Source organism: Colius striatus, chromosome 1 (genome assembly GCF_028858725.1).
Source record: "Colius striatus isolate bColStr4 chromosome 1, bColStr4.1.hap1, whole genome shotgun sequence".
Lineage (NCBI taxonomy): Eukaryota > Metazoa > Chordata > Aves > Coliiformes > Coliidae > Colius > Colius striatus.
In genome coordinates, this window is record NC_084759.1 from 23,719,133 (window position 1) to 24,852,986 (window position 1,133,854).

The 1,133,854-nt window shown below is 37.8% G+C and overlaps 6 protein-coding genes across 24 annotated transcripts; 2 read left to right on the forward strand and 4 right to left on the reverse strand.

The window, feature by feature from the left end:
- The first annotated feature begins 78,488 nt into the window (after nt 1–78,488).
- On the forward strand, nt 78,489–578,286 carry NBEA (neurobeachin). Of its 15 annotated transcripts, none has more exons than XM_061993741.1 (60): nt 78,489–79,155; nt 169,833–170,064; nt 177,587–177,687; nt 177,944–178,039; nt 182,630–182,751; nt 190,901–191,027; nt 198,106–198,225; nt 204,176–204,322; nt 211,077–211,274; nt 211,758–211,891; nt 225,352–225,460; nt 227,686–227,838; nt 228,574–228,742; nt 236,407–236,486; nt 237,262–237,324; nt 237,429–237,526; nt 239,411–239,503; nt 242,631–242,739; nt 244,704–244,785; nt 245,006–245,129; nt 245,420–245,612; nt 245,907–246,926; nt 252,135–252,352; nt 253,515–253,668; nt 260,400–260,423; nt 262,798–262,978; nt 264,249–264,379; nt 265,638–265,745; nt 267,310–267,478; nt 268,832–268,927; nt 281,645–282,083; nt 293,951–294,105; nt 298,108–298,234; nt 301,521–301,648; nt 321,615–321,676; nt 333,368–333,432; nt 346,457–346,565; nt 350,142–350,308; nt 388,181–388,305; nt 408,145–408,288; nt 411,384–411,422; nt 423,153–423,289; nt 473,334–473,451; nt 474,304–474,406; nt 481,194–481,309; nt 490,676–490,788; nt 501,137–501,277; nt 508,131–508,250; nt 518,849–519,001; nt 531,345–531,512; nt 550,610–550,672; nt 551,007–551,096; nt 552,567–552,759; nt 555,872–555,943; nt 557,912–558,067; nt 558,980–559,150; nt 569,949–570,050; nt 573,385–573,581; nt 574,307–574,458; nt 576,496–578,286. In XM_061993741.1, exons 1-60 carry the CDS (start codon nt 78,868–78,870, stop codon nt 576,584–576,586), a joined length of 8,955 nt encoding a protein of 2,984 aa, XP_061849725.1. In that variant the 5' UTR covers nt 78,489–78,867; the 3' UTR covers nt 576,587–578,286. The 15 variants fall into 15 exon arrangements, 14 of the variants coding, with proteins under 14 accessions (XP_061849725.1, XP_061849735.1, XP_061849745.1 ...); XM_061993751.1 differs by having other exon boundaries at nt 552,582–552,759; XM_061993761.1 differs by having other exon boundaries at nt 293,951–294,087.
- MAB21L1 (mab-21 like 1) lies at nt 426,000–427,221 on the reverse strand. The gene has a single exon (XM_010197983.2). It carries the CDS (start codon nt 427,077–427,079, stop codon nt 426,000–426,002), a length of 1,080 nt encoding a protein of 359 aa, XP_010196285.1. The 5' UTR covers nt 427,080–427,221.
- Nucleotides 578,287–640,319: 62,033 nt separating the features above from the next.
- On the reverse strand, nt 640,320–893,997 carry DCLK1 (doublecortin like kinase 1). 2 transcript variants are annotated; one of them, XM_062020438.1, is made up of 18 exons: nt 893,945–893,997; nt 890,508–890,896; nt 879,952–880,298; nt 758,741–758,840; nt 718,641–718,757; nt 704,264–704,358; nt 686,924–687,008; nt 685,455–685,563; nt 679,923–679,980; nt 679,082–679,201; nt 671,777–671,923; nt 665,638–665,771; nt 664,873–664,950; nt 664,132–664,228; nt 662,224–662,304; nt 655,032–655,145; nt 649,233–649,306; nt 640,320–640,445 (listed from the first exon to the last, which is right to left on the reverse strand). In XM_062020438.1, exons 2-18 carry the CDS (start codon nt 890,881–890,883, stop codon nt 640,388–640,390), a joined length of 2,190 nt encoding a protein of 729 aa, XP_061876422.1. In that variant the 5' UTR covers nt 890,884–890,896; nt 893,945–893,997; the 3' UTR covers nt 640,320–640,387. The 2 variants fall into 2 exon arrangements, with proteins under 2 accessions (XP_061876422.1, XP_061876423.1); XM_062020439.1 differs by lacking the exons at nt 640,320–640,445; nt 649,233–649,306; nt 655,032–655,145; ... (7 more) ...; nt 685,455–685,563; nt 686,924–687,008 and adding an exon at nt 698,181–698,412.
- A 39,921-nt stretch (nt 893,998–933,918) lies between these two features.
- On the reverse strand, nt 933,919–960,029 carry CCDC169 (coiled-coil domain containing 169). Its single transcript, XM_061993928.1, is given in 11 exon segments — nt 933,919–934,021; nt 937,304–937,380; nt 938,949–938,972; nt 938,974–939,003; nt 939,190–939,235; nt 939,237–939,283; nt 951,363–951,403; nt 951,497–951,607; nt 952,038–952,120; nt 959,545–959,746; nt 959,855–960,029. Coding segments are annotated over 11 exon segments (939 nt in total).
- A 180-nt stretch (nt 960,030–960,209) lies between these two features.
- SPART (spartin) lies at nt 960,210–980,858 on the reverse strand. 4 transcript variants are annotated; one of them, XM_062020442.1, is made up of 10 exons: nt 980,670–980,858; nt 974,653–975,482; nt 973,349–973,546; nt 972,306–972,416; nt 970,480–970,609; nt 969,138–969,332; nt 968,058–968,216; nt 967,891–967,981; nt 966,811–966,903; nt 964,063–964,124 (listed from the first exon to the last, which is right to left on the reverse strand). In XM_062020442.1, the coding sequence occupies exons 2-9, from the start codon at nt 975,478–975,480 to the stop codon at nt 966,855–966,857; spliced, it is 1,761 nt and encodes a 586-aa protein (XP_061876426.1). In that variant the 5' UTR covers nt 975,481–975,482; nt 980,670–980,858; the 3' UTR covers nt 964,063–964,124; nt 966,811–966,854. The 4 variants fall into 4 exon arrangements, with proteins under 4 accessions (XP_061876427.1, XP_061876424.1, XP_061876425.1 ...); XM_062020443.1 differs by lacking the exons at nt 964,063–964,124; nt 966,811–966,903 and adding an exon at nt 960,210–960,260; XM_062020440.1 differs by lacking the exon at nt 966,811–966,903 and having other exon boundaries at nt 962,510–964,124.
- Nucleotides 980,859–1,022,978: 42,120 nt separating this feature from the next.
- Nucleotides 1,022,979–1,028,933, forward strand: CCNA1 (cyclin A1). Its single transcript, XM_062020445.1, has 8 exons — nt 1,022,979–1,023,104; nt 1,024,289–1,024,532; nt 1,024,755–1,024,876; nt 1,025,580–1,025,803; nt 1,026,291–1,026,495; nt 1,027,404–1,027,517; nt 1,028,174–1,028,307; nt 1,028,882–1,028,933. The coding sequence occupies exons 1-8, from the start codon at nt 1,022,979–1,022,981 to the stop codon at nt 1,028,931–1,028,933; spliced, it is 1,221 nt and encodes a 406-aa protein (XP_061876429.1).
- Nucleotides 1,028,934–1,133,854: the final 104,921 nt, after the last annotated feature.

Below are 1,133,854 nucleotides of genomic sequence, written 5' to 3' on the forward strand. Positions count from 1 at the left end.
CTTTCACTGTCCTGACACATTCTCCATCTCTGTTACAAATGCCAGTAAGATGAATTCTGTGTTCGCACAGAGCACTGCAATATGAGGACAAGAGAGAATGAGTGGTGAGACATCTGTAGTCATGATATGTTCTTACTTCCCAAAGCCCAATCTAGCCAAGCTCACTCCTCATATCCACCATATTAGCTTGTGAACTTTGAACAGGACTCCAAAACCTACTTATCAGACTGACTTCATTTCATTTCAGACTCTCTCAAAGGCTCAGTGAAACATTGATGTACACTTTTTAAAATAAAGGAACTTAAAAAGGTCAATATGCAAAAATATTGTGCCATATCAGTCATACCTATGTGGACTTCTCAACTATTCTACAGTATCTGAAATGTCCTGAGACATGTACATTCAGTTATGACTGCTCACTGTATGCCCAGGTTAGTCGTCCGAGACAGTTACTCTTCAATACAAGTAGAGGCAAATAGGGACCTCCAAGAGGCCAGTCGTTCTATCTGCTTTAGACACTTATTAAAGAGAAAATGAGCCTCTCTCAGTGGCTGCTTATCTTAGGACAAATGAATCCCACCTCAAATCTTAAGTTAGTCCCCTTCATGTTTGAGTTAAAACCTTCTTCATGAGTAATGCCACAGAAATAATAACCTGGGTCACTCGAGGGTGTGACTTGAACAATGCATCTTATACTACAAGTTCTAGACAGATTCTGCTCTTACATGCACTGGTCCAAATAGAAATATAAGCAGAGAGAGCAGAATAAGTCTCCAAAAATGTTTATGTTCCTGATTAATGCAACCAGCACAGTGTAATACAGACAGTTAATTGCAGAACATTCCAGCTGTTTCATGGCTTCTTACCAAATGGGAATGAAGTTAAACAGTTTGCAATAGTTTACTAAATAATAAAATTGTTTTAAAAAGCCCTTTGGGTACTGAAAACAAATTGTTTTCTTTCTTTAATGTGTGGAGGGTATGAGCATTATGGTAACCACCTCACTGAGCTCATCAGGGGAAAAGTCAGACCCAGGTTGTGCTCTCAGTCAGAGAAGGCACTTTCCATCTCATGACAACCACAGATCAGGCAAAGCTTGTTTGAGACGGTGCTGGTATCTCCAACTTACTTCTTTTTGAGCTTTAAAACTCATCCATTTTGCTATAATCAATTAGTTCCATTTCATTCACTGTAGTATAAGCATGGAGAAATTATTAACAGAACTGTGTAGTTAAGATCAGGCAGGTTTTGAGTAAATTGTAAGGTGTTTGTCACAGTGGGATTATATCTTTATAAATGGCTTATGTTCCTAAAGCAGATAAGATATAAGTACACTTTTGAAATTAAAACCAATGCAACTATCTAAAACCTACTCCAAAAAAAAGATACTGCTGGTTTGAACCAAAGTATCAAGAATCAGCTCTAGAACTTTTGCATTGGACTAAGAACGATGCCACATGAAGGTCTGCGCAAAGTTATTTTTAAAAGTTCAGAAACTAATAGGCAGATTTTAGAAAGTTCAGTTATACATAGACTAGAAAGGAAGGTCAATAGATTTTGATCTTGTCCATGCCTTTTGGCCATATTTTCCCTCATTGTAAGAAAAGTCACGTAATATTTCCTGAAACCTTTTTATCAGGGCATGATCTAAAGCTTAATAAATTAATTTGAGAAACTCATACTTATTTCAGTTAACTGGAGTAAATCTTCACCTGGCTTTTTCTGAGGCAACCTTCCCCAAGTCTCACTTTCAAAGATGCCGTCTTCCTGACCTGAGGTTCTAAAAGAAATCAACATATTCAGAATTTCTCCAAGCACTGATCAATTTGCTTTCAGAAAGAAGCCTACTTTTCTTTTCTAGTTTTTCTTCCCTGGTAAGTAATTCAGACATATGAAGATTCAGTTCAGTTCTTTCTGGGATTTGAAATACGTACAGACGAATGCAAAGGGTATTGTTACAGCAGTGTAACAAGTAACCTCTCATCGGCTGAGCTGTGGTGACTGTCCATGGACATAAACCTAGACAATTACAATAGTGAAGTTAAACATTTTACCTTAAACTTCTCTGAGAGTATGTAAGATGATTGCCCTGCATCTCAAGACTTGACACATAAGGTGCTGGAGATTTGTTAGCTTCAGTTCAGATGCATACATCCACTTATCCTCCTGAATACATTGAGTATGTGACCACAGCTGGAAATCTGGGACAAACAGTTTCACTGCCATGTCTTTTATTTCTTCGGTTCATTAGTCTGTATAAAACTACCAGGCAATACTAATTAGACCACTAAAAAAAAAAGAAACAGAAAGAGTAAGGAAAGATTAGGAGGGTGCACTGCATCTTGTAACATCGTGATCAGTTAAGTGTGAAATTACTGCTTATCACTACTATACATTTTCTATTACCCTATGGACATTTTCAAACTCAGTATGTTGCTTGTGGAAAAATAAACTTTTTAAAGCTGCAGGTTAATGTCAAGGTTAAGCAAATGTGAATGTATGTATTTCAAAGCAAAGCCAAACAAACCAGAAGATTTTAGTTCTATTTTTTGTGGCTTTGGAAAAAGAATTTAAATTCAAGTTAATTATTTTCTCAAGATGAACTTTTGAATAAACAGAAATTTGCATGAAGAAATCCAGGCATTCTACACTCTGCTTTACATGTGTGTATTAAGAAGCTCTAAGAAGAGTGTCTTATCATCCCTGACAAACAATTCCCCCTGCATCATATGCAGCTTGGCCACATTCCAAATCCTGCCCCAGAGAATGTATTTTTCTGGTGGATATAAAAGGATTATATTTCTCCTTTAAGGGATACATTCTGCACATGATTAATTACCACACGGATGTGATATTGATCCACTCAGAAAACTGAATTTTAGTGTCATGATTTGACATGGAGCCGTAGCTGATAATACAGAAGGGACTGTAAGAAGTTGCTCAAAACTCTCCCCAGCTCTGAGCCAGACCCACTTCTGGGGCTGAGCTAATTAGATATCTCCATGATCACTTTTTAAGAAGAAGCCAGAAAAGGAGGCCTGTTCCTGTTCTTTCTTGCTGTCTTTAATTCCATCTTTTCTGGCTGATGATGGTGCAAGGAGTTGGAAGAGAGAGAAAAGCAACCATGTAGACCCCAAGGTCAGTGAGGGAAGAGAGGAGGAGGTGTGCTGGAGCAGATATTCCCCTGCAGAGAGGACTGGTGAAGCTGAGATTTGTTTGCGTTTCATTAAAGACCCCATGCTAGGGGCAGTGACTATGACCAGAAGAGGCCGTCTCCTGTGGGAAGGACCCTGTATTTGCAGGAGCCATAGGAAGCTGGGATGAAGTCACACCAGAGAAGTTTGCTAAGGACTGTGTCCCATGGAAGGGATCCTGCATTGAAGCAGGTGAAGAGTGCAAAGAGTTGTCCTCACCTGAGAAGAGAGAAGAGGCAGAGCCCATCTATAAGAGATTGATCACATCCCCCATTCCTTACCCTCCCAAGCCATTGAGTGGGAAGGAAGTAGAGATATTGGGAGCATTGAGCTGGGCCTAGAAAGAAAGGAGGGACAAGGGGGAAGATCTTAAAGTTCTGGTTGTATTTTTCTCATCATCCTGCTCTCTTTTTGCTTTTTGTTCTGTTCTGTTTCTAGTAGGTACTTGAATAAACTTTCCTACTTTCCTCTCTAAGTCAAGAAGTGGAATCTGTTTTGCCCGGAACTGTAATTGGCAGTGAGCTCTCCCTGCCCTTGTCTCAATCTGCAACATCCTTGGTTATGTTTTTCCTCGCATTCTGCTGAGGCCTCCATCATCCTAAAAAGGGTGGGGATAGATGTGGGGCATCGAGCAAGAGACTGTCATGGTGCTTCATTGCTGGCTCGGTTAAACCATGACTTTTATAAACAAGATCACAAACAAGATCATTTTGTTGATTCACAAAAATTCTAGTAATTCACTAAAATAGAGTTGTTCATGTGTTTATTGCAATAACATCAATCATGCTAAAACTGTGGTATTTGATAACAACAGAGGTCATCTACATACACAAAAATTGTTAACTCTTGTACTGCACAACTGAGTCGGTATTTTAGTACTGCCAAATGTCTCACAAACAACAAGCAAACTCATATTTTGTAGGGAACATCTTAAAGGGTTAAATTTCAAAACCACATAACTATTCACTTTTTAAAGAGGACACTCCTCTTAAATAGTAGATATTGTAATAGATCATTTAGTTTATATATGGGTACTCTTAATTTTTGAAATATTTTTACAGTTACACAAGATATAAGAACTATAAAGATGTTATGATGTTTTGTTATAGAAATTAGAGCATGAAAAATAAAATATAAAACAATATCTCAAAGTTTTCCCATAAAATACATTCAAATTACCTCAAACAACAATAAATCTAATACACTATGTATCAGGGCTTAGATGTTGTTATAGAAGTTAGCAGTATATAGGCGAGAGGAAAGACATGCAGTAATAGTACATCTAACATTAATATTGATTCAAGAATGGCATATTCTAGTCTATTGCTTGCCTTCATTTTTTATCTGATCTAACTCCTACTGAAGTTGAGAAAAGATTTCCAATTACTTCAGTGAAAGTTGAATCAGTAACTTTCACTTAGTAGACGTGCAAAGATATGCAAACTAAAACAGTTACTGGCATAAACCAAATCAAAGCTTAACACAGCTCTCTGCAAAATAGCCATGATATGGTGATTCTCATATGTATACTCTTTAGTTACATCTTCTTACAGTGCAGCATTCGGTATGATGTAAACTAATCACCATTGTACCACAAAAGCATCAACTTTAATTAACATGGTCACATAAACTTGGAATCCATTGATCATGTGACACTGAATCATCACTTATGTAGGCTATACCATAATTAAATCACATTGAGGTTTAATCTACACATATATAACAGTGTTTCAGTGATGTCTTTTCACAGGGAAATGTATCACTTCTTGTAACCGAGCTGAGCAATAGCATACAGGTCAAGCAGCATTGGACACTTTTGGGACAGGAGTTCCTAAGGTGAAGATCTAGTAACCTGGACAGAGATGAGAGCTCTTGTCAGTAAGCTCTGCCTGGACAAAAAGGCTTTCCCCAAAACTTTAAAAGCTGATTTACTTTTCTTAAAAGGTATTGTGAGATGTAAGACGCCCAAACATACATCGGAGGCAGTAAGCTTCTAACCAAATACCAGAGTTTGGTATTTTTAGTCAGGATTTAAAAGCTTGGTCTCCTAAGTCCCCTCACTGCCTCAGCAGGGTGGCACAGACGGGAAACAGGAATCACTGCTCTTGTCTGATATAGCTTATGGGTATGAATAGGGCTATAGGGTTTTATCTTGTTGTTTGCTGATCAGATTTTGTTTTTTTCTGCAATCAGGATTGAATGCAGACTATGTGAGCTTCAGTCACAGACATGACACACTGAGGGCGGAAGGATGTTCCAAAGGCTGATGTGCTCTTTAAATGCAAATTTTAAATGAGAAAGAATATTTTTCTGAGAAAGGTAAATGATGAGAGATAGTTTACTTTGTGCAATGTAAAGGGTATGTGATCACACAATCACTGTTAAAAGTGACCCCATTTTTATTTCTTTTGACATTTGTGCATGTTCAGTCAATTGAAAAGACAGACAGAGCACTGCGAGCCAGTGTCTAGTGCCAGTTACACAGCTACGGATCCACCGAAGTCTTGCCAACATGTACAAAGAGCTTAGGATTTTGAATGAGATCGTGTGGGTTTATTTACTTTAGCCTTTGCAGGCCAGCAGAGCAATGGCTTTGGATCAACAACTGGAAAAAAGAATTTAGCCACTAGCATCTCTACAGGAAATCACCATCCTCTTGTAATGCTGTCAAATAAAGAAAAGTAAAAGATGTAGGTACAAATCTTAGAGCATAGTTAATGAGTCTCTTATTGAGCAGTTTTCTCAATAAGCATTTACCATGAAACATTAAAAAAACCCTATAACAAATTTATAAGACAATGGGGAAAATAGCATTGATAAATGTCTTCAAATCATTAGTATAGGTCTTCTGTTATATACTAACAAGATGTGTGATTTTTTTAAAAATGATACATTTTTTGGATTCTACAATAGCTTCTGAGGTGAACTATATTATGCAGTTTTTACAAGTAATTTATCTTGTGGACTTACACTATCTGTCTTTCTATAGTGGAGTGCGTGTTATTGTTCTTATATCATTTACAGTATTTAAGTGTTCTAGGAAATAATATATAAAACAGTGTATAGGGGAAAAAAAGTTCAAAATGGCTTCAGGAACATTTCTGATGCAAATTTCTTCTGTATTATTTCATGCATGCAGTCATTGTGCTTCCATTTTCTGCATAAGTGCCCAATTACTGTATGGTTACAACTAAATAAATCTAAAAACTTACAAATATCAGAGCACTAACTGTATGAATTTTAGCTTTCAGAAATACTGAGGATGTCTTATTTATCACTTTGAATATAATGCCAGTTTCACATCTAGTTTAAAAAATGGATCAACTTGTGTGAGCTTAGGGTTACTTCAGAGTTTTAATGATGTAGCTGCAGAAAGTGAAAAAGAAAAAGTGAATTCATAGAAAATTCTAGACAAAATCTCCAGAAAAATACTTTCTACTCTGCCCAAATCTCAGAAACCGGCCAGACTTACTTTTAAAATTTTCAAAGATAAAGCAAAGAATCTAAATGTGACAATAATTGGTCTTAGATCGAAAACGTGAAACAGAAACTTGCACTAGTAAAAAACTGGATAAAATTGCTTTGAGTATACAGCTTGAAAACTTAAACATAGTGGATAAACCCATTTTGAGTTTTGAATTTCATTATATACAGTACTTATAAATTACCAGTTTCTTACTTAGGCTAACTCCTACTACAAGGGCTGGAAATGTTTTTCCTCTCTAACCTCCTCCCTGATATCCTTTTCTTTTAAAAAGCTCTAGGAAAATATCAGGATAATGTAAATGGAACTTAGTGTTATTTATGATGTCTCCAAAATTAAAATTCAATGAAAATTATTTGGAGTCAGATCCTTCAGTAGTACCAAGACTATGTGGTGAAAACCTAGTCCAAACAGCCCAATACCTCCCAGAGCCAATCTAGGCTGTATCTGTTCTAGTAAATAAGATGCATTCCCTGAATTTGACATCAAGTAATGTGATGTAAACTGTAAAAGCAAGAGAATATTTTTCGATCCCGTTTTGAGAGATGTTGATGAATGGAAATACATTAGGTTGACTCATGGTTTTCCATTCTTGATATAGCTGTTCAGATAGCATGTATCATAGAATCACAGTATGATTTAATCATAGAATTGTAGAATAATATTATCATAGAATAATTTTGTTTAGAAGGGATCTTAGTGATCATCTGGTTCCAATCCCCCTGCCATGGGCTGTCACCTTCCACTAGACCAGTTTACTCAAAGCCCCATCCAATCTGGCCTTGAAGACTTTCAGGGATGCAGGATCCTCAGTTCTTCTGGGCAACCTATTCCAGTGCCTCACCACTCTCACAGCAAAGAATTTCTTCCTAATATCTAATCTAAATCTACGTTCTTTCAGACTGAAATAATGATTATTTCTCCTATCACTACACTCCCTGATAAAAGGTCCATGCCTATCTTTCCTGTAAGCCCCCTTTCTATAAAGTCCTCTGGAGTCTTCTCTTCTCCAGGCTGAACAACCTCAACTGTCTCAGATTGTCCTCATAGGGAAGGTGCTCCAGCCCTCTGATTGTAATCATGGCCCTCCTCTAGATCCACTGAAGCACATCCACATTTACCGTAAATTGTAGGCCCCAGAGCTGAACACAGTATTGCAGGTAGAGTCTCAACAAAGCAGAGTAGAGAGGAAGAATCACCTCTCTTAGCCTGCTGGCTACATTTATTTTCATGCAGCCCAGGATAAGGCTGGCTTTCTGGACTGTGAGTGCATATTGCTACATCATTTTTAGTTTTTCATTGACCAAGACTCTCAAGTCCTTCTTGGCAGGTTTACCCTCAATCTATTCATCTTATACAGAATTGCACTATGGTTGGGATTGTCTCAACCCATGTGCAGGACTTGGACTTGTTGAACTTCATGATATTCACATGATATTCACACCTCTCAGGCCCTCTGGATGGCAGGGAAAGACTTTTGAGAAGGTCTTTCTGGATGGCATCTCTTCCCTTTAGAGTATCAGCCACACCAGTCAGCTTGGAGTCATCTGGAAACTTTCTCTGGGTGCACTCAAACTCACCCATGTCTCCAATAAAGATGTTAAATAATATTAGTCCCTGTACAGATCCCTAAGGGATAACATTTCTCACTGGTATATCTTCAAATTTTAGAATCCTTTCTGAGTAGTGAGTATAAGAACTGCAAATGGAATGAAAAATACTAAATGTAACAAACCAACACAGCAGGATCAATATGTTTTGGGTTTTGTTTTCTTTTTCTTAGTATTTTCCTAATAACTTTCTATCTGGTTTTGAACACTGCTAAACACTGAGCCAGCATTTTCAGACAGCTGGTCTAGATATCAACACCTGAGATCTTAGTTTAAGAATATCACCTTTTGCTTTTTTTTATTGCTTTTTTTTTCCTCGTTTCATTACACTATAATTCACTATCTTTAGCCTTTTCTGAAACTTTTGTCAATCATTTCTCCTCTTGATTTCTCCTCTCTTTAAAACTTGGTAATATCAACCAACTGTAACCTCACTATTTGCTCTTGTTTTTAAGTCATCTATGGATATACTGAACAGTACCAGCAGGAACTTCCATTTTCAGTGGGAGGTGGTAGCTCAGGACCACTCTGTACTATGAAAACTAACCATTTATTACTCCTCTGATTTTCTGTACTTAACCATGTTAGAATATTCCCCCTAATTCATGTGACTTGTTTCTGTAACAGTGACTGACAAAGGAAATCCATATAGTCTGTGATCCTTTTTATTAAGGATCTCTCTTTTGGATGTCATCTTATTTCTGGCTTAAATACTTTCTTTGTCTTTCTAATGTCTCTTCATAAGTAGTATGCATTTCCTTTGAATGTCCTAATTGTTGTTTAACTATTTAATAGATTTTAAATGTCACATAAAAGCATTTTACCCTGTGATTCTCCCCTGTATCTTCTTTTTAACAAGAAACACCATTTTGTCAAGCTTATGATGCCTTCTTTTTGACATTAAATAGTATGGTAGCAGATTGGGTCACAGGATACTTGCTATGACAACAAATATGCTGGAGCTAAGCACTTCATTAAAAACTTTTGAGTAAAAAATTTTGGATGCTACTCAGGAGCATGGGAAGGATGAGGAGGATGGGAAGAAGAGATGAAGAAAGAGAGGAAAGAAGAATATATCTATCCTGGAAATTCGTCTTTTCCACAATTCCTAAAGAATCTAGAAGCTTCCTCACTTCTCTAGTGTTTATCCTGAAAGTCTCAGCATGGAATCACTCCCTTTCTCTTGCTTCCTTCTTAATATTTTGAGGGCTATTATCCTGGAGTTGAGTTGCTCAACTAAAGAAAACGTGGAAAAAACTCTGTGCCACTCTGAAGGACCCAACTCTGGACCCCACAACCTGCCCAGGGGATTTTCTCAGTAGAGGTTTCTGTAATGTGACAGTAGAAAACCAGAAAGTACAGCCTTAGACCATGAAAGTTTGATGACACCGAATAATCCCTGGGGAACAGCAATTTTCTCAGTCCTTTAGGTAAGACTGTGCCAAGTGTGCAGAGGGACTTTTCTGTGATACATGAAGAGAGTCAAATGTGCTACTGAGACAGATGGCTTCTGCAAAGTGAGTCTCCCCAAAGTGTGTACTATTACAAGGTGAAATAAACCCAGAGTCCTCTAATGTAAGTGAAAAACTGAAGGTTGAGTGCTGCATGGTAAACACCAGTAAAATACGGTGTTTTCAAACAGCAGGTCTGGGTGGAATTTTAACTACAAATATTTTTGCAGTTCTGAAGGAGAAACACTTTCCAATTTAGCAAAGGATCTGAATGAAGGGAACAACTGTGGCAAAACAGAGTGTGAACATACTAGATTCTGCCAAAAACGAAATCCTTGAGGGGAAAGGAGGATGAAGGTGAACTCTCAGAGTTCTATTGGATTAGTTCCAGTGTAGTACTGCATATTGAAATGAACAGCAGCGAGGCTTGAAACAATTTCTGGTAAGGAATCTGGATTTCTTTTCTCAGTCCCACAGTGCTACAGATTATATATGGGTTTTACATCATATTCATTAGCTTCACTTCTCTAACTAACCATTTGGGTCCCACAATAATTGCAAACTTTCACTTAACTCTCTTTGAACGGTTGTGTAAAAACTCATTATTATATTCACTTTATAGAGCCTGGAACCCTCAACAAGTAAACAAGAGTAAGAACTTCATCAATTTATGGCATTACAACAGTTGACTCAAAAGAATATGTCAACAAATGGAAATGAAAGAGAGAAGCAGAGGCTGTGGAGAAGGTTAGGAGAAATGTTGCTCCTCTATCTGACAGCTTTTAGAGGGTGGTAGAGCTGATGATAGACTGAGAAACCCACCCCTTCTTTGGAATTGTCATTATTTTCTCATCCCTGTGATGATAAGTACCTGCAAACCACTGCAAAACAGAATTAGCCTCAGTGTAAGATAGAACTAGAAATCCAATTCAGCTTTTAAATCAATGAAGAAACCTTGCCAGATATCTTTAGCTCCAAACTTGATTTCTTTGTCAGGAGGAAAATCCAAGTCCAATGAACTGTGTGAGGAAAATAAAAAATAGTGCTGATCCATGTGAGAGAGCTATTTCCTTTAATAAAACACATTTTAAATTTGTATCTGTTCACAGGAATATAAAATACCAGTTGGTAAAAAAATAATTATAATGAGAGACACGCTAATTGAATAGCTATATTAAGAAACTAAAACCATGAATCTACCTAATGCATTTCCATTCATCAGCTGCTCAATTTCCTCTGTCTCTCAAAACAGGATATGAAAATATTCTCTTGCTATTATAGCTTACATAACATGTTGGAATATTTAGAAAATATCTTTTATCTGACATCACAGCTTCTTTATCAAATGAGATCTCTTTTTATCATTAGAAAAACCTCAAAAACATAAACTAAGACTGAAGAGACTCTATCTATTAAAGAGCTACCACAAAGGTTAAAGAAGCTTTGTAAGACATGAATAAAAGCCTTTAAAACAGGCTCCTTAGCTATAGCTACGTTACTATTTTACAATCAAGTATGCCTATGGCTCATAGGCATAGGATATTGCCTATCCTTCAATCAAGGAGCCTATGGTTCTACCCTTGGCACTGCCACCTAACAAATTACCTCATTATCCCCCTCCCGAGTAAAGGAAAATTTAAATGACAGCTCAACATCTTATTGAAAGCTTAAAAAACCTAAAGCACAGTCCAGAACAGAATATCACATAGTTCTTCTTTGGGACTGAGAGCTGTGAGTTTAATCTACAGTTAATATAAGAACTTGTAATCCACCTAGAAAAGTATGGATTATGAGGGTCAGTGCAGTTAAACTGTTCTAAGGCAGTGTGTGCTAATCTATAAGGAGATATGCTAAGGAAAAGTGTTGGGAATGTGATACTTCTGCTCCTTTATGACTAGTAATACAATGTTTCTCCTTTATCAATGTTTTTTTTCCTTATAGAATCTTGTAATATTTCTTTTTACAAACAAATGCAAAGGATGTTTCTTGTAGAGCAGTTAATTATACTTGGACAAATATTTAGCTGTACTATGGAAAGCAGCTTAGCAAGTTATTTGAGATCTCAAAACTAGGACAGTTTCCATGCAGAACTTCTTTATTTCATCCTACAGAACTGTTAGTGTTTCAGGAAAGGGAGCTGTCTCCTGATACCTCTGACAGGGGATAAACATTTTCCTGCACACAGCAGGAAAAATAGTAAATTGATCAGGTAGGAAAAAAAATATGCTAACACGGGTATATGCCCATGATTTGTGTAAGTGCATTGCTGAGTCAGTTGGAGAATAACATTGCAATTACAGAACAAGTGAGACTAAAAACCCTGGTTGCTGCCATGTAAGTTTCCATCCAAACTGCCTAAGTTCAGTCATTAACAACTTTCAGGAGCTATCATCTACCAGATTTTACAGGTAGCTTTACTGTTCCACAGTAATTTGGGTTTTTAAAGTTTAAAGCTAAATAATCCAATTATTTTTGAAAACTGGAAAAGCAGAGGAATACCATCCCCATGGCAAATAATGATAACCATTCCTAATTTAGTTAAGAGCTCTAATGTCAACACTGTTACCCAACCATGAATGACATACCACGTTTGCATCTGGAAAAACACAACTCCCTTTCTTGTAGAGCAGGGAAGAGTCAAAATGTACTAGGCCAATGCTGCACATTTCATGCACCTTTACCAAAGGTGCCCAGAGCTCCCATCTGCCCTCTGTAATGAAAAAGAAGCTTGAACTATTTACCAAATCAACAAATGTTTTTTAATTCTTAGGAACTTCCAATTTGCCTTTTTTTTTTGCTGTGAGGAGGGAGTTGAAGTTCATGTTTAAGTCCCCAGTAAGTCCAGCTGACTGATAACAGGAGCTTTGTGAGACATCTTCGCCAACTTATTCTCCCCAACCTTGAAGATCTTGGAGTTGTTTTACCAGAAACTCTTGCCCCACCAGAGCTACATCACATTGCAGCTCTTTGCCTGGCCATGAGTCCCATACATTGAGAACCCAGCCCATGGGCTGACCCAATCCTGGCCTCTCCTTGGTCCATCATTCCCAGAGAAGTGCTCGATGCTGTGGGCTGGGACTGTTCTTGGCTGCCCCCAGCTGCCCTGCTCCCTGGCTGGGGACAGTGAGATGGTCTGGCTGGTGACACTCTGCCCTGTCTGCCTTGCAGAAAGTCTTGGCTCGCAGCTTCCCCTTCCCTTACAAAGCATCCCATCCTCCCTGCCTTCTGATAAACATTTTTTTATTTTATTTTACAGATTAAATATGTGTGAGTGAAAGCATTTTGAATAGAAACAAAAAGAGTGATAGCTCTACTTTAGCTGCCATTTTCCACCCCACTTGTGTTGGGCTGGATGCAGTCTTGACAGTCAAGTAGTCACAGATTAGTATCATTAAAAATGAGCAACTTACTGGGGCTACAGTTATGAACCTGCATTCTCTCCGCTACAGGAACTGGTGCCTTGACTTTGGAGGGAGCATATAAAGCTTCATAAACAATAAATCTTTGCAAATATACCCCAGAATGTACTTTTTTTGTCTATGTAATCGTTTCCTACTTTTATAGCCATCTATGGCATCAGTAATATCCAGCAATTGGACAGTATTCTAGTCTTATTTTTTTTTCTCTGAAGAATGTAAACTTTTTAACAAACCCAATCCAACCATGATTTCTGTTTTACTATGATTCCATTATCCCTATCATATTTCTATCTCATCTTTACAATATTTCAAAATCTTCTTTTTCCTTCTTTTTTTTTTTTTTTTTTTTTTTTTAACTAGCATGTTCACAGTGGTATAAAGATGATGAATCTTGACCTTGCAGAGGTATGGTCTAAGAATCCCTGGTAGTGATGTTAAGTCATAAGGTTTTTAAAACTTGCAAATCCATTTTTTAAAGAAATCCAAAAAGATGTGAGTTACTCAATGTATTATTTTGAAAGCTGATGTAAGGTTATAGATTATTCTAATTTGGGGTTTTTTTCCATTATATACTCGCAAGCACATCCATTCAACAAGTGTTGTTTTGTCTTTGAACATTTACTGAAATGAAAGAAAAAGAAAAAAAGTAACGTGAATTTAAAAATTAAAAAATATATGTGTTCATATGATGTGCATAATAAAACCATAATCTAAACTAATATTCAGACAATAACCAGGCACCGTTGGAGAGTTTCTGCAGATTCTAACACTACTTGTCTCTCAGACCTGAAGGATCGAAGTAGAAGCTTGGTATGTTTTGGAGGATGAGCACCAACTAGTTCATTTGAGATCCACTACAAAATTCTCCATATACTCCTAAAGTGAATCTCCTTTAGGGTATTTAATACATCTATAACAATTAAGGACTACTTCTTTGATGATGTCATCATTCTGCGATATAAAAATGGTATTCCCAAATGCACGGCTAGAGACTCAGAAATGTTCTATTTCCTGTACTCTGCTAGTGCCCCGTATTGATTTACTTATTTTAAATCAGAATAAATGAAAATCTTATAAATTAAATATCTTATAAATTGGAAGAAGTGATTAAATTACCTCATAGAGCCTCCTCCTTAAAAGAGTTTAGTTCTGTGGTTGCACTGCCAGAGACTGTATATGTTGGATTCCTTTTGTTAACTTACTTCAACACTGCCCACCCCCAACATTCTGCACCAAAAAAACCCTTCTGTGTTCAGTGAATCAACCATGTTTATAAATTATGCAGAAAATGTAGGCTTCTGGTTAAGCTGTTGGAATGACATCTCCAAACTATCACAAAATATATATGTGAGTATATACTTCATAGAAAATCCATACTGTATTTTGCATAGACATAGTTAACATCTGTTAGCACTAAGAAAGAGAGTTCACGACAGGACTTCAGTCAGGTACCTACACTTAGGTGACCCAAATCTGAGAGAGAGATTCTTGTTCAGAGAAAAGCTGTAATGGGCATAAATGCAAATTCGTGAGAAGTATTAGTGAAGTCAATAGTTTTTAAGAACATAATTAAAATCAAGCCTGTATGTGTTTTGTTTAATGGAGGTGAAATTCTCAAATTAAATATGCCTAAATGAGTAAATGGATAGGAGATTTTCCCTCTCTAAACCTCCGTTTCTCATGTAGAAAGAAAAGCTATCTTACTTTTGAATTCTTTCATTCAGTTTGTGACATCCACAGGGAACGTAGTGTCTCTAGAAGTGGAATTGAAGAGGGTCACTGCTGCCTGTGCCTCTGTATTTCTTTGTACTTTTTTTTTTACAGTCATGACTCCTGAACTTATCTAAACACTCTGGAATACAGGCTTTCATTTAAAAAATGGAAATCTTCCGTGCTTCACAGACATGGAGCAAAGTTTGAGTACATGTTCGAATTTATCTTGACAGTTTAGCAATAGGGCCACAAAAAAAGAAGAAGGAATTAAAATCTCTAAAACATCATTACTTTTAAATTAATCTGATGATAATTGAAGCTTCATTTACAGGTATTGAAATGTTGAAATAGACAATTCTGATCTCAGTAGTGGAATGGGACAAAATGTTCACTGGAATCAAACACTGCAAAAATTGCCATGTTAGCAAATGCACACTTTAATTGCACAAGCTCATCTACAGATGATTCTGCCCAGACTTTGTCTGGAAATATGCTTTGGCCCCAGTAGTTGAGATAATTGTCAAAAGAGTATCTAATGAATAAAAAGGACCTTGAGCACAGGGAAGGTTCTGACATTCCAAATGAGCACGAATGGTGGTCTCAAACTGGAAACAAACCTTTTCAAATATTCCTAGATCTAGACAGTCAACTGAAACAAGTCAGACATTGCAGGTACAGGATACTAATTTTTCTTTTCCTCTTATTTTTCTTTCTCATGTTATGAAGAAGCCTGTTCCCAAAGAATATAGATGTTTGGGATTTGCTTATGTCTATTTCCCTATTTTATGAGGAACCTAATGAACAGAATTACACAAAGCCTGGACACACTTTTGATTATGACTATTTGTTGTACAGAAAAGTCCCTGAAGACTCTTTCTCATGTACTGAAGGTTTGTCTAGGTCCTCATTTCTTCCAGATCCATTTGTCCATTGATAATTGCTTGTATTCTGTATAAACATGTGGTCTCTAAGACAGTTTCAAGTATTAAATAAACTATGTCTCAGCAGGTTAGCTACTTATAACTGAAGCTACTTGAAAACAATAGCAGTAGGAGAGCAATGTGAGATTATCATACACATTTGAGAATAGAATAAGAAGTCAAGGAAAATGAAATTCTCTCAGAGAAATAAATACTAGAAGAGTCCAATTATAGAACAAGCACATCTTATGTTCTGTTTCTTCCTCTAAACAAGAATAACAATGCTGCAGAAACAGGATTTTTTTATTTAAAAAACAAGTACTTTTCAATTATACCAAATTGAGGCTTGAGCAAGACAAGGGTGTCTTTTCCTCTTAATGCACATACTTCAGATTAGTACTAGTGAAGGTGAAAAAAAAGATCTTACCAAATACATGAAAAAGGAATATATCCTAACACCCATAACATGATAGATTTAACGAAAGCCATTCATTTGGCCAACTAGTAAGAAAGAAGCAGAATAATTCCTGATATTTTATTTGCTTAGCTCATGTCTAGCTAGTGATTCAAAATATGAGTCACTACCATCCTGGCAGCCAATCCATAGACCAAGTCAGGCCAAAGATTAAGAAAGAAAAGATGGCAAGCTGAAATGCTCTCCAGACATGCTAACTTCTCTCCACACAAATATCAAGGGAAATTCAGCAACTTGATCAAAGTAGTTAATGAAGTCTTAAAATAGAGTTAGGTAAGATGTAGCCAAGCAAAAAAAACCCCAAAATCCAATAGTGACAATACATTACTTATAGGACTCAACTGTATTGCATCTAGCACTTAATTTAGTTATTATCTATCAATAATAATATAGATAGGAATATCTGTATGATAGGAATACTCCAAAGGTTCTTTCTTTTAGGGGTCTTTCTGTACTTTTTATAGAAATGGTCAATTTTTTTATATGACCTTATGTCAGTCCTTTCTATGCTTGAAGCACAGTGATTCAATTTCTTTTAAAAATAGTTTGTCCTTTATCTGACTAGTAGTGGGCAAATATAAACTTTTTATTTTGCCAATTCTAATTGCATATTCATAGAATCATAGAATGGTAGGGGTTGGAAGGGATCACTAAAGATCATCTAGTCCAATCCCTCTGCAGAAGCAGATCCACCTAGATCAGGTCACACAGGAACATGTTAAGGCAGGTTTCAAAAGGAAACTCCACATCTTCCCTGGGCAGCCTGTGCCAGGGCTCCCTCACCCTCATGGCAAAATTAGTTTAAGTAGAACATCTTGTGTTTCAGTTTTTTTCCATTACCCCTAGTCTTATCACTGGACACTACAGAAAAAAAGCTATGCCCCAACTTCCTCGCATTCACCATTTAGATATTTGTAAATATTCATGAGATCCCCGCACAATCTCCTCTTCTCCAGGCTAAACAGTCCCAGTTCTCTCAGCCTTTCTTCATAAAGAAGATGCTCCAGTCCCCTGATCATCTTGATGGCCCTGCACTGGACTCTATAGGTTCCCTGTCGCTGTTGAGCTGGGGAGCCATAATTACAAACAGGACTCCAGATGAGATCTCACCAAGGTGGAGTAGAGGAGGAGAAGAATCTCCCTCAACCTGTTGGCCACACTCTTGATGCATCCCAGAATGCCATTGGCCTTCTTGGCCATGAGGGCACATTGCTGGCTCATGTTTAGTTTTCTGTCACCCAGGACTCCCAGATCTCTCTCCGCAGAGCTGCTCTCCAGAAGGTCAACCCCAGCCTGTACTGGTGCATGGGGTGGTTTCTCCTGAGGTGCAGGACTCTGCACTTGTCCTTGTAGTTGATATAATAATTTGTTATTCTGTCATTTAAAACCATATTTCTTCCTCTTGAATACTGGGAGCACTCTTAATTTGCAAAACATACTTGAGCTCATACATATGCTTTTGATAGGAGTACTCACCAAGACATTCCATCATCCTGATGGAAAGAAAACTGGAACAATGTTTTAAAAGAATTGCTTTTTCTCATGCAAAATAATCCAAGTCTAAACATAAGCATCAGTGAGGCAGAGAAAGCTGGATAATCAAAAGTTCTTTGACTTAAAATAATTACATTTCTTTCAAGTACAATACTTGGAAAAATAATTGTCAGTAATGCAAGCAGATACTGAGGCAAGAGGCATAAAAGTAGCTGCCTCTATCTACCCCAGCATTTCACAGAATCATAGAATCACACAGAGGCAATGTTACCCAACACTGAGAGTTCTGCAGGTTATTTCTGTTGGGAGGAGGAATGGGTGGATCTGGGTACCTTTGATGCTGTTGTGTTTATTTACAAATAGTGGAGACTAAGTCCTTTTTCTCTCAAAGCAGCAGGAAAGAAAAATCCAAAGGCAGTTTCCTTTCTTGCAGTTCCAACTCCCTTCTCAGCTCACCATTATTTAATAAATAGTTTCCTTTCATAGTAGAAAATTGAGAAAAGGTAAGTGTACTTCTCTGTCTGTATCTTGACCTCCTCGTTGTTTATTTTTGGTGAACTGTGGTACTTTTAGTAATTGTCTTCAATTTGTCACATCTATCTTCCTTCACCTCCTTTGTCATTATCTTACACTTGGGAAGATCCTGTAAACACAAGACCTAAGTTAGCAATAATATACTCACATTATTACAAACGGGAAATGATTTCTCAAAAAATTAGGGAAGGTAATTAAACATCCAAAGTTTGCTGGTAGCTAAATCACACCATTTCTATTGATGTCTGTTTCCTTGGGATCCATCTCAAAGAAGAAAATTGTTGGTCAGGACAACCTCAATAACAGACAACAATCACGTTCACCTAATTTCAGTGAATAGCACAATTGTACTACTGGTTTATTTTTTATTTGGGGCCCCTTTTCATGCTGAACAACATAGCTTCCTCTATGACAGTCAATATAAATAAGTGATACTGAATGTTAGAACTCTGAGAACATCACTCCACTCCTGAAGATCTGTCTGCCTGGCCTCAGGGCCAACTTAGATCATTGTGTATTGTCTAGTCTTGAAGAAAGGTGCTGGTGAAAGCTCTGCTCAAATGTCTCAGAGGAAACTTCTCCTAAACAGGTTTGCTAAGATGCCTCAGCGAGGAATCCATCTTCTTTCCCAGATCTGATTTTAATCTGAGGCTTGCACTCTGAGATGCTGCCAGAGCCATACTGCAGTGTTGTTATGGCCATATCTGCACTTTGCTACATACCTGCTGAACAAGATCTATACCTTGACCCATAGGCTGACCTCCAGACTTGACCCTAGAGCTGCCTCATGACAGGAACTTGCTTGGCATTGACTGGACAGTTGACTGAATTACTTACCACCACAATCCTCCTCCATTCAGTTGCAGGAATGCCCTGCTGCCCTGCTGTCCCTGAGGATGCTTCTCCATTCCTGGCCCCCAAGGAGCAGCTAGCCCACACTGAAGGCTCAGTAAAAGGCAAAAAAAACCATTGCCAAGGGAAATAAGCAGCTTAAAAACACCTGCACTGTTCAGGAAAGCACAGGTTGAAACAAGAGCCAGAACAAATATGGCAAAGTCTGGTAAGCAAAAAACCAGACAGGACTGTCTGTCCTGAAAATTATGGGTACTACAGTCTTTATTTTCAAGTGTGCCCAAAGATGCTACATACATTCCTCCCAACTAAGCCAAAAGACACTGTGCAAATTTTGCTAATTATGAAGCACATAATCAAGTGATGTATCAGGATTGATAGCAAAATGCCAAAAAAAAGAAAGTAAATATGATCTATGTTGCATCTCCTCCAAATGGATGGCATATTCATTTTTAATGCCATTTTAGTTTAAGATGCTTGGCTTAGTTCATTTAACAAGCCACAGATCTTAATGAAAAAAATATTCAACTGTCACCAATAAGAAGGATAATAATTAAAATTATTTCAACTGCATTATCATTAAAGGCCCCAGGTTAAATGAATTCACATCAGCTTCTAACGCAGTTACACACATCATAAATCCTCTGTTATCAACCAAAAACCATTTAAAAAATTAACTATGCCTTGTTCCAATAATGTTTCGTGAAAGCTTCAGGTTATGGGAAATACATTCTCAACCACCTTACTTTTTCATTGTGTTCATAGAGTAGAATCTATTCTTTTTGATCAAAGAGTGGTTTATAAACAGAAGTGCATAACAGAAGGAAAAATCCTGCAAGCACTCGGTAAATCCTTACTTAGCCTGTAAACTAGATGTATGTTGTATTCTATACCTTCTAAGTAAAATGTAGATCCATTTTTAGTATGTGATATCTTACTCTGCAAATAATTTAGATGAAATCACTTAAGAATACTCACACAGGAAAACGACACTCTTTGTGAATAAGTAACAGAGAATCTGATCACCATTGCATAAAAAAGGAATGATTTATGTTAATACACATTGTTAGCTTTCAGGAAGACTTTCAAGACAAAAAGAAAGATAAGGATGATAAAAAACCAGGACATACTAATTTGCTGATGAGCTGAAGTTTAAAGTTAGCTATATAGATCAAGATCAGTATATAATTTGGGCAAACTGAATGGCCACGAAGATTAAAGAGAAACCAATGAATAGTAGGTTAATAGTACAAGGTGCAGTGCTGTGTAGAGAGACAGCTCTGAGGATTTATTTGTAAACTGGGAGTGTATACTCGGAAATTGCAGATGAATTTCAGGGAAGAGTATGACACACAGGAAATATGATCACCAACATGATGAGACTGTGAAAAATGCAACTTTAAATCTAGAATGTATCCCTTCCAACAGAGAGAGAGAGAGAGAAAAGCATTAATAGTATAGTCCTCTGGAGATCCCATCAGGTAGATGATACACTTCAAGATATCTGTTTTCATGGAGATGAATTTAGATAAGCTAAACTCAGGGAAGATTAACCAGACTATTCTAGAGTATGGGAAACACAGAAGCATGGTTTGCTTATACAAGCAAGAAGAAAGCAGGGAGGGGGAGTAATTTTTTCTATAAATATTTTAATCAGGGAAAGAACAAGAGAGATACAGATCTTTTCATACTAAAGAGCTGCTTTGGTATAGGTATGAGTGGTCCATGATTACATTTTCTACAGATTAATTTATTTCCAAATAGCAAGCTGAAGTACTGAACAGGTTGTTTGGAGGCTTGAGAGAGAACATCTTCACCTTTTTTCAACCTCTCAGTTCCAGAAAAATCTTAATTGATGCATAACAGGAGATGGACTACTGAAGCTGATGACTCAGGAGCTGCTTTCCAATCTTGTGGTATCCAGAGTGGCCTGGAGGAGGTAATGAAGATTAACAAAAAACCTGAGGTGTTCTAGGAAGAGGTTGCTGGACACTAGGCTTAGTTCTCCTAATTTGTCTTGTATACCATATTGTTCTGAAATACTGGAGCCTTTACTGTTAATGGAATTATTTATTTGCACAGACAAGATATTTCCACTCAAAAAGAAAAGAAAGAGTAGGAGGAGAGCTGTTGTAACATTGTAAAATACTATTACTGGACATTTGTTGTAATGTCACCCTGTCATAGAGCCACGTCTGACCTGAATCATCTTCTGTCTTTATGATTTAAAATGAATACAGAATGGATTAGGGCAAAAAGGCAAAAGTGTTGTCCAAAGAAGTGAATGCTCTCAAATTCAAAGTGTTTGTCAAATTGGTGGAGCTTACTGAAAACAAGACTTTTTTTTCCCCAATAGCAGATATCAGTTGTGTTCAGCCTCCATCTTATAACACATAATTGCGATGTGTATTCAGTTCCTTACTAAACTTTCAGTTCCTTCTTGGTCCACTGAAACTCAGGATGGTTCTCACCACTGTGGGTAGTAAATATTTCTGTATATGCGTCTCTTTCAGGCATCTTCTCTGCTGGATTGCCAGTACCAGAGATTGAACCGAGCTTCTTCAATGTCTGATGTGACATTTTATTTGCACTAATGCCTCTCTGCACAGCATTTACATTTACAACTCTGGAAACTCAGTGCTGTTAGAAAGCTGGAGCTGAAGCAGTGCTTGTGAAGAAGTAAGTGACCAGGTCCTCTGGCGGCTTCAGTTATGGATTTTCTGAGGATGGCTGTTTAAAGGGAGTTGCTTCCTATCCAGATCCTCTTCAATGAGTAAGAGAATTGTTCTGGAAAATTGATAGATATTCAGTGCTTCTCTCTGCATCCTACATTGATAAAGTTCTGTTCACCATTACACTCCGAGCTTCTGGTCTAAGCTCACTTGATATCCAGTAACCATGTCACGTATCTCAAGCAACATGCCAAAGATTCTCCATACATTCCTCTGAGCTACAGATATCTTGCACATGACTACAACATTTCACACATAATAAAAGGCCAGCAACTACAATTTTTTGTTTCTATTGAGTTTGGGACAGGTATGTTCCCAACATGGATAATGAACCATACTGTAGTGTTTCATGAGGAAGTGCTTTCCAATCCCGTATCTGTGCTACCTTCTGTGGGACAGTTCCCAAAGGACATGCCAGTAAGGAAGGCCGAGCCTGATCTTCCTTTCAGGATCATATAGTACCTTCTGGCCTTACCGGATGTCTTCACACTGTGTGTTACAAGGGGAGTCTTTGCAAGTACCAGATATCCTGCATGACCTCAGTACATTTGGTAAGGCCACTCCAGACCCCAGGCTACACCCTAGTTTGAATTTAGTTTATATGTCTTCCTCTGTAAGGGAATTATCTCCCACTGTGCCTCAGCATCCACACCAACTCTGTTCTGCAGAACACTGCCACAAACTATGGCTCACAAGTTTAGGAGACAGTAGTAGAAACAGCAAATCTGCTACAACATCACAGTGCCAGTACATCACACTATACTCAGATAAGACCTTGTTGTTCTTCAGAAATTGAATAATCAAAAGCACATGACTTACCCTGGCTTTGATGATGCATTTTGTGATGGTCCCAAACACATTGGGAAGGCTCAGCATGAGCCCCTTTCCCTGATGACTCTCTGTCAAGCGCCTTTTACAGATGCTGAAAAGCACCAGTGAAGCCTACATTAGCCTGAAGATGGTACCATGTGCTGCTGTGCTCTAGACTCTGCTTTTCGCCAATTCCTGGGACTAGTTTCCTCTAAAGTAAAACCTTGGCATAGGTCTGGTGACTGGTGACTAACAAAAAACAGCAATGACAAAAATACACCAGATTTGTCTGTCATCATTCTGAGTACCTCTTCAAAACCCTCTCTCTTGTGCAACTCCAAAAATCTCCACACATCTGTAGTTCTATCATTACCATGCTCCAGGTTGTGCAACACATCAGTTTCATGATATAAATCAGCTATGTATGGCAGCCTGAAATGCAGCCTGCAAATTATTACAGACACTTAATATTAAAAAAATTAACTCCCTCTAAATTATTCTGATGTATGATGTGACATATGTCCACAGAGCATGACAGGAGGACCAAGAAGGCCAAACTTTTGCAGGACAGAAGCTGTCAGGGTCACGTAGAGGGTACTATTGTCGTATTGTCCTATGACAATACAGCCACTCTACACCAATTGCTAAATATTTTACCCTGGAACACTTTCAGTTATGTAGTCTTAGCCCGTGTTCCCATTTACACACTATCATAGCCGTTAATACCTGCACCAGCCAGTCTGTGACAAATTTCTTCCAGAGGCCTCTTCTATCCTTACAAATTCTTCTCTCCAGACTTCAATGGAACTTCCCCTACATATTTCTCTATGACCCATCATTTTTCTGTTTCCATAAGAATACTGCTACAGTCTGACTAAACCACGGTAAATTTCTCAGCCCTGACTTATCCATCAAACCTTTGTTATTTTAAAATATATTCATTTGTGCTTCCTTGGTCTGCCATCAGAACCCAATGCAAAGTAACACAGGCAGCTTCTCCTTACACCTGTATATCCCAAGGCTTACCATTCTAGTCATTTTCCAACCATTGCCACTCCTTCCTGTCTTCTTCTGTCAAGTGACCAGGTCCCAGTGCCATACGCTATGTTTTCACTCTATTTCCATCCCAATGTAAGGCTTGGGAATGCTCTCCTTTCTGTGAAAAGCTACAAGCCTGCCTTACCCTGTGTAACTGGCTGCTTTTTCCAAAGATATGGTAACCAGAGCATGGCCTGCCTAATCCTGAATGCCATTGTATCAAGAGAACCAACATATTTTAACTGTGAAAACTGATGGGTTTTTTCCTGCTTGTTGAAAATAAACTCTAAGGTTGAAGATAAACAGTCCAATGAGAAGGACAAACCTGAAAAAAAAGCACACATCTAAGAGAACTATGACATTTGGAAGCATAAATGAATGTACAAAGCATGTATGTGTGAAGAGTAACTGCCTTCTGGAAACAATATGCCTGAAGAAAAAACCCTCCCTGTAATATATAAGGAGAGGGTTACATTTCTATTGAGAATATTGTACGTTACTTAAAATCAATGGCTCTAAAACATTTTTTTCCCAGATCTGTTTTTCACTTCAGCCAGTTTCACTTAGGTCAAGTGCTGTCATGAAGCACTGACATTTCGAATATCTTCATTTACTAGAGTCACCAGGAATCTCTTAGTGCCCCTTCAGACTAAATATACAGATTAAACACCAGCTTGCAGCAGGTCATTTAAAGACAAACAAGGAACAGGAACACACTATTCTCAGAGTTTCTCCTAGTGTCCCAGTGCTGGTGTAATGCCTCAGAGGTTCACAGAGGATGTACGATTTGGATTGTGGCAAGGGCACAGGAGCCGTGGAGACCCTACTCCAAGTGATACTCAACCACTCTTCTGCAACTACCTGCCAGCTTTGCATCCCACCAGGGTGAGGTTTAGCATCATGCCCTGGATGAACACCATTTTGCTGCCTGCTGTTGGTCTTTGCTGGTTTAGTAATAGGTCTCTGTCAAATAGCAAATAGTTAACTATGTGCCTGTGGTGAGAGAGGGCATTCACATATATGCCTGTAGTTTGAGTAACTCCCTTGGTGTACACTTAGTTTAAAAGCCTGGAGGTCTTCCTCTTCCTTCCCCTCCTCCTTACTGATAGTAATGCTTTCCACACTCAAGAGTAGGCTAAACATTGCCATGGGCCATTTAGCAGATTTGCTGCTGAAGCCCTTCTGTAAAACCATTTAAGTGTGACAGGACTGCCTACCCCAGACACTAGTGGCCTCAGTGTCTCACATTTAAAGGAATTCTCCTTTGAGGGTCAGAAAGATCTGGGCATAGACTCAAAAACATTTTTCATGGAAAATTAAGAAAAACTAAACTCAAGGTCCAATTTTCATTTTTTTTTTTCCCTTTCAATTATACACATAAATCTGTGGAAACAGAAAATCTCTAAAGAATATTTGCATTTAAAAAATTATTCCAGTATTCCATGTCTGTAGTATTTCCCAGTGTTGTATTAATGTACAAATACATTGAATACCTTTCTTAAAACCATTACATTTCAGATAACTGTAAACAGACCCCATTGTGAATTACAACTAGGCCCATGGATTTTCTTGCTCTTTTTCCTTCAAAAACTTCTGTATATTATTTTTTCCTTCCTTTTCATTGTTGTTGGTCTAGTATGCTTTGGAGAGGCTTAGATAAACCTATTTATTTTAGTTTATTTCCCTGGATAAAGGGGTTAAACCAATTGTCTAAGGGATCCCATTTGACTAGCACCAGACATTATTCTAGATGTCTATAATTTAGGATTTTATGAAGTGATTGAGGAGCATAATGAGTATTCCTGCAGCAGTAAGGTGAAGTAGCTTTATATCTGAAAGTTACGACAAGCTTCAAGATGCAGAGAGGCATCATTCTCTCTTTTGATATACCATTTGCTGTTTTCACTTGATGATCTAAATTTAATATGAAAAATCTGTAACTCTTGAAAAAGAAAAACAGCCAAAGGGAAATAGTGTCTTTCAATACACAGCAGACAGAGTTGCTAAAGGTACAGCAGCACACTTTAACAAATAAAAGGTCATATGAGTTAATTAGTCTTTTTTCCTCTTCCATTTAATAAGAAACAAAGTTACCATGGAGACTGACTGAATAATGCATTCTATTTTGGTACAAAAATACCTTTTAGAAAGAATATATTTAGTGAGGAATTTTCAAGGCAGTGAGTGCTCCAAAAAAAAAAAGCCCAAACATCTGAAACCTTTACTTATTCTTCTTCTCTTCATTTGTGTGAGCATTAGTGGTTCTGTCTTTCTTGTCTCGTGGTCATCTGGGAAGATTTCTGTGTTCTCTTAATAGAATAAATATGTGTAAAGATCAATTTTGGCAAGGTAGCAGCTCTACCTATCATGAGATTCTGACTCAGCAGGACAACTTGTCTGCATATCTGATATTCCTGGTACCCCTGAACTCTTTGAATCTCCACTCAGCTGCCTTCTAAAGTCATAAATTGAATAAATTTATGGACCATAAATTACTTGTATCTAAATTGGTTTGAGTCTTGTATTAAAGAACCTAATCTGACACTAAGGCCTTCACGGGACAGAAGAAGACTCCTTTTGGAGCCCTCCATATTTCATTCTTGTTAGGGTGTTGAAACAAAACTGGGATAAAAGATTTGAAAAGGAGAAAACCTCCTGGTTTTTGTCTTAATTAAGAAGGCCTGACAGGTTTTCTACAAAGACAATATATTAATCTTAGAATCATAGAATCATAGAATTGTTTTGACTGGAAAAGACCTTTAAGATCATCGAGTCCAGCCTTTGTCCCAGCCCTATCAACCACTAGACCATTTTCCTAAGTGCAACATTCACCTGTCTCTTAAACACCTCTAAGTATGGTGACTCCATCACCTCCCTGGGCAGCCCATTCCAATGCCTGACAACCCTTTCAGGAAAGAAATTCCTCCTCCAGTCTGAGCCTCCCTGGCTCAACTTGAAGCCATTTTCCCTTGTTCTATTTCTTGTTACTAGGGAGTACAGATCAACCCCCACTTTGCTACAACTTCCTTTCAGGTAGTTGTAGAGAGTGATAAGGTCTCCCCTGAGACTTCTTTTCTCGAAGCTAAATAGCCCCAGACCCCTCAGTCATTCCTCACAAATGTGCTCCAAATCCTTTACTAGCTTGGTAGTCTGCCTCTGTATCCTCTCCAGCACCTCGGTGTCCTTCTAGTGGAGAAGGGCCCAAAACTGGACACAGTATTCGAGGTGTGGCCTCACCAAAACTGAGTACAGGGGAATGATCACCTCCCTTCTGCTGCTGACATCATTGTTCTTGATACAGGCCAGGATACCATTGACCTTCTTGGTCACCTGGGCACAAGGCTGGCTTGTGTTCAGCTGCTGTCAAACAACACTGCCAGGTACCTCTCTGCCTGGTAGCTTTCCAGCCACTCCTCCCCAGGCCTGTATTGCTGCTGGGGGTGGTTGTGGCCTAAGTGCAGGACCCAGCACTTGACCTTGTTGAAACTCATGGCATTGGCCTTGGCCTGGCAATCCAGCCTATCGAGATCTCTCTGTAAAGCTTCCCTACCCTCAAGCAGATCACTACTTCCACACAACTTGGTGTCATCTGCAAATTTACTGAGTACACTCTATCCTCTCATCCAGATCATGAATAAAGATGTTAAACAGGAGTGGCCCCAGTACTGACCCTGGGGAACACCACTTGTGTTCAGCCACCAGCTGGATTTAACTCCATTGACAATGACTCTTTGGACTTAAGCATCTAACCAGTTTTTTTACCCGAGAAAGTGTATGCCAATCCAAGCCAACAACAGTGAATTTATCTAAGAGAACACTGTGAAGAAGAGTCAAATGCCTTACTAAAGTCAAGGTAGACAACATTCACAGCCTTTCCTTCATCCATCATCCTTTCACAGGAGATGAGGTTTGTTAAACAGGACCTGCCCTTCATAAACCCATGCTAAATGGCCTGATCACCTGAGTGTCCTGCATGTGCTGCATAATAACTTAGAATGATATTCTCCATCAGCTTCCTGGGAACTGAAGTCAAACTGACAGACCTGTAATTTCCCAGATCCTTTCCAACCCTTCTTATATATGGGTATAATATTGGCTGACTTCCAGTCAGATGGGATCTCCTGAGTCAGACAGGATCTTGATAGATGGTGTGAAGTATGTTCTCGGGCACCATTCCCCTCTTCTCCAGAGCATGATTCAAAAGGGTTGCTGACTCTGTGTTCATCAATACAGACACATACAAGTTTCCACAAGTCGAAGTGATTTCCGTTATCATTTAAAATTGTTTTAATTTTTATGAAAATGAATTCATCTCATGGACTATTTTTAAACTAATATATAATATCTAAGACTTTTATTTTTAATATTCTAGCTTTATATTTCTCTGTAATATTTCATTCAGGTTATTGGATGATATGTTTTGTACCTGAAGGTGAAATCCCAAAACATTTTCTGATTTGTAATTAAGTTTCCCTTGAAAACAGATTCTTTGTATGAGCTTTCATATGAATACAACACAAATTTGCTTCTCCAGTCACATAAAAGTTAATGAAAATAGATAATAATAAAGAATTAAACTATATTTGCAAGTGCTTGAAATGTTACTGACTATTTCTCTCATTATTCACTCTTTTAGAATACTACTGTTTAGTGAAAATGGATTAATCTTACTCAAAATTGAGCCTATAAATTAATTATTAAATGCATACAGTAAGAACATTTTGAAGGAGAGTAATTATCTGTTCACTAAATTCAACACATAATGAAATGAAAATTGGTTAAGTATCCTAATAGGTGAAAAACACTCCATAATGCTAATGGTATTTTTTCTGGTTTTGTAATTTTTTTTTCAATACCTCCTTTCCCTTGCATCTAAAACAATTGAAAGAAATAACTGCATATACTTCAACTTAAATATTTATTGTAAATTTCATACCACTCTCAGCATTTCAATACACATCTAAGACATTGGCTGCAAAAGGGTTATTTTGAAATGTCTCACAAAGAGTCCTTATCTAGCAGACAAGAAGGCAAAAACATCTGGATGAGCCTCATTATGGTCTCCAAGCAGGTGGTAACTGTGTGGAACCAAGCATAATCTATCATAGGAAAGGCTTACTTGGGGCACTTGGTAGAAGTGAGCCCATTTAGAGAGGAAGTAATTTTTCTCAAATTTATTCCCTTAAGGACAAAAGGAAATATCAAATATTTAATGACTGTGCAGGAAAAATAAAATTGCCAACTTTAACTCAATTTCCAGAACTGATTGATGCTTTATTATTTCTGCGGCTACACAGATGACTAAGAACTTGATACATGCCCATTGTTTCTTATAGACATACAGAACAGCAAGAAAAATATTGGAAATATCACTGTCTGATAGATTTAGTGATTGACCAAAAGAATATTACAATGTATTTCTCTAGCACACAAAGCAAAAAGACACTTTCAATACCACACACTGGGGTTATCATTAATAGCAGTAAGGTGAAATTCAAAGAATGTGTTCATAACATACACTTTTAAAAAAAATATATACTTTTCATTTTTTTTTCAGAGTGAAGTTGTAGCATAAGGCTGCTCTTACTGTTTTGTTGATTTGTGTTTGATGTCTATAGAAACTGGATGTAAACTTATTTTGCAGTAAAGTAGTAAATTACTAACGTACAAGATCTTAAACCAGTTTAAAATACAAATGTATAACACAACTTAAAATTAGGAACCAAAAGCATAAAAAAGAGTAAAATTAGATACCCATACAAGAGATGGCTAGCAGTGTAACTAAAGCATAAAATCACATTTCCTTTCCACCAATCGTGTTCTACCAAGAATATAGGAGAGAACCTCTTGAGTAGAAGCCATATTATCTAATTTAAGAAGTCTGAAAGTGAGATGTCAAACTTGTCCTGATCCCTGTAGGATACTTTAAGATCAGGAGAGGAAAATGAGCAACATCAAATAAGGAATAACGGGCTTTTTCTTGTACTCTGATCAAAGGACAACGTAATTTCTTTTTCTCCACTGATAAATAAAAGAGCCTAAATTGACCAGATTTTTTAATTTTTAGGTCCTCAAGCTAAGGATGATTCATCCCTCTTGTTTCTTGTGAAAACACACTTTCTTTTGAAAGTATTTTCCAATTTAATTACAAGAAGTTCTATGAAGGAGGAAGAGTGGCATTTGTTTCATTAATACCTGGAAGAGACTTCTATATCCCATAGTGTTTGCATATTGAATTATAGTCAATGTTCTGGGAATGGTTCCTCTATGTTATTTATGTTGCTTACCCTGAACAGAGCTTTTCATTAGTATATTGGTGATTGTGCACTGGATGCAATGTGTAGATACAATTTCTTTCCTGTAGAAATACAGATAATTTAGTTATATGCTTATAGCCAGAAACTCTATGGGAAACTGCAGCAAGACTGTGGATTTGTGCAAAAAGCATCACTCAAATACTTGCATTCATTTTATATGTGCCTTGGTATCAACTAACAACAGAAGCGGCACTGTTGAACAGTTGTACAAGGTAATTCTTATATGAAGTTCAAAGATGTTTCACTGCACTTTGCAATCAGATCCATATCTATGAGAACTATTTCCAAGAAATATTGTTTCCACTGATATAAAATAATTGCATCAGATCTGCTGCATGTTCTTTATGAAAATGTTGACATCATCATCAGACAATTGGACTTTAATTTTCATATAAGCAAAGTCCTTAGGTTCTATGATGAAGCTGAACCTGCTTTTGTCAGGATTCACTTTTCACAAATCATTTTACAATGCCACTTTGAAAATCTTTGGCTGAATCACTTAGTGCTGATTCTTTTGTCAGAGAAATAGGTGTTCCTTAACTACATTAGTGCAAGCCATCCTGTGAGAATGTCTTCAATGACTTCATTTTTCTCTTTGTTTTTTAATCCCAAAAGAACTGGCAGACATATGGCTCTCTGAGGTACCCAGTAATTGCACACCACAGATATTTTTAATTTTGCTTCTATGAACACATTTGTTTTGCTCTAATCTCTGTCTTCTTTTACAGTGTCACTGGAACCCCTCCTATTAAGATTTGCTGAAGAAAGAAGATAATGGTTGGACCTCCCATGCCTGCACTACTGATCCTCCTACATGTAATATTTTTCTTTTCTTCTTCACAGTAAACAACTTCATTACTCTGTGGATGAAGCAGGGATGTGCCAAGACATGCAGCTCAAACTGTTAATTTTTAATGATGTGATTCTTCAAGTGGGAACAGCAGCCTGAGAACACAGGATTTGGTTTTTTTCAATATTTTAATATAGATTTTATAATTTTTAGTAATTTAAGGAATACAACTGTGTCTGTGTCCATCATATTAGTGTAATGGAAAATATGAAGTAAGAAAGGTATTTTCTTCATCAGCATTTGATGAACAATCTCAGCAAGTCTGTCATGGGTAGCAATGTGCTTTGTTCAGGCAAAGTTGGAATTAGCTGAGATTCTTTGATAAAGCAACAATAATTCATAGGTGGGCATGTATCTATGCATCTGAGATGCATACTTACAGGAATGACACTTTATGATATTTTAAGGATTTTGTATAACAGGTGGGGAAGAATACCTTATTCCAATGGTTTGTCCCTTACATTCAAACTGTAGTTTATAGACAGAAGTGAATAAAAGCAACAACTTCAAAATAACAAAAGAGATGTGGTTTTGACAGAAATAAAAATTCTAAAGAAACATGAACTCACAGAGCTGATGCAGTTCAAAAATCTTTGCCATTTTTATATTAGGACCGGATTTTGTCACAGCACTTAAATTCTCTGAAGGTCTGACTAGATTATTCCACTGTATTGCTGGAGGAGACATGGGTGGGAATTTTGCCACAGCAACAGTCACATCGTACTTCTTTCATACTGTCTCCAAAACCCAGGATCAAGTTTCCAAACTGCTCTTTTAAATAGCTTAAATTCAGTTCAAGTTCAGACTCCCTTCAAATTCCACCTGTCCTTGTGGCTTGGCATGAGACACTGTTCCTAGGAAAGGACCTAGCATCCCTTTGAGAAAGGACCCAAATAATTTGTTCCACCAGACACCCTCATTGCAAGATTTCTTCCAAGAACGCCATATATATAACCTCCTACTACTAGTATCATTAAATTACCACTAATAACTACACTATAGCCTATAGTATGATTAATAACTGCTTAATTAATATGAATTAATTTGGGCTTGAGGCTGAGCTGTGACAGTGAATACATAGTCATTCTTTCTTGTAAAATATCAGTGACGTTTTTCCAGTCTTCATAGCCACATGTGCAGAACAGAACCCCAGACCAGTGAAAAATGGAACATGCATTTAACTAAAATCATTAACAACTTCATCACTGAGCCTTTTAGAGATTAATTTACAGTATTCCTTTTCACTTGTGTGTCATTCTGCTTAGTCTAGAACATAATCACTTACTCTTTTCTGTGTCCTAATTTCTAATTTGAATTGTTTTTTAATTTTATTTCAAGTTGATTCTGTTTTACAACAAATTTTTCAGCACTGATTGAATCAATTGTAGACTTTAAAAGCTGGTTTTTATAAAGTGTGTCCTCACTGGAAGGAGGACTTCATAAAAACAAAAAAAATGCCCATAGGATAAAGTGTTTCAAAAATTGACTAGGAAATGGAAAAAATGGGTCAGAAGTGAACCACTATATCCTAAGTGGAAACAAATAATTACCTCTTTGACGGTACAAAGCAAAAAAAGAGTGAATTCCACAATTCCTACCTGAACTCAAGACTGAGAAATAGGACATTTTTTCAGATTGAATTACAGCCCTTTTAGGTTTTGAACTTTTAGTCAAACTCACTTTACTCTCTAAGTACCAATGGAGAGATTCAAACATATGTCACTTCCTCATGAAAGGAAAAGGCACCATTAGAAATTTGGCAAATACAGCATGTTTCATTTAGTGTTCAAATGACAGCATAAAATGTCAATACAGCATGTTGAAGCAAAGATATAAAATACTCAGCAGCTTTATACATTTAGAAAAAAAAATAAATGAAATATTGGCAGCCTGAGAAGGAAACCCATTGAACAGGAAGAGAAGAAGCTGCAGTGCCCTTTAAAATGTCTCTTGCTCTGGAGCTCTAAGGGAGGAGGATCCACACTGTAGTTAAGATGCAATCATATTATAAAACTTATATATGATGTTTATTTGCTTATGCTCCTTATGTTCTGCCAAAAAAAATGTTTGAAATCTCATTAGTATAAGTCAGTTTAGTGTAAGGATCTTACCTGCCAATATTTCTTGACAACTGTTTTCTATGAGTAAACCACAGAAATTTGAGAGTTGTTGAAGAAATTTCTCAGAGAAAGATAATTCAACAAAATCGAAGGTTCTCCAATTAACAATTGGCAACTCCAGATAGTAGTACACAGTTTGGTAGTTATAGATGTATGTAAATGATTTTGGCTTGACTTTGACAAAGACAAATGTTAAGTGTTTCCTCTTTTTTGTTTAATTGCCACTTCCATACACTTTTGTTTGATGAAAAAAAATTCATTTTTTAAAGTGTCTGTATATTGTATTTGGCAATCTGTTTGTGTCTATGCATCAGTGTCAGATTAAGCCACTGTGGTCTTGAATAGGGACCTTATTTTCAGTCCGTGGGAATTTCTCAGGCCTAACAGCAATTGTTCACAGTACAAGCATCAGGGCCCCAACACCAAGAAAACCCAGGGACAAGGTGCATCCTAACACAGTAAATCCATTTATTAAACACTATTGTTTGCAGTCTTCAGAAGAAATTTCCAGAAATCTGCTGTCACTAATTCTGTAATGATGCAAATTGTTTCTTCTGAGGATAAAAACACAGGCTTATATGGTCTTTTTTTCTTTAGCACATTCCCTTTTTGCTAAAGGATGTGTTTGGAACACTTCTTCCATAGCTGTCAGTATTAAGTGTTTAAAACTTTGGCTCTATATTTGCACAGTATGCAGAGAATGTCTACTACATTGTAACTCAAGCTTTCTATATTATCTCTGAAAGCAATCACATGCAGTTCCAGTTCTTTTACAGTAAGCTCAAAATTGCTGTTTTCATGTGCCAAACATGGCAGTTGGCAGTTCATATCTGAGCACTTGCAATTATATGGTCTTGGACATTGGGCTGCGCCCAGTGTGTAGAGGCAGGAGAGGGCACAACCTTCTGGAAACATAAGTACAGTAACTGCACAACATTCCCCAGCCTGCTACCTATCTCCAACTGCATGCCCTGCCTCGCAAACACTTAATGTAGTGCAATATGCAGAATGTTGCCAGTGAGGTGGGCATGGTAAGAGACCAGTCTTACTCTATGCACACTATGGCAATTCAGATACAACAAGAAAAAAACGGGTATCCTGCAGAGATACAATTCTACTTCCTCAGTGCATACCTACATTTGTTCAAATCGGTGGGTTTTTTTCTGTTTGCAAGTTTTATGTAGCTATGAAGCCACAGATACTTGAAGTGATAGTAGAGAACCCAAACCTGTATGCTACTACAAAGTTTTATCTTTATCTTATATCTTTTCTTATATCTTTATATTCTTATTGATTTACATCCTTACATCAGAAAACTATTACATAGTTGACCTATGGACTGGTATGCTGGGAGTAGCTTGACAGAGTTGTATTGCTACATCAGGCAGAGAAATTCATGTTTGAACATAGCTCGGGAAAAGTTTTCTGTACAGTAAATGGAAGATTACTGTACAAGAGAGACAAACATAACTCCGAATGGTTAGGCTAAAAGCGATCAGAGTAATCCTTATATCTTTTCCTTTAAAAAAGCAACATAATTTACATTATTCTCTTGTCTATTGAAAGGAAGTAACTAGGTCGTTGAATCATATTTAACTAGATGTTGACAATCACCAGTAGTTTGTACAGCTATCAAGAATGGGACTGTGATTCCCAGACCAGACAGAACATTGGTACTAGTGTTTCTAGTACAGTTCTTACCTTATCTTATTACAATGTTCTGATAATGGATTTTCTGTGTTACTGAGTGGAACTTAACAAATTGATGTAAAGCCCAAAAACTGTTCGCTGTGTGGAGTTCAGGCCAGACTGTATTTAAAATTCATGAACCATGCCCTTGTGGCCTTGTGCCCTTGTTACCAAGAAGGCAAATGGCATTCTGGGATGCATCAAGAAGAGTGTGGCCAGTAGGTCAAGGGAGTTTCTGCTCCCTCTCTACTCTGCCCTGATGAGGCCTCATCTGGAGTCTTGTGTCCTGTTTTGGCTTCCCAGCTCAAGAGCGACAGAGAACTTCTGGAGAGAGTCCAGCACAGGGCCACCAAGATGACTGGGGGACTGGAACATCTTCCTTATGGAAGCCATGCTCCTTAAGGCTGCAGGAGCTGGGGCTGTTTAGTCTGGAGATAAGGATACTGTGGGGGGACCTCAGTAATATTTACAAATATCTAAATGGTAGGTGTCAAGAGGTTGGGGCATCCCTTTTTTTTGTTGTATCTAGTAACAGGACAAGGGGTAAGGGAGTGAAACTGGAACACAAAAAGTACCATTTAAACATTAGAAGAAACTATTTTACTATGAAGGTGATGGAACATTGGCACAGGCTGCCCGAGAAGGTTGTGGAGTCTCCTTCCTTGGAGGTCTTCAAGACCCACCTGGAAGTGTTCCTATGTGACCTGATCTAGATAAATCTGCTTGAGCAGGGGGGTTTAGATGATCTCTAAAGATCTCTTCCAACCCCTACAATTCTATGGTTCTATGATCTGCTTAGTCCCAAAGTTTCCCAAAGAAAATACCTCAGATAATGTGGAACATACTTTCCACAACATTTAAGACCACATAGTAGAGAGATGCTCTTTTCTCGGCAAGGGAAAAAGGGATGAAAGACACAGATATTTGTTATGAAAAGATTGGTTGTAATAAATAATCAAATAAAGTAGAGAAACAAGGAAAATCAAGAAGTCATTTGCTTTATTTTGGAGAAGGAGTAATTTTGCTCTCTTTGTGGGTGGACACGGTTTTTACATGCTAATGATAATGTATAGTTAGAAAAGAATACCTAGAGAATCCTGGGGTAGAAAACTGTCTGGATGTCCAGGCCCAGAGAGTGGTGATGAATTAATCCAGTTGGCTGCCAGTCACCAGTAGTGTTCCCCAGGGCTCAGTGTTTTGGCCTATTCTGTTTAATATCTTTATCCATGATCTGGATGAGAGGATCAAGTACACCCTCAGTCAGATTGTAGATGATATCAAGTTGATATCAAGTGCGTAGACCTGCTTCAGGGGAGGAAGGCTTTTTAGAGGGACTTGGACAGGCTGGAGCAATGGGAAAAGGCCAATTGTGTGAGGTTCAACAAGGACAAGTGCCGGATTCTGCACTTAGGCCACAACGACCCCATGTAACTCTGCAGACTCAGGGTAGAGTGGCTGTAAAGCTACTTGGAGGAAAAAGACCTGGAGGTCTTAATTGACTGCCGGCTGAATATGAGCCAGCAGTGTGCTCCAGTGGCCAAGAAGGCCAACGACATCTGGCTTGTATCAGAAATAGTGTGACCAGCAGGACCAGGGAAGCGATTGTCCCCTTTTACTCAGCACTGGTGAGGTTGCACCTTGGATACCGTGTTCAGTTTTGGGCCTCTCACTACAAGAGGGATATTGAGGTGCAGAGGCATTTCCAGAGATGGGTAACAAAGCTGATGAAGGGTCTGGAGCACAAGTTTTACGAAGAGCAGCTGAGGAAGCTGGAGTTTTTTAATCTGGAGAGAGGAAACTGAGGGGAGACGTGATCACTCTCTATAACTATTTGAAAAGAGGTTACATGAGGTAGGGGGTCACTTCTCTCCAGCAATGAATGATAGGACAAGCAAATATGGCCTCAAGTTTCACCACAGGAGGTTTAGATTGGAGATTAGAACTTTTTTGCTAGGAAGCTGGCCAGGGAAATGCTAGTTTCCTAATTCCTGGAGCTATTTGAAAGATGTGTAGATGAGGTGCTCGGGGACGTGGTTTAGTGGTGGGCTTGGCAGTGTGAGGTTAGTGGTTGGACTTCATAATCTTAAAGGTCTTTTCAAACTGAAATGATTATATGATTCTAAAAGATCTGTGAAGCCTGTCATTACTGATTATCTTCTCAAAAAAAGCAGGCAGCTATTGTATTCAGAAGCAAGCAATGAACTTTAAGTTTCCTATATTTTCTATTTTTATGCATGGAGGAAATAGAGAAGTAGTAAAATGCAGCTATGAGCTTTAACTAGAAACGGTGAGTGGTAAAAGAGTCTCTTCATTCTGTACCTATGTAAAACTTGTAAAAACAGTTTTACTGCCTGTCTTGGTGAATTTTTCTTCACAAAATTTTACCAACTGATCAGTACTCATTTTCAAGCTAAAGTGCTTGTTAAAATTCAAATGAATGGATACAACTTATTCAGCTACTAAAGCTGAACTAAAGAAATAACTCCGCTTCTTTCTTCTGCCAACTTCATTATTAAATTTAAGTAGTTATGTTTATTTGGTGACTTGATAATTTGATGCCTTTGATTTATTGATTCAATTTCCATTATTACTTTGATTAAATCCTTGTATTACTCTGTTGTTAATTAATCTCAGACAGTAATAGTAGCTTTAATCGGTGATGTGTACGTTTAATTCTAGGTGGGTTTATCCACTTAATAAAATTCATTAAAATAATCTGTTTTGATATATTCTTTTTGCCTGCAACATGAGCTAATTCCTATAAAACAAAGACATTCAAATGAAGTATTTGAAAACCATTTGGTTTTCTGTCTGAATTCATACCTTTGTCTCTTACAGTTGATATCACATGCATATTGTTTCACATCTCAGAGACCCTATTGAAACAGAAAAGAAGGCCACAGGACTATCAATTAGATCAAAGAAGGGAAATAAATACTCTTAAAGAAAGAAAATATACCATAGAATCATAGAATTGTTTGGTTGGAAAAGACCTTTCAAATCATCGGGTCCAACTGCTAATCTGGTGTTGCCAAGCCAAGCCCACTAGCGCAGATTACTCATTTAGACTGTGCCATTAGTGAAGGCAGGTTTATTTTACAACAGCTAGTGTTGAAGATAGCTTAAAGGCATTAGCAAGAAAGGAATATTAGATCTAACTTAGATTCTAATGCAGTCCCATGTTTCTATTGTGCTGAAAACAGTATTTTACCCGATACACTTACATAGGGAAGAATACAGTAACGATACAGCTATTTCTGGAAAATCAACGATATTCTACAAGTTAGAATAAGACATTTAAAAAGATATAAGTTATCAGTTTGACAAATAATATTTACTTACAAATACAGTTTGGTCTTACAAAATTATGAATTTATAACTACTAACATGCTGCAGCTGATGTTATTTACAGTCAGTCTTTCTTAGGTCCCAGAAAGTCTCTACATGTTTCAAAAGAAAATTTTTTAATACTCCTTATATAGACCAGGTTTCCAGTTGACTGACAGATGTAACTACATATAGAACAGTCACTAATTCTCACTCTACCAGTCCAAAGAGCTCTCAATGCCAAGAAAATTATTGACATTAGCAGCTCTCATTTCTGTTTGTAAAACAATTCAGAGCTGCAGACAGCAATGACTGGAGGAACAAGTTTTATATATTTGTGGTACATGCAAATATGTGTATACAGTGACATTGGTGAAACTCTTTTTCATGGGAGGATGTGCAATCCACAGTCATTGCCATGTAAAAAAAAACCTTTCATGTTTCTTATTTCCACTTCATCTCTAGATGTTTTGAAGCTTATTCACCAACATATAGCTCTTCATCAACCGCAGTACTAAAGGTGGCAAAGAGGATCCAATGTGATACTTCTACTTCAATTCCATTTTTGTAGTGGGGCTTTTGGGCAACCGACAGTGCAGTTAATGTTATATAAGAGGAAGAGAGTATTTTTTTGTAGTAATCCATTCTGATTAATATACTTATGAAAGGAATACAGAATGTTGATGAACTGAATTCAGGTAAGTCTAAATGAATACCCTAACCTAATGAGATTACAATTCCAGACATAAATGCTTATTGGGAAAAAGAAGAATTCTTACCACAAATATTCATGTTACTTTTTAAGCTATATGTCAGAAATATTTCTATAACTTATAATTTTGGGTCATGTTGAAATAGACTGCTAAAGTTTCATTCAGATCTGTTTTCAAAATTGTAAGATCTTTGCTCCTCCTCACCAGGCACAAAATAGGGAGCAATTTTAATATCACACAAAGCTTTAAAAATTCATGTAAAGAATTAAAATTCTTTTCATTCACAAATCAAAAATGCTGGGTGCATGTTTAGGTGCATTTTCCCCCATATTGCTGCTACTTTGAGAAGTGGAATTTTTATGCAGTCCTTACTGTGATTGCATAGGCTCCCCATCAGGACTAGAAAGGGATAAAAGGGCCACCCACTGAGAAGAGGCACCACATCTGTGAAGCCTAGTTAGTTTAAGGAGCAATTATAGCAGCTGACTGGAAAGAAGAAAAAAAAATCAGAAACTGCCTCCTACCATGGGAACAGTGGCACCTTGCTCTCCCTTTCTGGAAAAAGGTGGGAATTGGGAGCCTTGTCTGCCTTGTGAGAGGCATTACTCAAACGTATTGATTTGGAAAATGCTTAAAATGGACTCCCCTGAGTGAGAAGACACATAAGGTTGCTTTGCCAAACCTTCACCACATTATGCATAACAGGCTTTTAATATCTGGAGACTTCAGAATATTATCTGTGATATTATCTTTTTCAAATATTAAGTACTTCTTTTGGACAAACAAATTATTACTTGTATTAATAGCTCTCATTATTACCTTATATGCAAAAAGGACCATCAATCTGATTACTGAACAATCCACACTGATGAAGTCAAAGTGAAACCCCAAATCCACACTTTGTGTGTTTTTCTTGCAATAAAACACTTTAAATCTTTACAATCTCTTCTGCTTTACTTGAGATAGTATTTTTAAAATATGAATGATGAAAAAAACAACGACCAGCATTTTAGATCATGATAAATGTTTTGTACCTACCTCTGTTAGAATGTTTGTCTACCCATTGAACGATTCAACTCTAAGTTCTCACAATATACAAATAACTTCATGTAGGGTGAATATCCATACCAGCATTGAGTTCTTTCCAAGCACTTGAATGCATTAGACTGTACATAAAACCTAAAATAGACTTCTGTGTATGGTTTCTTCAATAGGTTACTCTAAGACCTTGGTTGTATATAAAGAAAGAAAAAATCTCTTCAAGATACTCCTTATTGCTCCTCAGACAAATGCTAAGAAATTTTAATCTCAGGGTATCAAGCTAGCCCTTAGGAGATGATGATTCATAGCCAATCAAAAATATTTAATTAACAGATGCTGTTCAGTACTTTAGAGGACTGACGTACTCAGGAGATATGCACTATCTCCAGTTTTATTTTCACATTAGACATTTCTTAAAGGAAGAAAAGTTTCTCCACTAAAGCATTCTTAAAAATGGAAGTAATCTATAGGCATGCTATTTAAGTCTTCCACTGTCTTCTCATTCATTACTAAGAACTCTCTGGATCTGTAACCATGATTTAAAAGTACCTACTTGCTGATGGAATGTAGACAAATATCTATCATCCTCAAGCACTAAAAATATCTAAATAAATAACGGTATCCATCACCTGTAATTTATAGTGTTTCAGTTTTCAAAAATCTGCGCAGATACCAGTCCATTGTAATATGAAATCATTTGCTATGTACTGCTGCTTTATTAGATCCTAATCCTCATTCTTGCTCAGTCGGTAGAAAACATATTGCAAAAATATCACTTTTTCCAAACAGCATAGAATGCTTGTTTTCTGTATTGGCACTTTTTTTTTAATAGTAGTCAAATAAAAAGACTGTTCAGTGTCTTGAATCATGGAATTGTGTAATTGTTTTAGTTGGAAAAGACCTTTGAGATCATCAAGTCCAACCACTAACCTCACATTGCCAAGTCTATCACTAAACTAAACCACATCCCTCAGCACTTCATCTACATGTCTTTTAAATATCTCTGAGGATGCTGACTCCACTACCTCCCTGGGCAGCCAGTTGCAAGGCTTGATAACACTTTCAGTGAAGAAATTTTTCCTAATATCCAAACTAAACCTCACCTGGTGAAATCTGGGGCTGTTACCTCTTGTCCTGTCACTTGTAACTTGGGAAAAGAGACCAGTACTGACCTTGCTACAAATGGCCTTTCAAGTAGCTGTGGAGAGGGATCATATCTCTGCTCAGACTCCTCCAGTCTAAACAACTCCAGTTTCCTCAGATGCTCCTCGTAAAACTTCTGCTCCAGACCCTTCACGTCAAGAGATTGTCCATCTCTTGACGTGCTTCAGCACCTCAGAGTCTTTTTTCGTAGTAAGTGATCCAAACTTGAAAACAGTATTTAAGGTGAGGCCTCACCAGTGCCAAGTACAAGGGGACAATCTGTCCAGATCCTTCTGTAGAACCTTCCTGCCCTGAAGCACATCAACACTCCTGCTCAACCTGGTGTCATCTGCAAACTTACTGAGAGTGTTCTCAATACCCTCATCCAGATCACTAATATGGATATTAAACAGAACTGTCCCCAATACTGATCCCTGGGAAACATCACTTGAGACCAGCTGCTGTCTTGGGTTTGGGTGGTGGGTTTTTTTTGCTGGAGGTGAGAGGCTGAAGTGGTAGCCTCTGTGAGAAGGTTCTAGAAGCTTCCCCAGCTCTAAATCAGACCCACCTCTGGCCATGGCTGAGCCAACCAGGCACCTCCGCAATAGCATATTTAAGAAAAGGAAACCTGTAGTTGAAAGAGGAAATGGTATAGGAGAGAAACAACCATGCAACACCAAGATCAGTGAGGAAGGAGGCAAGGAGGTGTGTTGAAGCAGAGACCCTCCTGCAGCCTATGGTGAGACAGCAGGCTGCAACCTATAGAAGCCCCCACGCTGGAGCAGGTGGCTGCACCCAAAGGCAGCCATGACTCTGTGGGAAAGCTACGCTGAAGCAGTCAGTTTATGAAGGACTGCAGCCCTTAGAAGGGAGTCACGCTGGAGCAGTGATTGAGGAGCTGCAGCACGTGTGAAGGACTCATGTTGGAAAGGTTCATGAAGGACTGTCTCCTGTGGAAGGGACCCCACGCTGGAGCAGAGGAAGAGTGAGGTGAGCCCTCCTCCTGATAAGGAAGGAGAGGCAGAGACAATGGGTGATGAACTGACCACAACATCACTCACTGCCCCCTTGCACTACTCAGGGGCAAAACTGAGTCCAGGAAGAAAGGAGAAGTCAGGAGAAAGTATAATTTCTCATTATCCTACTGTGATTTTTCCTTGGTAAAAAAATTGATGGCTTTTCCCCGTAAGTTGAGTTTCTTTTGCTCATGATCATAAAGGATGAGTGAACTGTCTTTGTCATTGTCTCAGCTCACAAGCTTTCTGTCATTTTTATCCCACTCCATCCCACAATGGTAGAGGAGTGAGCAAGCAGCCCCATGGTTCTTTGTCAACAGCTAGGCCTAAACCATGACAGCTCCCGAATGGATTTAACTCCACTCAGCACCACTCTTTGGGCTCAGCCATCCAGATAGTTTTTATCCAGCAAAAAGTAAACATATCCAAGCCATGAGCAGTCAGTTCATCTAGGAGAATGCTGTGGGAAATGGTGTCAAAGGTCATCTTGTGACAACTTCATCACTTCCTACCTGAAAAAGCAATATTGGACAATAATCTGAGGGCCATAGCAGAGCAGGAAGTCTTCTCTTCACATCTTTCAACCTGGCCCTCAGAGAGGTAGCAGACTTTTCTTAGAAGTGGGTCTGGTCTGCATATTGGCCCTTCTGTTTCCTTCAGAAGAGAATCTGCTATGACAATGACCTGGGTCTTCTTTTCTTCATGTCAGTTTTGACACAGGGCATAGGGTGTCTTGATCTCCATGACACTTCCAAGCTAGATGAACCACCATCCTTCTTATTGTTCAGTTCAAGTTCCAGTTCTGAACTCTCCAGCTCAAGAGGGACAGAGAACTTCTGGAGAGAGTCCAGCACAGGACCATCAAGATGATCAGGGGACTGGAACATCTTTCATACAAAGAAAGGCTGTGGGAACTGGGGCTGTTTAGTCTAGAAAAGAGGAGACTGAGGGGGGATCTCATTAATATTTACAAATATCTAAATGGTGGATGTCAGGAGGTTGGGGCATCCCTTTTTTCCATGGTATCTAGCCACAGGACAAGGGGTAATGGGAAGAAGCTGGAACACAAAAAGTTCCACTTAAACATAAGAAAAAAACTATTTCACTGTGAGGGTGATGGAGCCCTGGCACAGGCTGCCCAGGGAGGGTGTGGAGTCTCCTTCCTTGGAGGTCTTCAAGACCCTCCTGGACATGTTCCTGTGCGACCTGATCTAGGTGGACCTGCTTGAGCAAGGGGATTGGACTAGATGATCTCTAAAGGTCCCTTCCAACCCCTACCATTCTATGATTCTATGACTTGCAGAGCCTCATACCTATTGTGCACCTATGAAGGTGGGGTAATCATATAGGAGAAGTGTCCTCTGTGCCAGGCAGGAACTTGTTGCCATTGCTTTGCAGACCTTAAATCATTGTGTTCAACCAGCAGAGATAGGATAGGGAGTCCTACATATCATGCATCCTGTCTGTCTCAGAGAAGGTAGGGTGAAGATTTCCTCCAAAATTTTCCCACTCTCCAAATAAAATGAATACCTAACTCCATAAATGACTTCTGGTATGTTTCTGCTTCTTAGAAGGATCTCATTCCACTTTTCTTGAGCTGAACTTGTTTACATTCAATTGTCATCACTCATGTTCTGATATTTAGGCAAAAAAATAAAACCTTCACTTTTGCATTAATATTTTTTTAATTCCAAAGAAGAGAAAAACATGAAATAATAAAAATATTTTTTAAATTATACTATATATTCTTTTCTGTAACATGCTGCAGCACTTTGACCAAATGACAGATTACTCTCTTACTATTAAATGATATAAATCCTATCTAACGAGGCTATATTCTTGTGAAATCTTTATCCACTGAAAAAAATCACAGAGATTACTTTGAGTATTCCACCTTTAAAATTTATATACTGGTAAGAGGTTTGTCTAATGACTTGTATTCTCTGGTCAACCTAGAAACTTTTTATTTCCGTATGAAGAGAAACCTCTCATTATGTTGCACCATGCTCTTGAATGTTCCTAATCTAATTTCTCTAGTCCATCAGGAAGGACGCAAACGCTTCACATCTGTAGATCTTCCTTGACTGGGGGTCAAAACTGTTCTGCAAATAGTGTTAAACAGATTATTCTTTCCTAACTTGGCCAACTAAACTAATCACCTTGGCTCCCTCTGTCTTACTGGAAAGAGGTAGACACCTCTGCTATGTAACTCCTACCTGTGTTTGACATTTTTCTTAGGATAGACACAACTGTCCTCTTACACCTCTTTCCAATAAATGTATGAGGTCTACTTTATTATCTTCAAGGAGGAACTTAACTTTCAGAATGCAAAATTCAGTGAAATGAATGTCCATATTTTTGTGTTTATTCTGTTACCTGCTCTGTAAGAATCATATTATTCTCTCCCTTATGGTACAGAAAGGAGAAGGTGAATCCAGTAGTACCTTGCACTGCTTTTCTAATTACTTTCCAATTCAGCCTTGTCCTACACTTTCTAAGTTGTGATGCAACAATCTTCTGATTGGAATTCACAGAAGTGACGTATAAAGTGAGATTGCTTGCTTGCTTACTTCTCTAAATTCACCAGATCCAACATCTGACCTGAAGGATTTAAAGGAATTTGCTAAATTCTCAGACTGGCTTCTGCTGGGTACTAGTCTGACAGCATGGTATAACTTAGGCGTACATTGTGTAGTTGGGGCATACAAACCATGTAATGATCATTGTGTATTCTGCAGAGCTCTCAAATCTGATGTTCAGTGGATCTAACTGCTACGATGCTGCCGTATCCATCTACTCTTCAGCCTAATGAGTTTAGATTCTCCTTCAGTGGAGTTTCCCTCCTTCAGGTGACTTCCTTCCATGGCTTAAGACACATCTTGTCAAAGGATGTGAGCATTTCATAATTTTAAATCCTTTACATTAATGATCACACAACCTTTTGTTTTCACTTGATGCTTGAGAGTACTCTTAGCCTTTTGCTGTATATATACTGATTTGGAGATTCAAAACAAAGTAAAGGACAAAATATAGGCATTTAGCTACTGCAGTCTTACAACTAAAACTGTATTCACACACAAAAAAGAAAAATGGAGTACATCTTACTTTGTCAAAATGGTCCACCCTAGGAGTATAATATTTTGCTATACTACTGAAATATTAATGTACAAAATTTTAGACAGAAAAGTCCACGAGTATAAACAGCAGACTGTGCTGCATATATAATCAAAAACACTGCATTTATTAGAAAAAAAACAAAACAAAACAACCAAGCCACCCCTGCAGTAATCAAATTATTTTATATGAAATGTTACTGTTCAGAATAATAAGATAGCAAATAAGCACACAGGGCAAAAGCCATTCAGTTTCATTAACTGAATTGAACTCCTCCACAGATAATTACTTTCCCTTAAGTCTCACATTCACTGAAAACCTGCTGCATTAAAAAGTATAGTTAACTTTTTTTTTTCTGTATTTACACAAAGTTTATCATGGCAATACAGTCTGTTATTCTTTACATGGTCACGTAGCAAAATATGAAACAGCTTAAAAAAATGATTCCAAGCTTTCCTTATATGGCACATCATTGGCAAAGGTTTCTCACGGATATCACAAAAATGTAATTATAATGTCATGGGGTTTTATCATTCAGATACAGTCAGTATTAGTCTATTTGACTCTACTGCATGGGATTTTGAGTTTAGACAAAGCATGAAAGCAAAGCATTGTTTGACAATGGCTTTTGCTGCCTCAGATATCCTCATCAGTCATATGCTAGTGTGTCTGTATCATCTACCCTGATCCTCTGTTTCATCATGAATAAAAAAGTATTTTCAAACCGACTAGCCTTTGATAGAGTGTCAGCGTTAAGAATTTATAGGACTTCCAAATAGCAAGTTTCTACATCTTCCTTACAAATATATTAGTAACCATGCACACACAAACGACAGAATGGTAGGGGTTGGAAGGGACCTGAATATGCCACACAATCATTGTAAGCAGCCATAGAAAAAAGTAAATTAGAAGCATATCCAAGGGAGTAAAGAATAATACAATATTGTTTCTAATTCTGGGATTTTCCTGTACTGTGCACAATATGGACACCAGAGTCCTAAAGTAAGGACCATCAAATGGTCTGTGACATTATAGCTATGAGCCTGTTACAATAGCAGGACATATTAGTGAAAATCCACAGTATAAAGAAATTGTTGTGCTCTGTTTGCTACAAACACAAAGGCAAAATTGATGAAAATGGAGCTACATTTGTGGTAAGCTATATTCAATCTATAAGACCTTTCATCTGTGGGAAAAGAGGACATTACTCTTAAAACCCCAAAGGCAAAATTACCCTTGTGCCCTTGTTTCACGTGTAGAAATCTTTCTTTATCAAAATTAAGTACTATAATGCTGTAAAGCATAAAATGTTCATATTCACATCATTCTACCAGAGGAAATAAAGTAAAATTTTTACTCTTAAGAAAGTGAAGCTTTCACAAAGTCTTAGATTAAATTGACATATAAAAGTCCAGAAGGAGAATCTGTTTCTTGCAAGCCCCTAACTTGCCTTTCAAATGAAAGAGAAAACTCTTCGTAATTCACTTAATGTCACATTTCATTTGAGAATTTTTAACTAGATTAAAACAATTTAAACCTGATACCATACATTATATCTATGATATCTTAAAATACCTTGGACCAAAAATTTTGTGATAGTTTAAAGAGAGGCTACTTCTGTTCCATTTGCTGAGGCTACCAGTAGAAGCTTTGCTTTTCAGATCATTTTAATATATCTTATTTAAGATTTGAGATGGAAATATAATAAAAGACACCTCCAAATTATGTGATATACTTAAGTAATCAACTGCAGACAAATGAAGTAGGAATTCATGGTCTCAGTTTTCTCAGAAGCTGAATAGTTGCTAATTACAGTAGACAGTATTCTATCCCATTTTAAATACCTTATAATACTCTATCTTTGTTACTAAGAAACCATTAACACATTGTAGGGAACATGAAATGCCAAAGTAATGCATAATTTTGTTATTTAGCCTTCCCTTTTAAGGGAAAATCCTTTGCATATTCACATAGTTAATGCATTGGCAGTCCAAATTTAAACAAGTATATTTGTTAGTATGTCTCAGGACCTAGAACAAGCTTTTTAGGCATAAAGGATATCTCTAGCACTTCTGTGAAACTAAAAGGGTTGTCATTTGCTATCCACAGATATAGTTTATGTGATAGTACGACATTTGCTGGAAAGCAATTAAAATACACATAACATCTTAGGTTTGGGAATTTTGTTGCAAGTAGGAAATATCAATAATTCATGTGTTAAATTAAGTAGAAATTTGCTGTGGCCACAAACTCACAATACAGTGGTCTGGCAGTAAGAATAAGAAGTTCTTGCTACCTACTTTAGTCATGGTTCTTGGTTTTAAAAATAGGTTGAGTAATCGTAACCCCATATTACTTTACTGATACAGTTGCCACAATGAGAAAGAGCAGCATGCTCCTGCATGGGGATGGAAACAAATAGTTAGGCATGCAGGATCCCAAAAATTTGTTAATCCAGGAGTGCTGCATAACTCTTTAAACTGAGAAACTGAGATTCTACTGAATTCAGAACAGGCTTCAGACCACTCTGTCATTACTAAACATAAGGTGCCATTTCTGTGCTTTCATAAATAAATGGAAATAAATCCTGTAATATCAGAGATATAATTTTCGAATTATGATTTACAATTAAGATTAGTAAATAGTGTCAGAAAGCCCTACCAATACCATTTAACAAAGAATATCCAAATAAGGAAGAACACATTTGACAAAGCTGTGGAATGAGGATTATATAGTGGAAAAATGCAGCTCAAAAGAAAGATTCACAGTGGAAAAGGAACTCAGAATAATATCTTAACATCACTCATCAATGTAAATGCAAGAACCTGCTTTAGCAGGGGGGTTGGACTAGATGATCTTTAAACCCCTACGATTCTGTGATTCTGTGATTATTTAAGAAGAGTTGAGAGATGATCTTCTTCCTCATTATATAACATTACTGGACTAGAATACTATATGTAGTTCTTGCATTTACATCCCTAAAAGCTGTAGGAAAACTACAGTAGGAAAAATAAATACAACTCAAAAGAGCTAGGAAAATACCTTTTAGCTGTAGACTGAAGGTTTTCAGCTTATCAAAAGGAAGTGTAGATGATATGTCTACATGTAAACTGATCTTCTGAGAGATAAAATATTAAATATGTAAGGATTCTGTTTAGATAAAGTCTGAAATAACCAGTTCGATAACTTGCCAAGACACTTCAGCTTGTAATAATATTACCCCTTACAAACAGTTTCAGCCTTACCCAAAAAATTTTCTTTGTATCAAAAATAAATGTAGTTCCACAAATGTAAGAAACAGAAATCTAGGTTTATTGGATTTTGAAACTGGATACACTTGCTCTTTCACTTCTCTAAATAAAAAAGGAAAAAAAAAAATGAATGTATTTGGAGATGAGGGAGCATCAAACGCTGAATCACAGAATCATAGAATGGTTTGGATTGGAAGGACCTGAAAGACCATCTAATTCCAACCCACTTGCATGGGCAGAGACACCTTCCACTAGACCAGGTTGCTCAAAGCCCCACCCAGGCTGGCCTTGAATACTTCCAGGGATGGGGCACTCACAGCCTCTCTGGACAATCTGATCCAGTGTCTCACCACCCTCGCAGTGAGTAACTTCCTCACATTTAATCTCAATCTCTCCTTTTTCAGATTGAAGCCATCACCCCTTTTCCTGTCACTGCACGCCTTTGTCAAAAGTCCCTCTCCAGCTTTCTTGTAGGCCCCACGCAGATACTCAGAGGTCTAGTAAAAGGTGCCCCAGAGCCTTCTCTTCTCCAGGCTGAACAGTCCCAACTCTCTCAGCTTGTCTTCATAGGAGAGGTGCTCCAGATTTCTTATCATCTTTGTGGCCCTACTCTGGACTTGATCCAACACGTTCACGTCCCTCTGTACAACACTTATAACTTCATGAAAAAATAATATGGAAAAAAATGTTTAATTTTCCATAATGAATGATCATATAAAAGTCTATTTCATTCCTTAGAATACCATCTCTAACTATATGAGCAACTATCTAAATTGTCACCAAAAAAAAGGCAACAGGGAAAAGTTTTCCAGTACTTCATTAATCAAAGCCTCTAGAAATTCTCATTGATTTTATCATGTATCACCAATATGTTAGAAAAAACATATAATATTAATTATATTGTAATTATTAGTATTATTATAATTACTAAAAATAAGGCATCCTTCTGAATCTAAAAAAGAAGACATCTAAGAGCTGCTTTTTCACAGGCAAGGGCTGTTTTTTTTCAGATTTGCTGACATGAGTAGTGTTGAAGATTCACTTGGGTAAATAACAGCAATATGTGTACAAACATGCAGTGTTCAGTTTCTCAGTGTTGTCCATTTGAAGCTGAATTAAGAATGAGATTTTTCTGTTTATTCATTATTTACTTCTGTTTGTTTAGATAAAATAAACTTAGGAATATAGGTGCAATAGTACAGAACAGTACCATCATGTTATTTATCTTGCACTTTCTTTACAAAAATTACTCAAAGCAACATGTCATATTTATGACATTGAGGAGAAAGGGTCAGTATAATAAACCTGCAACACATAGCACACTGGCAAGAGACTGATTGTTTTTTTCCTGGCACAACTCACACAATCTGGATAATGGCCACCATATTGACTTTCCAAGTGTAGGCCATGAGAGGACAGGATGCTAATCTTATCGTGTTTGTACAGTGAGTCATCTTCCACATAATAGAGGCAGAGAAGCAGGAATGTCTTTGTAGTAAGTCATTCTACAGCAGACATTAACAGAATCTGTGGGGTGAAATATGAAAGGCAGCATAGGGAAGAAGGAAAACTAGAAAATGTGAGTAAAAAGGGAGGATATGTAGAATTGCTGAACTTTGCAGTTCCATCTCTGGTCTTCCTCAAGAATGAAGATTATTAACTCCCTCCTCTCACAGACACAGCAAGTGGTAAGAAAGGAGATTTAAGGTCACCAAATATCACATTCTGGAAAAATAAATGCTACTATCACCTTCACACTTTCAACTCTTTGAGGACAGGAGGAGGAATGTAGAAAGATAAGCCTGGATCATGCAGGAGAATAATTGGGGAAGGAAGCATGAGGGAAACGGTTAATTGCAGTAGACAGTGATATGGGACAGAATAACAGTGACTCGTTTATGGAAGGTGCACCTGGCAGGCTTGAGCAATAATAGAATGGCAAGAACTGCAAAAGGACATCTGCAGCTGCTGCAGGGTGTTGACATGAATGTATGTGAGTATAGGATACCGGGTAGTGTATTTGTTTTTAAGAGCTGGGTTGCCTATATGATATGAGTGCAAGGCAGAGCCTTGGTATTAGAGTCAGTAATGTTCTCTCTCTTTCTCTATCATTGCTCTTCTTCTCTGTGGCACTTCCCCATAGCTGCTGACTGTAAAACTGGTGAAAGACAAGGCAGCAACAACATGACTGGATGAAAGAGGATGCTAAAGGAAAGGAAGAACTATTGAGTAATGTCAGCAGCCCTGATGAATGTCCAGCATTCTGGTGGGGTTGCTAGAGACGTGAAATGCGTGTGATTCTGCAGATCAGAAAATAAATCTCAGCCCAGAAAATGCTCTTGACTGTTGCAGCCTTTCTCCTTTTACCTAGACAGCTTTCAAGATTAGCTGCTGATGCAAGAAATGGCTATGGGTTCAACAAAAGGAGCTATATGTCATCAGGAGTAGCAGCTCAAATGAAACACATAGCTTCAGTTCTGAATGCAGTAGCAAAGAGCTGGTGTGATGAACACTTTGAGCTTCTAAATAGGAAAGGATAAGAAAAGACTGCAAGGGAAAAAGACTTTTCATTGGAGATTTTGGACAGAAAAGCAGGCTTGCAATTGATAATGCCGAAAGTGAACTTTGCATGAACTTTAAAGCACATACCCATTTCTTGCTTAGAAGGCACTTGGGAGACATGGGAAAACCATGAACTGATGAGGGAACATTGCATTACTAAAAGGGCCAAGTTAATGACAGTGAATGGGAGTGGTGCTGATACATTATCTACTGACATGATAGCCACAGAAAAAAGATCTTTGACGGGAGTAGCACAGTGCTGTGGAGAACCACTTTAAATAGCAGGAGTGGTTTGGAGGCATCTGCATAACTGCATGCTGTAATCAGAAGGAGGAGCTGGGAGAATATTTCAGACATACAGAGAGATATGCAAAGCAGCACTTGTCAGCAAAATGAATTGATGAAACAGTGTTCAGGTCTCTAGAAACTGTTAGGCAACAGCAGAGGAGACTGAGGAAGAACAGAGAAATACACTGAAATTATATGAGCAGAAAAACTAGAGTAGGAAGTAACATTGTGATCAGCAGGAAAGCTATTGAGCAGAATGCAACAGGAAGAAAATAAAAGGTCAGATCTCAAAAATAAAAGGAATAAAATTATCAATGAGAAATGGAGTATATTTTCATATAAAATGTTACACAAACCTAGCTGAGTGTGTTTATCTGAATGCACATGAATTTTAAGGAATAGGAATTGGATGATGATTTGTATTTTGTAGAGTATCTGCTACTTGGACACCCTCATCTTGACTGAGGCTTTTGAAGATTACTATATTATACATTCTATATTATATTAATATTACATGATGGTAATTTTAATCTTTCTATACAGCTAGCATGGAAATAATATAGCTTTTGGTGTATTCTTTGCATTTGTGCACGTAAGATAACTTCAGACACACATACTTCATTTGGAGCTAAAAAATAGATCTAGGATGCTTTGGGCACCCTGCCACCAGGGCTAAATGAAAGCCAGAGTAAGTCTACTGATAGACATATTTCTGGCTGTTGCAACAGAGGCACAAAAGTCCTTTGCCTCCCTTAGAGTCATGACACAAATCTGACAGAATCAGCTGAATATTGGGCCTTTCATGGCCAGTATACTAGAACCACTTTTTTTCCTGAATATCTCTTGAAAACCAAAGAGGTCATGCAGGACCTCCTTGGTCCAGGAAGTATCTAGAATTAAAGTAGACTTTCTTTGCTGAAAGTTTGGAATAAAATTGTTCTGCCTCAGTCTTTAACTCCTGGTTTCTGTTTGCACAAAACCAAACAGAATCAAGCTTTATAATTTCTGACCACAATATTAGTGCTAAACAAAGAATTATTAACAAAAAGATTATTCATGAAAAGAAATAAAAGGAATAACTTTTATATGCAGAGGAAAAAAAAAGAAATTAACCAGAGCAAAATAGTCTAATTAATAAATGAAGAGGAAGAAAATTAGTGATGATAATTGCTGAGGTGCTGACTACTGAGTTTTTAATGAGGGAAAAATGGTGGGAAGTAAGTATAATTAGGAAGTAATGAAGCTTCTCTAAATACAGCTGTTTATAAAATAGAGGTAAGAACAGGCTGGAATGTATAATGGCTATATTCACCGGCATACAGCTTTGTACGGAAAATATTGACTGAAGCCAGATTTTCTTCTGCTTAGACTGCTGTGACTACATATTCAAAGAATACAAAAGTTACCTAATGATTTATAGGTAAGCAATATACAGAATTTAATCAAAAATATTAAAAAATTAATTGTCTAACTATTTTATTAACATTGTAAAGAAATGAGAGCTCACCACGGATATGGTTCTGGAGTTAAAAACAAATAAAAGGGATTTTTCTGGTAACTAACATTTGTTACATCAGCACTCGTCTTCTAAAAGAGTACATGGTTAGTTACTTAAACTTTGGAAACAATGGCTGTTGCATATTTGAAATTGTTCTGTCATTTCAGTTAATTTCTTAGTGGACTGTAGTTAACTTTCTGATATCGTTTACATAGACTACATAGTCTACATAGACTCATTTATTATGTCCACTGACATTCCTATCAGGTAGGACAACACTGAAATGGGTAGAGAAAAAGTTTACCTTAAAGGGTGATCCCCCAAGTTATTATCAGGGGCATCTAGGAGGTAAATGTAAATAAACTCTTAATGTTTCCTGAAATTCCAGGACCCTGATGATTGAAAGCTAGCAGGGAATTATAGACCTGTTAATCTAACCTCAGTTTCTGGAAAAATTATGAAGACCATACTATGTGCTATGGAAAGACATTTAAAGAACAATGTAACCATCAGGTATAGTAAACATAGGCTTACAAAGGGGAAGTCCTGTTTAACTAATTGATGTCCTTTTGTGAAAAGGCCACCTGCCTAATGAATTAAGGAAATGTGATGGATGTAGTTTTTCTGGGCTTCAGGAAAGCTTTTGATTCTGTCCCTCACAGCATCCTTATGGACAGATTGTTCAACTGATAAGAACGGGTTCATGAAGTGCTGAGTAAAGAACTAACTGAAGGGCCAGGCTCAAAGGGTTGGAGTGGACAGGGCTTCATCTGGCTTGCAGTCAGTCACCATCTGTGTTCCTCGGGGCTCAATTCTAGGGCCAGGTCTGTTAAATCATTTAACCAATGATGTGGATACAGGAGTTGAAATTTGCAATGATGCTAATCTGAGAGGTGCTGTTGGTTCTCTTAAGGGACAAGAGGTCTTGCAGAGAGATCGAGATAGATTGGAGCATTGGGTAATGATCAATGGGACAAAATTTAACAAGTCAAAATGCTGGATTCTGTGCCTATGAGTGAGTAATGCCAAATATAAATTGGGAGAGGAAAGGATCTGGGGGTGCTGGTCAGCATCAAACTTGGTATCAATTAGCAGTATGTCCTGGCAGCCAGGAAGGCAAACTGCATCCTGGGGGCATCAAACACAGCATAACTAGATGGGCAAAAGGGATGATTATCCCATGGTATTCAACGTTGGTGAGGCTTTGGTATCATATGGAGTTACAGACATCACAATTTAAGAAGGTTGTGAAGGTCCTTGAACACATCCAGAGGAAGGCAATACAGCTGGAAGGCATGTCTTGTGAGGAGCAGCTAAGGACTCTGGGCTTGTATAGTTTGAAGAAAAGGAGACTGAGAGGTGACCTCATTGCTTTCTACAGCTTCCTAAGGAGGAAAATTGGAGAGGAAGGTCTGATCTCTTCTCTGGCAGACTGTGACAGGACATGTGGGAATGGTTCAAAGCTGAATGGTAGGTCTCTTCCAACTGATTCTATTCTATTCTATTCTATTCTATTCTATTCTATTCTATTCTATTCTATTCTATTCTATTCTATTCTATTCTATTCTAGCTCTGTCTCTATTCTACTATTCAGACTGTTTTAGACTTCAGTTTCTGAGACCATAGGTGAATCCTCACAATACAAATTTCCCAGGCTATTGTTACATATAATGCAAGAGATTGTAAGAGAATGAGTGATATAAACAAAAATAATCCCATACATAGTAACCTGCAAGAACCAAATTAAGGCAAGGATATTTCATTCAGTACTCTAAAATTTCATACACAGAATAAACAATCATATAAATGAATGGTGATACTAAGATGAATAGAGTGTCTAGGAATTTAAGGTAACACTGTACAAATTTCAAATTACTTATTTATATTGGCTCAGTAGTCAGTAATCAAGTCAATTAGCAGTTTTATATTCAAGAAAATCTAAAGGAAGTCGGCAAAGAAGAAAAAAAAATCTCCTTTGTACCATTTTAGCTACAAAAAAGTTAGATCTACATGTACAAAAAAAATAGATCTGCATCTAAAAAAAAAAAATAGCGTGGTTTCACTGTTAAAGAGGTGTTTTACATTTTAAAAGGTGTTTTATACTTCAAATTCAGCACAAATAGTTCCAAGTTTCATTTTACATTCCTGAGTCTCAAGAGTCAGATTCAGTTTTGATGTCACACAAAGTCCAATATGCTTAAGTTGTCCATCTATGTTCAGGACTATGCGGCTATAAAGGATACTAGAATTTTGTCTTGTGAACAAAAAACATTTATTCTAGGAAGTAAGATTTGCACAGTGCCTATTATGATAGTATGTATCTGTGCTTGGTTTCTGGCAACATTTAAAACACAGATACATTTAGTCTGCACTGCACCAAATCAATATAATGCTGAATTTATCCAATTCAATATCAAAGAAATACAAAATGAAGCAACAATGCTATTAGTCCCTCTTTCATAATTCATTGACTCTAATAAATTACATTTAACATATTTTATATCAATTATGGAATAACAGTGATACTATTAGGGGATGGTGAGCGAGCAGCTGTGTGGTGTTCAGTTGCTGGCTACAGTTAAACCACAATGGTCCTTTTTAGCATCCAACATGGGGTTCAAACCCATCACCCTGAGCTTAAGAATCTCATAGTCTCCATCTCTTATTCCATACTACTAACATCATGATCAGGTCTCTCGCTGTCCCATACATTCTCACTACCCAACACCACCCTTCCCATCCTTTGATATAATACACAGACATCATTCCCTTATTCTGTGGAAAACTCCTGTGAATGTCTGTAAAATGTCCATAAATGTCCATAACTGTCCATAAAATGTCCGTTGAGTTCATTTAGTCCATGACTTTAGGTTCCATCTGTTGTGGTCATTCAGTATAGAAGACATGGGGTGTCAAAAGGTTACTGGGCAGCAAAGCCAGCTCAGGTCAAGTTACTGCTGTGCTTGCCCTGCTTCTTGTAAGGCTTGTCCTCTATTGGTTCAGGGGTTTCCTAACACAGTAATTCCTATAACATGGGTTACAAGAATTAAGGTATTTCCATTGCATTCTCCATCTCTGGTCTCTTTAGACCAGTCCATAGGATTTGACATTGCAATGAAGTCCTCTTGCCCCTGCTTCAGCTTGGACTTATCCACAGGTTGTAGTCCCTTAGGGATGTACTTGCTCCAAGTGGAGCCTTATCTATGAGCCACAGTCTTTCCAGGGGTATAGCAGCTTCAGTATACACATCCACAGCCACAGTCACTTTGAGGTGCACCTGCTCCAGAGTGCCTTTATCCATGGGCTACAATGCCCTCAGAGATATACTTGCCCCCATGTGGCCACAGCTACAGTCCCTTCTCAAGTAAACCTGCTCCAACATGGCCTTATGAACATCCATAGGTGCTTTGAGGTGTATCTTTTCCAGTTTGGACCTTTGGGTCACAATCCCTTTGGAAGTGTAGCTGCTGAGGCACAAACTAGATGATCTCTAAATGTCCCTTCCAACCCCTGCCATTCTATGATTCTGATTCTATGAACCATGGCTACAGACACTTTGAGATGTAGCTGCTCTGGCTTATTCACAGTCACAGATGCTTCAGGCTGTCCTTCTCCTGTGTCAGCTCATCCACAGGTAACAATGGAGAGCATCTCCATTGGACAGCCTCTCACAACTACAAAAGGACTATCATGGTTTAACCCCAGATGGCAAGTAAGCCACACACAGCTGCAGACTCACTTCACCTGATGGGATAGGGGAGAGAATCAGAAGGGTAGAACTGAGAAAACCCGTGGGCTGAGATAAAAACAGTTTAATAGGTAAAACAAAAGCCACATATGCAAGCAAAGCACAGTAAGGAATTTGCCCCCACTCACCACAGGCAGGCAGGTGTTCAGCCGTCCCCAGGACCGTAGGGCTCCCTCATGCTCAATGGTTGCTGGGGAAGGCAAATGCCATCACTGTAAACATCCCACCTCCCTTCTTCTTCTCCCAGTTTTATCTGCTGAGTATGACACCATGAGGTATTGGGTGTCCATTGAGTCAGTTGGGGTCAGCTGTCCCAGCTGTGTCCCCTCCCAGATTCTTGTGTCTTCCCAGAGCCTCCTCGCTGGTGGGGTAGGGTGAGAGGTACAAAAGGTCTTGATGCTGTGCAAGCACTGCTCAGTGATAACAGAAGCAGGTCTGTATTATCAATACTGTTTCCAGTACAAATTCCAAGCCTAGCCCCTTATTAGCTACTATGGGTAAAATTAACTCCATCATAGCCAAAACCATCACAGGGGAAAAAAGATCCCATGTATTATGTTTATGCCAATAAAGTATACGGTAAGGCAATGACAGAAGATTAATTTTCTAATTGATTTTCAGTTTTAGCATTCTGCTGCCACTGAAACCAGTTCTTCTTGATTATCAGGAACAAGTAAGCAAAGACTATCCCTAACCTATCTGTCATTCAAGGCACCTACATCCTCTTTGGCAGTAGTATAGTGCAAATAAAGAGTGGGCAAGGTTAAATCCTGATGCTTTATAATTCCCAAATGACACTAAATTAACTCTTTAGCTGTTACAAGAAACATACGTGTATCAAACAGGTGGAAATTCATAGGCTTGGCAAGGCAAATAAGAATGACTGCAGACAACTAACTATCACAGAAAACCATGGACTCAAGAAGTAGCTCTTAAACCTGTGTTACTGGTGCTATGAGGCAAGAGCTGCAATTATTCTACTCCTCACATCACTCTGTAGCTGAACTTCTGGTGTGCATTTTCTTCCCAGGACTCTTTGCTCTCTCTCTTCTTGCAACAGTCATCAGTGTTCAACTTTTAGTTCCTGAGGGTGATCAGTTGTTCATAAGGAAAAGCATAATCTCCCTCCAAAGCATCCTATCTGATTCACTCAATTTCTTCTTAAAATAAATAACAGACTAGCTGAGATCAGTCAGTGAAGAGAACATACAGTCATGGGTGAATAGATACTTGATACAAAGTAGGTATTCCCTCAGTTCCCTATATTAACTGCAAAACCCCCAAAATTTATGTACTGTAAGTATTTTTGGCATTGAATGGAAGGAAGAAAGAAATTTGCATTTGCCTATCTCTTACTTCTAGGACTGTCTGATTATCTAAGATTTTGATTTCACTATGCTCTGGAAGGCCATAAGACTAAGAAACCTTAACTCAGCATTAGTAATGATTCTTGACACTGAATATAGGCTTCACATTAAAAAACAGGATGAGCTTTCTCTTCACTTAGCACTGCCATGACATCATCTAGAATAATTCTTTCTGATCTTCACACTACAGAGATTTTAATAAAATTGCAAGACTTTGAAAGTGAAAAACAAATTGTTAAGAAGATGGTATGACAGCATTTTGTTGAAATGTGTTTTTTTAGCAAGCAGTGAAGAAGTGGAAGCATAACAGCATTCAGAAAATACAGAAAAGTGTAAATACAGGGAATAGCTGAAGTTTTTCGAAAATATTCTGACTTGGTGAAACAGGAACGGTGTAGAAAAAGAACATAACTGAACAGTTCTAATGAATAGTTCATTAAAAAGGGTGATGCAGAATTCATTGTGAATAATTCCAAAGGGTACTAGGAATTATGTGATTGAATAGTTTCATGTTATTTGGCCACCTGACTACTACAAGCTGTTGAACATGTGCAGCCATTGAGAGGTCAGAATGCCCTGCCTCTCTAAAATCCAGATTATTTGCTTATAATCTGGTCTACCCAAACTAACTATAGATGCCGAAGTCAGAGCTAGTAACCACAGACGTTGTCCATAGCTAGTGGACAGAAATATGCATCAGCAGTGAGCAGAAAAACTCGTGCTGAGGCATCTAAGGATTGTTGAAAACATCATTAATGATCTGGATGACAAAGCAGAGTGTATCCTCAGCAAGACTGCACACAACACCAGCCTAGGAGGAGCGGCTGGTACAGTAGAGGGTTATGCTGATATCCAGAGAGACTCGCTGGAGAAATGGGCTGACAGAAACCTCATCATATTAAATGAAAAGCTCAAAGTCCTGTACTTGAGAAGGAAAAAACTCAAGCGCCAGTACATACCAGGGGCATCTGACTGGAAAGCAGCTTTACAGAAAAGGACCTGGGAGTTCCTGGTGGACCCCAAGCTGGACAAGGGCCAGCAATGTGTCCTTGCTAGCAGGTTGAAGGAGGTGATCTTTTCCCTTTAATTGGTAGTGGTGAGGCCACATAGGGAGTGCTGTGTCTAGTTTTGGGCTCCCCAATACAAGAGAGATATGGACACATTGGAGAAGTCTGGAAAAGTGATACAAAGATGACTTAGGTATTGAAGAGACTAACATAAGAGGAAAGGTTGAAAGAGCTGAGGCTGTTCATCCTGGAGAATATGAGGTTTATGGGAGATCTCATTAAAGTAAACAAGTGCTTGGAAGGTCCAGAGGCAATATACAAAATCTGAAGCATAGGGGTTTCCTCTGAACATGAGAAAACACTTTTTCACTGTGAGACTGAGCACTGGCACAGGTTGCCCAAAGAGGTTGTAGAGTCTCCCTCCTTGGAAGTATTCAAAAGCCAGCTGGACAGGATCCTGGACAATCAGCTCGAGGTGGGCCTGCTTGAGCATGGGGGCTGGGCCAGATTATTTCCAAAGGTCCTTTCCAAACTCAGCTATTCTGTGATTCTGTGAAGGAAGATAACATAATCTGCCCTTAGCAAAAGCTTGCTCTCTCACTTGACTATGAACAGAAAAGATGGTGAATAGCCAGGTCTCAAAGGTTTGGCTTCTAGACATATCAAGTTAGATTATATGACTTTGATGATTTTTACTCATAGTTACCTAAATACAGATTTAATTGCTAAACTAAGCTGCTTTTGGATATATGGGCATTGGCAAGACCTTTTGATGATTTCTTCATGTTTTTTTTAAAATTAATTTTCATCAGTTCAGCAAACTGTGAACAAGGTCTGAACTAGAATGTGAAGATTATTAAACTTCCTATTCCATAAACAGCTGTTCTAATATCTTATCTGATCTGAGTTTATTTTTTTCTCTTATGGAAATAAATTCACCGGGGAAGAAAAACAAAACCACACAGTGTCAGAACAGCAACTACATCATAATTGTTGTCAACAAAAACTACTAGATAATTGTAACAAAAACTTTCAAAATGTTTGACCTTTGCCTTATTCTTAGTAAATGTTATTCCTGCAGCTAGTTTAGTTTGTAAGCGGAAATTTTGCAAACTGCCTCAAAGTAGCTTAAAAATAGTCAAACAAAAGCACACAGAAGTTAGTCAACATGGAGTGTAATTTTCTACTGGATTCTCTTCTTGAGGTATGAATATAACAAAGTATTTATTGGAAACCACTTACTAAACTGACATTACTTAAAGCTTTGTAAATATCAGACTGAGACAAAATTACTGTACATGTAAGTCTTCTGAATTTTTAAAGTGCTTCCTCATTTTGTTCATGCAAATAGGATCAGATAGTGTAAAGAATCATAATTCCGCAGCTGAAAGTTACTATTCCCATTCATCACCCTCCTCAGTTGAATTACAGTCACTGTCATTGAGACAAAGAATCATTCAGGCTTAAAGTGGCCATGGGAAGTCTCAAGTCCAACCTTCTGCTCAAAGCGAAATCAACACTGAATTCAGAGCAAGTTGCTCAAGGATTTACCCATAGCAAGTCCATGCTGACTGTTCTGAATTACCTCATTTTTTTTTGTCCATGCACCCAGAACTGGCTTTCAAGAAGACTCACTTATCAATTTTCTCAGGGAACAGCCTGAAGTTCTCTCTATTGTGCTTCTTGATACTTTTGAGGACAGGACTATTCCATTTCTCCAGTCATCAGGAACCTCCCTGTCCCAATCCCTAAGATGATTCAGAAATGATAAAACTACCGCACTTTGCATCCTCGGAGGTATCCTGTTTTGTCCTGTGGACTTTGATGGGTTCTCAGGAGAACCTTAGCTCTGTTATTTCCTCTCCTCCTTAAACCCTGACCCTAGGCACAAAGGCAAAACACCAGACTAAGACACCAGTAATTAAAGTTTCCCAATACTGGAAATTGAAGTCAGGCAAGTTCAATTTCAACTTCAATATGAGTGATATATTCATACATTGTCAAAATAATACATCTAATTACGTAGTAAAGGTGAGCTTCTTAATTAATTTTTTGTCTTAGAAATGAGGGCTGTGAGTGATGTAATCTTATTCAGGCATCTCAAGCTGAACTGTACAAAAGTGTAGTCATGATAGTTTAAATCATCACATCACAGGGGCACAAAAGCAAAAGAAAGAGAAAGGAAGGTGCAGCTGAGGGTGCAAAGAAATGCCAGGAACACCCACTATCTGACTTAGAATAAGCTGTCACAGAATGATCTACTCAGCTGCCTTGTCCATTTTCACAACTCATGGAGCAGACACTCTAAGCTATAGCCAACATGTAGTTTTCTGGGTGTTCTTGTTGACTACAGAAGCAACATGGGGTGACTGCCTTTGAGACAAACTGTCATTTGATGAACGTTGATTTCAACAGTTTCAGCTTAACAAGAGTCAAAACTGACCCACAAACACGTCTTAGTGTAATTCAGTGGACAGTATGGAGGGAAAGGCATGCAGTGAAGCTAGGAGTTCCTTTAGCCAACACTAACAGTCAAGTAAATGCTTGTGAGACTGCAACTCTGAGTAAGATTTAGATAACTAAAGTAAGGCTAGACAGATTCCATCTCTTAAGCATACACAGGGTAACACTAGAAGTTGGTATGTGTGAAATATTTGAAGCTCTGTTTTAAAAAACAGACACACCATCAATGTTTTCTCTTATTTCTTTGCATGTCATCTGTAGATAATAAAATTGTGAGAGGCTTATTAGTTAATGATATTTTTAAATATAGACTCAGGAAGTTCGAACCAAAGACATGAGCATTTCCAAGTACGTACCAAATACATAGTTATGGGCTAATACTTGAGGATTTGTATCTTTTGGGTGTGAATCTTGGCTTTTTATCATTTTTCTGCTTTCACTTTCAGGGAAATTGATCATTACTTTCAGCAAATTTTGTACTAAAACTAATCTTCAGAGGTTTCATTTGGAGGAAATTAATATTTGTTCTTGGTGGAAGAAATAACAAGCAGCATTTAAAAAAGTCTGTATTTGTAAATAAACATTTTGAGTATGTTGAGATTTCTGTATAAACAATTCCAAGCTTATTGTCCAAGTCTAACCTAACGGTTTTGTCTCCAAAACATTTTGACCCTGATAGACATGCTGAAGCATCTTAATAATTCAATAAATAAATGCATTTATTACTTATTTGGTGTAGAGCCAGATGAAAAGAAAGTATAGTGTCACCCACGGATTTTCCACTTTGTTAAAATTTAACATGATAGTATTGACATTGAAAAGGAAGCAACATATATTGTGAAGTGAAAAGCTGAAAAGGGGATGTTTTACTGCAATTGTTGCTGATGGAATTTTCTTCCTGTTGTTTTCAGTGATCTGGCCAGAGAATTTCCACTGAAGTGTCACTCAGAGAAATGTCAATGACTTTTCAGTCCCATTTTTTTTACGTCAGTGTGCTACCTAAATTCCAGACACTGTTTTGGAATATATTTATGCCCATGAATTAAATAAGCAGGTGATCAATGTTTAGTGTTTACACTCTTGACACCTCAAGATTCTTTAATGCCTAATTACATCTGTATTATCAGATTACTGTAGAAGAACTCTTGGACCAGCTTCTTATCCACAGAAATACATGTTATGACATTGACTTCAGTGGTGTTCCACTGGAATACAGACTTACATGAATTAATAATCTAACTCTTAATGGAAGAGAGGTTTAAGTTGGGGGAGGGAAAAGAGTATAGGGATGCCCTTTTGATATTTTTAGCAGACTTTATTTGCTTTCTAAAGATGGATTACAGAAGAAGAAAACATGCCATGTTTTGTATTACCCTAACACCTGTGTTAGCCTCTTACATTGAGTTACGATATCATGGTTCGCAATAAGCAAGAATATTTAGGTGACAAGTTGCACAGCACCCCCACTCAGTTTCCATTAGGATGAGGCTTTACATATGCTTTTATAGGACAGTTGCCAACATGAAATCTAAACATAAAGACTCATCTATTTTAACTCTCCTCCATACATTCGATTTTTATGTCAGAAAACAACAGTGAAGATACAGTAGAAATTCTGAGTCACATAGAGAAGTCTTTCCCCCTTCTGTTTTCTTCTGGATTCATTAAGGATGGTATTCTCAGATCAGGCTTCAGAAATAAGATGAGAAATCCTGTTTTTACTAAGAATTACCTGTCTCATTGTACCAGTGTATTTTTTTTTTTTACAATTTGACTAAAAATGCATGTTTTAAAACTAATATTAGTTATTCAGTAGTACTAAGAACTGTAGTATGAATCAGGGTCCTATTGTATGTTTTAGTCCAATAAGGAAAAACCAAGTTCTCCTTAAATATGGTCAAAGAATGAAAACTGTAATCAGACATTATGAAAACTGAAAACAAGAGAAAACAAAAGGTGAATTTAGCAATAACAGTAGCAGTGATAGTAAAATATTATGTAGCCACATGCACAATTTCAGTAAAGAATACAAAATCTCTTTGTTGCAATGTATGTAAAAGCCACATACTGGCACTTATTTGTACAAAGTACATTAACATTTGCATTCTGTGATAAATAAAATTCGCCGGAATAAATATGTACAAGCAAAACAGAAGCTGAAAATAAATACACTATTTTTTACTCCATGAAGAATTTTCAGCACTTTGATAGCATTGAAAATTTCTACACATGCTGGTAGAAATATTTGCATTTAAGGGATTTAAATGTTTTTCTTTAAATTCATTCCTCAATTGTGTTGTGACTAGACAAGTAAATTGCCTAAAGCACTGTCATGAATGAGAGTGACTTAAACATAGGCAATACTTGAAAATTCATCGTTAAATTTATTTCTGATAGCTATGTAGAGAATAAAATCTAAATTAGATATATGTAGGAATGCTTGAAAAGGCAAGTAACTGCTCACTTTGCAGTACCTAGTTCTGTGGGATGTAACCTGTACAAGATTTTACTCTCTTGCATTCCTGTATCCCAGGTCTGAGAAATGTAATTCCTTTCTAATAAACTAATAAGAGGTATGGTGACTTTCCCATTTTACTCAGTAATAAAGACATCTCATCATCAGGACTTGAGAAGCTTAGCTACAATAATATGAATAAGGTCCTTTCTTTTTGAACACAGCAGAAATTTGGTGAGTTGCAGGCAGTGTCTCATTTGTGGAGACAAGCAGTCTACTGTAGCACTGACAGAAAGAGTTATCTATAAAATTGTATGTATCTAAGTAAAGTATTACACAATAGCACAATGTGGTATCAAACTACATATTAAACACAATATTGCAGTTACAAATTTCAAATAGTTTTGGAAAAGATTGCAGTAGAGGTTATGTGAGTTCCACCCATATATATATTGTCACCCATTCTAAGATATCTGTCATCATTAAAATGTACATTTACCATTTGAAATCCACTCAGGGTCTTTGAAAGTACCTGCTATTCTGAAAGTGTCAAAAACATTCTTGGTGAAAATGTGGTTGTGGGTATAATCCAGACCTCTTCAGGAAGAAAGAAGTTGGTATAAACATATTAAGGGTGCAAAGCTGTGCTTTGGGTTGAGAAGGAAGTTCAGGAAAAGAAACTGATGAAGGGATATATTGAGGGCAAACCAGCTGTAATGGAGAAGCTAAGCTGAGTGCTGTCATGGAAATCTGTCTAGGAGACAGTATGAACCCACGAATTACTTTACTCTCCAGTAACTAAGTCATGAGGTAAGCAATCTTCAAGGAAAAGTGATAAGCAAAACAGGTACTAGGGCTCTTCTAAGCCAGGAATTCAGCATGTAGCAAATAGAAAACAAATAGAAACTTCAGTCCTTAAGCAATCTTGACAAATAGACCTTGACCGTCTATTGAATGAAAGGCAGTGCTCTGCCTCTTAGTATCCACATCTTTGGCTGTATTGTTTTTACACTAGTGTATAGATGGGAGAGATGGAGAACAGAGAATCAGTCTAAAGCACTAAAAGAGAACACAAAAAATCCTGGTTTCATGGTGTAAAATCACATGTTGAAAATTATTTTTGAAGAATGATTCTATAAAAAGATGTTTGGATTATTTGACAGCAGCTGGGACTTTTGAACTTGTCAAGGTCCTGCACCATGGAACTGACAAATACTTTCAACTATGATGACATTTTCTTACAGAATATGTGTTACTTGTACTCTATACAAGATACTATATATCCAGTGCACTTGTTTTACATACTGTTCCATAAAATGACCCAGGGACTATTTTCTGGGTCTGAGGTCAATGTTTCAACTTCAGTTGCTGCACATCTAAGACTCATTGAAATTTTGAGATCTATATAACAGACAAGTTAACATCATCTAAACATATGAATTACTACAGTCTATGAGGCTGTAGACTGAAGACTGTGCCCATCACTAACAGGTAAGACTGACTTCATTTTACATCAGAGGCCAAAGAGGATACAGTGGAAACTGTATGCAGACAGTTATTCTGGTACCTCTCAGTTTTTTCTTAATAATCTACTTAACAGTATCTATAAATCTCTTAATCTGAGTGGTTTTGAATGCTTGGTTCCCAGTTGCAAGGAAACTGCCCCATCTACCATGCTAGAATGATAAGATAGTGAGATGAAGTTTATTCCTTCTGCCAGACTTTTATGTAGAAAGAAGTGCAAAAATGATGGGAAGGCAAAAAACAAGAGCTTGCCTTTGCAGTTCAAAGAGAACAAAGCTCCCAAGGAAGGTAGAGATCTAGATCTGCTGAAGAGAACTTTATGGTGAACAGAGATGCTTACTGTGCAGCCTTGATTTAAGTTCCTCCTCAAACACACTTAGTCACCATTTCATATTGATCATCTCCAGCTGACATAGAATATGAGAACACTTGTCACCCCTGGAGGCAACTAGATACATGGTCTTAAAAAATCTCCAAAACAGAGGAAGAGAAGTACCTCAGATCTTCTCTGTTAGGCCATTTCTTTTCTCTATAGAGAGATAGAGCCCAAGGATAATCGAAACCATACTGCTGTAATCACTAACCTTAATAGCAGGCAGAGAACAACACAAAATTCTATCAGTGGTCAGTTAAACCATTTCTGTGAATACACAGGGTAAAAAGAAGACTAGATAAAGGTACCACACTGTACTTGTGCTGAGAATGGACATAGATGCTAAAACAAAACTACATTCTGGGAGGTGTCTGGTCTGTGAGCAGAAGGCAGAGCAAACAGAAAGTAAATGTAAAATGTTTATCATAGTGTCTTGTATCACCAGCAAGCCTAGACAGGATTTTATCAGTTTTGCTAAAGGAACCTTTAGTTTATAACATAATGACTCTATTTTTGCTTCCAAATGAAAGAATGAATAGTGCATAGACTCAATAGTGCAAAGTATTCACAAACTGAACTGTATTTGAAAAGAAAGCCTTCTCAGGTTGAGCTTGCTAAAATTTGAGGCTAAGAACAACTCCAAACGAGCCTACTCAGAGTATATGCAAGCACAACATCTCTAAGAAGTAGTGAACAGAGACTAAATTAAGGCATCTTATCGATAAATAATGACAACATTTTGAGGAAAAAAATGAGGCGTTATATAAGATTTCTTACACGTAATTTTGCTTACCACTGCAAAAAAAAGAAAAAAAAAAAAGACAGCCCAGTTTTGGCGATAATGGCTCTCATAGATGTTGTTAAGTGCATAGAAAGCTTAAAAAAAGAAATAAAAGTGGAAATATGGTACTATAGTAATATCTGTTGGGCTTTTCTGTTAAACAGTGGCTTAAAACTCCATGAAAGGAGAAACTATTTATGTAATCTTTATCCATATTCAACACTGAAGTTAAAAGCTGAAGTAAAGACTGTCTTGTTTCCCTTACATGTACATCAAACTCAAATATCTTGCAAGCTATCTATAAAGAAATTAAAAATAGCATAGATGTGTCTACCTGAAGCTGTAAACTGCAAGTAATTGAATTATGCGGAGATTAATAAAAACACAATAGCTACCCAAGAAAATGAGTCAAAGCTGTGAAGCTTGATAAACTTTTTTTTTAGAAAACATGCAAATCTTTGTGATTCAATGTGTAAAATGACAAATATAACACTGCCAACGTTCAAATCTTGCAATTTAGTTTTACTTGCCAAGTCTGTATAACCTGTAGGGAAAATAGCCAGATGCTATCTCTGGTGGTTTTATGTGGCCAGGTTTTGGTAGCAGGGGGCTACAGGGGTGGCTTGTTTAAACAAAGAGTTGCACGAAGCTTCCCCTGTAGCTGACAGGGCCATTGCCAGTTGGCTCTAAGATGGACTTACCACTGACCAAGGCCAAGCCAATTAGCAATGGAGGTAACGCCTCTGTGATTAATGTACTTGAGAAGGGGAAGAAGTTGCTGCACAGTTGCTAAACTGCAGCAGCAGCAGCAGTAGATAGGAGTGAGAATGCGGTATCTTCACAGATGCCAAGGTCAGTGGAGAAGGATGGGGAGGAGGTGTCCAGGCACAGGACAAAAGATTCCCCTGTGAATTGTGGTGAAGACCATGGTGAGGCAGGTTGTTCCCCCCGCAGACCATGGAGGTTACAGGGGTGCAGAGATCCACCCAAAGCTTGTGGAGGATCCCATGTCGGAGTGGGCAGATGCCCAAGGGAGGCTGTGACTCCATGGGAAATCCACATTGAAGCAAGTTCTTGGCAGGACCTGGGAATCTGTGGAGAGAGGAGTCAGATCAGGTTCACTGTCAACACTTGTGACCTTGTGGGGGATCCACACTGGAGCAGTCGGTACTTGAAGGACTGGTCTCCCCATGGATGACCTACGTTGGGGCAGGGTGTGAAGAGCAGCCCCCATGGGAAGGAGCCATGCTGGAGAAGTTCATTGGGGACTATCTCCCGTGGGAGATAGTAGCAGGGTAACTGTTCCCACTGTAGCAGTAGGAAGTGTAAGGAGGCCTCTCCCTGAGAGGAAGCAGCTGCAAAGTCCATTCTGTGATGAACTAACGGTAACACCCATTCTGCATCCCCCTGCACCACTTATGTGGGAGGGAGAGTCCTGGGAGAGAGAAATGACAATCTCATAATGCAGGAGGGCCAAAGTTGGTTTTTCCTCCACAATTATAACTGCTCTCTTGTGCTTACAAACCATGACAGAGTAATTGCTTTATCATCCCACCAATTTTCAAATAATACATTAAAATATCTTGACCTTTATATGACAAATTTTGGGAGGTATGGTTTTCCTGAGGACGTTCCCTAGTTCTTATGGGATCTTGGTAAAATATGTTGTTCATAGATTTCACATACAATAAAACTTGAACATTTATAAAAAGAATGCTTAAAAATGTACATTTTTATCAATAAAGTATATCTTATTGTGAAAGTGAAGACAAATTTGTCATACAAATAGCTTCAGTGAAGCTCAGTCTACTTTACCAATTCTAAATGTTCTCTTTATTGCAGTCTTAGGAAGGCTGACTAAAGACTGAAGAGTACCAATCAAACCCTTCATCTGGGGATGTATCTGCTGAAGAAGTTTTCAAAGCTGCTTCTTCTAATGCACCTGTTTTATGGACAAATGTAAAACTCCCAGAACTTGTGGGTTTATTTCCCTTCACCTGTATGTAGGAGGAAGTTACAAAAAACCTACTTAGCATTCACAGAGTGAATGTATCATGGACAGCAGCCAAAAAACAATATTAGAAGTTGCCTGCCAGGCAGGGAATCTAGTGTGTGGGGGAGAGAAACATGATTGTGTTGAGCTTCTTATTTAACCAACTCCTAGGGAGTGCCACTGACCAGGAATGACACAAATGGTATAAAAGCAGGAACTCTGCAGTCACTGAAGCAGTTCACACCAGAAAGAAAAACAAAGTAAATGACAGTCTCTGAGAGTGCACTGGACTGCAAAAGTCAGCACAAGGATGACTTTGGCATACCACAACACATGCACCTCAGCAGCAGCCAGATTGGCTGCTCCCAGCACAAAAGTCTTGAGCAAGATGAAGCTCCTGAAAGAAGATTTAACCATCCAGGTCTCAGGAAGAAAAGAGTGCCTGCTATTCCTCTCCAAGACTCAGCTGGACCACTCTGGGACCACTCTGTCCAAGGTCACCAAAATAAGGGGGACAATCCTCAGCTGTCCTGTCCCTAGGCTGGTGCTGAGCCTGAGGAGCCCAAGCTCCAGGAGGAAGGATGCTTTCAGGGCCCTTGCACTGATATGTTTAATGTTTTTGATAAAGAACAGAATGACAGAATGGAGTGCACTCTGTTTTGTGAATGATACCACTGAGAGGAAGAGTTGATAAGGTAAAGAGGTGGGATGCCATTTAGAGGGTCCTCAAAAGGGACAGAAATCTGCCAGGGAGCAGCAGAGGCTGGCTGCCCCGCAAAGGAAAATAAACTGGCAAAAAGATAGGCAGCAGCAGACCTCACTAATAAGGATCCAGAACATGAAGTCATTAAATCCAGGTCAGGATCAGGTCTGCATAGGATGCACAGGTCAAGCTCCAATCCAGTGACCCTCTCAAAAGTCTGCAGGGATAAGGCAGGTTCAATGACACGTTAGGTAGCTTCAAAGCCAAACCAGAGTCTGAGCCAGGGTCAGGATCAAGAACATACAAGATCAGGCACAGATGTAGAAGCTACACTACTGCACAGGCAGAGGTCAGCAGTACAGCCTCAGCTTAAAAGCAGCTCCCAAGAGAATGGAGAGCCATGCCCTCACTTCTATTTTACTTCACAACATCTCTTTCCAGTGAAGGAGATGACCTTGGACTGAGCAAGCTACACCCCTTAACTCAGACAACTAAATTACTTGAAGACAGGAATGCACTCAGGAACCTGACAGCATCTTATGAAATTCAGCAAAGGCAATCCAAAATCCTACATCTGGGATAGCATATTGTAATGGCACAGACTGACTATCTAGAAAGGAGATCTGTGGAAAAGGACTGAAGGTTACCTAAAAGACAAGAAGATAAGCATAAATAAGCAGTGCACTTCTGCAGAAATACAAACTTAAACACAATTTGGGTTGCATTAGGAAGAATATAGCCAGTGGGTTAGTGCTCATTGTCCTCTAGCTGGCACTTGTGACATTTTATTTGGAGAACTGTGTCATGTTTGAGGTGCTCTGGTATAAGAAAGACATTGACAAACTGGCAGAGTACATTCGGCAGAGGCCATCAAGATGGTTAGAGAATGAGAGTGGATGACATACAAGGAGAGGCTAAGAGCACTAGGCTTGTTCATTTTGAATAAAAGAAGGCTAGGTGACAGCTAACTGCTATCTTCAACCACACAGTCAGTGAAAATGGAGTAGAAGGTGCCAGACTTCTTGGATATGCCCACTGAAAATATGAGAGGCAAAGAACAAAAGCTGTAGGAGGGCAAATTCCTGATAATTTCAAGGGGAAAAAAAGTCACCATGAGTATGTCCAAATAATGGAAGAAGATTTCCAAAGAGGTTGTTAAATCTTCAACTGTGGAGACAGTAAAAACTTGTCTGGATAAGGTTCTCCAACAGTGTTGGATCTGATCTGAAACCTGACCTTGCTTTATGCCTCAAGGTGTTGAAGCTTCAGGTGCTAGTGAAGGGAGAATTAGACCAGGTCACCATGCCAGCCTAAATTAATCTGTTTCATGCACCTCATTGTCAGATCAGGTTTTAAGAATGTCTTTAGAACATATTTTGTAAGCAGGACTTGGAAACATGGTCTGTATGTAACTTTTATGATAAGTACTTATGTATACTGTTCATTATAAAGAAAAATAGATGTCACTATGGAATAGTGGCACATGGAAAACGGAGCAATGTGTGCTGCATGGGTGACCAACGTTTGATACTATATAATAATGTCATTAATGATCTGGATGATGGAATAGAGTGTGTGCTTATTAAATCTGCAAACAACACTAGGCTGGAAGCAACTGTGTGTACATTACAGGACAAGATTAGAATTCAAAACAATCCTGACAAAGTGTAGAAATGGTCTAAGAAAAACAGGATGTTACTGAACAGACACAAGTGTGAGGCATTACTTTTAGAAGGCATACTAAATTGCACAAATACAGGACGTAGCTCATTCAGTTTGTTTGTACTTCACCAGAACAGGAACCAGGGGCAACAGAGGATCACAAGCTGAATAAGAGTCAACAATGTCATGTTGCAGCAAGAAAAGCAAACAATACTGGCATTTTTTCTTTAAAAGGTGTAGCCTCCAAGACATGTAAAATAATCTTTCCACTCTATGCAGTAATGTAAAGCCTCAATCATAGTAGTCAGTCCAGTTTTAAGCACTACTTAAGGAAAGATGTAGAAGAACTAACTAAAGAACATGACCCTAAACATTACCCCTATTGCAATTCTGATGACAAGGTAATTTTTATTTCCTTGGGGTAACAGCAAACACACAGAAATATGTCCTTTTCCATGCTCTGTGCCATACCTCTTCTTTTATACTCATAGATCAAAATGAGAAGCCAGTATCAGTAAAGTATCGAGAAAGCTAATCCTAAAGCAAGGAAAAATAAATAACACTTGGAACTTGAGGGAGAAGTGTATCACAGTTTTTTCTTTTCCAGATGATAGCTTTTTTTTTCACAGTGATGTCAGAAAACAAAAGAACTGTCTTGAATAACACATTTTTTTCATTTTACTGCAAGCAAATAAACAACTAAATAAAACTGTTTGAATAAATTCTGCACTTTCAGCCATGAAACTTACCTGAAGTCAGATATTTACTAGGCCTTTGTTGTTTTGTTTTGGTTTTTTTTTTAAACCCTCTATTTCTAATGTTTCAGATACAATAGCTAAATATTTAATTTAGGGAGATAACCTAGCCTCATAGAATCATAGAAAAACCTGCATTGGAAGGGAACTCCGAAGACCATTTGTCCAGTCTTTCATGGGAAAGAGAGCCTAGATGAGATTACCTACAGAGATTACCACTCTGCCCAATTGCATCTTGAAAATCTCCAGTTATGGGGACTCTAGGATATCCTTCAGGAGGTTGTTCAAATGAATCAATGATTGTAAAAAAATTCTTTCTTATGCCAACTCACAGTGTAACTTGTACCCACTGCCCTTTGTCTTCTCCACATAGCTCCTTGTGAAGAGAGAGCCTCTATGCTCTTTGTAGCTGCCCTTTAAGTATTGGAATACTGTGATGAGGTTTTCCCTGAGTCTTCTCTTTTCCAAGAAGAAAAAGTCTTTCAGTCTTTCCTTGTAGGGCTGGTTTTCCAGACCTTTAATCATCTCTGGGGCCCTCCTTTGGCCCCTCCTCAGTCTGTCCATACATTTCTTGAATTGTGGGGACCACAACCAGATACAGTACTCATGGTGCAACCTGACAATGCTGAGTAGAGTAGGAAAAGAAGTGCTGAGTTGAGTGGGAAAAAGTGTCAAATAATACTCATAGTTACTGTAGGTTCCTCCTGATAATTTCAATGATATTTCAATTAACTGTTGAGTGTTCCCTGATAACAAAATTAAGCCATCAAACGCATATGCTTTGTTGACATAAACCAGGCTATCAATATAAAAACTTCCATTAATCTCTATTCCTTGGTGTATTATAAACCTTAAGATCTTAAATTTATAATTTAACAGTATCTGTTTGAGAAAATGCTTCTAATCCTTGTGATCTTTTTTGTCTGATAGTGTTGGGTCATACTGCGATACATAGACAGTGTGACCAGCATCCTTTCTGTCTAAGCATTTATTTGATTCCAAGTAGCTGAAGTATAAACATGCAGAAGCGTATGAAACAAATGTCATTTACCAATGAATTGGTCTTTTTCTTCAGCAAATAGACATCAATAATAGCAATGGTTAGTTTGTTGTATTATTGCAGGGAATGTTTCCACCAAAAGATAGTTGCATCATAAGCTATCGTCTAGAAACACATTAAAACAAAAATGTCAGAAGTAAGAGTCAAGAATTTAGCTCACATGTATGGAACTTAAAACAATGATTGCTTGTTGTATTGCTTTTAAGACACCTGAATAAATTTTGTAAGAGCTGGTGAGGCCACACCTTGAATATTGTGTTCAGTTTTGGTTCTCTCACTATAAGAAAGACACTGAGGTGCTAGAGTATGTCCAGTGAAGCTGGTGAAGGGTCTAGAGCACAAGTGTTATGAGGAGTGGCTGAAGGAACTGGGAGTGTTTAGTCTGGAGAAGGGGAGGCTGAGAGAGACCCGATCACTCTCTACAACTACCTTAAAGGCAGCTGTAGTGAGGTGGGTGTTGGTGTCTTCTCCCAAGTAACAGGACAAGAGAAAATGCTGAGGTTTAAATTGGGTACTACAAAAAAATTCTTCCACTAAGGCCTTAGAACAGGCTGCCCAGGGAAGTAGTTGAGCTACCTTTAAAAGACATATAGATGTGACATATTGACATGGTTTAGTGGTGGACAGGGTAAGTTAACAGTTGAACTTGATGATCTTAAAGGTATTTTCCAACCTATACAATGACATTTTTTCATTATTCTGCATGTTTTTAACCCTAATTAGTATTCGGTATTTATAAGAACAAAATATTTTTTTTTGCAAAAAAACAGCATATGGAAATCTAGTTGTAAAAAGCATCTTAGACTAACAATAGCAGTATGGTCCGATTGCTTTGTGAATGGGCCATACTGTAATGAACATCAGTTCATTAAAGTTACTTGGGAGTTTGGCACACTGTATGCAAACTGAGTGCTTAACAAAGAATAGAGAATATAAGGTGAAAAGAAATTAACATTTTTTTCTTAAGATCCTTACTGTTGTCTAGAAAATGTGTCTTTATGTGTCCTCATGTTACCAAAGTTCCATAGCCTGAAGATTATGGAGATATCAATAACAATGAAACGAAAAATCAGTTATGGAGAGAACCAATAAAGAGGTCAATACTAATAATTGACCTTCATAAAAATTGACCTAATAATAACTTCAATGTTAAAAATTACTGTACTCATTTCAGAACTGAAAAGGCTCTCGTGGTTAATTTTGTAAAAAAAATAGAGAAGATGAGACTAAAAATCTGAATTGATTAAGCAGCTCAAACTAAAAAAAACCAGGATTTTTGAATCAGTCACAAAACAGACCCTTCCAAGAACATAAAAGCTATACATTACTGTAAGAAATCATGCTGTATGTTTTCTGTAAAATCATGAATCCTGCTATTTACATCTAGGCATCTTTTACTGTGATTATATGATACTGACAGCAAGTAAGGAAAAATAAAAAGACAAATTGAACACATATTTCCATTTAAAGGCAAGAGTTATATTTTAAATGGGTCCGGCTTCTATTTAACTGCTTCTCAGATCATTATCTCTTTTTACTCTAACAGCTTACATTTAATGAGTTCTTCTCACTAGACTTTACAATCATGAGAACAAATATAGTGTCTATTTTATTTTTACTTCTCAGTGTAAAAATTAGGGAAAAAATAATGTAGATACTAACTATATCTTTTTTTAAATTACAAATGAATTATTTGGATAATGTATCACAATAAAAATCAAAATAATGACGTCATACTGATTTTGCCTGCTTAGCTGTGATTGAAGTGTTTGTAAACTCTCATAGAAGGTCTGTTACAGTGTTTCTGAAACTGCACAGGGTGTAACAAAAGTTGCCTCTGGAAAGATACAAGGTGGGTTTTTCATGTTTTTTCCCTTTCAAGACAAACCAAATGGAATTAGAGAAAAAGCAGGTAGAAAACATTTACAGTTAGAATAGCAACACAATTCTAACTTCAGACTTAACTTCTGCATTAATGCACCCTGTCGTGTGGAAGTTTAAAAACAGCAAATGGAACTATTTGGTGCAATACATATGCACAGCAGGAAAAGTTCAGATGCTGTGGTAACGTTTCAGTTTGTATTTCCTAGCTTTTTACTTTAAACTTTAAATCCTGATTTTCAAGACAAAGGATCTAACAGCACTTCCTGACACTGGCACAGGAACAAATCCCATTATCCTTACTCACGAGAATAGTCTAATTAAACACAACAGGAGACCTCATATGGACATGGTAAAGCAACCAGTATTTTGATGCCACTGTGGCAGATAAATGAAAATTCTCTAAATTTTTCAAACATGGTTCAGTCCTGATCTTCATAATTTCACTATTAAAAAAATATTTTTGCTAAGATTTAGTGTAAATATACGCCTGTACAAAGCAGTCCCTGTTCACATAAATGGTTCCATTACTTGTAGCCAAGAGTCTGTCTTCTAAAACACGATTTTTCAAGCCTTCTCAGTTCAATGACTACATAATCTGTTTACACAAATAAATAAAGTAGTATTGCTACAATTTATTTTACAACTGAAACAAAAATTGAGCTAAAACTTTAAACAACTATTTGTTAGTTTTATTTTCTCATCTGTTTGTTTGTTGCAAATATAGGAACATTGATATGTGTCTTTTGCTTTGTTTCTTGCATGTTCTGTAGCATTTTTCTATTTTCAGTCTGATGAGGTGTTAAAATGGAAGCAAATGAACACCAGAGCTGCAATTACTATAGGGCTGAGATTAGTGTTACAAATTTGTTTTTCTTTCAGAATGCCAGTGCTACAATAATGTTCACAAGCGTTGATGAATGGCTCACCTCAATGAAAGCCTGCTTATCAAAGCCAAACACCGTTGATTAGAGAAGACAGCTACTTCTTAACAGTGTTCTAGCTTATAAAAACACAGAGAACATGATTTTGTAAAAAATTATTTGTAAACCCAAATATGAGTCCTATTAAACACAATGTTGGGAATTCACCTTCTCTTAACAAGACTTTTTATCTATGTGACTTCAGCAGAGGAAATGACAGTCAGACAGTTCAAGTCCTAAACTGGAAATTATATAATAAAGGACTCCACAATACAATTTCTAAACAAACTCATGATTGCAACTTTATCAGAAATTCAATGAAGAGGAATAGTTGGAACAGCTGTAGCCATGAATTACCCCAGCATTTGGGTACATGTGTAAATCATGGAGTCTTCATAGTAGTATGAAGTATAGAAGGGATAATAAAATATATCAAACCATATTTTCTTATCCCACTTTCCTAAAAAAAAAAAAAGCCATTTATGTGGTTGTGCTGTTGGTCCATCTGTTCCATCACAAAGATGAAAACAAGTCAATGAATAATTTCAAGAAAATTTAACCACGGATCTCAAGGCTAAAAACTTCTTTTTTGATTTTTAAAAGTTGGCAAGTGGATAGAGATCCAAATTAATATACCTACCCATAGAAAAGCAATTATAACTTAGTTCCCTACACATTTAACAGGCAGTAGCGATATAATGAATCAGAAGAAAACTACAGAACACATCAGCCAACATGAAGCTTCTTGCCAGACACAGGGTTTGTAGCAACACGCTTCACCATATAGATGTGGATATTGCAATAATAAAGAAGAGAACTGTTGGATATTAGCACCTATGAGTGTTATGTTTTGTAGAGACTGTCATAGAGCTCTAGGCTTAGGTTTCAGCTTTGCATAAAAAGCTCATGTGTTCTTGAATTTTCAAAAAAATTCAGATGTATAATGAAATAACTTACTTTGACACAAACTTGAGGACCTTCCGACTCTAAGAGGTTACCTGGTTGACAGATAGGAACATGAAGAACATGAAACATCCCTTTCTCAAATCAAAATGAGCAGTTTTGTGTAGCTTGAGTTGAACATTTGCATCAATTGGTTGGCGTGTAGACCAGAACAGTAATTTAACATTCCTACATTATAAAAGTTTGACCTGCTGGATTGGCTTTTTTTGTTTGATTGTTTTTACAGGAGATGAGGCAAAGTAAAACAAGTAGTGAAATCTTTCACTGACATTTACAAGTTAAGCATTTTTATCTAGGTTTTTCTGGAGAATCGTTTTAAAATCTTCCTGAAAAGTACTTATTTCAGCCAAGGATAGAAACAGCAAGTGCAATTTGAAACACACTATTCCATCAGCTCATCATCATCCACTAGCTAGAAGTTATTGCATCCGGAATTCGGTCCGTGACATACAAGAGGTTCTGATCTACTACAGTCAAAGGTTTGTCTGATTACTGCAGTGGAACACCCGTCTTTGGGGCTTTAAACTAAGATGGGTTAGCTCTGTAGTAAAGCAGTTAAGAGGAGATGGTGGGAATGCAGCTTTTGGCTCTTCTATAAGTATACAAAATCAAAGTATATTCAAAGTTGCTCATAGATGGTGGCAAACTTTAAATGAACTTCTTTCCATGAAAACACTGTTCTTTCTTATCTCCATTCTTATAACCCATCTTTTTGGTTTTCTCCCCATCTTTTGCAGCTTTCTGAAATAATATTGGTTCTGTGATTCCCAGCTAACTACCGTTTTAGTCACATCTATGCATCTGGGCTATGCATTCTGTCAAGCACCGATGGACTTTGCAAACAAGTACATGTAACATACTGTATTTACATGTTTGTAGAGTAAATGCATCTCCTAGTACAGAGATGAGATCCTGTTTTCTTCTCTTGGTAGAGCTGAGGGCAGCTGCTGTAATCCTGGAGGATGCAGTGACCAAGTCTTGCTGATTCATCATGTTTATGCGATTTAGTATCTAAGGCTGGATATAAGGTGGACTGGTAATCCAGCCAAGTTCTCAGATTTGGGGTTACAGAAGAGACACAATTAATGGCATTCTGATACCAATGGACAAGATTTGTTGTAAAATGGAACTTGCAATGATAGTCACTACAAAAGCAAGACAGAACACGTCTTTGAACAGGAATGGATTATTTCCAGTATATATACAGCAATTACATACAACTTTATTCAAGTGACTACTTGAATAATTTCATCCTACTCAAAACACTGGGGGTACTTCTGTTTCTCTGCTGTAATACTGGTGAGGCTTGACAAAATGTCCATTGCCATGAGGCATCACTGAAACTAAGAGGCTTGGTAATACTACTGTCAAGTAGATATCTCCATATATAACATCACCACCAGAAACTAGGAGTGCAAGTATTAAAAAGAGCTCTGTAACAATACTGCTCTCCTTGAATGAGCTCTCAGGCTGCCAGACCCCAGGGTTTCCCCTGTGCCTCCCCACGCCCAATGGAGCAGAGCTCAGCAGCCCTTGCAAAAAGCCCTGACAACCTCACTCCAACCAGATCAGTTGTTAAGACAGAAGTTCCTAACAAAAAATGGTCCCTAGGCAGACACTTTTCCTCACACCACAGCATGGGACCAGTGTGAGGAAAGTATGGCAGAGATCACCGAGACTCGAAAGCGTGGGAGCTGGCCGAGGGCTTTGACCAGGAGGCCGGGGACAGCCCTGTGCCCCTCACCAGCAGGGTCCTGGGGGGATGAGGAGCGGATCCCTCCCCGCAACGGAAGCCTGCGGCTGGCAACGGGGCGGCGGTGTGCGCCATCCCGCAGCCCCGCGGGCGGCCCGAGCGGCGGCGCGCCCCGCCCGCAGGGGGCGCCCCGGGCCGGAGGGGCGAAGCCGGGCCCTCCGCCGCGGGCGGTCCCGAGTGGTCGTGGGCAGGCACCACCCCGTCCCTTCGGGGGGCGTTGCGTACCGGGCCCGAGGCGAGGGGCGTCGGCTCCTGGAACCTCGGCAGGAGGTGGCGGCTCCGCGCCTGAGCGCGGCCCCCGACGCCGTCGCGGTGGCAGCGCGGCCCCCGTGCACCTGCTCACCTGTCTCCCGGTCGGCGGTGGGGGGGGGCTCGGCCCGGCCACTCCCCCCGACGGGCTCGGCGCAGGCGCCCTAGCGGCTACCGCAGGCAGGGGGCGGCAACATGGCGGCGTGAGCGGCGGCGGCTTCGGCTCCACAACAACAGCGGCAGCGGCGATCGCTCGCCCCGCCGTCAGCGCCGCGCGCTGCTCGCCTCCGCTGCGCCACGCTGCGCTCGGCGGCGCCTGCTTCTCCGGCCCCGCGACGGGGAGGCGGCCCCGGCTGAGCAGCCTTCGGCTAACGGGGCATCGGCGCCCATAATAATCCCTCATTATAGCGGAGCAGGGGAGCGGCTCCTGGGACGGTGCCTGCGCCTCGGGCCGGCTCCTTGCGGCCCCGCCGGGTGCGACTGCGGTGGATGCGCGGCTCGGCTCGGCCGGGCGGGGAGGAGGCGGCAGGTGCCGGTAACGGCGGGGGGTAAATGGCGAGCGAGAAGCCGGTGTCGGGGCCGGACCCGCAGCCCGCGGGACTCATCTCCGTCGGGGCTGGCGGCGGAGGCGGAGGCGGTGGCAGCGGTGGCAGCGGCAGCAGCGTCGCGGTGATGGGCGAGCTGAGGGCGTCGGGCTCCGGGTCCGTGGTGCTCCCCGCGGGGATGATTAACCCGTCGGTGCCGATCCGCAATATCCGGATGAAATTCGCCGTCCTCATCGGACTCATCCAGGTCGGGGAGGTCAGCAACCGGGACATCGTGGAGACGGTGCTGAACCTGGTAAGCGGCCGGGCACCCCGCCCCGGTGACGCCCCGGCGGGCAGAGGGCCTTTGGGCACCGGCCCGCGCAGCCCACCTCCTCCCGGCGCTGCTCCCTGTGCCCCCCCCGCCCCTCTGCAACCCCAAAGGGACCTTCATTTTCCCAGCCCCTGTGTCCCTCCTACATGCACGGCCCTTCTCCGACCATCTTTCCTTCCCAAACTCCTCTTGTTCCCCCTCTCCTCGTTAATACCGCGACCCGCTCCTCGTGCGTGTGACAGAAGCCCCCTCAGCGCTACCTAAACTCTACACAGGACCCTACCTAGTACAGACAGGCCACTCTTCCCTTTCCCAGTGCCTCCCCCCGACTGCCTCCTGCAGAAGTGGAATGTGTGCAATTCACAATGTAAAAAAATAAGGAGATTAAGTAATTCTCGATTTTGGGTTCTGAACGCTGCCCTACCTGGTGGCTTCCTTGTTGGAAGAAGAGTGGTGTGAATGTAGTATCTGGTTTTAATTGATAAGCATTAAAAAAAAAGCAGCCTGAGCTGGTATCTTTTCTTAGTGTCTGAAACATGTGAAGGTTTTAACCCTGTTAGCTCACTGTTAGTTGAGTATTTTAGGTAGATCAAGGGGGAGCAGGAAGATTTTTGCAAAAATTTAATATGCTTTAATATCTGTAAATAAAGAGTTAGTTGTATTGCAGCATTGTCTTGTGTTGCTCATGTCTTAATAATCTGCCATGCTTTCCGAAACACAGTCTTGTCTGCAAAGTAAGTGCTGTTGCTAATTTTGATAATGATTTGATTGTTGTAGACTGGTAAATAGCTTGAAAGAAGGAGAAGATGCTAAAATGTAGCTCCTTAGTCATCTGCTCACTTCATGGAGTGAAAGAGTTACTGCAGGACTGTATGACTTAATGTTTTTGCGCTACCTACACCAAAGCCTGAGGAACCTACAGAAGCCAAACGAGTGGATCTAAAAATGAATCACTTTCAATTATGTGCAATTTGGTGCTGCTCCTGAATGCAAGATTTGCTGCAGCAAGGCTTTTGAAGCAGTTCAGTCAATGAAATATCCTCAATTTTTGCATATAAAATAGGATAGAAAAATGACTGCTCAAAACTGAATGGCAATTAATTGAAACTGCCTTTGTTTCAAATGAGTTTAATGCTTCTAACCTCCACTCATTTTATTCGAAGTCATAAAGAGTATATTTTGTTTCAAACACTTTGAAGGGATGAATTCTTCTGTTTGACAGTTATTTGCATTTGACCTAGCACAGACTGAATGAAAATGCAGCATGCAGGGAAATACATGGTTTGGTCAGACCATTTTAATATTTATAGCTTATCTGAACACACAGGGTTTAAGCCCTAATAATTTTGTGAATACATCAAAACAATAATCTGATATATTTCTCCTCTTCTCTCTGCAAGCTATTTGATACTTAACTGAAACGTGATTTGTAAATATTTTTTTTTTTTTTTTTGTACAAGTGTGGTACAAGTAATCAGAACTTTATTGGATTATTACCCATTCCTTTAAAAGTAGTGCCCAAAAGAAGGGAATGACATGTAGTTATTTTATTAACTGACTTTATACAGAACATGACAGACACAAACACGTTTAATCCTTTTCTGATTTTCTTCTTTCATTCTTCTTACTGATATTTAAGCTTATTTTAATTCTGGCTGTTCATGCATCAGCAATTGGACTAACATTGTCTCATCTCTGAAGGGGGAGAGATTAGAATGTGTTTTGGTATTTATGTGGAAGACATACAGTGCTGGCATATGAGTTTTAGCTACAAATCAGTTCCTATTGCTGAAAACTATACTTATATTTAGAAATAAACGTGAGAGTGTTTAACACTGCTCTCAGCATTAGAAGACGTATATGAATGTGAAACTGCTTGGGAGTCTGCTGCAGTAGCGATGCATTCTGGATCAGTCATTACTTAACAGATGGACTCTAATATACAATAGTCAGTATTCCCACAGCAGAGAGAGGTTAAATTGTGTCTGCTTATCTTCTCAGGGCAGCAAATGTCTCAAACTTATGCTTGTATATTTGAAAATTTACTTGCATGTGAAACAAACGTAGTGAATATGGCAGATGCAAAATAAAGCTGATGGCATATTCCTAAACTATGAAACATTATCCAATTCTGTATTAAGGATTTTAATAGCAACTTTAAATAAAATGCAGTTTTGTATTTTAGAAATATTTAGGGAGGTGAGTGGGAGTGGAGAGAAGTTGATTTGGGTTTTTTGCCTTTTTCTTTCTTTTCCTTCAGCCTTTACCTTTACTGTTTCTGAATGACTCTTGATGCAAGTGTGACCATGAGTGGACAGTGCCTAAAGAACTGATATCAGTTTCATATGTCAGTTCATATGTTAAGTCAGAAAGAGGTATAACTTATATTGTACCATATTGGGTATCTATAAGCCATTTGGTAATAGCTTTTTAGTATTAGAATTCTGCATAGCTGAGTCTTCTTTTATTATCAGAGAGAATCAGAAGTTACTTTTTAAATTTTCTTATCTGAAATTGCTGCTGTCTTCTGTGTAAAGCTTAAATAAGTCTATTCATTCTTCCTGCATGGAAGCAGCAGCAAATGTCTGAGACAAACTTTGGTTTAGCTTACCCTTGTTGTGGAGATTATCACTCTTTTTTTCCTGTTAAATCTTTGTCTTGGGGTTTCTCACAGACAGTTTTAACCTTTAAATATTTGTTTTGGTGGCCCCGCACTGTGGTCTCTGTTACTGCATTTGGAAGTTACTTCATGTGGTACCTTCTGATGTTGATGGACAAGGTGATCTGTTGTATCTGTGAGCTGATGAAGTGCTTTTTATACAGTGCTGAAAATCTTTTTCCAAACTTAATAAGCTGTTCGATTTTCAACTTTGCCAAATTTTGTCAGTTGACTTTCAGCTCAGGCAGTATTTTGTTCTTGGCCATGCCTACGCTGTTTATAGGGTTAGTATTTTTCTCTTGATGCTTTTCTTAGTGACACTTCCCTTAAAACTTAACGTGTGTTTAAAGTTCTGTTATACTGGCAAATTTGTTTAATGGAGTATCACCTGGTAAGGTTTCTAGTAAGATTCAGCCCTTCATATGACAATGCCTGTGAACTATTAATGGTTATCCTTAAAAACAGACTGCTAGCATTAATGCTGTGAAGGTCAGAAGATGTTAAAAGTCTATTACCTGAAGACTTTTCTAGAATGATTTTATAGAATATTGTGGGTTTCTGGAAGTAGAAGGGAACTCCTCATCTTAGGTATCTCATGCATTATTCTATGTTGTTTTTTATTTTGATTTTGGTCTGTGAGTTTAATATGAATTCCCAAGTTCAGCATGCTCTCTCTGAGATGTGTTTTCACTGACCTTTGTGTACTGCAAAGCACCAAACTGGAAAAGGCTTTCCTTGCAAAAAATGTAATCCTCTAATTGCTCTTGGTAATTTCTCTTTGAGGATATTTTGACACCATTTCTGTGCTTCTGTTGATGAGGAGGCCTTTCCCCTTTGAACAGCTCTGTTAGTTTTCTTAGGGTCCTGTCAAGGATGTTGTTACTGCTATCATAGATGTAGTTATTATTCTCCAAAGTTCCTTTGCTTCTTCATACCCTTTTGTACTTATGATGTGTGTTAGACTGATGTTTGAAATGAAGTCGTGTACTGTGTGCTCCAGCAAGTACAATATTAAGGTGGAAATGGGTCAGTTTGTCCACCTGTATTATTCTACTTCATATGTATTTTCATTTCACTTATTTCCTAGTGCAAAATTTCCATGTGTCTTTAATTAGTTTTTCCACAATATTCTTGCTTTTCCTTTCATTATTTTTACTGACTTTCTTTCTTAATTCTTTGCTTTTCCCATACTTTAATGGGAAATTGGAAATTTTTCCTTCAGTGTATATTTTGAATTGTCTGTCTGGCCGGCTTTCATCAAACATGGCTATATGAACTTCATTGTTTCCTGGCTTTTAGAAACTTCTTCTCTGTTCCAATTTGAATTTCTTTTTTTTTTTTTTTTTTTTTTTTTACTTTTGTAGTGTTGATTCTATGGCAATGCAAAACAAGAAAGGTAAACATGAAACTGACTGATACTGAAAAATTGTGACTGGTGCTGACATGTGCTGCTTATTTTGAGTATACATCTTGAACAGACGATGTAGTGCAGATCTGAACGGATTTCAGTCTGATACAGGTGTACCTGACCAGAGTTCTCCTTGTGCAATCTGGAAAGCTTTTATCTATGTTTTGTCAGGCTAGAGAGTACTTATAAGAAGTAGGTCAAACACCAGGCATAGTTCGAAAAGTCTCTTGCTGTTCTTGTTGACTACAACCCACGCTTCTGCCTAGCTCTTCTCATTTTCTTGACTGTTCCATCCTACTTTAGTGTTAGTCACCCATCACAAGAGGTAAGTCATTTTTTAGTGCTCTTTAATGTTGTGTACTTGTAGGAGGGGCATTTGCAGCTTCAGAGCAAATGGATTCGATTATGTGATTCTCACCCTACAGGTTTTCCTTAGCAGTGGTCATAAGGAAAAATGTGGAGGCATATGCAAGAACGTGGGGTGTTTATTTGTTTAGTTTTTTTCTTTTTTTCTCTCCTTTGGTATTTGTTTCTTTCAAACATTGGTTGAGGGTCGTCTTACCCTAAAGATGGCTTTTGATACTTGAGTTCTTTTAATCTATTTACAGTTTTTCTTGCTGCACATCCTGTAGCACAGTTCAGCTCTTGTGTGGGGAAGAAGAATCACTTTTTTTTTTTTTTGCTGGATACTGTTGTACTCTGAGAAAGCATGCGCCTCGTGAGCTGCATCCTCCATCATCTGATTTGTGTTTTTCTTTTGGAATAAACTTTGCAAGCTTTGAGGTTCTTATTCCATTTTCTTGGTGTAAGCTTTCCCTCTTTTTAGAATAATTATCTTCTGGTAGACTATATTATTCAAAAGAGCAAATTTGTTTTGTTTTTTTGGTTGGTGGGGTTTTTTTTTGTTTGTTATTCTGTGTGTGTGTGTGAGAGAGAGAGAGAAGGGAGTTCTGTTTCAAGTAATACTTAACTGGAGGTGACAGTCTTTGTCCAAATTGCTGTCAGTACTACTAGTCCCTTTTTATCCTACCCATGTTATCCACACACTGAGCTATGTCTGGATGTAACTGTAGAAACTACCAGAGCCACGTGAAAAGAATGGTGTCCAATGCAAGAATTTCTAGTAGCTTTCCATGGGCAGCTACTTAATGACAACAGCTACAGTACTCTTTATGTAATATTTTCATTTTGATTACCAAAAATCTTTGATGGACTGGATGTTTACTTAATTTCCTTTGGTATAACTGATTGCTCTTGGCCTTTTCATTTAATATTTGACAATAGGTGTTTATGAGTAGGATTTTTTTGTAGTCCTTATATCAGTCATGAAGCACTAGTGATGTCTCAGCAGGTTGCTTGGAATCTGTTATAGTTCTGGTAATGATAAATTGAAACATTTCTATAGGCAATAACTTTTTAGAATGTGTCATGGTGAGTGTATCACTGAGTTTTCCTTACTACTTAACTCTGTACAGCTATTTTCTTCTTAGCTTTACATCTTACTTGTCTTTTACAGGATTCAGTTCATGGATTATAAGGGAGGTGAATACCTTGAGGCTCTTTTATTATTTTTGTCACACTGAAGTAGTAAAGTTCTGAGACTGGTATTAATAAAACGCTTTGCCCTTTCCTCTTACTCCCACCTGAGACCCTACCTATGTGTTTTATCCCTTTGCATCAAACAAAAGGTTAGCACCTTTCTCTTTCAAGATGCTATTTTTACAAAATTGTGACCCGATTCCCCATTTCAACCATGTGCTTTACCAGACTAAGTGTTTAGCTGTGTGCTCAGTTTTACACTAATCTTTCTTTCGCCTCTGTATTTTCCTTCACTGTTCCACCTCCCCTCATCACTTGGCTTTCAAGTGAATACCAAGAGGGGTAGAAGTCAAAGGGCATGGTCCATTACGTTCATAAGGGTGATGCCTAGGAGGCTGTAGTGCAGTTTTTTCTTACATCGTAATGCTTTTCAGTATCTCCACTCATACTTTTCAAATATATGAATCACTGTCTATATTACATACTTTAAAAAAAGACCCAACACCAAACCGCAACACCCAAAAGCTGCATAATTGTTTCTGAATTCCTATTGAAATGTTTGTTTCCCTCTCAAGCCATATTGAATTTAGTCAAAGTGGAATAAAATCTGTGATTGGGCGAGTACCAAAACTCAGACTTTTGTATGCTGATAAATACTGTGCACAGTATTAACATAGCTATGTTGACTTGATAAGCTATCCAAGCTGTTTTAAGTAAATCTCTTAATCTTACCTGTTCGTTACTTGGTCCTACACTTTTTTGGTTTTCTTATTATAGCCTATCTTGGTAAAATGGCCATTTCAAATCAACTTGTGTTGCTCTTCTATTACTACGGCATTTTGTAGTACTTTACAAAAAGTATCATTTTAGCTACCCTATTAGTTGATGTCTTGTATGTGCCTGGTGGCCAAAGGGTCAGTATAGCAGACTGCGTTTATGTTGAGTTCCATATATTTTATGATGGAACTTGATCCTTCATTACCATTCATATATTTTTAAATACTCCATTTTTAATTCTTGCATGGATAGAACCCTTAAGCTTTCCTTAAGCCTGGGTCAAATTTAGAACTTGCTTTTATAATCAGAGGCAACAGATCTTTTGAAACATCAGTTTTGATCTACCTCCTACTTCTGTCTTGCAAAGGTTTGGCTTGAATGTACAGTGAATGATACAGTATTCATTATATGATATTCAGCTTAAATGTAATGCCCTTTTTAAAAACAAAAGAAGTTCGTTGTTCATGGAGTCACATATTGTTCTCTTAATGGTAGAAATACTTGTTTCCAAAATAAGTTTATGATGGACTTCAACTATTTCAACTACAGTTTTGTAACTTCCAGTTTAGGAAGTTTATTAATAATGTTCCTCTTTAAGTGAAACATTATTTGTTATTTCCAATAGAGAAATGCTTCACCTGATCAGCCTACTGAATCTGCTAAAATTTGCATTCTGGTAATTTTTGTGGTTTAGAGTTGATTCTACTTTTGAAATAGATGGAAAATAATAATTTTCAGTAAATAGAAAAGTCTAACAGTGATTTATACCAGTGATATTGATTCATTTATTTTAATTCAACCCTATAATGTGACTACCCTGCTTTAATTTAAAATTGGGTTGCATCAGTGAAATAGTTCCAACATAACAATTAATTGAAATCTTGTGTAAATGTGGATACTGCTTATACTATTAAACACCTTACAAATGCTTGACTTCTATAATTGGAAGATGATTTTTTTTTTTTCACTGCCCTTTTGTTTACAGCTGAAAGCTTTTCTTAACTATAAGAAAGGTATAAGGTTTTGCAATTAGCAAAATGAGACATGGCAAGATATTCACTTACAAATGAAATTGTTATTCATATCATGCTTTTTGGTACCCAATAGGTTTTTTTTCGTAGTGGGAATGTAGTAGGAGAAGAATGGAACTGATTCTCTGAGTAGAGCCTTCTAAACTAACTCTGTACCAGCAACATGGCATTGTAATCAGTTTTATGTTATCTCATTTATTCTTTGCCTTTTAGGTCTTCATATTTGTTGAAAAATACTCAGTTACATAAAATTTTCTAACTTTTATTGACTTTTTTTATTGTGTGCTTTAAAAGCCATAGGAAAAGGTTTTTTCCTTTTGTTTTGTAAATAGAAAATGTTTTCAATATTTATAAACACAAACATGAATTTGGAAACAATGTGTCCTTTCATTCACAAAGGAGCCTGTCCAAACATAGTGAGGGAAAAAAAGGACTCCTTCCTGCTACAGAGTTATAGAAAAGAGTAAGATATGCTTTCATTAAACATAGAATAGTAATCATGAAGTACACCTTCCAGCTAGTACTGAACTGACTGAAGCCAAACCCTGTCTTGGATTGCTCATGCCTGACTGATTAGAGTTTGCTCATAATATGTAGCACACTGCATTAAAAAAAAATAAATCTTGATTTAATTGTGAGCTAAAAATTTTCCTGTGTCACTTTTACTGTTAAGAACCTTCAAAAAAAAAAGACTACTTTGAAGTGAGGGAAGCATTCTTGCTTAAACTTGAGTTTATGTTTTATAGCTATCAGAATGGGTAAACTATATACTCTTTATCATAGAATCGTAATGATTGGAAAAGGCTTTTAAGATCATGGAGTCCAACCACTAACCTCATCCTACCTGGCCATTCACTAAACTAAACCATATCTCTCAGCACCTCATCTATGTGTCTTTTGAGTATCTCCAGGGATGGTGACTCCACCATCTTTCTGTCAGCCCGTTCCAATGCTTAATAACCCTCTCGGTAAAAAAAGTTATTCCTAATATCCAATCTAAACCTCACCTGGTGCAACTCTTGTCCTTTCATTCATTACTAGACGGATTGATCCCTAGTATATTCAAAGAGAATGTGTGCATCAGAATGGAGCTACAGAGTTTTGTCAGCTGTAGTTGTGTAGCAACTCCATAATGTGAGCAAATGTGAACTACTGTATCTGATGACATTATACAGGGAGAATGAGCTTCCCAGTGGGCTGGAGAATGGACTTAGGGATTCAGCTACTTTGCAGAAGGGCATTAGCTGCAGCTGTTTAATCACAGCTATTGTCTGAAATGAGAAAAAAACAATTTGATAGGAAGAAAACGGCTTCATCTGTCTTTAAATTTTAATTTTTATCTTAACAAAACTTATCAGGGGTCATCTGAAAGCTGCATTGTAGCTATGTTAATTTATGGAAAGAGTAAAGAGGTGAAGAACCTTACTAAGAGGTGTGTTACACTTTCATGGGTGGTGAATTTTGATGTGTTCTTTTAAGATGAAAGCTCCAACAAAAGCCATGACTGTAAACTCAGTGTTTACACGTCCAATAGAATTGTTTGCCTCAACGTTCTTGCTCCATGAGCAAGAAGTTTGCTGACATAAAGTTGTCAAAAATTAATGTCAACACTCCTTCCTTTCCTTCTGTTACTCTAGTCAAATACATTATCTGTTTTGGTAAATGGCAAGGTGTGTGGTAATTGAGTAATGTCTGTGACTTATGGCTTCTTGGCTGTTGATGCTGAGTAGCTGAAACTTAAGGACATATTTGTATACAACTACATTTGACTGAATAAGATCAAGAGATGGGAGCTACTTCATTCTTTTTCCATAAAGAGATTTGTGGAGCCCTTGCCCCATGTTATTGTCTCTGTGGCTCCAAAAATGTCCCCTGCATCTTCTGTGTCTTCAGCTATGGCATGTATAGCTCCAAAACACCTGTATAAGTTTTCTGGTTTTTGTTTGTTTTGTTATATGCAGCTTTTATGTGATTTGAAAGACTTTTTCATCCACTCTGTTCTTCACAGAAATGTTGTAGTCTTCATTGCATCTTTTGATATCTTGCAGGACATTAGGTGAATGCAGAAATGGACTTACAGGAAGAGACTGTTAGAAGTGCATGTACTATCCAAGGCTGAAGTGAACTGAGTCCACCTGAAAAGAAATTTCAACATACTGTCCTTAACTCATACGCAGAACGCTTTTTTTTTCCTTTTATCAAAATAATGTTGGTGCTCACACCTCTCCATTCTTCTTTTTGCCACAAACATTACAATATCCTTCTGAAAACTCGTGATCAGAATACTTTCATAAACTGGCAGAATCACAGAAACTTCAAAGACACGTGGAACAGTTGAGGATGGAAGGGAAATCTAGAGGTCTCTAGTCAAAAATCCATGCTCAAAGCAGAATCAACTAGACTAAGTTGCTCAGGGCCTTGTTTGGCTGGGTTTTGGTTATTTTTGAGGATGGAGAGTCCTGTTGTTGTTTTATTTTTTTATTAGAAAAAAAAAACCCTGGAACATAAAAAGTTTCATTTAAACATAAGGAAAAAGTGTTTTATTGTGAGAGTGAGGGAGCCCTGGCACAGGCTGCCCAGGGAGAGTGTAGAGTCTCCTTCTCTGAAAGTTTTCAGACGCCACCTTGACACATTTCTGTTTGACCTGATCTAGATGGTCCTGTTTTAGCAGGAGGATTGGACTAGATGATTGCTAAAGGTCCCTTCCAACCCCTACCATTCTGATTCTGTGGTGTCAAGTTTTTAGTTAGGTGTAGGTGAAGTTTCCTATGCCTGTTGCTGCTTGTGCTGTCACTGAGTGCTACTGACAAGAGTCTAACTCCCTTCTCTCAAGTCCCTGCCCACCCTACCCGCCCCCCCCCCCCCCAATACACAAACACATTTATAAGATTGCTTTAAACCTTTTGTTAAGGCTAAGCAATCCCAGCCCTCTTCAGCCTTTCTTTGAATGTCAGATGTTCTAATCCCTTAATAATTTACACATTTAGATCTTTATTTTCCTTGTGCTCTCTTTCCAAAAAGTGGGAAGTTGAGTCTGGGAAGCTTTTTAATTATAGCAACCCTTTCCTCATCTCACAGTATGAGCTGCAGTATCTACCACAAATAATCCAGTCAATATTGCTATGCCTATCCCAGCAAAAGACAATTTGCACCACATGCAGCCAAGAAAGAAAACACAGACCTCTGGGAGCTATGGCATTGAGTGTTTGCTTTTCATCTGTTATGCTTGCTTGTTAATAGATAGGCTTAGATGAAACACACAAATCCAAGTGTCTGTCAGTTCTGCAAATTACAGTGTAGGTAAGCTTTATTTCCTGGATTTCAGAAATAAAAAAAATGTAGCTATATTTAATATTCTTCTGAAAATGAAGCTAATATTAAGGGCTTAATTTTGAGTTAATGAAACTTTGTGACTCTTAACGTATACCAGAAAGACTACTTTCTTCAACAAGTTAGCATGAATTGAAATTAAACCAAGAGCTATTAGCCTAGTATTTCAAGTTATAGATGCTCGATAACAGAAAGAAAAAAAATACACTAATACGTGGCATAGCGACAAAGTGAATAAAGCCAATATTGACAGTTCTGCATTGAGTTTGTTGAAAAGAATGGATTCATGATTTATATATATAAAATCTAATATTTATAGATCAAATGTTTGGTAGCACTGTGTATATAACTGTATGTAACTTAGAAATGTTGATATATTAAGGATGATTGTGTAACAATTTTTATAGTTCGTGTTTCATGCAAAGAAAATAATTCATTTAAGGTAATTTGTACAATAATAAACACATTGTGACTGGAACAATTTGTAGGCTTAGTCACTGAGAGGGAGTCAGTCTTTGACACTTGATACAGTACAGCTTTTGACATTTTGAAGGTAGTGCTCAATGAATAGTTGCTGCTGTCTGTAAAACAGACTGTTCTTTAATGAAGAAGTTGGTAGTTACAGGTATTTCCTAAAACACTGAAGCAGGTTGTTCCCACTTCAACGGTCATGATGAGTTCTCTTATTACTAGTATAAACAATTTTTTACTATAATTAGTTTTCCTTTATTATGAAAAGATTACATGATGATTTTTTTTCCTAATATATTGTAATCAGTTTTCAAGAATGAGTTTGGATCGGCTTCCTTTGTTGCATGTCCCAATTCAGTTAAAAAAATAGTTTTCAAGTCTGTAATCCTTTTTCTCACTTGGAGGTGTAGTTTACTAACCAAGCTTTCACTTTTTCAGAAACCAAGCAACTCAAACTAATGCAAGTGCATCTAAAACACATATTAATAGCCTTTTGTGTAACTGTTAAGGGACAGTGGAAAGGAAAGATGGGAAAGGGGGAAGGAGAAGTTTCATTTGAATGAGACTGAGCTGATACTTTTAAGAACAGACTCAACTGGAGAAGTATCAGTTATGACAGTCTAAAAAGTATTAGCACAAAAGAAATTAATTGTTTAGCTATTAAGGAATTATAAAGTAAGCTCTATATTTAAAAGAACTCTAAACAGTACAAGCAGAAATCCCGAATTTCTTAAATACCTGCCTGGACATGTTCCTATGTGACCTGCTCTAGGTGATCCTGCTTCTGCAGGGGGATTGGACCAGATGATCTCTAAAGGGTCCCTTCCAACCCCTACCATTCTATGATTCTATGAATACAGCAAGTTATCTTCTCTGTGATGCAGTATCTGCCAGGATTAACACAGAGACCTTGATTATACGGTGTTTTACTAGTTTTTGAGGTATCTGTGGGAATTACCATCATTTGGTAGTATCAGAATCTAAGCCCACATGTAGGCTTCAAAATGCTTCAGATGTTCAGTTTTTCAAGTAAGACATTCTTCTCTTAAAATGAAACTTAAAGGGGTTAGGATGTTTCAGAGTATAAATAGAAAGTACTTTTTTTTTTTTTTTAAATAGTCCAGATTTAAGCTCTTGGATTGTTTGCCATAGCTTTGGTTTTTGGTTCTGGCCTGTCCTCTGAAGTCAGAATGACTGTAAATACTGATAATTGAGCTTTTCTCCTGCACTAGTTACAGCATAATTATCTTTTCAGCTATTAGTCAGTTGAACTGTGTTTTAACCAAAACTTACTTTACCCTGAAAAGAGAGCAGCACAGATAACATATTTTCTTCTGACTAAGGTCAGTCTTAAAAGTATCTGATACAATCCAAATGTGCAGAAAAAGCTGTAAGAAGTTTGAAGTGTTGAAACAATCTAAATCCTTCTGGAGGTCAGAGGAATCTTAGGAGCACCTTGTTTAAATTATTATTTTGATATTCCTCGCTCATGTGGTCCTTATGGAGTTACAGTGGATTTTAGGGTTTCCTCAGTACAGATGCTGGTAAAGCAACCTAAATTAAACTAATGCCAGCCTGTTTTCTGAACTGTGTCTACGGACATGTTATGTCAGCGCTGTGTTTCCACCAGCCCCTTATAGGTGCATAGGTATGGTATTTTTGAGAATGAGGGTTGGTTTGGGGTTTTTTGCTTAAGCAGTACATCTGGTTATGTATGTTTTTGTTGCGTTAGTTTTTGAAAAATGTTGAGTTTAAAAATTTCCATCTGGATGTACTTTGTAGAGCTGTTGAGGAGACCACATACTTCATAGTACAATCAGGATGTGGCACAAGCTGCAACACACAGGGCAACCAACATGAATTTTGATTTGGAATTCTTTTAAGCAATCCTGAAGATTTCATGGGAGATAGGAAAGTTTGTGGTCTAAAAATAAATCCCGAGTCAGGAAAAACTCCTTGGCATTTCTATTTATTCAGAAAATTGAAATCCAACTAAATAGTCTGTTCTTAGTGTAGCCAAATGAGATCTTTAAAACACTATAATGAAAGACTACTGAGGCATTATTAAAAATTAATACAGCCAAGTGATTTATTGAGAAAAGTAGCATTTAGCAGTAATTGTTAATACATTTTGGTACTGCTATAGGGTGAGTAGCTTCCAGCTTCTTAATCTGTGCTAAGTTTCCCTAGCAATATTTTAAATTAGTTTTTCATCATTTTTTACTTCTCATATATTTGGAAGTTAAGAGTAACCATTCTAGGTCATTAGGTTTGTGCTGTGACTGAAAATAAATAATTGCTCAAACTCTGTTATTGTTATAAGCATCAAAATAATCTGTAGAGGAAAAAAAAAACCTTCAAGTAATCAGACTGATCCTTGGGGAGTAAAATGACATAGAAGAAACTGTATTATGGTTCCTTGTGGGGAACCATTATCCCATGTCTGGGATAATGCTTGGATTTTGAAGGTGTTGGATTTGGGGAGTTTTGAGTGATATAGTCTTGGTCTGAGAAAGTATATTGGGTTTGCATGGCAAGTGGTGGGGATGCTACAGGGGTGCTGCCTTCTGGGAGAAGCTGCTGGAAGCATCCCCTGTGTCTTATGGAGCCAATGCCAGACAGTTCCAGGATAGACTTTCTCCTGGCCAAGGCTGAACCTCAGTGACTATGGTAACACCTTTAGGATAACATATTTAAGGGGAAGAGAACCTGCTGCAGAACTGTAGTGGAAGAGAGAACTGAGACTTTATGAGAGAAACAGCTCTGTAGCCACCAGAGTCAATGAAGAAGGAGGGGAGGAGGTGCTCCAGGCCCAGAGTAGAGGTTCCCCTGCAGGCTGTGGTGCAGTCCATGGTGAGACCCTGCCCCTGCAGCTATGGAGGCTACAGCGCAGCAGAGATCCATCTGCAGCTCGCAGATAACCTCACAGTGGAGCACAAAGGAGGCTGTGACCCCATGGAAAGCTCTTACTGAGGCAGGATTCTGGAAGGACCAGTAACCCTGTGGAAAGTGCATACAGCAACCAGTTTGCTGTCAGGACCTGTGACGCCATGAGGGACCCACACTGGAGCAGTCTGTTCCTGAAAAAACTGCAACCCATGGAAGGGACCTATTCTGGAGCAGTTTGTGAAGAACTGTAGCCTGTGTGAAGGACCTATGTTGGAGAAGTTCATGAAGACACCCCATGCTGGAGCATGGGCAGAATATGAGGAGAGAGGAATGGTAAACATGTGTGATCTGACTGCAACCCCCATTCCCCATGGCCTGCTCCCTTGAAGGGAGCAGGTAGAGAATTCACGGGTGAAGTTGAGCCTTGTGAAGAAAGGAGGAAGTTGTTTTAGGGTTTGATTTTATTTTTTTCATTAACCTATTCTGATATGATTGGTAATAAATTAATTTCACTGAGTTGAGTCTGTTTTGCTAATGACAGTAATTGCTGAGGGATCTCCTTGTCCTTGCCTCGACCCACAAGCTTTTCATTGTATTTTTCTTCTCCTGTCCGGCTGAGGAGGGAGAGTGTTAGAGCAGCTTTGGTCAGCAGCCGGCATCCATCCAGGATCAACCCAGTACTGAGAGATAGGTTTTATTTAAGTGTTGGAAATATTTTGAAATACAGTTAAGGAGGTCCAGAAAACCTGTGGGTTAAATATTTTCATTTATAGTTGTAAACGGAATTACAGTTTTATGTAAAGATTGATTGATGTACACTATTACTTATTTTTCTGTATTTCAAAAAAAAGTTATTTTACAGCTTTTGAAATCTGTGGACTTTCCTTGTGAAGATGACATTTGCAGTGGTGAGGTATAATTAAAAAATTGTGATTGATACTTTCTGAGTGAGGAGCAAGGCTTAACTTATGCATACTGGCTGTCTTATATGCATTGCCATTTCTGATATACCAGTACATTCTGACTAGTAAACTGGCAGTGGTGCACAGCTCTTCAGCAGCTCCATTGCCACCTCAGGAAAGACTCGTTGACAGAAAGGAATTGGCTGTTCTCTCATGCAATACAGATTGCTGATGTCTGCCTTCATACATGTGAAGCTATTTAGAGACTTCTTGGAGGACAGTGTGATGATAAACAACTTATATTAAACTTTTTGTGTCACCAATCCCACATACCACTTTCAGAGGAATGTGGATGAATATGCTTATATTTCATGCTCTATAGCTTTTACTTACACACCCGAGAATTATTTCCTGCTGACTAGCATCCCTTGTGTGACACATCCACTGGAACTGTGTGCCCAGCTTTCACGCAGAAGGCTGAGAGCTTGGATCTTGTAGGATTTGTATCTCGTAGCTACATTATGCTTTTTAAGCCCCTGGCTAAACAGAAAGGACTGTGCCTATTCTTCTTGTGGACAGTGCATAGTGGTTGAGATGTTTCACCTTGGCTTGGAATATTATAATTAAGTGTGCATTACAAAGGAAATTAAAAGTTTTCCTTTTCAATAGCAGCAGACAGCTACTGCTATTTAAGACTCTTGTATAGGAGAAAATTGTAATTTATTTGTTATAGTGATTGAATGGAGAGTTAAAATTTAAATCTAACAAACAAATGAACAGGAACTTCGTAAGTTTATATTAGTTCTGTAGATGTTCAAAACATGCCCAACTGGTTTATAGTTAAACATCATACTGCCATGGCATAGTTACTGTGAGATTTCTTTTTTTGTTTTCTTAACTGGAAGACTGAAAGGATTTTTGTTTTGGTAGAAGGATGGACCAGGGCCATGTTTGAAATCCATCCTTCCTTTTCATTGCTATCATATAGTATTTTCTGTTTTCATTGAGTGCCAGAGACTGGTATGTGTGTGTGTTCTACCTAGAAACATTAGATTGTCTTTATCTGGTTTTGATAGTTATACCATGGATGTTTAAATAACATTTTATTTTTCTTTGTGTAGATGAGGTTAACATTGTTTCATTTTTAAGTTGCAGAACTATTCCTTCTTTCTTGCACAGGGACAGTTAAGACTTTCACAGATGTCTGGCACATTTAATTGCAAACTACCATTGAACTACACACATTGTTTGGTTGGATCATCTTTTCTTGATTAAAAATTCAAGAAAATGGAATGCCTAGTGAGCATCAGTAAATTATAAATATAAGCATTTGGAAGCACTTCTGCAGGATGAAAAAATGTTAATGTCAATGTTGTTATCCAGTTTTAAATCACAGCATTCTGAAGCCTTAAAGAGGAATTATGAAGGTTAGTTAGAACCAGAAAAAAGAGAGCCTTGGATCAGTTACAGAATGTTAAGTCATGACTCACAAAACAATTTAGAATGGAAGACCTCTTATTAGCAATAGTCAAAACTGAGAAAGGATGTATTCAAATGTAGGCTTTGGGGGAGGGCTTGATGGAACATGTGCAGATGTAAAAATCTGTTACCTTCCAAATGCTGTGCTTCTTTGTTTTTGTTTACATAAATAAAAAGATTCAATTTTACTTTCAAAAATTTTAAAGGTTGCTTGTTTAAAAAACATATCTTTATTGGACCTGTACAGTCCTCTTGTCCTCAACAAAGAATGGCCTCATGGCTCTTCTTGGTCATTCTCGTTGGAGATACATTATTGACAGAAGAAAAAAATTTGCTCCTTTGAGATAAAGGTGCTTACAGAGCTGTTTACAATAAAAAAAGTAATTTAAAAAGCTACATGTCTGCTCTAAGTAAGAAGATAAAAATGGGACATACTATTTAGTGAGGCACTATTAATTGTTTTAGACGTTTCTTGTCCAGTGGTTTAATTCTCTTCAATTGGTTGGACTTTACAGTCTTCAAGATGGAAACTTGAATCAATATAATTAAAGATTCTCTTTTTTAATACTTTGCCATCTTCATTATTTAAATAAGATTGCATTTTTCAAGTCTCCCTTTGATCTGCAATAGTAAAGTTCATTGCAATCCTTGTAATAAGTGATGTCAAACAGTGGATTATCGCTTTAGTTTCAGAGTAAGTAAAAATTGAGTTGTCATGGAGAGCAAGCATTGGATATACCTTTCAGTGACTGCATTTGTGGAGTACTGGGTAGATACTGTTTGTAAAGGAAACAGAAACCTTATGCAAGGTTTCAGTTTGTTTATTGGTTTTGTTATGTTTTTTTTTTCTCTTTTGTTGGCCCATTTGAGTAGATTTACGTATGTTCTTCCTTCAGGTTCCATAGCTTCACTGTTAGAGCTTATCTGTAGCTAAAATTATTGTAGTTTTTCCAAAACTCTTATTTTGAACCATTCTTCAAAGTGAGCATCATTATTTATTGAATGAAAGCAGAGCTACCCCAGTCTCTCACACTGAGTAAACAGATTACATCTTCCTGTACTTAAGTTTTCATTAGCATTAAAGCTATCTATGTCTTTTCTTACAGGATTTGGGGATAATGGGTTGGTTGGTTTATTTGGGTTTTTCATGGATTTCAAATTCCTTAAAAGAAAAACATACTTTTCAAGTTATGTTCACAGTATTTGAAATGTGAAGTATTTCTTCTAGGTGGAGCATTTTAGCAAAACACTTTCCATAAAATGCTTGATATACCTACATTAACTTTGCTAGTAAACTACTCTTCATACATAATAATAAAAATAATTTCAGAATTTTGGAGTGACTTAATTAGTTTTGGGGATTTTTTTTTTTTTTTTTTAAGAAATTTTTTAAAATGCATATGCTTATGGAAGAAATAATGTCAAGCTGAAAAAAACCCCAAACACGTAATGAAACAATCTTACTTGTCTGGAAGTTGTCATTCTTTTTTAAACTTCTTAGATTATAAATACTTTAAAGTAACTTTATTTGAACTAAAAATTAAAGCTTGGTTATTTGCACAGTGGGATCCTAAGGGGATATTAGTAAGTCTTAGCTCTGTGTATGATTTGTAGAATTTTCCTTTACAGATTGATTTATGATAGATAGAGCTATGAAGGGCTAGAATTAGATTGCTAATATAATTTTCACTTGTGAGAGAACGATAAATTTTAGGCAGCTTCAATAAAAGTAAAAAGTTAATTTACTTGTGTCCTGTCATCATGGACTGTGTTTCTGCCTTTCTTAATAGATTTTTGGTTTTTTTTAATGACTTCTGATCATGAAAAATACACCACATTGGATGCCTGTATACAGTTAAAGGAAAACCCAGGGGTTTTAAAAGTGTGAGAAACTATACAAAGAGATTCTAATTAAAAAAGTCTTTATGGTCATGAAGTTCAAGTGCTATAATATGTTCTTGTTAAAGGGATGTTTTCAATCAAAATTTTTAACTGTATGAAAATAGCATCTGATATAACAAGGGGAAAAAGTTTTACTTGCAGATTTATACGAATCAAGTAAATATGCCTCTTATTGCAGCAACATAGATACAGTGTTCTTATTTTTAAGGGAAAAATAAATTTGTTTTTGTTGCCTTTGCTATATTTAATAATTTTTCCTTCTCTGTTCTTCTTTACAATATCTGATACTGTTAGAAAGGCCATCATCTTCTGTTAAGTAATTGGTAGAGGAAATAACTATGTGTTGGAGATAGTCCAAGCACCACATTTTGAATGTTACTTCAGTTCTTTATCAGTTAAGTTATATTGAGGAGGGCAGATTTAGGAACCCAAGTAACTTTGAAAATTCGAATTTATACAGTTCAGAAAAATCTCTTCCAGATTGCTTGGTTGTCAGTGTTAAAGATATCCTTTAAAACCTTTCACGTATTTCCTTAGACAAAGAACTAGGACTGATGAGTAAGTTTTTATACTGTTAACACATATCTTTCACACTCATGTTAACAACTGAATTTTAGATTAATTTTAAATATTCAAGTCCAGCACTTAGAACTTGTGGAACTCTTTATCAACAAGTTAAAATATCTAAGTACTGAAAGTGAGCTATGAAAATTCCTCCTTTAACTTAACTAAATGGTTTATGGGAAGGAAAAGATGGAAGGGAAAAAAACTTTTGACATTCAGTAATTTCTCAATGTAAAGGTTTATTACGCCGTAATCCAAAATTACTTGGTATATGCCTCTTTTCTGGGTGAGTCAGACATTCTTGCTATGAGAATATCTGCCTATATTATAGCAAAGTTGGATTAAAAATGTGATTTACTTAAATTAAAAATACTGTTTTGATATGATATTCTTGGTATATTTTGTCTCCTGGATTTACTGTTGCCAATGGAAGCCCATGAGATTTCTGCTTAGGTCATAGAATCATAGAATACCAGCTTGGAAGGCCATTCAAGGATCATCTGGTCTAACCTTTTTTTGGCAAAAGCACAGTCTAGACAAGATGGCCCAACACCTTGACCTGCTGAATCTTTAAAGTATCCAATGTTGGGGAATCCACCACTTCTCTGTGGAGATTATGCCAATGACTGATTGTTCTTACTGTTAAAAACTTTCATCTTGCCTCCAATTGAAATGTCCTCAGTAATAACTAGTACCCATGACCTCTCACCTTTTGCATGTGACTCCTTGTAAAAAGAGACTCTCTATCTTCTTTGTAGCCACCTCTTAGATACTAGAACATGGTGATAAGGTCTCCTTTCATCTGCCTTTTCTCCAGGCTGAACAAACCCAGTTCTCTCAGTCTGTCATCATATGACAGGCTTCCTAGTCCTTTGATCATCTTTGGGGCTCTTCCCTGGACCTTCTGCAGCCTATCCACAACTTTTCTGCGTTACAGGGACAAAATCTGAACACTGTATTCCAGGTATGTCCTGGCAAGTGCTGAGTAGAGTGGGATAATGACTTTATCGCTGCAGGTGATGCCCTTGCTGCAACGCAGTGTCCTCTTGGCTTTCTTTGCCACAGCAGCACGCTGATTTGTGTGTCCTTGATTGGTGAAAGCAGAAAAGAAGTGCTGCCTTGTCTTTACTGTGATAAAAACTGTTATTTGAATATCTTATTTATTTTAATATTAACTGTATAGCATGGCAGTCACTCCTGAGTGGCTGTGAGGTTCTTATGTCAGAGCTTTTTCAGCTTGACAGTTGAAATACAATAATTTCTATTGTCATGCATATTGAAATGGAGTGTACATAATGCTGTCCTTAGAAGAGAGAATTTTTGACATGACAGACTCCTAACAGAGTAGGGGTAGCCATTTAGAAGCTCGAACATTTGGATCAGGTTTTGATGAAAAAAGATCTACTGACAGATAAATGTAACTGAGTGATGCCATTACAAGTTTAAATTATACTATCACTATGAAAGATACACTCTAGAACTTCAGTCTCCTCTAGCGAGATCAAGAAATCCTCTCCCTCTCTCCCAGTGACTCTCTCATATGCATCTGAAGAAAAGTTAATGGTCAGACTTCATTATAGTCTGAACGGGAAATTCTAGAACAGACATCTATTAAGTCAGTCTTGCATCTCCTTCAGGTCTCATGAGAGTTAAGTATATATCAATATGAAGTTTCTGAAACCTCAGCTGCAACTGATGCAGTGGGAACATGCTGCTGTGCACACACTTTGTATGGTTGTTGATCAGGGCGTTCATTCCTTGGGATGGATTCTTAGCTGTGAACATACTCATCTTGCCACTGATCTTAGCTTGCTATCCTGAGGTCAGCTTAGGTCAACGATCAGACTGCAGCCTGTATATGCATGTAACAGACATAATTTTTAGTCCTTCTGAGCTCAAATAAATGTCAGTCTTGCACCATGTTGAGATGATCAGGAGTACTTGATCAGAGTGCTGCCAGCACAAGTCTTAGAATCATAGAATGGTAGGGGTTGGAAGGGACCTTTAGAGATCATCCAGTCCAACCCCCCTGCAGAAGCAGGTTCACCTAGATCAGGTCGCAAAACCTCTTCTGAGGTTCCTAATTCCACAAAACAGTCACAGAATCTTAAGGGTTGGAAGAGACCTTGAAAGATCAGTGTCAGGACCAACAGACCATCTGAATTAATAAGTCTTTCCCTCCAAGTTGTTTGCCATTTATCTGATGATTTGCAAAGCTTATTCATGTCGTCAGAGCAACATGGGCCTATCAACACTATAGAAAGAGACTGCTCACCAATCTAGTATAACTTTAGTAAGGAGAAATTTCCAAGTATTTTTATTGTGTTCAGAATTATGTGCAGGTGAATGGTGACGGCACTGTGATGCTTTACTTCCATAAAAAAAGGAATCTGAGTTTGTGTCATGAAACAGGTTGATCTTTGTGAGTAGCATAGATTTATTCATTTGCCTATGAGAAGTTTCTTTTATAGAAGCTGATAGAAAGTTTCTAAGAGCTTGTAAGAAAAATGAAGACAGGCTTTTTACTGAAGCCTGTAGTGACAGGGCAAGGAGTAATGGTTTTAAACTGAAAACCAATAAATTTTTATTGGCTCTAGGGAAGAATTTTTTTATGATGAGTGTGGAGAGATGCTGGAACAAGTTGCCTGGAGGAGTTGTGGATGTCTCATCATTGGCAGAGTTCAAGGCCAGGATGGATGGAACTTTGAGCAACCTGAAAGATGTCCTTGCCCATGGCAGGAGGGTTGAACTTGATCATCTTTAACTGTTCCTTCCAACCTAAACCACCACTTCATGATTCTATGAGCACTCTTTGGCAAGTGAAAAATGGTAGTTTCACTTGTTTAGATGGCATAAATAAGAGCTTTATTCTCTCCTTCATGTCTTTATCAAGAATCTGTATCTGTGGGACCAGTTTTCCACTGCAGGCTCAAAATGGTGTTTGTGGCCAGTCCTCTCAAGGGCCTTGTTTTGTGTTCTCTGTTGTATTTCTCAGAATTCATTGGTGAATAAGATTAAAATGTAGTTCAAGAGGGAGAGAGAAGTGAGATTAAGTTCTTGTAACCCTACTTGTTACTGTGTGGAGAAGCTTAGGGGCCATTGTTGTCTCAGTCAGTTAAACCTGTTAGCTAGAATTTGTATGTCTGTTGTGCTCTTGCAAGACCTGCTCAGACAAAGGAGGAAGTGAGTATCTTTTAGCCAAATCAATATCCCTCGTGAAATGCATTTTGGATGCTAGATACCTTTCTTTCCTAAACCTCTTGAAAAACAGGTAAGGACTGCATGAATCCCACTAAGTGAACCACATTCAAGCATGAGTCTTCCTCGTGGGTGATGGTTGTCATTCACAGGCTGTGAGCTGCATTAAGGTGTGCTGTGCAGTAGCTGTCCAACATCAGCTCTTCCGTGTTCTGCTTTTTGTTCTCTCTTTCCACAGTTCTTCCATGCAGGGATAGTAAGTTGCTTAATTTTATCGGGTAGGTTGTACATCTGTGGGATCTGCACCTAACACGTAGTGGGTTGTTGGTCCATGACCTGCCCTTTGCAATCCATTTATTGTTTCACCTTTCCTGAAAAAAAAAAAAAGTCTCCATTGGAAGAACTCCTAGATTTGATGACAGATTATTGTTATGCTGTCTTTAGAAAAAGTAAGAATAAAAAGTCAGATCACTCATTCCCAATGAAGATCATGACAATTTCTCCTCAGATGAGCTCATTTTTTTATATTTTGTTCTTTGCCTGACAGGAAGAGACATTTCTCTATATCCTGGATCCAGGGAGTTTTACATTACGAAATTCATTCCCTATAAAATACTGTTTTTTTAATGAGAAGTTTTGCATCTAAGTACTGTAAGCATGCAAGCTGTGATTAAAAAAAACCTGTGAACTCTGTGTGTCCTGCAGGGATTCTGTTGTTAACCAGGGAAACCGAAGATTGATTAAATCACTCCTTTATGGGGACTGCACGGAGGAGGAGCTGACAGTTATGCTTAGAGTCTTTCTAACTGGGCATTACAGTCTTTAATCCATTGTTTAAAAGCAATACAGTTTTCAAAACATACATACTATTTGTGGTCAAAATAAGAAAAATCTAGAAATAGCATATATTTAAGGAAGTCTGATAACCTGGTGAAGGTGGTGATCTCTGCTGCACTCTGCCCTCCACCTCCCAACTTGATCCCATTATGATTTGATTTTTTTTCAGTAGAAATTTATTTTTAAGTGGATGGTGTATTTTCAGAAAGGAAAAATGTTATTTACCTTCCTCTCCCAGGGCTCCTTTGTGGTGGGTTGACCTTGGCTGGATGCCAGATGCCCACCAAGCTGATCTATCAAGTCTCCTCCTCAGCAGGATAGGAGGAAATAAGATGGAAAAGAGCTTGTCGATCAAGATAAAGACAATTTAATAAAACAAAAGCAAAGGCTACATGCCAAAGCAAAGGAAACCAAAAGATTTGTTTTCTACTTACCATCATTGGATGATGTGCAGCCACTTTATGGGAAGTTAGGGCTTCATAGGGGCTGCTCCAAAAGACAAAGAATAATAAATGCCCTCCTTCTTCCTCCTTTGTTTTGGCTTGTATTACTGAGCAGACATCATATGGTACGGAATATCATTTTGGTCAGTTTTGGTGAGCTGTTCTGGCTATGTCCTCTGCCAGAGTCTTGGCTATCACCAGCCTACTGGCCTTTGAGGGTAATGTAGGGAGAATATTGGAGACAGCCTGGGTGCTGTATGAGCACTGCTCAGCAACAGCCAAAACACAGGTCTGTTATTAGCTACAACTGCAGAGCACAGCAAGTACTATGAGGGCTCCTATGAGGAAAATTAACTCCATCTCAGCCAGGCACAAAACATTCATTTATATGTAACTTTGTGTGAATGGCTTTCTGCATTCTTCCTTACTAAGTGCTGAGTTAAACAACTGTCTAAAGTAAGATTCTATTTTGTGAGTGTGTGTGCTTTGGTATGTATTTAAACCCACTCCTTAGTGTCCGCTACAAGAAAATTAGTGGTAGGAAATCAGTGCTGCCTTTACCAAATTAAATTTGCGTCTACTCTGGGAAAATAAGTAGCATGAGTCTGTCAGTACAACTGTTAATTCCTCAACACAGTTTTTCATTGTGACTCCTTCACTGGAGAGTTAAGTTTATTATTTTAAGGCTGCAACCATCTCCTTTTACAGGAGAATTTTGATTGTTCTCATTAAAATTTGTTGGCTTAGAGCACACTCCATCAAATACCCATCTAGCCCACTACACTGTTTTGCAACAGTGAGTGAACAGGGAAGATTTTAAGAGCAGGGGAAGCATGTAATACAGATTTTTCCTAATGCTGTTGTAGCCACTAGCAAAACATGGCTCTGAGACTTCTTAGGTGCCACCTTTGTACTGAGCCCAACTTTAGTGCATTCCTTCTCCACCTCCAATTAAATTCTCTGCTGCTTTTGAACATATGTAAAATGTGTTTTAGCATATATTTCTGTGTGAAGGGATTACAAAACTAATTGTGTAGTGTATGTTTTTAAACCTACCTTCTCCTATTTTAATGTGATATGCTTTAGTTCTTATTTCAAGAGCTGATGATTTTTTACTGTACCTCCCATAACTTTCTAAATCTCTTTTATTTTTTTTTCCTCAAATGCCTTCTTCAAGATGAAGAGTTCTAATTTCTTTATTTATTGTAGGATACCACTCCATATCTAAACAGAAAAAAACCATAAATAGGCAATTGAAAAATATTTTAAAACCAGCTAGAATCATACCCTTCAGCCTTAACCACTGTTCGGATTTTTGGGGTTTCTTGTCCACGAGCTTGCTGGAACAGATTGAAGTAATAATCCCTTAGTTTTAAATCTCTTAGTTTTGAAAACATACTGCTTGGCTACTGCCACTCCCCACCCTCCCCCTCCCACTTAATTATGCGACACATGGAGCAAATCCTTATCTGCTTTGTTTACTTGCTCCTCCTTTCTTACTAGGCCTTACATTCCGCTGGTACTGGTTAGATCTTTTGTGTCATGAGTAATTGCAATAACCATATAGAGATGAGACAATTTTAGTAGAACTAAATTTTATTACCATTTTCTCTGTAGAAAGAGAATACTGAGGAAATTTTTTTAAGGCCCCTATTAAAATGTAATTGGAAGACTCACACAAGCCTGATTTGGATTAAATTGGTTACTTACAGGTAGCTGAGATTGTTGCTGCAGTGATATCCACAAAGTCTGGTAGTGATGCTACCTTGATTCTTGACTGGATTTAGCTATCTGTAAGTTGGTTGCCATGACACTGTTTATGAAGTGACATGCTGAACTTTGGTAATATATCAAACATTTTCATTTACGTGGAATTTTTTCCTGATATTTATATAGCTATCATTATTTAAAAGTAGGGTAAAACTCCTCTCTTGCCTCACCTTATGTAGGCATGAGGACCTATATAAGTATGTTTAATTAGTGCTTCTGTTTATTCTTAAAATGTTAAAATACTTTAAATATCAGTTTGTCTGTTCTTTTTTTATAGTTCTACTGTAAAGATGCCTAGATACACAGAAGCACTCGTATTTTCTGGTCTTTTTAAACAGCATTCCCCCTCTACTCTGCCTTTGTGATACCACATCTGGAATATTGTGTCCAATTTTGGGCCCCTCATTTCAAGAAGGACAAGGAGCTGCTGGAGAGAGTTCAGTACAGGGCCACAAAGATGATGGAGTGGAGCATCTCCCTTATGATGAAAGGCTGAGATTGCTGGGGCTCTTTAGCTTGGATGAGACTGAGGGGTCATCTCATTAATGTTTACAAATATGTAAAGGGTGTCAGGAGGATAGAGTCAGGCTCTTCTTAGTGCTATCCAATGATAGGACAAGAGGAAATGGGTACAAGCTGGAACAGAAGAGAAATACAAGGAAAAATTTATTCACTGTGAGAGTGATGGAGCACTGGAACAGGCTGCTCAGATGGGTTGTTGAGTCTCCTTCTCTGTGAACATTCAAAACCCACCTGGACGAGTTCCTGTGTGACCTACTGTAGGTGGTCCTGCTCTGGCAGAGTGGTTGGACTAGATGATCTCTTGAGGTCCCTTCCAACCCTTAAGATTTTGTGATTGTGTGGGATGTTTTCCATATTCCCTTGATTCCTGGCAGGAGACTTCAAAAGGAGGTTGTTTGGCTTTTAAATCTTAAGTATTACTCATAGCAGCTCTCTTAATTTTTGCAAAGTAAATTACACTGATGAAGCATACTTAAAGTTTTGTTGCATAGGTGTAACAAATGTCTGGTTCTAGTGTTTCAGTAATGAATGTAAACTAGTTATGACCATTTTTCAGAGCCTGTGCATAGATCAGATTATTGCATTACTCTTCTCTGGTTTAGTTCTCCTAATTTTGGTCACTTTTTTCAGTCATTTTAGTTTAGTTGTTTGAGATAGCCTAATGTGCTTTAATGAATTGGTGTAAAAATTCAGTGTATTATTTCACACCTTTGAGACTGATCCCGCTACTAAGCAGTGTGCTATTGATCCTGCTACTGAGCAGTGCAAGAATATGAGGCATTATGATGTATTTAGATGGCACTTACTGTGTGACAAAATGGCAAAATTCGATGGTTTTATATATTTTGTGTAGAAATTTTTGTATTCTATATAAATGGTTTCTATCTTATAGCAAAATCTAAACAAAACAAAGTAAAAATCAAAACTACAATCCTCTGAAACAGAAGGCAGAATCTCTTGTCTTGTGACTAAAATACTCTGCTGCAAGCCTGTGGAATGAGTAATTAAAGATACTGTGCAGTAACTTTTATTTTCCTGGAGTTGAATCATACACCTGTTATAAAATTGTGAGATCTGTGCAGTTGAAAGAATATTCAGCACTACATCATGTATTCTCTGACAGGCTTTTACTGAGACTCGATGACTGTGGATGTGTTAGAATAGGAGGGGAAGATAAAATACAATTGGAGAGTTGGTAGTGATTACAGTGTGTAATACGTACCAAGTTTGAGACTATCATCACAGTAGATGTATATTACAGCCATTCAAGGAAAGGAAGGGCTGCAGAAAGATTCTTACAGTGGTGGTAAAATGCCTGAATTAGACTCTTTTCTTCCAGTTGACCTTAGAAAAACTTGTTTTTTGTGTTTCTCTATTCTGAAGAGATTAGCCCTTTTTTAGGAACCAAAATAGATTTCTCAGATTTGGTAGTGCAGTGGTGCTGGTGGTTAATTTGAGATCTGTTTTTGCACAGTCAATCTCACTTCTTGTGGTACGGTTAGTGATACTGACATATTCAGATATTGAATTTTATGTTTTCTTCTTGTAATTTTACAACACTTTTAGGTTTTTTTTTTTAACCCAGACATTTCTGTTGTAGTCTTTTTTTTCTGTTGACTGTGCAGATTATTACAATGACATCTGTAAAGATCTCAGCAATTTATTATATGTGATATTTAATGTATCTTTAAGTTTCTAATGGAAAAGATATATATTATTTCAGACCACCTTTTGAAGAAAATCACAGATGAATCAAGTTCATTATTTTGTATCTTTAGGCATGGTGCATATTTTTGAATGTGGTATATGTCCTAATGCTTCTTTTGGTTACAGGACAGTTGCCTAGTTAAAATCAGTGGTTTCACTCTTGATCTATTTTCTGACCTAGCTGCAATCATTTTTGTGGTTCTAACTTTGCTTAAATACTGAAGCTTTTATTGCAAGCTTTATTATGTTTTGGCAAAGAGCAATCTTGTCTGGTTTTTTTCAGAATGTTTCAAGCCCAGAGCTACTAACAGCCTTCCTTACAGACTGAAGACTTTATCATTTGGAACTCAGTTTCATTTATGAGATTAGTGTCAGAAGTCCTAACACTTAAAAAAAAATAATTAAGTAGTAATCTGTTCTTGCATCTTTTACAAAAATGCCATTTGCTGCATGTGAATCCAAGTATTAGATTTTGAGAGTCTGAGTAATGTATTTGTACAGTAAATGTTGTCAAGGCTGTAACTTAAATAGTTTTTGTGTTCCAAAAGCCAAAAAGAAGCAACATAAGCAATGTTTTCTTATGGCAGTTTTATGGGGAAAAACCACTTTTTTTCAAAACAACAATAAAAAAGTTTAAAATCCTTGTCTCTAATTGTTTGTTCTGTGTTGAATACCCAGCCTTAGGCTTGTATTTTGTTCTCTGCTTCAGTGACGTTATAATTGAGCATGTCTAAGGAGACTGATGGAGATATTAATTAGGAGTGATTACTAAAATAAATAGTGTTGAACACTGGAGGGCAACATTACTGTTTGTTGGAACAAGTCTGTGTATAGAACCTATGCTCACACTCAGTGCTTTATGCCTGCTATCTATTTCACTTCTTGCCCCGTTTTAAGGTTCTTCTGCTATTGCCAACTGGTAATGTGGCCTATGTTTTGCTGTTTCTGCAGCGTAGTGATTTAATGGAATTGAGTACCCATTTTTAGTCAATCTTTAAAATGACAGTCCAGGAATGTCTCCTTTTAATGAACTCCATTTATCACTCCTTGGTAATCAGAAAGTTCTCTTCCATACTGTATAAGGTAGTGGTTCTTTAACATTGATTCAATGAGTATTTTCAAAATATATGCCAAAAATAATAATTTATTTATTAGGTGGCAAAGATGTATATCAAACCGAATTTGGATAGCAAATGGATTTCATTCAAACATATGAAAGAGCATTTTAACAAGTTTTTAAAATGTGATTATTATTATTTTATTAAGTTTTAAAAAGATATGCTTGATATTTTTATATTTGTCAACGTATTGATCAGGAAATTGAAAAATCAGTGACATCAGTTTTTCAAAGCATCTTAGACATACCTGCAGTATCTTCTGAAAGACTATCTTCATGACTACTAAAAATATATTTCTAAAAAAAATCTATACTTTTCTTATAACATGGGTTTTTTTGAGCATAGCTTTTATGTTCTTACTGGCAACTAGTTCAGATAAAGTATTCATCATTTCATTAAACAGGATAAGTCATTGTCTACTCTGCCTCCTTTAAAAATGTAATGCTTATCTTGTATTGTACCACTTCTGTCTCTACTTGCTTTGACTTGGGGCTTGCCTTTTAATTCCTCGCGCAAAAAATGTTTTCGCAAAGATACTGGAAAATAGAATTTACTAACTGGCATCTCTTTAAGGATAACTTTCTTCATGCGCTGCCTCAGCATGATCAAAATTTTCTTTTACAAGTAGTGAATATTTTTGTCTATTTACCTCAAGTCACATGGAGATGTGTCAGTATTTATACACAGGCTTGGTCTAAAAGAAAGTTTAGATACCCTATGTTTATTTATTTGTAGTTACTGGAATCAATAATTGAGGGCTTTGCATTCAAGTTTTGGAGTAGCATGTATGAGTTTCAGTTGTGGAATCACAGAATTGTCTTTGCAAAAGATAAATGTTGAGGTCTTCATTTCCAGGTGACTGCTGAAATGGTTATCTGACCTAAAGCTTCAGTCACTGTGGAATCCAGTTCTGAGATGGAATAATTTTCTGACATAAAGCTGTGTTGGAAGCATAAGGTTTTTGCTTGTTGGACTTTCCCCTTTGAAGGTGCCTTGGTGTATCAGTGTGGTGAGATTTACCTTGGAAAAATTTAAGGATTGTTGAAAATAATGTGCATAATTCTTCTTCTATGATAAATATGAAAAGACCCTGATGTGTCTGTTAATTCAAGAATAACATTGATATTGAAGGTTGGGGGAAAATGCATTGTGGGAATTAATGAGTGAGCATCTGATGGGTAAGAAAATGTAGCTATTTTGGTAGAAATGAGTGGAAGACGGGAAAAGGAGAGCAAAGAGAAGTAAGGTGACATTTGATTGACAGTGTAAAGAAAAGATTTGAAATGCAGAAGGTTCAAGAGGTATCATTTCATCAAAAGGAAAGATTCATATTCTTGGAAACATGGAAGATGAGTGAGAAATTATATAAACGGCAGGAACATTAAAGAATAAAAATAAGGATAATCCTGAGATTTGAGGAGTGGAAGGAGAACAGAGGACACAGATAAACAGAGAAGGAATAGTTAAACATTGTGTTTCGGTTTTGACTTAAAAAATACTATCTTTAACAGTTTGTTTGCTCTATCTGTACTTAACGTTCAATTGTAATATCCTCAGTTTGCAGTTGTAATTTTTGTGATGAGATTCTGATAAATGAGGAATCTAGGCTGAATGTTGTCAGTTGTCAAAGGTGGCTACTTGATTTTCCTTTACGTAGATCAATGAGCCATTTAAACTGGAGTCATGCTGCAAATTCTTTAATAGGAACCAAGGAAGCCTGTGGTTTTGCAACACTATTAATCTAGTCTTTATGTTTTCCTTTACTGTTTCAAACACCACAGTTCTGGAGTCTAATTTTCTTCCCAGAGAGTTGCATGGGCCACCCATTGCACCTGAGAACATTTGCCTATTTTGCTCTTCTATGCAAATATCAGACCCAGTGCCATAATATTATAAAAAGTGAAATTGACCAAAGTCAAGGGTTTAAACAAAAGTAAATGGCTTGTAAGTGAAAGCTGATATGTGTTAATCGCCTACTTGGTATTTGCATCTTGTAAAATAGCTTAAAATGTGTCCTGTGTAGTATGTTTGTAAGTGGTATAGTTGCAGGATGTTTAACGTATTGGAACTGAATACGTATTCTGCAAGATACAGATTACATTGTTATGTGTGGATCTTTGCATAATGTTATTTTCTTTTCCAAAGTTTCTTTCTTCTTCATGTAGCTCATGTGATTTTATGGTAGCTAGATTTAGTAAGGAAAAGTAAAACATGCAAGGATCCTCAGAAAGCTAGACTGATTTATCTGCTTCACTGTATCTTGTCATTTGAACGTATGGTTTTAATGTGGTTGGAAATTCTATAATTTGCCTTGATATCAACTTTCTCCGAAGATTAAACTGTTAATTATGTAAATATTGTATGTATAACTCTTATTCATTACTCATCTAACAACTTGATTTAAGGAAAAAAATATGGATATTGTATTTTATCTGATTTGTGTAGATTTAAAAAATACTGCTTATACTTTTAATGGTTATTTTATTTCTTTTCATAAGTTTTCCTGATTTAACACCTGCAAGCAATGACCTTTTTTAGCAGTTAGCTGGAGGTTACCCATGTATATCAAGCAAGACTAAACAGTTTGGAATGGTCGTTTCACAGATAAGTCACTTAATGACACAGATTTTGTTTATCTTGTGAGATCACATACCTTCAAAAACAACATAATTAAACAATGATAAATTTGTAAATGTCCCAAACTCATCTTTTGGTTTTTTAAATGTAATGTTTTCTAACAAGTAAGTCTTGCTCTCCAGGGATTTAATTCTCTAAAAGTATGTGTGTGGAAACTTCAACTGTATTTTTACTTCAAATTTTAATGTAAATGCCTGTCTTTAGTTGGAGGCATTTTAGGAAAGTATGCTCAACATAGATGCTAAAAGCATCTATGAGAACTGTGGTGCTATGTAGTTTATACAGGCTCAGTTAGTTGGCAACTAAGAAACTGAAGTTGATGGCCCATTATTTTAAAGTTTCCTTCTTGTGCATGTCTCTTGGACCACTCCAAAAAGGTTTATTGAAACTCTTATGAAAGAATACTTCTGCTCTTGACTGTAGTCTAAGACTGACTTTTGAGAAGCATGAAACTAGGTAGCTTCAGGTATTTCTGTACATTGACACTTGGATAATGAAGCTTGCAGCATTCTGAAGCTTGTTTGTGAACTGTTTTTGCTGATTGACTCAATGCACCTCCTCACACAAAGTTTAGAAGGGAGAAACACTGTTTTTTTGTTTATTCTAACTCCTTGAGGTGTGCTAAGATTGCATTACCTTCAAAGCTGGGATTGTTCTCTTTTACTATTTTTCTGATACTTTAATATAGGGTAAGAGAGATTATCTGCCACCTTCAGGGTGAATCCCTTATCTGTCTCTGCAAAGGTGGAAGCATTGCCTTAGGCTTTTCCTAAGGAGCAGTTGAGGAGGATCAAAGTCCAACCACAGTTATGATGGTGGAGCATTAAGAGCTTATAGCACTGGATCACATTGCTTTTATGTTATAGCATCACCCATCTGTCCTACAGTGTCCATCATCTTTCCGCATCTTTCTAGAACCCTGTATCATTGCAGCACATCACATGCTCACTCCCTGCTGTTGCAGCCTGGTGGGGTGCAGGGCTTTATTTACATAGCGATAACTGAAGATAAATATCCTTGTTATGATGTTATGAAGCTGAGAGTCAGACATGTCTACATAAAACTGCAGTTGAAACGGCTTGTTGAGACCTAGTTTGCCTACTTAGGCTGATATGATTTGCCTAAGGTCACTCTGGGTATTGTTGTTAAGAAGTAGATAGCATCTTATTGGACTAGTAGTGAAGAACAAGAGGAAAGATTCATGTTAGGGAAGCATACGATTTATATATCCATGAGTCTTGCAATTTTCAGTTCATGAAATTATATTAAATTCTATGTGTAAAATTATATATGGTAAACCAGCTGTGTTCAAGCACTAAATACTATGACTATCAAAAACTGCCTAAAACCAAAATGCTTTAGTATGCCCATGTCACCACATTCTGAAGCTTACTGTTCAAGAAGATTGATATTTAAAGTCCCGAGAAGTATCAGATTCTGTTTGATACCTTTTTCTTCACTTCAGTGTTAGAATATATAAAGTGATTTTTTAGATGAGAATAAAAAAAATATTGCTTCTGGCATGAGATGAACATAAAATACTTGTTCTAAAGAGGTTCAGTGGTGGCTTTTTTGAATCAGATGTTGATTAAATAAAGACTTTGAAAAGCCTTATGAACCTGATACAAACCGAACTACTGTGATACTGGGACTTGGTAGTTCTTCAATAGCAATCTAATGTTTCAGTGTTGCCTGCAGTCTACTTGATGCAGCATGATGTCACAGAATCAGATTGGAAGTACTCCAACCAGCTTCTTTAATGTCCGCCTCCACGGTAACTTGTGACAGATAGAATCGTTGCTATCCGTTGTTTCTAGTTGCTGATAAATGAGTGCAACATCTGTTACTTAATGAGTGTCTTAGGGAAAAGGGATAAAGAGGGGAATGTAAAGATTTTCTTTTTTCAGTCTTCATTGACCTGTGTATTAACCTGGTACACTTTATTTACTTTTTATCAAGAGAATATGTAGTTTCATTTGAGGAGATTCATGTCTGTTCTTGTATTGTACTAGGTAAAGTAGGGCATGCTCTACAACATGTTTCAGTATAAAAGAAATTTAATTGTTGGGAAGCAAATGTGCAAACATGGACCTGATTCCATATCTGATTCTGCAGCTGTCATCTGACTTTTGAGTGGGCTGTTTCTTATGTCATCATCCTCTCTTCATGGAGCAGTGTTTGCCACATAACATATATATGCCTTCCAGCAGTCCCTCAGCAGTGTGACAGGTGTAAGGTGTGTGCATTTTCTCCTAAGAGTGACTAGGTGAATCAGAACAGAACAACTCATTTGAACCATTACCAATAAGCAAATAAAGAAATTCCTTGACCCTGAACCTTGAGGTCTTCATTGTTCCCAAATTGGAGATTTACAATGTTATTATGATTTCATTATGATTCCATTAAAGGTGAGTATGTGTTACAGAGAACTTGGCTGTGGAATTGCGTGAATTTACTGGGATTTGTAGAACAACCATTTCTTGCTGCATGAGTCAGCAGCATGTTCAGCAGCACACGACCTTTCTTTATTCACTATTTGGCTGCTGAGCTGCTTGATCCTACTCTGCTGACCCTAGCAGGAACTGTACATGTCATGTGTCACAGTAGCTAATAAGCCCAAATCATCTGCACCTAGTGTTTCTAAGCAATTCAAGTATGAAGTAATTGAGTTATAGTATAGAATTATGAAAATGGTTCTGATGAGATCAGAGGAGGTTTACATCAGTACCTTTGATAAGCAAGTAGAAATCCCAATTCAAAATAGAACTGGAAAGCATGTGAGAGAATACTGGAAAAGTTTCAACATGTTTTAAGCATCAGTGTTTTACTCTGTGTGTGAGCAGTTGATACAATCCAAAGTATTTGGCTAGATTTCTCACCAAAGGCTCTTAAAACAATTTGAGCTTCCGTGATATAATGGGAGATTCTTACATGTGTAAAAAGTGGTTAAAATGTACAGTGAAAAGGATAAAATTAAATGCCCTGTTTTCATACTAAAGTGAGGTCACCAATGGATTCCCGTAAGGATCTGAATTGAGGCCTGTGGTCTTAATATATTCATAAGTCATTTAGAGGAGGAATGAATAATAAGGTGTCGAAGTTTGCAGACACTAGAGGGTAATTCAGGATAACTTAAAAAAAATCCAAGTGATAAAATGACAGTTAAATGTAAATAAGTATGTATATGGAGAGAGGGAATAATCACAATTTTAGGTGTAGACCTTTGTTCCTTAAGTTAATTGTTACTACTCAGAGAATGAAACCTTGTAATTGAAATAGATTAATGAAAATCTTAGCTCAATCCTCAGTCCCAGAAAGGGAAGTTTTAGGAATCATTATAAATGCAATTAAAAGGAAAAGATCAGCACATCAGATGGATACACGTCCACTGAAAAAAATGATACAGAGAGTTGAACAGATATGCTGTTGCTTCTAACTGGGAGTTGTATTATCATAGAATAGAATCATAGACTTATTTTGTCTGGAAGAGACCTTTAAGATCATCGAGTCCAGCCTTTGTCCCAATCCTGTCAACCACTAGACCATTTCCCTAAGTGCTACATCTACCTGTCTCTTAAACACCTCCAGGGATGGTAACTCCACCACCTCCCTGGGCAGCCCGTTCCAATGCCTGACAAGCCTTTCAGTAAAGAAATTCCTCCTCATATCCAGCCTGAGAATCTAACAAATGGAACATTCAAAATGAGGTAAGATGCTTTTCAACATAATAGGTACATTAGTTGTGAGACAACTTGTTGTGTGCTTTTGCAGCAGAAACTTATCACATACCAGTATGTACCCACTAGCTCAAGAATTCTGAAGAAAGTATTGGATGTAGAGGGGAAAATTAGATCAAGTGGTGTATATGATTGCCTTATCATTTTTTTTTTTCTGTGGTAGCTCTTCTTGTCTTGTTAACAAACACATATTTTTCTAGATAGACCTTTTCTTTGTCTGATATAGTACAGCAGTTCTTATAAACTTTTTCACTATAAAAACTCTTATTATTCTTGCCTCAGGCCCTAATTAAAACTCTAATTAAATTCCTCTCGTGAGGGAGAGGTGGGAGATATTACGGAAAAGTAATATTTTCAGTACCTGTCTTCCTATGGTGGTAATATTAATGTGCAGTTAACCTCTAGTCCTGCTGATGCCGGTATCTGACCTTACTTGTGATATTCCTTTTGTCATACAGCTATATGTAGATTTGAAGCGGTTCACTTTGTTTTCCTGTTAACATACTAATCCTTTTCTCCTACTGCAGCACTACACTTCCAGCATGCCTAGAGCTTCTTTATTTCCTCAACTCTATGTATAAAATGTAAGAAACTGAAGAGAAGCTGCAATGATCTACTAGAAATGCAGGTTTGGTTCCAGCTTCATTGTAGTGTAGCAGATAAGGTTTGAAGCTATACTTACTTACAGGTATATGTAATTTTGTAAATCAGCCTGTTTATAAATAGTATTCCTCCTCCTCTCTCTGAATTGTTTCAAATTAGAGCAGGATAAACAAAAGTGTTAATGAGACATTGACCTGAATGGGAACCTGAAATAGAGGAACTTAACTGTAGCTGTCCCTGAATCAAAGAACGAAATTGTTCCATGCTGTGGCTTGTTAGGTTTCCAAGGAGACAATATGTGTGATGTTAGGATTGTTTGGGCCTTGCTAAGAAACAGCTTGGCTGTTAAACATGAATAAGTCAGAGACACGCCTTGGTGTGAAGATTGGGAAGATTTTTGATGATGCTTGGTTCTGATGGCATTCATTGGTATTGAGCTGAATCCTTTAGGAATCTGTCTGCAATAAAATTAGAGAAACACCTCATTGTACTTCAAAGTAAATTGTCAGCTACAAATTAAACAGAAAAAAATAGGAGATCTTTTAAAAATCACAAAAAGAGACCATAAAACATCATTAAGTGAAATACTAAGTCTTTTATTTTGATATAATATTATGAGAAAGCAGTATGGGAATGTCAGATGTGGCGTGCTTATAGCATTTGTTTTCTAGGCACAGAAAATTATGCCCTGACATTCTTTTCTGTTATTGTTTAGCCAGATAAGGGGAAGTGATCATCTACTTAGATTAGACTTTGATATTTATCTGGATTTGAGCTATTACTGGATACTCACATATATGTTTAGTGTTACAAAGTAGTGCTAGGAGTAATACTGAATTTTTCCAGATTTCAACCATTTGGGGGTTCAACATAGACTGAAAGCCCTTCATGATCCTTTTCTCCTTCCATAGGACAAACTCCTGTGTTAATTTTGGGTCTTGTCAAAAAATGAATCCAAGAAATTTGCAAATAACCTATTGTAAAAGATTTTAAGTTTCTTGACATCAGTTTTGTAACATAAGAAAATGTGGCAGTTTTTTGTAAGTCATTTTGTATTTGTAAATTACTAATTTATACTGAAGATTTTGACTGGTTGATTGAAAAGTAACACTTTTATGCAAATGTTAAAAGTAAGCAGAGAGAACCTTCCAATGAAGAGAAACCATGTTTGTATTGGGGAATTTGATTTTGAAAGCCTATCTGTTGTGGGCTCACTCTGGTAGGCAGCTGAGCACCATGCTGCTGCTCTCTCACTCCCCTTCAGTGGGGTAGGGGAGAGAGTGGGGAGAGTAGAAGTGCAAATAAGTTGGTTGAAATAAAGACAGCTTAATAGGCAAAACAAAAGCTGTGTGCAAGTGACACAAAATAAGGAATTAACTGACTACTTCCCATCAGCAGGCAGCTGTTTACCCATTTCAAGGAAAGCAGGGATTCATAATGACTATTTATTACTTGGAAAGACAAATGCCATAACTCCAAATGTGTGTTCCACTTCCTCCTCCTTTCCGCCACAAATCCAAAATGTAGGCCCATATCAGCTACTACGAAAAAATTACAGCAGCTAAACCCAGTACGTCTGGCTTTCACAAAATGTGAATAAAAAATAATTAACTTGCAATGTAAAGATTAAAAAAAAACCTCTCCCCATCCTACCCCAGGCTTTAAACCACCCCCAAAAAATGCAACAGTTGAACACGGTGTTTAAAAAATATAAAAAACTTACAGTATTTCGTGTGTTTGTATGTCTTAACAGATTTTGCTCTGAAGCAGATCTCCTTTTGGCTTATTGTGTTTTATTCTAGAAATACATTAACAACAAAAGAGATATCTAAAGAGACTCTCCAGTCTTTATTGGGCAAGGGGCAAACAGTGACAAAGGCTAATGAAAAAGCTGGGGTACTTACAGTCTTTTTTTCCTCAGTCCTTAATGTTAACACTACTTGTTCTCTGGGTATCCAGCTCTCTCAGTGGGAAGACAGGGTACTGACAGAGCTGGCAAAAGTGCTCAGCAGCCCTGGCTAACCAGGAAAGTCCTAGTGTACTGGAGGATGGCAAATGTGACAGCATCTACAAGAAGGGTCAGAAGGAGGAGCCAGGGAACTCCAGGACCGTCAGTCTGGGCACAGTGTGGGAGAGGTTATGAAGCAGGTCATCTTGAGTGCCATCATGTGGCATATATGGGACAAACAGATGATCAAGCTCTGTCATATATGGTTTTATGAAAGGCAGGTCCTGCTTGTCTAACCTGATCTCCTTCTATGACAAGGTAACTCACTTAGAGGATGAGGGAAAGGCTATGGATGAGGTCTACCTGGACTTGAGAAAAGCCCTCGACACTATCTCCCACAGCATCCTTCTGGAGGAAATTGCTGCATGTGACTTGGATGAGCTGAGGGGAGACAGTTACCTTAAGGGAAGTTGTAGTGAGATGGGTGTTGGTCTCATTTCCAAAGTAACAAAGCAAGAGAATGAGAGGAAACATCTTCAAGTTGCACCAAGAAGGTTTAGATTAGATATTATGAAAAATGTATTTACTGAAAGATTTGTCAAGTCTTGGAACTGCTGTCCGGAGAAGGGGTTGATTCGACATCCCAGGAAGTATTTAAAAGACATGTAGATGTAACACTTCAGGATGTGGTTTAGTGGCGGACATGGTGATGTTAGGTTCATGGTTGGACTTGATCTTAAGAGTCTTTTCTAAGCTAAATGATGATTGCCCTATTTGTTTAGAGTTTACTTAAAAGCATTTTACAAGCTTACTGCTTCTTCAGATTGAAACATTTAGAATTACACTATAGAACTGAGTAAAGGACGTGCCTATTTTATCTGCACTTTTTCAACAAATGCTGAAACGTGTGTATCTTCTAAAGCCTGCATGCAAGTGTTTGCAACAGTTAATATGTGGCTTGGATGTGTCTTTGAACACATACTGTTTATGAAACCCTTTCTAGATTTCAGACATGTATCTCTCTTAAGCATTCCCGTTTTGCTAAGTATGGCAAAAGTAGTTTTCCATTCCTATGTGTGTGTTTGTACTCAACCATGTGCACTCCTGAGGTAATTGTGGCCTATGGGTGGGCAGAGCAGAGACACTACTGAGAGGCTGCAGTATATGGATAACTTGTATCAGAGCAGGGGCAATGCTGAGTTTCTATTGCATGATGATTCATTGATTGTTTGACATGTCTTTAAAATATACGATATAAGTAGTATTTTTTCTGGCTTTTTAAAGAGCTACTTGAGAGATTTGACTAATTAAAAAAAAAAAAAAAACAACCAACAACTGACATGGTTTGCATAGAGCCCATTTTAGGCAGTTTAACTCCCTCATATCTAGACAATATGTTAGTCTAAAATGAACTGGATCTGCTAAACAGACCAGAAATTTATTCTAGTTAATATTTAACTTCATTTTGATATCTTTTTGCTCTACTGAATTGTGGATGGTAGTAAATTTTTTTTATTTGCTTCTTTATCTGGTGTGACATACATTTAAAGACCATATTGGGTAAAACTGAGTTAGGACCATAATATTCTGAAATATTATCCAGTGTTGTGGTTTAACCCCAGACAGCAGCTAAGCACTATGCAGCTGCTCACTCACTCCTCTCCCTCCCAGTGGGATGGGAAGGAGAATCAAGGAAATTAAAAAAAAAAAGTCAAATTCGTAGGTTGAGGTAAGAACAGTTTAAGAAATAAAATAGAATAGTAACAACAATATAATGATAGTAATGAAAAGGAATATAACCACTAGGCCATTTCCCTAAGTGCACCATCCACCTGTCTCTTAAACACCTCCTGAGACGGTGACTCCACCACCTCCCTGGGCAGCCCATTCCAATGCCTGACAACCCTTTCCGGAAAAAAATTCCTCCTCATATCCAGCCTGAACCTCCCCTGGCGCAACTTGAGGCCATTTCCTCTTGTTCTATTGCTTGTTACTAGGGAGAGCAGACCAATCCCCACGTTGCTACAGCTTCCTTTCAGGTAGCTGTAGAGAGCAATAAGGTCTCCCTTGAGCCTCCTTTTCTCCAGGCTAAACAGCCCCAGATCCCTCAGTCATTCCTCACAGATGTGCTCCAAATCCTTTACTAGCTTGGTAGCCTGCCTCTGTATCCTCTCCAGCACCTCAGTGTCCTTCTTGTAGAGAAGGGCCCAAAACTGGACAAGATATTCAAGGGGCAGCCTCCCTGAAGCTGAGTACAGAGGAATGATCACCTCCCTTCTCCTGCTGACAAGTAGGTACAGTAGGTAAAGAGCAATTCTAATTTTCATTAGTTAAGGACAATTTCAATATCTGCAAATGTTTCTGTTTTCAATGCTAGGCAGACTCTAGAGCCCACAATGTGAAGTGCAAGAGCATCATTCATAATTGCTACAGGGATGCCTAGTGAAGGGGGCACTACCAATACAGAGAAATCAAATATATGTTAATATCTCATTTATAAAGAAGTTCTGTATCATCGCAGTCATCCCATTTTGCACTTAAGAACCACCTCCTCTATTTTTTTTCCTTAATGCCATTATTCAGATAAGTCTTTCATTCCTTTCTTTCTTCCCTTCTCTTTTGAGATCCCTACTGAAAATATGGGGAAATACACTGCTTCTTATCCAGCAATTCTGTATTTTTTGTCATTGGGATGCTCAATTACTGCTGGTTTCTAGAGAAGACTCAAAAGAGGTATCAGAGAAGTTATACTCAATTGAGCTTTTTTTTTTTTTTTCCCCAGTAGAGGCCTTTCAATTAATCTTCTGGACAAATATTCATGTCTTGTTGGACTGCAGTTTTTTGCACAAGAGCTGCATGGGTATTTACATATCTTTCATCCAGATCATGTGCTTGATCCATTATAACTGAGCATTTCAGTGCCTAGCTAGATTACCAAAGGATTTTAACATTTCTAACTTACCTACCTGAGTTGATGAGGATATGAATATGGGGCATAATTTCTTTTAATGAACACTGCTCCAGAGACACATCTAGGATCTACATATGTCATAACACAGGCAATAAACACAACAGCAGTCTGGTAAATACAACAGCTGGTTGAAAGCCTTTAACTGATAACAACTCGTGCTTCATAAACTTATCAACAGTGATAGGCTTTTGGCTGTAAGAGAGAACTTCTGTACAAATACTGAAAAGATCACACAAAATGTTTATCACCTGAATAACAAATCTCAAGTTTAGAGGATTCTGAAAGAGCATCTTTCCAGTTGTTGTTAGCAGAGAAACTCCATTTATCTGTACCAGTTCCATTTTTCCTTTTCCTGTCTAAAATAAATGAAAGTCATGTAAATTAAGCCTAAATCCTTTTAGGACATTTCTTGAATTCCAGATTCAACAAAAAAGATGTGGTAATTGCTCATCTGGTCTTTTAGTGCACCTCAAAGATTTTAGCAGAGGTAGGTGTGATATCTTTAATGGATATTGCTTTCTATACATTGATAGTGAAGCTCATCCATAGTAACTTTTCCTTTTGAAAGAAAGACAATTTAGTGGTTAGTGTGTTTAATGTGGAGGAAAGGTGAAAAAGAAACACTAAACACTAACAGTCCCAAAAAAACAGCTTTTTTTTTGTGGCAGAGCTTATGCTAAAATAGAGTACTGATTTCAAATTCTCTGCTCACACTTACAGACCAACATAAATTATTCTAAGAACCTATTAGAAGTCTTTGGTGATTATTTTTAAAGATGTTGTAGGACTTCATAGTCTCTTGAAATATGCATCTTAATTTGGGCCATTTACCTTATCAAGTTCCATGTTAGCTAAAACCTGAACATAATAATTAAAAAAAACCCGTGAAAGCTAGCATAGTCCTTTTCCTTATTAGTTTTTCTTTTTCTGCAATAAAAAAACCAATGAATGTATTTTAAAAGAGTTTAACTCTTGTAATGCTCCTCAAAGCAAGGAATTCAAGTTAGTATCTGGGAATATGAGTAGCTGTGAGACTTAATATAATGGGATATGAAATTCAGCATATATAATGCAGATCTTGGCACAATGTAATTGTCTACATTTTGTAGCAGGTGACAGAGACTTTTTCATTTGCCTAACATCCAGATGGTACAAAGAGGAAAATAGGTTAATCTCTATTTTGTATACAGAGCTGGTACATACTTATTAGCAGATTTCTTCTCTGTGGAAATTTCAGTCTAGTTACAGTAGAGCTCTGTTCCATTCCTGTTCTAGCATTTCTGCTTTTATAAAGATCTTGCATAACAACTGGATCTCAGTGATCTTGTATGTAGTTCTTGAATGCTATGATACATCTTTTCTTAATAAGATCCTTCATAAGAGACACAATTAAAATATGCTTTAAATATTGTTCATTCCCTCATGGATGTTTTGTTGAGAACTATCAAAACAAAATGTAGTCTTCTTCACTGATAACATTATTTGGAAAAATAAAGTCCTTTACTTGTGGTAGAAAGAGAAAGGGAAGTTTGAAGGTAATCATACTTGAAAGCTCTGTTCTGTGCCCTTATCTTAGATATTTATATCTCCTTTGCTCTGGTTTAATAATAGTTCTAGAATTTAGTTTGGAATTGTACATATGTGTCTATCCAAACGTTCTTTTCCACAGGCTAAATGTACTCCAGAGAAAGCAGTCCACATAAAAGATGTCTTCAGCAACTTAGAGTTATGTAGGGCAAAGTGGATACTCTTCAGTTTGTGAACCACTCTCTAGTACTGAAGAGATGTTGCCAGAAAGACCTCAAGAGCAAAAGGGGCTTATGATCAGCTTTTTCTCAGAACAATGACAGGTTATACTGTGGACATAAGTTGGAAAAGATATGGAATAATATTTTTGTGAGGCAGATGCAATTCTTCCGGAAGAGTTAAGAGTGTCTGTGTTAGTTGAAAAGAATCACAGTCCTTTTCCATAGACAGGGAAGTCAGCTTCATCAGGAGAAAAACTAAGCTAAGAAAAACGTTTATAACTTATTTTATTTCTTTTTAGGTAAGTCTTACCACAGTAATTTGATGGTGCTAAGGTCTTCATTTGTCAAATTTTTTGTATGTGTATACTCTTTTGTGCTACCTTTTTTCCTATTCTTTCCATCAACAACCTATTCAAAGATACCCTATGAAAAGGCTACAGATTCCTTCCAGATAATAGAATAGTAATTCTAAATATTTTAATTGGCTTTCAGTAAAAGGAGTCCACATTAAATTTTTCATTTAAAGAATACAGACAGCGAATATTTCTAGGTCAAACAAAGTGTGACCTACTCTAGGAGGTCCTGCTCTGGCAGAAGGGTTGGACTAGATGATCTTTCAAGGTCCCTTCCATCCTTTAAAATTCTGTGATTATAGCATTTTTACAAAAAAGGAAAATTGCATCTAATAAAAACTATTTTTTTTTGTTTAAATATTTTAAAATGTAATTTCACTCCTTAAATTACTTGTTTGTCTTGCCTTTTAGAGTATTGAGTGCAGAAATAAGAGGAGACTGATAGTGGTTTTGGAAGAAAGATGACAGTTTCTTTGGTGTACCAAGTCAGAGATGTAATGAACTTCACCATTCTCCAGTATTGCTACTGGTAACGCCTCGTTGTTGGACTTGCCTCAGAATCCATGATTGTTTACTGGGCCTAGTTTTAACAGCTTTAGCTTTTGGGGTTTTTTTTTAGTTTTCTCACAAGATATTTGGAAAAGGCCATTGAGCAGCTTTTCTTGCATCTAAAAATCAAATAGGAGCTTACAATTTGTTGGCAGAACTGAAGCTGACTGCAATCCTGGATAGAAACCACAGGGATTTCTAATGGTCCTGTTCTTTTCTTTTTTTTTTTTTTTTTTTTTTAAATGTTGACAAGCTTAGAAAATACCAACCTAGATGCTTAGTTAATTGTGTAACTTAAGAAGTCAGAGATAATTGAAATATTTAGTGGTCTGGTATGCTATGCTAAAAGTGGTAATTTCTGGAGACAGTTGTGCAGGGGGATTATACATGTCTTTGTGAGTCTGAAAAGGACTTATTCCCTAAAATTAGTTCACAATCTCATTTTAAATCAATTTATTACAGGAATAACTATATGTTTTCAGAGTATCTAAGTCATATTAATTTAATTGTGTTTAGGCAGTCAGTGTATCTTCTACTTTATGCTTTTTTCAATTGTGTTTCATAAAGGAAAGCTGAATGCTTGTTAACCAGCAAGATAATATAATATGCCTTGAAATAAAGCCTCACTGCTGAACTTGATGCTGTCTTTCTGTTGGTGAGCATCAAATCCTAGTGTTTTAGAAGTTCTTTTGTTGGTAAATAGGTATAGCTTTAGGTGCTCTGATTACAGTTCCTCAAAGTCAGCATTGCATTTAAAACAGCCTCAGAAAAAGTGTAGGAGATTAGAGACCCATTTGTTTGAGTTCCAGATTCATCCTGACATTAGAACTAGTGCATCAACTTGTTCATTTATATTCATGGATTAGAAAGGGAAATGTAGTTTAATATATTTTTTTACATTTTAGCCTGTTTCAGAAGATTAAATGAACTTTAATGATAAATAGACAAAAATTATGTATTTTCCACGTTTTTATCTTACTTTGCAGAAGAGACTTCTGTGTTGAGGGGTGGCTTAACCCTTCAGCAAGTAGATGTTGGAAGTTAACTAGGGGCTTTCATCTGTTTACTTCAATTTATATCTAAAATTATATAGTACTAAGAGTACTACTATTAGAATCATAGAATCATAGAATGGTAGGGGTTGGAAAGGTCCTTTAGAGATCATCTAGTCCAACCCTCCTGCAGACGCAGGTTCACCTAAATCAGATTACATAGGAACACGTCCAGGCAGGCCTTGAAGACCTCCAAGGAAGGAGACTCCACAACCCCTCTGGGCAGCCTGTGCCACTGCTCCGTCACTCTCAAAGAGAAATAGTTTTTTGTTATGTTTAAGTGGAACTTTTTGAGTTCCAGCTTCATCCCATTACCCCTTGTCCTGTTGCTAGCTACTATAGAAAAAAGGGATGTCCCAACCTCCTCACACCCACCATTTAGATATTTGTAAATGTTAATAAGATCTCCCCTCAGTCTCCTCTTCTCCAGACTAAACAGCCCCAGTTCCTGCAGCCTTTCCTCATGTGAAAAATGTTCCATTCCCCCGATCATCTTGGTGGCCCTTTGCTGGACTCTCTTCAGAAGTTCTCTGTCCCTCTTGAGCTGGGGAACCCAGAACTGGACAAGAGACTCCAGATGAAGCTTCACCAGGGCAGAGTAGAGGGGGAGAAGAACCTGCCTCGACCTGCTGGCCACACTCTTCTTGATGCATCCCAGGAAATTACAAAAATATATTTATTTAAAATAATTTCAAATGTAATTTTCAGTTGTGTTTTAAGCACTGTCTACTACTCAAATTAATAATAAATTCCTCAAAGATTTCAGTAATTCTAGATGTGAGGAATTTAACAGACTTAGATACATGACATTTTCTTGGTTTTGTCTTGAATGACTTACAGATATGTGACATTATCTTCTTTTGTCTTCTTGATGAAATGTAGGCCAGGCTTTCTAAAGGTAGGAATGCTTTTTCTAGTGTCTTCACAGTTTTGGTGGTTTGAGTTCCTTCTGTAGCTATTTTGATAAAGCAAAACGTTTGTTAAACACATATATGCAAGCTGCTAATTTCGAAGAGTAGAAATGAGCCTTTTGTTTCAACAAGTACTAGGAAAGAACAGAAAATTCTGTTAGCACTTACTGGTTGATTTTTGCCTGTCACTTGAGCAATTACTGTGCTGCTTTATATGCGGGGAATCTTAACTCTGCTGGAAGTCTGGATAATGATCCTTCAGGGCACAGCATCTGTGGGTCTTCTCAGAAACAGACCTGTGTTGTTGCAAGCAAGTATAAGCGGCTGCTTTGTCTGCCGTCCTCTTTCTTCAGCAAGGACAAATATGAGGTGTCTGAGGAGAGAGGAAAAAGGAGGAAGACCTAGCAAAGTACTGAGGCTCTATAGAGGGCTTGAAGGACAGAAAGTTTAATGTAATCCAACAATCTTTAGCTTTTTTAGCAGAAATAAAAGGAGAAGCAACTATATATAAAGTACAGTCATTTCAATCAAGCACAATCTGCAACTTTTGGAGGAAGAGGTAGATTGTGCTAGTCATCTTAATGCATGGCACATGAGAGGTTGCATTTTTCTAGTGTTTCTTTAAGAGAAATGATTCAATAATGAGTTTTGCTGTGGTATTTCAGAGGGTTGAGGTTTTTTTAGCTGACTTGGTAATTACTGGAAATTCACTGACTGCAGTCTTTGTCAATGAGGAGTTTGTGTTTTATGTCTTTGCACTGTCTCCTACTTACTGAAGGAAACGTGGAGAGGACCTTTTTAATGACTGCATTTAAAAGTGCTAACACTGACCATTGCCACTGGATGGGAAAAAAACCATCCATATCCTCTCCTGAAATGCATCTGTGTTGGCAAATACTGTTTGCTTAGAGAGCAAACACTGCAGTGTTTGGACCTGTAATTTCCTGAGGAGCAATATGGGCTGTACCCATCAAACTTCCCTTCCTATGATAAACACTACTGAGAGTAAGAATAAAAGCATGGCAAGTTCCATTTAGAAAAACAAAATTTCCATTCTGTATTAAAAATTGGAAATATAGTTAAAGAAGACAAAACAGTAAAATGTAATTTAAAATAATGCTTTGACTTTCAGGTTAATGATTGAATCATCGTTTCATTATTTCATCTACCAGCTGAAAACAACTATTGGTGAGGTTCCTTTGAGTTTTGATTTCTTTAGCTTGTCATGAGATGGCCTTAGCTTTCATGTTTTGTGCCAAATAAGCATCTCACTTCAGGATTCATACTGCATCTGGCTATGAAAATCTATTTTTAAATCAAATTTCATGACAAAATGAAAAAATTAAAAAAGCAGATGTAATAAACAGAACATTTCCATCCTGTCTTGCACTCTGGGATGGTATTTTTACCATCCTTTCTGTGGCTTTTCTTGAATTCACATTTTAAATGTATTATTTAATTAGCTAGAATGAGAGTTATTAGCTAAAAATGACAGTTTTCATCAAGTCACAAAATCTTCAAGCACCTGCAAAATTTTATAAACGGTCTATGATGGAATATTTATTCTAGATGCATCTTGCTAAACCTGAAAGTCATGGTATCTTCTCACATTGACCACAATAGAAATGCTGGGCAGTTGAACTTGGCAGTTCGACTACTTTTTCTATACTGTGCTGTCCCTGCTGTAGTTTCCCATTGGAGTTCAGCTATCATAGTAGATTAAAGACTACAAATGAAGTCCTAGAATTTCTTAGATTAGGTGAACGAAGAACAGCGACTATGAAATTACTAATCAGTCCAAGAAGAGAAACTGCCAAAGACCTTAAAAGAAATAAGTAGGTGTATTACTTCTGTTATGCTTCTTAAATTTGGTAAACTCTTGTATGTTGTAACAGCTGAGTTTTAATCTCTGGTTTTTGTCCTTTTTTTAAAAAAGATGAACCTAGTTTAAAGAACGGGTACAGACTTTGTTGTGTTTTTCAGGAATTTTGAACTGAAAGTAGAATTTTTTTCCAAAAGAAGATTCTTTTATTCTATTCCTATGTTGAGGTAAATAATGAAATAATGATGTCACTCTTGGAAGGCCTTATCCTACTCAGAAAAAGAAAGAAATTCAATAACTAAAACAAGAACTTGCCAAGACAGTCCCTGTATTTGTTGGGAATTAAAGTAAAACTGAGGAGAACTGATGAATGGTTAATTGTTCAAAGTCTGATCCAAAATTTTCATGACATGAAGGTACGTAGAGTCTTTATGATTTTAAGCTGTTGGAAATTTTTAGCCAACATAGTAATACAAAAAGCAGAAAAGAATTTAATGCCCAGGAAAATGTTTGAAATATCTTTGTTTTTAACTTCAAGTGAAAACTTGAATGTTTACCTTTAAATTATACATTGATATATTATTTTTTAATATAAAATTTTATTTTACTATACTGAAATATAAATCCACATATTTACTTGAAGTATATTCAGTAATACGTGGTTTTGGGACACTGGCTACCAATTTCTTAATTCAGAGTCTGTCTTCTGGAAATTGAAGATGGCAGTTCTGCTGATTTCCCTCCTTGCTTTTTTTAAAATTGAGAACTTGATAACTCATGATCACTATGCCCTAGGTGACCTCCAACCATCATGTACTTCACCAGACCTTTGTTTGCAAACAGGAGGTCCAGCAGGGTGCCCTCCCTTGTTCGCTCTCTCATCAGCTGCATGAGGAAGTTATCCTTCACATACTCCAGGAACCTCATGGACTGTCTCCTATCTGCTGTGTTGTATTCCCAGCCAACATCTGGTAGGTTGAAGACCCTCAGCCAACAAGGACCAGCACTCCTGAGAGTTTTCCCAACTGCCTAAAAAAACCTCTCATCTACCTCCTCATCTGGCTGGATGGTCTATAACAGAGACATGATATCCCCTTTGTTGTCCTTCCGAGTGATTCTTACCTGTAGACAGTCAACCCTATCCTCACCATTGTTGACCTCAAAGCACTCGAGACACTCCCTAACATGGAAGGCTACCCCTCTGCCTCTCCTATCCCGCCTGTCCCTCTGAAGAGTCTGTAGCCATCCAGTGCAACACTCCAGTTGTGTGACTCGTCTCACCATATTTCTGTAATAGCGATGATGTCACACTTCCCCTTGATACACAGGGGCTTCCAGCCCTTCCTGTTTGTTGCCCATGCTGTGTGCATTGGTGTAGATGCACTTCAGGTAGGTTACCAATCCAACTGCTTTTTGGGGGGAAGAAGCCTTAACTTCCTCATGACCATTTTCAGATTCTTCTGTGTCGTCTAGCACAATAACCATTATTTCCCTGCTACCACAAAGAACTCCAACTCCAGCCTCCACTGAGGTGGCAGACGCAAGGATGTTAGCAGTAGACAATCCCTCAGATGCTTGCATGCTGCCCCAAGGCCTACCTCCAGCAATACTGGTATTACCACTTTCCCCCTTCAAATGTAGTTTAAAGCCCTCCCAATGAGTCCCACTAACTCTTGTCCCACTTGCTTGTTTGCTCTTTGTGACAGATTTATCCTGTCCCTTTGAATTGTACCCTGTGCTCAAAAAACCCCAAAATGTTGTTGTTTGCACCAGGCTTAGAGACAGATGCTAATCTGTTTTGCCTTCCATATGGTTTCCTCATCCATGCCCGTAACCAAAGGGATAGAGGAGAACACTGCTTCTACTCTTGATCTCTTAACCAGATGCCACAATGCCCTGAAGTCTCCCTTAATGGCCTTTAGACTCCTGCTTGACATTTCATCACTACCCACCTAGAAAATCAACAATGGCTAGTAGTCGTGGGCTGTAGCAGGCCAGGGATCTCCCTCTTGACATCCTTGACCTGTGCCCCAGGGGGGCAGCAGACTTCCCTAAGAAGATGATTAGGTCTGCATATTGGCCCTTATTTTCCCTTCATGAGGGAGTCTCTTATGACTATGACCTGTCTTTTTTTCTTCTTTGAGGAAGCTGTTTTGATGTTGGGTACTGATTGCCTGAATGCTGGCAACTCTCCAGTTGGGGTGAGCCCTTGTCCTGATGACTGCTCAGTTCTGCTTGCAGGGCCGCATACGTGTTCTGTAAAGGCAGGGACACCTGGGAGGGTGGAGCAGTCACATGAGGCACTCTGCTGCACTGGGGAATGACCTGCTGCCATTGCCCTCCATCCCTTGAGTCCCTGGATTCAGCTGGGCTAAGAGAGGAGGGGGAATGCTCTGGGTTACCCCCGATTGATCTGCTGCATGGAGGGGAGGCTATGATCCCAATCATCTATTTCCCTCTCACTCTCCCTAAAACTCCTCAGCCTACTGACATCCTTGCAGAGGTGTGCCATCAAGCGGAGTATTTCCTCCACCTGGGCACACCTTGCACAACAGTGCTTCCTCCTTCCACCCTTGACAGATGGACACCTCTCACATCTCGTCACCTGGATGGCCACACACTGCCTCTGTAGTTCTGAATGAGCATGCAGAGGCCAAAGTTCTGTCTCTGAGCCAGGTCGCTACCATTGCTCTCTCCTCCAGGTGGTAGTGCTTAGGCTCGCCCTGCCTGTGCAAGCTGCCACACTGTGTTGTGTGGGGGCTGTTTAAATCCTCTACAGTTGCTGCAGCTCTGCCTCCCAGCAGGACCATCCCCTCACGAGAGCTGCTGGCTTCTGGCAGGTCTCTTCACTGCTCATCTCTCGCTGCTCCAGGAAGACCTTGATCTCTTCAGTCTACTGCTCCCATAGGATTGGATTGGTTCATTCACTTTCATATACTTATTCCCTAGTCTAGTACAAAAAGCTTGCTGTAGGAAAGAAAGCAAATGGTTTTCCTAACCCTGACAAGACGTGTTCTCTGAATGAGTTCCTGCATTGCTGCTGCAAACTCTAGTGACTGGAACAAGAATGAAAGCTTGAGAGGATAGGGAAAGTAGAGCAGCACAGTCTGTGCAGAGAAGTAGGTTGCTGCATATCATCCCAGCAATTAGCTGTGGTCTCCACTGATTAGCAATCACCTCTTAGCCTGATGTCTTTCTAGTCACAGCCAGCAGCTTCAACATCACTATTTTCTTGAAATCTGTGCCTGAAATCTCTACCAAAGTATTGTCATTCCCACCACTCTGTGCCTCTGACTGTTTCTGGAATTGAAGCAAATTCTGAAGCAGTAACTTCAGCCCTTTTGCTGCTCTGAATTCCCTTTGAGTATCAGCATCACTTACATGGTAGGAAAGAGATGCTTGCTCCAACTAACACCATGGGGATTGCAGAAGACTGAAAAAGTATGAAGCTAGCTGAAGAAGAGGAAGGCTGTCTGAGCAACAATGAAGAGAATTCCAGTCTCAGTGCTGTGCTTTGTTCTAACACCTTCTCTGTGAGTTGTGACTTTGATGCAGGAAAGGGTACTACATTAATAGCAAGAAAATGCATCTATATATCTCTGATTATGTAGTATTAAATTATTTTATACTGTTAATAGGTTTTTTCCTTCTCTGGGGACATTCAGAACCCACCTGTTCAAGTTCCTGTGTGACCTATTCTAGGTGGTCGTGGTCCTGCTCTGGCAGGGGGGTTGGACTAAATGACTTCTCAGGTCCCTTCCAGCCCTTGAGATTCTGTGGTACCTGATTTCTCCAGATTACACATGTCTTACATTGAACTAGTAGTCTGAAAGAACTGAATTCATTCAGAATAGTGGAATAGGCAGAAATTTCAAGGACAAAATGCAAGTAGTAAACAAGGATGAAATATATAGCTAAAGAGAAAAGTGCTGTCAATTCAGTTTCAATGACATATATAGGTAAAGTTTTAGCAGAGTAAACTTCTAGAAAGTGATGCATATGCAAAAAGTAGCCTAAGTACTTGGCATCTCACTTTAAAAAAAACCCCAAACTCTCACCATGCGTCTTTTAATCTTTTTCATATTTGCTTTCATGTTAGAAACCTTTCCCAGGATAAAGTTATTGTTTTCATTTACTATGACTTTCCTGAAATTAAGCTGGAGGAAAAGCTGAAGTCATCCCAGTGTAAACAATGATGTCATAATTACTCTGTTAATTTATAGAAAGGAAGGGGTGGATCAGATGACCTCAAGAGACTAAATAATAATTTTTCTTTGTGTCCTGTGTTGGGGTCTGCTAGACTTTCTAGAGGAAATCCCATGGTTAAAGTGTGATTTTTGTGAATTTTTTTCATTGTGGTAATAATTATTGTGGCTTTCATGTCTGTTTCTTATCAGAGAGAATACATGGTATGAGTTTGTGTTCCTCTGGCATAATTTGTTTTTAACACATAGAAACCTTGAAACTGAGGTAATTATTAGATGTTTTATAGGCAGATTTTTTCATAAACTGCAGCCTGAGTGAGCATCAGGACAATGCTAGACTTGTTCATCTGAAATTGATCTCCTTTGTGTGCATGCTTGCACATGCACATACAGCAAATCAGAAAAGGCTTCTGTTAAATATTTACCAGTAAAAAGCATATTAAAAAATGTGTAATAGTGCCACCTGCTGACCCCTGTCATAACATAACTAAGTTGCATGCATGGGCACTGGAGAAGGCATTGCAGAGAAAAGCAGAACCCCAGTCAGTTGTCCTAAATTGAGGGATGAACCAAGGCCGGTAAGAGAATTTAATAGACTAATGTAATGAAAAACACAGTCAAATAGAACTAGAAGTAAATGTGGATCACAAGGAGTTGCTAAGAATTTTTCTGGCAGTTTTTGCACAGTAAATTAAGGTCCGTCTGATGCTTCCCTGTTGTTGAAAAGTGTTTTTGACTTCATGCTTACAGTCGACATTAAAAGTTTTCCTATCATGTGGTGAGGCAGATTCATCTAGAAAACTCAGCCATTTGAGGATGTGAAAATCTATGGCTAGAGAAAAGTGACTGATAAGACTGTTTCATTGTCAGTGTGTTCTTGGACTGTCTTAAATTGGTCATGAGGATGTCTTTAGTAAAGACTTGATTAGAATCGCTGTGAACATTTTTGTATCATATTACCTCTGTCCTCCTTTACTTCTGATGCTGAGCAGCTTTCCATGAAGTTCAGATTGTATTATGCCTGTTCTTAGAGGAACTTCATATAAAGATTGTTCTCACTAACAGAAATATGTTTACCATTTGCCTTGAGTTGAGGAATAAGTTGGAGAGAAGAATACAAACTTTAGAGTAATTGGATGCAACATCTGGAAGACCAGTGATCCTAAGATCATCTCAGAAGATTGTTATGAAGTCCAGAAAACTAATCAAGAGACTGGGTTGGGAAGATTACTTGCAGGCATGTTGGCCTGTGTTTGGAAGGAGAGGGAATATTCAGTATAAAATGTTTGTATTGACAATGTTTTCATTTACCTGTATCAATAAAAGGTTATAGTTGCAAATAATTTCACATGATCTGAAGAGCTTTAGAGAGAAACTTATACTAGCCTGAGCTGATCTTCCTTTATATTGCACCATAGTAAAACAAAGCCACAAAAAACAGTGGAGTGCTACGCTACTCTAAATATAGTAAGCTAAGTTAACTGCCAGCCTTCTTAATTGGTAATAATTACTTCAAAAAATGCCTTGTTTAGGATACATTTACCCCAGCACATGACAAAAATTTCCACAGAATCAGTTTACATTTTCCACACAATCAATTGCAAGAAAACCAGAATCTCTCTTATAGCAGGAACTACTGCATTTGAACACTGCCTTATTTTTTTTTACTTTGGATTTGGGTCTTGTACTCAAATCCTATATGAACAAGACAAAACATGAACAAATGCAGTTTGTTTCATTGCCTCCTATCTTGAAGAACGGAAAGAATGAGGATCCAGGTATCTACAGTCTTACCTCGATCCATGGGAAGGTGACAGAGCAGCTAATCCTGCAAACTATTGCCAGACACAGGAAGGACAAGATAATCAGGAGCGGTCAACTTGGTTTCAGCAAGTCAGGCTTTACCAACCTGATAGCCTTCTGTTTGGTACATAATTTTTCATGGTCAGGAGGGTGAAACTTGTCTACTTGTACTTTTTTCTCCTAACTTGTTTGACAGTTTATGCTGACATATTTATTTCTGGTTTTCTCTTTTAAATTATTTTTCTCTTGTGCTATCATTGTTAAAATTATTTTCATTAACTTTTTGTATTTTATCTTAACCAAATTGCCAAGTCAACCATTGTAACCTCACCTCTGATGTGTTAAAGCACATTCTTCACACTTTACTGTTTAGTCCAAATGCAGTCCTGTTATCCTGTTATTACACCAATTTGCATCTGTTTAGTGATCTTGGTTCTTTGCATGTAAACTCCTTAGTTTAATCATAAATCAGACAATGATGAACCTTCTTGCTCGTCAACTGTCTGACTGGCATGCTGCCATTCATACAACTGGATACATACAACATTCATGCACTCTTCTTGTCCCCTTCTGGAGTTTGAGAGTACTATGTTATTTTCTTCCCAGTCTTGTATAATAGTGCTGATTTCTTTTCAAAGTAACCTGCTGATTTCTAGCTTCCAGAACACCTCCTAGGGCAAATTGTGATCTGTCCTTTAGCCTAAATTCTGTTTGAAGATTAAATAATAATTTTGTGTGCTCATGTAATTTAAAAAAAAAAAAAGAAAGCCACACAACAAAAACCAAACCAAAACCCCAAACAAAACATGAGCATGTTTTTGATGTTCATGGAGGTTTTGTGATAAAGCCCTTAGCTTCCTGATGAAAGCTTCTTTAATCATAGAATCATAGAAAATAATACAGAAATGTGCATATTTTTACCAGGATCCATCTGAAAGAGTAGTCTAATGGGAATTTCTGTAATATGTTGTTTATTAGTTGGGTTTGGGTTTTCTTTTTCCTTTTTGGCTTGCTTTTGACAAGAGTAAGCTCACATTCCTGTAGACAAAGATGTTCTGACCGGTGACTCCAATACATGTGTTGGGAAGCAGATTCAAAAGACTGACGCTTTTCTGTATTTTAGGGGAGTAACTGGGGGGTTTCTTTTGGTAGTGCTTTCAGTAAGGTAATAGATAATTTTTTGAATTTGTGGTTAGCTTTGGTCCATTTTCTGGCATTGCTGCTTCTCATTTTCAGTTTTGCCTTTCTCCGCAATTTTCAGACATAATTCCTTGTTGTTGCTAAGGGAATCAGGGACTGTAGCTCTTGCTGTTTTATTGTATTGCAATGAGTGTAAGTGCTTGCAAAGCAGTAGGCTTTCTAAGTTATTTACTTTTACTCTTGAGTGAATTTCTAGGTGCTATAACTTAATCTACCTGTCATGTAAAATCCATAAATTGAAACTGTAAAATTTCTGTGAATTACTTAATTTTATTACTCATTTTAAAGATATTTGTTCCTGAAACACAGCCTTATAGATTATAAATGTATTTGATCTGTAAAAGACGTGAAATACATTTAGTGTTTTGTTTCTCAAATATTTTTTAACATACGGCAATTGCTCTGTGTGGGTTCTTTTAATGTTAAGGGAGATCAGACACCTTAAGGGAATTGCATTAGAACGCTAGGGGATTTCACACTTACTTACCTTAAAGAATAGTACTAGTACAAACCTCATTGCTTCCAAACCTTTCAAATATTTATTTTTGTTTTCACTTGTTCCATTAGGCATAGCTGAATATTACTAAACTTTTACTTGCATTGCTAAAGAGAAAGGAAGATTGTGTAAAAGGAATCGGAAGAAAAAAGGGAAGGGTGGGGACTGTGCTTTGATTTTATTGTCCTTGGATTTCTTTCCTCTCTGCTATACAATTTCCAGGCCCTTGTCAATAAATCTAACCAAAGAGATTTAGGCATAAATTGCTTTGCCACTGCCTAATGTGCCAGAGTGATGAGAAGGAGGCTGCTGTAGAGCACGAAAACTAAATGGGTTAGCTACTGGTGCTTGGACTGCTCGCCACTGCCGTGCTTTGGCTGGATGATTTTACCCACTCATTTTGTTGCCTGTAGAGTTTGCTGGTGAACTACAGAACAGAAGTACAGACTTTTTTGCTGGTGAAGTACAGACTTTTCCAGTTATTCTTAATGATTTTTTTTTGTACTACAAATGAAATATAATCTCCACATTTTTTTTCAAAGCTCATTGCTTATTTGGCAAGCCAAATGTTTATCAGCTGCTTTGTAAACTTTCCAAAAGACTCAGACTGATTAATCAGTCCTGATTGGTAAAAGTTATACTCCTATTCCATGGTTTATGTGGAATAGCAATCATTTTATTGATGAAAGTCTCCTTAAAGTCCTCCTGTAAGAATATAAGTTCAAAATCTTTTCATGCACAGTACCCAGATAGATAGATAGTTTTTTTATAGAAAAAAAGGACAAAATCACAAGTACATTATAAAGAAGTTTTCTTCCTTGAGGGAGTCTTCTTCATTTTCTTAAATAATTTATTTGAATAAATACCTGATTCCTTGTTTGGAGTCATTCCTCACAATCAGAGTTGGCTAAGCAAAAACCTTTTCCAATATATGGAGACTCTCAAAAGAGAGAATATTACTTCTTTTTTTTTGCTATTGAAGTTAAATGAAATACTTACAGTATACTCCAAAATCTGTTTAATGCAAACATTTAGTACTATTGCTAATACTGATCTGCAATAATGTATTTTTCATTACAGAAGTATTTCTCTTAAAAAAACTATTAAAAAGGAAATATTTGTATGTTCAGTAATTCATGACAGTTTCTATGTAAATAGTTTTGTTACCTGTGAAAAACTGTCAAGTTTTGCATAAAAAGTTTCCTTCTTTGAGCATTGTATATGCACAGAGAAGGGAGTTAAAAGGAAGCCATCTGGGCCTGGACAAAAGGCACTATTGTCTATCTGTGGTTGCATTACAGCTAGATGCTTTAGAACAAGCACAGAGTAGTGAGACAAAGGCCTGTGGGATGCTAGAGGCTCTTTTGTTAGTGCTTAATAAGCGTAAGGTAATGGCAGCTGACAGTAGAAGCAGGTGGAAATGCTGGAAGTAATTACAAACACAGATTTGAGAACTGGCGTGGTAGTGAATAAATCGTGAACATGAATGTTATCATTTATGTGTTATGCTATGAAAAAAATAAAGTCTGTTGTGGTGAAAGTAGAGGAAAAGCTAAACCAACAAATCCTTATGCTGTTCAACTAAAATAACTTATCTAGGATATGTGTATGCAATGTTGAAATGTGCTTTGCTGTTCTATACAGAATGCATATAACTTGAATATACAGTAATTTACAAATTTCTAGAAAATATTGTAATATCAGACTGTTTTTTATCTCTTAAAACTAAAGAATGAATTGTTTAAATAAAAACAAGAAATCAGGCTCAATGGTTAAGTCACTTTGCCAACAATTTTGTCCATCAGCAGCCTAAAATGTCTTTCACTGCTCAAATATTTTTCTTTTGTGATATGTCATTTCTTTAAATAGAATGTGATGGTAACAGAAAATGCAAGTTGTAGGCAGATTATGGAATTCTCCATAATAGCATAATGAAGACAAAAAATAACCATTTATCTGAGATCTGGTCCTCTGGATATGTCTTTACAAATTCTCATAGTACTACTTCTGCCTTTCTCCTCAAAGTGTTATATAGCCTCTACTGCTGAGAAGTATTTGAAGTCAGGTGAACCAGCCTGCATAGAGGAATTGCCTCTTCTTGTTGTCCTGTTAGTCAACCACAACTTTAAGTCTATTGCTGTATGCATATTTACAGTGAGCATGAGAATGGGTTAGGGACTGTTCACATTTTAAGAAGGGTATTATATCTGCTACTATTGTAGTTTTCCGTAGAGTGGCAAAGTAAAATGCCTTAAGTGCCCTTGCATGTTGAATGTTCTGCTCTAGTGTTTTCTTTCAGAAGCGGTCTAATAAGGTGTCATGGGCAAAACAGACTTGACTTGAACTTTTACTAATTTTCTTGCCACTTAACACAAACTTTGTTCACTGATTTGGATATTGAAGAAAGCTGAATAATCAGACACTTACATAAACATCTTCTTCTACCTGCCCCAGTCTGGAGACAAGCTGAACACCTCTTCTTTCTCCAGCCTAGCCCTAGCTTCCCCTGTGTCTGGTTTGGCCCAGCTAGCAGAAAAGTACCACGACAGTCTCTTACTTGGCAGCCCCCATTCACTCCCACCCTTGTTAGGATGGCAGAGGCCCCAGCGAAATGGGAGGAAAAAGATAACCAAGGATGTTGTGGATTGAGGCCAGGGCAAGGAGGGTTCACTGCCAATTACAGTTCTGGGCAAAACAGACTCCAGTACTCGTCTTAGAGAGTAAAGTAGGAGAGTTCATTCTACTACCTACAAGAAACAGAACGGAATAAAAGCAAAAAGGGAGCAGGATGATGAGAAAATTACAACCAACACTTTAAGATCTCCCTCCCCCATCCCTCCTTTCTTCCTGGGCCCAGCTCACTGCTCCCCAGATCTCTACCTCCTCCCCCCTCAATGGCTCAGGGGGGCAGGGAATGGGGGATGTGGTCAGTCTCTCACAGATGGTCTCTGCCACTTCTCTCTTCTCAGATGAGGATAACTCCTCACATTCTTCCTCTGCTCCAGTATGGGATGCCTTCCATGGGTTACAGTCCGTAACGAACTTCTCTGATGTGGATTCGTCCCAGTAGCTATGGCTTCTGCAGGTACAGGGTCCCTCACACGGGACACAGTCCTTACTGAATATCTCTGGCATAGATTCTTCACCACAGTTGCAGTTTCTGCAGATACAGGGTACTTCCCTCAGGATATGGTGTCTTCAGGGCATAATTTTAATGAGCTCCTTTGGCAGGGGTTCTTCTCCACAGTTACAGCTTCTGTGACTATTGGGTCCCTCCCTCAGAACACAGCCTCCTCCGACCATAGTTTTAATGAAAAGAATCACTGTCCCTGGCTCGGGATGTTTAGCAAAATGAGTCTTTGCCCTGATATGGGGTCATTATCAAAATAAGTCTCCGCCGCTGACGCAGGGTCTTTGGCAAAATTCAAACAAATCTCGGCTTCACCAGTCCTCTCTGTAGGATGCAGGAGAGTCTCTGCTCCAGCACACCTCCTCCTCTGTTTCCTCACTGACTTTGGGGTCTGCATTGTTGTTTCTCTCACCCTTTCCACTCCTTGCACCACCATCAGCGGGAGAAGAAGAAGGGACAGAAGGAGGAAGAAACAGGAAGAAGCCTCCTCTTCCAGCTTCTTCTTAAAAAGTGATCATGGAGGTGTCTAATTGGCTCAGCCCCAGAAGTGGGTCTGGCTCAGAGCTGGGGAGAGTTGCAAGCAACTTACAGGAGCCATTTTTACAGCCCCTTCCCCCTTACCAGAAAAGGCTGTCATGTTAAACCATTACACCCCGCTGTCACCATACATTGTGCTGCATTCATCCCAGCTCCTCCAACACGCTGTGGGCAGCACAGTTGAGTTCATTTGCATGTTGGTTTCTGTCCAACAATTCTTGCTTCTTTGTGATCTCTTCTGGTGCCCCTTGCTCACTTGTTTTTTCCGGCAGCTCTTTGCTTAATAGATTTCCCCTGCCACACAGGTTTCCTCTGACATGCTTTTCCTCAATGGCTATCCCTTGGGGTGTCGCAGGTCTGGCGTGAGTCACCCATGGCTGCCGTCCTTCGGGACTGCACATTCCTGCTGTAGCGGGCTGTGCTTGACCCCAGGAGTGTGTTGGTCTCCCCAGCCCCTGTGGCTGCTGCTACTGGCTTACAAACACCCGAGCAGAGGATCAGTGTTCTACTCAGGGCAAGTGCTGTTTTTGAGTAACATGGGCAACTCACAGTGGACTTGGAGCTCGCTGGAAAGGGCTGTGACCAGCCCAGGACAGTTTAAAGTGACTGCCACACAAGGCCTTCCCTGGTCTCCCAATATTGAAACCATCCCAGCTGTGTGCTCTACATACAGAAACCCCCCAGACAATTATTTGGAAGCTAAGGACAAGATAAGAGGAGGAAGTGTAGGAGTAAATGGAGAAGCCTGACACCTGTGCTTGTACAAACAGTAAGTGTGAATCCATTGAAATGTCAATGTGTGATTCCAGCGACTTGCTGGGTAAACATGTTGCATTAACTTGAAGGATGTGTCAGAAGCTGGAGAATTTTGTCTCTCACCTTATGTCCAGATTTATGCTTATTTTCATTTTTCTGGGCTTTAGAAAAGCTCTGTACTTGCATCATGAGAAACTAGCTATTGTGCTAATAGTCTTCTGTTCATGAGTTCTTAGAGAGCAGCTTCCCTCCAGCATCCCCTGCATATCTCCACTTCTGTGCAAGTGCCAGTGGTGACTGCACTCCATCAATGTTCAGTTCCACCATGATTCTTCTTAACCTTTCTTAATTCTGGGAATTATTCAATTCCTAGAGGATGCTTTTGACTGAAGTAAGATACCCCTTCTCCAGCTACTGCAGTTTGTGTCATCCTTAAGGGCATAATTGTGTGAGGTCCAGTCCTCTACAACTAATAAAAGGTATGAGTAGGTGGTTAATGAGTGGGCATTTTTCACTTCAGTCAAAGTAGGAGGGGTTTTTGTTTTATTTTGAATTTTATAAGATTTTTTTTTCCCTGATATATTGTTGAATGTGATGTCTCTAAATTTCTGTTTCAAAATATGCGATTTTTTCCTACTGATTCTAGCATTACAATGGTAGTAAAATTATTTATGTTCCTACTTGTGGGAATACTTTAACAACCAAACTCTGAAAACCACACATCATTGCCAAATGTGTAAAATGTCAACAAAGCAAATGTAGCAGAAGCAATATTCATTAATACAGTAGCATGCCTGAAAGTGGCAATGCCTCTGTTTTGAGTGTGTAACAGAGGTTTATTATACTTCATTGTATTTTGTTTGTGCCTATTTTGTCTGTTAATTTTGTGACGGTTTAGGCTTCAGCCTTAAAAGCTAAGTGTGCTGATGTTCAAAAACTAAGAGCTACGAAAACTCTGCTGCGCTGTTGTTTGAATGATAAGTGTGTTAATCCAAAAATTCTTTGGAAACACTGTGCATTTTTGGATTACTAATTAGGTGTTTATTAAAATACTTAGACTGTGACATGACCAATCAACACTCTTATATTTAAATGCAAATTGTAAGGGGAAGAATCAGTCCCATTTTCTAAATAAAGTTTTCCCTAACCACTGGGGAATAGAACTGAATCTTGGAGCATATTTAATTTTTGCATATCTATGTACTTTTTAAAACAAAAAATCTGTTCAAAATTCACATCACTGTTCAAGATAACAATCCTGTTTATATGTTCCAAGCAATATCAGAGCTCTGCAGGGCAGGATACTGTATATGTTTATAGATCTTTTTCCAGTGGAAAAGCATGAACAGACTATAAAACCAAGAAGGTTGCAATTATTTTGTAACTCAGTGACAAAACTGTTGAATATACTGCATATTTTTTAACTTCTGATCACATAGTAAATTAGAGCAGTAGAGCACTTGTATCACAGAGATAACTTGGAGAATCTGTAGAGACTGTATAGGAAAATGAGATTCCTGTAAGGCAGCAACCATTTATTTAGGTCCTAAAGTTCTGTGCTAGATGGACTGAAGGGCAAGTATTGTATTTTCATTAAAAACTCTAATATTTTTTTCAGTGGCAGGTCTTGAGAATTATGGTATTTTAAAAGAGACATTGTAGACCAGATGTAAGATTTAGTCTAATGTAAATTTATTTATAAAAAGGCAACAAACCAGAATAAAATACCTGGAAAAAAGCACTACCAACCAACCTACCAAACAACAAAAAACCAGAACCCTCAATGGTCTACTGGGCTCTACTGGAGTTACCTTAAATTTTCATCATAATTTTGAAAACCTTTTTGCAATATTTTGAAAAATAGTCAAAAGCAGTACATGTATAAACATAACCATTATTCAGATAAGAGACTGGGGAATTCCCTCTGCGTAGAGAATAAAATGTAAGTTTATCTACAGGGAATAGTTCAAGGAGCATTTAGAAACCAATATGTGGGCAAAAGTGTAGATTAACATACAGTACAGTCCACATAAACCCCTGGATTTCTTACTTGTATTTCCTTCCATGTTTTTGTACATGGCTGTTAAATTAAATGTGTTGAGTAATTACAGTAAATTCAGTGATTCTTCTTCTGGTACAGCTTCATAAAATTCATTCCCAGTTCAACAAGTGCATACAAAAAAGAAAGCTATTTTAATATTCATTAAGAACATAATAGAACTTAAAGTATTAAAGTTGGTTTTATAAACAAATTTTGAATACTGTTATTTGGCTGTAGTCACAGAACAAAATGAACTTGTATAACTAATGAAAAATAGGAGGATAATATGATGAAGAAAGAACAATGAAATAGGAAGGAAGAAGATTTTAAGTAGAAGTAAAGGGAGGAAGGAGTAAATAGAGTATCCCCTTTATATCTTTGTTAAGATTATGTGGAAGAAAAATATTTGAATCATTTAAAACTTTTTCAAAATGAAATGGAATTAAGCCTTTATGTTTGCTAGGCTAAGATAAGTGAGAAGCTCTGAGTTGCAATTGTTTTTCATAAGAGCAAAACTGAAAAGTGTGATTGAGAGGATTTTTTCTTGTTTACTTTCTTGGAAGATAAGAGCTGCTTGGAAGTTTTTTGATGTACGTTTGTTTGTGTTTTATTTGCCGTTAAAGGAATTATAAAGTTCTAAAAGTAAATGGCAGGTTTCTCCTAACTCATATTTTGTTTTTCACTTTCTTCTCTCTGTTGTCTAATGTCTGTGCATAAGTTCTTTTACAATATATGCTCATTTGAGTTTTTTTGTAACTATACATATATCATACTCTTTAATGTATGATGGTATGCCTAGAGCTTTTCTCCATTTTTATTTTTCTCCCTGTGTACTAGCCTTCAAAAGTCATTTGTTTCCTGTCTATGGGAGAACATCTTGCAGTATAGGAGATGTAACTCAAATGAACTTATCAAATAGTTGAGGTGTGACTTGATTTGAAGCATGTAGAGGCTTCTTTGTGGTAAGAGTTTCTGTTATAAAAGTCTTGTTAATCTAGTGACAAGAAAGATCATAAGAACAAGTGACCAGAAGCTGCAACCAGTCTGATTGAAAATGAGGTGTTAATTTTTAGTAGAATGAAAAGCCACTGTAAGAATTTACCCATGAGTAGCCATAGAGTGTCCATGTCTTCTTACTGCACATTTTTAAATGAAGAATTTGGGTTCCTTTATATGGCCTTTAACAAATTTAGGCACAGGTAAACTCCTGTTTCTTTTGCAAGGATTTTATAATTTGCGTAGATTTGAATATGAAAGCAAAAATGCGTTCTGATGAAAAATGCTTCATTTTAAGATACTTTTGAGGGAAGAGCAAACTGCAGCTTTTCAAAGAAGTGAATTACGGTATGTAAAATTTTTTTGCCATTGCATTTTAGCAGTGGACTATCAAAGCTATTCAGTCCAGAGTAGGTATTTGGTGAAATAAGTTCATTTAATTTAACATCAGATCCTTAACCTAAAACCCCATTTGAACAGGTATTTTCGAAGTGTTACGGTGTAATCATCATGTAAGTGAAGGTATGAATATGGTTGTAATCAAGCTGATACATGGAAACAATGCTCACATTCCAGTGATTATTTTCATTATGTTTGTGTATCTGATGATACAAACTTTTGCTCACTGTCTCAGTTTTTGTTCTTAGTGTCTGTTTTGTACAGTAATAGAACTTCTATCTTATATTACCTTCAAGTAGAGATATCTATGAACCATATTGTGACATAAGGTATTTGTTTCTTGTTGTCCTCCCATCTGATACAACTATGACTAATATAGTGAGCGATTTTGTATGATAAATGCTATGGCACCCCTTCTTCTGTATGCAGGAACTAGAGGAAGCCATTTTTACAGTGGATAGCATTTTTAATCATCGGTCCTTTTAGTCAGAAACCTCTTAAGAAAAGGAGCATAAAACACATTAAAAGGTGAAACGAATATATCTTTATTTTGCATGATGAAAGACTCGAGGAATAAAAGGCATTCTTATGGGTGTTTTTGATGTGGAGGAGTATCAACTAAATTTAAGTGAAGTTTTGGCAGCAGGAAACCTTTAATACCTTTTTATTACAAACATTACATAAATAAATACATAAATATTAATACTATCTACCAGTTCTGTAAAACTAAGTGATGAGTCAGTAATTTAATTACCAAATTTATTATCAAATAAAAGAAATTCAGCATAAAGTTAGATATATGTTCTTATCTGAGTATTTTCTTGATGTGATTGACACAGCAAATAACCTTAAAACTTAAAAGAGTTTATGAACCATAACTGGACTTCTTAATTGCACAGTTTGCTAAGCTTCATCAGAATTAATTATTTTACTATAGCAGTGGTCATAGTTGAATCTCTGAATCTTGCAGTACAGGGGAAAAAGTTTCTCTTCTTACTTTCATAATATGAACCACAAAGTCAAGGCTTTTTATAAGCTTTTATGTTTTAAGGCCATCTGGCCATTAAGCACTGCACAGCCACTTGCTCACTGCCCTCACCCCATGGGATGGGAGACAGAATTGGAAAAAAAACCAGTAAAACTCATTGGGAAAAAGTTTAATGGGACAGAAAAGAAATGGAGAATAAGAACAGAATATACAACGCAAATGATACACAATACAATTGCTCACCACCTGTTGACCAATGCCTAGCCAGTCCCTGAGACACGGTGTCCCTGGCCTACTCTCCCCAGTTTATATACTGATCATGATGTTATATGGTATAGAATACCCTTTTGACTCACTTGGTTCAGATGTCTTGACTCTCTCCCCTCCCATCTTGTGCACCCTCAGCCTCTACTGTCAGGGCAGCCTGAGAAGCTCTTAATTTACTGTAAACACTACTTAGCAAGAACTAAAACGTCAGTGAGTTAAAGATATTATTCTTCTAAATCCAAAACACGGCCCCGTACAAGCTACTAGGAAGAAAATTAACTTTATTCCAGCAGAAACCAGGACATAAGCATGTTTTGTAATGGAAATTTTAGCTGTCTTTTGAATGAACAATTATGTCTTTGTTTCCATGGAGCTAGCACGAAAATAGCTCAGCAGCAGCGTGATGGTATTAAGAACATCATGTTAGTGCTACTTTGGGGAACTTTCCACTTGATCTGGTCAAGGCAATTTCAATTAAATAATTTGTGAGCTGGTCAAAAGTAAAATTTAGGAGCATATTTGTTTAGTTGAAGCTTTGTTTAGCAAATACTTCCCCTGCCCCTATTTCACTTTGTGTGTATAACTACTGCAGTGGTAACTTCACCCTCAGTGTCTCACCTGCAGAAGGTATGTGTTGACACTGGGAATGCTTGAGTTTAGGGGAGTCTATTTCTTTGTTCATTAAGAAGCATATTTGGACTCTGGAAAGTTTTTATTTCTTCTAGTTGTGGAATTGAAATGTGTGTATATGGAGGCCTTTGAGTTAATTCATTTACTTAAAGTTTGGGATGATTAAGCTATTGGGTTTTTAGCTTTCTATATATTTGTTTAAGATATCTCAAACTCTAGAATCATAGAATAATTTAGGTTAGAAAAGACCTTTAAGATCAGTGAGTCCAACCATTAACCCAGCACTGCCATGTTCACCACTAAATTATGTCCCAAAGCACCACATCTGCACATCTTGTGAATACATCCAGGGATAATGACTCAACTGCTTCCCTGGGCAACCTGTTCCAATGCTTGGTAACCCTTTCAGTGAAGAAATATTTCCTAATATCCAATCTAAACCTTCCCCCTGATACAATTTGAGGCTGTTTCCTTTTGTCCTTTCACTTGTTAATTGAGGGAAAAGACAAAGACGCATGTCAATCACCTCAGAGAGTGTCAGGTCTCCCTTCAGCCTCCTCCAGGCTAAACAAGCTGTAGTGATTTGGCCCAGTCAACAAAGCAGCACCACGACAGTCTCTTACTTGTTGTCCCCATTCACCTCCACCCTCATTAGGATGGCAGAGGCCCCAGCAAAAGAGGAAGAAAAAGATAACCAAGGATGTTGTGGATTGAGAAAAGGACAGGGAGGGCTCGCTGCCAATTACGGTTCTGAACAAAACAGACTCCAGTACTCGACTTAGAGAGGAAAGTAGGAAAGTTTATTCTACAAGAAACAGAATGGAATAAAAGCAAAAAGGGAGCAGGATGATTGAGAAAATTACAACCAGCACTTTAAGATCTCCCTCCCCCATCCCTCCTTTCTTCCCGGGCCCAGCTCACTGCTCCTGATATCTCTACCTCCTCCCACCTCAACGGCTCAGGGGGGCAGGGAATGGGGGATGTGGTCAGTCTCTCACAGATGGTCTCTGCCACCTCTCTCTTTTCAGGTGAGGATGACTCCTTGCATTCTTCCCCTAATCCAATACAGGGTCTCTCACATGGGACGCAGTCCCTAATGAATATCCCTGGCGTGGGTTCATCCCACAGTAGCAGCTTATGCAGATACAGGGTCCCTCAAATGGGACAAAGCTTCTTCTGGGCATAATTTTAATGAGCTTTTTTGACATGGGTTCTTCCCCACAGTTACAGCTTCTGTGAATATTGGGTCCCTCACGTTGGACACAGCCTCCTCTGGCCATAGTCACTGCCCCTGGCACGGGGTCTTTAATGAAGTGAGTCATTGCCCCTGACACGGGGTCTTTGGCAAAGTGTGTCACTGCCCCTGATACAGGGTCTTTAATGAATTGCAAACAAATCTCAGCTTCACCAGTCCTCTCCACAGGATGCAGGGGAGCCTCTGCTCCAGCACACCTCCTCCTCTTTTTCCTTACTGACCTGGATTCTGCATGGTTGCTCTCTCCCAACTCCTTGCACCAAGGGACAAAAGAAAGAACAGGAAGAACCCTCCTCTTCCGGACGATTCTTAAAAAGTGATCATGGAGATGTCTAATTGGCTCAGCCCCAGAAGTGGGTCTGGCTCAGAGCTGGGGAGAGTTTCAAGCAACTTTGTACAGGAGCCATCTTTATAGCCCCTTCCCCATCACCAGAAATGGCTTCATGTCAAACCATGACACAACCCCAGTTGCCTCACCCGCTCCTCATAACGCTTGTTCTCCAGACCCTTCACCATCTTCATTTCCCTTCTTGGACTTATTCCTACCACCTCAGTGTTCTTCTTGTAGTGACAGACCCAAAACTGAACACAATATTTGAGGTGGGGCATCACTGGCTCTTACAAAATGAACTCAAGTGTCTTAATACAATACGCAAGCATTGTTTTAAGTTCCATACGTATGAGCTAAATTATTGTTACTTCTGACATTTTTCATTTAATGTGTTTCTAGACGATAGCTTGTGATGGCAACTAACTTTTGGTGGAAACATTCTCTGCAATAATACAACAATCTAACCATTGCTATTATAGATGTCTATTTGCTGAAGAAAAAGACTTTATTCATTGGTAAATTATGTTTATTTTATACACTTCCACATATTTATACTTCAGCTACTTGGAACCAAATAAAGACTTAGACAGAAAGGATGCTGGTCACGCCATGCTTGGAACCAAATAAATACAGCCTCACCAGTGCTGAATAGAGGGAGACAATCATTTCTTTATTCCTGATGGCCACACTGTTTATGGTACAAGCCAGGATACCATTGGCCTTCTTAGCCACCTGGGCACACTGCTGGCTCATATTCAGGTGACTGTCAGCCAAAGCTCCCACCTTACAGCTTTCCTGTCGCTATTTCCAAAAGCATACTGGTTTCCAAAACTGATTGTAAAAACGGAAAGAAAAGAAATACTCGCCCTTTAAAATATTTATAGTTTAGTGCTTCAAATCTCCTAGTCTTTGAACTTTCAGGATGGTAGAACCTGAAACTGAAATCCTGAACCTGGCGATGATTTTAGGATAGGTTTTTAGTAGTTGCTTTTCAATGTAAAGAGATTAGTGCTGAATATATTATGTGTTTTCCACTGTAGTAGTTAGTTGAAAGGTTTGAAATGTTATCAGTTGTTTTGTCATCGTTAATGACCAGGAATGTATGTACTTCTCTCATGAGACTTCTTGTTTCCTAAGTGCTAAGTTCTTACACTTCAGTGTCTCCAGCCTCTGAAAACTGTTTTGCTGACCCTAGCCAAAGGTTGCTGTATATCTTCTCTAATTAAAAGAAAGGTCTTAACACAAGTGTTGCTCCACATTAACAGATTCTGATCTGTGTTTAAGAAAATGAGTAGTTTTTTTCACAGCAATAGGTCTTTTAAGGAATTTGAGAGTTTTTTCATCTTCTCCTTTAGACTAGTAGCCATAATGAACCAGATTAGAACATGTAATCAGATTATTAAACACAGGTTATTAAATGCAGATTATTAAAGCAGTAAAAAAAAAAAAGTCAGGAAATCTGAGAAAATAACAGATGGATCAATACAATTATTCTCAGACATCATTTATAGCTTGCAGAGTAAAAGCAATGCATATTTAATGTCAGATGTTTAATCATCTATTTCAGAGGACTTAAAATTGTTACAGAGAAGGTATCCTGACCACTGTGTAGTGACTAATCTGGCGTTCCATTGTTTCCAGTCAATCTGGTACATACAGATTTGGGATGTACCTGGGAGTTCAGCAGCTGGGGCACTTGAAATGCCTTTATCAGAGTCCTGTTTTGTAGCTGAGTACGGCAGGACTTCTGCACCCTAAATACTAGCTGAAGTACCTAGTTATCTGACCTTCATCCAGTCCATCTTTTTTCTTTGTGTTTATATTTGGTGTAACCCTTGACTTTTCTCACTACCTGACATTTTGCTCAAACCCTGCCTGTGCTCTTGCTTGGCAGTTTGAATTGTGTTAGTCTAACTAGTGTCTGTCTCTAACTATTTATTTGGACTATGTTACATTAAACTGATGTAGTTGAAGGGACTTTGTCTTTCTTTACCAAATAGTGAGAAGAGGATAGTGACATTTGTCATATATTTATCAAATATTTGCTTATAACATTAGTCATAATCCTTAAGAATCAGATGAATAAGCCTCTATGAGTCAAACAGGTTTTTTCTGCTGATTAAACATCTTGAGGAGGCTGTGAGTACATCCATAGTTATGTGTACTTTGCCTTGGTGTTATCTCCTCTACTAGTTTGCTTGAATCAAAGCAATACTGACGTCATTTTGTTGTTGCTCTTACTGATATTTTTTTGGTTCTGTGTGAATTGGTTAAAACTGGCTTTTAAATATATACCTTAAATATATACCTCCTAAACTGGGCTGGAGAGAGATAGAAATATAACGAATGGTTTGTGACTTGAGATAAGGATGGAGAGTTCACTCAGCAATTAGCATCATGGACAAAACAGACTTAACTTGAGGTTTATTCAAGGAACAATAAGAACAGGGAGATGAGAAATAAAACTGAATCTTAAAACACCTCCCTCACCCTTCCCTCTTCCAAGACTCTCCTTCCCTTCCCAGCAGTGGCGCAGGGGATAGGTGTTGCGATCAGTTCATTACAGATGGACTTTGCCTCTGCTGCTTCTCAGGGGGAGGCCTCCTCATACTTTCTACTGATACACTGTGGGGTCCGTCTCACGGGAGACAATCCCTCACAAGCTTCTCCAGCATGGGTTCTTCCCATGGGCTACAGTTCCTCACGAACTGCTCCAGCATGAGTACATCCCATGGGGGCAGCTCCTCACACCCTGCCCCATCATGGGTCATCACATTGAAAATGTGATGAATTCAGACGTCTTTTGAAGAAAAAAAAAAATTGAAAGAACTTGAAAAACATTCTTAATATCTGCAGTTAAGCTTGTTTCTACATGTTGTAAATCACTATTTATTAAAGAGCTGAGAATGTCACACAGCTTTCACTTCTTGCAGAGCAGTATAAAGAATTGACAGTATTTTCACTTTTGAACATATACTCTCAGAATTTTCTCAGCTTGGGTCTTATCTTTCACAACCAATTACAAGACTGCTGATATTTGGACAATACTTCTGTAAGGGAATCTTAATAACTTTACTTATTAGCTTAGTAGTTCTGTGGAATATTCTGTTTCCTGTAATTTGGAGCTGCTTATGTTGTTGTTACCTACTTTTATTCTTTGAAAAAAGTGGACATTACTTTTCCTTTTAGGTTTTTCCAAATTTGATAATTTGAAATTAAAACAAAACAAGAAATAATCTGTGACACTTCAGTGTCATATAGTTTGTGAATGAAACAGTAAGCATTTGGCCATGATGGTTTTTTGTTATAAAATGTGATAGATAAGGCATTTGGTAATTCATGTCTTCTGTCACATCATTCCTTGTTTTCACATATTAGAATCATAGAATCGTAGCATGGTAGGGGTTGGAAGGGACCTTTAGAGTTCATCTAGTCCAACCCTCCCGCAGAAGCAGGTCCACCTAGATCAAGTCACATAGGAACATGTCCAGGTGGGACTTGAAGACCTCCAATGAAGGAGACTCCACAACCCTTCTGGGCAGCCTGTTCCACTGCTCTGTCACCCTCACAGTGAAATAGTATTTTCTTAGGTTTAAATGGAACTTTTTGTGTTCCAGCTTCATCCCATTACCCCTTGTCCTGTTGCTAGATACAATAGAAAAAAGGAATGTCCCAACCTCCTGACACACACCCTTTAGATGTTTATAAATGTTAATAAGATCTTCCCTCAGTCTCCTCTTCTCCAGAATAAACAGCCCCAGATCCCACAGCCTTTCATCATATGAAAGATGTTCCATTCCGCTGATCATCTTAGTGACCCTACACTGGACTCTCTCCAGCTCTTCCCTGTCCCTCTTGAGCTGAGGAGCCCAGAACTGGACACAGGACTCCAGATGAAGCCTCGCCAGGGAAGACTAGAGAGGGAGAAGAACCTCCCTTGATCTGCTCCACACTCTTCTTGATGCATCCCAGGATGCCATTGGCCTTCTTGGCCATGAGGGCACATTGCTGGCTCATATTTAGCTTATTATCAATCAGGACTCCCAGGTCTCTCTCTGCAGAGCTGCTCTTCAGCAGTTCAACCCCCAGCCTGTACTGGTGCATGGGGTTGTTCGTTCCCAGATGCAGGAGTCTGCACTTGTCCTTGTTGAACCTCATGAGGTTCCTCTCTGCCCAACTCTCAAGCCGGTCGAGATCCCGCTGAATGGCAGCACAGCCTTTAGGGGAATCACCCAGTGCTCCCAGTTTGGTGTCATCAGCCAACTTGCTGAGGCTACACTCTGTCCCCTCATCCAGGTCGTTGATGAAGATGTATTATGAGTGTTAAGTCTTCAGTTTAGTGATGGTCACGTACATCTTGAAGTACTTTTTCTAAAGATGATCATATTTTCATTATTTTCATGGTATGCAACTTTTAACTTGGGAAATTTTAGGTTTTTTTTTTTTAAGAAGCGACATTATGATCTGATGCTTGTGGTCTCGTGGTTCTGGTTGCTGTTGTTGATGTAAAGGTAAATATTTCTGGGTTGCACGAGTAGCACTTAAAATATATGTGTTACAGAAATGTTTCCTAGTGGTAATTTAAGCCTGTTTAAGTGCTCAGTCTTTGAAAAGAAACAGCTCTCTTACATGTAAGTACCTTGTGTGTAAATTTTATGTGTGAGAGAGAATTTTTGTCTCCAGAAGTCAGATGATGCACTTGATGTGGAAAATCCCACTTTAAATTTTAAAAAGAAAAAAATGCATAGAGATCTATCTAGAGTAGTGCAAGATGTGTCCTCTTGAGAGGGTGAAGGTATTTGGTGAGTTTTGATGACAGAGGTACTAACATACTACTTTGCCATCAGTGACTACACTGCATGAGTCTGTGTCTTGTGAGAACTGATGCAATCATGTTCTGCAATGTCTTTCTGATGAAATTTGGCTGTCTTGTGATGTTGATAAGAGTCAATGAAGTGCAAAGATATATCATGACTACTTAGCCTTTTCCTTATGCATTAAAGTGTAAGCTTAATATAGACTGCAACCCCATGTTATTTTTCAGTCATTTTTTTTATACTAATGGTAGAATCATAGAATATGTTGAGTTGGAAGGGACCCATAAGGGATCATCTGGTCCAACTCCTTGCTTCTTGCAGGACTACCTAAAACTAAACTGTATGATTAAGACCATCATCCAGATACTCTGACAGGCTTGAAGCTGTGACCCGTTCCTTGGGGAGCCAGTTCCAGTGATTGACCACCTTCTCAGTGGAGAACCTTTTCCTAGTGTCCAGTCTGAACTTCCCCTGCTGCAGCTTCTTTCCATTTCCTCATGTCCCATCGCTGGTCACCAGAGAGGGGATCCACACCTGCTCCTCTGATGCTCCACTTGAAGAAGTAGTAGACTGTGATAAGGTCACCCCTCAGCCTTCTCTTCTCCACACTGAACAAACCAAGTGACCTCAGCTACTCTTCATAAGTCTTGCCCTCAAGACCTCTCACCCTTCTTCAGACACACTGTAATTGTTTGATGTCCTTGTATTGACACAGCCAAAACCTCACATGATATTTGAGGTGAGGCTACCAGTACAGTGTAGAATGAAATAATCACTTCCCCTGGCCAGCTGGCTATGCTGTGCTTGATGCACCTCCAGATTCAGTTGTCTCTTTTGACTGCCAAGCACACTACTGACTCATATTCAACTTACCATCAGCCCAGATGGCCAGATCTCTCTCAGGGAGGGCTGCTGTCCAGACTCCCTTCCCCTGATTCCTGTATATATCCAGGATTACCCCATTCCAGGTGGAGAATCCGGCACTTGCTGTTGTTAAATTTCACACTGTTGGTGATTGTTCAGCTGTCTAGTCTATCCAAATCTCTCTGTAAGGCCTGTCTACCCTTAGGGGAATCTATAGCTACTCCTAATTTACTATTGTCAGCAAACTTCCTAATGTACATTCAATTCCTGCATCTAGGTCATTTATAAAAACATTATAAAGAACCAGATCTAAAATTGAGCCCTGGGAAACCCTTCTGGTAATTGAAGGCTAGGCTGATGTGACCCCATTTACTATAACTCTTTGAGCCTGACCCATCAGTCAGTTGCTCACCCCTTGTATAATGGACTTGTCTGGCTGTATGCTAGACATTTAGACCAGAAGAATACTACAAAAGTTTTGCTAAAATGAAAGAACCCAAAACCCACATGTACTGACTTCCATTGGTCAACTAGATGGCCCACATGTACTGGCTTCGGTTGTTTAATGGAATGGGTGAACTTGTCATAAAAGGAGGTTTTGTTAAACAGATAGTTATGGAGAAGTTGTAGGTAATGAACTGCCATGTAATGAAGAATTAACAAATATACCAAGCATAAAATACCCCTATTGCAGCTGACGGCCTAACTTTTGAAATAGGAAATATTTTTTCAGCTAATTCAGCATTAACAGTCAATCTGCATGTATTTATGTTCCTAACTTTTATGGTTTAAGATAAAATTCAGGTGGTTGATCTGAGGAAACAGATTTTGTGTTGTTGGTTAGGTATCCTTGTTAATAGCTGTAATAATTATTAATGATTCATTTTCAAATATAAGTTATTAAAGATATATATCTATGTGCAGATGTATTGTCTCATAGAGCTGTATTAAAAAGATTGGAATCCTAAAATAATAAAACAAAAAGTGGAAAAAATTAACTTCCTTATAAAATTTTGCAAGTTAGTTCTACCAATGACCTCAAGTAAGGTTTAAATCTTATTTAGGATACCCAATTATATGTGAAACACATGTAGTTGAAAAATGTAAATATTTAGACAAAGGATTATAATGGTTTTCAAATGCCACTAAGAGTAAGCATGATAAATACATTATATTGAATAAGTTTGATGCATTTCTAAGAATCCTGTAAGTTCATTTTTAAAAATAAATTGATGTAATTTGAAAATCCGACTGGCTACCAAAGTTCAAAGTTATAGTAGTGCTTTTAACATGGTTGGAAAAGAGTTGGTGTTTTTTCCTTCTCCATGTTGTTCTGTAACTTCAATTCTGCAAAGTATTTATACGTAAATTTTTTGAAGACATAAGTTCCCAGCTATGTATTAAATTGAAATACCCCAAGAACTAATATAATAGTTATATGTTTAATTAACAGAAGCAACTGAAACTGAAATAGTTTATTTTCATGATCATAGAATGGTAGGGGTTGGAAGGGACCTTTAGAGATTATCTAGTCCAACTCCCCTGCTCAAGCATGTTCAACATAGGAACATGTCCAGGTGGGTCTTGAAGACCTCCAATGAAGGAGACTCCACAACCCCTCTGGGCAGCCTGTTCCACTGCTCCAACACCCTCACAGTGAAACTACAGGAATGATACAGGTATGATCATTCCATGTACTCAGTAAGTCAAGAGTATAATAAAATTTTCCATGTAATAAAAGCTGTGAGAAGTACTGGAAAGGGAAACACTTGAACTTTTGATCGAGATTTTACAGTCATTTTAATGGCTTATGTTCTTTCAAAGTTGTTCTCATCTGTTTACATGTGGAGTGAATTATTATTTAACTTGACATGCTGACTTCTGATTGTTATCCATTCAATTAAAAAGCAACTGAATAAATTTTCTGTTTTTCCAATTGATAATGGCTTCTGGATACCTCACTTCTAAAAGACCTTTTATGAATTACATTTACATTCAAGATTCAACTTGGGATGTCTAAAAGGAGATCTGAAAAGTCCTTTTGATAGATTCTGCTGGGCTTATGCTATTAAATAAATATTTTTAAAGAGTCAGCTGTAGCTACAGTTCCTTTTTATATTTTATTCCCCTTTCTAAATTGTGTTGAAATGGAAAAGAAAGTAACTGAATCCAACCATTTGAGGAGACCTTGTTTAGAAGTAATTTCCTTTGCTTTTATTAGTGTTCAGTTATTTTACACATCTTTTGTTTTTGAGGGAAAAGTATAAGTGCTTTTAAGGTGTTTGAAAATGAGTCAAATATCAAGTTTTACCGCTGTCTTCTAATTTGATTTATGTTTTTTTACTTTCTCATTTCAGTTAAGTGAATAGAATGGTGTGGTTTTGTCTTTTTAATAAAGAAGGTGTGTTTATTCCTTTGTATTCTACTTTCTTTTCTGAAACATGATTGAGGAATATGTTGGGCATCTCCAAACATAATCACTTTAAATGAGAACTGTGATTATTCTAGAACCAAAGTTTTTGTTAATAAGACATGACTACATAGAAAGAGGGATAATTGAAAGTGGGTTCTAATTTTATTAAAAACTTCTTTTCTTATAGCCTCCTCATCCCCCTTTTTTTTGTTGTTTGGAATCAAAAATGCTTTAATTTTTACTACGATAAGACTTCACTTCTGCTGAGTAAAGGTAAATCTTACTCAAGGATTGGGAAAAAAAATAGTCATACAACTGCTTATACTTTCACAAATGTTTTTAACCAAAAAGTGTACCATAATCCGTAAATTATGTTCTATGACATTATATTAAATTTATAGAAATATAAACAAAACATAATGTTAAAGGAATAATCCATATGTATATCGAAGAAATTATCTTTTAATCCAATGAAGAATGTATGATTTTCCTTCATTGTGTAACATCTGCTGTTGTAATTGTTGACACTTCAATTGTAGCTGTCTTGTAATTAAATTAAATGTGTTCACAATTTTACCAGTTACATGATGCCTTTAAAAGAATGCTTGGTATGGATGAAGCTGTGCAATTAGTTATGCAGGTAGTGTGTTTGAAACTGAGACCACAGGAATGTTATTTTCAAAATCTGGGTCTGAGTCTTGGAGAGACCATAAGGGTACATCCTCAAGCATTCCCTCCAAGCTTTAGCGTGCGTTAGTCAATGATGAATAAGTGTAGCATCAAAACATGGATGAAATGTCAAGATGTGATGGAGCATTTTGCTGAGATGATACGTTGCCTCTTAACTACAGTTTTGTAAGCACTTCTGTTGTGTTTTTTAAGTGAACCAAGTAAGGGATGATGTCTTGCTGAGAGTGGTACTTTTTTATTGTTGTTTGGAGGAGGAAAGAATTTAGTATTATAATTCTTTATTAATTAAATTATCATTCATTTAAAACTTTATTTCGTTATATTTTAATTCTCTATAAATATATTTTATGATGGGACTCAAATCTGAAAGACATTTGGTGCTGTTTACAGAGAAGTATGATGCTCATGTTACATACAACATTTATGTTGGGTATGGATTTACAAGAACGAGTACGTGCTGCAGTTAGCATTTTTGGAAGGTTTTCCAGAAGTCTTATTTCCTTCTTATCTCCTAAAGAGTAATAGAAAGTCTAACTTCATTTCATATCTGCTCCCCTATAGTAATTGTGCTCTCACAAATGCTCTTGTAAGTGGCCTCACAGTTATATTAGTTCGGTGAAAAAACATTTTGGTTCTTAGTAGCAATCATAAAAGCAAATTAAATATTAGGAAACATTAATAAGGAGAAGATGAGGAAAACAGAGTATTTTTATACAACTCTATACATTAATGATATGTCTGTGTTTTAAATGTTGTATGAAGTTCTGGTAATTTCTAGCCTCATAAGGGAATACTAGAACTAGCAAAACCCATGAATGATAAGAAAGGTGATTAAATATGGATTTCTGATGAGGAGTGACTTAAAGTAGGATCGTTCAACTTGGAAAAGAGATAACTGAGTAAATTTTAAGAGGAAGTGAGTAAAGGGAAGAATGTGATAGAAAATGCCTGTTCTTTCCTTTAAAAAAACAAAAAGAACTAGAGGGCTGAAATGAAATAATCCCATAGCAGACATATATCAAGATATTTCTTTTGTACAAATAATGAGGAAACTGGGGGGCTCATTACTATGGGATATTATGAATCAAAAAAAAAGAGAGTTCAGAAAGGAATCAGAGAAATTAATGGCAAGAAATCCATTAGCTTGTTGAAATAAAGGTGTTATTTCTGAATCAAGAAATTACTGTTGCAAGTAGTGGGAGCCTGTGGCCCTGTAATGGAGGAAATTTGGTATATCCTTATCCTATTCTTACACTTTTTGTAGATATTTGGCATTTTGCTGCTGGAGTAGGTTAGATAGACCTTTTTTATAGACCTTGCTTGTTTTATATTCTTCAACAGTTCGAACAGTAACATCAGCAAACACAGCAGGAGAAGTAGTGCAATATTCAGATAACCGTGTTCTAAGTACAGGGACTTGCTAATGTAATAATTTGATTTCCTTTCCTAATGGCTTTCATCTTTAGAAAGGTAGTTTACGTTTTTCCAGTGTGGAGATGGTTTGCTACACACACTGAAGTCATAATATTAAGTAACAAAAATAGGGAAATAACACACATAGAGTATTAGAATAAATCAACGTTTTCACTCTTTGCTGTAGCTGCATAATTGCACCTAACCATAATTATGTTGCCTTTTCTTCTAGATCAAAGGTGAAAAAAGGTGAAAAATGCAAGCAGCTGTACATAAATGGTGTTCCATTTCAGAAAGCTGAGCAATTAAGAAATCCAACAAAATTCTTACCAATGGTCAGAGAATTTCCCTTACATTAATTGTTTCTTATCCTTATTTATCTACCTTTCAATTTCTTCCCTCAAAATTATCTTTACTAGTTAGATTTGCATTGTTGACCTCTCTTATTTTGTCATATTTTTCTAGCCTTTGTTCTTCACTGTGTTATCTTTAGATGTAAAAGAAAGTATTTAATTGGATTAAGAACTGCATAATAAATTAAAATGGAGGAAAAAACATAATTAGAATCCACTTTCGGCTTTGTAGATCAGCTATCAATGCGGTTTCTGCGGTACATGCTTTAGCAGTTGAGGCTTTATACTTTCACAAAAAAGTCTTGAATCATTGATGACAGATAAAAGCCTATAAAAGATCAGTCATAAACCAGAACAATTATGTTTCTCTATCCTGAGATTTATTTAGAGTGTGCAAGGGGACAAATATTGGCAAATGTGTTGAAAAAAACCTTAGTCTTATAAATCCAAGTATCAACAATTTGCGTTTATAACCAAGGGGAACTTCTTTTAATAGCTTTAAATTAAAAAAAAAATAAATAGCTTGAAGACATTTTTAAAATTAGTTTCTTTTAGAGTTTTTTAAAGCAATATCCTTGTCCCTTATCAGTATCTTGCTCACTTTTGAGGACAAGAAAAATATAATGAATGTATAACTTCTCTTGATTTGCTTAAACTACAACAACAAAAAAATGCACCAAAAACAAACCCAAAAATATATAGACTGGCTTTACTTGTAAGTTTAGACAATAATGATTGTTTAACAAACTTCAGGCTACCAAAATGGAGAAGCCATGGGACTTACATGGCCATTGATACGTAATCTTGTTAATATTCTCAACTCTGACACCTTATAGTTCATGTGTATGTGTAATATGATGGCATTCTTCTACATTATATCACATACTAAACAACAGTATGGTGTTTCAGTTTATTGTATTTATGGAGAAATTGTTAATGCTTTTGGAACTAACTAGTTAGAAGTACATCAATACCTATAAATTGAAGTCCATATGACAAAAATCACTTACCAAGGGAACAAAGTAAGCTTTGAAGTAGAACCAATCTTATTTATAATTTATCTGTGCTTATTTATAAAATATAATCAGCAAACGTTTCAAGAATTTCATCCTAAATGAAGCACTTGTTCAAATTACATGAATAAGATTAACTCAATTATAGATTATATTTTATGTTATTATTTGCTGTAATCTATGTATCTTTTTAATAGAAGAAATGCTGACTGGGAATTCCCTGTTTACTGTTGGCTCTCTTTTACTTACTTACCACATGTAGAGAATTAAATGGAACTGTATCACATGTCCAGCATTTGGTTTATAATCAATAAGAGCACCATTGTACAGAAATGAGCTAGAGCTTTTCATTGTGCCTAAACACTGGGTTGTTTTTTCCTATAATAACTTCTAGGGGAATAAATACTATGTGATAAGTAGCTAATACTTTTGACATCTAATTAAAAATGGAATGTAAGTGTTAAAAATGAGTATGTTGAAATTGAATATAGAGCTTCACAAACTGGTGAAGAGCATTGCCCTTGGGAAGTTTCAAAATATTGACAGAAAAAATGTTACTAGGTATTGCAGAATTACTGATGTAAGCTAGCGGCAGGATATTGATAATTAAGGACACTTCTTTGTTCTTCCCACTAAGCTCCTGATTTTCAGCTACATGGAGAGTAGGACCACAATTGTGCACCTCTCACTTCAGTATTATTTGAGATGCTGTATTTCCAGCGTTTTGGTTCTCCTGGACTATCACTTTATCATTAATCATTAATGTGAACACGATGTTTTTGCCACCTTTATGTATCAGTTGGAAAATGGCACTGTCATAACTAAGTTTGTTGGAATTGTTCTGCTTTTAAATATTGCATAGCCATTATTTGTGTTTTCCAGGTATTTCAGACTCTTAGAGTGTTTTGTGACAAGAGGGAAAAGTTTAAGTGCAAAATAAAAACAGTTAAAGACCCAAAAGAAAATAAAAAATTAACAGAACAGTGGATATGAGCATGGGACACCTTAAAACTGAATTCTTTAATTTTAAAATAGATAGCTTAATCTCAATGAGAGGCATGTAAGTAATTCCTTTTCTTGCCAAACAGCAGTTGTATAAACACAAAGCAAGCTGGGTTAATGGCAAGCAGTATTTACCAGGTGAGTTGCATATGTTGATGTTTTATAGAAACCTGACTGTGATATGAAAGCAACTGAGGTACTAGCTACTTAGCTATTAAAGGGAGCCTACAAGAAAGATGAAGAGGGACTTTTTGCAAGGGCATGTAGTGAAAGGACAAAGGGTAGTAGCTTCAAATTGAAAGAGGAGAGATTTAGATTAGCTATTAGGAAGAAATTCTTCACTGTGAGGGTGGTGAGGCACTGGCACAGGTTGCCCAGAAAGGCTGTGGATACCCCATCCCTGGAAGCATTCAAGGCCAGGTTGGATGGGGCTTTGAGCAACCTGGTCTAGTGAAAAGTGGCACAGGTTCTCAGGAGGGTCACAGAACATTATACTGTCTCAATACCAATAGAGTGTATTGATTGGAGAGATGCTTCCTATATGGCAATCGAGTGACAAAGTTATATTGTATAAGTTTTCAGATAATGCAGAGTAGAAGGGTGAGGCCCTAGGTGGGGTGAAGAGTACCCCACCTAGTAGAAACTTGCAGAAGAGATAACAATGAGGAGGAGTACTCGAGAGCTCCTTAATAGTGAGAAAAAAGCATCTAGTGCAAGCAGAAAGCAACCACTTTGTCTCTCTGATTGATTACCTCATTGGAAAGAAAGAGACAGTAAGATCCTGCAGACTATTTGTTTTTGATTTACAGGCCAAGGGTCAACAAATGATGGCTGTTTAGCACAATATACTGGGCCAGGTAGATATTTGTCCTGATGGTATGTGACTATTTTTATGATCTTTATCCAAGACTAAAATTCCTTTAACTGTAGTTATTCCAGTCACAGAACACATCTGTGAGTTAACAAACAAACAAAAAAGATTACTTTTACAAGTACATTTGAATAACAACAAATGTCATTATTCTTGAAAATAAACCTAAGTGTTATTTATTGCAGGAGACTTCTGTTGACTGGAACGGTCTATTAGTATTTATTGGAACTACATTCTGTTCACTTCTGTACGTAAGGTTGCGGAAGCAGGAGGGTGTGCATTGTAGCATTTCACAGTTGTTTTAAAAACAGACTCTGATATCTGCACAAACACTGTGTGATACCGTTAGTTATGCAATACAAATTAGACTTTAAAACAATATGTAATTGTTGGTAGTTTGATGTTTCCTAATCTTTCAACATTTTCTGATAACTGTTAAATCTCTGCAAGGTTTGCTTTATTAAAAATAAAAATATGCTAACTACTTAAAAAAAAAATAGAAAGTATATCCTGTGACCCTGGAAAATGTTTTGGTTTTTGAGTTGCCATAAAAGAATTGGTAAAGGATGATGGTGACCTACTAGATTTGTCTGTGCGAGCTACAGTAGTTGCACTACTTGAACTTGCACTTATTAGTGGAAGTGGCTAGAAGATCATTGTTCAAAGTAGTTGAAAAGCTACATATTTTCTTTGAGTCCATTTTGTTTGTGACGGTGACTCTTATTTGCTTCAATTTCTGTTCTATAATACTGATCATGAGCTTATACTGTATTTCCATCTGTATCTTGAGCTTAAAGTGAAGTTTGTGAAAGTGAGAGAAGTGAGCCAAGAATGGCCTATGAAGTGTTCTAAGCAAAATGAATTAGGAATATCTGTTTAGTAATACCAACATCATTCCAGTAGTACTGTCACCAATACTAGTAATATCAACATCTTTATAGTCTGTAAAAATCAATTTTCTATATTAGTTTTCACAGATGTGGCAAACCTAAGCTACTTAGTGTTGCATATTTAAGTAAATGGTCACTTACTGTTCCCTTTTTTGAGGGAAAGGAAGTCCTCTTATCAGACTGATCTCTGATTAAGTCTAGATCAGAAGGAATATATAAGAGGAACTAAACAAGAAAAAATAAAATCATGCTGGTTCCAAGACTGAGAATAGTTTTTATTTTACTTTGCTGAATATAGACCTACAAGTTCTGTTTTGCAGTTTTTCAGTATTCGTGTTCAAGATCCTGAAGTAAAAGCTCATATTCTGCTTTGGCCCAGAGGCTTTGGCCCAGAGTTACCTTCTGGTGCCAGAGAAACACTAGATTGGGAGGATGACTTCTACTTTTGTGTTTTGGGCTAGAAATTTGTACATAAACTGTCTTTATCAGTCTTAGTTTCTGTCAAAAGTGACTGGATTGTACTTCTAGCTCTCCTAGGTGGGTAAAATTTGTTCTTTGTTGGGGTTTAAAACTGTCTCCTCTTTCATTCCTTTTAAGCTAGGCATTTTTCTTTAAAGGAATTACAGTCTTTTTCTAATTAGGCTTTTATGAGGGCAGGCATTTGAACTTTATCAGACTAACATGTATACCCCTAAGTCAAGCATTACAGTTAGAACAGATGGAGAACTTTGCATCAAATACCCTCCTTTTCTCCAGAATAAACAACCCCAGTTTCCTCTTTCGACTTGTTCTGCAGACCCTTCCCTAGCTTTGTTGCCTGTCTCTGGACACATTCCATCACCTTAACGTCCCCCTTGTACTGATGGGCCCAAAACTGAACACTATATTCAATGTACAGCCTCAACAGTGCTGAGTAGAGTGGGACAATCCCTCCACTGGTCCTGCTGGCAACACCACTTCTGATACAAGCGAGGATGCCATTGGCCTTTTTGGCACACTACTGTCTCATGTTCAGGCATCTGTCAATGAATATCCCCAGATCCTTTTCCACCGGACAGCTTTCCAGCCACTCTACCCAAAGCCTAGAGCATTGCATGAAGTTGTTGTGGCCCAAGTGCAAGACCTAGCACTCATCCTTGTTGAGTCTCATACAATTGGCCTCAGCCCTCAGTCTGTCCATAGTTACACATTCTAACACACGTCTGCCTGTTTTCTTTGGAAAACTACCCAAAGGTGAAAGTTCACAGCCCCTTTAAGCACTGTGTTAGAGCTGCATTGTGCCAGCTTTGCCATGTGCAACTGCAGGATGATTGTTTATGTAACAATGGTATTTTTTAAATTAAAGCATGAATAGGGCCTAGTAAACCTGTGTATAATATTTTTAAAACAAAGGAAATCTCAGTTTGACAATTGCTAGCTTTGTCTTTTCATTGTAGAAAAATCTTTCTGCTTGTGCTAGTGATTTAAAACTGTCCTCAAAGAAATTAGACAGTTCTTGTAGAAACTTTTACAGTCTCTTGCTGGTTTATGTCCCAAGGAAAGTAATGTCCCGAGGCAAGTAACAATGACAACAGGAGGACATTGACAAGTACAAAGTTAATCTTCATTGCTTATGGACCTTTTTTACTATCACAACGTATAGTATCTTCCTAGCATTTCAAATAAATTTTAATTGTTTCTCCTCATGCTTGGAAAAAGGTTCTGAAATTTGAAAAAGATTTTAAAAAAGGAGGTATTATCAACACTATTGACTTACAGAAAATGACTGCAGAATGTTGAATGAATGGTAAAATTACTTTTCCTGTATAAGAGTGGTGTAATGTGTAGGCTTGCTTGAAATGGGGAATAAACATACTTTATAGTGTATTGAGAAAATTTGAGGCTTTTGTGTTCTGAGGCAACCATTAAAGTGTGATGTTTCAGGCCATGTTTAAGATTACCTGGGCTCTTACTCTCAAGGAAAGTTTACTGTATTGGATTATGGTTTGACACTGTGTAATTCGCTGGTTTTGCCCTCAGTGCTCAGTTAACACTTTTACAAGATTCATTACTGAATTGAGCAGTGCTACTCAGTGGGTAAAACTGTATGAAGTAAATGTGAGGACGGAAGTCAAAAGTTTAAACCATGGGTGAGTTGGTCCCAGCCAGCAACTAAGCATATGCTACCTTACTTGGTCCCATACACAAAGCTCCCAGTGCAATAGGGCAGAGAATCAGGAGAGCAAAAGCAAGAAAATGCTCATGGGTCAAGATAAAAGCCAAGGCAGGGCGGGGTTAGGGATACAAGTAATGTGAAGGCAATCACCACCTCCCACAAGCAGACTGATGCCCAGACAGTCTTTGTACAACTCCTAATTTAGGAAGACTCTCCTACAGTATTCTTGCTGAAAACGATGTGGAATATCCCTTTAGTCAGTCGATTTCAGTTGTTCTGGCTTTGTCCTCTCCCAACCTATTGCTGGCCCTGAGTCTGAGGACAGGGTGAGAAACAGGCAGCCCTGGCACTGTGTAAGCACTGCTCAGTAATAGCTAAAATATTGGTATGTTATTAACACTGTTTTGTGACAGATATAAAACACAGCACCATATGGGCTGCCATGAAGAGAATTTTCTCAATCCCAGACAGAGGCAATACACAGACCTTACAGGAATACCTTTTCCCACCCAAACTGGTTGCACACTTGCAGTCACAGTTCGATGTGCAAGTGGAGACTGACAAGTGGTGATCCTTAGCTATTGATATTGGGATTGACAATGTTTAACATTTTTTTTGGTGACATGGACAGTGTGACTGAGTGCACCTGCAGCAAGTTTGCTGGACAACGAGCTCTGTAATGTGAAGAGAAGGGATGGCATCCAGACAGACCTTGACAGGATTGAGAGGTGGATCTGTGCAAACCTCATGAGATTCAACAAGACCAAGTGCAAGGCCTTACACATGGACTGGGGCAATCCCAAACATAAGTACAGGCTGGACAATAAGTAGATTGAGAATAGTATATAGGAGAATATAAGAGCCAGCAGTGTGTGCTTGCAGCCCAGAAGGCCAACTGTATCCTGGACTGCATCAAAAGCAGTGTGGCCAGCAGGTTCAGGGAGGTGATTCTGACCTTCCACTCCACTCGTGAGACCTCATCTGCAGTACTGTGTTCAGCACTGGGGCCTCCAACAGAAGAAGGACATGGACCTGTTGGAGAGAGTGCAGAGGAGGGCCATGGAGATGGTCAGAAGGCTGAAGCACCTCCTGTGAGGACAGGCTGAGGGAGCTGAAGCTGTTCAACTTGGAGAAGAGAAGGCTCCAAGACACCATATTAGTGGCCTTCTAGTACCTACAGAGGCCTGCAAGAGGAACTTTTTGCCAGGGCATGTAGTGATAGAGTAAGGGGTAATAGCTTCCAACTGAAAGAGGGGAGATTTAGATTAGGTATTAGGAAGAAATTTTTCACTGTGAGGGTGGTGAGGCACTGGCACAGGTTGCCCAAAGAGGCTGTGGATACCCCATCCCTGGAAGCGTTCAAGGCCAGGTTGGATGGGGCTTTGAGCAACCTGGTCTAGTGGAAGGTGTCCCTGCCCATTGCCAGGGGGGTGGAACTAGGTGATCTGTAAGGTCCCTTCCAACCCAAATTGTGATTCTATAAAATGATTCTTTATTTCTACATCTATGCTTCTATAGAAGAAAATACATGGTGGATCTTTCACTGAGATATTTTTAAGCTCGCATAATAACAATCTTAGGCTTAAAAGTACTAAAAGTAAATCTGAACATGTCACGTCATATTTTCTCAGTAGATATAAATGACATTTAAATTTTCTTTTCTTGGAACATTTTAAAATTGTCAATAAACTTATTAGGCAGCGTTCTTTTAGTGGCGTGCTGCTGTGTGCATAGGACAAATTATTCAGGATAAAAATGTTTAGAAGCTAAAATGAATGAAGACTCCTTTAAAAAAGGCTACAGTAATGTGGAGCTTTACATGCTGTTGTAGCGATTCACATAAAAGTCAGTCTTTTTAGTGCTTTAATTCGGTTATAAACCATACTGTGAGCACACTGGGTAAGATTAATCTGACATAACTTTAGATGTGCCTGTCTAAACTCATTGTCCTTTTATAGTCAGTGAAAAGAATTATATTCCCAGGGAAAGATTTATTTTATCCTAATGTTGCATCTAAAACTAGTGAGATGAATCACTTCCCAGAAGCTCCTTTTGCTTTCCATTGATGCTAAAGAGAAGTCTGAAAATTACCCCACTTACACATACATTTATGTCATTGGAATGTCTAAAAGACTCCATTCAACAACTAAGCATTTAAAAATATATATTTAAAAATGAACAGAGACCTATTTACCACTTATGGAAAACATCCACTTTAAGTTTTTGTTAGCTGTGGGTTTTTTCTGTAGTCATATTAACATACTTAGGTTAACAAGTGCATGTGATCAGCACACATATCGGTCACAGAAAAGTTTTATTTATTTAATTTAGCATTCTAAACACCTGTATCTAAAAAAATTTTCATGCAACTGAAGAAGACTCTCCCTAAAAACCTGGATTAATTATCTAGAAATTCAGTGGTTTAGTTAATGGCCAGAAAATAGTAAGCTGGGGTTTTTAATGCCTGCATCCACCACTGCTTTTGTAAGGCTACTGTGTTTTAATGCTTGAATTGGAACTCCCTTTTTATAAAAGAAGCAGAAGCAGCCTGATTCCACATATTTTGGACTCTGTCTGGTGATTATAAAATCAGTGTTGTTTTGTAGAAAAGATATTCAAGCTAGAACAAGAATTATGCTTGAATGTTGTGATGGCTTTTATATCAAGGGTAAAAAGTTTACAGATTTTCTCTTTAAAGCAACTAATTGATTTGAGATTTTAAGAGATTCTTTCTTCTATCCCAGACAGTTATTTCTAGCTCTTTCCCTGTGGATACTTGTACCAAATGCCAAGTCATCTGTTTTGCTATGTGTAGAAAGATAGGTAAACATCAGGGGAGGAATATAATTAATAATTTCTGAACTACTTATCTCTTATGCTTACAAGATAAGATTATTTATTATAACCCTTTAGAGTCTGTGATTCTGGATTTAAAGGTCTTTTGCAACCTAAATAATTCTGTGCTTCCTAGTTAATTATGAGAAGGAAGGAAGGAGTATTTTAGTGCAGTCTTGATTTGTTTTTAAAGAAATGCAGATAGGAATTAAAATTGAAGGAGACTAGAAATGAGTGCTTATTTGACCTCAATGAACAGCAAATTTAGAGATTTAAATGTTTGATGACTTCAGTGTATATAGCTGTAATATACTTTCTTTGCTCACAATAAATACATAACATCCTCATCTTTTAATGTAGACGGAGGAATAAAAGGATTACAATAAAGACTTAGTGTTTTTTTAGATAAGTACAATAAAATTTCACTTTATGATGAATAAATGTGAAACTGAAAAAAATATTTTTGCCTCCCTAAAATTATGTAGAGATTTAAAAAAGACAAGAAGTATTAGACAGTTATAGATAACACTTTTTTCTCCTTATATGCACTCCTGTAATTAACGTGACATTTAAAGAAAACCAAACCTCTACTGAAAGCTGTGTTCTTAACAATTAAAAGTAAGTTTAAATTCGGCAGGTTAGTAGTTCTTAAGACAGCAAAGTAAAGGAGGACTAGGAAGAAATACATGTAAAATGTTAAAAGTAAACTGAAATGTCTTCTTGCAGCACCTTGAAAATTCTTCCAAAGTATACATGTAGGAAATGGGAAAATAGACTAATCTGAGATTTTTTTTTGACATTTCATCTATTTAACATCAACAATTTTATTCTAGATGTTCAACAGCATGTATTTTGCTCCACTTTGAGAACTGGCTTGAGTAAGCTATCACATATATGTAGACAAATTCTCTGTTTTGGGGGAGTATTTCACCTCTATTCTAGCTCAAGGGTATAAAAGACCAGCCTAAGTTGTACATAGATCCATCAGTTTAGGAAGAAACACTTTTACTGCATAGCATAATAAATGGCAGAATGTTGCTGAGTAAGGGCTATAGTATTCAGAAAAATGGAGGTTTTGGGTAGCACAGCTGCTTTTGAGGATGGTGGTATAGGTTAAGATAGGTTCTTGGAGCAATTTGCAAGAAGCATCAACCTGTCGTAAACAACAGAAGACTGTGCACAGAACATGGCCTAATATACTTATAACTATCTGTTCAGTACTTCTTCAGGAGTTACTTTCGTAGGCTGTATTCATCTGACTTGGAACCATAATCTGAACGTTAGTTGGCTGCTTCATTTCTTACAGCTGTGTTGTGAAAGATGCAGGATAGTTAAAAAGTGATACATGAGCTTGACAAAGTACAAGCAATAATTTAGGATACTTACAGTGAAAGCATGGTCTTTACTGAATATTAAATGTTCATTTGAAGAGTGCAAGGTAAGACGGAGTGTTTGATGTAAGAAAAATAATTGTATTTGAGATCTATGAGTTGAAAGAGCACTGACTTCTGGGATGGTTTGCTGGCTCCTGTAAGCATTTCTATTTTCATGTTGATATTGCAGTGTAGCTGAAATTTGTCTTGCTACAGAAATCTTCCATGTTATATTAAAAATAAGTTACTTTATGTCAGTATGATTTAACCTTTTTGTGTGTGCTGTTGCATCCAGAATTGTACCCAAGTTATAAAGTTGCAAATTCATTATGGGTTTCTACACTTGCATACTGACAGTTTTGAGCGTGATGTAGTTATTTAAAGTAATACCTACAGGGACTCCAAGATCTCTTTTCTGGCTGATAATAGCACGTTTGAGAGCCATTGTCATTTTGAAACATGTGATATGACTTCACATTTGCTAATGTTGAACTCTTACATGTTATCGCCTGACCATTGGATATCAGAAAAATATTTGCATCTCTCAGTAGTTGGTCTTCTAAAGCTGCATATAAAAATTTTGGCTCTTCAACAAACTTTTTCTTTTTATTAGTATCTGCATTGTTACCAGCTCTTTCTCCACTCATAGCTTCCCTCTATTGTGAAGACTGTTTCTTACCTACTGTCATTTGCTTGGGAAATAATGTAGTGAATGTTCTACTTCTTTTCTGGCCTCATTTGTATTTTATTGTTCACATTTTAAAGCAGAGATGGTTGCTTTGTATTACTTCTTTAACACAAATTAACCATGGCCATTTATTTCTGTATGCTAATTCCATTTTATTTAGATTCTCCTTATCTTCCTTTATTTTATCGTGATATCTTAAATTTATGTTCATTTTTAAGATGGCTACTTTAAAAAAGTAAATCTCCTTCTCTGCCTTTTTAAACTTTTACTGTCACCATTATTTAGTTCATTACTTCCTTTTCTTTATTGAGGAAGTTGTTTTTAATGGTAATTATGATCATTGTTAGTGGATAACATATGTTTAAACTACAGTTAAGGGCAAATCTGGTACATTTTAGTGTTGTCTTTAGTGAAATAAGCAATCCCTTGGATGGACTATAATTTTTGCTGCTAAATGGAGAAATGAAATAATTCTTGTACCTACTGGATAGTCCATAGCCCAGAAGAAGATTCTCCATAAAGCCATTTTTTTAGCATTCAGTGTATTTTTTATGCAGATTCGATTTTTTTATATACAGATTTACTTAAATTACAAAGCAAGTGCAGTTTGAATTATTTTAGTCTGTTGTGAATTATTATAGTCCGGTTTAACAATTCTATGTTAGTTTATTAATTTCCGTCAGCAGGAATTCAACAATGAGTAGTGTTTGAGGAAGGGAGGATCAGTCTGTATTGAACTACTTCATTCAAACTTGAGATGTTACTATTTTTTGCCTTGTTTATAGGTCCATTTGTTACCAAAACCAAGTGATGGGATTCATGTCAGCTAAGTTAGGTATCCAAAAGTTGTATCTCTAAATATTGTCATAGAATTGTTAAGATTGGAATAGATCTCTGGAGGTTCTCAGATCTAACTCTCCTGCAAAAGTGGACTCAACTAGAGGCAAGTGACAAGTCTATGTCCAAATAACTTTTGAATGTATCCAATGATGGAGACTCCACAGGTACAACTTCTCATTCTATATGTCCTGCATAGAAAGAAATTAAAACAAGTAGACACTTCCTGAAGGTGCTTCATTTCTTTTTAGGATAAGCATCCAAGATAATTTAATTGAATGTCTTCTACAAATGCCTGTTTTACATCTGTGAATTTTTAACATAATCTTAGAGAGGCTCACCCAGGTGGAAAGAGATCTGAAAAAAGGACAACCCAGATTGCTGGTGAAATGTGCACCTCTTATTGCTGTTTTCAGAAACAGAAACATCACTTGAGTTGCTTGAAGAGTATGATGTTCCCTTCTGTAAAACTATTTAATTATTCTCAAGATTGACCATAAAAATACTATGCTTCTAATTTTGCCAATTTTATTGCCTGCCCTTGATACACATTATTAGTGTACCAAATATGCAAATAGATGTTTTGCAGTCATGAGTTCTAAACTAAAAGACTAACCACAATTAGGATAATAGTTTTATTTGAATATAATAAAATGTCTCAGGAGAACTAAAGAAGTACTCAGGTTATATATTCAGTATATTAGAAGCTTTTTTTTTAATTAACAATTAATTGATAGAGAAAAAGTAATTTGTAAGCGTATAAAAAATGAATTAGGGTAGAAGCCAAAGCTAGTCCTTGCTTAGTTGTAATAATACTGTCTGAAGAATGAGAAAGAAGACTTCAAATATTTGGATAGTACTTTAACCATCAAAAAAAAAGTTTGAATACTATTTCAGCTTGATAGTTGTTTGGAGTTTATTTTGAAGGCAATACCAACTGGCTTCAAATAGGCTATGAAATAGCTTTCTATTAAAAGTGACTGTTGAAATTATACACTTACAAGAGATGAAGTCTTTCAATATATTTAATTTAAAACACATTATTAAAATTGTAATTATATTATTTCCTGAAACAAATAGAAAAAGATGACTTAAAATTAGTTTAGAATTGATTTATTCCATTCTTTTGCTTTTCTGAATTAGGTAATATATTTGAAGTTATTGAAATTTAACATTGATGCTTTCAAAATTCTTCAAAGGTTACTAAAATAAAGTAGGATTCACAAGAGTCAGACTTCATTTCCTTCAGAATTGAAAGGTGTTTCTGCCCTTAAAAGGAGATTGTTTAGTTTAAACTAAATTTCATATTGAGTTCAGTAAGTTGTTTTGAGTTAATCCGTTTTACGTCATGCAAGCGACTGATTGAAATTGGTGAATTCCATTTCTAAAGATATGTTTGATCTTTACTTTGGCATTCTTTTTCCCCCTCCCTCCTAAAACGTGTCTGGTAGTTGTGCTGTTTCATTGGAGCTCAGGACGTTGGATAGTATTTTGCAGGAATAAATAGGAGTTGGGCTCTACTTTTATATACTGCTGTTAAATCACTGCTCTCCTAGTACCCTCCCTCTTTCCATCAGCAGCAGATTTCCTTGGCCACAGGATGAACTGATATGTGGGGTAATTAAGAGAGTTCTGTATGTCTGCATTGGTTCAGAGCAGATCACTCATTCTTTTTCTGAGCTTAACTGCATGACTGGTGGTACAATGGAAAGGGCAGTAAGGTCTTATAAACACATAACTAAGGGTAAATATTGGCTTATATCAGGAGAACACATAGCTATTTTCAGTTTATATTTATTTCTGAGTAGGCAAATTTCTCTTCAAAGAACTGCAGGAAAGATTCAATTGCCTTTGAACTTTTCAGTTTCTGCATCTCTCTGGGTCAGACTGCCATTTCAAATTACTTTATAGGAAGGAATATTTCAAATATCTTTTGATTTTATTTTCATGAAATATTTGTGTTCAGCTCTATGAAAAAAAAGGAAGGGTACTATTTTATTATATCAGTGTGTGTATTTTGTACAAGCTGTGTTTTACATAGCATGATTGTTAATTTCATAGAATGGTAGCTGTTGGAAGGGACCTTTAGACATCATCTAGTCCAACCCCCCTGCAGAAGCAGGTCCACCTAGATCAGGTCACACAGGAACATGTCCAGACAGGTCTTAAAGACCTCCAAGGAAGGTGACTCCATACCCTCCCTGGGCAGCCTGTGCCAGGGCTCCCTCACCTGAACAGTGTAATAGTATTTTCTTATATTTAAATGGAACTTTTTGCATTCCAGCTTCATCCCATTACCCCATGTCCTGTCACTGGATACAATAGAAAAAAAGTATATCTCAGCCTCCTAACATCCACCATTTATATACTGGTAGATATCAATTTGCTGTCTTACAAATCATAGCTGTGAATTTCTCCATCAAAATTGCCTCTATCATCATGCAAAAAATATTCATTGTTGGTCACAATGAAGATATGAAAGACACTAAACTACGTCTTTCACATTGTAATGCTGCTCTTGTTTTCTTTTGTAGCTGGTTGGTGGTGAATTTGATCTGGAGATGAACTTTATAATCCAGGATGCAGAGAGCATTACGTGCATGTCAGAGCTTTTGGAGCACTGCGATGTAACGTGCCAAGCAGAGATCTGGAGTATGTTCACAGCAATTCTACGTAAAAGTGTCCGTAATTTACAGACTAGCACGGAAGTTGGCTTAATTGAACAGGTCCTGCTGAAGATGAGTACTGTGGATGACATGATTGCAGGTACAAATTTCCAACTGATAAAATAATTATTATGTTTTTGAACTGTCAGCATTTTGTGGTTATGGAAGGGCTTGATTTTTACTTAAAGTTATATTTTAGTTACTACTGCTATTGAGACAGAAGTACTTTTTTATCAATTCCAGAAAAAAAGACAAAAATATAGTATTAGTTTTAAAAGCAAGTAGATGTATTGTTTAAAGTAACTGCCTATTAATTCATCTGAGAAGAGAATGTGACATTAGTGATAAAAAACCAATATTGATCATAAGTAAGAACACTTCATGTTGCACTTCTTATCTCTCAAGGTAAAATTTTAATTTTTAATTACATTGATAATTTTGAATTTTTTGGATGTTCCAATTGTTATTATCATCCATTTTAAAGATAACCTATGTCTGACAGCATATTAGAAATTATTCATAGCTTTGACACATGGGTTATATTAAACAATCATAAATAATGTATAGCTCTGCACCCTATAATATGTCTTTAGTTTTTATGCTCGTGGTTTTTAATGTCTTATAATTTTTAATGGCATTAAAAAATGGTGTACCTTACTTAAGCAATGAAGCTGTTGAACAGCTAAGGTTTTCAGAATACTTCTGAATGAGTTAATATGTTATTCATATTACATCCTCTCAGTTGTAGGATATAGACTATAATCCTGAATTACTTCTTTAAAGGAGCAGATTTTGTTGTCACATTTAAATATGGTAGCTGAAAGACACATAAGATTAGTGTTTACTAGTGTTAGACTCCTTATTTTTCTTGGGGAGAAACAAGGCAATTGTTTTCTTTCAACTCAGTTTGAAGGTATTTCTTAGTTTTTATACAGGTTGTGACTGATAGTAGAGTACTTATATTGTGAGGAATTTTTGAAAGATCAAAGAGGTTTGTCTACCATAATTGCAAGATTTTAGTTGATGATTTGATTACTGACACATATGTAGGCTTTGTGGAGCAGTAAACCAGCAGGGATTTCAGATCAGAAAGAAGAAGAGGATAATAGCAGTATGAAAACTGGATTATTCAGGAATATTTTTGTCCTTGACTTTCTTTCAGCATAAAGGTGTTTGTAATATTAAATATTTGAAAATGCTACATTCTGTACTTCGAAGCAAGTTGTAGCAAACACCTTCTTGATTAGAAATGTATGTGTAAATGCTAAAACCAGAAGTTTTATGCTAAATATTGTACTGTGGGATTCAGACTGAAATATAACATATTAATAGATTCACAAACCAATGCTTTTCACCAAGGATATTTTGTGTGTCAGGGCTTGTAAATATGTCAGAATAGTATAAAGGCAAAGATATTGTTTTATTCCATATTAAATCTAAGATATTTATCTGATGAAAGCAAACATCACTATTTTAAAGTTTTTCAGTGGTTTCACTGATGGGAATAATGTGCTTACATCAGTAATTATGCCAATAAAATGTATCCAATTTGAGCTCCCTGAAATAGTGCTCTGTATATGACATATTTCAGTGTAACGATGTCCTCATAAGAGACAAATTTTAAAAAATGTTTAGCTATTGTAGAAGTCATAAATCAGGAGTATAGGATCTAGCTTCCAGAAGCATTTGGTAATTGGAAAGTCATGCTGAGTTTACAACTGTTAATATAAGCCAGGGGTAGTACATTAATAAAAGAATTAATGAAGTCTCTACCCCACTTTTCTGAGAGTGGTCACATGGTTGCTTCAGAAAGAGAGCTTCCACAAAAAAAAAAAAAAAACAGAAGCATGCTCTTCGGTATGCTTGCACAGACACAGAGAGCAAATCAAAACTGGAAATTGAAATTCTGATGGCATTTTAACTCAGTAATGTGTGTCAAATTATCCGTATAGTTTTCTCTATATCATGAGCAGGGATTAACAGAATAATGCCTTGTAGGATCTTTCTCTGATAACTGAAAATATGTGAGAATGTGACTTTTCGAGAATTTTTCTCAAACATAGACATGGAAGCAACCAAGTTTGTCATTTTGCTTTTATCTCTTGATCTCTGCATGCTCCTTACCATCCTTTTATAAATGACAACAATGTTGGTAATAAACCAGAAGAAACGTATATATAGGTTCATGTAATAACTAGATCAATGATAGGTACTTGATGGTAAAATCGATGACAACTAATACAGTATCTGTGGTCCTGTAGGGGTTTTGCCTGGGCTAGATTTTGGTAGCAAGGGGCTACAGGGGTGACTTCTTTAAACAAAGAGCTTTCAGAAGCTGCCCCTGTAGCTCACTGGGCCAGTGCTAGTCAATTCTAAGGTGGGCCCACTGCTGACCAAGGCCTGGCCAATTAGTGTTTGAGGTAACACTACCAAAACCTGGCTCAGACTAAACCACTACAGTTCCCTAATCTGCTATGCAGATTTTGAGGTCATAATTGGCATCAGATTACTGTAGAACTGCTTTGCCCCTAATATTTCTGTGAGCTTTCCAAACCCAGGGAGGAAAATAAGACATTTTGTTTCAAAATTATTTTTAAATTCAGGGAAGATGTTTTGAACAAGAGGTGTGTTAGTGCTTCCTCCTACAAAGTTAGTATTCTTTCCAAAACAGTTGCTAATACTATGTCATCTCAATGTTTTGTGATTGGCTTTTATCATCTATAAAGGGCACAAGTTTTCTGGATTTTCACTTGTTTTTGGAGGGGAGTTGTTTGTTTGTTTTTAGGTCATCTCACTGGTTCCACTGTAAAAAGCTGTGATTAGACCTAGATAAGGTTTAAATAGAGAAGACAGGCGTAATTTCTGTTTTATGTTCTGACAGCACGCTTTCAGGACCAGTCTAAGTCTGAAGCCACTCTTCTCTGGTTTTATGAAAGTAAGACAACAACAAATAAAAATGTACCCAATCTTTCTCAGTGAGAAGAACTTGTCTGTCTGTTTAGATGAAGACTATGAGATTCATGAGCTTCTCAACATGTTAAATATTTCACTTCTTGAGATTTTTTAATATTCTGGGTCAAGAAAAAAAGCTTAATCACCTTGAAAGTCTCAGCTGCAATTCCAATGGGATCACTGTCAATTGTATTCCAATTTGCTTACCAGAAGTATCACCAGACAGAAATCATCTGTTATACACACTAAGATAGGATATAATCAGTCGTTTTGTCAATGGTTAAGGGGAAACAATTACTGAAATATTTGCATAGACGATTGGCACTTTTTAATCTTTTTTTTTTTTTAATAGCTGCACAAGATATTTCTTGAGGGATTCACTTTTTACAGCTGTGTTTCCAGGTGATGAGTAGTGAACTGGATCATGCGCCTTAGGAGACTCTTTGGGGTAGTGTGTCTGTAGTACCTTCAGAGAAGTCTGAATGGTGGGTGAGAAACTAGCCTGAGCTCATACAGAGTGGTTATGTCTCTCTAGAGACCCGTTTTATTTCCTGCAGTTCTGTTGTGATGCTGTAGGTAATTGTTCCACAATTACTAGAACTGAATTCTTAGGCACTGAAACAGTTCCTAGTTTTTAAACAAAAATGTTAATTTTTTACTATTCTGTCATTAATATACTATTAAGAAACAAATCTCTTTCAACTGTTTCAATAAGAAAAACTGCAAAATTATCACATTCTCTATTGTCAACCTGTATAAAGCAATTTACTTCACCAACAAAGTTAAAATTCCCAATTTCATGGCTGTCTGTTGTTAAAAGGTTAAGGAGACATGAGGATATTTTTCCTGAAGTTGCATTTCCGATTCTGTTTAATACGTCTTTCTGACGTTAATTCCATACCGTTCATTTTAATATATCTTCATTGTTGCTTGAAAGACAGGCAGGCTCTTTTACCAATGTATTTTCATATTAAATGTCTGAATTAAGCATTCCTTCAAGGTTTGTGGTTAATTTATTGTATCATCAATTCATATATAATCAAATGATCACATACAAACTGTGTGAAAGTCAGAAGGTGCCATTAACTAAAATAAAATCTGTTGCATTCAGTTAATCTTAGAAATGCATAAGAAATGAGAAATGGTGCCTATTTTCTCTTTCTGGACTTAATATATAATCTTGCTTCTTAATACATAATCTTGCTTCTGAAATGAGATCATAGCTAGCAGTTATATCCATGACATTATTTAACATTAAAATTAAGGAAATATTAAAATAATCCAATTGTAATATGTTTTGTGACCTTTGTCCATTTCTAGATGAGTACTTTGTTAGGATTTAGGTACCAGATGTGGATTGACTCTTTTTACATGAGATTTCTATCAAGTATGAATAAAGTTATATGATAGAGTACAGTTTTTTTTGAGTTTTGTTGTATTGAAGCAAGAGGCAAACCTTTAAAGGTGTTTATAGCAATATTTTTCAGTAGTATTAAGTGCTTTGGCTTTCACAGATGTTTCTTGATTTATCTTTACTTGTTACCTACTGGGCTTTAATCTTTCAGTTCTTTGTTCTACCCAGAATTTCATTGTTAGAGAGCTTACATTTATTTTTCTCCATCAATGTTTTATTCATTATTTATAAATATGTATTTCTAATGCCTGTGGGGTATCAGAAATAAGAAATTTTCCATTCCATAAGGTAGTGCAGGGCTTTAACAATGAAACAAAGCAGCATATGTTCAGTAATTTTATAAACCTGCCAATCATTTCCATGTTTCACAATGTTAATTTACACATTTTCCTCTATGTTAGAAGATTTTTTTTATGGTGTTCTGATTTTCACTAAATAACTTTGCTTCTATGCAACACTTTTTTTCCTGTGAAGGAGGCAAAAATGGAAGTAGCTTGATCTAAAAAGCAAGCTAAGACTATAAAATAATAATTGGGGAATTCTCAACCAAAGATTGCTATTCAGTTATGCTGATTTCCCTTTCTGAGTTTTATGTATGTTACTGTCCTCAATTTCTGATTATGTACAATACATGCAATCACTGCCAGCTTCACATCGCAAGCTGGACACTGTACAGTAAAGGAGGCAGATGCTTGTAGATATTAGAGGACGAGCTGAGTCATAGAATTCACCATCATAAAAGACAAGTCTTTTCAGCTTTCTTAGCTTTATTTTGCTTCCCCTTAAAAAATCCTGTTGCAATTATAATCATAGAATAGTAGGGGTTGGAAGGGACCTTTAGAGATCATCTAGTCCAACTGCCCTGCTCAAGCAGGTCCACCTAGATCAAGTCGCATAGGAATGTGTCCAGACGGGTCTTGAAGGCCTTCATAGGAGGAGACTCCACACCCTCCCTGGGCAGCCTGTGCCAGGGCTCTCTCACCCTCACAGTAAAATAGTATTTTCTTGTGTTTAAATGGAACTTTTTGTGTTCCAGCTTCTTCCCATTACCCCTTGTCCTGTCGCTGGATACAACAGAAAAAAGGGATGCCCTAACCTCCTGACATCCAAATTTTAGATATTTGTAAATATTAATGAGATGCCCCCTCAGTCTCCTCTTCTCCAGACTAAACAGCCCAGGTTCCTGCAGCCTTTCCTCATAAGGAAGATGCTCCAGTCCCCTGATCATCTTAGTGGCCCTGCGCTGGACTCTCTCCAGCACTTCCCTGTCCCTCTTGAGCTGAGGAGCCCAGAACTGGACACAGGACTGCAGATGAGGCCTCACCAGGGCAGAGTAGAGGGGGAGAAGAACCTTCCTTGACCTGCTGGCCACACTCTTCTTGATGCATCCCAGGATGCCATTGGCCTTCTTGGCCATGAGGGCACATTACTGTCTCATGATTAGTTTATTGTGAACCAGGACTCCCAGGTCTCTGCAGAGCTGCTCTTCAGCAGGTCATTCCCCAGCCTGTCCTGGTGCATGGGGTTGTTCCTCCCCAGGTGCAGGACTCTGCACTTGTCCTTGTTGAACCTCATGAGGTTCCTCTCTGCTCAACTCTCAAGCCTGTCGAGATCCCGCTGAATGGCAGCACAGCCTTCTGAGGAATCAGCCAGTCCTACCAGTTTAGTGTCATCAGGGAACTTGCTGAGGGTACACTCTGTCCCCTCATCCAGGTCACTGATGAAGATGTTGAACAAGACTGGCCTCAGAACCAATGCCTGTGGAACTCCACTGGTCACAAGCCTCCAACGTGTCACTAATTTTAAAGGGAAGATTAAATAAACTCTTCCTTTAGGAAGGGGGGAAAAAAAGTCTCTACTTGGACATCAGGAATGTATTCAGATCTTATAGAGAAAATATCTGCAACTTCCACTATTTTTCTTTTCACTTTGCTGACTTGGTTTCATTCACTGAGCAATTTACTATGTGTCATGTAAATTAAATGATAGGTCATTCTTCACACATGCCTTTTGCTTACTGAAGACCAGTGCAAGAAGTTAAATAGGTATTGATGGTTTTACTCAAAAACACCTATGTAGGTGTTTGAAATTAATGAATTGTCTTACTTAATTGTTTAATCAATTAATTAACTGTTTTAAAAGAAAATGTGAAATGTCTTTGAAAATGACAGATGCTTTTTAAGATTAGTTCTTCTCAGAACCTGTAAGAGTCATCCTTTCACTAATGTGCAAGAAGAGCATATAGTCCTGCAAATATTAATTTTTTTATTAATATCTTCTATAAGCTCTATGGGGGGAGTTTTCTGAACTGTTGAACAGATAGTTTTTATTGTCATAGCTTTTTTGTTTTTGAAACTCTGTAGTTCACTCCTTGAATTAAATTTCTTATGTCACATCTGTGAAGATAAGCAAATTGCTTTGCCTCCTGCTAGAGGAAGTTGTAATTCTTCTTAGTTTCTTTTATTCCAGAAGAAAGTGTGGAATATAAAGTTAAGATCCAGCATCCAACAAGCTAATGAATTTTTAAAATTACATTCTGGGGTTTAAAATAAATCCAAGCACTGCCAGTATTTTTGAAATCGATATTGTCTGAAAGGCTGTGAAATGCTATTACTTGAAAAGTTATGGGATTTGAGATTTTTAGTGAATGTGGTATTACATACATTCATTACCAATTTTGATCACTTTTTTTGTGATTTTTTTTGCCTTCTCACTATCACTTTTCAGGGGTTTTGTTTGTCTTTTTTATGAGTTTTTTTGTTGTTATTTTTGTTTGTTTTCCTTGGCCTTTCATTCTGGTATAAATTAGAAGCATCATCACTGTAGCAAAACTGTGGGAACCATAGAACTTCTCAGTATAATGTGCAATGCTTAAGCTAAAGAATAATGTCAAGCATCTTTTAGGTCAGAAATTATTGAAAAATACTAACTTCAGAGGAATGAAGAAACCCTAATCCTGAAAGTATGCAACAGAAAGGAGCAACAAAGAAGTTAATGATGTATGATAAATGTTGTGAAATAGGAAGAATTAAATCTTTTAATTGATACTTTATTGAAAAGTGTGACACAAAATCTAAAACTGCATAAGTACATTTATTTCTAAAATTTTGAGAATATGAAAATATTTGTAAAATATTTAAGGCAACTAATTTTTAGAATTTGTGAATACACTTGCTTTTAAAGGTATTAACTTTTTCAACTTTTTTGTCAAAACACTGAAATTCAGAGTTCAGAATAACTTTATTTTCCTTTGAAGATCTTCTAGTTGATATGTTGGGGGTTCTTGCCAGCTACAGCATCACTGTCAAAGAGTTGAAGCTTTTGTTCAGCATGCTTCGAGGCGAAAATGGAATCTGGGTAAGCTGTGATCAGATAAAGCATTAAGTATCATTCCATTAGAGCCTGAAGTTAACATAAATTGTCTCCTAGGACATATAAACTTGCCTTTTTTTTTTTTTTTTCCCATGTTGATTGAACATGTTTATGAAGTATTTTTGCTAAGTACTTTAGAGTGATTTTTCTATGTTGTTTGAAAACTGTGCAGTTTCCATTGTAGCCTAGAGAGTACAGTAATGGTTGTATTGACTTTTGTGCAATTTTCTTGTTTTCACAGCCAAGGCATGCAGTTAAACTATTATCAGTCCTTAATCAGATGCCACAGAGACATGGGCCTGATACCTTTTTCAACTTCCCAGGCTGTAGTGCTGCAGTAAGTGTTCAATCAAAACAGTAAAACTTCAGGAACAAATGAGTTGTTCCTCATTTGCGTTTCATTTTGTTACTTTCCCTTAGAAGGGAAATGAGAGGGGAAATGCATACTTGGGTAACGTAGACTTTGACTTTCATAGTAGTTGTAGTATGGAGAGGTTTGCACTTGTAAGAATGGAATGTAAATCAGCAGATTTTTGTCTAGGGAAGTTATCATAACAATGAAACTGAAAAATCAAAGAATTTTTTTAAAAAATCTTATTTTATATAATAAATGTAGTTAATATTATATAAAACATAGGCTTGGCGTTACATAAAGGAGAGGTTTCTTGTCTGAACTCTCATCAGCACCTTCCTTTCCCTTAGGCAGTGATATAAATGCATTCTTACAGAATCATAGTGGTTCGAAAAGACCTTTAAGATCATGTAGTCTAACCACTAACCTAATCCTGCCAAGCCCACCACCAAACTGTGTCTCAGCACCTCATTTATGTGGCTTTTAAATATTTCCAGTGATGGTGACTCCACCACCGCCTTGGGCAAACTGTTCCACTGTTTGCCAATTTTTTCAATGAAGAAATATTTTGCAATATCCAATCTAAACTTCCCCTGTTGCAACATGAGGCCATTTCCTCTTGTTCTGTCACTTGTTACCTGGGAGAAGACACTGACACCCTCCACACCACCCAACTCCTTTCAGATAGTTTTAGAGAGTAATCAGGTCTCCTTTCAGCCTCCAGACTAAACACCCCTAGTTCCCTCAGCCGCTTCTCTTAAGACCTGTTCTCTAGGCCCTTCACCAGCATTGTTGCCCATCTCTGGACACATTCCAACACATCAATGTCCTTCTTATAGTGAGGGGCCCAAAATTGAACACAATATTTGAGATACAGCCTCACCAGTGCATAAGCCTTCATGCCTTCTTGGCCACCTGGGCACACTGCTGACTCATGTTCAACTGGCTGTCAATCAGCACTCCCAGGTCCTTCTCCTCTGGGTAGCTTTCCAGCCACTCTGCCCCAAGCCTGTAGCATTGCATGGGGCTGTTGTGGCCCAAGTGCAGGACCCGACACTTGGCCTCAGCCCATCAATCCAGTCTGTCCAGGTCACTTTGAAAAGCCTTCCTGCCCTGAAGTAGATCAATACACCTACCCAACTTGATGTCATCTAGAAACTTAACTAAAGGTGTACTCAATCCCCTCATGCAGATCGTTGGTAAAGATTTTAAATAGAAAAGGCCAAACACTGAATCCTGAGGAACAGCACTGGTGACCTACTGCCAACTGGATTTAATTCTTCTTTTGCAGTCTTCTTTTGGCTTTATTTTTTTGAAGTAACTTACAAGAATGAAATTGTATTTCTTTCTAAACCTTCTCACATAGATATTCTCTCTTCCACTACATATACTCTCTTCTTCACTCCATATCCATATCCATATCCATAGCCATAGCCATAGCCATAGCCATAGCCATATCCATTCAGAAGAATAAATTCAAATATTACGTACAGATTTATAAATATGATTATAAAGGCAGTAAATACAAATACTTAAAAACAAGATATCCAAAGTTGAGTTATGGAACAGTATATGCTTATGATAGAATATGGAATCTTTTAAGGGGAAATAATCTTGAGATCCCCGTCTTCTCATGCCAGTGCATATAGAGTGGTAGGAGCTTCTTGAGCTGTTCTGCTTCCATTTCTTCAATAAAAAAGATAGTTTTCTTCAAGCACAAAACACCACCTCCTGTTCTTTGTGAATACAGCTGTTGGTGTGTCAGATTGCGTCAGGGAAATAAACTAGCTGAAAATCACTGTTTTTCACCTGGGTTATTTTTGGCTAAATCACTTCCTTGATCTTATTTGATATTCAACTACACAAACAGATATGTCAGCAAAATGCATAGGACGGATTGTCTAAGGAATTAATTACTGAGTTTTGAAAGAGAGAGTTTAATTTGCTACTGCTAAATTAAAACCATGGTTAACCTCTTGTAAAAGTACATGCAGCAGCAAGACAGCTGTTGCAGAATTTGAATGTCTACAATGACACATACTGCTTTGAGATTTCTAGGCTTCAGAGACAAACACTGATGAAACACCTCTCATATTTAATTTTGTGTCAGAGCCTTAAAAAAAGTTTCACAGGGGAAGGATTTCAAATATTCCTCCCTGTCCGAAGTGGTGAGTCAATTACAGACACTAAAGTTTCTTGATAGAAATGCCTATTATGCATTTCACTTTTCTTGGTTAGATTCTTGTTTTATATACCAGTTATTGTTGACTGCACACCTATAAATTGTGAAATATGAGTTTCAAATTTAAGTTTCTTGAGTAGTGCATGTTGGGACACTATGAAATTCTGGATAGGAGAACAAGTTCTGAGAACAAGGGCAGTTACTTACAAAATGACCCAAACAAAGCACGTCATCAGAAGAAAGAGACTGGATAGGATCTTCAGTTGTGACCACAGTGATGACATCAGAGAGAAACAGTATAATGTTTACTTGGCATGATAAATTTCAGATTCACCTTTGTTAGTGTTGAGTATGTGCTCCTTGTATAACCAAGATTTCAGTGATTACAGGAAAGAACCAAGAGTTTACTGAACCAGTCTCATGATCTGCTGGTGAGAGCTGCTTCACTATCCCAAAGGAAGAGCTATCAGAGTACCATGCCAGTACATCTCTGCCAGTCTGTATCAGTACCACATTAGTCAATCCATTATGAGAACACCTTGTGGTGGTGGTACTATTCCCAGGTGTTCTTAATGCATCAAGCAAGTCTTTTCCTGTTTCAAGCAGGGAAGTCTCTCTCAGGAGGCAGGAGTGATATTCCAAAGCAGTTCCTTTAAATGTTTCACACTTGAGCAGTTAGGATCAGGCTATCAGCAGAACTAGTGCTACTTCTTTCATCTAGTCAAATAATCTGAGCATGCTGCTGTATCTATTCATAAAATTAGCTGTGAATTCCCTATCATTATTAATTAGCCTTTTCTCTCTTCTTAAAAGTCTTTCAGCAATTGCCTTGCATATAAAAATAATGAAAAGTCAGTCCCACTCTACCATATTTTTACATTCTTCACTACATTGGTATAGAGTCCTAGTGTGGTTTCTGATTCTGTTGATCAGTGACTCATGTCCGTTCTCATTTTAAGCAATTAATGAGTTTGCTACAATTCTTTGTAGTCTTCGGTATGAATCAGGACAATACAAGATTTGAGCACTCCTGAAAAATTATTCCCAATCGTATATTAAAATATCACACAGAATCACAGAAGAGTTAAAAATTGGAAGGAATATCTGGAGATCATCTTGGCCTACCCCCCTATGCTGAAGCAAAGCCACCTAGAGCAGGCTGCCCAGGATGGTTTCCAGATGGCTTTTGAGTATATCCAAGGATAGAGGGTTCACAACCTTGCTGAGCAACCTGTGCCAATGCTCAGTCACTATTCCTGATAGCTTTGATAAGAACACAATACCATCAGTGAAAGGTTTAATTAACTAGTCTTTATTTTTTTTAAGTGTAGTAAGGATTTAAATAATCTTACTGAAACTGAAAAATCACAATTGAGTACACTTAGAAATAACATGCTATTGTTATTTATAAAATTATTTTCTTCTGCTTTGCATTAATATACAATTTGTTTCAGGAAGTAGTATTAAAGGTTATTACTCCTTAAATACTTTTCTGTAAAATACTCTATATTCTGTCGCATGGAAACAGTATGAATTTATTGTAATTAGTGCCTACTACAGTAATCCCTATGTATAAGATGATGAATGTTTAATGTCCTAAATTTTAAAAATTACTTTAGTTTTGTATAGTTCTCATACTGTGGGGAAAAATGTTTTATCTTTTAATGATATCATACAAAACACTTTGTGACTGACCTCTGAAGGTCATCTTGTTGGGTTTCTTCCCCAAAGAGTGCCTAACTTCAAAGTTAAATCAGGTATTCAGGGTCTTGCCCAGGAATAAAGAGTTCTCTGAAAGCTTTTAATCAGTCAACCCATAAAAATAAAATATTGAAAAAGCAAATTTCTTCCTAGGCCGTGACTTACTATCAATGTATTTAACTGAGAATGAGGGTTAAATTTTCAGTCTCTTCCCTTATTAATTGTTCATAGAAAAAGAAACTGTTAGTTCTCTTAAATCTCAAGAAACAATCTTTTTATACTGTAGTTTTAAGGTGAATGTCTATTGTACTATCTGTTGAGATTAATTTAATATTCATGTTTAAGTCTATTCATGAGATGAATAGTTACTGAAAGCGAATTTATAGCTCAATTTCTACATAAGTAATTTTTTTGGGGCCTAATATTACCTATTCCATAATTTAATGTTATGTTCTCTCTTGGAAGAACTTAAGTAGTTAAAAATTAAAGTATTTTAAAATAGATGAAAAGTGAATGCATTTATTCAAAAGCACTGTTTGAAGGTTTGGGGATTTTTTTCTTTAATATTAAAAAGTTAAAGCAGGTATACAGATCTGGAATGACACAGTTTTAGAAAGACATTACCTTTAACAATACTTCTTTAAAAAATCACTTTTTGACTTGGTGTTCCTTTTTTTTTTTCTCAATTTCAGGCAATTGCATTGCCTCCTATTGCTAAGTGGCCTTACCAAAATGGGTTTACTCTTAACACGTGGTTTCGTATGGATCCGCTAAACAATATCAATGTAGATAAGGATAAACCCTACCTCTATTGGTAAGTAATTTATAATCCTGCATTTATGGTTTCTTTTGACTTCCTAATAACATTTAATCTTCCTCATTGTTTTTTGGCTTCTGACACACTATCTTCTCCACAAATATCTGCAGATTTTAGGGGCTACTTACTGTATGCAAACTCTTACCAAGTCTTCTGTCCTTTTTGCTTTGCAATTTGTAAACCCATGGATGCAAGACACGTGCTTTGTAGATAAACCATATAATCTAGTTTGGTTTTTCCTTTAGGAATTTTTAAATATATGATTTCTTAGAGCTGCAAACTGAGAATTTAGGCATATTTTCTGTTTGATGTTTTAAGATTCTCAGCTGATGTCAGTACTATTCAGCGTACTGTTTGCACATTAGCTGTATCTTATGAATTTAAAAATGCCTCACTAATCACCTGCTCCTAAAAATGGAAGCTAAATTTCAGAATACGTTAATTGCAGGAGAGACAATTTGGGTTTACTAAGGTTTACTGTAGTGATAAAAATAGAAATAATAGTTAGCGTCCTTAATAAAGTCCCCTGATACTTGGAAAAATATAACAGTAAAAATGTTTATTCTGCTGGTCAATCATGAAAAAGAGTGTTTTCCTTCAGAAATTAATCGTATGTCTGTTCAAGTATGGTTATCTCAACTGAAAAGAATAAGGCATGAGAAAAGTAAAGACCTTTCTGTTGTGTCAGAACGTGCTGGTATTCTCTTCAACCCTCCTTCATTCTTTATGTATTTGCTATTTAGTATACTTACCTTTCTCATGTTCTTGAAGACTGTATATCAGCTGTGCAGATAGGTGAGAACTGGACATAAACAAGATCTGTCGAGTTTTATCAGCTCGGGAAAACAGGATTAGCACAAGGAGGGATGTAACCAAAAGTAATGTTTTGCACTTTGCAGTCACTCCAGGTAGTCTAAGACCAGAAGTTTTTAGTAGACAGCTGAGGAGAGGACTAGTAAATGTGGTCTCAAGAAGTCCTTGTACTATCAATACATAAAAATTTTATTGTGCTGTTACTTGATAAACAAAAAACTCCATGTTTTTTATGGAGCAAAACCCTGATAAAAAATAATTTAGGTGTATTCTGAAGAAAAAAAAAAAACATTTTCTCTAAATTGCCATCTGCTTTTCCATGTATCCATTTTCTGCTAAGTGCAATAGTTATTTCAACGTGGAGATTTTTTTCCAAGGAATTGGCTATAGCTACATTTATTAGTATGACCTGTATTCTATTTATTTTTTTCAATCTGTCAACGCCAACAACAAATGCAATTATAGGATTGAACATACCTATAGGAATTTAACAAGATCATTGGTTTCTGAGTCAGAATTTACATTTCAGAATTGCAGCTTTAGATGGTATATTTGGTTTGAGAATTTGTTACTGCCTAAGTACAGGGAAAACATACTCCAAAGCTGTACAGCCCCTGTTGTATGCTGCTTTTCCTATGGCTAGTAGTGTAGAAAGAGCTTTTAGCCTGAGTGATTAATATGATTCCTTCTGATTCCAATATAATACAGAAGCAGCAATGATATTTGGTTAGAATAACTTCAGAGGTGGGAATTTTTTAATACATTTTTCTCTTCCATGATAGAGTTCAGATATTTATTATGATGTGATTACAATTCTTGCTGCAGTCTACAGTTTTAGAGAACTTAATGATTTTTTTTTCTCATGGCAGTAATTTAAAGTCCTCTGTGTGTTAAGCTTTCGTGAGTATTTAGGAATAATTCATATTTGTCCATGTCAAAGGGAATTTACTTCTGGTTCCATTTTTAAGTATATTGAATTAGACCTTTTGTCTAGCCTGTATGCACATTGCTACCAAAAAAAAAAAAAAAAGTATAGCTTAAAATACTTGCCACATATACTCAGACATAGAATCACAGAGTCATAGAATGGTAGGGTTGGAAGGGACCTCCAGCGTTCATCTAGTCCAACCTCCCTGCAGAAGCAGGTCCATCTAGATCAGGTCACACAGGAACACGTCTAGGCGGGTCTTGAAGACCTTCACACCCTCCCTGGGCAGCCTGTGCCAGGGCTCCCTCACCTGAACAGCAAAATAGTTTTTTCTTATATTTAAATTGAACTTTTTCTGCTCCAGCTTCATCTCATTACCCTTTGTCCTATTGCTAGATACAACAGAAAAAAGGGATGGCCCAAAGACATCGGTCTTTAATAAATTTTTCTTTGATTAGAGTATTTGGGTTTTTTCACAAGTCGATGAATAAAGCCCACAAATCTGCTCACCAAAGAAAATTTTTTTTTTTCCTTCAAAGGAATTCTAGGTCTCACCTTAACATTATACTGTAAAAAATGTTTTCTTAAATGAACATAATTCTTATTAGTTAAAACTGTAACATTTCAATTTTTACTTAAAAAAGGCCCACCAACAGTATAGAATAGAGTCTATCAGAATAAGAAAACTTTTTTTTTTCTATGAGTTTATATTTCACATTGGTTGATGTCTGCTTTTCTTTGTTTTCATGTTTTCTTCTGTTTTCATAACCCATAATATAGTGAAGTAATGTCCTCTATATTTTATTTTTGCAGCTTGGATACCAGTAGAGAAAGTGTAGCCCCAAACCATACGGAGTTTCAACTCTTTTATTGTAGTGCATAAAAGAATAGGTGTTTTGCTGCATGCACAGGTTGCTCAATTAATCTTTGAGCACATCCATGCCAAAAAAAATGACTTACTATGTTACATAAACACTTGCACACACAAAGGTTTGATCATAATTCAGTGTTTCGCTTTCTTATGTTACCTCTTTTTATGGAATATATGTAAAAGAAAAGTATTTATTGAGACTGGAAAATAAAACTTCTGTGATTAACAAGCAAACGCTTCATATGAGCCACAGAAAGAAGCCAGTCTTACAGAAGCCAAATGCCAAATTTGAGTCAGTGTAAATGTAATGTGCACGTAATACACTTAAGAGAAACTGAATATGCTGACCTCAGAAGAAAATTACAAACAGTGCATATATTTGTCATTTTTATATAATGGCTTATACCAAGCCATAATTCATAATTTAAGATGGGAAAAATATTCAAATTAAATCTTCTGTCTAAACCTCTTTACACAGATACAGACTTTACCCTGTGAAAGACTGAGTCACAAATCACCACCACCAAGAGGAAGAAACCAAAGCAAAGAATTATTTCCTTTCAGTGTGTCTCTTGGTCATGTAATACGTTTTCCTGTTTAACTAGGTGAAAAATGTGTCATATAAATTATCTATTTCTTAATAGATTATTCTTAAAAGTCATATTTTAAACAATATTTATTTTAAATTATAACTTAGAGCACACATAACTTCAAAGAGCACTCTGAGACACAGCTGCTGAATGCCATGTCATCTAGATCAGGTTCCTCAGGACATTCTCCAATCAGTTTTTTTTGATACCTTCAAAGATGTAGACATCACAACCTCACCGGGAAACCTTCAGCAGTCGTTGACCACTCTTGCAATTAAAAAGTTTTTCAGTTTCAATTTGGGTCCATTGAATCTTGTCTTTTCAGTGAATCGCAGAATCACAGAATCTCAAGGGCTGAGAAGTTTCTGGCTCAGTCTTCACTCCTCATCCGTCAAGTATTTATACATGTCTTCTCCAGGCTAAACATTCCCATATCTCAGCCCCTCCTCATGTGTCATAGGCTTTAATCATTCAGTCAGTTCTTTGCTTGACTCAGTCTGGTATGTCCATATATTTATTGTACTGTTCAACCTGGAACTGGACACAGTCATCTAGTAGTCTCTGTAGTGTTGAGTACAGAGGAAGGATCACTTCCCCCAGCCTGGTGGCAATATTTTCCCAAATGCAGCCCAGAATACCATTCATGAGGGTATTCATAATCCACTTACTGTCCATGCAGATCACCAGGTCCCAAATCTGATTTCCAGACGGTCAGTACCCAGCATATACAGGTACCTGGCTAAGTTCCTCCTGAGGGGCAAGACTTTGCACTCCCCTTTGTTGAGGGAGTTCTTGTTGGCTTGTTTCTCCAGCCTGCTATGGTCCCTCTGAATGATTTACCTGGTGTATCAGCCATTCTTTCAAATTTTATATCATATATAAACTTGCTGAAGGTACACTCTGTCTCGTCCTTCAGGTTATTAATGAGGCAAGATTGGTCGCAGTATTGACTCCTTGGATACGCCAATAGTAACTGGCCTCTAACTGGACTGATACCACTGATGACAATACTTTTAGCCCAACAGTTCTGTTAGTTTTCAGACCACCTCCCAATCCACTTATGTAGCTCGTTCTTCATTAGCTTGTCATTGAGGTTATTGCAATATTGAAAAGTCTTGCTAGAAATTCAGGATAAATATCCACAGCATTCTTCCCCTTTGTCCAAGCCAGTTATTTCATCATAGAAGAATCAGTTTGACAGAGGATGATTTTCAAGTTGTAAATCCGTGCTGACTGTTCTCAGTCACCTCCTTAGGTATGATCTGGGCTTTAAGTGAGTGCAGAAAGAAATGCACAGAGGCCTTTCTGGTGAGAGAGAGCTATTACATCAACTTGACCATGATGTAAAAACTAATGCATAAAAATGGAGAAGAGAAGCAAAGAGATGCTTTCACATTTGCCAGATGTGCAGCAGAACTGCTACTGCTCTGTAATTAGCTAAATGCTAAGTGCTGCTTCAAGAACTGTAAGCCAATTTGTTGGATTTTTAAAATAATTTTAATTATCTCTCAGAGTATTGTTGGGCAGCTGCTAAGTAACAGTCTATTAATACTTGCATATTGGAACAGAATTGTGGCTTTCTTACCAATTACAAAATGAGTGTGACAATCCTGGAGGAAAATTCAAAGTCATTGACGTTTGCATGAATGATAAATAACAATAAGAAGAAAGCTTTGGTGCAGAGCAGTCAGGTTCAAATGTGTTTTTTTTCAAGGCTAGTCCGAACAAATAGAGAAGAGAGTAAAGGTGATATGATCACTTTCTGAAAAATCTTGGCAAATTACTGGAATACCAATTACAGTTAAGACTTGCTACTTCTTTTAAGAGACCATAGGGAAAAATTGTTCAGGGGATACCCTGAAGCTCTGGATGACAAATTTTATAATGAAACCTTCCAAGGGGGAAACAAAAAGAAAAAAAGAAACTAAGGATGCTCTTGACTTCTCTTTTCAGAATTATGCAAAATCTACCTCTGATTAATTGTTTAATCTGAGGTCTAGTGGATAGACAGCAAAGAAGGAGAACTCAAAGTTTTAGACACACAGTACTATGACCACTTTGTCACAATTACAGAAGGACACAGTATAATAGTGTAATCACAGTTTAATACATCATTGGAAATGTTTCCTTCAAAAATGAGATGTAGATTCTTTCTCATAAAGGCAGTGCAAATGTAGGGCTAACCTTAAATGTGTTCAATCGGGAAGTCTCCATCCTTGAAATCTTTATACTTGTTTCTGCTGATGGATGATATTGTTTCTAAGTAAGGCCTGGAATGAAATAAAATCAAACCAGATATTAAGATTAGGTGGTTTTGGTGGAGTTTTTATGTTGGTTTGTTGTGGGTTCAAGTTTCTTTTTGTTGTTGTGAGAGGTTGTTTTTATTTTTGAGGGATGTTTTCTTTCTGATTGTGTATTGGACTGCATAAAAGAATTAGAGGATGCTCTGAGGCTGGATTTTGAGAAATGCTGTTGTCCTTAAAACATCCAAGTGCCTCCAAAACCATTTAATAGAAGAATGGCTAAATCTTCTGAAAAAGATTTCTAACAGCATACTTTTACTGATGTAGGGGTTAAAAACAAACAGAACTAATCAAGGCATCTAGACATTTCAGTCCTTCTCTAGAGCTAGTAATAACAGTGATAGTGCATCTCAGTTACAAAAGCACATAATGGAATTCCAAAATTAGTAAGAAGAAAATGACCCTTTTTTTTCTTCTTTTTTTTTTTTTTTTTCCTGTCAGGAATGAATTAATATGTTTTCAGTCTCAGTGCTGTGATCACATGTTAAATTGCTTGTAAGTTAAAGAAACCGAATCACTGTACACTGTACAGAGGAATGGAAGAATGCTTACATGCAGCTGAAGTGTAATAACATCCAGTAGCTGCTTTGAGAAACTGGCTGGAATAAAACATAACTATAAGGCTTTTATGAACGATGTATAATAAAATGGTACACCAGCTGCTATGGGAGGTAGTTAAAGGCTCATAAAACCATATGGGTGTTGACAGTACTAATCTTGTTGTCGTTGTGCTTTTCATCTTTGGATGTGGCAAGTTCTGTGTGTGTAAGTAATTGGTAAGAGAATTTCTGTGTAGTATCCTAGAGACCAGTCTTAGCCTACTTTACCTTTGGCGAGAAATAAAATGTGAAGATTAACATAATCTGTATATTATAATTTTGAGTTTATCAGAGAACATATTTGAGTTCTCAGTTTCTCAACTACTGTTGCATTGGAATGCTAATTCATTTGGAAAAAAAAAAAAGTGAAATCTTGACTGAGCTTCATGTTTACAAAATCATTAATTCTACTCCAAGATGAAGAGTTCTGCTAAGAAATTATCTATTTTTTCATTATTTCATTGCTTTATTGTATTCATATGCTGAACTCCAAGAACTTACCCACGTTAGGACAATTCAGTGTTTAAAATTTCAGGAACAGTCTGATTTGACCATATTGGTGACAAAATCAGCCCAGTAACTGGCAGTGTTAGGAAAGGGAAAAAAAAAAAAAATCCAAGTACTAGGATGCATTTTACACATTTTTAATGTTTTATCAGGTAAAAACGTAAGGGTATTTACAATGATTGGGTGTTGGCACCTTAAAAAAAATATATTCAACATCTCTAATCAAATAATACCATATGTCAGAATGTAGTAAATCTGTGTATTTTTTTTCAGTATAGTTGAGAAAAGATTCTGTTACCTAAACCTAGCTTGTAGAGATGACTTAGGTTGCTGAGAAACAAATTGGACATTGTTAGATGTGCAGCTACATGGTAAAATGTTCTTTGAATGGCATAAAGCCCCAAGGAGGTAAATCAAAGTATAAAAATAGCCCACAATATGTTCGATTGTTTTTACAAAAGATATATCTTAAGGTTTTTAACCTTCATGTTATTGTACAAAATTCAGTACTGTGGTCATGCAGGTTATTTGTATATATGGGTATTGCAGGATTTATATATTGTATAATAGATGTTATATACACATTATAGATGTTACATATATGTTATATATATTGGATACGTTATATATATATTATATAGGACTAATATTACCCCATGAGGCTATTCACTGTTGCTTTTGTTGTGAGATGTAGCTGACTATGAGGTCATTGTGGAAGCAAGATGATTGAAATGATCCATCTTAAAAATAGTCTTCAAAAGACACAGGGGAATGACAGTGTTATAAATTGTCTTCACTGTTGAGGTCAGTGGTAACAGTACGTAATTTTTCTCTTCATTCTGAGATTATATCTTAGGTTTATTTAGAAAGGATTTTACAAGTTTAATAAAGAGAGTGATTTTTGTTGTGCAAGCAGAGTTGTGTGGAAGCCTGTACAAAGGGTTGTTGCAGGGAACAGTGCTTCTTACCAGTGCAGGCAGCTTGTGAGGAGAGAGAAATGTGTATGATTTTTAGAGGCAGATAGAAGGATGAAGAAACTACAGCCTAAATTTGGGAAAACAAAGCTTTTTGCAGCTAAAGGGAAAGAACATGCCTTGAAGCCAACAGAGCTACCTTGATGATCAGAGATCATGAGGCATCACATACTGCAACTCGTAAGATAACTGAAAGTAAGGACCTCTTTGAAAGGACTCATAAGGGTGGAAAAGAGTCACCTATAGATGTTATTACCCCTGTTCTGTTAAGCCTAATCAGTCTGTTTTTCACATTTAGTAGAAGTATTCTAATTAATTACAATATAAGAATCTGTCTAGAATTTGCATGTCTCTTTTAGACCCTCTTTAAAAATTTCCTCATAGGGGAACAACATCCAAGCTCTGGACACCTTAAGGTTTAGTCACACCTGTCTTGTAAGGTTTTATTTTCTTTAGAAGGTCATGGTTTATCAGCTATAGTTTTGACACTGAGAAAAGAGGAAAGTCTGATTCTGTCCTTCAGTACTTTTTCAAATTTAATTAATAGTTCCTTCTTTTCAGTTTCCGCACTAGCAAAGGTGTTGGGTATTCTGCTCATTTTGTTGGCAACTGCTTAATAGTAACATCACTGAAGTCAAAAGGCAAAGGTTTCCAGCACTGTGTGAAGTATGACTTTCAGCCACGCAAGGTAAGCAAAGTGATATTTAAAATAAAGAATAATATTGAAAATGTGACAAAGTGCTTCTGGGAAGAAGGGCTAAAGTCTCTTTAGTTCTATAGCGTTACTAACAGTGCCTATAAGTAGCTTGTCTGATGATCATGCAAAGTTACAGACCCAAATCAACTTAAGACCAGTGTAAGGATTTATACTATAACACTTCTATGAAGTCTACTTATGATTTTGTTGTTTTGTTTTTTTTTTTAATACTGCATAATTAGCTCCAGAGAGAGCATTTTGAGGATTCATAAGATGATTGCAATTTATTTTTAAAAGGTTGTCATTGTATTTTTGAACATTCTGTTCTTGGTAACTTTGGTGTCAATGCCAGGAAAAATTTTGTTGGCAATGCTAGAGTTTTACTATCCGTTGCAGGGAGATATAAAGCTCTAAACTTTCTTCTATGTCAATGGTGTTTTGGGATTTCTCATTTTTCATAGTAAATCGTGATTATTTCTCTAGATAGCATTAGTGTTTATTTCTACTGTATTCCTAGTAGTCCTAGGAAAACAAAGATTCTTCTGGTTTCAGTATTTTGGTTATTTGACTGAAGAATCGACTTTTACATACAGTGACTATTACGTATTTGTCATTGATAGCAGTCTTGTATCTGTTTTTCTGTGAAGCTCATTTCTCTTTATTTATGGCCTTAGGATTCATGTATTGAATTTCAGTGCTTGTTTTGTTTTGAGAAATCAATCTCTTTGGGAGGGAATCCCATTGATTCACTCATCAGCTTTCTGTTCTACTATTATTTTATTCATATGTATTTGTGATTCAAAATTTGATTCTGTCATATAGCTTTGTGGGTTTTTTTTAAAACATAGTAATGTCTTTTTGTAGCATATTACTCAGGGATGTATAAAACCTTATAAACACATATCTACTGAGTGTATTAAATTAATCAATTCTGGTTTGCAAATTTATTTAATTTTATAGCCAGAGAAGAGTTTAATCATAGTTCATTTTCCATTTTAAAGTAACACAGCTGATGCTGGTGGTAAACACTCAGCTCAGTGGCTTTTGGGATCTCTGTGATCATTTCTTTACTTGAAGAAGCAGTCTTTCATATTTTAGCAAGATATTCCTTTGATAATTTTTATTATGAATGACTGGCTTTTATATGATACATCTTTTCTGTTAATAACCTGTGTGTACATTTATGTGAGAAGGTACATAACACATAATGGAGAAAGAAAACCTGTCAAATGCAACTTCTCTCTTTAACAGGTCAAAATGTATCCTGTTTACCATGAAGATTGATTTTCTTCATGTTGTTTAGGTATTACATTGGTTCCACTGTGCAAGCACTGGATGTGCAGCTATATATTCAAAATTTTGTACCCATTTACAAAGCAGTTTACTGTCCAAGTTCGAACTTAAGATGTGTGATTTTTGTCATCAGATATACTATTTTCTAGCCATTTTCTTACAGGCACAGACATTTCAGCAATAGCTTTTGCTAAAACCATCATCCTCATTAAACTTCTGAGTAATGTTTTTATAATTTTGTTGTTGTTGATGAATCATGGTAAAATTATACATTCAAGCCACCTGGTCAAAAACATTATATATACAAATCAGAAAGATACTATAATCAAGTGAAGATCTTCCTACTGCTAACTGTGTCATATGATAGCATTCACAGATTAATATGTAACCTTCATTTAGAATTTAAAGACATATGAAGTGGCTACTTTGGGTTTTAATCTGTGTATTTTAACATCATAAAAGCATTTATTAAAAAAAATGGGGAAATTAAGTCATCATATCCCCAAATAAAAATGTGGTTTTAGTATCATAGACTGACCTTTCAACAGAGCTAAGCTAGCTTTGGCAGTGTTGTGTTAAATACGTCTTATACCACTTTTGGGGACTCTGAAGTGAAATTTTGTGTCTTAGTAAACCCCAATAATTTTCACTTCCTTGAATTCCAGCTTTAGCATCAATCCTTGTAAAAGTGTGAACAGGAAAGAACTGTAGTCAAGAGCAAACAACTTTTTCTGTGTGTATGTTCCTAATACTGAACACCTTTACTAATCGTACTATAGATTGAAATAAGTTCCACACTTTGGAATTATTTAGTGTACTAGACTCGTCTCTCTGATTGTACTGTCCTATAGAGTAAGAATATGACTTGCTCGGCAGTGGATGATTAAACCTGAAATATTTCTGAAGTATAAAAATTGACTGGCTATTATCTGAAGTTTCTCTGAGTACTACCTAAGAAAACTCTTGTTATAGCAAGAGAGATTTGATCTTGGTGCATTTTTGAGAAAATGATACAAGAAAGGAGTCTGTAGGATTGTATAACCGAAAAGTTCTGAAAACTGTGTCCTCAGTTACAGAATAAGAGAGAAATCGACAAAATGCCTGTACATCAGAAAAGAACATTCACATAAATGAGACATAGGTAATAGGAAATTATGAGCCATACATATATGCTTGATAATACAGATCTAAAAAAAAACCAAAAGAGAAACTGTAAAGTCTATTTTAAGTAAAGTTATTGACATAATAGAACTATCAAAAACTTTGGCCTTCAGTGAGTACTCATTTCAAATTGTACTTACAGTTACAATGGCAAAAGTCTTTCCAGTAGAGTGACGCGCTGTATTAAAGATTTAACTTAACCAGAAAAATAAGCTCATTCTATGCACTGAAAATCAGTCATAGAAATAAGTAGAAACCCATGCTATTCAGATTAAATTGTTAGACATATGGTAAGGATGGTTATGGGATCTGTGATGAACAGGGGAAGATCAGAATATAATAATATAACATAACAACATAACACAATATTATAGTAATATAATATGATATGTTATATTATAATGAACATTACTTTGTTATAAACTGGGTGGCATCTCACTGGCATGAAGGTTCAAACTTTTAAATACCAGAAGCATTTGGATTTGTTTCTTTTTAAATGTTTTAGAGCACTCAGGCATTGGCTCTTCCTTGACTTTGTCTTGAAAAATGCAGAAAATGCTTGGATATGTAGGATTTCACAGAATTACAGAATGGTAGGGGTTGGAAGGGACCTGTAGAGATCATCTACTCCTACCTCCTGCTAAAGAAGGTTCACTCTGATCAGGTTGCACAGGAACATGTCCAGGTGGGTTTGAAAACCTCCAGAGGAGACTCCACAACCCACCTGGGTAGCCTGTGCCAGAGCACCCTCACAGTAAAGAAGTTTTCCCTTGTATTTAAATGGAACTTTCTGTGTTCCAGCTTATGTCCATTATCCCTTGGCCTGCAACAGATCGCTACAGAAAAAAAGACTCACCCCATCCTCTTGACACTCAACTTCTGGGTATTTATAAGCATTGACAAGGTCCCCTTTCAGTCTCCGCTTCTCCAGGATAAATAGACCCAGGTCTCACAGCCTTTCATCATAAGAGTGGTTGTCCTTATAGTAGCTATTACTACTTTTATTTTTAAATGCTTATTTTCTATTTTTATTTTAAAAGAACTGAAAAAATAAATTCTTAAAAGAAAATAACAAGAGCAGTTTAAGAGCAGAGACATTTCATAGTGATAGAGAAATTGCTTAAATGCAAAGATACAAAAGTCTAAGAGCAAATTTACCTTTAGTCACAACAATCCAGAAAGTTTAAAAGCTCCTCACAGTTTACCTGAGCACAGATAAAGAGCAAAGTAGAGATGATTATAAGTAAAAGATGCTAAGAAAGTGAAAATTGTATCAAAATGAAGAATTCTTAGAAAAGTATAAGTTATAGCAAATGACATTTAAAATTTTAAGACAATTTTTTTTCAGTCTATAGGGGCAATTAGATCACTAAGGCTCAATAGGAGCCCTTGGAGAATATAGTATCATAACAAAAAAGCTAAATTAATTAATTGCACTGTTGTCTACTACAAGATGAGTCAATGAGTATGAGTCAGAGGAAGTGTCTCAAATTGAAATGTCAGTAGAAGAGGTATAGAAATCAGTACAAGAGATATTAATTAATTGCTGGGATATTATAGTAGGCATCCCCAAGTTCTAAAGAAATTTGAATATGAAATTCGACAGATTTTTAATTGCAGTATATAATCTGTTTTGTCAAACAAATAGGTGATGGAAAATTAAACAAATTTTAGAAACAGACTTTGCTAATAGAATTATGTATTATCCTATTCTTAGTCATCAAAATCTGGTAGAAGCTAGAATAATGAAAAAGAAGGATTAGAAAACGCAAAGATAAATATATCAGAGATAAAGCAATACAATATTGCACTGAAAGTCCTGTCCCCCACTTCTCTTAAATTATTTGAAGAGTTTTTACTATGCATATGAATAGATTTGTGAGCCAATTGGTACGTGCTATGTGGATTCCTCGAGGACTGTAGGCATTACGCTCCTCCGAAAGCCTTAAAACATTATGCTATCATGCAACAGGAAAATTTGTATTCATTAAAATACAGGGAGGGAAGGATATGAATCAAAGTGAGGAAGCAGGAATCTCAAAAGGACCCTTTTTTTCCTGTTAATAAGAATACATTATGGACTTAGTGAAGTTTGTCATCCTCTATTTAGGATCTAGCTTTGAAAACCTCTGTTACTCATTTTATCTACATTGATGCTAGTGACAAATGTGACAAAAAGAATATTTATACTTGAATACTTCTCTGGATAGAAAGAAATACAGTTTTAAATGTAAATTTAGTGAAATCAAGTGCTGGAAGCAAAAGAACATTTTTTTTTCTACTGGATTAGTTGAGTTAGGATGGACTTTATGTGTATGCATGTGTATTCAAGTAAATCGAAGCTCAGTGTTTTTTGTAGAGCTTGCCTTGTGAGTCAAAGTCATAGACATAGACAGTGCTCTGAAATAATGGCAATGCTAAAGATTCAAAAAAGTTACATAAAAGAAAGGAGTCTTGGATTGAAAGAAGCTACATGGGCATGAATGGAAGTTAACTTGGAGGTAAAAAAGAATATTTTAGAAAATAGATTATATAATTTTCCTAAAGTTTGACATGGATATCAATGCTCTCCCAAGATAGTATTGTTCATTTTAATTCCTTAGAGGCTCTGTGGAAAGTGTTTCCACAAAAGTAATATACTGTTTATTTCCAAAGGAATGAGTTACCTATTAAGCTTAAGCTATACACAGTGACAGTCTTAATGTAGGTTTCAAGGAGGGAAAAACAAAAATATATTTTGAAAGACCTGGAAACAGATGTGGAGAAACATGTGTATTCTGAAATATATAGATCAGAAATGTAACTGAGTATTGCTCAGTTTGAGGACAACTGCAACTATTATTGTCAAAATATATTTTGCTGCATTTTTAAAAATTTGTATCTCTATGCTCTGTCTGATTTTGAAATCAGCATGTGAAAACTCTTAGCTATTATTTTCTCTGGTAGGCTTATTTTCTATTATTCTGGTGGGATTATTTTCTATCAGTAGGCTCTGCATCTTCTTGCTCCAGCTCAGGAAGAGACACCAAGTGACTTATTAAAATAATATCCTGAGGAATGCAGAAGTTCTCTGCTTTGAAAAAAAGACAGTTGGATGTAAAAATCAAAAGATAATAATTGAAACAGATACTAAGGGAAGACAATTTATTTAAAATTATCCAAAATTATTTAAATATGAAATAGTGTTTTCACAACAGAGGACCTGACTTTTTCTTCAAATGAGTAACACTGGAAAGGAACATGTTTAGACAGTCTATTCTCACCCTTATTAAAGTAGAGGCACCTAGATCAGGTTGCTCTAGATGTTGTCCAGGCAGGTTTTGAAAGTCTCCAAGCAAGGGACTCCACAGCACCTCTGAACAACCTGTACTAGTGTTTGACTACTCTTACAGAATCATAGAATCATGGAATCATAGAATCATAGAATGGTAGGGGTTGGAAAGGACTTTTAGAGATCATCTGGTCCAATCCCCCTGCAGAAGCAGGTTCACCTAGACCAGGTCGCATAGGAACATGTCCGGGCAGGTCTTGAAGACCTCCAAGGAAGGAGACTCCACAACCCCTCTGGGCAGCTCTTCTTACAAGTGTTTAAATGGAGTTTTCTGTATCTTAATTTGTACTCATTGCCTTTTGTCCTGCCAGTGGAGTCCCTGGCTCCATCTTCTTTATCCCCTGCCCATCAAGTAATTACACAGGTGGTAAAGATCCCTCTGAGCCTTCTCTTCTACAGAGTAAACAGACACGTATCTCTGCCTCTCCACACATGTCACAGGCTTCAATCACTTAATCATCTTTCTGGCCCTTTCTGGACTTTCTCCCCTATGTCCATTTTCATCTGGTTTGTATATCCTGTGGAATAATAATGACACCCCTTGTAGTTAAGTGTTAGTTTATTTGCAGATCTTAAAGATTAAATTTCTGTCTCTAGTCTTAGGTGACTTTAAGGGTTTGATTTTCTTCTTGAACGTACTCACCATGGGCATAATGATTCCTGTTGAACAAATTCTTTCAAAGATCACTGTAGTTGTACTTGGAAGCATTTTACTATGATGCTTTTTCTGATGATATAATGTATTTTTAATGATGTGACAGTTGTCCAAAAATTGGTGGAATGATAAAGAGGAAGACAATCATATGAAGCAATAAGGATGACATCTTTCACTGGGCTGTAACATTTGCTCTTGTGACTTTTTTCTTTTTATTTAATAATTTCTGAAAGAGAGCTATGGTGAAAAGGCAAAGATAAATGATACGAATTTGTTAAGGTAAGTGCACAGAGCACTGGATTTCCCATCAGAACTCAGTTGTGTTTTGTGTTATGACACACAGTGTTTAAATTAAATTACACTTTCAGGAATGGAAGCATATTCAACTTTTAAATGTATATATGTATTTTTGGCTCTAATCTCATAAAGAGTTGGAGGTAGGTACATCATTATGGTTATACTGACTGGTTTTGAAGTACCACTGACTTGATTTAATTTTATGAGTTTGCAAGGATTCATTTGTTTGTATAACTTTGTTAGGCTGGTCAGTTATTTTAAATGCCATTCAATAACTTTATGTTTCATAGCACAAAAACTGCTGTAAATACTGATTTTCTATGTCTTTCCAGTGGTACATGATAAGCATTGTACACATCTATAATCGATGGAGAAACAGTGAAATACGATGTTATGTGAATGGTCAGCTGGTATCTTATGGTGACATGGCCTGGCATGTGAACACAAATGATGTAAGACTTTTTTTTTTCCCTTGCAGCTTTTCATTTTAAAGTAAATAAAAAATGAAAAAAAAAAAGTACTGTATTTGTTTTCTTCAGATCTTTGCAAATTTTACATAGTTTTTAACTTTTTCCTTTAATCTATCTTCTTTATTTATGTACTTAATAAAATGTAGTGTTATCGATTTAATATATTAATATTTTTTTAGAATATTAAGGAGCTTAAAATTTTTTTGCATGGGTATTTTAATTCAATTTTCAGGTATTTTCCTTAGATATATTGTTATATCTAATATTTTTAATATGTGATTCTCTATAGAAGACATTGGTAACGATGCATTAATACTTAGCATTTGCCATAGGAAAATGTGATAGAGTTACAGATATTACAGATTTAGCTTCAGTAAAGTCCATAGAAAAATGGATTCATTCTGTCAAATGACTATGCATACTGCCAAGGTATCTAAAAGTACTCATTTTTGCATCATATTATTTGGTGTTTTATTCAAGAGGAGGTATTTGATAATGGTTAAAAGATTTTTAGGCTTTTTGTGTTATGAAAAATTTAATTTTAAGTAGGTCTTCTAATTAGAGTAGAGCTAAGTAGCCTGAACTATGAACAGTCATATTATTATAAGCATTGTATAACTATAGTAAGATTTCATTTTCTTCGATGCAGAGTTTATTGTCTTAAACCAACGGGACAGACAACAGAGAGAAAAAAAAAGAAAAAGCTAGATGGATGAATATTTAATGGATATTGTTAGCAATACAAATTAACTGCTACAAAATTTCATTGTTGAAATAATGAGCAATTTTCTTGGGTAGTAAACTTTTACAGAGAGATGTCCTCCCTTATTACTATCCAAACCAATTAAAAGATACAGAGAGACAAACATTTGCATGGCATTAGCCAGCGCAGAGCAAAGACAGTTATCTCGCATCTAGTTGTCCCGTAGTCAGAAACCAGTCATTTTTACCTGGAGAAGATTGCATGTATACCTGTAAATACACCTGTATCTATTTAGTTGGACTGAGTTCAAATTAACACTACGTTCTTATAGGAAATGCATCCATTTTAGTATTTTTAATATTTAAATTGTTTTGATGAAATCTGTTTCAGACTTTTTTGTTGTTGTTATTTTGCTCTATTTTTGTAACTTTGTTATGGAAGGTTTGAGAGTGTACACCTAATGATGCAGAAAATAGACACTATTTCTGGCCTAAAGTTTTGGAGAGTGGAGGCAAACAATATTACTCTTTTTGCTTTGCCTTCAGCTAAAGCTATGTCAGACTTTCAGAGGTGCTTGATTTATCAGCTTACTACACTTTCGTTATTTCTTACTTATAATTCTCAGTTGTTTCTGATTGCCTGTATAGGATAATGAAGCTCTTTTATACTTGAAGAAATTAACTGTCTTTTGCTAGACTCTAGAGGCAAAGTTGGATTTGAAAGGGAGAGTTTAAATATTACATTTTAATTAAAGTAGGAAGACTCTGCTTGCCAAAGGTTCTGATCATCATTCTTTGTTTTCTTGGTAGCAATTCTACTTGCAAGAAAAGGCAAGCTTTTCAGTTTTTACCAAGCATGGTTTCTCCTTGACAATATAAACATGTTTGTGATAGATGAGAATGTGATGATTGAAAAGCCAGCTGAGGTCTCAGAAGATCTCAGCTGAGTTACCAGTTATATGGTGTGGGGATCTGTAATCCCTAATGATAAGTGGTTAGCAGGAAAAGTTGCTCCTTCTGTTCGTATTTTCTTCACAGTATTCCTTGCTACTTTCTCATGTAATAGGAGTATAATATTTTCCTAAAGTGGAACTGATCTACCGAGCTTTAAGATGTTTTAATATGTTTTTAAGTTTCTACTTTGTTGTTATTTTACTACTTCTGCTGGAGAATAGCATAAGTTATGAAAGATAATATTTATCATTAGCTCTATATTTTTTAATAACAAAAATCCATTATATCAGAAGTAGCAAACAATAAAAAGTAGGAGAAATTCAGGAAATATGTATGAATACAAATGTAATAAAAGCATAAAAAACAGGAGAGTGCATACATAGGCACCTTAGCAGTGCTATACATTAACTAGGAAGAGAAGCTCTTCTTTTAAATGTATTGGAACTTTCTTTTTTCATATGAAGGTTGAATTGTGAAAAGTATTCCCTTGAAAAGTCTTGAGCAATCATCCAGTTTAGTTATTAACTTCTACCTTCATACCCTTCCACTTGGATGTAACTTTAGTCTCCTGTAAGATGACAAGAAAATACCTTACCATAATACCTTTGGTGAAAAAGAAAAAAAAAATACTCAACTCAGGCAATCGTTTTTCTTTCTTTATGTCATATATTGTGCATAATGTGGATAATATAGATAGATTTAACACTGTAGACTGCAAAAAAAAGGGAAAACTGGGAAAGGGGCAGGAATTGCATATCTTTGACTTTCTCTTTTCAGTCTTTTCTCATATAAGAAGATTGTAAGATAATTGAGATGTAGTGTTTGAACGCCAAATATAATGGAATTAAGATTTTTCATTTGCTCATTGTGTCAAAGCTACCACTGAACAAAGTGCATTATGATTGTATTTTTAGATTAATAAAACATTAATTGGATTTACATTATTGAGTTTCAGATAGAGGGACTGAGTTTGCAGTTTTTTTAAGCATAGGTTTAGTCTCGGTAGAGACTGTGGTTTGTTTTGTTTTTTTTCCAAATTGACCTTACATTGCAATTCTGTTATATTTGTATGACTTTAAAAAAAAAAAAATCTGACATTTAACTCCTGTATCTAAACAAGAAATGAAGAATACCTCGGTCTACAATTTTTATATGTACCCTGGAAGACATAGAAGTAAAAATGGAGATGATAAGAAGGGTGAAGTTTTTAAAAGATGGAATTTTTCTGTTTGTTTTTTTTCCATTATGTTTCTTCTCATTAATCCTTATTTATACATATTCATGAAGTCAGAGAAGAAAGTCAGTGAAACACCTGAGAAACATCTGGTAGGAAATAGCCTTCTCTCACAGAAAGGTGTTGGGATCATTAGCTCATCTGAAGTGCATCTATACCAATGCATGGAGTATGAGCAGCAAACAGAGGGAGCTTGAAGCCATGATGCAACAGGAAAGCTATGACATAGGTTGATGCCATTCACAGAACTTGGCATTTCCACTGTAGGATAAAACTTTTGAAGGATTTTAATCCAGTAGCACTTGGGCTGCATTGGAAAGGTTTATAAGCATCAAGGACAAAGTTATGTCCTTAAGTAATAAGGTCCATAAGTCCCAAGAGGTTTTTTTTTCATTAAAATGAGGATTTGAATCAAGGCACTAAATGAAGCAGATGCACCAGTCACCTCATCTTGGGATCATTAATGACATTCTACCAGAGATACACAGAAAACAAAACTTGGATCAGTTGGTGTCCATCGAGTTCAAAACGGTGGAAATGTAATATAGAGACCAAATTAGTTATGAGCAGTGGGTGCTAATTTTAAACAAACAAAAAAACCAAATAAATAAATTGAGTTTATGGATTATTTGGCCTCTGGAACAGAAATTAATAAAAATTACCAGAAGATCATTAGCTATCCTGTTCAATTAAAAATAATGGAAACACCTAATCATAGAATCATAGAATGGTAGGGGTTGGAAGGGACCTCCTGAGATCATTTAGTCCAACCCCCCTGCACAAGCAGATTCACCTAGATCAGGTCACATAGGAACATGTCCAGGCAAGTCATGAAGACCTCCAAGGAAGGAGACTCTACAACCTGTTCCAGTGCATTATTATTTTCATGAAAAAAGAAGAATGTTTAGGGCAGCCTGTGCCAGGGCTCCCTCACCCTCACAGTAAAATAGTTTTGTCTTATATTTAAGTGGAACTTTTTGTGTTCCAGCTTCATCCCATTACCCCTTGTCCTGTTGCTAGATGCCATGGAAAAAAAAGGATGTCCCAACCTCCTCACACCCACCATTTAGATATTTGTAAATGTTAATAAGATCTCCTCTCAGTCTCCTCTTTTCTAGACTAAACAGCCCCAGTTGTTGAACAAGACTGGCCACAGGCCTCCAACTCGATTTTGTGCCATTGATCACCACCCTCTGGGCTCTGTCATTCAGCCAGCTCTCAGTCCACCTCACTGTCCACTCATCCAAGCCACACTATCTGAGCTTTCTGATGAGGATGTTGTGGGAGACAGTGTCAAAAGCCTTGCTGAAGTCAAGGTAGATGACATCTGCTGCTCTCCCCTCATCTAGGCAGCCGGTTATGCACTCATAGAAGGCTATCAGGTTGGTCAAACAGGATTTCCCCTTGGTGAAGCCATGTTGACTCCCACTGAGAACCATCTTTTCCTTCATATGTTTAGTGACTAAACATTCAGGATGAGTTGTTTCATCACCTTTCCAGGGATGGAGGTGAGACTGACCGGCCTGTAGTTTCCTGGGTCATCCTTCCTGCCCTTTTTGAAGAGTGGCATGACATTGGCCTTTCTCCAGTCCTCAGGCACCTCACCTGTCCTCCGTGATTGTTCAAAAATGATGGACAAAGTATGCCTTACAAAATGGATAGAAAGTTTCGTCATTAGATTTACTAGTAGTCAAAGTGGTCTCGTAGCCCATCTTTTGCTCTCTGCATGCTGGATAAGGATATTCTGAAACTTTAAGAAAAAAATGCAAGAATCATTTGATCAAAATAAGGATAAATCAGAGAGAAAATCCTTCATACCTCTTTACCTCACTTTGTTGAAAAGCTGAGTTATAAATCCTCCTAACTCTTTAGACAGAGTCCCCTTTGACTTGTTAATAGCTTATACACCTATATCAGTTGCTGTAACAGTTCACCATATTTGATTCCATTCTCTATATTGAGAAAACTTTTTCTTAGGGTAAAACTCAGCAGTTAAGTAAGAGGAAAAAGCAGACTTACTAATGCAGATTCTGCTGATTTGCTGATCCAGTGAGTCCTAATCCTTGTTTCCATTAAGTAAAGTACATGAGACTCAAGGCAGCTGAGAGAATAGCCTTGCAAAGATCCTTGTACTTTTTCTCTTCTCCTGCATCATCTTTGTTTTCTGTTTCCCAAGTTCTTTATTATAGACAGTTAAGTTCTAAACTTTGTTTCATTTGAAAGCCTTTTTTTTTTTTTTTCTTGGAAAAACTTCAGAACTTTAGAAATATCAGAAAATCAGAACTTAAAAAAATTAGAACTTAAAAAAAATGAGAATTTAACCTAATTCTTGCAAAATAAATTTAAATTGGGAGTGAAGAAGCCACAAAATCCCATTTTAAATTTGAAATAATAGGAAATGGACAAATGGAGAACTGCAGAGGGTCTTTGTGCAGAGGGATACTTGTTGCAAGAAGGAATGGAAATTACTCTTGTGACTGTGGAAGAAGACAAAAGGAGTTCAAGGTCAAACAAAATCAATACAGATTATGGTCACAGAGGAAGACTGTTCGCTGTTTGCAAAGTAGAAACTTTGTATTCTATTTTTTGTGCTAGAAATATTTAGCTCTGTTAGTACAACAATAAAAGAGGAATACATTTCAGCATGGTGTGTTCTCATGTGTTAGCAGTGGGAATTCTGATTATAATTACAAGGAACTTAAAGGCTTTCATATTTCCTAGAAGGCAATAGGGAAGATTATTTGGTACTTGAATGTACTGTTCTAATTTTCACTGTTGTATATTGAACAAATAATAAAAGCCAAATCCTAGCTGCCAGTCCTAACAACATTGTAATACTGACCTGTAAGACAATTAATACTAGGGTATTCAAAATGAAGTTGTTCATTACAGGGAAACAGGTACTGAAGAAATGAATGATTAATTTATTTTCCTTATTACAGTCTCTCTTTAATTTTTTACTTGAGTAGTTGTACCTGAATATTACTTCATTGTGTAGTTTGCATGACTAAACTTCATTAACATGGCTTCTTTCTGATACAGAGTTATGATAAATGTTTCCTTGGCTCTTCGGAGACTGCTGATGCTAATAGAGTGTTTTGTGGCCAGCTTGGAGCAGTATATGTATTCACTGAAGCACTCAACCCAGCACAGATTTTTGCAATACATCAGTTAGGACCTGGATATAAGGTAATAATGGATCTTTAAAAGCATAAAACATGAAAAATAAAATAATTAATAGATATAATTGAAATATATGTATGCATGTAAATATTCATCTTAGGGTCATGTAGAGCTATGTGATCTGTTTTCAGCAAAAAAAAGATTTCTTCAGGTATCCTAACTAACCTTAATTTCCACCAGCTTTTTGAAAGATGCAAGTTCTTTCTAGTTGAAACATGTTTATATTTGAAATCCATGGATTTTACTCTAACCTGTCTGTAGCCCATTTTGGATTTTATGTACTAAATATCAGGAGAATTTTTTTCTCTTTCATTTGTGTTTAAAACCTGAGTTAAGGCAGGTTAACATTTGCGGCATAATAAACCAATTCTGTTCAAATGCATGTTTTCAAACAGTTCAAACTTTCTGAAGTTAAGCTTTTTACTCATGCTTTGCCTCACACCTGTAGCTTCTTTCTAATTTTTTACAATGTCAATGAGATTAAATTTAATGCTTTTGGGATATTGCTCTTTAGTATATTGTGGTTTTAGGTTTAGATTGTGTTCCCAGCACAGTTAATGCCTCCTTCCTCTCCAGTTCTCTTCCTCATCTGAGAATCTGAAAGTATGTTTACTAGTATCAGTTAAAAAGAACAGGTTCCTAGAGTAGGACCCTAGAATTAACACAATTTATTTCTTTAATTTCTTCATTAAAAAAAAAAAAAATCAGAACCATATAGAACCCTTTTTTCTCACCTTCTTCCAACCCAAGATCTACCTACAGTCAAAGAAAAAAACTACATCCTGTAATTTGGAGATCTCAGGTCACTTGATTGTGACTTTCACTCATAGCTTGCCTTTTTGATGTCTTGGTTAAGTTTATTTCTGTAAATTCTTTCAGATTCTGTGTGAGTGCAAAGATCTATCAGTTCAGAACACTTCAGTGTGGTATTTTGTAGTCCAAAGGAGCCTCAATTGACAGATAGCTTGAGTTGATGTACGTTAGAAATCACATTCTTGCTGTTACCTAACTTTCTGATGCAAACTGGCATTTCAGAATCATTTCTTAAGTAGTTCATTACGTGTCCTCCTGTTCATTCTAATTGTTGGTACTGTTAGCCAACGGGGAGAATGGACTGTCCACCTTTTCCAAAAGAGCAACTGTTCTAGATGCATTGTGAACTCCACTTTTGCCAAAGCTTTTCTCCCAAAGGAGGATTATTCAAAATCCTTGAGAATTTTTGGAGAAGGTCTTCAAACAGCTGTTTTTACTTTCCTATATCCGTCTGTGGTAATTTCTTTGGCTTACAGTTCTTACTTGAGCCTACTGTATGCCAGGACTGTAATTCTTTAGGGAAAATAACTGTCCTTTATTTAATGCTCTACCTGCATTGTTCATGACAAGAAGCTATAATTTTGCCTCTCATTCATCTACCTTCACAGTCACTCATGTCAGTGGTCTACAATGAGAGACAATAAGATCTCTGGAATACAGAGAAATCTGCGTATTCTACCAACATACCAGAGTTCAGGACAATGCGTAGGCACATATCTATGAATGTATGTAGTACGTAATGTTGTAAATGGCACCAAAGCCATAAAGTTCAGGAAAAAGCAGATCTTAACCTACAAAGAAAAGTGAATCTGTTGCACCTTTTCTCACCGCTGTTCTGTGATACAGGTAGGAACAATAGATTTTAGGATTAACTAGAGAAGTCATAAAAAAGCCCTTAATTTATTTTTATAAAAAGAAAGAATATAAGCTGTCCATAATAATAACCTTATAAACATTAATATAATATAAACTTCATTTAATTGTAATGTAATATTAGTATAAATATATGTAACTTTTATAGTATTTATTGCACATTACATCCTTATTACAGAGTACTGTAACACAGAAAGAATTCATGATACTTCCATGCTGATCATGATCAACATGTCCTTCTGAATGCATTTAGTTGTAACCAGCATGCCTTATATAAAAAAATATGTATTAGGCAAATGGATAGTTTACTTTGAAGTATTAAATTTTCAGTTGTAGTCAAAGGCCTGTTTTTTTTAAAGAAAAAAAAGGTTATATTGATTGTGTGACAAACAATATTGAAAAGCTCCCACACTTATAAATTACTGCATAGAAATGATCAAAACTTTAAGAGGGGAAGAGAGTAAAATATACTGGCAGTAGAAGTAGATGATTGGCCTCTTCCCCTTTAAATGTCCTCAGATTCATCCACTATCTTGACATTTAAAATTATATTTAGTATAAACATATTAGAAATCAGTGTTTGCATTCCAAAGTTTCATCTGTAGTAAAGCATGCTCATTTTGAGTCTTGCAGTTGCTAAACAGGACTTTTACCTACTGTGCTGACACTTTCAGTTCCTAGAGGTTGCAGAATGAAAAAGGAAATGAGAGCAGCATCCTTGCTCTTACTGTGCTTTTACTGCTACCCGTCATTGTTCCCACGCAGCAATGAAAAGAGAGAAGTACATCTCAGCTGGGATCCTGAAGGACTGATAAAAACAGAATAAAGGGGCAAGGAAGGTAGTGTGAGAGGAGAAGATACATCTGATACCAGTTTTTGGTGTTGTTTATAAAGGGATGGATCAACAAAGCTCTGTCCTTACAGCCCTGTCAACTCTGTTTTACTCTTCTGAACCCTACAATATGCATTTCAAAACAAGTTTCTAGATTATTCTGTATACTGCCGCATCTGAATTTTCTCTTAATCAATACTGCAGTATCAATCATTTTGTTTGAGGCTGGAGTAAAAATGCATTCATACATACAAATACAGGCACACTCAAAAACCTCTTGAAAATTCAGGTTTGCCTAAGCCAATTGTATAGTACAAGAAAATATTCTGTGCATAATCCCTGAATCTACAGTAGCAAATGATAAATCAAAAAGTAGCACTCTTGCTGCTAAAGGAAAAGGGAGAGCTACTGGTGTTTAAGTAGTGGTCCTGATCAAGCATAGCTATTTTCACTGGAGAATATACAGTGGTGGAGTAATTCTCAGCTCTCTGTTCCCTCTCCCATTCATGTAGGAGCAACAACCATCCTTTATAGTCTGTGGATCCTGTGTATATTTTTACCATATATAGAATGTGTTAAATCTAAGACTCTTTTTTTCCTGTCTTTATGCCCTCACATAACTTGTACCAAAGCTCAAAGTTGCACTCCTTCAGTGACCAGTAACTAGCCATCTGTGATTTGAGCTTATATGCTTGTCAGCCTCTGCTATCCTCCTGTGGTTGTATTTTCTGAAGTCCTCAGTACAGTATGCATCTACTGAATTACTTTTTTTGTCCTTTAGTTCAATATTAGTAGTAAAAGAGTGTTATATATCAGAATTTGTAGCCTCTCTTTCCATTCTGTTTTAATAATCTTTTGGATAGGAGACTAGTATTTCCAATTTTTATAGAATTATAGAATCATTTTTGTTGGAAAGGCCTTTAAGGTCATGGAGTCCAACCACTAACCTCATACTGCCAATCCCATCAATAAACTAAACTATATCTGTCAGCAACTCATTTATGCATCTTTTAATATCCCCAGGATTGGTGACTCCACTGCCTCCCAGGGCAGCCTATTCCAATGTTTTAACAATCCTTTGAGTGAAGAAGTTTTTCCTTATCTTTTGTTAAGCTTGATGGCACAATATCCCTTTAATTCTTTTTTTTTTTCTCAAAAAAATGTGAGACACTACTATAGTGATTCATAATATATTTGTGCCTGACTTTCAATAGTGATCTCTGATACATTCTTGAGGCATAGTAGACACTGATAACTAGGAGTTAGCTTAAATTTGCAAAATAGCTTAAATGGCAAAATTTGTTTATAAAACTGATTTTAATTTAAGCAGTACAGAAGCTTTTGAATTTTCATGGTAGTGAAATGATACAAAATTTGAGTTGAAAACTTTCGACATATTTAAAATGGCAACCTTATGAAAAACTGCATAGAGGTAAAACATTCTAAGCTTTGGTATCTGACAAAGCATAAAGACATGAAAAATTTTCCAGTTAAGAAGTGTTTTCATGAGGTAAAACATCAAAATATAGTACATGCACAATGCAGATATCATTGGAAATTAGTGAAATCACTAAATTATTTCTGTCTCTGCAGAAAGTGCACAGAAATTTATCTGCAGAGTTAAAAATTTCTCTTGGGAGAAATACATCATCACCTTCCTCAGGACAAATTGTTAATCTGTAGCAGTAGTATCCTGATAAGTGAGATGAAGCCAGACATATCAGCAGTGAGCTATCTCTTAAGCTTTAAGCATGATGCTCATTCTTTAGTTTTTTCTACTTCAGTAAGTAGTGTTACAGAGTGAGAACACATTCTAGATGAAAATGTTTGCTGCTGAGGGCTGAATACCCACAGTGCACATATTTTGATGGTTTTACTTCAGATTGATTGTAGTCTGATCTTTTGCACTGATTGACTACCATCAGTTGGAGGACATATGAGTGTAATCCAAACAGAAGTCTCTCATTCTGAACAGCTTTGCAATATGAACAGAGAAATAAGTGGGAGTCACTGTCAGTTTTGTTGCAAAATGGACCCCTTACCCAAATACAAATCATAGAATGGTTGAGGTTGTTGGAAGATCCACTGCCTCTGCTCAAGCAGGGCCATCTAGAGCCAATTACCCAGGACCATGTCCAGATAGCTTTTGAATATCTCCTAAGATGGAGACTCTACCACCTCGGTAGGTGCCATCACAGAGAAAAAGTATTTCCTGATGTTCATAGGAAATCTTCTGTGTTTTGGTTTGTGGCCATTGATTCATATCCTGTCACTGGGCACCAGTGAGAGGTGCCTGACTGCATCTTCTTTGAACCTTCCCTTCACATATTTATAGACACTGATGAGTTTTTTTCCAAGGTCTCTTTTCTGCAGGCTGAGCAGTCTCATTCTCTTGGCCTTTCCTCAGAAGAGACATGCTCCAGTCACATCTGCGACCTGATCTAGGTGGACCTGCTTCTGCAGGGACGTTGGACTAAATGATCTCTAAATGTCCCTTCGAACCTTACCATTCTGTGAATCTATGATTTTAGTGGTCCTTCATTCAACTCATTCCAATAAGTCCATGTCTCTCTTATACTGGATACTCCAGAACTCCAAGTGTGACCTCATCAGTGCTAAGTAGAGGGGAAGGATCACCTTCTTCCACCTGCTCGCAGCACTCCTGCTAATGCAGCTAACAATAACGTTATCTTTGGCCAAATGTAGATCGAGCCACTGACTTCCCATTACTTTTACCATTCCTACTTTCATTCTCTGTTATCATACCTACATCTCATACATTTTCAGCATGGCATCACTGCCTCTCTTCTGCTTGACATCACCAAGCATGGGACAGGGCTAACTGACAGATCTGGTCCAAGGCTTCTCCAGCAGCTGCCGTCAGGTGCCCAGCCTATTCAGTTTGCATCATTCTTACAACCTAGATACAAATGACTGCTTGTCAACCCCTAGCATTCTATGATTCTATGAAAAGACCTTATATTGCCATGTGTCAGTCACTTAAGCAGATGTGCTTTCCCATCATTTCACTGTAGGAAAGAGAATTTTGTCGGGGTTTTCCAGCAGCCTTGAGAACTCTGCAAAAGCTGGATAGATTTTATGGATTTACATAACTGGTGTGAACTTGCAGTTTGTTTAGAAAGAGCAGCTGAGAGCCTATAAATTGCCTAATTATTCTAACCTAGGTAACCCAAACTCTGGTGACAATATTTTCAATAGTTTCATCATATAGGATTTCTTATTGTGTGGGAGGAGGAAGGGAAATAATTATTAGGACCAAAGAAATAAAGAGAATTGTCATGGCTATATGCAGTGAAAACAAGCAAAATGATTCATAAATAACCTCAGCAATATATGATTTTAAACTGAGTAAATATGTTGGAAATATATATATTTTACATTAAATAAATAGTGGTGATTTCTATCAAATATGCTTCATTTGTATCAGTACAACTCTGTGTGTTACTACTTGTTGTCTTGCTGTCACTGTCAAATGATTGTTACATGCTAAAGTAGTTATGTGCCAAGTAAATCTGACAACTCTTTGCAGAAAGGCAAAAATCTATCTTCTTGTACTTAATTGATTTGTCAGTGTTGCCATAAAACATAGCTATAAATCAGATTTGAATCATAGTATATTTAACAGAAATTTTCAGTCTTCCTTTCTAAAAGCTTCAGTTTGAGAATCATTACTTTGAAATATGGCATTTACAATTTTATTTGGATTTTTTTTTTTTTTAGTGTAAGTAGGTTGTTTATATGTACTCCTGACTGTTAATTGAGCATGGGCTTTAATGAAGTTTAAAAATAACTGTTCCTTTAATCAAAATCTCAAGGGATTTGGTATTCTAATTTTGAATGAGTTTATATAAACTAAAACACAAGGTATTTAATTTGCTTGTTATTTTCAAATTGTATGCTCAATTTTTACATATTTATAGCTGTTCAATGTGGTACTTTTCTTCCAGGTAGTTACTTCTGAAACTTGTTAACACTTAAGCTGAAAGAAGAGAGGAAATATAAAATACCATAAAATACCAAATGTTATATTGACATGTTGATGTAGAGAACAGTATATAAATAAAAAAGGTCTCATTATTCAGTAGCATGAAACTAACGGAAAATTACATTTTAGCAGTTTTGTATTCCCTCTCAAGTCTAATGTATATTCTGCACATTTTTTGGCAAATGCTTTGTCTAAAATATTTACTTTTTTAAACCTGTGTTTTCTTCTCTTTTAAGAGCACATTCAAATTTAAATCTGAGAGTGACATTCACCTGGCTGAGCACCATAAACAAGTGCTATATGATGGGAAACTTGCAAGTAGTATTGCTTTTACTTACAATGCGAAGGCCACTGATGCTCAGCTATGCCTTGAATCCTCACCAAAGGAAAATCCTTCCATTTTTGTGCACTCCCCACATGCTCTTATGCTTCAGGTTTGTGCTACTAAACTGATGTTCTGTGATTGTTGTTAGCTCAGTATCATTTGGATAATCAGAAGATTGATATGCTAGTGTATAAGGAGATTGTTACTTTGTATTGTTTCAGCTATTAATATAGGTTGTCACTTGAAGTGTTCTTTCTTTGCTCAGTTTCTAGAGAAAAAACGTTAGAGTTGAAAAAAATAATATATTTTTAAAATTATTTTATTTTATTTCTATTATATTTAATTGAGAAATAAATATTTCTTCATACAGTACAGCAGCTTCCCATGAAACTGGCAATTTTCTGTTTGATTTTCACCTTTAAATATAGTGCTTATAATTGAAACCTAAGTAATGAAACTAAGTCAAACCAAGCCTGATTTAGTTTGCACTTAGCTCAGTGATGATGTTTCCAAGTTACATTTGTAACTGTCCTTTAAAATGGAGATTAACTGATATTTTCTTTCTTTTTGTTTGTTTATTTTATTAATTCAGGATGTGAAAGCTATCGTAACCCACTCCATTCACAGTGCAATTCATTCCATTGGAGGGATTCAAGTTCTTTTTCCTCTTTTTGCCCAGTTAGACAATCGACAGCTACATGACAGTCAGGTGGAAACAACAGTTTGGTAAGCTTCTTTCAAGCAAGATAAAAACTAATTTAAGCTAAAAATATTTCAAATTTTATAGGGGGAATGTTTGATGTGTTTTCTTTTGTAAATGCCATGACCTACATTTTATCCTTATTTCTTTGAAAAAAAACCCACCTTTTTTTTAAGTAGTTTACTGTAGAGATGTGTAAATTTTATTTATCTGATGAGATTCCAGATGGAACCGGCAGAAAATTGATTGGATTAAGTAGTGAATTCAAATAATTTTATAGTTTTTAGGGTTAGTTTTCTGATAGTTCTCACAACTTCTACAAGAAACAAATGTGCTTTTACTCAATAGTGCATTGCTGTACCTTCTTAAAGTCTGTGTCATTTGAATTAGTATTTAATAATATTAAAAATTAATGAAAAATATCTCCCTACATAGTAATATATGGTCATAGAGCTATGAACAGTTGTTTTTCGGCCATATTACACTTAGAACAATGATTAGGGACATAGAGAAAAGTTTTAAACAGGGACACATGTAATCTAATACTGCGGATGTTAAAAAGCCTACAGAGAAATTAGGTGAATGCTTCTGTGTGTACCTTGCAAAAGACTGCTTAGGAATCTATCAGTACCTACACTGACTTGTTAACACTAGCTCAGTTCTTGTTATTTTTGCAAGGAAGGTCTCTTGCCACCTGCTTGTCAGACATGCACCTATTTTAGATATCCAAAGATATCCAAATTTAGTCAAGACAAAGTCTGGGGCTGAAACCTTTGGAAAGAACTGGTAAGATTTTTCTCTGTAGTAAGATACGTACTAAAACCTACTAAATGGTGTTAAGGGTACCATAAGCTGAGTCTTGCATTTCAATAAATTTGTAAAATTCAGAGAACATTACTTCTTTTCCTGCTTAGAATATTCTGCTGTTAATTATTCTGAATATTTCCTATTGGAGTAGATAGTTCAGCTATAAATTAGTTTACTGAAAGATAAATAATACTAACATGGCCAACAATTTTGAAAAATATAACTGAACGTGGTATGTTGGTGTAATTTCTCATGCAAGATCTTAATTTAAGAAATTAATCAATTTGAAGTTAGTCAGCTGGTTTCTCCTTTGGTAACTCAAATGTGTAGCTAAGATGGCTGCTGGTTTTTATTTTTTTCTGTAGTCTGACAAGTTAGTTTAATAATGGGAATATTTTAGTACAATGTTAGAAGTAATACCACAGTCTTAAAAATAACGAGTTCTGCTTCCAAGCAGTTTAGTGGTGCGAATTATTTCGTTCAGTGATGCAGACAGGAAAGCTGGTTGTATATTGACTCATGCGGGATATTTGCTTTTTTGTAGTCTGATTTCCAATGTGTTCTTTGCATTGAAGTATTGTGAAGTAAGTGGAATACAAAGAACAACACTTTTTTTGAAATCAGTTTGGGGAAAAAAATTCCTGTAGGTTTTCATTTACTGACATGGCAGTAGGAAAAAATGTTTTGTTGCAATTTCAAGAAGATTATGTGTTTATGTGCCCATACACATACACGTGACTAAAACATATGTTATATTCATTAATGAGCAGGGTCTATGATAAATGGTAAATCAGTAACTGGATTGTTCAAAAACAGAGGGCTGATAAAATGTAAGTCAAGATCTCAAGTGTGTGGTCTTTCTAGGGAGTGATAACGTTCGTAAAGTTCAATTTAAAATGTACTGAACGTTTCTGGAGTTACTTGAACTGAAAGTAGGCAAAAAGGTTGTTCTTGAATAAATCAATGCATTTCTTCTATAATTAGATTATATTCTAAAAAGAAACCTGTAATTCACTATGGGATATGATTGTAAAAATGCACAACACAAGACACAAAACTAAATAAAGAACATTTTCAAAATATTTTTGAGCAAATGAGTGCTTGATGAAGTGTTACTTGAATGCTTATTAACAGGGTTTTGGTGAATGTGCATTATTTTCCTTAATAGGATATAGGTATTGAGGGGAAAAAAATAATAGTTTAAGTGAACAAGGAAGTAGGCAAATGAAGAAAACAAGACTATGTTTAAGATTCATTTCTGGAGTGAAATAAAGAACAAATATACTTACGGAATCCGTCTTTCCCTTTGCTCTCTAGACTGTTCCCTCTTTATTTGTTCCATTCTGAAATGCAGTTGATAAATTGTATCTGATAATTGTTTATACCTTCCTTACCTATGAAAATGTATCTACAACAGCAACAGAGGGTTGCATCACTTCTTTCCGAAAAGTAGCTGACATTCAGCCATTAGAACTTAAGTATTTTTATAAGCAGATCGTCTCTATGACACTTAGCCAAAAAAAATTTTTATAAAGGTCCAGATTTAGCATGATGACAGTAGACTGCTATGTTTTGAAAAAGCTTACTATGGCTGTAGAATTTCTTTCTCTCTGGTGGATAATTGAGGAAACTCAGAAGGTTTCCTTTGAATAGATATGCTGGCTTTTGTCCTAATGTGTTCTTGAGAAGTAGGAGGTATAAATAGCTTGATACCCCAGTGTAAGTGTCCTTTTCTGAATCCTTCTCACCTTCTTCTCTCCTGCAAATACCAAATTCTGTAATAAATTCCAGGTTCTCAATTATTTGTTTGGTTATTTTTTTTAACATTAGAAGGGATTTGTTAACAGGACTATGAGGGAAAATCTTGCTTTTTAATTGTTTTGATCCACTTACAATTTTTATCTTTTCTAAATTAGTAGATTCATTGTAAACAAAATTTAAATTATAAAGTAGGGCAATATTAATATAGCAACATCGTGGTTTAATAGCATTATTTGTAAATGTTCTGGGTTCTTGTAATGTATATATCGTATATATAATGTATATGGGCATATCCCCATGTGCCTTATCTACATCTGTCATGAGACTAAGTATTGAAATAACCTGCAATTCTGATTTGAAGCATTGTGTAGATTCTTGTCCTCTCATACACTAAAATTAAAAGGATGGAAACTGTTCATACCCATTTTCTTAGATTAAGTGATGCACCTGCTATTCAGGAGAGTGGTCCCTCAACTTGAATACCATGACTGCTACTTATCATCTTGCTCTCCAGTACTCTGGTTAAAATAGAAAAGGTAGCACTTTAAGTTAATAAGTTGTTACGTAATAAAAAAGGGATATGGAGTACTTGTGATGGGTTGACCCTTGACTAGAAACCCACCAAAAGCCACTGTATTACTCCCATTCTCGGCTGGAAAGCGGAGAGAAAATATATTGAAAGGCTTGTGGGTTGAGATAAGGACAAGGAGAGACAAGAGACAGCAATTACTGTCACAGGCAAAACAGACTTGAATTAGGGAAAAAATAATTTAATTTATTACCAATCAAATGAGAGTAGGATAATGAGAAAATAAAACTGAATCTTAAAAACACCTTTCCATCACTCCTCTGTTCTTCCAGGGCTCAACTTCACTTTTGAATTCTCTACCCCCTTCCCCACCAGTGGCATAGGGGAGCAGAGTTAGTTAATCAGATGCAGTCAGTTAATCAGATGTTGTTTTTCCCACTCCTTCCTCTCAGAGGGAAAGTTTCATCATGCTCTTCCCCTGCTGCATTGTGGGATCCCTCCCATGAGACTCAGTCCTCCATAAATTTCTCCAATATGAGTTCTTCTCACGGGCTGCAGATTTTCATGAACTCCAGGGTGAGTCCGCCACGGGGTCGCAAGTCCTGGCAACAAACCTGCTCCAGTTTGGGCTCCTCTCTCCACAGGGTCCCACGTCCTGCCAGGAGCTTCTTCAGCATAGGCTTCCCACAGGGTCATAGCCTCCTTCAGGTTTCCACCCACTACAGCATGGGTTCCTCCCCAGGCTGCAGGTGGATCTCTGCTCCCCTATAGCTTCCATGGCTGCAGGGGCAGGGCCTCACCATGGGCTGCACCCTGGGCTGTGGGGGAACCTCTACTCCAGCATTTGCAGAGCTGTTTCTCTCACTCCTCTCTCTGGCTGCAGTTGCTGTTGCACAGAGTTGACTTTTTTTTTCCCCTCTTCTTAAATACATTACCCAGAGCACTCTACCACCATTGCTTTTTGGCTCAGCCTTGGCCAACAATTATTCTCTCTTGGATCCAGCTGGCATTGGCTCTACGAAATATTAGAAAAAGCTTCTAGCAGCTTTTCACAGAAGTCGCCCTCTAGCTCTCCTGCTACCAAAACCTTGCTACACAAATCCAAACCAGTGTATTTTTTCTGTTGTGACACTGTTGTTCTTACCTTTGATTATACTGTATGATAGGAAGGACTTGCTTTGTTCACTTGTGGTCTTTCGTGTACGATTTTGAATTCATTTGAGTCTGCTCAGCACTAACATACAGACTGATTCTGACAAGGTATTGGATGCACAGTCTTTGACTCAATTCCATCACAGAATAAATAACAAGACTCAATTCTTCCATATTGAGAAAACATTTGTAAGCTGAAGGAGCTGTAGCATTCCACTTAAATAGATTCATTTCAAGAGTTCTTACATATACTTATTATAGAAATTACTAACTAGATATGATTTACTAGATTGCATACACGATACAATAAAAATTTAAAATAATTTTACTATTTATCATAAGAAATGCAGTGCCTAGGCCCACCTTAAAAGGTGATAACTACACCCACCTAAAATGTGTAGAAAAGAAATGTAGGCATCTTTTCAGTCAGTTTAATTCCTACCATTATTTTCACTCTTTAATATAGGCAACCTGGTTACAGAGTATATTGCCTACCTATTATAAGTCAGTGAAATGGAAACATTGGTGATGGAGGCAACAATAATAACTCCTGTTCTTCATCTTTTCCTGTAAATATTTTGTGTATTTTGCTTTGATCAATTAGTGTCTTGTACTATTTTTTTTTTCAGTATTTTTTATCACAGAATCACAGAATCTCAAGGATTGGAAGGGACCTCAAAAGATCATCTAGTCCAACCCCCCTGCCAGAGCAGGACCATCTAGAGTAGGTCACACAGGATCTCGTCCAAGTGGGTTTTGAATGTCCTCAGAGAAGGAGACTCCATGACCCATCTGGGCAGCCTGTGTCAGAGCTCTGTCACTCTCACAGTGAAGAGGTTTTTCCTTATATTTCTTTGGAACCTCTTATGTTCCAGCTTGTACCCACTGCCCCTTGTCCTATCATTGTCCATCACTGAGAACAGCCTGGTTCCATCCTCCCGACACTCATACTTTATGTATTTGTAAACATTAATGAGATCACCCCTCAGTCTCCTCTCTTTTTTTTATATTCAGATGATGAATTTTTAGATTCTTCTCTATAACTGTTAGTGTTACTGTATCTACTTTTTGATAACTGAATAGTTTGGTAGGAACTAAGCAATTTTTCGATCATTTCCTACAGATAGAAAATAACAGCTTGATAGAAAATATAGTTTGGTGCCTTTGAGTTTTTTATTAGACTAATACAAAAACTATCCAATAATTCCAATTATTATTCCAATAATTCTTAATAAATTATTTTAATTGAATTTAGCTATAAGGTCATAGCAGCAAATAAGATGAATCACAGATCACAGAATCTTAAAGGTTGGAAGGGACCTCAAAAGATAATCGAGTCCAACCCCCTGCCAAGAGCAGGACCACTTAGAGTAGGTCACACAGGAATGGTAAGTAGTACCCTGCCTACCTAACTAACCTGTCCTCTCCTCATGTTTTTGAAGAATTTTCTTGTTTTCCACAGCTGTCCCAACTTGAGAGAAGGTAGGAAAGTCATTCTTTCTGAGGTCAATGCATTTACCTTTGTGCCTCTTATGAAGAGCCAAGGTCACAGTCCATCACGCAGAGTCAGGTGTTGGTAACCCTCTACTCATGCTTTTCTAAGGGAAGAAGTCTGAATATTTCATTTGAAAATTTCACATTACTAGTATAACCTAGCTGTGCTAAGAGGAAATTGGTTGTACTGGAATCTTCCTAAGCTATGACAGCAGGAATGTGACTTGCCAAATCAAGACTGCCTGGAAAATTATATGAGATTTAACAAGGCCAAGTACTGGATCCCACACTTGGGCCATAACAACCCCATGAAACGATACAGACTGGGACAGAGTGGCTATCTTACAGAAAAGAACCTGAGGTGTTGTTCAACAGCCAGCTGAACATTAGCCAACAGTGTGCCCAGGTGGCCTAGAAGGCCAATGACATCCTGGCTTGTTTCTGCAGTAGTATGGCCAGCAGGACCAGGGAAGTGATTGTCCTCTTCTATTTGGTACTGATGAGGCTGCACTTCAAATACTATGTTTGGTTTTGGGCCCCTCACTCCAAGAGGGACACTGAGGTGTTGGAGCATGTCCAGAGACAAGCAACAAAGCTGGTGAAGGGTCTGGAGAGCAAGTCTTAGGAAGAGGGGTAGTTTAGTATGGAGGAGGCTGAGGGGAGACCTTATCACTGTCTACATGTGTCTGAAAGGAGGTTGTAGTGAGATGGGGCTTGGTCACTTTTCTCAAGTAGCAAGTGATAGGACATGGTCTCAAGTTGTGTCAAGGAAGATTTAGATTAGAGATTAGGAAGAACTTTTTCACTAAGAGGATTGTTAGGCACTAGAATGGGCTGCCCAGGGAAGTGGTGGAGTCACCCTCTTTGGAGATACTGAAAAGCTGTGTAGATGAGGTGCTGAGGGACATGGTTTAGTGGTGGACTTGGCAGTGTGAGGTTAGTGGTTGGATGTGATGATCCTAAAGATCTTTTCCAACTGAAGTGATTCCATGATTCTATTACAATATTTTATATGGAAAATACAGTCACTGTATTATTTGGTAGAAGTCATTGGTAAACTCCCAAAGTGCAGTACTTCTTCATACTCCAAAAGACCCAGGAAGTTTTAAGGGAGGTTAATTTATGACTGGAGTCTGTATCTCAAAATGTTATGCCTATAAGCAGAAGTGTGTAAGGATTTGCTTCTCTAGTTCTCCTACTGGATTCCTATTCATCTGACTCATGTTTGGGGGCATGGATGAAACATATTTAGCAGCCTTCTCTTATTGATCTCGTCATATGTTATGAGAAAAAGAAATGGAAAAGGGAAGAGAAAGAACGTTTCCCCTTTCTCTCCAACACACAGAAAGAGAAAAAGTAGTTAAACTGGAAGCTAAGGAAGCATTTTAGAGAGCTGCTGTAGCTGTAGCTCATAGGAACTTTCTCTTCATCCTCACCATGTGTCCATCTCTCTTATGTTCTGCATTTATTCTGCTCCAACCTGATTAGGGCAACCCTTCTTTGGCTTTGTAGCACACAAGCTTTAGTGGCCATGACTACTCAAATATGAATGAATGAATACGAGTAATTAGAAATGTAGCAGTGGCGAGATTGATTGCATTAGAACATGCACAAGTGTTTTATTTCATGCTTTAGCATTGAATATACCTTGATTAAAATCCATCTTTGTATTCCAATCTGTATTATAAATAGGTTCTGAAATCCATGATTACCCTTTGTTCTTTGATTTTCTTCCTGAAGAAATAAAGTAAGGAAGTGGAGATCATCTCATACCTTCTATGCATCAAAATATACTGCTAATATACTGCTAGTGCTTGTCCCTGAAGATTTCTAAGCCATACTGTGAAACATTTCGTAAATATTCTAATGAAGTAACAGTTTACTTAATGAATCAGCCATTATTCATGTTCCTTCATTTTGTAAGTTGCTTCATTTTGTAAGTGAAGTCATAAAAACTCATTTCATAGGAGTAGTTAATCTAAACTATCCTGTGTTTTAGCTCCAGAAAATAGTAATAATTGTTTGCTTAGTGGGAACTACCAGTCAATTTATAAAGGAAGCTTTTCCTTGTTTGAAGATTTTCATAGCATAAGGATTTTGTAACTCTGGGATTTCCACTGTGAACGTCTTCTATGTGTAATATGAAAAGACTTTAGAAATGCCATAAATATAATTGGAGAATTAAAATTATATATTTATGTGTATAATTATTCTTAATGAAGAAAGAGGTTTCATATTTTTGAATTTTGAAGATTGTTATGTACAAACACCTTTGGTTTTGTGAGTATCTGTAGTATATTTTTTATTTAAGTAGCATTGCATTACTGTTGACTAAATATAGTTATGCTGAAACATTTTAATGTTGAAACAAAATCATGAACTATTGAAACATAATAGTTATTTATATTATATCTACATATTTAGATGAATGAAATAAGCTAGATGTTATTTCTGACTTCACAGTGCACAACTGTCTGAATTACAATGGTAGGGACTTCAGAAATATAATAAATATTTATAAACATGAAACATCCTTAAGAACACCTTCCCGTCAGATAGTGTATGCTGAGAACACCAATTCTGTGGTTTTATTTATTAGAAAAACTCAAAAACATCTTAATTCAGAGGGGAAATGTGTGTTTCAGGAGAAAAATCAGTCTATGCGGTAACAATGTAATTAATCTTCATTTTTTTATATAACAATTTTCCGGAGACTTACTGTCTCTACAAGATGTTAATTATAGGATAAGCAGTATCATAAGCATTGGAAAGTCAACATCTTCGTGTTTTGGTCTGCAACCCTTTTTTTTTTCCTAATTCCTTGCAATCGAAAACTGCTGGAAATATTTTATACTGAAATTAATTATATTTTCAGTAGAAATTGTAATTCTGTCTGATTTAGTGTTGGTTGACATACATACTTTCATTGTGTGTATCTTAGCTGCACTGCAGAGAAATTGAAATGTTCTAGGTAGGGTGTGGTATAGAGGAGATGTAGGAATGGGCTGAAGTATCCTTTATATTTGCCTTTGTGTCTAGGGGAGTTGAAAATAGGCAAGAATGGAGAGAGATTTTTTATGGCAGTGCACAGAATTTTGCAAGTTTAATGTGGGCCCTGCAGCAATCCGATGCGTTTTAGTTACTGGTAAGTTTGTTAAATTCTGTTTGAAAAATTGTTCGGCTTAGAAGACAGCCTTCTAATCAATATTTCCCCCATGTCAACAGCAACTGTCCTAAAAGCATAATTTTGGCAACCTGTTTCTGCTGATAAAAATGGTAATATTTAAAGTTTCAGGTATAATTTATTTTCAGCTGCCAAGATGTCTACATAAATTGACTGTCCTTAGAAATATGTTAAAAGTTCTGGATACAGTCCTCAAAATTAGTCAGTTCTCTAGAAGACTAGATTCTTAGAATGCAATATTGAGGGAAAAAAGACCTTTTATGTCAGTATGGATGTATAAATACATACAGTTTTTACTTGAAGTCAGTCTGAACATGTAGAGAAAGAGGAGTTTTGAAGGGGTTGGGAGAGTTTATCTGAGAGATTGAATTCTCTCTAGCATAAAGTAAATCAGACAAAGATTGTAATATGTAAAAACAGTGTTTTGTGCTACAGCTGTTTTTTAGTGAAGTTTCATTCCGTCCTTCCTCCAAAAAAAAAAAGAAGTTTCACATGAAATAAGTGTAAGAAAGATTTCTGGAAAAAAAATCAATTAAGCATATAATCTGTTTTCTGCCTGTCTCTCATCATCAAGTATTAACAGCTTCAGTAATGTATGTGAAATGTACACGAGAATTTTAAAACACTCCCATTTTGATTTTATGGCTCTTCTGTTAGTTAAAACATTACAGATACTTAATTTCCTTCCTAATGATGTGGACAAACTACTAGTTGCAATTAAGTATGGTGCTAAGCTTTATCAATACTATGATCCTATACAGTGTTCACCTCAAACTTCATTGTGCCTCTGTGTGACTTGCCAGGTGGTTCTTCTTAACTGATGGTTTTTCTGGTACTTGGAACTTTTTATGTGCTTTAAGGTGTGAAGTGTAATGACATGTTCATATGTACTATCCGGAGGTTTTAATAACCATATACTACAGTCAAATCTATTATTTCTGGTGGCAATCTTGGATAATGCAGAAGGATTAGAAGCTAGTTACTGATTGCAGACCTGAGCTGAATCTGCAGAGCTGGCTTGTGGTGTCTTTATATGCCTGGTTTGATAGATGTTAAAAGCTATTTTGGACTTAGGAAAAGGCATACCTCATTCACAAAGGCATTGACTGAATTAATACATTGTTCCCGAACTGGAAACATTGGCATCACCTTGCAGTGATAGCCAGACTAGGTCTGCAAAGCTAACGTGTGCAGGTAGGATTAATCAGTTCAACCATACTCTTCATAAAGATGGTTAATATCTAAAAAGTGCTTTGTGGGTTCTATCTGCATCTGAATTAACAAACTTTTTTTACACAGTCTTTCTTGCGTAGAATTAGCATGTATCTTTCTGTTTCTGTGGCATGATTAAATATTAACTTGCCTCTGGTTATTTATGAGTTGGCTGGTGTATTTTATGTGTTCTTAAAAAGAAGGAGAGAAAAATCTTTCTTATTAAGGTGTTTTATAACTTCCATTTGGAATCCTATCGGAATTTCTAACAATTACATAGAGACTGTATTAATATTGAGATAAGAATAACTCCAGCCCAGGAGTTTACACATGAATTCACAGAATGGACAAAGAAACTGCAATTCAAATAAAAGGGCTTATAAAAATGGAAGCAGAACCTTTTAAACTTAAGTCTGATGCCATGTTCATGGTACTCAAGAACTCAAGAACTTTTTAATCCATTTTAACTTTTTTTTTTTTCTTTTTAATATAATATTAACAGTAGTTATAATTTATGCCTAATCTTGAAAAGATATATGCTCTTTCTTAACTTTATGCATAGCAAGTTGTCCTCCTAAGTCATAAGGTTACTCATAAAGAATGATTTGTATGGATCTATATGCACCATCTATATGGAATTTTCTTTGACATATTAATTTTTTTTTTTTAAGTTTCTAAATATAAGTCTTCAACATGAGCTCTTACGGTTTGTCATGTAGTAAAAATGATAAGTATCTTATTTTAGATGACAAATACAACAGAAACTTTCAGTCAGGGTAAGAAAAAATTGATGCATATACCTTGGTTTGAAATTGATGTGACAGCTTGACAGACTGTTTTGATACAAGCTTTGGAGCACTGTAAATGGATATTATCTGTGTTCTTTTACTGCTAACATTCTGTGGAGCATTCTATATGTGATTTTAGACTGACTATTGTGATCATTCAACAATGAAGCAAGACAAGGCACTATTTCATGTTCACAGCATGTACTTTGCCTACACTGTATACTTTTTGCATGGCAGCCTTGCTCACCAAATAGAATAAATCTTATTTTCATCAGTATATTGATTATTTTTTGTTGCTGGCATCGATTAACCAATCTCAACACTTATTTCATAGCAAAACATTGTATTTGGAGAGCAAACAAACCTTTAGCTGACTAGATACTGTAAGTAAAGTTGAAATTTATATAATGCAGGTTGGGTGTTTCTTTGAATTCACTTTTTTATTACTGCAAAAGCCACAGTTTTCACTCTTGCCTGTGCCTGTTTTATTTTTAGAGAAACTGTTATACCTGTTTTATTTTTAGAAAAGGAATAATGACTGTATGTATATGCAGTACAATGCATTCATAGAATCATAGAGTCATAGAATCATAGAATGGTAGGGTTGTAAGGGACCTTTAGAGATCATCTAGTCCAACCCCTCTGCAGAAGCAGGTCCACCTAGATCAGGTTGCAGAGGGACATGTCCAGGTGGGTCTTGAAGACCTCCAAGGAAGGAGACTCCACAACCCCTCTGGGCAGCCTGTGCCATTGCTCTGTCACCCTAACAGTGAAATAGTTTTTTTCTTATATTTAAGTGGAACTTTTTTTTTAATCACCAGGAGAGAGTAGAGGGGAAGAGGAATCTCCCTTGATCTGCTGGCCACACTCTTCTTGATGCATCCCAGGATGCCGTTGGCCTTCTTGGCCATGAGGGCACATTGCTGGCTCATGGTTAGTTTATTGTCAACCAGGACTCCCAGGTCTCTCTCTGTAGAGCTGCTCTCCAGCAGGTCATTCCCCAGCCTGGTACATGAGGTTGTTCTTCCCCAGGTGTAGGACTCTGCACTTGTCCTTGTTGAACCTCATGAGGTTCCTCTCACTCTCATGTTGGTCAAGTTCCCGCTGAATGGCAGCACAGCCTTCTGGGGAATCAGCCAGTCCTCCCAGTTTGGTGTCTTCAGAGAACTTGCTGAGGGTACACTTTGTCCCTTCATCCAGTTCGCTGATGAAGATGTTGAACAAGACTGGCCCCAGAACCGATCCCTGTGGAACTCCACTGGCCACAGGCCTCCAACTCGATTCTGTGCCATTGATCACCACCCTCTGGGTTCTGTCGTTCAGCCAACTCTCGATCCACCTCACTCTCCACTCATCCAAGCTACACTGCCTGAGCTTTCTGATGAGGATGTTATGGAAGACAGTGCCAAAAGCCTTGCTGAAGTCAAGGCAGATGACATCCACAGCTCTCCCCTCATATAGTCAGCTGGTTATGCACTCATAGAAGGCTATCAGGTTTATCAGGTTGGTCAATTTCCCCTTGGTGAAGCCATGTTGACTCCCACTGAGAACCATCTTTTCCTTCATATGTTTAGTGACTAAACATTCAGGATGGGTTGTTCCATCACCTTTCCAGGGATGGCAATGAGGCTTACTGGCCTGCAGTTTCTCAGATTGTCCTTCTTGCCCTTTTTGAAGACTGGAATGACATTGTCCTTTCTCTAGTCTTCAGGCACTGTCATGTTTCCACTGTTGATTTTCATAACATAGTTTCACATAGTCTGTCCCATGAAGGTCTTTCATATCTGTTCTGTTTCTAAACGGTAACCTTTTCTTAACGCGTGTTTACTTTTCCTTGTGCTTTTTAACACCCCACTTACAGATGCTACAGGGATGGGCTATTGAGTGATTTTCTCGTGGCTTTTGGAGTCACTCTGTGCTTTTCTAACCAGATTAAAGTGATCCAGAACCTTTCTTTAGTCAAGCCTAGATACTACTCTTATATTTTGTCTGGAGAGAGTATGAAGGAAACTGTCCACCCTGCCTTGATCCACTGTGGTTTGTGGTGGGCGACATTGCCCATGCGTATGTTCAGCCAGTTTATGCCTCATTTCTGTGGTAGCAGTGGCTCTAGGGACTCAAAAGTTTGGAGCGATGATATAAGTAGTGGCTGAAAATTTTGCTGTTCAGCACAGTCAGTCTGGATCTTGAAATGGTTGACATACCTCTGCCTGCATCATTCTGTCACTGTCAGCTGGATCCCACTCATCATCTCCTGCCTCTTCCAGCTGCAAAACCTTTGACTAGAGCTGCAAGCTACATGATGGGTATTTAAAACCTGGGATAGTCATGGTCAAATCAGGAGAGCTGACAGAATACTTTTGCACTTCTGTTTCAGTATGAACTCCCACTCCTACCTTTGTAATGTGTGAATAATCATTGGAGAAATTTGTATTCTTTCAAGGAATTGTTCACTTTAAGCCTGTGTCTGTTCCCTTAATAGCTGGTGAATATTGAGAATGTAACAGATTGATTTTTCTGCATTTGTAAACTGAAAAAATGCTTGTTCTTTACATACAGTGCAACCCTTTTGGCTTTCTTGGTTGAGCTTCTTAAGAGTTCAGTAGCCATGCAAGAGCAAATGCTTGGTGGAAAAGGCTTTCTAGTCATTGGCTACCTCCTTGAGAAGGTATGTTGAGAGGTTTTTTTTATCTCTCTTCTTAGTATTCCTACTGTCATAGTGGTATTTTCAATAACTTAGCCTAAACAACTGGTGGAATAAAATGCATTTGTAATGTACTTTTGATTTGTAACACTTGTAAGTTGTCTACAGGAGCCTTTTCATCTTCCTTTATTCTCTTATATGCCAATATTCAAAGAATCAGTTTTCTGGACTTGATCCTGTTTGTCAAATTCATGTTTTTACTTTAGTTCTGTATGTGAATGACTTTAATGTATTTTCATTTGTGTTTCTTCACTCTCTGTACCTAAAGCTCTCATTTAGGAAAGTTCTCGTGTTCCTCGTTTGTACAAACATATCTTGAACATGTCATCATTTAGGTTTAAACTTCTTAGCATACACACAAAAAATAGGTTATTCCTCTGAGGCTCATTTCTGAAGTTGTTAAAATAGTTGTTCTATGTTTTGAAGAAAAGAAGGTGTAAAATAATTTAATTTCTAAAAGGAACAGTTTCAAGGGGCATTCCCTTTACTTGCTTGTTTTTAGATACAATGAGCAGGTATGACAAAACTGAGGCTCAGTTCAGATATTCATCTGCAAGTTTAGAATCAGTTTTCTAGCCCAAAGACCTCACAAAACTCTGTTACTTTGATTTATTAACCTGAAACCAAACTACTATCACCTATACCAAATAGTAATGCTCTAAAGATTGAAACTCATGGGTATGAAATTTGTGAATGTCTTTCACTATCTTCATTAACATGTGGTCAATATAATAGATATTGAGAAGAAGATATGAGCAGAATTTTATGTTGTCCGATGGTGAAATTAAATAACTATAATCTCACCTTTAAAAATATACTGAATTTTGAAGAAGGAGAAATAATTTCATAGAATCATAGAATGGTAGGGTTGGAAGGGACCTTTAGAGATCGTCTAGTCCAACCCCCCTACAGAAGCAGATCCACCTAGGCCAGGTCGTACAGGAACATATCCAGGCAGGTCTTGAAGACCTCCAAGGAAGGAGACTCCACAACCTCCCTGATCAGCTTGTTCCAGGGCTCCCTCACCCTCACAAGTTTTTTCTTAGGTTTAGGAACTTTTTGTATTCTGTCTTCATCCCATTACCCCTTGTCCTGTCACTGGATGCAATAGAAAAAAGTGATACCCCAACCTCCCGATACCCACCATTTAGATATTTGTAAATATTAATTAGATGCCTCCTCAGCCTCCTCTTCTCCAGACTAAACAGCCCTAGTTCCTGCAGCCTTTCCTCATAAGGATGATGTTCCAGTCCCCTGATCATCTTGATGGCACTGCACTGGACTCTCTGCAGAAGTTCCTTGTCCCTCTTGAGCTGGGGAGCCCAGAACTGGACTGGTCATTCAGCTCCCTACATTATTTTCAGCTTGTGAAATAGTTTCTTATAGTAGAAAGACTGTCTTCACTGAAGTATCACCTAAAAGCTGATGATTTTCTATGCTTCTGTGTTTTGTGTTTTAAACAAATGTGATTTAAATGTCGAAGAAGTAGCCTAAGGTGCAGTTTTTTCCAATGGTAGGTTTTCTAAAAATAAAAAATCTGCATATTCCCTGACTGTACTCTTAGCATTAAAAGTAATTGGAACATTTTGTAGAGAAGGTAAGAGGAAAGATTTTCAGTCTTTTTTCCTATTAGTTCCTTTTGTTAACTTAGTACATAAAGAAGTTTGTCAAAGTTTGTGTGCCATGTTACTATGTAAGAGAAGTCTCAACAGTGATTGTATACCATATGCTAAGAAACTGAGAGAAATTTGAGAAATTCCTTGAAATTTGAGAAAACCTTGAACCCAACTCCTTCAAATACCTGCTTATGTTTCAGAAATACAAGTAAATCTACCAGTAATGGTTACATACTGAGACACCCAATCAGTTCTCAAAGCACTGTGCTTTAAAACATAGAATTCTGACTGGATTATAATAAAACGAGAAGAACAACAAAAAAAACCAAAACCAACCAACCAACAAAAAAAAAAAAATTAACCTCAGTTATTGCTTAATATTATTGCAAAGTATAAGTTGCTGATAATTTTTTTCTTACTTTCCTTTTATATTCAATGACATAAAAACATATGAGGTTGCATGTATTTAGTAAAGATGAGCCTGGTGAAAATGTCACTTTGTATTTCTGCTGTAAGTATATTAAAGGAGAAGAGGTTTTTTTATCTTTGTTCTTTCTGATTATTTTTCTGCAGTCATCAAGGGTTCATATAACCAGAGCAGTTCTGGAACAATTTTTGTCATTTGCAAAGTATTTGGATGGATTGTCTCATGGAGCACCTCTGCTGAAGCAGTTATGTGATCATATCCTTTTCAATCCTGCTATCTGGATACATACCCCTGCAAAGGTAATTGTACTCAAATGATATTATGGCTCTCCTACAATGATGTGAAATACTAGTATTCTTTTAAGCCATGATACTTGGGTTTGTTTTTTTGTTTTTCTTTTAAAACATGTTAATAGTAAAGATTCTTTTAGATCATGAAATCTATACATTGCTTAACTATATTATCTGATGTCTTTTATAAGTTCCTAAAAGCAGTTGCATTCTTGCCTAAGATTCTCACTAATTCAATCAAAAAATCTTGCATTACATTGTTTTCCTAAAGTATATCTTTTTAAATGTAAGCAAAGGGTAAGGTGTCTTTTGTTACACATTCACAGAAGCTTTCATTTAAATTTAAATTATTATATTTTGGTTTAATAAACATTATAAAAAAGTTTTAATCTCTGGTAGTAAGAATTTGTTGTTTTCCTAAGTTACCACAGTTGAGGATTGTGAACCGAAGTGGAAAGCGGCGTGGTCCTGAAATCTGAAAGGATGTACTTTTAGCATAAAAAGCCAGGATAGAAAACAAACCAGTACATTTATCATTAATTAAATAATAGAATAATGGAAAATTTAGTTTGGAAGGAACCTCTGGAGATCACTCCAAGTGTCAGTCCAGTCCCTGCCCTAACTGAAATTGTAATTATTCTTTAGGATTTTATATAACACCCAGAGTAAATCCTGGAAATACCTACAAGTTCATGTTACTAGTACAGAACTTACATTTATGTGGTTAACTGTTTCATTCTTCAGGTGCAACTGTCTTTGTATACCTACTTGTCAGCTGAATTCATTGGAACTGCTACGATATACAACACTATACGCAGAGTAGGAACAGTACTGCAGCTAATGCACACACTGAAATACTACTACTGGGTGGTTAATCCTGCTGATAGCAGTGGCATTACTCCTAAAGGATTAGGTAAGTACAATACATAGAAAAGAAAATACAAGCATTTCTTGTATAGGAAGATTTATGATGTAAGTGTGTGAAAGCTTCTTGGATGTGTAGACAAGGAGGTTAGTAAATGGCAATAATCTGTACCAGCTGTCAACAGTAGAAGGGCTATGCAAGTACTTCTGATGTATCATACACCTTTGATGATAATTCATTATGTTTAGGTGTATTCCTAGGAGATTCCAGCTCTGGTCTTCACTCACGCAGCATATACTTAATGTCAACATACTTTAGGAAACATATTAAAGTCATTGATTTTTTTCTTCTGTAAAAAGAGGAACGGTAAAGGATATTTCATATGCAAGAGGAAGCTTTGTGAGGTTTGAATGACTGGTAGTGTTAACTGAACTTGAAACCAGAGTAGAAACTTCTCACCACTGAGGTCTGAAGATGTATTTCCAGTTTAATATTTTTTTTCCTCTGTCTTTATGAAACAGAGATTAATTTAACTGCTTATAGTTGTGAAGTTAATTTAGCTCAGGAACAACAAAATACAGTACATATGTTCCAAGTGTGAACTCTATTTACACCTAGATGGAGACCTGGAAAATTGCTTAACTAATTTGAGGCTGTAAGTGTGATAATATTGTCTGTTATTATTGTAATTCTTTTGGTGTTTTCCATTTTTTGGGCAGTGGATTTTTTTTTTTTTTTAATTAAATGAAAGAATTCCTGTACTTGTGTGTCATAGTACTAGCACCTAATGACACTTTGAAAATGTATTGCATGTTACAGGCTTCCCTCTGGCTAGGTTTGCTCTTTTGTGGAAATGGTGTGACATTTCTTTCTGTAGGAGGTATGGCTTGTTTTGATCTTGCCCAGACATGCCTCTCTGTAGCTAGCTGTATTTTTGGAGTATTTCTATGTATAATTCCAGTTGAATAGCTACAAAAAAATACAGAATGTATTCACTAAATAGGAACAGAAGGCATGGGGTACACAAGGACACTAAATTAGGAATGAGAAATTAATCGATTAAATTATCGTCCATAAGGCTGTTTTACTTACCTACCTTTTCATTTGTTTTTACTTGTTTTAAGGATATAGTAGATTGTCCTTTCATTTGTGTCAAATCCACATAATTTTCTGTTTTTCTCAGGAAAGCAAGCAGGTAGGTTCCTGAAAAGAAGTCAGATAATGCAAATTACTGGTTCTTGGGTGTAGCAGTATGACAACAAAAAAAATCACAATTACTGCTGGCTTCATACAATATTTGGGAAAGCATTTAATGACAGATAGATGGGAGGCCATGCACGTTTTCAAAATACATATAATTATGCACTATATGAGATTTTTCTCTTTGTTTCTTTGGTTAGACATAGATAAGCTTGACTTTATTAAAGGTTAATCTCACCTTCCTTCCGTGTTCCTTAACCTCTTCCTTCCTCCTTGTTGCTTCAACTGCAGAAAATCCCATGTAATTGATACAAGAAAGGATTTTGCAGTACTCTTTTTCTTGTCTGTAAAAATGTCTTTTATTTTGTTGAGTAGAAAAATGTTGGCTTCTCAGGAAGGGAAGATCAATGACATAGCAATAGATATGCATATCTAGCATAGCTATGGAATTTTCTCCATGTAACTTAGCACTAGGACTTTTTTTGCTTTTATTTCATAGGTAGCTACTTCTTCTGACTAGTACAGCTGTAACTAACATGGTGATTTACAAGCAAATGACTATGGAAATAGAATAAGTGATGAGATGAGCTGCTAAATTTAATTTCATATTCACTTAATTTCATATTAGTCTTTTTATCAGATTCATATTAATTACTTTTGATGGATGAAATTCCTAAAAACTTTCTTTAAACATTAGATATAGTCTTCCAATGTGATATGCAAGTCTGGGTGATTAAGGTTTATAATCTTAGAATACTAACAGTAGCTGTAGTAAACCTCTACTTTCAGCAACTCATAAGTTCACTAATTCTAATATTTTAAAAAAACTTAACTGTTCCAGGATTTTGAGTTTGTATTTTTATTAGCTTGTAGACTGCTATTACTGTCACATGTAGCTGGCAAGTTACTAATTTGTTAAAATGTGGAATAATCAGTAAAAATAAGTTGGTGAAGTAAAAAACTTACACTGAAAAATACAGTTATGTGAATGTTGTAGTTTTAAGTAGCATTTGATATTCCAAAATGAAAGAACAGGACCCTTGTCTATGAACAGTAATTTTACTCTGAGAAAGAGAAAAATGATATAATGTGAGAAAATTGCATATTATATTCTCTTACCAGAGGCAACTGAAACTGTAAGTTAATTGACATCAGGTTTCTCAGATCTGAAGACAGCTTTAATGGAAATCTTGCCAATACCTGGTTTGACTATATGTTACAGTGCCGTGAAATAATTTGCTGTCACATTAGAAAGTAAGCTTATTCATGCAGACATTTTAGTAGTTTTATGCTTTTTTTTCTTCTAGGCATGTAATTTTTTATGCAGACATAATGAAACATTTTTTAGTATTAGTAGTTTGATTTACTATTGCTTGCAGACAGATAATCTTCTTTAAGTTTTTATCGCTTTTCCCTGTCCTAACAAAGCACAAAACAGTTGAGTTTTCTGTACTGACAATTTAGTATACCTTGCATAAAGCCAAGGTGGCCCAATATTGAAGCTTCCAGTTTTACTTATGCTATTTTCTTAAAGAAAAAAAAAAAAAAAGGTTTTTCCTTGCTTCTTCTAACTATTTTGAATTACATAAAAGTTTCTATATTTATTTCAAATTTGGGTTTTTATCTTCTCTTTCATTATCACTTTTCTGTTTCAACCAGGTATTCCTTCTTGAGTTCTATATATTAAATTTGTATAGTTTTGTTTCTTTCTGAAGTATTAGAAACACTTTTTCAAAAGGTATACTTTTCAGCTTGCTTGATAAATATCCTTGGTAGATTTTACATTTACACACAGATCCACATAAGGGATACAACTTTTCTATTTAAATCATGCGTTCCATGTTTTCTTTTTGTGTTATTTTTGTGGGTTTTTTAAAATTAATTTAAATTTAAATGAAATTATTCTTACTGTAATTAGTTCATTTTGTGAACTAATTCACAAAATTAGTGAGGGAGAGGTTTGACATTTTATCTTGCTATGGCTGATGGTACATATCAGTGATAACACTCCAAGTTGCCTAAGATATCTTAACATTATGTTACTGGCCTTGTTCTTCATACATACTAGACTGATATTTAAAGAAAAGCCAATCTGTGTTTGTCTTTCAGAAGGAATAAAACATACACATTGTTAATATCAAAGCAATAGAAAAAATTAACCACTTCTTTAATCTTTGGATGTCTACTAAGTTTTGAATTGTTTAATTTCTTTGTTAACCTTTTAAAGAAAAATATTTCTCCACTTTAAAAAAACAATGTTGCTGAATTAATTTGATGTACAATTTCTGTAATGTTAATAGATAACTTAATACAGCCCACCAAGATATATAACTTGAAAAAAATAATTAGAATTACTTACCATCTGCAAGGCATTCACTGAAAATAGTGATGGACCAACAACAGTGCAGTGATGCAAAAACTTAAAATGAAGACAGTAACAGAAAAATTAAATATTCTGGGGTAAGGATACTCAGTGTTAGCAACTGTCAGAAGTATATTGTGCTAAACTGTAATTTTCAACCTTGTTTATAAAATACTTGGACATGCATTGTTTTATGAGATAAATGAGGATTTAAGTTCCAGACCTCTGAGTACTGTAGTTCATACTGGAGCTATTGGCCAAGTAGCTCTATTTGTCTGCTAGTTTTTTCTGTGTGTTACTCTGAAGACTTAGAGAGACCTTATCGCTGTCTACAGCTACCTGAAAGGATGTTGTAGCAAGGTGAGAGTTGGTCTGTTCTCCCTAGTAACAAGCAATAGAACAAGAGGAAACAGCCTCAAGTTGTGCCAGGGGAGGTTCAGGCTGGATACAAGGAGGAATTTCTTTACTGAAAGGGTTGTCAGGCATTGGAACGGGCTGCTCAGGGAGGTGGTGCAGTCACTATCCCTGGAAGTGTTTAGGAGATGGGTCGATGTTGAATTTAGGGAAATGATCTAGTGGTTGATAGGACTAGGATTAAGGCTGGACTCTCTTCTAGCTGAAACAATTCTTTGATTCTATGAACTTTATGAGCACTATCTTGTGTCCTGCCAGAAAATGCGTGGTTATTATTCACTCATATTAAGTAGAGTTTTCTGGAACATTTTTAATGTTCAGTATTTTTTAGTTTGAGCTAGAAAAGTGGGAAATATGAAAATTATTATAAGGAGAAAGCAACTATAGTTTTTCTTTTTGTGTATAGAAAAAGTAGACTTTTTTCAAGGGCTGAGTTAAAGGGAAATTTAATTCTCATTAGCTTTGCAGCTGTAAGATAAAAGGTCATTCTCTGATCCACGTAACGTAATTTTTTTATGCTTGCGTGGAGGTCAGATGTTTCTGTCTGTATCATGTTTTATTAATTTAAGGAGCAGAAAAATCATGCCTTTTACATATAAAAAAGCCAAATGGAAGCATGTTGCATTTGGTTTCTTGTAGAACTGATAACACTTTGTATTTCTGAAGATGGGATTAGAAATTATTATTTTTGTTATTCAAAGCTCCCAAACAGTTTTTTACACCTATACTGATTGTACTCTACTCTCTGAATATGTTTACTTATTCCATCTTACTTAGTTCTGGTATATGCCCCCGTAATTGCTCTGTGCTGAAATGATGTATTGAATACATTTTTAAAATTTGTTTTTGTCTGGATAAAGCCGTCTGACTCTCATTATGAGCGTACATTTAAAAAGATCTGATGCAAATCATGTGCTATCTGCAATAAATACACACATAAAGAATCTAAAAGCAGGAAATGACTTAGTGACTCATCCTGTTGTGGGATAAGAGAAACATCCTTTCTCTTTGCCACAAACTGTGACAATTGCCATTTTTTGTTAGGAATTACAATTTCCATACCAGATCTTAAAAATGCTATCTTTGTTGTTTGTATGATTTGGGTTTGGTTTTACTCTGTAGCAGTGCTGTTTATCAGTTTCTGATTGATGGTGACACTGAATTGTCTATATCCAGTGATGAGCACAAAGATTAATTGTGAAGAAAACTGATTCTCCATGTTTGAGTTAAAAAACAAGATCCATTTACCCCTCTTATCTCAGTATATGTATGTATAATATATATTTCATAATTAAGACATAAATCATACTATTGTTGGTTGATAATGCATTATTTAAAATAAATCTTCAAGTAGTAATGAAATTCTTCAACTAGTAATGAAACCAAAAAGCATAATGATTTAACAATTATAGTGGCAAATCCATTTTATGTAGCTTTACAACTCATTTTCACTAGTTCCAATCTGTAAGTTCCAGCTTACATTGCTGTTAATGCACTCCTTTCTTCTGTTCCTTGTAGCAGTTTACTGGTTACATAGCCTCCAATTTCTCCAGCCTGTTAATTTTCTCTACCCCTTCTCTTTTAATTTTTCAAACTAATAAATTCTTTTGAGTAGAGACGTTTTTCTGATTCTAATGTGGTGAAGCTTCAAGAAACAACCAAACTACAAGGGAAAAATAGTACAGGAGGGTTGAAGGAAAAAACAATGTTTTGCCTGCAAGCAACAACTTCTTTGCTATGTCTTTTGCATTTTGAAGAACCCTTTTCAAGGTTCTCACACATCTCCAGAGAAACTAATGGATATGTGAATAAGAATTATGAAGCTCAGGTATCTTTGAACAGGCTCCCAGTTACTTTCACATATCTTCTATTTAATCTCTCCTTAAAATTTCTCTTGTAGAAATACTTTGCAGAACTCCCCATTGCCTCAGTGTTCTGGTTTTTGTTTCCATAATTACAGGCTTCCATAAAAGAGAAAATTCTTCAGTTTTCAGGCCTGCTTTTCAGATAATGTCCAATATTGAATCCCAGTAAGGTGTAGGAGGGAAGAGGTTGTGTGAAAAAACAGATTTCTGTGTTGCAGTTAGAGTTGTTGAATCTGCATTTGAATGAGAAAAAAAAATAGCTCTTGGCTAGAAGCACACCATAAAAACATGGAACATTTAATGTATTTGCATCTAGCACCAAGAAATCCAACTTCTGGTTTTATAATGGAAAACAGATGTTTCATGGTACTATTAGAATATATGGATATTAAACTGTTCCTATCTCTTTAAAGCATGTACAATAGATTTTCTACAATATCCTTACTATTTTCAGTAAGAGGGAGATGTTGAGATTTATTTGCTTCTTTCTGAAAAGTACTCAGTTGTTCTCTCTCCACTCATAAACAAGGAATAAAACTTGAGAGGATTAACCTTTTTTTTATTCCTGCTAGTCAAACAAATATAACTTACCTTCAGGTTTACCCTTTTTGGCAAACTTGATTTACAGTTTGTGTCAAAACAGTCTCACGTCAAAGAGTGGAACTGAAGACTATAAAAAAAAATCATTAAAGATTTGAATTTTTTGGATTGGAAATAAGACCAAGACACAGAGTGTTATTAAGCCGTGATATGTGTTTATCAGCATAAGATGAAGTGGTTGATGAAAAAATAAATAAGGCTGCATTTGTTTCACTGTGCAAAATTTAAGATTGGCTATAACATACACTGTTTGAAAAGTGGGAACTTAGCAAAGGAATTTCCAATTCAACCTTAATTATTTATGAAAGGGGAGAATAGAAACGACAGAGCAAGTTTCAGTTGAATATAGGTGCTCAGGCTCTGATTCTCATCCAGTTTTTTAGATACGTGTTTTCCTACTCTCTCAAGCACAGTTGTTTAAAGCATTATGGATTACACTTTATCTTGTTTTGATATTTCAATGTAATATTTTCTTTAGATAATAGTTTCTCTTTGGTTAAATAGCTTTAGTTTCTGCCAGAGGTAAAGGCCACCATTAATATTTCATTAATATTTCTTCTGTTGGTTTTTATTTGAATTATATTTAACATAGCAACTTTGTTATTTCAAGTTATAGCACAGAATCATATAATCTTAGGGGTTGGAAGGGACCTCGAAAGAATATCTAGTCCAACTCCCCTGCCAGAGTAGGGAGACCATCTAGAGTAGGTCACACAGGAACTCTTGTGAGCTCGTTTATATGAGATTCATCTTTGTATTCAAACTCTTTGAGTTTACATATCCACAGTGTAGCTCATACTATGTGTTTGAACTGCTACTATTTTCAGTGGAATTCAAATCAATGTATCCAGTAAAACTAATAATTTTTATCTTGAATTGTGCAGTTGTGTAGACCTAGTTAATAAAGAGAATAGTTGCTTGTCTTGGGATTTGAAACTCCTGACTAATATGACACCTACAGAACGCAGGCGTTAATTTAGTTGTGTGAGTCTAGACCTGGTTTCTGCTTTTCATCTTTCTATGTCTGTTTTTAAAAAAATAAAACTTTATATATATGGATTTATTTTTTTCAAAGTGGAACATCACTTACATATATTGATGGTATAAAATGTGATACTGAAATTTTATAAACGGTAAAAATTTCAGATATGAACTTAAATATAATGAACAGAATACTAAATCTATTATAAGGATTGTTATTTCCTTTAAGAAGGTACAGCCATTAAAGAAGTTAGTTTATATTTAAAAGTGTTTTATTTTGCTACTTCCAGATGGTCCTCGGCCCTCACAGAAAGAAATCATATCACTAAGAGCATTTATGCTTCTGTTTTTGAAACAACTTATATTGAAGGTAAATCAATCTATTCCAAACAAGTCTGTCATATACGTGTAGGTATTTCATGGTAGTAAATATAGAATCCCTGTCAGTTATTATATAATACCTGTTTCTGGTAAGTTTTAATGTTCAGGCACATACTTCTTATCAACATAAAGGTAGTAAATGCAGACAGTATTTCTTATTAACCTCACCAAACCATGCCATATGTGTTTTATTGAGTGTACTTTCAGAAATAGTATGTGACATTACAGAATCTTTCAGGTATTTGGTCTGTTTTTTTGATGATATTGATGATTGGTTGATTGATCAAATGACAAGGGTAATGACAGTTGTTATATTAGTTATTGTTGGGGGGCGGCGGGAGTCAGGGTGTTCTACCACTGGTTGAAAAGATCTAGAACTCTTTCTCTATTGTAGCTGAATACTAGTCTTTGAGGTATAATCTGCCATTGGAGAGTAGACTGAAAACCATTTTTTTGTGGCGTGGTTTATTCTTTCTGTTTTTTCTGTCTCAGGGACTAGAGGAGTGTCAGTAATACATATCTGAGGGCCCACACTATAAGAATCCTTTCTAGCAGGAATAGAGGACTGCCTTAATACTGTTTTGAATTGTCATTGTGATAACAAAAACAATGGAGTGAAAGAGAATTTAGCCTTTTGAGATTAAATAGCAAAAAAAAAAAAAAAAAAGGATTATTTTACTTGGTCCAAGTTTTTCTTGAGCAAATCTTAAAGAATGTGTTTTCTCTGAATAATTCCTCTCTTTTGGGTTTTTTTTTCTTGTTAGGATCGAGGAGTGAAAGAAGATGAACTACAGAGCATATTAAACTACTTATTGACAATGCATGAGGTACATTCCTGTAATATTCTTTTACTTTAATCATTTGTACTAGCTCTATGGGAAGCCTGCTGTTAAGATTAGATTCTAGAATAACATTGATGCTTGTCATACAGGATGAAAATATTCATGATGTACTGCAGCTGCTAGTGGCACTAATGTCCGAACATCCAGCATCGATGATACCTGCCTTTGACCAGAGAAATGGGATACGGTAAGACAGTGAAGTGAGACAATATCTTAAAAGTAGTTCCAGTAACATCACCTTCCAGATTGCTTCTTTTACACGTGAATATCACACTTGTTTATCTTTCAAACCACAATTATATTTACCTGGGCTTTATTTTCTGTCAGAAATAGTGGTTTTGATAGCTCATAGGAATGAAATTTCCACTCAAGATGTCATTAGGATATTTGAAAGATGTACTGTTGTACTCGCTTCTCAATCTCAAATAGAATATGTGGTTAAGAAGATGCATCAAAAAGACAAGTATCTACCTCAGAATAAGTTTTAATATCCTGTCTTCAGATCTTTAACATAATTTGTAGGGAAGAAGAGGAAAACAAGAAAAATTGTACCCTAATCTCTCCAATCATGTCTTAAAAGATTAAAAAAATATCTGTGGAATACATATGTTTTTCTGTTTGACAGTAAAATTCATTACTGACAATTCCCAGAGAAGCAGTATTTGTGTTGTTTTGTTCTGCCCAATTTGGTAATGCTTTTTTTTCAGAGATTAATAATTTTTAAGTTAGTAATTTAATATTTACTATAGAATTTTATTTTGGGATGTTCTGAAAATGCTTTGGAAAATGCAAAGGTCTTGTAAAAAGGGGAACAAAACCTCAAACATCTAATACTTAATAAATTCAGGCTCCATTTTGCCAAAATACTAAGATCTTCATAAAACACTAGTACTTAAAACTGTTGGAATGACAATGCTAGTTAAAGGTAAGACTCATTTTACTCACAGCTACAACTTTGTTTTCTGCCTATAGTTGGCTATTCTATTCCTGACATCTTTCAAAGAAGGGTGAGACTAATCTAGAGGATTTAAGACATCTTTAATATAAATTCGTTGTTCCAATATTACAGTTGTCTGATAGTGCAGTCTCTGGGTATAAAAGTCTATGTTGAAAAATTGAAGAGAATGCACAGAATTGCAACATTTAAGTACTCAAAAGTCTTATGTGGAGTCAGGTGTTTGTCTGCTTAGGTTATCATGGGACAAAAGCCTCAGAGGTCATTTGATAATGGCATAAGTCTTTTAAAAAGAGGAAGATACTGTCTGCTAAAGCATTCTTTAGTGGAGAAAGACTAAAAAGAATAGCTAAAAGCTGAAGCTCAGCTATTTCAAATTAGAAACTAAAATACAAGTAAAAAAAATTGAAGAATAGTCCAGGAGAAGGGTACTGCTTTCTGTCACTTAGTGCCTTCAAATCAAGGCTGGTTTCCTTTTTGAAAGAATGTAGAATTTGTGCTTAATCCAATTGTATTGATTAGTTAAATGATAAATTAAATTAGTTAAATTGTTATATTTTTTTATCCAATATTTAAAGACAGAGTGTATTTTTTTTTCTAATTCAAGTTTTGATGCAATGAGTATGCAGCTTGAGAGGTGTACATGTTGTTTTGTGTAATAAGATTTGAGTATAAGCATTTTATGTTTAAATGCAGGTACACTATCCTTTGTAGAAAGGATAATAAGTTTTTAGAATTAAAAGATTTTCAGTAGCATCCAGATACACCAAGAAACTCTAGGATGTGACCTTATGTGCTCCAGTCTGCTTCTCTTGTCTTAAGCTACAAGTGCTTAGGCTGTCTTTTATTTGATTGTTCCATGGTAGAAGCATAAGATAAGGATGTCACTTTCTGTTATAAAACATTGAACTGAACCAAAAACCATCCTGTCTCTAAGCTAAGTAAATCATAATCAAACTCTTATCCTCTGCTCGGTGCTTTCAGTATATCCTTCCATTTTGTGCCAATTGCTATTTTTGTAGTTTAATTATTAAAAAATGTTCCTAATCAGTGAAATATAATCTATATATGTGATGTTTAGTAATAAACTGAAAATACTTTTCTTCCTCATTTTAGAGTAATATATAAGTTACTGGCTTCCAAAAGTGAGAGTATATGGGTGCAAGCTTTGAAGGTCCTTGGATATTTTCTTAAACACTTGGGTCATAAGTAAGTGTAATTTAAACATTTTTTTATAGTGGTGTATTTATATTCACAATTCTTATTGACTTTTCATCATGATTACTGTATATTCTTTGATGATCTTTAGAAATGACTTAAAATTTTTAAGTTTTCTCATTAAAAATTTTCACAGTTACCTTACACTGGTATAAAATTAATTTTCCAGTTAAATTGTTACAACTATGTCATTTGAAAAGGTACGGTGATTGAAGGCCAAATATATGATATGCTGAAATTTAAGTCCTAATTGAAAATATATTGATTGAAATTACTTTTTCTTTTCAAAAAAGTACATTTTTATAAATATATGTTGCTTGTTCAGCTAAGGATGAAAGGAAACAGATGAATGTCATCAAAATGCACTGCTGGAATTTTCAGTGTCATTGCAATGAAGATTTCCGTGCAGTATTTTTAAAAATAACCTTAAAATGATGGGGAAAATGAAATAAAAGAATATGTTATGCATGCAGCAAATTTTCAGAAAGAAAAGCAAACAGTCTAAGTATATGGTAGTAAAAATGAGGTAAAGGCATATCTCTAAGCAAGAATTATTCACATATAAAATATAATAGCAAGAAATATTCACTTTTTAAAAGAACTGATTAAATGAAATAATTGTACTTAGTCTCATCTTCCATATTTTGGTAATAAGAAAGAATTAAAAAACATTATCGGCTGTGTAGCCTGTTGCTACTCCCTTTTCCCCTTTTACATGTGATATTTAGCTTCCTGATGGGATTAACCCAAAACAGCATTCCAGTGGGAGACTATATAGTATAAAAATTAGCTCTTTGCTTCACAAGAGACTTCGTCATGTAAAACCTCCTTAGAAGGGAGAGCTAGGAGTCCAGCCAAAGTGCAGTATTGCTAGACACACTTTCCTCAGTAAGATCAATAAAGTATAACTGTATAATTAAGAGACAGTTAGCTGAGAATGTGCTCTCTAATGTAATTTTTCTTTTGGGATCCAGCAAGCCAAATAGTGTTCTGGGAATTAATAAAGCAAATTGATAGTCCACTCAAGAATCTCCAAGGGCTTTTCAAACATTACTTACTAAAATCATTCACATTGATAGGAGTTGAATTAAGTAAGATACACCAGTTGAAGGTTTGACTTGTGCAGAAGCATAGTTGTGTCTAAATAAGTACATTTATTTAAAATATTAATCACTTATCCAGTAAAGCAAGTAGCAAACTTGGTCAGTGGAAGGTTGCAGAAGAAGTGAGATTTTTTTAGAAACTGAAGTTTCATTTCCTGGTCCGTAGCATCTCCTTGTAATTATGAATCTATCAGTGTAGTTTCCGTTGTTGAGTGAAAGTAAAATCTTAGCACAAACTTAACTAAAATTTTTCATGGATAGAAGACATTGAAATCCACTTGAAAATTCTGTGTAACTTTCAAAGTTTTTAAAAAATATTTAGACCGCCAAACATTTATAAATGTTCACATTTTATGTAGATTTCAGCAAGGAAAAATACCCTTTCTACTTCCATATCTTATAGCTAGCCTTTGTGAGGTGTGCCTATTTCTGCATATACATATATGTGCATACACATGATTTTATACAATTGTTATCTACAATTACTCTAAAACTACAGGAAATTCAAAACTATTATAAAATTATAAAGCACTTACCTTTCTGTAAAACAATACAGGACCAGATATTGTGTTTTAATACACTAAAGCAGAAATGCATAAAGAGATGTTATAATGTGATTTATGAAATCTGAACCAATATAACATTAAAAACAAATGCATAGGTACAAATCCAATTACTGTTACTGTAGTTCATATATATCCATTGCAGATTTAACTGTAGAGATAATTGATTCTTAGGAGAAGTGACCAGTAATGTTGGATGAGATCCCGAATAACTTAATGATTTTTCTTTTTGATCTGTGATGATAGACTGTCTAACCTTAACAGCTGGCAAAATCCTATTCTTTCCCTTCTCTGTCATCTTGGATTCCTTTTATACCACCACTGAAATCACAGTTGGTTGTTTCCTTTTGGGTTTTTATCTGCACATCTTCCGACAAGTTTTCACTTCCATATGCTACCTCATAGCTCACAAGGTTGAATATCTGTAGTTTTTCTCATAACTAACTCATAAAATCCCTTCTGTGCACAGAAGAGTACACACTGTTATAAGTTGGTTTTGCTCACTTTTGTGGTTATTTCAAAATTAGAATAATGTATGAATTTCAGAAGTTATAGAACAAATCTGAGTGATGTAAGTCTGTTTTACCATGAGTAATCATGAAAAGGGAATTTCTTAGCTTTTGATTGCATGAAATGTTACAGAAACTTAATTTTTTATTTTATTTTTTTCTACTGCCTTTATATAGATTACTATTTTAATAATATTACAATTCATATTCTTTAGAGTAGTAGGTTAATTTAATGATGCTATTTATGAGAACTACTCTGTTTATTTATTACTTTTTATCCACTTTGAAGACACATGGGTACAATTCACTGATGTAAGATGTTTTCTTCTTGGCCTTTTGAGATTTGAGTAGTTTTTGATCCTAGTTATAAAATTCACTTCAATTATTTGGATTCAGGATTTCTTTTTCCCTTGTGCGATAATATATGCTTTAACAAGATTTAATTATTTTGGCTACATTTAAGAATTCTGTATAAAGTGGATAGCAGTTCCAATAAATCTGTGTGTGTTAATATTTATGTTGGAAAATGTGAGGTTGAATTGTCCTGGGTCCTTGAGAAAGCGATAAAAGGTATGTTCTACAGTGATCACATTTTAGCCAGCATGTGAAGATCTTGAATTCTCTCAGGCTGAGTAAGATAGAAAAGGATTCTTTTGTCTTTTTCTGCTGTGAAAGTCGTGGAGAGTGACAATGGTTTGTGATTTCTTTCATAAAAAGCCCATCTCAAATAAAACACTGCTTTCTGAGAACATGTGTGTATTACTATGATTGTATTCCTATTGGGAAAGATAGTAGTTGATGTTTATTTTATAGTATTTACAGAATAGCAAGTTTGAGAACTTTTAATACAATATTCAAAATACTTGGCTTTTGTTTTTTCCACATTTACTTAAAATGTTCAAAATATTTGTCATTTTCCTGATGTTTTTATTTTCTCTTCCAGGCGAAAGGTTGAAATCATGCATACTCACAGTCTTTTCACGCTTCTTGGAGAACGGTTGATGCTGCATACAAATACAGTGACCGTTACAACATATAACACACTTTATGAGGTACAAATTATTAAACATATAGATTGTAACTTCTGCTGTAAAAAATATTAATTATATTGTTGTGATGGAACTTTACAATATCCTAATTCTCAAGACTAGAGAAGATTTTAGATATTTCAGGAAAGGATTTATTTGTTCAGAACATATTTTGCCAAGCTTTGGATATATTTATTAACAATGTAATAATTTCTGCATTATCTCTATAAAACTTGGCACTTTTATCATTACAATGGTTGATGGAAGAGATCCTGTTTCAGATGTTTATCACTTTCCACACATACAAAAAAGTTACTGCAGACTTCCAATTGCTTTTACTCCTCCCTTGTTTTTGAAAATTTACAACTTAAGAGCTAGAGTTTTATTTTTCTTTTTTTATGCCATTTCTTTCAAGTTTAGAAAAATACTGGTTTTCTTTTTTAACTAGTAATGCTGATACGTTTCCAAAAAGATAACTGAACGTAGCCATTTATGGAACTGCTTGGGGGAAGTGAATACGACCTCGAAGCATTCCACTGTTCTACCAAGCCCTTGTAGAAACTTGAGTTTTGATGATGAGCAATCTTGTTAAAGCAAAATATTGTCAACACCATGTTGATCAAAACCTATGTCCTTGTGCCTGCAAGTGCACAGAGATCATTTCCAATCTTCAGTTATTTTTAAGTGATAACTTGGAATTGCATCTTTTCCAATATCTGAGGATCTTCTGCACTGTAAAGTTTTGGAGATGTTTTTGTTTTTTAAATCACAAATCAGTGTTACAGCAGTATACTCAAATTTAGTTCCAGAAAAAGACACAGAAGACTAAAGGAGTGCTTAGTATTTAGGGTTCAGAGTCTGAGTGATGTAGAAAACGTTCCCCTATGACTGTAAAAACCTAAACATCGTCTATTTACCATCTACTTACTCAGATGCCAAATTCTTTTTATTGCACTCAGCAGGTGTGTTTTGACCACTTGGATCTCACACTCTAGATTTCTCTGCATTCAGATTTCTAAGAGCTTCTGTGATTTGTATTCTCAGAAAATATATAACTCAGTGACAAAATTAAAGTCTTTGTGGATTCCAGCATCCAGAGACATTTATATGTGAAAAAATAACCAGAGGAGGAGAAAGAAACATTAAGAGCCATAGTACAAAAGGTTTGCCAAGGAACGAAACTATTGCACATAGTTATCATGTGCTTTCATAAAAAGCAAAGGCATGTTTGCAATCTATTTTAAATATCAACATGTAATGACATTCAAAGATAGTACATTTAAAACTGACATTAATTTGTTTACTGATTATTGATCAATGAATGAACAAAATTTCTGCTTTAAAACAAATAAGAATTACTAGTGTATGTTTCCTTGAATATACGTATGGAGAATCTTGTGTTAATATTGTTAGATTTTTAGCTTGTTCTTAAAAGTAAAGTTGCATACATAGAACCAGTGACAGGTATCTCAATGTGGAAGGTCCGAGGTGTTGACTCAATATAGAATAATTAGTTTGTCAGATACAATTCATGAAACGGGATAATGATCTGTCTTACTCATCATGTGAAGCCCCAGGATTGTTCCTATGGAATGTTGTCTGTTAGTGTTCCTCTTTCAAGGCTGGAGAAAACCAAACCTATTTTTGGTGTATGCTGCTTATGAAAGAATTTTGATGTATATGTAATTTTGTGAATTGATAACACTATAATGAATATGAATATATATCTTTAAAACATCATTATTATATATTTAGTCAGATAACCAAAGAGTTAGTTTGCCAGCCACTGTCCAACCATGAAAATCTTTATCCTTTCATAGAAGAATTGCTTATTTCTGTTCTTCAAGAATGAAAATATTTTATCTACATACCTTGTATGAAGTTACACTATGTCCATGGTAAATGTTCTTAACAAATTTTAAAATGAACACAGAAATGCTGTAGCATTTAATTAAAAATTACAAAAGGAACTTAATAATCTGTTTTAGATTTTGACAGAACAAGTATGCACGCAAGTTGTTCATAAGCCACATCCAGAGCCAGATTCTACAGTGAAAATTCAGAATCCAAGTAAGGACAATATATTATGTTTGCATGATAAATGTATTGCCTAGAGTTTGTGGGGTTTATTGAAAGAATATGGTTCAGGAAGTTAGAAGAATTCACTAGTGTATTGCAAATAAATATGGGTTTCAGTTACTACTTCTATTAGTTGCTGTGAGCAACTTGGATGAAGGGGGATGTTAAATGTTGTTAAAATGTGTTATGTAACTAATTTATTCTTTCAAAGTGATTCTTAAGGTGGTTGCAACACTGTTGAAAAACTCCACTCCAAGTGCAGAGCTAATGGAAGTTCGACGTTTGTTCTTATCTGATATGATAAAGCTCTTTAGTAATAGCCGTGAAAACAGAAGGTATGTCACTATAAATAGTATTTTTCTTGTCCTTGATTTGTGTGTTAGCAATCTGTTCTACTTCATGTAGAGTTTTGTATCGTCCATTAATTGGAATTAACAAAATAGGTTTGTGTTGGATATTTCTGTTTAGAACATACTTTAAATTTTTATTCGTCTTATACTAGTTTTAAGACTTTCCTACCATTGAACTGATATTCATATGAAATTTCCATCTCATTCTAACCATCATATTGTTAAAATATAGAAGCTTTTTTTGGATATATTTTGACCTAATTATTTCACTTTAGATGTTTACTTCAGTGTTCAGTGTGGCAGGACTGGATGTTTTCTCTGGGATACATTAACCCTAAGAACTCTGAAGAACAGAAGATCACAGAAATGGTTTACAACATTTTCCGTATTCTGTTGTATCATGCAATAAAATATGAATGGGGAGGCTGGAGAGTGTGGGTGGATACTCTTTCTATAGCTCATTCCAAGGTAAGAAATGGCTCGTGAATGGTTCTTTTTTTAATACTGGTAGCTCCCCCGAAGGGCCTAGCAGTAGTTAAGATTTGATGTAAAGTGATTCACTGCCACCTCGTGGCTGTCTACATACATGTCAATTTGCATTTCAGGCGGCATTGTCGAGGTGGCGTTTTTTGGTCATTGTTTTAGGTCCTTTGCTGGGTAACAACGGTTTCTAAGCTGTATGTAATATGTCATCAATATTCTCGTCAATTTTTGTCCAAGTCCATGTAGTCTATATTCATAATCTGTTCTTTTCTTTTTAAGGTCACATATGAAGCTCACAAGGAGTACCTAGCAAAAATGTATGAAGAGTATCAGAGGCAAGAGGAGGAAAACATTAAAAAGGGGAAGAAGGGAAATGTAAGCACTATCTCAGGTCTTTCCTCTCAGACAACAGGAGCAAAAGGTGGAATGGAAATTCGAGAGATAGAAGACCTTTCACAAAGTCAAAGTCCAGAAAGTGAAACAGATTACCCTGTCAGTACAGATACAAGGGACTTGCTCATGGCTACAAAGGTGTCAGATGACGTGCTTGGAAGTGCCGAGAGACCAGGAGGAGGAGTGCATGTGGAAGTTCATGACCTTTTGGTTGATATAAAAGCTGAAAAGGTAGAAGCTACTGAAGTAAAACTTGATGATATGGATTTATCACCAGAGACACTGGTAACTGCAGAAAATGGTGCGCTTGTAGAAGTTGAATCTCTTCTAGATAATGTATATAGTGCTGCTGTGGAGAAGCTCCAAAACAATGTTCATGGAAGTGTCGGTATTATTAAGAAGAATGAGGAAAAAGACAATGGTCCCTTAATAACTCTGGCTGATGAGAAAGATGAACCTTCCACTAACAGTACCTCATTTCTTTTTGATAAAATACCTAGTCAAGAGGAGAAACTTCTACCTGAAATTTCAAGTAATCACATTTCTATTCCAAATGTGCAAGAAACACAGATGCATCTTGGTGTAAATGATGATTTGGGATTGCTTGCACATATGACAGGTAGTGTAGATATAACATGTGCTTCAAGTATCATAGAGGACAAGGAGTTTAAGATTCACACAACTTCAGACGGAATGAGTAGCATTTCTGAGAGGGAGTTGGCTTCATCATCTAAAGCATTAGAGTATGCTGAAATGACTGCCACTACTCTTGAGACAGAGTCTTCAAGTAGCAAAACTGTACCTAATGTTGATGCGGGAAGTATAATATCAGATACAGAAAGATCTGATGATGGTAAGGAAGCAGGAAAGGAGATACGGAAGATCCAGACAACTACCACAACCCAGGTAAAAAAGTACTGAAGCTGTATATGTGTCTGATGTAATTGCTGCTTGTTACTGCTGAATAAATTAATAGTATGAGATCTAAGAGACGTTTTAAGTACATTAATTATGTGAAAGGTGTCCATCCTCCAAGCCTATTTGCTTTGAAAATGCCATGATGTGTAAAGATTGTGAAGTCTTTTATGTTTGTGTAAAAAAACATGTGTTACAATTGTGGATGCTTTAGTTTAAAAAAACCTTAGCTAAGAGAATCTCTCATCTGGTTTCCTTATTTCTTCTGGATTTTCTTGTTAGTATGTCTTAAAATTAGAAATATCTATATTTCACTATGAAATACACATTGAAGTGTATTTTTACTCTTGCTATACCTTTCTCAGTACCCTGTCTTTCTTCCTGTACAGGAATGTTGGCACAATCTCTATATTAAATCCTAACACAATAAAAGGAATAGTTTAGGGATAATAGAAGAAACTTGTGACTTAGTTTCCAGACCAGAGATGATTTATGAAGGAAGTATCTACTTTCTTCTTGCAGATACTTTCTTGTCTAGATCTGCCTCTGAAAAAATCTTAGAAAATTGTGTTTTTATGAGAATAGGAAAGTCAAGGCAGAATACTACTCTCTGAAAGAATTTTTACCTGGTATACATAGCAAAATGAAGGGTAACTTTGAACTTTTAAAGCACAGTATTAATTTCCTCCTTGGCATTGTTCAGAGACTGTAGCATGTAATCAAAGATTTATTTTAAGGATGTAATGAAAGAATTGACTACTCTCAAGATTTTACTGGCTAAATATATGTCCAGCATATACATCAGTCTTCTAGGATATTAAACACAAGCAGACTTCCTGAAACTATGTAAGAAAAACCAAACAAAAATTGTAACATTTGCTCTGCTTGGTACTGTATATCATCAGAAGAAAAAGCTTTAGATACACACTCAAGTACGCTCAAAACACATATCATCTGGTGAAAGAACACAGAAAGAACACAGTCTGTCCTCTTTGTTCTTCAAGGAGACAATACTTTCAGAAAAACTCCAGTGAATAGACATTTTAATGTATTTAAACAGCCTTCCAAAGCAGCTACTTTCCCTTTAAAAAAAAAAACCCCTCAAACAGTTACTCAGACCAATGTATTCTGTTGTAGAGAAAGAACACTCTTTTCTAAGTCTCTCTTCCATGGAAAGAACCTCTGTTTTGAAGAGAAAAGCAGATGTAACTCTTGCATTCTCTAGATAGGCATTATAAAAACAGTTTGGCGTTCTTTTGTAAGTATTTTTTTTAAGTATGAAAATCCTCATAACATCAGTGACAAACTATCAAACATTGTGCAAGTATCCTTATATGTAAAAGCATTCTATGCAGTAAAAACCAAGCCTTGAAAGCTCTCAATAAGAATATTTATTATGATCAGTTCCCAAATGCCTTCTTTTGTCTTAAAATTAAGCCTGTTAATACCGTGGAAACTGATAAATAGAATAAATGCAGGATAGCACAAAAAGAAGGAATAGCAGTTTTTTATATTGAAATGTGGTGGGCTTTTATAAAAGAGTAAAAAACAAGTAGAACGGTAGTATTCATTTGCTATGTGCACCCATAAACACAGAGAGTTTGTAAGACAAATCTTTAATGAAAAAGATTATCTGATTTTGTACTGGCTACTGTAGAAAATCTTGTCAGTGTGACTTTGGGACCTTTCTGTTCTTTAACCTCTTTTCTTGATGAACTTCACCTATAAGAGTTGAATTATAAAAATGTCCATTCCCCAAAGCTATAGTTATCTCTTACAATTAAAATTATACATAAATCTTAGTGAAATCTTAGATTATTCTAAGATAGGAGAAACATATTTTCCGAGTGTTTTACCCTTAGCTGCTCACAAAAATTCCTAATATATCATTTGGAGCTGGGAATTATCTACAAGCTGCATACTCTTCAAGAGTCTAACTCTACAAGTTATTTAACTCCCTTGATTCTCCATATATGACTTAAATTACAGTTATTTCCCACATAAATCAATGATAAACTGCAATGAATTGATTTAAGTCTGTAGCCATTAACATATCTTTCAAAAATTTTCTTAAAAACAATTATCAACTCCATAGTGACGTCAGAGTTTTAATCTCCTAATCTTTTTGGATGTTTTGAAATACCCAATGAATTTTAAGCTGTGTATAATTAAATCTTTACTGTTTAAATTAAGATAACCTTAATAAAAAATATGGAAATTTGCTTTAGATATAACATAGAATTATAGAAATATAGAATAGTACGGTTGGAAGGGACCTTTAGAGATCATCTAGTCCAACCCACCTGCAGGAGCAGGTCAACCTAGATCAGGTCACATAGGAACATGTCCAGGCGGGTCTTGAAAACCTCCAAGGAAGAAAACTCCACAACTTCCCTGGGCAACCTGTTCCAGTGTATTATTTTTTTCATTAATAAAGAAGAATGTTAATTTTAACATGTCTGTAGTGGAACCAGAGGTTGGCATTTTGATTGCAGCTGTGTGGGAACTGTCACGTTAGGTGTAATTTCTTTGAGACCACTGAAAACACTGAAAATTGCTTAAGTTTTTAAGCCACTTGTCCTGGTTTAGGCCCATCAGGGAACAAAAGACCACAAATAACCTCAAGTACCAAAGACATGATGATTGCCAAAGGGTAGGGAGAGCTTAATTGCCACTTAAGGTTCAGGACAAAACAGACCAGGCTACTCAGCTTGGGAAAGAAAACAGAAAATAATATAATGCAAATACCAACTAAAACATAACTGTAAAACCCCAAAACATAACAAACATAACACAACACAGAGTGGTACAATGACGAAGAGTCCAACCAACCCTTTAAGAACACCTTCTCCCCACCCCTTCCCTCTTCCTGGGCTCACAGTCCTGATCCCCGTGTTTTTACCTCCTCCACCCCTGAACAGCCCAGGGGGGCAGGGAGTGGGGGTTTCAAATCAGTCTATTCCTGATAGCTTCTGCCATTTGTCTCTTCTCATAGCAGGTGGGCTCTGCACCAGTCCTCCCCACAAGTCTGTGTGATACCTCACAAACACGGCAGCCCTGCATGGGCTACTCCGACACGCCTTTATCCCAAAAGCTGCAGCTCCTCTCTGCCTCTCATGTGGGTCTGCTCTGGGGCCCGCAGGCTCTCCAGCATGGACTGCACTATGGCCACCTCCTCACACAGTCTCTCACCCGTCTGTGTGCACTCAAACGGAGCTGCTGGTGACTCTCAGTCCTGCCATGGCCCTGCATGGGTTGCAGATGTATAGCCTGCATTCTCACCATGGCTTGCAGAGGGGTGTCTAGTCTGATGTTCCTCCTCTGACTGTGGGGTCTGCATGGTCACTTCCATCTTGTATCACTCTTACATCGCCTACCAGCACTTCAAATTCCTGTCCCTAAACAGTGATCTCAGACGTGCCAGATTGGCCCAGCCAGGCCAGAGATGGGTCTGAACCCAGGAGCGGTGGGAGAGTCTGAGAACATTTGACCAGGTCTTCACTGCAACCCCCTCCCCCTGTTACAAAGAAAATGCGGCTCTATGCTAAACCATGACATCACCCAAGTGTAGACAGTTGGATTTTATGGTGATTTTTGCAATGCACATCAAAGCCTGTTCTTGCAAGTATGGTATTATTGACTATATAAAAGGTCTTCTGTTATGATACAGTTATAATATCATTACTGCTACTACCTGTAGTTGTACCCAAGAGAAAACAAGTGGTATGTGAATGGAGATGCTAACCTCAGATTCTCTAAAAATAAATCTACAATCAGCTCCATACCTTAGCAGTAAGAAGCGAGCTATCTTTTGTTCAAATAGACTGAATAGAAGTAACAAATTGCGCAACAAAATAGAAATGGGGACTCCTACTTACTTCTAAGAAGAATTAATGCTTTAACCAGTAGTAGGTCAAATATTGGAGAATATAAAATTATCTCTGTCCTATGGTCCCAAATATGAAGGATTGAATATAAAATTGAAAGCCCTGTGCAAACGATTCATGCAAAAAAATCCCAAATTTTAGGTAAGATAACATAAGAGAAATGAAAAGAATACTTTAAAAAATAACTATAAGAAAAACATACTAATTAAAAGCAATAGTAACAGTTTCTATCCCAATATATCAAACTGAATGAAGGAAACATGCCCTGCTCTCTAAGTGCTGACTACAGAGAACCAAAATCAGACTAAAAGTCTAAGAAACTTTCCAGCTCAACTCTAATGCCATGTCTATTGTAACTTTGCTAGCACAATTTTTTTTTAAAATATCTTTTTGCATTTAAATGTTCAGATTTAAAACAGTATACCGAGATCAGGAAATGAATATGTTAGTAAAGCCAGTATATTTTCTATGCTTTCTATTTTTAAGCTAATATAAAGGACCTTTAAAGTAACTTCAGGATCATACTTTGTATTTCTTCCTTTCAGAAATGTATCACATTATTTTGTTGTTATGAATATTTTACTCAAATTCTGTCAAAATGTTTGTTCTTTACTACTTTTCGCTTCACAGTATTCTTTGTTATATCCTCTATATGTATCTTTTACTTTTGTCTTTAATCACCAAGTGGAGTCAGTTATGACTACGTGAGTATTGAAAGGGCGTTAAATTTACATCCACCACTTGGGAGAATCCAAAGAATATTTTGAGAATCCATAAAACTGTTAACCAATCAGCAAACTGTAACAAAATTGGCAAAATGAGATTTCGGAGACTAGACTTGATTCTCTAGTGATCCTGCTAAACAGACCAGATAAATAAATTGATTTGGGAGAATTAGGAGCTGTCTGAAAGTAGAGATTTCTTAAAGCCATCACTGTGTAGTTTGTCCATGTTTTGAGTTGGATATTCAAAGAAAATTGTGTTATGAGCACAAAACAACAGTTATTTCCTATAAACAAAGTCTTGTCACTGCTGACCCTGTGCATGCTTCATTTGTTCTCTAATACCTAAAGTGTAGAACCTGAGTATAAATTATTGATAAATAGCTGAAAAGAAGGCCAGGTGTAGCCTCTAAGTACTGATTGATTTGAATTGGAGCAGCTTCTTTCCTGTAGGATACTGCCTGCTTTGGAACTTCAATATCTCCAGTTCATTCTCAAGTCCACTTTTAACTCATCCTTTCTCAAATGGAGTCTATTCAAAAACACATTACATGAAGTTAACATGATTTTTAAACTTCTTGTTGATGCAGGCAGTACAGGGTCGATCTGTCACCCAGCAAGATCGGGACTTACGTGTTGACTTGGGATTTCGAGGAATGCCAATGACAGAAGAGCAGCGACGACAGTTTAGTCCAGGTCCACGCACAACAATGTTTCGTATTCCAGAGTTTAAATGGTCTCCCATGCACCAGCGGCTCCTGACAGACTTGCTTTTTGCACTAGAAACAGATGTACATGTCTGGAGAAGGTAGGTGTCTGTTTCTTCTTCAACCCTTGATATGAATTCCCATTAAAGGGGGAAAAAAAAAGAAAAAAGATGTTTTATATAGGGTAATAGTCTTTCTAGTTGACTTTTTTTTCTAGTTACTCTTGGTGATTTTAGTATGTTTTATGGAAGCAGTGTGATTTCCTAGGGTTTTTGTGTACTTTAACAGATACTCAGTACCTTATTATTGTCAGAGCCCATAGGTATAATAGACATTTCATCTGATTTCATCTGATTATTTCATCTGATGTCCAGAACAGAATAGTTCATTTTCAGTAAATTGTTATATCCAAGGACCATTTTATATTGCTTTTATTTTCCGATTTGGTCAGCAGTTCTGGGATAGTCACTGGGAAATAGACAATTTTGGAAATTTGTATTTTGGACAAAATATGTGGGAGAGGTTTGTACTTCGTCTTTAGGCAATGCTTGAAAATGGAAAGATCCAATTTGCATACTTCCAATTGCATCTTTCATTTTTTCTGTGTTGGCTGGCAACAATGCTGTTTGGCAAAAAGAACCTACTTACAGACTAGAGTATTCCTCAATACTTTCACACAGTGTTTTATATTTTTGAGGAATGACTGTTTCATGGGACAATTTCTCACCTACTAGGAGCTGCTAAGATTTCAACTAATCTTATTAGTGTTTGTGACTTGTAAAGCTATTGCTAATGCTAAATTTAATATTAGTTGATAAAATTAATATTGGATCAAGGTATCATCATCTTGTCAAGTTTCTCCATTGAAACTTGATCAGGTGTTATCATTAAGTGTTGTCAATTGTCTTCAAATGGCACTGATGCAGTATGATGAACTTTTAAATTCTAATTACTTTCACACTGAAGAAACAACCCCACTGCTTTTAGCAGAATTGCCTGTGAAGTTAAATGAAATACTGGTTGATGGGAATAAAAGGTTAGAAGACATTGTTCTCAACTGGGTTTCTGAAACTAATCGCAATGTAAAAATAGATAGCAAACAATTTGTTCATTAGACTAGTCCTGTTCATATTTTTTTGAGAAGTTACATGCAAAGTTTTTTAGAAAAGACTTTGCCTTTGTATCAATGAAACATTTATGGTCTGAATGCAAAGAATAAATTTTTCTAAGCTTTTATTTTAAGTCTTTGTTCTTTTCTTGCAGTCACTCTACAAAGTCTGTGATGGATTTTGTCAATAGCAATGAAAATATTATTTTTGTACACAACACAATACACCTCATTTCCCAGATGGTAGACAACATTATTATTGCTTGTGGAGGAATTTTACCATTGCTGTCAGCAGCCACATCCCCAACTGTAAGTACAATATTTCCACCTAGTGGTCATACTAGAAATGGTAGTAAGTATATAAACCACTTTTGCAGCTGACTTTTCTTCTTTAGAGGATCCTATTCTCTCGCTGCTAATACCATCAAAAATTTAAATGTATAATCAAAGCTGTTAAGCTGTGATATACAGGGTGTTTATAATATTTTGCATTTGGACTGCTAATTTTATTAGAGAAGTAGCACTAAGTAAGAGTAATATGTCATAGATATTTAAGATCTCTTTTGAAAGAGAAAACCATTAGGAAAATGGTTAAAAATCATGATTACTATAACAAAATTACATGCTTTGTGATGGCTGTCCATTGATATTCATAAATCTGTTGGCTACCATTTATCTGCATGCTAAATGATACCAGAAGTCATTCCCATGCTGTTCTATTTACTTCTTCCTTCAATTGGTTGTATTGAAATAGGCTGATATTTTTATCCACTCCAATATTCTTAATAAATTTTAAGTTATTAGATGATCACAATTCAGGGAGACAGAGTAGCCTAATAGTAGCCTAATTCTCCTGATAGAAAAGGGGAAAATATATTGTAAATATCACACTATTGTCAATAGGAATTACAGTATTTGAATGTAACACCTTGTCTGTGCATATATCTGTAACTATTTCTTCCATACTGAATGTTTTATCTTGAGCATCATGTAAGCATCTGCATACTAGTCTTTGAAATGGGAGAAAACAAGGCCCAGAAAGGACAAAGCAGCTCCTCTGAAGTTAGACATTGGAGGCTACGAGTGTGATTTGGAAGTAAAAGCTAAGTTCCTTGATCTAGCAGTTCAGCAACTCAGATTACTTTACTTTGCCTCTACTATTACATCTAGATAGCCTGAAAAAATGTATGGACTAGCAATTGGCTAAACATTAATAGGACTTTCAGCCAAGCAATTAATGCTAAAACACTGTGGTTTTAATATTTTCACTGTGTTAACTGGGAAAATATTTGCTATAAACAAGTCTCACAGGAATCACTTTAGATGACCATAGTCAAAAGAATGACATCAAGGTTGCTGAATAAAAGATTTTGCAGGTGTTTTGTTGTAAATACTGAGAAATAGGGTGTATACCAAGCCATCTTGAGATACAATCTATGCTATCAATCTTTAGAGAAAATGTTTAGTTAAACATTGATAGATGTTTTTTAAAACAAATTTTCTAGGCACCATTTGAAAATTAAAATGTTTCCTTTGCCATATTTTATATAAAAGTATAAAACAAGAACAGCATTAATTAGGCTGCAATTCCATTGAACAGTCTTTGGAGTTTTTAGCTCTTATCTTGGTTTATGTCACTGCAGATCCGTTCTGTAAAAGAATAATTTTGCAGTTCACCATTTGCCTCAATATATCCCGGATAATAAATATATGTGTATGTGTGTGTATAGATGGATAGCTTTATAAATTACACATCCATTTATTTAAATGTTATGTATTGGTACTGTCTTGCTGCAATGCATTGATACAAAGGACTGCATTTTCAGAATCATGTATTATGCATGCATTTCTCCACTCCATGAGGACTGTTTGTATTACTTAGATGCTCAATCTTGCCATCTGTTTAGGATAATAAAATAAAAATAAATTGTGAAATAAACTAATTCACTAAAAGATCAGTAGATGGCTTCAAACTGAATTAATCCTACACTGGGAAATGAAAAAAGGATTACTTTTGTCACAGATATACAGGAAGGCTGTGGAAAAGTAATTGATAAAAGCACATAGTAACTTCACCTGGAAATAACCATTACACTCTAGAGGATGATTTCATAATCTCTTCCACCTAGCAGAGAGCTTCTTCCCTTCCATTCAACTCCATTCCTGTTCTGTCATTGTCTGTCTATAAAAATTGTCTGGAAGGTGTATTTATTCATTGTGACAGATGCAAAGAGCCTAGCACATCCTACCTCCTTAGCGAAGGTGCTCTCCCTCAGTATTGTTCTGGATCCCACCTATGAAGGGACTACTTCTGAATACCCATCATGTGATGAATGAAAAGAAGTTTCATACTGATTTTTAAGTTTTTAATACTTTCACATCCTTGAGCTACTGTGGAGAAGGTGGATGAACTTCTGGTTAGGTATTAATTTCTTCACAGTCTTGAAAGGGCTTGAAAATCCAGTGCTTACAACTGCTTACAAAAGACTCGATCTCACTCTTCTTCCAAGAGATGCTGGAAGAGAGGGGAGGTCTGGTACTGAAAGATTTATATGATGTTTCCACTGCATAAAAACATTTATTGCTTCTTCTAGTGACACTTTGACAGAGTAACTCTCAAGGAAGCAAAAAGGCAATATACTTTCTCCCTCACCAATTCAAGGACTCACAGTCAGTCACCCAGGGCTCTCTGTTTAGATGGCTTTTTTGAGCATCTCTGATGATAAAGAATACATGTTCTAGCAGTCACTCTCTGTGAAAAAGTGTTTCCTGATTTTCAGATGAATCCCCTGTGTTAATTACTTTAATGAATCATAGGATTATTTAGGTTGGAAATGATCATTAAGTTCAACCATTAACTGAGCACTGTCATGTCTGCTACTAAACGATGTGTCCCTAAGCACCACATCTGCACATCTTTTAAGGTATTTAAAAGGGATAGTAACTCAACTGCTTCCCTGGACAGCCTGTTCCAATCCTTGATAACTCTTTTTGAGAAAAATTATGTAATCTAAACCTCCCCTGGTGCAACTTGAGGCCATTTCTTCTTATCCTGTTGTTTGTAAGTTGGAAGGTTTTTTTCCACCAGATAGACAGTCCCAATTTTCTGTTGCATCTCATGAATCCCTTCCAGCCTCAACCATCCTTTGATTCTGTGTAATTTTGGGATTCTGTAATTTAAACTTAACATGGTATAACTCCAGTCAAGCAGTCTTGCATTACTCTTATAAAAGCAAGGTGTTCATACTTTTCGTAAGCTGCCTTACTGCATCAGCCTAAGGGCCCAGCTGGTTTAGCATTCTGCTTCCAACAGTGACTGTTTGCAGTTTACATCAAAATACTGAAGTCTGAGCTAGCATACTGATTGCTTTAATGATATTTTGTGGTTTAGTATTTAGGATTTTAACAGCTAGAGAGAATGTCCCCACTGTCATATTTAATAATTTCTGATGACTTTATCCTTCTAGACTTTATCTAATCATTTTTGAAGCTACTTATGCTTTTAGCTTCTGTAATATCATATGGCATTTAGTCTGACAAAGTAATTGTATAACATTTGAAGTACATCTTATCTTTGTTTTTTTAAGCCTGCTTAAAGATATAAAGTCACTATGTACCTTACTGTTGTATGAAAGCAGTGGTTAATCACATCTTTATTCATCCCCATGTCATTTATGACTTTGTAGACTTGAGTCATATCTCGGGATGGGCCTGTTTGAATCCATAGAGTCTTCATGTTGTCTAGTCTGTCTGTCTTTGCAAACCTCCGATCCTCCAAATGTCTGTTCCGTGGAGCTTTTCCAGGGTGTCAAAACCCTCTCATTTTGTAGATGCTGTAGAATACATATGTTCAGTGTAACAACAAGTATGAGCTTATTTCATTTCTTTCTTTTTCTCTTTCATGAATGGTGTTGTCACTTCAGTGTTGTCACTGAAGGTCTTTTGGGCCAACATTGAAATTTTGAAGTAGTGGTTCCTACTCATTTCCTCCTAGTGTGCTGTATTTCTGACATGGGACACGTACTTACATCTGCTTCTAAAAATTAATTTACTTTTTGATCTGCAGTAGTGAAATATGAGAGCAAAACAGTATAGAACAGACAGTAAAGGTCATTCCACAGTTTTACTTTGTAGTGATAAAACTGGATGGAATTCAGGAAGATTAAATTTAGGTATCCACTTGGATGTGGACTGGATTTCCAGCCAAGGGAGATATACTCAATAGAATCAAATGATTCAGATACTTCTGATGTGAACATTTAGTCACTGATCAGCCAGATCACTGTGGGGTGAATGTTCACCTGGAGCTGAATTCAACTTCTTTTTACAAGGTAGCTTACTTGTTTTCTAATGGAGAAGATGACAGGTAAAACCACATGATTCTTTCATCAATATCACAATCCTACCTTTCCACAGTTCCTTGTCTTCATTGTGTCAGTCTGAGTTCAAGCAAAGCCTGATCCTGAGGTGCTCATTCTTATGTAGTCCTAAAATGTCTGTTACAAAACTCTCATATCAACCATCTGCTATAAAGTTAGTTATTATGTGTCACCCTGCCTCTCTTATGCTACTGTTTTTAAATAGTCCTTTCTGTTTCAAAAATCTGCTATTATGTGTCACAATGCCTCATGTTTTTTAAAGCATTTCTGTCCAGTAGAGTAGATTATGAGTATTGGATGCTTGAATTAATAAAAGATACAAAAGGAAGACAACCAAGTGATAAATGTAGCAAATATATCTTTCGGAATATTGGACGAATACAGTGTTTTTTTCTTTTCTAAAACAATCCCTGTGTCATATTCCTTCCCTTGCTGAAAAAAAAGCAATACTTTCAGTTTCTTTAAAAAGATGAGTGTTTGGGGAGTTCCTAGTTCAAAAAGCCTTCTACCTTTGGATAGTTAGGATTTGGAGTGAAATAGCAATTCTCCTGGTCTAGATGGAAGATTACTGTATGATCCCTTGGCTGTTGTAGAACAGGCAATCTTAATTATCGAATTTCCTCACTAGTGAATGCTTGTAATAGAAATCTATTTTTTTAGAAATCTGATTATATAGAAATCTGCTTTTCAACTTGCTTTTTAAAATCCAGACTAAGATGATCAGAATGCTGCTGTGAACAGAAGCCTTTAAATGTGGATAGAAAAAAAAAAGAAAAAAAAAAGTATTATCTGTGAAAACAAACCACTCACAACTCTGTCAGTCACAGAGTTACATGTTTGTAGAGAATAAAGGGGAAAGTTGACTGTAACTCACAGTAATCTATTCCCACATGTTTTAATATACCCCTTGATTTCGATTCTATACCACCTCGTTCTCAGGTCCTCTACAAGAACTTCCTTCAAATGCATGTTTTTAAAGGTTGTCAATTTTATATGTGAAACAGTCTGAAAGTGAAGCAATTATCAACAAAACAATGTAACTAATTTTGTTGGTTTATAGTATAAACAGGAGAGTGTTCCACTGTTGATTCTGATGGCTTGCTTCTTATTGAGGGTATTAGATAACTGCCAACATTATAGGGAGTTCATATAAATTCCTTTGTTAATGGCAGTTAGTTGCTAGGTAAAATACTTTATATAATAGCTAGGAATTTGAAATATATTTACTCTACTATGAGGACAGCAACTGTCACAAGGATTTGAAGACAATCAGTAAGACAAAAGAGATTTGAGAAGTTGAACTATACATGACAATTGAGAGTAAATTTCCAGACCCCTGGCAATTAGGGGTTTTGTCCACTTTTTCTACAAAGTCTATAATTTTAATTCTTGCTTGCAGCATTTAAAACAGCAACTCTCTGATTATAATCTGAGAGATGATATTATATGAATTGTGTCTCCAAAACACAATTAAACATTTAAAGGCAGCATTATTTGGTCTATGGATTAATAGCTAAGATTTTTCTTCATGTCCTGTATATAGTAGTAGCATTATGGTATCTGTGACTCGTGTGATGCCACAGGTACACTGTGATCTACAACAATTTTCAGAATCAATGGTGGCACACTGATGAAAAAACTGTTAGCTAGTAATCCAGAGATAATACCCTCAGCTTAATTCTCGAGGTGCATTCAGCTACAAAAGAAGAAGGTGCATTTAAAAATTGGTTGAACATGTTATTTTCTGTTACAAGAGGAAAGAAAAGAAAGGAAAGCAAGCAATTCGTTTCAACTGTTTTTTCTATTAGATAAGGTTATTCACTATTTAAATGATAAAAATTCTAACTCATGAAAGAACTTTATTTCTCTGTTTTAATCATAACGAGTGAAAACTTTAGGATTAGTTTCCAGCCCTTTGTGATAAAAGAGCAAGTGCTTCTACCTAAAGCTAAAACATAAAAATTTAACACACCTATTTAATTGTGAACACTGGATTTTGAAGACTAGCTCAGTCCCAATGGCTTAGTGGATCTTTTTTTTTCTTTCTTTCTTTTTTGTGGTTCAAAGTATTCAAACATTTGGTATGATATTGGTTTAAGTTGAAGAAATCACTCACAAATTTAATATATACAATGAGATATCTTCCATTGCTTCAAAAGAAGGAGCATTATGCATTAAAAGCTACTTTGTTTTTTGTGATTTACATTTGTCTTTTCAAAGCATTTTAAACAAATTTGCCTCCTTGTACAAGGATTTACTACTTTATTATATTTCAGTTGAATGGCTTGTTTTAAAACACTCATTTCTATGTAACCAGTGAAAACATTACTTTGGTTTACATTGCTTCATAAAATTGCTCTAACTACTATGTAAAAGATGCAAAAGATGTACATTGGTTTGGAAGAATCAGGGTTTACGTGAACTGCATAATAATATAAGATTTAGTTTTCCTTGTGCATAGCTATCTCTTCGAAGTCTTTTATTTCCAAATGTTCTTGCTGAGCTGAAATGTTTTGCTGTTCTAATTATGAATTAAACAAATGTGTATTTCCAAGATGCTAATTTGTTTCAATTTTACATTGTATTTTTAGTTAACTTAAATAATTTTCTTTTTCTTTTATTGTTGTGATCTGTTGTCTGTTTTGTCTGTTGCATGTCCAGGGTTCTAAGGTTAGTATTGCTGCTGTAAGTTTCATTTTTTTTGCATTTTTTAAAATACCTTCTTTTTGTTCATTTAATATTTTGGCTTTTTAAAGTAGTATTATTGTTCTTTTTATATACCATGTAGTAAGATGTGAATAGGAATGTATTGGGTGTAATGATTGACTTTTCCTGACATATTTCACTCAAGTAACTGAATATATTTCAATGTGATGCTTACTGTTAGCTACCAGACTGAATATAGGCGGGTCCACGAGTTAAAGTTATAAGTTAAGCTGTTAGTAGAAAAACTCTGAACACGTTAACTGTATGTGGAAGACTTGTTGCTACTCCTAAGGTATGCTGAGTAGTCATGGAATAGTGATCAGTTTAGTTTTTAAAGATTTTTTGTGCTACATCTGTCTAAAGTATTGTTAGTACCTGAAGGCAACTTGATCAACAACTGAGCTTGTTTTAAATGTTAATAGAATATCAATGTGCTGTCTTTAACAGCTAGAACTGATGGTAAGTTTTATTGTAAAAAACTGTCAGTCTATCTTTGTTCTTCCTTCCAACAAAATTTTGAGGAGAATTTTAAAAAAGGATTTTTATTATTTCATTTTCAACTCCGAGTTTTCAGAAATCTTGACAAAATATGCCAAAGTGTTACATAAAATGAATTTATTTCATAAAACTAAAAGAAGCAATAGATACTCTGAGAAAGTTTAAGGTTATGATTATTGCAATAAATTTGAACCTTGAGAAAAACCAACAGTAGGCAATCAATTGGCTGCTAGCAAGTCTATTGTTCTTTCAAGCATGAGTTCAAAGTTCAGGTTTCTGTAACCATCTTTGAGTTTTTCCAGCAGATCGCTATAGCTATAGATTTTTGCAAACATCTTTTCTTTGGATGAGTGCTTTCAAAAATGGTGTTCCAGTGTGCTATAAATACCAGCACCTTATTTTTTTGAAAAGTAGAAAACGGCACACACTAAGCCGGGGAGACATTTAAAGAAGATAGGATGGAAATTGTTCTTCTGAGAGTTGTCATTTTACCATTTTTCTGATATTATTGGGCAGATCAGACAGATGACAGCCCTTCTGAAATCATTCATATAACCGACATGTTACATCCTTAAGAGAAATTAAATGAAGTGGTATCTGTCATTGTGGTGACACATGCCACATTATATCCTTCATCTTTCAAAACAATTGTTTCCTTAATTGTTTGCCACAGTTTGTATATTTATAGTTGTGGATATTATAAAAAGTGACTAATGAGTGAGGATACTAACTTGGAAGTAAAAGATTTTTTTATATTTCTGTATTTCTTTTTTTTTTTGAAGAGAAAGGCCTTAACAGCTTAATATATATTTTGATTTTTTTAATATACATACTTCTAAGCATATAAATAAAAATAACAAAACCAAGAAAAGTAATACCTTTCAAAGGTATTACTCTATGTTCAGAAAAGACAAAAGCCCTGCCACCTGAAATCTTGTTGACAATAAGAATCAGCCATCTGTAAACAATTTTACAAATAGTATTTAGGCATATAAATGTATACACAGTCAAGTACTAAATCCGATTTTCATTTTTGCCTAACTCTAAAGATTAAAATGTTTAAAGAGATATTTATCTTTTTAATTAAACTTACTGTTTGCACATGACTCTGGATGTCCAAGTATCATTTTGGAGAAAAACAAGACTCCCTTTTAGATATCGGAAATATTGTAATAATTCAACATTTTCTATGTATTCTCATTAATGACAGTCCAATGCTACTTTAGGAAAGAAATGGCCATTCTCTGAGTAATGTGAGCTGTACACCATATAACTTGTCATATTTTTACTTTGCCTCCTCCCATTGATATTGTGAGAAAGTAAGTGTAATCTTCTGATCTCCAGGAGAATTGAGCTCCATCAGATTCCTATATGGTATAAGCTTTCCCAGGGACAATAAATTTGTGGAAAGAGGGCAAAATTGTTTGAATTTTCTGACTCCACTCCTCATGTTTGTTTATCTCTAGGAACTTAAAAACTATATAGACCAATTACTTTCATCTCTTACCTGTCAGTTTGATTAACCTATGTAAGAACATAAGAGTATATTACACCATTATATACTGTGTGTTGTTTTACAGTCTGGCCATATTTTGTTTTTACGTAATTACTAATAACCTTCTCATTTATATTAGACGTTTTGCAGCATGCAAATATAAAGATTTATTCTCATTCTTTATTCTGTCTTATTATGAATTTCATTCACAGCTTATATTGTTGATAATAGTAGGAAGTCTTAAAATAACTTTTCAATGTATTTATCATTAAGCATAACACTTTAGATTTGCATGTACACATGCTGTCTTTATATTTTAGTTGTGTTCAAAATGTTTAATTAAATTATCTCCTTTTAAAGACTGAACTGGAAAATATTGAAGTGACACAAGGAATGTCAGCAGAGACAGCAGTAACTTTTCTCAGCCGTCTGATGGCAATGGTTGATGTACTAGTATTTGCCAGTTCTTTAAATTTTAGTGAGATTGAAGCTGAAAAAAACATGTCTTCTGGAGGTCTAATGCGACAGTGCCTCAGGCTTGGTAAGTCATCAGACACTATATATTAAATAATTACATACATATCAATGAGCTACAGATGGATCAAATAGTGGCACGTGTAGGAAAGGAGTTGTACAGTTTATGATGTGATAAGAGTAAATTCCTGTATATTATTGATTTGATACAGTTAGAAGAATAAAGTTAAAATGACATGTCAGAAATTTTTCGTTCTTATGTATTTCAAGCTGTATATGCTTATGGGGACTAAATGGAGCTAAGTTTTTCTTAAAATTGTTTTAACCTGCATGTTGCAAGTTTCTCCCATGGATTTAGAAGACTACACTTAGTCTGTGTAAGATTAAAAGCATGGACTGCACATGTAGACTGTATAGATCTTAATATATATGTTGCAACAGTCTGGCTCCTCTCTTTGCTTTTTACCATTTATGATATACTGTCATAAATAAATAAGAAAATTTGAAAGTTAATGAATAATTCAAACTATTATATGTAGGCTATGTGACTTTATGCTTGTGAAAGTTAAATTTTGACTTGTCATCTGGCATGACACTATTTTGCTAATATTCTGTCACATATACTTTTTTAATCACTCAAACGATGAATAATTTTTGTTCTCAAATATTCCCTTGTTATTATTCAGATCACTTATTTAGTCTTTGGCAATTATACAGCTCCTGGTATAAAACTTGAGGTTTATTCTCGATCAATTTTCATCCAATTCTAAATTACTGCCTATTATTTTCTATTCTAGCTGTAAATAATACTTTCAGACTTTAATTGTGGATAACAGATCAATAATATGAGAGCTCCAGTTCAAGGACTGATAATTTTCAAATGTTAATATGGTGATATAGCAGTTATATAAAACATTTAGATGACATGAATAAGTCACCATAGTACATTCTCAGTAGTGACAGAGAGTCGAATGTGAGAACTATGTTTCACTTGATATTTCACAGAATCACAGAATGGTGGGGTTTGGAAGGGACCTCTACGGATCATCTAATCCAACTCTCCTGCTCAAACAGACCCATCTAGATTAGGTCACTCAGGAATGCATCCAGGCAGGTTTTGAAAACCTCCAGAGAAGGAGAATCCACAACCTCCCTGGGCAGCTCATTCCAGTGCTTCAACACTTACAGGAAAATAGATTTTCTTTATATTTAAGTGGAACTTTTTGTGTTCCAGCTTTTGTCCGTATCAAACTAGAGGTACAGACTGCTAATTGATGTTCTGAATATAGTGATGAGAAAATATTCTAATGGTTTTGATTTCTGTAACTTCTTTTTAGTTTGCTGTGTTGCTGTGAGAAACTGCTTAGAATGTCGTCAAAGGCAGAGAGAGAGAGTGAACAAGCCGTCATTAATCGGTAGTAAAACTCAAGACGCTCTTCAGGGTGTAACTGCATCAGCAGCAACCAAGGTAACTGTGTCTCCAGTTACCAACAGCAATGACAAGTCTATACCTCTGCTTTATAGGATGAGAATGGTAGTAACTCTCTTCACAAATATTTGGCAAAAGCTTAGAGTTTTTGCTATTAGCTGGTTTAAAGTAAAAGTATGTGAGGGGAATTTATCAAAGTAAGGAAACATTAATGTAGTATGACTGAAGCAATTTTAAACAACTTTTACAATTTTGCTTGATCTACTTCAAAGAGCAAGTCTATTTACTCACATATGTCATATATATCTGTATAGGGGTTTTTTAATGTCATGACAGTTGCATAATTTTTATTTAATTCTGCAGTTCACATCTTTGTTGGTGGAATATCTAAGTTCAAATGACTTCAACAGATCTTTGCATGCATGTTAGAAATCACTATTTTCTAACTGATTGTAGGAATTAAGCACTTAATATTCAATGGCAACTTACTTTTTCCAGTTTCATTAATTCATTGTTTATCTTATTTTTTTTCAATTTATTTACAGCTTTATGTCCTAAAACTAAAATCTCAGTGAATTTAGCTAAACCCTTGACTAAAATACAACTCTTTATATGATGTAAAGGATTCCTTTTTTTACTATTGTGTTTTCATTACTAAATTCAGGTTTTTTTCTTCTCTAAAGACTTTTCCAGATAGTATTTACCAACTCAACCCCTTTCACAATATTATTTCATTAAATCTAATGAAAACATTACATTTCTCCACGTTATCACATTCAGTTCTAAGCAAGTCAGTATTAGGAAACTTTTAGGTGTTTAGGCATCATTTGTAATACATTACTATTTTTTAAAGGAAGCACACTACTTTATGCTCTTGTAATTATTCTGTAAGTAGTTTGTAATAATTCTCAGTAAAATGAGCAAAAAATGATTTTTTAAACATTTCTGCTTATTGTTTTAAAATTTCTCACACATTCTAGAAATAATTTATAATACTATGATCTGTTTTCTGAAATAAACTTTTTTGTGCAAATTATTATCTTAAATCTGGGAAGAGACACAGGTGTTTTGAGGTACTGGGGGATGTAACAATTTATATCTAAATAGTTAATATTAAGATGATAGTTCACAATATTGCTTTCTTTCTAGAACCCTTGTCCAAGCTTTATATTGGGAATATATTGGGAGTAAAAAAGCATCTAATATGCAATATCTAAAAAGATGTCAAATTTAAGATTCTAACAGAAATGCTTTCATATTTTGGGGGGAAAAAAAACTCACAATTTTTTTTTTTTAGACTCCTCTTGAAAATGTCCCTGGAAATCTTTCTCCTATAAAAGACCCTGATAGGCTTCTTCAGGATGTCGATATTAATCGTCTAAGAGCAGTTGTTTTTCGTGATGTGGTGAGTAATATGTACTGTAATCCTTTCTTCTGCAAAATCATCACTTATATTTTGAAACAGATTTTGATTGTACCAGAATTAAAAATATCCTTTATGTTTTGCACTTTGTGTATTATCTGCAAAACATCTGCTTGTGTTTTTGTAATAGTCAGACTTGATAGCTAAATAATCACGGCCAGAATAAATCAGTTATGTTGATTAAAACTGTGTTACTAATCAGTATCAGCTATTAGTCCAACCAAGGCAGAAAGAAGAATTGCTATATCTATTAAAGAACTGCAGCAAATTGATGTCTCAAGACAATTTTTACTTCTGCTAAACATATACTATATGTAAATACATGTAAACATATTTTTTGCTTTGGCTTGCAACTGGTTTTAGCATAAAAATACACAACAGTGTGTCTGTTTATGAAAGTAGTACAATGGGAATTATTATTGTATATACACAAACAGATAAGTTGTGTTTAAAATTCTTCAACCTAAATTCAAGTGGGTTGAAGTGGGAAGTCAGAAATAGCCTTAAAAAGAAGAAAGTAGAACTTGACACACAAAAAATACTGTCAGGCTGACCTGATCATCTTAGAAGGGCAAGGCTAAATTTGGGTGTAGGTCTTCTGTTACTTACTCTTTTCTTAACTAGATGAGAAGGCAATAGAGGAAATGTTTCTGACATTTCTGTGAAAGAACCTAGTAAGAGAATTTCTAGTTATTTTAAGAATTGCAAAGATGTGCAGTGAAATTAAATAACACTCATAAAAAATGGAAAAACAAGTACTGGATGTATAATAGAAAATACATACTTGTGGAATTGAGACAAGGTGAAACCAATATGGGAGTAGAGGCTGAGTTCTTAATTCAACCATATTGTGTTTTATATCATAGTAACAATAAAAGACATTTTAGTTGAACTACAGCAACTTAACCTCAATCAGATTGGCATCTAAGCCATAGATGATTACTGCCACAGGACAACAGGCTGTGTGAGGTGGGAGGAAAAGAAGACAGCAAAGTTGCTGGGGTCCTGGCATTTGCTTAAATCAGAGTCCTGGAAAACTAGACTTAACAACTCTGTTGAAGTAAAAGTCAGAATGTACAAACTGGACTTATTACTGGAAGAAAAACAGTAGCCGTATCCCTCCTGCTTTTACATCCAGAAGCTGTTACGCCTGCGTGTGCATCCAGTGTCAGCTAGAAAGCATCAACTTTTCTGTTACCTTCTTGTGTCAAGAGCTTTCAGAATCATGTCCTTGAGGCAGCAAAGTCCTTGCTGTTGGGAAGCCTTGAAAGCACTCTCAGAGCAGAGTCAAGCCTCCCTTCTGAAAATCCCATTGACTCCACAGTCTCCGAGACTTATGTTGTTGCCAAATTACCTATAAAATTCAGTAGTTTAAACATGCCATGTGCATAATACTCTACTGAAAATCCATGTAATCTTTATGTAATCCATTTGCTTCTATGCTAACAGAGACAATGCTTCAGAAAAATATTATTTATTAAGCCTTGTGATGATCTTCTGTGAAAATGTTCAATGTTACAGACCTATTCCTTTTTCTCCAACACAGGACGACAGCAAACAGGCTCAGTTCTTAGCTTTGGCAGTAGTCTACTTCATTTCTGTTCTGATGGTCTCCAAATACCGTGATATACTAGAACCACAACGAGAAACTGCAAGATCTGGGGGCCAGGCAGGTAGAAATATCAGACAAGAAATAAATTCACCAACAAGTACAGGTACATTTGTTTTCTTCAAATATTATTTTATTCTGTTTAGAACTGTAATTATTTTACCACAAAGTATAATTATTGAGTAGCTTAAGATCCTAACTGGAAATACTTGGTACTTTCTTCCTCTATAATAATTTGATTCTTTAATGTAATTTTTTTATATTTCAGTTATTCTGTATATTTTCTTAATTTTTTCTTAATTTTAAAATAATTAAAAAAAAAACAGAGTGCCTGATTGAATTAAAGCAATAAAGTACAAGACAGCTGATAGCACAACTTCCTGAATCTATTGTTTGTTAGTAAGAACAGATATCTTTATGATATGAAATTTATAAACAGAGAATGCGGCTGTTTGCCCATGTGAACTCCTTTTGTTTGAATGAGGACGTTTTGAAAGGGTAGTTGTGGAGGACTGAGTACTTTCTTGGAGTCCTGCTGTGCTGGTGCTGCATTTAAAAGCCTATGGAAACATCATTATAAAAAGAAAACATTTATATTGCTTTCTTTGACTGAACTGCTGGCTATGTTTGTTATTATTAGTAGTAGTTTTTACTAGTATATATTCTTCAGTTTGAAGAGTGAGGGAGTCTGTTAACTTTCAGAACATGTCAGAAATTAGAGATCCAAACTTTACCCCGCTTTGTTTCAAATATTTTACACTGTCAGTTCAGTAGGTTTTTTAAGTCTGATTGGATTGATTATAACTGTACCTTCTGTGTTAAAAATTCTGAAGACAGTAACTGAATTTGTTCATGAAGCTTCTTGTCCATGATTTTCTTCTTATATTGATTTCAGATTATTGTCTTCCTTTATGCAGTTGCTAATTTTCCTTTTTCATACAATTTATATTCCAATTTGTGTCATACTTGCATTTAGTCATTATGTTCTAATTCATCATGATGTTTTAATTTACTACTTACACATAATTTTTAAAGTCTGTGTGCTTGTAGGCTTTCTGTTTTATATATACTACATGAACTTGGTTATGATAAAACACAATTTTTTGTCCCTTCCTAGTTATATGTCATGGTTTTCCACTAAGAATTTACTAGTTTCAGTGAACTATTTCATCTATGGTTGTCTTGCCTGTGTTTGTGTATATCTATCTATCTATCTATCTATCTATCTATGTCTCTTTTTCCCTCTGAATGTTGCTCCTGAAGTGCCCAAATAATAAGTATGCTTTTTCCTATCTCTTGATACAGAACTTGTTTTCTTCTTTAAGAAATGCATATCTTTGTCGATAATACCATATTTGCATGTTTCAATGAGATAGGATATCTGTCATGGATCCACAGTGGACCAGGCCACACATGAATGCTAGCTGGCTCACATTTGATTCCATGATTTTCTCCACAGTTGTGGTCATACCATCTATCCCTCACCCAAGTTTGAACCATGGATTCCTTGCCAAGTTAATTCCTGAGCAGAGCTTTACCCACTCATTTTACAAAGGTAATATTAACATCATCTCCTAACCTGTTTGGGTGTTCTTATTTAATGTAATGCAATTCAAGAACTAACTGTGATGTAATTGCCGATAAATAACTATACGCCTCAGGTTACATGGAGATCTGACCTGATGATACCTTTAAAACTTTAACTTCCTACCTACATTTCTCTAGGAAATATTTTTCCCATTTTTACTACCATTTATTAACTTTACTTATTCCGAAATATTTTTTTTTTAAATTAAAAAGCCGTCTGGAGGAGGGAACGGATATAGAAAATTATAAATGCTTTTCTTGTGGTTATTCTGCTACAATATGAGGTCCATAACAATAAAATCAGTCCTATTTTAAAAATATTCCATATGTACTACATGAAATATGTAGTACTTCTGTAGTATTCCCTTTGCCCCTATCTTTTCCTGTTCTTTTGCCTGCCTTTCTCACTTTTTTTCTTGCCTTCTTGATGGTATGTAAACTCTGATACTGTATGTATTGTGAATTACTTTATGCTTGTTAGTTACTGTGCTGTGCTTTTCTTGAAGGAAACTGCTTTTGTGACCAGAGCAACTATTATATGTTTTGGGCCTGATTTGTTGTGTTTGTTTGGTTTGTTTGTTTGTTTTAACAGATACTATATAATATAGGGAACATGTTTTTCAGATGCCAGTACTTGAAAAAGAGTTATCTGAATGTAACTTTAACCAAGTTTGCATGTACGTTTCCCCATTTGTTTGCATAAATTGTGCTGCAAATACAGAAACATAAAACAGATTAAAAAATTTCATCTGATGAAAATATTATTGATATAATTCTGAAAAATCTCAATGGGTAAAAAGCCTAGGAGATTTTAAATTGCATCCTGTTTATTAAGAACAGAAGTAGTTAACTTACTACTTTAATAATGGAACTTATTAAAGGAGGAGCATTATGGTAAAATACTCATTATATCAACTTAAACTATCTCTGTGTTTATCTGGCATTTCTTAAACTTTGGTGTGTGCATGTATGTATGTTATAAATTGTTTTAAATTCTAAACACTCATAAGCAACAGTTTGTGATTTTAGGTAATGAGACTATTCTCTGCAAAAAACCTTTGGGTCATTTCTGGTGGAGTATTATTCATTGTGACATAATTGCACTAGTATGATTTAATTGATTATTGATTAAAAAAAGAGTCATTTGCTTTTAGTTCAGAATACTATGGTACTATGTGGTACTACAGGATGAAACCTTGAAACTTCATTAAATACTGCTTTCTTACATTTTTTGGTTTGGTTTTTATTTGTTGGTGGGAAAGTGTGCATTTACAGCATGTCTCTGTATCTAGCTTAAGACATTTTATGAATAACCACATTTACTTGAAAATTTTGATTGGTTCGAGTACCTATACCAACAGTCATTTAAGATATTTCTTAATTAAATTTAATACAAGAAAAATAAATTATGCAACAAAAATGAGATTATATTGCTATTTGTACAAAGCTTGATAGTTGATATATTGAGTGGCAACAGGAGAGGAAAACCAAAAAGTTTTTCTTCTTATCCATGTATAGCACATGAATAAAATATAAGTAACAAAAGTGGAAAAGAAGGCAGCCATACAAACTCACAAAAATGTTTCAGATAAAGTATTTTTTATCTTTGATACTATTTTCCATCATACTTATTTTACCTTGAGTTCAAGTAAAATATTTATTTTGGTTTTGAATAGTTCAATAAAGATATAGTAAAAATATGACCAGGATACAAAAAAAAAAAAACCAAAGTAGTTTCGTTTAGAAACAAATTATTCAATAAAGGAAATACTGCTAGTTATTTTATTTCTTATTATTTTTATATCCTCCAAGTTTTAACTCTGAGGTCTCAGCCTCTTACACCTAACTAGTAAAATGAAAGAAAATTGCTAACACTATCACAAAAGGCTAGAAGTCAAAACCTATTTTGTCATTTCAAGAATCTTTCATTCTAGTGGCGAATTCAATTGGTTTCATTTGAGTGATCCGATATGCTTTCAGATGTTGGCAGCAACCATGTAATATTTTAATATTATTTTAAATTTTAAGGTATTTTACCACATTGTAGTGTGGCTTAATGTAGAATTTAAGTTGTTGGGGTTTTTTTAAGCAAAATCCTATTTTTATTAAAAAAATAGATAAAAATCAGTTTGTTCCGTGGAAGTAAAGTCTCTGTATTCATTCCTCATGACACTAAATGGATGTAAAGGATTCTTTCTTTGTCAATCCAATTCAATACAGCAAATTTTATCATAATTGTTAGAACTGTACAAGACTATTTTGGGACAGATCTCAATGACTTAAGGGAGAATGATTGGCTGCTCAGAAGAAATCCATTTTTAGTAGATGGAATCTTATTTTCTGACCAGGTAACTTGTCAGGAGGAAGGAATAATGGGAGTTGTATGTTCTGGTATTAAAGTAAGGTATTGATTTTGTTGCTAGTGATGGGGGATTTTGGAGGGTTTTGTGTTTGTTTGTTTTGTTTACATGGAGCTATATCTTTAGCTGATATATTTAAGCCTGAGACCCTATTTGTCTCAGGTATATAACTATATGATTAGTGTATGCCTCTTCTGAGTAATTACAACTGGTGTAAAGTGCCTTGCAGAGAAATATATTCTGCCTTTACTTAGCTGATAAAATAAGGATTTTATATTTCTTTTGCTGTTAATCAAATACGGTTCACTATATGCATGTTATTTTATGGTGCATAAAGGAGAAGGACACACCTAGGAAGGAAAAAAACCTAAACCAATGATGTCCGTGACTACCATTTAAGAATAAAAATGTTTATTTCTTTATAAAGTCCTATACTTCTGTATTTATTTTTATGCCTAAGCTCATCCATGAGATGGAGAAAAATGTATTTCTATAGGTAGATTTACTCCTTGTCATGTTTGGTACACATGCTTGGGTTCCTCCTTCTAGTTTCTGGTAACTCTGAAGGGTCTGTGGTACTTCTAAAATTGTCTGTGCTTAGTCAGACAAGGCAGAACTTGCACAATGAAGAGAAAACTCCCTCTCTCTTCAGTTGACATTGTATATAGTATTACTCGTTGTAATTTATTATCATAAAATAAGAAATAGAGGAAAATAACAGATAAGAACTACCATATTGCATCTGAAGGATGTCTCAGAAACATGGTCCTAGAAAAGTAAATGTTACCAGACTTCTTTCTTTCTGTTCAAAATGCCAAAGAATTAGAAAGAGTTAGACTTTTGGGCTGTCAGATGTTCCTGACTCTCTGCATTTGGCGAAGATTTCAAACTGGCATCTTAGAACTAAGAATTATTTAAATACAAAGCACAAAATGTCTAAATGGTCAAAAATATTGCCTGTCCTACAGACCTTTTAGTTCATCAGATTTCTTCAACTGGTTTTAATGAAGATAAGTTCTTCAACATAATTAAAATCTCAAGGTACAGTAAATATAAGAATACTATTTAAAATGTGTTTGCCAGAAGGAGAGTGGTTTTTTTACCTGACCAGTCAAAGATGATATAAACTTTAACGTTCTCACTATCTCTGTTACTGTGGGTATGACAGTATGACCAAAAGCTCTGTACTAGACTTTCAAGTTTTCTCTTGAAAACTATAGTCACGTGTGTGTTGTACTTTCTGGAAGATATTAGTAGTGAATCAATGTCTGAGCTAGTCACCCTAGTCTTCCATTATAAGAGGTGGAGAGAAGTTAGGGCACATTTAAGGTACAATTTTTCCAGCCTGCTTTAGGAGTCTACTTAAAAGAGAGATAAATTGGGCAGTAGAAATCCCTATCTTTTTCTGTTTGATATAGATATCATTGTAGACCTCTGCCTTGGTCATATGAATCCTAGACTGGGTTTAACTGAAGTCCAGACACAAAACTTACTTTATGACAAAAGCTGCCATGAAATTCTTTGATATCAGGCACTTAATCCAGTCTAATGAAATTATGTGCTTTAGTAATATCCCCTTTCCATAGACTACATAGATTCCCAGAGATCCCATAGATTATACAAGCTATAATTTGTTACAGATATGATCATAGATGCATATTCTTCTTTATGAGGACTACATGTATATGGTTTAAAAGTAGAAACTATAAATCAAACTAAACAATTGCTTAACGTCTTCAACCTAATGATTAGCAGGCATGTACCCTTTATACCTGGCGTCTAATGCATCTGAGTAATGCATATAGTTGTCCCTCCAACAGCCGCTCATTTGTTCCCTACCTATCTAACAGTGTTTAATGTGACATAGTCTGTCCCTTTCTCCATTGTACAATATTTTTGAATACTGATTTGTTTCTATGTAAAGTTGAAGGGATTTTCAGTTTTGTTCTTTTTTATTTGTAAGTATCCCAGGCTCTCTTTTTTTCCTATTGTTCTTGAGATCCTTGTAGGAGACTATTTGTTGGAGCCTAGCAAAGCGCTTTATGAAAATCTTTGGCTTTCATCTTTAGCATTATCTTCCTACAAAGATCATGTGTTATATTTAGTAGGGAAACAGTGCTAAAGCTTAATATCTACTCTTGGTGTTTGGGGATGATTTCAAGTCCTTTGAAAACCTTCCTTTCAAATTCAGAAGAGTGAAGGTAGTCCCAATAAATAAAGCTACTTCCCATGAAAATTAATCTTAACATCGGAGAATGATCACATTTTGTATGACAGTTACCAAGGCTCTTATAAGGCTTATAAGGGTTCTGACTTAATGGCACATTCTGAAAGTATATCCGAGCAGTGGATCTTGCCAATTTCCATAGCTATTTTAAGATAAAATTATTAGTCAGGACATCATTAGTGGTCTTTACTTTTGGTCAGCAAGTACTCATGACAACTGAGCATAAAACACTGACATTTCTGGAATAGTGGCAGTTGGAATAGCTTAGAAAATGTAGTTTGTTCTCACTTGATTTCTTTGGTAAGATAAGGATATTTTCCAAAAATCAGTGTGAAAATATCTCTGTTATCTGGAAAATGTGTGGAACGTGAGGCTGAAAAGCTGAGAGTAGCTCTTTCTTGTATGAGGTAAAGGATAATCAGTATGTACTTTGAGAGAATGTCGTCTTGTTAGAATAAAGCACAAGAGAAATAGAGGAACATAATATTTTCCATTGATAGCAGCTAGTCAGTCTTATCATTTAAATTCAGGACAGGTGGTCAGGATCGCTGAAGATGAGTTTTCTCAATTCTTGTTGTTATTGAAGCTATCCTTACTTACCTTGGATGTTTGTTGGACTAATATTTCTTTCAACAGCTCTTCCACATCTCCAGCAGTGGAAAAGTGTGAATAATCCTTTTTTACACTTCAACTGGCAGTCTGTTAATTGCTGAGAACACAATTAACCAAATAATGGGAAGATATTTTCACTTGAAAACTGATGTTTCCACTTAACGTTATTCAGGAGTGTATTGAAAATAAAAGCATTGCAGCAGTGCAATTTACCTTATAATATATTGTGTGAAGAAAATCGGTATGTAGCTTATCACAGAATTTTATCAGAAATGCATTGCTTTTTCAACTCCTTTGAGATTGCTATCTGTATTTTTTCCCAAAGCTCTATAAATTAACAGATTTCTTGAAGATCTGTTGCTGGACTGAAAGCTATTGATTATTTTGTTCTTGACAGAATGAACTATATTAAAATGTTGTAAAAACATCATTTTCTTTGAAAACAAGTAAAGCATCAATTTTTTTCTGATCTCAGAGGTCCACAGTATTGTGGGCATTGTACATTCCTGCACTGTTGTGTATATTCCTGATGTAGTACAGAGGTTTCCAGCCTATTTTTAAACAAAATACATTGCAAAAGGATAACAGTCTAACTGTGCAAACGGATCTAAAGGACTAATTTTCTAGTAAGATCAAAATGTCCTTTGCCATCAGAACATACTGACAAAATTTATGGTTCAATCTTCTTCAAAATCTGACTGGACATATGATTTCAAGAAACTAAGGGAAATCTTATAAGGAACATAGAATCATAGAATCTTAAAATCCAAATTCTACTGACTTTCTGTCTACTGCTCAAAATTATCGTATTGCTTTCCTGATGAAATATATGCTGTTTATTCCAGCTAGCTCTGAGAGCACATGCATTTAAAGACAATGAGATAGTAGTAAACACAATTTGATCTAATATTTATTGTCCTTTACCAATTACTTAAGTCATTAGAGGAGAGGTTTGCACATATATTTCATTAATTGATCAGTTATTATGTATGCAGGAAGCAGTTGTACTAAGGATTTTTTTTAAGTAAGATCAGTACTCCATTTCATTGTACAAATTACAGATATTTTTAAAGTTTCTTATCTTTCAAAGTGATGTTTAATATAGAACATTTTTAGTGTAAGTTTCAACATGTGTATTAAAATTACTCTGTGCTTCACTGCTAACTTTTGTCTCTGGATGCTGCAACCAAGATGATGTAATTTTTTAAAATTTCTTTTGCAAGAAATATCTAGTCACAAAAAAATTTATCTTTCTCAGCATGGGTCAGAAATACATCTATTGTCCTAGATAACTGCCAACTAATCTATTTTTTCATTATATGTTTTTGAGTTTACACAAGACAAAAATAAAATTAAAAAAAAAAATAGAAGCTACCAAACCTATGGAAATTCACCTAGAAAAAAAATACATATTATATATATTATTGTTCCTAATTTATATTTGATTTTTGTTTGAAATGTTATTAGTTGGTTTTATACTCTAAAGTTGGCATTTCTTTAATAAAACTTTTCATTTTATTAAATTTATTATCTATCAAGCAATAAGTGGAAAAGGTTTGATGAGTAAGGAAGATTTAAAATGTTGACTAAAGACATTGCCTAAAAAGGTGAAGAGTTTCGTCTGTCGTAAGTGGTTTGTTTAAAACTTTTTATTTGGTCAAAGTGGATGGAGTTGCCCTGTGTACCTGCCTAAGTCCAGAAGTGATTATGGGGAAAGAAACAAATGATAAGACCTTTGAGCAATTTCAGCAAGTAGAATCAAATTCCAGTGAGGAGAGTGTTCAGTTGTGCAAAAGGGCTGATGATGTCCTCTTCTATCACTTCCAAACCTTGATTTCCCCACCCTAAGTCTCTCTTGCTGCATTTCTCTCCCATTTCAGAGCTTCTGTTTTTCCTGGCCCAGAGCTATCTCCTTTCTCTCACAAATCAGCTCTGCTTAAAAGGAAATTTCCAACCCTGTGTCTTAAATCTTCTGTCTCAAGATCTGCACCTTTCCAATTGCCAACTGACTCCAGAGTGTTGAATATCTGACCTCCTGTAGTTACCCAGTTTTCATGTGTTCCTTCTGCTTGTAGGCATTCATGTCAGAGCCCTGGGGTATCTCCACTTTTGCCTTTTACTCTTCCCAGACAGATGCTGCTGTGGCATGCACTCTACTTCCACCTCTTCATGTGCAGGATTACCAGACTTCTATTAGACAACTGAATCCTTGCTGTTGCATTGCTATCCTTTCAGAAGTGAATGGCTGGATATATGGTCTGGCAGGAATTTCGGAAACCTGGATATATGATCTGTCTACATAACAGATGCAGGCTTAATGCAGGCTGCATTTAACAAGCATTTTCCTTGACAAAAGCCTGATGATGCAAGAGTAACAAGTAGAAACCCTCAGTCAGGCTCTTTTTCCTCACTTTTTTATCATTTAATTTAAAGGAAACGTTTTAAAAAAATTTAGTAGAATGAATAAGTTCAGCAAGATAGGTCAGTCTTACTCAGATAGCCTTGCCTCAGAAATAACAGAACCCTATGAACCCCACTAGTGGGATATGATCAAATTTGCCTATTAAAGCGTAATTATATGAAGAGTAATACTGGACAGGCTGCCAAATGAGTACATGTTAGGCCAAGACCATGATCACTGTACAGGGAACATTTACTCTGGTCTCTTTATAACTTTCACAAAGAGACAGAAATACCAAGAGAAAAGGTCCTGAGTAGACACAGAGCAGCTTGGCATCTTACTGTTTCTTTTACAATGATTCTTCTCACTGTTGCCTCAACTTCTAATGTACTTCTAATCCAGACCCTTATTACTCTTAGATTCTGTCCCCATACTTGGTTTCTCAACTCAGGTTAATTGTGAGACTGAAAGGTGGCAGCAATTCCTGTATTGACTGCCACAGGCCTTCCATTTCCAAGTGTTACTGTATTGTTCTGCAGCAGAAATTTGGCAGTGACTTGGGATAGTATGATTTTCAAGTAGATTTACAGCCATGTTGTATGCAGGTAAAAATAATAATTTTCATATTCCTTTACTTTTGAAAAATTTCAACTGATTTTTATTTAGTAGGGAGATTTAATGAAATAAAAAAGAAGAAAGACCACAGGAATATACACACATTTTTTCTTATTTTTTAAAAATGGGCAAAGATTAAAAAGCGGAATGTTTTCTGTTTTTGGTTTTTTATAATGGCAAAATTGTATATGTTTATTGCACATATGAAACGTATCGTTATTAAGTTAACAAACATGGTGGGGATATTTAGGCATATGGAAGCAGGGCAAAATCTATTTAGGTAACTCAGTAAGTTAAAACAATTACAATACACTCCATAAATCAAGAGCAAACAAGATATTTTAAGGAAGGAGCGTGACGGATGAGGTCACCAGATATACAATATGTCACTTAGTTAACTTAAGCCCATATTTTTCCCATAATGTAGTAGATGAACTCATTAGTTACAATGAAAAACAGTAAGAAGGAGGCATCTGGCTTCCAACTGCCTATTTTCGACAGGGTTAAGATTGCTAGATCTAGTAATATTTCTGCTTTGTCTACTGACATGGCCTTGTGCTGCAGAAAACTGATGAGGTTTGCTGAAAATTTACAAGCTTACTGTCACAATGTTATAACATAGGCAGATGCAATCAGTTATATTTTTGCTTCTGCTCATGTTTATCATTTTGCTAAGTTGCTTCAAATATTTAGGATTTTTACAAAAGCATTACTGTTACTGGTTTAAGATAACTTTATGAAGCATGATTCTTTATTCCTGAATTCTGAAGGCAGCAGAAGTGCTCTGAAGCAGTATAAATATACGTGGAGTAAAATTTGTGGATATGCAGTGTTGTAACTAAAATTGGTTAGATTTTTGACCCATGCTGAGAAGTTTATCATTTACTTAAAATAGCAACTATAATAATGCTGAACCAAAAAGTCTTATAATACATCTTTTCAGAATTTCACAAATACTAGTTTGCTAGTATCCTTATTTGAGAGGCAGTTATTAAACAGTTTTAGCTGTTCTGAGTTTATTTTACAAAAAGTAAATTGGACTGTTAAACCCTTATTTAGCTTTCTCGACATTTTAAAAATGAGAGTTAATGCATTAGATTTAGGTAGTGTTTAGAGATTGTTACTCAGTGACAAATCAGTCTAAGCTTACTTGACTTAGTGCAGCATATCCATATTAAGTAGTAAAAACACAGTAAAAAAAGTAAAGATACAAGTATGGTTTCTGTGGAAATCAAATACCTTTACACTTACCTTTATATGGAATAACTTCTCCTGATATGTTTTCCTAAATAAGTTTAGTTAATGTATTGTATAGTATATCATATCTAATTTCTGTATCCACAAATTTAATTTTCTTTCCATTTTTAACTTTATCTTTTGCAGTCCTCAAGGCATTTTATTCTCATTTGGGAACAAAGAATTACAAGACACTTGCAGAGTAATTAAGCACAGTCCTATTTATAGAATCTTGAAATTAGTTCTGATTTTTGAACTTGTTACTCAACTAAAAGGGTATTCCAGAACCTTAATTCCATAGTGATGGCTGTCACTTCTCAATCTAAATGTATTCCTGAGGAGCTTACACCCAGTTTTTCTCATGCCAACTCTTCCATTTAGTTTAAATAGATTTACAATAGCTGTTGTATGCCCTCCCAGAGTTAGTTTGGCCAGACTATAACAGCCAAACTCTTTTTCTGCAACAATGGATCACTGCAGATCTCTGTAGTGGCACTTCTACCTTCCTTAACTATAACAGCATACACAGTATTCCATAAGGAATCCTACCAAAGCCTTCTCTAAAGACTGTTACAGGTGCTGTTTCTTCAGAAAAATTTGGAATTTGCCTTTTCTGCAGCAGCATTGGATGTGTAACTGAATAGCTACCAGTGATTGATGTATCCAGGTCCTTCCCTTCAGCCATTTCCAGTTGATGAATTCCAATTATAACAAGAATCTCTGTGTCACTGCATGCATAGATTTTCGCTCTTGAATGTAATTTGCAGTTTTGTCATAATATCTTCTAACAATCATCCTTCTCTGCATCAATTGTAGCTTGTAACATTTTCATCATCAAATTTCACCAGAATGTTTTTACCATTTCACCTGAAATCTTTATTAAAATTTTAAACAAGATAACTCTCATGGTAGTTTTTCTCAGTCTGATGGTATTTTCTTTTGAAACTGTTTGATGAGTCTTTCTTAACCATTTTTTTCCGCACCTTCTATTAATTTCCACGTACTCTTGGCCCTCATTTTATTTGAGCAGTAAGTATTTTAAAAGCTCTTTTACCAAAGCCATTTTCTAATGTGTCACATTCCATTCCAATACTGTCCTTTACTCCAAAATAAATCCTGAATTTTTGCTTACTGTTGAAGGCTTTTGAGTTCTCCAGATCATTTTTTCTCCTTTTAAAAGAGAAACTAGGTGTGGCTTTCTCTAATTGTATATTGCTATCCCTTCTTACCTGTTAGACAAAAGCACTTGGTACAAGACCACTAATTTCATAGATTGTTTCTTTCAAAATTGGTTTGGGTCAGGTCATTTCCTTGATTTTAGTATATAAGAATCTTTCTCATGGTTTAGTTAGGGTATTTGAATTTCCACAACTGCATTTCTATTAGCATCTCTATCTTCAGTTTTCTGTTAGCATTCTTGACCTTAATGAAAACTGAGATTAGGTGTAACCCTAACTTCACCATGTAGTGGACCATCTTTTCTCAGTGTCCTCTTTACATTTACATAATAATGGAGCCGTATGCTATTTCACTTACTATACATTACAAAAGCAACAATCTGCTTGACTGGAAGTCCAGTCCTACTCTTTCCTTCAGTTGAGCAGTATTGTCTTTGTATGGATTATGTTTAGAGACAAATAAGCAGAAAATTCATTAGGATCATTCTGTGAATCAGATGTCCTTCTGTGCCAAGTATAGGTAGTGCTAAGTAGATATTGATTATTTTTTTTTTACTTCCTGACCTGGCAGATGCTAAGTGCATTTTATTCAGCTCTTAAATCCACTTTCTACTTCCTGCTTCACAAAGCAAAGCTCATATCTATTTAATGTGTTTAAGGCACTTAGGAGAAAGAGAAGGAAGTGGCTTCAGCATTTATGGCAGTTAAAAGAAAACTATAGTGAGTTAATCTGCTTTCTGTTTTTAAAAGTCTCTTCTGTTCTATCTCTGTTTGTTAATATTTGTACACATGAAGAGGTTAACAAATTAATAATCTGTATCTGCCAGATTTTTTTATGTTCATATGCATACACGCACAGTTGTGGCCATGTGGTAGAGATTTCACACCTGACTGTATTTAAAAATTAGCAATAAGTTCTGTGATTGCTATTAAAAGTTACATTTCTGAAGCACATTTTATTTGTAATAGTCAGAAGGGCAGAACTTCATCTAAGTGTGTTCTAAAATATTTTCTGTACTGACTAAACTTACTGTTATATAAAAACAATTTTAATGAAAAGTGATGGTAATTCATACAGAGGACAGCTAATTTTTATAGTCTAGACAACTGATCCAATGAAAATAAGGTAGTTTGCAAATAGATTTAAAAAATCAGTTCAAATGTAAGATTTCTTTCATTAAAAAGAGACACAAAAACAGAACCAAAACTATGAATATGGAATTTATTCACAATTCTAGCTAACTTTCCTCTAAGCATAGCAAATTATTCTTATTTAATGAAGTTGTTGTGTCTATTTCACTGAAGTAATCAATAGAGGTAACATCTTTCTCGGTTACAAGATGTTGTAGAGTCCATTTCAATCTGGAAATGTTCCAGACTCAACAGATTTCACTTACCCATCTCTTTAAAGCTGAATTTATTTCACCCTTAAGGTTTGACTGAAAGAATGACAAAATTTTGTACTTTTTGTGGGGAAGGAGGAGTTATCTGAAAGAGCAACGATAATAATTCTTTTTTTTCACTGCTGTATAAATAAATTGATATTCAGTGTAATGCTATGTGTGTAACAATGGTGTGTATACATTTTAAACAAAAGACAAAGCAAACAAAAGGTCTAGCGGTTTTGTTTTGGATGCAAGCTTAATATTTGCTGACTGGATTTTGTCATAATCTTTAAGCTTAAGTGATTGAATTTTTTCTCTTCCAGTAATCTCACAGATCATAAAGATACATAGTTGATAGGTTGTAATTTGTAATGTTTTTGCTGGCAGTATTTTGCTATTTGATTACTGTGCGAGTAGTGGGCTGTAATTTCTAAATGTCACTGAGCTTGCATAATGCAACTTTGGACTCTCTCTTCCAAGCCTTTATATATACCAAACAACTGTTGAAAACAAAATGTTTTGTACATAAAATGAGTTTTTTAAAGTTTAAACTATGAAGATCTTTGGTCTGTCTAACATATTTCTGTCTTGTAAAATCTTACAGTAGTATTTTTAGGGGAAAAAAGTAAACTAAATTATGAATATTGTTTATGATCTCTATTTCACTGCAGAGACACCAACTGTATTTCCAGAAAATATCAAAGATAAAGAAACACCAACACCAGTTGAAGATATTCAGCTGGAAAGCTCTATTCCTCATACAGATTCTGGAATTGGAGATGAACAAATGCCCAATATTTTGAATGGGACAGACTTGGAGACCAGCACAGGCCCTGATGCTATGAGCGAGCTATTGTCTACATTGTCTTCAGAAGTGAAGAAATCTCAGGAGAGCTTAACAGAAAGTCCCAGTGACATCTTGAAACCCTCATCATCGATATCCAGTATCAGCCAAAGCAAAGGCATCAATGTCAAGGAAATACTGAAAAGTCTTGTGGCAGCCCCTGTTGAAATTGCAGAATGTGGTCCGGATCCAATCCCTTACCCAGATCCTGCACTGAAGAGAGAAGCTCAGGCTATTCTTCCCATGCAGTTTCACTCATTTGACAGGTATATGGCTGGATTCATTATTTTGTATTGATGTGATTCAGAAGTTTGAAAGGTTTTTTTAACATGTTTACTCTTCTGTTGGTTTGTATTTTTGTTACCAGAACAGACTGTATAGTGTAGACAAAAGTAATTCACCTTGTTTTTCTCTGTCAGCAGTTAATAAAACTCTATGAGGTACCTGGAAAATAAGCCTGTTATAAAGAAATATTTCTGCAATAAAATCTTTTTTTCCTTTAGAACAACATTTCAGGGAGGAGGAGGGGTAATATCTGCTGATATATAACAGACTGTGCAGAAATTCAGTCAAATATTCTTTCAGAGGCTTAAATCTTAATTGAATCCATCATTGCAGTGTTTCCTGGTACTGAAACTCTTTCACCATGGCAAATTGTTTGCATGGTCATGGTGGAAAAAAGTTTCCTTTTAGATCTTTAAAAAGCAACTACACTCAAAAGTTAGAGTTTAAGAATAAACTGTTGAACATTTCCACAAGGAGTTCTTTGTTTCTTATTTTAGACTTTAGCTACCCAGCTTCTAATATGTATACCCAGTATACATATGTATGCCCAGTTCAGCTCAGTTATCCTGAACACAGAAGTTGTGGTAAGATATGCACTCAATAACATCCTCCCAGAAGAAGGATGTGGGCTTAGTCTTAACCTGTGCAAAGAGCTAACTTTTATACCTGTTGATGTGATTATATTAATTTTTTTTAAAGAAAAATCAAGATAACTCAAAGATATGGTAATGTTTCAAAACTTTAAGCAAAGTTGTGGAAATATATTAGTTCATCATGCAGATTCCAGAACTAAAATTCTGGAAGAAAGTAAAAATAAGTCTATGTTGTAATTTAAGAGATAAAATCAGAAAACCTGCACAGATGTGAGAAATGTCTTCATTAAAGTCTCAAGATAACAATCTACAATTAATGTTTTCAGCATTATGTAAACAGTAAAGTACAAGATGTGTGAGAATCTTATGCTAAAAGTTTATTATGATTTCCATAGAAAAGCTGATACTTTTTGGTTTGTACATATATGTTTATGCTGAGGCTGCTTCTCTGAAATAATTCAATAAACAATCAGATGCCATCTGTTGTAACAAAGATGATGGTATCCAAACAGAAAATGTGAAATGTGCTGCATGAATATATCCCTTTAATAATATTTTGGATCTTAAGGCCTTTTTAGAGAAAGCTCATTTAGCAACTGTTTAAATAAGAGGATATTATTTTATTTATCAATCTACAGGTTTTGATTTTGAATGATTTTAAGGTCAACTTAAAATCATCTTTTTTCCTACACAGTTAGGATTTTTTTGTTATCATCTGTGAGGAGCCATCATGTTCCAGAATGAATTACTGTGCATGAAACAGTACAGAAATTTGTGCTGCTTGTAGAATTAATAGCACCTAACTGTAACTGAAGGTTACTTTAGTTGAACCTATTAGCCAAATTCAGCTAAATACTTCCTTCAGAGGGTTATTACTGATTCACAAAATGCCACACACCTAAATTAAAATGGAGCATAACCTCTCATGAGGTTTCTTTTTTGTCATTAGAGGGAACTTAACATCAAGATGATTGAAGGGATGAGTTTTATTTGGCATTTTTAAATCACAGCTTTATAAAAAAGCCTTAAAAAACTCTTAACAGATTGCAGTAGGCTGGCCATAACCTGTATTTAGTGTGTGCACCTCCATTAGAGTCTTCTTGTAACAACATGACTACTTGTATATTTTGAAGGTCATTATTAGTAGTTGCCAATACAGACTTAGGGAATTATTTGAGAGTTGCTTCAAGTCTAGAGATTACAGATTTTGATGGACATGTAATAAGTGGTTTTAGTTTTCCCTGTCCTGTTGCTACACAGAGCAAGCACTGATTCCATGGTTTACTGTACAAACTGTGCAGCTGCTTGTAGCTTGGTAGCATATGTTGTACCATGTCAGCCTTTGGAATTGTTTACTTCTTCAGCAAAGTACGTGTTAATGATTGAAATGTAGGCAAAAGAAGACCTATTTGTACAATTTTGTTGGAATATTTTGTTATCTTCAATATATCATCCTGCTATGTGATTTTGCTGAATGAGGTGGGTTGCACTTTATAATACAACCAAAATTGGCATGTTCAGATAGGTCTCAGGGGACCTGGAAGTGCATTACTGTAAGATGACCGCTATTCAGGCAAATACTTCTCTGTGCACTTTGCTCATCTTTTTAAATTTTTTCCTTGACCACGATGGCAATCTTTGGAGGCTAAAGATGGGTGGCATTGTTACTTTTCGTTTTGAAATTACAAAGGAGGAGCAGACTGAGATCCTGACTCTGTAATTTTTCATGAGGATGTGAAACAAAGCTTAGCAGGGAAAAACCTTGGATAGTATATTGAAATACCATTGGAATGAATTAAAATATTGAGGAAACAATGTGGAATTTAGCTTATGATGTTTTATTAATATTTTTTGTTGCCTGTAGAATCTCAATTATCATTGAAAAACTGAAAAAACTACAGCATGTTTGTTTTTCCATGCTTGCTTATGTGAAGATGACCCAATTTACTGATAGAAACTAACCATTAAATAATATACACTGTGTAATTTTTAAAAGCTAAAACTGTGTCCATGGACCATATACCTACCGGACCTTCTGTTGCTGTAGCTTTTGGCACTTCACTGACCAATGTGGCTACGAGTCATATTTATTCTCTCTCGGGAGAATCTTGGGCAATGGAGTGTATTATTTTTCAGGTTTTATTTGTTTCAGTTATATAAAATATACACAGTGATTCAAAATTTATAAGCAAATTAAGGCTAGGGAAATGCATTTTTCAATTTAAACAAAAGATATTCTTAGTCCTTGTGAAGACGTACCTTTTATGTTTTGTTTTGCATTTGGATGGCTGAGTGAGAAGAGTATCTTTATTGTTTTGAAGGTATTTCTTTAACTACAATCACTATCTTACATGCAGGTAAACGCCATATAAAGCAAACTCCTGCAAATATAGTTAAAGTTAAGAAGTCTCTTTTGTGATTCCACATGAAGTATTTTGTTCTACATGTTCTTATAGTGGTTCCTTGCTAATATGTTTGTAAGAGTCGTTGTGTAATAGGCTACAGTGTATCCTTCCACAGAATTTGTGCAGTTATAAATGAAATCTAAAAGCAGAAAACGTGTCCAACATGTTTTATCACATGGGACTTGTGTGCCGTTAATGTATTCAGAGGTTCAAGTGCTATCGAATGTAAATGATGAGGTGATATTGATGAAAGGAGGGGATTGAGGTCTCGGGGGGCGCTGATGACGGATTGAACAGAAGCGGCCTTGCACCGCACGTAACTCAAGTCTGTCGTCTTCACCGCTCAAAGCTGTAATGGGAGGTGGCAGTCTGAAATGAGTTGCCACGGCAAAGAGTATTATTTTTGAAATGCTTTCACACAAATCACTAGGCCCTGCATACAACTTAGTTTCATGCTTTAATGTCATCAGGAGGCACAAATTGGTGTGTCTAATTGTTTGCCACCTGCCAGCAAAATGAGCTGCCAGCCAGCCAGACGGGTTTGATTGTCTGTCAGCTCTTCAATAGATTGAGAGTGACAACATCAAAAATTTCACTTCAAACTCTGAAGCTTTGAGCAGCTTTTCAGAGACCTCTTCCCCACAAGTGCTTCTGGACAACTGCATTTTTCAATTAGTTTTCAATATATCGCTGCCTTCTGCCTCATCTGTCTTAAGGTAGCTGTAATTACATTATGAGCTATATAAACAGATTTCAGGGACACTGGAGCCTGGATCTTCAAAGTTATGACATGTCTTTTAACGTCAGACTAAATTCCTTGAAAATGGCATCCAGGATGACATTTTAGGAAGCAAACACAAAGGGTTATTTCCCTGAGATTTGCAACTAATAGAGCATAACTCACCAATAATTTCTTTTTGCCTTATCATCTTTTGTCTGACAAAAATCAGTCCCCATTATTGATTTTTAGGGTTTGGAGATTTCTTGTTTCTGGTTTTTTGTCAATTTGCTTTTGTCCCACTAGACACAACCTAGACCATTAACATTTGCGAATTTGTTTGTGATTCTACCCTGCACTGTATTCTAAAGCTTATGTTTGTTTTACTGTACATTCTTCTAGTAGAGAATTTTTAGACAGTGGTACCATTGAAATTAAGAGTGCTCATGGTTCTGTCTCATTTATGGTTTTTTTCAAAGTGAGGTAATTTACATGTAGTTTCTGTACTTAGAATTATTTCAATAGGAAGCATGCTTGCATAAGCAGAAAATCTGGAGTTCCTGAAAATGAGAAGATGAGTTATTTTTGTGGCTATATACCTTATTCCCTTTTAATCCATTATCACTGTCTAAATTGGAATACTATGGGGTTGCATAGTTTACATGCTCAGTGTTTACAAGGATATTTTGAAATATTAGGACAGACAGACTTTTGAATTATTTCAGTATTAAGTTTTGGGGTCTTTTTGATCCTATGGAAGATTTTTGGGGCAGGTTCAAAGATACTTACATGCTAGAAAAGGTGAGCATCTAATGAAATACAGGCAGGGCCGATAAATATCCTGATAGTACAGAAAAAGAAGGTCTTCAAAAAGCATATTTAGTATGTTCTATGTATGTAGGCTCTATTTAGCATACAAAGAATATTAATATGTTTCACTGAAGTATATATTTTCCTTTTTTTTAATATATTGACTGACACAGTGGGAAAAAAACAAAAAAAGACAAGAGGTGTGAGAGAAGATGTACCAAATGTTCAAATAGGGAGGATCAATATATATCTGTTGTATTATTGTCCACTTTTGGGATATCATTGATATGCACCGGTCTACGCAATGATTAAAATAAAATAGCTAAATTAGGAGGTTGTACTCCTGTTAAGAGTCATTAGATTCTCCAAAAGGTGATTGCTGAAAAAATAGACTGATTTTCCAGAAAACAAGTTATGAATAAATATGTTTTAGTCTTCCCCCACAAGAAAAGACCAGTTTTTAAAGCTCATAATGAAAAATAATTAGAGAAAACAGAGAACCTTTCCCAAGAAAGGGACAGTTACAGGTGCTGTCTATACTGATCTCGATGGGACCTGCTTCTGCAGGGGGGTTAACAAGATGATCTCTAAAGGTCCCTTCCAACCCCTACTATTCTATGATTCTATGATTCTATAAATATTAATGAGATCCTCCCTCAGTTTTCTCTTCTCTGGACTAAACAGTCCCAGTTCCCGCAGCCTTTCCTCATAAGGAAGACAGAGTAGTCAGCCTAATAGAAGATTCTCTCAAGTAGGATTCAGAATATGGGTTTTGGGGATACTAACGATCCCTTGTTACAGACTCAAATCACAATCTGGGATGGAAATGAGAAAAAACAGCGAGTAATCATCAATAGACATGTTTCATAAAGGACTGGACGTATACATAGATATGGAGAACATTAATAACTTTCAGAAAAGAAATATTAATCTTCCTTTTAAGAGATTAAATAAATCCAACTATAAGAACAAGGTAGCATGTAATATAGCACAAAAATGGTCCCTCATTTTCTAGTGTAATTTCCTCAGAAACATGTGGCAGAACTCACCTTTTCATACAGAGTACTTCTGTGAAAAGTTTTCCTACAGTCTATACTGTTTTTTGAAGAGCATTTCTTGAAAATCCTCATGCCTTCTGCTGCTGTGGGGGAGAAAAGGAAAAGTAAGAATATTCAGCCTTAAGAGGTTTTACGTATCCCAGAAGAGTGTAAAGTTATTCTAATTTAATTGCTGCTGCTCAGATAGGCAGCACAAGACATCCAGTACTGGAGGCTTATCTCTGACTTCTTGATTGACCAGAGTGATTAGGTTGGAAAGCTTTTAAATTTTAAAATTTTAAAATTTAGAAGAGATACAGAATATGGATCACAGAGAGAGAGAGAAAATATGGTGCTGCACAACTTGTTTTGTGCGCCACCGGCATTGGATAGCTAAATTTTTAAAGGAAAGTTAATTTGACAATTTTCTTTTTAAATTTCCAGTTTCTTTTTTTGTAGTTCAACACATTGATGGTGTTATTTTCTGTGTAGTTATTTCAGGCAAATTTTTAAAACCCAGAAGAATCCTGTAGCCATTTTCTAAGGGTACTTAATGAAGCAGCAATGCACAAATGATATGCAGGCTGAACCAACAACACTTATCTTAAAAATAATATGAATTCCAGTAACTTAAATCTTAGGTTTACAGCCTGAAAAGAATACCGATAGAGTAACAGAATAATGGTTAATAGTCACAATTCTTTTTAGAATTATAAACCACCTAATAAAGAGAGAAACAAAATCAGTTGCTACAGCCAGTTACCACTAAGCTTTTACTGACTAAGTAAGTTGGGATCGTTTAGGACTATAATGACATGCTTCAGAAAAACTGAACCAATTTGGAACATTTAGGAAGTCTGATGTAGGCTGTATAAAACAGGCCTAAAATGAAATTATGGAAGTATATATAACTTTTTCTTCAAGTCTAGATTTCTGTTCCTCCATGAAAGAATTACCTGAATTCCTGACAAATACGTTTAAGGCATCTATGACATTGAATTCTTTCCTGCAGTCATGTTGTGCTCAGGTAAATAGCTGTATTTCTTTCATAAATCAAATTTATTTGGATTTGCCTGTTTTCACTGTATGTGCTGTTGGAATAATTTGATTGGTGAAAGAAGGGATTTTTTTACTTGAAAGCAGCCACCCTCTTTTGCATTTCATGTTCTGCTATTTCTCTGATTATTTTGCACATTTTTGACCATTTTATTGTTTCGTTCATATAAGTTTTCAGGCTCCTTTATCTGATGTCATTCTGTATTCAGTCACTGCATTTTGTTTTATCAGTAGGAGTGAGACATTTTGACAAGGCCACTGTATATAGCATGTTAGAAAGCTACATTTTATTTCAGTCTAGGATGATAATGTCTCACTGATTTTTTCTTAGTTTTATGGTAGAGAGGTTTTTCATGATGCTTCTTGATAGTTTGTCATTTAATAACAACTGACCTGTCTGAATGTCTTGATTCAGACCTCTAAAAATGCCAACTATATGTTGTAGGATCTGAGAAGGATTATCCTTTCCTGCTATTGGAGCTGATTTTCTGTTTTAATCTACACTCTTAAGAAAAGAGTCTTTGCCTTTACAGGAGACCAGTACATGTAGAGGATCGACTAGATAACCTTTAAAGCTCCCTTAAAACCCAAACTATTCTATGAATCTATTACATCTGAGAAGTGGAGTTGGCGTATATGGTCTTTGCTATGGAAAGTTGTTTAGCTTTGAGGATCGCTTTTTCCAGGCTCAGGATCAGAGCATCCCAGCAGGTAAGAAATCAAGAAGGGAAAGAAAGGGAACCAGGATACCCACATGTTTAAACAAGGAGCTGTTGGGCAAACTCAAGTGGAAGAAAAGAGCATATGGATCATGGAAGGATGGAATAGCCACTTGGGATGAATATATGGCTGTTGCCAAAGGATGTACGGAGGCAACTAGGAAAGCTAAAGCCTCATTGGAGTTGTACCTTGCAAGGGAGTTCAAGGACAAGAAGGGCTTCTTCAAATACATTGCAGATAAAACTGGCACTAGAGGCAATGTAGACCCACTATTGAATGAGCTGGATGCCCTGGTGACAGAGGATACAGAGCAGGCAGAGTTACTGAATGCCTTCTTTGCCTCTGTCTATACTGCGGGAGACTGTCCTCAGGAGCCCTAGATTCCAGAGGAAGTCAGGTTAAAGGAGGAGTTTTGTTTGGTTGATGAGGACTGGATTAAGGATCAGTTGGGCAGTCTGGATGTGCATAAACCCATAGGCCCTGATGGGATGCACTCGCGGGTGCTGAGGGAGCTGGTGGAAGTCATTGCTAAACCACTCTCCATCATCTTCAGTAAGTCATGGAGAACAGGAGAAATGCCTGAGGACTGGAGGAAAGCAAATGTCACTCCAGTCTTCAAAACTGGCAAGAAGAAGGAGCTGGATAACTACAGACAGGTCAGCTTCACCTCCATCATTGAAAAGGTGATGGAACAACTTATCCTGGGTGCTGTCTCCAGGCATTTAAAAGACAAGAGAGTCATTAGGAGCAGTCAACATGGCTTTACCAAAGGGAAGTCATGTTTGACCAACCTGATAGCCTTTTATGAAGATGTAACCAGGTGGATAGATGGTGGTAATGTAGTAGATGTGGTTTATCCCAATTTCAGTCAAGCATTTGACACCGTCTCCCACAGTATCCTTGCAGCAAAATTGAGAAAGTGCAGGCTGGATGATCAGGTAGTGAGGTGGATTGTGAACTGGTTGAAGGCAGAAAGTGGTGATCAATGGGGCAGGGTCTAGTTGGAGGCCTGTATCTAGTGGAGTCCCTCAGGGGTCAGTTCTGGGACTGATACTGTTCAATATATTCATTAATGAACTTGATGAGGGCACAGAGGGCACTATCAGCAAGTTTGCTGATGATACTAAACTAGGGGGAGTGGCTGACACACCAGAAGGCTGTGCTGCCATTCAACCAGACCTAGACAGGCTGGAGAGTTGGACAGGGAGAAATCTAATGAAATTCAACAAGGGCAAGTGTAGAGTGTTGCATCTGGGAAAGAATAACCCCATGTACCAGTACAGGTTGGTGAAAGAACTCTTACAGAGTACTGTAGGGAAAAGGGACCTGGGGGTCCTGGTGGACCAGCAGGATGAACATGAGCCAGCAATGTGCCCTCATGGCCAAGAAGGCCAATGGCATCCTGGGGTGTGGTGAGTAGGCTGAGAGAGGTTCTCCTCCCCCTCTACTCTGCTCTCAGGATACCACATCTGGAATATTGTGTCCAGTTCTGCGCCCCTCAGTTCAGTAAGGCAGGGAGCTACTGGAGAGAGTTCAGTGCAGGGCCACAAAGGTGATGGAGTGGAGCATCTCCCTTCTGAGGGAGCTGGGACTCTTCAGCTTGGAGAAAAGAAGATTGAGGGGTGACCTCATTAATGTTTACAAATATGTAAAGGGTGAGTGTCAGGAGGATGGAGCCAGGCTGTTCTCAGTGATGTCCAATGATAGGACAAGGGGCAGTGGGTACAAGCTGGAACACAAGAGATTCCAAAGAAATACAAGGAAGAATTTCTTCACAGTGAGGGTGAGGGAGCACTGGAACAAGTTGCTCAGATGGGTTGTGGAGTCTCCTTCTCTGGGAACATTCAAAACCCACCTAGACAAGTTCCTATGTGACCTACTCTAGGTGGTCGTGCTCTGGCAGGGGGGTTGGACTGGATGATCTTTCTAAGTCCCTTCCAACCCTTAAGATTCTGTGATTCTGTGGTCTTTTGGATACTCTGAAAGACAAACTGTGCTGTCTGAAGATAAGAAGGAAGACCTTGAATTTAGCTTCATCTTCTTTGGAAAAGTCACAGGAAAATATAAAATGTTTTTGCAGTAATTTTATCAGCAATTTATCAGATACTGATACCAGACCTTACAGGAGGGGAAAATTATTTTTCTTAAAACCCAAAACAAAACAAGTCTCACTCGCACTCTGTCTCAACGTTTACAAGCACTAGATGGATGTGTGTCTAAGGAGTCTGCCCAGCAGTCAGGCAGCTCCCATGCTTGTATCTGGATGCTAGGTCCAGGATGTGACAACATGGAGACCATGGGATGCAGATTTTCAAGTCATCCTCTCATTTCTTGTCTTCTTGATAGGTTTTGGATATGCCATTTTTTATTCCTGTTTAGCTTCCAACAGTCTCTGTGTCCTTCTCCACCTCAAGTCATCGCCATTCACTGTTTTTGTCTTCATGGTCTGGAACATGTGCTTGATGATCTGATAATCTACAGTAGTCTAAAATGCTTTTTTCTCCAGTGTCTTTCCTTCTTGTACCTCAGCATCCAGATATTCCCATTCATATCAATCTTAGCCTGTCTATTGAAGTTCTCTACAAAGATTCTGTAGGTAATGATAGTAGTTCACTTATGAAATTAATATAAATGGGAGATAATCCCACTTAACATACAAGTCGTAATTTCTTCTTGTGTTTCTATGGAACTACAGGGATTCTGCTCTTGACAATTTATTCAGTATTCATGAACAACCAGAACTCAAATATTTGATTGAAGTATTAATTGAGCTAGAGATTTCTGTGTGTGGATTGAAGCTGATTCTAGAAAATTTCATGGTGTTATGGAATAGATTAATTTAACTCGTGTAGAGCCAGCTTTATTCACATGTAGCTGCTGCTATGTAAACACTTCATATCAGCAACAATTCTAAGAGATTATAAATTACACATTAACTCAACTATTTTAGGGTCACATGTTTAATAAATAGCTATCGCATTGTGCAAACTCACCTTCTCCTAATGTAAATGGAAGGAGACAAAGTCATGAATATCCCTTTGTAATTGTACATCCTTCAGGGTAGTGCTAAAACCATTGTTCAGAATACAGAGACATCAACTGCATTCAACTCTTAACAATCTCAAAAGAGTAAGAAAAATAAATTTACTTATGGGTCATTTTCTACACCATCATCATATTAGAGGAGATGACAAAAATAACACTTGTATATAATTCTCACAGTGGCATCAGCTATAAAATTTGCATCACCAGTCTTTAAAATCCAGGGAAAGAGGATTTAAACATGTATGAACAAACTATATTACTATTAAAAATCATTCTATCCCTTTTTATCCATTATATACCATTTTATATACACAGAAGTGTAACAAAATAAATCAAAGGGACTTCCAAAGCAAAATGTGGCCTTATTACCCAAAATGGTTGTATTATTTTTACTCTTGATCACAGTGATTAATCTAAAATTTTAAAAATATATGATGATTAAAATATATTTTTCAACAGTTTACAAATATTATTTGGTTTAGGTTTGCTTTTCACTCAGATTTTCTAATGAAATAGACATTTTAGGAGCAATTGTTTATAGATAAATCAAAATATTAAATGAAAAAATTGAAATATTGTTGTCTGCACTATGACAGCTGTCCAGAGTGGAAAAAAATATTTTTTAAATGTCTCTGTAGTGTTTTCCTTCTTCTTTCCTTTTAAAACATAGAGCAAGTCTTTTAGTTTTGTGATTTGAAATAAAAGACACTGGTTCAAGATTAAGTGAAGATGTGTTTGTTTGAAAGCAGTTATCTCTATATATCTGATATTATGTCAGGCTTTTTGTATGAAAGCCTTGCTCTCTTCTTAAAAGCTTCAAACTCTCAAGACTTCTTTTTAAACCTCATTTTTGTTATCAGTGTTGTGAAAGCAAATATTTACCATGCTGTATTTTAGGTATTCAGATTACATTGTGTATCGTTGATTTAAATGAGCATGAAAAATTTTCCAGAAGTCTGAGTGCAAAATTTTTTGTTAGTCAGTTACATTTGCAAGACTAGTATGTGCATGGTACTGAAGAGTCAACTACTGTATTCAAACATTCAGGTGATTGTCCACAAAAATGTCATCTTAGATAACTTACGTAAGATCAACAAATTAACAATCATTAAGACTGCAGGCGTATAGACTGTTAGTATGCTGACATCACTTCCAACACTTTACATTTTCTTTTCAAATCTAGAAGATAGGTGATGGCAGTATTCACAACATATCAATTAAATGGTGGGATCTTTCTGTTTTGTCAGCAAAAATACGAAGACAAATCAAATGTCTCAATCACATGAAGCTGCAGATGAAGGATAGTAGTATGGTTCTAGGTCTGTTAACATAGTCTTACTGTATTTCAGGAATGTTAATAAAATTGACATTATATTATTCCTCAGCATAATACCGTCTTAAAGAACAACTCTTACTGACTCTGTTGTGCACTTTAAGCAATTTACTATTTCTTTTTTCCCACAGGAGCGTGGTTGTGCCAGTAAAGAAACCCCCTCCAGGTAGTCTGGCTGTTACCACAGTTGGAGCTGCCACAGCTGGGAGTGGACTGCCACCGGGTAGTACACCTAATATATTTGCTGCAACAGGAGCTACACCAAAAAGTATGATTAATACAACAGGTATTGTCCTTAAATATTTTCGTGCCCCTCATTTTTTGTTTGGGTTTTTTTTTTTTGTTTGTTTGTTCTGTTATTTTTGGTGGTGTTTTGTTTTTTAATCATCTTTTTTGTTATTGTTTTTGTACTTGTATAATAAAAACCTGTAAAGATTAAATCTTGGACTTTATTAGAGACAATGTTTTTTCTTGTATTTGGTTCTAATCTTTGATAGCACGCATTGCACTTGCACAGCCTTAAATAAGTGAATAAATAGTCTTAATACTTTTTCAGAAGCTTAGTTTGGAATTGAAATGAGCTAACTCCTTCAGTGCTCTGCAGTACAGGTTTTTCATATGATATATAACAGTCCCTTCTTATGCATCAAAGAAAGTAAAGACAACTACTTAATAAATATATGATATATTGTGAAGGGTAAATATTTTGGGCAATTACTATTTGTCAATGAAAATTAATGGAAAGTTTTTCACTAAGAACCTACCTAATTTAACTCTAGTCCTGTCTTATCACTATTTGTTTATTGCAGCCTATAGAAAGAGGACAGGATTTTTTTTTTTTTTACTTATTTCTAATAGTAATAATGGGATTGTCTATCATGAAGAAGCCCATGGGCCATGGACACTGTGTTTCCCATTCAGAAATGAATCCTTACAGAGAGCAATTGTTACCTAAACTCCTTTGAAATGTATGGCTTTGGTCTGTTTTCTTTCTAAACCAAGTAAAAGCACTTGAGAGAAGAGCTCTCTTCAACGATATCACAACTTCAGTCAAGGGTTAAGAAAGTGAAAAATCTCACTGGGGTTGCAGAAAATGGAGGGGGAAGCTTTTGGCATCCTTCTGCTTCATGGAATAATATGAAGTCGCACTCATTTTTTTTTTCTTTCCTTTTGCAGATTACGTTTAATACCTCGTAATAGAACTTTGATTTTTCTAAGGATAAAAAAAATCTTAAAATCTAATTATCCTGAGCAGATGGGAGGAGTGAATGCTCTGAATAATGTTATCACTTCTATGAACAGTTCCATTTGTGTAGCCACCTCTGTTAATCCTGAACGGATTTCTTTTTAGGTATCAATGTCATGCAAAAAAATTTCTACATTGGAAACCATGCTTTCCAAGTGATACTGAATAGTATAAGCTTTTTAATCTTCTCACGGGTTAAAGATTTGAACTGTTTTGACTAGAATGTAGTAGCTCTTGTTTGTAAGTAATTGCATTTAAAAATCAGTAATTTTGCTGATACAGGAGATATTGGAGATGCTATGATACATTCTCTGAGAATTTAAGGTTGTTTTGGTAGCTCTTATTTTATTTTTAATGCAATTGTTTTTATTTTCTAGTCTATGAATTAGTTTGATTAAAGGAAAAGTATTGATTCGATGGAATTTCAGCAAGTATCAGATTTAATAAGAAGTGTATCTGTACTGGACTTCTTTTGTAAAGCCTTTTATACCCAAATTCAAATGAATGAGCTTTATTGATAAATTCTCTTAAGAAATAGTTTGAAAAGTCCTTCCTCTCCAATCTTTTTAAAAGATTTTAATTTTGTATTAATATTTTACTAATACTAAACACATTAATGACACATTGACACATAAAGTACTACCACATTGAAAAAATGTAACTAGTAGATTAAAATGCTATTTTTGCGATTTTAATTAAACTATGCCTACAATACTTAACAATTATTATTTATATCAGGTTTTTTGACATATATACATGAAGTATCCAGTGGAATTATCTATGCTATTAATGATTTTAAAGTAGTGTGTAGAATTTCATTTAACAGCTTTATGATTTTTTACTATGGTAAAAAAAAAAACCAAACATAAAATTTTTTGGAAACACTAGATGTCCCCCCAAACCTTTTTACAGTTGTTTTTACAGTATGTCTAGAAATACAGTTTTGTGTTTGAAGGATATTCTCTGCTGGACTTGTGCAAAAGGTCTATTTTCAGTTATTCCTGGATTGCAATCAGTGTTTACATTCCATCTGCCATCACTGTCATAGTCAGTGTCACTGTCACAATGTAATGAGATATATGTTACTGAAGTTCTTTTAGTGCTTTGAATGTATGATTTGGGAGACAGATTTTCTTCCTTCATCTCTTTATGTTAGAAAAGGGTTTTATAGGTTTTAGGTTGGATTTCTGTAACTCATATCCTTATTCTCACTTCTATGTTAATTCAGTGGTTCTAGGTCTGTTAGACCATCTCTTCTGTGAGCCTAGATGGTTAAACAACTTAGCAACTGCATTTTTAGCCCACCTTATTGACAAAAAGGGAAGAAGCAATAAAAATATGTATTACCTATGTGTATATAAATATAAATATCTGAATAATATAAATATGTGAATGACATAAACATATAAAATAAATACATGCATATGCACACACACATACACACATATATGAAGCCTAGATCTGTTTTAAGCTAGCCTATTCCCAACTAAATTTCTGTGGTTCCTAGATTGGGAGAGAAAGTCTACTTAATATTTTTGTATTTCCTTCTCAATGTATTTTGGTATATTTGCAATTTGGTTTTAGTCCAATGTAGAATCCACAGTGTGAGCCATAATCCAGTTGCCACTCACAGTATTAAAACAGCAGACTAAATCAGTTCCTAGTCTAAATCCTGAACCTCACCAGCTATTCTAATGTGTCAGCAAGCCCAGGATATCCTGCTGCATTTTGATACTGTTTTGTATGTAAATTTTCTTACATACATCAGTCAAAATGCTAATCTTTACCTTAATTCTTTTGTCAATAAAAATTATTTAAAGGAAAATTAAAAAAAAAAAACAACCCTGCTGCTAGAGAATTTTTCACTTTTATCAGCATTTAACCTCTACTTCACTGTCAGCTGGCTGCTTAGTGAGTTAAGAACTCATAAATGCTTTGTAGAGCTTTTCTGGAAGCTATGAAATAATATATACTTGTGTAATGCAAAGGACAGTGATATATTGACTGCTAAAACTGACCAGCAATAGGGAGTTACCAGTTATCATTTTAGAAATTGGCAGAATAATGCCACTGATCTCCAAACTGGGACTCTCCACCCCTCATTGCAAACTTGGATAAATCTTGTTGCCTGTCACACTCATCTCTGGTAGTATTGCAGTTTCTCAGGCTTTGACTACAAGACCGTTCATCGCTAGCTCTCTTGCAGTGATATGTTGCACAAGGACTGTGCAGCAAAACAGGGACAGCATTTATCACAATGCTCTGGCTACTGTTCATGATCTGTCTGAGCCTTTGCTTCAGAGAGGCTGAACTCACAGTGCCATTTCAGCAAACATGATGGATTGGCATTTAGAGTCTAAGTTTAGCCTTTAGCTCTGACCCAGATCACTTAAAGTATAAATGTATGCTCTGTCTGCATCTTTCTTCTGGGCAGCTGTTCACAACCCATTGAAATGATACCCCCAGTGTCCTCCTTATTTTTAATATATTAAAAGTCTCATTGACTCAAGGAAGGAAACACAAAAACTATATTTAGGGTCTTCATACTGTTCAGATACTAGTTTCTTCCATTATTTCTCAAAGGAATATTTATTTTCTGTCTTCTCGGTAATTTTTTATTTGTATTTTATTTTCTGCCCATAGTAGCAACTGGGCAGCAAAGAAGTGTGTATATACATATTTATTTTAAAAAATATTTAAACTTCTGTTCTCCAATCAAGCTCATCTTAAATATACCTTTGTTTTAGAAAGATCTTGCTTTACAGGATGATGTAAAAATATTTTCATCTTTGGAATATAATTTGGGAATAATTAAAATGAGGTAAGGATATATTTTGCCTGATTTTCAATTTACTACTGTTACACTAGCAAAATAAGGTATTAACTTATAAGAAAATAATTTTGAAAGGTTTTAATTGTTTTACAATAGATAACATTATTTCTTTACTTAAAAGTAGATTAATAAGACAAGGACTATATTAAAAGTCTTTAAAAGTTATATTTCTTCAGATTGAATTAAAACCTGTATTTCTTGGGGGACAGGTGCAGTAGACTCAGGATCTTCTTCTTCCTCTTCGTCATCCAGCTTTGTGAATGGTGCTACCAGCAAAAATCTCCCAGCTGTCCAAACTGTGGCTCCAATGCCAGAGGATTCTGCTGAAAACATGAGGTACACCACTTCTCTCTTTCAAAGTCACTATAATTTCTCCTCCCACAATGACTTCATACATACGAATTAGAGTAAAAATAAAAAATACATTAAAATATATTTTAGCTCATTTAATATGCATTATTGGAGTTATTTGTATAATATTATATGTAGTTATTTGTATGATCACGAGACTTGGAACATCTTTCATATGAGGAAAGGCTGCAGGAACTGGGGCTGTTTAGTCTAGAAAAGAGGAGACTGAGGGGGGATCTTATTAATATTTACAAATATCTAAATTATGGGTGTCAGGAGATTGGGGCATTCCTTTTATCTGTTGTATCTAGCAACAGGACAAGGGGTAATGGGATGAAGCTGGAACACAAAAAGTTCCACTTAAACATAAGAAAAAACTATTTCACTGTGAGGGTGAGGGAGCCCTGGCACAGGCTACCCAAGGAGGGCGTGGAGTCTCCTTCCTTGGAAGTCTTCAAGACCCGCCTGGACATGTTCCTATGTGACCTAATCTAGGGGAACCTGCTTCTGCAGTGGGATTGGACTAGATGATCTCTAAAGGTCCCTTCTAACCCTACCATTCTATGATTCTATGCAGGGTGTATTTATATACTTTTTCTGTACCAAGTATATATATACTAAAATACATTTCACTGAAAAGCCTAACCTGTTTGAACTATTCTGGACACTAAAACATAGTTAAAAGTAATTTTTCAGTTGAGTGGCTTTTCACATTGCACGGTAATGACAGGAAGCACAATTTTGCAATGGAGCACTAGCAAGTAGAGAGAGACGTAACTTCTGAGCAAATGAAAGCTGTCTCCTTCCTTGGAGGTCTTCAAGACCCACCTGAATATGTTCCTATGTGACCTGATCTAGGTGAACCTGCTTCTGCAGGGGGGTTGGACTAGATGATCTCTAAAAGTCCCTTCCAACCCTACCATTCTGTGATTCTATGATTCTGTATTCAAGATGGAGAGAATTAAACCAGGCCTGTATTTATGCAGCTCACTAAATGATATACCAAATATGAGTTTGTGTTGAAAGAGATACTTACCATGGGATAACTAAGACTCCTCTTACACTGATTTTCCTATTAAATATCTCTGTGTAGAAGGTTATTATTTTCTAAAGGTATTTAGCTGTACCACAGCATACTTTGAAGACAAATTTTTGACCTTTGCAAGGTGCACATCTCTCGGGCCTAAAATACTGACACAGGGTATACTAAGGAGTTTCTAGGTGTCCCTTAGTTGGCTGACCACTTCAAGATATGCTGTTAAGAAAATGGGAGTGGAGACAGCAATCAAGCTTTTGAACAAGAGAATGTAATTCCCTAATGCAGCAGACAACAAATAAACTTAAATCAAGGGCCCAAGGTAACCTGTAGAAAATTATTGGTGTTTCAATGTTCTAACACACAGTGAAAAAAAACCCTTTTTTCATTTGTCCCATATGGAGTCTTCGGTTAGTATTGCAGGTGGAATCATAACAACGGTTGTGAACCCAGGCTGAAAGTGTGAGGGTTGTTGACTCCACTCCAAAAAAGGTGCAAATGATCAAAAAGAGAATATGTGGTGTAATTAAACCCCTTCTTTTGCTTCTTGCCCCCTTCTTGTGTTAGGACAGTGTTTCACCAAGGGTGAAATCTTTGTTGAAATTCAGATATTGGAGTATCTTAAAATTAAATTGGATCATTAATCAGTTTCAGTTATTTCAACCAATGCAATGTTCATGCTTTTCCCCAAGCATTTTGAAAGTTTCTGTACTGGAGTCACAGAAAACAAAATCAGTTAAAAAATATAGATTTCAAATTTTTGAACTCTGAAGTAATTGTCCTCTGAGTAGTAAAAGAAAATAGTGACTGAAAAAACATTTGGAGCACAACATCAGAAATATAGATAACTTAAAATCTAATCAGCCCAAGAAATGTCTTTTGGGTTTTTTTTCCTTTTTCTTCCTTGGGACCAATTCAAGCAGTAAGTACTAAGAACTGTCCACAGGATTATTTGGTCTTTTTGCTCTCAGTTTTAAAAATATTTCTTTCACTCTCATGTTGCTACTCTTCTCTTTCAATTGTTCCTATCTATTACCTTTATATATATAGAAATTATATATAAATAATAGATATCATTTATTTTCTGATGTGTGTCACCTTCAATCTGCAAAATAAGTAATCTTGACTTTGGGAGCTATTAAGAGTTTGTCTTGAATGTACAGAAATTAAGAGGAAAAAAAATTCATTCTTTAAAAAAAAATTCAAGTCCCTTAGTTTAGTCATGAAGAGTAGTCCTATTAATCTCCACAGGGAGCCTCTTAATAATTGCAGGATGCATTAGAATAGAAGTTAGAAGCAGCTGTAGAATCGGATTGATCTCTCTCCTCTGTGTGTATATGTACAGGAAAGGCAGTAGATGGGCCTCTGCTTTCCTGAAACATTATTGAAGTCTTTGTGTATGTTTTTCCTTAATTTTGCTTGTTCTCTTTGAACCTGAAAGACCAGAGCTCCAGTCAGTTTTCAACGTGGAAATGCACCAGAAATGTATATGAATGAAAAAGGATTTTTTTTTCTATTTTAATATTAGTGTCTGGCCTTTAATATGCACTTTCAGTGATAAACCTTGATCTCACATTTTCATAGAATAATATTCCTAATTGCCCAGAAATAGATCGATAATATACAAGGTCCATCAGTTATCCATTTGATAATAAAGTGTTTATTAATAGCTCATCCAAGGTTTTTAATAGCACTTCTGTACCTCTCATATTACTTTAAAAATAATGTAAATTTAAAAACTTCTGAACTTGAATTTTTTTTCAATTTTACATTTTCAGAATGAAGTGAACTCTACAGTTACGCCACTTTCTTCTACAATTCTTTGTCTAGCGTTGCAATGCCAGATGTTAATTCAAAGCTTGATCAGAAAAAAAGCATGTTATTTATGATTGCTTTGACTGAATAAAAGCTTCTCTTTTCAGGCTTTCAAATGTTTTTAAAATTATGATGTATATAAGCTGAAATAGGCAAAATAGACTTAGACTTGAATATCTGACATTCATATCGTGTTTGAAAATGAGAATAAAAATTACTGTAAATGCCAGGGAATTGTTGAGTCTGACACACTGCTGACTGATATGATATTTGCATTTACTTAAAGTCATTTAAACACTGTAAAGTGAATTATCATCATCCTTTTTTCTAAAGAAGCTTACAGCAAGTTTTAAAACCAAATATGCTTTTACATTGTTTAACTTCTATTGTTAAGTGTTCTTCCAAACTGTTTTTCCACAGTATCACTGCGAAGCTTGAAAGAGCTCTAGAAAAGGTGGCCCCTCTCCTGCGAGAAATTTTTGTTGACTTTGCCCCTTTCCTATCTCGAACACTGTTGGGCAGTCATGGACAAGAGCTGTTGATTGAAGGTACTGTTTCTGTTATTAAGTTATATTATTATAGTTATTAGTCATTTGATATGAACAATGTTCTGGTTTCAAATGACTTTATATTTTGATAAATAATCAATTGCTTATATGCTGTGATTTTACTTCTTTGCATTCAACCTCATTTAAAGAATTTAGAAGTGGTAGCTTTTGTTTCCTTTTTCTTCCTTTAAGTGAGATGCTGTGTAAATATACAACTTGTGATCTTGGAATACAAAAACCTCTCTATAATTTGCTTTTTCTTCCTCAGAATAATTATATAAGTCTTCCAGCCTGACTGAGAAACAAGTGAAAAATACAATTAAAACGCATAATCAGTTCCCTTGGAAGAAAGTAAAGGCTGTGCTCCAACAGGATCAATATGTGCATCTAGATTTGATAGGGACACTACTTATTTGGGTGGGTTAGTTGAATTCACACAGGCAAATAAAGAATCGTCCTTGGAGATTAATAGAAAGTAATGATTTTTTAAATAAAAGTATCCTTGGACACTTCCAAGGATTTTTATGGTGTTTTTTGCATTGTCTTTACTACTTCTTGGTTACATGGAAAATAATTAATCTCGCTAAGTAAGACATTAAAATATGCAGAAATTATACAGAAAGTGCAAATGCGGCAAACTTTTTCAGAAAGTAATGAATCAAGGCTAATGAAGTAAAAATAGTGTGGGGAATTTGCACAAACATGCACTGATATCACATCATATATCCAGAGGAATATATTCAGTCAAGTAAACTTCTCCCTTCCAGATTTGTTCTTAACACAAAGTATTGCTGTTCAAAATCATGTTAACAGCAGGACCATACGATCTTAAAGGACTTTTACAACCTAAATAATTCTATGATTCCGTGAAAAAGTCTCTTTAAGGCAAAGCTTGTGATATATGAAGGTCTACACAGAAAAAAATCCCACAGCTTTGTGTTCAAATTCTGAAACTCCTTATATTATATATATGTTTTATCTAAAAATTAGTGTACGGTCTTTTAATGGTCTCAGTTACTGTTACCCAAAACCTTATTCTTCTTTTATTCTTAGTGTTAGAAATATCTGCATCTTGTAACTGAAATCTTCTAAACAGCATTTTCCTTTTTTGCCTAATTATTGTTTAATAATACCAAGGAATAGTATAGTAGCTTAGTAATTTTCAGAAGCTTCAGGTGTTTATTTTATAGCTGTGAATAAATTGCACTTCTCACTTAACAGCTGAAGTTAATGGTTTGAGAGACTCCTTGAGAACGTTGATACAGCTGTAAGATATTTGATGGATTCCATTCTTAAATATTTTATTGCAGTGAAGGTGATTGCAAAATTTGTAGCAGTGTTATCCTTTTCCGCTTGACAATTGATTAACTGCACTGTAGTTTTTCTACATGTCTAATTGTCTTGGTTTCACCTAAGCTCTTTTATAGATCAAAATCATCCTTCAACAACACTATTCTGACTTTGTTTTTTGGTCAGGTTCATGGTCTGAACAAGGTTACAACTGTTCCCAGCATATGGCAAAGATTGAAAAGCTAGATGCCATAGGAACCCCATAACCATGTGGCATTATGAATTTATCTCATCACTTGTCAGAGAGAGACATGGTTTTGTTGGCTGTAGCATTCTTCTGATATCCACTTGGACTACTGTTCCAAATTTTGACTCATCTATAACACAATCATCCGATTCAATCTCAGGAATCATTGTTTATCAACCAAACATCAAGTTAAAAAATAAATACTCACATTTCCTTAATGTTATGTCTAATCTTCTCTTAATTGCTGTCCCAGTCCTGATTTCTAAGAGTTAGTCCTTTCTTCCCAAGAAATTGAAATAGCAATCTATAAGAAAAAAAAAAAAATCCAAACACTGCTTAGATTTTTACACTGCATGCCTCAGAACTTGAATTTTTGTTTTCTCCTAAAATAGCTGGGCTTTTTTTTCTTTTTAATAGAGAACTCAGCTTTTTTTATAGTCATTGTGTACTACTTCTCATCTTTTCTTTTGTCGTTGCCTACACGAGGCCCTTGATGACAACTAAAATGAATTCTTGTTCAGTTCACTTCCCTTTAAAAGATAATTATAAATTTTCTTCTAGTGTATTACCTGGACTAGATAACATTAAATCAAAGTAAATACTTTTCTAAATTTCTTGTCATTGTTTACTGAAAGGCAATGGTTGTCTTTGAAGTGCTGGAAAGGTCTGTCAATGTAATGACTCTGCAAAACAGAAGGTTTAGTAGTGTGGTTCAAGGTATGTGAGTACCTAGAATTCCTGTGCAGGTCTGATAGTTTAAACTTAATTTTTACTGGCAAGCAGTAATTGGCTTTACAGTTTTATATGAATTTGTGTAATTTGTTGCTATATGTGTAAAGGTTTTAGTTATAACGAAAAAAAAAGCAAATAAAGTTTATTAAATAAAGTCTGAAGGTCTGAAGGTGCTGTCTGTTTCTCAAATTGATCGCTAACACAATATCTGTTGCGTCCTATAAAGCATATCCTTTACTTGTGATTGTCCAAGCTTGAAACATAAAAATACCTTCCCTCTTCTAGCCGTCTTTCAAGACCTCCACATGGTATGAAGCCTTTCCCCTATCTGGTTTTGCTAAAAAAACTACTCTTGTGCATATGTGTATGTAAGAATTATTAAACATTTTCAGACTCGATAAGAATATCCATTGTTTCCTAGTTGAGGTGTTATGTACTGAAGAGAGAGCACAAAGGAAAACAGAACAGAAAAGAAATATAATTTTAATACTTCTAAAACAGGTTAATTATGCAAACTTTTCAGAATATCTGATGCTTTCAGATGGATGTTGTTAGGATGTATTTGGAAATGTGTATACAACTTTGGTATGATTTCACCTTTTTGTAACAGTTGAAATCTCTCGGTCTTTTTGTGGAAAATCTTACAGTCACACCATGCCAATCCATTTTCCTTTAGCTTGTATCATCATTCTGTTCCGTGGAAGACTAGCTGATTTATTATTTCAGGAAATTATGTTTAACATCTAAGTAGTGACTTCTTAACTCTTGAGTGGAGTTGAAATTAATTATTTACAATTATCTGGTCAGTCAAGACCAAAATCTTGGACAATTAATACTCAAAACTGATATTTTTTCACACTTTTAAAGTAAATTCCAAAATGTGAGTAGTATCTGAGGGCCTTTATCAAGCAGTAATTTGATATTGCAGAACATATTTATTGGTAAAACTCTTTGCCTATTTACATACTGAAATAACCAGTTCTTTCTTCAAAGCTGTATTCCAAATATTTCAGCTTCCCAGAATAAGTGTCCTCCCTGATAGATTAAAAGGGATACTTTGCAATCAAATGCAAATAGTTTCAAACATAGTACCAAAACTAGTGCAACACTGCTGGGATTCATCAACTCAGGTTCTTCTAATGCCTCAGAGAACACAAGCTGCAAAAGTTAAAATTGTCCAAAGAGAATCTAATGGGAAACAAACATATAACTTGTGTAGGTCACATTTTTACGCTTAGCAATGCTGATTGTGGAGTTCCAGTTAACACTTGCACAGATATGTTTTCACTAACTATAGTTTCCATATGGTCTGCAAATTCCCTCCATGTAAAGTGGATTACAACATTCTAGCTTTTAGGTGAAAATGTTATAGGCATCTGTAATCTGATCTGTATCTGAAAGAAAAGTTATGTCCTCTTTTTTTCAAGCACAGATGGGTAAAAGTATTTCCACTACAGCTATTCTTGGAGTGTCCTGAACTGTTACAATAGGTCCAAGATTGAAACATAGCCACATACAATGCTTTTTCTTCTCTTTAGTGAGATACCAAACAAATGTTACCAATGCTTTTCATTTTCCTATATCATTAACTGAGTAGAAGGTCAGCCAGGTAGCACTTCTCCCAGAGAGCTCTTACAAATTCTTTGGCCTATATTTGATCTGCTTCTGATGGAAGCACAATTCAAATCAGATGAAACAGAAACTGGTTTTGTGCTAATGGGAGCAGAATCTGTGTCTCCTCATTAACTCACCACAGGGCCCTATGAAAATATTCTGTAGAAGTGGTGATGAACTATTTTTGTATGGTATTTGACAGGAAACAATTCTTGAAACAATTGAAAAATTGCCAAAAAAATTTTGGAAACCACAGATGGAACTTGGATGCTAAATAACACTGTTTTAGAAGCTCCTAAAGTGTGGCATCACTGAGGCATCTACCAATGCTGGCTCAATTTGGTGTTTCTGATTTCCTCAAACAATACTTAGTTTTGTATTAGGAAGAACGGGGCAACTTTTTTGCAGAGATACTGTAAAAGTCTGAAAATCCCTTAGACTTTCTGGGAAAGGTACTTTTTTGTGCTTAACATGGCCTTTGGCTTTCTCTTAAAAAAGTCCTATAAGCCAATTTTTTATCCTACTTTGATATTTTTATTAGTAGTCTTGATTATGGTGCAGCATTCTTCCTGGCAAAGCTGACCTCTTGGACAGAGATATACAAAATGAGAAGCAAAGCATTTCACTGGAAAGATCTTTTGAATTATTTTGTGAAATAATTGAAAGTCAATAAAAAGCCAGATTTCAATGCAGGCATATGGTGACTCCTATCTCTAGGAACGAAGAATATAGACTGTACCTAGAGGGTAGGAGATGAGGGATGAAAACACTCAAAGAACGTAGGGATTTTTGTAATAATCAACATACTCTGGGCTCTCTTAGCTCAATTCTGAGGCAGCAAAGACTTGTCCAATACTTGGGTGCCTAGAAAGAGTAGATGAGGAGGTGATTTCAGTAAAACTACTGCCATCTGGTTCTATAGTCAGCTCTTCAAGAATGATATGCACACACTGCAGAGAGAACAAAAGAGCTGGGCACAAGAGTGATTGATGGATGGGAGATAAACTCCATAAAGTACAATGTAAGGAGCTTGATTTATTTCATATACCGAAGGAAAGAGACAAAAAGACGTTAGATACTACAGGATGTCTTAGCTTTTCATGGAATCATAGAATCATAGAATCGTAGGCGTTGGAAGGGACCTTTAGAGATCATCTAGTCCAACCCCCTGCTCAACAGGTTCACCAAGATCAAGTCACACAGGAACATGTCCAGGCAGGTCTTGAAGAACTCCAAGGAAGGAGACTCCACAACCCCTCTGGGCCAGCCTGTGCCAGGGCTCCATCACCCTCACAGTGAAGTAGTTTTTTCTTATGTTTAAGTGGAACTTTTTGTGTTCCAGCTTCATCCCATTACCCCTTGTCCTGTTGCTAGCTACTATAGAAAAAAGGGATGTCCCAACCTCCTGACACTCACCCTTTAGATATTTATAAATGTTAATAAGATCTCCCCTCAATCTCCTCAGACTAAACAGTCCCAGTTCCTGCAGCCTTTCCTCGTATGAAAGATGTTCCATTCCCCTGATCATCTTGATGGCCCTGCACTGGACTCTCTCCAGCACTTCCCTGTCCCTCTTGAGCTGAGGAGCCCAGAACCGGACACAGTACTCCAGATGAGGCCTCACCAGGGCAGAGTAGAGGGGGAGAAGAACCTCCCTTGACCTGCTGGCCACACTCTTCTTGATGCATCCCAGGATGCCATTGGTCTTCTTGGCCACGAGGGCACATTGCTGGCTCATATTTTCTACCAACAGAATGTCTAATAAGTGTAATTAACAAAAAAAAACCCTGTTACTTGTAGTCTTTATGACTATTTCAAACACTCTTTCTAAATATAGTCCTAAATCCAGCCCCTCAGTAGCAAAAATGTCATGTATGTGCTAAATGGTTGGGATCTGCTTTGTGACTTTGGAGCCTGTGATTTCCCATTTTGCCTATGCCACATCCTGCAAGGAAAGATAGCCTGCATTAACCTTAATTTGCTTTAACATTACCATCACTGCATTTGTTCATATGGTCTTAGACAGATGTACCATAGTGTCAGTTAGGCACCTGCAGGGACGTGATGGTTTAGCCCTGGCTTGGTGCCAGGTGCCCACTAAGTCATTCTGTTCACTCCTCCTCCTCTACTGGAGATGGAAGAGAGAAAATACAACAAAGGGCTCTCTCTCAACTGCTTTCTGGTTCTTTACACTGCAATATAAAATCATAGAATCTAGATTCTATGAGAGCATTAGGAACCCAACCCTGTTAGACATTGGAGAATCCTTGTTAAAAATCAAGTTGAATGCTAAAAATGTTTAACAGGGAAGTCAGACTAGTTTCATTTCAAAGAATTGAAGAATCTCAGAATCACAGAATGGTGAGGGATGGAAGGGATCTCTAGTCCAACTTGCCTGCTAAAGCAGGTTCACCTCAATCAGGTCACACAGGAACATGTCCAGGCAGGTTTTGAAAATACTCCCTGGGCAGCCTGTATACCAGTGCTCCATCACCCTCATGTTCAAGTGGAACTTCTTGTGTTTCAGCTTGTGCCCGTTACCCCTTGTCCTGTCGTTGGGCACTACAGAAAAAAGAATCCATCTTCTTGCCACCCACCCTTTTGACATTTGTAAGTGTTGATAAGGTCCTCCCTCAGTCTTCTCTTTTCCAAGCCACAGTGTGTGTCTCACTGGACATGCTCACTCTGATCAGTCAGGGTCAGAAATCTTAGAAATTGTTTGGCTTATACTGAGGCAGGAACTCTGAATTGGTTTTCAAGGCTGAGGAGTTAATATATTTCTTCTTTGCCATGCCACTTCATACTCCCTTCTTTCCATGTGCCCTAGGTGTCTCAGTGTACATTTTTCTATGTCTAGCAAGAGGTGATGCTGCAGGTTTAGCACAATGCAGCTAAAGCCAGTGAATTGCCTGACTCAATCCTCTGGAAGACAGATTTGCTTAATCCGAGGCAGTAGGATTCCTGTTTGTAAATTTCTTTTTATCTTTCACTGTAAACACTTGCAAAAAGATCCCAGTGAAATCAAACTAGTGTCTAAAAACAAACCTGTTTAGATAATGACATTGGAACAAAACCAAATTATAGATAATACTTTTCTTCAGTAAGTTTAATTCATCACTTGTATCAAATAACTTTATATTGTTATAGGCTTTGAAAGTTGATTGTCATGGTGAGGATGTTTTTGTGTATTTTCTTTTTTTGCTTTCTGAATTTCTGCAAGTAATTTGAAAAATTTAGTATTAACCATGAAGAAAACAATAGGTAATTTTAAAAATAAGGCACAAAACCCCTTGAAATCCTCCAGTGGATATCATTTAAATTGATTCTACTGATTGAAATTCTATCTACACATGTTTTAATCCCTTCATAAAGAAGAAAAAAAGTTCTTGAATTTCAAATGGCTATTTATAGGCTTATAAGAAATTTGTTGTAAGAAATCACATATGATTAACTCTTAGTCTTCGCAGTATACTCATGTTTCTGCAAACACTTGGGTACTGAAAATGTTTCTTTAAACATCAATGAGTCACATACACAAGGAGAGAATAAAGAGAACAAGTTACCCAGAAGTCTGAATAGTAGGAGCAAAGAAATGATGAAAGGTTAAATGGATGTTCAGATTTGCCTACTGATTTACATGTACTCCAGCAGAGTCAAGTTTCAAAGCTTCGTGACTTCCACATTGCTTTTCAAAATATGCTACTAGTGACAAGACAGATCCCAATACTGTCATACAGAGGAGAAACTGAAAAGCAAGTGCCACAGCAGAGGTCTCTGTTATTTATCCATAGTGAAATGCTTAAAGTGTAATGACCCTCACACCCATTGCAGAACATTTTTTTTCATAATATTCCTTCATAATGCTTTCAAAGGGGTATCATTACAAACAGCAGAAAGCACACGTTCGTTTGATTTTGAAAATTTAACTCTTGAATTACTGAAGTTCCTTTGTGCAGAAGTAGGTTCTGAAACTATGTTTAACATGGCAGGAAACATAGATCGGAGATCCAGATAGCAGCTAGGAAACAGATAGCATCTGGCACCTTTTTGAAAGTAAACCTGCCAATAATTAATTACACATACGAACCACTCTATCCTTGCCTAATGAATTGGACACTTACTGAGATGTATGAGACTATGTAACTGGGGTTAACTGCTCATGCCCCTTCCATTGCCTTTGGCTTGTGTGGTCTCAGTATAACTTAAGAGTAAAAATTGTTGTTGGCACCCAGGCTGTGTCCATGTAACAATTATCATTGTTACATCAATTAATAAAAATATCTTTACAATCCAAAATGCATGGAGTTCTTGTTAGGCAGAAACTGGGGATGGTTGTTTTGCTTTGCCAGTGGAGAAAAAAATGACTGAAAACGTTAGAATAATTGTGAAGTTTACAATCAACTACATATATTCAACAGAAGAATTTAAGAAAGTGCAGTGTTTAAAAAAAGATAAACATTTGCTCTCAGGAAAACAAAAGTTGGTTTTGCTGAAAAGAAGCTTTGAAAGTTATCCTTGAAAATACAGAATCCAAGAATTCACTGTATGTTTGAAGTTACTAAGTTACCATTGAAAGTGCTACTATAGAAGTTATATTATTCCAAACCAAACAATACCAGTTGCTGTTCTTTTAAAGCACATAAAGAAATACCCAAAATACTGGAGCCTTTAAAGAGCAAGAAAAGCAGTTGGTTTCGGTCCTCGAGTCTGACTTACCTTCAGCAGTACTGACACTTTCTCACAAGTTTCTTTTTCAAGCTGTTTCTTTTTCAACTGTATTCCAGTTGCAGGCCATAAGGCCCAGAAAGGACTAATCTTTTTGCCTTCAGATTCTAGAAGAATATCCCACAGATGGCTTTAAGTTCTTTTTTTGTCTTAACACCACCCAAGTCAGATGTCTCTCTGTCTTCCTTTTTGTTGTAACTTTCAGCTTTCATTTTCTTTTTTTCTCTTTTTTTTTAATAAGTTTGCATCCTACTACAAAAATAATAGAAAGAGATCTATTTTACATTATTTTGAGGAATATTTTTAAAGATTATTGAGAAAGTTAACACATACAGGCACTACTATAACATAGCCTGTAGGTGGACTCATCATATCAGGTATACAGCCGTGCACATGGTAACACCGGAATAAGTTGTACTATTTTTTTTTTCAGAGCAGCCACCTTTTTCACCCTTATTATTTTCTCCTCTACTGTCCAAGTCCAAAGAAAAACGAGGTGGTATGCCAAAAAAGTATTCAGTATCTACAGGATGTTCATGCTGTGACTGAAGCTCCCCACAGGCAGAGGTTCTCTGGTTCCTATTCCACTTAATTCATCATTCAGAACTCAGTGGGGGACTCTGCCTGATTTTGGACTTGAAATAGGCTGGTATTTGCCCCACCCTTGGTCCTCTAAAGACTTAAAAAGGGAATCAATCTACTTTATTATCCCAGCAATTCCAGAGAACTACCTAACTCTGATAAACTATAGGGTGCAAATAACATCTCTGTATTGGATTTGACCCTGAAAGATGTATTTCTCATGAGGCATAGTCTAATATTTCTCCATGTAGCCAGAGCTCTGTGTCCAAGTTCTTCACAAAACTAATCTCATTAGAGCTGATCACAGTTTCTCCTTCTATATTCCTTATTATTATTCCTTATATTAACTCTGTATCTACTTATCACCCAAATTGAAACCAAGTGACCAAGTTTACAAAACTTCCTTACTTGTCCTAGTTATTTGAAGGCATTTCTGCAGTTCGTCCTATTGGATATGGATGTGCTTGTTTTCTTTCCTTCAAGGCATAAACATAGAATATTCCACAAAAATTCTTGAATCGATCAGCTTGGGAAATTATGACACTTGAATCTTAAAAATGTATCTATTTGTAGAGTCCTTTGCTTTTGATAGAGAAAAAAGTTAATAACATAAACATTAATGAACCACAAATCTTGATTTATCTAGATGTTAAGAGATTCTCTGTAGACCTGGGATTAATTTTACAAGGACTAAGAAAATATATCATTGCTATATTCAGTCAAATTTTGTGTTAAAATTTACCTTCCCACAAAAAAAAATCAACCCTGCTAAATTATATTGTCTTAGGTCTCATTTTTGTCTTGGTATGTGGAATTTTATGATCCAATCTGTTTATACAAATAGTGATGTTGTCTGTGGAGATTTTTTTGTAAAGGGAAAGCCTCATGCTGAAAGAACTTGTCAGACAACAGAGATAGTTGTGATATGTCAAATTAAGATGGCAAAGTGATGTCAAAGCAGGTCTGGGGAGAGCCCATAACCATGTTACTGTCAAGTAAATAAAGAAAACTGAAACACAAGAAATATAAGTTATTTCAAGAGGTCTGTGACTGTGATATGATTCTGTGTTTTGAGAGGCACTGTTTTAGAATGATTACCGTTTGTCAGTAGCGCTTCAGGAAAGGAGCAAGTTCTGATGGCTGCCAACTAAGATCAGCAAAGTTCATAGAGATGGAAAATGGTTTTATTTTCCCTTGTCATTAGATTCTCAGAAAATAATTACCATCTAAACAAAACATTGGTTCACCAACAAGTTGCTCAACTAGATAAAAAAATTAGCTGCTGTGTGATGCTACTCAGGAGATCACGCCTAGTTAAAATAATGGTCATCTTGGCCTTAGAAGTTAAAGGTCTTAGAAGTTTAAATAGCTGCATGAGTTCTGTGAAGTTTTGTTATACTTCCTATTTGTAGCTGTAATGGTTCATTCACTGATCTCTCAGTATGGCCCCAAGGTTGCAAAGAGAAAGAATATAAGGAAGTAAGGAGGATCAGTAAAGGGTAAGTGGTTTTCCTGCTGTGCAGCTTATCCTTTTCTTGCCTTCTTCTTTTGTCATTCACTGTGCACACATTTCAGTTGTGTCATGCCATGATGATAATATTCTCCCTAACAATAGCAAAGAACATTTACATAGACCTAAAAGGTAGTAGTAGAAAGAATGAAACAATCAGCAATTCTTATGTTTAAAAAAAACCAAAAAAAACAAAAAAAGAAACAAGCACAGAAAATAGGGCATCAAATAGGAATATGTTATGGACTGAAGCTAAGAATTTGATAAATTTCAAGAAAAAAAGAAAATTGAGCAATGCCTCTTCAGGGAAAACCTAATATTCTAGAGACTTTCGTTTTGGATCTTACTTATGATCCATCTTGTGTGGGATGTCACGTTTGACAGTTGTAGAAAGAACTGGGAAAGTTTCTTGAGGTGAAGAGAAAGCATCATAGGTGTAGGAAAGGTATAAACATTTGCTTGTGGTAGTGAGAGAAATTAATGTTCTGATTTCTGTCTGTACACTTGTCCAAGTTTCAACTGGGACAGAGTAAATTTTCTTAGATGGAATAGTTTTGCTTTGGCTTTAGTATGAGAATAATGTTGATAACTTATTGATGGGTTTAGTTGTTGCTAAGTGGCATTTATATCAAGTCAAGGATTTTTTAGCTTCTCATGCCCTGCAAGCATGAAGGCTGAAGGGATACAAAAAGCTGAGAGGTAACACAGCCAGAACAGCTGACCTAAACTGTCCAAAGGAATATTTCATAACATATGAGATCATACCCAGCATATGAACTGTGGGGAATTGACCAGGATGTCACTACTCGAGGACTGACTGAGCACCAATCAGCAGGTAGTGAGCCATTGCATTATGCATTGTTTATCTCGCATTGTATTCTCTTGTTATTTTCCTTTTTGTTACTACTATTACTGCTATTGTATTTATTTATTGTTATTATTTCAATAATTAAACTGTTCTTATCTCAATCCACCATTTTTACTTGGCTTTGGTTCTCCTCCCTCCAGGGAGAAGTGAGCTAATGGTTGCATAGTGCTTAGCTGTTGGCTGGGGTTAAACCACAACAATAATTTTTTGAATATCATTCACTGTGGAGGTAATTCTTCCAAAGTGTATTTCCTGTAACACACATTTGCAAGCGGGTGAAGGACTGAGAAAAAAAGAGGAAGGAGGGATAGACATTTCTTGATTTAAATAAAAAAAAAAATTGATGGATAAATAAAACATAAAATCTCAGAAGAGGGTTTTTTTCACAGATGCATTGAGTATGTGGCAACTCCAGTTGTTTTCATTTATTAATTTTTCTATAAATTTAGTCACAAAAATAACAACTTGATCAGGAAAGGAATTGCATCCTGACAAACTATTACATGGTAGGGGAGTTGGACTAGATGATCTCTAAAGGTCCCTTCCAACCCTACCTTTCTATGATTCTGTGACAACACTAGAAAAGTCTTTTAACTTTTCACATTATAAATTATTTTTCTTCTGTTTGGTTTAGTTGTTTTTGTGGTTTTTTTACTCTATTGAGTAAAACATCCAGGGCAGCAACTCTGGCAGCAATTTAGTCAGAACTTGGAGCCACTTCACTGAGTAATATTACAAGATAAAGGGGGAAATCAGAAGATTTCAGGATCACATTTTAATTTTCACAGTGAACTGTTGGGTATCTGGAAAAAAAAAAAAAGGAATGGTTTTCATTGAGATTCTTTCTAGTTTTGTGTTTTACAGAACCTCTGTCTTAGTGCAGTTTATTTTTTAGTTCTTCCAGGCCTCCATGAAAATAAAATGTTTAAAAGTTACTCAAGTCTACCTGAAACTGAAGTAAACTTCAACAGAAAAACAATAGTTTAATTTTATAGACATTTCAAGATTCAAGTTGTTTCAATTGAACTGCATTACAGGGAACTCATTGGTTTAGTTGTTTAGACTCATTGTCTAGAAGAGGACTTTAGAAGAGAAGGAAACACATTTTGTTTCCAAATTAAATTCTGGTGTGTAATTAGTATTATATATAAAAAAAAAATCTACTACGCTTAAATTTAACAGATTTTTTTTTTATAATTAGCATTTGTTTAGTATTCTTTTATATGAAAAGAATGATTTTGTGTTTTTAAAGGTATTTTGAATTGAGCTCATGAGGCACTGATAGAAATGTTACATCTGTTTTGATATAGCAATTAGATAAGCATATTAGTTTACTACATCACAACAAATATTTGAAAAGCAAAAGACTGACTGTTGCCAAGAAAAAAATAACCATAGGTGCTAAATGAGGAACTGGATCAGTTATTAAAATCTTTGTGAGATATTAAACTGAACAGTGGAAATGGATTTTATTTTATGTATTAAGTGATCTCCAAGTCATTCGATGAATGAGAATTTGTGCTTCCTATTAACAATTCTGGAAAACTGACAAAATTTCCAAACATTGGTAGAAGGCTAGACTCTTCGGAGTAATGTGACACCAGCATCAGTTTTGTCAATGTCATTACAGCTCATGGGATCACTGTGTAAAGTCTGTAATTTTTAAAAGTAAATCATGTATACATTGTAATAAATCCTCTCTCTGTGGGTATGCTTTCAAGGGTTTTTGCCATTCTGTGATTCCATCTGGATATTTTATAGTCCTCATTTAGATTCCTTTTTAGTAACTGCAGTGGTGAAGAAGTATAGGTTTTCTTACTTCAGTAAAATAATTCAAAAACTGTTACATAACTGTCTTATTTCCAAATATTCTCCGAATATTAAGATCTGTTTTGTTTTACAAATCTGACAAAGGGATAAACCTTTTTTGTTGGCTTTGAACAAATTAAAATATATTTTTTGTGTTGATCTATCAGTGTTTATTTGAGGTGTTTATCTCAAGATATGAGTTCTGAAGATTCCAGATAATATTTTAAAGGTATTTCAATTGATAACCTGGATTATACCCTTCCCAGATTTTCGGCTAACAGATATAAAGAATATTGCATATGTTGTGCAGTGTCTTTCACCATACAAAAATCTTATAACTGTCTTGATCAACTATGAAAGCACTGAGTCAAATTCACATTCATTGTGTTTTTCTGTGTCATTCTTCTTGGTAAAGGAGACCTACCCACACAAAGAATGGTCTGAAGTACTAATACAGCCATCCTTCCTGGTCCCTAGAGTTGGTGATAATGTTGTGGTCTGCCACTCAAGACTGCAGAAGGGAGTTGTCAAATAACCATGACTGTTATTCTAGTGAGTTGTGATTTTTAGAATAGCATTTCCTTTCATCCAGTAAAAGTGGTGTAATAATTTTAGAACATGGCTGTGATTTTCATCTGCAGACTTTCTGCAATTCCTGAACATTTGCCAGTCTTTGCTGTTCATAAACTAAGATCATTAATGTAATTTAAATGTCTACAAAATACATATGTATGGTTCTAAAACTAATTCTGAGTGTAAACTTACAAAACATTGCATTCTGTTTAATACATGTCCTTTTTTTCCACCTAATAATTCTTTTGCTTTGAATAAGAACAGCTATTTCCGTTAATAATTTACATACTTAGCATCTACTTTCAAAGTTTTCACCTATCTTTATTTTACTCTCCATAATACCCTTTTCAGATCTGTAACAAACTCATCAGCATAAAAACACTGAATTGAATCTAGCTTTCTCTGAATTACAACATATGACAGGAGGGAATAATGTAGATCTCAACTATCCAAGTATCCAATTATCAAAAAATAAATCCTAAGTTTATTTCTTTGATTCTAAGATGGATTTAGCAATATATTTCAAGAAAACATGAAGATTTTGCTGGTGGAAGAAAGACATTTTGCAAGAATAACTAAATTTGATGGAAAACTCACCTTTCCAAACAAAATATCATCATCCTTTTTTCACTAGTACTGTTGCAGTCAAAACATGGTTTAGTTTCTATCACCAGCTTGAACTGTCCTTGAAACTTTGTTGTGTCATTCCTAACAAATCTTCACAGGATATAAGGGAATAGTCTATAACGAGTGATGATTACAGGTGGAAATTTCCGACTTTGTTTCTTGGCACAGAAGGCAGTATAGGTGATGGTAAGTAACTGTAGTGAACAATTTAAAGCAATACAGTTTTATTTAAAGTACATGAAAAACTATATCAGTAGGAAATACAATTAAGTGACCTTACAAAATACAACTTAAAAAGGAGTTTTTTCTGAAAGAGTTTTTGTCTAGTTTTAGGAACTTATGGTCATTCCTTAAATACATTTTATGCATTTTTATGTGCTTATGTCATAAGCATTTTTTTCTATACAAAGTTCCTGTAGTTTTGACATTGTACAAGAGTGAAAAGGCCAAGTTTCCTGTATGAACTGGATTAAATGGATTAAACTTTCTCAAGCTTTTTATTTAGCCATGCTTGAGACTTTCAGATAAGTAAAAGCTATAACTGAGTGAAAGATTTCTGCAGGCTTTAAAGTACAGTTAATTGCATCTTTTCTTCTAAGTTGGACATAAGATATAAAAACATTTAACTTTTGTTTTTGCTAATATTACAATTGATTCCAGTTCCAATCAGGGTTTATATTGAGACAAAGTAAAATCATTGAAAGAAAATGCAGGCAAACCTTGATAAAGACCAGATGAAATTGTAGTGGTATTCAGTTAGGCTAACACACACATTGTATTAATAATAATAAAAAAGAAGTTCAAAACCATGATCTTACTTCATAAGGATTTTTTTTTTAAATTGATTTTATCAGCCTACTTTATATTTCTTCAAAATAGAAATTCACACTGACTAGTGCAGCATGGCAACTTTAAGACTTTGAACCCATGACTTCATTAATGCCACAGGCATGACTAAAATAGTGTAGTTGAAATTAATCTTTTTTTAGACATTCATAAGTCATAATGAAAAGAAATAATTAGCATATCTTTGGGCCAACAGAACACTGGAAAAAGAAGTCAAGTAAACCAGAGCATTTCAAGATAATTGCCAGGCATACATCATTTATTCCAGATTAGCCAAGGTCACGCACTTGATGCTCCCAGCTTTTGCATCCATATATGTGGTCATTGTTGCCATCAAATTGCTGAATTTTGATGGCTATATTTAATAGACTCAGAATAAACCATGAAGAAAAGTACTAAGAACAGCAAGTAGTCCATTCAGTTAAAGAATGACCTTTTTAACCTTGCTGTATGCAGGAAATATCCACTTGGATTGTAGTAATTACGTTAGCTTCCTTAATGGCATTTGATACAGATGGTATAGGAAGAACTTATCTGCAGCTGAAGAATGCAGGCAACAGTTTTAGTTTGAATTGAGAATACTTTTTCTCATTGAAGTTAAGTGGTGGCAGAGAAGGGAACTGAAAATAGATCTGTGTACTCTCCTCAATCAGAGAAGCCATTATTTTTCAAAATATAATTTTTATTTCTCATTATGTTATAACTAATTAAATTTTAAACACTCTAAAAGTCTCTGTTACTATCTGCAAAACAGTAAAGAGGGAGAATCAATGCAGTTGTTAGTGCATTTGGAACTTTGAAAATTATCTTTATTCTGATTTGTGCTACAAGTTGTATTTTTTTAGGGAGATACCTCAACTTGTTCCTATCTTCTCATAAAATGGGAGCAGGGCATTGTCATCCTTTTTTTTGCTTTTGTCTGTTAGAATATATACTGTCTGCTGAGAGAAATCATGAGACTGGAACATCTTTCATATGAAGAAAGGCTGTGGGAACTGGGGCTGTTTAGTCTGGAGAAGAGGAGGCTGAGGACAGATCTTATTAACATTTATAAACATCTAAAGAGTGGGTGTCAGGAGGTTGGGACATCCCTTTTTTCTATAGTAGATAGTAACAGGAAAAGGGGTAATGAGATGAAGCTGGAACACAAAAAGTTCCACTTAAATATAAGAAAAAACTATTTCACTGTTCAGGTGAGGGAGCCCTGGCACAGGCTGCCCAGAGGGGTTGTGGAGTCTTCTTCCTTGGAGGTCTTCAAGAGCCACCTAGACATGTTCCTATGTGACCTGATCTAGGTGGACCTGCTTCTGCAGGGGGGTTGGACTAGATGATCTCTAAAGGTCCCTTCCCACCCCTACCATTCTATGATTCTATGATTTTAGTGCCTCTACCAAGCCAAAAGCAGTAAGGCAATTCACAGAACCTGGACTTTCTAGAACAGAAGATGATGGAAATTTAAAATCCAAAAGAGTATTTAAATGATATATTTTCTGGTCTATGTAGGATAAGTTAAACAGAAGAGGAATAGTGATTCTTCCCTAGCTCACTCCTACAGTGTTTGATTATGTGGGTTCTTCATAAGCCAGAGGTTGCATTCTGACCGCTTTTCTGAATAGGCAGATTAGGTCTGATCTGGTTTTAACGTTCTCTACTATTGAATCCACAACAACAGCTCTGACATTAAACTCTGTCAGATTAATTGTGTTTTTTGTAATAGGAAAGAAAAATCTTTATTTATTTCAAATCTTAACTGCTTAGGCAGGAATAAGCACAAATGGGAAGAAGCACAAGGGACATAAAAGTAGAGCCCTTGACAGCTGACAAGGAGGAAATGGAGCATACATTGGAGGGCACACACTTTATCTTAATATTTGAGTGGAAAGAGTCCCTGAAGTCAGTGTAGGAGGCTGATAAGCAAGAAACTTACGATGTGAAATGACCTTGCTATGAATGTTTCACGTTTCTCTATTCTGTTTTACTTGAAGGAAAATATTGTATGAATACATAAAGGTGAAGTATTTGTTTCTATTTTCTCCTTTCTAGCCATCAAAATGCATGGGTTTCCCCATTTTCTGTCATGGCTATTCCCATTTTTGCTTACTTAGAGTGCTGCACACTTTATTTCTGTTGTAGTCTGAGCTCTCAGCAAAGGATAGTCCTTGTATCCGTCTTTGACACCGTGAACTTCTTTATAAAGCTTTCACCTTCCTCTGTATTTCCAGAGGTGAGAACTACAGTCTTTAACATAGGTATTTGTTTATTTTTGACATGAAAACTAGTCTCTTAGAATGTCAGGTTTAGAATACAACTGGTTATGAGAGGTGTTAGTGGCAATTATCAATGGGTTGTTTTATCAGCAGGTAATTATAGAAGTGGTTACAACTAATGGGTGTACTGATGGGCTAATCAGATATTGGTTCTGTATCATGTTCTCTCTTTTTCTGAATTTCGCCAAAATCAGTTTGATTCTCCATTCTGATGCTAGAATGCTAGATCAAATCTTGCAGTCAATTAGACGTGATATACAAAAATTATCCAGTGATGTCCAGACTGAGAAAAAACAACAATTTCTGGTCAGATGACCACTTTATTCAAGGCTGTTTACTCATCAGGCTGTTAAAAAGTTAGATATTTTTATTTTTAAAATATTATTTTAAATAGAAAATTTTTCATTTAGCTAACTGTGACTATGAGAGTCCTTTTTCATTCTCTATACAGCATTTATGTTATTAAGATTAGGTCATTATTGTTATCAGGATGATAATTAAAAGTATTTATCCTAGCTTTGTGCCATTTTAGACATGTTTTTTTTGCTCAGTGCTCTAAACTTCTAATTGTCTTTAAAGAGTATATTTTACATTGATTTTTCTTTTCTATTTGAAAACCTGGTGAAGATAAAAAGAAATTACTGCTGCTATTTAAGCTTTGTTAGGTAATTTAATTGGGTTTTAATTAGTTTATTTTTCATAGCTGATTATGATACTTAGTCTGGATACATTTGTTCTTTTGTTGTAAAATTAGAAGTTAAATATATGTACAGATTTTAGAAGACTGTAGCATGGGAATGTGTTTCTACAAGTATTCTTTTGACTTGATCATGTTTTAATACACCTAGGGTTTGATTTTGAAAGATGATAAGTGAGTGTATGACAGAAACGGCTTGTTTTGTTTTGTTTTACAGAATATTAGATGTATTCATAATAAAGCAGAGAACATTCTATGATAAAATATTTTATATGTCTGTGCTACCTTCATTGGCTTAAGTGTAGAGTTCAGTCTTATGTTTGGATTTTCTTTGTCAGCTTTCAAACAGTGAAGGTAGCCTGCAGGTGATAAATATCCCATTAATCTTTGTGATCCTCTAGCACTTGAGCATGAGAGTAGCTGATCAATTACAGCAATTGTCTCCCTAAATGAGCTTTGCACATCTGTCTCTTATTTCATTAGTTAACTGTCTGCTCATATATCTGATAGAATGGAATCCTAGCGGCTTCTTACAGCTTGTTCTGTATTACTATACAATAAGGATTGGGTTGTTAGCAAAATGGGCACAAAAGAGTATTTATCCACTATCTGCAATAAATATACATGCTATTGTGTAGGAGTGCTTTTGTCTCTAATCGCTGTTTGTAGAAAACTACTTAAAGCACATCAGTTTGCTTTTCAGCTTCTTATTTAGTCCTTAGCCATAAGCTTTATATTTGTGAATTTATCATTTTTATAATACAACCAGTGTGCTTTCATGCCCTAAGCCATCATATCAATGTTTATATTATTTTAGATAACAGAAACTAACATATATAAAGTTAACAGTAGCAATATGATTTCCTCCTTGACTCTTTACAATGCATCTTTTAAATATTTAGATACTAGAGCCTTCCATCAGAAAGTCAATTTGCATTTCCAAAGCTGAAAACAAACAGTTACAATAGTGGCCATGTTATTAAGTATTGATTATTTAAGTACAAAGTAATCAGTAACAGTTACACTGCACAATTCAAGGTTTAGGAAACACAATGTATAATTTATGAGTTATAATTTTAATAAAAATAAGATTTCACGTAATGCTTCCTTTATTAATATTCAAGTTTTTTATTACAGGAAAATCAATTACCACATGAAAATGAAAATAAATTCTAAGTAGAGGTTTTACTCTCTACCTGTTAATATCTGATCAGTTTATTCTTGAGAATTTACAGGATTTAATAATCAAAGATTGTTTTCATATATCGAATTGTTTGAGATTATATTTATTTCTTTAACTGAATAATGAACTAAGCTACATGCCAAAAACACATAATTGGAAAACATTCAGTCCTGAACCTGATATAGATTATTCCAGGTGATTCTTTGATGCTTTGTGAACATTTGAGTATGTTTGAATCTGAAGTTCTGAGATCATTGCGCTTGAAACTGTTATTTCAGTGAATTTGAGTGATAAAACATATACATTAGAGATATTTTATGGAATTTATGAAACTGTGGAGCTATAATAACTAGATATCTCCAATCTTTTAGATTCACTTTTGACTATTTATTGCAGGTCTGGTTTGTATGAAGTCAAGTACTTCAGTGGTTGAACTTGTTATGCTGCTTTGCTCACAGGTAAGACATTTTCTGGATTTAATTGTATCAGTTTCTTTGCATAGTATTGGACTAATGCCAGCCTAAGAATTGTATTTTGCTGCTTGTTTTATTCTTCCATTTCAGTATAAGAATATACAAATTAATCTCTTCTGGTAGCATATAAATTGTAGGGGTTTTTTTTAATACATTCAATAGTTTTTCTGTATTCACAGGGTATACAATGTATATTTGCATTCGTTTTGTAAAAGTGAATGGATTTACATTATGCACTTTCTCTGTGTATGAACTCCCTTTCAAGACAGTTCTTACTTAGAACACATAAATGAGATAATGTTGTCATAATTTTTCATAATTATTATAATGTTGAAATCTTTGTTTGAATTAGCAGTTTTTAAAAACCTTACTTTGTGGTGTCATTATTACTTTTGATGTACATGACATAACTTATTGGATATTTTAGATAAGTGTCAATATATAAGGAGCAGAGGAGCATTGTTTAGGTAGTCCTCAAAACTTGGCAGAAGCAGAGTATTTCTATTTACAAGATGCAATGGTTAATTATTGCTTTTTCAGTATAGCAGTAATAGGTTTCTCAGAAATCTGAATCAACAATTTTGAATTGCTTTCACAAGTAAAATATTCAAACCTAAAATAATTCCTCATACCATTTGGATTGTCTATATATAAATTTTAATGTTATTTATTTTGAAAGAAGTGTTATTGGCTAATTTCATATGTATAACTCGTTACTATCAGTTTAAAGTAAAGGCATTTTAGGAACAAACATTTTAGAATTTTGCTCAATTTCTAAACTATAAGAAAAATATGATAGGATAACAGATCCAAATAACTTCACAAGTTTTTACATTTCTCTGAAGACTTATTAACAGCATTTCATTTACCAAGTTCCCCACAGATTTATAATACCAGTTAAACTCAAAACAAATTGCTATATAAAATACCCAGGTTAACTCATTGTATTATTACCAATGAAAATAACTTGTTTGTAGCTTTACTTGACCATTCACTGCTGCACATTGAGAACATGTGTACTGAAAACAAATTCATTTGTAGGAGTAACTGAAAGGCAGTTCTACTCTTGAGGAATCTGTCTGAAAATAATTAACACTTTCAACTGATTTGGGGGGAGGGGATTACAACTTACCTGCTGTTTGCCAGTCTGTAGGTTGCATTTCTTCAAGCTTGTGTCATAAGGAAATCATTAAATCTTGTTTTCCTTTTTTTTTTTTTTTCCCTTTTCCTTTTTCTGTTCTTCTCTTATCCAGAGTGGATATTGGTTAGGGAAAAGTAAAAGAAAAATACACCCCTGGCAGGAATCCTCAGCGGGGTTTGAACTTCAAACCTTCTCCAGCAGGGCACTTGAAAAATTTGTTACCTAATGGTTAAGTCCTGGGTTCCAGGAAAATTCCAAAAGATTCATTAAGGCTTTGGAGCAATATGTTCATGTCAAGCAACATTTTTTTTTTTTTTAACTTTTTATTTTAGCAGCTTTTAAAGCATTTTCATAAGGGAAGAAATAACTTACAGTCTTTTTCTTCCCTGGCCTTTGGGTTTACTGCAGTTCTCAGGAATAAAGTGAAATGTAGCATTAGGGTCTAGTGTCTTTGATGGCCTCATCATCTAATCATAGGTTTAACATTACTCATTTGCTGGCTCCAGGAATTCCTGCCATTAAGGGCCCTAGAGATGAAACTTTGCCTCAAATATTGATTGAAAGGAAGAGAGAGAAATTTAAGCTCTTTCTACAAAGCTTTTTCTTTAGTCATCGAAGTAAAGCTATGTAGCAAATGCAATTAAATCAATTTGTTATTTTTATTATATGTTATTCTTTCAAAATATTTTACTATTTTAAAAATAAGAGTAATTTTATACCTAAAATTATCTAAAGTGCCTAATCCTTTTAAAGTTTTGAATATTTATTCTTTTTCAGGAGTTTACTTGAGAGCTATTTTCCAGGTACTCAATTACTTGGGAATATTCCAGGCTTTTAGCTTTTATACCCCATCTGATACTTCAAGGTTGTTTCCTTATCTTCTAAATATGGAAGATTTTGTGTCCTGATGCCTATTTATTATTAAGTACTTCAGAAGCTTATGCTGTATCTATTGGTGATATATTTCTATGGGAATTTGTCAACAGGGGGCTGTAGTGATGTGAATTGCATTCTCCTCCCCCACTTTCTTAACTCCAGAAGTATTGCTTTTGTAAATTACATCTCCACATTATGTTTTGTTTAATCCTAAAGGTGTTCTAAACAATGAGATCTGTGATTCTGTTCATGTACAGGAAAACATAAAGATGTTTTTTTCTATTTACTTTTTTTAACTATTTGTCAAAAGAAAACATCAAGTAATTGCTAAAAAAATACTAATACATAAGATGGCTAGAAGATGAGAACGACAGATGAGCAAACATTGTAATCCAGCCTATAGCTGGCAGAATTTGGTATTGGGATCTTAGGAAATGCTGTTCACAGCAAATGAGGTTAACTCATTTCTATATAAAAACAGATAGATGGGTTTTTCTTCATGATAAATTGAGTAATATTAACTGTAGAGACTATATAAAGCACTGTAGTGTACCTAAGGCTTTTGCTCTTAACATGGATAAATCCTTTATATTCAAATGGAGTGACATTTTACAAATTACATGGGGAAATTTGAAACATGTCACTCCAAAGATAGATGATGGTATTAAAAACCTGTAGAAAGCACAATTTTGTTTGCACAGAATGGAGTACCTTTAGACATTGAAAAGGCCAGGGAAATGCAAAGTTTGTTTCCTTTTCATTTGCTGTAGCAAATTAGATGCTTTTATGCTCTTTATGTTGGAAATTCCATGTTAACGACCACAGATTAGCAACGATGTCAGATTTTTTTTTTTTCTTATCTGAGCTCCTGAGTAAAACCAACATTGCCAGCAGCTCATGTCCAAGGTATGGTCTAAATTTACATGAAATATCACATTACAAATGTCTGAAGGTACATGTCATGGATAATTCAGTTCATATGGGCAGGCTTTTAGACTCTGAGGGATATGCAATCAAGTCTTTCCCCCAAAGGAATTTGGAGTTTTCTGTGAAAAATACACTGTAAGTTTTAAAGGATCTGCTGTAGGGAAAGTGCATCATTTGTGGGTTTTTGGAAGAACTAAAAGTTCTACTCTTTATGTTTTCATAATCTCTCTCATACTAAAACTTACTTCCTTACATGCGTTTTATTTTTTCCTAGCATCACCCACTTCAGTAGATTAAAATTTAGGTTAATTTGAAGGCTTTCTTTATTTCTTATATAAACCAAAATCATACATCCAAGTACTTGAAATATATTCTGTCTAGATCATTGATAATAACCATGTAATGATTTTCACTTTTCACAAAATAGGCATTTTCATTTGGATTTAGTCTATTTTATCATAAAATGGATGAAGATATGTTGTTTGACAAGATCTGTGCCTGATTAGTTAGTCTTTGTTCCTCAGCCTAGCTGAGCATGTCACAGCTGTGTTGCTGTTGGAGCAGCAGATTTCTTCAATAAAGCATACAATTTTTTAAAAATACATTAATTTTTGCAGTGTAGTTCCTTGTTGCATCAGATTTAGGTTTCAAATACTTCTTCCTTATTCTTTCCTTTTTTTTTTTCCCCCCCCCTAGCTAAAACACCACAAGAGTTTCTAATTACTTCCAGATCTTTTGCAAATTTTTCTCTTTGGACATACAGCTTCTGCAGAAACTGAATGATGTTTTCCCAAAGGAGTTTTATCTCATGACGCTTGTATTTTTCTATATCTTATCTATTAATAGAGGAAATTATTTTTCTTAAACAGAAAATCCTGTCTTTGTATTTAAGTCATCTTACTACTTGACCCGTTTAAAAGTACAGCTATTATAATAGATAAGTGGTTACTTTAGGAAAAAAAAAAAAAACTATGTCATTTGTGATTGTAGAATGCATGTAAAATATCTGACAAATTTAATGATTTTATCATTTTCAATACGTCATTCGTTCTGTTGATTTTTCTTCCTTCCAAGTTGGAAGTTCCATCAAGACTGTAATTCAAGAGCCTTCAAAAGAAATATCAAAACTATAATGAAAATTATGTGCTTCTGAATCACTATGTTGATGTAAAGCTATCCGTTATAAATAGGATTTTATTAGATAAACTGTATGAAGAAAAGTGAGGAAAAGGATATACATAACCCGGAAATTACGTAAAACTAGCAATTAAAACCTTATAGAAGATTCTCAAATAAATGCTAACACGTAGTCCCCCTTATAATTAAGCTGTAAGTTTTTTACTTTCATGAAAAAATGTAAAACTTAAAGTGCCTTAAATAAAACAAAATATACTCAAAATATATCGACATCTTGACAATGTCAGTATGTAATTAATGGGTAAACTGACCTTCAGCAGAGCCTTTCAAATATTAGTTAACAGTGTGAGCCTCATGAGTTTTGTCTGTCCCTATTGTCTTATCTTTTAACCTGGAAACTTAGAAACTGCTTGGGCTGAATCCAGTCTGTTTCTCTTCATCACAGGCAGCAATTCAGTACATACTTAATCAAACAGATCTGTGAAGCATCTGCTCCCGTGCATCACAGTCCATAAAATACTTTCCACCACTTTGACACATGTAAAAAATAATAGTTGTATACTGCTACATGTACTATAGCAATCAAAACTATAAGATGGCAATATGGAACAGAAGGCAGGAAAGGGGAGGCAAATGACTGTATTGTCTCTTGTCCTAATTGGAAAGAAAACAGTTGAAACAATATCAAGAAATTAGTCCCACTCCAAGCAGAGGTGAGAAAATAATCAACCAACCATGCCAAAAATATCTGCCCTGCCAGTGCAAATTCAAAAGACATTCTCACTGGGGAAATCTGGTGGTAAGTTTAGCTCTGAGAATTTAGGAAGACCTATCAACCAGGCACTAGAGAGATTTCAGTTCACAGTAACACATGTAAATGTGCAGTCTGCCTCGAAGTGTGACATAGCTCTTGGGGTTCAGAAACAGACAGCTGCCTAACACAGACATCAAGCAGAAAAATAAATCCTTTTCTGGTCCCTACAGCTGGCCAGAAGAAATGCTGAAATGTGGGATTCATATAATGGAAACACAATCCATGCTTCTTAACACTAAATATACTCTATTCAAGGCTTTCTAAAAAAGTTTAAGTAGGACATCTCCAGCTCTTCTGTACAGTGCCTTAATAGCAAGCATCATCCTCACAGGTGTCTTACCAAGCTCCATCTTAAGACAGTGAGCTTTATTTCTATACCACAGTATTTTTCTAGTTTACATTTTAATTTTATGCATTATTAGAAACGTTTTGACTTTCATAATAAATTTATTTGTAATAATTTTGTATTTGTTTACACCCATTGGCAGTATTAGATTCAACTTGAATTATGCTTGTTGACCCTTATTTCCAAAGGTGTATATATGTATCCAAAGGTATTCCTATAGTTCTCATACTCCTTAATTTTTGTTTGGTAAGTGATAACTCTTTCAGACTAATTGTGAAAGTAGTGCACTCACAGAAGTGTTTGCTTTTTGTCTTATTGGCCGACTGTGGTAGGAAAGCTGTAGAGAAATTAAATAACAGCTGTTTCTCATTAATCTAAAGAACGATGAACCTGGGACTTGATCTACTTAGGAAACTAAGTCCCATATAGCTTCAGGAGTGAAATTAGGGTTGGTTGTGCAAATTCCTATGAAGGTGTAATTTTTTAATCTTCCTTTGTCCTTAACATTAAAAAATGATTTTTTTTTTTTTTTTTTTTTTACCTTTAGCCACATTTTCCCATTTATCCTCTTCGATTATCATAGAATCATAGAATGGTAGGGGTTGGAAGGGACCTTTGGAGATCATCTAGTCCAACCTCTCTGCAGAAGCAGGGTCACCTAGATCAGGTCACATAGGAACATGTCCAGGCGGGTCTTGAAGACCTCTAAGGAAGGAGCCTCCACAACCCCTCTGGGCATCCACTGTCTCTGTATATTTCTCGGTACCAATGCAACTAGGAGGAGACAATCATAGAATCATAGAATCATAGAATGGCAGGGTTGGAAGGGACCTTTAGAGATAATCTAGTCCAACCGCCCTGCAAAAAGAGGCCAGCTTAGGTCAGGTTGCATAGGAAATGCTGCATATCACATAACTGCAAAAATCTGAATTAAAATTTTGTTTAGAAGAGGAATACACATGGCAACACATGTACAAACATGCAGAAACTCATTGTTTCAGTAATCCATTTTTACAGCATATCTTGAAAACATTTGTTACAATAAAGTTCTGGATCTGCAACACTGCCTGTGTACTGCAAATTTTCTGACCCCATTGTTGTACCAGTGCAGATATTTGTAAGACTAACTCACAAATATGGCTGAAAAATTGTCAGTTGTTTGTTTCCTGGTTTAGTGGATTAAGCTGGTTGAGACTCTATTTTTAAATCTGCCAAAGCTACTCAAAGAGAAAGATTCAGGGTGTCAAATCTGGGATCAGAGAGGGGAAGAGAGTTGATGCCACTCATAGATAATTTTCATGGCCATAAACTGGGAAGTCAGATTTCTGCATGTAATGGAATCATGCTTTAGGCTGCAATTTCAGGAAAGAAAGGCAATTTGGCTATTGATGGGAGAGAAATAACTTTTAACCCCCCCAAAATTCCCACAGATTATCATATATTAGGCAAAGCACTAGAAAGGTATATAAAAATGTCAGTCATGTAGCTCCAAATTGAGGTTCTGTAACTTCACTTTTACCACAGGCTTAAATTTAGTGTCCATAAATAAAACTTTTGTGCTGAAGTGAGTACTTTCTCTAATATTGCCATCCTATTTGGACTATATAAGGATCCAGCAAGACAGAAACAACATTTCTACTCTGTCTTTATCCATTATCAAATATAGTACAGCTTAAACATGTATTTGTGTTCTGATCTTCATTTGGGGCTTCTCACAATCCAGAATATGACCTATACCAGAATAGAATGTTATACACAGTGTGATTTTAAAAACCAGAAATGGACCCCAGTACAAGCTACAAGGGAAGCAGAAAAAATTTTTCTTTACCTTTTTTTGGTCTAGAAATTAAGTGGTTTATTGAGGAGTTGTGGGGTGTGTGTGGTTGTTTCTTGGTTTGGGGTTTTTTTCTCCTCTGATGTTTCTCACTTACTTTATAGAATTCTGGATGTTTTCCAAAAGATGATCACTTTGTGTTGTCTTTTTTTTATGCTAAAGGAGCATCAGAGAATTTTCTTCATTAATTCCTTGTCCATGTGTGGAATGTCTTCCAGCCCAATCTCAGTCTTCATCTTTTAACCATCTGCTTCTGATAATCTTTCAAATGGAAGCCATCAATGTATTCTTTCCTACTTGTTGGACAATTTTACTTTATTCATTATTTTGTGAGATGTCTTTCCAGATGCCCATACACTCAGAAAACCATTTCTGTGTTTTATCTTTAGTGATAAGGGTCTCTTCAATATCTTACACCAGAGTCATCGTGGAACTTTTGGTCTTTTCTCTTGTATGTCCTTGTCAGAGTAGTTTTGTCAAAAAAATGTCAAAAAGTACATTTGTTACACATCAGTGAGATGCTGATCTTAACTACTTCTAGATTTCTGACAAAACAGAACCAGAAAACTAATTGCTTTCCCCATAGCTTTATATGGCAAAGTGTCTTCCCCTGACTTCTCTATTGTTACCTACAATTGAGAAGGTTCTTAGGTCAGAGCAAGATATCTAGAAAGTCAGCAGCAGTCAGCTGATATTTCTTAAAGGTCTGAGAAGGGGTGCAAAAGCTCGTTATTGGAGACTGTAATTATTAATAAATATACCATAGTTTTGAGGAGTTTCACCATATATCTAATGGAGACAATATGATGAGTAGTTTTCTACTCAAAAGGTCTTCTCTTTAATGACGCATTTTGGAAAATGACAAATTAGTTATCCACCTCTAAGATCAAAGATTGAGTGAATAAAAAGTGAACTGGCTTTTAGGATTAATAGCCATACATAAGCAACACGTGTTAATAATAATGTTGGTGCTTCTTAAATGAAGAACTATTTTTCCAGTCAGTCTACAAATTGTGGAGATGAATGTATCTTCTAATGCATATCTTCTGTCTGTATTAGAAGATATGGAGAATTTCTACAAGGTGATGAAGGTCACTGTTGTATCACCTAAATAAATTTGACCATTTCTCTACACCTTTTTGAATAACGTCAATGTTTTTTGCAATAGTGCCTTTTTTCTTGTCTTTTCTTCTAAGATTGCAATGAAATATTCCTCTGGGAATCTTTAACTTTGTTTCCAAGATAAATGGAGCAATTGCTACAGGTGATCACAAGGACAATGGATCTATGTGTTTCCAAGAAAGTGAAAAATTAACATATTACTTCAAGTCAAGGAAAGAGAGGAAAAATGAGGCTTTTGTCTTGTGAAAGTTAAACTTAAAAATTTCTATTACCTTTACTGCATTGTTAAAGTAATATTTACATAAATAGTGTTGTGAAAGTTTCACATTCTTTTTCTTTCTGTCATTTGGCTAGAAGCCCAATGTATTCCAATAATTGCAGACTTGCCTTGCAGAAGGATGTCAGCAGTTGTTCTGCACCTTCCTTATTGTGGGAAATAGTTGCTTTTAAAATGGATGACCTATCATCAAATCCTAAAATTGATCCCAAATTTTCTTGAAAGTGTAGACCAAAAATACAATTTATTTATCAACCATCAGCAGTTTACATGTGAGTGTGAGAGTTGTTGTGCATGAGGAATAGTTTTTTGTTTGTTTCAACTTGAACAAAGTTTAAAATGAAATCATATATCCTCATTCTTTTTTTAGTACAAAGAAGTGATAAGTGTTGTCAGTTTTGAACACTGTCTGTGTTTGTTAGTCTCTAAATGGGCCTTTATCTCCAAATCTTCTATACCCTACCTTGTTCTGAGAAGTGTACTGCTGGCAGTAATAGTCATCCCCCCTGCCCTATCAATCAGAAATCTAAAGGGAAGAAAGGCCAATACATTCTTCATACATAGAAGAAATTCTCTGGTACACAATTTTGTTTTAGTCTTCTATTAATTCAGGATGTAATTGGCATCAGCATTTTTGAGACACAGAAAAGGCTCCCAACTCTTGTTTAAAAGCTCAGAAGATTCACGATACGAACTATACCAAAACCACCTGAGATGTAGTGTGGTCATTCAAGCACTTAGCTGCTAATAACCAAATGTCTATGGTATGATTCTGCTTGCCCATAGCATAAATTTTCCAACCACTGTCACTGCATCCATTACGTCTGGTATTTATCTTTCAGGTTCTTGCATCTTGAGGATGAGAAAGATTTTCTATGGAGTCTAAGATAAACAGAATTGCTGTACATTCTTTGAGCATATAACTCCATCTTAAAGCGGCTTTTAAAGTGCATGTATTAATCTGAATGGCCATTGTAAAGGCAACTGTAATGATGGCATTTCTAAGTATTTCAGTTTACTGTTTGGATCTTTTAAAAAGAAAATTAAAAAAAAAGAAAAATGAGGTGCCTCTTCACAAGTACGATTCACCTCTCAAAATCATAAATCTCTTCTATTAAATTGTGTTTAAAACTGAGAGGAAATTTTAGTAGTAATAATTATTCCCTTGTGTAATGAGAGTTGGGAGTTTGCAGTGAAGTTTGTAATAGCAAGTCTGTAGTGAAGCAATGCATGAACCATGAATCTTTTTCTGATTTTGTATCATGATGCTTTCCACTAGTCTTTGGTATATAGTTAGGCAGGCTTCACATGTTTTTATCATGAATAATTACGTTTGATATCTTGATGATATTTACAACCTATGAAGATATAAGAAGATACTAATTTGCTTCTACATAGATACCTAATGACTGTTTATTTACGTTTACATATTTCACCTAAAATCCATTTAGCCATTTTGGATGTATCTGATACATTTGCACTGATCAAGAAGATCTGACAAAAGATTTGCAAGAATCTCTTGGTCTTTTGCAGACACAGGTAGACCTTTTGTCTCTCTTAAAAAATTAGCATGCTTTTCTTTACCTGTCCTAGGAAGTCTCTTTTTTTTTTCCTTCTCTCTTTTCAACTTCTTTTCTAAATTGTAGTCATACCCATTCTGCATCACTGACTGTAGAGTGGATGTCAGGAGGTTGGGACATCCCTTTTTTCTATTTTAGCTAACAGGACAAGGGGTAATGGGATGAAGCTGGAACACAAAAAGTTCCACTTAAACAAAAGAAAAAACTACTTCACTGTTCAGGTGAGGGAGCCCTGGCACAGGCTGCCCAGGATGGACTAGATGATCTCTAAAGGTCCCTTCCAACCCCTACTATGCTATGATTCTATGAGTCTATAGCGGCTGTGGTGCAGAAAAGCATCTCAAAAGAAAATGGAATTAATCAAGGATTTTAAAGTGTACAGTAAAAGGCTCTGGTTAAAGAAGAAGAGGAAGAAAAACTACACCTTAAATATTATCTCTAACCCAGACTATTGCTTCTTAAAATGGCACTAGGCAATTCTTAGCTTCTCAGAGTGACTTTATACTATACCAAGGTGATTTAATTACTCCCAAAATTAGATCATTAAGCTTTCGTCAGTTACTCAATTTGGAAAAGAGCAAAATCAGCAGCACTGAGGAAGGGACCGATTACAATGGCTTTGTAGCCTGCAAACTACTCCAGCTTCCATAATCTGGATTTAGCTGGGTAAATGGGTTAAGAGTGTGTCATTTTGGGCATTTAGAGGCTTGCTTCTTATAAAACCAATCATGACTACAAGATTATTGTTACTGGGGTTTTTTTTAAGATTTAGAACTTTGTCAAGTCTGTGAATTTTCATAGAATCAGTATTAGTGACTAGTTTTCACAGCTGTTCTTTGAGAACATTTCCTTATCTGTACAAACCTTTTTTTTGCCTATATCAAGAAACAAGCATTGAGAATATCTGCCTGACTTTTTAGTCCTGGAAAAAATGAAATGTAAACCAAAATATTCTGTAAATCTCCCCATTTTTGTTTAAACATGAAGTCTCAAACTAGAAAATTTCTCTCTGAACTGTGATCCAGCCAGTGTATTTTGCTTTCTTCTTACTGTATAATGAAAAGAAAATGTTAAATGAAAGTTTGAAAGAATTATCTAAAAAAAAAAAAGTAATCTTTACTTGCTAGAAAGATCTCTTGACCTTTTTTTCATTGTCAATAGTCTGTTGGTGTGATAGAGGCAATGAGTTGTATGGCAAAAAGCTATTTGTGATGCACTGAGAATTTCCTGTTTAACTTGATGGTATATGAGGTAAAAGTTGTTACCTTGTAATATCTACTAGTTGGTTTAAATCAGTTTCAAGCATTTCCCTTGGAATTAGAGACTGTATTTGTTTTCAGTTATAATGGGGAAGAAACAGAAAGTGAACTCAAGGAGGGATAAATGGTACACAGATTATTGTCTGCACTATAAGATAAAATGTACAAGGTTATTTATTTGTTTGTTTGTTTGAAAATGAGAATTAATTACAGTTTTTACGTGATCAAGTGATTCTTCTGTCAGAAAAATGGTGAAAAAAAACAGAAAAAATATTCAGACTCATTATGTAGTCATCAGGGTCAGCTTCAGAAATGTGTTTTAAAATCCTTGAGTTTTGATCATGTTATATTTTATCTTCTTAGGAATGGCAAAATTCTATTCAGAAGAATGCAGGACTTGCATTTATTGAGCTCATCAATGAAGGAAGGTAATTAATTTTAAAGCTTTTGAACAAATAGTCATTTTGCATTTATTCCATCAAATGATAATACTTCCTCACCATCTGTTCCAAAAAGACTGTGAAAAGGCCTATTTAAGAGATTTATTGCACAGATACTCTATATAGTAAATATTTCATTTGAAAATGTGTAAATTCTAAAAATTTTGTTTATTGACAGAAGGAAATAGAGCTTCTGTAAGCTGTATATAGATTTGAGTTTGTTTGAGAATTGGACCACTGTTTTCCAGAGCAGCTAAATTGTTTTACCCAGACAGTCCAGGGAGCCCAATCTGTAAACCCATCTGCTGCTCCATCTGTTTTAGGAGCACAGCATTCATTGTACAGACACACTTCTCTATACCGTAATTTCATGAGGAATTATTTTATCTGGAATTTCTAGTTCAATTTGAGTAGTATAAAACACACAGGATACTATGTTTGTGAAAGCTTCCTTGCTTTTGAAAAATGTTATGATACTTTATTATCAATCCTCAAGTAATTTTAGTATCTATCTTCTACTCTGTGCATTGTTGGTCAGTACTTCCAGCCAGCAGGCTGACCAGCAAAAGGGAATTCTTTGGCCTTCCTGGTAGTGGAATGCCAAACAGAGCCACTTGTGTAATGTGTATGACTAATGTTGGCCAGTACATTAAAACCATTTGGATCTAGATGTCTTTATATGTGCAGCTGAAAAACAAAACAAAAGAAAACAAAACAACAATATGCCTGTTGAAGACTTGTCATTTTATTTGTGATTTCTTGTCAAATTTTTTCTTTATTATAGGATATTTTTGGTCTAGCTTGTATTTCAGTGATTAAATCATGCATTCATTTAAAATGAAGTTTAGAAAATATCAGAGCACAGGAATATCAAAATATTCGTATATAGAAAACAGTAGCATGTAGCTTTTTACCTAATTTTTGGTTGGTGTAAATTCTCTTAGATGCCCTGTGCACACTGAAGTTACATCACAATATAGCATGTGGAAATATAGTCCTTTCGTTGGAAATTCTTGCTGCGAAGTGGCAATGCATGTTTACACCACAATAGGGCTCACCTGAGGGAGTCACATGCTGCACATTAGACTGTAAATATTACACAGTAATAGGCTAAATAATTATAGTAAGCTGATGTTCTTGGACAGCAATATACAATCTCATTATGATCTTTTTTTATTTTCTCAGCCAGGCTAGTGAGTTCAGATATTACTGTATGCTTGCTATTGGTAAAGTACTAATTCTCAACAAATCCTACATCTGCATGTTTTTAGCATTCAAGTTATTATCAGTGGACCCTCTACTCCTTTCTAACAATAAGTTTTCAAAACATACTATTTAAGAACTCCTACTTAAATCTAAACATAACAATGTGTAATCAAACTGACCTAATACACGTTCCTTCATATAGTTTTGTCAGAAATGTGTTTTAGAACAAGCATGTGTGCATTACTAGAATGCTCTTCTTTGCAATCAGCCCATTTGTTTTTAATTTACCCTTTTGGGTATAAAGGTAACAATCCTGTAACTGGAAATTGTTATAAATATTTATTCTGTTTAATAGCTAAACTTGTGAATGCAATTCATCAATCATAGCTAGACAATGCAATTGTGCAGTTGTCAACAATTAACGGGACATAAACAGTTGATGAATGTGAAGCTGAATTAAAGTGCTCCCTAGGATAACCTGAAATTATAAACTGGATCATTTAAAGGAATCTAACAAAGGATCTTTATAATTAAAACAAAGCAGGGTTAATGGGATGTAAAATTGCATATAATCACTGTGCAATAATGATTGAATTTTAAATTATTAAAAGCAAAATGAGACCTAAGAATATTTTGAAGGACTTTCTGAGTAAGATTTTGAGACTCCTGGGCAATTAATCGACAGTTTTGAGAAGGCTTTTTCTTTTGAGAAAGTGTTTAGATTTAAAGTAGAGGATCATAATTTTGAATATTTTCTGTTAGATATCTATCTGTTTTAATATATGGATGCTACAAGGTAGTTTTCTAAGTACCTAACTTTTGTTCCTACTTATGGTAATTTAAGTGCCTTTGTTAGAAATGTCCTGAAGTAAATATTTCTGCTTAGTTGTAGCTAAACAAAATATAACATCTATATTCCTGTCACTTTAATAAATTGAATTTTCATTTTCAATTAATTGATTTACTGTGTTTGTTTCTGGTTTTGTGTTTTAGATAACGGTTTGCTAGGCAGGTCTGAATGATCATAGAATCATAGAATGGTAGGGGCGGGAAGGGACCTTTAGAGATCATCTAGTCCAACCCCCCTGCTCAAGCAGGTTCACTTAAATCAGGTCGCATAGGAACATGTCCAGGTGGGTCTTGAAGACCTCCAAGGAAGGAGGCTCTACAACCCCTCTGGGCAGCCTGTTCCACTGCTTGTCCTGTTACTATCTACTATAGGAAAGAGGGATGTCCCAGCCCCCTGACACTCACCCTTTAGATGTTTATAAATGTTAATAAGATCTTCCCTCAGTCTCCTCTTCTCCGGACTGAACAGCCCCATTTCCCACAGCCTTTCCTCATATGAAAGATGCTCCATTCCCCTGATCATCTTGGTGGCCCTGCACTGGACTCTCTCCAGCACTTCCCTGTCCCTCTTGAGCTGAGGAGCCCAGAACTGGACACAGTACTCCAGATAAGGCCTCACCAGGGCAGAGAAGAACCTCCCTTGACCTGCTGGCCACACTCTTCATGATGCATCCCAGGATGCCATTGGCCTTCTTGGCCATGAGAGCACATTGCTGGCTCATATTTAGCTTATTATCAATCAGGACTCCTAGGTCTCTCTCTGCAGAGAATTATGCATTTGTAGAATCCAGCATACAAACACTGATACAGCTTTCTAAAAAACAGGAACTGTTGTAACATTTTTTTAGTATAGCAATAGTATATGAGTATAGATTTAAATAAATACTTTCAGGAAAAACATAGAAAAATATAATTTAAAGTGTAGAATAACACTATCTATAATATACTTGTTAAGATTTTGTCATCCCGGTTATGATCTCAAACTTCAAGCTTCTTTTTCATCAGTCTCATGCTATGAATATATGATGCTGAGGGTATCACACATGTCAAGAGCTTCACTGATAACACCTTAATTAGGATTTCAGATTTACATTAAAGTTTAAACATTAAGCAAGATTATGTGTTTTAAGAGCTGGATGCCTCTGCAATGTTGGCTGTAAAAAGACACATGAAAAGAGTTCTTTAGGAATGATGTGGAAGGGAGATTACAACCCACATGTAAGTGGGGTGGTGATGGATGAGGTCAAAAGAAAAGAGTGCAGGGTGACAAGAACAAGAGATACAATAGAAGCACCCACTCAAGTAAATGTACACAAATGCATACAGCTTGGGAAAGTAGTAGTAGATATTACTCCACATGCAAGCACTAAACTGTGACATCACTGGAAGTCATTTGATGTGGTGGGATAGCCTGCGCTTCGTGACATAAGTGTCACCATGGACTTATACAAGTGGATGACATAGGATAAACCAACTAAGAATGACACGCAGCTGGATCTGCTATTCACTAGCAAGCAAGAATTAATTTTGAATGTGATAATTAATGGCACCTTTGGCCATAGTTACCATGAAATATTGAAGCTCAAGATCCTGAGGGAAGTGATGATGGAGAGTAGAAGAGTCAAGGCTTCATGATTGTATATTTTAGCTTATTCAGGAAACTAATAGACTAATAGAAACTAATAGACTAATAGAAACTAATATAAATCTGAGGAAATATGAGACTATATTTCATCTTACATTTAAAATTGTATCTTTATTTCTGTAATTTCATCTCTGTACCTAAGTCTGCTTTCTGCCTTAAGCTATGAAAACATATACTTTTTCAAATCCACCTACTTGGACCTCCAAGCATGCTTAAAATTCATGGGAGGACTTTTTCTTTTAAAACTCATTTTATTGAGAGGTTTCACTAAGTTCCTGGAAAGAGTAGAAAAATGTTTAAATAGACTGGAGATTGTGTTTGTTTCAATTTAGATAAATTGATGATTAAATCCTGAAAGGAGGCTAATGAAGACTTACATTCTTTCCTCGTTACCTCAACTGTGATTGTTGAGTAACTGCAGCAAATTTTCTTTTGGATATTCTCTGTTGCAGTTTGGCAGTTCTGATATGTTTGGTTTGTGGTAAATGAGGTCACAGTCATTATTCACTGTCTACAATATTTAAATGTTCAGGCCCTGTGTTAAAAGGTATATCTACAGTGCCATTTGCCATATTTGATGTATGATGTGCATTTAGAGCAGGATCCGTAGATACTCCTTGAAGAACTCATTTAGTAGTTGAGTCTAAGAAGTATGGATAAAGGATACTGTCTTGAAAATTATCTTGACTACAGGAACCTTGAGGTCAGAATGGGGAGTCCAGGAATGCAAGATTCTGGGTCCTAAGACAGCATGGATATTTTGTAGCAGAGGGCTACTAAAAGAACTTGCAAAGGATTCCAGTCTGATATGCAAAATTATTCTGATTATTCTGTCTTTGATGATGTAACCAAATTATGTTGCTGTAGTCACTTTCACCAAGAGATTGGAGGAATCCTTTATCATCTGCGAGTTGCTGTATACACTCATCCCAAATGTCCACTTCTATTGGTAGAGAATTCCTGTCATAGGTACTATCAAACCAGGCACAGAATCATAGAGTCACAGAATCTTAAGGGTTGGAAGGGACCTCGAAAAATCGTCTAGTCCAACTCCCCTGCTAGAGCAGGACCACCTAGAGTAGGTCACACAGGAATGTATCCAGAGAAGGAGACTCCACAACCCATCTGGGCAGCCTGTGCCAGTGCTCTACAAATGTCTGCATTTCTGCTCCAGCTGAGGCATGAGCTTGAGCTTCCTTTTAGATACGATTTTTTATAATCTCTCATTCTTTACTACATCTGTCCTTGCCTTGCCTCCAGACTAATAGTCAATTTATGGTAGATTAAGCATACATTGTTATGGTAACCATATTGGGCTCAGTACAGATGGAGTTCTTAGATCTGTTACAAATTTTGGGGCATCCTCTCACCTTCTAGCCTTGCATGATCCAGTTATATCTCAAAGGGGAAGCTGATTCTGAGATGCCTCCTATCTTAGTTGTAACTGCTGGTCTTGGATATTTACTCGATGGCCACTATTTCAAAGAGGCAGATTCTTGTTGATTTAGAAAAGTCTAATGCAAAACAGAAAAGCTTTATGAAGAGTGAAATAGATTATTTGTAGTGAACTCGAATTTCACTGAATGTTTTATAGCTTCTATGGCATTTCTGAAACAGTAATAGCTATCCTTCATGAAGTTTATCTTGCTAATGTTCTCATGTAGTCCAGTAGCCAGTCTTTGCATGCTATAATTTCAAGCATTTCTCTGGTAAATTCTTCATCATCGCCCTTTTGCTAGAAATCAGATCTCCATGTTAGACATTATCTTCTGAAACTTATAGGAATTTACTTTCAGAGTATTTATAGCAATACTGCATCTTGTAGAACTTCAAATTAGGCCAGTTTATGACTCCTATTACACATTCTAAGTGCAATGATACGTTTCATTTCTTATGAATGCCATTAAGAGTAATAATTGTCAAAACAACTGTGTTTGGTGAAGAAGTGGCATATTTCCAGGCTGCTTCTTGGAAAAATTATACTATGGGCATCTGATGAAAGTAAGTCAGAGAAACATCTGTTTCCATGGACATGTGAGTTGGCAGAACTTCAGGAATTAGTAGAGGAAGCAAGATCTTAGCTAAATTATAACAAATGTTCATTTTGTAATCTGTTTTGAAAATTGCTTCTTGGAATGATCTGCTTTTTTAGTTTATCTCAAGTGAAAGAAAGATTGAGTAACATAAGCACGATTGTTTTATCTAGCAGCGTAACAGCTATGAACTCTTTTTCTGTCTCTGTTAGACCATTATTAGGAAGAACTGACTGCAGGACAGCAAAATCACATTAGGGAAGTTAGTGAGATATAAGTTTTCCTCCTTCCATTATGATAGATGTAAAAATAGCACCATTTATCACAACCTATCCCAATCCACATCCAAATGTATTGCAAACCTTTTGTGTTCCTTACACGTTTCCGGGACAGTTTAGGTACAGTCTTATCACTGACTTTATTTGCAAAATTCTAAAATATAGTATGAAAACTACTCACAGGCTCTGGCTATATACCTGCATGATTTCTTGGAATGTGGAACTCCACAATCCAGCCTTTTTAAATGCCAATGTCTGAAAAACATGGGCTTCTGATTTATGTCACATTTTTCACAACTTATAATCTTTTCACAACCTATAAGCACTCTGGATATCTAAAGTAACCTTGCTGAAGACAGAATTCAGGAAAGGAAGACACATGGATTTAAAACAACTTCTTACCAACTCTTAAAGAACTTCTGCAAAGAACTCACGTTTATGAATTGGCAGGTCAAGAGACATACTCACCCTTAGTCTGCTCATAAGTCTGAGATATTCTTCAATTTTTAAGTAGTGTGCCATTTACTCTTCTTCCTGCAGATACTTAAACTCTGTCATACTTGTTTTAATTCTAGTTTTTATTTCCATTTTCTGTACATTCATCCAGAATTTCACAAGAATCTATACAAGTGCACTAGGATTTTAGCTACAAATTATTTCAGGCTTTGTTTGTGGATTCCTTACTGAGTCTGTCAGTTCAGTCTAAAACCAAATCAAACCTATTTCCTAGTAAGAAATTTTTACGTTTGTGGCCATTAATAGAAATCAAGCTTGTCTTGGTAGAGAGAAACCATAAGCTACCAAATCAATATTTAATCTCTACCTCATATGGTAAGAATTGCCACTCAAGGAGGATAAGATTTTTGCTGATAATTAGTTTCTGGTTGAGATCAGCTCATCTGGAGGGGGAGACAGCTTCAGTTCTGATGGGAGTTTGAGTAGTGCACTGAAGAAGTAGTCACACAAGATAAACCCAAACATTATTCTAATATCTTTTTTCTTTTGGTAAATCAGGAATTACCATAAAACAGTATAAGTATAGCGTGTCTATGGTAACACTTTTTATACAACTCCTTAGCCCTTTGAGAGGACTACTTGTGTATAGATCAATAATGATGACCAGAAGGCCTGATTCATCGCTATCTCAACATCGATCTATCTTACCAGGTCTTTTGAGAGTGGTGATTGCTAAGGTGGGATGAGGATTTTTCAAGGGCAAGTGACAACAGTGCATGTAATTCAATCACAGGAAATTTTCAAATGATAGTGATAAGAAGATCTCACCAAAGAAGATGTTTTATTTCCCAAAGAGAAGAAAAATGGTGCTACCCTCACATTTCTGATCTTACCTCTGCTTAGCAAATATATATATATTTTGTGGTTACTTGGATTGTTCACTACAGTACAGGATGCTGGTTTCGGAAAGATGCAGGGAATAGATTTTCCTCAAAAAGGAGTGCTGTGTAAACATCTGTGAATGGGGAACATAGTTGGATATGTTACAGAAATATGAATCAGAGTATATTGGATGAGTTTTTCAAACCTGCATTAATATAAATATTACACAATGTAATATGTTTCATAAATATTTTACACATTAAAATATTTGGAGTTCACTTTATTGAGAATATGTGCTAGAGACTGTTGGTTAGATTTTTGGAAATATCTGAGTAGGTATAAGATCAATCTACGACCAAATTTTCTTGTGCAAAATAGTAGAATATAGGCCTAAGGAAAAAGAAAACACAATTCTAGAACTGCATCAGAAAAAGTATTTACATTGAAATAATGCAATGTCAATGTTGTTATGTAAATAGTGACTAGAGCTTGTCTAGAATACTTCTGTCAGTTTTAGCTGTGTACTTGCAGAAACCATAAAAACAGTGTATGAAATGAGAAAAAGCTCAAAAGGAAGTCTCTAACTGTTTTGCCATAGAAGAAAAATCAGAGAGCTGATTTACTTAGCCCAGTGAATAGAGATAGATGGAATATCAGAAGGTCAGCAGAAGGAAGAATTGTGTAAACTTAAGGGCAGCATTTGTATAAAGTGAAACAGTAAAGACTGCTGAAGAATACATCAGGACTGGAAAATAAAAGGCTTTTAACCTTCAGAGGACCTTCCAAAGCTATGCTGGAGGCAAACAACTTGATCACATTTTCATAAAGTGAAGACATTTCATGAGCTACATTTTATGAAAATGCCTTTCATAAACTAGTTTATGAAAGACTTTGAATAATGTAGCTGCATGTTACAAGGAAGGAGTGAATTTGCTGACCTAGAGGTCCATGTTCCATTCTCTTATTTGCAGTGCCTGAAGGGAGATTATTATTATGTACTGGCAGCCTTTGATACTACTGAGTGTGTAAGATTTTTCGTGGTTTGGGATCCTTCTTGAATTATTTAAATTCTTTTTTTTTTTTCTATGAGAATCCAAAAGGTAGTTGTAAGCTCCAGAAAAGTCTGAGTAAAGATTTAGATAAATTGTAACTATTCAAAGGATAATGAAGTTACCATTTACGTTTGTCAGCTGTAACCCAGATAGAACAGTGTGCAAGGCTGTGCTGTTTCTAAATGAATTTTATAGAATTATAGAATGGTAGAGGTAGAGGCTGGAAAGGACCTTTAGAGATCATCTAGTCCAAATTCCCTGCAGAAGCAGGTCCACCTAGATCAGGTCACATAGGAACATGTCCAGGTGGGTCTTGAAGACCTCCAAGGAAGGAGACTCCACAACCCCTCTGGGCAGCCTGTGCCAGGGCTCCCTCACCTGAACAGTGAAATAGTTTTTTCTTATGTTTAAATGGAACTTTTTGTGTTCCAGCTTCATCCCATTACCCTTTGTCCTGTTGCTAGATACCATAGAAAAAAGGGATGCCCCAACCTCCTGACACCTACCATTTAGATATTTGTAAATATTAGTAAGATCCCCTTTCTATCTTCTCTTTTCTAGACTAAATTTGAGATTCACAGTTAGCTGGCTGTGATTTAATTCAAATTTATCAGTAACAACTCTTTTGCCATCTTTTGTTTTGTAGAAATATAGTTGGAGAATACAAGATAACTTCCTATTAGAAGTAAAAATCAATACCAAAAATATTTTTAAGTAATATTTTTATGCGTCTTGAACAAGTACAGCAAGAAAATAAGTAAGTTCCTTTGCAAAAAACTCAGTAAGGCATTGGTCTCTGACCTTATAGTAGCTGTAGTAGCTTTCCTTTCAAAACTGACACGTTTAACAGCTTTAATGTATTATGTTTCTGGTTTCTGCCTGACGTTCTTGCACCTACAAATCAAAACATTGAGACCAAGGTTTCTTTTGGAGGCATGCAAGTTTTCTAAATGATGACCTAGATTGTAACCCTTATCTTTTTCAAAAGTCCATCTCTTTGCCATGTGATTTTAAGACTAGTGTAATTCTTAATCATTTTCTAGATGCAAAAGTATGGTTTACCTGTCTTTGAATTGCTCTCTTAGCTGCATACAAGCACTTAATGAAAGTGAAAAACAATGTGTCCCATATGAACACACAGTGACACAATGTTATTTAATGCTTATATAGTGTTGATAGACTATGGCTTCACTTTTTTCATAATCTCATAATGTGAGGTTACCATCTCATAAATATACTGACCCTGTACAATTTTTTGTCTTCTACTTGAAGAAATAGAGATCAGGGATAGAGATATGAGACTGTATGAAACAGCTGGCTAGATACAGTTGAAATAATATTTAGATATCCCATAGATAAAATGTCTGACAACAGACATGTCTGCAGTTTAAATAAAATCAAATAGCTAGGAGTGGTTTATGTTCATCATGCTTAAGGTTAGCATCTGCTAAGGTAATGTCTTTGTTCATCCTACATAGCACTTAGTTTAGCTCTTCCCTGAAACCTGTACAATTCCTGTTTCACTTTAAGATATCGTTACTATTATTTCTGTTTAGTTCAGAATGTTTGGTATAAGGGCTATCTCCTAGAATGATGTGTGTTGAGGTATGATGTAAAAACACCTGCAGAATTTTCTTAGGTAACATTGGAGAGAGTTGGTCCTGCTCTGGCAAGGGGGTGGACTAGATGATCTTTTGAGGTCCCTTCCAACCCTTAGGATTCTGTGATTCTGTGTGATTCTATGATTCAGTCTCATTGATGTGTCTTGAGTGAACTGTCCCTTGGACAATGCCTATACATTTACATGGAAGTTAGAGTGAGATTAAATATGAGCAAAGGCCAAACTAATGATTTGAGTGTTGTAGGCAGTCAAGACCCAGCGATCAAGCATGTTCCCTAATCTCCTCTTATTTGTCATCTCCTTGACTTTGGACCCTGAAGACCTGCAGCATTTCAAGGCTACCTGAAGTCTGGCTTAGTTTGACAAATGTGCTATCAAAAAACTGTAGCAACTCTGAAGTTATTCCCAAATATTCTCTAAGTCATTGGAACAGAAAGGTCCATTAGAGGTGTGTGAGGTACAGCTGGATTCACCAGCAGTTTCAGTCAGTTGACTTGAATCATCCGCTGTGTGTCTATAGAAGTTCTCTTTTTTTGTAAAGCTGATAGAGACTAGTGCCAACAGACCTTTTTTTTTTTTTTTCCTTTTTTATTTCTCTTTGCCAAGTATTGGTGGTATGGTTTGGCCCAGCTAGCACAGCAGCACCACGACAGTCTCTCGCTCAGTGTCCCCATTCACCCCCACCCTTGTTAGGACGGCGGAGGACCCAACGAAATGGGAGTAAAAAGATAAGCAAGATTGTTGTGGATTAAGACAAGGGCAGGAAGGGCTCGCTGCCACTTATGGTTCTGGGCAAAACAGACTCCAGTACTCGATTTAGAGAGGAAAGTAGGAAAGTTTATTCTACAAGAAACAGAACGGAATAAAAGCAAAAAGGGAGTAGAATGATGAGAAAATTACAACCAGCATTTTAAGATCTCCCTCCCCCATCCCTCCTTTCTTCCCGGGCCCAGCTCACTGCTCCCAGTTGCAAGCAACTTCTTACAGGAGCCATCTTTACAGCCCCTTCCCCCTTACCAGAAAAGATTATCATGTCAAACTATGACAATTGGCTAGGTATTTATTTATAACTTATGTAAATTTACATGTCAACATTTCTTACTACAGCTAAATACGACAAAGATGAAGATGGTATGTATTTGTCATTGCTCATGAACAGAGACAGCTTAGATTGATTTTTTTGAGTAGAAAACCTATGCCCAGATGTCCGAAATAATAAACCAAGTGCATCGAAACTAGTCTCAGTCTCTTCTCACCAAATTCTTTGTGGTAGGTAGTGTCTTAGCAACCTATTAAGTTTGCCTAAAGTCATTTGGAACTAGAAATCCTGCCTGGACCACGGCTGATTCAAAGATACTGAATTTGCCCAGTGCTCCATTTATTTAATATTTTTTTTAATTTAAGAAGGGATGTAGAGCTAGTAAACTAGTAAACACTTGAAATATATGTCTTCAGTTTTGAAATATTAGCTAGTTGCTTATGGATCGTTGATGTCATATCAAAAATTTCACGAAGACATGTAATGCAAAATTTGATTTGAGATGTTAAACACTCCCTTTCAGTATTTTCTCATCTTAGAGATGCTTGTTAAAGGCATGAATGTTCATTCCTAATCCATATGTAAGAGCAATTCTAAACTTACCTCTTAACAATAGAAATCTGAACTCTTAACAGAAATAAAATACTAAAGCACCTTTTCCAGCAGCATAGATTAAAAAACGTAAATATTCATTTTGAAGAGTACAATAGAGTCTACTTTTTAGTCTTTTATAGTTTGCCAAACCCTTTTTATTTCAAGGATAGCGAAGGGTTAATTATAATAAACAAACGTATTAAAAACACGAACATCCACTGTGAAAACTTGACATAAGCTTACTTGTCTGTATCTCTAAACAGAGGCCTCAACATTTATATCTTCCCATATCTCACATCCATATTAAACATTAGCTCAGGGATATTTCCTTCCTTCACAGATGGTAGAACATACCAAAGCAGGCATAGAGCTCACATCTTTCCATCTTTTAAGTGTAAGATCTAGTAATCATAGGTTTCATTTTTTTAGAATCATGACTTCCATTTGTGATGCTAGCACTAGACACCAACCTTAAGGTGGAATTTGCTAGAAATTTCACATTCTTAATGTACGAATCTCTGAAAATTGTGTTTCCCTGACGCTACAAGAAGGAAAATCCCAGATTATGTGCCAATTTGACACAAAGAGAAACAGATCATCCTGATCTTAAACAGACCTGTCAGATCTTTGCATCCTGAAAGATATTTCTCCCCTGCTGATAAGAAGAGCAAAGCAATTTTAAACAGAACAGGCAACCTTAGAGGCAGACTGTAGGGACAAGAAAGTTGCTTCTGTTTCTCCTGCCCAATAAGATACCAGCATTATTAACACTACCGTGATGTTTACACTGACATTTTATTATTCATGTGGTGATATTTGGTGGTCTTTACAGGAGTCTTAATTTAAGGTGTCTAATTGACATCCTCAGTCTCTATCCAATATTAATCTATTTTTTCCTTCTTTGTAAATAAGATTTGTCTAGATCTGAGACCATGAAAACTTGGAAACATAATGACATTTTCACTCCAGTGAAAAAACATGTATTTGCATTATTTTGCAATTTTCATAGAATTTAAAGTCTTCATTAGTCTCATTATTTTAGGACTTTAAAGTTGGAATATATCTATTTAATGACATAATGTTATGAATATGAGTTTAAGCAGCTTTTTTTAAATGATTGCATGGTACTCATTCATACTGAGATTGCTGTTAAAAACATACTTAAAATGTAACAGGATTTGTTTGTGCTTTCACAAATGCAGAAAATTTTGGATAAAATTAAATTTTTCATATCAACTAATTTGACAGTTGCATTACAGGAGTTTAATTATTTTTTTCCATTTTAAGTAAATCTGCTGAAATAGCTTATTTGAAATACAATGAATACAAAGATTTATTTTGATTTTTCTTACTTTAGATTATTATGTCATGCAATGAAAGACCATATAGTACGTGTTGCAAATGAAGCAGAATTTATTTTGAACCGACAAAGAGCTGAAGATGTCCACAAGCATGCTGAGTTTGAGGTAAGCCTGAATGTTGGTGCATTTCTGCTTCTCTGTGTTCACTCAGTTATCACCTAGACTATAACTCCATACAATAAAGATTTTTTTTTTCCAAGAAAGAAATTTACGTGGAACTGGCTTTTAGTAGCTTTGGTAAATGTCAAACACAAGGAGTGGGTTTAATTTCTCATCTCCTCAATGAAATTCATGAAAACATTTACAGCTTGAAGAAAACCCTTAATCAGAATGCCTGAACTGATATGGCAGACTTAGATTCACAAATATGTTTTGTGATTTACTGCAAATAGTAATGCAGATCACATTAGTGATTTTTTTGGGGGGGATTTTATCAGCAGTATATATGAGTTCAGTAAGAGAGAAAAGCAATTAATTCATTTAAAGCACTTTACACAAAATAAGAAACAGAAATGTTTTCTTAAACAGAATCAGTATTTTGAGTTAATCTAGTTAGAACATTTGGCATTTTGGAATATGACCTTACATATCTTTCTTACTACTTAGGAATTATGACTATGGACTGTGCTTAAAATGTCTTTTCAAGTACTGGAAGTAACAGAGCAGCTAGCTCCTATAGATCATTAATATCTATAATTCTTATTCCTAAAATGAGCCAACATTTAATGTCTTTTTTAATCAATGAGTGTTGCAGTATACATTTAAATTACAGTCTTTGAAAATTATACAACTATACAAAAAAAAGGTGTGGTTTAACAGATATTTGGTTATTTCTTCAGGATTAACTTTGTCCCTGTTCAAAAAATTTCTATGCAAAATGATGTCATATAGTTAAAATTTCATTTTTCACATGACTGTATCAAATATGGTTTTGCATCTTTATGATGTTTTATAAAACATTTCAGCATCATTGTTTTTCACTGTTTAAAACCTGTCTGTGTTTGCATACATTTGTGTATATGTAAGTACATATGCACAAGCACACATTCTATGTGTTTCAATGCTCAAGTGACCTAATGTTAGAATTAAAATAGACCAACTTAGTATTGATGATAATAAATGGCTATATCAATTTATTCATCTGTCAGAAAATGTCAACAAGCACCTAGTAGCTAGAAATAGGACCCAGTAATCTTAGTTTTGATGAGGTTTTTATCTCCTTGAAACAGCTCTCTTAAATTTGCACTTTGGTGTGCTACTTCTTGTGCTCTTTGACCTAGTTGAAAAGTGTGAGACACAGAGATATCTGTTGTCATTTTGAATACACATAACCTTTACTTCATTTTGTCAGAGCAGACAGCAGACACTTGTCATATGGGATTGCAACAACTTTATTACCAAGCATATACTGGATATTTTGGACTTAGATAAAATCACATTTACAATTAAGTGTGTGTCAGAGTGAAGTTTCATATTGCCTCAACAATAAATAACATTTGATATTTATCAGAGCATCATGCAGTAACCTAAGATGACAATAGAAGATTGAGTTATCTAGTCTTTGAAGAATACATTGAGGTATAAGATCTGTCAGAACTCTAGACAAAATGAGAATATTCAATTAACTTCTAGCTTCTGTTAGCAAATAGGATTTAGAATATTAACTAAATTCCCTGAAGGAATAGCCTTAAGTCAGTCTTATTGTCTGGTGAAGAAACCAACACATTTTTCATATATAGAAATTTTCATTATATTTGTCACATGAAAAACCTCAGCTGCACATTTTAGATGAATAAAATCTGCAAGTCATAAAAGAAAATTATGGAATGTAGCCTATGTTAAATATGAAACTCAGATGTACTTAAATAAGGTGATGGTTAAACTCTGAAAGCATGTTTTGCATATCGTCCTTAACAATGGTAGTTATATAACCAAACATTTTATTATTCATCCTACTTGAAAGTAGTAGGGATAAAGGGATTTCTGGTAGTTTTCCATTGCATAATTGTAAATCTGTCATTTTATTTTAATAAGCCATATTGGTAGACATTGTGGGGTTTAGTACATGTTAATTATTGCTCTCAGCCAGAGAAATGAGTGGCTATTTTATTTTTACCTTTTAAACTTTAATTGAATCATTATGTGTGAAAGATTTGTCCCAGGCTGCACCAAGTTACTGTGTTGCCTGCAGAGTGGGGAGGCCATGGACCAGCATCTAAATTTTATCCTGTGACTCCAATTGCAGTCAGGGCCAGGGAAATTCCTCCCAGAGTGAGTGCTTCACAGTTAACTTTCATTTTCTTAACCTTTGTAATTGTTCAGGAAGAAAAATGAAAATTTAATTTTACTGTCCAATGAGCTGGTGAAATATTAACCTCATTACTAAGGCAGATCATTGTACTAATTGGTGCTTCCCTGTACAAGAAGATAAATTGAAAAATGAATTAACCCTTTATGAATTAGTGTAATGGTTGTTCTTCTCCAGATAGATTGCCTGAAATAATGGCTGTAACACAGTGGAAAGACCACTGTTTAAAATCTTACTGAATGCTAATGTGATCTGTACTAAAAAAGGTATTGTGTAGAAATATGAGGAGTAAACTACACTTTAGTATGAGATTAACTTAATTTTAATTGCTCTTTTGAATACTGGAAAATAGGATTCTAGTCAGCATTGTGTTAGAGCATTGTTGGTTAAACGTACTGAAATGGTACACAATAACTCTGTTTGCAAAAATGTCTCTTAAAAGGTGATTTTAAAATCTGCTGCTTTGAGAATAATCTAGCCTTTGTAATTCATGCCTAGAAAATGATGCTTATAGTGGATGGATTTATTTTAATTATTGTGCCCACATTTGCTTTGTTGAGACATTTTGAACGGATCTTTACTAGGAGGAGAAACTGAATTTAAGCTTCAAAATTATTTCAGAAAAGAAATTCTAAAAAATATTGTGATTATATATAAATGATTTATCAAGACTAAAATACACTATAGAATTTTGATGGTTTTAGAAACAAATTTGCACGAAGGTCAATAGCTACAGTTTTATTTTAGAGGTAGTTATCTCCTAAAGGAAACATGATAGAAATATGAGGGCTTTTTTTTTTCAGTTTAAAAGAGGGGAAATTTTTGAAACATTAGGGTTTTTTAGAAATGGCGATGTTAGGAAAATTTTTCATGTTTTGATATGAAATAGAAAATATACTCCTTAATTTTGTATTTGAAGGAGTTTCTGTTTAACATCAGCAATAATAAAATTATCAAATGGCTTTTTAATTGCGGATTTTATTGTGACTTAAAAACCAAAACCCATGTGCAATGTTTTTTTTCCTGTATATTATGCTATGGATGTTATGCCTGTGTTATATACCTGAAAACACACAAAACTTTTACAGGACTGTTAAGGCGTATCTGCTGTTGCACATATAGCAACTGAAATGTATAGCTAAATGTTTGTAATTACAATTCTGTTGTATTAGCCCATGACATTTCAATTTTTACATGTCCTAATTTCATGGATAATATGTATTAGCAGAACAGTTTAAATGAAATGGTGGGTCCTACTCCTCTTAAGTAATTTAATGAATACTTGTCATATTTAAGGAGTTTTAGTGAACGGTTATTCTAAGGTGATTCTAAATAGTCTATCTTTTATGAAATAGCTATGCTTTCATTCCCAGTCCCAGTGTGCTCAGTACGCTGCTGACCGAAGAGAGGAGGAGAAGATGTGTGATCATCTTATCAGTGCTGCTAAGCATCGAGATCATGTTACAGCCAATCAGCTGAAACAGAAGATACTCAACATACTAACAAACAAACATGGTGCCTGGGGAGCTGTTTCTCACAGGTAAGCTGCAATCATAAAATGAGATGGTTTTAAAAGAGAACTGATCATTGTATAACTAAAATATGCATCTATTAGGAGCTAGTATTACTATAATATATTCACTCTATTAGTCTTTTCTTCAGTGGTCCTTGAGAAGTCCTCTTTGCTAAAGATTCACAGGTCAAACTTCTTTATAGATTGCAGATCCTGAAACAAAGAACAGTCAAAATTACTTACCTATCAGTATAGAGTAAGTCAGTATCACAATGACCAGCAGAAGCAGGGCACTTGGGTTGCTGTGTAGTGCTTTCTTCTGCTAAATGTGTACTGATAATACAGTAGTCCATGCCAGCCATGCACACTCAAACTGTATGCTTGAAGCAAAACTTACATTGTATTTAAATGTAACATGTGCAGACCCGAATATAATGAAAGTGCATCTGCAGGTGCCACTGTTTAAAAAGAAATAAATAAATAAATAAGATGATTCAAAATAAGTAATTTCTAGTGTATATAAATGTTATTCTGGTATTCAAAGTTTTAATCAGAGATATGTTGTCTACTGTTTTTAAAGTTCATTCAACATAGAGGTGAAATTAAACATCTTCATATATCATGCCAGAAACCAGAGCCTTGCTGAATCAAAAAAATAGCTGGTGGCTAAGGTGCTGACCCGCATGTGGAAGACTTGAGCTGAAATTGCTCCTTTCCTTCATTCAGAGCAAGGTCCTGAACTTAGGTCTGCCATGGGAGTGCCCTGTCGGCAAAACTAGAGACTAGCAAGTCTCCCTCTTGTTTGTGCATTCTAGTTATAAATACTTGATTATTTTTTCAGAGTGGAAAAGCTCGAACAAAAGAAATCAAAGAGGCCCTACTTCTATATCCACATTATTTGAGATTGATTTTTCCACATCTATCCTGTTTAAGTCTGCTCTGAGTCAGGCAGAACAGAACAGAACAGAAAGTTCCATTTTAGCTCTGAAGAACCTTTTCAGTGTAAATCCAGTCAAGATTGATAGATGAATACAAAAACTTTTCTCTAGATAAATATTTTCTTTCAAAAAATCTGTTTGGATTTAGCTTGAATACGTATCTAGAACGTAAACCTATTGTAAAACTTGCCAAGCAATGAATTTGATGTGTCAGTAATAATGTTTAATAAATGCCACATATACTGTATGTTCTTTTTGGAGTTCTCTCTAATTGATTCTTGCAGTTATTAACTGTTTTAAAAAGTGAAATTTTTTGTGGTCACAGTCGTTATATATTCCAAAGACATTACTATTTTCTGGATGATAATGGAGATGTATTTATTTTTTAAGGTGGTAAAAAGTGTGGAAAATCAGTCATATAGAAACTATGTTGTCTAACACCAGAGATGTTCCTGTGATAATTACAAAAATGACAAATAGGTGATTGTGACATGGTTAATTCAAAACAGCCTTAGTCCATAACAGATGCTTGTTGTGAATGGTTGCAGATATTTTGTGGGCTTAAACCAAGTTCCTGGTCACTAACTTTTTCAGGAAACATTGGGTTAGATAACTTTGCTCTCCTGGATTGTTGATGACATCCTAAATGGCAAGAGATCACTGCTGCAGCTTTTTTTGTTCTTTGGTCTATGATATTTTTTGATGAGCCATGGAGCAGCTTGACACCTGTGACAAACCTATTGATTTTCTTATGTCAAACAAAAGCTCTCACTTTATTCCTGTCATGCCACTTCCCCAGTGTGGCTGCTTCTCAATTACTTACAGTGTGGCTTTGCTGCTTCGTCTCTCACCATGTTCAGTGCAGCTGTTGTATTTTAGCTGCAGGCTGATGCTTAACCTGGAGAAGGGGGAACATGGTGACAGCGTGAGGTCTCTAAGTAGGGTTCACCATTTTCAGGAGCTGATCAGGAAGTAAATGGCCATGCACTGCAGGTCTGGCCACACATGCTGTGCCGTGCCAGCTCTGTCATCTACCACACAAGTACACCTTCTCGTGAGACCTAACGGACTGCAAATAGAAAGGCCTAAGATGGCAGCAGGTAGAGGAAAATGCTCAGTGAGAGGGTCTCTGAGCCTTGTTAAGAACTAAGACCACTGTTTTTTTGTGGGCAGATTTAAAAGGTTTCAAATGCAGAAGGTAGAAAGGGGGTTTCATTAAACTGCATAGGCACAAAAGGCAAAAACTTTTGTTAATTAGGTAGTTTCTCCAGCACTTTCTGTATGATAGAAATTGAGATGGGTTCTAAAATGGTACATAGCTGTGGTCCTGGCCTTCAGGAGACACAAAAGCCTCAAGTCTTCACCTTTAATTCCTGACAAAGTTACATTAGCAGTCTTTTTATAAACTGATGCATCTCTGTGCCGCAGGATATACAGCTTGACTGGAGTATAAACTTACTTTAAAAAAATATACATTGACACTCCAGACCTCTGGACCTTTCTAGTGATTCCATCCTTTCTGTCAGGGAGAGGGTGCCCGGTTCTGAAGGCACACTGCTGGTCCACCTTGGCATCTGGAGATCACTCGCTGAAATGGTGAATTAGGGAGATTGTTCTCAGGCCAAGAAGGGGCAAAGGAAATAAACAAGCAACCACTTCTGCATGATAAATACTTGGGCAATAGCAATGCCTTTTGATGTCCAAAATGAGTATGATAGGTAAGAAACTATTGAGTTAAGAATGTGTTTCTTAAAAGCTTCCATTCTCTATCACATACACAGTCTGCAGCTAGTTGTTCACTGATAATTGTAGCATATAGTACCTATATATGTGGGTTTGTTTATTCAAGGTAATGAACAATTTTTAAGTTAACAGGGGTACTATGTTATAAATATTAAGGTTTCATTTTGTAAACTATGACCCAGCTGTAGAGAAAATATTTTGCTGTGCTTCGGATTTAGCACAATGAACTTGTAAGCCTCCTCACCTTCTGTGTCTTTGTGTATTGTTTTTGCAGAAAACAGCAACCAACATTTACTGTGTTTAATCTGTAGGTGCCACAAGGTTTACTCTTTGTTTATTAAAGAACAAAGAGGCTATTAAAAAACCCAGAAACTTAGTACTGTGAGGAAAACTAAGGGGCTTGGATGAGTGAAATTCTATAGTAACTAAATTATGAATTTCTAAAATCTTATTATAAAGCCTTCTCAAAATGTCTGAAGAAGCAGGGATGAAGTTGAATCATGTGGGTCAACAAAATTTTCAATTCTCTTAGATTATGGTTACATAAAAATAGAAAAATTAAAAATAACAGGAAAGCATTGGTGACTTGCATTTCATTTGCCTTCTTTCTTAGCTATTAATTTATGAAAGAGAAATTAATTATATGCAAGTGCTCCACTACTTGAAAAAGTACCTAAAAATACAGCAACATTGTAAAAGCTATCTCTGTCCATACATTAGTCAATCAGTTTACTCTTTCATCTCCTTCAGTCTAAACATGGAAAATAGGAGTTTTGACGAACTTCACAAGTGAAAAAGGGTTCTTTTATTCAATTTCTTGCAGGCGTGAGCACCAGCTCCTCTGCAATGGATGGAAATTACTGAATCATCTTATTTTCTCCACATATCTCAGACAACTAATAGATTTCAAGTTAAATCTCACTAGTTTGATTTAAGTACTGTACGTGCATATAGAAAAAAACTAATTCTCTTTTCGTCACTTTGGCAATTTGAAACTTTTATGTATCTTTGTAATAGCTTACCCTAAATGTACCATGTTTCCTTTTAATTTCAACATTATACCAAAATTAGACCTCTGCAGGTTTTTCCCATTCAGATGAGAAATTACTGAGTTGCTTATATCTTTGATGCATTGCCATTTATTCAGATATGTATCAATCTATTTCCTTGAACTCAGGAAGGATCAAACCGGGTGTTTCATAGCTTAGCGTTCAAAGCTTCTTTAAGCCAGCACTTACCCTTAGATTTTTCAGGGTTATAGTCTTCATGTCACAACATATGCTTCCTTCTGTCTTCTCTGTCAGCTTCATATGGTGCTTTTCTTCCTCCCCATCTGCTTCTCTCCCCATACATATCTTTCTTAAATAAAAAATAAAAGTTCCATGAAACATGTCTGTACACACAGTTCAAATTCCTTATCAACTATATGCATGCCTGTGTTTTTGGGACATAATCTGTTACTATGTTTATTTGGAGTATTCTCTTATTTCAGCTTCATGGTTTAATCAGGTATCTCAAATTTTCAAAAACTTTTATTCAGGAATGCTGTATATATAGCTCTACCTTACAGTTTCTATAGGTTTAGGGCATTCTAAGACAATATAAAGAATTTTGAGATCCAGTTTGTGTTCTCTATCTAAATATGAAACACTTGTCATTGATATTTTCACATGATCAGTTTTGATATGTTACTATAAGGTTACTATAATAAGAAAAATGACATTTAAAATGAGACTTGGTTCACTTGCTTTCCATGATTTGATGAAGGAGATTCCACCTACATTAAAGCAGCTTTACCAAATAGCAAGTATACAAGAGCTTTTTCTGTTCAAATCCATCTTTGGTTAAACTAGACACCCATAACAAATTAATCATTCATGGTGGACGGCAGAGCTGTCAAACTCATTCTGTGATGAAGACCAAATTCGTCTGGGGAGACAGGCTGGAAATAAAAAGTTTCTTGCCAGACAGCTAGTTTTGCATCTCAACGCAACATGTGCTTGTGCAGAGATTGGGTTCTGCTGGGGGCCAGGAGGGGTAGAGTGGAAAGAGGAGAGCTCACCTTTTCTGAATCTATGAGGCTTGGCAGTTAAATATATTGACTCTGAGATGACACTATTTATAAACCAAATGTTTCCAGTTTATGACAACAGAGACCAGAATGCCGGAATTTAGTAAGAAGGAGTTTCCCTTACAGCCAGCCATTCACATACTCTGTCTATACTATACTATTGTTGGTATAACTAACTGAAGTTCGAGGAGACACAGAACCTGTCCTATCCCCCACTGCAAATCAGCTTCATCTGGTTTAGCTATTCATTCATTTCTGTCTCGTTTTAACTGCTAGACATAAATTACAAAGGGAACTTTAGAGCAGTGGAAAAGATGTAGGAACAGATCCTGTCTACTGGATCCAGAAGTGTGTTTGACATGCCTTTTGTTACAGGGCCTGTTAGGTTTCTGTGTTTTTCCACATACTCTGTAAGAACTATGAATGTTTCTGGAATTGGTAGAATTGTTGATGTTTTTTAACAGAATAGATCATTCCAGATTGAGCTGATCGAACTGCATACTTTTCAACTCCTTTATTAGCTATTCTGATGGCAAGTTACAAATATTCCATTCAGAGACTATTTAATCCCAGCAAAACATTTTAAAAAAATGTTTTTCTATGTTCAGTTGTTTTTACTTAAGTGAACTACTTGACATACCTTGAGATCAACTGTGTCAGAATTATTCATATTTTAGGTCCAGTATTAGACATTCCTCTGTATCAGGAAGTATGAATGAGACTGTTTTTCTAATATGATCATTCTTTTGTAATATTTTATTATTTCTATCTCCTTCTTACTTTCTTGCTACGCATTTAACTTTGTGCTGCTCTTACCAGTGTACACCCATTATATTACATTCCCTATCCATTGCATACCCTCTTTCATCCTTCGTCCCTGATCACTGTGGTGAAAGGTAGAGACTGTGTAAATGAGGTCTTGATAATGGTACCATGGCATTTGACAAGCACAATGGAAAGGAGAGAATCGAAGAATTCTATGTTCTTTTCTAATAATAGGAAGTTAGATGTAGGATGCTATTTGCAGCATAGAGATACCTGCCAAGAAAGGAGTAGTGTAAAACCGGAGACAAGCTGTACAAGTGAGTGCACAGTTTGCTTACGTGAGATTTATTCAGTTCTGTGTTTGTACAAGGTTACTGAGTTGTTTTGAGCTGTGGGGCTTTTTTTCCCATAGCTGAAAGAAGCCTCAGAAGAAAATATTTTCTTTGGAAAGAGGTAGTATTTTTCAATGTTGGGAAATGCATGATACTCAGGGAAGACTTGTTCAGCTCTACAGAAAAAAAAAATGTTAATCTCTAGAAAATACAGTACATTGTATTTCATATTAAAGAAGGAAGACTTCTGCATTTTCTTTCACCTCATTACTTCTGCAGTAAGAGAATTGTTTTTTCTTATTTCCCCTATTTTCAATTCTCTGCTATATGTTCTCTGTTTCTGCCTAAAATTTGGTTTTCCCCTTTTGTTTCATGGCAATTACAAAGAAAGTTTTGACAATGTTGTTTTTCTTTAAGTTTTAGACTTCTATGTGTCAACAGAGTCTTTAAGTGTAGCAGTAATTAAAATATATATCCAATTTGCATACATTCAACTTATAATATGTAGTTTTATTGTAGCATTAGTAGGGAACTTAAAAGTATACACATATTAAGAGAAGGGCCAGCCTTAATAAACTGAGAGGGACTTTTGCTACTTCTCAAGTCTAGCCATAGAGCTAGCACGTGCACATCCAGAGTAGTAGTTACAAGAACAGCCATAATGGTTCAGGCCAACCCCATAACCTATCTTCAACTGTAAGTGAATGCCTAAGAAACAGAAAGATAGGACAAGTAGACATGATAGGTCCATCTAATATTCACTAAGATCCTTGAATTTTCAATTTAGTATTTCCCAAAATTTCAGTCAGTCTCAATTTTGAAGTTTCCACATCTCAGTAAGGCTTCAAAGTCCAGCTTCCTTTCTTCATACTTTCCTCACAGTTCCTGCAATGGAAACAATCTCTGCAGTGGCTATCAGCAGACTGGACTAACAGTTGCTGATATTAGACAATGTCCCTAGCATCTGTGTTCCTTCTTTCTCTGCCTCTAATTTAAGTAGAGGTAGAAACTCAGGAGAAGCCATGAGGGAAGAGATTCTCATTACACAGATAACACTTCCATTACATGATTCTCACTTTTTCTCCCTTATCTATCAAGTAATACCTGTGCAATTTAACAGTGAATTTCCCATCTTTCTCTATATGTAAGAATAGAAAACAAAGACTAAAAAAGAAATAAGAGCCATAAATTGAAAGATTATGAAAAATTAAGTTCTATGTTTCTAAGGAGGCCTTATTTCTCAGAAATTAAAATTCTTTGGTTTATTCTCTATTTTATGACATAGAATGGATGAGCAATATAATATTTTTAAGTAACAGTAAGCTGTTGTAGTACCACTACCCTCAAGGACACTTTCCCATGTGATGCTTCAAGTAGATTACAGAAGATGAATGCAAAGCTGTAGAAATTTATATATTTTTTTTTTTTTAAGAGAAACAGCTCTAGTGTTTTGACAGATTTCTCAGATGTTTTTGTTGGAAACATCAGAAATGCAAAGTCTAACCAGAAGTGAAAACCCAGTGGAGCAATTTTGATTTCCCTTCTCTCAAAACCTTAATGTGTCTTGTACTTTTTTATTTGAAATATGTTTATGTCCAACCATATGTTTGTGAAATAATTTGAGACACTCAGAGTGGGGTCTGGAAAAGAATTGAAGATTAAATCATCCTCAGGCACTGAGGCAGGCATAGTCTGGTACATACCTATCACATGCTTTGCATCCCTCTTTCTTGGAGGGAGGGAGAGCAAAATTCTGCAGACACCTTAGAAAACCTGTTCTATGTCTTTGTTAACTTTATAGATGAATTTGCATGTGCATTATAGGATCATTTTATTTGCTACAAGTTACATTGATTATACCTGGTTTTAAACCTATCCCTTCTCAAAGTCTTTTGAACCTAATAATGTCCTTTCAGGCTGCTGACTTTCAGACTAGACAAACACAGGCTTTTTTTGGTCTACCTTTACTGATTAAATTATCTATGTCTTGTATAAAGATACCTTGCTTTAGATTCCTTGCAGTTTGCCTACATCTTCCTTAGAAAGAGATACTGCAGTCTGGGCACTTGATTACAGGTGAGCCTGCAACAATACAGAACTCTACTTCGTAGTTTGTTTCACACTATAGCTGTACTGATTCATCCTAAAATGACACTGTAGGATCAGTTAGTACTTCCTAGAACCTCTCTGCTCCCTTCTACAAATTGGCAATCAGTGCTTTGTGTATCTGCTTCTAATTGCTTTTAAGGCCTCTCTCTTTCACCTTACAGATTTTAGACTTTTTAAAGTAGTTTTGAATTATTGTTCTCCTGCACTATGCTTAACAATTCTCACAGCTTATTGTCACCTCAAGTTTTACTGTGGATTTTCTCTGATCCTTCATCAAAGCTTGTAATGAGTTGTTTAATACAGCAGAATTCAGGAAACAACTCATAGTCTCCTACATGAAAACATTCCCAATCTAGTAATGAAAATTTGATACTCACTGTAAAACAATCCAGGTTTTAATCATTCATGTATTTATTATATTCTCACTTATTCCTCTTAGTTTATGAGAAAAGTAAGTATGCTTGTGTTAAAAGATCACTATTCTGATTATACTCTAGATGAATAAACAAATAAATAAAATAGAGAAGGTGTAAAGAAAATAATTTGTTCATAATAAACCAACATTACTTGTTTCAGACTAGTTAGCTGATTGATAAATTCTTCTAGTATATATCAAAGGTAAACATTAGTTTAAAATGCATTTAAGGTGATTTTCACCTTTTAAGACCACAGAGCATTCTTTACTAGTCATCTACAATCACATCTATCCTTGATAAACTTTCAGAGTTTACTTTAACAAGGGTTTATCCACCAGTTTCCTGAATCTTTCTGTTTAGGGGATTTAAACTTAGTTGTTCTGTAACTTTAACATTTTTCCTTGGAAATGGGAAGTCTGTTTAGGTGAGTCGTTTCATTCCAGATATGTTTACTCTTAGGTGTTCTCATGAAAAAAAAGGTAGAACTAGAAAGAATCAAATCTAAAATACCTACCGGAACTTAAGCTTCTTTTCAGCTTAGCATACCCATATATATAAAACGCACATCTTTTTTTATATGTTTTTTTCAGATCTATTTTTTTAAATAAATTGGCCTTTTACCACCAAATTTTGTCTTTTTTCATTTAGTTATTTTAAAAAACTAAAATATCTCATATTGCCTTCTTTCAGAAGTGGTGGTAGAGACTTTTCTGTTTTGTCTCAAAGTGCAGTACTATGGGTTTTTTTTCTTTTAACATAGCCCAGACTTTCAATAAATGTTCCATGCCTGTTTATGAGCTTCAGAGGACGTAAACTATTATATGCTAAACAAAAAGCACTTCTTTCTTGTTTTTCCCAGAAAAAAATGCTGATTTGTCTTGGCAAGTTTCTGCCAGCCTAAGTTTTATCTTTGGGATACTAAGACTTCTTAGTTCCTGTATTTCCAATTTTCCTCGTTACAATATGTAGTGAGCTAAGATATTAAATAAACAGATAATTTTTCTTGTTCCCTCAGTTATTTTTTCTTCTCCCTGAAGGGGAAAAAAAAATCAGTCTTCAAGGTGAATTTTTTTCTTTTTGCTTCTCTGATGGAGCATCACCCTCCTTCAAACTGGTTTAGAGCTTTCCTAAGTCAATGCATCAATCAGATAGGTCATCTGATGTTAAAAAGAAAATTGTTTATTTCTACATAGCATATTTTCGTTTTGGTTCATAGTCCCGTATTTGAGGAAATCAAAGATCTCCTCTCAGTGGTATCTCTTCTGTCTTCATCACCTGCAGCTTTCATCTATCCATATCATCAAGCAGAAATACTCTGTGTGTGTGCCTATTTAACTTTATTTCCTCTCACTCTGTTGACAGTAATTATTAATCTGCTTGGAGTCATATCTTGCATTACTACAGGGGAGTGATAGGCAAGTGCATGTGCAACTGCTGCTCCCAAGCACCGCATAAGATGTCTTGTTTTCAGGTGTACAGGAGAACTATGGCTTGTTGGACACTGAGACCAGCAACCAAGGCCTTGTCCCTTCCTTCTTACCATAATATAGCTTACCAAGAGAGAGTTCTTTGGGTTTGATACTTCTATATGCATTTTCGTAGCACAGTCTTGTATGTTTACAGTTATTAAAATATGAAGAACATTTTTAGACAATTAATTTTTCTGATTTCTGAAAAATATGAACAGCAGATATTTCTCTTCCAGTTGATCATATCTGGGGATTTTTTTTGTTTTGTGGGGATTTTTTTTATTTCTTAAAAGAATGAAAAAATAAGTTTACACAGATTTGACTAATTCAGGAACACTGTGTCATAAAATTCACACAACTTGAAGGAGTTTGCTGTACTTGATTATACTGCTTTCCTTTTTGATAAAATAGAAATGGTAATGCATAGTATACCTCTAAAGGGTAATTAAATCATCCAAGTTGGTGTTGAAAAGTACTGTGTAGACTTGGTTTTATTATCTGTTTTTATATGGCTTGTATGTATGTGTTACATTTGTTATTACAGCATTTGCTTTTTCCATATAACCATGTTTTTTCTTAACCCGTAAGTTTTTAAATTAACAGCTTTTAACTTAACCTGCTATTTTTTTCAGCAGCAATATCTGTTCATATTGAGGTTTTATGTGTATGTAGATATATTTCTTGTACGCTTACAGACATAAAATATCTCATGATGACAGATTGCAAGCTTCTTCCAGTATTTGTGCTCCTAAGTATTTTGATATCTGTTGTCAATGATACAAGCCATTAGTTAGGTTGTAAATCTCCACTGCTCAAGAGTGTTGTATTTTGATGTCATCTGTCATGGGTATGTTGTACAGATAGGGGACTGTTTATGTTTATGGCATTTTAAGTAACTTAGTAAGACCCTTTAAAATATACAGAAAAGGCTTGTTTACTGTCATCATTGCTCACTTAATCCTCTGACCTTGACGTGATAGTATGCCCATAAAGCTCCCTGCGGGTAGTTCAATAAAATAGATGAACATCAGAGCCTAATGATTGTTTCAGCTTCAGGAATATACTGCCTTATACCATAAGTATTTCTTAAACATTCAGTAGAGCTGAACCATTTTAAAACTCAATAATGTAGCAAACTGTCTAATTGTCTATATTATTAGAAAATATACAAAGAAAAAAGCATAAACCACATACGCTTCTACTGTTCAATTTGAGAAAAAATATTCTGTATGCACAATGCACATAGATTAAAATGAAAATAAAGTTATTTCTTACAATTTAAGTGTACTTAGTTTTCACATTACCATTGGTTTTTTTACTTCTCTCCTGATAGTAGATTTTATTTACTGAGTGGGAATGCTTTTTGGTTTTGTTGAATCTAGGAAAGATCATGCATAAGGAATTTCTTGTGATGATTTACTAGAAGTTGTGTTTGCACTGATGGCAGGAAACAATAAAAACATACATAAAGAGGAAGCTAAGTTTAACATCTCTTAGGCCCAATTTAGAAATACTATTGAAGCCTTTGGGATCCTGTGCCATAAGAGGGCCTCAATTTTTATGCATAAAATATCTTGTACTGTGTGAAAACATGGAGGAAAGTAAAGCATGATATATTTGCTTCATGGTGAATGGAAGTGTTGTCTTGTATTATTAAAAAAATTTAGATTTTTTTTTTAATATGTAGGCATTGAAGTTTGAAATTTCTGTTTGCTAGCAATGCATTATTTTCAGACAGAAGGATAGTACTCTCATATTGAATAGTATTTTCTTGAATAAAAAGTGATATTTTCAAAGTTAATGACACCTTAATAGTAGTGGAATTTTATTTAGTGAGTTTCAGATAGTATTTTCAGTGGCAGAGTTTCATACTGAACTGCTGAGCTCTGCAAAAATTGATTGAGTGACACCTGCCAAGAAAGAAGAGCAGCCAGTGTCAGGAGATAAATGTGCTATGTATCCACCAGAACAAAATGGAATCTGCTGTCCTTTCTGATTTAATCACAATTAAGCACCACTGAGAAGCATCAAAGAAAATTAAAAAACGTTCCATGTTATTTATCTAAATGCCAGGCAAGGTTGAATAAGAGAAAAGATATTTTATAATCGTCTTCCCACTTGAGATTGTGAAGAATTAATGAAACTCACTGTTTGTATGCTCTTAGAGGACCTAGACAAACTGTGTAATTTTCCCACTAGTGTAAGTTACTTTTGATTTGTAACAGTCTTGACATTAAAGATGTAGAAAAGCTATGATTGGAAACTTGTGGGAATGGCCACCAATTTCTCTGATAACTGCCTCAATGAAAACTCTACAGTCTGTTAAATTTTAATGAAGAAGGTGTTGAAATGGTTTGAGGCCTGATGGAATAAAATCAAAGTGTTAAAATTGGTATAAAAGACATTGGGATTTATGTACAATTCAATAGTTTTAGATAAATGTTACTAGTTATCTTTAAAAACAAGGAGATTACTTTTTACATACAAATTGTCTTTTTTTTCATTAGTGTAAATTGTCCTTTAATGTATCAGATATACTCAGGGTTAGATTTCAAGTTATTTTTTTTTTGACTAATAATACTATGTATGTTGCTGTCCAGGTACATCAATTTTTCTCTGTGTGTTGCAGAACCTAAGTCTAGAGATCTTATTTGAGGTTATGTCTATGATATTCCCCATATATATGGATAACTTGGTAATCTTTAGCTGAACTATGAAAGGATGTTGCCAACTGTGCAGGGAAGTGCAAAAGGTTTTGCTGGACACCACTAAATTTTAATAGGATTTCTTCTTAGGAATGTCCTATTCTGAAAGTACTAGAATAGCTCCTTTATTTCAGTGACACAGTGACAAATTACTGAGGGCAGCTCTCTCAATGCAATATTTAGAGGATTTGACTTCTATCAAAGTGGTCATTGAATTCTCAGTTTGTATATACCAGCCCCCAAAAATGTATCTCTGTATTCTTGTTCTCCAATATTAGGATTAAGAATGTATGTTTACTTTTCCCCTTCTTTTGTTAAATTTAACTTTTCACAATCCTCCCAGTAATGTGATGCTACTGTTTTCTGAAATACACATACTCTGTAGGAAAAAGCTGTAAAAATGGACCCAATGGACATTTCCTCACTACAGATTCCTGTTGTCATTCATGGTTTCCAAAACATTTATAAGATATTAAATCACAAGCAGGTTTTGAGGCAGCTTCCTGGCTGCTGGCTTCTTAGGTTCTCCATTGGCTCTAACACTCAGTTTTTATTGTTGTTTTTCTCCCCATACCACTCAGTATTACTAGTTGTAAAGGGAAGACACATTTCTTCCACTGGTATTCTTTCAACCCTATTGGAAATTCATAGCTAATATCATCACAGACATTAGAGAAGCATAAAGGTCAGTGAATTATAGAATTGTCATACATATATCTGAATTGTGGTGTTGGTTTCAGAAATCGCAGTCACATGGACACCTATAGCAGATGAATTAAGATAAGGAGAGGAAGATTTTCATTCTACCCAACAAATGCTACCTCACTTAGAAAGAGCCATAGGTGTGACTGAAGAGTCATTTTGTAAAACCTTGAGTTTAGACCTGGAAGACAAATAAATTTGGAAGGCTCTGGAAGCAGTAGTCTTTACTCCCTAGTTTTTAATCTTTTATCTAACAGTGAAACTATAAAGTACCAGTCAAACACTTGTGTTATTTCTTGAGCTGCCTTTCAAATTAGGCAAATGAATTGAGTTTTAAACTAGTAGTACCTTTTTATTATCTTGAGAGAAAAAAAAAAGGGTAAATCTCCCATCCCATAACCATGCTTTATCGCTCTTTGCGTTATTCTTCTGATGGTAAAAAAGGTAACAAAATCAACGAGTTTTACTAGTCCAACATCAGTGCAGAAACATTAAAGTTTGAAGTCCTTTATAAGCTCCAGTAATTTTCAGGAATTCCAGGAAGAACTAATTTCCATAATGGAGATTCTAAATTCTGATATGTCTTCACATTTTACAGTTTGCATCAAGAAGGAGCAAAACTTTTAGGGTCATTGCCTGAATTTATGAAGCAGAGAATGATTGGTGGTATATTCCAGCATTTACTCTTTATTTACATAACAGCTTCCTTTCTTTTTCTTTTCTAAACCAAGTAGCAGTAGTAAAGAGGGAGCATGGTTTACAGGATTTATAGTTGTTGTCTCTGTGACCCCTTCCTCAGATTTCTTCCTAAACACAACTGTCAGTGTAGTTCAATTTAGAGCCAGTTATATGCCTCCCTTTACAGTATCTAGATCTTACCTGCCTTGTGAAACTTTCCTGCAGATTTGGATTAATGAAAATGTTTTAAATGGCACTGTACTGTGTACACTCATTGTTTTTTTTAATCTCTAATATATGGAAAAACGAAATTTAACATAATTTATCTGGATATTTCATTTATTGAGATCAGGAATAAAGAAGTAAAAGTCATGTAAAACAATGGGAGATTTTTCTGTACTGCAATAAGTGATTTTACTCATGTGTGTTTGTACCATAGTATGTTTTAAGTCCCAGAGATTAGTTTTAGAGATTTTCTTCAGCACTGTTGCTTAACTGTTTATGGTTTAATTATCTATTTGAAATTTTGCTCTTACAAATGATGTGCTTGGGCATATTCCTTAAGCAACTAGGTAATGCAGGAATATTTTGCATATAATTTTAGACGTGTGTGAGAGCTGTTTCTCTGTGGGTCAAGAAAGCAATAGGAGTGAAAAAATGATGTGTTATTTCCATGATCTGAAAGATATGCAGCAGTAGTGGCAGCTGAGCGACTCACCATTATTCAATGCTACATTAACTTTTCCATTAATGCTGGCACTGTAAAATCTGAAGCCCTTAAGCATTGCGAAGTTGCTGCCTGGTTTTTGTTCCTTTAGGTGGCTGCTGTATATTTGCATGTTACTACCATTATATGGATAATCACCACCATTACTTATTAGAAGGTCATTTTCTCCTTGTTCTGAATAGAGGTAGATATAGAAAACCCTTAGTAGAAGAAAGAGTCCTTAAACATATTTGGTACAATTGCTGTCTTTTTAGTTATTTGCTACTATGGTTATGTACTATGGTTATATGGCCAAATCATAGAAACTGCCAAATCATAGAATAATTATGCTTGGAAAAGACCTTTAAGATCATCGAGTCCATCTCATATGACAGCAGCTCAAATGTCAACAAGGTTGACAAAAGACCTCTTTGGAGAAGAAGAAAACAGTCTTGTTAGTGGGAAAATTATTTTTCACAAATGTTTTCATGCTTTCATATTTTAAATTGAATAATATATGGAGATTTAAATTATGATTATTACATTTTATTATAGTTTTAAAATATTTGTTTAAAATGCACATATTTATTAACATAGCAGATTTATTAAGTGCCATTACAAATCAGACCAAGCATTTCATACCACTTCCAACCAAGATACACCAACCATTCCATCTTCTCACCTCCAGAATTCACAATACAGTTCACATGGGAAAGTCAGATTCTTCCTTCAGCTATGAAAGTGGTCAATTTATGTCCTAAATAGTGAAGTTATAATCTTGGTGGTATCAATGAGGTGCCACCTTAACACTGAATAAATCATTTCAGTCTTTATCCACCTTGTTTTCCCCATCTGTAATACATGAATTGTAGTACTTCGATAACAGAGTGATTTCAGATCTGTGGGTGGAAAAAAGCCCTAAAAATAGTGCTTGATTATAAATGTTTAGTGCTGCTTTGCTTTAGTCATGTAGTTCTTTAATGAGTTTGTACCATGTCTCAAATTCACTGTGTTCATTGTTTTGATGGTTAAGATTATCACCATCTGAAGCAGTCTCAGCACATGAGTAATAACAGGAAGAGTTTGTGTGATGGCTTATATAGTGTTCTTTCTAGCTGCATGTAGCCATTGCCATTGCACTTAAGATCTGTTTCTAGTATTTTTGGAACTGGATGAAGAGGTACATCTGATTTGACTAGGAAATCCTTACTTCTATATTCAGTCAAAATGTTTTGTTTCTTTTCTGTGATTTTCTCTTATCTTACAGAACTTATATTAATTTGTGAGGTTTTTCAAATTCAAGTATTTTGATATTGATATTATTTGATTTTGGGATTCTATAAATAGACAAACTATCTGTATTAAGCCCTAAGTCTACAAGCAAGTTCTACCCTGATTTCATGAGATTACATTTACAATAAATCTTAGAATGTATTACATTTTTTTCCATTGTGAAAATATGGCTTTTATTTCAGGAATTTCACTTACTTAGTTCCTAACAATCATTTAAAGATTTTTCACAGTCCTGTTTAGTAATCACTAATCTGGATGACATTGGGTTAACATCACGTGATCTGAGTGTGCACTTAGTAATCAAAATCCTCCTGGGTGTTCCTTGAATCTCATCCGTGGACTGTGTCCTTCCAACATGCAATTATGATTTTTCTCATTTATTTCTCATACGCTGTTGGGAAAATTCTCTTACACTCTTAAAACATGTTTGATGTTTTATGTATTGATGCCCTGGTTGGATAGCGTATCTGTACTTAGAATCAGCACTGTGACATTCCTAAACATTTGTGGTCCTGTTTATGCAGCTCATAAAGGAGGTTTATGGGAATAGAAAAGAAAAACAAAAGTCATTTGTTAAACCTTGTACATTATTCTTAACCTCATTTTAATTTAATAAAATACTTGGGATTGATTAAATGATCCAAAATGAGAAAAAATATTCAATTGAAATCATCTTGTTTTTAATGAATTCAGTATTTATGTCAGTTTCAATGGGCTGGCATAAAAATCAGTAACTACATATGAGTAAAGTAACATATACACTATGTTTTCAGTGCTGGGGAACAACGGAGCTGTTAGATATCACAAAGGCAGATTAGAAAAACCTAAGGTGGACAAAACCCAGTGTGCTCATGTAAATAGTATTGTGTAAATAAGTTATAAAGAATGTTGTTTCACAAAGTAGCTGTTTCTAACTTTTACTGTTATTTTTTTGGTACCTGGGGAAAAAACAAACAAACAAAAATCCCCAAAAAACAAACCGCCTCCCTGAAGCCTGAAGTTCTAGGTTTGGAAAGCAACTTAGAATAAGAATTTAATATTCACTGTAACTGCATATTTTAACTTGAGGTTCTAGTTTGTCCTACTATTCATAGAAAATGAAAATAATCTTGATAATTGATCAAAAAAGGGAAACTTTATGATCTTCCTTGTTATGAGTCCAGTTAAAAGATTAGTGGTGTAAATGAAAAGGTAACAGTGATTAGCTGTTGTCTGGGAAAATAAATTTCACTTCACGTACTAGAACGCTATATTTTGTTGAGAATCAAAGTTTACAAAATAAATTTCAATATTTTTTAGTATGGCAGGTGATGAATGTTCTCCCACAGAAGTTATATCAGAAAATCAATATTTGTAAAATTGAAACAGTATAGGTTTGTATTGATCCATGTGGCTAAATCAAAGTGAAAGGCTTTGTAACAGCTTTCTTAGACAGCCTGCTACCCAGTAATGGCAAACTATCAATTTTAGCTTTCCACTGATAAATCAGCTTGAAAATTGGATGTCAAATTTTTTTTTTATACTGAAGTAGTGATTTTTTTCTGCCCTCTAACCTTTCTTGATGTGTTAGATTGGTTTATAAGACTAAGCTCTGCCTTTTTGAAAGCAGTTGTCAAAACTGACATTTAGATATATTTTGAAACAAAACCTAAACTCTTAAAGCCTAATTTTGTCTACTTACTGGTAATCCTATGTGTGCACTTCTACGTAAACAAACGTGAATATATGCTTAATTCTGAAAATGACATTGATGTAATACTTCAGGTATATATGTTTCTCTCTTTTCTAATCTCTGGAGTTCACAAAGGTCAGCTCTTCAACTGCAGCTTTTAGAAACTAATGCTGCAGAAATTATTTTAGCTTTCGGTGGTTAAGAAGATTGATTTCTTTTTAATCGTCTGATTTTTATTTTGTGTTAAGTGAGACTTTATGAAATGATAACAAGAACATCAGTTTCAGCTTCAGGTTGCAACACATCCTGAAAATATGCATAGTTGTTCATTGTTTTTAATGATAGAGAAAAGAGGATATGTTTGCTTTTACTCAGAAAATAGGTAGCAAAATCCTTTACAAGGATGGGGGGAAACCCTTTCATCTAGGTCAAATGCAGTAGCTTTCAGTGACAGTTGACAGTGCCATAGCTTTATGTCTGTACAGCAGAATATAAGTTAGCTCGAGTGGGTATTGATTGTGAAGTTTGCTGTTGTATAATTACTTTTAGCTGTAGAAAAATGTGGTGTGTATTGATCTAGATGGAAGCATTTGACTAGCAGTTTCCCTTGGCTAACAGTGAGTGTCATCTTTCAGCCATGATAAATGGTAACATTCAGGGTCAGCATAATTACTTGGTGGTGAAATGAACCTCCTGTCCCCTTCTCCCTCTCACACCACGGAACCACCATAATCATCTTTATCTGAAAGCCATGATTTACTGAACTAACCAGCCCCTTAATAAAGTCCTTTCACCGCTCCCCATGGTATGCACCCACTTTAATTGTGGCTCTATAGTATTATTTTTAAAACTAAGCTGTTCTGTTCTGAATCCACAAGTATGATTTTTTTTTTCCCCTAACCCCTGTCAGTGACCTGGACCTGCAGGAGGCCAGCTTGTGCAACAATCTTTTAATCTTTGCTTTTAGTGTTGGTAAAGAAAAAGGACAAAGATTAAGGAGTTCATCGTTTTGACACACTGCTTTTTAAGTCTTGGAATCAAATGGTATTAATACAGTGGTAAATTATTAGTGTACTGCAATGAAAACTGCTGTATGAATTTATTGTCAGTAGCCCTTTGATTTTATAGAGTAACGTACACTCTGGATATGCTGTCTTCTGAGAACAGATGAGGATATCTTTCCACAATATGCTACTAGAACAGCTTCATTTTTAACAATTTCGACACCTCATTTAATAAGTTTTAAATGTATGGGGATTTTTAGGTATTAGCCATTTTTCTGTTCACATGTAAGTCTAATAGGTGGCAAATATGTTACCAGAAATAAGGAAATTTATTTCTTGCTAGAACACAAAACTATGGTGACTTGTACATTTTTAATGGATATTTTTCAATTTGTTATCAATATTTCATTAAAAGTCCACAGCATGTTGTTGAAAATAGATTTCTGTTTACTTGCCAGTAGTATAATATGGCCCTGGGGTAATGACTTTTTGTTAAGTAATGTTAGTTAAAGAAAATCTGGCAATAGTTTTAGATCATTTTAAGACAGCTGTGAAGGGTTTGGATAAAGGTCATTTTCAATGATTGTGCTTAGTTAAATAAATGTGAAGGGTTTCACAATGGGAATCTTGCTTTTCAATATGCTGTCATAAATTTCCTCTTAACACATCTGGGAATACGAAGTAAAATGTAGTTGTTTCTGCCTTGAAGGCAATGTATTTTATATTTTCCTTGCTTTGTTTGTTTTCCCCTTATAATGCTGTTTATTCACATAACTAAAGTTCAAAGGTTTTACTTTGTCATGAATTAAATCTTTTATTCTCTGACAGTTTGTGGGACCCGCTGGATATAATTTTCAAATGGTTGTAACTTGAAGATTTTTTTTCTGAGATTCAGTCATTAAAAGTGTTAAATTTTCTGACAACTCAGCCTCTATTGTGACCCTGGTTCATTGCTTGCTCTCTGCCTTGGCCACAGCTGGCCTCTTGCTGTTCACAGCTGAAAAGTGAAATCAATGCTGGGTCTAACAAAATGCAGATGAAAGCCATTCTGATCATATATAGTCATTTCCCGTAATTTTATCAGCCTTCAGTTTCTTAAATGATCTCTGGAAATCATTGTTTGTTCATGTGAATGCAATATCAAATTTTGTGATAAAATGTCCTGTCTTTCTGAAAAGTAATACTTTCTTGAGCATTAGTAGTGATATACAGCTCACATTGCCATAGCATAACTCTTTAAAATACCAGTCTGCTCCTTACCCTGTTCCCTGCTGAAGGGAAGCACTACGTATCAAAGCCTGTCAAAGTGCTGCAAGCTGAATCCTGCCGGCTTTGAGCCTTTGGAATCTTGCAAATTGAGGTTTTTATGTTCTACAAGGCTCAGAGCTGGAAAGTAAGAACTCTTACCATGTGTCTATCCACATTGCCATTGATCTCTCATCCTTTTTATTTTTATTTGAGCAAGATTGGTAGGAAAGCTATGTTGCAGTTAGAGGTGGCAGCATATGATGTAGCTTAATGCTCCAAAGGTCACGAAACTACAATGAGTTTGATGGAAAACAGCCTTTCTCCTTATTTAAAATGGTTCCTGCTTTGATTACAGGCATTTATTATAATTATCAAGAGATTAGTCTGTTGTTATAGAGTCCTTGTAATGGAACCATTTAAAAGGAATATAATGGCAGTTTATTGGATTTTGCAAAGGAAAAGAGAACAGATAAAGTGATATTTTTTAAATGAATCAACTGCTGCCCTAAGCATACTGATTTTTTTTCTTTTGTTTAACTTACATTTCTTTTTTTTCACAGCTTTCAGTTACATATTAAAGGAGTTATTTTTTTTTCAGAAGTTGAAGATATTTTATTTATAACATTTCCATTGTGGTCTAATCCTATGCAATTTAGTTAAGACATTCCTTCCATAAATTATCTTAAACTATATGTATCATAGAATATGTACTGTCTTACACAGCTACTTTGCAATTTTCTTAATATTGCTATTTAAAAAATGTCATAAAAATATTTTTCATCAAATATAATATATAAAAGAAATGTTTAATTCTGTATTTCATCAGTTGAAGTGCAGCTAAGGTGGTTTATCTTCTCTATTAGCGAAATACCACAATATCGGTAGAGCTTGGTGAGTTTCTTTCTTGCTTAGATGAATTTCCCCTACTTCATAATGTACCATTTTATTTACTGCACTTAATTCAAGAGAACAAAAGTTAAGCTTATAAATCAGTTATCTTATTAAAATGTTACAGAGTACTATACTGGCAGTGAATGTATGTACTAGATGAAGTTTAAAAAAATTAAAAGTTCATAAACTTAGGAGATGTTATAATAGAAACTAGTTTATATTTCAAGATCAATGAATTTCACAGTATTTGTAGGTATGTACAGTATTTGTAGGTATGAACCTTCAAAGGTTTGGGCCAAATCTACCTTCTTCTAAAGGATAATTACAGAGCCTAAGTCATCCTGCGAAGAATGTACTGTCCTTTGCTGAGCTGAGCAATAGTGAGAGTTACTTAGTGCTTCTGTTGAGCTGGGGAAGAAATTTAATTGACTGAAACTTAGTTGACATGGGTCTGTTTTGATGGCACTGGGGAATCAGTCCCAAAGTAACAGTGGGAAAGGATATAACAGCAAACTACGGGCATCAGATTACAAGTTTGCTACTCCAATATCTGTTGGCTGCCAGTAGAGGAGGCCTAGGGAGGAGTGTAGTATTTCCCCAGGTCACTTTATCGTGATACTCCCTTAGCATATCTTCACAGCTTTCAGCAAATTGTAGCTCAGGGACTTCCTGAACCAGAGGTGATATTTTTGAGTTTGGTAACTTTTGGTGGGATTTTTTTCTCCTCTCTGAAAGGAAATGTCTAATCCCTTTAAGAGCTCATGTAAATTTCTGCTGTCCACAATGTAGCAGAGCGCTGAGTTCCACGCCTGGAGTATGATGTGTGAAAAATTCACACAAAGTGCACTTGGATTTGTTTTGAACTTGCTTCTTGATAACTGTGTGTTCTCCTTAGGTCTTTTCTTAAGAGATGTAGTGAGTCCTTATTGCCAATTCACCATCTTGGTGCAATTCATAATATAAAAATTCACTATCCTATCCCTCCTAGTTATAGCTTTGTTCTTTAGCTGGGGAGGTCTGAAATGCCCTTGTCTACCTTCCTGGAGGCTACTCTAGCAGGCCATAGCTCATTCTGGAGCAGGTTTCTGTTAATCCCTCCAGCTGGAGCTATTTTACTTCATGTAATAACCAGAGAGAAGAGAATGACGTACACATGTACTTGCTTCTCTCATTCCCCACTCACCCTCCCCCATCTGTGGTGTGCCAGTTTGTAGCTTTATTGCCATTAGGAAGCTAACCAGGAATGACTAAAGCTTCCTCAACCAAATCCACACATCTAGACTCAATATTTTCAGCAGGGGAAACACAGTAAAGATGTGGATTCTGAATTGGAGTAATGTGGTAAGAGACAAGCCTGGGCCTGAGCCATATGGTTGTAGTCCTAACTCCAATTAATGTTTTACCAATGTAAAATGAGATAGTGTCATCAGAAAAGGATGACGGTGTTTCATTCCACAAGGCTTTGGTGATTCATTCAGGAATCATGTTGTGTCTGGCATAACTTTTGTTGTATAGTTGTATTTACCTTCAGACAGAATGAACTGCAACAGTCTAGGCACAGACTATTATTGGTGTGTATGTCAGAGAGAGAAACACTTTGCTGACAAAGCCTGAAGAAATAATTTTGAATTGCTGTCACTCGCTTTCAGAAGATTGCAGGCATAAGCCTGTATAGTGAGTTGCATTCTGGTGCAAATGGATGTTGGTGAAGTTAGACCATATGTGTATTTCACAGTGCTCTTTTTTGATGCACAGTGTACCAATTAAAAATAATTTTCTTGCAAATTTAATTTACAAATTAGGGAGAGGAATCATGATTCTTCTCCTAGGGCATACACCTTGAGCACTGAATAGCATATAGTGACTCAGGCAAAAAAATTTATCGGTGGCGTGGAGACCTCCCATAGTAGGGAGAGATTCCTCTTCATGGTTCTGAAAGTTTCCAGGTAGTCCTAGTGCAGGATCTACTGCTGCTCTAGCATCCTTGGAGCATTATAATTGTATTGTGCTTATTTTATTTTGTTATATTGATGTGCTGCCAGCATTACTGTATGGAACAGAAAGAGAACATGGGTTGTTTCAAAAACTTATATCTCACTCTAGAAAAGCATTTAATATCAGAAAGAGCAACGTTCTAACCTGATTTCTTGCTTCCTGCTTAATTTCAAAAGCCTACTGCAGATAAATGAAGGTTTTGCAGATGTTCACTGAATGTTTTTTATAAACATTTGTAGCTAAAACACCAAGTATTATAAATGAGTTATTACCAGCTCATCCAACAATCATTCATGTTTCCTGTATTTTCTTTCTACTTTGATTCTTCAATGTTTCTTGTGGACTTAGCTGGTCTAAAGACAGACTCTGAATGGTTCCATACCATCACTCATTTTTGTGATGACAAAGTAGACCCCAAGGGAAGAAATTACTGCATCCATCAATTTCATAGAATCATAGATTTGCATTTTTGACTATTAACTCGCAACTGACAAAACTCTAGCAAATTAGTGTCTTAGTAGAGCATATTACTGAAGGACAATTCCGAACTTTGTGTTTTCCTGAGTGTAAGATTTTTAATGTGTTTCTTTTCTACCATGTTAGCCATGCTAAAGGCTGCAGAGATATTTATGAGTTACTAGATAAAAATGTCTTCATTGTGCAAGAACTGACAGTCCTGTTGCTGGCCAAAGCCTTGATCAGATGGCATCAACAAGACTCTAACTAGTAAAGAAATTTTGACAAGTCAACCAATTACTGATAGGGAATAAGTTCTGAATTGTACTACCTTCTCACTGATTACCAAACCACTGCAGTCATAGATACCCTAGTTGTCATTAATGATGTTTTTTTCATTATCAATCTGTTGAGTTATGCTGCCTGTTTGGCAGATAATATTTATAGTATTGGGAATTAATTCTTAACACAATGTTTTAAGTATAGTGGAGGGTAAAGCAAGAGTATTTTCATAACATTGTATGTAGATGTCATGATGCAGTGTCATTTTCCTAAGCTCTCCTTGAAGCTAAATAATGGAAGTATTGACATTTCTTTCTCAGTATTTTCAGAAGGGGAAAAATAGTAAAGACGTGGATTATGAATTGGAGTAATGTGGTAAATTGAAGCAGAATGCTTTATTATGCTGTGAACAAGAACACTACTCGATGGGAGGACACCTCTATTAAAATAATAGTAGATCTGTTATATATTGTGCTTCAGATTGGTTATGCAGTTTGGAACCACATCCCTAACTGCAGAGACTGAAAAATGTCTACAGAAAGACAAGAATGGTTCAGGTCACTGATAATATGACTAAAGCAAATTTAAATAGTTTTGAAAAATAAAAACTCACACAACACTAAACAATATAGAAGAAAGAACTTAACTATTTGCTCTTTTGCTGATAGGACAAGGAGCCCTGTGCTAGTTCATTTAAACATTAGGGATAAAATAGCATAGATGTTGAGCCATAGAGGGTCCAGACCTGACATATATATTCACACACTTAGTGCCATATCTCTTTGGTTGCTTGAATAGAGTGCGAAATAGTAGGGAAAATCTATTCTAGATCTGTATTATTTATTCAATGAAAAGTCTTGTAAAGTATAAGATGATTACATTACATTAATTACTACATGAATTTTCTGTGTAAAAGTTTCATGATCTTTCAGAATTATTTAAGGGCTTTTCACAACGGTATCAATTCCTTTCTTACTAGACATATTGGAACTAGTTTGGTTTTTTGGTTTCATTGTTTACGTCTTTAAAAGAAGAGAGCAATTATAGAAAGCACAAAAAAAGTAATAAAAAATCTCAGCTAAAGTCTTATTTGTATGTAATGAATAGCAATATTCTATATATGCTTACCAATGTTCAATCTGTAGGGTAAAAAAATACATTGAAGTTCTACCAGTAGCTTAAAACATTTTCTTTAATTTTGGTGGAATTAAATCCCTAACATATGTCCTGAAACTTCTCATTTCAAGTATGTTGTTGACTTCAGTGGGATTTTTCATAAGCTTATACTTAAACTGATACTTCTTTTCAGAATTAGGTCTAAACTGTATTTTTACTTTAAAAATATCTACATACTACACCACAGATTTAGACTCTCCAAAAGAATGTTGTTGATTTTTTAACATGGTATTAATAAGGAGTACTCTGTTTTAAAGTGTTTATCTATTAGAATTTCTCAATTGTTTTAATAACATAGGCTGATTTTTTTGAGAGTGTCAGCTTTTTTTCCCCCTTTACTTAAATTGATACAGTTTTTGTTTCCTGAATGTATGTAATTTATTTTTCATCAGTTCAAAATAATCTTGTTTCCAGTAAAACATTTACAGTCTGAATCAGGGGATTTTGAGTGTTGACCTTTTGATTCTCTGTTGCTGTTTTACAGCAATAATATCATAAACCCATTCTTTAAAAATAAGAACTTTAAAACAAAAATAGTTTACACAGAGGACATGACTTCTGTGATTCTTGTCTATTTTATATTTCAAGATTCTCTTTAGTAGGTCAATCAGGTGATGAAAAGGCATCTCCATCTAACTTTTACTTATAGTAATATAAGACTGGGACAAGTCAATCATCTGCTTTCTCCGATTTTGTCATTTAATGGGATCCATATAGCCTATAATTCTCATTTTCTCTATCCTGACTCTTGGATTTCACTCAGTCATGTGAATTCTCTGACCTAATCCTTCCCTTGATGATTCAACGCAAGTATTAGATGCCAGATTCTTTTGTGAGAACTCCAGATTTTTACCTTCTCTACTGTTGAGACCTTTGTTACTTGAGATGAGAGCGGTAGGATTCCTATCACCGAACTTTTCCCAAGGTGCAACTAGTTCTCTCCATTGCCTGTGAAATGGGCCTGTGTTGATTAGTTAAATGTCAATAACATTGACATCTTAAGTTAGATAAAAGGAACTCAATTTAGCTGTTATTTGGTATAATACGACAACTTTAATCTTCCAGTAAATTACAACTGTTAATTGCTAGTATTAACTTCACAGTAATTGAACTATGCCTCCCAGTTTGCAAGAAAGGAAAACAAATTCTACAGGTCATAGGCAATTTGGTCCCTGCAGAAAAAGCTGTTTCCAGAAATAAGGTGATAGTCAACCTCGCAGCATCTTGAAACATGATTTCTGTTGAGCTACACAAAGGAGATCTAGAGCAGCTAAATGAAGCAAGAGATTCAAAATGAATGAAGCTGGTCAAGAAGGAAGAGAGCAGGCTAATTTTTCCCCAAGTTAACCAGTAGAAATTAGCAAATCTCTGAGGATGGCATGACCTACTCCATGGCTCTTAAGCTGCATATGACTTCCCGGCATTTCAAGATCAACTCTTACCCAGGGACCTCTCTTTCACAAGGACCTTTCACAACTCTTTCACAAGGACCTTTGGCAGAAAAAAAGGAAATTTGGCAGAAAATCTGTATCTTGATTATCCAGATTCATAGCTCAAAGAAAGTAAGCCAAGTAATACCATCACCAAATTGTCTCCATACTGAGTCCAGCTCCATTTCATCTTATTTTCTCCCATTTTTTAACTATTCCTAGAATATTTTCTTTTCTCAAGTCATATCTTGTACTTGATAGTCATGTGAAGTTTGTGACTTTTGCTTTCTTGCATCATAAAATTTGTCTAGCCATGCTCTGGAGGGAAAGCAGCGTTATCTTAGATGTATGGTTCCTTCCCTCATCAGTTGTCTACCTCAGTACCAATCCAGTCAGTAAGCTATCCTTTCTGCTGTAGTAATAAATAGGTTTGAACTCCTGCTCTGATTTCTCATCATCCATGCAAATTACAGGAATGAATTCTTTAAAAAATCCTGCAAAGAATATGTAAAGGATGAAATCAGCTTAATTAACAAGGTTCAGGGCTTTAATTCCTCATGATGATTCTACACACAAAAGTGGAGGGATTGTGTACAAATGTATTAAACTGCTGCTGATTTTTGTGTGACTGTGTTATTCATTTGAGAACACACAGCCAACTACACACGCTGTGTTATACATTTAAAATATATCCCTATAGGAAACAATACTATACAGTATCAACTGAACTATGACGCCACATAGAAAATGAAGAAGATAAACAGGGTCATGTCACGGATTTGTGCTATAGACAAGGGAAAAATCAGCTGTGTCTCATGACTGTCATAAAGAATTGCTTAACACATTAAGTAGCTAAAAGGAAGGAAAACCTTTAAAAGTGTATCCATAATAATAGTTAGCTACTTTGTATGAAAAAAACCTAATCTTTAAAGCCTCTGCTACTTGTTTTTCAAAACCCACAAAAGTAAGAAAACTTTTTTCCAAGGCAGAGAACAAGGAAGTTTTAATTCTGTATTGTCATGTCTGCTTCTTCTCCCATGAGTTTTGCAGAGCCAAAAATAAATCGTTAGACTGTGCTGATATATTTTGAGATGTTTTATAGAAGACTGTTTCAATACTTCTAAAGAACCTCTTCACTGTCAGAAATAAAGTTTAAATAGAACAGTTTTGATTTACTTGCCAAGCTGGTTTCTTAGCTCTTACATATATTCCTGGGAACAAAAGACATCAAAGTAAAGATTACTTCAGCATTTATTTGATAGTATTGTAAACATGGTCTCTATTTAAAATTCTATAGCACTTATGACTCTGTCACTTGACAAATGTTTATTTCATCAATACAAGTTGCATTTGTGGATAGGAATAACTGTTTATACACTAGTCAAGATGTATCCACTAATTGAGGCAGCATGGATTTGTTTCAGTTTTTAGGAATAGTAAGTTTAAAGCTAGATGTGGGCTTTGTCTTAACTTATGCTATACTGCCAGATGATACTCAAAAGGAAAAGAAATCTGTCCCAAAAAACTTGCAGAAAGACTTCTACAAATTTAGGATTTAATTAATTTCCAATTACCAATCTTGAAACAGCATTTGGCAAAAAACAAAAAATGTTTCTATTTAAATAATGTATTATTAGACTTACATTTTAATAAATAGTTGATGAAAATAATTGCCTAGGTAAAACTTTATTATTTATTTATTAGATTTTGATGTTGCTGTTTTGATTGTTGCTGTTCATTGCTAGACCTCAAATAATCTAATTACTTCATCTCCATGCCAGATTTGTAAGTTAGCTGTCTTGAAACAGTTGCAGCTTGAATAATTTATAAAGTTTTGATACAGTAATTCATTATGGCTATTTAAAAATATTATTTTAAAAAAAAGACAAAACCAGATGTGTGTTTTTGTTTTAGAATAATACTTTAAAACACTTTTTTTAATTCTAATTGAAGGTTTTGAGAGACTACATTTCTATTCCTGGATGCCACAGCCTTCAAGTTGTAACTTACAAATGGGAGTAACTAAGAAGATAACAAGTTCTAGCTGTCTACCTCAACCCTGCTGTTTATGTTAAAAGTATACTCTAGAGTTTTTGATAAGTCATTTCAGATTTGCCTTGAAACTGGACTGTAATTTTTATGCTCAATAGCTTCTTCAATAGTTCCTCAGTAGCTTCTTAAATAGTTCTTTCATAAGAAATTCAGACATCTTAACCTGTGCATCTGGAATGGAGCAGACAGTTGAGACAGCATCTTCAGCAGCAGTCACACATGTTATCTCTACTTATAAGCCTGAGCCATTACTGTTTGACCTTTAAGTAAGCCAATGAGGCTTCCATAAGCTCTCTAACTTTGGACACTCACTGTATTTTCAGTTGTTACAGTAATCCTAACTGAAGCAACTTTTAGCTAATGTTGAGTTCTTCTAGACTCATTAATAAATCTCGAATCCTAGATTTTTATGAGAAGCTAGGACCTTGTTATCTCTAGCTATAAATTTAATATAATAGATAGGAACCTTGAAATACAGAGTAAATTGTTTTTCTTCTAAAAGATACCTGCTTCATCAGAACATTTGCAAAATATCAGAACTTCTGTATTGTGCTGATGTGGACTGTATTGTACTGTGTGTGACGATTACAGCAAGCTGAGGAGAAACCCCAACCTCCAGCTTTGCATGTGGGAGTTTCTCAATGCAGTGGTATTATTGCCATGCAGGAGTCAAAGATAAAATGGAATTTATATTTCTTTTCTTTTCCAAAAAAGTGGAAAAAAAAAAGTTACCTGAAGACTCTAGTGGGGTTCATTTTACTCAGGAGGAAAATATCCTATAATTTACATAAGTAAAAAAGACAGCACTCATGCAGGAGGGAAAGGAGGAGGATGTCTCTGTGACGTTTGAACAAATTGTTTTCTCTGTCTTCCTTTTCAGTACTACACCTGAACCAAGAAAGCGATACTAAAATAAAAAGCCCACCTAGTTAGATGCTCAAAGGTTGTGTTGAAAGGAGTTGGGTTTGGGATTTTTTAGACAAATTTATATACAAGAACAGAGTCAGATAATAAGATGCTATACTAGAGGCAAAGCGTAACTACAAGAGAGACTTCTTTTACTTTCCAGTGGTCTTAACACTAGTTTATTTGGGTTTTCTGCCAACAATTGTTCACCCATGCTTCTGGCCCAAATGCACTTTGATTTTCTTAGCTGGAAAACTTAACAGTACTGAACTGCATGAGACATTTGCTGTCTACAGAATTTTTGCTAGAATAAAATTTAATATTTTAAGCTCAAGAAGCTAATTACATTGAATACTTGAATTTAAAAAATAACTCTGTAAATACCTTCGATAGTATCATAAGAACTTTATTGATTTTAACCTTTTTCAAAATCTGCATCTTTATGATGAAATTAGTAATTGTCCTAAAACATTTTCCATTTCATTTATAGAATCAGTAGTTTACTTTGTTAAAATTAAGATAAACAAGTTATTTTCTGAGATGTTTATCTGCTGTTTTATGGATTATAGCTCGAAAATGGCACCATACTTTCCAGACAATTTTGACAAAAATTTGCACTATTTCATGAAGTTTCCTGTTCATTGTGTTCTGAGGGCACCCACTTTCATTCTTTTAATTTGACACTTAACATACTTAAGAAGCAAAATAAAATTGTTACCAGCAGGTGGTATACTCATGCAAATAGAAGAGTTGAATGGAAATTTTGTTTTAAAACTTTTTAAATCAGAAAACAGTATTTTGTTTAAATGTTTTGATGAAGAATTATGATAATATAAGTGTAAATATTTTTTCCCTTTTCACTTTTCTAAATTAAAAAAAGCCTTGAAATTTTATTTTTTCTCAACAGGAATGCATAAACTGATGTCTTGCTACCTGTTTATGATGTGAAGTTATAACAAACAGTCAAAATGTAAAATAAATTACTGAATTTTTTTTCTGGAAATAGAAAGATTATTTACTAGATCAATTTTTATAACACTGAAATTTGAGGTAGTTCTACATTTTTAACAAGAAGAAATATACCTTTAGCATGGAATATATTTTAGTCATGATCAGAAATAAGTTAGCAGACCACACAGTATAATCTAGGAATTAACCGCCTTAGCTAAAAGCAACATCTCTGTTGGCACAGCCTCCCTTTCACATTTACTGACATTACTCTCCTTCCTGATGTCTCATCTAACTGAAGATTAATAGCTCTGGAGATATTTGTGTTTTCATTTTCCCCTTTCTATTTTCCAGTTTTTGAACTTCAGTGTCCTCATTTTTTTCACCAAAATTAAGTCATACAAGTTTCAGGAATTGGAGAGTTTCCTTAAGAGTGTGTATGAAGTATATCTTTTTCCAGTGCCTTAAGAAGATAACAAAACCACATAAATCACTCTCTCTTTTCTGATAAGGATATTACACTTTAAAACTGTTCTTAAAAAATTTTTCTCCAGAAATTTGGGGAATCTTTAATTATTACACATCTTCTGATTGTTTTTACTCTCTTTTCATTTGCAGACAATTCTCTGTTACTCTCAGCTTTGTCCTTCATTATTAATGCATGACCAGTAACATGATAAAAGGAGAGACACTGTGTAGGCAGTTTTCTTTTTGCTTTTCAAACAGGACTTTTCTACTCCTGTTCTGATGATCCATGGCATTTTCTGTTACTTAAGTTCCTCCATGCTCTTTTTCATCTTTATTTTTAAGTCCAATGAAAACCCTTCCCCTCAAACCTTGTAAAGCCACCACACAAAAATACTAATCTCTGTAAAAGTTTGCAAGTTTGTGAATTGCATTTGTTATTCACAAGTGTAAACAACTCCAAAACTTTTTATTTCCTATTTTAAAAACTTTTAGCGGTCTCGAGTCTCCACAGAGAAGCCTGTGGGTCAACTACTATGTAATCTGATGGTAACTTGTGTTAGGTTTATTATCAATTCTCCTCAAGTGAACCCTCCTTTCCCTTTTTCTGTTCATAAAGTAATCACAGAACCCCACATACCACTCCTAAACTTCACAGATTTCTGAAGTTCACTGCCATAAACAAAACCCAACTGGATGAGTTCCTGTGTAATCTACTCTAGGTGGTCCTGCTCTGAGGGGATTTGGACTAGATAATCTTCTGATGTCCCTTCCAACCCTTAAGATTCTGTGATTCTGTGAAACTCAAAAGCCTCAAAATATTTCAGATTATCTAACTGATATTCTTGATTGTCCAGTATTTGTCCATTTATCCATCCACAGTTATTCACATGGTTTTCTTTTTCTTCCCATCCACTTTCTTAGCTATTTCTCTTCCACTAGTTTCTTTAGTGATTGCTTTTCTTCTCACATCTCTGTTCCTTAGAAAGCTACTATTTCTCCAATTTTTACAGCACAATGTTACTTTTCCTTTACCAATCAATAATTACATGTCAAAACTTTCACCTATGCTTTTCAATTTTTTTTTGCTTCCCAATCTTCTGTCTTTATGATTTGCCGTTTCCCAGTATCACAGGAAATATTGCCAGAAGAAACCTTTTAATGGGTCCTTCTGTTTCCCTATTGCTCAAGTAAAATTATTCCAATTAATATTATCCTCTGGTTGCATCCTATTACTTTTGATTTTTTTAATTACTCACTGCCTAACTCTAGAATTTTTATCAAGCAGTTTTTAATTTTTAGGGCTTTGATTTTTTCTACATTTATTAAATTCCACCAATCATCCCTGTATCATGTCTCCTCTCATTTTAATTTTTCCCATTTTGGCAGCCCTCTACAGAAGGCACAAAAATACCTCTCATGTCTCATGGCACTTCTGAATACAGCAGTGCTGGCATGCCTTCAAGAAGGGGTGCTAGGATGTAAATCATCGAGATGGACAGTTGTGCTCTCCACACCACCTCCTCCAGCAGTCAGTGACCAGGACTCAAACTGCTTAACTAAATTCACAGAGTGCTCTTTTGCTTTCTCTCTCTCATTTCTATCCATTCTAGATTGTTTCAATGATTACATGTACAAGATAAAGTGGAGAAAAAGCTAATGGTCACTGACCATCCAGCCATCCCCCAGGAAATGTTATCCCTAACCAACAGTTTAGGCATCCCTTGTTTACCCACTGCCACAATCATGATCTTCCAATATTTATTGCCAATGCCTTCCTCGCAAGCTTTCTATGTTCTTCTTCAGTGCCTGTCTTCCTGCTCTTATGTCACCTCACTAGTTTGTGAACATGATTTCATTATATTTTACTGATGTCTTAAGCCTTGTAGCCCTGCTTCCAGCAATCCATATATCATCTACATGATTTCCCTAAGATACATCCACCCAGCTGCTTTTTACAGTATGAAAGTTATAATGCAAGAATTTAATCTCTCAGCATCATATTCATAGAAAAGCTTTTAAAATGTTTAATATTGCCTAAATTTCTGAGTATGTAGCATCCTTCTATTTAAGTGGTAATTTCTTTTCCTGAAAACTTTTTGCTTCTACCCTGAAACTCTGACAAATATATTTATGATATTTAACAATAATAATTCTTGTTCATGCATATAGATGAGGAAAAAGAATTGTTACTGTTTATAAGAATGCCTAAATATTCTTTTAAAACTCTTATTTAGAATACCATCTTTTTCAATTTTCATTGCATTAGATGTTTCTCAGGTTCATTGACATCTTTAATCCCTGTGTTGGTATTTCCAGTTTTTAGTATTAGTGATATTATTTGTTTAATATTATTCTTGGTTTTCTTTGTTGGAGCTTTGTGATTTTTGCAAGTAAAAAGTCTTTTTTGTGTACAGTAACTATACTAGTTATTTTACTTGAGGCTTGCAATACTTCCTTCTCAATGTACAACAAGGCTTTGTTTTCTTTTAGCCATTATAATCTGGGATGTGATTTTTGCATATCTGTCAATTCTTGTGTATTTTTTGTATTTCAGATTGTCTTATTTTTTTAATGTTACAAATTTTCTGTTCTTTATGTTCCCATGGGGAAGTGCTTTATGCTTCTCCAATATACATTTCTTTCTCTCATTTCTCAAAACACAGCCATAATTCCATACTGTGAAAACAATTGGTTTTCATTTTAAAAATATAATACATAAAACCAACCAGGACTAGTTCTTGAAATTATAGATCATTCTATGCAGTTTCCCAGTGTTACAAAGACTACAGATTCTCTGACATTCTTCCAATTCTGTGACCCACCTCTATCACAAACTACTTTCTTCCCTTCCCCCATGCCTGCAGGCTTCCTCTTCATTAACATATTCAAACTTAATCTCTTCCATCTGGCAGCCCATCCTTTGGGCTGCAGTCTGAGGATCTTTATGGACATGTGTAAGGCTACTCGATAGTGTTTTTATTTGCTTCTAGTTGCAGTAGCTGTAGGTGACATAGAACAAACTGCATTTGTACATGAGCAGAGACTGGGTTTCACAACCATGGAGCTGCTGTCTCAGATGCTGACTGCCCACAGAGTGGACAGCAGCTTGCTGTTTAGAACAGCTAATATTCAGGACTAAAAGAAAAAAAATCTTCCCACACACTTCATCAGAGCTATGGCCATAGGAGTTAACAGAAAATCTTTTCAAAACTTGTCTAGAGAAAGTACAAGCTATAGAGATGTGAAAAAGCAGGGAGGACTTTGATGTGCAGACTGGCTTGATATTCTTCTAAATTGTTTTTGTGGTAGAGTGCTACACAACTCTCCTCTACAAGGGTAATAGACTGGGCTACTTGAAATACTTTAGTCCATCTCAATAACCTTTGTCCCCAAATATAAGGAAGGTGTGTGTAACATGGTAACAAAGAGTATTATACAGAATTCTGAGTAGTTCTGTGGTTTACGGCAACCTAACATTGGGAGACTTCAAAGGTGTTTGCTCTAATTTATCAAAGTCCACTATGGCTATCTAGAATGGCATAACACTACTGTTCCTTCCCATCCCATGCTGGCCTTGAACAAGATAAAATGCCATTTGAAATAAGGCAATGTACACAGCAAGCTGCAAAGCAAGCACCACCACCAATAGAAGCAGTGAAATGGAATTTGTAATCCTTCAATAACTAGTAAAATAGGGCTTGTTCCATGAAAAGAGATGCATTCTGTGTCTGTATTAACTGTATGTAATACTGCACATCCAAAATTTGAGATCGTTTGGAACATGCACATCACTCCAAATAAAACTTTTCATTGTTAATTAACCTTGTAATATCACATTGTTAAGTAATCTTGTAATATCACTGGTTTCATACCAGACTTCATTATGATAAGGATGAGAAAGGTTTGTATTGGATTATATTACAGCTTGTAAGGAAATTATCTTGACAGTTAAACTCATGATACAGACTTCTTTGAGTCATGTGTTGTAGGGTACTTTTTAAATTACTGTTTGGTTAAAAGATACAGATATATTTATCTTTTTGTAAGTATGTAGCAGTAGCTTATAAATGCTGCTATGAACTGTTAGTTCTTCAAAAAACAAATTTCATTACAATATAATTAATACATACTTTTTCATTCAAACAAGTCTAATTCAAAATGTCACCTAACTGGTATAAAATATGCAGGAATGAGAAACTACATGTGATCTAGTTGGCTGTGGAAATAAGGATTATTAATAATATACATTGTTAAGAAAAGTAAAGCTTATTGTACTTGTCACAAAAATAAATTACTAATATGACTTCATTTAGTCAAGCTACTTAAAAGGTTGTAGCCAAAAGAGATGTGGACAAATTGAAGACTGACTTGTGCCTAGTACAGTATTAGAAAATGTAGTTCTGCTTGATTTACAACCATCAAGTAGAACTTCCTTAACAGCTACCTAAATTCACGAAAAATCTTAAAACCTGAGTTATATTCACAGGATTAGAATATAAGTATTTCTAGAGTACTGTAATCTAGGGCATAGGCAAGTTAATACTGATACAGTTTGTAGCTCTGGACTTTTAAAGCAGGTTAAAGTCTTTATTTTAGCCTGGAGATTATATGGAGATTATAGTATTTTACTTATTATTATATTTTTCATATAATCCTAAAATGAAATAACACAACTTTTTAGCAAAACCTACAAATCTATCTGTAATGCAAGTAATGGAACTCAGCCATTCAAAACTTTCTGTAAGTGCAGCCATCAGCTTTTCAGGCATCTCCTTTCTTGTTAACAATAGGGTAGGAGAAAATAACTTGTCTTTTCATTAAAGATGTTGTTCAAAGAGATTGGGCTAAATCTGAGAGTAACTTGTTAAGGTTCAGAAACCTTTTCTGCAGAGTTCAGGTACCATCTCCCAATATTCAGAGGTATGTGGTAACATGGAATAGACTCTCATAGAAATCTCTGGGAAGAAATTTTAGGTTTTATTTTATTTTGCACCATACTTGTGTATTTGAGGCTTCTTTCAGATCTCTGGTAAACTTGTCTTTCTTGGATCTCCAAAATAAACTTTACTCTCTGCCAGTTTCATCTCTTCTTTACTTAGCACTTCATTAAAATAGTGACTATAAAACCTATTTTACTTTCAGCTGAGACTATACAGTATTCTTGAGATTGATTATTGAAACTAATGTAGAAATAGATTAAACACAGAACAAATTAAAAATGGAATTTTTTTCTCTTTTAATATGTCTTAATTTCATTTTAAAAAAACTTACATAGTTATATAATTCTTATCAACATAACAGTATTTTTTATTATTATTGTGTAGATAAATGCCATTTGAGAGAACTCTTGTGTTTAAAAGAGTTTTCATTAATATCTTTACTCCTGTTTTGTCATGGCTTATTCTTAGATGGAATTAAAAAGGGAAGATTTATTGCCTTTTAGAAAAATCACTATGATAAAAAGCTATTAGGATTATCCTTTACATCATTACTTTAAAATCTGTATTGGGAGTACACCAAGAGTCTTTTAAACTGTAGGCCAATTTACCCATTGTTACATTCGTATCACATAAGGTCAAGGGAATTCAGCAGTGACAATAAAATTATTCAGTGCTCAGTGTAGGAGGAGAAATGATGGACTAATAATTCAGGCTAACACATCTATGAGCAAAAGCTGTATCATAATATAAAACCAAAATAGGCTGTTTTAATTAGCAAAAGATAATTGTCACTGAAGATCGCAAGATAATTCTGTCTCACAACATGAGTGCCAGGTCATTAGTGCTGCATCTTCCCAGTATGGGTGCTCGGAGTCACTGCCTCACCTTGACACAAGATGCTCGGAGTTGGTTTTGGTGAGGAAGCAGCTCCCCCTGAACCCCTGATGTTACTTCCACACTGCTTGTAGATAAGTAAAATGCCTGTTCTATAAAGCAGCAATGACCTTCACACAGACTCAATAACCAAATATTGAAAACAGTCATTCAGAATGCAAAAAAAAAGCCCCAGCATTGACTAAAAATGCTGTGTACTGCTTCTGTAAATCTGTAAGTGGCTAGAATATACGCTGCTATTATAACCACTTCCCTTTGTGCCATGCCCTCCAGAATTGATCCAGATCTCATGACAGCAGTTAGTAAAGTTGGACAAGAACTCATGCCAGCATGAAAAAAATTAGTTAAGTGTACTATAAAAAGTGAAAAGGTCTGTTCTACATGAGCATATTTCTGCATTTCCTCTGCAAATGGCTACTGCTGCATAGGTTCTCAGAATTAAGGCAATATAGAAAATAGTGTTTGAAGTAACACCTGTAAAAATCCAGCAAAGATGTAGCCCACATTTGTTTATTTCTGCTTTTTGACCCCACACCTCCTGGTTTTGCAGATATCTTGAAAATGAATGGTTTGAAACAGTGGTTCCCTAGTTATGGTCTGCAAGGTCATGATCTGCAGAATCATTTTAAGTGTTTAGTGCATTCAGTTATTAGTTTGATGATAAGGATGCATCCACAAACATTTTGAGTATTTGATGGTGATCCAAATTTTTTTTAATGTTGACTTAAAATACGGCTTGGCCCAAATATCCCACAGCATTCTTATAAAATTATGTGGGAGGTGTTTCTGTTGATAGATCAAGAAGTTTCCTGAAAGTGGAGCTGGTTGTTTAGAAGGAAAGTTGAATACTAGATGATTATATATGTGTATACTTTGACTTGAATATAGATTAACAATGGCGTCTATCATTCTTCAGAATTTTAATTTTTTTTTTTTTAATGTAAAAAGGAACTGTAATGCAATGATGGCCATGGTTGTTAATGGCTTGTATTAGCTGGAAGCTATAAAATCATCCTGGTACTCTGTTAGTGCTGGAATAATAATTTACCAAGACAATTACCACATGGAGGAATTTTTTTGCTGCTCTAATTCAGTGTTATTAATAATGAATAAAATTGCAATTTTCTCAGGTTGCTAGGGGCAGTGGGGAATTATTTCAATGAATATTTCAGCACATTAGTTTAATCATAGTTCCACAAAATTCAAGTGGGCAATATTTTATACTTCTAAGTTCAGTCTGCTAAGGGACCATAGTCATTAAATTGCAAACTATTTGCACTGAGGTCCATTCTATGATTTACAAGCCTTGTTAAAAACACTGTAAAAGAAAGCAAGCTGTGCCATTAATACTTGTAATTTGATGCTGCATTTGTTAATGGGCTCGGTTTGATTAATGTTTTTAGCAGCAGGCAGAACATTTTGAGACAGTGCTGAGGTTTATAATATATAAATGCAGGTAAAGAAACGTTAGAATATTGTAAGTTTTAGTAATATATGTTTTTACGAGACTATTCCTGAAATGGAAAAGCAGCAGTGAAATTATACTATAATGCATGTAAATACAGTTCAAGCTGTGGTAGGTGCTGATGTGTGTGTTCTTTATTTCATAGCCAACTGCATGACTTCTGGCGCTTGGATTACTGGGAAGATGATTTGCGCCGGCGAAGGCGATTTGTTCGGAATGCGTTTGGGTCTACTCACTCTGATGCTCTCCTAAAAGCTGCCATGGAATATGGTCAGTACTAACTCCTTCTTAAAAATGTAGCTTTTGATGTTTCTTTGATGTCCATGAATCCCTAAGAATCGTGTCTCTTATTTTCCAAGGAGAGTGCTGAGAATTCCTAGGACATCGTGTTCTTACAAAAGGAATTCTTTCAATTCTTACACTTTAATGAACCAGAAGACTTGAGTTTGTGGGCTGTTAAATTTTCTGATCCCCAAGGGATTTACATTATACCTCTCTAGCATTCCCAGACGCTAGTTTTGAGACACTGGTAAAAGTAGCTGAACGTGTCTCTTCAGAATGACAGAACTGCTAGGCCATCAAACTAATGTGTTGTAATCATTCCAATGGAGACCTTTCATGAATGAGAAATTACTTGGTTATTAAAAATACTAGTAATTTTATCCCAGAATGCATAATCTCAGCCAAAAGGAGGCTTTTTCTGCACATCATTAGATACATAAGAACTTGTTGAAAATGATTATTTTAAGGATACTTGTTTTTTGAATAGTGAACTGACCACATAGGAACTTCTGTCTAAGAATTTAAGGATTAGCTGATGTTTGATTTTCATTCAGAGGTGACTGGATTACAAAAGCAGAAGGAGAAACATGCTTACAGATTCTCTTATAACATCTAAAACTTCGTATGTTTAGTGACAGCAGACTGAACCTGAGTACTCCAAAAGCCTAGAGCAAATTTATTTCCCAGGTTTAAGCTGGAGTACCTGTCATATCAAAAAATGGGATTTTTTTAAAGAATATTGTTATATTTTTCTGTTATTTTTATTTTGTTTATTTTAAACTGTAGCATAGAAAGTAAAATCCTGGGATTCTTTAGCTTTTAGGAGTGAAAAACGGAAGCAATTATATACAAAGCAATTTGAACCTTTCAGCTGGTGTGTAGCCAAAGGCTAATGTTGCCAGAAGTTCTGAATACGATAGATATAAAGTTAACTCTGTGTGACCTACACATTTCACCAACTTTTCAGCTTGTTGAGGCAAATAACTGGGATTAAAACAAGGTTAGACATATAAATTAATATCTGTGGGTGCAGTTATACTTGCTAGTGTAATTTAATGCTTATTTAAATGTGAATGCTATCACGTGCAGGACATCAGGTCATAAACTGTTCATGAGCTGGATTAAGGAAGACATTTTTCCCAGTAGTACGTAGTATTGCGTATTTGACAAAGAGGTTTTTTTTTCCACGTTCTTTCAAAACATCAAAATAGAGATCAAAAAACCCCATCAAAATAGAGGCAAATGCAAAACTGTACCAATTGCTGTGTTGCTTTTGTAAGAAAAATTATCATCAAAATCATGTGCTTTTTACTTTACGCAGAGCCCCTTAAAATATTCTTATTGATTAATATTTTATAATTTTTGATATTAAACTAGCATTAAAACAGGAAGAAATATGATTTATAAACTATTACAAGAGTTTAAGCCTTGATATCATTCTGATTTTAAAATAACAAGAGCTTTCCGTTTACTTAGATGGACTTTGTTTCATGCCTTTATAGCAGGAATATGGTATCTTTGGGATAAAATTGTTCTCAGAGGACGCTGGAAATAGATTTATCTTGTTTTTATGAGATCTGTAACACAAGTTTCACTTAAGCAATTTCAATATGTTCCAAAGATTGTCTCCATGTAGTTTCTGTGTTCTAGTATTTTAGTGCAGGTGATAGGTGCCTGGTAGTAGACCTAACTTGCAAGACAAAGCTACAACCAAAAGAAACAGAAAAATTGAAGTAGACGTAGTCTCCTATTGGATACTTTTCTCTGTTATTTCATACTACTCACCTGTTAATACATTCAACAGACAGGAAAATTAAAGCTCAGGTGTGTTTAGAGGTGGTACACATCAAACAGTGACTGTATAAAAATTACAATAGACTGAAGCTGTTCTTGTTTGCCAAATTACAATAAATAATCCTTACTTTTCACAAATGTATTAAAGTTAGCATATGGAATTTTAAACCAGCATGCATTAAAGTTATAATTCGTGGATTCTATCTAGATGTACTTGCTTCTCAGAGGCTTAAGCCTTTGAATTTTCATACTGAAACTTTTAGCTGACCTTTCTCTGTAAGAAAACATCCTTAACAGTGATGTTATTTTTATGCCTCTTGGTGTTACTAATGAGTTGAATAATTTATGAGGTTGTCATGTGAAAGGGATTTGGTGCAGTTTGATGTACTTTTAGCCTCTGGTGTTGGAATGTGATTAATAAAGAGCTGTAGGCGGATTTTTTTCGTAGGGCTTAACTTTCATTGTGGGGTTTTTTATAAGTTTTGTTTTGATAATTTTGTTTGAAACAGTTTGATAATAAAATACCCCTAGCTTCTAAAACTAAGCATGGTATCACACTACAGAAAGAATTTAAAACATTTTTGAAAAATCATTCTGCATAGTTTTCCAGTGACAGATTTTTTTCTGACCTCAGATACTTTGTTGATGAGAAATAAACTATTCATCAAAGCAAAATTTCTTGGGCTTTTGTTATATTAATAGCAATTTTTTTTCTTGGCTGATCTCTCTAGTACAAGTAAAGTTATTTTGAGCATCAATAAAATAGTGGAAACGTCTTACAAGTTTTTGTTATCTACATTGACTGTCAGTTATCATTTAGGATTTTGTGCATAAATATTGCAGTGGAGGAATGTTTAGTCAAAGCCTAAGTCAGCAAGCTCCTCAGTGTCTACGATCAAAGGCATCAACTTAAATAGGTCTGATCAGGCATTGCAGAAGAGGGCAGGCAGTTTCAGCTGAGCAAAAATCACAGAGCAAAGATGACAAAATTAATCAGTCATTTCTTTGGCAGTAAATAATAAGATATGCTGAGGACTGCAGATGAGAGAATTTCCAGATTCCTTGGAGATATGCCTGCTTAACACCTGATTTATCTAAGCTTGTGCAGTCATCAAGATATGACCTTGATAAATAAAAAAGTGCTGTAGAGCTACTTCAGTATTAAATCGGAGTTCATGTTGAATATATGGATACTGTAACCAAGGAATAGAAGAATCTTGGAAGTGAACGCTGTGTCTGTGATGTATATGTTTGTTTTAGAGAACAAATGTTACGTTCTACCTTGAAGAACTACAAAAAAAACCCCAAAACTGATAATTTTAGCTGATAAGCGACTTCTTCCTGTAGGAAACATTATATGTTATCTACTACTGGGAATTAGTAGTTTCTCAGATGAAGTTTCTGTGTAACTACAGGCTGTAAGTCAGCCGTTGTATGCATGTTCAGATGTCTGGTTTTGATAAAATGTAATATGCATACATATATGTATGTATGTGTGCATATATATAGTCAAAGTACTTGGCAAGTAAAAAATATTGCAATGAGAAATTATAACATTTTTATGCCTGTATACAACTGTGTGAAAAAAATACAGCTTCTTCCTATGGCTATACACTTACCTGTCTCTTGAGACTGTAGGTATGTCAGAGGCATTATAACATTTACAGGGCATGGACTGGAGAATGTTTCTGTTTGGTTTAGTCTCCTCCAGTTGTAAGTTTTTTTATATTAGGCGTTAGATTTGTTTGTAGTCTTTTAAAATGGCTTTCATATCTGCATTTAAAATTCAAGCATAATAGCATAATTAGTTCAACATTGCGTCTGCTATGCCCTTTTGTTTTAGTTAAATTCTTCCATGAATAGAAATACAGATTCTTTTCTCCCTTTTGTGAAGCTGAAGGGATACTACTTACTGAAGTACCAAAGTGCAAGCTAGAAAGGGTTTATTAACTACCTGGAAACTATTAGTAGAGATTTAATTTTATAGTATTGATGCATTTTAAAGAGTTCATATTTTAAAGTTAGATGGAGTTTCAATGCAGTTGGTTAAATTGTAGACTGAAAAGAAAGGAAGAAAAAACATTTGTGTAAAAGATAATAAACTCTATTCCTCTTCCACAAATTTTACTACCATAAGTGCATGAAATATGCAGCTATGACCCAATTCACACTGATTCTGTACATGTGGTGAAAGAACTGTCTCTTCCAGTTAATCACCTTAACAGTTTACAGTCACTGGAGATTAGTATAGATGAGATACTACTGTACCACCCTGCCAGTGAGACAGAATACTTCTTCACAAAGGTCATTTTAAGAGCAAAATAGTTACTTTATTAAGCTTTGGACTTTAAACTGCAGTGCACAAACCATAGGGGTGAACATAGGTGCAGTGCACATAGAAGGAGTCCAACGATAGCCACAATCTCTACTCTGCACTGAAGGAATGAGACATGAATAACTCAGTGCCTGTGTTCTAAACATATATGTGTAAGCAAATATTTCTAGTACCTGTGCTCAAGAATATTGTGATAGATCCTGAATGCTTAGAATGAAAAAGAAAAAAGTAAAAAAGGAAAGAAAAAAAATGTATTGGACACCTAATTAGCAGTCTTATTTCACATGCAGTTCCAGCTGAAGCAGACTGTATATGGCTCCTTCTGAGACTTGTTAGTGCTCTAAGTTTTGGCAAATGCTGTGTGTACTCATCATCAGAAATACATGTTCATTGTACAAACAGAATTAACAAGCATCAAGTTTTGCAATCTGAAATATTCAAATCTGAGATCTGTTTTTGTGAAAGTAGCTGGATTTTGATAGACTTTCAAAGAATTGCAGGCAGAATTTCTTCAGGCTGCTGAAGCACTAAGATTCCCACAACATTTAGCTTCAAGCAAATACTACTCTAAAACAAAGGCTATGTGGGTTCCCTGCTATGAAAATGGAAGTCTGAAATCCATGGGAACTCATATTCAAATCAGGGTTTGTTTTCAGAACAAGGATTCCAGGTGTTCCATGAACCTTAAATTAGCAGGATTCTGGTTTTGAGAGTCCTTCAATGTTAAAAATTTACCAAGATGAACTTTCAGTAACTGTAACTGCAGAGCAACCCCTCAGTCTTGAGAAGTCCAGCGCAGTTTTTTGACACAGCTCCCGACTTCCATCTCCTGATGGAAACCTTTCCTCATATGAGAGATGCTTCAGTCCATTAACCATATATTAATTAGCCTGTTTTTAGACTCTTTCCAGTATGGCCGTATCTCGCTTGGGCTGTAGAGCCCAAAACTAGTCTCATCACTCTAGTTGTGGCCTCATCAGTGCTGAATAGAGGGGGAGAAGAATCACTTCCCTCAACTCACTGGTAATGCTTTGCCTAATGCAGCCCAGGATACCATTAACTTTCACAGGAGAGTCACATTGCTGACTCATGTTCAACTTGGTGTTCACCAGGACCCCCAGGTCCCTTTTTTGCAGAGCTGCTTTCCAGCTGGGTGACTGCCAGCATAAATTGGTGCCTGAGGTTGTTTCACCCAGATTGCAGGACTTTGCACTTCTTGTTGAACTTCATAGATCTCATGTCAGCTCATTTCTCCAGCCTGCTGAGGTCCTTCTGGATGAAAGCCTGACCTTCTGGCATATCAGCTAACCCCTTCAATTTCAGATCAATTACAAACTTGCTGAGGGTACACTCTGCCCCATCATCCAGATCATTAATGAAAATGTTGAACAGATGTTGATCATTGTAAAGCACTTCTAATACCAATTTGCTCATGGACAGCATAATATTTATAATTACTAACATTTCGTTTGCTTTGACTACATGAGCCACAAAAGTTTTTGATAGCCTTTTTTTTTTTAACTTAGTTAATACACCCTCCTGAAAATTAGTAGCACACACAATATCATAAAATATGTTGCTCTGGGGAAATGCAAGTGATGACCCTCATCTAACTTCCTAAACTAATATTTATTTAAGCAATGTCTTGAAATCTGAACATAGAAGAGAATGGAAAAACAGTCCTTGACTAAAAATAAACCCTATATCCCTCACTGTATTCATGTACATTTAATTTTAGTCTGTAAGTAAACAGAAGTTGACAAATTTTTTAAGAAATACCATCCACTTTATGGACAGAAAACACACGTATGTTACTTGATGTTCGGTGTTGAGCATTTTAAGAATATGTATGCAGTCACTAAATTAATCCATAACAATGCTTCCATGTGTCATCAAGTAAGTCTTCTTTGTTCTTTAGTCTAAATGTGGTCATGCTTTCATATGAGACAAGTGTGTAAACCATTCTGCTTCACCTAGAGCACCTAAAATAGTTCTCCTGCTACACAACTTCTGTTTGGTATGTGAGCTAACATTCACATCTCCAGCGTACTCTGAATGAGTTCTACATACAAATTGTGTGCCTGAAGGAGTCATGTATTTTTTTTAAGCATAGCCATTTCAGATTTCCTTCTACAGCTTTATAACTGTAGCCCAACAGTGCCATCCACTGCTTCTCCAAATAAATTCCCAAATATTTTCACATTCATACTTTTAGGGAAAATATGACACGATAATTGTGTCCTTAATGTTTTACATGGTAATTGTCAGATACAGATGAAAATGAAATGCCTTTAAAGAAAGTTCAGGAGCAAGAATTTACATTAGGTATTACTAGAAGGACTAGCAAAGCAAAATCCTAGTTCTGAGAATAATTAAAGCTAAAGTATTAGATTTAATTTTGTCTTCTTTATAATACTTCTTGGCCCTGCCCCATCACAGATATATTCTCATTAAAAATATCTGATATTACGGTAGCACTTATAACCCACTGTAAGATAATGAAAGACACTTTCAAAGTGTAAACTGTTATAGGATTTGCAAAGGTGGAGTACTGAATACTGTTGTGTTGAATTGTATTGAACATTCACTGTCTCATCTTCTGCTGTCTGTCTAGGTGATGGAAATGAGTTGCAATTGCATCTCAACAGTCCTTTGTAGTCTTTTATTATGCTGTTATATGCTATTTCTAGCACTGGACTTTTCATAGCATCTTTATACTAAGTTTTAAGTATAGATTCATGAATTACTATTTTTTTTTTCAAATCTTGAATGTCAGAATCTCTGTCTTGACTATAACTCAAGCTTTTATCAAAGACAAATAGGAAACTTTTTGTTTTTTCCCTCAAAACCTCTGTGTTGGATTTCGAATGCCTTTCTTCTGAATTTTTCAGGTTATCTGGCATGACCTGGATTTTAGTTGCTATTACAGTCTAAGCTAATAGATTTTACTGCAGAACTTTCTGGCATTTTACCAGCAGTTAACATAACTGCTTCTTTCTTGCTTCTTCATCTGAAAGCATATGTCTCAGGAATGTTCTTGAAGTAATCAAATAGTCCTGTAAAGCCATTCCAAAGACCTAAAAATCACAAATGTTGCCAGTCTTAAAATTCTAGCTGCATTTTTCTCTCTTCCACCGTTATATTTTCTTGTGAAAATATCTGACTGTTCTGCCAAAAGAAAGTCATTTACTTACCAAAACTAGTAAACTACTATAATGTGAAATATTTTCAAATGCATATGAAGGGTGTATTTGTTCTATTAATTCAATTCTATTGCTAATTGATAGGGAAATAGAATTTACTGACCCATGTATATTCTCATGGAAACATTTTGGAAGAACGTTTTGGCAGTGAAAGTCTAATAGTACTTCAGGACATCCTTCACACCTGGGTGAATGTAGCTCTTGGGACTCAGATTTTGCTTTTCTTACCTCCTATTTTCTGTGCTTTAAGACTCCATATTAAGGAGTAATAGCACTTTAACTCTTCTTTGGCTACCAGTAAAAGCACAAAATACTCTGTTTTTACATTTTCTCCACTCCTTTGATTTCCAATGTCTTCTTGACTGCAGGACTTTGTTCTCCACTTTGTATATGTGTAAGTGGAAATGTGTATCCTTTGTTAAGGAACACCACTGAGTAAAGCAGACAAAGCTGGACAAAATGAGTCTAAAAATGCAAGGTGAAGTTCCACTTCTGCCTATACAGAAGAAAGTGTTTTCCAAAGACTTGGCTAGGATAGGCTGCCAAGCACACGGTTGGAATGGAGGGCTGTTGTTTCAGCAGTGCTGCAACCATTGCAGCCTAGAATTAGGTCGTTGTATAGACTTTAAGACTTAACTCTCCCACTCTTTCTGACAGCCAGTAGGAGGCATAACAGGCTTTCAGGCAATAGGCTCAAGTTCCTAAGAGCCTCTGGGTTACTTGCAAGGTGAAGATGGTTTAAGCTGGCTGAGGTGGAGTGCAGATGATTCCTTATCTTTCATAAAGAAAACAGAATCGATATGCATAGATTACAAAAATAAAGGAATCCATTTTTAGAGAGAATATGTATTTTAAGTTACCAAAATATTTTAATCATCTCTTTACATCACACTACATTTATCACAGAAAATGTAAATAGTAAGATTTGTACAAAAAAACCCCAAAGACTTATGTATATGTGCACTGGTTATTCCATATCTGTGCAGGCAGCTCTTCAATACCACTTATTTTATGTGTTACTCATTTTGTAGTGTTATCTTTGAAACACACACAGTAGTGCCAGTGTAGTGAAACAAACTCGGAAATTTTATGAGTTTCATCATTGTGCAAGATGCAGGCAAGGATGCAGAAGCAATGTATTAAAATCAAAATACATTTTGTGGAAAAATTCTCAAACACAGTACTAAGAGCATGACAAGAAAGACACCTTAGAATTAAGATTTCTATCAGCCATTGTATTATGCATGTTTTCAGTTATGTACCATATTTTGCTTTCCATATCATGTACACTACATCATTATATACCTTCTTATCCTTATTGTGTGCCTAAAGAGTGTATCTCCCAATGTATTTGTGTAAAGCCTTCAACATTGTCTACAGTAGATGTACTTTCCCAGATGAAAGAACCGTGCCTAATACTTGAGTGTTTCATTGGTATCTCTTTTGTTATATAGCACAAGTCATCCACCCTCACAATGAGGAACTTCTTCCTAATAGGCAATCTAAATCTGCCCTCTTTCAGTTTAAAAACATTACTCTTTGTTCTAAGACTTCATACCCTTGTCAAAAGTCCCTCTCTGGCTTTCTTGTAGGTCGCTTTAGCTCCTGGAAGGCTGCTGTAAACGTCTCTGGAGCCTTCCCCAGGCTAAGCAACCCAAACTCTCTCACCCTGCCTTCACAGGAGAGGTGCTCCAGCCCTTTGATCATTTTTGTGACCCTCTTCCAGCATGTCCTTGTCCTTATGCTGGAGGCCTCAGAGCTGGATGCAGTACTGCATTTGGGAGACTCACAAGAGTGGAGCAGAATGGGAGAATCACCTCTCTCAACTTGCTGGCCACACACCTTTTGACGCAGACCAGGATATGATTGTTTCAATGCCCTTAAAAAAGCTAATCATATAGTCTAGATAGCATCTCAAGTCCAGTCTGAATGGAAAATAGTGTTTCTAATGCTTGCAAATGTAACATAAACGTGGAAATTTTGCAAGTATCCTTGCAGTTACGTGGAAGGTTTGCACTCTCTTGCAATCTTTGTGAAGCAGAATGAAAGATATCACAGACCCCACATGGCAGCTTAATGGAACAGGAAATAAAATACTGCTCTCCTTTTTTTCTTTACTGCTGGCTGCTTCTAGGATTTCTGTGAGTTAGGTCTCTTTAATACACACACAGGCTTTCCAGCTGGGACAGTCATTACCATTCACCTATTTCAGAGACAAAATAATGAAAATCTTCTTGATTATCTCATTGAGCTGCTTTAGTAACAGAACCTCAGGATCTGCTTTATCTCAATGATATCTGTGTACCACTATTGTTTTGATTTTCATCTGCTAGACCACATTAAACAAAGGCAATTTAAAACTGAAGCTATTTTTATTTAAAAAAAAAACACAAACAAAACACAAAAAACACTGAGAAAAATTCTGTCCTAGAAGTAAGGAGAAAAGATTTGATTTTAATTTGATAGACAATTTTTATCTAGATGGATAATTTTGATAGATAATTGCCATTGCAGGTAATTGATATTTTGAAGGAGCTTATATATCTACAGCAGCCTGGCCTAAGCAGAAGTGCTGTCTGTTGCTGCTAGAGCTTAGTCCCTTAGTAGCTCTTAGTGTTAAGAACAAAAAACCAAATGTTAGGGCTGGAGTGCTGCCTCACAAATGTGTGTATCCTGTGGGTGCTGCCCTTTGTCTGGTGTTCCTATAAGCATTGATCTATGCAGAAATAGAAACAGTTCCTCCCACCAGTTACTCACACTGCTGAAGTGAAAATGATGTATGCCAGTTCTAAAGATGTGGTGATCTGTGTGAGGATGAAATGAAATTTGTACAGAAAAAAAACCCACAGTGCAGCACAGTGACCCAGCTGGAAATGCACTGTAAAAAAACACATATAATGGAGAGTAAATCTGGATGTTCTAATGGTATTATTATACTGTAAATTGTGTTATTTGCATGTAATGGGGACAATTCTTTTAAGAAACAGTTACAGGAGACATTATGTCATGTATAGCCCATTTTACCTATGTAAAGATTGCAAAAGATGTTCCTTCTGTATGTCTCAAAAGAACAGAATTTAATTGAACAGATTACCATTCCAGAAAGCAAAAATAATTTCAGACATGTTGGCCAATGGGTATCTTGACAAGCTGTTGAGGCTTTCTTCTGTAAGTAGGTAGTCTCAATAGAAATTATAATGGTTACCCAACTACTGAAATTACAATAGCTACTGTGAAATAATTTTAAACTTACTTCCTATACCTTCATTCCCTGCACTAGAGAATGAATTTTTCAGCTGTCCTTTTATGTCTCTGTATAGTGACTGTTTCCAAAGAGCTGATCTTGTTTGGATCTGATAGCGAAAGCTTATGTGGTGAGGGGCAAAATTGCCTTCTGGCAAAGACATAATTACCCGTGCTCTGGCCATAGGAAGGGAGAGTTCAAAAATTAGAAGACAAACCACAATACTACTGATCTCTCTTTCTCTTTAAAAATATTGGGGTTTGAGTGAATCTCATGGTTTGGAGATTCTAATTTTTAACTTTTAGGTAAGAGTTAGAAGGGTTGGTGTAGAATACTCCTATATGAGAGGTAAGATCATGTTTTTTGCATGCCACTGCATTACCACAGGGCTGCTAGCGTATACCAAATGTTTGTGTTTCCAAAGAGCATTTCATTTCTTCCCAAGACTTGATTGTTATTACCTTTTTCAATTAGAATATTTTGCAAGCAGGAAGCAAAACTGAGGCTAGCATATGTGGGCACAATTGCTCAGAATGTGATGTGCCTCTTTAGAAGTCCAACAACTTTGATGCTGCCTTTAGGCTCTACAAGCAGATAGAGGCAGAACATGGAGAAGTGTGCTTGAGTTAGATATTTAGAACTCAGATGCTCTTTCAAAAGCATAGAATGCCTCGTTTAGCAGACCTATTTCATTATCATGTCATACATATTTAAATTCAATCACCTTTTGCTTCTTACCTTATTAATTACATTTCTCTATTGAATTAGTTTGATTATCCTCTTCAGTGGCCTGTCTTAAGAAACCTTTGCTTACATGTGAATATTTTGAACTAAGAATAAATGAAATTCCTTTTCCCTGTCAAAACTAAATTGTGAAAATGCATTGCATGGCTTTGAAAATCAGTACACTCTATTAGCAGACCTGTCAATATAAAAAGTGCATTCCATTTCCACCTCTTGCTCTGATAACCTTTTCTGTGTTACTCAGAGGCAGTTCACATAATCAGAGTATATTGTCAGCTTACTGGAGTTGGGGAAGCATGAAATGAAAATCGCGTTAATATTGATCCAATTCTCTTACTTGCAAGTGTCCTTGATGTCCTTTCCACTGAGCAATAACTGCTGGTGGGATGTAGTTATTTTCCTCTCAGTTGTTACTGTATTTCTGTAAAATGGTTGGAGACACAGTTAGGAAAATTTTATTGCTCTTAATTATTTTTCCTGTGTATCATCTTTACCTGTTTAAGTGATCCACAGCGTATCAGAGAATTTGGTTTCCTTCTGCAATTTGTCAAGCTGAGGTATACAACAAGAGGCTGCATTTCAAACTGACAGGGATTTGTAAAGGTCATCAGTCATGAAATATGACTCCTTTCTTGTGTGTACAAGTTACAGTGGCAAACTACATCTTAATCCGAATATAAACACTTGACTGATTTAAGTTCCCATTAGAAGGACTTCTTCTGGTTCCAGTCAGAATGAAGACTGCCCTTCAGGAGCCCGAAATGCCTTATGACGTTTTCTGGGCTGGGCGTATCCAGCTCTGTTGACTGCTGACTGTTTATGGTCAATGCTGAACGAGTGCAGGATCCTTTCTCACATGCTCAGAGCACCTGAAATCTCAAGTAAATGTAATAATAATATTGATGACTTCTAAAAATTTATTTTGCAACTGATCTTGAATCTCAATTTTCCTACCTTAATCTATATTTCTAGGTAGGACCTGTTATATTAATATACATCACTTTGACTTTAGCTGCAAGTATCTACTGTTTAAAAAACCCTCAACCTCATTTGAGAAACGTGTTCATTTTGGCCTTTCCTATGTTCTCAGTCTCCTCATTCTCATCCTTTGTGTCAATCTCATTTTTACAACACAAAACATCTGAGAATTTTCAAGAGAAAAACATATACAACAGTATTTATTTACAAATTACCCACATGATGATAATTTGAGCATACAGTTATAAAAACTGGAGAAAATGTATGGAATGTCTATGAATAAATTTTCAGGTATTTATCTATTATAGAAAACAAAACTGTTATTTGATTTTACTTTTGGGGAAAGTAATTTCCAATACAAATGTATGCAATTTTTAATTTCTACACAATTTTCATAGTTCTTCTCTCTCATTTTTTCAAATAGCCTTAGTAATGAAAATATTATTTAGATTCCTCTGGCTTTTATTAAATCTATGAAAACCAGCCTTCCTTTAATAACAGTCACTTCTCTGATTCTCTGGGGAAACTAAATTATATGCCAATCAAAGCTGCCAGTTCCAGAAACACATTGCAGTTTAAATAACAACTCTAGCAGACACAGGTGGGGACAGTTCATCATGATATGCCAGCACCAGTCTGCTACTCAAAGCCAGAAGGCCAGTCTCTTGAGCAGACTCATGGATACCTGATGCACGTTTCCCATGGAGTGAGCGCAGTCCTAGGAGGATCAGCTCTGTTGCTATGCGGAAAGATATTAGTCTGGGGTGGAGTGGTCACGATCTGATGATTTAATCTGACTAGGTTTTGTAGAGGTCAGTTTACAGACTCCAAAGCAGCTGCTCTCTATAACTGTGACCGCTGTGAGGATCTCAGTGCCTAATCAAGTTAGTAAAGATTAGCAATGAAAGCAGGGGGTTAAACTGTTACATAAAGCAGGAAGATTACCTAGCAAAACTTTTTCTAAGTATTTGCAACTAAATAACACTGAATCATGGAAAATGATAGACAACAGTATTGCATTTTAATTCTGTGCACACATGGTTCTTCTGGTAAAAGTTAGCGTGTACAATAAACAAAAGAATCTCTCCTAAGAAAACACTTCTTTCTTTTAAACTCTGATGATAAACTTTGTTTTACCTGCAATATAATTTCATGGCTTACATCGTGACCTATCAGGTAGCTGCTCATGAGGAATAAAATGCTTAAAACTACCTTACATGATTCAAGTTCAGCAACAAAAGCAGCATTTGATGCAGTGGTACATACCAGTGATCCATAAGGAGGAAAAAGCAGCTTTACCTTTAAAAGATTCTGAAGAGAGCTAAGCTTCACAAAAACTGTACTTTAGCTGCTATAAAAGAGAGTTTTTAATTAAATGCAGCATTTTACTGTAAAGAGAACAGACTTTACTTATGTCAAAATGCTCCTTTAGAAACCACATAAAACTGTAAAAGACAATATATGAAAAAGGTTTCTTATAGAAAAGAAGAACACCATCCCATGAAGCAGATTTCCAGATGTTTGGAAACATTAGAATTTCCTGTCAGTATATTTAGGTAACATTAAAATGAGGTTAACTTTCCATTCTGCCATCTCTTTTCAAAGATCAAAGAGCGCTCACTGCATAAATTGCCTTATCAGTAATTCGTTGAAGTAAACTATGGAAACAACTTTATAAGAAGCAGTAGTCTTCTTTTGTTCATTACAGTATTACCAAGCAATCTTTTAAAATTAACCATATTTTCAGCCTCATTTTATACTAAATGCAGAGAGAAAACCTTTTAAACATTATATTTCAGTACTTAATAAATGGATGGAACTGGAAACTCCCTTCTCACGTTCAGCTAAATTGTAGTAATTAGTGAAATGTCTAACAAAATAAGCATACATAAACATAAATGTAATCAACAATATGTGGTGTTTGTACTGGTACTTTTAAAATTTTGGTTAAGAGACAGTTTTTGTGGGTCTGGACACTTACAGTTTCTTTGAAATTTAGATTGCACGTCTAGAACCTGTTGCGACCTATAGAACATAAGAAGGAATTTATCAATGCAATTGAAAGTAGAGAAGCAAAAATTCAGATGTTGCAGTAACAGTACTCCCCCAGTTGTTTAAATATTGCCTATGTTAAATGCATCCAGAGGTTGTAGTTGCAAAATAACATGAGTTTCTCCTGTTCTTGGGGAAACTAATAGGTTGAAGGGGAAGGGTGGTGTGGGTATTTTTTCTCTGTTTAATAATTTCTGTCTAAGGAAGAGTAATGCTACTGGAAGAGAGATTAGTAAATTCTTTGTAATACTGTGCAAGTTTTACTGTGCAGCTCATATAACCTTTAAAATATATAAAATACACACCTTTTCATGGAAGACAGGGTTTTGTAGAGGAATGGTGTTGGTTTCTTAAACTTCTTTTAAAGATGAGCTCTTTTCAGTTATCTTGAAGCTACTGTAGGAAGACAGTTTTTCACATGCACATTTAAAAAAATTATCAAGATGATAAGAGATATGAAAATAGATGTTCAATGTTTTTTTAATAGCTTATCTAGTCATACATATTAGACGTACATGTCTTCTTGAAATATCTTTAAGACAGAGCCTTCAAATTTAAATAAATTAAGGCTCCAACTTCAGCTGAGCTCCAGAGCGAGCTGAGTGACATCTTTCCTTTAACTTCTTTGAAAATGTAGTTTTAAGAAATACTTAGCTGCTCTTTTCCAGGCTTGTTTCCCAATCTCAGTCTAGAAAAATATGCCTTAAGAGGAAATTTGATAAGGACAGTAACTGATAGCATCTGCCAGTTCTAGTTCTGTGCATCCCAATATCAAAATGTTGCTTTCTGAAATTATATCTAGTTTAATTTAAATGTTTTTCTTACTGTAATAGATGTGAAACGTTTTTTTAATTAAACTTAGGAACTGATATTAATACATTTCATTGCTTTTTTTTTTTAAATACAAACTCCTTGTGTCCTAAAAAGAGTTGTAATTTAAATATCTGGAAACGGATTTCATTTCCCAGTAATTTTACTGGGGCTTTGGAAAACTAATTTGAGATTTTATTATTTTCAAATATGCTGGAGTATCAAGTATTCATTTTTATATCTCCTCTTTTTTATATCATTAACAATACTAGACACTGGTTTATGTCATATAATTTTTTATTCAGTTTGTTGTCAGGCTTTAAAGAGACAAGTTTTCTTTTTACTCTTATTCGGAGAAGTTCTTTTATTTTAAAACTTTTTTGAAGTCATCTTGAAATACAAAAATATCACATCTGTGACAGATCTATTTTGGACATATTTCACATTTCAGGATCCAAGGAGATCTGGTGGTCTGTGGTATTCGCTTGTTAATTTCTTGATGAATGTGTAGAAAGGCCACGAAGTGCACTCAGTACAGCACGTCTTCTGAAGATAGATGATCTCAAATAAATTCTATTCCCAATCAGTTTTTGATTTGTTAGGTGTTAAACCATTTCTTTGTAAGGACAGTGTTTACAAGCCTTGTAATGAGACAGCCCTGTGAGACCTTACTCTTCTTGCTGTAATTTTGATAAATGGAACTCTAATTCATAAAGGATATAGTGATTGAAGGGCAGCTCTAGGTCTCATACACTTTCATTTAGATAAATGTTTGGTACAGTACAGGAAAACTGAGGTGCACTCAACAAAGTGATAAATTTAAACAACAGACACAACAGAGCTTTTTTCCATTGAGACAAAGAAGTGCCATTTACTATATTTCTTTTAGAAAAATGTACATTTAATATTATAAACCAGAATGGCTTTTAGAAACATCTGTCTTGTTGTTAAGCTCCAAAATTGCCAAACTAATTTTATGCCTTAAACGTTTCTTACATTGGCATCTGGCAATATTTCTGTTGTCTGGTAACTGGAACCCTCACCACAGGGGATTTAAAATACTCAAAATTTCAAGTTCTTCTGATGCATTTTAAGTGTTAGTAACAATTTGAGTCTTCAAACTTTTTTCTTGGATTTTTTAAAATATTTTTTCATCCATAAATTATTTTAAAGGATTCTCACTAATCTAATCAACTACTATATACATGTTTGACTCTATGATTACTCCAGATTAGTACTTTTGAAGTGAATAATTTGAAGTTTATCACATTTTACAAAGCTTGGAAACTTTTGTAAGAGTCACTAGAGCTACCAGAAAGGAATGGAACAATATTTTCATGTTTCTTCCCTCCACTATGTTAGTTCGTCTCAGGTCTGGTGTCCTTTAGTGTCAAATGCTTCACAGCAGGACATATGATATTTGTGTCATATGATGCTAAACTCTGTAAAAATATCTTAATCTAGCGATTAAATACGCTTGCATTTCTTGCTGCTTTTTGTGAATTAGGAAAAAAACCAACTCACAAATCAAACAAAAAAACCCAAATTCCTGGACATAATAGTGAAAACTTCTGTTAGTTACTTGATTCAGTTTTAAATTGGTTGAATCATTACAATTAGTTATACTGAGTAAGTAACCTATTCAAGTGAGATAATGATCACAGCCTAATAATGGAACACAGCGAAACACTGTGTATTATCAGTATATATAAGCACAGTGTATATCATAGAGTCATAGAATGGTAGGGGTTGGAAGGGACCTTTAGAGATCATCTAGTCCAACCCCCCTGCAGAAGCAGGTCCACCTAGATCAGGTCACATAGGAACATGTCCAGGTGGGTCTTGAAGACCTCCAAGGAAGGAGACTCCACAACCCCTCTGGGCAGCCTGTGCCAGGGCTCCCTCACCTGAACAGTGAAATAGTTTTTTCTTATATTTAAATGGAACTTTTTGTGTTCCAGCTTCATCCCATTACCCCTTGTCCTGTTGCTAGCTACTATAGAAAAAAAGGATGTCCCAACCTCCTGACACCCACCCTTTAGATATTTATAATGTTAATAAGATCTCCCCTCAGTCTCCTCTTCTCCAGACTAAGCAGCCCCAGTTCCTGCAGCCTTTCCTCATATGAAAGATGTTCCATTCCCTTGATCATCTTGCTGGCCCTGCACTGGACTCTCTCCAGCACTTCCCTGTCCCTCTTGAGCTGAGGAGCCCAGAACTGGACACAGGTCTCCAGATGAGGCCTCATCAGGGCAGAGTAGAGGGAGAACCTCCCTTGACCTGCTGGCCACACTCTTCTTGATGCATCCCAGGATGCCATTGGCCTTCTTGGTAACAAGGGCACATTGCTGGCTCATATTTAGTTTATTATCAATCAGGACTCCCAGGTCTCTCTCTGCAGAGCTGATCTTCAGCAGTTCGACCCTCAGCCTGTAGTGGTGCGTGAGGTTGGTCCTTCCCAGATGCAGGACTCTGCACTTGTCCTTGTTGAACCTCATGAGGTTTCTCTCTGCCCAACTCTCAAGCAGGTTGAGATCCCACTGAATGGCAGCACAGCCTTCTGGGGAATCAGCCAGTGCTCCCAGTTTGGTGTCATCAGCCAACTTGCTGAGGCTACACTCTGTCCCCTCATCCAAGTCATTGATGAAAATCTTGAACAAGACTTGCCCCAAAACCGATCCCTGTGGAACTCCACTGGCCACAGGCCTCCAACTCAACTCTGTGCTGTTGATCACCACCCTCTGGGCTCTGTCATTCAGCCAGCTCTCGATCCACCTCACTGATCGGCATCAATATTGTGTTAATCACTATCAGTATCAGTATGGTCCTAATGGAGAGAGCAACAAACAGGAAGACTAGAGATGCTGTCCTTAATTTCAGGCGTGGTGAAAAAAAGATGATTTGCTTACTCATTTGTCTTTACCTACTCTGTAGTTTCTGAAGCAGAAATTGGGATAATGGCAGGAATAAACAAAAAATTAATATTAGGCAATGTAAAACATGAGGTAGTCTCAGTCTGAGGTGGAGTCCAGTATCAAGTAGCATCCAAACAGTGATCTTCAGACAGAGCAAATGCATGGAAAAATATGCTTCCAGCATTTTTATTTCTATGGTGTGACTCTCCCGTGCACAAACTAATTAAAAGACTCGTGTAAGATTAGGATATAAAATCATAACACCTCCACTGTACTAACAAAACTGCCTAACACTTCAGTTCCATTTCATTCATTCATCTTTACTATCTGCTTGCTTTATTCATCTTGGTTGTCTTATATGAGTTCGTGAGTCTGACTGGACTTTATTTCATCATTTTACATCTGCCATAATAGTGTTTATCATGTTTAAGTTCAGGCATCGTGGAAGATAAACAAAATTCACATATGTCTGGTTTTGCTCAGATTTCACCCATCATTCTCTATCTTTGTAGGAAGCAAATTTCCAAACTGGGATGAAGCTGGAACACAAAAAGTTCCACTTTAATATAAGAAAAAACTATTTCACTGTGAGGGTGATGGAGCCCTGGCACAGGCTGCCCAGAGTTGTGGAGTCTCCTTCTTTGGAGGTCTTCAAGACCCGCCTGGACATGTTCCTATGCGACCTGATCTAGGTGAACCTGCTTCTGCAGGGGGTTTGGACTAGATGATCTCTAAAGGTCCCTTCCAACCCCTACCATTCTATGATTCTATAATTTGGGTTTTATTTCTTGGTTGGTAGAACTGAAGATGCCCAGACCATGTATAGTCTAAGGCGAAGATGCAGTATTTTCTGTTTAGGAAGAAAAACCAGAAATCTTTCTTGTCTGAGGCTGCTATAAGTTTGTAGTACTGAAAATAAAACTAATGACCTGTCTCAAACTAAGAAAGAAACACCATGTGAGTATCACAACAGTAACATGAAAGGTATTTATGATGTGAAAGCTATTTATGATCCTATCATTTGACCACACTGTGATTAATTTTTTACATCATGCGAATACACTCTGGCAAGCATTAGTAGAACTTTCCCAAAACATTTATCTCCTGCCATAAGGAACCATCAATCTGAATAGAAAAGGTCAGTTGTAGGCAAGAAGAAAGGGTAACACTTAAGTGTGAAATCTTTTGATGTAATTGGCCCATGTCCATACACTTATATCTTTTTTGTGCTCCTTAAAAACATACACACAAATGCACACCAAAGTTCCCTCACTGTGCTTGTCTCTGCATAGCCTACCTTGTTGTTACATATATTGGGAGATAATCCATCTCCTACTTCATTATCCTGTCCTTCTAAGACAAAAATCATGACAGATTTTGAATTCCTGAAAGCAGCTCCTTCAAAAGGTAGTTTTAGATCTCAGAGATCAGTAAGAGTCAGGACACCAGGAACCCAAGAGAAACTCCTGAATTTCTTGCAGCTGGAAAAATGATAAACAACATTGAACATAAACTAAATAGCAATTTTTAAAAGCAGAAGAATCTTTGGGAAACAGCTTGTGTTTTATTCAAGATATAGTTTGAAAGAAAGAATAAGTCTGCGTACTGTGTAAGCCTTGATAAGTTGCAGAAAATGTTCCTTCCCTTATTTGATAAAGATGATGTATACTGTATTTTTTCACTACTTGACTGTGATAGTTTTATATTTAAAATACTATTCATCTGAATTCGCAACATTTGTAACTTTTTAAGGCACCGAAGAGGATGTAGTGAAGTCAAAGAAAACTTTCCGAAGTCAAGCTGTGGTAAATCAAAATGCAGAAACAGAGCTTATGCTGGAAGGAGATGATGATGCTGTTAGCCTACTCCAAGAGAAAGAGATTGACAACCTTGCAGGTAATTATGCTTTTCATTACAACTAAGATATCAGCCAAAAGGGTCTTTTCAAGTCATTAGTTCTTAATATTTGTGGTTAATGTCTTAATAATATTGACAGCTAAGCATACAAGTTATGGTATGAACAGATTCTTTGTGTTCTAGATGTCTAGTCTAGGATGTCTTGCTTCTATGAACTAAGGGAACTGATAACAAATCATCTGGCCATTACACAGTCTTTCAGCAGAGATGCAACAAATAGCAATGCCTCAAATGCCCTTATTACTGCCTGTGACTCGTTGAAAATTCTGTAAAATCACTATGGAACCTCTCTCTTTTTTTGGTTAAAATGGAAATGTGGACTAATTCCACAAGTCGGGATTTTATGGATCAGAGTCTGGTTGCACACGTTCATGACCTGATCACAAGTGTCACACAGCTTGTAGAGAGAAACCTGTGCTCCTGCTGGCAATCACTTCTCTCAGTGATGGAGTTAAGGAGGATCTGCAGTGTTTCAACCCATCTGTCACAGCAAGGGAAAAAGTTGTCTGTTGTAAGCAAGGACTAAGAAGGAATGAAACTGTAACCAAGCTATGAACTTTGTTAGTTTAGCATATGAGCTGGGAATAAATCCCCTGTAAATATGTACATGACAGAGCCCTTCTGGTCCTTTGTCCCTGGATGAAGATGTGCAGTGAGCTCTCAGTTTTATCTTTCTTCTCTCAGATTCTGTTACAACTCTGTCTGGAGACAATACTACCATTCCTGGGAAAGTAATCTGGAAAGAAAGATATATTGAAAGTTAAAAATGCACTCTTCTCTCAAATGAGATAAAAATGTGAGAACTGTGAAAGGCAGAATGATGTTTTTTTAACATTACTTAGGAATACTTTTATTAAACTACTCCACTTAGGGGAAATTTTTTGATGTTTCAGGATTTTTTTCTGCATAATTAAATTTCTGAAATAGTTATCTTCGCTCCTGCACTTTCTTCTGATGTCATAGTGGAAATCTGTAGCAAATATAAGGTCATAATGGTTGGTTTATTTTTATAAAAAGGCAAAACAAAAAATAAATTGTCGCATAAAAAAAGGCAAAAGATGCCAACATGGAAGTTAGTCTCATACTTTGAAACTAGAGCAGAGCAGGGTGGGAAAGTAAATGCATTTATTTGGGAGCAACCTTTAATATATGATTAGCACAGTTACTATGTCAATCTGCTTGCTTTCTCAATCTGCAGCTAGCCATTGCTGAGACACTGTTGTCTTAAGTCAATAAAATAGTGCGTCAAGCAGGACCATTAGTGGGACAATTTGATCAATGTCCTTGTCTCCTTTAGAAGGAAAACTCGATACTGCTTTGGCTAAGTTCTTGTATCTAAAAACAATGCTTAAAACTAAATATACATACAGTTGCTATAGCTTAGAGACTGCAGTATGCATTTACATTGAAATATTGATTAGAACTGCCAAGTAGACATGAAAATTTCTTTCCCAGTCTGGAAAATCTGAGAGTCAACTATCAAGTTCTTATATATGCCATTTTGTTCAAATACACTGATGCAACACAATTGTTACAGCTACAACTCTCTGCAAAAAAAACATGCAGAGGGACGCATTTCAATGTGTTCTTAATAGTAAGTTTGTAATGTGTCCTTTTACTAGCGATCACTATGTATACGACATCCCCTGCTCTTTCAGAACACGGCACAGTAATTCTAGTCCTTTGCTTTTAGGGTTTGTAGAAATGGGAAAATGCTGTCAGTATGAGAAAAACAGAAATTCCACAAATTGAAACAAATTAACTTTTGAAATATTAACAGGACTTCTGTCCTGACACTGAAAGAAATTAGCCTTTGTGTTCCCTGTCAAGACTAACAAGGCAAGCAAGGCACCTCCAAGGTGGTGTGGTAATGGTGCTATGTGTGTACCAAATACTATGAACTTCTGAAAGGGAACCCACATTCCACTATTAGATTTAACTGTTCTTGCTCATCTTTGAGACTTAACGGTCACAGAGAATATTGTATATGTCTTCTGTGAATTTCACCAATCTGTGAAAAAAGAAAATCCCTCCATACCCTGTGTTTCACTGCATATAATGATGTTCCTGTTGTGTGCAGTTTTCAGAATGTACAATGAGACTCTAAAACTGGAGTCCAATAACTGAAATCAAGAAAAGCAGTAGGCAAGGAAGGAGAGGTTTATGCCTAAGAAGATTAGAACAACCTTTGACAGCTCTGAAGAGCAGATCCCGAGAAAACCACACTGTCCATTCTCATCTAATTCTAAAGAGTGATGTAAATTCAGTTTATGGGATCTGAAAATCTTCGATATATTTCAAGTTCTGGTATATCACAGCATCATTTCTATCTAGTTACTATTCAGAGTGGAATGACATGTAGGAATTTCTGATATGCCTACAGTTTAACTTTAAATCTTAAATCAATTTAAACCTAGTTTACAATGACTTGAATTGTCTCAGTAAGGGATAAGAATTAAACAAAATCGTTATAAACCAGGTTAAAATTGATTTAAGATTGTCCACATTTAACTCAAGCAATTTAACGTTGTTTATTCCATGAAACTAAGGCACCTTTTAACAAGACAAGGCCTTGGGTTTTAGAAAACTTTTAACTAAGAGAGTATAAATATTTCAATATTTTGATTTGTGGAGTTAAAACTGAAAAAAAAGGAAAGTTTGAAACAGATTGAGACTGTTCGTACAAAGTTATCTCTGCATACCTTTTGTTCCAGAGACTCTTTATAGTTTTTCATCAGCCATGTGGCACAAATCAATGTAAAGTTCACTTTGATAAATTACATATGGGATGGAGATTTTTTAAATAATGATAGTTTGAAAAATTTTATTATATAGTCTTAGTATTCCATATGTTGCAATGGCAGTTCGTCAGATTTCATTATATTAAGTAGCATTTTAATAAAATATAAAAATCAGATTCCATGTTACTGTGGTCTTAGAATTATGACTTGTAAGTTTGCATCAGGATTTTAACTAAAGCAGGATTTTAACTCTCTTACAGTATGAGTTATCAAGATATGTTATTCTCGTTTTAGCATTTTTGTATTAAAATATTTTACATTTTTCTGTTTCAGTTTTAGCTCCTTTTCTTCCCAGACTGTTCACTTCAAGAGGCAAGTCACATCTCTATTAGAACTAATGATTGAAGTAGCCCAGTCAATTTTAACAGTTTTCTAATATATTGTAAATTTGTGGGTAATACAATCAAATCTACTGTAGTTAGTTGGTATTACTAACTCTTCTCCTTTTCTTTTCCTTTTCTATATTCTAACACTGAAATAGGGCTCTTAAATACTTACCTTTTCTCTTAGGAGACTGAGAATGCAAATTTGCTAACAGTTTGTCTTCTGCTTAGTAGGTGTTTTTTTTCAAAACGAAAAATATGTGGATATATTCTAATATCATAAACTGGATTTCTCAAAGGAAAGTATGTTTTAATAGATGGCTGATATTCTTTCTCAAACTTTTTGTTTAAAGCACTTATCTTGCACTAAAATAAGTCCGAAAAAAATCCCCAAAACCGACAGAAACAAATGTTGAACCACTGAGATTTTATGAATTTTACATTTTTTAAATACATTTTATTCTCTTTGTTTGAAGTTGCAGTTGACTTGCTGAGAATTGTTTGTGTGCATTAGAGAGCAGAATTTAGTGACATTGGTGACACTTTTGAAAGATACATGTTCTGTGACAAGAGCATATTTCATCTATTTTGTCGTATGGCTAATGGCAACAGTAAATAGGCCCCAGACAACTAAAGTATCCCGACAAAACAGTTCACTACTCTCCAAAGAGTAGTTTCTAGAAAGAAAAAAAGGAAATAAAATAGGAGGATATGAGACTTTGGGTTATTTTAGGAAGACAAAAGATTTTGGCAGGCATCTGTCTGGTTACTTGCATGGGCTCAATCAACTCAGAATCTGGCTTCCTCATAAACCATGGTGAATTACAGCCTCACAACAGTCTTGCAAAAATAAATACATATTATTTGCTCCACTATGTTGAGGAGATTGAGCAACTCATCCAAATAAACACAAATAAACTCACTAACTGCCTTTAACACATCTTAGTCTTAAGGTATCTTCACCTTCACTACAGAATCTTCCCTTCTGCTTGGATATCTATCTGTAGGTGGAAGGAAACCTCCCCCAACAATGTGCCAGGAAGGTGTGAGTGAGACACAGCATCCCAGCACTGCCCTGACTTTTAGAAACTTTGAACTTCAGTGTAGAAATATTTCTAGAAAGCAGCATTACTGCTCTTAAACAGGAGCTGATCTTCCATTCAAGTCCATAGTGGCTTGAGGACTAAATGTGATAAGCCCTCTATCCAGATTTCTTGGTAGTGTGCTGTGTGTGTTGACTTACTGCCCTGTACTAGCAAACACACTAGGTCATGAGGATTTGACAGCTTGTATTATTATTAATGAGATATAAGACCTTTCACTTCCAGGTCATCCGTTTGAAGTCCAGACAAGACTGGTGGTAACCAAACATTATCAACATCTGTTTTGTGGCCTATGCAAAATAAGCCTTTTGTCTCATTTCAGATAAACTAACAGAAAAAAATACTTGACATTGTAATTAGAGGAAATTGGAATAGTGCCAAAAGTTCTACTGCACAGAGTTAGTTAAAATTGTATGGCAGTACTTAAAAAAAAAGGAAATCATTTCCTTAGGGAAATTTTCTATTCCAAGTTTTAACAAAGAACTCATTTACATTTCTGAAATTATTTTGAAGCCTTGTACAGGGCTGTATGCAGTAATAAAAACACTAACATGTCAAGGAACTACATCTGAAGGCACAAAAAGCTCCCAAAATAGAAATTATATTTAGATTTGGAAAATCTAAATACAATTGACTCATCTTTATATATGCACTATGTATTTGATAATTATACATATACATATTTGGTTAAAGTAACATTTCTTATGGCTTAAAATGAGTTAAAGTTATGTAGGATCATTTTGATTGGTTTTGTTCATGCAGTTAGACAAACAGTAGATTTCCTTAATTAAAGGATAATAACCTGCGCCTCAACTGAGAAGGCAATTTTTCAAATCTCTCTCAGCTGCTAGAGTGCAAAGCATGCAGTGGTCCCAAGAGTGCCCTCCCTGATGTGTCCTCTCCTGCAAGGCTGGGAGAGCTCTAACACCCATCATGTGGTCTCCTTCTACTACCGCAGTTGCCATCTGTGCATCAATGGCTCTGATGGTCTGTGAGGGTCCTGAGGGGCAGAAAGTCACAACCACAAGTGAAGTCCAGGAAGGACTGTAAAAAGTATGCTTCCTAATAATTCTGTCTTAGCTTCCAACAGCTCAAACCTCTGAAACTTCCAGTCAGGCATAGTAGTTACTCTCTTTCTCTTTTTTTCCCCTATTTTCTCACCTCTCTCTTTTACTCATTTTTTTTTTCCTCACTCTCTTTTTCTCTCTGTCTGGAGGTGTCTAAGGCACCTTAGGCTTTTCCATGCTTTATGTTTTGTTCTTTAAGAATGTATATATGTATATGTGCACACACAAATACATCAGTTAAATTTTAAAAAACAAAGTTTTGTAAGAAAACACACCAAAACAAGTCATAAATTATATTTCTCCCAGTTTTTCAAGTTTCTCAATGGAAACTATTCACTGAAATCTGCTTGCGCTAATGAGTATTTTTCTTCCCTCAAACTCATTTTTTCTTGCAAATTAGCATTCAAGATAGGAATATAACTGGGAGAGGGGTTACTTCTTTGAGGAAAGGGCAGAAACGTAGAAGAAAAGGGATTCTTTTTCTCTTTTATGATAGACATGTAACCACACAAGCCTTGTACTTCCAAACAGGGAAAATTTAATTCAGCCATATTTCCATAGTTTCTGCTTATTATATATTCGGATTTTGATGATCAAATCTAAATATAAAAATGAAAAACATATTTGTATGTGTTTAATATAGAGTATAGATTCAGGCATAAACTGAAAAGAAGAATACTTTTTTATATGTAGTTGGCTTTCACACTGAAAACAAACAAAAACCCCCACGTTTAACATACTATTTTTAGACATCTCAGTGTTTATTCTAATCATTTTTTCCACATTACTATCCAAAATAGCTTAATATTGTATAAGGTGGTTGTCAATCACATATAATAGTGCTCCTAAGCACAGCTTTGAAGAGCTCTCTCTCTTTGTAGCTTTTACACCCCACGCATCTTCAACATTTTTAAAATGGCAGCCAAATTTACTGCTTTCCAAGCTTTAAAATTAAGTCAATTCAAACTTTGTTGGTTTGTATTTACAGAAGCTTCTGAGAATGCTTACTGTCCACTCATACCAGTCTACTTAAATTTCTTTATTTTTACCAAAAACTTGCAAAAGTATCTTTATTTGAGATTTCTCAGGCTGCAAAATTAGACAAAAGTGGAGCCTACAACTGCACACTTGCCTACTGCATAGGTCTGTAGCTTCTCCTTTGTCCCAGGGTACCACCCCGTGGATGGAACTGATTAGCTTACCAAAGGTCAAGCTGATGAGCCACTTGATACATAGGAGAGATTGTAGAAAAACAGGCCTAGAAGTAAGGAGCTACATGGCACCATTCTGTAGCTTATTTCATCTTCACCATGCAATTGGTTCCCATAGAAAAATGCCTGTAATCTTCATAGGAAGGTATAGAGACAGATCTATGTATATGGTGGGAATGTATCCAGAACTGTATTAACAATACCTGATTTAAACTAAGCATTTTCATGGACCTTTTGATATGGATAGGGATTTTGCTTTTTTTTTTTTTTTTTTCTTTCCACTGGTTGGGCTCCTCAGCTCAAGAGGGACAGAGAACTTCTGGAGAGAGTCCAGTGCAGGGCCACAAAGATGATCAGGGGAATGGAACATCTTTCATATGAGGAAAGGCTGTGGGAACTGGGGCTGTTTAGTCTGGAGGAGACTGAGGGGAGATCTTATTAATATTTACAAATATCTAAATGGTGGGTGTCATGAGGTTGGGACATCCCTTTTTTCTACAGTAGATAGTAACAGGACAAGGGGTAATGGGATGAAGCTGGAACACAAAAAGTTCCATTTAAACATAAGAAAAAACTATTTCACTGTGAGAGTGAGGGAGCCCTGGCACAGGCTGCCCAGAGGGCTTGTGGAGTCTCCTTCCTTGGAGGTCTTCAAGACCCACCTGGACACCTTCCTATGTGACCTGATCTAGGTGGACCTGCGTCTGCAAGGGGAATTGGACTAGATGATCTCTAAAGGTGCCTTCCAACCCCTACTATTCTATGATTCTATGAAGTTAAAAAATCAATCAAGAAGACAATTTGGTTCGTCTTGGTTTCATTAGCCAGAAATCGTACAAGAGGTAAGCCTCATCCAGCACATTTGTACAATCCTCCCTGGTAGCCTGTTACATGAGTGCTTTTAGTTTGACCTTCTTTAAGAAACAAGATTTATGTGAACATCCTCTATCAACCCCTGTCTTTGTAACTTCCGAATGTGGAAGCCATTTTGAACAAACTTTAACACAGAAGATTTCAGAAGCAATACAGTTCCTGCAATGAAATCAGGTTGTTAAGGGGAAAAAAGTCTACGTAACAGAGGCTGCTGCATCAGTTCTCCTTTTATTAGGTACCAAAGAATCTTTATGGGAGAGTCTTCAGAAGTTCCCAAAGGGTGGGAAAGTAAAACATGGAATCAAACAGTAAATACAGTTACACTAGAAAATGTTCTCTGTTGATTCTGGTGGTGTTTAGAGATACTCATATTTTCAGAAAGTTTAAATTAGGACTATTGCATCTGAGATGGTTCTTCCAAATATATCTAGGAGGTTACATGCTGATTCAACAACTTAGGTCTTTCTTCCCACACATACATAGGAGCAGCTAACCAAATAAGTGAACTTTAAAATATCACAAGTTATCTGAACATAACCCTTTTGCTAGAGTCTCAAGAAGTATAAGGCGTACAGTTTACCCTGAAGAGCTTTTCCAGAATGGAGATTAGAAGAAATGAAAGCTGAGGGCTCACATCTTTCATTTCATTTCTAATCAATGAGCTCTATGGGCATGACAAAGGTACACAAGCCGGTCTGTGTAAGATAACCGTCAAGTCTGGTCCACTCAGAGTGGAAACTGGGACTTGATCCCTCATGTTCCTGACTCTAGAATGTACTCTTGTTTCAATGGTACACTGCACAGAATGCTCTCTCTGCTCTCTCCTTTCTTCTTCCCATATTAAATATGTCTTTATAAGGTGTGGGGTTTTTTTCTGTTATCTCTTTGTTAAATAGACAGCTCCAGTGGCTCTCTCAGAGAAAAACTGTCACGTATGTGGACGTTTTCAGTAGAAAATTAGGAGGAAGCTGGTGCAGGTCATAGTTAGCATAGTAGACTCACATCTGGATGCAGTGCTTAACAATCAAGTTCTTAGTTTCTAAACCAGCTTAAATTACTCAGTTCTTCCAAGGTATAGCTTCAGGCAGAGCACACTGTATGAATCTAATCTTGAAGTGGCAAATGTATGTATTGCAGTAGTGAGGTCTCTATCCCAAATGTTTCAGTTTCTGGTCACCTGTAAATGATTAAAGGGAGTCTTGATTATTATTAGTACCTGATCATCTGGCAGGTTGGTGCTCAAACACATCCTGGAACAATTCTAAAGCCACATAAGCCACTTGGAGCTTGAGCACATTTCAGAGATTCTCATATATGCCACAAGGCAAATCAGACTTTACCTGAAAAAGGTTAAAAAAAAAGTTGATTTTCTGAGTTGCTTTAGGCTGTCAGACACACAGCTAATTGTTCCATGGGACCTCCAATGAGAAAATACCTAATAAGTTTGACTTTAGTATGGTACTGACATTGTCTCTGCAGAGTCTGTACCTGTTCTATTAAGTGGTTGCTTTTTGTCACACTTTGAACAGTACACAAGATACTTATCCCTAAGAAAATTGTGAAGGAAAAAAAAATATTTTCCCTCAGGAAGAAGTACTTTTTCGTATTTTTCTGTGAAAGTGACCAGAAAAGTATGGAATTCAAATAATAATTTTCTTGTGGAGGTGCATATGTCACTGAATTCAAATGTATGGAAAGTATGTACTTGTTTGAGAGAAAATTACTTTTTTTTTTCTCTTAAGCAACACTCCCTTTTAACTATTTTTGCAGTCTCATCAGAAATATGAGGGGTTTTTTACTATTTAGTCACAGTTGTAATATGCAGGATTATTTTTATTTACATTTTCTTTTTAATCAAATACATTTATTTGCTGTTATGGCACCACTTAAGAGAATTGAGTTGCTGTAATAATTTAGTTATTCATGTTGAAAAAGACTATTGAAATTGATCTTTGATGTTTGATACACGCTTTATGGAGGACAGGGGGGAATAGTGGGGAAAATTTTGGATATCAGGGCCTATCTACCCTGGCAATTACATTTAAACAAACAATAAAAATCTGTCTCTCCCTCGCAATATGAAACATACGATTGTGAGAGAGTAAAAAGTCAACAACAAAGTAAGCTTGTATATCTCTGAAAAAAAGGGAAAGAAATTGAGTTTTTTAAGTGGCAGAGGAGAAAAACAAGATTATTGTCATGTTCAGGCCTAGATTATGGGTTTTGCAATCAAAAAGTTGTGGAAATTATTCCCTTTATTGAAACTGTTAAAAGTGATATGTAAAGGGAGCTGTATATATACATTCTTATAAAAGCCTTGGCTTGAACAAAGCCAAGTATCCCTGTATCTGCTATAGTGGAGAACAAATTGGGGGCAACCATCCTCATGTAAGTTCAAAATATTTACGGCAAAAGTCTTTTTAAAGAGTAGTTTGAATCAGATTTATGAAGGCAATAGGAATAGAAAGACTAAATTCTGTGAATTGTTGTGTCTTAGAAATCTTATATTGTTTCCTTGTTATTTACATGACACTCCGTATACTATATTAATGATGTTAATTGAATGAAGTATTTTTCTGACTGCAGAACTTTTCCCAAAAGCTTCTGTTGCTTATACCTGTTTCTGCTTGCATGCTGTGTGATTTGTCTAACAAGAAACTGAGGTTTTTGTGTGCATCAGTGTGTGTTACGTATAGATTAAGTATAAGGATTTGTAGTCATTTTAAATGCAAGTCATTGTCAGATACACTTGGCTTTAAAGTTGAAGTGCTGAGAGAAGTTTAGTTGTCTTATTTCAGATACTTCACGAGTGACTTTTAAAAATTATTTTTTAATATTAATAATTATTATTGTATCAAATTACAAATTATAGTTTTAGAATTATTTTGCATAGCAAATTTGTTTCAGCTAACCTGGTTTGTTTTTTCCATGTTAAAGAGTATATGAAAAAAAGAGAGTTTTTTCTTTCAAAACAATATCAGATAAAAAATAAGCATGACATTATTCACTACTTTTTTTTTTCCAAATAATTACCAGTAGACTGTAAAATTAAATTAGTCTGCCTAATTGGATAAGTTTTCAAAGGATTTGTCCTAGCTAATATTTCATCTATAAGTAAGCACCCAACTATTATTTTAAAAGTTACACTTTTAAGTGTGTAGCAGGTAAGTTGCTTTTTTTCAGAATTCAGCATATAAAAGCATATATCTTATCTTACTTACAAATGATCACACCTAATCATCTCAGCAAAGATGCTTCCATTGAAAAATTCACTCTTATGAACATAATGCATCTTTAACTCTTACAGTTAAAAATGACGTTTTATGAAGATTAGTGTTTGAAATATCAAGTTCAAAATACCACTCTTTCAGAGCTTTCCTTAAGAAGTGTACTTTTTACTGGTCTTGCTTTAGCAGATAAGAAGCTCTTTCCTCTTATAGAACTTTTCCCTTGCATTGACTCTTCTAACTTGAACTTGAAAAATACAAGAGCTAAGATACAAGAACTAAATATAAGGACTGGAGTCTCATTTAACAAAAACTAACAGAGAGGAAGAGAGATTACATTCAGCTTCTATTCACTGGGACCTTCTAATCCCACAATCATTTACTTTTGGAAAGAAAATATTATTTTAATAGGTATCTGCACGGTAGCGTTTATTTTAGAAATGTAAATCACATGTGCCAACCACAGGGATCAGGCAAAGCGGAAAACGCTCCATTAGAGCCGATTACAAGACCTGTGGATCCAAAGTGATTCCCAGTCTGGTTTTTAAGACCCGAACTTCTTTGTTAGATGGCTGCCTCTCTGCTGTGGCTGCTTCGACCGCTTCAGAGAGGTTGCGAAGAGGCAACGAAATTATTAAGAGTCCCAACAACTGACAAGCGCAGTAGACGCGCGTCCTGCCCACACATCCCAGGCTGTTAGGCGAAGCCGAGCAGCCACAGGTTGACTTCCCTCCCTCGCCCGGCCGGGGCCGGGAGAGAATTGCCCTCGGTGGTGCCGGCGGCCCTGGCGTGGCGTAGCGTGGCGCGGCGCGGGGAGCGCCCGGCAGCCCCGGGTGTTGGTGCCCCGGCAGCACCGCCCAGACCGCGGGCAGAGCCGGCTGTTCTGTGCTGCGCTTCTCCACGGCTGCAGCCGCCCTGGGAATTTATTTTCACATCCCCTGGAAAAGCAAAGCTAGCCCAGGGGCCGAGGTGAGGCTGGGAGCCGGCGCTCGTTATCTTTGCCGCATGCGAATGAGTCCGTCCCGCGGCTCTTGGCTCAGGTGTGCCAGGCTTTTGTTTCATTAGATTATCAATTGGGTTTGGGTAGGGGACTCAAAGCTTACCGATACCTCAGTGCCATGTGGAAAATCTGCAGTATTTTGATTATGCTCTATGTAAACATTTTAATATCGGATCTTTAAAATCCAAAGACTGTCCCAAAGGGGATTAAAACATAATCCTCTCTCTATATAGCTGTAGTGGATTAATTTCGTATTCTCTCAGTGGCTGACTTGCTCCCTGAAGGCTACAACAAAAAGATTCAGTGCTCCTTAAACATGCTATGGAATTGGAAGTTGTAATTGGAGATTTCGAAAGGACAAGTGTAAAAATGACACACTGTTAATACCGATTTTTTTTTCATTTTGTGTTTTCGGGAAAAAAAAGAAAAAGAGCGAAGATTTTTTTAAACTTAGTTTGATCACTCTTTTCCCCAAAATGCCATAATTTGACTTCTGTGTGTTATGCTTTCTGCTTCTCCTTTACCAAACAGAAAAAGAAATAAAAATAAACACAACAAATCCAAACCACCCACAAGCAAACGTTTTCTCATCTGGAAAGTATAATAACGGTTATTTTTCGCATTTTAATACATTTGGCATATTTGCATTACGACAAATGTGGGGTGTCATTTGGGCAGAACCAAGGTAACGGTCTGGGAGCACGGAGCCTTTTCTCAGGAAGAGGAGGAGGAAGACAAAAATTAAAAAAGCATTTCCCCTACACTCAGTAGCAGACTGAGAAGTAACTGTCCCATTTCTCTCTGAATCCACCCCCTGCTTTTTTAGCTCTGTCCACTCCTCTGATACGTGAGTGCATTTCGCTAGCACACCCGCCGGGGTGCACCTATTGTCTTCCCCTGGATGTCAGATTATAGGTTTTGGCCTTTTGACCATTAAATAACGTCGGCTTTATTTTTATTTTAGCCACACAACACCAGGGAAAAGAGGTAATTGGATTAAATTGATGGTCTTCCTTCTGGGATTCAGCAAAGCCCACAAACGCCTCCTTAAAATGATAGAATATCGGGTCATTTCCAGGACGCATCTTCCGAAGGCGCTTTTCTTTTCGCACAAAAGGCTCAGGCGCCCATCACCGTGCGCCGGGCCAAGCCGAGGCTCCCGGCTGCGCTGCGAAGAAGGGCGAGGGGAGGGTGAGGAGAGGGCAAGTGCTTCGGCGGGGCAGGGAGCCGCCGCCTACCCAGACCCCCCTTCTGTAAACACAAAGAAGGGGGGCCTGGGGAATAGAAACCCAAATCCACTTGTAATCGTACAAGAGAATCGGGCGTAATTACTTGAGCAGCCCAGATGAAGATTGATGAGGTTTTAAAGCGGCATTGCGGATCAATCGCCCGGCCCTTTGGAGCCCGCCGCCGGGCTTCCCCGGCTCGGCTCGGCTCGGCTCGGCTCTCCCCTCCCTCTCCTCTCTCCCACCGCGACTGGAGGGAGAGAAGATGGAGGCAAGATGAGAGCAGCAAAGCAAGCCCGACGCATGTGATTCCGATCAGCTGACTAGGGTCAAGAGGCTACCCCGCTTTATTAGGAGATGGAAAACAATAAAATGAGAGAAAATAGAGTTTGTATCAATATTATCCAGCCTGCCACGCTGGGCTGCTGAAAGCTGTCACTGAAACTGTGCGTTTTAGCTTCCCCTCGTACACGCAGTAATACGTGCTTTCCTCTTTATTTTACAGCGTAAATGACAAAACATTGTGCAATATGGTCTCAAATTGGGTGTTACGGTAAAGTAAAACATTAACAACATGACAGTTAGATGCGCCGATACAGGACTAATTTGGGCTAAGTGAGTAATTTGAAGTGTTGCTTGCAAGATCTGGTAATAAAAATGTGCAGGCAATACTGGGGGAGGAGAAGAGGTTGCATCCGTGCCTGCTAGCCTTCGTGCACACTGCAGCCCAGAGCTTGCACTCACCTCTCCAGGCCCTCCAAACAGGCACTGTCTTCCTCCCCAGAGGCACGAGTGTCTGGGGACATCATCTGGAAGGGTATGCAGGCCCTCTTTGCCATCTGAGCAAGGTCTTCCATATTGCAAAGGGGAATTGAACTGCATGAGGCAACCAAAGCTCTTTTAGATGATCAGTTTGCCAGTTTCAGAAAACTGTGTCAGTGGGATGTTGCACCCAGTTTCCCGGTACTGAGGCTTTATTATCCATATGTCAGCTGTGTGCTTGCGCATGCATGTGGATGTATGTGTTCATATATGTGTATACAAATTGCTGTACACGCTTGACAAATCTAACAGGTTAAATCTAGGACAGTGGTTTATATTTAACCTTTTCCTTTAAATAGAGCAAGTCAGCTTCCTAAACCACCAGCACTCTCAGCTATATCAGTAGATTGCGTTGATTTTGAAGATAAGGTGGTGAAAACGAGATCCCCTGTTGTCTCTTGCATTAAAGCCGCAGGGTTTGGTGGGGTTTTTTTCGGGAATTAAAGCCTAACAATTTGCACGGAGAAGGCTGCCTTTTGTAATAGGTTTTCCCCTTCCCATCTTTTCAGGGCCAGTGCAAGCGCCTCGTTAAGGAATACATTTCAGCGAAATATTGTTACAGTAATTTTTAAAGGATTAAGTGACAGCGAGTTGAAATAAAAATGATCTTGTCATAAATATCTGTTACGGCGCTAGCTTTTGTGTGCGTGTGCTAAAAAGTAGGTTACAAAAAATAAAATACAATCTTTCGAGATACTTGCGGAGTTGAGGTTTGGATCTAGAGTTAAAAATAATGCCCTCGGGCTTCTCAGGGTGAGTGTGACGAGCAGGGGTTGCGGGCTTTCCTGCCGCCTGCCCGCCCTGGATCTGGACCCTTCGCTGGCAGGTCGGAGCTGCACGTAACCAGTCGCCGCTGTCGCACATAAACAGCGATAGTGTTAACGAGGAGCAAAAGGGCATGGAGAGAGAGGGGACCTATTCCTAAGAGGCAGCTATTGCTCACTCTAACCCTCCTGAATTTCGCTGCTGGCTGATTTACCTCGCAACCCCGGAGCTCAAAAATTTGCTTCTGTCCTGAGTGCCGAGTTCAAAGCGCTAACCGCGGGCAGGAGGGGAATAAACACGGCTCTTTACAAACAGAGTTTATTAGGGGGCTCGCCGGGCGCCCGCTCGGCGAAGGGAAGGGAAGGGCCACCGGGGATGGGTCAGCCGGGCCCCTCCAACCTGACGCCGCTGCCCTTGCTTTGCAGGCCCCGTGGTGCTCAGCACGCCGGCACAGCTCATCGCCCCCGTGGTAGTGGCCAAGGGGACACTCTCCATCACCACCACGGAAATCTACTTCGAGGTGGACGAAGATGACCCGGCTTTCAAGAAGATCGACCCCAAGGTGAGTGTGGCGGGCAGACGGGTGGCCCTGTCCCTGCTCCGCTCCCAAGCACACGTGCGCCGGGGCCGCCCTCTCCCTCCGAACTCCGCTCCCGTCTGCCGCCTCTCGCTGCCTTTTAGTAACAAAAAAAAAAAAAAGAAAGAAAAAGCGCAATATATTAATGATATTAAATCCTCTATTACGGTAGCGGGCGCGTTTTCCAACAGCATTTCGTTCGGTGCCTTTGTATGAACATGGTCAGATTTAGTAGTTAAGCCAATTGCTCTGAAATCCCTGGAGAGAGCAGCAGTCCCAGCCCGCAGCCTTCCTGAGGCACAGCGGAGGGGTTTACCCCTTGCAAGATCAGCAGAGAATCCCGTTATTTAAAGAACGTTATTCTCCATGTAAGAAAATACGGTGTATATTTGTAATCACTCTTGGGTTATGAAATGCAAGCTAATGCTTATTTTCTCGGGGGTGGGGAAAGAAAAAAAAAAGGGGGGGGGGGGAATAGGCACGTATTCAAACCTTGATTCCTGGGAAAGCTCTGTTGTTTTCTGAAGTCACTACTAGTTCCTCAGCGCCGCCCCCCACCCCCCTCCCCGTACGAAAACGTCCACCCCAGGCGCAACAGAGTAGGAGTGCGTGACTTGACCAGAAACCTTTTCGTGGGTTCCTCCCCGCGGGAAGAGAGAGGGGGACTGCCACGGGACAAGGAGGAGGCATACAGAAGGGATGTGTTTTACAGGGCGCTCCTCTCTCCTGCATCTCTTGTTATTCTTATTGCTGTTGCTTTATTTATTTGTTATTGCGCTGAAAAAAAAATTGTTAGAAGAAAGTGAATAGGGGAGATATTTTGCAAAAGACTTTAGAGTGGGGTTTATTGCTGCAGAAATCTCGTAAATTTCAAGAAAATGCTAGCGACCTCGTCTGAATATTTTTGTAATAAGCTGATTTCTCTTTGACAAATAATTTCACAAACTCGGAACTTTCTTCTCAGTGGTGTGAAGGGGGAAAGAAAAAAAAAAAAAAGTTCTGACAGAATCGCTGCGTGTAACGGTTTCGTTAAAGTGCACCCACTGGAAATAGTTCCTGATGGGTGTTACACAGGCGATGGGCCTCTTTCAGCACTTGTTGACTGTCAGGATACTAAACAAACCCCGCGTGGTTAGTTTGCGTTTTGATTTCAAAGCCACTTTAAAGACGCACCCCGAGCATGACCGAGCGCTGCAGGACGGTAGGCAGTGATGGGTAGCTTTTGCAGTTTTGTAGGCGCGCATATGTTATTCCCTCTTAACGCCTTGGGAGCGCAGGGGCTTGGTTTCGGGGAGTGCAACTGGCAATCTTATCACATTCAGAAGGGATTTGTAGGTCAGAAGTAATATTGTTCACTTTATTGGCGCCGGCTTGAACCTTTCACTTAGAAATTTTATTCTCTTCTTTATCATCACTTGTGCCAAAATGCCACTTCTATCAGGCTCACTGCTTACTCAGTACACTGACTGTTCCGGGGAAATGTGTTTCCTCAGCGTTGTTCAAAACCTAGCAGAAACACATCAGCACCGTGTAGTAAACCTTTTGAAAATAGATTTCTTTTCTGATGGCTGAAAAAGTGTTACTGCATTAAGAGCTTCAGCAGTATCTGGTGGTCACCTGGAGCAAAATTCCGGTGTATTTATACCACCAATATTTCCCTGCCCTACATAGCTATTCAAAATGCAAAATCAGGAGGCTGCCCTTAAGTTTTCTGCTTTACAGGAGTCAAGCAACTAACCACAGAAAGGCGAAATTCACAATACACAGCTGCCTCTGGGTTTTCAAGTAGAAAACTTGATCCGGTATTGAAACGCTTACCCATATGCATTTTACTTCATTTATTAGCTTGTAATTAAATAAATCAGCAACAGAAATTAAAATCTAAATCACAAAAGGTAATTATCCAGTGTATTTCAAGTGCATTTTCAAATATATAATTCCAATATTCAAGCGTTATTATATAAGCAGAATCCAAATTTCTTTTGAATATATTTAAATAACATTTCAAGTATATTTATGGAATGTTAGAAATAGAACAAGCAATATATATGAAACGAAAAATGTAAACTTGTTAAGTTCAGACACTTCAAAAGACAATTAACAAAAATACCATGATAAAATCTACCTTTTTAAATGGTATCTTCTCTTTAGCAGAAAATGTCCTTGAAGTATCCAAAATGGCAATTTAACTTCTGTTCACCAAATCACAAAACACCAACATCCACAATTTCAAAGACAATGTGAGATCACAATATTTGATACAAATCAAAAGGTACATTAGGGTTTGTTCAGGTGGCATATCCAAATAGCTTTTACTCACAGAGGGTTTACATAAAAATACTGGGGTTTGTTATAATCCGTTGGTACCGTTTCTAGGCAAAATGGTCACAATCATGTTAAATTACGGCCAATTTTCCTTTCTGGGTAAAATACTTTCAGGGGGTTTTCTTTCTCTCCTTTTTTTTTTTTTTTTCCCTTTTATTTTTTTTCCACGGGGATCCGCAAAACTGTGATGGAGATGAGAAGAACGATACTTGCTGTTTGGGTTTGTTTATTTGTGAAGAGCCTAAGCTATATTCCTTTTACAAAGAGTATTACTTGTCAAGTGGAAATGTTTGACTTTTCGAACAGGCAGCTGAAACTTCGTCGGGAAATTAAGCAGATGTGTCGGTCAGATTGGTTTTACAGTTACCCTCTAAAGTTTCTCTAAACTTTTCGGGTTGGTAAGTATTTCCCTAGCCAGTCGCCACGTTTGTTTGGCCGCGTTTTCCAGGGCCGAGTGAGGTTTGCCCTGAAAGAGGTCTAAGTTGGGCAAGAAGTAATGCGGGCACCTCCTGCACTGGAGGCAGGAGATGAGCTGCAGTAAAATCCCGTTGAGCCGGTCCCCCAGGCACGACTCGTCCCAGTCCGACTCGCGGGGGTGCTTTTCGCATTCGTAGGAAACCAGAGTCTTCATGTGATAATTATTCAAGGGCTGGCCCGGCAGCTCCAAGTGACGGTCCCGTAAGGTTTTGAGGATAGAGAGGCATTTCTTCCTGCAGCCGCCCATCTGCAGTCTGTTCTCGGCTTCGGCGAACTGCAGCACCCAGGCATCGCTCTCGGCCGAGCTCTGCTTGCCGGCCAGCGAGTGGCACTCCTTTGATAAGAGGTTGAAGCCCTCCGCCTTGACCTCCGCCACCCTGTTGGGTCCCGGCCAGGGGATGTGGGGAAGCGGCCAGTGGGCAGCACTCCGCGGCCAGATCCCCGTGCATTTGAACGCCGGCGTGATCTGCACGACGTACCTGTCCCTGATCCTCAGCTTCACTTCGCTGGTGTCCGCCACCATCTTTACCACGTCTCTGTAACTGCACTTATCCACGGCTTGAGCCACCAGAGTCTGAAATCTGGACCGGATTTTGCGAGCGGAGAGGTAGCCAGACGCCGTGATGAACTCCACCCAGAGAGACATACTCCTCTTGCGCCCGTCGCTTAACTTTAACACCGCGCAGCCCGGCAAGGAGCCGTCGTCCACGAAGTTGAAAACCCCCATTTGGTTCAGATACAGCACGACTTCAAATTCCGTCGGGGAGATGACTTCCAGCCCCTCATAGCGATTGTCCATCTCGTTCAAGGAACTTATGAAGCGAGGCTCCTGCACCTCCACCTCCTTCAGCACGTCCGAGACCACTTTGCAGACTTCGCGGATCGTTTTGGCGATGGCAGCTTTCCTGGCTTGGCATTTCTCGTTGTAGTATTTATTCAGATGATACACCAGCTTGGCCTGGGCCGCGATCATGTTGGGGCAGAGATCCGGATTGTATACCGGAGTCTCGCAATAGGCTGTGGGATCCAATGCGGCTGCTAGGGCTGGAGCCAACTTCAGAGGAGAAACAGGCTGCCGCACTCTGAAATCTAACAAATGTTTTGCAAAATGCGCTGGGGCTGCTGCTCCTCAGATGCTCTCTTCCTGCTTTTTTAGATCAAGCCGTCTTGAAGTGTGTGTGGCTGGGGAGGGGGGGGGGCGGGGGGGGCGGGCGGGGGACTGAAGGGGGCGATCTTTTTCCTCCCCCTTTTTTTAAAGGGTCCGTGAGTGAGAGGAAAGCAGGGAGAGCTGCACCTTCCCCAGCAGCAAGAAAAACAAAAGTTGCACTGAGACACAGCGAGGCTTCCAGTAGTCAAAATAATAAAACCTCTTCGTATTTATTTATGTTTTCCCGTAGTAATCACTGTGTGTATGCAGGGTGGTTAATCAGATGGTAGAAAAAAAAAGTGCCGTGCGTGCGTGTGTGTGTGTGTGTGTGTGTATATGTCAGAAGAAGCTGGCTGTTGGTTTGTATAAGAGCCCAGATGCACTCGTGTGGAAATTATAAAGGCAGGGCCAGGCAGGCGGGCGGCCAATCGCCACTGGGCTCGTCACTACAGCCTCTTTCAGCTCAAACCCGGCTAATTAATCCCTCTCTAGGAGATAGATATGTACACACAGACACACAAACGCAGGCACCTATAGAAAGGTAGAAGGTTACTGGCAGAAAAACCGCCCTGGTCATCTGTACGCTCGGAAATCAAGAGAAATCGCTCTCCTTTGGGTGTAACTTGAAGGGTATTGACGTTTCTAAAGGACTTGGCAAAACTGTGCCTCTCCGCACCGAATCCCTGCGTGTTTCCCCACGGCCGGAGACGTGAATGCAGGTGTATTAACGGGCATCCATCACTAAGGGAGCTACCGACCGCGCTCGCTCCGGCAGGAGCAAGGGCATACATTCATTAACTCACACTTGGTGTCACGTCACGCTGTCCTTTCCTTCTGATAGTTGTCTATAACTGTAAGCGAGAAGTTTTTTGTTTTGTTTTTTCACGTAAACCGACCAGTGAACATGGTAGCAGATTCATGGAAAATTTAGTGTCCTTCGGAATAAAATATTACGCAAAAGTCCACGATTTTCATTGTTTTAAAAGATCTTCTGACGGGCTCTAATCGATTTTGAGGTTTAACGCATTTCGGCATTGTCTCTGCCTTGCTTTTTGTGTTTGTACCCTATGTAGGGAGAATCAATCGCTAAATGTGCCTGTCAGGTCTTTTCCACGTTCCCTCCAGAACTCAAGTACCAGATATGAACTGTAAATTTCATCTGCCGATTCCTAGCTTCGGTTTTACATTCCATGTAGCTCTCCGGTATGTTGTGAAGAGTGGATGTTCAGCTGTTTTTTGAGTCGCGCTATAAATATCTATTAATTTCAAACCTGGTCGATTTGCCATATAGAGAGCTCCGCTAGCAAGCTGCGTTTAGTAAATGTGCACACGGGAGGGATGCTAGCGACTGCAAACATGCTGGCATGCTGCTAATCTGACAGTTTGGTGTTTCTTGTGTGTGATGTGTAATTAGCAAATTTCGCCTTCGGTACTTTTAAGTGTTAGTAATCCCGACCTTTACTTGCAAAAAAAAAAAAGTTGGGAGCGGGAAACTCTCCTGCTTTGCAGCACCTACCGAGCTGAGTTTCAAGAGAACACTATTTTTTTTTTCCTTTAAAAAGAAAAAACTTAAAAGCTTTTAATCGCTTGGAATATTTAATCTATTGCCCGATTACTAATTCTTAAAGTAACTGTCACAGGCATATCCATTGCTAAGGAGAAGTCCTACCGCAAAGAGCACTTATTCAACGTATTAACGCAACCAACTTTATTGCACATAGCGAAGAATTTCTGACTCTGTGTCGCCCGGTCTGACACTGGTGCTCCCCATGCCGCTTCCTAGGCGGAAGCTAATGCGGGAAATAATTTTCTGCCCACGAGAAAAGAAGGGCAAGTGATGTCGTGGGGCGCCTCGCTGAAAAACTGCGGGTGACAGGTCGTCCGGAAGAAGCATTTCCTCTCCTCGGCCGTAGCCCCCTGGCCGACGGCGGAGGGCAGAGGGGCGGCCGCTTTCTGGCCGTATCGGCCGAAGAGGAGCTGCTTTCCTCCTGGTTTTTCTCCATCGTCCGGGTGGTTTCGCGGCCAGGCGCAAGGAGGAACACGGGTGGCTGCCGTGGCCGCGGCAGACCCGGCGGCAGGGGCCCAGCGCGCCCGCTCCCGGCGCCTCCCGAGCCGTCCCGAGGAGTGCAGCCGCCGTCCTCGCTCGGGGCCCCGGGCTGCCACCGCCCTCCCCCGCGGGGCGGTGGCAACCGCGGCCGCTCAGCTGCGGACGTCCGGGGGCGGCTCCCCCCGCCTCGCCGGAGCAGGCACTTACAGGGCTCCCGGCTGTGTCCGAGCGGACAGGCGGCCGCCTTCCCGCTGCTCGTACCGGCGGCTGGTCTCGGGAACGTGGGGAACCTGCCGCGGCGGCGGGGAACGCGGCGGGGCGGGGGCCAGCCCTCTCTCCCCTTCCGCGGGCTGCCGGCGCGCCGAACAGCCGTATCGGCGGCACGGCCGCGGGTCCCGTCGGCGGGCGGGGACAGGGAGGCACCTCGCCATCTCGGCACATCCCGCCCCACTGCCCCCGCGGATGGGGCCCGGGACGACCCACCTCCCCCTTCCCGCCCGCCCCTCGGGACCGGGAGCAATGCGTGTCGCGCCCTGCTCTCAGATACAGGCGCGGCTTTGGCCGTAATAGGGCACGGCCGGGCTACATGGCGGAAGGAAAAGCGGCGGAGTTGGGTCCAACTCGGTCGGGCGGGTTGCAGGGCCCGCCTGGGGCGGGGGCAGGAAGGCCTGCGGCGGCGCTGGCCCTGGCCCCGGCCGTGGCCACCGGCCCCAGCCCCAGCCCCGGCCCCGGCCCGGCGCGGCGGCGTGCCCGGCGGCAGCTGCTCGGCTCCGGAACCTGCTGGACCCAAACCTCCGGCCCTGCCTCGGCGGGAGGGGGGCTTCTTTGCGATTTAAATAAGAAAGAACTCCGTCCCCGCGAGGTTACACGCCGGGTCCGTGTAAAAGCGAAAGTTAAAGCGGGCGGACAAGAGGTTGGCACTTCCTGCCATCTCCGCCGAGGGAACAGCCCTTCCCCGCGGAGGTGGCACTGCAGCCCCCGTTCAACTTCTCGTCGCTCCAGCTGCAGCAGAGCTACTCGTTAACGATGGAAACGTTTCGGGAGAGGTTTTGTTTGGTTTCGCCCCGTGGGTTTTAGCTCAGTAAATCCAGTTGCTAAAGGCAAAAGGCGGGAGGTCATACCTTGAAACTGTCAAAAGTCTTAATTTTCATATTTTGGCGAAATTAATTGAAATAAAACCAGCATCATATAGCCTGACTCTGACCTTTCAATATATAATGCTAGGATTAACCTATGGTATCAAGTAATACAGGCTATACGTATTTATTTTATCTTGGTGACTATAGAAAACATTAGCCTTAGGCTTGTCTGGGCGATATTTAACACTAAAGGTTGCTGTTAACTTCACTATATCAATTCTTTTCACACATACACAATAAACATTTGCTATTTAGAAAATTTCTGGATTTAGGCATCACTGACACCAATTAGCCACTGAAGTGTAACTGCTAAGTTGGCTCGATCATTTCATGTGATGAGAAGTTGTTGGTTTGGTTTAAATTTAAAAAATTGTTATTCATCTGACTATATATGATTAAAATTATGAATATTTTCAAAGCTTCTGACCACGTACTGCAGTTAGTTTGTCTCTGTAGTTATTAATGTGTCCGTAAGTTACAAAAGCAAGGAACACCTTTTCATCACTGAGTTTTATGTATATTGAGTTGTTCTGGAAAATCGAGATTAAAATCAACTCATTAAAATGAGGATTGATCATTTGTCATGATAGTGGCACCATATGATATTGGTGACTTTTACCAAATTACTGTTTTCTACATATTTTGCCTTAATTAGAGGATACTATAGCAGCATTTCTTGAATTCTGCTTGTTATTTCAAATCTTTCAAACTACAGTGCCTTGCCACATAGCGCTCGTGTTAGCCAAAAAGCCAAATGGTGTTGAAAATCTTTGACTTGCAGGTACTCACCCACGCCCTCCCAGATGTAATTTTGGGGGAAAAAAATAAAGAAAAGAAAAGAAGAAAGTTGCTATATATAAATTTCACCAGTAATTCCTTTTCATATGGTGAAAAGTGTGAGTAAAAATGCACATGCAGTTGCAGATGCACAAAAAGCACTTGCATTGATATCACTTTATATTTCTTACTATATAGTGATAGTTCTTCCACACACAACTGCTCATGAATTTTAAAGTTTTATTATTTAATATCTGCCTATTGCGCTAGGGAGCTAAGAAAAAAAAATGAAGCTGGCTTGATTAAATTATTTATCCCTACTGCTGAAGTGAGTTTGAAGGCTCATTGAATGTATCTGATTTCTTGGCTCCTCTTTCTCCCCTTCCCCCCTCAATTCATCCTGGTTATTTCATCCATATCATCCTGCCAGCAACAATAAATTTACTTTTTTTCAAGTAGGAAAAGATATTTGTGCTGCGTTTGCTTGAAGTGTCAGATTATATAAAATAGGCAGCATCTTTTTGTGTGTGTGTGTGATAGAACTTGATGGTACCTGCAATTTTCCATATTGTGGTTTGTAGTTTACTTTTTGACTACTCTTGGAAATTTTCAAACAAATGAAAAGTTAAGTTTAAACTTTAGTTGCTACATATTTGCAAAAGTTCAATTTCAATGACGTGATAGATTTCATTACTTGGACTTCTGAATACAAGTTTCTGTATAATTAGGGATGCAAATATTTTTCTTGCATTATCTGCTGTTTTCTGCATTTTTCTACTTTTGTTTGAGAAAAAAAAGTGATATAGCTTCTTTTTGCAGCATACAGGTAGCATTGATTAGTGCCACACTTAACATCTGTGTGTTTTGTCTTCCCATTAAAAATAAAAATGTTAAAAGAGCTTGCATTAGTGTTGGACTTTGTCATCCTAGGCCTTTTGGATGAACTGTTAATACTTTAAATTCCTCTAATCTGCAATCTGTTAAGGGGGAAAAAAATCCCAGTAATTGATTTGTTTTCTTTAAAATGTTAGGTCTCAAAACTAAACATGGAGCTTGTACAACTGTAATTTTAGCTGGAACTGCAGTAACATTCAAGCAGGGAAAAAATGTATTGAATTATTCATTTAGTTGACTTCTCCCTCAGCTTCTCCAAAGCCAGACGTTCCTTAAAGTACAACGTTTTATTTAAGCAGTCCAACACTGGTTTGGTGAGGTTTTTTTAAAATATTTCCTGCTTGGAGAATGCTCTTTTCTACTGAACTGCAAGAAGAGTGTGGAATCAGTGGGGATTAGCGCCTTTTAATCTGCTACATCTGTAGTGGGTCATCCAACACTGCAGAGCTCTCATTACTCTCTCATGCTGTATATGATTAAATGGCTGAAAATATTCAAAATTGACCTTGAAAATAAAGCTCTGTGTGTTGGATGAGCATGAGTTTCTGAAGACTTCATGTCTAAACTCACTTTTCCCCTTGCTAACTTCTAGCTTTGGAGTACTTTGTCTGAGAGAGGACTAGAGCAAAATGTAAGTCAAAACTAAAGTGTGGAAGCATTTAAAATGCATTATTATATAAATTATACCATCAGTCAGCTTGTTCATGGTATGTTTTATGAGTAACCCAACATCTTATTAGCCCAGTTGAAGTGAAGGGGTGCTATGTCTAGAGGATACTTATTTTTCGGGACTAGTGTTTTCCTGTAAGTTGGGTTCATATGGAGTAGCAAACTAAACTACACCAAATTGTAGGTAGCTGCTAGAGCTGGTGGAGCCAGCAGAAAACATATTGCTTAACATCTTTGATCACTAGCCTATATAAAAATGCAAGTAAGCACCATCTTTTTATATATATGTTGTCATGTTTTGTGTTCGTTGCTAATTTTCATGCTGCCAATTCTTAAGTCTCTGTACCTCAAAGTGAAACGTGTCCTCTCTTTACAATAGCACAGGCATGGTAGGTTGCCCAAGTAATGCATTTTGTCTCTAGGTATAAAAAGATATGCCTAACATATTTCAATGCAGACATTTTTTAATGTAGTGTATAACTCTTTGATATTTTCTTTCCAAATAATGGTGAAGGGAGGAGTTGAGTGAGTTGGTTGTGAGTGATTAATACATTTCATTGAACCTTATGAAGACCCTGATCCTGCCAACGCACACATGGTTAGTGAAACATTCAGCTGATTCTGGTGAGGTTGTGGGCTTCTTTAGAGTCACAGTTAAAAGCATAGGCAGTTATTTGCGGGATCAAGGCCAAAGCAGAGTAACACTTGAAGGTTAACTTTTGAATAGGATGAAATAGAATGTGCCTTTAAAATATCTAATACATCAACTACCTGCATTGGTAAGGAAATATATTTTTGGCCCAAATATCTACTCTTCTGTCAAGCAGAACTTCTGTAATAATTTCATTATGTTTTAGAGATAGTGTTTGATCAGCTTCTTGCACAAGAACAGTGCAGTTTTGTCCGTATTTTAACAAGATGCTCCCACGAAAATGCCTTCTGTGATCTGCTGTAAAGCCTTTACAAAGAAGGTGAGGTTATTCAGAGAAATGAGTGGAAGATTGTTTTCAAAATCTCTATTCAAACTGTATTTTTTCATGTACTTTTGCATATTCAGGACTATTTCTGTAACTCCCAAAAGGTGCAGAATCTTTTAACAGTCTTGAATATAGGCAACCTGCTTGCTAAAAACACTTATTAATTGTTCCTAAAAATATCCTATTTATAGCTGAAATATAAACATGCCAGCCAGCTTATTATTCAAGGAGAAAGGGCAGAGATCTGTTCAGTAAAAACTTGATACTTAGATTTTTTGACCTTTAGAATGTATTGGTTTTCCCACCACCACTCCGAACTTTTTTTCTGAACTGGTAGAACATTGTCATTGTAGAGCATAACACTTTATTTAGGGTAGAAGTGAGTCTCTTATTAGAGCATCAAATCACTCCAGCTCCTCACTTGCATTTGAAATTTTAACCTAGATCACCTACTGTCCTTCCTACTTTTCCTTACTGTTTTTTCATCCCAGCTCTAGGACAGAATATAGAGAACTGGATCCTTTGTGGCATATTGCTGGTGGTTTTAAAATTTATTTTTGGTCAACACAGGTTTTAATGAGGTGGATTTACTTATGTTGTATGACATACTCAAAATACATGTCAAAAAAAGACTGCAAATATATTCTTTACTGCATTTTGGTCATTAGAGTGGTAATTTTAAAGTTATGCAGTGTGTACTGGCCTGAGAGTGATTACTGTGATGGACATGATTCTGTCTTGTTTTCAGTGATTGTTTTATATTTCTGTCTTTTGCTTTCTTCTGCAAGTTATTTCCAGGAATGAACTGGCTAATTTGGGCTTCAATTTTTAAAAATAACCTTATCAGAAAGAAAAAAATAAGTGTAGAAGTCTTACTAACCCTCTTAAGCACAGAAGAGTATATGGCAGATACTAGGTTGTGCCATAATGCTTGCAATTTTCACATACACTTCCAAGACCTTGCTTCTTTCAATAGGTAAAAAATGATAGCAAGTATGTTGGACTATAGTTTTTTCATTATATTCTGTAAGTGCATTTATTATGTATTATTAGTCCTTATGTATAGAGATTAAATAATATATCAATTTGTTTTGGCAAGTCCATTATTTCTAATCTGTCTTGTACAAAATTATGTAGATCTGCGAGGATGTTTTCTTCTACGTGTGCTGTTCAGATTTTTGACAAGGAGGCCAAGAAAAAACTTTTCAGGTTAAATTCATAACTAACCTAATCCACTCTTGGTAGGCAAACTGCGTATCTCAGTGGGGTGAAAGAAGTCCTCTCTTCCTCACTCCCCTCCTCAATTCTGTTCATTTGTTTTGTTCACCACGCTGCATTAACACAGTTTTCCCTTGTGTGCATCTGCCAATGTACAATTTAGCCACGGGCATCTGTAGACCTTGTGGTGATCAGTATTGCAGGCAAAAGCCATATGTGTTTAAATAAAAAAAAATCTCTTTATTTCATTTGCTGTTTTAACTGGATGGATAACTTTTGTGCCTCAAGACAGAGGAAGAGAAAATACAGAAATAATTAATTGCCTCTATTCTTGAGGCAGTTTCATTTTCCCTCTCCAATATGGAATGCTTGTCAGCTTCCCTGATAAATGACTGCATGTATTTGCATAGATTTTACATTAACACAAAAATTAGTTTTATTTGTGAAAAACTAGTTTACATAATAATGCAGAATCTAGCATTCTGGATTATGTTTCCAAATTTGAGAGACTGTGAAGAAACAAGGATTTTTTTCCTTCCTTTTTTAAAAAATCTGTTTGTTTGTATATAATGCCAAGGCATATTAGTTTTTAACTTTGTATTTTGTTTCTATAAAACTAACCAAATCAGGGTTCTTAATGTTTATAAACAATTCCGTCAATCTCACATACATGGAATAATGGATGATAGTATGAAAAAACCTACTTCTTTTGTAGGCTTTTACACATACCATTTATTAAATACACTCTTAAATGTGAATGTATCTACAAAATCTCTTGGAACTCTCTAAAAAAAAATTGTGGCAAACTTAACTGTTAAATACGCTCTAAGAATACACTAAGATTCTAATACTGCTATTAAAATAGTGTTCTGTCAGGTATTCTTTCAAAGCATTAATACACTGCATTAGCTTATATGCCAGTGTAGGACTATTTTTTTCCCTATATCTAATAACCTGTCTGTTTTAAGTAATTAGGCATTCCTAGCTTGAAGTGACAGTACTATACCTCTAGCTAAAAACTGTATTTTATTCACAATTTGTCATGTCCATAAATAAAATTTATAAATCAGTCAGTCTGAAATATCTTCGAAGGAAAATATACTGCCCTAATTTTGAGCCAATTGCAGTTATTTTCAAGTGACATGAATTGGATGTTTGCTCATATGATAAACCTGGTGTCATTTTGTCTAATGGCAACTGCTAATTGTACATCAGCCCATTCTCCGTGATGAAGAAAACACATATGCACTCACTGCTGTTATTCCATGCTGTATAACAAAAAAAGAGAAAATACTGCTCCTTATGAAGCATGTTATACCTAATGGCAACTTAAGGTAAAAGAGTGCCTTTGCCACTTCTTGAATCTGGGACACCCTAGGTGCCAGCTGTCACTGCTCAGCTAATGATGACAAATGCCCCTCTCTATGCAGATTGCAGAGCTTGCAGGTTGCTATGAAAGGCAGCCAGATTACCTTTCTTCAGATAGTAACTTAACCTTTTAAACTCAAGTGTCAGAATGAAATTATTAGCTGGGATACTTTCAATATCTCTTTCTTTAAAAAATAAAAAGAGGCAGCAGTGAATTCAAATAATGCCATAGTAGCTTGCATTCACAGTTTGTTCATGCTTCTCTGATGTTTTAAGAAACAGAGAATTGCTATTTCTGTGCCTGTGAGCAATCAATGGAGTTTGCCTGCATTTAATGCATGAATACTGGAGCTGACCTCTCAATTGCACTACATGGAAATAGGGCCAAGCAGTCCAAATTCTGTCCTTGCTTACATCCACGTAGTGTTATTGATGCACAGATGTGACAGATCACAGGTTAGCTTATCCTATTTATAATAGACCTTAATTGATCTTACATATTGTGGATATACTCAGTTCTCTCTATGACGGTTCATGTTGCCACTCTAAATATATGAACCTCAGTTAAGAGCCCACTCTATCAAAACTTTGCTTTGGTCATTTGCTTTGTGCATATGAGTGGTTTGATGGAACTCTGAGCCATGGTTAATTTTAAGTTACTAATTTCAATATATTATTTGTTCAGGGTTTTGGAGTTAGCTTCTAAGTTTTCTTGGAATTAGCTAACAGATGTGAAGATATTACCTAGTTCCTTAACAGCATGTCAGAAACATCTAATGTAATCATCATGTACATTACCTAAAGATGTAGAGTGCTTTTTGAGTGTGTATACATACATGTGACTGTGTTGTTATGTCAGTTAATTGGTATGTATTTATACACATGAATATAGCAGCAAACAGACACATGGATGTTTATGTCAATATGTGTACATATGCAGTAGCCTACACTTGTAACATCCAAATAATATATATTTCTGTGTTTATATTAAAATAATGACAAATATAAGCAGGTCTAATTTGCACATTATATGTGCCGTTAAATCAGACCCTGCAGTTAACTGTATATGAATAAGTTTCCTTCTGAGTATAGGTTTATTACTGTAAACAGGTACTTACCTCCAATAATTTAACGTGATCAAATCTCCATAACAGTGGGCAATAATAGAAAATGATGGTAAAGTTGTGGAAAGGCATTTAATGAGAAGACCAGGGACACTATGCTATATGGATGCAAGGAAGAATAATAATAGGATGGGGAAAAATGTGCATTTAGTATGAGATTGGAATGTCCCAAACATAAAGTAGTTATTATGACTGGCAGAAAGTACAGGAGGTAGAAAAAAATTAGTTAGTTTATAGAGCAAAGTTAAGATGAGATCACTGTTGCAATAGTTATAACATGGTTGGTTCTGTAGTATTCATTAGAGGAAAGGTAGTGCGATCTGTGGACAAAGTGTTGATTAGTATTATTTTCTCCAGAAATTAATAGATCTGATTACTGATAAGTGCATTCTCAATGAGCTTCAGTCAGTACTTACCACTTACCTCTTTTGGTAAGAGGATGTGTGAAAGGAAGATGTTGTTTAGTATTAGATTTGAAATGTTTGCTTTTAAAGTTTGGGGAAGAGTGTTTGGTTTTGCTATGCATTAAGTGTGCAAAATTTTAACATCCTGCTTTGGTTTTGCTTAAAGTCAGTATGTTGAAAGTATTTAAAACTATACATGTTTCATTATTTAGAGCAAGTGTAGCACAACCTGGGAAATAAAAAAGACAAAGATCTAGTGTTTCATGCTCAGCTTTCTCAGCTTGTTGGTTGAATAGGCATCAAATGAAGTCCAATGCCTATACAAAAGAAATGTTCCTTGTTTGGATTTGCCCCATCTGTGTCATCTGGTGGCTTATGCAATAGGAGGTGTTATCACATGAATCCAAATGCACAAGCCAGTTGTTTTATGGACTCTTTCTGTGCTTGGAGGAGTTTATAAGTTGCCCACTCTATTGTGTGACACTCCCAGATGACACGTGTGCATTCTGCTGAGCATATTTTGGGGGTAATTATAACTAATGAAGCCTGGTACACAGCTTGTTCGCAGAGTGATTTATTCTGCTCCTGTCTGATTCCTGAGAGTTCTGTAAAATGGTTATATTGTGCCTTCCACTTTGGGCATATATGGGAGCATGTGGTATTGAGTCCATCTGAGAAAATTTGCTATTCAATCTACCACAGACTAATTACAAATATATTGGCTGGATACATCTGTTTAAAAATATAGAGACAAACTGAAATTACAAATGGAATCTGTAACTTTAGATATATTGACTTTAGTGTGGCTTTTGTTTAATTGTTTACTCTTCCCAGACTCACAATTCCCCACTTGGATATACTGTTGTTAACTGGGTCAGAGTTCATCTGAACTCCCTAAGTTAAGGTTAGGTTCATTTTATGTCTTTTAGCACAGCAGATTTTATTATGCAGTTTGACTCCTGACAACTGATGATATTTTTGTGGAAAGATGGATTTAAAAGTTGAGGAAGAAATACCTTGTAGCTTTGCAGGTATCGGAAAATAGCAACAACAAAATCATTACTGAAGCCTGGGTGTCAACCTTTATTTAACCCTAGATGTACCATTCTCACCCTAATTTATCTTGACTTACCAGTCTCTCAGGCAAGTAAATCCACTGACATCAGTGGGACTCATCCTCTGTGTAAGAAGTACTCATACATTTATTTGACAGGATGGTTTTAAAAATCTTTTTTTCCAAGACATGGATATACCTCTGAAGTCTTGAAATAATGGAGTGCACAGAAGCTGCAGGGTTTGTCACTTCATCTACCAGGTTCACAGATGTCCAAGCAGGCTGGATGTTTTTGCAAGTATCTCAGCATCAATGTTTAGTAGTAATAGTCTTCAATTTTGTTTGTCTTCAGTTATATCAGCTTCTCCCATCTTCACCCTCTGACTCTGAATCCAGATATGAAAGACTTTCGCGTTGTCTTTTTTCAGTACTTAATCATTTTTTTTTTTCATTTCTGTGAAAAAGAGAGGCTAAGAATTATAGTACTGTTTGTAGGAATGGGAAAAGAGAGATAAATACTTATTTGATTAGACATTTAATAAAAAGCATTATATGAGGTTGGAATACAACTGCATAGAAAATGCAATTCACATCCTTCTACTTCATATCTTTCTAGTAAAACTAGAAAAAACCCCCTAGTTTTACTGAGGATGCATTATTGTTTTCACATGTGTTTGTGAAAACAACCTGGAGCATGCTCAAAACAACATTAGCAGCATCATGGGTGAGGAGACACCACTAGTGTTCTGGTGTTTTGAAGTGAATCATACAAGATTACATTCCTCAGCTAGCATGTTGAACAGTGGATATGGGCACTGTCAGACCTGAAGTTTGTCAGTGGCCTAACTTGTCCCAGTAGTGAAGTTTATAGTAGCAACAGCATTTGAAAAAATGGGCACTTTCACTGGGAAAGAAAAAGAAACAAAAATTCAACCAATTTTTTGCTCTTCATAACCATGAAGAGAAAAGTTGACAAATGGTCACTGACTTCAGTCTTCCTCCTGAATTTGAGTGGAACATGTTCTCCTAATAAGAGTTTGCAGTGTATATACCCAAGATGATAACCATTAGAAGGTAAGAGTTGGAGAAAATCCATTTCTGTATGAGTATAAATATCCCTGCATGTGATGTGTGTGGAGAAACATACAATTTGAAAGCTGACTGGTTTGCTGAGAAGAATCATATCATAGTGTAGCAATTATGCTGAAGTTGTTTTAAATAAACAAAATTTAGTTTTATACTGTAGTAATAAGGATGTTTAGCTTCATGCTTTGTTCTAGATTTCTTCCATATATAAAAATGTGTTCTGAGGACACTTTTTACATGATGATTTATGGTAATATAAAATCTGACCTAGATCTGGGTTCGCTGTTGATAAAATTGTGATAGGTCTTGACTTCTAGGATAATGCACATATTACCTGCTTAAGATGCCAGATATTACAAGAGGTTTGCAAATTTGACAACACATGCTTATAATTGACATCCTCAAATAGGATACAGCTCACAGAGGAAAACCAAAATTTTGCACATTTTGTAATGTTTTCTGATTATTTTTATTTGTTCTGTGTTAAAGGACCATGACAAACTACAATGACTGATATACTAGAAAAAGCCTAAAAATGTGCTGTTGTTTTCCTCAGAGAAAGATTGTCACACCTTTAAAGAAGTTAACTGGATTAAGTTTTTTTTTTCTATTAAAATTCAAGACCCTCTTGGACATGTTCCTATGCGACCTGTTCTAGGTGGATCCGCTTTGGCAGAGGTGTTGGACTAGATGATCTGTAAAGGTCTCTTCCAACCCTACCATTCTATGATTCTATGAAAATATTGCAGTTGTCAAGTGTAGTTTTGTTTTGCTGAGTGATCTATTTGTATTTAGAGTACATCTATTACATATAATTTTAAACATTTCATAAAATGTTTAAGATTAGTGGTCCAAAACAAGCACTAGCTAAAACAGTGACACTAATTACGTCAGATATAGCTGGGTCAGCAAAGCTTACATGTCATTCTTTTGTGCTGACCAAACTTTCATTGCATGAACTCTTATCTCATTGTAGTTGGCCTCTGCAAGAGTTTGCATCAGAGCAGTGTGGCCTTCTGAAAGCTGGGAATTGCAACTGTAGTTTCATTCTGTGTGCTATTTTTTTCTATGAGCTGTGTTCATCTTTTTGTTTCCATTCATTTGCTACATTACATTAATTTTGTGACAGGAATGACTTTTTAAGTCACTTTGAACCTAAAAACTTATTTATGACATTCTATACTAGGGCTAGTGCAATGATACGTTTATCAGTTATGAGTAGGTGAAGATAATTTCTCACATAAGCACCTATAAAATAGTGGTAAGACGGTACTCGTTTTTACCTACCATGATAACTATTTAGCAGAATTTGGAACCATAAAGCTGAGCTGCTTTTTGGGCAGTTATTGTTAAGCTCAGCAGTGTTAGCAACAGACTTTTGACTGGTAAGCCATGCCCTTCTGTTTTCCCTGCTAGTCTCCCAGATTTGTGGGGTCAGACTGCCTAGTTGGACTGTCTGTTTTCTAGAAATTCTGAAAAAGTGTTGATGGAAGAGTGTTTGCTATGTTCCATATGTGCCGATCAGTCACACAGTGGACATGTCGGACTGCTTGTAAAGCAAATGCTGACATGTTTGAGCTCAGTTAATGCATAAGGAGTTTGAACTCCAACCTCACACAAGTCCTGTGGTACTGTATGTGATGGTCAGTTGTGCAGACAAAATGGTAGTGGTTCAGTTAAAAGTCCAATTTTTTATATCAATTTAGTTATGTTTATCCAGCTTTTTGGAGTGAGAGAAATAAATCAAGAACAAGAAAACAGTAAAAAAATGTGCTGTGCTTGGCTTAGAAATAAAGTGATTTTTTGACCTGAAGATCAGAGCAAAAATTTCAAAGAGAATGAATTCGAAATGGAAGACACTAAAACTTTTCAGGAAAAAAATAATTGGAAAAATTAAAGTAAATTTTGTTCCATTGAAGGAAGGGGACTGAAAAAAACAATATAAAGAACAAAAAAGGGAAATCAGGATGAATTATGAAGGAAAAAGTAGTTCTTTGCTTAAAGAAGTTTGAATTAAAGTGGAAACATGTAAGGTTTTCTTTATATAAAGGTAAATACCATACTAAGCAGAAATCCCAACTGTGAGGAATCTCTACCAGTGTACCTAAGTTGTATCTAAGTGTACCATGTGGTGTCTCTGATGTTGTGAATCATGCTGGAAAGTGTCAACATTTCCCAGGCTTACCCTTGGCTGTGCATGAACTAAGCCAGCCTCAATGTAGCTGCTGCTTTTGTGGGCAGAAATCATTAGTTTGTGAAAGTGAATAAGGTAGTTCTCCAAGAGCTGCTCTCCAGAGCCACAGATACTGAAAACAGTAGCCTTTTCAGCATCCTTCACTGACCTAATCTGACCAGAGGCTTATACAATCTATACAGTAAAGGAAAGCTTTATTAGGGTAGGAAACAGCCTTCATTATTTGTTCTTGGTATTATTTAATATTTATAGAGTGACACACATTTCCATGTTGCCTGAGAGAAATAAAAATTATGTGACTCTGGCCTCATTTTACAGTCTGATTTTGGCAAATGCAAGAAATTGTGAAACAAAGAGAATAGAATGAAGAGGCTGTGAAAAAGGTAAAAGGGTTGTATGCTTGCTACTATGTTATGTAGGAAGCTTGTATATCTGATTATTTAAAAAAAACCAGTATATTACAGTGTTTCCAAAAGGACAGTGATGGAACCTAAGGGTTAGGACTGGGAGAAGCAACAGTTTAAAGGCAAAGGTAGAAAGTGTGAGGATTAGATTCCTGGTTGATTTTAGTTCAGGTTGGTTGAGGCTGCTGAGAATTCAATCAGAGGTATTTGAACAAGGTGCAGTGGCTAGTACAGGGAGAAATATTTCACTATCCCTGCTTCTGAGTGGATGTGCTGAAGACCAAATGGTAGACAATCTGCCAGTTGCTGCCTGTTAAGTAAGTTAGCTGAGACAAACATTGATGTCATGTTTTCCTGGAAATGTATGGTTCAGTGCATGAACACAGAACATTCAGCTGCAAAATTTACATGTGGATCAGAACCTCAGCTCAATTTCTGGCCAAAGAAAGCCCAGCAAATGTTCTCGGCAATCTGAGGCAGGAGGATGATGGCATTGGTGTAGCATCATATGTTATTTTTTAGACATGTCTATAGTAGTTTGTTGAGTCATTTTGTTGCAATATTGGGCTTGTAATGTTACTTTATTTCTCCTTCTGATATACCTAGTGCTAACATGGCTCCTCAGCTTTGAGTGGCAGAGTACTATGCATCTGAGTCTTCCTTTTGTGTATTTTGTGGACTCATTTGTAGAAATTGTTCTTTTAACCAAATACTTCCATTTTAGTATTCTGCTTTGTTGATACTCAGTGAAACATCAGAAAGTTTACTAATATTTTGTTGAGTGTTGAATGAAAGAATTACTCATCTCTTTAGTTATATAGGCTGCAAAAGTGTTCAGAGCACTTTGTAAGTGTTAGGGTGATATCCTGTCTAGAATACCTCTGTTAATGCAGAAGCACAGCATCAATTATTTCTGATTCTGAAGCAGTTAAAAAAAGTGTTCTTAAGTATGAATTTGTGCCTTGAACAGCAAATAGTATAGTTTTTGAATGGAAGATCTAAAAATCTAATTATAATAATCAGACAAAAGTCCCCACGAAGACTGGAGTAGGAAATATCTATATGAGTGGATGCATTTCTGACATAAAAGCTGACAAGAGTTTTTGGGGTTCTTGTGACCTTCATGGTAATAGTATGTTGCATGTAGGAAGTGTTCAGTTTTGTGCAACCTCAATATGTTTTCTTTGGAGTCTTCTGCTTATCTGACTGGTAGTAAAAATATTCTTCATTTTTGTTGTGTTTTGTTTTATTTTTAAATGCACAAAACACATAACTTGCAGTGACTGTAATTACTATTGATAAACCTTGGTGATTTATTAATATTAATCAATAGATGGTTGCTAATCTAGCTAAAAGGACATGCAACAAAAATAATTTTGTGATAAGAAAGCAACTTTGCCTCAAATAAGGGACACTGGATATAATGCTCTGCACAGTACATTTTACAGAAGCTCATAGGATCTGTTTACCTGGTTGAAATTCAAATTGTTTTATTATGGTGTCAATTCTTTGGTTTTGGCAGCACTTCTAAAGTGTCTATACACAAAAGGACTACCACAGTGAATGAATGCTAGTGTTGACACCACCTAACAAGCAGGGATTATGTGTTTACAGAAGAAGTAATATGATAGGTCAAGTATAAGAGGCACTTCTCAAGAGCACTTCACCACATAATGAGTGACTGACTAGAAAGTGCGGAGCTGCCACTCTTTGGCTTCGTTTCGGTGTTGATGCCTGCCTCTCTCCTCCAAAGCCCTCTTGATCATGTTCAGCTGCTCTGTTCTCATGTGGTGAATAATAGTAGAGTAAAGCTGCTTTTCTGTCTCATTTTTCTTGCTAATTTACACATTCAAGCCATTTTTTGTTTGCTATCCTTATTTGCTATTCCCTTTTGTCAAGGCACTGTTCTCTTTTTTGCCTCAGGCCTAGGAACTAATTTGAGCTTCTATAATTACTTCATGTTTTACACCTGTCTGCATATCATGCACCCCTTGTCTCTGTACTTAAGCTGTATATTTCCTTGGAAGGAAGAAAAAGAAGAAAAAAAAAAAAAGAAAGGCTAGTTTTCATACACAAGGAATCCCCAAGTTTCTCCTCTCAGTCTTCCTACTGGAGAAACACAATTGAACTGTTGAGATGTTCTCAGCAATGCAGCTGACCTTTTGGGTTCATGAAGGACAAATGAATGCTGTCCGTTCAGACAGTTTGTGTTAAGACATTGTTGAGCAAAGAGCCCTGAGCTTTGTTCCTCTTGAATGAAGCAATGGTTGTAGTCATTTTAAAATCATTAAGAGCCTGAATGCACGGTATCATTCTACAGTGTTTGCTCTACAGCTGCTCTTCTGCTTTAATAGCAGCTTATTAAATTTGGGTCAAGCACACTCTGCAGAGTATCACAATGAAGAAACTGTTCAGAAAGTTACCTGTTTAAAAAAAAAAGGCAATTGATTAGATTTTTAACTTAAGTGACAGCTGCAATTCATTGCCTGTTCTTTGTGGTGTCCTGCAGCCAGAGTGGAAGCCTTTTGTAATTTGGTCTTCATTTTGTAAAAGCTTTCTTGAATAATCCAGGGTTGCTTTCCACTCTGAGACCACCGCAATCCAATTAGGAGTTTAACAAGGGTCAAATTAAGGAGACTTTACACTTCATGTTTGCATCATTAGCCATAAGACTGTTTTGTGTGTGCACAACTGTGTCAAGGGAGGAGGGGAGGCTGCAAGATGGGGCAGACACAAAGCTGTCATCCACCATGTGGTGCATCCCGTTGCTGAATGGAGGCACAGCAGGCTAGGAACAACATTTCCAGTTGTCTTTTGGGGCTGTCGTCATGTGGATTTCAGCTGGTACATAGTTGCTTGGAGGTTACAGGTGCTAGCTAGAGCCGAGGAAGAAGAACACACTCTGTGCCTAGTCTTTTCTCTCCTGGTAGCCTATTGTTATCGGACAAATGACTGGGAAGAGATGAAGTTAGAAATCTCTTGAGCATTCATTATTTTTGATGAGATGACAACTACCCCAGTTCCTTGTTCTCACTACTCATGCTGTTTCCTCTTATTTTCTGAAAACATAATTTTTCTTCATGTTGTGTATTATGCGGTGTGAGAGTTTTTTTTTATACAAGTAGTTTGTTAGCAGACTTTCGATAATCAGATGTGCGTACGGAAGACTGTACAAACAGGCAGTCGTATTTCCTACCATAACAAGTAATTGTCTGAAAACAAGCCATTTTTACTTAGGCAATTTTTGACTGTGGCTACATTTTCCTAATGAATTATTTATAGAAATTGTTGAAAATTAAAGAGAAAACCATAAGACCCTCTTTTCTATGTAAGATTGTTCGTAATGACAAGAAAAATTCTCCCGCTAATCAGTGTTTAGATGTGTGGGATATTGCTGGAGAACTGTTGCAGTGTCTCTTTAGCAAATGCTTTGTGCTGCTACATACAAAGTAACGATTTATCTAAAAATAACAGTTTCATTGTTCCTCCCCCCCCCTAAACCCATTAATAGGTACTTTAGTATCATGCGAGTTTTCATAGTTTAATCCCTTTTCAAAAGCTTTTCAGAATAAAAGCTCTAAATGGTCCTCAGTATTAATTTGATGTGACTTCTGTACAATATGGTTTGAAACTCTCAGAAGCACATTTTTACAGCTTACCCTTTTTCACTGGATCAGTGTGTGGAAAATACCAGCTAAATGTTTCATGGAGTCTCTGCTGTAAGCCTTTTTTGTTGTCTTGCAGATGCTATAGCTTTCTAGTGATTTTTATTTCGTACCATCATTATTAGATAATACTTAAGCCAGATCAAAAACTCTACATATCTTATTGTTCATTGAATTTAAAGTTGAAGAAATACGACTTAAAGCATATTTTTTTTAAAAAAAGTTTTGACCTGCCTCTTGAATCTCATTTGATGAGAATTCAACTTCCACAGTAAACTGTGCATAATAAATAGTGATTGAGTTTAATGTAGTCTGTGTTTGTTGTCAATCAGATCTTTGTTTACATTTAGTCAGGAATAGCTGGCTTTAGGGCTTTGGATACCCATAAGTAATTACATTTTTTAAATGTTCAACTCTCAGTGAAATATGAATATGACGTGTCTGATGGAAGTAACAAGAAGTAATTAAAAACTTGTTCTGCCATCTTCTTTCAAACAATGGAAATATATTTTCTGTTTTGTATGACATTAGGCACAGTGACCAGTGAAATAAAAATCTTCATTATTCATTTATTTTCAAAATATGTGTCTTCTGTGGTGATTGTTCATTCCCTAAACCACTGCCTAACTCTGGAACAAGAGTTATAATAGTATATTATGTTATAATAGTAACGAATGGTGTAGGAGTATGATCTTTTGCTTTGCTTTTGATTTTTTCGTTTTTTTTTCCTTAGTTACTCCAATTTTAAGACATTTGCATAAATATGACAAGTGAATGATGAATGAATTAAATGTAAATTGTATCATATAAGCCTGTTTGAAGATGTTCAGTCTGTTCTGATCTCTAGATATTCAAGAGGATCAGAATGTCACAGATTTTAGTTCTTTTATTACTTAGTCCAAAGGGAACCCAACCACTTGTCTATGGAAGCATTTCTTCCAGGTAATTTGCCAGGCACAGGGAGAATAGGATATAAACAGATATCTTTATGTTAAAGAAAACTTCTTTTACCAATTTGCAGTATGCTGTTTTCCTGACTGACCATTCCACGTAAATATTCAACACATACCAGTTTTTTGGTTTGTTTTTTGGTTTTTGTTTTTTTAATCTGGCTACCTTCAAGAAGATATTTTGTTTTATAATTTTATCATCCTGCAGCCTGGAGAGATGCCCTTTACAAAACTGTAACACACTGTACTGCAGAATCGTAGTGGTTATGAAATAACTCTTGTAATGTAAGATACATTTTAAAATCTGATATTTTGTGACTGATAGGCTGAAAAGGGCTTTATTATTTCTTCAGAATGAAACTAGTGAGCACCTTGCTGTGCTGAGTAAAAGACCCCTTTGCCTTACCACTAGATCCATTCATTATGGTATTTTTCACTTTATACACTTTAGAGTGTATCAGGTCTGCGAGAAAACCAAACAGATTTCACAGCTCCGATGCCAGAATTTACAAGTTGAGGAAAAAGTGAGTTTAAAACCAGTGACTGTTACCGGTCATTACTTCCTATTTACCTACCTGAAAATGTAATCATAGAGTCAGTTCTATATTTCAGTTGGGTAATTTACAGATATGCATATGGACATTTGTGTGTAAATTTGATACAACCTTTGAGCTTCTAGGAAGTGGACTTTAGTGTCACCAACCTTCTGCCCTTTCTGCCAGGATTTATATAACCATAAGAGGATAAAGACAACAGCATGATTTATGCATCTGTGTAAGTTTCTGGGAGATCACCCAGTCACCATTTTGTGCCAGTGTCATGGAGATCTGAAGGTGTCAATGGTAATCGAGCTGTTTGAATGTTTGATAAAGAGATTCAGAACTTAGATAATGTGAGGAATTAAATATATTTCTTCTCAATTACAGTGGGTCAGTACTGCACCAATTCTTAAAATACTTTACCTTTAAAGACTGCCAATCTAAACTTTGAGATTTCCCATATTGGTGAATACATTTTTTCTGCTATTTAGTGTTATATAGATTTTTTCCCTAATTTTGAAATTTATGTTTTCTTCTGTTGTGTGCTGACATAAAGCATAATGCTTATCTGTATTAAAAATTCAAATTATTTGGCTTCTTATTCTAATGAAGTCATAATATACCTTATTTAGTTTGTTTTGTTTGTTTTATTTTGGCTTTTTTTTTCTTAATACTTTTAACATATAAACCCACTTAATAAACCTAGTTTTACTGTCAAAGCAACTTCAGTATAAAATTGATTACATAGTGTTCCTTAGGAGGAACAGATGCCAATTTTATTCCTTTAGAAAGTCTGTCTACACTTTTTGTGTACAATGAATTTGATTCTCTTGAAAGATGCTGGATTGACAGCCCTGAAGACCAAAGTCCTTTATTTATGCATGAGCAGCAACAGTTCTGCCTTTCCCACACTGCCCTTCTGATATGCTTCACCCATGACCTGAAGGATTCCCCTTAGAGGTGACAGCTTAGTAGCCTTCATATCCGTTCGCTCCTCCAGTCCTCTGCTGGGAGTGCCAACAAGAATGCCAGGGTGGTGGTATCTTTTTCTTGTGAACATTTGATAACTGCCTTTCAGGTTGGAGTTGACATCTCATTTTCAATAGATTATTGAACAGCAGTCTGAGAGTGCTAACTTTCAGGCTCTTTAGGATGATGGGGAAGCAGAGGCAAGACTAGGATTTGGTCCAATTATTGTATACAGTCTGGCAAATTAGAGTCAAGTTCTCCAGCCCATTACCAATTTCCCAATTGAGCTCATCCTCTAGGACTTTTTACAGCATTACTAACATTCTTCAGACCCTCTTCTTTGACTCATTGAAGGAACTCTTTCTGAAGGCACAAGTCACAAATAGCTTAATTTTCTTCTGGCTTAAAAAATGCAAAGCATAACTAATTTGATAATGAATTGTACCAAGTTTCATTTGCGTCAAAGACCTTATGGGCTATTTGAGTATGTTTCTGATCTTATTTATAGTAAAAGGAATTTAAATTCCATTTGAGTTACAGTAGATACATACGTGGGCATAAGTATGGTAGTTGATTCCCTGTGCATAACTTATGTCCTGGTTGTATGTAATTTATGAGACATAAGATACAAGTGTATATGCAGAATTATAATGGATCAAGTAGTACAGTGCTAACAGAAACTCTGTGTTTTTCCCTGCAATAAATTTATCATATTTTTGCATCAGCAATACGTTTAGATTGGAAATATGTGCTCAGTGCATCTGAGCTGCAATACAGTTGCCCAGATTCATGTGGATTTTGAGGAAAGTGTACCAGGAGTTTGATTTTACATTTCTAGTGATTCCAGAATGTAAGACATACATGTATTTTGAAAAATGACATTAGAAAAATAAGGAAAAGGGGTAACTGTTGTCTTATACTAAGTGGGCGTGTTTTCAGTATTCAATGGAGTATTGTAATAGTCCAAGCTCTAAATAAAGAATGCACAGGCCTATGCATATGAAGAGCTCCATGTGTGGATTTATTCTGGAATCGTTAATGGATGATTTAGGTATTTGAATACTTAGATAGTTTAGCTATGTGTACATTAAACTCATTAAATGAAGAACATGTTTCTATAATTTAGAATATGAGAACCTGCATTGTACACACACAGCTGCATGCAAAGCTCTTGTCATGTTGCTAAAGGTTACCTATGGCTCTTGGGGGAAAAAAATTTAATTTCAGTCCAGTTGTTTCATATTTATCAAAATGATTGTGTTCTTCACAAACTTCTAAGAGTTTAAAATGAAAGTATTTTTTAAACAGTTCAGTTTGAGTTTGGAAAAAAATCAATCCCAAAATAATTATCCCAAGGGGTAGAACCTCCTGAAAAAACACATTTAATTTGAGAACATCACTTCGTAAAGTCATTTATAATACTGAATTATTTGAGGAAAAGTGTAGAATCTTAAAATAATAATGAAATCACATGGCAGTATAACAGTGACCATAAATTATTTTTCATTCCCTATGCTCATTAATAAAAAACTGAAGGAAAATCTAGAAAAAAAAAAAATCCTCGCTTTCTGGACTCTGCATTGCAGGGAGGAAATAAAGAGCAGATTTTAATGTTATATCAAAGAAACCCTTGAGGTGGAAAGTTAAGGAAAGCTGCATGGGTTTGTAGCACACAAAATGTCGCTTGAATTTTGCTGCTCAGTAGTTTGATATACTCATTTGCTGATGCGAAATGACGAGGGCTTAGAAAGCAGGGTTTTGTTTTTTAGCTGTCTGTAGACCTAGTGGGGCCTTACAGAACCCAGTCAGCAGGTCATTAACTCTGGAGAAAACAGCTTGCATTAATATGCTCTAATCCGGTATAATTAGTCAAATTACTGCACGCCGACCGGCTTGTCATGTGTTGTCAGATTTGGCATGCAGGCAGGATCGCCAGGGTCCCTCTGGAATGCCACCCTGGATCAGGGAGAAGGACTTGTTTGTAGTACTGTGGATTTCTTGATGAGGAAAGCAAATGGAATCAGCAGCCATAGCCTTACAGAAAATAAAAGAAAGGAAAAAAAAAACCCAAACCAAACAAAAAACCCTGATCTGTTATTATTTTGGTGAGAAATGGGGAATTCATGTCATGGGAACTATTTATGGTTGGTACCTGCTGTTAGAAATAGAAGCTGTTCAGTTGCTTCTTACAATTTCTATGTATCTTAACAAAACTGGAGATCCGCTGTACTATATAAGATTAGCATTCATAAAAAGATTTAAAATAAATAATTACAAGAGGATCAGCTACAAATTACCTACCACACTGTGACACAGATTATTAAACTACCAGCATGTGTGGATGCGTGTGCGTGTGTATGTGTGTGCTCATGCATGTGCCTGTGCCCCCTTTTCCAGTAGGGGAGGAGGTTATTAAACTATAAAAGGGCCATATTAGCATAAATTTACAAGAGCTCTTGTTCTGGCGGCATGATAAAAACCTGTGTTACCTTTGCATTAACACTGAATTGCTTGTTGTGCTTTTGGCAATGACAGATAAGTCAGTGTAATTCCCCATCGCAATGGAAATGATGCTCCAGATTCCAAACGCATCCTGAAGATGTCACTGACAATAATCTTCAAAGAACGGCCAGTGAAAGTGGGCTGTATGTTTGCAGGATGATATACTGCAAATGACAGGAAGAATTATGTGAGTGAAGACGAATCTGTAACATATTATTAAGCAATTTCACGAGAATAACAGGGATAAAAGGATAATGGATGAGGGTGTCATTATTACCTTCATGTAGAGGGAAAGCAAAAGCAAAGGTAGAGAGACAAGATTAATTGAGGAAGGGTGAAGCATTCATTGCTCATCAGCTCTTTTGTACTCTCTGCTCCTGAAATTCCAGACAAAAAAAAAAAAAATTGCTCAAGGCTGCATTTTAATGCAACTGGCAAGATGGAGGCGAAAACTGACAGGGCACTTTTTAGTCACCTCCCTGTTTCTATAAACACACAACAGCTATTAGTCCTGGATTCTTCCTGTGGTCAGAACACTAAACTGATGGGATGTTCTGTTTTGATTTTTGTTTTCTTTTGTTTTTTTCTTGTCACAGGTGCTATTTTTAATTGTGCTTCCTAACTAGGCAGTTTTGTTTGTTGATGTTGTGGAACTGTACAGGTCATTCCCTATGCATTGGTAGCATTGCACAGTTGCAAATATAAGCAGACTACATTATGTACATCATAGATGTCAGCAAAAGGGCTTCTTCCAAACAGAAAGGCAAGCTGGAGTGTCCTGTAACGTTAATGGCAATGTGAAATTATGTCAAGGTATCAAGGGTTTAATATACAAGATGAAGAAACATGAAATCATTTGGCAATTGTGCAGACCAGTCCTGCAGTATTAAGTCAAGTGTAATTCCTGTTGAAGTTTTGCCTACCCAGAGAGTTATCACTGGGTCAATAATTTCAATTACGATTCTTATTTTCTGTATGTTCTCCAAGTAGCAACTGATTTTATTTCAGAATCCAGTTGTAAAAACATTCCCTTTGCTTTTAAAGATCTTACGATATCCTACAAATACTTAAAATTATTTAAATTTTCTGTAGATGTGGAATGTTTTCCCCCAAGAATGATGTTTTCTCTGTACATTTTAATTTCAAAAGGAATTTTGAAGGCCTGGATAATTAGGAACATATAACTATTTGTATTCAGTGAATAGATTCTGGATTTTAAGCCTTCATAGATTTAAAATCATATTCAGCTTCCTTGATTTTCTTTTCTGTGTTCGTTTCAGATAAGGAGTGGTTTTAATGAAGTAAACAGAGTTGTTTTTCTTTTTTTTTTGCCTCTTAAGTGATAAAAAAATTCTTCCAAAGTTTTGACACCAATCAAGAAAGGGAAGGAAATGAATTTCTCATTTGTTCTCTGTAAGGAGAAAAAAGTGAGATTTTTTTTAGAAACTTTAGTACTAGGAGGGAGACAGATGAAAACGTGCAGTTTGATGAGGAAAAAAAAAAAGAGCAGGGGACATGCCTTGATTAATTGTTGTTACTAGTAGTGCAAATTGAGTTTGATTTTTTAAAGTTATGTATTTCTTAAACTGAACTGCTCATATATGGCAAAGGGCACATACAGGATTTCAGAAAGAATAGCTAAGGTCAATAACATGGTCTCACTCACTGGCAGAGTCTGAAATCAAGACACTGGGGGAGAAGGATTTCTTCTGTTACCTCATGTGTAGAGAGGAGTGCTGGACAACAGAAGAGGGTCAGGAGCTGGGTTAGGTTGGGAAGGGGCTGCACTTCATTGCAGAAGGTTTATCAATCATTGATAAATATGTGTGTGAAAAGAACAGATAGCATTTTTGTTCAGTGTTATGCTATTAGCACAACAATATGAGAAGATTGTTTCAGCAGAGCAAATGAGGTGCTGCCCAGGAGTCAAATGGTGCTGTGAGGACATGAGGAGATTCACAGGACCAGAGGACTCTGTCCAGGTTAATTGCAAAGGTCTTAGTAATCTACAGAATCTCATGCTTAGATCTGTTACGATATCAAAACAACCTACTTGAACTATGTAACTTAGAAACTGACTTATTGTACAGGCAGAACACATTTCTGTGCCTGATAGTTTAGATCATGTTCCTTTTTGTAGATTTTACCTGTTCATAATATATGGTACAGTCATTATGTTTAAAAGTCTAAAATCACTGTCATTATCCATAGATGATGTCAGCGATCAGATAACCCTTGAAAGTTGTGCTCTTTCTCTTCAAAGCAGTTGTTGGAAATGCAAATTCAGACTGCGTGAAGTATCTGACTGGAGAGATTCATGTCAGTCTTCTATTTAAAATTGAAATAAAAAATGACATGTGGGGATTTAATGACAGTGCTAGTGGTTAAACTGCTTAACAGCAGCAAATGTGTTTACAAAACACAAGGTAAATTTTTGGTTCTATGGGAGGATGGGAAGATTCTAGTCCTAACACTCACCTTTTCTTACTCTGAGGGAGAGAATTCAGTCAGTCCATTGGCCCTGCTTTTGCCCTAGATTGGCCTAATCTGTTCCAGTATTTGTAAGTGTAATGCCTTTCAATAACCTCTTGCAGTGCTAAGAGTTATGGAGAAAGTAGGACTTTAATTCTGTTCATTTTGTCCTATCACTGCTCAGTATAATGTTTGTTTTACTTTATTGAACCTGTGTATTAGAAAGAGGAAGGAGGTAGAGATGAAAGCATTTTGCCTGCAGAGATTTTATTTTACTATGATTAGCGAAGAACACAGTGAAATTTTTCATGACTGCTTTTTAACCTAAGCCACCAATAAATGTATTTAGCTTTGCAGATAAAATGCAAACAAAACCAAGTTTCTCTGCTGATTGACACACCAGTCCACCAAAAATTCTACTTATCTCAATTTTACAATGTCAATATATGGCATATGCCTCAGGTGGCTTACAGTTGCAGGTGATTACATACAATAAGGGAATAATCCAGCTTGACAATGAGATTCTCAGATGAGTTTACTTATCTCATTGTAAATGAAATCTCATTCTTTTACCCTTGCACTGTTCATACGTGGCCTGAACTAAGCAGGATACTCATACACATACTCTGCAAGCTGGCTTTATAGAAAGTTTTGGACCAGTATCTGAACTGATGTGTTCAAACTAAACTGAAGAGTGATTCTTGCTCAGGAGCCAGAGGGATGTCTTGACAAAATATAGTGATGCCTTCATTTTATGGTATCACCACCTTTCAGTGTGTGTTTGCAGAATGCAACAATACTGTAGCAAATCAGGATATTGTATCCATTGCCCTGTCTTTTTTTTTCGTTGTGTAATTGTTGGAACAGAGCGATGTGTTCACTTTCTCTCTCTCCCATTCATTGTGTGTAGTGCTGCTCTCCCTCCTTTTTAATGATGTTTCTCCAATCAGAATTCCTTTCAATTTAAAGCTATTGAGATCAATGGAAAGACCTAGAATAATGTTAGTGGACTTTGGATAAGGCCCATGCCTTTTAAAATCAAGCAGCTCTTTAATTCTGATCAAGCCTTTTGTAGTTTAATGTCTATGAAAATCCCAAGACATTAGTGTTTTCCACAAGCATAAAAATACTGCTATCCTCTTCCAAACAGAGTCATTTGTCATGGAGGAAAACTCAGATAGTTGATGAATACAAGTTCCAGCTAACTTCGTGTTCCTATTATGTTATTGTTTATACTGTCAGAAATTTTACTTGAAATATTTGTGGAAATATGTGATGTTTCAATTGAATGTTTTAATTTTCCACCTCCTTGCCCCCTAGTGGACAGATGAGCTAGTTATTGTCAGAGCCTGACACATCTGGAACAGCGATTACCCATAAACAGTATTTTCTCTTTATATAAAGTGATGTTTTCATGTAAAATAGGTCTTGGATTGTTTTACTTTTTGGTTGAGATCTATTTAGTCTGACTGTACTGAGGCAGGAAAATTTTACTTCCTGACGTTATTTGGTGTACACCAATTAAAAAATAGGAATATTTTGCTCAGTATCTTGAATAAAGATCCCAGCAGGAGCAAACTGAATGTTACCTCACTCTAAGTATTTAATAAGTTTGAAAAATCCTATTTGTTGATTCATTCCACTATAAAATGACAAAAACTATTTAAAGTGTTTGCATTTTTATAGAACTAGTTGACATTTTCCATTGTAAAAGTTTTATGTTTTTTCATAAATATTAAAAATACCCAAAGTTTTCCTGCTGTTAGAGAAAGCTGTTCCAATGGCAACCAAGGGATTTAAAAAAAAAAAAAAAAACAACTCTTCCAAGAAAAATGCTCTCACTAGGTTTTTGTTTTTTCAAATATAACTTGACTATCTTATTCCCCATGTTAAACATGGTATAATGTAATGATGTGGGAAACTCATGTAAATATTGTACAGTTTCATTGGAATACTGAAATGGCTGAAGAGAGGATCACTGTTTTCATTCATCGAGATATTGCACAAATTCTTGTGGCTTTTTTTATTTATTTTGCAATCTTTTGAATTAATTATGAGGACTTTTAATAATGATGGTTAATACCAGGAAGGAGAAATGTACACATCTTGTCCTGCTCCTGAAGCAAATAGGTGTTTCTTCTCAGCAAACATGGGTGAAACACTCTTCCATGGGAAAAGCAAGTAAGGTCACTCTATAGGTTCCTGATGGTGGGAACGTGTGTTTAAAAACAAATTTGCATGCTCTGAAGTCCTTCCAGCTTCTACTTCACACTTCCAAAAGCAGCAGCTGTTTAGAGTAGTCAATGTTTTTTACGAACAAGTCAAAATCAGCATTAATATTTATAATATCTAATGTAACTTATTTGGATGCTGCTTCTAGGGAGATGGTGTAAAAATTTCTTTTGTCTGTTTTCTGTGGTGTTAAAAGTTTTAAATTATTTATAGTAATTTCTATAAAATGGATTCTTCTGTCAGCAATACTGATATAGCTCATTCAATTAATTTGGTGGGATAACGTCAAAATAAATGTAGGGAAAAAAAATGCCCCAATTCAATTTACTTCCTCTCCCTAATTCTGCTATATCTTCATTGTGCCTAATGATTTTTGGCAGAAAAGACAGGCAAGCATTTGTGGCAATTTTACTCTCTCTTTTGGATGTGTATCCTCAACCTTGTCTCAGTTTCTTGTTCTGCTTTCAAAGGAAAAACACATATTTTAGCCAATGTATTGCAGAAAAAAAATTGAAAGAAATGAAAATGCTCAAAACAGTCTTTTTTAAAGGGGATTGTGCGTTTTTGGCATCCACAAATGTGCTCAAGGGCTGCTACATTCCAACATGATGTATAGATTTAAATTACTTTTGTGTGCTCGATAGAGGCAGCAAGCATAACAGTATCATAAGATATGGTGATTAACATTAAATTTGGATAGAAGAAAGTTGGATGCTTATCATGATAGGAAAAAGGTTAATATTTTAAAGTGAGGCTAAAGGTTGACAGGAGAAAAATTGAGTTAGTTTGCAAAAAAGAAATTTGTGTCTTTAAGTGAAAATTGGGGTCAAGAGGCCAGAGCTCTCTGCTTCAACATGAATGAAATAAATTAAATAATTCCACCATAAAGCAGCAGTCTATAATCTAATGATAAAACAGTACATGGTGATTTTGAGAAAGATACTGTCTGTGAGAAAAAAAAAGTAGAAACATTGTTTCAAATCAGTGGCTTTGTGTTTTTTGAAATTTATTTTTACCAGTTTTCAAACAGAACCAGTCCTTTTTTTTTTTTTTTTTTTTCCAATTGGAGGCTTTTAAATTTATGTGATACCTTTGATTATTAACAAAGTTGGTAATGCTAATGTTCAGAGAAAATTGCAAATTTAGTAATTGCTTTCTGTCTAGCAGAAATTTCTGGCATTTCAGATGGATGCTCTAGTATGTACCACTTCATGACCCAACTGATGTGTGATATTAGATGTTTCCCCATCTTAAATCAACAGGAGTTGACTGCTTTTCTGTGGTCAATGTGTAGTATAACCTGTGTATATTCCTGTATTAATAAAGATAAGACATTTAATCAATCTGTAACTAGTCATATAAAGATACCAAATATAGGAGGTAGGAAGTGTATCAGTATCATTCATCATGCCAATCTATGCCTTTGAGAGGCAGAGCTGGGCAGCTAGTTTACTGCCATCATGACCAGTATGGCATATCTTTATGTTTCAAATAATAAGCACATTTTTATCCATTCTCATTATCAAATTAGTCAAAACAGAATTCCTAAAAAAAAAAAACAAACCCAAGAAAAAAACCCACCTTCAACAGGTTTCTTATTTCATGCTTTCTAAAGTGTTATTGCAATCTAAATAGCTCGTGTATCAAAATATTAGCAGGTTTTGTGACAGCACTTGCTTCAACTGTCCCATTTTTCAGATTTCAAGGAAAGTTAGGGGATTGTAGGTTGAAGTATGTTTCCATTTATACCTAGATTCCTTGCAGAAATGCAAGGAGTCATCTTTCTGAAGCATCTGGACCGTCTTTCTTATAAGGAAAGACTATGGCAGGATCTGGGGCTGTTCAGCCTGGAGAAGAGGAGACTGAGGGGGGACCTCATTACTATTTACAAGTATTTAAAAGGTGTATGTCAGGAGGTTGGGACAGTACTTTTTTGTGTAGTGTCCAGTGGTAGGACTACGGTGATAGGGCAAAAGCTGGAACACAAAAAGTTCCACTTAAATTTAAGGAAAAACTTCTTTCCTATAAGGGTGAGAGACCCCTGGCACAGGCTGCTCAGGGAGAGTGTGGAGAAGACTCCTTTACTGGAGGTTTTCAAAACTTGCCTGGACACCTTGCTGTGTGACCCAATCTAGGCAGACATACTTGAGCAGGGAGATTGAACTATATGATTTTTAGAGGTCCCTTCCAGCCCCTACCATTCTATGATTTCTATCTAGACCAGCTCACAGAAGATGTTTCTATTTGTATGTACTGAATAATCCACTTCTGTTTAAGTTTGCTCTTTCAAGTCTACAGATAAATTTTGAGTAATGGCCAGCTCCACTTTATTATCCTCTTGCACAAGTTTTGCAGGCTGAATTCCTGATTGGGGCGTTTCAGACTTTACTGGAAGGTTGAGGATCATCACTTCTTTCTGGCATTGGCAGTGGTGACTGAATCCAATTCCAGCTTCCTTTTTCTTTTTCACAGCTGTAGTCATAGTCTTTAAATTGTGAAAGAGAGGATTCCTTCTCTCTTTCCAGGAAAGTAAGGTGATGTGATATTGAATACCTAATATCTCCAAATGGACAAAACCAATCTGATTAGTTTTTGGTTTTGGTTTTTTTTTTTTTTTTTTTAAAAAAAAAAAGAGAAACATCTTACTGGTTTGGATCATCTCATTGATATAGAAATATCAGGGTGGCCACGGTTTTAGTCAGTGTATATTTGGCAGCTGAATCTAGATACTACCCTTCCATCTGGGGTCATAGTTTGTTTTAAAAGAGTTATGTATGAATTTTCTCTAAATTGTAGCTGAGGGTCATGAATTAGTGTCTAAATGTGGTCTTGACAAGATTATTATAGTCTGTGTTTCATGCCAGAAACAAAGATGAATAGAGATAGCAAGCTTTTAAACGGACTTTCTGACATCTGTAATGTCAGCAGAGAGTGAATGAATGGCAGGATGCAATAACAAATCTTCATTTTTTATTATTTTATAGGGATTAGGTGGACCCACACTCATTCATAATTCCTTCCTAAAGTAGTTACTAAGTACTACATGAACCAGTCATTTTCCATCCCGCTTGCCTTTCAAATAAGGCAATTTGTTTACTAAGATGTACATATTAAGCTACATACACTACAAGAGAAATATACTTTGGTTTACATATAGGAATAGATAGAGTACACTTAGTTTTCATTTTAGTTGAATGTGTATTAAATGATTTTGTTTGTGTCTAGATCTAATAATTTGGTTTAATGCTTGTTGGGGGAATTAGTTTTTTTATTTTTTAGAAAATAATTTTCTGCCTCTCTATATGAATTTGCTGACATTAAATTTTGGAAGCAGAGATCTATGTTAGCAGTTTTTGATTATTAAATTTCTGGAGCAGAGATCTACATTGGCAATTTTTTAATGGGAAAGACAGGATGCTTACCAGTATACTACTGCCTTTATAGTATACTCCTTTGAAGATACATGTTCAAAATTTTCTTTTTGTTTGTCCCTAGTCTCTGTGTAAATAGGAAAGACCTACCTATGTTGAAGCCATGGGCTCTAATTCTTAAAAAAAAAAAAAAAAAAAGTTATTCTTAGGTATGAATATTAGTTTCCATTTCAGAAGCGTAAACAGCCCCACCATTAGTACTTTGCCAGTTTGTCCAAATGATAGTACAAATCCTAGGGTGGTGGCAATGAGTGATACAATATTCAATGAACCTAGCTTCTCTGAAACAATAAAAATGCTTACTATTAGTCATATGTTTTTATAAGTGTTGCTCCACATTGCAGATATTTTTGTATTTTTATGTATGTTGGAAATGAATGTGTACACATAGCAATATATGTAGTGACAGCATATCCAAAGAACACAAATACTGACTCATATTCACTCCTTCTGTAAGTGCTGGCATTAATATTTTTATTGGTCTTCTTTTTGGTAAACGAAAGACACAAACAGTTCCATTAATGGAAACCAGCATGAAGTGCTAGTAGCTTTTAAACGTATGTGTCACCGCCAAGGTATGTAACTGAAACAAAAAGCATTGTTTCTATCCTAATATTTTTCTTTTATTTTTTCTTTTTCTTTTCCTTGAGCCCATCCTGTCAGGCTGCAAGCGTGAAAGTTATTTTCTGGTGGTGTGATTAGATTGGGGCTGAACTCTCCAGCTGGCAGGCCTGTCTGTGACTGGCGGCGGCCTGTCCCCAGTGCTTGTCATCTCCTGACATGCCTGACAGGATGGGGACAGCAGCCCCAGACAGGTTCATTAGATGGTGTTTTCTACAGCTGGGCTAAAAAAAAAAAAAAATAATAATAAAGTGAAAAAAAAAAAAGAGGCCACGCTTTGTCAAGGCTCGGGCTGTAGGGGCCCTTCTTGTTGGTTTAAACCAAGGCCTTGTTTTGACAAATTTTGATCTGTGCGGTTTTTAGATTTTCTGACACATTTTTGTTTTCTTCCCCTTTGGCCTGTGCTCTTTGCACTCTGCCTTGTTGCTGCTTCAATATCCTAACGCTACCTTCCCAGGAGAGCAGGGAGGATGCTTGCAGAGGGCTTGGAAGAAAAATAGAGCACTACAGTGATACAGCAATAAGTGTTCATTTCCATGGTGATCAGCCCAATGGCACAAAAAACAACCTTGGGACTCTCAATAAGCCAATTACAAGAAAGGTTAAGAGTTTTATAGTGCCAGAAACATGCCATCTACATGAGAAAATAGTATCATTACTAACAATCTACACTGTTAAATACACTGTTGTCTGGTGCTGCCAGAAATGTAAGCTTGTTTATGTTATTTTTGTTTTTTGGAAGCTGCCAGAATTTTCCAGTGGCATTGTCAGGCTTTGATGCAGTACATTAAAAATCTACATGGCTATAGATCATAAAACAGTTAAAACCCATAATTAAATTATTTGAAAGCCTGTGGCACATTGAATGTCACAATGTTAATGTATTCAGACTGAGTTTCTTACTGACTTAGATTTGTATCATAAAGACAAAGGATTTTTACATTGTTTATAGTTAAAGAATTGACTTTAAAATATATTTGAAAAGGAAAAAATACCCGACACTTAATATCTTATTTTTTCTATTGCAGTCATAAAGTACCTATTGACTCTTTTAATTTATGGACTGGTGATTTTAGCTTGACTCCTGGGTTACCTGTTGTTTTTCTTAGGGAGTGTTGCTTGATTCCGGACGTTTTAGGTAGCTACAACATGCTAGTGTGTAAAACACTTCTGTAGCTACTGGGAAAAAAAGGGAAATGATTACTATTTCACTTACTTTGCCCTTCTGCTTAAGAGTGCAGAGAGCATTACAGCCTTTTATGTTTTCTGCATTTAGCTGCTTGCAGTGTGAGCACTGCGGCTGGAAACCGAGCCCTTCATTCACAGAAATCCTACCACTTACCTTTCCTTTGTATTGTTAGTTACTGCTGCTTTAGTTCATGGTCTCTATGACAACTGTTTAAATTGGGATGGGCAACTGTCATCTGGAGTATTACTGAAAGAAAAGTGTTAGTGAGCACACAGTTCCATAGATAGAGCATTTCAATATAATCCAATTTTAATTGAGCTCCAGAGACTTTGATGTGCTGCCGAAGGTTGGGAGAGAGCTATTCCAGGGAGAAATTAAAGCAGCCCAGCAAGGCTTCACTACTCCAGACTGTCACCATTTTAAATAAGCATTAGCATCAGACTTAACCTTCCCCTATGAAACATCTCACTTTTTTCCCCCCAGCTTTTTGCTGCTTTTTTTTTTCTCAATACATATAAAGGCAAAGACACTTTCATCTTTTTATATATATTTCTATATTCCCTTGATTAAGTTTGAAAAGCATGTACTGGACCTGAGACACATCTGAGACTGTCTATTGGACCTTGCATTGCAGTTCATAGAAAGAGATAGAAGCAGAGTAAGGATTAGTTTGCAACAGTCAAATGGCATGTGTTGGATTTTCTAATACTGCTCTGAAAGTAAACCCATCCTTGCGCTAAAAAGTTGAGTGGGGACTTCTTTTAGCTTGATTTCATCTTTAAATCTCTTTAATATAAATGAAGATACGCAAATATTTCATTTTAGACTCCCTTACTAACAAAACTAGGTTCTTGCTATAGGTACGTGTCCAATGGCTCTTTCAGTGTTTTGGGTTTTTTTTGTTTCACGCTTAATAGTGAAAAACAGTCATATAGCAATTACAATAACAATTACCCTTGGTTTTGCACAGTGAGTAGACTAGAAGGTGAGAATTGTAAACTTTTGAACTGTTGAGTTAAAATCTCTTGTAATTGCTTCATGTAATTAAACCATATAATCGTTGTGTACCATTTTGGTTTTTTTTCCAAAAATAAGTATATGTACAAAACAGTTAAAAAAGTAAAAGAACTTCATAATAATAAAACAAAACTGAGGATCACCATATATCTTTCAATATTTCAATATACATTAGACAACATTGCATATTAGAGAGCTAAGACATATTTTAACATGATTAATGTTCCTCACTTTTAATTTTCCCATCCTTTCCTTTTTTTTCATTTGTTTTGTCTCTTTGTATCCGACTTTCTTGCCTTTCAATGAAAGAAAAGTAAGATGCTGAGCTGTCTTTCTGGATACTCAGTGCTCTCAGCTTCTACGCCAAACAGCAGAAGTTGGGATAATCAACTGCAAAGAAAAGATGCATCTTGCAAAATTCAGTCTGTAAGAGAGAGACTATTACATAGGATGCTTCTTTTCTTTAGCAGGAATATGATATGCATCAGATCTGGACTTAATGGCAGTAGAAATGGAACCAATTATAGTGCAGGCAGTAATCTGTCTCTGCAAGTTATATAGGATTTGCTTTCTACTAAAGCAATTAGCCTGTTACCCACATAAAAGAAAGGTAAAAGTCTAGATTAACAGGAGAATTTGGATAGTTGTCTTTTTCAAATGTAATAATAGCAAATATAATTGTAAAACTTGAGGCAAATGCCATTTTATTAATAATTTCTAAAAACCAAACAAATGTTAAGAATAAATTAATTGAAGCTTTATGAGGAAACCCTCTTTGACTAGAACTGGCATGCTTTTTCATAGTTGCATAGTACCCAGAAGTCCATAAAATCTAAATACTTTCTGTGGCGGAGCAGCTTGAAAACAGAGGCACATTCACACAAAGTATCTCTATGTGCTGACAGGTGTTGCAGTAATTTCATACTGGGAAGCTAGAGTTCACCACAGGAAAGCTTATGAGTATGCCCAGATTTATGACATACAGGTTTGCCTTCCAGTTGGCTGGAAATCCAAAGAGGAGGGAACTGTATATTAATCCTGCTATAACACTTCTTTTCCTAGCTATTGCAGACATCAGAAGACTATATGCTATAGCTGGGCCCCATAATCCATTTTTTGATAGCTTAGTAGACTGAGTATTCCTCCTAGTTTTTATGAGGATTTTTTGTACAGTAGTAGACCTTCCAAAAGTTTTACTTATCTATCATTTTGACCTTTACAGTGTTCAAATTAAACAAGTTGATACATGACTAAGTGAAAGCATACATAAAATGTTCAGACTGCACACACTAAAAGTATTGTGTAAATGTATCGCCAGTTATTGAAATAAACAGAAAAATTATTTATGGAGTTTCTGTTTGCAGTTTACATTTAATACTTGTTAATTTCAGCAGTTCAGACTTATTTTGCAGTGCTTAATTGCTGCATCTGATTAAAAAAAGTTCTTTAAAGGAAATTTAGAATGCATAAGTACTTCTGTAATATTAATGCAAAATAAATCTAATGAAATGCAAACTAATTAAATGATTTTTTTAGTTACAACAGGCAGTTTGCAAGCACTAGAAGTCAATATTCTCAGAAGAAACATCGCTATTCTTTCCTTGTACAGACTTCGTAATGTGAGATAATGTTCCATTTATAATATTAGAAAGTGGAGTAGAATATTGATTGCTGTTGGAGGTGTAGATTGTTTTTCCTAATTCTTTAATTCCTTGTCTCCTCCAGCAGTGCAGAAGAAACTCATTTTAAGTGGGTTAATACACTGTATTTATTCTTTGGGGACATTAAAAGTTGACATAATGTAGATTAGTCCTGAAGCTGCTCTAAATTCCAACATGAAGCAAACTGACTCACAGGAGTCACTAGTGTTCCAGACCCAACACTTCTAGACACAGCTGAAAATATGGCAGCTGTAGAATTTTTAATTTCTTGAGGATTATGTGTGTCTGTAACAAAAAGTTTAGGGATGTTGGGGATGTTGTGGACATGTGATATGTGTCACTTTATAAATCCATATGTTTATTTTTGCTTAAAAAATTATTTTTAACAGTAAAAATTACTCCAACTATAGTCCCAAATTTCAGGATTAATAAAATAGCTTTTGTATATGAAGTTAACAAAAAAGTATTACTGGTTTGTAGTCTTATACAGGAAGAGATATTAGGAACAGAAACTAACAAAAAGCTCCATAGTAGAAAGATATTTAGTCTTGTAATTGCATTTGTAGATCTTAGATATATGCATTCTGCACTGAATAAATCAAATGCAAAACTGTTAAAATCCTAGACACTCACATATATCTTCTGTATGACATTGAGTTCACATCTATAAAAAGACGAACATAAACCTATCATTCTACCTGTCATTTGGTAGGAAATGGTTAATGTTTAACAAAACTCTTAAGACCAAGTCCAGTTATTGTAATGTTAAGGATTTGAATCATGGTACATTTGAGTCTTTACACATTTTTTATTACATTGTGCTTTTAAATAAATATATCAGTGTGCAAGTTCTTAAAAAACAATAAAAAAAGGGAAAACTCTGAGGATTTTATGATAGCATTCTTCCCGTGAAAGAACATATCACATGCTTGTGGATACCATACATTTGTTATTCTTCAAACTATTCCTACATTTTTTTGCTTTTGGTGAATCCTAAAACTGGATTGAGTCACTTATCAGTAGTGCAAGAAAAAAACTAATACATGCGAGGAAGTGAGCACCTTATGAGAAGTGATATCATAGAATGGTAGGGGTTGGAAGGGACTTTTAGAGATCATCTAGTCTAACCCTCCTGCAGAAGCAGGTTCACCTAGATCATGTTGCATAGGAACATGTCCAGGCAGATCTTGAAGACCTCCAAGGAAGGAGCCTCCACAACTCCTTCAACAGCCTGTTCCACTGCTCCCTCACCCTCACAGTGAAATAGTTTTTTCTTATATTTAAGTGGAACTTTTTGTGTTCCAGCTTCATCCCCTTACCCCTTGTCCTGTTGCTAGCTACTATAGAAAAAAGGGAAGATAAAAATCTGAACATACATGTTTAGAATGTAGAAGAACATGTATTTCTTCTAGTCCTTTCCAATACCTGGATGGTCAGCACACTAACATGAAAACCAAGGAATCTTGTTTCACTTCTTTCCTGTGTTTGAATGGAGCAGATTGCCTTGTACTTTGGCATATTCTGGCCAGGGAGAAATGCTTGCTTTGCAATCCCTGCAGAAACATGAGAGGAGTCAGGGAGTTTCTCTTTCTATTGTTTGGTTGTAGGAGCTTGCCAGGTGCTGCTTGCCACTGGCTTTCCTTGGGACAGCACACAACTGAGACTGCTGATGCAACTCACTCATGCACAGTCCATCCTGAACCAGTGATAAGCAATCATCCAGCTGCTACCTTCTCACTGGGAAAACAGCAGTTAAGTGGAGCAGATAGCACTGTTGAGGAAGAGTGTCATTCGGGTTCACAGACCTTTGAGATAGAAGGGAATCGAATCTGAGTGCCTATCCCAGCCTCTCACTTTATAAAACAGAGAACTTGTTTGTTTTCATACTGGTGTTTGAATCTAGTCCTGCAACTTTTCTCAGCTATTACTCTCACAGACTCTGTCAAATCCACCAAGATTTCAGATTTAATAAAACTGCATTCTTCTGTCAAGTAACTATTTAGTGAATAAATATGCACTTTGGTTTCAAGTTCCAAGAATTTATCAACACTGTCTTGTCCCTGGATTTGTGATTATTACAGGTTCTTTTTTTCTGTTGCTTTACTTTTGCTGAGGAGGTCCAGAATGAACCAGCTCAGAAAAACAAGGTCTCCCATTTTTAATCCTGAAAAAAAAGTCTATGTTTTTGCTGAGATTATATATAAATATTATGGTTTTTTGGGCTTGTCCACTCAACTGTAAATGTGATTAGTACAATTCTAACTGAAAAAAAAAAGATTGCATTTCACTGAGTGTGGTGCTAGGGCAGGAATGCCTCAGAGCAGTTTGAATGCAAGTAGCACTCACCTGTTTGGATTAACCTCTAAACATGAGATGCAGAATAAGAATAGAAACAATAACACTGTTCAGATTTCCCACTAGATTTGAGTCTGACATCTCCTTGTTCCCAAAGTCAACCCAGAGTCATCTTAAACCTTGTGAGACAGCAAGCACAATCTGCTTCAGTCCTGTCGCTTAACTAGAACTAATTGAGCTTCTCTACTTTGGATTTTGCTCCAGTATTTGTTTCTTCATCCTCTGTGTTTTGAACTGGGGTGTGCTCTAACATGGCTTTCTATGGTGCTAGAATATATTTGTCTTCTGCCTCTCCACGTGTGCTGTTGTCCCAGCCAGAACCTTCAGCTTTATTCCTGCTTTTAGAATCCTTAAATCGGTTGAAACCTCTGCTTAAAACAATAATTCTTGGAATTCAGTTTTGAAGTAAAACAAGCACAAATTCCTAACATAAAAAACCATTTTACCAATGGAAAAGAGGAAATGGCCTGAAAATGGGCCAACTTCAAGTAATGTTTCAGATGACTGTAAATAACTGTGGGAATAAGAGCACCAGTTACTTTCAGATGAGTAGGCATTGTTTTAATGGATACTGAAGCTCTATGCTGACCAAAGAGATCAAATTTAGAAAAGATTGAGGTGAACAAAACCTCATATTCTGTTTCAGGAAAAGAGGCCTCTTGAAAACTTAAAAAACCCCATTGGATGTAGATGTATAAGCTGACAAAATTTGGCAAGGAAGTAAACCCCAAAGCCACAAAAAAAAAAATCTGCATTTTTTTAGATCCCTGAAGAGGAGAAGAAAAATGAAGCAAGAGTGCCAATATTTATTAAAAAAAAGTACAAAAAGATTTTAAAAACTGATGTGAATGGAGAAATTATAATAGCACATAATACTCAGCTCATTTTGCAGAGCTTAATATCACAAGAGCTACTTGGAGGAAAGCTTTTAAGACTTGCTAATAAAGATATAGTTTATGCAGAAACATGTTATAAGGAAGGAGTAAGGAGGCTTCAACGTAAAGAGAAATTAAGAGCCTTTTACTACAGCAAAATGTGCAAAAAAAAAAGATAACATGGTACTTTAGAACTGTTTTCTCTTATGGGACTGTGGGAATTGAGGCAGAGAGAATGTTCTTAAATTGGCTTAAATGTATACAAACCTAATAAGTCAATGAAACACTAAAATCTTAAATTATTTTGAAGTGTCCTCTTGACTATTTACATTCTCAGTTTCTCATTTCAGAAAAGCAAAGTACAAGGTGTTTCATTATTTGAAGTTACCTGGTTTTGAGATTTCTTAATAAATACATTCCCTTTACGCGTTTATCTATCTTGAAATTATGTACCCCATGTTACAGTGTATGGATATTTTTCCTGCTAAATCTGAAAATTGATCATCTTCAGTACTTCATCAAACATTTTAAACTTAAATAATGCTTACTCAATATGGTATTTCATGAACTCTTGTCGAGTCTGGTTCCATGCCAATTATGTCTGTCATTTCAATCTGTATTTAGAATATATGAAGCAATCATGCAATCTGCCACATACTTGTACTAAGGTCTATGTTATTAGATGGTTCTGGAGAAGCAAGTATGCTGTATGTGCAGAGGAACCATTTTTCTTTTTTTTTAACCTGTGAAGAGCTGCATTCAGAATTTCACATTTACCTTGACGCAAATGGTGATGCAAGTGAATACTTGAAAAGGCAAATCTGAATCCCTGACTGGAGAGAATGTTTTTCAGTAATCCTTTTCATGTGTTTTATGAACATTTCTAACCTCTAAAAGCATAAAGTGATGCCAAACTATTTTGTGAATACCCATTGTGTACCTGGGTCAGGTGCATAAGCACACTTCTGTAGCTGGCTCTAGACAGCTCACTGATGATATATCTATTAACTGTGATTTGGTTTTGTGAAGTACCTTGTGTTTTATTGACAGATGTCTTAAGTGCTGAGATTGCAACTTTTTAAGCATTCTGTAATACAGTGATATAGGGAATGCACTGGATAAGTTTCACAAATTTTATGTTTACTAGGCTGTTATGAAATGGTTAATATGAAAGCAATTGATACTTTGTGACTGAAGCATACTATTTCTTGCAATTTCAAATACAGCTGTAAAGAGTAGTAGCTTTTCTCACAGTGATAATCTTTTTTCTACCTTTCCTTGGCTTTTCCCTACCCCAATTTCTGCCTGCTTACATTAAAAAAAGAGATGAGGTGACCACAAATTTAGATTTTAGATTTTTCATTGTGGACCACATCTCACTTTATATAGAAAGCAAGAGATACAGTTTCCACCAGACAACAGAGAGGCAAAAGACCGAAGCAGAACCTTTTGGATCGTTCATGCCTATCAGAACTGTGTTTGGTTATTTTTCAGGAGGATAATGTCAGACTAACAAAAATATATATTTTATGTTAAGTTTACAAAAAAAAATTCCTTGTTAAAAATACACTTTCTCGACCTTAGGAAATATTAAATATTCATTTGACAAGGATGGATGAGGCAGCTTCAGAGAGTTTCTGTTCTTGGCAACTGCATTCATAGAAAAGTCTTTAATGAGTAACTATATGCAAGTTCCTGATCTGGAAATGTTGAACGCTAAGGCTATGTTACTTTTGTTCATTTTGATAACATAGGTGTAATGATTGCAACTAAAACAAACCGAGGTTTCTTCTTCGTGTCTTTTGTTCAAGGTTGAGACATACGAGATAGACTCATAGTTGGCTCTCGCAGGTAATTTGTCTTCCAAAAGTTTGGGATGGTGAATAAAGAATGAAACCCAAACCAAAAATCATATTCAAACTAAAGGACCATTGTATATGGTGAAGACAAGGGTTTATTTTGTATTGGAAGAAGCACAACTCTGCAAGCTTAGTTAAAAAATGAAAAAAAAAAAAAAAGAACAAAAAAGGTACAATGCATAGTTAGTGCATCAATAAAATACCTGTAGCTATAATTGCCAGTGTTGAGGAAGGCATGCTGTGTTTGGTGAAAATTGCAGCACTGGACCCATAATTCATAACACTAAAAACACTGGCAAATAGGGAGAACTGGAAAAAATATTGGAGTTATTGAGCTGCTGGAGGGGAAGACAATGAACATACAGTACAATGCTTTTAAGCATATGTCTCCAAACTTTTGAATCAAATAAATGTTGAAGCATTGCTTTGGACTGGGCTACCAGGATGAAAGAGCATTCTTCTGTGGAAATCCATCTATCAAGGATTGAAGCAGAATGGAAAATAGTATTTCTGGTCTTCTTGTTAATGGAGTACTTAAAAAATCCAGCTTTTTATTAACAATATCAATAGTTCAATAATTACTGAAGTAGTTTCTGATTAAAAATGTAGTGACTCTTAATTGAAAATAGGGTAGGTTTTTATTATATGAGAAATTAAAACAATGAAACCTTCATGTTTGAGCCATGTAGGAAAGCACTTCAATAATGGTTCCACTTCTGTAGAACTTTCCATCTAAACATTCCAAGCTGCTTTACTATGCCAGTCTAAGTAAGCATCACCAATACATATTTTTCCATATCACAGAACCTTGAGATTTAGAGACTTCTTATTCCTCTGTTAGAGTGACAGCTTCATCTTACAGCATGCTATTCATGCTGGCAAATTTTATTCTTCTTCTATTGTCTGGCAATGGACTCATTACTGTCTTTAAAACGTACTCATCTTTCTGAATAAGTGGAAGGGTTTTACAAGAAATGAGCTTTAAACCAAACAATTATATTAAAAATGAAAAAAGTGCTGTTCAAATGTAGACATTGTTAGTTGGGTAGCTGTTTTTTGCTTTAATAGAAACAACTTATTTGAGACTTACCTAGAATTCCATTCTTACTCATGGAATCTCAACCATTAAGACATACCTAGAATAAGAAGTCTTCACAACTCTTTCTAGGAAAAAAAATAAAAATCATAAAGCTATCAAGATAATGAGTGAATCATAGAAACATAGAATCATTACAGTTGAAAAAGACCTTTATAATAATCGAGTCCAACCACTAACCTAACAATGCCAAGCACATCACGAAACTAAACCATATCTCTCAGTACTGACTTTAAATAAAAATATGACAACTTTGGCTTCAGAAAACTACATAATATAATTTCAGCATCTTTTGTTGGACAAAGTGATTATTTCTATGTTTCTGTTAATAACTAAATGTACAATACGTGCAGTCTCCAAAAAATGCAAAATAGCCACGCCTTCATTCATGTGATATGAGAAAGTGAAATGCTAAAAATCATCCTGGAAGAAAGAAAACATTTAAAATAGTCAAATTCACAAAAATGAGATTGCTTTGTTTTGGCTCTTGTAACAGCAGCATGAAGGAATCCTGCAGCAATATCTCTAATTTCCGCTGTAAACTGTATGTAATAATGGAAGATTCAGTGCATCGCTTGAAAATGGTATTAGATGAATGCTATGGAGAATGACAAAAATGAGTAGTATGTCTTGAACAGGAAAACAATACAACAGAAATTCTGAAATAATTGGGATGATTTGATATTGACATGATAATCTGATATTTGTCGGACTAATAGACAGTTAAGAAGAGTGTAATTGAAGACAGGAATTGAATTACAGACTCCATCCTTTCCTCTGATTTCCTATCCTTTCCTATCACTCTTCCCCAAGCCCATGCATGGCATTGCCTGGGATTGTTGAGTTTCAAGTGCAGGACCCAGCATTTGGCCTTGTGTGTTGAACCTCATACAGAATCACAAAATCATAGAACGGCAGAATTGTAATACATAGGATGTTGAACATTTTTCTTTAGGAAAAACATAGGACAGCTAGAAACATTTTTGAAACTAAGAGTGAATTCCTGAAGCATGGTGTTTTGTCAAGGAACTTATTCTTTGGCAAATCTGCTGGCTGCCATAATCTGGATACAGCTATATATTTCAATCTCCTCTCTCTGGGAGACTGTTCTCATCTTTTAGCTTTTAAAACTTGAGTGTTTTCCTCTCTATTTCCTCTCTGTATTTTAAGAAACTGCATTTACAAAAATTACAGATTAGATAATGGCAGAGAAGGAGAATACTAAAATCTCCAGTCTGTTCTTAACCATCTGAATTTCATGTACGCCATACCAGCTGCATCCTAGCATCCAGTGTCAATGAAAGACTGAAGGAAAATGTTATTTATTTATTTTATTAAAGAGAAAGCTGAGCAGTAACTGGATCACTGTGTGTAATTACCAACACAAGGAAAGTTATCTGATACTAGATGATTCTGTAACCTCACAGACAAAGGTGTCATAAGATCTTGTAGCTAGAAGGTGAAGTTAAGAGAGTTCAAAGTAAAAATGAGGTGCAGATTTTTAACATTAATTTAGCAAATGAGGTAGTAATTCCACGCTGGCCTGTGACTCAATGGAGAGAGCTTATAGTCTCTTACGTTTGTCTGAGGGACCATGAAAGAAATCAAACCCCTCCCCTTCTTCACATCTGTGTTTGGTTAGCGTGGAGAGCTGAGGTGAATGAAACATTGCCACCAGCCACAGCACTGCTCTAAGTTTGGTCTATAACTTCTCATATAGATAGTACAGGAGGCTCAGTGTGTTCCTCTCTCCAGTTTCCATGAAGGACAGAATTAACATTTGAACATTCTTCAATGTGCTGAGACACATTTGTATTGTTGTTACCATCGTCTCTAAAATAGATTTATCATGGTTATGATAAAATGTTTTGGAGAACAAATTAACAAAAAATCCATGAAGCTCTTGTAATGTCAAGTACAAACTTAAATTAACTTTTTCATTTATGGAGAAACTTGAAGCTACCTCAGTGAAAAAACTGAAGGAATACAATTTACACTACCTCAAGCATGAAAGATCGTTGACAGCAGCACCATATGGTCTCTCTAACATTTACCTATTCAGAAGTTGGGGGAGGTCATGATCACAGAAAGCAAAGACCTCAACTGAGTGAATAAACTACTGCAAGCTGACATACCTAGAGTTTCTGTGGATCTAATGGAGAACAGAGAAATTCAGTTTCTCCTGTCGAAACTTTCTTTTTTGTATTTCCCTTCAGCGAAGATGTTCACTGTGTTTTTTTCACCAAGGCTGTAGCACCTTTAGTATCTGCATCCTAGGGAAAGGCACAGCCTACAGAGCCTGAGAAATGCAATTGGATGTAGTGAGGGCGTGGTCCTCATCCCAGATGACTGACTTCTCATAGGATGAAGTGTCAGAGTCTCAGATATAGGAAGAGCCCACCTGGGCAGAGGTAGAAAAATGAAGGCAGCTTGTCAGCTGATGAAAAGGATTGGAAAAGGATTGTTCTACAGTGCATGATACTGCTGGAATGATAATTCACAGATGAGATAGGTTAATAAAGCTAAAACCTAATTTGTCTTTTTTTGTCTGTTTTCCTGAACATCCAAATCAGTGAAATAGGAATGAAAAAGATTATTTACAAATTAATAGCTAGTCTCAGATTAATATCTTCAATTGAAAAACTGACAAATTGGAAAAGCGATGCTAATTTTAAACTATTTTGTTTTAAAAAATGTTCACATTAATTTTAAAATACAAAAATGCAGATTGTTAAATTTTGTTCATGGTGTGTGATATTAGGTACATGTAACTTTAGAAAAAGTATTGTCTCAACATACTGATTGATTTCTGTGTTTATTAATGGAATTAAGAAGATTTCAATTTATGACACTGAAGTGAACGTGAGTAGCAAGTTATAGTATTTTGCACAGTATAGCCTCAGAAGTAAAGCTGTTATGTGATACATAACTGATAACTGTGTCATGCCCACTGCTGGAAGACAATGCAGCTAAGCATAATTACAACTGCATCCATTACCCTGTGCTTGTTTGTAGAGTCTGGTTTGGTTTTTTTTAGGAAAATAAGTTGACATGACTCATGAGAAACAGATCTTAGGAGTATCAGGTTACGGTGCTTACTGATATTCTTCCAACAGCTATACTTCATTGCATTAAAAAAACCTCATTTAAGTTCATGTTTTAACTCACATTTTTCATGTGTTAAAGAGATACTCTTAACCTACTTTATTGATGGGTAAAATTTACTATGTTCTTATGCTATATTTTAATCAAAAACTCCTGGTAATAACTGTCACTCTGATTTTCTTCAAAGGTGCTTGCCTATACAGAAGGCCTTCATGGAAAATGGATGTTCAGTGAGATTCGGGCTGTTTTTTCAAGACGCTATCTTCTGCAGAACACAGCATTGGAAGTGTTTATGGCAAACAGAAGTATGTATTTTTTATCTCTTTTGTTTCATAAAAACATACTAGTAGTTATTTGGTGTGTTATTTATTAAGTCCGTGCTTCCTTTGATAAAGTGCTTATGTCTGTGTTCAATAATGCTTACTCTTGCATGTATTCATTACATTTCATATTAAGATCAATCACATAAATTAATCTCACTGCTTTCTGTGCAGCACTGAGATTTATTTATAGAAACAGATCATTGCAATTGGTTAATTCTTCAAATGTTTGATAGGAAACATACATTTTCTATGGTCTTGCCCCTCTCCTCCCTGTTCTGTGTATATTTTAGTAAAATATCTAAAAGGATATTTCCTTTTCTAATTGCAAACTGACCTAAAGTAAAAAGAACTAAATTGATAAATAGATCCACTCAGTTTTCTGCATCAAAGCTGAATGGTTGGTGAGGTGTGTCAGTTGTTTTGCAGACTGAGGAGCTCTCGTGTAAGATTTTATTTCAATTTGGAGAGGAAATTAATTTATGGTCCTGTGTTTTTTAATGCACCAATTAGAAGACCAAATGCCATGCCAACTACTGAACAGATTCCCAGCCTGGTAAGAGGTTATATGGGTTACTGGCAAGCTGTGGTTCCTTTGAGGTACAACTCACTCAGGTCTTATGCAGAATGGGGCAGTTAGTGTCAAAATGTTAACCAGCTAGTGATACACAAGTATAAAATATGCCAAGAGTATTTTTTATAAGTTGCACCCCCAGGAAAAGTGGAAATTACTCTCTTCCCAAATATAAAACAAAGAACATTTAAAAAATATATGCAGGTGGAAAAACAGATATCTGCAGATGGTTTACTACTTTATATTTTCTCTTCTTCATTTAGCTTCTGTTATGTTTAATTTTCCTGACCAAGCAACGGTGAAAAAAGTTGTGTACAGCTTGCCACGTGTTGGGGTAGGAACCAGCTATGGTTTACCGCAAGCCAGGTAATTTAATCAAAATAGTTTGTATGTTTTGTTTTTAATATATTATAGGAATGATATTTTTAAACATATCAATATGAAGTCATTACTCCTGTTATGAAACTACATTTTCTCTTTCTTAAGGTTAGTTTGAGAAATAATAGTTTTTACTTACTATATGCCCTGTTATTACGGAGTAGAAGTAAGAACATTCTAAGTTAGATTTTCCTTTTAATTGCAGGAAATAAGTACTTTCCAGTGAAGGACCAGAAAAAACTTATACTTTATTTCTTCAGTGTCAGGTTCTATACATATCTAGACAAATGTTCATCTTTACTGTGATTGTTATTCAGAACATGGACAGGATTTTGCGTTTGATAAATGACAATTATTTTTATAGGTAGATGTTTTCACTTGACTTTTATATGAATGTGGGAGGGATTTGCTCCATTATTCATCAGTGTAGTGGCTATTTTACCATTTCCAAATTTCTTCTATTCCTTAGTATAATGCATTATTCTTCTGTTTCCAAGGTTAAGGAGGATACATTTTTTGGAAAAGATCAACTAAGGTTCAGTTTTAGAGATTTTTCACATACTGTGGATAAGTACAGTTTTTATTATCTTATGAACACCAATATAAAATCAGCCTGTGGTCGTAAATAAGGGTGGCATTGTCAGATCCTATACTACAGAAGTATTCATATTTCAGTGATGGGTAAGATGATGGTCCTGTGTGCTTCACTGAGATGTGGGGGGAAAAATTACTGTTTCCAATTTTTGGCGTTATTTAGACATTTGTCTATTCAAACCTAAACTTGGTTTTGAGGGTGTTTGATGAAAAATGTTTATGTTCAGGGTTGATTTTTGGTAAAAATGAAAGAAGAATAAACAAATAAAAGAGAATGAGGAAACAGCACAAAATTCACAAAATATTGTATTTTGGTTTCAGATCTCCATTTAAATTTACTTGACTTAAAGCAAATGACTTAATCATCAGTGTAATGTCTGGGATGTGTCTTTCTTTAAGTCAGTTGCTTCAAACTAAAGCTTCATATTGTCCTTGTTTTATCCCAGTGCAGAATGTGGAAATACTCTGAAGTGTCAAAGCATATGTAGGACTGGAGAACTATTTCATTCCCAGCTGAACATCATTCCCTGTCATAAGCTCAAGACTCAAGCCTAAGGCTTGATCTCTTGAATGTGTTGAAGTTCTTAGGCAAACTGCCAAATTTCTCAAGTTTTCACTGAGATCAAGGGAAAGTTGGGGCACTTCTTTGGAAGATGTGTCATTAATATTTGCATTGCTCTTCCAAATACTGAAATTAAACCAAGTGCTGTCTCTAAATGGAAAGTAATAGTATTCTTTTCTGAAGTAAAAATGGCCACATGTTCTAGAACAAACAAAATGTAAATTTCTCAATCGGAATTTCATATTTACAGTGACATTTTTTACTTTTGAAATTCATATCCTTTTTGCATTATTCAGTGCATAATTGTCTGAAAAAGTTGGTTGGTATATAATTATTTAGAAAAGTTTCAGCTTCAAAATTATATGCAGTTATTTCCATACCTTTTTGATTAAAGTTCAAATTGAATCAAAATGGGCTTGCTAGCCTTCAGAATAAATGAGGCATATGGTAGTGAAGTTGTTTTTCTTTCTTGTTTTTTGTAATCATGGTATGATTTATGCACAATAAAGACCTTGTAATTACGGTTTTTCCTTTTTTTTCTATCTTCAGTAGGATTGCAGTGGAGTAACTGGTTCTATATCTGCTCTGTAACCAATATTTTGTTCATATTTGTTAGAATCTGATTTCCCTTCCTATGCATATGTTAGCTCTAGAATGTTATTTTTTTAAATTATGCTTAACTGTATAACTAGCATAGGGACAAATTATACTGAGTAACCAAAAGAAGTAAAATATTTCCCTTTTATATGACCAATTTTCCAGATTAAGCTGTAATTTAAAAGCAGACATTTCTGATTGTAGTGCATTCATTTTCTTCTTATAATATTTCCTTTCTGATAATACTCTGATAAACATTTCATCTAAAGTTAATTACATTATCATAAAGAATTACAATCATTACATTATCATAAATAATTGTGTTGATGATAGCAGAATTCTGAAGGAGTAAATTACTTTTAATGTGGTACGTGGACTTTAAGTGTGTTATTGTTTTCATGGAGAAATCCTGTGATAAACAAAGTTGGAAGGAAAGAGAATGAAAAAGCAATGTCTGTGACTTTCTAATGGCAAAAAGGATTAGAAGCAGGTGAACTGATATCTCGTCTCAAGACTGTTACAGACCTGCTGTCCTGAGCATGGCTCCAGTTTGCTTCTTTGCTACCCTTCCCAACAGCCTGTCTTTGATTCAACAAAGCATTCAAGCCTGTGCTTAATGTTACAAAGAAGTAATTATGTCCTTAAAATTAGTTCCACATTGAAGAGTTCAGTCTGATTGAATAATCAAATTCATCTGCCTTTGATTAATGCATTTCCACTGTTCCTGAAACATGTCACATTGATTGTAGTTTCCTTATGACCTTGCCATACGATACAACTGGACAGACAGTAGTGTGCCCTTTATTTAACTTATTTCTGCAGTTCCATATGATTCTACATAGGTAGAGTAAACCCTCAGGTTAGAGGGTTCTAACTGCTCAGGTGTAATTTACTGATCGATTTTTAACAGGAGTAGCATCACAGTTTAGAAAGCAACTGTGAGCTGCCTGATGATTTTGTAAGCAGAGACCAAAGAACTGGTAAAAGATCATCAACTGATACAGGTGTTTGGTTGGAAAAATATAATACTTGTTTCATTAAAAGGAGACAGAGTGATTTGGCAGAAAATAAACCCCTTTGCGTTCTAACTCTCCTCACTGAGGTGGGAGGTTAGGTGCGGCTAGGTTTAAATTCTGAGTGATGCCCAATTTGCCATGACCAGTCCAGGCGCGTTCACCTCCTGTGAATTATCACGACTCTGGATTCACTGACAGTGGACTGCACCTTCAGTCCAGATATGCTCATGAACTAGCACAGCCACACTCCAGGGTCTGGTCGCATTCATTGAGAAACTGTGATGACTGGCTACTTAAACAGTGCCGTTTTATTCATGCAACAGATATACAGGTTCTTATGGATTGCCGGTGATAGCGACTGTCTGCAAAAGAAAGCGTGTATAAAAAATAGATATATAAACAATACAGAGCATGAAGTTACAAAGTACAGCCCGGCTATAGATAGTTAAAGAGTCGTTCTCTATAGAGATTTCTAAGTTTCCCGCAGAAGTACTTAGTTTAAGTCTCACATAAGGCGTCCCAAGTGGGGGGAGGAAGAGAGGCTCAGTCCGTCGGCTGATTCCAGGAGTCAGAGACAGTTTGCAAGGGAGCTTCTCTGACTTGTTTGTGATGGTATCGTCTCCCCAGTACCCCACTTTTCTTTAACCCTTTTATACCTTTTTTTACCTTCAAGGTGGAGTTTGAGTGACTTTAGTCATAAATACCTTCGTTACAATTGGTGTAAAATTCTCTTGCCTTCGTTTAAAGGTATAGCTTACAAACAATTCAGGGCACAGACTCCTTCTTGAGAAGGAGTGATTGCACCTTGGAGGCAGGTAGCCTTTGGGATGGAGGTGTCTTTTAGTATTAAAATGATATTAAAATGAACCAAGTTCTCACTAGGAAAACATTTTGTCAAGATTCGACAGACCATTGGCTCAGGCTACCAAAAGTGCTGCTTATCAACTCTAGAGGACCATCTCATTCCCGTGTATCATCACAGAGTCTGACCACAGAGCCTCCACTCTACTCCACACTCCATGGTATTTGCAGGGAATTGCTGTTTTGTGAATTCCTCACATAGCAGCAGCAGCTGTATCCACCCTGTGAGCCTTCTTGATTTTATACCTTTCCTTAATTGGTGAACAACGCTGTTTTTTAATATAAGTTTTAATATAAGTTTTAATTTCTAGGCCACTTAAGTAATAATGCCACAATACTTCATCACTCCTTCTACTGAAATTCTGTGGGATATTAATATATTAGGTAAAACAATGGCTCCATTTGTTAAAGCTAAGAAATACAAATGCTGCCGGTTTTGCTGAAAGAAAACATATTTTGGCTGGTATGGTAACTATATTCAACATCAACTCACTGTTCCACATCACTACCTTGTTGGTGGATTTCTAGATCTCAGTATAGCTGGTTGCAGAGGTTGGATTTTGGGAACAGAAAGGGGTAGAAAAATTAAGATTTGATGTCATCAAAGCATAAAACCCTTTTTAGAGCTTTGATTAAAAGTAAATATTGATAAGTGTCTTGTCAGAAGCCAGTGATTTTTTTTATTAACAGAAGCCACACAACATGAAACTACATAGGTGCTACAGGGTTTATTGACAAGATAAAGATTCTTTGTACGAGATTGGATTGTATCTAAGTAAACTAAAAGTGATTGTGAAGTAGGGTTGATCGTGCCCCACATACAGAATAGATAACATCCCTTCCATCCACAAAATGCCAATGAAGTGTTTTCTAAACATATTTAAAAGATATAAAACTTCAAAAGTGGGATCATCCCATTGTACATCAGAGGGTCTTCTGCAGTTTACAGTTTGAGTAGGTGTTTCACAGGTCTCTAGAAGCAAAGGAAGCACATTCATTTGTGCGTCTTCATATTGATGATGGCATATTGAAGGAGAGAAATGTTTTGATCAAAGTTGGATGGATTTAGCAAAACACAACACAGTGGGTCTTCCTGTGTTAACTGAAACAAGCAGGTGTGGAACCAATTTATTGTGCATAATGTTTTCAAGTCTCTGCTGAAATAACTGTGAATCTTTCAGACACTTTAAATACAGAGGAAATAAGGAGCTGCTGTAGTATATTTTGATTTTGTGTGGAGTTCGCCTAAGTCAGGCATTCAAATGCAAAGTCCAACAATTGACAGTTTATAGATTTTCAAGCCTCACTGGGAGATTGTAGGTAAAGTCTAAAAGCAACTACTAAGCTGTAGTGATGCCTAAATGTTATTTTGTCATGGGAGAAACAGAAAATCTGTGACAGAGTGCTGTGTAAATTTTATGATCTCTTAGGGGTTTTTTTTTTCTGTTATTTAATTTCTGTGTAGTATTAGTCATAGTTTACTGGGAACAATAAATCTTTGAGAGTTCCACTGTAAAGGTAATTGTTATAAGATGCAATATAAAGTATGATTACATTCAGATAATTCTTTAGATAAATTGTTTTGAAGAAGCATAATAGGAAGAACTTAAAAAAAAAAATTACTATCTCCTGTTTACTTGTATACCATGGACATCCTAGAGTCTACCATGAAATAAGGTTAGCCAAGCTGGCAAGACTGGTAAAAACAGATATTAAAAAAAAAAAAAAAAACAAAAGAAGAATGTGCTTGCACTTGCATGGTCATTTTTGTATGCCCAATTTGTAAACCTAAGTATGGCAGACATTGGCAACCTACACGTTGACAATTTAGACATATAATTGTGATAACTGTAAGCTCCAGTTACATACTAATACTCATCCTTTCTCCAGAAATAGGTTTTAGTGTACGTGTAGGAGTATGTACAGGAGTATGTACATATGTCTTTAGAAGTAGATGGCCCACATTCTTGTAATCACTGTCCAATTTGACATTTTATATATTACTTTATGAAAATACTGTTAAGAGTCTAGAAATAATACACTTAGTGTGTTTAGTTTGCAGTTGAAAGCTGAAGCATTGAGTGTCCCTATTTACTCTTAGCAAGCTATATAAATACTAGATACATTCTTTAAATTAATGAACAAGCTACAGATTAGGGAGTCTTTTTGTTTTAACTTTCTCTATTTTGAGCTATTGATAAGATTTAAGTTTCTGTATTGAAAAAGTATGTGAGGAGATGAATCTTTTCTCCTTCTCAAGATTTTCCTTGTCTTTTTTCAGCAAGGATTATTTTCTCTAAAAATGAGTAGTGACCAGTGAGGCTACTTCTACTTGTTGCAGATTTTTTCCTTAATTCATTAGTCTAGATTGAATCAAGCCTCCTAAATTTTACTAGCCAGGGACAGCATATACTATGGGTAATTTAGAACTTGGTGTACAGTATTTGATTATTGTGATGTTGGCAAATTGAATACAGAAGAACTGAAATTTTCTGCTTTTCTCTTACTTGGTATGTTGGTTTGTTTTTTTCTAAGTTTTAGAAAATGTATGGAAACTAAGTATTATGGAGAGATGGGCAAATGCTCACAATATGTGGACAGATGACTGAATAAACCTTATTTCTTCTAGAAACAAGGCTAGAAGTAGAAAACTTGAATCTTACTGGGTTATAGGAAGGAGTCATGGGTAGCTGACCATGGAGGAGGTGCATGAATTGTGGAATGAATATCTTTAACCCAAGCACTGGAAATATATGGCACTTTGTCACTCACTCACCTTCATGAACTTATCTCAATGCATCCTTTTGAAATGGGGAAATTATATTCTTTTCTTCCTGCTGGGCAAGCCAGGCACCAGGAGGTCTGCATTTTCTTTTACTTCCAGTCTTTTAACCAGACTCAGAATAAAATAAAACCCAAAATATATTATTCTAAATTATTACAGTGCTCTAGTACTGATAAAATAAAATACAGATCTTAATTTTAGTAATTTTTCAAATAAGGGTAATACTGCCTTCTTGACTTCATTAAATGAAATAAAAAAGCATCTGAGAGAATATGAAATTAATCACACTAATAACATTGCCCTACATCTTAACATTTAATGAGATTCTTAAAAACATAATTCTTTAAATGTATTTCCTAGGAGAATCTCTCTGGCCACTCCTCGACAGCTTTATAAATCCTCTAACATGACTCAGCGCTGGCAGAGACGGGAGATATCTAACTTTGAATACTTGATGTTCCTCAACACTATAGCAGGTAAGGCTTCTGACTCTTTAATCCTTCATAATATGTTTATGTTTGTCAAAGTCTTAAGCACCGTGACTTGATAGAATACATTTATCCTCTCTAGCATTCAGCTGCAGTTTTATGATAGATTCTGAAACACACACATTAAATTTTATCATAAAATGCACAACCTATCACTGAGACTTGAGATTCATGTATTTTTTGTGGAGGCTGTTCCTTGCTCCCCTTCTGCCATTTCCTCTGCTGACAGCTTTGTCTGAAGCTTTATTAGAGTCAACAAACCATTGCCAGAGAGTGTCTGGAAATAATAATGGGAAAATGTAATTTTGCTGCTTCATCATTTTGAGCAACAGCAGCTAGACAGCAGAATAACAACAGTATTCTGCCTAGTACAGATGTCACCTGGATTGTGGTATTATTAGATTACAGCATCTTTTCTCATTTAGTCCTTTGAGCTGAAATGTAATATCAGATTAGGTATTTAAAATGAGAAATAACTGCCATAGACATCCATTTGTTATTGGTGAAAGAAGAGCTTTTCTGGCAATTGTCATTAATTAAACATTCACAATGTCACAGTTCCTTCCACCTTTCCTTTTTCTATGTGTTAACTCCTGTGGTAATTTTAAATGTAAAAAGCAGCGGTTTCTACACCATATACAAAGATTTTCAGGAGGTTGTCTACTGTTATGATTCCTGCCTGTAGCACACATGCTGCTTATGAATTTGCCTGCAGAGAGCCTTCCTCAGATATTTCACTCCAGTGAGCTTTAATTTGAAACCCAGATTAAATTCCACCAGGCATCGCTTTGTACTCTGGTGTTACAACTCTCATCTTTACTTGGTCTTGATTTTTATGCTTGATGTTATCCTCAGGCCAGACATAAGACAAATGTGTGAAACCCAAAGGTAGCACTCATTACACTGACCAGTCTGAGGACAGTCACTGTGTTCTTCCCAGTAGGGCAGTGGCAGAATTCAGGAACTGTCAAACTCATTTGCTTTGAACCTTCAAGCTTTTGCCTCTGTGCTTATGTGGTAGTCATCTTCCGTGCATCCAGTCTTATGAACATTAATAAATGTGTCATCAAATTATCTCAAGTGTGATACAGAAGTGCTACCACTGAACAGTTGGAAATCTGAGAGCGTTTACCTTGTGCAGCAAAGCAAAAGGCAGAGTCCCTGAAGCTACTGGAGACCTGGGCTGGAAAGTCCATACAGTTCAGTCCAATGCAAGCTCAATAGCTTGGTTCCCAAGCATTCTAGCACAGTCCATAGATCTCAGGGAAGGAAGGAGCCCTGCTGAGAGTTTATTACCTCTGGCACAGGGCCACAAGAATGCCACTATCCTGCTTCTGGACACTGGCCGGCCTCCAGCTGCTCCAAATCTCTCACATCCGCTCCCTTTCTGGTGAGGAGGAAATGCAGACAGAGCCTCCAGGCTCCCTCACTGCCTCACTTGAACTCAGAGGGCAAGCTGGAGGAGAGCTAGATCCCCCCAGTCCTTGTCCAATACATTATTGACACAACTGCCCTTCACTTGTAATTTCCTTTATATGTATTAATTTTTTCTGTAAGCAGTATGTCTAAACACTTAAATTAAAGTAGACAAGAGCTGAGCCAATTTTTGATAAATTACTTTTCATTTTTAATCAGTTTAAAACTCCAAGGTCGTTTATTTTTAGGTACATCACCAAAGCATCCAAACCTGGAAGACATCATTGTGTCTGAAGTCAATTACGTATTGCAGTGACACTTACATACTAAAATATCCATTAGTAAACAAGCTTCAGCCTGAAGAGATTTCTTCAGAGTATCTCAGAGGTCTCAAGAAAAGTGGGTTTTGACTTGTCATTTGATGCTAGTACTGCTAGGCAGGCTTTATAGCCAAATACCTGGGTGGTTGTATGCATCAAGTTTCTCTTAATGTCGTATAGTGTCATTCACCTGCCTTACAATAGGATGGCCTGACATTTGCATTCCAAGTATCATCTACTATGCCCAAGGTTTGGAGGATTGCCAACTATCAGATTGAATTTTATTTGAAAAAGCTTACAGTAGCTTGGTCAGTAGCTTAGTTGTGTCTCTTTCTCTCTCAAAGCACTTAATTTCTGGCACATTTTTTGTATCAGTCTCTTACTGGCAAATCTCATTTGTTCATGTAATCTAATTGTTGTTAATTACATAAGCTCACTTACTCATTTTCACAGCATTACCAACCATCTTATGAAGTCTTTCAGCAGTATATGATCAAATTCAAATTCAAATTTATGTAAAGATCATATTTTCCAAAAGAGAGGAAGTTAAATATGAGAATCCAGAAGAAATTCAGCCCAACTCTTTGTCTTCATCTTGTGTTGACTGACTTTTCTTGTAAAGTCATTCTTTTTAATGATACTTTGAGGTCACATGGATTAACAAATATATGTTTTCTGAAGGAGAGCCAATATAATGATTTTTTTAAAGTATTGGAAGTGACCAGTATTGGTGAAATAAAAATTAATATCCAGGCAAACTTTTCTGCTAAGATGTGACCAAAGTGTTGACTAACATCTGAAGACCTTTTTCCTTGCCATAAAGAAAACCCCTTACACTGATTTTTGTTTCAAACCCATCTGCACTGCTTAGCTTCTGCTAATGAATCCTTATTAATCTATAAGTTTTCTGTTATGTTTTCATTTTCCAAGAAAGATAACAGTCATCATGTTAGATTGGGAAGAAAGTATCACTGTATGATCTCATAAAAGGTTTTGGAGGGATGTCTGAGAGCAGCTGAGCTGATTGGGTGCTTTCCCAATCAGTAAGAATGCTGTCACATCTGCTAGTGTTCTAGCACCATTAGTGAAATAAAGGGTTCTGCTGACATCAGCTATGACTATTGCATGTTAGAATGGTCTTCAGTGCAAAGAGCTTGAAAGAAAGCATGATCGCATTGCTGTTCTATGTACTTTCTAGTTCTATTTCTTCGTTTTAAAGAGATTTTAAAGATCCATAATCTCTATGACTATAAATAGGTTTCAGTTGCTAGTGTCATTATAACATCAACACTCCTAGAAGCTTGTGTTGGTTTTTTTTGAAAACTGAACTCCCTGCCAAAACAAACACATAAAATCTTCTCTGAAAATAAGGTAAGAGAATTGAAACTGACTGAAACTCAAAGGCCAATTCTACAGGTGACAACTTTAACCCAAACATTTTTCAAATTCTGATGGAAACAAAACTTCCTCCAAGTTATTTTTTGGAAGGTCAACTGGGTTTTGTAGTTCTAACGAAGTCTACATTTCAGCAAGAAAGATGATTTCCAAAAACTCATGAAGAACATGTGAGTATTACAAAGAATCTCATCATAAAGTTCCTGGCAAGCCAGAAACCCACCCACAATGGTGTGCACATGAGCTCCAAGTCCAGTGGCACTGGAGAAAGTTTCTAACATATATGTTAGAAAGCATAGAAATTCTCACAACTCCAAGCTGTTTCCTGGCTCCATCATTGCATGGTACAGTACTGCCAGGGCCTGAGATCTGGGAAACTGCAGGGCTGAGAGCTATGAGACAGCCTGAGCAGCACCACTGCTTTTATAGCTGTGCCTATGCTTCTGTAAATCTTCTCTTGAAAGATATTCTTCCAAAATATTTCCTTTACAACAAATAGGTGTTTGATGAATCAGTAGAAGAATCAATATCTCTACCAGAAATGCAGTATCGTAAGCAAAGTACCCCTACTACATGTTGCCCTTGGTTTGATAACACTGAACTAATAACTGTCTGGATACATCTGTTTTAAACAGAAGGAAATTCTTCTAGGCACTGTAGACAGGAACTTTGGCACTCAGAAGAAAATACAAGACTTTCTATTACATAGATTACTGAATATATTAATGGCCATCTTTGCCAAGTTAAGACATGTATTTCTTTTCTTTCTTCTTGGGAAATCCACTTTCTAAACACAGTTTTAATTATACTCTGTTTTTGTAATGAGATCTTGTAAGAAATATTCCCTTAGAAGATACAACTTCTTTGCCAGCAGTTGTTCATGTAGGTAGCTGTAGCCTAGTTTTAGACTATAACTGTTTGCTTAAGCAGCATCATCTTTTTCTAACAATATTGTTTTCAGCCATTGCAAAATATATGTGTCAACATTTTTTTATTCACGTTGCCGTTTATCTCCTACTGGCTGTTTCAGCATATCTGAGCTGTAGTTTAGTTACTTAAGAAGTAGAGGTTTGGCACTTGAGGAATATGGATTATCTGCTGGCAAGTGATACATATGTCCTTTTGTTGTTTTTTTCTTCTCTTCCCAATAGAAGCCTATTAAGGAAGTGTTTTAGTACACTTTTTCCAATTCTTTGTAGCTTCCTTTCTTCTTACAGTGGTGCTTAATTAGCAGCTAACCCTTTACAAAAGAGTAAGAAATCACTTATGTTTTCTTGTGGTCTTTTTCTGAAATTAATTAAGAAACAGCAGACTTGGAAGAGAGACATTCAAAGTGAGGCTTCTGATACCAACTCATTTCTTTAATTTGTGACATACAACTGCGTCCTTTCCCACAAGAAGTCCTTTGCCTGCCTGCTCATACTGTTAACGAGACAGACTGTTGGTCTCTGTAGAACAGAGCCATTGAAATAAATCTACGGATCTCTCCTTAAATCTTTCCCTGGTTTGCCAATATGTCTGTCCTGACAAGTATGGCCCCTGGCTGTTCTGTAAGTTCTTAATCAATGTTTGAAATGCTGAAGTGTCCCTTTGGAAAAATTCCATCTTTCTATTACTTTTTTTTTTTCTTTTTTTTTTGTTTTTTTTTTAATCTTTACATCACCTTGTTACCACCTCTGAAACATTGCCTGGTTTCATTTTCAGTTTAACTGTTTCTGCTGAGATCCACACTCATGACTTAATCATCGTCTACTTCTGCTACCATAGTTTTCTCTTTCTAGATCGTTTCCTCTCCAAGGATATATGATTACCATTACTTGTGCTGGCCTGTTCCATTTTCAAAACTCTCTAAAGTCTTGTTTCAACCTGTTTCTCTGGCCCTCTAGCCAACTATTTTCTTGCCTTCCACTTCTGTTTCCAAGGTCTTCACCTCTTTCTTGCCCTCTTTTCTCACTCAAGTATATTTCAACATGTTTACAGCTCTGTTTTTTTCTTCCAAAGGTAAACACTGCACTCTGCTACTTATCAATCAGTCTCACTGTTATACTCTCCGTGCCCCTGGTTTTTGTCCTGATTGTGTAGACATAAGCTCTTCTGGACACCTTCCCCCTCCTCAGGAAGGGGACACCTCCCCCACCTATTGCCTTCTCAGAGATCCTCTAGCTTTGAAAGCTTGGAGACAGCTATGATTATACTAATTATCCTTTCTTTGGGTGCATTTGAAAAGGCCATATTGCATGTGGTCAGTGTGTGTGTCAACCAAACCGTCTGGGTGATATAGGGAACAAATAATTTTTCCTATTTTCAGTTACAGGATTATTGAAAAAAAAAGCCTAAAAGTAATCCCACTACAGCAAAAGGAATAAAGAGGAACAGGACCAAGAAATCATTTTGTGATATCACTGCAGTGCTTCCTGTTTTAGTTAGAAGTCCAGTTTTCTTCTCAAATTGCAGTATATGAAATGTGTGTTTGCATTCATATTTATTGGAGTTTTAATTCTTTTAAATCCTACCTGACACAGCTTAAAAAAAAGCAGAGAATAATTATATCTAGAATTTTTGTAAGTCATTTCTTGTAGTGGAAAGAGATTATTTTTAAAGGTTTGTGGAAAAAATGACATCTTCAGTCAGGTAATAAATTCAGACAAACTTCTTCCTCCCCCCTCTTTTTTCTTTTTGCCTGTTTAGCATTTTCGACTTTTTTACTCTGTGATGTACAAGTCCTCACTGGTTAATTATGTATATATTTAGCTACTGCATGTGTTGGGCTTATTATTGCCATCTAATTAGATGTAACTTGAACTACTTGCTTCTAGAAAAATCATTAAAAATTCTTTCCTAATGACCTAGAGATGACAAAATGTCTGTAAAGTGTGAAGAAGCAGACAAGCACAGGAACATCGCTCTTAAAGAGTGTTAATCCAGATGCTGCAATCATCTAATTAAACAATATTTTGCTGTCATTAACATTTTCACCAAGGAATTGCAGTTATAATTTCTTTGTCAGCTGTCTCTGGCTCCCTTTACCTTCAAAACTAAAGTGCCATATAAAAACATTAAATTGGATGGTTTAATTAAAAAGCTTTTTTTAATGAAGAAACATACCCAGTATTTCTGAGATCTCATTTACTGTGCTTCAGTTTTATTGTTCAAGGAGATTAGTGTCACAGGCTTGCAATATTTAATATTCAGCCTTTAATATTAATCTCTGTAAGCCTGCTTGAGGGAAAATCTGAAGTTTGTGAAAAGGTATAGCGACTACCAATATTTTATATTTTTAGTTAAAAAAATAATCAAATTGTTCTTGCTGAAAGCATCAGATGATGAGATGGCTAAATATGTTCATCTGTTGACTTTACTCTGAAAATTATCATTGTGAAGCCAGAACCGATCAAGAAAGCATTCCTTATAAAGTTAAACCACTAATATTTATGCATGTTTAGAACTGAGGATTTGTAATCCCATTATAGGATAGGCCTAGATCCCTGTCCTCCACTCAGATAAGCATAGATGTATGATCTTATCTCATTGTATAGGTTTGGTCTCTCACAATTTAAATTATCATTCATCTTCTCAAGTTATTTTTACTTGTTGATAATATAAAGAAAATTTTTGAATTGATAAAAAAAAATCAATAACTTTTGTGCCAAAAAATTAATAGCTATTGTTAGTAGTTAATCTCTTCATAAATAAAATGTGTTTTGTAATTACTGAAATAGGAGATAAGTAAATATTTTGTTCATTTTGTAAGAAGACTGTGGTTATATTTATCAAGTACACAATCATGAAGTCTCCATTGTAACTTGTCCTGCCTAAGGTGAGAGATAAACTATTTCAAATTCTCATTGTGGGATAAAGGAAATGCACACAAGAGTTACTTCAGTGTCCTGAGATGGAGCTAATTCCACATGATAATTTGTTCATGTGTCTGTACTGTAACTTGTTAAATCCACACAGCAAAGGTGAACTGTGTACAGCAGTTCAGGCTTGGGATTGCTTTTTTTCTTGTGTCATTCACATATTCATGATTTTCCTATTGACAAATAGTCAAAGTCTTGACTGACTGTTGAAATTTAAATGAAATGAATATAAAAATTAAATAAAATCTCAATATGGAAAAGATAACATTTAAAATAAAATATACTTTGGTTAACCCTAAACGCCCTTTCAAAATTTTGTGATAGGATGTTCTCACTTTTCCAAAATGTTTATAATTTATAAAGTGTTTTCAATTAAAACTCTTTATTACTGTGAACACTTTTCCATAATTTTTTTTTATTTTGAATAATCATCTTTGCTTATGCTTTGTAATAGAGTATAGTCATCTCGATTCTCTTCCTGAATCTGAAATGTCTTTTAGTCTGCTGTCCACATGAACACAAATGTCCTCTTGCAGAAGCTTTTGTGGGCTCTTTTGTTAATTTAATTGAGGATTCTGATGGTGATAAAAACCTTTATAGTATAAATGTGTGGTTTTATACAGACCATACTTTACAGAACCTCTAAATTTGACAATCTCAAGAAACTTTACAAATCATATCTAGTTAATCCCTTGCCAAAGAGGAAAATAATATTCGAATTTGACAGATGTGGAAAATGATTCGAGGATGTAGAGACATACCTGTGCCCCAAACTAAAGCAATTCATATTCTGCCAGAGAATAAAGAATCATAGAATCATATAACTTGATTCTATGATTCTATATTCTCTGGCAGAATATGAATTCTGCCAGAGAATATAGAATATCCTTCCTTTTCGTCTCTCACATGGATAAATTCTGGTGTATTTCTTGATTTAGTTGATAGATACATTCTCGTTCTGTCCAAGAGTGGTTTTTGCATTCATTCATAGCAGATATTAAAGAAGTGTTTGTGTTTATATCCAGTTTTTTGTGTGTGTGGCACACAGTGCTGATATTATTTTTTTAACAAAATTGTATTTGCACTTCAATTATTTGTTTATATTCTTGTGAGCATCTGTGTGTTCAAAATGTAAAAATGAGGACACTCAGTTGTTAACAGTATGCAGTTTTCCTATTTTCAGAGTAACTGTGTACAAAATAGAAGCATGCTTTTAGTTCACCAACTTCTGTTGGAAAAATAAGGTGTTTGTAGAGCAGCGAAAGTTTCACATTTCATTAAAGCAGAGCTGATTTTTTTTGAGAATTGCAAATGCTACTCAGAACAAGGAGGCCTGTGTTTTCCTGTGCTGGGTCCTGTACCCCAGGAATCTGTCCAGAATCTGGAAGGAAGCAGTTAGTGAGACAGGACTGTAAATCTGCTGCAGGACTGGGAATTGTTAACCTGGGTTATTTCAGTCTGCTAATTATATTATATAAATACACACATACACACACACACACACATATATTTATGACTTGATTCTTTATTTTAAAGACTCATGTTGCATATTGTGTGGTTCCTAGTAAATCAATATGGAAGGTGGAAGGTTCAATACTAAGCAACTTCATTTGTCTTATCACTGAAATGTTAGATACTGCTAAATACCAGCTGACACAGAAATAACAGCCTTTCCCAAACACATTTTTCCTGGTGATGAATTCAGAATTTCAGTTCACTTCAGCTGGGATGGTAGAAATGGTTCTTTCATTATGTTTGAAGAGAGCTACCTGAGGGAGTCAGCTCTGTCTTTCAGGGGAAAGAAAATGTTTTTTCATTTTCAAAGTGGTTACAAAATAGTCTTGAAGCATCATGACTTTCTCCACTTTAATTTCCCTATTGCAGTGAAATCTCACCACTATTTCAGTGAAGAGGACTATGGAAATAATGGATTAATAGGGTATATCTAGGATAGATCTAGATCTAGATTTGCAGACCTCAAATTTAGCCCCTTACTCTTTGGAGTCTCATTTAATCTTTGCCAGGTAATGATGTTACATATTGTTGCTAGGAAAATAATGATCTAATGGTTTTAAATTTCAATATTCATGCTATGAAAATGACTTTATTGGCATGTGATGTGTTTTAGTTGATCTTGAAAGGTGCTGTACTCATTATATTATGCTATATTGCTGTATTTCTGTATTGACTTCCGATTCTATAGATGCATCTAAATGGCTTCTTAGTTTGGAAGATTTAAACTTTACTCTGTCAAGTGGTGTGAACTGGGAAGATAAGATGCAACAAAAATAACTGCTAGATTGTTTTCCAGATGGAGAAGTGGAATTGTTTCCCAATTCTTAATATATTTTCTTTCTTACTAGGACGAACATACAATGATCTGAACCAATACCCTGTATTTCCATGGGTTTTAACAAACTATGAATCTGAAGAGTTAGACCTGACCCTTCCAGGCAACTTCAGAGATCTTTCAAAGGTATGATTCACTTTCGTTACAGAGAATAATCCAACCTTTTTAGGAGATTTTGATTTCTTATTATAGTCTGGTGAAGTTAGGTCTTTATCTTAAAGTTAGAAAATGTGAAATAGACTTGTATGTGAAATAGACTTGTATACTGAATCTCTGCATTATGCTACGTCTGTGTCATTGCCTGATCTAGTCGCAAATCTCAAACTCCTCTGTACATTCTGACTTGTGGGTCATGAGTGCATTGAACCACTTGATCCCACTAATTATCTCCCTTAGTTTATGAAAGTTGATCCTTTGGAAATAAAAAATTTGGACTAATTTTTCACTTAATTTTGGAGTGAATAGATGAGTGATACAGACGAGCACCTCATTTTAGTTTAATAATTATTCAGTGAAAAAATATTTTGCATTTTAGACCTTGGAGTGTCTGATGCTTAACATCATTTGTGGATTTTGTCCTCAAACCAGACTTGGAAAGTTAAGGCCTTATTATAATACAGTTCCTAATGTTTGTTTCTCTAATAGCACTAGACTGCCATATATACCCAGCTCATGTACTCCAACAACACACTGGAGAGAAGGTGTGTGAAGAAGCATATGGAGGGGCTCTGCTTCTGTCTAAGTGGAATAAAGACTAAAAACAGGGTTTGAAAATGAGTTCTGGGAAGTATCTTTCCCAGTTCCTATCAACTAAGAATATGTATGTACTTTCTCACCACTGTAGCTTTGGAACATCCTCAGTGTGAGTTTTCTGTTCTCTGGGTATGACAACTTTCTAGCTTCTTTACCACAATTCCTCAGCCAGGAGCAAGAAGTTGCTCATGCAAGTTGAGCGAGGCTTAGAACTTTTGGAGGCTGTCACTTACTGACTTAAGGAATGATGCAGGAGTGGAGAAAATTACCCTCAAGGCCTGTTCTGGAGTCTTGTGTTGCAGCCCCTACTTTTTACTTCTGGTCAAGGATGAAGAATTTCTGGAACTTCTGCCTTTAAGTCTGCTTTTTATCCCTCTTCTTCTTGTGAGCACACATCCTGGGCAGCAATGGAGAGATTCCATCCTGGGTATCTCACAATTTCATATGCCTGTTTGAAAAAGTGTGGTCCAAATGTATTGTAACCATTCCTGGAAGGCTGATTTTGTGAGTATTCGAAAATAATTTCTGTAGAAGTTGATGGCAGGTAGAGACACCCAAGCTTACTCTCTCTTTATTGTTAGATAAATAAATTTGTAAGTAAAAACAGAAATTAAACTACATTCACACCATGCCTCAAGTGCCAACAAATTGGTTGAGACTCTAGTTACATTATATAAAATTCTTGACCTTTCTTAATATTATAGGTAATTTTGACAAAAGCATTTTTCAGTTCTGTAACACCGTTGTAATCTGTGACAGGAACAATAAAAGGAAATCCACAGACTATTGACATTCCTACACTGACTTGTTCCCTAGCACGTATAAAAATATTTTTGTTTTCAAATTGTTTATAGTGATAAACTTTCCATTAAGATATTTGCACTCAAACTCACTTCTTTTTAGTATTATTAGCACTGTGCACATCATGAATTGCAACAAGATTAGACAGTGTCTCATGCATTCTTCATTAGGTACTTAGTTTTGGTAGAACCCAAATTTTTATGGCAGCCTATTAAAGCATGTAATTGCTACAGAAAGTAGTGTGGTAGTTGAATAAATAGTTTTTCCTCATGACTTAGTAAAGACTCATTATGGAATTAGTGCTCGTGTAGCTTATAAAGTATCACTGCACTCCTAGTAGTGCTCTCCCTTGAAAGGAAATGTAAAATCAACCCACTGGTTATTTATGTTTCTTCAAGAATCTGTACAATGTGCATAGCAGTATTTTGCCCAAGGACCTTTTCTTACCCAATTTGATAACTGCATGCTGTTATTCAAAAGCTACCAGTGATTTCCCTTGGAAAAACTATTTTGTTGACCATTAAAAAAATACCTACACAGAACTAGTTAAGAAGAATGGTTTTTCCTATCTGGCAATATCTGGACTGCATTTACACGATGGATGTGTGACAAAACACGTGTGCAATCTGTAAAGTGTTGTGGGATCCCTCTAGTAAAAGGGTTGTAATTGTCCAATTTTTCCAATGTTTAATATAATAACATCTGATAGGTTTCAATAGTTTTAAGAGAAAAATAGGTTAATGATTCTTTGTAAAGGCAGTGGTCAAAGTTAATATGAAATGCCTTACCTTGTGCACTTGGGCTGTTATGCATTACTTGCATCATGTTTCAATTTGAGCACTATTGGTAAATATGTTCAACATCAGAATGTATCTGAAGTATTTCCTTGGCAATTCTTTTCAATACTGTCTTGTATCTGTAAGTAAACTACTTCTTTCCTTGGTAGAGAGGTGAATCCGAAGTAGCCCACTGCTTAAAAGCAGGAGTTAGTGATTTATTAGTCATGTTACTGAGCTGGGGTGTGCCACCAAGACTCAGACAGACCTTTGCAACAAACAGTATTCTTTCTATTAGGACCCACTTCCTTCTGTCAGATTTTACCCTGCAGTGAGGAAATGTTCCTGCAGATTTGATGGCAAATCAGAACCTCCAGCTAAGCTGTTTATAGAAAAAAAATCTCCTTTGTCAGTTCCTGACCTTCTGCTTTCCTGAAAATTTTCCCTTCTTAGGTTTCACAAAGCCTCTGTCCTTTATATTTAATAATTAATACCCCTCAAACAATCCTTTGAAATTATTTTGCATTCTAACACTATTACATATGTGGTAAAACTCCACAAAAGGAATAAAGTTAAAATAGAAACCACCTATCATGTGTTGTAAAATAGTTTTGGTCGTTAAATGTAGATGCTAAATCTAATTTTTCTAATTCGTTTCTGTATTGTTGCCCAAAGTTCACACAAAGCTACTGCATGAATTATGATAACTTTCAGTACTTTCAAATTTTTTAACCTTTAATTCCTAGCCTTTCTATATCAAGTATGATACGCCACTTTTACTTTATCACAACTCCTAAGTGAACATACACAACAAATGCAGTTCACATGAGCTGTGGAAATTAAATTAGATGTATTTGGCTTGCTTATGATATCAATGACAGAGTAAAACATATGCCTTTTACATTTACCTCAAATATTTCCATTTCTGTAAAGCCGCCTTGAACATGTAACTTGTTCTTTCCTTCCATTCCGTTTTATTCTGGTTTTATGCAACACTCTTCATTGTGGTACTTTTGCATCCATTTGTCACTTGTTCTTTCACAACAATTGTATTTAATTATCAGTCTGAAAATTCCTCTGCCTTTTTTCTTTGAAGTGTTTAGGAATTCCCATATCAAGGCCTTTTTTTTTTTTTTTTTTTTACATATAATTGGAGGTTTAAAACCAGGGCACATGGACATGGAAGCTGCCATAGCAGTAGGATATACTGGACCTCTCATTTGGTTAGACAGTGTAGACTCAAGTTTTATTCATTACCTATACAAGGTTAAAGGTTATATTTATCGTTTGACGAGATGAAAAGCTAATGAAAGAGGCTGTCATAGATACACAGATTATCTTTTCACTATCAAACCATCAGGTGATCTGCTTATTTTCTTCATTGAGATTTTCTTTGGAAAATACCTGTGATATTAAACATTAGTACCTATATGGTGCCCTTACTGTACACTGAGGGGTTTTTTTGAGTTTCAATGCACTTAAAATGTGATATGCTTTTTTTGTGCAAAATTATATGACTTCTGCTCCTAAATTATAGTGAATACATGGACTTGACATGCTACATTGTCCCTGCTCATTAAAGTGTAAATGGGAATTTCTCCTCATTTACTTCCAGTCATACATCCTGTTAAATAAAATTATTTCTTCACCAGGCAAAGTAATACTAATATTGACATGTGTATGAAACATCACACACTCATTCATTGAGTGGAAAAAATTATATTTTGTTAATACAGAAGGTGTTTGACTGACAGGTGGTGATAAGCATAACCACTTTTCCTTATTACTGTGCCATTTCAAGAAAAGGAAGTGATAAAGCCCCAAGGCTTCTAAATGTAATAATGCAAATGAACGCACCGAAGTGTGAATATTTCAAGGCAAACCTCACTTAATACTTTCAAAAATGTGTATGCTGTGGGATGGAATTGATGAGCTCATCAAAAGCCACTTTCAATGGAAAAATGAAATAAGTTTTTGTAACTTAAACTTTTTACCACACGCAACTGTACCATCAGAAAAAAAAAATTGTTTGATTCTCATTTGTTTTAAGCTGCACAATTAAATACTTTCTTTTCTTGAATATAAATCTGATTTAATGAGTGAAGCTCTGGTACTTTGAATCTGCCAGAACTCATATTTGATAATGTTGATCTTGATATGCTGAAGCAAAGCTGTTTACAAATTTGGATAAAATTAGAATTTCATCTAAAGTTTAAAGGACGGGCCTAACATGTCCTACTTAAAGGTTGTTATTTGGTGGTGGTTTTTTTCATGGAAAAAAATCAACCAGTCAGGAAACGCTGTCTGTATTCAGGCAGAGCTAAATAAAGCCACACTGAATATTTCTTTTGTACCCAGCTACAATTTTGCAAAAAAAAAAAAGAGATAAGCAGATAAGGTAGGTGATGCAGGGTCAAAATGAACAGAATATTTCAGTGACTGGATAAATAGGATGCTACAGCCAGTTCTGCTCTCATAAGAGGGTGTAGTTCTATGAAGATAGCTGGCAAACAGTAACTATATGTCCAATGGATATAAACAGTAGATGCATTAACAATTCGCTGGTTCAAAGGCCAGATATCTAAAGACATTAGACAGATAAAAAAGACTGATATGAATAGTTAAAGTAATGTTAAAGTAAATACTCACTTTATTTTTAAATGGAAAAAAAAAATCCAGAAAATAAGCTCAAACTGCAGCTTTACCATATCAGAAGTGAAGGAGCAGAAAAGGCACTGCCATACAGTGAATCGATTTGCTTGATTGGAGTAGAGAATACTTTATAAGACCATTTTGTGGAAACTGAATACTATTTGATATGAGTCCTCACAGAGAGCTTATTTAGCAAAAGGCTGAATTATATATTAGGAAAAAGTATTTTATAGAACATTCTAGAATTTACTTTTTTTTTTAAAGTTCAGAACAATTTGACTCAAATTCAAGTTTTGTAGTAGTGTTATCGTTAAGATACTGGACTGAGTCACAGAACATGGACTGAGCTTTTCCTTTTTATTGTTTGTGCAAGTCATTTTAAATAGTTTACACATCAGAAGAATGAAATGGAAATAAAATTACTTTCTTCCATTATGTGAGGATATGATGGAGCACTAAACAGGCTGCCCAGGGAGAGTGTAGAGTCTCCTTCCTTGAAGGTTTTCAAGACCTGCCTGGACACTTTTCTGTGCAACCTGATCTAGGTGGACCTGCTTCTGCAGAGGGATTGGACTAGATGATCTCTAAACGTCCCTTCCAACCCCTACCATTCTATGATTCTATGATCCATAAATAAAATTTATTTTATACCCACAGCATCAGATTAAAGCCAAAGTAGTAGACTTTCTGGTTTTAGAGTGGCACTGTAACACTATGGAAAAAATGGCCCAAACTCTATATACTCTGCATATTTCACAAGAATATGAGAGACTACTATAACTGTATAACTCACCGTCTAGCAAAGTGAAAATGTGTTAGTTGCTGTTTTATACAACTGTGATGTGAAGTCTTTACAGAAAATGTAAGTCTTTACTGAAGGATGAATTTTTACCATTTCTTTGGATAACAGCATTTTCCACATAGTCATTCAAAAACTGCTAAGGAAGCCAGGGGCAACCAAAAAATGAGAGATTTAAACTCTTTCTGTTAGCATTTTCAGTGTGTGTAGTTTCCTGTATCAGGGGAGATTTAAGTCCTTTCTATAATGTTCAGAGAAATGTTTCATGTTGAGGTCTCCAATACTCCACAGAAAAGGAGAAAAGTGAGATTAGGTGTTCCTTGTATTTCTTCACCATAGGCCATAGATAACTGATGTAAAGCTGAACCAGAAGCTGCAGAACTGTATGAGCATGGCAGCTCCCAGCTGTCTTCCCTGTGAAGTGCTGCCTTGAGACAGCTGCACTATTTCTGAAATTCCAGTTGTCATCTCTGTATAAATGGTGCTGTGTTTGCATATCAGCCCCTCTAGAGTTAGCTCAGGGGTTTCTAGCACATCTTTATATTGCAAACTGTAGTCATACCTAAGCAGTCTACCCAGGAATGCTATAAATCTTTGTGGAATGACAGAAATGAACCTGTATCTCCTGAATCCCAGGCTACAACCAGATCACTAGCTCATCCAATCCAGGATCCTAACCAAGAAGCTGAGATGAGACTTCCTAGCTGAAGACAAGCTCTATCTCAACCTCTTGTTTCTTTCTTTCTCTTTCTTTCTTTCCTTCCTTCCCTCTGGTTCAAGGAAAGGTAATTCCCAGAAAAGATTCTTCCCTGAGATTCTCATATGAAAATTTCCATACCATGCAGGAAGAGAGATGACTCTCATGATATTTCACTCAAAGACTCCATTTTATTCAGCAGATATTTTGTACATTTCAGCATTTTTCTTCAAATGAATCCTGAAGTAATTGGAAGAAAAATGGATTCTGACTCTGAAAAGAATATTGATGAGGATGACAGTAACCTTCAGAATACAGCTTTTTAGGGTTAATAAACTGAACATATGTCTTCTGAAAGTAGATTATTTTAGCTACTTTTGCAGACATATTTATATGAAAATTGGAATGCACTGTCTTACAACCTCGTGTCTTTTATCTGCTAAATTGAAGTAACTCTTCTCCATAAAGAATCAAGAAAACATGGTGGTGTGTTTGCACTAGCGTTTTCTGTGACATTGGAAAATGATTGTCAAGTTTCTTGAGAGAAGTTACTTTTCCATTACAAACAATATTCTTTTTTTATTTATTCATTTATTTATTTATTTATAAAATAAATAACCAGAGATATTTAAAGCCATAGTTTAACCATCATTAAAATTTTGATTGTCTGCAAAATAAATACCTTATAATTATTTCTGAGCATCAATTATGCTTCACAGTTCTTGTTACTGTAAACAATTTACAATGAAAAATGAAAACACATAGTTTATTTGATGAAAGACATCTAATCAGCTTCAAATATATTTTGAAAGGCCTGGAGTTTTGTCTTTCAATCTTGCATTAATCACCATATCCCTTCTCTACTGTGCCTTCAAGCATATGTGTATAATAATATTATGACAGATAACATCTCTATCTTCCATAGGTTCAGAATATGCCACAGCACAGGGTAAGATGCACCTTCACAGTGGAGGGAAGACATATTCTCAGAGTGTTTTTCCATTACAAAGTACAATCTCACCAATTTGTCTGCTATTTTGTATTTCCTTCTCCAAGGGGGTGAACATTTTCTGTAACAGACTAGGGTGTGAATTACTGCTTTAGTTTTTGAAATGTGCAGTTGGGGACTGGAATCTATTCTTCCAGAAAAATGGATGCACAGTACCTTAGTAAGAGTGATATCAGCAGGTCCTAGGCAGTCCCCACAGCAACCCAAAGCCCTGATATAATTTAGGAATGCACATATATCATAGAATCGTAGAATCATGGAATTGTACGGGTTGGAAGGCACCTCTAAAGATCATCTAATCCAAATCCCCTGCTGAAGCAGGTCTGGCTAGATTAAGTCACTCAGGAACATGTCTAGGTGGTTTTTGAAAACTTCCAGAGAAGGAGACTCCACATCCTCCCTGAGCAGCCTGTGCCAGGGCTCCCTCACCTGAACAGGAAAAAAGTTTTTCCTTAAGTGGAACTTGTGTTCCAGCTTTTATCCATTACCCCTAGTCCTATCACTGGACATTACAGAAAAAACTGTTGCCTCTTGACATACACCTTTTAAATACTTGTCACCCCTCAGTCTCCTCTTCTCTGGGCTGAATAGTCTCAGACTCCTCAGCCTTTCTTCATATGAAAGATGCTTCAGTCCCATGATCATCTTGGTGGCCCTGTGCTGGACTCTTTCCAGTTCTCTGTCCCTCTTGAGCTGAGGAGTCCAGAACTGTACACAGGACTCCAGATGAGGCCTCACCAGGGCAGATTAGAGGGGCAGAAGAACTTCCCTTGACCTGCTGGCCACACTCTTCTTGATGCATCCCAGGATGCCATTGGCCTTCTTGGCCATGAGGGCTCATTGCTACCTCATGTTTAGCTTATTATCAACCAGGACTCCCAGGTCTCTCTGTGTAGAGCTGCTCTCCAGCAGGTCAATCCCCAGCCTGTACTGGTGCATGGGTTGTTCCTTCACAGGTACAAGACTCTACACTTGTCCTTGTTGAACCTCATGAGGTTCCTCTCCCTCTCGTGTTGGTCAAGTTCCTGCTGAATGACAGCACGGCCTTCTGGTGAATCAGCCAGTCCTTCCAGTTTGATGTCATCAGGGAACTTGCTTGAGGGTACATTCTGTCCCTTTATCTGGGTCACTGATGAAGATGTTGAATAAGACTCCACAGTTTGTCAGTCTTATAGGAAAATACTGTCTTTTAATAATTTAATCTTTAAATGAAGTGTTTGAACAAGGATTTTTATATACTGGCTACTTATAGACTATCATAATGACAGCGTGTTTCCTGACAGTGATGGGATATGTTACAAAACTGAGTACAGCAAAAATGCAAATATTTATTTTTCCTTTTCCAGTAGTTGAGAAACAAGCCTGGAAAGCATTAGGGAATAGCTTATACTTCTTTTTCAAGAATGTTTTGTGAGGTCTTGCAGTGCAATCTGCACCAGATAACAGTGATCCTTAGGGATTACTCATACATTTTACACATATGAGAAAGCCGTTAATATCTCTATGACACAGCAGAGTATTGAGAATCCAGAGTGTTTCATGTGGAAAATCGTGAAATCATAATGTTTTAAAATTTAACTGTTCATCAAACACTGCTATTTAAAAACAAACTGTAATATGTAAAATTGGAAAACATCATGGTCTTTGTCTGTCTTTTTAGCAACCATCTCAAAAACCATAGCAGCACTGCAGGAACTAAATACTTGTAGTTTTAAAATTACTCATCTACATACGTAGTATTGTGAAATACACAGATTTGTCCTTGTACTGGTATGTCCATTCCAAATTACTTTGAATTTTAAGTCAGTAGTAAAATAATGCAGCGGAGTGAAATTCAAGAGTATCCATTAGCATTTTGAAAAGAGTCAAATTCCTTGACTATATGTTTGTTTTCAAGTTGTAATTCTGTAAATAATATAAATTCTAACTTATTTTTTATTAATACAAATAATATATTAATTTATAATTAGTACATTTTACTATTATTTAGTATAGTACTATGCTTTCCTAATTACTTAACTCTTTATTTGCTTAGATTTAGTACAAAAAACAAAATATGAAGATTCTTTGCAGATTGATAATAAAAACACTACTATCTCATCTCAAAAAAACAAATTTAAGAACGCTCATATATTTATCAACATTTTAGTTACTTTTTGTTGTATTTTCTTTATTCCAGTTATTTTTTTATCACACAATAGCAAATAAAAAATTCTACAAAAAGTTCTGAGATGAACTGAGTTAAAAAATCATCAAAAAGCACACATCTCCTAACAAGTCAAACCTAACAGTTCCTACTACTGTCTTATGTTTATTTCATTTTTATTCTCTATTTTGTAGAGTCAAATATGCACAGAATAGAGTTCGAATTTGTGAATAATTTCAAAATTGCATTGTTTTAAAAGTACAAAACTTGTTTGCTTTTCTCAGCAAAATATGTCTTTGTTCAGTCAAAGTACATCCAGTCCTGCAGGACTATACATGGTTTTTAAGTATTTCTGCTTAGGATCACCAAACACCATCAGCAGTTCCGCGTGAAATCTTTTCATCATGAACGGTGCATTACAAAGTATCCTGTGTGAGCAAAAGTCAGTTTTCATTAGCTGTGTGATTATGGTGAATGACAGCAACAGAAATATTAGTTTGGCCTCAATGCATTTTAAATGCAATTTTAGAAGTCTATTTCCAGAACAATGTGACTGAATTAATTGGGAAACAACTCATACTTCAAGAAGGTCTTGAAAGTGTGCAGATGTGGATCACTTATATTTGTCAATTAAAATGAAAAAAGTCATAAGACTTCTAATAAACAAAGCCTTTGAAAAGAAATACTGAGATTACAGCAATCTGAAGGGATTACTACAGTATGGAGTGAGTTTGGTTGCAGAGTCTCCTATGCAGTGAATCTTAATGAAGAATTAACCTATGACATATTGGACATGCCACCCTTCAGCTAGTAATATATTTGACCTCTTATCTCTTTGCAGCCTATTGGTGCTTTGAACCCAAAGAGAGCAGTTTTCTATGCAGAACGGTATGAGACATGGGAAGATGATCAGACTCCACCATATCATTACAACACCCACTACTCTACATCTACTTCTACATTGGCTTGGCTTGTTCGTATTGTAAGTATTTCTGAATCCTAGTTTTCATTAATGTCTTTACCTACAGTATCTCTTCTGTCACCATTATTTCATTTTTTTAAATGAAAGTACTTTTCTATCAAAATCACATTGTTCTTCCCTACCTTAAAATTTCAGAAACTCTCTAGATGTATGGAGTATACTCATTTGAAGTGATCAGGGAGTCCTTCCTACCCAAACAATCTGAAATATATTTAGACACATAATTGTGCTCGTGTAAGAACACATAGAATGAAGAAAATCTGTCTAAAATGAAATCCATCTAAACAAGTCTCTAGAGAATACAAAAAGCTCATGCTACTCATATATCCATTTATTATTTTCAACCAGGGACAGATATATACAACGTTAAAGAAAAACCTTTTGCAAAAAGCACATCAAACTGTGACAAAGTGAGAGGGGAATTACAGAACCAGTTTTATATTAAATCAGTATGGAGTAATATTTTATGCAAATGAACTATGCTTCTCAATAATGAATTACTTACACTTTTCAGAAATGTGAAAATGTAGATTCAACTTCAAATCTCATGCTTAAATCTTATCGTCAAAATCAAATCTAGGGAAGAGGATCAAATTTCACATACAGAATGAATCTGAGCTCAGATCATGTGTTAACACAATGAATTATAGAAAAAGGAGTGTTGGTGGGAGACTTAAGGTTTGACAGAGAAGCTGTAATTAACAAAAACATTGTGTAACTACTGAACTTAAACTACACTCTCACAATAAAAATGTCACATATAGTGAGTGTATTCTAAGCATGTTTTGCACACAACTAAGCACAGTAGTGCCACACAAAGGTTGACATTTCAGGTTTCATTCCTTTCAGCTTTCCCCAGATGTGTCCTGTTTTTGTGCTCAAAAGGGAAGAATTCTTGTGTCTGTGCATTTGGGATATATTTCTTAACCCATGGGAAACTAAATGTTGATTACACTCCTATATAGGGTGATCACTGTACTCCTTTTCAATGTTGCTAAATTATTCATGTACTGTGATATATTTTATGGTCCACATGTGCTTCTTTGTTGCCTTAAAGTATATTAAAAACAGAGCTTTTATTTGCATGTTTATCTATTAATTTTGGCTGCTATTCAACAAAAGATCTTCTCTTGCTAGTCGGCAAATTCTTTGGTTTGAAATTCTGCTTACAGGCCAAATGTACAACACACCAAGGAGTATTCATTTCCTGTATTAGGCTAAAGTTGTGTCATTTTTACTACTGTTTTTTATGTAGTACTGAGGGTGTTCTTGCTCGCTTTCTTCTCTGCCCTAACAAAGCGAGAGACAAGGTCTCTGCCTTGATGGCCTTGCAATGTAGACTTGAGAAATTATTTTTATTAGAGCAAACAATATATGTGAAAATAGAAAGCAGAAAAGAGAAGGAAAGGCAATGCTTTCCAGGGAAGAGATTGCTGATGGTGAGAAGGTGAAAACAACAAAGGGAGAATTTGTATACAGGGGCACACCTTTGAAAGATTCTTTAACTAAGAGTGACCAGCAAAGAAAAAGAATCACTAGTGGGAGGAGACAACAGAGTGAGAGGGATAAAGATGTGAAGAATGTTTAAAGCTCAGGAAAGAAAAAAGGAACTAACATGATGAGACTGGCTAAGGTTGCAGATGGAAATCCAAAATAAAGATTTGAAAATAATTGTGTATAGGGACAGCAAAAGATTATAGCTACAGGGATTATAAAGTCAAGGTGATCCTTAGATATTTTGACTAATTGGGGTTGAAAAATCCCAAGGGAAAAGAGTATGCTAGTGAAGTTGATAGATAAGACTAAGTCAAATTTCTTGAACTTAAAATAAGATTTCTTGCTTGTGATTTTTTTGAGATAGTGTTTTTGTATGAGTTTGTGAGACAGTGTAAGAACATTTTATAAAAGGTAAATTGATATCTAGTTCAGGAAGAGGAAGGTGACCAGATAGAGAAAAGTTTTTAGTATTTTAAAAGATTGGAGAAGATTCATGGGAAGAGATGTGTTACAGTAGAGTTTTTGGTAGAAAATGACAACAGAGAGTGAAAGAGAGGAGTGGAAAGTAAAATCATGGGAGAAGACAGTGTAGACCAGAAAATAAAAGGGAAAGAAAAAAGAAAGGAATTGGATGAAAACAAACAAGAAAACAAAATCTCCCAAAAGCTATGAGAGAAAGTATATTGGGAATGAGGTAAATCTAGCTACAAGCATAACAAAATGATATAGAGTAGTGAGGATCCCAGGAACAGAAGTTACATGCCTAGACATTTGGATTGGAGGAAACAGTAATTGCAGTAGGAACGGAAGTTTCAGCCACTCTGAAGTATGTATATATAGAGTTGTATAATTGCCACAAAACCTTAAAATTTTTGTTGAATCTTGCTTTTTGGCTTTGACAGATGCAATCTGTTTCCTGTCAGCTCTCTTCAACACATTGCTTGTAATATCATATTTCTGAGTCAATTCTGTGATAATCTGCTCCCTACTGCTTTATATTTCCCTCTGCTGCCTTCCTTTATCTGACGTATCAGGCAACTTTTATAAAAGACACTTTAAGTCTTAGCTTCAATTTGATCCTGAGTTTGGTATCCTCAAGTCTCTGCCTCTGTTTTGTCATTAATACATTTTTTATCGGCAGTATACTTTTCTCCTGAGTTCTTTTGTGTACTAAGAGTGTCCAGTGAAAATCTGTCTTTAAAAGGGACATACATCCTCTTATTTTCAAAAATACAACACTGACTTAACATGTAATATGTTGAAAATACTGCTGATTACATAAACTATATTAATTCTTTTATTCATTTTTGTTTGCCTTTCATTGTTCTTAGTAGAATGGGGAGTAATCCTTAACTGAAGCTATGAGCTACTAGTGCATCAGAAAAGCTCCTCTTTGTGTTTTGTATGAGCTGATTGCCCAAGTCTAGGTATGCTCCATTCTGTTCTGCAAGAATACTACAAGAAATGTGAAGGCAGTTTCAGGATAGACAATTGTTCAGCCTTGTCAGGCCATATATCAGATTGGTTATGGTCACTTCTGAGGGTTATACAACTGACACCAAAACTCTCCCAGAGCAAGATAATGCATGTACCTTCTTGCTGTACATGCCCACCCAACTCCCTCTGCACCCTTCCCATCTCCCCTCGCCAATTGTGTGCAATTGGATGCTCTCAGTAGTTGCTGTTGAAGAGGTTCTAATAGAGACCAGTGTTAGAGAGTATAATTATCTAACATGCTAGTCAAGAGGTTTGTAGAGAATAATTGATTTCCAGTTTCTATTACAATGACCAAGTACTTGTATGAGGTAAAAGAAATACTGATTTTATCATGAGTCGGGCCTAATAGAGATAAAAACCAGTTTTTAGTGAGATTCAAGGGCAGGGCAGATGTAAAATCCACTTGTAAGCAGAACTGAATCTGCACCTCCTTTTTGATAGGTGCAGCAGGACAGTCAGATATATCGAACAAAAGGTGTATGTCCCTCTGATGAAATCCCCAATACTCTCTTTTTCTCCTCTTACAAAACACTGAAAAGGCATTTTTGTTTGACATTAGATGTCTCAGAATGACACGTCTTCCTCCTTCCTCTCCTCCTCCCACCATAAACGATTCAAATGGGACTAGGCACTGTTTAAAGGGGATGGAGGGAGAGACATGCTGCTGAATGGAAAAATTCCTTGTTCCCACAGCTCAAGCTTGTGTTCATCGTACTCAAGTACCCTACAAATTTCTCTTCTTGTTGGCAGTGAACGAGGCATGAATTTTATGCAGAATGTTAGGAACAAGTGAGATGGGATTATAATGAAAACATTGTGCAGCTTTCACAGCAACAAAATCTTTACATGAAATGACAGTAATCTGTATCATAGAATAACAGTATTTAAATGAGTGTATTGAATATAGATATCAATTATATTTATATAAGAACTTGACTTTCCAGAGAATAAAAATTACCTTAAAATTATGTGAGAGGTCTGAGATAAAGCAACTGAAAGCTATGAATTCCTGCTAAGGATTAAAAAATCCAAAAAGATAGGCACAACAGGTTATAGCAGGATAACATAATAGGGCACCCTGTAGTGCTTAGCTATTAAAAGTTTAATCCTTGATTATGAATTTTATTGCTTTTGTGTATTTGTCTCAGATGCTTAAAATAATGTTGTCATGGAATTTTGGATTAATATTTTTACATAATTTATTGTAGTTCCAACATTTTTCTGCTTTTTAAAAATCCATCGTGTCGCATTTCAGAACTCAGCAGTGGCTTACAGTCTACTCCACAATGATGTTCACAACAAATTACACGTATCATGCAAAGAAAAAATGAGATAGATAGGGGCTGATAGAAGACAGAATTATTTGTGCTCAGATCAACAACAAAAAAAGTTTTTCAGTATGAGTAAACCAGAAAAATAATTTAGAAAAAAATTGCTATTGCAAATATATAAACAGAGGTTTGGGGAGATGAATTTAGTTAAAACCAAAATAATTCTAAATTTAAAAGAATGTAGAGAAATGTAATGTTAAAATTCTAATATTAATAGAATTTTAGCATAAATTACTGTAATCCAGTTCCTGTGTATGTTGTTTTTGCTAGCTCTGGGTCTGAATAATACACTTATTCATTTATATTTTACATGAAGTTCATTATAAGGAGCACTGTAAAGTCTAGATGCACATAAACTTATCATTTCTTTCAGTACTTTAGCTCATTGGGATACTTTTATGCTGCTTACCAAGTTGAGCTACTGTTAAATTTTAATATGCTGTTGAAATTATGAACCTCTTCATCACTTGCCATTCACTTTTTCAATATTCATGGGTGCTAGTAAAGTCATTAGCAGTGGGAGTTAGAGTCCTCCACAAAAAAATGATACTCTGATGATTTTGTATTGAATTTAATTAGTTTTAATTAATCATTTGACATCAGTCAGAATTCTCTGATGGGAATAAATATATTTCTTCGATTGTTACCTATTCCTTTGAATGTGTCTTTTTAAAATTCTGAATGTTTCAAGAGAAAAATATCTATGGAAAAAATGCCAATCATTCAATTGGCAGTAGAATATCTTGCATTATCATAATGAAAATGATCCCACCTTTGCACCAAGAGACACTGCAATTTAAGATATTGTCTCTGGCTAAAAAAAAAAAAAAAAAGAACAAAAAATATGTTTGTCCAAATAGAAACAATTCCCTTAAGCTACTTCAAAGGTATTGGCATAGTGTGATGAAGGTAAGAGAGAGATCCCTTTCCTTCTCATTTAGATTCTTTTCTTTCCAAAAAAAGTAGCCTGTATATATGAGTACCAAAAGTAACATTGTGTATGATAGAAAAGATTAATTGGGAAGACATGCCAAATAAAAATGAGAGAAACAATGGTCACTGGAAGTCTGAATTCACTCTTTCATTTTCCTCTTCTCTTTTGACTCTTTCTCTGCCTTTGCATCCATGATTTTCTTATGCATATTTTTCATATGCTAGTTTCCAGAGCACTGGAACAAGCTGCCCAGAAGGTTTGTGGAGTCTCTTTCCTTGGAGGTCTTCAAGACCTGCCTGGACATGTTCCTATGCAACCTGATCTAGGTGGACCTGCTTCTGCAGGAGGGTTGGACTAGATGATCTCTAAAGGTCCCTTCCAACCCCTACCATTCTATGATTCTATGAATATTTTAATAGCTTTTAAATGTTATAAAAAATGAATTACATCAATGCTCTTATATTAGATAATTTAAAAACAATATGTATAATATAACATAATTCCCTCAAAATTTCCTTCTTAATGGAGGAGTTCCCTTCTGTGTTCAAAAGTTTCATAAAAGGAAATAAAAGCTATATAGAATAAAATTAAAGTAAGAAATGTGTAATAGTGTAAGAAGAATTATGATTTCATGTTTATGAACTGCTTTGATGAACAGAATTTATAAATCATCAGCACATGCAAGGAAATAAACTCAGGGGTGAATTTACTGAAAGAGACATTTTTTAAACATTCTTCATCAGACTGTAGCAAAGAGGAAGAAGTAGCTTCTTTCCATGTAGACATATTGCCAAATGTTAGTTGAATTAGAGAGCTAGCAAAATGATGCTATAAAACCAAGGAGTTAACAATGATGTTGATATTCAGGTTCTGCTGTCAAATCTACAGTGGAATGCAGTGACATAAAAATGATTTTTCCAGATCATCTAGGATCTTAGCTCTTGCTCCCCAAAAGTTAGTAACTCTTTCCATTTAATAAGTATTGAGAGTGTAGTTTCAGATAGAATTAACAAATGTAAAAACTCAAAATATTAAATCTCTTTACCTCTGCCCCAAGCTAATGATAAAGCTAGATATCCTGTAACAATAGTCTGTCTCTGACCATAGAACCATTCTGCCCACCATGCAAAGTGGAACCTACTGAGGTCTTTTAAATTAAATAAAAATGAAAGGACAATCCAGATGGGAGTATTTGAAGATTTTATTTTGACATATCATCTTAGAAAGAATAAAGAAAGCATAGTAAGATAAATAAAACTGAAAATGTTACAGTAAAGTAGGCAGCCATTGTGAACTGAAACTACTCTACATAGTTCTGCAACTGGTAGTTAATTATTCTTTTGGAAGACTGAATATATAAAATAACATTTCCTGTGAGAATTCAAGATATGTACCTGCAAAATGAGTTAGTGCCAATAAATGTATTGAAATATTTAATATGATACCCATTTATAGGTATGAGGTGACGTATTTTTCTTTAATTCTGTCTTTATGAAGTACTTTGATCTGCAAAAGTAATTTAGATTTTGTTAGAAACTTGCTGCATGATTCCTTCTACAGTTTTCCTAATCTGTCGTCATTTCATCAACTACAGGAGCCCTTTACAACCTTTTTTCTAAATGCAAATGATGGCAAGTTTGACCACCCAGACCGAACCTTCTCTTCAGTAGCCAGGTCTTGGAGGAACAGCCAAAGAGATACCTCAGATGTGAAGGTAACATATATATTAAATAATGATAGATGTGCATCTTCATTTACATTTTTTTGGTTTATGCAGCGACAAAAAGGGTTTTAAATTTCATATTCAGTACACTAAGTATTCTTTTAAAAAAAGATAGATATTTCTAATGATTAGTGTTCTAACAGAAACAAAGATTTTTTGAAGTTGAATGGACAAAAGGTGTTTTGGTTTTAGAGAACTGATCTAATTTAGATCAGATAATCAGGAGATGGAGAAAAGCCCAATAAATTGTCCTTTCCTGCTGTTAACTCAATATTTGGCCCACTCCATAAAACACAGCAGGAATTGGATTTGACCTTAAAGTGTCATATTGTTATAGCTTGCCTAGCTCTGGGTTTGCATTGCCTGGGGCAATTAATAAAGCATTAATGACAAGACCCATTTAAAATGTTGGCTTTTCTGTACAGCTTTAGCTTTTACTTGAATGTGCCTGAGGATATTATGCAACAATACACATTAGATTAAAACAACTTCTACACAATATATAGAAACAGCCGGAGAGCAGGGTGATTTTACTGTTGTTATTCCTTACCTATTGTTAAATACAAAGGGTTATTGTTTGTATACATGGGACCTTATCAGAAAGAACTCAAGATCTAATAACGTTTGGAATAATATGATTCTTTCTTGATTCTCAATTTATAGTAGTAAGACAGCAAAGACTGCAGTATACCATTAATTGTTCTTTTAAAAAACTGTTTATTTTGAAGGGAATGTATCTCTCTTCTGTTTTGATACTGCCACACATAGCAGGAAATGCCAAAGTCAAGGTCACGTTACCATTATATTTCTTACTTAAAAAAACAAAACAAGATGTAAAATTGTTGATTTATTTTTATTCCAGAGCTACGCTTTGCTTAAATATTCCAGAAACCCCAGAAGTGTATGTGGACAAATCATGTTGTCATTCAGTTACTAGTTCAAATAACAAATTTTAAATTGTATGGCCACCTTAACATATTGGAGAAAATGTTTTATAAAGAAAATAAATTAATCTAAACCTCTTACAACTCATTTCATGTTTGTTTTGCATCTCTGGAAGTCAATAGTATTTCAAGTACTATCATTGTTACTGTTGAAAGAAAAACAAAGGAAAATTTAGAACTTGAAAGAAATTCGATTTAATATCTTCTACATTTGTAAATGCAGCCATTTCTTCAAATTCAAAGTGCTGACATTTTTCCCTTTCAATGAAATCTGGTTTTCCTGGAATTCCACCAAAATATCTGGGAAAATGGCTTTCTAGGAATGGGACTGAAACAAAAGATAAGAGCCTTAAACTGAGGAATAAGGAAAGACAGTTGGAAGTCACTGTAATCTTCTTGTCTGGTTTTAGTACACAGGAGGAGAGCGGTTAAATACATAAAAGTATTGCAAAAGATAAAGGAATGTCTGGGGACAGCTGGAGAGATGGTATTCAACTATAGTATATAATTACTGAAAGGATTATTCCTAAACTAGCAACCAAATGAGTTATCAGTATTTGTATAAAAATACCAAGAGACTTGTGAACCAGGTGGGTTAATTGAAAATGCTGCTTCCAGCTATTGCTAGAATGAAGGAAATATGGAGGTTTGCAGTTGAATTACAAATTGTATTAGTATTTAAAAAACAAAAATCAACACTAAGTTATTAAAATAAAATAAATATTAAAATGATGCTCAAAACCAGATACTCAGCTTCAGAAAAGGAAGACAAAAAGTGAAGACGTATAGCTATGGACTTTAATGTCATTGAATTTAAAAAAAGAGAGCTGGCAATAACGCAAATAAAATAGTAACAGTTAAAAGTCAAAGTTGCACTAGGGGAAAGACTGTAAAATCAGTATTCTTGAATACATTTAGGAGTCTACTGTAGAGCCCCAGAGTCAGATGTATACTTTTCTGTTATGCCATTAGAAAGAGAAATGCTACTTGGAGCTAAGTCATTACAGAAAATCTAATATGGGAGGCACAGATGAGGTATGTTAGCCAATAAACATTTTCTCCAGACAATCCCTGACCTGTTTGTGCAGGAATGCTTTAGGGATTAAGAATACTGTTTAAAATATGGTTTTGTTAATTAATGAAGATACAGGGAAGGTGAGTTTAGAAATTAATCTTGAAATTATTTATTATGAGTTGATTCAGCTTAAGGTAAAAATACATAAATGAGCAGATTTGAAAATAAACTGAATCTTTAAGAAATGCTGAAATAAACAGGCAAAGTTCATAAGCTATCTAAATAAAAAAATAAAAACAACTTAGAAATGAGAGATTTAAAAAATATTTTTAATACCAGCATTCAATGTATTGCATCATCAAATCATTTATTGTATATTAATACAAAGCCACTACTAAAATGTCTACTGAAGTCTACTTCTATAGCCTAAGCAAAGTGTGTCAATGCGTTGCTGTTTCATATTCAGTTTAACAACGAAACGAAGATCAACAGAATGACAGAAAGCTTATAGTGAGACTGAAGCTTAACAACTAGAATATCTAACTGCATCTAAAGTCAACCTGAAACAGTCTGATTAGTCATTTGTTTCAGAGCTCATATGTTCTTGGAGAACACAAGGTTTTGGGTATTCCCTTGATCATCTTTTAGTATGTATTCGTGCTGGATAAAGCAAATCCTTAGTCTTTTCTTTGCTGAGAACTAGAGGAAGTATCTACTCAAACTGGAGGGAACCATAAGAAAAGCAGCAAATGTGTTTAAGGAGTTGGATATGGAAAGAAAAAAATATTTATGTGTGGGGTAATTAACATCTAAAAGTGTGGAATATATGAAAGAGAGAATAGTTTTTTGTCAGAGAATAAAGAGGTAAACCTCAGAGGAAAGGGATCAGAGCTGAAAAATGCTTACTTAACCAACAGAATATGAAAAGTTAAAGTGAAATTGAGTATTCTCAGAATTTTAATATCCTCACAAGAGAAAGTGGTAAAATCCTTATTTCTCGAGAGTCTCAGAAATGTAGACTGACAAAACACTGGAAAAACATCAGGGACAATCATGAATTGGCAAGAGGATGTGCTAGTTGACCCTTTAGGCCCTTTCCATTTGTAGAGTCTGTGTTTCTTAGCGATAAATCAAGAATAAGTATAGCAGCTAATTGTTGCTGTTGTTTGTTGCTTAAGATCTTAATGAACTACATTTCTCAATGCCATGACATCAGGGCCAACTTTTCCCTGAGGCCTTGGAGTTCATTCTCAAAAAGGATGGGAAACTGAACTATTATTAATACTACAAATACTGCATTTTTTTCCAGATTATTTGTGCTACTGCTTGGAATGTCTTACAGGCTTTTAAAGGATTTTAATCAAGTTTTCAGGGACTGGAAAAGCAGCAAGGTTTTGAGAACCACCGAGAAAATCCCTCAAAATCTTTACTCATTTTGCCTACTCTTCCAAGAGCAGCAGCTGCTGTCTTGCAGAAAGAAACACTTCAGCTCATGAGAGTGTGAAACATCCAAAAATTCATATTCTGTCTGGCAGTTTCTACTATTTATCTAGCAGTCCTGCGAGAAAGTAGATAGTGTGCAAAAGAGAACATGTATAGAGGTTGCGTATGAGTACAAAATCTTAAAATATGTTCTCTGTGAAAGAGTTTTGCATATTTGTGTATATTCTGGCTGCACACACAGTTACAAATGGGCGTCTTTGGCAGTGTGGATTCCCACGCAATATACACACTGTAAATTGTTTTCCCACCCTAAAGATTTTTTGAGACTTTATAGTAAATATCAGGCGCATGGAAAAAGGCCTGTCCATCAAAGCAGCAAACTTTGAAAACCATTAGGAATAGCAAGTGTTCATTATTCATGTATTCCTTATCATATATTTGAAATTCATCTGAGCTGCTTTAAGTACATTTAATCTCTGATCTCACTAATCTCGTTAATTACTGTGGCACAGGTTATGAAGTAATTTAAAAACAGCGTGTGTAATGAATTAATCTGACATTCATCTATACTATGTATTGGAAAATGGCCACAAGTTTTCCTTTCAAGTACTTTATTAAATAATTACATGAATTGCTTTAATTCTTTATTGGGAAGGTCTAATATAAAAAAATCCTTTCAAAATTCATTCTCTTACAAAAGTAAAATCTTTATTATGACTTTTTTTCATCAGTTGTTCAAGAAAGAGGACTATAAGGTACTTTTTTCTTAAGTGATTATGTAATTTCTGAAGTACGTCAGTTTTAACTAGTAAATTTAAATTGTTAGGCAATGCAGACACTTCCCACAACAGTGTTCTTTTTCAGCCTCAGTGGTGTTTTAAAGAAACATCTGAACTACTTTTAAGAAATTCTGCCTTAAAATTAAAAAAAAATCCCCCGAATACATGACACAAAATAATGTGTATCTATTTAGGAAGCTTCAGTTCTGTTGGTCAGTCTCCTTTTTTCTCACTTGCATGTGTCATCTTTGGCATTCTCTTATTTTCTCTATTTCTAACTTTCCCCTCCCTCCTTTCCTCTCTCCTTTTGTGTACACATAGTCTCCTGTGGTACTAAATTATTTCACACTGAGCTAATGAAAACAGAACTGTGGCAGTAGCTTGATCACTCTGAAAAACATGCTGTAATTGCTACATCTTGAATTGTGGCTAAAGGTACATCACCTCTGAAAAATGTAGCATATGATAGGTTATTGCTCAAAAGCCTCTTATGTTTGAGCTTTTTCTGTTCATTTTCAAAGAAACTTGTTCCTCTACAGTGGATGAAACAGAATTAATATGGTATGTGCTATGTTAGAGTGGTAACACACAAGGGAGAACCTGGATAACAGCGTTTATTTTATTGTGTCTCCCTTTATCAACATCGACCTTCTCTTGAGATAATCAGTACAAGCTGGAGGAAGAATGAATGCTCATGGAGTGACCTTTGAGGAAGCAAGTCACCCGGAAATGACCATAACTTGACCAGTCAGCTTTCACATTTTTTTCCTTTCCACTTCCCCCTTGCTCCAGTTTTTGGTAACACTGACTTCCCCAGAAACTCCCATTCAGGCACTAATCTTTCCTAATGCCTCTCAAACTTGTTATATTACTTTGTGAAAAGTGCATCTAGAAGTTAGAAAGGTAGCTCTGACAAAATGTCATTAACGTGCCTTCATGTGAATTAACGTGGTTAATGGAGGTACTCATGACTGACTCATTGACCCAGCACTAGGCTCTTGTGGAATTAATGGATGCCAGGGGATCGACCTTTTTGGGAGGAAAAGAAAGAAAGAAAAAGAAATGGCAGCTTTAAAACCTTGAAGTGAATTATATTAGAAAAGTGAAAACGTCTGGGTTGGATTTGATTTCATTGGGAGGCCATAAAATGGTATACCCTTAGCAAAACATATTAAACAGAAATGTCAGATTTGATGCAAGTGGTGTACAATTATGATAGTGTTAATAGTGGTCCTCCATCACCTCAAGACATATTTTAAAGTTTAATTTCTCAGCAGCTTGGATTTGTCACAGGCTTGTAAATTAGAAAATGCATTTGGGGATGTTTTCTTATATGAAGACACAAGGCATATAATACTGTTAACTATACCTTAGGGTTTTAGTATAGCTATTAAAATAAAGTAGAGATCACATTTACAGACAAGAAATGTCTGTTATAATATTCATTTTACCTTTTTTTTTTTACACCCCTCAGTAGCTTTACTACGTCGTTGTTCATCCGAGAAGAGCCAAGCTTCTCAGGCAGTTTGAAAGGTAGCTGACTAATAAATGATGGAAAGCTAACCTGTCTTATTAGAAGTGTGAATGAAAGGGGAGCAGAGGAGGTTACCAGCTTGTGAAATGTCAAGGACAACTAGACAGAAATTACTGCAAATAGATTTAGATCACCAGAATCCTTATTTTTATTAACTCTTTGAACTCTAGATATTTATTGTTCTAAGAAATTACCCACGACAGGTTATATAGTAGAAAAGATTTATTTAGAACCTTTGATATGTTTTGGCAAGAGAAAAGAAACCAGTAAAATTTACTGAATTGTATTAGTTATTGCAAAATTATACATCAGGTGAATGGCATACAACAGCCATGTGCATATAAAAATCTTAACAAGTCTGTAAATATTTTAAAAGTACCAGACTTTTAAAAAATATTGATCTTCTGTTACTTTTTTCTTTGCATTCCCTCATTTTGTGCCTGCAAACTGATGTAACTTTTGGGGAAGATTTTTATATTCTTTTTTGTGTTTTCCTTGCTATCTTGATTTATTCTGGCTGACTCAATGTTTGTGGTATAGGAAGAAAGTATTTAGAGATTTGTCTTCCATGAACATTTATAGCTTGAAAAATAAACTTCTTAAAATCATGGTAACTTCAAACAAGCATTTCTTTGCATAGATCTGGCTTTTCCTTGACCTTTTGCCACTAGTGCTCATGAAGGTGCAACAGGAGTTTTAGAGATCTACTTGTCAACCGTTCTGTTTGTCAAGTGGAAAGCAGATTGAGAGACAGAAGGTCCTCTGTGTCCTATCCCCTGGTATAAATACCATCCCCAAGATACATTTTTCTTCTGCTAATTTCTGAGTTTCTTTACCTCTGTCTTCAACATGAATTTAACAACGACCTTCTAAAGTATGAAGCTGGTGATTTGTAAGCTATGTTGTATGGCAAATTGTGCATGAACGTGAATGGAAAATAGCAGAACCTGTCAGGAAAAGTATGCAATCTTAGTCTCTAATCTAAAGAACACAGAAGCTGATAAAAACATTTACATAGGAGTAAATTAAGTTGTGCAGTGTTTAGGAATAATTCTACTAACTAATTTGGGGAGATTAAAAGCGTATTTTACACATCCATAACTAAAGCTTAAGCAATGTAACAATACAGAAGGTAAAATCATTATCCTTGATTTGCACTTTTACCAGCTGAAAGGCTGTAAAGCTGGTAGGCTAATGCTTTCCAAACATGTAATAAACTATGCAAAGAGAAACCGGTAATTTGCTCACTGTATCTGGGATGGATTGATAGCTAGGACAAGGAAAAATGGTCTTGGGTTGTGTAATGATAGATTGAAGCTAGATGTTAGGTAAAACTTCCTCAGATGAAGAATACTGAAGTCAGTATTCTTCAGAAAAATTAGGCAGTTGCTGTCACTCAACTTCTGGGACAACAACGTAGACAGATATTGGGCAGGAAAGATAGTATAGCTGAACCTCTTCTGGAACGGAGGATTAGGCAAGGTTTCCTCTTTAAATGTTGCTCTGAAACAGTTATTTGAGGTATCTGTTCTCTCTGCTTAACAGGAAAAGCACTGAAAGAGCTGTCTCTGTCTAGCCATAATCTTTATTAGAATGTGAACTGACACAAACTGCTTTATGAAACAAAGAAAACTCAAACTCTGTCTGACAAAGATGTAAATATGTTTTGAAAATATTCTAGCCTTTGCTAGTGTTACCCTTTCCCTCCTCGTTGTGTTCATTCTTGCAACTTTCAACGGCTTCTTGGTTAAAGCAATTTTCTCTGGGCCCCAGTTGTCATCTTGCTATCTCTGTTGAGATTCACTTCTGTCTACCCCTTCCTTTTCCCAGCAATGTCCCAGTCTCCATCCTTTATCTGTCTGGTTCTTCCCACTTGTACTTCTCTTAGCAAAGCATGCTCAGGGACTTTGGGGAAGGAAGTGTTGGCCATTCGATCCTCACCCAGCCCCTGCCATTGGCATGAGGTAGAAGAGACAAATTCTTCATTTTTTTTCATAGCAGAATAGACAGTGAACACACAAAACCACACCTTTCTATCATACTATTGTATTTTCTATGCTTCTAAGCAGTTAAGTACACATTTTGAAGATTTTTCCAAATGTTCATGCTTTACAGTGTGCACAAGTTTTCATGTGTCTGTGTTTTAGTATATACTCATTCATTCTCTAGAATGAGAAGGGAGTGGATTTATATGAGCTGCTTTTAAGAGTCGTGATTTCTTAGTCTCATCAATTGTGGATATAGCAAAATTGCAAGAGGAATGCTACCAAAGAAAACTGAATGGTTAATGCAAAGTATGGGAAAAATATTAGTATCTGGGAAAAGTCATGTGCAACATTGTTAATATCTCAAGAAATGGTTCAATCCATACTAAAGTATCATACTAAAGTACTCAAATAAGCAAACAAAATTGTACATTTCACTAAAAATAACATCAAAGAGAATTCTTAGACTATAACACAATGGGTTTATTATTTTTTTTTTAATACTATGTTTAGCTTTGTTACTTTGACTAAAAGAAGAGCCCCAAAACCAGGAGGTGTGTGACTGAAACAAGGTTCTAGAGAGAGTGTTATTTGAAGAGGATTTAGAAGCCTGGCACTGGTTACTTTCCAGAGCACAGGAATAAGACAGGTCAAACTAAACATATACAATACAATAAATCTTACGAAGAAACTTAATCACATGCTTTTATTTCTATTTATATTTTCTGCTATACCAGACAAGAGAACATTAAATTATACTGAAAGCACATAGCAACAAAGATAAAATTACTAAATGGAAATACCATTAAAAATATCCAGTGACTTAAATGCCTTTGTTTCAAGATACTGCTGAAGTCAGGAAGTTAGTAGATTTCAGTTAAACACTGAATGTATTTCTGAGTAGCACAAATCTTACAGAGACATTAGATGTAAAAGTTCACATTTAGGTCCTAGAACACTGAAAATTGAAAAAGACATTGTAAGAGTTAATGTATCTTTGATGGAATAAAAAACTTGCTGTTTGACATTACAGGTTAGTACACTACCATGTTGCATTAAAAAAGGTAATAATTAAAAACAGTGGTATGGGTTTCAAGGCTTTTCTACAAAACAAAGGTAAACGTTGTGCACTTTTTTCTTTAATGAATTCTGTTTCATTTTAATCTTGACTTTCAATTCAATTTTGACATAATATTTCTTCATGCTGATGTCCTTATGAATTTTTCTTTTCTTTAACCAATGCTCTTACCTTGCCAGTGATTTGTGTGATAGCACATGTGTGGTTATGGCCAGATCTTAGTCCCAAGTTAGTAGTAGTTTCTTGAGCCCTAGGAAGATTAATGTCTAATTTTTATCCAACTGTGAGGAGGGTTCATTTTTTCTTTGGGTTCCATTAGGGAAAACCAAAGGGCTTCCTTGAGAACCTGAGAGTTAGTGAATTCTGCTTAGGAGAAAAGAGGGAATTTTGCTTCTGGAAATACTCTGAGTAAATTGGAGATCTATAATCAAACTTAAGATTTTTTTTTTTTTTAACTTATAGAATATTCAGGATTGCTTTTAGTTTATCTTTGCTCTAGCTGTGGTTTTCTTATTTCCTTCATGTGACATAATAAATTTTTTTGATTTTCTGAAATTACAACTGGTTTCATAATGAGTTATTCAAGCTTAGACATGTCTCACTTGGTTAGTATTTTGCAGTGGTTAGATATTCATTAGCATTGCATTTTAATCTTATCTTTATTCTGACTGTAGTACATAAAAAATTATGTAAAGGAGCAAGTAAATTGCTTCCCTAAAAAATTGTAACACAAATATTCTTTTTTTTTTTAAAATTAATTAATTTGCAAGGCTATCTAGGCTTTAACTGCTTTATTCTCTGTGGAGTTGCAGATCAGATTTAATTAGTGAAGTTTGTGTCTGCAGTGATTTTTTTTTTTTTTACACTTCACATATCTGCAGCCTTTTGAAAAGACCACAAAGAGACTCAGATTTCAGGTGCTGAGTCATCAGTTTTGATCATATTACACAACTGAATGCCATAATGCTTTTAACATTGTATTTTAGTGAATTTCATCCATATCTTAATGTTAGAAAAGAGAGAGTGGGCTTTAAAGGATTTGTGTTGTTGCAGTTCAATACTTACTGCTAAAATAATAAGCAGCAAGAAATGGTGACATTTATTATCTCAAAATGCATTTCTATTTCAGTATCTTGGAAAATGGAAAAAAACCTTCACACCTTAACTTGTCTATATTGTACTAATACAGTGCCACAGATCCTTGCCATTCTGTTGTTGATCTTTCACAGTTTAAATTGAATGTATTTCTGGTTTAACAACATTTCTTGTACTGACTTTTTTTCCTCTCAATTTATTTAAAAATTTTTCTTAAAGTAGAAAAAAAAAGCAAATCATCCACCCCAAATTCTTTTTCCTTACATAGATAATCAGATTGCCACATTTTCTTATGCAATATATGATTACTAAGAAAGTAATACAGTGTAATATCATCATCTTTCCCCCTTTTTAGGTAGTTTATTTAAATGTTGGTTAAAAAATCCAGCACATTTATAGCATTGAAGGCTTAATATACAGTTTCTTGTATCTATTTTTCTGAAGAAGTCTTCTTTATTGAGATGCGTTGTTTTTCCACAGTTATGCTTTTCATAATCCCAGATAGGGAAAAAGCAAAAATTGAGTATTTCATTATAACAAATATGTTTGACCATATGTAAAAGAAAACAGACTATAAAATTTCTTAAACAAATGCATAGAAACATGAAAAAAAACCCCGAAATGCTTTAATGTGTACAACAGAACCTGATTCTGGCGGCACCATTTGACATCTTTGTATAAATGTGAAGTCTCATTTTGTGTTTTCTTCTTGCTAGGAGTTAATTCCAGAGTTTTACTACCTACCAGAGATGTTTGTCAACAGCAATGGCTATAATCTAGGAATCAGGGAAGATGAAATTGTTGTGAATGATGTTGATCTCCCTCCATGGGCCAAGAAACCTGAAGACTTTGTTCGTATCAACAGGATGGTAAGCTGCACTGTTGTTTAGCCTAAGTAATGAGTTCTGTGTTTTAACAAGCTAACCTATTGCTGGTTTTCATCTCTTAACAACCAGATCTATGGAAATAAAACATAAAGTGAAGAAGAATTTGCATTCAGTCTTGCTTTGCAGAACCCTTTTTTTTGGCAAAAAGGGATTTACTCTCTCATGGGAAAGCATCAGATAGAAATGAGCTGGACAATGTGGGTTGGCCTGAAAAATTTTAGTCAGTTCCTCCTCACCACCTCCTACATTAAAAAAAAAAAGGAAAAGTTTATTATAAATGTTGATATCATGCAAGATACAATATATTCCTTACCCAGCTGAAGCTATGCATCAAATATGAAATGGAAGTATATAAATGTGAAAAATGAGTGAACAACTGCAGTCTCTGAAGAAATTTTGCAAAAAAAACTGCTCTGATGTAAATCACCATGAAGTATGCATAATTTAACCATAAAAATCTATCTTTAATGTATATTTTTTGCTTTAACGTGATAGATAATTATTTCATTAATGGTAGAGTTAACATGTATATGTACTTCCAGTAATTTTTAGAAAAAACAAGGTATATTCTGATGTTTTGACCAGCGACAGTGCAGCTCATGGTTCTATTCTGGAAACGGATCTTCCTAAAAATACATGCTGCTTGTTTTGCTTATAGAGTCGGAACTGTACTTTCAATAAGCTATGGGTTTTCATACAGTTCCAGAACTGTTGAGCTGGTGCATTATTCTTTACAGTGCTTTTGTGGTAGAATTTTAAGTTAGCAGTGTTGTTTTTCTTCTAATTGGTTTGTCAGTTTAGTTTCAAGAATTGTCTATTTAATGAAAATTTTTTCTTCAAGAGTTGATAGAAGAATAGAAGAATATTATAAATACAAACCTATTCCTGAATGTATATGATTTAGATGTGTCCTCTATTTAGAAAATTAAATGGTTTAAAATCTGTATAGTAGTCTCCTAAGGAAGTGATGGCAACCTCTTTGCTTTAGGCATACGAAATCCACTGTTCAAAGCATGAGAAATGTTTTCCAGGGAGCAGTCCATTGACAGGAAGAAGCTGAACCACATTTTCCTTTTTTGCTTGACTGATTTCTTTTATAGCCGCATATATTGTAATGTTCTTTTTAAAAACAAGTAATTGTCACAGCTGGTGGCGATAAAATCAAGTGCAATTTTACTAGCAAAGGAGGTGGCCTCAAAGTAATACTATGTGCCATTAGCATTAGCATTCTCAGGTGTGGGAAGCACAATCACAGATACATGTCTCCAGAGTGCCTGTGTCACTGCACAGAGGCCTTTTTGGATTGTGACAGTGGCTAAACCCAAAGTGGGCCCAGAAATAAGCACATAAAGTTGTCCAAGAGGCTTAGTTTTGACATCTGCAAGAAAAGAAGTGTGATACATTAGTGAAGAAAAGATAAACAAACTGCCACCTATTGAGGAATGTGATGAGAAATACATATTTATAACTGCCTTTGGGAAATTTTATAAAGGATATTCCTTCTATATATCCTAAATTGTGTTTTATCCATCTTTCCTTTCCACAGAGATGGAACAATGAATAGGAGGGCAAAGACACTATGTGATAAGAGATCACTAGAATATGAGCCTTAGCTTAGGTTTATTGGATTTCTTTCATGCAATTTCTGCTTTTTGGAGAATAGCATAGGAGCTCTCTACAGAAAAATTTGTGCTGTTGAAGAAAACAGCTGCTTGCAGGAATTTAGAGTATAACATTTGTGCCCCTTCAGGACTATACTTTCAAGAAAGGGTGATAGTTAAAGGCTGAAAATAGTAAGCTGGAAACACTAAGCTGTAGTAGCACTAATGCCTGATTCCATACGTATGTAAGCATGCTCAGACTGCCAGGAGACAGACAGACCAATGTTAAGATTAGAGTAGTATTAGGATTACAAGCTTCAACTAATTGAGTACTTTGCAGATTTCTAAAATTAGAAATGATCTCACTACTGTATCATACCCTTCCTATACTGTCTTCCACCTCTGTCCCCACTGATTTGAGCATCATGTCGTTATTATGCAGTTTTACCTGGAGGCAGTTTCTTCATAGCCTTTATTGATCCCAATATCTGCCTTTAGAAAGAATATGATCAGTAGTTAAAATTCAATTCTCCACAGATACATGCCATCTTCATGTGAGCAGTCTGATGAAGTTCACAAAGATAACAAAGTTTGGAATTGCCTGGAAAACGTGAGAAAGAGGCATAGATTTCTTTTAATCAGATGGAGAAAAAAATCCTGAAAATCACTTTGGGAGAACAGAATTAAAGATATTCAATAAAAGCAGAAGTCTGGAAACAAAAAATAGCACCAAAAATAGAGCAATAGTGGGCGCAGAATGACAATTAACAGTAATTAAGTTAGATAAAACTCTGCAATTCTGTATTCATCAGAAATAATTGTATTTTGATGCCATCTATGGCGGATTGTTGCATCACATAGGCTGTAAACAGTTGTCCCTGTGTATGATTCTTTTGAGACTGCACCTGGAATATTGGAGTCACTTCTGGGCAAGTAGATGACAGAAACATTCACATTTGGATGCAGTTCAGAGAACAGAAACAAAGTGAATAACTTTGGGATATTTAAGGAGCATGATATATGCATATTTTTTTATAAAACTTATTATAAAGTAGCAAGTAGCTAAAGAAGGATAATCTCTTTCATGAAAATTCAGATAGTATGTGTAGTGAGAAATAATGAAATTACATTTTCAAGTGTCATAATTTGAATGTTTAAATTTATTTCAGAAAAAAACTTCCACATGTGTGATTTTATTAGAGCATGCACCAAACTGAAAGTCTGCTCTCTTTTCGGTTGTTAGAACTAGACAAGTTGAAGTAAGGAACAAATATAAAGGGACTGAAAAGTTTGATATTCCCTACCTAAGGTCTGATTCCATGCTTTTAACCAGCCAGCATAATTATTATTCAGTTAAGTCATCCCCAGGCCAAGCTTTGGCTGTTACACAAGAATCTCTATCTTGAGGAAAAAAAAAAAAAGAGAAGTAGCCTAGATGTGGTGCTGACGCATAAAACACAGCAAGCTTGAGCAAGCCTGGAATTTCAACAAAGACCTAGCAAAGCAAGCAGAGACCATGTTTACAGGAAAGCCACAGAAAATTGAGGAATATTTCAAGTGTTATCCTGATCCCTTGTCTAATGAAATCAACAGTGATCATTTTATTTCAGTGGAAGAGATTCTAAGTGATAGTGCATAACAAAGAGTAGGATCTTATTTTTCTCTAGCTGACAATAGTTTTTTTCTATTCATACACATTTTTTGATTGCTGCAGGCACATATAATGTGCAATTTTGTGAGAGCAAATGCAAATCCTTGTATGCAGCCTACTTGCACGTTTATGAATGTAAGTATTTTCTTTAAATATCGGCAAGAATACCATCATTTCATCCTAAGACTTACCAAAGCAAGTAGAAAACAGTCTAGAAGACATTACAGAGTCACAGTGACATAAATCAACATGATTTAACCACTGGCCTAACAAGCTTCACTAAAATTCTGTACAAATTAATAAATGGCACTCAGGGTTTTGGTGTTGCTTGATTGTTCACCTGGGTATTTTACACTTCCAACTAAAACACAGAAGTGGAAGTGGAAATGGTTTTCCATCAAAAGAGATTTCTTTAAACTTGTGAAAATTAGACTTCTTATAAAGACTGGAAAAGACGTTCAGTCAAATTACTTTTCAGACCTATTACAGTAGCTTCTAAAGCACTCAGTGTATACATCAGGGATTATTGTAGCAGTTTTATTTGTCCATACAAAGCTAGACTGATTACTACGGAGTTACTCATGAAACATTAATAAACCACTATGTTCAATGCTAACATGATTATGGTCTGACCTCGGCGATGGCACAAAGGACAGAAGCAGAAAGTGTCCATGATAACATTACCCTAATGCTAGGCTCATCAATCATAATCTCCCAGTTTACCAGGAAAAAAACACCCCACGCATAAAACCTTCCACAGATGTGCATCTGTAGTCCTACTCAGCCTCTCAATCCCCATAGACTTAGAGCAGTCCTGAGAGCCAGAAATAGAACAGATTCAGTCGGTAAGTCAAGCATGTTAAATCAAGGCAGGGAACACCACTGTGAAACACTGAAGCAGAGCTTTTATAATAAGCATTCTTTACTTTTGAAACAAAAGATGCAAGATTGTGCAATTCAGAGTTAATTGTAATGATACTTTCATTATGGCTTATGCATGTATTAAATTACTAATTACAGTGTTGAGTAAAATACATTCATTATAAATTATCTTTTTGAGAGACTAAATGGTGCCCTGTTATTCTTATACATATTTTGTTTCTATTACATAACTATTACTAAGGTTGAATTTTCTTTCTGTCTTTGAAATGATTTATTTGCACTCTTCTACCAATTACTTTTCTGTACAATTCCCTGGCTATTCAGAAACATGCATAGTATTTCATAATTAAAAAGCTTTTTGACTAGTCATTAGAAATATCTATTATAACATCTCCGTGCTATGAAGATCCAGAAGATTTATGTATTCTCCTCACCATTCAGCAGCAGTTGACATGCTTTTTTTACAAGATAAGCTGTAGATAAGATTTTGTATTACTTCCACAGTAGTAGTTTTGGATTTATGTATTGCCAAAGTTTCTTCTCAATGCATTTAAAACCCATTCAGCTAACAGGTTTCATTAGTGTTTAGAAATGGCAGTGTGGGGTTTTTTTAAACTTTGTAAATTGCTGAAGAATCTTATTTATATCTTGAAAACACTCATATAAAGGATCAGTTTCTGTGCAGACATCCCTAAATAACCCAAATCTGTGTCACTTACATGAAAATATTATTTTCTTTAAGCAAACATAGTTAATTTCACTTATCAGTATTGCCAGTTTTATTTTATGACAAGAGTCAAAGATTTTAGCCTGATAGTACAGGAAATGGTAAATGGGACAGAGAAATATTAGGTGGCGAGAATGTATATATTCAATGGCTGCAGAGGAGGATGGATGTAAAGGGAAATAAGAAAAACAACTCACAGGCTGAAGCAGCCAATGGTCTGTTATTGAACAGATCTACAAAACTGATCTTGCAGTAGTTTTTGAGGAAATATTTTTAAATACTCTGAATATAAATTAATAGCAAAATACTGTGGTAGGAGTTCTTGGAGAGACAGACAGCATATAGCTATGGAGAGAAGGGAAACAAGGCAGGAACTGCAGAAACAGGAGAGGCAGGTGCAGCTGTGGTCCAGATGAGAAGCAGCATCTGATCTTTCCTCTTCTCTGGTAACACAAAATACCTGGGTAACACAAAACATTGCGTTAGGTTGGAATAGCATATTTTATAAACCCAGAACTCCTAATACTTTACACAGCACATGCTGTGCATTGACATAAACCCCAATGCTTCCTGCTGAAATCTCCATAAAAAATAATTTTATTAAATTTGGATAGGCAGAGAAGAAAGTGTACAGTGTTCATACTACACAGAAATCTGAAAAGGACTGTAGTTATTGATCCCACTAAGCAGTAACTTGGCTTATGTTAGCTTTATTTAGGTTATATTTACTATAAATGAAAAATTACTGATGCCTGAGGTCAAATTTTCAGCCTTTGGAGCATGTGTCCATACACTTGCGGGCTAGCACAGGCAAAACACAGTACTTAAACTTCAAAATATGTATATACTAAATGTATAATAATGCTTGGATTTACCTATTAGCAATAAAAGTCACTCCATTGAAACCAGTATCATGGGAGAATTCTTCCTCAAAACAAAATCCAAACAAAGCCGCTATTTGGAAATGAAGCCCTAATAACAATAGTTCAAACAAGTTCTGTTTGAAAGTGTCTGAATAACTGTATTTTCTGTACATTTTAATTATAATAGAAAAAGCTGGATATTTCTGTTTAACAGTAAGAATATTTTTAAAACATAAATCATATTATGTAATTATATAAGTAATTTTTATTGCTTTTCTAAAGAAACAATTGTTTCCTTATATTTCATATTGAAAATATGCTCAAAAAATTAAAGCCACCCAAATCCTTTAAAGCCAAAACATTCTTGAAAACTGCTCTTCCTTAGAGCCGTCAACCAGCCTTTTTTAAGGATATTTTTGTTATCTTTTCGTGTATGTTGTTCCTACTGTACCTACAAATTATTTTTTGCGCAGAAAATTCCCTCACCCTATTCCCTACTGAGCTTTGCATATTCTCGAGAAGCCAAATGATGCACTGTTGACAGTGAACAGCTCATAAATTTTCAGGAGGCACTTACTTGGAGGGGGAGCAGCCTGTGCATTAGAACAAATTAGGGAGAGGATTTTGCAAGCATCGCATGAGCAGCATTGCAGGTGTGCTTGGGAGAGACACCAGCAAGCCAGGTCAGACCTGAAACCAGAAGCTTTCTCCTAACTGAGGCAAATTCAGGTTATAAAGCACAGAGCCTTTTCCCCATTGAGGGCCAAGTAGGACTGTGTAGCCTTTTGGTGACCTGTTCTTGACTGCACTGTGCCCAACACCATACACCCCAGGACAACCTGACAGATAAGACATGAATATCACACAGCACATATCGCAGCTATTGCAGCTCTGAGTTGGAAGCTGTGCAGTGCTGAAGTCCATGCAGAGCTACTCTCCTTCGCAACCCTGGCTCCTCTCTCTACCTGCCACATTGGTCTCTGACACAGCTTCTCTAGCATTAGTCATCCACCACACAGTGCCTGGCAGGCAGAGTGACATTAGCCTCCTTGAAACCACCAACATCCTCACAGCTCCCTTGACAGCAATTCTTCCAACTTCCAGTTTTGTATGGAGTTCTGAAATTTTTAGTTTAAAATAATTAAATTAATTCCTTACAAATTTCCCCAGTTTCCCTGAGAAACCAAGATTCTTCTCCAAGGAGGCCTATAAACATAGTACAAGGAATCTAATTGAAAAATTGGAGACAAAGGCCTGACATGCTGCTGCTAAAAAGTAGCTCATTTATGTAATAAGTTTTTAAAGAACTGTTCATCCATGTGAAACAGAAGGTCTGGAAAGCTACTGAGGTCACTAAGATCTTTTCTGGAATGACAAGCTGTTGAGTAAGGGCTGGTCATGGAGTTTCTACTAAAACTGCCTCAGGGAAACAGAACATAGACATTCAGCTCTCCTAACTTTGAAGGTCAAAGAACATATACTCCCCCCTGATCAGCAAGACTGACAAACTGGTAACAACAGATGAGGAAATGGCTGAGGTACTCAACATTTTTTTTACCTCAGTCTTCACTGACAGCCTCTCTTCCTACACTTTTTGAGTGGATGGACCTCCATGCAGACACGGGGGGAGCAAAGTCCCTCCCAGGGTAACAGAAGATCAGATTTGTGACCACCTGAGGAACCTGAACATACATAAGTCTATGGGACCTGACGAAGTATATCCTGGAGTCTTGAGAAAATTGGCTGATGCAGTTGCCAAGCCACTCTCCATAATATTTGAAAATCTGTGACAATCAGATAAAGTCCTCATTGACTGCAAAAGGGGAAATTTTGCACCCATTTTTAAAAAGGGTAGAAGGAGCTACTAACCTGTGAATCTCATGAGGTTCAACAACGCCAAGTGCAAGATCTTGCACATAGGTTGAGGCGAGCCCCAGTATCAATACAGGTTGGGGGATGAAGGAATTGAGAGCAGCCCTGTGGAGAGTACTTGTGGATGAAAAGCTGAACATTAGGCAACAATGTGTGCTCACATCCCAGAAAGTCAACTGTATCCTTGACTGCATCAAAAGAACAGTAGAGAGCAGGTCGAGAAAGGTGATTATCTCCCTCTGCTCCACTTAGATGAGACCTCACCTGCAGTGCTGTGTCCAGCTCTGGGGTGCCCAATGGAAGCGAGACATGGAGCTGTTGGAGAGAGTCCAGAGGAAGCACATGAAGATAATCAGAGTGCTGGAGCACCTCTCCTATGAGGAAAAGCTGTGAGAGTTGGGGTTGTTCAGTCTAGAGAAGAAAAGCTGCCAGGAAGGCCTTATGTTGGCTTTTCGGTACTTAAAGGGAACCTATAACAAAGATGAGGACAAACTTCTTAGGGAGAGGTGGTTTTAAACTAAGAAAAGGTAGATTGAGTCTAGGTATAAGGAAGATAGTTGTTACATTGAGGTCAGTGAAACCTTGGAACAGGTTGCCCAGAGAGGTGGTAGATTCCACCTCTCTGGGTGGAATCCAGGGATTTCCTATCCCTGGAAACATTCAAGGTCACATTGTTTGGGACTCTGAGAAACACGATCTAGTTGAAGATGTACTTGCTCATTTCAGGGGTGTTGGAATAACTGACCTTTAAAAGTCCCTTCCAACCAAAATTATTAAATGATTTTATGACAGAAAGAGCATGACAGAGGAGATAATGGCTGAAACAGGGGGAGTTTTAACCCAAGCATTTATTTCTTCAAATTTAGACCTGGGAGTCTTGGTTGATAATAAGCTAAACATGAGCCACCAATGTGCCCTCGTGGCCAAGAAGGCCAATGGAATCTCGGGATGCATCAAGAAGAGTCTGGCCAGCAGGCCAAAGGAGGTTTTTCTCCCCTTCTACTCTGCCCTGGCGAGGCCTCTTCTGGACTCCTGTGTCCAGTTCTGGGCTCCTCAGCTCAAGAGGGACAGGGAAGTGCTGGAGAGAGTCCAGCGCAGGGTCACCAAGATGATCAGGGGACTGGAGCATCTTTCATACGAGGAAAGGCTGCGGGAACTGAGGCTGTTTAGTCTGGAGAAGAGGAGACTGAGGGGAGATCTTATTAACATTAATAAATATCTAAATGGTGGGTGTCAGGAGGTTGAGGCATCCCTTTTTTTCTATTGTAGCTAGCAACAGGACAAGGGGTAATGGGATGAAGCTGAAACACAAAAAGTTCCACTTAAATATAAGAAAAAACTATTTCACTGTGAGAGTGAGGGAGCCCTGGCACAGGCTGCCCAGAGTTGTGGAGTCTCCTTCCTTGGAGGTCTTCAAGACCTGCCTGGACATGTTCCTATGTGACCTGATCCAGGTGAACCTGCTTCTGCAGGGAGGTTGGACTAGATGATCTCTAAAGGTCCCTTCCAACTCCTAACATTCTATGATACCATCCCACTTCTAAAAAGTCAAAAGTTTTACCATTTTCCTGAAGTACTCTCCATATTCTAGAAACAACAATGCTATTATTAGGCAAAGCAAATGTCTAACATTTTTTTTGTTAATTACTTTATAGTAAATAAATAATAGCTATAGAGGCAGAATAAACTTATAAATATGCAAAGTTTAGAGGAGGAAAAGAACAGTTAAGCTGCTTGCTGTAAGCTAGTTGAATATGGATGCTGGAAAGACAAAAGACTTTAAATTCTGTTTTAAGTTTTATTACATAGAAAGAAGCATTAAAAATTGAGCACTTAAAAGTTAGGAAATGCTTTATTTATGGTTGCTGTGGCATACTTAGTTTTATCCTTGCATGCTGACATCCTGCACACTAAATGAGGTAAAAGTCATATGAAAAAGATTATATGAGATAATGTGGTTGCTGACTATATCATGTTGCATGCACACTGTACAGTATAATTAAGGATCTAGCATTCCTTAATTGTTTATTGGGAGATATGCTTTGAAAGCAAATAGTATTAATTTAATAGTAGTTAGCAAGTAGTATTAATACTATTTAATAATATTTCTCACAATATACATATGATGATCTCTGAGTTTGAAAAGGAAACAATAAATTTTATATGGTCCTCTGCTAAATTTCTTTATAGCTTCTTATGATACACTAAACTTAAACTCTTGAAAACTGAGCTAGACCTGCTTGAGAGCAGGAAAGCTCTTCAGAGGGTCCTGGACAGGCTGGAGCAATGGACTGAGGCTAATTGTATGAGATTTAACAAGACAGTGTGCCAGATCCTGCACTTGGACCACAGCAATCCCAGGCAATGCTATAGGTTTGAGGCAGGATGGCTGGAAAGCTGCCCAGAGGTAAAGGACCTGGGAGTGTTGGTCAACAACCAGCTGACTAGGAGCCAGCAGTGTGCCCAGGTGGCCAAGAAGGCCAATGGTGTCTTGGCTTGTATCAGAAATAGTGTGAACAGAAGGGCAAAGGAAGTCATTTTTCCCTTGTAATTGACACTGGTGAGGCTACATCTTGAGTACTGTGTTCAGTTTTGGGCCCCACACTACAAGAGGGACATTGAGGTGCTGGAGCGTGTCCAGAGATGGACAACAAAGCTGGGGAAGAGTCTGGAGTACAAGTCTAATGAAGAGGAGCTGGAGGAGCTGCAATTGTTTAGACTGGAGAAGAGGAGGCTGAGGGGAGACATGATCACTCTCTACAGCTACCTGAAAGGGGAGCAGGCTGGGGTTTGGTTTCTTCTCCAAAGTAACAAATGACGGGACAAGAGGAAATGAGGTGCTGAGGGACATGGTTTAGTCATGAGCTTGGCAGTGTGAGGGGAGTGGTTGGACTTGATGGTCCAAGTGAAATGATTCTATGATTCTAGGTCAGCTAATAAGCCTGAGCCTTCCTATCCTTTTTCCTCAGAAATAAGCCATTGATTTTGGCAGCACAGAGAGTTCCTCTTCCACATGAATCATTACAGGGAGAATGTCTGAGGAATAGCTGTGTTGATTACCCAGTGAGCAAGACTCATGGCTTTGTCTGCAGCTATTCCTGCATGTGGGGCAGGGATCTGCTACCAGTGGGCTGGGCATGACATAGTACTACAACATCTGATGATTATTTCTGAAGCAGCTTCATTTTGATGTAAATTTGTAAAATGAAACCACAATTCTTTTGAAGTTTCTTCCTCTATAAAGTTTGAACTTTCATGGGGCAGACATGAAACTCAGCCCTATCTGGAAAGTGTTTTTTTGCTGAGTAGTGGCACTGTGCTAGAAACAATGGAGAAATTAGGATTTTTTGGGAAGAAAAAAAAAAAGCCACAGTGTTTGAGAATTAAAAATCTTAGATAATGTAATGTCAAGTGTTGCTGCCAGCTCTGTCTGTATGTAGTGAGCAGTAGTAACCTTGATAAGGCTGGTTTGGTTTTTTTTTCAGTATAACCCAGCCTCTTTCCAGTGGTGCCTAGTGAAAAGACATAAGGCAATGGACACAAAATGAAACACGGGAGATTCTCTCTGGGAATTAGGAAACAGTCTTTTGCTTTCACAGGTTGCCCAGAGAGGTTGTAGTCTCTGTCCTCTGAGATATTGAGAAGCCAGCTAGCTGTGTACAGTCCTAGGCAGCCTGCTCTGGGTGACACTGCCTGAACAGAGGTATTGGAGCAGGTTATTTGCAGAGATCCTGTCCAAACTCAGGCATTCTGTGATTCTGTAATGTATTTTTTTTCTAGCAAACTAATTGTTACTTCCCAGACCTGAGAACTGAACAGCACATGTTCTTATCAAAGGGAACTAGGTACATGATAATGTACAACAGAGATTCAGTTTGAGCATGGATATATGTAAAAACCTGGTCAATGAACTGTTACATTCATTTTAATATCAGTTCCTGTTTATCACAGTTCTCTGAAGATAGCATTAGGAAAGAAAGAATGAATGTGCCAAGATGCCATCTTAACAATATGATGAATCTTTTTAGGAGAATGATTCGCATATTCAGATATGGGCTTATGGGAAAATAGGACAGGTATTAATACTATCATCATTTCTTTGTCTAGAATTAATCTCTTTCCCTATGCTGAGCAAAGGAATAGCAATCCTTGAACCCTTTTTTAAACTAACTAGTCACAGCCTGTGTTTGCTCTGGTGCACCAAAGAGATGTGCACCATTTGTGTGAAAAATCTTTTATCCGTTGAGAAATCAGTTACAATTTACATATGGAGTTCAGAACCTCATTTTGTGGATACACCTTTTTAAACCTTAAGTTTCCATTTCAGATTTAGACCAGTTAGAACTAGTTGGAAATCTAGTTGGAAAACCGGGTTTTTTAAATTGTTTTCCCATTTTCTTTATTTTTTCTTGACAAATTATCTAACTTACTTGACAAGCCCGAAATGTAATAATTAAAACCCTTGCAGCTAGGACAAATACAGTAGCTGAGAAGAAAATCAGCATGATTTAAAGCTTAAGAAAAGAAAAATATCTTTTCATTATTTCTCTAAATAGTATCAGTTCTGTTTTTTTAATGTTTGAAGATTTTCAAATATATCAAATAAGCATGAACAGGAAAAGTAACGATATACATTATGTTTCCTCAGTTAGTAGGAAAAGGTAGGATGTAATTTAAGCATGAAATTGCAAGATGGAATTTACTTCCTAACTCTGAATTTCACTTGCAGGCCCTGGAAAGTGAGTTTGTATCATGTCAACTTCATCAGTGGATTGACCTTATATTTGGTTACAAGCAACGAGGACCAGAAGCAGTGCGTGCACTCAATGTTTTCCACTACCTAACATATGAAGGCTCTGTGAATCTGGACAGTATCACTGATCCTGTCCTCAGGGAGGTAGGTGTCTACTGCCTTTTCATTCTAAAAACTGCAGTCATCTCACAAGAATGATACTTTTCCCATCTTTCACTGCTGGAGAAAATTGCTGTGTGTGACTTGATTCAGAACTAAGGCCCTAGGTGATTTCAGAAACAAGTATTAATTAACAGTAAGACAGATGTCCCAAGTATTTAGTTTGCTTGAAGTTACTAATATATTTTATAGTCAGTTATGATATGGGAAACTGTAATGTAAATCCTGTAATATGTATTCTGTTACTTTTTACAATTGAGTTTTATTAGATTCACTTAGTAGAACTGCAAATCTGAAAGCAAAAACTGCATCATAGTCATTGGGAAAAAAAAATCTAATCTTTTCAGTCAGATAATGTTGGTGAGAATATATGTCTGACAAATAATAGATTTACTAGAGTGATAGTAGAGTGACTTTTGTGTTAAATTATGTGAAGTATAATCAAACTGTTACCAAAATAGAAAATGTTTGCTATTTATTGTGCATAATAGCATTTATGCATGCATAAAGTATATATAAGTACACATATATACAAGTATTCCTGTTGAATTTATCAGTAAATTTTAAAAAAACTTGTAATAGCTACCCTGATACGTTTCTTTCCAGTGACTGTATTTTGTTTTAGTAAGACTATTAATTTGAATAATCCTCTTCTACTTTCATCCATTCATTGGCTAAGACAATTGAAATTTGGTGAAAAGTGCGAAGAAGCAACAGCTGTTAGATGAGTACCACTGTGATGAAGCTGTACACACAATCTTCCATTCCCCCAGATAGCTGCCATCTGCTGTATGCAAAAGAGTAATAACTTATATTTTGCCAGGCGATGAGTTTTTGTTTGTTTGTTTGTTTGTTTTCCAATCATGGAGACAGAAATCCACAGATTTCCGAAAGAGATCCTAGAAAGCATTTGTATGCATCTAAATGTTGGGTTTTAGCAAGTTGTTTTTCAGCAGCGTGTTGTTGCATCTTGTTACATTTGGTGCTTTTTTGAGCAGCAGAACTAAAAAAACATTCAGACTCTTAGCTTCCAAAGACTTTCACACATCCAGGGCAAAGCTTATATTTTGTAAACAATTAGTGTTTACTTAGATTTAAGAATGTCCAGAATAGCTTCAATCCCATGGCCTGAACTGTTTAATATTAACGTCTATGTAATAGCTTTCTGGATTTAAAACTTTGAGCATGAGAAGAGTCAGTAAGGTAGAAAACTGGAGATATGAAAGAGCAATGCTTTTCAAAGTATGAAACAGGTGTCAACCACCTTGAATACAAGGGATTTTCGTGGCTTAAGGTCCCGATTTGCATGGGCAGACTCGTATGTCTTGACTTTAAGGGTCTACTCCCACAGGGCAGCTTGTAGGATTGAGGTCTATCTGTCTGTCTGTGCATCTTATTTAACATCTTATGACATGATGAGACTCTTCAGCTCTCCTGTGGCTGTACTTACATGCATAACTTGTCATCAGAAATTTCAAGAAATTCATGGAGATGTTTTTTGTTCACTCGCTTGTACATCTAACCCATGCCCTGTCAGTCAACAGCATATAAACCTCTTAGACTATTTACATCATGTGAACTTCTGAATAATGTTTATTTTTCTCCATTGCCACAAATTAAATTAGTAAATAAAGTTATTAGCAATGAGAAGGCAATATGTCTTGAAAAAGAAATCCTCCTGATTTTCGTTCTATATAGATACATAAAGTTATATGGAAGTATTTAAAAATAGTATGCTTTCTCCTCCAAGCAATCTCAGATACTGGTGATTGTGGTTGTCATACAAAGGTTAAAACATACTTTCTATTTGTATTTTATCGGAAATTACAATACACATGTAAATATAGGCAGATCTAGAGCTGCCTTCTGTTTCCCTGAGCTCTGTTTGTGAGACTAGCAGACATTGTCTGGCCAGTGATTCTATGATTTAACATCTCAATGATATAGCAGCTCAGGTATTTGGATGTCATGTTTCTGTTACAAGTAGATATATTCTGTATACACAGTTTTATTGGCTTTTTAAAATTTTATTCTGACTTTTATTGGATATCCTAGAACAGAATTTTAAAAAAATCTTTTTAAAGCCTATGAAAACCAGTTATAAGAACAAAAATGTAAGAATAGGATCAGTAACACCTTTAAAAATAGTAATAACAATTGTTTAGTATATTTTAAAGTGGCAGGTGGTGGTGCCTGCCATCATCACATAGAAATACTGCAATTTAAATTAATTAATTGAGCTTTGCAATTTTCCAGGAAAATGCATCTGTCAGCATCCAAATGCGCATGATGCTTATTTTCCAAATAAACTGAAATATTTTTGTTCTGTCACACAGAAGACGATGAATGTTCTCAAAAAATTGTTGTAAAATAAGTCAATCAGTAGAACCTTATTGGCAGCGGTTGTTATCAGACCACTGGGCTCAAATACAACAATAACCTCCTCAAAATGTGCCCGTAACTAGTTTCATATTGAGTTGTGCCCCAGCAGAACCTGTCACTGAAATCAAGCTCCAAATAAAAAAACCTCCCATTGAAGTCTGAGATGATTAAAAGACATCATTTTAAAAGACAGATCTCTGTGATCCATTTGTGCTACACCTCGGCCCTTTCACTTTCACCTTTAACTTGAGCACTTCCCTTAACCATTGCCGGATATGTTGTTCTTAGAAGAATGGTAAAGAAGTCACTTCAGTAACATTCTATCTGGAACAAAAATATATTAAGTGGTGGGGTAATGCATTCTATCATTCTTTACATCTTTCTCACATGCATGTGAGAACTATCAGTTGTTTAACACTGGAAAATTGACCATCCCATGCTTTTGTTCCATTTGGACCTATTTAGTAGAAGACTCTCCATCTGGTCCACTTTCTTCATTTTCTATTTTGCAAACTCACAGTGAATGAAACTGGAATGTTGGGATACTTAAGTCTATGAAGTCACGTCTGTCCCTGTAATAACTTTGCAACTTAGGGTGCCACAAAAAATATTTGATCACTATCATTTATTTCATATAGTGTTGAGAGCAACATGAAAGTTCTGATTTAAATTGTCTACAGAATGTGTAAAGTTAATTTTTATTGTTTAGATTTTTTTATGACTACTGATTATGAAATTCTGCAGTTCTCTCAGTTCTGATGCAAAATTTTAACATTGTAATGAGGAGAAAAAAATGTGTAAAAAAGTAAACATTTTTCAATCTCCAAATTATTGTTTTGTTTCTTTATTTTTTTAAATTATAACCTTTTTTATTCTATTTGTAATTTTTTTTGAAGTAAAATCACTGAAGTGAAAACTAAAACTTGAAGAGCAACTTAAGGAAATTGATTCATTCTTACTTGACAGGTGAAATCATAGTTGCAGCACTAACCACAGCAATTACAGCATTAAAATGTCAAGAAATTAGAGGTCAGAATAACAGATAATTTTCTTCCTTTTGTCAGATTAAAAATTGACATTCTTTGACAGCACAGGATCTCTGGCTGAGAAAATTATGACAGCTTAACTCATCTTGTACTTGTAAAGCAGTAATTGATAATGAACTTTACCATGACAGTCTTCTCCCGTGGAGAAACATGACAGAACATCCCTGGTACAAAGCCTGTATCTCTTTTTAATATGTAAACAGTAGTTATATTGGACATTAGATGTTATTTGGCATTGTCTTTACTGTTAGTTTACATCATAATCCAAATTCTTTCCACTGGACAGACTTGGCTAGCTTCAGGGAGCTGATGCTGAGAATGATAACGTATTATGAACAGTATCAGAAAAGCGGTTTATTTATAGTGCTTCGATGTTATTGGCTCACCTCTTCAGGAAAACATAGTTCCTTCCCTGAATCTCTATAGTTTGGGATCCTCATTTTTTTTTTTCCCAAACAGATGGAAATTTGGACATTCAAAAATCAAGAGAATTGTGATTTTTTCAAGTTGTGTTTTTTTCTGATATGGTGCAGCATTGTGCCTGAAAGAGAACAGCACAGTTATACTAGTCATCAGAAAGTGCAACAGAAGACAAAAATTATTTTCAGTACTATCTTGTACATTAAACACAAAATAATTACGTAGTCAGTTATTGTGTAATAGATTAATCAATGTGGTACAGAAAATGCAACTATTGTGCAGAAAAAGTGTTATTTCAGATTTTCTGTTTGCTTTTTTCAAATCATAGCCAGATCTCTGTTTGCTTTTTAAAGATATTCGGTTTGTTTGAGATTAGAAATGTTTTGAATAATCAAGTGAAATGTTATATTACACAACTAGTGGTTTGTGCTAGACTTTAGACTAACTTTGTGTCATCCTTGTGTTCTATGCAAGCAGTGTGTGATACAGTGACTTTCCTGCCTTCATCAAATGCTTACCCAACAGGAATTGCAAGTGCGTAGGAAAGCAAGGCAGTGTGAAGCTACTGGGCTCAGATATTTGTTCCGAGCAGCCACCTGTCAAAATACCTGAGCAGACTCGCAACTCACACAGCAAATTGAAAAATGATTAAAATTGCTAGTGTTTGACAGGCAGTTGCTGAGCCCGTAAACTAATCCTAGTAGGACAGTTTTGCTGGCAGCTAACAGAGCATATGGTCTATGCAATATTTATTTATTTGGTGGTGACTTGATATTTAGCATATTTAAATGATTTGAAAAGTCATAATGGTGCAGTAGTCTTGCAGTGCTTTTCAGTTACCCTCATTTCTGGGATTTATTTTTCCTCTTATATTTTCTCCTGTTATCTCTTTCTTTGATCTGACAGGAATAACAAAGCATCCCTCTGGATCTGCTATAGTGAAATATACCCACAGGAAACAGAGTAGATCACATCAGTTTTCACTTCTGTATTTTTTTTTTCTCCTTTCCTTTTTTCCCTTCCTTGCTGAAACAGTCTTTGCTACTACAGAGGGCTGACATGATAGGGCTGTCAAGACTCAGCAAGATAGATATATCTTTAACAAAGAGAGCTGGAATGCTAGCCTTTCCCTGGTGACTGACCCTGGCAAATTTATGAGGAAAAAATTAACACACTATTCTAATAGCACTATGTAACACTTCCAAGGTAACGCCAGCCCTTGTAACTATGTGCTTGTTCTTGCTTTCACTCAGAGTTATTCTTATTTATTCTGATTTAATTTTTAACTTGTTAGTTCTTTTTCTTCTGGGTGCTGTTTCTTTGATGTGACAAGAATATCAAAACCACCCCTATGGATCTGCTTGATTGAATTGTACTCACAGCAGTGGCCACTTACATGTTCAGTTGTGCTTAATTGCCTCCATACAAGGAATGGTTTTTGCTTCCTTTCTATGAGGCCTGCTTAGATTTGAGTACAGACGGTAGTGAAAGAAGTAAGAAGCTGCAAGTAGTATCAATATCTACTTTTTTGAAGTCAACTGAAGGAATCTGTATAGCAAGAGCAGTTTTTCAAGTAAAAGCTATAATCAAAGTAGAAATTATTTTCTCATGTGCCAAGGGCTCTGTTCTCTAAGAAACGTGTACTTGCATCCTGTTGATTTTTGTAGAGAAGTCTTCATCTCCTTCACTCCCAAATATCGTGTTTCCAGACATAGACAACTAGAAATTTTTTCCAAATTTATACTGGTTTGGGGAAAAACACCTTGAGTATTTGTATGAGTTTTGTATACATTAAGAGATAATTAACAGAAAACTAAAGGGATTTTTACATTTAATTCTGAGACCATCTATGAGTATGATAATTTTCATCTCTCCAGTGAGTTTCAGAGCTCAGCATCCTCTTCTGTAAACGAGAAAGGAAGAGTTGTTACTTGCTGTCACTTTATGATAGCTTTCTATAGATCAAGAAGGAAAACAGAGAGGTTTTTTTTTTGAGGGTGGGGTATTTATTTCTGAAGGTAAAGATTCCTGCAGAAGACATTGAGTTCAGAGGGAGACATATTCAATCAAAATATTTGGTAAGGAATGAGTATAAATTGCATGAGGTCAGTTACCACACAGTAATGGCCAGGCTTTTCTTTTTAAAGTAATGTGTGCTCTTTTACTCGTTTCTTGTTCTGGGAAAAGGTGTTTCAGAAGGTATTTACTGCAGAATAATAGAAACATTATAACTATTCATCCAATTTTGCTATGAAATGATGTTTGAGGAGCACCTACCCTTAAGTAACGCAGGCAATTTGTGACAGAGTCAGGAATCATAATCTGAGCCATAGGATTCCAAATTAAACATATCCTTCTACCATTGCTTAAAACAATTATCTACCGTTAGATTAACGATTGATAACGATATCTCCGGTTAATGAATGTATTAGAGATGATCAGGTAGTCAGTATTTTAGTGAATCTGTGCTGATCTGAGTTCAAGACCATTCCTGGATTGTGCTGTTATATATTTATGGGAATTCAGATTCTTTTATCACTCAAGAGAAGACACAGTTCCTGGAAATAAAGCAAATTGTGACACACAGGTGGTTCTTTTAGTCCAAAATGGTGTATTAGAGGGCTTGGAATTTGTTTATTATTCATCAGACTTGTTATTAACAAGGTCAGCATCCACACAGCGCAATTGAACATACATCACCAACCATATACCGAGCGTTCAAACTGAAGAACTGATGATGGCTTATTAGGTGCATGAGACTTCAACCAAGCCATTTGATAAATATTTCAGTTAATTAATTCATCAAAGGAATACTAGGGTGGGTTTGTAAATAACTTATAGGCCAGAAAAATATCTCAATTTACTTTGAGTATTATTTGGAATAAATTGTTTGTCTGGTTCTCATCTACATGATAAATTTCATATGCATTTCAGTCAGAACATGCTGGAGTCTTACCCAAATTGAGTTTAATGTTTTGTCGATAGACAAAGAACATCATTAACTGCAATTGCTGTCTTTTATTGCAGAAATATATAAAATATAGGTCTTGTACATGAAAATTTCTTCTTTATTGTCTGATTATTTTGTTTTTCTCCATATGGGTGACAGGTACCAATTACCGATTTTTAAAATTAGCAACAAGCATTCTAGCATACATTTAAAGTAATATTTTATGTGAGAGAGACAGATAGAGAGATATGGGGTGAAAATTACTGAGGCTGATTGTAACAGAAATAGCTGGAAGGGGCTTCTTTTTTCCTATTAGCATAGATTTCAGTTATATTATACTGTCATTACCTCGGCATAAATTAACTATTATTCAAAATGTTTCACACAAAGCAGTTTATTGGAACAGATATTACTCAGTCTAAGTATCTAGTCATTCACTTAGAAAGATGCAAAGCTGAGCTTTCTAAATGTTTTAAACATATTGATAATGTGCCTCTTTAATGCTATTTTGAAGCCTGTATACAGTATATCTATATTATTGTTTTCAATTTATGTCAAGAACAAAGTGAAGTTTTGAAGAATGCGTTCTGGGACATAATCCAAACAGAATTATTTCTTTATAAGCTAAACTCTGAAAATAACTGAGAACATTTATTTCAAGTGCAACAGTATAACCTATTTCCCAGACTGAAATTCTAATATATACTGAAGCTTCATGAATACTATATGTGACACCTTTCAGAAAGTATGTTTTACCTACTTCCCTGTTAGTTTTGAAGGCTTGCCTGTTCTCTGAGATAGTTCTTGTGTCCTTCAGTGGATAAAATGAAGGCTGGCAGATGGTTGGAATCTCGTCATAACCCAATTTGGAGGGAAGAGTATATGCTTTGGCAAATCACAGAGCACCTTCTTAAGGTGGGAATAAAGCAGATGATTTGTGATAGAATGATGAAGCTGAGAGCAAAGAGATAACCCAGCTTTTACTTTCTATTCAGACAAAAAAGAAAACCACTCATGTTACCACATTCTTAATGCATTTTATTTCATTAACAAGGACAGATTTCATTCACGAGCTTTGCCTTTTTTTGTGAAAAAGCAGAAGTAGACCATAAAGTCACACTTTTAGTTTTGTATAGTTTCATATTGATAAAATAAGAACAAAATATGCATGCTAGATATGTTGATTTTCTGAGTCTGTTCTGCATTCTAAGCATTAAGAAAATCTCTTTACTTACCATGTTTTATTTTAATAATAAACCAGAAGAAAAAAGTCACAGCTAAAATACCTTGCTTAATGTAATGATTAAGCACCCTTTCCTCTTTTGTTACTGCAAGCTTTCAGATGGCCTGTTCTGTTGTTTGCTTCCTAGCTCTCCTAATTTTCTTTTATCTTTTCTTACAGAGAATGTTCTTAACTGTAAAATAAGTTTAAATAAATACGATGTTCTGTGCAATGGCTTTCTGAAATCTGTAAGTTTTCTGTCTAGCAGTAAAGATTATTCATTAGCTGAGCTAAAAATAATGTTTCTTCTCCACAACAATTTTATTCTCTAGACTTGATCCCCTACTTTCTTTTATTTACTTCTATCTTAAAAAAAACTATCAGTGTCCCAGTAGTTCAAAAGACTACCTGCCTATTATAATCTGAATTCTTGTCAACTACTGGAGAAATTACCATGAGATATGAACAGTCTCTAACAGTCTCTCTTGGTTGAGGGTTGAACTTCCTCATGAGCATCCTGTTTTATTCTCTGTGCTGGTTTACCAGAAAGTTTTGAGAGAGTCCAGAGAAGAGTACTCTAGTGATGAGAAGACTGAATTATGAACAGGGTTTCAAGAGATTGACAGAAAATAACAGAGTGAAAGGAGACATATAGCAGAAAGGCAGGAGTATGTAGAGTTGCTCATGCCAGCTGAGATAGGGATATCGGTGTGATGCCAGATTAACTAGCAGTTGTAGGATCAAATTCTGACAGGAAAGTTCAGGCTTAATGGCAGAAGAAGTTTCCTAAAGTATATAGGCTGTAATTTCACTGTGCAAATCTCATAAGAGAAATGGTAAAAGCCTCATTAAATGGATCATTTCAAACTAGAATGGGCAAACACTATGAAAGAGCATTGTTAGAAGGAATGTATACTATGGCTAGATAGAAAAATTGGTACTTTTTCATCCACATATTTTATTCTACTATGTTGAGACATTTTTCTTATAAAGGGTAAATTCAGTTGATGGACAGAGTTTATGAGAATTCAGAATTTTTTGTTTTTTAAAAAATAATTCCCTCCCAAAATAAATTTGTCATGCAGAAACTTTATATATATTTATTGCTGATTTTAACAAGTTTAACTGTGAATTTTTAAAGCTCACAATCTAGCTTTTAAAATAAAAAGCATAGTTAAAGCCAGCTGTAGGCATGCACTGTTAAAGCTCTCAGTCACAAAGAAAAAAAAAAACAATTGGAAAACAGTGGATGAAGTTTCAAAGTTTCAATGAAACCTCCCACTGATACTACTGTTGCATTTTTATGTATAGGACGCCTGTGCTTATAGACCTCTGCACTCCCAAAAATTACATTTAAAAAAATATACAGTGTCTTAGACAAGACCAAAGCTAAAGGAAGCTAATAAATAGTATTGAACCTATCCCCAAAAAAGTCTCCCTTCTAAGAGCATGGATTAAAATTTCACTATGTGTGAGAGGCAGTGCACTATTCAGATGTCATCAATCTTCCTGAAAACCATGGGAATTAGTCCAGTGCTACTTTATTGGCTCCACTTCCAATTACAGACCAAAGCACTGAACAAGTCTAAGGTACTTGTATCTTATTATCATCCTGGTTAGTTTTTCCTTTTCTTTTGGCAGCTGTACAGGTACTGCCAAAACCAGACTCTTTCTGCTTCAGTGAACTTTACTAGCTAACAGAAGTCACGAGCCATTTGTTCACCAAGCTTGAAAGTTAGGGATCCTTTAGAAATATTCACTACCCCAGTTCCCTCAAAAATACCACTGCATTTTTTGCTTGATGCATTGTCCTGTTAAGAGCTGTGAGTAGAGTTCAAGTTGACCTTGTTTCTAGACCAAGCTGTGGAATAAAGACAGAGATGCTCAGATTTGTTGTTTTGTCCAGACTAGAGATTGCTCCATGTCTCTTTCCCTAGAAGACCTTCAGGAACAGAAGTTTCTTCTTTCATCTACCTCAATTGACAGAAAATGTAATTTTTCATGATTACCTTCTCTGTTTTGTAGCATTTCTACTCCTGGACAATATCTGGGGCTTTATTGTAGGAATATAAAGATATAATACTGCTGTCATCATTGCCACAGAATAATTATTTTCTGCTTTCAACTTGGCTTTATGGTTGGGATAAATGGTGATGGATCGGTGATGTCAGGTTTATTGTTTTCTTTTTTAATTCTGTTAAAATAATACTAAACTCAAAATTACCTTCAATTTTTGCCCAGAAGAAAGTCCTGCATGTGCTGTAGTGTTTAACTAAATAGGTCAAGGTGAGCAGCTTCTCTTCATGTCTGAAGAAAAGAATTAAAAATGAGAGATGGATTGGAAATGGAACTGCGTGGGAAGATGGGCATTTACACAATTCTCTTCTTGAGGGAGGGAGAGACAAGGTACAGCTGAGAGAGAGTGGACAAGGTACAGTGGGAACATGAGAGGCCAAGTGAACAAGAAAGAGGGGAAAAGGACAGAAAGGACATTTGGAGCTCTTGACACAGAGAAAAAGGAAAGGAAAGGGTTAGGAAAGCAATCCTGGGGAGCCTTATAGAATAAGTGAAGGAATTACCATAGGAACAGAGAGCTCTTGGTAATGATTGTTAATGCAGCAAAATTATATTTGCAGCTTTCCCAGAGCTTTATGGGAGTTTTTAGTCTTGACCTTTGGGACTTCTTTTTTCATTAGTGAATTCATTGAGATATTGTATAATGTAACCTAGTTAGGCATTTCTAAAAACAACCCAAAAACAAAACCAAAGAGTTTCTTTTAAGTACTTTTGTCCTGTAAAATTTACCAGGTTTCTAAATGCAATTTATGGTGTTTTGAAAAATACTAATAGCAATTTTTCAGCCTGGTACAACTGGAACTTCAGGCTTTCTGTCTGTTACTTACTGCTTTTCACATGTGGAAACAATTGTAGCATCCCAGACAGCAGCAGTATTTTTTTTAAAGTGCCTGTAAATTATAGTGACTGTCAGCTAAGGGATGGTAATGACAGTTTTCATATAATTTTTTTATTCCTTCACTTCCTCTTTTTCAGGCTTTGAAAATCTGTACTGGTTCCAGTCAGAAGAGAAGATGTATTTAAAAATTCAGAGGATTTTAAATTTCTTACACAAGGAAATTTAGCAAATTTATCTATGCTTCAGAAAGGCCTTGAAATAACTTTAATTTATTGAAGATAATGTACTTGGAATCCTAGAAACCTTTTTAAAAAAAGAGTGTTTGCTTCATAAGTTTGCTCTGTTTCATAAATGAAAAAATCCATCCCAAAGATCTAAAAACATAAATTAAGATTTCAGTATCCTGGCTTGTATTTCATATGCAAAAGAGAAAACATAAATTATTTAAAAGATGGCATAAAGGAAACGTTAAAGGCAATGCTTGACTTCAAAACAGAAACTCTTGAGTAGGAATGTCAGGTAAGAGTCATGACAAACCTTAGGCTGTAATGGTAGATTTTGAACAAAAAAAATAAAGGGGGGGGGGGAAATGGAGGTAAGGATAGTTTCAAGAGGAGTTTTGGTAATAAGTACCTGAATTTCTTGGAACTTGAAAATGGCAACTCAAACTCAGGAAGAATAAAACTGTTTGGCCAGAGTAGAAGATGATGTTCTGAATGAGATCTTTCTAAGACCTAAGAGTGAGGACCCTCACCTAGTAACAGGACTTATACAACAGGAAGCATATTGAGGCAACAAATCTGGTTTGGTTTGGTTTGCAAATACTAGCAAGACACATCTGCAATTCTGCACGTTGTGATGCTTTGATTAACATCACATAAAAGAGTAATACAAAGGAGTAGTATCAACAGGGAAATTCTGTGTTGCAGGTGTAGATTTTGGTAATTGGCATTGCAGAATCAAGATGTCAAAGAGAAGCTAGCTCCATAGACCTAAACACCAGGTGGGAAAGATCATCGAGACTGGCCTCTCACCCAACAAATCACATAGAGCTTTTGTCCATGTAGCCTTTTGAATGTGATCGTAAGTGTTGGTGTCTGAATTACAAAAAGAGATAACAGAAATGTTTCCTTATACAGGTAGTGTTTAGGTGATAAGAAATTATTTCAGTCAGTCACCTTAAACATTTGTCATCCAAAAACAACAACATAAATTATTATTTTTAAAGAAATGAGGAAATGTCATCTTAAAAGGTAAAATTACTTGCCAGATTGAGAGGAATACTTGTTTGTGAAGTTTTCCATTGCATATTAATAGGAAAATTATTTCAATTCAATTATCGGTCATCTAAATATAAAAAATCTTGACTGCCTAGGTTTCAAAACCTTGACTGTTTATGGCATGAAGTTATATATTTAATTAATTGTTGTATTATACTACAAATCATCTCTCACAAGAGTAACTTAGCAGTAAAATATTTTCTAATGTGTCATGCTCAGTAACTTAATGATCAAAGTAAGCAACATTTTGTTTTACAAACTTAATACAGATTTGGTAGAATGATGACAGAGCAATGATTTTTTTTGGCATGACATCAATAAACACACAAGAGTTTCAGTAAATGTTACCAATCTGTATTGGACAGGAATTGTTGCAAACATGAACATAAGAAGTAACAATAGCTTAACTGAAGAAAAGAATTATATGAGAATAATAAAGTGTTCTTTATTTGAGGGATGACCTTATTGCTCTCTAGAGCTTCCTGAGGAGGGAAAGGCAGGTACTGACCTCTTCTCCCTGATGTCCAATGATAGGACATGTGGGAATTGGTTCAAAGCTGTTGTAAGGGAGGTCTAGACTGGACATTAGGAAGCATGTCTTTACTGAGTGGTGGTGAAACCCTGCAATAAGTTTCCTGGATGTCACGGGCCCATCAGTGTTAGAGGCACGTGAACAATGCCTTTAACAACATGTTTTAATTTGTGCTCTGCCCTGAATTTGTCAGGAAGTTGGACAAGATGACCACTGTATGTCTCTTTCAACTGAAATACTCTATTGTATTCTATATGAAAGAGAAATAAAAACTATTTTGAGTGTAATTATAAACAAAGATATAAGTAAATGTATGCAATTCCTCAATTCCAGCCTACGTTTTGAGTTTTGCACAACTCTGACTCTACGGGCAAACAGCTTCTCGTCTGCCTGGTATACAGGCAAATAACAGGGAAGAAAAGGCAGCAAAATTGTCATGGGCTGGGATCAGAACCCATGGTTTCAAAAATTATCACAACTGTAAAAAGAAGGCATGGTCTGAGGAGCCCCTATAACAACACAGACACAGGAATTGCGTGTTAAAGCTGTTTAGAGCATAATCTTTGCTGTAGGTTTTAGTGTAATTTAATAAGCGAAATTCATTATATCAGTGGTAAACTCCTTTGTTCCAGAGTTAGAAGGATACAAGAAATATAAAAAACTCTAGAAAACTGTGGGATTTTCCTTCTGATATAGTCAGGAAAGGAGGGGAATGCACTCCTTGACATCAGCCCTTCTCAGTGTAAGGAAGTTTTCCATGATTTTCAGAGAAATGGCTGCTAGAGAGGAAAAGAAGTATTTGTGATCAGGCACATAGTAACCTCACACGTGACAGTACGTCTAGAAGAGTGAGAGACATTTCAGCTAAAACTGTCCTGACTACAGGATATCCATCTTTATGGTATTTTAGCTTCACTTTCTCTGTTTCTGCTTGTGAGACGAATTTACTGTATTTCCCATTTCCAGTGTATTAACTAAATGCTTGCTTAATCAGGCAGAGCACTTAAAATACTTTTGTGTCATGAGAGGCATATTGGACTAGCAGGGGCAAGAATAGGAAACTATAAAAGTGAAAGAGAGAAGATATAGATATTATAATTAGTAACTTCATGCGGTAAGTGTGAAAGCTAAAAGGCAGCACTTTCTGAGAGAAATAAGGTCACTGATGTGAATCATACCTGTAAAGAGAATGGGAGATCTTACTGTTCACATTCTCACTCCTTTCATAATACTATTTCCTTTTATAGGGAAATGAGGAAGAAGTTTAGAGGTGGACTGACTCTGGGAGGAGGCTGAAGGTCAGCTCTGGGCTATTGCTCTTCAGCTAGGGAGACATTTAATTGCACATTGGATCCAATGAGATATGTCCTGTGAGGGGAAGGAGCTTAAGGTTGCCCCTTCTTCATTGTTAAATTAATAAAATAGTGACTTGAGGAGAAAATCCACTGCTGTACCCATCTTTCAGTCCCTTGAGTATCCTGATTAAATAACGGACTTTATTGAAGCCTCCAGACTAGTTGAGTCATTGCTTGTGTTTAAACTACAGCACTTCTTTTCTCCAAACACACAATAATAAAATAGAAATTGATACTCTTCAGCTTAACAGCTGTAGATGTAAATAAAAAAAACAATATCTCACACTACTTATACAAAACAATAACATTTCAAGCTACTTATGATACTCACCAAAGGTCTGTCAGTCATGTTTGCTCTGAAGAAGGCAGTATTTGAGAGCTGTTGAATATGCTGTTTACATGGGCAGGAGAATCCATAAAGGATTCCTATGTTCACTAGGATACAGCTATGAAATCAGCTTTCGGAAAAGGCAGAGTTGGATGACTTTTGCTGTGGTGCCTATTTCTCAAATATCTACAGATTTCTCTCTTCATTGGACTCAGTCTCCATACACAGGAGAAAACGAATTCTGGAAAAACCTAAATGAAGTACACAAGACACACAAAACACACCAGGATTATGGAAATTAGTAACAAAAATAATGAATATGTAAAAAACCCACCAAAACAACAGAGAGAAAATCGGATAATGCATATTTTAGAGAATGTAACCGATTATAGCAGTAATCAGTGAAGATTAATAAAACAAGGCCATTTCACATAAGAATAAAAATACTGTCTTACTATCTGTCTTACTATCTTACTTACTTATCTGCAATGCAGTCTGGTTTTAGGAATTTTTTCTTCTTTCCATGATTCAAATGAAAGGTGTTCATATGTTTGTGCTTCTTGTGTTATAGGCATCTCTTTCAGTAAAGAACAATTTGAAAATGAGATGGACTATTAATATCTTGGTGATTTCGCCTGCATTTCTAGAGAACTTTTTACAGGAAAAGTATGTTAAAAATAAATTGCTTCATGGCTTACTCTTTTTTCAAAGGAATGTCAAAGACCAAACAAAATCACTTCTGTGATGCGAGTCAATTCTAGCATTTTCATTTAGATTAGGATTGTACTTGTGAAATGACCCTGCTGATCATCCCTGTTTGCCATATTTTCATTCACACTGAATAGCAGTTTTGAAGTGTGTGAACTGGCTTCTAAGCCATGGAAGCAGAGTATTGTCAGGATGCAGCTGTCAGAGTTCAACCACTACTGAGGTCTGCAAGCCCACACTGAGGCCAGCCTTGGTGGAAAAAACCCTGCAGTGGGTATGGTTTCAGCATGAGTTCCTCAAGAGCGAAATGGCACTAATCTCTTATCCTTGGTAGCCTGTGACAAGATGCATGGGAGTGATTCAAAACTGTGTCAGGGGAGTTTAGATTTGACATTCAGAAGCATTTCTTTACCCAGAGGATGCTCAAACACTGGAACAGGCTTCCCAGAGAGTTGGTCAGTGCCCCATTTCTGTCAGTGTTTGAGAGACATTTGGACAATGCCCGTAATAGCATGCTTTAACTTTTGGTCAGCAGTCAGGCAGTTGGACTAGATCATCGTTGTAGGTCCCTTCCAACTGAGAAAAATATTGTCTTCTAAGATCAATTCTTTTGTTGTTTGGAAAGAGTTACACCACTTGCTGCTGGAGGCCTTGCCTTTGGCCATTAAAACTAGTTCTTAAACCTAAAGAAGCAGAGTGCTTGAATTATTTAATGGCAGATTTGTATTTCTTTCAATCAGAATTAAGAAATAAACCTCAAATATTTCAGTACACTGCATAATGAGTAAAGCAGATGTATTGAACTCCACAGGAAGCTGACACTAGGGACTGATCCTTCAGGTTCCAAACAAGCATCCTTGTGAACACACAGTCTACCTTTAAGCAAAAAAATTGGAACCCAATAATTTATTTTCTTTGAGCAAAATACATTGATGATATTGCTCATTGTATCTAAGATTAGTATAATTTGTAAGACTGCATGGCTTGATATATTGATTTCTTGACCAAAATGTATGTAAACATATACAACTCTCTATATTGTTTTTAAATGGTCAATGTTAAGTGCTATGAAGTTGTGTTTAGCTTCATTAAATAAATTAGAGTGTGTGAGATCAAATCATTTTTAACTTTGAAATGAGAGAGAACGTTTGCACATACTTTTTTCTTTCCTTATTTGGATTTATGACTATCAAATAATAGGCTAAGAACCATTTTATCTTTCTGCAATACATGATCATATCCTAACAGATACTCCCTGAAGTGTCTGGAGTACAAATCTCATTTTATGTGTATTAAAAACAGTAGGGAACCTCAAATCAGCTCACTAAATAGCTTTTCTGCAACACCTTATTAAGAAAGTGAAAACTAGCGTAATTGCCATTTTTCTGTTCTGAAAGCGTTAAATCTGGCAGCTGCCGAATTCCAAGATTATATTGTTTCTACACAAAGGTCACTTGAAGGTGAAATGAGACTAAACTTTATTTTACTACAATTTGTATTAAATTGACTAGAATGTGTGTCTCAGGGAGTGCATTCACTTTGCACACAATACTCATGGGCTGATGAGAGAAAATAAATTGATTAAATAGAATAAAATGCTTAAGACCATTAAATAGATCTGAAGTTTGATGATTTACAGTTCAAAAAAAGGTCTAGTGTACACTTACCAGTTTTCAGATTAATTTCAGATACAGAGGTCTCTTGTAAACAAATCAATGTATTACATTATTATTCACAGGTCTGTTCTGTACCTGCTTTTCATTTTGTGTCAAGTGATCTGATAGGAGGCAGCATGAGGAATACCCTTGGGCCAGTCACTTTATCTCTGTATGCTTTTGTTTATCTTCAGTGTTAAATTTTGACAAGGTTTTTCTGTCCTTTTAAGTGTTCTGAGCTCCAGAGAGGAATTCCAGTTGTGGCTGTGCACAGCTGGGGTCTTGTGCAGACTATAGTCTCAGTGCAGCAGTTGAATATTATGGGTATTTTTTTAAGAAACATTGAGGAACATTGTTCAGTTTCTTTAATGCTTCTAAGAGTTGTCACTTTTACAAATGCTATTTTTGAAAGAAAAAGATAGCATTACTATTCATGGAGTGAGATAGAGATGGTTGTCTTGTAAGTGCAAGCCAGCAAAAATATTCAATATTCCCTGAATATCAAGGTCTTGATTCTGCATTTGTTCTGGTTACAGAAAGATTTGATGCTAAATTAAACCTTTCAGAATTATGAGTGCATAAAGTATGTAAGTGAGTATTTATCAGGACATCTTCAGCTCTAAAATAACAGTTACTTTTGACAGTTACATTTTCAGTGTCCATACCTCATCATCTGAAAAATTCGTTCTGGTTTTTTATTATATTTTACTTCTGTGTCTCTTCTTCTGATACTATCATTAATCTACCTGGACTGGGAGGCAAAGCCAGTGATGTTTATGTGTGCAGAATTTGTAGCCAAACAATCAGAGTTTGCCAAGACTGGACAACATGAAAGTAAACATGTAAATTAGAATTGGGTTACACTGAAAAGCAAAAAAACTAATAATTCATTTTAATGTAAGAGAAAAGAAACATCATTTAGGGGATGACTAAAAAGAGTGGGTGAGGAAAATCTAGGTTTTGTTCAGTATTACTGCCAAATACAATTCACACTCTTATTTCAACACAGAATTATTTAAAAAATGAAATTAACCTTGATATTTGGAAAAAGAAAAATGGAAATTACTCTTCTGAAAATATTATTGACAGATCTGCATGGAAGCATATATCATGCAGTGCCTGATATTGTTAATATTTGTCTTCTCCACATCTGGCAAATCAGTTTGAGAGTACTGAATGTAATAGTAAATATTGCCTTCAATTTGTCCCGATGTTAATTTTATGTTCCCATATAAAACATGTCTTCATGAGTGAAGGTACGTATAGTACGTATAGATAGCTGCTCTATAGATATGTGCACACATACACATGTACCCACACAAATGGTTTGGCTTTGTATAAAATTAGTTTACGATTTTAAAGTAATTTGTCATTATATTATGTTAATAAAACCCGAGATGCTCACCAGCTCCCAAGAAACATTCTGTGTCTTGGAGACCAAAGTTCACTCTGAATTAGTCAATGAACAAAAATTGCCTGTACCAGGATAACTACAGCATCAAATGCACTAGGACTAAAATCCACTGAACATCCTTCAGCCGTCCACTGGGCTTTGCATTAAGTTTATTTTTTGGCAAATGTTTGTTTGTGATATTCCATTATGTATCTTTCAATCTAGGGCTCAGAGTGATAGACATTAGTGACCTGTTAGGAAATCTCTCTCTAACATTTGTCTTGCATCTATGCTGTGAAGTGGAAGAAAACAGAGATTGACTTGTAGGGATTACCAGAATATGTTGATTAAAAGGATTCTTCTGTATCCTGAAGTATTTATGGTGCTGCTTACCATTTTATAGCAGAAAAAAAAATAATCTACCAGGATAGCCATGTTTACGGTATTTTTCATGTTTCATATGTGGTAGTGAATGAAAAATTTATAAGCTCACAAGAAAAACATTAAGGGTCAGTAGTGCAGGGTGCAGTATATATATAGGTACATAATGCACAGTGCATTTCAAAATCTGACAGTTTATTTTTCAATGAACACTTGATTCTCAGTTTTACAAGGTCAAGAAAATAGTTCCTGTCTGAAAAATAAGGGATTTTCTTCAACAGTATTGCTTTTACAATCTTTCACCAAAATTTTTAAGAATACATCTTAAATGTATTTTTGTTTAATGTACAGAACTTGGAAATATTTTTGCATTGATCTGAATGTGTCTGACAATTCTTTTCAGACATTTTCTTGTTTTAACCTTCTAATGTTATTGAAATAGTAATTATTTTGGTTTTATTATGATTTATACATGAATTTTGTTTCTCAGTTTGCTTTTCTTTCCCCCCATTTAAGATTCCAGAGGCTTATTTTATTAGAGATCCTCATACTTTCCTCCTTACAAAGGACTTTATTAAGGTATATACGTTCTTTTTGGTGCAAAATAAAAAATAAAAAGCTCTCTCAAGACCTGAACTGCATGTCCTCACAGGTTAACATTTTCACATATAACGCCAGTTACTGGAAATGAGAATGGTTGGTTGGTTAACTGAAGCATGCTTGAAAGGAGAAGCAAAGCTTGTCTACAAAATACTAACACTTGGATGAGTCTGCAGCCTGGGAGGAGAGCACCGGGTGAATTTTCTGGACTTTTTTCATGGCTGACTTGGGATATGCCTGCATTGTCACACAGTGTGTTGACCTCTCTCCTTGACGCATATTGCTCATGACATTCCCTCTCCCTTGCCCGCAGGCCATGGAGGCGCAGATACAGAACTTTGGACAGACGCCATCGCAGTTGCTCATTGAGCCCCATCCACCTCGAAGCTCTGCCATGCACCTGGTGAGACATAACTACCGGCTGGGAATGCATTCCCTTCCAACATAAAGATCTTTTGTAGGTCATAAATTGCCCATTAAGCAACACTTTTAATGCCCTACCTTGCCATGCAGCGATACTTTCTGCCGGCAACAGTGGCTTGCAATGCTCTAACAGAGAAAAGTGGAGGTCCAGATAGCTTTAGCTTCCTATATTCCTGGCTCTTCATGTCTAATATTGTAATAAAAGGTCCTATCTTCGTAAATACATATTTACATTGTTATTTATGCAAGCAGTAGGAATGACTGCAGGCTTCTCTTAGAGCGAGCACGTTGTTTTATTTTACTTTAAAGGACAAATTGTTAGGGGCTGATCTATTAACAATGCCTGCTTGATAAAAATTAAGTACTGGAGTTCGAATCATGCTGGAATCCTCCCTCCTGTTCCCCTGGGATAATACAATGTATATTTTAAATTTCAATTTGAACTCCAAAATTCATTCCTAACACATTCTTCTCTGACCTTCTTGCAAAGAGTTGTATGAAATAAGTAGGTTGAATGAGATTGATCTCTATAGCCCTCAATGCCTTTGATTAAATGTTTAGAGCTAGATATTTTCCTGAAGTATTGCAAATCGATGGTAATATGTGCAGTAGTTTCGATCATTTTATCCATGTACAAGGAAATCACTCTCATTGTACACCGTGAAAGTGGGAAGTGACCTGGAAGTGTTAGCTCTGTTGTTTTAAGTAATGTGTATTGTCAAATATATGTAATATTTATTTTATGTTCCTAAGATATCGATAATAAGTTTTTAATAATTTAAAGTGATAAGTAGAAAGGATTATTTCAACTTCTAGAAAAAAAATCTATTTGTTATGTTTGGATAAAACCCCGCACCATTAAAATTCGTACTTCATAAAAGTATTATTGTCCATTTACACCAACCTGTAGAATCATCAAAGAGGTTTAGAATTATAGACTCCCTAATAAGTATGTGCTTTACATAGAATTAAATTGTCTATGTTTGGAAGAGCTGTATTTCATATCAAGAATTATTTAAGAAAAATTAAATATATGTGAGTTTTTAAGTCCATCTAAAAACCTCTTTTTTTAACTGTTGTAGTTTTTAACATTTATATTTATGATGTATTGTTTAAGTCTTTTAATTGACTTGTATCTCTATTGTATCAGTATTAACTGCTGTACCATTTTAAATTTTACTGTGTATTACTTAATGCTGACAGTCATTTCGCACCCTATAATGATAACCCTTGCCATACCTATTCTCTACTTGTCCTCATGTAATGATCCAATAATAGCTTCTGGTCTTGCTCTCCTCCATTACTAGCATAGACACACAGGTAGTATTGTTTTCCCTGTATGTGCACATGCTTGTCTGCTCTTTTTTAACCTCGTTTTCCCTCAGACCTCCTCACTAATTGTGTTATCCCTTCTGTTTTCTTCTGCTCTCTTCTCCTTTCTACTCAACAGTGTTTCCTTCCACAGAGCCCCCTCATGTTTAAAGATCAGATGCAGCAGGATGTCATCATGGTGCTGAAGTTCCCATCAAATTCCCCTGTCACACATGTGGCAGCCAACACACTGCCCCACCTGACCATTCCTGCCGTGGTGACTGTCACTTGCAGCAGGCTGTTTGCAGTCAATCGGTGGCACAACACAGTAGGTAGGTTTTCATGGGCATGTTTCATTCAAATTTGAAGCCCTTAATAGCGCAGCTTTAATTTCTGGTACAATTTAGCTAGATGTGGGTTAATCTCCTGCCCTTGCCTGTGTACAAAAATTCGCTGTTTTTTCTGGTTTGTGTCAAATAATCAAAGCTTGTGTTTTCTCTGATGTCATTCCTAGAAACACTCTCCCTAACAGCAACCCATCACCATGGCAGCCAATCGATTTGTGCTTACATCAGGATCAGCCTTTGATATAATGCTTTTCAGGAGAGGGCCGCTGTTCTTGACACAGACGATATTAACATGTCCCAGGTTTCAGGAATACGTACTGGCGTGCTAGTGAGTGTACATCCCTGACAGCTGCTTGAGAGAGATTTCAGGTCTGTTCAGGAGCTTGTCATAAGCCTTCACTTGGGTCACCATTAGATAAGGTGAGACCCTAAGCAAGCCTAAGCAGCCAGGCACGGAACTATTTTGAAAAGAAGTTTCCTCATTACCTCCCAAAAGCCCATCCAGCAGGGTCACCCCAAATTTCCCTTCCAGCCCCCCTGATAAACTCTCCATATTGTTGCTAAGACTGTCCTGTCTTATCACATGGACATATAGGTGCTGAGGTTATCCTAGGCATTGCTAAATAGGTGTTGGGGCCATGAGATACAGGAAGGAGTGATCAGATTTCATTTTCTAAGGTAGCTTCCTGCTGTGATTGCCTTTGTACTGTGGTATCAGGAAACTTTGGAAAGTTTCTTACCGCTTGGGAAAAACTTTAAGGTACTTGTTATTTGTATGTCACTCAGTAGCTGGCTTGGGAACTTTGTAAGGACTAGGAAAGAGAAAAATAATCCTCCACTCTTTATGCACAGAAGAAACTTCTGGACAGAAGTAGGTCCTCCTGTAGAGGGATTTGCGATATTTGGGTTAGATGTCTACCTCCAGTAAAAATAAAGGGATTCTAGGTTACTTAGGGATTTCACTGGCTTAAATGTAAATGTCTCCTCAGTGAATAATTCAGGTGAAGTAAATCCCACCTCTTCTGCACAAGGTTCACCAAAGATTGATGTTACAAGTGATAATTAGAGGAATGAATGGGAATTCCCTTCTAGGCATGCATTAGAAGAACTCTCAGAGAAAGTGAAGTGAATATCACTCTGAATTATTGAATAATAATATAAGGTGTAATGTTATTAATATTATCCTGGACATTTAAATAAGTTAGCATGAATATTAAATTTCATATGTATTCAAAATGTACCTATTGTCTGTTTCCAAACCAACTTTGTGCGGTACTTGAGAGAATATGACAGAAAAAGAAAAGGATATCTGATTGCCTTTCACAAATCCATGTATTTATGATACTCTATTAGGTGCAACTGTATTAAATGGAAAAGTGTTTGCCCATTTTGTTAAAATTAAAGGGAAAAATTTAGAGGGGAGAAAAAAACCCAAACAAAAAAAATTTAAAACATATTTTGTGACAATGTCCTCAATGGAAGAGCCCAATGTCAGAAATTATTTAAAGGTACAGAATCTATCCCCTGATATTTTAATACTCTTTTAGCTAACATCGTTTGACTAATTCCTAATTAGTTTCCCTGGATTTTTCAGGGATGCTACTCTGAGTACTCTGTACCCATGATCATTCATGTCTTGTCCATTTGAGGAGACTTATTTAGAACTCAAGTACCACTTTCTCATCCAGATTGCCAAGTGAGAGAAGGCTAAACTGATACTTTGCTGTGAAGGAGTCAAGGTCACTAGTATTGCAGTGATCTGGATTTCAAGGATTCTCTTAACAACTGTTATTTGAATTAATCTAATATAGTGGAAGTAATTTTGGCATGTACAATGCACATGAATTTTAGGTTTGAGGTTTATCATATACACTCTTTCAAAATATGTCACATTGCAAATATGCAGAACTCACATCATGAATGAGCCATGAACTAAATTTCACACTATTTGAAAACCTCTGGTGTAAATTTCAATGAGAGGAATGCTTTCCAAATAGATTATAACAGGAAGAGACAGGAAAACAAAACTCTTTGGAGAATCAAAACTCATTCTAATGATTTTCTTAACTTTACATCTTGCCTGGCAACATCTTATTTTGCAAGAGGCTAATCCAAGACAGAGTATAAATTCCCATTCCACTATTAACATTATATGATTTTAATAAATCATATAGGACAGCTTCACCTACAGAAATGTATAGACAGACCACTTTTACCATTGTGGGATGTACGTAGAGCTTTAGAGTTTAAAGATAGTCAAAAGCGTTTGCAGAGCCATCTGTCCCAAACTAGTTTTGTTTTGAAAGGAGAGAAGGGAAGGAAAGAGAAGTTCTCGTAGTGCTTTTCAGAAGACAGCAGAGCCAGTTGTAGACATTGTTTTACTTCCTCTGGTTGACTATTGCACTAGCAGAAAAAGGAGTTTATTCTCCAGAGCTCTCTATCTCCTCTTATGGAGGATACTCCTGTGCAACATAGCATTGTGTTTTCAGTAGTAACCATTGTGATTTATATGCTAGGGAAGGTGTTCAGAAGAGCCAAAGCAATGTTAACTGTGCATGAGAGCAGGTAATACTAAGTATGCATCCACTGATGCACATTTGAACAACTTAAGAATTGCTCAGGATAGAACAAAAAGAAGCAATTTGTGTGAATTTACTGTAGGCCATTACTTCCCAGCTATGAATTTTAGATACTAAAAGGTCCAAGTTTCTGTCACTTACAGTTTTCCATATATAACAAACTCCTAATAATGTTGAATTCCATTATTATTATTTTCTGTGCCATTATCAGACCTCAACTAGTGCTCAAATGTAAAAAAAAAATCTGTTTCACTCTTTGAAAGGAGTTGTTTAATGAGTGTTTGTGGTGCAAAAATTGTGATAAAATTAGGGCTCATATGTTTATAGTTACTATTATGTTACTGAAGAATTGATAAAGGCATGTTTGGAATAAATCTTCAATGATTCATAGAAGCAATAGAAGTTACTACCTTATATTGCTTATAATAATCCAATGATGCAGTTTTAAACCTAGAAAAATCATATAAAAATTTAGACAACAAGGTTCTTATATGCTTTTTTCTTCCTTTCATGTATAGGCCTTAGAGGAGCCCCAGGATATTCTTTGGATCAAGCCCATCATCTTCCAATTGAAATGGATCCATTGATTGGTATGTCAAGATGAAAATGTAGCAATATGTTTGAAAACGGCGTTTTCAAGAATTATCGATTAAGCTATATTTGTATATTACGCTCCATTTAACATGGAAGATAGGAAAAAATTTATTCTTGTCAGTCTTGGAGAACTAAAAGCATTAGCTATTGATGCTGAGTGAATTACATGAGTGCTATTTGTTATTAATATCACCAGCAATTGCTATTTAAGAAACAACTAATTAAGTCAGTTACATTGTCAGCCCGTATCTATAATTCTGTTCTCTTATCAGGTCACATTAGTAAAATAGCATTACTAAATTAATAACGAAAAGGTGACTTTAGAAATTGCACTATATTTTTTAAATGAAAATAAATATCTGTGAAAGTGAAGTATCTTGAGAAATAGCATCTGCTAAAACTATTAAAGAGATTTCAGAATTTGTATTCCTAACCATCATTATTTCTCTTTAATTGGAATATTTGCTTTGTGGTTGTTTCGTTGTTTTGGGTTTTTTTACAGTAAGCATATTTTTGAGACAGAAATTAGGGTTAGGGAAGTTTCTTAGAATTTTGCAGCACTGGTTAGGAAAAAAATGCATTTTTAAACACCTCCAGATGAAAAGTTCCTTTTTTATCTGTGTCAATATTTGAGGTTGAGAGATTTATATACATATACCTCAGGAGAGTTAGCTGTCTCATTCTGTATGCTTCATTTGCTCATCTAATGACAATGGCTTTCTCTTCAGTTTTTCCTCTCAAAAGCTAGGTCACAACTATTGTGCCCACCTGTTCTGGAAATTTGAGTAATTTTTTATTCATTATCTCTTTCCTTACTTGGACACAGAAGGTCTAGTAATTTAAGTATATTTTCTTGGAATGGATGTAAATGTGGTATTAACTTTTACCAGAAAGTTTAAAATAGTATGTTGTTTTCTGGTTGAGTCTTATTTCATGCAATTGAAGAAATATGTCTCTCAGAGCGAGTTTTATCTCGCCTAGCTTCAGTTAACTGAAGTTAAGTCAAGCTTCTCTCCTAGCTACTGTGGAAAGAGCTACTGTCCTCTGGAATTGTCTAGCACCAGAACAACTATTATAGTGTGAAATGAGTTGCCACGTGAAGTGGTGTCTCTCTAGTGAGTATAGATGCGGTGTAGATAATCAGATTGTATACTGAACTTTTAGAACGTTAATATTAGTTGAGATGGAGCACATATTTATTTTGTATTGTCAAATCCTGCCTGTTGTGTGATGGGAAGTAAAGAGCACATTAGCTGGTTTCTCCCGGTACAACCTAACAGCTCCATTTGACAGCTGGAGTGGTGAGATTGTGCATGAACCCTTCCTTTTCCCTCTATCCGGGGGAATTTCCAGGTGGCATTGCTTCTTTTAGCATTACTGCCTGTGGTCTGGCTCCCTGCAGGAGGAAGAGGTGAAAAGGCAGTGATGAAAAAACACATTAGATTTCAATACCTGCATTGGTTGAATCCTTATGTCTTTGGTCCAGTCAAGTGTCTGCAAATATGGGGAATGTCAAGGTCATGCAATACAAGCTGGAATGTTTTCTGTAGGAGAGATATCAAACCAGCAAGAATTTACTTTCTGCAGTATTCTTAGTGTTGACTTCATATTTTAAATGGACATCCATCTCTTTCTTCCCCCTAGATCAGTTTGATTTTGGAGAGCACTTCCACAGAGCACTTATAATATTGGCATGCATTATGCAGTGCATCAGACAGTTTATAAGAAATTGTCATCTCCTGTAAAATCTTTTGTCTTATTCAAAGCAAAACCAGAAAGCTCACAATAATTTTGTGTTTCTGACATCCAAATAGACAGCTCTAAATGTTCATATTCAAAATGCTTACTCAACAACAAATTCACAGTTCATTGAAAGTTAAATGTATTCATTTTCCTCTGTAAGTGGATGACAGGAAGGTGTTGGAATGGCTTACTTGTAAAATGTGTTTTGCATGTCGTTACAGCCAATAACTCTGGTGTGAACAAACGGCAGATCACAGACCTTGTGGATCAGAGCATCCAGATCAATGCACATTGCTTCGTGGTCACAGCAGATAATCGTTATATTCTTATCTGTGGTTTCTGGGACAAGAGCTTTCGAGTTTATTCTACAGAAACAGGTGACCCTATAAATACAACTGTTTCTTCTTAGGTCACAAAGTGGACAGTTGTCTTAATACTACCCTATCTAATGCCTGTGCTTGCCACTCAGTAAATGACAAAGGGCAGTTTAGAAAATCCTTCATTATTGTTTAAGCATAATAGCTTTAAGATGATGTTTTAAGGGGAAGATAAAGGATGTGAAATAATATGGAAAGGCATGCAATTTTGTTAGTGGTAACTTTAGAAAACTGTAGTTATATTCAGGGAATCGATCATATAAAAAGGATCAACCAAAATTTTTGTTACAGTATTTTCATGGCTGTATTGTTTCTATGTCTATTTATTTAATGTAATGAATAAGTACATTGCATCTCCTGCTATGGGGAAGAAATATTTTATTTCTTTCATAGCTTAGGCTAATATTATTCAGTATATTGCTAAAAACTGATTGCAGTAACAGAACGAAGGAGGTGATGATCATAGTAAGCCTTAGTTTGACATTCACATAGAATAAAAACACATTTTTAATATAATAAAGTATCACCATTATAAGAAAGTTCGTGTGCTGTCTTATGCATATAATTTTTGAAATTCACAAATAGTGTTCTAACACCATAGCTTAAATACTGATGGAGCAGTAACTCCACTTAATATTCAGTTACTGCAACACTGACTTGATTTTCAGAGATAAGGATTAGCCCCTGGATTAACATAGAGCACAGCCCTCACTAGGAACATAAAAGGAGGGAAAAAAATGTTTTAACTTTGTGATTTTTTAATCTTCTTGTAGTATGTAGTGAAACTTAATTAAGGGACACAAGGCAAAGATTACATTTGAATTGAATATTTGTTAATGATTTAATTGATGATTTCTAAACACCACAAGTGCATAAAACCCCTGACTTTGTCTCCCTTTGCACTTCCACCAGGAAAGTTAACTCAGATTGTCTTTGGCCACTGGGATGTTGTGACTTGCCTTGCCAGATCAGAGTCTTATATTGGTGGTGATTGCTACATCGTGTCTGGATCTCGTGATGCTACATTACTGCTTTGGTATTGGAGTGGACGACATCATATTATAGGTGACAATCCAAATAGCAGTAAGTATCCTGCAAAAACACCTTCCTGGGTGGTTTTCTGTCCCACCTATTAGTTTTTAGCATTCCTTCTGTGAGCTTCAGAAGGTATTATCAAATATATTGATTACTTCACTGACAGGATTAAAGTTGGTATGAGTGCCACGTGCTAAGCCATTCATTGAGTACTAACCAAAAACATGTTTAAACAGTCTGTTCATAGTATCAGGTAATAGCATGGGAGTAATTCTTAAATTCATATTTGACTATATCACTTACAGCATCATGTCATCATAAACTAGAACAAGATAGTTATGGCCTTTAAGTGACAGGATGTATGTAATTATATTTTGACTTTACTCCCCCCAGATACATATTTTGGCATTTTAACTTACCTCTTTTGTGCTACAGAATGCTATATCAGCTGCTTGGCTTTTCAAAAAAAGGAATGTCTCACATGCCATGCAATTAAATGAGTCTCTTTGAGAAAGGTCTTTCTATAGCAAGCAAACCTTTGGAGAGGCAATGTGACTGAATGAAAATGGAAGAAGATAAAATGTCAGGAAGAGTTTATGTTTCATTTGCAGGGGATTAAGTATCAGCATTTTTTTGAGTAAAGAAGACACAATAAAAATAGTATTATTTTATATGAGGACACTTAAACTGCGCTAATAATTTACAAAATCCCTTCAACCAAGCCAGAAACGTGATCACAGCTGAAGACAAGAGCAACTTTATCCATATACTAGAGCTGTTTTGCACAACACTAAATCCATTTAATATAAAGTAGTTTCTGAATTCTGATTATTATTATTTTCAGCACAAGGATATTGCCTCTTTAGATAAACATGGAAGAATCCATCACTATCAATTTTAATCTCTGATTCAAGTACTGACTGGAGGCAGTTGTAGAACTGTCAGTTACAGACAACTAAGAGAAGTATTTCTGCTGCTGAATATCTGGTAGAAAAGTGGTTTATTTGTTTCAAAGTATATATTTTGTTAATTTTGTAGCAGCAGATTTTAATTTGTTTTCATTTTCTTCCATTTTAAGCAGAGCAAAGGGGAGACAGATAAAAGTCTCACCTTCTCACTGACTTTCTTTTGCTTCTGCAACAGAGAGAATGGAAGGGGAGAGGGTTTAAAATTGTATTCCTATAACTAATTTCTCTATTTTTTAATGTATATTGCAGGGATTTTTTTAACACTTAATTCTCAGATAGGGATAAATTGAATCTGAATAGAAATTTTATGTCAGGGCATTCTGTTCAGCTTGACACTATTTTTCTTTGAGTGCCTATGTGATTCATATCAAGTATTAGTGATTTCTATTTTAAGAATCCAAAAACAAAAAAAAACCTTGCTCTTTTAATTAAAGAAAAAACTGTAAGGCTTTTCCTTACCTTCCTTTGATTACACAGGGCTTGGACAGCCTTGCTGTTAGCATCTTCTGACTGGCTGATACAAACTTCTCCAGTTCTTTATCAGATAAGCTTGTTTTGGTTCTAATACCTTTTTGTCACCAAGAACGTATCTGAATACAAGAAAGTGGTACTGGTTGGAATCTCAGGTTTAATACTTTAGCTGTGTGACTTTGTAAGTGTCTGCATTGGAGATCTTTAATTTTATGAAACAAAATTATATCAATTGGCTGACAGAAATCAATGAAAACAAATTGTATGATCTGCTCTCTACCTTTACCTCTGTATGGTTAACATGCTGTTTTGCTGAAGAAAAGGCTTTACAGTCAGGTTAATGGGAGACTGTGCTACAGATAGTCATGTGCAGGCAAAAGGCACGTTAAAGACTCACGTTGAGGAAGAGTGATGACATCACTACTGCTATCTCTACTCACTGGATTAAGGTTACCATAGATATGTAAATTATGTACTAGTACTGTATTGGAATCAGAACTTCATGTATTGTATATATATCCTTATTACTGCTTTGACTTTTCATGAACATACACGTGAGTGATTATATACCCGAAGGGTCTTCTGACTTATAAAACTTGTACAATTATCTTTCTGCTGAAGTAATGACTACTAGGTTCTGTTCCCTACATTAGTAGGCATGATAGGTGTTATATGACTGATTCCCTGTATACTACTGTTAAGTATTTACACTGTCTCAACAATCTTTATGAAAATATGTTGGATTTTTTGCATAGTAAAGGCCACTGAAATAGTGAAGATGTATTTCCTAATCTACTCTTTTTCTATATTTGCTGGTAGAAGATTAGGATTTACCTTGTAGAAGACAATGCAACTGAGATGTTCACTGTAGGTCAAATCCAATCAGTTAACATCTTCAGAATGAGTTTCCAGAAAGATGTAGATGATATTTTCAGGGGAAAAAAAAAGGGGACTATTTTTTAAAAAGCTGTCATCTGGAGACACAGATAAGGTATTTTATACCACAGACTGTAAGAAGGTGAAGAATTCAAAGAAAAATGTCAGGTATAGTAATTATCTGGGTTAGATACTTGACTTTATAATGATCTTTTAAGATGAAAGACACTTAATTATCAATTTCAGCTTCAATGCATCCAATTATGAAAAGGAACTTGTTTCAGAAATGTTAAGAGAGGTGGAGGAAACAGGGGGAAGCAAGCCCCCAGTCCTAAACAGTTTACATCATTTGACATTTTTATAGAAAAATGTGGATACCATTTCATTAGAAAACATAGGAATCACAATCATTTCTTGTAAATACTCAGGAACAGAAGATTATCAGCACAAATTCCTTACCAATTCTGCTTAAAATTCCATATTCTGAATCCATGAATTAGGTAAAATCTTTACTAAACAACATGTATGTCAATAACCTAACCTGGTGAGCTTGTGTAGACCTTTCTGCTGAAATACCTGTGTAAGATTGTGCCCAGAGTGTGACATCATGTGTCTGTAGGAAATATAGAAGCAGCTCTGGTATAAAGAAGAGAACAGATAAAAATTGTATCTTGGAGAAGACTCTTTCAAGTGCTTGCTCTAGCTCAGTAGTTGGAAACTAGTCTATGAGAGTATAGTGATCTTCATTTGTAATTTGAAAATAATTTTCCAATCAATACATTTATTAAGGTATCACTCCTTTTCTACAGTGAGTATCAAAAGAAGTTTCTGATTCAGTTTGCATCTGTCTCAAATTCTTGGCATTTCTCACAATTGCTGTGACAAGACTAAGTTTTACCAGGTTTTAAATACAATGTTTTCCATGGAGTAGCTTTAAGAAATAAAACCTAAAAAACTTTCTGCTTAGAATGTTTGTCCAGGAAGTGAGAGACTAAGTTCTTGGCCTCCAGAGACTGGGGAAATTCAAATCTGCATTCCCATATTCACAAGCATATGCTGACTATCAGGCTATAAATTAGTTTGAGAGGGCCTCTTGTGAACCTCCAACTTTGATGGAAAGCAAAATTCCCTTCTCTGCTCTGGTTTATGGATCTTATGTGACATGAAAATTGGATAGAAATAGAGATAAATCAGGAAATCAGGAACCAAAACTGCATACTTTCAACAGCAATATGTAGGGCAAATTTTCTGCCTAATTGTGCTTTCTCTGGTCCATGGAAAATTGTTTCCATGGCTATGGGAGCTTCAATAAGCTTCAACAGTAGTGATAGAAAGCAGCTCTTTCCAGCCTTTCCAGGATGCTCCTGGAAAGTGGGAGTTGTGACATGAATTGCTTTAGGCTGAAGGGCAGCTGAATGCAGGTTTTTATGTATGTTTTAAACTACTTTTATTTGCTTATCTTAGCTTAGTTAAGTACCACAATTGGGAAAAACACTGAACTGAATGAATTTAAGTAATATTAGCAGGATCAGAAAGCTACTTTCTAAGCCAAAATTGACCATCTGAAATAGGTAATCTGAATCTGCACCTCATTAAGATGATGAGCACATTGTATAAATGTGATGCAGTTGAGAGAACCATGAAAGGAATCTGTTTCTCTTAGGAAGACGCAGCACATGCAAAGGACATAATTTACTTATTTTAATTCTTTAAAGTGATATGGCAAATGCAAATCTTTGTAATTATGGGAGATTAAATAGAAAAAATATTGTGATGGAGTCTGACAATTTGTGTTGTGATTTTTTTCTCTTATGAAATACAGGGATTTGTTTTAGCTGGGCACTAATTTGTATACAAATTTCTTCTCACATAGCAACTGTATTAGTCATAAGAAAAAGTAACAAAGAGAGTGTGTGATATGCCCTGGACTTCAACATATATTGTTACAGTTATTTTATTTTATGTTTTATGATTGCTTTATTGAATGCCTCTTTCAAACAAGTGACTGAAAATGAGAATTATCTCTGAGCTTCTGAACAGATACCAAAGTAGATGATAGAACTGCAGAAAAGTGAGGGACAGATGCTTTCATCTGAAACAGACACAAATTCAGAAACTAATTTGGAAGTGATAAAAATTAATTTGCACACTTTAATTGGAATCAGACTCCTGCATGAAAGAGAGGAAGGGTAGGCAGCTTGTGCTAAAAGCTGATTGAATTTTTTGTCAGGTAAGTATGTTGGACTTGGCCGCTTATCCTCTTGAGCCTCTCTGTGCAATATATTACATTCACCCTCTGACTGGTGTTTAAAAGGATCAATGCTATTCCTGTTTTGTCCCTAGTGCCTGAAATTTCATTGATCTTGGGACTTGACATTTCATTACCTATTGTAGCTTCCAAGAGGATGGTCACAAGAGGTGTGAGTTAACCCTGCTCTTTCTAACAGGAACTGTGCTGACCATTGGTAAATACTGGGTCTATCAGACCTAACCTGGGTTTGTTTAGCATTGTAACATAATCACCAGAGGTGCTAACAATTCATCCTATCCCAGTAAGTGTATTCTGTATATAGATAAAAGAGAGGGTAAGCACTACCACAAAGGATTTTTGTCAAGTTAACTGCATCTTTTTTGCAGTCTACCGTGAAATATAGCTTTATGGATTCTTTTTACATAGCACATTTTTGAAAGAATCTAAAATTGTAAACATTGCAGCTTTTCTGAGTTTGTCTTGAAGGAGTAGTTTTCTGAACTCAGAGTATTAACTTACTCTTTTATATCTCTCTACAATTTAACACCCTATAACGTGCCCTAGTTTAACAATTTAAAATAGTCATCTATGTGACTTGTACCAAGTGGACTGACTGACTGAGGGTTCTGCAGAAGCACACCGGCTCACATGTAATCTGCTTTGCCTGTTTAGTGATTATGATACTTGTATGTTTGTACAATTTAGGTATTAATTTTTTAAAATACAATGTCTTAGCACTGTTCTTCCAGAGCAGAAGCTCTTTGAAAACTAGTGTATCATTTTTATTGCCACTGTCTCTACTCTGATAACCAGAGATATCTTTCCTGAGACAAAGGTAAAGGAGCCAATAATACACCTGAACTAATGCAGTTGTATCTAGCATTTTATCAAGAGATGTCTGTACCCATGTTTTGCTGCACACCCCATGGGAGCTATACAGTGCAGGGCAGTTCAGCAACTTACCAAATTTCCCAAAGCAATTTAGCAGAAGAAACAGGAAGTGAAGCTGCCAATCCATACTCTCCTCTCCTCCACTGTATTTTACCTTTTGGAGTCTGAATAAGTGCAAGGAACTTGAAAGTCCACTCACCTGGGTGAATTGTTTGTAGATATATACAATGCTGATCACATATAAACCAATAGATAAACCAGTTCTGTCAGAGGTAAGAATATTTTGAATACAGGAATGTTTTTCTGTCAGCAGTCTTTCTTTTACAACCGTTGCTCCCTCATGTTGTGGATATTGTTATTAGCTTTTTCTTATTTTTAAATATTCCTGTTTATTAGTCGTAGCCTTATCTTTTCATCAAACTCTAAAATGTTTTTTTCTGACAGTAAAAATTCAAGAAGGCTATTACATTTTCACTTCCATGAAAGCCATGTTTTCTAATATTTTTTTTTCTGCAAAGTATCCCCTCAAAAGAGCCAATAGTAAAGTAAATCATAAAGCAAATTATTGTTAACAAATAAGTCAGCCTTGTACTTGCTTTCTTCAAAATCAGAGATGAAATGGAAGGTGGAATTCAACTTGCGATCTGATATTTCTTTATACAGAAGGCTCCTAGATGTGTCCCCATGGCAAACTACACATAATTCCTGAAAAAAGACAACATGAGAGAAGTAGTAACGCTGTCTGTGCTCCTTCTTTTCTGTGGGTTTCTTTTAGCCCTTACCATTTGTCTAGAAGAACCTTACAATAGTATTAAGCACTGCATTTTTCAAAGAGGAGGCAAGATTTATGAAAAACTTACTTATTTGGAAACACAAAACATTCTTTATTTTTCCTTTTACCCTCTAGTAATTCAGTTCAAAGGTGCTCCTTTGGGGAAATTACAGGGAGTTTACAGTGATGGTATCTCAGTGGTATCAGGTAGGATATTTTCACCTGCAATTCCCTCAGAGCTGCACCCTTTGACCTCTCCCTGCATCTATCAGTGGTGAAGTGACAGTGACAGAATATTTTGCTAGATTTTGAATGATTCCTGGACTTCCATCCTTAGCAATGAAATGTAATATGACTGAGGTTCTCCTCCCTTGCGACTGCTTTTCCTGTGGAAAGTATCACTGAATAATTTTTTCTTTGAGCCCTAAGGGGAATAATCTCATTTTCAATTACTGTCGGACTGTTAATCCTAGTAATGATACTCTATTATTATTTTGTATTTCCTGAAAACAGGACTCAAAGATTTGTGTTTCATGACAGCTGTTTCTTATAAGCATTTTTCTTTATAAATCAGGAAGTGAATTAATTATGTTCATTTTTCATATTCTGATATTTTACAGTTTCATTATATTACAGTATTTTCCTAGGGAACACTGAGGAAAATGTCCTTTTCAAAATTTCATTATTTCTTTTCTCTTAAAAAATTTCTAATCATTAAATAATTTCAGTCAGTCATCCTTCCAGTCTGATGACACTACTGTATACACCTCTGTAATCAGAGTTTAGGCCAACATGACCCTTGATCATAATTCTTCACTCTTGTTTTCAGGAGGATCTACAGAAGGAAAAAAAAACACCAAAAAAAATGGAAAATTCTGATTTTAGTTCAATTGCAGTTTTTCCCACTTTTATCTTATGCATTTGGAGAAAAAACACAATTAAAAAGGAGATGGGGTTCTCAATGCAACATTGATAGGGAAATCATAAAAATCACAGTCTCAAAATGTGACTGATCTTTGATGAGATAAACACAGCATCATTCTCTGTTTCTTCCAACATCCATCCTTCGCTAGCAGCAAAAACAAATTTTCAGTTCACATATTCATTTTCCATACTAGAAATACTCTTTTCTTACAGGCTTGAGTAAGAATGGGAAACTGGGATTTATTGGGTAACTGTTTTCATTAGAGATAGGGAAGTGTTAAGATGTCTGTGTGACACAATGATAACACCAAGTTCATTGATCCACCCTATACTATTGGGTGAAAAATTGAAATCTGTAAATTCGTTGTTGGTAGTTCTGAAATGGTTCATAAAGATGTTAAAATACAAGGAGTTATTATTAACATTTTGATGTCAGGAGATATTGGGATTTGGCAAGAAATACTGTAGATTAATGCTAAGTTTTCAGGAACTATTATGATATACAGTTCTGTCTACTCAAATTTTAAGACAGAACTTGGAGCTATACAGGCAGAGAAACGTGTTGTTACAATGATTAAAAAAATGGCAAGTCAGAAGGAAAGACCAAGAGGACTGATTTATTTTCTAAGTACAAGTGGGAATAACAAAAGGGAGGGAGACCTGAAGCTAAAGGACACAGTGGTGTCACAGGAACAGAAAGATAAAAAATAGATAGGAATAAATTCAGACTGAAAATCAGAATATTTTTTTCCATTAGAATTGGAAAGGTCTAGAATATTCTTCCAAGTCACATAGCCAGACAGTTGTCTCATTAATTTATTAACAGGTTTATACAACGTGAGGATCTGTGATAAAAAAGGATAAATTCATTGACCCACAAAAGCCTATCCAAGCCTCCATTCATAATGTATCTCTTTCAGAAACCTATGCAATATTGCTTTGCTACTCAGGTAGTTACCTTTTCTATTTGTTCTAGTGTTTTTCTAGTTAGGAAGCCGCATTTCATTGCAGGGTTGAAATGTCTACAACCATTCACACATCAGACCTCACGGTGCCATTAGCATGATAAATTTCTGTGGGACATCTTTTATGCCTGTGACTCCCAACTACAGTGGTTAAGTCACTGCTTTGCTGCCTGTTTTAAAGAAAACACTTTAAAAACTGTGCAGCCTCCTGTCTTGTTCTCTGTATCAGTTGTGTGACCCTCCTTCAAGCTCATTTCTGTAAATTTGGATAAGACATTTGTCTTTCCAATCTGCAGTGGCAAGAAGTTCTCAACTCTGATTTGCTGTTCTAGGGTATTGCATTGGAAGTTAATATTGAGTGAGTTTTCCTTCCCGGCTCTGTAAATCATTTTTTGTCTCACTGCCTTCCAGAGCAGAATCTCCTTTCCAGTGAGAAGAGCTTGTGCTTGTCCAGCAACACCAACCTTCCGCCTAGCTGCATTCAAACTAATTAAAATAAATAAATTTAAATAAATTTACCATTGATTTAACTAGGCAATGTAGAGACTGTTATAATAGTCACCTTATCTCTTAGAATACTAGAATCACAGAATGGTAGGGATTGGAAGGGATTTCTAGAGATCGTCTAGTCCAACCCTCCTACTAAAGCACATTCATCTCAATGAGGTCACACGGGAATGTGTCCAGGCAGTCTTGAAAACCTCCAGAGAAGGAGACCCCGTGATCTCCCTGGGCACTCTGTGCTAGGGCTCCCTCGCCCTTATAGTAAAGTAGTTTCTCCTTGTGTTTAAGTGGAACTTTTTGTGTTCTGCCTTATGTACGTTGCCCCTTAACGTGTCACTGGGCCCTATAGAAAAAAAATGCCACCCTATCCTCTTAAAACATACACATTTTAAGTACTTGTAAGTGTTAATGAGGTTTCCTCTTAGTCTTCTTTCAAATCTAAACAACCCCAGGTCCCGCAGCCTTTCCTCATAAGAAAGGTGTTGCAGTCCCCTGATCATCTTGGTAAACCTCTGCTAGACTGTCTGTAGAAGTTCCTTCTCTTGATCTGGGAAGTCCAGACCTGGACTCCAGATGAGACCTCCCATTTTCCAGTTGACTGTGAATCTTTGTTTTGTATGTAACCACGTCTTACCGGTGAAGATTTTATATTATCCTGTGAATAACATTATTGGTTAGTATTTAAACAAAAATCAATGCCTAGCTCCTACTTGGGCACCTTAATTTCCAATATCCCAATATGTAGCTCAGAGTAGATACATTTTATGTACAAAAAAATTTAAGATCTGTCATTGAACTGGCTTCTGTGTCATCCATATTGTCTGTAGTCAGTCCCATATAAAACAGATCTTAATCAAAACGTTATATTACTAAGACAAATATCTTGGAAAAAAAACCCCATGGAAGCCATTTTGAGATAGCCATCTTTATCAACTATACCTGTCATCCTGTCATAAACAGAAACTTGCTTGACAAGGCTCCCATACCGGTACAGAGTGGTGACTGGCATTAATGAGATTTTTTGCTTCCAATTCTTTGTTGACAGAACTGTGGATTAGCCATCCTGTTATTTTGCACAGGATTAATGCCACAGTAATTAATCCATAGTTCCCTAGGTCATTTCATTTATCCTTTTTAAGTATTTGAACTACACTAGCAGATTTCCAGTCCTTTGGAATTTCTCAATTTTCTGTATTTCATTTGTACAAAGTAAATATAACCAGATTAAATCTGTGTTATCTAGCAAGTTGCTAATATTTTGTTATTGATTAATTTTCTTTGCATCGTAAAGCAATATCAAATACTGCTATTCCATACTGCATATAAGAAGAGTTTCACTGATAAGATGTCAGCATCTGTTATTAGAAACACAAGTGTTGCTATTTGTCATGTAAGTACTTCATATAAGACCATTTCTTTGAAGCCAAAATAAGATGCATTTCACTTCTGAATATAAACCATAAATAGAGAGTAGTTTATCTTACTTTTTAATAAATGGTGATAGAAATGGTTTAGGTAACCATAGTGATGTATATAAAGTGATATATAACAAAACCCATTTTTAGGTATAATTTTAATATATAAGCAGTCAATGTGTCTATTCAACGATGTCTATGTCACAGTGATGTCTTTCGAGTACAGTGCAGTTCCTCTTCTTTTCCTACCCCTAGTTTCATGAAACAAATTACAACCATTAACATAGGAACAGCCTCAACGCAAGCTACTCTTTAGGTTCCATATGACATATATGACTACTCTTGCTACTCTGTAGGTTCCAGGTGTATGTGTTCAACAGCAGACCTTTACATTACAGCAGCTTTTAATACCACAACATTTAGAGTTCTTTATCTGAAATAAATATTTTCAGAATTTTTAGATCAGAAAACAGAGGTGTATCGTTATCATTTGTGTATGGTAAACAGCCTGCAGTCCATATTTTCTAAAGCAAAGTTTGCTTGTGGTTAATGTATGAATTACTGAATTGGGAAGCTATGCTCATGAAACTTTATTATATCTGAATGTATTGTGCTCAGAAACCTAAACACGAGATATTTAAGCATATTGCACCTTTTTTTTTTTATGCTTTCTGATATAAGGCAATTTACAGCAGAATTCTTTTGTTGATAAAACGAGTCTGGTTTGGCATTACTCTGTTGTTTCTTTTTTTCTGTTTTCTTTTTCCTTCTTATGTTTTTTTCTCCTTCTTGTGTTATTTTCTTAACAGGTGATTATCCAGCTCCTCGGGCTGTTCTAACTGGTCATGACCATGAAGTTGTCTGCGTGTCGGTCTGTGCAGAGCTGGGACTTGTTATCAGTGGTGCTAAAGGTCAGAAACGTTTTTATGATTGAAGTCTTAACATTTTTAGAGCCTTTTTTAGTGGTACTTCTCGATCTTCCCTCAGGCCACATATACTCAGTTATCCGAAGTCTCCATACAGGCTGTAATTCTGGTTGAATCTGCAGCAGCTTGCTCTTAATGTTATTGCTCACTATTTGGATTTGTGAAATTTAGAAACATATTTAGTTGGTGGTTCCTTCCAACCGTCAGCCTCTGCTATTTCCCTCACCTGTGGAAGAGCAGTTGAGAATTCATACAATAATTCATAATGGCATCTACTGATTTTGATGAAACCTATTGACCTGTGTTTAGGAGAAGACCAGCTCCAAGTTCCCCATCCAGATCTTAATTGAATGGCAATATGTAGAACTGACCTCACTCTCCTCAGCAAGAGAAGCAAGGTCCATTTGCTTGGATTTGTATCTGTGAACAGCATTTTATTCAGTAGGGTTTCTTTTGTAGTGAATTCCAAATAATTAGGAGTTCACAAGTTTGTTGTTACTTCTCTTCTACTAAACTTTGAGCCACCTATTCATACTTTCTCCACTACTTACCTATGGAATCCAGAATATACAACTATTTCTAATATAAATGTTCAAAATACTTTTCCAAACCTATGTCAGTCTCCTGTATAACTGGTAGTCAACATCAAGAAAACACCCACTTCAATGAGTGTTTGCTCTATTTTTCCTTATCCTATTTCTCCTTCCTTTGTTCAGTTTTACTTGTTCCGCTCACCTTCTCCTTTTCCCCTTAATTCCATATCCAGTTTGCTTCCTTCAACTGCCCTTTCTCATTCAGCTTATTTTCTTATTTTGGCAAACTGCACGTCTTTTTCTCTTCTTTCCTATTTGCCTCCTTCTCCTCCCCCTTCTATTTGCTTTCCCTGTCTACAGAAGTGCCTGTTTTATTCATCCCTGCAGATGTCTTTGTAAAATAGTTTGCTGCTTCTGAGGGTGAGAAGGGTGTGATCCTTGTCCTGCCCACTTTTACTCACAGCTGGGCTCCTGGGTTATCGTCTTTTATACTTCCTCAGAGGTCAACATTTCTTTTCAAACCTGAGCGTGAAACTTTTGAGTAAAGGCATTTTCAACAGGAAATCCTAATGGGCCATTAACTCTTGTAATGACACACTACATAACAGTTGTAGCCGAAGTCAAGACATTTCTGAAAAAACGTACACTGACACTAGGCCTAAAGTCTTTTTCTTGCTGCACTGCTATTTCTTATTTAAGGCAGCTTTATGCACTCTTACTGCTGTAATAGTGTACCCTTTCCAACTATCTTTTTGCAAATTTCCTCTTATTAAAACAGCTGGAATCTGTTCTCAGTTATCTTCTGTTACATTAAATTTATGATGCTCTGTTAACATATTTTTAGAGGTAAAGCTACTGGAAGACCCAAGACTTTTGCATCAAATCCAGAATATGTTTTTAATTGGTCAGGTGAAATTGAGGCCCAACAGTGTCCTGATTATGTGTCCTGCATTACTGACGTTCTTCCTCTTTGAACTCCAGCCCATATAGAAATACAGAGAGGAAAATCCCTTTTTTAATCCCACAAATGCCTGTTGTCATAGAATGGTAAGGTTGGAAGGGACCTTTAAAGATCATCTGCAGAAGCAGGTCCACCTAGATCAGCTTGCACGGGAATGCATCCAGACGGGTCTTGAAGACCTCCAAGGAAGGAGGCTCCACAACCTCCCTGGGCAGCCTGTTCTACTCTCCTTCCTTGGAGGAAGGATTTTTAAAGCTTTTTCTTTAGTTTCTGTCCTTTCCAGTCCCTTTCCCATTTCTTAGACTGCATTTCAGGCTGTGCGGTCCCACCTGAGCTCAGCTTGTGCTCCCTCATGGAGAAGCCTTTCCTCCAGAGTGGGCTCTGGCACTGCCATAATGCATGCAGTATACAAGAACCTGCTGAGACAGAAAGACAGCACTTACAGGACTCCTCTGAGAAAAATCCTGTGCAGAAGGTTGATTTCATGTTCTTATCCAATAACCCCCAAAAAGAGCATTCAGTCTGTATATCTTTACAGTTGCATACTAAGCCAGGTTTCGTTTTTGACTTTTCATGTCCGTGACCACTCAGCTGTGAAGGTATCACACTTTGCTTTTGAAAAATCTAGCGTGGTAATTATTCTAAAGGTGAAGACATCGCTTCTTACAATATTCTGAACACTACATTATTTCCAAAGCTGAAACTCAACTATTTGAGAAAATAAGCTAACTCCGTTGCACTCTTATCCCATGGACCCAGTCATGCTTGACGTCTCTCTCTATAAGGCTTTACACAAACCCCTACCAGAGGTCTTGCAGATGAATGCACTGATGCTGTGATTCATTCTACCTGGGCACTACCTACCAGCTGCTGCATGAGTTTTTGGAGAAGTTAGAGGAGCTTAACGTGAGTCAGGCGAGTCTGCCAGTATGAATTTACTTTCAGGGTCATGAATCAGTTGTATAAGGAAGAGATTAGTGTGCTATCCGGGAGTATCCTGTGATTCATGAAAGAAAACATTTAGTATTTACCATGACTCATTACTTTTATCACGGAAGAGACCCTTTTTCTCAGTAGGAATACAGATATCCCTTTCAAAAGAGATTGATCTATGATTCTTATAGATCTGGAAATGGAAAGACATCTTGACATGCACATTGTAGATTTTATAGCTATATTTTTCTTTCATCAGCAGTAGTGAAAAGACATTAAAATCTCATATCAAAATCTCTCTAGAGTAAATGCAGTTATAGTGTGGTCTCCTAAAAGCTATTATAGTCCAGATATAGCTGCTTCTCAGAATTCCCATTTTTAAAACAATGCAGGACTGAAATCTGTGCATGTAACATATTTGTTAGGGAAGAGGACCTACAGGAACTGCCATTGTCTATAGGAGAAATATGCAGTGATACAATTATGTGCCCTCTGGGAGTTGATCCTACTAGTCGCTGATAGGGCCCCATCTGGTTAATGTGAACGGGCAGGCTAAAGAGAGTTAGTGTTGTTGGAGAAAAGCAGTAAGACTGAGGCTTCTGAATGTTTGGAAATAGGAAAGAATATTTTGGAAGATAAATCAATGAAAACTACCACCAGTTCAAGTAAATAATAAACTACTACTTCTAGACATATTGTATCTATTTTCTTAATATGCTAGCTATTGCTTTTCCTTTTCTGCTGTGCATTTTAAATTCTTTAAGCAAACATTGCATCTTATATCTATGCAAGATTAATGTGATATAAATGTGTGTTATGCATTGCCTTTGTACACAGCATACGTAGTTTGTATAAGGAGCAAATGTATGATATATTATGTTTTCATATACAGAAGGTCCGTGTCTGGTACACACAATTACTGGAGATTTGCTGAGAGCCCTGGAAGGAACAGAAAACTGCTTGTATCCTCGCTTAATTTCAGTATCTAGTGAAGGTCATTGCATTATCTACTATGAACGAGGACGGTTCAGCAATTTCAGCATTAATGGCAAACTCTTAGCTCAGATGGAGATCAATGATTCAACCAGGGTAAATCTAAATGCAAACAAACATTTTTTGTGTCTCGCCTTTATTTATTAAAATAAATTGAATTTATTTGCCATGTAGTTTGAAGGAAATCACATATGTAAAATTGTCACCTCCTGGTTAATTCGTGTTCAAATACAGATCCTCTTGTCTCCTCTTCAAATGCAAAAATGCACTTGAGCTTTTCCAGAATAAATAAGAACAAACTGTTTATAATCCCACACGATTCCTGGAATGTTTGTTTGGAATTAAATTTTGGTGGGAAATATGTCTTTAAAACAAAAGACTCTGAAAAAAAATCCATTTGTCATTTATTAGCCAAGACATGAATTCGTGCCTTCAGGGCTCTGTTCTGTCACTAGCACTTGAAGCAGCATTAAGAATGCAGATGTCTACTCTGCCTTAAGTGTTAGTGATGACACTGAGTATTGTAGGACAAACATTGTAGTGTTGTCTACTGAACTCAAATATTAACAGATCCATTTAAAGAGCTTTTTGGTTATATGTCAAGTTTAAAATCACACAATTGTTTTATTTAAAATCTGAATATCTAAAACTTGTTGGTTTGGTTTTTGGCTGGGGAGAAAGAAGAGTAGGAGCCTCGTCATTCTTCAAATTTAAAGTGAGCAGAGCAGAAGAAATGCTTGTAAGTGATAGAAATTTTGTAATATTGATCAATTTTCATAAAAATTAACTGCGTGCTTGGGTTTTGTCTTTTTATCCTGAAGGCCATCCTCCTGAGCAGCGATGGGCAGAACCTGGTGACAGGAGGAGACAATGGTGTAGTGGAAGTATGGCAGGCCTGTGACTTCAAGCAGCTCTATATTTACCCTGGCTGTGATGCTGGCATAAGAGCTATGGATCTGTCTCATGATCAGAGGTGAGTTTGTCATTAATATCCATATGTAAATGGTAAACTTGCACAAAGTATGTCTCTCCATGAACTTTAAGGTGCAAATTTATGGTATGCAGTTTGTTAGCAGGATATGGTGCAAAACCATTACCCCCATTGTTATCTTGTTGATTTATCTGACAGGATTTTTTCTGATCCCCGAGTCTCATAGTGCAAGCACTCAGTGTTAATTTGAGGTCTTGTGTTATTGAAGTCAGTAAGCTAGAGACTTAGCTAGCAAAATGTGATTAAAATGACATTAACTTAAAAACACAGGAATAGTCAGACTGGATTGTAGTACAGTAGTGACTGTTAACCAGTGCCTTAATTCCTATTGCAAAGTTTGTGGTACATTTCCAATTTTCAGCAATGTAGAGCTTGATAACTTCTTGAGTGTGGTCCTTTCCTTTGACCTTGAGTGATGGAGATGTAGGGTACAAGCCTAGATATTTGCAGTCACTGCTGGGGCACAAAAATGCACACTGTAAATGTAAAAGATATATGAACCTGGCCCCTTGGTCTTCTACTGTAATGCAACTATAATGTAGGCTTATATGTTGCTTTTATGCAAGGTTATGAGTGGATGTGGCGTTTACATCATAAATGAGTCTTGTATTTTTTATTAATGTAAAAACTCATGATTTGCAAACAATATTGGAGGATAATTAAGGATATTAGAAAATTCATAGAGCACTCAGTTTTTTTTTTTTCTTACACTTTTCCTCATTGCTATGCAATGTACCCAATTTGTAAAGCAACAAAGATACCTATAGACAAAATATGTACCAAATTTACTCATAGATGAGTAGGTGAAACAAAGTTTGTGTCTCAAACTTAGTCTTACTGAATCGGGCAGGAAGAGGCCTATTTGCCTCTGGAGCTTTGCCAGTTTATGCATACAGTACTGTGCTGTGTTCAAAGAGATTTATTCACATTGCAAAAAAATTTAATCTAGCCTATTTTCTCTATCCCTTATTGTAATACCAAGCTGGAAAGCCCCAGCTGTGCAAAGTGCTTTAAGTAACTGCTTAGCTTTAGTCACACAATTAAGCAGAGAATGGCTTTTAGTACAGCTTGATAGAAGTGGTGATAGAAATCTAACCTAATTTTAAAACTCAGCTACCAGAATTAGAGGATGTGTGGAAAATCACCTCAACTATTGCCACCCGAGCAGCGTAAATATGGGGCTATATTTCAATATGAAGCTTTTTAGAACCACTAAGATGTGATCAGCTTATGATTAAGGGATCAGGTCAGTTGTCTTTGCAGAGACATCTCATTCTATCTGGGAGGCCCTAGGATACCCAGCTGATCCTTGCTGCAGCTCAAAGTGCAGAATGCTCCACAAGTCTCATGTCCCAGCTGCTGGCCAGCATAGACATGTCAGCCATTGAGGGGCACCTCCAGTGGCCTGAGGTGCCTAAAATTAGTCAACTGGGTAGTGAAACACCTGAATGAAGATGTTTTGGCATAGGTGTCTTTGTGTGAGCTACAAGAATAAGTTCATGTAATATCAATGGTGATTTACTTGTTACAGCCTATGAAGTCTAGAGGACAAAGAAGTTGACCCTAAAGTATGTGCCCAGTGGCTTCTAGAGAGTTGATCTTAGGCTGCACTGAGGGTATTGATTATGGCCTAGTTCAATTGCCTAGCCATAGCCAGCTAGTACTCTTAGAGATACCTCGTAGCTCTGAGGTACATACCTGCTCACACTGTTCTGCAGAGGCAGCTGGAGGAAAGATGTGTGCGAACATCTCAAAAGGCATGATGCTTTTACCTATGAAGGCATCTGAATGGATGCCTAGATTTCCCTTGACCATAATGGAAACATGGATATTTGGCTCATATGTTGACACGTATATGTAGTTATTGTCTGCCTGTCAAATTGAATCCCATATGTAAGCTGAATCTTTCAACGGTGTTGCAAAAAGTACCTCATTCTTTTAGCTTTGTTACTGTTTATGCTAGACCATTGCTCAAGAAGGTAAAAGAGGATTGAGGATCATCTTTTTGATCTTTTTCAGAACTCTGATAACTGGCATGGCTTCTGGCAGCATTGTAGCTTTTAATATAGATTTTAACCGGTGGCATTATGAACATCAGAACAGATACTGAAGCAGAATGAAGAACTGAAAGCCCAGGTAAAGCTGAGAGCACAAGTGCTGCAATGAAAGGTGTAGTCTCTGGTGGAAAACCACGTCTGCATTGACCTCCGTTGTACATTCCATTACACCCAGCAATAGCTGTACATTGTAGTCAGCAACCATTTTACTTTGTGTGTTTTTTCACAACTGAACACCAGCTGCTGAAAAGCAAGCTTGTATCATGTAAATTATATGAATTAGGAGATGTTTTGGTAATTATTTCATATATCTTTGTTTATTGAGAAAAGGTAGTAGGATGCGCCACAAGAGACTTTTGAAAATTCTGAGGAACCTTGTGTCCAGTTATTTCAATGTTTTAGGCTTTGAACCTAACATGCATCCCATCTCCAGCCTCTTTTCAAGCTGAGATAAAAAAAATACGTTTGATACTTTGTACATCAGATGCACATCTTAACTTTAAAGGGATACTTTTGTAAAAGTAAAACCTTGTATAAAGAACAAAACTGTTTCTTAATTTTATTGTGGAGTTACAACTTGCATGTACTTTAAACCTGATGTCTTGAAGGAACAGGTGCATTCACACAAATCAAACTGGAGATCTGCCTAAGGGTACAGCTTGTGTTAAAGGGTTGAATTTGGGCGCAAACAGTAACTTTGACATTTCCACCCACACATGTTTTTCACTTTTTAAATCTAAACTTTACCCCAATTAAGTGGAGTTCTGCTCATGAAGCATTTGGATAAAAAGCCATCATTTGCCATATTTATACTTTATACAATAGATATTTAATTCCTCCCTTTTAAATTCAAAGACTAGACAGAAAGGGAGAGAAAAAGGAAGTTCAGTTTAATGCTTTGTGATGCTTAATTGCTCCCAATATGGACAAAGTGCTATACTTCTGGATTATCAACGTTTGGCATACAAATCATGGGCAAGAGAGCCCTCAGTGATTTTTTTTCTTTCCTTTGTTTTTCCTCTGTGCAGCTTGGTTTATTTGACAGCCTTAGCTTCATCGTAAAGGTGACAGGTTATTCCTTTTGGTTCTGAAAAGCTCACCTGAAGCCACTCAGACTAAGGCACTTCATGTTTTACAACACTGTAATAATAACTATTGGCATAATTTTCTGCACATTGTACTGATCAAATTACACACCCTGGGGTATATACACTTTAATTCATGTTTCTTCTTTGTATATTTGGTGACTGTATTGTCATAGATGTACATATTGTGTCGGTAGGGCTATGAGGCATGTAACAGGAATGTAATTTTCTCAGAATTTACACTCACTTGCAGTCATTTATTTAAAAAGATAATGGATTCTTTGTATTGGCACTTTGCACCAGAAACATATCATTATTTATTGATGTGATTACTTATTTGTTATTCACCTTGTATTAGTAAGTTTAGCACAGAATTTCCTTCTTCATTGTTGTTTGTATTTATAAGATTCATAAATCATGGGGATCAACTTAATTATTAAGTTATCCATCACCCGTCTGTAAGCAATATCTTGAGTTTGTAGCTTAGAATTGGGAGACTATTGAACATCTGGAAGACAAGTTCATTTCATCTTGAGATCATGGTGAAATATTTTGGATATATAAATTCCTTAAGCTATTGTAACCATGTTTTATTGCAAAGATGTAAAATATGCCAGATGTGTGTGAGTTGGAAATCAAAAAGAAAAATAAAATATGCAAAGAATTCAGTGATTGTTTTTCATTTCAATGAACTTTTCATCGAAAAAATCACTTTGTCATTAGGAACAAACTATTATTTTAAGAAATCCTCTCTTATATGCTATGTAGATGAGAAAAATTCTGCATGTCCACTGTATTTCCTGGGGTCTCAGGAAATAAAACAGAGGTTACAGAGTGTGTTTTGCAACACTTTTGATTATCAGTACATTAAGAGAAACTACTGAAGATACTTCAATCAGCAAAATCAAAGCCTTTTAAGGGATATTTAGGACCCTTGTGAAGAGGAAATAACCTTGTATAGTAGATCTTAGAGAAAGTAAAGATCTGATAAGAGCCTTTTTCAATGTTTCTCAATATCTGATAAGATGGAATTAATTTCATTTTATTTTGGCCATTGAAAGTTAGATGTCTAAACTCCCTGCATAGCAGAACAAAACAGATGTTTTGGAATTGTCTTTTGGAAATGCTGAGGTCCATATAGAGATCATAGCAAGTATGTGGAGATAGACACTTATCTGAACATTAGGTGTCTAATTTAAGGTAGCAATGGTAAGCAAAATTTTTTTCTCATAATTAGAAAACTCCTGTTTGACTAAAAAGAAGAGTAACAGCCAACATCTCGATTTGTTGCCGCACTCATTGCTTTTCCATTTAGAAGGACTGTTCTTTAAATAATTATCAAGATGAACTGAGATCAGTGTTTGAGAATCTTATTAGAATACAGTATACATTTCAGAAGTTATCTAGAAGATGAGATATAGAGGTAAAAATGCTGCCTGTGAACAACAGTTGCAGGAATGCTTGGTATAACATAGTGCACCAACCCTGCTGACAAGCAAACAGGATGTTTGAAGCAAGCAAGCCTTGTGCTGCCAGGGATAAAAGTGTTTGAAGCAGACACAGAGAGCAAAGAGTTGACTTCTGATAACAGCAAGAGAACCACCTCCTGATGCAAGATGTCTAGTACATATAAATATTTAATTTCAACAATTCTAACTGGAGTTTATGCTCATATTTTCCAAGGGTTTAAATGTGGACCGGTTTTATTCCGGCTTTTGTGTGTATGTGTTACTTTCAGACAGTACAAATGAATGGACTTAAGCTGGTATTTAAAGAAGTACTGGAAATGTGTATGTCTATGCAATATAGCATGGTTTATAGGCTCTCTAATCCCAGTGATTAGTTTTGCAACTTCTACAGTTAAGTTTCAAGATCTGCAGTTGACAAGGAAAACAAATCTGGAGACTGCTTTCTTGTAAAAATTATCAGCTGTGGCCATATAATTAGTTTACAGAGAGATTTACCTAGATGAAAATCTGCCGAACAGCTGGCTTGGTTTGGGCAGTCTCTCTGCGGTGACATCATGCCTAAACAGCATTTTAGAAGTTAGTCCTCAGTTGCACTCCATTTGCACAAACAAGGGCCTGGGTAACTAACATGGATATCTACATGTAAAATTCAGAGCCTTTTAATGAAAGGGTTGGCATGAGGGTTCTGTGTGCCTAAGGGTGTCACAATGCCAAGCTACCTTCAGTCTAATGTTCCTAACACCAGGAAGAGAATATGCTTTTATGTACAAAACTAGATAGGGAAGAAAACTCTCCTCTGGTGCCAGAAGATTACAGACAGCTAAAAGCTATCAGCACCAGTGGATTTGGCTTAGAAGTTTCTTGTCTGTTTATACTTTGAAAAGACATAGTCTTGGCAGGGTGCTGCAATGACCAAACCCTGTGGCAAAGCTAATCCTAGTATCATAGCTGTGCAAATTTAAGAATGATGCACTTAGTTTCCCTCACCGTGCAGCAAAAGTAGTGATTTACAGAAAAGACGGGAGAACAATTGAAAGCGATCTTTCAGTCTCGCTTTACAGCTATACATACAAATCCAATGCCTGTGGCTGTTCAGATACATTAGTTTATACAGAGCTATCAAACAGGAAATAGTGCCTTGTGGCCAGTGTCCCTGCATGCACATCTGTTCAAATAATGGCAATGGAAAAAGAGACTGCTTCAGTGGGAAGACAGGACTCTGGGAAGGGGTCAGAGCCTTGGAGAAAGGTCAGAGAGGGACAGATTTCCTCTACAACAAAACACTTGGTCCATTCCTTCCAAATAGGTCCAAACAGATTGTCCCAGCTCTGGTCTTACAATCTCACTTCCATATCTCTTTCCTCTTCTAAACACTTCTCTCCCCCTTGTTCTAACTTGTCATGAAGAGTGGGCTGTTAGTTGGGTTTTCTCTGTTCTGCAATCATGTCCCTCGTGGTATATATCATGTGCCCTCACTTCTCCTAACTGCCGAGGAAAACTAAAGCAGCTTCAGCATAAAGCCCACACTTCTGAGGCTCCAGAAGGCCAATACAAATCTCTTCACCAAGCTACTTGCTGTCCTAGTGTGAGCTGCAGAAGGTAAAAACCCCAAATGAAAAATGTATCCTATCTTTCAACTGTCTATTTGAGCAGAACCAGCAGTCATGGGAATATTATTGTCTTAGTAACTAACACAGGTCAGGGCCCTTCTCTGACCCAAAAGCTAGTGGCATGACAGCCTCTAGCTGTGTGTCAGACTCCCTTAACCCATCCTAGACCATACACGCTGCAGAATGCTGTTTAGAGAGTGATAGGTTAATCGTGTGCCAGTTACAACATGCAGATGGGCACTGCACAGTGAACAAGACTCTACTTTTTATTCCTTCAGTTGCTAAATGTAGCCAAGAAACCTAAAAGGAGTCTCTTGGGCTCCCTGTTCAACCACACAGCCATGACAAGCAGTGCTTGGGACTCGGTAATAATTCCCAGCCACAAGTTTATGGACAAGACCTCTTTATCCTGTTTGAAAACAACACCCTAAGTCTACTTCTTTTGCAACAATTTACATGAAAAGTGACCAGCTAATTAAGATCTGGTGCTTTCTGGCATGCTCAGACTAACTTTCTCCTTGTGTAATGGCTTATGTATACCTTTACATGAGGGAATATCAATACTAACTGGAAAGAGCTACTTCTTGCTCTGTAGCCCTCAAGATATATATGGTCAGGACTTCTCTTTGGCCATTCCTCCATGGCCATTTACACCAGCTTCAGATCTGTGAAACTGGATACCTTAGAAAGAGGTAATAAGCTACCCTCACCATAGTTATACCTTCCTCTGTTGTGAGAACCTCATTGCATAAGTTTGTCCTACCGTGACAAGACTGCAGTGGTAAAAAGTTATCTTGTGGGAGATAAGCCTGCTAGCCAGACACTTACTGATGAATGTCAAGTGGGAAGGATTCAGCTGGGACATAACAGATATGTAATGAATGAATATGGATCTTGTGCAGGAGCTGGCTACAGATTCACATACACTTCATTCCATATAGGCTGGGATTAGTGTCCTAAGAGATGCTGATCCTTCTTCACTGATGAAAGATCTCGCCAATACACTAGTCAGGGATACCTTCTGAGTTGCACTTCAGTCCATAAAGAATGTAATAAGGCAACACGTACACAACTAGAGAGCTTGAGTTATTTTTTCTGCAAAGCAATCTGTTAATTTAGGAGGAAGTGAAGAGATGGTTAAAAGGATAAAACCTTGAAAATCGAATTGCTTGCCTGCAACTTTTCTCCAAGATAGGGTGTTGGTAGGGATATTGTCAACTCACTGCTCAGTATCTCTCTCCCAAGTCTCCCTTTGTTTCTGCGATTTCTGGGATCCCTTTTGTCATCACACGTTTGCCATGGGAAGGGACCACTGTGCCTTTCAGAGGCACTCATAGCAAAAGTATGTATGCATGCACATGCAAGCAAGTTCAATTACAGATCAATCTTTTTTTGCTACTTAGGGAACTTTCTAGCAAAAAAAAACCAGACCAAAACAAAGAAATCATTAAATCACAAGGTGATATTATATCAAGGAGGATAAAGAGAACATTGGAAATTCTGGTTAGGGAATCTGGCAGGACCTGGGGTTCAGAGCAAAAATAGGAACCCAAGATTCAGTTTTTTTGGTATCTAAGGGTTGAAGAAATAAGGCATCTCCACTGAAAATCCTCAAATAGACTGGGGATACACATAGGAACCTTTCCAGATTAACAGATTCAGTCATTCACCAAACAGGATTTGAAGCATAAAACATTTGTTTTTGTATTGCCACTACTGAAATTGCATTCAAATCTTGTTTTAAGAATCTACTGTCTCTCTATATCTGTCCTATTGTCATCTAAGAGGAGTGCAAGGATGTCCATTTCTAGGTGTTTAATGTGGATTTGCTTGCAAGTGCATAAAACTTCCAGCTCTTACTGAAGACTGTTTTTGTTTTAAGTAATCAATGTTTGCTGCAATCTCTTTTAAACATATTTTTAGTAAAAGTCTTCCTCCTTAATGTGACACAGCTGAAAAGATTTCTGCACTTTCCATAAAAATTAGCACTCAAATAGAAACGATGCATGTTTCAAAGGATAAAGGACTAAGAATAAAGTGAACCTTTAAGCACGCATTAACATAACTGCAAAGTGCACCCAATGAAAGACACTTCCAAGAGAAAACATTTGAAATCCCAAACCAGTGAGAAATTTATGAACTCAAAACCAAATCAATTTTTGAAAGGTAAAATCAAAAGCCAGATTCAACCATTCTATGATTCTATGGTTCTGCTTTGGGCAAATGTGAGACAGAGCATCCTCTTACTGTATCCGCCATCGATTTGTACCAAGATTTCCAATGGAAAAAAGTTTCTTCAGGGTTACAGTAGAAACAAATACATTTTGGACATTGAAAACAATTAATGTTTTCATTTACTGACATGGACATGACTTTTATTTCTTCATAAAAATATTATGCAATAGTAGTCAAATGTCTTTCATTAAACTGTTATTCTTTCTAACACATTTGTAATTTTATCAAAACTATATTGTCCGTCTATTTTTCACAAAGTATTGTAATAGCAAATTATCTCATTTTAACTCATCTGTAAATTCCTTATAGAGTACTATTTTCTGTAAGATCTTTTTAACATGTCAGTAAGGATTTTTGTGTTTTAATCAATTTATTTAAAAAAATGCAAAGTAAAAATCAATTATTCAAAACATACCTCATCCAGATCCTTTATATTCTCTGAGGTAAGTTACAGAATTCACTGCCTTGAGACATTTTCCATTTGCAGATCATTTAATCTCAAGCACATGAAAATTAAGTAGTCTCTGTTATTTAATTTCTCATTTTTACTGACAGGTAGGGTCTCTAGTGTTCAAACCAATGTGATATTTTCTTTAAGAGGTCCTAGAATGCTCATGTGATGTCCCAGGCTAGATACATTTCTACAAGAAGTTCTCAGTTCCCTTGTTGAGGACAAAATTGTCACCAGCCAGTGGGGAGAACAGACCTACTTTGCCCTGGAGTTGAAGCAGTAATGTATTTCTCTAGTGTAGACAGTTTGTGAGTAGGTAGTACCTAGCTTGACCAGTTCATGAAACCATCACGAGACTTTCAAATGAGGCATTTGAAGGGAAAAAATTGTGATACCCACACATATTAGCTGAGATTGGGTTTTCTCCCTGTCGTGGTTTAACCCCAGCTGGTAACTAAGCCCCACAAATCTCAGTGACCCCTGGTGGAATGGGATAGATACTTGGAATATGAAACTGAAAAAACTCATGGGTTGATGTGAAGACAGTGTAATAAGTAAAGCAGAAGCCACATACAGAAGGAAAGCAAACCCAGGAATTTGTTGCCCACTTCCTATGGTCAGGCAAGTGTTCAGTCATCTCCAGGATAGCAGGACTCTATTATGCCTAAAGGTACTTGGGAAAACAAATGCCTTCACTCTGAATATCCCCCTCCTTCCTTCAGTCAGAAATAAACCTGTTCTTACGAAAAGGGGAAGAGATGGCAGCCAGGACAATACCAAGTGACATTATACCTGAGGGGCCAATGCAGCTACATGGGGCCTTCTCCGTCTTCGGATATCTCATGATTTGTTTCTGTGAGCTTTACTGATACAACATGGAAAGCAAGAGTTACTAAAATCAAACCAAAATACTTTCTCCTCAGAAACAGTGGTTGATTACACCAATTCCCATCAATCTACAGCATAGAGACGTGCAGAGCTAGCAAACCTGAAGATGTCCCATCTCTCTAAGATGTCCCTCATCATGACAACGTGATAAATGTTTGTTTTTTTTTTTTTTTAAATCTGGAGAAGGATTTTTTGCAGAGATGATTACTTGTTTCATTAAATCAAAGGGAAGGATACACAAATATTGGATGGGAGGAGATGGACATCCATATCAGACAGGTTGGAAGTCCAGAAAACTTTGTCAGATATCTTACAAGGACTAATTTCATGTTTGTGTCCCAGACGTGCTCAGTTTCCAGGCTGAATCAAGGAGGATTCTGGTGACTGACTCATTGTTAGGCTCCATGCCTCAAGCATCAGGTCAAACCACCTTCCACATCATCAATAATAACAGTGCTGTGGGGCCAAATTAGGTGCTCAGTTACACCTGTGTTGCCCTGGGCTGCAGATTAGACTGATGGTGATAGGGGTGTAATCCCCATGTGGTGACAGGGCTGGGCAGTTGTAGCTGCCTGAACTCATTACACGATTATGTTGATGACCTGGGAGAAGCTCCAGCTGCTCCTCACTGAGGTGCAGTACTGGTGGCTCCCTCCTGTGGTAGCTGTGGCAATAAGGTTTGGAGCCAAGACACATGAGAGAAATCAAATTACTTTACTAACATCCTCTGTGTTAGTAAACATGCCTACCTGGATACATTCCTGCGTAAACTGATCGAGGTGAATTTGCTTTGGCAGGAGTTTGGACAAGATGATCTTGGGAGGTCGCTCCCAACCTTTACCAGTCTGCGATTCTGCGATCTAATATGTTAAATAATGAGATCTACACAATGGGGTAATAAGTGTAGTAAATGCCATTTTCTGTAATAAAGTGGATCTTCTATAAATGGTAAATATAGTAACAAACATTTTGGAGCCAAGATTACTCAAATGCTATAAGATCAATAACTGTGCCTTCATGAGTGGCAATCACCTAGAGAAAAACCTGTGCAATCTTAGTGGTTTTATCATGGAAGTGCAGGAGTGATCAAATGCTGATTCATGGATCTTTTATGTATAATCTTTTGAAATTATTTTATGATAATGATGGTGATGGACTGGGCAAGTAAGAGGAACAACTTTATCAACAAAATTGTCAGGCAGCAGGGTCTGATTTGCAAAAGACTTTTCCAAAGAAAGGTAGATGTACCAACTGAACCTGGACTGAGCAGCGCTAGATTTTACCAGACAGAAAACAAAATGGGGATCTGGAAGCACAAAACTGGGTGCTTCAACAACCCCGTTTCCTCATAGGATGATGAAAAGTGAGAACTCTCACACTGTCAAAGCTTTCCAAAGCTTTGCAAAAAGAACCATATTGTCCTTTTTTCAAAGCAGGGGAATCCAGTTGCTCTGCAGAAATCACAGAAAACACTTTGGCTCAATATGTTATTCCCTGAAGTAAGAATATCGAGATAAAACAATCTGGAAGCAGTACCTCTATTGTCTGAGTAACACAAGTGCCCCCAGCTTCTTAACAAGTAAAGCCATGTTACTGACAAGAACCCTATTAGCTCTGTCTTTCAAAGCCTTATCTAGGGAGACTGCTGTGAAATCAGGGAGAAAAATAAGAATACAGCTGTCAAAACACCCTGAGTGAATCACCTGACTGAACTCTCTATCTTCAGAAACCAGTCACTGTAACCACAAAGCGGAGCTGGAGAGCCCACCTTCATGCCAGTTCCCGATGATAGGTAAAAAGTAACACTTGGTAATGTTAAGCTAAACACTTCTCAGAAAGTCCATATCTGAGTTAAGGAAAGACTAGATGTATTACTTGATTTCACTAACAAGTTCACCTCTCCTTATCTATCCACTGCACTATAGGTGTAATTGAGAATGAGGCAGCAAAAGGAATTCCAGACACTTATTGCACAAGACACTTGAGCTCACTGCTACTTAGAGTAGAAAGCTGCATTTTCCTACAATCTAGTTGTGAGAAGTGTTTTTTTAGAAAATGTAGAAATTGTTTCATACGATTCAAAAAATTCCAATCACACATCTCATGCAAAAGAAGACCAACAGGTATTTAGATACAGAAGGAAGACATTTTGAATTGACTTTACCATTACTAAATCAAGTTTATAGTGATCCACTGGCTTACAGGTCTGGTTGAAGTCCAGAGAAACACAGTCCATGGCAGCATTTATCTGTGTATCACACTTGACAATTTATCATAGTTTTCTTAGTATCTTCCAGGGGAGAAGAGAGCTGGGATGAAGTCTGAATTTCTAACAGAAGTCTAGTGTGACCCCTTGAATTAAATATCTGATTCATTAGTATTTGAAGCGTAATGTCTTGTAAAAACATCTCCTGAAGACTGAGACTTAAAGCTTACCGATTCCAGTCCAATGCATCCCCAAATGAACTGATTCATTGGATCTGAAGTCCATTGGTTTGGACATGTGTAGCATGGAAATGCACCCACTAAACCCAAGCATCTACTTCAACAAATGCTTCAGCTGACTAAGATCAGATGTCCAAATCTATATATATCACCCCAGGGTACTTTTATTGTCAATGGAAAGATGTAAACAAGCACTGCTGGAGAGAGGGTCATTTGAACTATTGAGATACCTGTCTTAGGTATCAAGAATACCTAATAAGAGAAATCTTCCTGCAGTAATACATACTTACTTTTCTCCACTGGTAGCAATTGTGACCTGGGGTGATTGTCTCAGAGTAAATACCTCACATCTATAAAAGTTAAGGCATTTCAAACTGCTGTTTGCCATCTAGTCCCTTGTTTCCATTTGGTCCAGCCAAACCTGAACTCTCTGTGCTTTGTGAGTATGGATTCTCCTCTGGTCTGCCAGGTAAAGTGGGTCAGGAAGTATATCAAGCTGGAAAAAGATAACTTCTCCCCCTTTTTATTCCCCACTGGCTAAATTCTTTGGAGTGATTAACGCTTAGCCACACTGTCCAATCATTTCCTCTCTGAGGCATTTTACAGGTATCCCTGGAATAAAGTTGAAGGAGATAATGTGTAGAGAAGTGGAAGGTGGAAGGGAGGTGGAATACAAAGGACTCCAGAAGAGTGAAAAGCTGTGGATGCTCCACTGTTAATTGTTCCTCGGGAGCACAGCCTGAGGCACAAGTTTTATACAAAGAAATACACCACTGGGGAAGCATCTACTGCAACTCAGGCAAATACAAGGGCTTTTCTGGTTGGATCTTGGTGGCAGTAGTTTCGGCATGATTTTCTTTCTCCTGTTTATTTCTGAGTGCCTGTAACTGTGATTTCTTCTAGCACATTGTAAATGGATTTGCATTTTACTGTACCCTGATTTGAATTAAGGATATTTTCATGCAATCTGCTTACAACAAAGAATTCCGTACACAGAATACAGCAGATCTCAACCACAAGGCCAGGGCTACAGGAATAACCACGAAACTCACCAAAGCCCTACTTGAAGGCATTCAAATGAAAGCTCAGCACATTTTCATAGATGCTGTACAAGACAGACTAAGATCCAGGAATCAGGTGAACTGTCACCCACATACCAATAATAGAAAAATTCCCCAGTGTTTCTTTGGTATTTGAGGACCATGCTTGGACCCAGATATATATTCTTAGTTTTTGTAGTTTCTGATGAGTCAAAACATTCATTTAAGGGAATGTCTCTATTAACAGACTGGAGAGTACTGCATGAACAGCAGGAGTTTGTGGCCAAGACCCATCATCTGAGTAGATGAAAGGAAACGTGAATGGGAGAGAAGCCTCAGCCTGCCTTAACAGGTCTCTCATCTAAAGACAGGAAGTATATCAAAGGACAAAAATGAAACCTACAGTATGATGCTATAATGAGAAATCAGAAAATAAAATATATTTTCTATATTTTGTATCTGTCTTTTACACTCATTTGGCTAATGAAGCATACAGCTCCAACACTATCCCATTTTCTGTTCCTTAGCTGTGGAGCACAGATGCAGCGAACAGAGACAAAGCAGAATTAATTTCCTAAATAATTTAACTAAGCAGGGTGAGTCAAGTAGGTTCTCACAAAATTAGATTCATTATAGCAAGAGGGCCTTACAGATAGCACAAACACCTGCCTGAACTACCTGGAGAAACTCCACAGAGAAAATTTCAAAATCTCCCATGAAACTGTAAAAATTGTCTTGGGTAAACTATTGTGCATTTTACACTTTATTTGTTATATTGGATTTATTTTATTGTTGGATGGGGGAGAAAACTGGTTATTAAACCATTTTATTTTAGTTCAACATTTTCTATAATTTTAATTTGTCAACAGATGGGGGGGATATCTACTGAGCATATAATGGGTTTATGACTTCTCAAATGCAAATGCTGCCAAATCTCTAAGGTTAGTGTCTTCTCTCAGCTATAACATTGTGAAATCCTCAATAGCGATACTGAAATTCACAAATGCTTCTTTGTGATGCTTTAGATGAAATTAAATTCTCTAAAATTAATATATATGTGTTATTGTGTAGGTGCTACTTGGTATTTAGCAAGTATTACCATCAAAGAAGAGTGGTTTGCTGATAATATTCACTGGGCAGAATGAGCTCCTGAATGGCTGTCAACCTTTTTTCTTAGCTAACGTTGATACAGAAGTGTATAAATGACCAAATGCCATATATCACAATTTTGAAGGTTGGTTTGAATTATACTACTGACATTTTATTACACATATTGCTCTGGCCAGCTTTTAAAATTTTATGTAGTATTTGTTTTGGAATGGAGGTCACTTCTGTGGTTATGGATTAGTAGTGCAGCATGGCTTTTCCCACTCCCTATTACCTCAGGCTATAGGCAGAGAGCATTTTTTTTTGTTTGATATTGCCAACTTAGAATTTATAGGTGCGCAGCTCACACCACCAGTTGCCAGAGGCACTCATAAACCCTTCTTCCCAGCACAACTATCAATATATATCCTGATCAGGAGCGCACACTGATAGTAATGGCTCTTTGTTTCCCTCTGGTTGCAAAGTGCCATTACTGGCCATGCAGGATTTGGGTAAGAGGAAAGCAGCGATAGCTTCTGTGCTTTGACAGATGCCTCAGCCATTTTAACCTGCTGATATACGATGCAATGAAATAGCCCTACTCGGAGCCATTTTACGGAGAAAATCTGGTCAAAGCTTTTATTTAGTCTGAATGAGACCAGAAGGATTCAGTAGTCAGGGCCTGGGATAGAGTTCAGAAGAAGAGGAGAGCTCAATGGGAAGGTCCCTCTTCTCCCGCTCTTCCTACTCTGCATAGTCAGAACATTATTGGCAAAGTGGAATTTCTTCTACAAACCACACTTTTTTCAGAAATCTGGAAGAAATACCTTTTCAAATAGAGGTTTTATCAGAGAAAGGAAGCCCAGAGTTGTGTCTGTATGGTGATGATCTGAGATGTGAGGGAGTCCTTAATTCAGAACAGTTTTTAAATGTCAAGCCTAGTTTGAGAAATACCCAGCAGGATTTGACTCCTGGGTGGGTACTGCTCACATACAAGCATGGAAAGAGTTCACATTGTATCAAAAGTGTTCAAAAGAGGCTTTTATTGCATTCCATTGGTAACAAAAAACCTCTACTAAACCACAGGAGTTATTAAAAAAAAAAAAAAAAAAAGAAAATATCTGTCCTTGATTCAAATCTGCCATGGGAAGATCTTTGCAGCATCAATGAGAGCTCAAGTAGGCTGAAAATTTATGCTGTGTGGAGAAAAGGTTTTTAATAAAGGCATAAAAAGAGAATGGATGCTATGCATGAAGAACACCTGCCCGAGAACAAAGCAGTTGAAAACCATCTTCATCGGACTGGGCCTACAAATGCTGCCTGTACCCTTCCTTCCACAGGAACAGGACACTAACAGCTCAGCTTTCACCATCTCCAAAGACTTGGACAGAAATGTAGAACAGTTGAAAAATACTTTCAGACTGTATGATTTAGGAGATAATAAAACCAGTAGGAGAGTTTGAGATTTATTTAGATTTATGAGCTGATTGAAGTTACTTAGACATCCACACGGTCAAAATCTCTTCCACGAAGTCAAACTGCTTAAAGATCAAAGTATCTGTATCAACATTATCACTAGGCATCAAAAAAAAGCTGCAACATACAACAGATGCCTCCTCTGTTTGCCCTCAAATTGTCAAGTTAGCAATTTTCATCACTATTGGACAGGGCACACACAACATACACATGTGATAAAGAAGGGGAGGGAGACCAGGGAGAAAGGACAAAAACATTGTCAAACAAGAACTTAGATGGAACTCTAAAAACAGGGAAAATTGTAAATGAGCTTACTGATTTTTGTTCTTTATCATTTTCATGCTGCACATGATAGGCTGATAAGCTGTAAATACACTAAGAGGGCAACATAAAGGAACTGTTTTTAAATAAAGGATGATTTTGGCAGAAGAAAGGTGTAAAATAATCAGACAGGGAATCAGAAGAATGTTTAAATGATTACAAAGTAGAGACTCCATGAGGCATTTGCATTCCAGGGCAGTAGACTCAACTCAAATGACCCAGGAAGTGGCTTTCTTAGTGTATGAAAACCAAAGAGGGGAGAAAGAGCTGGAGATACTGGTAAAAAAACAATAGACGATGTAGACAATCTGAAATCTCTTCTCACCCCTAAGTGACTGGCCTCTTTAGCAAAAAGGTTCCTGAGGAACCTGACAAAATAAAAGGACTTAAAAAACACCTCCTGGGCTTGTAAGGCTCTTACTAGGAGAAATGAAATAATTAGAGTTTATCAATAATCCTGAATAGAAGCAGACCAAAACTTTGATGAACATTCACGAGTGTGGATGTAGATAAGTCCCTGCTTTCCCTATTTCTATGTTACCTGCTGTGTTGTCTGAAGACAGATGTGGTGGAATGGAGCTGCCTCCTGTGCGCTCTCTGAGCTCATTGCCAGTTTCATTGTTCTCAGTAAAGGCAGCTGCTGTGGGAGAGAGGTCATGGAGTCTGTTCCCAAAGACAGCTCCCAACATAGGATAAACATTTTGAAACACAACCTGATTTAATTAAAAAAACAAACAAAAACCAGTAATAACAACAAAACTCCAAATCAAACAAAGAACCTGAGAAGAAAAAACTGAGTCCAGGAGTGATGTGTACACAGTAACCCATTACTCAATGGACAACCTTGGATCTATTGGATCTTGATCAGGGTGAGACTTTCACTGTCAGTAGACTGAATGACAATGATTAAGAATGAAAATTCACATGTTCCTGTGCTTCATTAGTACTGGGCCATTCACAGGCACAGATATTAAGACTGTTGTTATCTGGTAAAAAGTTGTATTGGAAGGATCTGGAAAAAATCCACTGAGAACAACCGTCTCATAATACAGATTTAAGTGAATGAGATACTCTGTAAATCTTAATGGTTTTATCTCAGGGTTTTTGGAGCTGGACTTTAAGTAGTTGCTTTTCATAAGAAAGATGTCCTTTCAAATAGCGGAGAGAGAAAAACCATTGCTGTTTGTGCTCACTCAGCTTTTAGACTGGGGTGGACATGGGGCCAGCTTTACCCAAAAGAGCCTATTTGCAGCTAGCTCAGGAATGGTTACATGAACTGCAGCTACATTTATGACTTCCACTCATACATAGCCTCCAAGAGTCATCCTTCACATTACCAGGGCACTTTTCTCTGCTGACAGTACTTTGCACTACAGGGGCACCTTCAATGTTAGGACTGTAAAACACTCTACAACACCAGACTGCTTATGAATTAAGTCTTGCTTGCACTGGCAAGCAATTCCTATACTGAATTAAATACCCTTTCTGAGCCCCTAAATAAATTCATGAGACTATAGAAGTCATCTCAAAGGATATGTGGGATCTCTCGCCTTCCCAGCCTTCCTCTCTCCCTCACAGATGTTTGCAGTGTTGGCTATTGCCTGTATTAAGACAAATTATATTTAATAGAACTGAAGCTGTACGCATTTTTAAAGCAAACTGTCTCTGTGTGACTGTGTTGAACAAACAGTCCTACTGAGGCAGTAGTTCACAGTTATTGCTTTGTTCTTCGTTTTCTGTTTATTTTTTATTTAAAAAAAAAAACAAACCAAACAACTTCCCTATAAAACTTGGGATGTAATAAAAATTAAGGTGAAGGAAACAAAGGGTTATGAAACCATTCAGAACCCTGATTAATGGGAAAAAATCCCATCAGAATTGAGTTCTTTGATTCTCACATTTCTATGTTAAGAGAGACTTCCCAGGAAGCTCATTCTCACATCAGCAGCATACCTGATATCCAGAGAGTAAATAGGCAGGAACTCACTGCGGTGCTCACTTCTATCAGCCATTAGAGCAGGAAAGATTTACAGCATGAGGCTGTATAATAAACCATCCTTATGGTGATAAATCAGTTCTCAGAAAAGAGAGAGGAATGTGCTCCCATGGTTTGCTGTGGTCAAGGCACAGGAGTGGACCTCAAAAAAAAAAGAGCATTGTGAGAAATGTACTATATTCCCTAATGGTTCTGCTGTATAGACTTTGGTAATTTATGAAAACTTTTCCTGCATTGCCCATTTTTTGAGTATGATATTTTCATTTCTATTGTATTCATGCCTGTGAAGGGCTCTGGGATTCTTAGGTAGGAGATGCTGCAGAAGCTTGGTTTTGCAATGCTTTTCTGAATGGGCAAAAAAGGTTTTAAATGCATTTTAGTGTCTTACAGGGCTGAAACATGGTTGAGGAAAAATATACATTTCTTGGGGGAAGCATAACAATGAATTTTTAATGAAGAGTGGTCAAAAGGTCAAAAGAGCACAATGCAACTCCTTTCAAAATGATGTGATAAGCTGGAACCGCACGTCTGCAAGAGACTTAACGGGAATAAAGCAAGCATCCTGATAACCAGAGTTAATCAGCTGTCATGGCCTCACCAGCACATACTACCCTCCTTGGAAAGGAAGGGGAAAAAATAACAATAAAAAGGAACAGCATTTCAGGCACATATTCCTGAAAGAGAAACTCTGTAGCAAATGGCCAAACCAGAAAGTTTGTCACTGTTGAAAATGCAGATCTTATTTACCAGACATGCAAGAGACAAATTTGAATAGTAGGAAATAACTATTTAATGCCTCCAAGGTTCTTTTGTGCTCAGAAATAGAGCAAACAAGGAAGAGGAGGTGAATGGGAAGAAAATACTGGGACCTACTCATCTTTGGGAACAGATAACAAGGCTAGAAGGGGAAGCTGCTCAGGTGTGATTCAATTTGCATGGCTCATATGCACTGTGGACATCCATAGTAGAGCCAAATTACCTCAGTTACCTTTACTGACAAAGGAAATAAGAGTTTCAAGAACACAATTCCTCTCATTCTAAAGCAAACACTTAAAATAGAGATATGTTGTTTTAAAATGCCACTGTGCATCTGAATTGTAAGTGCCTTTCAATTCTTAAAGGTTTTCAAATTTGCAAATGACTATTGTTTAAAGAAAAATAATCCCTGGGAAAACAGCAAATCTCATTGTGATTTTAGGTGTGAAACAATGCTGCTTAATAATGGCATAAACAAAATTTGCAGGCAAACTGTAAAATTTTCAGCTTTAAAACTGGGAATGAGGGCACACTAACAGGTAAATCATTGTCCTGGGCTGGAGAGCAGACTGCTTTCTGCTACTGATATAGTGCAGCAGCACCTTAGGAGAATGATTGCATGAACTAAATATTTTTACAGAACACGGGAAGATGGGTCCACAGAGCTTAGTGACACTAAATGCTAACATAATATAAATATTTAACAACCTCTGCTTCCAAGAAAATTCAAGCCACATGAAACATAGATTAGGATTCTGTCATGAGCCTATTCCAGTATTAGCATTAACGATATCTAAACTGGCCAGCCAAAATAACAAAACAGTTGCTGGAAAACAGCAGCTAAGCTATCTGCCATGCTGTCTTCATCTGTCTGGCGATGGTTTGAGTCCGAGCTGCAGTCAGTGATACTTAGCCAAAAGTCAGAGAAGATTAGTAAGTCAGGTGTCCTGCTCCACAGTACTGGGCTGAGAGATAAAGTGGAATTCATTTAATCTGTTAATCAGGATTCTAACATTCAAATGCCCTATACTGAAGCTTTTCAAACTGACATTGTGTTGAATGATAAAGTTAATATCAGTTGACAGTTTGCCAGAAGCCATTAATTTAAACTCTCAGTTTTGTTTCAGGGCTTGTTAATTTTCCTGTGGCCTTAGAAGAGAAAGAATCCAAGTAAGGAACTACCGTGTTCCCTATTCTTTCTCTTTCTCTCTCTTTTTTTTTTTTAATGAGCAGAAGGGTTATTTGTAAAATTTTCTCCCTGCACGCTTGGGATTTTTTTTAAGATATAAAAATGAAATTAGACCTTTGTTTATACAATACTTTGCACTGGTCCTGGATTTATTTTTGAAAGTTGGTAAACTCTCCTCCAAATTTAAATTGGTTAAATAGGTACAGCTGAATAAATGGACAGAGTTAGGCTGTAGGTCATATGTTTTCACTTTAAAATTACATGTAGAGGAACATAAAAAAAGTAGAAGCAAAGAAGAAAAAGTGTAAAGAGGAGATGTCACTGTTTCCAAGATTAAGAAAATAAAATTCCAAACAAAATTTGATGCCCACCACATTATGCTCTCATGTAGCAGATGCTATGGTCAGCTATCTCTAACTGACACCAGTAGCCTGTGATATAAAGCACACATCTTATTAAGTAGCACTTGTGTGTCTTTTGGAAGTACTCTGCATCTCATGATGCATCAGCTAGGTGGATTTTCACAGTTTGTTGGCTGCAACATGGAGTAGGTACACAGAAACATTTCCTTTTTCTTAAAAATAAAAAATATCTCCAGTCCTATGTAGCAAGCAGCATCTGTAAATCTTCAAAGAAGGAATCTAGTAATTCTAGTTAATTCCATTATTTCCCTACCAAAAGCACATATTAGTCTGTAAGCCAATTCCTTTGTGTATAGGAAATAATTAAGGTACTGCAATGAACTAAATGATTTCTATAAGAATGAAAATTAAAGGCAATTCTGTGTAGTCAAAAAGGGATTTGATACAGTTTTTGTTAAAACATAAAGAGTAAAACAAACATAGTTTTCTTGATATTGGATTTTCTCCCTTGATAATTGGAAATATTAAATATACATAAATCATAAATAAACATGAAATATTAGAAAATATTAAAACCCCAGTACAATGGCTTAGTGGAAGCTGAAAACAGACAGATGTCTGCTTCACCTTGAAAAACAACTTAATTTACTTTTCTGCTAGAAAAAACCTGCATAGGCTAATTTCCAAAGAATTTTCTCCATCCCTGGAAGAGGACTGTGGAAACAGCTTCTGTATCTGCTCTTAAAACTGTTGATAGTACTGTGACAGTAGAAAGACATACTTCTTTCCTTAGAGTATACACAAGGCTATTAAACTTTACTATTTTGTTTCTTCTTTGTTCTTTATGGCTTAGTGTAACAGCATTTGGGACCTGCCTGTAACAGGAATTTAATCTGCTTTCTCCAGTGCTTTTCTACAATATTTACAGTAAACCTTGTTGAATTATTTTCATCCACATTCCATGTGAATGCTTTCCCTTTCCTGCTTGTTTGCTCTAGGCAAACACAGAGAGCAGATTTGCACTGTGAGATCAAGTTCTCAGTTTTATTTAATGGGTCAAACATATTTTCCATATTACGTTGTTCATTATATCTCAATATTTGGTCATAGACTCAGGCACAGATCTAATCACTGCATGACAGAAGTGATATATGTGAACCATTTCCAACACATACAGTTAAAATGCTCTTTTTTTTTTTTTTCTGCATAGGGAAATTTCATGAATAAGCAATTGAGAATTCTTCCTATTACATGTACCAGAAATTCAGACTTAATATTTTATCTTTTAGGGCTTCGTACTCTCAAGCTACTGAAATGCCCAGTTAAAACACCAGCAGCACAGTTCTCAAAGCAAATATGGTACTGCTTCTGATTTGCAAAAGTGAAGTTTCTCACCAAGAGTGAGAGGTTGCAGCTCCACATTTTGTGACCAGGATACTGTGGAAACTTCTTGCCGTCTCCACAGGGGAGTTGTTCTGTCAGTCTGCAAGCTCCTAAATGAGAAAGGATGCCAAACAAATAGAATGAGCAAAGTTCATTGAACAACAAGACTGATGAAGTGTCTAGAGCACGAGCCTTATAAAGGAATATCTAAGGAAAATGGGATTGTTTATCATGGAGAAAAGGAGGCTGTGGAGGAGACCTTATTACTCTTCACAGCTACCTGAAAGGAGGTTGCAGTGAGATGGGTGTTGACCTCTTACCCCAAATAGCAAGCAATAGGATGACAAAAAATGGCCTCATGTTGCTCCAGGGAAGGTCCAGATAAGATAGTAGGAAAAAATTCTTCACTGAAAGCGTTGTGAAGCATTGAACAGGTTGCCCAGGGAAGTCATTGAGTCATCATCTCTGGAGGTGCTTAAAAGATCTATAGATGTGGTTTGCAATCTAAAACATTGAGAGTCTTGGATTCTAAAACAAAGAGAGAACAATGATTGCCTTATGAATATCCCTGCTCACTACAGGTATGACATAAACTGTATATACTGTATATGCTGATGTATTTCGTTCTCCAGTGAACAAAAAACTGAAGTCTTTCAGAACAGATGAATTAGTGAGTTACAAGCACTGATTTATTGATCTACTATGCACTATCTTTCAGAACAGTAGGAGTTATATTGATTAATACACTGTCAACCGAAGCCATTTTCTGGATTTCTTCTAAACATCAAGATCTTTCTTCAACATTTTCTCCTCTTCCATCTACTCAACCTCCCATGAAGTCTTCAAGCATGGTATCAAAACTAAGAATGGTGGTTTCCAAAAAAAACAAAGCAATTTCTCCATTTCTAGCAAGAGTAAGCATGAATTTTGTACCTGGATGTTTATTTTGACTATTCATTCCTTCTCAGCCTTCAAGATAAAGGTTTTGAATAGATGGCCTGTGATAAGTCTACATATAATCAGACTTCTATAAATATCTGCCATCCACTGAGATGCTAACTTTTACTTTAAGAAAATGTAGATATTCCCAAGTAGAAGATTATATGTGATTGATGTCCAAGTAGAGTATTAAAGAGATGTGATTGTATATAGGCTTTCAATCTTTAACTATATTCTGGGACTTGATGACTTTTGGTAATTAGCAAATTTCATGGAATGTCTGAATGTCAGGTAGAACATACCATGTCCATCCCTTCATACATTATAACAACTATGCAAACAAGAGTGACTATACGGGCTTCACATGACTTTAGCATTAATTTAGTCTTGAAGAAGGTCTGCATTGTGGACATCAGAAGTCAGGCAAGAGGAATTTGATGCAGTCTGACTGTACCCAGACAGAATAAGTTCATGTACCTGTCCACCAGCTTTCTCAGAAGGTGGGACTGTAGTACAGACTCAGCTTGGCAAGGGCTAGGGACATTGCCACAATGTAAAGAGTTTGGCAGGACAAATACCTTCCGCTTATTGAACTCGAAATTAAGAAGACAGAAGGTGATTTAAGAATCTATTTCCTTCCTCTTGAAGGACCACATGTGTATCTCGGGTACATCTCTAATCAGGTCCAGTTAAAACAGTATGTTTCGCTCTTTTGTACCTCACATACATATCTCTCCACTGTCAAAGCAAAAGGACAAGCTATGCCTCTCACTGGAGGAAGAGCACCACTCCAGAACAAAGCCCTGCTCTTTACTTTTAGGATGTCAAAGATCTGATATCCGAAGGACAGAACTGTTCATTATATGCATTGCTAAAGTTATTCCAGTGATGTGGTATCCTGCACAAACAATAATAGCTGCTAAGAATAGAAACTGTTCTCATAAAAAAGCTTCTGCCTCCAAAATGCCAGGAGGTATGAGTTTGGTTCAAGTTCCAGCAACTTTTGCTTGACTGATTCATTCAACATCGGGAGTGATGAAACTGTGCATCAGTGATGCAGTGTATACATTTTATAGTCAGCAATATTATCTTTCCAAGAGTTAAAACACTAGGCCCAAAATATAGCAGAAGAGCATCAGAACATCATGTGCAATTGTCATTCCCAAAGGATACTGTGCCTTTGGCTCATCTAGAAGCAGGGTGAGCTGGAAAACAACTGAATCTATGGCAATGTCATTTTTGTTAATGAGAACAATTACTAGAAGATGCAATTATCTTTCAGGAGAGAACTAAGAAACATCAGCAAGACCTTAGCACAATTACAATAAACTTTACCTGGCAAGTCAGTCAACATGGAAATCATCACCACCATCTGTGACAGCTGCTGCATGGGGCTGGCAGCAGGTGGCTGTCCCTTGAGCAGGAGCTGAGACAGTTCCTGTCTCATGGCACTGACTATAGAAAGCCCATTGAAAAGGGTTTTATGGAAATAAAATTATGACTTCTGTCAGTAATATTAGAGAGATAAAATAAATATACTTTAGCAAAAACTATGCCCAAGAGATCCACGGGGAACTCTGAGGGTGTGACAAAGAGGACTAAGGGAAACAACATCAGAACTATAGCCCGAGTAAGGGACACTTCACATGCACTTCAGATCTCACAAATCAGCACATGTGTCAGTACATGTCAGTACAATTCCTCATATGGTTCTCAGGTGGTTCAGACTTCAAACTCTACCTGAAGAGGTTCTTGGCTTCTACCTACAGCACCCACAGCTGCTTCAGGGAATCCATGCAGCATATATTTCTTGTGGAATCAGTGCATTAGAGCTGACCATATCTAGAAGAATGACCCTAAAAGAGATCTCTTGGTGCATTTCTCAGTCTTGCTTTCTGTGAAGTTTCACCTGAAGTCAAGCTGGAACTCACTCAGCCATTGCTACAGCAGTGCTAGACACTAGGTTTGGGTCAGCTTTGGCTCCAAGGCTTGCAGGCAGCCCATAGAGCTCAGACTGTACATTTCCTCCTCTGTGTGGCCACTGCAAGGTGTGATACACAGATTCCATCTTCTGCTGCTGCTCCAATGCAACGGCCACCATTCAAATATTTACCTATCATACCCTCTTCTATCCTCCCTCTCTGGTGCTAACAACCAACAACTATTTTTTGTCCTCTCATTTCACATTATCGATTTGCTTTTTATTGTTAGTCATAACAAAAGGTCACATAAGATGGAACATTGCTTGCTTAAGGAGTATCTGGAAAATCCTACTGATGTGTAGCTCATGAAACTTTTCAACTTTATCAGTTTTCAGCATACAAAATATTATTGTGCTGAACTAAGACTTTACTAAAATCGGTGTTCAGCAGATGGAAGTTGACTTTTATTTATAGCACCAAAAGCCACTTTTAAGAAGTCCACTCAGCAGGAATTTCTATTTAGCAGCACACTGGGGCACTTTTTCAGTAGCTCTCCATGTGAGAAAGCCCTGAAGACCCAAGAAACTAACAGTCCTACATTGACATGAGTCCATACTTGCTCAGTATGGAATAGCTATGTCAAACAACAGAATGTACATATCAGTAGCACAATTATTTAGTCACTTTTACAGGAAAGACTTTGAGGTTTCAAATATTAGTCCTCCCAATTTAAAATCTGATCCAAAGGTTAGTTTTGCAAATTTAGAAGTAAACAGGATGCTTTTGCAAACAAGGATAGATCAGTAAATTATTATACTAAAACTTAAGTTTGCCATCTCTGATTTACATTAAAGAAACACTGTAAGTGAAAGAGATTACAAATACCAACCCTTTATTCCAAATATTTGTCTCTCCATTCTGTTTCACCCTGTGTTAATTGAGCAAGGCACTGACAATCAAACATTTTTTCTTGTCATATACTTCAGCCATTGTGTGTGCCTGAATAAACACAGGTATCAGGGGACTTGAAAAGGGAGAGTTAGAGAGAAACGACAGTCACATCACTTAATCTAACTTATAGAAATCATTTGAAGCACAATAGTGAACCATGGAATATATTTATTATCTCTCTTCACATCTCAAACTTTCTCACCCAAGAGATTGTAATAGAGTAATAGACATAGTGATGAACAGATCAAGCAAAGAGAAGAATATCCAGTGGGATCATGCAATTGTCTATCTTATCCCAAGGAAAAAGAAATTGCTAGATCTCTTTCATGCTTCAGATACTCCAATTCTTGCCCACTTTTGACACTATGTTTAAAATACAAGATTTATGTTGATCTGCTCTGAAATAGACCTTACCTTAGCAGTGCAGGCTTGAGAAGATTAAACTGCAACAATGATCCAGAAATAGACGGTTTCTCAAGATGGAGGAAAAAAAAATCATAAAAGAAAAAACCCAATATTATAGCCACTGAGAAGATATCTCAAAGCAAAATGCTTTACATTTGATGCCTGATAGGAGGACAACTCAGGAAGTATAAGGAAGGGAACTGAAAATATTGAACTCCCCCTCTCAGCATACACAAAGATGAGTGTTCAGGCCCTGTGCATTTTAGCAGTCAATCCCACAAACTGGCAGCCAAGATGGGTGCTGCTGTCTTGAGCACAGAGGCCTTGTAGAGAGCAACACAACAGCCTCAGCAATAACTCACATCCTCATGTATAGTTTTATAAATGAGTGGGTTTCCTAGTACCACTTGCACTCTGTGGCAATGCACCTTTTTGTGTTTGCATCTGCAGCTGAGTGCATTTGCACATATTTGTATGTTTAGCTGGTTTCTAGTTATTAGCTCACAATTATTAAAAATGCATTGCACTGGAGGAAAACAATCGTAGTTTTAAAACTGCATAGTCCATGGTAGCATAGCAGCAAAAGCAAGCTTAAAAACTGACAAATTGAACTTGAAGCCAATAGGACCAGCCACATCCTGGAGTGCATGAAGCACAGCATAGCTAGCTGGTCAAGGCAGGTGACTGTCCCATCTTCACTGCACTGATGCAGCCCCAGCTCTAGTACTGTGTGCAGCTTTGGGTGCCTCGACATAAGAAAGACATCAGACTATGAGAGTGTGTCCAGAGGAATGTGACCAAAGTGTGTGAGGTTCAACAAGGCCAAGTGCTGGATCCTGCGACTGAGCCACAGCAACCCCATGCAGCACTACACGCTTGGAGCAGAGTGGCTGGAAAATTGCCCAGAGGAAAAGGATCTGGAGGTGTTAATCAATAGCTGCCTGATCATGAGCCAGCAGTGTGTCCAGGTGGCCAAGAAGGCCATGGGCATCCTGGTTTGTATCAGAAATACCATGACCAGCAGGACCAGGGAAGTGATTGTTCCCCTGTACTCGATGCTGATGAGACCACATCTCAAGTACCGTGTTCAGTGTTGGGACTCTCCCTACAATAAAGTTGCTGGAGTGTGTCCAGAGCTGGGCAATGAAGCTGGTGAAGGATCTGGTTAACAAATCTTGGGAAGAGCAGCTGAGGGAACTGGGATTGTTTAGACTGGAGAAAAAGATGATGAGAGGAGACCTGATCATGTTCTACAACTACCTGAAAGGAGGTTATAGTGGGATGGAGGTTGGTCTCTTCTCATAACTAATGAGTGATAGGACAAGAGGAAGGAAATGGCCTCAAGTTGTGCCAAGGAAAGTTTAGATTGGGCATTAGGAAGAATTTTTTTCACCGAGAGGGTTGTTAGACACTGGCACAGGCTGCCTAGGGAGATGGTGGAGTGACCATCCCTGGAGATATTTGAAAGTCATGTAAGTGAGGTGCTGAGGGACATGGTTTAGTGATCAGCTTGGCAGTGTGAGGTTAGTGGCTGGACTTTTCCAACTAAAATGATTCTGTGTTTCTGTGAAGACGACGAAAGGTCTCGAGAACAAGACTTATGAGGAGTGGCTGAGGTCACTTGGTTTGTTCAGCTTGGAGAAGAGAAGGCTGAGGGGTGACCTTATTGCAGTCTACAGTTTCCTCAAGGGGAACAGCAGTGGAACAGATGTTTTTCTCTTCACTGCTGACTAGTTACAGGACATGAGGAGATGGAATGAAGCTACATCAGGGGAAGTTCAGACTGGACATTATGAACAGGGTCTTCTCTGGGAGGGTGGTCAGTCACTGAACAGGCTCCCCAGGGCTTCCTAAGCTTGCCACAGTCCAAGGAGCATCTGGATGATGCTCTTAGTCATATGGTTTAGTTTTATGCAGTCCTGCAAGGACCAGGCAGTTGGACTTCTTGATGCTTATGGCTGCATTAGGCTGGGAACCTATGGGTCCTCTCCAACTTCAGATATATAGTGGTTCTATAAACTCATCTAAGTCTGCCACTCTGTGAAAATATTTCCAAAGTATCCCCAACTACTGGGGATGCTCAGTACAAGATACTCAAACTACCTCCATCCAAATCTGGCAGACTCCAGCTTCCTGGGCAGCCCCTCAACAGAGACATGTATCCATGAAACTTCCCAGAAAATGCCATATGAGAAGAGATTTGTTACTGTTGTACAAGGGCAGTTTTCAGTTATGTGATGATATACACAACTACTGCTGTTCCCATTTCTCTCCACACATCATTGGTGTTATTTGAATTAAACTCATGCTACTGATCTCTTCCTGAGAAGCTAATGGAGCAGATGTTATTTGGAACATATTAAATGGAAACATGGCGTGTATTTTGTTAATGGACTATGCAGATTTTTGTAAAGTAGAACTGAGGAAATCAACCCATTGCTATTTCTGGCTTTGCTGGCCGGATGTTTTTAGCACAATGTTTGCATGCAGAAAAGCCAAATCCTACAACGGCAATGGCTGGCACAGTCCAGCATTCAGACAGGACAGGCATAGGGCTGTCTGGGGAACACTGTAAAACACTGAGTGAACAGTGGATGTGACCATGCTAAAATCCAGATTTTATGCCCACTCTTACCAGAAATTACTTTTTTACTACCTGTGCATTATGTAACTTGCAAAGTGGGTAAAAAATACTTGGAAACTGGGAACCAGAAGCATTGCAATAAAATAAATTTTGGGAATAACACAGAAGTATTGGTAGCAATCGGTAGATGACATCAATTTACAGCCACTTGGTTCCCAGCCTAATGCAGTGTTTTTCTAAGACACAAGGTCTCTACTTCTCTTAAAGAGGTGGGGGAAAGCAAAATGGAGCTTTTATATAAAAAGCATATATAATGTGTGGTGCTTTGAAAGGCTACGCAGAGAGGCAGCTAAAGGACTGTCACTAAGTCACCTGTATGTTATCATGTAGTACTAGGGAGACACATAATGTCTTGCACAGGACCAGTACAAGACCTTGAAGAAAACAAATGACCTTTAGGACATGGAAGCCCTTTTTAGTCTGAAAGACAGGCGTTAAACCCCAAGTCAAGCACCAAGTGAGAAAAAACAGTTCAGCACCACTGCTACAGGATCAAGAGAGAAACAAGATAAAATTCAGAAAGAGAGTAGCCAGGCAACGCAGACTAGGGCTGTCACTGGTGACTGGTCAGACAGAGTGGCTGGAGAGTACAATGCCACCAAAGAGTTAATAAATGAGGTTCAAGGGACTTATTGCAAGTCTTTCTGTGCTATACAATTATGTTGAAGGCAATTTAAATCAGCCTTACTGGAACTTTTTTTAATTAAATAAACAAACAAAAAAGACAACAATCATGGGATCAATGCAGACAGTGTTTGATTTGGCAAAGAGAAATCTTCTGCTCATTCTGACATAGCTCATAGACTAAACTGAGTCAGCCATCTTGAATAAAAACACCATGTACTTAGGACAAGGCTATTGCATATCTGCATGTGAAGATCACACACTTGAAAGGTAAAGCAGAAATTTCATAGTGGAAACAAGTCTTTAAACAGGTCAGTATAGTTCCAGAGAATTCAATGGCAAAGTATAAAAGTAAGATGGAAAATGAAGATGGAAAATGAATTTAGGTGGGTAAAACAATTCCATTCTGGGTGAAGAACACAGCTTTTTAATGTATGAAAGTGTAGTAAAGTAATCTTATTTTGCATTTCTCTCTATCGACAAGGACTGTTGAAGCTGAGTCCTGCCCTTTAAGCAGCCTTGTAACGGTCAAATGTTTGATGTCAAGACATCTGACAGTGGCTGTCATGTCAGACAGTCATTTGCTGGGTTTTCTCCCGGCAATCGCATTGTAGATAACTATTTTGCAATCTAATCACTGGCTACTGTGCTGAATTGCTTTCTTCATTAATCTTTTTTCCTAGAGACAAGGTCACAGGTTTTTCAACTAGTCTCACAGACCACCTCTGCCTTTGCTCTAGAATTCACCGTTTGGGACTGAAAGGGACTCTGAAATTCAACAGTCGGTGGATGAGCCAGTGATGTTAGTATCAAAGGTTTCCCTGTTACAACAGTCCAACACCTAGGCAGAGGGTTCAGAGAGTTGAGTGGCAAGGCACAGGCTGATCATGACAATCAAAGAGTCCAGTATCAGTCCTAACTCTATGTAGAGCCACAAAAATAATGAGTCTGTCTCATTTATTTTTGCTTTCTGTATTAATAAAGCTGCAACTCATTATATGAACCATATGCTGTCTCCTCAGTTGGATGCATTAATGAAATCCTCTGAAGAGGAAAGCTTGGGTTTTTTCTATTAAAAAATGGGAATTCTTCTTTTTTTGCCAAAATCCCTTTTCCCCTCTCTTGCCAATTTGCATTTAGTCACAGTCTCCACAAATCCACTTCTTGCTCTTCAGTCAAAAATGTGACTAAGGATTTCCAAAAGGGCAGGGCCAGAGGGGAGGGGAGACTTGACAGAAACAAGAAATTATTTTCTCCAACATTTCATGATCATTTTTTAAGTACTTCTTTTGATTTTTCTTCCTTACACTCATGTAACTTCCCTGTGTAAGCAAGAACAGATGTTGCAACAAGCAGACTTCACCTTTTGACCCTGAGATCTCATTTCTTCTTTTTTTCTGGTGCATGTTTGGATTTAGAGTGAAAACCCTCGGAAAATGCACTGGGGTGGGGTGAGATGTGAAGCAGGGGAAAAATCTAATTTTGGAAAGCCTTTCCTTGCAATCCCTACCCAATTTCCACTTCTCTCACTTTAATTATGAATGTCTTGGTCGCAGAAGATGAAGATATCAGAAATGCACTCAGATACCACACCAAGCAGCATTGTGTGAGAGTATTCAAGTGCATAAATTCTATCTGCCTCTCCAAAATAATTTTCTGAAGACACAGCCTTTTTGACATTCCTTCTGTCCATGATCTATTGCAGCAGATGACAGCCCCTTGTCCACATTAGCCCCATGCACTGACCCCTCTGTAGAGATATATGTTTTACAGATCTGCAACTTTCTTCCAGACACACACAAAATTTTTACTCACCATCAATTAAAAAAAAAAAAAAAGAATCAATCCATTGAAATATTGTAATTCCCCTTCTTGTTCTGCTTTTCCCCATTGTTTTTCCATTCTTTTTGCACTGGCTCTGTTCAAGCTGCCTCTGCTTAAGCACACTCCCATTTCTGCCCAGCATGGGACATGTCCACTGCTCTGTCCCAGCTCCTTGTCCTTGTCATGTCCAGCTGGCTGGCAGGCAGGGTGGGGAGGTCAGGCACAAAGACAGCTGCCAGCATCTGTGACAAACATCTGGCAAAGGCTGAGGAGCTTGCTGAGAGTGGCTGCTAGCTGTGCTGTGCAGGGCTGCTGGCAGGGACCATAGCTGACTGTGATACAGTTTGAAAACTGAGCCCTGTCCCAAGGAAAGCAGCACTCCTGAACAGCTTGTCTTTCTGACCATCGCTTGTCAAATCTGCCAGGGCACCCCAGGTCCTCCTACAGGAGCAGGACAGAGGCTTCCTGAATGCTGTGTGACAGACACACTAAAGCAAGCTGCCTGAGAAGCTTTCAAATGAGCTGCCTACAGTCTCCCAGGGCATGTCTCTGCATCTAACATAGGGTCCTGTGAATATCTCCAGTCCCATAACTCTCTTCTCAATGTAGTTTTTCCTCTCTGTCTGCATCACTTGCAGCCAGCACCATAGGGCCCTGTCCATCCACAGGAATAAAGTATTGCCATTCTCCCACAGGCCTCCTATCCCTTGCTCCCTTCTGTGCTGCTGAGTGAGTACCACTGTCAGTGACATGCAGATGACAATGTTGGGTCCTTGCCCCTACCAGAATTGACTTGTGCTCCCTAGGAAAAGCCACTCCAAGAGCTGCAAGAAAGAAAAACAAACAAAACCAATCTAATTCCACTCATTATATCTCAGCACATAATTCTGAACATTTTCTAGCCCTTTGTCTGGCCTGGTTGTGCTTATTCAGAGGACCTTTCTCTGGGGAAATTATTTCTCAGCCAAATACCAGTCAAAAACTTTCTCACCAGCCGGTTTTCACCTCTGTTCTTTTCCTCTTTATGCTTCTTTTGATAAACCTAACGTGAACCTGCCTGATCTTCCTCACATTGTAGATTTGAGATGTCTACCCATCTTCACTATCTAAATACCTTGTTTTCTAACAACTAATGTATGAGACTTGGATTTCTAAATCTTGATACTAAATACAGCTTGCTGAGGCATTTAAGCTCCTTAGAAAATGAATTCTTTGTTTATATATGGTCCTTACATAAAGGAAAAAATAATATTTAGCAGATGCAAAAGGGTACCTTGGAAACTAATATTTTATAAAATGAAAGATCATTTTCTGAGAATGAAGAAAAGACTAGAGATTAAAACCGGCAGCTCTCTATTTTGTGTCCATTTACAGAATCCAGCAAGAGACAGGTCCTGACATTTCCTTTGATTTCTCTGTAAATCTGCTCTCACCTAAAGCTTAAACACGTGATAGTACATACTCACATTAAACTGTTCATTTCTGTCTAAGCTGAGTGTAGAGGAGGCAGTTTTAACTTCCACATAAAAAGTATCCCTTCTGAAAATACTTCCATTCACTGCAGAAGGAGATGCATTTCACATCCCTAACAGAACCCTGCATTTAATGGTAACTTCTTGATAATAACCAGACAAAAGACAGCCCAGCCTAACCTGCATTCAAAGTTGATTAAAATCTCCAGATAAGTTAGCCAGACACACAGATTAACCTAAAAATCTACAGGTTTCAGATCCTATAGATAAGATGAAAATTTTAACATTCCTAAGCAACATCAGCCACTTGCCACAAAACATGTTCACAAATGTAGTTGGCTAACTTGGAAATAGTTTATACTTAACAAAGCATCAGTACAATACAAGAGGCATAAGAGACAATTCATGACCTGTCGAGCTGGTGCTCCTCCTCAGCTTTTTGCAAGCACAGAAAGTAAGAGCAGCTGGGTTTTCACAGAGGAATAAATACTCTGATTGCAGAGATTTCTCCTAATGATAACTAGGCCTCCGTCTTCCTGAAGACACAACATGTATCTGGAGAAAAGTGGTGCATCCTGAGGGTGTGACTACAAACAAGTCAGATTAGTTAAAGTACTGAGCATCCTGCTGGTTGATTCAGCAAGCTATCTCTGCAGTCCCCTTGGAGCAAGAAAAGTATGACTCTATTTCCTCCTTCCTCTAACCTCACAGCTGTTGGGTCAAAGGATGCTTTAAATTCACTAATCAAGAAAAAATTTATAGCAAACCCCAATCAGATGTATTTTAATAATCTCTTGCAGAAGATGCTGACATCATACAAATGCAGGTTTATAGGTTTTTATTTGGAAAATTAAGTTATAATAGAAGAAAGCAGATAAATCAGTCAGACCAAGTATGTGAACACTTGTAGGATTTCAAGAAGGAAAGCCTCTCTATAGAACGGACATGACTGAAAATGATTTAGAAACTATTATTAAAAGGAACAGGAAGCAGCATTTCAAAAGTTTCACCATCTCTAGCTTTGTGATAAAGATTTCAGGAACTCACAAAATTAAGCTATTCACATTGCTGGTTGCATGTCCCTGAAGCCACAAGGAAGTACCTATCATCACTTTATTTTACTTTCCCTCTCAGGTTTGTGGTATGCTGTTCGACTGCACACAAGAATGGAGTCCAGAAACTCTCAGTTTATGATTTTGTTTATGATCTTACACAAGTGATGAGAATTTCTTAACAACGTAAAGGTGCTTATAATCAATAATTAAAAGTTACAAGGCAGCATCCTCCTGTGTTGGGTGGCATAAAAAGAAGGATTCCTTTGAAAAGCTTGCAGAATAATATAAAGAACAGACCTTGCAAGCACATAGCCAAGGGACTCCATCAAGAGTCTCATCAAGACCATTTTGGTCAGCAGGATACCCAGTGGTCTCAAGCAGTAACCAGCAAGAAACTTCTCAGTAAAGCCAAGGGGAAAGTACTTTAAGAAGAATGGGAAGGCAAGCCAAGGGAAACAAAAAGGTCTTGTGTCATTTTTGTCCTCTTTGTCAAAAGCAGGGGAACTTGTAGTGGATGGCTACAAGAGCCTCAGTAGCACCCCAACAAATAGATATTTTTAATGGGTAGGTTTGGTTGGTTGGGGTTTTTGTTTGTTTGTTTAGTTGTTTTTTTCTATAGTAGCTATCAACAGGACAAGGAGTAATGGAATGAAGATGGAACACAAAAAGTTTCATTTAAACATAAGGAAAAACTATTTTCCTATGAGTATGATGGAGCACTGGCACAGGCTGCCCAGGGAGGGTTCTGGAGTGTCCTTTTCTAGAGGTCTGCAAGACCTGCCTGGACACGTTCCTGTGTGACCTTCCAACCCCTACCATTCTGAGTTTGTTTTTCTTTTTCCAGGGTTAAGGATTTCCCTGCCAGTTTTGCCAGCCTGACTCCCAAAAGCCTGAAATCTGATTATTTATCATAGAGTCATAGAATGGTAGGGACTGGATGAGGCCTCATCAGGGCACAGTAGAGAGGGAGAAGAATCTCCCTTGATCTGCTGGCCACACTCTTCTTGATGCATCCCAGGATGCCGTTGGCCTTCTTGGCCATGAGAACTCATTGCTGGCTCATGTTCAGTTTATTATCAACCAGCACTCCCAGGTCTCTCTCTGCAGAGCTGCTCTCCAGTAGGTCAATCTCCAGCCTGTACTGGTGCATGGGGTTGTTCCTCCTCAGATGCAGGATTCTGCCCTTGTCCTTGTTTCACCTCATGATTTCCTTCACACAGGTGTATTTAAGAACAGTCCATATAAATGCAAAATATTTTCCCTTTATGAATTCTTCTTAATGGTCCATATTAGAAAGCTTTTCTAAAAAGTCAAACCTGGATACTGTCTTCATGTTTGTCAAACTTTGTCCCTGTTTTTCTATTGAATTGGTGTATTCTTGAGAGGATCAATGAAGCTTTCATTTCTTTGAGTAACTTTGCCGACCCAAGTAATTATGTCTCATCTACTTCAGTGAGAATCTGGGAGTACCATCTGTCCTTATTTGAAGTCTGACCCATGGATTTTCTTCTGAATCTTTTCCAGGCTGTGTTCAGGTACAGCACTTCCCTTTGTTCTCTGCATCTACTTAGTGTAGGCTTAGCATTTCATAATCATGAGTTATCCTTTGGTTCACAAAAACTTATTTTCCTTTTGTTCAAGCAAATTCATGTTCTTCTCTAATGATTTTTTGTTTGTCCTCAGATTACTCTGTGTTATCATCTCTCTCAGTGTCTCAATTACCTGAATAGTATCTGTGTTCTTCTTTACACTCTAGTTTCACACCATATAGGCTGGTTTTCCTCTTTCCTTTGTCACCTATCTTCTTTCTGATTGTCCCTGTCATTCTTCTGTATAGTAAAAGTTCCATTAATTCTCTTTACTCGGCCAACTCTGTCTTCTGCTTTTAACTGAACTTTGCCATATGCAAATTTCCTTAGCTAACTGTCTGACTTCCATGTCTTTTTGTTCGGAAGATGACTTAGTTTGTCTGCAAACTCTCTTCTAAACTCTATGAAATCCTAGCACATCCTCTGTCTACTACTGAACACTTCTTTACTAGGAAATGCGTGTAAGGAACGCACTTGAGATTAATGTAGACTTCATGGATTCTGCTTTTTTTACTTTTTAATCCCCCAGAGCCACTCTACTTTTGTCTTATTAGCCACATCCCTTTCTCTTCTTAATTCCTGCTCTTAAACTAGAAAAGAAAATCCCACAAATAATTTAGTAGAGTCTCTCAGATTTCTAATCACATTTCCTATTTTCTGGATGATATCTCCTTAAAAACATATATTCTGAAGTCATGCACAGCAAAATCACAGCTATACAAGTTATACACAGTTATATTCCTTCTTATGTCACAGCTGAACATTTAGAGAAAACATTTGTATTGATTTAATTTATAGAGGCATAGAATGGTAGGGGATTGAAGGTACCTCTAGAGATCATCTAGTCCAACCCTCCTGCTCAAACAGGACCACCTAGACAAGGTCATTCAGGAATGTGTCCAGGTGGGTTTTGAAAACCTCCAGAGAAGGAGACTTCACACCTTCCCTGGGCAGCCTGTGCCAGGGCTCCCTCACCCTTACAGTAAGAAAGTTTTTGCTTATGTTTAAGTGGAACTTTTTGTGCTTCAGCTTCATCCCATTACCTGTAGTCTTGTCACTGGGCACTGCAGGAAAATGTGCCATCCCACCCTCTTGACATACACCTTTTTAATACTGGTAGTGTTAATAAGTTCCTGCCTCAGCCTTCTCTTTTACGCTGGACAGACCCAAGTTCTGCAGCCTTTCTTCATAGTTGCCTGATCATCTTGGTGGCCCCTCAATATATAGTGTTTAGCACTATCTTGTAACTGCTATAATTCCATGAGAAGAATTTCTGAGACTTTGCAATCCTATGGCTTTCCTGCTCACTGGAAACATCTACATGAATAGCCGCTGGAGAGAAACCTTTGCCTTTATAACTCTCGCTCTCATTTGCTGTTTAGTACTGTGTGGTTTTCACCTAATATGTTCCACACAAGAAGTTCATGCAATTAAAGTTTCTTATCCACAAATGTATTTTTCAGCCTTCCCTGACATTTTCCATTTTTCCTGCACAGAGCCTTTTATGAATTCACCAGCTATTGCTCTGTAAGAAGAGACGTTATTTATATTGGATCTACTCCTTAACCCTAAATATTTGATTTTACCTTATCTGACATCTTGTTTCTCAACCCACATATATGTATGCAAGTTTACTTAGAGCGTTTCCCATTTTTTTTAGAATTTTTAGTTCCCACAATTGCATATCTTCTACACATTTATTCAACTCCCTATTCACTACTGACATCTTGACACTAGCAAACAGCCATTCACTGAAAATTTTTTCCCATGACTTAGCTTGTGAATCACTATTTCGCTGTTTCCTTTATCTGAAGCCCTGAAGGCTTTCCTCTGCAGCAGGCACATTGGTGTAAGACAACTAACTAGCCTTCCTCATATCCTGCACTCTAGTGATCCTCCTAGCCCAGAAACCACAAGGAAGCCCATCCAGGCAGCAGATCCTAGAAGGAATCTTCATCTGCTAAGGAAAAAAATAAAATTAATTGACTGAAATGACTTTGAAGCCCACAGTTACATTCACCATTTATGGAAGGACCTAACCAGTATGTCCACTATTTCACAGTTTATTTCTTTCAGACTCCTCAGATTAACACCATCTGCTCCTGATAATTCACTGCATTTGTCTTTCTCAAGTTGCTTCATAACTTCCTCCTGAGAGACCACAATCTCTCTTAAGGCCGATGTCTGATTTCCCATAGGAAATGCCCTCTGAATAGCACCTTCCATGGAAAACACAAATGCATGAAATTTGTTTTACTTCACTCTTAGCTAAGCCTCCTTTCCCTCTGATGACTCATTGCCTCACAGTGCAGTCATTTGTGCATTTTTCTAAACCCTAACAGGTATCTGTGAGTTTCCTGTCTTGGAAATATTGATATATTTTAGACAAAGCTTTCCTGTACTTCTATGATACAAATTTCTTTCCAGTTTCAAAGGTTCTTTGCAGTGTTTATCCCAAACATCCATCAGGGTAGAACATTTCTGACAAAGAATGACTAAGAATTCTAATAAATATTTTTCTCATTTTTACCCATTTTTCTGTATGTTCACAATCATTATGTTTCCCTGAAAGAGTTTCTATTGATTAGAAACAAGATAAACATTCTACATTCCTCATCTCAACCACCTCATGCAATTACATGATAAACCACAGTTAAATAATGTTACTTAAGCTCTCAGTAAACTACTCCTGTCCACCATCCTGCAAAGGCCAACGAGGTGATATACTAATTATCACAGAATCACAGAATGGTAGGGGTTGGAAGGGACCTTTAGAGAGCATCTCGTCCAACCTCCCTGCAGAAGCAAGTCTGCCTAGATCACATCACACAGGAAGGCGTCCAGGCAGGTCTTGAAGACCGCCAAGGAAGGAGACTACACACCCTCCCTGGGTAGCCTGTACTAGAGCTCACCCTCACAGTGAAATAGCTTTTTCTTATATTTAAATGGAACTTGTATTCCATCTTCATCCCATAACCCCTTGTCCTGTTGCTAGATACCATCAAAAAAAGAGATGCCCCAACCTCCTGACACCTACCATTTATACACTTATAAATATTAATAAGATCCCCCCTCCTCTTCTCTAGACTAAACAGCCCCAGTTCTCGCAGCCTTTCCTCATAAGAAAGATATTCCAGTCCCCTGCACTGGACTCTCTCCCTGCAAAGAAGGCATTCAGTACTTCGGCATCCTTGGTCACCAGGGCACCCTCCATGTTCAGCAATGTTCCTATACTCTTCCCAAGAAGTCAGGCCCTGTTTCCACCTCTCATAGATGGCTGCTGTCTGCCTGACTTGTCCCAGCAGATCCTTGCTCATCCATGGAGACCTCCTACTTCCTTTTGCTCATTTTTTGCCTGTTGGGACACACTGATCCTGGGCTTGGAGAAAGTGGTGCTTGAAGACTGACCAGCTCTCATTGGCACTTCTGTCTTCTAGAATCATATCCCATGAGATCTGTCCAAGTAGTTCTTTGAAGAGGCCAAAGTTGGCTCGTCTGAAATCCAGGGTCACAGTCCTGCTTTGTGTCCTGCCTCTTCCATACAGGATCTTGAACTCTACCATCTCGTGGTCTCTGCAGCCGATGTTGCCTCCAACCTTCACATCCCCAACTAGATCCTCCTTATTTGTCAGTACCAGGTGTAGCAGCACACCCTTCCTTGTTGGTTCCTCAATCACCTGTGACAGGAAGTTGTCAACAGTCTGTAGGAATCTCCTGGACTGCTTGTGCTTGGTTGTGTGGCTATCCCAGCAAATATCAGGGTGGTTGAAGTCCCCCATTGAGGACCAGCTCTCAGCTGTTCGTAGAAGGCCTCATCCACTTCCTCCTCCTGATCAGGTGACCTGTAGCAAACTCCTACAACAATATCACCTGCCTTGCCCTGCCCGTTAATTTTTACCCATAAGCACTCTACTCTCTCCTCATTCCCACCCAGGCACAGTTCAGTACACATTAATTGCTCTCTCACATAGAGAGCAACTCCACCTCCACGCCTTGTCAGTCTGTCTTTCCTGAACAATACATAACCCTCCATGGCTTTGCTCCAGTCATGGCAGCTGTCCCACGACATCTCTGTGACTGCAATGAGGTCGTAGCCCCACATCCACACCCACATCTCCAGTTCCTCCTGCTTGTTCTCCAGGCTGCGTGCATTGGTGTAGAGGCCTCACAGGGGCTTACTCAAACACACAGGTTTCCCTGGACGGATCCTCCCCAGTTTGTCTCTCTCTCAGGATAGTCAACTTTCTGCATCTCAGCACAGTGTGGTTAAGACAATAGTTTGGGTTTGAATGCCATGGATGGATGCTGCTTGTGCAAACAGAACCAGTAACATTATTTAAATCTCACTGACTCAGGAAAATATGGAGATGCATGCAAATTCTGCTGTCAGGCCAATGAAGTAAACAAAGTATGACACAAGCAGATTAAAAGATGGCATAAAAGTCTGAGATCAAAGAATCCTCATCAGAAACTCTTATGCACCAACAGTCACTTCTCATGCAAAATGAGTTGCAACTATGCTCAAATCAGACAGGTAGAAAAAGCAATCCCCAGAACAACCAGAATTGTTGGTTTCCAAGGGATTTATAGTATCAAATACAGTTCCTTATAATACTGCTACAAACAATTTGGAAACTAGTAAATGCTGCAGAGAACAGGCGTAGAGCACTTTCTGCAAGGATTTCCAGTTGATGTCTGTATTCTCTATTTCTGTTACAGCAGATCCTACAGCAGTGAACCCTATTCTCTATGATGTGCCAAGTGGTTTAATCAGTTTGGAATGTCTACTTTTCAGGTAAACGAAAACAGGGTTAAATAAACACTGTACGAAAGGTAGGAGAGTATCCGCTAAATAATAATAAAAAAACCCAAAACAGAGTACTTTGGTTTGGAAAGAAGAAATTGTGTAAAGATAATACATAAAGGATACACTCTTGATAATACCATCTAATATCTGTAAGATGCCTTTCAGATATAGTTTCAGATATTTCTATGGTAAATACTTCTACAGCAAGTTTAGTATTTACATTCTTTAAAGTCAAAATACTAGTAAATTCTCTAACACTGGAATGGATTGTGAGACTATACAATTCTACCAGATTCTTTAACACCCCTTTCTGATGAGTTAACTTGAACTGAACATATTATATAGTACTATTTCTGTTTTGAAATAGCAGCTGACTTATTTAGCTGGCTTTATAATACCTCTAGAATTATCATAATCCATTTTCCAAAATGATGCTAAAGTTGGGTTTTTTTACTGGTTTTGCACATTGGATAGAAGTCATAATTATGTTCCCATAATAGTACCCAGGTGTCTTTCCTGAGTTAATTTAGAATTCAGCAAGGCGTACAACTAATTAAAACTTCATTTAGAACCAGATACTCTTGAGGGCTGAGCATAAATGACTTTATGACATTTTTAAACATACAGAAAAATGATCTGTGGGATATGTCAGCTGCTCCATGCCTCTACTGACAGAGAAGCAATTAAATTTTTTAAAAGTATGTCCTTCTCTGTCTTAGACTTTTGAATGCATAGAATGAGCAACAGATAATATTTTTTTCTTCTACTGTAAAAAAAAAGTAAATCGAGAAATCATAATCCTCAATCTAATGTTAGTTGTTTGAACTGTTGATGTAAATTTTACAAAAAAGGCCAAGGAAGAGACTATGCAATATGGTTATCTAAAATGGGACTGATCTTGGATACAATTGCTTGATTCTTGCTTATAGACTCGGGAGACTACAGACCCTGCAGGTAACAAAACATGGCTCTGAAACTGGAAAGGAATATGAAGTTATAAATAGAAATTCACTTTTAAACATTTCTTCAGCATCAGTGGAGATGAGACACAGACGGAGAAGAGATTAAATCTACAGGAGACCTGGGGTATATTAATTAAGTGTCTGACATTACAGAACACATGTCTGGGGTGTAGATAGCCAACCTTGTCTTGAGGAATTGATTTTCTGATAGTGTCTTGAAGACTAGTGACCGATATCCTCGATAAAAATCTTTACATCTACATTAGTTAGTGAAATCAGGAAATAAGCATCACATTCTGGGCATTTATTAGATTTAGCTAAATACTAAATTCTTGCATGGCAAACAGCCACTTTCTCTAGAGTTACTGAACTTATCCCCTATCAGATGGAAAAGTAACTGTGAAAAATCTTTACATAAGCCTGCTGGGACTCTATCAAAGCCAGGTGTTTTTGTAAGAGAGAATTCTTCATCTGATCTCCAAGTTTCCTAACACATTACAGCCTTTTCTGATATTAGCTAGAAGAGACAGGAACTGCTGTTTAACTTACTGGCTGAAATGGAAAACAGAGATGTTCTGAGCACCATAACACCATGGTTTTCTCATGCTTTTAAAAAGATTCAAACAAACAAAAAAGAAAAAAAAAAGTCTTAAAATAAACTGAGTAAACTTGCATATTCAAGTAGCAAAATAAGCAAATTCGAGGCAGCCAGTACTCAATCCCCCTTATATTTTTCCATTACTCTTCAGTGTTACTCTAATACAGTAAATGATGTAGTGCCCATGATATTTTCAAAAAGTCTTCAGAAAATTTGAGAATAAACAGAATTCAAAGTTTAGCTACCCATCCCAACAGGAGACATACAGAGCCCTGACACCAACACACATAAACACACATTAATAATTTCTCCTTTTGTAAATTATTTCCCCAGCTCTTAGTGGCAAATGACCTTTTTCTTTCCAGCAGCCTAGTGATATTCTCCTTCTTTTCATGTAGATAGGAGCTGCTATAATTTCCCACTCTATGCATTGATGCAGCGAAGCTTTCTGATCTTCTCACCTTTCCAATCTCACTTCATCTCTAAACATATATATTAAATCATTGACCAATATAAAAATTACTTACCTTATGGCCCTTTAAAGAGCACTACATCAGTAAAATGAGACTAGTAGAAAACTATTAACAGGTCTATGTTCAGACCTTCTAAATCTAGAACCCTGTCTTGACAACTGTAACAGGGGAATGGGACAGAAAAAGGATGAGTGGAAGGAGTTGTATTTAAGAAAAGGAAATAATGAGCAAATTGTTGCATAGTAAGCTCCTTCTCAACTACTGTCTGTTCTCCAACACTTCCACTTGAATACACAATACGATGTTCATTTTACAGTTACCTCTGACTTTTTCACAACTCAGTCATGAGCTTTTTTATTCTCTTTTATAACAAGACTGCAATGAGGTTCTGCTTTACGATTGGTGTTTTTGTGCACTATTTGATGGCAATATCAAAAGCTTCCCATTTGAGGTCTATTGCAGAGACTTTTTCAGCCAATATAGGTGACATTGTAGTTCACTATAATGGATGATACTTGGGTGCTTCCCCTCCACTCAATTTTACCTTCTAGTAGGCCCCATGATTTAGTGGAGTATGTGTGTGTATCATTAGTAGAACAGATTCTTAAGTATTTAATGTACACTTTTCATATTTAAACTACAATCTTTTTAGCATATACCCACTGAAAATCTCCTCTGAAGAAAAACTTAAGAGAGTTTTCTTGAAAAGTCAGCATCAATCCACAGGGGTAACAAAGCAATCTATATTTGAGAATAAGCCATTAGAAAACTTGAGAAGTTGCAACATGAAACAGCACTTCTGTTTTCTGTGTTTGTACATATCATTGATCTGTAAGTAGCCAAAGTAATGGTTGGAAAGAGTAAGCAAATGACTGCTTAGTTGTTGAAAATATGAATTCAGTTAGTGTCAAGACATACAAACTGTTTTCCAATCTCCAAATCTGTGCTGCCGGTTCCCCTCTTTGCCATTTGTTCTATACAGGCTGGATCATCAATAGCTACCGTGAATTTATAAAGCCAATCTTTAATTTTTAATCAAAGAGTTTTATCAATCTACTCGAGTAGAAAGACAAACACATTGTACACGTAGGTATAACATAAATGTGTGTATAATTGTGCATGCACATATCTATGTGTATAAATACACACACATATATAAGTATATATAAATTACTTGCATAGGAGTTGCAGGTGTAATTCATAGAATAATTACTCTTATTTACTTTTTAATAAATAAGGACTGGAAAAGCATAAGGAATTTGTTAAGTAACACTGAACTCAGCAGTAGTATTTTACAGCTATTAGTGCAAGACTTTGTTTTGTTTTCCTTTCTACAGGGGTCGTGCCCCTTCTAGTGTTTTGTTTTTGTAGAGCTTTAGAACTGAACAAACCAGAAACTAAATTAAACTCAGTTAAAGTTGAGTGTGAAGTATGACATCATGAAAAGCAGAATTTTGCCCAATTTCCATATGAAACGATAATTAACCATAGATGACTCACAAAAGTCAGCCTATATTCACCAGAACTGCTGAAACTTTGTTTTCCTTATGGAACTTGTCTGGAATTTGGGATTTTGTGTTTTTTTAGTTTTTAAGGAATGAAGACTTTAAAAAAAAAAAAATCACAGGAAATACTTATTTTATTTATCTTTATTATTTAGATATTTATTTTAGTAGTATCTTAGAATCCTAGAAATTACTCAGTCTCATCCTTTATGCTTGGAGATACAGAATTCTCAGTCATGAGGAGCCACACACATTCAAAGCTTAAAATGCTTCAATAACTGAAGGAAGTAGTTTCATATCACAGCTTTAGCATTCAGATCATCCCATGAACCAATTCTTGTCATGAAACAATACATCAGCTAAAATGAATATTCTCTTGCTAATTTGATGCTTTAAGTGTAGAAGCCTTTCCCAGTGACTGTAACCCTAAGTTTAGATAATTTGTAGTCTCTGCCCTCAGTGTCCAGTAGGTATTATCAAAAATGTGTGAAAGAGAAGACCACAAAATAAGGTTTCTTTTCTTTTATGTAAATGAGTTATATTGTAAAAGCACTACTACCTTGTGTGACAGACTGACTCAATTTGGCTCTACTGATCACCACCCTCTGGGTTCTGTCATTGTTTTTAATCCAGCTCACCATCCATTCATCCAACCCACAGTGCCCGAGCTTTCTGATAAGGATGGTATTGGGAAACAGTGTAAAAGGCCTTGCTGAAGTCAAGGTAGATGTCATCCACTGCTCCCCCCTCATCTAGCCAGCTGGTTATGCACTCATAGAAGGATATCAGCTTGGCCAGACAGGATTTCTCCTTGGTGAAGCCATGTTGAATCCCCCTGATAACTATCTTTTCCTTCATATGTTTAGAGATGGCATTCAGGATGAGTTGTTCCATCGCTTTTCCATTGCCTTGTTTGTGCTCCAGACATCATGCTGTCCCCTGATCCTGAAACATCTCTACTGCTTCCTGCATCTCTCCTTGGTTTGTGTGTGCCTTGTTTCAGAGACATTAAGAAAGTAAATAGTCGTACTTGTTTTTTTCCCCAATGTCCTTTCATACCATTCCTCTACATTGTGCACTTTATCTGTTCCTAAAGTGTTTTTTTTCTTAATTTCTCTCCTAGAAGGATCCAATTTGCTTTTATTTAAAGGATTAGATATACTTAATTATCCACAATGAGCTCCCTGCCTCGTTGCTTTGTAGCACATGTCCTAGGCTGAGACAACTGGCAGGTCCTAGCTGCTCCTGCAGTACTGCCTTCCTTGCTGGAGCTCTCAAATGAAATTCCAGAATTGAGACACTTTCTTGTTTTGGTTTTTAGTTGAGGATTTTTTTAGATCTACTAAAATGTACTAGCAAAGGAGAAAAGGATAGTCAAAGCACAATGAAATTAGCTGAACAAATGAATACCCATGTCTTTGAGAAACGTCATCTGTTCTGGAGATCTTTGGTTGAGACATAAGAATTTTTCACATCATACCTTCAAATTACTGTCTGACTGAACGCTTAGGAAATCCTGTTAGTATCTAAATAGTCAGTACCAATCACTGAATGATGTTAGTTATTTGTACATATATCCCATCTGAGGATGGAAAATTATTTTAATCCTGAAATAAAGCTTTCAGCTATTCATGATTTGAACAGACTCTATCTGATTATTTACTGAGCCCACAATACCTAGCACCAAGAGATGTGGAGGAATTCTGCCACTGATGAAATATTATGGGAACATCCTGAGGGAGTTCAGGAGATAAAGAGTTTAGTGGGCTGAAATAGAGAAATTGGAAAAGATTCTTCCCAAGTAATGCTAGATGTCTACATCTGAGAGATTCATACAGCTAATGATTAATTTGACATGTTTCATGTAACCTTAGGATGAGAGTTATGCCTTGTGCCTGTTTCTCTGCATCAACTACAAATGCAGATTGGAGTGATGGGCTCTGTTACTCCATGAACCTATCCCATGGAGCAGGCAGACTTGCCTTGCTGCAGGGCCACAAAGCCTCTCCAGAGACCATCATGTGCCTCCACCTCTAAAGGGTCCCCATTAAATCCATGGAGCATTAATTTATTTAGCAGCAGTTGCAACTGTTCAGCGTTTTTACAGCCTGTACCTAAGTTCGAGCTTGCCCCAGAGAGGTAGCACAGCTTGGTGTATGCCTAGATCATGCATTTATTCCTCATGCCTTGCCATGTGGGTGTTTTTTCTCTCTTTGCCTACATGAGAACTACATTCCCATGCAAGCTGGAATCGAAGTATGGCTATGCTTTGATCTGTTTAATAAATTCACTCTAGTGGAGAAAAACTTGATTCTCTTGTTTCCCAGTGCACAGTGACACCTGGTTCAAGGGGAAGTTGCTGACAACTTCCAGCACAGCAGAGAGCCTCTACCTCACTGTCAGAGAGCTGGAAGGTATTTCTGCTTTTCCTGACCCCTGCGTTAGCTCCCCATGAGCTTCAGATGGGCTTGATCTGTTGGATCCCTCGGATGCAGTGGATGAGGTACTCCAGCCATTGTTTGTTGAAGGCCAGAGCTGGCCCCAGCAGAGGCCAGGGAGAGGAATACCTCACTATCTCTGGTGAGTGACCTGAAAGGCAAGTGTGAGCCAGCTGCACTTCCCTCACCTCAGGCTGAGCAAAAACACCAACATGCATTTATTCATAACATTCAAAACAGACAACACAGCCACAAATGTTTGTAAAACATGTAGGCAGAAAAAATAAAAGCAAAAATATGCTTAATCTGTTTACACTAAGCTAACATGAGGCAGTTCCCTCATTCCATTATTCAGCAGATTTGCTATTTATCTCCTGATGAGATGACAGTCAGTTTCTGCCTCTGCCCACACCTCCATTTTAACATGTAGTTCAACTTTTACAGTCAATAGACACTTTGAAACCACCTAAAAGGAAAAGACTAGCTTCATCTTTCACCCTTAAATGTTTCTGGTTGTGTCCGAAGTAGGAGATGGGCTGCTCATCCTCATAAGAAGATAAAAGTTGGTTCCCAACAACAGCAATGTTACAACAACCCTAGTCCACTATTGTGTTTTATTAGTAATTTATTTGATCAGTTATAGTGTGTTAGTTGTTATATTAATAATTTACTAATATTTTAAGAGTACTACATTAGGAGTCTCTACAGAGAAAGATAAGGTACATACCATGCATGGATCTGAGAAAAGAATATGACAATGAGGAAATGAACCACCATATTCTAAGCTTTATAAGTGTTTGTGGTTTCAGAAGAAATAAGTGGTTTCATTGGTTGTCTGTTTTTGAGTAGAGAACCTTGACTCTTACTTTTCTTACCTTTGTAACAAAGCCTTATTTTGTTAACACATTTAATCACGAGATGGAAATGGGTGCTCTGATCTATTGCACATCAGGAGATCACAAGATAAGGACTGCAAGTCTATTTTTGCTAAAGACCATTAGTGAGGGAAAGCAATCCTTTGCTCAAACTGGTTTAAGGATCAAAATAGCTTTTGTCTGCTGCTTCAGATTAGACCAACTCACACCTTACAGAAGGTAGAAAAAAAGGGTCACAAAGGTACAAGACATGCTGAGTTATGTGACTCTGAATGGATTCAAATGCTCCCAAGTCTGTTATACACCTATTGTATCAGGCTTCTGAAAAGGAGGATTTGCTGGAAGACTAGAGAATATATTCTTGTCTAATTAATTCACCGACTGATCAAAAGGGTAATCAAGAACAAAGGAAAGAAGGGAAGAGAGGGAAAAGATCTGCTATGCAAACAAACAAGCAGACATTTAAAATAAGTTATCAAATTAGCATGATCAATTCCAAGCTGAAGTGAATGTTAAATACTGGAAGAAAATATTTCAAAGACGTGGGTACTGGCAGTTTATCATTGTGGAGATATAAAAGCAGTCTTTAATATTCAAGAACTTGCTTTTGAAGCTCTGGATCATTCAAATCTCATACACAGTTTTTCCATATAAAACTAACTGAGAATGATGGAGAAGGATTGAATTACACAGCACGATACACAGATGATGAAGTGGGAAAAAGAATGGCAAGGATAACAAGAGTTTCTTAAAATTTAAGTTCTTGTACATGAACAAAGGAGAAACATTCTGCTTAAGTTAGCAGGACAAACAAAGGAAAGAATGGGAAGAAACCTCAAGTAGGAATGAGTCAGCCTATAAACCTGAGGGTTGGGCAGGAAAAGCAGAGACAAGCGAAACAGACATAACCTTAAATTTAAGGAAGACGAGAATTCAACTGGATGACAGGAGAAGAAAAATGCAACTAAAAAGGTTTCTGAGTTAAACATCAGGCTGCCAAGGGAAATCATTCAAGATAGAATTATCAAAGAGTTTAACATTGGAATCAAAGAGCATTGAGAGGCTTATAACATTTCTGTATGGGGTGGATTGTCACTGATAAAGCCAGGGCCCAGACTAGACAGAGCTGTGATTTTTTTCAGCCAAATTTCTCCTATAAAAATAGAGTGGAATTCCTTTTACTCATTTCCAGTAAATAAACCCACATCAAACTTAATCTTTTTTACTTAAATGCTGCAATGTGTTTGTCCTTGGAGTGTTTGTGCTGTGCCCCAGGTTTACAAGGTTATTGCAGGTTAGAGCATTGTTATCTGACACATGTACATCATTAATGGTCAGGGCTGAAGCACTATTTCTGTAAACAGCAGTGGACTGGGGCAAAAGAGCTTTCTGGTCTAAGTGCCAAAGAGCAATGCCAGCTTCTGCTGCCATATGGCATTGGAACAAGCAGCAGGGTCACCTGGTTTCCTTCCTCAGATTGATGAACATTAGTCAAGGAACTGTTCACATGGGCTCACAAGGCAGTGTCACTTGCATGATCAGCCTCTGTGGATTTTTATGAAACAATAGTGTTAAAGATGTGTAAAATAGTCAGGGGTTGGATTTTGTGGTGGGGTTTTTTTCCCCCATAATCTTTTAATTTTCTTAGTAAGGGTTGAATAATGTCTTCTAAGGAAAGCTAGCTGGAAAATTAGTGTTTCTTCTGAGAAGATTAGAATTGGGAAATAAGGGAATGATTTTTTTTCCAAAGATCTTCACAGGACTCAAATACTGAAGAGATCTGTTTCAACGAGAGCTGTATTCAAGTGTCACAAAATTTCAGAACATCACATTTTTTGTTGGAAAGGTCAAAATGATACAATTCAACCTAAGACAGAAAGCATAGAAGCTTCCATTTTCACCTCTAATTTCAGTGCATCTAGAAAAAAAACACACCAAAAAAAAAAAAGAAAAAAAAAAGGCAAAAGGGTACTTCTTTCTCTTACAGAGAAGGAGGAAGTATAATAGTATCACTTTACACTGAGGGATGAAGCAGAGTTAGGAGAAAGAGGGGAAACAGGTGCTGTTGTTCCCTCTCAGGGTTTACCTGCAGTTCAGCTACATTGTAGGGCAGTGAGATAAAGTCCTCCAGCTGCAAGTGGGAAAAGGTGACAACAAAGCTGCAAAAGCTGCCTCCTGAAGGTCCATCGTACCACCTGCTGCTCAAAGCAGCATGAAGCCAGCTTTCCGTCCATTCACTCCTTCAGCCACCACAGCCTCACAGCCCTTGCAGAAAGGTAGCTAGACATGACCAACAAGCTGTCCCTTTGGGCAAGAACACTGCCAGCTCCCATCCACCTCTCTCTAGCACAAGGGCCAACAGCTGATTCAAGCTTCTATCTCAGTTGATGATTTCACAAAACTTTTACATTCTTAATTATTTTTGAGAATTCTGTCTCTTCTCTGCAAATTGGTTGAAATCAGCCAACAGACTCAGGAGTGGTGAAGGGAGGATTAGGCAAGGAGCAGGGTGATGACAGTGGGATACGCAGAGAGGAAAAGAGGTAAGATTTTAACTAATGGTATTCTGGCACCCAAACCAACGCATTTTTCTCCATAGAGGCAGGCAAGCAGTGGTATGTTTACAGCTCTGTGGGCACAGCAGCCTCTTTCAAGTGTAATTGAAGACACACATCGAGGGCATCACATGTAAGATGGAATGAAAGTCCTAGGGGAGATTTTTCTTCCACATCTGGGCTTGAAGTAAGTAGCAAAGTAAGAGTTTGATGCTTGATTTCTGGCTATCTCATTTAATTTTATGACTAGCCCAAATTTCCATTACATCATTTACACTGTAGCTCTGGCCACTGGAGGGATGAGTGCTCAGCCCTGGTGTCCCAGGGAAACCACTGCCTGAGGGAGCATGGCACAGCAGGCAGCTTGGTTGTTACTGCCTTTTGTTCATTCACATGGAAATGTGTGGACAGGTTGCCTTCAAATTCTCATTACTTTGTTTCACCTTTTCTCCTTCTTATTACTCATCTCTACTATCTTTTTCCTCATTAGCTCTCCTGGTACTGTAACACTTTATCGGAAAGTGCTTTAAATTTTCCTCTTTGCCTGTGTGCATTGCCCTTCTGCCTCTTGTGCTTTGCTGTAGCTGAAGGCACTTGGGCTGAACAGATCTTGAAAGCTTAGCCTTTGTCTGATTTCCATTTTTATATCAGACATAGGAGAGCAAAGAAATACTCTCCTGCTCCTCTCCCTAAACTTGGCAGAAGCACTCAGTCACTGCAATAGCAGAGGGAGAGATAGGGCACCAGGGCTTAAAACCAAGCAAATTTGTATAGAAGGCCAAGGTCTCTGAATGTCACTGTCTCAAGTCAGCATTGAGCTGGCCCCAATGAAACTTACTCTTTCCAGGAAGTGGCCCCAGAAGGAGCCCTCAGACCACCCAGATAGGCTATATTCAAACACAGGCTTGGCCAGACAACTTGTTTTAAGCTCAGAATGATTATGCTGAACAGAATAGAAATAAAAAAGGATTTATTAATATACCTCCCCCTGCCCATTGAGTCCCTGCAGACAGATTCTTTCTCTCAGCCTCTCCTTCAGCCAACTCCACAGCTTTCTGTAGCAAACTCTGCCCAGCCCATTTTCTTCCTCCAAAGGCACTTTCCATCACCCTTGAGCTTAGGCTGTGTCTGTTCCTCGCTGTTTTCAGCAGTTTCCCCATTTCTGCAGGCTCCACAGCTCAGCTCAGCAGCCTGCTCTGTTCTTAGAGGAGTTGCCTGCCACCGCTCCACACAGATCACCGCCTCTCTAAAGAACACCTCACACAATCTAAACATTAACAAATATAGCAGATCTTGGCCATCACACAGGTCTTGGCTGTTCAAACTAACAGCTCATGTTCCCGCTGTTTCTTTTAAAAGCTCTGCTACGTCTGTGTTCTGCTGCAAGGACATAAGATTGGCCACTAAACTGATGCTAGGGGCAGAAAGAGGCCACAGCATGTTCCTGTGATTTGGGCAAGTTGAAAAGTTTCTGGACACCAATAGTTGCACACATTCATCAGAGTCTGTTAGATCTTTACTTCTAAAAATCTTCATTTGTTTGATGTATTTTGGGAGCTTCCTCTGCACCACCTGTGGTGACATCTTCCCTGAGCAGAGCATAGCCCTGTAGCACAGATACAATATCAGAACTGTAGACAGGAGGTTAAAACAAAAGTAAATGTCACCTCTCCATTCGGCCTAAAAGAAAAATCCATGATCTTGGGAATTAAGCAGAAAACATGAAGTCTAGTCCTTCAAAGTGGAGACCTGGAACAACCAGCTCTGGCTCCCAGGCTGGCATGGTCAGGGGAAGCCAGCTGACCGCTCCTTCTCTTATAGCATTGCACTTCCCATCACTGCATCATTTGCACACTCATGAAGCATGAAATGCTCTGCAGCCAGAGCAACTGGCTGGCTCTCACCAGCTCCTGCACTGCCAGACCTTTCAGACTGTGAGTCTTTGAAATTCTTCAGTCTGGAAACTTTTGCTTGGTTCACAGTGTCAGGTTTTTGTGCTCTCCTTTTCAGCTCAGTGCTCTTCATTGGGTATGTTTTCTTGATTTGTGAACTGCTACATGGTTATTTGAGGTTTGGCTTTCTCCATCTATCATATATATGTATGTATACCAGTCCTCACCCCAGTAACCTCTTGACTGAGTTCTCAACCTCTCCCAGGGTTTACAGCAGCCTCAGGATAGAAGTCAGTGTCTGCCAGTCTGTGTTCCCATACAGACACACAGCCATCATTAAACCTTTCCAATGGCCCCAGAAAATTTCAGTCTATGGCAATTATGGATCCATCAGCCTCAAATCACAGGATGGAACTTACAAGTCTTCCTTCCAAGTATAAGAGATAAAAGCTGATATTTTAATCAATGGCAACCACTGCATACTTTCAACAAATTAGGCTACCAAGCACATTAGTACTTGCAGTCAATGAGTTAGCTACTTAACTGATCCATTGAATTATCCACTGAACTATCACTCCAGTCTTCAAAAAGGGCAAGACAACCTGTGAAACTACAGGCCAGTCAGCCTCACCTCCATCCCTGGAAAAAGGATGGAACAATATCCTCACTGTTGTCACTAAACATATGAAGGAAAAGATGGTTATCAGAGGGAGTCAACATGGATTCACCAAGGGGAAATCCTGTCTGACCAACCTGATATCCTTCTATGAGTGCATAACCAGCTGGCTAGATGAGGGGACAGTAGCAGATGTCATCTACCTTGACTTCAGCAAGGCTTTTGACACTGTCTCCCATAACATCCTCATCAGAAAGCTCAGGCAGTGTGGCTTAGATGAGTGGACAGTGAGGTGGATTGAGAGCTGGCTGAATGACAGAGCCCAGAGGTGGTGATCAATGGCACAGAATCAAGTTGGAGGCCAGTGGAGTTCCACAGGGATTGATTTTGGGGCCAATCTTGTTCAACATCTTCATCAACGACCTGGATGAGGGCACAGAGTGTACCCTCAGTAAGTTCCCTGATGACACCAAACTGGGAGGACTGGCTGATTCCCCAGAAGGCTGTGCTGCCATTCAGCTGGATCTTGACCGGCTTGAGAGTTGGGCAGAGAGGAACTCATGAGGTTCAACAAGGACAAGTGCAGAGTCCTGCATCTGGGAAGGAACAACCCCATGCACCAGTACAGGCTGCGGGTTGAACTGCTGAAGAGCAGCTCTGCAGAGAGAGACCTGGGAGTGCTGGTTGATAATAAACTGAACATGAGCCAGTAATGAGCCCTCGTGGCCAAGAAGGCCAATGGCATGCTGGGATGCATCAAGAAGAGTGTGGCCAGCAGATCAAGCGAGGTTCTTCTCACCCTCTACCTTGTCCTGTTGAGGCCTCATCTGGAGTCCTGCTAAGCGTACACTAAACAGATGAAGAGAACAAAGGGAAGTGCTGTACCTGAACACAGCCTGGAAAAGATTCAGAAGAAAATCCATGGGTCAGACTTCAAATAAGGACAGATGGTACTCCCGGATTCTCAGAGACATAATTACTTGGGTAGGTAAAGTTACTCAAAGAAATGGAAGCTTCATTGATGCTCTCAAGAATACACCAATTCAATAGAAAAACAGGGACAAAGTTTGACAGACATGAAGACAGTATCCAGGTTTGACTTTTTAGAAAAGCTTTCTAATATGGACCATTAAGAAGAATTCATAAAGGGAAAATATTTTGCATTTATATGGACTGTTCTTAAATACACCTGTGTGAAGGAACTCATGAGGTGAAACAAGGACAAGGGCAGAATCCTGCATCTGAGGAGGAACAACCCCATGCACCAGTACAGGCTGGAGATTGACCTACTGGAGAGCAGCTCTGCAGAGAGAGACCTGGGAGTGCTGGTTGATAATAAACTGAACATGAGCCAGCAATGAGTTCTCATGGCCAAGAAGGCCAATGGCATCCTGGGATGCATCAAGAAGAGTGTGGCCAGCAGGTCAAGGGAGGTTCTTCTCCCTCTCTACTCTCCCCTGGTGAGGCCTCATGTAGAGTACTGTGTCCAGTTCTGGGCTCCTCAGCTCAAGAGGGACAAGGAGCTGCTGGAGAGAGTCCAGCACAGAGCCACCAAGATGATCAGGAGACTGGAACATCTTCCTTATAAGGAAAAGCTGTGGGAACTGGGGCTGTTTAGTCTAGAAAAGAGAAGACTGAAGGGGGATCTCATCAATATTTACAAGTATATAAATGGTGGGTGTCAGGAGGTTGGGGCATCCTTTTTTTTCGATGGTATCTAGCAACAGGACAAGGGGTAATGGGATGAAGCTGGAACACGAACAGTTCCATTTAAACATAAGAAAAAACTATTTCACTGTGAGGGTGAGGGAGCCCTGGCACAGGCTGCCCAGAGGGGTTGTGGAGTCTCCTTCCTTGGAGGTCTTCAAGACCCACCTGGGCACGTTCCTGTGTGACCTAATCTAGGTTGACCTGCTTCGCAGAGGGGTTGGACTAGATGATCTCTAAAGGTCCCTTCCAACCCTACCATTCTATGCTTCTGCGATTTAAGTGAAATGGAGTTCAGGAGGAATAGTTTCTCCTGACATGTAAAGAGAAGAGAATGACATTTTCAGATCTGTTATAGACTCACAATTATAAAAAAATCTCAGAGTTTCCCAGAGGTATTTTCTTAGCAACAACAAATGTAGAAGTCCACAGTTCTGAGAAAATGAATGCAGAAACAACATTAAACTTTTCTGTTACATGCTAGTAAAGGATGCTGTTCTTCACTGATGCACAGAAAACTGGACTTATATTGGAGGGAAAAAGAATCAGGGTTTTCTAGTTCCAGCCAATGGAAGGGACTGATTCTGCAGGAGAGTGATTGCACACCTTTAAGTGGCACTTGGGCCCAATATTTTAGGAAACTACCAAATTTCTGTGCCATATCAGCAGAATCATGGTCTACAACACCCTTCAGCCCTTTGTGTCATGGCTTTTAATGCATCAGAACAGCTTTCCAAGCTTTGCTTCCAGCTCTACAGCTGCAAAATCTGCAGGTAGAGAGGGCCTGTGGGGCTCTGCAGCCTTTAGTAATTAGGTGTGCATTAAGAAAATGGCTTTAAAGAATCTTTGAGAAAAGAAATCTAAGCCAAAATGTATTCCTCAGTTGCAGTTTAATTGAGTATTGCCTGGTCAAAAATGAGATATTTCATATTCTTAAAGAAAAACTGGAACTGACAAATTCATTACTTAATCAGACTAATCTAGTAAATTAAGAGGTAATTCTGAAGAAATAATGAAAACTCTCTAGTGGCATATTAATTATGAATTTCTTTTCAGCTATTAAGGAAGGAGGATTATGGATGTGGCCGAGAATAAAAAGAAATCTATTTTCAGGGTCAGTGGATTTAACTTTTCAGGCGTCTAACAGAAAAGACTAGAGTCGTTTCTCTCTATGCAGGTGATCTGAGAAGACTTGGACCAGAGACGTCCCTTTTTTTTAACTACATCTCATAATTAAACTTGCTATATTTCAAAGTTCACTATCTGCTCAAATGCATGCAAATTCATGTTTTTGATCTAAAATCCAGCAACCCCTGATAACAAGCAACTTTCAGTGCTGAAAGTTTAACTTTCTAATTGTAATGTTATTCATTAGATTTGCAGCTTATGTATTTTGTTACTATAAAATGGTATCAACTTGGAGGATATCCTGGAACATTGTTGTACCCTAGTTTTGACCATGTGGCAATTGCACATAAAATGACACCACCAAGCTCCATGTTATATGAAGGAAAATAATCAATTACTAAGGTTTCCATTCAGTTAATTTCTCTGCCTGGAGTGGAAAAGGTCTGTACTTCAGAATGAGCAGCTGCTCAAGAGAGATAGGGAACTTCTGGAGAGAGTCCAGCAGAGGGGTACCAAGGTGATGAGGGGACTGGAACATCTCTTTTACAAAGAAAGGCTGCAGGAACTGGGGCTGTTTAGCCTGGAGAAGAAAAGACTGAGAGGAGATCCTATCAATGCTTATTGAAACTAAAGAGCAGATGTTGAGAGGCTGGGGTGAGTCTTTTTTCTGTAGTGTGACAGGACAAGGGGTAACGGACGCAAGCTGGAACACAGGAACACTTGAGGAGACAGTTTGTTCCTGTGAGAGTGACAGAGCACTGGAACAGGATACTGAAAGAAATTGTGGAGTCCCTGGCTCTGGAGGTTTCAAAAACCCACCTGGACACATTCCAGTGGACCAGGGTTTAGTTTTCTACCTACACCACAAGTTGAAAATTCTACCTAGTTAGTGCAGCTCTGGGGCAGAGCAAAGAGCTACAAACAGGGCAGCATCTAGACTTAAGATTTCCAGCAACTGCCTTTTCCCATCTTGAAGGTTAAGTGGCAACAAATAATAAAGCTGTATGTCATTTTTCACCTTGAGGCAAGTAACTGCAAGACCACTCAGACTGCAAGAGTCTGAGTGTGCCTTCCATCACTGTCCTTTAGAAAACATTAGAAAAACTTAAAGCACGTAGGCAATCTGAAGGCATCGTGTGATGCATCTCTCCACATACTCCCAGTTTTACTGAGTTCATGTAATCTTTAAACATAAATGAACATGTTCCAACTTCCTCTGAGTTCTTCTTTGTTATTGTAATATTGTTTCACATCAACCCATTATTTCAGCTTATTAAAAATAAAAATGCTTTGAAATACAAATACAAAGATACAAAGAATAACAGTGGAGAACCTGATCCCAACAGACTCAATACACACTTTTTAAACCTTACCTCTTACATTCTTTTGCATGTAAGCTACCACTGCTGTTGAAATTAGTCCCACTGCAGTATTCACTTTTTCATACCTTTTTTTCCTAGCTTGCTGATATATTGGAGCAATGAATAGAACCAGGTAATTAATACAGGGAAAAACTTTTCTGTTCTTGTGAAGAGGTTTCCTTTATATGTTTTAACAGATGGATGTTCAACATCTGCGCTTCGTAAGAGAAAGGGATTGTAGGAAGAAGAAAGAAACAAGTGTCCTGGAGGTGTGTGAAAGGGGGCAGAGAAGACAGAGGCTGTTTTGTTTGAAGACAGTGAAGGTACATGAAGGTTTATGGTGTTCACAAATCACTAGTCTTCATTTCATCACGCCAGAAGTTTGTTCTGCCAGTAAGATGGAGGACACACTCTTTGGGAAGACAAAGTCCAGAAAGGAAAATAACACATGCCTATAACCCTGCTGTCAGTTTGTAATCTCTGTGGACACAAAAATTCATCTTCTAGATGGACAGACACCTGACAGACTCTTTAGTTTTGCAGCTATCTTGTGCATAAAGAATTGTTCCATGAAGCAGGTGTTAAATAGCAACTATTAACTTGTAGATGAGAGCAGGATAAAATACAATATTGTCTGTTTTTATCAACAGACAAAATAGCAGTTTTTCTGCCTTTCAGCAAAAATAATCAGAGTGCCCTGGTGGGATCTCATATTACTCAGACTCCTTATTTGTAGCTTTTAAAATCCAGCACACTTGCTGATAATGTATGAAGTATGAAATTAAAACTAAATCAACTGTCGGAAGAAATGAAAAAGTACACTGTTCAATGCATCATCCTCTGGTCTTTTATTGTATTTCTTCATTCACCTGCTAATTCCCCAAATCCAGCCATTTACAATGGAACGTCCAGTCATTAGTGGGATTTAGCAGGCTTCCACTGTAAAATATTATTTACATTTCTCATGAGAGTTTGCATGTATAGTGTTGATAGGCACAAGATACAACTTGTGGCTGTCAGTCCACAACTATATTTGATTTCCATGTGCTTATTCAAATCCACCTCCTGTGCTGGGAAATTAACACATGAAGTGTGAGATTTTTGAATAGTTGCTTCCTTTTTATATATATAATCATGTTCATTGGCTCACTTTGGTGCAGAGGTTTATGTGGGAAAAGTAGGATATGGCTGCATGACTAATTTTGAAAGCCCGTGCACAGTTTCTCAGGAATGCAGCTGGATGTTACTCCTTAGTGGCTTGCCTGTGATGACAATTGAAATATATTGTAATGCTTCTCTGCTCAAAAAACATGAGCTCATTAGAATTTTAGGCTAGAGCTGAAATATTAAGTGATTTGTCCTTTTCCACTCTTTTATTACCACTTTAGAGTAACTGTTTTACATAAAATGAAACAATTTAAATACTTAGCTCATAACTTCAGGTGATTATGTCAGATCTCATCATTCCCATCATTCTCATCATTTACCAGCATAAACAGCAGGATTTGAAAAAGGTCATTTGACTTCCCTCCTTTTTTATTGCAGAAGTATGTATCACGTATAAACTAATTAGTACCTTCAAAATTAAAGATTCATCTATGCCATTCAAACCACATAGCAATTCCTAGGTTTCTCACTTTTCAAAAGAAAGTAAAATTTTTCTAAATTGAAGTAATTTGGGAATTTGTTTTAAGGACACGACTTCCTTCGATAGCTTTTTAGCATGCATGAGAAAACTGATATTTAATTTCACACTCAACTAATCCTTTAGCAATTTTCTTCCAGGCAGAATATAAAAGGTTATTATTAATTTCTTAATAAAATAAAAAATAAGTTACAGTAGATATGTCTTTAACCTTGGACCAGTTTGAGTCAATTTTTTTCCCTCACATAAGACACCAAAGATCAGCACAAATGGCAAGTGATAAATTGGCCTCTGGGAATTACTCAAGATCCCTCCTCCTCCCTTTTTTCACATCAACTGCCTCTGGAAATGCCTCTCCTGAACTACTTCTGGTTTTAGCATCAGTCAGTCAATTTGATTCCTCCCATCCATTAACTATCAGTGGCAAAAACTACCAAGATTTGATGTTAAATTTTTACTCCCTACTACACTGAAGTAATTTCACAAAGACTATACCTAGTTAAGATTCATGATAAATGCTAAATTGTCAGAATTCATATCTTAAAGGCTCTTTGCATTTTCCTGTTTGCTGAAGAGAAAAAAAAAATGTATCACCTTCCTTTGCAAGATATAGCACCAGGAAATCCTTTGGACATATGATCCACGCCATTCATACCTTAGAAGTAATTCTCTCTCTCCATATATCAATTTATCTCTTATCATTTCTCAGACTCTTACCATATTATGGACCCCAGCTTCAACAGCTGTGGGCATTCTGTTTGAAAAGAAAATAATATGCTGTTCATATAAGACGCCTCTGGTCTTATTAGCAGATGTTGAAGCATGAAGGTACCTAATGGAGAAATGTAGGTAAAAAAGGTAATTACCTCTGAATGGCAATGGTGGGGGTGGTAGCAGTAGCAGCAACAGCCATAGAAGCTATGTCAGCTTTTCTTGAGAAACTCTAGGCAAGTATACTTGGCTTCTTTTTCATCACTACTTTTTTTCTCCAGGAACTTAGAATTAGATGTGTATGAATAACTCATCGCTAGCTTTAAAATCTGTTAGGAACGCAGAAATACAAGGTATCTTCTGGGTTTTGAGACCATTGTCTTCCTACCACAGGAATAACATATGAGCACATATCAGAAACACCTCAAGATGACAGTTTCTCATCAACAGATTAAGTTCCACCTGAAAATCAATTGGAGTTTTTTGTCTCCAATGGTTCTACTGAAAAAAGCTCTCAAAAATCTGTTTGATCAGTTGTTTGGAAACCACCTTCCAAATGCCAGTCTACAGTTTTCATGGCTAATTTCTACCTATATGTTTTCGGTTTTTTTTTTTTTGGTAGCTCTGTTATGTAGCATAAATAGTTATTTTTCCACCCTGTTATTTATTCACAACTTGACAAAATGTGCAGCACTGGAGGCAGATGCTAAGAAAATGGCACAACTCTGTCCGGGGTTACTACCCACTTAGATAGGGTAAATACTTTTGGAAATGACTGACTGGGCACTGTGGTTCATCACTCAAGCCGATCATGAAAAAGCAGTAGGGAGACATCCTCATTCCAGGTGGGTCATGCCATGAACTCTTTTATTTCATGGACATGTTGTTCTTTCCTCTGGTCCCTGCTGCACAAAACTGCAGGCAATATGGAGCCTCAATATACCAACTCAGTTCTTACTGAAGCTATTTAACATGGACTCTCCAAGTACATAAGCAGGCAAGTATAAAATGCATAGATATCACTTTTTGAAAGCTGTCATTTTGCATTAAGGTAGAAGCAATACTGCAGAACTGCTATTTAAAAAAAATTAATCTACAGTCCTTTTTTAAACACCTAATTTCCCTACTAGCCTGTGTGTAATGCTACTTCAAACAGCTACACACGGTCTCATTTAGTGAATACATGAGGAAGAGGTCTGCATTGTGTTTGCTAAAAGCACTAGGATTTCAATTCCATCTGCCGCTGGGTGTGTATGATTTGTATATTAATTATGCCTGTTTGTAGCTGTAAATTTGCTCCAGATTAGTAGCTGATTGGCTCCACGCATGGATTCATTACACTGCATGGCTTCCTTGCACTGTTACAGTTCTCAAATGATTCCATACTTATGCTTTTTAAACTGCTTTTAATACCTCTCTTATTCAGCATGAGTTTTCAACCCTGTCTTATCCAGATGATTTTTTTCCCCTTAAGAGAAAACATGTTCCATTGATTCTTCTCTTAGTGGACCTTTTTTCATGGTAACATCAGCTTTGTCCATGGTGCTACTCTAAAACACAAGAGGAAACTGCTTCTTCTCCCAGTCTCGAAGGGAAATCCAGCACATTCACGTATTTAGCATTTGCTATGTGGAATGACTTAAACTGATGGGTTTAGGAATTATAGGAGCACTCAGCAGGACATATATATGTGCACACTAGTCTGCAGATTTTAAATGCTTGTCACGTTGAAACAAAACTCTCCCACATGTGGAACATTTTTGCTCTTGATCACTGAGTTTTCTTCCTGGTTTTCAAAATGCCCAAAAGTTCTGAACAGTCATCTTTGTAGTTAAGACCTGCGAGATACGGTTGAAAATGTAACACATCTGAAATGAGCTGCATAAAACAATGCCTTTGTGTCTGTGTGTGTGAATGTTTGTGTACACCTAGAAAATAAGTGTCGAAGAGGTCAAGCTGATTTCCCTCATATTTTAGGAAAAGAATCACTCTGAGCTGAAAAACTGTGTGCCAAGTTTCTGCCTGAAGCAAATTTTTACGATCAAATTAAAAACCTTTGAGACTAAGAGTTTATAATGGAAATACTAACACAGCCTTAACCACGGCAGCACTAGCAGGCACTGCAATAATATTAGGAAAACCCTCCCTGCCCACAATCTAAACCAAATAAAAAAAGATGCCATTTCTAACATATACCCCAGGCTAGCAAATAACAATGATTTAATGTACTTGCCCTGTGGTAATATACTAGCACTGCAAATCTCTGAGCCAATTTTTCTTTTCTTTTCTTTCTGTTTTTTTTTTTTTTTCTCTTTAAACATATATGCCCCATAGGGAAAGGATTGCAATTTAGCTCTTATTTGTGGATATATCGCTTTCATTTCGACAATTCTTGAAAGCTTTCCTGCTGTCACACACTACTGTATGTGAGCACCCAACTGAATAAAGACCCACCAGGCTTTTTCAGGAGTTTATTCACAGGTTTGGCTTTCTTATTGTAGTATGCACCACATTTAGATTAGATGAGGGCTACTGTAAAGCAATAACATTGTCAATGACTGGAATTTCACTTTCCCCTCTAACAGTCTGAAGCAAATTAATGTATTGGTTGTTCATTAACAAGTAAACAGTTTCTGCTACAATGTCAAGGAAAAAGAATGTGTTCATTAATATGAACAATCTTCATCTACAAAGATGATTTACACAATGCATGTCATGAGATAGCTTTCCCCTAACTAGTACACTACCAAACTGAAAGGTTGATTCTTAGGACTTTCTTGAAATTACAATATTGTTTGTTTACCAATAAGAAAGACAGTCTCAGTCACCTATGCCACCATTGTAAGCTCTATAGTAAGTACTTAAAAAAAGAGAGATTTCTGGAATCACTTGTGGAATTAATAAAATTGATAACTACAGACTTACACTGCATCAATGATACATATTATTCCTGTGATATGTTAAGCTAAAAATAAGATTAATTTGGTTATAGAAATTCCTTAAACAACAACACTTAATTTATTTCAAACTTGAAATTTTTCAATAAATTTCTGAAAAAAATCAGCAAACACTGGCTAAAAAAGCAAAGCAGTTTGGATACACCAATGTAATCAGCATGCCTAGTGCTTTTCTGTTAACCCTCTGAGTAGAACCATAGTATTCTGGATTTTTTGTACATAAATGCTATGAAAATTGTAACTTACACAAATAGTCATTTATATGTCATGACTTAATAAATCACGTTCTAAATATATTTGGGCTAGGCACCTCATCTAGTGAGTGATTCCTCTGCCCTAGAATTTTAATTGTCTACTAGAGAAGCCAGTCTCTAGCAACTATAAGGGAAGGTTAGATGATTATCGTAGGTCAGATGCTTAACTCCTAGACAAGTATATCTAGATGAGATAACGTCCAGCTCTGTACCATTTAACTAATCTTGTGCTACCACCTAGCAGTACTACATTTTCATATCAAAATTTGCTTACTACAGGTAATCTCACTAGAACATATTGCACTTAGGTTGGAGCCCACTTTATCCCCACCTGCATTTAGTTGAGAGGAATCAAGCTGGAACTGACTCTGTTCTACTCTCCTGGTAATACCAATATCAGATGGTCAGGCATCTGCAGAGGCCAAGTATTAGATGACCTGAATCACTCTTCAGAAGGGCTCCTCTCCATCTCCTTGGTGATAGACGGTGCCTACCATGACTGTCGTCCATCTCAGATAATTACACAGGCTTGGCTGAAGGAAGTTGGCCTTGTGTACTAAATAAGCACTAATAAAAAAAAAAGTTGTCACTTTTAGCATCAATACGATGCAATGACTCAAAAGGGAAAAAAAGAAAGAAATCGGGAGGACTGGTACGTACTATGGCAAAACGACCACAGGGTGCTACGTGCTCTCCCAGATTATCACATTAGAAATAGTCTAGTGTCTTAGATTTCTTTTTTTCACTGGTGTTTCAAGTACTTTTAGGCCCATATATTCTGTCTTCACTTACCCCCAGGAATTCAGAGGTTAGATAGGAAAAAGGGCAGCTGTTGCCAAACAAGTCCTAACCACTATTATTTTCCATGAAACCGTACAGATATATATATGGTTATATTTCTATATATACACGGAGATAGGGATATATTTAAAACCACCATTGCAAACACTTTTAAAACAGTTTGAATATTCAGATAACTTCCCTTTGAGCCTAAAAGGAGGCTATCAGCAATTTGAAACCAAATCCCTCACAGATCTAAAAATAACTTCAAAAATATTTTAATAGTCATGTTCATAAAACATGAACCAAAGATCAGAAACATGCAAGACAGTGGGGGTGAGTAGGGTTTTCAGGATCTAGCATTATTTTTACACACATTTTAAGTGGTACAAGATGGTGTAAGGTGAAGTTGTCAAGCATCTTATTTTAATGATAAACCTGTATTCCAAAGCAAAGTAAAGGTGATAGGAAAATCCCAGATAGGTTTTTGAATAATATTTCTCATGTATAAGGTAAAGTATGTTTTTATAATTATTTTTTTTCTCCTGACTTCCCTTTCTAAGAAGAATGAACATTGGCCTTTGCTTTAAGACTGTCAAATTTTGCAAATAGTCAAGGAGCATGTGGTATTAATGGACACTTTTTTATTACCAAATGTACATCTTGCATTTACATGGCTGAACTGTATCTCTTCTTAATGGAAGGCTGTGATATAATATGGGAAGGGTGATACTGGAAAAACATGTGCCAGATTCTGATCTACTGTAAATTGATGCTGTTCAGTGGCAAGGGAGGCTTTAGCCTTGACTGAGTGATGTTATGGAAAATCAATGCCTGTCCTATCCAAATGTTACTAAACTACAACTATTAACATCACAATGGTAGTGGCTGTGTCCTGTCTACCAAAGGTCTTCTCTGTACAATGGTCTAGGGTTGGATAGGCACAGTTAAGGATCTGCCATAGACACACTCCTTTCTCAAAACCTAAAACCCAACAGCTTCTTTATCCCTTTACATCTTGCCTTGTGGAAGTCTCCACCAAGACACATATTTGCTTCATGTGGGTTAAGATATTGTTATTCAGGTTTCGGACAGAGTAACCGAGGCCGTGCACAGGCTTTCTACCCATGGATGTACATTCAGATATCAGTCTCCTGATGATTCAGGGTGAGATTCATTCCACTAAATTCATAATCTGAAGTTTGCTTCATAATTTGACTTTAAGCTTCCACTTCTACAATCAACGAAGAGGGCAACAGGTGAACCAAAGCATGAGTCCTGCCTAAAATATGTGTCTAAGGTGAGAGAAACCTGTAAATGTTAATTTCTCTGTATTACCAAGGAATTCTGCAGATTTAGTTTCAACTACATGTCTCAGTTCTAGATTATTAACATGGGGTGAATTTGAAAGCATTCTATATAAAATACTTGTACCACTTATAAAAAATACTTCTACCACTGTATGAAATACTTGTACCACTTGTTTGAAGACTTAGAAGATGTAATTCCTGTATATAAAATCTTCAGAGCTTTTAATATCCAAAATTTCATGACTGAAGCAACAAAAGATGTGTTTTAAAGGATGAAAAAACAACATAACTTAAATATTTCTTGAAATATAATTTCAAGATACTTCCAACTAGAAATGCAAACCAGTATTACACTACCTCCAAAAAGCTGCAGGTACACATTTGCTGCCACAACTGCTCATAAGGGCAGTTTCATGAGCAAAACCAACACAGAATGGAAATGGCAGTGTGACAGACTTGCCTTCTTCCTCTAAAATTTCTTTATACTTCCCAGTAAGATTAGAAAATTCTGCATATCTTTTGGGGCAGCATATTGATATTTCTACCTATATGATATGAAAGAAAAGGCAAGGAAGAAAGAGAGAAAAAGGGCAAGGAGAGAGAGAGAAAAACATTTATGTGACCTTTTAAAACACAGTGAGGAGAAAATAGCTTGTAAGAAGAAAACTTAAATTTTATATGAGTAGTAAAAGAAATAATGAATTTCACATTGTTTTTTTATTTTGGAATAGGATTTTTCAAGTTGCCTTTTTCATTCAAGTGAAATTCCGAGTGAATTTATAATATTTTTTCTTTCAAATTATCGCATCTGAAGCAAATCTCTACAAAGTGTAACATTTCTGTGGAAGCCAACTTCAGGAAAACGGTTAAATAAAATGCTATAATGCTGTGTTGAGGTTTTAAGAAACCAGAAATATGTATACTCTGTAAACACCCATTTTATTAAATATTACAAATAGAGCTGGTAAACCATTTTTAGTTTCTCCACTCTAAGACAAAGCTTACCCTACTTCAGGCTTTACATATATATTAAATTACTTGTATTTTCCCCGATTTAGAAGTACTCTAGCTATTTTAAGGGTAATTCTCATAAATGTTAATCTTTAAAGGTGACATTCGCAGAATAACCAGGTCATGCTGATAGATTGCCTGTACATTTCTGAATGCGAGGCAAAGGAACCAGAAACTTCTCAACTAGATCATTACATACCATTACATGACAGAATGTGTCCTCGAGCCATTTCCCAAGACTCTGCATTGTCATTAGCAGCAAACGATATGGCAGCAACCTTTTGTGGCCATCATCATGCCATCTTCTGTAAACTATGAGGCTGCCCTAAACTGAATTTCCCATTTAGCCTGTATAATGTCCTCCAACAACAGTCACTCTCCGTGGAAGCATGATGCAGGTTTAGAACGAGCTGCTTTAAAACGGACGCTGTTTGTTTAATTTTATTTTAATTTTTAAAGCCTATATTTGTTACCCCTAAGCAACTGTGTGTTTGACATTGTTTTGGCCAGAAACAGGCAAGGAACTTTAGGGTCCTATAAAAGATATGTGCGTATAAAAGCAAAAAAGCCAGAATAAAGCCCTAATATGGGTTGTCAAGATTTAAGTTGAACATTTACTCAGAGGGTTAACATGTGCTAAAATTACATACTGCAGTTCCTAGCTTCACTGATGAAAACATTCACTGCTTCTATCTTTAAATAAAAAAGCAAAATAGCCTTAACCCTTTGAGGATCATATTAGCAGCAAGTTACAATCTAAACAGAGAACAAGTATATTAATCAATTAGGAAATTATTTTTACAAAGATTCTGTGAGCACCCTTTTGTGTTCCACCATCCCAGCATTTACAGCTGGATAGAGCAGTTGTAATCACTTCACAGAGGTCTGAAGGATTTTCAGGGTCTCAAAGGGTTAAAGCCAAGACTTTTGAGTAAAAGTGTTTTATTAAAAGGGTGAGTTAGGTGAGCGAACAGTCTCGGATGAACTTGGTGAATAGTCTTCCGATTCGGAGTTGAGTTCAGGTGGAGCTTGCTGAGCCTTATAACGTCCCCTCACATCCTGGTTGCGTCTTCGTCGGAAAACCTGCCTCTCCTTATCAAGAGCGGTGGTCTGGCAGGGGCATAAAATAAGAATAAATGAAATTAGGCTGTGTGTGAAACGCAAAGCTAACGAAAACCATGAGGTCTTACGTGGCCTGCAAATACTGGGGATAATAAATGTTCAGACCAAACTAAACCTGTTTTGTCTCAGTAGGGTCTGAAAGGCTGATCCCACAACACAGCTAAATGCTTTGAAAAGTCCATTTCCCAAACCTTAAGAGGCAGCGTGACATCACCAAGCAGATACAGTACTATATACATGGATGCCATATGTTCCACTTTTGCATGCTATTAATTTCATTCTTTAACAGATTCAAATTTCAAGCCAAATACAAACTGACCTTCCCCCCATCCTTCTCAAAGTATAAATCTCTTTCTACAGGCAAGGTAGAGATGTATGCTTGTCTTTAATTTGACCTAATGAAGGCTGGTACACACTCATCCATGCTCAAGTCAGTGCAATTGGCTAACAAAGATGGATTGTGATGAAGTTGTCAGACAGGAGAGAAAAACAAACACCGAAGGGAGTTAGCCCAGCTCTTTGACACCTCCTCATGCCGCTCAATGGATGTTCTTAGGGAGAATGCTGAAGAGATCTGATGGGAAGACCCATTTAGCCTGACCACCTTATCTCATCCCATTAATCAAAGTCTATTGAATTAAGTACTCATATTATCTATCTATCTTATAATTATCTATCTATCTAGAATATCTAGAAATGGGAAAGAAGAATGTTTACTGATGGCCTTTGTTTTTTGATCAGTTTCTGCCACTATTGAGAGTGTAAGCCTTAAGAGATGGCTGTGCCTTCTAGCCACATCCTTTCTTCTGCTTTTCTGGTACAATTACAAGGTGAAACTGCAACCTACGTAAGGGCAACCGAAATCTGACTAAACATTTCAACCACAGGACGAGCTATTGCTGTTTTCTTTATTATGGTGTATTAGATGGTAGTTCCTGAAACTGCTCTAAAATTACAGTACAAGATGGCCTTGATTCAGCAAGAGCACTTTGACATATAGTTAACTGCCTTCTGAAGCAGGGCTGCCTCCTTAAAACACGGCCTTGTGGGTTTTTTTTAGGGGGGAAAAAGCAAATTGGGAAGAGGCAGGTGGCTAGTAAGATGATATACAAAATGCAAACAAATATCTGATCTCAGCACTGGAGGCAAAGATAACTTTGAGAGTTGAACATGTTTAACTGCTAAGGCTTATAAAATTTGTCCCTAGTATGAAAATCTCCATTTAAAAGAATGAAGCCCAAAGGTTATTCTGCTTCAAAGGATTTAGTGTTTTCTCTTGAGATATACATGACTGATTTCTCTAGAAAAGTTACCAGCTACATTGTGAGCCTCATAGGAGAGCAGAGGTGTATTTACAGCCAACGTATTTTTTGAGAACAAAATGAAAACTGAATCTGGTGCCGAATAGCAGTATAGCAATCCCTGCTTAAAATAATGCAATCAGCATTCAATAATGATGTAACAGAGACAGAGAGATGGACAAAAGTACAGAGCTACTATAGCAAATGGATTTACTTAGGCTAAATCGCTGAACTATTCTTTATCTGTGTAGAATCTACATAGCACTACTTTAAAGGGGTAAAACCTTTAACTTGGCTAAGTTCATCTCTGTGTTTTAAATAGCAACTGCCTCAAAATCCAAGACTTCTCTGCTGAGAACTTCTTGTTTACTGTTACTCTTTCGGTTAGGAGCTCTAATTAGTATTTTCAATGACTTCTATATTTCTCAGCCTTGAAACAGTTCAGGTTTTCATTATTTTTTAATGTGAAACAGAGTAATACCTAGATCTTTTACACAGAGTGAATATACTGCCTACAGAATGTAATTCTGTGTGAAAATTGAAAAGAATGGCATATATTACTATTCTATAAGATACAGATTTCCATTTAAAAGGGTTTTTTTATGCTTACAGGAAATAAGCATTTATATAAAGTTTAAACCACATCATATCACCCTGTGGTAATGGATACTCTCCTCTGAGAAAGTTAAACATTTCTGGTTGAATAAATAAAAATACTTGTATTAAATTAATAATTTATTTTTAAAACCTGCTACATGAGAACCTAAATGTCTATGTAAAACTGGAGGTATTTAAAAGTAGATAAGTTTCACAGAAAAGAATACTCTTGAGTAACAGATTAGCTTTGGGATTTAGCCTAGGATATCGGGTTTTTTTAAAGGAAAAAATTCTAAAATTGCAGAACTAGTTAATTAAATATCAGGTCATCTTTTTAAAGATATCTTTAAAAAACAAACCCCAAGATAGTTTTCTACTAGTGTGGGGAAGCTTTGGGGGCTCTTGTTTAAACGTATTTTTTAAACATACACAAAGGCACTGTCTGCCTCAATAATAAAAATGTTAAGCAAAAAAAACCCATGATCTCACCTAATCCAACACCTGATGCTGTAGTTTGTAAGACTAAATATTTCTGGCTTCCTAGCCCTTCCGAAACTTCCCGACTTATTTTGAGACTGTGTTTTTCTATGCATTTTTATCCAAAGTATCATCTAGACTTGATTTAATCAGTCTCTATGAAGACATACTTGTAGGCTCAGGGGCATTATTGTGGTTACTCTCCTGGGCTGAGAGACATTTAGAGCCTTTCTCACCCAAAATGCTTATCAAATAAAATGTATAAAGTCACAGAGATTCAAAGAAGGAAGTATTTATCTAGTAAAAGCAAAAAATATGTGGGTCATATCTAGTGTTCTGTGTTGAACCCGTCAGAACCACAAAATAGGTCACTTCTGGCCACAGACAGAGCATTCACAAGCCCTACAGACCTTAAAAGATTGGACTTATTCTGCCCAATGTTATGATGCTGTTTTGCGCTTCCTGTGTCTAACACGCTGTCGGACAGTATTGCCACCCTGCATTCTGTACAAATGCTGGTTTTCATTTAATGAGACCATGGCTATTTTTTAACCTCTAAAGAATTTCAAAATACAACAGATTAATGCTGTGGAACGCAGACACATTTGAGCATGTTGGACTGCATGTGTTTTGTAAGTGCAGTTTTTACCTACTGTATGCTCTTGTGTACATGGGCATATTCCAAAAGTCAGCTGCTTCGTTATTGTTACTGTTTTTGTAAGAAATGCCTCTTATACACCTTGTCTTGGTTTAACAGACATATTATTTCATATACTATTCTACTGAGTGGTTCGCTGATGCATGAACCAGTCCATTATGGATTTCCAGGGCATTTCTACTTTAAGCTACTCTTTCAATAAATAATAAGAGGATCTGAAGTGCACTTATGCTTCACAGGGCTGCATATCCCAGATTTTCATTATCACGTTTTGACATTTTTTTTTCCCAGCTCGAGGTGAGAGAGTGAGAACTTTGAGCACTCTATGATAGTAATGGCAACCAAAACGTAAGGATAGCTTTCTTATTTAAGATATGCGTCTCTGTCCTCCTACAATCCATATGAGGAAATGTAGAGCTTCTTAGCCAGAGCAAATAAATGCATTGCCTCTAATAGTTTGATGCTGATGGGTCTGAAGCACTTGATTAAGTACGAATGTATTTTGAATCAACATTTAGTAATTCTGCCACTGGTAGCAAATGGTTAACAAGCCATTTTTGGAAATGCATTCAATTAGAACTGAGTGTTATTTTAAAATCATTGTTTCCGTCACATACATACTAAGATGCAGGTAGCATGTTTCCAGGATTTTGCCACAGGGAGAGTCTTCATCTCAAATTCTACCTCTTCATGTTGTGAGACTCCTGAGCCTTGCAAATTCTTTTTTGTTGTTGTTGTTTTCTTTTTTGTATCTTGGAAAACATTGAGCTCTGTGTTTATGAACAGACATTCAAAAACTACAACTGCTTTGATATATATGTTGGATTTGCAGTGGGAAGTGCCTTATTTTAGCTGTGGGGTGATATTTTCTGTCAGGTCAGTAATTATTGGATTGAAGTAACTGTATTTTATGAACGCTAGCAGTGACTGTTTTTCTTTTCACTTGTCTTAATTTACTGCTGGCCACCAAATATAGACATATATTCATTTCATTAATAAAAGAACATTATTGTGCATTTTGCCTCTTAGCCCATCCATTATTCATACCAGCCAGGAGACTGAACTGGGGATGCAGCTGTTCATGCATTAATCTAAGAAACCCTTCCCTTCCCTCTCTCTCATTCTGCAGGAGCAGGTTTGCAATTTGCCATTTTCCTGATGCTTTGTTTAGTGTGTGAAGTTACACGGACATATGTGTTGAAACACTGGCATTTTTATTCTGTGCATTCTTTTATATACATGTATGTGTATGCAGATATTCAAATGTTCACACCTGGGTAATTTTATCTTATTTCCTCGAGCTTCTGGCTAGTGACCTCAACGTGTTGAGGTATGTAACAGCAGGTTTCCTTACTGCAGAAACGACCATTAAACAATGCTCGTGGCATGAGCCAGGCAGCTCTTCAGTCTGACCTGGTTTTATTTTTTCCATGGGTTTTTCAGGTTATATGCATATAAATATATATAAATATATATATATATATATATATATGTGTGTGTGTGATATTGACTCATGATTCAAGGCAGTTTTTGGAGAGTACTTCAAACTTAGCAATGCACCTCAGTCCAGGAGTGAAAGACACATGTTATTTTTAGCCCCTCAGGCACAAGCTATAACTAAGTCAAGTTACACGGTGATTTGGAGACGGGCAAATGACCACATCGAGGGGACAAATTAATCGAGTGGATTTGAACCCAGACCTCCAAATGCAAAAGGCCAGCGCTTTAGCACACCATGTAACTTCTGGCATGAAATTCAGCTAAAATGAAAGTAAAAAAGAAAGAAAACCAAATCGGTCCAATGTATGCTTTTACTGCACTGGTGAGTGAATACAAAGACGAGTATTCTACATGTATAACTGTTGAATTCATATCGCTATATTTAAGTTTGTGTTTACCCTTTGACATCCACCCTTTTTAGAGACACGATTCCTCAGCTGCTTTCAATTACACGTGGAAGAGACTCAGTGCCAAGTTGTTTTGCATGGGTGAATTTTATTTAGTTTGTAAATCAGTTGTGGTTTTCTTAGTCAAAGAGCACGAGAAGAGATTTGAAATGAGTTTGATGTTTGCCTGTTTTGACCAATATTCAGTTTACAGAGGGTTTTACGGTATTAAAAAGGCACTTTACAGATAACAAGCCTGATTTCCAGCTTCTTGGTCCCACTGTCAAGGCGTCTGGCTGTAACTTTTGACTTGAAAGTGTATTGCATCCACTTGGGACAGGTGTAAGTAACTCAACAGATGCAAAGTAATGCGAATTAGGAACCAAACACGGAGGATGGAACTATGGGTTTTTAAATGAGCTATTCAGATACTTTTTTAACTGTGACAATGAGAACTGGATTTTTAAGATCCAGTATTTTATAAATTCAGTATCGACTGGACTGATGACTTCGTTAAGCATCCAATGTAACTCATCACTTTGCTATTGTCACTGTATGGATAAGATCATTAATGACTTTTCCATACATTTCCTGCATTTTATTTTGCACCTTTAGCTTTTATATAGTGTCTGTGGATATACCGAAAATAGAATATGTTAACATTTTATACTAAAGAATATGCTAACATTTTATACTAATCTTATACATAATATTACCTACACTAATATTTTCTACTAATGTTCTACATTAGATACAACCAATATGGTGCTCCCTTAGTATCCTGAATCAGCCCAGAAAACGAAGAAAATTTAGGCCATTTTGTCAGTAGCAGATTAAAATAATGTTAAGATTCTGAAACAAACCAGAACCAGTGAGGAAGTTCAGTGAGGAAGAAGCCTTGGGGCAGCACAGACTGTGGAGGTTTAACTGGGACCTCCAGGTCTCATCTGGTAGCAATGCTGCTTCTAAAGCATCTATCAGTCTAGGGCACAGGTGATTTTACTGGCTTGCCCTCTGTGTATTTTCTGTTCCTCTAACTCAAGTAACACTGGAAGATTTTCCAGACGTTATCTCTTATACCTGCTACAACAGCTGTTATTGTACACAAGGTTTATTGTTTTTTTAGTATACCCAAAAAGTCGTGTCACTTTTGGACATACCCTACAGAAAGGGAATAAATCAGGGTGCACAATGAGCACTTAGAAAATTAGGACTTTGAGGCACTTTGAACAGTAAAGCCTTTAGGCAAAGAAAAGGTTTTGTGGTTGATTGAAGGAGGAAACAGTGCCATTTAAAGATATTTTAGAAGACTGCTAGAAACTAGGGATGAAAACGATCAAAGAGTTGAAGAAGAATTGAACAGTTTAACACTAACAAAGGGTGCATTACATTTTCCTTGGGAGCTGCTTTCATGTTTCACTGTACTTGTGAATTCAGGTTCATTTTCACGGGTCTGTGATAAATTAACTTTTATAGATGAGAACTGATGAACCTTTTCACGTGCTTTGCATTTGCACTACTAAAAAATAAATGCTTGCAATATCGAAATGGTTTTATTTAGATTAAAATGTTGGTCACTACAGCAGTTGCATGTTTCTTGGAGATGAAAGAGGACCGGGCAGTGCTTGTTTGGAGGTACACCCTGTCACAGCCTTTCCTAATTAAGCACCCAGCCTAGGAGCCCTGCTCTCCCCATTTGCCTTTCCACACTAGGTGCCCTGATTAGAAAACACTAATTAGAAACATTGTTGTTACTGCCCCCAGCTGGAAAACAGAGCAGTTTATGTATGAATAAGAGAGATTATCGCCCATCTGCTCCAGCCCATTATTCAGGGATGTGTCATTTTGTATGCTGATGGCAGCCATTACTAGTGCTTTAGTCAAATGGCCTTTTTTTTTTCTTAATTTTTTTTATAGCGTTTATTTATTTACCAAGTTGCAGAATTAGTCTTGGCCCCCTACCTCCTCAAAATGCATATGGTTTGTTTCAAAACCTGGGCTATGCAGTTAAACTGAGTCAAGGCCAATCTGAGACTGAGAGGAGATGCTCACTTTTAGGCTGGCTCCTGTTTCTGGTGGTCTGCTCCCCCTGAAGCTGAGGTTTTCAGAGATGCAAACATTGTGTATAGCAAACGGAAAGACTGATTTTTTAACTTTTTTTTTTTCTTTGGTATAAAAGAAAACTATTAAAGCAGAGATGAACTGTAAACTGATCACAGCTAGCAATTAAACTCCAGGAACATAAAGAAAGCTCACGTGAGCAGTCCCCCACTTTATGTAGGAGGCAATAAATTTGCAACTATTTGACAAAGCCCTGCTTGATACAAAATGCCATCTTTCCTTCATAAGCTGAAAAGGAAAAATTCTTCTAGTACTATCAAACCCACACTTGGCTAAAGCTGGACACTCAGGTTCCATTCTCCTCTTCTTCAAAACCTAAAAAGCACAGATACTGTGGTGTTATCTCTCAGCTGTGCTATGGGGCTGGACCCTGCAAATCCTGATGCCAAACGACAAGACAGACCAAGGAGGTTGCAGTAGGCTTACAGCCACCAAGGTGATAGGCTGGAATTACAGATACTGCTGCCCACTCCAGCACTTGGACTGAAGGTGTTTCTCAATTCTTCCTAGCCAGCATTTAGCTGACAGATGGGAACAACTTTTCTGCTTTTTGCCTGAAAAGTAGGATTGTTTTTGTTTTTTCTTTCCCCAGAACATCCATATCAGAATCTACTTAACCCTCAGCGTGAGTTCAGGGAACTGCTAGGTGTTACGGAAACCGTGCTGCAGCCCGATCCATGCACTCAGTGGAACTGGAAACACGTGCAGTGGCCATCTCTGCCGTTTTGCTAATGCAGTTAATTTGCTGGGTTTTTCCAAATACCTCACAGACAAGTTTTTAAAGGTCTCCATCAACACAGGTTTTGCAAGAAACACAGAAAAATTTCTCCAGCTATCAAAATGCACGCCTTGTGAGTAATAAGAAGGAAAAAGAGCCAGCAAATAACCACTTGATATAAATTCCAGTGCTCTGCATTGATTGAGGAGGTGAGTGGGCCTCTCATGGACTATCTGGACCTGGATCCCTTCTTGCCCCGGCTCCAGAATAAACCCCTCCCCACCCAGAGCCCCATTTTATCATACAGGTCAAGCCAGCTAACGACAACCCTGGCACAGTTACACAATGAAGAAAAAAATATTCAAAAGACTCATGCAATATTTTTAAAAAATCAAATCAAAATAAATAGGTATCAGAAGGATTTTAAAAAGAAAAGGAGAAGGAATGCATTGTTAGAAACACAAGCTTACCGGCACATACAATGCATTGTATTTCATTGAACTTGGGAGGGTTTCTACGGACTGTGTTATGTAAATGCATTGTTCAATCTAAGGTAAGGATTGTGTTTAGTGGGTTTAAAATGACAGTATATAGCTCCACATCTCGCATGGAAAAAGAGGAAAATATATGCTGAGAGCCTGTTGCTGCTCTGTGTGTTTCAGAACAGGAGCGCAGGGGAAGCAGATGCCTTAACAAGCAATCGGGAGGTGGGGGGAGGATGCGCACTTCAGCATATCTGGTAGATTTTCTATATACACTGTCCTTTTAACTATAGGGGAATTGGTACTGAGCATGTGCGATGAAGAGAAAGCTGGCAATGTGGGTGTGAGGGATGGGTGAAGAAAGGGAATGAGGGGGTGTGGCATCTCAATCAAGATTAAAACGAAACTGATAAAGCAGCATATGGACCGGATAACAAATCAAAAAGCATGTTTATCCACTGAAGGAACTGGTTAATGGAGACTGCCAGCACGTTGCCATGGAAACACTGACTGTTGGCGCTGCACCATCTCATACCTTATCCAATACATTCCTGGTTGTTGGTAGTAGTCCAAAGACCCTGATCTCTTGATGGTAAACCCGTGGTCCAGCTGAGCAGAGAGAAATGGGGCAACTCAGTGGATCGACATCAGGCTAAAGAATTCAGACTCCAGAGCAAGCTGTTCCTTATTTAGTGCATATTTACTGTTTTCACTTCCAGAAGGCACTTATCTAACATCCTAAAGCTACATACCAGAGACCAAAAAGAAAACAAAAAAAAAAAGTAAAGAAATAAAAGAAAAAAAGATACTAACTCTAGATTTGGTCTTGCTAAATTAGAAGCCAATTTATTCAAACTAAAATAGAATTTGTGAAATAGGTTACTTAATGCATAATGCGTTCATTTAAAAGTCTGACAAATATCTTGTTACCTCCAAAGACAGAAGTGCCCTTTTAAGTTGCACATACCAGTAATGGTAAATTATCTTTTGCAATTAAACTGAGAGGTTTAATAATTTAAATTTTAAAAAAATGCAGTGCAACCATCACAAGGAGCAGGCTAGACAGACTACACAAGGCTTATATTAGACTGCTTCATAATCATGGAATGTGTAAAGATGAAAAGAATCAGGTTTTGATACCCCATCAATCATGGTAATTCATTTCTAAAAATGCGTTAACCTTGGAGAGTAGGACTACTCAGAGCCATGAATAACGTTGTTTATCATTTCAGCTTACACCTCATGCTCAAAAAGATAACAGTACAAAACTACTTGGTTTAAAATTGCACCAATTAAATTGAAAATGGAAATGAACTTAATATTGTATCCAGGAAAGTGTGCTCATGATATTACTTGAGGAATACATATCTTTTAAGTTTAGTTTATCGTTATCAGAATCATGTGCATAGAAACAAAGAAAACGTGTTGTTTTCTCTAACCCTTCCTTGCTGCACTAACAGAGGGTGGAGACATCATTTAGCCAAGTTGAATAAAATTTTAGGGAAAAATATCTTGAGGGAGATATTCTGCCCACTTTACAATTGTTAGTTGTGATGATTTTCACATTTTTCCCTATAAAGAGAAAAGGCCATTTTGTGCTTCAATAAGAGCCTGGCATATATTTCCCATACTGATGACAGTTTCTAATTCTAAATTCAGAAAAGCGGTTCAACACATTTCCAGTTACCAATCTATTGAAGGGTAGCTAGGAGCTAACTGCAAATTTAAATCTTTCTTGATGACTTCCCTGTAAGAGTAGAATTTAATAATTTATTCCATTTTGTTAAAACAATGCCACTTTCATCTTATTTAGAATTATTTAAAGGACGTTTCCTGTTTAAAACCACGAGAACCTTGTACCTAGAGTTGATTTTCTGTTGGCTTAACTACACTGGTCTACTATTGCCATCTACTGGCTTCCTTGTATGCTGCACATAAAATACACAAAAGGGATGTTTTCTGAAAAAGCTTCACCTAAAATGGAATTGCTAAAAAAGGGACATAGAAAAAATAGGGAGACTTGCTTTCTAATGCGAGTTGAGACAATATTTTCGGAGTGAAGATCCTGCCATGAGAAACCCGACTGTGGACAATGATCCCAGGACAAGACAAACAATGAATTGGAAGCGACAACAGAAGCATGGATCTATCTTTAAGCGAAGCAAAACTCACAGACTAAACTCGGCTTCTCTTCCACGCCACCTCAAAATTCCTATTGCTGAAAACACCACTTGGAATTTGTAATGTTATTTTTAAATCGGCAGAACATGGGGCAACAACCCATCTGCTGCCTTCTCCATGCCAGACTGAAGGCAGTGGTGGCCACACACTTGTGTCCCCAGGCCAGTGTGGACTCTACAAGAGGAAGAAAGCTGCACCAACTTTACAAGCAACTTTTTCCTTCTGGTGTCCTACAGGATGTCTCTGAGTCTCCATTTGAATTTTACTTTCATTGCCAAGACAGAGTCCATCATGCAGCTTTGACACAAGAGTATCAGTAGTTTTTCCTCTGTCTTGACAATGGCAAAAATGTAAGCACAAAAGTGACAACATACAGGCAAAGCTTTAACACTTCAGACAATAACACAAATGAAGCAATGCTCGGTTCATACAAGGAATAACAGCACACCTCTGGATCACAGAAGCATTCTTAAAAAAATTATTTTGGCTTTTGGTCACTTTAGCCACTGTCATTAAAGCTCAGAGGGTACAGCCACAGCCAGTTGTTTTGTGGCCAAAGGGAATAAAAACCCAAATCAAAACAAAAAAAAACCCATCCTTTGAGAATTGAAGGAAAAAAAAAATCTATCCCCAATTTCTAAAAAGACTATTTTGTACGAGTCTGGGTTTATGTTTGTACTACAGAACCTTTTATAAACAATATCATGGAACTACAAAATACTGTTCCTATTGGAAAGCTGTATGAGAAACTTGATCCTGCAAATATTTTGGCATATGCTTCACAGTAACATAGCCATTCTGACACAGACAGAGGAGCACTAGCCCAGCCTGTCTCCTATATAGACTGGCAGTCAGAGTTTAAGAACAAGACAAGTAAAGTGCTATTTCTCCTACACACTCACTCATCAGAAAGCAGAGGTTTTTAGGGTCTTGTTAATTCTCTTACTGTTTTAAAAGCTAGCTCTCCAATTAAAATTTTGCTGGCAAAGCTATGTTGGTTTAAGGGAATTTTTACCCAACTGACACAGTTATGCTGGCAGAACTTTTAATGATGTATCAATGTATCAACAGAAAAGTCTCTTTGATTCTATAGCTAATTTTTGAGTAATTTTGATTGTTTGAGGAATCATCTTCCATTACATTAGCAAAGGAATTACTTTGCTAAGCATGCACAACTTGTTCATTATGGTAGTTTGTCCAAACTGACAAATTCTTTCAAATGTGGACAAACTTGAAGTCTGGACACTTGCATGAGAACTTGTAGGATGTCTCTGCCTGGAATGGTCAGAGACAACTTTTATTGAGAATTACCACGTCAACAAAGCAGATGTAAGTCTGAATCGAAGGAGGGTTTCCAAGGTGTTTGGACATCACTGAAGGAAGCAGTAGCCACAGCAGATATAAGTAAAATAAATGTGGCTTCAAACTTCCTCTCAGTCAAGTTGACCACAAACACATCTTTAGCAACTTAAGTTTTCATGTTACAGTTTTAATTGGTGCATATGATAAATATTGCTTGAGGTCTTTGAGGTGTGTTACTTCTTACCAATGAAGAAAAATAGGATATCATACCAGTGTGAAGATAAATTAAGAACGAAATACCACAGATTAGCTATCTCTGTGCATAAACAGTTAAAAAACTCAAAGTAATGCTAACATTTACCTTTCACACTATTAAGCTATATAAATATATGCACATATTAACATATTTCCACAAACACACACAGAGATACAGATGTGTTACATAATATATAGATGGCACCTCTATATATTATATACACAAGCACTCTCTCAAAAGTTACAGTAAACATACAAGCAGTCACAATATAACAGCATTTCTGTAGAAAATATACTCAGTGCACGTATTTAGTGCTGAACAATATGTTACAGCATCTGTACATACTTGTAACTTTATAAACGTAGAGCAGTCTTTGTTAGTAAGATTTACTTTTATGATATCTGAGATGGCACAGTTAAAGGAAGATTCCTAAACGTAAAACATTTGATGATGTTAAGAATGCTTTCAAACGCAGAAACAATGCTTAAAGTCTTTGTTGTTTCACTTTTGGCTCTGTTTTACTTATTACGTTACTAGATGATATTGAAATTGTAAGAAAATAAAGGTAATTTATTATTAAAATCAAAATTATCTAGCTTTCTGGAATGTTACCAAAACACTAAAGAAGCCTACACTCTCAAGTTTTTAGAAAACAATTCACACAAGCTAATCAAACCACTTTCTGAATTCTGTAAAAATATTCTAAACATTTCTACTTTATAGGCCAAGTTGCAGGATTAATTGTGCCAGAGTATGATGTTCACCCATAAGACGATCACTAACAGTAATCTGTTAAATTTCCAAATTCTAAAACAGAAATAAAACCCATTAAGAATATAATTAAATATACACATTTCTTTTTTTCCCCTAATATATAATGTTTTGCAGCGGAAAGATTCACTACAGTGCCTTTTTCATTACTCAAGTGTCAAACTGTTGTAAACAATTCCTTGGCAGAGCAACTGGGGCAAAGAAAAAAAACAGGAGGGTGGGGAAATTAGAAGCATAAAGGAGGTGAGGGATGGATGAGGACAGAGGCATCACTTCTTGCTTTTAAGCTTTGAAATCATTAGCATGGAGGATCTGAGCAGTAATTCTCATGGACAAGCGTGCTGGCAGTCCATTCGAAAGGAAGAACACGGTTTCAGCTAGTCTATATAGAACATACCTGCATTTCAGATGAGCAATGGGTATGTGATGTTTTAGTTGTGGGAGAGCTGTTGCAGGATTATTGCTTAAAAATGAAAATAAATAAATGCTGACTATGTTAGCTGATGACTTGGAAAATCTAGAAAAAGCATGAGGAATAACTTGTTTCCATGTTGAGGACGTTCAGGGTTGGAAAGAGTAAAGAGAAAATATGAGAGAGGCACAGCTTGAAATTTTAAGTATCAATACCAAGCAACTTTGAGAGAGTATTCATTTTGCTGCACAAACAGTTCACACCTGTGAGCCAGATTGCATGTGCTGAGCTGAGTTTATTTCATGCTGATTTAACTCACCACTGGAGGGGCTGAGCTGAGAAACATGAAAGTGGAAACAGTACAAGAAAGTGTACATGTGCAGTTACACCACCTGCAATTTATGGAAGTTGGGAATGAACACTGAGTAATCTGATATGGGAATGGTTATGTTTAATGTGTCACTTATTTTTAGTGACTATTTGGAGCGTTAACATTACCACAAGTAATAAAGAAAAGCTTACAAACACAGGCAGATGTATCAAAAACGTGAAGGATGTGCATGTTACTATTCAATGGCGTTAGTATGAATAATCTCATAATACACTGAATATATTCTGTGCACATGTATATCTAATACACATGTTCATCTTTGGGGAAAAAGTACAAATGTATGTGATGCATGCTACACTGAGGATGCTATTGAAACCTCAGTAAAGCTTGGTCAAAAGTTTGGTCAAGCTTGGTTTCAGAAGCTCCAACATATTCTAAACTGGGAAGCTGAGACTGGAACTGCAACATGACAGAAGGCAGCAAGGAGCTCTGTTAAGTCTTTACCCAATTAAGCCCTGTGCCTAAAGGGAAGCAGCTTGCATGTAGTAGTACAATAAAATGCTCCTGCTCAGCTAATTCTGAAATGTTTAGATCCATATCAGCTATGAAGGTAGCGCAGCATCACTGCTCTCTTTGATGTCTTGGAAGAAGAGAAGTTTAGGCTGCCATACAGATTTTCTGTTACAATTTTGAAGCAATTTTCATTTTAAAGTGTTGCTGTCCTTCTGCTACAACCTCTGCACAGCCTCAATCCATGTGAGGATCCTGCTGCCAAGTAAGATGTCATGAACCCATAGTTCAAATTGTTGAATCTAGATTGGAGTTAGGTCCATCAATCTGGTAAAATGTGGAAGTGTGTGTACAGTTACATCTCCCAGGGCTGTTAAACAACAATGTGACTCACAAGGAGAATCAGTGGAGAAACTGTGCAAAATGTCAGTCTGTCTATGATTATGTTAATTACATGCTGTGATAATCTAAAGATTGACCCTCTCCAGTTTCTTTTGGTGGCATATCCTAAACATACACTGTCTTGTGAGTACATATTTGAGTGTTTTGGCTGTGTATTTCAGATGCTTACTGCTATGACAGAAACTCCAGCTGCTGTGCTGTTTGGTTTAGGGCCTGTGTTGAAATGCTTCTTTATCTTCCCAGCTACTGAGAGCTGATGTTCATTCTCTGGAAGGCCATCGTCCTGCAGAGAAATAAAGCAAAATAAAACTTCAGAGAAAAAGGTAAAAGGAATTATGAAGTGATTCTGGCAGTTCCCACCAACACAGAAAAGTATACAAAAAGGTTGCAATGAAATACTTGTCTATCATTGTCCCCAATGATATATTTAACGTATTTGTAAGATGAACAGACAGCTTCTCTCTTCTTCTTTATCCAATATCTTCCACTCAAACTTTAGGTGATGTTAAGTAATAATAATTGTTAAATATTTTTTTATTCTTTCTACCACACCTTTACCCCCATTGTTCAGTTATTTTTAGGTCCATTCATATTTCAAAGCTTGATAAGACCTTTTTGTGACTCTCTTAAGACCTCAGAGCTTTTTGTGATTCTGTTTACTCATCAATTAAATTTAAAGATAGTGATCTCAAAAGTAGAAAGTGCTCAAGAGATTACAGAAACCAGAGGCATTCTTTTGGCAAGATGGAGGAAAGGATTTCCAATAGTGTCACCAATAAAAGTTTCCATTCTAAAGGTTACAAACTCAGGGATTATGGGGTTAGGTGAATGTTCCAGTCACAGCTCAGTGAGTTCCCTTGTGAGGAAACTCAGGGAAGATGGGAGCTGAGACATGCCTTGGCTGAGACCCTCAGGATGAGGGAGTGTGGAACCTCAACAACACCAGGATGTATTGCTGCATGTATCTGAAGGACAGGTTAGAAGCAGGCTCAGGGCTTGACTGTACCATAGTAAAATCATAGATGAACAAAGTCACCTCTAAAAATCAAGTATCAATAACAAGGGACTGCCCCAGTCTCAAGACACGCAAGCCTGGGATGCTGTGGGGAAAGGACAGAGATACAGACTGGGAAAGCAGAGAAGGGCTGGAGCCAGCTGTGGGTGGCCTCTTCTTTACCAACGACATGTGTTCTCAACTGGAGCTATCCCGAGGTAATAGCAGACACACAACTACATGCCCAAGCAGAGGCACACACGTGTTCTTCTGTGGCACACGTAGTGAGCTAGCGATACACAAGCTCCAGCCCTGAAGCCACACAGCAGGGCTAGGATGTGCTTCCTCCCACCTCAGACATCCCACTTTGCAGCGCAAGCCCTTCTATCTGCATCTCAGCACACAGGCATCCTCAACAACGAAGTGAAACCCCAGCAGAAAGAACAGAGTTTGCAGTTTTGTGCAGGTCAGTGGGTTGAATTCAAGTCCAAGAGAAGAAAGGAGGGTTTCTTTAGAAATGGAAAAGATCTTTATGCCTAGAAACACTGCAAAAAGCCATCACTGGGTGAGACTTCCCCAGTAGCAATAATGTGCAAATTGGCAGAATATGCAGGATATCGGGTCACTGGATATCTGCTCTGGTCATCCCAAGATGGTATTTATTACATGCTGTGTGTATCTATCAACAACTGAAAAAGTTCTTAAATTCCACTGAAGTGAAATCCTAGCAGGATACAGGCAAACAAGAGTCAAGGTCAGAATACATGAGTTGAAAGACACCTTTATACCTGGCTTTCCAGCAATTTTGAATGTAAAGAGTTACAAAGTAGCTGCAGTAAATCACGAGTTCAGTGAGCATAAGGGAATTTTAGGGAGGTTGGTTAGGGTTTGTTATTTATTTAGCTTGGGGAGTTGTGTTTAGAGATCTCTCACTCACCCTTTAACAAAATGTCTCTGCTGGTAAAATATGGTCAAGTGCACACAGCTGCAAAATACAAAATAAAACAATATAACCCAGTAGCCAATTATTGCCTAGCACTGGGGAGTCTTGGCTCCGTGGTGTACGACCCCTAAAAATAACCTGCTTTCCGTTGACCATGCCTTTTGCAGAAGAAAGTTATTCTTTAAAATGAACTCTTCTTCACTAGAGAGGGGAGGGGGAAAAAAAAGGTCATTCTCTTGGCTTTCTTGACACAAAAGCCTGCCAAACATTTGTGTCATCTTGTCAAAGGACTGAATTGCGGAGAAGACAAGTTACCAAGACTGCAGTAACGTGTCACTGGTGAAGCACCACACCCACAGTGGCAACGTGCCAGACACACACAGCTTGGGCTCCGGCTGCTAGATGAAGTATCTTGCAGCTCAACTTAAGATGCAGCAATAACATACATGGGAATCACTCAACTAAATATTCTTACCAATGTTGGTGCTACCTGCTGTTTAGTGGTCATCTTTTTCTGGTATTATTATTAGTCTGAGTGCTTTATAAGCAAGCTAATGTGTCTTAGCTGGCTCCTGGAATCACTTCAGCCAATAAGAAAACAGATAGGTAGAGAGATGACAGCTGCCTAACTACATACAAAACAAGCTGCTCCACAGTCTACAAAGGCAAGAAACCTATCATATTCACCAGAATCAGCAGGGTAAATTGTAGAACTGGAGAATGGGCTAAACATTATTGACAATAACTTCATCAGGTTGCTGAAATGGGAAGGAAGTCAATGCCCAAAGAGGTTAACTGTTCCTTTTCCCTATTTTATCCTTTTGCTATAGGAACTACTTCTTGTAACGGGTTGCAATCACAGAATTTAGTCTCAGATTTAGCAGACAGGACAAGATCTTTTAAAGATGATTATTGATATTTGGTGCACAACTCTTGGAACTTTAAGAAAATGTTGACTGCTGAAAGTAGTGATCTTCTGAGCATACCTTAGAAGTTGGGCCGTCAAAATTCTTTGACAGTATGAAAACTCTGGCGCACAATTTGAGTTTTATCCTGGACAATGTAAACTCCTTGGGATCTTAAATATATTTGTGGTTTTTTAATCAGCCTCCAAAAAATACCTTTCATGGTCTATTTGCAAGAAATCAATGTTTTGTTTTTTAAAGAGGCAGAGGTCTTGGCATTGATTCAGTAATTAATAAACACTGTTTTCATATTTGCTCTGTTCTCTATGGCAGGAGATATTTCTGCTCAAAGGAAAATGAAGCATCAAAAAGATGGAATGAAGTTCAAGATTCTCAGCCTCCTACTGCCCCGAAGCACTCGGATCCATTTCACAAGCTAGTCACAAGAGCTTTACTTTCCAGGTCTAAAAGCATCAGATGAATAGGCTATTATACAAATAACAGCAGAAAATTAGAGCAAATAGATGTGCTGGAAAAACTTTTGGACTCTGTTTCCTTTAAGGCTTACAAGGAAATTTCGCTTTGGGCAGTGTCCTAGGGCGTAACCAAAAGCAGCGCAGCTGCCAAGAAAGAAATGTCTTTTTCAATTAACTTCCCTACAAATGTTCAGCTTATTGCTATTTACTGCTTGGTTATTCATTTCTTTTTCACACAAATTTCCAAGGCCAGACATGGTTAAAGAAATATGCAAAACTTCCAGTTTCCCCAATTCTTTTTGGGCTGGTGTGTGCCACCTTCCTCCTCTAGCAACAACACACCACATTTTGTATTGATTATTTTAACAGAGAAGGCCTTACAGAATGCCATCCATCCCTTTCAGCATTTAATGCTCAATGCTGTATTAAGAAGTATTTACTACTTATACAACAAAAAGAGAGTAGGTTCATCCTGTAACTTGTGTAGTATAATTCTGGTTATCAATATCATCAATGTTTAAAATGCCAGACCTAAAGCTTCCAGTCTCTTCTATAATTCTTTAGTTTTGCAAAGAATTTGAGCAGGTAAAGGAAAGAGCTGGGGTCCCTGTAGGGGAAGTATAAACTGATGGATTTGTTGTACTGCATAGGAAAGTCCACTCCAAACAAACTAAATGGAGGGGGCAAGGAACTGCTGCTGAATTGCATTTAGAAGTCAAGATCTCCATCTGTGGCAATGGCATGTAGCCAACTTCTTTTCAGGTTCTGTTTTTTTGAATTGAAAACAGCTGGGGTATTATTGACATAGGAACTGCTTTACTGATCTGACTCTGACCATAACAGGTTTTGCAGTTTCCAAGAGGATTCCAGCTATTTTTATAGCAAAAACTGAAACCGAAATGAGGGCTGGCTCCTACTGAAACTGTCAAAGCACATTCCAGGAATCTCAGCGATTTACCAAGTAATCACATAGTAAGCAGCTATAAAGTAGAATGGTTATTTACAATCCACAAAATGGTTTTATATAGTGTAAGCAGTTACAGCACCTCTATCAAAGGTTTGATCAAAGAGAGAAAACGTTCCTTAAAACTGTTGAAGAAAACACACGCCTGGTTTCCAAGCCAGCTCTCCTATCCAGTATTTTATGTGCAAGTTTACCGCTCTATGAATAGCTTCAAAACAAGGAAAGTCCACCATTTGATGCCATGGAAAAGTATTTAAATAGGTTACCTGGGAAAATGGAGTATTAGGTGAAAAATCCATGTTCCCTTTCTTCTCAGAAAGACAGCATTTTACAAAAGTTGCTCATAATTGCCTAGGTAATTTTGACACACAGATTGCAGAGCTTTATTTAAATGGGGATGAATATATCAATTTTCTGTCCTGAGGCTGGAAAAATGAGGCACAGGGAGGTTGTATGTGACAAACTTGCAGCTGGTCAAGCTGGAGATGGCAGGAGGATGGAAGCACAGATCTGACACCAGTGTATCATTCTGTAGGCAAGCAGGCTGTCATTGCTAGGCTATCTACTGCATACTTCCCAGACCCACTTCAGTAAAGTGTCCTTTTTCATGAAAGCATTTAAGCACCTGTTTTAACTCAGCCATGTTCTTATTTCTCCTGAAGTGAACTAGGATTTTCGTGCCATCAAGTTAATTTTATGCCTGATATTAAGCGTTTCCATGTGTGATGCCTTGAACCAGGAGAGACTTTTGGAATGTGTTCAAGCACTTTACTGAACTGGTCCCAGTGCTGGCCTTTCTCCTTCCAGAAAAAATAACAGGAGGATACACAAGAGAATTCAAAAGAGGTTTTGATCTGCATTATGAACTATCATTAGTGTGCTGCTGAAGACAAAATACTGATTTGTCTCAGTTGCTAAAAGCAGCAATTGGACAGAAAAGAAGAAATTACTGAACTGTCATGGAATATTTGATTCACTTATTTATGGACAGAACTGCTACAGGTTTTGATTGCAAAGAATTAAAATCAGCGTTAAACTATAGGAAGCACAACAGAGCTAGACCAAAGGTGAATTGAAAACAGTATCTCGTTTCCAACAAGTGCATTGTAGTCACTGTTTTATGAAAGTACATAGTATATTTAATGAAAAGAAGTAGATCTTGAACTTTCCCTAGTATATCCTCCAGCTTCTGCCAAGCAAGTACTTCAGAACTTTGTGAGCCAAGAGCTGTATCCAGACCACCATATTTAATAGGCACCAATGGTCTCATCTTCCAAACATCTATCAAACTCTCTTTTGAATCCATTTATACTGGCCTTTACAGCATCCTCTGGCAATGAGCTCCATATTTTAACTTAATGCACAGAGACTCAGGAATTTGCCAGGGTGCTTCAGTAAACAGAGCTCAGGTTCGGTTTTTGGAGCTCTGGAGTTAAAAGACTAGCTACTGGCTCCCTTCCCTGGCCCTTCCCATTAGCAACCACTAGTGAGAGAAGGAAGTACATCCTTTGTCACCCGCACACCATCACCACCATGTTACTGACAAAGAGCTCCACCTCTTCTTAATACATTTTGCTAAAATGGTTTCCTAAAATACATCATAGTGTATCTATGTGTCTGGGGGGACCATTAACTGTTTCAGTGTATTTTTTGGAAAAAGAGGAATTAGTGACTACATCCTTATGTGATGTAAACAAGTGACGTTTCAGTAACCTCAACAGCAGTGTGTAGACTGACAATGCTGATGACTGACCCATCTGCTGCTTCTGATCAGTTAATTCTGTCTATTCCTCAGCAGCACTCCAGAAAACCCTACCTGTCCCCCTCCCATGCTGAATGAGAGATACCTCAGTCACCAAAAGGCATTATGAACTGTGACAGAACACTATGTCCAAGGACAGTACCTGGCATAAGGGAAAATTACCATTTCAGCTGCTTGAATGTCATCTCAAAAATGAAAAGATTTTCATCTGATATTGTTCTGGATCCTTGCATTCTTTGTACAGCACAGAAGTGCTCTGCATGATAATAGCATTTACAGTTTAAAAAAAAAATGGTTTGGGTTAAAAGGAAGCCTCCAAGACTAAAGAATATACTTAACTGATCATCACTATTCTGGAAGGCACTTCTATTTAGAAAAAGAGTAACATTTGAGATTACTGTATATTTGAGGTTTTGGAATAGTATTTTAGCGAGAAAAAGATTTTGGATATAGCAGCTGAGGAATGAAATAGTATTCCAGGAAGGACTGCACACTCAAACTTGCAACAAACAAAATGAAGCATTATTTCTTCCTCCTTCAGTTTTCTTTCCCTTCTTGTCTCAATAGTATTTCTTTTCTAAATTTTCCCTTCTGAATTTGAATCTGGATTTTCTCCAATTTTTCCTTCTTGCCATCCAAATATTTTAAGACATATTAAATAGTCTGGAATAGCTAACAAATATTAAGCAGTGTCCTTGTCTCAACATTAAGTAAAGAGAAATCTCTTTATTCACTGCCAGATTTATCCGTGTGCCACTGCACTGATTACCACTCTTATGGCAAATGTCCAGTCACATAGAGACGAGCCAGGACACATAAATAGCTATTTCATGGTAATTCAGATTAAATGGATATGGCTGCACATAAATATATGCATATTTCAATGTCAGAAGCCAAGTATGATTCTAAAGGTTTCCCTGTTTCATACTGGATCAAGTAGGCTTAACACCATGGACTATATTTCAATAGCTCTTAATCATGACTGTCAGATTTTTGAGTCCATCTGATCTTAGGAGAGCAAAATGTGTCACTACATCAGCAAGCTGATTGTTAGAGATATAAATTTGTCAAGTGTGGCTGGGATTTGTTGAAAACCTTGCCCAAAATACTTCAGAGAAAATGTAGCTGAGCATGCATGAAGTAGTGAATACTCCAAGGTACGTTATGATATACTAAACTGTAACCCAGCTTATTTCCAGCTAAATCTGCGGTATTTTTAGAATGTGCTGGCTACAAAAGGGCATAGAAAGGACTTGACAGAAAAGAGCTCAAAGGTGCCAAATTCGAAGCAGCATCTACAAGCCTGAAAATACTTACATTAACCCATGGATGCTCAAGAACTTGCAAGGCTGAGAATCGCAGATCTACGTCTACTTGAAGCATCATTGTGATAAGTTCCTGAGAAATGGAATACTAGGTCAAATGTGAAGAACATTTTTAAAGAACAAACCAATATTTCGTTCACTAAAGTGCTCTTCAACTGATTATGTAAGAGTGCTCAAGGAGAGAGTGAACTACCAACTGCAGAAATACATTCTTTTAAAAAGAAGAACAACTATGAACTCCTGAACTTCAAGATGAACTTTTAAATCAGTATCTAACAGTACCTTGAAAAGCTAGAATATTGTTCTGAGTTACAGTTCTGTAGCCACTGTTTAAGAGAAAAGCACTTAATATATTATGTAGAAAACAGATGGTCACATGAAATTAGGTTAGCTTCCCGTTAACAGAAAGCCAATTCCTCTGTAGGAAAAAAGCCAGAAAATCTAGAATTATACTTTAAGCTCTTGTATAAATGACATAAAAGATATTAAAACCCCCCAAACATTCAAACCCATTATTTTTCATCCTCGGATTACCTCTACGATTACCTAGTTCTCAATTAGCACACAAATAAACATATATTTAATTCCACCAGTGAGTGGGGTGCACAGAAAACAGGATGGCAGTATAAAAGTAAATAAAAGGATATCACTGAAGACCAAAGTTAATAATCCTTAGTGAGAAGGAGAAGTCAAACAGAAATTTAAGACTGAACTATCTGGAAGAAGGAGTTTCACTGGAGAATTCCATTGGCAAAGGTCTTGCAGAGTTCTCATTAATTATATTATGAAATAAAGTCTGCTACAACACAAAGACGTGATTTAGAGGAATTCTTCCAACTCTATGACTCTATCTCATTCACTAACCTCATTAGTTAATAGGCTAAAGTGCTAGTCTTGATCACTCTCCACATATCTGTAAAAGCAGGATGTAATTCTCCAAAGAATGGAGATTCAAAACACAGAATGCTACTCTCATTACTTGCATCCACCTCCAAATTTCTCTTTTTGTGACTATTTCAACATTGTCATGCTGAAAGAAATAGGAAGACAGTTTTGACTGGATTTGCCTTACAGTCTACTGAAGTAAATTGGCAGAAATCAAGCACTTATCTACATGATGACCATACAAGCAGTTTTATGGTTTTAGCTTTTTTTGGTTTTACATACACGTAAGTATTATCTCTCTCTATATATATATGTTTTATACACATCTAATATATAGAAATATATATACACACTGTAGTGAATGCCAGCCAGATGCCTAGAAAATCACTGAATTAAACTGTTGCCCCAGTGCAAAGGTGAGTTAAAAACTTGATCTGCTCTGCATATATAATGAACTCTGTCAGGATCTGTGTCTGAAAAGGATTGCGTATGCCTTAGCACATCTCAAGAGCTACCTCCCTTGTGTTATGTGCCAAGAGGCTATGGCCCATGAACTGGTGGTCAGAAGAAGTCTGTGTTTCTTACCACACTGACAACAATAAGGAGTTCCAGGCAACGTGAGGCCTGGTTCTTTGACAGAAAGAAACAACAGACATATCATCTAATGGGATTAGCAAAGGGAAAACAGCCTCCCTATAATACTATTATATAATATTTGAAGGCTCCAGGTTGGTACCTGTTCCCTATCCTAAGTACATATAAAGCACAGTCCCAGGGTGCTTTCAAGCCAACAAGTGTAGGTCAAGCAAAGTTATTTAAAATTTTTCTTGGTCACTATGAGCTGCTGGTGTCTGTTGCATAAGACATCGCAAAGAGATGGGGACCACTTCAGAACTACCAGGAGCCTGACAGACAACATACATGTCAAACAGAGTACTGCGGAAGGATAACATGGATTAGATACTGACACTGTGAATAATATTGGAGAAGAAAGTATCACAACTATAAAACCCACCTTTGCGGAGTCAGAGACGTTGTCCCAATATGGAGATGGAAAATCCACCTGTCCCATCAAAATCTGATCAAAAAGCACTTCTTGGTCATCTCCACTTCTGTAAAGTAAAAACCAACCACAAAACAACAACAAAACCCACAAAGAAATTATTTCCAGAGCTGGGTTCAATAGGCTTCTTGAAATTTCTTTTAATTGGTGATCCCTTTGTATGCTTTTGGAAAATGTTGTTTCCCTCTAAGCATGCAACCATGGGTGAAAAAGGTGAGATCATAAAACAAAGTGTATTTGTTACGTTCTTTCTGAGGCAACCTGCTTGGACTTAGGATTGTCAACAACTTTGTAATTGCTTTCACGGGTAGAAAAGATCTGACATATCCTTATTAAGTGGCTTACATTTTAGTTACCTTTTACCAACCACAAAATTTGTTGTATTTGGTCCATGAAAGAAGATGCTTATTTCACTGTATTTTAAACATCAGGCAAAGGAACTCAGAACCCGTAATGGAGGCTCTTGTTTTGTAATGCAATGAAGTTTAAACTAAAATAAACAAACATGAGACAGAGATTTTACAGTAAAATCACAGACATTTATGGGGTTTGTTTAAATTACTATGCAGAGCCCAGGAAAAAGCCAAATCCTACAAACAGAGAACTTTTCCAATGGGAATCTCTGCGCTTAATGCAAAAGCAACACAGGGACCATTTCATAGAACAAAGATAGTTGACTAGATCAGTCCATACCCACGGAATGGAGGAAAGCCACAGAGCAGGATGTAAGTAATCACACCCGCTGCCCAGATGTCCACCTTCAAGCCATACCTAGAAGTGTGAGACACATAGTTAGAGATATCTGACTCCTATGAATTACAGTACCAGAACAGAGGAAAAAGAGTTATAAATAATTTCTTCTATTTTCTCATCTTAACTTTCTCTGTGTTCTACCTGCCTATCCTAATTCTGCTTTCATATCTTTTTGACATTTACATCTTAAAACTACTTCAGATCAGAAAGTCGACTTGTAGAGAAGATGTGCTGTGTTCTTGAGTTAGACAGTGCTGCCTACCAACACAAAGCCTGAAAAAATGGCACTTGCTGCTCAAGTCAGCAGACATTTACTCTGTGGAACAAATCAGAAGAAGAGGGCAGTGTGTGATAATGAAATAAGATCAAGTGAACAGTAGCAGTCTCTGGGGACAGCTTGAGAATTAGCTTTATAGTATCTGCAAATGGCTAGTTAGTAACAGTGTTAAGCTGAGAAGCTTGGGGCCAACAACTGGCATAGGATATATAATATAACTCCAAAGTTGTCCCTGCTCTGAGCTAGTTTGGACAAGACAGCCTATAGAAGTCTGTTCCAACTAAATTGTTCTAAGAACCATGATTCTGCACCATATCCAAGCAACAGCAAGCATAAAAATCTTAATTGCAAGAACTCCTGTGTGGCACGCTGGTGAGAACGTGCTCTACTGTATCCACATCAATGAATAATCACTACAGGTGATTTACCCAGTTTCAGCAATGATTTCTGGAGCTACATATGTTGGGGTCCCACAAACAGTATATAAGGGTCCATCCACAATTGTTGCTAGGCCAAAGTCTCCTAACTTCAGGGACTTGCTTCCATCTTGGTGTTCATAAACCTAAATCAGGAAGAAAATTCAAAGGTTAACAGGACCATCAAGGTAACTACAACATATACTAACTTTCTGAAATGTTCCTTCTAATTTAGTGTTTTTTCTCTTCCTTACCTACAACATACTTCTCTGCATGCTTTTAAAATTCACAGATCATTTGGGCAACTTCTCTTGAATATACTCAGGGTGTTTGGGACCCATCTTGCTACCTGGCCAGCAAAGGACATACTACTTGCTAGAAAAACCCAGAAGCTAAGGTCTGACCTTCCAGCAGTGACATTCCTAGGTTAACTCCCCATTGACAGCCAATTCACAGCATAGGGGTTTTGAGTTTTTTCATGTAACTTGCACAGACATTAAAGGCCTTCACAGGAATTTCCACTTCTTGCATAATATAGACTGCACAGGCAAAGTCACAGAATCTTCTGTGAGTATTGAAGTCACAAGACACAAACCTGGCTGGACTATTTCACCCAGAAACACTGTCCTCTCCATATATGACTCATACACCAACCGGTCCATCACCATCAACAGATATAGATAGGGCTATTAATGAGTAAATACAAAAATCCTCTCCTAAAATATAGTCTTCACAGCAGCATAGGTTTTATGGGAGCAAAGGGAGATGAAGATGTGGTCAGAGGATGAAAAGATAGAAATATTAAAAAAATCAGACAATTTTAAAACCTGACTCAATGCAAAAGAACAACTCTAAACCTGCAAACACTCAAATCTTACAAAAAAAATGTTTTAGTTAAAAAAAAGACTAAGATACATCTAAAACATCAGACTGTATGTTTTTCTCTAATCCATTGAGTTCTTGCTTCCCATTTTGAAATCATTTATGATGCAATTTAAAGCTATGTACCAAAAGAGAGCCTTAAAAAATGGAAACATTCTACAGGAGCCTTTCTAAAAGTATACATGTGTCACTATTATTTTGCATCCCAAAACAAAGCTTCATACAGTCCGGCTCACCAATAGTGACATTCTGACAATAATTAGCACTGATGGTGCATAACAATAGAGGATATACTACTTTGCAATTGAAACCAAAATCATTCTTAATACTCATCTTAACCAGTTACTCCTACATCAGAAATTACCTTTATCTACATTTATTGCAGAGGGAAATCACACATTTTTTCTTGCAAAAATATAGTAACTTCTACAATGGGCCTCTGAACAGTTCACTTGAAATCTTGAAGTCTCTTGCCACTGTTTGTTACAGTTATACCATACAGCCTGCCTCCCCCCAGTTACTCTTTTGCTAATGTTAGTCACTTCTAGAGAAAAAAAAATCTCTGTCCTTAATTCCTGCTGCCAGGAGATACAGGCACAAACAGGCAATCAGCATAGGCAAAATTATTCTCCTTTCCTTATGTTATTTTTCATAATACAACTGGATCTTTAAGAGGACCAGAAACTTGATATAGATTCACATTTCTCTGCTCCTAAGAGAAAAAAAAGATAGGCTTATAGAAAAGCACTGGGAAAAAAAAAAAAAAGCAATTATGGTTTTATTAAAAACACAGACTGCTAAATACATCTGGTTCCTGAAACTAAAGAAAGTGCTCTCTGAAATGGCAGTAATAAATCTAATTTCAACAACAGTCTTAATTAAAGGCTAGAGACTAGAGCTTTAAATATTCACTTGCTGAAAAAAATGTAAAGTGTGCTCTTGGACATCAAGAGCTGAATTCAGACTAATTAGCATCTCATATTCTATTTCACATGGTTATCTCCTATAAAACCCTCTCTGAGTTGTGCTAACTTTGTGAACATTCACAAATTCCTTCCTCCAGCAGACTGCACCATCTATGACTACTATATCCTAAAATTTAATTACAGAAGAGGCTTTTTTGCCAGTATTTACCAATGCATAAGGTTTGGTACTGTGCATTTGCCAGTATTTTGCTCCATCTGTTTCCAGGAATCACTTTCCTTGGAAACTACTTCAGCTGACTTGTAAAACTGAAGAGAGTAACTTTTCCTCACCCTGTTATAACTCCATATAAAAAGGAGCCCAATGTGAAGCTGTGGTATGTTACTTGCCAGTCAAGGAATGTGAAAGATAATTTAATGCTCATGTTATTCAGAACAAACACTTTATATGTTCCACTGCATTTAAATATTGAAGGGCAATCAAAGAAATGAGGATTAGTGCAAATTACCCACTATGTAGTGCTTTCACTGTTTTAACTAAGCAATAAAACTGTGTAATTGCACAACAGTAATTGAATGCAGCCACACATAATTGTGTGCCACCATATGTATCCTATTACTATAAAGACTGTCAGTATTTTCTAAGCTGCTCTTGTGATCAGTGCAGATGGCAACAGTCAGAGAAGTTGTTCTCTAGGGTTTATTATATGGCTATAAAGACATCCCATGACTTGACATAATAAACGTGCTAAATAGCAGCAATTATGAAAAATGTTCCAATTAAAACATGAAGACACCCTCTAGAGAAAAAAGAAATGCTCAAAAATCACAGGTATTCAGCATATCCTAAACTCTTGGACAATCAGGTGGACTTTGTATGTCTTGAGGATAACAAGGAACACTTAAGCATTTCTAGCATAGGATGCTGAGACAGGTTCACCCACTAAGATTTATCAGTAGGGTCCATAGCTGATGACACTCTTCAGGTCCGAGAATGAAAGTTACTTTTAGGGAAAAGGGAACAAACAAAGGAGAAAAAGACACAGGTGAAAGGGAATTGCTAACCAGCTCTCCATTATTGCTAAGCTACTACTCTCCATCATTTTCAAACAATCATGGAGGATAGGTGAGGTGCCTAAGGACTGGAGGAAGGTCAATGTCACTTCAGTCTTCAAAAAGGGCAAGAAGGACAACCCTGGAAACTACAGATCAGTCAGCCTCACCTCCATCCCTGGAAAGATCATGGAAAAACTAACTCTGGATGCCATCTCAAAACACATTAAGGAAAAGATGGTTATCAGTGAGACTCAACATGGATTCACCAAGGGCAAGTACTAATAGACCAACCTGATAGCCTTCTATCAGAGAATAACTGGTTGGCTGGACGAGGGGAGAGCAGTGGATATCATGTACCTTGACTCCAGCAAGGCTTTTGACAGCATCTCCCATAACATCCTCATCAAAAAGCACAGGAAGTGAGCTGGCTGAATGACAGAGCCCAGTGGGTGGTGATCAAATTGGAGGTCTGTGCTTCTGCATCCAGTCTGATTCAATATCTTCATCAATGACCTGGATGAGGGGACAGAGTGTACCCTCAGCAAGTTCCCTGATGACACCAAACTCGGAGGACTGGCTGATTCACCAGAAGGCTGTGCTGCCATTCAGCGGGATCTCGACTGGCTTGGGAGTTGTCGTGGTTTAGGCCCATCAGGGAACAAAGACCACGATTAGCCTCAAGTACCGAAGAGGCTGAGAATTGCTCAAGGGCAGGGAGAGCTTAATTGCCGCTTAAGGTACAGGACAAAACGGACCAGGCCACTCGGTTTGGGGAAGAAAAAAAAACCAGAAAATAATTTAATGCAACATCAACTAAAACATACCCACAAAAACCCAAAACATAACCAAAACGAAACAACACAGAGGAATACGTCAATGAAGAGTCCAACCAGCCTTTTTAAGAACACCTTCTTGCCACCCCTCCCCTCTTCCCGGGCTCAGAGCCCTGATCCCGGGGTTTTTACCTTGCCCCTCCCTGAACGGTTCGGAGGGGCAGGCAGTGGGGATCTCAGTCAGTCTGCTCCCAATAGCTTCTGCCGTTCGTCCCTCCTCAGGACGGGCCAACTCCACACCAGTCCTCCCTGCAAGTCCGTGGGGTAGCTCACACACATGGCAGCCCTGCACGGGCTGCTCCGACGTGCACCCATTCCAAAGGCTGCAGCTCCTCTCTGCCTCTCGTGTGGGGCTGCTCTGCGGCGTGCAGGCTCTCCAACACGGCCTGGGCCATGGCCGTCTCCCCACACAGTCCCTCGCCCGTCCGGGCTCACTCACATGGAGCTGCTGGTGGCTCTCAGTCCTGCCACGGATCTCCATAAGTTTCAGGGGCACAGCTGCATTCTCGCCACGGCCTGCAGAAGGGTCTCCGGTCTACTGCTTCTCCTTCCTTCCTCCTTCTCTGGCCGAAGGGTCCGCGTGGTCGCCTCCATCTTGTATCCCTCTTACACCTCCTGACTCACATTTCAAATTCCCGTCCCCTAAATAGTGATCGCAGAGGCGCCAGATTGGCCCAGCCAGGCCGGAGGTGGGTGTGAACCCAGGAGCCGGGGGAGGGTCCGCAAACTCTTTACCGGGTCTTCACTGCAACCCGCTCCCCCTGTTACTAAGCCAAAAGCTGCTCCTTGCTAAACCAGAACAGGAGTTGAGCAGAGAGGTTCAACAAGGACAAGTGCAGAGTCCTGCATCTGGGAAGGAACAACCCCATGCACCAGTACAGGCTGGCGGTTGAATTGCTGAAGAGCAGCTCTGCAGAGAGAGACCTGGGAGTGCTGATTGGTAATAAGGTAAATATGAGCCAGCAATGTGCCCTCGTGGCCAAGAAGGCCAATGGCATCCTTGGGTGCATCAAGAAGAGTGTGGTCAGTAGGTCAAGGGAGGTTCTTCTCCCCCTCTACTGTGCCCTGGTGAGGCCTCATCTGGAGTCCTGTGTCCAGTTCTGGGCTCCCCAGCTCAAGAGGGACTTCTAGAGAGTCCAGCACAAGGCCATCAAGATGATCAGGGGACTGCAGCATCTTCCTTATGAGGAAAGGCTGCAGGAACTGGGGCTGTTCAGCCTGCGGGGGGACCTTGTTAATACTTACAAGTATTTGAAAGCTGGATGTCAAGAGGATGGGACAACTTTTTTTTTTTTTTTTTTTGTAGTGTCCAGTAATAGGACCAGGGGTGATGGACAAAAGCTGGAACACAAAAAGTTCCACTTAAACATAACAATGTGAATTCACCAGCATAAAGAAAACAAGGAGGGAAACATACTGTCATGATCACTTAGATGAAACAAAAGGCAGGCTACAGAAGGCAAGCAGTTCTTTATCAATAGAAAGGTTAAGACCCATATGCCATTTTGCAATTATTTTGCAAATGCCACAAAAACAACTCTTAATAGCAATCTTGTGATACAAAGAACTACCCATACCACTTGAAAGATAAGATAAACGTAGTAAGGCCAAGAGACTAAGGCCACAGATAGCTAATGTCAGAGACAGGATCAGAACTCAGCTAAAGCTGGTTCCAAAGCCTTCCTCTAAAACAGGATTCACTTCTTTCAAAGACCTGATAAAACTTAGAGAATTAACATAATTTGTGAGAGTTAGGATGCTGTAAGAGGTTAAGTGCTGCATCCTTGCTGCTCAGTGTCAATTCAATGTAGGACCTTTCAATACACACAACATTGGAAAAATCACTCAGAAACAATTCAGCTACAATGCAAACAGTGTGATCATTCCTGGCAGTGGGTAATTACCACAGATCTCTCTGTAGGCAAATCTAATCCTCTCCCTGTTGCTCCCACTTCCTGCCTACCTTTCTCTTTTCCCTCAAGAGCTTAACTCTACTATTGTCAGACTTTAGGCATTCAGAGACATGTCACACAACAGCAGCACAAGCCCTACCCCAGACCAAGACTCTCATGTACACTCCCAAGTCACAGCATTAATGAACCCTGGAACATGACTGCTATAATTTCTGCATGCAGCCATCTACAAACACCAGCACATGGGCTGCCAAAGCAGTATCATTTGTCAGTAACTTCTACCCAATATGCTTTTAGCAGTTTCTGGAAAAAGAGGGCAGGCTACATTCTCACACAAAACTATAAAAGCACCTGCCATTGGAGGAACCTCAACTGAAAAAAAACCCATTCCCTGGAAGTTTAATAAGATCTGCTTGAGACAACTTTGCCATGAAACCTCTTCAGCAGGAGGCAGGACTAAACTTGGGGTGTGTTTTAGGAGGGAGAACTGCAGGCTTTCTCTCACACACATCCCAAAAAAAATGAAAGCTGAATCTTCACTTACCAGTAGGTTCTCTGGCTTGATATCCCTGTGGACAATGTTCAGGCTGTGAAGATATTTGATGGCACTGGCCAAATTGTAAAGCATCCCACTGGCATCTCGCTCTGTGTATTTGTTGGTAGAAGTAATAGCATCAAAAAGGTCTCCTCCCTGGAGCAAAATGACCATGGCATATGAGTAACACTGCTTGTGGAATGACTGAAAAATTTAGGAAAGAACGAGGAGCATCATTTATAGAAGAAGAGAAGGAGAAGGAGGAAGAGGTGAAGGAAGGAGGAGCAGTGCAGTTTTATTGCAGCTATAAAGTATGTACTGTAGTGACATCCCTCATAATGGCAGCTGACCATATCAGTAATTCAGAACCATTTCTCATAGTTGGCCTGCGAAGAGGCCAGAGTCTCTTGCATACCATTTCCACTTGCTGCTGCTCTTATGTCCAGCACTTTCCAATCCGTGTGTTCAGAGCCCTTGTTGCAAATTTCTGGCATGTCTACATATTTGCTTGTACCATGCCATGTACCAACCCTTGCCACCCTTTTTTATAATCACAAAGAAGCTGACACAAAATTTTTGTCCAAAGTCTGACTGAACTGCAAATCTGAGTAAAACTCAAACTGCCTCATAAAACTTTGAAAATGTGGGTTTTAGAAACCGTTTTATCTACACAAGAAGTAAAGTTTTTGGTAGCATGATGCTTCTTGCAGCTAATACTGAAGAACTTTTCAGCATATATGTCAGTCATAGAGAAGATACTTAAAAATTAACACTAGTATTTCAGGGAGCTGGCTGACGTTCATATTAAGCCACTATTCATCATTTTCAAGCGATTGTGGAGGACTGGTGAAGTGCGTGAGTACTGGAGGAAGGCCAATGTCATTCCAGTCTTCAAAAAGGGCAAGAAGGAAGGCCTAGGAAACTAACGGTCAGTTAGTTTCACCTCCATCCCTGGAAAGGTGATGGAACAGTTCATCCTGGATACCATCTCTAAATACATGGAGGAAAAGATGGTTATCAGGAGGACTCAGCATGGATTCACCAAGGCGAAACCCTGCTAGACCAACCTGGTAGCCTTCTATGAGAGTATAACTGGCTGGCTGGACGAGGAGAGAGCAGTGGATGTCATCTACCTTAACTTCAGTAAGGCTTTTCACACTGTCTCCTATAACATCCTCAGGAAAGCTCAGGAAACGTGGGCTGGATGACTGGACAGTGACATGGATTGAGACAAAATGCTGGAACACAAAAAGTTCCACTTAAGGAAAAACTTCTTTCCTGTGAGGGTGAGGGAGCCCTGGCACAGGCTGCCCAGGGAGGTTGTGGAGTCTCCTTCTCTGGAGCTTTTCAAAGTCCTCCTGGACGCATTTCTGATCTAGGTGGACCTGCTTGAGCAGGGTATTGGACTAGATGATCTTTAGAGGTCCCTTCCAATCCCTATCATAGGATCCCTCCCCATCCTATGATTTTACAATTCTATTTCACCAGTCACAGAGATGCCAGTTTTTGCCATTTCCACCTTATTGTGCTTTTTAATTCAGTGAAAAGCCACTAATGGTGAAAGAAGAAAGACAGAAAAGAAAGAAAAGAAAGAAAAAGAAAGAGAGAAAGAGAGAAAAGAAAGAAAGAGAGGGAGGGAAGGAGGAAGGAAGGAAGGAAGGAAGGAAGGAAGGAAGGAAGGAAGGAAGGAGGGAAGGAAGGAAGGAAGGAAGGAAGGAAGGAAGGAAGGAAGGAAGGAAGGAAGGAAGGAAGGAAGGAAGGAAGGAAGGAAGGAAATCCTCAAAGTTGAAATGATCTTCATCAGGATCTGAAGCAGCCATAACATTCAGACTGTATTTCCAGAGTTGAGCTGGCAAGTGGGAAGAGGAACATGTAAGTGCTTGGGGAAAGACCAAAAATAAGTTTAAAGAGAGATTAAGGAGAAAGCTTCACAGAATTGAGGACAAAACAAGTATCTTTTGAGAAATACTACTCATCTGTACTGGACTTTTGGCCAAAATCAAAGCAGCACCATAAAGAAAAGACAGAATAAAAGGGAAAAAAAAAAAAAAAGAGAGAGGAGGAAGAGAATAATTCTGCAAAAATAATGCAAACAATCCTTGCTGCAGTCAAAACATCAAGAAAAAAAGTATCACAGGAGACTGTATTTTAAAAAAATAGAAGGTCTGAAGGCAACAGAGAAGTCCCAGCTTTGCCAACTCTCGTGATTTTATTGAGAGTCTCAAGCTATTTTCTGTTTTCCTAAGGATCATCTCCAGAGTAAACAATGTTTTCACTACTTTCACTAAGAGAAAGGAGGAAGGAGAAGAAACAAAGAAAGTTTTACAGGAATCATGGCTACAGAGGAAAAAGTAGGAAAAGACAACCACCAAAGACTCGAACCTGTGGAAATAGATGCTACTTTTTAGAAAATCCAAACAAACTATTAGAAGTCTTGCACTGCTGAGGTGCAGCTGAAGTCTGCCAGGCTGGGTTTATTCCCACTGTAGGTGCAAAACCCCAGCTTTGGAAATTGTTTGCAGACAACCTTTACAAAATCTGGACCAAATCAAAATCTCTTGCTCTGGCTGGTGACTGATCAAGATACATCAAAATACATAGTGTCAAGGAAAATGAGGAATAAAAGGCCAAGCTAAACCAGACAGAGGATTAGGAAGAGAAAGGCCAAATATTTGGCAAAAGTACAATACCATGTACTTCATGGCATTATCTGATCCCTAAATATTAGATATCAGCATGTGGCAAAATATGTGGGATAAATAATCTATCTTCCCTAAGCTCCTTCCTGTGAAGCCCCTGTACCAGCTGCATTTTAACATGAGGTAGTGGGCTAGACAGATCTTTGGTCTTATCTAATACATTCCAGATGCTCAGGAGAAGTGTCAATAACATCAGCAAAGGATCTGCTTCCAAAGAAAATGATCTGAGTTGAGATGTGAGGGGCAAGAAGAAAAAAAGCTGAACCTTAAAAAGAGAAAGGAAAATTCTGGACTCAATTCATAAGAAAAAAGAACAAATGTCTATGTGCAAGAGAAACTTAGACTCAGAAGAGAGAGGCTGCAGAGCACATTAACAGCTGGTCAAGCCAATCTGAAGCAAAAGAATTCTCTCCATTTAAACAGTCAACTTTACCTGTTAAAGTTTCTTGCCAGGTAGTCTACTAAGAAAAGAGAGCCTATATTTAGTCTGCGGGATTCTCTGCAGTTAAAAGAGAGGTGATATCCTGGAAAGAGTTAACAGAGCTGACAGCTATATCAGGCAGAATTACTTTCAGACTTTCCTTTCCCCAAAGAACACTTTAACCTGCAAGGTTCTGCTTAGCCGATTCACACAGCAGGTCACTATCGTTTATTCAGGCACAAGGGGTGAGTTCAGGATGACATTTCAGTCTTAAATCCCCTGTTCTGGAGTGAAGTGGGACCAGTAACATCTGAATGCAGTTTTTATCATCTGTGCACACAAGGAAGTATACTTGGAAGTACAGTAACCAATTATTTATTTATTACCTTGTTATGTAAATGATATAATCTCTCTTTTCTTCTGCAAAAGTGAAATCATATCCTGGAGCAGCAAAAGAAACACTGCAATAAATCTTGCTTGTTAAATTGGCCAAACCCCTGTTAGGTTTGAATAACAATTTTGTTTCGCTGTGTAAAAAGGCAGCCTGCCAGAAACCAGGTCTTTGCTTCCTTTTAGAGGCACCACTTGCAATGTGTTTATATTTGTATTTATGATGTGCTTTTTCTTACACGTTACAAAGCAATGAAGGGCCTTATCTGCCATGAGGTGAGGGCAGTATTCACAGCAGCCACTTATGTCAAACATGTTCCTGCCAATTAATGCAGGGTGGTATTAACTGAAACCGTGCTCTGCAGTATCAAGCCTTCTCTCCCCGAATTTCTTTCCTGTCTGTGAGTTTGATTTAAAGTCAGGTCTTCAGAAGTCAGTCAATAACAGATGGTCAATCAATTCTAACAGTGCACGCTATGAAATGGTAACAGTCAGCAATTGGTGCATTAACAATCAATGTCTTTCCAGAAATACCTTCCCTGGTGCCCATACGGAATAACAAGATGCTTTTTTTCCACAATTAAATATTAAGGAATAGATGTTTGTTTCAAAGAAACGAAGTTGACTTCCCAGGACTAGGATATTTCTTCTAAATTTCTTCTATTATTCCACATAAAAGAAAAGAACATTAAAACAGTGCTCCCTAGGATAGAAAGGAACATTTAAACAGTGCTCTCTAGGATATCTGAACTACCAAGACATCTATAAAGCCCTTCTGTAGTGTAACGAAAAGCATAAGCGTCTTGGTATGCACAGCAGTCCTGAAGAATAAAGAAGAAAGCGTGCAAGAAAATGTGTTTTTACAGAAAGTGAATATAATGGATGGTTTTCTTTATCTACATATTTTAGGCTAGCTATTTTGTAAGAGCTGTCGGTCCCCTCCTCTCTTATTTAGTTGAGTAGGACTTTGATTAAAAATCCACCAGAGACCAGAATTTGAACATTTTTCAAGCACAAATAGCACCGCAGGTTGCACCCATAAAACCAGCTGTATGCTTATATCTCAGCATGTTAGAGAAGGCACAGCTTTTACTTCTTAGCACACCTCACGGGGCCAAGATGAAGGACTTATCAATGGAGGATGAAGCTGTGACTACATTAGATTACAACGCTGTGCAAGAGTATCGAGGTCCCTTTGAACAAGCTCTCATGGACCTACAGTAGCATGGACCTCAGTGAGCTCACTTAACATAGGAAAGAACAGTAATTATGATTAAAATAGTGTTAGATGGCTAACAGCACCAGATTTGAAGCTGTGCTATTTCACATTGCACATTATTTCACATTGCACATTACAATCTTCCTTATGGGGAAAGGCTGCAGAATCTGGGACTGTTCAGTCTGGAGAAGAGGAGACCGCGGGGGCACCTCATTAATACTTACAAGTATTTAAAAGGTGCATGTCAAGGAGACGGGGCAACACTTTTTTCTGCAGTGTCCAGTGATATGACTAGGGGTAATGGACAAGAGCTGGAACACAGAAAGTTCAACTTAAACTTACAGAAAAACTTCTTTACTGTGAGGGTGAGGGAGCCCTGGAACAGGCTGCCCAGGGAGGGTGTGGAGTCTCCTTTGCTGGAGGTTTTCAAAACCCGTCTGGACGTGTTCCTGTGCAACTTCATCTGGGTGGACCTGCTTGAGCAGGGGGGTTGGACTAGATGATCTCTAGAGGTCCCTTCCAACCCCTAAGATTCTGTGATTCTAAGACTCTTGAGTGCAAGAGAGCGCTGTGAATATGATGAAGGTGAGGAAATTCTTCTGGGACTGGTTACACAGGGATTTGTGATGCGGAAGAGTGCCAGTATTTTGGTTTTTTCCTTAGGATTTAACCTCTCCACCAGAGATGACTTGGAGATGCTGAGTATCCCATCAACTCCTTGCTTCTAACACATTCCAGTGTGATTCCTCAGAGCTTAGAGGTGGTGGACTGGAGGGTTAGTGGGACTCTAAGCTTCACAGCACCACTCAAGTAGAGCATCTGGTAGGCTCAGGCCTAAGAGGACAATATTGCTACCTCCAAAGATGTGGAGCATGGTCTGAACTTCTCATGGATAACAAGGCTGTCTCAGATTACCACAAGGACAGGGAAAATCTGTGGCTCTCCACTCCTGAGCCACACTTGACAACCTCCCAGCTCTGCACTGGTAGTATGATTTGTGTCAGTGGTGCTGCCATGGAGCACAGCGGGTAATGGAATAAACCAAAAACCTTCTCATTCTCCTTGCTCTCATCCTCTTTCCCAGAGACTGAGAAGTTCTTTAAGAAACACTTGGACCTGTGATCATCCTATGTAACATCGTGATGAGATGCCTACATTAAGAGAATCCCCTAATCTCCACCTATAAGAAGAGAAAAGCAGATAACAATCTTGCTTGCCTCAATCACCTTCTATCATGATCTCTGATGGTGCCTGTTTCTAACCACAAATAAAGAAGATGCCTACTGAAGGTGACCATGCTTTTAATTTAAGAGGAAGAGATCTGGTTGCCAGGGTGCAGAGTGCCTGATTTGCTCAAAAGTGTTGAGCACACACACAGAACACACCTGCACACAAACTCTGCTGCTGTGGCATGGCTTTGTTGTAACCTGTGTCCTCAATCACTTAAAACTCTGGATTTTTCCCAGGAGTAGCTATTCTCCTGCTGCCCCAGGGGAATGTGCCGATCAAGATGCAGAAATGGAAGTGGCTGCTGGAAAGATCTCCTTCCCACAGAATAGCTAAGGAAGCAAGGAGAATCATTAATCCCATTAGTAAATGTAAAAACCAGGTGTATTTTGATAAAGTAAGCATGGAGGACAAGATTTCCTCAGTGGCTTTCTATCCCAACTTACAATTTCCTCGAACGTATTTTTACCATGTTTTATGCAGTGAAATACTTGTGTATTAGTACCAGAACCAGGAGCTACATTCATACATCTTGCACTGCACTGTTGACAGTATGAGGGCAAGAGATGACTCAATCTGAGTTTCATAATCCAATTTGAACATATAATTCAACCAGCCAGTGAAATAAATGCATGAGATCTGGAAGTTACTATGAAGAAATAAATAAAGCCCTAACTACAAAATATTGCATTCACAAACTTACTTTTCAGAATAGAACTATGCTCTGAAAGCTGTTTTTTCTCTTTCACTTCCACTCTCCTCCAGCTTAAATTTAGGTTACTACCAGGGAAGTAAGCCTAACAATGTGCTTATATAAATCAGCAGAAAAAAATGACAGGTAATATTGTTGGAAATTAACATAAACTAATAACATTTAATTAAACCCAAATTTATCAAGAACACGGAAATTTGAAGGATGGTATTAACAGCTATTCAGGCTGGGTGTGTTTTCAGTTCACCTCAAGGCAGACACCTTTTTTTTAAGATAAAACTTTTTAAAGCGTAAATAAAACCTGTGATCTCCGAAGTCCACGTAGCACTTCCGAGTGTGACTTATACAGAAAGTTAGACAAATATTTTAAATATTTGAAGGTTATAAAAAAAACGTATTTCACAGAGGGTTACACGTCTTTCAGTAGGGTGCTGGACCTTCAGAGACACCTCCCATTCATAGAATCATAGAATAGTAGGGTTGGAAGGGACCAGGGTTGGAAGGGACCTTTAGAGATCATCTAGTCCAACCTCTCATTCTAAATTATTCTGTGATTTCATGAATTTTAGTAAGATTTAGTACCAATAAAATGTCTCAATCTGGTTGAAACAATTCTTAATATGCAGCTTGCCTCAAAAATACTCACCTTTACAAGTTCCATGACAAGGTACAACTCAGTTGGCATGTCCATCTCTTCAATTAGAAGTACAATGTTGGGGTGCTTGACTCGCCTTAAAATAGATACCTCGTTCTGGATCATGTGTTCCTGTCACATAAAAGAAATCTTTATTGGTTGGTGGAATAAACTTTCACAGTGAAAAAAGCTGAGAGAATTGGGATCTGGATGGATTCTTCAGGATTTTTAAAAAACCTCCAGCAATATGGAAGGAACGTGTTTAAAAACAACATCAGTGTGATAAAGTTGAACAGGGAGTAGAACACAGAAAAAGAAATGGAGGAAAAGATCTGTTTCTAATGCAGGAAAAGGTTAGATATGGAAGCTTCTAATTTTTTTTTCTGATGAAGAATCTTTTGATTTAAAAATGTGATGGCATCTTCTGAGAGAATCTTGTTACAGGTTTCAAAAGCTAATAGTCACTTGATATAAAACGGACATCAACCTGATTGACTTTGCATACTGCTTTAGACATAGTGACCAGTGTTGTTATAATTATTGGTATTATTTTTCTGTTTTCTATAACAGAAACATATTTCTATAAACACTTTGAATGATGAAAGTTAGGGGGGGGAGTTCTCACACACAACGAACAAACTGGAGAATCAGCACATGCATCTAGAAAGGCACATTGCAGTCTATTATACTGATCCTCCAAGGGCCTCCACGGCACAGGCAAAGGCTTCAACCACTAAAATGTTAACACAAGTAATAAGACAAATATCAACAGCTTCTCAAACCAATCAGCTACAAAACATTTTTTTGGAAAAAAATTAATTTCTTGGTCTCATAATAATTTTTTTGTACTTACTTTTCCTCTACATTTACTTTTTTTGATTATTTTCAGAGCATATTCTCTACCAGTTGATCTGAGGAAAGCGAGCAGAAAAAAATGCATGTTAAAACACATTGGATATTTTCTCAGTTGAGTTTATATTTGTCATTTGAGCACAGTAGGTCTGGACAAGAATTCTATTCAAGTATTTGTTTTGCCAAGAAACTAAGCCTGGATTTGACTGAAAATGTGAACTTGAGCCAAATTTGTTGAACACATGTGCCTGAGGAAAGAGCTTTAAGCATTTTTTCTTAAAAATGAAGACATTTCAGTGTTTTCAAATTAAAATCACTTGATTTTTTTCTTTTTGTAGTGGTATTTGTTGTTTCTTCGGCAGCTTTGTGTAAAAATATTAGATAGTATTTACAGATCCAAATATTTTAAAAACTAAAAAGTATTGTTTTCTGTTAAAAAAATGACAAGCTACAGAAAATGCATTTATATTTTACTTAAAATCAGAAGCCATTTGTTTGCATATCTGCACTCACAACTGCTACAATAAAAAAGTCAGTCCTTGGAATAAAGATTTATGTGTGCACTAAGTATATAACATTTAGCAGAGTTAAATATGACGTTTATAGGACACAACACAAAATGTTCTGGAGACAGGAAGAAACTACAGAGAATTAGTTCAGGACAAGGAAACATTTTCTTTTAAGTGTTTTTCTTTTGATAACATATAATGTGTATCACTACCATATATACAGATATTTACCGTACAGAACACTAACTTAGAAAAATAAGCTTGTAGACAAGTTAACAGCATCAACTTCCATTTCTTAATCAAGTTACAAAACCAAAAGATGGCTCTAAGGATGAATACAAGAAGTTCCATTCACAAGCTCTAGTTTCACTATAAAGTTAAATGGAGAATGGCCAACATAAGAAAAATGCTCTTACTGAAACACTTTCATTTTGTAATAAAGTGTAACCAATTTACAAAAGTCTACTATATTGCCCTTAGGCATATGTTTGTTTAATAAATGAAGAAAAAAAATCCCTCTAAAGCATATGGGGTGATTTTTTTTTTCATTCTTCATTTAGCAAAACATAGTTAAACTGATACACTAAATGGCTACAAAACAAGTTTAATAGAGAAATGTACTGCAGGTTCTGAAGGTGTTCAAAACCTCCCTGGATGTATTCCTGAGTGACCTGATCTAGCAGGACCTGCTTGAGCAGGGGGTTGGACTAGATGATCTCTAGAGGTCCCTTCCAATGCTACCATTCTATGGTTCTATGAATGTGCCTAAAAGTGTGCAGTCAGTCATACAGCACTTGCAAAGTGAGTCAGAAACTGAAAGCACTGCACTAGGAAAATGACTGAGCATTTTCTTTGCCATATTTAAACATGGAAAACTCCTCTGGCAATGATGTACCATTTCTAAGGGAAAACGAGGACTTCAATAAAAAAGAAAAAAAAAACACAAGAAAATGTTAATTCTGTTTCAGTTCCCAGGTCAGCAGGGAACAAAGATGGTCTGTATTAAGACATCAATTAAAACACTGGGCAAAGAAAACGCATTGGATGATGATGTTTATGACTTGGAAAGAAAGTACTGCATGGCTGCTCAAGACTTAAGCAAAGAAAAATTAAAAACTGCCCCCCAAAGGGGTTTAATGCAACAGTCCTGAGAAATGGGCTGCACTCCAGGTAGGGTGCCCCTTCCTGCTGCTGCTGCTTTTTTGGTTACAGTCCCAGCTCAGTGAGGGGACAGGTAGAGACATTGATACTATTTTTAGGGAATGAAAGGAAGGAGGAGAAGGAATATTAGAAATTAAGATGTCTGGGGTTCAAACTCAGACAAAACTTGTCCTCTTTCAATAGGCATCTCTTTCAAGCTGCTTGGTTGCCCTATGAATGCTTCCTTTCTGTCATGAGAAAGGAAATTGATGGTTTTTGTTGGCCATGGGAGACTCCATGTACTCCAAAACACTGGGAAACCTGAGCTAGTGAGGAAATGTCAGAATTTGGAAGTATCTGAAAGTTAAAAATGAACACATATAAAAACACCGCAGGACAAATTGTGCATATGATGGAGCAGATACGTAACGAGCAGATGACAACTCTGACTGCTCTTTGTTTTGGTAAAAAGAAAATTAAAGCTCAGATAATGCAAATCCTTTCCTATAAAAAGCTGCAGAACCACAGGCTGTCAGCAGCACTGCAACTTACACAGCTGCCAAAAAAATATGCATGGCCATGCCAGAAACTGGCAGTGAAATGGGCATATCACCTCTCACTCAACCCAAACAATGAAAAGGTGCCACACAAAGTAAGAAACACATTATGGCTGGGTACGTCTGGACTCATAGTACTACTGCAGGACACAGAGTTAGGCCTCTAGTTCATAATGGGGCTCTCTGCCATGTTCCCTGGGTGGTTTAACCCTCTGTGAAGTTCATGGAGATTTCCATTGCACTGGAGACAAAAATCTATATTATTTTTGTGTGTGGGTTAAACGTATTTGTGTGTGTGCTTGTGTGCTCATAGATGTCCAGAACGGGATTTAGAAGTTCTTTAGAATTCTGAAGATGTTTTTTGATCTCTATGTGGACTGTTCATTGTTGGAGGATGCCTGTGAATGCACGTGAAGTGTCAGAGCAGCTAACCAGTGCACACGGGCTGGCCTCCACAGCTATGGAGAAGAAGTATCCAAGTGATCAGTGAAGATGTGTAACCACATCAGTTTTTCCTTGCTTAACACCTCAAGGTGCTATTCCTTTGAAGTCTAATTCACACAGGAATTGTATGTCAGAAGAAAGTGGAAAAGTCTTCTGTCCCAAGTATCACCCCATCAATTCTGGCTCTGCGAATGATGGACTTATCAGACTTTGAAGTTAGGTGTTTTTTGCTTAGAAAGACTGTGAAGAATGTTTTTGAAGAGGTTTTCCTGGCTTTAATTTACCCTCTGAGCCTTTAATTTCTCCTTCCACACTTCTGATGGCAAGGGTATACAGCTTCAAAAGTGGAAACTAACAGAAATAACTCTACTCCAATTTTCAAGCTCTCCCAAAGTAGTAACTCTCTGATACAAATGGGATCTATGGAATGGTATAGCTCAGAGACCATAAGAATATCTATCTGGGAATATCTGAGTAATCATCTATTTAAGTGTATCATCTATTTGAGTAATCATCTATTTGAATGTATTCACTAGATACACTGTGCTACTGGATACTTCTAGGACCAGTGGGATAGACGAGAGGACAGGAAACTGTTTTCATTTAAGCTCTCAAGGATATTGTAGTTGGTATTATATTTAGATGTGGTGAGACCTGCACTTAATTTTATACATGTCTTTTCTCTCAGGTTGAGAAAGAGTTGTAAAATGCTCACTAGCACATTTGAACTGCCTCTCAGCACAATTGGCATTTTCAGCTGAATGATACTGTATCAAAACCTCAAACTTTTAAATCTTGCCTTGTAATCTGTTTCTCTCACTCACTAAGCATGTTATTTTAGCTTGTCTTTTCCTCTTAGTTATAGGTATTCACCCATGCTCTTCATCAGTCATGCCCCCCCCAGGGGGTTTTATAGCACTTTCTTGCCTTCATATTGTCTTGCTTTGCTTCCTTAGGTTTCCATATTCTCCGGTTTAGTGTTCAGACACCAGGGTTTGATCTGAACAGCCATCGCCCTCCGGATGACCAGCTCCACCATGAACTCACTCACCTTGACAGAGCTCAAAAGGCCTCACAAGAGCTTTGGCCAAGTCCCACATGCACACTCTCAGTTGATACAAAATCTGCTCTTCCCCATTTCCCTAACAGCTGTCTTCATGGACTCTGACTTGCCAGACTCTTTCAGATGCAGAGCAGGACTTGTCTTTTTCCAGAGAGACACTAGTTGAAAACCAGCCAAGCTAATTTATCATCATCTGCCATGAGATCTAATCTTGACTTACTCTCTAGGGTCAATATCACATTCTTACTTACAGGTTAAAGAGTAAAAGTTCTACCTTTGAGTCCAAAGGTGAGGTTACAATCTTCTGTAAGTCTCCCATCTAGTAGGGGATACAAAACTTCACTTGTGAAATTTCTGTATCAGACTTTGATGTGTCTACTGTTCTTTTGGACATCTCTAGCTCTGGCAGCTTTTTGCTTTCTCTGCGCTGCTACTATCTAACATGAACCAATCATTTCACATACAGGTACCATCTGTGTTTTTTATCCCATATTCTCCTATTTTTAACAATACCACCAGAAGAGACCTGCAGTTGTGCTGGGAACATTTCTGTCTTTGTACCTATTTTAACACTCTCAATGTCAGGTAGAGCCAGTTCAGACCTGGCTCATGTCCTACCTGACCACATTTGGAACCAACACCTGAGCTAGTCAACAAGGGTACTTTCAGCAACAGTGACATTTGAGGTGACTTGTGACTTCTCTAATATGGAATGGATGTCTAAAATCAGTCTTAAACAAACAAGCATGCAAGAGATAGATGCCCATTTAAGCATGGAAAAGGTTACTCCTCGGTGTCAGATATCAGAATAGATGGATCCAAAGTTAGCTCTTTGCATTGACCACCACCACTACACAGCCCACACAGAACCTCCTGATATCTTTACAGAATGCTTCTATATGTGAAATGTTTCATTGGTCTATTATTGAGGCCAAGAAGGCCAATGGCATCCTGGGGTGTATTAGAAGGGCTGTGGGCAGTAGGTTGAGGGAAGTCCTCCTCCCCCTCTACTCTGCCCTCATGAGACCACATCTCGAATATTGTGTCCAGTTCTGTGCCCTTCAGTTCAAGAAGGACAGGGAGATGCTAGGGCCACCAAGATGAGGAAGGGAGTGGAGAATCTCCCTTCTGATGAAAGACTGGGAGCTGGGGCTTGGAGGAGACTGAGGGGTGGTCTCATTAATGTTTACAAGTACCTAATGTTTACAAGTGTGAGTGTCAGGAGGATGGAGCCAGGCTGTTCTCAGTGATGGACTAGGGGCAATGGGTACAAGCTGGAACATAAGAGGTTCCAAAGAAACGTAAGGAAAAACTTCACTGTGAGGGTGAGAGAGCACTGGAACAAGCTGCCCAGATGGGTTGTGGAGTCTCCTTTTCTTGAGACATTATAAACCCACCTGGACAAGTTCCTGTGTGACCTACTCTAAGTGGTCCTGCTCTGGCAGGGGGGTTGGACTAGATGATCTCTTGAGGTCCCTTCCAACCCTTAAGATTCTCTAATAGAGCAAACCAATGTCTGCATATATGCTGCGAGAAACGATGTTTTTTCAGCACAACAAGAGTTAACACAAAGAACTAGTAAAATCATGCAGAATGCAGCAGAAAAGAACCATCACAGAAAAACTACAAAGAAATAAATTCATAGATTGTCCCTTGGACTCATTCTTTTTTTCATATGAAAGGGCATCAGTCTAGTTTTTCCATCTGGCATTGAGACATTACCTTATTACACATCCTATCTTCTAAAATAAACACATGATCTAGAAAAACCATGACAGTTATAATTATTTTTACAGTAATAACCATATTATCCTCCTTACCTTTCTATACACTCCTTCACAATAGCAAAATTTCCATCTCCTATAGTCCTTCCAACTTTATATCGCTCCGCTATTGATGCTGGAACCTGGAAACCTTCTTCCAACACTTCTGAAAGAATCATTAGTACATTTTTATTGTTAGTGAAGGAAACACAGATGTTGCACATAACATGCATTTTAAGTCTATGGTTTAAGAGCCTGGAAACCATTCAGAATCAGTATCTCACTTACTGTACAGTGAAACCATGCTGCTGACATTGTATATACTCAACAGGTTTCACACAGATAGAATAATGAAAAATAAGACTTCTGGGGGCTCAAACATACCACCATTTGAGTGTTACATAGTTTACCATTCCCATTGCAATAAGCCCCCAGGACAAAACCAAAACTGTATTTTTTTAATTATGAAAACCTCTGTGATCTGCACAAGCGCAGATCAGCCTCCAAAAAGGGCTGGAACTCCTTGACACAGCATGATTAAATATATGTACCAAAGAAGTCCAACACTCAAGCACTTATTTTATTACATCCTGTAAACTGAGACATCCATAAAACTCTTCATGTGCTAAGTGCTAGTTCTTCCCCTCCCCCAATATTAAATATTTAGTTTTTACACAAATGTTCTCAATAATACTACCTCGCAAGCAACCTGGGCACCAGATGTCTAGGTAAAATCGCATTACAGTGTCTAAGCATCAGAAAAGTTTGTAGTTTCATGTGGTTTAGTGCTCATTCATGTACCATTATTTTTAAATGTATCTGAAATAGCGTGTTACAAATACCTAACATGCTTCTAAAAGCTGCCTGTAAACTGCAGCTGATACAAACTACTATATAAATAACATAACATAAAAAAAAGGCCTCTCAGAAACGTGACTTGAACTCACACATTTTTAAGATAGTGCTTTTGACTGTGTATTTTTCTGTCCTTTGTTCCAGTTTAGTATTAAAAGTGAACGTTGTGACGCAAGGAGGCTGGGGTTTGTCTGAATTCACAGGCAGCAGGAACAGTTACTGTCAGATGGGAACATACACACACACTGATGTATAAATGTGTGTGAACTGGCAGTATTTGAGCAGACACAATCTCTTAGCCAACTTTCTCAAAGCCTCAGTACAGGGTGAGACCAATCACACCTGAGTAAAGACCAAGGGCTGCAGTATGTTCTTTATTTCCATGACAGATGAGATAAAAATTTACTGAAACAATCTAGTCAGCGCCACACCACCTGCAGAACTAGTATCTTGAGTATCCTGGCACAGAATCACCTCTGAACAGTGATGTCCAGGTTAAATCTGATTGAGAGTGAATCTAACTGATTTGCTAAGACTGATGAGCTACTTCCCAGACAGTCATCCAGCCTGCAATGCTCCCACCTTCCCTAGCAGGAAGAATGACTCATTTCCTACACAGCTGCTGTTATCACTACATTGTCTGCTTTGAAATGTCAGCCTTCAAATGTTACCTTCTGCAGGTCCATCATTTTCATCCATAGAGCTGCAGACTTTGGTGGATGCTAATGATGTAGAGGAGCCACTGTGCTGGGAGCTCTGGAAATGGAGAGACACAAATGAAAACAGATGATTTTTAAGGAGTACGAGTACCCGCAGCATGTTTTTTTGCGGACACATGTCCCGGAGAGGCTTCAGTGTTCCCTGTGTAAAGTATCAATTTGGTGGAGGGGTATGTGGATGCTTGGGAAGATTCCAATTTTTCCACTGAAATTGCATTCTTGGTATCTCTGTGTACATGGAGATACCCCATATCCATGGTGTGCAGCAGTGTGCAGCAATGCTTCTGTGTGCAGCACATTAACTTCTCCCTATTCCACACACATTTTGGGTGGAAAAACTGAGGAGCTGTATGCCCTCTGCAGGCAGGAGATGACTGTTTTCTCAGCGACAGCATTAATCCAACAGACACAGGAAGCAGGAATGCCTGTTTTAAATTGGCTTTGTCATGGGCAGAATTCCTCACTTATGTAAACCTCCTTCTGGTGAAATCCTCCCTGTCTGGGTTCTAGAAGGCAGAAATAATTATGGTGGTGTGTAGAGAAAATAAAAAGTCAGAGTGAATAACATTTGGTGTTTTGGAGAAGCATTTGAATGGGTATACCTTTCTTGAGGCACAAGCCTGTATCATGGTTTTAAGTACTTGTACAGCAAGCGTCTGCATTTGCCTAGACAGTTAATGGGGGCAGGGTGGTACCTCTACAGTCTCTAGAAAGAGACTCATAGCCACACAGCTTGGATGCCAAAGTATAGCAGGCATCACTAGGGAAGCCTTCCAAAGCACCCATCAACATCTTATGAGTTATGTATGGAATCTAGGCATGTACTAGAAAGACTGCTTCACCAGGCATCTGGATGGATGAAACTACATCGACGTGAGATAGACTGGACTTCATCCAAAATTTTTATCCCGTGCTGTATAACGATAACACATCTTCAGGATTCTCCCATCTTCAAAGGAAACCAGAAGCAGCTCCAAAGGTAACACTGGCGCTTTAAACTTACAGCAAAACTGAGCATTTCCTCAGGCCCTCATGTTGCAACATAGGTGAGAAGCATTCAGAGGATTTCCAAAACTAAAGCTTTCTACCTAGGGTTCACATACTTTGCATGCTGAAAGGTTACAAACTGCTGTAGTATTTAATTACCTCCTTCAATCTATACATTAAATAAATTGCAGGCTGTACTGCTGCATGTAGTTAACATCAGTTCCTTATCTGTGCCTGCAAGATGGCCAATCCGGGTTACAAATTTAATGCAGCTTCTTTGGAATGATCTCTCTGCCACTGCAGAGCACAGTCAACAACTAACGATGTGGCAGTTGGGATTTCTGCAGAGCACAGAGACAGAGAGAAGGCAGATAGCAGAGTTAAAAGCCAGCCAGTATGCTGAGCTCATTTGGAGAGACTAACTTTTAATTTCTCCCACAATAGACTAGGGTCAGATGACTTAGACAAAGGCTGAACTTGGCCTATTTTTCACTAAATAATCCTGAGAGCTTGCACATCTCATCTACCAAGAGATTCTTTGCCCTTATTTTCTTTTCATTAACCCCAGCTCATTCTTTTCATCCATCCAAGCATTTCTTTTGAGCTTTTGAAAACTGCATTAATCAGTTTTCAGTCTACTTTTGCTGCTTCTTGAACACAGAAGAGAGTGCTGAGTGATTGTATGCAGTTCCCTAAGATATTGCTGTCTTTGTTTCACAATTAGGATGTGTTTATGTATATGCTACTCCTGTGCTAACCGCTGCGCAACACCTCAGTAGAAACTTACCTCTGGTTCATTTTTGAACAAACGAGCAGATGAGGATCAAGGTAACAGGAAAACGCTAGGAGTTTTCATGCCTGGAGAAGTCACTCTCAAAGCCTATTTTTATACACTTGTAATGAGAAAATTGTTTCCTTTACACTCCAGGTTGTAAAATAAGCAGGACAAACATGTTTCTCCATTCTGCTGCATCTGTTTGCTCTCCTACAGCCAGCATCCAATTTCTTACTTCTTTTCCCACTCCACAGTATTTTCTTCAAGGAATTGCTATTTAAATGTTTAATATTTGTTACATATATGATCAGGAACGAATCTTTACAACATTGAAGAGGTACAACCCAAAAAGGTTGGTGATGGACTTTCAACAGATTACCAAACAACTACTTTATTAGTTTTGGGTCTTTTTTCATTTTAAATAGTGAGATTTCCCTTCCCAGCAGATGTTGGGTTACAACTGCTGACTATACGCCCCTGCTGCTTTCTTCAGCAGGCTGATGGTCTCTTTATGGAGTCTCGCACCCATTGTTCTCATTTGTGAGAATGTGAGACATGAAAATCGAGACCCAACTTGGTGGCCACATCTTCTCAGAATGGGTGCCTAGAGAGACTCAAATTTCTGTTTTGCAATCTAATTTCTCAAAGACTCTCAAGATGAGGTTTAGCTGACAACTGTGACTGCTCAATCCTTCCAGAATTAGACTCCTTTAAGGGCCCATTTCAGCAAAGCACTTTAGCAAATGCTTCACTTTAAATCCAAATAGCCTTAACGGCCTACAGACACTGAAATCTAATTCACTCCTAAATAACTGTCTTAGGTACAGCTCTCTAAATACTTATTTAGCCTATGTGTAGTTAAATAAGCTAGAAAAAAAAGTGACCCATAGAAAATTTAAAGAAAACAAAACCAATCAAGAAAATCAATATGAGATTCATTTTTTAAGTGCCCCTACTTCTTATTGGCACTACATAGAGATAGGAAGGCTAAGATGATATCCACAACTGAAGAACTAAAAGGATGCATTAGTAGCATATACTGTACCATAGGTCTGCAAAGCATACAGATCCTCCAGCGAGATCTGTGTGTGAAGCATCAGCTTCTGAGCAGAAGTCAAACTGACCAGCGTCAAGGATGCAGTAGTTAAGAAGACATTTGCTAAAAATAAATACTGAGATTTTAAAAACTCTTAGCACTTTAAAATGACTTAAACCCCACGAGCCTCTCCTATTAAAACAACAGATTAAAAATAAATCAGGGACTGTGCATTTGCATATATTCACCAATGATGCTGACAGGCCTCCTTTCACAATTAAAGAGATGTTACTAGGTAAACACGACTCAAATATTTTTGTCTTTATTCAATCCTCTGGAACAACACTCAGGCATTTATTTATTTATCTTTTATGTCAGCTAGAAGGACAATCCGTTTATTTAGACCTTAATTGGCTTGTTATTCTCACAAGCTGAAAGCCCTCTGGGTCCAGCAATCCTTGTGGGTCTCGGTGTTCCTTCCAGTTGGCTTGCCAGTCCTGAGGCAGTCTGTCATGCACACTGTTGCTCTCACAGCTGTGGACCCCATCAGGGATATTGCAGATGGGGAGGGGGGAAAATAAACTCTAAGCAAGACTATAGTCTCTTCAACACACAGACTTTAATGCAATTAGTTGTCTTAACTTTAAGAGATGCTGAGGTGCTTGAAATGTCATCACTTTTACGCAGATTTAAAGGGGTCCAGTTGCACAGGTTGCCAGCACATGGCCATTTTTATGGCACACCTCCATAAAAGCGATGGCATAAAAAAATCAGGTCTTTGGTGTAAGGACTTCAGATCCTATTCAGGCTTATATAACAGATGGCCAGCAAACCACACATCTCATTGATGTGAATGGAAACGTTAGCGCTATAGAGTTTCATTCATGTCTCACGGGGAGATTTATTTAGCAACTGTTTTGTAAATAGTTTGTATCTCAGTGGAAACTGTGCTAAATCCAAGAAAAAAAAGGCAGCCAAATAAATATTACTGTAATTTCTCTCTCCCCATACTCACCTTTGTCCTAAATTAGTCTTAAAATCCCACTACATCTAAACAGCGGGAATTATTTTTGTGGACTGCCAGTATCAGCAATAACGAAAAGAAACTTAAACAAGTATGACTAGGAAGTTTGTTAATGCAATTCAGATTCCTGAATCTTAAACCCCAAACACTGCATCATGTTTTCCAAAACTCTCAAAACCTTTATTAGTGCATATGGAGTCTACAAAGTCTCAACAATAGATTCCTTTGTATTTTCCTAGCATGGAGGAAGCATCTGGATGAAATGTGAGTAACAGAAATGCACACAGGTGTTAACACAAAGTTTGGATCTCATGTAGAGTTCTGCTCTTTCAGAAACAGGCTTAATGAAGCAAAGATTAAAATTAGTAAACAAACTGTAAGATCAGGACGGAGGGTCAGGATAAGGAAATTATTAATGTCTTTAAATAATGCCTCCTAAGATTTTCCCTATTCCAAATAATTATACAGAATTTAAAAATCATACAAAAAGCTATGTGTGTTAGTAATGTCTTAAGATAAAGCTCAACTCAGCAAGGATAAATAGCATTGAAAACATAGCTAAACATTTAAGCAACCATGCTCACCTCTTTTGGAGCCCATACTAGTGTTCAGACAGGTTATAAAAACTATTTGCAAGGTAGCTGTTGTGAATTACTGACATGGTCAGTTCCTTAGCCTAAAGATCGGCATGGTTAATGCTAAAATAAAGACAACAATCCAGTGCAGGTATTGGCTTGGAAGCACTTTGAAAGATTCAAAAAAATTCCTGTAATATGTAACAGTGTTAAGCAAAAAATAAGTGATTCAATACAACAAAATAGTACACACCCAGAGAACAAGAAATAGAGGACAACTAGTTTGAAACAATAAAAGAATAAATTTTGATGCAACTTTTAAGAAGACAAACTCATTTATTATTCAATTCAGAGAGAAGTGAAGGGTTACACTGAAACTTCCTCTCTCAACTCTATCCAGCCAAAAATGTTTTTCATTTTCTTTTGTTTAATCACTTTTTGGCTCAGCCAGCTGAGACGTGGGGAAAAAGTTTTCATGTAAATAGCACAGAGTTGGCAAAAAACTACTTCATGGGAAAACATCAAATCCACAATCATCTTGCTGAAAGAATGGAAGCCAATAGAATTCAATGTATAGAAAGAGGAATGATGCAATTATTTTCTTTTCAGATTTGGAGACCATACTAAACTGACACGTAAGATCCAAATGTATTCGTAAACTGCTTCATCTGGAAAGAAACAATAAATGTACACAGACCTGCAACTTGTCCACAGTTCCACACCCTGCTGTCTTGTTAGACACTGAAGAGAAGCCCTACATTGGAAATTGTCTGGGGTTTTTTTGTTCTTCATTTATGCAATTCAGGATTTACACAGTTTGGAGATGAGATAAATTTAAATGACACAAGGAATAATTTGGTGTGTGTCACTCAGGAACTTGTGTTGGTTTCCCTCTTTGAGACAGAGGGATAAATGGGAAGGTTTGCAAGGAAATGGAGCTGACAGACTGAAGTTAAATTTTAAAGCAGAAACTGTTTTACTAGAACCCTCTTATTAAGCTGCAGCATCAACTGCTTATGCACTCATTTGATTTCTGTAACAGGCAATTCTGAAAGACCAACGTAGTTTCCTACATCGTATTTAACAGCAAACTTTAATGTAACCTCCACTAGCACCTAACAGCTGCTTCCAAAGCTGAGCCATAATTCAGACTGTAGGCTCCCTCAACCTTTGGCATCCTCCAGAAAAGATTGATGATCTAAAAAACCAAAAAGTATCAGATTCATGGTATCGGAAGCTGACCTGTCATTACTGTATGCATGCTGCAGTTAACATAAAAAGTTACATGTGCAGTGAAGGTTTCCTTTTTCCTTTTCTAAAGTTATGTCTAGGTAAAGTTTTCCACTCAACTACAGAATAAGAATTGAAAGTCCATCAAAGGCGGTTCTTATTTCTTCCACCTAATTCAGGGCACAGCACAATCACCACTTTTACTTTTAATCTCCTTGAGCTGTATTTTAAAAGCTCTCCTGGTATTCTTAGCTATATACTTGCTAGAGAGAGAAATCTCAGTTATTTTTGTTTCTACTCTTTCTCATTTCTATAGTACTATTTCCTTTCTATGTCTATATACCTTTTTCAGGCAGATCTATTTACTAGCAACTAAAATGGTTTCAAAACTAGAACTTTTATCAGGCCCACAGGTGCCCCCAGGAGAGTGAACATCAGCTGAAGGATCAGACTGGCAGATGATGTGTCAGAAATCGTAACGTCTCTCTTCGCCTGTCCACATCAAACAAAAAATAAAATTAGGCTATAAATATGTGTTTTTAAAGAGTGAAAAGACATATAAAGAACACAAAGTACTTATTTTAAAACACTGTGGGTAGGTTTCAGAACTCTTAGCTTTTCACAGGCATATTCTCCTAATACTTAAGAGGAGCGCTGCTGTGGCTGACTTATCAGCAGGGAGCTGGTACCTTGCTTTGGATAGTCTACTGATTTCCCACTTCATACTTCAAATCTGTCCTCTCGTGCATACAAACTTACCCATAAGCAATTCAAGGCAGGTTTATTTACCATCTCCAAAAGATCTGTTAGAAACTAAACTCTTCCTTGAATGATCTTTTGCATCTACACACTATTGCCAAGAGTTAATTATTTTAAAAGGCACCAAATGCATCTACTATTTAAAGAAACCCATTAAGATGCATGAATCCCATATGCTTATATTAAGTGAACTGTAAGATGGGCAATGCTGATCAAAAATGAATGAGCAATACCAACTGCAAATGTTTTTTTCAAGCCTGTTAATCACATTTCCAAAACAAACTCACTGAACAGTGTGTATTTTTTTAAGTATCTTTATTACATAGCTTACAGTAATCTACAGTAACGTTAAAACTAGCAAAACAACAAATTGCAACCAGGATGACATGGTCAAATATGAAACACAAGTACAACACAGTATGATGAAACAATGGCACAAAAATGAAGGTGATTTTCTTCATCTGATTATAGGAAATAAAACATTCATCGGCATGTATTTTTGCAAGTTTTACATTATTTTGCTGATAAATCAACAGCTTTCTTTTTGGTTTCCTGCATCACATTAATACAAAAATGGCATATTTTAAAAAGCAAATATCCAAGCACTTTTCTTTAAAAAAAATAATTGTATGCGTAACTTTGTAAAATCTTAAAACTTATGCTGTAAATGTGCCAATATTTACAATATCATAGTGCAACTAACAAAATGAAGAGGCCTTAGCACAAACATCGTTAGCTCCTCTTTCACTAGAATCCAAATTCCAAAACACTGTATTGCAGGGCAAACCACAAACTAATTACCTCATATAACATCAGACAACAAGTACACGCTGAATACAGTACAGCTCTTCTCATACTTCACTGCTGAGGGTTAATTTAAGCAAATTTGAATATAATCAACATGCACAAATACAGACACTAAAATGCATACAAATATGTATGCGTGCACTTTGTGTGTTTTTAACCCTTCGCTACGGTGTGCGTACACAACGCATGTATCTACATACCCATTGCCTTCCACTGGGAGTTAGGGCACTAGGCCAGTCTGGTATCAGGTGCGAGGTGCAAAGAGGCAAACCAAGCCAGCTGAAAGGTGTTACAACAGCAAACATGGCTCAGAACAGCCTCTGCTCTGCTGGGTAAGCCCTGCTTTCAGAAGAGAGTGGTTACTGCAGGGTAGCACACGCCTTTCCAAAGAGCATGACAACCACTTGCTTGCTTTGCCCTGCATACAAAGCTGCTGTTGGCTGCATGACTTAAGGTCATTTTTCTATTGGTCACTCATAGCTAGATATCCCGTCACTAACAGATAAACTGAAAGTGAAGATTAAATAAAGACCAACCTTGTAGCCATTGTAATTGGACGCAAGAAAAAGCATAGGCATTAATCTAAGTATTCAAGTGACAAGGTAATTTAGCACCATTAAGATTTTCTCATTATTAATTGCTCTACTATTTTTGACAAAACAGTAAACTTGGTTCAAACCCCGATGACAGAGTTTTTTACTGTTACTGTTATTTCATTTTAACACTTACAGTTAGAGCCCATTTTTGTAACATACTGCACTTTATAAAGTTCATATCTCAGTGTGAAGTATGAAACTGTAAAAGCAAACACTATTATTTATTTCAATTGCTATGCCACACAATCTCAACCCAGGTGTTCTTCAAGGCTGTTTAACATTGTGTATCCTTTCTCATAACACACATTTATAGCCACAATATTAATGCTCCAGAATTTTCATTTTGCAAGCATATATGCCCTGTGAAAATGGTTTAAAGAGAGAAACAACTAAATATAATGTGCTGCTGCTGAATTATTTTACAAATTGGAAAGCATTTTTCACATTGGATAACGTTAAAGATTTCTTCTAATATTGCGTGAGTTAATGCACTGCAGAACAGTGCAATTCAAGAGGAGACAAAAGTCTGAACATGTCAAAATAATATCATTTCAAATTTAGGATTAATGTTTTGTCTGTCTAGATATATTTGTGCATAAGGTCCTATCCTTCCCAACTTGGAGTCGACTGTGGTTTTGCCACTAACTTCAAACTGAGTAGAACTTAGCCCTTGTTTTGTACATGAGACTTACAGTTGTACAGACTTCCTTGGGGGAGCTGCTCAGCAAGCACAGATCAGCGCAGCTCCAGTGGCTTTAAAAGCACTACAGCAAATCCCACCAGATGAACATCCTTCCATCAATATATTTCCCCATATATTTGTTTAAACGTGACATAACTGTGTAGGGACTTCAAAGCCATTGTGTGCGTATGTGTGTATAAATACAAACATACACATTCTGTGCTTCACATGTGAACTCTTTTGTTGCATAAAACAAGAAGAAAAGACATTAAAAAAAACCCTAGAAAGTTGCAGAAAGCATTAAGGAAATCACAAGTATTCATAAAGCTCAAGGGGAAGCAAAGCATTCACAATCTATACAAGACTCTCTAGCTACATCATAATCACCTTAAAGTAGGCACAATAATGCAGCATACAGAGAACATAAGAGGTTCAAACACTATAAAGTTGCTTAATGAAGTCTATGAAATCTAGGCACATACTAAAACCTGTGCTGTTGCAAACAGAACTACAGCATCAAGAAATACAATTTGTTTCGCCCATAAACTGAAACCTTCTGGTCTCACTCAAAAGAAACATTTCATTTCTGCCCATGTATAATAGGAATTGCATTCCACTCAAAAGGGATCTGAAAGTCTATGAACGGTGTACCTTTCCAAACTCTAAGGGACTTTCATTTCTTAAATGAAATAATAATGATACATATTGCCCCTAAATAGTCCCTTAATACAAGTCATATGTTGTAATGATTAAATGTTATGGACTAGGATAATCCTTGAAATAGTCTTGATGGAGAACTCACTATGATAACAATTACTGATACAAGGTTCATTTTTCTTTTCCACAGCTACTCAAAGCTATGGGATTCAGGTTTGCTGGCAATCTGTGGTCCTTGCACAGAACAAACACTTCTAATAAACTGTTTCAAGCAGCAGCAGCCTATATTGGAGAAGGGAGGAAAAGTAAAATTCCTGGAACTCATTTTCTTTGCAGGAAAAAATCTATTTTTAAAATGCCAGTAACATTTTGTTCAGTTTGGTGGAGTTATCTGAATTTTTGGAAACTGATCCCAATGCACTTTTACATAATTTGCATTAACTTGGATTAATTAAAACATTTTACAAAGACATTCCCTCACAAGAGACAAGAATGCAAGTAACTTCACAGCTGCCAACGTGTTCAGTAGAACAGGACAGCCTTAGGATCAGGGGTGGACTGTTTTAGATCTGAAGTCTGAAGCAGGAATGGTAAAACGTGCGTTTCAAAAGAGAATGACCAAACTGCTTCATCAAACCTGCCAGATCAATGCTTTTTCCTCCACATGATGCTGGAACCATGTATTCAAAACAAAGAAGGTAAGCTTTGTATTCTGCTGCTCTTTTTAATTCTTTTTGCAAATATCCTCCATCAAGAAAATGATATTGATACAGTGACGCCATAACATTACACACCAACATTTTCTAGCTGCTGAATTTTATTATGGACAAATCAGTATAAAGTAGTTATTTTTCTGCATTTAAAGTTGGCATGTGGCAGCTAAACACTTTCTGCTATTAAGTAAATTTTCCCACTTTCAAAATATATTAAATCATAACTAAGCAGCTCAAAAAATATAATCTCTATAGATGTTTGTTGACGAACAGAATCACACTAATTTCTCATTCTTAAATCATTAGTATTTGAGATACTGAAAAGAAAGGTATAGGACAGCAAAAGTGTCTGATCACTACACTATGGGCTTAAATAGAACAGATAAATTTTAAAGCAATATAAGACGGGAAATACTGCTATTACATAAATTAAAGCAGACTAAGATTCTCACAATAAAGCAGCAGAAAACAAATAAAATTAGTAGATATTTGTTAAGCAACTGGTTATAATGCGTGACCTACTTTAACGCTAAAGGAGTTTTGCATATTCATGATGTACAAAATGATCACCTCCAGAAACAACGAAAACAGAGAAATTAGGTCAATAGGAGGATGATATACAGTACCATGATTTCTGTAGGCTTTTGTTTTCAAATGCATAAAATGCCTTATTACAGCAAATTAAAAAATCATGTTCCTGTCCTTGACATAAGTGAAAATAATCACTAGTTTTTCAGGCAAAATGTGTTTCTCCAAAAGGCGTGTCAGGTGACGCTGGTAGACAGCAGGCCCCCACATTTCCCTGTTTAGAAACTTTTCTATTTTTACTTGCAACATGCAGATGGTCAGTATTAACAGCTCTGGCCAGGTAAAACATTCATGTCGACCGTGAACACCCTTCAGTTTACTGTCATCAGATGGTAATGCAGTGAACGACAATTTGAATACTGCTTTGAAAGCATTTACTTTTTGTTCTGTGACCAAACAGGATTTTTTCATTTTCCTTTAGGTAAAAAGACTAAACTTACAGTGTTCCAAATGTGCGTGTTGGGCTCAGATAGCATGGTGCAAGCAGTTTAATATGGCAGGTTTTTTCTTTTCTGCGTTTTACCTATTCGTGGGTAAAATCAAGGTACTCATTAACTGCTCATGCCAACATGAATAAAGATACCTATGGTAAAAACGGAACATATAATCAGTACCTTAGATGATAAAAAGAGTTCTATTCAAAATTGTGCCCACTATGGATTTGTGCGTTATGTTCACCTTATCCAATCTTTGTTCCTTTAAGTGTGCACAATGCTGGTTTGCATTTGATGGACATATTCAATGGCTCATTCATTACAAATTCTTGCATTAAAATGCAGTGGTAAAGCCAAAAATACCCCCACAGACTAGAATTAATTTGGCCCCACGTTTTTGATATCAAATATGCAAAACTCTTTTGTGCGATTCACTATTACTGTAAATTAGCAGCTATTTTCTTAAAAAATGTTAAACCTTCACCAAATCACAAACCATAAACATTGTTCCATTTTCTCTTTTACACTGAGTCTCCTACTGAATCCATATCATCCGAAGAGAGTGGGCGATACAGGTCCTGTAAGATGAAGCGCAGTATAGATTTGTTTATTGTGTTTGATTTGTTGCACTGCAACTGTCTTATGTTTTCTTTTGTTACTGTGGACCAGAAGATATTGTTTAACATAACATACACAAATCCTATACACTCATATTTTTTTTAATGTCATATAATTATTCTTAATCAACAAACAACAAAGCTGGAGTTTCAATGTACAATATATTCTAAGAGGCAATTATTGTTTTCTTTGAATCTTTCCTATTAAACACCATTGCAAATAACAATCTCCTGTCCTGAAGAGTCTCCTAATTGTTTGGAAACTTGGCAATATGAATTTCATCTGAAATGGAATATATTTCCCTTTTTGCTGTTTTGTAAACAGCAGTAGGAAAGTCAGTGCTTACCTTAGGTAATCAAAATCTGCCAGCCACTATATGTAGCATGGATCCAGCAACATTTGAGCCCCAGAATGCTGATACTGAGTATCACCATTACCTGGATTGTACTGACAATGATATCTCTCTGCCACAGTTCTTCTGTGTCTGTGTGTGTGTGTAAAAAGACAGCATGTAAAATCCCCCCATCACTGGCTCTCCCTGATGGTAGTCAAGCAACCATCTCATGACAGCAAGGGAGCTTCTGAGTGTACAGATCCATTTCATTTTTTCAACACCCACTCCAAGTATCCTCTGATGGATCAGATAATCCCCAAATGCCAGGGGTGTTAGGGGATGACACATTGCCCTGTCCAACCTACACAACAAAGCAGTCCTCACCACAATACACAATAGCACCGAATGAAAGAAAGTTCAGCAAAGAGAAGCAGTAGAGGACATGCTACTTTCTTTTTAAAGTGAACTAAGCGTAACTGATGGTTTAGAGGGGTGCTGAGCAGGCAGGTTCCCAGCACACCTCATAGTCAAGCTCTGATAGGTTTAAGGTGTTTTGAGCAATACTTTAAGTATGTTTACAAAATGCAACAGGACAACTACAAGACAAAATACACGAACATGTGAGACCAGGAAGGCTGATGGAGTCAGCTTTAGCATTAACCTTGCTTTGGGGCTTTTGGGTTTGTCACAGGAAGATAACTAAGACAATAAAAAACTTAAACAGATCTAAAAGTTATACGATAAAACAAGGACTACCTAAAATGAATGCTTCACAAATCTCAAATTTACAAGGATCTCAATAATCTTATGCAGGTTTCTGTTTCACTTGCATGTGTGACATAAAGGGGATTTAAGCCCCTTAAAGAGCTTTTTCATTCTCTAGAATGCTTATTCTGCACATATTCTGCCAATGGGCATGTGTACATAAGGCGGACACATTAAGAGTGCCAGAGTGAAAATCAGACCTTAAATACATTTCTATTTTGTTGCAAACAATCTAGACAAAAGAAGAATTTTAAACAGACATGACCATCTCATTGTGAATACTAACAAGCTAGTTAACTATTAACGTTGCTTTTGAGCATATATAATTTAGGAATTTCTAATACACAGTATCAAAAAAAATCTTTGTTTTTCTTAGAGAGGGTAACACTCCAAGCTTTTCAATAGTATCTTCCAGGTGACTGCTCACTCCTCTGAATATAAAAAAATATATGCATTCAGAACTTGCTAAAAAGGTGTTTGTGATAACTTATTTTTAATATTTAGGGAATCTTTTTGTATTTATTTTAATAACTCGATGGTTGTTTTTAAAGCAAAAGCATGCACAAGATTTCAGGATTATACTTTCTGCTTTTTCACATAATTTTAAATACTTGAAACTTTTTTGCCTTTCTGCAATAATTTTCCTTGCCTATTATTAGCCAAAGAGCTGCATAACTGGAAAATATGAGGATAATATATGAATTATTTTGTATAGATTAATAAAAAGAAAAAATTTGGTGAATTAATAAGATTTCTTGGCCATATACAACTAAAAAAATCCCTGTACATACAGTATTCAACTTCTTTGTCTGATTAGTCACAAGGTATTTTAAATCTAGTTTCTTTATTGCTCCACTGTTTTTAGTCGCTGGGGAAGCGGAAAAAATAATTTAAAATAATGGTAAGCTACATAAAATAGAGTGTAAAATACAGAATGTGTCAACTTTGATTACAGGACAGTGGGAAAGTAAGCTCATAAACTATTACAAAGGTTAATTAATGAAAATATGGGAGTTGTGCTTATGTGAATTTATTGTTATAATTGCAATGTCACATTTTCTTAGTCTTCTTCATTAATTGTACTCTGCTGTGGCAGGGACTATATGCATGTTCAGTAATTCTCTACTTCAGCTACTATAAACCTTGATTTCAGATGTGGAAATACACAATTAAGTACATAACAATTTAAAAACATGAATCTTGGTTTCCCATTTAAGAATAAATAGAAAAGCGTAATTAAACTACAAGAAAGCGTAACTATAGTACACAGTCTGCAAGTTAAAATACAAGTTAAAATAAGTGGATAATTGGTTGATAGTTAGCTCGTTCAGCTGATAAATTATCCCTTTCTAATCCTTCTAATCCTTTTATTAAACCCATTAAATTCATCCTTCAAATCTCACTTTCCTCAAATATAGATTGAATTTTGCCCAAGATGACAAAAATATAACTTTCACTGATTTCTAGATTTCTGGAATCAACTCAGCCACATACATATGCAAGTGAGAAAGGATAAAACTTCAGCTTTTTATGTTTTGGCTTTTGAGGGTGCAAAATTTTATCAAGAGGATTATATGAGTATGTACCACATCAATATGTTTGGCTTATTTTACATCGATGCAAAGTCTGCCATCAAAGACCAGAATTAATATTTCTAAAAAGGCGGGTGATGAAATGTCAGTAAGTAAGATGACTGATCCCTATTTTAAGTTGCCTAATGCACTCCATAAATAGAAGGAATATTTTCTTTGTAAAATGCTACCACCTCTGCTATTTTTACAGGTCTTTACTATTCACAGTGTGAAACTCCTCAGTTTGTGGAAGTACCTTGCTTTTGGGCCTCTGAATTCATGATGTACTCTCCTTGATGTACTCTCACCTGTACTTCCTAGGAAAAAGACCAGCAGTCTGCCCAGATCCCTCAGCATTTTAACACACCAAGTCTACTACTCCCTCAAGGCACTCAGATGGGGATGCTGAAGAGCTGATTGATCAGTTACATCAAGAGAAATCAGGCTATGCTAGGAGCTAATGTTCTCTATTGCCTTCCAGACCCAGCACATACCACTGGCATCCCACAGACCTGACAGCATGAGAGAACAGGTACTCCTCTACCTCCAGCCACACACAGAGAGGGGCAGAGAAAAACCCAGCTACAGGGCTGACCTGGCATTCTCAGGACCTAGCATCATGTTTCAGATGTAAAACAGTAGTTCCCTCAAATTCCACGTAAAAAGAGAAACCCAGAGCAGTTAGAAACCCAGACATCACCTGCAACTGCAATCAGTCTCCTCCTTTGTAGGTCTATCACATGATACCAATACTTTCAACAACCTTCCAGGGAACAAACCTTCTCCTGCATCTGTATTGTCAGCCCTGTAGCTGAAGCCATTGAAGGCAAAGTAAAATGCTTTGGGTTCAAATTTGGTTTATGACAACATGGTACATAAAATAACCTATCCTTTAAATAAAATTTAAATGGCAGCATACAAAAGATGGTACTAAATCCAAAAAGAACACTATTTATACTGCTAACAAGAAAACTAAGATTAGTAAACATTGTTTAATGCCTGCTCATAGAACTGATTTAGTCATTGGAAATCACATTATGACCTTTAACAACATAATCATATGTTTTTACACTGAGCTTCCAGCTCATTCACTTCACAAGTTAAACATGCAAGGAGCTGAAATAAATTCTCAGAGCAAGTGTAAAGTTTCCATCCCTGAATGTGTGCAGTTGATTTTGTAACCTAAATAATATTATTGCAATGCATTTTTACATGATTGCAATCTATTTTTACATGAAAGTATTCCATGTTTTGTCAGGTAAAAGAAATCATCTGTCAAAAATAAAGCCAGACAAGCATGAAAGGTCCCTTACTAAGGTCACAGGGACTGGATCTGTATATCTGAGAAGAGAGTTCAACTCTGCAACAACATTTTACCTCTCCTGTAGTTTACTTCAGTAGTTATTTTCTGGTCAGTTAGCAATGTGATTGTATTACCACTACACAGCTCTTTGCATCCGTAATTCTATCACTCAGTGATCCTGTTACGCTCCCATATAGGGAACAGAGATAAGAAGCAGCTCATTTTCTCTCCTCTTCACATTTTCAGGTCAGAAACCTGCAATCAAAATCCCCTTCTGCCTAATGATACTGACCACACAGATCCCACTCATCTATCCACAAATGTTAACAGAAAAACATTTCTTCACTGTGTGGAGAGAAGCATGAAGTGGTGAGGAAGGAAGTTTAGAAAAGTTATCAATGAAGAGACTTACAGCAAATGAAAATAAACTATACACTGATATCATCCACCTAAACAGACATCCTTACATCACCAATGTATAATTCATTTGGAAGACTCTTTGTTCCCTCTTCAGTGACTTATTAATGATTCATTAATAAGCTTTGAGATTAAGAATAAACAAGGGTGGAAGACATTTGCATTGAAGAAGATTTTAGTACCAGCTTGCCCAACTGAAACTTGCATCTTTACTCACTGTACATCATCTGTGTACCAGATGATGAAAACTATGACACTACCCTGATGCTTCAAGCTGCCACTGGCTGGCTATCTCCATATTACAGGATCACAGTCAGCTGCCATATCTTTAAACAAGCCACATCAGAAACTGTATCCCAGCCTGAGGTGAGACTTGGGCACACACAACTCCTCAGGTCCCTGGTAGCCACTAGACACAAAGAAGGGTACACAGGCAAGAAGGGAGTTGTTCAATACTACAGCTATTGCTGATCTGGATATCTGGGAAACCAGGTCTGCACCAGTCCCTAAAGTGAAGCGCTGCCAATTTTGTACATAATCCCCCTACTTTGAGAGACACAAATTCCATCTTTATTTAAAAGCTGAAAAGGCAGAAAAAGCATGTGTTTAAACTGTGTTTATAAACAAGCCTGAGATAGAGTACTGCCTTAGGAAAGCTTTCATTGTGAACTGATCACAGTTTAGAAAATAGCAGAAGAGAAGATACATACACATCTGTCCCATTGCTTTTAAACAGATACAATTAATCAAATCAGCACATGGAGCCTTTTGGGTTGAATGGGTAATATTTTGTCAGAAGGTTACAGCAGTAACAGACACTACCTTAATTCTGGATGCATAAGATACATTGAAGATTCCTCTGTGTGTGATAACTAGGGGGAACTTAGAGCTACTAACAACTGTCGTCTTGCAAAGTGACTGACAAGTCTCATGCTGCCTTGCTACTGATAGTATCTTCCCTGCACAAGGCTATGATACCACAGCTAATCCACAGCTGAATTCCACAGTTCTTTCACCTTGCTTCAAAACCAAAGCTGTTTGTAGGTTTTGCACATGACAGAGTGCTCATGGCAAATTAGGAACAAATAAACAAACAAAAATCTTTGACAATGTGGACAGTCTTTTCAGTTGTGAAACATTTGGGAAAAGCAACTAAAACAACAGAAAGTTTTGAAAAAAGGAGAAAGATACACCTGTTTTTCCATTCAAAGATAACCAATTCCCAACATACTTAAGTTTTTGACAGACACAGAACAGTTGTATTTCACTTCAGAGTGTTGCACAAACACAACAGGGACTGCTGTCAGGCTCTTTCACCCTATGACTATACACCAAGAAACAGTGGGGAGAAGGCTATTGGATAATGGCTATGCTGGTTTCTCCCCAGCCATGCTCAGAAATCAGTTTCCTTATTTCCTTACCCTCTGTTTCCTTAGGCTTCCTGGGCTGGTGGGAGATGGGCTTGGAGACTTCCCGGAGCGGGGAGTAGAAAGCTGGCTACCAGGGGTTCCATTCACTAAAAGGACAATGAATTGGAAAAAAAAAAATAAGGCATCATTAAAAGCAAAGAAGTAGTTAAATCAACATATTTCTTTTAATTAGTTGTTAAACAGATGAATGTGCTTTTGCTGAACATTTTAATAAGGTAATTCAGAAAAGAACTGTTTACCGAGAGTTTTAGCTCATGAAGCTGATCTTTATACAGAGTGCAAGCAAATAATCAACAAACCTGAAAAGGCTGTTCAGTCAATGGCAAAGAACATGAGCATGTTTTCTTAAACTGTATTGTTCCTGTGCTTAAAAGTGATGGGGAACAAGGTGCTCTGTTAACCTTAACAGCAACTTGCTATATGTAAACCTTTTCATTCCATTTAGTTCTGGCTATTCACCAAAAATAAAAAGCAGTACTGCTTGCAAGAACAAATCAGCTGCTTGCTGTTCCTCACTCATTCATTTGAAGAGACTTTTGCAATACTATCTGACCCAACATCACCCAAACATCACCTCAGACCTAACCCAGAATGGCTTTCTAGAGGCAAATTGGATGTAACACATCAAGTCTGACTTGGAGCAAAGGATCACTTTCTCCAATAACTAAGTTCCTTCATATTAGTCAAGTGCTTATCATTTTAGAAGCATCTTTTGCATGCGTATGACATTAACCATTAAATTAACTAAACAATGCCAGCAGAGGACAGAATTCTACTACAAAGTAATCACAAGAGAAGCTATCAGTAACATTCACACTGAAGACAGATGAAACGCTACAAAGCGTTTATCACATATATACAAAAATATTCTTAAACAAGCAACTGTTATATCACAGTGAACATTTGTCAGCATGAGATAAAAAAGAATCAACAATCAGATTCCCAGATTCTGAATCTTGGGAGAGTATTTATATACTAGGATATCAACAAGGCATTTGACTTACCTTCTATGAGTTCTAACATGGACAAAATCTTACTGTTTAACCCGATAATAGCAAGCAGCAGAATTCCTGCTCTGTACTAAGCCAAGCTGTAGCCAAACCAAGAAGCAATGGGATTAGTTAAGGATAGCTGGGGCTGCTCACAGAGTGAGCTGAATGCGATGCAGGATTCATAAGCAGAAGCCTTTTCTGCGTAAGGCTGACGTCTTCAGAGCAGCAGTGGGAGGTGCAGGTGCTGTCTTAGGGCTACATCAAAGGTGTCAATTAAGCATAAAGCTGCTGCTTCACAACGCTGAGCCACCGCAGCCCCCACTCGCTTTCTATGGAGCCCCGAAAGCCTTAGCAATTTTATATGCTGTGCACTGAATCATAATGAGGTGCCTTTGGGGGCAATATACCAAATGACTCATCTGAAAATCAAAATGACAATAACTCTTGTAAAACCTTGGCTGACTGGCAATCTAGCAAAAGCTAATTCCTTTGGATAATATAGTGGGCCTTTTTAACAGATTATCCTTACCTTTAATGTAATACATTGTTCTCACTGTCTAATACTGGGCCTCTACATTATAAGGAGGAAACATGTATATCTACCACACCACATACATTAATAAAACACTGGATGATAAATAGTGTTCACTTAGTAGAGCTTAGGAACTATGAGTGATCAAACCTCAACAGCACTTTGTGCAAGGCATTGTTTAAGGTAAAAGTGCAATATACTTGTATAACCACAGGAAAAAAAGATACACTAATTGGATTTAAATAGGCTATTTTTCTAGAAAACCATTCCACTCAACTATGCTTCAAATTCTGTTTGTACAGAGGACAATGGTTTGCACATCGCAGCACTGATTCAAATGTGGGGGAAGCACATGTGTATGGACACATTCACTGATGTTCATACAGTATTCAGCAAAGTACTCCACAGGCCTGGCTAGTAATGACTAAAAGTAAAATTTATTATAAATACCTCTCAAATCATTTAGGGAAAGGTCAAGATGAAGACATAAAAGCTTATCTTTTTGGAATCTCAATCTCCTCAAGTTTCAAAGGCCTTTTTCTAAATAAACATTGTGTTTGAAACAAATGCGTAAACTAGTACTATTCACATGAATCTAATCCTCAAGACTGCTGAGTAACAAGACTAGTGCTTTGCCTTCTCTTTAAACCAAGCAGGTATTCTTAGGTCTTATTATTATGATAAAACTTAAGAGAACAGACATACTTTAATAAATCTTGCACTACTAGGCATTGGTCCCTGTTCCTTACACACTGACTCCTTCCCCATAACTTTCAACAACAGTTTTTCTTAGAATTACTATTGCAATTATCCTGTCCTGAAGAGAAAGACTTAAGGCTACCAAGTGGAACCAAATGGATGACTCCTGATATATTTCCCGTAATTATTGTGTTGATGAGTATCTGAGAATGAAAATGAAAAGTGAAATGAAAAATAGGAAAGTACAATAAACCCCAAAAATCAGTCACTTGCCATTACTGGAGCATTCAGAGCATTTAAGCTAAGTTCCAATATTCACCCCACTTTTTTGAAAGGAAAATTATGATAGTTGTGCTTGTGTTGGCGGTCTAAATCTTGAAATCAAGAGCACAATTAATGGATCAAGGCCCTCAGGAAACATAAGTATTTGATTTTGTTCCCCTCCTTACTCACATTCAAAATACAAAGGTGCTAAAAACCTAAAACACATACCAGGATTTTTGTAAACATATAAGGACTCCATACGGAGAACTTTTTAGGAAACTCTAGAGATGACAATTAGCACTGGCAGTCAGATTCCTCTTACCAATCTTTAGGTACCTATTGCATTGTCTTGTATGTCTGAAGTAGTCTTCTAGACCTTATTTTAACCAGGTGCATGAGTTGTGTCATTCCCAAACAAAGATGTAAAAGAGACCCAATGAACAATGTACTAGGAGCATCTGCTGTAGTGTAGACTTTTAAAGCTATGCAAGATGAATCTAAACCCACACATCTAGAGGTTTAGGATATGCTAGAGACAAAGTAAAATCACCAAAATGCTCCCCACCTACCAATTTTGGAGGATTCTATGCCAAGTGCAGCACTCCATTAAATAAATACTGATGATTGAAGGCCATAGAGAGTCTACTTTAGAGTCAACTTGAACAAGTATGTGGGTAACACGGGTTCTATTCCCAGCACTACATGCATCTACATAACACTAGATGAGTCATGTCATCTATACTGCTAGTCTACCTAGGATTTAAATTCTGTCAGAATAAACTCTGTGCACATCATGTTGTCTGTCTTTTGCATGCTCAGCATACCTAGAGATATACATTAATATTACTACTGAAATTATCAATGTAATGCTTAAGACAGATACCACAGCAGGGAAGAAATGGTAATTCCTAATAATACCCCAGTCCACTCCTGGGTTCTTCCTTTTTTATCTTCTTGTTTATTGCTTGATGGTCATTCAACCTCTAACTATAGTTCCTTGTGAGTCATTATATTGAATTTACAAATAGAGTTGATATTAGGTTCTGTGTAGTAGGAAGAGTCTGGACCGATTCTGACCTTCTTCCTGAACTTCATTTACAATCATGACACCATTCTTACATATGCCACTCATGACTTAATAACATGGTAGAAAATGTGTAAATAAGATCTATGATATTTAATAAAAATGCATTCCTGATAAGTGCAGGAATTTAGTCTAAACTGCCCTAAAATCCATTTCTAGGTGGAATTCATTCTGGTTGAAAACTGCAGTCCTGTCCAATATCTGCACTGTATTTCTTACTGACTGATAAAGCACATTCTCCTACAGAGAACACTGATGTAGATAAAGATTTACGAAACTGGTAAATCACTGTTGTGGTTAATCATGCTATTAAGTGAAGAAAGAGGTTTCCTGTCACTTTTTATTCAAAAAGTGGCAGGGGTCACAGACTTCAGCTTAACATACAGCACCCTCCCATCCCCTGATGAAAACGATTCATCGACTCAGAATTCCATAGGTGAAAGGTGTATTAAAATGCTAGAACAGTAACAAAATTATTGAATTACCGTGGCTGCTCTGAGCAAATGTATGCAACTACTTGACTGTGAACTCCTTCCCTTATTGTGCTTTCTTGCTGACGATGCATAATATGGCAAGAACCTGTCTTTGCATTTGTTTTTTCAGCACTTGGCACACACATGAAGGTAGAAAACCCCACAAAATAGAACACTAAAGTTGGATACCATCATCAACAGAGATAAATTTGTCAGGTATTGGAATGGCCTGTTCAGGGAGATGGTGGGGTCACCATCCCTGTAGGTCTTTAAGAGACAGTTGGACGTTGCACTTAAGGAAATGGTCTGGTAGTTGATAGGGTTAGGACAAAGGCTGGACTTGATCTTAAAGGTCTCTTCCAGCTGAAACTTCTATAATTCCATGACTATAAATGCAAAATAGGCTTTCTTATAATGATCTCTACAAACCAGTGAAAATGCTGTAAATAAAAAGTATTTTGATGGCATTCCAATAAATAAATGTCTACAATAATCTTTTTTGCTAAGTAATAAAAACAAAAAGTGAGAAAAGCTGAAGTATCAAGTGCCAGTGTAAGAAGCTGTCAATGCTACTGCACTGTAGTAAAATTATACTCTCCTATAAAACTGCCTGCTGATATTTTAGCATCTGTACTCCATAAAACATGTAGAAATGACTATGTGAGTTTATAGAAGTGGTTTTCCAAACACAAGAGTGTGCATGAAGAGGAAAGAGAAGAGTAAGGGGAAAAAAGGGGGCACGCTTTTCCACAGTCACAGCTTACTCATGACTAGGACATGCTAAACTAAAACACTGTTTACAGAAGTCACAACATGTTTAGGTCATATTCAGTAACTGTTAGCTAGAAAATGCTGTTGCAAGATCCCTACTTGACCTGACTCAATTACTTCTGTAGTTTGTCGCTGTCTTTTCCAAAACATTTTTGTCTAACTATGATTATGCAGTTACAAAGTAGATAGGGAACAAACCATGCCTTGCTTTTTTTGTTCCTTCTGCTTTTGAATTCTACTTATATACATGTAATGATTTTTGTCTTCATTCCAAAGGACAGTTTGTCCAGAGCACCACATTAAGCAAGTGTGCTCACTATTAATTGCCAGTAAAGACAAAGCTTTGTAGGTTCTACCTTACCATGCAATTGGTTGTGAAAAAAAAATCCCAGATAAGCAGCACTGCATTCACTTTAACTGGTGCCATCTTTTTTACATTCAATCTTTTCTGGAGTTTATGTTATGAAGATATGTACATACAAGAAGAACATCTCTCTGCCACTGAAGACAAGGACTGACAGATCCATACAAAGCTTTCACCTCATCAACAGATTAGAAATGTCAGCAGAAATGATCACCTTCAGGTCAGGTCTAGATTCCCATCCCAGCAGCCACCAATACCTGAGTCCTCAAAAGTTACTGGCACCTATGGTAGTCACACGATGTAACCCAAGGAGTGCAGAGCTGAGTAGAGACTGTAATCTCCATATGCTGGTCATGTTGGTCCCCATGGAGTGGCCACTATGATAGCACCTCCACCTCAACCCAAAGTCATCTGTGTTTACGCTATCAAGCAGAGAAGTGCTGCAGACATGGAGATATTGCAGATACACCTGATATCTCAGAAGACACAAGTCTTCCTTGAAAGTACAATTCCCAGGAATCCACAATTTTTTGTAGCCTCAGAAGGTGGGTAAATGGCTCTTGGTTTGTTCTCTGTACTTCATCAAGGTACAGCTGGTATCTATGATCTTGTCTGCTAATTTCACCTGGTATCTAATGGACAGAGCATCTACATGTACATAAGATTTAATGAAAATTTCTCTTTTGAACTGTTTTGCCCAATTGGAAATAGCAAGATAATCAAATCAGTCTGTGTGAAGAGAATAGCAACTCTGTGGATGTTTCATTCAGCACTTAACTTTTTTATCCTTTAAGAGAGTTAAACTAGTCAATCTAACCAAATCTATTTCTCTTACTAACTCTTATGGGCTATAAAATGAAAAAACTTATTTTTTAATTACTAGTACCAAATGTAAACACCATAAATAAGAAATTAAAAGGAAGCTAGGATCAAAGTAAAAATCATCTGGAAATTCCTGGGTCTGTAGGATGACTTCATCACTCCCATGGGTTTATACTCTTGGCTTTAGTAAACTTTTGCTTCAGCCTATTTATTAAAAAGTCTGTCAGCTCAGTACCTATAACTGTGAATAAAAAAATGTGACCTCGCCAAAGACAATATGATATGTCATGTTTTTTCCTTTGGGATCCAAAAGACCTTCCTGAGTCAAGTGGCTGAAGAAGAAGGGTTGTTTCTGGATAATGGCCTAGGGATGAACTATCAAACTAAATGAAAATATATCTTCTTGCAGAGAATGTATCTACCTCTTTTTTTCCCCAACTACTTGAGAAAGGCACAAGCATCTGCTCTAGAGAAGCCTCAGTAAGAATCATTTCCATGTCCTAAAACACTTTTCTGTTTAGGGAACATCTGCAGTTTTGATCAGCCTCTAGTTTGACATGTAGCTTCACAATTTATTCGCTTAGGTGCCATTAAAAAAAAAAAAAAAACCACATAGCCCTTGGTAGCATGACTTACTCTATCCATTCTTCACATACATTGCCTTTGTCACTCGGAACAGGTACGTATCAAATCAGTTACTCTTGAAACAGACACTTGACACACTAAGTAAGTGAAAATCCTAAATAACTTCTTAATACTAAACCTGTATCACTGTTACAAACAAGTTTTCAAGTATCCAAAATACTTGGTGGGATAGTTTGAGGGGGAAAGGAGGGAGGAGACGTGAGAAGGAAAGAATTTAGAAGGAGGTGCTCTAACTGAAAATAAATTAAGTAGTTACTTTTTTGGGAGCAGGTACTGAAAATTAGAGTAGAAATTTCAGAGGATAAAACAGAGTTCACCCAAATGCAGTATCCTTCCTTAATTTAGTGGACCAAGGGTATAGCAATTCCAGTCATTTCATGCTGCTCTTGATCCAATTAAAAATAATGATCACAAAGAAGTAAACATTACCTTCTGCTACCTCTTCATCTGCACTGAGGTTGCCACCAATGGTGTCAATTGGTAGCTGGACAAAAGCTGACAGCTACTGAATATTCACCAGAACTTCATAACTTTCAAGCACTGCCAACTGGCTGATATTCGGTCTCATAGAAATTCAGCATCTCTTTTATTATATCCTCTCCTGAATAATATTTAATGCCAAGAACAACAAAAAAAACCCCGTGTCAAAATGTTTTACAGGCTTTAAGAGGACATCAGAAAAATTAAGAGGCAGGATTATATATTGCACTTGGAGCCAGACTTCAGTTCTCTGCCTGCCTGGGAGGTCATGCTACTTTCTCTGCTTCTCTTCGTTGCCTTGTTTCCTGCTTCTCTGCTCTATTTAAACTGAAAGCATTTTGAAGCAGACAATACCTGAAATGCATTTGTAAAAAAACAGAAAGCAATTTTCCTGCAGCGAGATTTCTGGCTTGTGGTACTGTTTTGAAACATTGTCAGACATAAATAAAATACTGAACAAAACATAATAATGGAAAAGTCAGCCCTTACCACAGGTTTTCCCAGCTTCCATGCACTCTTTTAAGAAAAAAGTATTTTGTGGTTTTATATAAAAAATAGGATGCATCTGCCCTCAGGAGCCAGGGAGGCTACCAGGATAATAGAAGCACATTAAGTGTTAAGAAAAAAAAACCACAAAAGGAAAGAAACAAGGATGGAAGAAAGGTGAACACCACCTATAGAAAGCTATACATTTTCTTAAATACGTCAAGAAATGGTGTAAAAGCACTATAGATTACACAGCTCAAGAAAGGGTGAGGAGTGATGTCTCCCATTCCCTTACAAACTGACACATATTTCCTTGGCCTCAGTTAACCAGAGCACAGATTTGAACCTGTGTGGCACTGAGCACTACTGTAGTCTCAGCTATCACATTAGAGTCTTTCTCTGCAGCCCCATAGCTGTTTTTTCACATGCATCTCCACCCTTTCCCTTATGCTGCCCTGGCACTGTGTCCCAGAGCCTGGAGGACAGTATTTGTTATTGAGTTGTTCCCATGCTGTTACTCCCATGGCCACGCACCTAGAAAAGCACATCAGTGTTGTTATGGTAGCTTCTATATGTGGCTTTCAGGCTCACCAAGGACACTGCCTTTACAGGCAAGGAGGAAGAAAGGCACCTCCAAAGGGTGAAAGTTATCTCAGACCCTTGGCAATCTCACCAAAGCCCTTCTGCTTCCAGTACCAGATCAGATTATGAGGAAAATGGTCATCCAGAGCCGTGGTCGAGAGGACACTCAGGGTCCTTCGCCTGATCCTGCACACAGTCAGGGGAAATTACAAGATGAGATTTAAACAGAAGACTCTACATATTAGGGATGAGGGCCTCCAAGCTGAATTTTCTCTAAAAATCATTTGTTAACACTACTGAATTTATCTTCAAAGTACAAGTTTTGGTAAAATGGTATTGCTCCAACTTTACAGATATGAAAACATGACACAGACATTAAAGAAAACCAATAAACTGACCAATTCTCTTTTTATTTCTGCAAGCTTGAGAAAGTTCAACACTCCATACCACTATTTTCACAGAACAAGTGACTTCATTGCATTTATAAACATTTAGTTCAAGCCAAAGTTTGGCTTAATTCACTTAACCACTTGAAATTCTGTGTCAAAGAAGGGAAACTGTTCTTGAGAATGGTATTTAACTGCTTAAACCAAAGCAGACTGTCTACATGTACTAGCCTTGTATACATCAACTTCTCTCACACTGGGGAAATGACCCAAAGACTGTACCTTCATTAACTCTAGAAATGATAAATCCTGATCAACTATCCTGTGCTGAATGAGAAGAAAAAGGATGTTGAATACTTACATTGAAGGCTATACCATACTATAGGTGAATACAGAAGACTGTTATGGGTAACTAAACGATAATCCTTCATTTTTATCAATTTTTGGAGAACTTTACTTTTCTCTTTTTTAACACAGTCTTTAACTCTGCAACTTTCTTTCTTTAGCCCACGTAGTTACCTCTGTGTATTACCTTGATATGGGTGTGAATTGATGACAAAGGCAGGCATCTGATCCTTTAGCAAGAATGCACAGACTTTTCAAAATACAGCAAGAATCAAAGAAGAGGAATCTGACTCTTTCTAATTAACAACTTCCTCCTCTTGATATAGTTTGCTTAGCATTTTCTCAAGAGTAAGCTGTCAATAATGTTTTCTGCTTGCTTTCTCATCTTCCTTTTAAGGTACAACTCTTTACAAAATGATACATCTTTTCATTTTTTGGAACATGTTTGTTTTGTCTTTGATCTGAGAAGAGACTCCACTGATTTTCTTAAATATTCTTCATGTTTATCCCTAATGAAAGAAAAAATCCCTAACTAGTTAAAAGATGAACTGAAAGCAGTTTAAAAATATAAAATAAAAAAATACATATATAAACACTTTTCAGTAACAACATGACAAAAGCATAACTTCCAGTTAAGCATTAGTCATTTAGGAGACTCTCTAACACTGTGATGTTTAATGTAGACAACACTGAAAAATTATTGCACGAGATAGTATTTCTCTATTCTACTACTGTAACTGGTACATAATTCCAATACATAGGCAGTATTTTTAGGCTTACTGTATGGTAGAATAGTGAGATCTGTACATACTGTCTGCATGTTGTATCTGGTGACAGGATTATGGGTAATGGGATGAAGCTGGAACACAAAAAGTTCCACTTAAACTTAATGAAAAATTTATTTATTGTAAGGGTGAGAGAGCCCTGGCACAGGCTGCCCAGGGAGGGTGTGGAGTCTCCTATGGAGGTTTTCAAAACCTGCCTGGACATGTTCCTGTGTGACCTGATCTAGGCAGACCTGCTTGAGCAGAGGGGTTGGACTGGATGATCTTTAGAGGTCTCTTCCTACCTTTACCATTCTGTGATTCAGTGATTTAAGAAGGGAACTTAGGTTTTTGTCTAACAACAACTTAGAGTGAATGTTCTTTTTTCCACAGTGTCTAGTATCAAATTGTGTATTTTTAAAATCTATTAATTGTTTGGTTTTAGTTTTATGTGGCCTAAAAAAAAAATTCTTGAAAGCAAGTGCTCACTTAGTACAATATTGCTTCCTTTTATGACAGTAACATTGATGGAAATACTTATGTATGTAAGGTTAGAAATACATTTCCTGTAACATTCATACAATTTGATGTCACTATTTGTAGAAAGCAACACAAGAGGTACAGACAGACAAATCAGAACCATTCTCCACAATAAAATTAAAGTCTACAGAATCATTTTCAATTGTTTACTCTTTTCAAGCTGTAACCGGTTATAGATTCTGTGTAATAGAACAGAAAGTATAGTTCAGTCGGAAGAGACCTACAGTGATCATCTGGTCCTGACCAATTCAGGGCAGACCAAAAGCATGTTACTAAAGGGAATTATCCACATTTTCCACACTGATAAGTCTAGAACATCAAAAACTTCTCTAAGAAGCCTATTCCAGTGTGTATTGGGGGTGTGTGGCAAGGTTTTGGTAGCAGGACGGCTACAAGGATAGCTTCTGTGAGAAGCTGCTAAAAGCTTCTATGACCAGTAGAGCCAATGTCAGACAGCTCCAAGAAGAGCCAAGACTGAGCCCGTCAGCAATAGTGGTAGCACCTCTGTCATAATTTATTTGAGAAGGAGGGAAAAAAAAAACCTCTGTGCATTTTTCAGTCAGAGAATATGTGAGTGCAACAACTTTGCTGACACCAAGGTCAGTGAGGAAGGAGGGGAGGAGATGTTCCAGGCCAAGAGCAGAGGTTCCCCTGTAGTCCATGGTGCAGCCCGTGGTGAGGCCCTGCCCCTGCAGCTATGGAGGCCACGGGAGAGCAGAGATCCACCTGCAACCTGGGGAGGACCCCATGCCAAAGAGAGTGGATGCAGTGACTCTGTGGGAAGTCCATGCTGGAGCAGCTCCTGGCAGGACCTGCGGACAAGTGGAGTAACAGAAGCCTATGCTGGAGCAGTCTGTTCTTGATGGACTGCACCCCAAGGAAAGGACACATGTTGGAGCAGCCCATGGGAAGGACTCACACTGGAGAAGTTCATGGAGAACTGTCTCCCAGGGGAAGGACCCCACACTGGAGCAGGGGAAGTGTGAGGAGTTCTCTACCTGAGAGGAAGGAGCAGAAGAGATAACATGTGATAAACTGACTACAACTTCCATTCCCTGTCTCTCTGTGACACTAGCTGGGAACAGGTAGAGAACTGAGGAGTGAAGTTGTGCCCGGGAAGAAGGGAAGGGGGAGAGAAGATGTTTTTATATTTGGTTTGATTCTCATTATCCTACTTTATATTAGTAAAGAATTAATTTCCCCTAAGTTGAGCCTGTTTTGCCTATGACAGTAATTTCTGAGTGATCTCTTCCTGTCCTTATCTTGACCCATTGAGTCTTTTGTTATACTTTCTGTCCCCTGTTCTGCTGAGGGGAGAGTGGCTTTCTCTGGCCACCAGGCATTCAGTGAAGATCAAGCCACCACACAGCATTTGACCACACTCTTGGTAAATAAATGCTTTCTAATGTACGGCTGAAACTTCCCCTGACACAGACTGGAACCATTCCTACACATCCTGTCACTGGGTCCCAGGGAGAAGAGATCAGCACCTCCCTCTCCACTTCTCCTCCTCAGGAAGTTGTAGAGAGTAATTAAGTTGCTCCTCAGCCTCCTTTTCTCCAAGCTACACAAGCCAAAAGTCCTTAGCTTCTCCTTACAGGGCATGCCTTCCAGCCCTTTCACCAGCTTTGTTGCTCTCCCCTAGACATCTTCAAGGACTTTCACATGCTTCTTAAATTGTGGGGCCAAGAACTGCACTCAGTACTCAAGGTGAGGCCATACCAATGCTGAATACTGTGAGATAATCAACCCATTTTGCCCATCTGATTCTGCTGTGTTTGATGCCTCCAGAATGCAGTTTGCCCTCCTGGCTGCCAGGGCACACTACTGACTGATACTGAGCCTGCTGCCAACCAGCACCCCTAGATCACTTTATGCAGAGCTGCTCTCCAGCCACTCCTCTCCCAGTTTATACTTGTGCCTGGCATTTCTCAGTCATAGGCATAGAATCTGGCATTTCAATTTGTTAAATTTTATCCCATTGCCCAATAATCTATCTATCAAATCCCTCTGCAAGGCTTCTTGTTCCTCAAAAGAACCAACAGCGTCTTCCAGCTTAGTATCATCAGCAAAATTGCTAATGGTGCATTCAACTCCTGCATCCAACCACTGACAAAATTATTGAACAGAACTGGCCCTAGAACTGAGCTGCGAGGAACACAGATGGTGACCAGCTGCCAGGCACATGAAACCCCGTCCACTCCAACTCTTTGAGTCTGGCCCTTCAGTCAGTTCTTCACCCAGGCTCCTACCAGCTGACAGAATGTTCTGTTAGCAACCTATACATACCTCTAGGGCTTTGTTCGATGTGTTTCTCTAAGGAAACCTTAATTACAGTGTTCAAATGATTATGTCAAACAGGTCAGGTCCTGACTCATGTTTTGACAAACTAGTATGTACCTACTTTCTGTAAATGTACGATTTTTCCAGTAAATATTTTTAAGATGGGTAAATCTGTCATCAGCACTGAACCATCCAAACTTGTTTGCATTTTTAATATTTACATTGCACTGTTTTTTGTTTTAAATGTAATAATATATTAATTATTATTGTGGCAAAATGAAAACATTCTTTTTTTTCCCCATAAAATGCAAATCTACTGATCTTCTGCAGAGATTGAACATGTAATGGTATTCTCCTCAGACCCTTGTAAAACTGAACTGCAGGAAAATAACATTTACTCACCTACATTTCTCCTGCATGTTTAAGTAAAAACAGTAATATTTCTTTCAGAAACAAAACCAAAAAGGTTGCTAGTCCCATAGCAGAAACATTTGTTATGCATAGCAGGATAGTTATTCCAGACAGAAATGAACATATATTGTTCAGTGTCCGTTACCTGCACTCCCAATTTAATCTTCATTTGAAAAAACTCTGTTCCCCCTAGCTACAAAGAAACATACTTAATATACATTTAAAAAAGAGCTACTCTGGGCTTCTTCCTCACAATTGATACTTCTTCCTATTACCTCTTTTCAGGTTTCTCTATTTCAGCTGTTCTTAGGTGTGTAGGAGGCATGTTGCCTCCCAGCCCTGCTACCCACGTCTACATCTCTTTCTGTCATTGTCTCTCCCACTTTTCCCCCTCTCTGAGCAAGGAAGTCTTTTTTTCTCAGCTTAGTCGTCTTGGTTTCACCTGGTCCATGCCTCCAATCTTTGAAACCTTGTAGGACTTCCTGGGCAATTCTGATAACCATCTCCTCACAAAGACCTTACAGTGCTGGATCCAAGTGTTCACTTCCTATGATGTTCAGTTCCCTGATGGTAGAAAACTTAAGGCAGAAAAAGTGACGTGGTTTACAGACAGCTCTAATATTTGCTTCTTGCAAAATCCACAGTCACAAGCAATGCTGCAAATGCTGGATTAAATCTACTCAATTGGCCCTCAACAAGTATTATTTGTACTTTCAAGCACCAACATTGGCAAATTATCTAATCTACTTTTTCGTTTGTTTACTTGTTTTGCTTGGGAAAAAGCTGCACATGGGAACTAGTCATAGACTATTTAGTGAGAGCAGCTACAAAGGCAACCAAAGCAAGGCCCTTCAGATAAAACTTTTTAAAGCCTTCTACTGTGTTTTCTCTAATCTGAACTACTGGTTTGTTAGGTCAACTCTGACATTTCTTCCTCATCTATCTTTATACCTCACAATCACATCTGTAATTGCATTCTTTCTCTACCCTGCCCCTTTTACCTCATTATCCTCATTAACTTATCCTTTGCTCACTGCTGCCTCTTGACTCTCTCAGAAACCAAACAGAAAAAAATGATTGTGAAATCAGCCTTTTGCAGACACAGATCTAATGCTGCATAACTTGGACTAAATTGTGCTTATTCAGCTCCTACTGCAAAAAACACCTCTTTTTGGCAGTATTTAGGTATTGGTAACAAAATCATGCATAGAAAAATAAATTGAACCATGGTAATGCCAGAATATGATTTATAAACCACTGAAGAATTATTTTGCATTGGGAAGATAATTCATCTCGGATGCAACTGAGAAAACAAGTGAATTTTTACTATCACAGTTTCACAGATACAATACTTTTCCACAAAAACGTGGAATTTTAAATGCATTGACAATTGTAATGAAACAGGCTGGTTGCTATTGTTAAGAAAGACAGTTTGAGTGCTTTACCTGAGCTAGTAGAAGCAGGAGACTTGCTGCGTCGAGATGGGCCTGGGCTCTTGGTGGTGCTCCTACGTGAAGTCGAAGCTATTTTGGTATAGGAAGTGGATTTCACCACCCGACATTCTAAAAGACAAAGAAACTGCCTAAGTTAGCAATTAAGAAAACCAGCAAGATTCTCCAACAGAAAGAGCATTGAAAAGCACAAACATTTAGCCCACGCTTGTTTTCATTCATCTTGAGGAGTTTTATGGGAAAATATAAAATCTGTATAAATGACTCCATTAAAATTCAAGTACAATATGTGCCACAACCTAAAGAACAACTGCAGTAATCCAGGCTTTTAGATACCATGGTTACTGCAGGTACTTAGGACAGCTTAATTTAACAGTGCTAAGGCCTACACATAAAACTTATTTGCTTTTGAAGACTTCAGAGCAAGCAACGCAGTGGTTGTTTTGTAAACAATCCAAATGCAACGTAAGTATTTTTACCAACCTAGGTAGCCTACTCTAGAACTGGAAGGCTGCCTTTATATATCAAACTACTAAGACTGTACAAGATAACACAGGTGTCTATCACTCATGAAAGGTTTGAAGAAAGTGAAGCAGGTTTGTTGCTCCTGCTTAATCCTCTGGTGAACAACAGCCCACATTGTAGAGCAAACGCAATTCATCGCAGGTTGAAGGAAATGGCACTACTTGCTCATAGGAGACATCAGTAAAATCAATGAAGCGGCGAAATTACTCTCCCACTTGAGAACACTGCAAGATGTTCAGGTTAGAGTTTATATACACCCACACAGCTCTGTAGGCATTCTTGCATTACGCCTGCAAAATGGCTCTTGGCCTGAGGATGAAAGAACTTTGTGTGCATAATGCTGATGTCTTGCACTCATAATGGATAATAAATTAATCACCAGACATATTATACAGCTGGGGAGGGGAAAAAAAGATTTTCACTTCTTAGCCAATATACAAGTCTGCAGCAATGTTTATACTGTCTTCACCTGGTGATGTCAGTATACTTCACTTGTTTAAAAAAAACATCAGTGAATATTTAGTCCTGTATCAGACCTGTTCCCCATTTTCTTCCCATGGTTAAGGTTCCTCAACACAGGTTAAAAGAAATAAACAAGAATTGTTCCTTCCTAGTCAGAAAATACCATGTACAAGTCTGCACATTATTTAGTCTTCACAGATGATCAGTGGAGCCTGTAACATAGTTTAGACAGATTAGAGAACAAAGAAATAAAATTGAGCATAACTAATTAACTTAAACATATCCACCAGTGAATGATGTCATGAAATGTATTTCTCTTGGCTGCCCTAACTATTTGTCTTTTGTCAAGCTGTTGAAGGAAATAGAAGCAAGAATTGATGCATTGCTGAGGGAACAACCAGCACAGCTGAGAGCTGAGAAGACCAGAGAAATACCCCAGTCTTCCCAACAAAGCTTTTTTCCCAGACTCTCTCACCTTCCTAATGCCCAATAGTAGCTAACTTTTTTTTTTCTGTTGACATTTTATGTGATTCATTGATGACTACTCTCATACTGAATGATGAGTGGAAATGGAGAAAAACATTTACTCTGTTGTAAGAGGAAATTATCAACTGAAAACAAGAGGAATCAGATGAAAGCTTTCAATTCAATTCCACTTGGTAACAACAGCAGAAACCTTAAATTGATGTATTGGCATAAACAGCTGCTCCAGCTGTTGAATGTAAACAGGTTCTTTATCTTTCTTGTAAACCAAGATTTAAAATGTCTAAACACCTAACAGCCAGCTTGTTTGATCTTGTAAAACTATGACACTATTCCAGTGTGGGCCTCATTCCCAGAAATCAGTAGGGAAGGGAACTTAATATTCTAATGATCAACACACAAGATGACTGAAGTAGAATACCCAATCAAGGTAAAACCTGTAGAATGTAGCAATTTGCTTAGCAGAAAATCTCAGGAGTCCCTGAAGAAAATAGGCAGCTACTTTCTGTAATATACTTTACTATGTAAAAATCTTTCCTGTTTCCAATATTTAAAATCCATTTATCTACATTCCTCTCTTACAATTCATGCCATGCACTAAAGCTTATTTCTCATCTTATTACAAGTAATAATATGAATTCAAGTTCTCTCAATACCTTATAAGCACTCTAAGTTAGAATGGCATTAGAGATAAGATTCTGTATTTGAATGAGTCTTTCCTCTCAAAGTATTGGAAATAATCAGTAGGAATGTGGTTGGAAAGATGAGGCGATTAAACACACATACAGATTATCTTTCCATCCTACTGATACAACACTGTTGAGGACAGTACTAAAGACAGCCTTTGTATTATTTTCACTTGATTCATTTAGAAATGAAAGGAAATGAATTAATAAAAAGTTATTCTTCTTCATCTGAAGTTTTGTCACACATGGGCAAGAACAGTGAACTGCAGAGGCTAACAGTGTCTCATCATCATGTTCCTTCCCTCCCAGAAAGAACTGCTTCTGCTCACATGCTACAGAGAGGTGCCACCCTTTTTGGGAAAGAGGGAGGCTGGCAGCTGGCTGCATCCCGTAAGGCAAATGCACCACCCCTCACTACTGATAAGTCTATTTAGAAAGGTTGATGATGATTGAGTGACTGGAGCATCTCTCACCCTGAGGAAAAGCTGAAGGAGTCAGGACTGCTCAGCCTAAAGCAGAGAAGACTCAAAGGCAAACTTATACGTCTATAAATGTTTTAAGGGAGAGTGTAAAGAAGACAGAGCTAGGCTCCATTCAGCAATGACAGGACAAGGGGCAAAGGGCATAAACAAAACAGAGGAGGTTCTCTGACCTTTTTTACTGTGAGGGTGACTGAGCCCTAGAACTGATTGCCCAGAGAGGCTGTGAAATATCCAAACCTGGGAGACACCGTCCTGGCTACAGATGATCCTACCTGAGCAGGGGAGTTTGATCAGATGACCTTCAAAGGTCCCTTCCAACCTCAACCATTCTGGGGTTCTGTGATTCTCAGGGCTCTGTACAGTTGTTTCTGGAAAATCTCTGAGGATGGGCACTGCACAGACTCCCTGAGCAAATCCATTCCAATGCCTGACTGCCACCACAGTGAAAATGTTTATCAAAGAATCACAAAATCACTGATATATACTTATACCTCTACATATTTATATATATATATATATATAAATAAATATATATATATAAAATACAATCATATACCTATCACTTCTCATCCTCTTGCTATGCATCACTATGAGTAGCCTGACTGGGATGCTAATCCACGGACATAGGGGGCTGTGACCAAGTCATCTCCCAAAGTCACCTCCTTTTCCAGGCTGTGCTTGTTGCACAGCTCCATCAGCCTCTCCTCACAGGACAAGTGCTTTAGCTCCACATCATCACAATAGTCCTCCTCTAACTGCCTGCAATTTAGTGAAGTCAGCTTTTAACTGAGGCACTTTAAACTTTTGTCAAATGTCACATTTCCTATGGGTTTATCTTTTTATTCACAAGTGACATGGACTACAGTATGGTGTGTGAAGAACCACATGGGTGAGCCTTCAGTACTGCATACACAAGGGTCGGGCAACACGTCTTCAAAGACTGTGGCAAAGACTAGTTACATAATCTAAAAGGATTTACAGTCATGGGTAGAATGTAACTCTGCTGCTTGTTGTAGATGGGTCTCAGCTTCTATGAACAATTTATGCATACAATTCTGTTGGCACTTTTAGTTTGAAACCCAAAATTTTACTGAGAGCAAAGATTCCACTCAGTAACCATACAATCACCGCTTGCCTCTTCTAAGGTATTACCATTATTTGCCTGTTTCTGTAGGAGAACTGTGTACATAAAGAGGAAAGGGAAACCCCCGCCAAAATGTGTGTTTCTTAAAATCATATTTTCTACACAGAATCTATATCATTAAAGAAATAAATACCTATCTTCTCCTCATCAACAGTATTCTCATAACTACACAATGGGTCCTTGGTAAGCCATGAAGTAGAAGAACATTTTTTCACCTGTTTTTCTTCTGATGACAAAACTCTGTCTGAAACAGATCTGAACTTCTGACAGACGAGAGTTGACTGTCTTTCTCACTCACGTAGGCAGGATCATCAAAGAAGAAACACCAGACGTTTCTATAGTATATTCAGGGTAGTGAAACAAATGTATCATGAAGCCTCAATCCTTCCTTTCACAATTGAGTAAGATTAAAGGAATAAAATGATGATACCCACGGTAACGTAAAGCAAAAGGTCAACCTTAAGGTCTGATCAGAGGCTTTATTGCTTTCCAACTCAGAATATCAGATAAGTAAGAATGTTTTTCCAACCAAAACATATTGCAATAAGACGTTCTACTGTGTAAGTACAGACAAAACTACAAAGCAGGAGAGAGAAGTACAGACTATCGGCAGTGAAACTAACAATGTTAATACTGCAGTCCCTTTATAGCATGGAATATTACCACAGAGGTTTGAGGCATTTAATGGACATTAGCAACAATAAAGTTTAAGAAAAAAAGATGAAATATCCCAAGGCTACGATCTGACACCATTGAGACACCACAGGGACAAGCTAAGGAACACAAAGTTCCTGACACTGTACATGGCGGTGGAGTAAATGAGCAGTACAAACTGGTACAACTAGGAGCAACTCCAACATATTTTGTTGTGAACTCCTAATCCTTCCTGTTGTCAAATGGATAAAATGTAAGCATGAAGTAATTAAGGGATGCTAACATGTAGAATCATAACGCCTCCAGTCTCCAGCTCTGTGATGTTTTAAAATGTTTCATTAGCTTCTGTGTTCATTAGATTTTACAATGGCAAGAAAGCAGCAGAGAGTAACTAATCTGCAATAAATGTGTCATAAAATGAAGAAATTTAACATGTTACAGAGAAGACTCTGAAAAGTTATCTAAATTACCAGGAGATCAAAAGGCTTACTTGTCAGCTACTCAGAAGTGGACTGTGTGGCCTTCATGAATTCCTTCTGGGCTAAAATGTCACCCTCTGCTGGGTTTTGCTTTTATTTTGAGGTCTGTGTATAGGGTAGAGATATTTGCTTTCACAGTACCCCTGCCAATCTGTTTTTTTAAGATGAGAATACTTAACTTGGTTTCAGCAACATCTGTGTACTACAGATAAGCAAGGAGAGAGATCAAGGCTGTCTGTGGTTGTTGGTAAGCCACTTTACTGTAAGCCTTAGGCTGGTGGTACCTTTTACCACTGCTTAAGGACAGTAGCCTCACTTGCAATATCCTCAGACCAATCACTAGATCATCACTCCAAATGCCACACTGATTTTAGTTTTTCATTTTAAGAGTAATTTATTCCATGTTGCTAATTCTTAATACAGCAAATAAGATTCTACTTTTCAGTTGCATTTGTGCCCTTAGATAAAACCAGTAATCTCCTGTTTGCGGAACTAAGTTTCCATTTCTTAATCAAAAGAGAAATGGTATCATTCTGTCTAGTGGCATCAATATACACTGCAACACCTTTGATGAATCAGCGGCAGCGATGACTTGTAATTAAATATTCAGAAAGGTAACCATCATACAGCTTCCAGAAATTAAAGGGAAATAGGGTGTTTAATAGACATTTAAACATCAATTTTGTTCTGCATGTCTTCCCATTGAATGTCTTCCTGATGCAGAGGGGCAGCAATGTATGTGTAGAATACAAAAAACTGAAGTTTTATCCCACACACTAAACTATCTGTCACTGTAAATGCACGGGGTTTTGAGACGTCTTATCTTCTGATTTGATTTCTCATCAGTTACCAGTCCTCCACTCATGATAAAGATTAGGAAGCTATCTACTTCAGCTGTGTATCAAATACTTACAATGGCAAATACCTAAATCTCCCTTTTTCTTTTTTTTTTCAGCCAAGAAATATGCTTTGACTGTGGTATAAACTATTTTTACAAGCTAGATTTTCTTTCAAGTGAAAAATTATTCTCAAATTCTGAAACTGGGATAAGTATTCACTGACAAGGCAAAAGCTACTGTAGTGGCTTTGTCTGGGCCAGGTTTCAGTGGCAGGGAGCTACAGGGGTGGCTTCGTTAAAGAGCTGCCAGAAGCTTCCCCTGTAGCTGACAGGGCCATTGCCTGTCAGTTCTAAGATGGACTCGCTGCTGGCCCAGGCCTGGCCAATTAGTGACTGAGTTAACACCTCTGTGAATAATGTATTTGAGATAGGGAAGAAGTTGCTGCACAGATGCTAAATGGTAGCGGCAGCAGAAAGGAGTGAGAATGTGAAAACACCTCCACAGACATCAAGGTGAGTGGAGAAGGAGAGGAAGGAGGTGCCCAGGCGCTGGAAGAAAGACTCCTGTGACCTGTGGTGCAGCCCATGGTGAGGCAGCTGTGCCCCTGCAGTCCATGCAGGCCACCAGGAAGCAGAGACCCACTTGCACCCCGTGGAAGACCCCATGCCGGAGTGAGTGGATGCCTGAAGGAGGCTGTAACTCCGTGGGAAGCCCACACTGGAGCACGTTCCATGCCGGAGCGAGTGGATGCCTGAAGGAGGCTGTAACTCCGTGGGAAGCCCACACTGGAGCACGTTCCTGGCAGGACCTGGGAGTCCTTGGAGAGAGGAGCCCATGCCAGAGCAGGTTTGCTGTCAGGACTTGTGACCCTGTGAGGGACCCACACTGGAGTAGCCTCTTCATAGAATCATAGAATGGTAGGGGTTGGAAGGCACCTTTAGAGATCATCTAGTCCAATACCCCTGCAGAAGCAGGGTCACCTAGATCAGGTCGCATAGGAACATGTCCAGGTGAGTCTTGAAGACCTCCAAGGAAGGAGCCTCCACAACCCCTCTGGGCAGCCTGTGCCAGGGCTCCATCACCCTCACAGTGAAATAGTTTTTTCTTATATTTAAGTGGAACTGTTTGTGTTCCAGCTTCATCCCATTACCCCTTGTCCTGTTGCTACAGATACAACAGATAAAAGGGATGTCCCAACCTCCTGACACCCGCCCACTCTTCCTAAAGGACTGTTCACCCAGTGGATGACTCACATTGAGGCAGTGTGTGAAGAGCTGCCCCCATGGGAAGGACTTATGTTGAAGAAGTTGGTGGAGGACTATCTCCCGTAAGAGAGACCCCACTGTAGCTAAGATATGAGAAGCCCTCTCCCTGAGAAGCAGTGGCAAAGTCCATCCCCTATCCCCTGTGCTTCTGGAGGGTGAGGAAGAAGAATCCTGGGAAGACCGAGGGGTAGGGGAGGAGGTGTTTTAAGATTTGGTTTTATTTATCATTTCCTCTGCTCTGTTCTGATTTTTCATTAATAATTCAAATAATTTCTCCCCAAGTTGAGTCTGTTTTGCCCATGACATTAATTTCTGAGTGATCTTCCTGTCCTTATCTCAATTCACAAACCCCTCCTTGTATTTCTCTCTCCCCTTTCCAGTTTAGGAAGGGGAGAGAGATTACGACTTGGTGAGCATCTGGCATACAGCCAGGGCTTAAACCACCACAGCTACATAAAATAAAATACGAACAATTAAAGCCATACATGCCTTATTGCAAATCAATAAAATACAGGCTCTTGCAGGCTTTTAGGAACACAAATACCTTCACTCAACCTAAGAATGCTTTCAGATGTATGTACTATAAAAATGCTTTATAAGTTAGAAATAAGGAAGATATTCATGAATTCATGTATTATCACTAATATCTCATTCTGCTCTAATGCATAACTTCCTAAGTTCTCATGTGTTTCTAAAATCACTGATGTCACCCAGAAATCTTTTCTAAAAAGCTTAATAGATTTTATGTATAACTGAATTGTTGCTTCAAGTATTTCCTAATTTATCTTCAAGCAAACTACTGTGTACATAACTTAAAAGATACTGTTGTGAGGGTTGAACTCATCTAGTACTAGATAGGTAAACATATGATGCATACATATGAACTATTCACCCCACAGTCCTTCTACAGTCAATGGAACATGTTAATTTCTATGACCTATCTTAGGAATCTATATGTTAGAAAAGATAATTCTTACTCATGAATGAGCAGATTATAAATTATAGATTTTGAGTACTGGTGACCATACCTGAATTAGAAGCGGTATCTTTGGATGCTGAACAAATGATTTTTGCTATATTTTGCGATCTTACCATCTATACCTTCTCCAAGGGTTAATGTTTTGTCAGAATCATCTCATACAAACCTCCAGTTAATATTTTGGCTCCACAACACTATGATGTCAAATTTTACTTTTCAACAGAGAAGGAATCTGCTATCATGAATAATTCCATCCCACAGCAGTGATAATAAGGAGTTAAAAACCATTTTTCATCACTGTAACAGCTTCTCTGACAGGGCACAATATCTAATTATTTTCCAACTCTGCATTTGTAGGCAGCAAAAATTAGAAGACTTCTTCAAAGCCTCCTTGCCTAAATGAATCTGAAATAATTTTACTGAATCCATCTGAATTAATTTGAATGTGTACACTGCTAATTTGTGAAACTGAAATTACATTATCAGAAATTATTATTATAAAACTTGAAGATTAAGTTGAAATAGGAATTTTATTGTTAGACAAAACACACTGCCAGCACACATGTAATCTTTAACATCCATGTCCTGTGTTTCTTGTCACATACTCTGCTTCACTTCCAGAGATTTTAATTATCACTGTTTGCTCAATATACTTCATTCAAGGTGTTTCCAAGATGCTGTCAATGTTCATTAGTTTCCCATATATTCAGAACCCTCCCTCAACTTCGGTGTCAAACTAGCTACACTGACCAAAATATCAGAAAGTTGCTTTTAACTGGAAATGGTTAAAATGACATGACTGATTACAATTGAAGAAACCCATTTTTCTTGTCAGTGTTTTATTCAAGCAATTGGAGATGAAATAAGAAGATTGTACAAATTCATTACTTGACTTTTTTGTTCAGTAAAATCAATGAGTTGCTTTCCTGTTCAGCCAAAAGAGGATTTGGCATATTACCTATAAAAGTCATCTTGTTCTTTACTTTGAGAATAAACAGACCTCTTATTCAATCCATGTGGTAGAGATTAACAACATCCTAAGTATCAAGTACACAGACATTCAATCTTTTTTTTTTTAATTCCAGACTATGAGAAGTGACAACGTTGCAGTCCAACAAATTCGGTTTTTGGTACTACTACTTGCCATCTGAAGAGTATCACTTGTGTTCAACTGTCTTCCATTTCAAATGACTGTTTTGGAAGTTTAGAAGCTCAAGGCATTTTCACAGTTAAAAAAGTAAAAATCTCCATCTGCAGAACATTGGCTTTATGAGGAAAGTATCAGCTAAAGGTATTACTGAGAAATTTCCATTCAAAACAGTTAACTTTTAACATATTTTACCAGATCTCCTGAAGTAACAGAGTTTTCCAATTGCAAATATGCACTTAAACAAAAGTTTGACACCAAAGTGGAAGGACTGGCTGATTCCCCAGAAGGCTGTGCTGCCATTCAGCGCGATCTCGACCGGCTTGAGAGTTGGGCAGAGAGGAACCTGATGAGGTTCAACAAGGACAAGAGCAGAGTCCTGCATCTGGGAAGGAACAACCCCACGTACCAGTACAGGCTGGGGGTCGAACTGCTGAAGAGCAGCTCTGCAGAGAGAGACCTGGGAGTCCTGATTGATAATAAGCTAAATATGAGCCAACAATGTGCCTTCTTGGCCAAGACAGCCAATGGAATCCTGGGATGCATCAAGAAGAGTGTGGCCAGCAGGTTTAACAAGGTTCAGGTGACGGAGCCCTGCCACAGGCTGCCCAGAGGGGTTGTGGAGTCTTCAAGATCTGCCTGGACATGTTCCTATGTGACCTAAAGGTCCCTACCATCCTATGGTTCTATGAAAATAAAATCTACAGAAGCTGCTTTTAAGATGGGAATTGGAAAACCAAACCAGAGTATTTAACAATGGGATTACTGGCAAACTAGGAGAGAATGAGCAGAGGAGCTTGCCCGGGTTTTGTTTCCGAGGTTGGTACTAGTTAAATTTTTTATTAATAAGCTAAGTATGAACTTCAAATCTGAAGATGGCACTACCATAGATAAAAGTGTAAGCACTGTAGGTGAAAATAAATAGTATTTATAAGAATCCTGAAAACAGGATAAGTTTTCAGAATAAAACAGATAGAGCTCAACAAGTCCAAAGTACTAAAACCACGAAACAATAAGCAACAGGACTAAAAGTCAGCTCTCCACATAAGTCAGTTGCAAAGTTGCAAACAACAGCTCTACAAAGAGGAACCTAAGTTTTGCACTGGATCACATACTGAATATCAAGGAAGCTACTGCAGCAAGAAGAATCGTCATCTCACTGCTATGAATAGGTGCAGTCTATGGAGGACACCTGAATAATTCTGTTCTCCTCAGGACTACTGCTGTATTCGCTAACACAACAAACTCACTTTTGTACTTCCTGTTTAGAAACTAAGCTTTAGAAACTAAACAAGACCAACAAAGGACAACTAATACAAATATGATTTTTAGTTCTGAAAAGAAGTTATGAGACAAAATATCAGCCTTCAACACTTAACAGACTGCCAAAAAAGAAGAAATAAATTGCTACTATTAGTTGTATCACAAATAGGACAAAGAAGAGTAAGATTCTAAAAGGTAGATTAATACAGACATGAGAAAACATGTGTTTTAGTGCAAGGATAAAGAACTACTGCAACAGATCATGTGGAGGACTTCTTGTTGAATTTCTATAACTACAGCTTCACACAGACAGGGTAGCCAGAAACTTGTAAAGTCAATTTAGGTATAGCAGGTCCTCCCTTGGGACCTCTCAGGTCCCTTCTATGATTCTTTTGATTAACTCTTCCTATTATGACTCATACAAGGTACTCAAGTTTTTTCATTGTCAGCACTTCTGTCTAGATTGAGCTTAAAGGTAAGTAAAAGGAAGAGAGGCACTCTAATATAAAACCAACTGAAAGTCCAAGAACATTTTAGCAAGGGAAAAGTGCTTGCTTAATGGCCAAATTAAAATCATTATCATTTCCTGAGTGGGATGACTATTGAGGTATAAATGTTTTATTTGTCTTCAAAAGCCAGACAGATTAAGAGTTTCTTTCAACGGAGCATTAGCAGAATTGCAAAATGCAAACTTTGTTTCCACACACATTTCAGAATCTTGTTGCCCAATAGTCTCTTGTACCATTAACATGTATGCACTTTCCTTCCAAATCAACTATACGATAGACTTTAATACTGAGAGAAAACATTTCTTATCGACTTCATGGATTACATCCTTTTTTACTCCCATTGGACAGATTTAAATTGATTTTGTGGTGCTACATTTGCTTGAGGAGGCATGGCTCTATTTAAATCTTTTACAACTCAATCTGCTCCAGAAACATCTTTCATTCTTAAGCCCATATATAAACATGCAGCCTAACAATGCAGTAAACAAGAATGTTTCGTAGAGCTGCCTCATTTTTTTAAATTCCTTGGCCCACGTAATTTTTTGTTCAGCAACGTAGTGTCCAAGAAACATCTCTAGCCCTCTAGCTCCTCCAGTGATTTTAAAGAAATACAAATGTGGAACCATATCCATTGCAAATTATTTAAATGAAGATGAAATTCTACCAAGTGTTTGAAAAGGGCTGTTTTGGGTTAACAAAACACTGGGCTGCTTTTGAGTCGAAGTCATGTAGCAACTATAAAAGATGAGAAAATAATTCATTTAACAACTTCTGCCATATTATTCTTTGTGAGTCATCCACAATTTTCTGAGACATGTTCTTTATTTAAAGTCTTAGTTCTCTAAAACATGCATTTAGAAGTCTAGGTCTAGTCAAATATTTAAGAGAATACTCCTAGACTTGGAAGCCATGCAACAATCAGAAGCTGTTTCTGAACAGATAAGGAACGGCCACCAGTAAAGACCTGATGCAAAGCCAATGTTTGCTAACTTAATTCCTATAAACATCATCAAAAAGACACATGATTTCCTGGGGAAAGTCATTCCAATATACTTATTTTACAAGAATATTTTCAAAACTTAAATATCAAGACTCTCAAACGCAGTCGAACCCAAAAGCTATCTTAAAAATCAGGATATACTGCTGGTTTTATTCACAGGTTTTATACACAGCAATGCTGTTCCAAGTCAGAAAACACTGAATTAAGCAGCATCACCAATGATAAAATACACTCCCTAGAACTCCTAATTTCCATTCTATCAGTATCTGGAACCCAAGAAGCCCTTCAAGAACATCATCAATCCAATTTTAACAGAAATGTAGAAATACCAAAGACAAAATATCCTTGCTTTTTAACTTTCTAATTTATTTCTCATCTCCCCCTAGATTTGTCAGTGTCAGTCCCAGTTTCCCATATGTCTGTTCCTCCCACAAAAAATGCCTCTGCACTTTCTCTGGCAACAACTTCTACGAGTAGAAAGCTTTCCCTGAGGCGACCTGCATGAGGTATCTTCCCAGTCCCCTGATGATTTTATCATTTAAATATTGTGATCAGGGTGATGTAACACAATGCAAAACCAATAGATGGGCAAGAGATGCACAACGTGGCCACACCTAAATTAGGAAACATCAATGCCAGAAATGTTGTTGGGCTCAAAGCTGCTGACATTGCTCCTGGGATGTGAGCACACTGAAGCTTTGCTGGCAGCTGCATTGCTGGCTGAGGTTTGCGGCATGTGGTTCTATTTAGGTGCCACAAGCTGGGCTTTGTTTGCCTACTCCACATTCAAGTGTGCCTGCCTACAAACCTGTGGAGATAAAAGGTAATTCCAGGTGCCAAAACTTTGTTGTGTAGATCAGGCATGTTGTCCTACCCTGGAAGAATGCCATGAACAATTGGGAGTTTTTTAATGAGGCAGTTTACTTTGTGACTGCACTGTAGAGATCCAGAGGTACCAACCCAGATTTGAGTACTGGTAGCCACCTAAGCCACACAAAAGTGGAGCCTGGAAAGGTAAATTAGCATATGTGAAGTTCTGTGCTGCTGCAGCAGACTGCTTGACTGCGTGAGAGTGTTTATTTAAATTTCACTTGGGTATGTCTAGTATTAACAGGAATTCTGTTATAGTACTGAAGAAAAATAATCAGTTCCAGCCCAATTTCTCTCCTAATTATTATATTCCTTGCTATCTTTATGTGGTAAAAGGTGTAGTACATAAATCATGTAAAAGCAGAGTACCAGAGACAGTGCTTTAAGGAAAAGTAATTCTAAAAATAAAGAAATAATGGGGAGAAAAAGGATACAAGTATTATACAGCCAAACTGGCACAAATGGAACAACAGATCGTAAGAGAACATGGTGAACTAAATCCTCAAGTACTTTGATTGTCCAGCCTCAACTCATCACCCTATAAGATGCAACCAAACAATTATTTTTCTGCAGTAGTTATGCTCTAAAGCCAGGAGCTGGGAACACTTAGACTGAGCTATACATCTTCATTGACCAATTGAAAGAGCTGAAGAAGAGCAGTAGCCTTCCAGTTCCCTGAGCTGTTTGAAATGAGCAACACTTTTTATGGCATCCAATTCCATGCATAAATTGCCTTCCTGCTCACAGAGGAGCTCCTTCCCCTAATAGTCACATCTGACAAAACTAATTTTCTTGTAATTTATAAGCAAAATATTCTGTGGTCTTCTAACAGGTGAGAGAAATACAATGCAAATAGTAGGGTCTGAAATGAAATTTTACAAATCTGTGATATTTATAGATATACAAGTAACATAAATACAGAAGCAATGTTTTAAATGAGTTTGAAAGACACTGTAAGAACAGGTGGAGTTTTCAGAAGAGCATGAATACCGAATTCATACCTTGTTTCCAGCTGAACATGATTTGCAGGACCTAAAATACCTGGATTAACATCTGGGACACTTTGCAACAGACAAATGCAAACAAAGATAACAGAATCACAGAATCATAGAAAGGACCTTTGGAGATCATCTAGTCCAACTCCCCTGCAGAAGCAGGTCCACCTTGATCAGGTCACGCTGGAACACGTCCAGGCAGGTCTTGAAGACCTCCAAGATAGGAGACTCCACAACCTCCCTGGTTTTGTTGTTTCCTCCCTTCCTTCATTGAAAAATAATATTTATGGAGTTACTCTGCATCTCTATTCCCCAAAATGGAACTCTTTACATACTTATATCTAACAAGGTAACACAGCAGAATTATATATTTTTCTGTAAAACTGGCTCACTTCCAGTTATTATTCAGGTGTCAGAAGACATGAAAGGAGTGGACTGATGAGACAGGACTATATAATGATCCATATATATTTTATTGAGGCAAATGATTTTTTTCTGGCTATTGATGCAAAGATGACGTAAAAATATACACAACTACTCCCAAATCTAATCAGAGACTTTGAGGCAGAAAACATATCAGCCACAGTTCCTTCTCAAAGGCACTTCATCAATGATTTAACACGACAGAGGGGACTGCAGCTTCATTATCTGGAGATATTTTATTTATTCATATTTAATTACTGCATATCATAACAATCCAAAACTTGACTGCATTGCAGAAGATGAGGGAAGGAATGAAGCTGTTATACCGGCTGTACTAACACATCTGCTTCACAGACCTACAGGGATTCACTCAGCCACAATATATAATAAATGTGAAAAAACACTTATATTCTACAAATGAGTTACAAATTCCCAACATTTAAACTGGGTGAAATAAACAATGATGTCTTCAAAATTCATGTAGTGGACATGAAGAATTCTATTTATCTTCATTATACACTGAGAATGTTTGGGCCAAAATCCCCAATTTAGGTGAACCATGAGGAGGAAAAAAAAAATGATGGCAGGAGGAGAAAAAAAAAAAGTAACATGACAAATTAGCAGAACCAAACCTCTCCCCCAGTGGGAGGGAGAGGTGAAGGGTAAAGGGTAGATTAATCTTGCTATATCATATGGTCTTGATCTTAAAAATTTCTCTGCGTGTTTAGCAGAAATCACACGCACAATGGGGAGACTTTGAAAAGATCAGGAGCCAGAGCAGATTAAGATGAAATGGGGCCAGATCCAAAAAGCCGTCAACCTCCCACCCTTTCCTGCAGACTCCCATGTGGGCAGGAGATTGTTTTGTGGCTCCAAAGTGCTCGTCTGTGCGGAGCTTGTTGATGAGTGCTCTCACTCCCCATGTCTCTGACAGAAATGGAGTTTTGACTTCTCTTTTCACAGCAGTGTGAGCCACAGCTGTGGACACAGGTCTTTGTAAGCCCTCTCACTTTGTGGCCCCAAATTAAGGTGCAGAATGTGGTTGATCCAACAACACACAAATAAATAGATCCATGCCCAAACAAAAATGAAATAATATTTTAAAACATAAATGTCTGTTTTAAAACAGTAATTTACATTTTAAGAAAAGGGCTCAAGCAGATGATGAGGTGACTGCATCCTACTGAGTATCAGCTGAGTCACAGCAATTATCAGCATACATGCACGGGAAAGTGAAGTTATGCAACACGGCCTAGTTGAGCCTACGCTAGAAGAAGGTTAAATTACATGCACATTGTCAATGAGTACAACTGACCTGATGAGTGGTCACTTTTCAAGCTACTGAAATTGCTTGTGTGTGCGAACTTTTAAGTCTATCAGCTAAACAAGTAATTTAGAAATTTTTTTTAAATGGAATTGAAAGAGTTTTTAAGTAATATCTTTATTTAATGAATATCATGATGACAAAAAAAAGTATACTTCTAAAAGTATAAATGCTGTTGGAACTACTGATCTCAAAATTCAAATGCATCCCTACAGAAAGCTGTTTGACTACTTTGCTTTCAGAATAGCTAGGTGCAAGAGCATATGTCCATTCACATAAATCTAACAGCAATGTTTTCACTCTCTTTTAAGATAAAAGATAATTTATCCTGTGATTTATGTTCTCACTGACTTTCCCTATCAAATTAGGCAGCTGAAACAATCTCTGTCATCCAAGTTGTTATAGATAAGGTAGCATACTCACCTACACTGGCCAATATGTTTTATTTGAATGCATTGAGGATGAGGATAACATGATTTTATGAAAAAAGGATTATAAATTCGATAATGACATAATACTACAAACATTTCTACAGAACTTTTACACAAAGCATGCCAAATGCAAACACAAACATAATTTCCAGTTATATACTGCCACAACTACTGTATTCTGTAACTCGAGAGAAACACTGTGTAAATCTGATACTGTGATGCCTTTTTCCCCTGTGAAGTGCAACTCAATAGACACTTTCATAGCTGTTGCTGAACGTCTTCTTCAGTTTCTATTTTAATTCTTGTTATTTTTTTTCTCAGTTTCCTAATTAGCTGACTTACATTTGTTTATTCTTTCAATATTACCCTATAAATGTCTACAAATCATTACTCACTGAACTAGGCAGAACTCTTTCTTTTCCTATCGAATTTATCCCAGTGACCATAACTCCTTGCCGGTTTCCATCTAATATTTAGATGTGCTTGAATGAAATGCGCTGGCTTCTACCTAAATACAATGCATCTGTTTATGGAACGCAGCGGGCGTATACTCCATTTTCAAAAGACATAACAACAGAACAGCCATTTGTGAAAGTTTTACTGTTTCTGAATCTCGCTTCCTCTTCACCCCAGCACCCCCTCCCAGAGTCCAACTGGAACATCTGGGTGTACTGGATTAAATAATGGACTCTTTGTTTGAAGAAAATTCACAGGAAACATTACACTTCTCTTAAGACAGGAGAGATTTGTGCATGGGAGCCAGGACAGGAGAAAGTCAAGGAGGCAAACAGAGAACTGTGATTCTTGGGGATAGAAATGGAAATGTATCACTTGGATGTGGGAAGTTCTAGCACCGATATCAGAGTCTTGGTGAAGTACACAGCAGCTAACTGTTACAGCAATGTGAGGTTTCTCTGCATCTCCTATACTGGAGGGAAAAGGTAGAAATAAAATATCACCTAAACAGGTAGGGATAAACCTGAGGAATCTGTAAGGCATTTGTGGATGGACTGTAGTTCAAAGACAATAAAGAATTTGGTCTTATCTGTTACCTATGTCTATCTCTGCATAAGTTTCATAGAATCATAGAATGTTAGGGTTGGAAGGGACCTTTAGAGATGATCTAGTCCAACCCCCCTGCAGAAGTAGGTTCACCTAGTTCAGGTGTGTCTTGAAGACTTATGTTTAAGTGGAACTTTTTGTGTTCCAGCTTCATCCCATTACCCCTTGTCCTGTTGCTAGCTACAATAAAAAAGGGATGCCCCAACCTCCTGACACCATTTAGATATTTGTAAATATTTATAAGATTCCCCCTCAGTCTTCTTTTTTCTAGACTAAACAGCCCCAGTTCCTGCACTCTTTCCTCAAGACACAAGAGATATGCATTGCTCTTCCTGTTCAGCTTGGTGAGGAAGACTGTATCAATAGAACTCTACATCCATCCTTGGATGAATACAAGACATTGCTTTTCATTACTATGCCAAATGAACCATTAATTTCATTTTAATCTGAAGGTTAGTCTAAATAATATGTAAAGTTATGCAGTATAAATTTCAAACATTAGCATCGGTTTGTTTTTTGTTGTTTTTCTTCTTTTTTAAATCTGCATAGATACAGTCCTCAAAGTTTCCTGCAGATCTTCTATATCTGGACACAACTGTATCCAACAAAAGATTTCCACATAGGTAAGTATCTAAATATTTTATAGTTCTCTTAGTAATTTGAAATGGAAAATGAATCTCTATGGAAGCAATAGAATTTGAGCACAGCAGCATGTTGCTGATCTCCACAAGATTAATTTTACATCTCTGGCACAAGCTATTTTTTCTTTATATACGTAGGGGGTGGGAAAATGTGTGGTGATTTTACTGTATTGGTACTATAGATGTGGAGAACACCTACATAAATCAAAAGCCTTATGCTTCACTTATCTGAATATATTCTACAGTCTACTAAGCAACAAAACAGACAAGGGACAGTCTTATCTGTTTTCCCCTTTTTTATCTTACCTGGAAAGAATACTAATCAATTACTTTAAGCTGTCATCAGATATAGGAGCTAGAAACTCACTTCAGCTGCATGACCTGAAGTAAGAAGAGCCACATTGCACACACTAATGAGAACCACTGCACTCATACGAGTGAAGTTTGACCTTCCATAAGCTGGGTAATTTTCCTGCAAGTTTACCTGATAAAAAAGCCTGGCAATTTTGAAAATTTATTAAGATAAACCTGTATGACAAACAGAGTTATGTAGTTTATCCTCAAATTCTGGGAAGCAATGCAGAGAGGCTGCAGAAAAGGATTCTTGTAGCAAATACATCAGTAAAGAAAATTTATTCTCAAAGCATGCAATAAAAACAATCCAAGAAGCAATCCAGTCCTACCATTTTTTTTTCCATCAGTTTTACAAAACTGTTCCCCTCATTTTTTTGTAATTCCCATAACCTTCTACTTGTACACCATAATGAGTGCCTGAAAGAAACTGACTGAACTAGTTAAGCAGAGAGTTAGCCTTCTTTTAATATCATATCTTATATCTTAGATTTCATGGTTTCCATAATTAATAATCTTGATATATTTTCAACTTTACGTATATCGACAAAGGCACTGAAGAGAAAACAACAGAAACCAGACTTTTCATAGTTCATTTCACTCTTCAAATATTTTAAGATCTTTTTTTAAACAGCAGACATTTAATATGCACACTTCAGTGTATATTCTCAGCTTATACATCTTGATTTTATTTGAGTTACCATGAAAGGACAATGACGACATACATTAGCTAATGATGTTCCTTTTGGATTGTATATGGCTGTACACAAACCTTCTAACAAGACTTCCTATTTTTCCCATTTTTTCTTAAATAAATCATTATACATATTGCTGTAATGGTATTTTAGGGATGTTTTTAGTTATGTAGTTTTGATTATTTTTTTCTTACTCTGGACAGGGCAGGAAAAATGAAATTTGGAAGTATGTGTTATTTAAGCAGTATGAGCGAACACCTAAAGATCTACCTTCATCAAGTATTCCATACTTGTAATCAAGTTTCTGCCTTTTTTGAGTTAGTTTGTTTCTATCCCAAGCAGTATGTCCCATGTAAGGAGGAAATTCTGGCAGCCACTACAGAAATGAACACCAATGTCAAAGCAAAGAAGATAACGAAGACTCCATCTAATTTAAGAGTTAGAAGAAAAACCAAAACATTGAAAGGGTTTTATATAATGGAGTTTCTCCCTTTAACATAAATACAATATTCTCATGATTCCATTTCCACATTTCCAATAAATTAGGTTTTGTTGGTAAGAAGAAAGGTGCACAAGATATTTTTGTTTCACAGATCAGTAATATCTTAAAATGAAGTGGATCTAAGAAATGGCATTCCCGAGATAAACTTCCAGGACACAGAAGCTTTGACTCAGTAACAATTTTAAAGAGCATCCTTAACTCAACTGCTTAGCCAGAAACAAAGAAATGTCTACCAGCACCTTATCACATCTTGAGACTTATTCTCTCTCCTCTCTCCCCTAGGAGTAGGTGGGGGTTTTGTTTGATTTTTGATGATACACTGAAGCAGGGAAGGAGTTAGAAAGAGAAACTGTGAGAGGAGTGATGTTGAAGATGTTACTGTGGAAAGTGTCATCAACAGTACAGAATCTGAAAAGAGTCAAGGAGAACGATGTCGCAGAGTCCTTGTGATCCATCCAGGAATGGATGCTTAGGAATCTCAGAGAAATCACATTTCATGGGCTGGAAATAACACAAACAACATTGGGGCTGCAACCAGAGAATGAGGAAATTACCACAAACAGAGAATTTGAGAAGAACACGAGGGGAATACTACCAGTGCCAACTGTAAGAACAGTGGTGTCCTGGCAAAGGAGAAGTCATAGTATCAGAGAGATATCAATGTTTTACATTTCCAAGTACAACATAAGATGAATGCAAGCACCATGTTTTCTACTGCTGTTCTCGTTATAGCATTTTTTGACTGGCTTTGATGTTATTTTGAATCTGCTGGCTTGCCACCAGTATTCACTGAAGCCTACCGTTAGCAGTCACATTGTGTTAGAAAACACAGCCTCCTTTCACCACAGAATTAATTTTCTTTGTTTCAAATGCATACCATGGTGCAGTACATACATAGGCATTATGAGGATTGGGTACTGAAGACAAGTTCAGCAGAGGACAAAATGTAACTTATATTTTTTAGTCCAAAGATGTCTACTAGCTTAAAACCAAATGACAGGATTGCCTTCTGTTTTGAGGCTCAGGTTTAGTAACATGCAACTTACCTTCTCATCTCTTATGTCTTCCAAATGCCTGTAGTTCAATATAACTTGCTTTTAAAATGCCCTTTGCTTTAGCAGTTCAAACATCAAGCTACCTAAAGCTTTTTTTCCACCACAAAGTCATAAAAGAGAAAGTATTTTCATAAAAGAGGTATTTCTTCTATTTACTTTTAGCAAAACCAACTCATACTCCAAGATCTTGATAATGCATGTAAAATTGAATTTTTTTTAACAATTTCATAATATTATTTCACCTAAAAATAAAAATAATAATAAAAATTGAGACATTTCTGAGCATCTGACTTTTGTGAAGACTTAGCCCCTCATGCTAATAACTGGGTGGTCCTAGAAGGAACACCTGCATCACTCTCCAGTCACCATGCTTAACAGATATCCTACTGTAAAACATGCAATGGTTTTCTTGCTGCCTTAATCAGTAGCACTATTTAAGATAATTTTAAAAAATAAAATAGGAATTTTAAAATTCTGTACTTCTGCTGAAGTGCACATCAAGAAATACACAAAAAACCCACTAAAATATTCTGTTCCATGACTCATTTAGCACATTGCCACATTTAAAAGGTAAGATATTTCATGCCAAGAACTTCTGTTTCTTCACAACTCACGTGTTTAGTGTTGCCTACACCATATCATGAGACCTTCTTTATACTGAAAAACACATTATTGAGATTACATTAAATGGAATATTACAGTTGAAGCAGCTTGATACCTCTCATTATAAAATGTTATTTACCAGTTGTTTATAAAACTTCATGAAAACTTTAACTGAGGTTTGAAATCTTCCATGTTTACTGTCTGTCCTAAGGCTGATTTAATTAACTTATAAGTATTCAATTGATTCCCGAAAGCTAGAGATGATTAGGGCAAAATTTATTGTTTGTCAAGCTAAAGAAACCACAGGAAACAAGACTGGAACAGACACAAACTCACCTGATTTCATAAAATGTCTCACTGATCAAGCTCAGTTTCTCTGCAATTTGCATAGCTACACAGAAAAGTAAAGGTCTGAACAAAATAGAAACCTCTAGAAGTGTTTTCATGTACTACACGTCTTCAGATCTTAAAGAGATATTTTCTGAAGACCCCGTCTGCACCATGCAGGACCCATTTCCTCTACAGCTCCTGCCCACTTACCCCCATCACATGGTTAGATGTATCACATTGTATAACCACCAATGAGAATCTCCTACTTGGAGCTATGTGGGGAGAAGCAGGACTTCCTTTCCACTTTCTCTTCCTGATATCCACAGGCTAGAGACTCACTGTGAGTCTGGAGACTCACTGTTTTGTACTTCAGGTGCTATTCTGTAAGGGATGGCAGAGGAAGGAGGAACCTGTCATGCTGAAGCACTGTGGGAGCCAAATAACAATGAAGTGAAACACAGTTTGATAGGCAACTGTAAGTTGTGAATTTCCTAACACTTGTGAGCCGAATTTGCTTAATATTTGCACAGTATTACTACATGGTGATAATGCTTTGGATTTGAAGACATTTTTTCCTTTTTTTTTAGTTGAAGCATTTATTTGGATTTTTACATGTGCTATGAAAGAGATGTTTAAAAATATAAATTTTTTACCAAAGAAATAAAATTACTTCTGATATTAAATAAATTACTTCTGGTATTAAAAAAAGACCAAGACCAAACTCCAAAAAAAGCCTTCTGAGAAGAGGAAGTGAAAATCAACCAGTCACTGAAGGAATAAAAAGCCTAAGCAACAGAATCTGTATACTGGCCATTAAAGTTTTGTTCCCATTTGTATATGCACCCACACATATGTCTATGCAGGTGGTATTTTTAGTTCTTTCCTTACAGTGTATCTAGTCTTGTTATAGTCCAATTTTAGTTGTTTCCACATAGAACTTCTATTTCTGCCCTTCTGTATCACAAACCACACATTACCACTCAGCTGGTTACAACATGAGGGCAGAGGAAAACAAGTACACTAATTGATTCATTTGGAGATACTTAGAAGGTAGAGAAGACAGCCTAAAAACTATTAGCATGAAATTCCTTGAGCATCAAGCTTTAACGGTTTCCCAATAGCGATTCTACACAACATTAATCATCCTCTGTCCTGTGATGAGGTGAGAGAGCAATTCCTCCTTGGGTGAGGCATTATATTCTAAGAAGGCACAACTTGAACATGGTGCGTAAAGCCCACCAGTAATTGTTGCACCACATTTGATAATCTCTTAACATCTTACAGCTCAAGTATCTAACATAGATAATATATGCAAATACTGGAAAAATTAACCAGAGTTTTGAGATCTATAAACCAACACTTGTTCAAATAACATTCCAGGAACACACAAGTTAACTGGCCCCAGACAATATGTTTTCATTTCAACACTGTTTATCTGTAAAGTTACGGTTTCTAGCTAACCTATGCCCTGTTTTATACCCCCAAGGATCTGATGTGCAAGTATGAGATTTTAATTAGTACTCTGTGGCTTTGAAATACCCACGAGATACATACTTCTGTTTCATTTTGTTTCTTTTTTCCTTCTTCATTACTGGATTTGCAGATCACAGGCAACTTTAAAGAAAATGAGGCCAACTTCAACTACAGTATCAATGGTGGCAGTCACATATTCTGCCTAGTTAGGCACTTCTAATACACACTATATGTGTCACCTAAACACTTTCTGAGTGGGAGGCCTGGCTGGCAGCAATGCTACTTCTAATGACAAACAGAGCAAGTGTGTGCTGCAATAGGAAGAATGTGCTCAAACTTTGAAAAATTATGTTTTGTGCTGAGAATCTTTTTTCCTCTCACTTCTCCCGTTCTCAATACGTGGTCAGTTGCTGTGTCAGACTTCATTACAGTATACCCAAGAATAATATTAAGTATGTATGTCCATGTGTTTACTGAAGCTGTTCCCATTCCAAATATGCGATCTTTGTTCTGAAGAATTTGTCACTAAAGGAAGGATGCCTACGCAGAATCATACAAAAACATGTTCAGAGGTCCCACATATACTACATGTATACATTCTATCCCCAGACTTGGGAGTGTAAAGGACTAACCAAAGTGATGGATGACCTTGAAACATACTACTCAAGTCATCTTCCAAGAAGTGATTTTTAAAAAATAATTACTTAAGACCTAGTGAATCAGCTGTCCTTCTGGAAACAGTTTTTTAAACTGAAGTCTGGAAATGGGCTAGAACTATTTGTTACTGTGAATTTACAGTGGCATCAGTAGTCTGTGAAAGTTCATAGAGCTATTGAACTTGGAATCCTGTATTTTTCACTGTGTTCCAGTTATTAAATTCTGTTCTGTACTTGCTGAAGTGTGATGGAAATGAGCTATGGATTTCAATTAGTATATTAGGAAGGACCAGAAATATAACAGTATCCCAGTCTCCAGGGAGTCATTATTGTGGCTTTCCAACAGTTGAAGGGCTTTATAAGGAATATGTGGATAGACTTTTTATTAGGGCCTGCTGCAATAGGACACGGGGCAATGGTTCATAGAATCATAGAATGGTAGGGGTTGGAAGGTACCTTTAGAGATCATCTAGTCCAACCCCCCTGCAGAAGCAGGTTCACCTAGATCAGGTTGCATAGGAACATGTCCAGGCAGGTCTTGAAGACCTCCGAGGAAGGAGACTCCACAACCCCCCTTGGCAGCCTGTGCCAGGGCTCCCTCACCTGAACAGTGAAACAGTTTTTTCTTATGTTTAAGTGGAACTTTTTGTGTTCCAGCTTCATCCCATTACCCCTTGTCCTGTTGCTATCTACTATAGAAAAGAGGGATGCCCCAATCTCCTGACACTCTCCCTTTAGATATTTATAAATGTTAATAAGATCTCCCCTCAGTCTCCTCCAGACTAAACAGCCCCAGTTCCCCCAGTCTTTCCTTGTATGAAAGACGTTCTATACCCTTGATCATCTTGGTGGCCCGATGTTTTTTTATAAAGAGGGTGATGAAACTCTGGAACAGGTTGCCCAGAGAGGTGGTAGATGCCTCATTTCTGAAAACTTTCAAGGTCATTTTGGATATGACATTGGACTCCTAATAAACTGATCTAGTTGAAGATGGCCCTGCCAACTGCAGGGGGCTTGGACTAGATGACCTTCAGAGCTCTCTTCCAATGCAAACCATGCTATGATTCTACGATTCCAGAGTTTCACATCATTCGTCTAACAGACAGAAAAAAAGTCTGTGTGTAATTCAAATACTGATGTATGCCTGAATGTGTACAGAGCCTGGAAATAGGAACAGTCCTGTGGATTACAGGTAGTGGTAAATAAGGATTATTTTCAAGTATCAATGTTACAAAAAAGGACATGGTGAACCTGATGGAGCATTACAAAACTGTTCCTAAAAGGGAGATAAAGACTTAGAAGCAGCTTTCAATAGGTTTGAGAAATATTCATGAAGGTTATTAAAAAAGAAAAAGACCTGCCCCTTATGTCAAACACCAAATATTTTTAGGTGCCTGTTCACCTAACTGCCTCATATAAGTAATATCTCTGAAGAAAGATTTGAAACAGAAGTCCTACGGATGAGTCCCAGAAGGCTATTTCATATGGGTGAGGGAGAAGGAAAGAAAGTTCCGGAAAACATGGAGGAAACTGGCCACCAAAACTAGGAATACTTGGTGATGGGAAGGCAACATTATGAGCTGTTCTGAAAAAAAGGTACGTGATGTGACATGATTTAACTGAAAATTATGTTCTAATCTCATTGAAAAAAAACACCAATTCTGTAATTATAAGGTAGGCATATTTAGAAGTTTTCCCTGTTATCTGTTGAGAAGATAAACTGCTGATCTGGAAACTGTCATAAGCCAATATGCTATCATGGTTTTATTCATCAGGGACATGATAACACAAATACAGCTAATGCTATTTACTGTACATCACAGAAAGCTGGTTTACTGCCATCTGAGAGCTTGAAAAAGATGCACCCCCCCTTATACATTCCAATGATAAAGAAAGAAACCCCACAGATATGTTAATATTCTGGGACAGCAACAGGAACTATAGAAGTTGTGTTCAGTATTGATAATCTGAAAGACGAGTTATAAGAATGCAAGCATTTTTTGAAATCTTCCAGATGACTGTTTTGTTGGAAGAAACAAGGCTGATGCCCTACACAGTGCAGGCAAAACCCTTCTCAAAACTACTGCAAAAACTAATAAAATGTCCTTCGTATAATGGGGACTATATGCTTTAAAAAGGAAATCTCACATATATTCAAGTGCAGAAATGTAATTTGAACAAATAACTATCCATGGAGCTTCCTTCTCAGAAACAGAGCTGCCTACAAGTAGAAAAATATCCCCTGAAGCAGTTTCTCTTACTGAAAATATATATGCCTTTCTTTTCTTGATAATAACCATTGAGCCTCCATATTCAGGTCTCCCATTTCAACAAGATCCATCCATTTCCAGCATCATAAATTCACTCAGAAGCCATTCTTAATGAATAGTGTGAAAGGGACTGCGACAAACACAATAATCTGCAAGGTCTCTCTGTGCTTTCATACCCTGTAATTTCATGTATTAGATGTTGAAAGAATGAACCTGGCACAGTCTCAGTCTAGAAGCATTTGTCTTTCTCTTTAAAAAGATGAGACATAAAGAATATTTATGAATATTCCACTTGAGCTCACAAAGGTTCCTATTTTGCACTGTACCCACATACTTCAGTTACTTTTAAAGAACTCAAAGAAGTCCTGTTGTACCTCTGTACTACAAGCTATTTCTGCTCTACATAGCTTTATCTCCATAAATAAGTGCCTGTCATCTATAACAAGTTCAAAAAACCTAATAAGCACCTAGATCAAATTCAGAGTTGGAAATAATGACATCATAAATGCAAGAAGAGGAAATACTCAACATCGTAGCTGAGACAGTTGTTAAAGCACAATGCAATGCAAATTATATTAGAGATCAATGCATAAAAATCCAAATAAAGCAAAATCTCATAACAAAGCTATTCGTTAGATTCACTTCTAACAGAACACAGTATCAAGGAATCTCCTATTTTAGCTAGAAAGCATCTCTTCTGCAATGGCATTTAACCACTCTGACCTCACCCAGAATTCTGGTACCAAGAAGGCTATGCTTAACAGAAGACCCAGGAAAAGGATCAAAATGACAAAAAAAAAACAAACCCACTTGGGCCACTTGAGATGACTGAAAACCATAAAGCACAGTCCTGGAGTCCAGAGATGCAGTACATGGTAAGACTCTCAGTACTTTCTTGTGTAAAGAGTCTGCTGATATATCAGTTCTTCAATCACTTTATAAAACTCTCAACCCTGACATTAACTATCAGTCTTCGATCCTTCCAAAAATTAGTTCACTCTTCACACAAGTTACCAAACACTTGTGCAAGGGCACAAGTTTCTTCAAATTATCTGTAACAGATTTTGGGACAATCTGTACAATATTAGCTTGTAAGGCAATCCTTCTTTCCAATATTAATGTCCCAGTGAGTTGTAAGAACACTGAAATGAATGCTGTAGTGACATTCTTGATGGACAAGATATGATTATGTAATGTGAAAAACAGTGGTTCTTAAGTCATTTAGAAATTACAGTTTTCTACTTTTTTAATAAGAATGTTTAACAAATGCCTACAGGCTCACAAAGGACTGCTAAAAAATTAGTCTGATTCATGAGAAACAAGAAATATGGGGGTCGGTGAAAAGATGTAAGAAATATTTAAGGGTAGAAATGTTTTAAGAACATAGAGATAAATATTTATTTATTATCAATTGTTTCATCAGTTTTAAAAATAAGAGTAACCCTAAATTCAACTTGTCACTCACATGCTATCACTAAAAAAACAGACATTACACTCACTACCTGAAGATCACTACTTAATGTATGTCAAATGACTAAGTTCAAGGTCATTGATAATACGAGCAGATACTTACACATACAAAATTGAAAGTATTGGTGTGATTATGGTTTACGAGAATGTAATGTGAGAAAGGATGAAGCCTTGTGGGGCTGGATTGTAATTTCTAAAGTTTCAGGTTCCTTCAAAACTCACAAGTGGATTCATGGATGCAAAAGAGGTTCCCAAGACTGGTGTTTAGCTGAGTGGCAAAGTGATATGGGATGTGGCCACACTGGTCAATGGAGACTGTACACAATTAGAACACTAAGTTAAACAGATGACAATTAAGGTTTAATGTCTATGTATTTTTGCACATTAATAGTGATGGATACAGCCACTGCAAACTGTCCAAGGGAAGAAGTAGCTGAATGGAAGTGTTTTTTCTCCCTACTGTCTGTCCTTACTATGCTGTCGACACGAGATCCTTCTTGCTTCCTACGTCTTCAGTTTCATGACTCTTGCATTCCTGCATGCAGAGTAGCAGGACACTTATTTCGCAGGCAGAAAATATGGACCAATGCCAGTAAGAATCAGACTATTTCGATCAACCAGGAACTCACTTGTTTTGGCACACAGTATAGCTCAGTCAGTGTGTAGGGTTTTAAACTAATTATAGATTTGCCTATGACAAGAATATCAGGTGTCTTGGAACTCTGTCAAAAATGTTTGCCTATTCTATGCTACCTTGCTATGTACCGACAATACTTACTAAGATGTTTACTTAGCATGTTTACTTTGCATTTCTTGCAGGTTTTTCTCTCATATTGTCCTTTACCAAACATCATCTATCTATACATTTAAACAAGTGTAGGGGGAAAAAAAAAGCCATAGCCTTTTTTCACACTATTCCTCTGTCTTCAAGCTGTATCCAAATCTAGTCCAATTCACCAGTCCCCAATCACACACTTCACTGAAGAATGCAATTATTCCAAATTCAGACCAGTGTTAACTGGTGTGAATTTGGTTTTGGTTGGCAGGAACATGTAAGTAGGTGTGAATTGCTTGTAATGGGTATGAAAAGGAGATGAAACTTTCAGAACACTGTCCAAAAAAAGAGATACGGAATTATAACAACTATATTTTTGTCCCATTTTAACACAAGCTGTTACGTAAGTGTCCACTGCAGTGGGTTCAGTTTTAAAGGAAGTTAAATGGGCACACACTGGCTCTCTTACAGCAAATCAAGTTATTTAACATATCTCAAGGAAGTCAGAATATTATAGACTGATTTTTTTTCTACTTAGTGCCTCAAATCTGCCTGTAATACAGAGTATGAAAAGTTAGTAGGCAGTAATTTTTAAAGAAGAAAACCACAAAGCATTGTTGTCTGAAGAAATACCACCTGGTATTCTAAAGGCTATTTAAAATAACAGCATTACTTTGTATTTCTTTAACAAAGATAATCCTGCGGTGACAAATATTAATGGTTTTGAATGTTTTTATCAAATTTTCGTACACATAATAAAAAATACTGAGCTGTGATGTAAAGAGAAATATCAAAACAATCAGAGCCTAAGGAGTCTACCAATAGATACAGTAAAAAAAAAGGCAAAACTGGAGATTCACACAAACTTATTAATTTACAGTATACACCTGAACGGCATATTTTTACAGACAAAATCCTCATGCAGTTAACAATACAGCACTCTTACTAAAGCAAAACACTTTTTTTATGTTGACATTAGAAAAGTATTCACTCCAGAACAAACATGCCTCAAACACTGAGCTGCAATGCAATGTGGGCAACAAATCCTGCCTGCCATCTATGGGCACATACATTTATCAGCCCACCCACATTTTTGCCTCTTGCCTCTACCTCCAAAATGGTACTGTTGCCATCAGCTGCAGTGGATTTACTGCAACATTGCTTTACCTATCAACAGAAAATGCAGGAATTAACTTCCTAAGTTAAAAAATACCAAAGACTCCAGAACTGTCTCTAATTTTAAAATCCCTAGGCAGCTTTTGCCTCTAATATTAATGAGTTCTCCTTGAATGCTATCTGGTTTAGGCAATTAAATTCTGCTATAATTATTTAGCTAAAACCAAAGTAAATGGGCAGAGTCATCCTGGCAGTAAGCTAACAGCAGGATATCTGAAAAACATGGCTTTACAAAGAACATCTGCTAATAACACAACGCTTACTGAGGTGTGTAAAATCCCGATGATATTTTTTTTCCTTCTGAGAAAGTTTAAATAATTGCAGATTGAAAATGCATGTTAGGTTGGAAATAGCCCATGAAACCATCTTTCATTCTGTATATCCCAGCATACTTTAGAGATTGCTCAGAGGAGTGTTTTGAAGTTTGCAGATGAGTTCATAATGCTGATGTCCTATCTGAAAACTCAAAGAGCTTATTATTGATGAGTATACGAAAGCAGAACAGTAAAGAATTGACACACAAGCTTTACTAATATGTTTCTTTGGTTTACAGGAGTGTACATAGCATTAAATTATTTTACTATCTTAACAGATACATAAATGTATACAAAGTTATTTTTTCATCAACAGTAAGAGATATTACTTGCACAACATGATGCCTTTTGCAATTGACTTAACTTCTGCATTCTTCTCTTAGAATTTTCATTTCTCCAAAGATTCTGAGTAGATAGTCCTTTCCTCCCATTACATAGTTAATTATTTTCTTAATATAGAGGCAAAAATATTTAAATAATCTGTCTTTACTACACTGTAAGGTCACAATTTCAGGTCATAGTGATTTGTTTGGTTTTGGTTTTAAACTCTTCATCTGGCTAAAACCTTTATCTAATTTAATTTCTTTTGCAACATCATTTTGAAAATGTGACTCCTTGAGCATTTTAATATCTAATTTTTGGTACAGAATTCTTTACCAATCAATTCTTTTCAGGCTTTCCATTTTCTGCCAATGTACTTTGAATTCTTAACAACATATATTTTGGACAGATGAAAGCCTGAGCTTTTGGGTTGCTTTTTGCTTCCTCCAATGGTGAGGTTCCCTAACTCTTAAGTCCAACAGACTTCACTGACTAATTCTCTGTATTCTTCAAAGTTCTCTCTTAATATTAAAAAAAACCCAAAAAAATCACCTTAATTGCTGGACTGTTTAGTTTTCTTTAATCTTCTGTTCAACATAAAGGAAATCAACATACGATTACCACATCTGTTGTTCTAAGACAGCTCTTCCGTAATATCATTATTATAAAGAGCACTAAATTTAAATGGAATAAATGTTCTCTGTTATCATCAGCAGCATTCTGTCTCTAAACTGCATCAAAGAAGCTTCTCATAATATGTTACTATTTCTCCCTCTGGTAAAAACTACATAGCTGTCTGTCTGCATACAGTCTGAGCTGTCATCCCAGTAGACTCCAGGCAGAATCTCAAGAGAACAGTCCTCCACGAAGTAACTTTTAAAGAAATCAATACTGTTTTATTTATATAGGTTTGTCCTTAGTATTAAATGCTTGCATACATATAATTCTATTTTTAGTGACAATTTCAAGTAATTTATTTGATCCCAAAATTAAGACTCCCTGGTCTGTATTCCCCATGGTTTCCCAATTTATTTATTTTAAGCAGAAAAACAATATATTCTATCCTCCAGCCCTGTAGTACAGCAACTGCTATTCAAAACAGTCTGTTCCATTTTCTGAAGTCACCTGTTCTGTAGACATTAATATGTGCTTGCAAAAATAGAAAGAGCATGTAAAGATCAACACAGAAATAATTTGTACCAAGCTTCATCATATTTTTTGTCTGGTAGGATTTTTTCATTGTCTTCCCATTTTTGCTAGACAATCTTAAAACTTTAAGTAGCTGTGACAAAAATTCTCTTTCTTATTCCAGAGTAACGGGAAAAACTAAGCATTTTAAATTTCTTTGTCTTCTAACTACTCTCTATTAGGAATAAGTAGCAATTTTTAGAAACTTTTACTTGGCCCAGGTCCTTCAGTTAAAAGAATCTCAGGTTAGCTCCTTTCCTACTTTAAATTTTAAGTCCTTAGAAGACTTTCTTCCAAAAGAAAAAAAACCTGAATGTTACAGCTCCTCTACAACAAAAAATTTTAAAAAGCTCTGACTGAGGAATAAAAGAACCCAAATCAGAGCTCCATGACCTACCACCTACGGGTGTTCAATTCCATGGCAACATGAGACTTCCTAATGATTACTCAGCCTTACGTTACTTTAAGCATAACATTAGCATCCAGTCCTCCTGCAGGGAGCTAAGCATTGAAAAGTAGTTCATTAGAAGGTGACTGTTTACAGATCAACCTGAACTGTCAGGTTAACACTTTTGAGTTTTTCAAGAGGAAATTTCTGTAGGTTCCATTTTGCAAATAACAAACCACTAATAACAATCACCATTGCAGCATGTTTTGTGAGCCATCAGTTTTGTCGTGCAGATCAACAGAGTCATTAAACAGAGGTCTTCTAGTGGCTATATTCACAGGACAGGTGGTATTTGCAGGTGGAGTAGTCTGGAGAACAGAAAACTTTCACTTGGTGGAAGAGGATGAGGTTAGAGACCTGTTGGGCAAGCTTAATACTCAGAAATGTATGAGACCTGACAGGATGCACACACAAGAGCTGAGGGAGTTGACTGATGTTATTGCTAAGCCACTCTCCATCATTTTCAAACACTGTTGAGAAGTGGTGAGGTGCCAGAGGACTGGAGGAAGGCCAATATATCTATTCTTGCCCGTATATATGGTACCTCACTAAATACATATCAGAATATAAATAGGAGTCTCTATCACATATGTACTCACTTTCTGATTTTACCACTTTGAAATATGATCCTGGCTGGTTTTGATTCTCTCTCTGATGCTGTACTGCAGTTTGTGTTTGATAAGATTTTTTTTTTAAAGGCCTTTAATGAATATTAAATATTTCCCTCATACACCTTCAGAAAAATTCTGTTTTCTAAAAGCTAATGAACTCTGAATTTTTAATAATCACTCTCTTTTCAAAAGATTTTGCAAGTGTAAGAAAATCCGTGGACAGATAGCTTCAGCATTAAAAAATTGTGCACATACTTACTCAAGACATGAAAATACTCCAGAGCCTGTATCTAGTATGAGATGTTACAATGGTCAATTTAACAAGTTAGTCCAATTTTATTGATAAGATTCTGTGAGTAGAGTCTATTCTAACTACAAAATCTCCCTGACACAACCAAATAGGCAGGTCTTCAGAGCACATCCTAATAGAGTTTAGCAGATTATATGGTTCACTCAGGTTCTCGAACCGACTAATGAAGCACTGATACTACAAGAACTACTCAATGCGAAGCTGTCTCATACAAACTTGTAACACCTGGAGAAAACAGGACTATGCTGCTCATCCAAAGGATCTCCTGCATAGGACTAGAGGCTATCTCTTTTAAGAAACAGATCAGATTCTAACAGTTTCCAGCATTGAAAAACAGATGAAAACTCTGAAAAATACAAATACACTTGCCAAGATTACCAACACTGTACACTCCACTTCGCCAAGCTAATTAACGCAACAACTAAAAGTACAAAGATAAACATATGGGAAAGATGATTTCTAAACCACTCTGATGTTAAACACCTCAGTGCTTGTCACCAAACTATTTAACAGACTCAGTGGAGCAGGTTAAAATACACAGCTACTATCTGCTGCTTTCTTCATTGCTGGAAAAGTAAAAGATTAAATCTCTTCTAAAAAGCACTCAAAGGAAGGTGATATTTTTAAGCCACCGTCTTCTAAGGATATAGAACATACAGACTCAAAACCTGTGGTCTAGAATGGAGTGTCATACAAACTATGGACCAGGCTCCAAGGCTATAAAATTATGCAATTTCCATGGAATAAGAGATATGAGCCAGTCAAATTAAGAACACAAGTGCCAAGACTACCCTGCTACAGCTACAAAATTTTTCTGTTACTTCCCCAGAACTGAAAGTTTGTTTATAAAGTTGGTCATAAAAATTAGAATTGCACTCTGCATTTGGATATACAACTGAGACATTCATAGTTTGGGAAACTACATTAAAATGTGTTGTAAGAAAAATGTTTTCTCCTGAACCAATCTGATTAATCTAAATATTCCTCTGGCAGGATTCAGTTCAAGGAATTATAACATAAAGATACAATGAAAGTGAAAAAAAATCAAGCTAAACAAAACCGATAAACATATTCTGTCTACTCTGTTAACTACATATTAACACTACCTGTTATGAGTAAAACCTCCTGTGCATTAAGATAATAATACTGATGATGTTTAATAACAATTTTTCTTTTATTTGAAAAAAGCTGAAGCTTTGTATTATAAATTCTCAATAAAAATGTAATTTAATTAACATGTACATATTTTTGAGAAATGATTGGTATTTTCAGACCCAAAGCTTTAAGTAATTTTGTATCTAAAATTAGCTTTACCATGGAAAAATATTGAAGGAATATACACACTCAAAAGTCTTTATGCAAATGAAGTGGGAATTTCCACCAGTTCTAATTCATTGGGTGGTGTTTCATTCATGCTATTTTTAACAGACATCAAAGAAAGCAAACACTGCAGAAAACATATTGAAGAACATTTGGTTCAATGGGCAGAGTGAATTAGTATCAACTGCAGCCTTACTGTTTGGATAGTTTCAATGAGAGACTGTTTTATAAGTTTTAAGTGCTCACAATTTTTTCTAGTTATACATACAGCCAACTTTTTGATGGCAACATTGATGAAAAGTGATAACTATGCAAATATACATGTATGCATGGTGAGGAAGCAGGAAAAGGGAAATACAAGAGAGGCACTTCAGTGTAAATCTGGACTGGAAAGTACATATGTAATCTTCTTGAAAGCTCTAATGTCCTTATTCATGTATCTAAATCTGCCAGCCACGGGGAGAAAAGATTCACGACTTAAGTGACCAAACTTTCACTGATAGAGATGCCTAGGAAGAAAGGTGACAGTAATGTATCAAGTAAGTAGACTTGTGAAGCAGCTTAGAGATTATTCAAAAGAAATAGCTTGCAGACAACAGATAAAGAAATGGGTTTATGAAATCAAGAACATATCTGTAAAAAAGTCAAATATTAAGAGAAATCCTGCACAGAATAAACCTGTTCTCTGAACACATTTTTCATGTGAACAGCTAATTTGACTCAAGCATTATACTAGAGATTTAATTTAATGGAGGCCCTATGATATTAACAGCCACCTGATGATCATGCTACCAACCTGTTCTTAGTATTTAACTGCAGATCAGCATTCTCCTTTAACACAACAGAAAGGTTTTACACAACAGAAAGGAGTGAGTCACTCTCATGCTACCACATGGTCGAGTGCTTCCACACAGGCAGAGACAGGTCTAGTGTGCCGGCTGAGGGATGAGGATAATTCTGGGATGGCTGGGTGCATGTGGCCTCAGTGAGGGAATATGCCCATCAGTTTTGGGCAAGCTGTGAAACTGTCACACTACTGTCTCTTTTGAGACCCTGTTAACTTCCTTACTGTGGGAAAGAGAACAAGCACAAGCAGTGGTGTGCCAGCTGGGAGGGAGCTGAGGATAAAGTGCAAGTGCAAAGGCATGACGAGAGGGTGGAGATGAAACTGGAGGTCTTGAAGTAAGCAAATAAAGGGGGCACTGGGTGCCAACACACAGGAAAACCAGCTTCTTTCCTTCTGCCTTTTCTGAACTAAATGGTCCAAATGGTCCAAACACTCAGAGGACTAGTCCCTCCTGCCTCCATTTGTTTCTGCCTCATACACGGAGTATCTGTCTCCAAGGCCCAACAGCTGTTGACATTTGAGAACATCACACTGCACTGGAACACTTTATATTTATGTCTCTGTTGAAAGCAAAGTTATACCTCAAAGTCCTCAGAACCCACCATTACTTTCCAACCGCCAAAGCACAAGCAGAATAAGTCAGACAGCATGCTCTCCACTCCTAAGTCCAGCCACAAGCTGTTTAACACAGCAGTCTCTGTCCTATAAATCAGGATAGATGAGGACTATAACCAATTTCCCCTTCCTCCCACTTTAGGAAGGATGGAGTAATAGAGGTTACAGAAACCTGACAGTTATTAACAGGGATAAACATGATATTCCTGACCTCAGCAGCAGTTACTGATCAGATGCGTGTGTATGCCTCCATGCACACGCGCACGTGTGTGGACGCCACAGCACTCAAATTTTCCTGGCAAGTTGTCTGCTGCTGGCAAGATGAAGCAGTAATGCTGCTGGCACAGACATGCTGAGCTGAGGACTAATGCAGGCCAGCAAAGTCAAAATGAAATTAGGTTTCAAAGATTCCCATTTTAATTTTCCCCTAGAAGAGAGTCATTCTCATCATTGTTTCCATAACAGTAATATGTGCTCTTGACAAGCAATCTGCAGTTGTTTTCACATCCAGACATTTTATGTTGGTTACGTTTTGCTTGGAGGCAGATGCTGGCTTTGGTCAAACAAGATTTGAGCCTTTTTACATGATGCATCTCCGTATGTGATGAAGTCTATCATACTTTGTGTGACTCTTCAGCTTCCAAAGCACCCAGCCAATATTAACTAAATGTAAAAAATAACTTAAATTTTAAAAATTGAAGTCTGATACTGCCAGTCTCAAAAGTGCTAAGAAAGAAATACCAGTATAAGCCAAGATATTCTCATTTAGGTCCAATCCCATGAGTTATTTGCATGCCAGATCCTATTTAGGTGCCTAAATATAAGCTGATTGCAAATATTTTTGTGAGCATGGCCCTTTAACCTTAATCTCTGCCAACACACAGCTGAAGGCGACGGGAAACCATCCTCTGACTTCTTTCCTTTGAAAACTGAACCACCATCAGTTAAAGAAAACCTGGGATTTCTGGGAAAGTTTCCAGAATTGCAAGCTAACAATGCCTGATGCAGCCACTGTTATACTCTACACCGAGGAATTTTTCTTCTTAAAAACTGACTGATATAATGTGTGCTTCATTAGTATAATGTTTATGTGATTACATGTCCCACAAAAAGCTTTGTATGAAAAATAGCATTGCCGCTGATGCTTGACAAACAAGGGCTATTTAATTCTTAATTGTACGGTCATTCCCTTGTGCCTCCATTTTTCATCTGCAGTTCTCTTGATGGAACTCTGTGTGGCTATTGTGTCTATTGATTAGGTCAGATATGGAGATGATGACTAGGAATTATGATGGGAGTGGTGCCTACTGATTTAGTATTTCATATGATAAACGTGTGTTTAATATGAAAACCATCTATACATCAAAGAAGAGAGAAGAAACTGCAATGGATAGCACTGACTGCTTGTTTTCTCTTTGATGGATCTCTAATTAACTAACTTTTCTTAACTGATTGCCAAGGGGATATGCAATGCCTCATCCTGAAAGACATAAAACAGAGGAGGGAGATGATACAAAGAAGGAACACACTTCCATCTTCAAGGACAGGTTTGAGCCTGAAGTCAAAACAAAGAAAGGCTGAACTAATTGTTTAGCCTAAAGAAGAGAAAATTGATGACACTCATGGCAGTCTGCAGATTTTTTCAAAGAAAAGGGAATCATCTGTTTCCCATCTTCACAGTAGATAAGAAAAGTAGTAATGAGCTTCATTTATAGCAAGGGAATCTGAGGAAGGTAGCTGAAAAACAGCGAGGTGAGTTTACCAGTGGCGCAGAATGTCTCAGGTTACAGATTCCTCTTCAGAGGTGTTAAAGGGGCATGTTTGAGAAGCATATCATAAATTAAATGGGGAATGTTAATTCCATGCTTAGACAGGGAGATTGATTCATTGACTTCTGGATTGGTTTTTCTTAATTTCTGATTCTATGGCTTTTAGAAGGTGTTATCCTGTGCTAAGAGCAAGCCATGGGAGCACAATAAACAAAGATTACTAAAAATAATGCAGACTGATGTCTTTGGATGTGTGGAATTAATCTCTTCCTAAAATCCTTTTTTTTCAGTAAACTTTAGAGAAAAACAATGCATATAAGAACAGTTAAATCATGCAATGTCCCTTCCAACCCTAAAGATTCTGTGATTTATGAAGTATAATTCATACAAACTCTTTTAAACACCCACCCTCAGCTGAGTTAATCAAACATCTACCATCTACATTGTCAAAGTGTCTAAGCTTTATTTACTAGGCAAGAAACCTACTGAGGCTACCTCAGTTGCATGTATCTGCTCTCTCGATACCATTACCAAAATGAATCCCTGGACAGGTGATAGGTTTTCCAGTCCTAAAAGATTCCTTGCTCACTCCTACTATCAGGAGCATCGAATCCACACCACAGAACGAGGGCATTCCTCCTACCTGATAAGTAATTCCCAAAAGCCTGCAGCCTTGATTAAGTATTCATTCTTTCTACTTTTCTTTCCCACCTTCAGAGTTTGTTTTTCTTTACTCTTTAAACTGTGACATCAGAACTGTTATTATTGGACTGAAACTGAGAAACACTGGAGGGATGTAGTGACAGAGACTAACATAGTGTCACTCCAAGCTGCTTTTCAGGGAAGCAGAGACAGCCTTTCCAAGCCTTGCACTGTTGGACAGCACTTATTAATAATTTTGATTTCTTAGATTAATTAGGTGGAACACATAGACACACAGTGTGGTCACCCAAACTTCATTTGCCAAGTAAAACAAGCTAAAACCTCAGTTGTTTTTTAATTCTCTCTCAATATCTTGCTCCTGTCTTAGAGGAGGCTGACTAGATCCGTTTCAGTACATTTGCTATCAATGGCAAGCAGCATAAGTAATCAACTGCCCTAAAAAAAAAAAACCCAAACAAAGAGCAACATTGATGGACACTTCGTAATAAAAATACACATAGTCTGGAGCCTGATTTTGTGCTCTTTCTTTGCTTCTGTAGTCAAGACAGTCAATCACAGATCATAGAATCACAGACTCTTAAGGGCTGGAAGGGACCTCGAAAGATCATCTAGTCCAATCCCCCTGCCAAAGCAGGACCACCTAAAGTAGGCCACACAGGAACTTGTCCAGGTGGCTTCTGTATGGCTCAAGAGGAGACTCCACAACCCATCTGAGCAGCCAGTGCCCCGTCACCCTCACAGTGAAGAAGTTTTCATCATGTTTCTTTGGAACCTCTTATGTTGCAACTTGTACCCATTGCCCCTTGTCCTGTCATTGGACATCATTGAGAAGAGCCTGGCTCCATCCTTCTGACACCCACTATCCTTTATATATTTGTAAACATTAATGAGATCACAATATTCCAGATGTGGTCTCATGAGGTCAGAGTAGAAAACCTCTCTTGACCTACCATCCACACTAACCAGAATGTCATTGGCCTTCTTGTCCACGTGGGCACACGTTGGTTTTTTTTTCCAGCTCAGCATAATATGCTTTTAAGCACCAATATTCCAGAGAAAGATTGTGCTCACTCAAAGAGATGATGGTACGTCAGACAAAGAAAGACTAGGCAGAGTAAGGCTGTGTCTGTACTATGACATGAGACCTACAAAAAATAGTTATGAACTTGAAAAAGGGATTTAGACAAACCTGCTGTCAGCACTTTTCCCTGAGTTAGCACTGGAAAAGCTGTCACAGGACTTCCTGTGAGGAGACACCAGGCAGCTGCCAGTGTCATCTTTCAGATAACAGACGCAAGTGAGTGCCATCAACTACCCAGCTCTTCTCTCATTACAGGCGAGGAGAGTCATGCTGGCCACATTGCCACCTGGGCAACTTCTCTGCTCCCCAAATATATCCCCTTTACCTTTCTATTTCCTGTTCTAAAGATGGCTAAAGTTACTTTTCCAGTTAGTACACTTTACCTTAGAGGCAATTAGAGCAATTTTGTTACTGCAAATAGCAAACCTGGTGCACTATTTGATTTTTATTTCCATGTTATAACATCCTCCAGAGAATAGAATGTGTGCTGGCTTCTGTCTGTGCCTGATACAAAATGTCATTCCGTTGCCCAGTAGCAAATATACCTCCTTTTTCAGATTTATCCTTCAGCTCATAACGCAAGATCCATGCAAGTTGGCTTCTTCCACTCCCATATAAACTAAAGGAGCATTAGCCTGAATCCAGGAAAATCGAGAAGCGTTCTAGTTTCACAGGTTAGTCATGGAAATAAAATTATATCATCTTTCATTTTGGAAGTATATTAGCATCAAAATCAGTGAGGAAGTGGTGAAGTTACTGCAACAAATTATTTTTTGACTGATTTTTCAGTCAGATTTTCTTTCAGATCTTTGATATCTCAAAAAAACACGAGAAGAGCTAGTACCAATGGATTACAAACATAATCTGGACTGAAAGTGCAGGGGCAACAAAACCTTTGCAGGGTCTTGCCCTACATAAAAATAAATGCATTTTAATTGGTAGCTCTTTTTTTCCCTTCCCTAAAATGCACAAAGCTTATACATTTGGGTTTTTTCCTTACTACTATGGTTCCTAAGTTAGGAGTATTCTTTGTAATGATAACGATATTTGTAAATCAAACATGTTTCTCTTAGAGGATTACATACACTGATTACATTATCATATTAGTCAGTTTCTGGGAAAACAGAAAACTCTCTGAATTTTCTCAGATGACTGTCTGCATTTGCTGATTACATTTATCTTCTATACAGAATTGTATCTACCTTCCTTTATCATATTACCTGTGACCTCAGTTGTAAGAGCTAAGAGTTGAAAGACTGTGATAAAGAAACAGAATAAATTAAAAGAGAAAACAAAGACAAAACACTAAGAAAGATTTTGCAGAAAAGGAGTTCCACCAAACATGTTTCCTATTGTATATGAAATTCAGGCTGAAGCAACATTTTGTACTGCACAGACAGATAGATTTCTTTTGGCAGCTTTATTATAGCTTTCAGTTACCTCTTATTTTCAGTGTTAAGAATTAAAAGAATAAAAAATAATCCCTTTCTGAAATCAATTTAGGTGATATGGTTTTGCCTTGATTAGCATGACACGGAAATATCCCTTCTACTCTTGTTGTAAACATTATAAAAATACATCTTCTTACCACTTTCATCCAGCAAGAAATCATCCTGGTAGCGGAACTTTTCTGGTCCACACGCAATAAAGATGTCATCATCGCCAAAGAAATCCTGAAGGCACATCACCTGCAAGCAAAAAGGAAAGGAAGGCATTGTATGAAATACCTCATCATCAGAATTGAAAGAACAATAAATCCCTCCTTGTATCCATCTCCATGAAGACTCTGCTTTTAACGGAATCAACAGAGCTTCACCTTGAGATAAATTTCAAAGCTATGCTCTGACCATCTGTCACAAAAGAGAAACACTTTACGGACACTGCAGAAAGGAAGATAAGACAAAAGGCCATAACTGTCACACTTATTTCATGATGCATCAATGGGGTATGAGCTAAATGCCCTTTGTCTACACACAAGGTATCGTTCAGTAGTTGCTGAAAAATTAATTTGCTTTTCAGCCCACAAATTTATCCTTTGGCTGCAAATAAACAAGGTTACACCTTTGTATGCAGAATGAAATATAGTTATTTCAGCAAAATCTTTCTGACAAAGAATGAAACTTATATGCGTGGACTGAGCCTCCATCACAGGCTCTTCTTCACCAGCAGAGTCCATGTGAATTATCTCCAAAGGTACCAATCTGAACAATCAGATGAGCTGCAAATGATTCTTCCAGTACTGAGTAAAAGGATAATCTCTTTCTGCTCCCAAATATGAATAGTCACAATTACATTGCTGTAGTTTTATACCCATACATGACATTTCTGTAGAGATCTTATTCAACCTTTAAATACTCAATATTTAAAGGGGGCTTATAAGAAGTATGAACATTTAATATAACTTCTGGCAACAATTTTAAACTAAAATAGGGTAGCTCCAAACTAGATATAATCATAGAATGGTAGAGTTGGAAGGGACCTTTAGAGATCATCTATTCCAAACCCCCTGCAGAAGCAGGTTCACCTAGATCAGGTCGCATAAGAACATGTCCAGATGGGTCTTGAAGACCTCCAAGGAAGGAGACTCCACAACCCCCCTTGGCAGCCTGTTCCAGGGCTCCCTCACCTGAACAGTGAAATAGTTTTTTCTTATATTTAAATGGAACTTTTTGTGTTCCAGCTTCATCCCATTACCCCTTGTCCTGTTGCTAGCTACTATAGAAAAAAGGGATGTCCCAACCTCCTGACACCCACCCTTTAGATATTTATAAATGTTAATGAGATCCCCTCTCAGTCTCCTCCAGACAAAACAGCCCCAGTTCCTGCAGCCTTTCCTCGTATGAAAGATGTTCCATACCCCTGATCATCCTGGTGGCCCTGTGGTGGACTCTCTCCAGCACTTCCCTGTCCCTCTTGAGCTGAGGAGCCCAGAACTGGACACAGGACTCCAGATGAGGCCTCACCAGGGCAGAGTAGAGGGGGAGCAGAACCTCCCTCGACCTGATGGCCACGTTCTTCTTGATGCATCCCAGGATGCTGTTGCCTTTTTGGCCATGAGCGCAGATTGCTGGCTCATGTTTAGCTTATTATCAACCAGCACTCCCAGGTCTCTCTGCAGAGCTGCTCTTCAGCCGTAGGTCTGTACTGGTGCGTGGGGTTGTTCCTTCCCAGATGCAGGACTCTGCACTCGCCCTTGTTGGACTCATGATGAAGGAATTATTTATGGTTTTTTTAAAAAATAAGAGTGCTGAAACACTGGAGCAGGTTGCTCAGAGAGGTGGTAGATGTCTCATCTCTGCAAACAGTCAAGCTCAGGTTGGACACAGCTCTGAGCAGCCTGATCTACTTAACAATGTCTCTGCTCACTGTAGGAGGGCTGGATCAAATGGTTTTTAAAGGTCCCTTCCAACCCAAACTATTCCATGATTATTTCCTTACAATAGTTTTTAGTTCACAAGACACTACTTGTCAGTTTAACATTTCCATTTATATGACTATTTTTACTAATATTCTTTAAAAAAATAAGTAACTTTTCCAAAATCTGACTTTACACCTACTGATCCTGTTTTGACAATTTTTTTGAACAAATTAGATATTGGACTACCTTTAAAAAAACAAAGATGCTTGAGAAACTCTGTTACTGCTTCACATAGACAAGATTTTAAAAGGTTAAGTTTGCTTGTTTTTTATACAATGTTTTGTAATTAAATAGTGCACTGATGTTTGAAGAGGTTAATTTCATAAACAGTTTCAAGTCTAAAGAGAAGAATCTCTAAAAATTTACAAAACAGTTGAAAAGAGTCCAGATTAACCAGTTGACCCCCCTCATAAAAACGTAAGGGATGGAGAGGAAAGTCAGCATTTAAACACAAAAACACAAGTGAAAGAATTAGCTAATGAGATTTTCCCAGATTTTGGCATAAAAGCAAGCACTCCATGAACCTGCAGTGACTGGTGTCTAGAGGTTACAAAATTCATATTGTTCTTCCTGGAAACATGCCTTCAGGCTTTGGCATCTACAGCAGTTACAAGCCTCTACGCTATTAAAAAAGAAGGTGGTACTTGTTGTGACTTGCTTGCACAGTAAGATTTGTCATTAAAATTATTTTAAAGGAAGAAGAGTAACAAACAAACAAAAAATAAATTAGAAAATCCAGAGAAGAACTAGGTGAAATAAAAACCTAAAAAATGACAAAGTCCTTCTCAAATTGTCTGTTCCTTAAGTAATGCACATTACTTTAAATTCAGGTTCACCACAGGTCTATTACTATTACCATTGTCATCTTAATACCACACGGTATCTGAACACCAACGTCAAAACTGCCAATATTTGATAGAGCTTTTTATGATGTTCCTACTCAATTTATGTTCTATTAGTGTATCAGCCTCAGCAACCTTTATATGAACTCATTTACTTCCCATCTCTTTTTTTTTTACATCCACAAGACATATCCTGCCAATCTTCCCACCTCATACTCCCACAAAACATCAAACATCTCCTCCCTTCAGTCAGCTTACCCTGAAATCACTACCTCTCCCACAGCATGTACAATCCTATGAATTTGCAGAATGACATTAAAAATCCTGTGATTTCCTGTTTGCCTCCCAAGTTTGACATGTCTCTGGGGAGTGACAACCTTCACATTTGTGTTTATGCTCAGCAGAGTATTAGAACTCAAAAAAATAATAAGCAATCCTAGGTACAAAGTTGAGCAATTTGACAACAAGCACAAATTAAAATTGAATTCATATTTAAATTTAAAACTTGTATGGATTTAATCAAACTGAAAAACCCTTGGTTCTGCCCAGTTAAGATGGTTTAATTGAAGCCTATACAAGACATTAAAATGGAGCTAGTAACACCTAATCAGGTTCTACTATGCCAATACTTAAAGTATCTCAGGTTCGATCAGTTCATTTTATCCACAAGTAAGAAAGAAAATACAATTACCACAATAGAAAAATTATTTTGCACTTATATTTCCTCAAGTTTTTATTACATGTAACAGATATTATTTAAGATGTTCTTATGCTTGCCTTTTTTTCTCCGTGCTCTCAGTTTCCTGCTCTGTAATATAAAACTAAACACACTTCTTACCATCACGCTTGCCTCCTGAGATGTTGTTAATTTGGGAATTATAATTCTAGCTCCTAGAAAGCTCATAGCAAGAACTTAAGTTCCCTCCAAACCCATCCCTCTCCAGAATAATTTATCTTCAGGCTGCCAGTATCTTTTTATATTATTTCTTGGAAGCCTTGAGATGTTCTTCATTTTCCATCCTTTCTGTCTCAGCATCCCCATCCTGCTCTGCTCCTCAACTCAGGCTCCTCAGAGGTTACACTGAAGAGCCCTTCCAGAAGGCATCTAACAAATATACAATACCCCCTTCCAAACTTTTTCAGAGAGAAATCAGCAAGCACTTTCTGTTCACACTCAGTCATCAGCTAAGCAACAGGACCTGCTTTTTATTACCCATTTTCACTTCTGGAAAACACAGCTCCTCAAAAGTTATGGTTTAGAAGATCAAGGATTTGTATCACCCATACAGGACTGTGCCAGTGCTTAACAGGCCAGTGCGCCCTGTTGCACATGCTCAGCTTTAAAATTAGTAACTTTTTAAATAGTGGATTACAAAATAACATTTTTGTTGTTTTCAAGTCACAGAATCCATCTTCTTCATTTCCACAAATAAGGTTTTATTTTCCATATTCCACCAGGACGTTTCTCATAGTAGGGAAAAGAAAAAATCTATGCAGCAGCAGTCAAGCATACACCTTACATCAAAAGAAACTGGAAAAAAATAATGTTTTCTATGACACATCTGGTAATAAATACACTGTGGCACTTGTAAACAAAAAACTTTCTGTCAAAGAGGTGATATTTAAAATGAATGGTGTATCTCTTACATTCTGTAGAGGAATGAATAAATAACAGTAATATTACTAGGGGTCAGGAGGTCTCAGGCATTATAATCCTTTGCATCAGTGGTGAGAAAGATGACAAGCAGCAGCAAAGAAAACAGATCACTAGCGCATGCTTTGGGCTATATGCAAGTCATATAAAAAAGACTAGCTGTACATAATCAATGCAAAGCAGAGGACAGGTAGAAGAATTCTATTTGTCTAAACTCACCCGAGCAAGTTGTACGGGCTGAAGAGGCTGAAGAATGAGTCCCCCACAAATCCTTGGCTCTAGTAAACAAGAATCTCATATGCCCTTCCAGAAATGGAGTCTGCCTGGTAAGAATCCCAAATTATTTCATGTCTCAGCAGTTGCCCTGGCACTTTTGCTAGAAGCCCAGAGGGGACACAGGGACTCATCCGGGCCAGGTAGATCTGCTGAACTGCCCCAGAAGGAGAACAGGGAGCAGAGTAGCAAACTTGGCTCCCACATCAGCCTCAGGATTGGCTTTGCACCATAGCAAAGGCACTATAGGCACCTTAAAAATAAACCTCATTTTTCTGTCTTATTTTGAAAAAGGTGTGTACCTGGAACCAACAAGAAATCTCCTAACTATTTTGAAGCCTTTTTTTCCCCTGACTGGCTCAAAACATTTAAGCTCTTAATATGCACCTCTTTGTAAATTTCTTATGTAGGCTCTCTTTCTTTTATCTACAAAAGATGTGAGAAATTATGCTATATGCTTTGGAGCACAGATGATCCAAGAGTAAGAATAGAAACTTGTAGAACCATTACCAGCTTTTATTCTCTCACCATAAGTGAGAGAGAGCAGTCAGCAGCGGTGTGGAGGAGGTGTGGTGGGAGGGAGAGAGGGACAGGGGAACAGAGGGAAGAGGAAGAGAGGAAGGAGGAAGAAGAGGAAAGGAAGGAAGGAGAAAAAGATAGAGAGACGAACTGAATCAATCCTTTCTCTAAAAGGATGAAAGGAAACCTACAGATTAAATTACCGTGTAAAATTGCTGTATTCTGGCTATAGTCAGACCAGGGACCTTTTTGAATTCCTGTTTTAAGCCAAACACACACATAAAACCCTCAAAACAAGATTCTCTGCATATCTCAGTCACAGCAAATCAAATACTTTTCTATTGTTTTAAAGTTGGCCACATATCTAGTTAATACCAACTCTGAAATTTTTAAATAAAAAATAACCAGAAGCTCAAATTTCTCTCTGCATAGAGGAATAGCTCACAGCACCAGCACAGTACATCACCACCAGAATTACTAACTCTCACATTTTTGTTATAATTTTTTTTGAATGGAAAAAGAGGGGGCTGTTCTGTGTGTTTATCTTCTTTTAATAACAACAACTTAATTAGGCTCAGAGCTGAAAGCTATTTTGAATGAGCAACAAGAAAACCTCAAGCTGGGGTACCCTCAGGCACCACAGCTGTTGGAGACCTGGAAAGAAAAATGAGGACAAAGAAGTGAGAAGGTAAACCAAAAAAGATGCAGAAAGATATAAGGGAAATTCAAATGATAGAAGTAGGTAAAGGGATTTTCTGGAAGGAAAAAGAGAAATGAGTAACGGCAAAAGGAAAATCTGAGGCATAATGCAAAGAGGAGATGTGGGCTGCTAGGCAGGAGTGCACACTGAGGGCTGGCAACAGGTAAATCGAGGCTGGTGGGGAAAGAACAGCTGAAAGGAAGGGGTAAGCAGAGTCAGTGGCAAGTGCCTTTCAGACTTCATTCTGCAGCCAGACTGTTTTATAGCTGTTTTGAAGTAGCCTTTTTGAACTTGAAACTATTACATGTTGAATGTTATTATCATAGAATCATTTAGGTTGACAGAGACCCTTAAGATCATCAAATCCAACCACTAACTCAGCACTGCTGTGTCCACCACTAAACCATGTCTCTCAGCATCACATTTACATGTCTTGTAGGTCTCCAGGGACGGTGACTCTACCACTTCCTGGGGCAGCTTGTTCCAGTGCTTGACAACACTTTCAGTGATAAATGTTTTCATGATATCTAATCTAAACATTCCCTGCTGCAACTTGAGGCCATTCTTGTTACTTGAGATAAGAGAGCCACCTTGCTACAACCTCCCTTCAGATAATTTAGACAGTGATCATGTCTCCCCTCAGCCTCCTCTAGTCTAAACCTTCCTAGTTCCTTCAGCTGCTCCTCAGAAGACATATGCTTCAGTCCCTTCAGCAGCATTGTTGCCGTTTTACAAACATACTCCAGAATATCAAGGTCTTTCATGTCATGAGGGACCCAAAATTGAACACTATTCAAGGCAAAGCCTCACTGAGTACAGGGGCAATGTATCATTTCCCTGATGGTGAAAAAGACATCAAAAAAAAATTATCCCTGGAAAAAAATCTCAGTGTTTATATGAGTCATGATTTTAGGACTCTGAATCATTAATTTAATGTCAACTTTTATGAGTTTTATTACGGAACTCTTTTTCATTTTCTTAATACTTCTGGTTCACTCAGCATCAAAGTTTAATTCCTAGGCAGATCCCTTTTGTTCATCATATGTTGGGGGAACTCACTATATCTTTGTTCTGCTATTTTTTCCTCTTTTTTTTTCCCCTCTGATTGGTTTCTCTAATGAAATAAAGACCCTCACTTTGTTTGAAAATATAAATTGATCTTTACTGATGCTTTCTCTCTATTTTACTTCTTTACTAAACTGTATTTTCCAATAACCATTACCTCTGCAGTACTTATCCATTTCTCCACTGTTTATTGCTACATAGAAGAACATCTCAGATCATAGAATCATAGAATGGTAGGGGATGGAAGGGACCTTTAAAGATCATCTAGTCCAACCCCCCTGCAGAAGCACGTTCACCTAGATCAGATTGCTTAGGAACATGTCCAGGCGGGTCTTGATGACCTCCAAGGAAGGAGACTCCACAACCCCTCTGGGCAGCCTGTGCCAGGGCTCCCTCACCCTCAGAGCGAAATTATTTTTTCTTATGTTTAAGTGGAACTTTTTGTGTTCCAGCTTCATCCCATTACCCCTTGTCCTGTTGCTAGCTACTGTAGAACAAAGGGATGTCCCAACCTCCTGACACCCACAGATAACATCCTGAACTGATTTCGCTGTCATCTACCACTGGCCAGTAAGAAGTCTTGTGATAGCTATGGATTTGCATTATCTCAATTTCTCTATTTCTTCATTACAAAAAAAACCCGATTTGGAGCAGACACAATATGTGTCTACAATTCTTTCTTCATAAAATTATAGAATAGTTTGGGTTGGAAAGGACATTTAAAGGTCATCTAGTTCAAGTAGATCAGGTCACTCAGAGCCCTGTCCCGTCTGACCTTGAATGGTTCCAGAAATAAGGCATCTACCATCTCTCTGGGCAGCCTGTGTCAGTGCTTCCCTATCCCCATTGTGAAAAACTTCTTCCTTATACCTAGTCTGAATCAACTCTTTTTTAGACATTAAAATCATTACCCCTTATCTGATTGCAACAGGACTTGCTAAAAAGTTTGTCCTCATCTTTCTTATAAGGCCCCTTGAAGTCATGAAAGGCTGCCACAAGGTGTCCCCAGAGCCTTCTCCCAGGTGAACAACCTCAACTCTCTCAGCCTTTCCACATAGGAGAGATGCTCCATTCCTCTGATTATTTTCATGGCACTCCTCTGGACTTACTCCAACAGCTCCATCTCTTTCCTGTGCAGGATGCCCCAGAGTTGGGTGCAGTGCTGCAGATACTTCGGTGGTGTCTCACCAAAGTGGAGTAGAGTCGGGAAGGAATCACCTCCCTTGACCTGCTGGCCATGCTGCTTTTGATGCAGCCCAGGATATGGTCGCCTTTGTGGATGGCAAGCACACATTGACACCCTATATCCAGCTTTTCATCCACCAGTACCCCTCAGTCCTACACAAGTCATTTGTTTAAGTCTTGACATAGTTTTATTTAACTTCATAATCCTGGCAGAATTACAAGAATAGAAGATCTTCTACATAACTACATTTATCTCCCAGCAAGGATAGTGCTACTTCCCCTACTAGCTTTTCCAGTGCTTTGTTCAGTTTTGTAATACATTCCTTACTGTGTAGAGTTTCCCTTACCAGAAAGACCAGTAAAACAACTGTTACTCATTCAGAAGGATGTCATGGCTTCAGGAAAATCAGAAATTAATCATTTCATACTGGTCTAATTCTTCTTTAGGTCCTTACTGTGAAGCATCAAATACAAACACATCAGTAAAGCCTTCAGGAAGGAGAATGAGAAATACTCCTTGTTTCTAAACAAATTTGAAAAATCAAGCCTTTTTAATCTTATGGTGGGGTGTGTTTTTTTGGGACTTTTTTGAGACACCTCAGCTGGATCCATTCTGTGTGGACTATTGGATAAAAGCAAGAAATAATATTTCTGAGGGAAAGGAATCAGACTTCAACAGGAATTCACAGAGCATCACATTTGAATATTTCTGTCAAGTCCAAGGAAAGTGTATTTCCCTTCCTGTTGATTCAGGCTCTGAGGCTTTATTCACGTCCTTTCACATTTATCCATTGTTACACACATGCCACTTCTTGAGATCCACTCATCTACAAAAAAATACAATTTATCATCAGCATATATGTACTTCCTCTCAGCTTCCGATCCAAATTCTCTCTTCAGGTGGTGGCTTAGCTGAAGGCATTGGGAAGTGTCTGTTACACATTTCCAAAGCTGAACGGCATGAAATTCATTCTTTTCTGTTGGAGTGAAATCTCCATGGCGACAACTACATCATTAAGCCGTGAGAGCTTTTCAGTGAAGAAGAGCATTTTATCATGAGATTCTCATTACAAGAGTGCCCTCTGTAAATGAAGAGGAGATGTTACCATAGGGGTTTCTTGAAATGAAGAGGTGTTACTGTAGGGGTTCAAACTTTCTGAAGCTAGACTTTACCAGCTTGCTCAAGAGGCCACACTGCAGATTAATGCCACTGAAACAGTATGTGTGTGTCCCCTAGGTTAGAGAAACACATCATCATTAGAAACATATGAATTTTCATACTCAAAGTCAGCAGAAATAGCTTGCTCTCCTGCTGCTTCACAGGGCTGGATGGAAAGAAAGCCAGCACCCTTGAGCCCAGGGAAGCTGTACCTCACCTCACCTCAGCCATCTGTAGACCAGCACCAGCTCAGGACTGACCACTCTTCATTTTATTCTGTCACTAATGCAGAGGTTGCTCTGCTTTTTTAATCATTGAAGATATAATATCAGTCTACTTCTATGATTTGTGTATTCATCAGCATCTATTCTGTGCGATTCACAGCTCAGCCTTTATGATCTTTTACTCAGTTACGGCCTGGCAAATAAATCACTGGGAATTAAGTATTTATTTTCCTCAGTTAAAATATGTATTTATGTCTTGGTCAGTAAGGGCTTATGAAAAGGATAAGCAAACCTTTCCACACTATGCTTTATACACTAGCTTTTCTGTGTTGCACTAAATGATGGCACATTTAAATGAAAATCAGTTCAAATTAAGGTCCAAGGTTTTCAATTGTGACATTACCTTCTTCTTGAGGATTGTGTTTAAGTTGTGATGGATCTTAAAAACTTTCAAGTTAATCCTCTACAGTTATGATAAAGATAATAGAAACTCGGCAGTTCTACTACACTGAAACTATTGTACCTTGGCCTGAAACATTAGGTAAGACCTGAAAAATTTCTTTGTTAAATTGAAACTGATTTAGTAACCAAGCTTTTTTGTTACAGAATTTGAGGAGAGCAGGGGATAGTTCCCAACAGGGAACACATGGGCTTAAGCATAAATGCATTAATATTCAATTTCATGAAAGGTTTCCCTGTAGGAACCACTAATGTGGACAGTTCAAACTTCTGCCAAAAATTGCTTCATGGCAGACAGGATAGAAGTGGTGAGAAATTACTACTATGCATGCTCAAAAATTACTGCTCCTCAAACACTACCTTACTTTGACAGTTGCACCAATGCACAATTGCACTGACTAGCTAGTATGAAGAAAGATAACACAAATTCACATAGGAAAGAAGAAAAACCATAGAAACAGCATCATCAAGCCTAGAGTAGGTGTCTTCTCCCTTCACTTACTTTTGCATTGCCTGCATCAAATGTAAACTTGCTACCCTCCAGTTTTCTAATCAGTTCGCAGCTTCTTTTGTCCCCCTCACTCATTCCACTGTTCAAACCCCAGTGTACTAAAATTTCATTTCCCTCTGCACCTCTTATTCTGAAAGTCTCTAGCACTGAGTCCTGTTATAGCAGCCACCCCTTAACTTAAAACACTACTGTTGAGCTTCAGTTCTCTCTTCAGTTCCCTTCAGAACTTCAGTTTTCTTTTCTGTACTCAGCTCTCTACATCACACATCACAACAATGTGTCTTGTGCAAGGCAACTCCCATTTTCTTTTCTACCAGACTCCATTTTCTCCCCTACATTCAAATTCTTTGAGTACTCTCTTTACATTCACTCTATGTCCCTGCTACAACACTCTGGCAACACAAGGTAATTGTCCTCCCACATTCTCCTCTTCAACAATCTCTAAAGGGCACGGCAGGCATTAAGTCATGGCTCTTTACAATCTCTCCACCTATCCACTAAAGATAGTATTTGCAAATTCAACAGCAGTCTCTTTATGAAATGCTTTTTCCTAGTACTCAATTTAACTCCAACTTACCTGAGCCTTGTAATTTCTGTGGAAATCTCCCCTTCAGTTTTCATGGTACCATATTTTAATTACTCTCCTGCTTGCAAAGACTGCACTCAATGCATTTCCTTGTAGTTTCAAATCACTCTGACTTCTGGAGGGGCTTAGTCTTTGGCTCCTTCCATGTCCTTGATTGTAGCCATCAGAAAACCCTACACTTCCTACACCTTTCAACTTCGAAGCCTACAATATAAGCTGTAAGCCTCTACTGGCTTCCCAAGCCCACAGCATCAGTGTGTTCCTCTTTTTCTTTACCTCCTAAATTTAGGATACTACTGTGCCCCTTAACTCTCTATATAAATGGGAAATTGAAAGCAGAATCAGGCATTAATTATTGATTCTTGTATTCGTATTGAGAAAGGTATGAAGGATTCTATCTTCATCCAGCAGCTCTACTCCAGCTCTGCTGCACAAGTCAGAACTACTCCCACACCAAGGGAAAGGCAGCGCCACAGGTGTTATCTAAAATATCACTGTATTATTGTTCATAATATTACTTATCATTATCTTTTAATTAATATGACAATTAATTTTTAATATTTTTTGAATTAAGAACACAAAAGATCAATTAGTGGATATTCAGACAACTTCTACACAATATTTCTGGCAAAGAAACAAGTAAGAAAACTTTCAAGTTCAAAAGTTGAGATGGATTAAGAAGTGGGATGTCCATCTGTCGCAAATGTATCCCCAAGCATTCTTTTTCCCTGTCAAATATACAATGCATATCCCTGAATCACAATTTAAAAAGGAGATAACTACGCAGCCCTAGAGCCCAGACAATCTTACTCAAAAAAGTCAAACACATAACTTAAGCTAAATATTTATCCTAAATCATTAATTACTTGGTCACATCAATTACAGTGTTCTTTTCAACTGAAGGAAACTGAGTCCTTCTAGTCACTGTAAAATCCTCTCCTGTTAATCCCAGCAATTGCACAACAGATCAGCATGTTTGTGATGGATAACTCAATCAGGAGAAAAAAAGTCTGTGAAGTTACGGAGAGGAAAACTCCTCCCACATTTAAAATAAATTAGTGCTAAACAGAGGATGCTTTTCAAAACAATCAAACATTGAGAGAATGGCTGATTTAACCTCAGAAGATCGGATTAATAGGCCAATGGAAAAACGGCTGAGACCAATGATCAGAGTTCAACTACATTTTTTCTCTGACATATTCATGCATCTTCCTTTCTCAGGTGCAATACAACACTACCATTTAGTGGTCAGACGCATGAAGTGCGGACTCAAGCAGCCCTCCTATATTTTTGTCCTAACAGATGGCAACTATTTTAAGAGTAAATAGTGTGCTCACATAATCCTACGAATCAAGAAAGTAATACAGCTCTAATTTCTCATCACTAAGCAAAATTAAATTTCTTTTAATTTAAGTGCTTGAGTAAAGCCTTGTCAGAGGTACTAAAATAGTCTCACAGGTCAGACAAATAAACAGAAACGTTTGCAAGTTATTACCAGGAAAAAAGTGATCCTGTCTCACGTAACTTTGTGGACTTCTGTTGAAAAGTATCTGAATTTCAGAATGTGTACATATGAGGGAAACCATTTATGCAGCTATACAAGCTGTCTTTTGCTAAAAAAACATGCCCCGTTATTTATTTCATTATTATCCTTCAATTCTACTGTTAAATACTTATGAACAGAAAAATTAAGCACAGCATATATTGTCTATTACCTAATTGTCAGTCTTATTCAACATCTTCATCAAAGACCTGGATGGTGCTCTCAGCAAATTCTCTGCTGACACCAAACTGGGAGGACTGGCTGATTCACCAGAAGGCAGTGCTGCCATTCAGCGGGATCTCGACTGGCTTGAGAGTTGGGCAGAGAGGAACCTCATGAGGTTCAACAAGGACAAATGCAGAGTCCTGCATCTGGGATGGAAAAACTCCCTGCACCAGTACAGGCTGGGGATTGACCTGCTGGAGAGCAGCTCTGCAGAGAGAGACCTGCGAGTCCTGGTTGATAATAAACTGACCATGAGCCAGCAATGTGCCCTCGTGGCCAAGAAGGCCAATGGCATCCTGGGATGCATCAAGAAGAGTGTGGCCAGCAGGTCAAGGGAGGTTCTGCTCCCCTTCTACTCTGGAGTACTGAGTCACTTCTGGACTTGTGTAGTGAGTTTATGCAGCCAGGGTTTGGTAGTGAGAGACTGCAGAGGTGGCTACCAAAACCTGGTCATATATATTACACCATGCCAGATATATTAAAAAAATTAAAACCACAGCTTTGTTATGCTTGTCACCAACAGTAGAGCATTGGACTAGATTGTCATGTTTGTGTGTCAAGCTTCTAATACGCAAGAACAATCAATCATGAATTTTCATTGTTCACATTTCATGACAAATTGTAGCTATTTAATCCTACCCTTCTAATTGCTTAGAGCAGGTAAACGAAGGGGTAGAGACCAGCTAGTTGAAATGAATTCATTTAAAAGCAAAATATAGTCAAGTGCCAATTTCTGGGAATTATAATTACAAGTTCCGAAATAAGGAGGAAATGTCTTTTTTAAGTACAGATAAAAATATTTTTCAGAGTAAGCTTCTCAGGTTAAATGAAATTAAACATTGTACTCAGTCATGCTTATTGTGTTTAATAAATGTGTTATATTTATCCATTTCCTCATAAGGCAACTAGCAGATTTGTTATTTCTGAAGTAGTTTTAATGTATTTCCCCACAACTCCTGCAAACATGGATTTCATTTAGAAAGCTCTAAAATAAAGTGCACAAGATTTTTTTTTCTCAAAATCTGCTTTTTCGAAATTCCTTCAGATCAGTAGACTTCTGATTACAATTTCTCCTCCAATTCAGTACAATTTTTCAACCAAAGGCACTCCCATATTTTTACCTGGAAGTGTGATCTCTAAAGGTCCCTTCCAACCAAGTCAGTAAAGGATTTGGAGCATGTCTCCCATGAGGAATGGCTGAAGGATGTGGGGCTGTTTAGCCTGGAGAAAAGAAGGCTCAGGGGAGACCTTATCACTCTCTACAATTACCTGAAAGGAAGTCGTAGAGAGGAAGTCTGTTCCCCCTAGTAACAAGCAATAGAAGAGGAAATGGCCTCAAGTTGCATCGGGGAGGTTCAGGCTGGATATGAGGAGGAACTTCTTTCATGAAAGGGTTGTCAGGCATTGGAACAGGCTGCCCAGGGAGGTGGTGGATGGAGTCACTGTCCCTGGAGGTGTTTAAGAGATGGGTGGATGTTACACTTGGGGAAATGGTCTAGTGGTTGATAGGGCTGGGACAAAGGCTGGACTCGATTATCTTAAAGGTCTCTTCCAGCTGAGATAATTCTATGATTCTATGTATACTGTTATTTCCATTTTCAATTAAGAGCTCTATCAAACACATGCTATAATGCAAGAATGAGTCTTTAAATTATCTTTTAGAGCAGGAGCACTTCATTAATTTTTCACCACAGTCCACTATGTATTTTTCTAGAGATCTGCTTATTTTTGCGAAGTGTTTGCTCAGCAGGAAGCCATAAGCTGGGTCCTGCTCTGCTTGGCTGGCCAGATGTTGCTCTTTACCTTCCCATATGGGAACTGTAGTAGCAAGCTGCAATCGCGTTTTGAGACACTGAGAGATCACAGGGTCTTCTCTTGGAGACTGCAGGAGACACAGTTTATCTGGGAATTGGACTGAAAAAAATTTACTTGTTGTTCGAATCTAGATCCAGATGGAAATCTTTGTCATTTTGCTTTTAATGCTGCAAATCCCTCTATAACAGAAATTGTATTATGTACAACAATGATTGATACATGAAAAGGTCAAAGTTACAGTCTACACACGATTATGAAAACATCCAAGTTGGAGACTACCACATCGTCTGGGCCGAATGGTGGCATTCATGGATGCAGATTCTGAAGAGTTCTCTAAAACATAGATTTCCTTTTGTTTGGACTGGTCTTTGGATTCAAGACAACCTGTCTCACAGTACACCCTTCTCAAACATGAGAATATTTCTTGCTTTCTTGTTCTTATGAGAGAGCAAGTGTGCACTGCAGAAGCAGGTAGAAACATTAAATTTGTAAGTCATTAATGCTGAACCTTGTGCCTTCAGCACAACCAAATTTCAGGCAGTGATTCAAGTAGCAGATGTACAATAACAAATAGCCAACTAAATAAATTTAGAGATAGGAGATTTATTTTTCTGTCTCTGAAAGCATTTTAAATCCAAATTCTCAGTGTTATAATACAGGCATCACCTTGATGTCCATGACACAATATTCGCATGTTAGCTTACTGATTAATGGTGAACGCTAGTGATAATGCTGTAAACTGCCTTTCTTTCAGGCATGATCATTAATAAAAAGCATGCAGGACAGCACTCCATCGTATACTGTCTGGAACGTAACTGAGATGTATGATGCCATTTGGCTAGATACACGTGCGAAGTTAAGGCCCAGCATGCAATACTGAAATAGAGCGACATGGTTGACTTCTAAAAAAAAAAGAAGGAAAAGGAAAAACAGATGTCAAGGTTTCAACAAGCCACTGCACACTGCAGCTGGAACCAGTACAAAAACAACACAAGTATGCTGATAATGTAGCATTTCATGTAACGATAAGGGCAATAAAATAGCAGAAAACGCAAAACTTTTGATGGCTCAACAGTTTCCTCAAATTCCATAGGGTCAGTTAGGCTGAACAATAATAGTAATCCTTTCAATAACCAGATCAAATGATTTGACTATTAAAGCTCTTTATGCTCCAGAAAAGTGAATACTGAGAGATTCCCTTTCTTCTAAGTGCAGAATATGGGCAATAAATCTAAAGTCCAATCCAAACAGACATTCAGATGCACACTATCTCATCATCATCAGTCTTGAAACTATTCGGCGATAGTTTCCATTACTGCAACAGATGTTAACAAGATGGATAGAGAGCATGTTAAATAAACATAAATATTAATATATAAGTATCTATCTAGCAAAGCCACTGTTCAAATATTATATTTCCCCAAGAGTATTTCTTTGAAAATTAATCAGAGAATTTGTCTTGCTAGTAACTGCTATAAATTCAAGGTATTTCATTAACAAAGACTGTTACTAAGCAGTGTAAACAGGGTCTGTGTGTGTAATCCATAACTAGACTCTGGTGGAGAGATTCATGTAGCCAGAAAGCTGTTCTCACCAGGCTTTGGCTCTTTAGGACAGAGCAGCAAAGGTAGGAAATGTGCAGAATCTAACTTACAAAAATTTACAACGTGATGGAGTTCAAAAGCTCAAGGATGAAGAACGAGCAGATGTAAGCAATAACCACAAAAATCTGGAATTTTAAGCCCAGTTCTGAGGAAGAGACACCGTGGTCAGAACAGTGTCTCCACCATGCAGGTTAGTTACAATCGTTAAGAGTTCTGAAGCACACTGAACGTGGAGATTGTTTTCTCATGTAAATGTTTCTTACTGGAACACAGACCATTGCTTGTGAGTTTTTTCAGTACAGCAAGTTCTGGGATGTTACTAAATCTAGCAAGTGAAAAATAAGCAGAGTTTACAAATCCATGACTATGATGTGACCCATCAGGATTAGAGCTGACATCAAGGAAAGCAAGCAAAAAATTCAGACTGATACTTGGAAAAATAATTTTGCAAGCAGCAACAGTAATAACTGACCGCTCAAAGACTTTAATAAGAAACCTGCTAAAAGGTAGGTACACAAAAAAATGCAGTCAGGTAAAGTTTCAAATAAATCCAGGTTAGCAAAATACAGAATAAATTTGCATATCAATGGGACACAAAGAGGTGCTTTCTCAAGCACATCAGAAAGTTCTAGCATGATGACAGCAAACAATACCTTCAAAATCCCTTCTATTTTGCTAGAAAAACTTTCAAAAATATCTAAACAGTAACCTTAATCGCAGCTATAAACTATGAAAGGAGATACTTTTATTCAGAATAGATATCCAGAGTTGTTAAATTTATGATGAAAATTGTCAGAACATACTAGTACCTATATCAGTATCGTTAAAATAAATATACTGGCTGCCTAAGAAAATGTAAAGGAAAATTTTTGGCTGCCATACAACCCTCTCACATTGATCACTGCCTCGACAGCTGTGTATTTATAGATTCCACAAGCAAAGAGCGTTGCATCCATGCTTAATTACTGGAAAGTTCGTCCTCATCTGTGCACCTTTAGAGTCACTTATTTTAAGCTGTAGCACAGCTTAGAGGAAACATGTGGAGACATAGTAAGTGCCAAAAGAATTTGGAAGTGTTTTGATTCTTTTTGACATAATAAGATATATCAAACTGACACCCTGATGCAGATGCACATCTCTGCTGGCAGTGCAGCATTGCTTACATGCAATAGTTGTACTGAAAATCTTTGCCAGATGCGGTTGGAAATTATATGCAATTTAACACACATTTGAAGAACTGACTCAAAACTCAAAGTAAGTAAAAAAGATGAAGCGATCTGTGCTCAGGCACTGCAGACCCAAATAACTTGTTGAACCGAAGGCCCAGAAGTCCAGAAAATCATTTGGTGCTTTAGATGTTCCTTGACAATCTTTTGACTCAAATCCCTTTTGTTCTGATTCTGTTACCTAGTATGAATTCAAACATAATTCTGGAAACTGGGGCTGTTTAGTCTGGAGAAGAGGAGATTGAGAGGAGATCTTATTAACATTTACAAATATCTAAAGAGTGTGTCTCAGGAGGTTGGGACATCCCTTTTTTCTATAGTAGCTAGCAACAGGACAAGGGGTAATGGGATGAAGCTGGAACACAAAAAGTTCCACTTAAACATAAGAAAAAACTATTTCACTGTGAGGGTGAGTGAGCCCTGGCACAGGCTGCCCGGAGGGGTTGTGCAGTTCCCTGGGTAGTCTTCAAAACCCACCTGGACATGTTCCTATGTGACCTCATCTAGGTGAACCTGCTTCTGCAGGGGGGTTGGACTAGATGATCTCTAAAGGTCCCTTCTGACCCTTACCATTCTATGATTCTATGATAAAAGACTTCAGCTAAAAAACCTTTACTACTGACATTCTATATCTTTTAGGGAATGATGTGATAAAGAAACGTGAAAGATGGCAGGCTACAAAATATAGAATTTAGTGTATTTGTGAACTCAGGAGGCTGCTAGGCACAAACAAGTTTGACAGAGAAAGTTACAACAGAAAACATATTGGGATGGGAAATTTGCACTGAAGCAATTTCACCTGTGATAACACACTGTTGTGTCTCTGAATTTTCTTTTCAACAACTGATTCTTTTCTGCAGCACAAGGGCCAGATTCCCAGGACAGCTTGTCTCCACACTGCACCCAAATTTAGTGTTTACATTCAGAACAACTCAGGAAACTGAGTTAAAACCAGTTTAAACCTTTTGTATTCCAGTGTCTTTCCATTACCCCTTGTCCTGTCACCAGATATAACAGATAAAAAGTGATGCCTCAACCTCCTGACATCCACCATTTAGATATTTGTAAATATTAATGAGTCTCCTCTTCTCTAGACTAAGCAGTCCCAGTTCCCACAGCCTTTCCTCATAAGATGCTCCAGTCCCCTGATCATCTTGGTGGCCCTGCACTGGACTCTCCAGAAGTTCCCTGTCCCTTTTTTGCTGGGGAGCCCAAAACATCAGTATCAATATCAACAGAGCTAAGATCCCAGGATACAATTTATAACCGTCAATATCATGAACCAGAAAATGTCTGGCCTACAAGAAAAAAAACCCCAAAACATATGAAGGTTTGTCCAAACTGGCTATGTCTCCTAAGCTTAGGTATGTCTGTGATATGTCATGGTCTCAAGCTCTCCTGTGCTTGCATGTCATTTTGTTGTTGCTGAGGTTTGAAGTGGTTTTTTTGTTAAACAAGAAATAGAAAGAACTGGGTTGTCAGCTCAGAAGCAAAAGTGTGTGTGGGGGGGGGGAAATGTAAGCCTCTAAACCATTTGAGTGCAAGGATACAAGTAACTGTTGAAGCTGGGTCATTTGTGCAGGATTAAAAAGAAATAATTATCAATTCAGACAAAAGCAGCAAGGAGGAAATGAGTACACAGCCCACAGATGATGACACATTCTGATAAGGATGGAAGTAATTATAAGTCAGTCTTAGTCCTGGGACTCTACAAGGAGTCCTTGAATGATATTCACAAACATTAGGCACGTGTCAGGTGATAAGCACTCTTACTTACTTTAATGGCAGCGAGGCTCCAGCTAGTCCAACTGGCTTCATTAGTTTGGAAGTGTTAATTACCTTTAGCAAGCACAGGTAATGCTTCAAAAAAAAATATTATATGTTTCTTGTTCTTAAGAGATACTGCAGGAACAACTTAATATTACAATACAAACTTTCAATATTTTTGTTCCTTGAAGGAAAACACCAAGCACAGAAAAAACAGTTTCACAAGCATGCTTGCAGAGAGCTGCCAAGTGCATAACTGTTGAAGGGCACTCTGTATAGATAGTCTACCCAATGTATGTTTGGCAGCAACATATACGACATATATTTGTTTTTTATTAACTACATAATTACAATTTTCTAGCAAGTTTGTAACAGACAACAGCCTTAATTAGCCAAAACTACCTCAAACCTACACCCTTACTTAAGCTCATTTCACAATGAGTTGACTCCTTCAGTCCCCAAAGATACTTCTTTCCATTCCTTTTCCCTTTTATAGAAGTAGTTATTTTGCTTTTTGTTCAAGATGATTAACCCTTAGTATAACCTCTCTTTGCAGAAGGCAAGAGACTGTGGGTATGTTTTCCCTTCTTATGATAAAAATGAGCCTGTAAGTATTAAGTTCTTTCAAGTGACCCAAAATTTGAGAGAAAAATACTTGAGAGGGGAAAAACCACCCACTGTTTGGAATGTCACAATGATTCAACCAACCTGAAGGCTCTAAAGAACATAAAGCTCTGAGTTACTGTCTGGGACACCTTTTAAAATATTTCCAGTGCGAAGATTACTGTTTACCTTACTGAGTTCATCAGTGGCCACTTCAGAATGAGTCCACTCTTGAAGAAGAACTGTCACCCTAATGTCTGGCAGCCACCTTGCCTTCCCTCCTAAGCAGCCATCAATATTCACACAAGTAAGCAGTGCTTTTAAACGAGGCTAAATAGTTCCTTGTTCATCTGAAGTGGATTCAGACGTGTTCCCTTAAGTTTAATTATCGAGTGCAGATTTTAAACACCCTGCATACTCAAGGCTCGGCAAAACATAACGAAGTTGCTCAGTTTATCAAGATTTTACATGAGTTTACTTAACGTTAAAAGTCCGCGTTATTAAATTTGGCCGTCTTGGAAAGCAGCGATGCCTGTTGACAACCTGCTCACAAAACGCAGGCGCATGGATGCACGGGGTAAGAGAGCCTGGAGAGGAAGCGGCCGCCTCGAAGCTGAGCGCGGAGCCGAGCCCCAGCGCCGCTGCGGCTGCCGCCTCCCGCTCGCACACACGGGGGAGCTGCGGCTCCGCAGAGCCCCGGCACGGCACGGACCGGCCCCGGCCCGCTCCCGTCCCACCCTCCGCGGGGACACCCGAGCAGCCGCTGGCTATTTTGATTTTTGACACTCGCTAGCAAAAAGGCTTACGGCTTCAGACTCGGCATCTCCATATCCAGAAAGTATTACGGGGGGAAATAGCATAGAAATGGAGAAATAAAGGAGGAGAAAGGATTATAAATGAACACTTCTAACATCCCCAAGGGCGCTTTCGTTGCAGAACTTCAAACCTAGTGACTTCTGCTTCTTTTTTTTTTTTAGATTCTACTCAGGAGAAGGCCTTTTTCAGATACACGGACTCAGTTTCTCTTACAGCTATGCTTGCCTATAAGCAATCACCCAAGCTAGTGCTCATAGTGTGGAATTTGTTCTCGCGGGTTTTTTTAACACCTGGAAACAGATTTTAATGTGAGGGTGACTGAGCACTGGCACAGGTTGCCCAGGGAGGTTCTGGAGTCTCCATCCTCAGAGATACTCAAAAGCCAGTCTTGGGCAGCCTGATCTAGGTGACCCTGCCTGAGCAGAGGATTGGACTAGATGACCTCCAAAGGTCTTTCCAGCCTCAGCCATTCTGTGGTTCTGTGATTTCTTTTCCCTTCAGTTCACTTTCTTCTGCCATCACTCTCTCACTCTCAGTCTTTTTTTCCATTACTATCTGCTGCCTCTACTGCCTTATTCCTATTCTGTTGTCTCTTCTGCTTATCCTTCATCTCTTGTTTTTCACTCTTGGACAGGGAAAGAATATTCTCTCCTTGCAAGGAAAGTAACAGGAGAGGCTACATGTTTGACAATTGGAGCTAACTATCAGGTCCTACTGAAGCATCTTCCATCGCTATAGTAACACATTGCAAGAGGCACTACAGGAGAATATCATCACCATGGCTAGAGGATATCAATTCAGCTACACAAATTATCATACATGCTCTGTGTAACCACTAAATTGCACTGTTTGTATCAATATAAAAATACTTTGCTATGTCATGAGGACTGCTAACATAGTGAAAGCAAATGTATGTTTCACTTGTGGAACTGCCACATATATGGTAAGTATTTTGCAAAATCAAATCGTAATTTCAGATCCTTTTTAAAATTGATTTTTGAAACTAATTTTAAAGGATAATAAGGAGACCTTACACAGGTTTAGAAGCAAAAACCTCTGACAGGAGGCTATAAGCATGCACCAAAACAGCTCATGCCCTCAAAAAAGCAAAAACTAAAAATCCAACTTCAGTATAAGTCGCTTCCATAAACAAAAGTAGAACAGAAATAGATAACAGAACAGATTGTGAGTCTGTAATTTAGCAGAGACAATCTTCACCGCCATCAATCCCTCTTAGTTTTGCCTACGCCTTGTGAACAAATTCCTAGGTAAGCCTAGTCCTGAGGAATGATACCTACTTTACATTTGTGCCTCTTCCACAAGCCTTTTTCCCACTAAAAGAAATAAAGAATATAACCCAAACTCAGTCAATGAAAACTTTGAAATAAGTTTGTTCTATCATAACTTTACTTAGTTTCTTTTTGTTGCTAAGCAGCACTGTTAAATCTAGTGAAGCTTATAGCTTGCATATTACACACAGGGGGCCACACTGCCATATGTTGGGAGCAAGAGGGCTACGCAACTCCAGCTCTGCAATTAACATGTGCTCTGAGACACATGGACCACAACAGGTAAGAATGGGAGAGATCTCTGAGGCTATCTGTGCTTTTTGTTCCTCATTCTACTGATGTTTTTTAACTTTTCAAAACACAACAAAATCCATATCCTTCAAGGTGAAAGACATACATATTCCTTAGAAAAAAATCTAATTTCAAAAATTACACTGCATTCCTGTGTAATCTTATCATTTGTATGCACTGTCTGCTTCTCAGCAAAAGCCTTGCATTCCAACAGTCGCTTACTTTCTTGTTACAGTCTTAGCTGCCTTAGTGTCTTGATAAATAGATGTTTCCATGGAGATGACAAATGAATATCATCCATGTTGCAATGAGCTCTGATTTCATCTTGAACCATTAGCTTTCAAACCACAGCTTATTCATTATTCATTTGCAGTAAGGAAATGGCTGAAACCCAGAGCATTACAACAGATTAAAATCTGTGCATGCAGTCTAAAAGAAAATGCATTTGCCACCACACAAAATGAACAAAACTCCTTGGGATTAAAATAACAATCCTAGAAGCTCTCCTAAAGGCCTGCAAATTTTTTCCCCTCAATTAATAGAAGGCCTACATAAAGTATTCAAATTAAGACACAATTTAAACATTAAGGGAGTTGACTTTCAGGAAGTAAAAACAGTACGTGATATTCAACTTTTTTTCACTCTAAGACACAAAATGCTTCTTAGAAACTCAGGAACAAGCATAAACATTAAAACATTTTTTAAATTGACTTAATTGATTGTCATGGTTTGACATGACAGCCTTTTCTGGCAAGAGGGAAGGGGTTGTAAAGATGGCTCCTGTAAGAAGTTGCTCGCAACTCATTGATTTAAAAAATAGCTTAATAGGAACATGTAAATTTTTTGTGCTTTTTTGACTGTTCTTGTGTATAAAACCAGTATCCGACTCTCATTAAGAAAACACCTTTGTTTTATCATTCTCTGATAGGTGACTGTAGTCTTTAGCAGCTCTGACAGACTCTAAGAAAAATGAGGAGAAAATATTTTCACTCTTTCCATGACTAAAAAAACTTCTCAGTTGCTGCAGTTATTTTCTAAAAAAGGATTTTAAAGCTCATGAGAGCTTTCTACTCTGCAGGAGTAAATGTCTACTCTTGTCTGCTCAAGTTAAAGAAATATTTATTCTTCTATATTTAGAAGAATAAATAAAAGAAGAATAATAAATTAAAGGCAGTGCAATTTTAAGATGGACAATTATACTAATATGCATCTGACAAAAAAGTCAATACACTGTTCTTGAAATAAGTAGCACCTTCTGAAAGAAATCTTCCATATTCTGCCTTTTCACATATGAAGGCTTCAAATTTCTGGTAATTCAAAGAACCTAAAATACTTTTTCTTAAATGCTGGCCTAAGACAAGCATCCTTGGAAGAAAGAAATCTGTGAGCAACACTTAAAAGACACAAGCGACACATGCACTGGAGTGTCATCTACTTTTTACTGTCTGTTCATTATCTGTTGTTGCCTGTAACTGCATTCAAATATAATTAAGACAGGCGGGAATTCTCTGGCTAGTTTTGAGGTTGAAGGTGTTTACATGTACATGACCTGAAAAACATTTTTTCTGGATGAAAGTTATCATACACTTGATCTAGGGAAACAAAAGAGGACATATAAAAGTGGGACGTCCTTCACACTTGCCCTGGTTAATAACACCCATGCACTTGCTCTCTGAGCACTGAAGTTGTCCTGGGAAAAGCATGTCAATTAGAGTAAGTTATAATCAATTACGTGTCTCACCATTTGAATTAAGAACTGTCCATTAAGAACTGACCTAAGTTTACAGTATACATTTAATTCATGTAGTAAGCTTAATACCAGTGTGACAAAAGGTCAAAGAGTAACAAGAAATTATGAACAAAGAATACTTTGTTACATGGAAAGGGGAGAATGAGCAGTAGCTCATTTTTCCACTGGAATTACATACCATTTTCAAACTACTGCTATCTTACCTACTTACTCAGATTACCATGAAGCTGTAACAACCACATGCTCTGTTGCACAAACAGCAATCTATATAAAGTCTCTTCATATCTCACAGATGAGGCTTTATGCAAGCATAACACAGGGATGAGATGAAGCAAGTAATAAAGGCCAACTCTTATTCATGTCAAAAAATATGCAGACAGTCTGGACAAAGCACTGAGCTCTTCCTGTGTAGGTTGCCTCACGTGGAGAAGCACATCTACTAAATGACCTTTTCAGAAGAAACACAAACTGGCCAGGTTGGGGATTTTTTGTTGCTGTAGATGGAGAAGAAGGAGAGAAGATTAAACTACTACTCAGCCTTTGCAACATCTGAGGATTTGATCCACAACATTTAATTCAGGGAACTTTCCCACTCTTAATTCAAAATCTGTCCATTATTGCAACCACAGTAGCTAACGTCCGGAGCCGCCTAAGGTTCAAATTGAGATATTTGGGACATAGGCTGTCAGGAAACAGATTTGTCTCACAGAACTAACTCTTATTTGTCAGGAAATGGGAAATGCTCTCTCTTCATCATGCTCTTCATTTGCCTCTAAGCACAAATCCATAATAACCACAACAGCATGTTCTGGTTCACAAGCACAAATTGTAACTTTCTGAGGAAATAAAAGCAACAGGCAGATAAACGAAGTCATGGAAACCTTTCACCACAGCACAGTCAGGATTCCAGCATGGGGCTAGATGACTGAGTCAAACACGTATTCTTTTCCATTGAGAAGAAAAACAAGAAAACTCAGGATGGAACAAGGTGTTCCAGATACAATGCCATGGAATACTTTTTTGTAACTTCCTAAGATAAACACGCAAAAGACTTATACTTTTGGTGAAATTTACTGGAGCTAGGAACTAGGATGACCACTGTGAACCCACTGTAGAGCACAGTGGATCTTCTGAAACACACTGTGAGGTTATTAAGTTTTATGTTTGTAACTTTGCTTGCTCTCTCATGCATTTATATAAACTTGTCAACTACCTGCTACAGTCTTTACCTTCTCCAGTTAGATACCATGAAGTAACTCCATAGGCAGAAAGAACAAGACAGTTTGAATCCACTAATAAGGCAACACACATGGCCTTTCAGCAGAAAAGTCACCATCCTGTTTCACCTGGTGCAGAAGGAAGACTTGCTGTCTGAGAGTTCCCTCTGGTAAAATTTTCAATTAGAGGGTCTTATACACAATATACTTGACCCTTTGAAATCTGTAGCTTTCAATTCATTTAATGAACATAATCCTACATTTACTACTGGTTTAAATACCTTATAGCATTAAAAAAGCTGCAAGTTTAGATAACGTCCATGGAAAACATTTCTGTAACTGACCATTTCTGAGGAGGCAGCAAAGTTTGAAAATCACAGCCTAAAATTCCAGGACTGGAAATTAAGATGCAGAAAAGACTAATTAGTAGCCATAAAAGACTAATTAACATACCGAGTCCTGAAAGGGGATAAAGGTTCATACTGCTGAGGCATATGGGCTAAATAGATTTAATCCTCAGGCCTAGGAATACACTCTTGTAGGTTCAATTCCAAGCTCAATTTCACTCTGACCTTCCAGAAATCACCATGTGATTTGTTCCTGTTTAGTAAATTTTTTTATAGTACAGTTATATTTTGTCATATCTCGAGCTTGGAGTGTTCGGTAAAAACCATAATGCAATAATATTTATTAGGAAATAACTGAAGTCCACCAAACACCATTTTTACTGTTAAGTTTAACAATACTGCAATACTAGGGCAGAAAACACCATTTCAAGTATAGAAATTCCAGTTTACTCAAGTTGAAGTCATATTGCACAGAGAGAAAAAGGCTTTTTCCCCCACTTCAGCCAAGCATAGTTAACAGAAAGCAGCAGGTCTCTTTTTGGCCCAACAAGACAGACAAGAGAGCCCAGAGCTTTATCACACCACTGGGAAATCATCCTGACACAGTCTAAAGTCAAACTCAGTGTGCAGAACTGTGCAAACTATGGGTCATTGCAATCAAAGCCTTCTAACAACATCTGCTTGGCAGAAAAAGCAGAAGAGGCTTAACTATGGCTTTGTGAAGATCCTCCCCAATTTATGAAACAGAAGAAACATATTGAAATTAGGAACTGCTCATTTGCTGAGCCACATTGTAGCATTTCTTCTCCAGTATTTCTATCTGGTGGCAACATTAGTGCAGCTCACATACTTTTTTCTGCTTTCCTTCCTGGCTTAAACACTTGCAATGATTCTCCATAACCTGACAGCAAGTAAAGGCCTTGGGATCGCTCAGCTGAAAATGTGCAGAAGCTGCAACAGGCTGAAAAGGTTGGGGCCGGGTTGAGACTGGTCAGCCTCACCTCCATCACTGGAAAGGTGATGGAACAACTTATCCTGAGTGCTGCCTCCAGGCATATAAAGGACAAGAGGGTCACTGGGAACAGTCAACATGATTTTACCATAGGGAAGTCATGTTTGACCAACCTGATAGCCTTTTATAAAGATGTAACCAGGTGGACAGATGGTGGTAGTGGTGTGGATGTGGTTTATCTCGATTTCAGTCAAGCATTTGACACCATCTCCCACAGCATCCTCATAGCAAAACTGAGAAAGTGCAGGCTGGATGATCAGGTAGTGAGGTGGATTGTTAACTGGTTGAAGGGAAGGAGGCAGAGTGGTGATCAATGGGGCAGGGTCTAGTTGGAGGCCTGTATCTAGTAGAATCCCTCAGGGGTGGGTGCTGGGACCAGTACTGTTCAATATATTCATTAATGACCTCGATGAGGGCAGAGAGGGCACTGTCAGCAAGTTTGCTGATGATACTAAAATGGAGGCAGTGGCTGACACACCAGAAGGCTGTGCTGCCATTCAGCGAGACCTGGACAGGTTGGAGAGTTGGGCAGGGAGAAATCTAATTAAATTCAACAAGGGTAAGTGTAGAGTCTTGCATCTGGGTAAGAATAACTCCATGTACCAGTACAGGCTGGGGAATGAACTGTTATACAGCAGTGTAGGGAAAAGGGACCTGGGGGTCTTGGTGGACCAGCAGGATAAGCATGAGCCAGCAATGTGCCCTCGTGGCCAAGAAGGCCACAGTATCCTGGACTGTATTAGAAGGAGTGTGGTGAGTAGGTCAAGGGAGGTTCTCATCCCCCTCTGCTCTCAGGAGACCACATCTGGAATATTGTGTCCAGTTCTGGGCCTCTCAGTTCAATAAGGACAGGGAGATGCTGGAGACAGTTCAGCACAGGGCTGGAAAGATGATGGAGTGGAGCATCTTCCTTCTGATGAAAGGCTGAGGGAGCTGGGGCTCTTCAGCTTGGAGAAGAGGAAACTGAAGGGTGACCTCATTCATGTTTACAAATATGTAAAGGGTGGGTATCAGGAGGATGGAGTCAGGCTCTTCTCACTGATGTCCAATGATAGGACAAGGGGCAATGAGTACAAGCTAGAATATAAGAGGTTCCAAAGAAACAGAAGGAAAAATGTCTTTACTGTGAGGGTGAGGGAGCACAGGAACAGGATGTCCAGATGAGTTGTTGAGTCTCCTTCTCCGGAGATGTTCAAAACACCCTGGATGAGTTCCTGTGTAACCTACTCTAGGTGGTCCTGCTCTGGCAGGGGGGTTGGACTGGACGAACTTTTGAGATCCCTTCCAACCCCTAAGATTCTGTGATTTTGTGACTTGAAGCCCTTCTGCCATCCTATCATGGGACGAGCCCTATGGGGAGCCAGGGGAGATAAGTTCAGAGTCTGTGACGTTCCTGCGAATGCGATCACAAGCCCTCACTCACAGTCCATATTCACTGGGTACAAATGGGGTTAAGTACACAGCATTTGGCCACAGACCACCAGTGTTTTGTCAGGTAAGTCAAGCTCCATGGCTCACTGGGTGTTTTCAGTACATACATAAAATCTTTGCAGTTTCCAGCCTGCTTGATGATGAACTCCAGCAAGAATGGAAAAAGCTCTGCTGCAGCAGCACTGCAAGGAAGAATCACCTTGATTTTAAATTACTACTTCTTTCCTGAAAGAGATCTCATTTTTGTCTCATGAAACCTGCTTTTCCTATTTTTTCTCTGCAGAAGGGAGAATTTATGCAATGTGTAGAGCAGGCTGCACTATGTATAAACAGTATTATAGATCCTCATATTTGAGGATCACGTTGATTTCTTAAACCATGTGACTGTTTTCACACCAGTGTCAGTCCCAGAAAACAGCAGGGAAATCTTCAGCAGCAGCTATTCAGCCATCTCGCTGTTACCAGTGAGAGTAAAACAACTTGAGTGCTTTCTATAGAAGACATGGTCCTTCCATCCTTTGGAGCAGAGACCACACCACAGTCAAAGAAAAGCCTAATTTCTCTGCCTATGAATACTCCAATTTGTTCAGATTTTAAGGTGGGTGTGCATTATTCAAATGTGGACTCTGTAGAAGAACATCAGAATCAGACAATCTCTTTTTCTAACGCTCTGGGCTCCACAGGACCAGATCCAGAAAGCACAAAGCAGCATTAAGGAGGAAGTGCCCCTCCCAGCTCTATGGCACAAGAAACTGAAAAGCCTCATTTTCGCATATGCAATTGCCGCTCCAACCAGCAGATGCTACTGCGGCACCAGAATGGGAGGCGGGGGCTGCGGCTGCCGTGCTCCCTATAGTCCTCTGCTGGGGAATGGACACTACACAGCCTTTAATTACATGATCATACACAGCCTCATCACCCGAGTAGGTGTCCTTTGGAAGAGCATAATGAAGAAAGCTATTATCCATAGAATCCTTCATTTGCCAGAAAAGTTAGCAGGTACATATTGAACTAAATGAGACTGCAGAGGAAGGGGAGGGTGTCGCAGTTCAGGCTGCTGAACACAATGAGACTGTGCTGTTGAAGATGCTGTTGAAAAGCGCTGCATAGTTGGAAGCCTGGCTACAGACACACTGTTCTGGCTATACAGAACCAGAGGATATTTGAGATACTGTATTTCATTTCTCCACGTTTCTGTTTCCTCTGTAAAATGAAGATAATGCCAGACAATGTCTCTGAACTGGCCTTACGAGTATTAAACAAATAGTGGTTCTAGCGCATTAATGCATTTATACATGAACTGTTATTAGCAGTAAGACTCAGCGTCACACACAGTATACACAAGAAGAATACTAGCTTTTTAATATACAGCTATTCAGGTAATTTTGGTTTGTTCTGTTTTCTAAAAAACCTAAATGTGTATAAAATCTAAAGAAGGATACCTGGGCCAACATGTCCTAAGGATCTTTGGCAACATTACATATTTAAAATGCAGTAGCATAACTTAAACTCCAGTCTCCTTCTAAGAACATTGGAAGGAAATCTCAAGCCAAGGTTAAGGAGAGACTCTCCAGTAAGATGCTTGTAAGGCATCCATCATACCACTGCTACTGCCCTGCTACTGAAACAAAACTCGAGCTCTGGTTGTCAGGCATGAGGAGAATGATGGCCATGGTACCTCATGGATGGCCAGATGACAAGAATGAAGATGGGGTGCAGAGAACAGGAATAGGTGATATCATGATTTAGCAAGGAGCTGTTTTTGCTTGGTAAACAGGGGAGTGGGATGCTGTGAAGACCTGATAAAGGGTTTTTGGACTCTCCCCCTGCTCCTGGGTTCACACCCACCTCTGGCCCAGTTGGGCCAATCTGGCACCTCTGCCATCACTATTTAGGGACAGGAATTTGAAGTGCTGGTAGGAGGTGTAAGAGTGCTACAAGATGGAGGCGACCACACGGACCCTACAGCCAGAGAAGGAGGAAGAAAGGAGGAGCACCAGACCAGAGACCCCTGCAAGCTGTAGTGAGAATGCGGGCTGTAGCCTTGCAACCCATGCAGGGCAATGGCAGGACTGAGAGCCACCAGCAGCTCCGTGTGAGTGCACCTGGACGGGCGAGGGACTGTGTGGGGAGACGGCCATGGCACAGGCCGTGCTGGAGAGCCTGCAGGCCGCAGAGCAGCCCCACACGAGAGGCAGAGAGGAGCTGCAGCCTTTGGGATGAATGCACATCAGAGTGGCCTGTGCAGGGCTGCTGTGTGTGTGAGGTACCCCATGGACTTTCAGGGAGGACTGGTGCAGAGCCCACCTGCTCTGAGGAGAGATAAATAGCAGAAGCTATCGGGAATAGACTGATTGAAACCCCCACTCTCTGCCCCCCTGGGCTATTTGGCAGGAGGAAAGAACACCGGGATCAGGGCTGTGAGCCCAGGAAGAGGGAAGGGGTGGGAAGAAAGTGTTCTTAAAGGGCTGGTCGGACTCTTTATCATTGCACCACTCTATGTTGTGTTATGTTTCTTATGTTTTGGGGTTTTAAGGTTATGTTTTAGTTGGTGTTGCATTAAATTATTTTCTGTTTTCTTCCCCAAGCCGAGTGGCCTGGTCTGTTTTGTCCTGGACCTTAAGCGGCAATTAAGCTCTCCCTGCCCTTTGGCAATCCTCAGGTCTTTGGTACTTGAGGTCTTTTGTTCCTTGATGGGCATAAACCATACAGGTGACAAAGTTCACAGTAAAAAATTCAAACAAGTGTCCAAACTACACTGGAAGTCAAGTTTTAACACTTTACCTTTCAGCCATTTACAGTCATTTTCCCCATCATATTGCAGTCTCAGTGAATACCCAATAATCTTTGTATTACCTCCTTCCCCATTTGCTACAACAAAAACCTTAAGTCTGCACACTGTGTTGGTATCAGGCAGAGATGTGTTAACTAGAACCCATCCAATTCTTCCTTTCTCCATGTCAAATCTGTGTTTTGTATAGCAGCCCATGCCTGCTTAAGCCAGAACAGCTCAGCAGGAAGACAACAACTGTCCAGGAGCCTCATCTTTGCCATCACAGGGTAGAAGGAAGGCAAGGTACAACATAGGTAGAACTGGTAGTCACCTTATCACCCAACTGAAGATAATCATAGCACAAAAGAGAAAGAAATTATGCTTTTTACTTTTTTTTTTCCCTTTAATCATAAGATTGCAATGTCCTGGTTAGCAAGGAGTCCCAAACATTTAAGCTCAACATTCAGAATCTACAGTTTCTTTCTGCGACCTCATTTCCTTTCGATAGTATTTTTCCTTCATTGAAAATATCTACTTATGACCTCCACCTGATTCTCAGATCCTTTTTTGAACCACAGTCAGTTCACAAGCTCAAAGCACAGCTCCCTCCCAGCAACTGGCTTGCACTGTCAGAGCTTCAGCCTGGTCTGCAGCCATTTAAATGTATGGCACACAGATCCCTGTCTCCTTTTTCCTCTGCCAAAAAACAGGTGTCTGTGACACAGGCCAGATTTCCTCCATTTCTTCTCCTTGTGCATTTGCCAGTTTGTTCCATGCTGCAGAGCATTCAGATACATTTGTAAAGGACACTCCTTATGCTAAAATGGTATCACTAACCTAAGTGACTACCAGGAATTGCTTTTGTCTGTACAAGTGACTGGAGCACAGCACTGAAGTGTGCAGAATGGGGAATGTGGTAAAGGGCAAGACTGACAAGGTAGAAAGGGCCAAGACCTCTGTTCAAAAGTGCAAATGGATACTAAGGTCAAGAACTTCCTGGATGAAGACTTCAGTTCTGATAGCTTTTCCCAGTGATTGCTCACCTGGGTATTACTGTCAGGATTGGCTTGTGGGCTTATGGTTAACTAAAGAAGGAAAGGGTTTATCGTTTTATCTAGAATGTTAACCAACACTTCACAAGATTTTTGAAGCAACGGGATAGTTCTACTCCACTTTCTTAAGTCAGTTTTGCATGTTATTTTTCTGATGTAAGCCACAGAGACAAAGGGGGATGAAAGAATAATGTACATGTGTGTCCATATGCATTTGAGAGAGTACAGCAACTGCATCTTAATATTTCCTCCATATTACCACAATTACATGCATTACAGGTTGAGTATTGATTAATCTACTAATTATTTTTCTACTAATAAAAGATTAATAAACATTATTATATCTATTATTATACACATAATCAGTGGTTTCAGTACTTGGAACTATTTGACCTATGTAAAAAGTCATCAGCTCCTTCACTGCATAAGCATGTCTAGAATATCTGTCCACATCAGATCCCATCAATTTTACATTTTCAAGATCACAAAGACTGCACAGTGAGAAAACTCAGTCACAGTTGAAACCAAAACCAAGCAGGACTGGGTGGCAGAACTTAGTCTTTTTGTCTGGTAGTCAAATAAGTACATTCACCATGAATGTTTCAAGAAGTAAATTTTAACTGCCTGCTCCTTGCTTAGGTGGGGCCAATTCAGTGACTGTTGTCAAATGAACTTGCAAGTGACCTCAAGGGCAGAAGTTTCTGAAGCACTGTACACAATTTTTTTACACTAGAAAAGTAAACTGGAGATCACAGGCTTTGTGACATGTGCCAGATGGCTGTTGTCAGTGACAGAGGAGAGCAGGAGAGGTCACCTGATATGTTCTTTCCTACCCACGAGGACACGTGATTAGAGGATAGTCAGGGAGAGATTGAAGCTAGTGTCCTCTAGTCCATGTAGTCTTAGAAGATGTGAAGAGACATTGATTGCCAGTGTCATATACAGAGCACTTTATCTGTCAAGAACTAGCAGGAATCACTCCGTGTAATGAGTCCCCACCCCTAAAGAGAGAAACGTCATTTTTTTTTTGTGTCCTGATGGAGGAACCACCAAAAATTTACCCATATAGGCTTCTCTTGAGAGGACAAAGAGACATGGGAATTAGATTGAGTTAATTTACCTTCCCACAAAGACACTCCCACACAATAAAGGAAAGAAAAGCTGGTTTTGTAGTGACAACCAGGCGACACATCTCTGGAAATAAGAGGGACAACTGCTAGTGAAGGAACCTACTACAACCAAGAGATCACATTCGTCTGTTCATCTTCAAGGAGCAATTCATTACCATTGGAATTGCAGTGAAAACCAATGCTTTAATAACAAGCACCCTCACTTCTACACAACTCCAGTCTTGGAGTCAGAAATCATCAGAAACCACAGAGGTCAATTGCCAAGCATCTTCCACACCTGAAAGTGGAACCCGTTATCCTGTTCTAGGGTCTTGATGTTCTGACAGTGTCTCACTTTTTTTTCCTCTATTGATGGATTATAAAACAAGCCTCCCAACATACACCTCTAGATGTGGTTACTGTTTGATTCAGTGAGGCAGCAGGAGGATTCAGAAAAGATGCACAGACCCTGCAGTTTCTTCTGCCTTGTAGGAATGGATTGCAGTTCTCAAACTGTGTAGATGCCTCAGAAGATCTTCATGCTCAGGAACCATGTAAAATGCTGCTGATTTCCTACAGAAGGTGTAGGTATTCAGAAAATATTGCCTCTAGCTTCATTATCAAACTCAAAGTGTTTCCTCAAGAGGGGGATTTTAGGAATATTATCAAATTCCAATACTTCATAAAGATGGGGATATCAGGAGCAACAGCTCTGTTTCCTGTGAAGACTTTGCTCTTCTTGAAAAGTAATAGAAACGGTGACATCATTTCACTAAGTTAAACCTGGATAGAGTTTAATTGCCTGACACAAAATTCTGCTCAGACTCCCAGCACAGTTCAGCAGTAGCATTTTAAGCCTATTTCAGACAATGTCAAAAGAAATCTCACTTCTTTCTGTGAGCTTCTACCACCACATGATAGCAATCACATTTAACCATAGAAAATCAGAAAACCTTTTAGAAATAGCACTTAGCTGGCCTAAAAACAGCACTGCTGATTGTGTTGGAACTTGACTGCCATTTTTTATTCACAAACCCTTTCAGTTCTTACAGTGCATGCTGTTATACAAGGTCATTTTCCAGTTATAATGAGGTTTAAAATAGCTAGAGAGACAATCTAGAACAAAATAGAGCACATGCAATAGGTATTTCTTATGCATTTCAGCCTCAGTAAGTTTTCCAGCTACTTCATGGTATATTGATAACAGAAGTGTAACATTATTTTGATACAATTAAGCATAAGATTTGCATCTTACCTGATTGACCCTGAACTTAGGGATTTTTAAAATTTCTGTATGTGTACTCTTTTGCTTCAAAAGAATTCTGCCAAATATGATATCACACTAAGGTGAAAAACAATTGCCAGGAGCCAGTAGCAAAAGCATCCCAACTGTTGGTCTGCAGTGGCAAACAGGTCTGTGCTTGAGAAGATGAAGTGTTCTGTGCTGAGTCTTGTGCTGCTGTAGAGACATTGCTTACAATATTAGTTTGTTAATATAAAAGTCCTGTGGAAATCTGTACTGTGTGCCCTTGAGACAGGGACATAGGCAAATACTGAGGCTCTTGAATGCATGTCAAAACACTAATTTTCCAAAAGGTACCCTTTAGAAGAATCGTGTAAAATAGAACCCTTGTGTTGATTTTTATTTTCATGCAGTGGTAAAACTGTGGATAAGGGTGGAAGCAGTTGCATTTGGATGGATTTTTCACTATGAATAAAGCAGGATTTGGAGCAGAAGAGCCGTCCAACACATGTACATGGGAAACAATCAATTTGAAAGCACTTCAACTTGCTGACTTAAGTGTAGGCAAAGAGTACTGTGTATCTGAAAAGGGCATCCGAGGATATCCTGTGGACTTTCAGGAACTGTCAGTGAGTCACCATTCCAGCAGAACACACATTGTTTTGCTGTGTGAGGGCATACTAAATTAAATGTTGGTAATTCTCTGCCCTTCCACCTATCCTAAAAGGTGCTGAGTCGGTGCCTGTGAGGGACAGACACATCCCATTACAGTTCATGTGGAAACAGACATAGAGCAGCACTGAGGGCTGGCCTGTGAGACTGGGGCTCTGCAGCCGAAGGCTGTGTTGTGCCCTTCCAGCTTCCAAAGGACTACTTCTTCCTTGTTCAACTTCACATGCATTTAGAGGACTAGGGAGTTCAGCTGCTCATTTTCAACTGGTTGACCAATGAAACAGTGCCATAAAATTACCATTTTCCAAGGCATCAATCTCATCCGAGCATCTCAAGGTAAACAAGTCATGATTTTTCGACCCTTCAGCCTGCCAATAATGTCTTGGTGAGAAGACACATAGATGTTACAAGCCTGATTGTTTCACATACAAAAAGCTTACTTTATGCAATAGCAATAGGAACTTTCTATGAATCCATGCTACTTGAAGCAGAAGTCTGCTGCAATCACCTACACCTTAAGAGAGGCTTAGCCAATACTCTTAGCAGTCTTCTTTCTTCACTGCATTTGTGATAAATCCTGGTCCTGAGGTCTATGGTGTCTTTTTCTGTTCAACAAAAGTTTCCAAGCACAGGGAAGCTAGAAGTTCAGTTTTATTAAGTAATCTAATTGCATCCCTTATTCTAGCTTCTGATCAACTCTATGGAAAATATTTAAATGCCACTTCCATACAGAAAGGCAGACAAAAATAAGAGTAGTATGAATAAACCCCTATAACTGCAGGCAAAAAAGTTACTGAAAGACATTTTCATACTTCTTCCTTCCCCTCTGCAATATTTTTTCTAGAAGAGCAGTTAAAATGCCAAAATGTGCCATCCTGATACAAGACCTCTCCAGGTACATCTGATATTTTAGTGCAGCTCAACCTCACATGCTCCTTTGCCCGTCTGCCTCGTCAGCCACCCAAACACTTATTCTCCAGAGATTACTATGGACTCAGACTTTATCTCAATTGCCGTTTTTCTTCTTTTTCCCTTCCACTAGAATGAACCTTCCACTAGAATGAACCTCTTTTCCACGACTGCACAGTGACTGAGCTTTCACTTTCCCACACTTCAGGATAGGAAATATATGTCTGACTCTTTGTGAAACCATCATCAGCGCTTCACTGAATCTGTTTTTAAAATATTCTACACAATAATATTTCCATTTAAAAAAACCCTTCACTTTACTGAATATTAACTTTGACTCCTGAATAAAGGATAGTAAATTGACAATGTAAGCATGTAACCTCTGTAGTTATAAGCACAATCTGAACATTACCAGCAAAAAGAAATGAGTCTGAATTGAAAACATGAGCAGACACTTACAGGTCAAAAAAAAGCTGCTCCCCAGCTCTGAGTGGCTACATATTTCTTCATAACTATGAGCACAAGTGATCGGAAAAAAATATTAGAAGTATTTTATTTTAGTCTTCCAGAACTTATGGCTTGGCCAATCAAAATGACATGGGCTGAAAGCCCTTCCTGGTTTGATGGTTAAACAAAAGCAATTTAAGGTACCTTTTATCAAATGACACAAATGGAAGAGAGAAGTAAATAGTGGCATGCTAAAAGCTGTAAAAGGACAGAAAACTAGTAAAGAAATAAGATAAAGGAAAATTCTTACCTCCAATGATACTAAAAATGTTTAAGCAAATTAAAAACAAAAGCAGTAGTATAGGTTCTCTATGGATCAGGGTGGTAAAGTTAATATAATGATGCAGAAAAGGTTAATCTCTCCTGTATTTCAGAAGTAGCAGAAAAGTTACTGCATCAGGTCATGACAGAGTGTGTTCAAACCTCTTGATAATCGAAGAGAGTATTAGAAATTATCTACTACAAAAATAAACCTTTTAAAATCAGAATAGATAGATAAGCATTATCCAGAAGTTTAGAAGAGACTAGCTGAAAAATAGTCTATCTCGACAATATATAAATCTTTGGCTTTTAAAGACTGGAAGGGTACCAATAAAAAATAAAAAGGTCATTTCAGATAACATTGGCAGATACACTCTAGTTAGCCTGACACCAATCCTGATAAACGTAATACATTTGGGAAATAAAGAATTAGAGGACAGGAACGTAATTAGTGTTGGTCTATGTAGCTCTGCAGAAAAATCTACCTTGTCAAATAAACCTGGTTTTATTCTCCCATGAAATAACAATTTGGTTGATAAAGGTAACTACATAGATGCAACAGAAAAACATAGATGAGACATCACAGTTGTTATTGCATGACATTAGGATTCAAAAATTACCAGTATTCAGTATCAGTAAAACACCTGAAACCTGCATAAAAGTGGATGAATAATGGTTCTTGAACATTGTGACCTGATCTAGGTGAACCTGCTTCTGCAGTGGGTTGGACTAGATGATCTCTAAAGGTCCCTTCCAACCCCTACCATTCTATGATTAATCTATGATTAACTGCAATTGGGAAATCACCTTGCAAAGGCAGCTTTTCCAGCAGGGATTCATAGGGACTGGCACTGGGCTTAACAACGTTTCACAGTAATTTTTTAAGTCAGTGACCTCAAAATAAATGTAATAAAGTCATTGCTAATGAAATTTGTGAGAGACAAGGATAGGAATAATATTTAAGAGGTGCCTTAGAAATATTTCATAGATTTCTAATCATTCTACAGCACTACTCTGGACTCCCAGGTGACATCTGTACAAGTAAACTGAACATCTCCTTAATGTGGGAGTTAGCTAAGACCAAAAAGCATTCCAGGGAGCCTCAAACAATTTCATGTTTTGGCCAACAGAGTGCCAGTGACAGAAGATTCCATAAAGTCCAAGAAAGAGAAAGAAAAAAGAAAATTGTATAACATGTGGCACATGAAGTTGTTTCATCTAGAAGAAAAAAATGACTTGGTCATAAGCATTTGCATATAGAAAGGACTTCTGAATGGATAGTAAATAAAAACATGAAGGATATGTTTTTAGGACAGAAAGAAGTATAATCATAAACAAGGAAGGTTTAGGTTAATCTTTAGGAAAATAATTTTGACAGCAAGAACAGTAAAATACTGGGAAAGATTCCACAGGGAAGTTACCAAATCTCTTAGATATTGAAGTTTTAGACTAAGGTATGCCAAGAGCTACTCCTGCGTTAGAAAAAGGAAGCTGACTCAACAAGACACTGGTCCCTTTAGAGTCCTTTCAAATATTTTTCTCCCACAATCTGATAGGACATACACAGAAGAAATGAATACAATTCCCCACTTATGGGAGAACAAATACCCTTCCTCCTCTTATGTTGACAAAATTTAATGAATTTATGACATATCTTTTGACCAGGACAACTAAGAATGTTTGCAAAGTCACAGAAACCCAAAGCCTAGTTAGAAACTTGTGAGTTCTGCTTGAGTATCTTCTCGTATTGACACAAATAATTTAGCTTAGGCACTTTTCTGAGTCATTAGATAAGGTCTCTAGATATTCTCACTTTTGCTCTGCAGAGAAAAGTCTGCCTCCAAATCACTCTATTGTGGGTTTTTGGTCACCTCATCTGTAAACATGATGCTCTCTGTTGCAAAGACAATGTTCACGTTTCCTGGTCTTCTGTTTCCAGAAGGAGAGCAGACATAAGGTGTCAATAAAAAATATTTTACATCCTTATTCTCAACAACGCAAATTTTATCTCCAAAAGGAAGGTAAGACACAACAAGTTCTTCCTTGTGTGCACAAGGTATATTCTCCTAATAAAACATAAATTTAGAGCAAATTATAGAAAATATTTATTACATCTCTCAAGAGGACTGTTATAAACAAGATACAATTGATATGGTTTGTAAAGCCAGAGTCTGCTTATACATTTGGACCCTCTTCCCTGGATATGACAAAGATTCATGTATGTTCTTCTTTTGCAATTAATGTTTAAAAGAAAATTAAATTAAAAAAAAAAGAAAACAAAGAGCTTTGAATTATTGTTCTGTGCCACACAAAGTACATAAATGGCAGCATCCCCTAAGCTAGTTTGTCTGCAACAACATAAGCAGGAACTATTCTTTTTCCCTCAGAATACTCAACTCAATTAAAAAACTTATTTCTAATACCACATGAAGCTAGTGAGAGGTAATAATTTTATACATTCATTTTAAAGTAGTTTTACATTCAAATAAAATTTCTGGCCTTATCTCTACATAGGAAACAGACTCTCAACCCAAACACACCCTTGGTTATACACATAACTGTAACTTTCAGGAATTTTCAAGTATGTCTTTAGCTTAAATAAGAGGCATCACCTTATAAGACCTGTATATTACAGTCGTAAGCATTTTAAAGTTGAGATGGAAATTAAGTCACTGAAAACTATGATTAATTGTGCTAGCTCAGAATGAAAGATATCTGTCCACTTGTCATGTTACTTTAATTCACTGCATTAACAGTACACAGAGGTAATAATCCACCTTTTTAATGGTTTACATTTTCCTATGAGAAATTACGTTAAAATTCAAAATTAAATGTAAAAAAAATGTTTCTTATCTCTTTTTGAGGTCTATAAGCTATTTCTTTTCCCTTACCAGAAGCAGCTGATTTAGAAAGGATTGAATGTCTAGTTAGGTGCATAACATTTCATCTGCTGACAAGAAGTTACATTTGTGCCTTCTTTCTGTCCAGTTGTTTAGTATCATGAAATACCTGTGCAAGTTTTTGCCACGAGCCATAGCATTGACTTTCCCAATAGGAAACATGTTCTCAACCCAACATTGATTCTTCTTGCCAGATATTTAAGAGCAGGATGAACAGTACAAATCTTTGCACAGAACCTTCTGGGACTTCATTATGAATCTGATCTTACTTCCACCATCTGTTTCTCAGTTTTTTAATTCACTACAGGCTAAGCAGGCCTTTTATTTCAATGATGCCCCTTATTCAACTATTACTACAACCTTCTGAGTATAACTCAGATCATCACGTTGATATTTTTCTTGAAATATGAACTCAGAGGAGATAAGAACACTCAGGGGCAATTCATATTGGGTATCTCATGTAAAAGAAATGGCACAGTCATAACCAAAGTGGCTTTAAACTGAAAGATAAGAGATTTAGATTAGATATTAGGAAGAAGTTATTTACTGTGAAGGCAGTGGGGCCCTGAAACAGGTTGCCCAGAGAAGCTGTGGATGCCCCAGCCCTGCAAGTGCTCAAGGCCAGGTTGGATGGAGCTTTGAGAAACGTGGTCTGGTGGAAAGTGTCCCTACCCATGGCAGAGGGGTTGGAACTATGATTCTGTGGTTGTTAAGGTCCCTTCTGACCCAAACCATTCCATGGTTATACAAAAATCAAACTACCTAAGCCTGTTTATTTAGGAACTATAATTTTGAAATACCTTCAGATTTTTTAAATGTTGGGTACGGAACGAAGCTTCCTTAAGGTCAAATAGCTGTAGGGGTTTTGTTGGTTTTGCTTTTATTTAAATTCATGCTTACCTCTATTTTTGGACATTTTATTTAACAAGGGTAAGTGCAGAGTCCTTCATCTGGGAAGGAACAACCCCATGCACCAGTACAGGCTGGGGACTGACCTGCTGGAGAGCAGCTCTGCAGAGAGAGACCTGCGAGTCCTGGTTGACAATACACTGAACAGGAGCCAGCAATGTGCCCTTGTGGCCAAGAAGGCCAATGGCATCCTGGGATGCATCAAGAAGAGCGTGGCCAGCAGGTCAAGGAAGGTTCTGCTCACTTTCTACTCTGTCCTGGCGAGGCCTCATCTGGAGTCCTGTGTCCAGTTCTGGGCTCCTCAGCTCAAGAGGGACAGAAAAGTGCTGGAGAGAGTCCAGTGCAGGGTCACCAAGATGATCAGCGGAGTGGAGCATCTTTCTTGTGAGGAAAAGCTGTGGGAACTGGGGCTGCTTAGTCTGGAGAAGAGGAGACTGAAGGGGGCTCTCATTAATATTTACAAATATCTAAATGCTGTATGTCAGGGTGTCAAGTTCCATTTAAACAGAAGGAAAAATTTATTTCCTGTAAGGGTGAGGGAGCCCTGGCACAGGCTGTCCAGGGAGGGTGTGAAGTCTCTTTCTCTGGAGGCTTTCAAAAGCCGCCTGTACGTGTTCCTGTATGACATTATAGAGGTGAACCTGCTTTAGCAGGGGGGTTGGACTAGATGATTTTAGAGGTCCCTTCCAAGCCCTACCATTCTGTGAATCTATGATTTACCAGTGCAAACACAAGGCTTCTGTCAGGAATAGAAACACTGTATTCAAGTCCAGTCTTTGTCTTCTAAAATTCTACATGTTTTTATTGTCCAGACTTCATACATGCCTGTGATGAAGGTCAAGTGAAAGAAAAAGGGTCAAAGGAAAATCACAAATCAGTGCAGAGGACTGCAGGGAAGTATGAGATGGGAGTCAGTTCTGCAAGTCTTACAGTAAAAGATTCGTCAGTTTTGTTTATGCTTCACTTCTTTATCTCATCAGTCTGTGTTCCCAATTAGTCTATAAATGGGATGGGAAAAAATTATGCTGTGGATGGTCCACAACCTAGCACAATAAAGTAAATACTGCTTGACTTACAGACAACACAGTTCAACTGAAATCTCTTTATAACCAGATTATGAAACACTTTTCATTCTGCTCTCTGCCTCCTCTTCAGATCTGCAGAAGTTGTATCCATGCACCCTAACGTTTACCCACATAAGCCCACAGAAAGCAGGCAATTGATCCATATGCTATTACCCAGTATCTACGTACCAAGTATTGTAATCTGAAATGCCCCAGCCTGAGTTATGCCTTCAGCAATTAGAGGTTGGCTTCCAAAATAATTTATTTTCAACTTTGTTTTTTTTAAATAGCACAAATTACAGTGACACAATTATGTATTTGGACAATAATGTGATATACACACACCTTCTTTCTCACAGCCATTTTCTTGGATTTCCCTGTTGTCACTATCACCGAAGTATTCCGACACACCCACAAATTTCTCCTTGAGGTTAAAGGATTTGGACAGAGTGGGAAGAGGATTTCAAATCTCCTAAGGGAGAACCCTTAGGAAATTTCTTCAAGAATGGATGCTAAAAGGCTACCACGACCTTGCTTCATATGAAATCCAGACTGGATTCTGACTTAAGCAGAAGGTTAATGAGTTGAACAGTCTGACATGTTTATTTGATTGGCAGTGATGAAAGGCCAGCTGTCAGATTTAATTTGTTTCAAGATAAGCTGATTTATTGCTTACAAGTAATATGGCTGGCACAGTGCATGTGTCTGAGTAACAATATATTTCAAACACTATCACAGGAACATTAAATTTTGGTAGAGTATATTCACTGTTCAGAAAAAATAAAGGCATTTTTTGAGATGCTGTTGCAGGCTATGAGTTTTCTGTATATTCCTATACGAAAAAATAGGAAAAATTTTTACCCGCCTCTCAAAAAAAGAACTTCTTTTTTAACCAATATCTAGCTGCTACACAATTAGTTGCTACCACTTCTATCTATACATAGTCACTTTAATCATACTCATCTTTAAGTTTTAAAAACTGAATTGCAGACTATTTGTAAGGAGATTTGGGAAAATTGTTTTGTTGGTGCTGTAGCAATCAATGCTTTCAACTCCACATATTCCCTCCCTTTCCATTTGCAGCAGTATCTCCTGATAGTCTTATGCTTTGCCATCAATTTGGATCTAAAAGAAAGATCCAGAGGAACTAATTTAACACTCAAAACCAGGCCTGCCACATGACTCAGAGTATTGCATTGCTTTTTAATTAATACCGAACAAGGAGTTTTAAACGGGGAAAAAAAGAGTAAACAAATTGCCTTTACAGGATAACCAATGGAAGGAGAATTAAAAGTAGCAGCAGTGTCAACAGTGCTGAAGGACTACAAGGAACGGAGAAACTGAATGATGGGATAAGAGGCAGAAGATTGACAGAGGATAGCATGGTGAATCAGGACAATCGGAAAGGATGGATATAGTTACAGAGAAATTGGATAATGTACAAATGTCAAATGAATTGGCCTTTGCTGAGGGGAAAAAAAACCAAGGTAGAGGTTAAACAGTGAAAATTCTCACGTTGTTTAACAGAAAAGAAAGAGTGTGGAGACAGGAGGCTTATCAGAGAAGTCAGGAATAGGGAAATGGAGGTGACCAGCTACCATTGTCTGCCTGCTTGCTATACAGTTCCTTTCCCAGAGATTTCTCTTTTAGAATGGTAGAATGGCAGGGGTTGGAAGGGACCTTTAGAGATCATTTTGAGATGCTTGAGTTAGTTCTTGGGTTCTGTGATGAACTTTAGAACAGCTACAGCTTTGAGAGTTGCAGGATATATAAAGGCCAGGCGGTCCTGAATTGGGTAAGTCTCCATAAGGAGCACTGACAAAGGCAGGGGTTTAGACAGAGATCAACTCAAAGACTAACTTCATATGAACAGAAGATTTTGGTTTTAAGATTTCAAGTGAGCATTCCAGAAGTGAAACCAGACACCCTGGTTTCTCCTGCCTCTGCAACTACTGCTGCATTTTCTTCCCTTCTGCAAGCTCATTAAAATTACTCTTGCCAATCTCTTCCTTGTCCCCACCCATCATCTACACTTCACTGTAACCTCTTAACAATTTGCTGCATAAAGGAACAGCAGTGTACTGTTTGCAAACACCATTTAAAAGTGTTTTTAAAATAGAATATAGAAGAGAGAAAAAATAGATTTGTATTTCTGCCAATCTACTAAACTACCTTTTTTTTAAAAAAAAAGGCATAAAAGCTTTAAAGTAATTCAGTTATTAAAAAGAGGATTCATTGTGGTATTATTTATAAGGATTAAGTAATACACATACCCAGATTTGGTATCAGGAAACAAAGCATTGACATTTTTTCTTAGTCAGAGGTATATATATACTAATGAAAATGAAGGTAGCAAGGTTTGGGGGTCTTTTTTTGAGGCAATGCTGGAAAGAAACTGCACGAGTCTTAGAAAGAAATAAAGCATCTAAAGCCAACAGGAAGCTCACGTTTCACATTTACCCAGAGTTTTGTAGAGATGATTTCTCAGGGAACAAGGCTTGAATTGTTCTCATTTTGCTTGGAAAGAAAGGGCTACAGTCCTCCTATGAAGAGGAAGCTCATGAGCCATTCACAATAGTATCAGCATGAAAGAAACATTTATTGTTTTTGAAACATGAAAAGAGAAAAGGGAGTTGTATTAAGTGTCCTAGGCATCACCATCAGAGTGACAAGAAAGCCTCCCACTTGCAACTCTTTAATGCCAACTTATGCCATGCCTGTCTCTGCAGTACCCAATTACTCCACTGTTTGAAGCACTTGAGAGCTTCTCTCCCTGGTAACTGTCTGCCATATCAAGAAAGGCAGCAGATACTTCATGGCCTTAATATGTATTTCTTACATATTAAGAGCTTCGAAGTCATTTCTGTACTTCAGTCTTGAGGCAGGGTAATGTAGTGCCATCTACAGCAATGTCCTCTATTGGACACCCTTTGCTGAAAAAGTTGTGCGTGTCCATGCACCTTTGCCTTTGATAATTTCTTCTTATATGAAATAACAACTACCTACTGAAAAGTCTTTCAGCTGTAAAATCTAACATGAAAATCTTGTTGGAACAAAAAAAATGCTGAAGGGTAGTCCTTTAATGTAGGCCAATCTTTCTTCTGTATCTACTAAAACTCATTATTTTTCTTTACTCAGTAGCATCAAATGACCATATTTTCCCATCAGGGCTCATAGAGGGGAAACATTCAGAATCTAAACTCACAGGTATGACAGTATGCTTTTTCTGCTTTAAGCAATAGCATTTTTCCCGTGACCTGTACTGGGATACCTATGTTGACTAAAATTCTATATGATACTGTTGGTTTTGTCTCTGTGTGTTGGCAGTTTATGTCTCTTTTGTTTACGATCCATGTTCTCCTTGTCATACCTCCAATTATCTCCTTAATATCTCAGTCCTTCAAAACACTTAACGTCCCAAAGCCAAAACAAAAGCAGGTATGTACTTTCAGAAACACAAGCATTCCTAGACAGAGAAGATCGACAGGTTCTCCTGGGTTTTTTACTCCTACGGCAATTTTAAGTGTCTCAAATCTATTATCCTTTCTGTCTGTGAAACAGACCTACTTGTACTCTGTTGCATTTTATTATGTGAGCAATACAGCTTTGCCTACTGAACCTTTTCTTTCTACACTGTTTTACTGTGGTCCTAATTTCAGTTGAAACTTCTGCTGTTATCTGGGTTAATTATTATTTATTATTTTGTCTTACATCATTCCTTTAACTTGCCAGTTTATTCCAAGCATTATTTTCAAAATGTAGCACAATATCAACTAAAAAAACAAGCGAACAAAAAACCAAGCACCTTACTTGCATTTATCTCCAAATTTGTAAAGTTCTGTAATTATGCATAACATTCAAATGGAGGCAGTATTAACACTTTAAAAAAAAAAAGAAAATAAAAACTATTCTGCTGCTAGTGAGATTAGTCTTTGAGTCACCACAAGCAATGTGACATCCTGCAAGATGCCACAATGTACATGGAATGCCAAATTCAGATCAACCCTTCTGAAGTGCACAGATGGAGCAAGTAGCCAACACACTTTTGGCATAGCCAACATGCAATGCCTCTGCAGCTCTTTGCCTCCTGGAATGCAGATTACTCTTTCCTAATTAGAGATTAATATACTTGACACCTGTACCCCAGCTAACAGACCTAGGCAAGTATGCAATAGTATGTTTATGAGCAGTGGGGTGGTCCACACACATTTTGTACCCCATGAGGTCTTAGAGTAGAACAGTAGCAATGCTGAATCCTGATCCTAAAGTTCTGGATGGTTACCAAAAGTCCCTCTGCTGATATGCACTGTATGATCCTAAGGGAATTTACATGTAAGGTAGATTTAGTTTGGTTTAAAAAAAAACAATCTGAAATTAAATGTACATTTCTTATCATTCCATTGACATCTACAAGTTACTAGAATCTTTGTGCTAGAATGGCACAGAAAAATCCTTTTCCATTAGAACATCATGTTTGTGTTTCAAAAGCATTCAGCTGCTGTCACTTGAAACACAAGACAATTGGCATATCAGCATGATCCAGAATAATATAATGCACTAGCTGAAATTACGCCAAACTCCAACATCATATCACTAAGCTGCTGCCTGATGCCAAGTAATTGTGTATCTGCAACATCGCACACAGAACCATTTGCAAAGCATTTAAATTACATTGGCACACATTTCAAGACCTTTCCACAATAATTCAGACAAGCAATTATTCTAGTTGCATTCCTGCTTCTTAGCTGTTAAGTCATAATAAACTACCTTATGGATAAAAAGTGGAAGTCACAAATATTTCTATCTGGAGGCAGAAACTGGTGAAGAGATCAGCAGGAAGTTGGGAAGTAAAATTAACCAGATGAAGAACAGTATTTATATAACTGAATCATGTTACACTGCAGCATTTATTTTAGTTCCAGGGGAAGAAAAGATGCAGAAAGCAGAAATGACATTGGATCTTCATCACTGAGCAGCACAAGGCAGGGTAATCAGATACAGACCCAGTAACATCAGAAGAACAACATAGAAAAAATTCTGAAACAAACACAAAATTTCTGAACCCTTCTATTAACATTTAGTTGAGCTCATCAAAGCTTCAGGCAAAAGAAAAGCCTATAAACAGGTGGGATGACAGTGCTAGTAACCTGAGTGAAGAGACTGACTTGACACTATATCTGCCAGCTGTCACAGTGTCATCTCAGTGCCTGTTTTACTCTAGATTTTTACATACTAGGAAAAGTTACAGCATTTTTTAAAGTCTAGATATTATGGCATTCAACAGCAGCTATCAGCTAACTGGATTTGTGATTTTATCTGGTTTCAAAAACAACAAAGATTAAAATGTTCAGAAGTTTAAGTTTGCAGACCTCCTTAGGGTGATGGAAAGAGCAGCTTTAATGTACAGCCTTAACAAAATCCTGTAAAACTGATACTTTGAACACTGACCACAACATTTGCACAATCTTAGACAGAAGTTGCAGATATGATATTTTAGCAGAAACAGTGCAATCAACTCTCAAATCAAACTATAGTAAAGTCCTTACAATACCAAACACATTTAAAAGACAAATGCCAAAACAGAATCTATTTAGCTAATCTCAGAAAAGCAGAGGTTTTAGAAATAACATTTCACAAGAAGTTTTTATTTTTGTGTAACTTTCATAAAACTTTGGTTTAGCCTACAACTCTGGTTATAGATTTCCATGGGCAACACTGCAGTCCCTGACCTAGCTTGAGATTGGCACAGTAATGGAGATACTTTCTGTGCTAAACAAAGGACCAGGTGTGTTCCACACAAGGTTGCACAGAAGCCCTAATATTTTCTGTCCCATTCTGAACAGCCCTGAAAAAAAGCCCTTGGAGCTGTGCATTTCAATGAAGAACTAAGCTGAGTACTATAAAAAGCAGTCCTAAATAATCTACTTCCATGATGCTTCATAAAAATGGAATCTGGTTAGAGAACAACATTTTGAAATATTACTCAAGAACAACTGATAGTAATCTCACATGTCAGCTCAGGGCAACGAATCCATAAAGGCAAAAAAACCCCTAAATCTGCACAGAATCAGAAATGTAGAAATTGTTTTTACATTCTGACAACATTTTAAATTCTGGTAGAAATATATAGGACAGCCCTAGTCTGTAAAGCTTACCCTTTATATACATAACACGTCACTTAGGAAAAAAGAAAGATGAACTGATTTGTTAAGGAATTGTGTGCCAAGAAGTTTCCTATATTTCCTCTAGTCCAGTGCTTGATCTACAGCACTACATTATGGAGGTAAATGCTTTTTATAGGGAATGTTTCTTGACTTTGTAAAGTGTGAGGAAAACTGAAAGCGAAACAAGACCTGAGCTCACACTGCTATTTTTCATTAGAGACAGGAAGTTGTTCTCACCTTACCGTGGACTGACTTTTCATCATTGCTCTACAGAACATGAATGAACACTGCTTGAAGCAGTAAAATGAAATCATCAATAGCTTTGTAAAAATACTTCATGTAGTTTTAGAACAAACATCAAGATTTGCCAAAGGACAGGTGAAACCACCTAAGGTTTCACCTATCCCAAAACCAACCCAGGCACATGAGAATATTAATAACAAGCTTTGTCTCATAAAGAAGGCAGCCAAACTACACTTTGATAATTAACTTTGGAAAATCTTAGAAAATGAATAAAATTATTTTTATTTGGCTAAAAGCAGTGAGAAGGTATGAGTCATCCCTTCCTGGAAACTTATTCTACATCCCAAAAATCTGCAAAAGCTCTAGGACCTACAAGAAGATGTGGAGAATAACATTTCTGTTGAAGAAAATTATATTATAAACCAGGGAAAATATGAAGAAATTAAGGCAGATGGGAGCCTGATATGAGGGTTGGTATGGAACCTCCTCCTAGTGACCTCAATTCACATAATCTAAAAATCTTTAAAATCTTGAAACCACTCATATTCCAGGCTTAGCTTTAATTTAACCTCGACCTGTTCTGAACTTCTAACTTCTGGAATCCAAACTAAACTGTTTTAGTCTTCATTAGCCCTGCAGCCATTCTTTAAGAACGGGCCACCTCAGAGACAAATCTTCTGCACATAGAAATATCACAGAGGTGAAGGTCTTCAGTTTGGATGACTGTGTTACCTCAGAGCAAAATCCATATTAAAGGCCTTCTTCCAGTTCCCTTATTCCCCTGTTACCTGCCCACTTCCATCTAAAACTTGTCAGCATATCTGTACAGAATCCTTCCTGTTTTGTCTGTTTCCCAAGCTTGCTTTCTTTAATCTTTGATTATGTGTGTCTTGTCCTTCACATGTTACCTCAATGACCCTCTCAGCCAACAGTTTCGAGTAATTTGGGGAAGCTTTAAGGCAACATTCCTTTTAACATTAACTGTTCTATGTTCCATGTTCTATTTATACTTCTCTATAATTAACATTGTGTATCTACTACTCATTTTGTAAGCATCCCTGCATTATCAGGCCTGCTTCTGCAGGGGGGATTGGACTAGATGATCACTGAAGGTCCCTTCCAACCCCTACCATTCTATGATGCTATGAAAGTTGAAGCTTCCATTTAGATAAAGTATCAGTGTACAGAGTCTATGTTTCTTTCAAATGCTACAAAATTCAGCATATGTAACTTTGTAGCGTTTTATCTATTTTTATGTCATCTTTCAAAAAAATACTAATCACCAGTACAACCAGCCCTCCTCCACACCTTTGAATCCTACAAGAAGCCTGAATAATTGAAACTTCCATTTTACTTCAAACTTCCACTACTAATTACCCTCTAATAGCACCTTTCAAAAATCAATTCAAAACACTTAGCTCCCAGGAAGAAGTCTCAAAAAAAAAAAAAATAGAGCTGCAAAATATACTAGTCACCACCAGGTTCTTGATACTTGAAGAATATTGTTATTTCTAGTGGTGTCAAATTATGGTTTTTTACAGGGGAGTCAACAGTGACCATTAATTCAAACAGATATCACATGACACGGTAAAAATACAAAGATATTTTAGCAGACTTTTTTCATACATTTGAACAATAGTCTATCAGAACTTTTTACTTCTGCTATCCAGAATTAGATAAAGAGACTATGGAAGCCTTCAAAACTCTAAAACACGGCACTCTCTCTAAACGGGTACACAAGGGCAGCTTCTGATCACCGAGTAACACATATCCATCACTTTCACAGCTGCAACCATAGCAGTTCCAACAACAGCCTTATATACCAGACTTAATACCAAGAAAAACTTAATCCACAGAGTTCCCAAAACAATTTTTTAAGTTATTTTTTGGGGGGATTCTTTTTTTGAAACAGAAAATTAAATGCAGTGGATTTACATATGAAAGATATTGGGTAATGACTACTGTGCAATTTAGGTAACATCACTAATCCCAAATCCTCATCCTTGCAGTTACGCTATGCTGGGTGTCTGTCTATTAAACCAGTCCATCAAACACGGGCTCTGTAAGACATTCACAAACAATAGCCTTCCTTAGGGTCTAAGCAGTATATACACAAATGACTCAGGTTTTTTACCAAGGCAAGACTTTGAACACCAGCTTGAAAAGCAGATGCTGTCAGTGCACAAAGCTGCAGCAATGCTAATCTGCAGTGGTGTTCACTGTAGCTGACAAGACTATTAAGAAGTGCAAAGCATTAACACAGAGCTGCAGTTCTATTCCAATAAGCTTCTAATTATGATTATTTGGCAGCCATACTGACTGCATTACAACTCAGTCCAAAGCACTGCCTCATGTGTGGCTGAAGAACAGATGCAAGTCCAATTTGGGTAGGATTTATGCTTTTGGTCTATACCCAGAACACTAGTCTCTTCAAATCCTACAGATACCTTCAAAGAAAGGCAGCACTAGTTTTGGTTTTGAGAGAAAGCTGCCTCATACTCTTTGACAAGGTAAACTTTCCAGACCTCTACAAGCACCCCAAAGCCACAGTTTTGTTTTCCAAGAGACAGCACTGAGTCATAGCAGCACATTAATAAATCAATGGTAGCAGCTACTTGGTATACAAGTCTGGAAGAATACTCTCTTGTATAGCACTTCACATCAGCAGTCCATATGCTTTCCTTTAAAAAAATTGCCCAATAGTCTTGTCTTCTTTCCAGGACTCCAAAACCCTAAACCTTGCAATTAAATGTACTGTTTCTAAAATGTAAAAGCAGCATTTAAAAAAAAAAAATTACCACCACTATGTCTATATGAAAAAAAAGTCAGTGAAGGCTTAACCCATAGAGCATGGTAGGAAGGAAAAAAAAAACCCAGCAAAATAATGCAAAAACGGTGTAGAAATAGCCCAACCTCTGATTTATGCAGGTAGAAGAGGTGGATCTTACCATTACACAGCAAAAGCAACATGCATATAAAAATCTTTTAATTAAAAAAAAAAATAGAATTATACATGAGCAAATCCTTGGTTTGTGATCAAAAGGTACATTTTTATTTCTGAGAGGATCTGTTTAACCCAGTGTAATCCTCTGCGTAGTACAGCTTATTTTTTTGTCTTTTTTTTCTTAAAACTTGCAAAATTGAAGGATTACGACATAGTCTGGAAAATAAATAATCAATTCTTCGTAACTACACAGAAACTAAGTCACCATATGGTCCCCCTACTACACAGGTAAAGAAAGTTTAAAGAATGTCAGAAGTCCTCAGTAGCAGTTTGCAATTATAACAAATCTGCATTTAATGACAAGGAATTCTTGGAGATTGTCCCTAAAGACTGACAATTTTCAGCTCCAGTTCCACAGTTGTGCTACTTCTGCAGCCTGAAGAGGAGCACAGGGAGCAGCTGTTTGATGCTTCGTGATATCAGGGGTTTCTAGTAGGTATAGTAAACATATGAAAGATGAAACATCTACAAAAGCATAGAAAAAAGAAAAATTTCTATCTTCAGAGAGGGCTTCAGAAAAGAACAGCAGAGGTTCTTGTCATTTGAGTAGCTCTTAAGTTGGGAAAAATAGTATGAACCTTGGCACTGAAACCGTTCCCTGGCAAAAGTTTTTCAGGAAGCTGTTCTGGCACAGATTTTGTTATACTGGACAACATGACTAGACAGGATTTGCTACAATGGCTACATGCCAAAGTAGAATGGTAGTGTGGTTTGGACTCATATAACAAAATTCTAGTTGTTCAATTTAATTTCTATTGGAATAGTTACAACTCAAACCTAAATCTGCTTTAAACTTCCCAAGCAGTTCCCCTAAAACTAACAGAAATCTATCGCCCCAATAAATGAGTATTTCTGGTTCCTGTTTTGACAGCAAAGAGGTCCTGCACCCAGAATGCACACTAGCAGTGTCAGTGCTAATGTCAAGCCAAAGCAGGCTCATGCTGAGCTGCCCAGCTACAGGCAGTTCAAGTCATAGGATCATAGAATCATTATGGTTAGGAAAGACCTCACACTGCCAGGTCCACCACTAAACTAAACCATATCCCTCAGCACCTCAGCTATGTGTCTTTTAGATATCTCCAGGGATGGTGACTCCATCATCTCCCTGGGAAGCCCAGGGTCCCACCAGTAGTAGGCAGCTCAGGCGCTTCTGATGTGCCACACTCACTGTGCCTCTCTCACCTCTCCAGTGGCTGCGCTCAGCCCTGAATTTTAACAGCCAAAAGAAAGCAAAGAACAGATTTTTAGTCAGTAAACTTAAGAAGTACAACTCTGAACATAGCTACTGAGGATGTCTGCTGAAGTGAGGCCTTCAGCAAAACCACACTCCAAAAGCAGTACCAAGTGACTGTATTTCTCTGTCTACATCCCTGCTGCATCAAAGGTCTAATGGTGAACATTTTACACCTACCTAACAGCTGAAAACAGGGCTTTGCTGATCTGCTTCCTCAGCACCACTTGCTTAAGACTTGACAAAACACGTAGGTGTTTGCTTTCAGGAAGGATCATTATATACAATTACTGTGAGATTCCTGACCAAAGGGGCTCAGTTATCTTACTTGATCTGATAAAGGACTGAAGATAAAGGTGCAAACCAGATAACAAAGCCCTAACCTGGTCATATTAGTTTTGCAAGCCAACAACTTTGCAACAGAATGTTTTTTTCCTTATGCACAATAAAATTCTTCTCATTAAGTACTCAAAATCCATTCCTGTCATGCAAGCAAAAACTAATTACTAAGGTAAGAAGTGGATTTTAACTCAGTGTTTAGTGCTCATGTGTAAAACTGACTGAAAAAAATGGAATTTCTTTCATTGGGAAATGAGGATTTTGTTTAATTAAAACATCTTGTAAGAACATAGGCATTTCATCAATATTTTAAACAAAAACAGTGCCAATTTTTTTCAAGTATTCTATCCTCAAACAAGACTGGTGTTTTGTCCCAATTAAGCGCAAAACTCTTGACATCTCAGAATTTCCCACAGAATGAAGATTCCCTGTGATTAGTTACAGGCTTGAAGCTTGAGTCAGAAAGTGGCTGTCATGATCCATTTCAAAGAGTACAGTCGAAAAAATCTTCAGAAATATGAAGTGGAAAAGTCTTGGAAAAAAATCCCACAAAAAAAATAATGTAAACTCTCCACTTCTTCAACAGTATCTTTATTGTTCCTCAAAATTAAAACTGTCCGTATCACATTTGCAGCTAAACTATGATTTCTTTCACAAACCCATAAAAAGCATGTATTTTGAAAAGGACTGACTCTTCAGTTTTGTACAAATGAAAACAGGACTGTTCCTGTGACACTGCTAAACCACAGTGAATCACCAGCTTAACAGCAGCTGATGGAATGAATAGAGGCAGGAGGTTAACTTACAGAGCCATACAATCTTCATAAGAAAGCAAAACATGATAGTGAAATACTGTAAAGGTTCACCACTTCCTAAAGATTTCAAATAATCTCAACATATCATTTTGTGTAGTCTTTTTTCTAGTTCCTTTACAATTTTTAACTTGAATCTATCACAATATCCAGTACCAGTTGCATTAGAAGAGAAATGAGGCATTAAGTTCCTTTACTTGACTTTATCTTGACACTCCATTTGCTGTTAATGCTCTGAGCACTAGTTCTTCAATTACACAAAACTTGAGGATTTGTTGTGGGACTTAATCATAACTGATGTACAGTTCTTCCAAGGTTAGGAAACAGGTTTTAATTCACCCTTTACCCAGCAAGGTGTGCATACATTCTGAGGAAACTCATAAAAACTGTTCTTTAAAGCAAACATCCTATCATAACCAAAGCCTTTCTTTTTCCCTCTATGAGCTCTTTGACAGAAGGAGTAATTCCATAAATACTAGTTCTCATTAGTGTACATTGATGCAGTTGGTACATAACAACTGGTTACAGGTTTCCTAGTCTTCTCAAATCTTGTGAAATACACTCTTCATTCAATTAGCAAGCATTTCTGTAAAAAAAAAATATCTAGAAAGATTTAAAAAGCATCTTCCTATGTAAACTCATGAAGTTCTTGGAAGCAAAGACAACACAGTCTGATCACTCCTGATCTACAGGAATTCTTGTAGATCTTGAACTGCTCAGAAGAGGAAAGTGCTCCTCTAATGGATGGAGGCAAAACAAGTATCCTGTTTTGTTTATACATATCTCTAATTAATTGGGAAGCATTTTCCTTCAGGAACATTTCTTTAGTAATTTGTTTACTCAAATGTATATTTGGTATAATCCAACATACATACCAGAATCACACACTTCTGGTCACTATGCCCAGCAACTGAATGGTCATCAGTTATTCATCCCTTTTGGCTTGAGCTGTGGGATAGATTGAGAGCTGCAAAGCTATGTCAGTAATATTGTGGAGTGCTATCCAGAGCTGGAGAGTAGCAAATAGCTTTGTTGGCGGCAGAGTTGGAGGCTTTCCCTCCTCTTCTACGCTCATTATGTTGTTGGCCAGTAACCAAAAATTAGTACTGACTGGTGGTTATGTATTAGAAGACAACTAATGTTTGAAAGGGTGAGAACTAATATTACAAGGATAATAGAAGAAATTTCTGACAAGCAGGCTTACAAACTAGTAGCATGACAGGGTTGAGAAATGAGTCAATTTGCTACCTAGTAGCATGGAAACACAGAAGATAATACAACAAGGGAATGGGAAAAAATAATTTCTTTGAAATTCCTTTTCATTGCCAAAAACAGAAGGCAAAAAAGGAAAAACTGCAAGTGAGATGTTAACGAGGCAAATGGTATAAAACAAGACACAGGCTGAAATATTTCATCATAATAACATTCTACCATAATTACCAAAGGATGATGCTAAACAACAGCTGCTCCACTAAAGGTTTGGAACCAGTAAATTTCAGGATACTTTACATTTAATACCTAGAAAAGAGGCTGCATTAAGTACTCTAAAGGCAAAAAAAAAAAAAAAGGTCCAGAAAGACAGGGAAAAAGGTCCAGTCCAACAATCATGGAAACTGAACAGACTATCTGAAAAATTCAAAAACCTTGTCAATCAGACACTGAGCTCTGGGAAAATAAGATGTTGCTGATAGGAGGTTACAGCAATTAAAAAAAGGAAATATAAGGACTGGAAAGGGGTACAGATTTATGGAGAACAGATCACATTAACTGAATTTAAAGCTGTGAATATGGAAGTAGTTGCTTTAAATGAGGTGTGCTATCTCTGATGGGTGAACTAGTAAACATTCATGACTGTTGCAACATAAACACCAAAAAGAGTAAATATAGCATTTGGATGTACAAACTGGACCTCAAGTAGTGGTATAGAGGTGATGCCGTTTCTGTGGTTTTGGCTATCAGAGATGTTCCTGGAACAGTATCTGCTCTAGGACAATGCCACTAAGTTGGCAAGTTTAGAGAATGGCCAGTGGAACAGCTAAGGGATCAGAACATACCACTTTCCTACAACATTCCATTCCAACCTATCCATTCATCTTGGCAAAAATAAGGTAAAAAGGACTACAGACTAAGCAGCTACAGAGGAACTAGAAACTTAATTATTTAAAAATTTCTGTCTAGCTGACAGAGACCTAATCAAGACAAAGTACGGGAAGTTGGAGATGGATAAATTCAGATCAAAATGTGCACAATATTTCTCAAAAGAAAATATTAAGTCATTTATAGTAACTAACAAAGGTCATGATGGATTTTTCAGTCACTGGACACTTTAAATATCAGTATTTATGCTACAGTGGATGCTACTCAAATATAGCTACAAGCCTGGGAGCCAAAATGAGAATAGTAAACCTCTTTGTTCTGCTTTACATGGCAGATGGGGGTAGGTGACTACAACAGATCATTCCAATCTTTTAATCTCCGCACCCATGGATAATTTCCCCTCATTTTTCCTTTAATAGCCACAGTTCTCTGCTATGGACAGTCCTCCTATTGGTTCACAAGGCACTAAAAATAGTACTTACTTCGTACTGAAGTTTAGAACTAAAATCATTATGGTAATGGCTCATTAGTTATACAGTTTTAGGATGTTTATTTGCCTCATTCTACTCCCTCAGTCTCATTTAGTTTAGAGAGTGACCTACTTGACTGAGAAACAGAGATCCAGCAAAAGTATCATCAGCAAGTATTACACCTTCCAGCACTGTGTTCACAATGTGCTGCTCAACAATAATCCAGTCTTCTCCTTCCAACAGCAAGACAAAACCAAGACTAATATAAAATCTCACTACCGCAATGCCTTAACAACAATCGTTATGGTATCTTTGTTATTCACTTTCTAATTCTCCCAGTCAAGAGATTGAATCAAAAGTATGTTTTTCCATCAGTAAATATCATGCCTCACTAAGGTATTTCTCCAATCATTCCCCACTGCTAAATCTCTGTATTAACACAACATGCTGCTGGCTCACAGGAAATCTGGAATTCTCTGCAGATGTTAGAAAGAAGGACAGAAATTAGTCTTTTAGATTTTGTCACTAAATTAAGTATTCATTGGGAAATGTCTTCCCATAGCTTTAAGCACATCTGTATGCTGACATGAGCAGTTGCCTTGGAAACTAAACTGCTCAAAATGTAATAAGGACACAAGACACACTAGCCAATAGCTTCAAAATTGTTCCATCATTACACAAATACACGGCTTGTCAATCTCTACAGTATTACAGGAACCGTCACTAAGTAATTCTATCTATAGATGTTTTGTCCATGCAAAATAAGAAGTAGCAAGGTAGTTTCTACATTTGTGCATTTATCGGTTTTGGGATGGGTATTTTTGGGTGGAGGAGAGTTAGAGGTAGGAGAGAATTACCACAGTCCTGGTTAGAGCCAGTCATTCAACACTGATACCTGAAAAGGAGTAAAGCCATACAATGATGGTTTTTACATTCCCCATTCATGCAAGATGGAGCCACAGTCTTCACTTGAACACTTTAACGTTGTCAACTGTCATTCAAGATGCACATAACTGAACCGAATGACAGATGCTGTAGGGAATAACTTTTGGATTTGTGCATGTAGAAAAAAAGAGGAAAAAAGAGATAACTTTCTAAGTTCATGGTCTTTCTCATTCAACTATAAAAACTGTACAATTTTCACCAATAAAAAATTAAATATGAGTTCAAGTGACTTTTCAAAATGTACTGTATTGGAAAAGAAGTCATATTTGTAATAACACTGTGTTTATTTCAACATGAAGACAATGTGAAATATATGGGCATTGATATAAAAGACTAAATGATGAAGAGCCATTCCTCTGACTGATGTAAAACCCTTGGGATATTATATATTTTGCATTATCTGTAATACATCAGACATGCTCTAAGTTTTGAACAGGGATGCAAAGTCCCACATTAGCATGTAAGAGAAGAATGTTCAAAAGCATTCAAGGTCATCTTTGCTAGAAGACATATTTCATGAAAACAGAGAAAACATTGCCTTGTTAAGCAGTGTCTCTCTGTTTCAGGCAATTTTGCATTCAATTCAGGAGCAGAGTCAGTTGTGCCTCTCTTTCAAATATATGCCATAGCCCCACAGACAGGGCAGGGAGGAAGATGGAGAACCAACTTTGACCTTAGAAGAAATTAACCCATATATGATGATACCATCAGTGGCATTGTGGATGCGACAAGAGTTCACAGAAATATACTCCCATGCACTTTTGCTTACTGCTGCTGAGGATTCTCTGTGTAACTCTATAGTTTAGGTGCTATACTTTTAGTAAGAAGTATCTCACCAATGTGCACCTCTAAGATAATTTCTTCTGCTTTCACTCTTTTTTAAGTACCATCTTGCACCTCTACAGTTCTTGGGCGAACCTATGACAAGCTTAACTGTTAAGATATGCTTAGTTCTTAACAATAACTGATTAAACAGTTCAAAATGGCAACTTCCTCTCAAATCAAGATTGTTCATTTTCCCCAAAAGCACTCAAAAGCAGAGGAAAAAAACTTAAGCACATAATGCTTAGAGCTTGCTTCCAGCTCATCCCCTTTCTTAGGGCTTAGATGACCTAGGATGTCCCAGACATCCAGCAGAGTCCCTTGCCTTAATCCGCAATAGTGCTCTTTGGAAGCAGCACTTCATACCTCCCCTGTGACTACATGCTCTGTCTTAGAAATATTCTCTCAAAATTTTGTTTATAATTTAATTCACTGTTTGCTTTATTGCCTACCATGTTCCAATCAGTCCTCTTATTTCCACATAATCAGTCAATATAATATGCATAATTGCAACAATTAATAATCAATTCTCCAGCACATTTTTTCCTGTTCCTTTTTTTGTAATGCTTTCATATCACTGAAGTCAGTCTATGACAAGAGCCTAATCTATGATGAAGATGTAGAATGACGAGTCAAGTATGTGTGCATATGATATGACTGGATCATGATAATTGGTTTTGTGTGAGCTTCCCTTTGTCTTTCCTGGCCTCCAGCATGGCTGCAAGCTTTACCTCAAGGGATTCAGCAGCATCAGAACAAATTTACCTCCAGATCTTTCAAGCCAAAGCTCTCCATGCAATTACTTATACTGAGCTGACAAGCTTTAATAAGCAACTTCCTAGTACCTTTGTGTTAGCCTCCAGTCTTTTACAGCAAGCAAGGCAGCAGCAAGACAGCTGTCTGGGAAAGCCACAATCTGCCATCTTGACTTCAAATACAGTATGGATGAAACCTTTCCAGAAAGGTGCCAGTGTTGGGGAGGTTGCTACAAGATGGAAGTTTAGCAAGAAACTGCATTGTTTCATGCAGGTGGTGCAGATTAATTATTCAAGCAGTTTAATTAATTATTCAATGGCAGCTATACAATCTTCAAGACTTGCACTCTACAAAGGACAGGGATGGTACAGTCTAGTAATAATCTGTAGTGGACTCTGAAAATTCTTGTTCATGTCAAATACTATTTTGAAGACAACTAATGCATGATCTTGGTTTTGTTTTGGGATAATTATGAAATTTCTCTCTGTAGGACAATGAAGATGAAGAAAGTACTGGCACAACAGCTGAAGTGCTCAGGGTCTCTTCAGTCTTTGTGCCGGTTTTTCCACTTATGATATAGGTTAAAAACTCACCCCTTTCCTTCAGAAACAACTGTGAAACTAAGACTTCCAGATGAAGCTAAAAAATGTGACTAAAAAAGTGACTTGAGAGCATGCAGTGAGCCAGTATTGTATTTGCATCTCAGCTGAGAAGTCTAGCTCTCTCCAGCTACCTACTACCCCTAAACAAAAGAAAAAATCTACCACCAAACAAAGAGAAAGAAATATGACTCAGACTACTCAGTGCTAAAGGATCAATATGCTGTTTTAAGCATTCGGTTCTTACAGCACTTACACCACAATACAACCACAGATTTTAAGATTTACTTAGTATTTTCATGACTTATAAGACCCTACAGGAGAGGGTAGGGCAGAGTATTTGGGGGACTGTGGGGGGAGGGGGCTGTGAGGGCTGTTTCTAAAGACATTAAAAGACTACTTGTAACTTTAAAAACAAGTCAAGAAAGGTTTTGGCTTGTTGTTTTAAGATAGAGCATAGTTAACAGAGGGCAGCAAACCCAAAAGGGTAATTCATTGCATCAGTCTATGGGCTTATTTCAACAAGAACTGAATTGACTTGTGGAACTATCTGCTTATCTTTGAACAATTAGCTTAGACTAGACTCTGAGCTTTAGACAGTGTGCTAGGTAAGATGAATCACCCCTTCCTTTGTTCTCTTCTACCTCTGTACTTCTCTTTGCCTGATAAAACAGAAGTGAAATATTCCCCGTTTAAAACTCATGCAGGGCTGACAATATTCAGCATCTCAAGTTTCTCATGCATTAATCCCTGAGAGTCTGTAGTCTGTAGGGAAACAGGAGGATACAGATATAGCTATATGTTAAAAAACAATAATCCCAAACCAGAATATCTCAGTAACTGGGTTTTTTTATATTCATATAATAATAGTCTACATGTGTTCTCCTCTACCTCCAGACACCATAAATGAAAAATAAAAAAGCCAAAACCCACAACAGACACTTCAAATGTAAGCACCTTTCAACAGCTGTCAACCAGCAAAGCTAGGCTACCAACAGCCTTTTTCAAATGAGTCACGGCATATAGCCAAGACACGCAAAACTTCAATCTATGTTGCTGTTCCTTAGGAAACCATTTAATTCCAGCAAACATACAGAAAATTCATATAGCTGCATTCAGCCCTGGTTATCTAATAAACTCCTAGCTATTTTTCTCTTATTGAATTAATGTAGACAGATGTATCTACAAATTAAATGTCAAAGATCAATTGTGAAATAACTCTGTTGCCTTAATTTCTCTGCCTACTAGATTTTGATCAAAGTATCTTAAAGTGCTTTACTGCTCTCCTTATAGCCAAATTTGCCTTTTGCATATTAAAAATTTTCATATATAGAAAGTGGCAGCTCTTCAATTTATGAGAAAACAGTGTCACTGAGCATGTTCCTACAGGTTCTACTTCTTGCTTTTATCCACACGGAAACCTTTTCTTATCCCTTCAGTAAGTGTTGCAGTGAATTTGCATTCCTATCTAATCATGGGCCCAATAAAGCATGGTACTAACACAGTCACCTGATTTCTCACTGAAAAGCCAATGAAGTCTCAAACTAATAATGTCTCTTCATGGCGTGCTAGGCAAACTGACTAATGGACCTGGGCTTTGGAAACAGAAATGTTTTCAATGACACAGAAAGGAAGGTCACAAGATTAGAGATGCATTTTAAAATATACTCCCTTGATGAGAAATTCAGGACAGGAAAAATAGCTTGTCAGACTATTTAAACTCAGAAGCAGAAATAAAGGCTGACTCCAGTCTGCTCATCAGTTTCCCACAGAGCTGCACAGGCAACAGCAAAAGCATTTGTTTAGGGGTGGTTCATGCAAACTGTGTTTAAGCAGACAGCATACAACATACTGGTTGCAACAAACAGGGTGCAAGTGGCAACACTGTTGCTGGCCAGTCCTTTGGCTGGAATAACAACTGTGTTGTGCCTGTTTCAGCATTGTAGAATTCCTGACAGCAGTTAAAACATTATATGCTGGTACTAGAGACACCTTGTATTTGAAAGTGCCAGCCTCGGAAATTACAGTAAAAGTACCTTCTTTTTTATTTATTTACTCCCGACCTCAAAATTATGAAGAGGTGTAAAGCAGAAAGCTCCAGAAGAAGAGCTGAGAAAACTGAAATAACACCAACAAGTTTTACTTGATGGCAGCCCACAAGCAAGGGCAGTCAGGGCAGGCAGCATTCTTACACTCTGGGACTCACACTTCTCATCCTTGCTCAGTAATCCAACAGTTGGCTGACGCTCCCCAGTGAGCTCCATCCCGTTCCTCATGACTCGTTGTCAAATCCCTCGTTATTGCAAGAACTGCTAAATTTCCACAGCACAGCCCTGGCTGGAAGTAGACAAACCATCTGACTTTCATGGTATGACTGTAGGATAGCACATCAGTGTGTTTCCAGGCAATATCTTCAGAGTTCACGTAAAAGCTCAACAATGAGCACTGTTGCAGTCTCTTATAGGTGTTGCCATTTGAGGTCATGATGGAGCTAGTCCCTCTGTAATGTGAAAAGACCCAGACCAAACACATGATTCAAGTTCTTGCCAGTACAGACATCCCACCAATCGACCAACCTTCACTACTTCTGACTCTACAGCAAAAATCAAGAGTTGAGAAGTAGGCATAGTTCTTCTCTACAGAGAACAACAACTTTTTGGTTATAGGAAGTGAGAAAAGGAAATATTTAGTGACTGAAGTGTGAGTGGATGGGTCCCCTCAGGACTGACACAAAGAGAGGTATTTTCTCATGTTCCTCTGAGCAGCACATCTGGGAAGGAAAAGAACGGAGCTTGCTGCAGCTATCTCCCAGCTTCAAAGTACTCCAAAATACAGCATATGTATTGAGCAGCACTCAACTGAGGCTAGGTAACATTTTTTTTCCTTGGGAAATAAAACATTACATAGGTATGCAGCTGTTGGATCAGAGCTGGATAAATGGTATTGGATGAATTTGTGGGATATAATCAGTGCTTGGGAACTAGTTTCCAGCTCCTACTCTTAGCAAACTGCAAGAGTTTCCACAAGAGGGAATAAGCCACTGCAGATTGCAGCATCGGGAGTATTAAGACTTTTGTAAAAGTCACAAATATAAATAGCAGTTCATTTTTTTTCTTTTTTCCTTTTCTTTTAATACCATAATTATTTTATGTTATTAACACGGATTCCAAACCTTCAAAACACGTTATTTCCATGCTACACAGTTATGAAAGTATGCACTAAATAAAGGTCAGTCACTACTCAGAAGAATACTAAAAAACAGACGTTTTCATAGTATTCATTTGTCATGATGACACATCTTCCCCAAATGGAAAATGAGAGCAATATATTATATCTCAACTTTGAGATGTTCATAATCTTTGCTGAAAATTTGCATGGAGGAGATCAAGATCTGTAATATAATAGTGCAATTATAATGTAGCAAAAATATTTCTAACTTTATGAACAGAAATACCCTCCCAAGATTACACTGCCTAGTTGCAATACTTAATTTTGTTTATTTCCAGATAGTGAACTGGTAGGTAGGAACTATGAACATTCATAGCAGGAACAATGAACTGGTATGTACATAAGCACTTCACAGACACATCATTCTTACAGTATTCCCGAGACTTGTGTTGATCTTCCAATTTATAAAAAATAGCCAAGTTTGACTTCAGTATGTTTTTTTGGCAATTACACCTTTAGAGACAAGGGAAATAAAAATTTTTTTATGCAGTGGGGGGAGTGAAAATTGCATGCAAGAAGAAAGCTCCTGGTATGCAATGACAGAAATTGTGAATACAGAGGTAACAACCTCAGGTGTACTCAAGGAAAGCACAAGCTTGACCAAGATTAATAAGACATTTATCTTTCAGAGTAGAAAGAGTAGAAGTCTTTGTATGATGTCTCTACAGTACCTCGTTAGATCTCTGAAGAACAGCGTATGAAACTGCTAAATACACTCAACGGAGTATCTGAGCAATTAACAGGAAACATGAAGAACTGAGGGGAAAGAAGGATGTACCTTAAATACCACCTCTACCAATCTTAAATGCATCACTGAGCATTTATCCACAAGTCAAAGCCTTTCCATAAGGGAAAAGAACCAAGAGTACTTATTTTTTAATCATCAAAGGTAGTAGAGAAGCAATATTCTAATGGTTAAAGGAAATAGTTTCCTTTCCTCAGGAAAGTGCTCTAACCAGCAGGTCAAACTGCTCTGGGCAGCAGCACTTAACTCCATAATGAAGCTGTTTCACTTTGCAAAGCACAACACACATTATTATTATTTTAGAAAGCCAGGTAACATGAAGGGCCATAATTTTCCAAACCAGATATTTGCATACTCAAGAGCAAGGAAAACCTTAATGTCAGTTACTATAATCATGTTATGCTTTTGTAATAAATTTATAACTTGGTGAGACTATAGCACTCGTCGTGCACAAAAATGCAAATCATCTATGCTGTAGGAGAAGTAGGTGTTTGGGCTTTTTCTTAATTGTCCCTAGATTTTGAGGGAAGTATCTTATTTTCTCACTTGCAAATGATGACTCATCCATAAAACCCCAAATTGAAAAACAGTATAATCACAGGTCACATTAATATAATTACATGATGTGTTTACCCCATAAGTCCCGCTGCCCTCACAGTCCTCTGCCTCTGATCCACCACACAGCTCACATCCACCCCAAGCTTACTTGTAAGATCCCCATGGGACACTTTCATCTCTTGTAACATCTAATGTCCTTTACACCTACATTTCCTGTAACTCTATTACATTCTATGATTCTATGATTACACAGTCCTTGAAATTAACTTTCAGTTAAAAACTCTTTTGTTATCATAAAAGGCTGTTAACAAATCACCTGGAAGTGCTCAGCCCTCAGTATCAAGTCTACAGCATTTCACATCCATTACATGGTAAATTCAGTTTTGTTTTTTTCTAAGCAAGGTAAGGAGCTGGTAAAAGGAAGATACCAAAGCGCTGACTCATAATGAAGAACTATTTATAATGCTGAATTTAAAAAAAAAAATAAAATTATCTAAGACATCTCTAAGACTGATTAAAATCAAAATAGGATGGAAAAGGCAGCTATTTTAAAATCTGCTGGAAAAGTCAAAATGCTGTTTGCAGTTCACTTCCTGGCAAAAGCCTGAAAAAGATGAATGAAGAGAAAATGAATAATTCTCTCCAGTCTTACTAATGGGCAAGGTAATACAGCTTACTGTAAGATTCTACTGAATTTTCATAGAATGATAGAATGGTAGAGGTTGGAAGGGACCTTTAGAGATCATTTAGTCCAAATCCCCTGCAGAAGCAGGTTCACCTAGATCAGGTCACATAGGAACGTGTCCAGGTGGTTCTTGAAGAGCTTCAAGGAAGGAGACTCCACACCTTTCCTGGGCAGCCCGTGGCACTGCTGTTCAGAGGTATTTACGTAACCTTTTTCCTCCAAAGTTTGATGACCCAGAAAAGTAACAGTACTGCCCCTCACACACACCTCTTGCTCTTCCTCCTCCCTCCCTTATTCTGTACTGCAATCTCCAGCAGAAACTAGTTCTTCACTGTGGTAATAGCCACAATGAAGAAGAAGACTTCTCTGCATAAACCATCTTACATAGACCAAGATGGAGACAAAATACAGCTGCTGATACTGTATTTTTTGTTACATACAGAATTGTTCTACACACATTTTCTTACTCTCTTTTTGTTTCAATTGCCTAACCCTACAAAGAGGAAAGCCTTAACAAGAGCACAAAGCTACGGATAAACACCCTTTGAGCAGAAGTATCAAAGAGCAACTACTGGCAAAACTGGTCTAGATAATCTATAAAGGTCCCTTCCAATCTCTATCATTCTGTGACTCTGTGTAAAATGCTTCATTTGCATCTAAATATTAAAGTAATAGCAAACAGAAGCAGTGGTCTGTAATGTTCCACAAGAAAGGCAAGCCTAAAGATCAAATTGAAGATGTATTATAGCAGTACTGAGTGTTAAACTGACATGAAAGGTTCACACAAACTGATGCAAATGAACAAGAGCTGTGTATTTCAAATAAGGCATAGAATTATTGAATGGTTTGGCTTGGAAGGGATCTTTAAAGTCAAGCCACTGCTGCCATGGACAGGGACATCTTTCACTACATCATGTTGCTCAAAGCCCGATCCAATCTGGCCTTGAATGTCTCCAGGCATGGGGCATCCCAAGTCAGTTGTGAGTAGTTTGAAACACAGTCAAAACCGACTGGTAAAGTATCTTGTATCTTCAGATAACATCACACACACAAAAAAACCCGAAAACTGTTATGTAAAGTGTTTTGGAAGTCAGAGTAAAAAGACTCAGAATTTTAACCTAAGGAAAGATACTGTTGTTCTCTTCCTTCCTAAATCTAGTGGGCATTGTCAAGCAAAAGGACAACAGTGTCTTCTTTTATGTTGCATAAGGCTTTTTGTTTCTTTTTTTTAAAAAATGAGGCAAATAAGGACATTAAATGAGGCAAATAAGAACAGAATATGGAGCAGACACTGTCCTCCAAAATATGTAGGCTCACATATCTATATTTTATCTCATTCCTCAATTAGTATATACCTCATTCTGGGATTTCAAGTTACATGAAAGCTTTTCTATTACCAAAAAAAAAAAAAAAAAAGATATTTGATTAGCCCTAACAACCCCTTTGCTTCTGAGAACAATGTTTTCTGTTCAAAACAAATGATCTATTATTTCATAGCCAATACTATGTATATTTCTGTGTTGGCTCATTAACCTGAGCTAGGCAAGCTGTAAATAGAAATCTCTGTTCTCATTGATTCATTTTCAGAACTAAAACAATGCATTCAGCAAAAGAGGCAAAATGTTTATCATTAGCAATGAATCACTCCAGTCAGTACCTAAAAGGCAAATGTTTCTGAAATATAGTCTTATGATAACACATTGTGAATAGCCTGAATTTTATTCACAGGCTTACTTTTAGTACTAAAAGCCAGATGCTGCCCGTTCAAAAAATGCACTTCAGTCAAAACTGTCATCATCTTGTATAGGCTATAGTGACAGCAGAATTTCTACCTGATTATGCCCTTTGATTTTTACCTATCTGTGTGTGCAGATCTGGGCGTGGGGAGGACTTGCAGATTTGCAGTTTGGAAAAACCGAACATAGCTAGCTAAAATCTACTCCTTAAGCTGAGACGAATCTTGTGTTTTCCTAGACAAAAGTCACTGATTTCCAAACCAAAATTGGTAACTCCCGATGATACTGTTTCAGGGAGGAAAGAGTATAAACGTATCTCTCTGCTACTGCTAATTAATTATAACTCAAGCTAATTAGGATATCTAGGAGATCATACTCTGATAACAACCCTGCATACTGTTGTATTATATTATCAGAGAAGAGTTCACCCTTCCTGGCTAAAACACAAGGCAAATTTATGAAGTGAGGGTATGTCCTGGTTTCAGATGAGACAGAGTTAATTTTCTTCCTAGTAGCAGGAACAGGGGTCTGTTTTAGACTTGTGTTGAACAAATTCTTACTGACCACTGTTTGCAAAGCATCAAGGACTTCCTGCTTCTCACCCTGTCATCAAGTAGGCCGATGGTGCACATAAAGCTGAGAGGGAAGATGGTCAGGATAGCTGAGTCAAACCAGCTAAAGGGTTATTACATACCATATAACGTCACACCTAGTATATAAACTGGGGGGAGTCAGTAGGCAGGGGTGGAGCACTGCTCAGGCATCAGTCAGTGGGTGGTGAGCAACTGCACTGTGTATCTCCTGTTGGGTTTTTTCCTTTTTATTTTTTTTCTCTATTTTTGGTTATATTACTTTTCATTACAATTATTATTATATATGTAATCACTACATTTTATTTAATTTTAATTAGTGAATCATTCTTAACTCATGAGTTTCACTTATTTTTTCCTGATTCTCCTCCCCATCCCACTGGCAGGGGAATGAGCGAGTGCCTCCATGGTGCTTAGTTGCTGGCTGAGGTTAAAACCACAACAGGCTAGCAACTCACATTGTATGAATCCTGTAAAAGATCTTTTCTTCGTGCCTGAGTTCCTTCCCCATCAGCAAACAAAAAGTTTGTCAATAAAAGTTTGTCAAGAGCAGATTACATAAATATAGCAAGAAAAAAACTTTCATGTATCACAATTGTACTATGTCATAACATTACATTTTTATTTATAAAAATCTACCATATTTATTTTTCAATAATAAATCATTTTTTATGAGTAGCAGTGCACATAGTAACTATGAAATAAAGGCCAGAGGAAATATTAACACAGCATCCAAATATACATTTTCAGAACTGATTCAAGTATTGGGGAAACTACAGACTGAAAAGCATTCAACTATTTTTTACTTAGGGTCTGAAGACAGTCTACAACTTACAAGTCCTAACAATACCAAGTCTTCTCATATGGGTAATTTATATAAGCAATGAATTACAACTTTCTGGAGCAATTTTGAAACACAGAATCATTTAGGTTGGAAAATACTTTTAAGATCAAGTCCAACCGTAAACACAGCACTGCCAAGTCCACCACTATGCCTCATCTAAAATAAAAAGTCTTTAAAATACCTCCATGGGTGGTGACTAAACCACTTCCCTGGGTAGCCTGTTCCAATGCTTAACAACCTTCTCGGTGAAGAAATTCTTCCTAATCGCCAATTTAAACCTCTCTTTGTGTAACTTGAGGCCACTTCCTCTTGTCCCGTTACTTGTGAGAAGAGATCGCCCCTAACCTTGTCACAGCCTCCTGTCAGGTAGTTGTAGAGTGATAAGGTCTCCCCTCAGCCTCTTCTCGAAACTAAACAACCGCAGTTCCCTCAGCTGTTCCTCATAAATAAGACTTGTACTCTAGACCCTTCAACAGCTTCACTGCCCATCTCTGGACACACTCCAGTACCTCACTGTCATTCTTGTAGTGAGGGGTCCAACACTAAACACAGTATTCAAGGTGCACCAGTACCAACAATTATAGGGAAACAGTTACTTCCATGGTTCTGCTGGTGACAATATTTCTGATACAAGCCAAGACACCCTAGGCCTTCTTGGCTACCTGGGCACACTGCTGGCTTACGTTCAGGCAGCTGTTCATTAACATCCCACGATCCTTTTCTTCCAGGCAGCTCTCCACTCACTCTGCCTCAAGTCTGTAGTATTGCATGGTGGTGTTGTGGCCTAGGTGCAGGACCTGGCACTTGGCCTTGTTAAACCTCATACAACTTACCCCAGCTCATCACTCCAGCCTGTCCAAGTCTCTCTGAAAAGCCTTCCTGCCCCCAAGCAGCTCTACACACCCATCCAGCTTAATGTCATCATTAAACCTACTGAAGGTACACTCGATCCCCTCATCCAGATCATCAATAAAGATGTTAACAGGTCCCAGCACTGAACCCTGGGGAACATCACTGGTGACCATCTGCCAATTGGATTTAACTTCATTCACCACCACTTTAAGTGTCCAGTCATCTGCCAATTTTTTACCTATCTCAGAGTATGTCCATCAAAGCCACAGGCAGCCAGCTTCTCCAGGAGGATGCTCTGGGAAACCATGTCAAAGGCTTTACTGAAGTCCAGGTAAACAACATTCACAGCCTTTCCCTCATCCACTAAGTGGGTCACCTTGCCATAGAAGGAGATTAGGCTAGTCAAACAGGACCTGCTTTTGATAAACCTATGCTGACTGGGCCTGATCACCTGGTTGTCCCATATGTGTCGTGTATCTCAGTGTTGGTGAAACTGATGCTTAAAATGCAGGGCTTAGCAAGCAAACACTTGAGAATAGGAAAGAGAAGGAAAAGAAAACTGAAGTTTAGCATGCCAACAGATGTGGCAATGAGAGAGAACGTGATCCTTTCTGTTCACGATATTTGAGAGGAAAATTAGGTGGGTTTAAGAGATGAGCATCTTTTCTTTGAGAGGCTCTGAGAAAGATGGATAGGATTCAGAGATAATCAGACATGAGAACTCATTTCACCCCTGTGACAGGCTATTTTAAGCTAAACACTGTGGCCAAAAGGCAGATGTGTAGATAAGCTGCAAAAATGCTGCAGTCCTACCTCTGAAGTCAGGATGATGACTCTGTGCTTTGAAATACTCACTACAGCACAAAAAACATGGCACGTTAATATTTCCTTGAAACTGGAGGTATCAAAAACAGGACAAAAATGTCTGTAGGGTAAACACTATTTCTTCATTTTCTCCTTCTGAGTTACTTTGAATCAAAAAAAAGCATGATCAATATACATTTCTTTTTAATAATAATTGCAATACAACAGTATCTACATCAGAAGAAACACAGTTTTCAACATACTCTGACTCCTGATGAATTAAACGGTGTGTAGATTCCACATCCATACTCTTGAAGGCTGGCCTTGGCCTTTGGACTCTCATTTTTAATGAAGTCATGTTCAGGCAGCTGGATCTGCCTAGTAATATCTGAATGCACAGAACTGAAACAACTGGAGACACATGTAAGTTTCATAGCAATGCTGGCTGCAATGAGATACTTCCACCAAAAGTATGTCTCCTACTGTATCATTTAGCCACTCGCCTTAATTTTATGCAATTTTGTTACCTTATATCAGGAATATTAGAATAATTCTGCATAATCACTACAGCCAACATAATCAAAGCATTCAGAAAACGTGAATATTTAACACACTGCTCTAGAGAATAAAAAAAGCCCTGACAATTCAGACTATCCTGAAATTCAGTTCATTAGCACTCCTACAAGTGAACGCAAAGAACAAGTACTCCAAACAATGTTATTAAATTAAAGCTGGAATCCTCCCTCAACAACTAGAAAACTGTACATTTGGTTTTACTGTAGCTTAGATGATTAGTGTGGAAAGCATGACCTATAGCACAAGTCTTGCAGAGTAAAAGAGGACATTCTGGCAGGTTTAGGTTTTGTTTCTGCAAAGGCACAAGCAATTAAAGAAAAAGATCCATCTGCAAATGAAGACTTAGTATGAACAACTGCTGAGAGGATATATCACAGTGCCTGATAAGAAAGTCTCATACTTATATTCCTATCATCCAAACAGGAGCAAATCACGCAAAATGTCCTTCTCTAGACATATCTAGGGAATGGGGGACTAGTAGAATTTTGGCCAACACTTAGCCTTGAATGGTTTCATGGAATCATAGAATGGTAGGGGTTGGTAGGGACCTTTAGAGATCATCTAGTCCAACCACCCTGCAGAAGCAGCTCCACCTAGATCAGGTCGCATAGGAACATGTCCAGGCAGGTCTTGAAGACCTCTAAGGAAGGAGACTCCACAACCCCTCTGGGCAGCCTGTGCCAGGGCTCCCTCATTATCACAGTAAAGTAGTTTTTTCTTTATAAGCTATCTGTGCAAACGCACCACTGCACTACAAATAACTACAATGAACGGTCTGTCAATAGATTCAAATAACTTGACCAGGTATCAGAGTAATTAAAAGCCTTTTGCTGATTTTCAGGAAACATTTGTCCTTTGAAAACGTGTTATTTCTACAGAATAACAAGCAACTGGGACAGCATCTGATATATAGCCTTTAAAATGTAAATGGATAGTATTTGACTTCTAGGTTGACTTAAAGCAATGTAAACTTGGGGTTTCTTCATAATCACAGTACAAGAACACATGCAATTCCTTCTACAAGCAAATCTCCTTTTGTCATTAAATTCCTCCTTTTGTTTTTACTTATGATTATTGGAAAGTCTATTTATTGAGACTATAAAGGTAAATCCAGGAATACTGTATAGGAAAAGTATACACAGAAACAATCAGGGAAAGTTATGAAATAAAGTTTACTGTCATATCTATAAAAGACTTTAAAAAGTCGTGAAAATAGAGGCCATCTAGTTCACAGTTCTTCACTGTTTAGAAGGTGCACAGTCTTTACAAAACCTCGCCCTCAATATTTTCATTGCTGTCAAACACTTGAAAGTAAGGGGTGATATTTATGGTCTAGGTCCCATATGGACCTAGGAATGACACATAGATGTAAGTAAAAAGTACCCACTTTGATCCTGTTTAGGTTCCCTACAGCAATAGTCTATATGCTAACAAACATCATCAGATCAGGAAAGAAGCTTTGGTGATCATTGATTTTTCCCTTTCATTTAAAATGGAACAAGTTCCAGTTAATAGTTATCAAAACAGATTGCAAACTCCTCTAGCAGGAGTATCAATTTATTTTTGCAGTGTCATTCCCCAATTTTTTCCATCTCTGCACATTGTGCTTTGTGCCACAGTCAGTAGCTTATTAGCTCAGGCTACCCACTGGGCTTGGACACGACATGTCTGAACCTCCTGGGTGAAGTGCTTCCTTGTGTAGTGAACATGCTCCTTGCAGAGGTGAGGTATTTAGAACTCAGATCTGAGTAATACAGCAGGACAGTTTCAACAGAGAAAACAAGTATTCTGGGGCGAGTCTCTAACAGTGATGAAGCACAGCCATTACTGGTGTCAGTCAGTCATGGCAGGCTTCCCCCTGGGAAACCTGTGTCTCTAGCAAATGTTCCAACCATTGCATTATTGGGTTTTCTCCTCTCTCTCTTTCCAAAACTATAAAAGTATATGTTCCATAAGGCAAGCAGAGAATTTGCTGGGTTTTGGGAACTAAATCTGGGAGAAAAGTTATTTCCTACACTGCCTCCCCCTCTCGTCCTCTCTGACACTTAGCCCAGCATTTGGCAAGTCCCCTAACTGGTAAAGTCAAGTATGGAAACCATTTTCTTCCTATTAGAAGAGGGAATAAAGTTTTTGAAGTATCTGATATGAAAAACAGTTGCAGACAAGATCAGCAGCACTTTTCAGATTCCATTCTTTAATACAAGTAGGAATTAGCTTGCAATTACTTACACACTGATCAAATAAAATTTTGTGTCTGTCTCTCCAAACTACAGAGTCACAAGAAGTGATACAGTCATAACTTCTTGGTTTTAACACAGATAGATGCACGGTACAAATCTTGCAGAAGAAGCAATTGCTTTCTGGATTATTTTTTGAACAAGCTAGAAACACTACGGGAAACAAATGAAATAATGTTTCAGTCTGAGCAAATCACTGATACACAGCTCTATTGTTGACCACTCAACCAAGGCCACCTCTGAAAAAAATTCTCATGAACCAGCAAAAACAGTCAGAAGTTATCAGGCACGCAGAGCACACACAGATATTTTACATGAAAATCAACGTGACTACTGGCTTCCTCTATCTCCTGTGTACTTTTGCGTAACCAGTATTTGCAAACCTTTCTGCTCAGAGAATTACAGGCTTTACACATTAGACAGAAACGGGCGAGAAGAATCACGTGGATCTTATTCTGCTCAGCCTTCAGTACAGAGGCTGGATATGGACCCCCAGAAGAATTCATTTAGTTATGGCTCTCCAGAGAGTTTCATTTCCTCAGAGCAACTTGCAAATGTAAGGAAAAGGTCTTCAGGGCAAAGGTGCGATTCATTGCCCTGTCAGCTGCTGCAGCAGCTTAACCTTCTTGCAACCCCTCAAGCCTATCACGTCACTGGGTACCTACACCTGCACTGCTCCCCAGCAATACCAAGGCTGTCACACAAGCACAGAATAACAGTATTGTGAAAGAGCAGTTAATCCCATGCAAGCAGGAACTAACCATTCTTCTGTACAAGTGCAATATATGTACCCTGTCAAGACTTGTAAATCCAATGCCTCCAAAACTGTTGTGCATTGCATTTACCAAGTAACATCAGACAGTTCCTCTCCAACAGTAAGAAGATTCAAACTACCAACCAAATACTGTAAATGGGCACAGTCAACAGTTGATTTGAAAGACATTTAACATTTTTGCCTTGAATAGGTTGAGACTGTTCAGCAACTCATGAGATCAGGCCATTCATTATAGAGTTCTGGTGTATGCAGATAAGCTTCTGTTATGTTTCTCATTTCTAAAGTATAGACAATGATGGATATCATCTAAATATCTACCACATATAAGACATAAAAAAATACAGTTTGAATCTATAACTGGAAAAGCATACCATAATGTGGAGAAAAAAAAGAGTTTGAAGTAAGGTTTAAATTGCAAATGCGCTATTTTCCATGTCTGCAATTTTTTCTGAGACCGAAACTGAACTTAGTCATCATTTTCTTTATGAAAACTGCAGGACGGTCAAATATTGCAGCACATAGTTTTGTGTCTAACACTGCAGTGAGGATTACTAAACTGCTCTACAGTAGCTGGTAAGCAGATATTTGCTGCTGCTGCTTCAGAGTAAAGCTCTATAATAAAATGCAGACACCTTTATCACCGCTTCATAAATGCTAGGCACATTGGAACAGTCAAGCCTCACCTCCAGGACCCTTAATCTCACAAAGCTGGTTCCACAAATTCCTCATTAAAGGATGCACTGATGCAGTCCTGGTGCATGTCGTAATAAATATGCTGCCTTGTTTAATTCTGGTATCTTACAGGAAAAGCCAGATCATTGAATAATCTGATTTAGCTATCAGCACAGCAGGAGATCTATGTTTTAAACCAATTTAAGGACTGCAAATACCATATGCCAGCTGACAAAATCAAGCAACATAATTGACTCAAATGCAATCCTCTTCTATTCTCCTGTTGTTTATTGCAGGACAATCTATGAAGCTACCCTACAAGAACAGCCACAGCTCCTTTTGTCGGAGGTCACACAGCTGACAGGTTCATTAAAATGCCTTCATGCACAATCTGCACAAATAAGTGAAGCTTAGTATTTAACCATTAGTATTTAGCATTTAACCACTGAGCATGTTTGTAAAGAGATAAGTTTAGGGAAAGGAAAAATGAAAGGGAACTGTTTAATATACAACATTTTCTGATTCTTTTTGCTAGCAGACTGTGTGGGAGTTTCTCCATTGCATGATCACTCCATCCCCATCACTAAGATAGGGGCTCCAGTCTTCTGTTCACTGCCTCCAGTTCATAGAATGCACCAGTTCACTGCACCTGAGGCAGTTTACCAGGAAGAAAGAAAAGGCTGCTGCAAGGAGTAGTTAAAACCTGTGCTGTTATAGCTAGGGAACAGCCTCCACCTGGCTTAAAACTGGCTCAGTATGCATAGGGAACTGCAGTTACACTTCAGACTGCATTGCAGACATGCCAAGAACTTTCATTACTATAACTCCCTCAAAGCTGACAGAGAAATATTAGAGAGAATACAAGCATGGCTGCAACTGCTGCCACTGCTGAGCTTTTCAGTCTGTGGATTTTATAAAAAAGATGGGTGAAATTGGGTATTTCAGTTTAACAATCAGAAATCTTTTAAGATACTCAACAAAGGTGTCACAGGGATGGTATTCCCTAAACTCCTCTTTCCCTTCTGACAAGTAATTACAACTTCTCAGTGCCCAGCTCTTATCTGAAACTGGCTGATACAATAATAAGAAGAAACACATTTGCCTTTTTAAACCAAAAAAAAGTAAATATGGTCACACATTAGAATCATATGCTACAAAGCAGTTGTTCTCAATTTTTGCAAGGCTAGTATGTTTTCATAGTCATTTGCAAATTTGATACTCTTTCTATTTCTATAGGTACTTTAAGATCCTTTGATCTGAATGGTGCAGTTCAAGTATTCATCACTCTTAAAAGATAACAGAAAATTCTCTTTTCTGCAGGCAGGCAGACAGAATGAAACAGAGTTCAAAATTTGTAGTTCAAGAAAGTCACCCTCCAAAAATACATATCCCCTTCCCTTCAGCACCCAGTCTAAGAGCCTCTTACAAATGTTATTTGTTTCTATATACAAAATATATACCAGTTTTCTTTCCAGTCACACTGGAGTTAAATCAGCTGAAGAACAATCAGAGTAAGTCCTTGTTCACCTGTGAGTTTATATATATCACAGTGTAATACCTTATCAGTGTAACATGTAATTCAATTAATTTCCTTACACCACAATAATGAAATGTTATTTATTGTTATTTTAGAACAAAAACTGTCACATTGACTTTCTGCAAGTGGTGAACATTCTGTTTTTAACATAGCCATTGAAATTGCTTAACCAATACATACCACCAGCTATCATAAATAAGTATGACAAGCAATGAAGCACAAGTAATTTATCACCTTGACTATATTAAGGCAATAGTGCCTTAAGTATCTTCTGATACTAAACCACACAATATTCATTTCTTCATGTTCTTATTAAACTGCTCAAACTCATTTTACTGTCTTGCAGTAAGTTGACAAAAGTGATTCATACTCTATCCTATACAACCACATTAGTTGAAAAACCCTAAATATTAAAAACATTGGACTGTACCAAACCAAACACCCACAATAGGAAGTATGATTGGATACATACTTCTGCTGGTTTTGTGTGCATTCATGACATGCAGTGAATGAGATGAGAAATTTGTGTGAGAAAGGAGGCTGGATATGTTTATGCACACAAGAAATGGCCTTTCTCAGTTGCAAATATTGTACTTTGCAATTGCAGTAAGGACCTTTTCAGAATAAGGACTTCCCCCCCCCCTCCTCTATTTTAGTGTAGTTTTATGAAGATCACATGCAAAGGAAAAATAAAAACGACACTTATATACAAGATTTTCTATAACTCACAGCCAACAGTAGCACAGGGAGTTCAGTAACATGAACAAGAACTGCAGACAGACTGTCACAGCCATGGGCCATGTCATGGAAGATTTCTAGTTGCTTGCTCATTCTTGGTGTTCTTCCATTCGGCTTGTGTCCAACCAGTCAAACACATTTTCTGAAGTCTGAAGTCCCATGCAGGGCACATTTCATTTCACTCCTTACTTGCTACTTTCTTTGCCAGACCAGTGCTGCATATAACCACTCTGCTTACACAGCCAATGGCAATGTTTTCCAACAAGATGTCATCCCTAGTTAGTGTTCATCTGGAATCAGCTATAACCTCAAAATACTTTTATTCGGACTTGCATAGCTAGCAACTAACTGTTGTGCAGTATTTTAATATTCTTCCCAAATCTGCACTTTGCTTTTACAGGTAAGAAAAAAAAAAAAGAAACACTCAGTTTTAAATCTGTTCTCTAACATAGCTTCCATCTCTAATACAATTTGCAGGACAAGTCTTAACTAAAAGCTCTTGTTCACAGAATTAGTATTAATTACTGGCAGACTTGGGACAGGTTACTGCAAAATTGGGAGTTTCTCTGCAGCTGAAAACAAGAAAGTATAATCATACGCTGAACTTGATTTTACGTCTACTTTGTAGAAAGCTTCAACTAGATGGCATTTTTACACCCTGCTCATAGGAGTGCTAGGAAAGTGTTGAAATCTCTCCTACGGTCAAGATATATCTAATCTTTTTCTCTCATATCCAGCAGGCATGTTGTTGCTCTGTCAGAGAAGGAAGTTAAACTGATTCAAAACAACTTATCTTTGACAAATCTATATTGATTGTTGCTTACCACCTCCCTTTCTTCCAAATGCCTATAAATTGTTTGTTTCGGTATTTTTCCAAGAATTAATCAAACTGGCCTGTAATTCTGTTCTGTACTTCTATCTCCTGTTCCCTTTAAAAACAAGCACTAAGTTGATTCTTCTTCAGTTTCCCAGAATTTCAGTTCATTCTTAAAGAAGGTCCCTAATACCATCAACCCACTGTAGCCATTTGCCTAAACTTGCTATCTACCATAACAGTATTTACAAAAGGACTCCAGGCTTTAGCCTCTATATATGTATGCTAGGCTGTGTGCTGTCACTTTAGCCTTTGTGCTTGTCCACCCAGTCAGTCCTAATCAATAAAGTAAAAATGGTGCTAGCAACCTCTTTAGCAATACCTGTTGGTGTCTTTCTGCCTAACAAGTTCATTCTCTAGTGATTTCTCTTGCTACTAATACATTTACAGAGTGTTTTCTTCCTGCAGCTTTGCCAGTTCTGTCTTGTTTTGTACCAAGTCCTTCTAATAATATCTCTACACACAAGTAATATTCTTTTATAAGACATCTTCAAAAGCTGGCCTAGTGCTGCCTTTTTGCATGGCTCCTTCAGTTTCAGACTAATGAATAACTTGTAATTAGGTAGTGGCAAATATGGCTACTTATTCTTCCCAAAGAAACAACTTGAACTTGTGCCCTTATAGCATGTCTTTAAGAAGCCTCTAAATCTTCTGTCCTCAGACTTTGATAGATTCTTTGATTTCCTGAAGTACACTTTCCAGGCCATTGCTTAATAGCCACTTTCATCCAATTCACCCATTCCTTCCTTTTAGTCAGAAGCAAATACAGAAGACATTCACTATGAGTTCCTTTCAGCACTGCTCATCAAAAGAAGAGCTGAAATCTTGTTAGACTGTATGGGTTACAATACTATTTTCTGGAAGTTGCCAGAGTATTTAAGTCCCCCTGAATAATATACCCTCTATTTGGAAACACACATGGATGAGAAATAGCCTGCTTGAAGAATCTGAAGGAAGTAGCATCACTTTTGGGGTTTTCCTTCATTGTATATTTAGACACTTTCAAGTGTCCAGTGGATTAAGTAAAAGCGTATTTAACACATAAAGAAAAAACTTCTTTTATCTGACCTTGTTTTGTCTTAAGTAAACTACTTATTCAGCACTTCAGTCATAAAAATTACTCCACTTGCATGATTTGAGTGGCCAGTAGGTCAATGGAGGTGATTCTCCTCCTCCCCTCTGCTCTCGTGAGACAGAACTTGAAGTACTGTGTCCAGCTCTGGGGCTTCCAGCAAAAGAAATGAATCTGTTAGATCAGGCCCAGAACAAGGGTACTGAGGTATGCAGCACCTCTCTATGAAGAAAGGCTGAGAAGATCGGGATCCTTCAGCCTCAAGAAGACTCTCAAGAGACCTTATTGTGGTTTTTCAATACTTAAAGAGGGCTTCTTACAAGAAACACAGAGAAACTTTACCAGGGCCTGTACTGACATGATAAGGGGCAACAGCTTCAAACTGAAAGAGAGTAGGTTTAGGTTGGACATAAGGAAGGAATTTTTTACAATGAGGTGCTGAGACACCATTGTGTCCATGTTGTCCAGACAGATGGTAGATGTTCCATCCCTGGAAACATTCAAGGCCAGGTTGGATGGGGCTTTCAGCAATTTGGTCTAGTGAAAGATGTCACTATCCACAGCAGGGCAGTTGGACAAGATGACCTTTAAAGGTCCCTTCTGACCCAAACTATGGTATAATTACACTAAGTGAAGTACACCTTTGATTTACAAGTATGTTCAGTTCCCCACACTTCAAATACATAAAGGTATTATTTCTACAATTAAAGCAGTATCCTCATGGAATAGAGGCCAGGCTGCAACAGGAAGGTATTTGGTCCTTACTAGCACATGATCAGAATAGCAGCACTTCATGTGAAAGTGGAGTATCATAATGGGAGACTTCAGCTCACTTCCTTTCAGTGTATATTACAAACATCCCATCATATCAGAATGTGACGTTTTCAGGATTAAATCAGAGACTTTTTCACAGAGCATCTGGGTAGCATTTGGTCCTAAATATAGAATGGCTCTTCAGCTACATGACTTTGAAAATCTTGCATGCACTATCTTCCCAGTAGGAGCAGTGGAGGCAAAAAAAAGAAGCATGAGAAGTGAGGAAGCTTTTTAAGAGAATCCAAAAGAGACAGATAAAGAATTTAAATCTTTGCAGGAACTACAGAGATTAGAAACAGTGATAAGACCAGGAAGTCAAGGCAGGTACGTATTTCCTATTATGTAAAACTTGAGAAATGAAGAAAGGAAACCAGAACAGTTAGAAATACAGTGCAGGAGTGAGGTTATTCTCACAAAAAGCTAAAGTGAAGCCCAAATAGGAAAAAAAACTAGCTAAACAGATCATAACAGATCACAAATTCTGTAAACTACGTAAAAGCTCATCAAGACAGGCAAAATAAACAAAAAATACAATGAACAATTCGTATAGAGTAAAGATAACTCTTTCTTCAAGTACATCAAAAACATGAAGCCTGTCAGAAACTCCAGGAGGCAACTCATCATCAGAGTAGTAAAGGAGTACTCAGAAGACAAAGGCATTATAGAAAATCCATGAAACGGATTCACTGAAGTGACAGAAACAGTATGAGACATTGCTGAGCCTCTGTAAAGAAATGGCATAGAAATATTAACATTGGTAGGAATGGAAAATAACGTTTGAGCACAGAAACACCAGGAAAAACATCAGAAGAGCAACTGTAAGAATTGCATTTGTTGATGGCACCTAGATTAGCAGCTCAGAAAGACTGCAGCTCACTTACATGTAGGGTTTCAGAATATTCAAATCAGGAGAATAAGTCTAAAACAAGGGACTGAAGATAATTTATAATTATGCAGAGGTTAAAAGGATGGAGAAACTAACCACAGGCCCACCACACTAAGGATCCAGAAACTGAAATGAGAACTTAACAGCTGCAGTCCCTTGTCTTCCACATCACTGCAAGAAATCCTGGACCAACAACTGGGATATGTGGTGCCTCGATGCTACCCTTCATGGGAAGAAGTACCTTGGTTCTTGGAAGTACACAGGTGTGAGAATGTAATGAAAACAGTTTTGGATTAAAATAAATTTATGTCCTGTAAAGTTTTGCCACATTATCATTACAATATTAGAACACCATTTCTCAGGAGTCTGCTATTGGGATCCCTGTTTGCAGGGGACTCCACATAATTGCAACGACTGTATGAGCAGATACAGCAAGAATCAACAGAACAACCGCTAACAACTCACCAGGACCAGACAGCACTCAACCCTGAAAACCTCAAGGAACTCAAGCATCAAATCGATGGATTACTAACTCAACAATATGTCACTTCTCAATTAAAAACATCTTGGTAGTAGAGGACTGTATGGCAGCAAAGGTATGACTGCTTAAGACTGCAGTCATGGCCTTAAGCCTGACATTCATGCTGTACATACTAGTAAAAATTGCAATGAGGAACAGAATTGGGAGATACCTGGACAGACATGATCCAGTTGGGAAGAGTCAAGATGGCTTTCGTAACAGGATTTCCTGACTTACAAGCTTACTGGAATTCTATCAAGTCAATGGAGAAGCCTAAACCAGTTGCTCTACTTCAAATTTCCAGGGACTTTCAACAAAACATCTTCATTAAGGCTTTTAAGGATGTCAAGCATGCAAAAGAGCAAAGGTTTCACTTGCACTGGTGAATAATTGATTGAATGATTGACCACTTAATCCATCTCATGTTTTCAATTCTTGCCAGCACAGTGGAGTTTTGGATATACCTTTACTGAAATATATAGGACATACAGCCTCTCTGCTCTGGATAAAGAGGTGAGGAGAGTACTGAAAACGTTCACCAAAGATACTAAGTTACTCAAAGTAATAAAGGCAACTACAGAAATGGGCTGGTTTTGGCAGGGGTGGTTAATTTTCTTTCCAGGAGCTAGTATAAGACTCTGTTAATTCAGGAATGTTTTACTTATTGCTGAGCAGTGCTTACACAGAGTCAAGGCCTTTTCTACCTCTCACCTCACCCTGGAATGAGGGGAGGGGGCACAAGAAGTTAGGAAGGGACACAGGCAAGAAAGTTGACCCCAAAAGACCTATGGGATTATCCTATACCACAGAATACTACCACGCTCGGCAATAAACTAGGAGGAAGGTTGGCCAGGGAGCTGTTGCTCTTGCATTGGCTGGGTATCAGTCAGTGGTGAGTAATTGTTTTCATTTGCATTGCTTATCTTAAGTGGGTTTTATTTCTCTCTATTATTTTCCTTTTCATTAAAATTTATTATTATCTTATCTCAACTATTAAACTGTTCTTATCTCAGAACATTACTTTTCCCACTTTCACCCTTCCAGTTCCTGCTGAGGTGAAGAGTGAGCAGTTGTGTGTAGTTGCCAGCTAGAGTTAAACTACAACAAAATAGACTGAACAGACAACTAAATGGTGGGTAACATTGAGTGTAGTTAAATCACAAATTATGCACACAGGAAAACCAATCCTAACTTCTGAAAGAAAATTGTGAGCTAGAGTAAACTATCACCTGTTAGCAGTGAGATCTTGGTAGTTATGACAGAGAGCTGCATGAAAATATTATTCCCTTGCTCAGCAAATAGTTAAAATAGGAAATCAAGGGTCAGAAAGCATTAGGAAAGAAATTTCAATAAACACCTAAAAGAGTTTCAGAAATACAAAGAAGAGATGATTTAGGAGTCTATGGACATGATTCTCTAATAAAGGCCAAGAATTATCAGTTCAAGGACACTATAATCCCCAGAGTATCTGAGGCCTGATGGACACTCAGAACTGTTTGAAGGAAAGCTTTCAGAAACTTTCTCCAGAAAAGCTGAGTTACCAGAGCACCTTCTCCAATACCACCACACAAAAAATGGAGTATAATTTAAGCTCTTAGCAGAATTATGCTCCCTACCTTTGGCTTTTTCATCACAACCAGTGAAACTTCTGAAACTACCAGCAGGATAGTTTCAGAATAGCATTTCATTGGCATCATTCCCCAGGTCTTACAGAATACAAACATTTAATAAGGATTTTTATATTGATCTGTCTGTGATCTGTCTGTATGCATTTTCCTATCACAAGATAAACAGTGAAAATAATTATATCAACACACTGTGTTCTGACAATTGTTTTCTTACTGCAGGTTAAAAAATGTAATTAGATGTTCATATGGCAGAAAAATTACCAGGAAATCTAATTCTCTTGTTGTCAATTACTCTTCTGAGACACATACAGTCACAGCAAACAAAAACCGAAACTCTGAAATAACCTACACCCTACTAGCTGCTGTTTTTCCATTAAAAGATAAAACTTTTCCAGTTTCTTTTTATGGTACCAAAAAAATGCAAGTCATCTACTATATGTATTTTCTTCTGTTATACTCAGTTCTGAGCTCAAAAGCAATACACATGGGGGAAAAAAAAATTAAAAAAAAATCAAACTACTCGTTTTACTTCTGCCTAAGTAATTAAACTAAAAAGTCCTTGCAACACTGTCAAATCAATATGACAAAAATCCACAAATGTTTCCCAAAATGTCCTAAGGTAAAAAGCAAATGGAAGCATGTAGTGGGCTTGTGTGAACAAATTTTGGCAGCAGAGGAGCTACAGGTGTGGCTTCTGTGAAAAACTGCCAGAAGCTTCCCCTCTATCTGACAGGGCCAGTGCCAGTTGGCTCTAAGATAGATGCATCACTGACCAAGGCCAAGTCAATTAGTGATGGAAGTAACATCTCTGTGGTTAACATGTTTGAGAAGGGGAAGAAGCTGCTGAGCAAGCGCTAAAAACTGCAGGAGGAGGGAGTGAGAATGGGACAATAACAGCTTTGTGGAGACACCAGGGTCAGATAAGAAGGAAGGGAGGGGGTGTTCCAGGTCTGGAGCAGAGATTCCCCTGCAGCCTGTGGTGAGGCAGCTGTGCTTCTGCAGTCCATGGAGGACACAGGGGAACAGAGATCCACTCCTAGCTCAGGGAGGGCCCCACATCGGAGTGGGTGGATGTGCCCAAGGGAAAGCCACGCTGGACCAGGTTCCTGGTAGGAACTGTGAATCTGTGGACAGAGAGAAGTTCACACTTGCGACCTGATCTAGGTGAATCTGCTTCTGCCACGCTGGACCAAGTTCCTGGTAGGAACTGTGAATCTGTGGACAGAGAGAAGTTCACACTTGCGACCTGATCTAGGTGAATCTGCTTCTGCAGGGGAGTTGGACTAGATGATATCTAAAGATCCCTTCCAACTCCTACCATTCTATGATTCTATGACTACGCTTGTAGTCAGGACTTGTGACCATGTGGAGGACCAAGGCTGGAGCATTTCCTTCCTGAAGGATTTTTTCCCCTATGTATGAAATCCATGCTGGAGCAATTTATAAAGAACTGTAGCCCATGGGAAGGACTCACGTTGGAGAAGTTTGTGGAGGACTATCTCCCATGGGAGAGACCCCACACTGTAGTAGCAGCGGGAAGTGTGAGGAGGCCTCTCCCTAAGAGGAAACAGCAGTAAAGACCATCTGTGATGAACTGACTGTAATCTCCACTCTTCATCCCCCTGCACTGCTGGCAGGGAGGAGGTAGAAACTCAAGAAGAAGGAAGAATGGGGGGAGGTGTTCGAGATTCAGTTTTTTATTTCTTATTTCCCTAGTCAGTTTTGATTGACAATAAATCAAATCAATTTTTCCCAAATTGAGTCAACTTTACCTGTGATGGTAATTGCTGAATGATCTCCCTGTCCTTATCTTGACCTACAAGCCTTCTGTTATATATTTTTCTCTACCCGGTCCAGTTTAGGAAGGAGAGTGACGGAATGGCTTTGGTGGGCACCTGGCACCCAGCCACACTTAAACTACCACAAAGATTTTAAAACAGTTAACAAAAAACAGTATGTGGATAAAATGCTGTGAACTGTATTTCTAGAATTTCTTCCAAAGCATAATATCTAGCAGCTTAGAAGAAAAAAAGCAGTACAGATTCTCACACAAATCTGCAACACTTCTGAAGTCACATTTTCAAGACAGAAAATGACTACCACAAAATTAATGACAGAAAAATGAGAGCTGTCAAGACTAAAATTAAACACCTCTGAACAGCCCATTTGTTTAAAATTCCTGGGCAAACAGCATCCTCAGTTTGCTCTTCTCACCCTGTAACCGTGTCACCACCCTGCTGCTGTGGGTGTGCTGATATGGTTCTTATGTAACTCCCTGGCTCTGAAGTGCAATTAAAAAAAATAAACCAAACACCCTCAAAACTGGAAATCAACCACTTTTCAGATAGGCTATGCTCCCCTAACAGCTGTGTTACAGTATGGTTTTGGAGGCAGATTCCCAGGTAGCAGATAATCCCAGTCCCTTTCTCTCCCTTCTATTTCTAGCAGTGTCCAGTGCCAGGCATGTCCTCCAGCACCATGGTGATGTTCTGCCCTAGCTGTGACTTTCCATGATGCAAACATCTACGTGTACTCTAGTTACCACAAGCTTCATTTCAAATACTCTCTTACAAGTCCAGTTCACCTCATGTTACAAAGGATCACATGAGTCATGCTTTAGAAATGCCTACGTCTTTTCACTGGCTATTACAATAATCTAGACAATTAGCTTAAAAAGAGGAAGCTAAGCTCCAAACATCTGAATTAAGACAACTGAATCTCACCAGAAGATAAAAGCTCATAGCTGTGCATGGCTCACTCCCTTCCTATTCAGGGCTGAGCTGCTTTAATTCCTGTTCGCATTCTTCTTAGGCCTCTGACAAATGTCAGTCCTCAGCCTACAGGTCCTAGGAGATGAATTTAAATTCTTAATGATCTCCACACTGTATAAATACATCCATAGTTTCATAAAAATTCCAGGTCATTAACCACTATAAAGGATCAAGTGCAAATAAAGTGTATGTGAAAACATATGGGAATATATATGGCAGAATTAAACAAACTTGTTTCTGGTTTAGAAAAAAGAAATTAGACAGAAAAGTAAATCAACAAACTTGCTAACTGCTGCTATCACTATCATACACCCCTAAATCAGTAATTTCACCTCAATAAGCAAACCAAGCCACATCCCAAAACAAAGCATAGATTCAGAACTTTATGTGGGGAGTTTCTGTTTTTAATTCAATGATATCTAGCCACTATCCCATGCTTTAAGGAACATTAGAAATTATCAGATTAAAAGAAAAAACCCTGACATTACATAGAAGTTTGTCAGAGAGTTACGAAGGAAGGGGAAAATAATCAGAACACAAGTTTTCAACAGCCTCTTCTTATGAAGCATGCTTATAAAGGAGTAGCTTCAATGATCATTCCTATGGTGAGTGGCAAGACACTGTAGGAACTGTTCCTCTTCAATGAGAATGTTCTCATCGGATATAGCATGTTATTGATTTTATATTGAACTGAGGTTATCTTTCCAAAGGGAAAAGATAAGTCTAGTGATGAGAGGGAAAGATGACCTTCAATCAAAATAGAACTACTCTTTTATTGGGTGAAAGTGGGTACTTTCCCCCTTCTGGATCATTCTAAGCATCAGCAAGGATTGACTTAGTCATCCAACAAATAATGAGCTTGATCCAGCTCTGGACTCTATCTGGACCCTATCTTTTGTTCCTTTCCGTTTCTTCTTGTCTCAGCCAAACACTACACACAGCTGTAACTTCTCAGTACCCTTCTTCACTGATATCATTCTTCAAGAAAGTTTTTTCTCAATTCCTTTATTGTTTCACTATTCCTGAACTTCACTGTTTCACCATTAACTGATCCTCTTCTCCCATCTGTTTGTCAAAACCACAAACTCTTTCTTCCATTGCAGCACTTGTATACGTTTCTTCTGCCCCCTCTAATTCAGAGGATCCTTTCTTTTCACCCTCTTATGTGGCAGACAATACTATTCATTACCACTTTAATTTCCCCCTTTCTGATTTGAAAATATCAATACTCAAAACAAAATAATAAATTCTATTCCAAAATTCAGAAAAAATAATGGCACTTTGGTTAATTCCTGCTCCAAACAGTCCTTTCTCTCTTGCCAAGGACTGAAAGACTTAGTCTGCCATAGCCAGGTGTGAGGCTGCACCAAAAGTACATCAACTGAATGCCAAACTCAGACAGTACCCCATTCCCAATGTCTTCGCTTTTACAGCTGGAAAAAGATTGCTTTCTTTCAACTGAAATGCATTTTCTACATATTTGCAGACTCCTTAGGTACTGCTGAGATGTCAGAGTACAGTTGGTGATATTACAGGACAGACATATTATGACATCCTGAGCAATTTGCTAAGGGCTCCACCTCAGTGCTACAGAAATCCAGTAAGTAGAAACACAAAAAGCACTCAACATTAGTAGAAATGACACACCTTATTTAAGAATTAGACAGCAGCACGTGAACTAGTTTCAATTCCCTGCCCCTCCTCCCCCCCTATCCTTTGTGTTTCATTACCATATATACACACAAGTAGTAACCCTTATGGTTTACCAGCTCAGGTAACACTTCACAAAGGCTACAGTCACTGGAGCTCTGTATTAAAAAAGCTCCCGACCCAGAAGGGCAGCTGCTAACAGGACAAGCAGATGCATCAGCCTTCTGCCAGCTCCTATAGAAGGGAGAGCAGATACCCTGAGAACTGACACTCCCATCTGAGCTGGTCTGTCACAGCTGTGTCACTGCCCTTTACCCCTGGAGTTTCTACTGAAAGGTGGTGAACCACAACAGCAGATCAGCACAGAGCATTAATAAAATTACCTAAGACTTACTCAACTCTGCTATACATCGAAGTAACTGATTGCTCTTATTTGATTAGTTTCTCTACAGAAATAGTATCATTACCCAAAAGCAAACAGGAATCATCTTTAGAAAACATAACCCAGGAAATAAGAATTATGCTCTCTTGGCCATGTCCTTCTTCACATTCCAGTTTTGGAGGGTGTCACAGACTGTCCACATCCAAAAAATATAATTTCAAAGTTCAACATACTCCAAAGAAAGACACAAATCTATAAAGAGCAGAAAACGTGACAGCAAATTAGAGCTCCAACATTTGGGCCCTAATACAACATTTTTTTCTGAACTTCTTATATTGTGAGTGTACTGAAAAAATGGTAGTTAGAGCTCTTATCTTGTAAGAACTTTTTCTGGTTGTCATATATAGTACTTGCAGACACACATAGTTGTATGTATCATACCTTATCCTTGGCCAATAAGATTCCTAGAATTACTCCTCTGGTTCTGCATTAACTGGTCCTGCTCACTCACATAGGAAAACATGTCTACTTTTTGGTTTGAATTTCAAAGACACCAAAATATTTGGTAACACACGTTTTGGGCCATAAGTAGTATTAGAAACAGAAAAACATTTTCAAAAGTAATAAATAATCTGAAGACAGCAAGGAAAAGTGAGGATTTCATAATACCAAAACCCATTAGAAACTCATGCTTCTCAACAGCATGCAATTGTCCCTCCTTTTCAAGAGCAATGACAGCATGTCCACAGACATTTCTAATTTAGAAAGCAGTGCCAGAACACTAAACCATACATCAGGTCATAACATGTCAGTATAGCCAAAAAGCAGATTCTAAGACATCAGCTAGACTATTCCAATAAAAAGTCAGATCTAGACTACAACCTTATACTAAATGCCAAATGCACTTGAATCTGGAGGTTTTCAAGTAATTAGATAAAAACAGGAAAGAAAAAAATAAAACTCTCAATCAATCTGATCTCGGAAGGAAACAGGCATTATGCAAACACACTGTACTGCAAACCACCTATTTTTATCTCCACCATATTTAAAATCACTGGCTTCACCGAAATTTCACAGAGAAGTGAAGGGATGAGCTATTGAACATATCTCCTCATAGAAATAAAGAAATATACAGAAACGACTCCTGGGAGGGGGGAGGCTGCATAGGAGCTCGCTGCCATTTACTAGTGAGGCTATAAGGACAAAGCAGGCTACAGACAACCACTGAAAAGTCTTCAATGGCTGTTTGGTTACACTCCAAGTTTATCAAGCGCAGAAAGCTAACCTTCCCTTTTGCTTTGTCTTTTCTTACTTTCAGAATAGAACAAGGTGAAATTTACTTAAAGATTTGTTTTCATAAAACTGAACAGTGAAGTGACTTTTTTTTACTCTGCATCTTTAAAACAATCATAAAAACAACCATTACTCTCAACCTCAAAGCTAAAACATCCCGCACAGAGCCACAAAATCCAGCTCTGTAAAACATCCAAAGTTTAAAAACAAAGCCAAACAGTCTTTTATACCTCTGGGAAAACTAAAACATCTAAATAAAAATGATGCTAGCAGATCACAGAATCTGATCACAGAATGGTTTTGTTGGAAGAGATCTCAAAGATCATCTAGTTCCAATCCCCCTATCATGGGCAGGAAAGGCTACAACTTCTGAAGTATTTTGCCATTAACTCTTGTTATTATATCAGATCAAGCTGGTTTTATCCTGAAAGGCCACATACAATAGATTTTTTCAATCACCTACATTAGCACCATTTTTATATGGCCTTAAAATCCCAATGTATTGCAGTAACAGTCAGAGGTGAACAAGTAGGATAAAAAGTAAATAATGAAAGCAACTGTTCATGTGGAAGTCCTGACAGTGTATGCCTATAGTTACTTGTCACTTGAAGCACACCACATTGATCTTGTCAGCTATGTGGCTCAAGGTAGGCACTTGCTTTCCCATCTAAGCAGAAAGAATTATTCCAATGGGTTGCAAATTCCCTGAGCTTTAAGCACCATTAAATGCAAACAAGTTAAGAACTTTCCACAAGGGATTTCTGTGAAGCCATGGAAGACATTTCCTCCTTGTTCATCACTTAAACCCTGCTTTATCTAGAGACAAGATCACAATTATGCCCATCTTCATGTAACTTTCCTGCTGCCAAGACATCATCATTTTCTACTCAATAGAATGTTTTACCTAGCACATCATCTTCATTTCAGAAGCAGAAAAGGGCATGCAGTTAGCAAACAGAGGCTGCTGAATAACCTTTATTTACTTTGGTCATGTAAGCAGTATCTCTAAATTGAAGTCCTCTCCCCTGAGGCACAAAGTGGCAAATAGATGAACAAGCCGATAATTTCTGAAGACTGATGAAAGGAAACCAAGAAGCAAACCCCACATGACTTCACCATATGCTGAGCATTATCAGTCACATGGGAACACTCCCCCTCAGAAGTTGTAGTTGAAGGGAATGGAGTTGTAGGCATATCTCTTCCCAAGTAGGCAAAGTCTGCTTTCCCCTCCATAAAATCATATAATTATTATGGTTGGAAAAGACTTTTAAGATCGTTGAGCCCAACCAAATACAGAGATGACTCTACTTTTTTTTTCCCTTTGTTTCCCCTTTTTAGGTGGAACAATGATGTTAACATGCTTTTAGCAAGATATTACATATCTGGAGTAAAACTTTTAATGCTAGTTTTGCATCACCCTGATGTGCAAAGACTCATTAACTAGAGCTCTGACACAAAGAGATTTCTTCACATTAAAAAAATCTGTGAATGCTCGTTTCGGTGAAAAGTTTTTATAGTTCCACAATCTGGAGCACAAACTTGCCATTTGGTTAGGAAGCTACAGCCAGGTTCATGACTTTTCAAATCCCTGTGAAAATTCTCTTGAATTTGCCCAAATAACAGGCTTCTGAAATGAACTTACCTCAAACATTCAAGTTATCTGCTTGGATGTGGTTTCACCAACAGCAACTCCAGTCAAACCACGTTATTGTTGTTGTCATGTGGCTAGTCACATCCTACCCTTCCACCTCTGGCCAGCTGTAGCAAGCACTTCCTCCTCATCCCCCAGTTTGTACTAGGATTAGTGCTTTTAGGATCCCAATCAGCTATCTTCCAAGTCCTGACATTTGCACAGAAGAGGCAAGGGGAAACACAATTGTATCTTTTGGCAGTGCTGCTAATAGAACCCCAGCCAAACAGGAAACAGCTTTCTAGGACGCTGCTCCATGTTGACAGAAAAACTCTGGAGATTTCATCTGGATGAAATTGTACCATGCTCACTTGAACTGGTAATAAAAAAATCCCGTCTCTCAATGACATTGAACATTAGCATCCTATAAAGCAGCCTGAGTTTAAAAAACAGGCAAGTCTCTACTACATTTGTAGTACTACCATTGCTGCTCTGAAGTAGAGAAGAATAGGAAAATATCTAGTTAAAGATAAGCACAAAAATTAGAATATGCTGAAGGGCCCCAAGGATAGCATGAAACAAGATGCAATAACTATTTAATCACAGAATCATAGAATGTTCCAGATCTAGAAACTGACACAGTATTAACCAACAAACAGGTAGTCCAAGAGACTTGTTTGAAATAGTTCTGGCAGAGGACTGAAGATAGCTACACAAAGTCACAGAATGATTTGAAAAATAAAAAGAGGTAGACTACCACCTGTGTATGCTGTTTCCTACATGTAAATACACATGTACATTATTTAAATAGAAATAAAAATGGCAATACTTCTACAATACACTAAAAATGGTATCAGTGCAGAAACTCACTCTTACATGTCCAATTCAAACAATCTTTATAAAGTATATTGTACAAGATGTATATGAATTTCCCTATTTTTATATGACTGTACTATGCCAAGAGGTCACATGAAAAAGGTCTACTTTACACATATTTTACTTTGATACCAAATGCCAGAAATTCATCTATCTAGAAGTAAAATTTGCACTGACTATGAAATAGTTAATTTCATGATTTTCAGACACAGGGCTGTTGCTGTTTCTAAGATAGTTTCCAAAACAGATACAAGATTGGAGTTTCATTAGAAGCCTTTGAAAGCAATCTAAGAATTTATGCATGACAGAGCACCAGAGCGACAATGTGCTGTCTCCTGTTTTACTTGATCCATGTTCAATAAAGTTTTACTTCACACACCTGCACAAATCTTACATATTCTTCCATCAGAAAACACATTGCAGAACACTGAGGTCTCCTGAGGAATACTAATCCCAGTAAGAACATTAGTCCCAAGCATGATAATGAGGAAGCATCAACAGCTGTGATTTGCAAAGCATACATAAGAATATCTAAAGACTATCAAACCTCTACATGGGTAAGTTGTTAAATGGCAAATACACAGGACTCAAAATGAGTAGCTGTCATGTACCTGACATTCAAAAGCAAGCTCCTCCCTGAGGAATGTGGTCTGACACATCGACCGTAGGCTATGAATGGCTAACTATCATTTGTAACCAGTTCATGACAGAAGCTGGGCTAAGAATAATTGGCCTAACAGGCCAATAAAAATAAGGAATAGATGCAACAAAACACAAAATTAGTAAGCATTCACAGAACTGTAGATGTTTCCTTGGAAATGACATCTGGGAATCTTTAGTCTAGCCTGCCATTCCATCCTGATGCCTTCCATCGGGTCAAGCTCCAAAAACGTCTAGGGATGAGTATTACAGAACCTCTGAATAAACTGCTCTAGTGCTATACTACCCTCCTAGTGAAAATGTTTTTCATTTTCTGAAATGAGCCATATCCCTTACTACTTTGCTTCAAACTAATTTTTGTGTCCTTTGATGAGCCTTGCATGTTCATCAAATTAGGTTCATCAAACCTCTTAGGGAAGTAACTCTTACACTTCTGCTCCCCAGTTGCTGACTGCTCCTCTCCCTCCAAAACCATTTTGCTAGAAAATAAGCTTTGTCTGCCAAGTGATAGCAAGTAGAAGAGTATTTCAGTCATTTGTGTGTTACCTGTCATTGGCTGCTTGCCTCCATCTGGTGACAGGACAAAGGGTAATAGAAAAAAAGCTGGAACATAAAAGTTCCATTTAAACATAAGAAAAAACTATTTTACTGTGTGGGTGACAGAACATGAACAGGCTGCATTGGGAAGGTGTGGAGTCTCCTTCTCTGGAGGTCTTCAAAACCCACCTGGAAGTGTTACTGTGTGACCTGACCTAGGAGCACCTGCTTTAGCAGGGTGGTTGGACTAGACAATCTCTAGAAGTCCCTTCCAACCCCTACCGTTCTATGATTCCCTGAACTTTCTCTGCAACTGCCATATTTGTAGAATCCTTTTTTTGTTATCCTTCATGTCCCACATTAAAAAGTTTCTCCAGCTTACCTCTCTTCAATGGTCAATGTTAAATGGTCACGGTTAGGGATGAATTACAGATCTTAAGGTACGTTGGAAAAAAATATAAAGTGATTCACTGCTATATCCTCTCCTAAAGGTTGAGGCAGTTTGTCTAGTAGAGAATCTGAAGTGCCCAGGTAGTGCTTGAGTTGAGGCTGGGGAGGAAAGCTGAGAAGGTAAGCACCAGAGCTGAGAAGCTGCCACGGCAGTTTGCACAGCAGTTCGCGCAGGCAGGGTGATCAGGGAGGACAGGCAAGGAAGAACCCCACGGCCTGTTTATAGAAACAGAAGTCAGAAATGCCCCAGCTTCAGCTTCAACCTAGCAAAATGGTGAGCACTCGCCTAAGGACTAAAGCCAAGGCTCAGGTGGACAAAACCCAGGTGAAGGTCAATGCATCCACCCAGACAGAGCCGGTTAGTAGAGAAGCTTCGGTCCAGGTGGAGTGCAGGGAGTGTTTAGACTGCTTAGGGACCTATGCTTCTGAGGCAAAAATCAAGAAGACTTTGGGTTATTTCAGGAATTGCTAGGTAGAATGGGAAGCCAATGGGAACAATGGCACCAATGGGATACCACCATGAAGTCAGGTGTCTACCTTAGGTCCTTTTGCTGAGCCCTATGGGTTGTTTTTTGAAAAATCTCTTAGTTCTATTATACCAGGTTGTTACTAAGATTTGGAATCACTTGCTATGGTGAGACTGTTAAGCAGAGGATTAGCAATGTCCCCTGACCCTATTACAAAAATAAAGTGTGATGGATATACTGTCTGTCATTCAGAATGTTTGAAGCACAAGCAGGAACTGAACTGAAACCCCAAGGTCAGTCCATTTTTCTACTGGCTTTCTTTACTTGCTTCTCTGAAAGGAAGCCTTTATAAAGTTCACTGAAACAATTAATTGACAATCTCTTTTGAGACTTGCAGATCCTATACTTTCCCAAGTTTCTCTTTGAAGTATATCCTGAAAAAAACAACATATCATATAGCTCCCAAAACAATGCCTAGTTTTGCTTATATATACTTTCTACCTGACATTACATTAGCCTTAGAACAGCCTGAGAAACCTGAGTATTAAAAGTAAATTTAAAAGACCCATCCCAGCAAAATTTGTGATTCTTCTGGCACAGACAAACAGTTTAAAAGGAATCTAGGTGGCTAATGATGCTGTTAATCACCTAATAAGGCTTTCAAAGCAATACTAGCTGCAGGCAGCTAAGTACACATAAACACTTTTAAAAATCTTGCCAAGAGAGTAGAGATGTTTCTGAAAAGTAGCTGCAGGAATCTCACAAATTCCACACTGCCTCTCAGCAGAGTTTACAGCCACTAACTAGAAGGTCTGATGTCTCCTGCATTTGCCACCAAATCTGTTTACAGATTTGTTGCCTGACTAGTGTTTGCTTCTGGTGGATCCTAAAGTTATAACTTCAAAGACCTCTGTCATGTCCAAAGGCTTGCTTCTGACTGGACACTAACTTTCTTGCTCTAGGGAAAAAAATTTTAGAAGTCTTGGGAACAGGGAATAAGCTCAGAAATAAAGTCAAAAGAAAATAATTATTTGGACCAAGAGACAAAGAAGCCTTGTAAAACTGCAAATTGCTTTATAGAGTGAAATGGCATCAAGGGGTAATCTACCAGCAGGAGAAAGAAGAACACACTGTGTTTACTTACACACATTTTAAGCTCTACTGCAGTCTCACATGTTCTCAAAATTATTTCAAGGCACTGCTCTATTACATATGGTTTTCATCTTTGCACTGCATATCCAGGATGCTTTGTTTTCCACATCATATTTCTGGCTTGGACTGGGGGGAATCTAACTGCTTCCCATTGTCAATGCACACTTTTAATCGGGAATCAAGCAATATTTTGTAATTTCCCTGAAGTGCCCACCTCTGGTTTCAGACGATTATGCAATACTTAATCAATTTAGACTTCAGCATACAGTGTGCAGTTCCAAGGAACTGTTAACTAACTCCAGCTGAAAGTCTGGAAGACTATCTGGTAGGGGAAAAAAAGAAAGAGGGTATCACGGGAAAGAAGTGGAAGTTTGAGTATTTTTTTATTTTTAAAATAAGCACACCCATTTTTAAGCTGATTGTGATCATTAGGTCTTTCATTTCAAGTGCTTGGGATAAAGAGATTGGTATAGTTGCTAGTTTGAATGCTGAGAAAGTCAGTTATTAGATGAAGCTTCTTGTCCTGAAATTGTGCCTGAGGACCATAATGAGAAACATTATAGTTTAATACATTGCACAGACACTTTATTCAATCCAAGTAATTTTTTCTGACAGTAAGCCTAAAACCAAGATTAAAAGCTTGTCTAAGATATGACACGTCTCAAAAGTCAGAAGTACAAGACTGGATCACTGTTCTGCAATACGGCCAAGATCAAGCAGGATGGGGAAAAGTTGTCAGTTTTCCGATAGATCTTGCAGTTCTCCGTGTACCTGCCAAATAATGATTCACAGCAGAAGAATTCTCAAAATATTGTACCGCAATCATGAGAAAGCAATGAAAAGAAACATTGTGGTTTGCTGCACAGATCAAAGGCAAAGCAAGGCTGAATTATTGTAAAGAGATCTTCTCTAGGTAAAACCACTGTTCAATTTAATGTAGAAACATGATGATTAACATTCAGTACACAAATCAACAGATTAAAATGCTCTCACTTTCTAGTATCAGCAACCAAGAAAATAAACCAATTAAAAAAAAAAGACGACCAACCCAAATTCTAAAGACACACACATAACCCAGGCAACTCAACTCACTGAAGCTAGAGAAAAACGTCTCTTAAAGATGACTAAAACACCAGAGGCAGCTGTAAACATCTTGTTAAAGGATGTTCAGGTTGCTCAGAATGTCCTGCTGTCCATCACCCTTCAACATTGGACTTCTCAATCTGAGCCACCACTGTCATTTGCTGATGGTGAACAGAGCCCAAAACTCATCCCCCAAAACTCCCTGCAGTTGGCTTCAGCTCTTTCAGCTGCACTTATTAAGATGCAACAAGCAGCCGCACCCATGCAGGCTGCCCGGCATAGCCCCTGGGACTATCCTGCTGCTGCTAAACTTGAGCAAACTAAGCCACGGTGTACCAGGCTGTCTTCCTCCCCAGACTTAAAAGCACAATTAAAAAAAAAAAATCTATCAACTTAAGAAACAAGGGTGAATCAGAAACAGGAGCATTTTGCCTAAAACACACATGAGATTTCTCCTTAAAAATTGCTGTGAACAATAAACATAATTTCACTTTCAAATCACAGGATGGGCTCTTGCCACTGCAGTGAAAATGTAGCCAAGCCTGTGCATGTTCAAAAGAAAGCAAGTATCTCAAAGCTTGTGATTACTATGACCCTTCTCTGCTCCCTTTCAAAGAAGGAAAAAAAACTATCAATATCATCTACTGCTTCCCTAGCCAAAGCAGCAGGTTTGTGGGCAATCTAGAAGTTCCACCTTGGGTGATTAAACACAGCAGTATGATATCCTACCCTGAAGCTTTTCCTGTTACATTGGCTTTAATAAATCCTAGAAGTTAAACTAACCTAGACAATACCTCTAAGCCAACTCTGAACCCTGAGAAGTATATTCTCCTTGTGTGAACATTTAAAATGTCACTGAAGTAACTTGTATGACTAATGAGCCAAAGCCATTAAGGCCTCACAATGTATACAAGGAAAACATAAAAAAGGAGTCCCAGAGGCAAAAACTGCACCAGTTTATTATAGTAAGGAAATAAATGTATGTACTCCTGTTCCTTACCTTGCCAAGAGCATCCTCATTTACCATAAATTGTCCCTGTTAATCAGAATAAGAAGTCTAATTTAAGGCAATCTAGCTTCTAGATGCTGTTTATAATGGCAGGAAAATAAGTAATAGGGTAAAGGAACATCAACATTCACTATGTGACACTTAAAACCAGCAAGTCTTGCCTATATGCATTCATTGGTCAGGCCAGATTTAAGGAGCTTATAAAAGGTCACAGAATCACAGAATCTCAAGGGTTGGAAGGGACCTCAAAAGATCATCTAGTTCAACCCCCCTCTCAAAGCAGGACCACCTAGAGTAGGTCACACAGGAAATCATCCAGGTAGGTCTTGAATTTCTCCAGAGAAGGAGACTCAACAACTCACCTGGGCAGCCTGTTCCAGCACTCCCTCACCCTCAAGGTCCTTCTATACAGAATATCTAAAGAAGTTCAACACACCTTTGCAGAACTTTAAATAAGAAGGCAGCACACAAAATAGACTCTCACCAAGTAAAAATGGTAAAAATAAATAAATCTAAGGACGGCTCATGAGACTTTCAGCAACTCATGCAAAAATGCAGGAGCTGTGCACTTTGTTCACCTAATTTTTGAAGAGGTAGTCTGAGGGAATAAAACCAAGAACAGAAAAAACAGTTTTTCCAAAAAATTGGAGCAGCTATGGAGCCAAGAGATGACTAAAGATGGGGTGTAGAACCTCAAGTGGAGAGTGCCTTTGCAGGAGCAGAACAAATTGGGACTGGTTTTTTTTTTGGCAGCATTTTGGTTATTTATATGCAAACATAATATTATATCTTTTTCTAACACAAGGCTTGACTGGACTAATTGTTCAAAGGTACAGAGGGTCAGTAACCTATTTAGACTTACCCACATCACACAGCTGATGTCAAGGTCTTTACTAAATAAACAGTAACATAGTGTCAGAGTAACTATGTTTCAATGGTACATTTAGTTAGATCTCTATTTAGACAGCAAGTGCTGACAACATACTAAAAGCAATCACCTGTTAGTTTTTAGTGATATTTCAGAAAAGTCTCAATTCTATGATAACATTCTTCTGAAATATTCTTATAGGGAAATCTTCCCAAAGAGATTTATAGGAAATTATTTGCTTGGTCAACTGAACTGCTTCCTTAAGGAAGTATTAGTATGATTACAGAATTTTCTGACAGCCCAGCTCCAACACATGGTTGGAGCTATGCTTTACTTTTGTTAATTTTAATATGTGCTGTGAAATAGTCATGGTTAAATTTAGTGTCTCTCTTTCCAGATACTTTGGAGGCACTGTAAAAAAAGACCGGTCTTTAGCTCGGACTGGGATGACTGCAAGCTACAAACACCTTAAAGCACTTTAGGTAGCACAAACACTTTAAAACTATTTTCTTTCTATGAAACTGAATTATTAGAAACGCAAGACTACTAAACACAACCAGATATTGTCCTATCCAGGATTAAAACCAGAGAACAGATTAAAAACAGAGAAGCAAGTACCAAAGGCTGGGAGGAGTATGCAGGATGGGGCTGGCTGATGCAGCTTTTGTGATGACAGCTGCAGAGCCACAGCCACGCTGGGAAGCAAACCCTGCCAACACAAGCACACCAGGCAAGCAAGTTATAGAGCAAGCCCATGTCATCGAAGCTGCACCAACCTGGGCAATAAAGAGTTTCTTCATTCAAACTCCCTTCTAGGATACACTCTTTTCAGCCATTATAAAGCTAGCAAAAATAAAGACTTTTTAAGAAATTTATATTCATTCTGCAGTTTATTTAATTTTGGCAGGGTAGGCAGTAAAGAGAGGTGGAATATAGGACATGCACTTTATATAAAATATTTGCATGGATTTTCTGTATCAAATCAGGATTTTAAAGTCTGTTATATAAGAGAAAGGAAAAAAAATCCTTAGTTTGGCCAGGTTCTACACAAGCTGGATGACCGATCTCATTTAAATAAAGGGCTAATAATAACTCAGGAAGTAGCACTCAATTGTATTGCGATATCCTTTTTCTCCCTTGTAAATGGTATTTATAAGACACTTTTTTAAATAAATATTTAAACAGCGATCACATGGTCTCTAATCAACTTCTCTGGTAGGAGAAAAGAACATTGGAACAGATCAGAGTATCTACACAGCCTACAGCCCAAGTGCTCCCCTGTATCTGGTTCAAAAGGACAAGTTTAGGTCAAATACTTAACCTAGTTGCCTGGCTTTATCAGTCTGTGCTATATAGCTTTTACATTAAGCATGTTTTACTACATAATTGATTCATATAATTTTTAAGTAAATCATGCCTCAAGTGAGTTATAAAGCTATTTGGGCAACTGCAAGTTATTTTAAATGTCTTATACAGAAAGAGAATTTGATGTTCCTCATTTAATAATCCCCAACCAGTTTTTAAAGAACATTGTAGGTCTTGTATCATGGAAAATAGTATCTGAAAGAGAGCAGCTCCAAAGGACAGGCTGCTGTTTATAGCATTCCTTAAAAGATAGGTAACTTGGTCCTGTATTTTCCAGTGTATTCTGTCTTCTTAGTTCAAAGTTTTCAGACTACAGTTAACTAGGAGCAAAAAGAGGTTGAGAGTTCTCTATTTTGCATTATGAAATACCATCACCGTACTCACCACTTTATTCCTAACTTAGAAAATGCAGCTGGTTTGCTTAAGGTGTAATACGATGTTTGAAATATTGTATCTAGCTTTTCAAACATTAACCTAAGTCAAGTTATTGCTCACTCTGATTTGCAGTAGGTTTATCTGTTCTGACCGCACTATACCTTTCCTTACAAACATCCTCACTATCAAATAACAGACTACTTTTTACTGCAACAACACAAGAAAGGTGTGAGCACTTCTCTACTTACACTAGAAATAAAATTTTAAAAATAATTTGGTAATAAAGGTGATAACAACAGTCAGAGATAAAACTGCACTTCACTCAGTAATCCACCATGGTGGGAACAGCATGCAGAGACACTGACTTGCTTCAGAGACTGAACTTCAGTTTTCTGAGGCCAACGTATTTCTAAATTTAGCTAAATCAAGTACAAAAGAACTCCTGGGAGTTAGCCTGTGGCATGCCAGTGTACATATCCAGGGGTAGTACTAGGGAGACAAAGGGCTCTATAAAGTGTTCACAAAGTAATAACCATGATTTTTGCCCACAGTTACCCTAAGAAGCTATGCCCTGCTCAGTACCTGTGAAAGATAGTCAATTGGCCACAGGTTGCCAAAGCCATGGAACTAGAGATGATGTTGAATTTCTAACCACTCAGTTTCTTCTCGTACTCTGTCAGCCACATTGCCAACTCCTCCAAGCATTTCAGCTACAAGAGAAAAGAACTATTCTTGGCTTCTTCTCTTACACACCTGTGGGCAGATAATATTATGCAATAACTTTTCTCTTCCACAGGAGTATCCGCATTTCTAAATATAATGAACTCTTCTGTATTAAATAATGCTCACTTCACCCTCCTTGCACCTATTCCAAATACTAATTGGCTCAAAAAACACTAATGAGTAGCACTCCTTTAACATTATATAGCAATGGCATTTCACCAGAGAATCAATGAGAGGAGGTAGACTATATCTGAGCTACAGATCTATAGCTTATCTATACTAACATCAAAAGATATCATTTCTGTGTCTACACCAGCCTCTAAAGAAGAGTTCAATTCTCTCACTCCTTCACTGTCACTGAACAGACCTTATTAGTATGTCTATGTGTGGTGTACAATACTCCATCCCCATTACAAAGCTAAAAAGCAAATTAATATTCTTAATTGAAAATATGTGTATTAATTTGTTACAAATTCCAAATAAGCTCATTCGCTACTTTGAGACTGTGTACTCAGAAATTCACAGCCACAGAACTGACGTCTGCAAGGCAGCCTCAAAAATAAAGTTTTACACTAACGCAGAATCATGACTCACAATATGCTCCCTCTATCTGCATTCATTTTAGGAAACTGATGAACTGATGACAGGTGTCAGTTTGTACTTCTTAAAAGAAAGATCAGATGGGAATCCAGATTGTAGTTTTTCCAGAGGCCAAATTAGAAAATACTTTCAGACTTCTACAGATCCTTGGGAGTCACGTCTCCAAGAGCCATTCTAATAGTGCTCACTTTTAATCCTGTCTTTGCTGGAATATGTAAAAATAAAACATTTAATTGTTCTCTAAAAATCAAAGAATTTGGATTTTGCACTGTAAAACGAACTCATTTTTTTACCAAGAGAAAAACACGATTTATTGTATGGTTGGTTAAACTGCTCTGAAAACATGCATTTCCAGTGCTTAACGTCTATGCAACGATTACACCTTTCCACTGTAGCTGTGTATAACAGGAGGTTTATGATGGCCAAATTACAAAGAGCAGCCAATACTTCAATTACACTTAAAAAAAAAATACTGAAGCTCCTGTCAGCGGTCAATATGGAGGCCATACTTCATCCAATATCAAGCTTTCGCCTCCACTGCTGATTAGTGCCAAGAATGAAATCACTCTGTAGCAGTGTCCCTGTCCTTTGTGCAGCAGAAGCTGTTCCTTGGCAACCGATGCAGACAACTGAGTTGCCACAGAAACAGGCAAGACTAATTTATGAAAACTCTGAAACAAAGCAACTATAAAGGCAACTAAATAGAGTGGGTATATTCTGTACTAATTGTATGGTATTCCCACCATTAAAAAAAAACCCAAAAAACAGAAAAAAAGCCTCAACAACAAAAAAATCCCTAAATTCCTAGTTGTAATTTTTATTATTTGTGTAAAATTGTTGACGTGTCATTGCGTCAGCAGTGAGCAGCACCCTTCTCCCTTTGGTTCAAGTTGGCAAGTATACCTGAAGATTTATACCGCAGTCAAAGAGGAACACTTCCCATTTCAGCCAGTCTTTTCTCCTTCAGGGAAGAGCGCTGAGGAAAAAAGGCACAAAACAACTGTTGAAGGGTGTGCCTGGAATGTCTGCAAGTGAGATAAAGCAAGCATTCTCGCAATGAAAAGGCAGAACAATTGCGTGTATCATAGCTCACTTGTGTTAAGGAATGTATATTCAAGATTCTTATTCATTTCTTATTCGTTAATAAATATTTATTAGTAGAAAGTATTTTATCTTCTTTAGTAATTAGAGAGATACCAGAAACAGCCATCTCCTGAATGCGTTTTAATGGTATTTATACTTTGTGTATGTGCAATTGTGGAGAGCACACTCAAGGCATACACTTCTGCCAGTGAACAAGGCAATGCTGCATTTCCCAGGAAAGGAAACCAATACAACAGGAAGTCCTCTCTTCAAAGAGAAAACCAGTACATTCAGCTGCCTTGCCAGGTAACTTAACTCCTCAGCATGACACACTCAAGAGAGTGACAAAGAGAATCTGAGTACATTTGCTCAGAGACACAGACTCATTGAGTCAAGTTCCCATTGACAAGCACAAGATGGATTCTCCCCCTGCCATATTAACCTCAGTGCTCTCCAACTCACCATGACACCTCCACAGAGGTACAGTTAGGCAGTAAACATTCATTTACTCATCAGCTGTTGACTGCCAAACATGGTATCAGCAACAAGAGTCCTGGCTGCCTCATATCCGCAAGGGACAAACTGCTTGCAGCACTAAGGGCATCAACCTGAGCCTATTTTACTCAGCCATAAAATCCCATAAAGCCATTAGAACTGCTTCAAAATTGCTATTGCTCTTTCAAGTTTGACTTAAGCAGACCCACAGATTCAAAATGTATTAGGTAAGAACTGAAATAAGTAGTCTATACACTTTCTTTCCATGGGAAACTAGACCAGAACTAAGGATATTAATAAGTTTAAAAGAAAATGCAACCTCTTGATGTTTTTTGCATATCAGAGAAATCAGCAATACAACTGTACTCAGACTCAGCTATTCAGTGAACTGTGAAAACCAGTATTTTCACTGGCAATTATCACCAAGACTGTCAGGTGTGTAAAACCAGTGACATTAAAGGAAAGCAGTCGCTCTGGAGAAATGCTGCACATGAGTTGGTTATTGTGAATTATAGGAGGGAAAAAAAATGCATCTCAACTGAACAGTTCCCTGATTTCCTTTAGTTTAATACCTTAATACTTTACCTGCTATGAAAACAAATAAATTCCACAGAGATTCCATTAGTTTTAATGCAATAGTGAAATAGTTTCTGAGCTACACAGTGCTTATAAGAAGTTTCTCCAGTGTATCACATTAGGCACCAACACTATTTTCCACCACAAACTCACTCACCCTGACAAATACTACTGCATATAGCTTCTCTGAAGAATTTAAAAAGTAAAAAAGCTCTATAGCTTGAAGGGTTAGTGTACCAAATATTGTCTGTAAAATTCTCTCTACTATGGTGCTCTAACATAGTTACAATAAATTTTAAGTCGACTATAGGGAAACCCAGGAATATAAAACAGGATATGAGGAATCTGAGTTCTCTTTAACAGACACTGAACAAGAAAGATCTGAATTCAGACCAAGTTCACTTCACAGAAGTGTAAGAAACTTACCCAGCTCTCTCAGAAGTGTTTTTATTACTTCAACTGTTGGGGTATTTAGATAGCTTGTAAGAGTTAGAGGCATTGTCACCTTAGCAAAGAGCCAAAAGATGCAAGTAGCATACATTCTTCTCACATTACAGACTGTGTCCCAAAGTGTAAGAAGATTTATTAGCATGTCAACTGTTAAATTACTTCAATGAAATACATTACTGCACATTCTCTAGTCTTCAAAGAGGCAGGTGAAGACACACTCTGGACTAGGCAGAAAGGATTGTCATACACTGCAATAGGTTTATTAAGGGAAGTGGCTGAGTCAACATCCCTGGAGGTATTTAAAAGACATGTAGTCACGGCACTTAGGGACATGGTTTAGTGCTTGTTTTCTTATAGTTTTTGGGACTGAAACATCTTTCATATGAGGAAAGGCTGCAGGAACTGGGGCTGTTTAACCTAGAGGAGATTGAGGGGGGAATCTTATTAACATTTACAAATATCTAAAGGGTGGGTGTCAGGAGTTTGGGACATCCCTTTTTTCTATTGTAGTTAGCAACAGGACAAGGGGTAATGGGATGAAGCTGGAACCCAAAAAGTTCCACTTAAACATGAGAAAAAACTATTTCACTGTTCAGGTGATGGAGCCCTGGCACAGGCTGCCCAGAGGGGTTGTGGAGTCTCCTTCCTTGGAGGTCTTCAAGACCCACCTGGACATGTTCCTATGTGACCTGATCTAGGTGAACCTGCTTGAGCAGGGGGATTGGACTAGATAATCTCTAAAGGTCCCTTCCAACCCTACCATTCTATGATGTTCCATTCTATGATGTTCCATTCTATGATGTTCCATTCTATGATGTTCCATTCTATGATTAGAGGTGGATTTGACAGTGTTAGGTTTATAGTTGGACTCTATGATCTTAAAGTTCTCTCAACCTAAATGATTTTATGATTTTATAAGCGATAGAAAACATTTGTCCTGTACCTCTGAAAGTAAGAACTTTCACATTTTCGTATGAAAGCAGCACACCTCAACAGATCTAAAGATCAGCAGCAGTCTTAAAATAATTACTCTGTTGGTGACATTTTTTTTTCCATAGAGAATTTTAATAAATATTTTGAAGCAAGTAGCACATTTTTTGCAATTACATGTGATGGAACAATATCAGGGAAGAGCCACACCAAACTGTCTAGTTACACTTTCCTCTCCAAAGTCAGATGTATATGCTATCCCTTTATGAAAACTATTTCCTTATGAAGTCAACTGCCATACTTAAGGACTAGTTTATATAGGTTTGCTCAGTACCAGTACCCAGCAGAACTGAACTTCACAAACTTGAGACAAATGTAAGCCATTCTGACAAGGGGCATAGAGAAGATGTAGGTTAAAAATCTAACTGAAAAAAATAACTTGGACAGCACATTTTTTGTTCACAGACAACATAAACTGGAAGAAATAAACAAACAAAAAAAACCAAGGAGAAAAATTATAACTCCATATTTGTTCTTGAGAGAAGTAATGTGTGTGCTGGATTGTGGATGTGTACGTACACAAACACACGAAACAGCTCCAACCTGCCCCTCCCTGAAGGGCAAATTATTGAGTAGCAGAGATTTATACAGGCATCCCTGAAGAAATTAAACTTGAATTAAGGAGGGTCATAAAAGAAAGAAAAACAACTCATCACTTTTCAATGTAGATTGATTGTATCCTTATTCAGGAAACGTTTTTACATTTACCAGTGGAAGGAAAAAAACACAAAACCAACTTCCCCTTTGCCACCCTGTCCCTTCCTATACACCATTTCATCTATAGGAAGGGAGAAAATCTGGAAGAGTACAGTTTGTTCATGTGTTTTGCAATGTTAAGGAGCTTCTCCTCCACACAACAGTTTAGAAGCAAGTGAATGAGGTAACGTGTCTCAAGAGAGTTTTGACAGGGTATGGAATTTTATGAATGAGAGTGGTACCAAGAAACACCAGTTAATTTAGTTTATTGTACTACTGCAGAATGTGTCACAATACTTGAAACTTGTCAGCATTAGCCAGTTGACTCAGATGGTATTATTCATGGCACTTAATCTCTTCTGACAAAGGAAGTTTGAGCACATGAAATCTATAGAAGATTTTAAAATTGTACAGAACAGAGCTGCCTAAAGGGAAGAAATACCCAAATTACGGTTTCAGTAATGAGACGGTAGCCTTTGCTCGACTTTAAGGTTTTTGGCTGCTAAAATTTTTATTTGAAAAGCCTTTACTTGGCTTCAGCTACAGCTTAACCAAACTACCTCTTGGGATATGTCTGCAATTATTTTTTTTTAGATTTGCTAAAGATCTAACATACACACCTGGATACATTACAGCTCATGAAGGTAGCAAAAGAATCTATAGCTTACTTGTTATGTTTTGGAAGTGGAGAAGCATCCACCCTTGTAGGGTCTAGAGTTCTCACTTCCTTCTTTGGGATGCATTGCTTGGAATCTGCCAGGAGACAGCTGTTTCTATAGCCTTCTGCAAACTCTTCTCTCCTTGCTGTTCCTACAGTGCTGTGTTTAGCCTCACCATTCCAGTCTACCGGCATCATCCATGACACTTATATTGCCCTCTCAACTTCTATCTGTATCTCTCCTCACAGAAGGCAGATTATATAGTCTCATGCTCATCTTCATGTCCACTGGTACATAATCAGCCTCTCCTTCTCTACATCTCTCTCTGTAAGTGACTCAGATTCAGTACCAATTTAAAAAGGAATTCTGTATACCTTACTGAAGGCAAAATCCATGGTGAGTTGACCTTGGCTAGACGTCAGGTGCCCACAAAGCTGCTCTATCACTCCCTTCCTCAGTAGGTCAGGGGATAGAAAATGAGACAGGCAAAAAAAAATTCTTATGGGTCAAGATGAAGGCAGTTTAACAAAGCAAAAGCAAAGGTCATGCATAGAAGCAAAGGAAAACAAGAGATGCAACTTCACCACAACTACAACAGATCATTCTCCTTAACATTGTTCAGTCCATGTTTTGCTCATTACCCCTGATCAACTACCATCCTGATCTGAAATTCCTCATGCCCCACTGTGGTGCGTTGACCCTGGCTGGACACTCTAACACTCCCTTCCTCAACTAGGCAAAGGAGAGAAAATATCATGAAAGGCTCTTGGGTCAAGACAAGGACAGGGAGAGATCACTCACCTATTACTGTTACAGGCAAAACAGACTTCACTTGGGAAAACTAGTTTAATTTTTTCTAAATGTAATCAAAGTAAAATAAATGAGAAATAAAGCAAAATCTTAAAATACTTTCCTACCATCACTCCCTTCTTTATGGGCTTAACCACTAAATTTTCTCTACTCCTCCCCCACAAAGGGATGAGGAATGGGGGTTGTGGTCAGTTCATTATACATTGTTTCTGCCGCTCCTTCCTCCTCAGAGGTAGGACTCCTCACACTCTGAGGTCTCTCTCCCACAGGAGACAGTTCTTCACAAATTTTTCCAGTGTGAGTCCTTCCCATAGGCTGCAGTTCTTCATAAACTGCTTCTGCCTGGGTCCCTTCCAGTCTGCCTCAGGTATCCACCCACTCCAGCATGGGGTCCTCCCCAGGTTGCTGGTGGGTCTCTACTCCCCCATGGCCTCCATGGCTGCAGAGACAGGGCCTCACTACAGGCTGCAGGGGAAACTCTGCTCCAGGCTTGGAGTACTTCCCCCCACCTCCTTCCTTGCTGACCACAGAGTTGTTGCTCCCACATATTCCTACTCCTCTCTCCAAATGCAAAACACACTTCCCCCCTCCCCCCACACCTTCTTAAGTCATCCCAGAGATGTTACCACTGTCACTGATGGGCTTGGCCTTGGCCAGAGGTGGGCCTGTGTTGGACTTGTCTGGTATTGGCTTCATCAGACATAATGGATATTTCTAGTAGCTTCTCACATGCATGCTCCTTACTACCAAAACCTTGCCATGCAAACCCAATACAAAGTCTTATTTTGTATAAGCCCCTTATTTAACTGTTAACCAGCATTTTCTACGTATCCTTAACTAGGACTGCAGGTAGAAGCAGTGTCTTCTTTCTTTCTAATGCAGCACGCACCCACTGCACCTCAGAAAACTGTTCCAGCTCCACTTGACAAGCTGAAAATGACTTGTCACCTTTTCTAATCTGCTTAGAATGTCTTGTACCAAGTTTAAAGACTTCTTTCCAGAGAGAAATCTAAATTCATGCAGAATAAAAGCTAAGAAAAGTTGGTACATGTTTTTAGTGAGACTTTGTTCCCAAAGAATGGAAACACTTGCTATACAGACAGACTGCCATTGATTTGGGATACAAAAACTTCCCACACACCCTACCTAGGTTCCTCTGCAGGAGAAAATTTGGAGCTGTAAAGCTGCCAGTCCTTTCAGGATTTCAGAATTCTGTTAAATTGTGATGGATTGCTTCCAAAAAAAAAAAAAAGGGCGAGCTTGATGACTGCATAACATCTTCCAATGCTGCAGCAAGACAAGACGCCACAGTTTGAAACTAAAGGCAAAGGAGAGCAGAGGGGAGGAACTGGAAGACAATGGCAAAGAGCTTCAATCAGTATAGTCACAATATAGGTCCGTTCTCAGAGCGTCCACCTTCCACCCCTTAAGATTCTTTGACTATTTGCCTATAAGAGAAGCAGCACTGTTAAAGCTTCCTACAGAGGTACAATACAACATTCAGCTGTTCCTCTCCCCCTCTTCCTGTAACATTTAAGAGAGAAGTTCCTACTGTATGCTGAGAAAGATGACTGGCATTCATTTGGACTCAGCACAAGAGAAACCAGACCTTAATTTTCTTTTCTAGGACAGCCTTCCTCCATCTGTAAACTGAAGGGTTTGGTTTTTTACAGGGATGCCACATTTAAAAGCTACTCCTCCTACAATGTCACTGAAGACTTGCCAGAGAAAGGAAAGTCTCATCCTTTCATTCTCATCACCTCCCTCCCCCTACAAACAACTAAAGTATAACACACAGCAGGCTATATACCAGGGCCCCACATTTAAATACTGCTGCTTACATGAGATTTCAATAAAGCTGCAAAATAATCTTTTCTGTGAGCACTTTTCAGGAAGGTATTATTCCCACAAACACTATTCATCTATAATGATTCCTGTCACTCTTTACCCATTTGCTCCTTTAGCCCCACATTTTCAAATTAGTAAATGTTTTTAAATTAATTTTAGCTACATGGCATTATTTCTTGCTCATGTCTTCATGAACTTTTCTGATTAACAGTCAGCTGAATAGCTTTTTGTCAAAAGTAGAAGTTACTGTGTAAAAGTACTGGTCAAAATTAATGCATTAACTGAAAGTGTCAGCCATCTTATTAACTACTTGAACACTGATGCATGACTATAAAAGGTTTTATTTCCTTCGCATTTCATCCTATAGAGTTGGAACTCTAGAAAGAGTTTATCCAGTGGCTCAGCATGTGCATTATACAGATACTGAATATTCACCTCAAGTTTATTTATTGTCAAATTTAACCATAAAACTGAAGGGTTCAAGTAGCAAAGTCCCTGGTTCTCAGTTAGTTAGAATAGCCCCGCTCTTCCTATTTCATCTCTTCAGGTACTACATCTCTCAATGGTTGCTCAATTTACTGAAGGCAACCAATGTTAGTATTAATCAAATTCTCTTTACATAAGGTATAGAAATTTTAGTTTGCATATCCCTGATAAAAAAAAGCAGATGTGAACAACTGCTTTCACAAAAGATCCTAATCGAATGCATAACCACTTAACACTTCTTATCCTACGTATACATGTTTTTCTACCATCTCATAGCAATGAAGTGTTCAACACTTTTTTCACTAAAAACCTTTTTATGTCATGCTTATTGCACTCTCATCTGGTTTCTATTTCTCTAGTTATGATAGACCATTTCATTATTCTTTCCTGCATTAACTGCTTCAGATTTGCCTTATTAAATTTTACACTGATTACAGCCTGTGTTCCCAATCCATCAAGATCACACTCTATTTAAACAGATTCCTCCAGAGTATTTGCAATGCTCCTCAATCTGCCCCAGAACAGATGTGTTCTGGTTTAGAAACTGAAAGGTCCAAATATCATTTTTTTTCTTTTAAGGTCTATCAGCCTTCTTTTTTTCACAAATGTTTGTGAAAGTGTGGCCAGGTTTTGGTAGTGGAAGGGCTACAGGGATGGCTTCATTGAAAAAAAAAATAAAAACAAAAGAGCTGAAGCTTCCCCTGTATCTGACAGGACCAGTACTAGTCAGCTCTGAGATGCACTGACCAAGGCCAAGCCAATTAGCAATGAAACTAATGCCTCCGTGATAAATGTACTGGAGAAGGGGAAGAAGTTGCTGCACAGATTCTAAATCACAGCAGAAGAAGAGAGTGAGAATGTGAGAAAAACACCTCCAAAGGCACCAAGGTCAGTGGAGAAGAAGGAGATGGGAGGTGTCCAGACACCTCAGGAGAGATTCCCCTGTGATCTCTGATGAAGACCACAGTAAGGCAGGCTGTGCCCTTGAAGCCCACAGAGATCCACCTGCAGCCTGGGAAGAACCAAAGCAGGTAGATGCCCAAAGCAGACTGTGACATTGTGGGAAGCCTGTGCTGGAGCAAGCAAGTTCCTGGTAGGACCTGGGAACCATGGAGAAAGAGGACCCACACCAGACCAGGTTTGCTGGCAGGACTTGTGACTCCACTGCGACCCACGCTGGAGCAGTCTGTTCCTGAAGGACATTTTCCCCTGTGGACAAGACCCACACTGAGGCAGTTTGTGAAGAGCTGTAGCCCATGGGAAGGACCCACCTTGGAGAACGTTGTGGTTTAGGTCCATGTAGGAACAAAGGACCATGATCAGCCATTAAGTACCAAGGGTCTTTGAAATGCACTAAGGACAGGGAGGGCTCAGTTGCCACTTATGGTCCCAGGCAAAACAGACAAGACTACTCAACTCAACAAAGAAAACAAAAAATTAATTTAATCCACCACCAACCAAAAACATAACAAACAGAAAACAACACAGATAGAATGATGAAGAGCACAACCAGCCCTTTAAGACCACCTTCTCCTCACCCCTCCCCTCTCCCGAGGCTCAGAGTCCCAATCCCAGTGTCTTTACCTCCTCTCCTACCTGGATGGCTCAGGGGGCAAGGAATGGGGGTTTCAGTTAGTCCTTTCCCAATGGCTCTGGCTGCTTCTCTCTCCTCAAGGCAGATAGACTCCTTGCTGGCCCTCTCTGCTTCAGCACAGGGTCCCTCACACACAGGAGGGTCCCTCTGCAGGGGCCACTCCAGTGCACTCATCCCAAGGTCTGCAGCTCCTCTCTGCCTCTCTTGTGGGTCTGCTCTGCAGCCTGCAGGCTCTCCAGCATGGCCTGCACCATGGCCGCCTCCTCATACAGTCTCCTGCCCATCCAGGCACATTCACCCAGAGCTGCTGCTGGCTCTCAGTCCTGTCATTGCCATCCATGGGTTGCAAGGTCTGTGTTCTTGCCATAGGCTGCTGAGGGGTCTCCTGTCCAGAATTCCTTCTTCCTTCCTCCTTCTCTGACTGTGGGGTCCACATTGTCACCTCCATCTTGTACTACCCCCACCACCTCCTCTTCCAATGTAGATTTCCTTCCTTATACAATGATCACAGAGGCACCAGATAGGGTCAGCCAGGCCGGAGGTGCCTCCACCTCAGAGCCAGGGAATGTTTCAAGAACTACTTACTGAGGCCACTCCCCGTTACCAAGCAAAAAGCAGCTCCACACAAACTCACGACAGAGAAGTTCATGGAGCACTATTTCCCAGAGGAGGGACCTCACAGTGTACCAGGGGAAGTATGAGGAGTCCTCCCCCTCAGAGGAAGCACTGGCAAAGTCCATCAGTAATGAACTGACCATAACTCCCATTCCCCGTCCCATTGCACCGCTGGTAGAGGAGGAGGTAGAAACCTGGAAAGAAGGAAGGTGTGGGGAGAGATGCTTTAAGATTTCGTTTTTATTTTTCATTTCCCTATTTGGTTTTGATTGTTTGTTAATAAATCAAACCAATTCCCCCAAGCTGAGTCTGTTTTGCCCATGACAGTAATTGCTGAGTTGTCCTTATCTCAGCTCACGAGCCCCTTTGTTGTACTTCTGTATCCAGTTTAGGAAGGGGAGAGATAGAACAACTTGGCAGGCATCTGGCACTCGGACAGGGTTCACAAAAATTGAATGTGATGGAATTTTTAAGAATAAGTAAATCCAACTGCTTATGTGTAAACACTGCTACCACCATCATATCCAGAGGGGCACTGACCCTATTCATACCCACGTAACTATAGTAAGAAGCAGACAGAAAATAAACTACTTCATATCAGAATCAATGTATATGGACTTTTCATGATTGTGAGCTTACATATATTTAACCTTTTGCTTCAGAAGACCAAAGACAGAATTATAGCACACATGAGCTTATTCTCACATGAACACAGGGTTTCTCGTTAACAGTGTCTAGTGTGCCAGGACCATTTCCCACAACACATGTGTGTTATACTCACCTCCTTCTCAAAGTTATTTCCTCTCCAAGCAGCATAAAAGTATACCGCTTAAACACTCCATATACTGCATTAGCTTTAGCTCAGATTTTTTGTGGGCAGAAGATGCAAACACAGATTTCATACATTAAGAAACTGCAGAAGGTTAAAAAAAGTCTTGATTATTAGATACATAAACAGAATAAAAGAGCCAGCCCATAGAATCTAGATAATCAGGAGACCATTTCACGCACAACACAAACTCCACAGAAAGCGTCATTTGTCAGAATTTGCTAGATTTTAAATGAAAAGGAATTGTGACTAAAAATCAAAAAATGAGATAATACTGAAATACACAAGAAGAGCAGTTAAAAACGCAACAAAAATTCACATTCAGAAATAGACATATGATTTAGAGGCATATAAGAAATAAAGAAAGCGAACATAAGACAGAGGCATATTTTAGGGACAAGTGGAATAAAGAAAGAGCCAAAGGTTTAGCTTTCGGATGCATGCTATATAGCAGCAGTTGCAGTTTGCAATTCAAATTAATGCAAAAACAGACACATAACCTGGATGAAAGGGATGACAGGTAAAGGTATTTTAATCAGGAAACATTATTCTACTTGAAAAGTGAGGGAAGTCAGATGTTGCCTGAAATGCACATGTTGATTTCTTATTAAAGGCACTCTATCCTGCCTATTCCACAAGGTGTCCCCAACCTTCCTCTACTGCCTGGCAGTTTAGAGAAAAACATTGCTTAAATCAAGACAAAAAGATAACTAAAAGAATTTCAAACTGACATTTCACTCTCCATTCACTCAATGAGTTAGTATCTCTTAAGTTTTAAGCTATAAAAGTTCATAGGAGTTTTACTTAAAGGACGTTTCTAAGACTTAACATTTAATGGAAAACCAAATTCACCGTAACAGCAGATTTGGGAGAGCTAATCAGCCTTAATCACTTAATGTCTTTTATTTTCAGTAACATTCAACTCCAAATTCAAAACCCTATATCACCTTGCTGGTTCCAGTGGGAGCATACTATAGTCTTCTATACTGCCTTCTTTGATTGTTTCATACCCACTTACGCTCACTTTTATCTATGTGTAAAGTACTATAACCTGTTCTACATATCTCATGTCCCTGAAGACTTCTTTGCTCTTCTGTCTATGACTTCCAGAACTCAGTCCTACAGAACAAGATTGATTCCCTCCTTAAGCAAAATCATCTCCTTGTAGCAGGTCATCTGACCTACTTCAAAATGGTTGTTTTGTTTGTTTGTTTACAGGAAGTACTTAATAAAATTTAAAAACATGTTATATGTGATAGGCACCTTGTCATGTATCATGAACCAGTGAAATAAGGGAAAGAGTCTCAAGAGAGTTTGACTTCTTTATAAAAACCTAAGCTGTTTTCAGAGCACTGCTGTCTTCATTCAGTACAATGGAAATATTTTAACCTACTGGTAATTGTATTAGTTCCTAAATCTGATTGCGTCTGGACATTCTGTCCCCTTAGCTGGCACAGAGTAGTGGGGGGCATAGATTCAGAAGAGATTAAGTCAATACTTCCTACAGGATTGAACAAATTAGTTTCAAGCTTAAAAGAAGAATGAAGGAGGAATGAGGCAGAATACATTGTACATCACCGATTTAATAGGACCTAATATTGTTGGTCCAGAACATACTCTAAGTCTCAATCCCTCTTCTGCTGAAACTCACAGCAGAAATCCTCAAAGAGTAAGGGAAAATGTAAATACACCTCCAACTTCTACACACAGCAAGGTTTATTAAAAAAAGAATCCTGGATTCACCTTGGTTAACTTTATGAGTACCTGAGAAGTATGTCAGTGCCCTAGACTCACTTGCTACAGAAAAAAAAGTCATGAGAGGTAGTTGCAGATCAAAAAAAATCCAAAGACATTTGCATTTCTTGCCTTTATAAAACACAGCAAAGCGCATGGCTTAAGAAGCTGGGAAGTACTGAAAATAAGTTAAGGTGTTTCACAGTTAACTGCACTTTCAGGAAATAAACTGAGTTCATAAAAGCTTACTTACTAAAACACAGCAGGCTGTCATTACCATTTCCTCCACTACTAGTAATTTTAGGACTATTTTGCCAGTATCAATTACTTTTTGCGGTGTTTTAAAGATCTCGGTTCCTATGAATAGAGAAAAATTAAAGGACTAGGTTTCACAGAAATATTTATGTAGCTTGCCATCTCAATATTCATCATTCGCAGAAGAATTTTCTTCCACACAACAGCTCAGCAAAAAGGTGCTCAAGAGAATCATGGAAAGAAATATGCAATCAAGGACACAGTTACACTAAGTCTCTGGTAGCTGTTCAAATTTGAGTCTGATTAAAAAGTTATCAGCCTTTAGTTCAACAACTCAACTTTTTCAAACAAAAGACTGACAGTATTTCCCCAGTACTTGGGCACAGAAAGTCAGGGCCCAACAATCCCAGGACACAGTTACACTAAAATTCACACACTAAAAGGCAAATACTTATAAATTCTAATAAGATGCAAGCAGCATCAAGAATTTTTTCTATAAATAGTAGTATTTAATTTCTTAGAAAAGAAACACACGTGCTACAGTTTTTTCCTTCCAACGATGATTAGAATTCTGCTAAATGACTAGAAATTTTTCATTCTCTTGTAACTACTAGTTTTAGAAGGAATAGAAGCAACCCAGCAAACCCAAGATTCACTATGCTTTTTTACAGTCTTATTACATCATATCACTTCAGGGAAAGGAAATACATACCCCGCATTTACATAAGCCAATGACAAAACAACTGCTAATGATAACAACTTTACAAAGAAAAAAATAAAACGGTCCCAGCAAACACAACAGTTCAATGCACAGTGCACACTACAGTCTTGATATTATTGAGCTTGGCTTCTTCAGTGAAAGCCATGAAATACAATTTTTTTTAACAGGATGCGGGAGCAGAACAGAGAAAGTTTGAGATGACTACTACTTGAAAGCATTACAAAAAGATTTCAGCTATTGACAAAAAAAATACCTATCTGGTTCCAAGGACTTGACTTTACTGAGCAGTGAAAACTCTTTTCAACCACCAGTTATTTCATGCCTGTCTCCACAAAAGAGTTGTACAGCATGATCAGAGAAACCTGCAAGTACTTCTTCAAGTCCACCTTCACCAAACAAGTGAGCAAAACGGCCACACACAAAACTACCCCCAACAAGACCATACAGTGGGAAATGTTTCTATTTGTTTTTTGTCTCCCCATGACTGACTAGTCAGCAATACACAATGAAATCTTAACTGGACAAGAAGCTTTTCCATACATTTAAGCAATTAAGCGAAGTCCAGCTGTAGAGGACAGTTATTCTAGTAACTGATAGTGTGGTCATTCAGAGGTATCTCCTTTCCACGGAGACACTCTCTCACACAAATACAATACTCCACCTTCCTTAGAAAAAGCTTCCAATTGTATATAAACTCTCTAATGAGTAGCTGGACATCCTTGTGAGACAGTACGATCAACTCGTGATATTTAAAGTATGCCAAAGCAGATTTGCAAGATTTTGGTCTCATTCAATTAATAACAGCTTTTGTTTTGCACAGCATGAAAGCCAAATCTAAAGGTCACAGAAGATGGCATTCCTCTCTTCTTAATTTTCCAAGTCAGCCTACAGTTCCTGAGGGACGCCAGTTAGCAACCTTGGAAACTCCCATTGTGAGAAAGCTTTTAGAGACAGAGAGACACAGTTGTCAGTCCCAGCTTAACAGGAACCAACTTTAGACAAATAAATGAACATGCTGCATTCAGTTAGGAATGGGCTTCTGTTCACTCCTTTACAGACGACTATTTTAGTAACAATGAAAATTGTTAGTCAATGTCATAACACGACATCCAAACAGCCTACTCAGTCACAAGGGTTCAAAGACCTATCACGACTCTAACAGCAGGATAATGCCATTTGACAGCAAATTTGCCTACTTTAGCATTTTTTGAATGATATTTTGTCCAACTCTGGGCTCCTCAGCTCAAGAGGGACAGGGATGTGCTGGAGAGAGGCCAGCACAGGGCCACCAAGATGATCAGGGGACTTGAACATCATTCATATGAGGAACAGCTGTGGGAACTGGGGCTGTTTAATCTAGAGAAGATGAGATTGAGGGGAGATCTTATTAACATTTATAAATATCTAAAGGGTGAATGTCTATAGTAGCTAGCAACAGGACAAGGGGTAATGGGATGAAGCTGAAACACAAAAAGTTCCATTTAAATATAAAAAAAAACTATTTCACTGTTCAGGTGAGGAAGCCCTGGCACAGGCTGCCCAGAGGGGTTGTGGAGTCTCCTTCCTTGGAGGTCTTCAAGACCCGCCTGGACACGTTCCTATGCGACCTGATCTAGGTAAACCTGTTTCTGCAGGGGGGGAAGGACTAGATGATCTCTAAAGGTCCCTTCCAACCCCTACCATTCTATGATTCTATTATATTTTAATGCTTTTCTTATTTAAGTATAGTCTACTTTCCAATGAAAGTCCACTTCTCTCAACAGGAATCTTAAGAATGCTCCACATCCCCTACAGCCAATTATCACCTGCTGAGATAAGCAATTTTATGTAATTTTTTTTGTTTGTTTTTGTCTATAACATCTTCAAGGGGCCTTTCTCCCATTATTGAGAAAAAATCCTTCTAAGTCCTTCCCCAAAATCAGTTTCAAAACACCAAAGCCAGAAATTATACACCTTCCAGAGAAAGACAAAAGTTTTTCATTAAATGTATTGAAGGAAGGAAGGAGGGAAAGTGCATTAAAAGCTATAGAGAAGCCATTTGTTCTTTCTCATCTACATAACATGGTGGTCTGTAGCCATCTCCCAGATAAAGCCCTAAATTTCATGTCTAAAATTAAACAGCATGGCTATTTTCTGAGGAGAATGGCTGTCCAGCATCCATGTGAGAAGCTCTTTAGGAAGGAACAGTTTGTATAACATAAGCACAATAGGTTTCAAGTCCCCAGTTGGTAGTGCAATATTAAAGTATCACCTCAAAAACATAAGCATAAGTTCCCCTAGATGTTGCTTTCCTATTAAAATGCATGAGCTGCAGAAGCCATTTTACTTAATCTTTGCTCCCAGTTAGTCAGTATCTGGACAGCTACATCTCAGAGAATTGACAGCAGTCCTCTGGTCAATCAACACCGGTTCTGTGTGCCTGTGGCTGGCAGGGAGCTCCAAAGACTTCAACAAAAGAGAGAAATTAAAGTTCTACACTTGAAAGAGGTCATACAGAAGGTAGAATAGCACTTATTTTCCACATTTCTTGAACTAGGAATAATTTTAAGTTGCGTGCATCTCAAGTGGATTGTAACTACAACTGAAGAACAAATAAAAAGAACACACACACAACCAGTCACCCTTAAAATGAAGTGTGCCTTGTGTATTAAGAACAGAATCCATTTTAACACAGATGTGAATCAAAATTACAGAGCACGTACAAAATGAGTCACTTGCTGCACACAAATTTTATTTTGTTTAGTATTCATTTTGTCTAGATTGCTGTATAAGCATACACTACACAAATAAGTAGAGATTTTTTGTGTGTGTGAAAGATACCTACCTCTTATGCAGGCTTTTCAGTACCAAGGACAACCCAGGTCTAGAGAAATACATTAGAGATCTTTAATACATCCTACAAAAGCACAGATTTGGCCAAGAATTTACTGCAGAACATAGACATCATTTTCAATAATAAAACAAATTAAAAGCACATGCTCAGTTTAGGTGTTGGTGCAAACACTGAGAGCATGCTTTCTTAAAACAGTAGTATTAATTCTATATTCAAAACTACTAGGTGCCTACACAGAAAGTAGTCCATAGGAAAAGTAGCTTGTTTGTATCATAAGATATGCCCTTCAGCGCAGAGCTCTAATAAAAACAAAAAAAGATATTACACTGAATGAAGTTGCTTCAAGCTTTCCAGTAATGTGATGTTCCCTTTCCTTGCAGCCACAGTTTTTTTAAATAGCTATTTTAATTGCTTAAAGCAAGGTCATTGAGGGGCATCCTACATCTCTCACATATACTTCTGTAAGGTACATCTTTAAGTAACAACAGCTATATTTCATATTTGTAAAGGTAATTTGATTTATAATAATGTATTTATCAACAAAAGTCATAGTGACATTTGATCTGGTATCTCTGCCACTGAGCAGTTATCTATTTGGAGTCAAATCCACAGACCAATGCATAAACTGCAAAATAATTTGCACAATTGTACCTTGTTAAACTAAACAAACTGCCTGTTCAAAGTAGGTCCCATTATAAACCAGGCATTTGTTTTGCCAAAAGTAAATAGAGGACTTAAACAATAATAAAGTGCTTTCCTTCAAACTTTAGTCTTTGTCTAAATATGCAAATTGTAAATATTCTGTAAATACTTTTTTTCCATTTTAGTCATTGGTGGTGTTCTAGAAGTGCACCAAGTACACAAAAACCAAAGAACAGAGCTTGCAGCATAGCAATCAGGCTGTATCTTCACAGGCAGCTTGTATCCTTGATGTTTGCATTGTGTGTCCACACACTGCCTGTTACAAAACTGTATTTTAATGCATACGAAACTAGAAGTGACATCATCTGTTCAAGGAAGGTTAAAAAACAAACTGCAGTTGTGAAGCTACAGTAAAGCAAGATATCTATATTTTACCTGTGAGAAAGTGTTCCTTCTCAATACAAGTACGAGAAAATATAATGGTCAACACTATCTTTTCACACACCAGAACAAACTTTTCATCTTAAAAAATGAGTAATACTCCCAGTAAGAGCATGCCCTCAAGCTCTGTATTCCTATGGGCAGCCATTAAAGCTACTCATTGTATTTTTATTTTCTTTACACAGTAAAGATGTCAAGGAAAACACTTCAAGGCTTCCCCCTGGGAAGGTTTTAATTTTGGCCTGAATTCACATGACTCTTAAATATCTCTGAAAGTTCCACCATCATCTTCAAATCCATCAGTATCTCACATGAAAGAGATCCTACCTCTTCCTCTAGACTACCAACAGTATCAGTAGAAAAAGTTACACATACTATTCTAGACACTTTATGAAACCTATCCAGTTTTAAATAATTTAATCATTAATAATTGAACTGCAGGAGTATACTAAATGTAGGCCGAAGTGCTATATGATCAGATTGCACTTCTGTATTGTGCTCCTAGCATAAATCAAATTCTGTTCCAAATTTTTCAGAAACTTTGAAGTTAAAGTACAGATTCTGACAAGCTATAAGGAAGTGAAAATAAACCACAAGCCATTCTCTGTTTGTAATATAGAGAAATACATTTTAACAAAAACTAAATTAAATGCATAAATCTGAAGTAAATACCTACCCAATACCAAAAAAAAGAAAAAAACAGGTTTCTCTGAACTGTCACTGACCCAATAAGACACAACTGGTTAATTTTGTTGGGGTTCATTTTCTTGGAAGTTTTTCTAAGTTTAGTTTGTTGGGGAGCTGTCATTTGGTTTTGTTTTGCCTTTCATCTGTTACTGCAGCATTAAAAAAATGGAAATATCTACTATGGCACACCTATTCAATCAAGCTCCCTGCAGTTCTGAGGAACACCCACAAAGCATCACATGCACCAAAAATTACTGAAACTTCCAAAATCATGAAGGAATTTTTCAGTTGGGGAAAGCAACTGGATGTCATCACAGAATCTTAAGGGTTGGAAGGGACCTCAAAAGATCATCTAGTCCAATCCTCCTGCCAGAGCAGGACCACCTAGAGTAGGTCACACAGGAACTCATCCAGGTGGGTATTAAATGTCTACAGAGAAGGAGACTCCACAACCCATCTGGGCAACCTGTTCCAGTGCTCTCTCACCCTCACAGTGAAGAAATTCTTTGGAACCTCTTGTGTTTCAGTTTATACCCATTACCCCTTGTCCTATCATTCAGAAGAGCCTGGTTCCATCCTCCATGGAAGAGCTCTATTCCTGGCAATCATAGCCTTACTCGGGTACTGATTGTTCAAGCACTACCTCTCTCATCAAGACAATCTCTACGTTGTCATCACATTTCATAGGCCAACACTTAAATTCCTTTTAACTGAACATGTTAACGTCTTTTAGAGCTACAAATCAAAACATCACAACTAATCAGACTGCTGGAGGGAAGGCATTTAAGCTCAATTCCTCAACGTGTAGGGTAGGTATGGGACAACCACCTAACTTAGATGTTTAGTTAAGACTCTGACTCCTACAGCTTTCATTAGCCATAGTCATTAATGATTGTTTCCATCAACAGCATACATCCATTGACACCTGCACTAACAATACATTGCATCATGTCAATTGCTGCTGTGAATGGGCAATTCCAGTGTTTGTCTCAGAAAAGAACTCACACGAGATAACTATACAGAATAGCCTTTCTCCAAGATTCACTCCCAAAGAATAATCCCAGGAGAGTTATATTCTTTTATCTTCAGAGTAAATTACTTTTCTTGGCTCAGAGCTTTAAGACTTTATTGCTTTTTAAGTTGGCAATGAGAGATTTAATCACAGATTTGTTAGATTTAGCCACTGAACACACAGGCTTTTCCAGAAACTTTGAAGCTCCAGCAGGAATCACAGTAGAAGTTCCCAAGTATAAACACTACTAGAAGAAATTTGGATTTACCATGGATTTCCTCCCAAGTAATCATTCACAGCTTGAGTTCAGCAATAAAGAAACCCATCATCATGCCCCCAACACCATCTGGGAGATCAGGCTTTTGGCAGAGAAAAAGGGAGCAGCAATTGCCTAGCAGCACAGGAAATCAATGACTTCCCTGCACAGTGGTGAGCAACAGGCTGCTCCTGCTGAGCACCAGACCATTCCTTTCCCTTTCTGCCATTAAAGTTATTTTGTATGTGCAGAGAGCAAAGTATCCATTACACTGGCAGGACATACACACCTTCCCCTAAACTCTTTTCTTACTAACAGGGTTAGGTGATGAGCTACATAACTTCAACTGCATGGCCAAAAAGGGAGGGAGCATAGAGATACCAGTCTCCTGGGAGAGCCTTTAGACACAAGGGCTTCAGGCTTCAAATAGGTAACAAATGTCCCAATGCACTACTGATTTCAGCTCATCTCAAATACCATGACTTGACGAAGGATTCAGTTGAACTTTGACAAGTTTCAGGGCCAAGAAAACACTTTCCACCAAGTAGTAGGATAGTACTATTTACTTCCAGCAATTAGAGCTCTAAAACAGGTGTAAAGGGGTTTTTTGTTTGTTTTATACATGACTAATAAAGGGAGCTTGGAATATAAAAAACACAAAAGTGAGCATGTTATCCAGGAGACAATAGGTCATACTGACATCTTTTCAGGCTGCACCTCTTCATAGGTAAATCACAAATTTATTTACATATACAATACAAAACAGATATGCATCCTTTTTTATTGACAGAGTCTGCAGGAACAAGAATAGTCACTGAAGGTCTTCTGTCAAGGTCATCAGAGAGATCACCACTGACATCTGCAGCTTTAAAATCCCAACTCCTTCCTCAAATTTACTAGCCTTAGTGCTCCCTGGAAGCTGAGGTAAGGCAAGATGGACAGGAGTTAAGCGTTTCCCCAGATACACTTTACCTTTGCTGCAGGCAAAAAGAACTTCTCATCAACATTTTTCCTCCAGGTCAAAGTTCCCAATGAAGTCACAGTAATCGGATCATTACAGGGATGTATGCAGTCATCAAGAACTGAACTATTATCTGGAACTAATGTCAGAGGTTACTGATATAAAACAGCAGATGGACGGGACTTCTGGTCAAGCCAGACTTGGCCTTGATTTGAACCAGTGCTCTGAATAAGCAGCTTGTCCATTAATCAGCCCTCTCTGAGATCAGAAGGTATTGCTGATAGCCATTTCCAGAGCTATACCTTCATATTAACCCCAATAATTGTAGACATGTTACAATTACCACTTGATCTAGCCAATTATTTACTTGCATCAAGTACATTTTTCAGCATTTCCTGAAAGCTACACTGTTAGCTATGCATCTGTGAATTACTGTGCCTAACATCTGTAAAACACAACTATATTATAGCAGAAATATTTTGGTCTCTAGCAGCTTCTACCTCCTCAGGGAGACTACTTGCTCATCTTTCTATCCACATTTTATACCTCTATCACTTCTTCAGTTTAATAAAGTTACATCTGTAAATGCAAGCATTTGACCTAATTCTCTAGAGTCACCATTGCTCTAAATCAATTCAGGTCATGCTGAAATTAGTCTTGCCCTTCACTAGGTTAACAGCTTCTCCAGATTGGCTATAATTAACACATGTCCGTAGATAAATTACAAATGAAATGAAAGACAAAAAAGAAGTAGGATTACTCTGCAATCTTTTCTTTTGTCCCTCCATTCCCAAGTTCAGTAAGAACCCTCTCAAAGGTCTCATCCTACTGCAATTTAACAAGTCAGCAAAGAGAGACACTGAAGGTATTTCATAGAAGAAATAACACAGAACCTACAAGAGACTACTCAATAAGCGTGGGTACCACACATAACTCTGTTTCCCTGCAAAAGGGAAAAAGGCTCACTCATTTTCTAAGCTTGCGCTTTCTTCATAGTCCCTTCTAGCTGCAGTGAGATTCATCATTTGGTCTCTCTAGACAGCAGCAGACCTACATTTATCATGGTGGAACATGTCCTCACTGTTCTTATAGTTTATGGAAAGGCAAGTACAATGACTCATAAAACTCCTGCAAGAAAAAGCTGAAACAAGTTAACAGAATGCATTTCTTTACAATGACATCCTTCAACCTACATTTCCTGCATGCAGAGCCAAAAACCACGTCACACTTCCAACTGACAGATTTAAAGATATTTATCATAAATGGCAAGACCATCACTGAGGCCAAGTAATGTTTCACCACACATTCCTTAACTGCTCACAGATCTTCAGTACAAGCAGTGGAAGGGCCAGTTTTCTGTTCTAAAGAAAGTAATTTTTTACGATATACTATTCATTTTGGAAAACTACATTTTCTTCATGCTGAGAACGATCATCGTGAAAATCCTTACCTGTTTTCCATCTAGTGTGTATAAGCGTTTAACCACTCCTGAATCCAGCTTGATGGCATCAGTTATGTCAGTAAGAACTTGTTCAAACGAATGGGCTGTCTTCTTGTTAAGCAGAATGCGGACAGCTTTCCGTGGTTTCACTCCACTCCTGATGATAGTGACTAGTTTAGGCCTAATGAAATCCTTATTCTCTTTTGCATCTGGAGTACCTCCTTTAGCAGTGGCAAGAGATGGCACTGAACGAGAAGCAGAAGTTGTCTTAACATTCACTGACCAGTTTGGGTTTACATTCTTCGTGTACTCCAGTTTCTTGAATGGTTCTATGGAACCACATACGTAGCTTTCCCCTGCAGAAACAGAAGGGCCAGAGCAGCAAGTCAGATTGGAAGGCAGGGAAAAAACAACAGAAAAAATGTCAAATCAAAGTCTTCTGAAATTATTAAACATTATTCTTATTCTTGATCTACAGTGCATAAAGTATTGATCTCAGATGCTACAGACTACAAAACATCTTTTAAAGGTCACTCATCAGCTAACCATTCAGCAAATGCTGTTACAAAATCCTTGAAAGTAGTGGTCTTCTTTTGAGAAAACATCATCTGCAATGTGGATCATGGCTGTCTGTTCACATCTAGACAGCTGCCTAGCCCCAGCACATTATCACAGTAGTCCCCCAGCCTTCATGCTTAAATGTTCTGCTCCTAACAAAACAGCAGGCCCCCAACACTTCAGAGGAAATAACATGAAACATTATCATGAACTACAGGTTACAAGTAACTTTATAGAAAGTGTTGATGCAAGTGTCATAGGAAATTTGTTAACATTTGATTATTTAAAAGATTTAAGTGGCACAAACCCAGGACACATCCCTGGCAAGAAATCTCACTATAATATTCTTCTGACTCAACATATAATCTGACAGGGAGGAAAGTAAAGAGTAATAATTACAGAGTTCTCCTCTCAATAAATTTACCATACTTTTTTCTTAAAGTAGATTGTAGCTCATACTTCCATTGGAGTGTTATCTAAGATAAAATATTTTTGCAAATGCCACACTCACACAATTTGTGGTAAACTAAAAGATAGTCAGAAAACGCCAGCACATCCCTGTTAATTAACACCTTAATCCAGTCATGCTGCAGGCTGCTGTCAAAGGGGCACCTGCTGGGCATTCCCATCCTCTCCTTTGAGACTGGCTGAGTGACTGCACTGCCAGTCATACTTAGGGACCCAGATTGAACATGGAGTGATGTGATCAAACATAGAAAAAGATAATACTAATCATGCAACAAGCTGATTCAGTTTTCCCTTGGCTGAAAAAAAAAAACCTCACAACTAAAAAAATACTAGATCCAGGAAGACCACATCTTCTGGCAGCCTGCAAAACAAAACTTGATGATGTATGTCTACAGCAAAAAACATGTAACACCAATGATTTTTCTATCTACCCTAAGGAAAGAGGACTCACAGTGCAATTATTAGAAGAAAAAAAACAAAGTATTTAAATTTGACTTCTGGACACGAATTTTAAGGTTTCAGGACACTGAACCCAATCCCACAGGCAATACAGCAGACAAGAAATGCTGGCAGACACAGTTACCAGTTAGAAATGGGAGGTGATCCAATGGGACATGAGGTCCCAGATGCCACAGAGGTTCAAGTCTGTTGGCATGATGCTCCGAAGGTGAGACAGCAACACACTGTACAGTGATTAACAGAAAAGCAGTAGAAGGACTCCAAATGTAGACAAAGAAGTCTGAGCAACATGTGAAGATGGACCATTGAGCAGAAAAGACACACGCAATGACAGTGTAACATTAAGCAAGAAACAAAAAGATTCTGGGCTTTCCTTTTTTCTTTTAGGTAAAAACTACTTTTTTTTTTTTTTAAACAGAACAAAATGTAGAGTAGGAGATGAAATAAGACATTCCAGTGCTTACTAGTAGTCATTGTCTAAATTCAAGTTAATCTGTACTTTGCAGTAACATCTTAATGTTAAGAAAGGAATCTAAGATGGAATGCACACATCAACCTTGCTGGAGACAAAAGTAAGCTCTTCCTATTATCCACTGTATATGGATATATAGATTATATTATCATATATGAGAGATATAGATAGCTATATAGTAACATAGAACAGAAAGGCTTAGCCATATTAATGATTCAAGAGTAATCAAACAGTACATATTCTCTTTTATCCATGTCCCTGTCCTTTATTTTTAGCTCTAGGTACTCAATTACTGCAAGGTCAGAACGCACCCACAGTATCACATCCATAAAATTAACATCTTTTAAAAAACAGTAACAGCATTTAATAGCGGGAAAAATTTAAAAAGATCCTGCTGTGAATAAGACTGCCCTCAACACAATAAGTACTTTTTTCTGGGGGAACAAGGCATGCAGGGAGATAGAAATCAGACTTTCAGACTCAGTGCTATCAGTAAAATTGTTCAGTTTAGTTGTTTCAAAGAAATAACTGCTACTTCATGCAATTCTTCATATTAAAACTCACTTCTCAAAGGGTAGGAATTTAAACAAACGGACATACACATTTTACTCAGAAGATTTGCATTTAGTTTATTAAGAACCCTTTTGGTTGCTTTTTTTGAAAGAATAGCATTTCACATGATTTTTAATATCAGCTCTATTTAAAAGTCATCTGGGTTCCTTGTAGCAATTAACAACAAGTTGGCTCTTCATTACAGAACTAATTTTGTGTAAATGACCATAAAAAAGATCAATATAATCACTGAAGTTATGGGATTTTTTTAACATCAATCTTTTTTCCTTTTTTTCATTTCCAATGGTATTATATCATATCAATAAAATATTTGTAACAAGATATATTTCTTTCACTTGAAGATGCTCAAAATTAGCTACAGAATATTGGAGGTAGAATATCCAAAGCTTTCTAATATGAAATATCTTTACTAAAGTGATGTTTTATATTGGAAAACAGAAACACCTATCCCATAATGCTATTATTTAAGACACTTCATATGTAAAGCAAAGTGAAAGGGCTTATAAACCATGAGGGATGTTAGTCAGAGACAGCAGTTGTCATTTATGGTGGTCCTAAGGGTAAGATCCTTAGGTCCTTTCTGACCTGTAAGATAGGAAACTACATGGACAAAACTTCTATGTCCTAAAAGTAACTTGTATCTGATCTTAAGATCAGTAAAACATTTTATAGTGACATGTAGCAAATTTTAAGTAGTCAAAACACTAGAAACACCCAAATGCAAGCTTAAATTTCCTAAATGTGTGACCTACTTTAATATCTAGCTTAAATCCTTCAGTGCCCATGGTATTTGTGTGTAGAGGAAATCTCTAAGAAATGGACAAAAAACCTTCACCTAGATTTTCAGCTGCTCTTTCACAATTACCTTAAGGAGAGAAGACTGCAAAGAAGTTTCACAAAGGGCATAGCTTATTAAATCAAAAAATACACCTTCTTCTGCCTTAACCATCACCAAAACTATCAGGTGATGTCAGTTTTTTTTTTTTCTTTGGCTACAATCACCTTGCAGACAACAGTCTCACCCCTGTGACTTACACCTGAGAAGAAACTGTGATCTGCAGACAGACAAAACCAGCAGCACTGGGTTTTCCCAGCTCCAGAGCACTACAAAAACAGACCTTCAGGGGGAACTCCAATGAGCAACACCAGCTTTTTCTCTGGGTCAGGCCTAAGCACTAATACAGATGGAAAGCATCAACTTCGACTAACTGGCAGCTGGATGAGGAAGAAGGCAATCTCCAAACAAGTTTCTAAGAAACCATATGATGAAGAAAAAAAGTCTTTGGAGATACTGGGTTAAGCAAAAACATTAAAGAGACAGTTCACTTGAAATATCTGACTGTAGCTTCCCAAAGACAGAGGTCAAGCACTTCACAGTGCAGTCAGCTGTCACTAGTGACATTTTGACTCTTCATTACAGTATCAATAGCCATTAGAAAATGAAAAGGGGCAGACAGCTGTTTTGGGTTATCTGATATCTGAAAAAAAATCATTACTAAATCTTGGAAAGTATCCTTTTCCTGACAGCTCTTCTACCTCTTCACAGCAACAGTGCAAATGAAATGCACATCATAGAATCATAGAATTATTTCAGCTGGAAGAGATCTTTAAGATCATGTCCAGCCTTTGTCCCAGCCCTATCAACCACTAGACCATTTCCCTAAATGCAACATCCAACCTTCTCTTAAACACCTTCAGGGATGGTGACTCCATCACCTCCCTAAGAAGCCCATTCCAATGCCTGACAAACCTTTCAGTAAAGAAATTCCTCCTCATATCCAGCCTGAAACTCCCCTAGTGCAATTTGAGGCCATTTCCTCTTGTTCTATTGCTTGTTACTAGGGATCACTTTAACCTTTCAAAAAAAAAAAAAACCACAAGGCTTTGAACAGTAATCCTACAATTTAAGTTATGCAAGTGCTCAACACTTCAGGAAATTCCATACAGAGAAACTAAAATAAGTCTCAGCATTGATAAGCTAGTCAAAAAGCTAATCATGTAGAAGGATGGATCTCAAAACACATTTTAGGCTTTGAAAAAAGACAAACAAAAACCTATTACCTGCAGTTACACCTGTTAAAATTCAATACAGCTGAACCACTAGAGCCATGTAACGCTGAACAGTAGTTCTTATAGGTTATGACAGAATTTCATTACATGCTTCATGTATTAAAAATATAATTTAAAAAAGTAATGTCTGTGTACAAGGTGGCTGCTAAGGAGACACTGAATAACTGCCTGTAAGTACTGGAGCTTTCCCGATTCAAGTGTTGATTCCCTCTTTGACACATTGGTATTAGCAGTTAGTTTCCTCCAGCTTGCTGATACTCTCACTACAAGAACGATCAAGGCATTACCTCTTAAGAGAGATTACTTGCATTGCTCTTCTGAGATAAAAGTGACTTGGACTAAAACAGCCTCATAAAGAAGCCATCTGGTCTTTGGTGAAAACCCTAGAGAAGGAGTAGGGAACCTGTTTGAATCAGACAAGCAGATAGGGAAGAAACCCCTCTTTGCGGAGGCAGCAGGACTACCCACTTACGGAAAACAGTGTTTACTCCATGTAGCAGAGTACATAGTAGGAAAAGAAAGTTAACCTACGAGCCCACCAGAGGTGGAAGAACCACAGTACTTGCATGCTTTGGTGGTGGGGATGTCCAGTGCAGCAGCCATTCATTTCCCAAAGGGATACGGCAAGAAACGGATTAAGAGAATTGGGAAGGGACTGGAACATCCAGTACCCTATGCAACAGGCACACCTGCCCTCCTTCACATCATCCCTTTGATTCTGCATATATAAAAAGGCAGAAGAGTAATCCCTCTGGGGAAAGGACAAAGAAGTCTCACTATCCCTTGCCACACAGAGCAGACTGCAAAAGGAAGATGACCTGAACCAAATAAGTTACTACCTGATAGCTCCCAAATGTGTTAGTTAATAGTGCAATAACCTACTTAAACTACATTATTGCTGCCTTGTCTTTCTGCCGTGTCTGAAAAAAAATGCAACAGTGCAAAAGAGATGGAGCATCTACAAGCAGTAACTCTGACCTAGCCATGTTCACCCAGGAAACAGATGCATCAGAAACTAACACAGATGTCAGACCTTTTAAATTACTTATTTCAAACATCACTTATTCTGCTCAGCTCAGGTTAAAAATTCTTTTTTCTTTTTTTTATCATCAAAGGCCAAGTGAAAAATACATAGTTCCTGCCCCCACAAATTTCCAGAGTCTTGCTACAAGCAAGGTAGGCACTGTACACGCATACAAAACAATAACTAAAGCACATAGAGTAAGAAACCACAGGACCTTCCAAGAAGTTAAGGAATCACAGAATGGTAGGGACCTTTAGAGATCATCTAGTCCAACCCCCCTGCTGAAGTGGGTCCACCTAGACTAAGTCACACAGGAACGTGTCCAGGAAGATATAATGTGAATCCACTGGCTAATCAATGAATCTTCTCAAAGTCATGACATAAAATAATCAAATAAACAGTGCCAGAACAACTCTCTACCATTTAATGCAACAGGATTATTCAGCTGTTTGTTTATTAAACAATATAAGGATTGCAGGCATTTCTGCCATAGGATCCAGTCCAAGTTTCCCTAACTTTGATAGTCCTGGATCAAGTCCATGGTAAATATCCAGTATAAATTCAATCCTATAAACAAACATTCACATAGATTCAACTCTACAAACATTTAAGCAGATACTTCACCATTATTATTTTGCTATCATATTACATATGCACATGAACCTTTCCAGCCCATCAATTCCCAGCTGCTGAGGCAGACATGACTTAGAAGAAAGAGCATTAGCTCAAGAGTGCATCTGAGACTACATCAATCAATTTCTACAGTCTGGCCTAGCTGGACTTCTCACCAGCACCACTGAAGCAGGCAGCAGTCAAGGAGGTAGCAGTAGTAGCAGGTAGGAGAGGGAAAAGCTGAGGTAAGAGGAACAGAGGTGACATTGTAGCCCCACATAAAAAAAAAAAAGTCAGGAGTTGTGTCACATCCTACTACTTTAGCAAGGAGACACTGCCTTTTGAACCCTCCACTGACAGGCAGCTTCTCTACTACACTAAACACAAACTGCCTGCCTTCACTCCCAGTCCTCCTGTGACCCATGATCTCCTCTGCCACTGCAGTGAGATTCACATCTCCCAAGAGTTATTAGCCAGTTTCAGTTTCAGCCTCTACCAGATTTTAATACTGGTGTATGTGTGCTTTCTCACACTGCCTCTTGAATGAGGTCTGCAGATCTGAGATAATCCCAAAGAGACATTAATTTGCTTTTTCATATTATGCCTCAAAACTATTTTTGCCATTATGTCTACATCAAATGTGCATGTACACATACAGGCCTTTACAAGAGTTTGGCAGTGCAACCAATATTTACATGTGACAATACTGTTGCTCAACCATGTGATTTGGGGTTTTGGTTTGTCTTTGACTGTCAGTTCTCTGCTGCAGAGTTCATCTTTTGTGGTAGGTATTGTGGAAACTTAAACCAATTGATTCTGGTTCATACCCAAGATTCTGAGGTAATATAATAGAAGTGAACGAGAAAGGGATGCAGTTCTGCCTATGGATTGATTCTGTGGTCTTTGTTGCACACAGCAGGACCCCAGAAGTAAAAACTGTAAATAACACTATCTTGCTCCTTCCAATCTATTATACTGTTCTTGTTACACTGTTCAGGGGGAATTTAGGGGGTAAACCCATCAATCCACCTTTGCCTTCAGTTTCAAAGATGGTATGCTTTTGGAAAAGCAAAAGACATTTCACCTTTTCCCTAGACTTTGCTCACTGCTAGACAATTTACCCTTAAGAGCAACTTCATCTTTATTGTTTTTACATGCTTTGATTACATACCATAACTATGGAATAAAGCCATGTCACATTTGGAAACTATTCTTTAGAAATAAGTGGGTCCTAAACAACAGGTCCAAAAACAAACAACAAAAAAATGGTAACATAAATCCATTGCATTCTTTCCCTCATCTAAGGTGACAAGAGTCACAGAGTATGTGAAACTTTTTCCAACAGTACATACCCCTTCTTTGCAAATTCCAACAAATATAGCATGCCCCAAGACTGAAAACAAACAAACAAAACCCCAACCAAATTCCACTAAGAAACCCAAAACCTCAGGGAAGTCATTAGTTTCAAATAAAGGGAAGATGTGCCCATGCACCTCAAGATGCCAGCATACAGCCATGCCAGCTCTGTATTGTATGCAGGACTAAGCTAAATGTTGCTGAAGCAAAACAACTCCTTTACAGTCTGTTTCCTTTGAAACTATCATTCATGAAGTTCTGTGTATTAAGCTGTGGGATGAAAAATACTGGCTGCTGTCTTGTTTCCCCAGAAGCTAGTTCCCTCTGTCTTCATTTACCATACAGGACAGTAAGAGTACAGTAACCTCCTCATAGGCATAAAGGTAAAAAAAACCACCAAAGCAATGTCCCTAAAAAAGGCAAAATAAAAGTAATCTAAATTCATAACAGTCTCATTAAACAAACTCATACAGTAAGAGGATAGTCTCACCATGAAGCAATGCTTTGTATTTCAATAGCTTGAGTACAAATGTCATTTGGCAGGAGGCAAAAATCAAGTGATTTTCCAGCTATTTAAACACAAAGCACAGCTTCAAGCTAATTAATGCTGTACCAGACTAGACAAATTCTAATAAATTGTACAGTAAAGAGTGGAGGGAATTTATGTAAAAACCATCACTGTGCTCTAGGGTTTCACCCAGTTCGGTTTCATCTGATTTCTCATACATGAAACCTGTGCTTTACTGTGAAGCTCAGAGAAACAGAACAAAACAACCCACTCTGCAGTTTTACACAGACAGAAGCCCCTTTTCAGGTGGAACAAAGATGTAGCTCTGCACTTGCACACAAAGACTGACTTCTGTTGTAAATCCCCCAGCAGTAATGGCACAAGAAAAGAAGACTGTCCTGCTTGAACTATACACAGGAAGGGTGGATGTGTTCGTTGAAAAGCAAGGAATAAAGTCCCACAAAACTAAAAGAAATCCCAAATTCTTTCTTTAAAATAAACTCATGTTCTTGTACTGTCATTCATTTTGACTGACTGATTTATAACTGGTATGACAAAAATATATCCATCTTATAGGTTGCTGAATTTATTTCAATATTCAGTTCTTCATTTTCAAAAGCTGGTTCTAGCTGGCAGCAAAAGAGTGTGTAAATCAATATTAATATCAATGATCCTTGATGAGAATACCAATCAAATAAGCGCAATTATTTACACTGCTACTGAGAAGAATATGCACAAACACTGCTTTTAAACAGATGCTGATTAATATTGGTCCTTCCTTCCCAGAAATTGATTTTCTCTACCAATTAAACACTGTCCTGACAATTACAGTTCTAACCCTGTCCTCAAATTTATAACATTGATCTTAAGACCAGTTTCCTTTCCATGTCACTAAGCCTATGGTCCTAACCCCTAAACCCCTTACTTATGTGGACAATTCCACTACTACAACTTTGGTTTTGAGCACCTTCATGTTGTCTCCTACTCTTCTTTTTATGGAAAGAAGACTATCAAGAATATTCTCCTCTCAAAACTTTTCCTTAAAAAGCTTTCCTCTGCTATGACACCTAAAGGAGACAACTCAATGGTGGCTGAACACCTGCTATGCAAAGATGTGCTCCTCTTTCAAAAGCCTTTTTCGGTGTAACACCTTTTTCTTCTTTCCCAACATTAGCCTTCTTTTGATCCTCTCATTACATCTTGCATAGTTGTGCATACATAATGCAAGTTCTTTCATCCAGTGCTAAAACATGAAAATCATAAAGAAATCACAATCTCTCTTATAACTCTAAGCTGGCTGCCCAGTGCCTATAGATCATGCTTTACAGGGCCGCCCATGGTACTACAGGGCCGCCCATGGTACTACAGGGCCGCCCATGGTACTACAGGGCCGCCCATGGTACTACAGGGCCAAGGTCAGGATGGAAGCAATGATGAAAAAAAAAAGTTTCACCTTCATTTGCTTTGGACACAGTCAAGCGCCTGCATTTAAACTTTACAGATAAAAACCCCTCAGTTATGCCCATGTCCTAGTTAATGTTTTCAGATCTTATACATTTTGACATTTTATACTAGGAGCTATTGGTCTCCACACAAAAAGAATAAGAAACCCACTGCAAGCCAGGAGCACTTTGTTGGAAAAGCTACTTTACAAGTTCTACAAACTGCTAAAGGTATTATTAATATCCTAGGTCTAATATTCAAATTTATTTATGCTGACAGCTTCTTTTGTCAACAAAACTATCACTGAAGGAGTGATAAATTCAGTGTCAATAGGCAAATTAGCAACTGGCCTCTCTGATGTTTCACGGTGACCAAGATCCATCAGTTCTGAAAAAATCACTAGTAATGCTTTATGTTGTAGGTATATGAGCCTTATTTAAGAACCGCATAAAAGGTGCCAAGGGACTGGGGAAGAGAAAAAAGGGAATGCTACAAGGGGGAAAAAATTACATCTACTCCAGCTAAACCATGGCTACAATAGTTGGCTGAGAGGTTACCTACATTTATGTCACTCCATGAGTGGAGAGTATTTCACTTAAGGCATATTTAGTCGTAGGCAATAGTTGGAGCTATTCACTAGTTTCAGACAGACTTAAAACTCTATTTTATGTAGGTTTCATCAGCACCATGGACCTCATCAAGTTTAGCTGACTAAATTGTCATTGGCATTTTTGAACATCTATATTTAAAAGAAGCAGCAGATGCAATCTTCAAGATCTAGTACTATCAACATTAGGTTAACAGAAATGGAAAAGTCAAACACTTTCAGCAAGAGAGAAATAAGTAGCAAAGCAACAATATTTCAGAGTACAATGTAAGATATTCACAACTCTAGTTATACCATTGAAGATCCTTTCTTTACCAGTAAGAGCAACAATAGCATTACACATTTACAGGAGACTTAACTGATTAGACAAACAAACACCGACTCAAACATAGCATCTCCAAATCTTACTGCTGACCTTCTACTAGCTGGTCCAAGGAAGAAATCTTCTTGGAGCCATCAATCGTGTAGATTGTTCTCACTCCCTGGGGCAGGTTCACATTGTCAGACAGAGTCCGGGTCAGATCAGCCAGGAGAGCTTCAAAGGATCTAAACCGGTCAGGGGAGATGGCATACACAATCCCTTTGAAATACCGGTCTCCATTGCGATAGAAACGAACTTTCTTGGCTTTTTTTTCAGAACTCAAGGTCTGTAGAGTACGGGTTCGGTAAAAGCTGCAGTGGGCACTGTGAGTAGGGCTGGGCAAACCATTTACCCGGGACCCTCTGCCGTACCGCTGCGCTTTATCGCGCTCATCAAAATGCTCCAGCTCCATATCTCTCCCAAAGGACATCTTGAAGTTCAACCTAAGGGATACACAAGAGAAGAGGAAAAGTCTAAGAAACGCATTGTAAGGGCACTTACTTTGAGACTTCACTTTCTATACAGAGCATTTACAGGGGACTACTTTCCACATTGAGAAAAATGTTTGAACTATAGTATGTTCACACGTTCATTTTACAGCTACCTCTCTTGACAGGCCATAACACATAGTCATAAATTAGGCTTTCATGCACCATTGAAATGCTACCCATGAAACCAACAGCTAGCAATACACAAAAATTAGGAAGTTCAATTTCAGTAAGATCTCTGAAAAATGAGGTGACAAAATTGAGCTACTGGAAAAGAAAAAAAAACACCACATCAGCTTCCTACTTTCTCTCATGTTTTATTCAGGAGCTACTTGAGTCCAGTCTACCTTCTAGACCATTTGCCCCCCACAAAACCCTTTGTTCCAACTGTGATATCAAGAGGTACAATTTCAGAAGGGCAACTAGTCACCAATAAGTAAGCAACTAAGAACCCATCAGAGGAGTAGACGTCACAAGTTAGTGATGAGAATCGAGGCTACACTTAGTAGGTCAAATCCACTGTTCAAAAGTCCTTGCATATTCCAACCATTGGTTTCCCTACAACCTAAGCTTTGTAATAAATTACTTCAGTTGTCTTTGTGCAAATACTTTGCACACTCTCAATGAACAGAAGTGCTCAAATGTCATGAAATTAAAAAATATATATTAGAGAGAGACAAGAAACTAGTATTTTTCAATAAGCAAGTCACTTTAGCACTCTGTAATATTTGAAAGACATTATTAATATCCTAGGTCTAATACTAAAATTGATTAAGGCTGACAGCTTCCTTTGTCAACAAAAGTATCACTGAAGGAGTGATAAATTCAGTGTCAATGGACAAATTCGCAATTAGTGTCTCTTATGTTTGACAATGACAAAACCCCATCAGCTCTGACCCAAATGATCCTAGTCATTCAATGTAGTTCACATAAATTGAAGTCCACATGTTCCAAAATGAAATCAAGACAGCAGATACTTCCACTCCTTTTTACCACCAACACAAGACGACATACTACAAATTGTACATTAATCTTCACAATCAAAACAAAAATATTTAAAAAATAGAATAATGAAAAGATCATTAGGCTCAAAACACGTTTCATTTCATTTAGGAGCCACCTGGATTTGCAGTTATCTGCTGAACAGCAAAGCACAGCAAGTTATTTATAGCATAGATACACAGACCTAATGTAGAAGTGTTCTCTCCCAGTGTTTTCCAAGAAAAAAAAAAAAAGACTTACAGATGCTCTTTAGCTTACTGAAGTTTGTATTAATCCAATAATTATACAGCTGGACCCTGATACTCCAAAGCTGTAGGGGATATGCTCCGCAACTTCTCAGAGCAGTTCACACACTTGACTAGAACAAGCACCTAAGGCTAACCACTGCAAGTGCAGGGCCTTCATAAAAATGATTTACCCTGCTTTGGTGACAGCTCACAATTTACTTTGTTATATTGGCACAGAAACATGTGCCAATGTAGATATACAAGATTCATATTTGTAAATACTTTAAAGCTACCTAACACATATATGTGTGTGTGTGTGTTTATATATACACCGAAGAAAAAGACTAATCTACATTCTTCCTCCTCAGCAGAGATACACACACGCACACCACTTTATAGAAATTAACAAGAACATTTGTTGTGGCGTCTCACTGACAGTTCTCTATTGGTTAACATAAAATATCACTTAGTGGCCACAGCTTAAGATCAAGATGACACCACCAACATTTCCATGTTAAAAAAAAAATTATGTCAGTTGTTTTACTTCACTTCAAATTCCAGTGAGAATCTGGTATTCAGATTTGAATAATCCCAGAACTCACAATTCAGAAACTATATCTAAAAGCAAAGCCCGTGCCAAGAAAAATGGATTTTTCTGAGGTCTGTTGTTTCATTTGCTCAAACCATCTCAAATGCATACACACATCGAAAAAAAATAAAAAGAACAAGCAAGTTTATATGAAGATACACCTTTTTTAAGAGACTTTTAGCTTTACCAATTTTGGATGGAAGGAGGAAGAAGTGCGAGTCATTGCCCTTTCTTCCGCACATTTATGCTTTAATCAATAATGGCTGTAATTTCCAATTACACCCTTTAAAACAGATATAGAGCTTCCCTTGAACACAACAGCCCTTCTATTTACAGAAAAGCATGTTAAAACCACAAGGTCGGAGCAGACAAAGACATCGTAAATAATCTGATCTGAACAGATGATTGTGTATCAATATATTCTCATATACATACAGATACAGAAAAATGAATGGACACACCCCTGGAAAACCACCGTGGCCAACACTTCACGCCCTATACATCTGTTAAAGAATTATTTATAATGCAGGTGTGGGTTGGCAATTACATAAAAATAATCTTACATGGTGACGAAAAAAAAAAAAAGATACATCATTCAGCGATGTAACTGGGACCCACCAAAGATCATTCAGAGACTGAGCAGCGGACTGACTACTAAGTCATTGGGAGGGGAAAAACGTGGGTACATGCGGCAACAGCTTAAAGAAAAAAAAAAATGGGGAGTTATTCGCTGGGGTACGGTAAACGTGTTCGAAATAAAACCAGCCCGCTGAGACAGGCATCAAGCGCTGCAGCCCGGCCGCGGGTTAGGAGTGCAGCGCGAACCGCACGGTACCAAACCCGAGGTACGTTCGCCTCCCGGCGCGGGGGTGATGCGCCGAGCGTGCCCCGGGGCGGCGGCCCACTGCAGCGGCAGGCGGCGCCTGCCCGAGCCCCGAGCCCCACGCTACGGCTGCCCGGCACACGGCCCGGGGCACTGGGACGCGCGGCGAGCGGGGCCGTCCCGGGGCGAGCGCTGCAGCGCTCGGCGGAGGCCGCCGCCCCACACAATGGGCACAGGTGCACCGCGCCGCGGCGAGCGCCCAAGTGGCCGCACCCCAGCGGCCGCGCCTCGGCGGCCACCCGCGTCGCAGCCCCGCGCAACAGAGAGGCGGCCCCAGCCTCTAAGTGGTCCCCGGCGCCTACCTGCTCTCCGCAGTCTGACGAGCACCTTCAGATCTGCCGGCGGGGCGCGGAGGGAAGACGGCGGCTCGAAATGGGCAGCGGCCAAAGAGCGGCGGCAGCTTCCCAGCTTCCCCCCTCCCCCCCCGGCGACCACCCGGCTCTAATCGCAGTAGTTGCCGCAGAAAGCGGCTCCACTGCCTTTGTTACGCCTCCCCTGGCTGGAGCGTGCTGCTGGGGAGCCCGGGCTGCAGCTGCTTCGCCTTTCTTCTGCTGCTGCCGATTGCAGCGATTTGCATTAGCCCGGCCCTCATTGAAATGCGGCTCTTCACACCAGCCTCTCCCTGGCGCTCCCTCCAGAGGGCGGCGCCGCCGCCGCCGCCGCCGCCGTTGCTGCTGCTGCCTTCCCCGCTCGCTCCCGCTCCCGCCGCGGGGCGGCCGCCGGAGCGTCCCGCGGCAGCGCGCCATGCCCGGGGGCGTGAGGGGAGTCCGCTGCCCGCACGCAGCCCCCGGCGGAAAGTCCCCGCTGGAGCGGTCGGTTTCGCGGCCAAGAGGCTCTCCCTGAACTAATTTCTGGCCGCACCGTGGGTCATTGCCACCCTCCGCCCCAGGAGAGCCCCGGCTGGTGAGATGTACCAGATTGGAGCCTGCCTGCCCACGGGGCAGTGTTGTGTCTGGCGAGGGGCAGCTGCGGGAGCCTCAGCTGTCGTCCAAAAAACACCTTTACAAGTATTTTTACTAAATGAGTCACCTGGCATCTCCATGAGGTCCACCTGATTCCCATGCCCACCCAGTCCTCAAAGCCATGACAGGGCATGGGTGATGAAGGTGAGATTAGTGTGGAATTTAGATGCTAAAACCGGAGCTAGGCTTCCTCACACCACTCACTTGGTTACAGTTGACCTTGGAGGCGAATAACCTGCATAGGTGCTACGTTTTTTATGCTTGAATTTCCCAGAGAATGTATTTACCCAAAGGTGTCTCAGGCTTCATCTGACTTGTTCATCTTAACACCTGAGCCCCCCAGGTGCTGGAGTATGGTGACTAAGTCAACCTCCATACAGAAACAAAAAGTCAGCCATAACTCATGCTTTCTCCTCAAAGGCTTGGTTACTCTTCTTTTTAATATAACAATCTCAGTGGTTAAAACGTTCTGAAGGTGTGGGACTTGGTTTGCTTTCCTTTGTGCAACAAAGACTTCATCTTCTGCTTGTCAGGTAAACAGCCCTCAGTCCAGGAGGACATGGAAGAGAGGAAAACAGTCTGTCCCTTCTGTTGAAGCTGCTCTACTTTATATTCCAAAGGAATTAAAAATGCATTAGATCAGAGAGAAGGAATTAGTCTGTAACCTCGTGGTTATGGCACTCAGTTGGGAAGGACAAAAGATGACTTTGTATGTCTGTCTTATGGAACATTTTAGTGGTTTATATCCATAAATCCAGAAACAATCAGTGGAGCAGGGACTTAAGCCCAGGGTGCCCTGCTCCCAGTTATAGTCCTCTAATCAGAATTGAGGCTCCTGCTTAATCTGTCTGAAGGCAAATGAAGCCCTCAGTCTACAGAAACTGTTAAGAGGCTCCAAAGAAAAAAGGGATAGAACACTCCTCTTTGTTTTTATTCCCCTAGAATAGTCCACAGATAGACTCTTAGAGACAGAAGATTCCCTGAAGGAAAAAAAAATAATTGTTGCTGTATCTTCATCATTCTGGAGGAGTTCTTTAACTAGTAAAGTATAGAGCAGAGACAGGAGTCTTCTGGCTATACTTATTTTCTTAATTTTTGAAGGAGACCCAAGCATCTAAAACCTTCAGGAAAACCTATGCTCAATGGAGTTACAGCATTGAAATACCTGAACAACAAAGAGGTTCATAATTCAATGTACTACTCTGTCCTTAGCACACTCTTACCACCTAGATTGGTTTTTATGAATTTTGTTTTAAGGCATTTGATTCTCACCCTATGGTCGATGGCTCAATGGCTCAATAAAGGTTGTCCTTTTTTCAGATGCAAGTTCCTAAAAATTAAGCGCCTCCACACTGAGTATTTAATCAGCTGTATTGCTTTTTAGTCTATTGGTTTTGAAACTTTTGGTCTGTGCTCAGACGTAACAGATATGGCAATATTGGTATACTTGATGTGAGAGTGGAAACTGATGTTAGAAGGATTCTCGTAATCTTGCAATAAAATTTTGTTCTTTAAACTACGTCTGTAGGTCAACAATCAAATAAAATATTGATGACAGTATTAAATGATAAGAAAAAACAGGAGATCGCAGAGATTAGAGGTCGAAAAGTCTGTCATGGTCCTGACAATGGATTGTTCTTTAACATTTCTCACTGCTGTTTTGTCCAGCTCATTTTAAATGTTTCAGGTAATGACACTTCTGCTTCCCAAAGGAAGCTGAGGAAGTTGAATTTCGCCAATTATAAGGACTCTTTTCCTGACAATCAGGTTAATGGAAGTTTCTTGTGTTTCATCTCATTACTTTAGCTATAGTGCCCTGTGTTCACGTACATAATTTATTTCTCCCATTGGTGTTTACATCTCTCTGCCATGTATTATTTACATCTAGCCTAAGCATGCAAAATACTTCACAGATGTTCAAGAAATGCCTTCACTCTGATTATGTTAAAAGAAGGTTAAAAAAAAAAAGAAAACAATATGAATTAATGTTAAAGCACAAACACAATAGGAAAGTATCTTTTAAATGGTGTTATTTTGTTCATTTACAGGTTAACATGAAGACACAACGCAATACCATACAGCCTGTTTGCCTTTGTCGTCCACACTTGCCATGCTTTTCCTTTTAGGGCTCTTTAAAAGATGTTTTTTCCTTTACCTTTGTTATGTGCCTGTTCTGAAAGCAAAACAATGTAATTCTAAATAGAAACAAAGCCTGAGTAAATTCTTTCAACAGTTATATAGTCACCCTGTTAAAAGAGATTGCTGTTTTGCTAATACACAATTATCTTTCCTCGTTGGAATATTGTGTTCCTCCTGAACCCTCTGTAACGCATCTCTATAAACCACAGTATGGTCACTTCTGAATCCTACTTTGGATAAAGTAACTTGGACTTCTTGTCTCTGTTACCATTAATCAGTTTTTTCAGACCTAACAGTATTCCAATGGTGCTTTTCTGAACATTTCTAATTTTTAAGCACCTTTGTCAAAAGCATATGGTAGAATGGATACAGTTACGTCACCACCCAGCACTCCTGAATTTGAAGACTGTACCGAATGCCTTGGAACTTTGTTCTGGGAGCTTCTCCTTAGTTGACTAACCACTGTGACCCCTAAATCCTTTTCAGAGTCACTGCTCTCCAGGACACAGTCTCCAGTCTTCTAAACGTGACCTACATTCTTTGTTCCTGCTGAATGACCTTGCATTCAGCTGTCTCGAAAAGCATGTTCAAATCGTCTTGGCTTGCTAAAGGATGTCCATTTCCCTACAGAAAAAATGTTTTTTCTTTGCATTATTTAGTGCTTTATGCATTTTCTGTCATCTGCAAATGTTACCATTAATGCTGTCAAACATTTCTTCGGATCTCATAAATTTATGTAGTAGCAGAGGACAGCATTTTCTAAAATGTGGGGCTCAATCCTCTGAGGAAACAGCGTCAAGGGTGTGCTTAGAGCTCATTCCACTCTGTGTCAGAGAGGCACTCAGCTCTCAGGGTACCAAAGCAGGTTACATGTGCCTCTCTCAGCAAAAAGCCTCAACAGTGACCTGCTCAACTGGGGTTCACCAGGCAGCTGGGCACGGTGAGGGGCAGGCAGGCCTGGCGGCCGGCGCCACAAACACAGGCCAGGGGTAAAACTCATGTATGAGAAAGAACAGAACTCAACAAATTCCTCAAGACACACCTGAGGGGAAATGATTAGCTGTTTATAGTTACTTTCAGAGATCTGTCATTTAGCCAAGCTTTAACTAATTATTATGTGTTACACTGATTTTGTATAACACTAATCACTTAATCAGATTGCTGTACTGCTGTATGTCTGTTGCTTCACAGAAGCATGCGCCAATGCAGTCACCTTTATCAATCACATTTGGCAATCTCACCCAGAAATCTACCCAATCTGACATGCTCATTGGCACTAATTACACAATCATTTTCTGTATTGATTACATCACGTAGCAGGCCTTCAGTTATTTTAACTGCTTCTGATTCCAGCACAGCTAGAGTTATATAATCAAGGTCATATTTTTTCATTGTGTTGTCCAAGTCCTAGTGTAACCTGGGCTTTATCTGTGTTTTTCATATTTCTTTGATAATCTTTAATTTCTTAAACAGCAACATTAATTGTTCAGGCAGCCCAGCAATAAATTCTTTTTAGAATTAAACTACCTGCCTATTAAAAATGGTTTGCATGTTATTTTAAGCAAACACGTATAATGTTCATGACAGGGAATGGGACTGCCTTACGCAGGAATATTCATTGAGTACGTCTGTCTGTTCTGCATTGTCGCTGACAGTTTCAACTCTTTGCTTCTAATAACAGACCTTTGATTTTTGCTAAGATTACTTTTGTTCACAGTATATTTTTTTTAAAAAATCATCTTTGTCCTTAGTATTTTTGGCTGTAAGATTTCTCACTGATGATTTCTCATACACCTGGTTCAGATATTTCACTTGTCTACACTTACAGTAACAATTACATTAAAAATTGTTACTATATTGTCTGTCCTGTATTTCTCTTGAGTGAGAATATTTTTAAGAAAAGGCAATATCCCTTTTAATTGCACAATTGAATTTTTGAATCTAGTAAAATCATTCAGTTTAAGAACCATTTTAATCTTGTTTATTTGCCTATAACCAACTTCTTCAAGAAATTAATCCTTTTAAAAACAGAGTGTAGACCAGGACTTAACTGTCTTTTCATACAGCATATATAACTACATGGTGGTCACTGGATAAAACGTTTTTAGACTTATCTCAAAACATTTGTTTGTGAAAAATTGTAAAATGAACCTGTGTTTGGTGGAATATCACATTTATGCTGGAAAATTATGGCATTTCACTTTTCAGTACTCCATGGATATTTGAACCATGTCAACAAAAGATCTTCATCGTGCTTTGTCATACTTATGCCTCTTAAACTTCTTTTCACTCAGATACTGTTGCTTCAGATACTGTTATTTCAGTTATTGTTTGGGACTCTTTTCAAGAGCTGTTTGTCTGATTTGATTTGCTTGCCTATATAGTTTAACTAATTGAACCTAAAACCCTGACATTTAGGATTATCAATTATAAATGGACTATCTGGGTGGCCAGCCAATCCTGCCTGTGAAACAACTCCAACCATCTCCAAAATACTCTCCATTATCATGTAGTATAGCAAGATGTATATCTGAGTAAACTGTTACTATAATATTTCTCCTTTCCTGGTTGACAAAAAACTGGATTAGAATAATTCTGAAGTGTGAGATTTGAATTTTTGCTGGTCTTTAGTTCAGAATTGTTAAATTGATATTCTTTGCTGACTGCTAACCTTTGACAGAAGGTTTTTAAATAATTTAGAATATGTGTGTTCACAATAACCTCAGCCCAGTCTCTACAGTGCACACATGATCTAAGCTGAGTATTCGGGGACTGTCTTCTTAGTTTTGAGTGAAAGCTGTAATGTTTTGTGAATACAAATGTACAAAATGTACACTTTTTCTGAACAACCTAAGAACAACATGTGCAGTAGTTTCGTTTTCCAGTGTTTTAAAAATAAGATAGAGGGGTTAGGGTTGCAACACAATTTTTAGAAACACTCTTTTAAAAAATACTACTTCCCAAAAGAATTTAGAGGGTGAAATGCTGCACCAACTAATAACACTTTTGAAGTAAATCCCCAAATATTTTTTTTCTGTGTGGGTCTTATCAGTCAGAAGAGGGTTGGGATATCACAGTAGCTGTGGCAGGATTGTGAGGAGAGGCAGGGATAGACCCTAGCTCGTTGTCAGTAATCAGCCAGTATGTCCCAAATCACTAAAGGATGTGTGAGGGTAGTAAACAGAAAATAGTGGGGCAAATCTTGGATAATAGGAGATGTCCCACATTTTTACTGTACAGGAATAGTTTTTTTACCTTCTAGATGTCATTTTTTTTTTGTGATGCACTGGCTACATGAGGTTGTCAAGCAGTATCTGATGGGTTCTACATCTCCTGTTACAAGCAGAATCAGACCCTTTGGGTGGCGTATATTCCTGAGTGAGGATTTGGATGCCATCCTCTCCCACAGTTCATTCTCAGGTTAGGGGTTTAAGGCACCAGCTGTTGCTTTAACTTGACTACCGCTTCTCGCCTTATGCAAGACATACTACAGAAGGGATCCCGGTCTACTGCTTACATGATCTGAAAAGGCTCCTTTACCAATAGTGTTTCTACTCGACCACTCTATGGCCAAGCACAACAACAGGTAGAACTGATTTCATGACATTTAATTAAAGAATTATCTACATTATGGTTGAAACTCCAATTCTCATTAATTTAGAGGAGATTCAACCTCCACACTACCACAATAATCTTAAAGATTTCAGCACGACGATCTAATACCATTAGTGCACAGATTCAAGTCAGTATTGTTTTAAGGTGCTGGGCAGGAGATAATTTTATCTCTAAATGACTGAGAAAAATAAGCTCTAGAGAAGTACATCTCTGTTGATGCTAATTCAGGTATGCTTAGCCACCATAAGGTTTTGCACTGCTGTGACATACAAGACAAACAAAGTGGTCACAGATATGAATCCTAAATACCTATTGCTAAAGAAAAATGAAGGTAAATATACAAGCAGTAGTAGTTTTATGTCTGATTGAGTGGACTGCTTTAGTTAGCAGTGATGAGGTAAAAGTAGTGGTGACTCTTGTGGTAACATGGCTCAAAGTAAAATGCAATGAAATAATATTCCCACAGTCACCATAGATTGTGTCAGGGATTCACAGATAACTGAAGTCATACACACAGAGGAAAAAGAATGAAGGTTAGAGAGTCTCTTTGAGATAAATAGCTAGTAAAGGGAGAAGGCAAGTAAACATAACTGACAGTCTTCTCCCTCCAAGAAAGAACTCACAATTAAATATCCTTAAGAGCTGATGCTTAGCATTGCTTGTTAGAAAAAGTAAGGCTGGGGTAGATAGATGTATTCTGTAATTTTAGGACTCTGTACATTGTGAGCTCAGTCCTTTGTTAAGAAATGGGGCCATTGTTATCTGTACAGTAACTATGGATTTATGGGGACACTAATGAGACCTGGAAGAGAACAGTGTAGCAGGCAGTTGTATGTCACTTTCCTGCTTGTCCACGTGGTTACATTTTGAAAGTTTAGGTGTAGGCAACGTGAAACATATTCACATATAGTCTTAAACATTAATTTTTATTTAAAAAAAGGCTATTCCCATTAAAAGGCAGAAAGAATTCAAATCTTAAGATTACATCCAAACCATTGTTTATAGAGAGGAAAGTAGTTTTAAGCAAGTTAATCCACATGCTCTTAGATGCAAAACATTATTTGCCGTGAAAGTGGAATTCAAAGTCTCCTGTTTTGAAGAAGTAATTAATTTTGCTCTAGTATAGGAAAGTTTAGTGTAACAAATCCCTTGAAAGTTTATGAAGGGCTGTTTTATGTAAACACAATTACACGTCTTTAGAGCTTTTAAAAAAAAAAACCTTTAATTATCCATGGTTTCAGTTTGTGAAGCTTCAGTAAAGCAAGTTCATGTGGAAAAGCAACATATTTTTAAGCTTAAGAATTAATTGATGATAATGCAGTAGATGGTGACAATAAAATTTCTCTTTTGTTTCTTCCCATTTGGATGGTGTAGGCCTAAGGGAAACTGCCTCCAAACAATTTGTCTTGTTTTATCTCCTTGCTTTAATTTTATCAGGGTTTTTGAATTGATAATTATCTGAACAACAGAAACTCCACTTGTCAGTTCAAAAAATGGCTAGTTTTTTTGGTGCTCCAGAATGGCATTGTGGAAGGAATCAGACATTAAGTGGACTTGTGGAGCTACCGTGAACCCAGAAGCTGTCATGGAAGCTAGTTTCAAGCATTTTTCAATCATATTAATTACTGCATTATTAGAGAAGAGGAAGATCTTTCCTGTTATTTCATATTCCAGGTTTCTTTTCAAGTATTTCTAGTTCCTTGATTAGATTTCCTTTGTCAGACATCTCTCACAGTGGTGTTGGTATTTCCACAGTAAATCAAGATTCCCCTGTAAAGCCAGGTGACAAACACTCACTTCTCACACCGTAACACTGCTGTCTAGTGTTATAGTAACATCTCAGTTTGCTAAGTGGTAAGTTATTTTAGGGGTTGAAGAGTGACCAAGGTCATGGTTGCAGGGAAAACTTCAAGTAAGATTTTTTTTCTGGACATTCCAAGTCTGCCTTCATTTATCCTCTGTGGAATCTCACAGTTCTTTGGTTCCTCGGTTCCTCTATCAGCCTCAGAGCTGAAGTACTGTATTTATGGTCCATGGCTTGCCCAAAAGATTGGGAGAGTTCGTGTATCTTTGGGACTCTGAATACAATTGACCTGTGAAATGACAGGTGAAACAGATCCTGTCCCTCCTCTCTAGCTCTCTCTGTACCTCATGCATTCATGCAGCACAGATAGCACTTTGCTTTCCTGCTCTGACTATCCTGTTCCTCAGATGATATCCTAGCTCTGCAGTTCCTTCCTTCCTTCCTTCCCCTCAGTCACAAGCTATGAGGTGCCAGACACATCCCACACCATATACCAATCTGTAGTGCTCTCTCATGCACAGAAGAAGGTAATTAAGGAATGTATAAAGATATGAATCCTTGCTAAAAACAAAGTATGGTTTACTTTGCAGAAGAAATAAAGCTTATAGTGGCAATTGTTTTAAAACAAAGATGTGTTTGTATTACTTTAAGATCTACACTTTATGAAGCTTCAGTTTTATCCAAATGTCACAAAATTGTTGACTACATCTCGGATTTTGTCTTACAGGGTCTTTATTTCCCCTGCTGTCATTCCTTCAGCCTGTGTTCTCAAGCTTTCTCCCTTCTGGTCCTGTCTGCCCAGCAAGAGCCTTCAGGGTCTATGGCTTTGGTCAGTGACCCTTAACAGCTTATATGCTTGTTAGAGTAGCTATACTGAGAAAATGTCTTCTTTTTTTGCCTGTTTTCTCTGGTAGAGTGTTGTTCAATCAGTCCTAATATAGCAAGCATCCCATTAACCAAGCAATACACATAGTCTCTCAGAACAGCACTAAAATTAACATGGTCCTTGAAAAGTGCTGCTGGGGATTCATCTCATAGACCTGTTACTATTCTGCTGCCTACAGAATAAAAGACTAACGCACCATCTTAATTATGCCAAATAATTATGAGTTACAATCAGAGACTCTTAAGATACATTTACTCCAGAAACTGAGGGAGCCTATGAAAAGGGGAGGGAATTAAGATGAAGTTGCTAATAAAGCTGAGATTTTCCTTACTATGCACGTTACCATGTCAACCTGAGTTATGCAGCATCACACTTGAGATCTATTCAAGACCCCTTCAAAAGATCAGCAACTAACCAGGATGTTATAGACGGATTTTCAGCTGATTTTGGCATCTTTTGGATGATAGCTGCTACTTAACCACATTCTGTTTCTGGTTTGATGTGAAATACAACTGAGCAAATTTTAATTATATCCATGCAGATGGTTTATTATGTAAGAGATAATTACTTGTCCTACTTTGAAAGTACTAAACCATGCAGAAAACATGAGGCTCAATCATTTGAAGATGGCAAGTAATTTAATATAAGTTATTATTTCTTACATATAGGAACACATGCAACCTCAATATCCTGTGTATGTATTAGTTTCAGATGTTTTAACTATGAGTCTTTTAAGTTAGTATGTGATTATTCCCTCTGTTTTAGCTTCCTTCTTAAAGTCAGCAAAGCTTTCCATTGCTGTCTGGCAGTAATTTCTAAAGCCTTTTATTGAATATTGAAGCTGTGTAAAATTTGCCAGCTGATCTTTGAGGAAAAAACCCACTTTTGTTTATTCTTAAATATATATAATGGCCCTTAGCATTATTAGTTTGATATTTAAAATACCTTACACATGTTATGAGGATTATTAGTTCTACTTTCAGCATCTTAGATTTGAGGACTATATAAGCTGGTAGGCAACAGGAGTTGCTAGATAGCAGCTGTTCAGGAATTACATTTTTACCTGTTTCCTGTGTTAGCTGAGCTATTTAAATACATTTTGAAGAACAAAAGGTGCAAAAAAAAAATACACCTCAAAACCATATCAAAAGTATCACCCAGGAACTATTCAAAAGCAAAGAACCTAGACTTTTCCTTTTTAGTAAAACACTCTATCAAACCTGGAAAGGGGAATAAATCCAGAAGAATTGATAAGCCCATTGCACAATACTATGATAATGACTTAGCTAGGTGAAAGTCACTATTAATATAAAAGTAGCTAAACATAGTTTATCATCAGATGCAGAAAATTCTCTCACACTTAAGACAGATGTTGAAAAAATTGTTCCCAGAATAGCAGAATGGATGGAGTTTGGTCAGTAGCACATCTTGCCTATATTGATTTTTTGATGTCCAGTGGTGAACGAGCTTCTTAACCTTTTCCTCTGCATAGCCACAAATACCCTTTCTCCCTACCCAGCTGTCTAATTTCAAAATATTGTAAGGAATTCAACAGACTTGAGCTCTCTACCCTTGTCCAATTTGGTCACCATTTCCAGTGGCTGCAGATGATCAGGAGGTAGGTGTATGTGACTTGCTCACCTAGAACAGCAGGCTGACAGTGGTACTCCAGAGAGTCTGAAGAGCCTCTTGGAGAGGATGAATCATCCTTACCTTAGTGTTGCCAGAAGTTGAAAGTACAGACAACAAAACGTAGCTACTCAGTTTGCCAGACCTTGCTGTGAGTTCAGAGGAGCTAATTTTGAATTGAGCCTCACTGAATTCTCTGAGTTTCATATCCTTAAAGTTAAACTAGTGCAGAAAAAACTCTTTGTCTTTGCGAATGTCTGCCATGCACACACATTTATGCAATGCCTATATATTCTTTGGGCAGCTCAGCATATTCCCCAGACATCTGTGTAAAATTGTCTTGTTATGCTACTGCATATTCCAGAATGAAAGTAGGACTACAGAATAATCAACAATCCCCTCTGGCTTGCTGAAGTTATATTACATTTACAGGTAGATAGCATGCAGGAGCATAACTCTACTGCCTACTTGTTACTGTAAGATATAATTCCTAGACTGTGATTTCCAGAGATCCCATGTTTCAACCCATCCCTGATGATGCTGGATACAGAAATAGTCCAGCAAACAGTGGGTATTTCAGCCCAGGAGATATCCACCAGTTTTGTTGTTTTCTGTTTTCTCCCCTTTCCATTGGCAAAATAAAAAAGGAAAAGGGAAATAGAAGCAAAGGGTGAAGGTGGATTAGAAAGGAAGAAAAGATTAGAATAATAATGACTTTTCTGTTATGTGAATACTTTTGAATAATGTACCTATAGCAAAATCTGTGCTTTTGGCACAGACATAAAATAATACTGTTAGAAGTTGATAGTTGCATTTTGCAAAGGAGCTCAATAATCTCTAAACAAACCAAGGCTGAACTCCATAATAAAATGATTAGTGGCATATCTGGGATGAAAAGCGCTTTTTCCTCCATTCTCATTGAACCTGGATTGCTTCATTGTTGCTGGACACACATAGTGAGTCCTTCAGCTTCCCCACTGCCACATACTGTATAGTGCAAAGCTGGAAGAATTGCCCTAGATTCAGCATCTTTTCTGTGGTTCTATCTGTGTTAGAAGCCATGAAAACTGAAGGAAACAACGTTGTAATAGCAATTTTCCTGAATTCCCTGCAGAGTTTGTGGTGTTCATACTTTTTCTTTCTCAAACTAGATACCAGACACAAAGCTTCTGGTTGAGAAGGGATAAACCAAACACAAAACTAGGTGAAGAAAAAGAGGAAACGAGGTAAAGACAGACCTTTAAAATGTGTGTTGCGTGTTACAGTAGTATAACCGTGTCTGAAGATAACATCCATACAAAAAGACACTGGTCTTGTAAGTGGGAATGTGTGCTCTCATATATATCTGCTATCAGATGCTTTCATAGCTATGTGCAAGATAAAATGAAAACTGTGATTACAAGTTTTAAAGAGCTGCTAATTGCTGCCCATGTTTGATCAGGCTTTGTTTCACAGTGTGCTGACTTCAAACAACGAGGTATGGAATGTCTTCCAAACTGTAAGTAGAGTAAGATTATGTGATGATACCCTAAACAAATAATGTATCTGTGTTTTTTACTGTAAGACAATATAGCTCAAAATGCTTGCTACTCTCCCTTAGACACATAAGGAGTCCCAGCATGTTTCCTCACAAGTGGAACTCAGCAGAACAGGTATATTCCAGAGTTTGAGAAAAGTTAGTGTATGTGCTGAGAATTGAGGGACTGCATATCTATATAGCAAAGGGGAGCTGATTGCCATGTGGGAGCTGAGAGGAAGAAACAGGCTGCTGTGTTGAAAACTGAGGGGGAGGGTGGTTATGTAAAGGCAAAGGACAAGGTACTGCCTACAAGCCAGATAGAAGAAGAGATACTTTGGAAAGAATCAGTGATAATGAGAGACAAACAGGAAAAGAAAAAGATATATGCAGACACCCCCATGTGCACACATCAGACACACTGCAAAATACAAGGGAGGTTAACAGCTTAGTGGCTGTACAGATCCTCTTATGTTGTACATCCCAGCCTCTCCAGCCTCTTTTTCTTGTGAGCTTCTTATGTATCATCTTTTTTTTTCTTAGATATAAGATTTAGATAAAATGTAGGTAATCATATTGCCTTATTTTTTAAAAAAGATTAGAAATATGTGGCAGTATCCTTAAAAGGGAATTTAGCTTATCCCAAACAATCATAAATCTTCTTCTTCAGAGAGACAGTTAAATCTACAGTGCAATTAACACACCTGCTCTTTGAGAGGTATAGCCCGTTGGTTTCTCAGGCTTTCACTTGAAAATATTTGCTATGGTGTGATTTGTGCAATACTTACAAGGACATGCTTCCTATCTTAACGTTCTTAAGGAAGAGACTGCCATTTATTGCATGGTTTAGTATATTACAATAGAGAGAAAGTTCTTTACATGTGACTTTAATACACATGGCATGTAAATAATCCTTAAAACCTGAGGGGGAATGTAACGGGCCACTAGGCATAAGGTTTTTCTTCTCAATGCAGTCTAGATTGTAATCAGGAGTTCTCACTCTTGCAATTATTAGCTTATGTGTAGACTGTTGAGGCATTTACAAAATTAACAGTTCTATTACGTTAATAATTGGAAACTGGCATGAGTTGTTAATCAGAGCAGGAGCTTGTGGAAATCAGTACTGTATGATAACAAGAGAAGCAGGTATGTCTGCACATCCATCTCTGCCTCTCCCTACTAAGTGCTCTGGAAACCCCAGACAGCACTTCTGCAACTTAAGTTTCTACTCTGGATCCTCATGCCACTTTAATTCTTCAGCGTATCCGTCACACTGCTCTACCTCTGTGGTCTTCAGGTATTGTCTGATTGTCTCTCTTGCTTCCGTCATCCAGGTGCAATATGTCAGTGCAGGATTCCCACATATCTTCTGCCTTCTGTCCACACACAGGTCATAATACAGTAAAACAAAGAGCAGTGATGACAGGCTCTGAATATTGCCTCATTTTACCCAAAAGAGACAAATGAAGACTGAGTAGCAAATGAAGGAAAGTCCCCACTCCGCCTCTAAGGATTGTTGTTATGGTCCTTGGTTAAGAAATTGCAAGGACTGGCAGGGTTTCTCAGCAGATTGCATTGCAGATTGCTATGAAGTATCTTCTAAAGATCTTTTCTGAATGTTTTCTTTCAAAGATTGCTTTTGAATGAGAAGTAAGGAGATTTGTTTATGTTTCACATTTCGTGTTTTATCTTCACCACAGCAGCAAAAAGGTATCATCAGACTGAAGATGCAAAGATAATATCACTGCTGATCACAATAAATGGTAAAAAAGTTAATTCTGTTTAGATTTGAAACATCTTCCTTACTAAATACAGATATTTATGTTCCATGTTTTGCTGGTGATGGAAAGACTGCTCAGGTGGGGAAACAGTATGATGAAAAGGTTTGTTTTCTAAAAGTAAACACAGAAGCAGTTCCTAAACCATTAAAAGACAACAAATATTAGAGGGTTGAGCTGAAGAAGACATCCAAAAGGAGAGCTGAGTGTGGGCGACTTTGACTTACAGAGGACAAATAATGCAATTCTTATCAAACCAGGATTATGATTTATATCTTTTTTTATATATATATATATTTATATATATAAAAATGTGTATATTTACCTATATAAGGTAATTGAAGTGTATACTTGACCCCCAGAAATCAATAAACTTAATTAGAGGAAATATTCCTTTAATTCAACTATAAGAATAATAGAATTTTACTTTGTTTAGAAATAACACAAAATACTGTGCATGCCTAGTAATTTTAAGAATGTGTTAAAGAATGAAGAAAAAAAAAAAGTAATTATATAAGGAAAGGTTATATGTGCTGCTCAAAACTGTGAGAACAGCTCTCATGAATGAACACAGCTTCACTGTGTTCACATAGCCAAGTCTGCAGAGATGAAAAGCTGTGTTTAGCTGTTCAGCTTAGGTTCACATATATGTATTAAAGACAGTCTCATCCTCATTCAGTGCATTTCTAACAGCAGCAAAATTCTTAATCATTTCAAGGGTGCACAGGCATTTGACACATAAACAGAAGCTGGAGATGGATATAACAAAGTGAAGTTTATGACTGGACTATGTTTCCCGAAATCAAAAAAGCATCCATTTTATTATAGCTAATGTACCCAAGAGTCTGACTAATGGTCTTTGAAGTCACTGAACTGTGGATATTTTTATTTAGAGGTCATGGTAGAGCAGGCCTATACAAAGTTGTCTTGCACATTTAAACTTCAAACACAGTTTGAGAACCAGTGCAAAAAGCACATAAGTACATGAATAGTCACCCAGAGCCAGTGAAACTGATTCATTGAATTAGTAAAGTAACGTATAAGCAAAAGTGTACACCAAAGACAGTTATTTAGACTTGCCTAAACAGTATTGTGGAATGATACACATTAAGGTGTTTGGATACCTCAGTATGGTACAAAAACCTGACATTTGCATGGGACGAGAACTTGTCTGATTATGCAGAAGCATGGCAGGGGGCAGGGGATGAGTTCTGCTGGTTTCAGTTTGTTGCCACTAACACAATCGTGAGTTTACCTTTAGCTGCCTGAGTCATAGGTCAAGCATAGTTTCTTTGGCTGAACTTACATTGCTAAGAGCATTCAGTAAAAGGAGATGCCTGGCCCCATGCTACTTGGTGCAGAATGGCTCACATTCACACTGAGAGTTCCCACCCCAAACAACCTGGCTGCATCCACACTAGCCCTGGGCTTCCTCCTCAAGGACCTACATGGTGAATTGGTTGCCTAGAGATATAATTGAGTTTTTAATATTGTGTATTGTCAAGTTCAAATTTTCTGGAAAAATAGAAGGATCTTGTTTCAGCCTATCAAGCAATATTTTTATAGCATGAAACAGAAGGCATGCATTACCTGTCTCTAAGGCTGCTTGAGGCTGCAGCCTACTGAGAGTGGGTTGGAAGAATTTAATGCAGGAGTTAGAGCTTGTACAACCTCATATATACATCTTTGGAGAATTATTATTGCACTGCATTATCCCTAGAACTTCACGTAGATTTTGTTTTGTGTGGAAGTAAATGTTTCAGTCTAAAGAGCGCTTACTGCTGAACTAATGCATACAGTATTCATGATCAGGGAGCCAAGACCCAAAGACAATTGAGTCACTAAGATACTTGGTAGTTATGAAGTACCCCTTGAGAATAGATTACGAATACACAGTTTCCCATTAACCTAATAGCTCTCTGAAAAAATATAAACAGACCACCCATGAAAAATGATCGTATGAATCTTACTGCTTTTCTTCAGACAGTCAACCATGAGCGTGTAAAATTCTTTTTATTTGATAGTATTAAAAAGAAATGCATATAAAGAATGTTTTTCCATCTCCTGTCATCACAGGCTACGGCTTACTTTTAACAAGAGACACAATTGCAAAGAAATCAAGCTCAAAGGTTTAAATTAATTCCGAAGGTTTGCATCTTTCCTTTAACATTGGTCACATTGTTTGGAATCAGCAACTTAAATGGCACATGGGTTCTTGGTTTCAGCTTCACCAATTGCGTAATTGTCAGAGGTAATATTTTATCTCTTCTTTTGAGAAGTAAAACAAAATTATTTATTCACACAAGTGTGAGAAGCACCAAAAAAGTGTGAGCTTGGTGTTGGGAGATCCTCCCTTGATGTCACTCAAAGCTGTAGGAAGACATTCTACAGGCTGGGTGTCGAACTGCTGAAGAGCAGCTCTGCAGAGAGAGACCTGATTGATAATAAGCTAAGTATGAGCCAGCAATGTGCCCTCGTGGCCAAGAAGGCCAATGGCATCCTGGGATGCATCAAGAAGAGTGTGGGCAGCAGGTCAAGGGAGGTTCTTCTCCCTCTCTACTGTGCCCTGCTGAGGCCTCATCTGGAGTCCTGTGTCCAGTTCTGGGCTCCTCAGCTCAAGAGGGACAGAGAACTTCTGGAGAGAGTCCAGCATGGGGCCACCAAGATGATCAGGGGTATGGAATATCTTTCATACGAGGAAAGGCTGCGGGAACTGGGGCCGTTTAGTCTGGAGAAGACTGAGGGGAGATCTCATTAATATTTACAAATATCTAAATGGTGGGTGTCAGGAGGTTGGGGCATCCCTTTTTTCCATGGTATCTAGGGACAGGACAAGGGGTAATGGGATGAAGCTGGAACACAAAAAGTTCCATTTAAACGTAAGAAAAAACTATTTCACTGTTCAGGTGAGGGAGCCCTGGCACAGGCTGCCCAGAGGGGTTGTGGAGTCTCCTTCCTTGGAGGTCTTCAAAACCCACCTGGACGTGTTCTTATGTGACCCTGCTTCTGCAGGGGGCTTGGACATGGCCACCAGCACCCCCAGGTCTCTTTCCTCTACACAACTCTCTAACAGTTCATTCCCCAGACTCTACTGGTACATGGGGATATTCTTTCCCAGATGTAAGACACTACTCCTTCACATTCAGGGGCATGTAAAGATTAATAGAATGGTAGCCTTGTTAAAAATTGTTTGGAACTATTTTACCAATTAGGTAATCAAACTTCTACAGAACAAATTAAATTTGCATATTTCAGAGTTATCGAGACTGTATTTGCTAACAGAATCTTTTATTATCTAATTGATTATTTTATCAGAGTAAGGCCACACCAAAGAGTAAAATTAATTTCATAGAATCATAGAATGGTAGGGTTGGAAGGGCAAAGACTCTGACATTTCCATGAGCTAATCAGAAAAAGCAAAAGGAGACTCAGAGAATTTTCATCCCTTTACAAATGTTTAAGTGACACAGTCACATTGGGGTATTTTATTCCAGAAAATAGAAAAGAGTATCTGAAAAAGTCATTTATTTCTCATATTCTGAAATGTTATAATAATGATCTTCTGTTTAAAAATATTCTGGAGGAATTCTCGCTGTTGTAAGGTGAAGTCAGTTGTTAATTATTTCCATTTTCTTCTTTATTCAGCTATTCTTTCTACATAATTAAAAATTCCTCCTCATCTAACAAGAAGCCTGCATTCCAGCTGAGTTTGAATCTCCTAGAGGGACAAGGGGTTTTTTTGTTATTGCTGGTTTTTAGCCATCTCCTGTTGATATCTTGTTGTCCAGTCAAACCAGAATGAATTCACAAGAGGCTTCCAGCAGCAGCAAAGTCTCTGAAGCTGTGCTGTAAAATAAAGCTTACAATGTACGGGAAAACAATTGAGCTCACAGTGCTGGAACATAAAATCATAGGAACGAACCACTCATCAGTTTGACACATTAAGTCCAATACTGATTTGAAACAATTTCAAGTAGTTCTCATGCACTGTCAAAATGGAAATGAGTCTAACAGAGAGGCTAACAGAATTAACTTAGAAAAATGCATAGAGTGAAGCAAATAATTACATAGAAGTTTTCAATGACTGAAAAATACTTGGTCAGATTTCACCTTTCTGTGGTGAAAGCCTCATCTATCTTTGGGAATATTGCAAAACGCCTAGGAGCAATCAGGTTAAATGACTTAGTATCCTAAATGAAGAAGTTTTAGAAAAATACATTTCTCAGCTAGTTTAGTTCCCTAGATTGCCTGTGGACTGTCAGTGCTGATGTGAGGAACTGGCAGTGTCACACACAAGGTAGATCATTGAAAAGGGATCTGACAATAGCCTACAGATAGTGTTGTTGCTACTGAATCCTGTAGAAAACCATCATGTAAGCTGGAAGAGCAGAGAAGACAATCTAGTTTCTGGCTGGAATGCAGGATGGAAGGCTAATCTGAACACTACCTGCATCTTAAAACCAGTTTCATTAAAATCATGAACACACTTCTTTTTTTTTTTGTTTAGTATATAAATAAGGCAGTATGGCAACACCAGCCCAAAAAGGAATGTGGGAGTCTCGTGTTATCTATTATGTTCTAGGGAATGTGGATCCAATACAAGTAAATGTATCCTTTGAGACATTTTGATAGGGGTAGTTTTTAATCTATTTTGTTGCTGTTGCAATATTGTAGACCACTCGGAGTTATCAAGATCTATTTTGAAGCCTCGTACATGGAGTCCCTATCAGAAAACAGCGTGAGTGGGATGTTCTCACAGAGCTGCTTCTGAATGGGCTGCCAATATGAGATAGCAGAAAGGATACACTCTCTATTATCCTATGTATTCATTATTGTGAGACATTTTATTCAAATGAAAGGTTTGTTGCCCAGTTCATTCTGTATTATCTTTCTGTCTTTCTGTTTTCTTCCCGCTTTGCAAAGCTTTTTACATGCTGCTTATCTTTTTTTAAAGACTTGAGTGAAAAGTATCTCTACACAATACTGTTGTGAAGATTTCTGCAAAAAATTTCTGTGGAACTGGTCTGTGAACGTCTTCAACTGAGTAATGTCTGAGTGAAACTGATGAGTCTAATAAATAACCCCTGGTGCTCCTGATGCAGTAAGTATTTTATATTTCAACTAATAGAAGGTCAATAACTCAGATACATTAGCTTAGCTTCAAACATTCGGCATTGGTAAGGCAGCCGTGTAAAGTTTAGGAGGAATGTAGGGCTGAACAAACCTCCTAAATTGTTTTTTGAAGTGTCATGCTTCTTAGATCAGTCATTTTCATACTCAAAAGAGATATTCTTATTTGTGAGCCCAATGTCTGTTCTTCTTTGTGATATAAAGCTTTATTTACTGCCTGTAGGCATGTGTAGCAACAACCATTTCAAGAAAGCAAGATGTTGCTAGTATTTTGATCCCAGTTATGCAGGCATCACCAGTGGAATATATTGTTTTAATGTTCTCCATGAACCACAAATTATGGTAGACTAAAGAGCCTTTAATCTTCTTCTTGGCATGAATTTTACTCCTCTGTAAACTGACAGGAATTCAAACAAAAAAAGGAAATGGTGTTATTATTGCTGTTATTACTTGCAGCAGTTTCTCCTGCTGAAGGCAAGGGTAATCAAGGTGATGGAAACCCACACACTTATTTCTCACTCAGCAAATGAAAAGATGTCATAAGACAAGTCCTGAGCTCCTTAACTTAGATAAACTTCAACTTAAAAAAATGGTTCCCTGAAGAGTAATTTACACATAAAGTTCCTTCAGGCACATAGTTGCCATTACCTCAGTGAAAACTCAATGCATTTTTAAATGTGACTCTCAGTTTATATTTAGGTTGGTAATGACATATATAAACTGACTGAAATAAAAACAGTAATATTTTACTCTGCCCAGATAGCCAGACATTTACTATAACAAATTCACATGATACTGTTTAAGATTTTAATTCAGCAAATTGCAGAACATGCATTACCCCAATAAACTCTGTCTACACATATATGCATATTTCAAGCAGTGTTCTACAGTGCTTCAAAACATTGACTGGGGTAAGATACAAGACCTTCTAAAGGTTAGTGAGAAAAGGAAAAAAAAGGGAGGAGGAAGGTCCTCAAGAGACAATGGTGAGGCATTTCCAAATGACAAGAACTGCTGGCGGCACCGGAAGATGCAGAATTAAGTGACCTTGTAACTTCTTCCTAATGTTTACATTTCTGTGCCTAGCTCAAGCCTTAGGATAGAAACTGTGTGGTTTTGTTACCTTTTGTTTATTATTTCACTTTTTATTTCCCGTTGTTAAATGCTTCAGAGCAAGCTCTACACTGCACCAGAAAATACGGCTGTAGACCTCTCCATGCCTGTGCCATGCATGGCATGAACTCTGGTGGAGAGAGTCCAACCCATGCAGAACAAGGTCCCACCTTCTCCTGAGAACCCTTGTCTTGTACAAGTCCGTTCTCCTGGCTTGCGTGCCTGTAGACCTGTGGGCTATGGTTGCCAGATGGAAACTGAACCTGCCTGATGGCTTCAGGACTGAGGAATCACCCTGTTCCCATGCTTGTGCTGTACAGCCAGGCATCTGCAGCCTTGGGGCCAACCAGAAGCCAGGCAGTGTCCCCACTACACACACACATTTCACACTTTTCCACAATTCCCTTCAAGCATCCCATAGAAAGTTTTACACAATCCCACAAGCCCTCTCAGATATCTCAAAATAAGTTTGCTCTTTCTCAGGAGACCCATGGTAAACCTATTGTCCAACCCCTTCTTTTCAGTTCCAAAGTCCTGGTTGAACCTCCTCAAGATCTTGAGTGGCTCCTTCAGTGGCTCATCCATCAGATCTGAGAACTCTTGCCTTCAGGATTGTTATCTCTTAGTCTTTAGAGTCTGTGTATCTGGCTGTGGTTTATTACTTCTCATGTCTCTCACCTTGCTCTTTCATGCTGAATAGCCATTAACCAGATATCCCCACAAGACAGATGCTCTTCTATGCCAGGTAGCTACAGGGTTGGCTTTCCCCATATTTTTTACTTTCCACATACCCTTTCATTCCACACATCCTTGCACAGATTTATGTCCATTACTTTTAGGCACTTGACTAAGTGTTCTCTATAGTCAAAGGTGAGAGGGAAATTTCAGTGAAAATTGCAGTTGCCACAAAACGGAAATGAGTAGGAACAACCCTCTCTCTTGAGAATCTTAACACTATTCTCCCAGGTTGAAGACTATTCTCCCAAGTTTCTCTTACAGGCTGATAATACAGAGAATTTCCAGAACATGGGAAAACTTAAACTAAATAAACCCAGATTTTCCAACTCATTTTATAATTTCTGGAGTTCTTCAAAGTAATATTTGAAACATAATTTCATGTAACAAGATTTAGTCAAGAAAAGCCTATAGCGTAGCAAATAGTTCATTGTTCATATTACAGGTCCCTGGGGCCTTGCAGGTGGAAATTTGACAGCATATTGAAGTGGTTGAATCAGAATCCTTCCACTCCTCTTGTACATGCACAGGGTTTTGTCTTCCTTCTTTTTTGAATTTTCCTTCACTCTTTCCAGATGCACATCCCAAGCAATCTTTTCTGACTCACATTGCTGCAGAAACTTAGCAAGAGCTGGGAACCACCAGATTCAGAACAGCAAGATATTTGCCTTATAAAAATGAGCAGACCTCGCATCAGTGTGAGGTAGCATTATCTCTATATTCTGAGCCATACGCTTACTCCTGCTAGCCCCAGTGATGAGTATGGTGCAATCTCAAAACTAGACAAAACCAGACTAAAAAATCCAAACAAATCCCGACTGGTCAGATTTTGGCATATTCTGGACAACTATGTCATGCTGCAGTCACAGTGCCTTCACTCATGAAAAATTGTCTTAAAAACTTTGCTCATCTTGCAAATACAGAGAAACAAGATTCTGCTTTGTACTTCTACATGCTTTAAAAGCTGTCTGAGCAAGGCAAGAGTGAGGGCTGAAGTTAAGACAGTCATTGAGGAAAGTAAGATTGTAGCATGAACTAGATCAGTGCAACCTGCACTCACTTACCACCAGAGGGAAGAATAACCTGTGGTCTTTTTAACTGGTCTGCTCTTTTTTCTGTATGCTCCTGGAGCTCAGCTGCAGGCTGGCTGGCTGAGCTGATGCGAAAATGAAGACAGGCACCCACATAAGGAAAAAAGCATAGCCACCTACTAACCTGCCAAGGGCTTCAGAAAAGTCCTCAGGACAGCTCAAAGCCCAGACCAAAACATCTTTAAATGTGACTATTCCTGCTTGTTCATGAATGGAAAGCAAAAGGTCACTTAAGATAAATCTGGTTCAAGTCTTATGAGGTAGTGCTACAAACTATCAAGCATTTGACACCGTCTCCCAGAGCATCCTCACAGCAAAACCGAGAAGGTGTGGGCTGGGTGATGAGGTAGTGAGGTGGATTGTTAATTGGTTGTAGAGAAGAAGGCAGAAAGTGGTGATCAGTGGGGCAGGGTCTAGTTGGAGGTCTGTATCTAGTGGAGTCCCTCAGGGGTCAGTGCTGGGACTGGAACTATTCAATATATTCATTAATGACCTTCAGTGAAGGAAGAGAGGGCACTGTCAGAAAGTTTGCTGACGATACTAAACTGAGGGGAATGGCTGACACACCAGAAGGCTGTGCTGCCATTAAACAAGACCTGGACAGGCTGGAGAGTTGGGCAGGGAGAAATCTAATGAAATTCAACAAGGGCAGGTGTAGAGTGTTGTATCTGGGAAAGAATAACCCCATGTACCAGTACAGGTTGGGGAATGAACTGTTAGTAGTGTAAAGAGATCTGGGGGTGCTGGTGGACAGCAGGATGCACAAGAGCCAGGAATGAGCTCTCGTGGCCAAGAAGGCCAATGGCATCATGGTGTGTATCAGAAGGGCTATGGTGAGTAGGCTGAGAGGGGTTCTCATCCCCCTCTACTCTGCCCTAAGGAGACCACATCTGGAATATTGTGTCCAGTTCTGGGCCCCTCAGTTCAAGAAGGACAGGTTGATGCTGGAGAGAGTTCAGCACAGGGCCACAGAGATGATGGAGTGGAGCATCTCCCTTCTGATGAAAGGCTGAGGGAGCTGGTGCTCTTCAGCTTGGAGAAGAGGAAACTGAAGGGCGACCTCATTCATATTTACAAATATGTAAAGGGTGGGTATCAAGAGGATGGAGCCAGGCTGTTCTCAGTGCTGTCCAGGTACAAGAGGCAACAGGTACAAGTTGGAATATAAGAGATTATAAAGAAATACAAGGAAGAATTTATTCACTGTGAGGGTGAGGGAGCACTGGCACAGGCTGCCCAGATGGGCTGTTGAGTCTCCTTCTCTGTGGACATTCAAAACACACCTGGACGAGTTCCTGTGTGACCTACTCTAGGAGGTTCTGCTCTGGCAGAGGAATTGGACTGGACTAGATGATCTTTCGAGGTCTCCTCCAACACTTAAGATTCTGTGATTCTGTGATTTTTGACCAGGGTAATGCTCGTGACTTGCTGCAGTCTCGCACTACCCTTTTTGCTGACATGTAGCTCCTTTGGCAGCTGTGATGAGTGAAAAATCTCCCTCAGTGGCTGTTTCTACTAAATTGACAAGTGCTGTACTCTAGCGTTGGGCTCCAGTTTGTTAGTGAAGGTGATAGATAATCCTGAGACAGAATTGTGGTCCTGGATTCTGGAAAGCAAAGCACTGCACACACACAAAGATATGACTGACAGAGCTGCTCATGGGAGTAGCTCCAGGTAACTCAGAGCAGGTTGCCAAGGAGCTTGGTCTCAGAACATCTATGATACATCCACACATACTTGGTGCCTTTACAATGACATCTATAGTCCATATACAAACAGCATTCAGTAGACCAATGACCAGGCTATTATAAGACTAAGAAAATTTACTCCTGACAAGATATGGGTTAAACACTTGCCAAGATCCTCTTCTTGTGCATGTCACATACACTTGGTGCACCGGCACTCAGCAGTGAAGACAAACAACTGAGCTAAAGATTCAAAAGGACCCACATCAGTCAGGAATATTTCCGTGCCGTGATACAGCCTGGTGATGATGAATGTCCAGACATTAGATGCCTCTTGACAGACCTTTCATTGCTTTGAAGTGTTTTTGCAGTGTAAATGTGGGGGGAAGAAACCCACACCAAAATAGCTAAGTACAAAGAAGTTTCTTTTAGGCAAGATGTACATTCCTGTAAAGCTTCCTAGAAGGAGTTCAGAGTGCCTGAGAAATCCTGTCTTGGTTATACCTTATACAACTAGATAATCTCTGAAGAATGGATATCATTTTTCTGCCCTTTATTTACTGTGGGAGATCAGTTAAGGTAATAACTTAATTCATTCTCTAGCTGAAATAATTATAGCAATATATTGCCCTTGAAAGCAAGCTGTGTTGCCATAGTTGCTTAAGGGATTAACAACACTACTCACTATCTTGGCTTCTTCTCATAGGAGGAAAGCAGTGTGAACTCTTCTCAAAGAACACAGTCCCATGTCATTTCACATGACCTGGCTTTGTACCTCAGTGGAGGAGCTCTTGGACAAACTGTTATGTTCTTTGAAAACTAATGCTCAAAGAAAGTTGTATATTTCAACATTTGGATTAACAAGTTATTGGTAATCACAGAATCAAAAAAAGGTGGGGAGTTGGAAGAGACCTCGAGATCATTCAGTCCAACCCCCTGGCTAAAGCAGGTTCACCTAAATCGGGTCACACAGGAACATGTCCAGGGAGGTTTTGGAAACCTCCAAGGATGGAGACTCCACACCCTCCCTGGGCAGCCTGTGCCAGGGCTCTCTCACCCTCACAGGAAAAAAGAATTTCCTTATGTTTAAGAGAAACTTTTTGTGTTCCAGTTTCTTCCCATTATCCCTTGTCCTGTCACTGGAGATAACAGAAAAAAAGTGATGCCCTACCCTCCTGACATCCACCCTTTAACCACTTGTGTTAATGAGATCCCCCCCCAGTCTTCTCTTCTCTTCTCTAGGCTGAACAGCCCCAGGTCTTGTAGTCTTTCCTCAGAAGAGAGATGTTCCAGTCTCTTGGCCATCCTGGTAGGCCTCCACTGGACTCTCTCCAGAAGTTTCTGGTCTGTCTCGGGAGCCCAGGAACTGGACACAGGACTCCAGATGAGGCCTCAGCAGGGCAGAGCAGAGCAGAAGGGGAGCAGAACCTCCCTTGACCTGCTGGCCACACACTTCTTGATGCATCCCAGGATGCCATTGGCCTTCTTGGCCATGAGGGCACATTGCTGGCTCATATTTAGTTTACTATCAATCAGGACTCCTAGATCTCTCTCTGCAGAGCTGATCTTCAGCAGTTCAACCCCCAGCCTGTACTGGTGAATGGGGTCGTTCCTTCCCAGGTGCAGGACTCTGCCCTTGTCCTTGTTGAACCTCATGAGCTTCCTCTCTGCCCAAATCTCAATATGGACAAGATCTTTAATATTTTCTCTAATTCATTCATGCCTGAGTCTTCAAATTGAGGAGGTTCATCAGAAAACAAAGTGAGTCCACTGTTTTAAAAAAAGGTAAACATCTACTCTCTAGAGGAATTGCTTATTGCCCTTCTGTTACTTTGCCTATATGTATGTTACTGTTTTTTTTCACAACTCAGCATGAATCAAATTTTTCAAGTTAAATCAAATTAAACATATTGCTTCCTCTTCTATGTCTTTTACAAAGCAGACACAAACATTGCAACATTTATCTGTAGTGTTTGCTCTTAGTCTTTTCATTATTAAATAACAAGACTGTAAAACCAGCATTTAGAAACTTTTAAAAAGTTTCATGTCAATTATGAGTTTGAAAATACATTATCCTTCATTTTATATGCTCCATAATGCAGTGACAAATCAAAATCTATCAGCAGGAGACCCTTCACTGTGATTTTTTTTGTACTTTACTCTAGAAGTCTTGCATATTGGAAGTTATTTAAAGTGCACTGCCTCTTTTCCCTGCCAACATGTGGTAAAGTTTCAAATCAGCCTTGCTGCTTTACATAGCAGTTCTGTAAGGAACTGCAGTGACAGTCATGGTGTTTTGTTCATGGGGATACATTTCCTGCTAATTCATTACTGGAAGTTTGAAATTGCCTTGAGTGAAGACAGATCCCTCCTCTCATCCTTCTAAATGCTGGGGAAGAAAGAATGTGTACTATCATTGCAGTTATGCAGTTTCTCTTCCCATATAGCTAAATGTCAGCCTTTTAAAAATCCAATTTAAAGATTCATTTTAACATGTGCCATTGGCAGATTCTCAGGTGAGCTGGATGGTGTGGAAAAGTAGATATCAATGAGTGACTTATAGACATAGAAACACAGAGAAAGTGGAGCTGAGAAACCAAACTTCTGTGTTAAACACAAACAGACTCCAAAAGAAGTTGAGAGTTTAACCTTCTCTTTCTACTTTTGATTTATTTTTGTTCTGGAATGAAGGAAAAGTTGGTTTCTCCTTTCAGTCCTTATGCAAGAGAACAAATTTAGAAAAATGTTTACATTTCTTTCTGAAGGTTTTTGCTCTATGACTGTTATAAAACTGCTATAACAACAAGAGCTTGGAAAAAAATGTTTCATTTCCCTTCTGTTGTGCAAATGACAGCACTGCATGCACATCCAGTCTCCTATGCCCTTAAAACTCAGTGAATTTTAAGCTGAATAAGAGGCCCTCTGCAACTCAGTTGATTCTCCTTGCTTAATATCCACATTCTCCTGAACCTCTCCATTTATTTGTCTGACCAAGAAAAGAGTGTTCAAAGAATAAAAAAAAGAGAAGCAGAGACAGAGGAAGGCAGGGACTTAAGGCAAGATTAGCTCACTTGCCAGCTTTTTGGAGAACGAAGCAGAAGTCAGCAAAAGCAGAGTTGTGCCACATAACTTTTGATGTTTCCTTTGCTTTTCAAAAGGCCATGGCTGTTGGATCTCTGGCAGGTGGGTCTCACGGTCATTTTTCTGCAAGAGGCTTATCTTCATTGCTGCTTTTAGAACTGTACATCACAGTGAATGGCGAGACAAACTTCCCCTACCGATCTTCAAAACAACTTACAAGAAAGGTGGCAAGCTGCCACAGCTTCATTCTCTTAATTTCTCTTTCTGAGGCTCACTTTTACATATCTTTCATTTTTGATTGTGCTCTCTCAATGAATGTTGGTGCTGCTTGACCTTTAAATGTCAAAACCCAGTTGAATGGCATTTGCTACGAACTCTGCAGCCATACACCATATGTGAATTGCTAATGCACATAAGAATCAAGAGATGTATTTCATGATGCACAGCTAGGCTTACAAATTCATTTTATTATTCCTATCACCTTCCCACCCCCATGAAAATAAATTTTCAACTAGCTACTGCTATTTTAAGACGAGAGTAGGGACAGCATATACCAGAAAGCTGACTGACATAAGTCAGCTAACTCTTCCAGCTAAAGGTCTGAATCTGCAAGCTGTTTATTGTGGGTGGATCTCTGTGCTTAGTTTGAGAAGCCTGCAGAATTTAAAGCAAAATCAGCTATAGATAAGGTACAAGGCATAAACTCTTACTTTTAAGTTCTTCAAGAAAGAACCACTCTTAAAGTCAAGCCACTTTGCATGTTATTACCACCACTTCCCAGTGGCTCCTGGTCAGTTTTAACATACAAATATTCTGTATTTTCATTTTTTGTGTTTGTCCCACATTGGGCAATGAGGTTTCTTTCACTGTACCTACCTGGATGAGATCTGACGCAGATATGCCATCTTTTTCTTTGAAAAGTTGTGGGGAAAGGCAGAGCCAAGCAGCCAATCATAAGGACTGAAATGAAAATATTCCCAGTACAGTCAACAGTTTTATTCAGGCTCATCTCTCTAACCCAAAGCCATTTGGCAATGATTCAGTCATAATAGATGTTCTGTAAACATTTCAGCTAGGACAAAAGAGTAGATTTTGTCCAATTCTCATGCCAGTAAAAAAAAAAAAAAAAAAGAAAGAGATAAAAGATCCTGTCTCTGCATCACTTTCTGAAGCAGAATGTGACAGATTTTGAAACCATTTATTCAAACATGCCCATGGCATGCTGAAGAAGAGAGTAAGGGTCTCCACTTGTGGTTGTCCTTTTGCTTGCAAAGGTGGATTAGTCTTTCATACTCACTTGAAGGTCTTTCTGCCTACAAAGAAGAGGTGTAGCCTTCAGGAAAGGAGAATGAAAGGTGCTGATTAACCTGCCATTGTTTCTCTCACTCACTTGGTCTAGACTGGTGGAAATGCTGTCACAAAGAAGCACGATCAGGGCTCTGCTGTGCTGCAGAAGCAGTCTACAGCCTCGACAGGCTGCAGGAAACTAGTCATAGTTGAAAAATGGGTATAACATCTTGCTGGGTGGCCAGCCAGTAAACCCAAATAAATCCATTATTTTGGCATTCAAAAAAATACAAGCATGCACAATTTCCACCATTCATTCAATATTCTTGTTTCAGCTTTCCAAGTTTAGGAGACAAAGACTCAATTGCCTGTCACGTTGAGATGGAGACACCTCTAGAACTTGACAGAATTACAGTGCTTACAACACCCACAGGAAACAGTTGTTATCCCACAGACAAGTGAGAAATTGAGTCACCATATCATCATCATCTCCTACAGCCCAGACAAGTGTCCTAATTATAACATCATTCCCTATTCAGAGCCATCCAAGTAAAAGGAAGCCTTAAAGGTAAGTGTCTCTGTAGTGCCGCAGAGCCTATCAGGCACAAGCATCTGCCTCGTGTTAATTACGGACATCTAGGCCCAAGTGTGACCAGCAGCATGACCTCAGGAGGTGCTGCAGGCCAAAGCAAGGGCTGTTCAATAATCCCCTGATGAAGGGCCTTATCCTGAAGAAAACGGAGCATGGCCATCACCAGGAACTTTCCACCCAGCCTTGCAGTGCTCTGTCCCCTTACATAGGTTTACTGAGCCTTCCTCCCAGTCAAGCAGCTCATTTGATTACTTAGTGCCCTTTAGAAGGCAAATTTGAAAGCAATAATCTATTCTTAGCTGAACCACTTCTGCTTTCAAAAATAGTTTCCCAAGAGCTCAGCTCAGATGAATGGGATGTTGCCCATGGAGCTGTACAGCTTGCCTGAAATTTCCACCCACGTCCTGAAGCAGGAGTCTAACAGTTAAAGTACAATACAGCAAAAAGAAAGAAAATCCTCATATTACAAACCTAAGAAACTCCTCTTTCAGTAAGGCAACTATTACCTGAGAACAAAATCACAAATATTGCAGATTTTTTAGGTTTAGCATCTATTAGCCACAAGTTTTCTTATATCATAGAATTAGAATCACTTTGGCTGGGAAAGGTCTTTAAGACGATCAAGTCCAACCACTAAGCTCTCACTGCAAGCCCATCACTAAGCCATGTCCCTCAGCACCTCATCTACACATTCTTTAAATATGTCCAGGGATGGTAACTCCATCACCTTCCTGGGCAGCCTGTTCCAATATCTAACAACCCTTTCAGTGAAAAAGTCCTTCTCAATGTCCAATCTAAACCTTCCCTGGTGCAACTGAGGCCGTTTCCTCTTGTCCTATCATTTGTTACTTGAGAGCAGAGACTGATGCCTACCTCACTACAGCCTTTTTTCAGGTAGTAGTTCACGTGCAGTGATCACATCTCCCCTCAGACTCCTCCAGACTGAACAACCTCAGTTCCTTCTAATCTTCTCCAAGTGGGCAAGAATGCTGAATGCACTGGGAACACTGGTAATGGTGATGATAGGGACACACAGAAGCAATACTTTAAGCAGCTGAAATGATGTCTTCTGCCTGAAATTTCAAAGACAAAAACAAGACTCGTAAGTAGAATACGAGTCATTAAAAGTCATCAAAAGCCTTTGATATTAAGTATTTCCTGCAGGTTTCCTACAATGTTGTTGTTGTTGAAAGTAAAATACATATACTAGAACAATCAGCATCAATATTTGGTAGTGTGTTTCCATTTTTTTTCCCATAGCAAGTACTGTCTTTATTCCAGGGAAGTGGCAACCTTAGACCTGGCACATGTCCTCTAGGCTGTTTGACTTCCTACCTTTCCTACTAGAAAACTCAGTCAGCTTTTCTCAAAAACCACCTGCATTTCCCAGGTTCTGCATGTCTCATGTTTGTGATTCTGGTGCCCAGGTAAGAGCCAGGTGCCTCAAAGTAGCTTTAGCCTGCAATGATGCAATGAAGCACTTTTGATGCTTTCACCACAGTCTTGGTTTAAACCACAGCACAAGAAGTACACAAAAAGAAAAAGCATATTTGGCAACAGTGTCATTGCTGGAGTGAAAGTGTTTCTCCACACACTGAAGAAGCCTAAACCCATCCTTCCTGAGAGTCACCAGCCAGACTACCCAGCTCATAGACAGAAAGCTTTTGATGTCATCGCTTTGTTAAAATTGTCAAAATCACAACTTCTGGCTCATTAATATCAGTTGTGTTCAAAGGTCAGTGAAAAAGCAGAAGAGGGAAACTGACTTGTTAATATTTAAAAATAATGCTTCATAGGCAACAACAAAGAGAAAGAACTACTCTGCTAAGAGCATCACTCCCAGAGATGGACGTATTAGAACTGTTGGTTTGCCAGGGACAGGGTGAAAAGGTTACACAAAACCTCTTCAGCATTCGTTAATAAGGAGACCTTTTCCTTTCAGTTGATTTTGATTACTCTCAGTCTTCTTGTACATGTACATTTTGTAACATAAAATGGTATTAAAAAAAAACCCAACCTATTTTATTTAACCATTTCAGCAGACCATTTACCATTTCTCAAACACCAATGAATTCGAATGACTATGGAAAACATGTATGTTGCAAGGCACATGCAAGGACAGCAGTGATGGATTTATTTTTGTGCTCTAGAAAACTTTACTAACAAGCAACACCTGTCCTAGTTTTGGCTGGGATAGAGGTAACTTTATTCCTAATAGCTGGTACAGGGCTGTGTTTTGGATTTAAGATGAGAATAATGTTGATAACACAGGAACATTGTAGTTGTTGCTAAGACTTTTCAGTTTCTCACTCTGTTCTGCCAGTGGAGGCATTGTGCATCATTCGTTTTGCATATTCTTTTCTCATTATTAACATTTTCCCTTCCTTTTCTGTCCTATTAAACTGTCTTTATCTCAACCCATGAGTTTCACCTTTTTTCCTATTCTCTCCCCATCCCACTGAGGGGGAGGGGATGGCTGTGTGGTGTTTAGCTGCCTGCAGGGTTAGAACATAACCCCATCAAAAGGCTGAGCTGTTCCAAAGACATTTGAGGGATCTGAAATGGAGCACAGCACAGAATTTTCTGGTTAAGCTGCACTGTATCACAAAGTGGGCAATAAGGGAAATGGAAGCTCTTCCCAGAAATCGCTTCCCTATGTGGTTTGGATCAGACAAAGCAGATCTGGTGGGAGCTCTCCCATGTTCTTGGTCATCACTCTGATGATTGGACTGCTGGCTTAGGTTTGTCCCATCCAGCATCTGGTGCTGCAAATCTCATCCTTCAATTTCTAACTTTTCCTATTTAATGTACAAAAAGGATCAGTGGAACCCAGCTTTTGAGCCTTATATAATTTGAGCCCTCTCAGAATCACTCTGTAAAGTCTCTTAAAAATCTGTCTCTCAACACAAACCTTAACAACATGGTGCATATCCTTTTCTGTTCAACCCTCTTTTTAAGGCTCCAGGAATCCACCAGATCCACCAGCAGTCTTTGCATAGCTATATTGGGAAAGTACCTCAGCTACACTGACACTCCACAGCTCAGAAGAATGCCAAAGCATGCAAGTGTACTTTAGAACATCTCTCTCTTTTTTTTTTCTTTATATTAGACTCCAACCAGTCCATTAATTTGTTAAGCCTTATCTTTGAAAGTAAATAAATTATGCCCTCAGCAAGCCTCTTCTGTAGCAGAAGTATCCTCCTTGTCTCTGAGCACCATGTGAGATTTAAAATAGTCCCTCAAAGGTATTTAAGTAAACCTTTCAAAAGCTTTTATAAGGCCACCTTCCTCCTCTCCTCCTGCTCTGTACCAGTGCTTGTTTTTTGAAATTTATATGAAGTTTGATAATACAATGTTTTTATAGAAATGCTGGACTTTCCCTCAAAATAACTCAGCCTAAAGCAGTTTTGGCTTTCATTACATAATTCTTGGGGGAGATTGTCTTGGGTTGGTTCTTTTGTTGGTTAGGTTTTGGCAGATCATCAGAGCTTTGGCTGGGAAAGCAGCAGGGTGCTGTCTGTGTTAGCATGGGGATTTTTTCCATTTTCTGTATCTGAGCATAGACCATTTCTTCTTTCCTCCATGGAAATGCCACAGGCACTGCTCCTAAATGACAGTTAGTTCCCTGGGAGGAAATAAGTACGTCCGTAGAGCTGTACTAATCAGTAAAATTCAAATAATTTCCAGTAAAAGTTTCAATGGTGAGAGGAGAGAGGGCAGACACATCAAAAAGGGTGCAGCAGGCACAGCTGGGGCCGGTGCTGGCATTAGGAAACAAATGGTGCTGGGAAGTTACCAGGCCAGAAAACAGTAATTTAACTCTTCTGCGGTTCAGACTTGCAGGTGATTGACTTTAAAAAAGGAAGATGAAGGAATAATTATGCAGTACTGTGAAAGTGTGTGTGCTGCAAATACCAGAGAATGGAAGAAAAAACAAAGCTCCTAAGTAGTAAGGTGAGACTACTAAAAGAGAGATAGGTAATTTTGCCAAGGCCTGTGGAATATCTGCTATGACAACTGCTATAATTCCTCCACTGAAGGCCATCCCAGAGGGACAATCTGAAATGACAGATCTCTGCACAGGCCTTAGCACAATTTCACGTCTCCTCTACCTCTGTATCCCCAGTCTTTTCAGTAAAAGCTAATGGCAATGATGTCCACATAGTGGTAAAAGAAGCCAACAGTGGAGAATGCTCTGCTATTCTGAGTCATGAGATCCTGTCAAATGCTGATATCTAACATTAAAAGCAGGTGTGTTGCTGTAAGTGTTCAATTTTCTTCTAATCACCCTGCCTCCAAAATGTGTGGCTTCAAGTTAGATGTGAGACCTTAACGTGAAGGTGAGGGGGCAGAAGGAGGACAAAGGAAGTGCATGAACCCACAACTGTAAGGTAACTTGTAAACACGTGTGTGTGCTAAAACTGTAAACCCAGGGCTGCCAGTAACAATCTGGAGCATGATAATCCCTTAATGAGCAACAGCAGGTGCTAAAGTGCTTAAAGTAAATCACTGCTGCATTTTAGCGAGTTGTTATTTCTGTCATCGCTATCAACAAGTGCAAATCTGGCAGGGTAGTGGCAGTAGCCTCTGCCACAGAGGGCTGGGAGCAGAGGGCTGTCACTGCCCCAGGACTCCAGGAGGCAGGGCCACAGGGGCACGGGGCAGCCCTGGGCATGGGCACAGCCATGCTGGGACGGGCCCTCTGCCCACAGTGGTGCTTGGGATCAGGCCTGGTGAGGGGAAGGCCGAGGAATTCGAGAGTGGTTTGGTAATATGAAGTTTTTTGTCTTTTGGTTTTGACAGAGTTGGAAAGAGGGGTTTTTTTTATTTCTATCTCTGGCAAGCCTTTTGTTGATTTGGATTGTCAGGAATTCCCATTCCTTGTCCAGCTTAGCATGCCTGTGGGTAGATGCAGAAACAGCAGCCACTAGAGAGATATTCATACAAATTAAGAAACATTAGCCAAGGCAGCAATGAGCACAGCACAACATAGTAAATTCTCAGATTTGTCTGCCTTGCTGCAGACATTCAGAGTGGAAAACACAGCACAGGTGTATGATCTTCCGCTGCTCTGCTCTCCTTACCTGCCACATGAAGAACACATGTTTCCTGCACCCCTCTGAGTGTGGGCAGGAGCCATCCTCGCTGCTCAAGTGCCAATGAGAGACCAAAAGCTGGGCCTGAGATGCTGACAGCAGTCTAAGGCAAGGCAGATGATTTCGTCCAAACATTGTAAATGTATCTGAGCAAATTATTCTTGCCCTGGAAGTAAATTATAGTAATGAAGTTACTCTGCCAGCCACTGCAGGCCTGGCTGGAATTGCAAACTATTTTAATCCTCCAAGAACACATCTACCCAGCCAATAATTTGACTTGTCTTTCCTAGCTCAGCTTTTTAAGACAAGAACATAGGAAAAAATATTGGTCTCTATGTTATTGATTCCTATCACAATTGCATCAGATTTTTCCTAAGGTCTGTAGTGGATTGAACTATGAGCTGTATTTCCCACCTGTATATTGGAGGTTCATAGGCTTTAGGGATTTTTTAGAATAATGCAGCAGCTTGTTGCTTTGATTTCAAAAGAGCATGGAGCTTGCCAAATCTCTTAAAAGGGAAGGGAAAAAAATAGGCAATTTGTCTTTGTAGGTGCTGATGCTACATGAGAATAAATCTATGGCCCTTGCAAACACGGTGCTTAAAGAACAGATTCTCTGTTGTGTGTTGGGCTGCTGCAAGAGGAAAAGATCAACCCAAAGCAGCTCAGTTTTTCCTCTTGTCTCAGACTAATGATCTTGGGTGTCGCTCTCACTAACTAGTGCAAGAAAAATAAAGAAGTATTCAAGAACAGGATTCAACCTACCTAGCTACATCCTAGACAGTTTATTCTGAATTTGTCATCCTGTATTCTCATTCTAGTAAGTGCAGAGAAATCCTGTGGATGTGTCATCTGATCCATTTTAAGCATCTTTGTTAGAATGAGGGGAATTGCTCTCTGAAGGGGTCTATTTTTTCCCATTGACTACACATGGATTACACAGTGACTGGCTCTAACTTTGATGTTTGACTTTTAAGCCCCAAGCTGAGACAGATGATTTCCACATTTGTATTTATTTCCTTCTTTTCCCCTTCTGCTCTTATTTTAAACAGTCTCAGTATCCTATTCTTAATCAGCACAGGACAAGTCACAGGGGCACTCCCTTGTTGCTTCGCTCTTCCCTCAAAATAGCCCTTCAGCTGTGCATGATTCCTCTGCTCCCCAGCCTGCGTTACTCTGTTACACCACATCATTCCTTAGCAGATTCCCCAGCAGACACTTGCTAGCTGTGGGGAAGGATCAGACAGCTGCAGGAGGCAGGGTCTGTTGTGCAGAGTGGAGGTGGAACAAGGCATGTCCTCAGCCACCTCTCACAAGGGACCCTTATCTTTTCACGGTTGGCACCTTTTCGAGATTTGCACAGCAACTGGTGTCACTGCTGAGCTGTGTTCATTGGGAAATATCCCAGCATTAATCTTTACTGGTAATTCTTTCAGTAAGATATGTCAGCCACAGCTGTTGAGTTTTTGCACCAATATAGCACCAAAGTTAGTAATTTTTATTTTAAGATGAAAATACAGGTCAAGCTTACTCAGGCTCCCTGTGTTTTTACCAGTCAACTTCCTTCCAGTGCTGGTGTATTTATTTTCATACCACTTTTTGCCACCAGAACCACTCTATTCTCCCAATTTTACAGCTGGGTTCCTGAAGCAGAGTTCATCTTCTCCCAGACAACAAATGAAGGGGTAAGGAAGTTACATGGGAACCAGAGTGTAGGAACTTGACCAACCTGGAAACAAAGCTGTGCCACTTACATCAAGAAAGGCAGCTCCAAGGAAGTCTTTGATATGGAATCTTGATGGAGTAGTGACGGTCAGTCCCTCCAGATGCTCAAAAAGGTGCCATTCTGAGGGAGCAGACTACTGCACCCCTCAGGTCTCAGCTCTGTACTGCAGGTGGACAGACTGCAACTCCTGTTACCTTGTTACGCACACATTTCTCTTCCCATTGCTATCAGGTGGTGTGTCACCACCTCTGCTCATGGAAAGGATGTCTGAGAACTTGGTAAGGAATGTCATAAGCACCACAGGAAATGTCTAAAAAATAATGGCAAGGGCACAGCTAAGACAGCTAGCTGTTACCTGCTCTGCCGGCCAGAGGACAAACATACCCTGACTCTCCTTCCTGAGAAAAATAGTGGAGCCTTGGCAGTCTTTTTCAAGAGGATGCTGCCAGCTACAGGGAGCATACCACATGGACTGTGGTGGAAGTCACCTGTGTGACAGGTAGCGTCCAGCATGGCTTCAGGTGTTAAACCCATTCCAGCTGCTCAGCTTTGGTGGCTCTTGCTGAAAGGGCAGCACAGCCAGGTGAGCCTTTCCTGTGGAGCAGTGTATGGGTTTGCACCGGACCACAGGGAAGCATGGATCCATGTGCATGCTGCTCCTGGGGACAGGAGATACTCATTTGGGCAATACATTGTTCTTAGTCTGTAGTTTATGGCATGGATTAGTGAAGGGCAAGAGAACTAGATTCCAAGCTGTAAACCACATGCAATGATGTGTAATGTTTGCATCTCTGGAAGAGAGGGTTAAAATGATCTGCCAAGTTAAATGACATGCTGTCACCTTTGAAAAGCCTCATCATCTGGTCCAGAGCAGTCTGCCATTAGTGTGACACTTGTATGAGAAGAGATAAAACTATGGCAATTAGCTGTGATTTTCACTCACACACTTCTGCTTCTAGCCAGAGCTAGTTGAAATTACTGTTTATGTTTGACACCAGTCTGGCAGCAACAGCAGAAGCTTGGTAACATAGAGGTTCATTTATTTATCTATTTATTTGCTTGCTACTGTGTGTGCAGCACATTTCTAAAAATGCCTGTGCAGCATCTTGTGCTACTGGGAATGTACTGAGGGTAAATGAGGGATCTCATCTTTACCAGTGGAGATGGAATATCATAGAAACCAGGGAGCCTGTGAAATGTACTACCCAATCAGTTATCTATATAGAGACCCCATTAAACAAAGTATTTAAGCAACAAAATATCTTGCTTATTGTTAATAAACTCTGAGCATGAGGAAACTTATCGTTAACAATACCGCGAGCATGAGAAAGCTCATCGCCCATGTTCTCTGGAGTCTGTGGTTAGGCTGCTTAATTACATAGTAATCAACCACAGAGCCAATGCTTATCCAGTAAACATTTTAATTTCTTCTGTCATAGAGGAATACTATGGTGCTATCCTGATTCACTAAAATGAAAAATCACTACTCCACACCCTTTTATATCATGAGACTTAAAAAAAAGAAGAAAAGCTGTTTTGGGAAACAAGAAAACTTTGCTTACCAGCACTTGAGTTTTATAACTCATATTTCCAGGAACAATAAGGGTAAATACTTAAAATGCCAGAGTTATCTCAAAATCACGGCTCACCGCAAGCATACTCTCAAGTCCCAAGAGTTAGGACATCAAATTTCTTGGTCCATCAATTAAAGCTGCTTATACTACAACCAGAACACCTGGGATCTCAATTACACTCTGTGCTGGAGGAAGGAGTTTGGCCAGATTCGGCCTTTCAGCTCTAATCTCATCTTCCTCTGACATTCAGCTCCATTCATTCACTGACCACTGTGAACTGTCATCAGTTCAATTTTCCATTTTTGCCTTAAGATTTGTCTGCTGTTCAGAATATGATGCTGAAACAGTTGTGCAAAAGATGCCATGTAAAGACATGCAACTGTTCATTGCTGCAATGTAAACAAAGCCCATTTCACAGCACAGCATAACAGTAGTGAGAGAAGTCCACGCAAGATGAATCCAAAAGTTCAAAATACTCATCCATCCAAAACCATCAAACAAACAAAAAATTCCACCATAGTTTGGGAAAGCTAGCAATGTAAAACTTTTTATTGTGGTCCCAAGAAATAACACAACACTTTTGAAAACAAAAACTAACTTGCTGTGTCAAAGAAACTTGATTTACCAACCTCAGTCATCACGGTATCCTTTTTTTCAGAGGCGGAAGGAAAATGAAATGCCAATTAATTTAAAAAGGAAGTGTACAGAATTATAACTATTTTGCACAGAAAACATTACAGCTGGACACACAATTAGAATCATCAAACACATGTTTTAGAGCTTAATTATTACAATACTGAGATTCAAATGCTGAGCTTGTTCCTAGGAAACAGGGACAAAGATGGACATAATCTGCTCCTCTCCTCAGGTCATTATTGTACCAAACTGTACTAATAAAGGTATCTTCTTAGGCTTCAAACAAAAAAAGCCTTTTAAGGTCCTCAGTGATGACTACTCATGAGGAAAGTATCGAGTCTCCTTCTGTGAACAAATGTAGCTCGGCCACATTTATGCAATGTTTCCAGATATTTTGAGGTGCTACAGGGACAGGGCTGGAGTTCATTGGCTAACATTTGATTCACAGACAGCAGTAGTAAATGTCTGCTGAATGAATCCAAGAACTGGATATTCCTCACTACTGCAGATGTCCCCTGTCTTTTATGCCAATAGGACCATTAGAGTGATTTTTTTCCTCTCTCCTTCTCCACAATGACAAATGCCAGCACAATCAAAACTTGGAAGTTTTCCATGTGAAAAACAGGAACAGAAGAGTGCTAACCCAATCAGCTGTGCTATGCCTTCTACTGTGACTAAGAGGAACTGGCCAGGCAGACCATGCTGCTTATGAAAGAATGGAACCAGGTGCATCATGTAACAATACAAATATCTGCTATAAATTTCAAACTATGTAAGTGAAAAAAAATGGGGGTTCCATATTGAAAATACTGTACAATACTGCAGGTCTTTTTTTTCCTGCATTTTAAAATTACATCATTGATCTTTTTGCATGAATTTAATTATGGTCTCACTTCAACGTTGCCAGTAACAAGGAATTATTAGTCCTGCTCTTAAAGAGGCAAAAAGCTTTATTAGATACTGCAAAGAGCTAGAGATGCTCTTAAAAAATAATAAAGGGCAGTCAATCAATCACATTTTCTCTGCCAAGAGCTTTTAAGACATAACCCAGAGGCTTGAAGCTTCATTACCAAAACATTTTTCTTGTTGCTGCTTAAAAAAAGCTGCTGAAGTTTAATCACTGAAATGTAGATAATGAAACTGCAACAATAATTGCACACTTCCTCTGATGAGATGACTTTACAGACTGGCACTGTTTTGGACCCTAAAAATACATGGATCAGTGCCACTGAAGAATTCATCGAGATTTTTAAGGAAACAAGACTACAGACACAAAGGTTCATCTGAGAGTTCAAACTTCAAATAGCAACATACCAATATCAGGAAACATAATGTAGATATAGTATTTAAAAGAAAGAATTCCTCCACAAGAAGGGCTCTGAGGCATCCTTAATAAAAAGTGCTCAATTGTTCATTCATTTTATACCCACCGCTAGTACCTAAGGTAGCTGGAAATAGTGCTGTCTGCCATGCAGACAGAAAGTGATGGTCAACACAGGGTCAGTGGAAAGCCAGCTTTAAAAAACAGCTAGACACTGTTCTGTCTTCACTGCTAGAAAAAAAGCTCATGGCATATAAAACCACTTTATCCTGCAAAGGGACCCTATGGTATCAAGTAAGAAGTTGTTCTGGGTAGTAAACTACGCCGTCAGTCTTTTTAAAAAACAAATGACAAGCACATTCAGCCATCCCAACATTGAATTCCTCAGAGGCTCTCTCTGCTGCCTATACTGAATACCCTTGGATAGAATTTTTACCTGAGATTTACTGTTTTGGGTGGTGAGGTACTGCTTCAGGTTGCATCAGTCTGTCTTATTCTTCTTGTTGGTTGAGAGGTCAAAAATGTTAGAGCCTTGTTTTCTTTTAATAGCATCTGTGCAGTCAAATAATTCAAGGATCTTCACAGTGCTTAAAGCCATTAAATGTTCTCCTAGGCTTCCAGCTTCCTGATACCCAGAGTCACTGACGAGAACCAGAATAGAAAGGGTCAGAGACCACTAGAAAAAAGATAGTAACCAGGAGAACAATTCCATTAGGCAGAGGAATACCTATGTTAAGGCTGGCACAAAGACATACCAGTCTGGGTTTGGTATTATAACAAGACACACAAATACATTAATTTTCAAATTAGAAACTTGCTATGAAATTAGGATTGGTTTGGTTTTTTTAAGTGTGTGGAAGTTCTTGGTATTAATATTAAATCAGTGCTTTAGTTTTGGAAGCTTCTTCATTCCTACAGTCTTTTTAATTGATTGTTTCTGAGGATTAATCATCTCTGGGTTTCCTGGGACACTGTACCTCCCTCTGAAATAAAAGGGGTGAAGTTAGTCATCAAGCATCACATCACCTGTAAGCTTTAAATGCCAGAAATTTGCATGCTTTTCATATTTGCATAACTGATTACTATTGTGAATTAATAAACCTGAGAGGGGAAAAAACCCAAGTATATTCCTGGGTTTGCAGGCTAGCAGAGCATCTAATTATTCCCCACACAAACGCAATTCTCATCTCACGACTCTTGACTGCTTCCTGGTACCTAAATGATGGCATTTTACGAACATGAACAGAATGCTAAACACTTTCACAAAGAGAATGCCAGCTAGCTAAGGAGACATTTTCATCAGTTACATGATCCCCATTAAGAAATGGAGAAACCATTCCTGCATACAGTTACAGTCCTCTGCAGGTATTCCACTCTGGAGACCTGTGCTCTTGAGCCCATGATCTAATACAGGAAATGCTGCCAGGAGACTTCTGCAGTGTATTCAGCACAGATGCATATACCATCTACACAAAACTTACTAGAGCTGTTTTCATCTTGATTTTCTATGAGAAATCAGGGGAATGTAAACAAATATCATGGGAAGAAAATGGTGATTCCAAAATTGGAAGGGTCCTGCTCATGATCAAGCAGCATGCATCTCTACTCCTGTGTACCCTTCCCTTGTTGCTCCACCTGTTCCTTACTGCAGTGGACAGCATTTTACATTCTCTAACAACAGTAGACAGGGTTTCAGTGTCTTTCTCAAGTGAAGGCATTCTGAAGGAAAATATATCACAGCATCACATCATTATATTCATTATGATAGCCAGAGAAATATTCTGTGATGTGGTAGAAGCCGTGGTGACATTATCTGTGCAAGTTTCAAATTTCTGGGCCAACAGCCAACAGCTGTCCCTAGGGCTTGTTATGGCAGATTGACACATCCTTTGTTCCAGCTCTCCAGGTAATCGTGGTCCTGAAGAAGAGCTGTCCTGCAGATGTATGGAGCTACTTCTACTCATGATCAGAACCCAAGGCCCTAGTTTGCTCAATAATCAATTGATCATTCAAATTCAAATCAGCTGATCACTCAAAATCAATCATCTGTAGATCATTGTGGAGCTGGACCAAGCAGACAGCATGTCTCTGTGTGGAATGCTGCAGGCAGCAATACCTCTTTCCAGTCAAAACCAGATGGACTTAGGGACTTGGAAGCCTGGCAGCTGCAGCCTGTGCAGTGCTGAAACTGAGCTAATAAGCCCTGCCATATGCCTCACTATAACAGGAAGTGCTCAGAATTGTCTGCTGAGATTGCATCAGAGACATAAGCCATTGAGATATCCATGTTTTTCCCAGTTGTCTGCTAGCCTACCTTCTTCCTGTCTTTTCTCATTTGAATTCTTTCTCATGAATGTCAGCTTGAACGAACAACCTTTAAACTACAAATCAAAACATAATTAAAAAGGAACAATATAATAATGGCTGTGTTAACCTTGTGATGATCAAGAGGTGTTTATTTACATTCTAGTATTCTCTTAGAATACAATCTATCTCAAATCCCCATTCTTCTCTCCATGATGCCAACTAAGACCAAAGTTTGACCTGAAAGTTCCAAGTCACTGGTTAAAAAAGCAAATGCTTTGCAAACTGGGTCTTTTGCTACTAAGGACAAATTAAAAGATGATCAATTCACTTTATATGTATAAAGTACTTTGAAAAATAAAAAATCCTCTGTGGGAAAAATGGGTTGAAAGAGGGTATTTAGTTACAATATGCATCTTCTGAGACCAGCAATTACAGGACTTTATTACTTCATTATCTTTTACACTTGTTTGTTTGATTTAAAGAAAATTGCAGAAACACAGTGTCATGTAATTTCAGGGTCGGCAACATTCTGATAAAAGAAATTATAAAAAAAGCCACAACAATCACAGATCAGTGCTAACCCTCAGCAAATCTCAATAACTGGCTGATGTTTCATCTCTCACCAGATACAGTGAATTCTCCTAGTCCTACTGTCCTGACCTTCTCCACATGAGCTATGTTACACATCACTGGGGCCAGAGGCAACCAGTGCTGCTTCTGTATTAAGAAACTTCAGTTATAATCGGTAATTCCTATTGTACTCATTCATTCATATTGTACTAATATTCTGTCCTGAAACGTGAAGATCCACTGTTCTGATATATTCTACTTACACAGAATGAAGGGATAGAGCTGGTATGTAAATATAGCTACACAATTTCGTGCTTATAATTTGCTCATTACATTTTCAGGTGCTCTCAATATGCATTGTGTATGCTCATTTTAGCAATCTAAGTAAGTGGCTTCATAGAATCATAGAATGGTAGGGGTTGGAAGGGACCTTTAGAGATCATCTAGTCCAATCCCCCTGCAGAAGCAGGTTCACCAAGATCAGGTCGCATAGGAACATGTCCCGGCGGGTCTTGAAGACCTCCAAGGAAGGAGACTCCACAACCCCTCTGGGCAGCCTGTGCCACTGCTCCATCATCCTCACAGTGAAATAGCTTTTTCTTACGTTAAATGGAACTTTTTGTGTTCCACTTTTTGTGGAAGAGTATTTACTATAAGATACTAAACACACAGAAACCACACTAGCTCAGGAACTCTCCAAATACGAAGTATTTGGGAGCGTTCCAAAAGCAAATATTTTATCTACCTGCTTACACAGTTTTGTAGGCAACTACTTCTGGCCACTGGAGACAGGATGTTGGGTCCAACACTGTTGACATGATTCCCTGTATTCTTTGTGCTTTGTATTCTTCGCACTTTAAGTCCAGTGAAAATAGAAATCTCCAATTCCATGTCCCCTCACAAGCACTGTGATCAGAAATTTATTTCTATATGGCTCAGAAAACTTGGATTTTTTTTCAAGTTTAAATTTCTAACTCATGTAACTAAACAGAAATCTGTTAAACAACGAAGCCTTTATATGTTGTTGTCTGAAATCACTCCCATTATTATCCACAAAAAGCTTTACAACCTCTACTGGCTAAAAAGGACCAAGCAAGGCATTTGAGTTGCTCCTAATGGACTAAAGAGTATACTTGTTGCTCCCTACTCTACAGTAATATAGAAAAAAAATCCATTTTAAAGATAGGTTGTAAGGGAAGAACATCAGAGGCATTGTAAGATCATAAAAAGGCCACTTAAATATATGTATTCTCAATATTGAAACATGCTTAGTATTAAATAAAACTGATTGAAAATCAGTATAAAAAATGATGTTAAAGTTAATATTTTGTCAGTAAAAACATAGTACTTATCAAAAAGAAAACAGAGAGAATATAAAGGAAATTTACCTCAGTATCTGGTTTCTTCCCTTGCCTGTCAGAGCATCTGGTTTTTGCCTTCCAACAATTTTAAGTGTAGCTGAGGTCTGCAATAGTCAAATTTTTCTAAAATAAGTTAAATCCTAACCACAGTCACAGATCAGGAAGTAAAATACTTCCAAACTAATTTTGACCAACTACATGTCTTCCTGCCATGAAGTACTTTAAGCACATATTCTACTGATGCTTGGTTGATCTGGGGAATTAAACACATGCCTAAATCCCTCACTGTGCAAAAATACCACTATTTATTAAGCTGGATAATCAGAGAATATGAAACTTCAATCAGCATATTTTTGGTTGTACTGCCTAGAACTCTACATTTTCTATGAAGAAGCATTATATTTCTATCATACTTCCCTGAATGAGAAACAAAGCAAATTATAGATACTTAGTTGTACTTTTGAATGATTAAATCATTAACTAAGAACAGGAATTGCTTTTGAAAAAGTAACACAGTATAGAAATCTCTGCATACTCTGAAAGTCTACATCACTGGACATGCTGAAAAAAGCCCAGCTGTTACCCCTGGTATTGCAATTAACACAACCTCAGCAGGATAAAATCAGTTGCTTCTCCTGTTCCTTAGCCCACAGGGTTCCCTCCTCGCCTAGTACTTGCTGCCTTTTCTAGAACTGCCTCTCAGAGAGCCAGCTATACCACGGACAGAAAAACAGAAATAGCAAGAGGTTTAGGGCTTCTCTGGCTGCTGTGCACACTTGGGTGCCTGGTGTAAGTGAACTGAATTTCTCATCCCCTTTAAATCAACCCATCAGGAACATGTAATAAATATATGGTAACTATGATCTAAGAAGTATCAGCTACACTGAACCAGGGAAGACTTTTTGAAAGCCCAGAGCTAGATTTTGAGGCTACCTAAACAAATCTCACAGGTTGAATGACATTACATCAGAACATTCCATTTTATAGCATGTGTGAAAACATCCTGCACTTGTGTGAAAACATTCTTGCCCTGAAAAGAAGTGTGTCTCACTGATAATAAGATGATGGTTTCTACTGTGCTTCCACATACAAGTTCTCCTGACCCAGTCATATCACAGAGCCTTTTCAGATTGAACTCCCTTCCTAAAAAAGCAAACAAGAATACACCATAAACGACTCATGCTTCTAGCATGAGTTCTTAAGTTAATGAAGTTTTAATTTATTTTAAAACTATAAGTTAAAATTGACTATATCCTTTTGGACCCAGACAAGATGAACAACAAAAACACCCAGAAGACGTATGTATTTTGTAAAAAATCAGAAAAGCACTTCATAATTAAAAAGGTAAATCAAAGAAAAAGCATCTCTCTCTTCTGCTTCTGCCACAGGCTTCACGAGGGATCCAAAACAAAGTAGAAAAGAACCCAAGATGTCTGGGATTTTTTAACACCTACCTACTGTGACCTACAGAAAAGCATAAACATAATGAGGACAAAAGAAGGCCTAAAAAGACATTATACCCATTCTCTGTAACTAAGAGAGTGTCACTGGAACATGTTGTTGTCACAGGGTAATAATATTTTGTAGTATATTTGCTTTGGAATGTATGGAATGTATGCTTAAGAAAGCATAATGATTTTTTTAAATTCATTGAGTCAGAGGTTTTTCTTACCTGTAAGATTTCGCAGAGGTACCTTGTGCTGCTCATCATTAGCTTCGTGGTAAGCCTGTGCTTAAAATAAGGGACATAAAATATTTTAAAAGTTGAATCGTAGAAGAAGAAATAAAGACACAGCAGAACTTTTTCTCCAGTGACATATTTGGTGGAACTATTCCATTGTGTATTCACTCACGTCTGTTGGTTAGAGAACATAATGGCTTTTATAGATTAGAGGCATGCAGTAATTACAAACTTTTGCTTCCTGTTCCAGTCCAAGTTCATAGTCTTTTATTTGATTCAGAAGACTTCTCTTCTTCTAGTTGTCTGAGAACCTCCTTTAAGGAATCCTATGGTTATAGGAAATAAAACAATATTTTACAAATATTTCCATTCTATATAGAGATATTGTCACCTTCTTATTCTTCAAGCATTACAATGTTTGTCATTCCATTTGCTTCTCGTGCACTTTTTGTTTACATGGTTCCAGCCAGTACACTGCAGAGACAAAAGCAATTAACCATTTGCTACATTTATCAGTTATGCACTACATATTTCCACTGTATTAAAATGATACAGATAGGATTTTCCACACTGCTGCTCCTTGACAGATTAGCAAAGTTACCTTGTGGTGACCATCCAGAATTGCTCCTTACTTCTAACCAGAGTTCACTCTGATGGCTCCTTTTCATCAGAAGAAAATTTCAGCTCTCACTTTCACATCCATTTTCAAACCACTTGCCAAGAGAGCTGCTGGACTGGGTGAAAGGGACATCTAAGGTAACTTGTAAAATCTTGGCTGAAAAGCGGTATTTTGTGGGCAGATTACCTGCTTCAGTGGTGTAGCCATCGGCCTTCTGTAAAATTGGGATGAACTATAGTTACAGTGGCGGAGCCCATTTTTGATGACTGGCATGGGCCAGTTCTTTGCTTGCCATGTAGTGACAGCAGATCACACATCCAAACAGGTCCTCTTCTATTGCTAACACAGGAAACAGCTTTTCATAATCCCTTCCATAAATTGATCCACGCATTCAGAAGACACATTCTCATTGGAAGGCTCCAATAGTAGATGGCTTTTTTAAAATTCCTTGTCTTAGGTTATTCAAAGTCAGTTTGTATCTGTTTGTTCTTGTATTGAAATGACTGTTAAGATTACTACTCTTCTTCCTCCCTGGTGTTTGTCCCCAGACGTACAGACAGAAGACAGGAACATCTTTTTTAAACCTTCATTTTACTAGGATAAATGAGTTGAGCTTTTGAAAATGATCTTTCACACAGCATGCTTTCCTCTAATCATCATTGTAACCCTTTGTACAGTAAGCATGGAGCTCAATTTTCTTACAGCTGAAGAACAGAACTCTACTAGTGTATGCAGTAGTTCAGAAGACATCTCACTGCATTGACAATGTCAGTAATACTTGTAATACCTGTATAGAGAAATTTTAAGATTACCTTTTCCTTTATCACAGCTGCATGATGACGGCTCACAGTCAACAGGACATCAGCTTGAATACCCAAATTCTCCTCTGCAGCTGTGTCCAGGTGATCAGACTCCAATTCATAATAGAATTTGTTCACTATTTCCTAACTCCTTTGGTCTATACTATTAAGTTTTAATCCCATTTTTAATAACCTAGTCTTTAGTATCATTCTTTTTCTAAACAACATCCAGGTCACTATTATATTACATAATCGGTATTGGAAAAAAGATATCCCTACCTGTTTCTACTTTGTGCATCAAAGTAATTCATTAATGTCAAGATCAATGTCAAGATTAGTCCTAAAGCTGGTCTTGGAAGAACTCTACTTGTACTCTCTCAGAAGCATCCTTCACTAGTCACCTCTATCGTGTTCCATTTGTCAATTCTCAACTCCTTGAACAAACCCACTAATTTTCATTGTCTGGAATTAATCAGTTGCTTCCCAAATGACACAGTATCTTTTTCAGAGGGCACAATGAACAAGATCACTATATTTGTTGTGAAATTAGATCTATTGTCTCATCATAGAACATCAACAGGTTTGTCCATCATGCCTCGCTTTTAATAAATTCATATTTCAGTCTTATTTTGCAATAATTATTCCTCTCTTTCTCCTAAAACAAACAAGCAAAAACCCCATACTTTTCTCCAATGCACACAGTGCCATCATTCCCAGCTTTATTAAAACCAATTTCTATCAGTGACATAGCATAGTTCCTTCAGAATCCTACAGTACAGATTATTCATTTCCCTTAATTTAAACAAATCCAGCTCCTTGAGTTTTCCTTAAGGTCTGGTTACTGTCATTTCCTCTTCCACGTGCTTGTTGACATTACTTATTTTTTACTTTGTCCTGCAATGTATTGTTTCTGCTGTTGCTTAGAACTTAGCATCATAGAATTATAGAATGGTGGGGGTTGGAAGGGACCTTTAGAGATCATCTAGTCCAACCCCGCTGTGGCAGATATGACAATCGAGTTACTGGAGACACATGCCCTTCTGGAGCAGCAGTGGGCTACTCTGTACTGAAACATTTCCAAGTCTCTTTGTTTACACAACTATTCCACTGAATATGCCTGCTTAGATAAATCTAGATACAAATCTCTATATTCAGCTGGTGGATAAGAACTTGCCCATTAGCCAGCAATGAGCCCCTGATGTAAAAAAGGTCAATGTTGTCCTGGACAACATTAGGCAAAGCATTGCCAGCAGGTCAAAGGAGGTGATCCTTCCCCTCCGCTCAGCACTGGTGAGGCCATACCTGGAGTGCTGTGTCCAGTTCTGGGCTCCCCACTACAAGAGACACGGACATACTGAAGAGACTCCAACAAAGGGCCATGAGGATAACAAAGGGACTGGATCACCTCTCCATTTAGGAAAGGCTGAAAGAGTTCAGATTGTTCAGCCTGGGGAAGAAAAAGCTAAGCGGATCTTATCTATGGGAAAAATTACCTAAAGGGAGAGTGCAAGGAGGCTGTTTTCCGTGGACCCCAGTGACAAGCCCAGAGCCAATGTGCACAAACCAAAACATCAGGAAGTTCCCTCTGAACATCAGGAAACACTTTTTTACTGGGAGTGACTAAACATTGGAATAGAATGCTCAGGGAGGTTGTGGACTTTCTCTCTCTTGAGATATTAGGAAAACATCTAAACATGAGCAACAGGATTGGACAAGACAACCTCAACAATTCTGTGATTTTGTGAGCTGCATTGTATTGTTACAACTGTGTCTTCTCTCTCTCAATTATTACTCTGTTCAGACTAGTTTAGATTCCACTTTTTTGGGCATCCATCCAGCCTACCACAGTCTTCTATGAAAATACCATTTGTTGTTACACAAAGGATTATGTCATTCTTATAAAAGCATTTTAATCCCAGATCCATAACTCATGTCTTAAACTTTGGACATCATCAAGCCATTCCATTGCTCCATCAATGTATGAAGTGATAATCCTACCAATGGTTTCTAACAGATTACCACCAAATATATACATCTGTCTCTTAACCTGCTAGTTTGAAATCTTCAGTCTTCTCCTTTATAGCATCTGCAAATCACTGCATATGTTATTCTTTTTCAGTTTTATCTACAACACCACATTTCTTATTAAGTTCCACATCATATTTTTTATTTGTCTCCAAATGTTATTTTTCGCAACATTTCTGGCTGTTATGGAGATTTCTCTAGGCATGATTTCCATTACAATCAGGGTTTTGCAGGAGAATAGCAAAAAGTAAAGTACTTTTAAAACATGTTGACAGGAGAGAATGACCCCTCCCACTGCTAAAAAAAAAAAAAAAAAAAAGAGAGAGAGAAATACAGAAGAGCTGTATCTTTCAAGAATGTTCTGCACATGGCTGAACTGTTAATAACCTTAATCTGTTATACCAGACATGCTGGAGACATCGAAAGAACTGAGGGTTGGGGTTTTTTTTCCCTAATTAAAGTAGAAGTACCCTGGATGCAGATGAAATCTTTGCCCAAATACAGAGAGCAATCCAGTCAATGTTGGGCCATTCAAAGAGAAAAAGTAAGCTGCAGACTGAAGAGCAGATTTGGCTAAATTCCACAAGGGCCATGTGCTATTTTATTCCAACATCAGTGTCTGTACAGTTTTAAACAAGATAGAGAAGGTCTCAGCACTGTTGGTCTAGGAAACTTACTTTGCCTTCTTGATCTGACTGTACATTAAAGACTGTAAACATGTGACAGCATATTTTATATAACATATTGTGGAATAGCCCAATAAGCTTAAATACAATAATACAGAAGCTTGTGCTGCTCTCCATATTTGTTCTGTGTAAATCCACAGCTCACTTATTTATTTCCTCACTAGATTGCCCATCAGTGTTATATAAGATGACAAGACTTGGTGCTGTGGCTGTTACAACAGAGTAATTTGGAATCTCAGTGATGGCACTCATCTGATTTCTTTGAGTTCTTTCACTTGCAAAGTAAACTACTTTTAGATCTTTTTTCATTTAATGTTTTCAGAAGCACTGTCTATTTTTTGCTGCCAGTGCAGCTGGCAGAGTACAGATGCCCAGGCACTCATTCAGCTCTGGAGCAAGGATGATACCCAATCATAAGCAAACAAACGGTGCATTACCCTGCTTCCGATGAGCAAGCAGATGGAAATAGGTTGATAACATGACTAAAGTACACAGCTACCATCCCTACAGGATCTGGGAGCCTCAGTTTGCAGTGAATTCATGCTTGTGATTCTGTGAAATAACAAAGTCATATACTACTTCCTATTTACAGATAGGGAAGTGAAGCCCAAAAATCAAAAAGGGACTAAATTGCACTTCAGGCGGAATTTAACATCCTAATGCTATTAAAGCAATCTGTGCAACATCTGACATTCTCCACAGTTGGTTTTGTCATATAACTTAGGTGCCATCTGAGCTGTTGTGGTTGTGGTGGCCCATAAGCACAAACTTAATCATACTGCTTAATTTGCTGCTGGAAGTCTTTCCGGAGTCTCAAAGCAAAGTTTCCTAGCAGGCAGCTCCCCAATGGGGCACAATCTGGGAAGTATACTCCCCCCCAACAACATGAGGAAGGAATTCTCTTCCATCTAATACCCACAAAGAAATTAGATGAGTTGAGTTTTAGTTTCCCTAAGAGCTTGAAACAGCATTTCATATCCTGAGGGTGCCCTTGCCATCATGCTTAACTAGTGCTGAGAATATTTTTGAAGCTGAGCTATTCATCAGTCAGAAATGCAAATTTTACATGGATGGAGAATGAACAAATGAGAAAGGCTGCAAGATTATGCCTACTTCTGGAAAGGATGCGGGATTTTGGACAAAATTCTTGGGTGTTCCTTACCAACTGCCTATTGGTTTTCCACCTCTATTACGAACTTTGTTGTGAATCCCGATTGACCTGCTCCCGAGTTAATTACTAGGAAATTACTAGGAAATTACTCCCGAGTTAATATCTAGGAAATTGAGCCCTCTGATTTCTGTTGCTGGTCCACACAAGTAACTGATGATGCTGAGCTCAGTATGGAAGTTCTTATGGGAATGAGTGGCACAAATATTCCTACTCAATTAAAAGACCTCTCCCAGTCCCCTAACACTATAAAATGCCATTTTAAAAACAGATACAAGAAAATTTTAAAGGTAGAATTTCAAAAAGGTTCTAGAGACCCACTTCAGCCAAGACTGGTTCCAAGTTACCTCTCATCCCTACTTTCAAGGCAGTAATTGAAGAACTAACTGAGAATTTATATATTTGAAGTCTTCAGCTACTCTATTAAGAAGTGAGAAACACCCACATATGAACTCAGCCAAATCACTAAGGGCTGGATTTGTTTTTCCTGAATGCTCTGAGAAGCAAGCAGCAAGAAGCCTCACTGAAATGGATTCAGTTCTCAGTGGTCACGGTTGTATGATAACTTACTGGTTAACACAGTACAACAACACAGAAGCAAAAACACACAGAAAAAAGACCTTAAAGCACACAGTAACACACACTTGTAGCTGAGTTCTTGGAGCGCAGAAAAGCTTCAATACAAAGCAAGGACCAGTGAGAGCTCAAGAGAACCAGGATTCTCCCAGCTATGCAGCACTCCCCTAGAAGGAGAAATTGACAACAAAACTCCAGAATGAACCAACAGATACATTATGAAAAAAGCTTTTTAGACATGGTTTAACTGAATTTTTAAATGTTCTTTTAAAGTTAGATTTATTACAGGTTCTTCTACTAAGCCTTGAATAGCTGGACAATGTATTCCTGAAAAGGAGACGTAAGCTGGCTAAGGGATTTAACCTCAATTTAAGATCCTTAGTTTTCAATAAGTCATCCATGTCCAACCACTCAGAGCAAGCTGGTAATCTAAAAGACACACTCAGATTTTAAATGAATACTTTATGTAACAGAATTTTGCAGGGCTTAGCAAGTTTCACTCTCAGAGCAACGATACATTAAGTTTTGTGTCCAGCCCAGAGTTTCACAAAGCCAACACCAATTCTCTGGGTTGTTTTTTTTATATATACAAGTTCCTTTTCATTCAATTGAAGTTATATCCTTAGCTTAACACTTGCCAGAACATGAAATTACACAGAATGATACTGCAGCTGAATGTTAAGGCCACCTACATAAACTGCTCTCATTTTGGATTCTTCCTTGCCCTGCTACCAGCTGCAACTGAGGTGACACTTTTGATCAGTCATTTCACAACAGGCAAGATGACAAATCCATGACATCATCAAGAGGCTCAAACTTGCTTTCATCAGAGCTCAGCTCATGCAGACTACCAATCCTTATGGCAATTTACTTCAGCTCTCATCCTCTTTAACTTTTCTTCATGAGTTAGAACAGAAGCAATATATCTGTTAGTTGTCTAGAAAAAAAACCCCAAACCAACACAAGAGGCCTTTGCAAATCAAATGAAGTTTTGTTTAGAAAATAACCTCGCCTCCAACCCTAGGAGCTGATGCTCATCATCTGATTTAGCTGAATCTTTTAACATATCATTTTAAACTAATCAAAAGTAATACTACATCTTTAGTTTTACTGTAATGGAAATTGATATTAAGTTGGTATCAATAAACTCCCATGTCAGATATTCCCCCAAAAACAATACATAGAGATTATTTAACATTTAGCATATTTCTACATACAATAAGCATTTGATATATAGACCCTCCAAGAGCTTCATTACAAGTGAAGAAAGGCTCACATTTGCCTAAATGCTAAGTGCCCCCCTGTGGTAAGCAGCATCTTTATGTTGGAAACCAGACCAAGAGCTGAATTGCATTTGGCTGTGGCCAGGGAAAAGAAATCAGCCTAGAGACTCCTTGGAAAGATCGGGCTCCTTCAGTGCCCGACACTGCTACACTAAATGCTTCTGTCAATGGCATCTACAGCATTGCCTGTACAGGTTATCTGATGACTTGTGGAGCAGGAAGTGAAAACAAAGACCTCCATTGCTGTAGTTCAGATCCACAGAAAAAGTTGTTCCTGACTGAAATGTTTTGCTTACTGTCTCTCCTGGTGGGCGTAAAAAAAAAAAAAAGCTGTAGATTGCTTCCTTATACATTTTATCTGGAAGATATCCCAGGGTCCCAATCAATTGCTAAGGAATTCTTGAGAACTGACAGACAATAATGTCACTTAACTGTAAGACTTTTCCCTGATCGTTTTCTTTGAAATACAAAGTGTATTCTGCCTCTGGGAATACCACAAAGTGATCTGAATAACATAGTTGGATGGTTTGTGCAAGACCACCAGGAGGTACAACTAATGCCAATATGACAAGGAAAGGAAAACCTGCAAATCAAAAAGTTCCCCTGGGGAGGTCCAAAATACTGCTCTGAGGTCACATGAAAGGATTAGGAAACGTAAGTCTGTGAGAGGGCAGGATACAGCTTAGGGCATTCAGACCAGAATCCATAACTTTCTCCAAAATATTCCAAGTTTTACAAAAAGATAAGACAGCAGATTTCTTCTTCCCATAGAGCTACTAGTGACTTAATCCTGGAAGAGCAAGAAGGTTTATTTAACAGTGACTTGCTAGGATAATTGTCAAAATTTCCTATGCAGTTATAAAGTGCTGATGTTCCCTATAGGCAGTTATCAACACCTACTGAAATACAAAGTTGTTACTGCATGTTTTCCTAAACCCAAGATTCCCCTGCTGTCATGTTGCCAACACCTTCTCCAGTGTGACACCACCACACGTTCCTCTTACAGTTTAAAACTGACAGCAAAAACCCTGAAGTGCTTGTGTGAGCGTCTCAGTTCTGCGGTAACTGTGCTTTCAGAAAGGCAGTTTTGCAAAGCAAGCATCTGGCCCTTTATATCAGAATTTTCTCAGTTGAGGTGCTGGACATTCCTGAAAATGGTGATTTATCACAGAAACCTCAGTTCCTTGGCTAATCTTAACCAGAGCGTTGCTAAGGCAATGCTATCGGGAGCGTGCTCTTCTGAACTGATTTTGCAGTATGCTTTCCAGCATTTGCATACTAAAGCCTCTATCTAGGGATTCTTTCTTGTAAAAATGGTGAGAGTGAAAGGAATCATTTTCTTTCTGCTTATATGGGAATTATGCTTAGCAGAGAGCATGTACTTCACCAAAACTCATTTAACGAAAAAATGTGGACAAATGAATGCAGCACATTTAAGAGAGGCAAGTAAAATTCACATCATGTTATACTTCAGAGAGAAGGCATTCCCTCTGTAATTATTTCTGAAGTACTGTACGACATTTGTATTATTCATTGGGACATAAAGGAAATTATTGAATAAACAGTTCTCACTGTTGGAACTCCCTTGTGCTTATCACTGTTTAGGTTATTTTTAATCTGCCCTCAGTACGTAAAAATTATTTTCTAAACCCTGGCTGTAACAATGTGTGTGTTCAAGGTACTGGTTCTGCATTTACTGTCAGGTGACAGCTACATGATTTTTGAAAAAAAACACAAAAGAAAAGGATTATCTCAAGTCAGTATAAGGACTTTGGAATGATATTGTGCATTTAAATGGTTTAAGGATGTTTCTAATAGCAAGGAATCATTCATCAATCCAATTCTAATTCTAAAGCAAAATATGCAAGCCATCTGCAACAATTATTGCAATTTATCAACACAGAAAATCCTCTGTGCTTCCTTGTTCATCACTCCAGAATTTGCATTTATGTTCTTCTCTTCCATTCAGGTCTTTATAGCTTGCTGACTGCCAGGGTCCCTCATGACTAATCTTTTTTTTTATTTTCCCTGCAATGCTCGATATCGAGGAAATATTTTATGCTACCTATCTCTAAATGGGATAAATTACTCTACAGACATGTTTTTCTCCTTCTGTTGACTATGGCAGGACCTTAAACAACTAGCTGAGTGAGATAAATCTGTTTAGTATATTTGAGATATCTCCTCTGTTAAATAGAGCTGAAATTGCTTAGGAAGGTAAGAATTATTAGAAGTCCTTCTGACAACTGTAACTGCATAATTCTGAATTCCTTGGCAACATAGGTTTAAAAGACTTGCAAGTACTATTTAATTTTCTGAACATGTTGCTCAAAACAAAGTCTACTGTTTGCTGCTGCCACATCATAGAAATTGTATAATCTTGCTCGAAGAATCAATTTGCAGTCTTTCCACTGAGCTTCATATGCAACTGCAAGTTGAAAGCTGAATTTCATAGTGCACTTCTGATTTAACACACACACACATTTTATATATACCCACTCTCAGCATTTTTACTTTGAGCAAATGTAGATTGATGACTGGCTGCAAAGCTCTTTGCTTTTTCTACACCCACTCACCACATCTGCTCTTTATTCTCATCTGTGGAGAAGCTAAATATTCCCCACTACTCCCCTGAACAACTCTTAAAAATATAAAAAGTATTTGGATAAACCTATATCCTTTAACATTACAAAATGATCTGTGTATTTTTCTTACTAGTGCTTTATCTCCTAAAACTTAAGACAAAAAAAAAAAAAAAAAAAAAAGAAAGAAGCAGCCTTGCATTCTCTAAGACTATCTGTAAACATACACTGACTTTTCTGATAGCTTCAGTGAAAAAAACAACCCAGAAAAGCCGACAAAATACAGCTATTTTCTTCCCCTCTTGAAAACCAAAACAAGGAAAAAAAACTTTTCACTAAAGCCCTAAGTGCTTTTTTTCTCCCCCTCTGGCTAGCAAACAGAAGGATGTTTTCACTCTATGATGGAAGACTTAAAACTGCAGAAGAAAAACCTATGGCATGGGACATGGGCTCCAGACTTCCCTAGGTGTCAGTAAGTCTAGGACTCTCCAAACTGTCTTCTAGACTGTTTCTGTCAGGATGAATCTTTCAGTTGTGCTGTCTTTCTTTTTTTTTATGGGAACAGTAATCAAGCTTCTCAGAACCACAGCTTGAGGAGGAGGCAAGACAGTATTTAGTAGGGATTAGAAATGTACTGGACTGGTGCAGACCAGTTGCTGGTAAAGAAGATTATCTCACTGTTAACGACTCTTACAGTGCTTGGCAAGGTGTAATTTGACTGGTTAAGTGAGTACTAGCAATTGGATGGAATAAACATTTCTGATACCATAAGCATGCATGTCAGTCTGTGCTTTTCAGGCTGACAGGAATAACATGGTCTGAAGCAGACTCTACTGTAAACTTTCTAGATCAATGTTCTGTCTTCAAGACTTGTCTTCAAACATAAACAGAGCTGTATTTTCAAATCAACTCCATAAAACAAGAAAGTGTGATGGGAAAGATTTTTTAGGACAGTAAAAAAACTGGTAAGAATGTTTACTATCTGAAAGCCATGGATCTGATGAGAAAGAGCAGTTAATTACTCACACCCTGCCTCCAACAGAGAATCATTACCACTAATAGGGCATGCATCCTTATCTAGGCTCAGTAAATTCTCATTAATCTTCAGAATCTGAAGCATAAAAAAATTCAGATGGAAGCACTTGTGTAAGCATAAGCAACTGGAATAAAAATCACCAGAACTCTGCCTTATAATGTTCATTATTCCTGTTTATATTACAAGGCATTATTGCATTTTTGTCTACCTTGCTGATTCTAAAAGTGGGTATGAAGGAGAACAGGTGTCAAAGTAAACAATTTCAGGAGATGACAGGCTAAGGAGAAGGCAGTCCTGAATTTAAATTGTTTTCTCTTTATTTACTACTTTAGAAGACTAAACAGCTAAAATATTTGCTGCAGTTTTCTTGCCATTTTCTCTTTAAGATCAAGAAAAAAAATGGTTTATGATTTGTTGAAATAGTGGTCATGAAATGTGACCGTATGTAGGAATAAAAGTTAAGAAATGAAAACAGATACTTCCTTCGATGTTGCAAAAATCTACTGTAAAATGAGGAATCTTCCTGTAACTATATTATGCAAACTGTTACTGCAACTACTCACAGCTTGTTATCACAGCTGAAACAAAATCAGGAGTAGTGACTGATACAGCAGAGGACTCTATTGCTGTTCAGAGGGGCCTCAACAAGCTGGAGAAAGTCAGAGGAGAATCACATGAAGTTCAGTTCAACAGGAGGAAACACAAAGGCCTGCCTCTGGGGAGAAACAAGCCCAGGTACCAGCACGTTCTGTGAGCCAACTAGCTGGGAAGCAGAGAATGACCTTGGTGTCCTGGTGGACAACAACATGATCACCAACCAGCAATGTACTCTTGCTGCAAAGAAGGTCAATGGCTGTCTGTGCTCCCTTAGGAAGAATGTTCCCAGCTGTGCAAGAGAGGTGATCTGTCCCTTCTCCTTAGCATTGGTAAGACGTATCTGCAGTGCTGGGTTCAGTTCTTGAGACTCCCCAGTATAAGAAAGATATGGACTCTCTGGAGCAAGTCCAGCATAGCACTATGAAGATGATTAAGGGATGGAAACATCTTTCAGATGAGTGGTTGAGAGGAATCGGACTGTTCAGCCTGAAGAAGAGAAGGCTCAGAGGGACTTCACTGCTGTATATAAGTACGTGATGGGAGGGAATGAAGAAGAGGAAGCCAGGCTCATATCAGTGGTGCCCAGTGACAGGACAAGAGGCAATGAAATTCTGCACAAAATTCCATCTGATCACAAGAAAGCATTTTTTACTGTGAATATGGTCAAACATGAAATGATGCCACGATTTTGTGATCAATGTTTAACATTTTTTCCATTTTTTCATAGAACTATTCCAGCTATTCCATTTCCTATCCCTTACTGCAGCTCCAATCACACAGCCTTCACTCACTTAAAAATTTCAGTACGTGGCTCTTCCCAAGATTCAGTTCTTATGTACCTTCTACTTAATGATTTTACTCAATAAATTTATAAGCAACTACATATCTGAAATAATAAAACAGTAAACAGGAGTGGTTGTTTTAGTTTCTAGACCAGGCTGCTGATACTTTTTGTCAAGAAAAGGCAAAGATTATACAAGTTCCTCAATTACACTGCAATTTGTTGTTAACCAAATAACGCCATAGTACTCACCACAGACGTTTGATCAAGGGTGGGAACAGTGGACAATTTACCTACAAATAAGCAGAAAGTTTGACTCATTAATATAATTTCAACATAAAATCAATAATTCTATTGAAAAACCAGTTGTGGATAGCCATTTACACTTGCTGGATTTCCACATATAAGCGCCATCTTGTCTTGAAGAATACTAATTTGCCTTTCCAGCTGTTTGTTCAATTCTATTTGTGTCTCATATCTGGTTTTCCACTCATTACCTTATAAAAAAATACAGAGTTATTCTATTGCCCCCAATTCATGCCATCTCCAGTAAAAGCAGTTTTTCAAACTGTCCCCATTTTTATCTGGAGACTGACAAAGTCTCCAATTAAAAATCCTCACAGTAAGGCTCTTTGCATACAGAAGAGCTTGAAAACACAAATTCATGGAAATTATTCACTGATCTTACTGCAGCCCTTATTAACCAATTCTATGAATTCACGTTATTCATAGTTCCATTAATAATTAACAAAAGCTAAGATGGCAACAAGAAACATTGCTTAATTTCACATTTGCAACATCACACCTAAAACAGTCATGTTTGAAAAGGGAAAACTTAAAAATTTGTATCTCTGTAGGGCCTACACAAAAGAATTAATTTTCTGTGTTTCCTAATCAATTAGCGAGATCCTGTTGTAATTCACTTACCTTCATCTTCAACACTGCTAAGTCTTTTCTCCAGTTCCATTACAGTGTTTCTCAGTTCAAATATTGAGATTTCAAGCATTTGCCTGTGGTATTTAGAGATGTCAACAAATCGCATTACTCTTATAATTAAAATTAAAAACAATAAGTTGAATATATTTTCAGGTGAAGTATCTATCGGTCTTCTCTATGTAATTGTATCATCTTGCTCCCTCTTTTTAATATATTTTCTATATGGATGCTACAGTGCTTTAAAAACAATAGAAGCATTTCTACCTTGTGAATAAAATTACTTCCACAAAAGCCAAGATCAACACTTCCTAAAATTTAATAATAGTCTAGTAGATCATCAGTATTAAACACATGTAGAGAAGACATTGGCCTTTTTCATCTGAAAGAAGAGTTCATGGAATATGTTTTTTGAATAAAAGAACATGCCTGAGATACGTCCTGCTGGAAATTCTTAATTAATTATTTCATTTATTGCTCAATGAGTATTAGTCATTTTGTAAACTGTACCTATAACACAAACAATCAAAACACACCAACATGTTTTGACTATCAGAACAGAAAGACAGTGACTAAGGTCAGATGAGTGTTATTAAAAAATCCCAAGGAGCTAAAGCCACATTTTTTTTCAGCACCTTAATCTAGTGGGAAAATATTATTTTGCCTCTTGATTACCAACCAGACAGCTGACAAGTACCCTGGCAACGGGGCTCTTTCTGCCTTAGAAGGTGTGACCAGAAGCAGAAGCTAGCAGAGGACTTTTATGAGAACACAACTCACCTGCATGCATCAGACAACATGCTCAATGACTCTCATCATTTTAAGTGGTAAGCTGGTAGTTTAGTGTGCTACAATGAACCACGTGATCTCAGTCACACCAGGAAAAGCTAACTTAGTTAACTGCTAACTAAATATTGACCATATTTCTGCCAGCATCCTTGTTCTTTTTGGAGATGTCAATGGAAATGCTTCTGCCTGTTAGATCACAGGAAGTCAGTCCATATTAGCATAGGTACAAGCAAAAAATCGTGCAACACAACACAAGAGCAATTAGTGGTTTTGTCCTTTAAAGTTAAGTTTGGAAGGTCAAGATTTCAAAAAACAAACAGTGCCTCTTGGGTGCCTCCACTTTTCAGTACCCACCCCACCCCCCCCCAAAAAAAAAAAAAAAAAAAAGAGAACACAACTCCGCAAATAAGGATCTCTGGAAAATGCTTCACAATCCCAATATAATAGACGCTTTTTAAGTCTTAGCCTAGTTCATTAAAACACGCAACAGAGAACGTCATTATACTGTCCTAAAGGGGAGCTTCCATGTCAATATGGGTTTCCTCTTTCTGAATGTGTTCATAAGGAGAAATGCCATTCAAGAAATTGTTAATCAGCCTATGAGAAATCAAAGCTCTGATGAGAGAACCAATTACTGAGAAATGGTATCACCTGTTGCACTCCTCATGGATCAGTGATGTTTCTCTTCCATAGCTTGAAACACCAGGTTTCAACTGAAAGCTGCAGAAGCAAACCAACTTAAGGGACAAACTTTAAGGGACAAAAGAGATATGCCTGGAATAGGGAGGGCTGAAGAGCTGAAATAGCAAGGAAATGTAAATAATAATAATTTAAGGTAATTCCAGTAAGTTTGCAACACAAAAAACACACTGGAGCACACTAGAACGACAGGGGAGAGCTGGGTCTTCCAATCTCTCCCTGCTCCACTGCTGTTTTTGTCTCTACCAACGTTAAATCAGAGAGAGGGAACACAGACAAATAACAAAAGTACAGGTAACTTGCTGGAGACAAAAAGGGTGTGGTGAAAGCCACAGCAAACTACAGTCAAAAAGCTTAAGTGCAGGAAAATCAAAGGAAATCTGACTGTTGCTGCCTGTTTGCTCCCACTCTAAAGGAAAGAGGCATATGGCTAGGAGGAAGAAAGAAAAAATCTTACTACATTCCTGGTACTATTCCAATAAAAGCAGATAAGGTTTCTGGGAAAGAGATTTCTATCAACCTCTCAGTGCTTCAAAAAGAGGAAATTGTGACGACACAGTGCTAAAATGGGATCTCTGGAAGGAAATAACTGAAAATTAGACACAGTCAAAGCTGTAACTAGAGCTGAGATTTACAAAAATGAAAGTGTTTGCCTTTACAAAGAAATCCTAAGAAGGTGCTTCGATGAATGCAGAAGGATAACAGAGGAAGAATTAATTCTTTAAATCCAGTGTTTTCAGTTTTTTAATTTCTGTTGCCACTCCAAGAGTATATGCAACATTTCTTACAGTAGATTGCATTATTCTTTCTGCACCATTAGCAAAACTGCCAGCCAATTTCCAATTATGTTTTGTCCTGATGAAAATACGTACAGAAATTATAAACTGTCAGGTGTCAGATTGTCATTGCCACACTGATGGAAAGTCTTATTTTCATTTGGCAATTTAAACTATTTTTTTTAAAAACCCTAACTATTATTAAACAATTATTACTTCAATAGCACTGAGAAAATAGGCAGGATGGAACCTCTCTGTTTCAGTCAGTGTATATGCAGTAAGTTACAGTTTCTGCTCTGACAGAGAATAGATGTAGAAAGAAATCACTTCAACTAACTTGGTAAATACTTCAGCTTTTTAATATGTCCAGGTATTTTGCATTTCTGGATTTTTAATTATTTCTGATAGTGATAGCAAACGAGGGTCACACTATGTGTTTGTTACTGCATGCTTGATGCAACTGTACACAGCTGCCTACCCTACTCTCTAACAAGACTCTGGTCTTTACCTGCAAGCTCACGTGTTAAATAGACACATTCAAGGCCCATGAATCTTTCTTATGTCAATGGGCAATTTATAGTAATCAGAGAAAAAAGCCCATAAATCCTGTAAGCTCACATTTAAGTCATCAGGGGAACTTAACTACATCCTTGCATACTAAGCCTGACAAGAAAGCTCTTGTGAAGAAAAGGGGAAAAAAGCGCCGTTCAGCTAAGGCAGCTGTGAATGAAATGACAAAAGAAAAAAATGATAAGTTTCTTTTTAAGACTGCTGTACAGGTGTTCTTTCACTTGAAAGAGACAGCCACTTAGGATGAAAGCCACCTTCCTGCACATTTTGCTATCCAGATCTGGATATCTGGTACATGTATCACGCAAAAGGCTGCCCGAAGCCATTTTCTATAGTGGAGAGAGAAACCAGTGAAATGTTACAGGAGAAGCTCAAGGCAAATCATCAGTTCTAAGGCATCAGCTCAATAACATGACAGACCTCTAGCGATTCTTGTAGAAGAGAAAATATATAGATGCCTTCAGAACCTGCAAACAAAGCAGAAACAATACTGCAGAGTGCAAAAAGGCACCACAGGGAAGAGCATATACAGAGCTGCAGACTTCTGACACTTGCAGTCAGCAGTGTTCTTGGGAAAAGGCTGCAGCTTTCATTGCCAAGAAACCCACAGGAGCTGAAATCTCACAAGCTAAATTAACACACAACTCCATCAACCTTAGTGGGTAGCTGACATGCATAAATAGATGGCTTTAAGACCTCTTTGTCTATTAAGAATAATAATATTGCAGTACTGTATGCCTTCTCTCTCAGAAACATTTGCCATGACATTTCCCAATCAGAACCTGTACTGAATCTTGATTATAGCAATTCAATCAGATTTAAGCTGACTTTGATTAAAACTTTATAAAGATTTCACAATACTACATCCACAATCACTGAGAATCAGCAGGTACTTTAGGTACAGGCCCTTTACAGACACGGATGATTCAATTTGCTCTTTGAAGTAAAAATCTTTTCTTCGTGAGTGTTAAACGAGACTGGTAGGTGGGCTGTTAGCAAACTGCCTAAATGGTCCTATTATCAAATAAGCCAGTAAAAAGATGACAAGGGTGAGCTGTCTGTGAAGGAATGCAGACATCTATCCACAAGCCAGTCATTCTCAGCTTGTTTCATACCCAATGGGAGAAAAACAGGCACCTCCTGGGGTGTGAGTCATCTCATGCTAGAACAGCCAGCCAAAGTAGGTCAGAGGAATGACACCTTCAAAGAACCTTTCCGTAGTCATTGGCTACACATGCCACTGGTGTAGCTGTAGATGACTAACAAGCCAGGTCATTAACAGTTAGGCTGAGTCAATAACTCACATGAAATTGGCAATAATGGTGTTGTCAATCTGCACATACAAGATAGACATTAGGAAAATAGTTGTAGAATCCACCCAGAGCAACAAGTCTTTGACTGTCATGCTCTACACAATAAAGGTTTTTATTAAATACGTATTTCCCTTGCATTGCTAAATAAGTCACCACTTCACAGTTTCTTCTGGACTTAGTGACAAGCCTTACAGAAGATTCACAGGGATATTAGCAAGAATTTAAGGCACATAAAGAAACCATGTTATAATAAATAAATAAATAAATCGGTGAAACAAGGCCAATACCACTCTGCTTTTTACTAGAACATCTGTAATATCAAGATCAGGTAAAATAATTGGTGCGTGAAGAGGATAACTGATGTATTACACTCACACACTACCTTAGTAAAAGGTCATTTGTGTACACATTCAAGCTTCATTTTGTGCCATTTTGAATGCAGAAGCTGACAAACCATTTTGACTGTTAATGTTGGTTTCTCCCTTTCACAACACTGAAAAGACATTGTTCAGGAGGAAAAACAGTATAGACTGTTTGAAAATGGTCAGAAATGTAAATATTAAGGGTCTAGCCTACGACAGCACAGGAGCTTCTGACATTTTCTGATTTATTAACATTCAAAAGGCAATCATGTTCTTTAACATAGGGAAAAAACATGTAACTTCCTAAGCAAACTGGGAAAACAAAACAACCTAGAATCCCATCACTGTGTGAACACCAACAATCATCAGAACACTGAAACATTTGTTGTTTAAGGAAGGGGACTAACTGGTAGCAATAACAAATCCTTGTCTTCTCTGCAAACTGCACTAGAGATGCCATACCCTCCCTCTAGGTTTCAGAGATATTTACTAATAGTTAAGTTTCATTCAACATTGCCAAATGAAGTGTGTACAAAGAGCACCTCGTTGTTTTGTCTTCCCCCATACAAGCATGCACCCACATAAGCTCTTTTCTGTTCTTACCCTAATGTGGCTTCCAATCTCAGTGTACTAGTTTTGGTTTAGATGGTGATTTTCTTCACAGTAGCTCATATGGCGCTGTACCGGATTTGTGATGAAAAGTGTTGATTACACACTGATGTTTTAGGTATTGCCGAGCAGTACTTACATACCCATCCACCCAGACAGAGCTGGTCAGCAAGGCTGCTTCAATTCAAGTGGATTGAAGGGGGTTTTGAGGATGTTTAGGCAGCTCTGCTGCTGAGCTAAGTATGTGTGATAGGCGGACACGGACAAGCAAGTTCCAGAAGGGGAACATTCACTGACCAATTCACCACCAGCTGTTCCACCAGCAACAGGCAGTGGGCACCATAAAAAGAAGCGAAGAGTCCTTGTTGTGGGTGACTCATTGCTAAGAGGCACTGAGAAACCCACCTGTCGATTGGACAAGGAGTGGCAAGAGGTGTGCTGCCTGCCAGGAGCCAAGATCTGTGACATGGCTGAGAGAGTGCCATGGCTTGTCAAGGACGTGGGCTACTATCCCTTACTCCTGTTCCAGTTAGGTATGAATGATGTAATGAGGCATAATATGTTCAGAATCAGGAAGGATTTTAAAACCCTAGGGGAACAGGTGAAGGGTAGGGGGATCAGTGTGTACCCACAAGTAGAAAGGTGGGAAAAGAAGGCAGGAGACCTCCATGGATGAGCAAAGATCTGCTAGGACAATTCAGGGAGAAAGCAGACATCTATGAGAGACAGAAAGCAGGCCTGGTTGCTTGGGAAGAGTATAGGAACATTGCCAGAGCATGCAGTGGTACAACCAGGAAGGCTAAAGCCCTTCTAGAATTACACCTGGCCAATAAAGAAAAATAAGGAAAGGTTTTTCAGGTATCAGCAGCAAACGGAAGAGGAGGGGAAATATGGGCCCATTGCTGAATACAGAGGGTGCCCTGGTGACCGAGGATGCAGAGAAGGACGAACTTCTGAATGCCTTTGCTTCAGTCTTTAGAGCCAAGGCCAGCCCTCAGGAAGCCCAGCAAGGATAGTAGGATGGCCTGGACAGCAGAGGATAAGAAAGAGGTTAAAGATTTGTTGGCCAAGCTTAAGGCTCGTAAGTCAATGAGGCCTGATGGGATGCATCCTAGACTGCTGAGGGAACTGGCTGGTGTGGTTGCTAAGCCTCTCTCCATCATTGCTGAACAATCATGGAGGACAGGCAAGGTGCCTGACGACTGGAGAAAGGCCAATGTCACTCCAATCTTCAAAAAGGGCAGGAAGGACAACCCAGGAAACTACAGGCTGGTCAGCCTCACCTCCATCCCTGGAAACAACTAATCCTCAATGTTGTTAATAGGTGATGGTTAGTGGCACAGAATCAATCTGGGGGCCTGTGGCCTGTGGGATTCCACAGGGATCAGTTCTGGGGCCAGTCTTGTTCAACATCTTCATCAACAATCTGGATGAGGGGACAGAGTGTACCCTCAGCAAGTTCACTGATGACACCAAACTAGGAGGACTAGCTAATTCACCAGAAGGCTGTGCTGCCAAAGGGATCTCGACCAGCTTGAGAGTTGGTTGAAACTATTTCACTGTGTGACAGAGCACTGGCACAGGCTGCCAAGGGGGGGTGTGGAGTTTCCTTCTCTAGAGGTTTTCAAAACCCACTTGGATATGTTCCTGTGTGACCTGGTATAGGTGGACCTGCTTTAGCAAGAGGTTGGACTAGATGACCTCTTCAGCAACACAAACTGGAAGTGGAGTTTGCTATAACAGCAGCTGGGGGAATAGGTTTTGCTCAGGCTGCCTTGGTTGGGGATTGGCATTAGTCAGCTAGTGGTGAGCAACTGGTGTTATTTTGCATCACTTGCTTTTTTAGGGCTTGTTTCCCTTTTTTAATGAAAAATGTATTAAACGTGTTATTTCTACTCACACATTTTCTCACTTTTACCCTTATGAGTCTCTCCCCTATCCCACAAGGAGGGGACTGAGCAAGGAGCTCTGTAGCATTTAGCTGCAGATAAACCATGACACCCAGTCCTCTTTTATCTGCTCACTAGTGGCCTCATTTTTTGGCTGAAATTATTTATCCTGCTGCTCCAGGCCCCTTGTGCCATTCCCAGCCCTGTGGCCAGTTCTTCCAACCACCCACCGTGCCCTTTGCCCCACGCCGTCCGACCAGTCCCAACGGCGTTCCAGCACAGCCGAGCCGAGCCGCGGGAACCCCCGGCAGACACAGGCCCTCTCAGACCGCTCCGCGCCCGCCGCCTCGGTCGCAGCAGCCGCACAAAGCCGCCGCCGCCATTTTGCCGCAGGAGACGGCCGGAGCCCCGGCAGAACCAGTCCCTCGCGCGGCTCCGGCGGCAGGCGACCGCTGCTCTGCCGGCCTCAGCCGTGTCCTCCGCCGGGCACTCACTTCTTTCGCCTCTCCCGCCCCAGCTCCGGCGCCAGGCGGTCGGGGTCGGATGCCCAGCGGCCACCGCCTTCTCCCCCGCTGCGCGCGGCCCCGGTGCTGGCGGCCGTTGCGCGGGGTAACGGCTGCCGAGCGCCCGGCGGGAGCGGCGCGACGCCGGCCGCCAAGCGCGGTGTGGCCGGAGGCCGGCGGGTGGGCGGTGGTCCTCACCCACGGCCCGGATCCCCCAATGGGGCAGAAGACCCCGGTCTCCGCTGCCGCTGTGGCTCAGTCGCCGCCCGGAGAAAGGGGAGAACGGGCGACAGGAGCCAGCCCATGCGTCTGCCGACATGTGTGGCAGCTCTTGCCCGCAGCTGCTGTAAAGGTCCCTCGGGTTCTAGGTTTTTTCTTCCTTCTCTCCGTGTAAATCCCGAGCATGTGCCTCGGGCAGCGACAGAGATCTGTGGGAAAAAATAAGGTAGAGTTTTGGCGCAGTTAGATTTGACCATGTAGGATTAACTGTGCTGAGCTTTTCAAAGACGTGGGAAACAAGTGTGTGAAGTTGTGGGTTTTTTTTAAAACCCATTTCTTTTGGATGGAAAGTAGTACAGTTTTAAATAAATCCTTTGACTCACCTGTGAAAGTGGGCACAGAATCTTGGAGCCTGGTCTTAGCCTGCCCAGCCTGAATGTTGACACCCTTGGTCTCTGCTGTGCATATGCTAGTTTGCAAGAACCCGGCTGTAGACGGGACAGACAGTCATAATCATCACTGATCACAAGTCAATAGAGTTAATTTGTCAACGTATACTGGCTCATACTTTAATTATCTTACAATGGTCTGGATTAATGCTTAAATAATGTTTGATGTTGCCTTTTCCAAACAAGGAATTTCAGATTGGTTCGTGGCTTTCTCAAGGTGAAGCTTTATGGGGGTGGACTGAATCTAAGAGCCTAATGCTTGGCCTGTGTCAAGCTCTCCCTCCCGCCTTCTCCAGCTGCTTCAGTGCCAGCTCTGACATTCCTGTAACTCTCCAATGAGCCAGTACAACCCACTAAACCTAGAAAACTTGCATCAGGGAAAATGTTAATGTTTGCAGCGTCTGCTGGTTAGTGAGCTGAAATGGCTCACCAGCTGCTCAGTAAAGCACCAGAAACGATGCAAGGACACGGTGAAAGTGGGAGGCATTAACGTGCTCGTAGATCAACTCACCATTTCATGAGACCTAGCGCTCACTAGAGGAAGCTCAACTGTAAGAAGAAAAAGCCAATTTAATTTCACTTGTCTGTTACATATTAGAGCAAAATGGGATTTTTGACACTCAAGTTATGACTGATACTATCATCTAATCAGTGAATTATCACAAGGTGTGGACTGAATTAAAAATTTAGATACTTTAATCAAGAAAAAAAATGATGAGCACTTCACTGTAACTGCATTTACATTTAGCTGCTCATTTTGCCTTCCTGATTTACTGAATCCTACTTTTTAAAGATACATATTGAAAACACATTCCCTACCAAACCAATAATTGAGGTAATGACTTAAAGGGGAGAACAGCAGATGTCATCCATGTTGACTTCAGCAAGTCTTTTGACACTGTCTTCCCATAGCAGCCTCATCAGAAAGCTCAGATAGTGTGGCCTGGATGCATGGATGGTGAGGTGGATCTTGACTAGCTTGAGAACTGGGCAGAGGAACCTCATGAGATTCAACAAGGACAAGTACAGAGTCCTGCACCTGGGAAGGAACAACCCCATGCACAAGGACAGGCTGGGGATTGACCTGCTGGAGAGCAGCTCTGCAGAGACCTGGGAGTGCTGGTTGATAATAAACTAAACATGAGCCAGCAATGTGCCCTCATGGCAAAGAAGGCCAATGGCATTCTGGGATGCATCAAGAAGAGTGTGGCCAGCAGGTCAAGGGAGGTTCTCCTCTGCCTCTAGTTGGCCCTGGTGAGGCCTCATCTGGAGTAGTGTCCAGTTCTGGTCTCCTCAGCTCAAGAGGGACAGAGAACTTCTGGAGAGTCCAGCACAGGACCACCGAGATGATCAGGGAACTGAAGCATCTTCCTTATGAGGAAGATGGTCTATTACAGAGCTCTCTAGTTTGGGACCTCTGGAAGTCCCTTCCAGCCTACACCATTCTATGAGAACCTGGTCAGCATGTTGTAATGGAAGGCAGTTTTATTAATTCCTTTTAAAAGACTACAGAGTTAGTTTGTCAAGGACCTTTAGAGATCATCTAGTCCAAGCCCCCTGCAGAAGCAGGTTCAGCTAGATCAGGTCACACAGGAATATGTCCAGGCGGGTCTTGAAGACCTCCAAGGAAGGAGACTGCACAACCCCTCTGGGCAGCCTGTGCCAGGGCTCCCTCACCTGAACAGTACAATAGTTTCTTCTCATATTTAAGTGGAACTTTTTGTGTTCCAGCTTCATCCCATTACCCCTTGTCCTGTTGCTAGCTACTACAGAAAAAAAGGATATACAGAAAAAAGGATATCCCAGCCTCCCGATACCCACCATTTAGATATTTATCTTAATAAGATTTCCCCTCAACCTCCTTTTCTCCAAACTAAACAGCCCCAGTTCCTGCAGTTCCAGTCCCCTGATCATCTTGGTGGTCCTGCCCTGGACTCCCTCCAGCACTTCCCTGTCCCTCTTGAGCTGGGGAAGCCCAGAACTGGACACAGGACTCTGAATGAGGCCTCACCAGGGCAGAGTAGAGAGGGAGAAGAACCTCCCTTGCTCTGCTGGCCACACTCTTCTTGATACATCCCAGGATAACATTGGCCTTGTTGTAGTCCTTTTGATGGACTTTATCAGTTTGAAATACTTTAAGGTCAAATTGATGAGCTTGATTCTACTGTAGACATACTGAAATACTATTCTTTTATTACTCCAAAATAAATCCTTGTCTTTACACTCACTGATCTATACAGTAACTTCACATCATAAAAAGGCCAAGGACAGATTAATTTTAATCTCATCTTTATTTCCATAAATCAAATTCACACTTCAAGTGGTTAGATCCTTTGTTTCACATTTCTCACCCCCAAGTACACACCTACAGTAGCTTCCACAAAATACAGTAGCTTCTACCATTCTGACAGACATTTGTTATTTCTTTTCAATCTGATGCGAATATCATTTGCTAACAACCATTTGTAGTTATTTTCTCCATTTACATGAAATGGAGATAAGCTGAGAATTGATAGTGTTCTGTCTGATGCAGGTCCAGCCTATAGCAGAATGAGTAGCTTCCATAAAACTCAGTAACTATGAAGTAACAGTGTAAAAGAATCTCAAGGGTTCTTTGCATGGAGTTAGTTCACTATGCAGTAGGAACAGGATGAAAAGCCTACACAAGTAGGATCTATTCTATTCCACACATATTCATTAAAAGAGCTTGTCTTCACACCCTTTAAAAGAGCACCTTGAAACTGTGAATTTCATGGAACAAAGATGACAACTGTTGTAACTATTTGTGAAGTAAATACATAATGTCCTCCATTAGGAGGCCATGATATATATTCTGAATCTTTCTGAATTGGCTGAAAAGTATAGATTGCACAGAAGTTTCTAGCATCCTCTACAGAATGTTTTTATGGAAAAATAGTTTATGCAAAAACCTACTTATCCCCTCCACATAAAAAATCCTCAATTTTAAAGAATCTTTCTATATTCCTTAGAGTCAATAGGACAATATATTTTTTCCACAGCTGTAAATACCCTCTTTTAGAAGAAACACTTGATTTCTTTGGTTTTATATCCTAGATGGAAAAAAAAAAACCCAAACAGTTAAAGGGAATAAATACCTAGTTACCCAAGGTTCATCTTTCATATCTTCTAACATGAGCTTTGGATAAGATTAGCTGTTTGGTAACTGAAAAGGGAAATTCTCAACAACAAAAAACCAAAACAACAAACCACAAATCTTATTTTAGGAGTGCATATTAAATACGACAAGGCTGTTTCAGCAAAACTCTTTATATAGTTAAACATCAGAACTGGTAATCCTACTTGTTTCAGAATTCAAAATAGTATCTGTCCTGTATCGCCACTTTCTTTATAAAGAATTACAAAAATATTTATAATAGTATATCTATAGTAAATCTATTTCTCCATATTATATTTTGAAAGTGTGCTTACAGTTTATTAACTGCAAACTCATCCTCTTCCAGTTGTCTAAATCTCCGATCCAGTTGTTCAGGACCCTTGTTCAATACGGAACAAGGAGTTAAGACAACTTTCATTTTTCCTGCTACAGATGCCTTTCCTTCTTTTACATTTTTACATGTCTAAATAATAGTTACTTGAAGAGTACAGTGTCATTTGTGTCAAATTGCAGATTAGCAATGTAGTTATTTCTAAACAGGAAAATCTAATGTAAGGCTTTGAAAAGTATTTAATTGCTTTTACTTTTTATCCTTCTTCTCATTATCCAGTACTTTATATTCATCTAAGACAGCATGGCTGGTTTGCTTTGCAGTTCTCTTTACAACAGCTTTGATACCAAGATTGTCGATATTAAATGCTGTCGCACCAATATTGATTGCAGAATTCATAGCGTTGTCTGTAGCATGGCCAGCATCATCTCCATACCTTAAGAAAGATAGTAGTTTTGTACATTTGTCTACTCAGGATTTAAATCTTCACTGTATCTTTCAAAAATTTAAGCATTACCAAGAAAAAATAGTAAGCACACAGCCTGAAAGTGTAAAGAATAAAATCAGAAGTTACCAAGCTATTTGAGTAAAGGCTGTTCCTCTATCAGACAGATTACTCTGTAAGGATACCAATATCCCTCCTTCCTCTACTTTTTGGTGAGGAGTGCTCACCATAGAAAGAGGTGGGGAGGAGTTTTGTGTGATAACTCCTTAGTACTTTTTCACCTAAGATAAAACTCTTAATATGTTCTATATCCCCATAGGCCTCCTGTAGACCCTTGGAACTGGCTAAACCTTCTGAGTCTGTGCCACAGCAGGTAACACTGAGGAGAAGGAAGTGCAAACACTGCCCTGCCTTCTCACATGTTACAAAAAAAAGGGTTGGGAATCACCTCAGGCATATTTTTCCTCAGTTGGTACCACCAGTGCCAGAATAGTGGTTGGTTAGTGCCTGTCCTGTATCACCTTTGCCTGGGTCTATGTGGCATAATGTGATACTATGTAACAGTGACACTGGCATGTCAGTTGCAAGTGAAGCCAAGGAGAATCACAGAATGATAGGGGTTGGAAGACACCTCTAGGTATCATCCAAGTCCAACCCCCTAATAAAAGCAGATTCACCTTGATCAGGTCACACAGGAACGCATCCAGGTGGGTTTGGAAATGTGTCCAGGTGGGTTTGGAAATGCTCCAGAGAAGGATACTTCACACCCTCCCTGAGCAGCCTGTGCCAGGGCTCCCTCATAGCAAAGTTTTTCCTCATGTTCAAGTAGAGCTTTCTTTGTTCCAAGTTCTGCCTCTTGTCCTGTCACTGAGCACCACAGATAAAAGACTTGCCCCACCCCCTGGACACCCATCCTTTAAATATTTGTAAGTGTTGATAAGATACCACCCTCTCAGTCTTCTCCAGGCTAAACAGTCCCACTTCTCAAAGCATCTCCACGTACAAGAGATGTTCCAGTCCCCTCATCACCTTGGTAGCCTCTCCTGCTGGGCCCTCTCCAGAAGTTCTCGATCAATATTCTTGAATTAGGGTGCCCAAAACTGGACACAGAACTCCAGATGAGGCCTCACCAGGACAGAGTAGAGGCAGAGGAGAACCTCCCTCAGCCTGCTGGCCACACTCAATACATCTCAGGATGCCATTGGCCTTCTTGGCCACGAGGGCACATTGCTGGCTCATGTTTAGTTTATCAACTCCCAGGTCTCTTTCAGCAGAGCTGCTCTCCTGCAGGTGATCCCCAGACAGTACTGGTGCATGGGGTTATTATTCCTCAGGTGCAGGACTCTGCACTTACCCTTGAACCTCATGATGGTTCCTCTCTGCCCAACTCTAAAGCCTAAAAGTAGACTCACTGAGGTAGGGCAGCACTGTGCTCAAGCAAATTAACCCAGACAGTCTAATAGGTCTGCTGAGTAGAGAGAACTGCTGACACAACTATGCTGAGATATTAGAGGTAGCAAGGTCCCTACAAAAGAAATCCACTGTGTAGTGAAAACTTATCTGAAGTAACTTGGAAAGGGTAGTGAGGAGTAGTCCTAAAAAATCCTCAAAAGGCTCAATAAAGCTATCTCAAGGATATGATGAAAATTCCTAAGAGTTCTGTGGTCTTTCCACTGGGCTGTGGGTCCAGCTTCTTTATACTTTAAGGAGCATCAGCAGTCTCATATTAATTTCTCAGCTGTAGCAAACGTATATATCTACACCAGTGGAGAGAGCATACTGAAGGAGGACAGTGTACAGTGAGAGCAGTAACTCCAGCGGTACTGGGCAGCCAAACATTTCCTCAGAGAGCACTGTTATCAGACCAACCCGGCAAAGGGAAATATTTCTGGCAGCATTAAGATCCTAGCAGTTGGTGGAGTTGCTTTTCCCCCCTCTATGCTCCTTAGGATCAGAGGTTCTTTGAGGAAGTGAAAACATAGCTAGAGAGAAGCACAGAATATAAAGTAATTTAAAAAACTTATTGTATTATCAGTACAACAGCTATGGCATAATGTCTGGAACCAGCAATGAAACCAAATAAAAGGAATTAGTGCTTCTGTTGTGTTTTTAATTCTGATAGAGCAACAGCCTTGAATCACCATCATCAGATTTGCAGATCACAGAATTAATCTCACACCAAAAGTGCAGTATTTGTCAATTTTATGTTAGATCAGTAAAAGAGGTAACCTCATTAAAGGTAAGACTGTAGCTTATCCAGTACAGTTAGATTAACAATTTCTTAATATTTTATGAAGGATTTTTCTGTCTCAATTGCATAATTTGGGCAGAATTGTTGTAAAAAGACCACCAAGGTAGTAGCATGGTACTTGCATACTACTTCTGAAGCTGTATTTCCCCCAAATTTTGATCAACGTGCATATACAATGAGCATCTATTTAGAATTCTATCTATAAGGGTACTGCAGCTACATTTTAGCTAAGTTTTTTCTTGCTTTAGGAGACACCGATTATGCTCCTACAGCTTTATTTATTTTAGTTATTTTATTTTATCAAATGGAATTAAGTTAATTCACTGAAGTATTTTCAAATGGCAGAAATATTTGTCACTAAAAAAAACACAGCTTATAAAAGAGATATTATTTTAATACATTTGTTAGATAGATTTTAAAGATTACCTATTAAATATTTTCAATTGTAATTAACTGCAACATTTAACTACTTATTGTTTTTTACTTTCAGTGGCTGTTGGCTGATGATCTCCATATTTCCTATTTTTATAGGAAACAAAAACATTAATGTGAATTTATATGAAATGAGTACCAGTACACCACCTCCTGACATTTCTACTGAAAACTAACATTAGCAATAAAGCATCACTGACTAGAACTTCAATGTCCAGCCTCCTATTGAAATGCATCACAACCTAGCCCTGAATGCCAATCAACTTAATACTGCATGCGGATGTTTACCTTGTTATCTTGTCTGCTGGTAGCCTGCATGCACTTTCAGCAATCCTTTTTAACACCTCTTTTGCTGCTCTTATCAGTTCCATTTGGCCTACATGCTTTTGCTTACTCTTCACTGTCTTGCATACCTATTGCATTTTGAAGGATGCATTTCATTTGTTTTGCAGTTATTTCAGTGTTATTTCCTTATGCTCCACAGGTCTTTTAGTATATGCATTCAACTTTGGTCTTTTCATTGTTTTAGTAACATTGTCTTAATATCAGACTTCTCCCATTATCTTTTTCTATTAACTTCTGCATTTTGCAAGTTGAAGCTACCCTATTATTGCCATTATTGCTACTTATGCCCTTACATTTCCTTACAATTTTTTTTTCTTTGTTCCTCCTCACTTTAGTGAGACCTGCTGACAGATGAACTTCTTCCACTTTTCTTAAAGTTTACAGAAATTCAGGATCAGGGCTGACAATTTTAAGCCAGTAATTTTTTTCACAATAACATTATATCATGGAGCAAAGATATAAATCTGAACATTATTTTTAACGTAGCCTGAAGCTGTAATACTTCTACAAGAGCACTAAAAAAATACATATCACAATCATTTATTCGTGTCATATTCTTACTTACAGGAGACACTCATTACTGTGCACTTAGTAGCTTATGTGGTGCACAATTAAAACAAAACAGGTATTTGAGTTATCTTCCCTGCACTTTCACAAGCATTTTTTTTTGCCAATATGCAAACACAATGACAATATGCTGTAGATGAAACCAATGAAAACATAACTTACTTGTATTTGACTGTTTTTACAGTCTCAGTTGAAACACTTTTAACAATGCACTTCGCTGCACTTTCTAAACCTTGCCACACTGCTGATAACCCTGTAAAAATAAACAGCTTATCTGAGTTGACAGTACTGAAAAGCATACAATTAGAAAAAGTATAAGGAATTATTACCTTGAACTCCACTTGCTGCTACCACCAGAGCACCATCAAAAGTAGATTTGCCATCTTTATCTTTCTTAAGAGATTCTGGAACTAATTTGCTGCCATGCTTCTTCACATGGGGAGCCAGTTCCTTTCCAACACAGTTTGCTATAGAGCACACTCCTTCAACTACCATAAAGCAAAGGAATGCAGATTATTTAGTAAGAACACAGAATATCTTTAAAAGTCCTTATTGCTAATTAACACTCCTAGTTAAATATGCTTATTTTGAAGATAGACTTTAATCCACACTTAAGTACCCAACTGAAAAAAAAAACCAACCTATTTGTCAGACTCTGCACAGCTCTGGTTCCTAAGAAAAAGTAAGGTTAGTCTCACAGCTAAGAAGCACTTCAAAAGAAATACATTTATGTCTCACATTGAAATTTCAATAAACTGTTCCCGTTGTTTTGTTATCCCCAACTTGCAGATAGGGAACAAGCTGTGTTTCATTCCTGACTTATCTTCTGGAGAAATCTTTTTTACAAGCATTCCAGTTCTTCAAAGGAGTTTTATAACATCTAGCACAACTTGCTTTTAAACTTATGAATGAATTACCAGATAACATAAACCTTAATGTAAACAAGAGAATGAAGCTACTGAGAACTGCTAAGAGCTTGCAAGGGTTACCAAGCAACTCTGAACATCAAGTCACTTCTTTCTGGAAGTGTATACATAGTCAAATAGACTTGGTTTAGGTGTGCATATTTGAGAACGGGCACACACACATTATCTAGTATGTTAGTAACCAGTGAGACAGCACAGCTTTTAAAATACATGGTTAACAGCTTAAGAAGGGACACACAGATAAACAGGTCAAACTTAAGACTGTACAGACTATTCTTTCAGGAAACAAAAAGATGCCCCAAGGCCATATAATTTTTTTTTTCCTAAAGCATGTCCAATGCAGGAGGTAAGTAGGCCTGAACTGCTCTCTCTGGATTTCATCAGGTCAGTCTCTTCCCCAGTTCCCTGGCTAGAGAAAACTCTCATTTTACAGAATACTTCTTAAAGTAAAAATATAATATACTATGAGGTGGGAAATTTTACCTAGGAACTGGCTGACTTTCACAGCTCCTCCAGTAGCCTGTTTTGCTACATGAAGTCCCTTTGCTACAGTTGGGTTGACTTCCAGAGGCTTTTCTTCTGGTTGAATGTGTTCTCGCAGTTTAGAAGCTCCCTTGTGGATAGCTTTACCGGTATATTCTGCTCCTTTTACTAGGCCCCAGCTTACCCAAGATGCACCTTCAAGGCAAAAATAGTTTTTCTCAGATGTACAATTTTACAGACTATGGTGAAAACAGCTTTCTCTTCTCTGCCTCTGCAACAAACTTCAGAAATATTTCAGATTACACAGTCTCCAATTATATTCTTCCCTGAATGGGCAGCATGAATTCCTTCAGTGATTTCAGTTCCTACACCAACTACATTTTTTTCAATTAACTTTAACACAGACAGCCCTCATCCAAATGTCAGCTTAATACAGATACTCAGTTTTTTAATAGATAGCCAAGCCCCATTTGGGTCACAAGTGATAGAACTGCACTCACTACTATTAATATTCTGAAAACATACAACCCAACCCTCTAGCCCTCCTAGAAGAATCATGCTTATTACAATCATCTGATGGTCATTAGTATATTCAGAGAATCATAGAATGGTAGGGGTTGGAAGGGACCTCAAAAGATCATCTAGTCCAACCCTCTCGCAGAAGCAGGTCAACCTAGATCAGATTGCATAGGAATGTGTCCATATGGGTCTTGAAGACCTCCAAGGAAGGAGACTACACACCCTCCCTGGACAGCCTGTGCCAGGGCTCCCTCACCTGAATAGTTAAATAGTTTTCCCTTATGTTTAAATGGAACTTTTTTGTGTTTTAGCTTCATCCCATTACCCCTTGTCCTGTTGCTAGCTACAATAGAAAAAAGGGATGCCCCAATCTCCTGACATCCGTTTCTATACTTACAAATATTAATGAGATACCCCCTCTGTCTCCTCAGTTCTCAGAGGGAAAAAGAAAAGTTTACCTGCAGAAATCTCAACAGATGCCTGCTTTAATATAACATTTTTATTATCATTTTTATTATATACTTTTATTATAACAATAATATACATTGTTCTACCACAGTGAGTCACAGGCATCACTATCCTAAGATAAAGCCAAACTAGAAAGCTAATGCACTGGGAACAAACAAGGCTGTTGGTAATGGATATAAATTTTACACTGTTTTTATAAAGCTCATCCTAATATCCTTTAGATGATCACAACTGGTCAGAAGTAATTGTTCACCACTCAGCTTCTACCAGCACACAGGCATTTTGGTGAAAATAGCTGTTTAAATGTTACCCACAGAAGTTCACACTCAACACAATCCTTTTATTACAACAGTACCTGACAAAATTGCGTGGGAAACTTTCTCACTCCATTCTGGCAGCTCTTTCTGTTTTTCTTCTCCTTCAGGTTGAGGTTGGATATGTACAGTCTGAGGCAAGTTAACTGCATCACTGGAGGCTTCTGAAGGCTGCCAAGAGAAAATAAACACCTGAGAATCTATCATCAGGATTTTTGGTTTAGAAGTTTTAGTTCATACAGATCTTAATCATTCAATAATGCTAATGTTGTGTATTCCTTAGGTAAGCATACAGAAACTCAAGAGCTATTTGTGATTCAATTACTTTTGCACATAAATGCTGTGCATTCAAAAAAGCTTATCAGACACCTTGTTATCTTCTTACACTTTCTTTCTTCATCTAGTTACAGTGAAAATACTTGCCTGCCATCATGGCCTCATGGTCAAATAGGTAAGCAGGGGAAGTTCACTAGCAAAAAACATAAAGAGTTGAGAGAAGTCAGCTCTATTATTATTCAGTATGGGAACTGCCATCTTTGGTTAGAGAATCCAGCTGCACAACAAGAATGCAGCTGTTCTGGTTGTTTTGCTCTTTACTTTTTAATTTGGGAGGAGAGGATAAAGGAGACTATTCATTCTATGCATTGTAGATATTTTTTGCAGACTGGCACAGCCAAGGAACACATCAAGCTGTGCATGATACTGCTCCCCATTTAAAGCTGAGTTCAGAGGTTCTGTGTGATTTTATGTCAAACACTACGAGTTTCTGGAGTATATGTTAATCAAAAGATCAAACATAGCACCACCACATTCTGGGTACTGTTTCTAAAAAGTATAACATCGCTTTACATAGTTCACATAGTTAAACTTTAATTTTAGAAAGCAAAAAAGAATACACTTAGGTTTTTGTTAAGATTCTATTTTGAGGACTTTTCCAGTGTAAAAGGGAAAAAAAAATACCAATCCAAACATTTTAATGATTGAAAACACAGCTAGTTAATGATGGATAGAAAAAAAAATTGTTTAGTCTAGCAAAGTTTAAATGAAAATATTCAGAGGTGAAATCTATGAGCAGAATAGAATAGAAAATATGAATAATTTTTGCTATTACAGTGACTTCTTAGATTCTCCCAAAATATTCATTGCAAATAAAGGCAGGGTACTGCACAAAGAAGACCACTACAGTAAAGCAAAAGAAAACCAACATGAACAGAAAATAGTAAGACTTAGAAGGTGACTACTTAGAAGATTAAAAATGTATCAGACATATACAACGCCATCAACTAGTGCTTGACAGTAGTGTGAGTTCTCATGTTCAAGAAACGTCTTTCACAGGTGACCAAAACACTTTGGGGTCTGAGCAGGAGAAATAACCTTTAATGCACAGTTATGGCTAAACCAAACAAAGAAATAAACCTGAGTTGTTTCAGATATAATTTAGTTGCATCACAGTTTGACCCACTGTGAAGAAAGTCAACGAGACATCTAAGGACCATACTATGAAGCGGAAACAGATTCTCTAGGACGACAGGTGACTAAACACTGTAATTACATTAAATATAGTTGTTAATTGGATCCTCATAAGTATTACACAAAACAGATGTTAAATGGCCGTCACACTAGGCTTTGGAATATTTGTGCTATAATAGTTTTAAGAACTCCAGAAATCTGATTTGCAAACTGTAAAAAAAAAAACCCAAACAACAAACCAACCAAACCACAAAATAAACAACAACAACAAAATATCCCACAGGGAACAGTATATGCTGTTGTTGTCAATCACATCTGGAATCTCAGCAATTCTAACATGTATTTCAGTGACACTTTTTTTAATACAAAACTTTGGAATCACTGTCCTGGAGTTTACCTGGACTTTGTGGCCAGACATCTGTTTAAATTTATCTTCAAAATGCTCTCTCTCAGTTGCTGGGAGCTCTGAAGTTAACCCTACTCTCCTAAGGGATCCTGGCACCTGTGACTTTGTATCAGGGAACATTAACAAAGACAAGGAATTTTAGGACAAGAAGGAAACAATGAGATACTGAGTTTGAACTACTACTACAGAAGAGAGATGAAAGATCCACTAAGTCTTGTACTGAAACATCATACAATTCTGCAATACTTTTCCCTTTTAAGTAAAATTGAGTGGTCCACTATGCTTTTGAAATTTCCTGCTGAACTCCATATGATTTATATTTTAACAGAACTCTACCCTCATGGTATGCTGTAAACTGGTCCTTCATTATTACTGCATTCAAATCTTGCTATGACCTTTTAAGTAGTTATTGATCACTATTCCTCCTGAAATGGTGCTCCAGTGCTCTTACAGTCCAGTCAATGTATCTTACTGTACCTCTGTTAGACTATGGGTTATTTCTATTTTCTCCATTTGTCAATATCTTACTGCAATAAAGCACTAGATTTAACTATTTTGAGATCTCATTTGAAGGCAGGCTTTTTGAGGTATGCACTAATTTCACAGGTCTTTTTTGAAGTGGCTTAACATTTTTGAAATGTAAACACATTTGGCCACAATATTGCAGGAATAGTATCATCAAAACTACACAGAGAGTGTATGCATGTGTGTACAGAGTTAAAAACGTGCTTTCTCCTGAAAACGAAGTTTCATTTTGAGTCCCATATTATCTTTTGGAAAATCAGAGAAAATATACTAAAAGATCTTCAATTCCTCTCTGCTAAGAATGATTTTAAAATTTCTGTCCTCCTGCCTCACAGGGCTTACAGTTTCATTACTAGGTTGCTTAATCTCAGATACTTTATTTCTCATTGGTGAGCTTACCAAACAAGACAAAGAACTCTGCAGTTTTACACAACTAAATGTAAATGGGGAATATACTGATCAGTTACACCTTTCCTTATTGGCTTAAAACATGCAGCACAGAAATATACCTGTATTCGAAGGTCAGACATTTGTTTTAAGAGATCCTCAAACAGCTCTCTGTCAGCTGCTGGAAGTTCTGAAGAAAGCACTACTCCCACGTAGGACCCTGGTAACTGGGACATGGAGTCAGGGAACATGTAGACTCCAGTATTGCAGCACAGAACAGGAGACTGGTTACACATTAGAGGATACAACCAGTCACAAACCTGGAAAAGATATGTACATAAAGCAATGAACGGATCTTTTCAAAAAGGAAGGCAGGCAGAACGTACTGATAAGCACCACAAATCTGATTGTCCATAAAGTTCAGTAAGAAAACCAAAAAGGCCTTATGTCATTTTGAACCCTTCTCCAAAAAAAAGCAGCCCCAAAAATATCACACCCAAAAGAACTCCATATATGACTGTAAATACTGTTCTTGATTAGTTCTCACACTAATATAGAGAAAATACTAATCTTGACAGAACTGTAATTCAGGCTGGTAGGCTCTTAACTGAGGTCTAGTCTTGAGATCTTGAGGTTTAGAAGCAGATGAAAAGCACTGACAAGTCAGGATTCACAGCACCTGTAACTTCCTGTAGCTCTCTGTACAGATTTATATGATGAGATAAAGAGAATGCATGGCTGTCGCTGGCCAGCTGTTGAAAACTGATAAAACAGATGGAGCTAAACCAGCAGACTGAAAACCAGGAAACAGTTTTGGTTTGTTTCTCCAAGTTTCTCCTAGCTGATGAGATTTCCAGTACCCAATCTTATCAGCAACTAGATTGTGTTTCCGGTCTGGTTTCTGACTATGTTACAGAACATGCCCACATGAAGGAAGCATGAGCTGAAAAAAATCCAAATAATGCATTTTTTAAATTTATAGTTCAGAGTCTGGATGAACATGGGCCCTCAAATTTCAAATTTTTAGTGGTCCTAACTGCAATACCTTATCGCTATTTGGGACTGAAGTGAGTAGCGCACAACTCCATTTTATGCTGACATGTTAGGTGAATCATCATGTCTTCTCTATGTGAGGAAGGGGAAGTTCATTTTATGAAAAAACATGTGAAGTCAACTCCTTTAGAAAGAACTGTTCTGTTCACCAAAACAGTCAGCACTTAACCTTGGGAAGATATCGTGGTGATTTTTTCAGAGTCATTAATAGCGTGTACTTGCAGAAAACTCTTTTTCTAACAGCTGTAACATCCTTCATATTACCACACAGAGATTTAGGCTTAGAGTAGCGAGAATTTAAAGAGATTGCTTTTTAAGTTTTATGACACTTTTTGAAATTTAATTAAATTTCTGTTACCTATTTTCCTGTTACCTGAAGAAATGCAGAAGGGAGATTCTGGGCAGCCTCCCTGTCCGTATCCAAGAATTTGACAATGCGCAGATAGCCAGGATATGAAGGAGCACTAACTTGCCCATCAGGAGTCACAAAGAATATCTGTACTCCTTGGGGAATCAAGATCAGCTCATCTACAGCCACTCCCAGGTTTTCAAGGGGTGGTGGCTGAGTACACTTATGGTAGTAGTCCTCACCTACAGAAGAAAACTCCCCAGAGTCTGTGCCATAAGACACAGTAAAATGGCCATTGGTAGCTTGAGGAGTGTACGCAGGAGGTGCTTCACTTGGCAGACAGAGAGGCTTTGCAGATGATGGACTTGTAGCTGGAATTTGTCCCTGGCTCATGGTTACACCACTTCCATCTGCTGCAGGTGGCTGGCTTGGTACAAACAGAGAAGTAGGAGCAGGGGGCCTTTCTGGCTCTTCTTTGGAAGGAATAGATGGGTACAACTTGGGCACCTCAGCAGGGGCAGCCATTGCAGCAGGACTTGTTTGTACAGGTGAGGTGTTTTCTTCTAGAATGTCAAGTCGAGCATGAACATTTCGGAGGGTCTCCCTCATCTTCTGCTGCATTTGCCTGGCAGACTCCCACTGGGACCCTACACATGTGGGACCCTGCGATGGAATGTTGATTCCTCGGAGCAAGTGGTCAAGCCCTTGCTTATAATAACTTCTTGCCTCTTTCTTCCGACCCTGTTCATCTGTGTTCAGTCCTCTATTGATAAAAATAAAGGCTTGCTTATACTCTTCATTAATAGCTTTAATATTTGCATCTTCCACAACCAGATCTTGAGATTCTTCCATTACTGCAAATTGGAATAAAAATTAGTAAGATTATACACAGATGAAGCCATACAAAGTCTACCTTAGAACAAAACACCTTTTAATGGGTTTCTAACAACCATACTGCATGTATTAGCAGAAAGCTATCTAGTTGGTTGGTATGGTGTCTGACATGTTACAGTTATCTCCTATTAACCTTCAGATTTAGCATACGTGATTCCAAGACAGCAAAGAACTTACAACCATCACATCTCATTACATCACAGACTTTTATTTCTTATAAGTTAAACATCTGAAGAATGTGGACACACTTGATATTAAACCTATCTTAAAAAAATATTAAGATCAACAGCAAATAGAAAAGTGAAAAAACTAATTAGAAAAAACCTAATTTCACTTTTGATAGTCTTTTCCAAAAATCTCCAAGGTATTAAGAAATTCAGTTAATGTTTTGTCTATTTAAATAAAGGTTGAACTTACAAACTCAGTACATTTTTATTTAAAGGGAAAGCACTCAACAGATTTAAACAGATTTTATAAACTTCAACTAACATCAATACACAGAACTGGGAAGAAATACTTTGAACAGTTTAACCTGTGCTTTACAGAATAAAAACAAGGGAATTACTTATTTCCCTTACAGTGTTTATAAAGTGAGAAAGACAACTGGTGTTTTCCCTTCCTTGCTCCCCAGGTGACAAAAAAATTGGAAGCACCAATACCTACAAAATGTTGCCATTTTTACATCTCTTTTGGAATGTATTCCTCAAACTGCCTCATGTGGATTTCAAAAACTGAAAAGCAGAAAAGTATCCAATAGGTTTATTTGAACTTTAAAGTGTATAAAATCACTGTTTTAACAGCGTCTTCAGTCTAATAGGTCTTCTAACAGATCTTCAGTCATGGCCAAAAGCAACAAACACAAATCATTCTTGGACTAAGACTGTGTATACAACACAAAAATTGCAGGGATTTTTTTTTTTTTACAGTGTTGAAAGATATAACCAATTCAAAAAAATCAGGGTATTACACTAGCCAAGAACAGTGACCGTGGATAACCAAAATGGAAAATGAAAGAGCATGTATTGTCCAGAAAAAACAATGATCCCTTGCAGTAAGGTGGATGGAAGGAGGAAAAATTAAGAGACATCTGTCAATGCCAATGATGGCAAGCTACAGAATACATGGAGGTTAAGTAAAGTGTAAAATTAAAATACTTTCATTACACATACTGAAGCCTTAACACCACTGTACACAGCACTGGTGAGACCTCACACAACACTGAGTCACATTCAAGAAAGCTGCACCAGAACAGGAAGAGGTGTGCTGAAGGCTAATAATTTTTTTTTTTTTTTCCTGATCAACCACTTACTTTACTTTTCCCTAGAGAGAGGTAAGTTTGGCTTACCAAGTCAATAAATCAAAGGCTAAGAAATTGGATTAGTCTCTGTAAATATACTGTATGAAGAGAAGGTAAAACAGGAAAGAACTATTGAAATCCAAGCTCTTAATAAAATCCTGAAACATGATCTACAATTACGTTTACTTAATGTCTCTTCTTGTTTTAGTCTAATTATAAATGAAGTAAAAAGAGTAAGTGTATATATAATCTGGAAAGTATCCTTTCTCTACTCCAACAAAACTACAGAAGTTTAAGCAGTGCAGGTCACAAACAGACTTTTAAGAGGCAAAGATGGAATACTGTGCTCTGCATCTACATCCTTTATGACCAAAAAGCAGATAGTACATGTGACTGTTACAGAAGTACCATGTAATGTGAAACGCACACCATTTCTACAATGCAACAAAATCAGATTTCACGCAGAAGACATGATGTGTGATCTCATTCCAATGACAGACATATGGATAGGAATATGATGAGGCAGCTTGAGAAGGCAGCCCATGTGGAGAGGATCAGCAGCAACTCAAGCCACCAGGATCGCTGCCCTTTCCCCATCAGGTAGCAGAAAAACAAATCTTGGGATGAAGGAGATTTTTCTGGTTGATTACAGTCACTTGCGGCCAACAGGCTTGGCATCTTTCATTTAAGATGAAGAACAACATTGATATGGGAGTGTGTATTTAATAACCACCAAGGACATCAAGTTTACAAGTCAGAAGTACATCTCTCACTAGCGCAACAGCAAGCAATTATGAAAGTAATTGGAAAGAACTCTAACAAGTTTGCAAATACAGCTGTGTGCTTACACTGAAAGATAATACTTCACCACATCAGAAATTTTATGATCTAGATGCGAACCATTTATGACAGTCAAATTATTTGCTAGCAAGTAAACTTGGGAACTCTCAAACCACCTCATCTGATGTCAATACTTGTATTTACTGATCAAAAATCCATTTTTCCTCTTAAGAAAGGAATAAAGATGAAAAGCAATTTAACAGCAAAGAATTCTAATTTAAAATTTATTGCAGGTTTCCAGAAGACATTTAGAAGACTGAGAAAGAGAAGTTTAGCCTGACATTGAATTTTACTTCTTTATGAGCAAAATTTAGTGTTTTGACAAATTTAGCGTCTGTAACAATTCTGTAACACTTTCCTTAAGGCTTTAAGTAAACAATTAGTTTGTGTGAACACAACTGCAGTACTGCAGTCTAGTTTTTTATTTGTTTTTGCTGGGAGAGGTCAAGATAAAGATACTTTAGGGCTTTTAAATAATTCTTTTGCTAGTGATTGTTACTGTACAATAAGAAGAGGCATTGAGCAAGATCCTAAAGTCACAGCTACATTTCATCGGGAATTAATTTACTATTCACTGTACAATCCTCACACTGTCAACATGGCTGTTCTTGCTAAAGCTCAGTCTTTATTACTAGGAAAGAAAACAGAGATGTCAGCACAATCATTGTACACACAGCACTAGTGCATGGCCACGTGTGATAGATAAAAAAGCTGGCACAGAAATTCAGAAGACTGGGAGCATTACAACTCATCTCTGATTGATTGAAACATCCCTAGTTTGCAGTACGTGTACAGTTTAGCTACCACCAAGATATGCATTTGGTGGCAAAGCATTTGGAAATGAAGCAAAGAATTCAGAGTAGGTTTTAACACAAGGTAACTAAAAGTCATCCTGAAGGGCTGAATTTGGTTTTTATTATTTCATTAAAAATAACAATAATAAAAGATGGCATAAATAAGCCAACTGGATTGCTCCCTCACAACAAAAATAGAAATGGTCTTTGAAAAAGAACATATAAGTAGCAATCTAACCGTATGCAAAAAAGATCCTCAGGCATTGTTATTTTCAGTGGAAGATCTTATTATAGTATATGTGTGCTGCATGCTTTAATACTTATCTGTAATCCACTCCTGTATAACACAGTCTTGTTTCCTCTGTTTTAAAGCTGGAATGAATGACAAGGGCTATATTACTCAATGAGAGCGGCATGACAAACCAGCCTTTGGTCCTATGGCTTGGCCCAGATCTGTACTTAGTGCTAAATAAGACTTAGCGGAACTTTTCTTGGAGAAAGCCAGTCCAAAACAGAGCTAAGAAAAGAGCTACTGGGCACTGTAGATAACTACAGATCAATACAGCACTTGAGCTCATTCCTTGGTCCTTTTTCCATTTACCAGTACAGATACACTCTATGGTTTTAAGAGACTTGGCTAAGGAGGCTACAGTGCAACAAGTAAACATGAGTTCAATTTGATATTGCAAGCTAGCATCTCAACCATGTGGCTGACAGCCCTTCCTGTGAAGAAGCAAACCTCACTTCATTTTTTTTTTAGATTAATTTAATAATGATCTATGTAAAATATAATAATGTCTTTGAAAAGTAGCTCAACTGTGGATCTTACTGCCAGAAGGTAAACACGAAGCCCAAATCTTATTAAGATGATTAAATATCCTGACTGATTGAGACAGGACAATCTTTCCAACTCACTATTTTTTAAACCCAGGGGGTGTAAGAAAAGAAAAAGCAAACCCAAAACAAACCCCTTAAACCAAGAGGACAAAGGAGAACTACCATGCAGATGGAACTGTTTAAGTCTTATTTCTGTAGGGAAAGATTAAGAAAGTATTAGTAATTCTCAAGAATTTAAAGAACAAATTGTATTTTAAAAAATATTACAAAGGATTTAAACCAATACAAGCCAGGTACTAGCTGATAAATACATGGTTTTCTCCTTTTATTTAAATTTGTTTAAAGTAGCCCTTAAATTTTTCATTAAGTGGTGGCCTAATGCTCATATTTAAGCAGCTCAGGCTAGACAGTATCAAAGACTAGATAACAGAGAAAGTCAGAGACCTGATCTTACTCTCAAAATTACTGAAGACTTCTCTCAACTCCCATCTTCTGACATTTCAACCTCCACCATCTTCTCAGGCCAGTATCCCAGCACTTACATTGACCCAGCAAGCATGCCTAATTTTTCTCCTCTCAGTACTACAATTGTCGCAAGCCTTATTTTGTCCAAATAAATGGTCTTTCCTTAAGTCTTTATTTCTACCACCTGTTCTCAATGCAGAGACTTTAGGCTCTGAGAACCTACTTGATAGTACTCTAAAAAGGAAAGTGAAAAACCAGTCGGGCAGATTATTTCCTTTATCACGCAGCTGTCTGGCATTTACATTTTCCACAGTATTAAGTACAAAGACACTGTCACTATCTGCCATTCCGTAGTCAAAGATCTAATATCATCAAGAAAAATTCAGCATTATGTACGGTTGCTACTTAATACTTTTTCAATAGCTGTGTGCCTGCCAGTTTACCATTGCCGCCAACAGATTTCTCCACATTCAAATAACTTAAGCCCAAACTATCTGTTATGAATCTTTTTAAAAAAGACAAAACGTAAGAAGCAGTGTTCCAGAGCATTCCGACAAATAACCTCTCATCTCCATAAGGAGACACTCAAAAAATTACTCGCTGTCACGGCTACTTCAACCTGGCCTAACCATGGCCCTGCTTGTGACTTCCCCGCCCCTCAGAGCTGCGCCGCTGAGGCGACACTCACGCCCCCCGGCTCTGACCGCCCCGCAGCGCAGGGCAGCGGAACCCCCCGCTCCTTCCCTGACCGCTGGACTGGACCGTCCCGCGGGAATGCGGGGCCTCGCATCGGCTGCCCGAGCCCCCTTGTCATGGCAGGGCGAGAACACCCGCCACCAGCCCTGCCGGGCCCTGCCCAGGCCCGTGTGCCGGCTCCCCCGCCGCTCACGCAGCCACTCCCGCCCAGTGCTGACCGGAGCGACGCCTTCGCCGCGGGACGCCGCTGACGACTGGCCGGGGACAGCGGGGCAGCGGTAGCCGTGCTACGCTGAGGCTCCCAGCCTGCGACCCTCCGCCTGCCCGTCCCGGGAGAACAAGAGTCCTGAGGACAGCCCGCCGGTGCGTGAAGAAGCGCACCGCAGCCCGGCCCGCCTGCGCCACCGCCTCACGGGTCAGGCGGGAGGTGGGGCCGCCGGCACGCGGCTCTGGCGTCACCGAGCGCCCGGCGGGCGGGCGGGGCTGAGCGAGCGGCGCGGGGGCCGGTGCGCTGAGGCCTCCTCGGCGGCGTCACGGGAAGGATCTGAGCGGGGGCGGGAGGAGAAGAGGTGTTTCAGCAGACAGCGGCGAGCGGAGAACGCTCGGCCTAGTGACAGCAGCGTGGTTATCTTAATTCAACAATTTAATTAATAAAGGGAGGTTAGTCAATATCGCCGGTGTCCCGCGTTTCCCCTGACTTGGATGTCTCTTCAGGAAAGAAAAGGACCCCCCTCGCTGGCCCGGGCGCAGCGGCGGCGCGGCCCTGGGCCCGGCCGGGGCGTCCGCCGGCAAGCTGGAAGCGGCACCGGCCGGCACCGGCACCGGCACCGGCAGGCGGGCGCCGCAGCTGGCCGTGACAGAGATGCTGCAGTGTCCTGCTGTAACGGGCGCTTCTGGTTATGTCAGGGACAGCCATATTCAGAAAATGGAAAAATGAGGCCTCAAAACTATGATGCTGAGGCTTAAAAGTCTCCCTTTTCAGGGCACGTTTAAAATTTCATTTTGTTACTTGAATGTGTCAAAATGATTGCCCTTCTCGGAAAGGTGCTGTGTTTGCAGAGGTGACGGTCTCAAGGACAGGCTCATTTCCAAATTTGGGGAAAGAGGAGCTGGCTGCCTCACCCAGTGCTGGCTTCTTAGCTGTGGAAGGGAAGGAGAAGCCAGCTTTGTGCACTGGTGTGAGAAACCGAAAGAAAAACGATTTCATTAAATCTCCTAAGGCACTTCACTAAATCTAAGTCAGTTGCCTTGTTCTCAGAGAGACTTCAACGTCTCGGTGTTTCTGAATGCAATCTGCCAATATATTATTTATTTGCCACTTTCATAACCTATGCAGAAAATCTTCAGCTTGCCTTTCATATGGAAAATTTCTAACCATGTTAAATCTAGCAAAGGTGCACTCCATGGTGCACAGCTCTCTACCCAAACTAGCTCTTCCAGAACTTACTGAGTGCCAGCACTGATAGGGATAATTAGCTTATTTTCCCAGGTGCTGTCATGTGTATGCTAATCGTGGATCATCAGCAGTCATAAGAAATGAATAGTAAACATTGTCTTTAGATAGTGACAGTCTCGTCCAGCACAGTCCTGCAAGACAGGTTTCTCTCTTGGCTTCATTAGGTCTGAAGTATCTCCGGAAATTCATCACATGTTGTAGTTTCTAGCACAATACGTATCTCTGAATTCTGTGTTCCCAGCTTCTCATCTGCCTGCTCTTCACTCCTGTCCCTACTGACAAGAAACAGAGAACAACTTGGAGGAGACAAGCTATCCACAAATCAGAGAGAGATCCTAGATGACACTGAATTATGTTATGTGGGTAGATATATATATATATATATATATATATATATATATGCAAGACATAAGGAACTAACAGTTCACAGAAAGTGACACTCTCAAGCAGTGCTGCAAATCGATAGAAGAATTTATTAAATTATTTTTTTAACCATGTTAGCTGGTCTGACACTGGTCATGGTTTGCCCAGGGAGGCTGTACAAACTCCATCCCCGGGATGTTCTGAACCCAACTGGAAAAAACTCTGAGCAAGTTGGTGTAGCTTCAGAGTTGGCTATTCTTTGAGCAGAAGGTTTGACTAGGTGACTTTCAGTGATCCATTCAAGCCTCAATTTTACTGTGATGCTAAACCCTTAAACAAAGAAAACACCTCAAACCCAAAACAGTCAAAACAGTGACCTTATGATTCCCAAGGAGCAGTAGGAACAACACCAAATTCTTCATCTCAGAGTTCTTCCACTTCAGTTTGGTTCCTTCTTAAAATACGTGGTTTGATCAGAATGTAGAACTAGATTAAGGAGTAACTAGATTAAAGCTGAAAGAATGCTGAAATAGATGTCGTTCTTAAGAAGATGTGATGAGGTGATTGAGAAATTATTTTATTTCTGTAAGAGCAGAAGCTGCAAGTAGTTTATATAGATCCATTGAGAGGATGCCTCCTGAAGGGAAACATACTATTTTTATCAGTCAACAGAGAGAGCTCAGCATTTCCAGGAGTTGAATGGGCTGCCCAGGGTGGTGGTGGAGTCACCACCCCTAGAGATACTAAAAATACACATAAATGAGGTGCTGAGAGATATGGTTTAGTTTAGTGATAGGGCTGGTAGTGTGAGGTTAGTGGTTGGACCTCTTAAAAGGTCTTTCCAACTGTAATGATTCAATGATTCGATGATCATTTGGGGGTTGGACTAGATGATCTCTAAAGGTCCCTTCAAACCCCTAACATTCTATTATTCTATGATCATTTTCTGGAAACAGGCCTAAATATTGCCATTTGCCACCATTGTTTTGTGGAAGCAGGCATTGCTTGGCATTGAAGTCCATGAAGGGCAGAGCAGCGTCACAAGCAGGGAGAGATGAGCTGGGCAGATGTATGCCCAGGCCACCTGGCTTTGTGCTTTGAGCTGTCAGGAGCACACCAGCATGTCCACTATCATGCTTCCTCCCGTGCAGATGCTGCTCTGCTGGAATAGGCCCCCTCCTAGAGCAGCTTGTGTCTGCTGTGAATTAACACAAGGCCTAGTACTTTACTGTAAAGCAGAATTCACAGTGGTAGAGGGCTAAACCTCTGTCACTACACAATCCCTTCTATAGCTGTAGAAATAAACTTCTACCTGACCTGAATCTGCAAAAGTTAATCTGTGTGTTTGGTTTGTAGACCTTCGTCCTCATTTGAAAATGGTAACTCTGTGGTGAGCTATAACTTTAGTGATTTCAATCTAAACAAACACTGTAGGCTTAATTTCCATCTGCACTTCAACAAAAATAATTTTCCCTAATTATCTTCTTTTTTTATGCTTTAATGAGATACAAATAAGTTCTACATAAGCCAGGCAATATTTGCATGTGTAAATATATTTAGCTATATAAGCATATATATGTATTCAAGTTATTTAAACAGAATTCAAACAGTAAAATCATTGAGGGATCTCAAACTGATCTGTAAAAGTTGGCAAACATGGGGCAGGGTGTGTGATGCTGTGAATAAAAAGTATCTGAAAATTCTCCAAAACTGTTTACTAATATGTAAATTAACTTCATTAACTTACACCAAATGCCAGTATGGCTGTAACCTGTCTACATTTTATGGGAATCATGCAAACAGAGTGCTTTTCGTCAGCACTGATGAAGCACAATAAATCACCGTTGTGTGGGTACAACTGAATAGATGGTTAATCTACAGCTTGTTACAATAGTGAAAACTTTTGTGGGAGATGAGTAAGATGATCGTACTGTGACGATTACCTTTTTTTTCTGCCTTCAAACCCCATAATCATTTGCAGATAAATTATCCTCAAGCCTTGTGAGGAAATGTCAGTAACAGCTGTCTGACAAAGGTAATGTTGCAGCCTTCTAGAATTATGCCAGCTACTGACCTCAGAGTGAACTGGAAATTTATTAAGGTTTGAGAACATGTCTTTGGCACATATGTGCAACGCTGATAGGGTTGAACTACAAGCAGGGGCAATGCACTTAACAACTGGGACAGCAGACAAGTGTGAAATATCTGGAAAGGGTAGATGGCTCCTGAGAAGATCTCATCTGGGATGCCCACTCTCAGAGGGTGATGGAATAACCTGGCTGTCAACACTAGGGCCCAGGGAAGTAGGAGACTCTACCAATTCAGTGATATAGATGTGGGTCCAGATATCATCTATGCATTGCATTTGATGACTTACCAGGCTGAAAACACCAGGTTTTTCCCTGCCCTTTGCTGTGAGTGTTTGTTTGCATGTGTGTAATCATGAAATACTATCTCCCCAGTCTGCTGTATTCTTCTGGGGAATAGGGACACTTACTGAGACCATTTTATGAGACCCCAGATATTACATTTTCTACCTTCAGAGGTGCTACAAGCATGATCTTGAAGTGCAGCTTAAGGGAAATTTTTCTGGAAAGGGATCAAAGTTGGAGGGTCTTCTATGGAAGAAGGGTCTGCTGCAATGGAGTTAGAGGTGTGAGAACTAGAGAGACAGGTGATGGAACAGCTTGTTGACTGGGAGTTCAGTTTGTTATTTCAGCAGTACATCAAGAAAGTTGACAAAGGTGGTCAGAAGAGAATACTACTAAGGAAATACACATCTCTCTAAAGACTGGTGGTAACAGAGCCATTCTCTTAAGTAATTTGTAGCTGAACATGTCCATGCTGGGACAGATGACAGTAAAGCTGGGCATTACAAAACTCAAATTATCCACGCATGTTGATTACAATATCAACATGCTGCTTGTTCAGTTCAGAGGAAAAATAATTTCAAATGCTAGTGGGATATTCTGTTGTGCCCCTTCGTGGCACTTGGAATAGTGACCACTTTATTAGATATCAGCTGTGTATTTTCCAGAATGATTTAACATACTGCCAGACTGCAGAAAGCAGTGGAGATGGTGAAATATTTTTCTTCTAGCACCAAAAGTGCAAAGTATGCTGCTATCAAAAAAGACAGACTATTTATGAACGAGGACTTTGCACTTCACAAGCCTGGGAGTTAAATGTCATATGACTAACAAATAACCCTGAATTATGCAATTTATCCTGTGTTGGCTGGTTTGGTTGATTGGTTTTGGAGGGGAGGTTACAAAGATTTAAAATGCAAAATTGAAAATGCAGAATTAGAAAGCAGTGCATATCACACTTGGGGAAATAGATGTATGCACGCTGATTTCACTTCACCAGAAATTTCTCTGGGAATGTGAAAAATAACTTCTTGTTTGTCTTCTGGCTCTTTGTGGCTCACATGACCATCAAGCACTAATGTGTCCAGCTGAAAAATAATGTTCAATCCTAGTGATATCAAGTGGAGTTTTTTCTTTTGTTTTTCAGTGGCCAAGAGTGTCTCGGCATTTGTGATAAACTGAGTTAGTAATTTGATTGCATGATGTCTCTTCATCTTTTAATAAGAAGCTGTAACTCATTCAACTCTCTTTGTGTGTGTGGTTGTGTGTGTGTACACAAAAGCACATATACTCAGAATTCAAAGTGTACTATTCCCGAAATTATGTCGACATAATTAGGGCCTTGTGATATACTGTATGTAAGAATAATTATTATCAAGATTTTGCTACAGATGATGTGGGAGAACATCTGTTTTCCTAATGATTTGGGTGAGACAGTCTGGGGTTCTGACCGTGCCAGTTCTGGCTTGTGGTCTTGAAGTCTCACCTTTTTACAATACAAAATTGAGGCTAATCTCTTGCTTGAATTAGAATGGATCAGAGGACTGTTATTCTGTAAATAACAACATGTTTTCCTGCATCTTCCTTTGTCGAATCTAGTATTGGCCAATTTTTGGACTAGACAATTCTACTAACAAGTCTTGTACAGGGATATATGTCACATTGTGTGTCTTGTTTGGCAATGATATATGAAATGCTGGCTAAAAGACATCTGTTTATGTGGATTTCACCTCCTTTTATGTTTAAGATATGCCTGTCTTTGCATAGGTTCTACTTTCTAGTTGGAGTCTCGCTGTGTTCCTGCTAGATTATGTAGACACGTTGTTCCTCAAGTGGGAGGGGGATAGCTTTCCTGGAAGCTTTGTATTTAGTAATGTCACTGTGTATTTAACTAGATGCCATATCTATCATGCAATTACATCAGTTTTCTCTGCCTAAGGAAGAAAGCTGAAGGAGTCACTCGTCTCAATTTGTTTTGAGTTACAAGCTCCTTACATTGATGGGCAGGAGCTGAATGAGAATGATTCTAGTTATGCACTGAGTAATCCCAAACAACAGTCTGGTTCTGCACCACTCTGCACACAATGCTCTGGATAACGTGGAAAATGGTTCTTCTACTTACCAAGTGTAAGTGCTGAGACCATCCATGGCCCAATATCTCAAAACCAGGGCAAGTTCTGTGTGTGTGTGTCTTGATCTTTTATTTACCTGAAGAGATGTTGAGTAGGGTGGTTGTTGGAGCATGCAATGATATGCATCCAAAAATGGCTCTGTATGGCCAATGGCAGATCTCAACCAGTACAGTCTGAATACTGAGTGTTCAACTGACACTCTGTATATCATGGGTCAAACATAATAATAAGAGTATTTGTTAGACAAAGTGTTTTGTAAAAGTCCTGATCTTTGGTAGGTGAATCTCAAACTCAAAATTGGATCTAGACTCCCATTTACAAATGTGCATTTTTAACACTATCAGTTACCCAAGTCAACTGGAGGCAGATATAAACCTTTGAAAAATGAGATCCTGCACTTGCAAAAGAAGTCATTAGTTCACAATCATAGAATGGTAGGGGTTGGAAGGGACCTTTAGAGATCATCTAGTCCAACCCTTCTGCAGAAGCAAGTTCACCTAGATCAGGCCACATAGGAACATGTCCAGGTGGGTCTTGAAGACCTTCAAGGAAGGAGACTCCACAACCCCTCTGGGCAGCCTGTGCCAGGGCTCCCTCACACTCACAGTGAAATAGTTTTTTCTTATATTTATCTTTTCAATTTTCTGTCAAAGTACTATAATATGATGCATTTAAAAAAAAAATAATAATGGATGTTGCACACAGCTTTTTAAATTAACAGAAACTCAATTGGAATGTTTGTATTGCGGCAGAACTGTTGCTGTGTAGCTAGATGGCAGCATTCACATGGCTTTGAGAAAAACCAGGGTTACTTGAAACATATTCTGAAAAATCTGACTGCTCTGTAACAGTTAAACGGCATGGTCCTGTTTTGAAATGTGCTGCACAAGAATGTCTGAATACCTAATACATCTGAAAATCTGGCCATTTAATTTACGTGTCCAAATGAGGGATGCATAATCGGACCCTACAGATAATGAGTATGAAATGTAGTATTTTCCTGTTTATCTAAAAAGACAAAAATATGATTACATGTCTATATCTTTCAAAACAGGCTAATGTATTATTATGTGTGATTCCTTTTATTTGAGATATTTTAAATTAAGATACTGCAATAAAACAAGACAAAATAAACCCATTATTTTTACATACATACACCGTTTCCTAAAAATTCGAGGCAATATTATTGGAAAAATTGAATCTTTGCCATAGACTGAGAGGGCCTTGGATTATTTTCAACTTCTCTCTTCAATCAAAACCTCATTTATTTGATTACAAAACAATTAAATGAGGATGAAGATGTAATGGGAAATGGTGTCAAAAGCCTTGTTGAAGTCAAGGTAGATGACATCTGCTCCTCTCCCCTCACCCAGCCAGCCAGTTATACTCTCATAGAAGGCTATCAGGTTGGTCAAACAGGATTTCCCCTTGGTAAAGCCATGTTGAGTCCCCCTGATAGCTATATTTTCCTTCATGAGTTTTGAGATGGCATCCAGGATGAGCTATTACATCACCTTTCCAAGAATGGAGGTGAGGCTGACTGGCCTGTAGTTTCCTGTGTCCTGCCCTTTTTGAAGACTAGAGTGACATTAGCCTTCTAGTCCTCAGGCACCTCACCCGTTGTCCATGATCATTCAAAACCGATGGAGAGTGAGGTTCTGGAGCATGTGCAGAGACAGGCAATGAAGCTGTTGAAGGATCTGGAGAATAAGTCTGATGAGGAGCAGCTGAGGGAGCTGAGGTTGTTTGGTGTGGAGAAAAGGGGGCTGAGAGGAGACCTTATCACTCTCTACAACTACCTGAAAGGCAGTTGTGATGCCGTTAGTATTCGTCTCTTTTCTCAAGTAACAAGTGACAGGACAAGAGGAAACGGCCTCAGGCTGTGCCAGAGGAGGTTTAGATTGGATGTTAACAAACAATTTCTTCACTGAAAGAGTCATCAAGCATTGGAAAAAGCTGCCCTGTTCCAATGATCTTAAGGGTCTTTTTCAACTTAAATGATTTTATGATACTCTTTTTATTGATTTCACTGCTAACTGCTTACAAATTGCCTCAATGTATACAAAGTTATATATTCATTTGCTAGTGAGATGGTATTTCCTAGAATCGCTCTTTCTGATACTTTTGTGCTTAGAGTTGCATAGATGCAGAGAATAACGGGAGCTCCTGCACTGGAAGGACTCACCTTCTCAGTAGGAGACAAAAGACAGCAAGGCATGCAGGCGAGAAGTCCAAGAAAGCCATGAGATGGTTCAGTACCACATTCAACTGTAAACTAAAGCAAATTAAGGACTAAATGAAGGTATTCTAGTGTCTTCTGAAAATTAACTCTACTACACACTTTTATAGGGTTCACAGGGACAGGATAGATGTGGACTACGTGTCACACAGGCTGTTTACTCGGCAGGAGGAGAAAAGACAGATGGCTGTCAGGAGCAGCTGTCCTCAAGTGCTAGCCACCTCAGGAGCAGCTGTCCACAAATGCTAGCCACCACTTCACTGTGACACTGGTCGTAGGAGTGTTTGGGATTGCACTAACCTGATCTGGAGGCCAAAGGGGATCTTGTCATTGCCAGGATGATGCAGGCATATTGTCTTTTCTGGTAGGCTGTTGCTGTGGTCCCAGCATTAAAACAGTGCTGAATTTAGTTCTGTTATCACAATTCAATTATTTATGAATTTCAGCTCACTGCCCTTGGAGGTCCCTTTGACAGAACCTTTTCTGCTGCTGCCTGTGCTTTCTTATCTCTAGTTTATGGGCTAAACTGCAGAAAGAAAAGCAGGCTATGTAGTGTGCAGGGCCTGAAATCAAATAATACTGCAGTGAAAGTCAAGCTTAGTGTCTGTCTATACTGCAGACTACAGGACAGTACAGAGGTGCTTAAACCCATTTTCAGTATTTCTGCACAACACTGAAGGTTACACTGTGGACGTATCTACTTGAAATCATAATGTAAAGTATAAGCATGATTTTATTAGCAAACATGCATCATTATATTTCTATCCAGTAATTCTAGTCTTACAGACATGTTCTGACTGCCTTGCTTGCTAACCCTTAGCCTAAAAGCGCTCTGAATTTTCTGTATTTCTCTAAATGCAATGCCTGTGCTTTTTAGTTTATAGGAATTTTTATATTTCTCAGCTCAATGGAGGAAAGCTGACATCAGAACCTGAAATCGAGCTCCAAAGTTTTTGCAGAAGTATAGTATCAAGCTCAAGTAAATCTCGTAACCAAAAGGTGTATAATATGAAACAAAGGTCAGTCATTCATTAAATCTCATTGTCAGAAGCTGAAAAAACTGAAGGAAAAAATCACCTGAAAGTTCATAGCTCTCTTAGGAATACTTTGACTGGGAGGTCAGTGCGAAGCCTCATCTTCAAATACACAGGTAAATGAGCTAAGTAATACAGTACTTAGCAGTATGATTGAATTTATTTTTAAATCTGACAAAACAGAGAGGAAAATGAGACCGTGGTGATACAGACAGCTAAGCACATCCATAACGTTATGGAGTGACCTACTGTAAATGGACTTTGTCCAAGTGTCTACAGAAAATGTGACCTGCTAACCACTTTGTGATAATGCTAATTTGCTAATTCCTCTTTCCCTAGGTTAGAATCATAGAATCATAGAATGGTAGGGATTGGAAGGGATGATTAGAGATCATCTAGTCCAACCCCCCTGCAGAAGCAGGTTCACCTAGATCAGGTCGCATAGGAACATGTCCAGGTAGGTCTTGAAGACCTCCAAGGAAGGAGACTCCACACCTTCCCTGGGCAGCCTGTTCCACTGCTCCCTCACCCTCACAGTGAAATAGTTTTTTATTATGTTTAAGTGGAACTTTTTGTGTTCCAGCTTCATCCCATTACCCCTTGTCCTGTTGCTAGCTACAATAGAAAAAAGGAATGTCCCAAAAGAAGGCTGAATTCTTTACTCAGAGATAATTCGTGATCATTCCAGATTGACAATCGCAATACTGAAGTATCCAAAGTGTATATCAAAGTTGAATTTCAAACAAAAGCTTCTTTGTTATTATCTTTGTGTACTTCCCTAGGTAAATTACCCAGTTCAAGTGTTGACATGTTTTTCCAATGTTGTATAAATAAATTACAGTAAAATTACTGTTTTCTTTATTCAGTCTTCTTAGGTGAAGGAGAAATGTGTATTGAATTTAGTGAACACAAAACTCTCCTGAAATGAAATCAGTATTTAGGAACTTTCTAGAATTTATATTAGACTTAAAAATTATTGTAAATGAAATATTTAATATCTTACCTTTTTATACAGACATTACAAGGAAGACCGTTCTGTGGCTAATTTAACAGAAACAAGTCCCAATAACTAGTGCTGAGAACACTTTAAAGTACCAGATAAAGTGTCTGTATGATATTGAAATGCAAGTAACAAGGTTATATCCAAAGAATTACATTGTTATGAAAGATATTGCATACCTTTTATTCCCTCGGTGCCTGAGACATTATATTCCAGTACAATTATTTTATTATCCTTTATTACCTATTTTATTACCATTACTTATTTATTAAAATACTTAAGAAAACATAATATGCAGCATAATTAAATCTAGATTTTTATGTGCAAAGGTCTCAATACATGCTGTTAGGGAATTAACCTGGTTTGAAGTCTGTACTTGTAGGATCAAAATACCCTTTCACTTTCCCTGTTGCAAAACAAATGAACTAATATTCACTTCGCCCTTCAAAAGCTCAGGAATTCATGCTGTCTGCGTTCCAGTGGAGTGTAGAGAGGCTGTAGGCATAATTACCTTAACATCTGAATCCTTCTGGTTTAGAAAGAAGCCAACAAACCAAACCATGAAGAACTTTGTTTTTAGCAGGTTTTTAATGCCACTGGCACATTAGGTAAGTAGTTCCCCATCATAGCCATATCAGCAGGAAGCACATGCCTTTGAAGGAATGCAGCTTGCATTGTCCAGGAAAATAACGCCTCTGCACAGTATCAGCTCTAATGATGCAATGTAAATTAACTTTCTTCACAATATGCCATGTTCCCTCTTGGACTGTTCAAATTATTACTTTGTTCTAATTAATAGAAAACACATCTTTGAAGATACTAATTCGCTCTGACTTGTTTTTACTCGTAAAATGCTTTAAATTCAATAAATACTTGATACATATTTTCCCAAGCAGAACTTGTTCCACTGTTCTTGTCTTCTGCCTACGATTTGTAAGTCTTTTCAAAAGCTACCCGAGTGAAAATATAGATATTCAAGAGCAGAACATTATTCTCCTGGCTTCAGGGATGGGTAGTTAAGAATGGGCTTATACATTTTTCTTGTTTGAAGCCTTTAAAAAAGACCTTGTTCCTGCAGACATTTTTATCTGGTAGGCGTGAAAACAGTAGGTGTGTAAAAATGTAGCTTGACTGAAATTAAGGCGCTAAATGCAACCTAAATTTGAGTTAATCCCTGTTGAACTGAATTCTATCTTGACAGGATTGTACGTATCAGAGGTGAGACAGCTTCTAGTTCTTTGTCTGGTCCAGTTTGGAATACTTAAAGTAAGAGGGCTTATATCACCAGTGAAACATAGTGCTCTCATTTCCTTGCATTAGACCTTTCTGCCTCAGCTTTTGCAATTATAGCAAATAGGTGTTGCCCTGTCTTTAGTGTCCCCTTTGGAAAAGATTATAGTCAAAAAGATCCAGAAAGAGATTAAAAAACCAATAATTACAAAAAGAACACTCACCTAGAGCAACAAGTATGGCAGATGCTGCCTTTCCTTAAGTACCCGCAGGGAATGCTCCCACCTAAAAGCATTCTTGCCTCTTGGAACCTTACAGAAAATAATCTCGCTCACTCGTCAGCCTGTACTGACTATCCCACCCTGTAAAATAGCACCTGATATCAATATCTATGAATGATCCTAGATGTTAGCCTATACTCAATGCACTCAAATAGCAGGGTATTAAGCTATAACAAAACTGTGACACTAACATAAAGAGTCATGAACCAAACTTTGAGAGACTGATGGACAAAGAGAAGAAGTTAACATGGACAAGCTAGCAGGCTGATATCACAGGTAAAGACAAAATAATACAAGGCAATGCATGACTGAAGCAGTACAATGTAGGTATAGAAATGGAAATGTTTTGCTGAGAGTTCCGTGATAGCAAGGACGTTGCACTACCTGGGCAAGGCAACAGCAATTCTGTGCTAATATAAGGGCTATAGAGGGAACAAGAGCCCATTCCAGCCTAGTGCTTGCATACTCTTTATCACTTTAAAGCAGGAAAACTTCCCTAACTTGATGAAGTAATGGGAAGGTTTATAACATTAAGTGCAACAGGTCAACAAGTGTTCACTCTCAATCTTGGTCAGTCTGAAGTACCTCAGGCAGACAGATGGTATCAATTGGGCAATTATTCTGGCAATACCCACATCAAACCAAAGATGATTCTGTTGTACTAATTCTGTTATTAATTGCAGAAAAACCTAGCTAATTATCTTAGTAGGATATACTCTTTAAGCCTTAACTCAGTGAATGGTTTTGCTTTGTGAATGCATTTCTGAAACCAACATTTTACTTGGAAAGCACAGTATAAATGTCAGAGCCTTATGAATAAAAAGTTGCTTAGCAGAATTTTTTAATGTGATCCTCATAATCTGTAAGATAAATCCACCGCTTTCCCACTGTTATGGGTACTTACTTTTAGAAAGGCTGTTGCCATGCATGTGCTTGAAAGACAAAGTGTGGTGCAGTGCTGGCTGCCACCAGCTGCTGGCCAGTGCAAACCATCCACTGTGTGCAATAACCATCTTCTGAGGAACAGCAGTCATGGCTGGACCTGGTAAGGGACAGGAGCTCTTAAGCTGGAAGCAATGAGGTGTATCCAAGGCCTTGTTCATCTTTTGTGATTCAATTTCTATACAACTCAGAAAGTGTCTCACTGTGAGACAGGTACCATACTCAAGTTTGCTGTGAAAGCACTTGTGATTTCAATCTCCAGATAGAGAGAAGAAGGTGTGAAGAGTCACCTGGCTGTATTCTCACAATGACTCCTGGAAAGGTGGTCTCTGCACATGAAGGGTTTTATGTGGGCACTGAAAAGAGGAGAGGATGAGGCTTCCCAATCTTTCAGAACACTGAAGGAGTGAGGATATCCTCACCCAGCTGCAGGATGTGGATACGTCTCACATGCAGAGGATTTTTTTTTTTTTGCAAATCATAGAATCATAGAATGGTAGGATTGGAAGGGACCTTTAGAGATCATCTAGTCCAACCCCCCTGCAGAAGCAGATCAACCTAGATCAGGTCACACAGGAATGTGTCCAGGTGGGTCTTGAAGATCTCCAGAGAAGGAGACTCCACAACCCCTCTGGGCAGCCTGTGCCAGGGCTCCCTCACCTGAACAGTAAAATAGTTTTTTCTTATGTTTAAATGGAACTTTTTGTGTTCCAGCTTCATCCCATTACCCCTTGCCCTGTTGCTAGATATAATAGAAAAAAGGGATGTCCCAACCTCCTGACACCCACCATTTAGATACTTGCAAACATTAATAAGATCCCCCCCAGTCTCCTCTTCTCCAAAATAAACAGCCCCAGTTCCTGCAGCTTTTCCTCATATGAAAGATGTTCCAGACCCTTGATCATCATTTCAATTCTCCTTTCTCACTCTGTTAGGGTTGGAACTGACACAGGCTAATGCCTTCAACACATCAAGTAGTCACAAAGAAGTGCACCAGCATGCACAGTATGAAATAAACTTCCCTGTACAATCACTGTTCCTCGAGGAATCAATAATTTGTCTGTGTAACTATGTCCTAAGGAATCAATAATTTGGCTGTCAATTGTGTATATAAGTTAGTAGCGAGGTTGATCTGGGGCAGTAGTCTTTTAGACAATATCTTTTGCTGCTCTTATAAAAGATCAACATTCCTGAAATGATCAGATAAGAATTTTCTTCCTTGTGGTCAAGAATTTGGGAGGAATGAAATGTCTTCATGTTTTCTATCTGCCCACAGCTGATGCCAGGCTTCCAGCTTCACTTCTGCCCCGCTCCCCTGGGCACAGCTGCTATGGGAGCTGAGAGCTGCACTTAGAGAAAGCCCAGAAGCAGTAGGGAAGTTTGGGTAGGCACTCTGCCACTACTGCCTCTTTGTCAAATTCTCTGTGTTTCTTGCATGAGTGACAGTAAGGACCGATTAGTTTGGAGACCTGCAGGAAGGTGATGTGGCTGTGGTAGCTTCTGTGCATCTGCAGCAAGGTTGTGCTGATGACACTGGGTGCCGGCCATGCAGGGAGCAGCTGGGCATTAGCAGTGGTGCTGCAGGGTCCAGGATGCTGGGTTGTGGTGGGAAGCTGTGGACAGCAGTGGGGACAGGCATGGGCCAACTCGGCTTGGCATGCAAGGGCCCACAGGGCTGTGTCTCGGGGAGCCCAAGGCAGGTGTGTGCTGTGGGATCTCCTCTGCCAGCAGTTTCTTTAAATCTGGCAAACTCCTTCTCGCTTCACCCCTTGCATCTCCCAGCCTCCCCCTGTGGTACATCCCACTGTGCCAGGAGGCCACTGCCTTCACTGACTGCAGTTTGGAGTTGGTGTGAGCAGCAAGTCCTGCACATCAGCTGGAGAAGCTGACTTGCACAGCTCATCCCTTATCTTTACTGTAGGATCACTGTGGGCTCTTCCTCAGAATTGGCTGAGCTTCTGTGATTCCTTTGTCTGGTGTATGCAATTAAATTAAAACCTCTGGGTGAAAAGCTCTTTTGAATGAAATGTCCTATATAAATATGTTATTATCATTGCCAAAAAATGATTCTGAAACCCTGCTTATCTCTATCTTGTTTTTCTTAGCTTGGTTCCCTTAGAAAAAGGCATAATAATAATGAATAATGTGACAATAGCATCTTTTTCTATTGCTTTAGTTTTCTAGATGTGTTAATGTTATCTTTCTCAGCAGTCATCATCGCACTGAGTGGATATAAACTCTTATTAGGAGGCTGCATTAGAGCTTAAATTGCACATAGCAATCACCTTGAATCTGCTTGTCCCTCCTTCAAGCAAAGTCGAAGCCAGAAAACCATTAGTAAAACTGTAGTACTCATGGCATGCATTACCTACACAAACAATTCAAGTGTTAATAAATTAAACTCATTCTAAGAAATAGTGTCCTGTGTTCTTGGAAATGAAATCAAGTCCTATCACTTTACTGTTTTCTAATTAAAGCTGGACAAACACTCGGTTTGTGATTTGGAGACACCCAGTAAAGAAATAATATGTATTACTCATCTTCACTTCTGGGACTAGTGTCAGGTGGAAGGTGCATATAAATATTCTGTGTTGCTCAATAAACAAAAGTCAATAGATGCATAAAGAAGGCAGCTCTTAATAAACAATCATTTATGAAAGGCTTCTTAGAGAAGCTGTTAGCAGTGGAAGAGAGTGGCCTGCCATGTATTTGTTTTTGGTATGAGTTTCTACAAGTTGATGTGTACACTAGCACTAATTAGCATGACTGCACATCAGCTCAAAGCCCTCTTGGTATGTATCAGCAGTGCTACAGCTAGCTGTGTAACTGAAGAAAAATGTGGTGGACACTGTTTTACTACACTACTGAATTTACAAAGATGTTGCAGTCTTTTTGTAAAAGCCACTGCAGGTTAGAAGACCAGGTGTTTTGGATCTTAGAGCAGCAAGGCTAAAATCTATACAGAGCTTGAGGGGCAGTAACAATTTCTTGCAAATAGATTGAGTGAAAACTTTTCTCTTTAAATAAATTTTTTAAAAGCTATGGATTTTTTATAAAAACTGGCTATAGATCTCTGCACTACAGAAGGTGCCTGGCAAGTGCTAAAACAAAGACTGAAGGGCACTGGAGAGAAACATTGTTGTAATCTTTTGGCTGCTCTTTCTCTTGCTCTACCTGCGGGCATTGGGCACAGAAGGATGTGCTGTGGGGCACCCCACCAGCTCTGCCTACCTGCCGTGTTCAGCAGCAGACAGCAGTTTGGTTTTATTCTTTAGTTACATCTTTCAGCTTTTCTTTGAATCTCTAAGTCCTGTGGTTTATCTTTTATTGCTTACCAGAGGGAGATAACAAAAATAAACCCATTTGTTTCAACAGTGATAAAAGCAAGAGAGTGAGAGATGGCATCCTCCATCTTCCTTCAAATCAACAAAAATTGGTTGGAGAGAATGTTGTGTGCGTGAGGTCGTGGATTAAAGGGAGTGTTGAGCCCATGAGTGCTGAGCAAATGTGATGCCAGAAGCAAAAGATTTGCAGGAGAAAATTGCTGTCTGCAACAATTAATATACACTTCTATACTTCTATCCAGAACATCTATCTCTCAGTGGAAAGAGACACGACAATTCAAGATCATGGGTAGCCAAAAGATCCTGACCCTGCGAGCTGCATATTTAGAATGTCCTGTAAGCTTTGAGAACAGTTTGCAGGCAACAGCTCTCCCAGAGTCCCGACACTTCAGTTTTTCAGGATGAGGTTACACTGGGCAAGTTGGCAATGGCAGCCTAAGCAGCACATATTGGTTTGCTTTTTCCTACAATGTAGAATCCAAATAACGCCCTCAGCATGCTCTGCCCCGTGAGGGGACCTGTCTCTTGTAAGAGGACTGTCCTAGGCCCATGAGGCAATGCAGACCAAGAGTTAAATGGTGACCACTTCTATTCTAGACACTGCTCTGAGCACAAAACCCTTAACTTTTGCTAAATAGGCCTTTTTCATGAAGAGATGTTTAATGTATATAAGTCAAAGTGAGTATAGACCCCTTGGTGGTCCAGATCCTGTGAAGTTTCTTCTCAAGAAAGGTATTTTCCCCTCTACTAAAAAAGTGAAATTACTACATTATCCATTATAAAAGCCTGTTTATACTTCAATTTTTCTACTTGAAGGCATTTTTATGAAGGTCTGCCCTGGCCACTGGTCTGGAGCTGTGGTGGCTGGGAGCAATGACTAGAGCACAGAAAGTGACAGTGTTCACATTCTCCTGGTGAAGGAGACAGCTGACATGAAGTCTGCCCCATTTTAGCTTGGGACACTTGTTACTTGAGCACTGTTACCACTACCGCATAATCCTTATATGAATATAGGGTGTCATTGCCTGTGCTTTTCGATAGGCCTAAAGCATCCCTCAGACAAAACCTTTCTTTTCTCTCAGAATAAAATAAATACAAAACCCTGAAAATATTTCTTTTCTCTCAGTATTTCTTCTTCTTAGAGTTTTGGCAGGATATTTTTGATTAAGGCACAAGACAATCATAGAATCATTGTGGTTGGAAAAGACCTTCAAGATCCTTGAGTCCAACCACTAACCTCACAATGCCAAGCACACCACTAAACCATGTCCCTCAGCACCTCATCTCCAAGGATAGTGACTCCACCACTTCCTTGAGCAGCCCATTTCAGCATCTAACAACTCTCTCAGTGAAAAAGTTTTTCCTAATTTCCAATCGAAACCTCCTCTGGCATGACTTGAGGTCATTTCCTCTTGTCCTATCATTTGTTACTTGGGAGAAGAGATTGACCTCCACCTTGCCACGCCCTTCTTTCAGGCCATTGTAGAAAGAGAAAGTTTCCCCTCAGCCCCCTTTCCTCCAGACTAAACAACTCCAATTCCCTCAGGCCCTCCTCATAATACTTGTGCTCTAGACAGAAAGGATGTGGGCATAATCCTGACCTGTACTACCAGTCAGTAGATTCAAACCTTGGGGTTTATTACTGTGAGAATGAGGAAACAGAGCTCACTGGTAGCCCCCTCCAGGCTGCAAGACTCCCCATTCCATGAGACTCTTTGGCAATACATTCAGCTGACTGCCAAGCATGTCAGTTAATATGGATCTTGCTACAAAGGGTGATTTTTATTCCCTGAAAAAGTCAAGCATTTTGCTTCCTCAGAGTCTATGAACACTCATTTCTAAGTCATTTCAAAATACACTCTGTTCAAAACCATTGTCAAGAGCATAAAGAAACAAAATTGTTTTTTCTTAAATATGACATGTCTTATTTTTCTTATGATCTTCCTTTGCAGTGGTTTTCTACAGATAGTGCTGTACTCGGTACAGTATGTTTTGGCAGTATTATTGAAAAGCCAAGCACGGGGGAAGAAAAAATATGAGGTTTATCTCATTATCTCCAGATAAAATTGTAAATGGGTGTTTTCATAAAGCTTTCCAGTTCTCATCACCTGGTACTAATTAAAGCTTTGTATAAATTCACACACCTTGTCACAGGCACAGAGAATGTATGGGAAAATGAAAACTGCAAGCCTCGCTGACATGCATGTGACCTTTTAATTGTGCATATTTTTGCTATCTTTGTTTTGAACATTTTGCAGAGGATGTTAGTGCTCTCCTATTTAGAGAGCTCTTTTATATGTATTGGCATTGCTGTACTTGCCCTAACGGTACCTGCATCTGGCACACAGCATTCCCACACAGAGCTGAGCTAATACAGGCACACAGAGACATTCAGCCTCCTCTCAAAAGCCTTGCAATACAATTTAGAATGTTGCATGTATGAGGAACAACAATCATTGGGAAGAACTAGGAGAGAGGACAGGATATCTCAGATAGCACTGTGATGTACACACCATTGCAGATTTAGCTTTAAGCTCTTCTTTTAATTTCCTATGCAGCAAGCATCTGACTGGGGGGGTATTTCTGTCTGCCTCTGGTATCAGTGTCTGATATCAGTGCAGAGGCCTGCTCTGCTGGGAGCTGCACAGGCAGACTTGCTCAGCGGGATATTGTTCCCTTCTCAAGGCCATTTAGTGTTTCCAAAGTGGCCCAAAAAAGCTTGTCTTCCTGAGAGTCAGGCTGCCTTTTTAACTCAAGATACCAGCAGGATGTTGATGGCTTCCTCATTATTTGAGGTCTCTTTCCTCCATTGGTCACAGCTGCCTCTGAGTCAGGGAGTCGAAGTGCTCTGCACTCCAAAACCTTGTGAGAGGCAAGGTGATGTTCTCATTAAGGAAGTTGTGAATCCCTTGGGAATATCCCAGCCTTCAAGAAAATCAATTATGTTTTTGACCTGTTTTCTTCAGAAAGCAAGCTCCCTGCTCCGTTGAGGAACACAGAGCAAAAGTCTGACATATGGTACCCACAGCGACACGTCCACCAGTCATGGGAATATGTCATTTCTGAGTCACTCTGTATTAGCTCACCTACAGCTCTACAGGAGTTACAACTTGCAAAAAAAAAATCTTTAAATCTTACCTGAGGTATTGCACAGCAAATCATTGAATAGTTAGTAATCCACTAGTAACAAGGGATTTTTAAAGTTTAAAAGAGTTCTGTGCTGAACTTAGATGAAAGGTTGCTTCAGGGGATTATAGGGACTACAGATGCTGTATTTGGATGTATGTATTTGATTTGTCACTGTCTTCAATTTTGTCTCATCACATGCAAAAAGTGCTGGAAGTCTCTGTCAATCAGATCATCCAAATACAGTTTGGACAGTTGCAGGTAACCAGATGGGTGGAGAATCAGACACTTATGTGAAGATAGCAGTGAAAGACCAGGCTCCAAAGCCTAACTGGACAGTAAAATATAGGAATACATTTATAGCAATTCATTAATAGTCAACTTATTCTATATGGCACTTGCTGTAGTGGCTTCTGAATGTGTCATTTTATCAGTCTTTCTTATTACCGAGTCTCAACGGATCATGCAAAAAAAGAAGGATTGCGGCTTGGCAGTCACAACACACGTCTGCTGCACGTTTAAACAGACTGTTGAAAGAGAATTTTTTAACAGCTAAAATCCAAGCACCTGGCAAACTCAATATTTTGCAAGGAGATTGGTTTATTCCACTTGACAGTTTTATTAAACTTTAATCACCTTCTCAATGCACACATTATCTAGTACCCACTGTTCCTATGGCCTAAATCACGGACTTTTTAAAAGATGAATACTTATTTTTCAGATTCTCAAGCACAGTGCAGTTCTGCTGTTGTTCATTATTAACCATGAACCAGTGACAGAAATTGGTGAGATAAAATGAGGCAATAAAACAAAATTAAAGTGCTGTCAACAATAGATTTGTCAGGAATTTAATGAGCTTTGCAGTAAAGGGTGCTGATTATAGGTAATATTTCACAATGCTATTCATCACTCAACAAAATAATATACTTTTAGGAGACAACTGTAGCTGTGTTCCGAAATGATGGAGGTACTTACAGATAAGATTGGTGTGTGGTATGAGCAGGTGCCACTGCCACTATGCTCCAGTTTAAGGCTGTGTGCATTGTATGAGGTCAAAGTCGTCTCTTACCCAGTGTTTGCTTCACAGAAAGCTTAACAGTAGCAGAACACCCAGCTCAGCTCAAACTTTCTCCTGCTAGGCATTCCTATGGTTTTATGCGGGTCCTGTGTTTCACCCTTTTCCCCCTGATCTTCACATTCTCTCCATGATGCAGGAATGCATGTGCAATGTGCAGCTGAGGCATGCTACAAGTCAGTAGCCAGATGTATATGAGGGCTATTGCCCTGTCTGGCCACCCATTAGCAGCCAGGCCTCATAGGGACAGCCTTTATGACAAGCACTATGCAATGTTGAAATTTTGGTCAGAGGCAACATAATGAGACACTTTAATTGCTTGATCATTGTCCCTGGTACCTGGGAAGCTTGTCTTCCAGTTGTTTTCTAGGAAAGTAAAAAAACCTGAAGAATTTACTGAAGAATCTTTTCATTTACCTTCAATGCTTTTTTTCACAACTATAAATCTAATTGTTTCCAGAGATTACTTTCACTTCACACTAATGTAGATGAAGAAGTGAAGTCAGTCAGGTCTGTCAGGTGTCATCCTCCACGTATTTGCAATTGTGTAACTTAAAGTAGTTGCTAAGCCTGTAAAAACAAGAGAGGAATGAGAATCCATCAGCACAATGACTCACCCTTGGTTAGTGTGTGTAAATAATATCAGAAGTGTCTTGCCAAAGGAGGAACCTGCTTGGAAACTGATCTTTTGTGTCCACAAAAAGCTGTGTAGAAATGATTATCTGAATAATGAAGCAGCAGACTTCAGTGTGGACACAGATACTTAGATGTCCAAAAGCTGGAAAGCATTTCAGTTGCACATACACCTTCATGCTACTTGTTATTTCTGGCTGCTATCACACACACAAAAAATATTGACTGTCTTTCTTGCTAGCAGAGGTTGAGAAGATTACATTAAAGCTAATCAAAAAGGCAATTTTAGAACTGAAGCTACAATATGTCAGTCCAAGTCCAAAAAATCCTTGTTGACCTTGGTAATCTGACTCACACAACCGCTTCCTCCTGATCAGAGCTCTCTTCTTCTGGAAAAGGAGTGCCAGGGAGCTTGAGAAAATCTGACCACATATCAGCCTAAGGCTATCTCAGTACAGCTATAAGGTTCAATACGTTAATATTTCTGAAGGAAAGAATGAAATTATTTATATGCACTAAGATTTCAACTGGTAGCCCAATTAACAGTATTCAGTGTTCCTCAAATATGTAGCCATTGCTTCATTTTAACATTTTGTCAGTGGTTCATGTGATAGCAGGACATCAGGACATCAAGAATGTAGGCCTGAGCCTAAGGACCATCATGTGAGGCTACAACAGGTGTCCTAGATAATCTGATATGGACAGGGGGAAAAAAGCAAACCCACAGTTACCTATGACCATTATCAGTGGCAAGCAAGAAAGGAGGAAAAGGGGGTAGGAGGCCTCCATGGATGAGCAAGGATCTGCTGGGATAACTCAGACAGAAAGCAGCCATCTATGAGAGGTGGAAATGGGCTGGCTTCTTGGAAAGGGTATAGAAACATTGCCAGGGCATGCAGGGGTGCAACTAGGAAGGCTAGAGCCCTTCTAGAATTAAAATTTAGCCAGGGATGTTAAGGACAGCAATAAGGCATATTTCAAGTACATCAGCAGCAGAAGGATGGTGAGGGGTAATGTGGGCCTGCTGCTAAATGCTGAGGGTGCCCCGGTGTCTGAGGATGCAGAGAAGGCCGAAGTACTGAAGGTCTTCTTTGCTTCAGTCTTTACGGCCAAGGCTGACCCTCGGGAAGCCCAGTCCAGCAAGGATAACAGGATGGCCAGGACAGCAGAGGACTTACCCTGGGTGAAACAGGTTAAAGACTTGTTGGCCAAGCTTAAGGCTCATAAGTCAATGGGTCCTGATGAGATGCATCCTAGAGTGCTGAGAGAGCTGGCTGATGTGATTGCTAAGCCTCTCTCCATCATTTTTGAACAATCATGGAGGACAGGCAAGGTGCCTGAGGACTGGAGAAAGGCCAATGTCACTCCAGTCTTCAAAAAGGGCAAGAAGGACGACCCAGGAAACTACAGGCTGGTCAGCCTCACCTCCATCCCTGGAAAAGTGATGGAACAACTCACCCTGAATGTTATCACTGAACATATGAAGGATAAGGTGGTTATCAGGGGGAGTCAACATGGCTTCACCAAGTGGAAATCCTGTTTGACCAACCTGATAGCCTTCTATGAGTGCATAATCGGCTGACTAGATGAGGGGAGAGCAGCGGATATCATCTACCTTGACTTCAGTAAGGCTTTTGACACTGTCTCCCACAACATTTGCATCAGAAAGCTCAGGCAGTGTGGCTTGGATGAGTGGACAGTGAGAGCTGGCTGAATGACAGAGCCCAGAGGCTGGTGATCAACGGCACAGAGTTGAGTTGGAGGCCTGTGCCCAGTGGAGTTCCACAGGGATCGATTTTGGGGCCAATCTTGTTCAACATCTTCATCAACGACCTGGATGAGGGCACAGAGTGTACCCTCAGCAAGTTGGCTGATAACACCAAACTGGGAGGACTGGCTGATTCCCCAGAAGGCTGTGCTGCCATTCAGCGGGATCTCGACCAGCTTGAGAGTTGGGCAGAGAGGAACCTCATGAGGTTCAACAAGGACAAGAGCAGAGTCCTACATCTGGGAAGGAACGACACATGCACCAGTACAGGCTGGGGGTCGAACTGCTGAAGAGCAGCTCTGCAGAGAGACCTGGGAGTCCTGATTGATAATAAACTAAATATGAGCCAGCAATGTGCCCTCGTGGCCAAGAAGGCCAATGGCATCCTGGGATGCATCAAGAAGAGTGTGGCCAGCAGGTCAAGTGAGGTTCTTCCCCCCCTCTACTCTGCCCTGGTGAGGCCTCATCTGGAGTCCTGTGTCCAGTTCTGGGCTCCTCAGCTCAAGAGGGACAGGGAAGTGCTGGAGAGAGTCCAGCGCAGGGCCAGCAAGATGATCAAGGGTATAGAACATCTTTCATATGAGGAAAGACTGCGGGAACTGGGGCTGTTTATTCTGGAGAAGAGATGATTGAGGGGAGATCTTATTAACATTTATAAATATCTAAAGGGTGGGTGTCAGGAGGTTGGAACATCCCTCTTTTCTATAGTAGATAGTAACAGGACAAGGGGTAATGGGATGAAGCTGAAACACAAAAAGTTCCACTTAAACATAAGAAAAAACTATTTCACTGTGAGGGTGAGGGAGCCCTGGCACAGGCTGCCCAGAGGGGTTGTGGAGTCTCCTTCCTTGGAGGTCTTGAAGATCCGCCTGGACATGTTCCTATGAGACCTGATCTAGGTGAACCTCCTTCTGCAGGGGGGTTGGACTAGATGATCTCTAAAGGTCCCTTACAACCCCTACCATCCTATGATTCTATGATTCTATGATCAGTAGCTGATGCCTTACAGTGCACACAGCACTGGACTCAGTATTGCCATTGAGTTACTTAGCACTGAGTGGTCCAGGGCAAGCCAGGGAGTTCTAAATCTGGGGCATTTTCTGGTATCCTTGTAAATGTCAACCAAGGCATATATAGTGCCATTTTGCTTTTGCATGGATGCCAAATCACTTTTGGATTGAGATTTGTAAAAGAGATTTTCATTCCTTTCTGGGGCACTCTGGAAGATGCTGTCAAGGTTGTGAAACACACTTAACTGTCTCTTTAATAAAGTCCTGAGCCAATAACTGCTGAACTGAATAGAAAACCTCATTTTGTCTCCAGTTGCGGTTAGACAAAGACACAAATCGCCCAGGAGTCATTACAAAATCCAGAATGGTGCAGCCCAGTTCAACGCCTGGTAACCTGAAAGCTGACTCTGATCAATAGCTGGGGATTTTTTTTGACCCTTTAGTTATTCATAGTGGTAGACACAATCTTCTGTTTCATCCTTCTCTTATTTCACAGGGACAAGACCCAAACTCAGTGCCCACTACTGCATATACAACACAGGACAACTTCAGCCTGGTGCCCATGTGCCCTCACACTCCTCAGGACCAAGAGGAGAACCACCTGCCAGCAGCCACGTTCTGTGGTAACTTCCTATTCTCCGACTACAGTTATTCAGGGAGTTATGGCATTTGTTTCAGCCTGTTTTTGTTGACTGGGTAAATAACTTTTGATTACATCAGTTACAGTTTTCCCTGTGGTTATGTTTGTCAACAAGCTGCTCACCCTTCTTTAACTGCACTGTTAATTACGAAGTCTATGTTTCCCTTCTTGTCAAAAGCAACTAAACTCCCTGCCACTAGAATTCCTTCTCCTCCCTTCTCCTAGGGTGAGAGAACAGTGATTGTTTGCTTGGTTATGCTTCAAGTCTTCTGTACGCTTCTAATAAAATCTGTAATTAATACTTGGAGAGGGTTATTTTTTTTCTTTCCTGTGGCTAAGCAAATCTTGACCACAATTTTTTAATGTCAGTAAACAAAAATAAAGAATGCGTACTTTCACTTCTAGCACGATTCTGACATTTCTCGTAGTAATGTGAATGTGTAGCTAAATGTGAATGCCTAAAACAAGTCAGGATTGTAGTTGTAACAAGCAACCTGACTTCATTGACTAATCAAGGGTTAGTGGTAGAAATCAGCTCAAACACTGCCAGGGACCCTGGACCTCCTGGAAACACAGGGCGAGGCATCAATGCCCTTTTGCTAAGCTTTAGAAGAAAAGAGCAATAGTCTTTGACCTATAAAAATGTAGAAAGAGCATGAAAAGCTTGAATGCACTGCAGCTGGAGCCAAAGACAGAATCAGACATACCAATACAAGCAGAAATGAGTCCAAAACATCCACGTATGGGAAAGTTATAATAGTATTACTTCTAAATACAGGGAATATATTACTTATTACCAATAGATCACAGAATCACAGAATCATAAAACTGTTTAGGTTGGAAAAAACCTTTCTGATCACTGTCTAATCACTAACCTAACACTGCTACCCCCATCACTAAACCATGTCCTAAGTACCACATGTACATGACTTTTAATCTGTAACATGACTTCCATCCTCCTTAAACCAATCCTTTACATATTTGTAAACATTAATGAGATCACCCCTCAGTCTCCTCCAAGCTTTTCATCACAGGGGAGATGCTCCACTCCATCATCTTTGTGGCCCTGCACTGAACTCTCTCCAGCAGCTCTCTGTCCTTCTTGAACTGAGGGGCCCAGAACTGGACACAATATTCCAGATGCGGTCTCCGGACGGCAGAAAGAAGGGAGATGAGAATATCTCTCAACCTACTGCTCACACCCCTTCTGATACATCCCAGGATGCCATTGGTCTTCTTGGCCAGGAGGGCACATTGCTGGCTCTCGCTCATCCTGCTGCCCACCAGCAGCCCCAGATTCCTTTCCCCTACACTACTCTCTTAAGAGTTCATTCCTCAGCCTGTACTGGTACATGGGGTTATTCTTTCCCAGATGTAAGACTCTACATTACCCTTGCTGAATTTCATTAGATTTCTCCCTGCCCAACCCTCCAGCCTGTCCAGGTCTTGTTGAATGGCAGCACAGCGTTCTGGTGTGTCAGCCATTGCCCCTAGTTTAGTATCATCAGCAAACTTGATGACAGTGCCCTCTCTGCCCTCATCGAGGTCATTAATGAATATATTGAACAGTACTGGTCCCAGCACCCACCCCTGAGGGACTCCACTAGATACACGTCTCCAGCTAGACCCTACCTACTCTGCCTTCTTCCCTTCAACCAGTTAACAATCCACCTCACTACCTGATCATCCAGCCCACACTTTCTCAGTTTTGCTGTGAGGATGCTGTGGGAGATGGTGTCAAATGCTTGAATGAAATCTAGATAAACCATATCCACTGCATTGCTGCACCTATCCACCTGGTTACACCTTCATAAAAGGCTATCAGGTTGGTCAAACATGACTTCCCCTTGGTAAAGCCATGTTGACTGCTCCTAATGACCTTCTTGTCCATTATATGCCTGAAGACAGCAACTAGGATAAGTTGTTCCATCACCTTTCCAGGGATGGAGGTGAGGCTGACTAGTCTGTAGTTTCGAATGTTTTGCAAAAGTCTAGATATCTAGATATTTCAGACAGAGTTTAGTTTCAGACTTTGAAAAAAATGTACATTAATATGCTTTTAGATACAAAATAATCACAAGAGATTATGTTTAGCACACATAACTTTGTTGAGATAGTCTCCATATATAGCCAAAGGAGGAAGAAAAGTATCTCTTAAGGCTGACTTGGGTTTTAATGTTTAGGCCCCAGTTTAAAACGAGATTGTGCTCTTCTCTTTCAAGAATTAACTTCAAATTTATCTTCAAGAGAAGATATATTTTTCAAACAAGTCATACTCCACTTTCCAAACGTGGACACCAAGAAAATTTTCTCTGGTTTATATGCCACTGACCACTGTCACTATTGGAAATCTGGAATATAATGAGGATGCAGCACTTTCTGTATTCAATGTGCACATGAAAGGGATTTTGTATTTTTCTGAAAAATAAAATGTTGATCTTTGCCTGAGGTAGGCTGTTCAACTAGATGAACCACAGGTCTGCTGCAAAGACTGTCATATACTTATTCATGTATTCCCATTCTTACCTGTTTTCATATTCTTGCAAGAGATTTACACTAAATTTTAAAACATTTCTCTGGCTTTCTTTGAAAAAGTCATATTTATGTAGCCATTGAATGAAAAATGTATTTATTGGCTCTGAAGAAGCATACTATTCCCTAGTATAAAGCACCCTGCCATTTTTCTGTAGTGTAACATTTCCCTATAGTTAATTTGAAGGGATCCAACTGTTTTCAAATTTTGAGATTCCTTTGTGTACCAAGAAGCTACATAGATAGGTTCATTACAGTGCCTAAAGATAGAAATCACAAGATGCATTTAAAATCCTGGGAGAGGGTGATACCATGTGCTATATCAACGGAGCCTTCAGCATCTATTGTGGAAAGACAAGGAACAGCAATTCTATCATGTTTTAAGTATGGCTTTGATAATGTGACAGGAAGGTAGGTTAAAAATGCCAGGCTGAAAGGACTGTAGTCAATGGCACAAAGTCCAGATGGAGGCAAGTCCCTGGTGGTGTACCTCATGGGTTAATACTGAGGCCAATTCTGTTTAACATCTCCATTAATGACCGAAAGAGCAGACTCTTAGCAAGTCTGCACAATACAAAACTGGAAGAAGAACTGATAACACCATTGTGGTTGTGCTGCCTTTCAGGGGGACCTCAGTGAGCTGGAAAAATGGGCTGACAGAAACCTCATACAGTTCAGTAAGGGGAAATGCCAAATGCTGCATCTGGGGAGGAACAAGCTCAGGCACCAGCATATGTTGGGGACTGATGAGTTGGAAAGAAGCTTGGCACAGAATGACCTTGGAGTCCTGGCAGACAACAAGGTGAGCACAAGCCAGCAGTGCACTCTTGCTGCAAAGGCAGCCAATGGCTTCCTTTGGCTGCATTAGGATGAACGCTGCCAGTAGCATCCAGGGCTGGGCCCAGATGTCTCTGGTGAAAGAGCATATTCTGGACTGCCAAAGAACCACGCTGGCACCATGTGCTGGGGAGAGACTCCAGAGAAGGGGAATGGCCATACGCTGCCTGAGAGAGAGTGCTGCATGGAGGAGCTGGACCTGCCTGCTGGGGCTCATCTGCCAGGACTGACACTGGGTCATTTGCAGGCAGGAATGTAATTACCATGCTCCAGAAGTGATTCTGAGGTTAAATAGACAACAAGGAGACAGTAATTACAGAGGAAGGGGAAAGCAGTGGCATTTATGCTCTGCTTTGGTTTGTCTCCAAAGGCTTTCTTCCTTGCCCTAAACCAGTGAGATCCTATGTCTCCATCACCCTAGTGCTGAGATCAATGCAAGAATTGGGTATAAAGCTGCTAGCAGTGAACAGCTATGTGCTGGAAAAGGACAACCAGGAAAATTCTTAGTGGTCTTAAAGGGTGTCATGCACTGCCGTTCAAAAATAAGATCTGAAAACCTAAAAAGCTAGTAAAAAGGTAAAATCTCTCTGCTCTTTTGGTATTAAGCAAGTCTAAAAAAGAAAAGAATGTCTGAATATCTATGCTAGACATTAAAAAGAAATTTAAATTCAGTAAATGAAACAGAGTTTGTAAGTACTGTTTCTGGTAGTATATTCTATATTGAGAAAGGCATTTATTTCTCACTGTCTTATCAGTACCACAGTGGTAGTCTGTAACACAGAGATAAATAGATTTTTTTTTTCCCTTTTTCCTGGGTAAGGAATATGTAAAGGCCTGGACTGGTTTACAGATAAGGACTCTTCTCAAAGGGGTATAGTTCCTTCACCTCTCAGATGCTTATCTCTTTTCAGGAGGGTATCAGAGGCAAAGGTTTCCCTGGCTTTAGAAATAACCTATGAATGCTTATTAACTACCTGAGAATAGGATATGGTTGGCTTCTGGGGTGGAAAGTGAGGAATGATGAAAACAGAGAGAAGGCAGCATCTGGAGGACAAAAGAACATGACACCAATCTCTTGACTGTCAAGGCTAAAAAGGGAGGAAAGAGTTTGCAGTTCTCAGAGATTTCTGAGGGAAGAGATGTTGCCAGTGTAGGGAATTAAGTAAATATAAACATTCAGGTGAAAGCTTATGATGTCATCTAATTAGTGACACTATAGCCCAAATATAGCTCTAAAGAAACAAATTTTCAGATAATAGCTGTTTTGATCTTAGAGGATAAAATGTCTGCTTGATCACCCCATTGATGAGCTTTCTATCTATTAGCATACCATCTTTGTTCCCCAGTTACTCCATTATACTGTCTGCTAGTATGTATGTTTTTTAGGTAATGTATATCTTAAGTAAGAGCATACTGAAAACATTGAAAGACATCCTGTTTTCCCCTGGGGAATCTGCTGTAATGGGTAATCAATGTCATTGTTACAAACATTTGCTTTATGTCTAATTGGAATTTGACTGTTTTCAGATACCTGTCATTGAATCTTATTATCTCAATGCCTGCTAGAATAAATGGGCTTTTCAGGCTCTGTATCTTCTTCCCACGGGAGTCCTGATGCAATCTGATCATTTTCATTCTTCTGCTTAGTAAGATGTTGAGATATTCAAATCTCTTCCTGTAAGGCTTTTTTTTCTTTTTTAGAAAAGCTTCCATGTTTTCTTTTCAGATTTTATTTATTCTGTTCTGAATACCTTGCTACATTTTCAACACCTTTTTTCCTTTTTTTTATATATGCAGACGTTGGTTTGCACTATTACAGAATCTTAAGGGTTGGAAGGGGCCTCAAAAGATCATCTAGTCCAACTCCCCTGCCACAGCAAGATCACCTAGAGTAGGTCACACAGGAACTCATCCAGGTGCGTTTTGAATGTCCCCAGAGAAGGCGACTCCACAACCAATCTGTGCAGCCTGTTCCAGTGCTCTGTCACCCTCATATTAAAACCATCATTTGTTTTTTCTTTATAAAAGAGTTCTTGTTATTCACCATATTGATTTTGGAAATTCAAACTCTATAACCTCAAAGCTTCTCAGCTTTCTGAGATGTAGTCAGGATGAGTGTTAGCAATCAAAAGAGCACAGATGACTACATGAAAGGAGTTTTTTAAATGTTAAACCATGTAAAATAGATGTGCTGGGTTTGCCAGTCCTCTTCTAGTTTCCTCTTCTAATTACGCATCTCCACTGCTTATACACAGATTTGTTCTCTATTAAGTAATTATCCTATTATTTAGATTTCTTTATACATAGTTAGGATTTCTTTTATTCACACTAGACTTTAAATATTTCTTCCTCCCATATAGTTATTTTTTCCAGCCATGCATTGCATTTTCATGAGAGGTATACACTTGCAATTACAGGTGCTCTATAAATCATCATCACTGTGAATCATGGACATAAATAAACAAGGTTGATGAAAGACCTTTTACTGCTATCAGTTAAAAAATAAAACAGGTTACACAGACAAGCTGTAACCTGTGAGATCAGATTGGTATCTAGAGTTTTAATCTCCCTTCTTGGCTGCAGCAGAGAAAAATGGCTGTCATTTATCACCAGCAAAACCTGCAGTAAGCAATAAGAATGTGTGAGCTCAACTACATTAAACAGTGGCTGCTGTGTATGTACATAAGCAGTGCTGTACCTTACATCCATTATCAGCAATATGCTATAATTACAAACACAGGTTCTTTATAGATGTCTTGAAACAGCAGAATTCAGATAATTGCAATGAGAAACTGTAATTGCAATGAGCAAGCATCATTAATTAATTTACTCAGATAATCAAAGGCCAACAAATATTACATAGAGGAGAAAGCAAACAGTATTCTAATTAAAACATACAAACCAAAGAAAAAAGACAAGGGAACTCTCCAAGTAAATCAAGTGTTTGGCTACTGGTGTTTCTTCTTTCAATACACTTTCCTGGCCATAAGGCCAGGAAATCCAGGTATGCAGTCATTCATATGTATTTTCTTTAGTTTGAAAGCAGCAAGACTGCATGCTCCCAGTACGATCAGTACCATACAGTCTATTCCCTTCACAGGTTAGGAAATCCACATGGATGGCCTGATGGTCAAGGAGCTCATCTAACAGTTTTAGTGAATCTAGTCACTGACTTCAATGGGGAAACAGGGAAAAGAGTGCCAGGGACACAAAACCACTGGGCAATGGCTCTCTTAAGCCATCCTCTGACTAAGCACCTATCTCTCCCTTCACCCGAGCATAGTTGCATGTGTTCATATACCAGAGGACAACCTCTCTTCCAGTTTAGACAAAACCATTGCCAGACTCCAGCAATGCCAAATCCTGCATATAGATCTAACTGAAAAAGTAGTTGCTTGTCATGACTCATTCTGAAAAAAAAATGTTAATTTGGTTATCTCTCCAAAACCAAAATACATGTTGTTTTTGTTCAGAGTTTGTTCATGTCTTCAACAGAAGTTTTCAATTTAATTAAAATAAATATTTTTAATATAAAAAATTTAAATTACTGACAGATAAGATCTGCTGTGATGTTTGATTTCTTTCTACTATAAGCCAAAAGGAAAATTCCATATCAAACTGCTATTCTATTAAGAAAACTATTAAAATGGTTTCAAACATTATAGTAACCAGTTTTGCTGGACACTCTGTAGTTTAGCTGTAGCAAAGTTTTATGGTATGAATTTTTGCATGTGAAAAGTCCCAAAGAAGCCACCATCCTGTCAACAACCAACACACAACATTTACACCAGCACCTCAGAGCTCTGCCGAGCTGAGGCCTTCATGAGTAACCTTTGCCTTCACAACGCTGTAGGTGTTGATCATTGCACCTATTTTGCTAAACAACAAAGATGATAAACTATTTTACAAGATTATTGGTGCTACACATTTTGCCTCAATTTTTGTTACAGGTAGTTGATTTCCGACTAGTCATGCATACAAAACTTACCTGCTTTATATGCATACAAGCTACTCCATTTGAATCACTGACATAAACAAGTAGAACTGAGAGCAACAAATAGTAAATAACTGTTCTTTCAATGTCCAGATGTTGCACTTTGAGAAGTCTGTGATTTTGTCATGGTTTTGTGAGGAGCTGCTTTTGCTTGGTAAAACTGGGAGGGGGTTGCAGTACAGGCCTGGACTTTTCCTTGGCTCTGAGGTTTTGATCCACGTCAGGCCCAGCTGGGCCAATCTGGCTCCTCTGTGATAAGCGTTTAAGAACGGGAATTTGCAATGTGTGAAAGGAGATGAAAGGGAAGGGCAAGATGGAGGTGACCACATGGACCTCCCAGTCAGAAAAAGACAAAAGGAGCAATGCCAGACCAGAGACATCCTCGCAGCCCACCGCAAGAAGAGACCCCGTGCCAGAGGCAGTGAGAGCTGGAGACTCCGGGTCAGAGGGAGTGAGCAGTTTAGACCTCAACCCAGAGAAGATGAGCTGGGGTTGCAGTGTCCCATCAGAGCAGCCCATGCAGGGCTGCCTGGTGTTTGGGAGACTCTGAGCTGGACCAAGGAAGGGCTGGTGAGGAGCACTTCTCATGAGTGCAAGAAGTGTCAAGAGACATCAGGAAAGGACTGACTGCACCCCCCGTTCCCTGCCCTTCACACTGCTTATGGAAGGAAGATGTAATGAAACTAGGCTCAGTATCTGAGCCTGGGAAGAGAGAAGGGGTGGGGGAAAGGTGATCTTAAAGAGCTGGCTGCACTTCCATCATTCGCCTTACTCTATGTTTTTTTCCATTGGATATTTCTGTTTGTTATGCTTTATGTTTTAGTCTTTCCCAAGCTGAGTATCCTGGTCTGTTTTTTTTGGGACTATAAATGGAAACTGAGCATTCCCTGTCCTTCGAGAGTTCTGAAGTCTGGGGTACTTAAGTCTAACCATGGTCTTTTGTCCCTGGATGGGCCTAAACCATGACAGATTTGTAAACCAAGAGTTAGTTTCCACAAGATCATCAAGCCAAAACCTGGATTTTTTTGAAACTTTTCAATGGTCAGCTTCTGGGTAGAAATGAATGGCAGCTGTCAAAAACAGCTGCGTAACAGATAATGTGAATTTAGGGACCATAAATCCAGAGCCTGATTGAGAAAAGGTCCTCCTATGCAACAAGGACATTTTAGCATGCACTTCAGCAATATTTGGCAGAAGGACCAGACAGCTAAGGCAGTTATTAAAGCGAGTGATTGGAACAATCTGGGAATGTCTGTTTCCGAATTATGCAGAACTGTTTCAAGGTTCTGTCAAAGTTACATGTGATTTTCTCTGTTGTTCTGAATTGAAAAGCAGAGTTGAGATATTAATGTTCTGTGAAGGACATTAATTCAAAACATGCACAATGCTAAAGTATGCTATCAGCTGCTTTACGATACAAAGAAGCTTGTAAGGGAATAAAACAAGGACAGCAGAAAAGTTTGATTCTACACTTGATATTTTCCCTTCACATTCAGTACTAAAGGATACAGTTTATATTCTGTGATTGCTTTGTCACTTGAAAAACTTCATTTTCTTGTCCTTCTGGATGAAAGGAGTGCTGCAGCAGTGCTGGGTAATCTACGTAGTCACAAAGATAGCAGGAGCAGCTGTAGACTGCTGTGGAGAAGCAGCCCTAAAGCTGAAAATGTTTGGAACCATATTGATCACCTCTCACACCACTTGATTCAGAAATGTCTTTGGGGTCAGCTTCAGGCCATTCTGCTGATACTCTATAGCACAAAGCACTAGGGTTAGTGTACCTTATGATCCCAGTAAGAAGGCACTCAAACTCCACAAGCTACTGCTTAAAATATTATATTCTGGAGCTAACTCAAGAAAGATAATAGAGATCATCTTAAATCACTTCAGGTGCTGGGAATCCTGAGCTGTGCAGCATCAGACAGGCCTCTGTTCAGGGCATGAGGTACAGGTCTCATCCATAGGCAGGTTCACTGACATTTTGGTTTTGAATCCTCATATAGCATTTTCTTAGACAAAAAATATGGTCTTTCTCATTTCTACCATCAAACAACCACATGTTTACAAGAGAACTTGCTGCTCCACTTTAAGATAAAGACAAGGCTATGCAGGTGGTGTAACTAACAACACCAAGTGGGAGGGAGCTGCCTGCAGGCTCCTCTGCTACCCTCACCCATCTGAGTTTATGCTGTGCAGACTGGCACAGGCCTCAAGGACAAGCAGCACAGCACCAGCCTATGCCTCCATACATCACTAACTCTTTGATGCACAGTAGTCTTCTGGTTAGGGTTGTGACAATCCCAAAGGGGAAAATCTTGCACCCTCAAGGCTTTATACTTTGCTTCCCTACTGTGGTGCTCTATGCCAGCCTGGTAGCTTCTACTGCTCCTTGGGGTGAGTTCTGCTTACTATCAAATACAAGACAGTGGCAAAGGATTGCTGCTGGACAGTCCCTTATTATCTAGCATGAGGATCATGGGATTTGCAGGCAGGCTGTGCTCCAAGGTCGGGAGACCTTTGGAGATAATAAGAATGCAGAGTGCAGCAGGCTTCTCCCAGCATCAACCACACCATGAAGAATGCAGCTGTAGGCACAGAAGTGAGCATTTTCCTCATCCCCTTGCAAGAGAAAAAGATACTTATGTCTCTGTCTGGGACATAGGATGTGTTGCTGCTTTCCTTCCTTCTTTACAGAGACACGCTGGGACTTTCACCAATTATTTCTGCTTTCTATAACAAGCGGAGGATGAATATGTGCACAATACAGGCAAATCTCACAGTCTTACCTTGCACAGCATTTTTCAAGAGTGCAGATTGCATACTGTAACTGGGAAGAGATTTGACATCTGAGGAAGAGGAATATGCTTTTGAGGGCAGCTCTGAGATGATCACAGCTCTTCTCACGCCAACCTCACATGGTTGTCTCTGGGCTGTTCTGCAAAATGGATTTTCGAGAACAGTCTGCTTAGTAAGATCCTACATTTATCATCCTCCCTCATGCCCCTGGCTTCATATCTCCATGTAAGAATTACTCCATGCCCACTTTACATTTAGTATATGTGCTGCCATGGTGTGCAGTATAGGAAGAATGAGAAATTGTCTCAGAGCACTCCATGTAACAAAATAGGCTGCTTGATTGATCCTGCAAGCTATATGAGCCCTTTGCACTCATTGGTGATATGGCTTGAGGAAAATAACTCGGTTAACTTTCCAGAAAAATTCCAGGTCTCAGATTTGATAATCTGCTATCATACACATAATGAGTAAGAGTTATCAGTTTAGGCCTCTATTTAGGAAGAAAACTTTAAGTCTTTAAGTTAACAGATCTTATAAAGTCAGTATATTTAATAATACATGAAAGTTTGTGTTAACAGCAGAATCCTAATACCCATAGGGAAGACACTGGCTAAATTACAAGAGCAAACTTCAATTTGATTCTGAATGGCAAATATAAAGTATGTCCTAGAGAAGCCTAAGGGATATGGATGCATTATAAATGAAAGTTAGGTATATATCACTCACATAAGCATCACAGAGGGGAAATGTAGATTTTCCAGTATATCAGGTGTGCATAAACAAGAGTTTAAAGAAATATGTCCATTGAAAGAAGCTACTTTCTTTTTACATGCTGTAAATTACAAGTGAGTACTGCACATACACCTCAGCAGACAAGCATACATGTAGAACTATTTAAATTATATTTAGTAACACTAGATTATCAGTACAATCTGCATAGATTAAGGCTTAATAATAATATTATAATAATTAAAAAACCAAAACCACAAGTTTTCTAAACACTCCATTATAGTTTCCATATTCTAAGACTCATAATATGGTTATTTTTTCTAAAATTTCCCTGAAATAGTTTAGAAAAGCAGCTTAGTGTTTTGAAACTCTGATTTAAATACACTTCTTCCTTTTTATTTCTGCCTTCATTTTGCCTGTGAAGGCAACAGAATAAATTGTAGCTCTGTTTTTCTTTTACTTTTTGTTTTGGACAAGTGTAACTTTTCAAAAGTTAAGGCATTTCGAGGTTATGGAATAGCAAAAGGAGAAATACAAGAAGATAAAAGGAAACCAGATGGCAGATACTACTAATTTGATTGCACCCTGACAATCTCTTTCATTTATGGCCTGTTTTTGAGTTTGTGGATGGTACTGAACAAGCACAATTCTTACGCTCAGACCATTTCTTCTAAGCTTAGGAATATAGGCTCAGAAAAAGTTTTCTTATTTCTCCCCACAGGAATTCCACGTGTCTCATTCCAAAGGAGACTGGCCCCTGGCCATGCTAACCTTTGGATTACTCTCACAAACTGTGGAAAGGCACAATCTTAACTGCAGCAGGGATCATATCAGAGCTGTACTGACTACTGTATGGTATAGATGACTGAACTGCATGGTACTGTAAACTTTCCGGCCTTTTTTAATGCACTATCATAAGCCAAGGAATACAGATTGTGTCTGTGACTGCCTGTGCTACCGGTGATATGTGATCCTATCTGTTAGACTGCTGGGTACACAGACCTTTTTTTCATTAGGCTACAGAGTTGTCCAAATTCACTGTTCACTGAGGGCTTTCATGCACAGGAATACTAGGTAAGCTTGGGCTTCAGTGCTGGTTTGGGTCTGCATTCAATATCCAGGACAGATAAGTCAAAGTGATCTGTCTAATGCATGTGTAGAGTTGGTGGCTCAACAAAACCTGTGTCTTGGTCTTGCTGGCACGCTTTGGCCAAGAACTCCTGAGATCTGGACTCATGTCTTAATTGTTGGCCATTTTTCTGGTTCTGGTAGTTCAGAAAAACAATGAAACTCAAGATAAAATCTACATATTTTTAACTAACATGAAATTAATTTACTGTTAGGATAATCAAAGCAAAATGCATCCAGGGGACTATTCACAGCCCTAGGAATCATACCCATATAAAAGAAGAGAGGTCATGTTCACTACTTTCTGACTGTAAGACCATACAACAAGGTCCTAATGGGATCTTGCAGGTCACTGAGTCCAGGCAGCTTTTGCTGTCAAGGAGATGTTGTAATCTTTTTACAAAACTTTCTGAACTCAAACGGCTCCCACAGCACATTTTCCAGGGTATTATGCATTAAATTGGCTATGCAGTGGGACATCCAGGGTTGCTCTGCAATAAGCTGACCTCAGATGAGTCCGTGGCACACATGGACTGCTGTGTGATTGCTTGGTACATTGCTCTGAAAACACTTGCCTGAACACTAAATGTGATCCAACCAAGGTCAAAATAATTCTGTGTCTAGCCTGCCTGAATGAGTGTTCCTATATGAATACTACGATTCAAGATGATAAGGGGACTGGAGCATCTTCCTTATGAGGAAAGGCTGTGGGAACTGGAACTGTTTAGTCTAGAGAAGACTGAGGGGGGATCTCATTAATATCTACAAATATCTAAATGGTGGATGTCAGGAGGTTGGGACATCCCTTTTTTCTATTATATCTAGCAATAGGACAAAGGGTAATAGGATGAAGCTGGAGCACAAAAAGTTACATTTAAACATAAGAAAAACCTATATTGCTGTGAGGGTAAGGGAGCACAGGCACAAGCTGCCCAGGGAGGGTGTGGAGTCTCCTTCCTTGGAGATTGTCAAGACCTGCCTGGACATGTTCCTGTGCAACTCGATCTAAGCGGACCTACTTCTGCAGAGGGGCTGGATTAGATGATCTCTAAAGGTCCTTTCCAACCCCTACCATTCTATGATTCTATGAATTTTATGTTGTAATTCAATATTAGACTTGGAGAAACAAGGCTGGGAAGTTGCAAGTCTTGCATTAACCACTCCTCATCTTGTACATACACACATTTGTAAGCTAAAGGCTGTTTTACCACCGGTGAAGATGCTAATTCCAGGTTGCAGGCCAAACAGATAGTTAGGCCAAGATGAAAATCAGGGATAAAAACACTCTAAGGATCAAAATATATTTCAAAGGGTGAAATGAGAAGGGGAGAGCTGACAGTGGTCTGATTTGTGGATAAAGGGAGCTGCTGAAAGCTTCTAAAGCAGCTGTGTCTTCTTTAAGCCAATGAGAGGAAGAAATATGCAGAAAAATATCTTGGGTCAAGATATGCTGGGATTTCCTTTCAAAGGCAGTTTTGCCCCTGCATGCTTATAAGCAGAGCAAGAGTAAATCGTGTGGCAGTTCTAGATTAGTGGTTAATGTTGAACTGAATGATCTTAATAGTTTTTTCCAAGCTAAACAATTCTATGATTCCATGATTTGCGTGGTTTCAAGATGCAGAAATAAAAGGATGCTCCCTATAAGGGTGACGTGACCAAGACCCCAGGAGGTGGGTGTGGCGGTAGCTTGAAAACTCAGAATAGAATGAGAAATGAAAAAACAGAGTGTGCTTCATCACCCGAGTTTGTACAAAGAATGTTTCTCTCTCTTGTTCTTGAAAAAAAAAGGTTGATACAGTAAAATATAATCTTAAAATATTTCTATTGGGAAGTTTTAAAAAAAAATCCATCTCTTCAATCTCCAAAGAAGCCCTGTGGCCCTTCTGAGAGGTTTGACTTTGAGGCAGAACTGGAGGCCAGGCACAGTCACTGTCTGTGTCCTGGATCATGAACTGTGCAGAACTTGCTGTGAAAAAGCTGGGACTCAGCAGCACTCTTCAGAGAGGAACACAGAAGCCTGTGCCCGCTCCAACACCATGGACGAAGGGAAGTCTCTTTAATTGAAAAAGATACTAAATCCAGAAATTTCAACCTTCAAAGGAAAAACTGCAAAAAGGAAAAAAAAAGAGCTAAGAAACTAAGGAAGAGTCACGAGACATAGACAAGTGCATAACCAGCCCTCTCTTTTCCAGAGCCATACTTGCCAAGTCAGGAATTGCTCTGAGTTCTCTGTCTTCCTAGAAATCTTAAGTAAGACAGTAATTACTGCAAGAAGCCCTAAGGAGTCCACTCAAGAAGGCTTTGGTTTCCTCTTAAGCACACACAGGGAAGCTCAGAAATAAATGAGTAATGGTCCAAAGCTTTATTTGATCTGCTGCTACAATTAAGAAGTGGCTGGCAAAGCTCATTGACCTCCCTCAGGTACTAATACGTATTGGGCTGTTTCAAAGAGTTGCTGAGAAACTGGAGCTTAGATAACCTCATTAAAAGCCATTTGAGAGGCGTTTAAGTTACATGAATTTACCATATGACTACTGAGGATATCCATATGCAGCTCATATATAAAAATATGAAGAAGTCATCATAAGTTGAGTAGCAGAGGTAGCACGGGTGTGTGGATATAAAGGATATTCACTAAATGAAGGTGAATTTAGTCAATAACTTCCATCCATACATTTTTGCTAGGAGTGATGTGTAATCTTTGCTAGACCTGTAAGTACCATATGGAGAGACTGAGCAGTTAGAAAAATAGATTTGTGCAGAGGTAAAACTATTCTTATAAGCTACAGGCAGTTTTAACAAACAGCACTTACCTGTCTGGAAATATGTACTCACATAATGTTTCCTCTGTCTCAGTGTCATACCCCAATGTTTTAACTGAAAATAGAAAAAAAACAACTCAGCTCTGGCACTGCCAAAGGAAGACTCCCTGAAAGAGCAGCTGGTATTGTCAATGTTGACAAAGAATAGAAGAATATTTTAAAAATTACAGAAAAAAATAAACAGCACTTAAAATTTTAAAAAAAGTGCTCCAGACATGGAGCACTAGGTCTGTAAAGACAAGGGTTGGAACCACTCCCACTGCCGTCCTGGTGATAATACCTTACCCTCATAATTTCTTTTGTGCTGGACTTACAGGTCATGGAGTTGTCAAGAAACTCAACTCAGAGAACTGACCGTGCCGGTAACCACACCATGTTGTCGTCGCTGCTGTGGTACTTTTCAGGTGAACTGGGTCCTTGGTTTGTCACAAACCCCACAAATCCCTGTGCCAGTGGAAGGGTGAGGGCATCAGCAGCAGCGTCTGGCTGGGAGCAAGGTAGTCCTCAGCCACAGCAGGCCAGACCATGCTGGATGAAAACAAGTGTGCAACCTGGGCATCAGGAACATAAATGTCTTTGAGGATCTCAGCCCTAGAACCATCATCTCATTGACATCCTGAGGAAATGAGTTTCTTGAGTCATTCCCTTCTCTTTTATGTTTTAATATTTCAGTCTTGAAGATGCAACTTCCATTCTTCTCAGAGGAGATTTTGAAACTATTTGATTTGAGGTGTGAAGAGTAGTGCCAGCTACTTAATATGTAATTACAGGCTGAAATCAGAGTCCTCATACTCTTGAATTACAAAAACATTGATAAATTGTAATTTGAAGTGAAAGAAAAATTTGCTTTGCTGGAAAGATCCAACATTTTCCTTCCTTTGTTGCTAAAAAGTATGAGACTGGACTTCTTGCTCTCATACAATATATACATTTCAAAAGCCTTTTGTTTAAAAAATGCTATTAAAACTGAAAATTTTAATTAAAATGTGGAACAATCACACATTTAGAAACAGTTTTGATTAACACCCACCTTCTTAGACCTTCTTAGACTGCTGTAGATTCTTCAATATTTTTAGTAATCCCATCAAAGCAATAGGATGAAGACTATTTAAAGTTCCACTTAAGGTGATACTTAATTTCAAAGGCAGATAGCTAGACTTTTTTTTTCCAGAAATCAAAACTGTACATGAAAATGTTTAAGGAAGTGTCCCTAAGTGAAGTCTTCCTTGTGCAAACCTGGGTTTTATAGAGGACGTGAAAGAGGAGGACACAGAAGTAAGGCATAACCTTCTGTCCTCTTGCCCACACCTGTGGCTGTGACAGCTCCACCATCACGGCTACCTGCTCACAGCCTTGCTGCTGCAAGGACATGTAGCTCCCCCCATCAAAAAGGAGAAGCAGGTTTAGATATACCAATTATCTTCTATAGTAAATTCATGGCAGGGAGATGAGAGAAGTCAATTAAAAAATAAACTGAATAAATGTGGGAATAAAAAATACTGATTTTAATTAACCTGGATGGTATGAACTGCAAAACTCAATTCTGGCATGAGACCCTACTTGATGTGTCCAGACTTTGTATCATAGCTCCTACATTTCAGTCACGCCGGAGAGCATCTCAAGAGGTACCATGACTGTCAAAGCACTGACACTTTTTGACATCAGCTTCTTTAACTTGTTCTTACAGATCAGCAAAAAGACATAGCCCCACATTACCCATGCTACCTCTTCCCCAAAAGATCATAACCCTGATATCTAACTTAAAACTCATGCGGAGAGGTTTAAGGTGTTATGTCTCTTGCTCTTTTATCTTCACCATGGACTTTCAGAAGGCTCACATTCCACACAGGCTATATTCTTGACTGTTCATGCTAGGACAGCCACGGGCATGGTGACTCATGCTCAGTCTGAGGTTCACTATGACCTCCTGATTCTTCTTAAGGAAAAACTTCTGTACCGTGAGGGTGAGGGAGCCTGGGCACAGGCTAGCCAGAGAGGTTTGTGGAGTCTCCTTGTCTGGAGGTCTTCAAAATCTACCTGAACACTTTTCCAGAACATTTTCCCAGTTTGTTGAGATAATTTCTGAAAGCTAGTCTTGCTCCCCAGCATAGCCACAGCCCTTCCCCGCACTATGAGTGGTGTTACCCACAAATTTAGTAAACGTGCTCTCTGTGTCATTAGCCACATCACTGGTGAAAAAACCTTTGATAGTTCTGGACAAATCACGGCTTATGTCCTCTTATAAATGTTTTCCCACCATTGATAGATGACAACTGCCTTTTCAGACAGTTGTGCAATCCGTTCTGCAGCTGTTCCCTGACTTACACCTTATCCCGAGTGCCTCCGGCGTCAAGTCCACTCTTAAATCAACTAAAATCTCCTTTTCCTCGCTTTTCCTTTATCAAAGAGGGAAGTCAACTTCTGACCACAGCTGTTCCCATCAAGGCGCTGCGGTGGCTCAAGCACCCTTTGCTTACGTTCCGGACGCTTAGAACCCGCGGCCGGAGCGAGCGGCGTCGGGCGGGTGGGCCGGCGGCTCTGCCTCGGGCCGGCGGCGGGGCGCGGGCGCTGCGCGGGGCGGCGCGTGGCGTGCGCGGGCAGCGCGGCCAGGCCCGCGGCGGGCGGCCCCCGGCGGGGTCTCCATGACTACCCGCCGCCGCTTGCGTTGCCAGGGCGGCGGCGCCGGGTGTGCGCACCGGGCTTCCAACTGGCCGCCGCCAACAGCCGCCGCCGCCGCCTCCATTGGCCGCCGCCTCTGTCGGCCGCCGCCTATATAGGGAGGCCGGGCGGGCAGCTCCGCGGCTGTGTGCTGTCCGCGGTGGGTCGGGGGCGAGTGGGGCTGGGGAGGGTGCCGCGGCAGCGCGGCCCGTCCGCCCGCCTTCCTGCGGGGCGGGAGAGGCTGCTCGAGGGGTAACCGAGTACTTGTGGTGGTTTGCGGGGTTTATTTTAGTTTTCAAACTTCATTTTGTCGTTTGCTTTTTTTTTTTCTTTTTTTTTTTTTTTTTTTTTTTGCTTTTTTCCTTCCGAAAGGTACCGAGGTCGGGGCGATGCGCCGCATGGGTGAGAAGAGCCGGGCGGGGAGGCGGGAGCCCTGCCCCGCTGCCCCCCGCGCCGACGGGCGGGCCGTGCTGGGGGTGCTGGCGGAGAACGGCCAGCAGCGGCCCGGCTGTCAGGTGAGCCCCGGCCGCGGAGCCACCGCGCCCGCTTTCCGCCGCGCCGCTGCCTGCGGACTCCTGCTGCGCTCCTCCAGGTGGCCCGGCCGGGCCCGCGGCTGGCGGCCCGCAGGGACCCCCTGTTCGGTCCTGCCCGGCCCGGGAGCGGCGGTGGCGGCCACCGGGCGCGGGCGTGAGCCGTGGCCGCCCGACCCCTCGAGGCCGCGGGTGGAGACCCGGGGCGGTTAGCGGTTGAAGTGAGCTCCAGTTATGGAGCGTTTTAAGTTGCCCGAGAAACCCTGCTGGAAACCGCTCAATCCCCGTGTATAGATGCTTCCCTGTGGAACTACTTTGAGCAAATAATCTGTCCTGGAAGGAAGGGAGACTCGGTGAGACTTTATTTGGGCTCTTACTCTCTGAAGTGTAGGAGTGCATTAAGAAAAGTATGTTCACTCATGGTTGCGCAAAGGTCCCATGCACCCATGCTTCAGGGTGCCAGGGCATTCAAATAGCTGAAGTTCACAGCAGGGTGTCTGTGTTTCTACCCTTTGGGCCCTGCTGGAGTCTGCTCGTGTGGCAGTTTTTGTGCTGACTTACAGGACTTAAAACAGCAGCTATTCTATGCAAACGCCTCTTAAGCTGTGGTTGTATAAGGCTCCTAATTTAGGTGGGAGTTTGCTGATAGTAGATGATGTGAAGGACTGTAACCTGATCACAGGTTATAGTGCTAGGAGTTGCAGTGCTTGAGCTCAAAAGCTCAGACTTGGTAACTTGGCATAAAATGCCTTCTCAGGTTCTTCCTAAATCTGTGACGGTGCAGGAGCACTTCCTTTTGTTACTTCACTGTGCTGCATTTTAAAGCAGCTGCTCCTTGCCAGAACTAAATGTGGGGCAGACTTTGTACTTGCTAGCCCCATCCGAGCCCACCTCACGTCTCTTGATGGTGGGCACCTGAGGTGCAGCTGATCCTCTGGTTCCTGACTTGCATTACACCTTCCTCTTCTGTGAGAAGTCTGTAGCAGCAAAACAGCAACAAGTGGTACTCCTGAGGCACCAGCTGTAGCTGGGAGTTTTTCCAGTGAACTTCTATGTTATTGGCGTCTGTTAGGCAGGGAAAGTGATTTTCTGTTCTAAAACAAGCGATACTTACAGTTGTTTTATTCCTGAGTTGCCCTCCCACAGCAGTACTATGTGTTCTGTTCCAGGCTGCTACTATTATCAGACACTTCTCTGGCTCTGAAAACACCATCCCTGCATCTGGAAAAGATGAATTGCCCAGCCATATGGTCAATGCTGCACCAAAGCAAGGCTTTGCTATCTATGTCGATGAACAAGAAGAGAAAGAAAACTACAATTTTCAAGTTCCTGAAGAGCTGGAATCAAGCCTGTGTGAGCTGGATAAAAGTGGAATGACATCTAGTATTCATCTACTGCTGGATCTGAGTACAGGTAACTCCTGTTACTACTCCATATCTGTGGTACAAGTACATGTAGGGTTGTTATTAATTTTGATGCTGGTAAGTTAGAGAGTAGCTTATACTGAAGCATTATTAATTGTAACATAGCTTGGATGGTGCCTACATGAGGTACAACACTTCTGTGCTAGAAAAAGCAGGAGAATGTGAAGACATAAGTTACTTAAGTGTTTCATTGCTTCCTCTTACCTGTCAGCGTCTCCTATGGTGGTGGACACATCCTTCCAGTCCCAGCCTGAGGATCACATGGAAGATGATGTAACTCTGCCTGTGGAAGAGTATGCACAAGACATTCATCAGTACCTTCGAGAGGCTGAAGTGAGTGGCTTGCAACAGGCTTAAATAGATGGTCTCTGTGATGAGCTGCTATGTTGCAAACATATTGGCTGCCCTAGGATAGCTCAAGGCTGCCACTGAACTGCAAAGGAGAGAAGGCAGGAAGTAAAAGCTGTCTCTGAAGGGAGCATCTAGACAGGGATGAGGTCTTTTGGTATTACACTGTGTCCCTGAATTCCCTGAAATTGGAATATCTCTTGACTCTTTGGTGTGACTCATTTTTGCAGATGACAGTTGAATGCTGCAAAAATACTAAAGCACTTGAATAGGATCTCAGTGACACCTTTCTTGCTATTGTAGCAAGAAATATTGTAGTATTGTACAGACCTTCCTTTCTATATTAGATCAGTAAAGTGCAGTCTTACAATGGGGGGCAGGGGCAAAAATTTATCATTTTTAGGTCCTTCTGGCTTATATGCCTGATGGCAAGGGCAGACTCTACTCCAGGAGGTATTTTACTGTTCTGCCACTAACATGGTAGCTGCTATCTCTTCAGTCTTTCTGGAGATGCTACTAGCTGCTAATTAACACTACTAGCAAGTACTAATACTAATAATTATTCATAGTAATGAGTTATTAATAGTGCTTATGCTTTTTGTTATAAGCATAAAGAGTGTTAATCAGCTCAGCCATTGATGACTCTCTTCAGGGTGAGCATCCTGATTGTTCAACTCTCTCCAAACAGCTAAGATTCAGGCCCAAGCCCTACTACATGAGGAAGCAACCAGATATCACAACAGGAATGCGTGCCATCTTAGTAGACTGGCTGGTGGAAGTTGGGGAAGAATATAAACTTAGGACAGAGACTTTGTATTTGGCAGTGAACTTCCTGGACAGGTTTCTTTCCTGCATGTCTGTTCTCAGAGGGAAGCTTCAGCTTGTGGGAACAGCAGCAATGCTTCTGGCTTCGTGAGTATTTTATCTTCTGAAATCTCAGTGAGCTAAAACTTACTTTTGGAATGAGTCTTTTAATTTAATTTGAAAGCCTGAAGCTTGCAGTAGTATGTACCTTTTTTCATGTCTCAAGATCGGCAATATCACTTCCTTTTGTGCTAGAAAAATTAATCATTTAATGTTTGGTATGAGGAAACCTTCTAAATGTAATAGCAGGAATAAAACTGCTATTGTGTTGGGCTGGTAGCCTATAAGGCTCTAATAGATTCACAGTTGCAATTTTCCTTGAACTGCTTTAAGTAGACAGTACCCAACATAGCCTAGGAGTGTGTAAATTTTGCCCAAACTTAAAAGTAAATTGTTACCTAGCCTGAAAGAAGGACTAAACCAAGAGCTATAGACAGATCTTATTGTCATGTGCTCATCCTGACATGAGTGCAGTAGAAAGCTTTCTGTTACTATAACTTTCAAACTGAAAAATGTGGCTTTTTTTTTTATTCAGGAAATATGAAGAGATCTACCCACCTGAAGTGGATGAATTTGTATACATAACAGATGATACCTACACAAAACGGCAGCTGCTAAGAATGGAACAGCTGCTTCTCAAAGTGTTGGCTTTTGACCTAACAGCCCCAACCATCAACCAATTTCTCCTTCAGTTTTTTCAGAGGCATGGAGTCTGTATGAGGACAGAGAACTTTGCAAGGGTATGAATTATCCTCCTTTAAGGACTGATGGGGAGGTGGGGAGTGATCCTAAAAGCAGAACCACTTGTATTTCTATAAGCTACCTGACCAGACAGTTTCTGCAACTATACAATGCTCTATCAGAAGATACAGTTTTTGTCATGCCAAGTCTTACCTGGGACTGCTGTGTTGTAGCCTACTACCTTCAGTGGATGGCTTCTGTGCTGAGACTTCTGGGTAAATGTCTCATGGAAATCCTAAGTTTGGCCTGTCTGATCAAGGATGATATACTCACTAGGTAGCTAGATAATAGGAATCTGGTTATTTTTTTCAACAGTGCTTGTGTAGTAAGTCTGCCCTGGATGTAGTGGTGCTATGTATTCCTACACAATGACACAGTATATGCCTGCATAGCTACATAGGCAACGCTACTTAGAAACAGGTTACCCCAAGCTTACAGCAGGACAAGTATAGGATTGTACAGTGCTTACTCCAATGGAGCCCAAATTCAGTTTCTTAGAGCTGTCCATTTACCCCCAACCTCCTAGTGAAGTCCACTTATGTGAACAAGAGCCTCAGAGAATGGGAAATGTGTCTTTGTTTTTACAAAACATGATTTTTTTTTTTTTTTTAAGCCTCTGTCTGTAAAATTACATCAGAGCTGATGCTGGGACTGGAACTTCAGATTACAGTGTAGATTTTTTTTTTTTAGGTTTTGACAAGGTGTGGTCTTTCTATCTCCATTAAAATGTGCTAAAGGTTCTTCTGTAAGATCAACAGGACTAGGATGCTGTTTCTGTCTACCAGACATGTAACTCGTGTTTTGACATGAAACTGAGACCATTGGCAATTTTCAGTGCTTACTGTATTGGACTAAGTGTAACAGCTAGACTTGTTCTGTTTGGAAAAATGTGTGGGTTTTTATTTAGTATCTTGCAGAACTGAGTCTCCTTGAAGCTGATCCATTTCTGAAGTACCTTCCTTCACAAACTGCTGCAGCAGCCTATTGTCTAGCAAACTATACGGTGAACAGGTCTTTCTGGGTAAGAACAAGTGCACGTTAATGAGTAGCTCAAGCATTTTATGTTATATTAACTAAGCTGAGAAGCAGAAGTAATAGCTTCAAAGTTTATTGTTAAAGACTGAAATCCTGTAATTGAGTAGCTGTTCTTGAGCTAACAGGACTACTTGAAACATGAATGTTAAAGTAACTGGAAATACCTTGCCTCTTCTCTGAAAAGGGAGAGACCTTACTGTTTCACACCAAGCCTGTACCTAAGGCTTTATTGTCTTTAATCTCCAAAACTCCTTCCCCAAATACAATTCAGGACACTTCTGTAAGGGAGAGGAGATGATTATATCTACTTGAGCAGAGTGATTACACTGAGTGGCTAGTTTAATGCAAGCCTTAGTAGGACTTTCAGCTGTGTGTTGGAAGAATAGCTTTAGTAGAGAGCAGGATTCAGAAGAGATGTAATGGATGCCACATTCTTAGAGGAAAAGGAGCTTCTTGTCAGATCTGGCACTAAGGAAGACCTGGAGTGAAAATGATGTCAGGATACACTTGTATCCTTTTCAAACTTAAAGAATCTAGAGTGGGCACTAATGTAATGAAAATGGTTTCTGCTTCTGTAGAAAATCTATTCTAGATGAATGTGGCCTCCATAGAATAAAACTATTTTTTCTCCTCTGACACCAGCCAGAAACACTTGCTGCATTCACTGGGTATTCATTAAGTGAGATAGTGCCTTGCCTGACTGATCTGCATAAAGCATGCCTTGATGCTTCTCATTGCCAACTGCAAGCAATTAAGGAGAAGTATAAGCGCTCAAAGTAAGTACCCAGGAAGCCAGTGTTCTTTAACTTGGAATAGCACAAGATGACTCTGGTTTAGCAGTTTGGGCTACAGCTCCTGTAGCTGACAAACCTCTTGAAGCTGGAACACAAAAAGTTCCACTTAAATATAAGAAAAAACTATTTCACTGTGAGGGTGACGGAGCAGTGGCACAGGCTGCCCAGAGGGGTTGTGGAGGCTCCTTCCCTGGAGGTCTTCAAGACCTGCCTGGACATGTTCCTATGTGACCTGATTTAGGTGAACCTGCTTCTTCAGGGGGGTTTGGACTAGATGATCTCTAAAGGTCCCTTCCAACCCCTACCATTCTATGATTCTGTGAACCTCTTGGTGATCAGGTTCTATTACAGAAACACAAGCCTTTGTCAGCCTCTTGAGGGGAAAACTTTCTCCTGGCCAGAAGATTAGTTCATTCATAGATACACAGATGTACTGGATAAGAATTCTGCAGTGTTGCAGGATGATATTTTCTTCCTCAGTGTATTGCATGGAAAGGTTATATCTTTAAATTTGTAAGCTAAACCAGTATATTTAGTGACTGCACTTCTATTCCAGGTACTTGCAAGTGTCTCTTCTGGAGCCCCCAGCAGTTCTTCCTCTACAATAGAGACTTTGGATTCTGGACTCAGATTACTTTGTGTTGATCAGCAAAGCTGGTGTAACATTTTGTAGAGCAAAATGTCATGTCTAAGCATAGCAATCAAAATGGTTTTAAGATAGTATTTTTAATTAGATGCCTTTTAAAAAAGGATATTAGACTATAGCTCTTAATATAACTGATAGCACTTTTAATAAATGTCTTTACACATTCCTCTGAATCTTCTGACTCTAGTATCTGCAGTAAGTAAGATTGAGCAGGAAGTAGTGTGTGGGGTTGTTTTTCTTTTGTTTTTTCTTTTTTTTTCTTTGTTAACAATCGGTGTAAGCAAGACTTTAGCTGCAGTGGATAAAGTGTGGCTCGAATCAATATGACCTGGTATCTCTGGAGACCTGAGTGATTTGCTGCAGTACCTTCTCTGTTTATTCCTCTTCTGGGAAACAAGATTGTGTGGCCATGAACAGAACACATTTTTTGCAACTTCTTTACCACACGACAGCAAAAGACATCCAGATGCATGTGTTCTATGAACTCTGAACTTGTGTGTAGAAGACCATCAATGTTGAGTCAAACTTCCCTTTATGGAGGCAAATAAAGAGCTGTTGCTTCTGCACAGAGCTGCCGGAGCCTTAGGACACTTTAAACACTAGTGGACACTTATGTAGAAAGCAAGGCTAAAAGCCATGAGGTATGGGAAGAGTGGAGTTGAGCTGGGTGGCTGCTGTGTTGTACATGGGGTAATGAATTGTCTTACAACAGGTGTCCAAGATGACCTACCACTAGAGCACTGCTGAATGTGTGTGCTCTGCAGTCTCTAGAAAAACCCCACCCTTAGCAGGAAGGATGGGGGGGATGATAGCACAGGACAACCTATTAGTGATCTCATCCTGATTTGCTGCACTCTTGTGTGCTGCTCAGTTATTTGTTAGCTGCCATTTTTAAAGAGCCAAACAAGACACTACCTTGTCTTAAGCACAACACCTGTCCAAAGTAGCTTTAAAAAATTCAGTTGTTCCTGTTGGCCAACGTGTAGAGATTTATATTCAGCTTAACTAAACTGCAAGGTAAGTCTGAGAGATTCTCTTACTGCAAGACTTTAAAGCCTTCAATGCTTATTGCTTCATAAGAGTAATCTATACAGAACATATGTGTTTCCAAGCAATAATATGCTTAGTATTTGATGTTAGCATGGAATTTAACAGACATAGTAAGTACCAGCTAACAGGAGCATTCCGCTTCAGTCTAGCCTATGCAGTTCTTGATCTCTTGCTTCAAACGCTTCTAGTCAAAGAAGTGAATGTGTATTGGTGTTTACTGATGACAGATGTCATCAGATATCACAGACATAAGCATGGGATATCCACTTAATGGTGGGGGCCTAGGTCTATGGATTGTCTCCATGCAATGAATTTCATGGCTTTTGGATGAATGTTTTAAAGCCAGGCTATGAATTTCACTTGTCTGCAGCCATCTCCTTTAAAGCAGGTAGAGAGGACAGAGCCAGTAGTGCCTGGTTATGGTGGGAAGTAGTGAATGTCTCCCAAGGAAATGGTGAGTGTGCTGAGCAAGAGTCTCCTGAAATCTGCCAGGCTTATGAGCACTAGCTTGTTTATGGTGTTTCAGGTTGAACATAAACTTAATAAGCCTTACACTGCTCATAAGCAGTACTGCTTATTAAACCGCAATGACTGTAGTGTTGAGTATTTTAGAAGTAGTAGTGAGTGTTTCAAATGCAGAACTGTGTTCCTAGTGTTACAGCAATTTGAAGGTATTCATACAGTCATGTCACAACAGTAATAGGGAAGATGAGTTTTGATATTTTGAACAGTTTATGACTACAGTTATGTTCCCAAGCTGACAGATTTGGTGCATCTAACATAGTAGGAAGTGTCCATGTCTAATTTGACTAAATGTTTTAACATGTGATGTCTTCCTAGAAGCCAAACTTTTGGTTTACTTTTTTTAGAGCTTACTTAGCTGCAAGATGGCTAGATTAGTTTCATTTAAGTTCCTTGAATCTTTAATTCTCTGATATATAAACTTGCCTGATTTTTTTAAACTATATCTGAAGACTGTGCTCTCTCTGCTTTGTTGCTTCATCATTATTTTGCAACTGACCCAATGGCTTAAATATTCTTATAGCCTAAAGGCTTAAAGTAAAATGGAAAAAGCTTAGTTAAGATGAGGAATCACATAATGCTGCAGCGTGAATGTTAATAACAAATTTGTGCAAAATAGATGAAATTTTAATTTGGGAGACAGAAGAGAGGGATCTTGAATTGGTTGCACCTGAGATCTCTAATGCTGACATTCTGAATGTTCCTGCTGTATAAAGAAAGGAAAAGTGTTATTGCTCTTGTATGAGTGAACTTTGACTCTTTCAAGGTGAACACTAGGTACTATCTCCTCTCTCACTCAGAGTCATCACATTGAACTCTGGCCTACCCCTCCTGGAGGCTCTCTGCATCTGGTACTTGAGATGGAGGTATAAGAGATGTCTCAGTTGGACTTATTGTGATAATTAAGGTGAAAAATGGCTTTTTTACTAAAATGACATGCTTAAATGCAGATGCAAAACCACTTAAGAATATTTAAAGGTGTACTGAAAATAAGTATACAGGAATATGGGTTTATAAGGAGGGAGATGTAAATAATTCAAAAGGAAGCTCTAAGTTTTCATCGATGTAGTGCCTATGCTATACAGAAAAACTAAGATGTGTAAAGCTCTTAGCCTTGTGATGTTTGTTTCACAGAACCAGACTTCTTGGAAACAGCCATGTAATGAAATGATACTCTATGGAAAGGTACTGATTTAACAGCTAGGGTCTACCTTCATTTTCTGCTTCTCTGGAGCGAGTTAAGGATGTCTGAGAGCTAATTAAGTAATTAGAAAGAATGATTTAACTGTGGTTGGGAAAGTTAAGCTGTTAATTCATTACTGAAGGGTGTCTGCCTTACTCGGAAATCTGGCTGTGTGGTGAGTCTGTGAACATGCCTGCTTGTTGTCAGCTCTAAAAATGACTAGAATTAGCTCTGATTGCTGAGGTTGGTACTTACTTTACCCAGTGACCTTGAAGCAGCTTGTGGAGCTGCTCATAAGGATGAAAAACCCAGCCAACAGCATCAGTGATTGCCTCTTGGAATTAAGCTTTTTGTCTTGTAATTTTTCTGAGCACCTGCTGCCCTAGAGCAAGATCATGTTTGAATACTGAGGAATGGTGCAGACATCTGCTAGGTAGATGTGAACTGAAGGAGATATAGATCCATCCCTTACCACACAGGTGTTACAGAGCCCTGTCAAGTCTTGGGGATTTGTTAGGTCCCCTGCTGGTTACAGTGGATATGTGTTTTCCCATTGCATAAGAAAATGAAGTCTCACTGATTACTTATTTTTAGCTCTTGTCTGCTTCATAGTTCATGTATGGTAAGCTCAGACTCTCTTGGGTGTTTAAATTGCATCCACTTAACATGAACACAAAGTTTTGCATGATCACATACCAATAATGAACATCCTTGGCGACACATTTACAGAGGATGTCCACTTTATGTGGTCCTGCCAAGACAGAGGAAAACATTGACTTAGCCTGTGTGAGTAGCTAATACAGCCAGTCCCAGCTCTTCTGTGCCCTGCTTGGGGTTTCTCTGTGTAGATGGCAACAGTGCAAATACCAAAGGGAATTAGCACAGACAAACTTCCAGGACAGTCTACAAAAAGATGCTGAGCATGTGATAGTTAGTCCTAAAGTACATGCCTACCTTCATCAAATTGACTTGCATCTAAGCTAAGCCATGACTAGAGAGAAGAGGCAGTCCTGGCCCTGATCCTTTGGAAGGTACTAAAATTATGGCTCTGTCCTGGAGCTTTGTACAATACTTGTAATAGCTACTCTGAACTAGTACTGAAAAAATAGTTGAAGGCTAAGCAAGGCCTGGTTCCTGGCCAAATGCATGTCTCCATTTGGCTTGTTTCCATGATGCTTAGGGCTAGCTCCTTTTTCAAGCAGATTTGTCTTAGGGAGAGCTTGTTGAAGCAGGAAAAAATCATGTGAGCTAACCAGCTGTATGGGTGTCAGTTCAGTGCTCATGCTTATTGTCTGCCCCTCTTTTGTCTTACTGATGTGCCCAGAATGACCGAGTGTCCCTGTCACTAGTACCAGTAAACACCTAGCTAAACCATAAGGCAGTCAATTCTTTCAGATATTCAGATGCTCTGAACTCAGAGGAGCATTACCAGAGCCAAGAGCTAAAAGAACAGGCTCATGATAAAGCATTGAATTCTGGCAAGGAGATCTTCTCTGTCCACCATCTGCAGGCAAGCTGCCTTTTCTTTGTTTATTATTGTTTGTGTTTTGATGTGTAAATAACTTGAAAAATTAGGAAAGAGAGCCCTAGCTCCCACAGTATTTAACAGATCAGGCATTTGGTAGTAATCAGTGAGCTGTTTACAGCTGAATACTGTAAAACTTAACCCTGTAGTTGAGGGAGAAACTGGAGTGTGGCATGTATCTCAAAACAGAACAAACTTCCATTTGTTTCTCTTAGTCCCTTATAAGGAGGATAGAAATATCTGGGAATTAGAATGAGTAGCAAAGCAGACTGCAGATGAGCAGCCACAGGAGTGATGATCTCCCACGTGATAATGGAGTGAGATGTCAATGTGGCAGAACCAAGTTCATACCAAATCACACTTGCATAGCACATGCTTAGGAATAATATACCTGTCCTAGTGCCGTGATGTATCACCATCTCTATTTACTCAAGAGACACATAAAATATTCTCTGGTTCAGCCATACAAGAAAAGACCTTGAGCTTTTCATCGTATTAAAGCCAAGTGAATTGACTTACAACAAAAATACGACCAGAAGAGGGCACCAGCGTCCTTAGTCCTTAGCTTGAGGTGAAAGTCAACCCATGCATTTCCCAAAAGTATGTTGGGGTCAGAGTTCAAGAAGGCTGTTTGGTCTTGGATTCATTTTTACACGTTTTTGGCTAGACTAGCAGCATGTGAGAACTGCAACAATAAAGTTATGTTCAATTTTTCACTCTGTAACCAGCATTTAGTGAAGCTGCACTGTTAGGTTAACAGCTGTGCTGTCTGTCTCTCAGTGCTCCAAGAATACTTCTAAGTATAAGACTATAGATTTATTTTCTTTTAGTTTGACTTTTTGCCCTAGTTTATCCAAAACAGATATTCTTTTTTTTTCTTTTTCTGGCTATACAGATCAAGCTACTCTATGTTGACTTAAAACCTGCATCAGACAGGATAAAAATAATGGGACGTATTAATGTTCATGACATAAGTGTTCTATTGCAGCAGATATGATGGAGCATCTCCTTATATTGCAAGTTGTCAGATGAAGCTTTTGTAATAATATGAATTTTGTATCATTTGTGCAGGGAAGAGGGTAATTCTTTCCTATTTGAAGGAAGGAGAAAAAAAATCAATATTAATTTTAAAGTTAGAATGTGTTTCTTTTGCTCATTATGAACTTCTGTGTTAATTCTTGTTTCAAGGTAAGCTATATATGTGGATAATGGTTTTGTCTGACAATTATTGTCCAATTATTGACATTTTTTTCTTAGTCAAGTTTTTGTTGTTCTGTTCCCAACTTGAATTGAGTTTTACTTTCACAAGCTGCTCATCCATTCAAATATATAGGAGTGGGGTTTTTTGGCTACAGTTACTCTTAAAATGAATTTGTTCTGAGCTTTAGCCTCTAAACAGAAAGCAGGAGGCACATTTGGTAGAGTCAGAGGAAAGCTTGTGTCTGAAACAGTTGGAGTGCTGCAGCAGTGATCTAAACATACATAATGTAAAATTTGTCAGTAAAGCATTTTCAACAAAATGTAAATGTTTTCTCCTTGGACAGTTATGCCAGTGAGCTGTTACTGAGCCTAGATTCCTTATTCTTTTGAAGCTTTTGCACATATCTATACAGGTTTATTTTAAGACAGTTGCTGAAGCAGTTGTCATGTGCTCTGCAGCATGGGCTACCTGATGTGTTCCATGAACACTGGGGAGAGGAAAACAAATGTTTCTTTCTGGCTAATTATCAGCTTTCAGGAGGTGTTGCTATCTCTGAGTGAAAGAGGTATGAGGGAGAGCAGAGCATGTCCACATCATGCATGCATATCTTCAGCAGGCACTTGAGAACCCGTGAACAAATGCAATTTTCCACATATACCTGTGCACCTGCCAACTGAACATTGTACTCCTGCCTCATTTTCTCTTCTTTCAGTGACTGCTCACTACTTCCAAATGACATGGTGTGAGGATGTGGCTCTGCAGAAGCTCCTTTGCCAGCAAGATAACACTATGCAGGGCTCCTGACTCAAAGCCAGCAAATAATAAATCTCACATTATTCAGGACTGACCTACTAGTGCTAAAGAGAGCACATGTGTTTTTAAAAAGTATCTCCCTGCACCAAGTCTTAAATGTGAAGTTGGCTCCTAGTCTTTTTTAGCTAGTTATCCTGCATCATGTGGTGAAAAGACAAGCCCCACAGAGAGTAAACAGACTCTGATGGCTGCTTTTTTATGAAGTATTCAGGGAAGAAAATGCTGCTGCAGTTTGCCAGATTATGCCTTAGAAAACTATTTTCTGTAAATAGCTTTTTATTTTAGTGGATGAACATTAGTCCATCATGAAGCCATCATTACAACCACTGCCAGTGCTCCCAGACCAGTGAGCTGGGCAGTACATAAGGGATGTACGAGTAGGTTCTGCTGTTTAATACCATTCTCTGGACCAATTCAGATGTTACTGTCTGGGAACTGCTGATCTCTGTAACTTCAACTTGTGTTAAAGCAAATGCTGACTGGCCTTAAACTGGGAAAATCCTTTATTTTATTGTCAGATGAAATCTCCAGAACCTCTCATAGCTATCTTGTAAAGAGAAAATACTGAAAAAAAAAAAAAAAACCCAAAAGCCCAACAACCAAAAAACCCAAACCAAACTCTCTCAGATTTAAATTCACTAATATAATTACCAACATGATTACATTGTTGATATTGAATCAATGCGGTACTGAATTGTCTGTAGCAGAACACAATATTAAAAAGTTACTGTTTCTCCTATCTGGAAAAAAGAAACTTGTGGATGCTTTGGAAGAGGAAATGCCACCAAAAGTGGCTGGTGTCTGAAAACACAGTATTTCAGAATTGTAGAGGTTTTTTCCTTATACGGTGTGACACAGTGATCACTCTAAGGATGCTCAAGAAAATTCTGTGAATTTTGGTGCTAATTCATATTAAAAGATGAAAAATTCAAGAGCAATATTAAATGTAATGGTATAAAATCCAGTCTAATATTAGAACTAAAGAAAAAAGCTCATTACAATATTAAATGGAATGTCTCTGTCCTTGATCTATAAGTAACTTTGCTAAAAGATTAAAGACTATTGCTGGGATTTTGCTTACTACCTTTCTTGAGTGCTGCTATACTGAACTAGTGAAGCTTTCACTGAATCTCCTACTGTCTTCAAAGGAGGCCTGTACTTCACCTGCCATACAAATGACCCAAAATCAGAGGTAAAAGCTCTTATGAATATTGCACCTAACAGTAAATGTTATAGAAATACTCAATATAATATTGCTAGACAATGATTGCAGTATAGACTGTCTATAGAGAGGTGATTCCTGTATTATCAGCTTATAAAATTTTGGCTGTGGCTTGTTTACTTCTTAGACTTTTATAGATAGTAAAAATATTGATAAAATACCTTCCTATCTATGCTCTGCATCCAGGGTTGATGTTCACAATTTCTGAAAGTCCCTTAAAAGAGGTGTGGACCTAGAACTCTGCATTATTTGGTAGAAGGCTTGGCACTTTGCATTCTTCTCTGACGAAAGTTCTATTGGTCACTGTAGAAAGCCAAGTGAACATATGAAGACTCCAGTAAGCATTTGGAGAAAAATGAGTGGGTAGTCTAATCGTGGCTGACCTCCTTGTTCAGGGTCTGACCAGGAGCATAGCTTTCTCTTGTTCAGAGAGCCTCTAACATGATTGCTCTTTTGCTTAATTCATTGTCTAGTTTGTATCCATTTTGACTTTAATACATGCTTTATATAGACTCCTGTTGAGAAGGGTCCTTTCATTTGTTTCACTAGTGGTTCTGTACTCTGGACCTTTTAAATTCCTCTGTATATGAAGAGCTTCATATACTTCAGCCGTGCAAGAAACTTATATATATACATATGTATAAAAAATGTGAAACAAGTGGTATGTTAGGATAGGTGTGAGCAGTGGTTAAGTCAAAGCCCTGTTGCAGTTCAGGCTTTGGCAACAAAAAGAGGTTGGTTTTCTTGCTCCATATAGATTCAGATTATTTAGAGGCCTTAGTTGACATTATCTGTACAGATCTTTAAGATGAAAAGATTATCAGACTTTCTGATACTTTTAATATATGTTTGATTGCTGCTAGATCAGCCTTGATGCTAGAACTTCTCTGTTTTTAACTTCTATGTATCCAACTCTAATCTCAAGTCCTTTAGTTTTCCCTTTTCCTAGCTAGGTAAAAGAGCCCTTCACTAACTGCACTTTCTCCCCACATAAGAATGTGTAACCACAGTGAAGTTACTGTATGGTTTTTCTCTTGTAAACAAAATGAACTGGGATTGCTATGCTTTTTGTGGTAACTAGTTATTTCTAGGTCTTGTGTGTTTTTAGTACTCTTCTCCAGTTACTGAATGCCCTCTTAAAACATGGGCATTTTGGGGTGTGTGAGATGCAGCTCTCATCATGGCCTCATGAACATAGGTGTAAGCTGTAGGACTGCAAGACCCACCGTCCTTGAGGAAAGTAACTTTCTAATGAGTATTGAGAGTAAGTGCTGGCAGCTCCACGCTGCTCAAGACAGGACTCTTGCAGAAGCCTGCTTGTAATGAAAGCAATTTCACCATTTTTTTTCCCAATGCCTACAAATCAAAGGCAATCTCTCCACCTCCTGGCAACTTGCCCAAGCTATTGGTTAGGCAGGAGTTGGCCAGATGTCTTCTACACTGAGAAGCACTGCTAATATATGCTAATTGTAATTATTACACCAGTATCAAATATCACCATCTGTTTTTTATCTGAAGCAAATGCCACTAAAGGACTTTAAGCTCTTCAAGGTATTTCCTTACATGTCAGAGATGATGGCATGGATTTTAGTCTCCCTTGTTTTTCTAGTAAGACTTGCCTCAGTGGTGCTTTAGTAGTTAAACATGCTGGGACTTCTTAACTATTCTTTTTTTTTTTAAGTGTAGTGGAAACAAATATTTAAGGTAAAGAAGGGTAGCCAGTTTATGTAAGTAAAGGAGGCATGTAACTTAGCAATGAAGGACACAGCAAAGCATAAAGCATACAATGATGCCTCAGTCTTTTCTAACAGGATTGTGTTTAGGCCACATCTTTGGGGACATGGAGAGTCTGCAGTAAAAGAGGATTGACTCAGGGATCTCGTTACCCAGGTGTATTTTGTGTCTGTGGCAAGGTGTTGGCAGTGGGGGTCTACAGGGCAGCCTGTAAAGAGAGGCTGGTGCTGCCATGTACTGGCTATAGCTGGTTCTAGTCAGCTCCAACTGATCCTCTGTGGGGCCCGACTGAGCCCCTCAGACAAGACAGTGGCGCCTGGAGAAAGCACATTTAAGAAAGGGTGGAAAATATCAAAGGAGGAAGCTGAGGGAAAGACCAAGTCTTGGAGGAAGAGGAGGTGCTCTGTGGCCTCAGAACAGATATCCCCTGCATCTCAGTGGACAGGATCCACAGCAGAGCAGGGGGAAGCATGAGGAAGGTGGAAAGGAGCCATTGTTGACTGCGGCCTCCTGCCCTGCTCAGAGCAGGAAGAGGGGTCTGGCATGAAGCTGAGACTGGGAATGCAGGGAGGAAAGCCATTTTCTAGTTTGACTATGATTCCCACTAATCAAATTGGTAGTTAAAAATGTACTTTAATTGGTGATAAATTCAGTTAATTTCCCCCAACTCAAATCTGTTTTGCCTGTGACTGAGGAAGCAGGGTTTGTTTATCCTGGAGGCAAAGGTGGTGAAAGAAAACGTAATTGTTTTCAACTGCTTAAAGGCAGCTTGTTAGAAAGCCCCAGTGGTATTTCTTTGAGGGGCACAGCTGAGGCTGGGAGATGGCAGCTGAAACTTGAAGCAAAGGAGGTTCTATCTATACATGAAGAAAAATATTTAGCCATGAGACTAGTTAAGCACTGGTGCAGGTTGCCAAGAGATGTTGTAGGACCTTCACTTTGGATATGTCCAGAGGAACGGAAAGAACCTGGAACATTTGCTCTGGCTGTGAGGTTTGCTCTGCTCTGGGCTGGTAGGCTGCAAAGGAGTGGTTTGACCTGGATCCTTCTGTCACCCCACAACATACACCGGTGGAATGAGGAATTGTAGAGGGATTGATTTTGCTCTGTGTTCCTATTCAACATGAATAGCTAAATGCAAATTAAAATGTCAGTGAAGGATGGATGTCAAGAGCAACAGTATGTAAAAAGGTGTGAAGTAGTTTTCTGCTCACCTGAGCTACTGAGCCACAGAGCCTCCATCTTTTAGTACGTTACTATGTAAGCTTGATTTCATATATATAGATAGATAAATATACATACACTTTGAGGAAAAATGGGGAGGGATCATATCCAATGCTCCTATGGTCAGTGCCTCACCTGAACTCCATGACATCTAAGGCTGAAAGTTTTGGGCACCTATTTCTGAAACCTGGAAGAAAGGAGCTACAGTCACTGAAAAGCAGTCCAAGTGCAAGTTAATCCTCAACAGTAAGCAGTCTTTGGAGTGTGAATCTTCAGGATGCATACTACTGCTTGGGATACATTCAGCAGAGCCCAGGTCAGTGCCAAAATCAAACAGCAGTTGTCTTGCTATTGCTTTGCTGCCATATGTGCCAGAAGAATATCATTTTAATGAACTGTCACACACGTCAGCAATATTTTTGTTTCATTGATGCTTATCAAAGCCATGAGAATGAAAAAAGAGAAGCAAACTCTTTCTAAAGCAGAAGACAATATTTTCAATCAACTTTATTTTACGTATATGCCTTCTGCAATCTGGTGACCTCGTCTTCAAAAGTTTAAAGTGGGAGACAGAAATTTATCATTAAAATCAATTTCTCACAGCTATGGTGTGTAGAGGAGTGGTTGTATTTTTTCCTCCTATTGTGTGCAACCGTGCACACAGCCTCTGACTGGTTTGAACATGTTCTTGGTCATCTGTGCTGACATCCTCTGTTAGTTTTGAGATGCTGAGCAAGAGCTTTAATGTGTGGTCTGCCACCTGTGGCCCTCAGTTCTGTCAGTCATGTATGTCATAACTGATGACAGAACTGTTGTCATAACAATTTTCATTATTATTTTCATGTCTGTTTGATCTATTGTGCCATCTGCTACTATGATAACAGAGAAGTTTTTTGGTAACTTTCACCTTTTGACTCTAGAAGATGAAATAAACCAAACAACTCCATGGCATCCAGTAGCTACTAGAAACAATTTTTGGCCAAAATGGAACTGGATGTTGGATGTAAAAAACTCCAGTGGACTTCCCCGGGAGATGGAGGAATTTTTCAGAAGTGCCTGAATGACCTAGAAGCCTAGGTGGTCTTCCTTTTAAGAGACATACTCCTGAATTATTTAGATTCTTAAATGTCATTGGTAATCATTGGTAATGCTTTACCAGGGTTCACCGTGCAGCATGTCCTCATTTTGAAATGCACCAAGCAGTATATTAACTAATTCACTCATCTCTAATTTAACTGATTGCACTGTTAGTGTGGTGATAGGTGGTTGAAAACTGTAGCAATGTTTTTTTTCCATGGTGCTTAGAAAAAAAATCTCACTAGTATTGCAGAAACTGAAGTATAAGATACCAAGAACAGAGATGTGGCAGTATGGAATCTCAGTGAAGACTGGGGATATTCAAAGCAATGCTAAATTCATTGCTAACATTTTCTAAGGCAGACTCATAGTGAAGGGTCTTTTTGGTCATATAGCACTTCACTAAACATTGTGCCATTGATCTTATTTATGGTAGTAACTTAGCAGTAACTTAAAATAGCTTTCATGTCTCAAAATTACTGTGTAAACATACTTACTTAAACTTCCACAGGAACTAGAGCCGTAGAAAAGTCTCAGCGGTAACCTAACAAGGAACATCTATTCCGTTCACCCCAGGGTTGTCAGTTCTGCATATTTACATATTGCCTCTATGTCAATAGTTTTAGTCATAAGTGATTTCCATTTCTGGGAAAGACTGAATATTGCATTAGATGTGTTAAGCAGATCAGCAACTGCAGTATTTATAATATTTTGCCCTTTTGTGTGTTTTATGGGAAATGGCTTCAAGTCCATATTGGTATTACCTAAGTGGAGTAGCTTCATGCATTTTTTTGTACAGTTTATTTTTCCAGAGATTTTGCACAATTGTTTTGCAAAATGACGTGTTTATAACTTCCTAGAAACAGACATAGTGTTTACTAAGAGGAACCTGGGAATTAGGTTTCAAACTGCTCTGAGGCAGAAAAGTATTGTGGGGTTTTCAAAGGCACTTGATGTTGATCTAATCTTTATTATTCTTGAAATAGATGGGCGTGTCAGAACTCTTAGGCCTGCTCAAAGGAATGACATGAAGCTTTTTAAAGAAAGTTTAGACTCATTTTCTTACAGTTTCTCTGACTGCAAAAATTAAGGCAGTAATAATCCATCACAGCCGTGTCAGTTGAAGTCTAGTAAAAGGAACAAAATCTCTTAGCTTCATACAGCAGGAAAAAATGTGTACTAGTAACTCAGATTTTTCGGGTTTGGTGTTAGAATGATCTGAATTTTCCTTCTTTTGTGAAAACAGAAAAGGAGATCAGAGTAACTGAGCACACATCTGGGACTGGTGATATTTGGTCAGCAAAGGGATTGGTCAAGAACAAAGACAACTAGTAATAGGCAATGCATGAGGTGCAGAGATAGATTGTTGTGAAAAGAAGAAGAAAAAGAAACCAACAAAAAACCCAAAAAAAACCCCCCCTAAAGTAACTCCAAATCTTTTGGCCTTGCTGACAGCTCTACCAGAGATAAAGCTCTCATTGGGGAAAAGAAGAGAAGGAAAAGACTTTTTTGCAGCCTGTTTTACAGGACTGTTTTGCTCTGGGGCAGCTTTGGATAAAAGCTGTGGGGCACAGGCACTCATTGTTGATGGTTTACATGCTCTGGAGCTCCTGACTTCAATTCTGTCCCTACTAGGGCAGGTTAAGCCTGTTCAGTTTTTCATGGTAATTGTTACAAATGAGAGCCCAGGGGCTCAACTCTTTTCCTCTAAAAATCAGGCTTTCTGTGTGGCTGTTTGATAAATGGAAGTCTTGAAGCTTAAAATGTCTGCCTTCTGCTCTTCTGTACCTTTTTTTACCTATAGAAGTAAATCTATTTCAGCGTAGGTTTTTGAAAATACTCTGAGGCTTTTTCCTGAGCAATTTACAGGTGTAATAAGAATATGAACATGAAAATATTTCTACAGGTACCCAAAGGAAAGAAAGACCTATTTGCCTACCACTGAGGCTGGGAAAGCAGAAGTGTTAAATGCCTTTTCTGCTTTAATCTTCACCCCTTGGTGGGTTGTAGTTAGACTGTTAACTATTGTTAGTGATAACAAGATGAAAAGTCCAGCTATGATAGGTGTAATGTAGAAAGAATCATTAATAATCTCCTCCTAGAACTGTAGGGAAGTAAGTTTCAGAAGAATGTAAAAGGAAAATTTAGGTGTTAGGGATTTTTCTGGGGGAGATGGGAAGAGATACAGGACATTTTGGGAAGTTGTAGATTACCGAGCATTGGTTTTGAACCAGGAATACAACAGAGGGAATGTTAATAATCAAATTCAATAGTATCTAATCACCTAGACAATAACTAAGTTAAATGCTAGCCAACATTAGATGTGAGATAATCATATGTCAGCCTAATGTCATCCTAGGATGGGCATAGTAAGTAAAGGAAAAGTAAATATTTAACTTTTGTGGGTTTTTTTCTTTGTGGCTTTTGTCAGTGATGAGACTTACACAAGGGAAAACCTGTATTTAACAAAACTGGAGGGGATTATGTGATTGGTAGGAAAATGTATCCAAATGGTGGTGCTCTAGCTAGTTATCCAAATGCATAGTCACTAGCAACAAATTGTTTTCACTCATGACTGAAATAAAGAGCATTATTATAAAAGTGCACATGACACTGAAGTGAGAAAGGAAGCTAGATCCACTGGAGGACAGCCTCAGTGTTCAAACACTCCTGCCAAGCTGAAACGGCCTGAGCAGAGGATGACCTTCTGTAAGGGCAAGTGCATGGAGGCAGAAGCAGGAAAGCTGGGGAATACAGAGTGGAGCCTGATTGCTGAGGGCAATGCCATATTTCAGAGAGGAGCCAGAAATGACAGGCCAGGAGATGTAACTGCTCTGAGTAGCATGCAAGGACTGCATTAAGGGAGGCTCTGAAGGGGTCTGGAGGGAGCATGGCCAGCTGCCCACCATGCACAGCTGCTGCAGCAGGCCTGACTTTCTTCACCTTAGAGAAGGGAAGGCAGAGAGGGTGCATGACTGTAGTCTCAAAATACAGATAAGGCAGTATATATATATATATACACACACATATATATATCACTGAGGCAGCAAGGAACAATAGGCTTACATTACAGTGATGGAGGTTTTAGTTCATCTCTCAAGGAAAGAGCTATGCAGAAAGAGAGCTGAGCATGGTAATTAATCATCTTGGTGGTATAAGCAATATAGGTTGTATGCAGGTTTTTAAGAGCAAGTCAAGCATGGAAGTATCTATTGAGCAATATGGCTATGGGTGCTGCTGCCTCAGGAATGGAGAGGGAAAGATAACTGCATGAGGAGATACTCAGTAACACAGTAATGTGATTTTTATGAAATGACTGTAGAGTTGGTAGGACAGAACTCATATGTGACACTATGTTCTCTTCACATTTTTCCCAGGATATGAGTAAAAATATGATTCTTCATGACTCTTTATGTACCACTTCTGACAAATCAGGAACTAGCTTGATGGCTTGCTGACTGTCCACTCATTTGTTTTTGCTCATGCTTGTGCTTGTTAAAGCATGGTTTGGAAATGCTGCTGATGCTAGAGAAAAGAATAAAAGCCAGCTCATGCTCTCATGGCTTTGAACTCATCACTGTTCTGTGTATTTGTACTGTCTTTGATGCAGTTGCAAATAGTCCTGAGCAACAGAATAGCCATATAGCTAAAATGAGTTTTAGCCATAGGGACTTGACCTCTATTTTGTTACACCAAATATTACAAATTAAATAATATTAATAAAGAAACTGGTGAGTGAACAGACATATGACACATTCTGCCTTAATACTTCTGGAGATCAGTAGTATAAAACAGAAATGAAAATGCTGACATTAAATCGCTGTGTAAAAGGGTGGGTGGTTTATCTCTGTGTGTTCTTTAAGGGGAGAATGAGAGCTGTCCTTCAATAAATCTAATTACCTAGCACCTGGTGCCTTGTCTTTCTCTGCAGGCAGCAGTGATAACATGTTTTCCAGGTTTTTGATACATGAAAAGTCGCAAGGCATCTCAGATGTACTGTCTTGAAAGCATGAATGGAACACAGTGTTTAAAATCTCACACACCTCTCACCTGTTTTTCTCTTAGGATTGGACTCAGTGATCTTAAAGGTCTTCTCCAATATAAATGATTCTGTGATTCTGATTTGGTTACTTTTTCCTCCTGTTTCTTCTGGAAAAGAGGAAAATTAATGAAATGAGCAAGTAATGAAAGCTCTAGGGCTTTTTATTTTGAAAGCTGCTTGTCTGAAGCCTGTCACAGGGAGAAATTGATAATAAATTAATCATGAGCCAGCAAAGTGCCCTCATGGCCAAGAAGGCCAATGGCATCCTGGGATGCATCAAGAAGAGCGTGGCCAGCAGACCAAGGGAGGTTCTTCTCCCCCTCTGCTCTGCCCTGGTGAGGCCTCATCTGGAGTCCTGTGTCCAGTTCCGGGCTTCCCAGCTCAAGAGGAACAGAGAACTTCTGGAGAGAGTCCAGTGCAGGGCCACCAAGATGATCAGGGGACTGGAATATCTTTCATATGAGGAAAGGCTGAAGGAACTGGGGCTGTTTAGTCTAGAAAAGAAAAGACTGAGGGGGGATCTTATTAATATTTAGAAATATCTAAATGATGTGTGTCAGGAGGTTGGGGCATCCCTTTTTTCTATGGTAGCTAGCAACAGGACAAGGGGTAATGGGATGAAGCTGGAACACAAAAAGTTCCACTTAAATATAAGAAAAAACTACTTCACTGTTCAGGTGAGGGAGCCCTGGCACAGGCTGCCCAGAGTTGTGGAGTCTCCTTCCTTGGAGGTCTTCAAGATCCGCCTGGACATGTTCCTATGTGACCAGATCTAGGTGAACCTGCTTCTGCAGGGGGGTTGGACTAGATGATCTCTAAAGGTCCCTTCCAACCCCTACCATCCTATGATTCTATGAAAGAACATGGAGGATGACTTCTGGATTTCTGTAGTAAAAGAGAGATGACAGATTTATCTCCTCTGTGTAAACTCTTGAGTAGTTCATCACATCCCAGGATAATGCGTCAGGAAAGGTACTTCAGGAGGATTCTAGTCCAACTTGTAGCATGAAGTGGGATCAACCATGAGAGCACAACTGGCTGTACTCCAGACCTTTATTCCACCTAATCTAAGGGCAGAGATGTCACAGCTTCTCTGAGCAACCTCTTCCACTGCTGCACTGTCCTCATGGTGAAAACATTTCTCCATATAACCATTTCAAGTGTCCCTTGTTTTAACTAATAATTTTTGTATCTCATCCTCCCATCATGCATCACTGAACAGCCCAGTTCTCGTCTCCAGATGACCTCCTCAAAGATATTGTACAGCCCTTTTTCTCCCCCACTTCTATTTTTTCATGTTTATCTCTAATATTTTGTCCTTTGGTACCAGGAGAACAGGACCGCTACCCTTTTACAGGTAAAGAACTAATTTCAGCTAAGTTGATTTGGGATTCTGCATTATGGATGCCTTTACATGGTGTCTAAGCTCCCCTTATATTCAGTGGAGGTGAAGTCCAAACAGCCATCACAGTATGGAGGTCATTTGTCTTACACTGTGGTATGCTCAGCTGTTGTGTTCTCTGAAGCCTGTACTGAGTAGATGTCCACTGACTGTAGGTGCTGACTCACATGCAATCACTTGCATTGCAAAGACACAAACTTATTCCCGAACCTGGAACTGAATCCCACAGTTAGAAACTAACTCAAATCAACACAGGAAGTCAGTACCAAAGCATAATTTAAGCTTGCATCTCTAGTCCATGCTGCAAGTCCTACACACTGGAAGAGTGTCCTGTGAAGATCAAAGGACAGGGAGGCACAGTTGGTTCAAAGCAACACTAGTAGTTTAGAGAATGGTTCACAGATATATTTTTTTCTTAGATACAAAGCTTGTTTGACAAATCTACAACAGCATCTTCTATGGTTCCCAATTCAGTGGCATAGGGTCTAAACACTGTGATTTATTCTCTCAAGCAATTTACTTAAAACTCTGACAGCCTCCTTTGGGTCTGACACGTAGAAATGACAGTGAATTCAATATTGAGTGAAATTAATGCCTGTTACAGAGGTGAATTCAATACATATGAAAGTAGAATGACAGTTGTAATTATTTAACACTTCTTCTAAGGGTAGAATAGTTGTTCTTATCATAAAAGTCTTTAGAAACGTTAATTCCTTTTGTGGTTACTGAGATGAGAGTGCACTGTTAAATATAATATTTAAAAAATACTGAAATAGGTGTAAAAAACCTTTGCTGGTCAGACTATTTTGCTTCGTGGTATATATCTCTGGGTCCTCTAGCTCTTCAAGCTCTAACAATTGTGAAGCACAGATAAGGTGGCTGAGGACTTGAGGAAGGCTGATGTTACTCCGGCCTTCAAAAAAGGCAAGAAGGAGGACCCAGGAAGCTACAGACCAGTCAGCCTCACCTGCATCCCTGGAAAGGTGATGGAAAAACTCATCCTGAATATTGTTACTAAACATACGAAAGAAAAGATGGTTATCAGGGAGCCAACATTTCACCAAGGGGAAATCCTGTTTGACCAACCTGAAAGCCTTCTATGAGGGCATAACTGGCTGTCTAGATGAGGGGAGAGCAGTGGATGTCATCTACCTTGACTTCAGCAAGGCCTTTGACACTATCCCCCATAAGAACCTCATCAGAAAGCTCAGGCAGTGTGACTTGGATGAGTGGATGGTGAGGTGGTGAATGACAGAGCCCAGAGGGTAGTGATCAATGGCACAGAGTCGAGTTGGAAGCCTGTGGCCAGTGGAGTCCCACAGGGATCGGTTCAATGACCTGGATGAGGTGACACAGTGTACCCTCAGCAAGATCCCCAATGACACCAAACTGGGAGGACTGGCTGATTCCCCAGAAGGCCATGCTGCCATTCAGTGAGGTCTCGACCGGCTTGAGAGTTGGGCAGAGAGGAACCTTGTGAGGTTCAACAAGGACAGTGCAGAGTCCTGCATCTAGGAAGGAACAACCCATGCACCAGTACAGGCTGGGGATTGACCTGCTGGAGAGCAGCTCTGCAGAGAGAGACCTGGGAGTTCTGTTTGATAACAAACTAAACATGAGCCAGCAATGTGCCCTCATGGCTAAGAAGACCAATGGCATCCTGGGTGTATTAAGACAAGCATGGCCAGCAGGCTGAGGGAGATTCATCTCTCACTCTACTGTGCCCTGGTAAGGCATGAGGAAAGGCTATGAAACCTGAGGCTGTTTAGCCTGGAGAGATGACTGAGAGGGAACTTTATCAACACATCTAAATTCCTAAAGGGCAGATTTCAAGAGGTCTGTTTTCTGTAGCGTCTGATGTCAGGACAAGGGGTAATGGGCGAAAGCTGGAACACAGGAAGTTCCCCTTGAACATAAGGAAAAATTTCTTTCCTGTGAGGGTGAGGCAGCTCTCATCTCCAGAGCCTGTCCACCCTGTAAGAAAATGTAAGTCTCCCAAGTCAATGCTTGCAAAACATCAGTCATAGTTAATGGCCTCTTGACCACCCTGGTGGAGGAGGGCACCTGTTTCAAGTAACATAAAATTTATATCTGTATCTGTGCAATTATTAGGCCTTGGTTCCTGGCCAGTGGAAGAAGTGATAAGAGGTCACAGAAGGCTGTACAAGGTCTCAGGGTGCAGTGGAAATGTTTAGGAGCCAGACAACCTGAGTCCATATTTCCTTTGGGTATGTGACATAGCATCTTCCCTGATTTTTCCTGCTATGAGAACTGATTGGGACATATCAGAGTCAAGCTCATGTGCATACCACAACATAGAGAGTAGGCCCTGTGGGCACTGTGGGCCAAGCATCGATGTGAGGAAGAGGCTTCACAGAGTATCCTTGGATGACTATCTCCTTGCCATTGATTTTCCACTCTCTGAAAATAATTGCTAGTGGTTAGGTCGTTCAGAGCAGCACTGCATGAAAGGCCTGAGGCACCTGACTGCTCAGTTCAGCTGAAACAGTGAGTTGTATGACATCCAGCTAACTGAATAGCTGCTCTAGGTAGTTCCCAGAACAGCTATTTACTCTGACATCTTCCTGAAACTATCTATCAAGCAATCTCAGGTAATGGATGCTTTTGCAAAAATTGTAGCCTTCTACAGTTGTAAGCAGGAAGAGTCATGTTTATGGGATGTTCTCATTAGTAGTTCAAGCAGTTCAACAGCTGGAAGAATGTATTACACAGAGGTCTCATATTTTATTCCATTTCAGAAAATTATATCCCTATTTTACCTGTACTATCTTGAGAGAGAAATAGTTTTCCTGCTTGTACATGTATGCTCTTTTAAAGTGTAACAAGCCACTGGATTTCTCTGTGGCTCAGGCAAAGACAGAGCTGGAGGGCTAGTGGCCAGGTCATGGATAGTAAAAGTGAATAGATGGAGAAGGAATCAAAGAAAAGCATTTGGAAAGCCTGAATTTTCTCTTCAATAGTGCTAGCAGGTGACACTAAGCCATAGCCCATGGTGATCATCCTCATGGACTTGTGAGGAAGCCCAGAGGCACTCTGCTAAGAGATAAGTAAATCCTAGCAGGATTTCCCATTAACATTGACAGGAGAGCAGTGTGAGGCCTCCCCATGGGGAAAGAGTTCCATTAGGCTCTGCATCCAGGAAAAGTGTAGACTTCATCCACTGTCTACGTAAGATATAAAACAACAATGGCCCCGAGTTTGGGTTTTTTTTGTCAGAACTTTTGGCCATAAAACAGTGAAGCTTTGTAATTTTTCCATTGCCATGCTGCTACCTTTCAGGAGCAATTTTTATCACACATATCTGTGTCAGAGGAAGATGTGCTACAGAATTAAATTTCTGAGCAGTTTAGATGCTGATAGCCACTGAGATTTATATAATGTTGTGATATTTATAGCTCACTTTTTGAAAGGCTGAAGCTTATTCTAGAATATCTTAGAGTTTTTCCTTCCTTTTTAAGCTAAACTAAAACCAGTATTTTCTATTTCCTCTTTTTGACAAGCTCAGTTTTTACTTGACTTGCAGAAACAGAAATAAAGAAAATGATCTCCTGCTTAAACAAAACCAGTAGCATATGTAGTTTAACTAGCCTAGACATCAGGTAACTGAAACAGATTTTTTTTAAAATTGATGTCGGGTAAAACCAGAAAATAAGTTTATTCATTAACACTATGATTGCTTTAAAAAAAAGAAAAAGATATATATATATATATATTGCTTTATAGAAGTCACAGGAAGAATGGTGATATTGTGGATTACTCTTTTGGGTTTGAAACAAATGCTGGATAGTGTCATGTCTTGGAAGGAAGGTAGTTTTTTCTTGTGATTTCTATTTTACTTAAATTTAGATTGGGTTCATTTTAGCTGTAAGATTTTCTATGCTATTCTCATATCCAGTACTGTTTTCTCAATATCTTTTTAAAATCTAAAGGTCTATGGCTCACTGACCTTCTAAGTCCTTTATTCTTCCCTTCTCATTCTTGTTTTACATGAGGAGTTTCTTTATCAGGTAATTGCAGATGATGATGTCATCTAACTAGGATTTGCTGTGGTAGATAAGTGTATTTTAAATTCATATGTTCATGTCTGAAATTTTATTTCCATTTATTTTGGAGTTGTAAATATTTTAAAGAGGTTAGAGATGAAGTATGGAGTTATCATGCAAGAGGAAAATAAAAGTCATGTCTACCCTTTGTGTGCTAAGGGTCTTCCATCAATCAGGATAGAGGCATTATGAAATCCACTTTTGTAACAAGATCCTTCAGAATTATTTTGCATTTACTGAAGAATTTGATTACAGATGAAAAAGTATGATCATACTATCTTTTTCAATTATGAAAAATTATGACTACTTTCTAATTATTAAAACATCTTTGGGATACTTCGAAGTCTGTCCATTTGTCTAGGTAATTGACCTAATATATACAGACCAATGATTAATTTATCGGCTTTTGGATTTTACAGGAAACATCATCTTGGATTTTAATCTGACTTGAACAGACAAGGAGCATGTTTTTATCTGCACTCCCGAGAGAAGTGGAGTAACAAAGTCCCCCTCCCTTGCCTTTTGATTACATTTAAACTCACTACTCATGCTTTAATTGAATTTTTATCAAATGACTTGGAGCTTCCAGGCAAATGAACCTAGTTTAAATTTTGTATTTATTATCTGCTAATATGAAAAGCACACCGTTATCAATTTATCTTATTTTTCTTAGGCCAGTGCTGTTATAATTTTTGTCAACAGAGGCAAGTGTTCCTTATGAAGACTAAACCTCAGAGCCTATAGGATAATTTGTAGTATCTGTTGGCCAAACGAGCATGCAGGCTCAATCCTACCCTTTGTGGTGAGCAGCAGTAAATTTCTGACTTTGGAAACACTGAAGAAATGGATTATCTATGGCAAACCAGGGCCTTCTGAAAGGAAATGAATTCAAGCAGTATTGTATGATAAGCCAGTCCATGCCTCTGGAGTAACATTCTGCACTGAGACCTTCAGCAAGAACCTTGACAAGCTAGTTTCCCAAGAGTGACTGTTAGGAATAAATGTATTTCTCAGGCATATTCTGTAATCTTTCTTCCTGATCCCTCCATTTTCTTTGTCTCTATCAGGTGACAAATACACCAGTTGGACTCTGGCACTCTGGAGACTTTTTGTATGGGCCAAAGATTCTTCAAAACACAAGTTTCCATTAAAAAATGTTTTTAACGCATGGTAAATCTGAACTGTATATAGGCATAAAGTACAGCCCTTTTTATATATTTTCCCATCAGTCAGTGAACTTTTTGCAGTATCAAAGTAGAACTCGTTTGATTTTAAACTCTTGTCTAAACCATCTGTCTGGGCTTAGACTCCCTACATCAATGGGGAGAGAGAAAGGTAGCTTTAAAAGCTGTTATCCACACACACTCCTTAAGGTGAGATGAATGCCTCTCTCAGGCACCTATTTCTTTCCATTGATGCTACAGGAAGCTTGACTTCCAGATCTAATCTTAAACATCCACAGTGATCTCAGAAACATTTCCCTTAACTGTTTCATTAGCATCATGGGTACTAATGGTGATGTAATTACTGCAGGAAAAATAGGCAGATAAAAGGGAAGCAAGAGAAAGAGGAATAGACCATTTTTTCTACAGACAATAAACAAAATAGTAAAATGAAACAAAGGATACAAATAGCAGTGGTTGTCAAAGGCATTAATTTTTTCTCTGGATCAGGTAGCAAGTTGCTGTGTAAATAGCAACATTCAGTTATTATTTCAGGGCAACTTCAGCTCTGATCATGTGTTCCACTGATATCCCTAGGAAATGTGTTTTGGTCTTGAGATAAAAGAGCTGTACATTCCCAAATAAGTCCTTCCTCTTCGGTAACTTGAGTGCTCCTTTACCTTCTTCCCTAGCACGATCTTATATCTCCCATCTGTCATCTCTGGTCTGGGATTCCCCAGTTTCTGTCTCCAATCGTCTCTTATATTTGTACCTATGCCTCCTGATATTATTAGAAGCCATCTGCTGCTGGTTAAAAGTGATCTGTTTCTATTTATCCTCATAGTTGAGATCCTTGCCTGTACTTCCTGAGAAATTAAATGTAATTATTCTGCCAGAAAGTGAGTCCCTTGAATGGACTAGGAGCTCTCTGAGGCATCAGGGTACCATGTCATATGACCATTTAGAATTCATCATCCAGTGCGACACATCTGAGGAACTGAGGTTACTGTGTTCGTGTAATGGAGTTGAGAACATGTGGTTCATTGGTAGTTGTGTCCCTCTCATAGGGGAGAGGAAAAGAGAAAAGAATATTCTTCCTCCGAATTTGTCACTAGATCTCTAACCCTCAGTAGAGTTGAGAGTAGCTTGATATTTTAGACCCTCAGGTCCTCATTACTTTGTAAAATTATATGTGAGCATATTATCCTGAGTCAGTAATGCCTTAAGGAGGAAAGAGCTTTTGTTCACAGGCTGTTGCAGTACTTCAGACATCTCTTGTGGCAGGTGGCTGAGCTGGGCCCACACTTCCCACCAGACTCACCAGTAGGCAGATGCCTACACTGCATACGCTGATGGAACCAGCATTGTTCCTCCTACCTGCCTGAGACACTGATTTTTGCAGTTCTACACACTTCAGAAAAATACTGTGCTATCTCAGAGAAAGATTTAATTATAGGTTTGGAGGTTGCTTTTGCTCTTTATTTATATTTCTGGCATCCTTCTCACTCTTGATACCTGAAGGCTTTGTTCTTTAGAAGCACTCAGCAGCCAATAGAGACAGCAGAAGCTGTTTCTATGCCCTCTCTATTTATGCAGAAAAGAAGGCAAAGTGTTATTTTCCAGTGAGCAAAAGTGGGTTCAAGTAGGCAATGTCTCCTTGCCTGACTTTGCATGCTGACTTTCTGGATCTATTTTGTCTTATAAGATACTGTTAATAGATCTTGAAATGGTGAGACTTATTTCAACAGTGATAAGAGTTGCTCTTTCCTCTAACTCTCCAAATCCAGGAGGATTCACAGAATCCACAACTCATGTTCAGGATGTAAGCAAAAGATGTTGTTTATTGATACTAAAGGATCAAATAAAAGATGTAAACAATTGAATTAGATGGTCTCTTGTGCCACTTCTGATGCTGGGAGTCCCAAAGTGATGTCATCAGAGGGACCCTTCTTTGGTGTACAGCACTCTGCAGTACCACCTGCAATGAGGCGTGGGCTTACAGGGCTTCCCCTTCTTTTGTCCCAGCATATGCTCTTTTTACAATCCTTCCTTTCTAGCATAAACAGCTTATATACCATGCAAATGCACACTGTTTATATGGCACTAACTACTGCTAAACTTGTTGCCAGACTTTTGTCCACAGCTGCTAGCCCCTCATGGTAACAAATAGCTTGCATATTTCTACTATAGTTGTCATTTTAATAAAAGTTATTTTCTCACATAAACATTTGTAAATTTGGATTTTCCCTCTGCAGATTTTCCCTATGCTGCTTTATGAATATTTGTTTTTATTCAGAATCTCAGAATACTGACAGTGACCAAGCTAAAAGTAAACTATTTTTGCATTTTTACATTGACTCTGACTCTAGATAAATTTTTGTTATGTATGCGAGGGAGGCAGAGCAAAACTCAGGCTCCTTGTTATTTTAACATTGGGACCATCCTGACAAAACTGTTTTTAACATCTGAACACTTCAATTTCTTCTTGATGTCTAGTTGACAGATCAACAGGCAGCCTCATCATAATGTTGTTGTACTTTGGTTGTGGTAAGAAAAGTGTGAAGAATCATTGGAGGAACTACAAGTGCTGTCTGTCTTGCAGGTTTATATCAATCTTTTCTTTTTTTGTAGAAGCAATTCTGCTTTGTTGTCACTGAAGTTCTCATGGTAAAGCTACAACATAAATAAATTCTACCCCTCTCCATAGAGAGCTTTCTTTTTATCTCAAAAAAACAAGGCTAGGGAAAGACAGTGCAATATTTCATAGGATCTGTGTGGAAGAATACCTTTTTGGTTGCTGCTGACAAGAAAGAGAAAGGAAGAATGAAAAACCTTCAATCATCTCACCAATTTCTCCTCCTCACCCTTCAGATTTAGCACTAATCTAAATGAAGTTGCAACCTATTGAACTTAGAACATTTATATTTTTGTGATAGATTGAAGAATCTCATGCCTTGTTTGCAATTCTTTATAACCTTCTACACATGCAAAAAATCTACAGATCAGCTTTTAGAATAAGAAATCTCTCCTTGGATGCCATCTAAGAGATGCTGGTTTTCAAGTCACTACCACTGCCTATAGGAAGCCTATGCAATGATGCTTCTCCTTGTGCATTCATTGTGCATTTGACATTACAGCACATACTCCAGAACTCAGATTACTTTATTCCTCAGCTACTGGTGAGATTAAACAGAATTTTCCTCAGCAAAGTTTTAAAACACACACCTCCTATACTAGTCACTGCTGAAAATATGTAAAGACACAAGTCTCCTCCACTTCGTAGTAAAGAGTATCTGAGAATCATGAAATCCTTTCTCTTCTATATCCGTGGAGCATGGGAACAGAAACAGCAAAAAGTGTACTTTTCCCTGTTTTAAAATGTGTGTAGTTTAACTCCCTGGTGGAGTACTTTCTGCAGAATGAGATCTAAAGAGAAAGGAAAAAAAAACCCAAATAAATTAGGATGCAGTTGATGCTAAAGGCTCAATAGAAACACCCTTTGTTTTGTTAAACATATGCTCATAGTTCACTTGCATGTTGTAATGAAACTGGAGGAAAAATGACCTCCAATGGTGTATATAAAGGTAATAAAGATACAGGAAAATGAGCAGCTGTTAGCATAGAACCAGCCAATCATTTCGGTTGGAAAAGACCTTTAAGATCACCTTTGCCAAAGGCAAATATGGAGAGAAGAATGCAAAGGCGGGGACTGGGAGAATGAAGAAGTGGCCACTGTTGGAGAGTATCAGGTTCAAGACCATCTAAGGAACATGAAAATTAACAAGTCCATGGGACCTGATGAAATGCATTCGTGGGTCATGAGGGAACAGCTGAATGAAGTGACTAAGCCACTCTCCATCATATTTGAGGCTGTGGCAGTCCAATGAATTTACCACTGACTGGAAAAAGGGAAACAAGTCTCACATTTTTAGAAAGGAGACAAAAGAAGAACCTGGGAACTACAAGGCCAGTCGTTCTCTGTGCCTGTCAAGATCATGGAGTAGATCTTCCTGGAAATTACACGAAGGCACGTGGAATATAAGGAGGAGATTGGTGACAGCAACATGGCTTCACTAAAGGCAAATTGGGCCTGACAAATTTGGCAGCTTTCTGTGATGGGGTTACAGTGTTGGTGGATGATGTTGGCTCCCAAGACTTGTACAAACCATCTGATAGTCTCATATGACATCCTTCTCTCTTAATTGGAGAGATGTGGATTTGATGGATGAACCACCTGGTGGATAAAGAATTGGCTAGATGGTCACAATTAAATAGTTGTGGTCAATGGCCTGATGAAAAAGGGGACACCAGTGACGAGTGGTCTTCTTCAGGGGTTGGTATTCAGACCGGTGCTGCTTAACATCTTTGTTGGTGATATGGACAGTGGGACTGAGTGCATCCTCAGTGAGCTTGCTGATGACACTAAGCTGTGTGCTGCAGTTGACATGCTGGAGGGAAGTGATAGCATCCAAAGAGACTTTGACAGGCTTGCGAAGCGGGCCTATACAAACCTCATGAAGTTCAACAAGACCAAGTGCAAAGTTCCACACGTGAGTCAGAGCAATTCCAATTCCAATTCAGTGGTTTAACTGAAACTTTTGAATTTTGCTTGGGGGAAAAAATGTACACATTTTAGACCAGATTCTTAAAAGGATTCAGATGCTAGAATGACAATGAATATCTGGCCTTAAGTCCACGTGTTTCTGTTGATATGCAAAATCTGTAAGTTATGTTCTCTTCATTTATGTATAATTACATATTGCCCCAAGGAATGAGCTTTAATAAGTTCCCTTTTTGCATATTAATTTCTTAGCTAGAACATTTACTCATAAAGTTGAAAAAAGAGTAACATTTAATCATCATTAAAGAAGTGGGAGGTTTAGGAAAGGGATGGCAAGCCATATGAACATTGATCACTCAGGGAGTCATTCACTTTCAGGTCACTCATTCCCAGTGAAGTCTCCCTGAACCAAGAACAGTTACTGTCTCATGGTGTTTCCTTGCTTACTAGAAAGGAACGTGTAGCCTCAGGCCGTCACTTTTGACTGGCTGTAACCTGGTAGCTTCAGAAGACAGTGAAAAGCCTGGCTGGCTACAGAAATTGCAGTGCTAGCTAGAGAAACTGATATTCCCAACAGGGAAGGAAGCCTCACCCATGTGAGGATGACTTGCTCCACTGAACTGTTCCTTCTGCAAAAAGCCTGAGAACTCTAATTCCCACCTACCAACAGAGCAGCCTTCCCATATCAAGTTCTCATTAAGATTTATTTTGTCTAAGATATCATGCTTATAGAAATGGATGTGAAAAATGCCCCAAGAACCACACCATTATTTTTGCACATGGCCTGTGGTACTGACAAGTAAATGCTGTTCCCTCTCGCCTGTATCTGCCAATTAACAAATGACCTGGCCCATGCCTCTCCCTGAATCCTGTGTCATTGCTTGTTTCCCGCAGAAAAGGTTTTGTATGGTTTATGTGTGGAGTGGCAGCCTGTGCCGTTGACCAAGTCCAGCCCATATGGCTGAAGGGAACTATCTCAGCTATAGTACCTTCCAACAAGTTTTCCTAAAATACTTGGCTGGGTGGAGGGGAGAACACGTACATGACCGTGAGAAAGGCTGCTACATTCACCAAAATAGCAAAATCTGAGAGAGAGGTTATGTGAGAGAGTACGAGGGAGAGCAGGAGCATGCATAAGGATACACCTCTGGTTGCTGCCACTCTTGAAAAGGTTAATATCTAACAAATATTTTTTCAGTTGTTAACATGAATCAACCTAGAGACAGAAATCCAGGGAAAAACAACTCCCATTAGTTCTGCAGCTCATCAGCCCTCTGGTGTAATTGCTTCAGTGACAAGTCAGACACAGGACTTAATATGTCTATGTGTATTACAGGAGTAACACTGAGCTAGTTAAGACAGAAGAACCTTGCTTGGTATTTCATGAATCATACTATTTAGAAATGTTAAATGTTATCAACCACTTTCTATCATCAGAGGAACACAATAATATCTTTTGATCTTCAGAAATAACAGATCCAAGGGTAAGTAAAACAAATATATTTTCGTGATTACTGAGTCTAAAGCACCCACCTTAAAAGCTCTAGACCTGGTAGTGATAGTTGTATGAAGCAGAAAAATTTCAGCTCTGTCATCTTACTTATGTGGATATGTCACCTAAACCTAGATGAGGTCAGTGAAGTTAAGAGACACAGAAATAATGGCGATAGATGTCATAGAATCACAGAATCGTTTAGATTGGAAAAGACTCTTAAGATCATTGATGTCATATAGCTGATTCTTCAGTCCTCAGAGTTAGGTTTGACGTCTTTGCCTCAAGGCAGAAAAAGTAACAATTTGAAAGATTTGAGTTATGTGAAGTCTAAAAGTACTTTTCAACTTCTACCCTCTATGCAGTACAGCTGAAATGAGGTGGCATTCATGTAATTTTAAATTCATTGCATTTTGAAGTATGAGTGAAATGAACTGAAACATGGAAGTACATTTTCTTCTGTAGCACTTTGGAAAATAAGCTGTTGCAGTCAGTCATTTTTTGGAGGAAAAAAAATTCCTATTATTCTGAGTTTCTTATTTGATGCCAAGCTAGTCTGCTTGGCAGAGTTAATCAAACATTGATTCTTGGACTAATTTTCACTTTGCTGTGAGAAAATGTGATAACAGAGAGAATAGTCTCTGCTGATGAGGTATGCACACTGACTTGCTCTCTCTATCTTCACCTTTGCAAAGCTTGGGAAAGCTTTGAACTTAAGCCACAAGGGAGCTAGAAGGAATTAAAAGGCAAATGCTGTGATCAGAGGCAGCAGATAGAACCATTATGTGCAGTCTAGACATATCTCATGCAAGTAGTTAGTCTGGGAAAAAATTCTATGGCTTGTGTTTCTTTCTGATGTGGATGCTTTTTGGGGACCTGTGTGTGGTTAGCAGCCACAGCTTTTCCTCTTTACTGGAAGGAAGATAATTCTTCCTAGGCAACATGAATTCTTGAGATGGGATTATTGCAAGGGCTCAGTATGTTGAGGTCTAGACACTGCCTTTGGACTGGACAATACTAATAATTGTCAGTATTACTCCAAGTAAAGTACATGTGGAATCATCCAAGCATCGTCATTGTTTCCTATGGGAAGTTGATCTGAGATACTCAACATCCACAACTTCTCAGTGGGTGTGCAACATGAACAAAACACTGCTCTTTTTCACACATTCTCCTGCTGTGGGTGATGTCATTTTTATTTCTATACAACTGTCTAGACTCTTTCTATGCTGAGTTATTTTCCTTCCCTCCACCTCTTATTCCCTGGGTTACTGCAAAGCTGTATGTTCAAAATCCCATTCAGCCAAAGAAACTTTATTGTATTTTTCAGTATTCCTTTGTCAAACCGTGTCACATATTTCTGTCTTCTCTCTCTTCTTCTCTGTAGGTTCCTTCTTAACTTTGCACTGGCTTCGTTTTGGTCCCACCAAACAAGCACATAAATATCAAGGTAAAAGCTTTCTTCTCTACAGTTTCTGCCAACTAGAACAATCTTCTTGCAAATTTCTGCCCTGGTGACTAATCATTTTTTCTTTTTTTTTCATATGAAAACAAATCCCATCTCCCATCTCTTTCCCTTGGTTCATCTCTAAGACACTCTGGTTTTTTGTGCTGTAATTGTTTTTTCACTTTGTATTTGAGTCCTGAACCCAAGTCTAATATTGAAAAGCTTGGGCTTTTATCCTTCCTCAGTGTATTTTGGAATTGGAAGGTGAAAACTTTGGAACAAAGTAATTTCTGAGAGTAGATTAAAAGAGGAAAAAATTACAAACATTTTAAAAAGGTGTAAAACCACTTGAAATGATCCCAGGTGTTAGTTGTAAGTTTCAGGACAGAATTTGTTTTAGAAGAAATATATTTTCTCCTCCAGTGAAGATAACATTTTCAGAACCTTATAAAGAATTAACCAATAGCAAAAGTAATCACTATTGACATTGTCCACATGGAAGTATATTGCAAACATTACCAATTAGATGAAAAGCAAAGTTGAAATTTAGTTAAAAATGAAATTTTCAAAGATGAAAAATCATTAAAAAAAATTAAAAATAAATGCTCCTTCTCCATCTGTCAGAGCTGATTGCCTTTGTAGATACAAAGACTCAAATCAAGGGTTCCCTTGTGTTCCTTCATTGTAAGAAAGATACGAACAAAGTTCCCAGTCCTCTCTTTCAGTGCATGTGTCTCTGTAATGCTAATGATGGTAAGAATGTTCTTCCATTAGGGCATGAGGGATATAAATCCATAAATAACTTGAGTGAATAGAAATGATTTCCCATCTCTCAAGTGACCAAATTGATTTTTTTATAACTTACAAAGAGGGAAGGTGTCATTAATATTGAACGGGAACATGTCTGAATGGATCTCATGTGATTTCTGCAAGGAGAGGCCTCCCCTCTCTGAAGCCAGAGAGTGCCTGCTCTACACTTAAAACATTTTACAGCCTTTATGTGCTAAGGTTAGTGGTGAAGGCTAAAGCAGCAAAGTCAGAACCCTTAGTGTATTATATAAAATGCATTTATTTTTGTAAGAAAGTCAGGGCCTCACACTGCCAATATTTTAATGAAATATCACAGATACTTTAGCAAAAAAAGGTGAAGCATTCTGTATCACAAAAGTAGAAGCTGATAAAATGAAGAATGAAGTGAAATATCTTAGAGCAAAAATTGTTTTATCACACATTTAAATGTAATACATCGTGCCTTACTCATCCATCTTTCTGGCTGTATACGAACATGAAAGAAGAGCAGTACCCCTGGGACCTGGGTTTCATGCCCTCTGTTCTGTTCCATATACACAGGCTAGCTGTAACCTTGAGCTGCAGGTTTTGGAGGGCAGTTTCAAGATTAATTTTTCCAATTCAGCTTCTCTAACTGGAGCCTTAGCTGATATTAGTTGACTGTCAAGGTTTGTTATATGAGGTCTTGCCAGCCACTGCATTGATATGAAAGGAGCTTTAAATGAAAGTTGAGGACATGTGCTGTATTTTTATTCTGTAGCCATCTGTGTGAAAGGACAGGTAATTAATTCAGCATGGAAATTAAAAGGCATTACTGGAATCTGTTAGAGAAGTAAACAGACTCCATAGCAGACGGTTGCTCAGGGGGGCTCTTCAGCCTGACTCCTGGCTATGAGACTGCTGCTAGCGCAGTGCCTTCTCAGGGAAGTGCTTTGACACGTGCTCATATCAGCAGCAAGACCAGCCTGGATGGAAATCTGCCTGAAAGGCAAGGTCAGTACCCAAACAGTGGTAAATCTGTGGCTTCAGCTGCACTACCAGTACCTGAGCAAGTTAGTTAGTTAGGAACTACTTGAAAGACACAACTTCTGGGATGTAGCCTACCACTAAAAACTGCCAAATCCAGATCTAGCTGACATTGCCAAGTCTGAAAGTAGCCTGTGGCCTTACTGTGATTGATTCTGTATTGCCTGTGACAGAGAGCAACTCCAAACTGTGTGGCTGACCTAAGACAGGGCTGATGGGTGCCACAGAGATGTACCTCCTGGAAAGCAAAATTTCAGTTGGTTTCTGCTCAATGTCCTGAAGCAGCAGCTTGCTACCAAAATCAGCAGTACTAGTAGCTCTATATATTTTCATTACTTCATAGCTGAAGTTGATGAGGACAGCTTCTGCCCCTAGGACTCCCTCCCCATAGCCTTGAATCCTTCCATCACCAGGACTGTGTAGGGACAGATCTTTCTCAGCCCTTATCAGCCTTTCCACATTGCATGGCATTCTCTGTTGTAAAATCAGTCTTTTATTTCCATGAGGACAAAGAAAGTCACAGAATCTAATAAGCAGCTGTGAGTGAATACAACTCAACACCAGTGATTCACCTTCATTTGCAGATTGTCACTTGCTAGTTTGCTTTTGCTGCTGGTTTGAACTACTGTCAGCCCCTTTCCACAAGGAGACAAAATCCACACACTCATACTGCTGGTAAAGAAGTACAAAACTAGACTAGCTGACAAGGTATTTTCTAAGTGAAAGGCTTTTGTGCCAGGGTGTTTCTTTACTATAGAGTTGCACAGAGGGTGTCAGAGAGACCTAATTATGAGTTTACTACTACAAAATAACTGAAATGCCATATGAAATGTCAGTGAAGATCTTGAAGTAATTATACCAAGTCCTCCAATTAAGATGTTACTTTCCACCAGAGACAATGGGCCAGATTCTGTATCCAGGGTAACTCCACAAAGCACCTTAGAGACAGACTGAATGTATGCTCTAGCAAAAGATAGTGGAATTGATATTATAAATTTCCTATTATCGTAGTAGCCCACCGGGAATCTGGAAAAGACTTGACAGAGTTATTTGTATTGTAAACTGAGGTAAGCTGAATAAAGGTATATTTTACAGGCCAAAACCTGCATTCACCAACAATTTAGATTTCTTATACTGAACAGCAGCACCACTGCTGCAGCAGATGTCTGTCACGCTCCTTGCTGAAACTGAAATCACTGCAGTTAGACATTGTAAAAATCTGGGCCATGATCTTTTCTAATTCACTGTCAGAGGGAAGATGCAAAGGCATAAAAGCTTCAGCCTTCACCATTAGAGCATGTTCAGAATGGCAGCACAAAGTATAGGTCCAATGCATTTTATTTATATGCCACATGGTCCTTTAATTCTTCAATTCTCATTAATAGCCAAAGCAGTAAGTAAAAGATATATATAACTAGATGAGAAACATGGAGGAAAGGTGAAAGGAATAGCAAATTTAACCCAGACAAAAGTTATACACAATTAATAAAAGTTACATACATACATTACCCATTATCCCACTTATATACCCATTTAATGAAACTCTACACAATGAAAGACTTTCCAAAGACACTAGCGTACAGGGTGTTTTCACATTCTTGCTAAGGTGGTTGCTATTCACAAATAATTGTGTCCATGTGATGCAGAGTGACACAGGGCTCAGTGTCTGTAGTTACAAGCAGGGAGGCTTAAACTTCACAAGAGGAGGAAAACGTTGGGTGGTTACAATAAACCCATGGACATGGGCTCTCCTGTTGAGAGTTTAAAGCCCTTGTTAGCCACATGCAGAATTTATACTGTTATAGCCTACTGAGATTTATGGAGACCATTTTTTGTTTTAAGTTCCATCTCTGGTGGCCTTCCAGTGTCCTTAAATTTAACTTTGGAGCTCTAAGCTATAGCCAGTTTTACTAGGGAGATTCTCACATGTTTTCTGTTGTAGCACATTAAATATATAACAGTGTAATGAACCATTCAATACATTGGAAGTAAAAGAGAGAAGTCCCTACCTACTGGTCCCACATTTTTATTTACTATTTGGGACCAGATGTTAAAGCTGTATAACAGGATGGAGCGTCCAGAAAATAGTAACTCAATTATCTGAAAAAAAAAAAATTACAAGCTCCATCAGTCTCTCAAGTCTGTGCTGTGCCCTATGAAAGTAGCTCCAGTGAAAGCCAATATTCACCATCTGGGGGCAAAAAAAGCACTTGGGTCCCAGAAGTGAAGTGTTGGAGGGTATAGAGGCACCATTTATGCCGCATCAGTTGCAGTAAACCACAGAGCTGCAGGTGCACATCTTCAGGACACACTTTTCACCTGACAGTAGTTAGAAGCCTCTCACATTGCAGGGCTGAACCTGCATGATGACCCTCTTTTCAGACTTGAGAAGTTCCATCCACATGTAGTTTGTGTAAAGTGACAAGCTCTGTAAACAGAGATGCAAGTCTTAGACCTCAGTAGCAAAACCTGCTGTGAGCTGATGCAACTCCCAAGAGCTATTACAGTGTGAGATGTATTTTGAAAGAGCAGTTCATATTACTGGACACAGAAGTAAACTGTATTTCTTAGGCTTTTTTTCTCCTTATGATGTTAAAATGGATTCTAATGATATTAGGGTAAGTGTGGCTGATCTGTAACGTAACTTGCCCAAAAGGTCTGCAGCACCTCTATAAGAACTAATAGATATAAAATTCAAACTGACTATCTCAATTAAAGTAATTCTAGCAGATTTATTTATTTTTTTAGAAAAAATGGATGCATAGTGGCTTTTTGCAGAAAATCTTCAGTTGCCTTTTTTTGGATTCAGATTCATTTAATTTCATTTAACTCCTTACGGTTCCTGTCTACCATCATTCTCTTTGCTAGACAGTACTTTGCTTCTCTTCCTGCGAGTTTAGACATGTTACATTGGAGTAATCTTGGCTTCCATTTTGGTTAAGCAGGCTTTTGTGTTTTTAAAGCATTAGAAGACTGCATACTCTTCCGTATTGTATGTCCTATTTTAAAAAAATCAACAAAAGTCCTTCTCTTTCTCTCCATGCTGGCTACTCAATTTGTTCATCAGCCCAAATATCTATCATATTTTCCACTTTACAGCCACAGAGAGCTGTTTGGCTGACACATCTAGTAGCATTAGGCATTTTTTTTGTGAATATTACTAATGCAAGAAATCAGCTCAGAATTTAGCTGTAGAGTCTCCAGAAACGTATCTATCCTGGAACATTGCTGAGTCGTAGCACTAGTGACACATCATGTTCCCCCAGCTCTGGACATTGCAGTGCTCAGTTAGGTTGAGCAGGAACACTGGAAGTGTGTGTCCGTTTTTCAGGTGCCAGCTGAGCATTCAGAGTGCTCTGGGGTAGAGTGACTCAGGAAAAAGGGCTCGACTCTCTGTCAGTTTGTCTTTTCCATTTTAAATTAATGATATGCAATTACAAATCTGACTCAATGATCTGGGGTTATCTTTTAATATGAGGAAACAATATCAATTATTAAGAATTATTTTTCCCCCATCTAAAAGACTGTAGCTGTTTGGAGTAATTTCAGGTGTTTGGGTAACTGCCTTTCATTGACATTAACACCACTTTGGTTTCTTTCACACACACTTCCTATTGCAGGAAACCTGCAAGATGACGTGCCATGCAGAGGACTGCATTAAGTTTGCAAACTGCCCTTTTTGTCCTATAGGAAGTCAGCTGAAAACTTAAATATGTTTCCTGCTTTCTCTCCAGATTTACCTGTTGTCAGAATCAGTTCACCTAGCACAATCACAGCACATTCATCCACGGTAAAGCATCAAATGATCTTGATGGGGAGCATTGTAGTGGGTTTGTGTGGCCAGGTTTGGTAACAGAGGGCTGCAGGGGTGGTTTCTTTAACAAAAGAAGAGCTGCTAGAAGCTTCCCCTGTATCGAACAGGGCCAGTGTTAGTTGGCTCTGAGATGGACTCGCCAATGACCAAGGCAAAGCCAATTAGCAATGGAGGCAACGCTTCTGTGATTAACATGTTGGAAAAGGGTAAGAAGTTACTCTTTAAACTGCAGCAGAAGAATAGAGTGAGAATGTGAGAACAACAGCTCTGCAGACACTGAGGTCAGTGGAGAAGAAGGAGAGGAGGTGCCTAGGCACTGGAGCAGAGATTTCCCTGTAGCCCATGGCACAGCCCATGGTGAGGCCCTGCCCCTGCAGCCATGGAGGCCACAGGGGAGCAGAGACCCACCTGCAGCCCAAGGAGGACCCCATGCCAGAGTGGGTGGATGCCTTAAGAAAGCCGTGACTCCATGGGAAATCGCTGGAGCAAGTTCCTGGCAGGACCAGGGAACCTGTGGAAGGAGTACACACTGGAGCAGGTGGGTGCCTGAGATACAGGAGTGACAATGCTACAGATAGCAGCTAAACCCCATAACCAATGATATTATCCTATCATAAGTTGACAGTGCCCAATACAACAAAATTATGGTCCTCATTGCTCTCCCAGAGGTGATAAACAGCACCACAGGGAACTCACAGAGCATGTAAGAGTTTACATAACACCATCATGTAAACAATTGAGCCAACATTGCAGCCAGCTTGCCTTTTTTGACTAATCTAAGAAATCTGTATAACAATTTTTTTCCAGAATGTCTAGCATGGCAATACTCAGCTGCAGTGTAACTTCATTCATGCCACAGTAGTCTACTGTCAGTCTCCACTCTCCACTAGACTTTTTTACTGTCCATATGAGGCTGTTAAATCCTACTGACCTCCCCTTGCCTCTGCAACTGAAGAGTCATTTCATTGATGGGAACACAGAGTCATGGTTGGTGCAATGTTGCCATCAATGCACTGTTGTGGTTGTGATCAGCACCTGTTAGTCTGGTTTTCCCCCCATCCTCCTGAGGGTGTTGCCTAACGTTGAGCAGTGTTTGATAGATATTGGCCAGGTCCTAGCACAGTGCAGTAAGTTGTGCCTCTTTGGAATAGTCACAACATTTTCTTTTCAAATATTCTGTCACTCTATCAGAGTCCTGTAGTTGTTCAGGGGTAAAGTTCCAAACCATTGAAGATGAGAAGTTCTCTAGATACCTGCCTGTGTTCTCCCACATGCCATTCCACCCATGACTATCCAGCCTTGGGGCAGATCTTTGAGTGACACTCCTAAGTTTTACAACTCTAAGCAAGACATGAAACACATTCAGGAGACATGGCAGTAAAAGCAGGATGACTGGAATGTCCCAAGGGTATTCAAAATCTTCAAAAGCTGTTGTAGTAAGCCAGAAGGGGCACGAAGGGTTGAGACAAGGACAGATCTGACCACAGTGAGGAACTTCATGATTTAGGTGTTGTCAGCTGAGTTTAAACCACAACAGGAGTAGAGCAGTGGATAATCCGAAATGATGTTTATATGTAAGAAGCCTGTAAGGCCCGGCAAAGGGATTTGACCTACCACAACACCTGTTTTGGATGCTTATCACAGTGACAATAAAAATGTTTAACATATAGGCTCATCAGACCAGTGTTTTCCTCTTCTCATTTCTGACAATATTTTCAGAGTGACACTTGATCCTATGAAACTGGTTGACTGCAATGTTTTAAATGAGTACTTAGCTCTTTCTGTTTTGTCTTTTAGCATTCCTTGGCAATATATATACTTCACGTTAAAAGAATTATCCAATCCAATTATTGTAGTCCATGCAGCCACTCACTTCCAATTGCTTCCTTCACCTTTGAATTAGATAATTGCAAACCCTGATGGTTGATATCCACTAATCACCTACTTGAAGTATCGACCTGAAGCCTTCAAGTCTCCTAGAGATGAGAAATGAGCACCTAATGACTTGATTTCTGCAAAGAGAGGCTGCTGAGAGTTTTATATAGGAAATGGCATTACCAGAGGCTTCACCTGCTTCCAAGCTGTGTCTGAAATATACAAGTCATCCTCCAGAACCACACTGATATACCATTCTTCCATTACTCTTGGCTCTGGCTTTTGGATCATCTCCCATTTAACAATTAACAACACTACCTTTTCCCTTTCACAGCTTTCAGAAAATGTATACATGAGTAATCAGAAAAAAACCCTTGATGGTTTTATTTCTCCTTTTATGTTTTTAGAAGAATTTCATTAATGAGTTGGAATCAGAAACTCTTTTTTTTTTTTTTTTTCTGTTCATATATACACCCATGTAAATAAATCAGGGAGAGACAGAAGTTCAATGCATCAACCATCTCCCACAGACATCCAATTAAAGCTTGCTGGGTTAGATTTTATTGTGGAAAACAAAAATAGCCTCAGGTTTTCACAGACGAATCACAAGCACCACTTTGCAGAAAACATATGCATGTACTCAGTGCTCTACAACCTAATTGTGGCTTTGGGTTTAAATGATTTGCATGTTGGACCGAAGTCTATGTTTTTAAAGGCATTCTGAAAAAAAATACACAATCAGGACAGGCTGGAGGATTAGAAAGGTTATCAGGAACAAGTTAGTGCCAAAATTTTTCTGCTTTGTGCCATGAATTATTGAACAGTACAAAATGCTTTGGAATGTCTCAGTGCTTAATTATCTGTTTTGAAAATGAATTATTAGTGAAACAGATGTTTTTAACTCTAACTAAGCCTTGTGTTGTGAAGACCTCTGTTTTAAGTAACCTGAGAAAGTGATTTTGCCTTTAGTTCAAATGTAAGTACTTGTGTTTGCAATTATCTAATCCTTTGTTTCTGCTGTATAGTCACCTCTTGGTATGGGACATTATCACAGGATACAGACAGAAAACTTGGTGCACTAGCAGTTTTTAAATGAAATCCTGCCTTTGATTTCTACCCTTACAGCCCAGCTTTCTCTTTCTACACTCCCCAGTTCAGAGGAGCAAGGGAATTCTTCAAGTCTGATAGGTGCGATAAAAAGACAAGGCACAAAAACTTGACATGCTATGATTGCTGTACCAAATTGAGACAGTGACCTCACTGGCTCAATAGCTTTTCCTTCACAGAAATCAAGCTTTGATGGAAGAGGCCTGAACATAACAGTGGAGACTGAGAGATTCACCTGCTGGTATAAATTCTATCCACTCTTTTTCCTTCAGCAACTCACATAGTACTCATTGTGGGCCTTAACAAAAGTTTAAGGCTGAGGTCAAACTGCTGTAATTAAACACACTTGTGAGGTTCCCAGTACCTATATCCTATCCAATTGTCTAACATTTTTGTAAGATATTGCATTCTGTCCTCAGTTGTGTCTGTGTCAATATATTCTGTGGTCAATTGTATTCTTTTTAAATATTTCTTCTGCCTTTGAGTTTCAAAGATGCTCCCTTGAGAGAAGGTAAATAGAACGATCTGATTTACTTCTTTATATTGCATATTCTTTTATGTGCCAAATCCCTTTCTTAGGTTCCTTCTTTAAGTAATTAGCCTGTATTTCTTTACTCAATCTTTACTCTAAAAGCTTTTCATCATTCATTTCTAGTCTCTGAACATGTTCCAATATCTTCCAGGCCCCTTTTTTTCATGTTAGGTTTATGAGAAGTGCAGATGATGGCTAGAATGTACAATTGGATTATGGAAAGATGACAAGAAGCAGTGAGAACGTGGAATGAGGGACTCTGCGGTAACAAAGGGAAGAGTAAAAGGGAGTGAAAGGACGTGAATGAAAGAAGTAGAAACACAATATAAGTTTAAAAAAAAAAAGGCAAATAAATTACTAACTACTATATTATAACATTACCCAGTAATACCAAGTGACTGTGGGATGCAATAGTGCCATGTCAACATTCTTCACACAACACCCCTGGGTCTCTCAGAGCAAGGTTTAAATAATTTCTTGCTGGGAATGATTCCCTATTTTGCCTTTGGGAAAAGTACTGGGCAAATAGTCACAAGAGTTCGCAACCAAACCACTGCCAGGTGGTAAATCAAACACCAAGAACAGGGATTAAGGAACACAGGGTTGGTGTGTAAGGGGAGAATATACCCTAAAGTTAATGAGCAGAGATTGCAGTGCAGTAATTTCTCCATTCTAACTGAAATACTTTTGCCTCATTTTCTTATGCCTGTGTTGTTAAACTAATATGTGTAGCTGATTGGCATAGTGTCCTAGGCAGGAGGTGGTGCACCACTTTCCTGGCCAAGAGTTTTATACCAATAGGTCTCTCAAAGCAGATTGCTGAATGGTGCCACAGCCAAAGCCTCTGACCAAAATTGGCAGTGAGAGGTAACTGAAAGAAAGTTCTGTGGTTATCTATTGTCTGTTATTACTATGTTGGATGTAATCACTTCAGATATCTCTACAAAAAAGAGGGAATTCCACATAAAAAACCACGTAGCAAAATTGTTAAAGTCCTTACCACAGGGTTATGTGAAAGCTAAAATTTTACAAGGGTTCAGGAGGAACCATGAAAAAATTAAGGAAGAAAAATCCATAGAGAGTTTTTAAAATCTGAGGATCTTTCTCTATTTGAAGAAAAGCCTATGCCACAAAAGCTTGGAAGCTGAAGACTCTTAGAGTAAATGTTATATATGTTTACCCTGTTCTTTTAGTAGTGAGATGGCATGCATGGTACAGTAACTAACCTATTCTTAAATGATCTGGAAATTTTGATTTATTATGATGTACATAGAAAAGGTGCTTCTTGTGATACCAAAATGAGTATGGATGTTATGATCACCAAAACTACCAGAAATGCCAAAAGGCAACTATTTCTTGCAAAAAACCTCAATCCCTCTGTCACCTTTATCTTCAGGTTTTAGAGGAAACCTATACATTTTCAAGAGGCTGAAATCAAAGGAGATATTTCTAACAGATGAAAGGCATGAACTCAGAAGCAATAGTTTTACAGCACAGTAATTTTCTCTCATCCCTTTTCATGATAAATCATTGCTATTCTACAGAAGGAAATGACTTGTCTCTTTTGCTGCTTCACAAATGTCAATAATTTTATCACCTCTCCCCTTGCTAACATTCTCCTGTACTCTACAGGTGGCAGACATCCTATTTAATTAAATAGTTGGTGTCTAGTACAAACATAGTAGTTAAAAACAGTTCTATTGTTCCCAAACTGTTATTAATGTAAAGTTCCTGCTGCAGACCTGAGGAAGGGTTTGTGTGCCTGAAAGATTGTCAATTATTTCACACAAATTAGTTCTAAAGCAAAAAAAATGTCCGTCTCCATAGGCTTTGCATGAATTAAAAATTATAAAACTTAGAAAAGATATGAAGGAGAGAAGAAATACAGGCCCAAAGTAAAGGGGACAGAATACACAATTCATTTCACAGTCGATGTGTTAGGTCACTGATAGTCTAAGAAAAAAAAGTTAAAGACTAGTGAGAATAAGACAGATTAATTAATCCTGAGAAGTGACAGGGATGGTATTATCAAATGATAAGTAAAAAGGGAACAACTCTGCTGTTTGAACACTGTTCAGTCTTTCCAACACAATCCAGGCAGTGTGAGGCAGTCCAAATTAAAGGAGAAGCAGCATCACAGCTTCCTGCTAGAAATTATATTCCTGAGCCAGGGCTCCTTGTGTCAAATTGCCACAATCCTGGCATGTACTTTCTTTTCCAATGCCTGGTTTTTTTTTGAACTGTTGTTAGCCAACATGGCCACATACTGGTAAATTCTGTCATCAGTATGAACAGGATAATCCACATGAACTTGGGATCCTGCAGGCAAATGGATGAAGCTTTCTGATTGATGATGCACTGGTCACATTCCTAGAAAAGAAAGAAGAGGAATAGAATGGTGAATTGATAATTTCTGAGTATTCCTTCAGAGCAAGTTCTCTTAAGAAAAGAGACTTTCTGAACCATGTGAACAGCAGAAGACATGTAAATTTTCCCCACATGACTCAAGAAGGAAGATGCATTCTTTCTTAGGATAGGCTGACATCCTCTACAGGAGCTTACCTGTCTCTTTGCCTATCAAGGAAGAGCCCACATAGCTGACCTAGAACAGAGAGCAGACATTAAACAAGGTGAATCCCCCTCAGTCTCTTTGAAACCAGTGATCAAAAAGGTTTTTTTTCCTCAGTTTTAAAATGTTTTGTCTACCTTCTTTTCTCTCTCTGGAGTGTTTAAGGCCTGCATCTAGGAAGGAACAACCCCATGCACCAGTACAGGCTGGGGATTGACCTGCTGAAGAGCAGCTCTTCAGAGAGAGACCTGGGAGTCCTGCTTGATAATAAACTAAACAAGAGCCAGCAATGTGCCCTCGTGGCCAAGAAGGCCAATGGCATCCTGGGATGCATCAAGAAGAGTGAGGCCAGCAGGTCAAGGGAGGTTCTGCTCCTCCTCTACTCTGCCCTGGTGAGGCCTCATCTGGAGTCCTATGTCCAGTTCTGGGCTTCCCAGCTCAAGAGGAACAGAGAACTTCTGGAGAGAGTCCAGTGCAGGGCCACCAAGATGATCAGGGGACTGGAATATCTTTCATATGAGGAAAGGCTGAAGGAACTGGGGCTGTTTAGAAAAGAAAAGACTGAGGGGGGATCTTATTAATATTTAGAAATATCTAAATGATGTGTGTCAGGAGGTTGGGACATCCCTTTTTTCTATGGTAGCTAGCAACAGGACAAGGAATAATGGGATGAAGCTGGAACACAAAAAGTTCCACTTAAATATAAGAAAAAACTATTTCACTGTTCAGGGGAGGGAGCCCTGGCACAGGCTGCCCAGAGTTGTGGAATCTCCTTCCTTGGAGGTCTTCAAGACCCGCCTGGACATGTTCCTATGCGACCTGATCTAGGTGACCCTGCTTCTGCAGGGGGGTTGGACTAGATGATCTGTAAAGGTCTCTTCCAACCCCTACCATTCTATGATTCTATGCAGAAAATATAAGCTTTTGCCAACATAACTATCTCTGTTTGTATGTAAGGATCTATAGTAAGAGAATCATGTAATAACCTGTAAAGTACTTCTCTCTGCAGAGGATATTGTACACAGACAAGAAGTTGTCATAGTGGAGTTGCTTATTTATCCTCTAACCCTTAAGAAGGGAAACATCTAAATTTTATCTCAAGTTCTGCAACGTGAGGCTCCAGCCCTCCTGCTCTTGTTATATCCAAGGGTGTAGCCCATGCTGGGAACCTGTACCCTCCTCTTCTTCTGTAACAAAGGAATGTTTGTGATTAGTAATGTAAATTGGCTAAAGCAGCACTGCTTGCATCACATTAACTGAGTACACAGTAGTTGGTTTATTATTCACCAACCATGCTACGGCTTATAGTTTGTCTTCATGTATTTTGCTGAGCTGAAACGGAGCACACAGGTAAAAAAAGTAAAAAAAAAGAGGAAAAGGATGCAATTGTAACTTACACAAATATATCTAATTATATTCTGAGCCATTAGTATTGAATGAATTGCTGTTTCTGCTGGAGGCCAAAAACCAGCAAGTTTCCGAGATGTAGCTAGAGCCACTCCACCAGGTGGTGGAAATTTGTGTCTTTGATGATGTTTGTAACATGTTTATGGGTAAACCAGCCTTGTTATGATGAGTGTTGTTGTTTTAAAGTATTTTAATATAGGAAAGTACTCAAAAAACAGTTTAGACACCTTCATCATTGACTGAATGGACTCGGAGGGCTTTTGAGATTGCCATCTCTTAGTCACATGGTCAGTTGTCTTTACCTTCAGAAACCTGCAACTTTTTGAACACTTTCCCTGTACTGCTTGGCCTAGTCCACAATTAATGCAGATAAGCTAAGCAGAATTTTATTATGATGAAATTTATTCAATTCATTGATGTGTTTTGCTCTTGGTCAGTATTTGTTAACATTTTATCCCAAAGCCTGTGATACCAAGTGGTCTTTTTAAGCCCCTAGGACTTGAACTTAAGTAGAAGTATTAACATTTCTCCAGTTACTTTAAAAAAGACAAATCAAGACTTTGTATGACCTTATGTTTCTAACATTGTAGAAACAAACACATTTCAGAGCTTGAAAATATATTCATCTACTCTGTTATCTGTATCTCTGTGAGTTTGCTTGTTCCAGTCCTAATAAGAAGAACAAAATCTTAAGATTTTAGTCAACTTGCCATGTTTTATAAGAAGCAGAATGGAGCTTTAAAATGGTTTACTTAAAAAAAAAAATAAGGTCTACAATATGCAAGACACAAACATCAGCCACTGCTTCAAATTAATAAAGCATAAGAAAAATAGTGCAGTGCATAAAAGAGGAAAGGAATGATTCAGGTGACTACACAATGTATATTATTTAGTTATTTAATTTGCTATATTCCTTGTTCTGGCATATGAGGGCTATCTGAAATTAATGGAATACATGAAAGTTGTACCAAGTTTCATGTACCAAGTCTGTAAGAATTTTTCTTCATTTCAGTCAATGAGGAATCTGCCTCTGATACCACTGCATCATTGCTAAGATTTTCTAGGATGTCAAATGTGGCTTAATCCCCGTGTGCAAGAGAAAGCCTAATGGAAAGGGAGAAGTTATTCATGGAATTAGCATGAAGATGGTTGGATGGATTTTCTACTAATCAGGTCAGGAATCTGCTTGCCAGCTGAAGAAAATGGTTTCAGAAACATCGGAGCAGACCTTTTGAGATTTAAACCAAAGGTAACCACAGAAAAACCTATGGCTATGTGGTAGAACAAGCACACAATTTTCTGAGTGTTCAACCCTGGAATACCTACTCACCTCAGCAAAGCTATGTTGTTAAAAGATTTTGCATCTGGACCACTAGGCTCACCAGATGTCTACAGAAATAAATTTATTTCACCATCTCTACAGGTTCCCAGCTGTCCAGTGTATGTGTCTATGAATTGACTCCACTAAATCAGACATACAACTTTCAGGGATAAAATGAGGTAGAGGCAATTTCAGCACTCATTACCCTGGAATATTAGTCAAATATTCAATTTAACAGGTCTCACTTCAAGCCTGAATGCTTTGGAAATGCCCCCGAGTCCATGGAGTTGACTCAATTAATCTTCCATTCTTGTCCGTCTCCTCTGCCTGCCATGCATAACCATCAGTACTGCCTGTGCTCAGTGTATATTTCTATAAAATGAGAATAACAATCCTGTAAAGTGCTTGGAGGTCTGAAGAAAAAATCTGACATTTAACACATACAAGGTTATTATGATCATCTTTCGAGAAGTCAGTTTAAATCAAAGGAACTGCCAAGGAAAATGAAAGAAGAAAATGACTGGATATTTCAATTACATACATGGCCAACAGAAGTGAAACTCTCATAAACTAAATGGAAGACTTTCATCTGCAATATTGTAGAATTAGAATAGTTTGAGTAGGAAGAGACCTTTAAAGGTCATCTAGCTCAACACCCCTACAATTAGTAGGGACATTTTCAGCTACATCAGATGGCTTAGAGTCCTGTCCAACCTGACCTTGAATGTTTTCAAGGATCTACCACGTCTCTGGGCAACCTGTTCCAGTGTTTCACCACCCTCATTGTAAAAAAATTTATTTCTTATATCTAGTCTAAAACGATCTTCTTTTGATTTAAAGCTATTACCCTTTGTCCTATTGCAACAGACCCTACTAAAAAGTTTATTCTCATCTTTCTTATAGTCTCCTTTTAAGTTTCGTAAGGCCACAATGAGATCTCCCTGAAGCTTTTTCTTTTCTAAGCCAAACCCCAACTCTCTCAGCCTTTCCTCATAGGAGTAATATGAAAAACTAGTTCCAATTGAAAGCACACTGCAAAGACGTGAGATTAATTTCCCACTGCAGATGACATCAATAACAATTTTATTAGGCAGAGGCCTTTAGATGCTATCTTGATCTCTGATAATTAGTAACAATGATAAATTTGTAGTGCTAAGACATTAGCTATTCATTTCACAGAATTTGCACCCTTTACCTTATTTTGAATGCTATCAGGTTGAGCTCAGTTGCTCTTTCTCCCTCTCCTGTTATGCAGTACTGCAACCCTTGTGAGTACATACAGAATTAACTCATCCTCAATCCTTCCAAAGTCATCCTCATAAATAAGTACTTTGGAAGCATCTCCTGCCATTGCTGCTTTAGACAAAGGAGGAAGCCTCTCCTCCTCACTCAGACTAACTAACCATGTCATACCAAGGCTGATCTAGGTTTTCTCTCATACAGGATGACTGATGCTTTAAATATTTTTAAAGCACTGATCATACTGGGTCATCTGCTGTCAGCACTTGAATGTTTTCCTTTTTTTTTTTTCAGTGAAACTGTGCTGCATTTACTTGCTCTCATCCTAGAGGGTCTTGACTTCAGCTGTGTGCATACAGGCAGCTCTGAAGAACTTAGTGGAGCTCTGCTAGTTGACTGACCCCTGCCTAATGATTTAGTCTCCTGTGCTTCTACCAGCAAAGATACTGGGGGAGAATTTGCCTGTTGGAGTCTGATTTAAGTCTTGAATTTATTTGGAAAGTCTTGGTAATGACTGTGAACAAGGCACCTAACAGAACACCTTACACACTGAACTTTTTGCTCTATCAATACATCCCACTAGATCTTTAACAAAACACATCATCATGTCTCAGAAATATACCTGAGTCCTGCACAGAGCTGTTTGCTAAGTAATTTGTTCTTAAAATGCCTCAAGGCTTTGTGGACCGATAAGCTCATTGTTCTGTGTTATTGTAAAGCTGTTGCTGCAGCAGTAGTGCTGTTTAACTAACCACCTTATCAGACAAGGTGTTTTGCTTTGGGCAGTGCCAGTGAACTTCTGAAAGTAAACAAAAAGTTGAACCAAGAACCAAGCTATATGCTGTGGTGGGAAAAATAAAAGATGCAATTGTAACAGTATCGATATTTGGGAGCACAACCTTTCTGTAAATGAGTATATATTAATAGTTAACAAATTCCAGAACATTTCCTGCATCTTCTGCGACCTTTGAGGGTACCACTGTAGTCTTGATAGGACACACATTTGACAATGCCAGTACATTCCTACACTGACTAGATGCCTGAGGCTCACAGGAATTGTATTTTTTCTCAGTGTCTTGGGTATATTTTCAGGCCACCTCTTGGGCTTTGCCCCTAGGGAATGGAGGAGGTTTGACTGACTGCAAGCATCACCACATGGGCTTTCATCTACTGACCACCTTCTGGTGGCACTGACATGGTGGTACAGCCTGTGGAGCTAGCTCAGGCTGTTGCATGCATCCCTACAGCAGGGCTTTCCCTGACACCGTGCACATTAACACAGGTACCCCTACTATGTGTCCTCCGAGGTCTCTTTGTAGCTATATCCTTCATACTATGCAGTCCTCCTGCTGGGATCAGTGCTACTGTGCCACCCCCACATTGTAGCTGGTCAACAACTCATGCACTGATGCTTCTACCAGCACACATGAACAGTGGTCTTGGCTGCACCTCACTTCTGCCCTCTTAGGATATGTTTGGAGAGAGTTTCTGAGGTGGCCTCTTGTTAGAAACCGTTCTTACATTGGATTATATTTGCAGATCAGATGCTGATGTTATTTTTTTTTATTTGTGAACATTGCTAATTTTAATGATAATTTACATTGGGGTCCCCGTTGTTAAAGGTGAATCCAGTCCCAGGTTGCTGTTGACTGGGATGGAGGAGGAGCAGGACCAGTAATAGTCATTTGAATACTCCCTGGTGATTTTCAGAGTTTTCTTTATGGTGATGTGCTCTGGCCAAATCTGATAGCACAGGGAAAACTCCCAGCTCCTCCCAGACTCTGCAGGAGTGAAGAAATTGAGTATTTCCAGGACCAGGCCATTTGGCATCATTCTTGCTGAGCAGGTCATCTTCTGTAGTTTGCAAATCACTGAATCCCTCTTCAGCCTGTGGAGGAGAACAGACACAGCAGTATCAACCAAAAGACTGACAGCTGTGATTCATACTGAAGTGTTTCCTGCTGGGGCACATTGTAAGCATTGAAAAAATGCAGGTGGCATACTTCAGACAAAAAAGTCCTTTTTTTCACATTTTAATATGTCCTTCCTGTGGAGGACACAGCTATTCTTATCTCTCCTTGTTCATTAGGATTGTTGGAGAGTTATCTCTAATTTGAGATTAAAAAATCCTGTAATAGGGGTGAGTACACTAAAGAAGATATAAGAACATCGTTTGTCATCAGTGTTACTTCCTTCTCTAATTTTTGATCCCTCCAAGAACTTAGGACAGAATATGACTCTCTAGTTTAATCTTATCTGTTTATTAAAGATCAGAAATACTTGTAGATCATTCTTTTCAGATCTGTTTTGAGAGGTGATTTGGACTGCAGTGAGATTTGTGTGTGTGGAATGACACGTCTCTGTTGCATAAACCTGCTTACATATCAGCCTGGTTGCACACCAGAATCATTGTGGCTTAGGGTGGAAGATTTATATCTATTTTTCTCTTAGAGATTTGAGATTGTAAAGCAGTGAAATGTAGGCAGTCTGCTGTAAACTGTACAGCCAGGCAAATGCACCATACAAGTGCACAGCACATGCTCTTCCACCCTACAGTCTGATCTCAGACTGCTCAGCAGTCTGCTCAGCACAGTGGGGTTTCGTAGATGGTGTTGTCAGAGAGATGGTTATTGGCTCAGGGCCCCATACACCAGTACATCTCACCTATCATGCCTAGATGGCTTATAACACAAGCAATTCCCATCTTTGTAGATGGTGCTTGGAGCACCCATAGCCTGTTGTATCCCACACAAATGTTGGACTCTAAAACCTCTTGCTTTTCTATTTGAATTATATCAATCTTTTTTTCTAGAGGACAAAGGAAAATAAAGCTTGAAAAAACAGAAACTCTGTTACATGCAGAAGCAATCACTTTGATCAAGCACCACAAGAACAATCAGCAACGTAAACCTCTACTCTTTGAATTGCCAAAAGGATTTTCTGTACTGACATGGAGAAGATGCTAAAGGAGGAATACAAGGTGAATGCAAGTATTCTTTGGCAGTCTACTACCTCGCTGTTGGTAGGCAGCAGAAAGACAATGAGGATGATTTTTTTTTTTCTGTTTTTCTGGAAGAGTATTGTGCAGAGCACAGAGCCAGGATCACAGAAAGGGAGGTTGGGCACATGGATCTGGTGTAATCCTTCTGAAAGGTGCCTGTGTTAATAAGTAGGATTTATGTATCATTCCCAACACATTTCCAGCTCTGTTGTAAAGGACAACTCATCTCTCTGCATTTATTGCACTGTAAAGTGAGGTAATGATACCTGACTATCTTCTGGGGATAGGAGATAGCATCTTAATAAAAAGTTATGTGAAATACTTTTCAATAAATAATAAGCAGTAACAGGACAGAAATTTTGAAGTTATCAATCAGCTCTATCTTAGAGTAACACATTTTCCCTGAGCAGAAAGGGAAACATCACCGTCTCCAAGTTACACTGTCTAATGGGGTTCCAGAGGGTGGAAGTTAACCTTCCCATGCCATAATAATATACCATAGCTTTGCACAAATGAACAACTTCTTACGTTCATAACACATAAGGATGAGAAGTTTTACATCATTTCATCTGACCAATTTCACAAGCCATTGCATTTCATGCAGTCACTCATGTATGAAGACACCTTGTTTGACTTGTTAGCATGTCTTTGAGAATGGTTGATAAGGCTGAAATTGAAAACACCAGAAAGTGGAGGATCTTACTCCTTGCTTGGTCATCCATTTTAATAGGAAAGCATCCTTACTTTTAAATGTGTGTGTGTAATTTTCTGTTGAAATGTTTATACCTTCAGCTTTCAAATATGTCTTTCTCCACTAGATTTAAAATTTCTTGAGTTGTCATACATTACTATCTATTACTGTCTACTTGTCACACATTAAATGATCTGATTGTGTCAAGTTTCTCACCATAAAACATTTTCTCTGGTCTTGAAACATCTCTCTTACAAGAAGCCTAACATTTAGTATACACATTTAGTTAGGCCTATCGATCTGATTCCTCAGCCAGACCCTATTCTTCCCTTTAAAGAGGTTGTAAGGCAGGTTTTCTGTAAATCTATGCTGAAAAATAAGGACTAGAGAGCAAAGATTTCTTCCATTAGTGTACGGGGGGAAAAAAAGCTATGCGCTGCTTGAAACTTCCAGCAATAGAGAGTCAAAAAGAGAGGAAAGTTTTGGTGTTCTTTATAGATAATGGGCGTCTTTTGCTTTTAATCAGGCATGTGAAAATGTTGGTTTACTGTATGTATAATTAGTATTTTGTTTCTTTTCAGGCAAAGAAATAAAAAGAATTCCAAAAGATGCGGTCTGGACAGGGGTGTCTGGACAAGAAAGAAAGAGTCTCTGTGATGGTCTGTGGGTGCTATTAGCAGGGCTCTCAGTGCAAAAAAAATACAAAAGAAAAAAGTTTCAGGAATTGGTATTATCTCACCTTGTAAACCATAACAGTGTATTCTTTTAAAAACATTTAGAGCTGAAGCTTCACTTGGAGACCACAAATTATAGTTTGGTAATTGTCCTCAGACCAACAGATTGGTGATTAAAGAAAATTATTATAACATTACCAAAACTTTAAATATTTCATGGTGAAAACCAAGCCTTTGTAGCTGTAAAAGCTTATGCTCTTACAAAGTATCCCAAATAAATAACACAACATTTTCCTTTGATGAAGATGTAAGATATTTTGAAGTAGGAACAAAGGGGCTTTCCTGACTGGCTAGACATTGACAGAGTAGTTGTCTACACCTGAGCTTGACAGCTCTTGTTTCCCTTGGGGCAAAAGGGAAAAAGGCAGTTACACGACATGTTTCATGTGGTCTGTTTTAGATCACTCTTTTAGGACAAAATGAATCAATCACACTCTAGATATACCTAAATGACAAGCTCAGACATGGAAAATTATGTTTTTTGTATGTATGTGTTTGGCCCCACAAATCTCACTTTGGTCTCTTTCTCCTCAATACGAATAGATTGAACTACATATTTCCCTCTCCCTTCCTCCAAATCCTTGCTAAGATGATCTTGCACACAATCTATCTCTGTGTAATGGCAGTTATGGCTTGTAAAGATTTCTTACTTGTAGATCTCTATGCCCTTGAGTGTATTACTAACGCACATTCAGGAATTTGACAGGAATAAATAAAGTTGCTTTCCTAAGCTGCAGGACTGCTTTGGGTGCTGGAGAGTGAGTCACCTTGCCACCTTAGAAATTAATTTTTCCTTTAGTTGGCAGTCCACACTCTTTGGATTCAGCCCAATCACTCACATCACAAAGATCCTCTTCAACTTTTTGCACGATATCTTACATCCTGTTAAAATGGTATCCAACTAGAGTCCTTTTCACCCTTTAGCACAAAAAAAAGGGCTTGCAACTTTCAACTATGTCACTTCATGCACTTTCAGAGATTTACAAAGAACATGTGAATGTCTATGGTTTAGAAGAGATTTTGCTAAAGCTCCTATGGTTGTCCAAGTTGCAAAAGGCCTGTTCTGTGAGGGGGAAAAAAAATAAGTGTTTCCCTCCATGAGTTTTGTTTGCACTAGCAAAGACACACCTTGAAAAGGAGTGGAAGTTGATTAGTGCTCTTCCTGCATCAATTCCCAATGGCCATCTTACTTTATTAGTATTACAGAATCTGTCATCTCTGCTAAACTGAAGAGCACCTCCTAATTGTGGTTATTCATGTAGTTAGTAGACTGCATATTGAAAGTGTTTGTATTCCTTTGAGATGATTGCAGAAGCTTCATTTCTTGCAGTGATTTTTTACTAGCTTGAAATAGAGGGATCTGTGTGTGATATAAAGATTATCCTGTAGGTTAACTCTGTAATCACTCTTTTTTCTCCCCTTTTTAAACCAAATATTCTGCAAGATTTGATTGGGCATGGGCAAAACCATAGAAACATCATGACAAATGTTGAAGATCTGAACCTTTGGTCTTGGTAGAAAAAAAGGCTTATAGTGTGTTTTGTGAGACATCTCAGCACCTTTTCTTGATGTGTCCTGGTAAAAACCAAACATTGTACCAGTTCTGTACTCTTAGGTGGTTAATTCACACTCAGAAACCTCTACAATTGTATTAGTGGCATAGTTTTTCTCCAGGTCCAGAATCATTCCAGCAGTGACAGAGTAGACACGGTTTCAGCAAGACATATGGTCCATACTATTATCACCACCTAGCTCTGCTCTTTTTATTTCCTCAGTCATCCCTCTGCTGTTGCCAGCAAAGGGAATAGGGCCAAGTGGGAAAGGCAATTCTTCTCAAATATGTGTCTACTTTCTTCAGCAGTAACACATTTCTCCTCCCCTTGGACCTGGTCCTTTCTGCTCTGGATGTGAGTTCTTTTCCTGAGCCTTTCAAGCCTCTTACAGTTTGGGAGCATTTTAAGTTCCTCTTCCGGCATCTTCCTATATTTTTTTCTGTGAGGAAGGCTTGTCTCCACACCTGTGTGATCTGTTCTCACAGGTATTACATAATTTTCTCCAGCATTTTGAACAAAGCTTAACCAGAATCTAAGTCTTTCTGAAATCTAGATACCTCAATATTTACTTGAGTTATTGTTTTCATATGACACTAGGCAGTTATCTAGTCTGCACTAGTTCCAGTGTAATGTCCAGTGCATCAAACTTGTTTATTTTCCAAAATACACAATGCTTACATAACTAAAATACACTTCAAATACTTATGTGATTGAGGAATACGTAAAATTATAAAGAACTGAATTGAAATGTACTTGACACTTGTCACAAGTATTGCCTACAGATTTTATGATTCTTCAGAGTGGATGTCATCAGGGGTATGATTATCCTCCAGCTAAGGAATTAAATTTGTTACATGCCAGTCTAAGAGTTTTAGATATGACTGTAACACAAGATTGCATGGTTAAAATCCTCTCCTTCCATCTCCCCTCAGGTATATCTTTGAGTTATGATGCCAGTTCCTATAAATATTTCTCCCAGATCTCCATCTTGGAAATATTTATCAATAGTAAGAAAAAATATTTCATGTACTACGAAATTGTACCCTTCAAAAATAATGTTTTAAACATAATGCAATATTCCAATCCTATTTTTTTACCTTTCCAATGCAAATCTTGATTGTACACACTTGAGCTATATTTATCAAGATCAATGCTCATATGACCTTCAGTGACTGGTGCACCATGTTAAAAGTGCTGGATGTTCTTTTTGCTTTAGAAGAGCTGCTAGTTTAAAAGTAGCCTACATTAATGTGGATCACTGGGCCATCAATACAGATCAGACTATTCAACCCAATTTGGCCTAGAAGTACAGGTGAAATGTAGTTGTGAATGTTGCATGTAAGCAGGCAAATATTCATGTGAGGCTTCTTTTTTGCTCCATATAGTGTTCTTATATTGTCTTCCTTCTGAACTGATAATGTGGGAAATCTAACAGCAGACTTGACAGAGTCAATGATGCCACATGAATTGTTTATCTTGATTTTGTTCCTGCAGTGCCGTATTCCTCATCTGATTTTGTCTCCTTAGCTGGTACTTGCCTTTGATCAAATTCAGATGACTAAGGAAAGCACTTATATATGAAGTAGCTGCATATATTCCTCTTATAGTTCCCTTTTTTATGGAACCTAAACACTTTCAAGACTTAATTCTTCTCATACATAACTAAAGCCTAAAATAGGACAGATGTGTGGTACCCTAAAAATGCCTGTTTCTGTCCATTGAACATAAAGACATTTTAAGGTGAAAGGCTCAGGTGTGAGTGTATATGTCTGCTGAATGCACTCTTGAAGACTGGTTATGCTGACCCAGGCTAGGGCACTGTAAGTGTGGTGACAGATGTTCCCTGGCAGCATAACCCCTTGGGCTTTGATGACAGTTTATGGATGCAAAACAGAATCAGTCCCTTCTGTTATTCACTAGGACAGAGAATATCTTTATCTATTTATAATTTAAGTAATCTCTGCAATAAAAAATTCTAGGATAACTTTTCTGTGAAATTTAGAGGGATTTTTTTCTATATCTGACCATCTGAACAAATCTCAGCAAAAAAAACCCTGACTTAGTTTCATCACCCAGGTTAGATATAAATTTATTTATTACAGACATAGTTTGGGAGAAGTCTTTTTTTTCCATCTACTAACACTGCGAGAAAGCTGTCGTACAACAGAAGCTGGTTCATTGACCTCTGATACAGGTTGGGGAGAGAGGAAGCCATGACTCATCCACAGCTAGTACTTTGATGTCATCTCTCATCAGTAAAGCTGCTCAACTCAAAATGTCTTACACCATCTGTTGCTTTTGATCTGTCTGCTTTCAGTGCTGTCATTAGCACTTTATTACGTATGGAAAGCTTATCCATTAACAAGCTGTCTTGTTGTTAGATAGACATTACATTTCCCTTTGTCATCATGGATGATGTGTAATACTTGTTCAAATTCAACCTCTGGTTTTTGATTTGTGCACTTCTTGGCTGAATCTTTTATTTTACTGGCTCCCATGTGGCTTCAGAGATACAGCTAGTCCTAGCTGCAAAGTCAGTCATCACTACCACTCTTTGCAAAGAGATTGCTTCTGAAGAATTCAGATAGGCTTTGGTATACATAACCTTTTTGTTTTGAAGTATGCAGTGTCTGACTCATCCACCTTGTATATTTTTACACTGCTATTATTGTACTTTTAATTTCTGAAAGGATAACAGTACCAAAACTCATGAAAATGAACTTAATTCATCATCTTTCACCCAAAACTTACAAGATTTTTAATGCCCAGCTTCTTTGCTACAGCATTTTACTGCATATGTATATGTCCAGTGCTTTGCCTCTTCTCTGTCCTTGTAAATACACGTTTTACTTCGGTCTGAAAATCTGTTCTACTGTACACAATTTAAATTTCTTAGACATTTCCTAGAAGTTTCTTCTCTGCCAGTCAATGTTGTCTTGCTGTCTTGACAAAAGAACCATCAGAAGTTATTTGACTCTAAAGGTGTTGTGACATTTTGATGATCAGTAAGTGCTACATCAGCTTCATTCAGATTTCTGGAATTGTCAAGAGCTGGAACATGCTGGTGAATCCATGAAGCTCTCAGAAGAGTATTCTTTTAATACATATCCTGAAGGGACAGCTATGTGGCACTGGATCTCCTGAAGCTGGTGAAGTACATGTATTTTCTTTCCTTCTTAGAAAAAGTTTCCACTGGCTCTTTAGGGCTTTATATTTATAATGAGAATTGCCTGTTTATGGTGAACTGTTTGTTCATCATTCCCCCTCCCCTGGCCCAGATTGTCATAAACAAAATAAGCAATAAACAGCAGAAACGAATGTACAAGCAGAATGAAAATTTTTCATTAAATCATCACCTTTCTACAACCACAGAAATGTTAGTACTAGAAAAAGGGCTCTATGAAACCACACAGGTAGATAGTCAAGTAAGATTTTGGCAAGTGCCAATTCTTCTCTGGTCCAGGAATGAGTCACCTCTGAGCTGTAACAGAGAACTCTCTGAAGGACTCTGGTGAAGACCACAGTGCTAACCGCTACACATTGGCAGGTCTGAGACAGCAAAGCCTGTCAGAGCCAGGAGAGACCTACTCAGATTTTGAACCCTCTTCATTCTTAAAACAAACTGCAAATGAGGGCAGAGAAAGGGAAAATATCTCACATGATCTCATTAACTAAGTTCTGAGAACAAGACCAGAAATAGGACAATCTTTACATAAGCCATGTCTGTAAACTAAACTATAGCACTTCAGACATGTATTAAATTTGTAGTAGGGGGAAAAAAAAAAAAGCTATTTCCAGTGAAGGTTTTTCCATTACTGTCATCACAATGAAAATACACTTCACAAATTTTTTCTGCATACTAAAGAAGCAGCCACTCATTTTAGCACCTCTAAACTTAATAGTGGTCATAAATCTTCTGACTAGCCTTCCAAAGTATCAGGGAATGAGTGTTTTATTTGGTCTTGTCTCTATGGAATAGCAATATTTGTGATCTTCCAGTGATGTGTAGGTCTATCCATCATTTTGTAATGAGGGAAGATGAGAGGATCATACTGTGATCAAATAATTAATGTCTTCTACTCAAGACGGCAGGAAAATAATTATCTCAGAGGACTTCCCTCTTCCGTCATTGGACCACAACAGAGCCTAAGCTTGTGTCTGACTGAAGCCTTTCAGTGAATCCTATTATGACCATTTTCTTTTCTTGAGGAATGGCCGACCTTTTCTGAAGTGCCCCTACAAGCACAAAGCAGAATGAGCTCTCTGAATATCTGCTTTACAAAAGTTGATCTCACCCTGCCAAACCTGCGTGCTTGTAGCTGACCAGCACCAGGCCCTCCCATCCTCCCACTTCTCCTGACTTCAGTGTCTGCCAATTTTTTTCTCTGAGTTTTAAAACTATCTATTTAAAGATATTTTCTTCTTTTCTTTTAAAAGATTAATTAAACTCCAAAAGAAAGGTTTATTTTAGCCTAGACCATTGACTCCACGAGTTTACACTAAGACATCTGTAGGAGAGTTAATTTGAGTTTGGAAGCAATAGGGACAGAGATGGAAAAAAGATATTGCTTAGGTCCACCACTCCTGCCAAGCCTACTATTTCATGAGATCACATGCTCTGTAATGAGCCAGCCACTTCCATTTACTCTCTCTGGTTTTGTGCCCTTGTATCTTTGTTGCAAAGTTTTTTGCCCCTTTTGTTTACGAGATGACTGAAAGTAGTCAGAGTTGCACTGCTCCAAACAATAAATGAGGTTTTATTGACCTAAAGAAATGTTTTCATTTCAAAGCAGCTTCTGTTGGCCTCGGTTCAGTGAAAAAAAAAAATCCAATAAATAACTTCTGCTGATGGCAACTTTTTGCTTTATAAAGATCTCTCAAATCCTTACAAAAGCAACTGTGAAAAGTTATAAACAAATCTTTATGATAAATGCAGAATATTCTCTGTTGATTAAAGACAAATTCCCCAAAAATTAAGTAAATTAAGAAATATTTTTATTGGACATGGAAGTGATTCTCATGAACAAAATGAATATGTTTATTATTTTGGCTTTCTAGAAAGAGAACCTTTCAAACTAAATTTATTCACTAAAGCAAAACAAAATGAATGCTTATGTCCTGTCATTCTGTCTGGTTTATATGTACATTATATATCTATATGCTTCTGGTTTTACTAATTACATTTAAGATTAATAAAATTCACAGTATATTTTTCAAATAATTTAATTTCCCTATTTATATTGAGGTAGGGTAAATAATTTTTTACAAGGATCTTATGAATTATGAATCTTCTACTCAGGAGTTCTCTGTGATCAAAACCTAATTCTTCCAGTGTAATTGCCATTCGTAATTATTTGCTCAATAATTCATGCAAATAATTTGCAGCCATAATTCATTCTTAAGCAGGTTCATTGAGCCCATTTGAATTCTGAGCTACAATGGTTTGGAGCATGATCATTCTGTATGTTTCTATCCTTGATGGCAGAGGCAACTGAATTAAGCTTTTCAGTCAGCATAAGTGCACTTCTGGTTTGGGATGGATTATAATTGGGATGGATTTGTGCATGTGATTTAGTATCTTTCAATGATGGAAGCAAATTGATTGCAACTCTTAATCAGGTGTCTGGTGCAACCTGAAACTTTTGATGAGTAAATTCTTGAATTCTATAATTGGTCTGAAACAAGTTGTGTCCTTAATCATCCTAAACATAAACTCTGCTGAAAGATTGCTAAAAGGCAAACCAATGCTTTAAAAATCAAAGGAATATTTGGAAGGATTGTTTTAGTCTGTTGCTGATAACATAACAGCTAGGTAAAAAAGTTCTAATTAGCTCAAAAATATATACCAGTATACTATATTAAAAAAAAATGAGGGAAAAAACCCAAACCCTGCTGAAATACTGTAAAATGGATAGTCTCTGAAAAAAAATCCTCTTCTTTGTGAGAGAAAAAGGGAAAGAGGGGGAGAGAGAGAGATTTATTTGCTCTGTTATTTTCAATCTCAATGATTGCAGTGACTGCAACTGCTTAAATGAGAGGACAAGGGGAATTTCAATTAATTTCCACTTGAGACAACATTTTAGGTACATTCACTCAGACAATTGAGGGGGCTTTTTATTTTTTATTTAGTTTTCTTGCTTTTATTCCTGTTTTTTTTTCTTAATGTTTTCTATTTGCCACGCTTCAAGTTCTTACTAATGCCATTACTGCAAAGCTCTCCCAATTTATTGAGAGATAAGACATTAAATAAGCTGCTTTAACTATGATGTTGTTTAGCTGAGATTCGGCCAGTTTAAAATGGTATTACATGGAGGAGTGAGTCCCAATGGAGAGATGGAACTGTTTCTCACAGTGTGAGCACTGGTATAAACATCCAAACATAAAAACACATTGGGATCACGGAGAACCTAGAGCTGCAGAAGCAGAGCATTAGATGATGGATACTAAAATGTGTAACTTATGGCAAGTACCTACTCACTTTCAAAAAGCAAAGTAACTTAGTTTTTGCAATCTAATACATGAGGGAAAAACTATGGCAATTGGTTGCTCGCTGTTGTTAAACTGTTTTGTGCACTTTGTGATACAAATTGGCCACTTCAGAGGGTCAGACCTCTTTGAAATTGCAGGAGCTTGCTTCTTGTACAACTTGCACTGAAAAGCAGGGAGAAGACCGACATCTGCACTGCCATCAAAGGGGAACAGAGGCACTAAAACCCTCACCTGTCAGATTATTGCAGTCCTGCCTGGCAGACCAGGGAGAGACAGTGCTTGTCATGGCCATGATCCTTCCTTCTTCTAGTGCCCAAAAAAGACCAGATCGAGAAATCCTGTGTGGTGATGATAGGATCAGATAGACATTGTTAAACATGTGAGGTTGATGCAGCACTATATCCCCAGGTCCAGCTGGCAGCAAGGCTGAATATGTGTTCCTGGTTAGCACATACACAAAATGCAGACATGCATCTGGCTACACAGATGAGCACAGACAGAAACACCTACCACTCACACAAACATGAAGGGCATACATGGCCCAGTCCTGTTCCTGTTCTTCTACTGATCACGGTTGAAGAGAGGTGTGTGCACATGTACATACATATGCAGCGTGGATCCCTCTAGCAGCCAGTGCTGGATGCTCGTCCTCTAACCCTTCATTTGGACCTGTGGGGCAGAATCTCTTCTGGGGTTATGTCCTGGGGTTTTGCCAGGTCCAGGAGCTGTTCAGTCCCCTTGGACATTCAGCAGCAGTTTGGGCTGATGCAGCTTTGTGATCACTAGGTTAAGGGGTTCCTGCTGCTGCTGCTCCTTTGCATTTTCAGCAGTCATCCCTTAATCACAGCCCCTAACATGAGCCTACAAATCCATTACTGAAAAGCTAAAGGTGGTAACTGGCAGTAAAACTGACAGCCACATCCCTATTTGTTGTATTTCCATGTTCCAGTTTATATAATTTTTTCAATAAACCTTTCAAATATGAATCACATTTATGGTAAATGAGCTAAATGTGACTTCTTTGCTCATCAATAGCCACCTGAGTGCTGCTGTGAGCAGAGTGATCTCATACTGACAGAACAGAGCTAATGGAATTTGAGTTCACCACTAGCAACTGTTTTCTTGTTCTGGTTATTTGAGTATTATCTTTTATCTTTGGAACAATGTCAAACCTTCCTCAGTGGATACTTGCTATAAGAATAAACGTAGAGAATCTAATCATCTTTAAAAACTGGAGATGACTATGACAAAGACCATGAGCAAGGAAGAGCACGTGTAGCAAATATCTGTAGCAGATAGTTTTCATTTTCATAAAAGCTAGTGTCTAGAAGTTTCAGAGGAAGTTGAAAAACTCATTTGAAGTCTTTGTATTACCAAGCACAGATGGATCTTGGGCACCTGTATTTCACCTAACATTGAAAACATTTCCCAGGGTTGAATTCACAGGCATTCAGGAAGCACACTTGCTGCTGCCTGATAGTACCTGTACGTGACTTGGGGATTGACATGGTTTGAAAATCCATGTGCCTTATCCATTTTCCCACAAAATGTGTGCCCTACTGCCACACTCCAGTCTTCTTGATCTGTTTGCTATTAGGATTTCTGTTTCTAGCTGATCCAATTCAACAAAGTCGTGCTCCAAGGAGCTTATCAAGCAGCATAAAAAGGAGTCTGCTCGACAGCATCAGATACTCTGAGCAAGCTTTTCTGTAGATTGCACTTCTGACAGCAGCATCTTTAGCAGAGGGATGGATAAGGCCTTTTGTGTTGTCATTCAAAGAACAATTCCAGGAAAAGCAAAACTAGGCCAAACAAATAAAATGTCAGGGACAAAAGCAATACTTTTTTGTTTGAAGACTTACTACTTAGCAAACTAGAATCCTGTGTTTTAAAATAAACTGATTTTAACAGTGTTCTCTGACTGTTGCAATGTAGATTTACAAAGGCATTCTGTGGGTTGGAGAACACCATGTGTAAGTGTGAGGTCTTGGGATGCACTACCCTGGTGAATTGCTCTGGTGGAGGCATGTCCCCACTTAGGACTTGCCTGAGCTCAACAAATATTCCAAATTGCTGTTATGTGTATGTGCCAGATTACCAGCCTTAAAGAACCAGAGAAGGGAAAGTTCTGAAATCCTCCCTGATATCCTGCCAAAGAGCTGAGAAAGAACTTCCTGCCTCTTCCACTGATAAAGAGGCCCCTGTGCTCAGTGATCACAAGATGCCTGATTTGCTTCATTTTTGGAAGCACAGACAGAGCCTTCTGGACTGTCCAGAGCCTTGTTGATGTCCAGGTGAGACTTGTGATGAGTGGTGTCCCTCAAGGGTATAGTAATGAGAGAAGTATTGTTTCATATCTTTATCAGTAACATAAACAGTGGAATCAAGTGCACCCTCAGCAAGTTGGCAAATGACACCAAGCTGAATGATGCAGTTCAGCTGCCTGAGAGATGGGACGTCATCCATAAGGTCCTGGAGAAGCTCAAGAAGTGGACCCAGGTGAGCCTCATGAGTTCAATGAGGCCAAGTCCAAGGTCCTGCACCCAAGTCAGGGCAACCTGTATCAATACAAGCTAGGCGAGGAGTGGATTGAGAACAGTCCTGCAGAGGACTTGGGGGTTACTGGTGGATGAAGAGATAGACATGACCCAACAACGCATGCTCGCAGCCCAAAGAGCCAACCATGTCCTAGGATGTATCAAAAACAGTGTGGCCAGCAAGTTGAGGAAGGTGATTTTCCCCCTCTGCTCTTGTGAGACTCCATCTGCGGTACTGCATCCAGATCTAGGCCCCCAACATAAGGACATGGATGACATGGACCTGTTGGAGCAAATCCAGGGAAGGGCCATGAAAATGTTCAAAGGGATGGAGTACCTCTCCTGTGAGGAAAGGCTGAGTTGGAGTTGTTCAGTTTGAAGAAGAGAAAGCTCTGAGGAGACTTTATTGCATCCTTTCAGTACCTATAAGGGGCTTATAAGAAAGATGGGGTAAGACTTTTTAATAGGGTTTGTAGTGATAGTACTGGGGATAACGGCTTTAAACCAAAAGAGGATAGATTTAGTATAGATATGAGGGAAAAAAAACAAAACCCTATGATGAGGGTGATGAAACACTGGAAAAGGTTGCTGAGAGAGGTGGTAGATGCCTCATCTCTGAAAACATTCAAGGTCACATTGGATGGGACTCTGGGTAATCTGGTCTGGTTTCAGATGTCCCTACTCACAGCAGAGGGTTAGGCGAGGTGATCATTGAAGGTATCTTCCGACCCAAACCTTTCTACGGCTCTAAGGCTGGCTCTGGCTACACAAGCCCCAGCTGAAGTGATTACCTCTTCTGGGGATTCATGAGGAAGCAAATCAGAGGCCAAGTGGTGGTCCTAGGCTTAACATGGTAAATGACACATGGATATTTTTAGAGATATTTAAGTACAAACATCTGCCCACAGGCTCCAAGGCACCCTGAGAATCCTACCAGTGACCACCTAAAGTGTATCAACACTTTGTACAGATTATCAGATGGGCAACGTCTGGTAGAAGAACCATGAACCCTTTCTATTTGGGATAGATTTCAACTTACCGTCTCCAGAAGGTTTCACAGATTTCACTATCTCTTCTGGCCATTTTCTTCCTCTTTTTTCTTTCTGTTAAAACACAGATTGAAATTCGTATTTTCTGGCATTGTATTGAAACAGAGGGAACTTTTTCATTAAACACAGAATTGGAAATTTTATTATAATCATTGAGATGCTAAAAAGTCAGGTTTTCAAGTCCAGGAGATTTATAAGGTTTTAAGAGGCTTTCACTGAGTCTTTGTGCTCCTGGAGAAAAACTCTAAAAATCATTCAGAGATGTATAATTTATGTGTATATTTATGCACATATATACATGTGTGGTTTTGAGTTCTGCCCACGTCTTCAGTTATTCTGTGGAACGGTGGATATAATCCAGCTCGGTCTTCTCTTGCAGCAGTTCCAATCAAACAGAATACAGAATAGCAATGGGCTTAAGCTACTGTCTATAAGAACACTTGCTAACCTAGTGCAGGACTTGAAGCAAAATACGTGTCTGATGGATTTCTCACTGTGTTCAGAAGCATTTCTTTATCTCTTGTTCCCCACTTCACAGGAGTTATGGACTCACAGTCCTTGGTCTCTAACTGCTGATACTGCACCTTTCTTCTCCCCATTTCTCTTCGTCCTTTGAAACCTGCCGAGCTATAATCAGCAAAGAAGAGTCACAAACGTTAGAGTTAAAAAAAGCCAAGAGATTCTTGTTGCTCAGAAGTCAAAATGTGTTGTTTCTTATTAAGGAAAGTTTTGGATATAGAGAAACTGTCACTCATTGGGAACTAATTTTCCTTTTTCTTCGGCACTTGAGGGACACTTAACCTGAAACGAATGAACACTTGCTACCAAAAAGCGAAAGACCTTGTGCTGCAAAAGAAAATATACTACTCATTATCTTTATTTTACCCTTTCCTTTGTCCCTAAAGTGAACATCTGGGCATCTTCCTGAGTCACCTGCTTCTGTCTGTGGGAGACCTAAAAATACAACATAAAATACCTCACTCAAAACAGATCCTTCAGCTACACATGCTTGGTTTATCATTCACTTTTATTTCAGAAAAAAAACCAATATCTTTGAACTGAAATCTTAGTTTCTCATCTCTGTATTCCATAAAAGCTGAATATGTCATGTGAAATGACAGAAAGAACCAGGACACTAAATTATTCAGAGGCTTGCTGAGAAGATATAGGACTTATCATAATGAAGGTTAAATCCTTGTCCAGGTTGCTGCTTGCTGAAAATTGCTTCTATCTGCTTCAGTAGCTGAGATGAGGTTTGTTGGTATTCTCACTGTAGACCCTTTGTCTTCTATCATATGACATGACTATACTAAGCAACATATATAGAGTCTTGTGATACTTGCTGCAGTCTGAAACAAAATAGTTTGAGCATAAATGAGCTGTTAGGCAGAGGAATGGGGTCTTCCTAGGGCTTGCTGGTGCAGCAAGATTGTTCCTAGCACCTGAGGTACCTTCAAAGCAGGTAGCTGCTCTGCATAGAAATATTTATATGTGACAAAGACTGCTTTCAGTGAATGAAGTCCAGTGGTCTCTGGAGGAAAGACTGCAAACAAGTGGGTTGCAAGCAACACAGTGGTTTCTCCACAGGAATGCTACTCACCATCACCATAACTGAGGCTTTAAAAAGAAGCAATGAACATCAGTGTAATATTTGCTTCACATTTTTTTACTAACTCCACTGTATTCTAACCCTGCTGGCACAAGTTCAGAAAGGTTTCACAGAATCACACAATGGTAGGTGTCACGCATTTTAAGTTTGTTATGGATATCTATGAATGTCTTGTAAAATCAGAATTCTGCACTGGCATCTAGTAGAGGATGTCATTTTCTTGTCATAGGAGAGACACCGGAAATCTGGACTCCTTCTCATGAAGCTCCTTGGTTTCACATGGGAGGAACATGGCTGTTACAGTTTATCACCTCTTTCAGATTGTGAATTTAAGTGGGGAAAGCTCTTATTTGTTCCACACAGCTGCACTGAAAGTAGGAAAATTCCTGCTGATTTTAAGTGCAGAGTCTTGTGGAAACCATAGCAAATGAGCAGAGCTGACAAGATAACTCCTTTGGAGGGGTTCCAGGACTCATGATCTATGTCCACACTACAAACTGGAAGAGAGACAGGGAGGAAGCTTGTGGTCTTGAGGCCAAGGAGCATCAGCTGTCTCTTGCACACATGACTTCAGTCTCTTGCACACGTGGCTTCAGCCTCATTGCAGGGCAGGGCAGGGCAGGGCAGAGCAGAGCAGAGCAGAGCAGAGCAGAGCAGCTGGCTATATCTATACTGCATTTGGCTTTGAGGGTTTTCTAGGTCCTGTGCAATGCCTTTTGTCTTTAATACATGACTGTAACTTTTTTTCCAGTTCAGACTACCTTATACTGATGTTTCAGGTCATCAAAATACAGTTTCTAAAGCCTGAAACTAAGGACTTGTGTCGCATGCCTTGGCATGAGACAGATGGACATATGGGAGTACCTGATATAGTTGGGATAACATTAGAGGACTGTGTGGGACAAATCTGGCACAGCCTCATCCATAATGTCTCTGCAGAGCTGTTTCTGGAGGGAAGTATACACGTAATTTTGCCCAGGAGAGAATTGTGTGAAGTGGGCCAAAGCCCAGCAGGAATGAACTGTTAATTAAGCAGTATAGCTGACTGAGGTGTGCTGTTCAAGCTTTGTTCCTGGTTTCTTCTCATTAGCAGAGTTGATTGAATTACTGTCTCTTTAGATTTTCCGGTCTCCTCTATACCGCTGGTGATCTGCAGAGTTTATGGAGGTATCTGTCATTCATTCTGTGAGGAGGCAACCACCATCGCTCAGGGAACAACGGTGAGAGATTTCCTTTTATTCTCTTCCTTCTGTAAGATTTATGGCAGGAAATGTATGACTCAGTGACCACGCAGCCGTCTTTTGGCTCTCAGGTGTCTTTTTCATATGGTACCTAAGAGTCGTAGTTACCCAATGATGTGATGTCTTACAATACGACAGTTTCTTCCATTTCCAGTAACAACCCTCCAGTGATTCAGCCCATTATGTGAAGAATCAGTTTGCCTCCATGCATTTGATGAGAAAAGGAAATCAGGATTTGTTTTAGCTCTGCCCTACTTTGCCATTAAGAGAGCTGAAGTCTTCAGACATAGCTGCCTAAAGCAGGTTGCTAAACCCATTCCAAAAGACCAGAATAAAAGGTTCCCGATTTGCAGATGTTCTGGGTATGGAAATTGGAAGGAGTTGTACTTCAACAGCAGTCCTGAAAATAAGGCCATGCTTAATTAAATAAATAAACCCTCCTCTAGGCTTGCAATGTTTGGAAAAATCAAGCTGCAAATATCAAGCCTCTGTCTGCCTTTCATTTTGCAATAATAATAATGCTAACGAGCCTTTGTGCTGATTCAGAATCTCAATGAAAATAACGGAGTGCCTGAGAGATGCTGTAATCACTAATGGCTGCTACCCAATTGCATGGAAAGGCCTTTCAGGCTCCCCTAGGACAAGTCTCCAGGTGTTTACATCTATTTTCAATAAATGCAACTTTCTCAATTTATAGGTACACTAAGACTCAGATATTTTCCTTTTGTGCAAGGAAGAAGCTGAATCCTTCTCCATCATGGCAGCCTCCTACTTCCAGTGAGCACTGCAAAGCCAAAAGCATTTTAAAGCACCTCGAATAGTTATTTCTTTCAGCACCTTAGTCCAATTAAGGAACCTAAACTTATTTTGTCATTTAACTGTTGCAGCCTATTTTAAAATGAAATACAATTAAGGGAAGATAAGCAGGACCTGTGGCCAAATTTCACCTCTGTTTGAGTTTTGAGTTTGTCAGCCTTCCAATAAGGGCTGCCATTATGAGGAAAGGTAGGAAAACTGTGATGAAATTCAGAGGTGTTTTAATCAAATGACCCGCTTCAGGCACAAATGATGAAGAACAAATCTAGTTTATTTAGCACAGCTCTTGCCATAGCTTTCTGACAAAGCCTTTGTTCTTAACATCCTATTATTATACCATCATTCACCTTCTTCACTTGTTCCCAGAACAAGTTTCAAGTAGTTGCTATGACATGAACTTTTAAAATTACTTCTTTCGCAGGTTCTTTCAAGAGAGAGAAAGATCATTTTAAGGGAAAAAACTGCAAAATGAGAAAGTCAGTTTTAATACACAGAAACATTTGGGTATTTTGCTTCCATTCCATTGTACCAGTAGTTGCTGCAACCTAGTAGTAGAACTGGAAACTAGGAAGCTGGACACTTCAGCTCTTCAGGGATACTACAGTTGTAGCAGAAATAATCCATTCTGGGCTAGTTCTTCTCAGCAGGAATTTATAGAATCATAGAATCATAGAATGGTAGGGGTTGGAAGGGACCTTTAGAGATCATCTAGTCCAACCCCCCTGCAGAATCAGGTTCACCTAGATCAGGTCACATAGGAACATGTCCAGGTGGTTCCTGAAGACCTCCAAGGAAGGAGACTCCACAACTCTGGGCAGCCTGTGCCAGGGCTCCGTCACCCTCACAGTGAAGTAGTTTTTCCTTAAATATAAGTGGAACTTTTTGTGTTCCAGCTTCATCCCATTACCCCTTGTCCTGTTGCTAGCTACTATAGAAAAAAGGGATGTCCCAACCTCCTAATTCCAAAAAACAAAGATTTAAGGTAGAGCAGAATTGTGCAGAAAATGTATCTACTTCAATTGTTGTTGATGAATGTACTAAGAGAATTTGTAACAGAATTTAATGAAGGGAAGAAAGCTATGTGTATCTTGAAGAGACTTTTTAAAGTCATGTTTGTTAGAGTGAATTGTTAACCTTACATTTACTTTAAATCTGAATTTCAGCAGTTTTATTATTAATCAGTCTACTGCACCATTTTTTGTCAGAAAGATTGTTATAAAAATCTTGGCTCATACTGAATCAGACAGCCTCATGACAAGTCTACATCCTTCAGGTAAAAGTTCCACCAGTAAAAAGTCAAGTCTAGTAAACTCCTCCAGAATAGGTTAGGAAAACAAAGACTCAGTCTGTTATTCCATCAATTCTCAGCTGGGATACAAGCCAGATTTATTATAGGCACTATTGGAGTAAGGAAGAGCTGTGTGTGCTCTATGTGCAATTTTAACATATTGGGGGAAATTCTACTTTAGGTTAATATAATGCTTTGTTCTATCTTATTGCTGACAATGTAAATAGATTCTATCTCACAAACTCTGTTTTTAAACATAGTTTTGTTAGTAGTAATTTGCTGAGTATCCATTGAAAGACAACTGAGGTTTCTTAACTCAAATATCTTTTGTTACCTTACCAGGTAAATATTAAACATCTCACTGAATAATTCAAGTTTGAAAGGTTTTGTGTGTTCCTGAAGGAATGAGAAAGAGTAGATGCTCAGATACTTGCAATGCAAGCTGCCTGTTCAGGGATCTAACTTCTGGTATACATTTGTAAAGATCATTGGCTTATGCAATTAACGCTTTGCAAAGCCACGGGAGAGGTCTGTATTCTCCTGATTCTCCTGTTCTCCTATACAGAAGTCAGAGAAGGATGATGTGAAAATATTACAGTATTTGAAGAACAACTTCTCAAGTACTCTGGTTTTGCCTGCCGGGGAAGGGAGAGGGAGTGGAATAGTCTTTCGCATCACTACTGTGTTAATTCTGCCTAACCCTGATCTTCAGTTACAGCTGCACTGGTAAGGAAAAGCAGCAGGTATCTCATGTGCCCCTACAAGGTGATTTCAGCTGGACGACTTGCCCCAGTTGTACATTTAATCCAGTAGCTGCTGTCTCACAGAGCTGTGTATAAGGTGTTTCAGAGACTGGTGTCATTGCTAGGACTCCTATCCCAATTAGTAGCTTCTTCCTGACTCCAGTCAACCAGTTACAGGAAATATTAATGAGGACCATTTTGAGGAGGGCTCTCTATTTATAACTACAGGTGTTCTTACAGTTCACATAGATGAAGCCTTGGTCTCTCATCTCCTGTTTGGCATCTATGTCAGATGGACCAAGTCAGAAATACACATCCATACTTGTCAAGGAAAGAGGTGGCTGGTAAAGTCAAATGTGAGTGATGGACCTTATGAGAGAACAACTTGCAAGCTCAAGAGCGGGGACTGGCAGGCAGGAGTTCTCAGACCAGAACCTAGCTCTGATCCAGAATTTCCGCATCCTTAAACCAAACTTGAGAGTTTTCAGTCATTTTGAGACCCATACTTTGAAGTTTTTGATAAATTTTCAAAGCTCTGCTCCTGAAGCAATGTGGAACAACCCTTGCAGTGTCAGCAGTGTGCAGATTGACTGGCTACTGCAGTGCTCTCTGCTCCTGGAGCATCAATGCCACTGATTGTATTTCTGGTCTGTAGGATATCACATAGTGACAATGAAACCAGGGGTTTTGTCAACGAAATTTCTTTTGATTTTCATCAGCTAATTGGAAAAAAAAAAAAGGGGGCTGGTACATTTGTACAGAGAAATACTAAGAGACAGATTTTTTTCCCCTCACTCTTATGCTTCCGTTTTCCCCTACCCATTTTTATATTGCTGAATCTTTTGTTTCTTTTTCTTCCTGTACACTCAGGGGCACTGTGATCATTAACTATGTCTCTGTAATGCATGCAAATTCTGGAAACATAGCACCATCAGCCTGCACACATTTAATGTTTCTCTTGTGCACCCTACTCAAAGAAAGAGGGGTCAAATTATTACGCTGGAGTGCTTTTATTGCACCAGTGTGCAAGAGTGTTGTTTTGTTTTCTGTGAGCTGGTCTGGAATTGCATGGCTGGGACAATGACTAGCACAGTACTTTGTCCTTGGTATGTGTAGGTTACATAATCTTCAGAGCAAAAGGGAAAGTACAAAAACAAGTATGTTTATTATGGTCTCTGCAGAGGATGAGACTTGGCCAACAGTTCTGGGTTCCAGCAAATGTGGGAGGCTCCAGTGCAGTGTTGAGAGTTGGAAGGATAATTGATAACAATTTTTGTAAAAAAAATGAAAAAGGAAAAGAAAAAGAAGGAGAAAGAGAAAGAGAAAAAGAGAAAGAGAAAGAGAAAGAGAAAGAGAAAGAGAAAGAGAAAGAGAAAGAGAAAGAAAAAGAAAAAGAGAAAGAGAAAGAAAAAGAAAAAGAAAAAGAAAAAGAAAAAGAAAAAGAAAAAGAAAAAGAAAAAGAAAAAGAAAAAGAAAAAGAAAAAGAAAAAGAAAAAGAAAAAGAGAAAGAGAAAGAAAAAGAGAAAGAGAAAGAGAAAGAGAAAGAGAAAGAGAAAGAGAAAGAGAAAGAGAAAGAGAAAGAAAAAGAGAAAGAGAAAGAAAAAGAGAAAGAAAAAGAAAAAGAGAAAGAAAAAGAAAAAGAAAAAGAAAAAGAAAAAGAAAAAGAAAAAGAAAAAGAAAAAGAAAAAGAAAAAGAAAAAGAAAAAGAAAAAGAAAAAGAAAAAGAAAAAGAAAAAGAAAAAGAAAAAGAAATGCCTTCTTGAAAATCAAGGCATGACCCTTTCAGTAAAAAGGGCAGGGAAATTTTGTAATTAAAAAATATATATATACCATTGAGTTGTGAAGAATTTATGGCCAAAATAATGAGAATATATTCTTATTGTTGGACAGAATCTTATGAAATACTGCTATCTCATTAAAAATTCATCAGCCACATGGTCCCCAGCCCAGAGTATTTGTTGTCTAGGAGATGGATGTGCAAAAGAAGTCATCACCAAAAAAGCTTTCTTTTTCTGTTTAGTGGTTTGGGTCTTTTTAATTCATTCCTTACCATTCTTTACATTTTGAAAGAATCAGGGTTTTTTTGAAGACAAAGAGATCTTTTATTCCCATGTACATGCTACCAGCCACTACAAGAGAGAACTGTCAGGGAGATGCACACCTTTTTGATGAGTCATTTCTTTAGGGGTTTTTTTGTTCTCATGCATCTGAACAGCTATCTGCAAGAAGGCATGAGAATCGAAACAGGGACAGGGAAAGCACTTAAAGTTTCATTAACAGTTAAGAATTTTAGAATAGAGTCATAGGTTGGAAAAGACCCTTAAGGTCATCTAATCATAGAACCATAGAATCATAGAATCATAGAATCATAGAATCATAGGGGTTGGAAGGGACCTTTAGAGATCATCTAGTCCAACCCCCCTACAGAAGCAGGTTCCCCTAGATCAGGTCACATAGGAACATGTCAAAGTGGGTCTTGAAGACCTCCAAGGAAGGAGACTCCACAACCCCTCTGGGCAGCCTGTGCCAGGGCTCCCTCACCCTCACAGTGAAATAGTTTTTTTCCTATATTTAGGTGGATCTTTTTGTGTTCCAGCTTCATCCCATTACCCCTTGTCCTGTTGCTAGCTACTATAGAAAAAAGGGATGTCCCAGCCTCCTGACATCCACTATTCAGATATTTGTAAATGTTAATAAGATCTCCCCTCAGTCTCCTCTTCTCCAGACTAAACAGCCCCAGTTCCTGCAGCCTTTCCTCATATGAAAGACGTTCCAATCCCCTGATCATCTTGATGGCCCTGCGCTGGAGTCACTCCAGCACTTCCCCGTCCCTATTGAGCTGAGGAGCCCAGAACTGAACACAGGACTCCAGACGAGGCCTCGCCAGGACAGAGTAGAGGGGAAACAGAACCTCCCTTGACCTGCTGGCCACACTATTCTTGATGCATCCCAGGATGCCATTGGCCTTCTTGGCCACGAGGGCTCATTGCTGGCTCATATTTAGTTTATTACCAATCAGGACTCCCAGGTCTCTCTGCAGAGCTGCTCTCCAGCAGGTCAATCCCCAGCCTGTACTGGTGCATGGGGTTGTTCCTTCCCAGATGCAGGACTCTGCACTTGTCTAACCATTCCTCCCAGCCTTCCTGGTCATCTCCCTCCTGTTTCTTCTACTAGTTCTTTTTCCTCTTTTCCTCCTCCTCTTCCCCCCTCTCCCCTTTTATTTCTTCTTTTTGTCTCCTAAGGACTTGCTTCTGATTCTCTTAATCTTTCTTATTTTTCTTATCTTTCACCTCCCCATGTTCTTCCCCGGTTTCTCTTTTCCTGCCTCTTTCTCATCCAATTCCTCCTCATTTTCCTCAAATTCCTTCTACTCTTCCTTCTATTCTTACCTGTTGTCTTCTCCTCCTTCTCTTCCGTCTTGCCTCCTGTTGCCTTCTCTTACTCCTCCTGCTGTTCCTGCTGTTCTCTCATGTTGAAGTCTCCTCCTCCTCGTAGAAAGAGATATTTAGAGAAATACTTACTTTTTGAGGAATGGAACGTTGGGAGGGTGATCAGTACCCAGAGAGACATTAGAGACATTTTACTTAGCTATAGAAGAGTAAATAAAAATGTAAAAGAAAAAAACAAAACAGAGTCAGATAATCATAGGCAATACTATAACCATCCCTAAGAACATTAAATTCACTCCAATTTCATCCAATCACATTTCAAATACCTGGAAGAGTGTGAGAATTCATGAAGTACAAACTGAACACAGCAAGAGCAGAACTTAGCCTTGTGTGTTTGATAAAAGTGTAGGAAAGTAAAAAGTATAATGGCAGAGTAGGAATCATGGGGAATTAAAATACTTTGAGTATTACTAATTGTTTAATGAATCCTTTCCACAGTCTATAGCAACATTATAATATAAAGACCAGATAAGTGGGTCTCTGTGAATTTAGAAATTTATGGCTTAGATATTGTGAGTTCACTCTGAGCTCAAAGGGACGATTGAAGTAGTGAGTAAGCCTTTGAAGGAAATACTCCCAGGGGATTTTTTTCTTTTCAAATGTGTAAGATTTCTTCCACTTGGGACTAATGTTATCTGCTCACGTACTATATGGGGAAAAGACTTCAGCCAGGAGACTTCACAGCACAGAGAGGACAATTGGTAGACAGCATCCAAACTGCAAAGAGGCTCAGTATTGTATTGTTTGCAGGCATTATTGTTCACCATATCTGCTACATCAGTCATTCTCTGAAAGGTACTAATACTGACCTTGTTATTGCAATAACTGAGAGCCTCTCACATGCCTTCATTTAATTAGCCACAAAACCCCCCTCCTGCAATCTGGAGAAATCGCATTAGCTCTTTTTCCAGCAGAGAGCTGAAGCACAAAGGCTCAAGTAACCTGTCAGACATGACACAAGGATTCTGTGGTGGAGTGGAAAGCAAGCAGCATCCAAGGCTTCAGCCACAGCTCCTATCTCCCCAGCTCCCTACTCTCACCAATCATTCCTAAAGCTCTCATGCAGTCAGAGCTAATGCACTGATAGAGATGCTGAGTTGTTTTACAACAGCGTGTAGGATTACTGGAAGTAAGTTTATTGCTTTCTAATGGATCAGATCACTCCTCCTTCAGTATTTATGTGGGACTGGGCATCCAGTCAGCTGAAACACTACTGTTGCAGCTAATATTGTAGCTGAAACACTGCTTTAGTAGTGCACTTGGCTTACACTTACATTAGTGGAGAAGCAAAACCAGAGCTCATTGCAACATTCTCCCAGTGTTTCTCAGAACATAAATGTGAAAAAATAGTCTGAACAGCTCTTGGTGATTCTCTTTCTCAGTCCATATCTATAAAACTTAGCTTTTGATGTTTCTGTTACTGGGCTACTTAATAAGAAAAGCCAAGCTCTGCAACAGAAATCAGAGTTGATACAAACTTGAGACCTCTTCCAGGGTCTGTTGGTGAGATTTAATGTTCTAAATCATGTAAAGTTCCCTTTTTGTGAATTGCAATCACCTTCTTGCTTCTTATCTCTCTTTCTCCTCACTCCTCCTCAAAAAAAGCCACAAAAAACCAAACAAACATACATAACATGAGGACAAGTAATTCCCTAATTAAACCCAGAATCTCAGGATGAGCAAGCCGAGATGTTTCAGTCAGTCATTTACTTTTCTAATATTGGTCTGTGCTTTTGCTCCTATTACTGTTTGTGTTTACTGATGTCTGACTTTGTCCTACTGGCCCTACATGAAATTTGTTGTTATCACAAGAAAAATATCATTGCCCAGATGACTGTGAAACTTACTATACATCTAGCAAAAACATAGATGTTCCAGAGAAAGCCTTCCTCATCTGTTGACTGGGGACACCTGTGAATTGGGACAGCTCTCCCATGAGCCATGGAATATGTTGATTACATCTGGCCAACAAATATCTACTGAGAGTGGAGGAACTCTGAAGTTTGACTTTGGTATCTGATATCTACAAAGTCGAGCCTCTCTGCTGCAAGACGGACAGTCTGGTTGCTGCCATGCCACTGTCAGGACCCAAGGTCTATATTTTCTTTCTATGTCTCTGAAATGGCTTGTCCCTCAGGTCTGCCAGGAGGGAGACCTGGACACTTTCAGCAGACATGAAAACAAGACCTTGTTTTCCTCTTCTTCACTGACGGCTGCACCCTACACTGAAGGATCAAATAGCTACAAAAACGCACTCCTCTGTGAGGGCATGAAGATACTGAAAGATGCAGAAAGACTTGAACATGCCCTTCCTACACACTTTTCCAAGCTGTGAGCGAGCTCTGTGGATTGAATAACTCTGTCACATAAACTGCAAAGGAGAGGTCTTGTCTGTATCTATCTGTGGAGACAAGCTGTGACTGTCTGTGACCTTGCTCGTGATACATTAACAAGCTCTTCAATCACCGTCACTTTGCTGCTTTCAATTTGACTCACTGCTTGAGCATGAATTTTTCAGGACTAATTACATTTAATCATGTGTGACTTGGACATGTGAGCAAACTAAAGGTTCAGCAACAAGACATGAAATGAATGAGAAATTGTTTGGCAAGATGTCATGGCTTAGCTCCAGTAGGCAGCTGAGCACTACACATCCAACCCTGTGGGATCGGGGGGCAAATTAGAAGGACATGAAGAAGGGCTTGTTCAAGTGTATCAGCAGCCAAAGGAAGACTAGGGAGCATGTGAGCACACTGCTCAACAAGGTGAGTGCACTGGTGACAAAGGACACAGAGAAGGTGGAATTACAGAATGCCTTCTTTGCCTCAGTCTTAAATTCTAAGGCCCTCAGGAATCCAAGTCCCTGAAGGACAGATAAAAAAGCCAGAGAAAGGCAGACCTTCATTTGCTTGAGGAGGATTGTCTAAGGGATCTATTGCTAGGCAGGCTGGACACCCACCAGTCCATGAGTCCTGATGGGATGCATCCTAGAGTGCTGAGGGAGCTGGCTGATGTTCTTGCTAAGCCACTCCACATCATTTTTCAACAATTGTGGAGGACTGGCAAGGTGCCTGAGGAATGGAGAAAGGCCAATATCACTCCAGTCTTCAAAAATGGCAAGAAGGATGACCCAGGAAATTACAGGCCAGTCAGCCTCACCTCCATCCCTGGAAAGGTGGTGGAACAACTCATCCTGGATGCCGCCTCTAAGTACATGAAGGAAAAGATGGTTATCAGGGGGAATCAACATGGATTCACCAGGGGGAAATCCTGTCTGACCAACTTGATAGCCTTCTATGAGTGCATAACCGGCTGCCTAGATGAAGAGAGAGCAGCAGATGTCATCTACCTTGACTTCAGCAAGGCTTTGACACTGTCTCCCATAACATCCTCATCAGAAAACTCAAGCAGTGTAGCTTGGATGAGTGAACAGTGAGGTGGTGAATGACAGAGCCCAGAGGATGGTGACCAGTGGAGCTGAATCGAGTTGGAGGCCTGTGGCCAGTGGAGTTCCACAGGGATCGGTTCTGGGGCCAGTCTTGTTCAATGTCTTCATCAACGACCTGGATGAGGGGGCAGAGTGTACCCTCAGCAAGTTCACTGATGACACCAAACTGGGAGGACTGGCTGATTCCCCAGAAGGCTGTGCTGCCATTCAGCGGGATCTCGACCAGCTTGAGAGTTGGACAGAGAGGAACCTCATGAGGTTCAACAAGGACAAGTGCAGAGTCCTGCATCTGGGAAGGAACAACCCCATGCACCAGGACAGGCTGGGGACTGACCTGCTGGAGAGCAGCTCTGCAGAGAGAGACCTGGGAGTCCTGGTTGACAGCAAGCTAACCTTGAGCCAGCAATGTGCCCTCATGGCCAAGAAGGCCAATGGCATCCTGGGATGTATTAAGAAGAGTGTGGCCAGCAGGTCAAGGGAGGTTCTTCTCCCCCTCTCCTCTGCCCTGGTGGGGCCTCATCTGGAGTCCTGTGTCCAGTTCTGGGCTCCCCAGCTCAAGAGGGACAGGGAACTTCTGGAGAGAGTCCAGTGCAGGGCCACGAGGATGATTGGGGGACTGGAATGTCTTTCTTATCAGGAGAGGCTGTGGAACCTGAGGCTATGTAGTCTGGAGAAAACTGAGAGGGTACCTAATAAATGCTTATAAATACTTAAAGGATGAGTATTGAGAAGATGGAGAGAGTCTATTTTCTGTAGTTTCTAGTAACATGACCACAGGTAATGTGCACAAGCTGGAACACAAAAAGTTCCAATTGGACATGAGGAAAAACTTCTTTCCTGTGAGGGTGAGGGAGCCCTGGCACAGGCTTCCCAGGGAGGGTATGGAGTCTCCTTCTCTGAAGGTTTTCAAAACCCACTTGAACAATTTCCTGTGTGACCTGATTGAGGTGAACCTGCTTGGACTAGATGAACTATAGAGGTCTCTTTCAATCTTGACCATTCTGTGGTTCTGTGAAACAGGACAAGGAATTACCTGCTTCTCTGGGCCGTGAAAAGGTCAGATCTGGACTACTAGGACCGATTTTTGGTGCTGAAGAGAGTAAATGGTACAAGGGGGAATTCAAAGTTTATGAGGAAAGATCAAATTAATTGCAATTTTTTAGCCTGCAGAAGGGAGGCTGCTGTTTAGGTATGAGACAGAGGAGAGGTTACTGACAAAAGGAAGAGTAGAAGCTGATCTCTGCCTGGAGTGGACTAGGTGGGAAGTTAGGGACTTGTCTTGGGCTGCTGCCAGGAAGATGAGAGCTGTCAAGAGACATTCAGGCTGGGAAGATCTTGCTTCTAAGATGCCTTTCATCTCTGAGTCCTCCAAGTCTCTGTGAAGCCTGAAGGATCTGACAGGCAAACAGCCCTGTGGAAACTGTGTGTGGGTCTGGGTGGGCTGGATGAGAAAAAACAGCATTTCAAGTGCAGGGGGTCTCTGACGGCATCTCAATGACTTGAGGATAGGCTATGTTTAATGACTTCAGTGGCAAGCTGAGAAATCTTTTAAGGCTTTTCTGTGAAACTTTGGTGGGCACTGATGTCACTGAGGCAATGCAACATCAGCAGTAAGCCCTTCAGGACAAGCCAAGGACCCTGCTCCCTGCAGCTCCTTTGCAGAGCAGGAGGTGTTGGAGGTGAGATCTTACTGCACTCACCAGAGCTTTGTAGCTTTTGCTCTAGTCACAACAAGCTCCCAAATAAAAAGCACACTTACATAAAATCTCTGTGAAGACCCTGCATCTGCTTTTCTCCTTTGTCATTAGTACAGTGCAGGTGCAGAGAGAGAATGAGATGAGAAAAGCAAAGGACAACCTCATTTTGTGGGAAATATGTATGCAGTCAAACCAAATGCCACACACGAGTCCCTGTGGAAATAGGTCCTTGTCATGAAATGCTAGTGACATATTTTAGTTCTGATTATTGTAGTAGCCAGTAGAGCCACATATTTAGCAGACAGCCAGATCAGTTCCTTGCACAAAAGGCTGGATCTCTGTACTGCTGATGGATGGAGCAGCAACAGAATGAGGCTTCTTCTGCAGCAGACACGTCAGCACACAGAAGCCATCCAGCTGCCATTCAAATCACTAAAGTCACTGAAATGTTAAATTAAATAAAACAAGAAAGGTTTGTTGTGCAAGTGAAAGGTAGCTCTGAGGAGCTGGAAATCAGTGAAAGTCTGCAGCAGCAGCTTACAGAATGAGTCCATCTTTAAGGGAATTAGCTCTGAAAATGAATTAGTTCTAAACTGAAGAGGTAGCTCAGGTCCTGTAAAAGGCCAAGTTGAACATTCTAGGTCCAGTATGTCTAGTTTCCAAAAATCCCAAGTGCATTTTAGCAGATTTATTGACTTCTGTACTATCCCTGCCTTAGCAAGCTCAGAAAGGATTTTACTTACATAAAATGAATTTTCAGCATAGGTATGCTGAGAAAATAAAACCTGAATACAGAGAAGTGTATTTGCAAATAAGGCGTACTCTTTCCGTGTACCATTGACACATGGAGCTATCTTCTCATTTCAGTATGCAAAGTTTGCCTTGGTCAAACTTATGAGCTCAAAAAAACCCCATGTATGCCACCCTCAAAGCCCAAAAGAAACATTGCCAATTTTACAAGTGGTTAAACTAAGCCTAGAGGACTCTTGCTTTCTGAGACAGGAACTAACCATCTCTAATAAGTCCTTTCCATCTCCAGCTTGTCTGAAGCTACGGTTGCTTGAAGACTGTGACTGACAGGCTCATTAACACTGAGCAGCCTCAACCGCACACGGAATAAGTCAGCAAGCTAATTAGAGGGAAGCTGGGATAAAGAGAGCATGACAATAAAATATTTCTGACATTAATTAGAGGAAGGGGGGAAAAAAAGCAAGGCTGAGCTTCCCCAAAGAAATGTGTGTTGAGAGTGAGTAATTCTGCAGGATGTTGAGCACTTGGGGCAGCTTCAAGGTGAGCAGTTGGGGGCCACATTAGCAGGACGTAGTGCCAGGACATGGGGCTCCCCATACAGCAGAGGGATGTATCCCGAGCATGTACCTCAAGAGGAAAGAAAGGGAAGGGGAGATAGCTTGCAGAAAAGACCTGTCTAAAAGAGCAATTCCTTTCTGCCCATCTCCAACCTGATACGTGGGTCTTAATTCAAGCAGGCTAATATGAAATGTAAAACAAATGGGAGGAAAGCAAATCTAGCCTCAAAATAGGCAAAATTCAGGCTATGAGTAAGGAAGTACGAGAAACAGAAAGCTATGGGGCTTGGGTGGTATTAACATGTGTTGCTGTGCATCTTAACTATTTCACATTTTAAAAAGACACTGAGGTGTTTTTCCAATCCCTGTCCTCTGTCTCTCTCTAATTGCTTTCAGTTAGATGTCTCCAGGACATTTTTCCCAGGTGTGTTCCTACAGCTTCACAAGTTCATTTTCCTTTCCACAGGGCTTGGTGAAGGTGACTCTACCTCCTGGAACATTCAGGGTCAAGTGGAGCTTCACAGAAGGACAGCTCTGGAGGCCGTCTCCACTCCAGCCCTCGTCCAGCCCATGTTGGCTGTGCTGGTCTCATTGCTCTTTACACACAGGTTTACAACCATTTTGAGTGTGCAAAATGCTACTCAAAACTGCTTGCATCAGCCTGGGCGAAAGCAACATGAGATGATGATTGCTAGTGCAAGGGTCTTTGAGTGTCTGAATGCAGTGAGAGCAGAGTGTCTGCCCTGCTCTGACACCTCTGAGTGGGGAGATTTTCACTAATGAGAAATGCAAGCCCAGCTGCTTATGTCTTTCCTTTTCAAAATAAAAGGAAAGGTGATAGACACTTTCAGAGACTAACCCTATGGATGTAATGAGATCTATTCAGTAGCAGACGCAAACACCATGTGCATCTAAAAAAGTGGTACAATTTCACTTCCCACAAGTAACCCAAAAGGGAAGTTAATGTTTTCACATCTACTTCTTTCTTCTTTTGCTACTTTTCCCATAACAATTGATTTCAGCATTTGTCATAATTTTTTAATGCTTGTTTCTGATTAAATAGCTTGGAAGAAGCCAGGCAGCATGGCTTGGACAGGGATTAAAACCATATAAAGAACAGGAAAATCATCCCAAAAAGTCTCCAGGGAGAAAGTGTTGTTTTTTTCTAAAGGCTTTTATCACCATCTCATCTGAGCAGTGTTTTCATATTTAATAACCAAAAGGGAAAAAAGAGTTGTTCTCCTGCAAGGCATGATATGTGTGTTGCATAAGACATTCTGAAAGCACAGGAGATGGTCAGCCTCATCCCTAAAAATGTGTTCTCCGTAAAGCTTAAAAGCTAGTGATGTGACAGCCTTCTGATGGGGTGAATTTCAGTAGGAAAAAACTGTCACCTCCTGGCAGCTGACGTGGTCCTTCCCCGACAGGGCAGTCAGAACCCCCTTGTCAGCTCCAGTTATTGCTGTGGAACTGAGGGCTGTTTCTTTCAGCACTCTAAGAGGTAACTAAAACTTTGCAATTGTGCATCTGCAAATAAAAAAGTGTCTAGAGCTCAGACACAATGGTAATAAAAACTTGACTTGGAGAAACAGAAGGAGAGACCGTGGTATTTTCTCTCCTTTTTCTGTATTACTTAGCTATTTGGCTTGCAAAGCTCTAAGAAATGGGCTCTTGCTTTTAATCAGTTAGGAGCCTGAAAGTTTTAGTACACTCTCTCCTGGGGTAGCCACTGTTTTGAAATAATATTAAAGACGTTATTGATTTTGACAGTAGGCAGGCAATAAAATTCAGGAAAGCTTCCTCTGTCAGTGTAATTTGTGCCTATGAAGTATCCTGTTGATTCTTTGTGTTTATGGCTCTGCTTTGGGCACATGCATTTGGATGAAGTGCTGCATGAGAGTAGGTGCATGCTGTACTGGCAAGGGGCATGCAGAGCCCCAGCCACCAGAAAAAGGCTCCCGAGACAGATCATGCCAGGAAGTAAAAATTAAAATTGCTTCCAGCGGTGTGTGTGCCATAGAAAGCAAGCAACTCTTTTCCTCTTAGAGCTGGAAAACAGCACTGCAAGTCAACATAGCTGGCAAATAGCAAATCAGTTTGGTGTTTAACCGAGGAGGAGCAAAGAGAAAAAGTGATAAAAGTCACTTCTGGAGAAAAAACTTAGTCAAACAATGAACTCCAGTATATTCAAACACAAACATTCCTGACTCCAGCCAGGCCCCAGGAGAAGGGCAACTTTAAAGAAGACAAAAGTCCTCAGGGAAGACAGGCACAGCAATTATTACTTTCTCAGACACAAGAAAGACAGCATCCTCACCATTATTCACTGTGCAGTTCAAAGCACACCTGAGTGTGTTCATAAAGCGTGTTCTCACAGCAAAACACTGAAAGTACCAAGCAATTGTTTACCTATCTTGGCTTCTTTATCTCAGATGATTATATTTTTTTAAAAAGTAGTTCATGCTTTCCTTATGTTTCTTAAACTTGTGGAAAGTTTTCTATCTGTTTGGGGTTTTTTTTTACCTCTACTGCAGTTTCAAGTCACAGAATCTCAAGGGTTGGAAGGGACCTATAAAGATCATCCAATCCAATTCCCCCACCAGAGAAGGGCCACCTAGAGTAGGCGACATAGGAACTCATCCAGGTGGGTTTTGAATGTCTCCGGAGGAGACTCAACAACCCATCTGGGCAGCCCATTCCAAATCATGGAAATGCCTGGTGTGTTGCAAAATCATAGGAAAAGCCTCACATCTTCAAATGATTCCAGAAACAAATAATGAATTATGAAATGCAGAAACGTAAACATTTATTCCCATCTCTCTCTCTAAATGTGAAAATCCAGCATAAAAAGGAAACCAAAAACTTTGACATGGGAACTTTGAAATTGTCACTTGATAACTCTGATATTTCATTAATTTAGGGAAAATAATTAAAAGGAAGAAAAAGGGCAATTGCCTGATTTAACTGTTTAAGCATATGAACTTTTGTCTACAATTATTTGGGATCAGTAACATTTTTTTCTGAAAGTCTCTAGAAATCAGGGCTATCTTTATGAAATGGAGGACTACTCTGTTTTCTGGAAACTAGAGAAGCACAACAAGCAAGCAAAGCAAGCTGCTACAAGGAAATTAACAATTCAAGTTGACAAATGTTATTAGAAATGTGTTTCTAGTCCATTTTTACTAAAAAGAGACAAAATGCTTTAAGGATAAAATATGCACAGTAAAATGTCCTAGAAAATGTATTGGACATTTATAGTCTTTCTGGACCTTTTTAAACAGATTATAAATACCCATATAATGAGTTCTGTCCTGTTCAGGGCCACTAAATTCTGCTAGAATGTGAAATGAATACTCAAAGAAGAAAAGAAGTATTCTATGCATGTTACTTAAAAACATCAATGCATGGATATTAGATATTGATTTCACATTAATACAACCTGAGTCATTTTCTGTTGACTTCTCCAAGCTTTTAAGACTATTTCCATAGTCCTTCTGAAGTGTATGAAATCTGCTTTCAACCTCATTTTTTTCACTGAGACATTTCCATGTAAGAAGCAATCTAGTTGGGTGTCTATTTAAGGTTTTTAGATGATGTCCAGATGATTTTTTGGTTTTATGATAAGGACACTGGAGTGTATTCACACTATGAAGGAAGCTCAATGGCTTTTTGGCTGTGCTAATTCAGTGGTCTCAAACTGGCTGCCTGTCAGTAGGCTCGCAACTGACTGAGTAATGCATAGGGGCTTTCTAGCTATCTATATGTAGGTGTAAAATGCTAGTTTTCAATGTATATCAGATACAGATGGATAAATTAGAGATCAGGAGGGTAGCAAATAGTCGTGCAATCGCATCTTGTAAAAGAAAGAAGCTACAGACATATATATAATGGCATTTCCCTCAGCCACCTTGAACTATCAAAAGATAGGAATAGGCTTCTTCCCCATCTAAGTGAATTCTCTAAAAAGTTGTTTCTAGACCAATATAGCTGTCTGGGCTTCCTCAAGTGTCACTAAAAGCTGATTTTTCTCTTTGGTGGGAGGACCTGAAGTGCTGATGAACATTGTTTTTCTCCATCAGTACCACTACAGCAGTTCCATGGTTTTCAGATGGTTAAAGATAAGGTGTTCATGGTGATACACTAGCTCCTTTCTGTCCACCTTTGCTTTGTTGTCTGAAATGAATCCTGTAATCTGAGAGTGCACAAGGGCATTTATTGTGATAAGAAACACAACATGACCTCCTTCCACAAATAAATACTTAGATGTAAATGCCAATCTCCCCTAGATTCCCTAAATTGCCACCCATTTTTACATTTATTAATTAGATAATCGGCAACTGATTAGGTGCATTTATTTTCCCCTGCTCTCTGCACAGAATCATGTCTTGTGCTGGAGATTAAGAATTGTGTGTTACACAAAAGAACCATGATTGCTATTCATACTCAGAGATCTTTACAGGTATTTCATCTAAGAAAAAAGCTGAGAAATAGGTAGTAAAAAACGTATTAGTATTTTTAAATAATTAAAGCCCAGATTACTTTGCCTATTTCCCTCAGAGTACACTGCAATGATGGAAGGCAATTATCTCTTTTGTTTTGCAAGGCCAAATTAGCTCTGAATTTACTATAAAAAGTCAAGAGATGTAGGTAGCACTCTCCATCACTGACCTTTGAAAGGATACTTCTATAAAACAAAACCTAGGCAGCAGCTTGTCATCTCTTTCCAATTTGCGACTTTCCTGACCTAGCAGGGCAATATATCTGTCAGATTTCAAAGATATCATCTCTGAGAGAGTGACAAAGAATCACTTCAGTCACCTATTCTTTTACAACATAGATGATGTCAGTACAATATTTTCTCCTCTTTGGTCATGTATTCCACAGTGAGTCGAGGAACCTCGTTCCACTGGTTAAACATAAATCCATTTATATTGCAGCATTTCTGCAGTAAAAAAATGATTGGGGTCCCAGCTAACTCACACGTGTGTAATACACTGCCCAAGTTCCCAAATGGCTTATCAGACCATATCACTCGTCTGAGCCCATCCTAACCTAACAGTTATGATTTTATCACTCTCTCACCCAATTAGCAGAGACAAGCAAATAGAGAACAGAATTCTGTGTTAAAGGACTTTTTCTCTCATTTCTCTTATGCAGTGTATTCCTAAACCACCCAGTATCAGTGATACAAATCCTTTCTTCACACACTTTTACAGTTGCTTACCAGCTACCTAGGGCCAGGATGGCTGTCTCTGCTCTCAGAGATGTTACTATACAGTGCTAACTTATTCTTTACAGTACAAGTGTTGGAGTACAAATTTCTAGGAACACTTGAGCTTCTGTGATCTAGCACTCACTTTGATAAAAAACAGATTTCACTGTAGATATAGATATTTGAAAAGGAAATAAATTAAATGCAGCTTACTGGCCATGATTATGTGATGAGAACTTCCAACTATATTTTCCCTCAGTATCTTTTGTGTATCTTCCATATATAATGTAAGGCTGAATTCAGTCAGCCTGTTTGCTTATCCTTTAACCTCATCTGTCAATAAAAGACATAGATCTGGATGCATATGTATGCAATATTAATTTACTTGTTTTCATCACATTCTTCTGGAATTTATGTTGGGATGCCAGAGTTGTTATCTGGCTAAACTCCAACACCTGAGTCACAGTCAGGATATGATTCAAAATGTACTTAATCTATTTTGTCTCATAGCTCATCACAATTTGGCTACTACCTGCCAGTGAGCTATGTGTCTACGTAAAGCATGACTTCCCATTAATTTGTTCTGAATTCTCCCTCACCAATTGATCACTTCATCTTCCAATAACTACACTACAGAAAAATATTATCTTCTACCCTGGTTTTAAACTAGAAGGGTATAAAGTGCTTTCATTTCTTTACCTTGACTGACATAAAAATGCTGAAGATAAATTGAGGATCATGCTCATTCTTTGAGAATAATATCTGATTTTTTCAGGGTAGCTGGTCTATCATAGTCTGGTTTTAAAACCATAGTAACCTACAAAAAAGCTTGTATTATATATTATTAATCAATCACTTTATGGTACTCAAAAGTGGAACGTTACCTGAGCACATCTTCTTGGCTAGAAACCTTGTTTTTGGGGAAAAAAAAAAAGATTGTTACTTACAATTAGATGGTAGAGAAAATGGTGTCTGGAAAAAAAAACCCCAACTTTTAGGTGACAATTTCTTTTTCCAATGACATTACATTAAAAAGGCTGATAAAAATTTACAGCAGGTGTAATATAGTTGTGGTTTTAAACTTAAACCTTGAGGAAGGAGGTAATTCTTTGTTAGCACAATAGCTTTCTTTGCCACCAAATCAGAAACCAAACAGATAGCACTATCTTCTTGACTGCAAAGTATCACATGCCAATCCCTGAGTTATTTAATTCATGTAGCAGTTAACAGTTCAGATGATATGAGTTCTGTAGTCAGAACTTGTCAAGACTCTGTTACCAAATCACTATCTAGTTTATATTTACATCACATCATCCTTATGGGCACCTTTCTTGACTTTCCAGCAAATGCCATTAATCAGTCAAAATAACTCCTTTACACTGTCTTATCAGTTGTCAAGATAAGCTATCTTGATCAAGATATCTCAGACCCTTAGCTTAAATGCATTCTAACACATCAGAGGGTTTGTCACTCTAACTAACAAAAAGAAGCTCCTTTGTCGTTGTTTTTTTATCCTGAAGGTACAATTATTCACATTCCAATATCTTCTGTTGCAACTATTGAAACTCCATTTCAGAAATTAAGCCCCTTTCACTTACATTACTAAATTAACTGGAATCTTAATGGAGAGGAAATAGATCCTGTATCTTAATGGATAATAGGGAAAGATGAGGCAATTCATTTGTTTTATGTGCTTTCTCTTCTTGTTAATCATGACAAAAATAATATTGAGAAATCTACCTCTTGAGGAATAAGCAATAAGACCTTAATTTAAATGCAGATTTTGATATTTATCTCCATTTTAGGACTTTGGTAGATTTTGGTAGAATTACAAAAATGTGGAGCAGAAAGACTATCAATCCACCATACTGAGAATCAGGCATCCTTGGATCATACTCAAGAGATGCTTCTTAAAATTTCTGTAAAGTGCATCATACAAGAAAGATTCTCATCCATTCCTAGGCCATGGAAAGGACAGCAACAGCAAGATTTAAGTATGATTAGGAGGAGCCTATCTGACTTGTGGGTTAGGGAAGAACACAAGAAGCATGGGCCAAATTTCATTTTCCAGTCATCTAGTATGATACATGTCCAGACTGCACTGTACGTGGAGTGAGTTGCCTAATCATGACCTTACTCCCAGAACAACTTGTTTTCATACTGTGCTTTGGTGTGGAAAGCACTTAGTAGCTAATTACTGTAACTTCTGGTTTTCGCGTGTGAACAAGACACATGTTCAGCTGAGGCTGATAAAGTACAGCCTATAAGCTAGGTACAGTTAGTACAACTGTCTTTGAAAGGTTATCAGCACCCAACTTATAACCATCAAATCAAGGCAGGAGGTGGGAGAGATCTGCAGCAGTGCAATGTTTCAAGTGCCACAAACCAGTGGTATAAAAATATGAGAAATTCTGAGATCTTAGTTTTGGAAAATGTGAGGATATGAGGGTTGCAAGCTCAATCTCCCGTTTGGTAATATATGGATATTTAATGTTGATGTTGGATATCAATGAATTCTAATTGATTGGACTTAGTTATTTGAGAGATAAAGCCACTCATTTTAAGCTGCACTGAAGGAAGAGGAATTTTCTCGGGCAGAAATTCAAGCCGAAAAAGCAGGACAAGGCAAACAAGGAATATCTGACTTATGTCCAGGTGTAGATAAAACTGAATGTACAATGTGAATATTATCTCTGACTAATCAAGGCTGCAGAGGGCGAGGGTGCTTCTTGCAAGTAGAAGGCTGTTAATTAAATTTGGATGAGAAAAATACTATGAAAATAATGCAACGTATGCACTAATTAATCCTACAAGCGGCAAGGAGAACACTTTTTTTTTGCAGTTCATCAAATAATAAGAGTGCAATCTGCTCTGCTAGCTGGTTTAATAGTACCTCAGACCATTTGCAACCAAGATTAGTTCTGGTTAAAGGAAATCCCTCAAAACAGAAAGCCCACTCGTAATTATTTGAATAAATTACAGCCATATTGAATGCAGGCAAATACACAGAAATTCAAAACACTTACAATCCAAAGCACCAATTTTTAGTATAATTTCCATCAGCTCTATAGGATTCACCATGGTTAACCACTGTGACTGACAAAGCTAACTTGGGAGATAATAGGCTAAAATATGCCATATCTTCCTTGCCGAAGTGTGAAAAAATCTAGACACAGTAAACCTTGCCTACTGCAGACAGGCTTATTTTTCCTCAGAAATGTAAGCTTGTATTGTAAGGGTCAGTTGCAGTAGACTAATTTTCCCATACAAAAATAAGTTGCTTCACTTGGTTCATGTATTGGCAAAACAGATCCATGGGAGCTGATCTGTCAAAGTGAAATCGGACCAATAAACATATTTTATAGGAAAGCTGAGAGATAATACATGAAGGAGAACAGGTTTCATACCCTCTTCTGTCCTCAATCATCTCAGCAAGTAGGAAGTCTGATCTGCACCATCAGATTTTTGTTGAAAATGTGAAGGACTGGAACTGCACAAGTCCCCGAAGTCTTTGGAAAATCAGAGACATCCCAGTGAATGTGACAAATAGCATTTCCATCAAAGTGACAAGAGGATGAAGAAACAAAAATGCTCTCTCACCTGTGAGGGAAACCACATGCTAAAGAGGTTTTCTTAAGAAATAAAAATGTTGTAAAAAAATACTGTTATGCAACTATTATGCAAAATAGTTTTAAATAGACTCTTGCTCTGGTGCCCTGCATTGCAAAGATAATTTGTGTCATAAAAGAGTTGTAGCTCCATTTTCTCTTATAGGCAAATTGAGTTCACTCATACTGTTTTAGAAATAAAGCACTAGTAGTAATATCCAAAGAAATAGAGGAGGGCTTTTTTGTAATGTGAGACTACGTTAGGACCCAGGCCATGGACTGTTTGATGTCAAATGGAACCACAGGCAGATATCAGATCAGGGTATCCTCTTCATACAGCACATCCCATAATTAGTTACTTGGGAACAGGATTTTTGATTATGGAAATTAAAAATATGGATGCCAGTTTCACTCAACAGGAGTTGATGTTGGGAAAAGCATTGATAAAATTGTCTAAGTTAGATGATGCAGGAAATCCCAACACAAAATTCTGCTTAGTCTTGGAGAGAAGAAAACTTTGGTAGTAACAAGTAAATGACAAGGAATTATCAGGGGATCCTAATTAACTAGAAATTATTCTTTGGCTCTCAACAGGAAGATAGTTGCAGGAATTAATGTTTTACAAAAGGAAAGAATATTGGTCAGGAACTGTTATCTTCTAAGACATATGTCTTGTTGATTATAATGTCGTTATTCCAGATTTCATTTTTACTCTCCATATACGAGATAGCATGGGATGAGCTATAATTATGCTTTTTTCAACCTTTGAAGTGAATCCATCATCTAAACGGAACCTCACTGTGAGAATAAAGTTGATGTGGTATATAAACAAGTCAGTTTTTGTCATAACATAAAGACCTACTAGCCTCAGAACTGAGAGTATTGTTTGATTACAATGATGGCCGCTATAGGAAAATAAGCAATTACAGTTATAAAGCAGAAAAAACTGATTTTGGATGTGATGCTGATTTAGAAACACATCTCTAACACATGCATAAAAATGATCTGTAATTTTCTGAACATACAATAGTAATTTGCACACCAAAAAACTCTGAAGCTGTAACACCACTTGGACTAGTGAAAGTTTGTGTTATTGCACTATGGGGTTAATACAAGTATGTGTTATTCCAATATACAGCTGAGTTTTTCCATGGGAAATTTTTAGGTGCTAGACTAAATTAAACAAGAACAGTAAGTGTAAAGTACGATACGCATAATTTATCATGGTAACACAAACAAAAAGCACATCAGAAATGGCACACTTTTTCCCTAGTGAATAAAACCAGTGAGACACATTAGTCAGCTGCTAAATAATTATATTCCACTTTTAATACAGCTAGTATTCATTTACTTGTATTTCTGCAATTTAATTCCAGATCAGATTCTACATAAACTACAGTGCAAAACCAGAGCTATATTTAGTTGGTTCCTTGATTTTATGCTAAGCGTTATTGCTGAAACTAATAAACAGTTTAATTTTTGAATCTCAGTTCTTTGCACATAAAGCTCAGCAGACACAAGATGCGGGTGCCTGTGAATCAGGAATACCTTAGTAGGTGGAGCTTGAATAATGACCTTTGAAAGTTTGACAAAATCTGAGCTGTTAGAAACAAGTCAAGACAATAAAAAAGTGGATGAGATTTGTAAGACTGTGAAGAAATACATTACTTGATGAAAATAAATAAACTAGACTTATAGTTTAAGAACTGGATTAATTTATAACAAATCCAGAGTTATCCCTCTTGTTGGTAAAACAGTGACTATTTTGCTGCTACTGGAAACCATTAACTGACAGTGATTTACATCAGTTATTTGATGAATTATTGATTCCTTTTAATTGCTGAGCTGCAAGTTTTTTGCAGCAGACAATTTTTTACCTGGTTGCACTTATAACCCTGTCTCCTTATTTCTCAGGGATTTAGTCTTGTTCTTGCCAAAATATATTCTTTAGTACATATGGCCTCTTAAACCCATGTTTTCCACCAAAAAGATCCTATTACATATCATTACTTGTGGTTGGAGGTTTATGTGGCTTCAGACACTCGTGCACAGTGAAAACCCTGCCTATTGTGCACTGCTTTTTCTTTCACAAAAAATGCAGCATCAGGTCCCACATCACAATCCTTCACCACATCCCAAAAGGAAAAGTTTGTGGCCAGAAGCAATTTTCTTCAAAATAGCATTAAGACAGATGTGACTGATCCAGAAATAGGACTAGTATTTTGAGGTATGGATGTCTTTACAAGGATGTGAGCAAAAATAAAGCTTAACTGTGCAACACAATATTCACAAGAATAAAGGATGCTCATACTTACACTTACAATGGAGTTGGGCCCTATATTACTTCTACAATTTAAAAAAAAAACCTGCTTCCTAAGGGAAGTGAAAAAAAATACATCCTTTTAATTTGAAGGAAATTTCCATTTGATGGAATTTTAACATGAAGGAAAAGAGGGTTCAAAGGGAATCAACATGGATTCACCAAGATTCCTCTGGCTAGATGAAGAGAGAGCAGCAGATGTCATCTACCTTGACTTGAGCAAGGCTTTTGACACTATATCCCACAACATCCTCATCAGAAAGCTCAGACAGTGTGGCTTCTACGAGAGGACAGCAAGGTGGGTCGAGAGCTGGCTGAATGACAGAGCCCAGAGGCTGGTGATCAATGGCACAGAATCAAGTTGGAGGCCTGTGGCCAGTGGAGTTCCACAGGGATCGGTTCTGGGGCCAGTCTTGTTCAACATCTTCATCAACGAACTGGATGAGGGGACAGAGTGTACCCTCAGCAAGTTGGCTGATGACACCAAACTGGGAGGATTGGCTGATTCCCCAGAAGGCTGTGCTGCCATTCAGCGGGATCTCGACTGGCTTGAGAGTTGGGCAGAGAGGAACCTCATGAGGTTCAACAAGGACAAGTGCAGAGTCCTGCATCTAGGAAGGAACAACCCCATGCACCAGTACAGGCTGGAGGTCGAATTGCTGAAGAGCAGCTCTGCAGAGAAAGACCTGGGAGTCCTGGTTGATAATAAACTAACCATGAGCCAGCAATGTGCCCTCGTGGCCAAGGCGGCCAATGGCATCCTGGGATGTATCGAGTGTGGCCAGTAGGTCACGGGAGGTTCTTCTCCCCCTTTACTCTGCCCTGGTGAGGCCTCATCTGGAGTCCTGTGTCCAGTTCTGGCCTCCTCAGCTCAAGAGGGACAGGGAAGTGCTGGAGAGAGTCCAGCACAGGACCACCAAGATGATCAGGGGACTGGAACATCTTTCATATGAGGAAAGGCTGTGGAATTGTGGCTGTTTAGAGAAGACTGAAGGGGGATTTCATTAATATTTATAGGTATTTAAATGGTGGATGTCAGGAGGTTGGGGCATCTCTTTTTTTCTGTTGTATTTAGCCACAGGACAAGAGGTAATGGGATGAAGCTGGAACACAAAAAGTTCCATTGAAACATAAGAAAAAACTACTGTGAGGGTGATAGAGCCCTAGCACAGGCTGCCCAGGGAGGTTGTGGAGTCTCCTTCCTTGGAGGTCTTCAAGACATGCTTGGAAATGTTCCTGTGCAACCTGATCTAGGTGAACCTCCTTCTGCAGGGGCATTGGACTAGATGACCTCTAAAGGTTGCTTCCAACCCCTACTATTTTACGATTCTGTCATTCTATGAAAATTTCAAGGACAACATCTCAGTCCTGCAAAAGTTTACTTGTTTAGGCTCCTTGGCCATGACAGAAACTCCATTTACCCCCTAATAAGTGGAGGCAAGTAGGATAAGAAAAGAGATTGCATTTTTTTATTAGGATTTATAACAGAAATATCTCTTTTACTACAAGGAAGCAAATTTTACAGATTACACGTTTGATATCCTATGGAAGTAGAGCAAGTACAATATCATTTGTCTCATCTGTGTATAATCTCCTGACTCTTTATATCTTTTCAACATTGGCCAATTTCAATTAAAAATTCTCATTTACTAACTCCTATTAATTTCACACAAATTGACAATGTTGTGGAAAGAACAGATTTGAATTAGCTAATGGACTGAGAGAAGGCCTATCAGGTGATCTCAACCACATTATCAGACACTAGAGAATCCACAGGGCAAGAAGCCATGTAGATGAAGGTGACTGTTTAGTTTTCTGCTATAGACCCAAACTAAAGCTTTTAGAAAAAGAGAAGCCACTGATTGATCTGCCCTGTTGTGATGCCAAAATACTGATGTTTTTGACCCTAGACTGGCAAATAGCTAATATGGTGGTTTTGCATGTTTTTATGTAGGTTATAGCTTTGTAACACAAATACCTACTGTAATTTTGCACTTATCCATGTTGAGTCTAGACTTTTTAATACCACTTGGTATTAATTGATCTGTAAAATTAAAGAATCCAAACCATGATGTTGATAAGGCTTAGAAGGGGAAACAAAAAGTGCCTGAAAAGAAAATAATTTAAAATTGTTATATTCAAGAGAAGAGAGATCATTATGAAAGGGTTCTGTTCAGAAGAGATATTTGAATGAGAAGATTTGCCAGAATACACCCAAAAAAAAGCAAGCAGAGCACTTGCCTCATTCTCTGCACTGGGGCTACAAGGAAAAAAGAGGAGAAAAGTTACTGAAGGTCTGGAAGAAAACGTATGTTACTTGAAATTGTTGGCACAATTTCCTCTGTCACTGTTAAGAAGATATATGCAATCCATTATGAAAACATTTTGGATTTCAGCAATGTAAAGTCACTTTTCCATGCTCAGTTGATTGAAAACACTAGCAGAGGCTCTATTTTTAGCTTTAAAAGCAATTTTTAAACCCTGATAGTCAGCAAAAAATATGAAAGAATACCAATTTTAACAAATTAGTCTGTTTCACATAATTCAAAATTAAGAATGCTCCATCACTTCACCAATATTCATTTGCTATGTGTATACATGTACATACAATTATAGCCATAGAAAAAAAAAATCTCCCTATGCAAACTTTTTTTCTGGTTACAAACAAATGATTTCTGGATTTTTTTAAAAAAGCATCGAATTTTGTTAGTAAAGGCTGGAATGGTATTTTCATATAAGTGTATATATTCTATATGTAGTGCTCTTCAAGCACTACACATGTGCAAACATGAATGTACATGTCATATATGTATCCTTGAACCGCAAAATGCAAGTACTTAAAAATCAGGTGTTATTATACTAACATGGTTGATTTTTGTGCATGTGTGTGAAGGGGAAACGTGCTAATCACCCGAATATAACCCGGCCTTTAAATGACCAGAAGAAAGATCAAACAGCTTTAGGATCTTTTGAAGCCATGATTAATATTTGTCAATTTTTTGACACCTGTCTGTGCGGTTAAGAGCTACCATATACTTTTGACACACAATCTGCTGTTGCCCTGGTTTTATTTCTGGGGGGTGCCAGTGTTACCTGCAAGACGTGTGGAATATGTAGTGCCTGCTAAAATGTATTGAGACCACTAAAAATCTGGAAGCAATTGCTGCTGTTTTGGCTGGCATCTGTATCCTTGCAGGATATGTACAGACAACCCCTTTCCCCTTTGCTAATTTCCTTCTCAGATCTATGTTTATCAGATATATCAGGCTCTTATTTTAGCTATGACTTGAAGTTTTCTTTAACTATATCCAGAGAACAGCACAAACTATCCTACCTCAAGAGCTCTACTACTAACAGGTTGTTTTTTGACCGAAAAGAAAATGAAAGAAAACGAAATAGAAAACGGAGGGGGAAAAGTCCCATCCATGAGAACATTGGGTTTGCTCCAGTTGTTTAAATGGAGCTGCAAACAGTTAAGACACAGGTATTATCACCCCAGCTGGATCAGAGTGGTACCAGCTAACAACCTCAGACTGATTCCCAGGAGGTGGTAACTAAAAGGGCAAAAGCTAAAGTGCAGATCAGTCAGTGAGTTGTACAAAAGCAAGAATAAGAGCTAATGCATTGTTTTAAGAACAGGAAAAAAAGTTTAAGCATCAACATCCAACTGGGTTACTCTAAATATCCCCTCACTCTATAAAAAGTCCACACACACCCTCAGATGAAAATACTTTAATTTTCACGGCAGAACAGGAACACCACTAGGAAGAAAGGGAAAGGTTCACTTTGGAAGAAGAGTCACCTTCCAGGATTTAAAACTCACTTCAACCATGTTAGGTCCCAAACAACAGGAAACAATATTTTCATATGTCCCCTTAATGGATTTTAACATGACTTTTAGCTGCCTGCTACTTGAGTCTAACAGCAATTCTGACTGATCCCCAAACGTTAACGTCCTGAGAGAAGCTCTTTTGTTTCTGTGGGCATTTCCTCACATCTTGAGGCCACACCAAGAACAGTTCAGGCAGAGTTCCCTCTCCTGCAGTGGCCATGTACCAGGGGAGGTGCTGGTCTCCATTACAGCAGCACAGAGCACTATGAATGCTGCCCAACAGCCCTCCACAGCCTTGGGTTCAGGCAAGTGAGCAGCCCTAGGCACCAAAAAATTTTGCTCTATTTGTAGTCTTGTAGCTGTGTTGCAGCACTGCAAAAGCAGGCAATAGCACCAGCACCAGAAACTACAGTGCAAAAGGTGGAAAAACCAATCAATCATTCCCAAAGTGTGTTTCAGATAAGCTGACAACAGCCAAGTCCACGAGAGACATACTGATGCCTAAACCGAAATAGCAGCAGCAAATCACCCCATGGCTAGGCTTACTGCACTCAGTAAGTTGGAGAGAGCATTACTGATTCAAGATTGCAGAGCAGGTCTTTGTGGTGTTATCAGAAGCAAAATGAATCTTTAGGAAACGTGGCTGCCCAGATGAGGGTATGGAGCAATGCTCAGCGGGGCTTTGCAAACAGCCTTGGATTACAGGAGAGCAACTTCACTGCCAAGCTACGCAGATGGAGTGATGACTAAAGAGAAAGAGTAAGGACTAACTTTGTGCCAGAATAACTTCCTGCTGAAAGAACAAAAGCAAACAAGCAAATTAAACCAAAAATTTTCATTAATAAGGGAATGAAAAAACATAGTTTTAAAAGTCTTCAAAGCTGTTTGTTCCTTTGTACAAATAAATGTCTAAAGATCTCTGCAGCACAAAAAATATGATTTCCACTCAGTTTTGCCTGTGTTTTACATAGGAATCTCAGAATCTCATATCTGCCCCACCTCTTCCCACCAATGCATCTTATTTTTGGGAAATTCCTACCCATCCACTCCTGCAATTCACCTGCCCTTTCCCTCCTCCTGAAACATCAAACCTACTGATGGACTATCCTGCTGCATCGGGGCTGGTCTTCTACTTCCTTCCTAAGCACAGGGATAAAACAGCACAGGAAAACCCCTAAAAATTCCTGTAAAGGCTGACATGTTCCTCTTTGAGTAACCAAATGTTCATACTTGTGTTGTTTCTCTTCAGCCTCCTTTTCCACCTAATCCCCATGTCCCTCTGCTGTAATTCATCTCACTGAGGCCTGCAAAGAGCCATACATGTCCGGATATAGAGAAGTAATAAATTAAGGAACAAATAACACTACATAAAAATGAAAGCATCCAACAATGGCTATCATTTATTTATTTGTTAACTTCAAATTAATAAGTGCTCCTTCACAATATCACTTTATATATGTCTTTAATGAAAAAAATAAGATATTCATTATAATAACAGCCCTTAGCACTTGCACTTTACGTTTTTAAAACATTTTATGAGCATTATAATAATTATATGGTGTACGTTAAACTCGCTACAACAAACAGACAAGATTATTGCTTTCTGACATCTATAATAATATGAGAACTATCATTACATATTCTATATTTTTTGTTATATATTCTGAGCAAAGTATCTCTAAAACCTACCTCAAGCACAGTCTTTTTGTCTCTCTTGTTTCTGTCAAAGGTAGGAATAATTTGTGTGACATGTCTGTTCTCAGACATCTCTGCTTTCTAAAAAGCGCAGATCCATAAGGTGTCCAGGATTCACCCCCACATCCTTAGCACCCTCCATTGGCCTCCCAGTCCCCCATCTCTGTTCGTCTCCCTTGTGCCCTCATGGTGTTCACTCAGAACAGGGGCTGTAAACCCCAACCAAAGCTGTCACTTTTGCATGTATTGTCCATGCAGCAGTAGCATTTCATGCTGGAGAGCTGCTGGAGAGCAGCTAAATGTGTGGAGGTTGCAGCATCCCTTTTTTTTGATAGTATCTACCAACAGGACAAGGAGTAATGGGATGAAGCTGGAACACAAAAAGTGATTCTATGGTTCTATGATTCTATGATAAGAAAAAACTATTTCACTGTGAGGATGACAGAGCAGTGGCACAGGCTGCTCAGAGGAGTTGTGGAGTCTCCTTCCTTGGAGGACTTCGAGACCCACCTGGACATGTTCCTGTGCGACCTGATGTAGGTTGACCTGCTTCTGCAGGGAGGGTTGGACTAGATGATCTCTAAAGGTCCCTTCCAACCCCTACCATCCTATGATTCTATGATTCATGCAATCTCAGCTTAACAGTGGTTGTAGCTTTGCTCAACTCAGACAGTCCTGTGTTAAGGGTGCTCAGGACTGTTTCCAGCTGCATCTTGTTACTTCCCAGTACAAATGAGGGCTAGGATTGCCACTTTCTCATTAGCATTGATATCCAATGTTTTGATTGTGACATCCAACCACAGACCACAGCTTCGGTCTTGGGAGGTTTTGAGAGCCACGGGCACTTTACAGGTTTGGTAATGATAGCAGCAAAACTACACAAAGCTATAAACCATGTTATTTTACTCCCAATCTCCCACAGTAACCACGGGACACTTTACCTGTGATATCCTCCATTTATATTCAAATGTTATGTTACCCATCCAAGAACCTCTTCTACTTGTGTAAATACATATTGCTTGAGAAACTGATGAATATCAGCATTTTGTGCACGAAATTTCATCAATAATGTTGAAAGTAGAGGTATAAGTATTAGAGATTTAATTGTAAGGCTTGTTGGATGGGGTTTTTGTTTCTTGTAACTGGTGTAATGTCAGATGAATTGACTTCTGCTGAGTTATTGTGAATGTATATCACTTCTACTGAGTGGATTCAAAAATAACTTACTTTTCTTTAAATTGTAAGACCTTGATGATGAACTCGGCCTGTCTAAAGCAAAACAATACCTCTTTAAAATATGGATAGAATCTAAATTTATAAACTTTATGTAAAGTTTTATGAAACTTACATGTATCTAGCTGATCATTAGCATTATTCAGAGGAAAAAATAAATTATTTAGTTATATTCAGAAGCAAATAAACTTATCTCAGTGTTTTTTGTCTTCTGGAGAGAAAAATACCTGGGCTGTCATGGCTTCTGGAGACTATTCTAGCCAAGAAGAGCTAAAATACACATCAGAGAGATGTTTAACATTACAGTGAAACTGTTTAACTAGTAGAAAAGGACTATATGAGACCGCTTTGATAGCTCGTTAAATTTCAGACACAGCCTTGTTCTCCTGACACACATAAAGCACCAGAGCAGTAAAGTAACTCTGTCTTGATCCTCCTTACACAAAAGTTTTGGTTGCTCTTACTGTGGCTATAATTTTAGATACCACAGTGATGAGTTTATAAAGAGCCTGAAGACTGTAAAGCTGATAGAATCATAGAATGGTAAGAGTTGGAAGGGACCTTTAGAGATCATCTAGTCCAACCCCTCTGCAGAAGAAGGTTCATCTTTCCCTCATATGACTTGCATTTAATAATCTGTGCTATTGTTTTCAGAAAAGCAGTCAAGCGAGCTCATAGAGTTCCAGCCTACCTGTGGCTACTGCTATAGCCTAGCAAAAGTACAGTGGTATAGTTTTAAAGCCACCACAGGCATTTAATACTGTTACCTTTGTGAGGTGGTTTAACACCTAAAGTGCCGTGATAATCCATTAAACTTGTAACAGCAAATGGATTGAGACAACCAATCTTCTTTGAGATAGACTAGCAAATAACTAGAAAGTGACAAACCCGAAGACTTTGGTCATTACTGAGCTGGGCTTAATGGGAATAAATGACCTTGGAGGCAAAGCTCCAGTAGATGCCTCACATTGAAAGCTTGTAAATTTTTACAACTAATTCCCATACTTTTCTATTTTCTAGGGGAAAACAATAACAATCATATATTCAACTTCTTTTCTGGGAATTCATTATGATGCAGTATAATAACTAATTTGTGATTGTTAACCAGTTTATACAGATTAAAAACATTTACTTCATCTTAAGGGCAACAGAAATACTAAGTCAAATACTTCCTTCATCTGTGATGTTATTTGCTGAGGACTTTGCATTTGTTACACTACAGCATGTCCAAAACTTAAAAGGTTGACTAAATAGCATTCCTTGACGTTTTCTTGCTTCCAAATGTCAAGTGCTTCATAGTTCATGTAACCAGGGACATGAATTTACCTTGTATTGATAGTCAGGACTATAAACAAAGAAACCCAGAATCTTACTAGTATACACGTATACTACACGTATATATGTATGCAAATTATGAGAAAGCAACAAACAGTCATATAATTCAAATCTAGTAGAATAGTAAATCCATGAAAAATAAGATTCTAAGCAGTGATGGGTTTGTCGTTGCTGCAGAGGGTGGACATCACACATATCAGCTGAACTCCTTCAATTTGTTACGAGGGAAAACTTAGAACAGAGATTATGAACCAAACAGAGATTATAAACCAAATTACAAATAAGTTTTCTGTAGCTTTTCTGCTAATAGCTGCCAAACAGAATAATTTCATGGATTTCAATGTTGGGAACCTGGCTCAAGGAAACTGTCTCCGAGACTGAGCAAGGCTGCTCCTTACAGAGGTCTGGGTTCTTTATACAGAGCTCTCTCTTTTTACGTCTCATCTGAATTAGTGGTGCCCATGGAATGGCACATGCATAAAATTATACAAGAACTGAATTATCCTCAGCATGTAGCTATTAGCCCACCATCCTGAAACTGCTAAACCATCTTTCTCACTCACCCCTTGAGTCCTCTCCACAGTGGTATGCTTAGATTTGCTCTATTTTATTGATTAACAACAATATCATCAAGAAATAGAATTTTTTATATATAACTTTTGTCATTGGAAGAGCTCTCAAACAGCCTAGCACACAAGAAAGGACATTGAGGAGCGCGTTGGAGGAGTCTCATTACAGACATCAACATAGATACTTGCCCCCAAGTGCCACCTGTATCTCCCACCACCGAGCTGGCCCTCCATACACATTGGGTGACTTTTGAAAATAAAAGTAAGATTTTCCAAAGTAGCAAAAAATGAAAACCAGAAAAGGTAAAAATCTAAGATGGAAATTGATCAGACTGACAAAATACAGGACATTGTATTCATGACACAACTTACATAGAAGCATTTAAAAGGTGCATATCAAGAGGATGTGGTGACATTTTTTTCTGTTTTATCCAGTAACAGGACTAGGGGTAATGGACAAAACCTGAAACACAAAAAGTTCCACTCAAACATAAGGAAAATCTGCTTTACTCAGAGAGTGAGAAAGCCCTGATACAGGCTGCCCAGGGAGGGTGTGAAATGTCCTTCACTGGAGGTTTTCAAAACCCACCTGGGCATGTTCCTGTGTGACCTGATCTAGGTGGACCTGTTTAAGCAGGGAGATTGGACTAGATAGTCTTTAGGGGTCCCTTCCGACTCCTAACATTCTGTGATTCCATGATTCTGTGATCTTCTCTGATTGGTCTGGCTGATATCTCATCAGAGCTGTGATCTTCCAAGCCCCAAAGATGCAACGTAGTAAAGCTTGTCTGTCAGGCTTCCTCTGATCCAAAACACAGTCAAAATGCAATAGCAAAAAAAAAAAAAAGCATTTGGATAGATGCACATTAAATTGTATGAGAAAGCAAAACTATCCATATCCTGAGTTCTCTTTTTAAAACCTGTGAAGAAAGTATAAATGAGAACGTAAGGACACAGGAATAAGAGAACTGTAGTTTACAAGTGGTCTGAAATATGGTTGCATAATACAGCCTATATTATACATTTGCTTTAGGGAAAGAGTAGAAAACTGCAAGCACTTCCAGTGAAGAGTTGTTTTCCTCTCTGTTCATCAGTCTTACGTTTTTGCATCCTTGACTGCAGTCAAGGGACACCAAAGGCAAAGCAGCTGATGTTAATGTCAATGAACGACTCTCTTCACGTTACAGAATGTTTGTGTAGTATTTCTCAGGATGATCCAACTCATTTAAACACTGTCTCAATCAAAACACCTTTGCCTTTTGCTGGTGCCAAAATACCAATTGCACCTGCTATTAGCATAGCTGTTTTGTGAAGAAAAAGAGCTTTTGTCCCTTTTGTGTGTCTGTGTGTCAGGCCAAAGCTAACTTGTGATTACTTACCTCTGGTATTATCAGATGCTGAACTGATAGGCAATTCACATTTTTTCCCCCAGTGCTTTGAATGTGAATAGATCACAGAAAGAGGCAGGAACAGCTGCTGTTTCTTCACTTTTGGTTGGGGACAGAAACTGCATTTCATTATAAGATAGAGATGAAAAGCTGATCTTCTCAGACTGTGGGTTCCTAGGCTGGCTTGTATAGACACACATTTAGGAGCTGATCCGTTATCAGGAATACTGTATCTTAGTGTTGATGTCACACCATTTTATATTACTACTCTCTGAATAATTAGCTAAGGTTACAGTTCACAGATTTCCTCACTGATTCTGATGAAACCAGGACACTGTTGGGAAAGGCAATGTAACGACTCTGGGACAAAACAGAGCAGCAGTCGTTGACCTTTGGGATGCTAAAATTAGCAAAAAACTTCTCACTTCCCTGAATTACAGCAAACTTTCTTTCCTTAGACTGATTTAGGTTTTCCTCAGCTCAGAATCTAATGCCATATTTTTTTAAAAAGGGAAATAAAGTAAAAAAGTGCCTTCTAAAGAGACAGAGATCCCCTTGGGAAATGCTTCATCCGACATACATAAAGAGACAGGCTGCAGTGGCTGTGCAACAGTCCCTGGGTGAAAGGCAACTCAGTGTGAGATAAGGATTTGAGTTTGTTTCCCTTCTTGCTGTTTGCTCCACAGCCAGCTCTGTAGGCTTCAGACAGGAGGCCCCTGATGAGATTTGTTTCTACTATTGCTGCTTCTGCTATTTTGTGGGGATGGGACTGATCTTTTTACTGGATCATTTATCTTTCTGATGGAGGCCCTGATTTTCATTTATACTTAAGCCACTTTGGAGTGCTCTGGCAGTGTAATGGGCCTTTAAAATCAGCTCAGATCACATTCATACTCACTTTAAAGCACTTCTGCTCTGACAGAATGCTATTAAATGGTTGTAGAGCACTTGGACATCAGACTTGTAATGTTTTGATTAACTATCAACTATATACCTATCTTTCGAAAATGACATCAACATTAAGACATCACAGGTAAAGATACCAGGGTAGCTTTGCTTCAGGTGTAGCCAGTACTCTCAAGTGGACCATCTGATACAGATGCAATAGCAGCCAAGAGGACGTCTGTGAAAAAATCCTAATACAAAATTATGCCTCAAATGTGTACTGTAAGAAGGGAAACTCTGATTTGGGAATTTTTTAGATTGCAGTTCACTACCCCTGTCTTAAGTAATAATTAACTCAAAAAAAAAAGGGGGGGGGGAGTGGAGGGAGCAGATATGGCTTGTCATTAAAATACCTAATTGTACGCACATGTTTGGAGATGTCTTGTGTGAGCTGAGTATCCAAGACCCCATTATCAGGCTCAGCTCAGTGCCATTTGAGCTGCCTTTATTTATCCTTCCTGCTTCCCAGTTAACAGATAAGAAATTTGTAGCTTTCCTATGGGTCTTTTTGATATCTGCCAGCACCATACGGTGTCTCAGGTACCCTATGACGTCTAAAATGTCACAGATAGCCCTCTGTGGGCAACTGAATCAAGCCCAAGATACCATAGTTTATGGGTTTAATCTGATTTTACCAACACTTACATAAACCAAAACTTACTTCACTGAAACAGGGGAACTAGACTATGTGAACTCAGGGCAAGAAACAGCATGGTCCCTCCCACAGAAAGAAAAGTGCAATTAGGCATTAGGAAAGCTACACATAGACACACACACAACCTTAAAACTGCTCTGCCTAATGAAGCTTCAAGTGGAGCTTGCATCTTTGTAATGATCAGAAGTCATTAGCCTCAAAACACAGTTCTCTAAGAAAACAAGTTTTTACAGTTCCAGTACTTATAGAACTATTTATTTCTCATAAGGTATGTATGAATTTAGTTCCCTTCAAAACCAAGTGCAACCTCCTCATCTGGCTCTGTATTACATGGTTTGCTGCTGGATATTGATGTATCCTGATTCCCAGAAGAAGCAGCAGTCCCTGGACATGAGAAGACATCACCAGCTGACATTTGACATCAGCCGGGTACTTCACGAACCTTACAGGAGATATGTCCTCAACAAAGGACTGACTTATAAACTTTAAAAAGATTCTATGATAAATGTTAACCATTAACAGACAGAGCTGATCCATGCCAGTGTCTCATATCACAAATAAGCAGTCCATGAGGCCCTTGTCCTTTTATTAGCATGTGAACAGATTAATATCACACAAGTGACACTTAGGGAAATGAATAGCCCGTTATTCCATAGGGCTTTCATTAAAGATAACCTCTCCTGAGGTTGCTCAATAACAAAGTTCTTAAGTGGATTAGTAGGAAGCACGGAGAGAATGAATGAACTTTTCAGGGAATACACTTAATAATGGCTGCAGGTAATTAAAAAGACTAGAGGTATCTGGAGAATTCTAGGTCTAATAGTGGTCTAACAGTATTTTTAAGACTTCTAACGATGGAGTGAATTGGACTTAAAAATCATTATGGTCCTTGCATTAACAAGTAGATTTTATGTGATGGAAGAATTAGAAGTTAAATATTGGCTCAATAAGTCTTTAAAGGCTTTTCCCATTTGCAGTGGTGGCCATTATTAAATTGTAATGTTTATGTAAATTGCAGTGCAGAAGCCTTTTCCATACTGGAAAACATTACTCTGCAAACTCATTAGCTTTCAACTTCTGTGTTCACAAAAAAAAAAAATACAAGGCAAAATATGTGCTGAAGGTAGTGCTACAAGCTAAGTACAAATCCAGGCACTAAGACAATATGGTCAGGTTCAGGAAGGAAGCAGTACTCACTGCTTTCCCCTGGGAGCTTAGCAAAGAATGAGAGGTGAGACAGTATCTCTGTCCAAAGAGCAAAAGGCTTTATTTTTGTCCTGGTGCTTAGCAAACTTGCATTTCCTAAATGTTTAAAGTGTACATCTGTCTCAGCTGGACAGATGAGGATCTGACTTTCTACGTGAGATTTAGTTTGTTGAACTGCTGTATGTATCTTAGAAGCGTAACGAAATGGCACTTTCTGAGGAAGTCCCTAAGTTCCCTAGATGCTCAAAAAGAGAGATAGATGGCTTTAAGGGCATCAGAAAAGGTCGTTTATACCTAATTCATGTGCTTAAACTTAGATGAGTAAAAACTCCCTCTGGAGGTTTTCACAGTCACCTACCACTTTCCATTAACAACAAAGTGAATCTAGGCATTTCAGAAAGACTCACCTACAGAGCCTTAAAATATGGCTCTGTTTGGGTGTGCTGCATCCCACCATGCACTTCAACGAATGACAGTATCTCAGTGAGCACAAAAAGAGCCAGGTACAGATCCTAACCACAAAGATAAATGGGAGAAGTTTGAATAAAGCATTTTTTTTCTAATTTAATAACAACAGAAAAAGTTGTGCGTGTCCCATTGCAGGAGCCCACAAAGGCTAGGATAGCATCAGCTTCTCAGGTAGAGGTTCCCCAAGCCATGGGAGACCTGGAAGGACTGTTAAAACAGAAAAGACATAGTGTAGCCAAGCAGACAGCATGGTTACAGCAACACTGCTGGCAGACATTCCAACAGAGTGCAGGAAGCTGCTTGCTTACACTACCACTTAACGACTCTGAGCAGCTACAGAGAGTCATATCAAGAACCATCAAAGCAGTAATAATAATAATAATAATATATAATTTCCCATACTTTTCGGTGTTCCAAGGCAGAAAAGTCATTACATCCACTAAAGCTGTATTGTCTCATAGACAGTCTAGTAGTGGCAGGAATGACACTGGGCTCAGGAGGCCTCAATCAGACTGAGTCAAGTCTTGTCTCCTCAATGTGGCCTTTCCAGGTCAAAAACTCAGAGGTAACCAGAGCATCCACAGTGCTCTCCAGACCTTCAACCTGCCGCTCCAACTCCAAGAAAAAGTCAGTACTTGGCTGACTGTAGCTACATGAGAAAAAAATACAGCAGCTTTGTAAGGTCTTTTTCTCACAGTCTGAAGACTCTCCATGGATTTTTCTGCTTTACTGTTCCTTCATCTTTTTTCAAAACCTTCTCCAAAAAGCTCTTCCCTGTCTTCTTGTTTCTCTTTTTAATGCTCTAGTGGAACATTTTATCTTTGCAAAACATTTTGAGATTCATTTTGCATGAACGACATTGTCCTGAGGAAGGGCCAGCTCACGCTGTGCTGTCTGCACAGAAAGCGAGGACAAAGAAGAGCAGTAAGAGAACAAGTTAATTACTTTGGAACGGCAGCGCTTCCCACTACCACAGCCTCAGCATGAGGTCCTGACGCAGCCACCACAGTTGACTGCAAGAGGTATGATCTTGCTGACAACTCCTTCGGTGCTGCTTTAACCGATGTCACTGAGTAGCTCACAGCAAATGAACAAGCCACAAAGAGCGGCAGGACATTGGCGATGGAACCCAAGCTAAAAAGCCATCAGGAAATAGCAGTGACCTCTGAGAAGCACAAAAGCCCTTCTGCACCATTCTCTTCTGTGTGTAGCCTCTTCTGATGGCGCTGTTCACCTCCCCTTGAGAGGTGCTTTATTCAGGAAAAGAGTGAAAAATCAGAGCACAGCTGCAAAAATGAATTCTCCCTCATTGCCTAAGTACTGGTATCTTTTTGTAGCTATACACACCAAGATGAATTAACCTAACCTACATTATGTAGGTTGAGATTGTGAGGCATACTGCATCTGGATCTGACTTCTGAGTTTTTCCCAGAGCCAAGGATTACTAGGAACTGTACCTGGTGCTGTGGAATAATCACATTCATCAGCAGGAAACACTCTAGGAATTTCCTCATTCCTCAGTGAATTAGGTTTTGAACTCAAACCCACTAAAGTGAGAAAAGTCCAAGAGATCACAATTTGTTTTCTTTAGAAAGCAGTGATTTTTTTTTTTTTGGCCAATGCTAGCAAGTGTGTGCCTTACTTAACAACCACTTCAGTTCTGTTGCATTTGCCTTTCCTCCTTTCTCCTGCTTGACCTCGGGGGCAGATTCTTTCTGTCTGTCTTAGCTTACAATTCCACTGCTGGAATAAATGAGATATAAGAGGAACATTTCTCATGGCTTCTTTTTTTTTTTTTTAAGATGCAAATGTTTTGCTTCACTACTTTTGCTTCTCCTATCTCCTTAGATTTTTGTACCTGGGCCTCTATCAATATAACAAAATTAATCTTGAGAACTTTAATCAACCATCTGTCTCTGTTTATATCCAGTGATATCCCAGATACCAGACTTGTACCAAAAAGCTGTCTAATCTGACTACACAAATAAGAAAGGACATAGTATTTTTTAATGGCTTCAGCAGAATTCTTCACCTCTACTCTGATAATTGTTAGTAGTGTAGTAGGAGTCTACAGTATTTCTTTCCTTACAGTTTCAACAGGCTTTGTGTGTCATTGCCACAACAGCTCACGTAATCAGCAAGTCCACTGTTGAATGTGCCCTTTTCTGCAGTGGTTGCAGGTTGAACTGAGCCAGTGGTCTGCTTTTGGGTAGGGATATCATAGAACTAACCAATATTCTGCTGTGTTTGTGTTCATATACTATGCATTTGACTTTCCACACTGAGAAGCCAAACCTAAACAAAAAACAAAAACAAAGACTTGAGTTCCTTTTTCATAGGTGAAATATGAAAAGGGCATTTTGCCATTTTAAAGCCAAACCCATCACTTTTGTAAGCCATTGCATTCACAGGTTATTATCAAGGAGAAACACGGTTCATTCCTTGGAAATTACTTTCCACTTGGGATTTGTCTTTTACTTAGTATTCATATGTCTTGTTCCTCCAAAACAGGCTTTGTTTCATGACATCCCAAGTGCTCCTCTACTGAAACTGTATAGACTATATCAAAGAAAGCACATCTCACAGAAGTGCCTCTGCAGCACATTATGAACTGTGCAGCTCTCAAAGAGCAATTTAAAATGAAGAACAACCTTTTCCAACATCCTTTTCAGAACTGCACGTGGACATTAGCCAGACACAAGACTGAGCTGCAGAGGGTGCATTAAACTCCCCATCTGCTCTTCACAGTGCTCATCACTGATTTATAACCCACAGTAAAGTCATTTGGCCAAAAAGAATCACAGTGGATGAGACAAGTGCACCAGATGCCAGCTGAGCCTTTCCTTCCACAGTGTCCATGGAAGGAAATGTGTCCCAGCCAGCCAGCATTTTCCCAATATTTGTTTCCAGAGTACCTTATGTCTGTAGGTAAGCCAGTCTCCAAAGGTACTAGCCAAGCCAGCTTTTGTTCTCATTTATGCTACTTTATAGGCATTATCTCAGTTGGTCTTGGCGCGACTATTAATTCACTCCTGTGTAAATGATGTCACGGTATCCTTGAGGGCCTCGACAGCTATCCTGAAAACTTGCAGGAATTTTTAGAACGACACTTGCAAGTTTCTTCGCGGTGCCCAGCTCCTGGCTGTGGTGCTACAACCTGACCCTCTGCAGACTCTCCACCACGGAGGAGCCAGCATTTCCCGCGAGCTGCTCTGCCCGCTTAGATGTAGACTTCACGTAGGGGAAAAGAAGGACCAGTCTCGGGAGCTCGGAAGCTGCACACTTCAGCGGTAAATATCGCGGCACGGCACCAGTCCGGTGCCAGCACGAGGCTGTGTGATGCCGGATAAATCGCGGTGACTTT

Coding starts and splice junctions, on each gene's coding strand:
- MAB21L1 (XM_010197983.2), bottom strand. CDS start 427,079: ATGATCGCGGCCCAGGCCAAGCTGGTGTATCATCTGAATAAATACTAC.
- SPART (XM_062020440.1), bottom strand. CDS start 975,480: ATGGAAGAATCTCAAGATCTGGTTGTGGAAGATGCAAATATTAAAGCT. Junction 973,547..974,652: donor TCCCTTCTGCATTTCTTCAG/GTAACAGGAAAA, acceptor TATCTTTTCCAG/GTTTGTGACTGGTTGTATCC. Junction 972,417..973,348: donor TGTCTGACCTTCGAATACAG/GTATATTTCTGT, acceptor CCTGATACAAAG/TCACAGGTGCCAGGATCCCT.
- DCLK1 (XM_062020438.1), bottom strand. CDS start 890,883: ATGTCCTTTGGGAGAGATATGGAGCTGGAGCATTTTGATGAGCGCGAT. Junction 758,841..879,951: donor ACACACTAGATGGAAAACAG/GTAAGGATTTTC, acceptor TTTTGCTTGCAG/GTGATGTGCCTTCAGGATTT. Junction 664,229..664,872: donor GGCTTTCCTCCATTCCGTGG/GTATGGACTGAT, acceptor TTTACTTTACAG/AAGTGGAGATGACCAAGAAG.
- NBEA (XM_061993741.1), top strand. CDS start 78,868: ATGGCGAGCGAGAAGCCGGTGTCGGGGCCGGACCCGCAGCCCGCGGGA. Junction 227,839..228,573: donor GGATACATACCCCTGCAAAG/GTAATTGTACTC, acceptor TTCATTCTTCAG/GTGCAACTGTCTTTGTATAC. Junction 228,743..236,406: donor CATTACTCCTAAAGGATTAG/GTAAGTACAATA, acceptor TGCTACTTCCAG/ATGGTCCTCGGCCCTCACAG.
- CCNA1 (XM_062020445.1), top strand. CDS start 1,022,979: ATGCGCCGCATGGGTGAGAAGAGCCGGGCGGGGAGGCGGGAGCCCTGC. Junction 1,023,105..1,024,288: donor AGCAGCGGCCCGGCTGTCAG/GTGAGCCCCGGC, acceptor GTTCTGTTCCAG/GCTGCTACTATTATCAGACA. Junction 1,026,496..1,027,403: donor GGACAGAGAACTTTGCAAGG/GTATGAATTATC, acceptor GTTTTTATTTAG/TATCTTGCAGAACTGAGTCT.